We start from the raw sequence: 1123552 nt of genomic DNA, 5'->3' as shown, positions 1-1123552 counted from the left end.
TAGGGATGAGCATTTGGAACCGATCGGAAAATTTGAAATTTTTGAAAAAATCAATCCGAATCGAACCGAAATAACCGAAATCTGAAAATCCAAATTTCGAACTAAAAAATTCGAACTAATCCAAAAAATCAGAAATTCTAAATATTTTTAATTATTTTTTTAACTTGTAAATTTCTTTTATATTTTATTATTATTTTATAATATTAAATATATATAATATATAAAAGTAAATATATTAAAATATAATTAATAATTTTGAGTTTTTTTATATTAAAATATAATATTTTTTAATAAAATATTAAATATATAGAATAAAAAATATATATATTAAAATATTATATTTCGGATTTCGAATTGGTTTGGATTTTAAGTATACCGATCCGATCCGATCCGATCCGAAAATCCGAAATTTATCAAAAATTCAATCCAAACCAATCCAAAAAATCCGAACCAAATTTTAAATTTCAATTTGATTTGAATCAGATTTTTAAATTTAGGATATTTTGCTCAGTCCTACTAATTAATAATATACTATTAAATAATGAAAGAAATTCACCCGAGAATGTAATACTACTATAGTGTGCCCTGCCCTTGCAACTAAACTACAATTTTCTACTATTATATATACAAATAGTTATGGGTTTTTATGTCTTTATATACTTCATTATTAGAAATGTACAACATCTCATTAAAATAAATGTGGGCGTTCTATTTGTGTATATATATATATATATATATATTTTATTTTTTTTTTTATGACTTTTGAATTTGAATTTATGTTCTAATGTTTTATGAAATGAGAAGAAATAGCAATGGCTCGGTTTAGTTATAAGATTTTAGTCATGATTTTACTATTTCAATTTTTTTTTTCTTCGAAAAATTAAATCAAACACCAAATTTTTATTTATTTTATTATACTAAAATCTAATTTTACATTCAAAACATAACATCAATACATATTTATATCACATTCAACAACTATTTCAATTCAAAATTTTACAATTCAAAATCAAAACCCAAAACCAAAACATCACAAGTAAACACTCACAATGGTTTTTTATAAGAAATTTTGAGAGTTATAGTAAAAAATAAATAAAGAAAGAAAAAAAATGTATTTTATAGATAGGTCATAACATTATATATGAACTGAAATTTTTAAAATCCAATATTACTATAACTGTAAATTAGTGCTTCCATATCGTATTCGTGTTGAGTTAAACTATGGGCACAACAAGAAATATGTCAATTGAACCCAATTTTCAATCCGAAACCCGAACACGACACAGATTCTTTCTAGTCAGATTCGGATTAACCTGATTCAATCCAATTATTTTCATTTTGAGTTCAGATTAATCTGATTTTTTAAAAATCCGAAACACCTAAATGCAAACTTAAAATTTTTAATTCAATCTAATTGTTTGGGTTCCAGGGATTCAATATTGAAACCCATAATAACACTTCAACTTTATAAAGCATTCTTATTACATTTTTTAAAGTACGTGCTATTCTTGTGTAAGGCGTCATTTTTCGGAAAAAAAAAAAAAAAAAAAATTACTATGAATTTGTTTATTTTGTAATTTAATGTATTTATTTTTATGTGAAATATTAACAAATATAGATAATATTAAATAATTATTTATATTAAATTTATAAATAAATACATATATTATCTATATTATATATATTTTTTCTTTTTATTCTACATTTTCCGTAATTTCATTTGATCAATCTTACAAAATTTGTCAGTTTTTTAAAAATATAATTAAAAATTTTTAATTATATGTTAAAGTTCATAATATATAATTTTCTCAATTTTAATGAAATTATTTACTTATTTTAGTTTTAGACTTTTAGTCAATAAATATTGTATTATATAATAATTATTTTATTAATATATTTTTAATTATTTATTAATAATAATTTTTATAAATTCTCATATCTACGATAATCTAAGCCGTTTATCGAAGACGTAAGAAGTATTATGTTATTTAATAATATTAATGGAGAATTCTATAAGATAAAAAAAAAATATCTAATGAACACATCCTATATAACAATCACAATTTTCTATGCAAAAAATACTTTATTATATATAACAAAACATAATATCAATTATTATTTAAATACAAAACCAAAATACAAATTTTTTAAAAAAAAAGTAAAAAAAAATAAAAAAACACCCAAATATTCTTTTAGATAGAATCCTGCATACAAACACACCCTTTACAAATAAGATTATTCCATATAATAATAATAGAAAATTAATAATAAATTAATAAAAGAAGTTTGTGGATGGTTGTAGAAAGTGTGGAATGATCAAGAAGCATCGCATACTTTCAAACCTAATAATTTAACAAATATATATATACATATTTCTGTCAACTGATTCGCCAACCTAAAGCACATAAACAATAATATATATATATATATATATATATACGTCGTTATTGTTGGTGTCATTATTTTTTTTATTAGCCTTCCGTTTCAAATATATATTATTAATTAATAAAAATATATAATATATTTTTATATTTGTAAATACAAAGTAAATAAATATTTTTTAAATATAAGAATATTATGATATTTATACATAAATTATTTTTATTGTAATAAATAACCATAAATATTTTGGAATGACAGAAAAATAAAAATAAAAATAAAAAATAAACTGTTTTGTAGTCCCGTAATTAGACTCTTTTATCATTTTAGTCCTGTAAATGTAGTCTGTCGCAAACTAGTCCCATAAGTGAAAAATTTTCGCTGTTTTAGTCCTCCGGCGCCGGAGACGCCCGCATGGTTCACCGGAGGTGACATGTCCGCCAGGTGTCTCGGCAGGTCAGCGACACCTGGCGGACACGTGGATTTATTTTTATTTTTTCTTTTTTTTTTAATTTTTTTAATAGGACCAAATAAAAAAATTAAAAAATACAAATAAAATTTAAAATAAATAAAAATAAGTTTTCAAAAAATTTAAAAAAAATGAAAAAGATAAAAAAATCCATGTATCCGTCCGGTCAACAACACCTCGCGAACAAATCACCTCCGGCAAGCCACGCGGGCATCTCCGACGTCGGAGCACTAAAACAACGAAAATTTTTCACTTATAGGACTAGTTTACGACATGCTCCACTTGCGAGACTAAAATGATAAGGGATCCGAACTTAAAAACAATTTACCCTAAAAATATATATATATTAAATTGAAATGGGAGAATATTATTTTCTTTTATTCAAATTCAACAAATTAAAAACACAGCACAGTCACACATAAAGAGAGAGAGATATATATATATCATGATGACAAAAACTATAACCTTATTATTAACAACACCAACAGGAAAGCCCAAATCAATTGTGGCAAAGAGCCCCTCAAACAGCTGCTGTTTCACCCTTCTGCAGAAATGTTTCAATATACTCTTTCCTGTAAACCAAATATTCACAAATTCACGTCACCATGTCTACACATTTATCGAAAAATAGGTGTTAAACATAGTAATTTTTTTTTTTTAAGAACGCTAACTAGTTAGTAACTTTTGCAAGAAATTAGAAAGATCTAATTGGACTTAAACCTTGCCGAAGATGGAAAAACAAGTACTATCATTCGGTTTTAAGGATCACTTTTTACGTGTTGATCTTTAAATATTAATTATTTGTCTTATAATTCTAATATAATAATATGTGTAAAAAAAAATTAAATAAACATAAAGATATTTTCAATGTTAAGTACAATGACGCAAAAAATAAATATAACTCTAAGAAGCAGACCGGGAAATATTAAATATAGTAACTCTCTCCATCCGCCATATTTAGTTACATTTCCTTTGTAACTAAATATGACAAATTACAAAGGAAGTGTAATTAAATATTTAGTTACATTTCCTTTGTAACTAAATATGACAAATTACAAAGGAAGTGTAATTAAATATAGCAGGCGAATGGAGTAATATTTTTAAGAGGGATAAATAGTCGGAAACTTTTAAAAAAAATTAGAGAGATCTAATTGAACCTTGTCCGGAGATGGAAAACATTTTTTAAGAAGACAATATGGTTGGTAACTTTTCGAAGAAATTAGAAAGATCTTATTGAGCTTAAACCTTGCCGGGAGATGGTCGTGCGGGCGATTGTATGGAGTCCAAACAGGCTCACCAACAAAAAGTCGCATTGCCTGCATTAAACGATTTTACAGCATATGGTTACACCAAAATTCTTAATGAAGTCGAGGCATTCTCATTGTTAAAGCTGACCTCTAATTCGATCACAGATGGGTGCATGCGTGGAATTCAAAGAAAAAAAAAAAAAAAAAAAAGAAAAGGTCGAACTGAATCCTATAAAACAGCGAATAACAATACACATTACCTTGATGTAATTGTTCGAATCAAGGGTGAAGCGGTGATAAATTCCAGCAGGAAGAATGATCAACGCTCCTTTTTTAACCCAAATGCGAATCCAAGATTCGTTGCGATCTCGTACATCAAAATAGCCTTAGATATATACAAGGAGGAGAAATTTTCTATCAGGCATAGAATGAGCATAAATAAAGCATCGATTTGATGTTAAAAGTCGATTGATGTGAAGTTATTACCACTTCCTGCTAGACAATAACGGATTTCTTCATCGGTGTGGAGATGTTCTTCGTAGAAATGCTTGATCTTCTCCTCGTAATTTGGAAGTTTTTCAGGGCAAACTTCGATCATGTCCTGACGAACATACAAACAAGATTCTTGATGGAATGATTTATTTTCTTTACAAGAGACAACAAACACGATGAACTAGCAATACCGTGTAAGTGTATCCACGATCTTCCCGAATTTTCTTCAACTCCGGATCGATTTCATAGTTGTCAGCATCGAGTCTCCAGCTAAGAACTCCAAGCTCTGAAGTTTTGCAATGAAACAAAGATAAGAAATTCAAAGCACAAACAATTACTAAATTCTGTAGCACCATACACTCATCGGATCGAAAAATACCTTTACAAGATTAAATCAGTTAGAACTTAGAACGAATGATTTGTGATCAAAGATTTCAATTGATACACACAATTCACTCTTGGATAGATGAATGTTCGATTTCAAGAAAGCAGGGGAACATAATTCTTATGCAGCTTTAGAATTTCAAATGTTGAGAAATCCTACCATCAAGTTTCTCAAAGGAAATGAATTCTTTAGGATTCCTGTGATGAGGAAGTCTCTGATCTTCGTTGCTGTCGTCCATGTACCATGCCTGAATAACCTCCTCCCTGTTGTCCTGTATAACCAGGGAACACAAGCAATGAATACACAGCAAAATTAATTAGGTTAAAGTTTATACCATCAATTAACACATCGAGACCAAATAATCACATCGACAAACTGTTAATTTCACGATCCAATTGAAAGGAAATGAGCAAACGCATCTCAACTTTTTGGCCTCCAAATGCAAAAATGGCATGGATGTGGTAATTATACACACACACACACACACACATATATATATCTATATTACCAGAACAGTATGAGCTGTAACCTCACGTTCCTCATACATTTTGTGATATTCATTCACCGGTCGCACATTGTCATGAACGAACATATTCCTTACATTTCTTCAATAATTCACGAGGCAATATGAACAATTGCTTCAACGGTTTCATCTTTTTTCTGGAAATTCTATAAAATTTCAAAGAACCTCTGCAGTAACTACTACAAGAGCAGCTAAATTAGACTTAGCTGCTCCGAACTTAGCAAATAACCTACAACGAGCTTCTAATCGAATTGCCATAAATATGAAACATAAGATTTCTTTCGCATACATGTTGTTCGATCATATGCCTAATCAGATAAACTTGCTACTGAAAAACAACAAATTAAACAGAAATTACACACCCAAACCCTAACACAAACAGAGCAATATCTCAAATGAGGAATCAAACGCAACACGGAAAAAAAAATGATAATCAATGAAAATTACATTAGCAACTCTGGAATTACAAAATCAGACGACAAAGTATACGCCAGAATTGAAGCGATTGCCTACCTTTGCGAGAGAACCCATTGCTCGTAAATCTCTGACCTTCGCAAAGGTTTTCGGAATTGAAGAAGTTTGATATTTCTTCCGACGGTTGGAATAAATTTCCACGCAGTTTGCAAAGTATGTCGCGCTCATTACTGTAAAGTCTAATTTACCCCTGAGAGTGTGTCCAGGTTAAATGAATGAGTAACGGTCAACGATGGGTCTTTAGTCATTTCAAGTTAGAATATAAAAGGCATACACGGAACGACATATTTTCTCGGTGAAACATTTTCAATGTAAATATAACAATGGTTTATTCACTTAAGTGTAATAATTTTGCATAAAAATTATTTTAAATCAATATAATATACATATAATAAAAATTAATAATTTAATTATATTTATACATATCAAGATAATTTTTAATATTTAATAAAAAGAATACATTTATAAAAGAACACAAAATAAACAAACTCAACAATAATAATAATGAAATAAATGGGAAAATTATAAAGAAACAAGCCGTAACATTTCAATAATTTGCAGCGGCATGAAGCACGTACTCATTAATAATATGATGCCCTCAAATATCCATAGACTATATACAAAGAAGCATGATTTGGGCTTCTACATTTAGAACTACGGTACTCTTTTCTTGGGCTTTTATATTTAGAAATAGGATACTCATTATTTGGGCTTTTCTTTGTCTCACCGTTAAAAAATTAACGGAAATTGCTAATGTGGACATGACGTAAGTGACGTAGCGGCTGACTTGGAAACTATAATTATACATGGTCATGTTGTTACACGGTCATATACAGTTATACACGGTCATGTATAATTATACATGGCCATATTACACAGCCATATACCTTTCTGTTTTGGTTTAAAATTTTATTTTTTTGTTATATTTTTTTAATTATTTTTTAATTTAAAATAGTTGATATAGTTAAAATGAAAAAAAAAAATCAATAATAATCATAATATAATTAAAATGTATCAATTTTAGTTCAAATATAAACATTTATCGAGTATAATCTTTTAAAAAATTGTCTAAAATTTTACTATTCACCAAAAAAAATTCTCTTACAAACATCCAATTATTGTATTGAAATAATAAATTAATTTTTAATACTACTATAATATACAAAATTAAAAAATAGTTGTGTAATTTGATGTTTCTAAGAAGGAATTTTTTTTATGAGTAATAGAATTTTAGAAAAAACCTTTCAAAAGAATATATCTTATAAATTTTTATATTTGAATTAAAATTGATAAATTTTAATTATATTATAATTACTATTTATTTTGTCTATTTTAACTATATCAACTATTTTAAATTCAAAATAATTTTTTTTAAAAAAAATATAACAAAAAAATAAACTTTTAGACTAAAACAGAAATGTACACGGCCGTGTAAAATTATACATGGACGTGTAACAACATAGTCATGTATAATTATACATTGAAATATACATAGACATGTTGTTACATGGCAGTGTATAATTGTAGATGGCCGTGTAACAACATGATCATGTATAATTATACACTGAAATATACATGATCATGTAACAACATGATTGTATAATTATACATGACTGTGTAGTTTCCAGGTCAGCTGTCACGTCACTCTGTTATGTTCACGTCAGCAATTTCCGTTAATTTTTTAACGGTGAGACCAAAATTAATTGAAATTATTTATAATGAGACCAAAATTAATTGAAATTATTATAATAGAATTAAAATTGATAAATTTTTTATATTGGTACCAAAATTGATAAATTTTTATTATATGGAAAACAAAATTAATTTTTCCCGTTAGATATTATGACTATTAACTTACTCAATTATATTTCTTAGAAACCGTGCCCAAACCAAAGGCATCAAGTGCTATACGACAAAGGAAATTATGTATTTTTCCTCTTATATATGTTAAGTTCAACGTTTGTGTATATATGTAAATATATAGTCTTTCTGTTCCTGTGTTGTGTTTTTTTGGTAATTTGGATTTTAAGGTGAGATTTGAATAGTAAATATTTTGAATTTGAATAGTTATGTGTTGTGATATAAATAGGTATTGATGTGATATTTTGAATGTATAATTGATTTTTAGTATAATATAAAAAATAAAAAGTAAGTATTTGATTTGATATTTTTGGGGAAAAAAATTGGAATGAATAGTAGATTTAAAATCTAATCTCTCAAACAAACATACTTAGAGTATTTGTTTATTATTTTTCTCTATCCCGGTTCAATGTATTTTTCTCTTATTTTACTTAGATATTCTTCTCCGACACCTTCAGATCTTGTTTATTATATATAGTTCGGCTATATATAGTTCGGCTACGGTAACTTGCTCCATCGAGTCAAGTTTGCAAATTATTAGATTCAGCCGATGATTTATTTAAAGCGCGCTCATTGAGAAATGGGCCAAATGGCTGTGAATTCCGACGTTACAAAAATACATATACATAAATATATATATTGAGTATAGATATGTATAGGGATGGTATTACACTAGGGCTTGGGAGGACAATTGACCACCAAGTTCAATTTTTTATGATTTTTTTAATGTTAAAAATATTAATTTTGATACTACCTTCTCCGGCTCTAAGGATCTCATTTACTTTGTAGAAAAAATTATACAAATATAAATATATTTTTAATATTAAATAGTTTGCAAATTATTAGATTCAGCCGATGATTTATTTAAAGCGCGCTCATTGAGAAATGGGCCAAATGGCTGTGAATTCCGACGTTACAAAAATACATATACATAAATATATATATTGAGTATAGATATGTATAGGGATGGTATTACACTAGGGCTTGGGAGGACAATTGACCACCAAGTTCAATTTTTTATGATTTTTTTAATGTTAAAAATATTAATTTTGATACTACCTTCTCCGGCTCTAAGGATCTCATTTACTTTGTAGAAAAAATTATACAAATATAAATATATTTTTAATATTAAATACAATGACACAAAATGTAAATGTGATCTTTAGAAACGGACGAAAAGATTATATTTTAAATTATCTAAATTCATATATAATTCTGTCTTCGTCCCTGGCTATGTATGTACGAATATCATATGTATAGATATATGTATGCATGTATAATCAGTATCGTGCTAATAACACGCAAAAATATTACATATAGATTTACAGCATATATGTAAGATAATGTAATATAGAACTACAGAACGTATTAATCTTTATGATATTTTCTAAGTATGCTGCATAATGTTATTACAGAAAGTGAGAGTTGGAATTCAATGAGCTGCTACTGCAAATCCAAACCTGTGGGCCCCACTGAAGCTCCTCTTCACATACTCCTTCCTCGCCGGATGCTCCTCCTGCGGCCGGTTGAACGCCGTCCACACCGGCTCTCCCACGAACAGCCTCATCAACTACAATCAATCAATCAATTACCTCTACTGCTCTACATGATTACTTATTCATCAATGGCGGATTTCCAATATCTAGCTCTGAAATTGAATTGATCTCTGTAATATACATACACATACATACCTTGATGTAGTTATTGGTGTCAAGTGTGAACCGATGGTATATTCCGGCAGGCAACACGATTAGATCGCCGCCGTTGATAGCGATGCGGATCCAACGGTCCTCCTTGTCCCTAACATCAAAGTAGCCACTACCTTCCAGGCAGTAGCGTATCTCCTCGTCGCCATGTATGTGCTCTGTGTAGAAGTTCTTAAGCTTCTGCTCGTAATTCTCCACCTTCTCAGGGCACAAATCCAGCATATCCTTATTCGTACAATTTCACAAACACCTTCAGTGCAATAACTGAATTTCTAAAACTAGAAAACTACGCTTATATCGATCGAGATATAAAATTGAGAATTTGAGATCGATCGGAAGAAGCTGGAAATGAGATTTCTCGATGAAGAAGAGGTTAAACTTTGAAGAGGTGAGTAAATCCAAAGCCCTACCATGTAACTGTAACCTCTGTCTTCTCTAATCCGGTTCAATTCTGGATCATCCTCGTGCTTTTCAGGATCCAAACGCCAGTACAGCACTCCGAGCTCCGCCAATTTTTCGAGCGAGACGAATTCCGGCGGACTTTTGTGGTGCGGGAGCCTCTGGTCTTCGTCGCTTTCGTGCATGAACCACGCCTACAGAACAAGGTATCGAAATGAACTAACATATACGCACATGAATAATTACACAAAAACGAAGCAGATTGCAGAAGAATCATCACCTCGATCGCCATGGCAGATAGGGTTTGAGCTTTCCTCGTGAATTGGGGTTGTTCGTCTGTAACTGCTACTGGTAGTTTCGAGATTATATAAAATCGATACTTTGGGTCTGGGATTGTGACACGTGGCAAACTTATATCCATTGGATTTCTGTGGTATTCTTTTATTTAACCTTTTCCGTCGCTCGGGAAAAATCTACCTCTTCGTAAGGGTTGCATTTAATCACTCCCGGGAGCGAAGGTCCCAATGTAGATATCACCGTTGATTTGTTCGGGTAGTTTAATCGTAGGGTCTATAATTTACGATACTAGTAAAATGACTCTTTTTTAAAAAAATAATTAATAAATTACGTATAATGAAAAATTCATTGTGAATTGACTTCCGTTAAAATAATACGTCAGGTGAAATATTTATTTTCGTTACCAAAATTTAAATTGGCAAGATGTATAATAAATTAGAAATTAGATAATATATTGAAAATATTAAATGATATGATTAAATAAAATATAATTAATTATTTTTTATTTTATAAATATTATAAGTATATGATACAGACCAATATAAAAAATATTATAATATAATATATAATTATGAAAAATATATATATGTAAAATTACTATAGAAGTTGAAAGGTTGAAAATTTGGAGTCCATTTACAGACAAATTTTTAAAAGTTTGAAAATAGTACCAATTTAAATATTTGATATAATTTTTTTTTTATAAATTAATAATATCAAAATTTTTAAAATGAATACGTAGCAAAGTAAAATTGAACATGAAATAAAATTTAATATAAATTTATTTTTTAAAGAAAAAAAGTATTAAAGACCTATATTCATTAAATGGATTTGATGAATATAATTTATTATTTTTTATGAATAAATAAAATATATATTATCATTTTCATTAAAAATGTTGATTTTTTTGTTCAATATATTTAAAGCATAAAAACAACATGGTTGATTTTTTCGGTCAATACATTTAGGGCGTGTTTGACAATTAGCTGATAACGGTTAGCTGATTCAATTAACTGATAGTTGTTAGCTGATTTGACTAGCTAATTCAATTAGTTGTTTGTATTAAAATATTTGGTAAAACAACTGTTTGATATTAGCTGTTTATACGTAAAATGACAATTGAGGACATTTCTATTTTATTTTTGTTTCTAATATATTCAATTATGTTATCTTGAGTTTAGAATGTCTAAAATATTTTGTTATTAGTTATTGAAAATTGTAAAAGTGTTACAAAAATATTTATTTTTATTACAGTTAGATTTTAAAAAATAATATATTTTATTAAAATATATAAATAGTTTTTTCTATTGAAAATGATGTAAAATATAAAATAATAAATTTTTCGTGTATATATTTATTATGTTAGATATCGATTTGTTCATTATATTTATAATTTTCAATAAATTTAATTTATTTATAGTATAAAATTTATATAATATAATTTTAATATAAAAATAAATTATTTATATTTATATTTTCTATTTTATGTTGATTTTAATAAATTTATATATTTTACAATTAAAATAATTTTTATATAAAAATTAATTATTTTAAATTTATAAAAGTAAAACTATATTATAATAAAATATTCTAATATAATTAATAAATAATCAAAATATATTTATTTGTGTAAAATGCATAATAAATTTTTAAGGATATATAAGGAATAAAAAAAAAAATTTACAGAAAAAGCTATTTCAAAACGTTGGGTAAGTTAGTTTATCATAAATTAGTTTTTTGGATCCAAAAAGCTATTCCAAAAAGCTAATTTACCAAACACCTAAATTAACTTTTTGATTGATCAAAGAGCTAAAAGCTATTCAATAAGTTAAAAGCTTTTCAAAAAGCTATTTGTCAAACACCCCTTAAAATATAGAAATAACATAATAATTTTGTATTTACCGGAGTACATATTGTGTTTCTCTTATAAATAAATAAATAAATAAATAAAAATTATAGATTATGTTTTCTTTTATTATAATATTCTTATATTGTGTTTTTATTTATACTAACATAGAATATAAAATACATACTATAATCCCTTGAGGAATAGCCTTTTTATTTAGCATATATTTTTCCAATCCTAATTCAAAATATTATGTTTACTATTTTTGTTTGTCTCATTTTAAAATAATTTTTTTTCATTTTAATAAAAGTAATCATACGATAATAACCTTAACCAAATTATAAATATACAATTATACATACAATTATTTTATACATAAAAGTAAAATATTAAAAATATCAAAATTTCTTATACATTGCTGCTAATTAATAAAATATTATTATTTTTTTATTTAATATGAAAGTTAAAAAAAAACCTATTTGGAGTGGGAGTATGTTGTAGTGGAAAATAACTGGCCCAAATAGATCTGGGCCGGGATATTAATTCGGCCCAAATAGTCTGTGATTCAGATTATTGTTCAGACTGCTTGAAGTTGTTCAGGCCAACTTATCTCCGTCGATCCAGAAAGGGTTTTTTTAATTTGTCCAAGCCTGATTTGCAGTGTATTAGGTTCTGCCGGGGTTTACCGGTGCGCACTTTCGAGTAACAGCCGTGAGTTCCCACGTCATTTAAAAAAAAAATATTTTTTGAAGTACTTTGGGAACCTAACATTATATTGTAATCTGTATATTCATTTAAGATTGGAATGAGTAAATTTTGAAATCAAAGGGTTTGCTTGTTTTGTGCTTTAATTTGAAGATTTTTTTTTTTTGTTTAATAAGAATATAGAAAATTATACATATAATATAATATATTTTTTATAAAAAAAAAAAGAAAAAAAGACACACCAGTAGAGTTATTGGAATAAAAACAAAATTATATTTTAAAAATAAGTCAGCACAAGACATTTCATATACGCACGAGACCTTCCAAAAAAATTAAATTTAAAAATAAATAAATAAATATATAAAAGGAAGGATTCTCTGCAAGCAGCAGCAGCAATTCAGCTACGCACGAGACCTCCATTCATTCTGCAACTCTTTACTTTTCTGCTCTGTCTCGTATAATTTGTCCATATTTTTTTATTTTTATCTATTCTACATAATTCGTTTTTTTTTTAAAAAAATATTATTATGCACTTTAATCGTATTTTAAATTTTAAATTTTAATTAAATTATTTACTTATTTTAATCTTAATCTATAATTATTTTTACTAAATAATAATTATTTTTACTAATACACTTCTTAATTACTTACTAATTATACTTTACCTAAATTCTCGTGTCTACAGTAATACACTCATATTAGATGAGACGGAGGGAGTATTATTTTTCATTTCATATATATATATATATATTTTGCGGCAAATTTTAATTTCACTTAGGGTGTGTTTGTATGGGGATTGAATTTTAAATATACTATTATTTAATTATATTTCTTTCAAAACATCGAATAAAATACTTATTCTTTATATTTTTTAATATTATAGTAAAAATCAATTTTAAATTCAAAACATCACATCAATACCTATTTATATATCATAATACAATTATTCAAATTCAAAAATTTTACTATTCAAATTCCACAAAAATCCAAACCCCCAAACAAACACACCCTTGGTAATATAACAGTATCTTTCGTGTTCTTTAATATTTGAATTTGTGTTTAAACTTTAAAAAATACTAAAAATTTAAATTAAAATAATATTTAATATTCCGTTATTCAAATGTATTCCTTTATTTTTTTAATCCGTTAAACTTAATTAATTAACAATTTTAACAAAGACAAAATTTCACTTTAACATATAGCTAGTATCCTTCATTAATATGTATTTACTAAAATTATTATTACTTTTTATTATATTTTTCCTTCAGCTTCACTAATTAGGGAGAGATTGTTTTAATTATATTTTGAAATTAATTTGAAATGGAGTTTTATTTTAGCTTTTGTTTAAATTGTGCTGTGAAATTAATATTTTTATTTAATATTTTATGAAAGAAATTAATATTTTTTTATTAAAAATAGTACGAAATAAATAATATTTATTTGAATTTTAAATTACAAAAGAACAGTAGCAATATGGTATTTGAAAAATATTCAATATGTGTTTATCTTATGGTTCGCTTAATGTGATTTGTCTTTTCGAATCTAGTTTGCTAATTATTAGGTCCGGCCGGAATTCACCCAGAACGCACTCGACGAAAAGAACCGCCGAATTCCTACGTTATAAAAAAAAATAGTATTTATTTTAATAATTTTGAAGAAAGAAGGGGTGGCTATGATGATGACGAATAATGCATCAATTCTATAGAACTCACATAATTATAATTTTAAATTAAAGTAGAAATATTTTATTAACGTGTGAAAATTTTTAGATATACGTTATAAACAAGTAAAATGAATATATTGAAAATATGCACACAAAAAAAATGAATAAATTAGGGTGTGTTTGTTTAGAGATTTGGATTTTGAATTGGGATTTGAATAATAAAAATTTTGAATTTGAATAGTTGTATGATGTCATATAAATAGACGTTGATGTAATGTTTTAAATATAAACTTAATTTTTAGTATAATATAAAAAATAAAAAATAAATGTTTAATTTGATATTTTTGAAAAAATAAAATAAAATAAATAGTGAATTTGAAATCCAATCCACCGTACCAACACATCCTGACAGTGAAGAAGAAATATGAGTGAAAGAGATATGCGTGGAAGGACGAGCCAGATGAGATCCAGATCCAGATCCGAACCCGAATGGTAGGCCCGGATTGACAGATGGATCATGACCAATGCTCCTGCCTTGTCCCCTATGCCAATATGCCATCCATAGCATAACTACATCATCATCATCATATATCATCATGGCATGTATCTCCTCCTCCTCCTCTATTATTTATTCTTTTTGGATATTTCCTATTGTTTTTAATTTAAATATATTACATATAGTACTTTTAATTTTAAATAATAATAATAATAATAATAATAATAATAATAATAATAATAATAATAATAACATGTTCTTATATGCAAAATTCGTTGACGATTTTATTGTTCTTATTTACTACACGTGACTTATCTACTGTCATATTTCTAAGTTGCAAAATTTCCTTTAATTTTAAATAAATTGCTAATATATATAATTAATTTATATATACATTACAAAGTATAAAATTGTCATAATTTATTCCACAAGTCATAGGTGCAAACTCCTTACGCTTCCGGATCTTATATGTCACATATGATTCACTTAATATAATTTATTTTATCATATTTAGTATGAATGCTATTAGATTATGTCAAAAATCTAGTATGAGCTTACTTAAAAATATAACGGTTGTGAATTCTTACGTTAGAAAATAGAATTAATATTAATACTACTCTCTCCGTCCAATTTTTATGTCCTAAAGTATATTTGTGCGTTTTTTTAGGAGATTGATTTTTTGTTATGAATTGACAAATTTGTCCTTAATGGTATGATAGAGATTAAAAGCAGTAAATGAATGAATGGTACAAAAAAATAAATTTTTTGTTTACAAAGAAAAATAGTTGTTGGACGTCCCAAATAAAAAAAATAGGACATTAGTCGGTGGACGGACGAAATATTATTTATTAATTTATTAAAAAAAAATCGAAATAATTAATTTGTATGGAAACGTATCATATAAGAATGTCGTCAAAAGTCAAAAGAATAAGCTCTTGTCCTTTATTTTTGGCTCACTTTGCTGTACTTTAATTTTAAAAAACAATAAATAATACATATTGTAATTTATGTAAAGAATGAATACATTTAACTAGATGCATTTATTTTATAATTATATTTTGTTGAATGTTATTTTTTTAAAAAGAAAAAATTATTTAATTATAAAGAGTATAAAAATATGTATAATTTTAGTAATATTTTTAAAAAAAAATGGTGTCACCAAAAAATTATTTTGTTTTTTTAATTTGAAGTATTTCTTTTTATGTTGAATATATAAGCATTCAACTGTCTATAGATTGGTCTGAAAAAGAATGCGTCGACAAGATAAAAATATAATGAGTTTATTTTTCCAATTATTATTTACTTAGTCACAATTTTCAATATACATAATATATACTATATAATATTATCTCATAGAAAAATCGATATTCAATATTTTCATATCATCAATACAATTCCTTATAACTCATGTCAAAAAAAAAAAAAAAAAAAAAAAAAAAGCTCAAACCAAATGTTGACCTTTTCTTAATTGGATTTTCTATAATATAAATCGAAAAAGTGTGTTGAAAATTTTTTATTGAATGACACATCTCTTGTTATTGTTACTTTAATTGATATGCATTACTATACATATACATAAATGTTATGTAAATAAATATAAAAATAATAAAAATAAATAAATTAATTAAAGGTTCCTTGATCATTCGTTTGAGTTAGAAGTTCAATCTTGCCGTTTAGAATGAAATATTATACATACGCTTAAAAAGAAATATAAAAATATATTATATTAATATCTCAATATGCATATTAGTCTGGAATTATATATATACTAATACACATATATTTATACATAATCTATATATATATAATTTTATAAAACAAAATAGAGTTTATAATTTATATATTATTCGTCTGTTTCAAATTATTATGGGTGAAATTCGGCTTTTGTGGGTAAATATTTGAATAGTAATTATTCTATTAATACATAATAAAGAGAATAAATAAAAATACTTCAATTAATTTTTTATAATATAAATATAATAGTATTTGTGGATTAAATTATATAAATTTAAAAATATTTTTAATATTAATTATAACTACGAAAAAAAAACATCACCCTTCTTGTAGGACAAATACTATTATTTAAGAAGAAAATAGAAATAAAAAATTTATAAGTAGATTTTATTTTGAAAATTTTGAAATATATATATAATTAAAAGGTATTCAAATAAATTAAAAATATAATACTAACCAAACACACCCAATTTTTCTAAAGAGTAAATACAATATTTTTATTTATAAGGTTTTGATTTTAAATACTCCTACCCATCCCATAATAAAGTATTCATTTTTCTATTTTAGTCCGTCTCATAACAAAGTATTCATTTTCTTTTTTAGTAACAGTATTGTCTACCTAACATTATAAATACCCTTACAACTTACAATATATTCCTACTATATCCCAATATAATACAAATATTTTCAAAACAAGCAAATTGATATTTAATTCCGGGACGGAGGGAGTAGTAAAATTTTGAATTGAAATAATTATTTGATGCAATATAAATATGTATTTATGCGATAATTTAAATATAAAATTATATTTTAATATAATATAATAAATAAAAAATAGTTTGATTTGATATTTTTTTTAAAAAATAAAATAATAAAATCAAAACCAAAATTGCACACGTAAACACACTCAGTACTAAAAATTGAACTCATCACGAATCAACAATAGAAGCATCACTGAAAAATATAACAAATTTATACATTTTCTCCAGCACACTTTTAAGATTTGCTCAGTTTACAATATACTATACATTTTTCATAATAAAAAAATTATTTTAATAATATTTATTAAAATTATCAAGAACTAATAACGAAAATATTTTTAAAATAAATAAATAAATAGACATAACTTCTAAACAACCTTTTTCCTAGGTCACTATTTTAAAGTCCAAAGCATAAATCAAACTATTCAAGTCCAGTTTCCTAAAACATAAAAAAGGATTGAAGTTATGTTCTCTATGATTGTTTTATATATATATAATTTTCATGATCTTCTATAATATATGAATATTAATCAAAATCTAAATCTAAAACTAAAACAGAACACCAATATACAAAATAAATGAACAAATAAATAGTACGAGCAATGTGTTTGTTTGGGGGATTGGATTGAATTTACACTATTCATCCAATTTTTTTCCCCAAAAAACATCAAATCAAACACTTATTTTTCATTTTTTATATTATACTAAAAATCAATTTTACATTCAAAACATCAAATCAAACACCTATTTATATCACATCATACAACTGTTCAAATTCAAAATTTTTAATATTCAAATTTCAACGCAAAATCCAAATCCCCCAACACAAACACACCCTTAAGTTGATCCATCAACAACAATAATTGTGAAATGAAATGTAAGTTAAAAAGACTTACGATTATTAGATGTAAAGAGGAATATAATGATCAGCTGTTGTTGTCTGAAGCAGGACAGTCCCCCCCATACCTCTCCCTCCCACCCCATTCAATATTATTACTATTACTATTACAATTACAGCACACCTTCATATCAATTCATTTACTCAACAAATCAAATCAAATCAAATACTTACATGCATCTTTTTTTCTCTCCAATATAATTCACAAATAATACTCTACAATTAAATGTAAATGTTCAAATAAAATTCAAAATAATCCCACTAAATAAACCTAATCATTTCCTCGTATTGCAGAATGCCATAATATATATATATATATATAATAGTATGACAATGCAACCATGAGGTATGGGAAGACAGTATATGTACATCAACTAGGACTGTACTATTTCACCTATACCCTCTGAAAAAAACCAATCAATTCAAGGGCCCCCATCCATTCTTTTTCCATCTTCAATCAACACACAATACTCAAATAATAATAATAATAATAATAATAATAATAGATAAACACAATAGATAAAAATAATAATAATAATAATAACATGATTTAGGGTGTACCACAATTATATTGTTGTCATGATCGTATTTCTAGTTCAAATTTTGCTTCTACCTTATGATATCGTATGTGTTATCCGTGCAAAGGTGTGTTTCTTTAGCAAAAAAATTTTAAAATTTTAATATTCGGATAATGTGCATTCCTAAAAGGCACTTTTATTTTACAAAATATTCCATCAAATATTATTTTAAAATCAAATTCAAACCAAAATTTTTCAAAATCAAATCCGAAGAAACAAACCTATAGTCAGCACTACACTGTAACATCAGCCAATAACAAAACTCCCATTTTTCTAACCAAATCAGAAAACTCAGTGCAGTCTACCATGAAAATGGTCCCTTTTGTTTTTTGTTCATTACCACTTTAATCCCCTCGAACCATCTAATTCCAACCACCCCCCACCAGAGCAACCATATTCACACACACATATACATACATACATGCATACATACATATATATATATATCCTGGAAGGGCACAACAACAAAAAGAAACAGATCATCACCTCTCATATATCCCCCAACTACTCCAATGTTGACCAACATATACGCACACACTATATAAACACACATATTCAAGTTAGTAACAAAACACAGCAATCGTACCACACAAACATATACCCAATTCCAAAACACAGCAGCAATAAATATACACACATATATATATATGTGTGTCTAGAGAGAGAGAGAGAGAGAGAGAGGGTGAATATATATAACTCAAGAAGCATTTCAACTTTCCCTTGCGGACACAGAAACAGACACACATATGAGTCCTTTTCTCTATTTCGCCTTATTTCCACACAGACATGCTGTACAGACACACTACTCACTTTTTATTTAATGTTAATGACATGTCCCTTTGACTTGGACTCACTCCACACGAGTGATTCCGGTCGGGGTCCTGGGACCCCAACTCCCACCACTTCCATCACCCCCTTCCTACGGTGTAGATGCACCTGGCCTGAGGTCCTAGCCCCTAGCCCCACTCTACAACTACACCCATATACGATATATATACACATTACAAACACTACTATCACCTATAATAACAATAATATTAATAATACCTTCACATAACTACTACCCTCTTAAATTTTTTTCTGTTTTGTTTTGTTTTTCATTGGTATTCATTTTCTCATCATCACCCCCACCCCCTACCCCCCTCCCCCACCCCCCTCCTTTTCCCGATAATAATTGTAATTCCTCCCCCCCTCTATCTCCATCCTTACCTGTCCCTCATTCACTTGAATTCTTGAATGTAAAAAAATAACTGCAGTACATTATCGACATATATGTAAACCAGGCAGGTGTAGATATACGTACAAGCTAGTGCTGCTGCCGCCATGGAAGTATTGCGCTGCCGCCACCGGCGGCGACTGCTAACCCTCTCTTTTGCAACGGTAGCCTTTCTTCTACTTGCATCAGTTCCTGCACTGGGTTTCAGCACAGCTCACCAATTCAGTAAGTGTATATATATATATATTCAATATATGTATATATTTACAAACCCTGATCCTAAATCCATCATAATCTTTATAAAGAATGCATTTTTGTAAAGGAAAAGTAACAGTTCCTGTCTAAATCTGATAATTACTACAGTGAGGAGAATTCTAGGGGAGGAGGGGGAGATAGCACGGCGGCGGCTAGGGGGGCCGGGGTCATGGCCGCCGTCGTGCCGGGCGAAGTGCGGGTGGTGCGCGCCTTGTAAGGCGGTGCACGTGCCGATCCAGCCGGGAATGAGTATGCCATTGGAATACTATCCAGAGGCATGGAGGTGCAAGTGTGGGAATAAGCTGTTCATGCCTTAGCCAAAAATATCAAAGAGAGATTTACTGTGTAAGTGTACTGTGTACTATTTGGCAGTGGGGGCTTAATACTAGCTGCAGCTGCTCAGCCTTTACTGATGACAGATATATGTGTTTGTGCCTATGTATTTATGTATGTATGAATGGCATGTATGTATGTGTATAAGGACAGTTTTTTTAGTGTAGCATTGTAAGGTGACAACCTGTTCAAGGGGACACTCATTAATTAAATATCATAACATGGGGTTTTTCTTTGTCTAATCAAGATTTCTACTTGGGTTCCTGAAATAGTGAAAATGTTAGTTCACAGGTAGTTTTGGAAGAGAAAAGAGAGTATTGGGAATGTCAATTTAGGGGGGGTGGGGGGTACCTATCTGTTCTTTCAAAGTTCTGATTTTTATGTAAACATTGATGTTCTTGCCACCAATTGTTTATTTATTGTGGGATTGTTAATGACCTGCATTCAAGCAGGTGATCTGTTATGGACAGAATGAAAACCATAAATTTAATTCAGATTTATTTCTTTTAATAGGAAAAAAGAATTTCATAATTCATAGGAAGTCAAATTCATGACTATTTCACACTCAAAAATCCCTTTCTATCTTATTCTTTTTCCATTGAAACGAAATTCCTACCTTAACTCTTACTATCAAATAACCTATTTATAAAACATAGACACAAACATATATATAGCAATCTCAAGACTTTAATTTATATATATATATAAATCAAGTTATATATATTTACATTTACTAATGCATGATTGATGCTACAGTGACCAGACGTTCATGGCTCGTGAGTAGACGAATCAATTATGATAGTCAAAGCATTAATGCAGACAAGATGTTGCTAACAGTTGCATAGATTTTTCTTTTCTATTTTAATATATATATATATATATTTAAGCACAGCTACCTTAACATGACACACAGCAGCAAAGGTGTGGTGTATTATTTTATATTACAAGATGATCTTTCATTCTGTATTTCTGAACCAAAATAAATTCTTGAACAGGCACCAGTCATTTATACAAATATGTCTACAATAATGTAAGAGCAAGCAAATGAATTCAGAGGCTTATTACCACTGTAAATCGAAATCCTTACATAGGTTCTATAAATCAGACACCAACTGAGAAAACAGTGGGAAAATTATTGTGCAAGGTGTATCATTTTCTGGAATTGCAGAGACAGTAAAGGTGAGCAAAATGGCAAGGGCAGAGTAGACATGCATATTTGTAAACAAAGCCCAAATGTCAAGTCAGGTTATTGCCCATTCACAAGACACCTCATGATATTTTGAATTTTGCAGAAAAGAAATATTAAAGAAAAAATAATTTGAAGTGATATTTGATAGGACAATCTATGCAGGCTGTGACTTCACTGTGAAAAAAAATGAAATAACTCTACAATGTAGACTATAGTCTATACTCCCTTCATTTAATTCATTTGTCTAGCAAACTGTAAATGCTACCAATAAATATGCAAAAAGGCCATACTTGTTGACATTTCAGAACAATGCAGATTGGTTGGAAACATGGGCAGTTAAAAAACACTTGCCAAAGAAAATTAATTGGTAATTTGTATATTTCATAATGTATGGCTCAGAAACAGCTTTCAATTTGTGTTTTTGTGTTACTGAGCCTCAGTAGATTTTCCTCATTGGAATCATGCTGTGTGATCAATAGGGTGGTAAAAACCATTCTGCTATCATCAAGTAATAATCAACTAAACAGTAAGTTTGAAATTATTCATCTATGCCAAGAAAGGCATAAAGCCAATAATGTTTTATCATAGTAAGAACACATAATGTTTGATTGATTTGAATAGTAATTTGAATGTGATATTTTATTATAAAAAATTCTAAAATTACATAGTGAAAAAGCTGAAATTAAACTTCAGGAGTAGGGATTCATTTCTTTATTTTTTACTTTTTCCATTCAAGATCAAGGGATGCATTTAAGATCAATCAAAATTTTGGGTCTCATTCCAGAAGGTTTGTTGCTGTGATTTTAGGGTTCAATTGGAACTTGTGAAACGATACCAGAATAAGAGATAACCAAGTACATTTTAAAATCAAATTCTAATAGATCAAGCGGTGAGGTTGACCATGATCCGGGTTCCACACCAAAATAATAAACTACAACTTTAATGCTTCCAGCGAAATGATACTTCAATTGTAACTTGAACATTTCTACACAATAGAATTTCCACAAAATATAAATAACACAACTGCAGTGATCGTTGTTAAAAGTTAAACTAGAACTACCAAAAATTTCAAGTAATGTACACATAATACAAAAGTAAAGAGAGATGAATACAATATTGTATCATAATGAATTACCATGAAAATTTCTCAGCCTTTGCTGGATTGAATATTTTACACTAATGAACGTACTCAATTATATCCCTTTTTCTGGTTGCAACCAGCAGCTTACTCCAAAAAATCAAAAACCTGCGCAGATACTCACAACATTAGAACCTGAATATAAACAAAATGATTTGCTACAAAATTCCACAACCTGAAATTAGGATCAAGCACTTCGAAATTAGTAAAAGCACAAGCACTAGGCTGCAATCCCAAATTAAATAAACAAAAAGAACAATAGTCAGCATATAAATGGAAAAACAATAACAAAATTCTCTAATTCTGAAAGATCTGATAAAGCAGAACAAAATGCAGCTGCAACTTACACTGTTACACACATCTTCGTTGCCAAGCTTACAAATGCCTTAACATTATAAGTCTGTCTTGGTGCTTTGAACTGCAAAATTCCATAAAAAAACTCCACCAAACAAAAACATCATCTCTGTAAATTCTGATAAACAAAGCACCAAGTACTCCGACCACCAAATTCAACAGTCCAGAGTTTCCATAATGCCATAACATACAGATATGTAAAAATCGTCGAAGCAAGTTAAAAAAAAACAACAAAAAAACAACAAAAAAAAACAACAATACTACACGCGATACAGCTAAAATCCTTGAACATAAACCAGTAAACCCATAAATTGAACATAACGAAAACGATCCAAAATCAGAACAAACACATAACACATTGAACGAACCTTTCCAAACAAATTTAAACCATTATGCAGAAATAATTAACAGCAACGGGATACTCAGATTAGTACAGTTTACAAACAAAATTGGAGCAAATAAAACAAAACAAATGCAATTATTCTTACGGCGTATCGGCGGCTATCTTCCCGCGCAGAAGGCCATACGTCAAACTTCAACTGCACCTGCGGAGCAGTTCTGACGAAGCCCGAATTCCGTTCAGACGTTAGACTTATAAGCGGGCCGGATCGCTTAATTAGGATGGGCCTTAATTTATTAAAAAGGCTATGTTATCATGGGCTTCAGGCCCAATCAGAAAAGAACTGTTCACTCTAAGAATAAGAGGGTGTTTGGTAAAAAAAATTTTGAAAAACTTTTAATTTTATTGAACAGTTTCTTTTAGCTGTTTGACCAGTTAAATAATTTAGGTGTTTATAAATTAGTTTTTTTAAATAACTTTTTGGAACCAAAAGATAACTTACTAGTGTTTTGAAATAGTTTTTTCAGTTTAAATTTTTTTATTCCTCATTTGCTTTTAAAAATTTATTATGTATTTTACACAAATAAATATATTCTGATTATTTATTAATTATATTAGAATATTTTATTATATTATAGTTTTACTTTTATAAATTTAAAATAATTAATTTTTATATATAAATTATTTTAATTATAAAATATATAAATTTATTAAAATCAACACAAAATAGAAAATATAAATATTAATAATTTATTTTTATAACATTATATTATATAAATTTTATACTAAAAATAAATTAAATTTATTGAAAATTATAAATATAATGAACTGATCGATACTTAACATAATAAATATATACACGAAAAATTTATTTATATTTTTTAAATCTAATTATAATAAAAATAAATACTATGTTATAACACTTTTACAATTTTCAATAACTAATAACAAAATATTTCAAACATTTTAAACTCAAAATAATACAATTGAATATATTAAAAAAAATAAAATAAGAATGCCATCAATTGTCATTTTACGTATAAACAACTAATATCAAACAGTTATTTTATCAAATATTTTAATACAAATAACTAATTGAATAAGCTAGTTAAATCAGCTGATTGAAATTGAATCAACTAACAGCTATCACTAATTGCTAACAATAACAATGGTGTGGAGTTTGGGCTGAGAATAAAATTTGTAAGTATGAGTTAAAAGGTCTATTTACTAAGGAGGTGATTCTTTGGTTAAATTTGAAAAAAAAATAACTTTGATTCGATATTAAAATAATATTTGACGAGATATTTTATAATAAAAATATATATATTATTTTATTTTATTTTTAAAAAAGAAAAAACAGAGTCCGAATATTGAGAAAATTTGGATTAAAAAACATAACCTTTGCATTTTTAAAGTAATATTGATTGGTAACTTTCTCTGAAGTTTTGTCTATCCCTTTTATTCATGAGAGGAAAGCTTGGAAAATAATTTTAAATTTTTTATAATTTTGTAAATAATAAAAAAAATCAAATAAAAAATAATTAATATAATATTTTAGATTAAAAAAATTGATGACTAGCGTTAAAGTTTTTAAAGAATATATATATATATAGCTTTAGTGTGGACAAGTCCCTAGAATAGTTTCTTGCATGCATAAACCTGAATAAAATACCAAATACAAGTGATAAAGCAAAATCCCACACAAAGATATCATACTACAATCACTTTTGTCTTCTTACCCAAAATGGCATGTAATAACCCCCTTACCTCTACCCTACCCTACCAACCTTCCCAACATTTTTGACCACCAACAAAATCCAAACCCCCAAAAGCCCCCCTTCTTCACATGGATTTCTTCCTTTCACTTTACTTTGTAAAACTACACCAAAATCACACACACATTTCCCCCCTAAAATTCCTCAAACAAAAAAAAAAAAAAAAAAAAGGTCAATTCTTCTCCATGTGAACACAACAAGAAATGGTGCTTTAGCCCTTTCTAAATCAAACACTACTTTTCTCCAATTTTCATTACAACACACCCACTTACTACAACTTCATGGTTGTCCCAAAAGGCTCTATTCCATCATCAAATCTTGATCTTATTGTTCCTCTCAGCAGCCATCGCAAGCAATCTTGATACCCCTTGTGTCCACATGTCGTACTCCCGTTGGTTCCGGCACTCGAATTCGACGACCCCCCGACCCACCGTCTTCACCCCAAAATACCTCCGGTCACCGCCCCCCTCCAGCAAATGCCGCCCTGCCCACGCGGGAATCTCCTTCACCACCTCCACCACCGTATCTGCAAAATCCAAAATTGGGTATCCCTACTTTAGCATTGCTTTAGCCGATCCCGACGAGAAAAAGCGATAAAGCGAAAAGACTATAGTGCCCTCACTCTTTTTCTTTTTCGTTACGGTCCCCGCGACGTGTCTACTCTTCATCTTCAACGTCACCTGTTCGGAAAATTCAAATTCACAAGATCGTAAAAAGCAGCAAAAGCTTAGATTCGATCGTTTCTTTTAACAAATACCTGTCCCGTTCGATTGATGTATACGGAAACGACCTTCCAATGCAGATCGCCTGCGTGAATATTTTCTATTAGCAACTTAAACTTTTAGGTGAGATGATCGTTTAAAATCTTAAAAATATACCTTTGCGAGTTATTTAAAATCTTAAAAATATACCTTTGCGAGTTTTCTTTAGAAGTTCGCAGCCACGGCCCAGAAGCTCCCGACTACAAATGCCGAGAAAATTCTCCTCGGGGACAAGCTCGCCGCTGAGACTCCCGTTCGAACTTCCGTTGCCGATGCCGTTACGATCCAATGGGATCACAGCTGCGATATTCCACACGTCCTTTAATGTTCGCGCCTTCAACGCCGCTGCGCCGCGCAATGCTGAAAGAAAATTATCGGAGATTAAGTGAGCTAAGATATTCAAATCTGTGATAATTCGTGAATTATCAACGAGATATTTTAGGTATTTAATTTTAAATTTAATATATTTATATTTGATTCAGTACAAATTATGCTTATTTTCAGACCTCTGTCTTCATTTACGCAATTTTTTAGTTTTATAATTTATTAATTTATTTTTCACAAACACGCACCGGTGGCGGCCGCCGCCGTGAGGGTGGTGATGTCGCTGGCGGACCTAACATTGACGGCTGAGCTGACGACGGCCGCCAAGTGGTCGCGCTCGGCGCCCATCGCCTCCGCCGCCTCGACGCACTGCGCCGCCACCAATGTGGCGGCGGACGCCACCGCCATATCAGTCTTCGCCGTCTGCTCGTCCTTCCTCGCCCCCGACGACACGGCGGTTGCGGCGGCGATAGCCGCCACGGCGGAGGCCACGCCGGCGACTGAAACGGCCGCATGGAGCTGCGCGGTGTGTGCACGCGCCTCCTCTTTCTTCTTCTCCCGGCGGTCCTTCAGCCATCGCCCCACCGTCTTCCCGCCGCCGGCGCCGGCGACTGCCCTATACTGGCTGCTGGCATGATTGCCCAATCGACAATACTACAGACGTTCAAATTAGTGCAAATTTAGTAAGAAAATTGATTTTGGCACCTAAAGAAAGAATGGGAAGCATCGAAGGAACGACTTTTACGTCATAAAGTAATCATTTTTGCTGTCCTAAATTCCTCCGAAGAACAAAAACGTGCTTGAAATTTCATGAAGAAAATTAAAATTTTGTTAAAAATGGGATTGATCGAACCTTGAGGTCATCCAATTCAGAAGGGGACAGCGGTGGGCTGTCAGTAAGAGGGCCACTGCTGTGGGATAATCTTCCAGAAGTCCGGGGTGATACCTCCTGCTGCAGATGTTGTATGCTATGGAGTTAGTTTAGAGCTCTGAATAATTGTTTGTAAGAGTAATGATTGTAATAATTCAGCAAATAAAACAAAGTGCTCAACTAACACTTGGAATTATTGACAGACAGTAGCTTAATTGTTACTACATTAATTAGAAAGCAGTAAAGACTCGATTTTTATTATTGCAAAACAAAATTCCAAAATCAGTCCCATATAGAAATTCGAAAACATATGGAAGGAATTCATAAAATAATTACAATGAACAAATCCTCGATATCTTTAAAAAAATAATAATCATAATAATTAAATAAATAAATTTAAAAAAGACACTTACAGAATGTGACATGATACGCTCCAAGACAAGCTGGGAGGTCTCGGAAGAAGCAAAGGCGAAAGGGTTGCCGGAAACGGTGGCCGGCGCCGGCGCCGGCGGAGCCTCCTCGAATATGCCTTCATGGATGGTTGTGGTGGCGGCGGCGGCGTTGTTTCGATCCTTGTGGCGCGGCAGCGGTGGCGGCGCGTGGAGGGCTTTGGAGATTTCGAGAGACGAAATGCTCCAGGAACGTGAGAGGAATTCCATCGGATCTATGGGCGGCTCCGGCGGCCGGAAAATGGACTGAAACTGAGTTCTCTCCATATTGGGGTTTGGATTTTGGAGGTAGTGATTGATGGAGTGATAGTGTCTTCTTTATAGATGGAAAAAATTGTAGAGAGAGAGAGAGAGAGAGGGGGGGGGGGGGAATTGAGGAGAGAGAGAGAGGGGGGGGGAAGAGTGTCAGTGTAGTAAAGAGAAGATGTTGGCAGAGAGAAGCCCTGGTGGTTCTCGCGTATTTTTCGGAGTCTAACGCCGGGTTGAATTTCACCGTTGATTTGTACAATTAAGGAACTGAACGGTTTGGATTTATCTGGTGTTCCAGTCCATGGTGTTTGTAATTTGGAAGGAATGAAAGGAAAACTTGGGAAGTGAATCTGGTGGTTCTCAAGTGTTTCTTGGAGTTGGGCGCCTGATTAGATATCTGCCGTTGATTTGGACGATTGAGTAAATGGATAGTTGAGATTTATCCGGTGTTGCGTTCCATGGTGTTTGTAGTTTGAAGAGAATGGAAGGTAAACTTGGGAAGTGAATCCTGTGGTTTTCGAGTGTTTATTGGAGCTTGACGCTGATAGATATCTGCCGTTCGATTGGATGATTGAGAAAATGGACGGTTCAGACTTATCTGGTGTTGCGATCCTTGGTGTTTGAAGGATGTATTTTCTTATTGAGTTCGAAAAAATTTAATGTGAATGTGATATTAAAATAATATTTAACATGATATTTTGTAAAAAGAAAAAATATATTTATTTTGAAAAATGCAAAATGCAATAGTAAAATTTAAAAAAATTAGTGTAAAAAACAGACCCTTGTTTCTTGGAGTTCGACGCCCTGTAGATATCTGCCGTTGATCTGTCTGGATGAAGAAATCGACGGTTTTGATTTATCCGGTGTTCAGGTCCCGGATGTTCGTGCGTTTGGAGGAGATAAGAGGAAAACTTAGCGGAGGGGATTCTAACTTTGTCCCATTTGTATTACTGTACTGACGATTTTACCCTTCCAGTCTTATATTAGTTGAATATAAAATATCGTTTATGTCCTTTGAAGTTTATATTTTATTTTCTTCTTTAATATTGGTTGATTAATGACGAGAATAGCCAATGAAATCCGATTGAGCAAAAATTATTTTTGGTCTCATTCAATATCATAATTATCAATTTTAGTTTCATTCAAACAAAAATTATCAACTTTGATCTCACTCAAATGAAAATTAATCAATTTTAGTACCAACTTGGTTGATTGGGACTGAACACGGCGTATTGGCTTGAACACGGCCGTATTGGATGACTCATAAGGTGACTGGGCGTCCCAGGCAGCCAACACGGCTCGTATTGAGACCCCTGCGCTTCTGAACACGGCCGTGTTCCTGCCCGTGTACATGCCCCGTGTTCTGAACACAGTCATGTTCCTATCCATGTTCTCAACACAGTCATGTTGTAGGTCATAAATTATTATGTCTACAATAACCCAGAGAGAGTTTTATTTTAAAATATTATTTTTAATAATAAATTTAATTTATAATTTATAGAAATAATTAATTTAAAATATATTTTAAAATTTTTATTATAAATTTTTTAAAATATATATAACGATGATTATTGAAAATATATATTAATATATTATTATTTTTATATATTTTTAAAATATTAAAAATTGACTATTTTTTATATTATAAAATAATTGTAAAAAATATTTTTGTTGAATTATAAATATATATATACTATATCGAATAATTTTAACCAAAAAGTGAAATAATAATATATATATATATATGACCTACAATATGATTATATTGAAAACATTGTCGTGAACATAGCCTGAAACATGGCTGTGTTGAGAACATGGGCAGGAACATGGCTGTGTTCAGAACACGGGCAGGCACACGGCCATTGTTCAGAAGTGCAAGGGTTTCAACACGGCCGTGTTTAGACCAATATGGTCGTGTTGGTTGTCTGGGACACCCAGTCACCTTCTGAGTCATCCAACACGGCTGTGTTTAGTCCTAATCAACCAACTTTGGACTAAAATTGATAAATTTTCATTTGAGTATGACCAAAATTAATAATTTTTTTTTAATGGGACCAAAATTGATTTTTACTTAATCGGATATATTAAATAAAAAAATTGTCGCTAATATTTCTATATTAAAAAAAAAAAAAAGGAGAGATGTTCAAGCATTAAATTATGAAAATAGCCTTAATGCTTATCTACATTTAGCACCAGTGATTTTTGAATCACGACAGAGAATTTCAAAATATAATGCAATTCGATTCGAATTCCAGTTTTCAAATCTTTTTCGCAATTTTGTTCTGTTGTATGATTTGTCCTCCAATCGGATCACAAAATTTGTGTATACACCCAATTTTTATCTAACTCGCAGAAGACTTCTGATTTAACGAAAATATTTTTCCGGTGAGTTTGTTCGGGGGATTGGATTGGATTTACACTATTTATCCAATTTTTTCTGCTAAAAAAAAATTAAATCAAACACCTATTTTTTATTTTTTATATTATACTAAAAATCAATTTTACATTCAAAACATCACATCAACACCTATTTATATCACATCATACAACTATTCAAATTCAAAATTTTTACTATTCAAATCCCAACTCAAAATCCAAACCCCCAAACAAACACACTCGAATCATAAATTCTAAATCAAAATTTAGCTTGTAAGCTCTCTCTCTCTCCAGATGTATCTTTCTATCAACTACACAATTAATATCACAATCTACTTCTAATTCACTCTATCTCTAAATTGGATGAACACAATGGATTCAATATAAAGATTTGAACTTCAACTAATTCAGGGCAACTATTTCGTTGAAAGTAACTTCTTGTAGCTTTCAAAAATAATTCCATTTAAGTTTAATTTTGTCATTTTAATTATAAAAACGGTCCTAAGTTGAAATTTGTCTAATAACTCTATGATTCGATCGTAAATTTAATTAGATAATATTCATTCAGATTTTCAGCAAAGTCATTGTCTATTCATTGATTTATGAACTTCGGATAACATCATTCAAAATCATAAATATATCAGTATTTTTTTAAAAAAAATAATTTAAACTGAAATCAACATTATTTATTATACACAATTTTTAATAAAAATACATTATTTTCTTTTCAAAATTAGAATAATATAAATTTTTTTTATGAAATGTGATTTATTTATTAAAATTTAAAGTGAACCAACCATTAGATCTTATATATGTGTGTATGTACGTAGTATTTGTGTATCAATGTCTATATTGATATGTATTTAAATCTCAATCTCTAATTATTAATTGTAGAGGACCATTAGAATGAAATATGTGGATTAAAACATTACAAAATATACAAGTGGCTACCGTCAATGATTGTGAACTTCTCCATATATTGCATAATACTCCCTCCGTTTCGGATATTTTGTCCGCATTACTGTAGACACGGAAATTTAGGAGAATATAATTAGTAAATAATTAAAAATATGTTAGCGAAAATAATTATCGTATAATAAAAATAATTATAGATTAAGATTAAGATAATTGATTAGTATAATTGAAATTAAAAATATATATATTATAAATTAAAAGTTTAAAAATAAATTAAAGTTTATAATTATTTTCCAAAAAAGAAAAGTGACAAAATAAATGGGACGAGCTGAAATAGAAAAGTGAACATGAGAAGTGGGACGGAAGGAGTAATAATAATAATAAATATTTTTGTTATTAAAACTTCTACTAATAAAATATTTATTATTTGATATAAAAGTGTCGATTTTTTATTTTCTATTTTTAATACATAATACGTATTAGATGTGATCCTTACAAATCAAAATATGTTAGTCTTGTATACTTATATAGTATATATCAAATACTATAAAATATTATTATTATAAAATATTCCTTCTCAGCAAAAATTAGTTACATTCTTTTTATAAATTAAAAATAAAGTGTAATTAATTTTGAGTAGTATATATAAAAATATTATTTTTTAATCAATATATAAATAGTATATCTATTTATAGAATAATAAATGGATATATATCACTTTTCTTTTTTGTGGTTCCTATTTAATTATATATATTTATATTAATAGTACACTTATTTTTGTCAAAGAAAACAATATAATAATTATTATTATTAGGGAAAAAATCAATTTTGGTTCTAATATAATAAAAATTTATCAATTTGGTCTCAATATATAAAATTTATCAATTTTAATTTTATTATAAACAATTTCAATCAATTTTGGTCCCATTATAAATAATTTCAATCAATTTTGGTCCTACCGTTAAAAAATTAACAGAAATTGATGACGTGGACATAACGGAAGTGACGTGGCGGCTGACTTGAAAACTACACGGTCATGTACAATTATACACGGCCATGTTGTTACATGGTTATTTATATTTCAGTGTATAATTATACATGGACATGTTGTTACACGATCATATACAATTATACACGGTCATGTAACAATATGGTCATGTATATTTAGTGTATAATTATACATGACAACATTGTTACACGACCATGTATAATTCTATATGGCCGTGTATTTTTCTGTTTTAGTTTAAAAATTTTATTTTTTTGTTATATAGTTTTTTAATTATTTTTTGAATTTAGAATAGTTGATATAGTTAAAATGAAAAAAAAAAAATCAATAATAATCATAATATAATTAAAATGTATCAATTTTAGTTCAAATATAAACATTTATATGTTCTTTTAGAAGATTTTGTCTAAAATTTTACTATTTACCCAAAAAAATTCTCTTACAAACATCCAATTATTGTATGGAAATAATAAATTAATTTTTAATACTACTACAATATATAAAATTAAAAAATAGTTGTGTAATTGGATGTTTGTAAGAAGAAGTTTTTTTTTTTTTTATAAGTAATAGAATTTTAGATAAAACCTTACAAAAAAATATATCTTATATAATTTTATATTTGAAATTGATACTTCCTCCGTCGTTCAAATCTATGTTCATTTTCTTTTTTGAGTTGTCATCGAAAAATATTCTCATTTCTTTTTTAAGTGAAAAATCATTATATTTTTGTACTGTTTTTTACTATAAAATAAAATATTATTTTATTAAAATTCGTGTCTAGTCAAATGAGTACACATTTGTACGACGGATGGAGTAAATTTTAATTATATTATGATTACTATTTATTTTGTCCATTTTAATTATATCAACTATTTTAAATTCAAAATAATTTTTTTTCAAAAAAAAATATAACAAAAAAAAAATTAGACTAAAACATAAATGTACACAGCCGTGTAACAACATGACCACATATAATTATACACTGAAATATACATGACCATGTAACAATATGGTTGTGTATAATTGTACATGGCTATGTAGTTTCCAGGTCAGCTCCCACACGTCACCTCGGTTATGTTCACGTCAGCAATTTCTGTTAATTTTTTAACGGTGGGACCAAAATTGATTGAAATTGTTACAATTGGACTAAAATTGATGATTTTTTTTTTATATTGAGACCAAAATTATTTTTTTCTCTTATTATTACTATTGTTATTATTATTACTCCCTCCGTCCCATATACCATGTCCACGTTGCCGTTTCTGTCCGTCCCACATACCATGTCACTTTCTTTTTTTAGAAAATGATTACACAATTTAATTTCATTTTAAATTTTTTATTTTATTTTTTTAAATTTTAATTAAAATAATTAATTATCTTAATTTTAATTTATAATTATTTTTACTAATACATTTTTAATTATCTACTAATTATATTATTCCTAAAATATCGTATCTATAGTATAGCAGACACGATATCTGGAACGGAGGTGCATTATTCATCGTACAATATATTTATATGAACTAATTTTGATGAGTCATATGGTGACGTCGATGCATTCAGTTGTCAATGAATTGAACTCTCTGTACACATCTTTTAAAATTCGGGTACTGTTATGGTAACTTGATCAATAAATATCATATTTCATAAATAGTAACGTGTTTTTCTTTTTTTTTTTTTTTTTTTTTTTTTTTCCTGTAGTTTGAAATTAATTTAAAGTAAAATATTAATTTGAATTTTTTAAAATAATATTTGAATATGATATTTTTAAATAAATAAATAATATATTTTTATTAAAATTTGCAATAAATAAATTTAATTTTAATTTTAAATACCAAAAGAACAAAATATATTTTATATATTTAAATTTTACTATTTATGACAATTTTAAAACTTCACGAAACCTTTTTATAAACAGAGCTTTAAAATTTTTATTGAATAATAATTAAATAATATATATTGTGCTTGTTTGAAAATTTTGATTTGAATTTTAAAACATTAAATTTGAATAATTATTTAATATTATATAAAAAAATTAAAATAAATATCTCTTTTAAAAATAAAAAAAATAGTGAAAATAAACTAAATCCGCAAAATGGGTTTGTCTCTTTTATAAAAAATTACTTCCTCTATTCCATATAATTTGTTTCATATTTTCTATTTTGATCCGTCCCACGTAACTTGTCATTTCTTTTTTTGAAAATATAATTATACACTTTAATTACATTTAAAATTTTATATTTTATAATTTTTTTATCTTAATTAAACTATTTAGTTATTTTAATTTTAATCTATAATTATGTTTACTGTACAATAATTATTTTTACCAATACACTTTTTGATTACTTACTAATCATATTTTACCTAAATTTCTGTATCTACGGTAATACGCCCAAATTACCTAAGACGGAAAAAGTACTATAGATATTCATTATATATTACCTATACAATTTTTTATATTTTACATAAAAACAATTTATTCAAATCAAATCACGAAACAAACACACCCAAACACAATAATACTCTCTTCGTCAACTATTAATCCATTTGCTTTTTTATATGTAATTTTAAAAATATTAGTATTATATTAAGATGTAGTAAAAATAAAATGGAAATAATTAAAATAACTTTATTAGTTTGGTGTGATATAAAGGTAATGACATTTGTGTAATATATTATAAGTTGTAAGAATATTTGTAATGTTAGGTAGATAGTACACTTACTAAATGAATATTTTGTCATTAGACGGACTAAAATAAAAAAATAAATACTTTATTTAAGAAACGGACGAAGTATTTTGTATTTAATTAATAATTTTCTATAAATAAATAAAGTATATATTGTAATTTCTTATACTTCATCCATCCTATATTTAGAAAAAATGTAATAAATTAATATATAAATTATTACATTTTATTTAATATTTGTTTACAATAAATATTATCATTTTTTTTACATTCTTTCTTTATTTTTATAATTAATAAAATTAAAATTTTAAAAATATTTTCAATTATTATTTTATTTTTATTTTTTATTAATTTTTATAAAATATTTATTTTTCATAATTTTTGTATAAATTTACATTCTTTCTTTATTTTTATAATTACTAATTAAAATTTTAAAAATATTTTCAATTATTATTTTATTTTTATTTTTTATTAATTTTTATAAAATATTTATTTTTCATAATTTTTGTATAAAATCTAAATAGGTTAAAAATCACAGACGAACAAAATAATAATATTAATTAATATATATATATTTTTTCTTTTGATGTATGGTTACAATTTTTACAAGGCTTCTCATACCTCTAGTCATAATCAGTTAACTATATTGATATGTGGAAGGATTAGTCTAACTTATGCTCTATTTAGACAAAAAGTATTTTTTGAAGAAATTTGAAATTAAAATATATATATTGAATTTGATATTTTGTGAAAATAATATATATACATTATATATATTAAATTGTCCACTAAAATTAGGCACAAAATAGGTATTGGATAATTAGTAAGTAATTAAAAGTGTATTAGTAAAAATAATAATAATTTAATAAAAATAATTATATATTAAAATTAAAATAATTAAATAATTTAATTAAAATAAAAAAATTATAAATTATGAAGTTTAAAATATAATTAAAATGTATAATTACATTAAAAAAATTACAAATTATGTGAAACGAACAAAAATAAACCAATTAAGCGAGATCGAGATAATATCAAATAAGTAAAAATTAATCGTAGAAAATATACTATGAGAACAAAACATCGACAGACACGCCGTGGGTACTATGTTAGGCGCACGTTAGACAGTAGTGGCAGAGTAATGTAGAAATGCCGCTCGATGAAAGTGCAGCCGTGCGTGGCTAAAATGCGCATGGGTGGTACGTCATCATCTCCCCCGTTTGTTTCTGTTCAAACAACCACCACTAACGTTTCAAGTATTCTTTCCTCCCTCCCAATTAAGATTAATATTACTTCCTTCGTATCATAATTAGGTATTTGTTTATTTTTTATATGAAGTTTTATAAATATTATTATTATATTAAGATTTAGTAAAAATAAAGTATAAATTACTAAAATAATTTTATTAGTATTGTGTGATATAAAGATAATGACATTTGTATAACATATATTGTAAATTGTAAGGGTATTTGCAATATTAGGTAGATAGTACAGTTACTAAAAAATAAATGGATAATTTGTTATGGAACATACTAAAATGGTAAAATGGATAATTTGTTATGGAACGGAGAGAATATGACTTTTGTTTGGGCAAGAAAATTTAGATAGTTAGATAATAAGAATTAGTTATTACGATGGTTTATAATAAAAGTATATTATATATTGATTAAAAAATTAAAATATATGTATAAATATTTTTAATATTATATCTCATAAAATATGAATATCATTTTATAAAAATAGAATTTATAAAATACAAATGTACTATTTTTTTTAAAAAAAAAATTATTAGATTGAATAGTAATTTTTAATATACAAATTATTATACTTTCTCTATCCCTTAACAAACTATCTATTTTTCTATTTTTGTCCGTTCATTAACAAAGTATTCATTTTTTTAGTACTTGTACTATATACATAATATTAAAAATATCATTTTAATTTACAATATATTACATAAATATAATAATATTTATATCATGCAATACTAATAACGTTAGTTTAGTTTTTTTACTTTTATTTTTACTACATCTCAATATAATACTAATGTTTTTAAAATTCTATAAAAGAAAATATGAACAGATAAATATGAGACAGATGAAGTATTTAACATTCATTTATACTATATAAATATTTATTTATATTCAATCTTTATAAAATTGTTCAAAACATTTTAATATTGTTCTAATTATGAGATTGATTGGGTCAAACCAACAAATACTTATAAAGCAACTATCATAAATTAATATAATATTGTTTATGTATTTTTTCAATAAATAAAATAAAATTCAAATATATGAAAATATTCTTGAATTTGATTTTTAGCGTCTGAGATTAGAAATCTCTAAACACTGTACTGGAAATAATTGGAAATTAAAATGCTGGAAATTTAAAGTGGTGATCTCCAAATCTGACTTTGGTTGATTGAAGTTGATTGAAGATAATTGTAGAAGAAAAATCTAAATCCTTAAATATTTTTTGAAAAAACGCTTTGGAACCGTCGTAAGCAACCGCTGTCAACCGTCCAAAAAAAACGTTTTGAAACGTCGTCTGGTCAGTTACGGCAACCGTCTCGTCAACTGCATAACTCAACCGACTAATTCAGCGACTAACTGGTCGCTAGACCAAAAGACTCATTGACCGCCCCCACCAAGCGACCAAACTACTGTTCACTTAAGTGGGCAATCAATTACCAGACCTTACTTTGTCCGACCTCCGTAGCAGCCGACTTTACTTGGTCCGACCACGGACCAACCGACCTGTCTGTCCGACCTGCTGACTATCAGATCTGAGGACCTCCCGACTTGAGGACCTTCCGACCTGCGGACCTTCCGACCTGCGGATCTCCCGACCAGAGGACCTTCCGACCTGCGGACTTTCCGTCCTGAGGACCTCCCGACCGAGGACCAATCGACCTGAGAGCAAATTTTTTTCTTTTCCACCCGACTTCGTGTCTAACTTTCTTTAAGATTCTGCTATCCTTATTTTTATTATTATTATTATTTTTTCTACGTAACAAATATATACCAAATATTTTAATACCAAATTTTATAGTTACACGTAGCAAAATATGATTTTAATTCCGGCATAATATATTTTGACTCAATCAATAAATATTTATAAAGAAAGTATCACATACTAACATAATATATAACAAATATTTTAATAGCAAGTTATAAAATATATGTAGCAAAATATAATTATTATTTCAACAAAATGTATTTTGATTTTAGCACAATAAACATATTATACAATATCATATATAACTTAACAATAATTATTAATACAATATACTCCATCTGTCTCATAACTAAATATCTATTTGTTTTTTGCACGTAATTTTAAATAGATTAGTATTATATTGGGATATAGTAGAAATAAAGTAGAAATGACTAAAATAACTTTATTAGTATGTGTGATATAAAAGTAATGATATTTGTATAATATATTGTAAGTTGTAAAAGTATTTGTAATGTTAGGTAGATAGTACAGTTACTAAAAAAAATTGATACTTTGTTATGGAACATACTAAAATAAAAAATTACATGCTTTGTTATGGGATAGAGGGAGTATAACCTAACATAGTATTATATAATTACACATAGTACAATTTGTGTTGATTTCAGTATGAAAATATAATTTATACAACACATATTTTTATGTAATACAATATATGTAATTTGTCTTATGATAATTTACTAATTATTTCAAAATTAATATGTTGACTTGATAATATATGATCTATTTTATGTTAATTTATCAATCACTTAAAAAATAATTTTCTAACTTGATTAAATCAGCACAATATTAATGTGATGAAATCAACACTCTAACGGCCAACCTTTTAATATATATACATACATACATGCATACGCATGTATGTATATGTATACTGTGTGTGCCACTCCTGGTAACGGGTCAAAGTCCGGGAGCGAGGATCCTGCCCAGGCGTTGAAAATACCATCCCCGACTACAGACACATTTTATACAATTTTTTTTATCTTCGAACAATTGATAAATTTTGTTTGTAGCTTAATATTTGAAAAAATAAAATTTAATTAAGTAATAATAGTAAATTATGATATTATTATTATTTTATTTTTTATGTGGATGATATTATTTATAATTTAAAAATAAGAATTGATATATAATAAAAAAAATTAAAATATATATTAAAAATTATATCTCAATTAAAAAATATAAAAGATATCATTTTTAAATAATAAAAATATTTATTTATTAAAATATATATATAAATAAAATGATATTATATTTTATTAAATTAATTAATTTGATTTGTATATGTTAATTATCTCTTGAATTAATAAATTTTATTAAATATAAAAATATTTAAGTAAAATAGATGTATGAAAATGGAAAAAGAATCGGAAAGGAGTTGAGGATTCTTTTTTAAATATAGTTGTTTACTATAAATTTCTTAAATATTTTTAAAATGGAAAAAGAATCGGAAAGGAGTTGGAGGTTGGTTTTTAGTTGGGATTTGAATAGTAAAAATTTTGAATTTGAATAGTTGTATGATATCATATAAATAGGTATTGATGTGATGTTTTGAATGTAAAATAGGTATTTGATTTGATATTTTTTGAAGAAAAAATGGATGAATAGTGGGATTAAAATCCAATCTCCCAAACAAATACACCCATACTTTCTTATTTTTAAAATAATAGTTTCATTTTGTTATTTTCGTCTATGTTTTTGACAACTAAAGCTTCATTTTTTTTAAAAAACTATTATTACTTTTTTAAAATAATTATATAAAGTAAAATTAGTTTGATCTTTTAAAAATATTTTTACACTCAGTGTTAATATATTTTTATTATTCTTTCCGTCCCACATACCATGTCCACGTTGTCGTTTCTGTTTGTCTCACATTCCATGTCACTTTTATTTTTTGGAAAATAATTACACATTTTAATCTCATTTTAAACTTTGTAATTTTAATTAAATTGATTAATTATCTTAATCTTAATTTTAATTTATAATTATTTATATTATAGGATATTAATTAATTATCTTAATCTTAATTTATAATTATTTATATTATAGGATAATTATTTTTATTAATACATTATTAATTATCTATTAATTATATCCATCCTAAAATACCGTGTTTATGGTATAGTAGACACGGTACGTGGGACGAATGTAGTATTTGTTAATTATCTTGTCTATCTCAAATGTTACTATATACTCCCTCCGTCCCACATAATTTGTCCTTATTTTTTATTTTCGTTCGTCCCATATAACTTGTCCTTTTTATTTTTTGAAATATAATTATACACTTTAATCGCATTTTAAATTTTAAATTTTATAATTTTCTTAATTTTAATTAAACTATCTACTTATCTTGATCATAATTTATAATTATTTTTACTAAATAATAATTATTTTACCTAAATTTTTGTATCTACAGTAATAGTCCTATATTTTTTTTGGACGGACGGACTATTTTTCTTTTAACTGATGGGGATATGTTTAATGGGAAATTGTAAAATTGATTGGGAGATTGAAGGCATCGTGCAGTAATAATTAAGGCGACAGAATTGGCATTATTATTGTTATTATTGAAGAAAGGCTTTAAAAGTAAGGAATGCGTGTCTCTGTGTAATCATTCAATTTTGAAAGCACGTGTGGTCCGTGTGCTGTGGTTTGTGTTTCTACTTTCTAGTGTCAGACCTCACTCTCACTGCCTCAGTATGCAAATAAATACTCCACTGTCTCGTATTTATACATTCCGTCCGATTCATTGTCATTTTTTATTTTAGTCGGTAAAAAACAAAATTATTATTTTTTAATTTAATAATTATATTATCTACCTAATACAATAAATATTATTCTAATTTATATTATATTACATAAATATTATTACTTTTATATTATACAATACTAATAGGAGTATTTTTATTTTTTTCACTACAACTTATTATAATACTAATATTTAAAAATTTACGTGCAAAAAGTAAACGGCAACCTTGCACGGGACGGAGGTAGTATTTATTTATTTACTTTACTGAGTTTTAAAAAATATTAAGTAATATTCTATTCGTCCAGCTAGAAAGTATATATATCTCTATTTTGATACGTTTAATTACAAAATAAATATTTTATTAAATATCTCACTTTTTTCACAAATATCCTTACTTTTTACATCACATCATTACTTTTACACCAAAAAATAAGGACAAAAATGTTATTACATTACTTTTAACTACTCACTATAATTAAAATATTATTATTTCTTAAACACCGGACCAAAAGCAAATTTATACATTATAAGTGGACGGAGAGAGTATTATATTAGAATAAAGTAAAAATAAAAGGTAAGAAAACTAAATTAACCCTATTAGTATTGTATGATATAAATGTAATAATATTTGTGTAATATAATGTAAATTGGAAAGATATTTGTAATGTTAGATAGATAGTACAATTACTAAAAAAAATGGATATTTTGTTATTGGAAAGACCAAAATAAAAAAATTGATAGATATTGTTAAAGGACGGAGGGAGTAGTATTCTATATATGTCGTATCTATCTATCTGTTTTATTTTTTTCATGAAATTTTAAAAATATTAAGATTATATTTGGATGTAATATAAATAAATGTAAAAATATTAAATTATTCTTATTAGTATTATATGATACTATAAAAATAATGATATTTGTGTAGTTTATTGTAAGTTATAAGAATATTTTAATGTAAGTAGAAAATACAATTATTAAAAAAAATAGCTACTATGGAAAATACCAAAATAGAAAAATAGATAAATTATTAAAAGAACGAAACGAGTACTTTACAATTTCAGTTCCACATAAAATAAAAAATATTATCTCAATTCCAAAATAATAATTTTATTTTATCATTTTTATTAGTGTCAAAACAATACTTTCATTCTATTTTTGGTTACAAGCTTCTCATATTTTTACAAAATTATATTTTTCACAATAATTATATAACATAGGGAAAATTTATATTTTAAAAATACTTTTACATACATTATTAATATAATATTATTATTCATTAATTTTCGTAACAATCCCAAATTTTTCTATTGTTATGAGAACGCATGGAGTATTAAGTATTTTCATTTTGATTTGTCTTATATGATATATTTGTTTTTTTAAAAAATTAATTATATATTTTGATTATATTTAAAATTTTATGATTTATAATTTCAAAATTTTAATAAAATTATGTAACTATTTAATATTAATGTATAATTTTATAATTTTTAAATTTTAATTAAATTATTTAGTTATTTTAATCTTAATTCATAGTTATTTTAGTAAAAGTAGTCATATATTAATACAAAAATACCATTAACTTTTATTTAAATTACAAGCATACAATTACACATACTGTTACTTTTTATATACAGTCAAACGACAAAAATGTTAAAATCTTTCACATATTTCACTAATTAATAAAATACTATTACTCTCTCCGTCCCATTTACCATGTCATCTTTCTATTTTTATCCGTCTCACTTATTTTATTATTATTTTTTTAAGAAAATTATATATTTTAATCTTATATTAAATTTTTCTATTTATAATTTTTAAAAATATAGACTACTTAGTTATCTTACTTTCAATCTAATTTTTTTTTTATTATACCATAATTATTTTTACTAATAAATTATTAATTATTTACTAATTATACTTCTTCTAAATTCATGTATCTACAATAAAGTATACATGATATCCGGGACAAAAGAAGTATTTTTTAATATACTCTCTTCATCCGGATCTAAAAGGTTCATTTATTTTTTGCGTCATTGTACTTAACATTGAAAATATTTTTATATTTGTTTAATTTTTTGCATAAATGTCATTATAATTGTATTATAAGACACTAATAAAAATATTTTTACCTTATATAATAATTAATCAAAAATCAACATGTTAAAAGTAAATCAGACCTTTAGAGTCGGAACGAAAAATAGTACTACGAAACCCTTTTGATATCATTTTAGATGGGATAGAAAGAGTATTTTTATTTAGCAAGGAGAAAGTATTCCCTCCGTCCCAAACGGTTCATATTTTTTATTTTCGTTCGTTTTACATAATTTATTATCATTTTTTAAAAAAATATATAATTATACATTTTTAATTTCATAATTTATAATTTTATAATCTTAATTATACTCCATCTGTTCCACTTACCATATCTACATTGCGGTTTCTGTCTATCACACATCTCATATCACTTCTTTTTTGGAAAATGATTACACACGTTAATCTCATTTTAAATTTTTTAATTTAAATTTTATTAATTTTAATTAAACTAATTAGTTATCTTAATTTTAATATATAATAATTTATATGATATGATAATCATTTTTACTAATATATTTTTTATTATTAACAATTATATTTATTTTAAATTTTCGTGTATACAGTAACAATGACATCAAATGTGGGACAAATGGAGTATTATTTAGTTATATTAATTTTAATTTATAATTATTTTATTATATTTCCTCCGTCCTATGAGAATGATATCATTTTTTATTTTTGTTTGTTCAAAAACAAGAATATCATTTCCTTATTTAGTAATTGTACTATCTACCTAACATATTTAACACTCTTACAACTTTCAATATATTACACAAATGTTATTAATTTTATATCACACAATCTAATGGGAGCATTTTTATTCTTTTCACTATAAATTAATATAATACTAATATTAAAAAATATACATATAAAAAGTAAATATTATAATTATTTTTATTAATACACTTTTTAAGTATTTACTAATATTTATAATTTATTTAAATATTCATATCTAAACTAAGTGGCAATTTATCTAAAATGTTGCAAGTAATATTTTAAGGTGGGATTAGATTAGAAATGAAGGGTGAGAGGATGGATTTGATGGATGGGATTGGAATAGCAGCATAGGTTGTAGTAATAATAATTAATAATTTTAATTAATACTCCTCCACTGCTGCAGTCGCCAGTCGAGTCCTAACATTTATTCTCCCGAACATTAATTGATGATACTTATTCAAACCTAACACTCGCAATTTCCAAAGATTCCTCAAATTACTAATTTGGACATCCCACCATCCACCTTCTTTTTTTTTTTTTTTTTTTTTTTGATTTTTTAATACTCCATTCCAAAATTATAGCCCGGATTATAGTTGGCACTAGATTTAAAAAATATTGATATTATATCGGTAGTAGAGAAAAAATATGGGTAAAAGATTTTTGTGCCCTTGTGAGTATATTAATGTAAAAAGTAGTGGCAATTGTGCAATAATAATAAAAAAATAAGGATAATTTTATAGTGATATAGTTATTTATGAAAATAAGACTATTGTTTTGAAAATGACAAAAATAGTAAACAGGACTATTGAATTGGGACGGAGGGAGTATTATTCATTCCCTGAGCTAAATTATCCTATTTAGCATATACACGATATTTTAAGTAGTGTTTAATTAGTACTCCTTCCGTCCTATAACTATGTATCCGTTTGCTTTTTACATAAAATTTTAGAAATATTAGTATTATATTGGGATATAGTAGAAATAAAATAGAAATGACTAAAATAACCTTATTAGTATTGTGTGATATTAAGGTAATAGCATTTGTATAATATATTGTAAGTTGTAAGGATATTTATTATGGTAGGTAGATAATACAGTTACTAAAAAAAGATGAATACTTTGTTATAGGATAGACTAAAATGGAAAAATGAATACTTTGTTATGAGACGGATGGAGTAAGTGATTACAAATATATTAATAAAAATTAATTATGATTTAATAAAAATAATTATGATTTAAAAGAAATAACTATAAATTAAAATCAAGACAACTAAATAGTTTAATTAAAAAAATTATAAATTATGAATTTTAAACTATAATTAAAATGTATAATTATATTTTTTTTAAAAAATAATAAATGATGTGGTATGAACGAAAATAAAATAATGAACAAATTTAGTGGAATGAAGAAAATACTATCTATATAGCTAATTTATTTATTTTTTTATTATAATAAATATTACTCTCTCCGTCCCGCATATCATGTCCATACGTTGTCGTTTCTGTCCGTCCCACGTTCCATGTCACTTTTCTTTTTTTTAAAATGATTACACACTTTATTCTCATTTTAAATTTTTTAATTATTTTTTTTAATTTTAATTAAATTAATTAGTTATTTTAAACTTAATTTATAATTATTTATATTATAGAATAATTATTTTCACTGATATATTTTTAATGATCTACTAATCCTAAAATACAGTATCTACAGTGTAACAGACTGAGATTAATAGAGTACTTTTTTTTTTTTTTTTTTTATAATTTTTTGTACTTATATTAAAAATATTAATAAAAATACTTTTGCTATTTTTTTTACTATATTTTAATATATTAATTAATATTTAAGTAAAAAATAAATTGGTTTATTAACGGTGACAAAGATAACATATATTTTTTTCATTTAAAATATTTTCGTTACTTTTTTTTTTCTTTAGTAAAATTATATTACATATAAATACAAAAATATTTTATTTTATTATTATATTATTATTTTTTATATTAAAAAATATAAGTAAAATTATCTTTTCATATATATATCGTTTGTATTATATTTATATAAAATATTAATATACTTAAATTTGAATGTAAAAAGTTAAAATAAATAAATAAATTATTAATGGACAAATAAGAGTTATATATTTTCAAATAATAAGTCTGAGACTCTGAGTGCCTATTTGCCTCTGAGGCTACGACCCTAAGCTGTCTTTCCTGTATCGTGTCGGTACTTCCGCCGCCGCAAATGGCGCTGCCGCCGCCGCAGTACGAACTGCCGTCGATTACCCTGTCCCTTCATGCCTTTTACTTGTGATTCCCTGTAAGTTTCGAATTTAAGGGCGTGTTTCATCGTCCAGGTTTCGAGATATTTAGGGTGTGTTTGTTTGGGGGTTTGGATTTTGGATTGGGATTTGAATAGTAAAAATTTTGAATTTGAATAGTTGTATGATGTGATATAAATAGGGTTTGATGTGATGTTTTGAATGTAAAATTGATTTTTAGTATAATATAAAAAATAAAAAATAGGTGTTTGATTTGATATTTTTTGGGGGAAAAAATTGGATGAATAGTGGAAATCCTCCAAAATCCTTCAAACAAACACACCCTTACTGTGCAAATTCTATTTAGAGGCAGCTTCAATTTGAAGATATTTACTGTGCAGACAAAACATTTTAGACTGCAGCAACTTTATGTCTGTTTTTTTGCTTTTTAATTTTATATATATATTTTTTTAAATTTAAAATATATAAATAATAATTTATTTAATATTTATAATAATTATAGGTTAAAAAAAATATATACAATATATATGTTATATATAATATAAATTTATAATCAAAACATACTATTCTCTCTGTTCCATTGAAATGTTACCATTTTTTATTTTCGTCCTATTCAAAACAAGGTTACCATTCCCTAATTTAGTAATTATATTACCTACCTAACATAATAAATACTTTTTCAACTTACAATATATTACACAAATGTCATTACTTTTATATTACACCATACTAATAGGGGTATTTTTGTCTTTTTTACTATAATTCAATATAATACTAACATTCAAAAATCTATTTGCAAAAAACAAATGTCACTCTTCCAATGAGACGGATGGAGTATTATTAATTTATCAATTAAATTTAATATATATTTATATTATTATATTATTATCTATCAAATCAATATATATCAAAACTCAAACCAAACTCAAACACAAAAGAAACAAATAAATTCAAACATATCTTAAAATTCAAATAAAAATCAAACTCAAATTCAAATTTCTCCAAAACGGCCTAAAGAAACACACCCTAAGTAAACCTTCAGCCCATTAAAATTAGTACCACAATAATTAAGAAAAATGAGAATTTTATTGAACAAATGATAGATAATTATAGTATTTTTTAAAATTTAATTAAAATATAAAGTAAAAGAAGAGAGAATATAATAAAATTAGTGTCATTATTAAATATTAATTTAATGACTTTGCTAAAATTAGTAACGATATAATTTTAGTGAATTAACTAAAAAAAAATAAAAATAAATTTGACAGACGGAGCATATTTCATTTTCAACATTTGATATGATTAAAATTTTATATTTTCTTTATAATTTGTGTTTGTATTTCATTTTTTAAATAAAATTTAGGCTAAATTGCATAAAATTCACTTGTGGTTTCACAAAATTGCGCCAAATCCCTCGTACTTTTAAAATTGCGTCAAACTCCCTTATGGTTTTAACCCTTTGGCGGTCCTTATTTAACAATATTTGACTTAAATGCGCCCAAACTGTAAATAAATTTTAGAATCTTAATTTATAAACATCTAAAATTACAAATATATATATATTTTTTATATTTAGCCTCAAAAAATAGTAAAAATAAATTCTTAAAATCCGATAAAAATAACAATTTTTTAGTATATTTATTATTTTTTTAGACTAAATATAAGAAAAATAAATATATTTATAAATTTAGGAGTTTAAAAATTGAAAATTTATTTGCAATTTAGGCGCATTTAGGTCAAATATCGTTAAATAAGGACCGCCGATGGGATTAGAAGCAGAGTTTATGAAACCACGAGGAAATTTGACACAATTTTAAAAATATAGGGGATTTGACGCAATTTCATAAAATTACGGGTAGATTTCGTGCAATTTAGCCTAAAATTTATATGTATAATTTTTTTGGTCTGAGCTATCGTGTTCCAATTACGGTATGTATAAAATTTTAGAAAAAATATAATTAATAAATAATTAAAAGTATATTAATAAAAAAAAATATAAATTAAAATTAAAATTAAAATATCAAGGTGTGTAATTATTTTTTTTTAGAAAAATGCATAAAATCTGATGGTAGTGAAATGAAAATACAGTAATAAAATTTAGCTAAACAATAATACTCCTTTCATCCGGGAAAACATATACATATACAAAGTTTAAAGAATAATACTCCATCCCTCTCATAATAATATATTATTTTTTATTTTGGTTCATCTCATAACAATATGTCTATTTTATTTTTTTTTTAGTAATTGTACTATCTAACTAACATTACAAATACCCTTCTAATTTACAATATATTACATAAATATCATTATCTTTGTATCATACAATACTAATAGAGTTAATTTAGTCTTTTTATCTTTATTTATATTTTATCTCAATATAATATTAATATTTTTAAAATTCCGTGTAAAATATAAATTGATATATAGACATAGAACGGAAGAAGTACTATTTTAATTGTAGTAATTAATTTAGAATAATATAAAGATTCATAGCATAACGGTAAATATATATATATATATATATATAATGAGGATATTTGGATTAGATAATAAAATTACATTTATTAAAAAAGAAAATGAATATTTTGTTACTATATATAAATGACAAAATACATTGTATTTTTCGTCCCGGGTAAATTGTATCATTTAGCTTAATCTGTAATAAATAAGTAATTAATAAATGTATTAGTGAAAATAATTATAATTTAATAAAAATAATTATAGATTAAAATTAGATAACTAAGTAGTTTAATTAAAATTTAAAAAAAATATAAAATATGAATTTTAAAATGTGATTAAAATGTATAATTATATTTTAAAAAATGAGACGGACAAAAATAAAAAGATGAGACAAATTAAGTGGAAAAGAATGAGTATAAATTTTGATTAAAAAATAAATTAAAATACAAAATTCAAATTTAAGGTTTGTTTGATCATTGGTTGAAATTGTGGTTGAATCAAATTTAATTTATTTATATTTGATTTATAATATTATAAAATATAATATGATTAACATAAAGTAATATATATATACATGTATAGTGTACATAAAAAAATTTATTCATTTAGAAGATATAAAAAATTTGGAATGAATTTCATCTAAAACATTGGGAATTAAAACTTAGGAGCAAACAAGGAATGAAATATTCTCAATGTGTTTGTTTAAAGTAGTTTGTTTGGATTTGGAGTTTTGTATTTTTATTATATGACGTGTTTTGTTTTGTAAAATAGTTTGAATAAATATATATATATTTTATGTAAAATAGTGTATATAATAAAAAAAAATAATAGATACTTTAATATATTAGTTTTTAAAAAAAAATATATGTGAAAAAAAAAATCTAAATATTTAAAAAATTTCAAAAAATTTGTATAAAGTGAGTCTAAATAGTAAAAAGTCAAAACAATTTAAAACAAACTCACAATTTCTAATAAGAATAAACTATATATATATTTGGTAATTCTGATTAATGGGCCAGATTTTTTCATTATAAATCTAAATGGGTCATTCAAGATTGGGTGGGCCAGTCGAATAGGATTCAAGTATTCGGGCCGGGTCCAAATTATATTTCTTCAAAACCCTAATTGTAACTAACAAATCTGATTCATAATACGAAAATGAACTCGGCTCTTACAATTAGCACTCCGCCGGCGGCGCCGGCGGCCTCGCTCCGGAGCTCCTCCGCGGAGCGAGTACAATGGCTGCCGCAACTAATGTCTTCCCGCGGAACCTCCAGGAGAATCTTCGCCATTAAAGCCGAGAGTTCCAGCACTCCAAACCCGTACAATTCTCCGAAGGAGACGGTTTCTCCTCTAAAATCCGCCGCCTGTGCCGTCATATTCGCCGCCGCCGCATTCGGAAGGTTCCAGACCTTTCCTGCCAGAGGGGAGGTCGCGACGCCTACCGAAACCCTAACCGAAGGTTCATTTAGCGAGGAGGTTCAAAAATCAGAAGAAACAGCTCCGCAAGTTTCACCTCTAACGCAGTTGCTGGAATCCAATCCCTCCGCCGTCGAAGCGCTGAAGAATCTCCTCCAGGAGAAACTCGACGCCGGCGAGGACGAGGAGAGCTTATCAATCCTAAGGAAACTGTCCGCCGCCGAGCCGGACTGCACGGAATGGAAATTCCTAACCGCTAGGGTTTTGAACGAATTGGGGAAATTGGAGGAGGCGCGAAATGAATTCGAAGAAATACTATCAAAGCATCCATTCTCCTTCGATGCTCTGTTCGAAACTGCACTTCTGATGGATCGCTCCGGCGAGAGCGCGGCGGTGATCAGCCGGTTGGAGGCGGCGCTGAGAGCCGCAGAGAGTGAGGGTAAATCGAAGGAGGCAAGAGATGTGAAACTGATAATGGCACAAATGCTGTTCCTCCATAAGCAGATAGACGAAGCTCTGAGTAGCTATGAGAAGTTAATTGAGGAAGATCCGTCGGATTTCCGGCCATATTTCTGCAAAGGAATGATCTATAGCTTGATGGATAAGAACCAGGAGGCGAGGGCCATGTTCGCCAAGTTTCGGGAGCTTTCGCCGAAGAAATTCGAAGTCGAGGGTTCTTTAATGACACCATTGTCGAGGATGAAGCTTTTTGGGACGGAGGATGAGAATTGAATTGGTTTAGATTGTTTTCGAGCATTGGTAACTTAGCATTCTATGGATAGAGCATCGAGAATAAGGTAACTCTCCGTTATGGTTGAGTTGCGCAAAAGATTAATTTATTTTCTTGAGTTATGCTACTACATATCGATGAATAAATATTCATTGCGGCCTTATTTTTGTGGTATACTTGAAATAACCGATTTAATCTTGATTGCTATGCTCATTTGTTCCGGTCGGCACATATAAGATAGATGGACAACATATACTTCTACTTATATCAGTTCATTCTTGTAAGTGTGTTCAAATCAATATTAGCATGTGTCGTGTGGACAATGCTAAGAACATATATTGTCGATTCATGCTTGAATTGTCAAGTATTATTAATTATTGTGCTATATTTGTATTATGGCGGGAGATTGTGTGCTCATCCGACCACGTCAGCTGATTTGATCGGATAACCAATATATGTTTATACATATCTCAACATATGCTATGTTATAAGATAGCATATGCCGAGTTCTAGTATACTCCCTTCTTCCGGCTGTAAAGTCTCAATTTACTTTTTGGGCCATTGTATTTTAATATTAAAAATATCTTTATGTTTGTATAATTTTTAATACGTTTTAATATAATAATTAATATTCAAATATCATCGTGCCAAAAAATAGAACCCTTGGAGCCAGAGTTAGCAATATATATTCTATTATAAATAGAGATATGTAATCACCTCTATAGGGAATTAAGGAATAATAGTATTATACTAATAGTAGGTGTAGAAGTGATTTTAAAAAACCATAATACCTTTACTTTACGTAATTATTGTAAAAAAGCGTGAATAATTTTGTAAAAAGATGGAGAACTTTACTTTATGTAATTATTGTAAAAAAGCGTGAATAATTTTGTAAAAAGATGGAGAATTGGTTACTAAAATTGGAAATGAGCCTATTATTTTGAAACAAACTAAAATGATTTTGTTTTGGAACGAATGAGTATTAATCTGGTCAAATCAGCACTACCTTGACATAACTATATCAGCTGCTGACCCATGCCCTTGTATTTATATAAACATAATTATGTTATCTGACATTACGTGTGATGCCGTCTGCTTAGTAAAGTTAAAATTCACTGTCGAAACTATAAATCATGCAATAATTAAGAGTATAATTACATATACACACCAGAGAAATTCGAACAAAACTAGAGTGTAGATACAAAACTCTGTGAACGTGTGGTGAAATTTATTTATCCTATAAGTCTATCGTAAAATCACCACAGCTGTGACCGAAGTAAAAACGCCAGCTTTATATGTAACATTCGATGCGGTTACCTGTGTCTGATTAACTATACATCAGCCAAACCAGAGCCGAACCCGTTGCCAAGGCAATCGACCAACTGAATTCGATTCTTGGAATCAAGCTTGTTCCTGGTAAAAAAGCATAAAGTTCAGAAGACGACTATACCAAGGTCAGTAAAAATTTATTCTAGTCGATTCTTTTCACCGTGATTTTCACTGTTGTCATTCATGTTGGAGCTCGGGTTCGATGAGTTCATGATGTTGATTCCGAGTTTCGCACAGTCGAGTCCAATTGCACCTATAGTATCATTTGTTGAAAAGTTATTGTTTTTCTAACATTCGACTGATCTCTATATGTATATGTTCTTACATTGTTTGTAGCACGGGAAAGATGTCGAGTTGAACAAATTGTAGTACCCCTGTTCGCATATGCAGGTGCGCGTAAACGGGGAGGTTTTGTTGCACGAACCTCCTCCACAGTCTGCCCAGAAGCAGGCTACGACGCAGAACATGGAATCGAACATAAATTTGATATAATCGGTGAAAATCCATGGGAAGAAATCTGGAAACGAATGTAGTGTTGTACTTACGATCGAAAATGGATGAGCCGTTTCTGTCTTGATCGCGACGCGAAGGATCGGAAGTGTTGTCGCAGGAGTGGTTCATCGTACCTGTTTTCGAAAACGAGAAAAGTTTTTATGAGAATTCGATGTTATTCTTGTATTTTGTACAAGAAAATTTGAACTTAATTCTCGCCGTTATAAAATCAACTTAATATTAAAAATATCTTTATATATTTACGTTTTCATATGATAATTAATATTGAAAAAATTGACACGCAAAAAATAAATGAGCACAAAAGTAGTATTTTTTATTAATTAGAACTGTGTCTATATTTAATATTCCATTTGTCTGCCTCTAAAGATCACATTTTGTGTATTGAAGTATTTTTGTAATTTTTTCTTACGAAAAGATTAACATGTAAAAAATAAATGAGACCTTAGAGCCGAACGAATATAATATGTTTTATATGTTTGTCATGTCATATAATATAATACTCCATTAGTTTATATGGAGTATTATATTTGTTGTATTAATATAAATATTAATCTATGTCTCAATACAATAGTCTTTTTATTATTTTTGTTCGTCCCAAAATAATAGTTTTGTTTCTATAAATATCACATCACCGTAAAACTATCCTTACTTTTCAATTTTATTACACAATTAACACTACTAATACACTCAAAATAGTCTTTTATCTATATTTTTTAACGACTGCTAATATAATATCAATATTTCTTAAATCCCGTGCCCAACTCAATTAAGACTAGGGTGTGTTTGTTTGAAGGATTTGTAAGGATTTCCACTATTCATTCCATTTTTTTCTCCTTTAAAACATCAAATCAAATACCTATTTTTTATTTTTTATATTATACTAAAAATTAATTTTATATTCAAAACATCACATCACCTATTTATATCACATGATACAATCATTCAAATTCAAAATTTTTACTATTCTAATCTCAACTCAAAATCCAATCGACAAACAACCACACCTAACACGTTTATGAAGTAATGCAACTGCAGCCTTTATATTTAAATTTTAACTATTATAAGATCATATCATATTTAAGGTACTTTCAAAGATATATATAATCAAGTTCTCTTACTCATTTGTCTCTTTTGTATTTTTGCTGTTTAATATTCTCTCTTTCCACTCTCTAGAAATATTTTATTTTCTCTTTTTCTTTCGTTCTATTAAGATGTACTAGTTTTAATTTAGCTATGAATTTTAAGTGAATATCATTTTGAAAATTTTCTATTTTGTTTTGTTTATAATATTCTTATAAATTATATTTAGAATAAGAAATAAAAAAAATAGTATAAAAGTTTTCAAAAATAAAAAATATTATATTCTTCCATCAAATTTATTCACTTTTTTTAATCCATCCTTAAAATTTACCCAATTATAAATTTTGCCAAAATCAACGGAAATATTTTGTTATTACATTTCCTCTTTTTTTTTTTTTTTTTTTTTTTTTTAATTTCTAATTAAATTTTCACAAATATCCCTAAATACTTTTTCACCTTTTTTTTTTAAATAGAATATTTATTTATTTATTTTAAATTTTAATGCTAATTCTATTGGACAGAAAAAGTAACATAAGAAGTGCATGTCTTTATTGAGTTTATGTATTAACAAAATAATCATATAATTGAAAAATAATCATATAATTAAGCATCTTCTCTTCTAAACATTTTTCTAATGTCTTAAACGAAATATACTCGAAATTATTTTATATACTTCTTTGTTCTGCTGCTGCTGCTGCAAGGCTACAATTTATTTATTTATTTATTTTTATATTTTGATATTTGAATATTAATTATTATATCAAAATTTAAGTAAAAAAAAGATAAAAATATATTTATTAATATCTTATAGTAAATTATTCAAATATAATACTCCCTCCTTCCCGCGACGACAGATGACTTATTTTCCCTTTTTTGTCCATCCCATTAAAGATGATCTTAGTAAATTTATTCATCTTAAACATATTTTAAAAATATAAATAAATTTTATTTTCTATATAATGCTAAAAATATTTAAAATGCCAACAACACTATTTATATAAAAATAATAAAATAATATCATAACTTATTATCAATAACTTACTATTCTACACTACAATAAGGGGATAAATTCTACACTACAATAAGGGGATAATTTTGACCGGGATGGAGACATCAATATTTTTAATGTCAAGTAAAATGATTCATAGGCTTGTTTCTTTTAATAAGTAAAAAGATTTTAGTTTAAATTTATTATTAAAATAATATATAATTATGATATTTTATGAAAAAAAAAAAAATATATATATATATTTTCTTTCTCTAGAGTCAAATAATTAAGCACTAAATCTTGCAATTTTCTTTCCTTATTCTAAAAAAATTAACAGATAAGATCAGAATTAGAATAGAAGAGATGGAGAGAGACTAACAGTTGGGAATCACGCACGGAAGGAACTTAAACCCATCGGCATCGTCGGAACGAGCTTGTCGCCACCCTGCCTCGCATTTGCACTCGAATCCGAAGGTACTGTTCTTCGTCACGCATTTTCCCTTTCCACAAACACTATCTGAACACGTACCTTCTCCTCCTGCGCAGTATCCAAACACAACAACAAACAATTCTAAATCAATCAAATCCACCACACTACGATCCACAAACATATATTTCACCGCAGGAATCCACACATACAATAAACAGTTCGAAATCAACCAATTCCACCACACTACGATCCAGAGCACACAGCAAACAGTTTGAAATCAATCAATTCCACCACATAGTTACATATTTCACCACAGGAATCCACACAAACAACAAAAACCTTTCGAAATCAACCAAATCCACTGCACGATCCAAAGCGCGATATGCTTCACTCCAGGAACCACAAAGCGTGTGCGAATTTAAAGGCGAAACACTAACCGAAGAGAGGTGGAAGCGAGAAATCGGCGGCGGTGGAGTACGATCGGAGAACGAGCAACGCAACTGCAATCACCGGAGCAAATCTGATGGCCGACATGCTCGATTGACGGAGAAAATACGGATCGAGATTGAAGACGGAATGCCTCAGAGAAGTTCCAGATTTGCATTTAATGAACGGTTCGGATTTTCAAAATTTTTGAACTCCCTAAACACGGGTTCTTATATTTTAATTATTACTCTTTCCGTCCTATGTACGATATCAGTTCAGCCTCCATGTCCCACTTATTTTGCTATTTTTTTTTTTTTAAATTATAAGTTTTAATTTTATCTTAAATTTTATTTGTAATTAAAATAATTTTAATTTATAACTAATTTATTAAATATATTATTAATTATTTAATAATCATATTCCTGATAAATTTTCGATGATCTAGATGGATAGAGTATTATTCTCTTCATTTTAACTAATTTATTTAATTTAGGTTAAATATATAGTTTTTTTATCGTGTAATTTATAAATAATTAAAAATTCTATCAGTAAAAATAATTATAATTGAATAAATATAATTATAAATTAAAATTAAAATAATTAAAATAAATAATTTTTTTTAAAAATTATAAATTTTAAAATATAATTAAAATATATAATTATATTTCAATAAGAAAAATAATAAATTATATAAAATGAAAAAAAAAAAAAAATTGGATGAATTAAGTGGGACAAAATATATAATTTTTAAAACAGGGTTTGTTTGTCAACGTGGCTGAGGGAGGAAGTCTATGAAAGATCTAAAAGGCGGTTCAGGTATGGCTTATAACTACTCATCCGCCAATCATATGCAGCCACGTGTCTTTGTGGATTAATATTTCTTGCCGGTTTTTTAATGTATGCTTGAAAGTGTGATCAATTAAGTGGACACGTACTATTTATTATACGGAGTCAATGAAAATGACGCAAACGACTGACGAGTCATTTTAATGTTATTATTCCTCCGTCCATAAATATAGTTTTAATTTATTTTGGCACGAAATTTAACAAATATCAATATTATATCTACGGTTGATAAAAAAATATGAATAAACGATTTTTTTGTCCTTATGAAATATATTATAGTAAAAAGTAGTAACAATTGTATAATAAAAATGAAAAAGTATTAGTTTTATGGTGATATAGTTATTTATGAAAATAAGACTATTATTTTGAAACGAATAAAAGTGATAAACAAAATTATTGTATTGAAACAAAGAGAGTATGTTCGTCTAATTTTTTTTGTCTTTACTATTTCTATTTTCTTAATCTCACATGATTTGTAAATTTTTTTAATCATATTTTAATATTAAGAAATTAGGGTGTGTTTGTTTGGAGGATTTAATAAGATTTCTACTATTCATCCAATTTTTTTCCCCCAAAAACATCAAATCAAACACCTATTTTTCATTTTTTATATTATACTAAAAATCAATTTTACATTCAAAACATCACATCAACACCTATTTATATCACATCATACAACTATTCAAATTCAAAATTTTTACTATTCAAATCCCAACTCAAAATCCAAACCCCCAAACAAACACACCCTAATACATTTCATAAAATTATAATTATCTTTTATATATATAATTTTTTTAATATTAGTATTATATTAATTTATAATAAAAAATACAATTTTATTTTATTTTTTATTAAATTGTGTGATATAGAAGTAATGACATTTGTATAATATATTAGAATTTGTAATAATATTAATTGTATTAGATAGATAATACAATTACTAAATTAAAAAATGCAATCTTTATTTTGAAATGAAATGGACAAAAAGAAAAATGATATATTTTCTATAGATGGAGTAATATTAAAAACTTATAAAGAATGAAATTTCAAATATAATCATAATATAATAATATTTCCTTAAAAAAAAGGATAAATTAGATAAATTGTACGAAAATAAAAATAAAAGTCCGAAAAAATCAGATGAAAGGAATATGAAAAGAAAATCAAGTAAATTTGTACCAAAACATAGGCTCTAAATATATTGACAAGTTTTGACATTATATATTTATAGTAATAACTTTTTAAAATATATATATTTTTTTATATAAAATACTTCTTTTGTTCTACTTAATACTCTTTTTATTTTTGTCCGTCTCATATAATTTGTTTATTTTTTAAAATATAATTATATACTTTAATCAAATTTTAAATTTTATAATTTATATATATATATTTTTAATTAAACTATTTAGTCATTTTAATTTTAATTTTAATCTATAATTATTTTTATTGAATTATAATTATTTTTACTAATATATTTTTTTATTATTTACTGAGAGAAATTAAATGGGATGAAAAAAATATTAAATAAAATATTTATTTATTTATTTATTTATATTTTGTTTTGTTTTTCAAAATTTAAAAACTTCTGTCTAATCAAAGCTATAAATTTTTGCCCCCTTTTCAATCTACACTATATTGGTGTGTTTGTTTGAAGAATTTGTATGAATTTCTACTATTCATACTAATTTTTCTACAATAATATTAAATTAAATATCTATTTTTTATTTTTTATATTATACTAAAAATCAATTTTACATTTAAAATATCACGTCAACACCTATTTATATCACATCATACAATTATTTAAATTCAAAATTTTTACTATTCAAATCCCAACTCAAATTCCAAATCCCCAAACAAACACACCCTAAATAAATATTTATTTATTTATTTTAAATTAAAATCAATATATTTGATTGTACACATTTTTTCTAATAAAAAATTAATAATGAAATATTTATATATTATTTAAATACAAACAAAATAAAAATTTTATTTCAAATCAAACCTATAATTAATGGCTGAGATCATATTAAGATAAAAACAACAGCATCTCAGCCCAATGTAATAATATATCAACGCTGATAAGGATCTTATCAAAATATATAGATATATATACACATTTCATTTATATGGATAAGGTTTGCATGATTGCATATTTGCATTTCAAATGATGTTATTGAAATGTGATATAATATACTCCCTCCGTCCCAGATACTGTGTCTGCTACATTGTAAACACGATATTTTAGGAAGAATATAATTAATAGATAATTAAGAATATATCAGTGAAAATAATTATAAATTAAGATTAAGATAATTAATTAATTTAATTAAAATTTAAAAAAAAAATAAAAAATTTAAAATGAGATTAAAATATGTAATCATTTTCCAAAAAAGGAAAGTGACATGGTATGTGGGACGGACAGAAACGGTAACATGAACATGATATCTGGGACGGAGGGAGTATTTAATTTTAAATAAATTGCAAATGCATATTAGAAATTCTTTGTAAATTACTTCATCACCTAATTTGTCTACTATTTATAATTTTTGTCCGTCTTACTTAATTTATTTTTTTAAAAAAAATATAATTATACACTTTGATTACATTTTAAAATTCACAATTTATAAGTTTTTTTATTTTAATTAAACTATTTAGTCATTTTAATCTCAATTTAAAATTATTTTTATTAAATTATAATTATTTTTACTAATATAATTTTTAATTACTCACTAATTATACAATACCTAAAACTTTGTGCCTAATACGAAGAGAGTAATAATTAGTAACATATGAATATTATTTTATATAAAAAAAAGTAATATTTAATATATGATAAATTAATAATATGCTATTTTAGTAACAATATGTTTTCTTTTTTTAATACCCCCTCTCTTATTTATGTGACAAATTTATTTTTAATTTTCATTTGGATTTAATTAATTAATTATAAATTTTGGCAAAAATATTAATATTTAATAATTATTATTCATTTAAAATTTATTTATTATAACAATTATTATTATTATTATTATTATTATTATTATTATTATTGACGGTAGTTAGGATGTGGTGTTATTTTGTCTCGGTCGAGACATGCTTTTATTATGCTAAAATGCTATAAAAATATCATGTATTATTAAAATATATATTGTATTTTGTATAATCATATACTCTTTTGGTTTCGAAGTTCGTATTTGAGTTGTATAATAAATTAAAAAATAATAATATTGTATTATTTAATAAAAATAGTTAAATAATTTAAATATTTTTATCTTTGTACCTTGTGTATATATCCGTAATGATATGTTTGTACTTGATATTAATGTGTGATTATTTTATTATAATAGGAAAAAAATATTCTTAGTTAGAACAAGCATAAGTATGAATAACATTTAAGTTGATAGAAAAATAATTGATATTTATAATATAAAGGGTAAACTGTTTTTTTTAGTTCCGTAACTGGACATTCTTATCATTTTAGTCTCGTAAGTGGAGCCTATTGCAAATTAGTCCCATAAGTGAAAAATTTTCGTTGTTTTAGTCCTACGGCGCCGGAGATGCTCGCGTGACTCGCCGGAGGTGACGTGTCCGCCAGGTGTCGCTGATCTGGCAGACACGTGAGTTTTTTATTTTTTTAAATTTTTTTTGAAACTTATTTTTAATTTATTTTAAATTTTATTTGTATTTTTTTTATTTGACCAATAAAAAAAATTAAAAAATAAAAAAAATAAATAAATCCATATGTCTGCCAGGTGTCGCTGACCTGGCGGGACACCTGGCGGCCACGTCACCTCCGGCGAGCCACGCAGGCGTCTCCGGCGCCGGAGGACTAAAACAACGAAAATTTTTCATTTATGGGACTAGTTTGCGATAGGCTCCACTTACGGGACTAAAATGATAAAGAGGTTTAGTTACGGTACTAAAAAAACAGTTTACCGTAATATAAATAGTTAAATAAAGGACTAATAAAAAAAAGAAAAAGAAAAAAGAGGAGTATAATGGATGCTATTATATTCAATGGGCTTTGTTATATTGTATATTTTTTTAGATTTTGGGCCTGACAATGAATATGATAGCCCAACATTTCGTCCTTTTTTTTTCTTTATTATTTTTTTTAAATGACCATTTTAAAAAAAAAATGGAGAAGAAGAAAAAAGAAATAGACATCACATGTTCTTTTTATCAAATATCAATTCGAAGCTTTTTTCTTGTTATATAGAAAGAGAATAAGATTGTTGTGTTTATTTTGGGTGAATTTGAAAAAAAATTAATTTAAATTTGATATCAAAATAGTTTTTGATAAGATGTTTTATGAAAAAAGAAATTATATATATATATATATATATATATATATTAGAACGCATAATTTAAATAGTAAAATTTTTAAAAAAATTGATAAAAGAAAATTACTTTCAAAAGGTTAAGTTCCATTTACATACAAGTTTTAGAAATTTTGGAGTTTTAAAAAATATTAAGAATAGTATTTTTATTTTATTTTTTTTATATATTTTATATGATATTTTGTAAAATAAAATTTGACATAATATATATATATTTTTTTGAAAAAATTATTACTAATGAATAGTACAAAAATTTTAAAATATATTTATACAAACAGAGCATTTTTATTTTTAATATAGTATTTTTCATTTCAAAATGATCATATTTAATCATAATGGTCAAGCCCAAAACTTGATCGATAATCTGGCTTTAATATCGTTTAAAAATTACATCAGATATATTTTTTATTTTATAAAATTTCAAATAAAATATTTATTTAATTAATTAATTAACCTTTTTTTTTATATCTTTTCATAAATTTTTACAAATTTTCAAAAATCCTATCTAAATAGAACCCTATTTCAACAAAAAACTATTATTATGTATATAAATTACAATACTAATAGAAAGTAATTAGCATGGTAGTGGTTAGCCATGATCAATACTGACTGTGTTTGTTTTGTAAAAGGATTTGAAAGAATATTCTCTTGGTAAAAAGAATTGTATAAATAATATAAAAATAATAAATATATATAATATTTTATTTTTTTTTTTAAAAAATATGTATATATATATTTTTTAAACTAAAAGAACACACTCTATATTCAACCTAGTTTTTAAAATATAGCAATTTAAATAGTATAATTATCTGAAAATAAATAGATTTGTATCATTATATATATATATATATATATATATATAAACTATGTTACTTTTTTATCGGAAGATATCTACAATGCTTAGTTATATCATAAGTGGAGTGGTTGTTTCCAAAATGTTATACTCTCTCAATCTCAATACAATAGTTTTATTTATTATTTTTATCCGTTCTAAAACAATAGTCTTATTTCCATAAATAACCATATCACTATAAAATTATTTTTACTCTTTTATTATTAGTACACAATTGCCACTGCCTTTTACACTGATACATTCACAAGGGCAAAAATATCTTTTACCTATACTTTTTACCCAGTATCAATATAATATCAATATTCCTTAAATTTGATGCACAACACAACCAAGACTATAGTTCCGAGACGAAGGAAGTATTAAAATAAGTTAAAAACAATATCATAGTTGTAAAATTTAATTAATTAATTGATTAGAGTTATCTACAACAATGCAAACCCTACACTTTACAAAAGCAAATTGCAAGATTCATGAATAAGCACATGCATATATATATATATAATAAAAATAAATATTATTGAATAATAATGATAATACTCCCACCGTCCCAGAAAATATGAGAGTATTACTGTAAATACGAAAATTTAGGTAAAATATAATTAGTAAATAATTAAGAAGTGTATTAGTAAAAATAATTATTATTTAGTAAAAATAATTATAGATTAAGATTAAGACAAGTAAATAGTTTAATTAAAATTAAAAAAATTATAAAATTTAAAATTTAAAATGTGGAACGGAGGGAGTAATATTCGAGAATATTCATATATGTTGGTGGTGAATACTGTTGCATGGAATCAAAGCAACCCTACAAAATTATTAATTTAGACACAACACAATTGAGTGAGGAAGAAAATTTAAAGTGAGTTTGGTGTTCAATTATGTGATCCAACAATATCTCTTTTTATGGGTCAAAAGAAATATTGTCACCATCTTTTGTTCTTCAAACTTAATTGCCTATATTATACAATATTAATAATTGAGGTGAGAACATGATATTATTATTATTGAAAAAATAAAAAAAAATCGAGAAAATATATACTTCCTCCATCCGCCTCTAAGGTCATATTTACATTTTGCGTTATTGTACTTAACATTAAAAATATCCTTATATTTGTATAATATTTTGTAAAAATATCCTATTATAAGACACCAATGAAAATATTTTTGTAATTTTTTTAAACTTATTTTACGTTTTGATATAATAATTAATAGTTAAAGATCATTACACAAAAATAAATAAGACCCTTAGGCTGAAAAGAAAAATCATATAAAAAAACATTAACTTCAATTTTCAATTTTAATTTTGATTTTGATTTGAGTATTGATTTAAATAGTACTAATAGTTTCCAATAAAAATATATTATCTTTATTACAAAATATTATATCAAAATACTACTTGAATAAAAACTTTAGTTTCAAACCAAAACCAAACAATTTACATTATATAATTACAATGAAAAATGTTTTCAGCACTAATTTTGAATTGCAATTCCCATAAATAATAATGCAAAATACAAATTTTATTTTACAAAAATAAAATAAATGAAAAATAAATTCAAGTACTTATTACAAAATGTCAAAAAATAACTTAAAATAATATTTTACTATTTCTGTTGGAGTTTTGTAATAAATTAAAAAATAATATTGATATTTTATTAATTGGTGAAAATGTGAAATATTTTGACAATTTTGCCGTTTTGACTTTATATATAAAGTAACTATATGTGTAATGTTATGTTTGTAATTTAAATACAAATTAAAGGTATTATGATATTAATGCATAAATAGTTTTTCTAAAATAAAAAAGAAATACCTTGAAGTGGAACATACGAAAATAGTTACTTTAAATTGGGACGAACATAGTATATTTTCTTAAAAAAATATCAAATCAAATATTTATTTTTTCATTTATTATATTATACCGTTATTTTTATATGTAAAAATAACATATCAATATATATACCAAAATAATTATTTGATATCCCATCAAATAATTATTCAAATTCAAAATTAAAATTCAATACCAAAATTTCACAAATAAAAAACGACGACCCTTAGGGTGTGTTTGTTTGGGAGTTGGATTGGATTTACATTATTTATCTCATTTTTTCCCAAAAAAAAAATCAAATCAAACACCTATTTTTATTTTTTTACTAAAAATCAATTTTATATTAAAAACATCACATTAATACCTATTTATATCACATTATACAACTATTCAAATTCAAAATTTTTACTATACTCAAAATCCAAACCCCCAAACAAACGCACCCTAAAGCTATGCATTGTCTGTCTTTCTGTTACGTGTCGATCATCCCTAAGCTTATAGTTCCCACTTTGCTACACCACATGCGTTGCTCCACCACTTAGAGAATCTATAATTTCGATGTCTGATCAGATTTTCCATATTCAATATACTAAGATTTTCACAAATTAAAATATAAATAAATAATAAAAATACATATATACTACTCCCTCTGTTCCAAACAAGGTGCAATATTTACTTTTGGTACGAGTTTTTAGGTGAGTAGTATTAAGTAGGATAATTTATAAAATTAGGTGATACGATGGAGAGAGAAATATATATTTTATTTTATTTTTTTATTTGGATGATGTGAGAGGATAAAATGCATGGTAGAAATTAAGTATAATTAATTATTTTTTATTTTGAAAATATTGCAGAGTATTTGAGACATAACAACTGTTTTTATATATCTTGTGTTCTGAATTGAATAACAATTAGGTCTGTTTACTTGTAAGATTTTACTCATAATTTTACTATTTTAATTTAATTTTATTTTTTCAAAAATATCAAATCAAATATCAAATTTTTATTTATTTTATTATACTAAAATTTAATTTTACATTTAAAATATTACACAAACAACTGTTTCAATTCAAAATTTTATTCTTCAAAATCAAAATACAAAACAAAAAACTCACAAATAAACACACCCATTAAATATATATAGTATGGATTATTATAATTGTATGTGGTTAGTATCTATTCTTTCGTCCCAAATGGACTATTTGAGATTTTGTACTAAATTAAAAAATAATACTCACTCCGTCCCAAAATTATAATTTGGGTTGGGTTTGACACGAAATTTAAGAAATATTGATATTATATGGGTAGTGGGTAAAAAGTACGGATAAAATTTTTTTTTGCCCTTGTGAGTATATTAGTGTAAAAAGTAGTGACAATTGTGTAATAATAATGAAAAAGTAAGGATAGTTTTATAGTGATATGATTATTTATGAAAATGAGACTATTGTTTTGGGACGGACAAAAATGATAAACAAGACTATTGTATTGGGACGGAAGGAGTAGTATTTTATTGGTTAGTATAAGCGTCAGAACTTTTGACATTTTTATCATTTGACTTTATGTATAAAGTAATTGTATGTGTAATAATATGTTTGTAATTTAAATAAAAGTTAAAGTATTTTGGTATTAGTGTATGATTACTTTTACTAAAATAAAAGATAAAATGATTTGGAGTGAGACAGACAAAAATGATAAAAATAAGACGAAATGAGTATTAATTAATCTTCTTTCACCACAAGAACCGCCTCCCTCAAAATAACTTATAATCACGGCGGCGGTTGCTATGCTTATGTATTATTCCCTCCGTTTCAGATACCATGTCCATGTTGCCGTTTCTGTCCGTACCGCATACCATGTCACTTTCTTTTTTGGAAAATGATTACACATATTAATCTTATTTTAAATTTTTTAATTTTATTTTTTTAATTTTAATTAAACTAATTAGTTATCTTAATCTTAATTTATAATTATTTATATTATAGAATAATTATTTTTACTTATACATTCTTAATTATTTACTAATTACGCCCCTCCTAAAATACCATATCTACAGTGTAGTAGACACGGTATCTGAGACGGAAGGAGTAAAACAGTAATATATGCGAGACAATTATTTACATATAAATCTAGAACTTATATATAAAATAAAATTAATAAGGCATACTAATAGTTTATAAAGCATATAATATTTATTATATTTTCATATGCTATCTATAATATTTACGTGTGACAATCAATATGGTGCTCATAAATCACAAATCACCACTCTATCCAAATCAAATAATTAGAGATATAGATTGAGAATAAAAATCCCATAGTGGGGAGGCAAAGGCAAGAAAATGATCTTCCTCTAAATTAAATTAATCATACATGATCATTGGCTTAAATTAAACAAAAAGAAACTTCATATCCTTTTCAGTAGGTTAAAATTTCACATGATATTTTTATATAATTGAGATTAACAAAAAAAAAAAAAAAAAGTGTAAAAAAAGTGCTGAAACTAATCTACTAAAATCTATAAAAATTGATTACCTATAATCCCACTTACTTAGCTCTCTACTTCATGATAAGTCAATAAAATCTCAACACATAATTAGTAGTAAAATAATTTCACATAAAAATTAATCAAGTAGATTTTAAATATCTACCACTAGAAACATAATCTACAGACTTTAATTAAGTTGTTTTTTTTTTTTTTTTTTTTTTTTTTTTTTTTTTAAATATATATATATATATCAAACCTAACCATATCATCATATCAACAACAAAAAGAATTATTCAATAATTTCATGCACCAATGTGTGTTTGTTTGGGGGTTTGGATTTTGGATTGAAATTTGAATAGTAAAAAATTTGAATATGAATAGTTGTATGATGTTATATAAATAAGTGCTGATATAATATTTTAAATATAAAATTGATTTTTAGTATAATATAAAAAATAAAAAATAAATATTTAATTTGATATTTTTAAGAAAAAAAAATTGAATGAACAGTCAAGTTCGGTGAAAATCCCCAAAACAAACAGGGATAACAAATATAATGTGCACAGGGAGCCCAGTCAAAATCCCAGTAAAGCATGCTTGGACATAACAAGAAATAAATCCAACAATAAATATTGTTCATAACTATTCATGTCACTAATAAATAAATAAATAACGGGATAAATATTTTTTGTCCCGTAATTTTTAAGTGAAGTATGTATAAAAATAGTCCTATATTTAATCTATAGTTGTTGAAAATATTTTTTTCGTATTAGAATTGTGCTAACATAGTATATTGGGTAAACTATTTTTTTAGTTTCATAATTGGACCTCTTGTCATTTTAGTCCGTAAGTGGAGCATGTCACAAACTAGTTCCATAAGTGAAAAATTTTCGCTATTTTAGTCTTCCGACGCCGGAGACGCCCGCGTGGCTCGTCGGAGGTGACGTGTCCGCCAAGTGTCCCGCCAGGTCAGCGACACCTGGCGGACACGTGGATTTATTTATTTATTTTTTATATTTTTATTATTTTTTTAAAACTTATTTTTATTTTATTTTATTTATTTAGTCCAACTAAAAAAATTAAAAAAAACTAAAAAAAATGAAAAAGAAAATCCGGAGGGAAGATTTTACTATAACTATATAGTAATATGATGGAATCTTTTTCCCATTTTTCGAATTTTGAAAATTAAGTGATTCGATCGGATTTTGGTACCAAACAGACCGGATCATTGATTTGAGATATTGATAAGGTGAATATCAGTGCATTCAATGCTAGGCATAATGAGTGTAAGGGTATCCGGAAAAAAACGATTAATCTCTATCAATAGACCTCCCAGGCTCCAGGGCCCATCTTTCCAAAGCCGCCAGCTGTCGGTGGCCTGGCGGGACACCTGACGGATACGTCACATCCGGCGAGTCACGCGGGCGTCTCCGGCGCCGGAGTACTAAAACAACAAAAATTTTTCACTTATGGGACTAGTTTGCAATAGGCTCCACTTACGTGACTAAAATGATAAAAGGATTTAGTTACTAGACTTAAAAAAAAACGGTTTACCTGATATATTTGAAATTAGAGGATTAACTATATGACAATTTCTTAACATTAAATATTGACATAAATTTATATTTATATCTATCAAATATAAATTTTAAAATTGAACTTACATTAATATTTAATACTATAAAAATTGTCATGTGTTGCTAGTTTATGTTGATCACGGGCTGGATTAAATATAGAATTATTTATATACCATTTGTATTTAAATAACAAAAATAGTAATATTTTTTTTATTGAAAAATTGTTATTTTTTATTTTTTTTCGTTTCAAAATAAGGTTATTATTTCCTAATTTAGTAATTGTACTATCTACTTAACATAATAAATATCATTCAACTTACATTATATTACACAAATGCTATTACTTTTATATTATACAATACCAATAGGAGTATTTTTGTCTTTTTCAATACAATCCATTATAATACTAATATTAAAAAATCTACGTGCAAAAAGTAAACGACAACCTTGTACCGGGACGGAAGGAGTAATGAATTTTAGATACGAAAAATATATATTTATCACAAAAATAAAAATAAAAATATTAATTTTAAACTTATTTTCTATTAAAATTTAATAGAATAAATAATTCCAGCAAATAAAAATAATTATTTCAATTGATTTTTTTTTACTATGTACAAAACAAAAGAAAACAGCCAAACAAATCTTCTAGATATCATGATGTAATTCTTGTAATAGTTACCTACCCACCCACCCACCCAGGCGTTCATTCTACATGGGGGTTAAGAAATTTCTAGATTGCAAATTGTACAGGTAGATGTCTTTTTATATTTCCTATGTCACATACTTCCAGTCATAAAAAATGCTAGTATATGATAGATACTTTTTATTACAATTTTAATATGAATGAAAAGTAATTATTCCTTTCTCATCAAACAGTGCTTAAAACTTTTGTATATTAATATATAAAAAAATTAATATTTTAATACTACTTTTGTATTTTTTATAAGAATAGAATTGAGATTTTATAAATTAATCTTATAAATAGATGAAAGCTGATCAGTAAAATATGTGACCTATGATTGGTGTAAAAATAAATTTATGACTGAATAAAATAATAATTTTTTTTTATAATAAAACATATATAGAAATGACAAAAAGTAAATACAATTTTTTACTTATAAAAAATGAAAAATACTTATAAACCACAACAAAAAAATAAATAAATAATGGGTATACTGCTAAACTATAGAAGTTATCATTTTAACCATCTCAATAAATATTGGTAAATTATAGTAGTATATTGTAAGTTGTAAACTTTTTAATATAAATAAACAAAACAATTTAAATAAAAATTATTGTATAATTCATTATTGTATTAACTAAAATCTCCATAAAAACTTTCTGATTTTGTCCATAAGGACTAATAATTTTTTTTTTTTTTTTTACTTAGATTAAAACATAAATCTTTGTCCAACAAAGATACTCAAACAATTTTTTTTTTTATTTTTCATTTTTTATTTTTATGTACTTCCCCCGATTCAAAATAATAGTCCAATTTTCATTTTTGGTTTTCACATTTTTACAAAATTAGGCATTTTAGTCTTTCAAAAACACTTTTACACTCCTATCAATATAATAATATTATTCTTTAATTTTCGTGCTCATCCCAAATGTCACTATTGTTTTGGAATGAAGAAATATTAAAATTTTGATTTAAATGACATCCAGAGTATTTTTATAGTTACCTCAAACTTTAAATATAAATATAAATAAATAAAGCATCATACTCTCCCCGTCCGTCTCAAGGGGTCATATTTATCTTTTGCGTCGTTGTACTTAACATTAAAAATATTCTTATATTTGTATAATTTTTTGTCCTTCTATTAGTATTATAAGACACTAAATGAAAGTATTTTTGTAAATGTTTTTAATTTATATTGCATTTTGATATAATAATTAATATTCAAATATCAATATTCTGACACCAATTGAACAGAGGTAGTATATCAATCTATATATACACACACATACATACCTCAAGCTCCTCCACAACTCCCAACAAAGCAACAATCTTTCTGAAATCCATCCCTTTCTCCTCTGTATCACCACCTCCCTACACACCCTATCACACAAATACACACACATTATACATACAATACATATAGACATACAACAATTATATATATTAAATATAATCCATTCTACCTCAAAATTCTTGTCAAAGAAAAAATGGGAAATGGAGGCCATGAAAACCATGGGAGTATGAAGGTGCAAGTTCCTGCAACAAAGCCATTTCTTGAATCCCTAACCTCATCTCTCAAGGAGACATTCTTCCCTGATGATCCCTTCAACCAATTCAAGAATCAATCAGCATCAAGGAAGTTTGTCCTTTTCTTACAGTACTTTGTGCCGATACTCGAATGGGCGCCGCGCTACACTTTCGACCTCTTCAAAGCCGACTTCATAGCCGGAATCACCATTGCCAGCCTTGCGGTGCCTCAGGGCATCAGCTACGCCGGCTTGGCCAGCTTGCCTCCTGTCATCGGCCTCTGTATGTATTCACTTCATAGTTGTCTATTTCGAATAGCCATTAACATCTAAAATCCTATAGCAGGAAAACAACTCGCTACAAGAAAATATTATTTTTGTAACGAGATTTTTTCGTCTTTAAATTCACTTTTTCCGTTACTAATGATATTAGAGACGAAATTAACGATGAAATTACGTTTGCTACGTGATCTTTAGGGACGAAATTTTGTTACAAATATATTATTTTTTTTGTAGTGACTATTTAAAATTTTGAAAATATAAGAACAATAAGTATATGAGAAATCTATAAATTAATCTTCTAATTGTCATTCAATTTAAGAAAATTGCAAAATTATATAATCATAGATCATAGATAGTTATATAAGTAAACTCAAAATTTGACAAATAATTTTTTATTTATTTATTTTCTTTTTCACCATCTTCACTGTTGGTCTTGTATTATGAAAGTTTTTCCTCTTCTTTATTTTTGTTTATTTTTTCAATTGTATATTTGTCGCATTGCACTGATATTCTTATTTTTTTTAGAGTTAGAAGTAACTATAATATATTATAATACAATAGTATAAAATTTATCTTTACCAAATAACAAATACCAATTCTGTGAGGACTATGGTGTCAGGACTATAGACACAAGAATTTAGAAAGAGTATAATTAGTAAATATTTAAAAATATATTAATGAAAATAATTATATTATAATAAAAATAATTATAAATTAAGATTAACATAATTTATTAGTCTAATTAAAATTTTAAAAAATATAAATTAAAAAAACTTAAAAAAATGAAATTAAAGTATATAATTTTTTTTTTTTAAAAAATGGCAAAATAAATAGAAACAGACAAATAGGACTAAAGGAGTATAAGTATTATATTGTAAAATCTATATACTCCCTCAGTCCATAACAAATTATCTATTTTTTCATTTTAGTCCGTCCCATAATAAAATATCCATTTCATTTTTTTAGTAACTGTATTAATGTTACAAAAATCCTTACAACTTACAGTATATTACACAAATGTCATTACAAATTAAGGTTATTTTAGTCGTTTCTATTTTATTCATACTACATCCTAATATAATACTAATATTTTTAAAACTACGTGCAAAAGACAAACGGATACCTAATTATGGAACGAAGGAAGTATTATATACTATTTCCGCCCACAAAAAACATGTTCATATGTAAAATACAAAGAAAATTAGTATATTTTTTTTTGTGGACAGAGGGAGTAATAAATATTAGTATAACAATATTATTTAATTTAAAAAATGCTTGACTCCGCCTATGCTATATCGCAGAGCAGTGGTAGACCGTTATTAGCGCACTATTGACAACTATGATTCGCCACAAACACATCAATAAACATGAAATTAATTTTCTATTTTCCATGAAAGTAGAAAGAAAGAACCTTTTTCTTGAAACCTTTGTAATGAATGTGTGCAGACTCAAGCTTTGTGCCACCATTTGTGTACGCAATGTTGGGGAGTTCGAAGGATTTAGCCGTCGGGACAGTGGCCGTTCCGTCGCTTCTGATAACGTCAATGCTGGGGAAGGAGGTCAGCCCTCATCAGGACACTAAGCTGTATGTGCAGCTGGTTCTTACAGCAACTTTCTTTGCCGGTGTCTTCCAGGCTGCTTTAGGCTTTTTAAGGTTAATCCTCACTGTCCGAATTTAGATTTGAAGATTTTTCTATCGGCGTTTTTAGTGACCCCGTTTTCGGATTTTTATGTAGGCTCGGTTTCATTGTCGACTTTCTGTCCCATGCAACCATCGTCGGGTTTATGGGAGGCGCCGCCACGGTGGTTTGTTTGCAGCAACTTAAGGGCATTCTTGGACTGGTGCATTTCACTCACAAGGCTGACCTGGTTTCGGCTATGAAATCGATATTTACCCAAATGCATATGGTAAGTACTTAAGAAGATAAAACTATCTGTCCTATGGGCCTATATATAGCTATATTTTAAACTGAATATTTAAAATATTTCAACAATAGACTGTTAGTGCGTTGAATGATATCATTCGACACTCTACTGACAACACATACACAAATCCGGAATAAATAAACAAACAACAAATAATTTAAATTAATATAATACAAATGCCGCTGACAGTACATAACAATAGCAACCAAAGTACATGAGTCGTGACATCATTGATCTCAGCATATATTAGATATTGACAGTGCTCAGTCACAGTTTATATTAATATAATACAATGTAATATACAAAAAGACATCACGTACAATAGTCCACACATCACATATCATAGCTCACATATATAAAATGCTCCTTCCGGCCTAATTCAAGTTATTATTTTTATCATTTTTGTCATTTTAAAGTATCACTTTTTTATTTTATAAAAAGTATTCATATACTAATACCAAATACTCTTAATTTTTACATAAATTACAAAATACCATTATACATGTAAAAAAAAAAAATTATATACTTTAATTAACTAATAAATTAATATTATTTCTTAATCTAATACAAAATCCCAAAAGGCCCGTTTGATTTAGGACGGAGGGAGTATATTATTTCAACGACAATTTATATGTTGTGTATATAATTACAATCTATTGACTGGGGCTAATCAGTGTTTAACCACAATCAGTACCATAATCAGTCCAATATATAATTTTTGTTGAATATATCCACACTGAAGAAATATGGGATCTCTCTAGGTTTATAAGGGTGAAGACCGCTTCACCTATCACCAATTGGTTTTAGATTGGAAGCTCGGATCCCTTTTTAACAATTTTTTATTTTTTATTTTTTATAATATGTACTCCCTCCGTCCCAAATACAGTGTAATATTTTCAAAATAGGAAATAATTAATTATATTTAATCTCTACCCCCCAAACTTTATCTCATCTAATCACCCAAATATATATATATTTTTTTCTCTCCATCACATCACCTAGTTTCTGAATTATCTTATTTAATACCACCCACATAAAAATAAATTCATGCCCAAAACAAAAGTTGCATCTTGTTTGGGACGGAGGGAGTAACATTTATGATGATGAATGCAGTGGAGATGGGAAAGTGTGGTACTGGGCTGTGGTTTCCTCTTCTTTCTCCTCATTACCAAATACTACGTAAGTATTCTGCAACATTTATTTTCTTTATGCACATACTTCATGAATACATACCTCGTACCTCATAGCATACACCATTGTTGCTAAGTGAACTTGTAAATTTACAGAGCAGGAAAAAACCAGTATTCTTCTGGGCTAATGCATTGGCTCCTCTCGTATCCGTTATCTTCGGAAGCATTCTTGTTTATCTAACGCACGCCGACAGACACGGCATCGAAATCGTAAGATGTGTAATAAAAATAGGCAGAAGAGTATATGTAATAAGTACAAGCAAAGATACCTTAAAGTTAACAACTTATCTGTTTTTTTCAGATTGGGCACCTTAAGAAAGGTCTGAATCCCCCATCAATAATGGAGCTCGAGTCGACATTTAAATCAGCTCATCTCTCGATAGCCATCAAGACAGGGCTCATCACCGGCCTCATCGCTCTCGCTGTAAGTAGCAATGAAAATCTTTTCCTCCAAAAATGGCGCACTACAAAAAAGTATCTAATTAATTACAAAATTTTTAACTACGAAATATTTTTGTAATAAAACGTGTTGATTAGCAACAAAAATTAATTTTATCGCTAAAAATAAATTATTTGCTAGAAAATTCTATTTTCATAAAAGGGATTGTAGCTACAAAATTATTATTCATAACTAAAAATATTTGGCTAAAAAAATTATGCATATTTTGTTGCTAAAATTATTTTTTATATATTTTATTTTTATAGCAAAGAATCATATTTTCATAGCTATTAATTTTCTCTTTAACTTTCATTACAAAAAAAAAAAATTAATTTTCATTACGAAAGTCATATTTATCGCCAAAAATCTTTACTAACGTGGTATAGGTGATGAAATGAGTTTCGGTACAAAAGTTTTTGTAGCTAAATTTCAATATTTTTTTAGTGGCAGTAAGACGTCGATGATAAATGTTAGCTTTAACTACACAGGAGGGGATAGCTGTAGGAAGAAGCTTTGCCGTGTTCAAAAATTACCACATAGACGGAAACAAAGAGATGATAGCTATAGGAATGATGAACATAGCAGGTTCTTGCACGTCTTGTTACCTAACCACAGGGCCATTCTCGAGGACGGCGGTGAACTTCAACGCAGGATGCAAGACGGCAGTTTCTAACATTGTAATGGCGACGGCAGTGATGATAACCTTGCTGTTCCTTACGCCTTTATTCCATTACACGCCCCTCGTCGTCCTGTCTGCTATTATCATGACTGCCATGATCAGCATCATCGACTATAGCGCCGCTGTCCACCTTTGGACAGTCGACAAGTTCGACTTCGTTGTCTGCATAAGTGCATACATAGGAGTTGTCTTTGGAAGCGTGGAGACTGGAATAGTGGTCGCGGTATGCGCACAATAGCAATCGAAATTGCAACTCCCTACCAAGTTTTTGATATTTTTACTTACCAGAGAAAATTGCAAAAAAATATTCTATTATCATTTTTGTTCCGTATTTATTAGTAAAATATATCTTACATGTTAACAAAAATCGCTATTTCTATCTTTTAGATGGCTACTTTTGCAAATATATAAGATATATTTTGCCATGAGATAAGTATATGACAAAAGTGATAATAAGGTAAACATGCGACATATTTTTTGCAATTTTTTCTTACTTATGATAAGTAGTTGTATTTTGTGACAGGTGGCGTTATCCCTTTTGCGGGTACTTTTGTTTGTGGCGAGGCCACGAACATCAGCCATGGGAAGTTTACCTAATTCCGTGGCGTATAGAAACATCGAGCAGTACAAAAATGCGAGTCCCATTCCGGGAATTCTTATCCTACACATCGATGCTCCGATCTATTTTGCCAATGCTAACTACTTGAGAGAAAGGTACCTACATCGATATTCAAGTTGTTATTGAAGTCACTCTTCTGAGTCGATTTTACTGTCCTCAGGATCTTGAGATGGATAAATGAAGAGGAAGAAAAACTGAAAGAGTCGACGAACAACGACTTGCAATACATTATACTAGACATGACTGGTGAGTGCTCAAGTGAAATTATACCTTAAAATTCAATATTGTCCATCAGGAGCCGACAATCCTGTCTTTGTATAAGGTCTGGTTTGGCCTAATTTGTTTATTAAAGATTTTAAATTCAAATATATTTTCAAATATTTTTTAATAAATTGAACAAGTTTAAGTTTTACAAAAAAGTTATTTTGGTCTATCGGCAAGCTATGTATTTATATATTTATATATAATTTCTTATATCTAATATATACACATATTACATTTTTAATTGTTTATAATTCATAAAAAATTATATTTGGTGATCATAAAAAAATTAGTTTATTTTAATTGACTTATTATATATAATAAATAGTTGTATTTTTATTTTTTTTTACAAATATTAAGTTTGAAAATTTAAAAATTAAAAAAATATTATACAGGTTTTTAAATATAGGCTCGTAGACCAAGTTTTAGATATATATTTTAATAGGCCGATAGTCCAGAGTCAAACTTTAATTTTATAAAATAAGCCTGATCTATTTAATCAAAGTTTGGCCTGACCTAGTCTATTTTCCACCCCTATTAATTAAAATTTTTAACTGAACAACAGCTGTGGGAAGCATCGACACTAGTGGAATCAGCATGCTAGAAGAGATCAATAGAATCGTCGAAAAAAGATGCATGAAGGTATGTATGTTGTTGAAATATTTTAGATATTTAATTTTAGATTTAAATTTGAGTTTATCGAGTCTCTTTTATATTGTCTATCAGCTTGTGTTAGCCAACCCTGGAGCAGAAGTAATGAAGAAACTAGACAAATCGAACTTCCTCGGCGCAATCGGGAATGAATGGATCCACCTGACTGTTGGAGAAGCTGTAAATGCCTGCAAGTTTACGATGGTTCAAACAAGTGGACCAAAAACTAAGGCAGCCATTGAAATCGAAGCTACAGATGATCATGTTTAAGCTAAATGCAAAATGCCCCTAAATCGGCATTACGTATGTATTTTTATCGTCTCTCTCCGAAGGAGAATTTTTCTTAATTCTAATTCCTCTGCTGAATCTCCCATCACAAACGGAAAACTCAAATTCGTTGACACTAACCAAATCAATTTGACTGAAAACGGTAGCGATTTTCGCGTTGGAAGATCTGTCCGGGCAAAGAGTTCAAATCATAATCCGTCCTCAACGAGCTCAAACGAGCTAAGCTTGCGAACTATTAGTTTGCTTTACAGCTTTAAGACGACGTACTTTTCAATAGTATTGTGTATATATATATATATATCTATATATACAAGACCGTCTCGGATTTTTTTTAGGCTCTGAGCGAAAATAAATTATAGGTTCTACAAAATATAATTAAAATGTATTTTCAAAATAATATGACTGATTGACGTTGATTGAACAAGAGGTTAAACGTGACCGTCTGAATAATATCAATTTGAGAAAAGAAGATGAAAGACGTATGTTCGAAAATTCAAAAAGCGAGAAAGATTGAAGTAAAGTGAAAGAGATAAGAGATAATGTAAAGCAAGTTTAGTCTGAGTTGGTGAATGCAACGCAACAAGGTGTAAGGTAAAGAAGTGTAAAAAAAAAAAAAGTATTTGATTAGAACTTAAAATCTAATAATAATAATAATAGATAATATTTTAAAATATGGACCTAGAGTCTGAACAGTTGCTCACCCTACTCCTCCTCCTGTAAACCGCCCCTTATATATATTTGTATTTGATGACCTAATAAAAAATAAAATAAAAAAGATATGAGAGTGTCTTTGATTTGCTTTTTAAGTCAAAATTATCACTATTTAGTTTATATATTTTTAATAAAAAAATATTTATCTATTTATTTAAAATTGTTACATCAAAATATTATTTAAATGATACAAAGTACAAATCAAAATCTAACAAGCCTTCTGAGTAAAAACATTGAACCAAGCAAAACAACTAACAAACACAGTTGAATTAATTGCCCAAATAGATTTGACCATTTCTTTGTACGGTCCAAAAGCTAATGAATTTTGTCTTCTCATTTTCTTTTTCTTTTTACTATTTAATTCTTATGTATTTCTATAAAAACAAATAATTTATTCTTAAAATAATAAGTTTAATTATTGTTTAAAACAAATTTAAAACACAAACATAAACCAGAGTAAATAAAACAAGGGTATTATATATTTATATGAATTATAATTTATATCATCTCATCTAATTTTCATTTTTTAAATATATACATATTTCTTATATATATATATATATATGCATTCCAAACTTTAAGGTTTATTGGCTGTAATTTAAATTAATATATTTTTATTATTATATAATTCGAATGAGTTTTAACAAAAATATACTCCCTTCGTACCAATACAATAGTCTTATTTACCATTTTTGTCCGTCTCAAAACAATAGTCTTATCACCATAAATAACTATATCATCGTAAAACTACCCTTATTTTTTCATTTTTATTACACAATTGCCACTACTTTTTACACTGATACACTCACAAGGGTAAAAAAATCTTTTATCTATATTTTTTTACCAACTATTAATATAATATCAATATTTTTTAAATTCTATGTTCAACCCAATTAAAACTCTATTTATAGGATGGAGAGAGTATTATTTATTCAATAAAAATAATAAAAATCAACAAAAGCATTCTAAAGGACAACAAAAACATACAATTATTAATATATTTTTTTAATAATATTTTCATAATTTTCTAGATTTGACGACAAAAATATCTTAAATAATACATATTAAATTAACAAATTAAACACACTTTTATAAGACACAAAAGTAAATTATTAGTTCTTTAAAAATACACACTTAGAATTGAAAATGGAAAAAAGTTTCACTTTATGTTTGTTTTGTATTTTGGTCTAACTTTTTTTTATATGACATATAGATAATATAAAAATAATTAATGCAGATAGTAAATTAAATTTTTTTTTTTGGAAAAATATGTTGAAAATTCTTTGGTAAAGTAACAAACCCTCTCCTGAGTTTTTCTGGTACCTAATTATTAATATTTTATAAACATATACTCATTCTCACTTGCAGTTGTATGTTCACTTGATCCGAAATAGTTTTAATAAAATTAAATAATAATTGTTAATTTTTTTTATACAGTAAAAGAAAATACAAAATTTAATGATTTTTTACTTTAAAAATAAAATAAAAATAAATTTTTATGACAATTAAAAAAATGATTATAGGCTTAAACTATAGAAAAAAATATTGCTTTTTAATAACAAAATATATTGCATTTAATTACTCTTCAAATCAAAACAAAATTTAAATATAAATCAAACACACACTAATACATTTTAATACTAATAAATTATTTATTACAGTAGTGCACTTTATATTACTCTCTCCGTCCCACATATCATGTTCACGTTGTCGTTTATGTCCGTCTCATATACCATGTCATTTTCTTTTTTTGGAAAATGATTACACACTTTAATCTCATTTTAAACTTTTTAATTTTTTTTAAATTTTAATTAAACTAATTAGTTATCTTAATCTTAATTTATAATTATTTATATTATCGGATAATTATTTTCACTAATACATTCTTAATTATCTACTAATTATACCCCTCCTAAAATACTGTATCTACAGTGTAGCAGACACGATATCTGGGATAGTATTATTAAGGTTTGATATGATGGGAATATTTAGCTGTTGAGCACCAACGGAATATTTCCTTATTTATTTATTTATTTATTTATTTTTACCAATAGATGAGATCATGAGATGTGTTTTTAATGATTTTTAGCCTGCTCATAATTTTCTGGCAATCGACTTTAAAATATATAATTAGAAATGTCTTAATAAGTTGACTTTGTTCGATTGGTCAATTTTTGTTAAGTTTTTTTTTTTTTTTTTTTTTTTCCCTTAATGTTGCATTGGGTAATTTTTAATTCGTTTTGACCATGTTCACTCAGCTGCTTTTCTTCTCATAAAATATGAGGTTTTTTTTAATTGTAATTTAAAATTGACATAAAATAAGTATTGATTACAATGTATTTTTATTAAAAATTATACCAATGAAATAATGTTTATTTTAATTTATAATTGTAAAAGAAAAAAAAAAGGCAAAGTTGAATAAATTTTAATCCAGCTCCTTGTAATGTGTCCGGAAGCTGACACGCCTGGCGTTTAGGCCATGCCTGCGCTAAGGCCCAAACCAATTGTTCTCTGTGTGCAACACGCTCGAGATATACCATACAGTATGGAGAATCATGCTGAACACGTACATGCACCAAGACATATGTCATTAATCAGCCATACAAGATAGAGATTGACACATATAGGACGGATTATGGCCGAGAATCTGGATAGGAATGTCAACCCTTGACACCCTTGTGACTTAGATTGACATACCTTTACTTGGCTTTAAAATGAGGACTTGTTTGAATATATATATATATACATATACATATTTTTTGATATCGCATAAATTTGTAATCGCTACTTATTGAGTGTTCCGGATAAACATTCGGTCGAATATAATATCTTGCAAACTAGACCTGAGAAGACAAGTCATACTAAGCGAATACTAAGCAAACTATATGTGGTAGATGGATTTGAAGACGTCGGGGTTTAAACCTATGATCTCACGGTCACGAACTCACCCATGCAACCATCAGGCCATTTCTTGCGAAATAAATTATCATATTCATTGTGGTCACTAGAAGTATGATTGTTTTTTATCATTTTAATTTGTCCATGAGAAATGTATCTATGTTATATATAATAGAAAAACATAATAATTCCCTAAAAATTTTTCGAAAAATTCATTCTATCCATTTAAAGCATTGCCATGGGCGGATAGCAAATATATATATATATTTGTGTGTTTTATATTTAACCTAATTTAATAAGAAAAATATATTACCAAATATGGAACAATTACAATTTTTCAAAGAAAAGTATAAAAATATTTCTATCCCTACGACAAAAGTTTTGAGCAAACTTTTCAATGATGGCAAATTAATGATTATAACATGGCGGTTATACAAATTTGTATTTTTTCATTTTAAAAACAAAATCTAGACACAAATGATATGTGCAACGGAATCAAATGCAAGATCTTAAAGTTTACTGTATTCAAATATTGGCGTTTGCTCTTAGTTTGCATGATGAACATATTACAGAAAAGTCTGTGCAGAATAAAACGAAACAACCAGCACACCGAAGTTTGTTGATCCAGTTCGACACTCAACCGGCCTACGACTGAGATACCAATTCAGGGCAATTCCACTATGAATAAAGTAGAAACAAAATACAAAAATTTCTCACACAAACTCCATAAATCTCAAGCCACAAACACTCAACTAAAATGCATTGGTTTTCCTACCACATGTAAGTGCACATTCATTCACAAAAACAAGCATGCAAGGTCGCAACCTCCGTTGGTTTGTGCTTTTAGATAGGACGAGGGTGTAGGCCGCTTCACCTTTTCCATCTTCAACTCTTCTTGGAATTTCCCTTTGTACTAAACAAACACTTGACAATTTGTCGAGACAGCAGACTGTTAGAACACTTTTAAGATGTCATCTTCAACTCCACGAACCAATAACTTTGAGCATATTTTTCACTAAAAAACATGCACAATCGTATTAAATTTTTGTCTCTCAACACATGGACAAACCTCTCTACAAATCTCCTCTCTTATAATATCATGTGGAGAAGAATACAATATGGTTCTCGACTCCTTCTCATAATTTATCTCCAAAATGATAATGAAAAGCTTGACCAAAACAAGTTTAGGAAGTATGTATATATATAATATACAACTCTTCTTTTGGACAATAAAAAATCGACACCGCAGGCTTCTAATGGGCCAAACAAATTTAGACATATCCTAAGATATGTATCTTGCCATAAGAGATGAATTTTGACATGTCCATTTCAACATAAATATCTTAGGAAAAGTTGAGAGTCAAATTATACTTCTTTTGGAACGAGAGTGAGATTTTTCCTTCTTTCATATTTGACTTTCTATTTGCATGCAACATCGTGAAAAATTTCATTTTGCCTTTTGTTGCCGTAGGACTATGAAATAGATATTTTGTCTGATCTTTGATGTTTTTTTTTGTCCAAAACATCATGTCTCGAACCAAGACCTTGAGCAGAGAATAATAATTAGCGAATAATCAAGAGGTGCATTAATAAAAATAATTATTAATAACAAATAATTATAAATTAAAATAATTAAATAATTTAATTATGATTAAAAATTATAAATTAGTATAAAATTTAGAATGTCATTAAAATTTTAAATTTTTTTTCAACTATAAAAAGAAACAAATTATGTAGGGCAAATTGAGTAATATACAGTATGATCAGTATTTACTACAAAATAAAATAAATATTTTTTTTGTTTAAACAATAAAAAATGGTAAAATATATATTTACAAGTGTAGACGAAGGAGGTAAGGAAAAATTTAAAAAATAATGTAGTAAACATTATAGTGAATATGATGAAGACGAATTATGTATTCATTTATTTATATTAATACCCCTTATATTTTAATAAAAATGCACAAAAATATCCTGTGTTTTGTTTATTGCGCGAAACTATTTGTGTTAATGTAAAATTTGCATGAAATACTCTCCCTATCCAAAATTGATGTTCTGTTATAAATAAAGACCTAAATTACGCAAATTTTATATAAATATAAAATATGATAAATAATTTTTTGAATAAAATAAATAAATAATTAATTCTTCATTTTATATTTTTTAAAGACAAATTGTTACATGATTTTTACAAAAATTGTAAAAATAAATTATTGATCAATTATTTATTTATTTATTTTATTAAAAAAAATTATTTAAGATATTTTTTATTTTTATAAAAACTTGCATAATTTAGGTCTTTATTTAGAACTGAACATCAGTTTTCAACAACGGGGGTGTTTCATATAAATTTTACATTAACACGAGAGGATTTCACGCAATAAAGAAAACACAGGGTGTTTTATGTATTTTTACTAAAAACAAACGAGTGTTATATAATTTACCTTTATATAAAAACACATATAAGTATTAGGTGCACTTTTAATATTTATTTTTTATTTTTATATTTTTCTACACCGTTTTAGATAAAGAAAGGACCAAAATACTACCAAACAAAAAACAAACAAAAGAATTTGTAAATCACGAATATTTATAATGTACTTGTTTTTTTTCTTTCTTTTTTTCTGTCCTGATATATTCCTACCAAACAAGTGATCTGACTTCTACAAGTTTCCACATACAACTTGTATTAAATTTAATAGTAATTTTTTTAGTATTATTGACCTATTAAATATTTATTATTTATTGTTATTATTTTTTCTAGGTAATACAAGTCATACGTCACTTTATCTGACTTCATATCACACGTTAATGGAAAGAAGGTCCCTGGATCTCAACACCCCAAAGGTTATTGATCGTCAAGATGCTGAGGTCCCCGGAGTTCTTAAGTTGTAGCCAGATAAAAGGTTAAATGGATCGAGGGTTATTAGAGTAATGTTTTGTTCACTTTTTTTTAAAATATTATTGTATTATATGAGTATTTGTTTCCATTTTAACGAATACTTTTAAATTTTTAATTTTAATTTAAAAATAAATTAAATTAAAGAAGCATAGATATCGTTCAACCACACATTTAGTATAGTTCACACACAACAGCCAAAATCATTAAGAATAAAATAGGTTATTATGTCCTAATCACATCTTGGACTATGTTTAAAATAAATAAATAAATAAATAAATAATAATAATAATAATAATAATAATAATAATAATAATAATAATAATAATAATAATAATAAATTGCTAAAAAATTACATGCAGTTGGTGAAATTTAAACTTGGTCAGCTGACCAATCACATTGCTTAATATGTGCCCAAATAAATAAATATAGATAGAGAGTTTCAAATATTATTTATTTCATTGTATTTTGACAATATTTTAAAAATGATAAATTTTTTATTGAAAAAATTAGTTTAACATAATATAATTATATATCGGGAAAAAATCAATTTTAGTCTCAATATAATCAAAATTTATCAATTTTGGTTATAATATAAAACACTCATCAATTTTAGTTTTATTTAAACAATTTCAATCATAACAAAATAAATTGTTTAAAAATTGATCAAAATTATGATCCTAAAATTGATGAATTTTTTTATATTGAAACAATTTTAGCTACGTTGAGAACAAAATTGATTTTTTCCCTTGTGTTTAATTTCATAATTTAAATTGAAAATAAAATTTGACTAATATATACTAGATGTCGCATATTTAAAAAAAAATATATATATATTATAATTCAATGTCTATATATTCATTTACAACATATATTTTTATTTTAAAGTCTTATTTATTTATTTATTTATTTTTTATATATATATGCTCAGCCAAACAAATGTATCTTTGCCAAAAAGAGTGGGTATTTGTAGTTTATATGGAGTAGGATATATAGGCTAAAATATATTTACAGTATCAAAAAATTGGACTATCCTTGTCTGTAAAAAAAATCAAAGTTTTAATACAAATTGATTATTTTTTACTAAAAAATTGCAAAAAAAAATATACGAAATTATTTTCATAGAATTTTGCTGGTGACTTTTTAAAAATTAATGATATTTATGTGATAATAAATTATATAATAATACCATTCATTTAAATTCAAATATTGAAAATGTATTTATATCATATTAAATATTTTTTTTAAAATATCATTATTGTCAAAAACACCAAAAAAAAAAAAAAAAAAAAAAAAACCTAACAACCTTTTGATAATTTTATTAATATATATAATCAGTGTATGAGAGAGGGGCAGTACGTAGTCTTGGAAGTTTCGCATCGTTTACTTTGTCAATGCATGCAAGAAGTTGTTGCACTACAGCACTAGCTTTTTATTTTTATACTCCCTCCATCCACCCTAATACGGGTGTATTAATGTAGACACAAGAATTTAGATAAAATATAATTAGTAAATAATTAAGAAGTATATTAGTAAAAATAATTATTATTTAGTAAAAATAATTATAGATTAAGATTAAAATAAGTAAATAATTTAATTAAAATTAAGAAAATTATAAAATTTAAAATGCTATTAAAGTGTATAATTATATTTCTAAAAATAAAAAGGATAAAGTTACGTGGGACATACGAAAATAAAAAATATAGACAAATTATGTGGAAGGAGAGAGTATTATTTTTTAAATATTAATTTTTAAAAAAATATATATATTATACAAAATATCATTATCTAACAATGAAAGTAACTGTTGTGGATTTTCATATTATAAAAAAATATTAAAAAAAATCATAATCATTATTGATAAACAATTAATAAATAAAAACAAGAGAGATAACATTGGTTGATCGAATTTTGGGAAATTCCAAATTCTCAACCAACAATGATTTTGTTCCCAATTGCAAGAAAATTTAAAATTATTACAGATAAGGCCGCCGTAGCCATGGCCAGCCAGCCTGTGTTTCTTCTATAATTAATTAATTAATTAATTAATATAATTATTCTTTTAGATTTTGACCACGAGCAATTTATAATTATATTTGTATACCCTCTATCTACCCAAAAATAATTTTTTCTTTTTTTTTTTTTTAAATAAAACATCAATAAAAGAGAATTTCAGTAATAGGGGACATTTTGTAAGGGTGAGCAAAATATCCGAAATTCAAAAATTTAATCTAAACTAAATCGAAATTTAAAATTTGGTTCTGATTTTTCGGATTAGTTCAAATTGAATTTTTGACAAATTTCGGATTTTTGGAACGGATCGGATCGGTATACTTAAAATCCGAACCAATCCAAAATCCGAAATATAATATCTTAATATTTTTTTTATTATATATATTTAATATTTTATTAGAAAATATTATATTTTAATATAAAAAACTCAAAATTATTAATTATATTTTAATATATTTACTTTTATATATTATATATATATATTTAATATTATAAAATAATAATAAAATATAAAAGAAACTTACAAATTAAAAAGATAATTAAAAATATTTAGAATTTCGAATTTTTCGGTTTGGTTCGGATTTTTTAGTTCGAATTTTGGATTTTCGGATTTCGATTAGTTCGGTTCAGTTCGGATTAATTTTTATTTTTGAATTTTCGGATCGGTTCGAATTTAGCAAAATCTAAACTGAAAATCCGAGTTGTCACCCCTAAGATTTTGTATATAAGCTATTTTTAATTTTTAATTTTTAATTTTTACATTTATGCTATTTACATTCAATAATTTAATTATTTCTATTATGATTTAGTGTATTATTTTAATTTTTATGTAGTGATATATATATATATATATATGGGCGGGTGGGATTTAATTATATTATAATAGTATATTCGAGAAGACGAAGAAGAAGAAGAGGTCTGGAAACCCTAATTAAATTAAGTATTTTGTTTGTGTTTCTTGTATTTGTATAATAACAAAGTGTGACACTGACTGATGCATCATTATTTTATTTTATTTCTAATTTAATAAAAAAAAATAATAATAATACTATAATTAATTAACTAATTAAATACTACAACCGTGTTTCTGGTGGGGCATGAGGTAACCCTCATCAATAAGTCATGACAAAAAAATATAGATATGCATGGCCGCGAGTTGTTTGATATTAATACTGAATATGTGACTATTTTTTTAGTTTATTTTTATTTACTCCCTCCATCCACACATAAATACAATTACGCTGCCATGTTTATGAAATAATAAAATTTTGGTGTAAAAGTAATGATGTGATGTAAAGTAAGAGTATTTACGAAAAGAGATGAGGTATTTCATGAAATGTTTACTTTGTAATTGGACGTCCCAAAATAGAAATATGTATATTTTTTAGCTGGATGGATAGAGTATTTTTTATATTATAATAATTTAAATGCAATTTTTATTTTTTATTTTTGTAAATATATAGAAAATATGCATAGTAAAAAAGGTAAAAACAAAATTAGAAGATATTTATCTTTACATTTTAAAAGTAAATTCGCATAAATTAATTTATATTGTATGTATTAATTAAGTACTCCAATGTTAATAGATATATATTTACATGGGAATATTAACGTTCTTATTAGTTCTAAACATATGCCCAATTCAATTTGAAGGAAAGAATTAGTGATATCGGAAGTTTGAAGTTATGGTCACAAATTTACCCCATATATAATGGCGCGGGTAATTAGTGATATCGGAAGTTTGAAGTTATGGTCACAAATTTACCCCATATATAATGGCACGGGTAATGTTATTTCACCGAGGAGTTTAGAGGGTTTCGTTGAGATTAAAAATCAGATGTTTTTATCATTTTAACCATAAGGTAAAAATATATTTTTTGATATATTTAATCAAAATGAGAAAATTGACTTTGTAAGGAGTGATCAAATACAACCAAAAAAATGATTCATATATTCAATGTTTTTATCATTTTAACCATAATGGATGGTAAAAATATATATTTTTTGATGTATTTAATCAAAATGAAAAAATTGACTTTGTAAGGATCGATGGAATCCAATTAGAAAAATGATCCAGATATATTTAACACTCGAAGTAACAACCGGGACGACGGCTCGGGAGCCCTCCAAGTCCCTATGTGGCTCCGCCACTCACTACAAGAAAAAATTATTTTTGTAATAAAACTTTTTTGTCTCTAAATCTATTTTTTCCGTTACTAATGACATTAGAGATGGAAATAGGAATGGAATTACGCTAGCTACGTAAACTTTAGGGACGGAATTCCGTTACAAATATATTATTTTTTTGTAGTGACTACTCACACCGTTAGATTTTTTTTACGGGACAATATATATGGTATATATTATTAGCATGTATTGTGAATTATATATTATATTTTTTTTCATACCATTTGATAGCTAGAAATTGCATGCATTAAATGTTTATATTATATGCGATATTTGAGTGAATTTGATTGGATTCTACCTAATTTATATGCGTATTATTTATTTGGTGTGTGCAGAGAGCAAATGTCAAATTTGACGTAATTGACAGAAAAAGTAAAGAAAAATTGAGATTTGCATCACCTAGTTAGTCATGCTATGACTAACTAAGCTTTATTGGAAATTTAATTAAAGGCCCAAAAGCCCAACTACAAAATAATTATGGCAAAAATTAAATAAAAATAGGGGATCACACACATAAGGAAGGAGAGAACAACCAAAACAGATATACACAAGAGCAGTAGACTGACATACTCATAGATCGCCCAAGAGCAAATAGATTTCCCCTCCCACTATGACTTTATCTTTATCTTTTGTTCTTTATTATTTGATTATGGAGTTGATACTTTTCTGGTTTGGGAGTTGATAATATTTTGGTTCTTTTGTTTTGGAGATTCTTAATTTTCTTTATATAAGTTCATTCTGATTATCAATATTTGTCTAATTCTGAGAATAACGTTTGTGATTGTTAGATTGATTGAATATTTTAGTACCGATATTTGAATTAGTCTGATAATCTAAAGTCAATTCAGATAGGATATCCGTAATTGTATTCGCACTTGAATAGGTGAAAACTGAGCTGAATAGTTCCTTCCCGGGGGTTAGACAATCAAATCTAATTGCTCCTCTTAGGTACTAATTATTTTGAATTGGGTTTTTCTAGATTAGAATGCGATTAGACAATATCTCTTAATGGGTGTACCTAGGTTTATTTGCTTAATTAGGGGTAGTTAACGGTCCTACCTTGATTACTTACACTGTAAGGAAAAATTGGTTGTCAGAACTTGTTGATAACTATAACCAATTTATTGATACTTTAATAAAAATTAACTTTATTGAATCAATGATAAAACACAAGTGTCATGACTGCATCATCCTTTGAGCCAGACATCCCCTTGATAGCCAGTTCCCTTTAATTTAATTGCTTTATTATTTTATTTTCATTAGATAATAAAAGAAAATTCTCCCTTTTATTTACTACATTAGAACACGAAAGAGTGAATCACGTGAAATATTTGATTGACCGCGCTACATGTCACCATTTGAAAGGGACCATTTGAGATTTTCTAATAGTTTAAAAAATAATAGTATTTTATTGATTAGTTAAAGTGTGTAAGTAATTTTGATATTTTTACTCGTTGACTTATATATAAAATAATTGTATGTTTAATTATATGTTTGTAATTTAAATAAAAGTTAAAAGTATTAAGTATTAGTGTGTTATTATTTTTACTATGATATTTTGTAATGAGACAAACAGAAATGATAAAAAAGTATTTTGAATTAGAACAAAACGAACATATTATATTATATTAACATGTGATATGTACTTTAAGTTAATGTTGACATGTGTTATATGAATTATTCTTATACTATTGTTAGTTCATATTTTTTATTATATTATAGTAACATTGTGTGTTGTGTATATTATGCTGAGATCAATAATAATATGTTGTGCATACTATTATAACGAACTTTCAATTTATATATTTATTTGTATAATATTAATGTGAATAATATATTTTCTACTTATCCATATGTCTAGTCTAGGCGTATCATGCGAAGGGTGTTTGTTTTTGGGATTGGATTTGTTTTTTTTTTACTGTTTATCCAATTTTTTTCCCTAAAAAATATCAAATCAAACACCTATTTTTTTATATAATACTAAAAATAAATTTTACATTCAAAACATCACATCAACACCTATTTATCTATTCAAATTTAAAATCTTTACTATTCAAATCCCAACTCAAAATCCAACCTCAAACAAACACACCCGAAATGTGGTTCATTAGTCTAGACAACATCCATACATTATCTATTTTTTAAAGTAATAAAAATAATAATAAAAAAAATGCATATATAGATACACAGATACATACACACGTCGATGTCAGACATTAATCAGATAATTAATCTTCAAATTATACACACATACATATATATATATATATATATACTCATACAAGAAAACGATCAAATTAAGGTTTTCCAAACCCAACAAAAATGAAGAAGCTAAATTCCTCATTATCTTCTCCATGTACGACGACGACGACGATCATCATCATCATCTTCTTCTTCTTCCCCCACCCCACCCTACCCCAACCCACTCCCCCATCCTACCCCCCATCCTCCTTCCCCAACCCCCGCCTCTTCAACGCCTACCTCGCCCTCCAAGCCTGGAAGCTCGCCATCACCGCCGACCCCAATTCCTTCACCGCCAATTGGTACGGCCCCGCCGTCTGCAACTACTCCGGCGTCTACTGCGCCCCCGCCCCCGACGACCCCTACGCCACCACCGTCGCCGGAATCGACCTCAACCACGCCGGAATCTCCGGCACCCTTCCCGCCGACCTCACCCTCCTCTCCGACCTCGCCCTCCTCCACCTCAACTCCAATCACTTTTCCGGCGACATCCCCCGCCGTTTCCAGGACCTCCGCCGCCTCTTCGAGCTCGACCTCAGCAACAACGCCTTCTGCGGCCACTTCCCCGCCGCCCTCCTCCGCCTGCCGGAGCTCAAATTTCTGGACCTCCGATTCAACCAATTCCAGGGCAAACTCCCGCCGGAAATCTTCGATTCAAACCTCGACGCCATTTTTATCAACAACAACCACTTCCAGGCGGCGCTGCCGCCGAATCTCGGCAATTCGACGGCGTCGGTCATCGTCCTGGCGAATAATAATCTCCAGGGCTGCCTGCCGCCGGAGATCGGGAGGATGTCGGAGACTCTGAACGAGATCATCTTATCGGAAAATCAGCTCACCGCCTGTCTGCCGCCGGAGATCGGCCGGCTGAAGAGGCTGACGGTGTTCGACGTCAGCCGGAACAACTTCGTCGGCGCCCTGCCGGAATCCATGGCGAACATGGTCAGCCTGGAGCAGCTCAACGTGGCGCACAATCGGCTCTCGGGGAATATTCCGGCGAGCATATGCTCCTTGCCCCGCCTGGCAAATTTCACCTTTTCCGATAACTACTTCTGCGGCGAGCCGCCGGTGTGTCTGAAATTGAAGGATAAGGATGACTCTAGGAATTGTATTCCGTACAGACCGGAGCAACGGTCCGCCGGCGAATGCCGCGATTTTTACAAGACTCCGGTCGACTGTAGTATCTACAGCTGTTCCCGGCGGCCGCCGCCGCCCCCGCCGCCGCCGAAGGAGTATTATCACTAAATTAATTACTATAATATTGATTAAAAGAACAATTTATACAGTGCTTTTTGTTACACTATTTTTTTTTTTCATTTTAATAAATGCCGAGTAATAAAGAACGAACAATACGTGCAATGAAAGTTTTTCATTTGATTTGATTATTAATGACTTGTGTATTGTACAATTTAATTTAATTTCGTGTATTACACTAAATTAATGATTTTTAATTTTTATTTGTTAAATGATGTTTGTGAGATTTTGATTTTGAATTTGTGTTTTAAATAGTAAAATATTAAATTAAAATAATTATTTAATATGATATAAACGAGTTTTGTTATAATATTTTGAACTTGAAATTAAATTTCAGTATAATATAAAAAATAAAAAATAAAAATTTATTTAATTATCAGTTCAATTTTAAATTGGAAATTTAATTTGAAATTATTTATTTCATTTAATTTAATTTATAAGATACTAATATATATTATTAAAAGAAATTTAAAAATATATATATTTCTAATTTTTTAAAAATTATTTTTCAATCAAATAAATAAAATCATGAGAATAGTGCAAACCAAAAGTAAATAAAATCAATAAAATTGTCAATGGTGAGCAGCCAATTAAGAATAGGTAAATTAAATATGTCAATTTATTAATCTTATTCAATTACAAATATGCAAAATGAATTTAGGTCAACCAATCCTAGAAAGGGACATAATTTTATTTAATTGAGAAAATTTTAATTACTGTTATATATAACAATTTTCTGATGTTTAATATAAACTTTTGAATTACAATTTTTTATTTTTTTTAATGACTGTAAGAACTCGCAGCGGCTGTCCCGAAAGTGCGCATAGAATAAACCCGGGCCCAACTTCACATTACATGTTTTATATATTGAAATGTTGTTTACATGTAAACAATATCATATTTTGAAGAGTTAAAGTTGAACCTAAATAATTTAATTTTTATTTTTTTAAATTCAATTATTTCGGTTAATCGAATTTAAAAATCATAATGAAATCAAATTAAAATTTTTAAATTGAATATTTAAATCAAATCAAAACAAATTAATTGAACAATTCAAATTTAAAAAAAAAAAAATTCCAATGAAACCGACTAATGCTCACCCTTAATTTTTATTCATAAATCAAATAAAAATATTATATATATATATATATTTCTTTTAACTCAAATCTTTCCATGATTATAATATTATTTTTTTCTTAACAATATGTTTTATTTAACTACCGGGAGTGTTGTACATGAGGCATCAGAAATTGGACATAAGTCTTCGATTTGAACCTTGACGCCCTATTTATTAACAACCACCACTTCCAGGCGGCGCTGCCGCCGAACTTCGGCAATTCGACGCCCTCCGTCGTCGTCCTGGAGAATAATAATCTCCAGAACGTACATGAGCCATCAGAAAACGGAATGGGGGAAAACCTCTGGAAAGTTTTGCAAGGTAAACTAAATTTGTTGTGGTTTTAAATCCAATACGTCTTAGCATGCCTTTGTGAGTTTTGGAATCAGTGTGTAATGAAATATATCAAAGGATTTTTATTTTTTAATGAAACATGCAGTTAAATGGAAATAGAAAATAGGATTATAGGAATGAGGAACCTAAATTGAGTTGCTTATGTATTTTGTTCATTAGTTTACTTCTCGTTCCATTTGAGTTATACAAAACAACTGAAAATGCTGTCAAATTGTTTGTTAATTGCTGCGGGAATTTCATGGTTGAATTCATGATAATATGTTTGTACAAACAGAGTACAAGGAAGATTACTGTACGGTTACTTAATGTCTTGTGCTTCTCTTATAGATTAATCTAGACACTTTTTTGGTTGAGGATTTGATTTGCATTTGCTGGATTTCTTGACGTGCGAGTTAATGGATGTCAGGGTGTCATCTGTAAAGCTTTAAGCCAGTCATTTATGGATCTTGAGCTTTCCTGTACCTCAAGCCTTCCATGGATTTGGGTTGTGGAAACTCTAGCACACTCTAATCAAATAGACACATATCTTTTAATAGGTAAACTTGGAAGCAGCACTGTTTATTGCTGATTGAAGAATTATTCTGTTGAGGGAATTGAAAGTTTTTCATTTTTGGTGATAGATTTGCTGGAGAAGACACCAAAAATAGCTGATGATGATATTGGTGGAAATGCTAGAGAAGCGGTGTCGTTGAAAATTTTAGAAAATTTTTTTGTTCAAAGAGCCCCTGCAATTCCTGAATCATCATCTTCTCACTCTATTGAAAAGATTAAGTTAGATCCGTCCGATAGTTGTGAAGATGTTCTTCGAAGGATGTTGGCTGAAGTACTTCATATATCAATTTTTTGCATTATTTAATGAAACTAGTATTGAATATATTGCATCATCAGGAAAGCTGTTATTGTTGGCAGAAGTATCAACAGGCATCGCCATCAGGCCTGAAACTCGCTGATCTAGAGCTCGACAAATGGGATCTTCAGTCCTTTATACAACATAAACGATCGAGCTTGGCTGTATATACTCTGAAGCAGGTACATGGAAATGCTTAATCATTCATTATATGCCACAATAAATTAGCAGAATGCAGAAGGGGTTGAACTTCTCTTTTGTTTGGTTATTTTGAAACAGCTGAAAGCTGCAATTCTAACAGGAAAGAATTCTTTGCTTGCTTCCTTGAAAGAACAAAGTGGCTTATCTGTTGGAAATCAACCTGAAAATGGAGCTAGAATCGACCCAAGACTTAGTACGAGTGTTGAAAGGTTGCTGCTAGTTAATGCAGCAAAGAAAAGAATCCAAAGTGAAAATCAGGTCGAACCCAATAATGGATCTGTCAAGAAGCATAAACCTGATGCCATTTTCTCCGAACCATATATGGGTGATAAAAGTATGCCTTCGGGTGAAGATACACAATTACCAAATGCATCTGCAGCAGCATGTATTGAACACAATGATGGAGGGAGATGCAACTTAGATAAAACAAATCATATTGGGAACGTAGGGATTGATGACGGTGATAATGAGCAACAGCAGACTTCTCCAAAGGGGCTTGCTAGGTTGGATGAAGTTTTGCATCCTGGGAAGGGACATGAATATGACATTCGGAAAGCAAATGGTAACAACATTTCTAGTGGTAAGGGAGGAATCAATTATGATGGCACTGATTTTGCTACCAAGAATAATACTTCTTTGGATCAACAGCTTCCGGCTAATTGTAACGAGTGTACTTCATCGGAGGCGATTGGTGGCTGTGATGAAGTAGTCCCTCAATGTGAAACTGAAATAAAGAATTACAAATTTGACGGGAAACAGATGAAAGATCATGATGCCAACTTTGACAAACTTGAGCAAAATATTTCAAGAAAATCTCCAAATGTCAAAGAAGCTAAAGGTGTCGATCTGGCGATAGATAGCAATGAGCTGCTTCTTGATGAGAATACTAGTGTTGATGCAATGAAGAAAACATTTCTGAGCTCTCAGCGGGCATACGGTCAGGATTCTTTGGCAACAACTGATCGGATGGAGCTAGATCTTTGCATGAAATGCAACAAGGGTGGCGAGTTACTGGTTTGTAGTTCTGACTCCTGCTCTATTGTGATACATGTGAGCTGTCTGGGTTCTGATGCATCAGCCTACGACACAAATGGAAAATTTTACTGCCCATTTTGTGCATATTCTCAAGCTATTTCAAAGTACATGGAAGTTAAGAAACAAGCCTCCTTGGCAAGAAAGCATGTGGCAACTTTTATTCGTAGTGTAGGAAACCAGAAAGAATCTGAGGAACACTCTTACAAGAAAAAGAAAGATGCTACAGAAAAGGTCCGTAATCATCGGCAGAGGAAGGAAGTGGAAAATGAACCGGCAGGACCTTCAGGAATGCATTCCTATCACAATCTTTGTTCAATGAGAAATGATATATCTTCGATCAATAGAATAGTAGCTCATGGTTTGGACAAAGATAAAAAAGAAGGGGAAAAAACTATTGAGATATCATGCCAATCACTGAGAATTCATGAAAAACAACAGAAAGATGAACTTGGGATCCATAAATCTCTCAGAGAAAAAACATCCCACCGAGTTTCGAAGAGAAGTGGCGTGTTTGGGAACTATGTTGACATCAGATCCAAGAAGGGAGCTGTGTCAGATGAACAGAAAGATATCTCATCAAAGTCTGGATCATTTGATTTGTTTGAAACATCTGATGAAGACTATAAAAGTGGAAGTTCTTGTTCTACAAAAGTTCGAAAACAGAAGGCGCAATTGTAAGTTACTTTCTCATGATAATTATGTTGCTAATTACATAATCCTCTTTTATTTTTCCTAAAAGGCTGATGATTATGCCTATTGCTTACATGGAATGGAATGTACTTTTCTGCATAAGGGCATGCATAAATTGTAAGATTACCTACCTTTATCATTATCTGCAGCAGCTCATATCCAAGAATTCCTCTATTAAGGCGGAAAATACTTCCATGGACAAGTGCAGAAGAAAATGCATTAAAGGTAGAAATTATTGTCTTGATTTTGAATAGTTTAAGAATTTCTGAATTTTATCTCTATATTGCATTATGTGTGTCTTTCCTGTTTTCTCTAAAATAGGAGGGAGTTCGACTACTGAGCAACCCCGGCGACAAGATTATGCCATGGACAAAAATTTTGGAATTTGGAACGGGTGTTTTTGACAAAAGCCGGACTACGGTGGACCTCAAAGACAAATGGAGGAATATGTGCAAAGCAGCAGTTTGAAAGGCGCCGTCTTTGGAACTGGTAAGTTTGCAATATAAAGAAAGTTATTTTGAATCTAAATGCTGCATTATTTGCTATGAATATATGATCACTCTGATCTCTTGAAAGTTTTGTTGCTTTTGCTTTCATGTATATGTTTGTTGATCTGATTTGGATATGAATGTACAGTGCACCAATTATTTTGCATGGTTTAGTTTCCTTGGTGTGAAATTTATTTTTCTATACTTCACTTGTTCGATCTTTTTACAAATTAGGGTGTGTTGTTTTGTTTTTATTTTGTATTTTTATTGGATGTTTTTTAGAAAATTGTTAAGAAGGAATTCGAAGTTTAACATAAAACTAGCAACCGGGATACAATCGGATTTATCGATAGTTACAGTCATAACAACTACTGTTGTATTTTCAAAGACATAAGGATGATAGAGATGGCTTACTGATGTGGGGAGTGAACTTGTGACTGTGAAGTTATGGATTAGGTTCAACCAGAATTTGTTTAGTGTGTACTTTCGGATAGTGATTACGGGTCTCATATTATTAAAAAAAAAAACTTACCTAACAATGTCAAATAAAAGTTGGAGCACAACCACTATTCTAAATCCAACAATATCAAGCATCAATAATAATAATAATAATAATAATAATAATAATAATTTTGTGAGAGAAATAAATCTACACAAACATCCTTTGAATAAACATGTTATTTAAATTTTCTTTTTTTCTCTTTCTTCTAAATCTAACCCCATCCAAAGATACCAACAAGCAATATGACAAAATCAGGCATAGTTTAATTAGTGTAATTTGTCATGTCGGACCTAGGTTATTAGGTTCGACCGAGAGTTGATCTATAGCGCTTTCGGATAGCGGTTATAAATTAACGCATTATAAAAAAAAAAATAAAAATGAGATTCCACAATTCCCATCCAAGTCCACATAATTCAAAAAATTTCCAAAATACACCAAAATAAATTGAATGTCAATGTAAAAATATTTATACCATAAGGATTTTTGTGAATACGTCCGTGGATGAAGGAAGAGGGCCAACAAAACTTCTTCCAAAATCTACTATATTATCTTTGAACACTTCCCTAAACGTTGAGGCATAAATTTCAACAAAAAATCAATAATATAATACTTCCTCCCGTTCCAGAACTAGTCTTAATTGGGTTGGACACATGATCGAAGGAATATTGATAATATATTGGTAGTTAGATAAAAAATATGGATAAAAAAACTTTTTTTAACAACTGTATCAAAGTGTATTAGTATAAAAAGCAGTCTTAATTGTGTAATAAAAATAAAAAGTAGGGTGATATTGAAAATAAGATTATTGTTTTGAGAGAGTACAAAATATTATTTTTAATATTTAATATAAAAAAATATATTTATCCAACAGAAAAGTGAATACACCATTTTGTTTTAGAGATACTTATTTTTATTTATTTAAATATAGTTTGTTATAGCATTATATTTTGTAAAATATATTATAAAATAATATTTTTATTAATTAATACTATTTTAGCATTAATATAATCTATAATAATATAATTATTTAATATTTTTACTATTTAAATTCTATATTTTAAAAATATAATATTAGTATTATTTAAATAAAAAATTCAAAACTTACGTATACAATCAAAACAAAAGAGAACAATTCCAAACTAAAAAGTTTTTACCAATTTAAATAAATCTCTTCCTGAAATGAAACATAAGATTTTTGTTAGTATTAATTTTTGTTTTAAATACAAATTAATATTATTTTTTTAATAAACATTAGTATATTATTTTTTTACAACTTATTAAATTAAAATACTATTTAAATTAAAATTAAACAAACCTGTTTTTAGTCTTTTAAATCATCAATATTATCTTATATAACTTGGGCTGGACTGATTACATTGGACCTCATAATTAATTAGGAAATATCCAAAAAATAATAAATAAAAATTTATGGGCCGAAATCAGGCCCAACTTGTAGCAATATAAAGAAGACACACTGCTAGGGTTTTTGCTGAGCGCATTTTTAATTGAGTTTCTCTCGTTGGGAGCCGTCGCTCAATCCTCCACAGCGTCGCCGCCATGGCCGTCGGGTATGGTTCATGTTAACGTTTTTATTTTTCATTCCAATCTAGAGATATCTACGCTTCTAGTTGTGCTCAAGTCCATCGAAATTTTTATGAATTATGGCATTGTGATATTGGAGTTTTTATTGTTTTTGTTTATTCGATTTGATGCAGAAAGAACAAGAGGATTTCGAAGGGGAAGAAGGGAGGCAAGAAGAAGGCGTGAGTTTTTTCTTTTCATTTTTTCCTTGCTTGCTTAATAATTATTTAATTGTCATTGTTTCGTTTTGAGCTTTGGTGTTGTGGTGAGATTTTTTTTGGCTTGATTCGTTTTCTGTTTGTTGTGATTTAGCGTTGATCCGTTTGCCAAGAAAGATTGGTATGATGTCAAGGCTCCTTCGATTTTCAACACCAGGAACATTGGCAAAACTCTAGTTACTCGTACTCAGGGAACTAAGGTAAAAAAATATTTTTCTACTATCTTGAAGCATTGGCATTGCATATATCTTGAAGTCCTATGTATTTAGGTTTTGCTACATTTTGAGAAGTTCAGTGAAAGCTAATTCTCTTTTTCTTCTGTTTGATTACTTATGATTTTTGCCAGATTCTTAGGAAAAACTTGTTTGGTTTGTGTTTTGGTGTGTTTGTTTTTTAGGTTTAGTTAAATCTTTGGATTGAAACTTGTGTTTGATGCAACATAAGTATGTTTTTAATATGGTGTTTTGGATCGAAAATAAAAATGTTACATGTGCTAAATGAAAACTATGCCCATAGTGTTACTAGGATCCTGCCCACTGAAAATGGTAGTGTGAAAACAACCAAACAAACATTAATTGGTTATTGAATATTAAACAATTAAATTAAACCTCATGTGATTAAGACTGAATAAAAATTGGTTCTTCTGGAAAGAGTTTTACTGATGATAATTAGGTTGTGACACGGGAATTTAAAGATGTGCCTTTTAAGGCATTTTTCAACAGTAAACTGTCAAAGTAGAACAAGATTGAGTTAAAATGTAACTTTAGAAGCTCAATATGCATTTGAGTTATCTTTGTAAATTTTTGGAATGGTGGTTGAAGCCATTTCTTTGTGTAAGAATGAGTTTTCACATAGATTTATTGATTCCAAAATTTAAGATGTTGCAAATGTCTGTTTTAATTTCTTGGCCTTTTTAATTATGAACATTTGACTTGAGCATTTTTTTTGTATCAGATTGCATCTGAAGGGCTAAAGCACCGTGTCTTTGAGGTGTCCTTGGCTGATCTTCAAGGCGATGAGGATCACGCCTTCAGAAAGATTCGTTTGAGAGCTGAGGATGTTCAAGGAAAGAATGTTCTCACAAACTTCTGGGTATGAAGAAACTTAGTACCATATTTATACCACATCCTTTTGGTTTTTTTTGTGTAATCCTCTAATCACCCGATAACAATTTCAGGGCATGAACTTCACTACCGACAAGCTGAGGTCACTTGTCAGGAAATGGCAATCCCTGATCGAGGCTCACGTTGATGTCAAAACAACAGACAGCTACACTCTAAGGATGTTCTGCATCGCCTTCACCAAAAAGCGTGTTAACCAGCAGAAGAGGACGTGCTATGCACAATCCAGCCAGATTCGCCAAGTAAATACCCAATCTTTGCTAATATAAAAAAAATCTAAATATGTTTTACTTCAATTGGTTGTTTCTTGTTGTAGTTATCCGAATAATTTTTTCCCAAAAAATACTAAGGGGATATTTTGAATTAGAATAGTTGTGTGATGGGGTATTTTGAATATAAAATTGGTTTTTGGTATAATATAAAAAATGATAAATAGGTATTTGATTTTATTTTTTTGGGGGAAAAATTTAGTAAATAAGAAATTTGGAGAAATCTGCCAAACGAACATACTCTAACCTCACTTTGTTTTGTTAGATACGCCGGAAGATGAGGGAAATCATGATTAACCAGGCACAGTCGTGCGATCTCAAAGATTTGGTTCAGAAATTCATCCCCGAATCGATTGGAAAAGAGATCGAGAAGGCGACCTCTAGCATCTACCCTCTGCAAAATGTGTTCATCAGGAAGGTCAAAATATTGAAAGCCCCCAAGTTCGACCTGGGCAGGTTGATGGAGGTGAGTCTCTCTCTACCTTTCTCTCTTTCTAACCTTTAATACGTTGTCCTAATTTGCACAATGCCTTGTAGGTTCACGGCGACTACTCTGAAGATGTTGGCGTAAAGTTGGACAGGCCAGCTGAAGAGCCCGAGGCACCAACTGAAGTTGTCGGTGCCTAGACAAGTTCCCTATCCAAACTTAACTACATCATATGGTAATGAGTGGTTTTTAAATATATGTTTGATGATCAGAAAAAACCCAACTTATTGCTACTTTAAGTTTTTGAGACAGACGTACGATGAGGTTCCTTTCAATGATTCCATTTTCTTCGTAAACTTTTCTAGTTATGTTTGGCCTGACCCTTTTTATGTCCTCCGGTTTTGTTGCTTAGTTTGGATTACAAAAGTTTTACTTTAATTTTGATGTCCATTCTCACTTGCATTTTGTTTGTGCTAATTTTTCTATTGTATTAGGTATGTCACGTGAAGATTTTTTTCTATGGATGGATATAAATTTTTTTTTTGAAGGTTGGGAAAATTTTGCTAATAGTAAACTTTATAGTATTTGATGAGGTATATATATTTTTGAAATAGTAAATTTTATAGTACTTGGAATTGAAATAGTTATTTTGAAAGATAGTGACATATATATATATATATGCATTGATTATATATTTTGATATAATAATTAGAGCTGTCAACGATCTGAGCCGAGCCAAATTTTAAGTGTTCATTAACGTTCGCGAACAAGGCTCATGTTCGTTCGTAGTGCTCGAGCTTGGCTCGTTAAAAATTTTTGTTGTTCAAGTTTGTGTTCGTGTTTGGCTCGATTGAGCTCGTTTGTCTTATTTTTTTAAATTTATATATAAATTATAAAAAAATTTAAAATTATTTTATTTATATATTTTAAATTAATATTTTATTTATTTATAAATTATAATTTTATATATATATATAATATTTATAATAAATATATTATTTAAACGAACATTCGCGAACAAAGTTTGGGTTCGTTCATTAACCAAACGAGCACCGAGTTAAACCGAGCCGAGTTCACAAATGGTTCGGTTTGTTTATCAGCTCTAATAGTAATATAATCTTTATGTTCCATTGGGGTTTTTGAAGTTTATGATTATTCTTAGTAAAATTTTTTCAAAAAATAGAAAAAAAAGAAAAAAAAAGATACTTTTGAGTTTGAAATTGTAAAAGAAGATTAGAATAGTAAAATTAGTGTAGAATTCTAAATTAAAGAAACTCTGTATTTCTTTTGATTCAATTAAAGGTATTTTTTATGGTACATGGAAAAAATAATACTGTACTCCTTTCAGATAAAATTATGTTATTATTGTTTTTTGGATGTTTGTTAAATTTTATTTTATTTTACTTAGTAATTGATTTTATTATAGTTATTTATATAAATAATAATTAATTTGTTATTATCATTTTATTTCATCTCACGCAATTCAAAGGATTGCAAAATTATTCAAAGAATTGAAAGTCTTTTTTTATTTCGTAGTTATTTTTTATATTTTATTTTATTTTTGCATTTTCTCTTTTTCATTCTTCTATATTTGCAGTAAAAAGATAATTTTAAAAATGTTTCCCTTTTTATTTTGTAGTTTTTTCTTATTATATTTTACTTCAGATTTTTTTCCTTCTCTCCAAAAATAAATATACTCGGTTCAGCTCAGGTCGAATTGGACAATATCATATACTAATATAAGTCTTTTTTGCCTCAATAGGGTGTTGATTGGTTGTGAATTGTTCGAGTCTAAGTTACATTGTAAGATTATTAGTTAACAAAGTTAATCCGATAAATAAAAATTTACCAAATTTGTATTTGAATTTTACTGAACTGTTAGAATAATAAGTTGATTGTAATTTGTCTATTAATATTTTTTATATTATATATAATGATATGTTATTGATCATTGTTTATGTAAAATGACATATTATGAGTTACATATTTACATTATGGATAACAAATATTACACTATAACAAGGACATGTTATTATCAAGGTTGTCACAAGGAGGTTTCGGGCATGATGCCACCGGACTGCTATAGATGATATGGGATTTACTTATTATAAATTTTAATTTATTATATAATACAAAATTATAATTTTAAATCACTGGTTTCAAATAAAATATCAAGTAAAGTTCTAATATAATATAAGTACAAAATTATAACATTTAATTACTAATCTTCGTCAAAGTACCAAATACCAACATATCATTATTAAAATTATAATAAAATAATTTAATCAATTACTACATAATTTTTTTATAGATATTTTTTAATAAACTACTATAGTGCTAAAATATTTAATTTTAATAAAAAATACGACGGAAAAAAGGCAAGTATGACGGGTCAAAGAAAAGAAAAAAAAAATAATAACGATTTAGATTATAGACCAGTTCGGTCATAGACTAGATCTGACATAGATCTGACAGAAACTTGCCGTTTGGCGTTGTCATGGCTCCCTGGCATCGCCAAAGCGACGCTTAGACGCTGACCTCGTTAAACGGCGAGGCAAACTGTTGTGGCGGTGATGGTGCACCGCTGGGACGCCAAGGCATCGCCTAGACGGGGCCGTGACAAGACTAATTATTACACACTAAACACATTGCAAAATTAACATATTGTCGCACATTAATAGTTTAACTCATTTACATTATAGAAAGCTAATTTGTACACTATAACAAGCACATTTCACAACACCCCAAACACATTGCAAACCTAAGGTGTGTTCTTTTATCACATTTTTCTCAAATTTCTATTATTAATAAAAAAATTCTCTTAAAAAAATCAAATCAAATATTTATATTTTATTTTCTATTTTATATTAAAAATTAAATTTATATTCAAAAAATCACATTAATACTTATTTACATGACATCGTAATTTTAATTCAAAATATTCAAATTCTAACCAAAAATCCAAATCCTCGAACAAACACACCCTTATCCTTAGTATATTACTACATTTAAAATAATACCTTATATATTTACATTATAAATAGAAAACAAACAAATTTACTGCGCATCAAATACATTGCAAAATTAATATACTATTACACTTAGAAAAACATATTTGTAATTTAAGATACATTTACCTCATAAAAAACTAGTTTATAAACTATATCAATCATATTTCCACACACACCAAAAGCTATTGCAAAATTAGTATATTATTACGTTTAAAATAATACTTCAATAATCTAACACATTTATAGTAAAGAACACAAACATTTATACTATGGGTGTGTTTGTTTGGAGAATTGGATTTTAAATTCATTATTCATTTTATTTTTTCTTTCGAAGAACATCAAATCAAACACATATTTTTTATTTGTTATATTATACTAAAAATCAATTTTACATTCAAAACATCACATCAACACCTATTTATATCACATCATACAACTAACAAAAAATGGTATTAGTATTTCATCAATCAGGAAAAATATATAAAATAATTGATGTTTTTATTTTATAAATTTTTTAAAAAAATATTTTAATAAAACTAACAAAAATAGTATTAGTATATATAAAAAAAAAAACATTTGAGGAAGTGTGCTAATGGCATCACTTCTACCAGTTCAATAAAAACCATAAGATTCAGACAGTATAAGATTCTAAAATCCAGTTGTATTATTATGACCATATAAGAAGTCCTAAAGTAGCGAATGCAATGAAACAAAAACTAACCTTACTGTGAGTCTAAACTAAGATAGACAAAGAACAAGTCATCAAGAACAATTCACCTCTCAGAAAACCTCTCATCAAGAACAAGAAGAAGAAGAAGAAGAAATAACCTCACTGATTCTGCGAAAGCGACGGGAACGACGGTATCGACTCAAGTATCAGCTTCCGGCTGCTGCGCAATTCCGGCGACATCCGCGGCAGCGAAACCCTTTTCCGGTTAGGCGACGTCGACTGAACTCCGCCTGCCGAACTCCCCTCTTGCAGAAACTCAGGTATCTCCTCTCTAACATCCTCGGCCGTTTTTTCGGCGTCTGTCTTCGCCTGTGTCTGAATATCCGGATTATCCTTATTACCACCTTTGCCGGTCGGGGGGAAAGAAGATCGCGGGGGCCTTTTCTTGGAAGGAATCACGAGACTTCCCGATTGCCTGATCGATGACAACGATGGATTTTAAAATGTTGTTAGTGTCGACGAGTTTTCAGGGGGCGTCGAAATGCAATTTTCGATTATGATATGTTTTCACCTTACGGATGTTATAGGCGTCGCCGGAATTCCGGGATCGACGTTTTTGGCTTCTGGTTTTTCACCTTCTTCAGCTTCAACTTCCATGGTGGCAAAGATCGACCCTGATTGCGAATTCGAACAAGAAATTAGAAACAACGACGACGATCGAATTTGGATCGAGAAACGAATTGTTAGCGTCGACTCACCGCCGCCGTCTTTTCTACCGAATCCGTTCTTACATCCTTCGCATCTGCAGTTAACCGAGCAACCGACTCCGCCCTTCGAAAGCGCGAAAGAATTCAAGTTACTCAACGAGTTAACGAAAAGCGACAATTGTAGTATGTAATGAAAAACCTGATAGCATTCGCAGTATTTCTTCTGGCAACCCGATTTCTTGCAGTTGCAACCTCGTTTGTGTCGAGCCGAAGCCGGAGTCTTGCTCGAGTCGTCCTGCACGACGATACGATAAAACGAAATCATTACATGAATCGACAAAAACACAAGAATTACAACGCTAAATTTAATTCGACGTAGTTTCTAACCGCGGCGTCTGAAAGAGCGTCGTTTCCTCGTATCACTTTTGGCGCGAACGCGAGAGGATTTCGCGACTCGATCTGTCTGCGCGTCGAAATTACGGTGTTTTCGTGAACGGGTTTGTTAAAGCAATCGATACACGCGCATGGCTCGATGCAGTAAACGCCGGCGGCAAAGCAATCGCAATAACTGCAATCGGTAGCAAAAACCTGTCATTATATACACAGAGTACATCGAATATAGTTTACGGAACGAAGAAATCGAGCTTACAGTTTCAGGCATTTCGATTTCTTGCAGTTACACCGCTTGCACGCTTCTCCGTCGCCGTCGCCATCCAGCCGGTGCCTGAAATTTCAATTCTAGCTCGTTAGTTAAGCGTCGATCGAAAACTCGAAAGCGAAACCGTCGTAAATAACGAAATACTACCTCTTCTTCTTAGGACTAGTACTAAGATTGTTCTCTTCATTCGGCGCGGAAGAATCGTCGACGGCGGGAAGGATTGAATCTTCGGCGGCGTTAATTTCTTCGTTATTGGACGATACAACGAGCGGTAACGTTGACGTGGAGTCAAGCAATTCTTGACCGGTTTTCGACGAGCTAGGTCCAACGACTAATGTTCCCGGAGCCGCGGAATCTTGATTTACGATGACGTAATTAGGAGTAGCGGCGGCGAGGGTATTCAAATGCAAGCCGATCCCCGGTAAAGCACTTCGAGAAGAAGCGTTGTCTGTCCTAATCAAGACAGCCTTCTCGCTATTCGACGAAACATCGGAAGGATCCGACGACGGATTTTCGTCGACATGCGTTCTTAGGACACCCGCCATATCGAAAACCAAGCACCGCCGTCGTAAACCTCGATGAAAACCAAGATTCTGCAAAATCAAAGAACAGCATCAACAAGCAGAATCGAAAACGAAGCGATACGTATAATCTAATGCGTAAAACCCGGAAAAGCATCGACCTTTTCGTTAGGATCGATCATCGAAGGAGCGGCGATCCCGCCGGCAGCCCCGGAAGGTTCTAGAATATCGATTTTGTCGCCGGGTTGTGTAGATATGTGCTGCATTTCACTTCCCTCGCCGATTTCTTCGCCGGAACCGAACAAATGAACGTTTTTTTGAATGGCACTGTCAACTCCGGCGATCGAATTCTTGCAAGGATCGGTGTAAACCGGCGATTCAAATATGAACAAATCCGAGGTTTCGGAAATCAAGCTATCCCATTCAGACAATGCAGCTTCTTTATTCTGATCACCGCGATTCGCCGTGACCTCCGGCGCCGGCTCCGGCGCCGGCGGCGAGGCTTGCAGGAAAGGGACAAGCGGCAGCGAATTTCCAGAATCATTCGAACAACCTCCGACGAAGGATTGCCCGGGCGCCGGGGAATCTCCGGCGGATATTCCGGCAGGATCATAGGAATAGTCCTTAATTGCCCCGACATGGAAGGGCTCGTCGGAGTAGGAGAATTCCGGCTTGTAAGGATCTGAAATCTGAGACCTGAAACAAGAACTGGCAATAATCTAACAGCAAACCAAAACCAAAATCAAAATCAAGATTAAGAAAACAGTACACAATCAAGATAAGGTACCTTCGGAGAAATCTAGAATCCTTAAGAGAGGAAACGTGGGGCGAAGAGAAAACCGATGGAATGGATGCGAAAGTCAGAGGATTAAACGTCTGAGTAATATGTAGAGATTTAACTTGCTTGATTGGTGACAGATTATTCAGAAAATTGAAGACAGGTGAATCCTGAAAATACCCAAAAAAAAAAAAAAAAAAAAAAAAAGCAATCTCAAGATAAAATTGTACCAAATCGAAGAGTCCCCCAAAGCAGAAACACAAAACCCATTTTCAAGAACCCACAAAAAGCTACAAATCTAGAGTCGAACAAGAACCCCCCCAAAAAAAAAGAGAAAATTGAAAAGGGGGCCAAAAAACGAACCTCGAATTTGGATAGAGGTGTGGCGATCTGAGTGTTCTTACTACCAGTCGTCTCCTCTTCCTCGTAATCGTCGAGCTTTAAAGTGGCATTTTGTTGTAGTTCCCTGTCCGGAGAAGAACTGTCCACATTCTCACCCCCCATTATTGTTTCCTTCTCTTCTCTATCCCGTCGGAGACACCATACAATAGGTCAAAAACTGAGATTAGAGAAGGAGCGGGAAAGGAGTGAGAGAGAAAGAGAGACAGATAGAGATAGGATGAGAGAGAGAGAGAGAGAGAGAGAGGGTGTGTGTATATAATTATATGTATATATATAAGTAGAGATTTCTTGTGAAGAGACCTACCCCACCCTACCCCACTCCAATATACAGTAACTAACACAAACACAGCTGTTGCTTATTCCTGTGTTTGTTGTGGTTAGAGAGAGAGAGAGAGAGGGGGGAAAAGGAAAGGAAATGTAAAAAAGTGGAAAGACACCTGGAAAATCCGCAGGCAATTGAATGCGTGGCGTGGCCTTCTTTCTCTGATAGATACATACATTAACATAATCGATTTTTTATTTATCGAATTGGAATATAACTCCACCTTCATTAGAATCGATTAAAAGAATTTTATTTTATTTTATTTTATTTTTTACAACTTTGAGGTTAGGGTTTTTGGTTTGGGGATTAAGGATTATTTTAATTTGTGTCGACGACTTTGTCGAATTTTCTTGCATTTGCATTATCCAAAATTCTATTGCTATTTAATTGGGAAAAATAAAAAATAAAATTTATCATGGTCTTGTGTTGTGTTTGTTTTTAATCTTCAACATTTTAAGGTTTTATATATATATATAATTATTATTTTATATTAAAGAAATCAATGCATATTAATATAATATATAGTATATATTTTGACATCATATTGTATAATTACGAATGGCACAATATTTTGATTTCAGTGCAATAATGTATAATTATATGTAACGCAATATATTTTGATTTAAGCACAATATGCATATTATATAATATAATACAATACAATATATAGCATAACATATTATATAATTTCATATAACACAATATATATTAATTTCAGCTTAGTATACAATTCACACAACACATATTTCTATATAATATGGGTTAATTACGACATAAAAATAAAACACTTCATAAAATATATAAATTGATGAGGTGATAAATTTTATTTTATTTTTTGATAAATTATGTTATTGGTTTAGATATTTTTATAAACAAAGAAAATGCTAAAGAGCATAAATTAAAACATGTGTAAAAACTTACTATGAACAAAAAGAAACACATATTTTTTATGAACAAGTTATATATATAAACTAACATAAATTTGATTGACAAATTGAATATTTTATATTCAAAATCATACATGTACGATTTTGCGATTGTACTTTAGATAATAATCGCTGGGAAACGGTATGAGAAAACGGATTAATAAGTTAGTTGAATGAGGTAATTCTATTTGCCGTTTATAAGTATACGGAACTATACTTGATAGATTTTATATATTAATTGTAGACAGATAAAGTACTTTTTATATTCATGTACGACAAAAATGCATTATTTGACAAATTAAGAAAATATAATATTGCAATGTAAAAATAAAAGTTAAGTAAGAGCGTCAAGCGAATCTATCTGTAAATGTGTTTAACCGATCGTATAAATGTAATTTAATTAAAAAGATAATATAAGACGTTGACTAGAGATTAATCAGTACCATACTAACTGTTCATGGAATATACTCTAGATTATAAACGGCTTGAATTAATATAGCACGTGTGATATAGACTGTTATAATTGTATTTATCGGTTCACATTTTATGTCTTACATCAATAGTAACATATATTGTGTATATCTAATGCTGTAATAAAATTTAGCACTATAACCGTTGTCGTTAACCGCATTAATAAAGCTTTTATTATGTAATTCAAATAAGATAAAATATAAGTGGATTTTTAAAATGATTTTATTTATAATATAAATACAAATTTAATGGACACGTTTGATTGATGAAGTGAATATTGTTTTTATATAAATTATTTTTAATAAATATATTTGTTGTTTACTTGGATTAGTGTCTATATTTTAATTTTATATATTTTTATTTAAATAATAATTTGATTTGATATTTGATATAATAAAATAAATTATATTTTACATAAAATATCACAATAATTAGTATAATAAAAATTTAAATTAATATCAAAATTTAAAACATAGCATTGTGAATATATTTTTTTTAAATGATTTTTTTTTAAAAAAAATGTTTTGCTTGTGTTTGATTGGATTTTTTTATTTAAATTTTAATTTAAATATTATTGTGTTGCAATTTTCTTATAAACAAATATGTATTTTTATTAGAAATAGTGAAAATTAAATACTAGCAAAAGTTTGAAATGCAAACTACAAAAATAAAAAGAATTTTTGTTTGTCTAATTCATTTTATCCGATATAATTTTCAATATATATAATATATATTTTATTCTCTCACTAAAGTAATACTATTTAACATTGTTCACTTTGTTTTTTCAGGTAAATTTATTTTCTATATTAAGGGTGCGTTTGACAATAGCTGATAGCTTTTAGCGGTTAGCTGATTCAATTAGCTGATTTGACTAGCTGATTCAATTAACGGATTGTATTAAAGTATTCGGTAAAACAACTGTTTGACATTAGCACTTTATATATAAAATGACTATTAAGAACATTGATATGTTATTTTTTTAAATATTTAATTTTATGAGATTTTTTTTTTATTAATTATTGAAAATTATAAAAATATTACAAAATATTTATTTTTATTTTTATTATTTAGATCTGAAAAATTTATTTTTACTAAAAACAATATTTTTTTATTAAAATTATATAAAATATAAAATAATAAATCTTTCGTATATATATTTTTATTATGTTAATTATTGTTTTAATATATATAAATAAATTAATAATCTTTATTTATTCTATTTTATTTAATTTTAAAAATTTATATATTTTATAAAAAATAATTTATATGTAATAATTAATAATAGTAATTATTTTAAATTTACAAAAATAAAAATATAATTTAATAAATTAAATATATTAAAAATAATTAATAAATATTGCTATAAAAATATATTTATATGTATAAAATAAATAATTAAGTTTTAAGGGTAAATAAGGAACAACCAAAATTAAAATAAAAAAATTCTTTCAAAACGCTGGGTAGATGAGCTTTTCAGAAATTAGTTTTTTTTGTCCAAAAAGCTCTTTCAAAAAGCTAATTTACCAAACACCTAAATTAGTTTTTTAACTGGTCAAACAGCTAAAAGTTGTTCAATAAGCTAAAAGCTCTTCAAAAAACGCTGTTTCCCAAACATTCTTTAAGTGTTGAAAATTGTATTGATAAAAATTAATATTTTATATTGAATTATTAACTTTTGTGAATCGATTAAGTGTATATGTTATATATATTGCATTAATATACATATAATATATATATATAATAATAATAATAATAATATTTATAGAGATAATTGTGCCATTTAAAAATACAATGAACAAATCCTATAATTTATCCTTATTTAATTTTCTTCTAGAAATATTAATATAACACCTAATCCTTTCCTCTTAAATGTACAAGTAAATAAGTCCCTACTACTTTTTCATGTATTTGGTTACTGATATTATTTTTTAGAAAATAGATTTTAGTAAGTTAATGATAATAGGTTAAAATATTAATTTATTTTTATTATGTGAGTAATATTGTTGGTATTTTTAAATTAAAAATTAATATATATTATTTTAATTTTTTAAATTATATGTTTAATTATTTTAAATATTATATATGTTTATTTATTTATAATTAATATAAATTATTTTTTTTATAAAAAAAAAGAATTCAAATGTATATAAAAATATTTATTTATTAAAAGAGAGATAAAATTAAAAAATTGTTGAGAGCTCCTACATGTAAAATGTTAGAAATTTCATTAATTTGATTTATATATGTAAAACATGTTTAAGATTGATAAATTTATTAAAAATAAAAATATATCAATTTGTTATTGGACAAATTAAAATAAAAAAATATGTCTATGAGACGGAGAGAGAATATGTAGATATATATTTGGTTCATTTATCAAATTATTATATTATACTCTTCTCATTCCTAATAAAATGTTCAGATTACCGTAGATACGAGAATTTATAAATATTATAATTAGTAAGTAATATTAATAAAAAATTAATGGTACATTACAAATAATTATAGTTTAAGATAATTAAATAATTTATTTAAAATTAAAATATATATAATTTAAAATGTAATTAAAATTTATAAATATTTTTTTAAAAAATAACACTCCCTTTGTTCCACAACTATAGTCTTGAGTTGTGTTTGATACAAGATTTAAGGAATATCGATATTATATTGGTAGCAAGTAAAAATTATAGGTAAAAATTTTTTTTGCTCTTGTGAGTGTATTAGTGTAAAAAGTAGTGGCAATTGTGTAATAATAATGAAAAAATAAAGATAGTTTTATAGTGATATTATTATTTAAGGAAATGAGACTATTGTTTTAAAACGGACAAAAATAATAAATAGGACTATTGTATTGGGACGTAGAGAGATGTAGAGAGTAATAAACTATGTGGACCGAATGAAATACTCCCTCCGTCCCATAACAAAATATCAATTTTTCCATTTTAGTCTGTCCCATAACAAAGTATCCATTTTTTTTTAGTAACCGTACTCTCTAACTAACATTATAAATACCCTTACAACTACACAAATGTCATTATCTTTATATCACACATACTAATAAGGTTATTTTAGTCATTTCTACTTTATTCATACTATATTTTAATAAAATACTAATATTTTCAAAACTACGTATAAAAAGCCAGTGGATATTTAATTTCGGGACGGAGGGAGTATATTTTCGTGGAGAGTGGGGGCGTAATTGCCATTTATGGTATAATAATTGGGTTAATGATTTCTTTCAGGTGAGTGTATATATTTATTTCGGTTTGAATGCCATTATCTGATAATTAATTAATTAATATATATTGATTTAACCTGACAGTTTTTATTCCATTGACATTTATTTTGAGATATATACAGTATTTATTGTATTTATAATTATGATTAGTACTTTACAAATATATGCAAAGTATAATGTTATATACTATTCCCTTTCTCCCACATAATTTGTTCATATTTTTTATTTTCCTCCGTTCCACATAACTTGTCATTTCTATTTTTGGAAATATAATTATACACTTTAACAAAATTTTAAATTTTAAATATTATTAATTTTTATTAAACTATTTAATTATTTTAATCTTAATCTATAATTATTTTTACTAATACACTTCTTAATTACTTACTAATTATACTTTACCTAAATTCTCATGTCTATAGTAATACATTCATATTACATGAGACAGAGGAAGTATATATTTATGTTTTATACATTTATAGTGAATTATTGCATAATGGAGTATAAAATGATTCAAACAACTATATATACAAATTATAAATGATTCAAACAACTATATATATACAAATGATAAATTAGGAATGTATTTGGTGAGTATTTTATATTAGGTACGTAGAAATGTGTCCATAAAATACTATAAGCATTGATTTTTATTCGTGAATATTATGTAGCGACGATTGCTTTCAGTACAATACTGACAACACATGATATAAAGACATACATCATAAATTTAAAAATATATAACATATTATATTAATATAGTATAAATATAACACATGGATTAACAATACGCATGCTATAGATATAACAACATATGACATAGAGACATAAAATATATATGTATTATATTATCATAATATAACTGCAACATATAAACAAATAATATCTCCTATAACGCATAATATAGAGATATATAACACACGATATGTAGACATACAAAACAAGAATTATTGTAATATAATACGAATGAAACACATTAAGTGACGTCGTACAATATAGTATTTGTACTTAATTATTATTTATGTTTGACTTATTACCGAATTAGTTTTATAATACAAAATCTATATGATATTCAATAATAATAATAAATAAAATATTATATCATTAAATAAAAATATCACATTAAAATATATAAATTAATTTTATTTTTTTTGAAAAAAAGGCAATCAATCAGAAACAAAAACAAGCTCATAGTCAACTATTCGAATATGGGTATATGATATGGGTCAGGCGACCCGGAAAGATCCGAGATGGAATCCGTCAGCATCAGTCACGTTTGGCTTCAAAACGTGGGCCCTATCCTATATGACAACTATTTTTCTATATTTAATTTAGAATATATTCTCTCCGTCGAAGCTAAAAGTATACAATTATTTTTGGCGCGGAAATTAAGGAATAATAATATTTTAATTATAGTGGGTAAGTAAAAATAGTAAAATGATATTTTTGCTCTTACTTTTTTGGTATAAAAGTAATGATGTAATGTAAAATATGGGTATTTGTGGAAAAAATAGGGTATTTAATAAAATGGTTACTTTGTAATTGTACGTCCCAAAATAGAAATATGTATACTTTCTAACTGGACGGAGGGAGTAATATTCAATAATCTCTACGACTCATTGCAAACTATTACTTTAAAATTTTATAATAAATTAAAAATAATAAAATATTTATTAATTAATAAAAGTATTGACATTTTTATCCTTTTATTAATATATAAAGTAATTATACATGGAATAATATATTTGTAATTTAAGTAAAAATTAATGATATTTTAATATTAGTGTATGATTATTTTTAGTAAAATAAAAAATAAATACTTTTGAATAAAACAAAAAAATGATAAAAATAATATTTTAAATTAAAATAAAGAAAATATTAATTATTAATTTATAATATTATCCATCCGTCTCCTATCTTCTGATCATATTGTTATTTAGTCAACTTCATGTTTCTTATTTATTTATATATATATATATATATATTTATTTAAGTATAAGCTTGTAAGATATGCATTATTAATTATTTATTTACATCCAAAAGAAAGTTAAACAATACGTTCATATTGTTATTTTAGTCCGTTTCACATTTCTTATATCATATTTTTAAGTACAGTTCGTAGAAATACACATTATTAATTATTTATCAACATACGGATGAGAGTCAACTAACACGTCCCTCACGTGCAATGGGATATATGCAGAACTTACATGTAGATAGATGTCCGATAGGACGGTGGAACTCAAATTCGAGACCTATGCCTCTAATGCATAAAATCATAAACAATTTTTTTTCAAAGTTAGCAAACTTTCAAATACATTTCAAGTTAAATATGTTTGAAGAAACGTTGGTTAGAAGGATGTGTTTACTTAAGGCGAAACGGTCAATTATATCATCTAATAATTATAATTATTTTTACTAATATAAATTTTTAATTATTTACTACTAGATATTAATTTTAAATTTTCATATCTACAATAAACGTGACAAAATATCTGGAACATAAGTAGTATTTATTTTTTAAGGAAATTATGGTGATTTCCCTAAGTGTCCATTTGTCAATTATGTGTGAAGGTGAAGGAATATTGAATTGACCGTGATTAGTTATGAGTGGTCTATGTAATATTTTCAACCCAATACGACACCCTGACCCGCAAGTCACACGAATCCGAACATGTCGGGATCGTATACTGGTCCCACAGGTCAACATAAGTACTTTCAGTGCGCTTCTGTCCTCACTCACTCGCACCTTGAGAGACTTCTCAGGGGGTCACACATCCTCAAATTACTTTATAACAAACACGTTTAACTCTAAAGTTCTTTCAATAAGACTCCCGAAAATGAATATTCACATTGTTGACATGAGTAGTCTATTCAATCTATTTAGTCTATATTCAATCTGGATAGCCTGACACCGACTCATCCACGAGAGTTGGCTTAGCACCGACCCAACTCCGACGGTATTACACCCAATGTGTGAGAATTGATAGCCTGACTGCTGAACTGATTTTGAATCGAGATCAAACAACAAACATCAAATCTAATTAATTACTATGATCCGTTGGATTGTTTTACAATTGTTGATATACTCGACTTATGTTGTGTGTTGTTGCTAATATGAATTCACTTCGTCCATCATCCAGAGATTTCCATTGCAATATTCTTTCTCTCCCTCGATTCCCCATCTCTCTAGCGTGTGTGGTTGTGAGATGTTTGGTGAGTGTTAGTTGTAAAATTCATATGTGGGATCAATTTAGTGATAGGTGAGAAATTTTGTGGTGTTTCATGGTGTGTTTTGAGTGTAACTGTGAGAATTATGATTGGATGTGTTATGGTTTGATTTCAGATTTGATTTAGGATTCCGTCGGGTCATTTTTTACTTTGTCGGTATCGAATTTCTCTTCTTTTTTGTTATTCGATTGTTTTTCCCATAGGATGAACTTCGTATATTTTATTGTTTTTGTGTTCATTTTGTTTGGTTCAATTCAATATGAATATTTAAATTTAATCTTGTTTATTTTGTTTATATTTCAAGTTTTTCCAAGAACTTAGTATAGGAAACATACCGGAATATCTACAAAATCACAAAAAATTTAAAAATAACAAATTAATTTAAATGTATTATATTTTAAGGTCTATGGATTATAGAAGAACATGGTACGGGTGTTTTTAGTTGTTGTTGGACATGGGTCCAAAAATACTTGAACATGAAAGAAGCTTGACCAAAAACAGAAATAGGAAGAGACTTCAAGACCCCATAGGTGACCAAAGCTTCCTAATCCATCGGAGCTCCCATTCTCGCCAAAACGCAAGGCTCCATAGAATCGGACTTTAAGGGGAACGGCTCAAAAGAATGAGGCTTCTGGATAAGAGACTCAGAGATGAAGATGGAGACGGAGCCCTCCAGGCCGCGAAGCCGTCCAGACACAGAGCCCAAAGAAGACTATGATCAGTTAAGGCCCAATTGCAACCTCATAAGCCGGAAGAAAATAGACACAACGTAGGATCATAGTTTAAAAAGAATAATTAACTCACTCCCTAGAATCTATAAAGTGGTTGAACTTTCAATTATGAGGGTATGTTTAGTAAAAACTTACACAACGCACACAACATACATCTTATCCAAAATCAAGTTTATCCTTTTATTTTTCAAGTAGCTTGTCCATAGATTTTAGGAACCTTATCCAATTATATCTCAATTTTCCTCATCTATTGTTGATTTAGCATATTTTATGTTAATTCATGTTTTAATGCATATTTTATCTAAATTTCAATAGATTTTAGCTAAATTTTCTCAAATTCAGCAATTAAAGCTCAAAGTCGTGCAACAGTTCTATTGCCGGAGCCGATTTCCATTCTGATGATAGACAAGCTTTATGGAATATTGTCAGGACTCACATTACCTAATCTTTGGGCACATTACATTCAAAAGAGGCTAAGTGCTCTTTTAAAAAATCTAAGTTGGAGCCTCACGAAAATTCATTTCCAATTCCAACAATTAGCACGCCTAATGTAATGAAAGTCAGATTTTACAAGTGACGATGTCAGAGCTTACATGAAGTTCATTTGTACCACTTGAAGAAAACTACGAAATTTTCGCAGAACATCCTACGCTTCAGGCCTCAAAACAAGGGCAGATAGGACCAAACTAGAGCCATCATACTGCATAAGGCTTGGAGAGCGGCACCAAGCCTCTACCAGGGACAGATGAATTTTCAACATTTGGCACGATCCCGTCAGAGCAATTCAGCATGCTACCTATGTGGAATGCACCGACACCGCTATTGGAATATCTAGGTCCATATCTGGCTAATTCCCAATGGATTAGGACCGTCCAGACATGGGGACAAGAAGGACAGACTGCAGAGATGCAACCTCCAACTTTCCATTATCAGGTAACTAAAGTAAATCCGCTGACCCCAAATCAACAAGAGATCAAGCATCATTTGAAGAGAAATCTAGTACTATTTTGTGTGCATAAAATTCTTTTTTTTAAAAAAAAAAAAATAACAGATTTATGAGGAGACAAGGGCTCTGGCGAATGTTTGGTGGAGGAAATGATGGACGCAACGTCCAACAAAAGGAAGAAGAACAAAAAAATCTAGCAAATCTTTTTGCTTGGAAGAGCTGCAGATATCATATTATATAATTATATATAGCACAAAATATTTTAATTTCAATATAATAGCACAATAAACAGACTATACAATATATAACATACACATCAAATGTATAAATACAATATATAGCATAATATGTTATATAATCTCATATAGCACAATATATAACATACAACATATATTTTTTATATAATATTGGTTAATTGTGACATAAAATAAAAATATTTTATTAAATATATTAATGAGTTAATGAGGAAATAATTTTTTTTTTTAAATTTAAATGTGTGATTGATTATGACATTTTAAAATAACAATTAAAATGCTGAAGGGCATAAATTAAAGCATGTGTAAAAAAGTGTTATAAATAAAAAAAAAAAAATACATAATTTTATGTTAAAAAAAAACGTATATGAAATTTTATGGACATATTGAATATTTTATATTTTTTTGTCGAAATAAATAAATTTCAATAATATATACAAGTATCTATTTATCATATATATAATTAAATACTATTAATACTTTATACTCTTTCTGATATATTTGATTTCATTTTTGTGAAAATACAAATGAATGAAATTAAATTTGGCTGACAAAAATAAGTCTATGATAATTAATATTATATAGTGTATCAATTTAAATACTTTTTATAATATAATTAATAGGGAGCTGCTTAATTGTATTTTAGATTCTATTCGCCAAAGAGAGGAAGGTGTAATTGTATTTTAGATTCTATTCACCAAAGAGAGGAAGTTGTAACCGGCCGAGAGAAAACGGAGTAGTAAGTTAGCTAGTTGAGGTAACTCTACTTCTCCTTATAAGTGTACATGAACTATATATAATAAATTGAATATATCAATTGTGGACGGATAAAGTACTTTTTATTTTATTTGTACGACAAAAATGCGTTAAATGACATATTAAGAAAATATAATACTCTCTCTGTCTCATTAATAATCTATTCATTTTTCTATTTTGGTTCATCACATAATAAAGTATCTATTTTCCTTTTTTAGTAACTGTACTGTCTACCGAACATTACAAATACCCTTTCAATTTACAATATATTACACAAATATCATTATTTTTATATCATACAATACTAATAAGGGTAATTTAGTCTTTTTACCTTTATTTCTATTATATTTCAATATAATACTAATATTTCTAAAATTCCATGCAAAAAGTAAATGAATAGATAGATATGAATAGGAGAGAGTATTACAATGTAAAAGTAGAAGTAGAAGTTAGGTAAGAGCATTATGCGGTGAATGTGTTTAGCCGATCGTATAAATATAATTTAATTAGAAAAATGAGTTAAAGCGTTGTTGATTAGAGATTAATCAGTATTGTATTAACGGCTCATGAAATATAAATTTTTATAAACGGCTTGAATTAATATATCACGTGTGATATAGATTGTTATAATTGTATTGTTAGTTCATACTTTATATGTCTTTGTCTCAATAGTAATTAATATATATTATGTATATCAATAATAATATTTATTGTATGGACTATTATTAATATGTTGTATAAATATATTCTATTAAGTTTTTCATTTATATTTCACATGGTGTCATGTTGAATAATAATATTCAACATTATAATCGCCCATTAATAAAACTTTTATTATCTAATTAAAATAACGAAAAAATTTAAGGGTGTGTTCGTTTGCAAGATTTTGCAAAATTTTTACTATTCATCCAATTTTTTTTCCCCAAAAATATTAAATCAAACACCTATTTTTTATTTTTTATATTATACTAAAAATCAATTTTACATTTAAAACATCACATCAACACCTATTTATATCACATCATACAACTATTCAAATTCAAACTTTTTACTATTCAAATTCCAACTCAAAATTCAAACCCCAAACAAACACACCATAAGTAGATTTTATAATTATTGTTATTTATAATATATTCCCTCCGTTCCTTCCTAGAGGGGCTCTTTGGGGGTATTGTAGTATATTAATCATTATAATACTAATATTTTATTAGTTAGTGAAATTGTATAAAAGATTTTGATATTTTTGTTTTTTAACTTTACGTAAAAAGTAATTGTATTTGTAATTGTACGTTTATAATTTAAGTAAAAATTAAAGGTATTTTAATATTAAAGTATGATTATTTTTTTCAAAATAAGAAATTGATATTTTGAAATCGGACATACAAAGATGGTAAAAAGTGGTACTTTAAATTGAGACGGATAAAATAAATAAAAATAGATAAATTTAACTGATAGAGTGAATATTATTTTTTATAAATATATATGTTGTTAACTTGGAGGTGGATATTTTTATTTTATTAATTTGACTCGATGTTTTATACTATAAAATAATTATTAATTTTTACGTAGAATATAAATAAAATGTAATTGTGAATATATTTTTTAAGTTGAGGGTTGTTTGGCTTGTGTTTGATTATATTTTTATTTAAATTTTTATTTTAAATAGTATTTTGATATGTATTATTTTTATAAAATATACATATTTTTATTAATAACAAAGAAAATTAAATAGTAAAAATTTGGAATGCAATCAAAACAAATATGTAATAGGATTTGTTTGCTCAATTAACATTTACCAAACACAAATTTTAATATATAATATACTGGCCCTGGGTACGGGTCACTTAGGCCCACGCCCAGGGCCCAAAATTTTTGGGGCCTTGTAGGATCCCTTTTCATCTAAAATATTTATGTTAAAATTTATTTGATTATATTGGAATTTAAATTTTTATTAAATATATTTTAATATAATATTTTATAAAAAAAATATATATATAGTATATTTTATTTTTAATAAAAGCAAACAAGCCAAAAAAAATTATATATTTTTGTTATTTATATATACAATAAGTAAACAAGGTCCGGTTTTTTTGCCCGGGACTCACTAAAATTCAGGAACAGTCCTGATAATATATGTTATATTTTCTCACGGAAAAGTCATTATTCAATATAAAATATTTATATTATCAATATTATTCTTTACAACTCATATGTTAAATACTTTAAATTAAAAATACTGGTATAAAATATTAAATTCATTAATCATTTTATATTACAAAATAATCAAACTAGGAGCACAAGAAAAAAAATAAAAACAAAAGAACTTTCACTATAGATTTTTTTAAAAAAAATTGATTTAAATATTAATTTGATTTTATATTTTATTAAAAGAAAATAATGCATTTTTATTTATTTATTTATTTATTGTTTGTTTGTTTTAAGTAAATACAATAATTTAATATGAAGATTTAGCAAGATGGTATATGAAATAAAAATAATATATAAAAATTATATTAAAAGAAATTATAGGTAAATTGCTTAGTATTCTATTGTGTTTTATGATTAATGCACACAATACTAGCATTTTATTTACCTAATTTTATATTAAAATATGTATAAGATCATCTCCAATTTATGACTTATGTGCAATATATTTTTCTATTATTACAAGGTCTTCTAAGTAATTCGATTTTGTTCTTTCAATACAAATTTTCTAACATTTTTTTTTTTAAAAATAATATATTATACTTCATCCGTTCCATTAAAATGTTGTTATTTTTTATTTTCGTCCGTTCCAAAACAAGGTTACCATTTCCTAATTTAGTAACTGTACTACATACCTAATATAATAAATACCCTTCAAACTTACACTATATTACACAAATATCATTACTTTTATATTACACAATACTAATAGAGATATTTTTGTCTTTTTCACTACAATTCATTATAATACTAATATTTAAAAATTTACGTGAAAAAAAATAAACGACAACCTTGCACCAGGACGGGGAATATGTCCTTCATCTCCAATCAATTTATTTATTTATTTATTTTATTTTTGCAAGATCAAATTAAAAAAATTAACAGAAGAAAAAAAAAAAAAAACATCCAAATTGTCAACATTGTACTTTTAACAAATTAAGAAATGTTAACATTATTGTCTTATATCTGACAAATGACTGACTACCTACTAGCCTTTGATTTTCTTCCCTACAAATCTTTTCTACTTTGTCAAAATTATAGCTCCTCTACTTACTGGAGTACAATTTTGTTCTTGCTCCCTCCCATATAATATGGATGTATTACTGTAGACACGGAAATTTAGATAAAATATAATTAGTAAATAATAAAAAAGTGTATTCGTAAAAATAATTATTATTTAGTGAAAATAATTATAAATTAAGATTAAGATAAGTAAATAGTTTAATTAAAATTAAAAAAATTATAAAATTTAAAATACGATTAAAGTGCATAATTATATTTCCTAAAATAGAAAGGACAAGTTACGTGAGACGGACGAAAATAAAAAATAGGAACAAATTATGTGGGATGGAGAAAGTAAGATTTAATAGCCTTCAGTCTAATTAATTTTTAGTAGGTATATTAATATTTTATAAATATATATATATATAACATATGTAAGTATATTTTACTTTTGGTATTAATGATATTACAATGTATATATTTTGTGGAGAGGTAGTTTTAATTAAAAAAAAAAAAAGAAAGAAAGAAATATTTTTAATTTGAATAGACAAAAATGACAAAATAAATATTGTGGACTCAAAGAAAGTATATTCTTTTCGTCCCGTCTGAAAATATATTTTTTATTATTTTTATTCGTTTCACTTTAAATTATTTAGTTTCTATTATAATAAAAGTATCACATATTCATACAAAAATAAGTTTAATTTTTACATGAATTATAAATATATCAATACATATATCATTTATTTATAAATAAAATACAAAAATTAAAATATCAAAATTATTTTACACATCTACCAATTAATAGAATAGTCTATAAATCTCTTAATTTAATAAAAATCCAAAATAATATTTTGAAACGGAACCGAAGAAACATGATTATTCTTTCGATGGTTCGAAACAAAAATAAAAAACAAAACTCTTATTTAATTATTTTAAAAAATATATATTTTTTGGTTATATCACAACTAAAAGATAATACTATTTAATTTAAATGCAATCAAATAAATTTTAGTAATACAATTTGATTATTATACATATGTTTATAGTATTTATGTTATTTACATATATTTTAATTTAAAAAAAAAAAGACACAAAGAGCCCAAAACGTTTGGGCCATGGACATGATCCAGATGGCCTATGCCCAGAGCAAGTCGTGGGAGGAGTTATAATTTTTAAATATTTTTAATATAAAAATATTAAATTAGATATTTTTTATGATCTTAAAATTCTAAAATTTTTGTAAATGTAGATATTTTGAATTTTTTCACTTAATATTTTTTAGTGGAATAATTCTTTACTAATATTTAGAGCTGAGGTCGATTCGTGTCGGATTGAATACTTTAAACGTGTTAAATAACTCAAGATCTGTTTATTATAGCGTTGGGTTCATATTGACCTGTTTATTGTCGTGTCAGGTTCGGATTGACTCGTGTTGACTCATATACATAATTAAATAGAAATTCTTGATTCAATTTTTTATACATATTTTTTACTTTACCATCACATAATTATTTTTAGACAAAGATAGAATTATCATCATATTACTTTTAAATTTTAATTATCCAATATAATTAAAACATTATTTTTTTTAAATATTTTACACCAAAAATAAATATGTATATTTTTAAACTAGTCAAAAGAAGTATTTATTGTTTTCATAGATATTTATATTAGTATTTCTTATAATATATATAAAAAAATTTACAGTATTACTTAAAAAAATAATATTGATAGAATAAATCTATAATTCACCCCGTTCACCCCGACAGCTATAAATAGGACTGAGGTCAAATTACTCAGTCAAAAACCACCATTGAAATCGGAGGCACGCTCTCCATTTTGTAGTTTCCACTCTCCCTCCACTACCGCCTTATTACCACATCTTTCCCTTTTCTTTTCCTTCGAAAATCGCCCAGATTATGTAGTATATATATAGACATAATTTCCTTTCTTTTTTCGGGTCTCTGTCAAAGTTATAAACATACCTTCTCTAGGAGGGCTACGATTGACTCTGCTAATGGTGTATATGTAATTGTGCAACGGTTACTTTCGAAGGGCTTCTTCTCCATCGTTTTTATTTTTCTTGGGGGCATTGTATTGTATTCTTGAGAAATACAGTAGGAAAAAATGGATTGCAGTGGCGAAGGGTGAGCTCCTTGAATCGGAGTGATGTTCTTTTTCGATTTCGTTTGTTTTTTCGTTCAATTCGTAATGCTTAGAGTCTGCACTTGGGAGAAATTGGTTCTTGGCTCTTGTGTTAGGGGATTAGGGTTTATTTTTTCCGCCTGAATTGATAGTGTGGAGTTTGACTGAATTGATTGCTGTATTGATTCCTCCATTGAAGCTTGGTTAATGATTTTACGTTGATTCGATTTAATTATATTAATGGTGTTTTTTGCCCTTTTGAATATTTACCTTCGATGACATACCAATCTGCTGGATTATTTAGCTAAGTTTAGACTTATTAGTATGATATGAAGCATTGCGATTTTGGGGATAGTGTTGTGAATAACTCGAATTTCCTCTATTGTAGTGAGGTTTGGTGCTCTGATTTTGCTGATAGTGTTGTGGATCACTCTGGCATTGTGATTTTGCAGATAGTGTTGTAAATCACTCGAATTTCGCTCATTGTAGTGAGATATGTCATCGTGATTTTGTGGATTGTGTTGTAAATCACTCGAGAATTTCGTTTATTGTAGTGAGATATGTCATCATGATTTTGCGGATAGTGTTGTAAATCACTCGAATTTCTTATGTTGCGTGACATTGTGATTTTGTGGATAGTGTTATAAATCACTCGAATTTTGCCCGTTGCATGGCATTGTGATTACGGGAATAGTGTTGAAAATCACTCGGTTTTCGTTTATTGTAGTGAGAAATGACATTGTTATTTTGTGGATGGTGTTGTAAATCACTCAAATTTTGTTATACGGCATTGTGATTTTGCAGTAGTATTGTAACTCTTTCGAATCGCATCTATTTTAGCGAGATATGTCATTGTGATTTTACGGATAGTGTTGTAAACAACTCGAATTCATCTATCGTAGTGTGATATGGCAATGGCAATGTGAAGATTATAACCTCAAAGACAATGCGTGCATTGGTGCGTCTCGGTCCCTCTAATTTCTACTCGTTATGTTTGTTTGTTTGAGTTGCTTGCCTAATTAGCTCGTTACGAAAGTTCTTCCGTCGTCGCATTTACGTTTTTCTTTCGTTGCTATTAGGGGCCGATGTACCTAAATGTGTCGGTAGTGAAAATCATCTCTCCAACATTGATATGCTCGGCGCGCCTGCTACGCCCGCAAAGTGTTGCGGAGATTTACCATACGGCGTAACGAGAAATGGTATGGTTTTTCGAACTTTTTTTTTGCTTTTTGCGCTTTGTGCTGACTAGTGAGTGATTATGTGTCAAATTGCAGATGTGTCGAGGAAAGAATTCGACGAAATCCGGAAGCCGCCATCGAAAAAGCGCAGGATGCTGAACTTCGAGCCTGAAATCGGCGACGTGGATCTTTTAAACGACGAAAGTCTTTTAGGATCGAAGGTTGATTCGAATGCGACTTTTAGGATTCGGTAATTTGAAGCATTAGCATAACTTCTATGTTTGTTTCAGGAGACACTTTTTTGTCTCGAAGATGGCTTATCGGAAATGTCGCAATGGGTCGCCGGTTTTTCAGGTTTCTCTCGAACTTTTATTATATATCGGCGCTGATCGTTAATCTAACGATCAATGTCGTTGCTTGCAGAGGACATATCCGCGCCTGCCGATGATTTTTTCGATTCGTTGCCGGAAAGCTGGATTGATGACTGCTTAAACGATTTAGAGATTCCCGACATTGAAAATATGTATGCTCGTTCGTTTATCGTCTTGTCGTTCGAAATTGTACTGAAATTCTAACTCTAATTTTTGTACGAGCCGCAGCAGCAGCGACGGATGCGCTTCTGGAGCTTCCGATGCACAGATCGACGTTACGGGTAACGAAAATTTACATTTTGTGGCATTGATCATCGTTTAATGTTCTTTTTCTCATTGACATTGCATTAGCGCAGACCTCTCCGGAAACGCTCCTCCCGAACACGATACTGAAGTTCTTCAAAACGAATCCGTTCAAACTCCTCGAAAAATCGTTATCAAAGGTACCTTCCATCGCGTCGTTTTTCTCGATTCGTTACAATCTTTTGATTGTTAATCTTATTTTCTCCGACTAAACAGGTCCAAAGAACTTCACACCCGGGCCTCGGAAACTCGCCACTTCTTTGATCGTGTACCCGTTCACCATCATCAAACCGTGCAACGGGCTCGGCGTTACAACGCTCAAAGACATAAACGAGCAAATTAACGCCCCGACGCCGAATCACTACAAAGATGGACGAGAATCTGGCGAGGCCTACCCGAAATCGGCGTTCTCGGGGAAACCCGTAGTCGGGAAAACTAAGATTCGAACGGAAGGTGGAAAAGGTAGCATAACGATTGTTCGGACGAAAGGCTAAGCTCCGGCCGGGCGTTTGTTCGTCGTCGATTCGAGATTCGATTTAGAATTTTTATTTTATTTTTTATTTTTGAAATTTCATATATGCACACACTCACGCATCCGACAGAGATCGAAGTTGTAAGAGTTCAACATGCTTGAGCTATATATCCTCGGCCTATGTTTGATGTTATAAGATTTTATAAAATTTGTGAAGAACATGTTTTTTCCATAAGATGAATAGTAGATACATTTTTTTAATAATTATTTATATTATAGTATAATTTGATATTTATTTTATTTTATTTTTTTTAATAATATAAAAATTTGCCATCGCTATTAAAAAATGTTTATTCGATAAAATTTCGACCTAAATACTAGCGTACTGCTGCAATTATTTAATCTATTTAAATTCTGAATTTATAGAAAAAAAATATTTTATCGGCCAATTAGTAAATATAAAAATATTAAAATAAATATTATATTATATTATATTATATATTTATAAAATATTAATTTATTTATTTTTACAAAATATTTTTAAATAGTATTATTATAATAATAAATCAACAAAAATTTAACAAAATCAAAAGAAACAAACATGATCTCATCCGACCGTCAAATCCCCGCTAAAGTTACAACGATCCAACGGCAATCCAGGGCATTCTTTCTAAGGGCATTTCTGTACATTCACTCATTGATATACCACATCCCTGAAGACCGTATTTAAGTACAAACTGCAAGCACGGAACCGTACACTTGTTCCTTCAATATTCCAACTCCAGGACCCAAGCTCCAGAAAAATCCAAACCACAAATGTATAAATTCCAGGATTCGAGATCCCGGGTGTAGCTAATAAACCCCACATCATCAAGCACGATTCGGCGCTCTCTACGTTGTTAAAATAAAAAACCATCGATATATTAAAAAAAAAAAAAAAAACAATTACAACTGAAAACCCTCAATTTCCGGCGAGCCTCGCGCAATTTCCATCCCTCCCAGATATATTTCATCTCCCCGTAAATCAATCTCCCCATAAAATAATTTTTTTTGATATATTCTGGTCTGAATTTTGTTCCTTGATTCGTTCCCCAATTCGAATCTACCCAAAGGTACATTCCAAATCCCCCATTAAATTTTCGAAGTTTTTGGTTTGACGGGGTTTTAGTGTTTCCAAATTGGTTTTTGGTTTTAGGGTTAATCTAAATCTACTCACGAATTTCTAATTTGTGTGGGTTAATTTTATATATGGACGATTCCGATGAAAATAGATTGGGTTTTTAAATTTTGGTGCTGAATTTGTTCGTAAAAATCGATTTATTATTGTTCAGATTTCTGTTAGAATATGGAAGCAAGCTCGAGTGAGGAAGGTGGGGATATGTCCAAATCCGACACCCCCGGCGAGGCTTCGGAGGATTTGAGGAAGAAGGAGATGTCCAAATCCGACAAGCCATCATCGTCGTATTCGAAGAGCGTCGGCAGCATTAGCAGCAAGGACATGATTTTCAGGGCAGATATGATCGATCTGAAGAACTTAGATGTGCAGTTAGAGAGGCATTTGACCAGAGCTTGGTCGAAGAACAATGGCGATCCCGGGCCTAAAGAGACATGGGAGATTGATCCTTCGAAGCTTAAAATTCGATATCTCGTCGCCAAGGGGACCTATGGAACAGTTTATCGCGGAACCTATGGTTCCGAGGATGTCGGAGGTAGCTCGATTTATGTCCTAAATTTAATGTTGCAATGCACTATGTTTACGAGCAATGTTTGATCGATGTTTGCTTGATGATTGAGTAATCAGTGTTTACGCAGTTGGTTGAATTTTTTTGTGTTGGATTAGGTGAAGAAATTTGATCTTTGGAATGTTTATCGATCGATTTTTTCGTGAATTGATTGAATCGTTTTATATTGGATTAGGTGAAGAAAAATTTGATGTAATTCCATGTTTATCTTTGGAGCAAATTGATTATATTGTTTGATGTTGGATTAGGTGAATCACTTTGATCTATGGATTTGTTTGTTGAACCATGTTTTCGATCCAAAAGTTCTATGTTTAATTCAATTTTATCGATCGATGTTTGCGCGAATTGATTTATTCATTTTTGTTGAGCCCTGTTTTTTATATGAAAGTTTTAATTGCAATTCATTGTTTGTCGATCATTTTGTTTTTGATTAGGTGATGAAATTTGATATATGAATTTGGTTGTTGAGCTTTGTTTTCGAGCCAAAAGTTTTAATTGTAACTCAAGTGTGTTTTTTGGGTTTGGATCGGGAAGATTTGTTTTGAATTCTGTATTTAAATAATATTTGACAGTGATATTTATAAATAGAAAATATATATCTATATATATAATTTGAGAAATTTTGTTTGCCGGAATTGATTGAATCGTTTTGTGTTGGATTAGGTGAATAAATTTGATCGATCGGGATCGGATTTGTTTGTCGAGCCCTGTTTTTTATTCGAATTTCTAATCGTAATTTGATTTAGTGAAACTATTGGATTGGGGCTGCGCAACAGTTGCCGAAGCTGCGGAGCTCCGAGCCTCGTTCAAGAATGAGGTTGGTGTTTGGCAAAATCTCGACCACCCGAACGTTACCAGAGTAAATATTTCTTTCGCGATTTTGAAATGCCTAATCGGTTATTTTTGTAAGCGATTCGATTAATGCCCTTTTAGTTGCATTGGATTCGTATTTACAGTTCATCGGCGCATCGATGGGGACTTCGCAGTTGAAAGTTCCGGAAAAAGATCCTTCTCAAGGCTACACGAGTCTCCCGTCGAGGGCGTGTTGTGTTGTCGTCGAATTTCTGCCTGGAGGGACGCTGAAGCATTTGTTGTTTAAGAATAGGAAGAAGAAGCTTCCATTTAAAGACGTCGTCAAGCTTGCTTTGGATCTATCTCGAGGGTAAGTTCAACATATTCTTCTTGTCTATATATATTCAACGATGATTCGTTTATGTTTTAAATATGACGCGTAGGTTGAGCTATTTACATTCGAAGAAAATTGTGCATCGAGATGTCAAAGCCGAAAATATGCTCTTGGATTCTAATAGGACGTTGAAAATTGCGGATTTCGGCGTCGCTCGCGTCGAAGCGCAAAATCCGAGGGACATGACGGGCGAGACGGGAACTCTTGGATACATGGCGCCGGAGGTATGTTGAAAATTTGTTGCAGAATGTTGCGATAATTACTAATTAGAAGTTATTAATACTATATTGATTATCTTAATCAGCATATGAAAAAAAAATCAGACATATGATTTCAATTAACTCACAGTTTATATTTTCTCACTGTATTACTATATGTAGTATAGTCTATTGTTATATTACATCGGTTAAGCAATAAGAGTACTATTTGCTTTTTAAAAATAGATTTTTAAATATCAATATTATATTGGTGTGTAGTGAAAAAAATGGTGTAATATAAAAGTAATGATATTTGTGTAATATATTGTAGATTGTAAGTGTATTTATTATGTTAAGATCATCTCCAACCCGCTGCATTTGTACTAAAGATCATCTCCAACCCACTGCATTTGTACCAAAAATGGGGGAGGGGCTCCAACCCACCCCCAAATCTCCACTCTATTTTTGGAGTGGAGTTTTTGTGGTGTTTTTTATATTTTTGGTATTTTTTTGGTGTATTGTGTAATTTTAATTTTTTTAGTAGATGATATATAATTTTATATTTTAAAAAGTTGTATGTAATTTTATTTTTTTTAAAAAAAATAATGTATAATTTTATTTTTTAAAAGTGATATAATTTTAGTTTTTAGAAAGTAATATATAATTTTATTTTTTAAATGTTAATTTTAATATATGTAATTTTTAAATAATTTATAAATTATATATGTATGGATCTAATGTAAAAATAAATTAAAGTTGAGGTGTAATTTATAAATATGAAAAGTTATATAAAATAATATAAAAGAGGAATATATAGGGAATATACTTTTTAAAGTAAAAATTGAAGTTTATGGTTGGAGTAAAATTACTGTAGATCAACTGCAAATTTTTACTGTAGCAACTGCAATGAAGTTGAGGGTTGGAAATGGCCTAGTACAATTACTAAATTATGAAATAGTACCCTTATTTAGGGACGGAAAAAAATAGAAAATGATAACCTTCTTATGGGACGGACGGAGGGAGTACATTTCAATTTATATACTGTATTTGTATTATATTAATACAAATTTTGTACTTTGTGATTTATATTTCACTGTTCATTTTCGGTTGTTTTTATTTATCTGACTTGAACATATCTCGTATGGTTAGGTACTCGACGGGAAACCATATAACCGAAAATGCGACGTCTACAGCTTCGGCATCTGCTTATGGGAAACGTATTGTTGCGATCTCCCTTACACAGACCGTAGCTTCGCCGACATTTCCTACATGGTCGTTCGACAGGTAAGAAAAAATAAACACTCTGAATAGATCGATCCTCTGCGGCATTATTACATTCGTCGGAGATTTATCTTGCATCCATTGTAATATGTTGTTTGCCCGTCCTCATAATCGATCAACAGAATCTTCGGCCGGAGATTCCCCGGTGTTGTCCGAGTTCTCTGGCGAGCATTATGAAAAAGTGCTGGGACGCGAACCCGGAGAAGAGGCCGGATATGGAGGAGGTTGTGAAGTTGTTGGAGGCGATCGACACCAGCAAAGGCGGCGGCATGATACCGGAAGACCAGACCGGCGGCTGTTTTTGCTTTGCTCCGGCGAGAGGTCCCTGAGGAAGAAAGAATGAAACTTTTTTTTTTGCATATTTCTTCTCTCTCAATTTCAAGTTTTTCATGAGTTGTAATGAACTGTTCTCGGCTGTTCTTGGCTGCAAGTGATTTTTATTTTTTTTTTTCTTTTTTTTTTTTGTTTTCCTTTTAGTTTCTTTATGATATAATATTACAATTAAAACTATAATTATTATTATTTTTTAATTATTGTTATAGCTAGAAGTTTTGGGCTGGTTTGATTTTTCATAGAAAATAATATTTTTTCGTCGGTATAAATAAAAAATAGAATGTCATATTAATTATTATTTATTATAATAAAAATAATAAAATTATGAATGAATAAAATTATTTATTGTAAATAGAGTACATCTAATAACTAATATCATAAAATAAAACCTCTCACAAATCTCATTAAAAGACAAAAATATACATAAAGATGTGTTTGTTTTTATTTTACATTTGTGTTTGCATTTTTTATTTAAATAATAATAAATTAATAATGTATCTAAACAAATATTGTCTTTCTTTTTGTTCAAATGGTTGGAATTCATCGGATCGAGATGTATTCAAGCTTTGTATTACTCGGGTGGCATAACATATTTTCATTTGCATGACGATGACGCATATGCCACCGTATATTCGAAGTTGTCCGTATACAAATAGACGCTTCAACTTTGTATAATCAGCAACTATAACACGTATCGTATCAGTTGCTATCGCTTATTTTTTACTTTATAATGCAGTTTTTCACAAAATTTACAACAATCTAACTACTCTTATTTTTCCAGAATAATATTTGACAATAATCAATCTTTTGCACGGGCAATTCCAAACCTCAATCAATTTTTTTGTTTCATAAAAATTTTTCACGAAGCAATTAGCTTCTGGCATGATATCGTACATTAATTGACACGTTGGAATCCACTTTGATAGTTAGCATCATCGCCACAACGGATATTAAAGTTGCCTTTGTGCAACCCTCCGCAACTCTTTGTCACCTGCACTGGAAAGTCCATATAATTTTTTATCTTTTGTGTTCGGTTCTTCAGCTTTCACTACCCGTGCTTAAAAATCGAGACCTCAGGCATCTATCACCATTTAGGTGTAATAATCCATTGCAGCTTCGACAAAAATATTTGACACTTGTTTGTTTCATTGAGTAGAGATACTACTACCGTCATGTTCTTCAATATGACATGCTCATTTTTCATAAAAATGCACGAATTCTTTTGAGAGCATATGGTATTTAACCTCGTCAATAGGAATACATTTTATATTCTTGTAATGCTTATATGGACATCTTATGTTAACGTTAATCCTATACACCTTCGGACTGGTCATACAATATTTAAGAAAATTGTCAACCCAATAATGAAATCTCTATTCAGAATACCGTTTTACATTCTATTGTACATCAAGACTGTGTAGCAATATTTATGTCAAGCTTATATTTTGCAGAAAGGACAAATTTTTGAAAAAGATTTCAAAAACATTGATAAGCAAGAATGATCTTATCAAAAAAATATATATATACACCATATAAATTGGAGGTGTCCTACAATGTAACATTGCGATATCTCTCGTAAGCATGCAATGTACACTTAGATTAAATATTATTTGGTAAAACAACAGTTGCTCTCAGCATATTTAGAAGCTAATAAAATAATATTATTACCATAGCTAATTTAATAAACGCATCCTAAATGTGGAATCGTAATATTGTTTTAGTAAATAGAATTAAATAATAATAAATAGAAGAAAACCATTTAAATGAGAGTAAATCAAACAATTAACATCACAATAAATATAATTAAAATAAGAATAAATAAAAAAGAAACTATTTGAATGAGAGTGAACTAAGCAATTAACATTTAAGAAAATAAAAATAAATAAAAAGAAACTATATAAATGAGAGTAAACCAAGCAACTACCATAACAGTAAATAGAAATAATAGAAACAAAATAGGAATAAATAGAAAGAAACTATTTAAATGAGAGTTGACTGACCAAAAAAGTTTTTTTTTTTTAATTTTTATTTCTTAAAATTAATTAAATCATATTTAGTGTATTTTTATTACAAATATATTAAATATCTTTTTATTTTATTTATTTTTTAAATTTTTATTTTATTACATTAAAAAAGTAAATAAAAAAACACTATCACTATTAAAAAAAAACTTGTACATACATGTATAATTTAATATATAAAAATAAATAAGATGAGATGTCTTAAATATTATTTGTGAAATAAAATAAAGTCAATTCTTCATTTCAAAATTTATAAAAATTAAGTTACAAATAAAATGAATGGTTGATTTTTATTTATTTTTTATATAATGAATAATATCTAATACTTCATTTGTTCCGGTGCAAGGTTGTCGTTTATTTTTTGACGTAAATTTTTGAATATTAGTATTATAATGAATTGTAGCGAAAAAGATAAAAATATTTCATTGTTAGTATTGTGTAATATAAAAGTAATGATATTTATGTAATATAGTATAAATTTGAAGGGTATTTATTATGTTATATAGGTAGTACAATTAATAAATAAGAAAATCATAACTTTATTTTGTAAAGACGAAAATAAAAAATGACAACGTTTCAATGAGACACGAAAATATATTTTATTCAATTTATTTCCATAGCCTTATATAATTAGATTACATTTTTACTGAGCGTTAGGATCTGCATTTGGACGGTATTATTATGTGTATTCATAATAAAACAGTGGTTGGTATTTACTTTTTAATATAAAAAAATACAAATATTTTCAGAAAATGACACGTGTCATGAGTATACGTATTGTGTATGTATAGGTGTACGTCAACGAAGTGTCGCCTGTATGTGTGTATTAGTCTGCCTTCAAATTTAGCTTCAGTTCAGTTTTCTTTCGCCAGCTTTGCTTCTCTTCTCTCCCTTTGATTCCGATATTACCAATACTCTTCCGCCACCGCTACAGTCGGCGGCGGCGGTGCTACGGCTAGAGACGCAAGGAGTTTTCGTGAACGACCAATTCTGATTGAGTCATGGCTCTGAAAACAGATTTTCATAGTTTCCTTCGTCAGTGCGGTGGATGCGCCGTCATCGACGGCGGACTATCGACGGAGCTCGAGCGTCACGGCGCTGATCTCAAGGATCCTCTTTGGAGTGCTAAGTGCCTCATAACTTCGCCTCATCTAATTAGCAAGGTAACCGCCTCACTTGCAGATGTACGGTAGTTTCTCGAAGCATCTTCCATGTTTTTCCGCGAAAACCTGATTTAAGATAACAATCCAGTAGAGTTATGCCAGAAATTTGAGTATGAATTGCACTATTGCAGTCTGATTGAAAATTTATCTGTGGATTTTATGATTTGGCGTGGGGATTTCGTGACAGATTACCACTGTAAATCTATTTCGAAAATGAATCGATGAATTTTCAGTGTTCAAATCAATTTTCCTCAGCTGCTGGTTAATCTAATCAATAGTTTCAATCACTTAGTGTTAGTTAGCATTCTCTCCAGATAGATACGTGGAGAACTCTAAAATGGCGAATTGATGCTAGCCATACACGGGCTGGTAAATTTGAAAGTAAAGAGGAACATAAATTAGGGATTTAGGAATATGATCATTAGCAAAGCAGTGAAGTTGTGGAGATACTAACAGAATTGCTGTCTGCAAATAGGTTCATTTGGATTATCTCGAAGCAGGTGCAAATATCATCATATCTGCCTCTTATCAGGTAATTGAAGCTATCAATGTCAAATCTCCATGTTTAGATTCATCAAGATTAATTCTGGCGAAATATATAATAATCTTTATACGTGATTTTTTCTGGAATCTGGTTTGTATGCGAGGCAGGCTACTCTGCAGGGATTTGAAGCTCGAGGCATTTTCGGGAGAGAAGGAGAAGCCTTGCTAGAAAAAAGTGTTAAGGTAGCTTGCGAGGCTCGAGATTTATATCACAACAGACTCAACAAAGGCTCATTCGACATTTCTGGAGATGGAATTATAAGGCAGCATCCGGTTTTGGTTGCTGCTTCTGTGGGAAGCTATGGAGCTTATCTAGCAGATGGTTCTGAGTATAGGTTTGTTAACTGCGAAATTCGCCATTCGTTTTGTTCGACATTTGAATAATTTTGGATACTTTGGATGGTTTATATTGTTTCTCTTTTGACTTGCAGAGGAGTTTATGGATGTGACATAAGTGTAGAAACCTTGAAAGATTTTCACCGTAGAAGGGTGCAGATTTTGGTTGATTCTGGTGCCGACTTGATTGCATTTGAAACTATTCCGAATAAACTTGAAGCTAAGGTATGTTGGTACTTAATTCAACTGCATGATATCTCAAAGATGAATATGGTGATTTTTGAAACTGAAAACTATTGATATCTTGTGATCAGAGTTAGATATAAATTAGTGATTGCCATGAAAGGATGGAATGCGACGATCGTTCTTCTGGATTTTGGATTTTAAATTTTAGTTCTATCTTTGCAAATTTTGGATGTGAAAGGCATATGCAGAGCTTCTTGAGGAGAAGACCATCAACGTTCCGGCATGGTTTTCCTTCACTTGCAAAGATGACACCAATGTCGTCAGCGGTGATTCAATTGAAGATTGTGCATCTATCGCTGATTCTTGTGAGAAAGTTGTTGCAGTCGGGATCAATTGCACGGCTCCACGACATGTTCATGGATTAATCAAGTCAATTCGAAAGGTACTTATTCCCTGAATTAGGTGATTACTTTCATTCCCGTATACATATGTTGTTTGTCAATAATAGAGCTTTATTGCCCTTGTAGGCGACAAAGAAACCAATTCTCGTGTACCCCAACAGCGGCGAGACATATGATGCCGTAAAAAAGGAATGGATGGTAAATAATATTTCTTCAACTTTGCAAAACTTGTGCTGATTCATCTAATTGGGAAATGCCTAAATTGTTAGTATGCTGAATGAATTCATACAGTATACTGGTAACATATGATAATAGTTTATACAATACATCTTATATTGTTATTGATCTTAGTATAAAACATATTAATATAGCTGTATAAACTGACATCACATAATTTCAATTAACTCTAGCAATCTGTCGTGTTAATTGAAATCATGAATCATGTGTTATATATCATACCGATAAAGGTAATTAGCATTCTAATTATGATAGTAAAATGTTCTTATTTCTCTCTTGAAGCCATCTACCGGCAACGGCGATAAAGATTTTGTGTCGTACGTTGGCAAATGGCGCGTTGCTGGGGCTGCTTTAATCGGAGGCTGCTGCAGAACTACACCGAACACCATTAGAGCTATTTCGAAGATCCTCGGTAGCTACTGATCCAAGGTTGCATTGCCGGCCAGAGTTTCCTTCCGACGACTGCCTACCTGTCAATAATATTATTTACTTTTGCAGCTGAATTTATGTATAATGTATTAATAGGGATGGCAACTGGACTAGCCCGGAACACAGTCTTTCTCGTAAAATATTTATATATTTAGTTTATATCGATTTTTGATATATATAAAAAATTTAATATCGTATATCATTTTGATATTTTTAGCATAGCTTTTTTTAGCGCGACGACTATTTAGGGCCTAAGAAAAACGCGACTCTGCTTATAACGAAATTGAGAGGCCAAAAATCGCACCTTTAAATTCTGACGATTTTACTTGGTATAACTTATAAATAAATCTCTCGCAGGACATTCGCCGAGCAGTTGGAACGCAAATGGCTATGGCGTCTGCCGGTACTGTCTTCTTCCCTCCTCTACTGACTGATCCTTCCTCTCCTGTTGCAGATCCTCAAAATCTTCAATTCCAGCATATTACCAACGGCAAGTTCGAGCCTCTGAAGTGGTGCACAAGTCTCCCCGAAATCAGACAAGTGCAGGGCCAGTGCACAAAACATGGCCTCATGGAAGACCCTAGAATTCTGGCTAAATTCGTTGTGAAGTATTCGGGAATGTGCTCTCATGAAAGCATGGAATCCGCACGCAAAGCGTTCGAAATATATAAGCACAGGAGAGACGATTTCTGCAGTACAGCTTATCTGTATAATTCCTTAATTAGAGGAAGCTCTTCGGCCGGGGCGTTTGCAGAGGCGATTTTGGTTTACATAGATATGTTAATGGAGGGTGTTGCGCCTGACAATTATACTTTCCCCTTTGTGCTGAGTGCTTGCGCCAAAGGCCTGATGCATTTCGAAGGCGAACAGATTCACGGTACGCTTTTGAAATTAGGTTTTCGTAATGATGTTTTCGTGATGAATTCATTGGTGTATTTTTACGGGGAGTTTGGGGAAATTGATTTGGCACGGAAGGTGTTCGACGAAATGCCTCTGAGAAATGTTGTGTCGTGGACGAGTTTAATTTGTGGGTATGCGAGAAGGGATCGACATAAGGAGGCTGTTTCTTTGTTTTCTGAAATGGTGGACGAGGGAATCGAACCGAATGAAGTTACATTAGTGAGTGTGATTTCATCTTGTGCGAAATTGGGGGATTTGGATTTAGGACAGAGAGTTTTGGATCGTGTTGGACATGGAGAATCATCGAGCATCAATGGCTTTGTAGTGAATGCACTTGTCGATATGTATATGAAATGCGGCGCCGAGGCGATAGCGAGGCGAATTTTCGATCGTTGTTTGGTTAAGAATTTGGTTCATTACAATACGATCTTGTCGAATTATGTTAAGTTGGGGAAGGTGAAGGAAGCCGGCGATGTACTCCGGGAAATGCTTGGACTGGGGTTGAAGCCGGATAGAGTTACGGTGCTGTCGATTGTCGCATTGTCGGCCGAGACGGGCGATGTTTGTTTCGGGATGCAGTCTCATGGTTATGTTGTGAGGAACGGGCTCGAGAGTTGGGAAAGTATCGGGAATTCTTTAATCGATATGTACTCGAAGTGTGGGCATCAATTGTGGGCTTGTCGAGTCTTCGATCGAATGGCAAACAAGTCTGTCGTGTCGTGGAATTCTCTGCTTACAGGTTTTTCCGGGAACGGCGACGTGGAGTCGGCGCGGCGACTGTTTTATCGAATGCCGGAGAGGGACATTGTTACATGGAATGCGATGATCGGCGCTTTTGTTCATCACGGTTTCTTTAGTGATGCGGTCGAGCTATTCCGTTCGATGCAGAGCGAGGGGATCGTCGCGGACGAAGCGACAATGGTGAGCATCGCCGCGGCGTGTGGGTATTTAGGCGCGTTGAATTTGGCAACGTGGATACATAACTACATCAAGAAGTACGGTATTCGTCGCAATGTCCGTCTTGACACGGCTCTTGTCGATATGTTTGCTCGATGCGGGGCTCCTAAAAGCGCGATGGAGGTATTTCGTAGTATGACAGAGAGGGACGTCTCGGCATGGACGGCTGCTATTCGAGCTACGGCCGTCGACGGGAACGGCGAGCATGCGGCGGATTTGTTCGATGAAATGGTGAGGGAAGGAACCCGGCCGGACGAGGTTGCGTTCTCGGCTGCGTTGACGGCGTGTAGCGATGCCGGTTTAGTCGAGCGAGGGATGAATATATTCGACGCGATGCAAGAACACGGGATTACTCCGCATATTGTCCATTACGGGTGCGCGCTCGATCTTTTGGGCCGGGCCGGGTTGCTCGAGGAAGCTCTTGATTTTATTAGCGCGATGCCGATGGAGCCGAACGGCGCTATTTGGGCAGCGTTTTTTTCGGCGTGTAGAGCTCACAAAAACGAGGAAATCGCGGCCCGTGCTGCTGCCATGGCTATAGATACATCGGCTAACATCGGGACGGGAATCCTTATCAAACATATGCGCGCCCCTTCCGCGCGCAAATGAGACAACGTTGGATGCGACGTCGTTCACAGTATATATGTAATTAATGATGCGTTTTTCTATAAGTTTGAATTTTTAGGTAAGATGATTATTTAACAGTGGACAAGATCGCTTCAAGGGACTAGACGAGTTTCATCCACATCGGCGTTCATTTATCAAACATTCACACATGTGTATCTAGGGATCGAATTTAGGATCTAGCTCTAAATAGAAATATCTCACCATTTGATCTACAAAGATTTCACAGGAGATTACAATGTCCTTAGATTGATGTTCTTTCGTTAGAAATTTCCCGATCGTCGGCCGGAATAACAATTAGGTTCGTTTTTTTGTACGTAATCGTTGTTCTTGCATTGATTCATGTGACAAATTCATTCGGGTATGTTTTTTTCGATAAGTTTTGAGAGGATTTTTATTTTTGTGAGAATAAAAATATATTTTTATTTTCGAAAAATGTAGAATTCAAATAGTAAAAATATTGGTTTAATGTCAAAAGAAACAAACCGGAACATCTTGCATGTTAAAAGTGATGAACACTTGAATCTAGTGAAGAAGAGGCAGTTTTGAGCTTTTTGGTTATAAGTGATTTTGGGCTTATTTGACCATATTTTATGAGGCCCACTAAAGAAATTTCAAGTTGGGCTAGAAAAGTTATAAATAGTCCATTCGTTTTGGATTTGAATTTTAAGAATGTAGCATTTTTATTGTTTTGATTATAGTTCAGTTCGTAAAAAATTGTGTAGATATTGAAACGAAATATGCCCTTAAAAATTAATTTTAAAATAATATTTGATATAATATGATGAATAATAAAAATTTATTAGTATTAACGCAAATTGTCTGTTAGTTAAAGTGGGTTAGCCTTTGGGCTCAACTAAATATAATATTTATATATCATAACTATTTATATATTAATTATTTATATATATGTTTTATTTCTAATATTATATTTTATATTAAGTTTAATTAATTAATTAATTAATTAATTAATTTAAACTACGTCAAACTCTCTTCTGATTTCATAAATTTTGCGTCTAATTTCTCAACGATCCTTATTTACCGGTATTTGATCTAAATGCATCCAAATTGCGAATAAATTTTAGAATTTCAACTTCTAAGCCCCTAAAATTATAAAAATATATATTTTTCTTATATTTAGCCTAAAAAATCAGTAAAAAAAACTCTTAAAACTTGGAAAAAAAAAACAACTATTTTTGAGTATATTTACTATTTTTTGAAGCTAAATATAAAAACATGAATATATTCGTAATTTTAGGGGTTTAGAAATTGAGATTTTAAAATGTATTCGCAGTTTGAGCGCATTTATGTCAAATACCGTTAAATAAGGACCGTCGAAGGGGTTAGACGTAAAGTTTATAAAACCACGAGGGAGTTTAAGGGAGTTTTAGAAGTACAGCAAATTTGAAGCAATTTTATAAAATTACATGTAGATTTAGTACAATTTAACCTTATTATTATTATTATTATTATTATTATTATTACTATTATTAAAGCCCAAATATGGAATTCAAAGGTGTGGATCAAATGTGTGATTAAAGTAGCAAGAAAAGCATATTTGGTTGATAAACTATAAGATACACTAAATTAATGTAAACCTTCAATTAAAGCAATTGAGTAAAGATTGTCTTAAGGAATATATAGATATATATATATATATATATATATGTAACAATGATCAGAATCCCTTTTTTTGCAATCTTTTAATTTTGTGTAAACATATCCTTAAACTTATTCCATCCTCTTTTTAATTATTTATGACTATTTTACCAATAGTATTTCAGTTACATGTTTAAATTAATAATATCACATAATTGTGAATAAACTCAGTGCATAGTCCCCATTTTTATTGCAATTTTGAAGTTTGAAAAGAAGAGTAATTATGGATAATTAAGGGGGCAAAATTCGAAAGATTGTAAAATTAAAGAAGGGGCAAATGTGGAAAGAGGAAAAAGATAAGTATTGAGTGGGGCCAAGAGCCACATAAGGTGAAGATCAATTTTGCAGCTATATTCTTTGACTGCCTTTCAATTTTCATTTATAAATTAATCATATGGCTGTTAAAAAGAAAAAGTCACCAACCCTTTTATTAAAATTGATATTTGATTTTAAGTTTGGCCGGGGCTTGCTCGTTTATTGTGCACTCGAAAAATAGCGGTTGCGGATTCTCATGTTATATATAAAAAATAAAAAAATTGATGTTTGGTTCATCTTGTAAGGAATAGTCTGGTGGTACAGGGTGAATTTGTGATCGTAACGTTATGATTTCAAATTTTTAACGTTTTCAAGTATTGTCTATCATGTATGATTCATTTAGTATGATTTGTTTTGTCGGACTTAATTCATATTTTGTTTATATAAGAGATGACCTAATGGTGTGGGATAGACTTGCGACTGTGAGGTTATAAGCCTTTGACACTTCAGGTTTTGTTTGTTAAATTTGGTTCGCCTAATGTTCGCTTGTCTTGTAAGGTCTAATTTGCTAACTATTAGATTTTGGTATAAATTTACCAAAAACACTCTTGAAGAGTAACCACTGTAAATTTTTACGTCGTAAAAAAAAAAAAAAAAATTAAAAATTTATGTTTGGCTAGCCATCAACGATATTTGAGTTTATGTGATGGGAGAACTTTGTTATCATAACTTACAATATGCTTACACCCTCTCAATTTTTTATGTCATATAGGTCTACATATTATGCTCAATCGATAATTCAAATCAAATATCTCGTATCAAATCAAAACCAAACAAACTCTTAGGATTGTAATAAAAAAACATTCAAATCTTATTTAAAATCATCAAGAACATTCAAAAGCCAAAATATTCAATGCTCATTCCGTTGTTCAAATCTATCATTTTCATTTTTGGGTTGTAATAAAAAAATATTCTCGTTTTTTTGAAGAAAAAATATATTACATTCTTATAACTTTTTATTATAAAAAAAAATAATAACTAGTATTATTTTCTATTAACATTCATGCCCGAACAAATAAATATACAATTGTATGACGGAAGAAATAGTAATTATTTATGTTTTTTAAATGATTGAAAAATAGTAGTAATAAACTTACCAAAAAAATCAGTTTATGTATTCTGAATTGTTTGGCTAAATTGCACAAAATTTACATGTCGTTTCATGAAATTTTGTCAAATCCCCTATACTTCTAAAATTGCGTCAAATTCTCTCGTGGTTTCATAAACTCTGCGTCTAACCTCTCAGCCGTCCTTATTTAATGGTATTTAGATCAATACTATTAAATAAGAACTGCCGAGAGGTTAGACATAGAGTTAATGAAACCACGAAAAAATTTACCGCAATTTTAGAAGTATGGATGATTCGACGCAATTTCATAAAACGAATATAAATTTTGTGCAGTTTAGCTGAATTGTTTTATTGTCATGAAAATTTGCACCACTTTTTTTATTTTGGTAGATTTTGATTGGTCAAAGATAGAGTGGGCCATATCTTATTTACTTGTGAAGCCAACGGGTAAGTGGCCCCATCTTGTTTCAGACAATGATATACTTTATATTATATATATATATATATATTTATATATTTATTTATTATTATTATTATTATTAGCTTTAGCTTTAAGTTTATTTAGGGTTTAGAGGAATGTATAAACTTTCCTTTTCTAAATATTACACATCATGTTAGGAATGCAAAATATAGAGAAAAAGTTATTATGGGTGTGTTTATTTTGTGTTGTTTTAAGTTTAATTATTTTTTATATTTTATATAGAGAAATGTAAATTTGATAATATATAAAAATATATATAATTGAATATTTAAACTTTTGAAAAGTATATCATATTGTATATAAATGATGTGTGGATATGTATTGCATTATTTTGTAATATTAACCATATAAAATGTATATATATATATATACTAGTATTAGGTTAGGTGAACACATCTTATGATCAATCAATTTAAATAAAAATAATTCATTTATGCTAAATATATTAAGTAGTAATCATTAAAAGTTGTTTTTATTTCTCTATACATGTTATGCCAACAAATATATCATTTTATATGATACTCTCTCCGTTACGCGAAAATTAATTACATTTTCTTCGTATGATATTAAAATATTAATTAATACACTATTTACAAATTAATAAAATATTTTTTAAAATATTAGGCCCCAAGTAATGTAAATGCTCTTAAGAATATTCGTCGCCGTTAGCCAACATTTATCCTCGATTCGAAATATGACTAAAATTTGAAAATAATTGTGAAGCATAATCCAAAAGATTTGAAAACCGTTGGCATTAATCAAGATACACAATAATTATTAGATGAGAATAAAATCTTGAAATATTAAGTAGAAAACCTCCAAAATTTTTCAAAATTGAAATTAAAACCTATTAATATTTCAACCAAAACTTTCTAAATAAAAAACCCCATTTCACATTCCCATTAATTTCTTTCCACAAATTTCCAACCCCACCCCACCCCACCCCACCTGCTCTATCTAATGTGTGTGTGTATATATATATATGTATGTATATGTGTGTGTCAATAGACATCAATAGACAAGAAGGGCTTTTAATATGACAATCTAAGTCATCCACCAAGAAAAAGAAATTAGACAAAGAGCACACCTCACAATTCACAAACACAACTTACATACATACATATATATATATATATATATTCTGGTGAATTTGACAACATTTACGTGAAAACATACATTGTTGATCGACTCACAAAACTCTAGCAGAGCGGAAATAAACAAAACCCTGATTGAAACGACTATGATCTGATACCAGATTATTTTGACGGATTAGGGTTGATAAAAGAATAACAAACAGAAACGTAAAGAAGACATAGATTTACGTGGTTCACCGACAACGTGTTGGCTACCTCCACAAGAAGAAACGGAGAACAAATTTTATTGAGGACGTAACATATTCTTTTGGAGTTCAATTTAATTTGATTTTTTTACTATGTAATCATCAAGATTTCTTACAAAAAATGTTATACTTTAAAAAATATATATTCAAGTAAAAGATCAAAAGATAAAAAATAAAAAAATAAAATCAAACTCCAAATGAAAAAGAACGATGCGAATTTTACAAATCGGGAATGATTATGGTGTTGATTTAGGAAAATCAGCACTATATTGATTTACTAAATATAAAATATATAAATAACAAATATTTTTATTACTGTGTGTTCATAATTACAATATTGTATAATAATATATTATGTGCTAAAATCAACTGTTATATAAAATACGCGAGACTATATCCTATATTATTAATTGATATATTATATTTATATTATATTAATATAAATAATGTAATGCATTTAATTATATACGGTGCTAAAATTTAAAATTAAATATTATCTTTATAATCATAGCAACTATTTAGGCCCCACTTTATTCATTGTGGGTGTATGTTTAATTCATTATTAATGAAGTCCTACTTCTTCTCCGTTTTGTATAAAAATATGTTTGTAAGGCAGGACAAATATATTTTTTAAGAAAATAATCATTTTAGCATAAAATTAAAGAAAAATAAAAATCATATAAAAATATTTTAGAAATTTATTAAGGAATATATTTAATTGACAATATATCACTACAAAAAAAATAGTATATTTGTAACGGAATTCTGTTCCTAAAGTTCACGTAGCTAACGTAATTCTATTATTAATTTCGTCTCTAATATCATTAGTAACAGAAAAAATACATTTAAGAACTAAAAACTTTTAATTACAAAATTGATATTTTTTTGCAGCGTATATAAGATCAATAACATTGGAAAGTTATTAATTGTTGAAGTATAGACAATATTAAATTAGATTTTTAAAATATTAATATTTATAGTATAAACATAAATTTAATGGAGAGAAATAAATATGAATTTGGTGGAAGAGTGAAGTATATATTTTAATTCATATATATATATATTTGAAAATATTTATATGTAAATAATTGTTATTGACAAGTAATGCTGAATAAATATATTAATATTATTAAATTGAATTGAATGAGGAATTTCCCATAATTTTGACTTAGTTAATTAAGAGGTTTATGGGGCCAAAATTAAGCACTTGCGCCGTCAGCTTAACCCCTCACTCATCATAATCTTGAGCACTTTTTTTCTTATAATAATAATAATAATAATACTAATGATTATAATAGCAATAATAATTAAAATAATAATAATCACTATTATTATTAGTTTGTACTTTTTTTTAGATGAATTAATTTGTTTCTACGTGTTTTTATATATTTATTTTATTTTTAATGTTCAGTTTAGAATATAATATGGGTGTATATAATTTTAATTTCAAATCAAAATTAATATTATTTATTTTTTACTGTTTCAGTAAAAGTATACTATTATTCTTTTTTTATATATATAAAATATTGTATCAAAATATCAAATCGATTTCAAATCATAATTATTTATCATTCATTAATTATTTATTTAATGTCTCTTATTATTTTGGTTTTGTAAATGAGCATATATATCGATACAAATTTGTCTAATAAATGAATTTTTTTGACACAGTTGATCCTCCGGTCTAGAGATGCGTACGTGACACCCGACTGGTACGACGGGGCACACATGTTCTCCAGGTAAGCACGGAAAAATTCAGTTACTTGAATAAACTGATAAGAGACTAGTTATGAGATTAAAAAAATTTTACATGTCTGCCGGGTGGCGCTTACATGGCGGACACATGTGCTCCGATGTGCCGGGTGGGTGTCACATACGCATTTCTGTTGCTGAAGAACAAATTGTGCTTAAAAATTTTTATTTATCAGATGATTTCTATACAAATTTCAATTGCAAAACTAAAATGATAAGGATGTCGGTTACGGAACTAAAAAAAATAGTTTTCTTTTATAAAATGCATAGAAATTTTTTTTTAACTTAGAAATCCATAATCGCTATTCTTTGAATACGCTTTAGGTAAATTCCATCCAAATCTAATAGCTTGTAAATTAAATTCGATAAAGTAAATATAACTAGAAGAATCATATGTGACAAACAATACCCGAAAGTGTCGAGTTCACCCAACACTATCATGCAATCCTGTAGTGTGTAATTTGTATAAAAATTAGTATATTTTGGTATCAATGTATTATTACTTTTATTGATAAAAAATATATTTTTAAGTAGAACCTACAAAAATAATAATAATAAAAAAGCATATTCTAAATCAAAACCATAAAATTAAAAAGCAGCACGACAATCTATATAACACATAATATTGTATAGATTATTAACATTTAGGGTCAAATTATATTTGATGTAATAATTAATCCCAATTATCATGTAAATCTGTCTCAAATAAAATATTCATTTCCTCTGCATGTAAGGATTACATTTATGTCATTGTACTTAACATTAAAAATATCTTTATATTTGTATAATATTTTATATAAATGTTCTTCTATTAGTGCTATTAGTGTTTGTTTGGGAGTTTGGATTATAAGTTGAAATTTGAATAGTCTAAATTTTAAATTTGAATAGTTGTATGATGTGATATAAATAGGTGTTGATGTGATGTTTTGAATGTAAAATTAATTTTTAGTATAAATAAAAAATGAAAAATAGGTGTTTAATTTGATATATTTTTGGAGAAAAAATGAGATGAATAGTGTATTTAAAATCTAATCTCCCAAACAAACACACTCATAGAAATATTTTTTGTAATTTTTTTAATTTATACTATATTTTGATATCATAATCAATATTTAAATATCAACCTATAAAAAATAAATGAGACATTTGGAGGGTGAATATTTCTTTCAAGAATATTTTTTACAAGTAAATAAATACTTCCCCAAACAAAAATTACAAACAAGCACAGCCTTTTATTTTTCTTAGGGTTGTGATGCTTTTCTTGTTCAGCATGGCACCAACACCAATTATCGTCGGTACACCAGGGCCGGGAGTCGAACTCCCAGCTCATCAACGCCCCCTATCAACGCCAATAATGGACCTCAACGCCCAGGACTCTCTATCCACCATCCCTGCCCGCCAGAAAAGCTGGTCAGGCCGCCGCCGGCACGGCACAATAACCTAAAAGCACAGAAATTTCATGTCCAAAATCCTAAATTTCAAGAATCCTTAATTCAATCCAAAACAAATCATTACAACATTTCCATTCCCTATAACATAAAATTTAAAAATTTCCCCCAAATGGAAACCCTTATTAATCCTTCATTACCCACTTCAAAAACTCATCGATTCATCAGAGATCGAAAATGCAAAACCAGTTTCTTGGCAAGGGGAAAAAAATCCAATCCACAAGATTTTAACAGTCAATGGGTATGGCAATAAGGCAACAAACAGCTAGCCCCACACAAATTGGCAGTTTCCGACAGCAACTTATGCAATGAAAGAAAAAAAAATTAATAATAATAATTAAAAAAAAAAATGAAAGGACCACTCGATTAAAGAGGCTTCTGCAAAACCCCCAAATCTCAGCCTCAAAAAATTCTTCGAATTTAATCCTCAATCACTCTCATGTCCAATTATTTCACACACAGAGAGATTAAGAATCTTGTTTTAGGGCAGGTAATTAGTATTAGTTAACTAATTTGCATGTAAGGATAAATTGGGGGAAATTATGGAATCTGCTGCAGAATAGAGAAACCCTAGATTTGGTAAATTCATGTAAAAAGATAGAGTTGAAGATTGAATTTAATTTTACAGAGCCCAAGGAAAAAGAAAAGAAGATTGAGAAAAGCAATGAAGGGACCTGAAAAGAATAGCATCGACAAATCAAAGATGGGAAGAAAGAAATTCTCTACTGTGCTGTGGGAGACGATGAACTTTAATTTTTATTTTATTTTATTTGTTTTGGTTTTGCACTTTAATTGCTTTAATGGCAGAGGTGAAACAAAATTTGTATTTAGGCACTTTATTATTATTATTATTATTATTATTCGAATCTCACCTCATGCGTTACACTTTAACCGTTTGTTTGTATTTTCTAATATCGTGGCATACGATTTTTAATAAAAATATATTATTAATATTTAAAAAAAAAAATTAAATTTACCACTTTATTTCAAATCACAACCAAACAAACTCTAGCATGAGTTAAAAGTAATATTTCCTACTTCCCATTTAATTTGTTCGTATTTTCTCTTTCGGTTATACCACATAATTTGTCTATTTGTTTTTGTAAAAATAATTTATAATTTTTTTAATCTTAATTAAAATAATTAGTTAAATTATTTTTAATTTATAATTATTTATATTATATAATAATTATTTTTATTAATATATTTTTAATTATTTATTAATTATACTGTTGCCCGAATTCCCGCATATACAAAAAATCGAACAAGTGAGGTGGAACCTAGAAGTAGTATTTTATGTTTACAGTATAGTGGTTAAATGGTAAAAACTGTAAAAAAAATAAAAATATCCTTCACGTATATTCAATTATCACTTTTGTATATTTTTTACTTTTGCAAAAATCGTTATTTCTGTCATTTGGTCGCACATAAGACAACCGTTGTGTGAACGTCGCGTGCAGCCGAATGACAAAAATAACGATTTTTAACGTGTAGGATATATTTTATTACTGAGATAAATAATAAACAAAAGTGATAATTGAATATACATACACTAATTTTTACAATTTTTCTTGTAAATGTATAAATGATTAATAAACTTCTATTTTTATTTATTTATTTATTTATCTTTTAGTTTTGTTTTAATTTTTCTTATTCAACTCTATGATTTTTATGAAATGTATGTATATATATTATATATAAATCATATTTATACTATTAAAAAAAATCCCAAGTTCATTTTATTGTAAGTTGAAACTGTAGTTAAAAGTTGAATTTTAAGTAATAGATAGTAATCCCTCCGTCCAGTTAGAAAGTATACATAATTCTATTTTGGGACGTCCAACTATAAAATAAACATTTCATTAAATACCTTACTTTTTTCCACAAATACCCCTACTTTACATCACATCATTACTTTTACACCAAAAAACAAAGGCAAAAATGTCGTTACATTACTTTTTAACTACCCACTATAATTAAAATACTATTATTTCTTAAACACCGCACCAAAAGTAAATGTATATTTTTTTTGTGGACGGAGGGAGTATTTGATTGTAAATTAAGAATATTAATCTCTCCGTCTCGTCGGAAAATTAAAAAATAATACTTCCTCTATTTTATAATAAATTATTCATTTTTTATTTTAGTCTGTCCTATAACAAAATATTCATTTTTTTATTAGTAATTTTATTATTTACCTAACATTACAATTACTCTTACAATTTACAATATATTACAAAAATGTTATTACTTTTATATCACACAATACTAATAAAGTTATTTTAGTTATTTCTACTTACATCCTAATATAATATTAATATTTTTAAAACTTCGTGCAAAAAATAAACGGATACGTAGTTATGAGACGGAGGGAATAATATTTTATTAATTAATGAAATTATATAAGTTTTGATATTTTTATATTTTAACTTTATGTATAAAGTAATTTTGTATGTAATTATATTAGTGTAATTTAAATAAAAATTAAACGTATTTAAGTGTTAGTGTATAATTACTTTTACTAAAAAATTTTTAAAAAAATAGTATTACACAAAAAAATAATAAAAAGAAGTAAGTTGAATTTGAATGAAAAAATATATATATTTTTTTATTTAAAATAATTATTATAATTGTTGTCAATATTTTATTAACGTAGATCCACACAAGTTTGTGGGCACCTAGTTGACCAAAAGTAAAATTTGTCTTGTTGAACTGGAGCGTATTTGTATTACATAAAGAAATAAAATAATTATTTAAAAAATATTTATATTTTTTTCATTTCAATTTATTTACTATTGTTTTATTTTAAAATATCCTAAAATATTTATAATTTTCTTTATTATATATATATATATTCTCCTTTGTATATGTAAATAAAAACCGATAAAATAATTTTAAAAATTATTAAAATGTTGCCACCTAAAGAAACAAAATTAAACAAAAATAATGGAACCAAGAAGATACTCCTTCCATACCAGTTAAAGTGTTACGTTATTGTAAATAAAAAAAATTAGGTAAAATATAATTAATAATAATTAAAAAATTGTATTGATAAAAATAATTAAATAATTAATTAAAATTTAAAAAGTACAAATTATAAAATTTAAAATATAATTAAAATATATAAATATAATTTAAAATAAATAAATAAATAAATTATATAAAACAAACGAAAGTGAAAAAAATAAACATATCAAGCAATTTTATTTTTAAAATTTTCTATAAAATTTGTTCTCATTATTATTCTTTTTTTTTTACAACTTCTTTTTTAATATATAAAATATACTCTCTTGCTCCCTCATATATATATATATATATGTATATATTTATAAGTTTTATGAAAGGTTTAAAAAAATGATATTTACATAGTAATTAGTGTTCTTTGGTATGTAAAATCTATTAAATTTTAATTTAACATATCCTCCGTATCATTGAAAGATTGTCGTTTGTTTTTTTTTTTACTTAAATTTTTTAATATTAATATTAGATTTTATTATTGTAAAGAAAATAAAAATGTTCCTCTTAGTATTGTATAATACTATAAAAGTATCAACATTTGTGTAATATATTGTAAGCTGAAATGATATTTATTATGTTAGGTAAATAATGCAATTATTAAATTATAAAATGATAACTTTCTTTTGAAACAAACAAAAATACAAAATAACAACATTTCAATAAAATAGAGAAAATATATTAATAAAATAAATATACATTTTAAGTGTATTTATAATATATATCTTATATAAAAGATACGAAAATGACAAAATATATTATTGTACAAGAAAAAAATATTACTCACTCCGTCCCACATATCATGTCCATGTTGTCGTTTCTGTCCGTTCCACATACCATATCACTTTCTTTTTTTGGAAAATAATTACACACTTTAATCTAATTTTAAACTTTTTATTTTTTATTTTTTAAATTTTAATTAAATTAATTAGTTATCTTAATTTTAATTTATGTTTATATTATAGGATAATTATTTTCACTAATACATTCTTAATTATCTATTAATTATACTCCTCATAAAATACACTGTCTACAGTGTAGCAGACACGATATATGAGACGGATGAAGTACTTTTTATAAAATACTATTGAATTAGAAGACTATTCAAATAAAAGATAAAATAATATTTTTTCACAAATATTAATATATTCTACATAGTTATTATTTTTATATTTTCTACTCGCTATGATATAACAAAATCCCTTTAAATTACTCCATCCGGCTCAGGTCTGTTACATTGTAGACACGATATTTTATGAGGGGTATAATTAGTAGATAATTAAGAATGTATTAGTGAAAGTAATTATCCTATAATATAAATAATTATAAATTAAGATTAAAATAACTAATTAGTTTAATTAAAATTTTAAAAAAAAATTAAAAGTTTAAAATGAAATTAAAGTGTAATTATTTTCCAAAAAAATTGAAAGTGACATGATACGTGGGATGACCAGAAACGACAATATGGACATGGTACATGGGACTGAGGGAATATTTTACAAGTCAAGCATACCCTTATTATCTCAATTTTTAACCAAGTAGCCATAATTGATTTACTACTCTCTCCGTCCAATTTCTATTGTCCTAAAGGATATTTACACGGTTTTTTAGGTGATTGTCTTTTTATTATGAATGAAAAAATTTGCTTTTAATTAGATTAAAAATAATAAATGAATTAATGGTAAAAATATTAAATTTGCATTTTAAAAAATCAATAGGACAATAGTTGTTAGACATTTCAAATAGAAAAATAGGATATTAATTTGTAGAGATGGCAATATTATATTTTTATTTATTATCATAATATTTTATTTATTTTCTACTTACTTTATTTTAATATTCAAATTATTATCATTACTTTTTTACCTTGAGTATCTAAATAAACTTATAAAGAGTAACAAAAATTCACCGTCCAAGTTTGTTTAGTGAGTGTTAACAATGGCGACGACGTGCCGACCCGGCATTGGGGTTCGGGTCATTCTTTTATTTACTTATTTATTTATTTTAAAGAAAAAAAAAAGCAGCACGCACACACCAATGCGGGTGTGTGTGAGAGAGAGAAATGGGTGGTGTGGGTGGGTGGCTGCACGCTTTTTTTTTCTTTAATTTTTTTTCCTTTAATTTTTTTTTTGTTTGGGGTTTAGTCTGTTCAAAATTCGATACTTTGGTGCTGTTGCTATTTCGGATGCTGGGGAACCAAAGCTGTGCTCAAGAAATAAAGCAAAAGACACCATCCTTGTCAACAAAATTAAGCCCCTCCCTCTCTCTCTCTCTCTCTCTCTCTCTCTTTCTCTCTCTAACTCTCTCTCTCACTCATACACAGACATATTCACTCACACACACATAATTGCATTATATTGTTCTTGAGGGATTCCAGAGACCAGTCTTCTCCTCTCATTTTGGTTTCTTGTTCAAAGAAAAAAAATAAAAAAGATTGAATCTTGATCAGGGCTGCATGTTGAAATCTAAGTTCTGAAAGATCGAGGATTCCTTTTTTACTTAAATAAGGAATGCCCATTTGTAATTTCCATTGAAAGTACAAAAAAAATAGCAAGAAAAGAAGCCATTGAAGAGAAGAGATTATTTTCTTACAAGGGTTTGTTTGGGTTCGAAAACTTCCCAGAGATTGCCACATGAAACATTGAGCAACAATGAAAGATGGAAACTCCAAGAAAAGCAAGGTAAGGTTTTTAAATTTTTTTTCTTTTTTAATTTTTTAATTTTTTGAGATTTGAGATTTTTATTTTTTGTGGGCTTTATGTGAAGCTTTCTTGGTCGAAGAGGCTGATTCGAAAATGGTTCAATTTCAAGAACAAATGTCAGGAGTACAAAACCGATGATGCTGTCAATGGAGGTTAGTTCACTTTCAAAAAATTTTAAAAATAAAAATAAAAATTCAATTTCTCCCAAAAAAAACCCCAAATTGACAAGAAACAATTTAATTGCATTTTAATTGCCCTATTATTACAAAATCTGCCAAGGAAAAACATATTGCCTTAATTTAGTAACAAAAGATTCGATTTTTATCATTAGTGCAATGGAGGAAGAGCTTCTCCGATAGGGAACCGCCGGCGCCGGCGCCGGCGATCAAGAAAAGCCGAACCGGTTAGTATCTTAACCTTACTTATTTTATTTCATTTTCGTTTATTTGAGAAATCCGACCTGCCGGAATCTCGCCGTCAAAACTTCCGGCCGGCCGTTCAATTTTAATCGACAAAAATTGCCTTAATCACTTATTTATTCATAAGTATTTGTTACCTTTTTTGGATCATGATCTGACCGTTGATGCCATTGTTTTGCAGAGAATCCGACGAAGAAGATCGACCGGACATATTCCCGGTCCCGATCCCGGTCGCGCCGCCGCCGCCGCGGCTATCTCGATCATCCTCAGATCATAAACATCCAAAACTACAGCGTCTTTGTATCGACGTGGAACGTCGGCGGAAAGTCGCCGCCGAACAGTATGAACTTAGACGATTGGCTGCACGCTGCGCCTCCGGCCGATATATACGTCCTCGGGTATAATCACTCATACATGTTGATACGTTTCGATATATATATATATAGCTCGGGAACATGTCTTGATCTTACAATGTCGTGTACTAGGTTTCAGGAAATCGTCCCGCTCAACGCCGGAAATATTCTCGGTGCCGAGGACAACGGTCCGGCGAAAAAGTGGCTTGGCCTAATCAAAAGAACGTTGAACAGCGCCGCACCCGGCGAGAGCTGCGGCAGCGGCCGGTGCTGCTACACCCCGTCTCCCGTGCCCGATCCCGTCGCCGAATGGAACGCCGATTTCGAAGGATCGATCCGGAACAAAGCCTCGACCTTTTTCCCGCGTCGATCGTTCCAAACGCCGCCGCAGCGGTGGAGAATGGAGGGCGACGCGTCGATACCGCAGCCTCGGCTAGACCGGAGATACAGCGTTTGCGATAGAGTAATTTTCGGTCATCGGCAGAGCGATTACGACCCAAATATAAGATGGGGTTACCGCCCGAGCGACGGATCGTCGAGCCAACGTCCGAGCGATTATTCTTCCGGGCATCGTCCGAGCGACTATTCGTCCGGTAATCGGGCGAGTGATTACTCATCTAGCCGTCGCCCGAGCGACTACTCCTGGGGACAGAGGGCGAGCGATTTTTCCCGGTGGGGTTCCGACGAGGATTATTTCCCCAGCGAGTCACCGAGCACGGTTTTGTATTCTCCGATCGAAGATGCGTATGCTTTTCCGGGACAATCGAGATACTCGTTGGTAGCGAGTAAGCAAATGGTCGGAATTTTTCTCACTGTATGGGTTCGGAGCGAGTTAACCGAGCACGTGGGGAACATCAAAGTCTCGTGCGTCGGTCGAGGGCTTATGGGCTATCTTGGCAACAAGGTTGCTCATCATTTACGTTACGATCGATCATTCCGGTTATCATTTGCTCGATTCTTAGTATACCGTTTTATTGCAGGGGTCGATATCGATAAGCATGTTGTTACATCAGACGAGTCTATGCTTCGTGTGTAGTCACTTGACGTCCGGTCAGAAAGAAGGCGACGAGCTACGTAGGAATGCCGATTTTATGGAGATTCTTAGGAAAACGAGGTTTCCACGAGTTAACAGCGCCGACGACGAGAAATCCCCCGAAACGATACTCGAGCACGAGTAAGATTCTCGTCTCTAACACATGAGAATTATCGAAAAGCAATGTATGATAAATTGTATTAACGAACATTTCGGTCGACGCAGTCGAATTATTTGGCTAGGAGATCTTAATTATCGAATAGCGCTGCCGTACCGATCAGCGAAAGCATTGATTGAAATGCAAAATTGGCGAGCCTTACTAGAGAAAGATCAAGTACGAGAAATTACGATCGATTTTTTTTCGCTATTCGATTACGCCTAGTTATATGTTTACTAAAATTGATCGCGATATCGTTTCTGGACAGCTGCGACTTGAGCAGCGACGGGGACGGGTATTCGATGGATGGAGGGAGGGGAAGATATATTTCCCGCCTACTTACAAATACTCGCGCAATTCAGACAGGTACGCCGGCGACGACATGCACCCGAAGGAGAAACGGAGGACGCCTGCATGGTAAGAATTCTTACAACACCCGTTGTCGTTTACGGATTTTTATTACAATCGGAACGCTTATATATATATTTATATCTCGAAGGTGCGATCGAATTTTGTGGTACGGTAATGGCCTTCAACAACTGTCGTACGCTCGCGGGGAGTCGAGATTTTCCGATCACCGGCCGGTGTCGAGCGTTTTCTGGGCAGAAATCGAGTCGGTCCCCAACCGGTTGCGGAAAAGCATGAGCTGCTCGAGCTCCCGGATTGAGGTTGAGGAATTGTTGCCGTACGCCCATGGCTACACCGAACTTTGCTTCTTTTGATCGACTAACACCGGTACGTTCTTTCTCATTTGTCGATTGATTTTTTACTTATATATGTCCGGCGTATATCTAATCGTTAAAACCCCATTTAATTGGTGTTAATTAGAGAACTCCCGTTTGTAGATAAATAAATAACCGATGTGTCTCCCTAATAGCTTAAGCTATTAGGTGAGACGTTCATGGTCATTTACGTTATGTAACATTTCTTTTTGTGAAAATTGTATTACTTATCGTCAAAATAAGAGGCTTATATATAGACAAAATAAAACAGACTCGATAAACTCAAATATAAGTAATCTAATGTATAGAGAAGGCCAAATCTATATTTAAATCTACTAAATCTAAACTGAATATTTAAAATATCTCAAATCTTACATTTTGTTGGCCTATATATTGACAATATAAACATATTTGATAGACTCAAATCTAAATAATCTAATACATGGATAAAATTCAAATCTAAATCTAAATCTACTAAATCTAAAACTTCATAGGTTAAGCTTTTAGGTAAGAATGTCATTTATATCATAGGTTAAGCTTTTAGGTAAAACTATCATTTACATAATCTAACAATTGCGATGATTTTAAATGACTCTGTCAAATTTATTAGTTTCCTTTAGTAGTGCGATAAATTTTGAGTCTCCAAATTTGATTGTAAGTTTTCAAATTCATTTTTATACTGTATTTCAATATTACCCGCGACCAAATGATGGATTTTAATTCCGAAGAAATTCATTTAAAATTAATCAATCCAACCAAACAGGGCCTAAGAGTTTTTACACGGCTACTTTGTCCGAAAGTCCAAACCGATTTAAAAGATGCATCGATGTAGTTTATTTGTAGATAATAACATCATCGCTTTATATATATTCATCCCGATCTGCAGGTGGCGATTTCTTACAAGGAATAACGAGTATTTGCCTGCAAATTCGTTCAGGCTTACTTTCTTACATTGCTACGGTCGATCACATTCTTGCTCGAAAGAGACACGGCTAAATTCAGCGCGACTCGATTAATCGAAACTTGACTAGGGATATAGTTCTGTGTTTCATATCGACGAGGTAAGCTTCTTGTCTTAATTTTGATTTTTTTTTTTGATCTTAGGAAGTTTGTTCTTACAAGAAATGGATAATCTTATGTAAATATTGCAGGAGATTTAAGGGCAAGGCTCGTTTGTTTGGTTCTTTTGAAAGGATTTTGGATTAATTAAGATTCTTTAATTTGTTCGGGCATATTCTTTTTCAGTTACGTTAAAAGTTTCGATCGTTAAGCCGTTATTTTTCAAGTGCGCTTAAGATTCTTGAATTAGTCAGTAGTAAGTGACCCTTTAGTGATGGTCAAAATAACATATAGATATATATATAATGTATGTATGTATAAACAGGGGCGGATGCAGTATTAACTATTATGTAAGGTGGGTGAATTGATACATAAAAAAAATTAAAAATAATATTAATTATTATTTAAATTACAAATGTATTCCTACGTATTAATTTTATTTTTATTTTATGAATCAGTGACGGTTTGTGTATTTAACAATACTCACCAAAAGAATTATTGATGTCTTATTTTTTTTCCCTTCAATCGCTTTCCTCTTTTAATAAAAAGATATTGCAACTACTTGCATAATTATATTCTACAGAATTATCATAAGCAAAATTGATGATTTTTGATTTATTATTAAGTAATTTCATTATTGATATTCAATACGACGAAATATCTTGGGATTCGAAGAATTTAAATGAACTTTCTATGAAACTTATTGAGACAAAGAAAAGTAGCAACTGCAAACGTGAAAATATCATTTTCAATTATAACTATTATCAAGAAAAAATGACGGAATAACATGAAAGAGTAATTATTAAATGATTGTTTCGTTACTTTCTTAGAAAGAGATGCATTTACGAAAGTTAGTATAGATGCTATTGTCAGTAGACACCAAAATATAAGATATCGTCGTGAACACTTGTAACTTATTTTGATGTATAAGTGATTGTTAATTTGAAATTTCGTATTTTTCTAATGTAAATTGTTATTTATTTATTTTAATTATATTAATTTATCGATCCACCAAATTCAAAATCTTAGATCCGCCAATTGTGTGTATGTATATATTGAAATTGGAGTGGAGTGAGAATGCGATGTTACAAACACAACTCCCAAATGCTAAAATGAATGATGATGGGATAAAGTAAACAATACATTTTTTTTTTGTCCCAATGTTTATATCATTTTTATTGAAAAGTTCTTTCTTTCTTTCCTTCATCATACTCTTTGTCTTAACAAAAATTTTGTACTCACTATATATTTTTACATTATTAAAAGAAAATAAACATTATTAAAAAAAAATGAAAAGAAGAACAACTCCTCCTTTCTCTAGTTCTTTGTATGTATCAACAACTATTGAACATGATATTGATTATGATTAATCAATATTCATGAAGTATAGTTATGTAAAGGATGACCCGATTAGATTTGTGACCGTGAGGTTATGGATTCAAACTCCCGATATAATTAGTAAATTAATTAAGAATGTATTAGTGAAAATAATTATCGTATAATAAAAATAATTATAAATTAAAATTAAGATAATTAATTAGTTTAATTAAAATTAAAAAAAATATACTCCCTCCGTCCCAGTACAATAGTCTTGTTTACTATTTTCTTCCCTCCAAAAACAATAGTCTTATTTCCATAAATAACCATATCACTGTTTAACTACCCTTACTCTTTCATTATTATTACACAATTGTCACTACATTTTACACTAATACACTCACAAGGGCAAAAATGTCTTTTATTTATAATTTTTATCCACTATCAATATAATATTAATATTCCTTAAATTTCGTGCCCAGTACAACTAAGAATATAGTTCCGGGACGAGGGAGTACAAATTACAAATTAAAATGTCTAATTTTTTTCAATAAATTAAAATGTATAATTTTTTCTCAATAAAAGAAAGTGAAATAAGTGAGACGGACCAAAATAAAAATATAGACAATGCTTTAGTGGGACAAGAGAAGTATAATTTTTAAACCTTCTTTTATAAAATATAGTATTAGTTTATTTTATAAAATATTAGATTCAAATTATTATTTAAATTAAAAATAAAAACAAGCATTAAATTATATATATATATATATTGTACCCTTAATGATGAGCATCTTACATGCAATGCAGGCCTGCTTTATGTAAAATAAATAAATTAAAGTGTTACTGTATTTTCTGAAAAGTTATTGGGCTTGCTTAATTATGACAGAGTCACTCACTCCTTGCTCTCTTTCTAATATAAATAATTATATCTTTACGCATATTTAAAAATTATTTTTGATACTTTATTTATAGTTTAATTTATTTTTATAAATATTATTCATACTTCTTCTATCTAAAAAAAAAAAATTATATTTGTCTAACTATTTTAGTTTATTAACAAAATACTATACCATACTTAGTTAAAAAAATTCAACCCTATTGTACTAATTATTTTCATTTATTTACACAATTGTCCAGACCATATACATTTTTTATTCTCAAATATTTTAATCTAAAATTTAAATTATTAACTTATAAAAATTTAATTTTATTCATTGAAAAAATATAAAAATATTTGTCCAAAAATTTTGAAACATATTGAAAAGGTGTATAAAAATATTCTGTTTTGACTATTCTAAAAACTATCCCAAAATTAATACTCCATTTAAGTGTTCTTTTCAACTTTATTTATTTATTTATTTATTTATTTATTTATTTATTATTATTATTATTATTATTATTATTATTAACTGTAATATCTCCCACTAAAATCACAAGTAAAAGCTTAAAATTCTAGTCTAACACTGCCATGGTAAGATGATTTTGCTTATTTTTGTCTTTAAAACAATTGAAAAAATTAAAAGGATTTTAATATTTATATATATGATTATTTTTATTATAACTAAAAATTAATATTTTTGAACAAAATAAAATAAAATAAATATATCGAGTTGAAATGAAAAATATTATTTATTCCTTTCATCTGATAAATTATGTGGATTTGATTGGATACAATAGTATTTTAATATAAAAATATTATGAGAAATTTTTTAATAAATTGATAAATATATATATATATATATAATAAATTTATTATTCCTTCCGTTTCAAATTGCTAATTCTGTCTATTCCACATTTAATGTCATTTTTTTTTGGAAAAATTATACTATATTTTAATTTTATTTTAAAATTTTTAATTTATAAAATAATTAATCATCTTAATTTTAATTTATAATTATTTATATTATAAATAATTATTATTACTAATATATTTGTTCGACGTGTGTCAGCGTGTTATTTTTTTATTATTATTATTTTAAATACATCAACAACTAAATACAAAATAATCGTGGAGCATTTTATATTATCAATATATTTTTTCATACTTTAATATAAAAAAATATTCAAATTAAAAATACAAAGCAACACTCTTTTTTTTTTTGTTTTTTTTGCTTTTTTTCTTTTTTTCCAACATATTTATTTTTATGGTCCCAAAGAAACACTTAGGACTAAAAAAATCATTACATGTAATAATTACTCCATCCGTTCCACATAATATGTTCTTATTTTCTATTTTCGTCTGTCCCACATAATTTGTCATTTTTATTTTTGAAAATATAATTATACACTTTAATCACATTTTAAATCTTAAATTTTATAATTTTTTTAATTTTAATTAAACTATTTATTTACTTAATCTTAATCTATAATTATTTTTACTAAATAATAATTATTTTTTACTAATACATTTTTTTAATTATCTATTAATTATATTTTATTTAAATTTTTATTTAAATTCTCATATCTACATTAATAAGCCCAAAAATATATGGGACGGAGGAAGTATATATTTGTCCAATAAATATTCATGTGGGTGCTTATCATATCAGATTGATAGATATGTATTGTGCCTTGCTAATAATAAGACAAAACAACAACAACAATAAAAATAATAATAATAATAATAATAATAATAATAATAATACAATAAAATAAAATAAAATACACACTAACACACGTCGGACTATGAAATGGAGCATAGCATGCACAATGACAAGTGTGTATTATTATCACTATTTTAATTTTATTTTATCGTTTTGCCTTTTCTATTCATATAAATATTTTATTAAAGAAATTAAATTAAATATTTAGTTTTCCAAACAAAGATCACATATAATATTAAATTTCATATTTTTTATTTAATTTTTATTGTTCTAAAATATATTTTTATTTTAGATAATTTATTATTATTATTATTTTTTTGTTATGAAGGTAGAAATTTATCTTTTATGATAAAGTAGAGATTAAAATAGGTAAATGCATAAAGAAAAAAAAAATTAAATTTGTATTTAAAAAATAAAATATGGCAATATTTATTAGACATTTCAAATAAAAAAATAAGACATTAATTTGTGGACGGAAGAAAAATATTATTTAAAAAAAAAATTCAGAACTTCAAAATTCTAACAATACCCATTAAATGTTGCAAGCTAATTGAATTTTAATATATCAAAATTATTTTATACATTTTTATTAACTAATAAAAAATTAATATATATATTTTTTTAAATTTTACTATAAAAAATAAAACAATGCATTGAATTTGAATGAAGAATGTACAAATTAGGGCATAAAAAACAAATAGGTCCCAAATACCATGTCCACGTTGCCTTTCTATCCGTCCCACATACCATGTCACTTTTTATTTTTTGGAAAATAATTACACACTTTAATCTCATTTTAAATTTTTTAATTTTATTTTCTTTAATTTTAATTAAACTAATTAGTTATTTTAACCTTAATTTATAATTATTTATATTATAGGATAATTATTTTCACTAATATATTCTTAATTATCTACTAATTACATCCCTTCTAAAATACCGTGTCTACAATGTAGCAGATACGGTATCTGGGACAGAGGGAGTATTAAGGAGAGGATAGAGTTTGTTCATTTTAATATATATATAGGTGAAATAATTCTATATAAATATTATTAAAAAATATAATATAAATATATATATATGTTAATATACTATATATAATATTTATATTTTACTTGTTTATAAAAAAAAATATTAATTTAATATAAAATATTATTTTTATATTAAATTATATAAAAAATAAATAAACGATGACCCAAAATAAGCAGTAACCGTATCTATGGTATCAGTGTCGTACAGCTGCATATATATATATATATCTATATATTACCGTAAATAAATATATTTGTTGGTATGTTGTCAGGAATCAGGATATGTATCTGCCTACCTATTTATAAATATTTGGATTTATCCTATCATTTTAAAACAAAATTTATATATATATACCTATACGAAGAAGAAATATAGTGAAGAAATATATAAGTAGGAATTTTTATTTTTTATACCGTGGAAATCTGCAGCCGTTATCCAAAAGTGCAGACTGCCGAACCTAATATTTTATAAATTAAGCGCGACGGACAAGTCACACTAGGCGAACCATGTGTAGCAGGTGACCTACGCGTTGTTAAATGACCAGAGATTTTTACGATGAAATGAGCGTAAGATGATGATGAAATAACAAAGCATGTACATATAATATGAAAATGATCGCGGTAAAATATTTGATCATACTTATCTATTTAAATCAGATTCTCGACTCTAGACTTTAGAGAAGTTACAACGAGGCTTCTGAGACCCAATTAAGAACATTATTTTAAGAAAAAAGTTGATGTCACTGGATATTTCTATAACCCGGTCGAGCCAATGCCTATATATAATGAATTACTCCCTCCGTTCCACATACCATGTCCACGTTATCGTTTCTGTCCGTCTCACATTCCATGTCATTTTTTTTTAAAAATGATTACACACTTTAATCTCATTTTAAACTTTTTAATTTATTTTTTTTATTTTAATTAAACAAATTAGTTATCTTAATATTAATTTATAATTATTTATTTTCACTAATACATTCTTAATTATCTATTAATTACATATCTCCTAAAATACTATGTCTACAATATAACAGACATAGTATATGAAACGAAGGGAATATTATTTATATTGTATATATTTTTATTAAAATATATCTTAAATTATAAATCAAATATTAATTAAATACACCCGCAAATAAATTTGTGTCTATCCAATATAATAGACTTTAGTTTATATTTAATTTGTAATAGATAAACTTAGACCCAAAAAGAATATTAAAAAAAAGGGAAAAAAATAATTATGATTGCATTAGACTAAATTTGTAGGAAATTTATATACTGATTGTATATGCAAATGAGAAAATGAATTTTTTTTTTTTTTTTTTTTTTTTACTTGCTTATCATAAGAAAATAAAAAGACGTTTTTTAAAATTTTGTTTTTTTTTTTTAAAAAAATTACATTACCTTCGTTACTATAAGAAGAGTATTATTGATTTTTTTCATGTTGATATTTGAATATTAATTATAATATCGATATTAGTACAAATAAATAAAAATGACAAAAAAATACATCTATTCATTTTTTATAATAAAAATTTAATGACATCTGTAAAGTAAATTATACAAATATATACTAACATTTTAAATATTAAGTACAATAATACAAAAGATAAATAATGTGATTTTATACGAGGGAGGTAGCATTACTATTTTTAACAATTATTTCCTATTTTCTATTATAAAAGTAAAAAAATACACATTATATTAGTAGAATTTATATTTAAAAAAATTATATTTATTTTTATATGACAAAAGTTTTTTATAATAAAATTATTGGATAATAAAAAAGTTAAAATTAAATACAAATTAACAATCGTTACTTAATTAGTAATAATTTTTATTATTATAAATTAAATTTTATTTTAAAATTTCAACATATTAATTTTAAAATATTATAGAACAAGTTAGTTTTCACCAAGTAATTGATTTTCACCGACTATTAATAACTTTTACTTTTATTTTTATTTATTACCATACATAACTTCAAAGTAACTATTATTATTATTATTATTTAGGTATTAAACAAACTTTTTTATGAAAAAAAAAAAATATATATATATATATATAGTCTACACAATAATAGTCTAATCCGTGACACGACATAACAATTCGATACGAAAATACGAAATAATTAGGTTTGGGTCAATGATTTCAATATACGGATTGACACGAATCCGACATTTTAATAAACGGGTCGGGTTAGAATAGAGACTCTCAACTCAAATCCGACACGACAATCTGATTATAATATATTATATTAATTAATATTTTTTATATATGTAAATAATTCTAATTTAATAATTAGCTCACATATTAAATTAAATTAATTTTAAATAATTATATGTAATTTATTGTACACATTACAATAAATCTATTCAACACTAATATAATGCGACAATACGACAAATAATAATTAAATTTGAATTAAAAATTTTGACTTAATTAGATATACGAGTCAACTATTTTGAGAAGGAAGGAGTACTTGTAAGTGTAAAATAAATAAATATAAAAGAAAGTAAATTGCAGATATTTTAAAGTATTTTAAATTAAAAATAATAGCTGATTCTATATTTTAACACATGAGGTAGTATTTAATAGAAGGATCTCTATTCTACTTATTATATCCAGTTATTATAATCACAAAAATTTAAAATAAATAAAATTAATAAATAATCAAAAATATAAAAAAATAATAATAATTATTCAAATTGAAAATATAATTCAGACTGCATGCATCGTCAAGTTTCCTCGTTCTCACACACGTACACTATGAAAGAACACGTGGCAACCATGCACGATTTTCCCGCCCTATAAATACCGCTCTCCTTCACTGCAACTTCAGCATCCAACAATGGCGATCAACTTCACTACTAAGCTCACTCTTCTCTCTCTCCTAGCTCTCGCTCTTCTCATCCTCCCCTCCCACTGCTACACCAGGCGAGAGGAGGAGGAGGACAAATCTCCGGAGGGAATACTGATCGAGTGCTTTACCAGGTGCAGCAGAGAGCAGCCGAGCGAGGGACGATCCACCGACTGTGAGAGGAAATGTGTGGTGCGGTACAAGCAGCAGAAGGAGGAGCAGCAGGAGGAGCGCCGCCGCGGCGGAGGCGGAGGTAATTATATGTTAATTCCGGCGATGTTAATTTAGGTTTTTTTTTTTTTTTTTTCAATTGAGTTTTAATTTGGGGGAAAAGAAAACCGTTCCTAATCTGTAACTGAAACTGTACGATACCGTGCGGATTTGTACTTTAGAGGAGCACAACCGCCGTGATCCTGAGCAGCGATTCAGAGAGTGCCAGAGCAGATGCGAAGCGGAGCAAGGAGAGCGGAAGCAGCACTGCCAGCAAAGATGTCGCCAGCAATTCGAGAAGGAGAGAAGAGAACAACGCGGCGAGGGGAATCGTCGAGAACGGGAGGAAGAAGGGGAAGATGAGAGGCAGGAAAGCCAAAATCCATACTATTTCGAGTCAAAGAGGTTCGATACCAAGTTCAAAAATCAGGAAGGTCATATCAAAGTTCTCGAGAGGTTTTCCAAGAGATCGGAGCTCCTCCAAGGCATAGATAACGATCGAGTAGCTTTTCTGGAAGCAAATCCCCAAACAATCATTCTCCCTCACCACGCTGATGCTGAAGCCGTTTTCGCGATCGTCAGAGGTGAATTTTGTTCTTCCTCGTTCTAATCCGTCAAAATAGGGTAAATTTGGGGATTTTGGTGAGCTAAGCTAACCGTTCGATCAACAATGGCAGGGAAGGGAACAATAAACTACATATGGAAGAACCAGAGGCTTTCGTTCAATTTGAAGCGTGGAGATGTCATTAGGGTTCCTGCAGGATCAATCGGCTACCTAATAAACAACGACAACGAAGAAAAACTCTACGCTCTGAATTTCTTGCGCCCGATAAACACTCCAGGCAAATATGAGGTAACAATAACATCGATCCAATTGTGGATAATCTGATTCACTTGAGACTACAGAAAATTAAACCTACACTCTGTGTTCGTAGGCATTCTATGGTGTGGGGGGAGAGAATCCAGAATCATTCTTCAATGTTTTCAGCAATGAAATACTCGAAGCAGCTTTTAAGGTAATTGAGAAAAAAGCTAAACCATCTCTGCCTACTTTGTGATTAAATCTTGCTGTGATTGATACTATGGAGATGAATTTCTGTTTGTTCAGAGTCCGAGGAAGGATGTGAAGAGGCTATTCGGGCAGCAGAACAAGGGGGTAATAATCAAGGCCTCTGAAGAACAGATCAGGGCATTGAGCCAAGAATCAGAATCTTCGAGGGGAAGGAGAGGGGGGGAGAATTGGGGGCCAATCAATCTGTTCGAGCAGCGGCCATTGTCGAAGAACGAGTACGGACAGCACTTGGAAGCCTCTCCCGAACAGCACGAGCAGCTGAAGGATTTGGATCTGTCAGTCGGATTCGTGAACATCAAGAAAGGTGCCATGACTGCTCCTTATTACAACTCGAGGTCGACGAAATTGGTGTTCGTTGTTAGGGGGAGAGGCAGATTCGAAATGGCGTGTCCCCATTTGTCTTCTTCTTCGAAGAGGGAGCAGAATGGCGACACGCACTACGAGAAGGCGAGTGCAGATTTGTCCGTTGGGGATTTGTTCGTCTTCCCGGCGGGACACCCTATCGCCATTGTTGCGCACAAGGATTCGGATCTGGAGCTGGTTTCGTTCGGGATCAGGGGGTCTAACAACCAGAAATACTTCCTAGCAGGTAAGAACACAACATTATTATTATTATGTCTCGAGCAATGATTAGGAGTATGATCAATTAATAGTGATGATGATGATGCAGGGAGAGATAGTGTGTGGGAGAAAGTGCAGGCGGAGGCGAAGGAGCTGTCGTTCAGGTTGCCGGCGAAGGAGGTTGAGGAGATACTGAGGAGGCAAGGAGAGTCGCAGTTCTTGGCAGGTCCGAATTTGCAGAAGCAGGAGAGAGAAGGGAGGTTTGTGGGGTCTATTTTGGACTTTGCTGGCTTTTAAATAGAGGAGAGAGAGAGGGAGGAAGGAAGAAAGGTGTGGAGTGAGAGTGAAGTTTTGTTGATAAATAAGGGTATGTGATGCGATGATGATGAGTAAGTGAGGGAGCCCTTGTACCTTAAAGCTTTTGAATAAATATAATGATAATATTAAATAGTACTCCATCCACGAGTTATTCTTTTTTTTTTTTTTTTTTTTTTTTTTTTTTTTTAATATTAATGCAATAATATTTGTAAAAAATTTATACAAATACAAGAATATTTTTAATTTAATAAAATATATAAAGTATTTGAAGAAAATGTACAAATAAGAAGAAATGATAAAAATATTCTTATTAGTGTTCTAATATTAATATATTGTAAAAAAATTTATATAATTATAAAAATATTTTTAATTTGAAAAAATACAAAAAATATTTGAATAAAATTTAGTACAAATTAAAGAAAAATGACAAAAATATTTTATTGGTATCTTGTAATATTAATAGAATGATATTTATAAAAAAATTATATTTAATATTTTTAATTTAATAAAATAAAAGAAGTATTTGAAGAGAAAACAAACAAATATATATATATATATATATATGTGATAAAATACAAGAGATAAAGAAAACATGCTTAGATGCTCATATGGGATGGGACTATCTTTTATAATTATTTTAATAGCTAGTTATGTAATTAAAATATTTATTATGTTTTGATGGAATAAATTTTTGGGTACAAAATTATGTAGGATAAATTGATTTTACTTATGTAGATGCATTTGATGATTCTGTTCATTAAATATTTAATTTTCTTATAAAAAATAATAATTCAATATAAAATATTACTGTTATATGGGTACATAATAGCATAACCTAATAACATGCAAAAAGGCCCCGCATGACAAATCGTCCGACAAGATAAATCATACTATAAGATCGAAGACTTAAGATGGATGGATAGGATACAATCTTGAAGAGACCTAGGTTGCTCGGGTAGGGTCGGGCCATCAACTTGGGTAGAAAACGGGCTATAAGTACATATAATTTGAGTCCACACGAATTTATTTTTAGATATTCTTCAAAAAGTCTCATACCAGTGGAGTTCACTTGGGACTTATAAAGTGTGCAATTTTCGTCACAACTTTCGATATGAAACTTGGATTTGCACCCCAACAATATATATATATATATTTCAGCATTTGAAACTAATCATATTCACATATATAAAAATTCAAAAAATTTAAATACGATTCAAACTTGAAGACAAGAAGACTTTTAGTTCCCATATTTGCTAGATTAAATTCCAAAGGAATTTTTACTAACTTCATTAGACATTTAGCAATGACATCTCAAAAAAATACTCCCTCCGTCCAATTTCTATTGTCCTAAAGTATATTTGTACGATTTTTAAGGTGATTGTTTTTTTGTTATGAATTGACAAATTTACCCTTAATTGTATGGTAGAGATTAAAAGTAATAAATGAATTAGGGTAAAAATGTAAAATTTGTGTTTAAAAAAAAAGGACAATAGTTGTTGGACGTTCCAAATAAGAAAGTAGGACATTAGTTTGTGGACGGAGGGAGTAGAATATAACATCTATACATTATGTTATATATATATATATATATGGCAATTGATATGTTTCTTTTTTTATGGGTTTGAGAAAAAGTTGGGTTTGAATTTGATATTAAAATAATGTATAATGAGATATTTTATTAAAGAAAAAAATATACTCTTTCTGTTCACATATAAAGTAAACATTTACTTTTGGCCCGCAGTGTTTAAAAAATAATAGTATTTTAATTATAGTTGATAGCTAAAAGTAGGGTAATGATATTTTTGTCCTTGATATTTGGTATAAAAGTAATGATACAATGTAAAGTACGGATATATGTGAAAAAAAGTGAAATATTAATAAAATGTCTATTTTGAAATTGGATATCCCAAAATAAAACGGAGAGAGTATTTTTTTTTCAAAAGATACATAATCCAAATAATATAAATTTGAAATTTTTGGCAAAAAGAAACAATTGACTTTTAGGATGGATTTGAAATTCAATAGAAAATAAAATTTCAAATATTTTTTATATATTTTAAATTTATATTTTTATATAAATAATATTTTTAAAATTAATTTTTATAAAAAAATATCGTTTAATAAAACTTTAAAAGAAAACATAAATCAAAAAATTATTTTACATTTTTCTACTAAATACAATTAATATTTTTAGACTATAAATACTACTTCCTCATCTTTTAAGTCCGTTCATTATTAATTTTGATAAAATTAAATTTTTAATATTTAATTATTATTCTATATTTAGTCCTTATTTATTATAATTACGACTATCTTAAATTTATCCACAATTATATTTTTATTTATATCACTTTTTTTTAATAAAATATTTATTTTATTTAATCTTTATGTTCGACCTAAATAAATTATTTTGATAGAATGGGAAGAATATTTAAATATATAATTAAATAATGTATATCATTATTTATTATTGAACCAAATATTATATTCCAACTATTGCGTTTGTTTGGGGGATTCAACCAAAAATATCAAATCCAACATCTATTTTTCATTTTTTATATTATACTAAAAATCAATTTTACATTTAAAACATCATATCAACAACTATTTATATCACATCATACAACTATTCAAATTTAAAATTTTTATTATTCAAATCTCAATTCAAAATCCAAACCCCCAAACAAACACACCATTGATTAACAATAGAATTCAATGGGATATATTTAGGGTGTGTTTGTTTGGAGGATTAGATTAGATTTCTATTATTCATCCCATTTTTTTTCCCCAAAAACATCAAATCAAACACCTATTTTTTATTTTTTATATTATACTAAAAATCAATTTTACATTCAAAACATCACATCATACAACTATTCAAATTCAAAATTTTTACTATTCAAATCTCAACTAAAAATCTAAATCCCCGAACAAACACACCCCTTATTTTCAGTCAAATATTAACGAGCAAAATTATTTATTTCACCAAAAATTATACTCCATTAAACAATAGAAGAAATAAATATGGTGGGTTTGTTTTGTAAATTTGATGGTTTTTTTTTTTTTTATGTAAAATATAAAAATAAAACATAGTTATAATATATTAGTTTTTTTAAAAAAATTATAGTATTTCTAATTCAAAGTTATAATTGAATTTTAAATAAAATAATAATTATCTATTAATAATATATATATACTTGTCTCTATTGCCGTTTATTTTTTTCACATGAATTATATAAATCAATAGAAAAAATTAAAATACTATAGTGTGATATTTATAGGTGTGTTTGTTTGGAAGTTTGAATTTTGAGTTAGAGATTTGAATAGTACAAATTTTGAAGTAGAATAATTGCAGGGGTGTCAAAAGTAAACAAGACCCGAAAAATCGAATCCGTTCGACCTGAAATGTTTTAGGTCCGAGTATGGGTATTTCGAGTTTGAAAAAATCGGGTCGACCTGAACCTGAAACGAAAAAATTCGTGTCGTGTTCGGATCGTGTTTCGGGTTGACTTGATTACCTGAAATATAAAAATCAAGTAAGATTTTGGGTTAAATATTTCGGGTTGACCTAGAATTTTTATTATTATTATTTTAATTTATAATATTCATATTATTTTAAATATAAAATAATATAAAAATTAAAATAAAAATTATTTTTTTTTAGGTCAATTTAATTTTTTTTTTTAAATTTTCAGGTCTGTTTCGTGTCGAGTTCGTATCGGATTTGTTCGGATTTCGGGTGACCTGAAACTAATTCAGAACCTGACCTGAAAGAATTCGTATCGTGTTTGGGTCTAGGGTTTCGTGTCAGATCTCGGGTTCAGGTTGACAGTTTTTTTGTTATCCCCATGGCTCAACTCGACATGAACACGACCCAAAAACACGAATTGACACTCCTAAATAATTGTATAATGTATATAAATAGGTATTATGTAATGTTTTGATTATAAAATTGAATTTTAGAATAATATAGAAAATAAAAAATAAGTGTTATTCTATTGGGCACGAATTAAAAAATAAAGATAAATCACTTTTTTGCCCTTATGAATATATTAGTGTAAAAAATAGTGACAATTATGTAGTAATAATAAAAAAATAAAGATAATTTTATAATGATATATTTATTTATAAAAATAAAACTATTATTTTGAGACAGACAAAAAAAATATAAATAAAACTATTACATTCAAAAGAGATAATAAAAATAACAATGTTAGAAAGAGAGTGACAATTTTCGTTTTATAGTCGCTGCTCGAACGGAGGCGTGTAAGCTCCACTGAAATAAAAACTCGTCAAAATAAAAAAATAAATATTTATATATGTACGGCCTGGTTTGCAAGTTTTAGGTTCGACTGAAAATAGGTTCGACCGACCATTTACCTGAAAGTTTAATCTACCCAGTTTCGAGCTTTGAAGTCATCCAAAAAAATAAATAAATAAAAAATAAATGGTAACACTAACAAGAGGAGTAGGCATGACATGAAAGGAATTATGGAGCTTTGATTTAATTTATTTATCTATTTATCATTCATTATTATTATTATTATTATTATGGACATAAGCGCTCTCTCTCTCTCTCTCTCTCTCTCTCTCTCATGTATTATTTATTACACAAGAAACTACAAACACCACAGACTCCTCTCTTCTTCCTCAACCCAACTCCATTAAATTAAAAGCCTGCAAATTCCAAAACAGATCCCACAAACCTCTCCTCTCTCTCCTTCTGCCAATTCGGACCTGCGAAGAACTGCGACTCTCCTTGCCTCCTAAGTATCTCCTCAACCTCCTTCGCCGGCAGCCTGAACGACAGCTCCTTCGCCTCCGCCTGCACTTTCTCCCACACACTATCTCTCCCTGCAACATCATCATCGTCATCATTATTAATTGATCATACTCTTAATCATTGCTCAAGACATACTAATAATAATGTTGTGTTCTTACCCGCTAGGAAGTATTTCTGGTTGTTAGACCCCCTGATTCCGAACGAAACCAGCTCCAGATCAGAATCCTTGTGCGCAACAATGGCGATGGGGAATCCCGCCGGGAAGATGAACACATCCCCAACGGACAAATCTGCACTCGCCTTCTCGTAGGGCGTGTCGCCTTTCTGCTCTCTCTTCGAAGAGAACTGGGGACTCGCCAATTCGAATCTGCCTCTCCCCCGAACAACAATCACCGCTTTCGTCGACCTCGAGTTGTAATAAGGAGCAGTCATGGCACCTTTCTTGATGTTCACGAATCCGACTGATAGATCCAAATCCTTCAGCTGCTCGTGCTGTTCGGGAGAGGCTTCCAAGTGCTGTCCGTACTCGTTCCTCGACAATGGCCGCTGCTCGAACACATTGATTGGCCCCCAATTCTCCCCCTCTCTTCTTCCTCTCGACGATTCTGATTCTTGGCTCAATGCCCTGATCTGCTCTTCAGAGGCCTTGATTATTACCCCCTTGTCCTGCTGCCCGAATAGCCTCTTCAGATCCTTCCTCGGACTCTAAACAAACAGAAATTCATCTCCATAGTATCATCACAGCAAGATTTAATCTCAAAAAATATGGAAATATGGTTTAGCTTTTTCTCAGTTACCTTGAAAGCTGCTTCGAGTATTTCGTCGCTGAAAATATTGAAGAATGATTTTGGATTCTGTCCCCCCACACCGTAGAACGGCTAACAACAGAGAGTGGAGGTTTAATTTTCTGTAGTTTCAAGTAAATCAGATTATCTACGATTGGATCGATGTTACCTGAAATTTGCCTGGATTGTTTACAGGACGCATGAATTTCAGAGCGTAGAGTTTTGCTTCGTTGTCGTTGTTAATTATGTAGTTGATTGATGCTGCAGGAACCCTAATTACATCTCCACGCCTCAAATTGAACGATCGCCTCTGGTTCTGCCATATGTAGTTTATTGTTCCCTTCCCTGCCATTGTTGATCAATCGGTTAGCTCACGAAAATCCCTAATTAGAACAGAGAAGAACAAAATTCACCTCCGACGATCACGAAAACGGATTCAGCATCGACGTGGTGAGGGATAGCGATGGCTTGGGGATTTATTTCCAGGAAACCTATTCGATCGTTGTCTATTCCTTGGAGGAGCTCCGATCTCTCGGAAAACCTCTGGAGAACTTTGAATTGCCCTTCCTCGGTTTTGAACGTCGTATCGAACCTCTTCGACTCGAAATAGTATGGATTCTCGCTTTCCTGTTTCTCCTCTTCTCCTCTGCTCGATCGGCGATTCCCCTCGCCGCCTTGCTCTCTTCTCTCCCTCTCGAATTGCTGGCGACATCTCTGCTGGCAGTACTGCCTCCGCTCTCCTTGCTCCGCTTCGCATCTGCTCTGGCACTCTCTGAATCGCTGCTCAGGATCACGGCGGCTCTGCTCCTCTACAGTACAAATCCGTACGGTATCGTACAGTTTCAGTTACAGATTAGGAACGGTTTCCTTTTCCGCCAAATTAAAACTCAATTGAAAAAAAAAAAAAAAACCCTAAATTAACATCGCCGAAATTAACATATAATTACCTCCGCCACCGCCGCGGCGGCGCTCCTCCTGTTGCTCCTCCTTCTGCTGCTTGAACCGCCCCACACATTTCCTCTCGCAGTCGGCGGATCGTCCCTCGTTCGGCTGCTCCCTGCTGCACCTTGTGAGGCACTCGATCAGCCTTTCCTCTGGAGATTTGTCGTCGTCCTCCTCCTCGCGCCTGGTGTCGCAGTGAGAGGGGAGGATGAGAAGAGCGAGAACTAGGAGAGAAAGGAGAGTGAGCTTAGTAGTGAAGTTGATCGCCATTGTTGGATGCTGAAGTTGCAGTGAAGGAGAGCGGTATTTATAGGGCGGGAAAATCGTGCATGGTTGACACGTGTGGCTTCATAGCGTACGTGTGTGAGAATGAGGAAACTTGAAGTTGCATGCAGTCTGAATAATATTTTTAATTTAATAATAATAATCTAAATTTAGGTTGCGGACAAACCCCAACGCTTCTCACGTGGCGGTCACGTGATAACGAGTAAAACTCGAATAGTACGAATGTCTTTGTTTTTGATTTGGATTTGGATTGTCTATTTTAAATGTTATGAATGTTTTTATTTAGTATTTTCTTTTTTACTATATATTAATAGTAATTGTTTGTAAAAATATATAGACTAAATTTTTTATTTTTTATTATTATTTTTTTATTTAAATATATTAATTATTATATCAAAATATAATACAATTTAAGAGAAAATAACAAAAAATACTTATATAAATGTCTTAGAATATTAATATAATAATATTTGTATAAAATAATACAAATATAAAAATATTTTTAATATTAAAAATAATGACAATAAAAAATGAAAAATTTAATTTTGGACGAAAGTAGTATATATTTTTTAAAATATAAAACTTTGTTCTTTTAATAACAAATTTTAACATATTTTTTTAAAAACATAATATATTATACATTCTTTATTTTTGTATTTTCTAAATAATTCTTCATCTCTCACCTAAAAATATCAAAATGCAAAATAAACACACTAATTTTATTTTTTTTCCCATCTCGAATAGGTCTAAATAAGTATATATATATTTCTTAAAGTAACTATAATTTTTATATCATTTTTTAAAAAACCCTTCCAATGGTATATTATTACAAAAATACCATTATCATATACTATCTTTGTCCATTAATATTTTTTTTTTATTTACTTGAGACACAAATTTAGGTATATTAATATATTATTGAAGTGTAATATAAATAATATATATAAAGACAATTTTGTAATTTTTTTTTTATGTAAAAATAATAATGTAATAATAAAATAGAGGTATTTTGTATTTATGTGGATGTAACTTTATTTTTTTTTATAAAATAAAATGAGAAAATTTAAATTGACAAATTAAAATAAAAAGATTTTAAGTAGCGAGAGTATATTTTTTTATAGCAGTTGCGTTTTAGGGGTAAAATTATAATTTCCTACTTTTATTGTATTACATGCCTATGCACTCTATATATATATATAATTATATTGAAAGTATTATTATTATTATTATTATCTATTTTATTTTAATTTTTTTATTATAATAAATTTAATTTTACATTTAAAAGAAATTTAATTATACATTTTAATTATATTTTAAAATTTCTAATATATAAATTTTTTTATTTTAATTAAATTATTTAGTCATCTTAATCTTAATCTATAATTATTTTTATTAAATCATAATTATTTTTACTAATATATTTTAAATTATTTACTAATTACACAATATTTAAAAATTTCTGCCTAAGGTAAAGTAGACAATTAAGTGGAATGAAGAAAGTATTATGTAAATAATAATAATAACTACTCCCTCAATCCCAATACAATAGTCTTATTTACTATTTTTGTTCGTTTCAAAACAATAATTTTATTTCTATAAATAATCATATAACTGTATAACTACTCTTACTCTTTCATTATTATTACACAATTGTCACTACCTTTTACACTAATACACTCAGAAGGGCAAAAAAATCTTTTACCCGTACTTTTTACCCACTATTAATATAATATTAATATTTTTAAAATTTTATGTTCTATACAACTCAGATTATAATTTTGGAACGGAGGGAGTAATATTAATAATAGAAATTAAGTAGTATAAAAATTTGAACTCCAAACAAATCTAAATGGGCCTCTTGTTGGGCCTTTTATTGTTTATCATGGATTCTTGTACTCCCACGTTTGTGTCTTTCTTTTAATGTTTTTTTACTATTAATTTCTTTTAAGAAAAAACGAATTAAATAACTATTTTTTTATTTAAAATTTAAATTTAAAAATCAAAGTCTACAAACAAATACACACTATTATTATTAGGAGATTTTAGTAAATTTCCTTTATATAGGGGATTTTTAGAATAGTTTTTTTTTTTTTTTTTAAAATATAATTTGATCTCGACTTTTTATAAAAATGAATTATTTTTTTTTAAAATGAATTTTGTATTCAAATAAAAAATCAAAAGCAAACACTCTTAGGTTGTGTTTGGTACAGACAAATGAAAATGGTATCATTTCTCTTATTTGTTTGAGTTAAAAAAATATAATTTGAGAAATAAATCATTTCCATTTATGTTCTCATTTCTTTCCCATATGCAGAGAAATGAAGAAAAATAATGTTGTAGTATATATTTTTTTTAATTTTTAATTTTTTTTTTACTATTTAATTTTTATAATTTTTTTAAAATTATATTATTTCAATTTTACAAAAAAAACAAACTTAATTTATTTTTAAAGTATGTAATTTTTACTATCTTTTAAGAAATTGTACTATAATATAATCTTAAAAAAACATCGTATATAATTTATAATTTTTTAAAAAAAATTCACCAAAAATATTTTTCATGAATTCTCATTCGTTAAAACTCTCTCTTTATTCGGTTAATTATTTATTCTTGTTTGATCATTCATATATCTACATTTTTTTTTTATATTTCTCAACTGAATTCTCTGTTTTATCAAACAAGAGAATTAATTCTCATTCTTTACTCAATTTCATTTCTCTCCGATTCCATTCTCTATTCTCATTTCTCTGCAATTCCATTATCTGCACTAATGTTAAAGAGTTTTTTCAATAAGACTCTTCAAAATGATTGTATAGTAGTCGAACCGATGAATTGAACTGAGTTTTTTGTTAACCGAGCAAATTCGGTTCGAATACAAATACTGCATATTTGATATTTATTCTGTTCAGTTGGGTTTGATTTTTAATACTCCATCTGTCCTATAACAAAGTATCAATTTCCTTTTTTAGTACTAAATACCCTTACAACTTACAATATATTACACAAATGTCATTACCTTTATATCATATATACTAATAAGGTTATTTTAGTCATTTCTACTTTATTCATACTATATTCCAATATAATACTAATATTTCTAAAACTACGTACAAAAAACAAATGAATATTTACTTATGGGACGGACGGAGTATTTTCTTTTTCGATTCGGCTAACCGAACGAAATATATTTATATTATTATATTTTAAATTTTATATTAATAATTATATTTGGTTCGATTTCGGTTGGATATTTGAAATATTTGCAAATTTTTTTTTTTTTATGTAATTAGAATTTTAATTACTTTTAATATATATATTTAATATCGATTTGGTTCGAATTATTTTCTAATATTGCAAATATTTTCGGTTCTGATGCAATTAGCAATTTCAGATATTTGTTCCATTTGATTTGAATATCACTGCATATTTGCAGATACTCGAACCATGCCCCACCCATTCATATCACTATTTAATTATGGGGGTATTACACAAAGTCAATTTAGATAAAAGTTTTGAAAATTTTTAAGAATAATTAAAAATGAGGTATTTGATGTTATAGATTATACGAAAAAATATTTGGTTTGATTTTTTATTTTTTAAATAAATTATCATTAATAAATAATTACAAAATTTTCAAAAGTGTGTATAAAAAAGGGTTTGTTCATATTTATTTTTTTGGTGGCATAATTTTTTATTTATATTATAAAAATTATAATATATATATATAATACATACTATATCCATACATGTTAAATAATAATTCAAAATAAAATATTATTTTTATATTATTGATATAATTTTTTATATTTAACATAAAAATCACATTTATTTAAAATTACAAAATAAACACATTAAGTTTGAACAAAAATATATGTAACTTATGACTTAGAATGTATAAAAAGGAAACAACCAACAAAGGTAATCCAACATGATTTAAAATACTCTTTAAGGGTGTGTTTGGTATAGGAAAATAAAAAAATAAATAAATATTGATGCAGTATGTTTATTAGTTTGTTTGTTTTTTCTTTTTAAAAATTATATTATTTAATTTTTATGATTTTTTTTTTAAAAAAATATACTATATTATAAACATTACATTTAAGTTATTATCTGAACGAAAAAATCACAAAAAATATTTTTTTATATATAAATTCTCATTTATTATTGATTGATTAATCTAGATTAATATATTTTTTAATATTTCTTTCGTCCCAATACACTAGGCTTGTTTACCATTTTTGTTCGTCCCAAAACAATAGTTTCATTTCCATAAATAATCATATCACCATAAAACTATCTCTATTTTTTCATTATTATTACACAATTGCCACTACTTTTTACACTAATATACTCACAAGGGCAAAAAATTCATTTATTCTTACTTTTTGCCGACTACCAATATAATATCAATATTCTTTAAATCTCGTGTCCAACACAATAAGACTATACTTTTGGGACAGAGAGAGTATTTTTTAATTGAATTTCTTATTTTATCAAATAAAAAAATTAATTCTTATTTACACTGAATTTGTTTTTTACAATTTTATTCTCCACTTTAATTTATTTGCAATTCAACTCTTTATATCAAACCCTAAACATCAAGTTGAAATCAATAATATACTTATATATAAAAAATAATTTTAATAAATATTAAATGAGTATAATGTTTCTTACAAAAATATATTTTATATTTAAAAAAAAAAATTATGCACTTCCATAATATTGTATACTCCCTCCGTCCCGGTGCAAGGTTGCCGTTTACTTTTTACACGTAAATTTTTTAATATTAGTATTATAATGAGTGTAGTAAAAAAAAAAAAGATAAAAATACCCCTATTAGTATCGTGTAATATAAAAGTAATGATATTTGTGTAATATAGTGTAAGGTGGAAGGGTATTTATTATGTTAGGTAGGTAGTACAATAATTAAATTAGAAAATGCTAACCTTGTTTTGGGACGAACGAAAATAAAAAATGACAATCTTTCAGTGGGACGGAGGGAGTATTTGAGTCCAACAGTAACATGCATATCTATGGGTGTGTTTGTTTGGAGGTTTGAATTTTGAGTTAGGATTTGAATATTAAAAAATTTGAATTTGAATAGTTGTACGATGTAATATAAATAGGTGTGATGTGATATATTGAATATAAAATTAATTTTTAGAATAATATAAAAAATAAAAAAATAGGTGTTTAATATCATATTTATTAGGAAAAAATTTTAGATGAATAGTAAATTTTTGGGAAAATCCCTCGAACAAACACACCCATTAAACTATTCATATTTACTTTACCATATTGAACACGGAAATATGAACATATTTTTATACAAAATAATCATATATCCTAAGCTTTAAATATATATATATATATATATATATGTATTAATTAATATGATTAATTAGTGTTAGGTAATCAGCCATAAAATTTCTACCATAAAAAAATTCAATACATGACAAATATTCATTCAACAACATTCCATACATATTTCTAATATATTAAAATAAAATATATATATATATATATATTAAAATCAAGCTTAATCAACAATTGTATATTGATTTCGATGAAATGATTGAGCATTAAAATTTAAGATTAAGATATTGTCAAATTCGAACATATTTGAAAATTCAAAATTTTGTACAAAAATAAGTGAATATAGTTTAATCAGTCATATTAAAAAATAAAATAATACTACATTCATCGGTTTATTTTTAGGTAGAATTTAATAAAAAATTAATTTTAATAATAGTCGGTGATATATTTATTTTCATTAAAAAGTTATCTTACTCTTCTACTTTAATACTATGATATAATTCATTTTTTCATGTAATATGCTCTTTTTTTCTTTTTTCTTTTTTTTTTTCGAATAAATATCCATTTATTTTTTACATGTAAAATATTAGTATTGTATTATATTTGTATGTAGTATAAATAAAAAAGATAGAACAAAAATCTTCTTATTAATATTGTGAAATATAAACATAATGACTGTATAATAATATTTGTGTAATAGATTATAAATTGTAAAAGTATTTTTAATATTAGGTTAGTACAATTACTAGAAAAAAAATATTTTATTTTGGGAATAACAGAAATTAAAAAAAAAAAAAAACTTTCTTGTAGGAATATTACATAAAATACTCAACTCAAAATATAACATTAGATAATTAATTATTATAATTTAAAACTTTTATTATTCTAAAATGTATTTACCAAAACACACCAAAAATACATTTTTGGGTGTGTTTGAGGTATAAAAAATTTGAATTGAAATAGTTGTATGATGCGATATTTATATGTATTGATGTAATGTTTCGAATGTAAAGTAATTTTTAGTATAATATAAAAAGTGAAAAATAAGTATTTGATTTGATTTTTTTTTTAAAAAAATAAAATTTAACGGCCGGTAGAATTTGTTGAAAAAACTTATTATAATTTTTTTTTTCCCTTTATGTAGTAAAAAATCTTCAAAACCCCATAAATTCTAAAACTCTTATCCAAAGCAAGACTAAATATTTTCTTTTGCAATCAAATTTAAAAAAAAAAAAAAACAACACATGTTAAAAAAGTCATATGTATAGCACACCTATTACATCATGGAAGCTTTTTCTAGTTTACCAAAAAAAACATCATCCCATAATTTTATAAGGCAAAAAAAATTTAATGCATTGTATATAAATCATTACAAAATCACACTTTCAAGATACACAAAAATAATAATAATAATAATAATAACAACACAAGAATCCCTCGATACATCTACGACCAAGATTAAAACCCTCGATCCAACGGCTGTCATCGAATTAGGGTTCATGGAGTTTCCGGCAGCTACGGCGGCGGCAATTATTTTACTTCTTATGGCCGGAGGAGCGGCGCCTCAATCGGTGAGTCAATGCGCCAACGTGCTAATCACGATGTCGTCGTGTCTCAATTACGTCGGCGGGAGCGCCGACGCGCCTCCCGCGTCGTGTTGCTCGGCGCTAGCCAACGTCGTGAATACGCAGCCGCGGTGCCTTTGCTTGATAGTGAACGGCGACGGCGGATCGTTGGGCGTCACGATCAACCGAACCCGCGCGCTCGATATGCCTAAAGCGTGTAATGTTGAGACACCGCCGACCAGTAGATGCAACGGTAAGAAAAATTTTATGAGCAGAATAAGATCATCGTCGTCAGTTTGATAATTTTATGTTTGTATGTATATGGGTATATTTTTGTTTGATGGGGTTTTATGTCGTGGCTTAGAGGGAGGTGGACCGGCAATGGCGCCGGCGGGGTCGCCGGAAGGGTCGCCGGAGAAAGGTGAAGTTCTTGATTTTTATTTTATTTTATTTTGAAACACTTTGCAACGTAGCTAATTTATGTGTGTTGACAAATTTAATTGAAAAAAAATGTTACATAGTGAAAATTGGAAAGTTAAGTAGTAAAATTTAATTAAAAGTATATATAATCTTTAAATTTAATATTAATGAAAGAGAATTTCCAAACCCTTTGGAATTTTATTTTTTTTGGTGTTTGTATTATTGAGAATTGTTAGAATTTCATGTTTAGGGTACCTTGAATTTACAATTTTTTAATGGAAAATAAAATTTTAAAACAATTTATTAGGAATATACGGTTTTTATTTGAAAAAATATCTTATTTGTTGACTTTATTTTTTTATTATTCAACTATCAATAAAAAAAAATCACATTAAAATATTATTTAATTTCATAAAATAGACCTGTGACCCATACAATCTTTTGCTCTTGCTAATTTGAATATAATAGTTTTTTTTTTTTAATGAATAATTATGTCAATTTTTTTTTTATTATCCCTCGAATTTATTTATAATTCATAATTTCATTACATGTATTTCAATAAATAATAACTAATTTATCACTATTTTTTTACTTAACAAATTATTTTATTATTAACTTTTTAGTAAATTTTCTATAATATTCACAATTAACTTTTTACTTATCTTATTTTTATATTAAAATACTATTTTTCTTAATTTCCATGTCTGAATATTGTGACATAATTGGCTTAAACAGTAAAAGGTATTATCTTTTTTTATTAAAGAAACAAAGTACTCCATCCGTCCTAATACAAGAGTCCTGTTTACCATTTTTTTTTTTCCCAAAACAATAGTCTCATTTTCATAAATAATTGTATCACTATAAAACTATCTTTATTTTTTTCATTATTATTAAACAATTGCCACTACTTTAAGGCAAAAAAGTCTTTTATCCATATTTTTTATCCACTCAGACTATAGTTATGGGACGAATGAAGTATTACATTGTAAAAAAATATACATATATATATATATATTTATCTTACTACTATACAAAGCCCTTTTTATTATTCTTTTTGTGTATACATATATAAAATAGAGTGTAACAAGTGAAGGTGTGCAGGAGGATCTAAAACAACATCAAATGGAAGCACAAGAAGAGTGATCAATTATGGTGTGTTTGCTGCCAACATCCTTATTATTGTCTTCTTCCTTACAACCAAAATCACACCACCAGCCATGCCCTGAATTTATACATCTATAGACAAATACATACATACATATATATATATATTATATCTATATTACATCTTCAACAATTTCAGACAGACACTTCCTGTATTGTAACCATTGTGTGTTGTTTCTATTTGGTGCTTTCTAATAGTCTCTGTTGTTGCTATTACTACTACTTCGAGTTATGACATTGAGATTTCTACTAATCTGCGTAATTACTAATAGGCGGCAGTTACTGTGCTAACCATAAGTACTAATCACCGTTGTGACAACGTCGTCACGAACTTTTTTAGGACCATAAGCAAAAACAAATGATATGCCTTATAAATAAATGATTTTTTTTTTAAAAAAAAATACTATCAACGAACAATATAATAACAAATGCCAACAAATATATATATATATTAATCATATATAATAAATCAAATATATGTGTCGCGTAAAGAATGATCGATTGGTGTGGAAAGGGACTGCCAGACCTAGTTTGTGATACATATGTTGATTATTATAAGACTTCACAGTATCTTAGACTATTATATAGTCAATGATTCAATAATAATAACTACAAATTTTAAAGGCAAGGTATATAAGATTATAAAAAATCTGATTAAAATTTATTAGAATTATAATTGGATTGGATAATTGTAGAAAAAAAATATGAAATAAAATTTAAATTAAATTTTAATATATCTAATAATAATTATGAGCTTTAAAAATATTTACTAATTCTAAAGGCTGAGTAAGATGTGATTAATTTTAGAAAAAATAAGGGATAAATTTTACATTAAAGTTTAATATATCTAATAATAACTAACATTAAAAAATTTGGGCCAAAGACCCTGAATAATTGCTCAGGTTGCTGTTGCTAAGAGTTGACTCTGATGACAACACACAAAATATGAACAATTGCGCAGGTTGCTCTTGCTAAGAGTTGGCTCCGATGACAACACAGAACAATTGCCCAGGTTGCTCTTGCTAAGAGTTGGCTCTGATGACAACACACAATATAAAAAGATAGCACATGATATATATTAACATAGTACAAATACAATACATGAACTAACAGTACATAACATAACATACTACAATTGATTAGGACAACCTCGTTGCAGGTAATTCTAACCACTATACTACAAAGAAGAAATGAAACAATCGAAAATAATGTTATCATCGACTAACACAGGCCGCGGAGGACTTCTCCATAACCATGCTGATTTTATATATCCGGAAATAATTACACTTGATTTTCAGGAGCGAACTATGGTAATAACCGTTGACATCCAAAACATATATATATATAACTGTATTCCAAAAAGGTAAGGACATAGGTTGTCGAAAACATTACCTACAAGGAATTTGTATTTGTTTCTACATCCTTGTCACGCATCTGCAAGGCGATATGCTGCTTAATAAGTAATGCTTCAAGTAGAGATTGCGTTTTTGACGTAATACTTCAAATGAAATAGTAAATACGATGAAAATGTAGTTGAAAACACAAATAATCTCATAGATCGCCATATTTAGTAAATTTTTCGGGTGATATGGTTGTATTAAAAATTAGGCTTATCAACAGAATGGAATTAACATAACGGAATGAGAAAAGAAATCGAACATTAAACTCACCTTAACGAGATCGAGACCGCATAAATTCTTCAAGTTTGTCCCACACCTCGAGGGCTGCAGCTCGATCTTGATGTCGCTTATTTTTGCTAATCTGCATATGAAATCTAGTCAACATTCCATGATCGGTGATCAAGACTAGTTGTGGAACTGACCGAAATTATCTTGACATTCCATTGCTTCACAGTTTTCGCAGATTCCACGCTGTCATCCTCAAACCGAATGTAAAATCCAACAACTGTCATAAATCCGGTATACGCTATTAATGGATCATCCATTGCATTTATTCTAGCATTAAAACCTTATTTGCACATTGCATAGAGGAAAAGGTACCCGAAAACAAACAAGATATTCAACACAAAATCCTAACACATCAAGATTTCACATAACATATAAATCAAGATGTTTTTCTATTGATGCCAATCCAATTAACCTAATCAACAACCTCCTAAAGAGAGATATAAATGAGCAAGGCGTGTTCATTTGGTATATATATTTTTTTTCTACTATTCAATTTTCACATTTACTGTTCGCCCCTGAGTGGAGATATGCGAAACTTGCATATGCATATACCGCAAATAGGGACGGTGAGACTCGAATTCGAAACCTAGCATAGGGTTTCGTACCATGTATAATCAATTTATCTGCAAACGGGGTCCCCATCAACTTAGTTTCACCGAATAGAATAATCAATTCTCATTTTATGTTGAACGGTCGCTATTCTATTCTCTACTATCATTTGCCACCTATTTCAATACTAAACACACCATAAATGTATTCCACATGTTGACATGGAAAATCCAACGACGAGGCTATGTTTAAGCAAGCAAGTAAACAAACAAAAGCTCAATGAACACAAATTCAATGTTTAGGTAAAATCCTCACCCTTATTGAAGATTTCTACATGATCCTTGAAAGGCCAGTCTTTGAACTGCCACTCCTTCCCAAGAACAAAGACTGCAACCACTCGATCCCAATCGTCGGTCTTGAGTGCAGATGGCTTGTCCCTAACCTCATAAGCTGTCACCACACGATCCCTACTGAACTTCTTCTGCACTGTCACACAATCAGGCTTTCCCCCTTTCATCTGCTTCAGCTTCACATCATTTGGAATGTAGACTCCATCCTCCAAAAACTCTTTTACATTATACATGGTGATCAGTGTAGAGAACGCACTCGGAACCAAGATGATCGGCACGCCATCCCCAATTTTACGCATCTTTGTTGCCTCCTCGCCGATGGTGAATCCTCTGCTCTCGATTCGATTCTTTGCAACTATGTTGTCCTTTCTCTGCAATGCTTCCATCCTCTGCCTCTCCTCGTCGCGTTTTGTGGCTGAAATCAATACGCTGTAGAAATCGCGCTTCTTAAACACCAGCATTGCCTCGCGATCTTTAATCGGCCGCTCCTTTGCCCTAATTAGCTCAATCAATTTCACGCCGCTCTCCAAATTACCCTCTGCGGTCGATTCCGGCTGAGAATTGCGATCTGGAATAACAATTTGGGTGTTGATGTTGGGGAATTCGAGCGGGAGAATTGAATCGGAGGATTGGACTTTTCCGGTGAGGTAATCGAGCAGAGGCTTCCGATCGGGGAGAGTGACGGCGGGGATGCGGAGGGAGCGGGCGTTCTGGATGTAGTCGGTGTGCTTGAGGTGGTGATTGGTGATGAAGTGAACTAGGGTTTCGAGCGTGTAGCGGCGCGTCTGCTGCACGTTCTTTGAACGGAAGGCGGTCTCGATCGCCGCCGGGAAGGAGTAGTCGGTTCCAAAGCGGAAGTCGTCCTTGACTCGGACGATCTTGTCGAGCGAATTCCGGATGGTGTACTCCCGGAGGAGCGTCAGCGGATCCATCGGAATCGGAGGCGTAGCTGCGGAGGAGCTCCGGTGGGGTTTATGTAACGGAAAGAATGATATTATAATGATTCATAATTGAGGGACTAATTCTAACGGCGCCTCCTGTGCAGAGACGGAGTTGAATCTTGTTTGATAATATACATAAGTGGATTTTGAGCTAGTAAAAAATTTGAATTTGAATAGTTGTATGATATGATATAAATAGGTGTTCACTTAATATTTTGAATGTAAAATTGATTTTTAATATAATATAAAAAATAAAAATTAGATATTTGATTTAATATGTTTGAAGAAAAAATAAAATGAACAGTGGAAATCTAATCCAATTCTCGTACTGCTGTCTGTTCGTTTTTATAATTTGTAGTTTTAAATATTAAAATTTTCAATCAAAATAATTATTTAATATAAAATATATATTTATATAATATTTTAAATATAAAAGTAAATTATATTTTACACTTTATATTAAAATATAATACAAATTAAAAAGAAATTACAAAAATATTTTAATTAATGACGATTTTTTAATGATACTAATCAAAATATTTAAATTTTTTATTTAATACTCTCTTCGTCCCAAATATCATGTCCACGTTGCCGTTTATATCCATTCTACGTGCCATGTTATTTTTCTTTTTTTAAAATGATTACACACTTTAATCTCATTTAAAATTTTTTAATTTTATTTTTTTTAATTTTTTAATTTAAATTAAATTAATTAATTATCTTAATCTTAATTTATAATTATTTATATTATAGAATAATTATTTTCACTAATATATTATTAATTATCTATTAATTACATTATTTTAAAATAGCATGTATGCTGGGACGGAGGGCGTAATATTTTTATGTATATTTTTTAGAAAAGCAAAACACACACCGGTAAAATTTACATTAAAAACCAAAATTACAATTTTCAAAATCATCTACCAAACACATCTTTTTACCATTTTACATCATACTGTCTAATTATAGTTTTTTTATTTTTAAAGAAACTTCCCTTCCATGTCACAATGACGAAGAAGAACAGTCGTGGCGGACAATGCTGAACACAGCTTCATCGACAGTTTTCCCCTTCAACACTCGATACTTCCTCAGCACACCCTCCTTCACAAACCCAGCCTTCTCCAGCACTCTCTGAGACCTGCCGTTCTCCACATCCACCATCGCCTCCACCCTCTGCAACTCCGGCAACTCCTCAAATATTGCGCCGCCTACCATCTCCACCGCCCTCGTCATAATCCCCTTCCCCCAATAATCATACGCCAGCACGTACCCCAGCTCCCCCCTGCACCGGTCGCCTCCCGACCCCGGCGTCACCGTTATCGTCCCTACGGCTCGGCCGTCGACGCAGATCGCCCGCAGCCAGGGGTGCGGAATCGCCTGGTTTTGTATGTACTCCACTGCTTGGTCGCGCGAATTGTAGGTTTCCCACAGGCAGAATTTCGAAACCCTAGGGTCTGTGGCCCAGACCATGAAGTCATCCACGTCGGTTAGAGCTATTGGCCGGAGAATCAGATCGGAGAAGTCCCGAGGACCTGATTTTTCCGCCATTAACAGCCTGGACGAGCTTTGAGGTGAGGTTTTGTGGGGAAGAAGAATTTGGGGATTTCTTTATTGGGAATGGGAAGATTGGGGAACAAGAAAGTGCTTAATTGTATGTTTTTGGAAGATATGGGGTCAATGTGTAATTTGTGTAAATATCAGGAGGGGGTGAAGTGAAATTCTTGTCGATTAGCGATATCCGGTTTGGTCTGGTTTCGTTTGCCATCGTTCTGCTGTTTCGTCATACGGACAGAAAACAAACAGTGAGTGGTTTAGTTTACGCCATTTTTCTGCAATTGATAATGGGATTTGTTTCTTCCATTGTTGAAATTACCGTCCCGGAGGTTTTTTTGTTTTCTCAGATCCGCGACGCGGAAAGTCAGGGCGGAATTGGATTTCATCTGAATTATGTCCAGCTCGCTGCGGCGCGATCCCGAATCCGAAGCTCTTTTGGATTCCAGATATCGTGAGTAATCGTTTTGTGCGAAATTCTAGGGTTTTTTTTTTCCCAAGATTTTTATCTGTTGTTTAGGTTAGAAAACCATAGATTGATGATGAATGGTTGGTTGATTGCTTCGTGTATCGTTTATCCAACATGAAATTCTTCCATGTCCAGTGTTTGATTTGTATTCCTAATTAGATTGACTTACTGGTTTTACAATCAAGAAATAGGTTATGATAAAGAAAGGGGGTGCATTTTAGAACAGATGCGCTTGTTGTTTTGGGGGTAGGGAAGAAATCACAATGGATACCTGTAATGTTCTATGCTGTGCTTCCATTACGAAGATAACATGTGTCAGCGCTCCTTTATAGCGAGCCGAGGGCGTTAAAGTGATGGAATTAGTTGACCTGTGATAGAGCACCATAGTTGGATGAACTAGTTAGGTCGTCTACGTCACAAAGATTCTTAAGCTTGGTCGGAATGAGAACCTTGACTGCATAAGTGGGAGAGAATGTAATATCCTAAAGTTTGGGATTCTTTTTTCGGGTTGTTACCGGGAACTTTAATTTGTTTGAAGATAGTTTTAAGATGTGGACAGAGCTTGTTGAAATGATTCGTGTTGATCTATAGGCGTAAAATTTCCATTTTTTGCGTTCTCTTTCTTGTGAGATGTTGAAAGGTATATTATGTTGCATTTTTCACGGCACGTATTGAGTTCCAATCATGTTTTGGTGATCGCACAGTATTGATTTTTATGAGACCTTTTGGTGCTGACTACATGTATATTTCTGCGGATTATTTTATTTTTTACACGTGTCCTCTTTTAGACGTTCCTGTTGGCTGTTGTGCTGCAGGGAAGGGGGATGTATCGATAACCAATTTGGATGAAGATGTTTCCTTATCCAATAGAAATGTTCCCCGCAAGAGAAAATGTTCTATCAACTCCATAAAATGCTTTGGAGTGGAATTAACTCCCGACAACATTGCCGTTGCTATGGTATATTTTGTACAAGGTGTTCTAGGCCTCTCCCGGCTTGCGGTCAGTTTCTACTTGAAAGATGATCTGCATTTAGAACCTGCAGAGGTAAGCGCGTCGATTGAATTAGGTCACAGTGATTTGTCAATTCTTGGCCTTTCTAATCTTCTATTCATATGTATAAATTTGTGAAAGTTATATGTCAATTTTCGAAAATAATAGTACGGATTTAAATGGTTCTCTTGCAAAATGATTCTACATCTGTTTCAGCATAAATGGTGCATATTAAGAACTAGATATGATGTCGAAGATAATAGTACAGATATAAACTTAAATTTAAATTCTCCTGTCGATATAATTCGAGATTTGAAATTGTTTGTGGTTTACTAGACAGCCATCATATCCGGTGTATCGACATTACCTTGGCTTGTCAAACCCCTCTATGGATTCATCAGGTGCGCCCAAACTTAATAAATGTTTTATTTTATTTTTTTCTTTCGGAGGCTTTAAATTTCTAAAACTGCAAAGGAATGTCCCTTTACAGTGATTCCATCCCACTATTTGGCTATCGTAGAAGGTCGTATTTGGTTATGTCGGGACTTCTAGGAGCCTTATCTTGGAGTTTGATGGCAACCTTTGTTAACAGCAAATATGGTGTTGCTTTCTGCATTTTTCTTGGATCTCTTTCTGTAGCATTCTCCGATGTAGTAAGTACTCAATAATTCGATTCCATAGTCATGTATTTGTGTTTTGAAATCGAACCATCGATCAACTATATCCACACATAAAATCAGAAGATTGCAGTAATTCTATTGATATGCGAAGTTATCTCTATTCGATTTTTTTTATCTTTTCCACCTGTCACAGGTTGTCGACTCCATGGTTGTTGAGAGAGCTCGCGGCGAATCACAAAGCATGTCGGGATCACTTCAGTCCTTATGCTGGGGTTCCTCGGCTTTTGGCGGGATTGTTAGTTCCTACTTTAGCGGCTCCTTGGTTGGTGCTTACGGTGTTAGGTATTCCGAACATTCGATTTTTCCTTTTTTTTGAAAAAAAAACTATCGCATCTTACACTCTTACTCATAAACAAATTATGATATTCGCAGGTTTGTCTTCGGATTAACTGCTTTACTCCCCTTAATAACATCTGCAGTCGCAGTCCTTGTGAAAGAGCAACGAGTTGTCAATCTACCGAGGGTGCAGAATACTTTGTTAAACGATACGAGCTTTGTAGCAAGCTCGAAGTATAGTGTAATGCAGTTATGGGATGCTGTGAAGCAACCAAATGTTTTTCTTCCGACCATATTTATTTTCCTGTGGCAAGCGACGCCGCAGTCTGATTCTGCCATGTTTTACTTCACGTATGTCGATTCTAGATGCTCGGGTTCTTTAATTTTCGTCTTCTTTTTTAAATTTATGATGCATTGCAAGATCCGGTTATTAATGTTCGTTCTTTTTTTTTCTTTTTTTTTTTTTTTTTTTACTTTCAGTACGAACAAACTTGGATTTACACCTGAATTTCTAGGTCGCGTGAAGCTCGTCACATCAATTGCATCGCTTCTCGGTGTCGGACTTTACAACGGTTTTTTGAAAAGTGTTCCTTTGAGGAAGATATTTCTTGCGACTACAGTTATCGGTTCTGCTCTCGGGATGACTCAAGTAAGGCTTACTTTGATTATTTTTCGCCTTCGATAATTTCTCGTTCAAATTTGAAGCAAATTCGATGCTGCTTATAGGTTCTTCTCGTCACCGGAGTAAACCGGAATTTAGGCATCAGCGACGAGTGGTTTGCTATCGGCGATTCGTTGGTAATAACCGTTCTCGGACAGGTATTTTTCTTTCGCTTGCTAACGAACACCGACGTCGTTTACGCCATTTTTGCGCTTTTTTTCCTTAGAGTTTCTTCGACAGGTATCCTTCATGCCGGTTCTTGTATTAGCCGCGAAATTATGCCCGGAGGGCATGGAGGCGACGCTTTTTGCGACGCTAATGTCCATATCGAACGGCGGGAGCGTCGTCGGGGGTCTTATAGGCGCGGGACTAACTCAGCTCTTCGGAATCACCAAGGATCGATTTGACTACCTAACGTCACTTATTATTCTATGCAATCTCAGTTCGCTGTTACCACTCCCGCTCCTGGGCCTCCTCCCCGACGACGCCGTAGACGCCAAATCGGAGAAAATCGACGACGACGACATTGAAATGAAATCTAATTGAATCTTGCTCGTCGCCGCTATCACCATGATGACGACAACGACGTGCTTTGTGTTGATAGATCGAATGGTCAGACGGAGCTTATCGTTATTGGTTTTTATCGGTTTGTTCGATGTTTGACGGCAACGAAAACCCGGACCCGAGAGTGTTGTAATGCTGGAAAATTGGCTGGAAATTGACATGGGAGGTGCTCCTTGTGCAGTTACAGGTACAGCTTCTTCTTCTTCTTCTTCGTAAGTTTTGAACAGCAAAATTAGAATTAGGACAGCTACCAACAATGATATGTCTCGTTTATGGCCAAGGGAAGAGTCCGAATCTATTGCTGTGTGTTTTTTTGACAATTTTTTTTTTTTTTTAAAAAAAATGCTTTGTTATTAAGTAAATTTAAAAAAATTATATTCCTTCAGTCTCATGTTTGTCTATCTATTTATTTATTTATTTTATTTATTTTTTAATAGTTTTTAGAAATATTAATACTTCCTCGTTTCATTAAAATTAGTTCATTTGGGCTCGATGCGAGAATTAAAAAAAATAAATATTTTATTGAAAAAACGATAGGTAGTTGAGAGTATTTTTGAAATTTTAGTTAAATAGTAAAGTAAATGAAGAGAAAAAATGTAATAAAGTTAGTGATATTTGTAATGGATGATAATAATTAAATGTTTGATTTGTTAATTTTGTCAAAAGTAGTAATGAGATAAATTTAGTGGATTGAGATAAAATAGAAATAAAAATAAAAAGATTAAATTAATTTTATAAGTATTGTATGATATATATGTAACGATATTTGTATAATATATTGTAAATTAAAAGGATATTTGTAATACTAGATAGATAATATAATTATACGGATCAAAATAGAAAAAATAAATAGACTGTCAAGATGGATGAAGTACTATTCTCTCTTAATATTAAACACAAACTTACTTTATCCTAATTGTATGCTCTCCTCAATATTTGAAGTTAATTAATATATGTGTAAATATTTATTTTATGCTGGATAATTAAAGTAATGTAAAAATTATTTTGTTTATGTGAAAATAATGATGTAACGGCTGCCGGTAAAGTAGGAGTATTTGTAAGAAAAAAAAATTAAAATTATAGTTATTAAAAAAGACAATTATTTTGTAATTGAATAATTCAAAAGGCAAATTAATTACTAAAAAAAATAATTATTTGTAATTGGATAGTTCAAAATAAAGGAATATAAATTTAGGGGTGTTAATTCGAATAAATTTGAAAACACTAGAGGTTCGGTTTACATAATCAATTATTATTTACTTGGTACTATTTAATTTCTAAAAAAACATCAAATCAAATTTATTATCATTATTATTTCTCTTATAAACATTAAATAAAAAATTATTAATTTTTTATTATTTTCTTTAATCTTCAAATTTCTAAAAATTCAATCCAAACATAGCCTTTCAAAATTTAAAATACTAGAAAATGCATAGCCCGCAACATACCCTAAATTATTGCTTATAATTATAAGCAATGGATTCTCAAAGTCAAATTTTTATTGGCACTACATTTAATTAATTAATCATGATCTCAGTTATTGACAGGGACGGAACTACATTTGGATTTGAGGGGTCAATTGATCCTCCAAACCAAATTTTTTATAATTTTTTTTAGTATTAAAAATATTAATTTTTATGTATTTATATACAATTTTGTCCCCCTAAAATTATCTAAATTTATATATAATTTTGTTATTATTATTTATTTAAATTTATTAGCCAATATTAAATAAATTATAACATTTTGTCCCTCGAAGATTTATATGCTAGTTTCGTAACTGGTTATTGATTATAATTTTTGTGACTTATAATTTTAAGAAAAAATAACAACTATATTTTTATTTAATTTACATAATAATAATAATAAAAAATTCTTTAACCATGAAAGGGTTTGTTTGATTTTAAGAAAAGGGTGTGTTCGCTAAGATTTCAAATGTACAATTTTAAAGTAAAAGCAATTATTTCATTTGCTATATTATATATATAAAAGTTTAATATTATTTTTTTCCAAATAATATATATTAAATAACAAAAATTAGAATAAATATATACAAATGAATAAATTCTCTTTTGTCGTCGAAAAATAGGCTCAAATTTAATTCACGACCAAACAAACAACTTGATATTTCAATTTCACTTGTTAATAATTTATAGGTTAAATCGCACAAAATCTACACGTAGTTTCACGAAATTGCGCCAAATTCCTCGTACTTTTAAAACTGCGTCAAACTTCCTCGTGGTATCATAAACTCTGCGTCTAACCCCCTCGACAATCCTTATTTTACGATATTTGACCTAAATGCGCCCAAACTGCAAATAAATTTTAGAATTTCAATTTCTAAACCCCTAAAATTACAAATATATTTATTTTTCTTATATTTAGCCTCAAAAAATATTACAAATAAACTCTTAAAACCTCATGAAAATAACTATATTTTAAGTATATTTACTATTTTTTAAGGCTAGATATAAGAAAAATGAATATATTTGTAATTTTAGGGGTTTAGAAATTTGAGATTTTAAAATTTATTCATTGGGCGCATTTAAGTCAAATATTGTAAATAAAAGAAGTTTGATGCAGTTTTAGAAGTACAGGGGATTTGACTCAATTTCATAAATTTTGTGCAATTTAACCTAATTTATATATATCATGTCTAATTGCAACATATTATTATTATTATTATTATTAAAAAAATCATGAATAGAAGTTTTAAGATAGTAATTATTGAGCAAGGATCAATGGATGTAGATAATTGATTAGACAAGAATTGGGAATTTTCATATGCAATATTATTGTGTCTTAATAATTGAGTTCTATAAAGTAAATGATGCCATAATTAATGATTTATTAACGTTACGTGAAAGAAAGATATTAATATTTTAAATATTTAATTAGGCCATGATTTTGATATTGATGCCCATAATGTTTTATTTATTTTTATCTATAATAATAATAATAATTTTCAATTTTGCATATGTATATGGATGTGAGATCTATCTAAATCAATTAATTAATTGCAAAATTATATAATAAATATTTAATTGTGTTTGAATAATTTAGATTTTTTTTTATAAGTAAAATTTAGATTTTTTTTTTAAAAAAAGTAAAATTTAGATTTTATATATAATATTAAAAAAATATGATAATTATATTAATGATTAGCATATACATTATTAATTTAATTTAATATTCTTTACAATAGTATCATAATTAATGTAATTAAATATATGTATTAAATGACCTATGAAGTTTCCCACTTCATAAGACATTTTCATGCATTAACTCAAAATTAATCACAACTATTTGTCAAACATATTTTAAATATTTATCACAATACTACATAAAAAATTATTGTAATTATCTAATGGTTTGAACTATTATTATTATATATTTATGATAAACTATAAGACTCGAATTCGAAATTTAAAACTCTGATATTATATCGAATACGCATAATGATCTTCTTCCCTAAAAGTTCAAAGTGTTAGAGAAACATATTATTAATATATTTATCTGCAAATAGGAGTATCAACATTTTTTTTTATGTAATTTAATATATTTTTATACTAGATGGATACGTTTATAGTATTATTCAATATATTTTGTACGTAATTTAAATAAATTTCTTTTTATAATTCATGTCATTCGATATAAGATTTTTGAAATTATATTACTATCCTCATATCTAATTATATTTAAAGCATATAATTTATTAATGAATGATTAAGATCACATTGAAGTTAAGGGAATAAGCATACAAAGTCACATTTAAGGATATGGTAAAGTAATTTTTTATACTATTATTCTATTCATAAATTTGGATATTCATATTTTTAGACGGCTTGAAAGAAAAAATAGATGAAAGATTCTCTAAGATACTTTATAGAGCTCTTAGGACATAATATTTTCCTGAAAGAAATGAACTTAAACTCGACCAAAAAAGTAAAATTTTCATATAAATTGAATAAGATTATTGGAATATACAAATCAAATTAAAAAAAAATTTGAAAGAAAACATAAAATAATGAAAAATGAATAACAAGGAATATCAAGGAAAACTAAGATAAAAAAAAAAAAAAAAAAAAAAAAAAAAGAAGATAAAATTTTAGAGATCATTTAATCCATCCGTAACTCATAATTCCCAAACTTTTTCAATGTTCTATCAGACTCTCCTTCACTGACATTTTCATGTGTTTAACTACTCTCTCCATCTCAAAATTATAGTCCGAGTTGTGTTTGACATAGGGTTTAAAAAATATTGATATTATATTGATAGCGGGTAAAATGTACGGGTAAAAGACTTTTTTGACCTTGTGAGTGTATTAGTGTAAAAAGTAGTGGCAATTGTGTAATATTAATGAAAAAATAAAGGTAGTTTTACAGTGATATGATTATTTATGAAAATGAGACTATTGTTTTGAAACAGACAAAAATTGCTAAACAAAACTATTGTATTGAGACGGAAGGAGTATATTTTTTCCGCCGTCTTAATTTCTTAGTAATTCTTAGTAAACTTTCTTGGTATAACAACCATATAATACATTCTAAATGATTTAAAAAAAAAAAAGAAAAAGCAGGAGGTTCAATATCTATCTTTTTATTTAAAATATTAAATTAAATTATTTATATGATATCAAATAGTTATTACTAAGTATAATTTAATTTTTACTATTAAAAAAATAAAAAATATACTAATACATAAACAATCAACAACACTTTCTTTTTTTTCTTTTTCTTTGTTTTCTAAAACAAGATCACACTTCATTTATATTTTTTATTCTAAATATTATATTAAAAATTTATTTAACATTTAAAACACTTATATATTATTTAAAATATACACCAAAGCCAATTTTTACTTAGAAAAAGTAAATCAAATTTAATATATATATATATATATATAAACTAAAAAAATTACAATTGAACATGCCCAAATTGACGACAATTACTGTGCTAAGTGCTACTAATAGACGATAGTATATAATAAACGGCAAATAATATACAATTTATATTAACATAATATATATAATATATAAACCGACAGTACATAACAAACTTAGTATATTTGTCCACAAAAGCATACTATCATTAATATTAATACATAAACATGTCCATATATACCATGACGGTCGACATGTATTTTCAATTAACTGTATTAATTAAAATTATATTGGTGTGTTTGTGCGTGGTTTTAGTTTTTGGGTTTGGATTTTGAATAATAAAAAAGCGAATTTGAATAGTGTAGTACTCTAAGGGTCACATCTACCTTTTGCATCATTATACTTAACATTAAAAATATCTTTATATTTGTATAATTTTTGTACAAATGTCATTCTATTAGTATTATAAGACACTAATGGAAATATCTTTGCAATTTTTTCTTAATTTATACTATATTTTGATATAATAATTAATATTAAATATCAACAGACAAAAAGTAAATGAAACCTTTAGAAGAGCTGAACGAAAGTAGTATAATATAAAAATAAAGTAATTATTTATTGTGATATTTTTTAAAAAAAAAAAAAAAAAAAAATCTGAACAGCGAAAACATGTTGTAAAATTTTAACACAACTATGTATTATCCGTAAAATTTTCATGTGGTGACAACATAACCTCTTCTGCCCATAATGTATCATAAATAAGAATATGGAAATGGAATGGGTGTATGTATTAATATATCCATATCCATATCTATGCAATAAATTGTGTTCCACAAATAAATATTTATTTTTGGCGTGGTGTTTAAGAAATAGTAGTATTTAAATTATAGTGGGTAGTTAAAAGTGGTGTAATAATATTTTTGTCCTTACTTTTTAGTGTAAAAGTAATGATGTGATGTAAAATAAATGTATTTGTGAAAAAATGTGAGATATTTAATGAAATATTTACTTTGTAATTGGACGTCCCAAAATAAAAATATGTATACTTTGTAACTGGTTGGAGGGAGTATTAATTAATTTATATTATAATGGCCTAGGGACAGTTGACATTAATGCAGAGGAAACATATAATACATTCAATCATTCATCTGCATAGGTTGGTTTACGCTGTTTATTTTATTTTATTTTTTCATAATCTAATTTCAATTTTTTATAATATAATTATTGTAATTTTCTATGTATATATTTTATAAAACATCGCATTTAAAATTACTAATCTTTCTCACTATTATTATTATTATTATTATTAGTATCCACACTTGGTGATATTAATTAGGGGTGTCAAAAGTAAATCCGATCCGAAAAATCGAACCCGTTCGACCTGAAATTTTTCGGATTCGGGTTTGGGTATTTCGGATTCGAAAAAAATCAGGTCGACCCGAACCTGAAACGAAAAAAATTCGTGTTGTGTTCGGGTCGTGTTTCAGGTTGACCTGATAACCTGAAATATCAAAATCAGATTAGATTTTGAGTTTCGTGTTTCGGGTTGACCTGAAATTTTTATTATTATTATTTTAATTTATAATATTTATATTATTTTAAATATAAAATAATATAAAAATAAAAATAAAAATGATATTTTTTTAGGTCAATTTATTTTTTTTTTAAATTTTCGGGTCTGTTTCGTGTCGAGTTCGTATCGGGTTTGTTCGGGTTTCGGGTGACCTGAAACTAATTCAGGTCAACCTGAACCCGACCTGAAAGAATTCGTGTCGTGTTTGGGTCTAGGGTTTCAGGTCAGATTTCGGGTTCGGGTTGACATTTTTTTGTTATCTTCATGACTCAACCCGACACGAACACGACCCAAAAATACGAATTGATACCCCTAATATTAATTTTGTTTTTCTGTTCAAATGAATATATAAAGTGAGAAAAAAAAATATTTATACAAAAACAGTAATAAAATTAAAAAAGTTCAAAATAAACAAAAAACTTCAGATGTATTTAATTGCGATTTCAAATCAAAATAAACAAAAATTTCAGATATATTTGATTGTGATTTCAAATCAACATATTGTTTAATAAATATATATTATTTTCTCTACAAAAATATCATATCAAATATTATATTCAAATAAAAATTATATTTCAAATCACAACCAAAAAAACACTTTACCTTTAGCATCCATCAATTCTTGCTGCTTGTCCACATTTTTTGAGAGTGGACATATTGCTGAAAAATAAAAATTCTTAACTGTTGACTGAATAATGATGTTTGATATATTTTTATTTTGTTTAATATATAAAAAGTCTTAAATGTATAATTTTATAATATGATTTGAGAAATTTATCTTATAATATATGATCAGATGTATAATTTCATGTAACACAATATATAACTCATATATCACATGCTTTTATAATTATGTTTTATGATGAAATACTAATTACTTTAAGTTAGTTGCTAATTTGGTCAAATCAGCACGGTACTGATAGTTAACACCTTAATTTTCGCCGGACAAAATATATGAAACAGGGGGATTAAATATATATTTACAGAGAAGAGTTACGGTGCTGATTTTTCAAAAGAACACACGTAAAATATAGAAACAATACATATCTTTGTTACATATAGCATATGGTGTTTGTAACCCAAACATGTGATATTTATTTATAAATTATAACGTGTGACGTATAAGAGTATGTAATGTACTAAAATCAATTGTTACATATATTAAGTGAAACTATCGCATGTGTCCGTTAATTCATATGTTGTATTTGTATTATATTAATATAAACGATGTATCATCAATAATATATCATGTATTTTATTAATATATTTGGTGTTATTTAACACAATGCTGAATTTAAAATTCAGCAATATAGCCGCAACCATATTTACATATATATCTTATAATCATATATTATCCTTGTTTGGAAGATTCACGGGTGTGTTTGTTTGGGGGATTGGATTGGATTTACATTATTCATCTCATTTTTTCCTTCCAAAAATATCAAATCAAACACTTATTTTTCATTTTTTATATTATACTACAAATCAATTTTACACAAAATATCACATCATACAAACTATTCAAATTCAAAATTTTTACTATTCAAATCCCAACTCAAAATTCAAACCCCCAAACAAACACACCCGTAGTATAATTCTTATTAATGAAATATTGAGAAAATTTCAATTTTATATTACAATATATATAATCGAACATCATATATATATAAATTAATTTCAATTAAAAATTTTACTACTCTCTCCATCCTATTGAAATGTTGTCATTTTTTATTTTCGTTCGTCCCAAAATAAGATTACTATTTCCTTATTTAGTAATTGTATTACTTACTTAACATAATAAATACCTTTCCAACTTACACTATATTACACAACTATCATTACTTTTATATTACACAATACTAATAGGGGTATTTTCATTTTTTTTCACTACAACCTATTATAATACTAATATTAAAAAATCTACGTGTAAAAAGTAAACGACAACCTTGCACCGGGACGCAGGAAGTATTTCCAATCAAAACAATCAAAAATAGAATTCTTCAATCATATTTTTTGGCAGACATGATACTAATTTGACCAAGACAATATATGCTATACGAGTGACCATCGTACGTTTATACATATCCCAACACATGTTGTGCTATAAGATAATATATATGTTGAATTATTTTACTCTCTCTATCCCATAAGAAAGATACCATTTTTCATTTTTGTCCGTCCAATAAAAAAGATATTATTTCCTAATTTAGTAATTTTACGATCTACTTGACAGAATTAATACCGTTACAACTTCCAATCTATTAAAAAAATGTCATTACTTTTATATCACGTAATCTAATAAAATATTTTTTGTCATTTTCACTATAAACCAATATAATACTACTGATTTTATGGGACGGTGGTAGTATAATATATAATGTATTATAAATATGTTAGAATATGTATAAATTTATACCGGTTACTCCTATAGTATATGCTGATCAGATCAAATCCTGAGTTGACCGAATCAACACAAACCCATACCCTATTTACTTCCCTTTTCACATGGCTCCCTTCTTCCACTCCTCTTTGTCCCTTTAGAACATGCCTCACCCCACCCCACCCCCCTAACTTGTAGTAATATTTATGTCGATGTAATATGCACCCCACCAATCCCAATATTAGGCATCGAAAGAAATTCAAAGCACTCACCTGCCAGAAAAGATCGATCTATCAACAATGGACAACACAATCGAATTGGCAAAGTGTGAGTGCTGTGGATTGAATGAAGATTGCACACAACACTACATTTCTCAAGTCAAGGCCAAATTCCAAGGCAAATGGCTCTGTGGCCTCTGCTCCGAGGCTGTCCGAGACGAATTCTCGTTATTACTTGGTCGACCAAAGGCCAAAAACATTAATAATCTTACAAACAAGCAGCAGTTTGGGGTGGATGATGCTGTGAGGGCACATATGTCTTTTTGCCGCAAGTACAACGCGAATCCGGCCGATTGCGTCGCCGACGGCGTGCGCCAAATGCTCCGGAGAAGATCGTCGTCGCACTCCTACGACGATCATAACCCTTCTTCTTCGTCGTCGTCTTCTTCGCCGTCGTAATCAATTATTTTTTTTAACCTTTGTTAAGGTAATATATATGTGTGAATATGTTATGTATAAAGATTCATTCATCTTTGCCTCTTTTCTTACAATAATTTACTCTTATTTTTGTCGATATTTTGACTGATCTTTTAAATTATTTTTGTACTATTCATTGTTTGGGAAATTAGTATGGATACCATATTCATCTTGTCGTTAAAATTTATTATGATTTTTTTACTATTCAAAATCTGTTTAAAATTTTAAAAATAGTAAAAATTAATATTTCATCTATTCCAATACAATAGTCTCATTTTCATAAATAATCATATCACTGTAAAACTATCATTACTTTTTCAGTTGCCACTATTTTTTACACTAATATACTCACAAGGGCAAAAAAATTTTTTATCCGTACTTGTTATCTACTACTAATATAATATCAATATTCCAGATTATAGTTCTTGGATGGAGGGAGTATTTGATATGATTGATAGAAAATAAATATTTAATTTTAAAAAAAATAAAATAGTGCCAGAACTCCAAATTGTTAACTAAACAAAGCTATGTGTTTCTTATGCTTGCACCTATTCTTTTTGCATTTATTTCTTGTATGGTTTTGGGCCTATTCTTTTTGTGTTTAGTTTTAGTTTTATATTTTTGTTTTGATTTTCAGTTTAAATAATACCAACGGAATTACAATATATCAAAATTAGTCATTTAATCAAACTCAAATAAAATTACATAATATAATATAGAAAATGAAAAAAAAAAATATTTGTATGATTTTGGGCTTATTCTCGTTATTCTTGGATGTCCTATTGGTAGGGGATGGACTCATGACCATGAGATCATTAATTCAAATTCTCTTGAATATGAAATTAATTTTTAATATAATATAAAAAATTAAAAAAATATATTTGATTTGATATTTTAATTTTTAATTTTTATGAATAATAAAAATTGAGTAAACTTTTATAAACGAAAACACCCTAAGATGTAGATTCAGTCGTGATATAGTCCTCTCAAAAATCAAATTTCACAATAATAAAATGTAAAATAATTACCACACAAAATGCAACCCTAAGTATTCTAGATGAAATAATACTTCATCTGTTATTTTTTCTTTTTACTATTTTCGTTTTTACATTAAAAAATTTACTATTTTCTATTATAACAAAAACAATCTATTATATAGAAATATCAAATTGGTCTTAATTTTTAAGAAAAGTATTTTTATTTTTTTTACTTATAAGGGCAAAAATATCAAAGTTATTTTACATATTATTTTTTAGTATAGCATAAATATTAAATATTACTCACTTCATCTTAATTTAAAGTATTATTTTTACAATTTTCGTATATTTCACTCAAAAGTATCTATTATTAATATCAAAATACCCTTAATTTTATTTAAATTACAAACATAACAATTCACATATAATTACTTTATACATAAAATCAAAGAAAAAAAAATTAAAATTTTTACACATTTTCACTAACTAATAAAATACTACTCCCTCAGTATGTCCTAAATGACCTTTTTTATTATCCATTTTTTAAACTAATTTCTAGTTTTAGTAAATTTATTCATTTTAAACATATTTGATAAAAATAAATCAATTTAATTAAATTTCTAGCCTCTAAACTCTTTTATATCTATATATCTCTTCAATAAACAAATATTTTTTTATCTATATTAGAACTCTTTATTTTTTATAAAATTAGTTTTAAATTAATTATAAATAAATAAATATTTAATCATATGAAATTTTATTATTTATAAAATGATATTCATATTATATACTACATTCGTCCACTTAATAAGTTTACGTTTACATTAAGGGTGTGTTTGTTTTGGGGGTTTGAATTTTGAGTTGGGATTTGAATAGTAAAAGTTTTGAATTTGAATAGTTGTATGATGTGATATAAATAGGAGTTGATGTGATGTTTTGAATGTAAAATTGATTTTTAGTATAATATCAAAAATAAAAAATAGGTGTTTGATTTGATATTTTTGGAGGAAATTTTTGAATGAATAGTATGATTTTGTTAAAATCCTTCAAACGAACAAACCCTAAAAATATCCTTATATTTATATAATTTTTTTATACATATATCATTATATTTGTATTATAAGACACTAATAAAAGTATTTTTATCATTTTTCTTTATTTGTACTATGTTTCGATATAATAATTAATATTCCAATATTCGACATGTAAAAAAAAATGTCAACATTATAAGTGAACGAAAATAATATATTATACTCTATAATATTAAAAATATTTAAAATATCAATAATATTAATTATATAATTAATTAAATAATATCACAATTTATTAGTAATAACTTAATAATTTATATTACCTAAAATATACTCTATTTCCGACTACGGTGTTCTATTTACAGTAGATACGATAATTTAAAAAGAGTATAATTAGTAAATAATTAAAAATATATTAGTGAAAATAATTATTATATAATAAAAATAATTTTAAATTTAAATTAAAATTAAAATAATTAATTAATTTAATTTAAATTATAAATTATACTCCCTCCGTCCCATAACAAAATATCTATTTTTCCATTTTAGTTCGTTCCATAACAAAGTATCTATTTCCTTTTTTAGTAACTGTACTATCTACCTAACATTACAAATACCCTTACAACTTACAATATATTACACAAATGTCATTACCTTTATATCACACATACTAATAAAATTATTTTAATCATTTATGCTTTATTCCTACTATATTTAAATATAATACTAATATTTTTAAAATGATATGAAAAAAAATGAATATTTAATTACGAAAATAAGATAATAAATTAAAATTTTTTAAATGAATTTAAAATGTACCCTTCTTTTTTTAAAAAAAGAAAGTAATTTTTTACCTAAAGGATCGTCTCACCGCTTCAATCCGACCCAAAGGCTGTTGCCGGATCATTTCCAAGCCGCCACGTGTAATTTACAAACCTACTTGTCCCAAACCAATCTGCCACGTGTCATCGATTCATTAAACCTGCCACCACTTAAACCGCCGGTTCGCGGTTTATATAAAATCCCATTTTCAGTCTTTTCCCTAACATTCCCTCACCGGAGCTCACCTCAACATGAGTCAAGAACAGCCCAGAAAGCCGCCGTCCACGGCGGAGCAACTGCCAATCAAATACGGCGACGTTTTCGAAGACGTCGCCGGAAAGCTCGCCGCAAAGACGATTTCCCCGGAGGACGCCGCCATGATGCAGGCCGCCGAAACCACCGTCTTAGGCGAAACAAAAAGGGGCGGCGCCGCCGCCGCGATGCAGTCCGCCGCCCAGCTGAATGAAAAAGCAGGTGTCGTCGGCCACCGCGACGTCACTGCCGCCGTCGCCGCAAAAGGCGTCTCCGTCGAGGAAATGGACATTCAGGGGACTCGTATAGTCACTGAATCAATCGGCGGGCAGGTCGTCGGGCAGTATGCCGAGGTCAATCCTGCCGCCGGAGGAGTGCTCCGGCGACCGCCGGTGACCATCGGAGATTCCCTGGAAGCCGCCGCCAGGTCGTCGGCCGACAGGCCAGTTGACCACAGCGACGCCGCCGCTATACAGGCGGCGGAATTCAGAGCAACTGGTTCTGACTTCATGACCACCGGCGGGCTCGGCGCGGCGGCGCAGTCGGCCGCCGCCGTGAACGACGACAAGATTGGAGATAAAGATAAAATCAAAATGGGCGATATCTTAACTGTAATAAACAAATTAAATTAAATATTTTAGAAGTATTTATTTATTTATTTTTTTTTTGAACTGTTTTTTTATTAATTGTTTATTTAGGGAGCGACGGCGATGCTGCCGGAAGATAAGGCGGTGACGGCGGAAGATGCCGCCGGAATAATGAATGCGGAGATGCGGAATCAGCCGCGCGTGAAGATCCATCCCGGAGGAGTGGCGGAGGCGGCGGCTGCGGCGGCGAGGATCAACGAGAGGGGGATGTAGGGGAAATTAACAAATATGGTGAGGGTACCGTTGTAATTACACATGTAGAATGAAAAAGAGTGAATCAATAAATAATACTGTTCATGGTATATATTTTTTTATCACATTGCATATTATGCTCTCTTTCCCTACGTAAAGTAAATATTTAAATATTTATTTTTGGGTGGTGTTTTAACTCCCTCCTTCCTATAAGAATATTATTTTTTATTATTTTTGTTATGTTATTTTTTTATTTAGTAATTGCACTATTTATTTAATATAATTAATATTTTTTTAATTTTTAATATATTACACAAATATCATTATTTTTATATTATATAAAAATATTTTTAATTTTTTTTACTATAAATCAATATGCTTTGTAACTGCGATTATATTGTACTTAGCTAAAATTTATCGTTAAATTTGATGGTTAAAATTTTTTTTATAAGATATTTAATAAAATGTTTACTTTTTAATTGGAGTCTCAATAGAAATATCGGGAGGGATAGGGTGAGTAAAATTTTTAATTCAGCACCCATGTTGAACACATTAAAATAATTAATATAATTATATATCATCAAATTTTAAGTGTTTCGTGCAGTCATCTCCTTAAAAATATTTATACTAGAAATATGTATATTCTAGTTGAACGGATAGAGAACAATATTTTATTATATTATACTATCAAATGGTCCAACATGTGTTCATCTATACACAAAAGTTGGTCTAGATCGACATAAATTTGTTAAAATCTCACGCTAGGACATTTTAAGAAGATAATCAAAGCAACAAAAATGTGAAAATACCATTGATGGCCTTAATAAACTCACCCAAACACACACAAAACCAGTCGAGCAAAAATGTGATCTAAAACTTTGGTAAGTTCTTTTAGTTTGAGAAATTGTTAAGTTTCCTCTCCAAGTTATCAATCTCATCTTTTCATGTTTTGAAGATGTTCTAAAACTTCTAAGGTGACCGGAAGTCGATCCGAAGGAAAAACCGGACACCCAATCGGAGATGAGAATCATGTTTTGAAGATGTTCTAAAACTTCTAAGGTGACCGGAAGTCGATCTGAAGGAAAAACCGGACACCCAATCGAAGATGAGAATCAACTCGAAAATATTCTTAGGGTGTGTTTGTTTAGGGGTTTGGATATTGAGTTGGGATTTGAATAGTAAAAATTTTGAATTTGAATAGTTGTACGATGTGATATAAATAAGTGTTGATGTAATATTTTGAATGTAAAATTGATTTTTAATATAATATAAAAAATGAAAAATAGGTGTTCGATATGATGTTTTTTGGGGGGAAAATTTTGGATGAATAGTAGGATTTTGTCTAAATCCTACAAACGAACACACCCTTACTCTCAGTTATATAAGTTTGACGGAGTTATTGGTTATTAAATGTGAGTTATAGAAAAAAATAGTTGTGTTGAATGTTTGTTGGTGTTTTTAGTCATTGTAAATTTAAATGAAAAATAGAGGTGGCCGATTAACTCCTGAATTGGTATCCCAAAATATAAATTTTTATAATCGAAGATCAAACTTATTGTTTTAGTTATTGCTTTTCTGTATCTGCATTCATTATATTGAAACTGGTTTTTTTATTACCACGAGTTTATCAAATAATAATTTTTTTTTTTTTTCATAACTTAGCTACACATTACTCACAGAAATTGGCTTTTTCTTTGGTGGTTCAAGAGGATATCGAATGCATATTTTCCAATAGTTTTATCGTCTTTTCATTTGGCTAGTATGACTCGATGGAGGGATTCTTGGCTTGAATTATTTATTATTGTTTATTTAAATAAGACTATTTATGATATTTAATCTTTTTTATTTATATAAAATTTATATAATTAGAATAGTATTTATAATAAAACATTAATTTTAGATAAAAATGATGTTTTATGTATATTTTAATTTAACATGAATTTAATGTAATAAATAAAATATAAAATATTTTGTACTTTTTTACTAAAATACATAGGGATATTAAGTAATCTATCCTAATTTCTTTTTATCTCTTTCTCAAATTAATTGGTATATTTATATAAATTCGAAACTTTTTTATATATAAAATCAATTTATATTAATAGGATATATAAATTTACTTACAATATATATAAAAATTTTATTATTTTAAAATGACATTTATATTGAATATTATTATTAAAAGTATAATCTTTTAAATATACTCATACATATTTTTATTTTATTTTAATCAAATAGATTATATTATAATATAAACATTAACTAAAACATTGCCTCATTCCAAATAATACACCTTCAAGCAGTTTACTTAGACAAGAGGTTTTTAGAAGTTTTGAAAAAATTGAAAAAAATAAATATTAGTATTTCGTGTGATATTTTTAAAAAATGTTAAATAGTATCATTTTTAAAAAACATAAAAGATAAAATATATATTTAAAAAAATTAATATTAATATAAAAAATAAAAGAATATTATTATTTTTTTATTTTTATAGGGGTTAGATTAATATGATTGTAACTCAAATCAATATGATGTTTCAAAAATAAAGTGAAAACCGTACCCGCTGCGAAAATAATGTTAGAATTTTAGAATGTATAATTCCTTATTAGAATTTCAAATTTATTTTTATAATTTCTACAATTATACCCATGAAACTTTTAATACTATAATATAACTAAATTTGATTTATTATGAAATCTCAAAATTCTGATAATATAATTTTTAAATAAATTTATTTACCGTTTATAAAACTTAAGGTGCCTTTCTTGTTAAAATAATGTATGATGTGATGATTCTGTTAGAGGAAAAAATAATTTTTTTTTCCCGAAAAACACAGAGTTCAAATAGTAAAAATTTGCAGTTTTGATGCAAAAAAACATACCCTTAATACTCCCTCCTTAAAATTTATTATTACTTTTTTTTTCGTTTGTCTGTTAAATTTATTCAATTACTAATTTTGAAAAAATTAAATATTTAAAATTTAACTATTACCCTACATTTAACATTTATAGCTACTTTTATTACATTATCTCTTAATTTCATTTAATTACTAACTAAATTTACAAAAATACCTTTTAACTTTTCTTTTTTTTTTTTTTTGGTAAACTGTTCTTTTACTCCTGTAACTGGACCCTTTATCATTTTAGTCCTGTAAGTGGAGTATGTCGCAAACTAGTCTCATAAGTGAAAAATTTTCGTTGTTTTAGTCCTCTGGCATCGGAGACGCCCGCGTGGCTCGTCGGAGGTGATGTGTCCGCCAGGTGTCCCGCCAGGTATTTTTTTTCATTTTTTTAAATTTTTTAATTTTTTTAATTGAACCAAATAAAAAAAAAATACAAATAAAATTTAAAATAAATTAAAAAATTTAAAAATAAATTAAAAAATCCACGTGTCCGCTAGGTGTCGCTGACCTGGCGGACACGTCTCCTCCGGCAAGCCACGTGGGCATCTCCTGCGTCGGAGGACTAAAACAACGAAAATTTTTCATTTATGAGACTAGTTTGCGACATGCTCCACTTACGGGACTAAAATGATAAAAGGATCCAATTACGAGACTAAGAAAAACGATTTATTTTTTTATTTTTTCAATAAAATATTCATTTTCTTAATCTTTGGCCAACTCCAAATGTACTCATTTTTTACGATTGGAGGGAGTATGATTTTACTTTCCTATAAAGAATTATAATTGTTAACCAATAATGGAAATTATAAAAATTTAATAAAAAAATTCAAAATTATCCAAATAAATTTCTAAGAATCAATGTACTTACTATCTATTCTATTCTATTCTACGACGATTCAATAATTATTTGAAAATAATTTGTTGTCATTGTTTAATAATAATAATAATTTATTGATAATAATTTGTAATTAATATTATTAAAACTTACCTATAGTAGTAAAAATATAATTAAAGGTGAAATATTTATATTTAAATATATCTAAATCTAAGTATTTATCGATGAAATCTCTATCACATAAAATCTCCCTATATAATAATTATTGTAATTATAGATAAAAAAAAAAGGGGTTGAAAGAATTAAATTAATCACCATGTTTAAAAGTTAAAATCCCAATTTGTATTCGTAGTATGATCATCCACAATGTTCAAACAAAAAAGTTCGAGTAATATTATCAAAAAAATAAAAATAAATAATATTGATGCAACACAACCTATATAAAGGCAGATAGATAGGTGACGCATTTGATTAGAGATATGGTAGATAGTATAAATTAGTATATTATTAATAATAAGTAATGATATTATTTTTATTATTTTTAATATGAGTATATTGTTAGTATTTTAAATATATTTAGCATTATATCTCAATAAAATATATACAATATAGATATTATTTGGTAGATAATAAAATTTTATATAATACAAATAAATAAAAAAATATATATTTTTTTATTCATTATTACCATAATTTAGTTTTATAAAAAAATAAAAAAATTTAAAAGTAGATAAAAATAGTTGTTAATTAAAGCAAGAGATAGAAAAAAGAATTTTTGTGTAAGTCATGTTAGAAATTTAGTTAAATTGATTTATATTTGTTAATGTGTTTAAGATTGATAAATTAAAAAAAAAATCAAATTTAGTTAAATTGATTTATATTTATTAATGTGTTTAAGATTGATAAATTTAAAAAAAAAAAAAAACTCATTTTTTTTTTGAGGCAGAAAAGAAAAATGGATCATATGTGGCGAAACAGAGAGAGTAAGCAGAGAGAGTAAGTAATTTGACTGTCGAATTATACAATAATTAAAGTTAATTGATTGTAATTAATTGGTCACATATCATAATTCTACTTATCATTTATGAACTATTCATTATTATTATTATGTATTATTATTACATGAAAATCTGATAAAACTTTGCAAAATTGCAAATCTAACTTATTTAAACACATTCCCCTTATATTTTTACTATAAAAGCACATTCCTTTCCCTAAACCCCCCAACAAATTATAAATCATCAAATTTAGATTTTAATTTTTTCTATTAACTATTCACCAATTTCTTTTTTACATATCTTTTAATTTTACATTCATAATATGGCTGGCAGGCAAACAAGAGGCCGACAGAGGATCCCAATGAAACGGATCCAGAATATGGATGATCTATACGCCACATTCTCCAAACGTCGACAGGGCCTATATAAAAAGGCCAGCGAACTCAGCACCCAATGCGGTGTCGATATTGGCGTAATCATATCTTCCCCCACAGGCCATCCTTATTCATTCTTCCATCCAAGAATAAAGTCTGTGTTGAGCAGATATCGAAATCTTACCCGCCGTGCTGACTTCTTCGCCGAAGTTTCCGAGGCTCATTCTCGGGAGCGGATCTATCAATTTAACCGAGATCTAAACGAGGCCCTAACAACCAAAGAGGAGTTAAAAGACAAGGATAAACTCCTCGACGAAGTTTATAGAACTCGGGTGAAGGGATGGTGGGAACAAATCCCGATTGATAACCTCAATGGTAACGAGGTCAGTAAGTGGATTACCTGGTTTGAAAACCTAATCGTCCAAGTCTCCAATCGGAAGAAGGAAATCGGGAATTGTAAAAACACCACTGAACAACAACAAAATGCCAGTATTACTTATATTCCCGATTTTCCTAACATGCATGTCGATGACCCTGTTCCTGCTAATCCCAATTCCCCGAACATGCCTACCGGTGGCTCTAACGTAATCCCGATACAAGGTCGGGATTTTTCGAGCGTTGGTGAGGGAAGCGAGAGGCAGGCTACAGATCACTGTGCCGTTTCTCGGCCAAGATTTGAGCAAGATCCAATTCCTCGAAGCGAAGACTTGGATTTTAGTTCTAGTTCATTTTATTCGCTTTTAGGCTCGTATCTTGGTCCGGATTGGCCTAACGAAGACGGAAACAATGATGATGTGTTCTTCGGGGGGTCGTTCGGGTCGTCGTCTCAGCATCCGGGCAATGATAATGACAACGGTGACGAAAACGGCGGCAGCGATGAACAGGGTCGAACTTGATTTTTAAGTGAAAATATAGTATTAGATTAGAATTTTTATAAAAATTATTTGTGTAATAGATTATTTATAGTGTATTTTTCGACTTTATTTTTACATTATTCAATTTATAGTGAAATAGACTTTTTTTTTTATAAATTTTATTCTTATTTTGATTCTAGGTGTCAATATATATATATAATTTATTTAAAATATCTTATAAAAATATATTTTGTATTAAAAGATTTAAATCTAAATGATTAATAATGTTTAATTAATTTGCTGATTTTTTTCTTTTTTTAAGATGGGAATTATTCTTAAAACCTCAACATGTATTGTAATTAGGGCAATGCTTAGACACAAATTGTGACAAATTATAATAAAACAACCATTGAAATTTTCGTTTTCTCTCCAATTAAAGGATTATTTATATATATATATATATGAAACAATGCTGATATTTTAGAACTTTTCTACAATGTATTGGAAACTTTTATATGCACTTAAATTTGAACTTATTATGAAAATATTTGTGTTTGGTTTGTGTTTCAAACAAAAATCAATATTATTTACTTTATATACGATTTTTAATAAAAATATATTATTATTATTTTTTTTTTTACAAAATATCACATTAAAATACATTTTAAAAAAAAAATTCAGATCAAAACCAAAGAAACAATTGTGATGAAATGGCAAGGACTATTGGTGTATTCTATTGTATGTGTGATTTTTTTTTTTTTTCTCCACCTTCGATTTTTTACCATTCAATTTGTTTATTTATATATATATTTTTTAAATACATTACATTATGTACTTATTTTTTTGTACAAATAAATATATACATCTAAAAAAATATCATAACAAAAAAATCACTCCCTATATACAACTATAAATTACTTCCTACAAATCAAAATTTAAAATTTACCATCATGTTAACAATACATCGCGTGTTAACAAATAATACATAATATTATTACATATAATATATTATATATTAATACAATACTAATATAATATATAAACTAATAATATATGATATAATATCACACAACATATATAAAGTTTTGAATTTTGATAATATGAGATAAATTAAATAGTACTTGAATAGGAAATATTTGTTGTGTTATATATTTGCAAAAACATAAAAAATTAAAATTATTGAGTAATGCAAATAAATAATATACAATAAGATTGTTTAGTTGTTGATATATTATTATTTGTATTTTTATTCATTTTTGGTTATTTTTCAAATAAGTTAGCAGTTAAATATAAATATTTTGAAAGAAAATTATGAAAAATAAGAATATATTAATATAACTACAAATAAACAAGCCCTAAATTTAATTTATGAATATTAGTTTTGGCAAGTGATATGATTATACATATATTAAATAAATGTTATTAATAGTTCATTTTATTAAATTTTCTTTAAATATACATTTTGGTAGGTAATTTGATTATCAAATTAATGCAATAATAAAGTTCGTTTTGATTAGTATATTGATTGGGTCAAATCATCGTGACATATTTATTAGTAAACTAGCACATATTTAACAAGATATCTTAATATAATATATAACACATATTTTGATAGCATAATATATTTTAATTTGAACAAATAAGCATATTTTATAATGTAACGCAATATATAGCTTATATAACAAATGTTAATATAATATATAATATAACACACTATATAACTCTATGTAGCATATATTATCTATTGTAATGAAATATTAATTATTTCATAATTATTATTATATTTATTATTACATAAAATTTTCTGATAAAATTTGCAAAATTGGAAATCTAATTTATTTGAACACATGCCACAAAATAAAATTATAAAATTGATTTTAACTACATAATTTCCTCCCGTGATATTATTACTATAAACACACTTTACCCTAAAATCCAACCCATTACAAATCTTAAAATTAAATTTCATTTTCTTCTATTTCCTATTCATCAATTTTTTGCGTTCAGTATGGCGGGTAAACAAACAAGAGGCCGACAGAAAATTCCAATGAGACGGATTGAAAATATGGATGATCTATACGCCACATTCTCAAAACGTCGTCAAGGCCTATATAAAAAAGTCAGCGAACTGAGCACCTTATATAGTATCGATATTGGAATAATTATATCGTCCCCAAAGGGACATCCTTACTTGTTCTTCCATCCAACAACGGAGTCCGTGTTGAGAAGATATCGAAACCATACCCATCGTGCCAACTTCCTCGCCAAAGTAACCGAGGTTCATTCTCGGGCCCGGATCTACCAGCTTAATCGGGAGCTAAGTGAGGATCTAAAAAAAACAAGGAGTTAAAAGAAAAGGATAAACTCCTCGACGGAGTCGATAGAACTCGGGTAAAGGAATGGTGGGAACAAATCCCCATTGATAACCTCAATAGTAACGAGGTCAATAAGTGGATTACCTGGTTCAAAAACCTTTGCATCCGAATCGTCAATCGGAAGGAGAAAATTGAGCACTTTAAAAACACCGCCGGACAACAAGTCGCCGAGCATGTCCCGGGAATGATGCATTCCCGGCCCAAAATTGCGATAAGCCCGATCGCATCAATGAATCCCAACTTCCGGGATCTTCTTCTACGACGCAGGTCCAAGATCAATTTGGGCAAGTTCATCACGATGATATAGAACTTCCGATACAAGGTCAGGATTTGCCTAGCGTTGGTGAAGGAAGCGAGGGGCATGTTCCGAATCCGGATCACCGTGCTATTTCTAAGTGGAATTTTGAGCAAGATGCAATTCCTCGAAGCGAACACTTCGATTTTAGATTTAGTCCTTTCGATTTGCTTCTAGGATCGTTTCTTGGTCCGGATTGACATAACAAAGATGGCGACAACAATGATGGATTTTTCGGGTGGCCGTTTGAGTCTTCGCCTCAGCACCCGGGCGACGGTGATGACAACGGTGGTGGAAGTGGCGGCGACGAAGGCGGCGATGATCGACAAGGTCACATTTGATTTTTCAATAAAAATGTATGTTTAAATTTTTCTTTTTTTTTTTCTTCAAAACCATTTTATTTGATACTTTCTTTTAAGTACAAAATAAATATTTCAACATAAAAAAATTATAACAAAAAAAATATATGCCGTATAAATGAGCATGTATTTCAAATTTTATTTAAAATTATTATTTACATTAATATTATACATACCTACACTTATCAGGTATATAATCGACGGCGTAGTTCAAATACTGACTTGGTCAAATTAGCATATGATCAAATCAACACAATAAGCAAGCGATACAGTGCATGTGTATTTATAAGCATAATGATGTACTTTCTCCGTCCCGCTACAGATAATTCTATTTTATTTTTGGTACATCCCACAAAAATAATATTTTTTCATTTGGTAAGTTTATCAATCTTAAACATACTTAACAAATATAAATAAATTTAATTAAACTTCTAATATTTTACACGTAGACCCACTTAAAACCCTTTTATTTCTATCTCTCCTTAATTAACAAATATTTTTATTTTAAAACTCCTCATTTTTTTATAAAACTAATTTATGGTAATAATAAATAAATATATTTTTTTATTCATTTGTATTATATAAAATTTTATTTTCTACAAAATGATATGTATATTGCATATATTTTATTGAGATATAATTCTAATATACCAATGACACTGCACATATAAAAAATAATAAAATATTATCTTAACTTATTATTAATAACTTAATAACCTACCCTACCTAAAATACCGTATCCCTAACAAAAGGCTCTATCTTTCACGGGACGGAGTAAGTATTATATAAAAGTATGTTATATAAAATTTATATATTGTGCCGTGTATATATGTTTATTTTTCTTAACTCAATAATATATTGTATTGCATAAGATTATATCATATATTATCGAAATATGTGTTTTATAATTTATTATTATGATGTGCGGTAAAATATATAATGTTCGTTTTATTGATTTATATTAATTAAGTTAAATCAGTACTATATTGATATAATCTCGCCAATACGGAAATCGAAACAATAATTGAGATTATTATTTACTATTATATCCAGCCAAATTAAGAGAATCAATAAACATAATTAATACAACTTCCCAAAAATTAACATATTATATTGTTTGGTTGGGTTTGCAATTTGAGTTTGGTACTAAATACTACTTCATCCCTCCAACAAAAAAATATATATTTGTTTTTATGTTATTATTTAATATTAAAAATATTTTTATATTTATATAATTTTTTTATAAATATAATTATATTTGTATTATAAAATATTAATAGAAATATTTTTATCATTTTTTTATTTGTACTATATTTTATATAATAATAATTAATATTCAAATATTAACACGAAAATTAATTATATTCCCTCCGTCCAGCTAGAAAGTATATATATTTCTATTTTGGGACGTCCAATTACAAAGTAAACATTTCATTAAATACCTTACTTTTTTCCACAAATACCCTTACTTTACATCACATCATTACTTTTATACCAAAAAATAAGGGCAAAAATATCATTACACTACTTTTAACTACCCACTATAATTAAAATATTATTATTTCTTAAACACCGCGCCAAAAGTAATTGTATACTTTATGAGTGGACGGAGGAAGTATATTTTTTATACTAGACGGAGGGAGTAATAATTTAAAATTTGAATAGTTTTTTCTGTGATATAAATAAGTATTTATTTGGTATTTTGAATGTAAAATTATTTTTTAATATAATATAAAAATAAATAATAATAATTTAATTTAATATTTTTTTCATAAAAAATTAGTGAATAGTAAATATTTAAGAAATATCCAAACACCACAAATGTTTTACAACAGATGGAGTTTCCATGCAATTTTTTTTTTTAAGATTCTATCAATAAATATGCAAAAATAGAAATAGGAATTGCACAATAATTATTTAATTAAGGAATATTTTCACATATATACATTCTCTTTTATCATATCTACCGTTGAACTAATAATTAATAATTATTTATCTGTCAAATATTATTGTTAATTTTTACTTAAATTATAAATATATAATTATTTTAAATATAAAATTTAAGGGTAAAAATATCAAATTTTTTTACATACTTCCACTAATAAATAAAATACTATAATTTTTAAATCTACTACGAAACCTCAGAGGCTCCATTTAATTGAAACGAATGGAGTATTACATTGTTAGTTTATGTCAGCTACGAAGCACATGCAACAATATTCTAATAGAAGATCTTTTCAGGTACTACGAGCTATACACTTCCTTCGTCCGCCTTTAAGAGTCACATTTATTTTTTGCGTCATTGTAATTAACATTAAAAATATCATTATATTTGTATAATTTTTTTTTTTTACAAATGTCCTACTATTAGTATTATAATATAATAATATAAATATTTTTGCAATTTTTTTTAAATTTGTACTCTATTTTGATATAATAATTGATATTCAAAAATCAACACTAAAAAAATAAATGAGACATTTATAGTCGAACGAAGGTAGTATAAGATTATTTTTATACAAATTTTATTTAAAATACCAACATAATAATACAAATCACATACATGACTGACTACAATATATATTTTTCATCCATTAAAATTATGCAACTATTTCGTTGTTGTTAAATTTATACGTAATTTATTTATTATAAACAATTTTGTCTATTTATAATTTTATTACTTTTATTTTTATAAATACTATTTAATTTATCACTATTTTTTATTTTTTTATTTAATCTATATTTTATTTTTATCAATTTTTAATAATTTTTTTTTTTTTTTATAATACTTTCACTTTATTTTGCCTCATTTTAATATTAAGATATTACTTCCTCCGTCCACAAAATAAGTATACATTTACTTTTGGCGCGGAGATTAAGGAATAATAGTATTTTAATTATAGTGGGTAGGTAAAAGTAGTGAAATGATATTTTTGCCCTTACTTTTTTGGTATAAAAGTAATGATGTGATGTAAAGTAAGGGTATTTGTGAAAAAAATTGGGTATTTAATGAAATGGTTACTTTGTAATTGAACGTCTCAAAATAGAAACATGTATACTTTCTAGCTGGACGGAGGGAGTATTATTTTTTAGTGTTTATGCTAATTAAACTTATATAATTTCAACATATGGATATGGATGGAATATTTAATAATAATAACTTGTCCAATTCCAACAAAGGTTGTCTCTCTCTCACCCAAAACTATGTCGAAATTAAATTTATATATTTATGTTGCCACTTTAGGACACAAATCCTACTCAACCTAACTAAAAGTAAAATTCGTCTTCCAATTTTATATTACTATAACATTTGCTAAATAATTAATTTAAAGACACGCACGCACGCACACAAATATATATATATATATATATATAATTATTTAATTACCCAATTTTGTTTCTGCCTGTTACATAATTACAGGTTTGCATGGTTTCATTGGATTCTTCTTTTTTGTCATTAAGTTTTCACATATTATTATTATTATTATTATTATTATTTGTGTGGATTTGGTATTGAATTGTTACGCCAGTCAATAGCACAACTCTAACATTACATTATCTAATCATTATTGAATTTATAATTATTTTTTTTTTAAAAAAAAAAACTATTTAACTAGCTACTCAGACCATCTCCAACCGATGAGATTTTCTTCTATTTTTGTAGGGTAGGGAGAAAAAAACTGCTCCAACCCACTTGCAGTTTTGCGAGAATTCACTCTCTGGAATCAACGGGTGCATTTTTTTTTTTAATACAATTATCTATTTATTTATTAAGTTATCTATTTATTTATATAGTTATTTTTTTTAATATTATCTATTTATTTATGTAGTTATCTGTTTCTTTTATATATTTATTTAATTTTTAATTTTTTAAATATCATCAACAAAATAAAAAATTGCATTAATTTTTTTATTTGTTTATATTTTTATTTATTTTATTTTTTTTAAGCTTATATCTTATATATTTTATTTTATTTTATTTTTGTTATTTTTAATTAAAAATATTATTATAACTTAAATGTATAAAAATAATAAAATATTAAATTTTATTTGTACTTTTAAAAATTATGTAAAATAAATTATAAAGAGAATATGTTTTAACCCTGCAAAAATAGAGGGTATGATTGGAGAAAAGATCCTGCAAAAATAGATGGTAGGGTTGGAGATGGGTTACTGTAGCAAATCTTGCAAAAATGGAGAAATGTACTGTAAACCCTGCAAAAATAGAATTATGGGTTGGAGATGATCTAAGATTATGAAAGAATGAGGGCAGATTCGTGTTGATTTGAAGAATCAACATATTTAATAAATATATATAATATTATATCCGTCCGACTCTAAATGTCTCATTTATTTTTTGCGTGTTGATATTTGAATATTAACTATTATATTAAAATATAGTATAAATTAAGAATAATTGCAAAAATACTTCAATTAGTGTCTTATAATACTAATATAATGACATTTGTAAAAAAATTATATAAATATAAAAATATTTTAATGTAAAGTACAATGAATCTAAAAGTAAATGTAACCGTACAGAGAAAGTATGATACTCTATTCGTCCCATAATTATGTATCCGTTTGCTTTTTGCACGGAGTCTTACAAATATTAGTATTAGATTGGGATGTAGTATGAATAAAGTCGAAATGATTAAAATAACCTTATTAGTACTGTGTGATATAAAAATAATGACATTTGTGTAATAAGTATTTGTAATGTTAAGTAAATAGTACAGTTACTAAAAAATGAAATTGATACTTTGTTATAAGATAGACTAAAATGAAAAAATTGGATACTTTGGGACAGAAGGAGTATTTATTTAATGATAATTTCTAATACAAATAATACTTTGAGTTGGGACAATTTAAAATAAAAAATTGTATTTTTTTTAATTTTCCAAATCACATTTCTTATTATTAAATACTCTTACGTTTTCATTTACCTTTTGCATTATTGACTTAACATTAAAAATATTTTTATATTAACGTCATTATAATAGTATTACAAGACACTAATACAAATATTTTTATCATTTTTTTTAATTTATACTATAATTTTTATATAATAATTAATATTCAAATATAAACATTAAATCAGACCCTGATGCTCGAAGGAAGGTAGTAAAATTTCCAAGCAAATCGTTATGTTACAAAAGAACAAATTTCTCCTATAAAAATCATCATAAAAAAAATAAAATAAATAAAAAACATTCTTTTTAAGAACCCAACATTTTAAATTACACAAAACCTTACGAATATTACACCAAACGAGGAATTAATTAAATCCAATCCCCAATTCTGATCAATGCAATTCGAGCCCACTTTTCCGGCAGCCGCTCGTGGCGGCGACGGCGATGACGTCAGCAAAAGCAGCCATTATGAACCTGTGCGTGTGCTCAGGGTTCAATGCTAAATAACACGATAAAAGCTCAAATAAAAATTCCCAATCGCCGTCGCCGGAATCCCTAGATTGGATCATCTCCACCATCGATTTTCTGAAATCGGTGTACGGATCCGACGAGTACTTCTGCACCACGACGCCTCCGGCGACCGCCGCCGCCGGAGGAGGCGGTTCGAGGATGGAATTGGAGCTTCCGGGGGAGGAGCAGAAGAAGCGGTGGGAAGCGAAGGCGGCGGAGACGAAATCGACGACGCAGAAGAAGTCGTCGGAGTCGGAGCTGTCGTCGCCGGAGGATGAGACTGAGGAAGAAAATGTGACGGATTTGGAGATAGCTCGGCCTTCGTCGGAGGACGCCGGCGGCGGCGCCGGCGGAAGAGCGGCGACGGTGGGAAAGCACTTGAATTTAGAGAAGCAAAAGTTAAACGCTTTCCATATAACATTGCTTGCCATTGTTTTTTTTTCGTTCAACTGAATCTCATCTCTGTTACATATATATATATATATATATTGTGTATCTATTCTTAATTAAAAAAGATATTGGATTAAATATATTTGAGAAATACTTTCAACTTTTAACCTCTATTTACTTATTTAAAATATAATAATAATAATAAACTAAATACTAAAAGATTATGATAAAAATTACTCCTTTCGTTCCTATGTAATACGAATATATTACTGTACATATGAGAATTTAGGTGAAATATAATTAATAAAAATAATGATTGTATAATAAAAATAATTATAATTAAAACTAAGATAACCAAATATTTTAATTAAAATTAAAAAAAATTAAAATTTAAAATTTAAAATGTGATTAAATTTTATAACTATATTTGCAAAAAAAATAAAATTAGACAAATTATATAGGATAGACGAAAATAAAAAATATAGACAAATTATTTGTGACGGAAAAAGTATAAATAAACACACATTCTTTTCAAAATACCAAAATTTCCAGTATATTTTGAATTTCATTACCAAAACAATATATTTAAGACTATATGTATAATAGTAGTATTAATTTTTTTTTTTTTTTTATCAAAATTTCCATAATTTCGAAACACAACACTTCTAATATTTTTTCTAAAATAGTAAATTTATAATAAAACACTTACCGACTCTTCGATAAAATATGAAACTAAAAAAAATATTTCCATTTCCGCTGTCGTACATTGTTGCCGTCATCGGGTTTTAATAGGTCACAACACGGAAGCCAGTCCGGCCATGGAAATCCGGCGAACATCCAACGCCGGCATAATAGAAGTGATTTTAATAAGTATCACTTCGGCGGCCAAAGCTTCGAAAAAGTACATTTCTTATGATCGTTACAATATCAGATCCATTAGTTTTTAAAGTTCGGATATTGTTTATTTTATTTTATTTTTAAAAAGTTTACAACGTAATTTAGTTATTTTTAATAAAAATATATTATTTATTCTCAAGAAAAAAAAAAGAAAAATTATATAAATCAAACGCCACAGTTTGTTTTTAATTTTAATTTGGGTATAAATTTTTTTTACTTACTTTTGTAATTAAATAATATTTTAATATAATATCTTGTTATTAAAAATTATAGAGCAAAATAAGAATTATTTATATTTCAAATCAAAACTAAACGCGATTTGTGATTTATATTTAAACAAAAAATTAAATATCAAAACAAAAGAAAAGGATAAACTTTATTTATTCTTATATGCATTAATAAATAAATTGTTGTTGATAATTTATAAAATAAAATAGAAAATTCAAGATCTTGTTTGAACAATTTACAACAATGTATTGATATACATGGAAAATAATTTTAATACGATACTCCCTCAGTAGTAATATATATATATATATATGTTAGATTTTTTTTTATGTCATCTAAAATATTCATGTTATTTTAATAAAAAACTTGTCTAATTTTTTCTAACATTTTACTATAAAAATGAAATGTAATTACCAAAAAATGCACACACATTCATGCCAAAAAAAAAATATATATTGTTGGATTTCTACTTTTACATGACGAAAAATAATAATTTATTTTAAACTTTTACCGCGTTATAATCTTATAAAGATCACAAATGATCTTAAGAATTGGTTCCGTTGCCGTCGCCGTCGCCGCCGCTTTTAGAACCATTGTCTGGTTTATGAGAAGAAGACTTACCATCATCATGGCCATCTTCACTTGGCCAATCTTGAGCTTGAGAAGTATTTGGAAGATAATTAGATGGACTAAAATTGAAATCCAAATTTTCACTTCCCGGAAATGGATCTTCTTCAAAATTAGGTCTTGAAAAGTTGAAAATATCATCGGGAATTTGTTCAAACTGATCCTGAACCAGCATATCAGAAGAAGAAGAAGGTCCCGGAAGTAATTGAAAGTTCGAGGACACGAGTTTTTCCGATTCGCTAATATTATCGGGCAAATCAGGATTAGTAGCAACGGGGTCATCAGTGGTCATGTCCGGAAAATCGGTGCAAAAAATACATTCCTCTTGTTGTTTTTCGGACATAGCAATGCCCGCGCTACCATTGTTCTTGATTTCCTTATTTTGGTTGGCGATTTGGGCACGGAGATTCTCGAAACAAGCGATCCATTCATAAACCTCGTCCTTATTAAGGTTTTCAAAAGTGGTTCGTTCCCACCAACCCTTTTTCCGAGTACCATCGAGGTATTTCTCTCTTTCTTTAAACTCTTCTTTCGTTGTTAGGACATCATCGAGTTGCTCGTTGAGTTGCTTGATTCGGGCCCGGGGAAAAATCTCGACAATTCGGGCATAATCGCTACAATGTTGGTTACGGTGTCTTCTAACTACCGACTCCATGTTTGGATGGAAAAATGAATGTGGAATGTTCGTAGGGGAGAAAATAATTATCCCAATATCGATACCGCACAGGGTGCTGAGCTCACTGGCCTTTTTGAAAAGGCCTAAGCGACGTTTTGAAAATGTGGGATACAAATCGTTCATATTTTCAATATATCTTATCGGGATTCTTTGACGACCTCTGCTTTGCCTGCCAGCCATTTTAGGAATAAAGAGTGAACGAAAAATTATAAACACCCGAATAAATATAAATGAAAATATAAGAGATGTGGAGAAAAATAAATTATATTTTAAAAGGAAATGATGAATTAAGGTGGAGTGAAGAGGTATTTATAGGAAAAATTACGTAGAGAGAGGACATGAGAGAATGAGAATTCATACAATTTATTTTATTTTTAAACTTATGGAAATAATAAATTAAATATAATTTATTTAAAATTATGCAAATTTTATTAGATTTGTGGCAATTATACAAAAATATTGGTGAAATGCAGTGCATCTGTGATTATAAGATTTAAACGTGTTCGTTTTAATTATCTATTTACTAGTAATTTTATAGATAAGATATATAGCAATTGAGAAAAGTAAAAATAATAATTAAAATGAACTACTTTATGTTATCTATTAAGAAAATATATCACTAAATTACCTATATTAAATTTAAATTTACTAAATAAATAATATAAAAACAGTGCACATAAATTACAATTTTGTAAACATAGAAATATAAATAATATTTTATTTTATTTATTTCTTTTTTTTTTTGTGGGGGGGTGGGGGGTAATTTTTTAATTCCATAGTTATTATTATTAATAAAAATAGAATTTATGTATATAAAATAAAAAAAAACAGTAAAATTTAGTTACATTTAACTTCACATATATGTAAATGCTAATTAAGTACTATAAAATTTTTTTACTTCTTTTTAATATGCATCTTTCAATCATTTGTTAATATTAAGTATACATATTATACATAAAATAATCAAATTTACATCTCAATTATTTTATATCATGATTATAATAAGGAATTTTCAATTTAAAATGTGTATAGTTCTAAAAACTCTCTTGTGTGTGTACATATATATATATATATATATATACTTATATTAAAAAAGATATGCCTCAATAAGAAATTTTTTTCTTATTTTTATAAAAGTAACAAAAATTAAGAAAATGAATAAAATAAAAATTAACATACAAAAATATAAATCGCCAATAATCAAGACATTAGAAAGAGTCTGATTTTGATTGTATTATCTTCCATCTTTCATAATATGGAAAATAAAATCCTAGTGATGAACATATGCATAGTATATTGTCACTAGTATATTGTCACACGGACTGATATTCCTGTCCCTGGTTGTCGGTCATAGTTCGTCACATGTGTGCGAGCCCCTGTCCTGTGCAGCCGACTAATGACCCATATCTTGGTGCACGTACGTGTTCCGCATTATTCTCGGGCGTGTTGCGCATAAGGGACGGCTGGTCTGGGCCTCAGTGCGGGCGTGGCTTAGGCGCTGGGCGTATCAGCTTTCGGACACGTTACAATATAGTAGTATGTAGACTTATGAACAAATATTATATTTATCTATTTCGTATATTTGCATTGATCGAGTCAAATTAACATCACAAAAATCAGATTGTATTTTTAAAATAAAAATAATTATTAAATATGATAGTAATATTTCAAAATAGTCCCTTCATCCTTTATAGAAACTCATACCGAACTATTTATATTAAACATTTATCATTATACTTTACTTTGAAAAAATAAAAATTACGATTATTGCATAGTAAAAAACTGACATTTGATTTTATGATATATTTTGACAGGCGAAATCAAAATCAGAAGACCGTGGAGGTTCAACCTTCACTGTATAGATAAACTTATAACAACGTTGATTAAGCAAGGATCGGAGTCATAGTATCGCGGCATTTCTTCATGTTTTGTCGATTTCGACTACAAATTCTTGAATTTACTAATATAACATTGAGTTTTCCAACGATCAATCGACGTGCGTGACAATAATCCAACGCCAAGTGGGAAAATGTATGGTACAATTATACGTTAAGAATTCTTACATACAATTGGATCAATCCCTCCCTTCCGTTGTCCGGAGGGAGCTCAAGTTGTCGAAAAGTTTCTTACAAAACCTGTTCATGGCTCAACAGTCATGTTTTCAGCCTCTTTTCTGATCGAATCAAAAAGCTCCGTTGATAAATACCGCTCGCCAAAGCTCGGGAAAAGTGTCTGCGGTCATCGAGCAACGATTCGCGTCAAAACATCTTCCTTAAAAATAACATAGTACTATGTGTTTTTGTTTTGTGAGATTGTTGCAAAAGAATTTGTTTTTATGTGAAATATAAAGAATTGTTTAGATAATATAAAAATAATAAATATGAAAAGTGTAGTAATTTTTTTGAAAAAAAAAATCGTGTGAAAGGAAATTAGAGAAAGAACAAAGACTATATTTTCCCATATAATAATATATTTCACACAAACACATTATCAATTGATTTCAGAATATGAGAATATTCATATAATAATATAGCGTGAATGGTAAACACATAATTTCAATGAACACTATATTGTGTTAATTTTTCTTATTTATTTTTTTATGACGTAGGAAATTACAGTCGTTATTCTAACAGTGCACTCTGGCGAACCCTCAGTTGAAACTAATCAGTACCCTAATCATCTCCAAGTGCGCTATACTAAAAAACTCAAATTTATTTCATATTTTGTATTTGTATTTGTATTATATTAACATAAATAATGTGTTGTTGATTAATATTTTAGCGTACTTACAACGATAAGTTTTCCTGCATTTTCGGGGCGTTTGGCTATTGAAAGTGCGGCTGCTGCTGCAGCACCCGACGATATCCCCATCTGCGCAAAGGATGGATTGAGATTCGAACGATGACGATAAAAATATTAGTAAGAGCGTGGGATCATCGAATTTGCAGCTCACCAACAACCCCTCTTTTAGCGCGAGTAGTTTCGCTGTCTCAATGGCCTCTTCGCTCGATACCTTTCACGATGAAATAAGAACATCAAAAGTTAAAGCTTTTCTTACAACACAAAAGAAGTCGACATTATGATTGCTCGAATGCATACTAAGTCTTACTTGAAGTACTTCGTCAATGAGAGCAACATTAAGAACATCGGGAATAATTCCAGCGCCGATTCCTTGAATCTTATGTTTACCTTTGAAAAACAAATTAAGCCAATCGAATTCCATGAACTTGAAACTAAAAGAGTCTAATACGCTCGGTTTACATACGCATTTTTAGAATTTCGGACACTATTCATCAATAGTAACTTTTTTTTAAAAAAAAAAACATCGTATCAAAATACAATTTTTCTTCTCACAAAACATTGCATCAAATATTCAACTTTTTATTATTTCCAGAATTTTCCAAAAACTCAAAAACTTCCGAAGATTCTATATGACATACCAACGAAACTCACCCGGCTTTCCTCCCGAAAGAACAGCACTTTCAACCGGCTCCACACCATATAACTAAACCAATCAACTAAGTAAGCAAAACCCCGACGATTTTAACATAAACCGAGCAATTTTCAACAAGTCGAACCTTTATGTTAGGATTCTGTTCTTTAAGATATCTTCCTACGCCGGTGATAGTTCCTCCGGTGCCAATCCCACAAACAAATGCATCGACCTTTTCATTCGATCCTTTCCATATCTCCGGCCCGGTAGTTTCATAGTGTATCTAAAACATAAATAAAACAGAGACATTAAGATTGCTCATTCGCCAAACTAACATCAGATATCATCAAAACACATTACCTTGGGGTTCGAAGGGTTTAAGAATTGCTTAAGTATATAAGAGTTCGGCGTCTTCACATGAATCTCCTCAGCTTTCTGAATCACTCCTTCGACTCCCTTGGCAGGATCTGTTAGCACCACTTTGGCGCCGAATGCCAGGAGAATGATTTTGCGTTCGAAGCTCACGTAAGAAGGCATTGTGACGATGAGCTTGTATCCTTTAATGGCAGCTATAAACGCCAGGCCTATACCGGTGTTGCCACTCGTAACTTCGATCACAACACTCTTCGACAAAACTCAGGCAATCAGATAGAGATTTATGTTTCATGTAAATTTCACATAGAACCTTAACATTTCCTGCTCAAATCAGGATTTGATTGAATGAACTATTCACAAAAATGGATTTGCAGATTCAGATATGGAGATATTATACCTCTCCTGGTTTGATGAGTCCTTGTGCTTCAGCATCTGCAATCATACTGTAACCGATTCTGCTCGAAGAATTCCAAGTGTTACTTTATCATAATTTCGAAATTGCATTTCTTTTTTTCTTAATGTAATGATGAAATAGGCTTCTATTTATAAATGTGATCTAATTTAAAGAGTCGTATAAAAATATAGAAAAGATCTAAAGATCATACAACTAGAATTTCTCAATAAATCAAACAATGACGTAGCCAGAATTGTCCGTTGAATCTGAGTCTTGGACTCTCAACACAGTAAAATGCCCACCCGTCACCCAGTCAATAAAGTACATTTCATAGTCCAAGGATATGGCGACTTACCCATTTAGTGATTAAGTGAATTTAACAACTCTCAACAGAATTAGAATCGAAAATAAAGCTCTCAACACTGTTATAGTCATAAACAAGACGGTCACCACAGGTAAAAAATTCAAAAACAAGACTCTTATCATAGTTAAAGTCGGAAATAAGGTTCTCAAAGCAGTTAGAGTTGAAAAAGAAGAGCTCTGGGCAGAAACAGAACGTAGGATCGAAGGTCAAAAGCTCAAATTTAGGAGGCCACCTAATACATTTCTATCGGGATCTCAAAATGAGGAAGTCACATTGTGTTTTTATGTGGTTTTTTCAATATTTTTCACTATACAATGAATTTTTTTCAGAAAATATCGAATCAAAATGCCTATTTTTTATTTTTCATATTATACCAAAATGTGTTTTTAAACTGTTTTTTAATCCCATAAAACTAGTTTCATAGGTAAACACCTTCTGTAGTTTTAGTCCTCCGGCGCCGTAGACACCAGCGTGGCTCGCCGGAGGTGATGTGTCCGCCAGGGGTCCAGCCAGGTCAGCTACACCTGACGAACACGTGGATTTTTTTATTTTTTATTTCATTTTTTAAAATTTTTTTAAAAATTATTTTTAATTTATTTTATTTTTAATTTTATTTGCACTTTTTTTATTTTTTTATTTGGTCCAATAAAAAAATTTAAAAAAATGAAAAAAAATAAAAATCCGCATGTCCGTCAGGTGTCGCTGACCTGGCAGGACACTGACGGACACGTCACCTCCGGCGAGCCACGCAGGCGTCTCCGACGCCAGATGACTAGAACAACAAAAAAAATTTTCACTTATGGGACTAAAACAACAAAAATGATAAGGGGGTCTTAGGGAGTAAAAAAACAGTTTACTGTACATTCAAACATATCTTATATCACATAAAACATCTCTTAGAATTAAAAATTTTTACCTTAAAATGTATAATAAATCGAAATGGTTGAATGTATATTGCATTTGTAGAATTTGAAAGTTGATTATTTATAAATGTGATGCAGATAAAATCAAATCAAATCTAAATAAGTTTACAACAAAATAATATCAGATCATTGTAAAATATCTCAAGCACAAAAATTAGAAGGAAGTATCGAAACGATATAAAACTGGAATCCGATAATCAAGCAACTGGCTAACATAATTGATAACGAAATCGAATTGAATACCTATCCTTAACGCTGGAGCAAGGCGCCATGGATTCGAGCTTGGCCGCGACACGTGCGACGCATCCGTCCACGTTATTCAGGTACACCATCGGAGTATCGCCAATCAACTACCAATTTCAGGTAAAGGATAACAATGAAATTACACGAAAACCTAAATATCCGAAAGAATTGGGGATGGATTGTTTTGCAGAGGATCGATTACTTCAGTTACATCCTTCGCGATTCCGCTGATTTCGGCCGACGCCATATCTGCGCAATTTGAAGAAGAGGAAGAAGAACTTCGAGCGGATTCACCAAATCCCCAAAATTTCAGAGCCTTTTATTTCCACCATTATCATAAGCAGCAGCAGCAGCAAATTCCCACCACAAGTCGGTGGCAGAAGTCACAAGGCACTATTTAGATTATTGACTTTTCGTACGTTTGGTAAAATGAAAAACTCCCGCGCATGTCTTCCCCATTGCCCAAAACGTACGGAACGGAACTTCCATTAATGAAGAGGCCCCGTTCGTTGAATGAGCCATCGCTGTTAATATACTACTTTCGTATTAAAAGTGTGTTTAATTTTAGTTTTTCTTTCTAAATTGTGTTTGTAGCGTATTTAAAGTTCAATCATTTTACAACAGTTAATTATTTATTGTTGATAACGGGCGTATGAATTCTAGCTGTAGTTGCGGTTCATTTATTACGACATATTTGTTGCAACTCATGTTGATCAATCCGACGTATCCCAAAAAGGAATATCATTTTTAGAGAATTTCATTTAGTTGTTTAAATACACTGTTAATCCCAATTTTTTTCCCCAAAAATATTAAATCAAACACCTATTTTTTATTTTTTATATTATACTTAAAAATCAATTTTACATTCAAAACATCACTGTCAACATTTATTCATATCACATATACAATTATTCAAATCTCAACTCAAAATTCAAATCCCCAAACAAACACACCCTAGTAGATTTTATGGAATTTTATTGAGAAAATATAGTAGAGTCAATATACAGATTTATTTAGAATGATATTTTCCAAATCTGTCATTCTTACCTTGTATGTTAATTAGGACAAATGTAGTGGGAAGATTTGGGAGAGTAATTATAGAAATATTTTTTGAAGTAACAATCATTTCAACGTGAGAAAAAGAGATATGCAATATTGAGGATATAGATGGCTTGTTGAACAACCTTATGTAGGGGGTGAGTGCTCTAGAATAGTATCTAGTACAACTCTATTGTAATCTCGATTTTGATCTTGATGAAAAGTAATATTGCCTGGATTGGTACCCCATACGTAGATCTTCGATGGGTCGAACTGAATTAATAATTTGATTGTCATTTATTTTTCGATTACAGTGTGTGGTTTGAACCTTCCACAAATATTATAACTCTGCTTGCAATGCTCGAATTCTTTCTACGAAAATATGGTGCAATTTTATATTATTAAATATTTAAAATGTTTGAGACCAACATTTATTGTATTTATATTATATTATAGTAATATTGTATATTATATTTATCGGTTAATTACACGATGTAGTGTCAATATATATTGAATTATATGTATATATATATTGACACAAATATACTATGTCTAATAAAAAAGTTAATTATTTAATTAAAATATTAATTTTTATATTATTAATATGACCTCTCGTATCCAATATAAAAAAATACATTTACAAGAAAACCTACAAATTAAATACACTCTAAATTTTTATTCAATATCTATTTTCACTATTACCACGTATGAACTCCACATATTAAACAAGTTCAATCATTTTTAGTTTTCTATCTGATATTTATTTTTATCTATTTAGGATGTGTTTGTTTGGATTGGATTTACATTATTTATTCAATTTTTTTCCCTAAAAAATATCAAATCAAACACCTATTTTTTATTTTTTACATTATATTAATCAATTTTACATTCAAAATATCACATCAACACCTATTTATATCACATCATACAACTATTCAAATTCAAAATTTTTACTATTCAAATTCCAACTCAAAAACCAAACCCCGAACAAACACACCCGCATCATTCTGTGTTATTGTACTATTTTTAATCTAAAAATTATTGATGCGTTTATTTTATGTTTGTTAATGTCGATATATTCTTTGAATTAGCTATGGACAACTAATTAGTGAGCTCAAATAAAAATTCAAATTAAGGTTGTGTTCTTTTTATGGATTTTTGACGAGACTTTTATTATTTAAATTATTTTTTTTAAAAAAAAATTAAATTAAATAATTATTTTTTATATTATATTACAAATTTATTTTACATTTAAAATATAAAATTCTTATTCCATCAAATAACTATTTAAATTTAATTTTTTACTGTTAAAAAATATAAACTAAAAAATTCAAAACCCATAAACAAACATAATATTAATATCTTATTTAAAAGGAATTTCAAAACAGAAACAAACTGTGTTTGTTTACCAAATTTTTATAATTTTATATTCAAAACACTATATTAATATATATATTTATATTACATTTATACAATTATTAAAAATCAAAATTTTTAATATTCAAATGTCGAACTAAAATTCAAAAATCAAACAAACACAAATTATTGCAGTGTGTTTGTTTGGGGGATTGAATTTTAAATACACTATTCATCCTATTTTTTTAAAAAATATCAAATTAAACATCCATTTTTTATTTTTTATATTATACTAAAAATCAATTTTACATTCAAAACATCACATCAACATTTATTTATATCACATTATACAACTATTCAAATTCAAATTTTTTATTATTCAAATCTCAATTTAAAATCCAAAAACTTTAAACAAACACACCCTTAAATTACAGGGTTTCTGACCTAAACCTTCAAAGCCGCCGCCCCATTTCTTCTTTCTTCTTCCCTTCATTCTTTTCCTTCTTCCTTCTTCTTCTTCCCTCCGCTGCTGCTTCCGCTTTCATCTCCACCACTCACTGCTTCACCGACCGCCGTCTCTACAGCCGTCTCCGCCGTCGCTGCTCGTCCATAGTTGCCGTCTCCACTTCACGCCCCGATTGAGAAAAGAACAAAACCAAAATTGGCCGAACCGCCGGTTCGAACTTCAAACCGGCGGTTTGAAAAATCTGAACCGAAACCGGCAGTTCAAAACCAGTTGGGAAAGTCTCTGGTCGTCTTCTTCAGCCCGCTTCGTCTACTGCAGGGAAATGTGTGAGAAAATTGTAAGTTGAATCCTTTCCCTCCTTCCATTGAGGCTAAAGTAAAATCAACTGTGAGAAATTGCCGAAATTTATTGCTGTTTTGTTATTTCGATTCGGAAATGATTTGGAAGATACCGATTCGATTATTGACATTGCTTTGTGATTTCGCACAATTTCCAAAAAGTGACTACCTTTTTCATTATTTCTTCGCAGCTGCCTACAAAGTTACAAGTACAGTGGCGTTGAGCATTTTCACATTTTGATCTTCACGATGAATGGCAGTGTTGATGAGACAGCTACGAATTCATGGGAGAACTGGAAAATTATTCACATTCCAGAGAAACCTCCGGTTCCTCCTAATCTGCAAAGCACTGGTATGTATTCTGTTTTCTAACTGTGATTTCCTTCTTCGATTCCAGTTCTTAAACTTTCTTAATTATCAGATCTTTTTTTATTGTGCAGTGGATGTGCTTGTTTCAGCAATCGAACCTAAGTTTGCTAATTCTGTCATAAGGTTTGCTGTCATTTGAACCTCAAATTCTGTATCCATTTTTTAAACAAGTTCATGCTCCAATTCCTATGATATATGTTGTTAGGAAGTTAAATCATATAGCACCATTAGAAGGTCTCCGCCATGTGAAGCGCATACGCAAGACTTGTCTTGATGGAGGTTGTTTGCTTCTCTACTGATAAGTGTGTCTGCCTAAGTGATATTGATTTCCGATTGCTGCTTTCGATTTTGAAGGTGATCTATCATTAGTTGAAAATTGGCTGTGGGAAACACCAGGAAAGACTTGCAAACAATCTAACAACAATGAAGTGAAATTGTTTTTGCAGCTTTGCATTTGACGATATTACTGTGCTGTGAAAAATGTTTTAAAGCTCGGTGGCATGGTTTTCATTGTTCAGATTATTCCCTTAGTGTAGGTATTTTGTTCTTTATCATGAGAGGGTTAATTTAATGGCTTTAGAATTGGCCACAATTTTGCTAATTTTCTTCGTCTGTTGAACTGGTCCTTACATCATTCGAATGCATAGACTGGAAGTTGACAGTTGTTTCTTTTTCGGATTTTGAATTTTAATCCAGACTTGAATTCTGGATTTTTCCATTTTGGTCTACTGAGTCTTGGAGTGTAATTGTTAGTAAATTTGGTTCGTGACGATGTTGGTATGTAGCAGGGAAGTATCAATTATTTGTGATCTTATGCCTGGCTTCTGGAACTGAGGATGAATCCCACTCTATGCCGGAGGAAGTGCTGGAGCTTGTGAATACATATCAATTGAGTACTTTCGTCGCTAAAGTAGGTCATTTCTTTTATCTTCTAGCTTTATGTGACTTCTATTTGACTGTTCCATGCTCATGGTTGCCACTTCTTCTTGCCCTTGAAACCGAAAAATGCCTACAATGACCTTTTGGAATTAACTTATATTTCTGATATACACTAGTTTATGATCCATATTGTTACATTATTATTCATTAGTTAGTCACCCGGCTTTACCTTTACTCTTTCCCCTCATCTTATAACGATGATGTGTTTTTGAAGAAAGAGACTGTGATAATGGTTAGGATCAACTACAGCTTTGAGTTATTGTCTTCTCTGTGTGTCTTTTTACTCATGGGACTTATTTGTTGTAATTTTCAAAAGTATTATCTTGTTACCTCTGTGCATCTAATCATTTTGTTCAAGCCTTTGCATGCCTAAGTTATGAGTTTTTTTTGTCAATGATCTGTGTTAAATATTCTTATCTGCTGCTTCAAATGAATGTTTATTAAGGAAAATGACTGTTCGTTAAATGTTGGTTGTGGCTTGTGAACTAAAATTATATCATTTTAAACTCTTTTATTAAATTGAGCCTGATTTCTTTGAAGCGTGGCTGCTTACCCTTTGTTTTATGGTTCAGGTAAGCAGATATGCTGCATCGACGAAGGAAGAATGGGAAGAACAATGCAAGTTGTGGCCAACTTCTTTTCATCCACCTACTTAGTGAGTTACTTAAAATATCAATTTATTGCGTTCCAACATAACTACAGAGTTCTAATACTCCTCACGTTTCAGCAATATTGAGGGAATAACTGGCTTTAGTGAGGAGGATCTGATATCAGTTTCCAACTTCATGAAGCTTGCTGTTAGTATTGCTAAATATGGAGCTTCAGTAAGTACTCACTGCCTGTAGCTTGCTGCAAAGTACATCCTAATATGTTGTAGTTATAATCTTTGTGGTGTATTTGCATGCATGTTTTGTGGCGAAGACTTCCCTTTTACTGTTTCGTTTCTTTTGCTTTCCTATGTAATTGACTTTATTAAAAGCGATATGATTATATCTGTATGATATGTGGAAAAAACTGTAGTACTGTATTTGATTATGTGGAGGATGAATGTCTTCTCATTTCCAAAATTTCACTGCTTATTTTTCATTGTTTTTTCAGTTTCAACATTTGATCTGCTGTTATACGTGTGTAAGGGTAGACGATGCATAAAAGAATCACTTTTAATTAACATTAAGTAGTACTTTGGCCAACACTATCATTAAGTTGATCGGATTATGATTTCTCTCACTTCTCTCCCCTTAATTTATTTATTTTGTGTGCGTGTGCAGAAGCTCACTTTACCAACTAAGCTAATTTGTAGCCTTCAAGAAGTAGATCTGGAGCTTGAATATATTCTGTTGTTGTAGTTCTACTATGCAATACATATATATATATATATATATATACATATTCTGTATTTTTGAGGTATTGATTTATTGTTTGCTAGTTGTTCTGTCAATTATACACGGACTTTTTTTTTGGCAGCTTGTCAATGCTGCTGTCATTGTGGACCCTTCAACTAGACAGGTTATTGCTAGCGCTAGTGATCAAGGCTCGTCTGCTTTTACGAACAGTACAAGCAAGGAATTGTGTACTTCAGAGCATCCTGAAGCCATTGCAAAGATGAATCCATCTGAAATGACACAAGATCCAATATCTCTGTCAAAACATTCAAATGGTGCAGAGAAATCCTATACGAATGTATCTTGTTTGAATCCGTGGAGATGGCCTGAACAACAATATGAGAATCTTTATTCTTGGCACCCATTACGACATGCAGCCATTGTAGCAATTGAAAATTCTGCTGCAAGGGATAGGCTCCTTTTTCCTGTGATTGAACAAAGTACAGAATTTGCCCAAGAGGATTGTAGGGTGTCTTCTCCAACCGGCTCTCCTTTAAAACGACAAAAGATTAATGCCAATGTAAGCTTCCTCTCTATTTTGCAGTTGGTTAACATAGATTTGGCCTCAGCCAAAGGCAATTAGTACAACTAATTTTTTAATTCTGTTGATAGATATGCAGGTATGAAGTGTCGCGTCATCTAATTTAAAATAATAGCTGTACTTACTCGCAAAATAGTCCATTGAGACCTCAATTACGATCCATCTTTCAGGTAACAGATGATGAGAACACGGACGATTGTAGGAATGGCATGTGTTGTGACTCAACAAGGCCATATTTATGTACAGGCTATGACATCTACTTTGTCTGGGAGCCGTGCGTTATGTGAGTTCTCTGTACCAACAAAAAAAATCATATATAGTCAGTTTTTACTGTTCTTGAATGATCTTTATCCATTTTATTTGTTTTATTCTTCTGTGAATTTAGGTGTGCAATGGCGATTGTTCATCAGAGAATCAAACGTGTATTCTATGCTTTCCCAAACCCAAACAACGGTGCACTGGGAAGTGTTCACAGATTGCAGGGAGAGAAGAGCCTGAATCATCACTATGCTGTTTTCAGGGTCTTGATTCCTAAAGACTTCCTTAATATCGAACTACCAGGAGCCTGAATATATCAATCTACTTGAAGTTCTAAAATATCTCAATATCTTTATTACTCCAACATTTGGAAAATTGAACTTCTTCAAATGTTCTAACCTTAATTACTATGCTGTGGTATTGGTTTTTTATTATATTAGAATCTGGAAGTACGCCGATACCGTGAATCTTGTTTTTTCAGTTCCAGTTTTTACTTCCTATATAAGGTTGTTTCTTTGAGCCGGAGGTGTTAATGGCACAATACCTGTAGATTCTTCAATCTTTAGAAGTCAATATGTTGTGAATATAATGTTTTTTGATTGCTTTCGATTTCTAAAAGTCGATATCTCCTGCCATGCGACTATTATCAGTGAGCTGCTCAGCCTCAGGTATATAGAAAAGCATAAACGATCATCTTTATCTCGATTTTTCCTACGCTTAAATTGCTTTGAAGTTCATTTCCATGTTTTCATGTATATAAGATTCTGGGGCAGGCATTACTCGTTCGTAGATCGACTTTACTAAGCAAGAAGAAGCTGCTGCTGCTGGTGGCGAATGTTGTAAGAATGAATAGTAAGTTTTCTTTGGACCCTTTAAATGTACATGCTTCATTTTCAATCTCTCCGCCATTTTCAGTCGAGAATCTACAGTCTCCGAAAACTGAAAAAACACCTAGTCGAAATTGTCTCAATTAAAAGTTGACGAGGTTTAGAAGTCTGTAGCATCAACTGGTAGAGAAGTAGTCGGCGTATGTTGTAGCAGCATGCTCGAGTAGAAACCCTTTGCCGTCACCATGTGCATGGGATTACAAGAACTAAACGAGCATCCGAATCCGTGTATCTTCTGCTTCATCACACCCTTGTTTTCAGAATCCAAATGTGTGAATGCCGAAATTGATATAGTCTCATATTCATCTTTAGCTCCGGTCGGAATCTGCTTATTTGTCGCTCGTGCTTTGCTGTCAGTATCTGATGTCGAAGACTCGATCTTTTCACCGGGTGCTCTTTCGTGGTTACTGTAGCCGAGTGAAGCATCGTTACTGTCATGGTGCTCAGAGCCTTCGGATTGGTCGATCGTCTCTTCGAAATGGCTGTGCATTGATCTTGGAGGTTCGATGTTCTTACACAACTCGTCAGATGGAAGACTTCCGGTTTCTTCGATGCAGGTACCACATTTCCATTCCGGCACCAATGCAGCGATTTCTCCGTCAATCATTTCTGCGATTTCGGTAACATCTTGGTCCATGATGTCCAACTCGGCCACCATTTCCGTCGCGACACAAAGGGCCGAGTCAGTATCCGTGTCGAAAGGGAAGTATATGTTCCGGACATGGCCTTGTTTATCCGCAATTCGGAGCCTCAAGAAGATGTAGCCGTCCTCGTTCTTCCTCCCTTTGATGGTGATGTCGACGTTTTCCAGGTGATGATCTTCTCGATTCGCTAATAAATCTGCGCTAGCCGATTCGTAGTCTTGATGTGATTCGTGTTCTTTCTGATAAAATTTATAGTGTTGGTTCAAGTAGCTGTTGACGATGCCCGATTCCTCGATTGATGGCCTCGGATCATAACCGTAGTTGTCGATTTGGAGGAATGGGTCATGGAGAAGCTCCCGGGCAGACAGCCTGTCGGCAGCCGTCACCAGACATTTCTCGACAAATCTACGTACTTCCGGATCCTTCACCTTGTAGAGGGCGTCAGGTTTCTTGCCCTGAAGACACATCGATACGAGGTAAGCAACATGAACCTCTCATTCAATTGGACATCGTAAAGAAAATGGGAAAATAAGTCGGGAGTTCGTTCTTACGGATACGACTTTCTTGTAAATCTGCACCGGATGCGTACATTCGCTATAAGGATACTCCAACGTTACCATCTCGAGCATACACATCCCGAATGAATATATATCAACTAGCTCATTGTATTCCTCTCCATACACCTCCGGTGCCATGAATTCTGGCGTCCCTGATCAAACTAGTGACGTTCAGATCACGAAAGCAATTTTAATTCGCAAGAAACTCAGTTGGGGTTCGAACCCTCACCGACACAATGTGCGACGTGCGTTTTCCTTAAAATCGCCGCGAGGCCAAGATCGCCAATCTTGACCTCGCCGTGGTTCCCATTGACGAAAATGTTGTCGCACTTAAGGTCTCTATGGATCACAGGCGGGTCGAGACTGTGCAAATACGCGAGCCCTTGGAGTATCTGTCGACACCACTTCTTGATCGCCCGAACATTCAATTTCTTGTGCTTCAACCGATACCTATGTTTTAAGGACAAATGGTTGTTCAATGAATGCTCGAATTCTGACACGATCGAATCGAATGGATATATATATCGGGACAAGTATGTAATATCTTACTGTCGGAGAGTGCCGGAAGTGAAGATCTCGGTGACGAAATTAATGTTTCGATTGGAAGTGTCGACCCAAGAAGTGTGGAATTGGATAATGTTCGAGTGGTTTAAGGTTTTGAGAAGATGTATTTCGCAGTAGAGTCTTTCGAGTTCTTCGGGGCTTTGTAAGAAGTCGTGAAGCTTCACTTGGTTCCATGCTACTTCGATCCCTTCGTATTCATCGAATGCTCTGTAACTGCATCAACAATCGTAATTTAAATTAAATTAAACTAAAAAAGATTAATTATATCCGATCAAAATAAATAATGAGATTTATGACAGGATTATTACTACGATTTATATCTATTGATCTTGTCATTTTAATTAGTTCATATAAAATGACCTCGTACCACTATATTTGGTAAAAAATTCAATTTTTTTATCTTTTTGAAAATTCTATCAACAATATTTTTTTTCTATACTTACAACATTGATTCTACATTGAATAAAATAAATAAATAATTCAATTCATTGTTGTAAACCAAAAGTGACATTACTAATTCTAAAAAACATCAAATTTTTCCCTTATAAAAATTACAAAAACAATAATATATTATTCTTTTTACTTTTCATGCCAAAAAAAAAAAACAAAAAAAAACTTGAACATATTTTCCAAGGGAGTAATTAACAACAAAAGTTTGTCATAAATAACAAAGAAGATCTTGATGCATACATACACTGTCTTTGAAGCCCCTTTTCCAAGAATCTCATCATACTGCAAATCCAATCAAATCAAATTAAGACAATCAAACATTCATTAAACTCAAGAAGATAATTCAATAAAAATAAAATTAAATTAAATCGTACCCTTCCATATCTTCCAGTTGGATCAACTTCCACAAACCCTAAATCATCTAAATCATCAAGATCACTTCCACCGCTACTCATGATACCTTAATTACAATATATATATATATATGTATGAACTGGTTTATCTTAGGGAACTGAAGGAAGACAGGAGAAAGAAAGAAAGAACAGAAAAACCCACTAATCAATATACAAATATTTTCTTGAAAATATCCAAAAACTGCAAATACCCTAAATGGGATTTTTCAGAAACCCTCGAAGGAAAGAAGAAGAAGAAGAAGAATAGGTAAGAAAGAGTCTTTGAAGATGATGAACAATTAGGACAATAGTAGCAACAGCAAATCTTGCCCCCATAAAAACAGCCCACAGACAGCTCTACCCCATACCCTAATCAAGACAAAAAACCTTTGCTTTCTCCTCCACCACTTTCTATCTCATCTCTACCCATCTCATCACGAGATGTAATAAAAACCCCTTTTCCCTAAAAGAATCCACAAAAAAAATAAAGGTAAAAAATTAAAGAAAATAAAAATAAAGAACCACACCTTCCACACAAGAACACAGTCATTTTGACTTCAAACTTTTTCCTTTCTTTTGTGGGGTTTTATTTTTATTTTATTTTATTTTATTTTATTTTGTGGGGTTGGAAAGTTTTTTGTGTGTGTGTACACATGGCCATGTGGAAGCATGTGTTGCTCATGGATTTGTCAAGACAGGACAGACAATGGCCTGCACATCACAGCTAGCATGTAGGGACAAGTATTATTGTTGTGGTCCATGGATCTCAGGTCCAGATGCGCCGACTGGGTGGAGGAATATGCGCGTTGGATCTGTGGTCCCTGGCGCTTGTATGAATTAGTAGTGTTTTACTGTGTACGTGGCGTGTCGTCTGTAAGAAGTTGGTACGGTACGAATAATTGTGGTACTGTTTTAACGACACTTAGACGGATTCAACGTGTCTTTGTTTTGGAAATGGATTTTGATTTGAAATTTAAATAGGTAAAATTTTGAATTTAAATAGTTGTATGATGTAATATAAATAAGTGTTGATGCGATATTTTAAATATAAAATTAATTTTTAATATAATATAAAAATAAAAAATAGATATTTGATTTGATATTTTTTGAAAGAAAAAAATAGGATGAATAATGTATTTGGGGGAAAATTTCCCGACAAACACACCCTTAGATTATCACGAAGCTTTAAGGCTCTGTTTAGTCCTCGAATTTTACGCTAATCTTTTTTTTTTTAATTATCTAAAAATATTAATTTAAATAATCATCTATTAAATTTATATTTATTTAAGTTTATTACGAATTTAATTAATTATTATATTGAAACGTAGTACTAATTAACAAAAGATTGTAAAAATATTTTTATTAAATAATATTTTTACAAAAATTATACAAATATAAAATTATTTTTAATATTAAATAAAATGATCAAAAGATAAACGTGATCCTAAATGGCAGACAGAAGGAATATTTTTTTCTTCAATCATTCAAATTTACTTTATTTTTTTATTGTTTTTTAATATAGTCTTCTTATAAATAAAATATATATACTTCCTCCGTCCCTTAATAATTTATTTATTTTTTATTTTTTATTTTTCGTAACAAAGTATTTATTTCATTTTTCAGTAACTGTACTTTCTACTGACATTAAAAATACTCTTACTACTTAAAATATATTACACAAAATTATATTTATATCACACAATACTAATAAAGTTATTTTAATCTTTTCTATTTTATTCATACTACACTATAATATAAAAATAATATTTCTAAAAATTTTTAAGAAAATAAACAGATAAATAAATAGGATAAGGATGGTAAAATATGGTATATTATATTAATACATGTATATTATGTTTTTTAATAATATTTATAGAGAATTATTCCACTGAAAGTAAACCAATTTTTTTTTTTTTTAAGAAAACAATTATTTTAAAATTTAAGTATCCATATAGCGTAACAATTAATGTAGATATGAAAATTTAGAAGAAATATGATTAGTAAATAACTAATAATATATTAATAAAAATAATTAAAATATAATAAAAATAATTATACATTAATATTAAAATAACTAACTAGTATAATTAAATTTAAAAATTATAATTTGAAATTTTAAAATAAAACTAAAATATATAATCTTTAAAAAAAAATAGTAGTATTTATGTCTCATATAAATAGTAATATTTGTTTTTTATATTATTTTTTTAATATTAGTATTATATTAAATTGCAGTAAAAATGATAAAAATATCTAGTATTATATAATATTACATAATAATATTTGTTAATATATTATAAATTATAAAAATATTTATTATATTAGGTAAATTTAAATTAAAAATTGATATTTTAAATTTAAAAAAAGAGTAACATGATGATCAATATTTTAGTTTTGCAGCCTAGTCCTGAAGTCCCGGGCCCTTCCAATTACTAATGGGGTCTGCCGTCAATCCATATTTATTATTTGTAATAATTAATTGAGATATAAAATTATTAATACTGTTGTAAATCCTTTTCGTACTTTAACGTACAGATAGACATATCATCATTTATCATTATTCTCTACTTTAATTATAAAATAACTCGTCATTTATCACTATTCTCTCCTTTAATTATAAAATAAATAATTTTCATTTTTATATATAATTAAATAAAATCAAAGGGTTTGCTCCTCAATTTATATTTTTCTTGAATGGCACATTTTTAATAAATTATACCCCACGTCATGCAAATATGAGCTCATTTGATCGAATACGAGTTTTAATAAAAATGAATAATAATTATTAATATTTTGTTTTATAGTACAAAAGTGGAATGATTTTTTACTTAAAAAAGAAATGAGAATATTTTTCGATGACAATTGAAAAAGAAAAGTGAACATAGATTTGAATGACGGAGGGAGTATAAAAATATACTCCTTCTTCCGTCTTATATTTATTTATCAATTTTCTTTTTTCATAGAGTTTTATAAATATTAGTATTGTATTGAGAGGTAAGTATAAATAACGATAAAAAGACTAAACTAATCTTATTGTATGATATAAAGGTAATGACATTTGTGTAATATACTGTCAATTAAAATGATATTTATAATGTTAGGTAAATGTACCATTACTAAAAAAAATAAATTGATATTTTGTTATAAGACAGACCAAAATGAAAAAATAAATAGATTATTAAGGAACGGAAGGAGTATAATATACACATATTAATATACTATATACTCCCTCGGTCCCAGATACCGTGTCTGCTACACTGTAGATACAGTTTTTAGGAGGAGTGTAATTAGTAGATAATTAAGAATGTATTAGTGAAAATAATTATCCTATAATATAAATAATTATAAATTAAAATTAAGATAACTAATTAGTTTAATTAAAATTAAAAGAAAATAAAATTAAAAAATTTAAAATGAGATTAAAGTGTGTAATCATTTTCCAAAAAAGGAAAGTGACATGATACATGGGACGGATAAAAACGACAACATGGATATAGTATATGGGACGGAGGGAATATTTTTTTCATCCATAAAAATTTAATTATTCGATGCAAAATATTATTTTCTTATATTATCAAAACAATTTATCGTATTTAAAGTAAAAAATACATTTATTCAAAAATATAGAGTGAACAACTTCATAAGTTTATAAATAAAACACACTAGGAAATTATTGTAGTGTTGTTTAAAGTATTTAAATGTGTGTTTTCAAATTATTTGATAACCATTATACATGTTGTAAATTTATATCGTGAATGTTTGAATTTATCGAACAATACTTTATATACAAAAACAAAATAATTTCTCGAACAATACTTCATATACAAAAACAAAATAAATTAGCAGAAGCAAAATTCAAATAAATTCAAAATTAAACAACATCAAACTTCGGAAAATCGACTTCTTCCTCGTCGATAGATCAAACTAGTGACGAACAACATCGACTCCCGCAAACAACGGTGGTGTTCGACTCCGATCTCCTCCGAACAGCTACCTAAAACTCAAGCGACATCTCCGAAACAACAGGTGAAACTTCTATGGTGACAATCCCTTCTCCCACGAACTCAAAGTTCCGATCTTCATCTTTCTTTCACTAGCGAGAGAGATAATAGATTCAGCTCAGTCCAAGGCGCGAAATGATACGAGGTAACCACCAGAGTCGTGTCGGAATTTTTTTAGACCCCGAGTAAAAAAATAAATTATAGACCCTATAAATGTATTATTAAATTTATTTTAAAAATAGTATTAACGATATATATAATAATAAACTCTAAAAAATAAAAATTATTTTAATTATATATCCAATAAAGGGCGTAATCACAATCATATACTCATAACAAATCATTTCAATTATATGTAGGAATATTTTGTGCGTGTACACCTTTTTTTTTTTTTTTTTATTTTTACGAATTGAGATAATTCAATAAATAAATAAGAGAGCCAAGTGTATGATCGATATGTACAAAAAATACAAATAATAAAGATTTGTTTGATAAACATAAATCTCCGGGCAATGCTCCCCAGCCATTATTATTCTTCTTGTAGGTCCCACTTCCCAACTCCATTATTGTTTAAAATATGCACAATGTTTATCATAATAATATATATATATATAGTGCATTTATTTATTTAGATAAATTTGTTTTTCTAATGGTACATATCAAAAATCAATATAAAATATATATTCCTTCAGTCTTATTTTAAACGGCTCATTTATTTATTTTTAATTAAAAAATAATATTACTTTCGTTCGATCTCAAAGATTTTATTTACTTTTTGTATGTTGATCTTTGAATGTTTATTATTATATTAAAACGTAATACGAATTATGAGAAAATTGCAAAAATATTCTATTAGTGTCTTATAATACTAATTGAAGAACATTTGTACAAAAAATTATATAAATATAATTATATTTTTAATGTTAATACAATGACGAAAAAAAATAGAGGTGATCCTTAAAGACAGACAGATGGACAGAAAGAATAATATTCTATTTAAGTAGTGTAGTGTGTAAGATAATTTAATATTTTTTTAAAAAAAAATAAAAATAAAATAATGATATTTTTATAATTCGTGTAAAATTAGAAGTATTTTAATATTCGTATATAAATTACTTTTAATACAGTAAAGCACAAACAATAATTCTTTTTTAGATGTCATTTCTCTCTATTACGTCGTCTTCCCTCATGCATTCGAAAAGATTTCGCTTCACTTGTGCTTGGTACAGTTGCTTTTGACGGAGACCTCTATTTCTCTCTCGTAACTCTCCTCCCGTAGGTATCTTCGACATCCTCGAGCGATGTTGTGAAATTCAAATTCGTCGTTTTCATCTTCCAGGCGAAGAGGCTTCTCTATCTACGAAGGTGAACCAACGACGAGGTAGGATTACGTGATAAATTAAAATGCAAAGGGAAGTCGGTGGGATGAGAAATAGAATTCACCGGAGATCTTCTCGAGGGATGTTTCTCCGACGACGATCAATGCCTAGGGTTTTTTCGATCAGGAGGAGAACGAAGGATTGATCTGAGATAAAAGTAAAAAGTATGTAAAATTATTGTATAAAAAATATATATATTCTGAGCTTCGAGGATAAAGTCATTATGCGTTAATATTGTTTAATTTGGCATGAAAAATTGACCTCGACACGTGGCATTCACGTGCGACTCGAAGACTTTTTCAATTTAGCCATTGTTTGTGCTCTTAGAAAATAGATACTTTTTAGTGGGGCAAACAATTCTGAAAATATATATATATAGTGTTTCAATCATCAGGCAAAGTTCAGAGACCAAGAGGTTAAACACCATTAGTTAAAATATTAAATTAGAATTTTATTTTATATTCAAAATATCGCATTCAACGTATATTTTTCATTCAATTCATTTTTAAAACAATTCAGATACCAATTAAATGCTTTTACAAAAAATATAATTGAACAAATAAGTAGTAATTCAATGAGCTAGTATAAAAAGGCCGAGGATACGAAGAAAAAAAAATTAAGACAGATGATCCGAAGCTCGTTTATATATATATATATATATATTTTTACCACATATGTTTTATTTTTATTTGTATGGACTAGCTGATCGAATATATCTTAGGCTTCGATCATATTTAGTTTCATTTTTTTAATGATTCTTGTAAGTAATTTGTATGAAAAACATTGTCCCTAAATGTAGATTCAGTCGGGATTATACTTGAATTTGTGTGTCGTTTTCATTTTCTCTTATTTAGTTGTCCCAATGTTAGGTTCAAGAATTGTGATGGTGAGCCTTTAACTAGGATGCAACCTCTACATCTTTATGAATTATTATTATTTCGAAATCAAGTAGTTTGCTTGTTTATATTTTCAAACATCTTTTCGATTTTTTTTTTCGTTTCTAAAAAATATATATTTATATTATTTTTATTTTTATTTGAGTATTATATTCAAATTATATATATATATATATATATTTGTTTTTCAAAATAATATGTTCAATGTCTATTTTTCATTGAAAATATTACTCCCAAAAATCATAATTTGATTATTCTAAAAAATTTAATATACCAAAAATACTCGAAAATGATTCCATTCACATAATAATGCCATTTCCTTATCTGTTTTTTTTTTTTTTTAACAATTTCAACCTATGCTATTAACATAGCTATAGATTCATCGTTCTTAAAAAATACTATATCTAGTATTTTTTTATTAAAAATAAAATAAAATAAAAATTACACTCAATACCCAATTTGTATTTTAATCATCATATGCAATGCGACTATTTTCTATTAAATATATATAGATTGTCTTAGAACTTTGAAAAATTTTGAAATAATATTTTTATAGAAAATATATATGATATTGATGATATTTTGAATAATAAATAAATATATATTTAATATTTAAAATAAAAACAAAATTTTAACTTAAATGTGATATATATTTTTATAGAGATCGAAAAAAGCAAGTACAAACTTAATGCAAAAACAAATTTGAAACACACAAAAAAACACATATTCTTTCAATTCAAATTTTATGATTCAAATATATATACATTGAAAAAAAAGGGCCAAAATCACAACAAACTAAATCCTAGAATACTTCTATAGTTTTATTACATTATTTCTATTCGATTTTTTAAGAAATGTATTAAAATATATATATTTATTAACTTCCACCTTCAAGAAACATCTCAAAACTGCTATATTTCAATTGTTAGAAAATAGACAAACCAACAACACATGCACTCTTCTTTACCTAATTAATTAAATAAGTCTATATTTTGATAAATTGACTGAAATTTAATAATCCCCCAGAATCTGGAAAATAACTTAAATAATTTATGATGGCATTCTGTATAACCTCAAAAGAGATTAGAAAACCAACAAAAAATTCAAAAAAAAAAAAAAACACAGCAAAGCTCATATCAGAAAAATGCTTCTATCTTATGTACAATGTAAGTGTATACATCCATATATATATATATATATATATATCTTCTCTGCTCATTTAGGTGGCGGCGACGGCGGATGCGACTCGACTAAAATCGACCAAAGTACATGAACATCTTCATAAGGGCAAGACTTCACATCCTCATAAAGTATGTATATTCCTCTCCCTATTCAAAATTCAAGAAAACCCTAATTGTTAATCTACTTAATATTTTATGAACAATCATAATAATCATAATGTATATTGTGCATTCACATATATACATTATTTGATGCGAAGAAATCGTAACGTATGTTTTTTTTTTAAAAAAAAAAACTACGAATAAATTGAAATCGAGCACATACTCTTCTTCTGAGTCGAGTGGAGACGAATCCACAAATTCTTGAAGGGGGAGAGGAGGGATTGAAGCCACCCCATTTGGGAATGAGGGCTTTTGAGATGAAAACAATTTAAGGGTGCCAAGAAATCGACAATATTAACATTTAGAAAAAAAAAAAAAAAAAAACAATTAAATAAAAAAAGAAAGGTGCATTTTGCTTAGACAAGGGTGAAGTTTAGGTTCACTATTCCCTTAACAATTAAATAAAATTTTTTACAAATATATATGTATATATATATATTATACCTTGGAAACCAATCATGGTGATTAGGGACACCACATATGTATGTGTTTTGATGCTTTGGTAAAATGTCAATTTCATACCTCTTTTCTCCCTTGTAGCAGAAGAAGCCATTCTACCTAAAAGGGAATTTAAGAAGATGTCATTTTCAACCCTTCAAAAAATAAAATAATTAAAATAAAAATAAATCCCATAACTCACTAACATAGTATTTCATAAATGAATTAATATTTTCATATGTGTGTGTGCTTCTATTTAACTATACTTTATTATTATTATTGTTATTATTATTAATTTATTGGGTTGATGGGGTTTCTTGAATTTTATTTAATTTTTGTTTATTTATTGATTTTGAAATTAAATTCGGAGTGTGTGTGAAGCAAATTGAGGGTGTTGGTCCACCTGTGCTAGTGTTGGTATCAAAGGGTTAGGGTTTTTTGATGAATCATGGTGTTCTTGTTTAAGTTATATATATATATATATATATTTATATATATCACAACATTGTGATTGGTCCTATTTCAAGTGGGATTCAAGCCAAAGTATTACTATATTCATCTTTTTTTAGTTTTTAATATTTGGATTGGAATTGATATGAGACATTTGTTTAATGTTTAGGATTTATTAGTTTATTTGATTATTTAATATATTATGATATTTAAGTTTGATAATATTACCTATGTTGTTAATGGGATTTGTATATATGTATATGTGTCTATATATTGGCTATATAATGTGGGGACGTATTTAATTCTTGAACATTTTGGGATGTTGAAATTTTATTAGTTAAAAGCTATATATACATATATTATATTGTCTAATTTGATGGTTAAAAAAAAAAAAAAAAAAAAAAAAAAAAAAAAAAAACAACCATCCAATTTGAACTGATTTGTTCAATATGTATAAATAGGCTTCAGTAGCATCTAATTTATTTATTTATTTTTTATGATATAGGAGCCCGCAGCTTCTAATTTAAACATTGGTGTGTTCCTTTTGTAAGATAATTTGAAGGAAATTTTTTTATGTGAGATATGAAAAATTGTATAAAAAATATAAAAATACTAGATATGTGTGATATATTAATATTTTTTAAAAAACATGTGTATTTTTTTTTTTGTTAAAATAACACAATAGTTTAGATTTAATAAGTGTAATTTAATAATTTTATCAAAAATAAAAGCAATTTTGAATCTCCAAGTTTTTATATTTCTTTTCATAAGCACCTAAAAGAACTTTTAAAATGAAAATTATTATTTTATCAACAATAATAATGAAAAAAAAAATTAAATATTTTGTACTTATAATATTATACTCCATCATATCACCTACTATGTATACATTCTTGTTTCTATCTAAGAATGATTACGTACCTTAATTTTATTCTAAATTTCTTAATTTAATATTTTTTATTTTTAATTAAACTAATTAATTATCTTAATTTAATTTATAATTATTTATATTATAGGATAATCATTTATACTAATACATAATTATTTAATTATTATATTTATCATAAATTCTCGTGTATCGACGGAAGGAAGGAGTAGTAAAAAAAAATTAGGTTAAGTTAGGTTATAAGAATTGTTGGACATGTTTGGGCCCATATTGAACAGCTCCTTAAAAATCAATGTAATAATAAATGGGCTTTAATTTGGGCTATTATAGCTGCAAACCCATTATGACAAAAACCAAACCAAACCATACTTAATTAATTTTATAAGGCATGTATTATGTGCTTGATCAATTTTTAAATTATTATTATTATATACTATATATATTAAAATTTAAAAATTATAATCTAGCAATAATTAAATATGAAATAATACTCTATCTCCGTTTCTTAACAATCTATCAATTTTATTTTTATAGTAATTATACTATCTATCTAACATTACAAATACCCGTCCAATTTACAATATATTACACAAATATCATTATCTTTATATCATACAATACTAATAGGGTTAATTTAGTCTTTTGACCTTTATTTCTACTTTATCCTAATATAATACTAATATTTCTAAAAATCCGTGAAAAAACAAATGGATATATAGATATGGACGAAGGGAGTATCGTTTTATATGTCTCCTTAATCCTTATACACTGTTAGGGTTTGTTTTTTTTTTATTACAAACTTATATCTATAACATAGATATTTTTTAAAGTATTTTTGTTTACTATTTTCGTATATTCTAATAAAAAATATCTCTATTTTATTTTAACAAAAATAATTATAAGATAGTATTAAAATATTTTTAATTTTTATTTAAATTACAAACATATAATTATGCATACAATTATTATTCCAAACATTTCCTAAACCTATAGATAATATTCACTAAAACTTTTTACCAACAAATAAGAACTCTTGTACTTGTACATGACAAATTTGTTGAAACTAATAAAATACGGCTTCTTCCGTTTTTTGTAAAAATATGTTTTTACTTTTGAGCATTAGTTTTAATGTATATGAGTAAAATTTGTAATGTTTTGTCTTTGTGGTTAAAAAAAAATACAAATAATAATAGTATAATTTTTAAAATTAAAATACAAATAATAATTGTATTTATAAATAAAAAATACATATAATACTTATTCCGAGTCATATATAATATTTTGTCATTTTTTTTTATCCAATTCAAATATTTGTTTTTTTTTTTAGTAAAAATATTTTACTTTAATAAAAATAAATATTTTTATACTTTACATAATATTAAAAACAATATGATTAACACATAACTATATTTAAAGATAAAATCATCTTTTTATTTTTATATTATACAATTACCTATAAAATAATACTCCCTGTCCGATGTGATGGAGAGAGAAATATATATTTTATTTTTTTATTTGGATGATATGAGAAGATAAAACGTGGGTAGAAATTAAGTATAATTAATTATTTTTTATTTTAAAAATATTGTAAAATATTTGGGACATAAAAAAAAATATTGCTGAGTGTTTGAAACGAATGAAGTAATATACAATACAAAACAGAGGCGGGCCGACGGTAGGGAAGGGGGCAGCCCCCCAACCCACTCCATTTTTTTTATTTAATATATGTATACATCATATAAATGTATATAGAGAATTATAAAAAAATATTGAAAATTAAAAATTGTTAGATTTTAATTTTAATCAAAATTATTATTATTTAATTTGTATAATTTTTAATAAAAATATAATTTTTTTTAAAATATCATAATAATATTATTTAAATAAAAAAACATAATATTTAAATTCAAATTAAAATCAAAGAAACTTTTTAGTTGTGGGATGAAATAATTTTAATGTGATTTTTTTATTAAAAGTTATTTTTTTTAAGAAAAAAAATAGATGTATTATTTGTCAATTTTAAACAATATTAAAAAATATATTTACAATATGTAAATATTATTTTTAAATATTTAAAATAAATTTCAATAGCGCCTATTATATTACAATACAGCGAGTAATAATTAACTTTAACCAACATCATATTCTTTAAAATTTAATTCAAAATTAACCCCCTTTGACTAAGTTCTTGTTCCGCCCGTGGAAATATATATATATATATCCATATAGAAACAAATGTTTTGGCGACACTAGAAAGCACACACCAACTCCGTCCTACTACGATCTATGAAGGGTGTGTTTGTCTGGGAGTTTAATGTGATATAAATAAATATTGATGTGATATTTTGAACGTAAAATTAATTTTTAATATAATATAAAAAATAAATATTTAATTTGATATTTTTGAAAAAAAAAAATTTGTATGAATAATATGAATTCTCCAAAATCCTCCTAACAAAATTTTGTCAATTACTCCTTTTTCTATATTGTAAATTTAGACATGTCCAATCACCTTCACATGTTCAAACCATAGCCCTGTCGAATCAATACATATACATATATATATATATTTGTATGTACATATCTGTATGTATTATTGAATCGTGTATAGAATTAGGCTATCGAGGATATAGGTTGATGTGTCTGATTGTGATTTTAAATTAACATTTACATTATTCATCGCGTATAGTTTTTAATAAAAATATAGTATTATTTTATATTATAAAGTATCATATTAAGATATATATTTATAAAATATCAAATTAAATATTGTTTTGCTGATTTCAAAATTTACAAAACTCTAATGGTGTGTTTTTTTTTTTTTTGTTTGAATTTAGTTTGAAAATTTAAGTTTTTTATTTAAATAATAATTAATTAATATTTTATGAAAAGAAAATTACTTCTTTATTACAAAAATAGATTTATTTTTATTTTTTATGTTTATCATAAAAAGCAATTTTATTTATTTTTAATAAAAATGATGTATTTTTACTTTTATATCATATTTTTTTATTTACTATAAAATATATAAAATAACAAAAAGTAAATATCATATTAAAATTCGTGTTAAAACTAAATGAAATTATTATTATAATTATTAGTAGTAGCAGTATAAGTATTAGTATTAGTATTATAATATATATTTTTTTACGACGGACGAAGTTTTTTTTTTTTTATTTGAAAGTATGAGTCGAAATAATTAAAAAGTATGTGAAAACAAAAAATGAAATAAATCCAAAACTTAAAAAATTTGTTTGTTTGTAGTTTAAAATTGATTCAAAATTAGTATTTAATTTGATATTTTATATATATATATATATTTATCTTAAAAAGAAATACTATAAACAAATATGAAATAGTATAGGGCAGTAGCTACAGTGTTAGCACTGTGTTGAACAGCATGTATTCGGCTAACAAACAACCCATAATATTATTATTGGCAGTACATAAGCATATGAATATGATATACTCTCATAAAATACATGTAACAATTAATTTTACCATACATATTCTTATAAAACGGCGCAAACAGATGACACATATTTATTACAAATAACACATATTATATATTATTAAAAATATGTACTCTCTCCGTTTCAATAAAATAGTCTTATTTTCATAAATAATCATATTATCATAAAATTACCTCTACTTTTTTACTTTTATTACACAATTGCCACTACTTTTTACACTAATACACTCGCAAGGGCAAAAAAATCTGTTATCTATACTTTTTACCTACTACAAATATAATATCAATATTTTTAAATTTTCGTATCTAATCTAATTAAAACTATATTTATGCGACGGAGGATATTATTTTTATATTTTACATGTGTTGCTGATTTTGCTAAATCAACTATGTAACCTTTTATTATAATATTTATTTCCATTTTTAGTGTTTCCGATTCACAAATTCTCTTGCAATAACTTGTCATTACCATTCACATTCCTTTTCTTTGTTGTGCCTTTTTTTGCTCATCTCAATAATTGTACCCTTTGTTTTTTTGGTACATTGAGATTGATATTTGACCAACCTCTCTAATTATCTCTATACATAATCTTTCATTTTTATTATTTTGAATTGTTTATAATTAATATATAATATTTTAAATTGAATAAATGTACTCACTGCATATAAAAAATACTTCCTTATTTCATCAAAAAAATTTAATGTACTACTACTCTTTTCGTCTCACTTTAGAGGGATTATTTGATATTCTGTAATAAATTAAAAATTAATAATATTTTATTAATTAGTAGAAGTGTGTACAAAATTTTGACATTTTTTGTCATTTAATTTTTGTATAAATTAATTGTGTGTAACGATATTTTTGTAAAAATTAAATAAAAATTAAAAATATTTTGATATAAGTGTATAATTACTCTTACTAAAATAAAAAAATTGATAGTTTTGAGTAGAATAAACAAAAATAATAAAAATGATACTTTTAATCAGGACAGAAAGAATATTTTATTTTACCGATTATCAAAATATCTTTAAAAACGTTTTATTCAATATAATAAGGATATGTTTACTTTGTGGATAAGATTATAAAATAGTACAATATTTTAATAAATTATATAATCATATAATAAAATAATAGTAAAATGTTTATTTTAATGCATTATTGATAAAATTATAATTTTTTTCTAAACTATATACCATTAATTATATGATAAAATTAATACTCGCCCCGTCACATAACAAAGTATCTATTTTTTCATTTTAGTCCGTCTCATAACAAAGTATTCATTTTCCTTTTTTAGTAATTGTATTATCTACCTAACATTACAAATACCTTTACAATTTACAATATATTACATAAATGTCATTATCTTTATATCACACATATTAATAAGGTTATTTTAGTCAATTCTACTTTATTTCTACTCTATTTCAATATAATACTAATATTCCTAAAACTATGTATAAAAAATAAATGGATATTTAGTTATGGGGCGAAGGGAGTATTAAATTAGCTATTAATAAAAAACAAAATAGTCTTTTTAACATTAATACTATTAGAAGAGAAGGGTTAATAATTTCTAATTATACTACTATTGTGTCGGATTTTATTTAATTACGGACTATAATAATAAATAAGAAACATACTTCCTTCGTCCGTCTCTAATGGTCACATTTATTTTTTGCGTGTGTTATTATACTTAACAATAAAAAAATTATATTTGTATAATTTTTTGTACAAATATTTTTCTATTAGTATTATAAGACACTAATTGAACTATTTTTATAATTTTTTTATTAATTTGTACTATATTTTAATATAATAATTAATATTAAAAGATCAACGCGTAAAAAATAAATGCGACTCTTAGAGCCGGACCGAGGTAATATAATTTAGGGTGGATAAAGTAATATTATCCACCGTAATCATTTAGCATAAGGAACTAATATATTCAACTAGTCAAATTCGCTAACTGATCAACTAACAACTAGCAGTTTAATTGAATCAACTATCGACTAAAAATTAACAATTAATTGTAAACATCAAATGATTATGTACCATTCAATTGACCCATTAAAATAATAATAATAATAAATTGACTATTTAAATATTTTAAAATAGTGTATTTGTATTAAAATTATGCCAAATAAATAATATTGACTTTGGTTTAAAATGATTTTTAAAAAAAACCCAGAAATTAATTCTTGTATAGGAAAATTATATACATAAAAATACAATACTCTTGTAAATGTTGTTCTTTTATTGTATTATTGTATATTAATCTTATCACTATCGAAAATTATTGATCCAAGCAAAGTGACATGCTAGTTCGTCAAAATATATTTTTTTCTTGTAAAGTTTTTTATAATTACTAAATCCTTTTTTTTTTCTAATTTATTTATTTATTTAAAGGGATTATTTTGTGGTATATAGTTATTTTTATTTTCCCAATTGCCACACACCAAATTGTTGACTATTTTGTATGGTTTGTTGGTAAATTTTGAAATACAAATAAATAATTCACAAACAACCCTCCACTCAATTTGAAATTTAACTCTTTGATTCAAACATTGTTTCATTTTTAATATACATAGGAATTTAGTGAATAAATTTCTTTTCTTTCTCAGTTTTTATTTTTTATTTTTTAATTTCTTTTTTCATTTTTATTTTATTTTTATTTTATTTTTGCTTTTTCCTCCTGATGAAGAAATGGGGCCCAATTATTTTTATTTTGTTTGTAAAAATGTGATACATTTTGAGTGTACTATTCTACAAGTCTTCATTGTATTACCACTTGAATGCATCATTCCATTTTGGTACTTCACATTTTTAGTACAACCAATTGGAGTAATGTGTTGCCTTTATTTGTTAAAATAAGAATTATTTTTTTAAAAAAAAAAAAAAAAGAAAAAAACAAACCCAGCAATGTATTTGATTGGTGATTTCTTTAATATTAATTTGGATATATATAATATTTTGTAAAATAATAATATATATATTGAAAATTATAAAAATTGAATAGTAATTTTATTTTTTTAGAAATGTCACAATAACAAATCCCAATTTATTTCATGGGTTTGTTCATTTAGTTTTTTTTTTTTTTTTAATGGTTTAAGTAAAATAATTGTTAAATGTGATTTATAATAAAATAAATATTCAATATAATATTTTTAGAAAAGTTAAAATAGTGAATAGTACTATTTTATAGTGTGTTTTGGTTTAATTTTCAAACTCAAATCGATATTATTTCATTCACACGATTTCTAATAAAAATATATTATTTTTTCTAATGGTGAAATATGTTAGATATGATATTTTTCAAGACTAATTATTAAGACTGAACTAATTCAGTATTAATATTATACTAATTATTTTGGGTCAAACATATTTGTTTTTTAATTTTTTCAAAAGCTTCAATTATATTTTTATAAAATTTCATATGTTAGTATTAAATTAAAAATTAAAAAAAAATATTATTTTAATATGATTATTAAAAAATATTTATTCACATGAGAAATAATTAAACCATATCAGGTAGAAGAGGAATCAGAGAATTTATTTTGCTGTACATGAGTAAAAAAAAGAAAAAAACAGTAGTAGTAGACTAGTAGTAGTAATAGGGGCAAAAGTGGAATTCAGTACGTTATGCATTACGCCGTCTAAGCTACCGTTAACGGCTTCCGTTATCGTTGTGACTATAAATACGGGTTCCACTTTCGTCTTCCTCCATACACAACTGCTCTGCTTCAGCGACAGACGAAGTGAATCGGAGGGGAATTTGAAGCGGTGGCGTGACGGAGAAGGTTCTCGCGAGAGATACATCCGACGCGCGTGCAGTGCAGCTGCTTTAATTGGTAATGTTATTGATGGGGAAGAGTAAGGATCAAGTGCAGAAGGAGAAATGCAGAGTTCAATCGGTGCTCGATCTTCTGAAGAGACAAGCTCCTCTTACTGTCAAACAGGTTCGTGATTCTCGATTTCACATTGTGTTAATGTTCGTGATCTCCTGTATGTAACTGTATGCGTGCAGTTCAAATCCTGAATGCTTATTCTTCGATAACCGCCTACAGTTTCTCACTGTTCTTCAGGCGATCGCTCCACGCGCACACACAAATACACATATTGATTCACAGTTATGATTAATGCAAATTTAAGTACCATGAGTAATTTTAAGAGTGAAGATGTAGACTCGTTGGGAAATCCACAAATTTCCGTCTGTTTAAATTGAATCGATTTTGTCCATTTGCCTCTGCGAAAGTAGTGTTTAGTACTTCAATTTACACGAGATGAATAAAAATTTTGAAATGAACATTGCAGGAGAAGTTTTGCAACAATGCCTGTGTGGAGAGGTTCCTGAAAGCCAAAGGAGACAGTGTGAAAAAAGCAGCCAAGCATCTCAGAAATTGTCTAGCTTGGAGAGACTCCATAGGTGCTGGTAATATCTATATACTATTGTATAATTTTACAACCACAGGAAATAAATAAACTCAATAAAAGAAGTGTTGTTCTTCTCAAAATTTTCACCAATTCCTTTTTTGTCTGCAGTCCACCTTTTCTCCGCATTTTCTTCTTGTTTTCTTGTTTTAAATAGGGAATCTAGCTTGCTTTTATGCAATTTTGAAATATACACCAATCAAAGTACATCAAAGAATAATAAAATGACAAGAGTGCAGTAAAGTGAAGCCATCCAGTGTTTGTTACTGACTTTTGTGTGGACTATATGAATTTGAAGACAATTTGATGGCTGATGAATTCTCTACTGAGCTTGCTGAAGGAGTTGCCTATGTAGCTGGTCATGATGATGAATTAAAGCCTGTTATGGTAAATCTTTCTTTATCCAAGCAATTTCTTCGCAGTACTCTGACCACAGCTAATATCGACTTATTTATACATATGCTTTTTTCTTTCAGATATTTAGAATCAAACAAGAGTACTACAAATACCATTCTCAGAAACTGTATGGACCTACCTTTACTTGCCTAGTTTTATCTATTTGTGGAGCTGCTTCTGTTTCAATTCCCTATTTCTTCAGTGCCATTTTTTTTTTTAATTCACCTAAACTATGGCTAATCTAATTTTCTTGTGCTTAACATTTGCAGGTTTACTAGGCTAGTGGTGTTCACAATTGAAGTGGCTATCAAAACTATGGCAAAAACTGTTGAGCAGTTCGTTATCCTCTTTGATGCCAGTAAGTTTTTCATTTATAATTTCTTCCCCTTTAGACTTTAGTACACAGAATTAAATCTCACAAATGGTCATATCAAAACATGCTCTGTGACAAACTAAAAGATCAGATGCAATTAATGTTCATTCTTATGCCTTGGGATTCTACACCTGACACTTACATCAAATCAGCCTGAAATTATACCTTCAAATCATCACTTTTTTTTGCTAAAATTGATGGCATACCCTTTAGTTTCCAACGCCTAATCCTCAGCTAATATTAGTAAATAGTGTGGATTTTACTTAAGGGTGGACAAAAAAAAATCGAATCCAACCGTTTGAATCACTGAACCGAATTGAATTGAATCGAATTTTTAGTTAATTGAACAACTTCGGTTCAAATAAATATACTGCATATATGATAGTTGTTCGGTTTAGATTTTTTTTTTTTCCGGTTCGGTTTCGATTCGAATATTTAAAATATTTGCAATTATTTTTATTTAATTAGAATTTTAATTATTTTTTAATATATTTTTTTATTAATTTTAGTTCAATTTATGTTATTTACAAATATCTTTAATTAATCAAAATTTTCAGTTCGAATACGCTTTACAATTTCGGATATTTATTCGATTCTATTCGATTATCAAATACATATATATTTACAAATAATCGAATTTTAACATACCTAGATTTTACATTTGCAAATAACTTAACAGTACACCCTTAATTTTATTTGGCCATATTGATATATTTACTAGTGCTTTTCGTACATTGACAAAATTTCTCTAACAGTAATTCAAATTTTCTCGGGGCTGTGTTTATATTCCTGTTGACTAATGTGTGTTGGAAGTCCAGGCCTTTTCAGGTCCGCTTCAGCTTTTATGAACATGCTGATGTCCGTACTCAAGATCATAGCTGATTATTATCCAGGCCGCCTTCACAGGGTATTTGTCGTCGACCCTCCTTCCCTCTTTTCTTATCTCTGGAAGGTACTTCAGTAAAAGTAAAATTAAATTTTTCCAATTAATATTTAGAAGCTCCCGGGAGTTGGGATCCTAACTACTGTGACTGCATGTAAATTGGGTGCAGGGAGTCAAGCCGTTCCTGGACCTCGCACCATCAACTACAGTCGTGTCATCGCTCGACTACGAGGAGTCCCGGGACTTGAACGACATGTCATTATATCGACGGCCAGCATCCACGCGATTCGACCACGGTTCATCCCAGCCGTCCGTTTCCAAACTCGGGCAATGCTCCTCGTCGAGATTCGCATTCACTGTATCCCAAAGTTTCGACTCACTGAAACCGTGGCACCTCTCGCTGACCGACACGTCAGCAGCAGGTCCCGGCCCCGCAATATCGCCACATAACGCGAGATCTCTCTCCTTCGCGCCACGTGGCAACACGGATGCCGTCAAAAAAAGCTTCTTCCCTTCGACCCCAATGCCGCAGCCCACACAGAAGATTGACCCTTCTTTAATACGACACCCCACAACTCCAAAGCCTTCATTTCTTCACTCGCCTGCAGCTCTTTTCTTCAGAAAAAATCCCCAAATTCAAGAACCCCATCGCGACTCGTTTTTTTTGACGTATTTGAAGTTCCATCGTCGACCGTACGATGAGATGATCTACCGGTCGAAAATGAGACCCCCTCTCGGCGGCCTCGTCTCCATCGTTGCCCCTCAGCTCAGGCGCAGCAGACACGTGTCCGTATCCCAACGGTTCTGATTTTTATCCATCGACGACTTGCCTTCTTAGCTGTACGTACATATATATAACTTAACCTCTTCTCCATCACATATATATATATGTTCTCATTGATTATCGATTCGATAATATCAATCAATATATCTTATTTAATAATAATAATCCATTTAAAATGCCATTTTCGACCAATACTATACAAAATTCCAAGTTAAATCACTATTTTATAATGTAACAGGGAAAAAAAAAAAAAGCGAACTCAATAACTCAACGTAGAAGTAGGCATACTCTTTAATTATTATGTTTTTGCTTCGGGTGTGTTTGTTGGATGAAGGAATTTATACTATTTATACAAAAATTTTCATTTAAAAATATCAAATTAAATATTTATTTATTTTTTATATTATAATAAAAATTAATTTTATATTCAAAATATTAGATACTTATTTATATTATATCATACAATTATTCTAATTCAAATTTTTATTATTCAGATCTCACAAGATTTCAACCTCCAAAACAAACACCTAATATACTTGAAATTGAAGATTATTGCTAGTGGCTTGGTTAGCTACATAAATTATCTCTACAAATAGAAGAATAATATTTCATTTGTCATCCAATTGCGCATTTATTTGATTGAACAAGAATTTTAAAAAAAAATAGAGAAAATAGAAATTTTTACTTTTAAGATTAAAGAAAAATTAAAAAAAAATAGTATTAAAGAAAAATAAAAATAAATTTAGATGGAGTATAATAAATTTATGATGCTCCTTGAATATATATGTTGGAAAGTATCATGGCTATTACTATGTTGAGTAAATAAAATATGTCTACACCATATTATGAAATAAATAATAGTAAATGCATGTATAAGATTTATTCATACAACACATATATAAAATATAACTAACATACATGCTAATATTTTATATAACATGGTGCTAACCCCCTAAATCAGCTTCCTAACAAAAATGTGGAAAGTATATATATATATATATATATTCATTTGAAATGGAACTTGATAATCTAATTAATAAACTGATTTAAATATCAGTTGATGCAGCGTTACTTTTCATACTAAATTTTATTTATTCCAAACAATCTGACTCCTGTTTGAAAACTAGCATGGTTTTAGTATTAATTAATCTCTGTTTCAGCAATGTCACACTATTTGATAGGAATATTTGTATCTTTTAAATGTCGGCATGCTAAGAAATAAAAATTTGATAAATAAAAAAAAGTCAATATAGGAAATTAAAAGACTCTCAATGTGCATAGGACATTGAAACTTTCTGAATTACACGCACACCCACATATATATATATATAATTATTCTCTTCACTGACCACACAACCAATTAAATAAATCTGTCCATATATATACACTTATTCTCCAGTAATATTTTTTTTATATTTATTAGTATTATTATTATTATTATTCACAGCTCATTTAAAACTTAGTTTGTATTTTAGTGTTTGCTCAATTTTGATGTGGACAGAAAATCCTCAGCTTCTGGTCTGGTTTTAACTTCGTTTTGGAGTTTAGGGTTTGTTTGGTTGCACCTTGGATTAAAATATAAATTAAAAAATAAATAAATAAATATGTCTCTTTCACATACTTCTAGAGTTTCTGATCAGAGTGATGACTCTCACTGGAGAAACAATAATGGCAATGTGTGATGATAATGTAAGAATTTTATTATATATATATATATATATAGTGTGTGTATGCATACTGTTACTTTGACTATGTATGAATATATAGAAATTAGGGCAGAAGTGGAAATGTTTTGACTTTTGTTGGTTTCTCATGTATTTGATTGTCATTTCAGTTCTTGATGTGCACAATCGTGCAAGAATAATTATTAGTATTACAGGACTTGCAATAATTGGGCTCTGGTTATATATATATTGAAAAAAATAATACTATCTACGTCTCGTATATATATATCTATATATATATATATATTTTTACATGAGTTTTAAAAATATTATTATTATATTTGAATGAATTAAAAATAATGATAAAAAGACTAAATTATCTTTATTAGTATTGTATGATATAAACGTAATGACATTTGTATAATATATTTTAAATTGAAAGGGTATCTGTAATATTAAATAAATAATACAGTTACTAAAAAATAAAATAGATATTTTGTTATGAGACGAACCAGGTTCGGATCCATAAGTAGTGACAATTACCCTATGAAAAAACAGATAAAAAAATAGATAAAATGTTAAGGCAGGGAAGAATATGTGATTTGTTTTTTTTTTTGTTTTTTTAATATATATATATTGGTAATAAATAATACTATCAAAATTTTCAAAAATAACAAGCGTTTTCTTCACCCAACATTATTTTTTAATTGCAAATTCCTCAAAAATAATAATAAAAATATATAAAATATTCATTGAAAAATATTCTCATTTTTTTTAAATAAAACTTTATTATATTTTTGTATGTTTTTTTACTATAAAAAGAAAAAGTAATCATTATTACTAACTTTTATTAAAATTTGTGTCCGGTCAAATGAGCACATATTTGCACGACGGGGGATTATATTTTATATTTTTGACACAATTTTTTATACTTCAAATAAAAATCAAATCGTGGTTGAACATAATCTTTAACATGACTTCAATTTTTGTGAAATTATGCTATAATGTGAATCATTGAATAGGACAATGAAGTTGCCGACCTTTAAAACCAACCAAAACCAATAATATTATAAATGGGCCCAATAATTTACGAGTTTTGACTCATGTTGAAGTCCACATTTTGCTAACTTATTGGCCCAATTTTGTCGGTTCGATTAAAATATTTGTTTTTAAATTTTTTTTTTCTATAGTATTTTGGAAAAAATATTTTTACTCAAAATATCGTATCAAATACTTAAATTAAACTATCAATCTCACCATAAAACGCAAAAGGTGACCTCATGTTATTATTTAAGTGGACATATTAGATTATTTATATCAATAATTTGCATATTTCTTTTTAAATATTCAGTAACTTCAATATGAGTGACCTCTAATTAAGTATCCCAGAGTGCGAATTTGTATAAAATTTAAGCAAATTAATTAGGCAATTCATGTAAACGATGTGACAATTTTTTTTCCGAAAATCCAATTGAAAAAGGTAAAGTGTACTTACTTAAAATGACGGAACCAAAATTCGAAAGAAAAAAAAAGGGGGGGGGGCTAACTTTTGAAACCTTTATGTCTATTTATTGTCGAACAATTTTATTTTTTGAATTATCATATTTTAAAAATATTGATATAGTACAAACTACAATAATAATAGCTATTTACAGAACTGGCAAAAATTGATCCGATACAATAACTCGACACAAAATAATTGGGTTTGAGTTAAAGATTTCAACCCGATTATGTATGCGGATTGACACGAACTCGACACGATAATAAACGGGTCGGGTTAGGGTTGAAACTCTTAACTTGAACCTAACACGACAACCCGATTATAATATATTAATATTGATTTATATATTTATTATATATGTAAAATAATCATAATTTAATAATTTTTTCATAAATTAATTTAAACTAAGTTCAATTTTAAATAATTCAACCTAATTTACACTCAAACCAATAAAAATTAATATAACACAACAACAAAACAAAAAATTATTTAATTTGAATCAAGAAATTAGACTTACGGGTCAACACGAGTTAACCCGAACCTGACACGATAATAAACGAGTTAACACGAACTCGACAAGATAATAAACGGGTCGGGTTAGGATTGAGTAATTTAATCCGTTTAAAGTAGTCAACCCGACACGAATCGACCAATTGTCAGCTCTAGCTATATATATATATTGCTTATATTTATTTTTTTATTGTTTAAAATCAAAAAATTATATTATTTTATAAAGGAAATTTTAGTCTTAAAAAATTATTAAAATTATTCCATTCTCATATTTAACATTTTTTATTCATTTTAATATTTTAAATATTATATATACATACATATATTTTTTTATAAAATAAATAAATATAAAAAAATTCAATAAATTGGGGCTGAAGCCAACCCTTGCTTTTTCACGTTGCAAGATTTATGTAATTATATATATATATATATATATATATAGTTATTTTTTTTTTTTAACTACAATTGATAAAATCATCTCAAATAACAATTAAGAAAATACAATCAAACTTATATATATCATCTAAAAATTATGTAAAATATAATAAAATAATATATATCATCTCAAATAACAAGTAAGAAAATAGTATCAAACTTATATGTATTTATAAAATTATATGTTTCATTAAAAATTACAAGAATTAAATAATAAACAATTAAAATAAAGTGAACACTAACATTTTTGTTTATATATATTACTACATAATATAGCATAGAATATATTGTTGATGGTTATTTTTGTTAATTTTTTTTTATGAGGTGGTAACCTGCAGTCGCTATCCGAAAGTGTACATTGGTTATTTTGTTAATTTAGTAGTATATATTGAGGGTTTATTCACCGATCAAATTTTATATGATACGATTTTTAATATATAATATTTATTTATTTTTTATAAAAATTAACAATTTAATATAGAATATTATTTTTTATATTACTTATATGTTTCCCACACCTTACACACACCAAAAAAGAAAAAAAAAATTCAAAGTAAAATATTAAACAAACAAAACCAGAATTCAATAAAATAAAAAATAAAAAATCAATTCAATAGTAAACAGAAGATGAGGCACCCTGTAATTGTATTTTCATATGTTATATACATATTTTTATTGTTATTCAAAGATTTTATTTAATACAACACTAATTATATTCTTTATTCATATTATTGACCCGATGAATAACAAATCTACAATACATATGGGACTATATAAAAAAGTTCCTAAATATCCTTAAAGTCATTATACCCATTGATTTTGTTAAAAATTTTGGGGGAAAATAATAAAATTGTCTTATTATCGTCAAAATAAGGAGCTTATATATAGGCCATGCAAAACAGACTCGATAGACTCAAATCTAAATAATCTAATCTATAAATAAGATCAAATCGAGATATAAATCTACTAAATCTAGAACTGAATATCTAAAATATCTCAACATCTCCCCTCAAACTCAAGTGGTATAACATAAACCAACTTGAGTTTGATAAAAAAATCTGAATATAAACGTAAAAACAAAAACATAAATAAAAATAATAGTTGACTCTCCATTGGAACCGGAAACGAGATGAGTTTCTACCCCGGAGCAAAAAATGAAATGACTCCACCGGAGCCAAAAATGAGATGACTCTCCACCGGAGCCGAAAATAAGATGACTCTCCACCGGAGCAAAAAACGAGATGACTTTCCACCTGAGCCGAAAACGAGATGACTCCACTGTAGTCGAAAATGAGATGACTCCATCGGAACCGAAAAACGAGATGGCCGAAAACGAGATGACTCCACTAGAGCCGAAAACGACATGACTCCACTGAAGCCGAAAACGACATGACTCCACCGGAGCCGAAAGCGACATGATTCCACCGGAGCCGAAAATCACATGACTCCACCGGAGCAAAAAACGAGATGACTCTACCGGAGCCGAAAATGACATGACTCCACCGGAGCCGAAAACAAGATGACTCCACAGGAGCCGAAAACAAGATGACTCCATCGGAGCCTAAATCGATATGACTCCACCGGAGCCGAAAACGATATGGCTTCACTGGAGCCGAAAAAGATATGACTCCACCGGAGCCAAAAAACAAGATGACACTCCACCGGAACCGAAAACGAGATGACTCTCCACCGGAACCGAAAACAAGATGACTCTCCACCGGAGTCGAAACCACATGACCACCGGAGCCGAAAACAGACAAATCGCAAACATCGGACAAATCAGATCGCACGGCTGCGGGCCTTCCGACCAACCAATTTAAAAAAAGAAAAATATTCTTTTTATAATTTTTTTCTATTTTTTTAAAAAATTAATTCCTACAAACTTATATATATACTGAATTGGTCGGATGGAGAACTATCCAGTAGCAAGTCGGTTGGATAGAAAGATGAGAGAAAAAAATATAATAAATTATATAAATATATATTTCGATAATTTTTTTATTCTATTAAAAGAATATTTTTTACAAAATGATATATATACTAAATTGGTCAGATGACAAGGAAGAGAACCGTCCAGTAGGTAGTCGTTAGGGATAGAAAGACGAGAGAAAAAAAATATAATAAATTTGTTACGTACAAAAAATAATAATAATAATAAACATAAGGATAGCAAAATTTTAAAGGAAGTTAGACACGAAGTCGGGTGGAAAAGCAAAAAAGAATTTCCTGCGATGCACGTCACGGCCAAAAATCGCGAAAGACGACCTTGTATGCTGTTCACGGATCCGTCGTGCAGCCGTATATTGCGAGCGAGGATTTGCACACGGGCGCCGACAAACCCGCGTCAACGCGAGAAGTCTAGTAAGCCTTATTGTTTAGAGAAAAAGAGAACACGTAACAAAGATTCTATAGGTGAACCTGCGAAAGGATCATTGTCGATGTCTGCCCCGGCATACAACAGCGAATTTGTGACCCGACGTAGGAATGCCGGTCAGGCCGTCCGTCGAGGCAGAGTGGCCGCCCCAAAAAACTCCTGCGCGGATTTTTGAAAATATGTACGCAGCAAAAATGGATTTCCTGCGATGCACGTCACGGCCAAAAATAGCGAACGATGACCTTGTATGTTGTTCACGGACCCGTCGTCCAGCCGTATATTGCAAACGAGGATTCGCGCACGGGCGCAGACAAACCCGCGTCAATGCGAGAAGTCCAGTAAACCTTATCATTTAGAGAAAAGAGAACTCGTAAGAAGGATTCTATAGTTGAACCTGCGAAACGATCATTGTCGATGTCTGCCCCTGCAAACAACAGCGAATTCGTGACCCGACATACGAATGCTTGTTAAGACGTCCAAGGAGACAGAGTGGGCGCCCCAAAAAACTCCTGCGCGGATTTTCGCGAATATGTAGGCAGCAAAAATGGATTTCCTGCGATGCACGTCGCGTCCAAAACTCGCGAACGACGACCTTGTCCGCCGTTTACGGACCCGTCGTCCAGTCGTATATTGCGAATGATGATTCGCGCACGGGCGTCGACGAACCCGCGTCATAGCGAGAAGTCTAGTAACAATTATCGTTTAGAGAAAAGAGAACTCGTAACAAGGATTCTATAGTTGAACCTGCGAAAGGATCATTGTCGATGTCTGCCCCGACAGACAACAGCGAATTCGTGACCCGACGTACGAATGCCGGTCAGGCCGTCAATCGAGACAGAGTGGGCGCCCCAAAAAACTCCTGCGCGGATTTTAACGAGTATGTAGGCAGCAAAAAAATAGATTTTTTGCGATGCACGTCGCGGCAAAAAATCGCGAACGATTACCTTGTCCGCCGTTCACGGACCCGTCGTCCAGCCGTATATTGCGAACGAGGATTCACGCACGGGCGCCGACGAACCCGCGTCATCGCGAGAAGTCCATTAAACCTTATCGTTTAGAGAAAAGAGAACTCGTAAGAAGGATTCTATAGTTGAACCTGCGAAACGATCATTGCCGATGTCTGCCCCTGCAGACAACAGCGAATTCGTGACCCGGTGTACGAATGTCTGTTAAGACGTCCATCGAGACAGAGTGGGCGCCCCAAAAAACTCCTGCGCGGATTTTTGCGAATATGTAGGCAGCAAAAATGGATTTCCTGCGATGCACGTCGCGTCCAAAAATTGCGAACGACGACCTTGTCCGCCGTTCACGGACCCATCGTGCAGCCGTATATTGCGAACGAGGATTCGCGCACGGGCGCCGACGAACCCGCGTCATAGCGAGAAGTCCAGTAATAATTATCGTTTAGAGAAAAGAGAACTCGTAACAAGGATTCTATAGTTGAACCTGCGAAAGGATCATTGTCGATGTCTGCCCCGGAAAACAACGGCGAATTCGTGACCCGACGTACGAATGTCGGTCAGGCCGTCCATCGAGACAGAGTGGGCGCCCCAAAAAACTCCTCCGCGGATTTTCGCGAATATGTAGGCAGCAAAAAAATGGATTTTCTGCGATGCACGTCGCGGCAAAAAATCGCGAACGATGACCTTGTCCGCCGTTCACGGACCCGTCATCTAGCCGTATATTGCGAACGAGGATTCACGCACGGGCGCCGACGAACCCGCGTAATCGCGAGAAGTCTATTAAGCCTTATCGTTTTGAGAAAAGAGAACTCGTAAGAAGGATTCTATAGTTGAACCTGCGAAACGATCATTGCCGATGTCTGCCCCTGCAGACAACAGCGAATTCGTGACCCGGTGTACGAATGTCTGTTAAGACGTCCATCGAGACAGAGTGGGCGCCCCAAAAAACTCCTGCGCGGATTTTTGCGAATATGTAGGCAGCAAAAATGGATTTCCTGCGATGCACGTCGCGTCCAAAAATTGCGAACGACGACCTTGTCCGCCGTTCACGGACCCATCGTGCAGCCGTATATTGCGAACGAGGATTCGCGCACGGGCGCCAACGAACCCGCGTCATAGCGAAAAGTCCAGTAATAATTATCGTTTAGAGAAAAGAGAACTCGTAACAAGGATTCTATAGTTGAACCTGCGAAAGGATCATTGTCGATGTCTGCCCCGGAAAACAACGGCGAATTCGTGACCCGACGTACGAATGTCGGTCAGGCCGTCCATCGAGACAGAGTGGGCGCCCCAAAAAACTCCTCCGCAGATTTTCGCGAATATGTAGGCAGCAAAAAAATGGATTTTCTGCGATGCACGTCGCGGCAAAAAATCGCGAACGATTACCTTGTCCGCCGTTCACGGACCCGTCGTCCAGCCGTATATTGCGAACGAGGATTCACACACGGGCGCCGACGAACCCGCGTAATCGCGAGAAGTCTATTAAGCCTTATCGTTTCGAGAAAAGAGAACTCGTAAGAAGGATTCTATAGTTGAACCTGCGAAACGATCATTGTCGATGTCTGCCCCTGCAGACAACAGCGAATTCGTGACCTGGCGTACGAATGCCTGTTAAGCCGTCCATCGAGACAGAGTGCGCGCCCCAAAAAACTCCTGCGTGGATTTTCGTGAATATGTAGGCAGCAAAAATGGATTTCCTGCGATGCACGTCGCGTCCAAAAATCGCGAACGACGACCGTGTCCGCCGTTCACGGACCCGTCGTCCAGCCGTATATTGCGAACGAGGATTCGCGCACGGGCGCCGACGAACCCGCGTAATCGCGAGAAGTCTATTAAGCCTTATCGTTTAGAGAAAAGAGAACTCGTAAGAAGAATTCTATAATTGAACCTGCGAAAAGATCATTGTCGATGTCTGCTCCGGCAGACAACAGCGAATTTGTGACCCGACATACGAATGCCGGTCAGGCCGTCCATCGAGACAGAGTGGGCGCCCCAAAAAACTCCTATGCGGATTTTTGTGAATATGTAGGTAGCAAAAATGGATTTCCTGCGATGCACGTCGCAGCCAAAAATCGCGAACGACAACCTTGTCTGCCGTTCACGGACCCATCGTCCAGCCGTATATTGCGAACGAGGATTCGCGCACGGGCGCCGACGAACCCGCGTAATCGCGAGAAGTCTATTAAGCCTTATCGTTTAGAGAAAAGAGAACTCGTAAGAAGGATTCTATAGTTGAACCTGCGAAACGATCATTGTCGATGTCTGCCCCTGCAGACAACAGCGAATTCGTGACCTGGCGTACGAATGCCGGTCAGGCCGTCCATCGAGACAGAGTGGGCGCCCCAAAAAACTCCTCCGCGGATTTTCGCGAATATGTAGGCAGCAAAAAAATGGATTTTCTGCGATGCACGTCGCGGCAAAAAATCGCGAACGATTACCTTGTCCGCCGTTCACGGACCCGTCGTCCAGCCGTATATTGCGAACGAGGATTCACGCACGGGCGCCGACGAACCCGCGTAATCGCGAGAAGTCTATTAAGCCTTATCGTTTCGAGAAAAGAGAACTCGTAAGAAGGATTCTATAGTTGAACCTGCGAAAAGATCATTGTCGATGTCTGCCCCGGCAGACAACAGCGAATTCGTGACCCGACGTACGAATGCCGGTCAGGCCGTCCATCGAGACAGAGTGGGCGCCCCAAAAAACTCCTATGCAGAATTTTGTGAATATGTAGGTAGCAAAAATGGATTTCCTGCGATGCACGTCGCGGCCAAAAATCGCGAACGACAACCTTGTCCGCCGTTCACGGACCCATCGTCCAGCCGTATATTGCGAACGAGGATTCGCGCACGGGCGCCGACGAACCCGCGTAATCGCGAGAAGTCTACTAAGCCTTATCGTTTAGAGAAAAGAGAACTCGTAAGAAGGATTCTATAGTTGAACCTGCGAAAAGATCATTGTCGATGTCTGCCCCGGCAACAGCGAATTCGTGACCCGACGTATGAATGCCGGTCAGGCCGTCCATCGAGATAGAGTGGGCGCCCCAAAAAACTCCTCCGCGGATTTTCGCGAATATGTAGGCAGCAAAAAAATGGATTTTCTGCGATGCACGTCGCGGCAAAAAATCGCGAACGATGACCTTGTCCGCCGTTCACGGACCCGTCGTCCAGCCGTATATTGCGAACGAGGATTTACGCACGGGCGCCGACGAACCCGCGTAATCGCGAGAAGTCTATTAAGCCTTATCGTTTCGAGAAAAGAGAACTCGTAAGAAGGATTCTATAGTTGAACCTGCGAAACGATCATTGTCGATGTCTGCCCCTGCAGACAACAGCGAATTCGTGACCTGGCGTACGAATGCCTGTTAAGCCGTCCATCGAGACAGAGTGCGCGCCCCAAAAAACTCCTGCGTGGATATTCGTGAATATGTAGGCAGCAAAAATGGATTTCCTGCGATGCACGTCGCGTCCAAAAATCGCGAACGACGACCTTGTCCGTCGTTCACGGACCCGTCGTCCAGCCGTATATTGCGAACGAGGATTCGCGCACGGGCACCGACGAACCCGCGTAATCGCGAGAAGTCTATTAAGCCTTATCGTTTAGAGAAAAGAGAACTCGTAAGAAGAATTCTATAGTTGAACCTGTGAAAAGATCATTGTCGATGTCTGCCCCGGCAGACAACAGCGAATTCGCGACCCGACGTACGAATGCCGGTCAGGCCGTCCATCGAGACAGAGTGGGCGCCCCAAAAAACTCCTATGCGGATTTTTGTGAATATGTAGGTAGCAAAAATGGATTTCCTGCGATGCACGTCGCGGCCAAAAATCGCGAACGACAACCTTGTCCGCCGTTCACGGACCCATCGTCCAGCCGTATATTGCGAACGAGGATTCGCGCACGGGCGCCGACGAACCCGCGTAATCGCGAGAAGTCTATTAAGCCTTATCGTTTAGAGAAAAGAGAACTCGTAAGAAGGATTCTATAGTTGAACCTGCGAAAAGATCATTGTCGATGTCTGCCCCGGCAACAGCGAATTCGTGACCCGACGTACGAATGCCGGTCAGGCCGTCCATCGAGACAGAGTGGGCGCCCCAAAAAAATCCTCCGCGGATTTTCGCGAATATGTAGGCAGCAAAAAAATGGATTTTCTGCAATGCACGTCGCGGCAAAAAATCGCGAACGATGACCTTGTCCGCCGTTCACGGACCCGTCATCTAGCCGTATATTGCGAACGAGGATTCACGCACGGGCGCCGACGAACCCGCGTAATCGCGAGAAGTCTATTAAGCCTTATCGTTTCGAGAAAAGAGAACTCGTAAGAAGGATTCTATAGTTGAACCTGCGAAAAGATCATTGTCGATGTCTGCCCCGGCAGACAACAGCGAATTCGTGACCCGACGTACGAATGCCGGTCAGGCCGTCCATTGAGACAGAGTGGGCGCCCCAAAAAACTCCTATGCGGATTTTTGTGAATATGTAGGTAGCAAAAATGGATTTCCTGCGATGCACGTCGCGGCCAAAAATCGCGAACGACAACCTTGTCCGCCGTTCACGGACCCATCGTCCAGCCGTATATTGCGAACGAGGATTCGCGCACGGGCGCCGACGAACCCGCGTAATCGCGAGAAGTCTATTAAGCCTTATCGTTTAGAGAAAAGAGAACTCGTAAGAAGGATTCTATAGTTGAACCTGCGAAAAGATCATTGTCGATGTCTGCCCCGGCAACAGCGAATTCGTGACCCGACGTACGAATGCCGGTCAGGCCGTCCATCGAGACAGAGTGGGCGCCCCAAAAAACTCCTATGCGGATTTTTGGGAATATGTAGGTAGCAAAAATAGATTTCCTGCGATGCACGTCGCGGCCAAAAATCGCGAACGACGACCTTGTCCGCCGTTTACGGACCCGTCGTCCAGCCGTATATTGCGAACGAGGATACGCGCACGGGCGCCGACGAACACGCGTCAACGCGAGAAGTCCATTAAGCCTTATCGTTTAGAAAAAAGAGAACTCGTAAGAAGAATTCTATAGTTGAACCTGCGAAACGATCATTGTCGATGTCTGCCCCTGCAGACAACAGCGAATTCGTGACCCGGCGTACGAATGCCTGTTAAGCCGTCCATCGAGACAGAGTGGGCGCCCCAAAAAACTCCTGCGTGAATTTTCGTGAATATGTAGGCAGCAAAAATGGATTTCCTGCGATGCACGTCGCGTCCAAAAATCGCGAACGACGACCTTGTCCGCCGTTCACGGACCCGTCGTCCAGCCGTATATTGCGAACGAGGATTCGCGTACGGGCGCCGACGAACCCGCGTCAACGGGAGAAGTCCATTAAGCCTTATCGTTTAGAGAAAAGAGAACTCGTAACAAGGATCTGAACCTGCGAAACGATCATTGTCGATGTCTGCCCCTGCAGACAACAGCGAATTCGTGACCTTGCGTACGAATGCCTGTTAAGCCGTCCATCGAGACAGAGTGCGCGCCCCAAAAAACTCCTGCGTGGATTTTCGTGAATATGTAGGCAGCAAAAATGGATTTCCTGCGATGCATGTCGCGTCCAAAAATCGCGAACGACGACCTTGTCCGCCGTTCACGGACCCGTCGTCCAGCTGTATATTGCGAACGAGGATTCGCGCACGGGCGCCGACGAACCCGCGTCATCGCGAGAAGTCCATTAATAATTATCGTTTAGAGAAAAGAGAACTCGTAACAAGGATTCTATAGTTGAACCTGCGAAAGGATCATTGTCGATGTCTGCCCCGGCAGACAACAGCGAATTCGTGACCCGACGTACGAATGCCGGTCAAGCCGTCCATCGAGACAGAGTGGGCGCCCTAAAAAACTCCTCCGCGGATTTTCGCGAATATGTAGGCAGCAAAAAAATGGATTTCCTGCGATGCACGTCGCGGCAAAAAATTGCGAACGACGACCTTGTCCGCCGTTCACGGACCCGTTGTCCATCCGATGACAGCCCATAACCCGATGACAGCCCATCGTCTGTCCATCTGTCTCTCTTTGCAGCCTCCGATTTCCTAAAAGCTGACGGATGCGAACAACAACCATCTCTTTACAGGAGTACTAACATTCGTGATGGGAGTGGTGACAATGGTGCGCATGACGCGCAACATGCCAATGAAGCTCACTGACAACCCGGCTGACCTCTACGCGGGTGCTATGAGCAGAGGGGACGACATGATGAAGAGCCGGGCGCGCTCGTACGAGTCGGCCGAGGCAGCTGTGTCGAGAGCATACTACCTCTCATGCAACAGACAAGCAGCGGACAGATGACATATTATAGACAGATTTCCGGCAACAAACAAGCAACAAAAGATGACAGATCGTACGCAGGCAACAGACAAGCAACGACAGATGGCAGATCGCACACAGGCAACAGATAGGCAGTGGACATATGGTAGATATCAGACAGATCGCAGATAGATTTCATATGCAGATCGCAAACAAATTCCAGATTGCATGCACGACCAAACAGGCAGCGGACAGATGAAAGATCGCAAACGAGACAAATTTGCAAAAAGACAGACTTGCAAATGCATGATCTCAAAATCACAAGACCTCCGGGTACAATCCAGGTTGAATGTACCCGGAGAAACACGGGTTGGTAGGCTATATCTACGGCATGAGAAAAAATAGGCTCTGATACCATGTTAGAAATTTTGGGGAAAAATAATGAAATTGTCTTATTATCGTCAAAATAAGGAGTCTATATATAGGTCATACAAACAGACTCGATAGACTCAAATCTAAGTAATCTAATCTATGAATAAGATCAAATCGAAATAAATCTACTAAATCTAAAATTGAATATCTAAAATATCCCAACAAATTTAATGCCTAATTATAACATCGAACCAGGGAATAATTAACATACATCTTGTGATGATAAACTCTAATATTTTACGAATAAATTATTATTATATGTTGTCAATTCATATATTATATTTATATTTATATTATGGTAACATATATTTTGTGTTGTTATAATATATCTTGCGTATTGGGTATATATTTATATATTCAACACCCTAATTGTTGTGATCAAATTGAATATGATATGCATATTTAATTAAGGTACAATATGTATATATATGTATATATATATATATAATTCTAGAAAGTTTTGGTAATTTTTTACACAATTGAGTCATGGTTATTGGTGATGCTATTCAATTAAAATATTGTGTTAGTCAAATGTGTGTTAGTTATTTGTTCAACTAATTCATATACTTTTTAAAAATAAAATATAAAATAAAATAATAATAATAATAATAATAATAATAAGGGTAAATTGTTTTTTTTTTTTGTTCCGTAATTAAACCTTTATCATTTTAGTCCTGTAACTGTAGTATGTTGTAACTAGTTTTATAAGTAAAATTTTTTTGTTGTTTTAGTCCTTCAGCGTCGGAGACGCCCGCATAGCCGTCGGAGACTGAACTAAAAAAAACTGTTTACCATAATAATAATAATAATAATAATAATAATAATAATTCCACCACTTGCTACAGTTTAATGATCGATGTGCACCATTTCCATTACATGACGGTAAAGTGTCCATTTTGCCCTTCCAACATAATGATCTCACCCATCATTTTCCTTAAAAAAAATATAATTAATTAATTAATTAACTAAAACTTTGTTAATTGGTTAAAAGATGGAGTTAGGTTGGCATTATAAGTTCATATTTTTCAAAATTTTGTTATTCAAGGGAAAATTATCCATAATTTTTTTTATTTTTTTTATAATTTCGAAATTTAACGTAAATCCTTTTTATTTTAAAAATTAAATAGCGTCTCTTTATACTTTAAAAAACGTTGCATAAAAGTTCTATGTTGTTTCAAAATTTAATCCTTTAAAAGGTGCATGGTGTTCTCTTATGCTTTTAAAAAGTAGCATGAAACCTCCGCCATGCAAAGAAAAATATAGATAGAAAATTATATTCTCATCACACAAAAGAAATTTCATGACCGGGAGATTTCATGCAACGTTTTTAAAAGTATAATTGAGAACCATACAATTTTTAAAATATAGAGAATTTTAAAATAACAGGGAGTTATGAGCAATTTTACTTTCAATTTATATAATTTTAAATGAAAATTTATAATTGTTTTTTAAAAAAAATTAGTAAATTTAAGATATTGTTTAAATGAAAACTAAAAAAAATTACTAACTAAGGGTGTGTTTGTTTGGCGATTTGGATTTTGAGTTAAAATTTGAATAGTAAAATTTTTGAATTGTAATAGTTGTATGATGTGATATAAATAGGTTTTGATACGATGTTTTGAATGTAAAATTGATTTTTACAATAATATAGAAAATAAAAATTAAATGTTTGATGTGATATTTTTTGGGAAAATTTTTTTGGATGAATAGTACATTTTTAGCAAAATCCCTTGAACAAAAACACCCTAAATATACTATACTTTCAATATATTTTTCATCTAAATTATTTTTTAAAATTTTGTTAAGGTGACACAATTATATAATATTTTTATCGCTCCTACATAAATAAATATATTTATATATTTTTAAACTTCATATCATTTATAAATAAATTTATATTAATTATATATAAGTATATGTTTTTTTTTATTTGTATTTGTAAAAAATTAATTTTTTATAAAATAATATCTATATTTGAATATAATTTATTGAAATGTTACTCTTAAACATTATAAATTTATTTTTAATAAAATATATAATCCCTCTGTCCCATTGAAAGATTGTCATTTTTCATTTTCGTCCGTCTCAAAACAAGGTTACCATTTCCTAATTTAGTAATTGTACACCTACCTAACATAATAAATACCCTTCAAACTTACACTATATTACACAAATATCATTATTTTTATATTACACAATACTAATAGGGATATTTTTGTCTTTTTCACTACAACTCATTATAATACTCATATTCAAAAATCTACGTGCAAAAAGTAAATAACAACCTTGAACCGGAACGGAGAGAGTATTACATTATATATAACTCAATTTACAATCATATAAGTATATAACATAACATTAGTTAGCAAAAAAATTAAAGTTTCAACTACAATCTGCAACTTCGAACCAAATGCACCATGAGTTGGGAATAAATATTTATTTAATTTGATATTTTAAATAAATAAATAAATAAACATTATGTGGTTGGTTTAAAATTTTTTAGAAAAACATTAAAGAATACTAAAAATTCTCAAAAACCCCAAAATAAACAAAGTTTTAGAAAAATAAAATAAAAATGATATAGTGTAAGGCCGACCCAAAACAAAACACATCCTAAAGTTTCACTACATAAAATAATAATGATAAATAATAACAATAATAATAATAATAATAATAATAATACGCATGCATGTGTATGTTAAGCATAATCATGCGGCGTGTTTCTTGTATTTTCATGTGTCACATATATTTTATAATAAAATAATTTTATGATAAAAGTATTTATAATTTATTTAAATCAATACAATTATATCAAATTGAAGCACAAACCAAAATAATCCTTATACATTAAAGTACTTCTAATTATTATTAAAATATAATATTTATTAAATTATTCGTTAAAAGTAAATAAATACTTGTCGTACAGACCAAAAAAAAGTATCAATATATCCATAAATAATTTGTATCACAAAACTTATAGTATGAGTAAAAATATTATTAAAATAAATGAAAAAAAAAATAGCTGTAATATTTTTCAATAATAATAATAATAATTTAGAGAGCTGTAAAGTAAAGGTGTTTGCTTTCACCGCTCAACAGCTTTCATTACAGACTTTTTTTGGTTGGCCACAAATCAATATATAATTCTATTTATAGACAAATATTTTTGGTGTATTGAAGTTTTTAAAACTTTCTTTAAAATAATAAATAAAATTAATATTCCATCCGTCCTATAAATATAGTTTTAATTGGATTGAACTCGAAATTTAAAAAATATTGATATTATATTGATAGTGGATACAAAGTATAAGTAAAAGACTTTTTTGTTCTTACAAGTGTATTAGTGTAAAAAGTAGTGGCAATTGTATAATAAAAATTAAAAAGTATGAGTAATTTATGGTGATATGATTATTTATGAATATAAGACTATTATTTTGAGACGGATAAAAATGATAAATAACACTGTTATAAATAACACTATTATTTTAATTTTATTTTAAAATTTAAAATTTAAAATTTTTTAAATTTTAATTAAAATAATTAATTATTTTAATTTTAATCTAATTTTTTTAAAAATAATTATTTTTATTAATATATTTTTAATTATTTATTAATTATACTTCTACTAAATTATTGTGCGTAAAGAATACCAGAGATAAAAAAAGTATTTAATAAGAAAAAAAAAAAACTCCATTTATGAATAACATTTTATTTAAAAATCAAATATGATTAATAAAAAAATGTACATAAACAGAAAACCGTATATCTGTATTTATATTTGTGCGGTGATGTTGATTTCCTGCCAGCTCGTTAAGAGAACCAGGGACCGGAGAACCCGATCACGTGGAGGGTTATTAGCTACATCAATCATTCGTCTGTTTCTCTGCTCCTGGGAGCTCTCAAAATAGTCGTATGTATGAGTTGGTTGGGAGTAATAGTCCAGGAGATAATACATCATCCGTCCAGGCACGCCTTGTCTCTGCCTAGTTTTAGCAACGCCTTGGATCCCAACTCCAGAACAGGCCTCACGCATTGAAGGAGTCGGGGTCCAGGGAGCCTTCAAAAACAGGCAGCTCTTTTGTCTCGTATGAAAATACCTTTTGACCTCACCACCAGAAAAAACAGATTTATTTCAACTCTGGAATTTCAATTTTACTAAAGTGTTTTTTTTATGTCCTTTATACGAAATGTATATGTATTATTATTATTTTATTTATTCATTAAAAAAATTATTTATTATTGTAATAAAGACATACATTAACAATTTAATATTTTTTTAATTGTTATATAAATTTTAAATATATATTACACATATAGTTAATTTATACAAATAAAATTTATAAAATATATTTTAAATTAAAATAAGAAAGGAATAAATAAATACTACTCCCTCCGTCTCACATATCATGTCCACGTTGCCGTTTCTGTCCGTCTCATATACTATTTCACTTTCTTTTTTTGAAAAATAATTAAACACTTTAATCTCATTTTAAATTTTTTAATTTTTTTTAATTTTAATTAAACTAATTAGTTATCTTAATCTTAATTTATAATTATTTATATTATCGGTTAATTATTTTCACTAATACATTCTTAATTATCTACTAATTACATCCCTTCTAGAATACCTTATCTACAGTGTAACAGACACGGTACATGAGACGAAAAGAGTATTATTTATTTATATCATTGAGGAACATCGTCGCACACAAAAAAAACCTTCAAAGTCCATCCCTTTTCCTCGGGTTCATCTTTTTTTAAAAAAACTAATAATAACAAAGAGAATAATATATTTAATTCAAATTATTAAGATTTAATAAAAAATATATATTTTTTACTATTTAATTAAAAACCAAATAAAATTTTAAATTTATTCAGAAACCAAACAAATTCTTGGAGAAACAATTTTACATAATTTAATTATATTTATAATTATTTACCTCAATACTCTCACATTAATTTTACTTTTACATATCAAAATTATAATAATTATCAAAATTATCATTAAAATACAATATTTATTAAATTTTATTAAAAATAAATAAATATTTACTTTTCATGCAAATAGAGCCAGAGGAGTATAATTAATATCTATTATATCAATAGAAGTTTTCTAAAAAATAATAATAATATATTATATGTCATTTGTCCTAATTTAATAATTTTATTATACTCACCTCATCCGTTCTATAACTATGTATCCATTTGTTTTTTTCACAGAGTTTTAAAAATATTAATATTATATTGGAATATAATAGAATTAAAGTAAAAATGATTAAAATAATTTTATTAGTATTGTGTGATACAAAAGATAATGACATTTGTGTAATATATTTTAAGTTGTAAGGATATTTGTAATATTAGGTAGATAGTACAATTACTAAAAAAAAAATAAAATGAATACTTTGTTATGGGCAGACTAAAATGAAAAAATAAATATTTTGTTACGAGTGAACTACTATTTTCATTCATTTAAAGTAATAATTTTATTTTTTTAAATTATCATATTACTATAAAATTATCTTTAACTTATTATTATTATTGCACAAACGTCATTCATTTTTTACATTAATGCACTCGTACAAAAAAAAGCAAAAAAAAAAAAAAAGGGTTTTTTCAACATATTTTTTTTCCAATTACTCATGTAATACAAATATTTTTTAGATTTCGTACCCAATGCAAATTCATCTATTCTTTCGAGATGAAGGAATCATAAATATTTTTATTATTATTATTATTTTAAAAACTCACAATAACTTTTTTTTTAAAAAAAAAATCTTATCTAAATACAACTAAAATTTCCTCACCCTCTTACCTATAATGCTGTTGTTGTCAATAATTAATAATCAATGTGGGAGAGGAATCTTTTCTATTTTTGGTTTCAAAATAAATAAATATTTTAATAGTTTGTAATATATAATATAAAATTCCCATCTCCTCTTTAAATTAAATTAACAGTGAAAATTTAAGGCTTCTGTAATGCCATGGGGTTTTGTCTATACATTTTCTCAACAAGTTAAAAAATTTAAATTAAATAAAATAATTACAGTGATCCGGGTCCTCCCAAAGTGATATTTGGCAGCTCCCGAAATCATATCCACCGTTCATTTAAACAAGTCCCACACTATCAACGGTATAGATCCAATCAGGACCTAAGATCCTGGGAGCTCCCCAAATAAACAATCCCTGCCCCTCAATCTTCAGCTTCACTTAAGAACAGCTGTTTCGTGGTTACCTTTATAACAACGTCCGCTCCACATTTATTCCCCCGAAAAAAAAAATCAAAAAAAAAAAAAAAACCAATTTTCATTACCACCAAAAAAATAGGATAAGCAGCAGACGAGGAGGTGTCGAAAGTGGATTCCTCGATCCATGAATCAATCAATCAATCCATCGATGGTATGCTCGAAAATCTCTCATCGTACTTGAATTAGCGATTCTACCGATCTAATTTTCATTACATCCTCAGAAAATTAAGAATTAGGGTTTTTAATTTTTGTTCTTACAAAAAAAAAAAATGAGGGATTTCGAATTCCCGTCGTGTTTTGGGGAAAATGGAGTTCAAGTTGCAGATGCTTCGTCTTCTTGTTCGAATCTATCGTCTGTTTCGAAATCATCTCAGAATTCAGTTACCTGTCTCTACAAGTCCCGATTATTCGGCAAATCTTGTCTGATCGCAGTAATTTGGAGTCGAAATTTAATGGGACATTGTGTGAGTGTCGAAATCGACGATGTTTCTTCTTACAATTGCATATGTAAAGTCGATGTAAAGCCCTCTCTCTTCTCGAAAAGAAAAGGCTCGAAATGTCTGCAACTTCTGGGCGCCATTAATGGCGGAGTCGAGGTTTATTGGGATCTTTCATCCGCTAAGTTCGGGCCGGGCCCGGAGCCCGTGGAGGGGTATTACATAGCCGTTGTGTGTAAGAAGGAGATGGTTTTGGCTGTCGGAGATTTGAGGGAAGAAGCGTTGAAGAAAAGTGGGGCTTTTTCGAATTCGATTTTTTCGAATGCTGCTTTGATTTCGAAAAGGGAACATATTTTGGGGAAAAGGGTTTTTACCACTAAGGCTCAATTTTGTGATGGTGGCAAAATTCATGATCTTGAAATCGAATTCGACAGCGGCGGCGGCGGTGGTGGTGGTGGCGGCGATGGTGGCGGAGATCCGGGACTAGTGGTCCGGATCGACCGGAAAACGGCAATGCGGGTGGTGCATTTGCGGTGGAAGTTTCGGGGAAATTGCGCGGTGACGGTGGACGGGATGCCGGTCGAGGTTTATTGGGACGTGCATAATTGGTTGTTCGGATCTTGCGTCGGGAGCGCTGTTTTTATGTTTAGATCGGAGAAGGTTGCGGGGTGGGGCGGCGGGAGCCCGATGTTGTCAGGTTGTCGGGAATTGGGGTTGTCGACGTCGACGTCGTGGAGTTTCCGGGATGCCGAGTTGCCGGGGTTTTGTTTGTTCTTGTATGCTTGGAAGAGTGAATAGATTGAATTTCGATGTTGTTAGTAAATATGAACTAATGTCTAATTTATTGCAACATTTGTTGTGTTGACATTGTTGTCGGTGCGGAGGTACTTTTGAAACTTTCGATTTAAATTTGGTGGGAATGTTGTTAATTTGAAATTGGTTTAGATGTAATGTTGAGTTTATAGAACTATTGTTGTTTTAGTTTAGAGATTTTGGTTTTAAGAGAAATAGATTTGAATTATTCTATAATTAAATTTTATATTGCTATATTGATAGTTTTTAGGACAATAATAAAAAAAAGTTGTTTGATTTGATTATAATAAAAAATATTATAAAGTTGTGAAATCGAAGGGAGTATTTTATAATATAATATTAATGTATTAATTTACTTTATATTATGTAATAATTTATTAATGTAATTTTTAAGAAAAAATTATATTTAATTTATAATTTACAAAATAATATAAAATATAAAAGCTAAATTTCAAATACCAAATATATAAAGATATATGGGACACAAAATAAAAAGAAAAAATCGAAATTTAGCCTTTAGAAATTTAATCATATTTTGGCTCCTAAGATATAAAAATACAATTTATATAATTATGATTATTAAAAATATATATTAATTTATTATTTTTATAATTTTTTTCAATTATTTTTTGAATATTAAAATCTATTACTTTTTATACTTTTAAATAATTTTTAAAAATATTTTCGTTAAAATATAAATACATATAAATAATTTGAATTTAAAAAGTGAAAATGAAAACAAATGTCTCATATTTAATACAGGATTGTGAATTTGGTCCATAACATGGTCATGTTGAAAACAAGTCGTGTGAACATATGGTTGTGTTGAGAAAAAAATTGCGAATATGGACAAAATATGTGTGTTGACAACACAGACATGAATACGGTCATGTTCAGTGCAGGGTAATAAACATGGTCGTGTTGGCTGAATTGGTTGTCCAATCACCTTTCTCTATCATAAAAAAAACAGTTGTGTTCAAGCCAATGCGGTCGTGTTTAGTCTTTGTTACCAACAGATTAAAATTGATAAATTTTAATTTGAATGAAACCAAAATTTATAAAAAAAAAATCAATTCGATCAAAATTGATAATTGTGATATACAGTGAGACAAAAAATGATTTTTACTCTTATATTTTATATTTAATAATAATTTGATACAATGTCATATACTTATGTTTTTTTGTATTCAAATAAAAATTACTAAGAATTCATGGAAGCTTGCACTATTGTATCTTTATTTTGGATCCATTTTAACGTACAAATACAATGTTTGGGTGTAATATTTTACAACAATCTATTATTAAACATAAATTTCGTTTCTCATTGCTTTATTCTTCGAGTTGAATTTTCGGAGATAGTACAAAATTTCAAGATAATGAAAGTCATTTCAAAATTAAAATTAAAGTTAAACAAAATTTGCAAATCAAATGCATTTTTAAGATACATCATAGATAATTAATTTAATTTTGTGCGTTTATACAAGTACATTATTTATTGCTGCCCGGTTTTTTTTAGGGCTTGTATGGACTTAGCTTTTGATCGTGCTTCAACAGTCAATCCAATTAACCAAAAAAATTAAAAAAATTACATTATAAAACAAATATAACAATGAACATATACAATATCTATTTTTTTAAGGGATATTTATTAACGTAGATACCTTGTAACTTTCTCTTTCGAAATTCTCTTTTCCAATTTCTATTTGTTGGATGTTGGAATTTCCACTCTAAAAAAGATGGAAATAATTTAGTTTAATTGTGAAATAAAATATCGAAACCACGTTTATTGTGATTATGATAGAAGGATTGATCCTATTTACCATGCTATATGTTGCTCGGAAAATGGTGTCAACAAATCGTGCTTTCAGTGTTGCATCGCATAAAGCCTTCTTTGGCGACAATGGGTTAGAATACAAGAACCACGTAGCACCTTGATCATGAGTACACGCCTTTAATAATACGTGTATATATATATGTATATGTATGGGGTTCAATAAATTAATCCATTCTTCATTCTAACACAATAAATTTACGTTGAGATCAATATATACATTAATATATCAAACCTATTAAATATGGTTTGATCACTACTCATCATAAGTTTAGGAATATAACACGGTTTATTATTATAATTATTGTGCCTACGTGAAGATTGCAGAATTGTTGTTGCCACCTGAAATATCGAAAGAAGTCAAGACATGATTGTACATTGTGTACTAAAAAGTTCGAAAAAAATTAAATAAATTTCATTCCACACTCGATTAGTGCCTATCTAGACACCATAAATAAAATGCCCGTCCTAAGTCACCAGGCGCCATAAACGAATTAATTTACATAATACATGCTAAGATCAATGAATGAAATGAAATATTTGCAGCCACTTACTGCACCCAATAGACTCTAAGGATGCACTCTTTTCGAAGATTTCCCTAATTTTCTATTATTCATCAGTTTTTTCTTTGAAAAAAAAAAATTAATCAAACATTTATTTTTTATTTTCTACATTATCCTAAAAATTTCAAAGTTAGTCCCGAAAACAACGCGATTTAGTTCTCGACGAATAAAGTGTTAAGTAGGCTCAACTTTACTCGATAGATAGAGTTATCCCATGTCATGTCATGCAGCCCTTTTCCGCCCAACCATACAACCATGTTGATGGATGCCTTAGAGTGGAATCCATTTCATGCACTTCTGGGATATTTTTCATGAGATTTCACAATATTATTCCATTCAGTTTTGTATTATTTCCAAAACATTCCAACATTCCAAAAATACTTGCAAAATATATCTAAACACATTCAAATTTGTTCACGCAACAACTATGCAGAAAAATAATTACAGAATAAAGACGAAAGATAAATTTACATCTTTTGAATTACCGCCGAAAAACCAAAAAACTAGATTGATCATAATATAAATAACATTTTGATTAAGCAGAAACTAATATACAAATTAATGCATAATACCAACGACAAAAAAGATAGGCCGATACATATCTTTTGAAACAACGAAATTATAATCTCACTCTCACTTTCAATTTGAAATCATCTCCCTCGACTGAATAAGGTAAAATGAAAGAAAATATTTATATTAACTGTTGAAATAAGAAATCCCCTAATCTATTTTGGCATATTGATACTTCCATTCTTTCTTGTTGTTGTTGTTCACACGTTTTCATTTCCAATAAGGTGTTCTATCTGGTTGCTGCAACAGGCTGACGGCAACATTGCTTGCTTGTCTTTTTCTCTCTTGGTTGGTGAACAGACAAGATAAAAGGAATGGTTGTTTTGGGTGGTCAATTTAGTTTCAGATTTCATGCACAGACACTCAATATCATTTATGTGGAAGAGGTTTAATTGTTTGCTTTACATGTCTACATGGTTGCTACATTGTATACCGTGAGGAGAGAGTTGGTTCTCTAATGATTTTTTAGAGTTGTGTATAGGGAGAGAAAAGTGTATTCAATCATTTCAATTACAACCCTTCTCTTCTCCGTGTATTGAGTGAGTGTTTGTCACTATTACTTGCCGGAGAGTTCGCCGGAAGAAGGAAAAATCGGAGTTCCGATCGAGGAAACGTCTAGATTTTGAGCAGCACTGTTGTTTGATAGTTGTCAATACGAACTTGTGACAACTTTAACCGAATTTTTCTAAGATAACTATTGTAGAGGAAAATAGGTTGAAGGAGTTGTAGTTGTTTGATTAGTGAACTTCTCCTAAATTAGTATTTCCGGATGTAGAATTATTTATATCAGAACCGGATAAACAAACTCTTGTCCCATTTACTTTTTGTATTTCTGTATGCATTCGATTGACAGTAATGTGCTAAAACTGTAATGTAACTACGCTCCAAAAATGACTTTTGTTTAAGTATTCGAATGAGTTTTGGTGCAAGACGTATTCCCGAACATTAACTATGAATGGGTGAAATGAAAGAATAATGTCATTATTAATATTACATATTGGTTACATTGTTAACTTCAAATTTAATAAAATTAATATAAGTCATTGCTGCCGGCAGTTGCTGGCTCAGCCTATCAAGCCTAGGAGCTCCGCATAGTCATATGCGTGTCCATGTGAGCAAAATATTTGAAATATAAAAATTCGATCTAAACTAAATCAAAATTTAAAATTTGGTTCAAATTGAATATTTTATACTTCAGGTTTTCAGATTAGTATGCTAAAAATGCGAACCAATCCGAAATATATAAAACATCACCTAAAAAATAACAAAAATCAACCCAAAAAAAAAAAAAAAAAAAAGGAAAAGACCCTACACGTAGTTGGTTATAATGGCTATGTTTTAACACATTAAATTCATATCCATCCTTTTCAAATGACATAAGATCATATAAAAAAAGGTTTTGTTTAAAGAATAACTCACCATCCATTTCGGCTACCGGCTACCACATACAAAGGGTTCTTGCATACATTTTCTGCATTGGCAATTTTACTTTAATGGATAATATAATTATAAAGTTTAGGATAAATTGTAAAATTTCTATGTGGATTTCTAACACATACCTTGCATTGCATTGCCTTTCTTTTTTTATCTTTGATTACCTCTATTTGGTTCTTATGATTGACAGTGAAATCAAATTTTCCCTTCAAACCGGAACTTAATCTTGTATTCGTGTTGCAGCTCTGCAAGAAGTGTTCTACAAGAACCGTCTGCAGAAGAAACAGCAAAAAATAAAAAAAGGGTGTCGACAAAATAGGATAACAAAATTCAAGTGTATAGTCATCGAGCATGTGCTTGTGGATTCACTAGTCGACACATAAATGGTTACCTCCAAGTTGTGTATGAAGAAGTTGAAGATCGTCAGCTGAGCAGCAATCGAGTAATGCATACAGGCCAGGCCTCAGAGCATCGTCGGCCTCCCTGAAAAATATGGAGTTTTTTAAATGCAAAAATATGCTTGAGGAAACAATTTCAAACTTCAGTAATCACCGCAATCTAAAATTTTACATGAGTGCTGAATCATATAATAATAGCAGTAACAAATTTTTTAAAAAGTTTAAATCTTGTTAACAAAATTATTTCACCCTTGTACTTATTGCTACCTAATTAACTGATCTTCTGGACAGTATATAGTTATGAATGTACCTGATGATGCCAGTTCTAGCAGGGCCGAATCCGCAATAAACAGAGATGTAGCGAGACAGTAGCAGAAATGAAAATCGTCCGAGGACATCCTTCTCTGATCGTACCTGGGAGAAGTACGGGTAATGATTTTAACGTAGAACAAATGAAATAGAACAAATGAAATAGAATTATCGAACATCATAAGCAAGACCAGCCTGAAAGAGAGCTTTGGTCTTTCATTAATTAAGACGAAAAGAATTTAAAGAAGTACACAAATACAAGACAAGTAAAAACATATACCTCTTCATACACTCTTCGAAGGTTGTGAGCGCATATTACGGCCTCTTGTACTGTCCATGAGAAAAACTCAATTCCCGATGAATTCTCCAGACAGTGGAGGAGAACCGCAACTGAATCTTGCAAAATAGCTATGCAATGTTGGGTTTCACTGAATAGAAACAAATATATGTCAGAGAGTGAAAAACAGAGAGTAGAATGGAATACAAAATGATGACCTCAAGTAAAATACCTTTTGTGATTTTTAAGAGCAGTACACAACATACGGCAACATGAAGCGTACATCTCCACCGAAAACTTTCTATCGACAGAAATGCTGCTAAAATCAATTTTTGCTGTAGGAAGCCGAAGCTGCAGAAAGTGTTGAAACATCACCCCTGGTGCACGCAGGGACTCTACGACATGGCAGGCCTCTATTTGAAATAGAGAGGGTTTGCTGGAAAATTTTGTGAGTACTTCGATACACATGTGTACAACCGACCCAGAATCCGTTCTTGCATAAGCCTTGTTAGAATCCACACATCCAAAGAAGACATCAGGGCCTTGCAAATGAATGATGATGTTGTGAAGACAAGCAACTAGGCTCTGGATGTGCCTTTTGATCGTATTTACACGCTTTGTCCCTAAATGCCACAAAAGACACCAAGTGTTTAACATAGACAAATAGTATGTCATACTACAGTATATTTGATATCGATCACAAGTGCTTTGTAAAGTATGATCCACAAATCAATTTTTAAGAATGCCATAGTAGGTTAGATAAAAGGATAATTACCTGTTACAGATTCAAGAATCAAATCCAAGCCCTCAATCCCAGCAGCAACAACAGAGGAGACTTCTCCTCCATTTGGACTTCCGAAAACTATTTCATAATTTGCCATCAATCCTTCCTGTACCCCAGCTAGAGCTCTCTCCACAGCCTGAATGGCAGACAGCAAGTGCAACTTCGATGATTTCATAATGTACGCTCTGAATGACGTCCTCAATTGCTTCTTTAGCTCACTCAATTGACTTGATCCCAAAGAAGAAAAAGATGTTGCCTGATTGTAAAGCTTCTTCGCATGTGACCCGGTCTCTTGAGAAGCCAACTTTGCTTCCTTCCCTTGCAAGGATATGCATTTACCAATAACGCTCAAGTGCAAGCCTATCAGCCGTACAAAAAAATCTCGGGACAATGAAGGATCAAACTGTGAAAAATAATTGCCTAGCTCTTTGAGAAATTTCACCACACCATCTAAACAACAAATTGCAAATTTGTGTAGTTTCTCAGCTTTTGAAGATTCCAACAGCAGAAATTGAGAAATGCCTATCACAACTGGTAATATGCTCCAAAAACTGGAAGTAAGGTTAATCTGCAGGTTCAATCTCAAAATAGCTGAAAAAGCAATAAACAGCTGTTGGAGAAAGATGGCGACCTCAGCATCTTCACCACTTATAATCTTCAATAACAATATGTTTTTTCGATAGAGCCCCTGCTGCTGAATATCAGTAAAAAATGCTTCAAGATCCGGGATTACTACTCCAAACGCATTATCACCATATGTTGGCATGTTGAAGGCCATGCCATCTTCAAGAAACAATAATTTCAGGACAAAAGTCATGGAACTCACAAATGTATCCACACATGAATTGATTCTAGTCATCAGCTCAACATTGTTACTAGGAAAATTCGTCCTGAAATTACTGTCAAGAGAATTTGTCTCGTCCAATATAGAAGCCAAGCCCTGTAATAGTCCATGGAAGCAAGACATTGCCATTGATAAAGTGCTAAAATCTTGATATGTGTCCATCGCTTCTACTTTCTGGGTAAGACAAGCATCATCAATTATGGTAAGGGGCTTTTTGAAGTGTTCTTCTAATGCCTTACATAACTGAAGGACACTTTCCATTGCATCTAAATTCTCTTCGGGATTCACTCGTAGAGAGTTTTCAGATTGCTCAAGCTCTTCATTGACGGGAGTTAGGATTTCCTCTTCTCCATGAAGCATCCCAGTGCAAAGTGAAGATGCAACCGCACATTCAATACGATCTTTACATACTGTCAGCAACAAATCAGACGTAGAGTCCAACAACGAAATAGCCATGTCTTTCATTTCAACCCCAATATGTTCTGGAAATGTGCGCTGAAATTCAATCACCGCAGATAATGATTTTAAAAGCCACAGTAGAGGAAATGAGCTTTCAGGGAGTTTGTTCAGACTTCCAGAGCCCTTTTCTTTGCTAGAAGCTACAGCTAAAATCTGGAGAACTCTTCTACACATTGTAAACAATTGGAAAATCTGGCAGATGTTGTTAGATGATGGTGTGTCACGCCAGCATAACAAGCTGTCCACTAGAAGCCTGAATAGCACATGTAAATTTAAACCAGTGAACAGATAATGAGAGATGAAAATTTCAATGATTATCCCTTCACTCAGAGAGATGCAGTATACAAGACAAAAAAAAAATAGAAAGAAGAACTCCACAGTATTTAGACAAAAGTAAAATGAAGCTTTGAGCTAGTGCGCAGTGCATAATAATCAGCTCTTTCTTGTTTGTTTGCCCTTATAATCATAAGTTTGTAAATGAAAAAAAGAATATACCGGAAACTTTTACCTTTCAAGATTAAGAATGTTGGTGATATATGATGAAGATTTGGAACCTAGATATATTTCTGGGATCTGTATTAATAGAGCAAGCAATGACCGACACCTAGCAAACCCATCATTTTGTTTATTGCAAAAAGCAGTAGGCACCATCTTCTGCTTGGTCCAAGCTTGTGTATCAGATAATTTTTCAACTGTCGATATAACCTCAACCCAATCAGGTGACCTCCCCAAATCCTCGCCGCAAGTTGTAAATAGAGATGAAACTGACTTCCGCAGAATCCTGCAGAACCTTGAGGACATATACCTCCAAATGGACTGAAATAAATTTCAACAACAAAGAATAAACCAGCGGCATGAGGAGAGGGTAGAGATGAAAGAAATGAAAATTAAACAGCTTGGAGCATTGATAGATGATGCAATCACAGACATGACCAGACAAGTATATTGCTAATGCTATGTAGAAGTACTTATCTTCAAATATCACTATGTCATGAAACTTATGAATTTCTGCACGTTGACCGTCTATTTCCTTAATACTATCCCTACCAAAATAACTTCTTATCTTTTTCAACATCACTATTGTTATTAAAAGGCGTGTGGTTAACAAAGGAAATCGTGCCATTCCCAGACCTAAGATCCCTGTGTACATTTTCAAGTTAATTTTTCCTTGTAAAAGACAACATTACATCATGCATAATAGAGAGTATAATGCAGTAACATGATTAAAGAATTGCTCCAATAATAGTCCTTACTCCTTATAACTAAAATGTAAATTGCATCCTACTCCATAATGCTTTATACTTCAGCCAATATGCTCAGATGGTCAGTTCAATCTTCTAGTCCTTATAATTCATTATTTCAACAAATCTTCTATTCTACTTCTTGGATAAAATAGTATAATTGCAAGTTATGAACCATTGCCTACATAATATTGGAATTTAGTTTTATGCATATCATTACATCATGAAATGTAGAGGATATTACAGAAACAACAAGACACTATAAAGTTGAGAGCATGTGCAAGGAAGAAAAGAAATCGCACCAAGCATTAGAGAATAATTCATAATCAGTGAATTTTCACTTACTTCATCGTTTTCTGCCCTGTTGATCACAAACTCCAGGTCAATCTGATGAAAATTGACTTTCTTCTCATATCCAGGGTTGACAATGTTACATGTTCTTAGGCAGCCATCTTTATCATTTGTATATGGAAGGGAAGTCTGGATCAGAAGTGTAAGAAACCTCTTCAAGTCTTTCTTGACAGCATGAGCACACCAAACATCAACATTTTTGCAAATTTTGTACCACAAAGCAGATAGCAGTGACTTTTCATCTAGGGATCCAATGGCAAAATTCAAGGCATTGGTTTGACTGAATGATAGAGTGGATCTCTGTTCCTTGTCCATCACTAAAATATTTCCCATGACGAATTTTGTAAGATTCACAGCTTCTTTTTTCCTTTTTGAAATGGATTTCTTGCTATACGAGGACACATAGCTATCATCTTTCAATTTCTTCTGACTCATCGAGTTGTTCCATGTTAGTGCATAGTCAGAAACTGCCATCACTTTATTCAGATCAACAAGTCTTTGAACAGCCATGGAAGTTAAAATATACAACAAGGGTGGGCAAAGTACAACTGTATCCTGAATACAAATTTTAGAAACAGATTTTATAACATGAAGAAGAGTCCTCGAAGGCTCTAGGATCCGCGAAAAAAACCCTTCATAATCAGAATCAGCCATGTCCATACAATACTTCATGGAGTGAGTAAAAAATGGACCACCTATAAATTTAGACAGGTCTTTGGATGTATCTGAAGTCATATGAGTGATTACTTCCTGAGATAAGCTTCTGCAGGACAGCAGTAAATGGAATAAGAACTTTAAAATCCAGCACATGGACAAATTGTCACATCCATTGCTCTTACCTAAAGTTCTTCCATCTATAAAGGTGAATAAACCTTTGCTAACATCAGGCTGTAATGAGACCAAGCCACTCAAACAAGGTCGTGTCATTTCTATCAATACCTTCAAAGAATCACTGATGAAATAACTATTACCACTGGTGACAATTACTGATTCTAGAATGATTGCATATGCATCAGACAACACCTTTCCAAGGATTTCAGCTTGCAAATGAAACTTCAGCGACTCACAACAATGTGGATCTGATTTTACATTTTCATCTACATCGTCCAACTCATGTCCTAATTTTATCCATGCCAGACAGTTTTTAATATCAGAACTCAATTGCTGAATACATTTAGCCACTTGCCCTTCTGGTATCACCTTGACAGCATTGCTCAAAGAGCGCCGGAATTCTAAGGAGCAAACTAGCATGCTCAAAGAATTTGGATATGATGAACATGTGTTTGACAGAGCACATTCTTCACGATGCCCAGCAAATGATAGAGAATACCTCACTGCTCTACAAAATGCAAATATTGAAGTATCCACCTACAATAGTCCAGTAAAAAAAGTTCAGTAACCTGATTTGTGGAATAGAAATATCGACTATAGATAAGTTGAAAACAGAAATCATGAAAAAGAAAGAATCAGGAAGTGTAAATTAGTTCAAAATTTTCTTATTTTCCATGCTACACATTATAATACCCTATAAATGAGGGGCATCATCATCAATGTGAAATGTGTAATATGATTGAACTTAAAACTTTAGAAAACAAAAGGACAAGACTTCAGTTGTTCAAAAGAGCATACCAAAATAAATGGAAAGGAGCAAGTCATATAACCCATAAATCACTAACATAAAATAGGAAGATAAATGTTGGTCTAAAGAGGCACCAGGGTGGAACGGTAGTCCTTATCCTTCCACTGGTAATCATAACATCTTCCATATTTGTAGAAACTAAAATAGTAAATATAATTGGTCTGAGCTTAATCTATGATGCAATATTGCAAAAGGCTATTACAGTGAAGTTTAGGTTTCAAAAGGATATTTTTCCAAGAGAATTACAAAGTCCTTTTCATTATGGGCAACAAGAATATTATACACCTAAATTCACCCAATATCACAAGCAACCAAAGCTTTAAAGTTTACACGATATATATATATATACATATTTATATGCACAGTCTAACCTGCCGAAGATCACTATAAAGATCAATCAACCTGCATCCCAGGCTTAGTATCTCTGCAAAGAGTGAAGATTGATTTGGCACATCACTTGAGACGTAGCAGTAGGGTAAAGATGAGAGAGAAAGAGACCATAAGCTCTCCAGACCATCTTCAACAACATTATATTCAATATCTAATAAATGATGGACACTAACTATAAGCTCCTTTCTAACACAACTTAAGAGTTCTCTGTGTTGTATATCATATGCTTTCTGATGAGTAATCTTGGTGAACAACCTCATGAGACTAGTATAGATGAACCTCAGGAAATTTTGGGAAGCACCATCAGTCGTATCCTCTGTTCTTAAGTATAATTTTTCACGAATAAAGATAGCAAGTAAGCTATTGATGGATCTTAGTGTGATGGAAACATCATATAATATAGATGCTACTTCCACATCGAGTTGTAGACACTTGTTGAGATCTGATAATAAAGATTCCATAATGTGTACAAAAAAATCAAAAACACATTTTCGCGATTCTGCATCCATACTTTCTGATGTTTCTGTCCTTCCTGCAGTAAGATTTGAAGAATCGTGAAAAATTGACTTAACATCCAAGTGCATCGAAACTCCACTAACAGAAGCTGCCTTTTTCTTCACAACACAGCTGGAAAATAAATGAAGCAACTCTCCTAGGCCAAGTAATGGTGGTTCGCTCTTCAAAGCTACAATCTTCTCCACTTGATCAAATAGGTGTCTATGATAACTTTTATTCACTGGTCTTTCCTCCTTCACTTTTGAATCACAAGAATTTCTATATCGATTAGAACTTTGAAGACTGAGAAAACCATCAATGTGAACAGAGTGGAACAGGCCATGAGATATAACTTCATCAACAAATTTAGATACATTTGTTTTCAATTCACCTTCACTGTGGCAAGGATGAGTTTGCAGAAGATTTACCAAGTGTAGTAAAGGCTGAAAAAGTTTGCTGATGAAAGTGTAGAAACCAATTTTACGCATTGGATGGACCCTCAAAAACTTTGCAAATGGCTCAAATAAGTAACAAGCGAAACGCAATACGAAATTCCATAATATGCTGCCTTCAATCTTACCCGAGACAACTTTCAAGATGATTTCAATCACTTTATCAATGACCAAAATCCACATCTCTAAATTTTCATTAGCAACTCCACCGTGGAATGAGAAGATAAGCAAGAGACAATCAAGCACGACATCGTAAAACTGCATCCGCTCACCTGAAAGCAAGCCCTCACAGCATGACTTGTCGATGAAACAAGAGAGCACATCCATTTCAATCGAATGTATCACCCATAAAAAGTCCTTAGAACACGCCAATGGCATCTGAGCTCTCTGTGACTCCTTCAGGCAGAAAAGCAATACCCGCCAGCATCTAATATCCAAAAACGACCCAGTGGTTCCAAAATCAGGTTGCTTATTTTCAAGCCTCAGTTTCCTTTCAGATTGAATTAAAACTGATTGAACCCAATTGCTCAAGAATGCTACTGTCCTTGATGCATCCATTACATGTACTTGGCCACGAATATCACCTGGGACCTTCGTACTGCTTGATTGCACATAATCGAACGACAAATCGACCTTCCTGCGATAAGATTAAATCAAATACCAGTAATATCAGCCCACCAATGGCAAACTCAATGGGACCTCACATGAGTGTCTTATTTTTATTAGGATAAAGTAATTAAAGGTTATAAATAACACTTTGTATCAATCGAATAACCATGCTGTTTGGAATTTAGGAAACTAAATTGGGTACACCTCACAGGAACTCAAAATTGTTTTCCTCATTCATCGTCGCCAAAATCTATTTACTTTGCCACAGCCATGGTTCCATAATTCAACTCAAAGCAACAATTCATTACACATGGAAATATATATATATACATATAATACGGCTGGAATTAAATGCAGATACTTCAGAATAATGACAATAACTAAACATACTCCATGAGGCTGGTGCTCGCATCCTGCAGCGACAAAATCAACTCCAAGTTCTTCCATGGAGAACCGTCCTCACTGTCTCCACGAGTCGTTTTGGAACGTCCTTGCACTTCATCGATATGATCTGTAGTTTTCAGCTTTCTTTTCTTCTTCATTGGCACTAACTCATCGTTTCCGCAGCCACGCGCAGCAACGGTCTCCATTACTGAGCTCCTGTGCCGTCGAATTGAACTGGGCAGAAATCAGACGGCTCCCAACTTTGCCCTAATTTTCGGATTGATTGATCGGAATGGCAATTTGATTTGATATGAATTAGGGTTTAGGGTTTTAGCGCTGGAATCTATTTCGAATTTAAGCATTGGATGATGCCTTTTGTTTAAAAGATTTTTGTCAATTTTTGTCAAACTATGGGTGTGTTTATTCGGTCTGGTTTTTGAGTTGGAATTTGAATAGTAAAAATTTTGAATTTAAATAGTTGTATAATATGATATAAATAGATGTTGACCTGATGTTTTGAATATAAAATTGATTTTTAATATAATATAAAAACTGAAAAATAAGTATTTGATTTGATGTTTTTTTTGAAAAAAAATTAGAAGAATATTGAAAATTAAATATAATCCCCCAAAACAAACACACCTTAATTATTTCTTTAAAAATATCAACACAAACAAATTTTTATATTTATAAATATATATTTAATAAAGAGTAAAAATTATTTTTGGTAAATTTATCAATTTTGGTCCCATGCAAAAAGAATTATCAATTTTAATCTCACTCAAATAAAAATTTATCAATTTTAGTTCCAAAAATGGTTGACTGGGACTGAACACGGCCGTATTGGCTTGAACACGGCTATGTTGGATGACTCAGAAGGTGATTGGGCGTTCCAGGGTCTCAACATTGCCGTGTTGATTACCCTGCACTTTTGAACACGACCGTGTTCCTATCCGTGTTCTGAACACAGCCATGTTCCCGGCCATGTTCTCAACACAGCATGAGTATATTTTTAATTATTTACTAATTGGAGTATTATTTTAAAATATTATTATTTTTATATATTTTAAAAATATTAAAAATTGATTATTTTTTATATTATAAAATAATTGTAACAAATATTTTTGTTAAATTATAAATATATATATCAAATAATTTTAACCAAAAAGTGAAAAAAATAATAAATATAACCTACAATATGATTATATTGAAAACATGGTCGTGAAGATGGCCTAGAACATGACTACGTTGAAAACACGGGCAGGAACACTGCCGTGTTCAAAAGTGCAGTGGTAATCAACACGGCCGTGTTGAGACCAATAAGGCCGTGTTGGTTGTCTGGAACGTCCAGTCACCCTTCTGAGTCATCCAACACGGCTTAGTTCCAATCAACACGGCCGTGTTCAATCACAGTCAACCATTTTGAGACAATTGATAAATTCCCAGTGGGACTAAAATTTGATAATTTTTTTGAATGGAACTAAAACTGATAATTTTGATATTGAATAAGCTCAAAAATGATTTCTACTCTTTACTAAATTACATAAATACACAAACCCTACCCCCAAATCAAGCCGCCGCCTCCCCCACTTTCTTTTCCTGTTTTTCTTCTTCTTCCTCGCCTTTCTCCCGAAGACGAAGTCCGCCGCCGCCGCCCGCTGGAATATACGGTGTGTTGCTTCTTTTTTTTTTTTCATTCTTTTTTGAATTTCCCTCTGATTGTCCCTCTACTCGAGCTTCCATTTATCTTTGAAAGCGAGTATGTTGTAATTTTTTTCTCATTTCTTTTTTCTATTTTGTTTCCTTCCTCAGCTTCTTCTGCCGGCGGTCGCCGTCGCCGTCGCCTCCGCTGCCATTTCAGACTTATTTGGCCAAATATTTTCAGTGGCGAAAAAAATAAATAAATAATATGAAAATTAATTTACTTCAGCGCAGTAGGACTTACCAGTAGGGTAGGAGGGTAGGATTTGTAGATTGAGCTTTGAATAGTAAATCTACAGTAAAATCAGGAGAAAATCGCACAAGTAAACACGCCGCATTCAAATAGTTTCCAGGTACGCTTTTAGCCCGTCGATTTGGTTTCACTTCTGAATTTCGGATCTTCCTTTCAATTTTTTCATGTTTTAATTATCAGTGGGAGATTGCGGGTGAGTTATAGATGCTTTAATTGTGTAGATATTATTTAATTCTGTGAGTGTAGCCTTGTTGTTGTGGTGGAATTGAGATTTATATGATCTTCTGTGAGTAGAAATGCTGAAATGTAGTTTGTGATTTTTGATGATTTCTGAAGTGGATTCATGCATTGAGGTTTTGGATTTTATTTTGTTGTTTTCGGCCTGATTTCAATCAGTGTAAAAGTTCATGCTTCGTCATGGAATTTGAGGCTTAATTGTGACTTCATAGGCAGGAGTGTAATAATTTGGGGAAACTGAAATTCATGATTTAGGTCAGATTGGACTCCTGATTTCAATCAGTGTAAAAATTCATGATTTGTCATGGAATTTAGGGCTTAATTGTCAGTTCATATGCAAAAGGTGTAATAATTTGGGAAAATTGAAGCATATTAGGGGTTTTAGGAGTTCTTGCAACGAATCGACTGCTAAGCTTATTTGTTGGATCTAAGAACTGTGGAAATTCATGATCTTCATGTAATTTGAGGCTGAAATGCTTCATCTCAAATTTAATTGTGGCTTTACATGCAAGAAGTGTAGTAATTTGGGAAAAACGAAAGATTTCATATGCAAGAACAGTAGTAATTTGGGGAAATGAAACATGTTAGGAACTCTTGCAACTCATTGATTGCAAAGCATATTTGTTGAGGTGTACAAGAATGAATTAAATTTAGCCACGGCATTGCTTTTCTGCTCTAATTATAGTGCTAATTTGTTACTGTTAGATAGACGCCATTCATGAGTTCGAATCCAGAAGGTGAGTTGCCGAGTGCATCTTCAAGTGCCCAAGATGGACAGGTGCAGCAGGTTGATCAAATCCACTTGCCCACAATAGAGGAGATTCGCGGCCAGGACATCTGGAATAATTGCGCAGTGCGCAGTGTTGTCAGTGGAGTTATGGGTATTTTTCCACCCCTATAAAAGAACTTTCTGTTTGTCTTTTTTTTCTTTTTCTTTTTTTTTGGGTTGGGGGGGGGGGGTGTGGGGTTGTTTAGATTTTGAAAAGTAAAATTTTTGAATTTGAATAATTGTTTGATATGATATAAATAAGTGTTGATGTGATATTTTGAATATAAAGTTTGATTTTTACTATGATATAGATAATAAAAAGTAGATGATATTTGGGGGGGTGCGAATTTGGGGAAACCCTAAACCAAACACAACCGAATCATTCTCTCGTTAATTGGAAGTGTAATTCTAACTTTGTTAATTTACAGGAGGTGGTTTGGGGCTATTGATGGGATTGTTTCTCGGGGCATTGGATAATCCGATGATGCAAGACGAGATGACGGGAAGACAACAGATTGTTTACCAAGCGAAGCAGATGGGACGAAGAAGCTGGAGTTCTTGCAAAGCCTTTGCCGTTATGGGCTTTGTTTTCTCGGCTTCAGAATGCATCATCGAGAAGGTAAGCCTCACAATTCTCCTATGGTGTCATAACAAAATGTAATTTTGCCGCCTTAGAAACATGATTTAGATGTAAAAGTTTTCTTGCTGGAATCGTGTTGAAGGCTCGGGCAAAACACGATATTACAAACACAGTTGTTGCTGGATGTACGACGGGAGGTGCTATATCGGCTAGAGGTACTGTATAAATGTTTTTACTTCCAAGGTTCCATTATCACAAATTCTTATTTTGGAATGAGGCTTTCTACACCCTTAGGGTTTGATTGGATGGATTTGGATTTGAGGCGGAAATTAATGGAATTAAATTACCTCGAATTTGAAATACTTTATGGCCTTGTTTGGTTAGATGAATATTAAATGAAGATTTAGTCGAAACTACTAAATTTGATGAGTTATTTGAAATACCTTTTAACCAAATCCCTCCAACCAAACGGGGCCTATAATAATGCTATTATTTGGTTATAGTAAGTATTTGAAATGATACAATGTTAAAGAAAAATTGGTGTATTGAAATCTACGGCTAATTTTGTAGATTTGAAATCTACGGCATTGCCAATCCAAATGAGGCCCTGTTTGGTTGGATAAATTTGGACTTTGGAGTCTATTTTAAATGAATGGATTTGAATTACTTCAAAATTGAATATTTGAAATCCATTAAATTGCAAACGGAACTAATGAATAAGGGTGTGTTTGTTTGGGTGTTTGGATTTTGAGTTGGGATTTGAATATTAAAAATGTTGAATTGAAATAGTTGTATGATGTGATATAAATAGGTGTTAATGTGATGTTTTGAAAGTAAAATTGATTTTTAGTATTATATAAAAATGAAAAATAGGTATTTGATTTTATGTTTGGGAGGGGGGGGGGGGAAATTTGATGAATAGTAGATTTTGGGGGAAAATTTGTAGTCATTTGAATTACTTCCAATTCAAATTTCTCTAACCAAATGGGGTCGAATGAATTTGATGTAGTAACTTGTAATACCTTAAATCTGAATTCTTCCAATCAAACAGGGCCTTACTGATTTTGGATTACATTGATTGTCCTACGGTTGTCTTCTTCAGGAGGGCCAAAAGCAGCATGTGTTGGCTGTGCCGGCTTTGCTGCATTTTCTGTCGTGATAGAGAAGTTCTTGGAAAGACATAGTTGAAACACCCGATGCAACAAAGGGCGGACGAATAACAGCTCGCCTCAATATTTGGTAAGTTGAACAAAAAATTTTGACTTCATAATTGAAGGGTATCGACTATATGACCTATATATTGCTCGAATGCAAGCCATTTAATTCTGTTATAGATATTTTCGTGCATATTTGATGGTTCATTGATGAACCTATTGAAGCAATGGAAGCTCGATTTTTTCTACCAGTAAAATGGGATTTGTTCCATTGAAACCCTATGGCTATGCTCTTAGTTAATCTTATGTGAGAAAGTCATCTCGGGACTTCGAAATCGAGCATTGTTGTGTTATGTCGTATTTTTGGCATTTTATTCGATTTTAATTTAAGTTATTTTGGAGTGAAAATCTACTGATTAATGTGATGTTTTGAATATAGATAATATACTTTGTCGAAATTTCTTAAGGTTTCAAGAAGATATTTTGAATTTGTGCTCGAATTTTTGGCTTTTTAATTAGTTGTTTAGATGGTTTCTGAAACTAGTTAAATTTTGAATTAAAATAGGTTTTAGTTTTTTATCAAATGAAATGATGATGGATGAGAGAATAATTTTGAAGCAATTAATTGAATTGAATTTCCCTAATTTATTGTTGCCTACCATAAATCTCATTAATTAATTAATTAATTTAAGTACGCCGCCTCATGTATATATGTCAATTTTCAAGGTAATTTATGCCACTATATACAATACTTCATCGGTGTCCAATACATTTATATATATATATATATATGATATAATCACTAAATAAATTATTTAAGTAAAATAATTTGATATATTTTGAGATTAAATTATGTAATTGGAGAGAGAAATGTATATTTATTTTATTTTTGTTTGAGTAATATGATAAGATAAAGTGAATTGTATATTTATATATAAATATAATTAATTATTTTTAAATTTAAAAATATTATAATGAATTTAAGAAAGAAAAATTATTGAAGGGCGATTGGAAAGAATAGAGTAATAATAATAGTAATTTTATTATTATTAAAATTTAATTTATATTTAAAATATTCATTTATTTATGTGGTGATTATATTTATGTTAACACTATAGACATGCTGACTTCAAGTATGTAATAAATGCCAACTCGAAAGATTGAAAAGTATTGATTGGCGTACTTTACCACATACGGTATGTTCAATTGGGTGATTTCATTTTATTTTATTATTTATTAAAAAAATCAAAAATTAAATTATGAGTCTATTTTTATTATTTGCATTACGTTAAAAATTAATTTTCTATTTTAAAAATATCATTCTACCTTCATCCCGAAAGAAAAATAATATTTATTTTTTGTTCGTAAATTTTTTAATATTACTATTATATTGATTTATAGTGAAAAGAACAAAAATATCTTATTAGATTGTGTGATATAAAAGTAACGCTTATTTGTGTAATATATTAAAAATTGTATGTTAGGTAACTAGTACAATTACTAAATAAAAAAATAATATCCTTATTTGGAGACGGACAAAAATGAAAAAAATAGTTGCATTCTTATGGGACATGGGGAGTATTATTTTTTATTTATATCATATCAAATAATTATGTAAATTTAAAATTATTTATTCAAATTAAATCTAAAATCAAAACGAACAAAAAGTAACGGAGTAAATTTTTTTAAATTTTTATTCCCTCCGTCTGCCTCTAATAGTCACATTTACATTTTGTTTCATTGTACTTGATGTTAAAAATATTATTTTACAAATATCATTTTATTAATATTATAATACACTAATAAAAATATTTTTTTATTTTTTTATAATTTGTATTATATTTTACTATGATAATTAATATTAAAAATTGCAAACCTTTACTTAGCGTATCATTAATATAATAATACAAAAATATGAACAAAATGACAATCATACGTCTTTTCTACTTTAAGAAATCAATAAATTAATACGAAACCAACTCAATTATCAATTTGTGAAATTGCAAGTGGGCAAGTCTAAATCCGATAATCAGTTTTTCCAAGGTGATACTCCTTAGCATCTCATAACTATATCTATGGTTCGTGTTGTGTTTGACACGGGATTTAAAAAATATTAATAGCGGATAAAAAATACGGATAAATTTTTTTTTTTTATTCTTGGGAATGTATTAATATAAAAAGTAATGGCAATTGTATAATAATAATAAAAAAATAAGAATAGTTTTATAACGATATAATTATTTATGGAAATGAGACTATTGTTTTAAGATAGATAAAAATAATAAACAAGACTATTGTATTGGAACAGAGGAAGTATTTGATATCGTATTTTGCAATATACGTAATATTTTTAATAAAAAATAACTATTAATTAAATATCTTTTGATTTTGTATTTTTTTAATTAATGAATATTATGAAAAATTTGAACTCAAGACAAATAATCTATCTCTAATTTGTCTACCTAAGGTGGAAGCAAAGAATTTTATGTATTATTTAATTAGTAAGTGATTAAAAAGTATAGCGGTAAAAATAATTATGAATTAAGATTAAAACACTAATTAAAATAAGGAAAAATTATTTCCTCTTTTCCACATAATTTGTCTCTATTTTTTATTTTTGTTTGTCTTACATAATTTATCCCTTTTTTTAATTACATTTTAAATTTTAAATTTTATAATTTTTAAAATTTTAATTAAATGTTATATTAATCTTAATCAATATTTATTTTTACTAATACATTTTTTAATTACTTATTATTTATAATTTATTTAAATTTCCGTATCTATATTAATATGCTCAAATTATATGAGATGTATAAATTATAAATTTTAAAATATAATTAAAATTTATAATTATTTTTATTAAAAAAAATTATGTAGAACGAATAAAAATAGTAATTTATTGATATACAATTTAACTAAGAAATCAACAATTGCCAAATATGTCCAGACAAGAGCAGTATCCCAAAAATTCTCCACTTTGATAATACAACCAATTAAAGAATCACCTGCCGGCCATGTGACCATATCATAACTCATCAATTAACCTTTGAAATAAATAAATAGAAAAAATAAAATAATAATATATATATAGAGATATAAAATATGAAATTTTATTATGTGGTCTAGCATTAAAGGTCATATGTATTTTTATTATTGATATTTAAATATTATTTATTATATAAAAATACAGTGCAAGTCAAAAGAAAATTGCAATAATATTCTATATGTTCAATTATAAAATATACATATTTTTATTTTGAGACGTTTAATTACAAAGTAACAATTTTATTAAATACTTTATTTTTTTCACAAATATTTTTACTTTACATCGCATCGTTACTTTTATACCAAAAAGCAAAGGCAAAAATGTCATTACATTACTTTTATCTGTCCACAATAATTAAAATACTATTATTTCTTAAACTTCGCGCCAAAAATAAATGTATATTTATTGTTTAGACGGAGAGAGTATCTATAATACTATTATAATGATATTTGTGCAAAAAATTATACAAATATAATAATATTTGTAATATTAAGTACAATGACACAAAAAATAAATGAGACTCTTATAGCCACACGGAGGGAGTATTTTTTTAAGTTTAATTTAAAAATAAATAAATATTTATTTTTAGCGCGAACTTTAAAAATAATAGTGTTTTTTTATTATAGGTAATAATTAAAAGTAATGTAAATATAATTTTATCCTTATTATTTTGATGTAAAAGTAATAATTCGATGATAAAACATAGATATTTGTAAAAAAAATGATATATATTTTAAATAATTTATTATAATTAGACAGCTCAAATAAAACATATACTTCCTCCGTCCCTTAACAATCTATTCATTTTTTTCATTTTGATCGTCCCATAATAAAGTATTCATTTCTTTTTTTAATAATTGTATTATCTACCTAACATTACAAATATCGTTCCAATTTACAATATATTACACAAATGTCTTATCTTTGTATCATACAATATTAATATGATTAATTTAATCTTTTTATTTTTATTTTTATTTTATTCCAATATAATATTAATATTTCTAAAACTCAATGTAAAAAATAAATATATATATGACGGATGGAGTATAATTTATGATTAAACAAAAAAAAATATATTTTATATTATCAATACAAGTGAAAAAATCCAATGAATATTGACAAAAAATTTCACTGGTGTGGTGGGTCCACTTGTATGAAGTTACTACACAATGTTTAATATGTATTTAAAAAATTAGAAGCTGCAAATTCTAAAAAATATATATATCATTAAACAATGCGAATTTATTTTAAAATTATATAATTAAATAATATAAAAAAAATCTATTGAATTCAAAAAATATATATATTTTTTATTAGTAAATAGCGTGTGTAAATAATATTTTGATAAATTGTTCAATTTGAAATTTATGCATAAAAAAATAATAATAGTAATATATTTATAATTTAATGTAAAACAAATGAAAATAATACAATATATTTATTTGATCGTGCCTATGAAGAAGAAATCGATAATATAAATATATCAGCACACATTTTATAAAAGTATGAACATACTAATTGTGGTAAGCATGGATGGAGTCACAGAGAAAATAAAATTATAATTCAAATTTCATAAAACTCATAAAATACTATAAATAAATTTAAAAATAATAGTCACTCCGTCCCACGTACCATGTCATAGTTGCCGTTTCTGTCCGTCCCACATACCATGTCACTTTTCTTTTTTGAAAAATGATTACACACTTTAATCTCATTTTAAACTTTTTAATTTTATTTTTTTTAAATTTTAATTAAACTAATTAGTTATCTTAATCTCAATTTATAATTATTTATATTATCGGATAATTATTTTCACTAATATATTCTTAATTATTTACTAATTACACTCCTCCTACAGTGTTGCAGACACGGTATATGGAACGGAGGGAGTATTATTCAAATTTTAAGTGAATAAAAATTTAAAAAAAAATTGAAGTTAAAAAAAAAAACACTAAAAAAATCAAAAATAAGAAAATAAATATGCTGAGTTAAATACAGCAACTTTACTTTTAATTTCATTAATTATGAATATAATCACGATTAATTATGAATTAATAAAAATTTCATACATTTCAAAATTATAAAATTTCATTACCCTTAATTATGGGTATGACCTTATTTAGAAAATAATTACATTAAAAAAATAGTAAAATTTTATTATCCATTAATTACGAGTATAAATGAAAATTTAGAAACGATATATAATTGATTTTAAATAGTACTAAAAAAAATAATCATTAATCAAAAGAACTACCATATTTAATTAAATAGTAATGAAAAATAATCAATCATCAAGAGAATTAACATATTTAATTATGGAACAAAATAAATTTCAAATTATTGTACCAAAAATAAATTAGAATAAAAAATTGACAATGAAAGAGAAAAATTGATAAAGATAATGTAAAAAATTAAAAACATATTATTTTCTCTTAAAATTATTTATTTATTATAAAATAAAATTAATTATTTAATTTAAAAATGAATAAACAAACATTCAGTATATATATATTACTATATTATCAAATTTTATATATTTAAATATTTATTGATCATTGTTAATTATAATTTTAGTAAGTATATTATTATGGTATATTAATTATAAATATTTAATTTAATATAAATTTATTTTATTAAAAAAAATCAATAATAAAAAAAAAAATAAAATGGTATGGAGTTAATTTTCTATATAGATAGATAAATAAAAAGATTAAAATATACTTCAAATAATATAATATGAAACTAATTATGTAGTTTTAAAATGAACATGGAAGTATATATACTATCAAATTATATATTTTGATTGTATTAATTATAATTTTGTTACTTATATTATTATGGTATATTTGTTGTGAATATTTAATTTAAATTTATTTTACTAAAAATAAAAATGGAAAAAAAAGATAAATTAGTATGAATTTTATTTTTCATATATATAATAAAAATATCTTTCAAATTATAATGACAATAAATAGAGTAGTATTTAATTATACGTGGTTCACTATTTTTATTTAAAAATATATTTCTTCAATCCTTTATAATTTGTCAACTTTTTCTATCGATCCTTTATAATTTGTCAACTTTTTCTATCGTCTATTTCCTTATTTTTTTTAAAAAAAATTATAATTATTCATTTTAATCGTATTTTAGAACTCATAAGTTATAATTTTTTATTTTAATTAAATTATTTAGTCATTTTAATTTTATTTTTTAATTATTTTATTAAATTATAATTATTTTTAATAATACATTTATTCATTACTTACTAATTACACAATATATAAAACTTTTAAACTTTAGTGAATACTATATATATATATAATAATAATAATAATAATAATAATTTTTAAACACGAATCCTTTGTATTTAAACAAATCCCACAATCCTCTCCCTTACAAGGTCAACACTATGATCATCGTCATCATCTTCATCATCTTCTTCTTTACGGATCCTTCAATCTCGACCGTTGATTCCCATCCTTTAGATCCTCTATCTCCTCAAGAACTCTCTAATGTCCAAACCATTGTCAAGACTTACTTTTCCAATCCTCACAACAACAAAGTTGTAGTCTTTCACTATGTTGGCCTTGAAGAACCAGACAAGTCCCAGGTGCTCGCGTGGCAATCAAGTCCGGGACCTCGGTCCCGGCCACCTCGCTGCGCATTCGCTATCGTCCGCGTCGACGGTGGGACCCACGAGCTCGTTGCCGACCTATCAACTTTTTCGATCGTATCGCATAATCGTTATGAGGGACCCGGCTACCCGGCCTTGACCCCGGCCGATCAAGCGGCGGCGGTCAATTTGTCGATGTCGTATCCGCCGTTTAGGGCCTCGATCGCGAAACGAGGACTCAAGTTTGAAGAAGTAGTTTGCATGAGCTTCACCGTCGGATGGTACGGCGAGAAGACGACCCCGAGGATCGTTAGGAACATGTGTTATTACATGGACGGTACGGTCAATCTTTACATGAGGCCGATCGAGGGGATCACCGTGACCGTCAATCTTGATATGATGGAGATTGTCGGATTTCGAGACCGGTTAATAGTTCCCGTGCCTAAATCCGATGGCACGGACTATAGGGGATCGGTTCCCGACCAATGGTCGGGGTTGAGCTTGAATCGCTCGGCCGAGGCCCGGCTAGACGTGCCGGGAATCGTACTGGATGGACATGTACTAAGGTAATACTCCGTCGTAAAAAAATATGTTTATTTTTTTATTTATCTATTTTAGAAAAAATAAGTACATTTTTTTTATCATTTTTTTTTCTTTTATTACTATAGAAAATAAAAACTACGTAAAGATTATGCACTTTAAATAAGATTAGAAATCAATTAATCATGCAATATAATATAATATGACAGAATTGATATATCAATTTAATTTAAAATTATCTAAGTAGGTGAAGTGGTAGGTGAAGTGGTAAGACATTCTTTTCATTGAGAACTAAAGTTTGTATTTGATTTAGAAGTTTAATCATATTTTATAACTTATAATTTTTTAATTTTAATTAAACATGAATTATTTATTCTGAACATATAATTTCTTTTTAATTTTTTTATCACAAAATACAAAAAAATAATATAAAAGGATTTAACGCAAAAATAAAAAAGTAGTATAAGATTTTTTTTGTATGCCAATTTGAAAAATAGTTAAATATTGAAAATCCATCAGATGGGCAGATTGGGAGTTCCATGTCTCCTTCGACATGAGGGCCGGTTCGGTCATCTCATTGGCGTCGATCAAAGATTCCGGCACGGCGGAGCGCCGGCGCGTGATGTACAGAGGGTACATATCGGAGCTTTTCGTGCCCTACATGGACTTGACCGAGGAATGGTACTACCGAACCTTCTTCGACTCCGCCGAGTACGGCTTCGGCCGTTACACCGTCCCGCTCGTACCGTTAAAGGATTGCCCGGCCAACGCTCGATACATCGACGGGTACTACACGACGGAGGATGGAACTCCCGGGTGGTCTCCGAACGCCGTGTGCATCTTCGAACGATACGCGGGGGATGTAATGTGGCGCCATACCGAGCTCGGAATCCCTGGGAGAACAGTTACCGAGGTTCGGCCGGAGGTGAGCCTCGTCGTTAGAATGGCGACGGCCGTGGGGAATTACGACTACATTGTCGATTGGGAATTCAAGAAAACCGGCGTCATCAAAGTCGCCGTAATGTTTAAACTCTTCTAATTTATCAGTTGATATTAAGTTGAAATCTGATATCTTTCTTAATATGATATCTGAGCTACGGTGTCTGTATTGGATATTGATTTAGTCACTGTATCGATGGCAGGTCGGGATGACAGGGTTACTCGAAGTTCGGGGATCGGTCTACACGCACGACGATCAAATACACGAGGAAGTTTACGGGACGATACTAGCCGAGAACACGATTGGCGTGAACCACGACCATTTTGTAGTTTTCCACATCGATCTAGACATCGACGGCGAAAAAAATTCGCTCGTCAAGACGAAGCTAGAGACAGTTCGCGTCGATGGCAATGCATCGCCGAGGAAAAGCTATTGGCGAGCGAGGCGGGAAGCGGTTAAAACCGAATCCGACGCAAGAATTAGGCTCGGCACGGGAGTGACCGACGTGAGCGTTGTGAACCCGTGTAAGAGAACTAGTGTAGGAAACTTCGTAGGGTATCGGTTAGTCGCCGGATCGACGTCGACTTCCCTATTGTCTGACGACGATTATGCACAAATCCGGGGGGCGTTCACCAAATACGACGTGTGGGCTACGCCGTATAGAAAAAGAGAAAAATGGGCGGGAGGGTTGTATGGCGACCAGAGCCGTGGCGACGATAGCCTCGCCGCGTGGAGCCAAAGGTACGACGTCGATGAAATTATTGAATATTGTCCCACATTGGATATGATGCGGGAACTACCTTAGTTTATAAGGGTCAAGGGTCGGTTCCCCTTTTAAGAGATATAACTTAAACGATATATATATATATATATATAACTTTAGGTTTCGATTCTTCGCAGGAATAGGGACATCGAGAACAAGGATATTGTACTCTGGCACGTCGTCGGTTTCCATCACGTACCGAGCCAAGAAGACTTCCCGATCATGCCAACGCTGACGAAGTCGTTCGAGCTCCGGCCGGAGAATTTCTTCGAGCGTAATCCGGTGCTTCGAGCGACACAATGAAAGGATCATCAGCAACTGCGATGGATTCTATTCTCTTCGCATCGCTTCTCCTTATTTGTTATGGAGAGTCGGTCCTTACTTTCAAAGGGTTCGAAGGCTAAATAAAAATTAAAGCTTAGCTTTAAATATATATATATATATATATAATATTTTTTTACTTATAATAAAATATAAATAATAATAAAAAATATTTTTTTCTAATATTTTTTATGTAAATAATATCAATAATAATAATAATAATAAGGTAAAATTGTCCATAAATTTCATGCGATTTTGAAACTTAGCATTCTATGTATTTTAAAAATTGTGTGGTACCTTAATATTTTAACAACTATTATATGAAATCCTTATTATGCAAAATATATATATATATAAATGAAAAATCATCTCATCACCCAAAAAAATATAAAAAGAACTTTCATACAATATTTTTTAAAATATAAGAGATCGTATAATTTTTAAAATACTGAAAGAATTTATGCGGATCCTCAAAACTGCAATGGAGTTATTGGCAATTTTGCCTAATAATAATAATAATTTTGTCTACTACTTATTTTCTATATAATGCAAAAAGAAAAATAAATATAAAAAAACGGCTAAATATATATAAACAATATTCTCCATTTTTTTTACCTATAATAGAAAATAAACTATTAAAATAAAGAACTTTTCTAGCATTTTTATATCTAAAATATAAATAATACTATTAATATTAATTTTATCTAATTCTTTTTAATGCATAAAAAAATAAAATTAAAATTTGAAAATACATAAATAAACATATATAAATAATAGGCCCCTATTTAGATTGAGCTGGGAGGCCCTTTGGTCTGGGCCAGGGTTGGCACTGCTTTTACGACAATTAGAATGATCCAAACCTAGTAATAATATTTCTCCATGAATTTCGACGAAAATGTAGACATGAATTAGAACTCAAAAGCAACTTACAGAGAAATCAAGAACCTTTCTGAATAATTCTATAAAGGATGACCTGATGATCTAATAATAGACTCTTGACCGTAAGATCATGGATTCAAACCCTGATGCCTTCTGATCCATCTGTCACACATAGTTCGCATTGTATAATTTGTCTTGTTAGCCTAATTTGCAGAGTATTCGTGTGTTACCTCATATTGAGATGCTGTTGGGAATTCCCTTCCCCGTAAGCCCGCCTTCTCGGCTGTCGTCCGACGTGTTCGGATACAACAACATATACTCGACTTCAGCAGGCCCCGACCGGTTCTTCAATTGCCGGTCTCTATTCCTATCGACTATCCTTCGTTCAATCTCGATCAACGCCGCACTGAATCGACCAAACGCTTCGCGAGGCTGATGATCAGCAGTCCAGTCGAGGCTCTCCGTCTGTCCAAGGTAGATCTCATCCGTCGAATGCATCGAAAGTATTTCTATTAACGAAACTCCGAGTAGCGTCTGGAACTGAGCTGTTATGGTTTTCAAGAACACCCCGTCGGGATTTTTTTCCAGCTCGGCGTACTCGGGCGTGCCCTGCGTTGGCATGAACCTCCGGCTAACGGTTGGTCGGTTCGGGAGATATCCCGCGTAGGGATACTGCCCAAAATTCACAGCTGCATGGAGAGCCGAGGCGATCCATATGATTATTGTACAAACTTGCGTGAGGTCGCCGAGTGTTTGCATTTTCGGCCACCATGGCTCGTCTTTGAGGTCGCCGTGGCCTGATTCGCGAACCTCCTTCCACCACGATTGGAGCTCGGTGTCTTCCCGGATTGTCTCGTCGGTTTTGTAATAGATCGAGCAGTATTCGTTTACCCAACTGGAGATTGCGTCCCAAATTTCGAGTCCGTCGACGGCGAAGGGGTAGTCCTTAATCAGGAGACGGAGACCGTGGGGCTGGCTTGCGTCACGGACTGCTACTCCCCTGCAGTGAAGCGAAAGGATCGTCACTACTCGGATAAATTTTGAAGCAGATAAACTAATTTTTTAATCCCGTAACTGATCACTTTGTCATTGGGAAATTTTCGCAATTTTAATCCTTTTAACACCGAAGATGCCTATATGGCACCCACGTGGCTTGCTGTAGGGCGTGTCTGACAGGTCAGTGACACTCCGCATAGACGCGGATTTAGATTTTTTATTTTCAATTTTTTTAAAAAAAAATTTAAAAATTCACATGCCAAGCCAAGTGTCGTATGTGTCCTCCAGAGAGCCACGCAGGTGGCGCCACGTAAGCATCTCCAGCAGGAGGGCTAAAATAACAGGGTCTGGACAAACAAATCAGTTTCCCTTTTGAAAAATTTGTATGTTCGAACCTTTTAATGAGATCTTCCGGCAGCGCCTGGTCGGCAAAGTTCCAGCTTTTATAAATGGCGGACGACATTTCCATGGCGTATCTTGCCGGGAAGACGGTTCTTTCGAGGACACCGCCGGCATTGATGAGGATCTGTCGAGCCAAGGCGTTTATGTGGATTGTGTCGCGGAAATGAGGCTTGAGAAGCTTGTAGATCGGGTGGATCGAGCTCAATTGTCTGTTTGTCGCGATTATGAATGGTTCGATCACGGCGTGTGTGTTCAACCTGCATTTGAATTTCAATTAGCCGCAAATGGATAAACAATCATCGTACAAACGAAAATTCTACCAGCAACCACACCAGTGGCTTATGAGCTGATGATAGCCCGAATCGTTAACTGCAGCATAAGCCTTCGCTAGTTGCCATATCGAACCTTGAACTCCATCTTCGGACGGCGTAAAAACTTCACTAACTGCTCCTTCCGTGTCTTGATTTCCATTCGGTAAGCTCAATTCGATCGCGAGGGGCTTCAAAGTCCCGTCGTTTTGGAGAAGAAGCAGAGTTCGGGTGGCGTAAGTCTTTGTCGTCGTCGTGTTGATCCTTCGCAAGTACGGCATCAGGTCGTCGTGATGATCTAATATGTATAGCCTGTTGTCTTTCAAGGCCTATAAAAAGATTCGGTGAAAGGTAACGATAGATGGTTGAATTTCGAGCATTGTTAGGACTAGGCATGGCATACCGTACGGAATCGAAAATTTTGAACTATACCGTATACCGTAACCGAAAAGTCCGATATAGTAGAAATATGTACCGGTACCATACCGAAACATTCGATATATTTTGGTGTACCGAAATTTTCAATTCGGTATATTGAATGTTTCGGTACCATACCGATATATACCGCTTATATAGAAGAAGAAGAAGAATAATACAATAGAAGGACGCGAAGAAGTTGACGAAAGAAGAAGGTACGGTACCGTACCAAATTTTACGGTACGGTAATGATACCATACCAAAAATTTTGGTATATAGAATTTTTCGATATTTTTATACAGTACAGTAAATCGCTATTTCGATATTTTCGGTAAATTTATCCATTCCTAGTTAGGACTGCAAGAAGTGTCGTACCTCTTCGACATTAAGACCATTCATATTTTTTTCAACATGCTCCCTCTTGAGAATACTGTCCTGGTCGCCGTATTCTCGACGGTTTAGTTTGCTTCTCGGAGGAAACTCCTGCGTCGTATATATAACAATGTAAGAAAAGATTGTTTCGCGGTGAATCTAATTTTGATACGGCGAAAGTCCCTTTACCTGGAGGCGTCGAATGACAACAGGGTTCACTCCAGCCAGCATTTCCCGTGCAAATTCCTCGTCAGTTCTCCAAGCTGTTCTATCATCTGCAATGAAAATATCGATCGATATCAATCCATTTAAGTCATGAAACACACATTATATATATATATATATATTAGGATTGAAAATTTACGTTTGATAACATCGGGCATTGGGAACTTAAGAAATCGTTGGCCATCCGATCGAGTGAGCTCCCGGAGCAACTCCCACGGCACGCATTCCCTGAGCTTACGCAACGTGTGGCCATCGGGGAGCGGAATCCCGCCTTCATAGAGGTTAAGAACATCTTGAAATGTGTCGAATTCATTTATCGTCTTGTCGAATAAAGCTGTGATCTCGGGGAGAATTACTTGGCCGAGGGATTTCAAAGCGTAGCCTATGAAATCCGAGAACTTGATTTGAGTGAACCGATCATCTCTCGGGACGTAGAAGTTTAAGCTCAGGAGGAACAATCGAGTTTCGCAATTTGGATCTGCAATTCATATCATCGTCTCAAATGATCAAAACACATAATCAAAGCACATAATCAAATCAAATCGTAATCATCGATACCTTTTTTGTTCGGGGGACGACCTGTTCTTCCTCTACGAGGATATGGAAACTCCTTCGATCCACCAAGAACAGGACGAGCATGATCTTTCCCTTTTTCAGGACTTCCCAAATCATTGTAAAAAGCATAGTCATAAACTCTATCCCATTCCTTCAACCTCCCCTTACCTTTTCCACGAAGAATTCTGAGCTCTTCTTCTCTGTAATGGCGCAATGGCGGCGGCGTATCACAAGGAAGGTATGCCTAAACATAATTGACAAACATCAAAACAATACCCCCCCTGTTTCAAACTCATTCATGATTCCAAATGTTGAAAAACAGAATTGATACCTTGTTTGTGAAGAAGATACGATCGTGATCATATCGATGCGCAGGATAAACCCAGGAATTGCAGACGAAGTGGAGCTCACCATGTCCTGGAACGTTGTTTAACGTCACTGATTTTAGGTAAAACTCACTGTGGTGATGATTGTGAATTAGGAATGCGCCGGGAACTCCCTGAGATTCTTCCCATTGAAATGAAACGTTGAATTTGGCTTCGTCTTTAGCGTTCAGTGATGTGAACTTTGTCACCCAATTTTCTAGGTAAGCTTTCTTCCCAAGCTTCCCTCTGTTCTCTCTAACTGTAAATGGAAGTTTCAAACAACAACACATAAAGCGAAAGGAATGGTGACCACGGACGCCATTAACGATTCCAAAGCAGAACAAACATCTAGAAAACAACGCCAACACAGTGTAATATTATAATAATATTGAGATTCAACTAACAGTTTGGGTAGAGAATACTAAAATATACTTTATCACCAACAACAAAAACCAATAAAGTCTAAGCCAGATAGAACATGCTAATTTGTTGATTTATTTACTTTCAATTTGTACTTTCAGAACGCAATACTATTTTCCCCAATTCTGCCCTAGAATCCGCCATGGCTAATCCTCTTTACTCCTTCCACTCGATTACGACTTGCTGATAAAAACTATATACAACTATTTTGCAAAAAAAAAAAATAACTTACCAGGATCGCCGTGAACAGCACTGATGAGCTGCAACGAAACGCCTTTTCCAAACAGCTCATGAAATCGATCGAGAATCGAAGCGCCAACGTCGGTTACATCCATCACATTTTTCTTCAACAACACCACAGTTCCTTCAATCTTCCTCTCGCCACCGTCGCCGCCGTCGATCCCCGGCTTGTCCCGAACCTTACCGCACACCTTCGAGAACAATTTCTCTAGCATCTCTGAGGAATGACACGATGGAGAATTTCCCATTCACTTGGAAAGCAGAAGCTGAAAGGAAGATCACTGAAATTCGTTACAGTTCCTTGAAGCAACAGAAACGCAGTGGAAGAAACCACTGCTGAGGACGAAGACAGTACCTGGAGGCTGGAGCTCCGTTTATATACTGCTGGACTTGACCTGAGTCGGAACGGGGACGGGACCTGAGGTCCAGCGGGAAGAATTTTTAGTACTATAACTTATCTGTGACGCTGAACATATCAACCGCAGAGATTAAAAACAACAATGCAGGACGATAAGGTCCTGTTTGGATCCAAAATATGATTTTTATTCATTTTTTGCTGTCTTTAATAAAGGTATGTATTATGTGCATTGATTCCCCACTCAGGTTTCGGTTATCATGTTTGTTTGCGTTTTTATGGCATTTTTAATATTGTCTTTTTGTATCTTGATTGTTTTTCAATATATATTAATAAAATTTAGATTAAAATTAAAATTTTAAAAATGAATAAAAAGTTTGAACATGTTTATCCAATAAAAAAAATAAAATAAAATTCTAACAATATAATTAAAAATATATACAATATATATTTATACAGGCATCGGTAGGGTGCTGTTTGTTTGAATTTTGCTATATTTGTATAATTTTTTTTTGTATAAACATCTATTATAAGACACTGATATAAGTATTTTTTTTATATAGTAATTAATATTCAAATATTAATACGCACAAAAAATAGATATAATCCTTAAAGTCGGACAAAGATAATATAAAATAATGTGCTATGTAATCTTTATTTATTAATTTATGTTATGCTATTTGTAATTATATGCTATAGATTTAAAGAAAGATAAACACTCATAGTCTAATGAGCAAATTTCACAATATATCAGATAAATTTTTAAATTCTAATGAGCAAATTTCACAATATATCAGATAAATTTTTAAATTACCATATTATTATGTTTAATATGGTAAAATTTATATAAAGTTTATTTGAATATTTATTATAAATTGTATAATGTGAAAATTAGATTAAAACAAAAACAATCATCTATAAATAAAAATAATTATTGTTATCATTTTTAATTTTTATTTATATTAAATTTCAATGTCGATAGGACCACAATGGAAAGCTACCTTATAATGGTTTATTTGTTTATATTATTTTTTTTATTTTTTGTATTTAAAAACATATTAATATTGAATTAAATTAAAATTTTAATTTAACAAAATTTTCAATTCAAACTTTCAAATAACAAAAACATCCAAACAAATGTTTCGGTGTAATAAATGAGGAGCAATTATTGTTGGTTATATATAAATATATATTTATTATTATTATAAATTAATTATTGAGAGAGTGTATTTTTTTTTTTTTTTGTCAAAAATTAGGGGTGTCAAAAATAAATCCGACCTGAAAAATCAAATCTGTTCGACCTGAAATTTTTCAGGTTCGGGTTTAGGTATTTCGGGTTTGAAAAAAATTGGGTCGAACCGAACCTGAAAAGAAAAAAATTTGTGTCGTGTTCAGGTCGTGTTTCGGGTTGACCTGATAACCTGAAATATCAAAATCAGGTTAGGTTTTGGATTTCGTGTTTCAGATTGACCTTAAATGTTTATTATTATTATTTTAATTTATAATATTTATATTATTTTAAATATAAAAAAATATAAAAATTAAAATAAAAATAATATTTTTTAGGTCAATTTAATTTTTTTTAAATTTTCGAGTATGTTTCATGTCGGATTCGTATCGGGTTTGTTCGGATTTTGGGTGACTTGAAACTAATTCAGGTCAACCTGAACCCGACATGAAAGAATTCGTGTCGTGTTCGGGTTTAGGGTTTCAGGTCAGATTTCGGGTTCGAGTTGACAGTTTTTTTGTTACCCCATGGCTCAACCCAACACGAACACGATCCAAAAACACGAATTGACACCCCTATCAAAAATACATAACACATTTTTCAAAAAAATAATATTATTACATGTATTTATTATTTTCATATTATTTATACAATTCTTTGTATATTACGTAAAAATAAAAAATAAAAAAATTCAAACAAAAATACAAAACAAATAAACCCAGACTATTTCTTGTTTTCACATTTCTATTTTGATATTATGGCATTTTTATTTTTTAAAAAAAATTATGTTTTTCATTGGCACAGTTTATTATAAATATTATTAAAAAAACTAAAAAGCTAAATTAATTTTTAATTTAATAATGTTGATAAGATGATTATGGCATCTTAATCTTTAATATTTCCTCCGTCCTATAACTATGTATCCATTTACCTTTTACTTGTTAATATTTGGATATTAATTGTTACTCCCTCCGTCCCACATACCATGTCCACGTTGCCGTCTCTGTCCGTCCCACATACCATGTCACTTTTTTTTAAAAAATGATTACACACTTTAATCTAATTTTAAATTTTTTAATTTTTTTAAAAAATTTTTAATTAAACTAATTAGTTATTTTAATCTTAATTTATAATTATTTATTTTATAGGATAATTATTTTCACTAATACAATCTTAATTTATAATTATTTATTTTATAGGATAATTATTTTCACTAATTAAATCTTAATTATATACTAATTACACTCCTCCTAAAATACCGTGTCTATAGTATAGCCAGACACGGTATGTGGGACGGAGGGAGTATATTAAAACGTATTACAAATCAAGGAAAAATTGCAAAAATAGTGTCTTATAATACTAATATAATGACATTTGTATAAAAAAATTATACAAATATAAATATATTTTTAACATTAAGTACAATGACGCAAAAGGTAAATGGATATCTTGTTATGGGACGGAGGGAGCCCAAAAGATTTGTCGTATTTTTCCATTTTCGTCCGTCCCAAAATAATTGTCTTGTTTCCTTATTTAGTAGCCGTGTCCCTACTTTATAACAAAATTATTCATACTTTTCCATACTACCCCTAATTATTACTCTAATATACTCTTTAAAATTCTTCAAAAAACAAGGGCATTTTAGTCATTTATATTCTACTTTATACACACTTTCAATTAAATACTATTATTTCTTAATTCTTTTGGGACGGAAGTAGTTTTTTTATTTCACATAAAATGTTCTTTTTTTTTTCTTTTTTTTTTGTATGTCTCATGCAATTTATTTTATTTTTTTAGAAAATATAATTATACACTCTAATCACATTTTAAATTTAATAATTTATAATTTATTTAATTTTAATTAAATTATTTAATTATTTTAATTTTAATATATAATTATTTTTACTACTATACTTTTTAATTATTTACTAATTATATTTTATTTAAATTTTTATATTTACAATAATGCAGATATATTATCCGAAACAAATGGAGTATTTTATAAGAATTATAAATATTTAATATAATATATTTTAAAAAATATTATTATCGATAAATATTATTGAAAGTGATATTTAAGTTTATATAAAGAAAGCATTAAACAATTAACTCAAAGATAAATTATGCTTATTTTTTAGCCTATTCTTATATGCAATTTTTCAAAACATGATAATTTATTGAATATTAAGCTCTGTTTAAACAAGAATTTTGAATTTAAAAATAAAATAAAATAAATATTTGATATAATTTTTTTTAAAACAATAATAGTATGATATTTTTAAAGTAAATTATTAATAATAAATAATATTAAATTTTAAAATTATATAATCAAAAAATAACTATGAAAAAAAATATATATATATATATATCGTTTTCAAAAGAATTAATGATGCGGACAGTAGAGCTTCAAAGTTTAAGTTTTCAATTTATTCATAATTGTATTATACGACCTTTGAGTTTGTTGGTACGTGTTGGTATTTTAATTTTTATTTAAATAATATTTTCTGAAGAATAAAAATACATTTCTATTAAAAATTAAATGGATTAATTGTATAATAAAAAAATTAATTTGAAATTCAAGTTAAACAATTACTTTGTTATTTTTTGTCTCTAAATTTCAAATTTATACTATTTTTTAATTATAAAATTAAATATATATATTTTTTTATTTTATATTTTATTTTTGTCTGTTCTCAAAGTCTTTTTTTTTTTTTTTTCTGCATGGAGTATAATGATAATATTTTTTATTTAAAAAAATAAAAATTTAAAGACTATTTAGACGATCAAAAATAGTAAATCGGATAAAGAGGGGGCGAAAAAAGTATACAAATAATTAATATTTCACTTGAAATTTATACCAATTATTTATATCATATTAAAAAAAATAAATAAATCAATTTATAAAAACAACCTTATATTAGCATATAGGACAAAATATCAATCAATAAATAAGACAGCGTTTATTATTTTTGAGCTATTCTTAACTATTAAGGAAAAAAAAAACAAAAAAAGAATGTACAAAGTCAAGCCTGTCATTATTTGTCCAATTCATCCATCCTATAATACTCCTTCGGTTCCATGTAATATGAGTGTATTACTGTAGACACCTAAATTTAGATAAAATATAATTAGCAAATAATTAAAAAGTGTATTAGTAAAAATAACTATTATTTAGTAAAAATAATTATAGATTAAGATTAAAATAAGTAAATAATTTAATTAAAATTTTAAAAATTATAAAATTTAAAATTTAAAATGCGATTAAAGTGTATAATTATATTTCAAAAAATAGAAAGGACAAGTTATGTGGGACAGACGAAAATAGAAAATAAAGACAAATTATGTGGGACGGAGGGAGTAGAAACTTTTTAATTAGACACGGAGCTTTTAAGTATCGTGTAATTAGTGAGTAATTAAAAAGTGTATTAGTAAAAATAATTATAATTTAATAAAAATAATTTTAGATTACGATTACGATTACTAAATAGTTTAATTAAAATAAAAATTTTTTTATAAATTATTAATTTTAAAATTGTGATTAAAATCTAAAATTGTATTTAAAAAAAAATAACAAATGATGTGGGACGAACGAAAATATAAATAGTTAACAAATTAAGTGGGACGGAGGGAGTATATATATTTCATTATACTACTATAAGTTATGGTTTGTTTATTTTGACACTAAACTTAATTTTTACTATTTGAACTCTGTATTTTCGAAAAAAAATATATATATTTTTACAAAATATCTTATTATACATTATTTTAATAGTGTATGTTAAAAACTTTTGGTGTTGTCATTAGTTTGTTGTTGGATTGAGAAAAATTGGAACCTACAGTAATTATAAAAATATAGTTAAAATTTTAATTTAAATTATTGATGGTTAATTATTGCTATAAAAGAAAATTGGATTAATTTAGTCGGAAAAAAAAAAATTGACTTATTCAATGAGATAGAGTATTGACAAATTTTCTCATATCTAATAAAATAATACTCTCTCCGTCCCACATATCGTGTCTGCTACATTATAGACACGGTAGATAATTAAAAATTTATTAGTGAAAATAATTATTCTATAATATAAATAATTATAAATTAAGATTAAGATAACTAATTAGTTTAATTAAAAATTTTTAAAAAAATAAATAAAAAAGTTTAAAATGAGATTAAAGTTTGTAATCATTTTCCAAAAAAAGTAAGTGACATAGAATGTAGAATGGACAGAAACGGCAACGTGGACATGGTACGTGGGAAGAAGGGAGTAATAATAATATCTTAAGTAATTTTATTTTTTTTACTGTTTACATATTTCACAAGCTAACCTAATATTTGTTCCATTCACTAAATATATATATATTTATTTGGGTTGTACACGAGCTTTAGTTGAATAAAGTAAAATTCTTTTGAAAAATTATGAGTGAGAGAAATTTTTATTTATAAATTAAATGTCTAAATAGTTGTGATATTTTTGTAAATAAGTGTAGTATCGAAAGGTATAAATGTGTAAGGGCATCTCCAATCGAGCGTCATTTTTTTATATATTTTTATATTTTTTTAAAAAAATTAATTTTAATTTTTAAATTAATTTTTTATTTTTCTAAAATTTTAAAAAATTATTTTAAATTATAAAAATAAAAAATTGTTTAAAATAATAAAAAAAATTGAATTTTGAAGAATAATAGTGAAAAAATTAGAGTTATGGTTGGAGTAAAATTACTCTAACAACTGCATATTTAGAGTTAAAATTGCATAAATAGAGTTGACGGGTTAGAAATAGCCTCAAAGTTATTTCTAATAAATAAAAAGTACATACTTTAACTGAAAAATAAAAAGAAAAAAAATACTCTATTTATTATCCAAATTATATTCACTTTTTTTTTTAAATTGTTATTTATTTATTTATTTATTTTTTCTTTTTAGTAAAAAAATATTATGTTTTTTCTACTTTTTCATTTTTACTAATTTTTCTTAAAATTTATGTCTGATCAACTAAAAATAATTTTCATGATGGAAGGATTATAAATTTGATATAAAAAAAATATATTTTTATTAAAAAAATAACATATATATATATTTATCGAAAATAATATTTTATCTATTCGAAAGTATCTGTTTTGTTATTTTTATATATATTCTAGTCAAAATATTTGTTTCATTTTTTTCAGTAAAAATACATTACAATTTAATGCAAAATATTCATTTTTTCTTTTGATCTCATTAATTTAATAAATTTAAATTAGCGTGAAAAGTATAAAAAAAAAAAAAAAAAAAAGAAAAAATTCACTCGATCGGAGTGGGTATTGTAACGATCATCAAATATACCTAGCTCGGGTCGGGGGCATTTTTGTCAATTCGTATCATTGCAATAAGGCTGCAGGATTTAATTTTTTTTATTTTTTGTTTCTTAAATCTGGCTAATAATATCGAACTTTTTTCCCACGTGAAACCCAAATACACTGTTTATTTCTTTTTTTTAAAAAAAATATCAAATCAAACATATATTTTTTATTTTTTATATTATTATATCACATCATACAACTATTCAAATTCAAAATTTTTACTATTCAAATCTCAACTCGAAATTCAAACCCCCAAACAAACACACCCTCAGTAAAGGCAGACGGATTATTTAAAGCTCCATGGACTTCAAACACCAGATGATCCATACCGTAGGGATGTCAACAGGGCGGGTTCGGAACGAATTCTGCAGGCCCGAGACCCGCCCCACTAGAAAATATTAGGTTCCGAGACCCGCCCCGCTTCCACCGGGCCCTAGGATCCGCCCCGCTCTGAACCCTTCAGGTTTCGGTCCAATCCGATAAACCTGTTTCTTTAAAAAATATATAATAATAAATATTTTTTTAACAATCGAATACTACAACAAATAGTATTAAAAACACAAAAAAAAATAAAAACAATCAAATATTGATCCATAAAAATAAGATAAATAATATATTTTTATTATATAAATATATATATATATTAGGTATAATAATTTTAAAAAATTATTTAGAACAAACGACTAATTGAATTTTATATTTAAAATTATTTAAGTAAATAAATAATATATTTTTATTATATAAATATACATATATATATTAATTATAATAATTTTAAAAAATATCCAGATTCGGATTGGAGCCGATTTTAGTAAAACTCGTAACCCGTTCCGAATCCGGCCGGGTTTAAAATTTTAAATCCACAACGCGCCCCGAAACATATTATTTAGACTCGAACCCATCCTATTAAGAGCGGATCCGAGGCTAACCGGGCCATTTGATATCCCTACCATACCGTCTATTTTCCTGGGTTTTAAGTTTATCTGGTCTTGAAGTCCTGGATCTTCTAAGAGGCTTGAATAAAATTCTATTCTTGTATTGTCGGAAACGAAAGGAATTAAAATTGTTTAATGATGATTAAAGTAATAAAAAGGCTGATAATTATAATTGACATCATTGTCTAATCCATAATCTTTAGTTCTTTAGTAGCTTTTGCTTTAGGACAACATGCAAAAAATAAAATAAAATAAAATAAATCGATTATAGTAATATTATCAGAATGGAACATATCTTTAACATTGTTTATATTATAGTATTTGTTAGATTTGCAGTGGTAATGATGGGTGTAGAATATTTCAATCATATATCTAAACACTTATATATGAAAATTAAAAGTATAAAGTAGAAATAAAGGTAAAAATATTAAATTACCCCTATTAGTATTGTATTATATAAAAGTAACGATATTTATGTAATATATTTTAAATTTATATATTTTAAATTTGAAGGATATTTGTAATGTTAGGTAGATGGTACAATTACTAAAAAAAAAGGAAATGAATATTTTGTTATGGGACGGACAAAAATGAAAAAAATGAATAGATTGTTAAAAGAATTTTTATATCTATCTTTATTTTTTTGTTTTGATTTTGAATAGTAAAATTTTGAATTGAAATAGTTATTTAATGAGATGTTTTGAATGTAAAATTAAATTTTAGTGTAATATAATAATTAAAAAATTTGATTTGATGATTTTGAAAGAAAAAAAAAATTGAAATAGTAAAATCAGGTGAAAAATTGTACAAATAAACACATCCGATAATATTATAGAAAAATATGACTAAAGATATCAATTGCTACCATTTCATCGACGAAATAGGTTGTTTTCTGTTGAGAGATATATTTTTCCAATCCAATTTATAAAATTTGCGGTGATTGACTGTAAAAAAATATACTGATATGTACATCATTTTGTAAATTATATAATTTTTATTTAGACAATAAGTTAAAAATAAAAAATAATAAAAATCAAATGTTATGATTTAGAAAGAAATTCTCCCAAAAAATAATAGGAAGGTTTCTGAGGATTATTAGCATGCGAAAAAAAAAAAAAAAAAATGTATCTTAATTCTATCCCGCATCTGAAAACTTGTCTAAAAGGAAACGAGTTCGTGGTCCAAAAACAAGAATGACCGATCTAGAATTTGGTGTGATTGAAACTCTTATTATAAAAATGTAGCAAAATATGTTTCAAAAGTAAGAGCATACATAAATAATAATAATAATAATAATAATAATAATAATATAAAATAAATATAAAAAAGAAAAAGAAAAAAGAATTAAAAAAAAATGTAAGCATATTTTCTGCCTTGTAAATATTTGGCGTACCCGATTGGAGTTGGCGTAGCTACAATGCAATATATTTCCAATTTTGGTGTGGTTTTTTTTTTTCTTTTTTTGTATTTTTTATTTTCGCATATTGATCGTTTTATTATGTTTATTATTATTATTTTTTTTAAGTTGATGTGAATTGTAAAGATAGTTGATTTAAAATAATATATAAAATAAAATATTTTTTTAAGTAAAAAATTATAAATTGAAGTAAAAATGCTATAAATAATTGTCAAAGGACACTTTATATATATATATATATATATAAAGTTTGGACAGAGAAATATTTATAAAGATAATAAAATATGACAATAGTAGGCCCAAAATGAACCATTACTGTAGTAGAGGTTTGGGCCCGCTATTATAGCGGGTCGGATTCAATTTGAAATACTCGGCTATTTTAATTTTTTTTTTTAGAAAAAAAACATACAATTAAATATTTATTTTCATATTATATTAAAAATTAATTTTATATTTAAAATATTATATCAATATATATTTATACTATATTAAATAATTATTTATGTTCAAAATATTACTATTTAAATTCAAATTAGACATATATATATATATGATGTATTAACATAATTTTTGTGCTAACATCTATCATAGAAAATGTTTTTTGAACTATTACCGTGTTGTCGTAGTATTATATTAACATATACTTGCTTTATGATGCGTTAAATATGCTCATGATTTAATGATTTATTGAAATAAGACATTGATTTGAATTTTTATTTAAATAATATGTTAATATAATATTTTGTAAAAAAGTTATTATATTTTTTTTATTGAAAATCTTACAGAATTAACAGTGTTGCACTGTGTTTAAAATTACAATCAAACACACCCTATATGTACGGATTTCTAATAAAAATATATTTTTTCTTTACAAAATGTAATACAAAATACAATTTTAAATCAAAATCAAACTCTCTATCCATAAAAAAATATCACATTTACAATCTATTTTTATTTAGATTATTATATAAAAAATTATTTTCTAACATCATCTTAAATTAATACTTTTTTCGTCCCGGATATTTTGTCAGCATTATTGTAAACACGGTAATTTAAGAGAGGTATAATTAGTAAATAATTAAAAATTTATCGTATAATAAAAATAATTATAGATTAAGATTAAGATAATTCATTAGTATAATTAAAATTATAAATTAAATTTTTTAAAATAAGATTAAAGTGTATAATTATTTTTTAAAAAAAATAAAAATAAAATAAATAGAACGAATGAAAATGAAAATGTGAACATAAGAAATGATAAGAAGGGAGTGTTTTTACAAAACTACAGTCTTCAACTATCATTATTGATTTCAGCATTTGGGTAAATAAAAAATAAAATAAAAGAACTGCTTATTTTCTTAAAATTTTCAAAATGGATCGTGTTAGTAAAATCTATTATAAATATATATATTTAAAATTTACACAATAGTTTATTGAAATTATATATATTTTAATTATTTGTATTATAGGGTATAATTTTTTATTTTTTTTTTTTTCTAAATATATCATTCATTTTGAATTTATTTTATTAAATTATAGTTTCTATAACATTCATTGCCAGGAATTTAGCAAATAGCTACGGAAAATCCTTCAGATAATACTATTATCAAGTTATTTTTTAATGGTTTCGGAAATTCCGAGTATGTATTATGTATAATTTTTTTTATACATAATATTTGATATAAGTCTCGGAATATTCAAAGTAAGCGAAATTTTGTTTTCGAAAACATTTTTGAAAATTTCGTATAAAATATTATTATATCATGTAATTAATGAGATTAAAATATTTAAAAGGAGTCTCGAAAATTTCGATATTAATTTAGTTTCAAAATTGTTTCGGTATTTTCAAACTTCTTTTCAGAAACTTTAGAAATTCCGAAATTCTTTAAATGGCAACAAGTTTTACTCTTCAGGTTTAGTTCCGATGCAAATTTCAAACTTTAAAAATTATTGCTTTAAAATCAGTCGAAAATCCAAAGTAATTTTTCGAGCTTTTTGCAAAATTCTAGTACTGATTTGAAACATATTTAACTGTAATAATAAATGGATAAGCAAAGTCCCATTAATGTCTCGTGCAACTAATCGAACATTCTTGGGTCTTTCTCATGTGAATTATCCATTAATTATTAATTTAATTAAAATGTAAAGGTGTCACATGAATTTTTTGTACTCATTTAACCACTTATTTCATTTTATCCATATCCACAATTATATGATATTAATTATTTTTTTTGGGGCGGGGTGGGGTGGGGGGGGAGTGGGTAGCCACTATTAAATGGGAAAAAAAAGTTAATATTCACATGTGTATATATATATATATATATATATTTATTTATTTATTTAGTATGGATTCAACGAATCATTTCTTGTAAAGGAAAAGTTGGCCATGTCATGTATATTCCATGATTTATTTTAATAAAATAAATGTGACATAAATATAAACTTAAATAAATGGAAAATTATATTATATTGGTACCCAAGAAATTACATTTGAATACATATTTTTGCTTTTAGCATTTTCCATGTTATCAATGTGGCATTTTTTGGTCTGGTGTGGTTTGAAATGGAGTGTTGATTTAAATTTTTGTTTAAATAGTATTTTGATATTTTAAGAGAGAAAATAATATTTTTTTTTTATTGAAAATTGTATGAAATATATAGTATTGATTTCAATTTGAAATTATAATAAAACAAAATCTGTTTTTAGTTATTTATTTAGTTATTTTAATTTAATTCAATATTGTTATGAGAAATTAATTTCAAAGTTAAAATGTATTGACAATTATTTTCACTAAGGCGTACAAATAGTTAGCTCAAACTATTTACAATATAGCAATTCCTCTTGTTTAATTCAAATATAGAGTTTTTTTTTTTTTTAATTTTAATTCAAACCTTTTATTATTATTATTGTTTAGCATGTAGTTACAATAAAAATATATTGTTTTTTATCACATCAAAAATATTATTTAAATCAAAATTTAAATAAAAAAATTCAAATTCAAATTCAAACACAAACCAAATATTGTATTCGAAATCAATTTTAGTTTCAAAGAATATTTAGGGTTTGTTTGTTTCTTTATATTAAATCTAAATTTACATTATTCACTACGCACGGATTTGTTTTTGGTATTTTTCAAAAGGTCTCGTGCTAGTGGAGTTCACTCGGGACTTATACGGTGTGAAATTTTCTTCATAACTTTCGATGTGGGATTTGGGTTTGCACCCCCAACACATTTAATATAATGCTTTTTTTTTTTTTTTCTTTAACTTGTGTATTATACAACTATTATTATTTTATATAAATATATATACTCTCTCCGTTCCATTGAAATGTTATAATTTATATTTTCGTCTGTCCCAAAACAAGATTACCATATCCTAATTTAGTAATTGTACTACCTACCTAACATAATGAATACCCTTCCACATTCCACTATATTACACAAATGCTATTACTTTTATATTACACAATACTAATAAGGATATTTTTGTCTTTTTTACTACAACTCTTTATAATATTAATATTCAAAAATTTACGTGCAAAAAGTAAACAACAACCTTATATCGAGACGGAGGGATTTTATATATATATACAAACACAAACCTAATAAGATGAAAACAAGTTTAAAAACAAGTGAATATTTATCTTAGGGAGTTTTTATTGTTGTATATTTTTGTTTTAAATTTATTGGATTTACCATTTTATGAGAACTATATATATATATATATTTACAGAGAATCGAAATAATAAAAATTAAATATAAATAATAATAATAATTAAAAATGCTCATTCATGGCCGATTTTGACAAAAATTTTATTGGCCCCCAAAAAAAGAATATTTATGTAAAATTGTCTTCAATCGATCTTATCTAAATTATCCAAATATTAAAAGTCAAATTCACGAGTCCACTATGTCCTTTATCATTTTCTTTTTTTTTCTTTTTTTTCCAAAAAAAATTAATTTAATATTAATTTCCATTTAATTAAAGTGGGAGTTAACTTCATTTTTGACCTGATCCTACACTGTTGTCTGTATCGTAGATCCCATATTGATAAGTTTATTTGTAAATTTATTTATGCTGAAATTCTATGTAAAAAAATATATTGTTTTATTAATAGTGATATATATATGGTGTAGTTTTTATATATTTAATAATATTATAAATTTTTATTTTATTTTTTATTTGAACAATAATTTGAATATAATATTTTATAAAAAAAAATAATTCTAAATTTTATTAAATCAACATATTATATATATATATATATTATATTTATGGAGAATTATATGCTAAAAAATAAGCTCAGTGAACTTTATCCATTTGACCTAATATTTTAAGAATCTTTAAAATGTAAGACACGGAACTTCAAGATTGTATTTTTCATATGTAATTTTGTTTCATACTTTTATTTTGATTGTTTTTTTAATAATGATAAATTTTTTATATTTTTTTAAAAAACATAATAATAATATATTTTTTTTATACAATTCCATAGTTTACAAAAAATAGTAAGAAAATTTCAAAACAACTTAGTCTAAAATAGTAAGAAAATTCGTAGCTTTTAATATCTGAGTCAATAATTTGTACCAAACCTCACTCACTATTTAGACGTAAAAATTTCAAACCATTCACATTCACATATGTTTTTTTTTTTTTTTTTTTTTTTTAAGTATTTCTAACTTTTTTTTCTTTTTTCTTTTTTTGGCAACACATATATAATTATACAATATATAATTTTTTTTTTAATTGAAAATATTTTGATCTCTTTAAAAACATTTCAATTTATTTAAGCAATATTTACAAAGATAATGGGTTTGTTGTTTGAATTTTGATTTAACTAATAGTAATTTTGATTAGAGTTAAGAAACTAAACATTCGTTTGTATTAGATAGAAATAAATAAATAAATAAATAATATTAGATAATTATACATGCTCGAATATCTTCAAATATAAGCTGTTGTTACAGCCCTTAATTTTAAAATTAATCACTGAACTAACATACATAGAACGCATTATTTATATTTATATAATATAAATACAACGCATTATATAGTTTCACATATCACAATACCAGTTAATTTTAGCACATAGACATATTCTTATCCAACATACTTGTAATTATGAACAGACTATATATTTTTATTACACACATGTGCTAAATTGAAAATTTAATACGGCGTTATTTTATCCTTCATATATATATATATTTATGCACGTTTCTTTCTTTCGAATCATAGTTTTATGTTAAAAGTGATCCTCACTTTTGTTGCATATTTAAATAAAGATGCCCGATAAGATAATAAATTTATGTTACTATCATTATTTTTAGATTCTGTATATATAAATATTTTAAAAGTTTTTTAGAATTTTAAAAATAATAAAATTAAGTATATAATATAATATTTTATGAGAGAAAATAAACATTTGATATAATATATATATTTTAAAAAATATACAATAAATAATGCAATTTTTTTTTTTAAAAAAAAAATGTAAATAAATTACAAGAATGTTTGGGCACGGAACAAAATGATATACCAAGATATTATTTAATACATTTCTATAACTACACACATTAGCTAAAATATTTCCAACTTTATGAAGTTTTTATCTAAATACTCATTTCGGGAAGTGTATTTGATTTATATATATATATATATATATATATTTATATTAAGATAGAAATTTGATGTAATATTCTATAAAAATAAGTAATACATTTTTACAGAGAATAATGAAGATTACATGATAATAAAAAAAAGTACTTCATCCATCCGCAAGAAGGTTGCTATGATCTTTTTGCATATTGATTTTTTAATATTAATTATTATATCAATACGCAATAGAAATAAAAAAAAAGTAAAAATACTTTTATTAGTCTCTTATAATACAAATAGAATGATATTTTTCGAGTAAATTATTCAAATATAAGGATATTTTTAATGTTAAATACAATGACACAAAAATCAAATGACAACCTTCTTACGGACCGAGATAGTATTATTTATTTTTTTAAAACAAGTTGAAAGTGTTTTAACTTATATTCTAATTTAGTATGCTATTTTTCGTTTATTGTTTTTTAAAATAAAATAGTAATATTAAATATAATATTTTGAATAAAATATTAAAATTTAATTAGTCAATACATGACAGTAGTCCACATAATACATATAACACAATTTATATATCAATATAATATAACTCAAAATATAAATATATATTATATGACAATAGTCCATACAACATATATATTAGTGTTGATTTAAGTAAATATCACGTATTAACAAAACATAATATATATATATGGGTAAACTGTTTTTTTAGTCATATAACTGGACCTCCTTATCATTTTAGTCCTCTAAGTGGAGTCTGTCGCAAACTAGTCCCATAAGTGAAGAATTTTCGTTGTTTTAGTCTTCCGGCGCCGGAGACGCCCGCGTGGCTTGCCGGAGGTGACGTGTCCGTCAGGTCAGCGACACCTGGCGGATACGTGGATTTTTAATTTTTTTTCATTTTTCTAAATTATTTTTAAAACTTATTTTTAATTTATTTTTAATTTTATTTGTATTTTTTTATTTTTTTATTTGGTCCAATTAAAAAAAATAAAAAAAAATGGAAAAAAAATAATAAATCCACGTGTCCGTCAGGTGTCGCTGATCTGGCGGGACATCTGGCGGACATGTCACCTCCGGCGAGCTACGCGGGCATCTTCGGCGCCGGAGGACTAAAACAACGAAAAATTTTCACTTATGGGACTAGTTTGCGACATGCTCCACTTACGGGACTAAAATGATAAGGGGGTCCAGTTACGGGACTAAAAAAACAGTTTACCCTATATATATATATATACTTCACCGTCATGCAAATGTGTGCTCATTTGACCGGACATGAGTTTTATAAAAATGAGTAATAATAGTTACTTTTTCATTTTATAGTAAAAAAATGTACAAAAATATAATAATTTTTTACTTAAAAAGGTAACGAAAATATTTTTCAATGACAACCCAAAAAAGAAAGTGAGGATAAATTTGAATGATGGATGAAGTATAACTGTTAATATAGTAATGATATGCACACTATATTATAATGTAATAACTAAAAATTCATTAATATTTTATTGATTTAACTTCAATCGGTAACCTAATCAAAATTAGACTGAACCCGTTTGTTGTCGTGTTTGACCAATAAAAAAATGCATAAGTTTGACCAATCAATTTCATACTTAAAAATTTGTTTTTCGAACACATATGCGTAACATGTGAACATGTGGCACGTTTGATTGTCACACTAATAATAATAATACAACAATAACAAATGTAATTACATCATTGTACATCAATTTTATTGCAATTTTTTTTAATTAGTTAGTACCTATCTTTTCTTGACTAGGAAAATTTGATAACATGGTCAAATTGCTTATGTGGGCTCACTACCAAGACCAAATTAATGCCATATATTTTTATTTTATTTATTTACTATTCTTTCTATTTTCTTTTATAGAAAATAAAATAATAAAAAAAATCTGCACTTCGCTTTAACAAATTCACTTCACTCAGGAATCTTCTGAGACAGCCGACAGGTTAGAAGACGACAAATGTAAATAAATAAATAATCAAATGTATTTATTGTAACAACAATATTCAAAAAAATAAAATAAAATACAAATTCAAAGTCACAAAAATCTGCATTACAGGTCACGCCCAAAGATTCGATCCCATTACCCAATTGGCAGATAATCTTAAATATGGAATATAGGCTCATTTTTAAAAATAATTTAATGATATACACAAATTATTAAAATCATAATACAACAATAATATAATAAAATTTTATTTAATTTGATCTGTGTGACAGTGGCGCAGAGACGTGCGTTGACCATAAATTACAGTTCATAGCCGTCAACTATGAAGAAAAAAAAAAAAAAAAGGGTCGAGACTCTCGATTTGCAAATAAATAAATTAATTATATATTTTTTTAGCAGGTTAACTTTTTTTTGATGAAATGATCATTCTGTGCATCCGATATTATATCAGAAACCTCTCGAGTTCGAATCTCACTAATATGCAATGTTTAATGTGAATTAGTGAAATTTTATTTAATCATTCTAATTTTTTATATTTTTATTTTTTTTCTAGAGATAAAGACTAATCTATTTTAGTTAATCAAAATCGACTAAGGCATGAGAGTAAAGTAAAATATACATGTGTAACGTTGATATTTATACAAGATTAATATTTTATTCATAAATCTTTGAAATTTTATAAATGATTCATTTATTTTCTTTTAAATAAATAATTAATAAAAAAATTAATATATTACTCCATCAATCCCACTTCTAGTATCTACCTTTTCATTTTCGTCTTATTTTGTTACTTTTATTTTCTGGAAAAAAATTATACAATTTAATCTTATTTAAAAAATTTAATTTATAATTTTTTGAATTTTAATTATACTAATAAGTTATTTTAATCTTAATTTATAATTATTTTTATTATACAAATAATTATTTTTACTGATACATTTTTAATTATTTATTAATTATATTTCTTCTAAATTACAGTGACAAAATATTCGGAAAGGAGTATTTCAAATCAATTCCAAACTTTTAAATAAATTATAAGTTGTTCACTGGAAATTTTAAATAATAATTATTGAAAAAAAAAAAAAAAAAAATCATTCAACTATCTAAGTGCACGTGTAGCATGGGCTGTGGCTTTTGTGGGGCCCATATTTAACTTTCTTTCTCTATATAGCCTCCAAATTTTCGGACACAAACAAACAATACTCAGAATTTTTCTTACAAAACAGTCCTCTCTCTCTCCATCTCTATCTCTCTATGTGCTTGTACTGATCATAAGGTTTCTTAGTTGATATAGTATATATACAAACAGACAGGCTAAAAAGGTATATATATATAGAGAGAGAGAAAGAGAGAGCGATGGCCGGCGGCGGATTCGCGACGGCGGCGTCCGGCGGCGGGACGGAGTTCGAGGCGAGGATTACTCCGATCGTCATAATTTCTTGCATCATGGCGGCCACCGGCGGTCTAATGTTTGGCTACGACGTCGGCGTTTCAGGTCTCCTTTTTAAAATATGTATTTAAATATTTTAAAAATTAAAATATATATAATTTTATTAAAAAATAGAATTTGATATAATATAATGTATTCATCTGTAAAGTTACCTTTCATTATATTTAATATTAAAATTTTTTGATTGATTTGAATAGAGTAAGCTCGTGTTTTTTTTTTTTTTAACTATTTAGAAATTTTTAAATTTTTTATTACTATTAGTTATGGGTTACTATTAAAATATTTTATATGAAAAAAACAGTATATATATATACATATATGACATTTTATATGATAAAAATTTGTCGAACATGCCCCTTTCAGTCACTTAATAAAATAAGTCATTTATTAGAGTAATAGTTAGTATGAATGATCGTCTCATCTAAAAATTCAATCTATTAAAAAGATATATCTATTAATTATTTATTTGCAAATAAAAATAATTAAGAATCTAAAATATCAAACCCAATAAATTTTAAAATAATAATGAAAAATACACTTATAGATTAGAAATATATATATACAATTTTCGTATTTATTTTAAAGTGGCAATTCTTGTCTAGGAGATGTGGTACATCTACAGGTGTAGTTAGTTAGGCAAAAATTAAAGGCGCGTGTGCTTGCGTTTATTTATTTATTTATAATATTTTGAAATTATTATTATTATTATTATTATTATTATATTTTTTTTTAAAATTAATAAAAATAATGACAGGTGGAGTGACATCCATGCCTGATTTTTTAAAGAAGTTCTTCCCAGTGGTGTACCGGAAGACCCAAGATCCGGGACTAAATAGTAACTACTGTAAGTACGACAATCAGGGCCTGCAGCTCTTCACCTCCTCGCTGTACCTGGCCGGATTGACGTCCACATTCTTCGCTTCCTACACTACCCGGAAACTTGGCCGGAAACTCACCATGTTGATCGCCGGAATATTCTTCATCGCCGGCGTCGTCCTCAACGCCGCCGCGCAGGACCTCGCCATGCTCATCATCGGCCGGATTCTTCTCGGCTGCGGCGTCGGCTTCGCCAATCAGGTACGTCGTTTTTTTTTTTCCGTTTTAAATTTTCCGGCGACCGGCGGGACTTTCTGATATCGTTTTGGGAGGGTGAATCTACACCGTTGAAAAGTATTGGGTCCAACGGAAGGTTGATAATACACGTGTCAATGTTTGATAGGACCAAGTTTTTTGAAGCGTGGACGTTTCAGTGCCATTCATTTCTTGCCACGTTTTAACGGCCAAATAATTGTGTTTTTTTTTTTTAAGGAAAAATCAATTGAAATTGAAAGTATTCTCTATTGATTTTAATTGCATTATAAATATTCATTCCGTCCCACATAATTTGTTTATATTTTTTCTTTTTATCAGTTTTACATAACTTGTTCTTTTTATTTTTGAAAATATAATTATCCACTTTAATCGCATTTTAAATTTTATAATTTTTTTTAATTTTAATTAAACTATTTACTTATTTTAATCTTAGTCTATAATTATTTTTACTAAATAATAATTATTTTTACTAATGCACTTCTTAATTAATTACTAATTATATTTTACTTAAATTTCCGTGTCTACAGTAATACACCCATATTAAATGGGATGGAGGAAGTATATAAAAATTAATACGAGATCTTGGTTGTGGTATTCTGGTTTTATGATTTTCTAAATTTTTTTTATTAGTCAATGAAAATTCGGAATATATTATACAGAACAAATCTCATATTTATAATATCAAATACATAGAGTTTGTTTATTTTCATAAATTTGAAAAATTAAGTTTGGTATTAAAATAAAATACGATGAAATATCTTGTTAAAAAAATATATATATTTTTTTTAAAAAAAAAAAAACAAGGTTGAAATAATAAAAACTTTGGTCTTTTTGGTATAAAGAAAAACATCCTTACTTTTTTACTTAAATTTTAAATCTAAAAAAAATAAAATAAATCAAAAGCTATGTCTAAAGATGGTTGTGTTTATATAAACGTTTTTTAGTTTTTTTTACTATTTATTAACATTATTTTTTTAAAAAAAATATTATATCAAATATATATTCTTTTCGTTATAATTCAAAATATTACTTTTATCATTTTCATTTATCAAACTGCAAAGTATTTATTTTATATTTTAGAAAAATTAATCATTCATTAATACTAGAAATACTCTTTAATTTTTATTTAAAGTTAAAAAGTAAAAATGTTAAACTCGTATAACAATAAAATATTACTCCCTCCGTTTTTATTACCATGTCTACTTTTCCATTTTCGTTTGTCTCACTTGTTCTGTCATTTTATTTTTATTTTTTGAAAAAGATATTATATATTTTAATCTCAATTTAAATTTTTTAATTTTAATTAAATTAGTTAGTTATTTTAATTTTTTATTATAAAATAATTATTTTACTAATATATTCTTAATTATTTATTTAATTATACTGCTCTTAAATTCTCGTGTTAACAATAAAAGAAATAGTCGAGACTGAAGAAATATTTTCTCCGTCCACCGCCTATTTTTTTCACGTAGATTTTAGTATATTAGTATTATATAGATATGTGGTAAAATAGATATATATATATATATAAAGACTATTATACTCTTTAATATTTATGATATTAAGTGGTGTTATTTGATAATATTTGTTTAATATTATATAAAGGCAGGGTAATTTTATAGTTTAATGAAAGATACATTTATTAAAAAAAGAAACATATACATTTGCCATATACAAACTAAAATATCAAATTGGTAATGGACGGAAGGAGTATTATTTTTTAATTAATTATAAATTTAAAAAATACCCATTGAATGACTTAGAGAGTATTATTATTGTTGTTATTATTATTATTATTATTTCTTCTTAACAGATTTTCCCAACTTTTCGTTGACTGGTCTGAACAAATCAAAAATAAATTGTGCAGGCAGTGCCGCTGTTCTTATCAGAAATAGCGCCGACAAGAATCCGCGGCGGTCTCAACATTTTGTTCCAACTCAACGTCACCATCGGAATCCTCTTCGCCAATCTCGTCAACTACGGCACCGCCAAGTAAGTAATACTTTTTAATTCCAATTAATTAATTATTAATTATGACATCATCACTACGCAATAAATAAATAAATAATTCCCATTAATTACTTCAATTAACATGACCCACCAGAATCAAAGGGGGTTGGGGGTGGCGCGTGTCCCTCGGCCTCGCCGGAATTCCCGCCGGCCTCCTCACCGTCGGCGCCCTCCTCGTCGTCGACACTCCCAACAGCCTTATCGAGCGCGGCCGCCTCGACGAGGGCAAATCGGTCCTAAAAAAAATCCGCGGTACGGACAACGTGGAGCCGGAATTCATGGAGCTGGTGGAGGCCAGCCGGGTGGCGGCGGCGGTGAAGCACCCGTTCCGCAACCTGATGAGGCGGCGAAACCGCCCGCAGCTGGTGATCGCCGTCGCGCTGCAGATCTTCCAGCAGTTCACCGGAATCAACGCGATTATGTTCTACGCGCCGGTGCTGTTCAACACCGTCGGCTTCGGCAACGACGCCGCGCTCTACTCCGCCGTCATCACCGGCGCCGTCAACGTCCTCTCCACGGTGGTGTCGATTTACTCCGTCGATAAATTGGGGCGGCGCTTGCTGCTGCTGGAGGCCGGAGTTCAGATGTTCATTTCTCAGGTTGGTATTTTTAAAATTTCCCATTACTTATGGCAATAATTTATTTAAAAATATATATAATTAAATATTTTTTAAAAATAAAATATCATACCCTTTCTTATTCAAATTTATTTTTTTAATTATTATTTAAATTTATTCAATTTTTTAAATAAAAAAATACAATTTATTCTACGTTTTCTTTGCTTTAAAATAAAATTTTTTATTTTAACTTATTTCTTTTAAAATTTGTAGTCGATCAAATTAATACATAATTGGATGACGGAGGGAGTACTATTAATTTTTTTTTAATTTGTATTACTTTTAAATAATTTTAAAAGTTGGATCCGGCTTACTCATGTGGGGGTTGGCCCGGTCCATTTTAATTAACTTACTTAGGTTTAATAGTAATTAACCGTAATTTGATAAAGTCATTGTATTTTAAAAATTGCATAACGTTCAATATAATTCAACAAACGTTGCATGAAACTTATCTGTTATGCAAAAAAGTATATATAGAAAATCATTTTTTCATTAAAAAAAATATAAAAATGAGTTCGATACGACGTTTATGAAAATATAAGGGGACGTCATGTAATTTTTACGTTCCAAAATCACATGATAGTTACAAGCAATTTTATCCAAAAATATACTATTTTTTGGTATAAAATATTAGTTTATTTATTGTATTTTTTTCTCTCAAAATGTAATACAGATAGTTATTGCGATTGTATTGGGGATCAAAGTTAAGGATCACACCGACAATCTCCATCACGGATACGCGATATTCGTGGTGATATTGATCTGCACATTCGTGTCGTCGTTCGCATGGTCATGGGGGCCATTAGGGTGGCTGATTCCGAGCGAGACGTTCCCGTTAGAGACACGGTCGGCAGGGCAGAGCGTGACGGTCTGTGTGAATCTTCTGTTTACGTTTGTGATCGCACAGGCGTTTCTGTCGATGTTGTGCCATTTCAAGTACGGGATTTTTTTGTTCTTCTCCGGGTGGGTTCTAGTGATGTCGTTCTTCGTGTTGTTCTTGGTGCCGGAGACGAAGAATGTGCCGATCGAGGAGATGACGGATAGGGTGTGGGCGAAGCATTGGCTATGGAAGAGGTTTATGGATGGATATGACGTGGATGAGGAGAACGGGAAGAAATGGAATTCCGAGTTGTGAGAGGTTAATTGGATTAGTGACACAATACGTTGTATTACTGTGTAAAAGTTGTATTGGCGCGATAAATACTTCGTTGAATTTGTGCCAATTTTAGTATATTGGCGCGATTTTTTACGCTGTAACTTTAATTGACGGTAAAAAAATAATTTATAGAGATAGTCATATATGTAGTGTGTGTATGCATGCAGTAAGAAAATTGGAATTTATAGAAATGAGAGGTTTATTTCAATTTATAAATTATTACATAAAATATATAATTTTTTTTTATAAATTATTACATAAAAATTTTATTTAATTCAAAAGAGAAAAAAAAAATTTCTTATTTATTTTCAATAAATTATTCCCTTCATTAGATAATTTTAGTCTCGTTCTTTTGTATTTTTATAAAAAATTGAAACTAAAATTTTCAAACAGAAAAATATTTGTTATTATTTCTATTTTTAAATGTCTTAAATATATAGTTTTTACATTATACTTTTTAATTATTATCTTACACTCTTGTTGATATAATTTATAAAATTCTAATAAAAAAAATAAGAATGAACTAGTAAAAAACTATAAAAATTATATCATCTAAAAACTTTGTATTGAACAAATTAGCAAATAATTTATAACGAAATGTAATACTGTGCGTATGTTACTTTCGCCTCTAAATGTCACATTTATTTTTATGTTATTGTACTTAATATTAAAAAATATTATTATATTTATATAATTTTTTTTACAATATCTTTCTACTAGTATTATAAGACACTAATGAACGAGAATCGATTTTCGAAAAATGGATTGAGTTAATCTTAATTTGTACACGTTTTAATATAATAATTAATATTCAAATATCAATACGTAAAAAGTAAATAAGGAGGTAGTATATATTAACATAATATTAAATTAATTTATACTTTATTCATTCAAGAAAAAAAAGTATACATTTTATCATATTTCATAGTCCACATCAAATCTTATTTTTTTTATCCAATTTTTTAATATGTAAATAATATATCTACAATTCAATATATATTTACCAACAATCACCTTGATATATTTATTTAGTATTTTAATTTAAAATATTTTTTATATAAAATATAAAATGTTTAATGAGTAAATTAAAAAATAATATTACAATGTGATATTTATAAAATAATATAGTTTATAGTATTATTTATATCGAAAATTGTGTCCATAAAAAAATTGTTTAAATAACCAAAATTTATATATTTTTAACATAATATACTTTTAATTAAGAGCATTATATATTATTATAAATTTAAAATAATAAAATAAAAAGTAAAATAGACATAAATTTGAAGTAGGTAAATTCACATTATTAAATTTAAAATTTTATTTTTTATGTTTGGAGTTTGGAGTCAAGTGACTCCAAGCCCCCAAATATATATATATATAGAGAGAGAGAGAGAGATAGAGAGAGAGAGGGGCAAGCATGGCCATGGCTTCTTCTTCATTGTATTTGTTTGTTGTTTTAATAGTAATGGTAATAAAAATGAAAATAGTATACGGGGATATATATAAAGTCGGGGATACAGCTGGCTGGACGACCATCGGCAACATCGACTACAAACAATGGGCCAAAACTAAAACCTTCCGTCTCGGCGATATCATCGGTATCTCTCTCTATATATATATATCACTCTCGCTCTATATGTATATATTTTGCTTGTTTTGTGTCTTGAAGTTGATTAGTGTGTGTTTATTGCGAAATATTTGTAGTTTTTCTTTTTATTCATAAAATTTTCTCAAAAACAATATTTTAGATTACGTACGTTACATCAGTATATAAATTTATTTAATCTTAATTAAACTATTTAGTCATCTCAGTTTTAATCTTAATTTATAATTATTTTTATTAATACAATTATTAATTACTTATTAGTTATATTTTACATAATTCTCTTATCTATTGTAATATAGCCAAAATATATAGAAACGAAAGAGTATAATGTATTGAATTTATTTTATTTGACTTTATGTAATAGTTGTTTAATTTAATTTTTTATAAAATAAGAAGATATTTTTATAAAAAATTTATGCGTGAAAAAAAAAAAAAAAAACATTGTAAATAATGGAAAGATGAACCAATTACAATAGATACCGTAAAAAATATAATAATGACATTTTAGTAATTAAAAATAAAATATATAAATATTTTATTTGTGTGAGAATTTTATTTATATATTAAAAATAAACATACTATTAATTAGAAAAAATTAAATAAGATAAATTTTAATCAAGACAAACAAACGAGTACTTGTTTGCAAGTTTTTCAAGATTTTTTTACTTTATTATTATTATTTTTAATTTAAAATATCAATTAAAATTTTATTTTTTATTTGTATATTGTATTAAATTAATTTTATTTTTTTATTTGTATATTGTATTAAATTAATTGTATATTTAAAATATTTATTATAAAATAATTTAATAAAAATGCACGCTGTAATGATGATAGGTGGATGTGGATGTGGATGACAATAACTTCCACGTTCCCCAAATTTCTGTGGTCCTTTTTTAAAAAAGATTTTAAAATCCAAATAATATTCTAAAATGTTTATTCCAACGCAATCAAATCAATAAAGTCATTCCCACTGTATTCTTCTCATTGCCTTTATTTATTTATGAATTTTTTTAATTAAAACTTTTGCTTTTTTGCTTTTTAAGTTTTTAAAACTTTTTTTTTATTAGTATTACAAAAAAAAGTAAATGAACCGAGACCCAGACGAAGATAATATTTAAATAAAATTAGAATTAAAATCCAAAAGAATACTTCCTTTAATTCTATAGGCAGTTTGTTTTTTTTGTTGTCATTAAAAAAAAAAAAAAAAAAAAAAAACAACAACAACGTATTCTCGTTTTTTTTAAGTTAAAAATAATTACAATTTTATATATATTTTTTATTTTTATTAAAATTAGTGTTCGGTCAAATGAACACAAATTTGCATCCGGAGTAAGTATTAATTATTTTCAATATGACACAGCCGGAACGAAGTGAATAAAATCTAAAAGTGAAATAATCACAGCAGACCAAATACACGTTTTAATCATAATATAGTATGTTTACAGTATTCGAGTACAACCCTGAGTTCCACAACGTGATGCAAGTGACGCACGCCCAATTCAGGTCCTGCAACGCGTCGTCTCCAATCGCCACCCACACCACCGGCAACGACTCCATCACCATCACCACGCGCCGCCACCACTTCTTTCTCTGCGGCGTTCCCGGCCACTGCCAGGCCGGCCAGAAACTCGACATAAACGTGCGCCAACACCATTCCCGTTCCCATTCCCCTGCGGTTCCCCCCGCTGCAGTTCCTACAGTTTCTCCCAATCTCGCTAATTTCATCACCCCGACTTGTCCGATTTTTGGATCTCTCGTTTTGCGCTTTTCGATTCTGTTTTATTTCTTCAGTTAGACATTTTATTGTTACAAATGTTGCATACTAACAGCCAACTTCCCTTTTTTTCTTTCATATGATGATTTTATACCAAAAACACACAATTTCAATTGAATCAATCTTTCTAAAATTATTGTTAGATAAAATTATTATAATATAATATAATTGTAGTATATGATTATTAATTTTTTCTAAAATATTTTTAATTATAGGATAAATAAATACCAAGTTAATTATTAATAAAAAAATATATATAGCCTTTTTAGTATTATCATTTAATCATTGATGATCATTAATTATTGTTATCCACTCCTTTGAATACGTATTACACATAAAAAAATGACAAAAATGATATTTGTAAAAAAAAATTATACAAATATAAAAATATTTTTAATGTTAAATGTAGATAAAATAATATTATCTATCACCTAAAGTGAACAAATAAGAATAATAATAATAATAATAATAATAATACATTAGTTTACCATAAATTACAATTTCACCTACAAGTGTTTTAATGAATAGATATAACACTTCTTAAACATCTTATCTTATGTTCATATGGAATTTAAATATTTAATTTCAATTTTTTACTATAAAATAATCGCAATTTCCAAAATCATTATTTTTCATACAAAATATTACACCAAAATAACTATTCAAGATAAATCAAAACCAAAACTCCCTTAAGAAAACACATCACTATATATGAATGGAGAACGCAAACAATGTCTCAAGCATTAGATCTAAAAACACAAACATTTATTTTTGTATTACTTCTTATCTAAAACATTAGATCTAAAATCATTGTAAATTAAACTCATTGCATCATCGACTATCTATTTCAATTCAAATATTTACTATTTCTTAAACACATCTAAACAAACCCCCGAATGACAAAACAGTCATCTTTCCCAGCAGTTGATTAAATTTTGTATATTCATAGAGTGGAGAACAAAAACGATGACCAATTTATATGAACATACATAGATAAGAGAGCATCTAGAGCACACACACAACAGGAGTTGTACAAGATTCTTACCGAAGTGGATCTCTCTGTCCAGTCTTTTCCGTAAACAAAAGAAACAATATCGGGAGGATCATAATAAAATCGGGTAATAGACAGCAGACGAGACGAAGAACACAGTCAGGTTGAGGCACAGGTAGCATGGAGTTTTTTTATCACCAATAATTTAGAACAGTTCCATAAGTTGATGAGCAACATCTGTGTATCATATACAAAGATATGAACAAACATTAGTCTTGAATAGAGAAATATGAAATGTCAGTGTAATCAAATGAAAATATGGAAAGATCGAAACAAACTGTACTATGAGCAGCACCTATTGCTTGGTTGTGTTTACAAAACACAAATGTTCACTATTCGTCTGCAATAATTCTAGAGTCTCTCTAAAAATATTACATCTGTGCATCTATTTTTTATTTAGAATATAACAATTATAATCTATTTTCAGCCAAAATACTCACCAAACAATTATTTATATCACATCAAAAAACTAATTCGATTCAAAATTTTACTGTTCCAAAAACACACAAAAACATATCCAAACAAACTACTCCCTCCGTCTGACTTACCATGTCCACCTTTTTATTTTCTTCCGTCCCACTTATTTTGTCCTTTTCTTTTTTGGAAAAGAATTATACACCTTTATCTTATTTTAAATTTTTTAATTTATAATTTTTTTTATTATATAAAAATTATTTTAATTAATACATTTTTAATTATTTACTAATTATACCTCTCATAAATTTCCGTATCTACAGTAAGACAGACATGATAGCAGGGACAAAAGGAGTACTATGGACACAACCGGACCATCTTAAATTTTTTATAAGATAGTCTACGAATCTCAATGTAATTCAAACCTAAATGCAAGGGCAAATATGTTAAAGCTATCGAAATTACACCACCTAAAAAACTGTGCAAAAAGTAAAACATAGCAAATTTATTGGTACGGAGGGAGGATAATATATGGTTTAAATAATATACTTAATTAAACTCAGAAGAGTAGAAGTGCTCACCTTTAAGCACAGACGGTGGGGTATGGAACTCATTCCATATCGCATGGCATGAATCAAGATTCATATTTAAGAATTTCCCGGCTAGGTATGCTGCACCGGCAGCTATCTGGTGAGGTTTAAACTGAAGCCAGAGGGAGCTTCTAAGCCTGAAAAAGTAAACTTGCTTTTAGAATAAGACCATCAATGTGTCGAACAGGACAAAAGGAGAGGTAAAGCAAACCATTTGATGCAACACCAACAACAGAACCGACATGATATCATGCTGTTTGAATGTATTTGCCACCATCACAAAAACAGTTATGCACAGAAAATAAATAAATTTACGATTTTTTCAGTCTAACAAAAATCAAATAGATTAACCGAAGTGATTTTTCCCTTACCAACTAATAGGCAGCAGCCAAGTAGGAAAAACCCAAATTCCTCTGCAGAATGTTGATAGATATCCCAATATTAAACATGTCACACCATCTAAAGTAATATCACTTCAAGTCCAATCTCGGTTGCCAAAGTGAACCAACACCATGCTGATTTGAGTGAAGATTGCAGCAAGTTTAACCTTCCCATGGAAGATCTAAATTTCTTCAAAACAATTGTAATTTTTTGTGGCTCGCTACATGCAAACCTCCATTGGACTATTCTAATCCTATAGACAGCATAGCTTCCAGAAGAAAAAGGAAACATTTGTGGAATTCCCAAATTAATTTTTTCAATTGCTACAGCAGTGCAGTATTTTTTTGCCATTTGTCGTATCAAACTGAGAATCCAGCCCTTTTCTAGGGCTGTGGTGTAGTGTGTAACATAACATTTGATGTGGCTATCCATTATCAACATAACACACACATGAACTTAGAGAAACGTATCCTCAAAAACAAACAAAACAGAATCTCGCTGATATTAACACTTAAAATGTGTGTGCTCTGTTCCCAAGAAGTTGCAAACTCATCAGATCAAGGGTTCTTTGTATGAATTTGCAGCAATAGTTACAGAACATAAAACTTTGGGTTCCTTGAACCGGAAGCCTGAGCATACAGGTGATTACTCCAATTAGTGAAATTCCCAACCAAATTATCAAAAGATGCATTTAACAACCCATATAGTAACTGTGGCTTAAAAACAGAAATGGACAAAATATTTAATAAAATTGCAACTTTTTCCTAGTAAGTGTATCTAAAACACCAGCACCGTAACAAGAAAGAGTGCTCACAAAACAAGTACCTTCTGTATTAAAATTTGTAAAGTTCACTGGCATAGTACATAAATCTACAAGCAAAAGATACTTCAGACATATAGCTCGTATAATCAAGTAAAACATGATCTGTTATAATAAAAGATGTCTTTAATTGGTGGTACAAAATAAACTGATTTGAGGAAAGCAACAATGCATTGGAAAATAACATATCTCAGAATCACATCTTGGTTTGGACATTGCTAAAAAAAAAGACAGGTCGTGCAACCCCACAAATTGTTTTTCTTCATACAATATATATATTCTCTTTCAAGGAAAGTACAGATTTATTAATAGGGAGAGACTGATAGAATCCCAAAGCTACAACCAAATAGAGGGCTCAACTCAATATTTTCCCTAGAGTTATATATCTAGAATAGTATTAAACTTAGAAATGAGACACGGCACCTATTAGAAATTCCTACTGCACATAAGGAAAAAATAACAGGGTCGAGGACACATTCTTCTTGCATTCACCACCCAAACATAAGAGAAATGATCAGACAGGGTCCTATAATACTCTGAGAAGGCAAAACATAAAACTTAAAATCCTATCTACCAAGGACTATTGGACGAAAACATGTAGATGAAGCATAAGTCTTTCTCCTATCTATGTCAAGGAGTGTTTTAACTCCCATTTTCACTTCCTACTGAAACTGGGTGATAGTAATCCTACTTCCTTTGTCAATTATACCTTCATTTCTGTATGAAGAGAGGATTTCATCTATCTATCCTCACTAACGTTTAACATGACTAAAAGAAAGAAATCTCAAAACCTAAGATCATTCAAAATGAGCACTGGAAAAAATCCAGATAACATTGGCTCTAAAGTAAGAACATGAGCAAGACACTGCCAATTTCACTTTCAACAGCCGGAACACTGACTCATCCAATCTCCATTTTTGAGGCTGCGGTTGTAAATATTCATATTTTCTTACTCTGGAAGCTTTAAGTACCAAACAAATATCTGGCATCCAAGCTATTCAGCATTTACTATAGAGTTATAGAAAACAAGTCAATTGATTTTAATTAAAGTCAGAGGGCTACAAAAAGAATAGGATTAGGAAATCTAGAGCATCCTTAAGTGAATGGAAGGGTTAAAGCTGACGGGAAAGAACATTGGAGCAAGGAATTTGGAAAAAAAATGATTTGGAACTGACTGGTCAGTCACACCATCATCAACAACAGGAATCAGCTCTGCTGAACGATTAACAAATCATTCAGCCAGATTATAGGAATAAGATATGGTAAATGGGTGAAAGAAGTGGACGCTCGTCCACATAAAATTTCATTGGACATAGATGTCCGTGTGGAAACATATGGTTAATTGATCCATGTACTACTTATAGCTCGTAAGCATGTCATTAAGGAGTGTCAGCATGGAAAAGGCAACCACATGATATCATTACTTCAACTTCAGATGAAAAACAAAACATTCCATGCACAGCACATCAACCGCCAGCTATTAATTTCAAAAGGTGTGCATGCTAGTCCTCTATAGATCCTGCAAGTATATGCCAATCCAGAAAAATCAATATCATATGCTAGAATGAATGCAGAGAAAACAGGAGAAGATTAGCACAAAGAAATTCATACTGTTATTCAAGAATCAAAAAATTCAATGCAAAATCTCACTTATGTTCCTGTTCAATGAAAGAGCGTATTGACCCCAATACATGGGCAATTATGCGAAAGCCCATAATCTAAATCTGGCGTAATATCTGGGCAATCATAGCATATATTTGCCCAGTAATATTGAGTGTTTGCGCTGAAATACAGTTGTTAGATGAGTGGCACGTATAGCAGATTTCATCACATATCAAAACACTCAAATTGATGAACTTACCCTTCACTGACAAAGTTCAGTGCCAGATTTACTAAGAGCGACTGTGAAAAGCCTAACTTCTGAAGAGTATCCGTCAACGAATCGTAAGGATGCTGAACATTTAGCTCAAAATTTAAGGTCGTTAAGACCAGTTGCTCTGCCTCAGTGATCCTTTCTCGATATTGTTCAAACCAATCCTGTTAAAACCAAATAATCCATAAGAGCGTTAATTCCATAATCTTGGATTGAAGGAAAAAAAAAAAAAGATTTCCCACATTCAATGAATAATTGAGTTTTTCATATAGTTTAAAAAGTATAAATATAGTTTAACCTCACATGCATCTTAAATGTTGCTCCATAAGTAAACCACGTGCTGTGTAATGTGTATTCAAACTTTTGCAGATCGTGGATATCCAAAGAAAGTGGAAATAGAAGAGCATTGAGAAACGTAAGGAACTTTCAATGAAAAATAGGCACAAATATGTTACCAAAAAATTGAGGTATAATTTATATAAGAGTTGATCAACAAGCTTGCATTCAACTTTGAGAATATTAATATGCGATTTATTGTAAAATGGACACAGGTTGAAGAAAAGAGGGCCCTCACTATGGGCAGCATATATGATAGAATAGTGAAGTCCTGCTTGTGGAGAGTTTCACATGACACTCTTAGTACGTCATTCAGAGGGCGCGGTGTCTCCTCAGACTTTGAAGCAAGGAAAAGCACGGCAGTGGCTATCATCTGCAACAGAGAACAGATCACTTAATTAGCTCTTCAAATTCGAAAGGAGAAGTTTCTGAAATTCATTTATAAAATATAAAATACTAGATTCATGGTATAGAAACTCACAAATCTATCATGAGCAGCATGAGAACGGCGAAGAAAGAATCGGTGGCAAAGAACCATGGCAGTGGCAATAGTTGTTTGTGGCCTGAAATTGAATTTGTTTAAAAAAATTGTCAGCTTAATATCACAGTTAGCAATACAAATATAGCACAATTTCCCCCATGCAATAACGTATACTGTATTTAATCTTAATATAATTTCTTAAGCTAAATGTAAATATTTGAAAGATAGAGTGGTCATACAGATCAAGCCTAACTCCGAGGTTCTGAAGGAAAGCACAGTATGAGTATCTCAGATGCGCCTCATGTAGCGGATCAATTCCATCTCTTCTAGAAGGAGAGCATCTCTCTATCTCATCCCTCGACATAAAAACTACCTCATCATCCTCAAACTTTGACCGATCACGCTTGCACGAAGTTGAACTGTAACTGACAGCATTAAACCTGGGCGCAGCACCAGAAGCTGAAGTGTGGCAGACTATCCGGTCATTGCAATAAGATTCATCAGGTTTCGGATGTTCACACCTATCAACATTATTTAACAAAATGCTTTTGTGTTCATATTGGTGTTGATAATGTCTACCAGTGCTTTCGCTAGAAAAGGCTGAAATCTTTCTCCTTTTGGAAGGCGGCACTACGGAGTCAGGATAAGCGTGGAAATTATAGCCCCCTTCCAGCATATCATTCTTAGTAAAATCTTGAAAATTATAAAGATTATTTCCACCTAGCTTTGCACTGTAGGCATTATTATCGTAACTCCAATAACCATTCGCTGCAGCAATCATTGTCCTCATGCCCATATTGCAGTTCCGGCCATACAATGATCTACCATCTCCTTGAAACTGGCTGTGGCCACCACGTGGCTGGTAATACTGAACAAGTGACATGATTCCTGCAAAATTCACCATCATAATATCAGTCAGTCGTGTTCTTTCTGTGAATTTTTCAAAAATTTTTACTATTCAATTAACTTTTATGCCAAAGAAACATCAAATCAAACAACATAGTTTCACTTTTTATATTGTACTAAAAATAAATTTTACTACATTTACTTATACCACATCAAACAACTATTCAAATTCAAATTCAAACCCTCAAACAAGCACACTTGATGCAGCATCAAGAACTATCTTGAGCAAAGTGTATTCCATCATTAGGTTTGGGAATTTGCAGGCATTTGTTTAGTGCTTGAAAAGACAAACTCTTAATTCAATTACCACAAGCGAGAAAATGCTAAAAGGATAAGGGTGTGTTTATTTCTGCAAAATATTCCAAACCCCCCCCCCCCCCCCCCCCAACAAACACACCGTAAATCATTCGATTGTGACTACAACGCCAAACTTGGAAACTTCAAGAAACACCTAATACCTCCAATTAGGGTCCAATCGATAGCAAGTATCAAACTCTTTTGCAATCCTTCCAACTAAAGCTAAAACTATTATAACTTCACAAAATTAACCCAATCGATTTCTTAGGGTCCATCGAAACTAGAAAATACACAAATACGTATGAATATATATATATATATGAACTCTAAGTCTCTAATCACAGAAACTGAAAATTAAGCAAGACAACAGTAAACAAATAAACATCGAAGCAATTCTACGCTTATTCTTTCAGAATCGCATCGAAATCAATTATCTAAATCCAGAAATTTTGAAAATTAATAACAATAACAGTCGATTAAATATGCTCGAACATCATCAACAAGACGAACTGAACTCAAAAAACAATTCCACCTGAATATATGATAGCAACGAGCCAAGATCTGAAGAAGATCGCCCGATTTCGAGATCAATTGCTCGTGGAAATCGAAGAAAGTGTGCCGTGCCGATAACAGGGAAAATAAAAAGGGAGAAATTTTTCTCCTCGAAAGCGTACAAGGAACGAAAACAAATTCGGTGAGTTACACGATATTTTATGTCCAAATTTTTCTTTCTAAAAACCCTTCTCTTTTTTTTTTCTTTTTTTTTTTTTTTTTTTTTAATTTTATTTTAAGTCCAGTGTTTGTTTTGGTTGGGAGATTAAGTGTCTTAATTTTATTTTAAACGTTATATTTTTATTATTTATATTTATTATTGAAGTATTAAAACAATAATTTTGTATTCAAAATATATCTACACTTGTTTATAGTCTCTTCCTCCGTATACAAAATAAAATTTACTTGTTTAAGAAATACCAGTATTTTAATTATATTGTATAGTTAAAAATAGTATAATAATATTTTTGCTCTTTTTTTTTTGTAAAAATAATGATAGTGATGTAAAGTATATTTGTGAAAAAAATATAAAATATTTACTTTGTAATTGGAAGTCTCAAAATATAAATATGTATTCTTTCTATCGGGAGTGAGGGAGTATTACATTATATAATTATTTAAATTCAAATTTTATACTATACCCAAATACAAAATTCAAGAATGTGTTTCTTTTAACATAAATTTATTAAATTTTACTATATGACTTTATATTTTTTTCTTTTATAAAGTATTTTATCAAATATTATTAAATTAACGGATAAACCGGTGCTATGCGGTATACCACCCGTATTGAATATAAAAAATATCGTATTTTCAAATACATTGTAAACTTTACGAAAAATTTCAATCATCATAATTTTCAAAATATTTTTAGTTGTTTTGTTTTATAGCATAATACCCGGGCTATGCACGAAAAGAATAAATTAAAAAGGACGCGGTCAGCGTGTCCACCTAAATGTCAACAGTCCAATTTTGATTGGATTAGACTCAACACTGGGACGTAGAAACACACTCATAGTTGTTGATAAATAAAGTAATATCATAAATTATTATTATTAATTTATTAAATTTTATTATTTTAAATATCATTTCACAAATCAAAAGTGTCAATTAAAATAAGATAAATATATTTTTTAAAAATAAAAAATTTTAAATAGTAGTATATAAATAAACTTCAACTTCTAAATATAGGACCAATAAATGAATTGCAAGTCCAAGTTAAGTTGAATATTGTAAAGTTAAGGAGGCCCAATAGGAGTAGTTCAATTTTTAAAATAGGCCTAACTATAAAGTTAAGTTGAATATTTTACTTTTACAATTAGCTATTTTTTATCAAGCAAAGTTACGTTCGGGTATTGTTTTAGTTTGAAATATATATATTTTTTGCGAGTTATTGTATATATTAATATAATATAAATACAATATATGAACTAATAATACATGCTATAGTTAACATTTATTATACACAACAATTGATTTAGCACATGACATACTCTTATACATTATACACGTAATTATAAATAAACAACATATGTTTTTATTACACGCAATATGTATTATTTGAAAAATTAATACGGTGCTGAATTTTTCAAATCAGCACAGTAACATTCCCATATTTTTTTAATGTGAATTATAAATAATTGTATTAATAATATAAAAAAATAATAATAATTCTTATTGAATTATTAATTTTTTATGAGATAATAATATACATTACTTATATTATATAGATATATACTCCTTTCGACTCATAACAAAGTATCCATTTTTCCATTTTAGTTCGTCTTATGACAAAGTATCAATTTCATTTTTTAGTAACTGTACTATCTACCTACCATTACAAATACACTTACAATATATTATACAAATGTCATTACATTTATATCACATATACTAATAAGGTTATTTTAGTCATTTTTACTTTATTCCTACTATATCATAATATAATATTAATATTTATAAAATTACGTGCAAAAAATAAATTGATACTTACTTCTGGGATGGAGTATTATATTTTTCTTATTAATATTCATTGAGATACGTATCATTCAAAAAATGATCAGATGAAAAAAATTCACGTAAACAGATCAATAGATTAAAAAAAAATTAAAGCCTCACCCTTATCTATTTTATTAGTTTTAATAAAAATATACTCCCTCTATCCCGCATGTCATGTCCATGTTGCTGTTTCCGTCCGTTCTACATACCATGTTATTTTTTTTTTTCGAAAATGATTATACACTTTAATCTCATTTTAAACTTTTTAATTTTTTTAAAAAATTTTAATTAAATTAATTAGTTATTTTAATCTTAATTTATAATTATTTATATTATAAAATAATTGTTTCCACTAATACATTTTTAATTATTTACTAACTACACCCCTCATAAAATACCGTGTCTACAGTGTAGTAGACTCGGTATCTTGGACGGAGGTAGTAATATTTTATAAATCAAAATATTTTTATATAAAATAAATAAAATCACTCTCAAACTCAAACATAATTATCTTTAGTTTTATTAAGCTCGTACAATTCAATTTTTGTATAAAATATTAAAATAACAAATCCAAGTACTAACTTCATCCTACCATAAGTAAGTATTTTTTATTTATTTTTTTATTTTTGTTTTATTCAATAAAAAATCCATATATTTGAGTAAAGTTTAACCATAATATTACATCCGTTAAGTCTAAAGTTTCATTTATTTTTTTCGTGTTGATATTTTAATATTAATTATTATATAAAAATATAGTACAAATTAATGAAAAATAGCAAAAATATTTTTATTAGTATATTATAATACTATTATAATGACATTTGTGTAAAAAATTATACAAATATAAAAATATTTTTAATATTATGTACAATTACAAAAGATAAATAAAACCCTTAGAGCCGGACGGATGGAGTATATATTATATATACCTTTAAAGGTACACTTATTTATACCAATATCAATACATCAAAACAAAATACTAAAGAACAAAAAATTCTTGCGAATAAAAATACAATCACTTACAATTTAAATATTATTATTTCGTAATTTTCTTACAAAAAAACAAATGTATAATTTATTGTCGCATTGAGAAATTGTGTAAGTAATATAAAAACAATATTTTGTATTAAATTTGTTGAAATTTTTTTGGTTGAGTAGAATATTATATATATATATACACGACTCTGGTTTAAGTCAATGATTTCAACTTGATTATATATATGAATTAGCACGAACCCGATATGATAATAAATTGATCGGGTTAGAGTTGACACTATCAACTCGAATCCGACATGATAATATGATTATAATATATTAAATATTAATTAATATATTTATTACATATGTTAAAAAATTATAATTTAATAATTAATCAACATATTAATATAAATTAAGTTCAATTTTAAATAATTCAATTTAATTCATTGTACACTTTACACTAGAACCAACAAAAACTAATATAACACTACGACATGATAAAAATAAATTGAATTTGAATTAAGAATTTTGACTTAATTATGTACACGGGTCAATATGAATCCGACACAAATATAAACGGGTCAACACGAATCCGATAGAATAATAAACATGTCATATTATGATTAAATTATTTAACTCATTTAAAGTATTCAATGCATCACGAATTGACCATTTGTCAGCCCAATATATATATATATATATATATATAGTATTGTGCCACTCGAAAATAGATGCGGTGAACAAACCTACTCCCTCCGTCCCGGAACTATAGTCTTGGTTGTGTTGAGGACGAGATTAAAAGAGTATTAATATTATATTGATAGTGGGTAAAAAGTATATGTTAAAGACATTTTTTTCCTTGTGACTGTATTAGTGTAAAAGACAGTGACAAGTGTATAATAATAATGAAAGAATAAGGATAGTTATACAGTGATATAGTTATTTATAAAAATAAAACTATTATTTTGGAAGGAACAAAAATAGTAGACAAGACTATTGTATTGGAACGAAAGGGTATTAAAATCCGAATTGATCGAAATCCCACAAATCAACATAGCCTAAAGAATTAGGGCAAATTTTGATAACAAAATCAACTTAGAAATGTTGCCATCTCTAGAGGATAATGCTCCATGGGTTGTGTGCACGTATTTATTTTCTTCATTATTGTTTGACTTAGTTGGGAAATTCAATTAATAATAATAATAATAATAAGGGTAAATTATATAACATTCATTTGTATTTTTACTAAAGACGTACAAAACATTATATGTTTTATTTGTTGCGTGAACCCTTTTTGTTAATGTAAAATTTGCACGAAACACCCTTCTTATTCAAAACTGATATTTAGTTCTAAATAAATACCTAAATTACGCAAATTTTATACAAATAAAAAGCGCAAAATATCTTAAATAATTTTTTTGCACTAAATAAATAAACAAATAATTTATTAATCCTTCATTTTTATAGTTTTTGGAGATAAATTTTATCTGATTTTTATAAAAATTATAAAAATAAATGATTGATCAATTATTTATTTATTTATTTTATTCAAAAAAATTATTTAAAATAATTTACGTTTTTTATTTGTATAAAACTTACTTAATTTAGATCTTTATTTCGAATCAAACATCAGTTTTGGACAATGAGGGAGATTCATGCAAACTTTCTATTAACACAAGGGAGTTTTACGCAATAAATAAAATACAGAATATTTTGTGTATTTTTAGTAAAATACAAGGATGTGTTATATAATTTACTCTAATAATAATAATAATAATAATAATTCACATGGGACGTAATTAGAGTCATGTGATCACATGTGTTGGTAGGGTTTTTTTTTTTCCTAATTAAAATTTTGATTAAGGAGCAACTGCAAAACATTAATGACCCATTAATGAACTGTTTGTTTTATTTATTACTGTAGTTTTCATGACAAGATCAAGTTTGAATACAGTTGTCACACTATATTTGTCTTTATTTGATTTGATATTGGACGTTGAACGATTTTAAGTAAGTTTTTAATTCTATTATTTATTGATTTTTTCTAACGGCCAAAAAATATGCTTATTTCGTTTACATTTTTTTGTCTTTATAATGTATTTTCTCAATATATATATATATATATTTTTAATGATGTGGGAACTCGCAGCTCCGCTATTCAAAAATGCACATTGGGTTAACCCCCGGTCGAACCTAATACCCTGCAAACCAGGTCCGATGGAAAAGTCACGCTAAGCGAACCATGCGTGGTAGGTGGCGACCGGAAAGAATAATGTATTGTCTTTGAATTCACATACAATATTTAAAGGTAAATGTTTAATTAGTTAATAATTTTGAATTATGATATTATTTTATTATATTTTTATATGAGTAATATATAATTGGTAGTTTTAATATATATAATTAAAATAAATTTAGAATATGTATTTAAATATTTTAAATAGTATATATCAATAAAATATATGCAATATGGATATCATTTCGTAAATAATAAAATTTTAAATAATAAAAATAAATAAATAAAATATATTTATTAAGTTATAATTAAATAAAAATAATTTTATAAAAAATAGAAAATTTAAATGTAGATAAAAAAAATTTGCTTATCGATGAGAGATATATAAATAGAGGGATTTTAAGTGGGTTATTCGTGATATATTATGTTATATGTTATTAACTTAATTAAATTAATTAATTTTTGTTAAATATGTATAAATTTAGTAATTTTTACTAAAAATGAAAATGTGACGAATATATTTTTTTTTAAATTTTTACAATAAATTAAGAAATAATATAAATTTGCTATTAGTTAGTAAAAATATATAAAATGATTTTAATATTTTTGTCATTTCTATTTTATGTGTATGTAATAGTATGTTTGTGATTTATGTAAAACTTAAATGTATTTTAGTATTAGTGAATAATTATTTTTACTATAATATAAATAAAATATTTTTGAATAAGATAAACAAAAATAATAAAAAAAATACTTTCAGTTGGGATGAAAATAATATTATTTTATTAATTAGTATAAATGTATAAGAAAATTTTAATAATTTTGTTCTTTATATTTTATACTATAAATAAGTCTATGTAATGACTAACTAATGTAAAATTTTAAAATATTTTTCTATTAATATATAATTATTTTATTATAATAAAAATATATATATTTGGATAATAAAAAAAAAATGATAAAAATAAAAATAAAGTTGCATATTTCAGTGAGACTGAAATAGTAGTATTTTAATGTAAAGATAATAATTTTGTAGAAGCATTTTTAAAAAATAGGTAAATTGCATAATACTTATCTATATTTTACTATAAATGTATGTCTAATTATACAAATATTATGCAAATAAATTGACTGAAATATTTTAATATTATTTTTTGATTAAAATAAATAAATAAATTTGATAACCCTTCATTTTCACAATTTGTAAAATAAAGACATGTTGTAACTTAATTTTTATAAAATGATTGATTATTTATTTTATTTAAAAAATGATATTTAAAGGTATTTCATGTAATTTATTTGCATAACACTTGTATAGTTAATTGTGTATTTACGAATGACATTAACATTTAAATGAAGATGGTGTTTTGTACTTATTTTACTATAACACAAGAGAATTTTACGCGATAAATAAAATATTTTATGTATCTAATTATACAAGTAGATATTATACGATCAACCTAAAAATATATTGAAAATTATGTTTAATTTATTGGATGTAATGTTGTTTAATGATCGTCATTTATGGTATAATCCCAAATAAATTTAAATGAAAATAAATACAAAATTGATCGGGATATAGAATATTAAATATGAAAGTATTTTTATTGAACGCTTCTATTAGAATCTTGATTACCCCAATCAGCACAATGTATAAAATAAAATAGATAATACATATTATATAAAATATAAGTATATGTTGTCAATTCTATTTTATATCGACAGTCATATAAATTTATATACAATGTGTTGATTATTTTTAATTAATACAGTAACAATTTCTATTAGTTAAATTTTTCGAGCGTATATGGTGTGTACACTAAAAAAAAATAATATATTTGTAACGAAATTTCGTCCCTAAAGTTCACGTAGCTAACTAATTCCGTTCCTAATTCCGTCTCTAATGTCATTAGTAACGGAAAAAGTAGATTTAGAGACAAAAAAAAAAGGTTTTGTTACAAAAATAATTTTTTCTTATAGTGGTATAATTTTATTTTGGATGTAATCACTTAGTAAAAAATCACACAAGTTAGCTAAGTTACATTAAATAAGTCATGTGTGACGATTTCAACCAAAAAAATATCCATAAAATTTGAATTAATAATTTTATGATCATAATTAACGACAATTCTTTTCGCCGTTTTGTTAGGCTAGATGTGCACTATATAGTGTCAATACATAAATAAAACATGTGTGAGATAGTACATTAGCACGGCTATATTGTTGATATTGAATTATATGACAATAATTTATTTTATTTTTTTTAAAAAAATACTATTTTATTATAAACTTTTATTGTAATATGGAAACATATTTAATATAATGTTATATAGTTATTATATATGTTACACTTTTTTTTTTTTTTTTATAATGTAGAAATTCACAATTTTTATTCTTTTAATGTATTCTTTATATAATAGGGAAGGCTTATGTTTCTTAGGAATTTGTTTGGAAATATTTGATTTGAACTTTATATTTAAATAATATTTTAATTGATATTTTATATAAAATAAAATATATTTAAAAAATATATAGTCTAAATAGTAAAATCTAAAGGATAAATATTTAAAATATTTTTACATAAAAACAAAATAATAAGGTCTTTTTATTTATTGGTTACTCTCTCGATCCCGTTATCCATGATGATTATGTTAATTTCCTTGGACATGAAAATTTAAAAATAATATTATTATTTTTATATACAAGTGAAATTGATGAAAAGTAAAATATGAGCATTATAGAAAATTTACTAAATAATCGATAAATGAATCATATTATTGCTTTATACCTAAATTAATCATTGAAGTATAATTCAACACTAAATTTTTTATATGTATATATATATATATTTATTTATATATGTCATGCAATACACGATCAATATTTGTTTGTATTTTCATTTTTGTTTTCTACTTTTAATTCATATTAAATTCTTAAAAAATATTCAATGCTAACATTTTATCAAATAAAACTTAAATCCAAAATAATCTTGAAAAAAAAAAAGATAAAAGATAAAAAATATTATCCGCAGTGCACGGTAAAATGAACACATGCTAATTAGAACCAACACCTTGTATTAATAATTATAAAATGAAGGATTATTTATTTATTTATTTTATTAAAAAAATATTTAATATATTTATTTTTTTTATTTGTATAATACTTGCATAACTATACGATTAAATATTTGTTTTGGACAGAGAAGGTGTTTTGTGTAAATTTTAATTTTAACACAAATAAATTTTACATAATAAATAAAATATGAAATATTTTATGCATTTCTACTAAAAAAATACAAGAGAGTGATATAATTTATCTATATTATATTTTATTTGTTATTTAGATTTATTTTACTCTCATGTTTAAGTTGTCCAAAAAATTATTTTTTATTAAAAAATCATATATATATATATATATACTTTTTTCCCTATATAAAATAAAAAAATTAGTACAAATTATTACACATTCATAATAAAAATTGTGTCAAAAGTATGAACATTTTGGTGACTAATGGAGTACATCTAAAACTTTTTATTTTATTATTACTTAACAATTTTATTTTATTTATATTAAGTTTTATTTCTTTTTTTAATTGTAGAGAAGAATAGAAGATATGGAATTCACCGTAATTGTGGTGATCCAGAGAACTCGTATATAAAGAGTGTAATTACAATGAATATACAAACAATAATAGCCACAAATCAAGGCTAATTACAGGGGAAGAATATATGCTGTTTAAAGGAAAAGATATTGCTATCTATTTCCCTTATTACCCCCCTTCAAGAGATGCGTGGGGTGAAGACGTACGCAGAGCTTGGATCTCAAAAATTCAAACGCAGGTCGAGGTAGACGCTTGGTGAAGATATCTGCAAGTTGAAGATGTGAAGGTACGAATCGCGTGGTAAGCCTCCCAGATGAAACGAGTTCTCGGACAAAGTGATAATCCAAATCAATGTGTTTAGCTCGCTTATGAGCGACTGGATTCTGACTGAGAAAAACAGCAGCCTTGTTGTCGCAGAGTAATTCAGGTCGAGTAAGCGAATTACAGTGAAGTTCATGTAGAAGATTTGAAATCCAAACAATTTCAGCTGCAGTATTGGCCATGGCACGGTACTCAGATTCACAGCTGGAACGGGCGACGGTTGGTTGTTTCTTGGCGCTCCATGAGACAAGATTTCCTCCAACAAAAATGGAATAGCCATATGTGGAACGACGCGTCTCAATACAGCGAGCCCAATCAGCATCAGAGTAGCCAACAATGGAAATGTCAGGACGGCGTGTAAATGAGAGACCATAGTGGATTGTCCCTTTAACATACCGAAGAATGCGCTTCAGAGTGTCAAAGTGAGTGTCAGTGGGAGATTGCAGAAACTGACTCACAAGATTCACAGCATACGAAAGATCTGGTCGAGTGATGGTCAGGTACTGAAGAGCACCCACTAGAGACCGATAAAGAGTAGGATCAGGAAAAGGTGAACCATCACTCACAAGAACTGCACCAGCAGGCAGAGGGGTGTGTACAGGTTTAGACTCAAGCAGTCCAGCACGCCGAAGTATGTCTTGAGCATATTTGGCCTGCCCAACGAAGAGACCATCGGAGGTGGATGTGACCTCGAGTCCAAGAAAATAGTTCAGCTGACCAAGATCCTTGAGAGCAAATTCCTCGCTAGTTCGATTAATGAACTTCTGCACCAACATATCATCGTCACCTGTGACAATTATGTCATCAACATACAAAAGCAAGAAAATTGCCGAAGCACCTTTGTGGAAGTAAAAAAGAGAAGTGTCAGCACGGCTCTGAGAGAAACCCTGTGTGTATAGGTAAATGCTGAATCTTTGAAACCAAGCAAGAGGTGCCTGGCGAAGACCATACAGCGCTTTCTTAAGACGACAGACATGCGACGGAAAACGAGGATCTACAAACCCGGGAGGTTGGGCCATGAATACGGGTTTGTCAAGAAGGCCGTTGAGGAAGGCATTCTTGACATCAAGCTGATGGAGAGACCATTCTCGTTGAACTGCAAGAGCAAGAACCACACGAACAGTAGCAGCCCGCACAACTGGGCTAAAGGTGTGATGGAAGTCTGCACCAGGGATTTGTGTAAAACCTTGGGCCACAAGTCGTGCTTTGTGTCGTTCCACTGAGCCATCTGCACGGAATTTGGTTCTGTAAACCCATTTAGAACCCACGATGTTAGCGTCAATGGGACGGGGAACAAGATCCCATGTATTATTGGCTCGTAGTGCAGTAATTTCTTCTTCCATTGCGGACAACCATACAGGAGACTTAGAGGCAGATTTGTAGCCTCGTGGCTCAGTGCAAGCAGTAAGAGCAGATAATAAGGCTATGGATGATAGATCAACTGGATAACGAGGCTTAAAGACACCGGCTTTGGCTCGAGTAACCATAGGATGTGGCTCAAGTGGAGGAGCACGTCGGCGTTGTCTAGTGTAAACCAGGGGAGCTGGTGGTGTAGCAGCCGGAACAACGGTATTATCATTTGGAGCCTCAAGAAGGGGAGGATCCGGAATAATAGCAGCAGGAATATCAGGATTAGTCGGAGGAGTGTCCTCTGCATCATCATCAAAGATGGGAGTTGAAGTCCTCGGGTAAGAAGCCGACGAAGCAGGAGCTGATCCATCAAGAAAACCAACTACTTCCAAATTTCGTGGAGAAGATGTGGCCGAGACACGATAAAAAGGAAACTGAGATTCATCAAACTGAGCATGCCGCGTAATATAAATACGGGAGGAATCTGTATCAAGACATCGAAAACCTTTGTAAGAACTGCTATATCCCAAGAAGATACAAGGCTTACTCCGAGGAGAGAGTTTGTTGGCCGCATAATCACGCAAGTATGGGTACACCCGACAACCAAAGGGGCGGAAGAGAGCATAATTCGGAGTAGTGCCAAACAGTACCTCAAAGGGTGATTTATTTTGTAGAATGGAAGATGGCAACCTGTTAATGAGATAAACAGCTGTGCTAAATGCATCAAACCAAAGGGAACCTGGGGCATGAGCATGAAATAGCATGGTAAGGCCCATTTCAGAGATGTGGCGATGTTTGCGTTCTGCACGGCCATTTTGTTGCGGAGTGTATGGACACGAAAGACGGTGATGAATTCCATGTGTAGACATGAAATTACGCACAGTGTTGTTCACAAATTCTGTTCCGCCATCACTTTGAAAAACCTTAATTGTGCTTGAAAACTGATTGCAGACAAAATTGTGAAAGCTTACAAGCGTGACATAAAATTCAGATTTGGATCGTAGAGGATAAATCCAAGTGAAGCGAGAAAAATCATCAACAAAAATCACATAATATTTATATCCATCCGATGTTGTAATTGGGGCGGGCCCCCATAAATCACAATGAATTAATTCAAGCACAGTAGCAGCACGTTTTTCATTTAGAGGAAAAGGCAACCTTTTGCTCTTTGCAAGTTGACAAGAGGAGCAGATAGTAGGATCCGGTAATATAGAAGAGACAGATAGGTGTCCCAATTTATTCAAATGAGAAATAACATCAAAAGGGACATGCCCCAAGCGTGAATGCCATAAAGAAAAGCTTGCTGTTAGAGAATTATTTCGAAGAGCTGCAACCAAAGCTGGCGTGCCCCGATCAAGCAGGTACAAACCATTATTACATCTGCCCTGAGCCAGGACCCTCTTTGTTTGTCGGTTCTGTATTTCAAACATGTTATTGGAGAAGACAATATTAACAGGACAATCTGCCGTCAATTTGCTGATAGATAACAGGTTTTTAGTGATATGCGGCACCACAAGAACATCCAACAGTTTGATGTCACGAGTTAAAGATCCTGAACCAACATGAGATATAGATAAAGCATGTCCATTTCCAACAATAACTGAATCATTACCGGAGTATGGAGTAGCAGAGGCAAGAGTAGACTGTTGATTCGTCATATGAGCAGAAGCCCCCGAGTCAAGATACCAATCCGACGGACTGAGGCGACAGGAAGCATTAAAAGCATCGGCAAGATGGGCAGCAGGCTCAGCATTTCGGGCTTGAAGAAACTGAGGACATTTGTCGGCGTAGTGTTCTCCACGGCAAATTTGGCACCGTGGAGTATAAGACCGACCACCACCACGACTGCGGCTGCCTCCTTGTCGATTTCTGCCGCCAATAGAGCCACGGCCGCCTGAGTTGTCGTCAAAACGACGCGGCTGGTTGGAAAAGCCAGGTCCTGGCTGCCGGGTGCTGGGATGATTGCGCCCACGGCCGCCATGTGGATGGTGCTGCACACGCCCAAGTTCGGCGTTGAAGACTGCTACTGGGGGAGCCGAACCCTCCATTGCACGAACCATGGACTCGTATTGCTTAGCCTGGTGGAGAAGGTCGCGAAAGCCAGGTACCGGGGTTAGGGCTAAGCGGGTGTCAGCAAAGGAGGCAAAAGTCAGGCCTAATCCTCGTAGAAACCAGTGGGATTGATCAGAGGAGTCCACCGGCTTTCCAATTGCAGAAAGTTGATCACAAAGTCCTTTAAATTTGCGGCCGTATTCATCAACAGAGAGATCCGCTTTGCGAAGAGATAGGAGTTCCTCACGCAACTGATGCGTGCGTGAGGCTGAAGAATCAGAGAATGCCGCTTGCAGATTTTTCCATGCAGCGGCGGAGGTAGTGCAATCAATTACCTCAGACATGGCCTCCGGCGACAGCGAGGTCCAGATGACGGAGAGAAGTTTTCGATCCTTCGTACGCCAAAGTTGGTAAGCAGGGTTTGGAGAAGGGTTACTTCCAGCGGCGGCAATGGTGGCATCTGGTGCAACCGTCGATCCATCGAGGAAGCCCTCGAGATCATAACACTCGGCCATGTGGAGGATTTGGCGATGCCAAACAAGATATGTAGAAGGATCAAGTTTGACGGGAACCATGTTTATCATCGTGTTTACTGGGAGAGAATCGGAGGAAGGGTTAGCCATGGAGAGAAGAGATAGAACAGAAAGGCGAAGAGAAGAGAGATCACGATCAGATTTGCAGAAGCGTAGGGATCGCTACTGCTCTGATACCATGTAGAGAAGAATAGAAGATATGGAATTCACCGTAATTGTGGTGATCCAGAGAACTCGTATATAAAGAGTGTAATTACAATGAATATACAAACAATAATAGCCACAAATCAAGGCTAATTACAGGGGAAGAATATATGCTGTTTAAAGGAAAAGATATTGCTATCTATTTCCCTTATTATTAATAATTATAAATCTAATTTATGAAATTATTCACACAAAAAATACAAAATAAAAAGGTTAAAAAATATTAAAAAATGAAAAGTATTGTTTATTTTTGGAGTTTGAATTTATTTTTTACCCATACAATCGTCACTATATCTATAAATATATACTCTCTTTTAACATAATACTTATTTATTTTTTGCGTTATTATACTTAATATTGAAAATATTTTTATATTTAAATAATATTTTATACAAATACATTTGTATTATAAATAATAATAGAAGTGTTTTTATTTTTTATTTTTAAATTTTTACTATGTATGAATATAATATTAATATTCAAAATTCGACATGTAAAAAATAAATATATGCTTAATTAAGGGACCGAGTGGTATTATTTTCTGTAATCCTATTACAATTTAAACCACTACTTAGATTTAAAAAATAAAAATAAACCCTAAAAGAACATAAAAATATATATTGTTAGTTTATCTCATTTATCTCAATTCAAGTAATAGTTCTTAATATTCTATCAATTTTTCTATTTTGGTATGTCCATAACAAAATATTTATTTATTCTAATTTACAATATATTACAAATATTCTTATAATTTACAATATATTACACAAATGTCATTACATTTATATTTTACAATACTAATAAAGTTAGTTTAATTTTTTTACATTTATTTCTACTACATCCCACTGTAATACTATTTCCGTTTGTCTCACTCTAAATTATTATTTTTATATTATAGTAATATCAAAATACATTTAACTTTTATTTAAATTACAAATATATCATTACATATACAATTATTTTACACATAAAATCAAATTTTAAAAATATCGAAACCTCATGTATTATCACAATATAAAAAATAAAAAATAAAAAGTTACATATATTGAGACATGTGCCGTATATATTGACGTTTTTCTTACACAAACATAGCTAAGATTCTACGAATAACTTGTCCGTAAATTTGATTCCCCAATTCTAACGGCGTTAATGGTGTCCATAGATTCCGTCAACCCAAACCCCTCCGCCGCCGTCGAAATGATCTCAAGCCCTCGGACATCATTCTCCTTCGACTTTCTCGACGACACCAACTTCATCTCCATATCTCCGGCCGCCGCCGCCGCGGTGGCGCAGAGCGTCGACTTCGAGTTCCTGTCGCCGGAAAACACCGCCGCCGCCGGAATGACGACCGCCGACGAGTTGTTCCGCGAAGGCAAACTCCTCCCCTTCTGGCAAACTCAATTCGCTAAAAAACTTAACGCCGTCAATCTCGAAACGGCGGCGGGCAGTGCCGGCGGTCAGGAAACGGCGGCGGGCAATGGCGCCGCCGGCGAGAGCAGAATACGGTGGCTGCTCGACGACGACCCGTCGCCGCGGCCGCCGAAATGTACGGTCTTATGGAAAGAGCTTCTGCGGCTGAAAAAGCAACGGTCGTCGAACTTGTCGCCGTCTTCTTCCTCGTACGTCTCCGAACTGCCGCCGGAAAGTGCCGATCGGAGAAAATCTCCGGCGCCGGCGCCGGTGTCGGGTAAGGAGAAGAAGAGATCTGTTGTTAAGAAGATGCAAGGAGGTAATGTACGGATAAGGCCAGTTATCAATGTGCCGATCTGTTCGACGAACAGTTCGCCGTTAATGTTGCCGTCGTCGAGGAAATTAAGGAAGACCAGATCAGAGGTGACCGTTAATGTCCGTACGTCGTAGGCAGTAAGAACGACTATTATGTATTTTTTTTGTTTTTTTTTTGTTTTTTGGTGTGGTTAATTTATTAATTAATTAGTCGTTTGATCTGTAATAAGGATTCTAAATTTCTAATTTGTGCTTTTAGAGGTATATATTATAAATTATTTTTATATTTAAAATATTAAATCAATATATATTTATATTACATTATATAATTATTCAAATTCACCCGAAATAAAATAGGTACGTATAAACATGTCATTGTAAAAAATTAGTAACGACCCAATTTTTGGATCGAACTTTTCATCAATTATTTGTTTTTTTATTTTTTATTTTTTCAAAATCATGGAATAAAATATTAAAGGTGTGTTTCTTTAGGTCGGTTTGGGAAAAATTGAGTTTGAGTTTAATTTTTATTTGAGTTTTAAGATAGGTTTGAGTTTTTATGTTTATTTTCGTGTGTAAGTTTGGTTTAGGTTTTGAAAATTTTGATATTTATTGATTTGATTGGTAATAAATATAATAATATAAATATATATTAATTTGTATAATCTTATTATAAATTTATATTATATCAACATATATATTTTTAAATTTTTATTTATTTATATTATATTTTTTTTATTCTATATAAATGATATATATTGTATATATTTTATTAGATTATAATTATTATAAAAATTTGAATTTAAATTTATAATTTATTTATTTTTTAAAAAAATGGGAAAACAACACAAAAGTTGTCCTACAGCTTCTATCGGACGTTTAAACGTTTAAGGGACAGTTCAATTTAAAAAATTTTACTGTACAAATAGTGTTTATTATGAAATTGATTTGAAATAAAAATTTAATTTAATTATTTAGTTAAGTAGTATTTTACGAGAGAATATAAATATTTTTATTGAAAACAACAACAAAAATTATAATTGTAACTTTAATTTTAGATGATGTGTTTGTTCTTTTTAACAAGTTTTTTCTAATATGATTTTCGATATATATATTATTTTGTTTATAAAAATGAACATTTAATATAAAATATTATTTTTTATATTATTAATATAATTTTTTATATTTTAAATAAAAAATTTTAAATCAAAACACTAAACAAATAAACTCGATATATTTAATTTTTAAAAATCTAATTTAATTGCATCAAGTTCACCAAATTTGTTTTTGTTCTTCTCAAACTTATATTTAGTTATATTTCCTCTATTCAAATGCAATAGTCTTGTTTATTATTTTTGTCTGTTCCAAAACAATCGTCTTATTTCCATAAATAATTATATCACTATATAACTACCATTACTCTTTCATTATTATTACACAATTGCCACTATCTTTTACATTAATACATTCAGAAGGGTAAAAATGTCTTTTACCTATATTTTTTTACCCATTATCAATATAATATCAATATTCCTTAAATTTATTGCCCAACATAACCAAAGACTATAGTTCCGGAATGGAGGGACTACTTCATTTGTGATGTGGGACTTGAAGCTGTTATTTGTGTACTAGCATATTAATTGTGTTGTAATATATATATATATATATATATTATTTAGGTTTGAAAAATTCTATATTGAATTTAATATTAAAATATTAATTGATAAAATATTTTGTAAAAAAAAAATTCAGAATTTAAATACTCTCTCCGTTCCATAACAAAGTATCTATTTTTTCATTTTATTCCGTCCTATAATAAAGTATTCATTTCTTTTTTTTTTAGTAATTGTACTATGTACCTAACATTACAAATACCCTTACAACTTACAATATAATACACAAATGTCATTACCTTTATATCACACATACTAATAAGGTTTTTTTAGTCATTTCTACTTTATTCCTATTATATCCCAATATAATACTAATATTTCTAAAACTACGTGCAAAAAACAAATGAATATTTAGTTTCGGGACGGAGGGAGTAGTAAAATTTAAAAGTTTAAACAAAAGAAAAACACTCAATAATGTATTTTAATTTAATGTAATAATATTATACTCCTATAATGGAATGACATTCACTTAAAAAGAAAATAATTAAAATATTTCCTCCGTTCTATCGAAAGGATGTCGTTTGTTTTTTTTACGTAAATTTTTGAATATTAGTATTATATTGAATTATAGTAAAAAAGACAAAAATACTCCTATTAGTATAGTGTATATAAGTTGAAAGAGTATTTATTATGTTAAATAGATAGTATAATTATTAAATTAGAAAATGATAAATTTATTTTTAAACGAACGAAAATAAAAAATAGTAACCTTTCACTTTGACAGAAGGAGTATATAATTTGTATTCAAATAGACAAAAATGATAAAATTTGCTATATCTAATTAACATATAAATGAAGCACAATTGATTATAAATAGCAAATTGAAATAGATAATTTTAATAATTTATTAACTTTATTAGAAATATATTTCTATTGGACCACGATCCATATCGTTGAGTTGGTGGTAAGTAGTTTTCAACTGATCCTATCTCGATTAATTGCTATAAATAAGTCAAATAATGAATTATAGAGTAGCCCGTACAACTAGTCTATTTTGGTATTGATAAAAATTATAGTATTCCCCCCTTTCAATAAATATAGTCTTAATTGTATTGGACATGAGATTTAAAGAATATTGATGTTATATTGGTAGTGGGTAAAAAATATGGATAAAAGATTTTTTTTTTCCTTTGAGTGTATTAGTGTAAAAAATAGTAGCAATTGTGTAATAAAAATGAAAAAATATGAGTAGTTTTATGGTGGCGTGGTTATTTATAAAAATAAAACTATTGTTTTGAGATGGATGATAAACAAGACTATTGTATTGGGACAAATGGAGTATTATTTATTATTATATATTCTATTTAAATTTAAGAATAAAATAATATTTTAAGAATAGTGCATGTATTTTATGTTGAATAACTATTTTACGTTATAAATTTATTTGTATTAAAACAATGCAAATGTAAATAAATATGGTTGTAAGAGCATTTGTAATGTACAGTGAAGTAGATATTAGTACTGGATGCATTCTTTTTATCAAATTTTACTCAATTTTTATTATTCATTGAAATTTTTTTCCAAAAATATAAAATCAAATACGTATTTTTAATTTTTTACATTATACTAAAAATTAATTTTACATTGAAAATATCACATCAATATATATTTATATCACATTATACAACAATTCAAATTCCAAAATTTTTACTATTCAAATTCCAAACGAAAATCCAATCCCGCAAACAAACACACCCTTAAGAACGTGTTTATTTGTCAATTTTTTTTTTCGAATTTCTACTATTCAATAATTTATTTATTTTTTCTAAAAATATCAAATCAAATATTTTTTTTTATATTATAATAAAAATTAATTTTATATTTAAAATATCATATCATACAGTCACTCATTTCAAAATTTTTTACCTATTCAAATTCAAACAAAAAATTCAATGATCAAACTAATACACACTTAGTGAGTGGACAACCGAAAAGGGTAAAATTCTTGGTTGAGCGCTTAATGGGCTTATTACAAATTATTGGGCCATAAACTTTTATTGGACTTCTATTTAATTTTAATTAATTGGCCCAATTAAACAAACAAGGATTGGGCCGGCCCAATTAAAGCAGCCCTTTTATTGCTAGGGTTTTACTCTTCAGTATGAATCTAATTTGGATTATGATTTTAGGGTTTAAGCTTCTAATTAAAATAATTTATTATAAAACAGTTAAAGTTAAAAATTAAATTTAATTTCATACATTAATTATTTATTACTTGACATTCGTATAAAATAAATAAATAAATAAATAACTAAGATGTAATTAATCCGTAACCATTGGAAGCTTCCATATTTAAAAATGGTGTTTTTCTTAATACGCCATTTCATTTGCGTCTGAAAGAACTGAGGACGAGCTGTAATTTCCGCCGGCGCGTTCAAACTTGCCGCAGAATCACGCCGGAAATCTCGAGGGAAGGTAATTGAATCTGTTCCTTTTTCGTCTATTCGTTACGTGTATTTGATTATTTGAAGCGGAGGCGTTTTTTCATCCTACGGTTAATTTTTTAGGGTTTTTAGTTCCTTCTCAAGTAAACCTTATGCGAGGCGGGTTCAGGGTTTAGGGTTTATGGTGAGGAGTTGAGGCGCTGTTTGTTTGTAGATTTTATCAAATTTGGATTATAGGTTCCATGTAACTGTTTGCTCCTTTTTTTTTTTTTTTTTTGTTTAAACTGTTGGATCTGTTCGTGAGAGAGTGTCTTGAGACTGACGCTTTGTTTTGAGGTTGATTTAGCAAAGGGAATTGATAAGGAAAGCAAAACTTTGGATTTTCTTACCGCTTTCCTAATTGGCTTGTAGAAATTTTACTATAAGGAAACAAAAATGTGGTTAACTAGTTTGGTAATTAAATTTAAACAAATCGCTGTGTTTGGACTGTAGATTATTAAATGCTTGTAATTTATGTTTTTACTCTTAACATTTGTCATCTGTTGTTTTGCTTAAATTGTATCATCCAAATTGATGCTTTCGTTTTCATATTCTCTTGCTCTGAGTCCATTGTTTCCACGCAAGATGATAGTTTAATTGTGCTTTTGATCATGCCATTATGCTTAAGGAAGCAGTGCCGTCTAGGCTTTGATAGCTCGATTTGTTGTAATTTTAGTTGAAAATGTAGTTCTTGAATATAGACATCAGAAAATGAAAGAGGGGAAACTCGATTCTGAATAACGATAACACTTAAGTTGGCTCGATTTTTTGTAATTTTAGGGTGTGTTTGCTTGGGGGGTTGGATTTTGAGTTGGGATTTGAATAGTAAAAAATTTGAATTGTAATAGTTGTATGAATTTGAAATAAATAGGTGTTGATGTGATGTTTTGAATGTAAAATTAATTTTTAGTATAATATAAAAAATAAAAAATAGGTGCTTGATTTGATGTTTTTTGGGAGAAAATTTTGGATGAATAGTAAGATTTTGTCAAAATCTTTCAAACGAACACACCCTTAGTTGAATATGTACTTCTTGAATATAGACATCAGAAAAATGAAAGAGGGGAAACTCGATTTTGAATAACGATAACACTCAAGTTAGCTCAATTTGTTGTAACTTTTTAGTTGAGAATGTAGTTCTTGAACATAGACATCAGAAAATGAAAGAGGGGAAACCCGATTGTGAATAATGATAACACTTAAGTTTGCTCAATTTGTTGTAATTTTAGTTGAAAATGTAGTTCTTGAATATAGAAATCAGAAAATGAAAGAGAGGAAACTCATAATGAATAACGACGATAGCACTTAAGTTAGATCGATTTGTTGTAATTTTAGCTGAAAATGTAGTTCTTGAATATAGACATCAGAAAACAAAAGAGCGAAAATTCAATTGTGAATAACAGTAACACTTAAGTAGTACGATCGTTGGATTATGGATCTCTCCTCTCCTTGCAGAAAAATCATGTGAATTTCATTCTGGTTAATGTGAAACTTCTTCTGGATTTTGAAATTTGTCTTTTAGTTGGGACGAATAATGATGTTGGCATTTAGAAATTCTTAGTTTAAAACATTTTTAACCGATCTTTCTGCCGTGGATTAGCCGCTGTTGAGTTATTTCTGTCATTAAGTTTTAGGTTTCATCGAAATGGATGCCAAGACATCGAACGGAGAGCGCAGACACATTACCATCAAACTCTGGCCTCCCAGCCAAAACACCCGGAAAATGCTAGTGGAGCGGATGACGAACAATCTCTCAACTCCAACGATTTTCACTCAAAAGTACGGAACATTCAGCAACGCCGAGGCTTTAATACACGCTGAAAGAATCGAGGAATTAGCCTTTTCTACCGCAAATCAACACTACGAACAAGAACCAGATGGCGACGGCAGTGCCGCCGTTCAACTGTATGCAAAGGAATGCAGCAAGCTAATATTGGATGTTCTGAAGGGAGGAGCCGGCAGCGTCAAAATCGAGGAAAAGGAGATTCCGAAATCTGAAGACGACTCAACTCCCCGTGAAACGGTTTTCGATATATCGAAAGGTCAGCGGGCGTTTATCGAAGAAGACGAAGCTCGAACACTTTTGGCTCCGTTGAAAGCGCCCGGGAATTCCTACACGAAGATATGCTTTAGCAATCGGAGCTTCGGATTAGGCGCGGCGAACGTTGCCGGGCCTATCTTGGCGTCGATTAAGGCCCAACTGAAGGAAGTTGATTTGTCGGATTTCGTCGCCGGGAGGCCCGAGGTGGAAGCTCTCGAGGTTATGAACATTTTCTCCGAAGCTCTAGAAGGTTCCAAATTGAAGTATCTGAATATTTCTGACAATGCTTTAGGCGAGAAAGGAGTCCGAGCATTCGGTAAGCTATTGAAGTCGCAACCGGGTTTGGAAGAACTTTATCTGATGAACGACGGGATATCGAAAGAAGCCGCGCGAGCTGTTCGGGAATTGGTTCCGTCGACGGACAAGCTCCGGGTTCTTCATTTTCACAACAATATGACGGGAGACGAGGGCGCCGTTGCCATTTCCAAGATTCTCGATCGCTGCCCGTCGTTGGAGGATTTCCGATGCTCGTCAACGAGGGTCGGGTCGGAAGGCGGGACTGCATTGTCGGAGGCGCTCGCGAAATGCACGAACCTGAAGAAACTCGATCTCCGAGACAACATATTCGGCGTCGAGGCGGGTCTGAAGCTGAGCGAAGCTATTTCGAAGCTTGAATGTCTTGAGGAAATTTATCTAAGCTACCTGAATCTCGAAGACGACGGCGCGATTGCTATCGCCGATGCGCTCAAGGACTCGGCGCCGTCGCTCGAAGTGCTGGACATGGCCGGGAATGATATCACTGTCGAAGCTGCTCCGGCGCTCGCCGCTTGCATCGGTAAAAAGACGTCGCTCGTAAAGCTGAACCTGTCGGAGAACGATCTTAAAGACGACGGCGCGATTCAGATTGTGAAAATGTTCGGAGACGGGCATTCGAAATTGAAGGACGTCGATTTGAGTCAGAATTCGCTGAGGAGGGCGGCGGCGAGATTGGTGGCTCGGGCGGTGGTGGGTTTGCCGGGATTCGGATTCTTGAATGTCGACGGAAATGCGATTTCGGACGACGGGGTTGATGAATTGAAGGAAATTTTCAAATTGTGCCCGGAGAAACTCGGGCCCCTCGACGAGAACGATCCCGACGGGGAAGATCTCGACGAGAAGGAGTCGGCAGACGGAGACGGAGACGAGGAGTTGGGAGAAAAGCTGAAGAAACTTGATGTGAATGAAGGAGAAGAGTAAGGTGTCCTAACTCATAAGCTAAGCTAAGGTAAAGTTAGTTATTCTGGTTTTGGTATGTTAGAAGAGAACTTTGGAATGCTTTGCTATGCTATTTGATGATGCTTAGTTTTGTTGTAAGAGATTTTCTTATTAATGTTGTTTTTATTTTGAAAATAATAGTGGTAGTAAAATTGGTAGGTTTAGGTGCTGACAGTGGCAAGTATATCAGCAGCAGCAAATTAATTATATTAAGAATAGTGCTAACATTAAGTAATTTTTTCTCCAGCTTACATAATTTATCAATTTTTCTTATTTCGATCTACTGTGGACAAGTTAACTGGGCCGGAGGTAGTATTATAGTACAGTAAAAAATAGTGATACAATATTATAGTAATACTTATATATATATATTTGATAACATGAAAATTCGTGGTCGGACTTAATAGTTCTGTAAATTAAGTTCAACAAGACTAGTTATATTAGACGAACTAGGTATGACATACAAGATATGAAGACGAACTAGGTATGACATACAAAATATGAAGACGTAACTTTTTTTTATAACGTGAGAATCCACAGACGTTATCTGAAAGTGCACATTGGATAAACTTTCGGCCGAATTTAATTCTCTAGATTAAAAAATATGGACAATTTTATGTGGGAGAGTGAGAGTATTGCTCAAGCTAAAATGAAATTGTTCAATCCAAAGACACCCCCAAACTCTGTATATCTATATATATATACATTATTACCCTCATAACCTGAAATAAAAATAACTTCAGCACCTGATCCAATGTAAATGACATTTTATAATTGATGTGAAAAATCCCTAATCTCTTAGCAAATAAACACTAGTAGCATTATTCAAGAAAAGAACATGACATGTTGAGGATGATCAATTGAACAACACTCCACTCCATACAACTAACAAACTTTTTTAGTACCCAATTAATTAGTGTCCAAATCCTAAAATTGCTTCTTATGAAAAATAATGATCAATTCATCAAACTTGATCTCCTCTTCTTATGTCCACTCCAAGTCATTGTCAATCCATTCATCACTCCCCCCTCAGTCCCATCTAAGCTGCTTCTCTGACAACTTTCCGCCTCCGATTTCGCCGTAGTCGTCGCCGCTGCAGCCGCCGTTGTCTCTTCACTCTTCACCTCGCTCATCGACACCGTCTCGCTCTTCATTTCGGGCACTTTCTTCTCACTGCCGACGACAACTCCGCTGTTACTTTTCGGCAATTCGACCGGCGGCGGATTCTGATTCTCCCTCCGCCGTTTAATCGAATGCTTCGATGAAGGATCTTCTCCGTTCTCGACAGCCTTCATCCATTGCGTGTCCGTCAACGTATCCTCCCGAATCACCTCCTTCCGACGTCGTTTTCCGGTGACCGGTGTGTCAAAGTCGAGCGACCCTTTTCCCTTCCCGGATTTCATTTCCGGTACGGTGTAAACCCAGTCCGGCAGCTCGTGTTCTTCCATGAGCCGGGACCGGTAATTCTCTCTCTGCCGTCGCTCGTCGTCCATCCTCTCGAACAGCCAAAATTCTTCGTCTGATCGCGCCGCTAAACGGTTTATCTCCCGCTCGCTCGGCACGTCCGTTCCGAGCGAGCTCGAGCCTTTCCGCATGATTTCCTCTAACATCTCCCGTCGATCTTGCGCTGAAGATAAAAAAAAATAAACAATCGCAACAATAAGCATAATATCGAAAAAAACTATCGATTTCATGCAATCACAAACCCGTCGACGTCGTATTGAACAGTCCCGCCTGGATGACCTTCGCGTCGATGCCCATTTTCTGCTTAGCCCTTTCCAAGATGACTTCTTCGATGGACCCGACGCTGACGAGCACAAAAACTCTGACCTCCTTTTTCTGCCCGATTCGGTGCGCCCGATCTTCCGCCTGTTGGTCCATCTGCGGATTCCAGTCGCTGTCGAAAATTATCACCGTATCCGCAGTCTGTAAATTCAGGCCGAGTCCTCCGGCACGGGTGCTGAGAAGGAATATGAAGAACGGCGAGTCGGGGGCGTTGAATTGCTTAAGTAATTCGCCTCTGTCGCCGGTGCTCGTGGAGCCGTCGAGTCGGAGAAAATGAAATCCTTTCAGCTTCAAATAGTCGCCGAGAATGGTCATTAGCTTCGTCATTTGAGAGAAAAGGAGGACTCTGTGGCCGGCCTTGTGAAGTTTGGGGAGTAACCGATCGAGAAGCTCGAATTTTCCCGATGCCCGGATCACTTCCTCTGTAGGTTGCAGATAATAATCGCCGAGAAATAGGTATGGATGGTTGCAACACTTCCGAAGCTGCATCGTCAAATTCTGCAGGCTTTTCGACCTGCCGCTACCTGCATATTCGTGTATATATATGTCGCTTAGCATCCTCAAAATTTTCAACAAACGAAAACTAACAATTTTTCGTAAAAATTGTTTATAACCCACATGTGATTTGGAAAGTTTGCATTTGCATAAGATTCTCTCGTGCTTTAAAAAATATTATACATCATCTGTTTTTTTCGAAAATTCCGTGCATTGTTTTTGAAAACACAATGTAGCCTCACGCAGTTTTTACAAGATTCTATACAATATTTTATAAAAACAAGGAGTATTATGCAATTTCTACATCAGAAGGAATATGCAAAATTTTTGCATTAGGCTCCCTCGTATTTTAGAAAATATTACACTTCGTCTGTTTTTCAGAAAATTCCGTGCAATATTTTCGCGAACATAACATAGCCTCACACAGTTCTTACAAGATTCTATGCAATATTTTCGCAAACACAACGTAGCCTCACACAGTTCTTACAAGATTCTATGCAATATTTTCTAAAAACAAAGAGCATTATGCAATTTCTAAATCACAAAGAATATGCAAAATTTTCAAACCATAGCTGAGTTATAAACAATTTTGCCCAGTTTTCCGGAATTATCAACAATCCAATATATCTAATGGTGACGGCAAAAAGAAAAGTCTTATATTGAATTAATTTTTGGTTATGAATGAAGTCCTAATTCAACTAAAGGGAAAAAAACCAAATTGATTAACGTAACAAATAACCGAATGGAAGAGGAATTAATTGAAGTAATTTCTTACCTTGAGCGAGCCCAACTCTTCCCATTTCCGTAACTTGCTGGTAATATACTTTCTGCCATGCCGACATGTCACATTTTAGAATGACCTGAGTTTTACTAGGTAGGTATTTCTCAACCTCATCTTTCTTCCGTCTCAATATAAATGGCCGTATGACCTAATTAGAACAATCGCAAGAAGGCAAACATTAGAAATGTTATCAATTAATCTACAAAGAAAGATTACAAAAGGGAACGCATACATGGTGCAAGCGTCGAATGACTAATAGTTGCTCTTCATCTGTCAAAGAAACATCACATTTGTCGGCAAAGGGGGCATTGAACCACTCCTCAAAGTTCTCGACTGAATTGAAGATGTTAGGAAGGAGAAAGTTAAGCAGGGACCACAGTTCCTGCAAGCTATTCTGTATCGGGGTACCAGTCAGAAGAAGTCTTCGCCGAATTCGATAACTGTCAAAATCGATAAACAATTAGAGAACCTGTTCTTTCTGAAATCGGTAAATACTATTCAGTTTTAATATAAATTGGTAAACGACAGATTTAAAAGAGATTCAAAACAAGGTTATTAGAGTGTACCCTGAAACCAGAGTCCTTGCAAGAACACAGTCGAAGTTTTTAAGTCGATGGCCTTCATCAACAATCAGGTAGTTCCAATGAGTTTTCCTCAAAAATGCTTTATCTCTGATAATAAGGTCGTAATGTGTGATCAAAACATTGAACTTCCCTTCTCCTGAATACTCTTCTCTCAGAGCCTTTCGCTCATCCTGACGCCCGTCATAAAGAACAGCTGAAATGCTGAAACATTGAAACAATAAATTAGACCAAAGCAGTTAATCATGAACTACTGTTTAGGGAAGATCTTGATGATGCATACCCAGGCGCCCATGTCGTAAATTCATTAATCCAGTTTGGCAGGACAGCCTTTGGGGCCACGATTAAATGGGGCCCGCTCACGCCCTTGTTTTCCATGAGATAAGCAATTAAAGAGATCGTCTGAATCGTTTTTCCCAGCCCCATTTCATCAGCCAAAATTCCATTTAGATTGTTATTGAATAGCGACAGCATCCATTGAAGACCCTCAATCTGGTAAGGTCTTAACTCTCCACCTTGAAGCATATTTGGTTGCTCACTCACCTACAAAAGTACATGTCGAATTACATCAGCATTTTGTAATAATTCTATTGCTCGAGATTCAAAATCCTTCCAAATAGATAGATTGAATGGGGGAAATCTCTTCCAAGAATCCTGTTGGCACAAATGTGGGCTAGGAAAGAACGAGTAAGGTGTGTTTACAAAGAAGATAACATTTCAACAATATAATACCAGCAACCAATCGTTCTAACCAATCTAAGACGAATACCAATCTACCCAAGAACCTTTTTCGAGAAAGATTTTAAACTTTGACAACATGTACATCAAGGACAAAAGCACCAGAAACCTTCCAATGGTTAAGACAGATATAATCACATAGCCATACCTTTTCCTGGATAGAGTGGACAACGGAATTATATTTTCGCTGCCCTTCCAGCAAATCACCTGTCTTTGCTTTATCATCAGATTCATCGTCGACCTCTTCATCTTCTTCTGGAGCCGACTGTGCTGGTGTATCAGTCCTCGAAGCAGATAACTCAGCCAATTCAGAGTCTGAACCTTGCAGGGGTTCAATGCCATCATCTCTGGCATCTTTTTGTCGCTGAACAGCAGCTCCCAAGCGAACTAAGAGATCATTAGTTTTTCCTAGGAGCATGGTCAATCTTTCATTCTTGCTCTCCTCAACCATTTTCATGTAAGCTTCTTGATCATCAGCTTTCAGTGCTTGGAATCTCAACTTTTCAGCTCGTGTTGCTCGTTGCCTCAGCCTTCCATGCCAAGCCTACACAGACAAATTGTATCGAACACATTATACCTTTTATAACAATAATACATCCAACGGGGATACTACAAGCCAAAAGTATAAACTTAACGGTATCTGGATTAAACTCATAACTACAGAGGCATAATGGTAATGAAATATTTCAAATAACCACACAGAAACATTACAATTTCGGTACTTAAACACTATTTTTTCGAATTCATAATATTGTATATCCCATGCCTTCTAAAAATGTATTGCTAGTTTCGCAAAATGGTGATAAATAAACTGTAGAAGAAAGGTAATTATCATGCCTGAACACCGTCATTTCTCTGTTTGCGCCGTTTCTGTGAAGCCAGGACTTGCATTTGAAGTTCTCGAGCACCATTAAGCAAGTCAGCAAAAAACTTCCTTTTCCTAGTCTCTATTCGATTCCTTTCTTCCTCCTCAAATCTTGACAATCTCTACAAAAGAGACAACAATAAACTTGCGTGATTCAGCCAAAAGTCATTCCAATATCAATAACCTATATTAGCTTTTCAGGTGATTGTTATATACAGATATGTTGGCTGATAAACTCAATGAAAATTGTCAAAAGTTAAGATGAAACAGTTACCTCAGCCTCTCGTTTCTTCCTGAGAGGATCATCAGTTTCCATTGCAAAAGCATCTCCAACGCCAAATAAGGGACGGCGCAGTCGCATCATGCCCCAATCAAAAAGCTGCTTGTCAGGATTCGCACAATGCAAACGAAGCCAATACTCAGAACTCACTTCAGAGCGCACTTTACTCTGGAGATCAGCTAACTGACATGGCAAACGAAATAACTGTCAAACTACAATTATTATACACCAAAACATAGGTACAATCAATAGCATAAGACAGGTTCGCCTTTCAAAATTGGTGGGTACGTACACCTTAGCATATTATCAAAACAGGATAATTAGATAATACAGAAAGGGAACTGGGTGGTTTACCACAAGGACAGTAAAATCTACTGCCCAAGTGCCCAAAGAACATTATCTTACGTCTTGACATTCATTTCAGATAAATGGCAAGCGAGTTGGAAGAGATCAATTAGTAACTGAAAGAACTTCAACCGGGGAGTTAAAACAGACAACTTTAGAACAGACTCAAAAAGCTGGAGATGCATTAAGAAAAAAGTTATTGAATATGACAAAATTAAACCACTTCGCCCACTCATTTTTTACTCTATCTAGTTTCAGAAGGTATCTTTGTCGAATCATGAATCAATCCAACCTTAAGTCCATAAAGCTCAAGCAAGCATCTTGACTGCAGGTCCTCGCCTCTGCTTGTGGGCAGTTCTGTTTGCAAAAAACATATTCAAGTATGTTATAGCTAGATAAACACATGTTTGAAATAATTTGACTATGAATATGGTCCAGACATTTCAGATTTTTCAGGATGTTATAGACAAGCCATTCAAATTGCAGAATGTGTGAGATCTTACAGAGTTTATGTGTAGAAGGTTTCAGTTTCTGGTGTGGAATTAATAGCCTATTTTCTGCTCCCAGTAGGTTTTCTCGACCATTTTCATGCTAATTTTTTTTTTCATAAGTACATGAAAATCTTGAATGTAGAGTAACCTAGGTTCTTCCAATACATCAGATATTATACAACTTACAATACTTAAGTTTCATAAGTACATGCTGAGGGTCTTTTTAAGAATTCCAAAATTACAAAAATTGGGTGTTCGCTGATAATGTCTTAAGAATCCGATAGACAACAAATATCATGCAGCTGAATCTGATGACAGAAAATGTGTTTGCAAACATGCCTTTCATCATAGAATATGAATTTGAAAAACATATCTAGCAATCTACGTATAGAAATAATTATGCCCTACATGTTTTTCTCACAAATCACAAGTCCAGGTAGACATAATTTTGTGCCGACTTTGTCTTTTCCAGTAACTACTTTGAACAACTTGGGCTTACATGGCAATTTGCCCTGACGTCATGTAACTGTTACTTGTATTCTAATTTTAATAGGTCCTGGTTTTCAAAATATTAATTGCCTCGTATTGCTTCTTGTTAACCAATGATTGGCATTACAATATTTATGTCAAAGTTCTTAGCAAACATAAGTTGAATTTGTGACAGATTTTATCCTCTCCCAAGTGGCAGGTTTGGTTCTAGATATGATTGGATTTCTTTTGAGGAGGGAAGAAACAATGATTGCCTTCAGTGTAAAGTCACAGATGGTATCAAAATAGTACGTGCGCAAATTTTATATGTATATATTTGCGTGTTTATCATTTGATTTTATTGCATATGGAGGTAATAGATGTGAGTGTGTGCTCACATGCCTGTGTAGAGAATGGTTGATATTATATACATAGAATGACTGAATAATGTGTATAAGAATATAATTTTTTTTTTCTGAAGTATATCTTACATTCAGCAGATATTTGCTGTATTAAAGTTTTGAAACCAGACCGATTTCCATGCCAAAACATTCTACAGAATTATTCTACATCTCTAGAACTATTTGCATACATATCCAGTCCTGACCGTCCTCAAACCTAATTAAAAAATGAAGACAGCTTCATGGATGGGATAAACTGTTAAGATTATTTAGTTAAACATCTTTCCAGTGCCAGTAGTAAGATTATGAGTACTCATAGCTGGCCATCCTATCTGAATTGCAATAAATGAAGAGAGAATTTTCAGATAAAAGGATAAGATAAATTGAACAGAATGGATGGGGTGCAGGATTGTATCACTAAGTGGGATAAAAGTCCCCAACTAAATTGATGGAAGTTAACGAGCACAATACTAACAAGAAACTAAGAAAAAAGCCAATATTAACATGTCAATTAAGCAAATCAAACTCAAGGTCAACTATATTACTGATTCTTTCTCGGATTTGTTCTTGACAATTGGAATGGCAGATAAAAGTTAAGAAAAGATCAAGACTACAAGAAACCCTAGAGTTAAAAGAAGTCACATCAGATGGGCAATAAAGCATTACCATAAACAATGAATTCTTGTAATAAGTTAAATTTAATTAAAATAATTACCCTCTAATTCAGTTACACGACGCTGGACTCGGCTTTGAAACCTATTTTCCTTTATATCTGACAATTTTGAACCAGGCAAACAACTTGATCTCTGCTGCAGCACAGCATCCTCAAAATCCAACATTAACTCATCATAACTTGGCGGCATACCAAAAGAATCCTGTAGCATCATTACAGGTGAAAGTTAATGCCTCATACAAAGAATAATTTGACGGATGGAACAGGAAGCTATAGCTGCGGCAAGTTAGGAAACTAACTTGCAACAAAACAGTCTCATGAGTACTGACAAGTATAGTATGAAACATCTCGCGATTATCTAAGCCTTTTATAATAACAAACATAACTCAAGGAAAAAGTTTAGTTTAAGATATTATAGGCACTTTTCAATCTTCCATGATATTCACCTTTACAAAGTTGTATGTATGAATTGGAAGTGTGTACACTAAAATTTAGACTTGCCCTCTAAATCACCGTTGACTAATGGTGTTCATATACCTATAGAACGGTTAAAAAGTGCATTGATTCTAATTTTGAAGTGTCTGACGACAGCAATGGCTAACATTCATGTTATGATGTCATTGGAAAGCACAAGAAGATTATCTCATCCATTTAACAAGAAAGCGTTTATCACTATAGTTCACATATCGAGGTGGCAATTTATAAATTTGAATTCAAGTAAAATATATATATACACATATAATATTTTCTATAAACAGGACTTCAGATGGATGGTTAACTAAAAACTACTTTAGGTGCCACCTTCAAACTCCACAACTCTAATTATTACTCTGACAGCTGAATATATGTGTGTATATATACGACAAAAACAGTTTATTACAAAAACAAAAGAATGCCGACAGTTTGTTTCTTTTCTTTTCTTTTCTTTTTTTTTATTTACTAAATTTGATATGCAACAAACAAGAAATAAATTAGATTTTCACATCATCCATAAAGCTGAGACTTTTCTCTGTAGGAAAACCCAGAAAGAGAGAGAGAGAGAGGGCATATCCAGCACAGCCGACTAGATACCCCAGTCACCAATAAAGTCACGAGTTACATAAAGGTAAACATGAACTTCCTAATTTGAATGGTGACGTGAGAAATCAACTGGTGTTCTGGTACACAATATTGAATGCTAGTGAGGTGCCTCACAGCCAATTTTTGCGAAGCCATAAACAATTGTGTGCACATTCAATAATCCAAATGCTTCAGCCTCCTAACGTAAAGCTAATTAGGCTTGTACTTTTAAATTAGCTTGTTATGCTCGTATATTTCATTTAGAAAAACAAACTGTTATCATTGTGACTTAAAAAACTAGCATCTTTTGCTTGCAATAACCCATGCTATAGAAAAACCAAGCAAGGGTAAGGTCTGTTTGTTTGGGTTTTCCCACCCAATTTTGCATTTTACAATTCATAGAACTACAGTGAAATAATTCTTTTTTTCCAACTTCCAAAACATGTCAAATTAACCATTTAATTAAATGTTTTTTTTCCTTTTTATTATTGTCAAATCAACCATTTATAACTTTCAGAAAGCACATCCAAACAAACCATCAGTTTCAAAACTTGATTATCATTCAAGAAAATGCAAATCTTAAACACTCAAAAACACACTCAACGCACCGTAACATATTCAGCGAGTAGAACCAAATGTAATAAGCAAAATAAAATCCACTATTAGGTCATACCAATAAACAACGAAAGAAAGAAAGAAATCGTGTGCACACTATTCAATGAAAAAGGACAAAATATTATTAAATGCAAAACTTAATGAATGCTTCTGCCTTCATATTTCAAGCCTGTCTAGACTCAATCACTAGACCTATGCCACTACTGATAATTGCAATTATAAGGCATAACCACCTACATAAGAAAACACTAAAAACATAAGAATGTTATAGCAATAATAGTTTCTCTGAAAGCTTAAAAAATATATATATACAAAACACAACCATTTTAACTCAAGAAGACTCAGCTACTGCAAATTACTAGTACCGATCAAAATGACTTTCACATTGAAAATTTTAACCCTTTTCTGTCATAAAAAGCAAATATAAAATAATTCCAAAGATAAACAATTAGCCAGACCAAAACAATTTCCCCTAGAAAACTAATGAACCATATCGCCCATTTGCCAATATCATTTAATATAGTCTTCAGGTCTAGCAAAACTTTCTTGAAAAAATCATAACAAAATTGTAAATAAATAATTAATCTTAGCAACCATATATTATCAATACCAAACTAAAAAGACACTTACAAAAGTAATTAAAAACCGCTAATTAAGGAGTAAATGTGTTCATTAGCTTGAAAACTTTCACCAAGATTAACATACAAAGATCAGATAATAATCAACTGCAGCTTAAACCTATATCCAATGAAGAACTAGAAGAAATGAACACTCCCAATTTAAAACCTAAACGAATAAAAACCAAACACAATCAAACAAAAATTCAGTAATAGTCCCGAGTAGTCCTAATCTTGAAAAAAGACTGAATTGGAGACAAAGCTAAAAGCAGAAAATGACAACATGAACTAATACAAACCTAAAACTACAATCTTTCTAAGCCAAAGATTACAATTCAACAAAATCTAAACAAGAAAACAACACAATTAAAATCCAAAAACTCACAAGAACCGCCCTAACCCCCCAAAATCAATTCTATAGCACCACACAATTTTCTTTAAAAAAAAAAAAAAAAAAAAAAAAACAAAGCCACAAACCGGTTGCACCATCGAAGCATCATCCCCATTGCTGACGTCATCTCCGACGTCACGATCAGCATCGGCGGCGAGAATGCCATTGCTGCTGTAGATCGAGGAAACCGCGTCGTATACGTCTTGCGGCAAGGGCAAATCGCGGGAGAGGAAATTGAGCGCGCAGATTAACGTCCTGGCACTATCGAGAGGGCTTTCAGCGCCGCGGTCGCCTCCGCCACTACGGAGCTGCGGAGCAGATGGCTGAGGCTCCGCCACCTGTGCAACCATGGCGGGAAGAAGGAGAGCCCAAAAACGGCGTCGTCTGATGCTAATTTGAAAAAAACACACAAAAAAATTTATCGAACGCCTTCTGCTCCCAAAAATCGGTAAAATTATAAAAACAAAAAAGAAGGGACTTATGTTATGGGGATCGATTTTTATTTTTTATTTTCTTTATTTTTTTATTTTTTTCTTTTTCTTTCGCCCCTTCCTTTTCCGATTAGGGTTTTCGCTACTTGTCCGAACGCCCCTTTATGCTTCAGATTCAATGGGGTGTTGAAATTACTATTATACCCTCTTAACCGGAAATTACTCACATGCCCTCCGTAGGAGCGTGCTCAATCAGTCAATCGGTATTTTACCTCTAAAAATTAACTTAGATTTATTTATTACTCACTCCGTACTGCGATAGTTCTTGTTTATTATTTTTTTTTGTTTTAAAATAATAGTTTTATTTTTATAAATAGCTATATCATTATAAAATTATTATATTTTTTTATTTTTATTATACAGTTGTCACTATTTTTTACACTAATACACTTACAAAAATAAAAAAAAAAAATTATTAATACTTTTTACCAACTATTAATATCCGTACACAATTCAATTAAGACTATATTTATGGATCGAATAGAGTACTATTTTTGTCCACTAAATTCATACTCCATACTTAAAAGTACTAATTTATATATATATATATATATATATAAGATATTAATAAATAGTAGTAATATTTTATTAATAAAAAATGTAGAATAATATTGATATTTTTATTTTTATAAAAATTTAAATTATTTTAGTATTTATATATAAATTATTTTTATTATATAAAAATTGATAATTTAAGTAAAATAAATGAAATGATAAAATAAATATATTGAATTAACACGAATTTCTAAAAATAATATATTAAAAAATATATAAATGTATTAATAAGATAAGAAAAAATAAAAATGATAAATTGAATATGTAAGTAATAGTTAAAAATTTGCAAATAAGTATAATGTCAGATAAAATCAATTAAAATTATTGTAAGAGTTGTTTATTGTAAATGAAAATTATATATTTTTTAATAGAAAAACAAAATTTTGATAGAAAGTTTTAAAAAAATATTTGTAGTGTTTATCTATAAATAATAATAATAATAATAATAATAATAATAATAATAATAATAATAATAATAATAATAATAATAATAAATAGGAATAATTGTGATTTGTGTGGCTAAAAGTGAAATTTAATTTTGTAGATTTTTAAATAAGAAACAATATGTAAGAGACCCAATTTATCGGCCCAGCCCAATAGTAAAGCAATAAGCCCAATAACGTATGGGCCTTGTGTACTGTGATAATAATAAAGAACATTGCCATAATGTTTTGAATTTAGATATATTTTAAAAATATTTTGAATTAATTTAAAAATAATAGAAATAATTGTATATATAATTATATTTTATATGATATAAATAAATATTTAATAATATTTAAATGCAATATATTATTAGAAAAAAAATATATTTTATAAAACTTCGTAAACTTCTATGGTAAAAAATGAAAAAAGAGATGGAATAAAGCATGTATTTGAATACATGTTGTTCTTCTGACAACAATTTTCAGTATTTTTTTTTTTAAAAAAAAAATTAATATATTACACATATTTTTTTATATATTACTTACACAATTTTTTATACTCCCTCCGTCCAAGTTAAAAGTATACATTTAAATTTGGCGCGGTGTAGATAAAAAATAGTGAAATGACATTTTTGCCCTTACTTTTTTGGTATAAAAGTAATGATGTGATGTAAAGTAGAGATATTTGTGAAAAAAAAAAATATTTAATGAAATTGTTACTTTATAATTGGACGTCCCAAAATATAAAAATATGAGTACTTTCTACCTGGACGAAGGGAGTATTTAACATTAAAAATATATATATATATATATATATGAAAGTACTAAACAAATACTAACTACTCGTATTTCTTAAAATTTTCACTCTTAAATATATTGGATTATTTTTTTTTTAAAATTTGGTTTCATTTCACTATATAATACTATCTCCGTCTCACATACTGTGTCTACTAAATTGTAGATACGGTATTTTATGAATGGTGTAATTAGTAGATAATTAAGAATGTATTAGTGAAAATAATTATCCTATAATATAAATAATTATAAATTAAGATTAAAATAAGTAATTAGTTTAATTAAAAATTTAAAAAAATTAAAATGAGATAAAAGTGTGTAATTATTTTCCAAAAAAAGAAAGTGACATGATATGTGGACAGACATAAATGGCAACGTGGACATGATATGTGTGACGGAGGGAGTAATTTTTTTTTAATATATTAAATTAAACATATTATATATATATTTTTAATTTTGTATGTGTTATTTTGTATTCTTTATTTTTAAATAAAGAATAAAGAATGTCTCCCTCATGGATCAAGACCAAAATTTACGTTTATTTTAATTATTTTTTAATTATGATTCTCTACCTAATGTTTCGGCTGATTTTGGTGTAATCTCATTTTATATTTTATTAATTATAATTTTAAAACTTAAAAAAAAAGTTTCAATAACATTAATTTACATCGATTTTTTTTAAATACATTATATGTTTATTTTATCTCATAAAATATAGTATTTTAAAAAAAAAAAAACTTAGTTTTTTATTATTTTTAAAATTTTATAAAAATTTTAAAACTCTTAAGAATTTTATTTAAATGGAACTTTAATTTTTTATAGATATAATTTTTATAAAAAAATAATACTCTTTCCGTCCCTTAATAAGGTATCTATTTGTTTTTCTACGTCATTGTAATTAACATTAAAAATATAATTATATTAATATTATAAGACACTAATAAAAATGATTTTGTCATTTTTTTTTAATTTGTAATACGTTTTGATATAATAATTAATACTCAAATATTATCGTGAAAAAATAAATAAATATTTAATTACGGGAGGGGGAGTATAATTTTATAGAAAATTATAAAAATTATATAATAAAAAATTGATTTAAAAAAATATCTTCACCTATTTTTTTAAAAATGAATAATTATAATAGATGAAGGTATGTAACTTTTCGATAATATAAAATATGCATAATTTAAAATATATTTCGGGCTTTGAAATTAAATAATACAAGTGAAGAATAAGTTACTAATAATAGAAAGTAAAAGGAGGCACTAACATGATGCACCTCTAAAAAGATATATATATGCTTAAACCCATAAAAGGCTATAGAATATAAAATTAATAATATAAAAATTAAATAGTAAAATTATGTAAAAAAAAGTAATTTTTATTGAATACAACAAATAATGTTTAACAATTAGATATGGGATATGTTCATTTTGGGTATAGATTTTTTTTAAAAAATTTATTAGATGTGAAAAAATATATTCATTATATAAAAATAATACTAGTATATATATATATATTGTTATGAAATAAGGTCGATTCATTTTTACATGTAGATTTTTGTTTAATATTAATATTATATTATAGGTAGTACAAATTAAAAATTTCAAATTTCAAATATTCTTATTAGTATTATATAATATAAAAATAATGATATATGTATAATATGCTGTAAAAATATTTTTAATATTTAATAGGTAAGATAATACTAAAATAAAATGAATATTTTGTTTTGAAATAAACAGAAGAAACCAATGAAGTATTTTACGTTGAATTAACATTTTTTTAAATAGATAGAGTATATGTTACGACAATGTATGTATACATTTTTTTATTTTTTTTTTTGTAATATGTCAAAAAATATTAAGTACCATAATAATAATAATAATAATACTCTCTCCGTCCCATTTTTCATTTTCGTTCGTCCCAAAAACAAGGTTATCATTTTCTAATTTAGTAATAGTACTATCTACATATCATAATAAATACCCTTCAAACTTACACTATGTTACACAAATGTCATTACTTTTATATTACACAATACTAATAGGGATATTTTCGTCTTTTTCACTATAACCCATTATAATACTAATATTCAAAAATCTATGTGCAAAAAGTAAACGACAACCTTAGATCGGGACGGAGGGAGTAACAAGATACCATAATATAATAAATCAATTACTACAAATCCTATGTTAATATAATTATATGTAGTCAGTATTGTATTGAATTTTGTATACCAATATACAAACTGCAGTCCAACCCACAAGATGGTTTATTTGATTTTTTTTATTATTATTTAAATTTTAAATGTTTTATTTAATATCTATTTTAAATTTAAAATAATACATCTAATTACTATTTTACTCTAATTAAAAAAAAATAAAAAAATAACCCTCATGTAGTATCCAAAATTCACTGCAAAATAAACAAACATGGGTTTAGATTTTGTTTGATTTTGATTTCAAATTAAAAAGTATCAATATTCAGTTAGTACTATTCCTAATAAAAATTATTATTTTCTCATAAAATATTTTTATCAAAATACTAATTAAAATGAAAATTCAAACTTAAATCAATTTTATTTTATTTTTAAAACCCCTTAATTTATGGTCAATTTAACTAGGACCACATTTTAATAAATAATTATTTAATTAATTGGAACATACATATTTCTATAATAATCCCATAAAAATCATTGTGATGGATTATTTTATTTCACCAATAATTACTATTCTTTTTGTTTTTATTAATTATGTCATTTTGTTTAGACAAATAGACTAAAAAAATAATAATATTTTAATATAAAAATTAGATATATAATAATAAAGTGATGATATTATAGAAATTTTATTAAAGAATTTTAAAAAATAATGTGATAGTTGAAAAAAAATAATGATAAATTGATTATTATTTATCAATGTAAAAATTAATTAGTACTGTGCACATAAAAAATATATTATCTGTACATAACTCGAAGTAGTACAACATGTGCTATATAAGTTGTTATTATATGTTGTCAATTCATATTTTATATACATATTATATTAATATATATATATATATATTTTTATGATGATCTGATAATCGTAATATGTACTTTGTGATTATTGTCATATGTTGTCACATTATATGCTGCATTTTTGTTATATTACCATACATAATGTATTTTCGATTTTATATACTCCTTCCGTCCAAATATAATAGTCTTGTTTACCATTTTTGTCCGTCCCAAAACAATAGTCTCATTTCCGTAAATAACTATATCACTATAAAACTACCCTTACCTTTTCATTATTATTACACAATTGCCACTACTTTTTACACTAATACACTCACAAGAGCAAAAAAAAATTTTACCCGTACTTTTTATTCACTACCAATATAATATCAATATTCTTTAAATCTTGTGTCAAACACAACCCAGACTATGGTTCTTGGGCGGATGGAGTATTATATACGTGATAAATAAATGAAGACTCAAAAGTTGTATTATCTTTCATAATGAAAATAGGGACTTATAAATAGACATAATGTACAAATTCGATATACTTAAACCTAATGGATAAAACTAAAACATAAAACAACTAAATCCAATCTAAAATCAAATAACTAAAATCTCTCAATATCGTTGCGGTCTCCTCCGCAAATATATACTACATTTGTCCAACTTTAAGGATCTCATTTACTTTTTACGTGTTAATATTTGAATATTAATTATTATATCAAAATGTAGTACAAATTAAAAAAAAATTACAAAAATACTTCAATTAGTGTCTTATAATACGAATAGAAGGATATTTGTACAAAAAAATCAACAAATATAAAGATATTTTTAATGTTAAATATAATAAAACAAAATTTAAATGTGACCCTTAGAGCCGGACATATGAAGTATTTTAGTTTAGCCCCGAGCCCACTAATATATATATTTTTGGACTTATTTTCGTAATACAATTTTATAATTTTCCCTCAAATTCTAACACGGTATCAAAAGAGTTTTTGGATAAAACTAAATTTAAATCTAAATTTAATAAATTTAAAATTTAATAACTAAAATATCTCAATAATATACTTAGGAATTTATATTCCGATGTCAATATAATGTTGATTAATCTTAATCGATACTGTAAGTGCAGTCAAACATCATTTATAGTATAATTTACAAAATCCAATCAAGAATAGCATAAGTGACTACTTTCTAAAAAAAGAAAGAAAAAATCTTTTGATCAAATTGATGACCACCTTTACTTTCACAAACTCTTATTCCCTCCCAATGGCTAAAAACTTTGCTAATATTTAATAATAAATAGTATAATTTATTTGATTTTGATTTGAAATAAAATATTGATTTGATTTTTTATTTAAAATATATTTTTATATATATAATTTTTATAAATAATAATAAAAAATATATTTTTATTGAAAATAATACAGATAATAATGTAAATTAAATGAAAATACAATACAACTTATAATTTTAGTCTAAGTAAGCAATATTAATTATTATTATTATTTTTATTTTTAAATAACCCAGGTATTTAAACTGCCATATATATCACTCATTGTGTAATAATTAATGTTTTTAATGTAGTGACTTAAAATATATTTTATTTAAATAATGTATTTATTCAGACTCGGTGTATTTATTTTACTATTTTGAGTTGTACATAACTAAATATATTTATTATGTAATTTAATAAGTATTCCACTACACAAAAAAAATAATAATAAAAAAGATACCATTGCATTTCAATTAAATTATCAATACCTCACTATTTTAATTTAATTTTGTAATTTGTTGTACTTTCAAAAGGATATTCCAATCAATATATTCTTAGGTATTGCCTAAAATTCATATATATATATATATATATATTTTTTTTTTTCAAAACAGATGTTTATTAATAAGTAGCAAAAATTCATAAAATATTAATATTATAAAATAAAATAGATACATATAAAATGAAGACATGATATAAATAAGTATGGAACTAAAAAAAAAATATGAATCTATTAAAGAAAAATTGCCTATTTTGTTAAAAAGGAAAAATTGTGAGTCATTAATAATTTCTATTTATATCTTATTTTAATAAGAAATATATTTATATATATTCAATACTTCACTTTTTATAAAAATAATTTTTTATTAATCATGTATACTATATGTATTGGTTTTATTCGAATATATTTTATTGAGATGAGATTTTTGAACTATTTAAAAATATATTTTCACAAGTAAATATTAGTTATATAGTATTATATTTCTTCCGTAACATGTGTTGTGTACTATAGATATGGGATTTAAAGAGTGATGTAATTAGTAAATATTAAGAAAATAAATTATTAAAAATATTAAAAATTAATATGACTAATTAATTTAATTAAGATTAAAAAAATAATAAATTAGAAATTTTAAAATATATAATTTTTTCCACAAAATAAAGGAGATATATGATGTGACATGAACTAATACGACAATACGAACATAAAAGATTAGGCTGAAAGAAGTATGTAATTAAATAATTCAATTAATTAATTAATTAAAATTGCAATAAAATAGTACTCCCTCCATTTTTTGTTTAGGCACAGAGTTTATGTATTGTGTAATTAGTAAATAATTAACAAAATGTATTAATGAAAATAATTATAATTTAATAAAAGTAATTATAAATTAAGATTAAAATGACTAAATAGTTTAATTAAATAAAAACATTATAAATTATAAATTTTAAAATATAAGTAAAATGTATAATTATATTTAAAAAAATGTAAAAATAAATTATATGGACAGACAAAAATAAAAATATAAAACAAATTAAGTGAAATTTACGAGAGAAGAAAAAATGATGAGATGGTAGCTTAGCTATATATAGAAATTGGTTAAAAATACACAAGGCAGCACCAAAATTTATGGTTCTGTTTTTTATTTACCAAAGCGCTTGTAAATCAGTGCAAAGGCATAACTGTATGGATCGGATATCTATTAATAAGGCCTGCCAGCCTTCTCACACTTTCCATGTTTCCATTTTTAATTTATTTTTTTTATTTTTATTCTGCACAAATGGATAATTCAAGCCTATATATTATTATTATTATTATTATTATTATTATTATTATTATTATTATTATTATTTTGCAGAATCGTAAATGTGATTGTGCTAAATAATGCAATTTAGTATTGATATTGAATTTTTTTATTGTGACATCAATATTAATTTTTATAAAAACTATTATTTTATGTAATGAAATATTGCATTGAACCTACTATATAAATAAATGAATCATTAAGTAAACACATCTGGATATTTTTTTAAAAAATAGTACTGGCAAATAAATTAGTTAAATCTTTGTACTCGTCTTTACAACTATATTATAAAAACATTCTCGAAAATTAAGGTTTGTATTTCATATTCGTATTGTAAGAGCATCTCCAATCGAACGCTATTTTTTTTGGCATTGCCTTCTATTTTTTTTTAATTTTTTTTAAAATTTTTTAAATTTTAACTTTTAAATTTATTTTTTATCTTTCTATTTTTTTTTTTAAAAAAAATTATTTTAAATTATAAAAGAAAATTGTTTAAAATAATAGAAAATATTGAATATTTGAAGAATGATAGTGAAAAATAGAATTATGGTTTGAGTGAAATTACCGTAGCAACTGCATATTTAGAGTTAAAACTGAATAAATAAAGTTGATGAGTTGGAGATGACCTAATACGTTAAAATCTACTATACAATTTCTCGTCATTTATGAAATTTTTACCCATGATTTTTACTTATTTTGCACTTTTTATTTTGGTATGCTTATGATTGAATTTATTGAAAATTTCACTAAAAGTTAATATAATATTGTAAACTTAGATTTTTTAAAAATATACTTATATATATATGTGTGTAATGTCGAACAAAAATTTCAAAATGATTAATGAGAATTGGTCGAAAATTCAAAATATAAGTTTGAATATTTGCTATAATAATTATTAGGTAATGGATAGTTGGTGCATTGCACCATAACTATATATATATATATACATATATTCCTCTGCCAGAAAATTTCAATATGAACAATATAAATTCACATATATATTTTTTTTAAAAAAAAAAAAACAAATAGTATAATATTATCTACTTAAAAAATATTAAACTAAATATTTTATTATTTTTGAAAAAATTTCAAAATTATAAAATTAAAAAAATATCTAAGCTATAAAAGCAATAATAATATTAAAAAAAAGAATGAATAAAGGCATGCAATAAGCCGACACACCAACAAAAGTTTGCCCTTAGTGGAGTATGATTTCATTCATTAATTATTATTATTATTATTATTTATTTATTTTTACCTAAAATCTTTTCAGTTGCTGGTTGTCCGTACGGGGACAATTAGACGTCACCTTTGTGGAATTATAATACTACTATCATTAAAGGGTCCATGACACCTAATATTTTTCAATAATATTTAAATAAATATATTGAAAATTTGAAAAAATAAAAATAAAAATTTATGTATATATATATTATATTATAATTTTATCTTAAAAAAATTACATCAACTATTATCTAAAATATATTTTATGATCTATTGGAATTTAGTTTAGGTTTTTTATGCAATCGTTGCAATTTATATATATATATATATTTTATCATATAAAATATTGAATATTTTGATGCAGTTTCTTAGGTCTTATTACTTTGGTTTTTTATTTTTATTATTTTATCCTTTATTTTTAGTTAAAATCTTGCAATTTGTAATTAGAATGATAAAAAAAAAAAAAAATTCTCAAATAATAATAATAATAATCGAAAATGTAGTGTAGATGTAGTATTTTATTTCATATTTTCAACCAATTTTTTTTTTAAAAAAAATAATTCTACCTTCTCATATAAAAAGATATATTTATTATATATATATTATATTCTATGTGAAATTATTTATCATAATAATTTTGAAGTTATAATAAATTGGCAAAATATTAATTATATATATTTAATTAATAAAAAAGATAAACATGTACACCTGTAGACTGTCCTCTACATGTGCATGCACCGTATTATACTTATTATTGGTCTCTCCATATATATAAAATTATAATAATTATTTAATTAAATAAATTTTAATCTAATTTGAGCACGTCTCAATTTAAAAAATAAAAATAAAAAAGTTACTTATGAAACAAATAAACAAATCACTCCCTCAAATATTTTCCATTTCCTAAAATTAGAAAAATAAAAATATAAAAAAATAATCAATTTTAATTAATGCGAAGAGCCATCCCTAGCCTCCAGCACGTCAATTTACAGAACTACCCTCAACGCGCCTCAAACGAAATGACAAAACTGCCCTCGTTCATCGCTACCTACTCCTCCGAACGAGGACAGTTCGGTCAATTCGCATGAAAGGTCAAGCCTGTTACAGTAATTTCATAGACCGGAAATTTCAAAGCTTGTGGGCTGTGATGTCCCCCTCAGAAAAAAATTGGATTTTGACCCCTAACACCACATGAAACATCCACTTAAAATTATTTTTGTGGTTTTCGTTCTATAATCGATCAATAAAAATTTAAATAAAAATAAAATAAAAAAATAGATAGAATAAATTAAATTAAATTAAATTTTGGTGCATAAGTCGCTGTCCGAAATCGAATAATTGAAGGGAAAATCATTAATTTGTTTTGGTGACAAAAAGTTCGCTTGTCCTTTCCTCGAGTGAGTAAAATATGCATACGTATAAAGGGGTAGATATTGACTGCCTCAAATTTTTATAACATAAAAGTATAAAACACATTCCATTAATTTTATAATATAATATTTCCTCCGTCCGACTCTAACGATCTCATTTACCTATTATACTTAACATTAAAAATATATTTATCTTTATATAATTTTTTGTACAAATGTCACTATAATAGCATTATAAGACACTAATATAAGTATTTTTTACCATTTTCTTTTAATTTGAACTACATTTTGATACAATAATTAAGTATTAAAATATCAACACGTAAAAAGTAAATGAGACCCTTAAAGCCATACAAAAATAATATATTTTTCGTGTTACAAATTAATTTTCATATTAAATATATATATATTCTCTTTTAAAGAATAGTTCTTTGATTTTCGATAGGTAAAAAGTAAAGTAGAATTACTATAAAAAAATTACTAAAGAATCAATATAAATATAAGTAGTAAAAATTAATTATTCTTTATTGAAATAAAGATAATAAAATTATAAACGGATAAAATTATTTATTATAATTAGATTGTGTATAAATTTAACGGACAAAAAAAAATCGACATAATTATAAGAGACGAAATAAGTATTATTTTATTTTAAAAAATATCACATTCAGTCATTATTTAAATACAAAATACAAACACACCCTATGTGTGTGTGTTTTTTTTTTTAACAATACAATAGTTAAATATAATATTATGTTTAAAATAGTATTATAATAAAAAATTTAAATCTTCTTCTTTTTTAACACCTATAAAAATCAATTATCAACTAATTATTTAATTAAGACTGTAGTTACGCTGTTGATCGGGATTAATCAACAGCACATAACATATAAACTAACATTACAAATGTATATTAATGTAATATAAACATAGTATATGAACAAAAAATATATGAAAATATAACATATAATATCGTTGATCTTAGTATAAAAAGTATGCTGACACAATATATGAATAAAAAAATGAATTGACAATACATATTAATAACCTACATAGCATATGTTGTATTAATTCAAATCATATACTGGCATTTGATTAAATATAATTGAATAAAATGATAATAATATAATTTTTTCTTTAGCTAATATAGATTATATGTATTTTTTTAAAAAAGAAATGTGATCTTACTATAAATTACAAATATTCTAAATTTTATATTCCCTCCGCCCATAAGAAGGATATTATTTTCTAATTTTTATCCATCCCAAAATAAGGGTACCATTTTCTAATTTAGTAATTGTACTACCAACTTAACATAATAAATACTTTTACAACGCACAATATATTACACAAATGTTATCATTTTTATAACACACCATATTAATAGGGGCATTTTCGTCTTTTTTATTTAAATCAATATAATTACATCAACTTAATATATAGTGTGCATAAAAAATAATTTTAAAACGCATCTTTCAGGTAACGTATGCAGTATTGCTGTTAATACATTGGTTGAAGTTGAAGTGGACAAGAATTAATATATTACATTTGCTTATTATTTTTATATTTTTTACACAATTTTTTATATTTCACATATAAAAAATAAAAAAAAAATCAAATAAAAACACAAAATGGAATAGACATAGATCCAAGTTGGTTAATTTACCTTAATTGGATCGAATTAGTTCTGACGGGGTGTCACATTTGGGACAATATATATATATATATATGTGTGTGTATGTATTTTATAGATAGCTATCTTCATCAGAACAGCTATTATATGCACATGAGAGCGAGCAGTGGGGAGAAACCAGACTTTGCTGATAATTCAAGTTTCAATTCATTATGGAAATCATTGAATCCACATAATTTTTTTTTTTTTAATTTTTTATTTATTATATCGAATCAAAATTATTTAAAATTTATTTCATTAATAATGGCTATGTTGTTTATATATATATATATATATATATATAAGAAATTATAAAAATAAAAATACGGTAATATATGGAGACTATAAATGAGTGTTGATTGTAGGAATATTCCACCTCTACTGAATGTATTGTCATTGGATTCTTCTAATTTGAATGCTATGTTATTTATTAATCAATATAATATTATTTAATTGATTGTAGCATAAAATATATTTAATTTGTATATCAAATATTAAAAAAACTTAAAAAAAAAGTATAATTTACTTATATATCAATATTTTATATTAATCAATACATAAAGGTTCATATCATCAAATATATTATATACATAATATGTATAAAACGAAATATATATTTATGATTTGTTCAAACTATTTTTTTCTTTTATTATCAAATTCAAGAATTATTATTTTTTTTAATTTGAAATTTCCAATATTAAGTATACAAAATTAAAAACAAAAGTATATGTGAACATGCAATATGGGGAAAAAATATTAATAATATATCTCATTACATACTTTTTTCTAAAATACATTATAAAAGTTTTTTATACTATATTTAATTTAACATAATATATAAAAGATAAACTTTAAATTCTCAAAAAAAATGTACATTAACTATAGAGTTTATGGGTTTGTCCACTATTTTTTAATCAATATATATATTTTTTTATATTAAATATAAAAATTTTTTGGTGATAATATAGAAATATAATATTCGGGTTTGAATTATTAATTTTTGTGAATGAATAAAATAATATATATTATACATAAAAAGTTCATAATACTATTCTTACGATACAAATGTAGTATTATTTATTAAAATTTGTATGGAAAAAATATATATATATATTTAATTTTCTCCATCCGATTAAAAAGTTGACGTTTACTTTTTACACATAATTTTTTTAATATTAATATTAATATTAGATTAAGTTGTAATTAATAGGACAAAAATATCATATTAGTATTATATAATATAAAAGTAACAACATTTGTGTAATATATTGTAAATTGAAAAGATATTAAGAGTTTGTTCACACAAATTTTTTTTCCGACACGATTTCTAATATATATATTTTATTCTCACACAAAAGTCAGGATTCAACATAAAATATTATTTTTTATATTATCGACATAATTCTCTATACTTCACATCAAAATAAAAATTTCAAATCAAAATACTAAACAAACAAACTCTTAGTATTAAATAAATAGTATAATTACTAAATTAAAAATAATAATTTTTTTTAGACGAACGAAAATAGAAAATAACAACATTTCAATTGGCCGGATAAATTATTACTCCATTCGTTTCAGATATTTTGTCCGCTTTACTAGAGAAATTTAGGAGGAGTATAATTAGTAAATAATTAAAAATATAGTATTAGTGAAAATAATTATCCTATAACAAAATATAATTATAAATTAATATTAAGATAATTTATTAGTATAATTAAAATTAAAAAAATTATAAATTAAACTTTTTAAAATAAGATTAAAATATATAATTTTTTTTAAAAAAAAATTGACAAAATAAGTGGGCAGACGAAAATAAAAAAATAAACATGAAAAATGGACAGAGAAATATTATTTAATTTATTTCAAAATTCTTTTGTAGCTACTTAGACAAACGGATATATGTACATTTAAATTTATTTTTGTCTTAAAATTTTTGTTATGATAATTTTGTGTAGCCCTATATCTATCTATCTGTGTAGATGTCAGAAGAGTGTGATTACTATAATCCCAAGTTGTGCAAAAAGCAAGATCTCCCACACACCACTTTTTGCACACTACAAATTCAGCTCAGCTCACCTCCCATTCCTTCCCATCCCATCCTCATCGATTCTCTCTCTCCAATCCATATATATCATCATCCTCTTCTTTCTCACTCTAAAATCTAAATTCATATATATATATATATAATCGTGAGAATTTGATAGATATTTTAATTAATATTATTATTGTTAACTATGTCAACAATAGTTCGCCAGAATTTTCTGACCGAAACGACGACGTTGAACCTCAAATTGGCGGCGGATTTTGACGGCGATCACTCCTTGGAATTCGGAAACTGGGGTTTTCTCCGAACCGACGATAATTGCCCTAATTCAAACAACGTTAAATTCCTCGAGAGGCGTTATTCCCACCCGTTGGACAGGAAAACGACGTCGTTTTCCGCTATGTCTTTCGACCTCTGCACCGAGAATTTGGGAAGCGAGACCGGCTCTGACGTCATCGCCGACGACCCCAGCATTTTCTCTACATCGCCGCCGCCGTCGCCGCCGCTCAGCCCGCCGGCTCCGCCGTGTGAAGATTCTTCGGCTGGGAGGGAGCCGCCGAATTCGCGCCGGCTCGGCGGGAGGGAATTCCCGCCGCCGCTGACGACGATGAGCGGCTCCAGCTCGCTGCAGGTGCGGCGGCGCGCCGCCGAGGGCGGGCGGCTGATCATCGAGGCGGTGGAGACGCCGTTCAGGAATTCGTATCTGCAGGCGGAGAGGAGCGGCGGGAGGCTCCGGCTCTGCTTCTTGACCGGCGCCGATGCGGCGGAGCCGCCGTGCACCGCCTCCGGCGACGACGAGCCGGAGGATGACGGCGTAGAAAACGGCGGCGAAACGGCGGCGGCGCGCCAAATCGAAGGTTCTGGAATCGAATTGGAATCAGACAAGGAGGAATTCGAGGGAGAAATGAATTATGACATCGCCGGAATTTGTCAATTTCGGGCGCCGAGGAGGTGCAAAGAGGGCGGAAATGGACGGCACGGATTGTGCTGTAATTGGAAGCCTCCCCTGTGGGTCGCCACATCGTAAAATAACCCTGATCATTTTCAGCCGTTGGATTTAAATCTCATCTCATCACATCCGTCTACCTATTTTTCAATCCACAAATTTATGTGTTTTTTTTTTTAACCGATCTTTTGTTGTTAAAATTATTATTATTTTAATTTGGTGGAGTCAAATTTGTAGGGCGTGTTTGGCTAATTTTTCCGGTTACTGGTTTCTGAACATGAATGTTCGTCTTAACATTCCACAGCCAAACACTGCCTGAGAAGATTTCACTTGAGTATATACATATTTCAATTTAAATTGCAACGGTTAATTGGAACACGAATTTTTAGTTGAATGAATGGTTTCTGGAAAAAAGAAGGAAAAATTTTAAAATTAAAAATATATTTGATGTAATATTTTTTAAAAAATTAACTATTAAAATTTTCAAATTTACTGTGTAGACAGAGAAATTAAAAGAATTGTATCATTTTCGTAATTAAAGTGAATTATGGTGGACTATAATTTAAATATACATATTCCCATAATAATTACACAAAGACTTGCATACTTATAATTACATAAAAGACTTGGGTTTAGGCTCTCTATGTTGCGAAATTGAACTTGGTTGTAATAAAATTAAAACCCAAGATCGTTATTGGCTGTTGACCTTTTTGAAATTTAGGCTCAAAGATAATCGAACATTAAATCTGAAATCATAGAAATATTTATAAAGAAATAGAATATTATGAAATCAAAACAAATTTGAATCTTACAAATTCAAAACAATTTTTTAAAAAAAAATTAAAAAAATAAAATAAAATTTGCGTGTCCGCCAGGTGTCGCTGACTTGGCGGACACGTGGCCTCCGGCGAGCCACAGGTGTCTCCGACGCGGGAGGATTAAAACAATAAAAAATTTATACTTATTGAACTAGTTTGCGACATGCTCCACGACTAAAATGATAAGGATGTCCAGTTATGGACTAAAAAACAGTTTATCTTTTTTTTTTAATATAAAATTAGTTTTTGATATAATATATAACTTAAAAAAATAAATATTTAATTTGATGTTTTTTAACTCTTTTTTGTGATAAATAATAAGAACAAGTAGAAAATATCCAAACAAACACACATCAAACTTTTAAAATCTCCGAGAGACGATCCTATTCTACTTATACCATTTTTTTAATTTTTTAATTTTTTTATATGACGTGGGAATCCGCAGCTGCTACCCGAAAGTGCGCACTTAATAAACCGCCGGCTGAACCTAATACCCTGCAAACTAGGCCCGACAGACAAGTCACACTAGGCGAATCATGTATGGCAGGTGACCTGAGGCGTCGGGGGTTTGAACCCATGACCTCATGGTCACACGTCTAACCCCTATTTTTTTTTTTGGATGACGTGGGAACTCGCAGCTGCTACCCGAAAGTGCACACTAGGTAAACCCTCGGCCGAACCTAATACCTTGCAAGCCAGACTCGACAGGAAAGTCACACTAGCCGAACCGTTTTTCTTTAACGGGAATGTAGCTATAAAAAATACATGTGACAAATATTGTCAAGTTCTACAAATTTTCAAAGTTTCTGTCCACAAAAACAAAATTACGATCTAAAACTCTATTATTTTTTCATCAACAATTACACAAATTAAAATCATTTTACTAGTTCATGATGGCCTTAAGGATCCATTTTAAATAGACAATCCCTTCCATCAACACACAGCTTTTACACATATAACAAATATTTATTTTATATTATAAATTATACCTATTTTATTACAAGAAACATTACATCAACATTTCAACTTAGAACATTACACATATAATATTTTTAAATAAACTTTATTTCTTCTTAAAAAAAAAACACACACACACACACATCAAGTTGTTAACTCAAAATTTAAAGAAATAAATATTTTCAATATAATCGTTACAAACCCAAAACCTCTTGACACAAACACAACTTAAAAAGTCCTAATGGAAAAATCTAAAAAAAATAAAAAATAAAAAATAAAAAAGAAGAAGAAATCCACAGCCAAATAAACCCCAAATTTTAATGCAAATGTGAAATTGTGGCTATATTTTGAATGAATCTTTTCGATGAAAAAATGAAATTAAAATAGTTAATGTATTTCAAATAAAAATATATTTTAAATTAAAAATATGTTGGAAATGACTGATTTTTGAATGATTCTTTTAAATTATATATTTAAATATTGGTTTGAATTGATGTTTTGTAAGATGCTATAATAGTTTATTTTTATAAAGAAACATAAATAGTAAATAGTAAATTTTTGAAAAAAAGAAAAAAAGAAATTGTTAATCAAAACACATCCGAAGTTTGTAGTGAAAATATACATTTTAATTTGAATTAAAAATAATAATACTAAATTTAATATTTTTTTTTAAAAAAATATTATTTTATTGCTCCCTCCATCTCACATTCGGTCTTCGATTTACTGTAAATATGAAAAATTAGGTAAAATATAATTAGTAAGTTATTAAGAATATATTTAGGGTTTGTTTGTTTTGGGGTTTGGATTTTGAGTTGGGATTTGAATAGTGAAAATTTTGAATTTGAATAGTTATATGATGTGATATAAATAGGTGTTGATGTGATGTTTTGAATGTAAAATTAATTTTTAGTATAATATAAAAAATAAAAAATAAGTGTTTGATTTGATATTTTGGGAGGAGGAATGAGATGAATAGTGAAAATTTAATTCAATCCCCCAAACAAACACACCCTAAAAATAATTATTATATAATAAAATTAATTTTAGATTAAGATTATGATAACTAAGAACAATATAATTAAAATTAAAAAAATTATAAATTATAAAATTTAAATATAATTAAAATATATAATTTTTTTTTTTAAAAAAAAATTGCAACGACAATAACAATAATAATAAAAATAATAATAATAATTTTGTTATGGAGACAATGAATAGTAATCTACATTTACATATGGTATGATGGAATTTCTCATCACCGTCCAATCCAGTGAAAGATTAAGGGTATGTTTTTTTATACAAATTTTTTCAAATTTTACAATTTAAACTTTGTGTTTTTCGAAAAAAAATACAATTTTTCCTCTCATAAAATATCTCATCAATTGTTTTTTTAATACTAAACTGAAACCAAATTTTTTCAAATTTAACAAGAAGAAATTTATTTATGGATGCGAAATGACAGTTTTGCCCTAGTAGGTCCATACAATAAATGCACTTTTTCAATTATAAAATAATTCCTAAAATGGTGGACCTTAATTAACTCAAACTCATGCAATTAATTAGCCATGGATCAGGTAAAATAATTATATATATATATATATATATAAAAGAAATATTTGTTTAATGAAGTGATTTTGAATAGAATTTTTATTTTTTATTTTTTATTAATTTTATGTGAATTATAAAATAATATAAAAAATTGCAATAGTATATTAATTTTTCGAAAAAAAATATATATTTTAAAAAATATGTTTCCATGTAAAGAACACATCTTGTGTTTTCAAACAAATGTGTTTTTTATCACAATACTTCATTTAAAGAAATTTATGCAGCATCCTACATTAACACATAATTAACTAAGTTTCTAACTTAATCATTATTAAATAGAAAGATAAAATAAATATGTTTGATGATGTTAAATACTTACATATAAAATAAAATAAAAGTTATTAGTATTATTGAGGAAAATAAGTAAAAATGTTTACTTAAATATATATATATATACTATTTGCTTGTAGATTTGATAGATTATGAAATTTAAAATGTAGTTAAAATTATAAATATATATATATTTTTTTTTTAAAAAGTCAAATTATATAGAATTGACCGAAAAAAAAATATTGAACACTTTATATGAGATGAAATAAATATCTATTATGTTGTTTGAATTTTATTTTATTTTATTTTTAAATATTATTATGCTATGAGATGACCACTTCATATTTAACTAGGGTTTGTTTATTTAGTGTATTGATTTGAATATATATATATATATATATTTTAATGTAAAGTATAAAGAATTATATTGATAATATAAAAAATAATATTTTATATTGAATTTTAATTTTGAAGAAAATAAAATATAACATATATTGAAAATTGTATTAAAAATACTAACAAATTTATAGTTTATGCAGTCCACATTCAATAATCAATTTATCTTCACTATTATATCTATTTACTAAAATACCATCGTACTATATGTAATACTATTAACATTTATATTTTATATATACTACAAATAAATATTTGTTCATTCAATAACTTTTTTTATTAATATTATTCTTCATAAATATTATAAAAAAAAATGTATATATATTCTATTTTTTTTATAAAATTTAATAATATACTATAAAATATATTTATATTATTAATACAATTTTTATATTTAAAATTAAAAAAAAAAATTATTCAGAAAAATATAAAGAAAAGCACATTCATATTAGTATTATTTTTTAAAAAAATTGCTACAAAATCAATCGGAGCTTCCACTGTTCCAATTGTTTTTACATTTTCGTTTTTTTATTACTGAGAGAGTATTATTTAGATAGTGTGGACAAAGGTACGGCCACGTGTCAGTGAGGGTGGCCCCGCTCGGCTGTGATGAAGAAGGTACAACTAATTGTGCGGTTGGTACCTCAGATAAGACTTTGCAGCTGTGAATGCGATTTGTTATCAAAAGTGCAACTTGGGAGGGACTGTACGGTCAAGATAAGATATCGCATTTACTGTGTCCAACACGCGCCAGCGCTTTCTCCCTTCCATTAATCCATTCAATTATAGTAGTCTTTCATAATAATAATAATAATTAATAATTATTATAATTATTATTATTCTTATGATGTAATATTAGTTCATATATTATATTTTTATTATATTAATATAGAGTCCTATTTCACATGTTGAAAGTAATGGTACGAAACAAAGACCAAATTAAGGATATTCCTTAATGAATCTAACAAAGTATTCTTGTATAAATTATATATTATGCTACTATTTTATTTTTTTTAGTCTCTTTATTCAATAATAATTATAAAAAAAAGTGCAATTTTATCAAATAATAATAATAATAATAACAACTCTAAACTATATTTGAATCACAAAATACGACTTTATGTTATTATACACATCTCCTCCGACTGCTCGTAAGATACTTGTTTATTTTTAGCATGCATAAAATTTTATGAATAGTATATTTCAATGATAGGATGGACACTTTTATATGTAGAAGACCTGTTAGATGATGTAAATAATCGACTCACTTGAAAGTTTAAACCGTTAGGATACACATTATTTTATTTTTTTTATATATAAACGGGAGGCAACCAACAACAACACTAAAGAGTATTTTTCCCTTTGATGCTTAAATTAATATAATGATAAGTTTGTTTTTTTTATTTCAAACCAAAATTATTGAGTTTGTTTGTTTTGTGAAAAAATATTATCACATTTTTTCCAAAAAATCAATATAATATACATACTTATTATTTTTATGTTACTTGCATAATACCTAACATAACAAAAATATCCCTCAAATTAGTTCACAAAACAAAAAAATCTTAATTATCAATAAAAATATATTATACTCCCTCTGTCCACTTACAATGTTTACATATTTCTATTTTGAGACATCCAATTACAAAGTTAACATTTCATTAAATACCCTATTTTTTTCCACAAATACCCTTACTTTACATCACATCATTACTTTTATACAAAAAAAAGTAAGGGCAAAAATGTCATTACACTACTTTTAACTACTCACTGTAATTAAAATACTATTATTTCTTAAACACTGTGCTAAACATTGTAAGTGGACGGAGGGAGTACTATACTGCATCCGTCCCACATTAGGTATCTTGGTAACTGTAGACACGAAAATTTAAGATAATTATAATTAGTAGATAATAAGAATGTATTAGTGAAAATAATTAACTTATAATATAAGTTATTATAGATTAATATTAAGATAACTAATTAGTTTAATTAAAATTTAAAATAAAATTAAGATGAGTAATTATTTTCCAAAAAAAGAAAGTGACATGAGATGTGAAACGGATAGAAACGGCAACATGGACATAGTAAGTGAAGATGGAGGAAGCATTATATTATAAAACATCGTATAAAAATACTAGTTCTTTAAACTAGAACTCAAATTTAAAAAAATAAATAAATAAATAAACTCAAATCAAGATCAAACAAATTCAATATCGATGTTAATAAATATAAATTTAAAAATAATACTAGTTCTTTAAACTAAAACTAAAAGAGAAAAAAATTAAACTCAAATCAAAATCAAACAAATCCAATATCTACTTAAATAAATATAAATTTAAAAATATTTGTAATGTATAATAGAGTTAATAATTATTAAAAATAAAAATGACTAATATATATATTTTATTTCAATAATGATGATATACCATATCAAAGTAAGTGCAAAACAAAATACCAACAAAGGTTCTAAAATAAAATATTAATTTATTATTGTTAAGCACTAATGAAATTATATTTTATTTAACATATTTCAAAATAAATTAATTTCGAAACATTATCTATACCTATTAATATATAGAGTAAATTTTTATGACGTCATAATTGGAATGTAAATTATGTTAAATAAGTTTTGGACAGCCAACCAGAAGAGGAAGACACATCAGCATCGTGGACTCAAACTGTCCATTCACTTACAATATAATAATATCAAATAAATAAATAAATAAATAAAATCTAACAAATTAAAATAGCACACATCATATGTATTATTTTATTTATTTTAAGTAGATAAATTTTATTTGATTAGGGTAGCCATGCAAATGCATGTAATAGTAATAATCTTGCTAACTAAGGAAGACAAATGACTTTTCTTTTTCTTTTTTTTTTTTTCTTTTTTTGCAAGAAGAAAAGAAATAAAGTTCCAATAATCTTTTTTATTACAAGAAAGTAATTATATTGTAATCATAATCGTAATCAGTGCCAACATCCCCAAAAATAATTTTATATTAGTTTAGTGGGAAAGAAATTAAGGTTATTTTATTTACTACCCATTGATATAAGTATCAAGTTTTATTTTTATTTTTATTATTTTTATTTATATTATTTTTTTCTAAAGATGTTTTGGTAACGTAGTTGAATTATTTTTACAATATTACTATAGTTAAAAGATGTAAGAGTTTTATTTATTTTTAAGATCGGACCATAATTACTTAAAATATGGATAGTTAACCTCGAGCGAATAAACTAATTTAAAAAATTAATTATTAATAAGTTATTTTTTAGAAAATTATAAATTAAATAGTACTCCTCCATCCCAAAATATAGTCTTATTGTGTTTGACACGGTTGGTAAAAAAGTAATGGCAATTGTGTAATAATAATGAAAAAGTAGTGATAATTTTGTCGTGATATGATTATTTATGAAAATGAGACTATTGTTTTGGGATGGACAAAAAATAATAAACAAGACTATTGTATTGAGACGAAGGGAGTATAAAATAATTCTACAATATACTGTATAATATAGATATAAATACAAATGAACACAAATTGGTGGTGGACTATATATATATATATATTTATTTATTTATTTATTTATTGATGAGATATTGAGCAACAACAAAACTGTTAATATTTGAAAGAGGATCTAACGACTTGACAAATTAAATATTGGCAGACAATCACAAAAGATTTCACTTTATTGCGAATATTTCCTGCACCAAAATTCTCTGACCAATATATTTTTTATTTTATTTTCTGTCAAATATATTGGCACTCATATATAGACATATATATATATATATATACACATATTATCCATGCATCACTCCGTAATAAACAACTATAGATTAATTTTTAGGTCTTAAATTAAAAATATAATGTAAATATTTTTAATCCAAAATACAAAGGATTATAAATAAATAAAAAGACACAAATAATCACAATCCTAATTTTCCTTTCATCATATGAAATTGTTCCATTAATGTCCACTAGAATGGTGAAGCTTATCCAATTGATGCAATCATACACACACACATGTATAATATATATATATATATATCTGTAAATATATTGAAAATGGGGCAAGAAAGACATGCATCACTTGTTGCTTAAGGCAGAGAGAGAAAAGTTCTTTCTCATAATTTTAAGACAAGGACAAGAGAAAGGGATTGGTCTGAATTTGTTGGATTTGAGAGAGAAACTCAGAGATTTTGCTGCCAAATAAATAGAGAAACCAAGTGAGAGAGATAGAGTAAAAGTAGAAAGTTAAAAAAAAAAAACACAACAATGGAAAAGGAAATAACCAATGTTTGTTTGTTTGGTTTGACTTTGCGTGATGAGTGAGAGAGAGGTTCAATAAAAAGTGGAGACAAGAAAATATGAATTGCCTACAACAACAACAATAATATATATATATATATAGAGAGAGAGAGAGACATGTCATCCACGTCTTCCAGTAATATCTTTCAATTCAAAATTCAGGTTATTTGATTTGTCCACCACTCCATGCACTTTTTGATTTTCAAGATCATCCCACTTTATAAATAATATATATATATAATTCAAAAAAATGTATGAAATTCCACTACTACACACATATTCAAAATCTAGAGGATCTTCTTGCCCATCATTCAAGTTGGAAAAAAACATTATTATGGGGTGGGGGGGTGGGGGGTGGCATGAAAATTTGTTGGGAAGCATCATAATGGGGTTTTAATTTGAAACACATCCCTGCAATATATATATATATATATATCACACAAATTAAAACAAACACAAAAACACCTACCTACCTACCTACTACCCTGCATTACTATCATCATTAATCATTTGAAGTATAAGCATATTTTCCAGTGTCAAAAAATCAAAATCATGTTGTTTTGAGAATTCAAATAAACAACAATGGAATCCCATGTAAAAATCAATCTCTACAGATACCAGTGTATACAAATAGAAACACATACAAACATACATACATATATATATATATATAAGAAGTGACTATTACATATGAAAAATAAAATGCCCTGAAATCATATATCTTTCTATGCAATAAGATCAAACCTCCAGAAATTCTTAAAGCACATCTTTTCTTCAGAGAAGTGTTAACATTTTTTTTGTTTTTCAGTTTGCTTATTTTACATAATATATATATATATCTATCTTTTCAGATGGTAACATATGGACTGAAGATACTAAAGAACATCTGGTTTCGTAGGCGATATTCGATATTCGAACATGATAACTAGCTAGCATGTAATGATCTGATCATGGAGAAGCCTCTCTATGCACACTATGACAAGAAAATAAAGAAGTATTCTTACCAGAAGCACTGCATTACAATGGATCAGGGAAAGTATGCGTCGCAACGATTATTCAGATGTTCGATTTAATAGAAATCCATATTGTCTTGAAGATCAGATATATCTTCTTGACTGCTCAATTTTGTCGTTGCCAAAAACTGCATGTAGATTAGATGAAGTCACATTCTTGCGAAAGAAGTAGGTAAGAAACTGTAGGATTGTTTTGATATTGTTTGAATCGAGTAAGAACTTACATTTATTTCCCAGGAGATGCAAACCTTAATCGATCTCTTTTTCTATTCAGAATCCGATCTTTGGGTGAAGATGTTTTTGCCCCGCCTGCTTGTCGAATGAGCTCTGCAATATGTGAGTAATTTTAGTTGTCAAGATTGTAAATTACTCAAATTTATTTATTCATAGCCTCAGTTAATTATTATAATCACTTTCAACCTTCAATTGAAGATAACTCTATCAAAAAACAACTTTGGTCGAAAACAATAAAATTGCCTCAAGTTTGAAGATCAAGTATTGCAAATAGGAAATATACTATGCCATATGCATCCAATTTTCACAATCCTTAACACTAAAATTGCCTCAAGTTCGAAGATCAGGTATTGCAAATAGGAACTATGCTATAAGCATCCAATTTCCGCAATCTTGACACTAAAATAGCCTCAAGTCTGAAGATCAAGTATTGCAAATAGGACTATGCTATAAGCATCCAATTTTCGCAATCTTGACACTAAAATAGCCTTAAGTTCGAAGATCCGGTATTGCAAATAAGAACTATGCTATAAGCATCCAATTATCGCAATCCAACACTAAAATTGCCTCAAGTTTTAAGATCGGGTATTGCAAATAGGAACTATGCCATATGCATCCAATTTTCGCAAGGTAGACATGTGTATTGCATACGGCCAAAAATACTATAAAATAGGCATCGATCTTGTACATACAAAAAATGTGGTTAAAAACACAAAACAAGAAAAAGATCGATCATATTAGATGGCAAACATCTTGGGATTTTAATAAATGTGCAGGAAACTGGACATAACTTACCTCTAGTCCTTTCCAACTCTTCATCAAGTTCTTCTTTCCATTTCTTTTTCTCGGACTCGCTCAGCCTAGAGCTGCAGGGAAGACATAGTTGACAGTGAATGTACCAGGCTAGGAAGTAAATTTCATTAAAGAGAATCTACTAAAGTTAGAACATTTCGAAACCTTGGAGTAAGGGGCTCGATATGAGAATCAATAAGCAGCTCCCGAACGTCTTGAGAAGCTTGACAGTTCACGTCACCAATATTTGATACACGCCTGGAACATCTCCCCGGACTTGAAGCGTACTCAATATCAGGGGCTGTGGAAAGTCTTCTACTCCCCAACCTGTTGGGAGATCGACTGCTTTTGGGAGGCAAGTTGCAATTGCTTGAGATATTCTCCTTGTTGCCAATGCCGACCGGGCTTGGAGGACTGGCAACATTCAAGGAATTGTAGAATTCATAGAGAGGTGTTTGCAGCCTCTTTAATTCCAAAGCCTACAAAATAAAATACCAATCTAATGATTTCAAGAAATCGAGAGTAAAATAGGGGGCATAACTATGCATATGACTCCTAATCCCTCTAGCTCTAGAGGTCGTATTTTCCTGGTGAAGTTGAGAATAAATCACAGGCATAGTTTCCAGGTGAGAAACCTTTTCGTCCAGGAATGCTCTAATCTTTGACTCTGTTTCTTCATCGTCATCTTCAGATCCTGATTGTCCTACTGGAAATGTGAAACCACAATTTACCTCACCAGATCCTAATGATCTGTCTCCATGCATAATCCCACTTTTAATCATCTCGGGACTTCCATCAAACTTGCAAGCCCAATCATCATTTGGCTCGGACATAGGATTATAGCTCTGTGCAATGGAGAGACCACAGACAAGTCCAATCAATATTATCAAACTTAAGGATAACCTGAGTTTTACGACAAGGTATATATATATAGGATACTATGCTGTTAACCTGATTACAATCCCTGGAAAGAAGATGATGGCTGAATTTCATAGATGCACCAGTAACAAGATCGTCATTGTCATCGATTCTACACATATCATCATCATCATCAAAGTTAACGGGTGCCCACAGGGATCCTTGTGCTGAGAACTGCTCTGGACTAGTGGTTGAGAAGCTGTTTCAAGAAAATGTAAAAGCTAAAAAAATTAATTATGCAATCTTATTTAAGATTAACAAAATTCATTACACAAACAAGGAGCTTACGACTTCTTAGTTTCAACCCCAAGAACAGACGATCGTTTCCCAGAGCTGTCCTGCTGCTCCAAATGATTACCTCATTAGTGAATATGACATGCATTGTAAAATATAAAATGAAAGACGAGCATCTGCTAACCAAAAGTGAAGATCGAAGAAGGCGATGTGATTCCCGAGTTTCTTGAGTTACAAATGGATGCTGAAGATAATGGAGTAAAGGTAAGATAACAAGAAAACATAAAACTGCAGATAGGATTCAATTTTGTAATAAAAGATGGTTGAGCAACATGATGAATGGGCTAATTTGATGTGCACACGATTCAGAAATGATATTACCTTCAGCAAATCCGACGCAGTAGGCCTCAGATCCGGCTCCCTGAAGAAATTCAAGCAGAAGAATAATATGAAATGTGAGGGCAAACAATGAAAGAATTCCACAATCAGCTTTCCCTAGCAAAACTCAACTCCTTTTTTTAAGGAAAATGAAATTACAATGTAAGTACTAGACATTATACTTTTGTAAGCATTTCAACAGGAAATCCTTCGCCTTATCAGAAAGATGATCCGGTATTGGTGGATGGGATTTTGTTGTACCAACATAAAAAAGAGCAGCAACCTGAATACAATAAAAAATTCCACTGTTAAAATCATATTGCATATGCAGGCGTTGTTAACAACTCATAGGCTTTAGAATTAATAAGATTTGCGACTCCATCTAAGGATGCATTTCATACCTCTTGATACTGCTGGCTCCAAGGAGCTTTTCCAGTAGCCATTTCAATAACTGTGCATCCAACACTCCATATATCTGCCGAACTGTAATTTTAAGGAGAAAGCAGCATAGGTTGGTTGAGTTGTGAAGATATAATTTGAAAATAATTCTGAGAAACGAAATTGAGAAGATATATACTTTCATATGCAATGTCATCAATATTGACATGCATATATTTTAGCTCACACCCAATTACCATCACCTACCATTTGATGTTATTGTTGAGTTCAATTATGGAAAAATGCCACAGTTAATGTTACAAAATCAAATCAGTAAAGAAAACTGTTAAAAATATGTTGATTAATATTCATCTCAATTTTCATTGGTCATTAAACCACATAGACAGCTATATAACTCAGATAAATTCGAGAAAAAGCGCAGACATGTATATATATATGCTCATTATGTCGTTTCCATTGCATATGGACTTACACACACGCAGCAAACGATGACATTTAAAAATTTTAACTTCACCACCTACAAGAACCGAGATGTTTTACTCACAAGCTGTGACCACTTTGAACAATAACTTCAGGCGCCATCCAATATGGAGTACCCTTCATAGATTTTGCACCATTTATGGTGGCCTGTAGCAATATTCGGAGAGGCCTGGATTATGATAGTGAGTCGTGATTTTGAAACACATAGAATAGATAGAGAAAGAATAACTTGCCAATGCTTCAACTTTCTTGGATGCTCCAAAATCAGCAAGTTTAATGCAACCCTTATTGTCAACAAGAATATTTGCACCCTGATAAGATCCAAATAGTCAGTATTGAATAATTAGGAATATAAACTCTAGAACAAAACATTTCAATGGAGAGAGAAAGTACCTTGATGTCCCTGTGCATGATTTTATTCTTGTGCAGATACTCCAGCCCTAACAACAATTGCTTTGTGTACATCTTGATAACCTGCAGTCCAAAACTCCGAGTAAAACTTCGTATTCTAATCAACAGCCGATAGTTCCACTTACATAACTATATCGTGATTAATCTAAAATCTATGGCTAGCACATCTCATTTCAAGCATTCTAAAATTTAAGATGATATATGGTAATAACTTACGGATTCAGGGAAAGACCCAAACTTTCCTAAGAGTGATGAAATGGATCCACCTGGCACAAATTCCAGTAATATATTGAGTGAATCATTTTCTCTTGCAGTTCCTAAGTATCTCTGAAAAACAAGATGAAGATGTCTTTAGACCCGTGAAACATATATTGGATATTGAATAAAGCATGAATATAACACGACTTACCACAATGTTTGGATGGGAGAGATTTTTCAATAGATTCACTTCTTTTTCGAGCTCCATTATATATTCCTGAGAAAATAGTCAATGGTCCAACAAAATCAATCTTCAACTAATCCAATTTGATCAAACGAGTTTATTACATGAGGAAATTAGTAAACAAAACAACAAAATGAATCTCATTGTGCTAGCAAACAAACACAATCACAGCAGCATTTGTAAAATTGCATTCGAATAAGAGGCACCTAGTAGAACTAACATAGGCAAGAAAAATGATATGAATTTGTTCACTTGTGATGTATTTTTGCATTGCATAACTATATGTAAAGAAGATATTTCGCACTCAAAACAAAGAAAAAAGGACACCTGACTGTGTTTTGTTTTAGGCTTTTTATTATACAAAAAGATTTCCCACAAAAAAAATCAAATCAAACATCTATTTTCCGTTTATTATATCACACTAAAAGTTATTTTTACATTCAAAACATCACATATCACATCAAACAATTATTTCAAATCAAAACTCAAATCCGAATCCCAAAATTTTAATTTAAAAAAAAAAAAAAAAAAAAAGAAAGAAAAAAAAAAAGCCTGCATCCGACTACTATTTTTCACTCAAAAAATTTCAAATCCTAAATACCAAAAACATCCCAAAAACAAGTTTAACACATTATTGTTTGTACACAATGAATACTGCAGAAATTTTTTATAACAAAAGTCAATTGTATTCAATAATCGGTTCAGAATAATGTCATTACCTGTGTCTTCTTCGAAGTGCTGTTCACCGCAATCGAAACCTGCATTTGAAGGAAATGAAGTAGGGAGATATTCAGAAACCAAATTACAATTTCCAAAGTGAAAAAGGAAGAATTTCAAAATACAAATAAAGTGAATGAAATAAACCTCTTTAACAGCGAGCAACTCGCCGGAATCCAAATTCATCCCCATGTGAACCCTACCAAACGCACCGCACCCAATCAATTCCCCTTTCCTCCACCGGATCGGAGCCGGCAAGGCGGCCTCCTTCTTCTTTAATTGTTCATCTTTCACCGTCTTTGGAGTCGTCACTGCTTCATCTAAATCCCTAACTACCACCAGATCATCTTCCACCGACACTTCCATCGGCGGCAGAGGCGACTCCTCCTCCACCGGCGGCACTGCCTTCACCACTCCTCGCGGCGGCGTCGCAATTGGAGGCAAAGCATGGACCGGAGGCCTCTCAAATATCCCGATTCGCGATCTCCGGATACTAGACCCGATCTTTTCCACAAATCCTCCAAATCCCGCCGATTCTTCGCCGGACGGCTTGAAGACCAGCGATCGACGGACTGAGCCGAGGAAGTCTTGCATCGCCGGAGCGGCAAACACAGCGAATCGAGGAGAAAGATGCACTTTCTGCGCAGAAACAACACAGAAATTGGGGCAAAGCAACGGACTTTACTTTAGGGTTTTTTTCTTCCAACGCTAAATCATGAATTTGCAGAAGAAATGAATGAAGAAAAATACAAGCAAGAGGGAAAACGCAAGATTTGAATATAAACGATGGGAAACATAAGATGTTTTAATTATAGAATGACCCCAAAAGACCTGTCTATTTGTGTTTACACCCCAAGAAATTTGAAATTATTGGTAACTAGCCGTTGCGATCATTTTACTTTGCCTGTGGGACCCATAGATACATATATACATACCCTCCATGCCATGATTAATGAAGTATTTGTTATTTAATTAATAATTAATTGTTTATTTGGGCCCAGGCCCATTAAGGCTACGATAGCTGTAAAGCCCAATAGTTTTTAGTGTAAAATGAAGAGAATATTCCGTTCAACGAGCTACCTCACTATATATATTTTTTGTTACTTTATTTTTTTATTATAATAAAAAATATATATAGAAAAAATCATAATAAATATTAAAAATAAAAGTAATACTCAATACAATTCTTTATTAAGAAAATATACTATTTTTTATGACAAATAGAATAATAATAGTGAATTATGGGTCTTTTTTTTTTAAATCTCTCCAATTTTTAAGAGAATGTTAAAATTTAATTTTATATAAAATATTATAGTATCTAATAATTATTTTATCTTATTTTATATATATATATATATATATATATAAAAGGGTTAAAAAAAACTGTTTATGAAATATATTTTTTACTTTACTTATTTAATGGCTTGTTTAGTTTTTATTTGAAATTGAAGCTTTTATTAGAATAGTATTTTGATTTATTATTTTCTAGAGTAAATAATGTATTTTATTAAAAATGAATTACACTGGATAATAGTAATTTTAATTTTAAATCCAAAAAAAAAAAATATACCATTTATGTTTCTTTTGTTTTTTAATATATAATTTTTTATAATTTTCTATAAGAATATATTACATTTTTCCACCCAAAATATTTGTGTTTATTTATTTTTAGTTTGGAGTTAATTTTTCTTTTTTGTTTTTATAAAATATAATATTTTATTTTTAAAATATTATGTTCAAATCACTATCAACAAAAACATACCTTACATGTTATTGTTGATGGGAGATTAATAAATACTTTTTCCGTATGCAAAAATTAACTTTATTAGAGTTGCATGTAGGTTAGGAAAAATAAATATTTTTCATTAATAGTTAAATATTGAAATTTTTTGTTTTTATTAAAATTAGTAATTAAGTAAATTTAAAAAAAATTAACGGATGGAAAAATATTTGAAATGAATTTAACTAAAATTAATTTTAAATAAACGATGATGTTATTATGATAAATTAATAATATTATAATAGTTACCTTTTACATATTCATTTTCTGTTTAAAATTTACATTCTATTTTGCTATTAAAACATTGCATAATTGGAACATTCTATGTAAAATGATACATCATGTATATTTTACTATTATTTAAAAATTGAAGTCAAAGTAGCTTATTTAATTTATTGTAAGAATCTAAAATTTCCAAAATATAACATATTCGAATTTCTTATAATTTTGAAAAAAATCAAATTCCAAATCAAGAGTACAATGTATTTGTTTATGTTTTATACACATATATAAAATAATGGTTATACTATAGTTTGAAATAAAATGTCAAATAATAAATAAATACACACAATAACAAATTCACACTAAAGGGTGTGTTTGGAACAATTAAATTAAATGTAGTAGTATGTAATTTGTATCTAATATATTATGAAAAAAGAACTTTTAAAATATTACATCAAATAAATATTTATACTACATCAAATATAATTAAATTCAAATTTGTATTATCCTCAAACCTCCAAAATCAAAGGTAACAAAAAACACCAACAACAACAAGTGATTAAACAATAACTAAGTATGGTATTTACATCAATATTTTTATATTTTTTCCATTTTTCTTTGGTTTCTTACTTGGCATCCATTATTCATAAACAATTACCTTTTAAAAATATTTAAACATATATTCTAGTTTTTTAATTATATATATATATTAATTTATATTTTTAAAATACTAAAAACATAATTCATAATAAAATAAAATAATAATTTAGTAATTTACCTTACCTAAATAATTGTATTCGAAATAAATCATATTGACTTTCTATTTAAAATCTTAATATTCTAAAATTCATCTAAAATTTTAAAACATATGATTTTATTTTTTTAAAATGTAACGATAAGTCTAAAATGATCATAAAAAAAATAAAAAAAATTTATGTAAAGAATAGAAAATTGTGTAAAGAATATAAAATAATAAATGTATTAATTTTTTGGAATAACCTATAGGAAAAATTAAATGAAAGAACAAACCAATATAGAAAGTAAAAATTAAGTGTTTAAACATAGAAAGAAACACAAAAATAATCCTTCGTAATGATAAATGAAAGGAAAATAAATAAATAAACTACTTGACTAGACTTTTTTTCTTTCTAGTTTACTTCTTACACGTTTTTCTAAAATATTAATACATTACCAACATTCACTATTTTTATATTCGATTACATAATTTTCTACACATCAAATAAAAGAATTTATTTTCCAACAATTTCACAAAACATAAGTTTCTTTTTTTAAAAAAAATAAAAAATTAACAAAATTAACTACCGGTATCTGATCAGTAACCACCATTTTAAAAAATATTGTAAATAATTATAACATTAACATTGAAATTGCTCGATGACATTTTGTAGAAGCGTAATCCCGACCTAAAAAATATAGTATAATTATTTAATATGCTATAAATATATTGATGTAATGTTATATATATATAATTTAATTTCAATATATTATTTTGATATTTTTGAAAAAAAAAAAAAAAATGCAAAATAGTACTCCATTTTTTACGTTATTCTACTTAATATTAACAATATTTTTATATTTATGTAATTTTTTTTACAAAAATATTTTTACAATTTTTTTAAATTTGTATCTAACATGAAAAAAATAAATGAAACCCTTATAAATAAAATCTTTTTCCGATCTTTATAATCAAGGTAAGCTAAGCTAGTACCTGATCGAAAATCAGACTTGACCAATCATCTGCACCATATGAAACTGTTCTATATTTGTGATCCTCCCGAGTCATGTTTGTCGCACATAGTTCATCTGAAAAAAAATTAAAAAAAAAAAAAAAAAAAAAATTAAAAATACCATCCTATATAAACACGAACTTCCCTTTTCGAGGGTCACGTGAAAGCAAGGCTAAAAATTGGTGGACATTATTGAATTTGGATAACACGGCTGAGTTCACCAATGCCAGTGTAATAATGTAACCACTCATTCAATTCAACACTTTCCTTCTCCCCCACACACACATTTACCTGCAACACACTAAAATATGGCGGCGGTTTCGGCCGACGGCGTCGCCCTGTCCGCCACCACCGGACAACTGCACACCACCGCCGGGAACAGGCGGCACCGCCGCCGCAGCCTGCTCAAATTCTCCAGTGCAGAATCAATGGGAGAAAAGCTTAAATTCCGACCAATTCAGTTAATAAAGAACAATGCTCGTAGAAGCCCTGTGTGTATGTCTCTTACAGCCGATGTCGCCGCCGAGACGACGGTGAGTCTTCGACAAAACGTAACGAGAATTTGTTAATAATAAAAAACGATCAAATCGATGTAAGAAAATGAATGTAACAGTTGCGGGACCTGGAGTCGGAGAAGCGAGATCCGAGGACGGTCGTGGCGATCATACTCGGAGGTGGCGCTGGGACGCGGCTGTTCCCGCTGACGAAGCGCCGGGCCAAGCCTGCCGTGAGTTCGAGAGTCTGCCGTTCGCCGAATTTCGAGTTTCGATTCTGAAAAAAGATTCAAGTTTTTCTTTTTCAGGTTCCGATTGGAGGGGCGTACAGATTGATCGACGTCCCGATGAGCAACTGCATCAATAGCGGGATCAATAAAGTCTACATCCTTACTCAGTTCAACTCGGCTTCCCTCAACCGGCATCTCGCCCGCGCCTACAATTTTGGCGGCGGCGTCACATTCGGAGACGGCTATGTCGAGGTACCGTACGTTGTCATCGAAAAGTTCAACTCTTTTAGAACACTATTCATCAACTTCGCATCAAATATATTTTTTCTGTCACAAAATACCGGATCAAATAATCGACTTTTACTATAAAAAATTTCCGAAATTGAGGGATTTTCCTTACCAGGTTTTAGCTGCCACTCAAACGCCGGGAGAAGCCGGGAAAAACTGGTTTCAAGGGACAGCAGACGCCGTGCGGCAATTCCATTGGCTTTTTGAGGTATTATTATTACTGTTTTTTGATCGAATTGTTGTCGAAGCTGTGCCATGTCCTTTTTGATGCCGATTTCTGCAGCAACAAAACACAATGTAAATGTCGCAGGATCCAAGAAGTAAAGATATCGAAGATGTTCTTATTCTATCCGGAGATCACTTGTACAGAATGGACTATATGGATTTTGTTCAGGTACACAAACCAAAAAAAATCGAGTTAGATTGTTCGTAGCATTTGATAACATAACATTCGAGTTTTCATACAGAATCACCGGCAAAGCGGTGCAGATATTACTCTATCGTGTTTGCCGATAGATGACAGGTGAAAATTCGTCGCAAATTCATGATACATATATATATATATATATGCTTATCTATCGCATACAAGCATATATACACACATAGTGTTACATAAACAAGTTTCTGTTTACCATGATAGTCGCGCCTCAGACTTTGGTTTGATGAAGATCGACGACACGGGAAGGGTTCTTTCATTCAGTGAAAAGCCTAGAGGAAACGAGTTGAAGGCGATGGTAATTGCCGAAATATAACCTTTTCATAAAGATATCACATCAAATACCTAATTTTCATTCAAAACATTACATAAAAAATCTACTTTCTATACAATACATCTAAACATAACCGAATTTCGAAAGGATGTTAACTAGTTTAGCATATAAATTCAGGCAGTAGACACGACGGTTTTGGGACTTTCCCGAGAAGAAGCAGCAAAAAAACCTTATATCGCTTCAATGGGAGTTTATGTCTTTAAGAAGGAAATACTTCTAAACCTTCTAAGGTAATTCTCTATCCTCTCACACATTATAGTTATGAGAATATCTTGAATCAATTACAGTATATTTTCTCTCGATCCAGATGGCGTTTTCCAACTGCTAATGATTTCGGATCAGAAATAATCCCTGCTTCAGCAAGGGAATTTATTATCAAGGTTTCCTAATCAATTTAGCCAGATTCTCGTTTTAACTCAGCATATATATATATATATATTACTAAACTATAAAATGTCGACAGGCTTATTTATTCAACGATTACTGGGAAGACATTGGTACAATCCGGTCATTTTTCGAAGCAAACCTAGCCCTTACAGAACATGTAAGTATTATGCGTATCGTAAAACTTAAAATAGACTAATAGAGTAGTGAAATGATTACCTTACAAGACTTTGCTGTCTTTTCAGCCGCCAAGATTCAGTTTTTACGACGCAGCAAAACCAATCTACACATCCAGGAGAAACTTGCCGCCGTCAAAGATCGAAAACAGCAAGGTTATTACTAAACCCTAGCACAAATAATAAGTTCCCGGAAACATTCCTTGATAAACTATCTGATAAAGCTAATTCTTTCACAGATTGTTGATTCGATAGTTTCACATGGTAGCTTCCTAACTGATTGCTTCATAGAGCACAGTGTTGTCGGTATCAGGTCACGCATAAACGCCAATGTGCACCTAAAGGTTAGCTTTAATTTCTCTCCACTTTCATGATATATATATATATATGTTATCGAGAATCAAAGATATATTTGACAGTAATATATGGATTCTAAGCACAAATTCTTGTTTTTATAGGACACAGTGATGCTGGGGGCTGATTACTATGAAACGGACTCCGAAAGAGCGTACGCATTATCAAAGGGTAAAGTTCCTATAGGCATTGGTGAAAATACGAAAATCAGGTATACAAAACTTTGCCTCTTCTTCGTAAGACTAAGATCACATATTTTGTAAGTAATTTTTGCTGTTCAAAACAGAGAATGCATCATCGACAAGAATGCTAGGATTGGTAAAAATGTAGTTATTGAGAATTCTGAGGTATGCACAATTTTTCCTACATTGTACCTGAAAGTAGGGCGTTGAGTTAAACATTTTTGGATCCACCATGAATCTGAACTTCGCATTGCGACCTGCAGGGCGTGCAAGAGGCAGACAGAACATCGGAGGGATTTTACATACGATCGGGCGTTACTGTAATATTGAAAAATGTGGTCATCAAAGATGGAACTGTGATATAATTTTGCAATAATGTTACATCACTATCATGCTCAGAAACTCTCAGTTTTGACATAAATATGTGGAGTTTTCATTCTGTATTATGCTCCGACAGCTCAAATTGAAGGTGTCGAATTCTTGGTTACCTTGATCATGAACAAGTGCGAAAGATGTTTGTTCGGAAGATCCTCTCAAGCTGGTCCGGGTTGATTTCTTGATGGTGTTCACTAATATGTCTATATGTCTCTATCTGCTCGCAGTTTCTTTATGTGGTCCTTAACATTTGGCGCCTCATAACACAAGGGATAACTTTACCTGTAAGAAAGCAGTCGAATGCTACGATAAAGAGCAAATTTAACTATTTAAGCGAAGAAACAAAAAAGAAAACTCTTACATGGAGCTTGTTGGAAAGGATTCTGGAATAGGGTTCATCCAATACTGCTTCTCCGGCTCCGACACATCCTGTATATATTCCTTACCGAAAGCAGAAGAACAAGACAATGCAAAAGTCGGGCTAATTATGAAAGGTAACAACATGAAATTCGATACACATACTGACAGACAAATTTAATGCTGTCGTGTGAATTGAGAAATCTTGTCTCGGTACAATCACAAAAGCAAATACAGGTGTTACAACTAAGAAAATGAACTTTTGAGATCAGAAGATATAAAGGTGCAATTAATATTACTAAACATAGATGAAAAAGCAATACTCGGGGTGTTAATGAAGATCATTCTGATTACATGATTTCGAATTTCGGGAATGAGGTGTTACTTCTTTGTGTGCCACTTTTCAATGCTCCTGTACCAATTCCACTGGAAACATAGGGCTGCAAGGCGCACTAAACCGGCAGTAATTACCTCCACGAACGCCATCAGATATGATCTCTGAGGGGATAGACCTGCAGTTGCGATAGAGAGCAGATATCCCTCGAAGTTGCAGGGTACAATGAAGGTGCCCGACTGAATTCCGTCCAAAGATTTCTTGGCAACTTCTTCGGCTTTCATTGCACCAGAGGATGCTGCTATTATGCTCGTAAGCTGGGGTCTTCTTTTGTTCTCTGATGCAAGATGATAAAAATTCAATCCCAGTTCAAATGAAGGAGCGTAAGCATTTACAAAATCGTAGAGATTTAAATCTTCGAGATATGAAAAAAATGCATTTTAGCTCGATAGAGAATAGTGAAAATGAAGATAAGATATATGTAAATATTGAAACTGTAGCTGTTTTCGTGAAATGTTTACACAACCAGAGAAATAACGAATTTCTATCCCACAAAGCTATCGAACCTCATTCAAATAAACGACATATAAATCCATTCGGGCAAAATGAAATGGATAAAAGAGAACATCTTAAGTGTTCTATATATCGAATCCAAATTAATGCTCCTATAAAAGATACTTTTCCAAAATAACAGGAAAGCATATTGTCTACAACCGATAGGTATTATAAGACTTACAATTTAAGCACACGATGTTCTCAAATTATGTGATCGAAACTAAATCCAGTAATTAACAATGCAACTGAAGGAAAATGCAATTCTGTTGATAAGTAAGAATATTGGGCAGAATTCGAACCTTCTGCAAAACCAGGAGTTTCTGTGTCGGGAGGGAAGATGAGGGAGATGTGAATGTTATCTGCTATGACTTCATGTTGCAATGCTTCCGCCAAACCCTTGAGGCCAAACTTACTGGCTGAATAAGCCGCGTAACCGTAAATGCCAACCTGAATGAACCACATAAACCAAAATAACCACAATGAATCACAAAGCACAGAAGATACCGGCAACCACAGATCAAAAATTGCTTTCTAATTCAAATCCAAAGAAGTTTCGGATACAAACATAATGTAGGATACAGAATGAGTTTAGGACATGGCTATTAATTGAAGCATGGCATTCATTGTATTGTGTTTTATAATTAGAGTTGATAGCACACAAGACAATGACATACAACACACAATTTATGTTGACATAATACAAATCCAGCATATGAATCGACACTATATGACATTCGTTCAATAACACATACTACCATAATTTCATCACACGAGATATATTTATTCAGTCAACACAACCTATAGGTATGAACTATCGGCATTTTTATGTGCTGTTTGTCTATTTTTTTATGTGTTTATTGGGACAAATTTGTCTATTTTTTGTGCTGAGTGGGAAAAATCGGCAACCGCAACCTCTCCCTAATTGAAACCTTCACAAGTAACCAGTCGGGACCCTAATCTCTCCCTAATTGAAACCTTCACAATTACCTTCGTACAAAACACCCTAGAAGTATGAACTGTCTGTATTTTCATGTCCTGTTAGGCTATTTTTTATGAGCTAACCGGAGCAAATCTGCCTATTTCTATGTGTTGACTGGGACAAATCAGTAAACATAACCTCTCCCTAATTGAAACCTTCACAATTAACTTCATACAAAACACTCTATTAAGTATGAACTGTCTGCATTTTTTATGTGCTGTTTGGTTGGTGTTTATGTGCTGACCAGGGCAATTCTGCCTTTTTCTTTTTCTGTGCAGATTGGGCAAATCAGTAACGATAACCTCTCCTAATAGAAACCTTTACAATTAACCAGTCAGCACCTAAATCTCTCCCTAATCGAAACCTTCACAATTAACTTCATAGCAAAAAACAGAGTGAACAAATTGTGAATTCCTGTTAATGAAGAACAATCTTTAACAATTATATCATTAAAGAATCCATAAATACAATCTACCAGATAGTGACTCTCAAGAAATTGAAAATTTGATGCACACTGAAAAGCATGTAGGGATTTGAAATTAGGGTTTCGTTTCAATTTGGGGAAGGAATTTCAATAAAGAATGGGAGCTAATTATACCTGGCCTGCTTGAGAAGACATAATGGCGATGGAACCGGGCCCTCTCTCGGCCCGACTTTTTTTCATGGCAGGCAAAGCTGCCCTAATCAGATGGAAGGTTCCAGTCAAATTGACATCGATCATGAATTTGATCTCCTCCAGATCCTGATCCGCGAGCTCCTGAGGCACGAACACTCCCTGATTGCACACCAGGACGTCGATCGGGCCGGCATCTTCGACGGCGGTGCGGACGGCGTCGTAATCCCTGACGTCGGCGCTGAAGATTCTGACGTCGCGGCCGGTGGCGAGTTTGATTGATTGCTTGGCTTCCTCGAGCTTGGCGGCGCTGCGAGCAAGGAGGCTGACGTCGGCGCCGTGTTGGGCGCAGAGGTGAGCGAGTGCGAGGCCGATCCCGCTGGAGCCGCCGGTGATGAAGACGTGGCGGTTTTTGATTGGGACGCGGGCGGGGCGGGGCCGGACGAGGAAGTAGAGGAGGAGGAGGAGAGCGAGCGGGAAGAGGAGGATGAGAGCGGAGAAGGAGATGTAGACTGTCGCCATTGGAGCGCGATTGGGAGAGGCGAAAGCTTTTGTAGAATTAATTAAAATGTATTTACAGCAGAGCTAATCAAGTTTGACGAAGAAAACAAAGGCAATACTTTGCAATTATCAAGTAATTACTAATAATTGCTTCTGCACAATGGGTTTGTATTAGGGTGTGTGTCGGGTGAAAATTGAGATTGAGTTTGATTTTTATTTGATTTTGTATAATATATTAAAAATTAAAAAGGTATTTATTATTTTAATCGATAATAAAATTATTAAATTAAAAGATAATATTTTTATTTTGGAAAATAAAAAATGAAAAAGTATAATTTAATTATAAATTTATAGTATATAAAAATATATATATTTTTTTAAAAGGTCCTTGCGCAACTGGTCACAGTGCTATGTAATTCCCGAATTTAATAAATATAAAATAAAATGAGTTTCATGCAGGTATCTAAATCTACAGTGTGCGCAGGCAGGAGGTTTGGCCAAACCTATAATTTTTTATTTTATATATTTCTTAATTTAATTTTATTTTTTAAAAACGTTATTATTATATAGAACAAAATTTAAAATATTGTTAATTTTTTTTAAAAAAAGTTATGATAACGAATCTAGAGTCGCAATTGGTCAATTCGTGTTGACCAGTTTTTTATTATATCGAATTAATTTATAAGAAAATTATTAAATTATAATTATTTTACATATATAATAAATATATTAATTATGACTATTTCACATAATATATAATCGGATTAAATTTTTTAACTTAAATTTAATTATTTCGTATCGGGTCAAATTTTGATTAACTCTGCCCGAATCTTAAGTATGTAATATATTAATATTTATGACAAAATTATGTCTTTTTTTTTTTAGTAAAAAAGACATGCCCTTGGTTTAACACAGGTAATTGTAAGCATTGCCCCCATGTGGGATGAATTCTTTATTTTGTAGAACATGCAATGGAACCAAAATTCAGACATCCTGTATGCATACACGCAACGGCGACGGAACTAGGGCCGGATCAATTCACCAAGCCCAATTTTTTAGTATTAATAATATTAATTTTTATGTATTTATATATAATTTATTCTTTTAAAACTATCTAAATTTATAAATTAATTTTGTTATTATTTTTTATTTAAATTTATTAATTAAATATTACATAACTTATAATATTTTAACCCTCGAAATTTAGATGCTAGTTTAGTTGCCGACAACTATTGTCGCTGTCTGAATCTGAAACCCATTTACTGAGTGATACGCAAATTTCTTTCTATCTACAAACAGAGGCCAAGTTTCTTTCTTGCCTCTGTTAACCCATGCCAAAATTTGTTTCACTAAATTCATTTATCCTTTCCTCGTGTCAATAACTTATTTACACTCCATCAATCAACCAATCATACCTGCGCGACCGACGAATTCGACGTTTTCGTCGGCCGGTGCTTCAAAACGAGGGCGTAGAGCAGCTCGTTCCACGCGTCGGGAACTCCCGGCAGACACCAATGGCTGCAGTCTTGTCTGTGGAGGGGCGTCGGCCGGGACTTGTAATATACAGACGGGTGCCCGTCTTTTCTCATCGCCGTCATCCGAGTAATATTCAGCACGTCGAGCGCCGACCCATGGGCTGCAATTACTCTCGTGAAAATTTCGTATTGTGTCCATTTTTGAGACGCTGATAGAACGGAGCCGGGAAGGGTGTCCGAATTGCATGCTCCCCCGTCTCTCCAGTCGCCGCCCCTAAAATAAATAATTCATCGAAACATTTTAAACTCTATTTACATAAATATTTTTAGAACTCGAGTCTTGACAGTAAATTTGTCAAAAATTATTACATCAAATATATATACTCTTTCATCCTATAAGAAGGGTACTATAGGCTTTTTGGGTGTTGATATTTGAATATTAATTATTATATCAATACGTAGTACAATCGAAAATCCAAGGAAAATGACAAAATATCTCTATTAGTCTCCTATAATACAAATATAATAAAATTTGTGGAGTAAATTATCGATAACATAAAAGACAAATGATACTCTTTTTATGGAACAAAGGTAGTATTTTGTTTTTTTAGGAGACATTCACATTAAATTTAAATGTAAAACTTTTTACTATTCTTAAATTTTTTCAAAACTTCTATCTTTAGATAGCCTTACTTTTTCAATGCCACCCCTGAAAAAAATGTGGAAAGGCGCTATATATTTTTGAAGCTTTTGACACTATCTATCAGCAGTAACTATTTCAGAAAAATCTTTAATAAAAGATCACATTAAATACACACAATTTTTACTTTTTTCAAAACTTCTATCTAACCAGAACTTTAAATTTTCAAGTATGATTCATTTTGAGTTCATAATTAAATTCCGAAGAAACCTGAAGTGAACGGGAGCGTATGTCCGGAAGACGACTTGTGTGATGGTAGTGTTCACTTTCCGGAGTATCCATTCGACGACCGTCTCCAAGGCTTTCTTGTACGCTGCATCGATCGTCATGTCCGTCCGAACTTCGTCGCCCTCTTGAAAGTAACACCCTCTGAGCATCGATTTTAAGTGAGCGATGAAAAAACTACAAATAAACACAAGAATGAGACGAGTTAGAATTCGAGATCGCACCCTCTAAGAGTCTTCTCGTAGTTCCACCAATGACCCGTGTTGAGAACGAGGATATCGGCAGTTCTCCACCTTGACGACGTCCAATCCATTCGGTCCAACTTTAGCGTTGTTTTGATGCCGGACGAAGCGTTTGCGGGAGGACGGCTTTGCAGGACGAGGAACGGCGACCGGTAGTACTCCACCGTGCAGTTATACTCGGGAAACTTGAAAATCAAGAATCCTCGGTGCTTTGTGATCGGGTTCCCATTCACTTCATAGATAGAGTCCTTGTCGGAAACTACGGACGACAGCATACAGAGCATAGATTCCCATTGGTTTCTTCCTATCGAGTCTCCGGAGAACACAATTCGTTTATTTCGCAGGCTCTCCAGCATCACTTTGGCATCAAATCTGTTGTTTTTTTTCACAAATGTTAGAATTCATAGTTCTTGTTGAGACAATAGATGAAGAATGGACAACACAGAGTTACAAGGCTCCGTAGTTCTCTTCGATTTCACAAATATAAGGTGTGTTCGTTTACGAGATTTTCCCATAAATCTATTCATCAAAAAAAAAAATTCCCCAAAAAATCAAATCAACCACATATTTTCATTTTTTATATTATACTAACAATCAATTTTACATTCAAAACATCACACCAACACTTGATTATATCAATCATACAACTATTCAAATTCAAATTTTTTTACTATTTAAACCCCAACTCAAAATCCAAACCCCAAACAAACACACCCTTACCGTATCTCCTTTACAATTTACATACAGATAAGAAACAAAACCGAGACTTGGAACATATCGAAAAACAGGCAATTAACTATCAGTAGTCATTACACAGGGCATTGTTAGGTCCTAATTAGGATTACTCAGCAGTCTCCTAATGTGCACATGGTGATAGTGGACATAGCACATCACTTAAATTAAAACAATATATGTTGTATGAACTATTACATCTACGGTCAATAAGATGTGTGCACCGTTACCCTATGTTGATTAAGTTATTAACCATAATCAGCACCCTAACTGCCGCCGGGGACATAAAATAAGTAGAAGCATTTATCTTCCTCCACAATTTACATATATATAACAAAACTGGGTAAAAAAAGATGCATATCATTTGCAACCACAAGTAGATATGTAATATCAGTTCAAACACAAGAGCATAAATTTAAGTAAACAAATTTCCATTCTTGCCCAAAAAATGGAATGAAATGAAATGAAATTATGAAAGAGAATGGTCAAAACCTGGGCAAATTGCAATCCCTTGGCTGCCATCTCCACTTGGTGTAGAAACTATCAGGCCTGCCATTTTCATTGCACCTGAATCCTTCATCCAAGAACCTGCAATCTTTTGAATTATACAATGGATAATTCTCATCCCACACCCAATCCCCATCGAACAGATCACACACGCCATCATTGATTCCACTCAAGAAATCAAGTTTCTTCCCACTCTCTCCATCGATTTTCATCCACAGAAACCTCTCACTCAGGGAAGGGATTCTCACCCCTTTTGGAACACTATTGTAGTCCAAGAATAGAAACCCAAAAATAACACATACTGTAAAACCAAGAATCCCTACTGAAGGCTCAAACGGCCTAAAGCGCTTCACTTTCTTGTAAAAACCCACAAAGTTCATATCCTCAGAGACCTCTGCAGATGGGCTAATCGCCATTTTTCAAAGTCCCAAAACCAAGATTCAATTTCTACACCCTTCCCTAAAGAAGAATACTCACACTCACACACACACACACAGTCACATCCACACATATATATATATATATATATAGAGAGAGAGAGAGAGGGAGGGAGGGCTAGCAAGGGAGTTTGAGGAAACTGAAGAACTGTAATGTGCAAGCTAATCAACCGCTGAAAATCATCATAGGAAGTTTGGTCCGGAGAGTCTAAAAAATGAGTGATTTGTTTCTTCTTTACTTGTTGAAGGAGTATTGGCTGCCAAATGCCACCACAAGATTTTCCTTTTTTTGCCCTTTTCCTGTTTAGACAGCAGAGAGAAACAAAAGGGTATCTGTAAAGCAAGGAAACAAGCAGAGAGAGAGAGTGGAGAGTGAAAGTAGAGAGAGAGTGCAGGGTTATGATGGGGTAGTGGGAATGGTGGGGCATAGTGGGGGTGGGGGAAAGAAGTATATAAATTTTCAAAACAAGAAGATAGGATCTGGATTTAAGGGGAGCTTTGTTACAGTTGTAAGTAAATGATAGTGGGATTTGTTTGGTATAGTGATCAGTACATAATAATTAACACATGGTATATTATTAATTTAATTTAAGTTATAATACCATAATGAAAGAATTAAGAGGATTCAACTAAAGCAGGCACAAATCTCGAAAGAATAATTGCTTTGGCAACGGATTATAAAACTACCTGAGATGTGCCCACGTTCTTCTTCATTTTCTTCATCTTGACAGAATATATTATTAATTTAATTTATAATACTATAATGAAAGAATTAAGAGGATTCAACTAAAGCAGGCACAAATCTTGCTTTGGCAACGGATTATAAAACTACCTGAGATGTGCCCACGTTCTTCTTCATTTTCTTCATCTTGACAGAATACTGCAAGAAAAGTGGGATCTTATTTTTCTTGCATCTTTAGCCCTATTTGTGTAATGTGTGTGTACACAGGAAGAATTAAAATAAATTTTTTAAAAAATGTATTTGGCCAAGAAGAAAAAGAATTCACGAATGATGAGTTGTCACTGATTTATAAGTAGATTCTTGAAGGCATGCCAAAATTCTACAGCAACTAATTACTCCAGCTGAACTTTCAAGCAGTTAATAATTAGTGGTGCTATTATTATTTACTCCATTCAACTCTTTCATCACTTGTCTTGTTATGGAAGATGTCACCCTCATGTAGCCGTCGTCCTACATACATGTCATTTTATAGGGCTGGCGACATTCGGGTTCGAGGGCCGGTTCGGACCGGTATGGCAAAAAGCAATAGGACTAAACCGGTCCAGGGCTCTAGGCTTGTCCCCAGCAGGTTCAAGTATACTCCAAAAAAACCAGCAGACATAAAAACTGCATATAAAGTTCAGGTGACCGGTGGGCTGAGCAGAATCGGACCGTTCATTAATGGGCCACAGGCTGAACCAGACTATAATAATGCCCACTTTATTGACAATTTGAACCGAGCGTAAAATGAAACCGGCCTAGGCCAGTCTGGTCTCCCTAAATAACAAGGTAAAACTATTTCAAGTCACCTTTGCTACCGTAGACAATTGACAATATATATTTTTCAAAATATCAGTCACTAAGACACAACAATTTATAAAAAGTATGATTAATAAATAACTAAAAATATATTAATAAAATTAATTATAATATAATACCAATTAAAGTTAAATAACTAATTAATTTAATAAAAATTAAATAAATTATAAATTATAAAATTTAAAATATAACTAGATTGCATAATGTCTTTTAAAAGAAAATGACCTAATATGTGAACCGACCAAAATGAAAATTTTAACATTACATGTGAATAAGGAGGAAATATTTGTTATTAAAATATTGCATCAAAAACTTATATGTATATAAAACATTACCTCTAATACTTATTTGCTTAGGTTCTGATTAACAAGGCATGATAATACAAAACAATTGTAATATATGAATCGACAACACGTCATAATAGCATACATTACATACTACTACTGATCTTGGTACAAAGGTATATTAACACATACCCCAGACACCAAAAGGTAACACATGCTGGATTGATTCAAATCATGTACCATAGTCTATTTCATATCCTATCAGCATTCAGCGCCATGTTAATTAATCATTAATCAGTACCCTAATTATTCTCATTTTCGTCATATATACTTGTTTTTTTTTATTTAACTTCTTACTATTCAAAACTTCAAACCACTCCCAAATCATATCTAAACACAAGTATGCTTATTTATAACAAGTCAGAGTCTTGCTCGGGTGGGTCTCTCATTTCATTTTATGTTAACAGAAAAACATCAAAACTGAAGAATGAGCACCCTTTTTGCAAAGGAGAATTAGTGATGACACATGCAAGTAATGGTTCTTGACAGCTTATGAAATTCTGCGTAGGAAGATGAGTATGTTACCAATTTATTTTGTTCATTATTAGGGGCTAGATAATTAAGGGAAGTATCATGATTCTTCAGAGCAAGAACAACTGTTTACCAGATATGGCGCTTTCGAATTCTAGTAGCATTTGGCAAAAGGCAACGTCAGCAGCAGCTTCATCCCGTGAATTGCAATAGCACGTAACCCTGGCCCTGCAATAATAATAGATCAACTCAAGGCTCAATGCTTCATGGTAAGATCAGCAAACAAATTTCAGTGCAGAAGTTGTTACCACTCGATGCTTTAGCAGACCTTAGAAACCCAAATGGTTGAAGATTCTCCAAGGGCAGACTTCAAATAGGTAAGATCACAATCATCGAACAGAGATCAGGTATCATTACTATTAATCACCTCGTGAAAATTCATTGTTGAAGCTAACCATAACAAAGTTACAAACCAAACCTTCCAACAGCACTACATCTTCATAATGCAATTAAGGGCTACTCTAAGCAGTTCTGAACTATCGAGAAGTCCACATTGAACAATTAAAGCTTTCCTCAAATTTTGGCCAATGGCAAAAAAGCAACTGCATATTCGTTTAAGACGGAAAACAAAAGAACGAAAAAGACCTACAATACCCCATGTCCCCATGTATAATTGGCTAAAGATATATTTCTGTAAAACAAAAGGCCTTTCATTCATCAAACTATGGTAGATTCTAGTCTAATTAAATCATTAGGCAACCAATTCTCACCCTAATATCATCTACAAGTTCAGAAAAATCTTTCCATCTCAACCAAACATTCAGATTCCACCATGATCCCGGATTACATCCAACTCTTATGAATGATGGCAGTCATTTTACTTTGAAACCATCACTTATACATAGTTCTATGCACTATACAATAGAATCAACAAGCAATAAAATTCCCTATACATATATTTATATAAAAAATAAATAAATAAATAAATAAAATATCAGTAGCATTGATAGATCAAAACTAAATAGAAAGGATACCTGTTAAAGCTCGTTTCCAGTTGGAATTTAAATTGCATCGAGCTTGAATGAATTCAACTCGTAATCATATCTCCACTGGTTCAAACTCACTAAAATGTGCTATCCTCGTCCTTCATTCATTGGATCAACAGAATAAACAAGCGAAGTCTGGTGATTATTGTTCATGAGCATAGCTTAGGTACGATAGGTACATTTTCAAGTCACCATCAACGTGTATAGCATAGAACTTTCTGATCTACGAAAATGAATTAACCAGAAGAATTTCTACTTTGAATTGCACTAAATAAACATAAGCAAGTCTCTGGAACTAATAACATCAGAGCACAATTTGAAAAGCTCCCTACAATCACAAGAAAAAGAAATCGAACATAGGAAATAGATTTTTCATAGCTTAGGATCTGACTCAGGAAACCTATCCGAGAGAATTTTTTCAGCTCCACGAAAGCTGTCTTCGAAACCATCTTCGGACTTTACTTCGGCGGATTTGGCTTGGAGGAGAGCTTCCTGCCGCTGTTGCTCCAATTGCGCTCTCTCGACATAAGGTCTGAACCCTACCTGCATAGACAAGTAGCCGAATGCCATTGTTCCGAAGACAACCACCATTGATCTCATCGCGTTCATTTTCGCCGTCCCTCCCATCCTCTTCTTCTTCTCCCAGTCTTCTCAGGCGTCGTCTGTACGAATGAACGTGTTTTATAGGAGTGTTTATTTGCATTATACCCCACTAGAATCTATAATTATATTATAACCCAAAATACTTTAATCATATAAATCATGTGTGTTTAATAAAAATATTTTTAGGTTGTATTTGCTATGTAGAATTTACACTATAAAAATGGAAATAATTTTTATTTTTTTTTGAAATATTGCATTTTTTATTTTTTTTATTATTTAATTTTTATAATTTTTAAAATTATATTATTTTAATTTTATAAAATTTACATTTAATTTTTTATTTAAATATTTACCTTTTTACAGTTTATTAGAAAATTATACTAAAATATGATCTTATAAAATATCATATATAATTTATATTTTTTTAAAAAAAATATATCAAAAATATATTTTTATGAATTCTCAGTTAAATATCTATTTTGCCCAATTAATTATTATTATTTTTTTTAATTTAATTCTCTATTTTAAAAAAATAAGAGAATTAATTATCGTTATCTATCCATTCTTATTTATTGCAATTTTATTATCTATTTTTATTTTCTCATTTCCATGTCATCCTATCCTATATCCTATTCATTCAAAATATATTGCATTTTTAAATTATAAAATGAAAAATATGTGTAGTATTTCTTTATAAATTTTTACTATAGATTTTGTACAATTTCAAAAACATCCGATTTTCAACCCACAACAGTTACAATTACAAATATGTTTACTATCACCAAAGATTTGCTTTGAATTGTCTGAAAATCCATCAATACTCTCGGCCGGAAGTTTTAAGTTAAAAATATCAAAGTTTTAAATCAACATAACTAACATGCTAAGTGAAACAACAATCAATAAGTCAATTAAAATGTGTAAAAAATTGTTATTAATGGATCAATTAAAAAATAAATTATTTTTATCTATTTTCAAGATGTTATATTTTTTACTATAAATTTTATCTGAAAAATATTTTTTATGATAATAAATCCAACCCTTACATCACGACCAGGGTTAGGACCTCTTGCAATTTATTCTTTATCCGAAAAGCACCTATATTGCTTTGAAGTTTTTCTCGTGAAACTATTGGGGTTCAAGTTGAAATATTAAAAAGTCTACGGTGGAAACGGTAAAAGAAAACAAAGAAGAGTGACGGTTTAAATCGAGGTTTTTGTTCAAGCGCTTTCAATTTGTGCCTCTATCTTTCAATCTGTTCCGTCATCGTCTTCGAGGGATCCGATCCAGTTCTGCGAGCAATCTTCCGTGTTCCTGATAATCTGCGCAGTTCTGTTCGTGCACAACAAGAATCCTTCGATTTTCCTCGTGGTTTTTGGCAAATTATGCAATTTTATGAGTGTTCGTATTTGTATTTGGGCACGACTAGTCCGTGGAGCTCCTAGTCGGCAGTTTTGAAGGCGTTTTATGGTGAGTTTCTCGGCTGCAGGTGCTGTAATCAGGAGGCAACAGTTTTTGATACGGTGTTTAGGAGATTTCAGTAGTAGCAGCAGCAAAAATCTTAACTGCAGCACCATAAGAATGCAGTCGGTTATGAGTGGTGGAGGCTCTTCTCTGGAAGCAGATGCTATCGCTGTTTTGAAATCGATTACTCCATCTCTCGATCCTTCCAGGCATAAAGGCCAAGCAGGTGAATCCATCTAATGCTTATTTTTTGTTTGCCTAACTCATTGAAATACTCACAGTGATACTGTCTATCTACGAATTTGCTAAATTAGGTAGGAAGCAATTCATATACAATAAATGCTGAATTTGTATGGGTGTGTTGGAGCTTGTTCTTAGTTCAATTTGTCTTCTTCCACAAGCTATAACGTTTTAATTCTTTAATAATTTGTTTTTCCCCTGATATTGGTAAAGCACCTCATGGATTGTATTTGTAATCAACAGAAGATATCATTAACCAACAATAAATGGTTTTTGTTGCATAGAATTGTTGATATTGCTCTAGACCTTTCACTAATGTACTATGCGTAAAAGAGGAAGAACTCAGGATGGTTTGTGGTGGATTGTGGTGAATTCTATATTGTTGTCAGGCTAAGCTATTCATTTGCCTAATCTATATATTGAATGCTGGATTCTCTACCAGGGAAGATAGCAGTTATTGGAGGTTGCCGGGAATACACTGGTGCACCATATTTTTCAGCCATTTCTGCTTTAAAAATTGTTAGTTTTTCTCTGCCATTGTCTTCACTCTTGCTAGATGTTAATTCCACAAAAGCATAGATGTGGTTTGTTTTCTTTATTGAGAATGACTTAATTTCTCAGGGTGCTGATTTATCGCATGTGTTCTGTACAAAAGATGCTGCTCCAGTAATTAAAAGCTACAGCCCAGAGTTGATTGTCCATCCTATACTGGAAGAATCATATCACGTTAGGTACATATGTTTCTTGAAGACCCTTTGCTTTGTCATTGACTATTACCCAAAACGTGATTCTTCTTTTGCTGTATTGAATTGGACTTAAGAGTCCTTGAATTTCTATAATGATGCATTGCAGGGACGAGGATAAAAAATCAATATCAGCCAAAGTCATTGAAGAGATTGATAAGTGGATGGAGAGATTTGATTGTCTAATTATCGGTCCAGGCCTTGGAAGAGACCCTTTTCTCCTGGTGTGATTTCACAGAAGAATATTTTGCTTATAATATTAACTAGTTTACAAATCCAATCATATAAGCCACTGCACACTCCATCTAAAATCATTGATTAAGTTTCATTTTTATTGAGTATTTAGTGACTCCATGGACTGCTTACAAAAACTTGTGTGTGAGAGAGAGAGACTGTGAGTGATGTGTCCTATTTGAACCATTTATGTAGTTTAAGTTGAAGTGCCTTGTCGTAAAAGGTTCTTACTGTGATGCATGATTAAAAAAGTATTGCCCGTGTCATCTCTATACCTTGTTTGCTGCTTCTGTACAGTTTATATTAACAGTATATTTCAACTTTAGAAAAAAAACATGTCTAATACTTGGATTATCTTCAGGACTGTGTGAGCAATATAATGAAGCATGCAAGGGAATCCAACGTCCCAATGGTTATTGATGGGGTAAGCTGTAAGATCCTTTTATTATAAAGATCAAACACCTAATCTCGTATAGGAAGTGGTGGGGCTAAATGTGTAAGCTGTAGATTCTTGGCTTTTCAGGATGGGCTTTTTCTTGTCACAAATGCTCTTGATTTGGTCAGTGATTATCCCTTGGCTGTCCTCACTCCCAATGTTAATGAGTACAAGCGTCTTGTTCAGAAGGTTTTACAGAGTGAAGTAAGCGATCACGATGGAACTCAGCAATTGCTCTCTCTTGCGAGAGGGTAAATTCTCTTATTCTTTATTTTCTTTCCTTAGATTCTTCCATTTATTGTCGTTATATAGACATGCTATAATCAGATATGTAACTGCATGATTGAATATTTATCTTTTTGTCATGGATAGAATTGGTGGTGTGACCATATTAAGAAAAGGAGGATCCGACTTCATCAGCAATGGCGAAACAGGTATACCTAAATAGCAGTACTGATCCAATTTCTGTGGGCACTGAATAACTGTAGAATTTTATATAGGCAGAAGTTGAAACCTTTCTTACTTAGAGATTATCTTAGACAATAATTACTTAGATAGTTTTGAAACTAATTAACTTCGAAGTACTCCCTCGAATTTGTTGCTTTCATTCGAGCTCGTGGAGTTAGGTGTGGATTTCTGACCCTTGAGCTTTAATATTTTAAAATTTCTTTATATCTTAATATGACTAGGCAATAGGTTTAGAGTACGTTGTTTAGTGCTAATACTTAATATTTTTTAGTTTTTCTTTTTTTTTTTTTTTTTTGGGTAAATTGTTTTTTTCTTTTAGTGCTGATACTTAATAGTTTACCTTTTTTTTTTTGTGAGGTTTGGGGAATCATGAAAGTATTATAGGGAATATTATTTTGTGTATTTTTGTTGACTTTTATTGTTATGTATATATAGTACTTTCTCTGTTTAGAATCAATCTATCATTTTTGTCATTTTGATCGGACCAAACTTTTTGTAAGCAATTGTGGTTCCCACATAAATTTTTTTTAAAAGAAAAAAAAAACCCTTATATTTCAATTATTATTACAACAATATTATTTATTTTAACTCAGGCAATGGTAGAGTTGTCCATTCATTCATCTAATGTGCTACATACATATAAAATATTAATATTCCAAAATCTACGTACAAAACGTAAATGAACATATTGATTATCGACGGAGGGAGTATATTATATATTGTACTCCCTCCATCGTCTAAATGTCTGCTCAAATGTTTAGAAACGATTTTTAATAAAAATAGATAATAATTGTTATTTTTTGTTTTTTTATACTAAAAATTACAAAAAAAAAATGTGATGTACTTTTTTGCTTTAAAAAAAAAACGAAAATATTTTTTTAATGACTAAAAAAAAAAAAAAAGTGACCATAAATTTGAATGACCGAGAGAGTATGTCTTTTGATATTTTTTGGAGAATTTTGTGTTACTTTAAATTTTAAACCATTGCATATATGAAATGATACAATTCAATACCATATGAGCTTAGTGTATTAGAGATCTAGCATGCCTTATCTGTGGGATCTTGATTGCTTATAATGACCTTAACAGTCAGTTCCGTGAGTATTTTCGGTTCCCCTCGACGCTGCGGTGGTCAGGGCGACATACTTTCCGGAAGGTAAACAAATCTGATTTTGATGACACTTGTAATAATATTACATACGAGAAGTTCTGGTATCATTCAACGCATAATCTCTTCTAACATGGTCTTAATATTACTCTCTATGCCAGTGTTGCCGTGTTCACTGCATGGGCTCGTCAATTTGCTTCTAGAAGCGATCTGAAAGCGAGCCCTACAGTTTTGGGGTGCATAGCAGGGTCTGTTCTGTTGCGCAAAGCTGCTTCACTTGCGTTCGAGGCTAAAGGAAGATCGACTCTTACTACAGACATAATCGAGCATTTGGGAAACAGGTGATATTATTATGTTATAGTGACTGTATACTGATTTGGTCTATTTTTATCATACATGTGCTAACTCTCTACTATAATTCTTTTGTAATTCAGCTTGGAGGAATTCTGCCCTGTGTTTCGACAGAACTAATAGCCCCCGGGCACGATTTCGATGCTTTGATTTATGCCTTTTAACAGATAGGTTAATGGGAATAAATCGACGGCAGATATGCCCTGGCGATCATCGGAAGGGCAACTCTGTATGCAACGGCCTAGCAGGTTTCTTGTATTGCCATTTTTCAACTAGTTTGCTTCAAGAGGTATGTTTCTATGAGACTATGAATATTTTGTTACTATATATTAGTAAATTTAATTTTACTACGTATGATTTGTTGATATTTAACATTCAATCACATAGCATATATATATATATATATATATAGATAGATAGATAGAAAGGGCAGAGGTTACATACTATATTAGAATGAGTAGTTGTTACTGTGTTGATTTTTAAAAATAAGCAGTTAAAAGATAGACCACACCAGCATGTATATGGTGCTGAAGAAATAATTTCAGCACCATAATTATATATAATTACATTAATTAGATAATTTAATGATATAAATCAATATAATTAGCTTATGGCAAGGCAAAATAACTAGTTTTAATTTGTTTTCAATGCAAGTATTTACTTACCACTCTTCGTAGATAAAGGAGTAATGATTAATTTGACTACTTTATTGTGATTTCATGTATAAAATTTCCATGTAAGTAGTTAATTTATTTTAGTTAAATATTCTATTCAAATTCCATTTAATATATATGTATTTAAAAGATTGCATTCAAGATAACACTTTTTTTTTTTTATAGATTATATATATTGGAAAATTGTAAGAGAAAAATTATGTTGAGCAAACAAACAATTTACAATAAAATAGACCTGAGTTATGGTCCCATTTGTCTCAACCCATGTCGTGTGATGTTCATTTCATAGTTCATATCAATAAAATGAAAGTTAATGGAAATTGAAAGACCAATCAAGCACAAACACCTCCAAGTCCAATACATTTATTATTATTGTAATTATTACAAAGAGACTAAAATGGGACAATATTATCTACAAGACTAGATAGATATTGATAGATAGATATACAACCCTTTTACATGGCTCCTCTCCATTCTGTCTTCACCCCACCCCTCTGGATCACCTTCTCCCCTGCTTCGCTTCCTTACAATATATATATATATATATATAATATGGACGAGAGAGATCACCAGCATATATCTATTTGGAGGCTGCCATCATGCTTGCTCCTTCCACCTGAGATATTATCCAAACCCATAAAGGGCCACTTACTATTAATCATCTTCGACAAAGATAGGATAGGGTAGGGTAGTGTGGGTGTGGCCAAGATTGTGTTCTAATGGTGTGAATTTTGATCCACCATATAATAATTATATTATTATTTATTATTGTGTGGAGTACAGATGGCCTGTCCTGTCCTGTCCTATTCCACTCTCATAAAAATCTTCATGCACAAGTAATGGGAAACATTGTGGCCACAAATGTGAGAGACTATTTAGGCCTCCTAATGGACCCCTGATACAAAATCTGCCCTCCCTCTTACATATAAATAATACATAATAGTCTACATTACTATGTTGCTCATCTCAATACAAGAAGCATATTAACATAACATATGAATAGACACCATAGGGTAATAGTGCACAACGGTACATGCCATGTTTGCATCTAAACATAGTACAAACATATGATCCGACAATATATATGACAATAATTCAATTGTCATTCTTATCCTATATTGTTCAATTCCGGCAGATTAGGTCAGTCAAATAAATATGACGTTAGATTTGATTCAATCAATTTATACTTTTATATAGCCTTTCCCACATAATTATTATATACCAAACAATTTATGACCGTGTTGATTAGCGATTAGCCCTAGCCTCTCTCGTATGTATATATATATAATACCGATAGTGTATTAAAAATATCAAAGAAAAGAACGAATGAAAGAAATTAAAGGGAATGAATTGTATAAGATAGATTTTACCATGAATTTGGCTCCCCAAATTTCTTCCTCTCGAGCAGGAACTGCTGTGATCTTACTTTTCGGGTTCTCATAGCTTCTCAGTTCTCCCGATGTGGTCGAGTAGAAGCACCCTAAGAGCAATCGAATATTTACGAGGATCCAATGAATTCATTCTCATATTTGTTCACTCAACATATATATTTTCATAATCTCTCTTTTATCTTACCCTGTGGGAAAGATGCAAGTGACTTCCCACAAGCACCCTTAAGCAAGTCCGCGTCGTTAGCAAATGCCACGTATCCATCGGCAGTGATGCCCCAGTAGAGCGGAACCTTTGCGTATTGGTCCTGCACGTCCGTGGCCACGATATCATGTTTGAGTTTGACGGCGAAAGCCACTTAGCTAATAAAACAGTATCGATTAATTAAGGCAAGAGATTTTAACAAGCAACTCACGGTGGCCACAAATAAATTAGACGTGGTCTTGTCGAACACAATGAAGGCAAAGTTTCCTTCTAAGTGCCCCACAACATGGTTCGGCGGATATGGTGCCCGGTCGCGAAGTGTCTTGTAGGCTTCAATCATTAAAAGCACCTCGTTTGCCGATTTCGCAAGCCCGTATTGCTGCCTTAGGCTCCCCAAGTTGTCGAGCGCCCCTTCGAACAAGCAGAATATTTCATCCTTAACCGCAAACGATCTGCAATTTTCCTCAACCAAATTATACAGAATCATATGGCTTTGTTTATACAGATACTTTTAAAACTTTTGACATGTATAGCAACTCTTTTATAAACATCGCATTAAAATATATTTTTTATGTTACAAAATATCGCATAAAATACTAACTTTTTACTATTTTTAAATTTTTTCTGAAAAACTTCAAAAGTTTCTGCCTAAGAGGTGCGGACCAATATTTATTCATTCATTCCAAGTATTACAAATATGCATCATAACAAGCCCGACCAAAATATTCAATACAAAATACTCCATTCTTTAACATTAAAAATATCTTTATTTTTAAAAAAATATCATTATAATAGTATATTTGTATTTTTACTTTTATTTGTACTACCACAAAACGTAAATGAGACCATTAGAGCCGGACGGAGGTAGTATTAATTTAAAAATATATATTTATATTAATATAATACAAATACAATATATGAACTGACAATAAATAACAATAGTTCACATATCACGTTACCGTTAATCTTAGTACATGGAATATATTCATAAAGCACACTTGATTTCAAATAACACAACATGAGTTTTGTTAAATGAAAAAATTATGTAATATCCACCTATTTTTTATGTGTAGACAGGGACAAATCAGGCAATCGACATCAAGGTTAAGAGTGTTTTTAGGTTTGATTAATTAATTAATTACGTCTCCATTGCTTCTATGTTTTCTTCAAGCCATTCAAAGAAAGTTGCTTAAAAACATCCCTAAAGCTAACACAATCCAACACGGCCTAGTTTTCCAAATTCATCAGACAGTGTTGATCACAATCACAAGAACTCTTCTATACCAAACCATGATCATGCCAAAATCCTCCAAAAAAATCAAAACAAACATCACATTTCTATTACTGTAAAAACCACCAATTCAAGATCCACAAGTTACAATTTACTTTAACCATATGAATGTTGTGAAAGAGACTAACCGACCACTACAATCATTGACTGCAACATATGTATCATTTCTAAAAAAAAACAAATCTATTATCCCAGCTAAATCTATTGCTGTAATTGAAAGCTAAAAAGTGAAATTACTGAGAAAGTAAACGAAATTAATATTGTATTATTGATGATGAAAGCAAGTGATTCTAAAAATTTTTTAATGGATCATCATCAAGACGTCGCTAGATTGAACACTCCCAACTACTTCCAGATAAGAATCTTTGGCTCGTTATTCACTGTGGGACATCAATAAATGGATCTAAAATAATTCAAAAAAAATCAATGATGGTATATTCCAATCCAGGACCACCATATCCTCTCTACTGATCAAACAAAATTCGTCAAAACGCACTCATTGTAACTTGGGAAATTAAAAATAATACTATAAATTACAAAAGTTGTCAATTTTACTCACCAAACTGGAATCATATAATAATTTACATTTTTGATTCAAAGTAAAAAAATAGAAAGGCACAAAAACCATCACAGAATTAATTGTGTATAGTTTATTAAACACTTGAGATTGTAAACAATTACGTAAACACTTTTGGGAACTTTTGTCAGTATTAATTCGTAGTAATTTATTTCTTTTTCGAAGATTTTCCAAAATTCTAAAATTTTTAGCTAAACGGAATATAAGATTAAATAAGAAATATGGAAGAAAATTAGAGAATATAGATAAAGAAAATAAATCGAATATATATCAGGCAATAAAAGCAATAAACATGCCAAGTGTTCTAATGGTATAAAGATATATTTATAAAAAAAAAAAAAAAAAATCAGCAATAGAAGTAATTATAGTTTTCACCATATTCACGCTAAATAGAAAGGTGAATGCGAAAACAAACAAACAAAAGAAGAGAGGAATGTTCGAGATGCGTTTCAGTTTCTCAATCAATCCGAGAAATCTTCACTTGAAAATACAGCTGCAAAAATGCAGAAATCTAACCCAATCGTTCCCAAAGCAACCAAATCAGCGCAAATCAAACTAAAACATAGAACAATTTTCAACCAAAGCAATCAAAACAATCAATACATGAATAAAAGCATCCTCTACCACCAGATCATATCACACCGCCACTAAATTCATCTTCCGCCGATCGTAATCCAAATCGAAAATTAAATATTCAATAATTCGTAAGGCGATCCAATTGAACTGTTAATTTTCCAGCACAGAAATTACCTCGGCATCAACGGCGACTCCTTATGGTGAGTGTACGCCAGCTGAACATCATCGCCGACCTTCACAGAAACCGCAGATGAATACGCCTCGAGGAAGCGCCCAACCAGCTTATCCGCCGTCACTTTAGGCGACGGCGTCCTGCTTCCGGCCGCCACCAGCTCGTCCGGCGGCGATACTATCGAGCTGCTAAATACTCCCAACATTGTCCCTACTCACCTTTTTATCTACGCTAAGTTACATACAAACAATGAACCGACGGAACTGACGATTTCTAAATATATAGAATTTCCATTGAGGGCAGTTTTGTAATTATACCTTTCTCCCTCCTAGCTCCGTAGCATTAAATTTTTCTTTTATATTTGACGTTATTATCTTTAATATTAGAATATTTTTATATTTATATAATTTTTGTACAAATATTATTATATTAGTATTATAACACATTAATATAAATATTTTTATTATTTTTTTAATTTATATTATATTTTTATATAATAATTAATATTTAATATAACTATAAAAAAATAAATAAATAATTTAATTTTAAACGGAAAATATCATATATATATATTTATAAGTATTTTAGTATTCTAATTGTGTTTGTTTGAGGGATTTGTTTGGATTTTCACTATTCATTCTATTTTTTCCCCCCAAAAACATCAAATCAAACACCTATTTTTTATTTTTTATATTATATTAAAAATTAATTTTACATTCAAAACATCACATCAATACCTATTTATATCACATCATACAACTATTCAAATTCAAAATTTTTACTATTCAAATCTCAACTCAAAATCCAAACTCTCAAACAAACACACCCTAAGTCTCATATTTATTACATTGGCATGGTATTTGCGTTAATATAATAAAAAAATATAATGATAATTTTATACCGTCAAGATTATAATGACTATTTATGAAAATAACATATTCCCTTTCTCTCTATAATAAGATATATATTTTTTTAAAAAAAAATTATATATTATGTTAATATATAATATAAATTAATAAATTAAAAGAATAAATTAAAATTATTGTATTAGTATTGTATTATAATATAAAATATAATAATATTTTTTTATTAAGTATAACATTTTAAATAATTTATATATATTATATTTTTTAGAAAAAAAAATAATGTAACTAGATATATTTAAATATTTTTTATTTTAAATTATTTGAAAAATAAATTAGAAAATTTATACAAAATATATGAGTGTCTTTTTAAGCTTAGAAGATTTTGATTTTAATTTTGGATTTATGTAATAGTTTATCATATAATGCTTTTGCCTGATGTAAAATATATATATATTAAAATATCAAAAAAAAAAAAAAACCGATAAATTGGTTTTAGGTTGGAATAAATAACTAATTTGATTCATAAGGGTATATTAGTAACATCGCAGGGTATATTGTGTTTTCGGTGGGCGTGGGTCCACTTTAAATGTGGCCTGTGGGCGATACTTTTTGTAAATCCGAGGATGGGTCTTTCTTGATGGGTCGGATCGTAAATGGATCGGATTATTCGGTCCGGAGGAAAATCCTAGGGACAGAAATGGCGTTGTCGAAGTCGAGTATATTCTTAGCTTTTTTTGGATGACCCGAGAATCTGACACGTGTCAATTAACAACATATAAATGCCGCCATTGTATTCTATATTTTGGTCGTAATGCCCAAACGTAACTTGTACTACCTCCCTTACGTAAATTTTGCTATGTTTAGGTGTATTCTTTTGCAATTTTATTTTATTTTTATTTAAAAATAATTTTAATATAATATTTTTAAAAAAATAAATTATGCCTTGTTTGGTTGTGTTTTTTATAATTTTTTTTTAAAAAAAATCCTCTAAATTAAATCATATTATATACTTCATTCATTCGTCCTATTCGAAAGAGATCTTTTGTCATATTATATACTATAATATTTTATAGTAAATTAATAAATAATAGTATTTTATTAATTAGTATAAATATATAAACGGTTTTATCATTTTTGTCTTTTGACTTGATATATAAAATAATTGTATTTAAATTAAAGTTAAGAATATTTTGGTACTAGCATAAATATTTTTACTAAAAAAATTTTATTTTTTAGTAATATAGATGAAAATATAAAAATAATATTTTGAATTGAGATGAAAAAAATATTTATTTTATATATAATGTATTATACTCTTGAATTTGTACAAATATTAAGAGAAACAATATTTTAAAACTATTTTAGTACTGTTAAAATTATAAAATTTATAAAAGTTAGTAATGTAACTTGAATTAGTATAAATAAATTATATATTTTTTTAATATAAATTCATATTTTCTTCGTCCACAAAAATTAATTATATAATGAGCGACCGCGAAAATTAATTACATATAATTAATTTTACGGAAAAGGAGGACAGTTCTATAAGTGGTAATGTGTAGATAGATTTTAAAAAGTAATGGGTATAACTATAATAATTTAATAAGGGTGTGTTTGTTTGGAATATTCTACTTAATCTTTATTATTCATAATCTTTTACCTAAAAAATTAAATTAAATATTTATTTTTTATTTTTTTTATATTATATTAAATATTAATTTTATATTTAAAATTTACTATGTGTTTGTTTGGGGGTTTGGATTTTGAGTTGGGATTTGAATAGTAAAAATTTTGAATTTAAATAGTTGTATGATGTGATATAAATAGGTGTTGATGTAATATTTTGAATGTAAAATTGATTTTTAGTATAATATAATAAATGAAAAATAGGTGTTTGATTTGATGTTTTGGGGGGAAATGAGATGAATAGTGGAAATTAAATCCAATCCCCCAAACAATAGTTTTGTTTACCATTTTTGTCCGTCCCAAAGCAATAGTCTCATTTCCATAAATAAACATATCACCATAAAACTATTCATATTTTTTCATTATTATTACACAATTGTCACTACTTTTTACACTAATATACTCATAAGGGCAAAAAAGTCATTATCTTTACTTTTTACCAACTACCGATATAATATCAATATTCCTTAAATTTCATGTCCAACACAATAAAACTATACTTTTTGGGACGGAGAGAGTATTTTACTGTTAATATCAAAACTTCAAACAAACACACTCTGAAAATTTGAAGTTTTTTTATTAAATAAGTATGATATTAGCACACTTATACTATAGTGAACAAATAAAAATAGATTAAAATAAAAAAAATAGATATTTGTTATAGAACGAAGGAAATATTATATACTGTACTAAAAATTTTGATATGATATTTTACTGTATTGACAATGTATCAATAATTTGATGTATCGAATTTACGGAATAAAAAAATATTAAATTACCAAAATAGTATGTATATCGTACCAATAAAATACCGAAAATGATTCAATACAAAACTTTTTTGTATGGTTACTTTTAAATTTTAATTGTTATTTATTAATTATTTACTAAATTAAGAAAGCTTACTAATTTTACAGAAAGACTAAAGACTAAAAAAAAGGTGGATTAATGCGGTGGGATAAATGAAGTATAATTTTTTTATATTATTCACATAATTTTTTATACTTAACATAAAAATAAATTCATCTAAAAATACAAAGGCAACACACGGTTCGCTGAAAAAAAAAAAAAAAGAGTTTTTTTAAAATTTTATTTTAATTTAACTTATTTATTTCAACAATAATTTCATTTTAATATTTTATTAAAAAATAATAGTACTCTTTTTGTCTTACATACATTCTAAAATAAAAAATTATTAAATATATTTTATTTTATCAATTACTCAAATAAATAGAGTATTGTTTTTCTATTTATTGTTTTCTCATTTATAAATAGTGGTAATATTTTTATTTTTGGACAAGTTGGTGACGTGGACGCCCATAGTTTCTGTAACGGCCCCAAGTATTTTACGAGGCAGTGGACAATTCGAACACTCCTTTATGATATATTGTTATTAAATATTGAGTGAGAGATTTTGAATGAGAAAATTATAAATTAACATAATTATCTAATATTATGATATTAATACATATTAATATGATATTTTAAAAATTAATTTTTAATATAATATAAAAAATTATATATTTGATTTGATATATTTTTTAAAAAATACTTTTAAAAAGGGCAAAAAAATTATTTTTGGTCTCAATATAATCAAAATTCATCAATTTTAGTCTCAATATAAAAATCTTATCAATTTTGGTCTCAATATAACAAAAACTCATCAATTTTGATCTTAATATAACCAAAACTCACCATTTTTTGTCTCAATATAAATTATTTATCAATTTTAGTCTCAATATAAATTTTTTTATCAATTTTAGTCTTAATATAACCAAAACTCATCATTCATTTTTTGTCCCAATATAATCAAACATTATCTTTTTTGGTCCCACCATCAACAAATCGACGGAAAATGTTGACGTGGGCTGGCAAAATTGTGCAATTTCTTCAAATATAAATATAAGGTTTGACTTTTTTTCACGTCAGCATTTTCCGTAGGTTTCTTAATGGTGGGATAAAAAAAAATAAGGTTTGATTATATTGGGACAAAAAATGATGAGTTTTGGTTATATTAGGACAAAAAATGATGAGTTTTGGTTATATTTGGACTAAAATTAATAAAAATTTTATATTATAAAAAAAAAATTATGAGTTTTGGTTATACTGGAACCAAAATTGATGAATTTTGATTATATGAGAACCAAAATTGTAAGATTTATATTAACACTAAAATTAATGAATTTTGATTATATTAGGATAAAAAATAACTTTTTTCCTTTTAAAAAATATATATATATTATTACGCAATTTTCTTGAAAACGTAAAATGATTCCATAATTTTCTAACAATAGTATATGTAAACAAAAGAGTATTTTTATTTTTATTTTACTCTTTTTTAATAAAATACATGTGTGCTTTTTTTAAAAGCAAATCAACACATTTTCCCAATATTTGCATAGTTTAATTAGTCAATGACATTCCCCTATATAATGTTAATATCTTCATTTTGTTATTTTTTAACCTTTAAATATAAAATACTTATTTTAACATAGATAAACTATATATTATAAATATTTTAAAACTTATATTTTATTTATATCAATATTGAATTGAACTACAGAAATAAAATAATTCTACTTATAAAAAATACTGTTACTTATTATTAAAATATAATATTTAGTTACTTTCATATATATATATATATATAATATCTTATAAGGGAAAATGAAAATACATTAGACAATTGTTTATACTTATTTCTTTTGATAATATTTCTATAATAAAGTATATTTTAAAAATTATCATATTTAAAGGTTTTTTTTTTTTGTTTAAAACATTGTAAAAATTTTTTTAGTGTTTTGGTTTGAGATATACTCCTTTTGTCCCGCCTTTTAAGGATCACAAATTGTATTTAACATTAAAAATATCATATATTTATATAATTTTTTTTACCAGTGTCCTTCTATAAGTATTATAAGACACTAATGAAAGTTTATTTGCAATTTTTTCTTAGTTTGTATTATATTTTGATATAATAATTATATTCAAAGATCAATACACAAAAAGTAAATGAAACCAGCCGGATGGAGGTAATATTTTTTATGTGAAGTATAAGGAATTCCTTAAGTAATATAAAAGTAATATTTTGTATTAAACGTTGATTTTTGTGAAATGGTAAAAATGTATGTGTTGGATATATATTTTCTTAAAATTGTTTATTTCTCATAATTTTTAATAACAATATAGTATTATTTTATTTTATAAAAATTTTAATTTATCAAAGATACTATTTAAACTAAAATTTAATAAAAATAATTCCTAAAATTAAACTAAAAAATTATTTATTAGAACTATTTAAAAAAAAAAAAAGAGAGAGAGAGAATAAGATTCTCCTTATGTACATTCAAAATTTATTTTTAGAATGTTCATTTATAATATCATTTAAAAAATATATATTTTATAATATTATAAATATTATATTAAATATTTAAATTTTTATTATTATTATTTTTCAATTTTTTTGAGAAGGTGGTGGCATGATATAAGAGCCACAAGCAGGCATGATTAGGACTTGTCCTTAAAGTCCATCCATTATAATAATGTGATTTATGTCTTGCTGGTGACACATCCTTTACCTACTTGTACATTTCCCAATGATTTTGTCCGTAAAGTACAACCCGCCAAAGCTTCGATCGGATCTGGGAGTCGAGCTCCCGGTGCAACTTTCTAATTATGTGGACCAGCTTTAGATTTATTTGAAAATATTTAAGGGCGTCTTTGGAGATGCGATTTGGGGTTGGTTTAGATTTAACAACAATAGTACTCCGTCCTGAATACATTGTCCGGATTACCGTCAAAGTTTATGAAAAATATATTTAATAAATAATTAAAAATATATTGATAAAAATAATTACTTTATAATATAAATAATTATATATTAAAATAAGAATAATTATTTAACAATTGATCTAATTAAAATTTAAAAATTAGAAATTAAAAATTTTAAAATAAATATTAAACGTGTAATTTTTTTAAATAAAGAAAAATAACACGATATGTAAAACGGATATGAACACATAAATAGAACAAAAGAAATTCTTAATTTGTATTAAAAATACAAACCAAACACATCATTACACTATTTTTTTAGAACAAATTATTATTATTAAAGAAGCCCATAATAGCATGAGCCCAAAAGTGGCCCAATTAGCATAAGGACTTGTTTGGCCCATCACAAACTATCAAAGCCCAACAACACAAAACATTCTTTACCTGTCAAAAAGCCCAACACAATAAGTATTATGTAGAAAATCATCACAGTACTAATTTATTCCAATTAATATACTAACCAGTCTTTTTTTTTTTTTAAATTATCACTCCGTTAACCTAACGGATGAAATAATTTTTTTATGTGTAGTAAAAAAAATTACGTCAGAAATATAAAATATATTATTTTAAATTGAATATTTAATTTTTTTAACTTTTTGTAGTGACATTTTTTTTTTATAATGAGTATTTTGATATATTGATTCTTGTATAAAATATTTTGATTTTATTATTATTGTTTTAAGAAATCACCATTGAAAAATAGTATCCTCTCCGTCAACTTTGAAAATTTATATTTATATTTTGCGTCATTGTACTTAATATTAAAATTATCATAATATTTGTATGAATTTTTATACAAATGTCATTGTATTTATATTATAAGACACTAATATAAATATTTTTATCATTTTTACTTATTTTATACTATATTTTAATATAATAATTAATATTCAAATATAAATATGTAAAAGTTTGAAATAGACGGACAAAGTATTGAAATAACATAGCGTACATTATAAATGATAAAAGAAAAAAAAAAAAAAAAAACAATAATATAAAGCAAAAGTTTCAAATATTCTTATGGACATCCCATAGTAGAAATAAAATCAAACAAATTGGGATATAGATATAGAGAGAGAGTAATACATCATCTTCCATTATTTATTGAACGAATGGCCAATGAAAGTAATAAAAAGAGTTTAGAGAGAGAGAGAGCTAAAAGAAGGAGGCATGGCCATGGCCATTATGTGTATGTGTAGAGGTCCTTTGTGAAGGATCTGTCTTATTATTACAAGACCATCCTTTGAGCCGCAACACCCTGTACACGAACACTCCGGCGACGGCTCCGATGGTCGGCGCCGCCACGTATATCCACACCCGCTCGAACCTCCACGACACCAACGCCGGTCCTAGCGACCTCGCCGGATTCATTGACCCCCCCGAAACCGGCCTGCACCACCTCAATTATTTTTTCATTTATCAATCGACGAAAATCATTTGATAATTATCGCATATATATATATATATATAGACAAGCGACAAATTGATGTTTTCGATACGTACCCGGAAATTAGCACGCCGAGACAGATCGCCACCCCGACCGTGAATCCCGATAGAGGCCCAAGCTGCAACCACATTTCCGAAACCGATGATCATAATAGCGTGAAAAAAAAAAGTGCTAGATCCGTCTGCTCTAAGGGCCATAGTTATTTTGAGCGTATTGATATTTGAATATTAATTATTATATCAAAATACAGTACAAATTAAGAAAAATAGTAAAAATACTTCTATTAGTGTATTCTAATGTTAATAAAAATTATACAAATATAAGGATATTTTTAAAATTAAATACAGGCGGGTGGACGGAGAGAGTATATTTATTCTGTTATAAAAATATATAGTCGTACTTTTGGAACTGATTTTAATGTTGATTAGTAATAAAATCAAAAAAAAAAACATAAATTTCAATGACAGATAATATACATTCGTACTTTTGGAACTGATTTTAATGTTGATTAGTAATAAAATCAAAAAATAAAAATAATCATAAATTTCGATGATAGAGATAAAACGAAAGTACCGTTTGCGGATCGCTAAGAAGCGATGCGGTCAAAAAGAGAATTAAAAACGTGGCGATGAGCTCTATCCCAAACGCCGCGGCGGAGCCATGTAGCGGCCTTGTCATAAGAAGCTCGGGTCGAAGACCGTACACTAATTTTCCGACGTATGTCGCGAGGATCGAACCCCCGACTTGTGCTAGAATATACCCCGGGACCTTAGTTTTTAACAATTTATATTAATTCTTATCAAAATTTAAAAAAACATAAATATGTTACTGATCTGATCAAGGCATGCAGTAGGTGTACTTATATACCTTGGACCAGGGAAACGGGCCAACGGCGGCGAAAGCGATCGTGACGGCGGGATTGACATGCGCGCCGGAAATTGATCCAATCGAATAAACGATAACGACGACGGTGAGACCTGCGGTGGCGGCATAACCCATTAGCGCGGATTCGACGGAGCCCATTAAGCTCGTGTTGGCGACGATCCCGCCGATGCAAAACATCAAGACGAATGTCCCGAGCGCCTCGGCTAATACCTGTTGTTGAGATATTTTAGATATTGTATTGCCTATACATAGACTACTTATTTTTATGATAAAAAAGACAATCTTATTATGTTCCCCCAAATTTATAACACCTGTCGTCGTTGCGTCACAAATAACATCAACATTCGATCATATCAATTTTTTTTTCCTCGTGTTATACTGACGGCGATTTTGCGCTCATTCATTATTACCTCACGGACGAGGCTCGGATTTATCGGGAATTTAGTGGGTTGTCTAAAAGGAGGAGGAGATGGGCGACGAGTGCTCAGCGACGGCGACAGCGACGGAGACGGTGATGATGATGGGATTGAACGGTGGGCGTTAGACGATGGGGGTAAGTTTATTCGGAGCTCGTAATCGTAGATTTCGACTTCTTCTTCTTCGTCGTCGTCGTCGTTTCCCGGGGCTTTCATGGCTCCCTTAAATGGAGAATGAAAGAATAAAAGATTTGGGAAAATTAAATTTGAATATAGATTGTTTAATTGAGGGTAAGGGGATTAAAAATGGATTGGGAATGCACAAGAGTTGTGTGTTGCAAAGGTTTTGGACATGGAAAGGTTGTCATGCTTCTGCCATGGATGGTTCTTCTTCTTAACTGCTTTGATTTCTTAGGTTTGTTACAACCTAATTCATTGCAATGCATATTTTGCAAGAACAAAGAGAGCCTTTTGGTAGGGGTAGATCACTCACGTGCGGTGCGCGTGCATGTGCATGTGCATGTGCATGGATAGAAAGTTTCGTATTACTGTGTTGAGTAATGAGGGGTGTATTTCTATTTTATTTTTTTGTTTTGCTTTTCTTCCCGTCTTTTGCTTATTACTCCCACAGTCCACAAATTAATGTCATATTTTCCTATTTGAAATGTTCAATAATTATTGTTTTTTTTCTATTTTTATACATAAAATTTACTCTTTTACCCTTACTTTATTTACTCTTTCGTTTTCTATACACAGATTAAGGGTAAATTTATCATTTTATAACAAAAACCTTAATTACCTAAAAATATATGTAAATATCAAATTGGACATTAGAAAATAGACGGAGGGAGTGCTATTTGAATTCTGCGTTGATGTAATATATATTTGATTATGAATAAAATTGAAGTTAATGTGTTTTAATTATTTTGAAAATTATACTTTTGTAAATTATACGGCTTTAAAAGTCTCATTTATTTTTTTCACATGGCAACACTTAGAGGCGAATGGAGAAAATATTTTTTATATTGATGTTATTTTGTAAATAATACTTACTCCATCCATTTTATAAATATATATTTATTTTTTGTACGAAGTATTATATTTGAACGATAGTTGGTGATAATTTGTATATAAAGAGTAAAGAATATATATATTTTTTTTTATGGGAAAAGTAAAAGACTATATTTTATCCCTATAATATGTAAAATTGTTGTGAATTTATTGACGTAAATAAATATAATGTAAAGATATTTGTAATGTATAATAAGGTTCGTATTTACGGAAGAGGATATTGATACCTTTTATATAAATAATAAAAAATAGCAAAATATATACTAAGTACACCAATTGAGTAAAATTTTGTATTATATAAATAAATAATAAATATATATGTATATATATGGTTTTGATTTAAAATTGAATTAAGCTTTAATTTAATAATATTTTTTAAAAAAAAATAATACTCTCAAATCAATTGATAATTTTTTTATTGACATTTTTCTATTTTAATAAATTATATTCATTAAAAATATATTTAATAAATATAAATCAATTTTGATAACTTAGGAAAAATTCTACCACATTTTCATAAAAACATTATTTCAAAATTTCATATTTTATATTAAATTTGAGTTAAAAATTAATATAAATAAATGTTTTTTAAAAAAAATATGTATTTCAAATAAATAAGATGGATAGTATAGACCTTTATCCAAATCTCATTCAAGCGCAACCCAAATTTGAGTTATGGTTTGGCCCAAATTCATGACACAATTGAATTCAATTGGTCAATAATCTAGAAATAAATAAATTAAAAAAATTATTTGCTGTAACAAATTTATTTATTGATATTTGTTGGTAACAGACAAGGACAGAAAAGGGATTTGACTTTTGACGGTAAGGCAGAAGAAAATAGTGATAAAATCACCGCCACTGTCATCCACCACCATCACCACGTGACCTCATTTTGTTTACATTATCTAAATTTAGAAATTAAATAAATGGGTGGGGCCCGCATTGCATGGGTGACGTAGCTACACCCGTCGGTGACAGGCTAACGGACAATCCTCGCCGTTAATGACCTCCGTCATCATTCTTTGTTTGAAATGACTATTCCACCCTCGCCGCTTCCCTAATTAATTATTGACGTCTTCCAACTGGCTTCACTCGGCGGCGCGGCGCCACTAATCCTTTCAACCTCTTACGCGATATTTATGCTCATTTCAACGTCAATTTTATAAATATAATACTTACTACTTCGTCATTTCATTAAAATTAAATCATTATTTGTTTATTATTCCCTTCATTATTTAAATTTATACTCATTTTTTTATTATAAAAAAATATTTTTATTTTATTTTTAAATAAAAAATTATTATTTTTTTATATTTTTTACTATAAAAGAAAAAAAAAAGTAATATTTCATCCGTCTGGCTCTAAGATCTCATTTACCTTTTACGTCATTGTACTTAACATTAAATTATCCTTATATTTGTATAATTTTTTGCACAAATATCATTATAATAGTATTATAAAATATTAATATAAGTATTTTTATCTTTTCCCTCAATTTGTACTATGTTTTCATATAATAATTAATATTCAAATATCAACATACAAAAAGTAAATGAGACGCTTAGAGCCGGACATAGTAGTAATTATTACTCACTTTTATTAAAATTCATACTTAATCAAATGAGCGCACATTTGCATAACAAATAGAGTATTATTTTTGGAAGTAACCAATTATTGAGAAATACATATGTTTCTGTCTACGCAACATACTTTCACTCATTTAATATTATTTATTTTAAATAAAACATCAAATCAAATACACATTTTCTCTTACAAAACATTAAATCAAATACTAACTTTTTATTTTTTTAAAACTTTTAAATTTTCAAAAATCTCCAAAAACCTCTTATAAACAAACTTGTGAGTGTTAACTATATTTATTAATAGATGTAATAAATTCTATTATAATAAAAATTTAAAAAGTTAGTGAAAAAAGCAATAAAAAGAGTTATTGTAACAAATATTCTAAGAAAAACTATTGTGCTATCTACTTCTTTCGGGTCATTTTAAATAATACATTATTTAGAATATGATATTTAAGATAATAATATTTATTTAATTAATTAATAATAAATTATTATATTATTTTTATAATAGTATTTTTAGAAATTTTAAAATAAAATTTAATATATAATTATAAAATTAAAATATTTATTTAAATATTTAAAAATTATATTTCAATAAAATATATGTAATATAAATATTATTTTGTAAATAAAATATTATATAATACGAGTAAATAATAATATATATTTATTTATAATTATCATTATTAAAAAATAAAGAGATTTATATAGTATATAAAAAAACATTTAGTTTTTTGAGTAAAAATATAATTAAAGGAGTTTTGATAAATTATATATAATATATGATGTTAGATAATTTATAAAATTAATAAAATTAATTTAGATTTATTAAATACTTTATCCGTCTCAAACACTTTACAATATTTGTTTTTTGTTTGTCCTAAACTCACTGCAATATTTTTAAATTTAGAAATAATTAATAATATTTATATATATATATTAATATACACTTCACTTTATCTCATCACATCGCTCAAATAAAATAAATAAATAATCATTTCTTTCTCTAATTACATCACTTAATATCCAAATTATCTCAAATTAATATATTTAATATTCTTCACCTAAATTCTCATGTCAAACACAAATATTACACGGTGTTTGAGACTAATGGAATATATTTTAGTAATCTTTTACCAAATTTAAAAATATATATATTATTTGTTACACTAAAATAAATATATTTCTTATTCAATGAATGGATTATATTTTTATAATGAAGAGTACTATTAATTTTTGTAGTTAATTATACAATTAAAATCATACACAAACAAAAAGAGTAAATTAAAATATTATTATCCGAAAGTGAAAAAAGGACAATTAATAAAAGTTAATTGATTATTGAATAAAGTAAGTCCCCTCATGTGATAATATTATGCTAAATAATAACGCCTCGAAATTGAGGTTTGAATGAATAATTCTCCTCGGAATTAATTCCCACTTTTTTGACTTGTATCAAATTAATTGAATTCAATCAAATAATAATTCTTTAATCTAATTTAGTTAAATTTAATTAAACAAGTGCATGTAACATAAGTATATATATATATTTAAAATTAAATACCCTAGTACCAATTATTAATCCAGGACAGATAGGATTGCCAATTTGATTCTTCACATGTGAGTTTGTACTAATTTTAATAATTTATTTATTTATTCCAATTTAAGGGACATTATTAAATTTGGTACTATTTAGGCTACACATATTCTTGAGTTATAATTTAAAAATAAAATAAAATAAAATAATAAATATTTAATAAGGTATTTTGTAAAAAAAAATTAATTTTTTTTAAATATAATATATTATTAATGAATAATATAAAAAAAAAATTAAAAATAGAAGTTGTTAATTAGTCTGTGAGGGAAATATTGGTGGAGGAAATAGTAGTGCTCGCTTAATTATGGGTCCAGAAATCCATGGAGCCATAAGTCGCATTTTTTGTTTACAAAAAACTATATGTATTTATTTACTTTTTGCACGGCTTTTAAAAATATTAATATTATATTAAAATATAGTATAAATAACTAAAATAATTTTATTATCTAATATAAAGGTAATGACATTTGTGTAATATATTGTAAATTGTAAGGATATTTATAATGTTAGGTAGATAGTACAATTACTTAAAAAGAAAATGAAAATTTTATTGTGGGACGGATTAAAATGAAAAAATTAATAGTTTGTTATGAGACAGAGAGAGTATTAAAATCGCCATTTAACGTATTGACTAATGCTATTACACAAATAATTTGATTGATTAAATCAATCACTTTGGGCGTGTTTGACAATTAGCTATTAACTGACTAAATTATTTGATAGTTGTTAGTTGATTTAATTAGTTGGTTTGATTAGCTGATACAATTAGTTGTTTGTGTTAAAATGTTTGGTAAAACAACATTTTGATATTAGTTGTTTATACGTAAAATAACAATTAAGGACATTTTTATTATTTTTTTTTCTAATATATTCAATAGTATTTTTTTTTGAATTTAGAATGTTTGAAATTTTTTGTTATTAGTTATTGAAAATTATAAAAATATTATAAAATAGTAGTATTTATTTTTATTATAGTTAAATTTAAAAAATAATATATTTTTATTGAAAAATATAAATAATTTTTTCTATTGAAAATAATGTAAAATATAAAATAATAATTTTTTCGTGTATATATGTATTATGTTATATCGATTAGTTCATTATATTTATAATTTTTTAATAAATTTTATTTATTTAATTTAATTTATTATATTTATAATTAATTTATTTTTAGTATAAAATTTATATAATGTATTTTTAATATAAAAATAAATTATCAATATTTATATTTTTTTATTTTGTGTTGATTTTAATAGATTTACATATTTTGCAATTAAAATAATTTATATAAAAATTAATTATTTTACATTTATAAAAATAAAACTATAATAAAATATTCTAATATAATTAATAAATAATTAAAATATATTTATTTATGTAAAATACATAATAAATTTTTAAAAGCATATAAGGAATAAAAGAATTTAAACTGAAAAAATTATTTCAAAACGTTGGGTAAGTTAGTTTTTCAGAAATTAACTATTTAGATCGAAAAAATTATTTCAAAAAACTAATTTACCAAACATCTAAATTAGCTGTTTGATAAGCCAGACAACTAAATATTATTCAATCAACTAAAAACTAGTTAAAAAGTTATTTGTTCTGAATTTAAATTTTTATATTTTAAAAAGCAATAATTAGTATAACATTTTGAGATTAAAATAATATTTTTTTCGTTCACTTTATATATTATTTTTACAAAGTTAAGTGAAAATTATTCTTTTTGTCCTGCGTTAAAGTTTATACTGTCAATGTATATATATTTTATACAAATAATTTATTTTACTATTATATTATTATTTTTATATTAAAAAGTAAATACAAAATAATTTTTACATTACTTTTAATTATTTATTATAATTAAAATATTACTCCCTTCGTCCTAAATTATAATTTGAGTTGTGTTTGACACGAGATTTAAGAAATATTGATATTGTATAGGTAGTGGGTAAAAAGTACGGGTAAAAGATATTTTTGCCCTTGTGAGTGTATTAGTGTAAAAAATAGTGACAATTGTCTAATAATAATGAAAAATTAATGGTAGTTTTATTGATTATTTATGAAAATGAGACTATTGTTTTGGTACAGACAAAAATAGTAAACAAGACTATTTTATTGAGACGGAGGGAGTATATAATTTTAAAATTTTGCAACAAAAATAAATATATATCTTACACTGGAACCGAAAAATATATTTTGATGATAATTTTGTCTATAAAAAAAACTATTTTACCCCTGGTATGTGTAAAATTATTACTCCATCCATCCTATAACTTTGTATCAATTTGATTTTTGTACATAGTTTTAGAAATATTAGTATTATATTGGAATGTAGTATGATTTAAGTTGAAATGACTAAAATAACCTTATTAATATGATGTGATATAAAGATAATGACATTTGTGTAATATTGTAAGTTGTAAGGGTATTTGTAATGTTAGGTAGATAGTATAGTTACTAAAAAAAAATAGATATTTTGTTATGGCACGGACTAAAATAAAAAAATAAATACTTGATTATAAGACGGAAAAAGTATAAAAATATTAATTAAAATATTTATAAAATATAGTGAAGTCATATTTACTTAAATATATATATATTTTTTATTTGAATAATAAAAAATAAATAATAAATAATGGGGACACTTAAATAAATACATATCATAATTTACACTTATTTTGAAGAATGACAAATAAAATAATGGGGACACGAAGAAATGATTAAATAAGTTGAACATGATCAAAGTGCTTCACTATCAATTCCACTCAATAATTTATTCTTATACTATAATCATTTCAAATTATGATAGTAACACAATAATGCCAATATTTTTAGCAATTACACATGAATATATACTGTAATAATGTCAAACTTATGCAATAATCAATATATATATATATATATATATATATAATTATTGGCTCAAACGCTATCATAAGTTGAAGTATTTTTAATATATGCATTGCCCAAAAATATTATTCCCTCGTAACAAAATATCTATTTTTTTATTTTTGTCTATCTCATAACAAAACATCAATTTTTTTTTTAGTAATTGTATTATCTACTTAACATTACAAATACCCTTACAATCTACAATATTACACAAATGTCATTACATTTATATCACATAATACTAATAAGGTTATTTTAGTTATTTCTACTTTATTTATACTATATTTTAATATAATATTAATATTTTTAAAACTCAGTGAAAAAACAAATTGATACATAGTTATGGCAGATGGAGAGTATATCCAGTAGACTATATTCAATAATTTATAGCTGTGTATTGTAAATATTTTGATGTTATTATTATTATTATTATTATTATCATTATTATTATTATGTTGGGAATGGTTAATTTTTTAATATATTTCAAGTATAAATCATTGTGATTTTTATATTTTTTAGGTGGGGCTATTACAATATTTGTTTGGTTTTGATTTAATGCTTTTTTTTTAAAAAAAAAAAAAAAAACTCTTTCATTTGTACTATTTTGATAAATATATATTATTTTTTTTTATATAAAATATTATAAAGTTACAATAAAAATAAAATAAAAATAAAAATAAAAATCTCAAACCAAACATATTCGAGTGATAATTATATGACAAAATTCAATCTGAAGTCAAAAGTAACCAAAAGGGTGAAGAGCGCAAATGAAGGCTGAAAAGGACATTTTGGGAATATAATTAGTTTGTGTTTTTTAATATTTTAATTATTAATCATTTATATATATATAAAAAAAACTGTATATTGTATATTTTCTTTTTTATAAATACATATATATATTATATTTTTTGGTTATTTATTAATTACTCTATCACATAAAGTGTCTATTTTTTTCTTATTTTCGCATATATCACATAATTTGTCTTTTTCACATTTTAAAATTTGTATTTTGTAATTTATAAGTTTATTAATTTTAATTAAACTATTTAACTATATTAATTTATAGTTATTTTTACTATATACTAATTACTTTTATTGATATATTTTTTAATTACTTATTAATGATATTTTATTTAAATTTTTATATATACCGTAGTAGTCTCAATTTACATGCGACGAAAGAAGTATTAATTATACTTTTTATTATTTACTAATTATATTTTATTTAAGTTCATATATATATATATATAATAACATGGACACTTTTAATAGAATAAAATAACTATATTTCATTTAAATTCTTGTATCTATGGGTGTGTTTCTTCGGTGTAATTTTTGGCTAAAATTATTGCATGGCCACTGTTGGTCCGGATTTAGCGGCAAACCGAGCCTTTTTTCCTGCCGCTGAACAGCAGTGTGTATTGCACAGAGCTGTCATATTTATTTTTTAAAAAATTTATTTATTTAATTATAAATATAAATATAAATTTTGTAATATGTATAATTTAATAAAATATATACAATATATATTGTTATTTTGTAGAGAATAAAATATTTTATAATATAGATAAATAAAAATTTAGAAATATTATATAGATATAATATAAATTTATAATTAAATTATGCAAATTAATACACATTTATATAATTATATTTATTACTCATCAAATCAATCATATCAAAATTCCCCAAGCCTCCAACCAAACCTAAATACAAAAGAAACATCAAAATTCAAACTCAACTCAAAATTCAAATAAAAACCAAATCCAAACTCAAAATTTTCAAAACGCTCTAAAGAAACACACCCTATGTTAACGAACAGTCAAAAATACTCCTTTCATCTCTAATACAATAGTCTTGTTTACCATTTTGTCCGTCCCAAAACAATAATTTTATTTTCATAAATAACCATATCACCATAAAACTACCCCTACTTTTTCATTTTTATTACATAATTGTCACTGCATTTTACACTAATACACTTATAAAAACAAAAATATCTTTTATCTATAATTTTTACCAACTACCAAAATAACATCAATATTTCTCAAATCTAATTTCCAACTCAATTAACAATATAGATATAGTATGAAACGAGTATTTGACAAATAATGGGCAAAGAGTATTATTTGTAGATGTGATGGGGTGGGATGAGAATCACATGCGGGCAGTTTCCATGATTGAGAAGCTGAAACCGGAGCAGTATGGCGTCCTCATTTCTGATTTGACAGCTAAGGTAGGTCCCACTCAGATCTTATCACAAATCACACTAATCAACGGTCAATCGGAAAGCTTACCGTGGGGCCTTCCGCACTGGAACCCTGCTTCATTACTCTTGACTTGACTACACCATTGTCGTACAAGAAATTCGTGTCAACTGTCAACGCCGTTAACTTTATTTTATTTTTAAAATTTTTATATTCTCGTCGCATCCGTTAATTATTAATGGAAAAGAACAGTCTAACGGCCGGTTGTAATGTAACGGGAAATTCAATGTTACTGTTAGTAAATAAATAAATATAGCTATAATAATTTTTTAGTCCGTGAAAATTATATCGCTATTTTTATTATTTTTAGTAAAAATAATTAGTATTATATAATAAAAATAATTTTAAATTAAATTTAAAATAATTAATAAGTATAATTAAAATTAATTTATTTTAAAATAAAATTAAAGTGCATAATAATTTTAAAAAATGACAAAATAAATAGGATATACAAAAATAAAAAAATAGGCACAATACATAAGTGAGACGGAGGGAGTACATTATTAATAAATAATTTTATTCATAAAAATTTTATTATTTTATTTTAATGATTAACAATCCAGTTATTATTCTTTAGTATTGTTGTTTTAATTATTTAATAAATTTCTTATAATATTTTGACCTTAATTTTTAATTTATTATTTGATTTTAATAAACAATATTATTAATTTTTAAATATTTGTTTCAAACAAACTTAATATAATTTTACTGAACAGATAAATATAATATTTGACTAAAAATAAAATAAAATTAAATTTCAATATTAAAAATAATCTTACAGTAAAATAAATTTTATGAATAAATAAATCTTTATATATAATTAATATAAATAAATTTTTATAACAAAAATAGATAGTAATATATTTATTTATTAAAATAAGATAGAAATATGAAAAATTGTCTTATATGATGATTTTAACTCTATTGAAAAAAAAAATTTGCTAACATACGAACAAAGAAGTTTAATTAAACTTAAGCGAATATTTAAATACTCATTTAGATTATTTTTTAAACTTAACAATTTTATATAAAAATGTTGAGCAAAAATAAATGTGATATTGTGTTATGGGGTAGTGAAATATTCTGTATTTCAAAACAAGTACACTTCACATGCACTCATTTGGCATCACACCAAAACCAATAATACAAAAACCCATCTCTCTCTCTCTCTCTCTCTCTCTATATATATATATATATATATATATATATTTATTTATTTTTTATATAATTATCTTGTTTATCATTTTTATATATTTCAAAACAATAGTCTTATTTTCATAAATAATTATATTATTATAAAATTACTCTTATTATTTTATTATTATTATTATTACATAATTGTCATTATTTTTTACACTGCTATACTCAAAAAAGTTTTTTACTGGTATTTTTTACCCCTTATCAATATAATATCAATATTTTTTAAATCTTGCGTCAAATACAATTCAGACTATAGTTCTGAAACGAAGGAAGTATATTCTTATAAAATCACATAACATTACGAAGATTTTTCTAAATTTTATTTATTCAAAAGTTCAAAAAGTACATGTTTTCAATTTAGCATACGCTTTTATATCACAAAGCATATTTTATTTGATCTCTTGATTGATGTTTTCTAAAGTCTGCATCAGTATTGTCTAAAAAAATCTAACTTATACTATAGTAATCCACGTTATATATATATTTTTTTAAGATAAAAATTAATGTCTTATAAGAAAAACTATGGGTTCAAGACAACATATTTTCTTAATCTCGTAAAATATATATGATTTGTCTGGTGTATCCTTCTTTTATAATCAATCTAATTTACAAGAAAATAAGCATGATTGTAGATAAAATAAATAAAGGGATAGCTAGAGATAAAAGAAAATGGGTTGGGTGGGTAGTGTGGCCAATCTAGTGGGGTTTAGGCCATATGTTGTGTAGGGGGGTGGGGTGGGTGTAGGGTACCCCCACACCCCCACATTGGCATTGCCCACCATAATAATTCCAATAACAATTATAGAGAGGCACTCCAATAATGTGTTGTAACCCTCTTCACACATTCCTCCAATTATCTCTCTCTCTCTCTCTCTCTCTCTCTCTCTCTCATCAAAACAATATCATAGCTTGGTAGAGATAAAAGATATTTCAGAGTTCTCAAATCTTGAAATTATTTTATAAATAATAAAAAAAATTAAATCTTTATATAATAATTTGTGAAAAAATAAATAATGGTGTACACTTTCTTGATTGAATTTCATTCAATTGAGCCAACATTAGAGACACGATTGCTTAGTTACATCTTTCCTATCTTTAAATTCACACCTTATTTTCTTGCAATAAAACATTTGGACATTATAAACATTATTATTCCCATCATCATCAAAATCATCATATGTTATTACACAAGCTTTTAGCATTCCCCTATGATCAAACTAAATCTAAAACTTCATTAGAAATTCATAAATATATATATATATATGTAAGTGAGAAGCCATTTCCAAGTATAATATTGCATATGATGATTTGATTTGATTTTAATTTTAATTTTAATTTTGATTTGATGATCAATAGAAAAGAACTTATCATCACTACTCTCATCACATTACTCGGCAGCTCGTCGCGTTTTCGTCGCTGAACATCGAATACTGTTCGCCGGCCGGCGCCGGCGGGTAGCCGTACGGGGGGTACGGCGACGGCATGTAATTAACAGCCGGCGGTGGCCGCGCGTACATCATCGGCTGAAACCTCTCGTTCCCGTTCGCCCGTTGCTGATTCATCATCATCGCCGCCAGCTGCGGCTGCTGTTGCAAATACGGGTTCCCCGCCGCCGCCATCTGCTCCGGCCCGCCACCGGAATAATACCCTCCGCCTCTTCCACCACTGCCGCCGCCCATCGCCGGCAGCCCTTGAACAGCCGGAAGATTCCCCATCGGCGGCATATTCCCCATCGGAATCATCATGTTCGACATTCCGTGTGGGCCGTGATTGAAACCGCCGCCGCTGCCGCTGCCATCCTTTGCAGCATTAGGCATAAAATTGGCGCCTCCGGCGGAGGCGCCGTTCTTGTTCTGATCACCAATTTGAGGTTGTCCTCCGCCGCTCTTACCCCCTTTTCCGCCGCCGTTATTCCCATTCCCACCTTTCTTCCCGCCACCGCCACCGCCACCGCCAAGATTCATGTTTACCGGAATATTTCCACCACCGCCGCCGCCGCCTTTCTTTCCATTGCCACCATTACTCTCTCCGCCACGCATCCCCTGCTGCGGCGGATTCATCAACACATTCGGCATCGGCAAACCGCCGCCGCCGCCGCCGCCGCGTCCCATCCCCGGCTTCATCTTATTCAAAGGAACATCATCCAATTCATCCTCCAATTCATCATCAAATTCATCATCATCATCATAGTCATCAAATTCATCAAACTCATCATCACTAAAACCCTCATCTTCACCCAACCCCCCACCACCCCCACCCCCACCACCGCCAGCGCCGCCCTTCTGCGGAGGCTTGGCAAGTTGGGGAGGCAATTTCATCTCCTGAAAACCCTTAACCTGAGGAATTTGACCCTTATTAGGGCCCCCAACCTTACCCTGACCATTTCCACCCCCACCCCCACCCCCCTTCTGCCCACCCCCCCCTTTACTATTCCCACTTTTTCCATTCTCAACAATCTCCAAATTCTTAACCTGATTGTTCATCTGGTTCTGATTCCCCTTTTGTGGCCCCCAAAGCTCAGCATGTTTCCCATTCTTGATCAATTTTTTAATCAGTGTTCCCGAATCGACATTGCTAGATACAGTAACCTTCCCCAGCTCTGAATCAATGACTGTCGTGTAAACTCCTGCAAAAAACAAAAAAAAAAAAATTGGGGGTAAAAATAAAATCATCACAAGGGATTGACTCAAAATAGTGAAAAGAATTTTAGTTAAATTTTTATTTTTTACCATCAATCTTCTGCAAGATTTTCTTCACCTTCTGCTTACATCCATCACAGTGAATATTGACTTTAAGCACACAAGTCTGCACAAAGAAGCAAAAGAGTAGACAGCAAAAGCATAAAAAAGAGGGTAAATATAGCGAGAGAAAGAGATCTTTAAGTGGAAAACAAGAAAGCCCAAAATGCAGAATACATAAAAAAAAAGGTTTAGAAGAGTGAGAAGTAAACTAGAGTGAGAGATGAAGAAGGAAGAAGAAACCTGGATCTTCAAGAACTCTTCTTTACTCATGTTTTTAAGAGTGAGAAAGAAACAAGAAACAGCAGAAGAGAGGATGAAAGAAAACCAGAATGAGGGATGAAATTAATAAGGGACAGATCTTAGAGCAAAGAAAGCTCAGAAAGAGGAATGGCTGAGTCTCTCAGAACACTTCAGAGGGAGACTTAAAGAAAGGAAAGAATAACATTTTAGGGATGGTTGTTGAACAACATTAAAACTCCTCTGCTCAGCTTAGGTTTCCTCTATTTCAGAGTTAGAGAGAGAAAGGTTGGAACTGGAATGGGAATGGGAATGGGAATGGGATTGGGATTACTCAACAAACAAACAAATTGCAGACTGGTACAGAAGAGGGAGAAACAACATATAGAGAGAGAGAGAGAGAGAAGGGAAACAAGAACACTATCACATCCTTCACTTGGGGGGGTAAAATAAAACACTTTCTTGGATCAAAATTATTTAAGTTTTAACCTCGAATCAAAAGAATCTTGTAACAGTAGTTAAAAGAAGTCTTTCCCAGTGGGCTGTCGGTCTGTGTTGGGCTGAATGGAATGGCTCTAGCTAGCTAAGTGTTTTTTTTTTTTTTTCTCTCTCTCTCTCTCTCAATTTAGAGATGAAATATCATCGAACCTGCTAACAAGATGGATGCATTTATTGTTTCTTGCAGATGTTTGAGGAGAAAGGAACTGCTGCTGCTGGTCCGAATTTGCCTCTCTCTCTCTCTCTCTCTCTCTCTCTCAGAATTGGTTGGTGTAATAAAATCTCTACTTTATTTCTTGATTCTTGTTCTTGTTGGTGTAATAATAATTTTATTATTGTTATTATCATTGCATTTACATTCTCCATCCAAACTGCTGCAGATTTTCTTAAAGATTGGTTCTTTTCCATCAACAAAACCTCAGATCCATTCAAAATTTTAATTCTTCATCTGTGACATAAAGACTCAATTTTTTAATAAGGAATTTCATTAAAAAATGAGATCTTTTACAGCATTAGTTATTTAATTATGAAAAAATAATAATAATAATATAGTGAAACACACTACTCAAGAAATAGTGAAAGGTAATTTTAAGTAAAATTTAATAATCCCTATGAGCAACCACGCAACCATAAAAGATTTTATTTTTATTTATTTTTTAATCTTTTTGCCCTTCTTTTTATGTAATTTCCAAAACCCAGAAATAAAATCAGTTATATAGACAACCCTTTTCACTAAATATGGTGGGATTAAATCAATAATTATTTACTTGCATTTGTCTGATTCAGTTTTTCTAGTATTTGGTTTTCTTTTCATGCATGTTTAAGTGTCATAATTAGTGTATGTGATGTGATTCTGAAAAGCCTAAAATAATGATGAAGGGAAGTCCCTTATGCACCTTTTTTTTTTTTTTTTTTTTCCTAATAAAAGATATGTAATATTAATATATTTTTAATTTGAAGATGAATTATTATTTTTTTAAGATGAATTATTAAGGTACAGTTTTGGGGGCCCTTGGGCAGTTCAGCCATAAAGATTTATGTGAATAAAACCCCAAACAGCTCTTCTTCCTCACTGTAATAATTCAATTCTACTTTTGGATATTCCCTTTATAATTTTTTCAATTTAGGTATTTATTTTTTCTCTATTATTATTTGTGGGTTTTGCTTACTATTCACTCAAAAGATTTTAACTTTACACCTTCACATATGTGGGGTGTGTATATGTTATTTATTTATTATTTTTTAAAAAAAGCCCATTATTATTAATGGTAAATAATTATTTACCATAAGCATTCAAAGTTCATTTTCTCCAGTCTCCACTACACCAAACCATGTGGTCTCTCTCTATTCTTTAATAATAATAATAATATTATTTTATTTGTTGGGATCATTCTTTTCATGTATATGTATATGTTTATTTTCTTGATGATAAACAGCAATGGGGTTGGGGGGACTATAAAGGGTGTTTGCCATTTTAGTGCAAGTCTAACATATGAAGGGTACTTGCCTAAAAGGGTATATTGGAAATGAGAAACAAAAATACACACATATAAAATGGTTAAAACGGGCCGGTTCGGTTCGAGCCTGGACCGGACCGGCCCATTGGGCAACTTGAGTTGGGTGGGAAGCTCCAGGGACTGCAACTCCAGATGAAGATTTAGAAGAAGAAAATGATGATCAATTTTGATCAGTCACAAAAACTCATGGTTTAGGACAAATATCCCAGAATATGTTAAGAGTGAGAAAATAATGTATGTATGTATATGTATGTATATATGTATGTACATTCAACAAAACTGTACAGTGCAGTGCAGTAGGAGAGAGAGAGAGAGGAAAAAGGAATCTCACACAAGAAGAAGGACAGTAATCATAATCATGGCTGCTGACATTTGGTTGTGTCTCTGATGTGATGTGATTTGTTTATTACTCCATCCATCTCTGCTCATTTTAATTTTTTATTGATCTGTGGCATACCGTGTTGCTGTATATATACCACAATTTAAATAAAGTATAATTAACAAATAACTAAAAATATATTAATAAAAATAATTATAAATTAAAATTAAAATAATTAAATAATTTAATTAAAATTTAAAAATTATAAAATTTAAATTTTAAAATAAGATTAAAGTCAATTACATTCTCGAAAATGTAAAGGATAAATTATGTGGGACGGATAAAAATAAAAAATAGAGATAAATTATATGGGACGGAGAGAGTATTATTTAGATAAGATTGTATTCCTTCTGTCACAAATAATTTGTCTCTATTTTCTATTTTCGTCCGTCCTACGTAATTTTTCATTTCTATTTTTTGAAATATAATTATACACTTTAATCACATTTTAAATTTTATAATTTTTTAAATTTTAATTAAATTATTTGCTTATCGTAATCTTAATTTATAATTATTTTTACTAAATAATAATTATTTTCACTAATATACTTCTTCATTCTTTTAAATAAATATCTATTTGCTTTTTACACGGTATATTAGTATTATATTGATATGTAAGTAGGAATAATATTGAAATAACAAAAATAATTTTATTAAAATAGTGTAATACAAAGGTAATAACATTTGTGTAATATATTATTTAATGTATTGTATGTTGTATATTTGAAGAAACGAAAATATTCCATCCCTCCCGGTGCAAAGTTGCCGTTTAATTTTTGCATATAGATTTTTGAATATTAGTATTATAATAGGTTGTCCTGAAAAAAATAAAAATACCCCTATTAGTATTGTGTAATATAAAAAAAATGATATTTGTATAATATAATATAAGTTGAAAGGATATTTATTATTCCCTCCGTCCCGAAATTAAGTATTCATTTGCTTTTTGCACGTAGTTTTAGAAATATTAGTATTATATTGGGATATAGTATAAATAAAGTAGAAATGATTAAAATAACCTTATTAATATGTGTGATATAAAGGTAATGACATTTTTGTAATATATTGTAAATTGTAAGGGTATTTGTAATGTTAGGTAGATAATACAGTTACTAAAAAAAAAAATAAATATTTTGTTATGAGACGGACTAAAATGAAAAAATAGATAAATATATTAAATAAATAGTATCATTACTAAATTAAAAAATAATAATTTTATTTCGAAACAAATAAAAATAAAAAATAATAATCTTTCAATAGAACGGAGGTAATCGCCGACAGAAAATTGTAAAGAAGCAAACAGACGGAGCGAGTAGAAACCACAAGACAACTGCACTCACTGCCCACACTCAATTCTCAATCATCTTTTATTACCTACCACCTATACATACATACATATATATATATATCCGTATCTCTATCTCTTCTGTTCATGTGGACTGCAGCACATGAATGACTTCACCATCCTCTTAAACACCTAACCCACCCTCTCAATGGCCTTGTTACTTCTTCAAGTGTTTGTCAAGGGTTTCTGTTTTTTTTTTAATCATTTTAATTTAAAATTAATATTATTCATTTGGTAGGATTTTTAATATATATATATGATATAAATAAAAATTTATTGACATCAAAATTTAAATAACCAAACAAATTCGTTTTTTTTTTTTCTATTAAGTTTTCGTCCTAATATCTATTTCTTTTTATAAAATACTACTCCATCCGTTTCACATATCATGTCTATGTTGCCATTTTTGTTTGTCCCATATACCATGTCATTTTCTTTTTCTAAAAATGATTACACACTTTAATCTCATTTTAAACTTTTAAATTTTTTTAATTTTAATTAAACTAATTAGTTATTTTGATCATAATTTATAATTATTTATATTATAGCATAATTATTTTTATTAATATATTCTTAATTATCTACTAATTACACCCCTCCTAATACAGTGTAGCAGACACGGTATGTGGGACGAAAGTAGTATTATATTATATTATTATTTAAATTTCAATTAATTTTTATTTTTGTTCATAAAGAAAAAAACTCCAAAAAATGAATAAACTAATTCCCCAATCTTATCTGGATTAAAATTTAAGGTTTAGATTTTTAAATAATAAAACTTAAATTAAAATAGGAGTAAGATGTATAATAGTACTATTTTTCTTTTTTCATTTAAAACATTATAGTATACATCTATTTTTTTTTTTTATTTGGTCTATTCAATAACAAAATATCAAATATATTGTTTTACTTAATACTTTCTCCGTTCCAATATAATAGTCTTGTTTATCATTTTTATCCGTCCCAAAACAACGGTCTCATTTTCATAAATAATCATATCACCGTAAAATTATCCTTACTTTTTCATTATTATTACATAATTGCTACTACTTTTTACACTAATATATTTACAAAAAAAAAAATTTATTTACTCTTACTTTTTACCAACCAGCAATATAACACAATAAGGCTATATCTGGGAAGGAGGAAGTATATCATATCATACAACATTAATAAAGTAAAGTAAGAGACTGAGGAGTATTATCTAAATAAAAAGAAATCTAAATCCTTCGAACCCAATTCAGACTAAGAAAGAACAGTCCTATTTTTTTCAAGGTTCAATTTTGATATTACACTATTCTATCAAAATTTTTCTAGAACTATCAAAACAAACACCTCCTTACCATGTAATATCTCACACAAAATAATCAAATATTCATTCAAAACATCACACTTGTCTCTTCATATCTCACATATTTATATTATACCAAACACCGACCAAAATCAAAATTCCACAGTTCCCAATCACTAACTCAAAATCAAAACCTTAAAAAAGGATCACCTTTAGGTAATAATAATCGTAATCATAATTCATAAGTATAGTTCAGATTGATTATGGTAAGAACTAAAAACCAGCCAACAAATTGTTTCTCTCTCTCTCTCTCTCTCTCTATATATATATATATATATCATGTAGTTTGCAGCAAGTTCTTGTTTTTTTGGGATGAATGTATCTGTAGTTTAGTCTGCAGCGAAGTAAATTATATCACAAGTTTTTGGTTTTTTGGATGAATGTATGAAAAATGTACTGACAGGATGATCGTATCATCTCGTCATGTAAGCTCGTCCAATTTGATTTGCAGGACCGACTCGATGAGTTCCCGGCAGATCGGGCATCTGTTCGACTGGAGCATAAGCGTCTTCGCGCAGTCGCTGCACATACACTGCAAAAAAACCAAACGTTTAGGCGAATGGAAATCGTGGAGCGACACAAAGAAATATGTATTATCTTACAACATCGATAGCATATAGTGTAACGTAGGGGTGGTCACTGTCCGAGTATTTGTAAATATACAGATATTTGATATTTGAACCGAATTGATCAAATATGCAAAACCATGAACTATATTTGAACCTAAATGTCCGATTAATCAAAAATATTTGCATTGTTTGCGAGCAATTCGAATCAAATTGAATCTAAAAACAATACATCCAATAAATGATTAAAATTCATATTAACAGAAAATATTTCATGCCGAATCAAATTGAATCGAACAGAACTACAATTATATTTGTATTTAATTGTGTAAATATTGCAATATAAACCTTTGTAATATTTAAGTTATATTATATAACTATTAACATAAATTTTTAAATATAATAACATAAATAAATTCAGTTCGGTTAACTGAAAAAAATAGTAAAAATCGAAACCGAACCTAACCAAGCAAATATCTAATACTCTCTCTATCATCAAAATTTATGCCCCTCTAACCGAGCATGAATTTTAATAAAAGTAAGAAAAAATATAAATCTTTATTTTTTAGGATAAAAAAAAAAACGAGAGAACATTTTTTTAAGATAAAAAGAGAAAATATAAATTTGGATGACAAAAAGAGTACTATATGTATTTGTATTTGAACCAAATTTTCTTGGTTACCCTAAAATTCAAGTTCAGTTTAGTTCGATTCAAATAAGTTGTTATTGTAAAAAATATTCCCATGTATACTACATTATCACTTTTGTCATGTATTTATCTTGCTGGTAAAATATATCTTATATGATTGCAAAAGTCGATATTTCTATTCTTTGGCCATACATAGCCGTGTGTTATGGCGCGTGGGGTGAACGTCACGCTCGGCAAAGTACAGAAATATCGACATTTGCAAACATTTAGAATATATTTTGCGAAAGAGATAAATACAGAACAAAAGTAATAACTGGGTGTACATGATGATATTTTTTTGCAATTTTCTCTGCTCCTAATGTAATGTAACATTTTTAATGTAAAATTACCATATGTCGACAAGGAAGCACGGCGGTGTCCTTTGGCTCGATCATGCAAATCACGCAATCCTTCCCCGATTCACGGTCGTTTAAACTTTGGCCGGGTTTCGCCAACCCGTAAATCTCGCGCAGCTCGTAGAAGACACCGTCGTTCCACAGTAATTGCCGGATTGCTCTAGCAATAAATTGTCCGTCTTGATTTCTCGGAACGACAACCTGAGTGATTTGCATTTGGGTCGGAGCATGATGCGCCAAAAGATAGTGTCGATCGACCATGTAAGGATTTGGGCAAATGTCAGCACATATGACGATCGGGAAAATGTCATCCCTAGTCGACGGGTTCGAAAGATCATCTAATGCAAAGAATCGAAAGTCGATGCCAGTCCCCGACGGCTGCAGAAATTCTTGTCGAAGCCCTTTCCGGAAGGGGACTTTGATCGGGACATAAGTTTCTGGAAACAAAGGGATGATACTCCGCCTGTCGTCGACCTTTGCAAAGTAATAGATTGTGATGCTGTTGATAAAAAAAAAAAAAAAAAAATGAAATTAGTATAGTCGTGAAATGCAACAAGAATCGAAAGAAAATATAACTAATTCAAGATAGTATTCGTTTTGCGAACAAAAACACAATAACTCAATCATATTTAGTATTGTTACTATGCAATTCCCACGACTCTCTATATAAATAGACCGTTTTTTCCTATAAATATCACGTCAAACGTTTATTTAAAATACAAATACAAACTAAACACATCCAGTATGTTCTACCACGACGAGCAATCAAATACGGGATTTTAAGTCTAAGGAAAATCTAGAATTGTGTACCATTGTGGTTTTTTTACAAGGTTTTTACTATTCTTGACATTTTTTCCACCTAAAAATAGCCAATCAAACTCATATATATATATATATACATGGAAAATTTGTTCATAATTCTCTTGTGGTTTCGAAATTCAGCGTAAATCCTCCCTAAGGAGACGCCATGCAATTTTTAAAATATAGGAGCGTTTATGCTGAATTTCGAAACCACAGGAGAGTTCCGATACATATTTATATTTTTGCTTTAAAATATCACATTAACCCTTATTTATATATAAAGTTAAACTAACCATTCTAGTTCAAAATTTAGTATACACCAAACCCAACTCCAAATAACACAAATGACGAAATATCTACTCATCGTTTGAAAATTTTATACAAATGAACAAATCTCACAATATCATAAAATCAGTTGCTCTATTCTCTTTGAAATTTTTTTCGGATGCTTCACAATGCAATACCCACAAATTTGTAAAACGATACACTCTTTCCTATCACAAAATATTACTACACCAAACCACTATGTAAATACAAAATACAAATACAAACAAACAATTTGATATGTTCTAGCGCTACGAGCAATCAAATACCGGATTTTAAGTCAAAGAAAAATCTAAAGAACGAAATATCAATTCAACAAACCGTTTGCCCCAAGTCAAACCAAAAGCATTACAAGAACACACATAAACAAGAGGCATTAAAATCGAGCAATCAAACACTCTAATGTATTCAAAATCAATTATATAGTAAGCTCTCGTAAATATTCCAATTTTGCGCATTCAATGAAGAACGACAAATGTCTTCACCACATACAACTCCCGCAATAAGTGAACAAGCAAAAATAGAAACTTACTTCGATTACCATTTGAAAATTTAGCATTCAAGTAAACAATTCCTTCAGCTAAATCCCGATAACAATAACCATAGTCATGCAGAGATTAAACGACGTAACAAAGCAGGTAAAAAATGCAATTTAGAGGCTAAATAAAATCGAAATGTTGCAAGAAAAACAATGTTATTTCTATCCTAATTTCGAATGCTGCATTATATGTTCTTACAGCATTGCTTCTTCCTAAATGATCAATAAACCAACAATCAAATGTAGATTCAAATAAGATATGTAAGATTCTTGCAATAATCACATTGTCTTCTCCAAACAAACATTGATCAAACAAATATCAGGCAAAAAACAAAATCAAACCCCCAAAAATCATAAAAAAAAAAAAAAAAAAATCACAGAAATTCGAAGGAACTGAAAATTCGGACAAGATCAAGAACTTTCACCTCCCATCGACCAGAGCATCGAAAACAAAGGAAACCAAAAACCGGTCCCGGTTCAGCTCATCAATCTCAAGCCTCAACGAATCCTTATGCACATTCACCTCACTATTCACAACCCTAGCCCGCGACGGCGCCGGCGCCGCCGGAACCGCCGGTGCCTCAAATGGACGGTCGAGATAAGATTCTCCGACAACAGCAGGATTGCAGACAGCGTAGGCACCCGAATTGTAATAAGGGTAATACACAGATGGCGAGTGGACTGGAAAATTAGGGTTCGCGACGTAATTGGGGAAGTAATCGAGCGGCGACGGCGACGGCGACGGCGGCGGTGGGGCCCGGCGGGGGCCGGCGCTGATCGAAATGCCCATCGATGAAATTGGGGTTTTGGGGAAGGATTTGGAGAGGAAGGGTTTGTTGTGGGCAGGTAGGATTAGGAAATGCCAATTTCATGGCTTTCGATTTTCTTCAGGTTTCGAGGGTTGGAATTATTTTATGAATTAGATTATCTCTAAAGACTAAAGGGATTCGGATTTGGGTAATAATAGTAAATTATAATAATTGGGGATGGGGAGTGTAATAAATTTGGGATTTGACTAAGCACTCTGCAATGGCGTCATAAAGCCATGAGTGTCTTCAACACTATTATTACATTACAATAGCTTTAGGAACTCCATTGACACAAAAAGAGCTTTTCTTATGGAGAGAGAGAGAGAGAGAGAGAGAGGAAGGAAGAGGGGGAGGGAGAGTGGAGTAGTAGACGCTAGGAATTTAAAAAAAATTCAAAATGTCGGAATACCTTAAAATGATAATATTGGCAATATCAATATTTTGATATATACATAAACAAGTACATTTTTGTTACTTTAGTGGACTCAAGAATAAAGTGTAAAATAATGTTTGAACAAAAATAGATATTTTAAAATTTTGATACTTACTTTTAATTTTTATATTAAATACTCCCTCGGTTTCATATTGGATGTCCTTGCTAGTAAACATGAGAATTTAGGATAAATATAATTAATATATAATTAAGAATATATTAGTATAAATAATTATTTTATAATATAAATTTAAAATTAAAATAACTATTGAATTTAATTAAATTTAAAAAAATTAAATTAGAAATTTTAAAATGATATTAAGATGTGTAATATTTTTTTAAATATATATTATTTTTGTTTCAATTGAAAGTATATTTTTATTATTTTTGTCTGTCATACTATAAAAGTATAATAATTATACATTAGTACAAAAATACTTTTAATTTTTATATAAATTATAAATATATTATTACATATACAATTACTTTGTACATAAAGTCAAATGACAAAATTATCAAAATTTTTTACGTACTTTTACTAACTAGAAAACTTGAAAATAGTTTTAACCTATATTTTTCATACAAATATATTACTATTTTATTTCATATAAAAATATCAATTAATCTAAAATTCAACCAAAAAAAAAAACTCAAACTCTATCTAAAACCAAACAAAAACTCAAATTCTTTGTAATGACCCAAAGATTCCATTTTTATACTAAGCTCTTTCCTAAGCCCATTAAAATTTAAAGAACGTCAAAGTGAGATTTTTTTTACTAATATTTTTTTTTATTAAAAATGTATCAAAAAAATTTAAATTTTAATTTACACTTATTTTTATTTTTTTTAATTTAAAAATAAAATAATATTATTTTAAATAAACATCAAATTGTAAAAAAAATTATCAAAATTATATTTTCTCCATTATCCAAATTTATTTTAATTTTATTTTTTTTATTGTCATCTAATTTTATTTTTATTTATTCTTTTAGTAAAAAAAAAATACTTCACTTTTTCTTTTTACCACAAAAAGTAAAAATATTCTATGTTTATCTATTTTTAAAAAAAAATATGCATAATTGAATGACATATGAACTATCATCTATAAAAAAGAAATAGTGTAGAAAATAAACAAGCAAAAAATAAGTTGTTACAATACTAAATTATTTTTATTTAACACTATATTGATAACACAGATTATTGACATATAATATGAAATATTAATAAACATCACAATATATATGGGTATATTAATATAGTATAAATACTCCCTCACTCTAGTTAAAAACTATATATTTATTTTTTGGTGTGGAGTTTAAGAAATAATAGTATTTCAGTTAAAAGTAATGTAATAATATTTTTGTCATTGTTTTTTTTGGTATAAAAGTAATAATATGATGTAAAATAAGAATATTTGTAGAAAAAAATTAGTATTTAATGAAATGATTACTTTGTATTGAACGTCATAAAATAGAAATATGTATACTTTATAACTTGATGGACAAAATATAATACTCTCTCCGTCCCAATACAATAGTCTTGTTTACCATTTTTGTCCGTCCCAGAACAATAGTCTTATTTACATAAATAATCATATCAACATAAAACTACTTATAATTTTTCATTTTTATCACACAATTGTCACTACTTTTTACACTAATACACCCATAAGGGCAAAACAGTCTTTTATTCATATATTTTACTAACTACTAATATAATATTAATATTGATTAAATCTCGTGTCCATCCTAATTAAGACTATATTTATGAAACGAAGAGAGTATATTACTCTGAACATTACATGCTACCATTGATTTTTTTTCATTAAAAAAATATATCCATATGACACCCTTATATAATATAATCCTACGGTACTAAATGAAATAATTCAACATTGTAACGGTATCTAAAAAAAAAAAAAAAAAAAAAGAAAACAAAAAAGAGATAAAAGAAAGAATATGCTAAATTTTCAATAATGAGGGCGTGAGTTTAAATTTTAAATCCTATGAGTCTTGTATGTCCGTTCGTATTTTGCAGGCTGTTAGATTCAATTAAATTTACTTAAAAGCTATTAACGAGTCGAATTGAAGTGAACAAAATTTTTAAAACTTTGTGTTCGTTCGTTAAAGTTTACAAACAAAACTTATTTTCATTTGTATTCGATTCGATTAAACTCGTTTGAACTTCTTTGAATAAAAATGATATTTTATTTTATTTTCTAGTTCATATGTATAATATTTCATTTATATATTTATTATAATTAATAATTTTTTATATATATATTTTTAACAAATATTCATGAACGAAGCTCAGGCTTATCCGTTATCAAAACGAATCTATTTATATTGTTCCGTTTGACTCATTTACATTCACGAACGAAATTAATCAGAGTCGAATCAAGCCGAGTTTATCAACAATTCAGTTCATTTAACGGCTCTTCGCATAGCACATTAAAAGAAAAAAAAGAATAACATTACATTAAGATCATCAAGACAATGTACGATACACCGAAGCCGACTAATCCTTAATCAACCCGAAGCCAATGCATTGAGCAAGACATGTCCGAGCATAACATCTACGAAGTAGTAGTGTCCGATCTTCCCATCGATCCACCTCCTCTTCGCCGGCGCCCGGCCGTAGTGAATCCCGTCGCTCCCGCGGTTGTCGTAATGCCACGGATACGTTATATCGAAATCATCGACGATCTTCCCGACCAACCCGTATTTTCGAAACTTGTCCAACATTACTCCGTTGAATGCCTCCATTTTGTTCGGATTGAACGGCAACCGTCGAGCATGCCCGCCCGTCGCGATCGTCGTCCGGTAAATAATCTCCGGCCGTCGCAATCCCCTGTTTTCCACGTCTTCGATCACCCCTGCCCAAAACGCCGCTGTGTACTCCGCCGCACCGGCGAATCTCCGAATGTTCGGCCAATAGATCCCGTCGTGGAGGCCCGAGTTCATAATCACGGCGTCGGGAATGACGTCGCCGGTAAAATACCCTTTCAAGAGCTCGAGGTAATCGGCGTTGTACATTGAGTTTAGACCCTGTAATATCAGTTGTAAATGAATTAAATAATTTTGTTTAATTAAAAATTTTATAATTTGAATTCCAATATAAATATGAATAAAAAATACAAATGTAATATTCAATTAATTATATAAAAAAAATAGTACTATCAAATATAATATATATATTAGAAATTAAATAAATCAAACTAATTTTATTTATAAAATTAATTTTTAAATTTTATATAAATAAATACTCCCACCGTGTAAAAGGATATTATTTTTTATTTTTATTAGTACCTAAAATAAAATATTATTTTCTAATTTAGTAATTATACTATCTAAAATAATAAATATCTTTACAATTTTCAATATATATATTACACAAATGTCATTATTTTTATATTATACCGATATTGATAGGTACCATAATAAACTCTTTTATGTCAATTTTAAAAAAATTATAAATAATAGAATCTTGCATTTTATTTTTCTTTTAAACAAGCAAACTTTCTTCTAAAATTCAATAGAATAATTTGAAAATTATTCGAACCATTTTTAATCGAATAGAACAAAAATGAGTCGAATATTTGATCTTATTGTAGAATTTTATTTTAAAATCGAATAGAATAATTTTAAAAATATTTCAAATCAAATAGGAACATCATTAAAAATTCAAATAATCGAATATCGAATCGAAAAGTCAAATAATTTAACAAATTGAACCGCATATTTTCATATCATTTCAATTCGATTCGTATACAACCCTACCTGCCAATGCCCCGTCTCGTTTGGATGCCCATTAAAAATGCTGGTGAATCTCACAACTTGCGACGAATTCCTCCAATTCGTAACATTCGCGTCGAACCTCCTCGGCACAACGAGCCCCGGCACGTCAAAAATAAAATCAAACATATTACGGATCGTGTCACAATGATTCGAGTCCCCCCACCAAAAAATCCACCTTCCGGCTACGGCATCCCAAGCTTCATCGCTCGTAAATAATTTAAACGAACAATGCGCCGAATAAGCCCAACCGTCGCTCTCCAACCGCCCCAACGGCCCGCGGCACCACGGCCGGAGGCAACGGAAGTCCAGCTCGAGACACCGGAATCGGCCGTCGTCGCCGATTGGACAGCTGTCATTCCGGCCATGTCTAGTCCATCGCCCCGACCAGATGTCCTTAGAGTAATCCGATTTCTTGCAATGTTGTAGTTTCTTCATGGGGATTGGTGATTCGGATTTTCTGAATTTGATCGAAATCGAACGTAGGAGTTTGTCGAAAGCGAATCTTTTCGGGAAGATTTTCAGGCCGTCGTAGTTTCTGAACAAGAGGATGATGGTGAAGTTGTAGTCGCCGGCGAAGTCGGGGTGGACTTGGAGGGCAAAAGAGTAATTTCCATTGCCTAGATCTTTGACAGGAGGGTGAGATTTCCATTTTTGACCTGAGAGATCGGTTTCGAAGTAATCGCCTGATGAACAGTTAGGGTTTGGTTCTCCTGAATCGTCTAATGTCTGGAAGACGAATTCGTGGATGTGGCCGGTGGATAATTCGATTTGATTAGGGTTTTGATTATCCAAGGAGGGGATTTTGATGTCGACAGTTGTCGAATTGTTGCATTGATTCGACGACCATTTTGTGAGAAGATTTGATGTGTAGTTTGGTCCGAATTCAGCTGAAATCCATGGGATTGGGGTGAAATTAGGGTTTTGAAAGGGGGGAAAATTAGGGTTTTGAAAAGGGTTGAAAGATTGGAATTTCCAGATAATTGAGATGAATCCGAGAAAGGCTGCCATGGATAGGATAATGGTGATGAAATAGTTATGGAGAAGAGGGTTAATCGACGATTTCCAGACATGGACGATGAAGTTGTAGCGTTGTTTCTGCTGTATCGACGACGACGACATTTTTGTTCGAACTAAGAAATGTTCTTATTGATTTGATTGGTGATTTTTACATCAAAGAAAGAGTGGAATTCAACAAAGTATAAATTAAATTAAATTTAGAAATATAGCCACGTTCTCTGTCTTTCTGTAGATTTATATCCCATAGGCTTAACATGAGCAATTATTTCTCAGCGTAATAATTTTAATTAGAGAATAATTAAGGTATTCAATTTTTCAAAAATATTAAGTTTAATATATATGTTGAAATAAATTGTGATATGTATTATATAAATTATTTTGATATTTTATTAATATATGTTGAAATAAATTAGATAGTATGTAATTAGTAAGTAATTAAGAAGTGTATTAGTAAAAATAATTATAATTTAATAAAAATAATTATAGATTAAGATTAAAATGACTAAATAGTTTATTTGGAATAAAAAATTATAAATTATGAATTTTAAAATACGATTAAAGTGTATAAATATATATATATTTTTTAAAAAAAAGTGAAATTATATAGGACGAATAAAAATAATAAAAATAGTGAATAAATTATGTGGGACGAACATAACATCATGCATTGTAGTGTATTGATATATATTTTATATTAAAATCAATTATAATAACAAGTATGATATTATTATTATTATTATTATTATTATTATTATTATTATGTAATTTAACAAACTTAAAGCCCATCGTATATATTGTGACAAAATAGCTGTTGAAAATATGTAACGGAGGAATTTCGCAGGCGAGTATTATAAGGAACGTGCCTGAATGTCTGCATATAATATATATAGTGGAGAGATAATGGCGATTTAATTTGTTGCTTTTAAAATTAATTGCCTGTTTTGGTCGATTATATATTAATTTAAATATACATATATGTATATATAGTTTAGAAATGGATAAAAAATAAAAATGCATGCGAGTATTATTATATGGCCAAAATTTAAATTACAGCCATTTAATAAGATTTAAAAGATAATTAATTGATGTAACATGATTCCAGATTTAAGATTTTTTATTTTGGAGGGTTTGATTGTTTATATTTTTATTTAATCAATACTATAATATGATATTTGGTAAAAAAGATATATTTTTTTATTAAAAAAAATTATAAAAATAGCTAAAAAAAAAAAACACGTGAGTTGCTAATAATGGATCAACCATAATGTAAAATATAAATTATGAAGTTGAATTATTCCACTTTCTAATCATCACATGGGGCCAAGGACAATTCTAAATAAACAAATAAGTATACATTATATATATATATATATATATATGATCGGAAACATGTTCTTGATTTCTTGTAGAAAAAATCGCGTCTTTTGAGCAACACGACTTCTATTTTAATTCATAAAAGCGTGTTTGTTGTTCTCCCTTTTAATTACATCAACCGGATTTACAAATTGTGTTTGAAATTAGAGTTTCAATTCAAATAATATTTTAATATAATATTTTGTAAAAAATATATATATTTTTATTAAAAATTTAATACTCCCTCCATCCACTCATAAATGATTAAAATGTTTTACTTTTTGAAGGATTTTAAAGAATATATTAGAGTAATAATTATAGATAGTATGGAAAGTATGAATAATTTTGTTATAAAGTGGAGACCACGGCTACTAAATAAGGAAACAAGACAATTGTTTTGGGACGAACCAAAATGGAAAAACAAGACAAATCTTTTGGGACGGAGGAAGTATCTTTTATAGGTTAAAATTCAGCGCATGATTAATGACACACCGTGCCCTCTCAGATAGGACAATGTATTACATCAAACACATCGTTTATGTTAATATAATAAAAATATATCACATGAATTAAAAATGCATATAACATGCTTCTATATAATATACATTTTATATAAGAACAAATAGCATATGATCTTATTACACATAGCTGTGCAAAAACTATATACACTAAACAAAAACGATCTTAATCTAATCAACATGTATAGATTACTTTAATTAATGAATTAGCACAAGATCTATTGCAAACTACAACAACATTGTAAATGAAAAATTTTTGTAGGAAATTCCAGCAAAAATTGGAACTTTCCATTTTTCACAAAACAATCAACATAGCTACAAGATGATGGTGGTGTATGCAAGGAACTAGTAGTAGGCTTGCCTGAAAAACATCGAGTTTTCGACGTTCTCAACTCCACGGATCCTCCCATATTTTGCGTCCGTCGCTAGATTTAACAAACGCCGTTATGGCTTGAACGGCTTCTTCGACTCTGTTGGACAGTGTATGGTTCCCTCGCTCGATCTCAATCTTCTCCGCCCCACCCATCGCCGTGCAAAGTCTGCGCCAGATCTTCGAATCAATGATATCCTCATAACCTCAATTTCACAAACATGTCGATTAAAAAATGTAGACTCTGTTTTAGTATATATAACTTTTAAACCTTTGGCCCTATTTATCAACAACAATTTTTCTCAAAAAACATATAAAATCACATCAAATATTCAATTTCTTATCATTTTCAAAATTTTCCAAAACTTAAAATATAGGTTCTTTTTATATATATAGTATATATACAAATTTTACTCAATTTCACAAACACGTTGGTACAAAAATGTAGGCTCTGTTTGCATATACATTTTTGAAACATTCCACCCTATTCATCAACGGTCTTTATTATTTTCAAAATTTTCCAAAGCAATAAAAAATTTCAAAACTTCTATCGAAACAGAAAGTAGAGATTGTTCTATAATGGCATTCTGTATAGGATAAATAAATAGGAATCGTGTTACGGTTCGTACCTGTCAACGAGAGCGTCTTTGCCGATGTAATGTGGCACAAATTCATCAGCCATCGAATACATGACCTGCAAGAAAGAATAAAAAAAATAAAAATCATAAACGTTTAGAGTTTATAGAAATTTCGATGGTGAGTTCAACCGATGCTAAACATACTAAGGTAGGGATCTTAGACATGTGCCCGAGTTTCTGTTTCAGCTGGCTTTCGCTGAAATCGGAGCTGAACATGTCATCATCGCCATTGTATCCAAACAGAGAATGGTATCTGCAAATGGCCGAGCTGTGTGAACAAGACGATGTATAAGATCACAAATTGCGCGTAAAAGATGTAAATAGAATGGTCATCGTGATTCTTTTCTTTTTTTTTTTTTTTCAGTGGTGTTAACCTATAAGCGGTAATTGGAGAGTCGGGATTGGCTTCTCTTGGCATCCATTCGGATGCACGGCCATCGCTTATCATCTTCGAAGCCAAATCAATCATGGAAGCCGTTTCTGGGAATGTCGCTTTATACTCGCGATCACTAACCGGGGCCTTAATGCAGGAAGTTTAAGTATGTCAAGACAAATGCTTTTCCATAAGGAAAATGGGAAAGATTATAGCGCCGAGATTACCTGCAGAATGGCTCCGCGAACGGCCATTGAACACATAGCATTTCTGCGCATGTAATGCACGATATCCTACACAAAACCAATCGACATTCAACAAACGACGATTCCGGAAAAAACATAAATCAATCAATAAGAACTAGCAAATAATGCACGATATCCAATACGGAACCAAGCAAAAGTTCAACAAACAATAACTCTAGAAAAAGCAGAAATCAATCGATAAGAACTAGCAAATAATGCGTGATATCCAATACAGAAGCAAATAACTCATGATATCCAATACAGAACCAAGCGAGAGTTCAACAAACAACGACTCTGGAAAAAGCATCAATCAATCGAAAAGAACTAGCAAATCACCTGACAACCGGTGCTGTGTCCGAGCAGCACAACTCCATCGGATTCTTCCTTGTAGATAAAGTACCTCAGCAGCTGATCGAGCTCCATGGCATCCTTTGAAAAACAATTTGGTTATCTCCAAGGAAGCGAAAAATTATCCGGCTAACAAATACGAGGGGGATAACAATAACAACTAATTACTTGTTTCAAGCTTGAGGCGCCATAACCGCTGTAGGAAGACGATAACAATAATTGAACTAAAGACCAATGTTCTTTCTCCAAAGCATTTGCCAAGGGTTCCAAATATCTGAATGAAATTTAATGAAGACTCTGTTTTAGCAGAAATTCGAAACAATGAATAAATGTTACGTAAAACGGTTAGGGTTCATTCATTGCAGTAGTGCTACCAAATTAATCACGAAAATTTTTGAATCAAGTTTGAATGGCTTAATTACTCTGTAGCCAGAAATCCTTCGGATAATCCACCAACAAATATGACTTGCTGTTTGAAATTACCCGTTCTAAATGCAACCTGTAAAGAAACCTCCATACTTCAACCACAAATCCCCAAAATTCCACGAACAAATTCAATTACACATCGAAACCCTAGAATCGACAATCGCGGCGCAATTTAGGTAAAAATTGAAGCCTAAATTCAGAAAATGAAAAGGAAGCGCATTCATCTTTCGATGTAATACTAAATTTCTCACCTGAACCGGTGCTGGCCCGTACTTGAACATCACGCCGTGGAATCGTCCCTTGCTGTTAATCTGCACCCAATTGCTGCCGGCATAGTCGCCGGAGGAATTGTTGCGCCTCTTGAAGCTGTCGGAGCGGCTTCGTACCATTCCGGAAAGCCAGGAGGCTGAGGATGGGGTCGTGCACTCGTTAGACGGCGTCGAAGGATTCGCATCCACATTTTCCATTGCGAAATGGTGTTTGTTGTCAGTTGATCATCCACGTTGTTTCTGCGAATCTCTTCTCCGTTTCGCGCAAAATCATCGGATTGCAATGATCGCGGCTGGTTCTATCTTTGTGGCCCTTCTCCATCGCAGGGTTGCCCATTTTTGTCTCCAGAATGATCACCAGCGGATAAATCCGTTGGGTTAGTTTGAAAAGGAGAAATTTGTCTTGGGAAGTCCCGGGTGCTCAACTCCCAAATGTATGGACCTAATTTTGTTGGGCTTGTCATATTTCTTAATGGGCTTTAGAAGCCCAACGAGAGAAACTATATAATAAAAGCCCGTTGGGGTGTGTTTGTTTTGGGGGATTGGATTGGCCCTTTGGGGTGTGTTTGTTTGGGGGATTGGATTGAATTTACAATGTTCTTCCAATTTTTCTCCAAAAAAATATCAAATTAAACACTTATTTTTTATTTTTATATTATATTCAAAATCAATTTTACATTCAAAACATCACATCAACACTTATTTATATCACATCATACAACTATTCAAATTCAAAATTTTTACTATTCAAATTCCAACTCAAAATCCAAACCCCAAAACAAACACACCCATTGTATCGTAAAATTATACTGTCCCCTAGTCAAAATATAGAAATAAATTTAAAATTTTTAATAAATTAATAAATAATAATATTTTATTAATTTATGAAATATGCAAGATGTATTGATAATTTTGGCTTTGCGAGTAGAAAGAAAATGAATATTTTTGTAAGAAATTAGAAATATTTTGGTATTTATATATAAATTATTTTCATATTTTTTTAGTGAAACATAAAAAAAAAAAAGAAAGAAAGATAAAATAAATAGATACATTAAGTTAAAACTGATGAAATATTGCATTCTTCGTCCAAAATTAAGTCAGTTATTTATAATAGAAAACTTTATTTAATTATAGTTTTATTATATTTACATTAATAAATAATAATAATTTTGCAATTGTTTCTTCTACTTATTATACTAGTACTATTTTTAATCAATTTTTAATCAAATTTTCATAATACTCCAATTTTATATATTTTTTTATCAATTTAATATTAAATTAAAATATCATAATTTTTAATTTCGATGTCTATAAAGCCAAATAAAAATTCCAGACAAAAATAGAATAATTAAAAGAAGGCTAAATTATATAACATCACATTATATTTTAATAAAAATGTACAAAATACTATGTGTTTTATTTATTACGTGAAATTGTGGTAATATAAAATTTGCACGAAACACCTTTCTTGTCCAAAACTGATATTTTGTTCTAAATAAACACCTAAATTACGCAAATTTTATACAGATAAAAAATATAAAATATATTAAATAATTTTTTAAACAAAATAAATAATTAATTAATTGATTAATCCTTCATTTTATAATTTTTTGTAACAAAATTGTTGTCTGATTGTTATAAAAGCTATAAACATAAATGATTGATCAATTATCTATTTATTTATTTATTTATATTATTCAAAAAAAAATATTTAAGATATTTTACGTTTTTTATATGTATAAAATTTACGTAGTTTAAGTATTTATTTATAACCAAATATCAGTTTTAAACAATGAGGTGCTTCATGCAAACTTTATATTAACACAATGGGATTTCACGTAATAAATAAAATGTAGGGTGTTTTGTGCATTTTTAGTAAAACATAAGGAGGTGTTATATCTTTTACCCTTAAAGGAAAGGGTTACGGTGCTGATTTTTCAAAATAATACACGTAAAATATAAAAACAACGCATGTCTTTATTACACAACAATTATAATAAAAATATGTAATATTTGTTTATAATTACAATCTGTGTGCTGTATAAAAGTATGTCATGTGCAACTGATGAATGTGCTATCTTAATCTATATTATGTGTTATTAATTAATTCATGCGCTATTTTTATATTATATTAATATAAATTATATTATTTAAAGTTGCTGTCATAATTAAAATCAATATCTTATTTTAAATCAATTTTAAAAAAATCTTTTATTCGTAACATCAAAGAATGAGTGGGTGGGTCCCATTTAGGAATCGAAATTCCAAATAGTAAAGTGGAGCCAAACTGCCAAACGCCCCCTAAATAAACTAATGTAAACGACGCTTAACTAATAAAATAATTAGATATATTCAACATTATCTTAGGTTGAGCACGGGGGGCGTGTTTGTTTTGAAAAATATTTAAATAAATTATCTAACACCATTGACTTCCCCATGATTGCTTATCAACTTGTTGTTCTTTAAATGTTTAAAGAGATATTACTAATGCAATGATTCCCCTAAACATTAATTAATTAAATAATTAATTTAAAAAAAATTACAAAGTTGAAAACAACAAACTTAGGATCCATCAACAAATTAAACTTATTTATTTAATTCTTTTAACATCTTTATCACAATTTCTATCAACAAATATTCAATCCCACATTAGATGCCACACACTCAAAATCTAGATAGATTTAAATAAGAAAAAAGAAAAAAAAAATTACTAAAAATTTAGATCGATTTAAATAAATCGCACTGTCTTTTTGATAAGTTTTCGATTAAAATAAATCGCACTGTCTTTTTTATAAGTTTAAGTAAATTGTATTGTCCCTATGAATTTATTCGTTACAAGATTCGGCTAAGAACTCAGATGGATTTTAATATATCGTACGTATTTTTTTCTGTGAATCTATTGTATATAAAAAAATTAGGGTTTATTTATTTTGTATTTAATTTTTTTTTGTTTAAATATTAGCTATATGTAATATTTTGCGGGAGAAAAATTTGTGATTCTACGAAGAATTGCAAATATTTTATAGTAAGAAAGAAAATCAAAGTAAATAAAATCTTACAATACGAAAGACTAAGCTTTGTAATAAAAGAACACATGCTATTAATTTTTTTATTTTTATTTTCTTTCAAAAGAATGGCAACAAAGTGTATTTAATTTGTGTTTGTATTTTATTATAATAAAATATAGGGTAAACTGTTTTTTTAGTTTCGTAATTGGAATCTTTTATCATTTTAGTCCCGTAAGTGGAGCATGTTGCAAACTAGTCCCATAAGTAAAAAAATTTCGTTGTTTTAGTCCTTCGGCGCCAGAGACGCCCGCGTGGCTTGCCGGAGGTGACGTGTCCGCCAGGTGTCGCTGATCTAGCGGACACGTGGATTTTTATTTTTATTTTTTAAAAAATTTAATTTTTTTATTTATTTTTAATTTTATTTGTATTTTTTTTTATTTGGTCTAATTAAAAAAAATTAAAAAAATGAAGAAAAAAAAAAGTAAATCCACGTGTCCGCCAAGTGTCGCTGACCTGGCGGGACACCTGGCGGACACGTCACCTCCGGCGAGCCACGCGGGCATCTCCAGCGCCGGAGGACTAAAACAACGAAAAACTTTCACTTATGGGACTAGTTTGCGACAGGCTCCACTTACGGGACTAAAATGATAAAGGGGTCCAATTAAGGGACTAAAAAAAACAGTTTACCTAAAATATATATTTTTTTAAAAAAAATGTGAAAATTTAAATAGTAATTGAATTAAAAAAGATTAAAAAGAATAGGATGTATAACTTATGAATATAGGACATGTGACATACTATAGTGGAGATCATAGATCAATTCCAACAAAAAAGATAACGACAATTATAATAAATTTTACTTTGAAATTGAATGATTAAGATATTGTTTAAATAAAACTTTTTATATATAGTTTTGAATTTTTTTTAAAATAATAAAAAACTAAGTATTTGATGTAACGTTTACTAAAAAAAATATATATATTTGATATGTTTCACAAATTATTAATTCTTTCGTCCCACCTACCATGTCCATATTGCCCTTTTTGTCCGTCCCACATCCTATGTCACTTTCATTTTTTTAAAAATAATTATACGCTTTAATCTCATTTTACATTTTATAATTTATTTTTTTTTAAATTTTAATTTAACTAATTAGTTATCTTAATTTTAATTTATAATTATTTATATTATAGGATAATTATTTTCACTAATATATTTTTAATTATCTACTAATTATACTAATACTAAATTTTCGTATCTATTGTGACCCAGACATCCAATATGGGACGGAAGGAATATTAATAGACAATATCGAATTTTCAATATATATATATATATATATGTAGAGTAAAATTAAAAAGAGGTAAATGAGTACGTGTGGTTTTAGCTTTAGGCAAAGATAATATATATATAGTGGTGGACAACTTTATAAATCTTTATTACAAAAAAAAAAAAATATATTTTTCAAGTGGCTCTTACAATAAATTGAGGATTATTATTATTATTATTATTATTATATAAATTTTTGTTTGACTGCCCATTTGTAATGATTTCATATAGAACAACTTGGTACTTGAAGATATTCTTAAAAATTTCATTTCCTAATCATTGCTTAGAATTAAATAATGATTGATTTGCAATGAGGGCATACCTTTTTTTGGTAACTTATAATGAAAATTATGGGCTGTGGTTTTGTGCACTTCTGCTCTACATTGCAATATAATTAAATAAATAATTAAATAAACATGAAACCCCATTATAATAAATAATAAATGAAAATAAATATATTTATATATAGTGGAAGTCCAATTTAAATATATTTATATATAATACTTTGGACAAAAGGGCCATCACATTGATTTTGTCGTTTTTCACATTTATAATTTATAGTTGAAGATAGTTAGGTATTTTGATTTATTTATTTTGGGATCAACATAAATAAATATTGGTGGGTTCTGTTTTATGTGATTTTTTTTATTGTTATATTTATAATATTTTATAAGAATATATATATTTTTAATTACTACTTAAATACAAAACACAAATACAAATATAAATTAACCAAACACACACATAGTAACTATATTTTAAAATAAATTTTGTATATATTTTTTGGTGTATGATTTATTTTTATGTTAGTGAAAATATGCATTGTGCTATTTTAATTGAAAATACATTTTAGTCTATTTTTCATTATGGTGTGGAACAAATAATGCAAAAAATATCTAGTTTTAGTTCATGTTTTTATAATGAATTAAGAAAAGAAAATTTTGGTTTATTTAACTAACAAATTATTTACTAATTTGGTCAACAGTGAGAATATTGTTTGACTTATATATCATTGAATTTATTTTTTACTCCCCCGGCCCATTACTATAGATACGAGAATTTAGCTAAAGTGTGATTAGTAAGTAATTAAAAAGTGTATTAGTAAAAATAATTATTATATAATAAAGATAATTATGAATTAAGATTAAGATAACTAAATAGTTTAATTAAGATTAAAAAAAATTATAAAATTTAAAATTTAAAATGAGATTAAAGTGTATAATTATATTTCCAAAAAATGAATGGACAAATTATGTGGGACGGACGAAAATAGAAAATAGGGATAAATTATGTGGGAGGAAGGGAGTATTTATGTTTTTGGTTTTTTGTTTTTAAAGAAATCAATGTTCTCTAGGAGCTGTGTTCTTTTGGAATTTTTTAGTTTATTTTTAATAGTTCTTTGGATTTGCTATTTTGTAAAAAATGAAAAAAAAAAAATCAAAAAAAAATCTATAACATACTCTTTTCAAGAATATCGTATATCATTTTACAGAGAAAAATTAAAATTGAATTATAAAATAATACACAACTTATTGATTTTTAAATACAATATAATAAAATTAAATGATTCATTTAAGAGTCATTTATAAGTTTTCAATATTGATCTATATAACATTTACATGTGTTTTTCAAAGTTCTTCTTTGCTATTTATTGATTTCTTCACTCTAAATTTGTGTAGGTTAAAAAGATAAAAAATAAATAAAGAACAAACACACATATATGGAGAGAATAAAAATATATATTAAGAATTGTGTCGGGAAAAAAAAAATTCTTGGAGAAACAAACCCTAAATTTCTATAAACTCTTCAAATTTATTTAACAATAACTAAATAAAATAGGGATGCATTCTTTTGTTTTTTAGTTTGATGTATTTAAAAATGAAATTAATTGTTTAAATTGGTGTTCTATATGAAATACATATATATATATATGTATATATATAAAATACTTTTTTAAGAAATATGCCAAAAAAAACCCATTATAATTAGTCATATATATAATATATCCTTTTTGAATCTTGAAAAATTAATCTCTAACTTTTGACTCCAATTCCTTGGAATCATATAAAATGATAACAATTAAATAATAATAATAATAATAATAATAATAATAATAATAATAATAATAATAATAATAATAATAATAATAATAATAGTTGTGTATATGTATTGTAGATTATCTCATATATAAATATAGGTGGTTTTTTTCGAAATATGTTATCTTACTTGTAGCAAGTTTAATTATTAAATTTGTTACATATGTAATTTTATAATAACAAAAATAAATGTATCTCTAGTTAATATAATTAGTCATCTTATTATTTTTTTTTCATAAATCGAGAAATTACAATAATAATGATTATAATTTTAATAGCAAAGAGAAAAGACACATAGAAAAGTTGAATTGTCATGTTATGTTACAAGAATCTATGCTTCTCTCCAACTTTAGCATATTAATAATTTAATTAATCGACAGTGTGAAAAGCATAATTTCAAGATTAGTTTTTAATTAATCATTAGCATTATATTTAGCACTCTCAACAATTATTTAAATAAATAAAATTATATATTAATATTTCCGTACAACTCATGCACGTGAGCCATGCATCATCATCACACATACTTACAATTCTGCTTGCGTATTGACATGATATTTTGTGACAAAAAAAAAAAAATTTATATTTTTATCGAAAATCATACGATTGAGTATTATTATTTCTAATTTGAAATAAAATACAAATACACCGTTCGCTAAATAATTACTACTTATTGTTTCAATTTTCTAATGTTTGATTAATTAAATCAAAATTATTCTTTATGTATTTAATTATAAAATATAGTACCAATTTTTGGCCCTATTTGGAAATAGAGCTACTCAATGGAATATATAAAGGAGTTAGATGTACAGGTTATAGACAATATAAATTTAATTAATTTTTTTAGAGTAAATTGTACAAACTATTAATTTGTAAATAAATTAAATAATCTACTAGAAATACCTTTTTTCCTATCTCATCCTCCTTCCGTCCCATATAGTATGGGTGTATTATTGTAGACACGAGAATTTAGGTAAAATATAATTAGTAAGTAATTAGAAAGTGTATTAGTAAAAACAGTTATTATTTAGTAAAAATAATTATAGATTAAGATTAAGATAACAAAATAGTTTAATTAAGATTAAAAAAATTAAATTTTAAATTTTAAAATATGATTAAAATGTATAATTAATTTTTCAAAAAATGAAATGACAAATTATGTGGGACGAACGAAAATAAAAAATAGAGACAAATTATGTGGGACGGAGGGAGGACTTTTTTTAAATCTATTTTAATATTTTGAAGTAAGAATATTTAGACATTTAACACATCGAACTTTCGGTGCCAATAAGGTAATTATAAATATTTCTACCATTAGATATTGAAAAGTATTTGTTTATTTTTATAAGTTAAAACAAGAATAATTTCATATTATTTCTTTAAATAGAATCAGAATATTAGTTAATATGCAAATTCTCCTATACATGAAACTAGGAGTATAATATATTTGAATAAATATAGGTAAAATATTTTAAAAGAGATTTTACATATATTTCAATGGTTAATTAAAAATTTAAATGGAAAAATGGTTTGATGTACATTTTTTTCTTTGCAAAAAATTTTCTAACATATTTTTTCAAAAAATTAATATATTATACACATTCGTTATTTTTATATTACATACATAATTTTTTAAACCACATATTAATTTACTTTTTCTTCAAACCAAACAGATGGTATTAATTTTATAATATTAAATATATAATTATTGCACTCAAGTGATTAATAAAATTATATATTATCTTTAATTGATAAAATTTAAAAAATAAGTAAAAATTAAAAATTGATGATCTAATTAGTTAAGCTTCATCAAAGAATTATAGATAAAAATCAAGTGTATGTTATACATTTTTTAACATAATTAAATGAATTATATGCACAAATATAAAAATTATATATATATATATGCAATTACATATATATATATTTTTTTTGCTAATACTTAATATATAACACATAGAGGGTTTGGCTTTTTATACATTATTTTATTTTTAATAAAAAAATAATTCGTATTATTTTTATTTCTTCTCAAAAAATATTTAAAAAAACAATAAAATCTACTTCATCCAAACAACATTACCTTTTTTTCAAGACAATTTATAATTCTCAATAACTAAAATAATAAAAATAAAAAATCACTATTTCTATATAATAATGGTTTAATGTGATTTTTCGGTTAGATAAATGTACGTGTTGAAAATAATGAAGACTTAAGCAAACACAACGTTAGGATTTGTAAATTTTCTTTTCTTCCTTTTGTAATATTATCGTTTTGTCTTAAAGAATTTCGTATCAAACATTAATTTTCTATTTAAAAAATATAATATTAAAACATTATTTTCATCTATAAGTACTACTTCAATTGTTCAATTCTGTGTCCATTTCATTTGTATTTTACAAAGAAAATAAAGATACTTTTGGTGTAGATAATGAAATTACAAAGAAGAGAAATAATAGTACAAATTAAAACCGTAAATAAAAGAATCAATAGACAATGAAAAATGATTATTTTATTTTATAAAACATAGAATTTAATTGAAAAATATATAAAAAAAGATATTATTAGTTGAAAAAAATAAATCGATTACTAAAAATGATAAATTAGATAAGAAAAATATTATTGTATATTGTAATTATATTGTTAGTTTGATATTTATTTTAATAATAATTTAGATATAATATTTTATGAGATTTGAATAATATAACTTTTATAAAAATTAAATAATAATAATAAATAATAAAAAACCAAACACTTATTAAATTGTAAAAATTAAATATAAAAATAAATGAATAAACACATATGGTATGATCTCAATTTCATATTTTTTCAATGTTTTTCTGAGACATGAGATAAATGTGTTAGAAAATAAACATATAGTCAAATATGTTAGCGGAAGCGAAATTTAAACAAACCTCCAACCATTGCTAAAAATTAGATTTATTCTCGATATTCTCTTCTCCAAGCAAACCGTGGATTGGAACCGTGGGAAGATGGTGTTATCAGACTTTGGAACCCTTGGGAGGATGTTGCCAAACTTTGGAAACCTCCGAAGATAGTGCCAGATCGTGGAACCCTAGGACGATGTTGCCAAACCCTGGCTCTCAAATAGCGATGGTGTATTCTGATTTTTTGAAAGTAGGTTTAGTAACCCGTATGTGAGAGTATTTATAATAAAAAAGACAAACCGTCCATCACAATTTTTCTGCTACACGTATATTTTGAATGTAATAGACTTAATTGGAGAAAAGTGGGCCACAATTTTATGTTAGTTTAATTATATAAGATAATTCCAAAATAATCAAAATTCAAATATGATTAATTAATTAATTAAACTAACAAAATGAAACTAAAGAATAGAAAATAATTTATTTAATTTGTATCATAACCAAATAAGAAAAATTGAGATATTTCTATTTTTTATTTTTGTACCAAATACCCCTTAAGTCCATAATTAAATATATATATATATATATGAAGAGTATATTTAAAAAAAAAAAGGAAAATAATTGTTTTTGCTTCCAATATAATCAAAATTCATCAATTTTGGTCAAAATATAAAAATTTCAATATAACCAAAACTCATCATTTTTGGTCATAATATAAATTTTTTTATCAATTTTAGTCCAAATATAATCAAAACTCATTATTTTTTGTCATAATATAATCAAACATTATTTTTTTGATCCCACCGTCAACAAACCAGATACGAATATGCATGAAGACCTACAACAGGTTGTTGTCTGTTGCAAACTTTACGAAGAAATTGCACAATTTTGCAAGTCTACGTCAACATTTTCCGTCGGTTTGTTAACAGTGGGCAAAAAAAAAAGGTTTGATTATATTTGGACAAAAATGATGAATTTTGGTTATATTGATACTAAAATTGATAAAAATTCTATATTTGGACAAAAAATGACGAGTTTTGGTTATATTTGGACAAAAATGATGAATTTTGGTTATATTAGAACAAGAATTTATAAAATTTTTATATTAAAATCAAAATTGATTAATTTTGATTATATTAAAACAAAAAATGATTTTTTCCCTTAAAAAAATAACCACAAGAAAACAAACGCTCAAGTTCAACTTTTCGATGATTGCGAAAGAAAAATAAATGTACATATATTTATATTTCAGTCAAAACTCAAAGGCTATGTTTTAGTATAATCCCTACAGTATTATAATAATAATAATAATAATAATTAAGTTTAATTAAAGAAAGAAAGAGAAAAATATAAATAAATAAAGTAAAGGGTTGGGTTAATTAAATTAAATAATGTAATGATGGAGTTATTTATTAATTAACATATGTAATGTAATCATAATTGCAATTAATTAGTTAATTAATTAATTAATTTTAGGCGTTCTCTAGCCGCTGCTTTATGCAAAACAATTAGCTCAACTTAGTGCTCTTACACAATCATATGCATTGATCATTAGTTTTAATTAATTGTCTTGATTAATTATTGTTCATGTTATGCATTAATTACATTCCAGATCCGCTTTGAAAATACTCCCTCCGGCAGTCACAGATGATCCATTTTTCTTTTTAATGATGACTTTTTTTCATTTTTGGTAACTTTATCAATCTTATACATACTTAATAAATATAAATCAATTTAATTAAACTTCTAACATCTTACCGTAGGACCCACCCAAATCCCCTTTATTTCTATCTCTTTTCTCAATTAACATAATTTTTTATTTATATTTAAAACTCTTCATTTTTTATAACATTAATTTATAGTAATGATAAAATAAATAAAAATATTTTATTTATTTATTTGTATTATATAAAATTTTATTATATACAAAATGATATTCATATTGCATATTTTTTTTTCGAGATATAATTTTAAAAAATTTTAAAATATCAATAATATTATTCATATAAAAAATAATAAATTAATATCACAATTTATTATTAATAACTTACTAATTTACACTACCTAAAAAATCGTGTCTCTAATAAAATGATTCATCTCTCGCGGGACGGAGGGAGTATTATACTACTTTCGTCCCATAATAAGAGCACTATTTGTCATTTGTGCCATTGTACTTAACATTAAAAATATTTTTATGTTTGTATAATTTACTCCACAAATATCATTGTATTTGTATTATAAGAGACTAATAAAGGTATTTTTGTCATTTTATTTTGATTTATACTACGTACTGATATAATAATTAATATTCAAATATCAACATACAAAAAGTTAAACTAGTTACACATTAATATCAAAATATTTTTAACTTTTACATAAATTATAAATATATTATTAGACGTATATATAAAGTATAAATGACAAAAATTTAAAATTATTGTAAACATTTACTAATAATAAAATACTATTATTTTTAGATATATTTTAAAAGTAATTTATCATATTTTTATATTTAAAGATGATTTTATCTTTAATCTGTAAATTAATGCAATAATATTAATGTAAATAAATATATATTTGAGCATATTTGTAATATATAGTACGTCTATACTTACTAAAAATATAAATTAATATTCAATTTACGTACTTTATTAAAATATGACTTTTAATCAAATATACTATTAAAGTTATGTTCAATTTTATTTTATTATTATTATTTTTTGAAGTTAAAAATGTTCATTTTTTTGGAGTAAAAACTTAGACAATTTTTGTACTTTTTCACTAAAAAATTGTAAAAAATAAAAATACACTTCCATATTACAATTTATGCCCAAAAATTTGAACGTATTTTTATGTGAGATAGAAAAATTGTATAAATAATATAAAAATAATGAGTATGTGTAATATATTAATTTTTTTTTGAAAAAAAATGTGTTAATTTGTTTTTAGTAAAAGAATACACCATCTCTCTAAAATAAGCAAATATATTTATATACATTCAAACTTTCAATTTATGTAGTACAATATTCTATGTTAATTATAAATAAATATTTATATATATTTTTTATTTTTTTGTATTATATAAAATTTTATTATGTACAAAATAATATTCATATTGTGTATATTTTATCATAATATAGTCATTAAAATAATTAAACATATATCTTTTTCTTAAAAAATAATCTTATACTCCCTCCGTCCCATAAAATATAGTCTTAATTGGGTTGGGCACGAGATTTAAGGATTATTGATATTATATTAGTAGTTGGTAAAAAATATTGATAAAAGACTTTTTTTGCCCTTGTGAGTGTATTAGTGTAAAAAGCAGTGACAATTGTGTAATAAAAATAAAAAAGTAGAGGTAGTTTTATGATGATATGGTTATTTATGGAAACAAACTATTGTTTTGGGACAGACAAAGATAAGTAAATAAGACTATTATATTGGAAGGAAGTGTATAGTATCATAAATTAATCTTTATTAAATAAATTACTCTTAACTCAATTTTCAATTCAAATCAACTATACTTTTTAACTTACAACTAAATGACCCCAAATTTTTTAGTAAAAAATAAAAGGGAAAAAAATTATTTAAAAATAATAAATAAGAATAACATATAGAATATGACATTTTGCCCAACTAGTCCTAGAGTAGAGTAGACCAAGGTCTTTGTTACTCTCAAAAATGGAATTAAATTAAATATTAAATATCCAAATTAGGTATATTTATGTGATAATTAAAATAAATTAGAGGTTGGTATTGAACTACAGACCTAATTAATTAAATATTAGTGATTAAATAAATATCTGATATGACCTGACCTGTCAATAACACCAACACAAATATTTTTAGTGACTTAGCTTTCAGTGATTAAAAAAATACACTACATAAATTTAAAATAATAAAATTAATAGATGAGGGATGGAATTCTTTAATGTTTAATTGAATTTAGTTTGAAAAATAATAAAATTTTAAATTAAAATAATATTTAATACGATATTTTAAGTAAATATATTTATTTTTTTATTTAATATATGTACATAAAATAAAATTTATGGTTTGACAGCTTTGAGAGAAAAAAATTATGATACTTAGACAGGACAAAAATACTTTGAAGCTTTAATTTATTATTTATTTAATTAGAACATTTATTAAAAAGTTTAGGGCTGCTTTTGGTTTATTTAATTATTGGATTTCCTTATATATGTAAAAAAAATAAAAAATAAATTTAAAAAATCAAATGATATGACACCATTAAAATCGCATTACCAATATTAAATCAATTGTTCCATATCTCGTTTGAAACTTGGTACTCTTTCTAGGGATAATATTATTGGTAAAAATATATATATATTTTTTCCTTTTTTTTTTTAAACTATGTAAGTAATATTGAATTTTTTTATATATATAAAATATTTTTTTAAAAAAATATTTTATTCAATAATTATTCTAATCGAAATCAAGTAAAAAAAAAAAAAAATCGAACTCTAAAAGTATATACTAAATATATATATATATATGTATGTATGTATGTAAGAATCCATGTGGATGTCTACTTATAGAGTTGTCTTGAATAGGGCGAATCAATTTAAATATATTATAATTCATAATTTAATCAATTTTGAGGAGAAATGATATAATAATAATAATAATAATAATCAATTCAATAATCTTTTCTAGTGTATTTAAATAGATTCATTTGTTTACTTCATTTTTTTTCTTCCTATTGTTTATATATACCTCCTTCCTATAACAAAGTATTAATTTTTCTATTTTAGTTCGTCCCATAACAAAGTATCCATTTTTTTAGTAATTGTACTATGTACCTAACATTACAAATATCCTTACAACTTACAATATATTACATAAATGTCATTACCTTTATATCACACATAGTAATAAAGTTATTTTACTCATTTATACTTTATTCCTACTATATCCTAATATAATATTAATATTTTTAAAATTACGTGTAAAAAGCAAATGAATATTTATTTATGGGACGGAGGAAGTAGTTATTAAGTAAAATAGTGGTGTAAAATGATTGGTGTTTTGTTTTGTTAAATACTAATTTGAAATGATATTTTCTGACGTGAAGTACAGAAAATTATATAAATAATATAAAAATAATGAAGGTAATATTTTAAATGAATATTAAATTAGTAGGTATTGAATACTAAAAAAAATTTAGTAATCATAATTGAAAATAATTGAAATTGAACTATACAAAGAATTTGCTAACTAACTAAATTGAAATTGAACTATATAGAATGCATATAAAGTTGTGTTTGATTTATATTTTGATATACTGAAATTAATTTTTTAAAAAGAAAATAATCTTTTCTTTGTCTATCAAAATTAAGTGACTTTCTTTATATATATAAAAAAGAAAATCGAATAATTTTAGCTCATGGGAGAAATATATTTTTATAAGAAAATTGTGACTGTTGTATAATATATTTTTGTAAAAATCATATAACAAATTTATTGCACCCCACACACACATATATATATATATATATATAGCTTTGGTTAGTGTGCTCATTAAGTGAAATTAGCATAAGTACGATTTTGACCAAATTAACACATATTTATAAAAAATAAAAATTAGTATATATCAATATAGTACAAATTTCGATAATACATTATATAATTACATTACATATATAACAATATATTTTAATTTCAGCCCAATAAATAAATTATATTACAACACAATATGTAATTTACACAATAAATATTAAGCAATATATAGCAGAGAACATTGTACAATTTCATTTAAATTATAATATATATTGATTTCAGTACAATATATGATTCATACAATATATGTTTTTATACAACATAGAATATACTACCTGTTCTGAGACAAAATATTAATTGTTTCAGGTTAGTATATTAACTTTGTCATATGATGTTTTATATTAGTACGTTAATTTAATCAAATTGACACGATGTTTGACCACCTACTATATCTAATGTCACCCGATAAACTTTAAAATTATCACAACAATTTTGAATTTATTTTATTTTCTAGAACATGAACCACACTACAATTATTTTTCCTATAAGTTTTAGGGTTTTTAAGCAATATTTTAGCTAAAAAAGAATATAAATCCAAGCTAAAAATTAGTGTGTGCTTTTCAAAAGTTTTGTACTCCTTCCGTCCCAAAATTATAGCCTGGGTTGGATTTGACACAGAATTTAAAGAATATTGATATTATATCGGTAGTGGGTAAAAAGTGCAGGTAAAAGACTTTTTTGCCATTGTGAATGTATTAGTGTAAAAAGTAGTGATAATTATGTAATAATAATGAAAAAGTAATAGTAGTTTTATAGTGATATAATTATTTATAAAAATGAGACTATTATTTTGGGACGGACAAAAATGGTAAACAAGACTATTGTATTGGGACGGAGGGAGTAGTAGATTGGGAAATAATAATATTTTATTAGTTAGCGAACTGTGTAAGAATTTTTGATATTTTTTATATTTGATATTATGTATAAAGTAATTATACATGTAATTGTATGTTTGTAGTTTAAGCAAAAATTAAAGGTATTTTAGTATTAGTGTATATTTATTTTTTTTTAAATAAAAAGTAAATATTTTTAAGTGAGAAAGATGAAAATAATAATATCTGTACTTTAAATTGAGATGTCTATTTTTTTTTTCAATTTGTTTACTACAGTTTGATATAAAAATAAATTTAAGTACTGCTTAAAAATTAAATACAAACACAACTCAATCATAATCATAATATTTTAGAATAAAAATACATAGTTAAAACACACTACACATTAGAGAGAGAATAAGGTAGGAGACAATGCATTGACACGTGTAAAGCATTGACCCGCTTTCAATTTGAGAATATGCATTTATTTATTTTTATTTATTTATTTATTTATTTTGAGAATATGCATTTATTTATTTATATGATATACTAATGTGTCTTCATCTTCTTCCCCATATATAAATACCTCCCCACCTCTCCCCCTTTCTCAAACCTCAATTTCAAATACAAACTTACCTTAATCTCCTCGCAAATCCCACCTCGTACTCTCCGACAAGGTACAGATCATTAATTAATCGATACATCAATTAATGCAGAAATTAATTTGCTTCATTTAATTTAATTCTAATTAATTAATCCAGCAGGTGTCATAAAGGGAGATCGTCTACACACATACACATATACATACAGATTTATATATATACATATATCGATTTCGGATTTACTGATGATGAGGATTTCGACGATGTCGGCGTGCAAGCAGCCGCCGCCGCCGCCGCCGCCGCTGATGAATTTTCCCGGCGGCGGAATGATCAATATGGACCAATTGATAATCCCCCGGCAGCGCCGGAAGGAGAAGGCGGTGGTTGTAATGGGAGCCACCGGGACCGGGAAGTCCCGGCTCTCCATAGACTTGGCCACCAGGTTCGACGCCGAGGTTGTAAATTCCGACAAGATGCAGGTCTACAAAGGCCTGAATATAATCACTAATAAAGTCACCGGCGACGAATGCCGCGGCGTGCCGCACCACTTGCTCGGCTTCGTGGACCCAGACCGCGACTTCTCTGCCGCCGAATTCGCCTGCCACGCCGCCATCGCGGCGGCGGACATCGCCGGAAGAGGGCGGCTGCCGATCCTCGCCGGAGGATCGAATTCTTGCATAAAGGCGCTTGTCTGTGACCACATTGATTTCTTCGAGAAGTACGAGGTTTGTTTTATTTGGGTCGATGTTTCGATGCCGGTTCTCCACTCGTTTGTGTCCAAGCGCGTGGATCAGATGGTGGCTGCGGGGCTGGTCGAGGAGGCGCGTGAGTTTTACGACCCCGCCGGAGATTACAGCCGCGGCATCCGCCGCGCGATCGGAGTGCCGGAAATGGACGAATTTTTCCGGGCGGAGGGCGGCGGCGCCGCCGGGAAGCTTCTGGAATTGGGGATTGAGAAAATTAAGGCGAACACGTGCAAGCTGGCGTGCACGCAGTTCCAGAACATTCTCCGGCTCTGCGAGGTCCTGGAGTGGCGGGTCCACCGCGTGGACGCCACGGAGGCGTTCCTGAGCCGCGGCGAGGAGTCCGACGAGGCCTGGGAGCGCCTGGTGGCGGGACCGAGCACCCGGATCGTGGGCCAGTTCCTCTGCGAGGACCAGATAGATCTTGTCTCTACCGCCGCCGCCGCGGTGATTCTGTCCGGCCCCACTAACGCCGCCGTCGCCGCCGCCACCCATTAAAATTGGCGGGTATAAATATATATATATTCCCGCGAAAATTAACAATAATAATAAACAATAAATTAAATAAATAAATCGTCGAAATTGTGTTCTGGGGCGGACACAGAAGGCTAGATATCTTTTCCGGGGTGCCACGTGGCAGACACCCAAATATCTTACTATCGTAATCATGATGTCATCATCGTCGTGGTCATTTCTTTCTTTCTTCCTCGTTGACTTGACAAGTTTGTTGTCGGCCGTACAGTTGGAAGCATGCATTTCACAAGACCCTTCCTCTGTCCAAATAAAAACTTTCACAAAAAAAAACAAAAATTACAGAAAATAGAGCCGTTACTAATCAAGCAGAGGGATCGGAGTCGGAGTGGAAGAATTTTTATTTTTATTTTTACTTTTTATTTATTTTTAATTAGATTTCTCTCTCTCTCTCTCTCTAGGGTGTCTGTGTGCATAAAGCTCTCTCTCTCTCTCTCTCTATATATATATATTTTGTATAATGAATGAGCTGTATTATTCGCGGATTTGACAAGTCCTATGGCGTGCATGGTGTTCATTTATATATGTATATTTTTATTCATGAGTGGTTTTTCGAATTTTGTTAATCTCTTGGCAAGCTTGACGATGACTATCTATCTATATATATATATATATGTATGTATGTATATGTAATGTGAAAATTATATTAAATGAAAAATAAAAGGGAAAAGTTTGAGTATCATATTCTTTTAATTTATATATGGGATCAATATTAATTAACACAAATCAACATCATATCATATCACATAAGTATAATAATTAATACACCCAATTTGCCCCATCCAAAAGTGATCAAAGAAGTTCCATCCATCTCTTGATTCTAGATTCTTTCAATAAATATTGTATAATTTTATTAGTGTTAGTCACATCATTTTTGTTATATTAATTATTAGTTAGTATTTAAAAGAACATGTAATATTATAACACTAAGTGAACACATTAATAATTCAATTGTAATATTATTGTGTATGGAGAGTTGAGTTTTGAGTTTATGGTCAGAAATAGAAAAATTTTCAAATAAAAAACCAATCTTTCAAATACCCTAAATATATATATATATATATATATAGCATCCAATATTTATTTTCTATACAACATATCATATCCCACTATATTTTATTTTTAAAAAAATATCAAGTTTAAAAAAAGAAAAACACACAGAGAAGAGAACACATCCCAAATTTAAGGATGGTATTTTAGATTTGAAAAAAGAAAAATAGAAAATCAATATGTTGGATATGTTTTAAATTTAAAAGAACAAATAGACGTGATATTTTTTTTAAAAAAAATAAAATATATAGCATTAATTGAATATATTATGTTCTAACTAAAAATTAAATATAATTGAAATAAGATACTCCCTCCGAAACTAAATATTCATTTTTTTTCACGTAGTTTTATAAATATTAGTATTATATTGGAATATAGTAGGAAGAAAGTATAAATGACTAAAATAACCTTATTAGTATGTGTGATATAAAATAAAGGACATTTGTGTAATATATTGTAAGTTGTAAGGATATTTATAATGTTAGGTAGATAGGAAATTGATACTTTGTTATTGGACAGACTAAAATGGAAAAATGGATACTTTGTTATGGGACGGAGAGAGTATATTTCTAATGAACAAAATAAATATTTTACTAGTCATATTAATTAGGGATGAGAATAGGCCGGACCGCTTGTCAAGAGCCGACATAAGGCATAAATTTTTTTATAGTCTTTTTATTTAAATAGAACATACTTAGGCTTAAAAAAAAAAAAAAAACCTTTTTAATTAACAGGCCAACCTATTTAATATTATTATTTTTTTATAAAAATACTTTTTATAATTATATATTAAAAATAATTTTCTATCTAATAATAATATTTATTAAATAATTTTAATTATAATTTTATTATAAAAAATAGAATTTTTTTAACTTTTGTATATATAAATAATTGTTTATACTTTATTTATTTTTTTATTTCTAACTAAATTTGTATATAAATAAATAAATAAATAAATAAAAATATTATGTAATTTTTTAAATAGGCTTGTAGGTCAGACTTAGATTTTTTTAAAAAAAAATTCAGGCTTACAGGGCCAATGCCACATATTTTTAAAGCAGGCCAGGTCTGGCCTATTTTAATCCCCAATCCTAATCTCTCTCTCTATATATATATACTAGTCGCTTGTTTGTTGCGCTACGCTGCTATTATGTCTTCTTTATTATGATTACTAAATAATTAAAAATATATTAGTAAAAATAATTATTTTATAAAATAATTAATTATAAATAAAGATTAAATAATTAATTAGTTTAATTAAAATTTAAAAAAAATAATAAAAAATAAAAATATTTAAAATAAGATTAAAATATATAATTTTTTTTTTTCAAAATGACAAAATTAGTGGAACGAATGAAAATAATAATGTATGCATGATAAATATGACGAAAGGGAGTATAAATTAATTTCAGAAAATACAGAACTTATATCATTATTAGTAGTATTCTTTACCCAAATAGTAAATTATTTTATTTTTTTACTATGCTAATTGATTATTATTTCAATAATACGGTCACGAAGGAGTAAAATAAATAAATAAGAGTGAATGTTCATATGTATTAATTACTTTTATTTTGTATTATTTCAATAATTGTCAATAAAAAACTTAATGACCGAAAAGAATTTACCGAATAAAACAAAGATTAATTTTTCATATAATAAAAAAAAATTTAAAAATTAAAAATAATTAAGAAAAGTCTCTATCATTAATTTTTATTGTACTATAATAATAAAATAAATTCTACTTGAAAATAATTAATATTGTTATAGAATAGAATTAATAAAGTTAATAATGTTGAATGAAATATTTATAACAAAATAAATAATTATATTAATATAGTTTTTTGGAAAAGGGTGAGAAAGAAAATAGATTATTGAATAAAGGGTATTAATGTAATTTTATGTAGCCAAAAAATTTTAAGGTATATGTATATTATAGGATATATATATATATATATATTCTTTTTTTCAACTTGTCTAGCTTCTTTATTTAGCAAAAAGATACATGATTTCTCAATATTTTTTTTACTATAATAAATAATTATATCGAAAAACACAATAATATTTTTAACATGAAATCAATATCAATGAAACTCATGGGCAATTAATAGTTTAATTTGAGGGGGAATATATTTTAATTTGATTTCCTTAGTTAATTAATTAAATTGTGAGTCCATCCACACCATTGATTCGACGTACGGTGGCATCAATTAACGGTGTAGATTAATACAGGAATCGGAATCGGAATCGGTGTCTTTTCCGTCTACAAAATTCTTAGCCACTTTTAGGCTTTAAACGACAAGAATGTATTGTCTGTTTTTTTTTTTGTTTGGTCCTTTGAATCCGAAAAATTATATATTCCACACCGAAAGGCTAAACTCGATCGGTGTTAGATTCCCTTCGAGATAAAGCTATAATTAATACACACGCGAAGAATACACGGATTAATTAAATTAAAGATAAGTTAGTTTAAGATTCCCTAATTCAAAATTAATTATAAGTCATTACAAGGCAACCTAAGAACTTTTGAATCTTATTTTTATTACATTCATAAAAAAAGATCATCTAATTAGGTGTTGATGTGATGTTTTGAATGTAAAATTGATTTTTAATATAATATAAAAAATAAAAAATAGGTGTTTGATTTGATATTTTTTTGGGAAAAAAATGGGATGAATAGTGGAAATAAAATCCAATCCCCCAAACAAACACACCCTTAAGAATATTAAAACAAATACTTATTTTTTTATATTTATATTATACTCTTTCCGTTTCATTTGAAATGGCCTTTTTGGGATTCTGTAATAGATTAAAAAATAATATTCACTCTGTCATACATAATTTGTCTATTTCTTTTAAATATGATTATACATTTTATTTACATTTTAAATTTTAAACTTTATATTTTTTAATTTTAATTAAACTATTTAGTCATTTTAATCTATAATTACTTAGACTATATAATAATTATTTTTACTAGTATATTTTATAATTACTTACTAATTATACTTTCATAAATTTTCGTATGTACAGTGATAGACTCATATTACATGGAACGGAGGGAGTAAGATTTTATTAGTTAGTGAAAGTGTACAAGTAGTTTTGACATTTTTGTCCTTGGACTTTATGTAAAATATAATTGTATGTATAATGGTATATTTGTAATTTAAATAAAAATTAATGATATTTTGATATTAATATATGATTGCTTTTACTAAAAAAAATGAAATAGATATTTTTGAGTGAGACGGACAAAAATGGTAAAAGGAATACTTTGAATTGGAACAGATGAAGTATTAAAAATTAATTTTACTTCCAAAATATCGTATGAATATTTATTTATACTCCCTCTGTCCCATAACAAAGTATCAATTTTTCCATTTTAGTTCGTCACATAACAAAGTATTCATTTTCTTTTTTAGTAACTCTACTTCTACCTAACATTACAAATACCCTTACAACTTACAATATATTACACAAATGCCATTACCTTTATATCATACATACTAATAAGGTTATTTTAGTCATTTTTACTTTATTCCTAGTAAAACTACGTAAAAAAAAGCAAATGGATATTTAGTTCGGGACGGAGGGAGTATTATTTTAGATATATATGTATATATTTTTTTTTAAATTCAAAAATTTTAGTATTGGAATTATTCTATTGTAAATGATTGTAACACCACGAGTCACGTCATGCATGATATTCATAAGTACTCGACTATATGCGTCCATGCAAACCCATATTCTAAGGTCATGTTTGATTGTGTTTTTAACTTTTTCAATTATTTTTTTCCCCCACAATAAGTAGACTCAATTCCTAGTTTTTCTTTTTAAATGTAATTGTTACAATTTTCTATAAGATATACTCTCGGCCTATTTGGTAAGTATATTTTTTTGTTATCCAAACACAATATATCAATTTTAATTAAATTAGCTAGTTAAATAAACCAATTGAATTAATTAACTGCTAATTATTAATTGAATAACAGTTAAAAGTTAAGCTAATTGCCCAACAAACCCTAAATATTACATCAAAACATAAAGTTTCAATAATTATTTTATTTTTGAAAAAATATATATTTAAAAAAAAAAGTGAAGAAGAAAAAATGTATTCAAATAAAAAATAAAATAAAAATTAGAATACATATTATAGTAAAAGTTTTATACGGGGCAGTGAAATTTATATATATTATATCTTATAAATACGAGTTTGTACGGATCTGCCACTTGAAATGTCTATCTTACCCCTCATTTCAAAAATGACAATTTAGCCCTTAACCTACCTTTGTACTGGCTTGAAAAGACGTTTTGGAACCGTCGTCAACCCCCCAAGACGAAACGTTTTGGAACGTCGTCAGGTCAGTTACATCAACCGCCTCGCCAAACGCCTCCACTAGTTCCAGAACTCAAATAGCCCACCCAACCAATCTAGAGACCAATCGGTAGACCAAAAGACTCCTTGGCCGCACCCACCAAGCGACCTGTCTATTCACCTGCGGACCAGCTGACTTGCCTTTGCGACCGCAGACCAGCCGACCTACTTTATCCGACCGCAGACCATCAGAAATGTCTGTCCGACCTTCTGACCATCAGACCTGTCTGTCCGAACGCTAACCATCCGACCGAGGACCAACCGACCGAGGACCTTCCGACTTGCCTATCCGACCGCTAACCAACCGACCTGATCATCCGACCGAGGACCAACTGACCAGACCAACCGACCGAGGACCTTCCAACCTGCCTATCCGACCGCTAACCAACCTACCTGACCATCCGACCAACCGACCTGACCAACCGACCTGAGCGCAAATTTTTCTCCTTTTCCACCCGACTTCGTGTCTAACTTTCTTTAAGATCCTGCTATCCTTATTATTATTATTATTATTATTATTATTATTATTATTATTATTATTTGTGCATAACAATTATCAAAGTTGAAATATCCTTGCTATTTTTGACATTTCAAAACTCATAAAGAGATGCAGGGTCACCCTTCTTATCTCAGTCTACCCGCCTGCGGACCAGCTGACTTGCCTATCCGACTGCAGACCACCATCAGACCTGTCTGTCCGACCGCTAACCATCCTACCGAGGACCAGCCGACCATACCAACCGACCGAGGACCTTCTGACCTGCATATCCGACCGCTAACCAACCGACCTGATCATCCGACCGAGGACCAACCGACCGAGGACCTTCCGACCTGAGCGCAAATTTTTCTCCTTTTCCACCCGACTTCGTGTCTAACTTCCTTTAAGATCCTGCTATCCTTATTTTTATTTTTATTATTATTATTTTTTGTACGTAACAATTATCAAAGTTGAAATATCCTTGCTATTTTTGACATTTCAAAACTCATAAAGAGATGGAGGGTCACCTTCTTATCTCAGTCTATCCGCCTGCGGACCAGCTGACTTGCCTATTCGATCGTAGACCAGCCGACCTACTTTATCCGACCGCAGACCATGAGACATGTTTGTCCGACCGCTAATCATCCGACCGAGGACCAACCGACAAAGGACCTTCCGAACTGCCTATCCCACCGCTAACCAACCGACCTGATCATCCGACCGAGGACCTTCCGACCTGCCTATCCGACCGCTAACCAACCCACCTGACCATCCGACCAACCCACCTGATCAACCGACTTAAGCACAAATTTTTCTCTTTTTTCACCCGACTTCATGTCTAACTTCCTTTAAGATCCTGCTATCCTTATTTTTATTATTATTTTTTTTTTGTGCGTAACAATTATCAGAGTTAAAATATCTTTGCTATTTTTGACATTTCAAAACTCATAAAGAGATGCAAGGTCACTCTTCTTATCTCAATCTATCCGTCTGCGGACCAGCTGACTTGCCTATCCGACCGCAGACTAGCCGACCTACTTTATCCGATCGCAGACCAGCCGACCTACTTTATCCGACCGCAGATCATCAGACCTGTCTGTCCGACCGCTAACAATCCGACCGAGGACCTTCCGACCTGCCTATCCCACCGCTAACCGACTGACCAGACCAACCGACCGAGGACCTTCCGACCTGCCTATCCGACCGCTAACCAACCCATCTGACCATCCGACCAACCAACCTGAGCGCAAATTTTTCTCCATTTCCACCCGACTTTGTATCTAACTTCCTTTAAGATCCTGCTATCCTTATTTTTATTATTATTATTATTATTTGTGCGTAACAATTATCAAAGTTGAAATATCTTTGCTATTTTTGACATTTCAAAACTAGAGATGCAGGGTCACCCTTCTTATCTCAATCTATCCGCCTGCGGACCAGCTGACTTGCCTATCCGACCGCAGACCAGCCGACCTACTTTATCCGACCGCAGACCATCAGACCTGTCTGTCCGACCTGCTGACCATCAGACCTGTCTGTCCGACCGCCAACCATCCAACCAGACCAACCAACCGAGGACCTTCCGACCTGTCTATCCCACCGCTAACCAACCGACCAAGGACCAACCGACCAGACCAACCGACCGAGGACCTTCCGACCTGCCTATCCGACAGCTAACCAACCCACCTGACCAACCGACCAGACCAACCGACCGAGGACCAACCGACCCGAGCGCAAATAATTCGATTGTATTTTTGTTTTACAGTTTATATTTCAAATAAATAATGTTTCACTACATTACATTATAGAATAGTCGCGCGGTATACCGCGCAAGAGTGTGTTCTAGTATATATATATAGATATGCCCAGGACACGCAGTTGTACGTAAGAATTATGTGCATGTATTGTCCTTTTTAAATTTTAATATTTATTTATTATTATGGTAAAATTATAATTTCATTTTATTTTTCATGATTTAAAAAAATAAAATAAAATAGTTGACTTATGGCTGTTTAGCCGTGCTATTAAAATATCTGTTATATTTTATATCGATATTTACTATTTTTTTTATAAATATTTAATAATGAGACATCAACACAATAAACAAAGTGATTTCTTAAACTATATGCATTTAAAAAAAAAAAAAAGACTACTATATTATATTGAACATTAGTGTTTGTTTGGGGATTGAATTTTAAATATACTATTCATCCTATTTTTTTCCTCTCAAAAAATCAAATCAAATACCTATTTTTTTTTTATATATATTATACTAAAAATCAATTTTACATTCAAAACATCGCATCAACACCTATTTATATCACATCATACAACTATTCAAATTCAAAATTTTTATTATTCAAATCCCAACTCAAAATCCCAAACCGCCAGACAAGCACAGTACAAAAGATTTGTTCACTTTTTTTTAAAATAAATATATTTTTATATTAGATATGAAAAATTCTATTGACAATATCAACAAATATATTAAATTTATTAATATTTTTAGTGAATAAAATGTATATATTATATGGTGTGTAATATGATTATATTATATTTTTTTAGTACTAATATTTATGAAAATTGGTAGTCCTTTATAAATACCAGGTGAACAAACCCAAAATCAAAATCAAATAATTTTAATCCTAGTTTGAAATTAATTTAAAATAAAATATTAATTTATATTTTTATTTAAATAATATTTTAATATAAATAAAAGAAAAAAAAATATTTGTTTGAAATCAGGGCCCTCTACTCGAATGGGCTTTATAATTTAGGAGATATTTCAAAAGCCCATATCCTTATAAGCCCAATATAGTAGTAATAATTAACGATTGGGGAATTTTTGAGGCATCTTAAGATGGGGCTTTTGGAAGACGAAAACTGGAGGTAAACCATTAATGGCCCTCTTTAGTTTACCCTGCAAATCCCCAAATTTGTGCCCTAATTTTCCCAGAAAAAATCATGCAATTCAAATGCCGATTTCATCTAATTGTTTGATTTCCAATGCTTGTAAAGGTGAAATATCGAGATTTACCATGTCAGGCACAACGATTAACCCGTTTATTCGGAAAGCTGAATGTCGCTCAAGTTTGGATTCTTCTGGTGCATCAGAAGGAGAAGGAGCACCTCCCAATGTTGTAATTTTCGTCAAAGGTACCGAATTCTCAGTTGTGTTATAACTGTATAAGATGTTTGTTTGTGATTTTCGATTATTATGGTAGCTAAGAAATGAGTGCTCCGGCAGGTTAACCCGCCGGGGGAAATAATTTCAGTTGTTCTGTTGATGATTGAAATGATGTTGAATAGTTTATTCAGCAAGAATTTAGGTGTTGATTATAACATAGTATGAAGAGTTTGTTTCGATTACGTAATTGGGAGAATGGAATGTGAATGCTTCAATAACGTAGCAATTATCTCAGTTTTCCTTTTACTCTGCCTGTACAAACATTAGTGTTTGTTTAGGGATGTTTTGGATTTAAATTTTTTGGAGTGAAGAATTAGAGGGTGTCAATTCATGCTTTCGGGCAGTGTTCATGTCGAGTTAAGCTAGGCTATAACAAAAGAATCTGCCTACCAACCAGGACACACGACATGAATTCTTTTGGATCAGGTTTAGGTTAGCCTGATTTTGTTAGGGTAAACTCATAACCGGAATGGATTCGATTAATCCGACACGAAATAGACTTGAAAATATAATAGGCCCAAAAATATGAAAAAAATTTGAAATTTCAAAAACATATTTTATTAAAACAATGAATAATTAAAAGTTACATACATAACAAAATGTAAGTTATCAAAAAAAAAATTACCAAGAAGAATACGGAGATCAGGGAGAAGATGACAATAGGCAAATGGAAATGAATAATAGGAGTTTTAGTTTATTTTCGACTACAAAACTTTCAATAACAATTATTTATTAATTTAATTTAATTCAAAATTAAGTAAAAAAATTATTAATTATTATTGTAAAATCAGGTCAATAATAGGTGGAGTTTGGTTATCGGGTTATCAGATGACTTGATTTTTATATTTGAAGTTATCAGGTCAACACGAAACCAAAACCTAAAACTTTTTAGGTCGAATAAGTTCATGTTTTTATGTCGTATTCAATTTTGACACCCTTATGAAAAATAGTGAAAACTCAAATGAGCAAAGCCTTGAATTTTCATCATGCAGGATTGGCTCAATCAACATCTGAAGGAGCACTGAAGGAGGCATTTTCACAATTTGGAGAAGTCTGTCGAGGTGCAATTCATTCTTCTGTTTTCTGTAAACAATCCTTTTTACAATCGTGATAAATAATCTGGGAAAGCTGAATGGCAGTAAAAATTATAAGCGATAAAAAGACGCAGCAGTCACTAGGATTTGCATATGTGTGGTTTACAAGAGAAGAGCATGCACGAGCTGTCGTGGATAAAATGAATGGAAATGTGAGCATCTCTATCTTGATTCAACTAAGTTTAATTAATCATTAGACTCGTCTTGAATTGGGAATTCTTTGTCTGTTTCCAGTTTTTTGAGGGTAGATTTATACGAGTGGAAATTGCAAAGCCTGGATCTTGCAAACCTCGTCCGAGGCCTAGACCTTATAAATTCTAGACAGCATACAGATTGTAGGCCAGAGGAAGATTCAGATGCCTACAAGTCAATGTGTCGGTACAAAATTAGATATTCAATGATGTTGAAATTCGTTTTTGCAGTCTCGAATGGTGCTTCTTTTGTGCCTGTCTAAAACTTTTACGTACGGTACAATCCCAGCCCTCATTTGTGCATTCTTTAAGTGTTGTTTCACAAGGGCAATACATGGATAGGTTTTTTGAGGTAATTATGCCTACTTGATTAGGCCAGTAAGTTTTCGATCCTTCTGTTATTAGCGACATCATCTCTGTATGTATTGGCAATTGGTTGTTAAAAATGTATATAGAATGGTTCGAATTCACTTGTGTTATTTTTCTGTTAATTTATTTGTGTTTGATTGATTGCATTTTTTTAAATCATTAATTTCTTGTTTAATATGCATAATACTCGTACAAAGAACTATGTTTATTCAATCTCCATAGTAGACTGCTCTAAATCAATCTATATCTATGGTGCACAAATCCAGGTAAAATAGCTCTGTATCCATTCTCGGTTAGTTAGTTATTGTATAGCTTTAAGAGGAGACGTCAACAGACTCTGAATTACGGCAGTGTACAATTTATAGAACATTTTTGACATCGAGGTTTACCCTACAATTGTTCTTAACTATGGCAGTGTCGCTGAGTTAGAGCCTATTAACTATTGTTCGATGCATGAAGATGCCAAGTTTCTATTATTATCAGTTATCGATACCAGATAAAAAAGAAGAAAAAGAAAAACTGTCTAAGCCAGATGGCCAGGGCCAGATTTAGGTATAAGGAAGCATGTGGTTAGCAATGAATTAGTTCGTAAATGCTCCTGCTAGAAAGGAATGTAGAGTACAATGGTAGTACTGTAGTACACCTATGGATTCTTAAGAAATGTAGGGTTTTTATTTTTCATTTTTAACCATTTCAAGCAATATAATAGCACTACTGTTGATTGATAATACATTTAAACAAAGCCTTTTACATAAGATGTTAGGGGAAGATACCAATCTCAAAAACCATAGAAATTACTGTTTATGTTTGCATGGAGTTGGCTGGCGTTTCTTTGTGCTTGACTTTCTTCCGGTATTGACATTTTCGCCACAGGTAATCAATTTGCATCATCATGTTAGTATCAATCTTGTTAGGCATCATATTCTGCTGCACAACAGGTCTTCTTCTGGTCTTCCCCCCCGCAGGAAATGCACTTTCTCATCCATAACGTATATCTTCAGCCTTACGGCTTTTGCTGACAGCTTCTCCGTGCTGCAAGTGACAGTCCCTTATCCCCTCTCATTCATTGACGCAAATCCCTTCCAGCTTCCACCGTATGAGAATTATTGAGCACTTCCAGACAATGTAAAGACGAGTGCGCTGCTCTTGGATGTATCGTGAGCACTTTCTCCATGACAAACACTTCTGCTCCTCAGTCAAGGCCATGGCAACAAACTAATACTTTCGATCAACCAGGTATCGACCCACTCGTGTATTATAGCTTTGCTGGAGAGGTACCAAATCTGATACGATATGTATTATGATCACCCCCCCCCCCCCCCCCCCACCTTCTCCCCCCTGATTTTTTATATCGAAAACTGCACTGGATTGCTTGTATTTGGTAGCTATGGTTTATGATTCAATATTCTGATTGGTGCAGGAATATTGGCTGGTATGAAATTGAAGCACAATACACACACAGACACGTATTTATCTATATCTATATCTATATATATATGTGTGCAGGTATGAATATTGGTGAACTGGTGCTGGCTTTTGTGGTGGTTAGCAAATCATGGGGTATGGTGCCAACTTGCAAAGGGTCCCATTTTGAATATGCAGGGACATCAGATTGTCTCCCTGCCAAACTCCATTGAAAGGGACTCATCTTCTTCTGGTAAACTTATTCTTATTCCTGTCTCGACTTTCATTTGCTCAAGCCCTGGATTTCAGATTGTGATTCTATTATTATCATCATCATCATCATCATGTGTGTGAATATTGTGAGTTATATATGTGTGTTGGTGACTTAAATTTGGTGTGCTGTCGGGGGACTGCATTCGCATTTATTGATGACTTCGAAATAATTCTTTTTTTAGATATGCCGGTTTATAATTATTGTAGCCTTCTTAACTATGGTTTCTTGAATGGAAATATTATTTAAATTCTTTTGAGTGAGAAAGTAGGAAGTCATTCAGTTTGAATTTGTTTTTTTTTTTTTTTTTCTTGCATTAGATGAGATGGGGAAAGGATTGGAATTTAGTTCAATTAGTGTTTTGTTTTGTTTGGCATTGAATTGAAGTGTTGAATGAGAGATGAAATTGTAGGGACCGTATGTACCCTCACAGTACAGAGTCACCACGTGCACACACCCTATCTTCTTCATCTCCCTCTCCCCATCTTCACTCTGTTTTGAGTTCAATACATCAATTTTCCAGATGTGGAATTTACTCTCTCTCTCTCTCTCTCTCTCTCTCTCTCTCTCTCTCTCTCTATATATATATATATATATACATGTGTGTGGATGACAATAATTGTGATTATTAAAATTAGAAGAGTGGACAATCTCATTTCATTATCTTTTGTTGCAGACACTATTCAATTTCAACTAATTTGAGGCCCAAGAGAGATCTGCATACTTTTGAGGCAAAAGGGTCCATTTTTCTTGGATAACAGCTAAGCTCTCTCTCTCCCTCTTTCTCTCTCTACAGTTTCTATATGTGATTGAGTTGAAGCAATTTAGATATGTTCTAGAGTGGTAGCAATTTGATGCTTGATGATATGATTTAAATAGCTATTAGATACTATACTTGAAAATAATAGTTTTCACAAATAGACATTTTGACGAAAACTGCGAGAATAAAATGTAAAATATAGATAGATAGACGTAGCGCTATAAGATTGATGGATGTGATGACAACAAGAGCAACGACAATGTATAGGTGAACTTGATTTTATACAAGGGATACGGGTAGAATTAACTAACTAACTATTGTGAGCTCGAGCGAAATTGATGGTTTCGACGCGGGATTTTATTGTTTATGGGGAAGAACTTACAAAAAAGGGTGATGGATATGTGTATGTGTAAATGTATAATCTTATCATGTAAACAAAACAATAAATGATCTGCTAAAAGCATTAGAATCAAAGATAAGATCTTGGTCACTACAATGTGATCAAAGTGGACCTATATTCTTCTATCCCTTTTTTTTTTAATTATTATTTTTTAGGTAGTATAATTTTGATAATATTTTGATTAGTTTGCTGTTATATTTTGTTTGGGATGATTTTATAAATTATATTGATAAGAGTAAAATAGGAAAATTTGAGAGTATAAAGTAAAGAAAGATGTAAATATTTTAGAATATCTTAAAATAAAAATAATACTACCAAATAAATGAGTCGGAAAGAGTATTATATATAATATATTAAGTGTAGAGCACAAAATCCAGCTAATAAAACACACAATTCATATACTATTGTTATTATTATTATTCATTCATCACTTCCAAGTCTGATTAATGAATAACACGTTGGGACAGTGCTGCTCCTTACTGTGGACAAGTATTGTTCGAAATAAATTATTCTCATTCAAAAATATTGATTTTTTTATTATAATTATATATTAATATTAGAATATTATTTAATTTTTACATAAATTGTACATACTATTATTTATATATATAATTAATTTATGTCAAGAATATTTTTTAAATTTAATGTAAAATTCAAATGACTCATTTGAATTTGGAATAGATGAAGTATAAATAATGATGAGATAAAATAATAATAATTTTTTTAATCAATAAATAAATATTTTTATTCATATTTAATTTTTTAAATTTTTTTTTAGAAATTTTTTTATATTGATTATAAATAAATAAAAATATTTTTTTATTTAATTATAGTATATAAAATTTAATTTTTCATGAAAGAATATTTATATTATATATTCTTTATTGACATATAATATTTAAAATATTTAAATATATAGTCTGATTATTTTAATCTCATTTGTTTTTGATAAGTTTGGTAAAATTTTGGTTTGAGTTTGATATTAAAATAATATTTGATGGAATGTTTTGTAAGAGAAAAAAATATATTATTTTCAAAAAATTCAGAGTCCAAATAATAAAATTTGAGTTAAAGAAACGTACTTAAACGCGTGAACGATTTAAGAATGGATATACATACTACAGTATATATTTATATATATTGCCCATTTGTCTCTTCTGATTTGCTTTTATATCCTTGAAAATGTATTCGGTATTGGGCCTTTATGGGGCTTATTTCTACTTTTATGTTGGGCCAAACACTTTTTTTGTTTCAATCGAAGCCCAAACCCAACAAATGAATAGATTATAGTTTTTTTTTTTTTTTTTTTTTTTTTTTTTTTTTTTTTTTTTTTTTAACTATCCATTAATTCTATCAACGTTACAAATTTATTTCAGTTCAATTTTTCTTCAGTCTCCAATCAAATGGTTTACTTTATTTGTTTGATATAATATTCTAAAAAAACATTATTAATAAACAAGTTTGAAAAAACACCTATAGAGCTCAAATCACTTGCCCAAAGAAACCATTCAAATTCAACGAATAGAAAATGTGAGAACAGTAAAAAAAAGAAGACGACAGAAAAATAAGAGTATGCAATAATAATAATAATAATGAAGTAAATATATTGAATAAAAACATAACATTTTTAAATATTAAATTTTGTGTTATTACCAAAATTAATAATCTATTAAATTTAAGGGGGAAAAAAAAGTAGAAATAACAACATTCTGAATTTAAAATTAGAAAAAAAAAAAAGAAAGTGAAATAAAATAAATCTCAAGTCCGTAGAAAAATAATAAATTAATTAACTACAGTGATTTTGAACTAATAATTTTTACATTGAATTCGCAACCCGATGCTAACGTGCGCAGTGTCCCTGTTGCGGCTGCACCGGGGCGCCCTGCTAATTTGCGCACCTCCCTCCCCAAAATCTCCGCCTGAAATACTCATCAGCCACCATGTTGATCTTCCATCTTCTCCACCATCATCTCCATGGCACACTCCTCCTCCGCTCTCAGAAAACCCGTCGCCGCCAAACCCCCATCGGCGAAAAGCCCTCCTCCTTGCCGGCACTCCCCGGCGGCGACGCTTGACATACTCATCTTCGTCCTCGTCCTCTTCTCGGGGGCTTTTCTGATCCTCTCCTATTTCTCTTACCTGTTCAAATCCCTAACCCTAATTCTGCCCCCTTTCTCAACAATCGTTTCCCAGCTTCATTACCACATGGTTTCAAACCCGCAGGCGGTGGTGATTTTCTTCGTGTGTTTGGTTGTCTTCTTCGTAACTTTTCTGGTTTCGATTGAGATCTGCTTCGGGCACAGATCGAGGAGGTGCGGGAGGAAAGCGTGCAGGGGGTTGAAGAAATCGTTGGAATTCGATTTGCAGTTGCAGGGGGAGGATATGCTTCGAATTGGGGATGGAAACAAGGCGGTGAGAGATGTGAATCAGTTGCCATGGAAAGGTGGGAGTGAGTTCAATCCTGATTACGATTGTCTCCGTATCGAATTAAGGAAGATGGCTCCACCTAATGGCCGCGCCGTACTGTTGTTTCGCGACAAATGTGGCTGCCCCGTCGCCAAGCTCGAAGGTTGGGGGCCTAAGCGCGGCCGCCGCCATAAGAAGTCAGTTTCCTTTTAGGGTTTTAAACTTTATTTATTTATTTATTTAGATCATACTTGATTGCAGACATTGCATCTTATCCTGCTTCCAAAATTCACTATGATTGCAAGTGTTCATCGATGATCAGTTGTTTTTTTAAGCTGTGATGTTGCTGGTTTATTGATTGGATTTTGATTTCCGTTTATAGTGATTTTGATATTTGAGTATGTGAAATTTGCTGTTGTTTTTGAGTTTTGATTTATGTTGGAAGCTAATGGATAGTTAGGCAATGCCGAACATTTGTTTATCTGATGCTCCATTGTAGTTGATGATATGAAGAAATTGCAGTCGTGGATTGATTATTGTATTGTGTGAAATTCGTTGTTATTTGAGTTTTGGTTTATATTGGAAGTTGATGAGTAGTTAGCTAATGTCGAAAATTGGTTCTGTTGATAATAAGAAGATATTGCAGTCGTGTGCATTCGGATTTTCTTTGTTTGTTGAGGTGGGGATTGGTTATCGGCTTTAGCTCTGATTCTCAACATTGATTCTTGAATTGAGTGAAATCTGCTGTTCTTTTGAGTTTTGGTTTATATTGGAAGTTAATGAATAGTTAGACAATGTCGAAAATTGGTTATCTGATCTCCGATGTAGTTGATAATATGAAGAAATCGCAATCATGGGCATTGGGGATTTTTTTGTTTGATCTGATTATTGGCTTTATTTTATTGCCAAAGTGTCTCTCCGATTCTCAGCATTGATTATTGAATTGAGTGAGCTGTTTACGTATTCGGCTGAGGGATTTTTAGTTTTACAGAAAAATTTTGTCATTTGAGGATAATTTGGTAGCACTTAATATGGATTAGAGTTTAATTCATGTCGATTCTAGTACATGCATGATTGAAAATTTTGAAATGTCTGTTAGGCTGTGTTTGTCTGGGGGTTTGGATTTTGAGTTGGGATTTGAATGATAAAAAATTATGAATTGTAATAGTTGTATGATGTGATATAAATAGGTGTTATGTGATGTGATGTTTTGAATGTAAAATTAATTTTTAGTATAATATAAAAAATAAAATATAAGTGTATGATTTGATTTTTTTTTTGGAAATTTTTTTTATGAATAGTAGTATTTTGCCAAAATCCGGTTGGTACCTTTCACTTCATGTATTTACTGCGTTTGAAGCTCAATTTGTATGTATCTGTCGGCGTCGTATAATTTAAATCTAACTAAATCAACTGTTGCCGCTGATCTTCCATTCCCCCCTTCATTTCATGTTTTTGTATTCCTGCTCGTTCAATTTGGCATTACTTTGCTTGTCTATTTCCATTTGTTAAAATCTAATTCTTTTGATCTTCGCCTTTCAATTTCTTTTAGGAGTATGGCTCTCATCAGCGGAGGAGGAGATCATCCCTGACCTTGCGCCCGCCCCTCACCTGCTATTGGTTTTTCTGGTTTTACTATATATTTGTATCAGTAGGGAAGCTTCCTTTCGAACTTTACTGATTCATCACCATAATAGAATGTAGTCTTGACGGAACATATAATACATTATATACAAAATTTGATGACAGTAAATACATGAATTAACTAAGCCGTCGAAACTTCCTAAACTTCGCATCTTCATCTGTATTTCATGACTCTGTGTTATGCTTCCAGTTGTGGGGTTTTTACTTATCTTTCTATATTGCTCGACAGGTGAATATAGACATTCGATTTATTACATTTTACAGCTTCACATCCATTTTTAGGTTTTTTTTGTCTTGAAGCAATCCAGGGTCGTTAAAATGTGATCAGCAGCCATCTTATCGTATTGCTGAAGGTGAGAGATAATGTGTTGCCTTGAAACTTTTAAGAATCGAACAGCAGGCAAAGTTGAAAAAATGGGGTGGGGGGGTTCGGCTCCTATGTCTGTGGGCCTGATGATTCCAAGCATCCTGCCATTTTAGTCGCAGATGTTCATGGTATGAACTTCAACTATTTCTTCTTGGTTCGACAAAGTTTCTATCTTTCTGTTGCACTGCAACAATTAATCTCCAAATCTGGTCCGGTACTTAATGTGTTTGAATTTATGAAGAAATCGAAGGATGATTTTGTTTGGTGCACTTGTTTATGGAGTCGAATTTGATTGATCCAATATTTGTTTCGATCGTGCAAGATCAAAAACCTATTATTGGTGGAAAGTTGAGATCCTTAGTTGAATAAACTCAAATCGAAACCCTAGATTGTCTGATTGTTGTACAGAGGGTTCTGTTTTACTATCGAACATAGTGAATTGTATTTGGATTGTTTTGTTCTTGAATTCCCGACGGGCTATGTGAAGTGGCTGTGATTCGTGGACGTTTTTGTGATGTTCTGTTCGTCAATGTAGGTTACAATTCCTGATTTTGATTCTTCAAGTTTCGTTCTATGCCCTGAATTTTACATTCTGGTGCCGGATTTCTTCCATGGAAGCGCGTACCGATCATGGAATGGCTAAAACGTCACACCCGGTAAGCAATCCGTTTATCCATTGCAAGTTTAATCCTTATTCCGACTCTATCTTGTCCATGATCAACGAAATGATTAGCCATTACTATATTCCCGGGATCATACTATACGGCATTCGATTAACTTTGCAGGATCCTGGATTTGAAATCGAAAAATTTTCATGTCTGTTGTAACATCATCGTATTTTGTTTCAGCTTAGGTGGTCGCGGAACATCTTGGTTATTATCCGCATTGAGCGTGCTGCTGAAATCTCGATCGACACTTTCCGTCAGCGGCGACGGCTCCGGCAGCAATACTTGGAGCTGAGATCGACGAGTGGTCTCCGCCGACATGCTAAACCTGAGGTAACACTTTGCTGAGGACGACGAGTTCTGTAATTCTTTCCTTCGATTTTCTTGAAACACTCCGATGTCAATTCCGGCGCCTGTAGGTCGACGGCGGCAGTGTGAAGATATACAAGGAGGACGACGACGATGGCCACAAGGAAATGGTGGATTGGTTTCTAAAGTTCGTTGGATACTAAGACCACCATCTTCATCAAAGAAATTCGTTCTGAGTTTTACTTCCACATCACTTTATATATAGTTTTTTACTCTATTTGTGCTATTTAAATATATAGATTTAATTATTTTTAAAATAAAATTTTATATATTTCTGAGAAAACAAGAAAGAGAACCAACTGGGAATAAGGGAAAAAGAAGAAAGGGTTTGTTTCTTTATTTTCCAAATCAATCTTGAGGTTTCAATTATTTAAATTATGCGTTTTTTAAAAAAAAAAAAAATTATTTTTCCTCTCATAAAATATTTTATCGCACATTATTTTAATATCAACTTCAAATTAACATTTTTTTTTTTCAAATTCATCAAAAGAAATATATATAGGGTGTGTTTGTTTGGAAGATTTAATTGGATTTATAATCAAATTAAACACTTAATTTTTATTTTTTATATTATAATAAAAATTAATTTTACATTCATGTATTATAATATTGGCATCCACAGGAGGTAATGCATAGCGATTAAATTATTTCAATAAATTAAAGAACATAACTGTCAAAATATTAGTCATATAAAAGACTTTAATTGCTTGCATTTAATTTAAATTTTGAATCATGCGTTTATACTTGTAATTCAATTTATTATTTTCCTTCCATTATATATGCAGTAAAACTTTAAAATGCTTGCTACATTCGTATGCATGCATGCACGTTTTTCATTTATTTTGGATTAATTATTTGGTTCAACAATATCTTAAATTCTTGGACTTTGGATTTTACAAAAAAAAAAAAAATATTTGTTATCTCGATTAACCTACGAAGCATAGTAGGCTTCACCAAATTTATTATTAACTAAGTCAAAGTCTCCACCCACAATAAAAAATGGTCTATCCAGGGCATCTCGGATTTTTTTTCGGAGCCCTGAGTATAAAATAGATTTTAGGCTTGGCATTGGCGTCGACTAGACAAGAAGGTAAAGACAGTGGTCTGAAAATAGTGTTGACTCAGGAGAAAAAAGATGGAAATCAGATTGACAATGCTTTCTTAAAGTTTGAATAGTGAAAAAAAATTAAGAAAATGTGAACGAGAAAGTAGAGAGAGAGAGAAGTGGGTTTTGGTTTGGGTAGATGGGTGGGCGCAGCGCGGCAAAGACGTGAAAGTGAAAAGGGACAGCTGTAGGCGACGATAGAGTTTTGAAAGATGTAATGCAATATGATTAAATAAAAAAGAAAGAGAGTTAGAGTTTTAAATTTAATCTTAAAATTAAAATTGAATTGGATAATAATACAAAGTATAAAATATAAAGAGAGGTGTAGGCGACCATGTAATTTGGAAAGATGTAATGACAGTGTGGTCACAAATAAAAGATAAATATATATATATATATAATTAGAATTTTAAATTTAAAATTGAATTGGATAATAATACAAAATATAAAATATAAAATAAAATTTAATAATTATAATAAGCTAATATTTTTAAAAAAAATAAAAATGTCTTCTCTTAATTAGTACCTGACCAGTTGCTCACTCTGCTCCTGCTAATATATATATATATGCCTAAATCATATTTTCGCAGAACATTATATAGCTTCTATGCGTTTTAATTTATCAAATAATTAATTTAAAAAAATTTATGAATTTAATTTATAAATCAAATTCTATTGATTAACTAATTATCCAAAATGAAGTATTTTTATTGATAATTAAAAATTTTAAATTAAATATAAATTACTTTTTATTTTATTATATAAATTAAATAAAGCGTACTGACACACAATACGATTCGCACAAGGTCTAGACACAGTCTAGGTTTTCAACCATGCCAGGTTAATCCGACTTGAAAATTTTTTCCAGCTTACTTTTTAAAAATCAAGTACTCTCTCAGTTACGGTCAATCTATTTATCTCATTTTAGGCTGTTCATCACAAATATATTATTTTTTTAATAAATATATCTTCTACTAAAATATATAATTATCTCACCCTTTATATAATATTACATAAATATAATCAAATAATACTACTTAATACCATAAATATTAAGGTATATAATAATCTTTATGTAAATCAATTGTATCATATATTAATATAATATTAATATACTAAAATCTATATGTAAAAAGTAATCGGATAGATAAGCGTGGATGGAGGAAGTATTTAATTTTCATTTCGTCAGGATTTTTTTTTATTGTGTTTATTTTTTCCGGTTACACTTGTAATTGTATGAATTCAAAATTGACTTTCTAGATTAAAATAATAATAATAATAATAATTAGAAAAAAATAAATAAATATAATTGACCTTCTAGGTAATATGAGAAATTTCAAAAAGTAAATAAATATAGGATGTGTTTGTCTAGGGAATTGAATTTTAAATAAATTTTACTATTCATTTCATTTTTTTTAAAAAAAAATATCAAAGTAACATATATTTTTTTTATATTATATTAAAAATTAGTTTTACATTTAAAATATCACATCAATATTTATTTATCATATCATATAATTATTCAAATTCAAAATTTTTATTATTGAAATCCTAACTCAAAATATAAACCCCAAACAAACAAGCCCATAATTGACCTTCTAGATCTGATCGTACAGGCGTAATTGAGGGGGATACCGCTTTCCACATTTGTAAAGAAATTCCGTAGCAAATAAAGACACCCCTAACATTAACAATCACTCTATTTTTGAATAAAATTACACTTTTACCCCTTCGAATAGTCAACTTACATCATCATCCTATTATCTCTATAAATATGTGCATAAGATTACAGCCGCAGACTCCAATCTAAACTAAAATTGGAAGAATCTACACAGATGGCAGGACAACAGTGCTGTGACAATCCACCGACTCTCAGCCCCGGCGCCGGAGTTGGCCACGTCGAACAAATCGGCGGTCTCAGCTCCTACGTTTGCGGTCCGCCTGATTCCAAGCTCGCTGTGATTTTTGTCCCGGATGTTTTTGGTGCGATTTTTAATTCAACTATTTCGTCTTCTTGCGAACGTTTGAGTTTTGCAGTTGCTTCTGCTTTTTAATTCTGTTTGTGTATTTGGATATGAATACATCGCATCGATTTCATTTCGTTATTTGTGGATGATGAGGTTTTGTGTGGATATTTGGCTCTACTTTTTCCAATCTAGGGTTTATTTTGATTTCTTGTAATCCTCTGTTTATCGATTATTCGGAATCGAGGTGTCTCTGCAGCGATTTCCTGTTGAAGTTGAATCGTTTGTGGAAAATATTTGTTTAGACTTTGATTGATATGTTTGTTAAGAGTAGTAATTCGGGTAGTTCGGAAACTTTGGATATTAATTCTTGCTACTATAACCTGATCCACCATTTTTTAAGTAGATTCGTCATTTATATGAATCAAGCTTCTTCGAAGACCACAAGTTTCTGTTTGCTTTTGTTGGTTAAGTGTTTTTGACAACATATTGCAATATAGGATGCACTATATGATGTAGTTTTGATTCGTAGACAGTGTCAAATGATCATTTTATCTAGAAGTTTAAGCATTATCTATTTATTTATTGTGTAGTTTGAAATTCTAGCTATCGATGTTATTATCGCGTTGAATTTGTACTAATTCTGTTTGTTGAATGCAGGTTATGAAGCTCCAAAACTAAGGTACTAGTCAACTTGTTGTTCATAACAACTTGCAAAATATGAAATATATATATATATATATATTTGTGTTTCTGCGAATTGATTTAATTTAATCTTCGCTAACAATATAGGAGCTTTGCTGACAAAGTTGGGGCTGCTGGATATTACACTGTGGTGCCGGATTTCTTCCATGGCAATGCATATGATACTAAAGAACCTATCATGGAATGGATTAAGGGTCATGGCCCGGTAAGCTGTTCTAATCAAATGTGAACAAACACGAGCATTCCCGTCTAGATGGAAATTTTGGAATTTTGAAAATTTTGTTGAATAGTAAAAAGCTGGATATTCGACATAATGTTCTATGAGAGGGAAAAAACATCCGATATGATGATGAATAATATAAAAAATTTTAAAATTGTCTATGTAAACATATTCATTTCCGGGATCGTACCATAACACCTTTCTTGAATTTTGCAGGATCAAGGATTCGAGGCAGCAAAGCCCGTGATTGAAACTTTAAAAAGCAAAGGCGTAACCAAGATCGGAGCTTTAGGCTTCTGCTGGGGAGGTTAGCTGATTTTACACCCACTGAATTCGGAAAATTCGTAATTTTCATGTCTATAATGTCGTCGTATTCTATTTCAGCTAAGGTCGTCGTGGAACTTGCAAAGTACGCATACATCCAAGCCGGCGTGCTGCTGCATCCTTCCTTCGTTACAACAGAAGACATTCAAGGTACCTTTTTCCGCATTACTTACGCTTTTTCCTTTCTATTACCCATACAAAATTTGTAACCGGGAACACATTACTGACTCGTCGGCGTTACTCGATATTCTATCAGCTGTGAAGGTTCCGATATCGGTGCTTGGAGCTGAGATCGACCAAATGTCTCCGCCGGAGCTGGTGAAGAAATTCGAAGACATCTTAAACGCTAACCCTGAGGTAAACAACGAGATCTTCTCTTCTTCCTGTTCGATAGAGTTGTTAAATGAGCCAACCGAGCTTTGGTATCTATTGTTCGAGCTCAATTCGGATATGATGCTGGTACAGACTTGACTCGTTTCCTCTAAGATTGGAGCTGAAATAACGGCTCGAACTCGCTCGCTAGGTTCAACTTCAAACTCGAGCTCGGATCGAGTTTGAGTTCGACCGAATTTTATACATATTATATATTTTTCTAGTATATAAATTAAATATATTTAATTTTATTTACAATTTATTATTATAAAATATTCAAATTTTATAAATGGACATAAGTTTTTATATAAAAAACTATACTTCCAAAAATTATAATAGTAATTTTTATTCAAAAAAGATTTTTTTTTTTTTAATGTCAGGCCATAAAATAGTGAATAAAATTAGATAACATTATATATTATAGTATTACTCTTTTAGTCCATCAAGTATTTTTTTTCTTTTATGTCCATAAAAAATATCAGTATGTCACAATCATTTATACACTAATTTTATTTTTTTAAAATTTTCTTTCGTCTCGTCGATTCACTTGTATATTTTTCAAAATATTTTTATTTTATGTCATAATAAATTAATAGTATAATACTATATTAATTAAAATTCGTGTCCAACTTAAATAAACGTATGTATTGTGGACAAAGGGAGTAATACATAGAATAATACAATACACCATTACTAACGATCTCAATCGAGCTCTCTGTGCTTAGCTCACTTACAAAAATAATGAACTTCGAGCTCGAGTTCGACTCATTTATTTATATGAATGAGTCGAGTCAAGCTGTTACTGAGCCGAGTCGAACTTAGCTCGCGAGCTATCAAGTTCGTTTTACAGCTCAAATTCTTGACATACCATCGGCTTAAGAAAATCACGTCGGCGATGGTGCTTGTAGGTCGACGGGTTCGTGAAGATATTTAAAGGAATGACGCACGGGTGGAGCTGCCGGTACAAAGACGAAGACGCGTCGGAGATTCGATCGGCGGAGGAGGCCCATAAGGACGCGTTGGAATGGCTTCATAAGCATATCAAGTGAGTATTTATTTGTGTGGCTTGGCTTGGCTTGTCTTCTTTGTTGCTGAAACTTTTCTGTGTTGTGACTTTTCTTGCCATTGATGAACAAAATAAAATAAGGTAAGCTTGTCTGTATTTTCTTGTGTTACTTGTGCTATTACTATAACACCTATGGATTGTTTACTTAGTTTTGTATTTTTGGTTCGAATAGTAGTTTGGATGTAATGTTTCGCGAAATGAAATAATTTATGTTTACATAAATACGGTGAAGAAATTTGATTTTGTTCAAAAATATGTTAAATAATACATTCTTGTCTAGGGGTAGACAAAAAAAAATCGAACTGAATCGTCGAACTAAATTGAATCGAATTATCGATTAACCGAGCAAATTCGGTTCGAATATAAATAGTATATATTTGATATTTATTCGATTTAGTTTGATTTTAATTTTTTCATATTTTTTTCGATTTGGTTAATCGAATCGAATATATTTATATATTTGTATTTTAATTTTATATTTGATTTGATTTCGGTTCTTACAGTTTGGAATATTTGCAAAAATTATTATTTAATTGAAACTTTTTAATTATTTTTTCTTAATTTTGATCCGATTCAAATTATTTGTAAATATTGTAAATATTTTCGATTAATTAAAAGTTTTAATTCGAATTCGATTTGCGATTTCGAATGTTCGATTCAAATACCAAATACCTACATATTTGTAAATAATAGAATCGGATCCGCTCCTACTTTTACCTGTTTAAATATATTATCCATAAAAATATGTACATCATATGTATATAAGTTTAGGTAAAACAATTACTCAAGTTAATTTATAATACTCTCTCTGTTCCGTTGAAAGGTTACTATTTTCTATATTACGTTCGTCCCAAAACAAAGTTACCATCTTGTACTATCTAGCTAACATGATAAATACCCTTTCAACTTACATTATATTACACAAATATCATTATTTTTATAATGTATTATACTAATAAAGATATTTTTATTTTTGTATTTTTTATTATAATTTAATATAATACTAATATTTAAAAATCTACGTACAAAAAATAATGTCACTTTTCCAAATGGAACGGAAAGAATAATTATTTTCAGTATTTAAATATAGTAGAGAATAATAATATTTTGAAATGTCAAAAATGGGTGTCCCTCCATCCAACACAAACACGTGCATTTTCCGAATCCTGTCCCCAATTTCAACCCACTTATAAAACATTCTTTATTATTATTATTATTATTATTATTATTATTATTAATAAAAAGGTTGCATTTCACCTTTATAAATAAGAATAACTCTCAACTTTCATATCATATATATATATATATACATATAAAAGACACTAACAAATATATATTATTTATTTAAAATATATTTTAAGAAGAATACGATTAATAAATTATTAAAAATATATAAGTAATATTAATTATAGTATAATAAAAAAAAAGTGACAATATTATTCAATATATGTATATCATTTATTAAATTATATTACATTGACAGTATTTGTTTAAATATACATTTTAATTGATGTTCAATTACGCGTGAAGAAAAATAAGAAAATGCAATAAATTGAAGTGGAAAATAACAATAATAATAATAATAATAATAAAATGGATGGATATGGATAGCAGAAGTATAGATCATGTGATTGTGCTGATGTTTAAGTGTTGAAAAATATTAGCACAAACACGTGAGTGACAGCCAATATTTATTTTTATAATATCACTAATCATTTTTTTAAAATTTAATAATATTAAATCCATTCCTAATTTACATATATATATATATATATATTCTTTTATGTTTAAATATTTCTAAAATATTTTTTTTGATTGTTTAGAATGAAAGGAAGCAATGTATTTATATGGAATTACTCCATCGTCGTAATAAAGATGTCTTATGGGAAGTTGGTACGTGACTTAATAAATAATAATATTCAATTGAAAATTGGTATAAAGTAGAATGTAAATGCTAAAATGCATTTATTTTTTTTAAAGATTTTAAAGAGTATGTTAGAGTAATAATTAGGGGTAATTTGAAAAAGTATGAATAATTTTGTTATATAGTGAAAACCACGATTACTAAATAAAAAAATAAGACAATTGTTTTGGAACAAACAAAAATAGAAAAACAAGACAAACTCTTTTGGAACGAAAAGAATATTGAATTTGTTTACCTAATTATAAATTGGATAATATGATCTTTTTATAAACATCATAAAAAATATATAATATAAAATATATATACTCTTCATAAAAAAAAATATATATATATAAAATATTATTTTCATAATAAGATACAATCCTAGTATTAATATAAAACAATACATTTCATTGTATAGTAAATAATTATTTTTTCATTTTTGAAAGAATATAATCCAAATATAAGGATAATTTCTTATCAAACTATACCACTTTAGTTTGAGATCGAATGAGAAAATATTTTAAATATTCGATTTTAAATTCAGTAGATTTACATTAAATTTGGTTTTATTCATAAATAAGATTACTTAGATTTAAGTTCGTTTTGTATTATCGTTTATTTTATTTTGATGATCAATAATACAATTTCATTATTTTTTCCATAAAAAATACAAATAAAAATAACAGTTGACTTTCCAGCGGAGCCGAAAACGATATGACTATTTTTTTATATAGCCAAAATATATCAATTTTGAATTCAATATAAAAAGCTCTTTCAATTTTATTCTGATTATAAATATTTTAATCAATTTTGATCTCACCGTTCAAAAATCAACAAAAATTACCGATGTGAATGTAAGGTAACTTAATCAATATGGTAGTTGATCTTGACAAAACATGATCGTGTACAATAAAACACAACTTTACTAAAAAAATATGTTTTTGTAGAGCTCAATTAAATAATAATAAAATTATAAATCGACGGAGAAAGAAATACGGACGTGTTTTATCGTACACAGTTGTATTCTAACAGCATTCCAATACACGTCCGTATATATATATATACACGGCCGTGTAAAATGAAACACGGTCGTATTTTATACCGTAAAGATAAAAATTGATTAAAAATTATTTATAATGACACTAAAATTAATGTTTTTTTTTTTAAATATTTGAACCAAATATGATATATTTTAATTATATTGAAACTATAATTAATTTTTTCCCCAAAATATAATACTCTCTCTGGCTCGGTGTAAAATATATATTTACTTTTGACGCAATATTTAAGTAATAATAATATTTTAATTAAATGAATTAGTTAAAAGTAATGTAAAAATTATTTTATACTTATTTTTTAATGTAAAAATAACGATGTGATGGTAAAATAAAAATATTTATAAAAAAATATAGAATTACATATATTAATGTGAGACTAACGAAAATAAATATATATATACATATATAAGGTGAAGGAACTATAAATGTTACTATATATATAAACTCCAAAAAATCAAAATTAAAAAACACCGCAATTCAACAGTTGCCTTAAAAAAAAAAAGAGTAAAGTTATTTATTTTTTTTATTATAGTAAAAATATGTAATTTTTTTTATATAAATTATAACCATATCATTATATATATATATTTCTTGTGGCAGTATAGTTTGTTTATGTTATCATAAAAAAATAAATAATCAGAATCATATTTTGAATTGAAACAAATGAGTGTATATATATATATTTTAAAAAATCTGTTAAATAATTTTCAATAAAAATTAATATATTAAACATATTTATTATTTTATATATTTTTTTACAAAATAAACATACTCTAAATAATTTCAATTTTTCAAAAATATTAAATTAATATTTTCCAAAATCGATATGAAAATTAATAATAATAATTTTATAATAATAATAATAATAAACGGACAAATTCACACCAGAAATAGGGAATATAATATTTCTTTAAAAAAAATAAAATTGAACAATTCCTTGTGGCATCTGTGTTTTAAAACTAATTAGCAATGGCATGGTCGAAGCTGTCGAGCAGTAGCAGCAGAGAAACAAACGAAGGGCAAACGTGTTCACAAATTACCAACACGCAAACTCCGCAGATTCTCTCCAACCCTTTTTCCTCAACCCCACTTTTGTTTTCGCCATTGCAAATCATCGCCAATTCTTTAGGAGAAATTCCCATTTCCCAATTCCCAATTGAAAAAGAGAGGAAAAGAAAAAAATTCCTCTATTGCTCCTCCATTAAAGTGGGATTTTTCAGCTGCAAGATTCGGCTAAAGCTCCAGAAGAAATTAGTTCTTGAAAACCGACTTCGTGGTTTGTTTGTTTGTTTGTTTGTTTTACTTGAAAATCAAAATCCTAACCGAGCTTTTCTTAAATCTTCGCGATCTGAATCCTTTGCCCATTTTTCGATCTGGAATAGTGTTTGACTCTTAGGCTTTGAAGTCAACATTTCTTGCTATTTCTTCTGATTAATTCCTGGTTTCGACTCGTTTTTGGATGATTTTGGGCCATAATATGCAGCCTGACCAGAGGAAAAAGGTAAATTTCAAATATATATATATATATATGTATATATGGATGATGTTGTTGCATTTTTTCGTGATTTTAGAATTTGTGCATCCAAGTTGAATCTTGATTTGGTTTAATTCAGAATGGTTCTTAAATTAGGGTTATGAATTTGTTTTGAACTGCTCTCCATTGCTTCATTAGGTTATGAACTTGGGGGAATTTTGTTATTGGAATTTTCTGTGGTTTTAGTAACTTGGAGAAGATGGCACAAGATTTTGCAGAGTTTGAATGATTATGAAGATGTAGAATTAATCATACATCAAGATAATGCTAGCTATAGTGTGGCTTTTAACTTTGGTGTTTTCTTTCTGTGTTTGGTTCGATGTTGAGATATTAAGTGATGGTTTTTGCTGTAGTTTACGCTCTTCGATTTGATTTCATCCTAATGTAGTAGTACATCAAGGTAAGGAACGATTTCAATTTCATTGAAGTTACAAGCTTGAGAAATTGGAATCGAATTAGATTTATTTCTAAGAGTATGTTTCTTTCCAATCTGGATTGAGTTCGGAGGTTTGGGCTTTCGATTTAAATATCGTTTGATGTGATGTTTTTAATTCAACTATGTGGTGTTTTCTTTCTTTGTTTGGTTTGATCTTGAGATATTAAGTGATAGTTTTTGCTTTCCGATTCTGATTTCATTGAAGTTTCAAGCTCGAGAAATTGGATTTCGAATTAGATTTATCTCCAATCCGGATTGAGTTTGGAAGTCTTGAGCTTTTGATTTAAATAATGTTCGATGTTATATTTTGCAAGATGAAAAAGTATATATTTTGTGACGTATAGTCCAAATGGTAAAAAAACTTGATAAAAACTGAAAGAAACATACCACAAGTTCGAGAATTTGGAATCGAATTAGATTAATTTCCACGGGTATATTTTGTTTTAATCTAAATTGAGTTTGGATGCTCGAGCTTTTAATTTAAATAATATTTGCTGTAATGTTTTGTGAGATGAAACAACGTATATTTTCGGAGACGTGAAGTCCAAATAGTAAATTATTGGATAAAAATTCAAAAGAAACACACCCGGAATTCTTTAGATCCATTGTTATGTGATGTAGAATCAAAATTTACATTTTTATAGATGAATTCATACCCGATGTTGCGAGCCTTCTTGGAGCTTTAATTTCATTCTAATTCGGCTTTATTTTTCCCCGTAGGTTGATGTAGATTTCTTCACGGAATATGGCGAGGGCAGCAGGTACAGAATCGAGGAAGTTATCGGCAAAGGTAGCTACGGTGTTGTGTGCTCGGCTTACGATACGCATCTCGGAGAAAAAGTCGCCATAAAAAAGATTAACGACATCTTTGAACATGTATCGGACGCCACACGTATTCTTCGAGAAATTAAGCTGCTTCGCCTCCTTCGTCATCCCGATATAGTCGAAATTAAGCATATCCTTCTCCCGCCGTCGAGAAGGGAATTCAAAGACATATATGTAGTTTTCGAATTGATGGAATCGGATCTTCATCAAGTCATTAAAGCGAACGACGATTTGACTCCCGAACACTACCAATTCTTTCTGTATCAACTTCTCCGAGGCTTGAAATACATACACACAGGTATTCAATTACGGCGATTTTCGAATAGACCCGAGAACGTTGGAATTTCTAACGAGTTTTCGAATATGTTCTTTATGCAGCGAATGTTTTCCACCGGGATTTGAAGCCGAAGAACATATTGGCAAATGCTGACTGCAAGCTTAAGATTTGCGATTTCGGACTCGCACGTGTCGCCTTCAACGACACACCAACGGCGATATTTTGGACGGTATGACACTTTTCTCGTAACTATATTCTTGCATGTTGCTTCGTTTCTTACGTCAACTTATTATGTTGTCGGTATTTGGTACATTCTTTAAGGATTACGTTGCGACGAGATGGTATAGAGCTCCCGAATTGTGCGGATCTTTTTTCTCCAAGGTAGAATCTTTCCTTCTTTTGTATAGGCTTTAATGTTGTTCGCCGAATTTGGGATTTTCGTGAAATAATTCTAAACTATTTTCGCGATGTATCTTCGACAGTATACTCCCGCAATCGACATTTGGAGTATTGGTTGCATATTCGCCGAACTTTTGACCGGAAAACCTCTCTTCCCCGGAAAGAACGTAGTTCATCAATTAGACCTCATGACCGATCTGCTCGGAACTCCACCTCCCGAAACTATCGCAAGGGTAAAGATTTTGTTCGACTTATTAGCTAATTGTTTGAATTTTTTTAATTTGAACTTGGTGTTGTTTAATTTATTCTCGTTGTTCTTCGACAGATAAGAAATGAAAAGGCTCGAAGATACTTGAGTAGTATGAGGAAAAAGAAGCCGATTCCTTTGTCCTACAAATTCCCGACCACCGATCCGCTTGCTCTCCGTTTGTTAGAAAGAATGCTTGCTTTTGATCCTAAGGACAGACCGTCTGCCGAAGAGGTCGAAAATTTTCTGTTTCAAGATTTCATTTTTTAAAAATTTCCATATTTTTTTGAATCGTTATTGTAGTGGGGTTCGATAGGCTCTTGCGGATCCATACTTTCGAAACTTGGCTAGAGTCGAGAGGGAACCTTCTGCGCAGCCAGTCACGAAAATGGAATTCGAATTTGAAAGGCGAAGGATCACGAAGGAAGATGTTAGAGAGCTGATATATCGTGAAATTCTCGAGTATCATCCGAAGATGTTGAAAGAATTCTTGGAGGGAGCCGAGCCTACCGGCTTCATGTATCCAAGGTACTCTCGAGAAATTAATTACGTATACGAACTCCGCGCCACTACGATTCCCGACTCGTACTGAATTTTGTGTTTCTGCCGTGTTTGCGTTGGCAGCGCCGTCGACAAATTTAAGAAGCAATTCGCATTTCTTGAGGAGCATTACGGGAACGGAGGCACCGCCCCGCGCGAGCGACAACATTCTTCATCTTTGCCGAGGTACGAAATTCGTAATTCTCGGATCGATGTCGTAATTCTCGAAATCATACCATAAGATTCGTCTTCGATGCAGGCCGTGTGTGCTGTACTCGGGTAACTCGAATCCGAGCACGACGGACGTTACAAATGAGCTCTCCAAATGCTCCATCAAAGATGTCGAGAAACCGCAACCCGTCCCTAGATTTCCTACACAAGTTCCTCAAAACGTTCAACGTAAGTTCGTTCGTTCGCGTAAACACCTCTCGTAGTCGCTATTATTACCGGAATTCTCGTTTTTCTGATTATCAATTTCTCAGCAGCAGGTGGGGCTGCGAGACCCGGGAAAATTATCGGTTCGGTTATGCATTATAACAGCTACGGAGCGACCGAAATTACCGAGCAGCGACGAGTCGTTCGAAATCCCGGCATCCCGGTGCAGTACATCGGGCCTAGCGCATCCTACCAGGGAAAACATCCGGGCGACGACACGAACGAAGGATCCAACGGTATGCAGCCGAAGCCTGACGTATACATTGCAAGGAAAGTCGCGGCTCACGGCGTTAATGGCAGCCATTGGTATTAATGACGTCTCGAGACGTTTACAATCGCCGACTGGAATTGATTCGAGCTGCCGGGTTGAGCATTCGGCTCGATCAACGGAGACGAACACTCGCATGCTAAGCAGGCATTTTGTGTATAGTTATAACGACTTACATGCCGGAACCTTCGCGAATCAACGGTCGAGATCTCATCTCTGCAGCGAGATTCGGGGAATCATTGTCGTCGTCGTATCTTGTTTATCGTAAGAGTTATTCTCTGCAGTGTATTCGAAACTACTTTTGGCTGTTTTTTCTGCGTTAGTTCTTTCGATTCTCTACTGTTATTCGATTTGTAAGAACTTGTTGCTGTTCATTATTTACAACCTTAAATCTGGTAATGGACAGCAAGCTCTAGCTTGTATGCTATCGTCGTTTCTGTTCTGTCGTAAGTCATTGGTTTCGGAAGAAGTTGAGATCCCAGCAGCATGCGAGGCCATCGGGAACCGAAGTTTTCGAAGCTTCCGAGGTAACGTTGCTATTCGACGCAGATGTGTTCTTTTCATCTGTCGCATCCGTCGTCGGGTTCTTGATACCGTCGCTTGAATGGTCATCAATACTCGAGGACGTGCTGCCGAGGAGATTGCTACAGCCGTTTGATCGCTCAAAGTCCTTGAGAGACTCAAGCACGGCCTCCATGATCATCTGAAGAATTTAATCCATTTTTTTTTGTTACTATTGACATTAGAGACGAACTTAGGTATGAAATTACATTAATTACATAAATTTTAGAGATGAAATTTTGTTACGATTATTATTTTTTTGTTGTGTGTTATCGGGCTTAATCGAAAAGTTTCTATTGACTAACAAATTACCTGTTCTTCGTCTTTGGTGTTGGCAGGGGAATCCGGCGAGGGATCGAGAAGGCATTGTAGATGATCGTGTTCGTCGTCAAACCTGAATGCAGTTGAAGACGAAGGCGATGAATAAGATGCCGTGTTTTTGACCTGCATATTGCATTCGCATGGCGTGATTGTACGTAAAACCGGTCCGTCGAAGAAATCTTTTTGTACTTACGGTTTCTTTGGAATCGCTCGACGATCGGAGCAAGCCCCATCGCCCCCTCGTCGAAGATAACGACGGTGATCGCGCCTTTTGGGTCTGCGGAGGTTGCAATACGTTGTTGAAAAATATGCTTATTGAGTCGAAGTAAAACTGCGGGCGGGGGGAGTTGTGGTCGCCGTCGAATCGGATGATGTTCTTGTCACCGGCGTAAGCGTTGTATACGATATCGGAATGATGGGGCCGTATGAAATCGTCATCGGTCGCGTGCCCGAAAAGAGCGGGAACGAAGCACGACTTCGCGGCCTGCGAGCACGAGAACGTATCGTCGTTACTTTCGAGGGCAGCCGAAGCCGAGATGGGTTTCGTCGTTCATACCTTGATTGTGTTCAAGTCCATGATGTCGAATCCCGCCTTCTTCTGGATTGTTTTTCGGATATATTGGATTAGAAACTTCACCTAAGCGGATCGAATCGAAAGATGTAAGTGTAGAAACGATGGATCGTGACGTTGTTTGTTGATGCATCGACGAAATAGTCTTACGGTGAATTTTGGTAGTCGAACTTTGTAGCTATCGACCAATTCCATCATCAATTCGACCAAGTCGGAGAAGGGGCTGTCGAGAATCATTCCGGCGAGCGACGGATCCTCCGCGGCGTACATCAAGCTGAAAAATAGGAAGCAAAATATCATGACCATTCGAAAAACAGTCCTAACCGATTAAAAAGTCGGAGGACTATTGCTAGTATCATTCAACATAGTACTGACAACATATGAACTAACAAAATTCAGGTAGCACATGATATCATTAATCTCATCAAAGAAAATATGTTCATAACAAAACATCTGTATAAATACATATTGCAATATATAAACTGACAAACATATGATAACAATTCATATTACATACTACATACTACCATGTTTACATGATACACTAAATGACAACAATCCACATAGTACATACTATCATCGATCGCACTACAAGAAAACATACGAAGTAATAACATATGACAATAATTCAAGTAGCACATATTATCATTAATCTCACCAAAGAAATTTGTTCATATAGTTACGTAACAATAGTCAATACAACATATATTGCTATTGATCTCACTACAAAAGAACATATCCAAACCGAAGATCAAACCTAGTAACGGCGCCCATCGATCGACCCCACAAGCCAATCAACGAAACCTTCGCATCCGCGCGGAGATAATCCACGACGGCTTTAAGATCAGCTTTCTACCAAAAAAAAAGCAACGAACATATCAAGAACTCGTAAAAACTGTACAACAAAAACGAGCTGCGATGCCATCACACGACATGGCTTACTTCATTCCACCCGAGGGTGACATGCTCGCCTCCGGAGAGTCCCGAACCCGAGAAATCGAAGGCAAAAACCGTAATGTTCAACGGAAGCAATATAACCGCAGCTTCACTAGCATCTGTCCTACAACCGCTGTCGGAAAAAAAAAAAAAAAATCACTAAAATTACCCACGTCGAAACAAAATTTGTCGACGCTCTAAAATGATCATCGACGCGAACCTATTTCCGTGACAATATATTACACAGGGCAATGGCTCGCCCTCGGGACAGATAACGGGCGTGTAATGGCTACATTGCAAGATATCTGCACGACTATTTACAATCTGCAGAACGAAGAACATGAAAAATAATACATAGTCGAGTTTAATTATGGTTTTCGACACTAATTAAATTATGAATTTTTTTCGACGGAGGCGATCAAATACCTCCAAATCTTTCCTTCTAAATAGCTTTCCCTTAGCTTGAATTTGTGATCTAACAAGTCATCGGCTGGACTGTATTCAGCTCTGCAAGAAATCATACAAATTTAATTTTTTTAAAAATGGATTTCATTGTTAAGATTTTAATCAAATTAGATTAAGAAAACAGAGAATTTCTGAATAAAATAGCTTGGAAATTTCTTATAAAAGATTGCAAAAGGGACAAAGAAGAAATGTAAGAACAAGAAAAAGATTCGATTTTTATTGTTATTAATTTTCTTACCTGGGTGGTCTTATAATGTAATTGATAAGCTGTTCCATGCGAGATTCAGACAACAAAAGATCTACGAAAAATGGATAAGAAACTCTTCGAGAAAATCGATGAACGAGGGAATAAAAAAATGTGGAAATTTAGAAACAAGAATCATCGATTGAGCATTGAAGAAGGGCCCTTTTCGATGATTCCTATGTTTACCAGAGAAAAAAAAAAAAAAAAGAATGAAATTTGAAGCAGGCCCTTTTGACCTGCCCTTCGTTTCCTACAATCATAATGATTAATTTTGTCTGCCCCAGATATTTAAATTAATTAGTTAGTTATTTATGATAGTTTAGATTAATTTTGCAAAGGTAATTAAGGCATTTCATTACATAACTTTCCATATATATATATATATGATATAAGAGTGCCAATGGTCTAATTCTAGTAGCTAATTATGTAAATTTTTTTTCTATTTTTGTCATTAAAAAAGAAAAAAGTGTATATTTATGGTTTTCTCTAACTAAAATTTGAAATTTAAGAAAACAAAATTTCTAAACAGGTGTGAGAAATTAATAGGAGTATGATCTGCCAAACCCTAATTGGACAATTTGGAATCTCTGCCCTGAAATCACACACCTCCCAACCAAAAAGTCAAATCTTTACAAACCTAATTGCATAAAATACTATCATCAATTCATCACCAAGATCCTCCAATATCCTTTATTATTTATTTATTTATTTCTGTAGATTAGTTTTGATAAAATAATTTCTTGGCCAGCATTTACTCAATTCTGTTTGTTTCTGTATTGTGGCAGATCCTTCTGATGACCCCAGAAAGTCCATAAACTGTTTCCTCCTCCACTCAAACCATTAGCCCTATCCATTTACCAAAATCCATTCACCCCTTTTTCTTCTTCTTCCCATCTCCTCTATCCTTTGAGGGTTTTTTAAAAAAGTCTCTCTGGTTTTGGTCTGCTAACCAAAGCCACTGTCCAGTTCCCAGGTCAGTTTTATGCTCTCTTTAACCTTTCTTGTGTCTTTCTAATGCAACCCTTTATCAGTTTTGTGATTTTGGTACTGTAGGATTGAAGAAATTTAGTGATTTTTGAATCCCTTTTGCTTGGCCGTGTATAAAAACTCTTTCTTTGTGGATATGTTGAAAATGGGCTATGTGACAGGATAGCTTTAAATTTAGGCACTAGAGATTGAAGAAATTTAGTGATTTTTGAATCCCTTTTGCTTGGCTATGTATAAAAACTATTTTTTGGATATTTAGAAAATGGGCTTATGTGACAATGAAGGAAGAATAGCTTTAAATTTAGGTTATATGAGATTTGAGGATTGATTTGCATAGAAAATTGATTGCATAATTGTTTCAATTTTGTGTATATTGATTGATTCAGTGAGGGGTTTTTGAGAATGGCACAAATCTTGGCTCCATCCGTACAATGGCAGCTGAGGGCTGCAAAGGGATCAGCAGATGCAAGTCCATTGAGCAGCAAGTCATTGAGCTCTCTTTTTGTGAAGCAGAACAAGAGAGGGGCTGTTAAAAGCTCAACAAAATTTAGAATTTGTGCTCTTAGCTCCGACAACAGCACCGTTAACCGTCTCGAACAGCTCCTGAACTTGGATGTGAAGCCGTATACTGACAAGATTATCGCCGAGTATATTTGGTACAATATGTTCTTCCTTGTGTGTTATGAAGTCATTCCTTTTGATCAGTTAGTGTTTGATGAGATGGAGTTGGATTTGTTTGATTCATTATTGAAATTGCATTCTTGATTTCGATCTTTTTACTGGCTTTTGGACATGATTTGAGGTATTTGGTGCAATATGTTCTTCCTTGTGTGTTATGAAGTCATTCCTTTTTTATCAGTTAATGCTTGATGAGATGGAGTTGGATTTGATTGATTCAAATTCTTGATTTCAATCTTTTTACAGGCTTTCGGACATGATCTATGGTATTTGGTACAATATGTTCTTCCTTGTGTGTTATGAAGTCATTCCTTTTTTATCAATTAGTGTTTGATGAGATGAATTGGATTTGATTGATCCATTGTTGAAATTGCATTCTTGATTTTTCAATCTTTTTTAGGCCTTTTGGACATGGTTGAAGGTATTTGGTACAATTTGTTTAGTGATCAATTGATGTTTGATGAGATGAATTGGATTTGAGTGATTTTTTGTTATAATTGCATTCTTGATTTCGATCGTTTTACGACATTTAAGACGGGATTGGAGGTATTTGGCACCATATGTTCTTCATTGTGTGTTAAAAAGTCATTCCTTTTGATCAATTAATGTTTGATGAGATGGAGTTTGATCTGATTGATCCATTTTTGAAATCACATTCTTGATTTGGATCTTTATTTCGGCCTTTCGGACATTGTTTGTTAAGAAGTCATTCCTTTGGATCAATTAATGTTTAGTGAGATGGAATTGGATTTGAACAATCCATTGTTGAAAAATTGCATTGGTGATTTCGATCTTTTTCCGTAATTGGTAAAATATGTTCTTCATTGTGTGTTAAGAAGTCATTCCTTTTTTTTGTTTATCGAAATTAATATTTGATGAGATGAATTGTAGTAGATTCATCCATTTTTTAAATTGCATTCTTGATATCGATCTTTTTTCCGACTTTCGAACAGGATTGGAGGATCAGGTGTCGACCTCCGTAGTAAGTCGAGGGTAAATTGCTTCAAAATTACACCTTACATGTATTTCATTACATCGAACTGTTTGGCGTAGAGCTTCTTGTCCTATCCGTTTTCTCGTCTATTTCAGACCATCGCGAAGCCAGTCGAGCACCCTTCCGAGCTCCCGAAGTGGAACTACGACGGATCGAGCACGGGACAGGCCCCCGGAGAGGACAGCGAAGTGATCCTATAGTAAGAACTTTATCATCGAAAAATGTTCGATATTAATTTCACATTACATTTTCGATTCTTGCATAAAAATCCTGTCTTGATCCATTTCACAGCCCACAGGCGATATTCCGCGATCCATTCCGCGGCGGCAACAACATTTTGGTCGGTTTAAATTTCAAAAACTTTCGAATTATTGTTGTGCCAAATCGATTCTAACTCTGAGAAATCAGGTCATATGCGATACGTATACTCCCCAAGGCGAGCCGATCCCGACGAACAAGCGTCACCGAGCTGCGCAGATTTTCAGCGATCCTAAGGTTTCCGCCGAAATTCCATGGTAACGATCGTCGTCGAGCTAGCTCTTTTATGTTTTCTCGCTTCGTTAGTAACGGGAATCGAAACTTTGGTTATCTTCGATCAAGGTTTGGAATCGAACAAGAATACACTCTACTTCAGACTAATGTTAAATGGCCGCTCGGGTGGCCTGCCGGAGGATATCCCGGTCCTCAAGTAAGATCTTTGTTCTCTTTTGTTCGAAGGGAGAATCGTGTTCTTACATCGAATGTTCGTGCTCGAATCTTTTACATAATCGTCGAATTTACGACGCATTTATAGGGTCCGTATTATTGTGGTGTCGGGGCTGATAAGTCGTTCGGTCGGGACATATCCGACGCACATTACAAAGCTTGTTTATACGCCGGAATAAATATTAGCGGTACCAATGGGGAGGTCATGCCCGGCCAGGTATTTTTTGTCGACTCGTCTTGGTTTACGATGTACGGTAAAATGATAGAATTGATTTGATCGATTTTTTTGTGCAGTGGGAGTTTCAAGTCGGCCCTAGCGTCGGAATCGAAGCTGCGGATCACATCTGGTGCGGCCGGTACCTCCTCGAGGTATGTCATGATCTAATACTATGAATTCAGACAATACGTTCGTACGTATATGTTCGACCCTAACCGATCTACGTCGCGATATTGATAGAGAATTACAGAACAAGCGGGAGTTGTGCTGACGCTCGACCCGAAGCCGATCGAGGTACAATCGAGTCTTTTTTTAAGTCCAAAGCTTGTCGAAAATATCGGTTATCTAATTCTTCTCTATTATCCGAATCCAGGGCGACTGGAACGGAGCCGGATGCCACACCAATTATAGGTAAGTTTAGACGAGCATTCGATTCTAAAACATGACGAGTGATAAATGATACATTGTATTGCCTTCATCCAGCTCTGAGGTTACATTTATTTTTTGCATGTTAATTTTTGAATATTAATTATTATATCAAAACATAGTACAAATTTAGGAAAAACGACAAAAATACTTTTATTAGTATCTTATAATGACACAAAAATTAAATGTAACCCTTAAAGGCTGACAAAGAGAGTATTTATTTTCGGTCTGAATTGGGTTTCGAGGTTTCGAGTTCTTATTTGTATGATATTAGATGTGATGTTTTGTGAGAGGAGAAAGATATATTTAGTTTTAGAAAATGCAGAGTTCAAATAGTGAAAAATCGTATAGATACTGAACTGGTTTCTTCGATTTATACAGCACCAAGACCATGAGAGAAGACGGCGGATTTGAAGCGATAAAAAAGGCGATCTTGAACCTATCGCTTCGCCACAAAGAGCATATCAGCGCTTACGGTGAAGGAAACGAGAGAAGATTGACGGGAAAACACGAAACGGCGAGCATCAACGACTTTTCATGGGTAAACTCCGAAGTTGTAATAAATTTTTCCGAATGTGTGGAAATGTTTATTCGGTGTCGGTTATTCGCAGGGCGTTGCCAACCGCGGCTGCTCGATCCGTGTGGGACGAGACACCGAGAAGAGCGGCAAAGGTATTAATTAAACACGCGCTACGCTTTCGAGCATTTATTATCGAAATAAATTCGTAATCTCAATTTTTCCGATAGGTTATTTGGAAGACAGGCGCCCGGCTTCGAACATGGACCCCTACGTCGTGACGTCGTTACTCGCTGATACGACGATTCTGTGGGAGCCTACACTCGAAGCCGAAGCTCTTGCAGCTCAGAAACTTTCGCTGAAGGTTTAGACACCTCGAAATTGCTCGGATCGAACGAACAGCAGCTCGACGACCGCGATTTTCGCCGTATTTTGGACAAAAATTTGGCTCTTGCCGTGTTCTCTACCTTAAAAAAAATTGTCTGCCTTCCATTGTTGGCATTCATTACTATCTTGGACAATTAGATTATTTACGTCTCATGTTTCTGAATGCTTTTCTGGAGGATTTCTATCGAATGTTCTTTTTTTAATAAAAGATGCTTTCTTTAAGTTCATGAAAGGTAAGTTATATTCCTTTCCATTTCTTGAGGAAACCTTCGAAAAGAACTTGTGTAAGAATGAAACCTTCTTTCTTACATGTATATGTATATATACGTGTCTGTATTTGTACAGTCTGCAGAGGTTTTCGATCGAATCGAATCGATGGCGTCCGGAGCAGGGAAATCGGCGGCAGTCGCGCTTTTGGTCCTCAATGCGTTTCTCTACCTCATCGTCATTGTCATTGCGTCGTGGGCAGTCGACCATGGGATCGGAAAATCCCACGAAACAGGTGTTTATTGTGTTTTTTTTAGTAATATCAAAATCTACGGCCGCTATTTTTCAAATACGCATTAGATAAACTATCGGACGGACGTAATTACGTACAAATTGTTGTCCTCTTGAAAGCAACATTGGTGAAGATTAATATTATATACTTTAAATCTAGTTTATCACTTTGCTGAGTTTTTACGAATTTCGTTGCCCGGTTAACGAGTCGGGGGTCAAGGGGAGCGAAGTCCCCCTTGCAAGTTGGGTCCGAATGGCCCCTGGCCTAAAGGTATGCAGTATTAGGGCTTTTGAGTTCACATTCGGCTAAGTCCATCTTATGCATTATATAAGTTTATTTGAATAGACTTAGATATACATAATATGTTATCTGTAATCTTGTCATCCTCAATAAAACAGATCAAATAAGTTGTTAGTGAATTACGTTTTTTTTATTCGATCATTAATTCTAATCCGTCACAACAATTAGGTTGTAAGGGTTCAGACATTTGTTCTTATGGTTGTTGTCGGATTTTTGCAGCGTCGGTGTTGTCGCTCCCGGCGCGGATCTTCCCGATATATTTCCCATTCGGGAACATGGCTACTGGCTTTGTCGTCGTCTTTTCACTCTTGGCCGGCGTCGTGGGATTCGCCGCGTCCGTCACCGGGCTCGGTAATGTGGTCCGGTGGGATGGCCCGAATTTGCACGCGGCCGCGGCCTCGTCGCTCGTCTCGTTGGTGCTGACAATGCTAGCCATGGGGTAAGCCCAAATTAACATTGTATGTCATATTTGTATAAATATAGTTGTTGATAACCTCTTTATTATTTAATAATAATATAATGTTAATTTTTTCATTCAGCACTGTATCCGTAATCACCATCAATAAATTATGGATCTATTATCTTATTTTATATTCTATGAGTATAATTTCTGGAGGCATTTATATTCTCATAGAAATAGGTACTATATAACTTTTAACATCTGTATTATTTGCATTCATTAATTACATTTTTATTGAAACAAAAAATTCAAAATATCTAAAAGAACATCTCAATAAAGGCGTATGTTTACACTTTACACTATACTTTTCGAATCTTAGGACTATTCAATCTTTAAAAAATATTATATTAAAAAAATATATATATATTTTTAAAAGTATTTTATTAAATACTTTATATATATATATATATACTCATAAAAGTTTTAAAAAATTCAATTTTTTTTTGTCTAAGCAGAGTCAAGACTCACGACTTTGGTTAGATAACAATTTAAAGAATTTAAGAAGTTTAGAGTGATAAATATTAAAAAGTCGAATATTTAATGTAATATAAATTTGTGTTGAACAGATATTCAGGTATAAAAAATATATTCTTAATATAATGCTTTTAATGAAAATAAATACTATTTTATTTTTGAAAAAATATTAATTAATGATATTATTTTCTTATGTCAAAATTATACTCCTTCCGTCCAATTTCTATTGTCCTAAAATATATTTGCACATTTTTTTAGGTGATTGTCTTTTTGTTATGAATATGACAAATTTGTCATTAATTGTATGGTAGAGATAAAAAGTAATAAATGAATGAAGGGTAAAAATGTAAAATTTGTGTTTAAAATAAGAAATAGAATAATAGTTGTTGGATGTGCCAAATAAGAAAGTAGAGTTTGTGTACGGATGGAGTATCAATTTATTTTTTACTTTTGGTTGTTTGTTAAACATACTATAAATAAACACACTGTACACTTACAAATTCATTATTTATTTTTTAACAAATAGTAATAATTGTATCACTATTTTTTACTCTTTTTTTTTTCTTTTTTTTAATAAACTTTTTAATAAATTTTAACAATACATTAACTTAACTTTTTATTTATTTTAAATTTTATTAAAAATTTTCGTGCCAAAAGAAAATTTACAATTGAAAATATTAAATTTCAAATAAACATAGTCATGATAAATGAAGACATTTGTATTACAGGTTTGCTTGCAAGGAGATTGACATCGGTTGGACACAATCAAACTTGGTAAGAAACTTTATTTTTTTTTTCTTTTATAATTCTATACAAAAAAATAAATAAATAAATAAATAAGATCACTGTGATTCTATTTTCTATTATCTATTTAAGTACAATAAAATTATTTTTGATACTATTCATTCATAGTATTATTTTGTTTTTACAAAAATATTTCATCAAACATTAGGTTTTATTTACACAAAAATTTTGAAAATTTGATACTCCCTCGTCTCACATACCATGTCTACATTACCGTTTCTGTCCGTCCCACGTTCCATATCACTTTTCTTTTTTGGAAAATGATTACACACTTTAATTTCATTTTAAACTTTTTAATTTTTTTAATTTTAATTAAACTAATTAGTTTTCTTAATCTTAATTTATAATTATTTATATTATAAAATAATTATTTTAACTAATACATTCTTAATTATCCACTAATTACATCCCTCCTAAAATACCGTGTCTACGGTGTAGCAGACACGGTATATGTGGGACGGAGGAAGTACTACTTAATTTTTTAAAACAAAAAATATTACGGCAATTATATATTTTTATTTACTATTTTAAAAATTGTAAAACTTCAAAACATTCCAAAAAAAAATTATATTACTTATTGATTTATTTATTAATTATTTGTTTGGTTGAATTTTATTTTATAGAGAAGTTTGGAGACAATATTGATACTATTGAGTGGGACTCAACTATTCTGCACAGCTGCTATCAACATGGGAGTTGCTGATGTTGTTGCCAGAGAAAGAGCTTTCATTTAATTTTTTATTATTTTTTTAATTTAAATTAATTCTTGATTAATCAATTTATTTATGTAATTTTATTTTCAAAATTCACAGATGTAATTATAGTAATATGTATTGCTGAAAATTTATTTTTATTATTTTTTATTGTCTTATACTTTTGGGTGTGTTTGATTGTGACTTAAAATTTAAATTAATACTACTAATTTTATATAATTTTTAATAATATTTTTTTTATATATAAAATATCATAATAAAATATAATTTGAATAAAAACTCAAATAAATATTTTATTTTAAGTCAATTTTAAATACAACAAAATAAGTTTTGAGGGAGAGTTATTAATTGAGTGGGATTAAGGAGAATTTATACTATAGTTTATAATTATATAAAAAATTATAAAGTAAATAATGACAATCTAATTCCAAATTAGTCTCTTTATTCCAATTAAATATATTTTTTTTGTTTGTTTTGTTCAAATATATATATATATGTAAAAATAATTTATATACAAATACTAAAATACCATAATTTTATAAAATTATTTCTTTTTTTTATTTGCAAGAAAATTCTACATATTTTCAAGCAAACACATTGTTTAAAAAAAAAAAAAAAACGCAAGCACATTAAAATATATACATATAAACAGTGTTATTTTATAAAATAAAATAATACTTTCGTCACGTAAAAAGAACAAGGTAACTTTTTTTACATGAATTTTTTAATATTAATATTATATTGATTTCTAGTAAAAATAACAAAAAAAAAGTATAATTTTTGTGTAATATATTATAAATTATAAATGTATTTATTATATTATATAAATAGTACAATTAGAAAATAACACTTTTATTTTGAAACTGATATAAATAAAAAAAACATTACCTTAGTTAAATAGTACTGCATCAGTCTCACATACCATGTCCACGTTGCCGTTTCTGTCCGTCCCACATAATATGTCACTTTTTTTTTTTGGAAAATGATTATACATTTTAATCCCATTTTAATTTTTCTAATTTTATTTTTTATAAAAATTTTAATTGAACTAATTAGTTAACTTAATTTTAATTTATAATTATTTATATTATAGGATAATTATTTTTATTAATATATTTTTAATTATTTACTAATTACACGATATCTGGGACGGAGTTAGTAAAAAATAAAATAAAGTAAAAAGGCCATTCCTTCTCTAATTGAGCAGCACTGAGAAATGGGCCTTTGGCGGCCCAATTTACGTGACATAATATTATTATTATTATTATTATTATTATTATTATTATTATTATGATGTCTCACTTCTTTACGACATGGATTAGACTCTCAAACGTCGACATACATCGTGTAATAAAATATTGTGTATGTCGATAATTAAGATTCGTATATACAAATTACAACATACATATAATTGAATTTCAAGGCATATATATAATTAATTAATTAAAATTAAATGAGGTTTCTACTTGTATATATAATAATTAATTATATATATACTCCCTCGATTTCAATTCAAACTGTATTTTTTTACCATTTTTTATTTATTTTATTTTAAAGTATTTTTTTTATTTTAATAAAAGTAATCATACGTCAATATCAAAATACATTTAATTTTTACTTACATTACAAACATACACATACAGTTACTTTTTATATAAAATCAAATAGCAAAAATGTCAAAATATCTTACACACTTCCACTAATTAATAAAATATTATTATTTTTTAATCTATTACAGAACCCGATAGGCCCTTTGGACCGGGATGGAAGGAATATATATATATATATATATATATAGTAGAGAGAATTGGTAATGATTGAGCCCATTAGTATAGTATAGTATAGTATAGTAATTAATAATTAAGTAAGTAGTTCATGCATGAAATCACTTAAACTTGTAATCCCACACACCCTAATCATCATATACGTTCGTTCTTTCCCACTCATCCAATCTTCATCTAACTCACACAATTAATATAATACTACAAAATAAATAGATATTATATATTTTACATATAGTAATCTACACTCTAAATTAATATTTTATTCGTCCAATTTTTATTGTCCTAAAGTATATTTGCACGATTTTTTAGGTAATTGTCTTTTTGTTATGAATGAACAAATTTGTCCTTAAGTATATGATAGAGATTAAAAGTAATAAATGAATTAAGGGTAAAAATATAAAATTTGTATTTTAAAAAGGAAATAGGATAATAGTTATTGGACATCCCAAGGAAAGTAGGACATTAGTTCGTGAACGGATGAAGTATTAATTAATTATATACGAAATTTAAAATTCTTAACATAAGCCTTTATAGATCTCACAAGAGAGCAATTCGATCATCTTTTTTTTTTTTTTTTTATGAATATATATATGAATTGTGGGGGCAAATTAATTAAAGATGGTGAGTTGAGAAGAAGCCACTTGGATGGATATATATATATATATATATATATTATTATGTATTGGGAGAAATTAACAAATATATATATATATATAGGTGAGCAGTGAATTAATGTTTGGAGGGACAGAAAGGGAACAAATGATCATGAATCATCACTTCCCTACCTTACCCTACCTTCATCACAAAACATATATATATATATATATATACAGATACAATGATGCAGAGATATGGCAGCGTGAATTAAAGAAAGGGCTTTCAATAGATCGAAAAAGAAATTCAAGAGAGATTTTGTTTGGTGGCTCGAGGCTGCATATACATACATACATACATACAGATATATATCTGTGTGTGTGTGGTGTCCATCTGGAAAGGGAGTGAAAGAAAGAAGAAGAAGAAGAAGAAGAAGAAGATGATGATGATGATGATGATGGTAGACAAGTACTTTTGAAGCCTTTGTAACCACTCGAAACTCTTCTAACATGTCTAATTCCATCTCTTTTTTATTTTATATATATTTGCTTAATTAGTTTCATCAATTTGTTGATTAGGGTTTTTAGTTTAATTAAATTAATTTGCATATACACAGCTACCATTAACAATCATGAATTGTGCCTTTCTTTTCCTAAAAGTTTAGGAAGATTTGGTTTGAATTTGATATTATAATAATATTTGATATAATATTTTGTGAAATAAAAGAATGTATTTTTTTTTCGAAAATGCATAATGTAAATAATAAAGTTTGGGAGATTTGAGTAAAGAAACTTGTATAAATTTTAAATCTTGAATTGCATCTTTGAGGATAACTGTCCCCAATCCTTTATCTGAAAATCTGAAAATTAAACCCTAACTTTAGTAGAGTTAATTAATTTAATTTAGTGGGGTTAAATGAAATCTCCAATTAATTAATCTGGATGTTGTAGAGAGAGAGAGAGAGAGAGAGAGAGAGAGAGAGGAGAGAGGAGAGTTTAAGTTGTGTTGTGTGACAGATGATGAACATCATGATGTGTGTCTAATTATAGTGTTTAGTTAAGTTTAGTTGATCATGAAATTAGGGTTTTGCATGTGATATATATAATCAAGATTCAAGTAGTTGATGGATGAGTGTGTGTGTGTGTGTGTGTGTGTTTTGCATGCAAGTTAATAATATGTGTGATATATATACTTGGATTACACATATTATTTGATTAGATAAGATAATAGATGAGTGATAATAATGATGATTGATTGTCATTAGCTCAACTTATATATATATATATATGAGAATAGTTACGGTATTGATTTGAAAAATTTAGCACAACACATATAACATATACAAACATCACACGTGTTTTTATTACACACAAAAACATGTTGTTTGTAATAAAGGCTTGTGTTGTTTGTTCAGAATTATATTATGTTGTATAGTATATAATATGTCATATGTTAAAATTAAATGTTGTGTGTGTTGTATATGATTATAACATCTGTTGTTAGTTCATGTATTGTATTTGTGTTATATTAATATAAATGATGTATTGTCAATCGTAATATTACGGTGTACTATTTGTTATTAAATTCAGCACTGTAACAACCGCCTATATCATATATATATATATATATATTGAGTGGTGGAATTGAATTGAATTGAAGAAGTGGGACACGTAATTAATTGGTTGCAAGATATATACATATATATATTTGTGGTGTTTTTTTTCTGCGCATGAAACAGTCCCACTCAATCCCCTTCCCCCTCTCTCTCTCTCTCTCTCTCTCTCTCTCTCTCTCTCTCTCTCTCTCTCTCTCTCTCTCTCTCTAAAACTAATTACAGTTTGATGGCAGCAAAAGACAGACAAGAAAGGAAGATCATATAATATCAATATATACTGTGTAGTAATTACGTAGTCAGACTTGCAAGAAGATACAGATACAGATACAGCAACAACATCCATGGCGGCTACACACAGACATATATACATATATATATATATAGGTAGATATAGAAAAGTGCAGTGAGTGAGTGGGTATATATGTATATATAGATACATATATATATGTATGATATGATATGTTGGGTAAAAGAGTGCAATTTGGATTGGCAATGGGGCATCCTTTGTCATCCATCTACCCTACAAAATATATACATACATATATATTTGTATGTATGTATGTATGTATATACACACACCTTTTATGTCGATCTTCTCAAAAGTGCATGCCTGCCCGCTTCTGCACACGACCACTCTACCTTCATACTAATTAATAATAAATAAATAAATTATATGATTTCTTCGTTACATATATTCCCTCCATTCTAAAAGAGACGTATTTACTGAAAGTAGAATATAAAAGATTAAAATGTCTTTACTTTTTGAAATATTTTAAAAAATAAGTTAGAGTAATAATTACGAGTGGTTTGAAAAAGTATGAATAATTTTGTTTTAAAGTTGAAACCACGGTTACTAATTAAAGAAATAAGACTATTGTTTTAAAACAAACAAAAATAAAAAAACAAAGACAACTTTTCTTTTAGATAGACGGGGTATATAAATAATTTTTTAATTATGCTAATATTAAGTAGAGTGCTGACAACACATATCAAATATATTAGCAATATATAACAGTAAACTAGAATACACATTACATGCTAATAATTTATACAATATAGTATGTATTGTCTGATTTATTTTTTATATATTGAGATATTGTTTAAATTAAATTATTATTACTATTTAAGTTTGTATCTAATTTCATTCTAAATAATATATACAATTTCAAAATCTTACAAAATGTAATAAAATATCAAAATTACATTTTCTCTAGACACATCTTGGAACGTACTAGGAGATTCTTGTAAATTCCGTTGCTACTTTTGACTTATCTATAATTAATTTTTGCATTGGTTTCAATAAAATTTATATTTGACATTCGATTGTCAATTTTAAATTTTAAATTTTGTTTAGAGATATGTTTTCATCTCTAATTTCATTTTAATCCTTGTATGCCATATGCCTATTAGTAGTGGGGTTATAACTTGTAAATGATGTTGACCACACACACATTATATATTACGAGTGTCTTGTTTGGGGCTTTGGATTTTGAGTTGGGATTTGAATAGTTGTACGATGCGATATAAATAGGTGTTGATGTGATATTTTGAATGTAAAATTAATTTTTAATATAATATAAAAAATAAAAAATAGATGTTTGATTTGATGTTTTTAAAAAAAAAAAATGAAATGAATAGTGGATTTAAAATCCTATCCTCGAACAAACACACCATCATATATATATATAGAGAGAGAGAGAGAGAGAGAAAGAGATGAGAAAATGTATGTGGGGGATGGGAGTGGAGTTTGGTGGATATTATATATATATATATATATATATATCTGCAGGGCAGGCGTGCGAAAGAGATATGCGATGTGAGATGTGAGCATGCATGATGTAACTCTATTTCTCTTTCTCTCTCTATATATATAATATATATATATCATCACACAGTCTCTCTCTCTCTCTCTCACTCTCACGCATGCCTCCATTTTATATAAATATATATATATATTTTTTCAGAAAAATAAATAAATAAAAGAAAAATGAGATAAATTTGGGCATGGTGTTAATTAAGACACTACTACTGTTATGATTGAAGGAAGTTAGAGATATATCAGAGTTTGGTCAGATCAGAATAGTAATCATATATATATATATATATATGTAAAAACATAAAATTAAATTAAATCAAGCAGTGACTTCAAAGCTAAGGGTAAATAAAATTCACACAATTACTCTTACTATTTAATTTATTACTATTATTATTATTATTATTATCTTAGTTTAATTTAATTAGACACTAGTAGCAATATGGTCTAGGTAGGTACCTAATTATGGGGCTGTTTCTTTCATTCTCATTCAGCATATTGTTAATTAAATATATCAATAATATACATATAATAATTATTATTTTAGTTGCCACGCCTGCCTGCCTACCTGTACATAAATTGTTCAAATTTTACTAATTTATTTGATAAAATAAATAAATGTATTGATGATTTTTGGGCATGACCAACATTCTTTATTATGCCAATTCTATCTGCCAAAGACATGCATGCATACTTGTCCCTTTCATCAACACACAAAAAAATTTAAATTTTCCAAATTAATTAATTATCCACCTATGTGTGAGTTTTAATTTAATTATTCAATTCAAGATTTGAATATATTCGATGAGTGCTAGCATGCATGAAATTTCCAAAGAATTGTATGTTACTATTCATTATCACCTTCCATAAGTATACATATATAAATATAAAATATATATATATATATATACATCTCTCTCTCTCTACAAGTCTAATTATTATTGCCATCCATTCTTCCATCTTTCTCTATTATTATGTCTCTACTTCAAATATCCAAAATCATTCAACCAAACACATCGAAAAAAATAAAATAAAATAAAAACTTACAGTGGCTGTATACATTACATATTAATTTAATTCATTTAATAATAATAATAATAATGAAAAGTAAATAGGCGTGGACATGAATGAAGTTAGTTTCATTCATGTTTGCTGCTGTCCTAAAAAGACATAATCCATCTTTTCTTTCTCTCTTTCTCTTTCTCCCCAAAACCCACAAAATATAATCATCCATCATCTCCCACTCATTATGCCCCCATTTCTTGCCCCCCTCTACCCCAACCCCACCCCCCAACCCCACACACATATATATACACACACTCACTCCACTCTCCTGTATCAATTCAATTCCAAATTCACTGTCAACAACAAGAATTCAATTTAACCATTAATGGCAGTCTCCGGCTTCGAGGGTTTCGAAAAAAGACTCGAGCTATACTTCTCCGGCGACGATCCGGCCGCCGGAAATGGCCTCCGGCGACTCAATTTCTACACTATCGAGAAAATCCTCCACACCGTACAGTGCACCGTCGTCTCCGCCGTCGGTAACGACTTCTTCGATTCCTACGTCTTGTCCGAATCGAGCCTCTTCGTCTACCCGACCAAAATCATCATCAAAACCTGCGGCACCACTCAGCTCCTCAAATCCCTCCGGCCGCTCGTCGAATCGGCGGCGACCGTCGGACTCACCCTCTCCGGCTGCCGCTACACCAGAGGCACCTTCATCTTCCCCGGCGTGCAGCCCTTCCCCCACACCAGCTTCAAAGACGAAGTCTTTTACCTGGAGGAGAATCTGCCGGACAATTTGGTCTACCGGAAAGCCGCCGTGCTGGGGCCGCGATCCGCGGCCGGCGAGAAATGGCACGTGTTCAGCGCGTGCGACGATTCGTGCACACTCATGGAAGACGACTCGTACACTGTCGAGATCTGTATGACCGAGCTGGACAGGGTTCTGGCGAAGAAATTCTTCCGCCGGTTCGACGACCGCCGGACCGGCGACTCCGTCGGAAAGGAGATGACGGACGTCACCGGAATCCGCGACGTCAATCGGAAGGCGCTGATCTGCGACTACGCTTTCGACCCCTGCGGGTACTCCATGAACGGCCTCGCCGGCGGCCGTTACTCGACGGTGCACGTGACGCCGGAGGACGATTTCAGCTACGCTAGCTTCGAGTGTGTCGGATCGGTTTACGACGACCGGGAGGAGTTCCTCCGGCTGCTTCAGAAAGTGGTGAAAGTTTTCCGGCCGGCGAAGCTCTCCGTCGCCACCACGTGCCCCACCGGAAACGACTTCTGGAAAGGCACGGCGAAGACGATGGAATCGTTGGGTATGCGTCTGAGGAGTCGAGCTGCCGACGAGTTTCCCGGCGCCGGAACTGTTGTTTTCCAGGCATTTTCCTCTCGCCGGAATTAATCGCCGGCGATTTAAAGGAGTAAGATATGATCAGGTGTGGGTGAGGCCAATGCTGAACTTTTTAGGGCTTAGCTGGATTTTTTTTTTTTGCTTTTTTTTTTTTTTCTAATTTGGGGGTTAGGGGAAAATATGAATATGGGCTGTGCATGAAAATTGATCATATGTGTTGTTGATGACAATATATAATATATTTTCAAAATATATATATAAGTATTAGATAAATTTTAATTGAAATTGTATTGGGTTCATCATAATATTGCACCCCACTCAATTTTGGCATGCCAAGAAAATTTTTAATTAGTGGGGTGGGGTTGGGGAGATCTATCACTAAATGGTCTTATATGTACATGAACTTTCTACCATCTTCTTTTTTTTTTTTTTTTTTTTTTTTTTTTAATTTTGAACCATATACATTCTCCTAAGAACTTGTTCTTGTCACCAAACAACTTTTTGAGACAATCAAAGAACTTTGCTAGTTAAGTCTCACAATCTTTGCACTACACAAGCAAAGTAGTATTGCTCAAGAAAACTTCTCCATGGCCACCAAAGTATAATGGGTGCTATCATAACACTTTTTAATCCATAGTTAAGAAGAAGTTCTAAAGAGAGAAATTAGTATTGCTCAAGAACACTTTTCCACTTCATGATTTAGAAAATGAACTCCACCCACTTATTTATATACACTTCATTATGGGCAGAGGGATGAGATCAAATCAATCTAAAGGCTAGAATTGCCCCCACTAGTGGATATGTTATAGGCAACTTAGAACCTTCCCCCACTCTTCTACAACATTCTACAATACTCATTCCATATAATTTATTCATTTTTTTTTATTTTCATCTGTCCCATCTAATTTATTATTTTTTTGCAAAAAAGTACAATTATACATTTCAATCATACGTTAAAATTCATATTTCATAATATTTTTCACTATAATTACACTTTTGAATTACTTATTTTCATTAAAAGTACACGTTCTAGCGTTACTAGGAATAATTCCCGCCCAACCCTAGTTGTCTCTTCTCAAATGACAAAAAGATTGTTGTAATGCCCTAATACAGATATTTAAAGGGCTCATAAAATGGGCCAAACAAACCCCACAAGATCAATCCGAAAGAAAGTAATAATAAGACAATAAAATACTAAAGAGTCACAATAAGCCCAAAATTAGAGAACCCCTTAGCTGCTCCACGCTAAAAAATAATTTAAATATTAGCTTCAGTGAAATATGATCCTTTTCAATATAATAATTTTATTTTCATAAATAACTATATCACCATAATACTATATCTGTTTTTTCATTTTTATTAAGACTATAGATTTGGAACAAAAGAAGTATATATTAATATAATGCAAATTTAATATAATATAAATTCAGCTCATGTATAAATTAATTTTAACACATTCTTAAAGCACATTTCTTTATTTTGCACAAGCTGTTTTAGACAAAAACGTGCTGACTTCTCCAAATCACCACTCTAATCCCTTCCAAAATTAACAACCAAATGTACCAACACAAAACATCAACACTTTATTTTATTCTTTCCTCATTCGTTGCCTCCAAAACTTCATTCAAAAATCCCTCTCCTCATTAAACTCCATTCTTTTCCTTATATTGACACATTTTAAATCCTCCCAAATAAATTATTCCAAGAAAAAAAAAGGGGGGGGAGGAGGATCAAGAATAATTTAAAGAAACAAGAACCTTAGGAATCCCAACTTACAATGTCCACACCCTCATCAGCCTCGAGTCTCTCCGGGCGTGCCTCAAGCAAGGAGACTAATACCCCGGGACCATTGCATACAGTCCTGCTCGTTAGATCAAGAGGCAAGAATCATAGATAAAAGACTGGAAGTTAGTATTGAAAAGAAGCTTCATATTGTAAAATTTTAGTTGCTGAAGTTTATTCAGCTCATTTCATACAAAAACAAATCCATGGGACGAAAATGCGAACTTAGTAATTATGCAGCAGAAATATCATGATAATACTTTGTTAGGCGTATATAGAGTACGTATGAGTGCAGAGTAAAAACCATATATATATATATATATTCACAGGTAAAGAAGAATCTTAGAAATTGCACGTTGCAGCATCAGTTGTCCTGTTTCAGCATCCTTAGAATAGTGAGGAAGAGATTGAGAACATCGAGGTAGAGGGTGACAGAAGCCCAGATGTATTCATCATATGTGAAGCGCTTGATCAGGTTATCAGTGTCGTAGACAATGTACCCTGAGAAGATTATTGCTCCAATTGAGCTGTAGATTGTGGAACTGGTGGATCCTAGTGGGAAGAAAACCTGGACAACGAACGAGTATGTTTTAATGGCAATTATAATAGAAATGTGCAATAATAATGTACGAGAGAGGGATAGACCTGAATCAAACCGGCCATGAACAATACAAAAAGGCTGGTGAACAAGATCGGTCCAAGAAAACTGAAGTCTTTGCCCTTCTTAGAAGCCCAGAAAGTATATCCAGTCAGGGCCGATACTACAGCTGATGTCAAGATCAAGGCTTCAAGAACAATTCGTCCTGTAACAAGGTAGATAAGCAATTGTAAACTCTACTTCATTTTAATCTTGAAATACATATATATGAAGCTTAATTACTACAAACCTTCAACATTTGCACAGCTCACGGCGACAGTAAGACTCAAAGAAGCAGTAAAAAGCCCAAGGAAAATGAAGTTCAGTGGGTGCCTTTGTTGATATACATGCAAGGGCCACAATACTGAGTATTGTACAGATCCATCAGTAACACTATTAAATGATATCGAAAACAAAACATAAACACAAAAATGGCACAACATGGGATAAATGAGTACGAAAAAATTCAACCACCGGAATTGATACTAATATCTAATAAAAATATTAATAGGTGGTGATCTTCTGGAACAAAACATAAAAGAACCACCGATGACCTAAACATATCTTAAAACAAAACAGAAACACATAAATGGCACAATGTAGGATAAACTGACTATGATACAATTCAACCACCAGATTTGATGCTAATTAATGATCTTCCAGAAGACGCATAGCAGAAGCACCAGTGACAGTAAAATATCTTTCATAAGCACCGAAATAAATCGGGGACTTAATCACGTGCTGAAAATATTATCAAAACTCATTGATGCAGGTGATTGATACATAACCAGAAATCATTTTTAAATCATTAATTCAAGAATCATGGTTCAGATTAGGATCAAGCACAAAAAAATTTCAATGGTTCTCAATTATCAACCACCAAAATAAACAACGCGAAGCTCCAAGAAAGTTACTAGATCAAGAATTTCAAGCAAATAGATATGAACATTCAATCAGAGCTACAATAACAATATGAATTTATGATTAAATCCATAATAACCATTTAGAACCCTAAAAAACGCCATTACGAAATTCATCCATTTAGAACTACCTACCGATGCAACATTAATATAAAAACCAGCACAGACATTGTTAAATTAAGCGATAATAAACAAAGTAAAAACAAAACGGAAGATGAACAGCCGATTCAATAAATTCCAGAGATTAGACTCACATATGAAAGGGGTGAACATGAGGAAAAGCAAGAAGCCGGAACTTCCACGCAAGAGATCATTGATCGGAGCGTAAAGAACCGTAACGGCGGAGATGACTGTGGTCAGGAGGATCTGCGCCGCCAATATTCCATACACTTTGCGTATGAATCCCCACCGCAACTGATTCTCGCCGTGCCCTATTCCAGGGTACAGAGCATCTCCGGATTCGATATCGAATTCATCAGATTTCAAAGCGCCGCCGTCTCCGGTCCCCACCGCCGTATAGCTAAACATTTTCCCGATCACAAATTCGACGACTTTCGCCTTCTCTTCTCGTTCTCCTCTCCAACGACTTTTTGCGCTTTTCTATCAAGAGAGGTTAGGTCCACTTTTCCGCGGACCTTGTGTTCGGGTCGGGTTCGGTTTGAATCCGATTAGGCCTGGGTAGAGTAGTCCGCTGGATCCATAGTAGTTCAATATTTTCAGCCCGTATATAAATTAATAGATTACTTATGCGTTTGTTTTATAATTAACAAAAATAAGTTGATGTAATTATTTTAAATATATATATAGTTGTCAAGTATATTGTTATAAGTAAAAATATATATATGTATTTAATTTTTGTCATTATATATATATATTTTTATATTATCTAGTTATATTAAAAAAATATGAACATATTTTATAAAAAGGTATGAGGTAGTACTATTTATCAGCAAAGTCTAGACTATTTGCATTACTTTTAACAAATCTTGACAATGTTCATTAATAATTTAAAACAAAAAATTAAGATCAAATACCCAATTTTATATTTATTTTAAAATTTTGAACTCAAAAAATTCAAAACGCATCTAAAAATTAACCCAAAACCCACGCAATAAAACATACCTCGAATTTTTCCTTGCTCTTTCTTCCTTCCTTCGTTTGCGTGGGACCCACCTAAATTCGAATTCCACACACAAAATAGCAAATTCCATCGTTAGGATTCAAAATCAAAAAAAGATTCTTCCTTTCCCCTGCAAGTAGGGTTTCTTCGCTGCTCAATCTTACTTCTTCATCTTCCCCAATTTTCTCTGCTTCCATTTCCATATCTCTGAAAATAAAAAATAAAGAAGAAGAAGAAGAAGAAGACGATGAAGAAGAAGATAACATTACCTTTTCATTAACAATCCTTTCCCCAATGTTTGGTTTGCAGACTCCATTAGAAGAAGAAGCCCAATTCTCCCCAAGAATTTTCTTCATTCATGCCTGTTTCTCTTTCAGGCATTTTGTCGAACACCTTGCGTTCTTGCTCCAGATTCTTGCGTCTACGCTGGATCATGGGCTGCATTCAGACCAAATGTTGCAGAAGACCTTCACTCCCCTCTAATGGCGACGATTCCATTCCTTATCCTCCTCGAAATCCTTCGCCTGTATCGTTCGACGTTGTTCATGTCCCTTCCCACAACTTCACCATGTCTTACTGCGTGCTTTCTCTCAGAGGTTACTACCCCGACTCGCCGGAAAAGGAGAATCAGGACAGTTTCTGCGTCAGGACCGCCGTCCGCGGCGATCCGGACGTGCATTTCTTCGGCGTGTTCGACGGCCACGGCGCAGCCGGCGGGCATTGCTCGACGTTCGTTTCGCAACGCCTCATCGAGCTGTTGTCCGCAGACGAATTCTTGCTGGATGATCCAATCAGGGCATACAGCGCAGCGTTCTCGGCGGCAAATGAGGAGCTTCACGGTAGCCCGATCGATGATTTGATGAGCGGGACAACGGCGATCACGGCACTCGTCGTTGGAGACATGCTTTACATCGCGAATGTCGGTGATTCGAGAGCGGTTATCGCCGTCAAGGACGGCGACGGAGTTCTTGCGCAGGACTTGTCTTATGATCAGACGCCGTTTCGGAAAGATGAGCTCGAGAGAGTGAAGCTCTGCGGCGCTCGGGTTTTGAGCTGCGATCAAATCGAAGGGATTAAAGATCCGACGATCCAATCTTGGGGCAACGAGGAGAGCGACGGCACCGATCCGCCTCGATTATGGGTTCAAGATGGCATGTACCCCGGGACTGCGTTTACTCGAAGCGTTGGCGATAGCACGGCGGAAAAGATCGGTGTCGTTGCCGATCCCGAGGTGTCGACGGTGCAGCTTTCGTCGTGCCATCCTTTCTTCGTCGTCGCCAGCGATGGGGTCTTCGAGTTTTTATCGAGCCAGACCGTCGTGGACATGGTACATTTTTTTGTATTCGTCGTTTCTGCAATCCAATCGTGTTTGATGATCGATGATCTTTTTCCTTCGGTGTTCCGTGCAGGTTAATAAATTCGCGGATCCGAGGGATGCTTGCATAGCCATCGCTGCAGAATCGTACAAACTGTGGTTAGAGAACGAAAACCGGACGGATGATATAACTATCATCATCGTACACATGAAAGACCTGGATGAAGTATGAACGAATACCTTGCAACCCGCAGAATTGGTCGTTCGTATTCATTCGCCAGATTATCTTCCGAGCCGAGGAAGAAGAACCTGCAATGATATAATGTAGTAATGTACATTCAGATTAGCCCTAACTTCTTAAAGATGTCGTTTCCTGTAATACTCGATTCTAGCCGTGCTCAATCAATGTTTCTTTGTTCCTCTCGTGTGCTCTGTTTTCGCGAACAAGCGTTGCAAACATTTATTCGACTTGTTAGCAAGAATTATAAGAAACGATAATACGACAGCATACCATTCCTCAATCGAAAACAAACATGGGCAAATGTTTCGGATAACAGGGTTAAAACTTTCGAGCACAAAGTGTTACCCTTTTCCATAACTGTCGAAAATTCGCAAAAATAACGGTGACACCTCTGCTTGTCGAACACTTTCCTATAGTTTCAGAGACAATTTCGGTTTTCTAATGCTGCAGTCGGGACATGTCTTAAAAAACAACAGCCACACAGTGCTAACAATGAGAGCCATTATTGGTGACAGTACAAATTTTAACTTGTGCCGTCCCCTGTTCCTCCGGCATTCGCCACAGAAAGATATATGGCTATAAAAAATGCCAACAGTCTGTCATTTCGCATAACTGTCGACAACACCTAATTCCAAGAAGTATATGTACAAGGCTACATTTACCTAAATACTTTATGAATTTTTGACATTATTCATCAACAATAACTTTTTATCACATCGATTTGTCGAAGTTTCAAAACTTTCGAAACTTCTATCTAACCGGTGCTAAGAGATGATTCTCAATAGAAACTCACTATATAATCTACAGAAGAACTGTTCCAAAGACTGATTATGCAAAACTTATTTCCTTAGGCATAGAAAATTCGAAACTCTGAGTTCATCATTGCCTCAATTGCAACTTCTAACATAGAATTTCAACAGAATTTACAAATCAATGAAGAAGAAAATTTCCTAAGCATTTTAGTTTATTATCAAAATGTAAGAAAACAATGGGGAAAGTGATTATCATCATCACATCTGGTCATTTCTTCAGCTTCTCATTACACGTCTTCAGAGCAAGAACTTCTGCTCAAGAACAATCAATTACGCAAATGAGCCCCAATCGCGTATCTCACAAACTAATCAAAATTGGAAACGCAAAAAATCGGTAACAGTTTTGAAATTACCTTTCTGACAAGATCTCCAGTTCCTGTTTGAATTCACCAAGCAATCCTGCAGAATATAGTTCGATGCTATTAATGGAGGTTAGGGTTTAGGGTTTTTGAAGTTTCCAATCCGCTGAAACACCAAACCCCCGCCGTATAATATAAATTACCTGCAACGCTAAGTAGAGAGAAGAGCATTCACGAAGCTGCTTCACGTTCTCGTCGTCCTCATCCGCATCGCTCCGGTGCAGTCCTGTCGGCGCCTGCGGGCCTTCGCTGGTGTTCGGCGATGGGTTCATGATATTGTCGTGCCCCTCACCCAAAGATCCGCGCTTTATATGTTCTATGCCCTGTTTGGCGACAAATATAAGTTTTAGGAAAAATTACTTAGGATCCTCTTATTTGGAAATTTTGCATTTCTTTTTTTAAAATTAAAATTTATACTGAGATTTATTTTATATTTTGAAAATATTATATAACTTTTTTTAAAAAAAGAAACATATATAAGTATTTAAAAAAATACAGTCTCATGTGATTTTTGAAAATTTGTGTAAGATATTTATATAATTGGTGGAATATATATTATATTTTATTTAGAGTAAAGAAATTTATTTATTTATAGTTTTATTATTTTTATTTTAATAAATAATAATTAATTTATCTCTATATTTTTACTTTTCTCATTATTTTTTCTATTTATTTAACTATTTTTATTAATCATTTAATTAACTTTTTATAATACTATCACTTTTTATTTATTTATTTTAACATTGAAACATTATTATTTTTAAATTTTTGTATCCAACGAAATCTACATAATTTATCTGTTAAATGCAATATTTAAATAAAATCATATTTTGCACTCTCCATGTCACACTTTTTATATCATTTTGTTTGGATACAAAAATAAATAAATAAAATATAAGTATTATAAGATATTTATTAAAAAATTAATAAAAAAATTACAAAGTAAATAAAAAATAATATCAAATTAATTATTATTTGTTAAAATATAAATAATAAAATTGTAAATGTATAAAATTATTCATTTTAAACATAATATACTTATATAAATTTAATGGATAAAAGAATAATGTAAACATTCCAAAAGGAAGAAGTGTGTCATTAGTATATATGATCAATTATATACTCTCTCAGTAACTATAGTTTTATTGGATTCGACGGTATTTAAGGAATATTGATATTATATTGATAGTTGGTAAAAAATAAAGATAAATTATTTTTTTGCCTTTGCGAGTATATTAGTGTAAAAAGTAGTGGCAATTGTGTAATAATAATGAAAAAGTATGAATAGTCTTATCGTAATACGATTATTTATATAAATAAGATTATTGTTTTGGAATAAACAAAAATGGTAAATAAAACTGTTGTATTTGGATGGAAGGAATATTACTCTTTCCATTTGAAAATTTTAGTCTTATTTTTTTAGTAAAAATACAAAAGAACGAGGTTAAAATTTTCAAACTTGAGCAAAATATATTATATTATATTAGCATGTGATATATGTTCGAGATTATTGGTGAGGTATGTTGAAAAAATCAGTATTATGTGTTTTTAGTTTATATGATACCGTATATTATATTAATATAAATTATGTATTTTTTTTTGTGCTAATATGTATTTAAATTAATGGTTACATATTTTATGTAAACTTTCTTTGTGTTGAACAATATGTTCGTATTATTGTAAATATATGAATTTACGGAAAATATAATTAAAAAGTATTTAAAAATATATTAATAATTATAGATTAAAATAACTAAATATTTTAATTAAAATTAAAAAAATTAAATTATAAATTTTAAAATATTATTAAAATATAAATCATGTTTAAAAAAACAAAACAAATTAGATAAAGACAAACCAAAATAAAAAAAATCTGAACATTATTAGTGGGACAAAAAGAGTAAAATATATTATATGTTCATATATATATATAGTATTTATATTATATTAATATAAATTATGAATGTCTATTTATTTGTAACATGTATTCGTGCATATATGAAAGTGCTGTAGAGTTTTACATATATTTCTTTTATCTCATTTCAACAGTTTTTTTTTTTTTTTTTCGTCATTTGAATTGATACATTTTTATTTTTTTTGATAAAATTTAATATATTTAATTATATTTAATAAATATAAATTAATTTGAATAAAAAAATAATTTTTTAATTTATTTGTATAATTTAAAATTTTATTTTTTACAAAATGATATCTATATTGCATATATTTTATTAGGGAAAAATATTAATTTTGGTTCCAATATAACCAAAATTTATCAATTTTGGTCCAAATATAAAAAAACTCATCAATTTTGGTTCCAATATAAAAAACTCATCAATTTTAGTCCCAATATAAATAATTTCAATCAATTTCGGTCCCTCCGTGTAATAACATGGTCGTGTATTATTGTACATGGCCGTGTACTTTCCAAATCAACTGCCACGTGACGGATGTGTAACAACATGTCCGTGTATAATTGTACATGGGCCGTGTACTTTCCAGGTAACTACCATGTCACCTCCGTCACGTCCGCGTTATTTTGGTTATATTGACCAAAATTGATGAGTTTTTTATATTGGAACCAAAATTGATAAATTTTAATTATATTGAAACCAAAATTAATTTTTTTATTTTATTAATATATAATATTTAAACACATATTTAAATTTTATTTTAATTTTTTATAAATTATAATAATATTACTCACATAAAAAATAATAAAATAATATTTTAATATAATATTATTAATTAATTAAACTACGTTACCTTATATAAGGTGTTACTAATGAAATGAACCAATTGAACCGGAGGGAGTATCATTCAATATTGTAAGAGCACCTTAATTAATAATGAAAAAAAAAAAAAAAAAAAAACCTAATGTATCTATATAAAATGTTATTTTATTTATCTTTATTTAGGCTTAAAAGGATATAAACAAATAAAAGATATATTAACTTCATTCCACTTATCATATCAAATATATTTTTTTTTATCCATCTGATTTCTTATGTCATTTTTTTTTTAAAATATATTTTAATTATTTTTAAAAAATTTTAAATGATAATTTTAAAATTTAAATTATAATAATTAATTATTTTATAATATTATATTTATTTTTACTAATATATTTTAAAATATTTATTAATTATACCCTCCTTAAATTTTCTTTAACTATGACATTTATGTAAAATTTTATTTTATTTATAGATATAGGCTTAAAAAGACTCAAAGAATGAAAAAATGAAAAATGAATATACAAGAAATTACCGCATTTATATATATATATATATATATATTACATAAAAGAGAAAGAAAAAAAAAAAGAAAAAAGGAAAAAAAAAAAAAGAAATCAATAATAATAATGAAAAAGAAAAATGAATATGCACAGTTAAGGGGAATTTTCAATGGCGAGATGAAGAATTGAATATAAATTAGGCTAAAAAGAAAAGAGGAAGAGGGAGACAAAACAAACAAACAAACAATCTGTAATCTCTGTACCTTTGCATCTGATGCTCTTAGATTTACCCAACGCTTCATCGCCCCTCCAATCGAATCGGGTATGAGGCGGTGATGTGATTTGTTGAAGAATTCTATCTCGATTTGTTTCACTCTTTTTATTTTTATTTTTAATTTTTAATTTTTGGTTTCTGGGATCTTCTGTAGAGATTAATTCTTCCTGGGATTTGGTTGTGTGGGCATCTCTCGATTTTGAATCCGTTGATCCGATCAATGATCGGTGTGGATTAGAATTTTTTTTAATTATCGGATTGTGTATCCGTTCTGTATCGTGTTCGTTCTTAATTTCTGATGTAGAAAATCTGTGTTCTTCTCGAATCGTTAATGTCAGTGAGTGAGGCACTGATCTGCTGCTCCAATTTCGTTGCCCTAATTGTTCGATCGTCAATTATACATTCCTTTGTCACTGAATCTGCGTTGATTGAACTTGTTTCGCTAGTTTGATGATGATTTCGTTGTTTTCGTTAATTTGCCCTAATTTCTTCGCGCTGTAGATTCATTTAGAGCTGGATTTTCACCATTTTGATTCGATTTTAGATTGGGCAATCTTGTTTATGTGAGTTTAGATTGGTTGAATTTGGGCGAAGTTGCTGAAAACCTTTCTTCTGCAGATTGATTAGATATGGCATCAATGGTTGCAAAGGCTTGCAGCAGCACTTCCAGTCAAATGCCAGTGGCGATGTCGGCCTGCGATAAAGGAAGTCGAAACAAACGTAAATTCCGAGCTGATCCTCCAATGGCGGATCCAACTAAGACCATCACAATGCCTACAAAAGAAAGCACAAGTTTCGAATTCTCGGCTGAGAAGTTTGATAGCCACCGTCACCATACAAATAGCTATGATTTCTGTTGTGTGGATCAAAATACATCGAATGCTTTGAAGCTCGACCTCGGATTGGGGACATCCACAGTTGCCGCAAGTCGATCTAGAGAGCCGGGAGATGATCCCCACAACGCTAATTGGAGTGATTTTTCCGAAACTGAGCTGGAAGAGCTTGTGTTGAAGAATCTGGACACGATCTTCAGAAGCTCAGTGAAGAAAGTAGTTGCAGAGGGCTACAAAGAAGAAGTCGCTGCTAAGGCTATTTTGAGGTCCGGCAATTGGTACGGCTGCAAGGATACTTTGTCGAATATTGTCGACAACGCTCTTTCATTCCTCAGAAGTGGTCGAGAAATCGACCCCTCAGTGGATCACTGCTTCGACGATTTTCAGCAGATGGAGAAGTATGTGTTGGCGGAGCTCGTTTGTCTTCTCAAGGAAGTTAGACCGTTTTTTAGCACAGGAGATGCGATGTGGCATTTGTTGATATGTGACATGAATGTGTCGCACGCCTGTGCTGTTGATGGTGATTCGTCGGGTACTTCAACCTCGAATGAAAATTTTTCCGCTCCTCCTCGACAGTTGGCAACTGAGCTCGGAGGATCTGAATCCAATGGGCCGATCCATTTTAAAGCGAAGGCACCGGCTTCATCGAATGATGGGATTACCGTGAAATCTGAGTTAAAGCCGAGTTTTATTCCGAATGGACTGATTACAGAAAAAGATCATCTGAGCTCAAATTCCGGTGCTCCTGAGAGGACATTTTGTGCGACGGGAATGTCCAAATCGACGCTTTCGGTTCAGAAGTTTGTGGCTAGTCGGAAAGCTTCTGGACTGTCCAGACCGGATTATATCTTGCAGCAGAAGGGGGTGCGTCATGCAACACACAACCGTCCGAAAGGCGCGTCCAGATCGGGTAAGCTTAGAAGCTACAGTTGTCCATTCTTGGATAAGAAGCTTAAAGGTGTCGCAGATTCGACGCTTCTGAATGCCAAGAATTCTCCCTTCACGGCTGAAAAAGCAGTTGGATTTGACACGCCTGCAGATAATAATTTGTCGACAAATGGATTTACTTCAGTACCGACATTTGGTGTGGAAAGTAGCGATCATTCTTCATTATTTCCGAAGAAATCGGGCGTCTCGTCGTTGCCTTTACCTATGGTTCCATTCAATCCGTCGCCTGTCACTGATACCGAGCTTTCTCTTTCGTACACGACCAAGAACATCGCTAATCTGCCGGCTATTAGTTTCAACGCGCAGAGTTCGATTTATAATTTTAATTCGACGAATGATATGACTCTCGAGAAGTGGTCGTGGCATATCCGAAAGGATGATGTGATCGTGAGGTTGGTTCCACGTATTCGAAACATGCAAAATCAGCTCCAAAAATGGACGGAATGGGCGAACCAGAAGGTTATGCAAGCGGCTCGAAGGCTGAGCAAAGATAAGGCCGAGCTGAAGTCGCTTAGGCAGGAAAAGGAAGAAATCGAGAAGGTTAAGAAAGAAAAGCAATCATTGGAAGAAAGCACCACGAAGAAAATATACGAGATGGAAAACGCGCTGCGCAAGGCCGGCCGGCAGATTGAACAGTATAATGCTGCCGGCGCTCGGCTTGAAATCGAGAATGCTACGTTGCGACAGGAAATGGAAGCTGCAAAATTGTGCGCTGCAGAGTCGGCCGCAAGCTGCCGGGAGGTGTCGAAGAGGGAGAAGAATACGCTGATGAAGTTTCAGTCGTGGGAGAAACAGAAAGTTATTTTCCAGGAGGAGCTTTCCGCGGAGAAGATGAAGATGATGCAGCTGCAACAGAAGCTTCGACAGGCGGTAGAAATACAAGATCAAGTCGAGGTACATTTTGGTTCTTTAAAATTAATCAAATTTGATCCCTTCAGGTTGCATTTAGTGCTCGTTCTTGTGCCGGTTGTATTTTGAACGTCGTTCTTGAGTCGACATTTTTGTCGCTCTGTGTAAAGATTGGATTTTTATTGCGATCGCAGGGGAAGCTGAATCAGGAAGTGCAGGGAAACGAGGAGCTGCTGGCGCAGGCGAATACGCTGAGAAAAGAACGTGAGAAAATCGAAGCGTCGACTGAATCCAAAGAGGCGACGATCAAATCTCGAGCGGAAGCGAGTCTACACAAGTATAAAGAAGACATCGCACGTCTCGAAAAGGACATATCTCAGCTGAGGATGAAGACCGACTCGTCGAAAATCGCGGCACTCCGTCGAGGCATCGACGGGAGCTACATCGCGGACTCGAAAAAGGCGACAGCAGCAGCCCTTAAGGAGCTGTCGAAAATGGTGACGAGCGCGGACCTCGACTACTTTTCCGGGAACGGCGGGGTGAAGCGCGACCGGGAATGCGTGATGTGCTTGTCGGAGGAAATGTCGGTCGTTTTCCTGCCGTGCGCGCACCAGGTCGTGTGCCCGACGTGCAACGAGCTCCATGAGAAGCAGGGGATGAAGGATTGCCCGTCGTGCCGGAGCCCGATCCAGCGACGTGTCAGCGTTCGCTACGCAAACCCGTGAGCGACGGGATGTCGTCGGGGCGCGCAGTTTACGCGACCCGAAAATAATAAATATATAATATATATATATATATATATATTGAGATATATGTAATAAGACTCGGGTAGAGTCGAGTTGAGTTGAATTTGAGGTGGGTTTGGTAAGTATTGAAGCTTTGAATTCAGAGTATAGTTTGGGTTTCTTCTGTATTGTGCATTGTCAAGATTGTATTGACAATAACTCAACTTTGGGATATGTTTTGGTTTTTATGATTGGGCTTTTGTGCATATCTCTGCTCTTCAGTTATCGTGATACTAAATATTATTAATAGAAATGAAAGTAAAAATAAATAATTATAAAATTGGAAAAGATCAAATCTACTCTAAATTTGTTTTTTTTTTTCCTAATATAATATAACTCATTTTATACTAATATAAAAATAAAAATACGGTTAATTTTTAAATAAATTATAAAATATATTGTTATAAATATTACTCCCTAGGTTCCAATACAGTAGTCATGTTTACCATTTTTGTTCGTTCCAAAATAATAGTCTTATTTCCATAAATAACTATATCACCGTAAAACTACTCATATTTTTTCATTTTTATTACACAGTTGTCACTGCTTTTTACACTATTAAACTCACAAGGGCAGAAAAAGTTTTTTAATTATACTTTTTACCAACTACCAATATAATATCAATATTTCTTAAATCTAATGTCCAACCCAATTAAGACTATATTTATAGGATTAAGGGAGTATTATTTTGTATAAAATATAAAAAGACAAAAATATCAATTTTTTTTTATATATTTCTATTTGCTAATACAGTTAATTACTATTCTTTTCTTTCGGTAAAAATAGTTCATTTGGACCGACATAAAAAATATGAAAAATAGATATTTAATTAAAAAAATTATAAAAATAAAAATAATAGTTGGATATATATTTGAAAATTTAGTTAGTATTTGATGCTAATAAAATAGAGACCGTGATAATTGTAATAAATAAATATTAAATAAACTATAATTATTAAGTGTTTAAAATATAATTTTGGTAAAATTAATGATAAATTAAATTTAACTAACGGACAAAAAAATTTCAAAGTAAATTTAACAGAAAAAAGAATATTGTTTATTAATGGACTAAAAAAAAATAAAAAGATATATTAATCTATAAAAAATATCAAATATTATTTAAATAAAAAAATAATTCAAACTTGGGATACAATCCACATCGAAAAGATACGCATTCTTATTTCCAGCAGTTGTAAGTTTGGTTCAAAGTTCAGTTTCATATATGACGTCATAATGACGTCAATTTTATCTAAGAGCCTTGGAATGTGTATCATAAGACATTTTTTATAGAATAAATTTTAAATTTATTTTTATGTTATGCCATTTACAATAAAAACATATATATTTAAAATTCTAAATAAACAACAGATCCAAAAAAAAAAAATTAGAAATAAACATTATGGTTTGTACTTATATTTGTGACGTCAATTTTGATGGGCTTTTTGTATTTGGTGTTGATATGCGTGCCATAATTCGCCACTGGACCAAGAAGAGGCTATTTTGAGGTCCTGGACTTGGAATGACCCAAGCCATTCCTTTGTGGTATGGAGCTCTCGTCGTTATTTTATAGGTAGATGCGGAGTGGAAGTCCCGGATCTTCTCGGATGTACTTGTTCGTGATTTTTTTTCTTAATTTTTGGTTTTGTTAATATAACAAAATTAGGGTGTGTTTTTTTTTTTTTTTGAATTTGAAAAAAATTTGTTTGATTTGATATTAAAATAATATTTAATGGAATATCTTATGAGAAAAAAAAAATATTTTTTTGAAAAATAAAGAGTCGAAATAATAAAATTTGAAAAATTGAGTTAAAAAAACATATCATAAATGATACTATTTTCCTCACATTTAATTTTTATTCTTTCTATTTTAGTCAATACCATATAATTTATTTGTTCTTTTTTAACATATAATTATATATTTTAATTTTATTTTAAAATTCTTGATTTATAATTTTTTATTTTAATTAAATTATTTAATTATTTTAATTTTAATATATAATTATTTTTATTAATATATTTCTTAATTATTTTGTAATTGAGTAAAATAGACAAATTAACTGATGAAGAAGTGAGTACTGCTATTGTCAATATATATATAATATTCTATTACTTTATATAAAAAAAATCAATATTTAAATAAAAATATTATTTTTATATTAGGTTTACTAAGCACTTTTCAATGGGATTGTTTCTAATAAATATTATTAAAAAATATAAATATATACACAATAATATAATATATATATTTATTTATAAAAAATTAATTATTTAATATAAAATATTAGTTTTTATATTATTAACACAAAAAATTAATTCATTTAAAAATGAAATGAACAGACGGATTATATTATATTTAAAAAAATACCACAAATTAACACACTAATTAAACAATTTCTTTATTTTTATTTTTTGCAATTTTAAATAGGAGATTGTAAATGAGTTAGAAAACTTATAACTCAAACCTGACATATTTAAATAAATAGATTTATATTTGCAATCTTAGTGAGATCTTTTACTAAATTGGTTGTATAATGTGTTTAAGTTTAAAAATTTTGAATTTTTATTTAAAATTATAATATTTACTAATAAAAATTTTAAATGTATAATATCTATTACTTTCCTCCAAAACTAAACTTTTTATTTATTTTTGAATTATTGTTTTTAATATTAAAAATATCATTATATTTGTATGATTTTTTTATATAAATGTCATTTAGTATTATAAGACAGTAATAGAAGTATTTTTTTTATTTTTATTTATTTTGCACATATTTTGATATAATAATTAATATTCAAATAATAAAAAAATAAACGAAAAATTTAGTCTTGGACAAAAGGATTATTTTTCTTACAACAAAACATATTTATACATATCATAGATACAATATTCTTGAACCAAAGTAACCAACATCATATAAAAAGCAAAGCAAAAATATTGTTTCATATCATAAAATTGTGGTAACTATGAGCTTACGATACAAATTTTTCTAACATCAAATATGTTGAGTTTCACCTAATTAGAACATCTTATTTTAATTTCGTAGCATATTCTAGTTTAATATATTTAAAACAACTTAAAAATTATTAATTTCGACTTTAAAAATTCTTACAATACTTCATACTTTCTCTAACATTTAAAACCATATATCGATCATGAATATCCTAAACTATATTAAGGACTTTATTATTTCTTTTTTATACTATTGTTCATTGATCCTCTTTGATTATTCGAAATTTGATTGATTTGATTGTTGTACTTATTATCGATCAATCAATTTAATTTTTTTTAGATAATTTTTTCTTTTTTTGGTAACTATAAAAAAACAAATACATCATGGTCTACTATTAAATATGAATATAATGCTCTTGTTGATGTTGTATCGATCTAAGTTGATTTGATTACGGCAGTTGTTCTCCGATTTTATTTTTTATTTATATGAAAATGATTTTCGTGTTTCACAGACTTTTACTATAAATGTTGTTTCATCGTAACGAATTTGTTATTTAAAATTTTCAAAATGATATTTTCTACCAACAAACAAAATTATTCTCTTTATTTGTCATCATATTGTCGTTAACGGACTATTCGATTTTCATTTATTTCATCGATAGATCAAACTACCGACATCTTTAATTTAGAAAGTGTCATCTTTCCATACATTTTTACATCTTTAATTTATATTAATATAATACAAATACAATATATAAATTGACAATATACAACGATACACTATTATTATTATTATTATTATTATTCATAGGATCTATTCATTATATGAAATATCAATATATAATTTCAATTAATCCATTATATAATAATTATCAACGATCCCATGGTATTAGTGATACAATATATTTTATTGAGTCTCATTTACCTTTTTGTGTCATTATATTTAAAATTAAAAATATTTTTATATTTGTATATTTTGTTGCACAAATGTCATTATAATAGTATAATAAGACGTTAATAGAAATATTTTTGCCAATTTAAAAATCAACAAGTAAAAACTAAATAGAACTGTTTAGAGCCGAACGAAGATAGTATTTACAGGTATTATATCTATATTGTTTTTTTTATTATTATTATTTTTACATTCAATATTATTTTTAAAAAAAATAAAATCATGTTCGATTATTATTTCACATTAAAAAGATCAAATTTCAAAATATAAATACAAAAATCTTTGAGAATTTTTTTTCTTGATTATTTTTTTCTTTTTTATATTTTTTTATCAAATTTCTATAAAATATAGCTCTTCCTTCATTCAATTGTAGACTCAAATATTTGAGCTCGAATTTTATAAAAAAATAGTCTTTTATAATTTAAAAAATATTAAAAAATAATAATATACTTTTTGCCAAAAAAAGTTTAATTAAAAATTATGAAAATAAAAAATTAAACATAAATTTGAATAATAAAGTTTGTTTTTTTGACAATAAACTCACGTTTTTACTATTTTGATTATTTATTTTTTAAAAAAGTATATTTTTGTCTCGCAAAACATCTCATCATGAATTATTTTAATATAAATTTAAACTAAATTTTTTTCAAATTCATCAAAAAAAAATATACCCATATTTTTTCTACAAAATATTATACAGTATTAAATTAGTATTCACGTCCGAAACGTTCCTTACATAATTTTTTGTGCAAAGACATTGAAATCATCACTCTTTTCAATTACGTTTTACTCCCTCCGGCCCACATATTTGTCTCTATATTTTATTTTCGTCCGTCCCACGTAATTTGTCCTTTCTATTTTTGGAAATATAATTATACACTTTAATTGCATTTTAAATTTTAAATTTTATAATTTTTTTAATTTTAATTAAATTATTTACTTATCTTTATCTTTATCTTAATCTGAATCTATAATTATTTTTACTAAATAATAATTATTTTTACTAATAAATTTTTTAATTAGTTATTAATTATACTTTATCTAAATTCTCATGTGTAATACACTCATATTACATAAGAGGGAGGGAGTAATTTTGAAGATACTGGTTGAACATTTATACGTAAACAAAATACAAGTGACAAAACATCCTAAATCCTATCGAAACAAATAACAATTTTTTACAGAAGTGGGCCCCACTTTCTGAAACAGACCTAACAGGAGTAATATATATGACTACTTATTTATTGCCATTTGTTTGTTTCTTTTCGTACATTTAAAAAACTTTGATTTGTATTTAGTACTCCGTCCCTCCCAGATATCATGACTGCCACGGTAGACACGGTATTTTAGAAGAGATATAATTAGTAGATAATTAAGAATGTATTAATAAAAATAATTATTTTATAATATAAATAATTATAAATTAAAATTAAAATAACTAATTAGTTTAATTAAAATTTAAAAAAATAAAATTAAAAAATTTAAAATGAGATTAAAGTGTGTAATCATTTTTCAAAAAAAAAAGTGATATAATATGTGAGACGGACATAAACGGCAACATGAACATAATATTTGGGACGGAGGAAGTATTAAAATAATATATAATAGAATATTTTATAAAAAAAATATATATATATATATATATTTTTTTAGAAAGACAGAATTGAAGTAATAGAGAATTGGGGTTTTGTCTCTGTAAGAAATTTTTATTTTTCATTAATTCCGTCCGTGACATGGCACGTGAGCGGCAGCGATTAGTTTTCTCCCACTCCCGGATCTCCACTCCCGAACACATCTGTAGCCATGGAAACCTGCATGAATGGCGTGGATGGTGCTGTCTCTTGAGGTCCTGGATCCACTAACAAGAATAGGTCCTGAATAACAACGAAACCGCAGGTGATTAGGTGTTAGGGCAGTTACGTCTTAAATATTTTCCACCATCAAATTCTCCACTCTTTTTGGTGTCCTGTTGAAGTGTTTTTTCTTTTTTTTCAAATTATGAGAAAACCTCGACTAAATCTTGGAGGTCCAGGACTAACCCGACTGGTAAGATCTGGATCTCGGCTCCAGGGGCCCTCTTATTACAGACGTCGCAGGGTTTTGCATCAGCGTGACACGTGTCAATCTCTGGTTAACCCTCACCATCGTTATAAACCCATAGTCACACCCAAAGCTCCTTCCATCCTCTGATCGACAATTCTCCCTCAGCCCCCCAAACTCATCTGCTTCGAGCTTTCCGATGTCGACGACGACGATGATTAAGGTACACTACATTACATAATCTGTTCGTGTCTCTCAATCCAATTATCAGAATCAATTAACACGACGTCGTTTCGATTCGTTCTAATTCTCCAGTCTGTGAAGAGAGTCTTCACTTTCGGAAAGGGAAGGAGCGAAGGGAACAAAGACATGAAAGCTCTCGTAAGAACACCAACAAAAATATTACAATTTTATTTCTTTTTTTTTTTTTACCACATTTGTCTCCTTCATCGTATCATCGAATGATTCCTGTTGTAATTGTAATTGAAATTTAATCTGATTTCTTCTGATCACGAATTTATTAATTAGCTCGGAGGTAAGGGCGCGAACCTGGCGGAAATGGCGAGCATCGGCCTGTCGGTGCCGCCGGGATTCACTGTCTCAACGGCGGCGTGCCAAGAATATCAAAATTCCGGCAAGAATCTGCCGCCGGGGCTGTGGGAAGAAGTTTTGGAAGGCCTTAAAATTGTCGAAGAAGACATCGGAGCTGCCCTCGGCGATCCTACGAAGCCTCTCCTCGTCTCCGTCCGCTCCGGCGCCGCCGTAAGTCCCTCGAAATCTTACCACATTAATCTCGTCAATATATTTTTTTTTTATCTTATTTCACTACAAAAAAATATAGTATATTTGTAACGAAATTATGTCCATAAAATTCACGTACCTAATCTAATTACTAACAGAAAAAGTAGATTTAGAGACGAAAAAATTTTGTTACAAAAATGATACTCCCTCCGTCCACTTACAAAGTAAACATTTACTTCTGGCGTGGTATTTTTGGTGTAAAAGTAATGATGTGATAAAAAATAAGGGTATTTGTGAAAAAATATGAGGTATTTAATGAAATATTTACCTTGTAATTGAACGTACCAAAATAGAAATATGTATACTTTCTTGGACGGAGGGAGGAAGTAGTATATTTGTAACGAAATTTTTTCCCTAAAGTTCACGTAGCAAATGTAATTTCATCATAAATTTCGTCTCTAATGTCCTTAGTAACGAACAAGGTGGATTTATAGACGAAAAGATCTCATTATAAAAATGATATTTTCTTGTAGTGTTTGTACCGTATTGTGTTGTTGTGTTCTTGTTCTAACGATCGATACAGATCTCGATGCCGGGAATGATGGACACGGTGCTAAATCTCGGGCTCAACGACGCAGTTGCGGCGGGGTTAGCGACGAAGAGCGGCGAGCGTTTCGCCTATGACTCGTATCGCCGATTCCTCGACATGTTCGGAGACGTCGTAAGTTTGTTGTAATAATAGTTGATGAATGTTCGATTTACTACCGTATAATATAACGACTTTTTTTGAATCGTAAGGTTTTGGGAATTCCGCATTCCGAGTTCGACGATAAGCTCGAAACGATGAAGAGTCGAAAAGGCGCGAAGCTCGACACCGAGCTGACGGCCGCCGATCTCAAGGAGCTCGTCGAAGAATACAAGGACGTGTATGTTCGAACGAAGGGCAAAAAGTTCCCATCAGGTAGATACATCGATTTATCGATTATCATCATAATGTTCGTCGTTTCGACTATGCTACCGTCGATTTAGTGCTCTGTTTGGTTGTGTTTTTTCGCGAAGATCCGAAAAAGCAGCTCGAGTTGGCGATCAAGGCGGTTTTCGAGTCGTGGGATAGCCCCCGAGCAATTAAGTATCGTAACATTAACCGCATTACCGGTTTGAAAGGAACCGCGGTTAATGTTCAATGTATGGTGTTCGGAAACATGGGGAACTCGTCAGGGACCGGCGTTCTCTTTACGAGGAATCCGAGCACTGGCGAAAAGGTGCTCTACGGCGAGTTTCTTACCAATGCTCAGGTTCGATTACCTTGTCTTGTTCTTACAATTGCGTTACAAGGTTGTTCGACGTTTCTCGATTATAACGCTCGTGATTCTGCAGGGAGAGGATGTTGTCGCGGGAATTAGGACACCGGAGGATTTGGAGACAATGAAGAAGACGATGCCCGAAGCTTACGAGGAGCTTGTCGAGAATTGCGAGATCCTCGAGGCACATTACAAGGATATGATGGTAACGATGAGTTTTTACGTACATTGCACCGTTTTTAGGAGATTGAACGTATCGATTCGGTTTTAGGACATCGAGTTCACCGTGCAAGAGAAGAGGTTGTGGATGCTGCAATGCCGAGTCGGGAAATGCACGGGTCGAGGCGCGGTGAAGATTGCCGTCGACATGGTGAAAGAAGGGCTGATCGATCGTCGCGCCGCGATAAAAAAGGTCGAACCGCAGCATCTCGACCAGCTTCTTCATCCGCAGGTTTGTAAGAAAACAACGATGCTCGAAAACTTCGATTCGGACACAGTCGATTGATGATGTTCTTGCAGTTTGAGAATCCTTCCGCGTACAAAAGCTCAGTCGTCGCCAAGGGGTTGCCGGCGTCGCCGGGGGCGGCGGTCGGGCAGGTCGTGTTCAGCGCGGAGGAAGCCGAGGCTTGGCATGCGCAAGGAAAGAGCTGCATTCTTGTCCGGACGGAGACAAGTCCCGAGGATGTCGGAGGAATGCACGCGGCTGTCGGGATTCTGACAGCACGTGGTGGCATGACGTCGCATGCCGCTGTGGTGGCGCGCGGATGGGGGATATGCTGCATCTCCGGTTGCTCGGATATGCGCGTGATCGATTCCAATAAGGTTTGGTATTTGTAACGGAATTTTGTCCCAAAAGTTCACGTAACTAATACAATTTCATCTTTAATTTCGTCTCTAATATCATGTGGATTTAAGGACGAAAAAACTTTGTTACAAAAATGATATTTTCTTGCAGAAATTGTTGTTCGGAAGCAAAGTCGTTGAAGAAGGCGAATGGCTGTCGCTCAACGGCTCCACCGGAGAAGTGATCCTCGGAAAACAGGCGCTGGCGCCACCGTCTTTGACAGGGGATTTGGAGATCTTCATGTCTTGGGCGGACAACCTTAGGCAAATCAAGGTAACAACAACAACAACATTGTCCTCATCTTACAATCTTGGATCGATTGAACGATCGATGATTTTCCGATCGTTTTGACAGGTTTTGGCGAATGCCGACAGCCCAATCGACGCGCAGACGGCTCGGAAGAACGGAGCCGAAGGGATCGGACTGTGCAGAACAGAACACATGGTGAGTTGTCTTCAATCTTGTCGACTCTAGGAATTTTACTACATCTTCCGAGGTTGTACTAAACCGGCGTCTCGTTCAGTTCTTTGCCTCCGACGAGAGGATCAAGGCCGTGCGAAGGATGATAATGGCGGCTACAATCGAGCAGAGGAAGGCTGCTCTAGAACTCTTGTTGCCTTACCAACGATCCGACTTCGAAGGAATTTTCCGAGCAATGGATGGTGAGTTATCGATCTTTGTCTGAAATCGATGATCTTCTTACAAACAAACATGAGTGTCTCTGTCAGGTTTTCCGGTGACAATCCGACTCCTCGACCCTCCGCTCCACGAGTTCTTACCAGAAGGCGACATTGACGAAATCATCGCCGGCCTATCCGCAGACACAGGCATGTCTTCAGAAGACATACATACGAGGATCGAAAACCTCTCGGAAGTGAATCCTATGCTTGGATTCCGAGGATGTAGGCTCGGGATATCGTATCCGGAGCTGACGGAAATGCAGGTCCGGGCGATATTTCAGGCAGCGATATCTCTGACAAAGCAGGGCGTTATCGTCTACCCGGAGATCATGGTACCGCTTGTCGGGACACCCGAGGTTTTGTCGCGAACATTGTGTCCTAACATTACACGACGACTAATTCATCGGTTTATAAACAGCTGTTGTTTCGACGTTGTAGGAACTTAGCCATCAAGTGCGTCTAATTCGGGGAGCGGCGAAGAAGCTGCTGGTGGAGTCAGGAGCCTCGTTGAGCTACAAAGTCGGGACAATGATCGAAGTTCCTCGAGCAGCCTTAGTTGCAGATGAGGTAAGAATAAGCACATTGTCTTAATCCAGCTTTGTATCCGAACTAGAAACTCGAAACATTCAGGTTTTTTGTAATGAAGATTGCGAAGGAAGCCGAGTTCTTCTCGTTCGGGACGAACGATCTTACGCAGATGACATTCGGATACAGCCGCGACGACGTCGGGAAATTCCTCCCTGTCTACTTGTCTCAGGGCATTCTTCAAAATGATCCCTTTGAGGTTAGTTTGCTTCAATTATTTTTCGATCGAAACGTAAAATCGTCGAATCAAATTTGAATCGATCGAATGTGGCGCGTGTTTGTCAGGTTCTCGACCAGAAAGGCGTAGGGTACCTCGTCAAGACAGCGACGGAGAAAGGGCGTGCGGCTCGCCCGAACCTCAAGGTATACCTTCCCGACGCGCTACATTAGTACATACATATATATATATGTATGTATGTATGTATGTGCTAATGACAATGTTGTAATAATACCGACAGGTTGGGATATGCGGGGAGCACGGTGGCGAGCCTTCATCGATTGCGTTCTTCGTGGAGGCTGGTCTCGACTATGTTTCGTGCTCACCTTTCAGGTGAATTTCCAGGATGATTTTTATCGACGTAAGATGTAAAAATTGGATCTTGATTGTATTACTTTGTTTGTGACATATACAGAGTGCCAATTGCAAGGCTTGCTGCAGCTCAAGTTGCTGTTTAAATTGCTGCTGTGTAAGAATAAAGAGAAAGCTTTGAAGGGGGGTGGTGTTAGGACAAGATCAAGATCAAAAAATGTTGTTTTTGTAAGCTAAGAATGTAATGTTTAAGACTTGAGATCACTATCATGTTGCTTTCTTGATGGGCTTAAGTAGTAATGTTCGACTCGAACCCTGTTTTGTAAGTGCCGTGTTGCGCCTCAGACGCCGAGCTTTTATGATCTATCAAAGGCTCTCTTTTTCTCTCGGCATATGTTTTTTTTTTTTGAAGCTGTCATTTGTGTATGTAAGGTCCTATTTTGAGGTTATTAACGTTGTAGAGATGTGTCGAGGAGGATGATGTTAGCGAAGATGGACGGATAATCAGATAATTGTGTTGATTCGATCCCATCTTTGGCCTCGACTTTTTCCCGGCGGGCTTAACTTGCTCGACTTAATTCGGGTACTTGTGGATGCCCTATTTCATATTTCCTCCGACATCGTATCAATTGTGTAACGAAGAAATGAGCAAGCCTAAAGGCTACGTGACAAAGTTCTTGCAAGACAAAATTATTTCTTTAATTTTTCCCTTCATTGAAATAATCTCACAACTTCGAATTATAAGAAACAAAAGGTCCTGTCAATTCTCAAAGCATTGGATTCTGTCTGTTCACAGACTGCATTATTCCAGCCAAACACCAGAAAATGAAATGAAATGAAATTTAAACCAAATTAAATTCTACTTTCAACACGCAAACAGGAAGGACTGTGTGGACCTCATCTTATGACATAACCAATCCAATTACAAATTAAATCATTTAATTTAATTTAATTTAATTTAATTTATTAGGTCATAAAATGTGGTTCACCTTCACCTTTCACCTTTCACCTCCACCTCCACCTCCACCTCCACCTCCCATCATATTCATCATACCTACTCTTCGAACCCACTGTTTTTGCCCAAACCATTTTCCATTTCTGGTTTTTCCCAACCATAGATATAGACAGAATCAATCCACCTACCTGTCCCTAACCCCACCCCTCCAATGGAAAAATTAATCAAAACCCTTTAAAAATACCACAAGCTTAAATCAATCAAACAAACAATATCAAGATCAAGAACCAAAATCAAGAACAAGAACATGATCAAGAACCAAAATCAAGAACAAGAACATGATCAAGAACCAAGAATTCTCCCACAAAGTAGTCATCTTATTACTGAAACTTATTTCATCGACAATACATCTTACAGAACCCACTTCACCACCACCAACTCCTCACAATACAAACAAATTTAAAAATGACAGCAGCAAATCATTACATACATAACCCAAATTTCAACCATAATCCAAACCAAATCGAAGGATGCTGATATGATATGATATATGATCCCCAAGACTAAAACAACTATATATGTATGTGTGCGTGTATATACATATATATATATATAGATAATTATATAAACCCCAAATTCAGAAATCAATCTACAAAAGTAGATCAGATCAAAGAGCCATACAGAAATTAAATTATATGTATATATTGATAGACACATCAAACTTAGCTTGTGATTTTTTTTCTGCCATTGCTGAACCTGAGCCTGAGCTCATCCTGATCCAGAAAATCCCCTTTCCTGTCTCCCGTATGTTGAAAAAAATATATACGGATGGGATGGATGTTCTGGAAGATTCAGAGCCCGACAAAACAGAGATCAAATTTCACAGATTTTTTTTTCTTTCTTTTTACCGAAACCTCAATCGAGACGAAGCAAACGCCTCAAGTCTCTGGTTGCTGAATCGGTGGCTGAATTTGCTGTGCTGCTGGCGCCATTTTGCTGCTTCTTGTTGAAGAAAGAAGGGAGAGGTAATGACTTTGGAGATGGAGATAGGGAAAAGGCCGATCCGGCGTAGACGGGACGCGGCGGCGGCGGCGGCAGCGACGGTGGTGGAGATAGGAGGATCTTATTCGGCATCATTTCCGGCGACTCCGGTCCGATCCGACCGGTTCCCAAAACGGCCAGATCGTCGACCGGTTGAGGCTTCGATCTAGGGTTAGGGTTAGGGTTTCTGCCGCCCCTCTTTTTCGAAATCAACGAATCCAAAGATTCGCCTCTTCTCAATAGGGTTACCCTTCCGATCGCCTTTCCGGCGGCTCCGCCGCCGCCGTTTTCGTCCTTCCGCCGCGTCTCTGGCTTGTTGTTGGTCGCCGCACCGTTATCGACGTTGGATCTCTTCTTCTCGCCTCGCGGCGACGTCTTCCTGCCGTTGTTTGCCCTCCGATTGACGACCAGCTTCGTCAGATTCCCGTTCGCCGGAAAATTCCTCCGGCGCTGGAAAGACGACGCGTGCGGGCCACGCAATCTCTCCCCCAACAAATCCTGCGGCCACAACACCTCCGTCCCCATTTCTTTTCTTCGCTCGCCAACAATATAAATCAACCACGAACAAATCAAAATTGAAACCCCAATATTAAGAAATCAGGCTTTCTTCGAGAAAAGATGGTGAAATTACGAATAATTATGCAAGTTTTGTTCTTCTTTTCTTTTTTGCAGGTGCGGAAGAAGAGCAGGATTGCCCCTATTTTTGTAGCCAAACTCCTCTTCCTAGGGTTACAGATTCCCTCTCGGAACTGTCAATTAAAGATTGAAATTTCTACGGAAGCTGCCATGGTTATATATAGAAAGCGGAGGGAGAAAATCAGATAATGGAGGACGAGGCTTCAAACCCATCTTCGCCACGACGCTCGAATCAAAACTGTACTTTAGAGTAATTAAAAATTAATTAATTAATAAATTTACGACATGGGCAACTCGGCCCACTCGACTCGGTCTTTAACTCGGTTATTGGCTGACGACGTTTGATCTCTCCGTCAGATTTGTCGTTTTCTTCTGAGTTTTTTTCTTTCTTTTTAATAAGTGATTTGTGTGATTTTAATTTCAACATATAATTGAAAAAAAAAAAAAAAACTTTTTTCGTCTCTTAAAAATATGATTAGTAAATAAAAATAATTATAGTTTAAAAATTAAAATAATTTAATTAAAATTAAAAAAATTATGAATTATAAAATTTAAAATGGGATTAGAGTGTATAATTATATTTTCAAAAAGAAAAAAGTAAGGGTGTGTTTGTTTGGAGATTGAATTTTAAATACACTATTCATCCCATTTTTTTCTCCAAAAAAATATCAAATCAAACATTTATTTTTCATTTTTTATATTATACTAAAAATCAATTTTACATTCAAAATATCACATCAACACCTAATTATATCATATTATACAACAATTCAAATTCAAAATTTTCAGTATTCAAATCTCAACTCAAAATTCAAACCCCAAACAAGTTATGAATATATTTTTATAAATTTTAAAAATAATTGAAAATCGTACTTTTATATAATATAATATTTTTTTGAAAATAAAATAAATTAAGAATATAATAACAACCTGAATTGAAAGGATGACCGGAAACACCTTAGTAAGTGATTTGGTTGGGATTATCTTTTGAGATAAATATTTTTATATCATGATTAAGAATCTTTTGTTTTATTAAAAAGGTGGGAAAATGTTTAATAAATGAATAACTATTTTTTATTTGCTGTAACTTTTTCAATACTAATTCATAAACTTTTTCTATTTATACAAAAATATTAACGTGATTATAATTTAAAATTAGTTGGAAAAGTCGGGTAAGGTGAAATTTATTTAATTAATATTGATTATAACGTATATTTATAACTAAAATAAATCTAAAGTATTATTTTAAGTATTTTAAAAATAATTACTACCTCTGTCCGATAGGAAGAGTATCGTGAGTTTTTTTATATTGATATTTGAATATTAATTATTGTATCAATACATAGTATAAATCAAAAGAAAATGACAATAATATCTCTATTAATCTTTTATAATACAAATACAATGATATATTATACAAATATAAGGATATTCTCAACCTTAAGTACAATGACGAAAAAAAAAAATGTAACCATTTTTATAGGACGGAGGTAGTAGTATTAATTTTTAAAATTAGTACATGTAAAAAATAAGTATTAATTTGATATTTTTTTTAAAAAAAATAATGAATAGTAAAAATAAAATGTGTCAAATCGAACACACTCAAAATAGATTTTGTCAATAAAAATATTATAATTAACATCTACGAGAATGAAAACAATACAAATGCTTCAATGAAAAATGAAAGAATCTAATCAAATATCTTTAAAAAAAAAATGACATTCAATTAAAATTGAAAAGTAAAAACATTTTTTTTCGTCAATTAACCGAAACACGCCATGTGATCTTGTTCAAAAATAAATTTGAGATTACACATCACCTATAAATAGGGATTATAAGTATTCATCACATTTTTGAAAACTCAAATAAATAGGTAAATTTCTATAAATTCTCTCTTAAATTTTCTTCAAGCTATTCGTATCACTCGAAATATTTTTTTGTTGAAATTTACTATTTTGAACAAATGAATCAATATTAGTTAATAAATCAATGGATTAACATTTTTCAGAATATATATACAATGGTGAACAGATCAAACCGTTAAAATCTGTTGAATAATCTATTAAAGCCAAGAAAAATGTTCATCAAAGATCATGCCAAAGTTTCAAAATATTCTTTACATTTTAAAATAAATCACCAGTCAAATTCTTTTCGATGTTATAGAACATTAAATTCACCCGTAAAGATCAAATCACCAAATTCATAAAAAAAACAAAATTATCGAAGCCAACTCCAAGATTAAGTTCGTCTTCATGAAAATCAAATCTTCCAAAACAATATCAAATCAATGGTCAACTTCTTCCAAAACCTTTTAAGAGGAGCATTAAAATTCTTAACAAGTCATTCAAATTAAGTTATTAATAGTAATCAATTCAAATTAAATAATAGAATCTATTTTAAATTTAATTCAAATTATACTTTATCCGTTTCGAAATATATGACTCATTTGTTCAAACACAATTATTTAGATAATGGGACAGAAACTAATTGTAACGCTTTATTTACCCGTTATTCATTTTAAAAAAAATATCATATTAAATACATTTTTTCTCCCATAAAATATCAAAAATTCATATTTAAACAAACCTTAATCTTCTTTCTAAAATTCACGTTGACGGCGTGAGTCACACATTAACGCCGTGATTCTTAGCTTCAAACATTAATTATTAATAGTTAATAATTTAGTTTTGAGCAAAGTATAAAATAAAATAAAATAAAATCACAAGTGGGGTGGATACAAAGCGACACGTAAATTACTCGTCTATAGTACAACCAATCATCTCTCGCCACGTGTCACTTGAAGCGCGTGCAGCCAAGACAGATTCATGTATGCATGCACCAGCTCGCACTGTATAATAGTACAACATGCCGAATTAATTAATTAGTTATTTTTAATTGTTGTATTATTATAACTATTCTTTTCAAATTATAATCGGATGATAACGAAATATATTTATTTAATTAACTATTATAAATTTATGTTATGAAATTATATAAAAAAACATGTGAAATTATCTTTAAAAATATCCCCAAATTTTATTTTTTTCATATATAATTAAGTAATGAAATATAAATATATATTACCATATTTATTAAATTACATAATAATTTTTATTACCCAAAATGATAAAAAAATCATAGTATTAATTCTAAATTTATGAGTATTCTTATATATGTGAACAAGCGGAAATATGCTAAATTGGTAAATTTTGAGGTATTTGACTGTAATTTCAAATTGAAATTAATACTACGATTTATTATGTACCTTTTTAATAATAATATAATAATTACTTTATCTCGCAAGAAGAGCACCGTTTGTTTTTTGCACGTAATTTTTGAATATTAAAAGACGAAAATTATTATGTGATAAAAAGACGAAAATGTCCCTATTAGTATGATGTGTTATAAAAGTGATAATATTTGTGTAATATATTATAAATTGTAAAAGTATTTATTATGTTAGATAAATAGTACAGTTACTAAATTAGAAAATAGTACCATTATTTTGAGACTAATAAAAATAAAAAATGATATGGGACAGAGGGGCAAGTATTATTTTTAATAAAAGATTACATCAATATATTATTTAAATAAAAATTTTAATTTACTATTTTATTTTAAACTAAATTTAAACTAAAATCAAACAAACTATATGGTTGGATGCTTATATCATACACAAATGCAAATCTAAGAGTATCTAAAATAAATATTTGGTAGCTTAAATTGACTTCAACTTTTGGTATTTCAAAGTTGAATAATTCAATGCTATAATTTTAGTCTTTTATCAATTTTTAAAAGCTTTAAATAAATAATCAAATAAAATGGGGACCATTTCTATGAAATTTCTCAAAAGCATAAAGCCCTTTATTAAAGGGGTCTATTTGCAATTTTTTTTTTTTTTAAAAAAAAAATAATTCTGTATTTAAAATTATTCTTGATGATATTTTTACATGTATATTATTAATTAAAATTTAAAAACAATTATACTTATCTTGGGCATGGTAGGGCTTGATGGAGACATCTTCCTAAAAAGAAACAACTTGAATTATTCTAAGGCTCCTCAAAGAAAGATTAAATTAAATAAATTGGGATTTGAAATGATACTTGGAATAAATAAAATCAATTTTGGGTATTTATTATTATTGTTGCTATTATGATAATTATTTGCAATAATTAACCATTGAGCTGGACTGAATAATTGCCTTGCAATTATGAAAGAATTAATTTGATTTAAAATCCATTTTTAAACTATTAAGATATATATACCAATATTTTAAGTTTTAGAGTATTGAAAGTTTTTTTAAATAATAAAAACATGAGTAAACTGTTTTTTTTAGTTTCGTAACTTACCATTTATTATTTTAGTCTCGTAAGTGGAGCATGTCGCAAATTAGTTCCATAAGTGAAAATTTTTCGCTGTTTTAGTCCTCCGGCGCCGGAGACGTCCGCATGGCTCGCGCGAAGGTGACGTGTCCGCCAAGTCAGCGACACTTGGCGGATACGTGGATTTATTATTTTTTTTATTTTTTTAAATTTTTTAAATTTTTTTTAATTGGACCAAATAAAAAAATACAAATAAAATTAAAAATAAATTAAAAATAAGTTTTTTAAAAAAATTTAAAAATTTAAAAAAAAAAAAATAATCCACGTGTCCGCGAGGTTAGCGACACCTGGCGGACACGTCACCTTCGGCGAGCCACGCGGGCATCTCCGGCGCCGGAGGACTAAAACAACGAAAATTTTTCACTTCTGAGACTAGTCTGAGACAGACTCCATTTACGGGACTAAAATGATAAGGGTCCAATTACGAGACTAAAAAAATATATACTCTATCTATTCAGCAAAAAAAATTGCCATTGATTTTTAATGATATTTGTCGAGTAATTATTCAAATATAAAGATATTTTTAATGTTAAATACAATGACAAAAAATCAAATGACAACCTTTGCCATTGATTTTTAATGATATTTGTCGAGTAATTATTCAAATATAAAGATACTTTTAATGTTAAATACAATGATAAAAAATCAAATGACAACCTTCTTGTGCAATACTAAAGAAATATTTGATTTTATATTTTATAAAAAAATAATATCAATGTGATGTTTTTCTTTAAAAGTTACTATAAATTAATTTTTTTATGTGATTGAACTTGCAGCCGCGGCCCAAGAGTGCCCTCGGATAAAATCTTTAGCAACATGCCAACATGCAAACTAGGTTCCGTCATTTGAGAAATAATAATAAAAAATTATTTTATGTGATTTTATTTTTGTGAAAAGAAATATTTAATATAGTATATATTTTAAAATTGTTGTTGAATAATGTTAAAAATTTCCAAATTCTTTATATAAATATATAGTCTTAATAATTGGTTTTGAATATTGGTCCCTTAATTCTATTAAATTTCGAACATAAACAAAAAGGCGTTTGGGCCTCAGCCCGTTTATTGTACTTGGGCTTTCTATGGCATAGCACGCTTCTCTACCTTTAATTAAAGTCGCATTTATGATGTAAGCGTTTTTAGAAAGGGTAGTTTGGGTTATATGGGTTCACCGTTCTCCCCATTTTCGACTGATCGCAAAGTGCTGTAGTTGAGGCGCGGTTCTTTGTGTAAGTTTCTTTTAGGTTTTAGTATTCCATTTACCGATTGCTGCTTGAATTGCAGGAATTCTGTTGATTGTGGATACACAGTTTCGGTTAAAAAATTATAACATATATATATTTTTTTTGTAAAATATTCTTTTGGAATGAGTTACTGGTTTCTATCTTTGAATCGATATCAATGTCGATGTTTTCTGCGTTTCGTTTGATTGTATTCGTCTTAATTTGAAGTGGCATGGTCATAATTTTGTTAGTTAAGTTCACTCTAATTTCTCTGAAGTTCTGAATTATTGTCGTGTATATATATATATATATATTGGTGTTTGTACCTCTTTTCATACTGCTTTATGTGTTTTTTGTGGATAAAATTCGAAGTGTAAGCTTCAAGTACTTAATAGTATCAGTATTCTTCGTAATGAATTGATATTAGGATGAACGGTTTTGCGGAAGAGTTGAAATGGGATCGGAGTATGGTTTCATATACAATTTGGTTTTATCGAATAAGAAAGAAATTTAGGAATGATGCAGTAATATATATATTTGATTTCTCTCTTTGTTTCTGTCACCACTTCAATAAGGAATTCCTTTACCCTAATTTTTTCCACTCGATATGTGTATTATCTTGATCAGCTCAGAGATTTCATTGCAAAGTCATGTCATTGCTTAAACAGGATGATCTCTCATCCGACTCCGAGGTAATCATCTTTTTTGTCTATCTTAGAGCTGGCATACTTTTACAGTGTTCCGACAGGGTTCACGGTTTCTTCAGTTGATCAGTTTAGACCACTTTTGAATCATAGTTGTCAATAGTGCACAATAAATGCGATGATGAGTAGCCGAGCAGCAATCTGCCGCTAGGCGCCATTTAGTGTTGGTTCCGTTATGTGTAAGATTGTGTATTTAAGTTATATTTTGGTAATAATCAATGTATGAATCATTTAGGTATAAAAAGTTGTATGTATTTTGTTTAAATCATATAGTATAATATAATATTTATACAAGAGCCTCTTATCTACACTAGAAAGTGAACATAAATGAGAAAGAAAACTATAACTACTTCTAACCATAGAACGGGAAAAAACATTATGTATGGTGACGAATATACAATAGAAAAAATGAATGAAAATAAATAAGAGGATTTTATATGCAAAAGAGTACTGGGAGTTGGGAAGAGGGTGAAAATGGAGAAAAAATTTATTTATCAGATTTTGAATCAAATTAACTTGATAATATATCTATCAAAGTAGTAGAGATGTAATTATTTTTGCTTATATAACTATACTATGATCGTATGCAGTTTTGGCATTTTATTGGTTTAATTGATAATTATAAAATTAGTTTATAGGTTTTTCTTATGCATTTTTATTATATTCTTGTATATATAATAATTTCTATAGGTATACTTAAATTTTCAAATAGCGGTCATTCTGCTATATACTATTCTGCTATAGCATTTTATAGGTTGACTGCTATTTGATGCTTTCTGAGATTGACAACTATATTTTGAATACATATCACGATTCCAGTTGATTATTTCATCCAAATAGGGAGTAGAAATCTGTAATTAGACGAACTTTTTCATAGACATACAAGTTTAGGTCTTTTAAGGAGCTTTTTTTGTATGTTCTAAAGGGAAATAATTCGGTTTCTCAAATTGGGCTTTTGCTAATGTTTCTTGGAATAATTTTGCCAAATCTGTATTCAAGTGGTTGTCGATGAATTGCGATGTACTATTGAGATAGATCGATGCACTTTTATTTGAATTGCAATGTCCTATTGAGATAGATCAATGCACTTTTATTTGAATTGCAGCTGGCATCCCATGTTTTCCAAGACATTCTTGATTCAGTCATCATTGATGTCGCATCGGAGTCGCATCGAATTGCAAAGCTAGGACTTGACCGTAATTTGGATGAAGAAGAGGAGGAGCTGAGGCTGTCGGCAGAAGCGAGAGCAAGGGCATCCGATCCAGGCCACAACAGTGAAGCCAATGGAAAATATGTGCTCGACATATTCGGGCAGACTCACCCCGCCATCGCAAGCGAAATATTCGAGTGCATGAACTGCGGCAGGTCTGTAATGGCAGGCCGATTTGCCCCTCACTTGGAGAAGTGCATGGGCAAGGTTAGTTTCTGGAACCACCCCTTCTATTTGATCACAAATTCAATGGATTCGGATGCACTCCCAATTCACAAAATGATCAAACACACTGCTGCAGGGTAGAAAAGCTCGTCCCAAGGCCACAAGAAGCACCACCGCTGCACAGAATCGGCACGCCCGTGGGAGCCCTGTTTCCACCCAACCCCCTAACTCTAATTCCCATCTATCAAATGGAAGCGCTTCTGCCGCATCAGCAGATACACATCCTAACGGCACATCAGATGAACCATGATGTGATGATGATGCCAGAACCATCCAAACGTTAGTCTGTATTAAAATTCTGATCTTGAGCGACAGTTTCAAACTTATGATCGTATGTATGCTTTTGTATCTCTGGAGTTTTATCGATTACAGAGCGATAGCAATAATAAGAGGTGTACATAGCAGAATATGCATGAACTAAAAAGGGTCCGCGGATATTCTCCTATTTGAGAAAATAGAAAATGTCCTAATTAGGTCTAATATTGATTGCAAGGTATGATTTTACATAAATTATTCAACTTCAATTATTGTCCTAATTAATAATTTTGCTGTCTTGTTATGTCAGGGAAGCCTATTTTTAGCATGGAGATGATGCATTTATATAGTGAAGAGAAATACGTATGCTTGCAAACCACCATTCCTTCCATATTTGTTTTTATTTATTAAATTTTTTTTTATAAATATTCATTTATATACTTATTTTTCATGATGATCTCTCTTTCCCTTTGTCTTCTCATCTCAGACCCCTAAATTTAATTAGTTTGGTTCCTTAGGCACCTATTTTCTGCTGTCTCTAAGGAACCATGGAAAATGATCATGATTCTTTGTCTTCTGCACGGTAATGAACCATCGATTGTTCGTTTGTCTTATTGTTTGCATGCATATCCCTTTTCCTTGCAGATACGGTGTTATGGCTGCATGATTTTTCGAAGAAAGCATACCTTTGTGAATTGAATGCCAATGTTTATTAGGGTTCGTGAGAAATGAATTTTGGGGCAAAATGAAGAAACCCTAAAGCAGAAGGCATTGTTGTTGAAGAAAGAAGAACATGAAATTGTTATATGGCTTTTGACTTTATGTTGCAGGAATGCGCGATTCTTCCCTTTTCTGCCGTTAATTCGTAAATTTTTGTTCTGCAAATTTGTCTGAATTACAGGGAAAGTGAAAATGCACGTCCGGATACTGATGAAAGTCCAGGGCAGTTCTTCCTAATTGGCAAGAGACTTCTGTTTTCTACTTCCTCCATTTCCCTCTCTGCTGAAGGTAATTTCGACGCTAATTCGTTGATTATCGTACATTGCTAATTTGAAATCCTGAAATGTGCAATTCCATTGCTAGAGTACAAATCATTAGAAGTCGAGGTGAATAAATTAGATGATGAAGAAGAAAATCAAGATCAGGCAGAGGCGAGTGCAATGGCCCCTGCAGAGACAAGCGGTACTGCTTTGGATTCTGAACCTAAATCGAGTGAAAAACCAGGATCGCCATGGAATGGATTTATACGCAAGCTGAAGAAGGGTCCAACGATGAACTTCCATGCATTCCAGCCCAGCATGCCTCATCTTCCTTCCCTAAAAATCCTGTCGAAGAGAAGAGTTTCCAGGGATCCACCAAGTCTGCCAGAACTTTCTTCCAATGCTGACTTATATTTTTGCTTCGAAAATTCTTGGGTCAATTTCAGCCTCCCTGAGCTTCAAGAAGCTACAAACAACTTTAGCCGAGGTAACATTGGGTTATTTTGGATTCATGATCAACCATTACGAACATTTTAGAAGAGTTCTCGTTTACACAACTTGTATTCTGTTTAGATAACATAATTGGCGAAGGAGGATACTCCGAGGTTTACAAGGGACACATGGAGAGCGGGGAATTAGTAGCCGTGAAAAGGCTGACCAGGGGGAACACAGAGGAGATGACTGCAGATTACTTATCCGAGCTTGGCATTTTAGTACACGTTAGCCATCCAAACATTGCGAACGTAATTGGCTACTGTGTTGAAGGAGGAATGCATATTGTTCTTCCATTGTCGGTCAATGGGAGCTTGTCATCTCTGCTAAAAGGTTCATTCCTAGACGAGAATTTTGAAATATCTGTTCCATGTTCTGGTATTGTTAGAATCGAACAATCTTAATTTTCTTTTGGCCTATGTTCTCATCAGGCAGAAAGGAGAAGCTTACTTGGAGTCTCAGATACAACATCGCTCTTGGAATTGCCGCGGGCCTTTCTTATCTTCATGAAGGGTGTCAACGACGAATCATCCACAGAGATATCAAGTCGGCCAATATTTTGCTCACCGAAGACTTAGAACCTATGGTAGAGTTCCAAACACGAAAATTAAAATCTTTTGAACTGATCACACGCTAGGAGGACAGCTTTTCACGTTGCCTTTGGTTTACGTCGTTATTTTGCAGATTTCAGATTTCGGGCTTGCAAAGTGGCTTCCGGATCAATGGACACACCTCACTGCTTCACAGTTTGAAGGCACATTCGGGTGCGTGTGCTTTCATTCTGTGGAAACCTTTCGTTGTATAATCAGCTGTAATTCTAATCATTCTGATGTTACTTTCGCCGCAGCTATCTGCCTCCTGAATTCTTCATGCACGGTATAGTTGATGAGAAAACCGATGTATATGCATTCGGGGTGCTACTTTTAGAGATCATCACCGGCCGCCCTGCAATCGATGAGTCAAGTAAAAGCCTTGTGATGTGGGTGAGTTATAAGTTATCTTCTCCCGCTAGAGTTGTTAATGAGCCGAACTGAGCTGAAACTTTTCATGCTTCAGCTCAGTTTGTTAAGTGGCTCGTATTCGTTCGTTAAGATATACGAACTGAATTTTGTTTGAGCTCGAGTTATTAAGCAATTATTTTGTTCGTAATTAAGAGGATTTATATATTTATTTTACTATTTGAAATTTAAATTCAATTAATAATAATTATTATCATTTATTTATAAATGATATATATTTATGTTTGTGTTCGGCTTATTTAGCTTAGCAACAAGTTATTAACGAGCTCAAATTTAACCGGAATCGAACTGTGATTTTTCAGGCTAAACCTCACCTAAGCAGCAAGAATACAACGGTGCTGGTCGATCCATCACTCGGCACCAATTACGACCCCGAACAACTGAGTAGCATGGTTATGGTTGCTTCCTTGTGTATTCATCATGATCCGGCCGAAAGGCCTCAAATGAGCCAGGTACATTTTCCCTCAGCAATCTGGTGGCGGCTTAAATTTAAAATGATTCGATCAATTGATTTGCCTCGCCCGAGCAATGCAGGTTTTGAGGATGTTGAAAGGCGACGAGGGCATACTGCAGAGCAAGAGGAAGTTCCAAAAAAGGCCGGCACTCAAGAGGCCGCACTTGGAGCTGATCACCGAAGAATTCGAAAAATGCAACTCGCCACTGGATCAAGACATCCTTCTCCACGACATCAGCGCACCCGATCGCGCAAACCTGTAATAACTCAGCTTTGATCGATTGATCCATCCATCCAATCGGGTTCTACAGCCTTGTCCTAACCATCACCATTGCTGCTGCAAGTTCTTGTTCTCAGCAACTTTGGTAGTTGAAAAAATTTAACAGATTGTGCTGTGGGAAAGATAAGATTTCCTGCTCTGCATTTTCTTCTCAAAGGTTTTTTATGGACAATATATATACTTTCTTGTATATAACCTGTTATTTTCTTTCATTCTGCAAAAATGGGCTTTTTATATATATAAACTGAGTTTGGAAGGGGGAAGGACTGTTCTGTCATTATGGTGGGCTTGGGGGTGCGAAATGCAATATTCGTATTTATTTAATGGATTACGGCTACAGTTTATACGACGTCGTTTTATCGTTTTCTGTATATATATAAATATGGGTTTCTGGTCAACTGGTGCGGTTGATCTACGGAAAGATCTTTGTTGGAAAGGCTTTCGGATTAGGGGAAAGGGACGATTAAATCTTGTATTGATGGTTGAATTTGGACGCATTCTGTTGTTCTTCTTCCTGTCGATCGCCTTGATCGCGAGGAACGTATCGTGCAGCTCGATTGTTAATCCTTCGAAAGTCAAAACCATTTCATGGCAACCGAGGTGTGTGATGCGCTATTTTTGTTTTTTATTTTTGTGAATTAGACGTGAATTTGCGATTTCGATATGTTTATCGACTGTTGCTTGAGCTGAATTTACTGCTGTGTTTTTAGAGCATTTGTGTACGAAGGTTTTCTAACGGATGAAGAGTGCAATCATTTAGTTTCTCTGGTGAGTTTTAGATTTATTTTTTGAAAATTTTTCTATGCATTAAGATTTGCGAGGCAATTTACTTGAAATGTGTAATATAATTTAGGCGAAGTCAGAGCTGAAGAGATCAGCTGTGGCGGACAGCGAGACTGGGAAGAGTACGCTAAGTGAGGTTCGGACTAGCTCTGGAATGTTTATTACGAAAGGAAAGGTACAATCATATCCCTTTATTGCGTGGATTTGTTGGTAGTTTTGTTGGAAGAGGATGCTTCAAGTGCGTTGATATTATTTGTGATGTTACCACTTACCGTACTCAACTTCTAGCAAAACCAGTGTAGTAGAGATCTCACTGGCTGGTATTTCAATAGTTCCTCACAGAGTTATTTTGATGTTTTGTGAATATATATAAGTTTTGTTGCTTATTGCAATGAATTCATAGTACCGTGAACAAATTCAATGTTGTGTTTCATGGTGATTGCCACACTTGCTATATCTGCTGAAATTATTTAAGTAGTTCATAACAGAAAATCATTATAATATTTTGTGAATATATAAGGTTTGTCGCTTATTGCACTGAATTTATCCTACCATGAACAAATTCAATGTTGTGTTTCATGTTGTTCGCCACACTTGCTATACCTGCTGAAATTATTTCTGTAGTTTTCTCACAGAAAATCGTTATAATATATTGTGAATATATATAAGGTTTGTCACTTATTGCACTGAATTTATCCTACCATGAACAAATTCAATATTGTGTTTCATGTTGTTCGCCGCCTTGCTATATCTGCTGAGAATTATTTCAATAGTTCATCACAAAGGTTTATGAATATATATAAGGTTTGTCACTTATTGCACTGAGTTTATCCTACCATGAACAAATTCAATCTTGTGTTTCATGTTTTTTGCCACACTTGCTATATCTGTTGAGAACTATGTCTTGTGCTTCCGGTTCAACGCTCTTTCTTTCTGTCTTTTGCTGATAGGATCCTATTGTTGATGGCATAGAAGAAAAGATTGCAACCTGGACCTTTTTACCAAAAGGTAAATCTTCCATTAGCTGTGAGCTTTGGATATCCCTTACCTTGATGTGAGATGAAGTCGTCCACAAACAGTTGTTGATAATGTGAAAGTTATAACATAGATTATGGTACACTACAAATTCTTGAGTTTATTCTGATCATGATTCTTGTACATGGGTTCCCCTCGTCTACCCTCTGGGATTTTGGTTGTTTTTGGGAACAAAAGATTGAGTTTCAGCATAGCCAGGGTAATGCAAGCGTGTTGCTGTCTAGATCTCAATTTTAGCAGTCAACTATCAAGTATTCAAATTATGGCCGAACTATACATTTTCATATCTCGCTCATGAAGTTCGACATATTTAGCTGGGTAAATTAATAATCAGTTGGTTACATTTTGTGCTTCGGTTTTCTTCCTGTGTTTCCCTTATGTTCGTATAAACTTACCGTAAAGGTTGTTTAAATTGTTATATTTATAATTGTTGTTATATCTTGACTATTAACTGCCTAATATATATGAGCTTAAGAGACTGATTTTTTCTGCTATTGTGTGCTCTACCTGCTTTTGCTTCATACAGAGAATGGAGAAGACATTCAAGTATTACGCTATGAGCCTGGACAGAAATATGACCCTCATTATGACTATTTTACTGACAAGGTCAATATAGCTCGTGGTGGGCACCGGATAGCCACTGTGCTAATGTATCTTACAGATGTAGAAAAAGGGGGTGAAACAGTGTTTCCTGCTGCCGGGGTTAGTCAACTCTTTGCTTCCTAGGTTCTGAATTTCTTGGTTATTCATTTATCCTACAGTGGCGTTATTCCTCTTTACCTAGGTAGTCATTCATGTAGTAATAAGATTTGAGAATTTCTTTACCGACCCATAGCAGGCTTGCATTTCTTTCGTTGAGTTTCCATGTGGGTGTGTTTGAATTTGAATAGTTGTATGATGTGATATAAATAGGTGCTGATGTGATATTTTGAATGTAAAATTGATTTTTAGTATAATATAAAAAATAAAAAACTGGTGTTTGATTTGATGATTTGGGGGAAAAAATGGGATGAATAGTGTATTTAAAATCCAATCCCCCAAACAAACACACCCTAAAATGGACAATCACTTTTGATTTAGAGAAGGTCCTTTGTACGTGGATTTAATTTAATTTATTATTATAATTATTATTATTTTTCTTCTAAACAAAAGAGGTTGTAATACATATGTAATCGTGCAGGAGTCTTCTCGCCGAAGGTCTGTTGCAACCGATTCAGAATTCTCTGACTGTGGAAGGCAAGGCCCTGCAGGTGAGATAATCACTCAAATTGTGCTCTAGTTAAATCTTCACTATATAAACTGAACTATTGTTTCCCTTATCTTTTGTCATTTTCTGTACATCTATACAGTGAAGCCACGGAAAGGGGATGCGCTACTTTTCTTCAGTCTTCATCCAGATGCAGTTCCCGATCCCAAGAGTCTCCACGCCGGCTGCCCTGTGGACGCAGGCGAGAAATGGTCTGCAACAAAGTGGATTCATGTGGATTCCTTCGACAAAATTCTTGGACCTGGCGGTAATTGCACAGATGCAGATGAAAACTGCGAAAGATGGGCTTCACTTGGGGAATGCACGAGAAATCCAGAGTACATGGTCGGTTCTTCAGATCTTCTTGGATACTGCCGCAAGAGTTGCAAGGCATGTTAAACTTCTCCCTCTCAAATATTATATACTTGCAAATGATTCAATCTCAGGTTCTCATTTGGTTTTAAAATTTTCCTCGATTTTATACCATGATTTTCTTGTTGTGTTGTAATATTCCTTACTAGATGATATTAAATCAGCACTCCTGATTACTTTTCACTAAGCTGAGAAACTTTGCTGGGATAATATTTTGTGAACCATTCGAGTTTGATCTATGTTAGAATTATAGAGTCTGCCTTACAATCTTAGAGCTATTACTTGGAGCTAACATTGCCATATGTGCGATGATGCTTAGGAAATAGGTGTGTTTATTTGGAGATTTATTATTATTATTATTATTGTTATTTTTAAATAGTGAGTTGTATGTGATATGTTTTGAGATAAAATAATATATTTTTATAGCATATTGTAAGAATTGCTTAGCGTTTTCGAAAATCGACAGTAGACTACAATACAATTTGTCCTGCATATCACCATCACCATCACTATTCACATTCACATTCTGCTTTGTTTCTTCCTTTGTTCATGTGTTGCAGAATCTGAGAAAACTATGTTTTTATGTGTGTTTACACTGTTCAAGTTCAATGAACTGATAGGTAGGTGACATATTTGGCTTGCATCTTTGTCCACCGAAAAATTGATTATAATCTACCTATGGTTTGAAAAGTTTATGTTCCGTGATGTTTTAGAATATATTGCACAGAATCTCCTAAAAATTGTATGATGCCCTTCTATACAATGTTTTCGAAAATACGACACAATTCCTAAATTGCTACCCTTACTTTTAGAGGGTGAAATGTGCAGCAGTTATTGAGCATTCTTTTTGGTAACTTTTAGAGAGTGAAATGTGCACTTATTTGAGCATTCTTTTGGGATACTTTTAGAGAGTGAAATGTGCACTTATTTGAGCATTCTTTTGGGATACTTTTAGAGAGGTGAAATGTGCATTTATTTGAGCATTCTTGTGGCCGGCCACTCATCATAATCATCATGCATATTTATTCTCATCATAATTGTCAATTTGATCATATGAGACAATATACACACACAGATAGATACATATATACATGTGTTGTATCTATATAAAGAAGAGATTCCCATTTGGGGTCATGATCATGGCACGCAATAATTGAAAGCATTCCCTTTTAAAGTTTTATCCACTCAGTAGAAATGAAATGACTTCTTTGTCTACACTTTACTATTGATAATAATATAATTATTACTGCTCTAGAATAACACAGGAAAATAGATATTAGATGTTTGAAATATTATATATAAATTGTCTAGTGTGAAAACAGTATCGAGAGAATAATAAAATAATCAATGCATTAACTTATGAAATATTCTATTATTATTATTGTGTGCAAAATATATGAATTTTATGCACTATTTTGAATTACATATTAGATTATCAAATTGCGTTTGGTTTTTGTATTTTTACGAGGAATTATAAAAGTATTGTAGAAAACGAAATACTATGTTTTTTGTTGATTTTTATTATTATATATTGTATTTTTAGACTATTTTTGGAAAATAGTGTGTTTATTCGTGGCATTTTGGTTTTGGATTTTGATTTTGAATATTAAAATTTTGAATTGAAATAGTTAGTTTGATGTGATATGAATATGTATTTGATGTAATATTTTAAATATAAAATTAAGTTTTAATGGAATATAATAAATGAAGAATTAATGTTTGATTTGATATTTTTTTTAAGAAAAAAATTTAGAATAGTAAAACCAAAATTGAAAATGTAAACACATCCTAAATGAATTAACACATTCTATATATGTCACATTGATATATTTAAATTAAAATACAAATAGTATACAGTAAACGCTATTTTTTCCGTTTTATTTTTATTTTTAAATATGTCCAACTACATGTAATTGGCAGCTTCTTTTACAACTTGTGAATCAAAGTTCATCTTCATCTAGCTCAATTGGAATCTTGAAATTTGCACATTATTATTATTATTATTATATATTATTATTTCACTCACGAGGTCAAATAATAATAAATAAATAAATAAATAAAATTATTTATTTTTTGTTTATTATTCTTGATCCTTCTTTTTTTGTGCTCAACTGGGATTGTGCAGCAGTCTTCCAATGGCCACGAATTTACACAACTTGCAGCCATTAGTCTTTCAACACATTACATGCAATAAAACAATAAAACACAAAGATATATTAAAAAAATATAGGGTTTGTCGTCTTTTTATTATCTTGCAAAAATAAATAACAATTTTCTAAAGGGCATCCAAAACTATGCCCAAGATCCACTTTTTCTTGTTCAATTTCAATATTCCTTTATTCCAAGCAACAAAAAGAGACAATTTTTAATAATACCAAGGACAAAACTTTTTTAAAAATAATAAAATTTAAACAAAAAAAAAAAAAATTACCCCACCCACGTCTTGGAAGATGAGAATATTATGAACCCTCCCTAATGATCAATCAAGAATTGGATCCAAGTTCAATGTATTGTCCACTTCTGTTTTGATTGCACAAATCTCAGCCCATCTGTCAGAATATTACACAAATTTCTGTTATGGTACTTTCCAACAATGCCAACGACTCCAAATTTTAATTTTATTTGATTGTATAAATTTCCAAAATTGAAACCAAATAATGAATGAAATGATTTTTCAATAAAATAGTGAAGGGTTTTAATAAAAAGTCAATCTTGATTATTGAGGATCAGGTTATGCCACTTTTAACAACAACAAAATAATATTGTTTTGTTTTATTTTGTTTTGTTTTGTTTAGCTTTGGTCTCTTTGTGTGTGTTGTCAGCTGACAGGTACAGATCAAAGTTTAATTATTATTTTATTACTATTATTTTTCTAATATGTATGCAGGGAGAGAGATAAAGATGCATATAATTGGAGGTGACATTGTTGTATGCAGAATCTGCAATTATATATATATTTAAAATTTCTAAAAATAAAAATGTGGGGTTTTGGCTTACAAGATGATAGAAAGCAGCAGGTAAGTGACTATATTGGTTGGATTTGCATAGCCCTATAGACTGTAGACAGAACTGTTGGAGATTTAATTTTTTTTTAAATAATAAAATATTAGATATTTAATATAGTATTTTGTAAATAAATATATATCAAAAGTTTAAAAAATAGTATATATGAAAGCCTTTGGGGTGTTTTGTTTTTCACTTCCAGTGTAATTTTTTATGATTTGAATTTTATATTATTTGAAAAAAGAAAAAACAAAAAAATGCTATCATTAATTATTAATTATAAATATATTGTTAAATATAGTAATGATATTTAAGATAGAGTAATCATTATTTTTAAAAATTTTTTTTTTTTTATCATTTTATTGAGAAATATAAAAAACAAGAAGATGCCTTGGGCAGTATACATGTTATTAAAATAAAATTGAGACAGACAGCATTAATATTTATTAACTTTAGGGATCCTTTTCTCTCTTTCTTCTTTCTCTCCTTCGACTGGTTTGCTGTTTCAGTTTGAGTCAGTGCACTTCACATTAAATTCACCAAATCCCCAATCCAAAAATTTCACGATATCCTTTCCTACTTATTCTTCTTTCAAGATCTGCAAAATCCCAACTAATCTTTACACACCAATTTTCAAGCCCACTTTTACTACAAATTTGTCTGAGGATTAGTTTTCTTTGAAGATATGGAGGTGGATCAGTTGCAGAGGAGTTTTCGTGATTACACTAATGCTTTGTTTCGTGAGGTATTTGTTAATTCTGGTGATGGGATTTTGATTTTTGATTTTTAATTTGTGTTCTTGGAAAATAAAAAAAGATTTGATTTTTTTTTTTTTTTTTTGAAGAATTTCTTGGATGGGCAGTTTGGACAGCTGCAACTTCTGCAAGATGAAAGCAACCCTGATTTTGTAGTGGAAGTTGTGTCCCTTTTCTTTGAGGATTCTGAGAGGCTTCTTAATGATCTTACAACTGCCCTGTAAGAAATATATATATATATATATACAAGAACTCAACCCATTCTTGCATTCTGTGAAATGGGATTTTTATTGCATTTTATTTTGTTATATATATAATGGGAATTTTATTGGAATTGAAATTGAAATTTTGGACAGGGATCAGCAAAATGTGGACTTCAAGAAGATTGATGCTCATGTTCATCAGCTTAAGGGCAGTAGCTCAAGGTAAAACCTTTTTTTTTTGGTCTTGTGTATAAATCAAGAATGGTACAAAATTAGGGATCTTTTTGATGATATTAAAGAATGTCTTGTTTTGTTGTTTTTTGGTTGTGAAATTCAGTTCCAATGATTGGTTTAATTATGTCAGAAAGTCTTGATCTGTTGCTTGCTGTCTGTACAGTAGTGTACCCTTCATTGCTCTTACAATATCTGTTTCAGTTGATGTTATGCAATAATAATGAGAAGGAGAAGAAGAGTAAAGTTAGAAAAAGATCATCATTTTGTTTTATTTTTTTATTATTTTTAATTAATTGGGGTTTTGTGATGCAACAAACAGCATTGGGGCACAGAGGGTGAGAAATGCCTGCACTGATTTCAGAAGCTTTTGTGAAGTGCAAAATGTTGAAGGGTTAGACTTCTTACATTTAATTATATATATATATATATATTTGTAAGAATTTCGATTTCTGAAGCTTCTGCTAATTTGATTTATGATCTGCAGATGCCTCAAATGCTTGCAAAATGTTAAACAAGAATACTTGCTAGTGAAGGCCAAGCTCGAGGCACTATTACGGGTCCGTATTTTTTTTAGGAAAAATTGCTTATAACTTACTGTACTTTGAAAATTTTTCATCATAAATTCTCTAAATTTTACGCAAGGCTTTATCGTTTTTTTGAAAATATTGCAAAATCTCCTAAAACACAAATTGTATGCAATGTTTCAAAAATGCAATAGTCTCATGCGGACTTTAAAATAATATAGGCTTTTCAAATCACACGTGATTTATAAGTAATTTTGCCTACTTTTTATTTGGAAACAATTTTAGCGGTAGAAAAGATCCTTACAAAGTGGCAATCATATTTTCAGTTAGAGCAGCAGATTTTGGCAGCTGGTGGAACAGTTCCTATGCTGGATTACATCGCCTGAACCGAGAAAAGTCTTTCAAACATCATCGACAACAACAGCGGTTTTCTGTGATGGTTTTATAGTATCACTGTCCTAAAGAGTAAGGTTGTGTGGTGTCTCTTGTATGCAAATTTTTATTAGAAAATAACAGCTGCTGCTACTTGTTCTTGTTTGTTCTAAACAACAGCATCATGGGAACTTCTCATTGTTAATAAATCCATTTTCCTGTTTTTAAAATTATCTTATGATCTTATCATATTTGTCCTTTCCAAGAACCCTTTTATTTTTTTTATTTAGTATTATGAGCTGTGCATTTCACCTGTACATTGCAAAAAATAAGGATGTGTGTGTGCAAGAACATGTGCAAATGTTGACCAAATAACCACAAGGGATCCTGTCCATGAGCATGCTGCAAAAAACCAATATTTAAATCAATAGATTCATTATATATATATATATATGATTGCGGTTACAGTTCTCAGTATAATTAATCACTATCGTGTTAGATAAGTTCTAACCAGTACATTAAGTATAAACCAACAATATATGAGGTATAAATTGATAACACACAATGTATGTTAATTAGCATAACACAAATAATAAACACATAATCGACATTATATGATAATAGTTTACCGAGCATATGCTCAGCATTACATGGTAACAATCTATACAAAACATGTTGTATTAATATCATTCTATACTTCATGTGCCCACAAATATAGCATATGAATGTAATAAATAGTTTACTCAACCACATAGTACGGTTAATCTTAACTTCACACACGGTAACAATTCACACAATACATATTACTCACTCCGTCCCATAACAAAAGTATCCATTTTTTCATTTTAGTCCGTCCCATAACAAAGTATCAATTTTCTCTTTTAGTAATTGTACTATCTACTTAACACTACAAAATACCCTTACAATTTATAAATATATTACATAAATGTCATTGCTTTTATATCACACATACTAATAAGGTTATTTTGGTCATTTCTACTTTATTCCTACTATATCCCAATATAATACTAATATTTCTAAAATTACGTGCAAAAAGCAAATGGATATTTACTTATGGGACGAAGGGAGTATATCATTTGATGTCATATACCGTCAATTTATACTCATGTGCTCAAAAATACAACATCGGAATATACTAAAAAATTTATACATGGTAACCATTTGCACAATACATGTTGTACACGCTGACAATTTATTCTCCATTCACAAGTACAACATATAAACTAACAATATGTGATAATACTTTACACAACACACGCTGTGATAATGGTAATAGTTTACACAACAATCGATGTTAGTAAACATAGTAAAAATCCACACAATACATATCGTATTAATTCAATCATATGTTGTCAGTCCATACTTCGTATTAATTCAATCAATCTTTGTTGTCTCATTGTCTTGTTCTGCAGCAAAAAATGCAGACAAGAAGCAAACTTCTTACAGATGAATCTTTTCCGACAGAGACCTAAACAAACACATATATGTCTCCATTGTTATCCTCTCTAAGTTTGTATTTAAGAAACTATGAATGCATTTCTATCCATCACTATGCACAAAAGGATGTTTTCTTTTTTCGACTTACTTGTAAGTGTCGATTTAAAAAGTTGCGGCGCATAATCCTCGTCAAGTCGAGGCCTTTTTACAACCTTGTCGAGACCTGTCTTTGCAGCCAAAGGGTGTAGAAACATGTTAGAACTTTGCATAACTAAATATCACTCACTACAAGTTCGACTCCTTCGCCACAGCCTTTTTTGATCGTTGAAGCTCCCGACTACAGCAGACTGTTTATCTTCGCCTAGTCGATCTGCAAAAGCTTTGTAATAAGCCAATGTGTCTACGTTTTCCAATACCTTAACGAAGCTTCCTTTGTCGTGCTCTTTTATTACCCCGTCTTCGGATTCTTCACCTGTTGCTAAAATCTCGACTCTCCTTTCTTTGTAGGTTGTCTTTAGAATTGTATTGTCTCCTGCTAAGATCACTGCTCCAAGAATTTCTCCCAAGAACATATCCTGCGACGAACTTACAAAAACATGAGTGAAATCGAAACCATTGCATTGGATTCCTAGTTGTGTCTAGAACTGTTAAACTAGCCTAGCAAACTGAATATTGGTTGTTCGAGCTCGACTCAAACTTTTTAACGATACAAACTCGGCTCGGCGCGTTAAGAGTTCGAGCCAAAATAGTGCCTCAAGCTCGGTTCATTAGGCTCAAATTCAAGCTCAAGCTCGGCTAGCAAGATCAAGCTCAGTTTGAATTTTATACATATTATATATATATTTTTAATATATAAATTATATTTAATTTTATTCACAATTTTTTATAATAAAATATTCAAATATTTATAATAAATATAAATTTTGATATAAAAAATCATATATATTATATTAATATATATATAATATAAATATATTATTACTAACGAGCTCAATTAAGTTACTCGCGAGCCGAGCTCGTTTGTAAAAAAAATAATTTTCGAGTTCGAGCTCAGCTCGTTTATCTCTATAAATGAGCCGACGAGTCGAGTCGAGCTTGGCCTACGAGCTAATCGATTCGTTTAACAGCTCTAGTTGTATTTGAATACCATGCGGTGATATCTATGATGCGTCGATTTTAGCCGTTGCAATCTTGAAAGTAAATGCGTCGTGAATGTAGCTTCAGGTGTTTTCTTTGTTAAGGAGAGGCATTCTAAAACCTCAACGAATTCCCCGACTTTGCGCTGCACGTTGAGCGGGATCAGAGTTATGCCGAGTCTGGATTCGAAAACTATCTTTGCAGCCAGAGGATCAAGAAACATATTGAGCTCTGCATATCGGTTCGAAGGTACGTTGAACACATTCCCTTTGTCATTCTTATGGCTGCGGATAAGTCCTCCGACAACGAATATTTCCTACAACAAGAATCAAAACATCGATGAACTGAATCTTTCAAACATACATCAGACATTACATTATTGACAAAGACCTGAATTCGAAAGCTCGATTCTTTGCTCGAGAGTAATATCTTTGCTACATTTGTCAACGGCCCGTTCGCCAAAATCGTGATTTTTGATCCGGGCTCGATTGATTCGATCAAATGTTCCCACACCTCAACGGCTAGTGGCTGTCTGAGGTCAGGGCGATCGGTGTCTCGAAGAGCTCCGAATCTCACTGAATTCTCCGCTGTGTACCTAAAAGGGATGATCAATCACAAGTGTTCAGTATGCAAAAAAAATCAAATCTTGGTCACATACAAAGAACAGGACATCGACAACCTCCGAGGACTTCGAGGCAAATCACGAGCCAGCCCGAATAATGTGTCCGAATCGAGGAATCCACTGCTGCCGTGTGGAATGGCTTTGCTGTATTTGCAATCTCCTACAGCTGAAAAAATGGGATCAGATTGATTAAGAGCAAACATATCTCCTAGACCAACGGGAATGTCGTCGCGCCCCATCATGTGTAGCAAATCGTAGATTACATCTATTGTCGCGGCATTAGCCCATCCGGTCGGAGTCACTAGTATTGCCTGGAGAGATCGAAACAGCAGACATGAAGGTCTCAACAGAGTGCAACAATGGCAGCAGCTGTAGGAAGTTCAAGATTGGTTTACCTTAAGGTTTATAACTTCGACAGGAGTTTTGAGAAGGTAAAACAGGGCAAGAAAATCTCCTGCACTCATATCCATGTCGAAAACAACAGTCTTGCCGAGGTTTCGCCCCTTGTAATCCGGCTTGTAATGAACTTCTCTGTAATGAGGAAATTGTGTCGTGAAATTGAACTTCCCGGCGTGTCGTGGCCTGTTTATAACCTGCATTTTCGACAATATTACTTTCGTGAATGTTATAACTTATAACGAAATCATCGATCTTTTTTTCGAACTCACGTCTAGAAAGCTTCTCAAGAATTCTTTGTTCAGTTTAAATTTTTCGTCGTGACGATTAGGCTTGGCTCTAACAGCGACAAGAGCGCGCACTCCTTCTCGACCGGCTACTTCTGAGGTACATCCATCCTTATTAAAACATCATCGACGAAACAGAGGATCATTGTCAGCAGACTGTAATTTACTTACAGATAAAGATGAATTAGAACGACGAAACAAGAAATAACCTTGCACCTGCCGTTCCCGCTCTCGGAAATGCAAAATGGATCGCGAAGCCGGGTTTGGACATGGCCGCTGTGAACACCATTGCGCTTTAAGTTGAACTTTGGCTTTGTCCGGCCGTCGAAGAACGGATTTGAGCCGTCGGATATGCCGTAAGGCTTGTTGGAAGTGATCACAGTGATGTTCATGTACTCCATCTCTGCAAAGTCATTCTCGCCATTGCTGTTTGGGTTAAGCTTGAGCATGGCTGAAGTCGCCACTCCGGACAGAAATGAATCCCACATGAAGTAACTCTGCAATAACGGATGTTTCACATTGTCAATGTTGTATTCATGTTCATGTCCAAAGAGAAATTATTTATGTGAAAATAAATTATGGAAACTAGAAAATTGCGTTATTTATCATCAAAACAGAGGTCTATTTATTGACAACATAAAACAAACTAAGAGACTCATATATTCAAATCTAGATAATGTTCTCATTCGTCTTAATTCAAAATACTTTTTTATCATTGTAGTTTTCATATTTCAAAGTATTCATTTTCTACTAAAATTCCCTCAGCTTTTTTACTTAAATTACAAATGTAACATTACCCATAAAATTACTTTATACAAAAAGTCAAAGACTGTCAAACATTTCTTTTTTTTTTCTACTGACTAATAAAGTACTATTAATTTTTAATTTACTACAAAACTCAAAAGCCCCGTTTCAAAAGGGATGAGGATGTATAATATATGAATAAGATAAAATCTAAATTTAAATTTAAAACTGAATATCTAAAATATCTCAACAATTTCATTACCGTGAAAAATTGGTCGTCGAACCAGGAGTCTCGCGCAATTTTTAAGGACTTGAAGCAGTACTGCGCCTCGAAGGTGTGCTGATTCCTCTCGAATTCCTCAAAAAACTCTGCAGTCAATGGAATGGTGTTTGTGGCATCCAAAGGAACAAGAGTTGCCGGAATTCCGGAATGGATCACCTGCTCCATTAAAGCTCGATTCTATTCAATTCAACCTTCATAAAAATCAGCAAAAGATTATGCTTCTAAAGACATAAAAAATTCTCACCTGGTATGCAGCAAAAGGATCTCCAAACATGTTGAACTCTGCATAAGGATTTGATGTGAAGTCAGTGAATATGTTTCCCCTGTCGCGGCACTGGCGAGGCTGCCGGGAGTTCTTCCGGCCGCAATCCGTCGGGTTTTTGGACCTCACGCCACCTCCCATGATGTACACGTGCTTAATGTTCTTCTTCAGATGTGGATTGCTCATCATAAAAATGCCTAGATTTGTGGCTGTTCCGATGGTGAGTACTGTGATCGGAGCTGCAGAAATGGCGTCTGTCATCACTCTCTGAGCTGTGGGCTGATGCAGAGGCGAGTATCTCCTCCTGCCCTGATTTAAACCAGAAAACAATCTCAGGATATTTCATGCCTGAAAAAACAGCATCGTGTTGTTACATAAGAATTTCAGTGTTGTTTATATTATTGATAATGAAATTAGAGATGTGAACATGAGGAATAATTGTTATTTATTTATCTTTTTTTATTAATAAAAGAAAGTATATAAAAAAATCGAGAAAAGAAAATATAAATTTGAACAATTTAACATCTAGACGATGGTCGTACTAAGTGATGAGTAGGACACAGTATGCTAGCAAATACTTCATTTCTCATTTAATAATCGTGTCAATTTTTTAACTGTACTATCTATAATTCTAATTTACAATATATTAAGTCATTACTTTTATATCATATAATAGAATAATACATTGTAATGTTAGTGATATAATATTATTTATATTAATATCATGACATGCCGTTAAGTTGTAATTATATATAATTTAACTAAAAGTTGAAATCGAATTACAACCCGAGATATATATAATTTTATGTATTTTATTTTAAAATATTATAATAAAATAAAATAAAATAATTACATCATCCGGTTTGATTCGGGTCTCCATCGGATCCATGCGTCTAAGATATAACCAAATCATAATATAAACCAATTAAATCTAAACAATAAACTAAATACATAATAATATCTCAACACATCGAACAGACATTTCTTCAAACACTTTGTAAGCATAAGCAGCAGTAGCAGTAGCTTTTGCAGAGCATTTTCATGGAGGAATTGATTCTTCAAAATGGATAGCTGTTCAATCGAAGCAAATTCATACCTGCGGGAGGAAGCTTCGCCGGAATCCAAAATTAGTATCGATGTCCAGTCTTCCGCCATGGCCGGCGGGAATCGCTTGCCGATATCGACAATATCCGGCGGTGCCATTGCCCTAATCCAATTTTACATCAAAACAACGAACAACGCAAATCAATTAGTAACGAATTCGAGGAGAAATTACCTGATCGATTATCGGTTGATACCCTCCGACATCCGGCGATATCTCGCCGCCGTCGAGTATTCCCCCTTCGCCGCCGACTCCGACGGCCACGTCATCTCTCCCCATCATGTAGAGAATATCGTAGACATGATTCACCGCATGCCCTGCGTCGCTCCACGAATTGGCGTTGATCGTAACCGCCTACATATATATATATATATATATCTACATAAATACATACATATATATATATATAGCCCTAGAAATCAATGCAAATGCAAATTATGCAATTGAACTACAAATCAAGAGCAAAATTGCAAACCCTAAACAATCGATTTACCTTCAAATAGAACTCCAATCGATATATATATATTACCTGCAAATGAATTTCTGATCGATTGAGCTTCAAAATGTACAAAAGCGCGAAAATATCATCGGTATCAACATCAGTGTCCAACAGAATCCTCTGTGGCTTTCCCTCCACAGCCACTAAACCAATCACCATCACTATATATAATATGCATATGCTTAAAAATCCCATCTTTAATTCCAAACAAAGCCTCTATTCTTCAAAATCAGAAAATCTTAATTTGCTTGCTTCAGCATGAACTGATGATCAGTCCAAAACATGAATGAAACTGATAGAACACATTCACATCGATCCACAATGGCTGGTTACGTCGATCAAGACAGACGATTCTATGTCCATTACAGCTAAAATTTATGGTTTTCTTACAGAAGCTAAGAACTAAGAAAAGACATGCAATACATAGACCCTTCCGAATAAGTCGGACTTGAATCAAGAACATCACGGATAGCAACCTGACGAGCCTCTTATATAAAAAAAAAAACTTCAGGCTGTTTATGTTTTTAATTAACTTTTAGCATTGTTCATGGATAATATATTAAAAGAAAAGTATAACATTTTCACTCTTATTTACATTATATCAAATGGATGTGCTGTTTTGAGGTTTGGTTTATTTGCTTTTCGTTTGAACTATATTTTGAATTTTGTTAGAAAAAATAATATATAAATAACTAAACTTTGAAAGCAAACCCTTTTTTTTTATTATTCTAAAAATTCCAATATATATACTTTTAAAACATATTTAAATAAAACATCAAATTTATATGAATAATAGAAATATCAATGATAATATATATATAAAGAAAAGAAAGCGAGACAACTTACAAACAAATTGGGTTTAATTTTTTTAGTTTGTGTTTGTATTTGAATTTTGATTTAAATAATATTTTAATATAATATTATATAAAAATAATGATATATTTATGGAGAATCATGCTATTTGAATAATAAAATATTTAGAGGGGAAACACAAGCCAAACAATAATGTATTTTGTAGTTTTAGTTTTTTTTTATTTATTATTATTATTATATTGTATTTTGATTTAAATAATATTTTGAAAATATTGTATTTTTTTAGAAACCATAATAATAATAAAAGAAAGTTATTCGAAATTTAATTAATATGAAATTATTTAGTTTTATGGTTCTCATAAAAATATATTGTCTAGTTCTAAAAAAATATATGCATTTTTTTTTGTTTGTTATAAGAAAATATATATTTTTTTAATAAAAAAACTATTACCGTTTTTTACCCTTTTAACAAAATATGTTATTTAATCAAACACAAACCAAACAAACCCGATTTCTCAACTTAAATTCAAATGAAACGATTGGGAAATTGGCTTTGAGCTCTACATACATTCATTACATTTATTTTAAGTTTTATTTGAAGTGAAAATGATTAATTACGGGCATGAATCAGTTGATTATCATGATGTTGATTTGACCGAATCAGTATATACTATAAAAGTGACTAATATATATTTATAATACAATATATATTATATTATAACTTATTACATATATGGTGATCCAGTGAAATCAATATTATGTTTACTTAGCCGGATCAGCACATAATATGCGGCCAATTATGTATATATATATATATATATATAATTATTTGACACCATCTATAATCACTTTGATGATTTGGTTTGGATATTATATACAATTGAGTAATTATTACCAAAAGTGAATAAGAACAATTGGTATATTGGAATTCTTTAGGGCAATGGATACTCAAAAGATTGTTGAGAATTATTCTTATTTATTTAACTTTTTAATTAGTCAAACATTAGCTTTTGCAGCTCCATTAATGGATTTACATAAAGAGGCATAATTGTAATACATTATTAATATAATTCATGCATATTTACATATATATATATATATATATTCTAATTCCATAAATTGTATCCACACACTTTGCATCATCCCAACCATCACAATTATACTGTATTTAACATATATTAAATGAGTGTTACTAATTTATAAAATGCACTATTTATTAATTAATTATTTGTATTAAATAATCAAAAGATACAACAAAAGCTCTAGTTCCATGCCCTCAATTGATATACTCCCTTCCCCTTCGTCCCGGTGCAAGATTGTCGTTTACTTTTTGCAAGTAGATTTTTTAATATTAGTATTATAATGAGTTGTAGTGAAAATGACGAAAATGCCCCTATTAATATTGTGTAATATAAAAGTAATGACATTTGTGTAATATAGTGTAAGTTGAAAGGATATTTATTATGTTAAGTAGGTAGTACAATTACTAAATTAGGAAATTGTAACCTTGTTTTGAGACAAACGAAAATAGAAAATGACAACCTTTCGATGGGACGGAAGAAGTATCTTATATTTCAATGCAAGCATCTATTTTAGGACCTGGATTTATATTTTATGTCTAAATGTTATTTGATTGTAGTATTTTATGAAAATAAAAAATATATATATTTTATTACAAATATTAAAAACATTCATAATTGATTATTTTTTCATAATTGGCATTATGCAAGAAACAATCTATGAAATAAAATGTATGTGACAATATTTGAGTCAAGCCCACTATGAATTACAATATTCACAAGGATTCTCTCTTTGTAAAATATCTGTAATTTTTTTTTTTTACTTTATTTATTCTAATCAATACAATTATTAAAATCATTATAAATAAAAAAATAAAGACAAATGAGTAAAAACACAATCAAAATTATACCCACGTAATTAGTCTGTTTGGTTTTGAGATAGTATATTTTAATTTTAATTTAAATTTAAATTGTATTTCTACTTAATACTAATATTACAAGATAATAATAATATATTGTTCAATAAAAATATATAAAACAATAAGACAATCAAAATTAAAAGGGGTTGTTTGTATGAAAATTTTCTGCAAAACTAATAAACATATATCATGTGCTGAAAATAATAATACTATGAATTGTATCTGTATTATATTACCATCAATTATATGATATCATGTATTATCTAAAATGAAGTTACATACAGATAATACAGTAGAGAATTAAAATTGAATATTTTATTACATAAACTGAAAAATATAAATAAAAAATACAAAATAAATATATTTGGAAGAAAAGACTATTTTTACAATTGATAAAGAAAAACATGATTAATCAAGTAAAATATAGTTTCAATGGAGTTAAAATTAACAGACATATATAAGTGTATTGAATGATGATATTTTTTATTGGGTAAGAAAAAGTATCGGACCCATTTATCATTGTTTTGATATTTTTTTGCGATCCTTCGGTGTCGGACTCGCCATACTGCCTTCCGTTGTAGACATAGTGCTGACGTGACTGACATATCATCGCCACTTCATCAAAACATCGGAGGACAATTTTAGCAAAAATTCTTTCTACTTGAGAGACTATTTTAAAAAATGATCTATTTACCAAAATATTTTGTAAAATAAAGAATAAAAATAAATAAAATTTTCCTGAGTGTAGCTGATATGGCATCAAAGTGGAGATAATTTGTTTGTCGTGTCATCGCTAAGTCAGTGGCATCTACGTAACAATGATATGTCTCGCGTCAACGCTACATCAGCAACGGCGAACCTGCGTGACGAATCCAGCACGAGGACCATTTTGGCAAAAAAAACTTTACTTGCGGAACTATTTTCAAACATAAATTTAAAATGATAAAAAGGTTAGATTAATACTAAAATAAACAGCTTTACCCTTTTTTTTTTTCTTTTTTTTTTTTTAATGTGGACCTTTGTTTTAATGTAGTGATATTTGGTAAAATAAAATAATACTCCTGTACCAAACACATCCTAAGATCGATGAACAAGCCATTACAAAAGACCTCAAGAACTTCACTTCTGAAAATACATTCTTCCCCAATCAAAATAGCAAACATAAATCACAACACAATCATCATCTGCTGCACTATGAACAATACTGATGATGATGTCAGGATATGTAGAATCCCTCCAATATACATTAACACAAACTACAAGAACATGAATTATATTATTGAATAAAATTGTAGAGGAGGAGGATGAATAATTCCTCCTAACCAAAAGCAAAATTCATATTTTACAGAACCTGGTAAATAGATGAAATCTTCTATCTCAAGCAGCAGATCTTCTGTCCTCTCTTTTTCCTGAATCCGATTCATCATGGAACCACCCCACTGTTTTCTGTGCTTCCAGCACAATTTGAGAAATACCTTCAACATAAACAAAATTAAACACATAACTAATTAACTGTTCAAATTTCACCCAAAATAGTGCACATTGACCAAACACGACTTCCACCGAAAAATCCTCCATGACTGAACCAACCAAAGGGAAAATTGAAGAGATTGCTGTGAACCACACATACATTTGCTTCTACGAAGAATAATCGAAGAACTATTGTAGTCTATGGAGGCTAATAACTTAAAACCCTAAGAAAAATTACCAACCTTCGGATACGGTCTGCTTGTTGTGACGGATGTCGTGAACGGTGGCCGAGATTTTCCAATAGAGCGGACGTCCGATGTAGAACAGCGCAAGCAGCACCGCCGCCGCGAGCAGGAAGCGGAACGTAACCTTTGCCGTGGGAGACGCCATTGTTTTCCCTGTCTCAGCAGATTGAGAATGTCGGCGAAGAAGCAGAAAAGCGCTTTTTAATATACGGTTAGTCTAAAGTCGTGAATTGTCACAACACGCTTTTGCGCTTTTCAATAAGCTATGCTTCAATTGAAAGTGCTCTTACATTCATCTGTACGTACTGGCATTTAAATCTGTGCTGCACGTCGACACATAATTAAAATATTTTTATAATAATAAATAAAATATAAAATATTTTGTTGTTAAATATATTCTATATGATGAAATAAAAGCAATAGAATTAATAATAATAATAATAATTTACAATAATAAAAATATAAAATACAATATCTTAAACAAATAAAAATAAATATCATTCAAAATTAAAAATTTACAAAACTTTTTAAATTTCAGATAAAAAAAAAATGCAAATGCACCGTCGATTGTGAGTTTTTTATTGTGAAAATGTTTAAATAAATATACACATTTTTCACAGTACCAACCTACAATTTCGAATCTCAATTTAATAGATTGTTAAAAAACATATATTAGTGAAATACCACAAAATAAAAAAATTGTCTGCAAAATAAATGACGGCTGAGTATCTATAAAATATTAAAAATATATATATATATCAAATTATTTATAATTGAATGAATATTTCTTATTAAAATTAAATTATATAAATAATATAAAAAATAATAAATATATATGACATATTAATTTTTAAAATATATATATAATAGAATTTTTTTACCAAAAACATATTTTGCTAAAAAAAAAAGACCGTTCATATATTTTATTTTGTGGATAAACAAAAAAAATTGCTATATTTTGTAGGAGTAAATTATTGTTATTAGTAAATTATTGTTGTTACTGTGCTAAAAGTATATATTCAATACTGACAACACATATAATATATACAAACTACATATATCAAAGCAATAATAGTTTATAGTAATATAATATACTAATATACAACACATAGATGTTCCCACATGAAAAATAATAATACAACACACTTACAAAGTATCATTCTTTCAACTATAGTTTATATTAGTTGAATTATGTGACATTTGCCAATTTTTGTGTTAATTAAGCTAATAATCGTAATATTGATTAATCCTAACCAGTACACTTTTCCCTTCTCCGTTCGCATATATAGACAAACAACATATTTTTTTCATCAACTCACAAAGTATATATGTAATATCTCAAATAAAAATTTTAACTGTTACGTATCAACATCAGAACAATGCCATACAAAACATAATTTGCCATGATACTAAAGCTAAAACATAAAACGAGCGTAAAAATTTTCTTTATGATAAAATATGCAACTCTTAGAATATCATTATACAAATTTAATCTTAATGTATCTCAAAAGTAGAAAATGTGTAACCCTAAATTTGGACAATATCTAATCCAAAAATTTATGAATGTTCAATAAAAATTCCACTCCAATGATCCATCAAGTGGACGAAGGCCTTTAATTCAACTCTGCATAATAGAGAAAAATAGTAACATCAACAAAAGTTGAGTAATGAATTAAACATGCATAAACCAAAACTTATCACGATAAATTACAATCATTAAAAAGTCAATGCATGCTTAGCACCGGCATTCATAAATGCAGAGAGGTTGGCCTAGCACCGGCCCAACCCTGTCTCAATCAATCGAATGGCCTAACGTCGTCTCATCAATGTATATGAATTGATCTAGCACCGACCTAACTCATTCTCAATTAATCACATGGTCTAACACCAGCTCATCAATACATATGAGTTGGTTTAACATCAGTCCAACTCACGTTCAATCAATTGGATGACCTTGCACCGGCTCATCAATACATATGAGTTGACCTAGCACCGGCTCAACCATTCATCTCATTAGCTAGCCTAGCACCGATTTTGCCAATTTGAAATCAACAATCACGCATAGTATACCACATAATCATTTTGCAAGAAATCCCAACTCATATCAATTCGGCTATACATAAACAATATGTTCATCATATTTTTATATCACTTGCTCATTGGCATAAATTTTGTTCTTATAGTTTATCAATCAAGTGACAATTAGAAGATCATCAAACATCGATATTTAACCTCGTACCTTACTTAGAGGGAACTAACCAACTCAACTACCACAGACTCGTGCGACTTAGATCGATCGGACTTCACCTAATCGCCAAATACGATCAATCAACTTACTGAAATCAGCACAAATCTTATAAAATTCACTATAAACTCATCGGTAGCCCAAACATTATGAAACTAGTGTCAAATCAAAGCTAACATTTCTAAATTTTATTTCAATGACCAAAAATTCAACTAGTAATTTGAATTAAATACAAAATATCATTTTAACTCAAACAGTCTGTTCAATTCAAAACAACAGAACAATTTTATTGTAAAAATAACTAAAAATCTATTTTACATTCAAATAGAACAAATATGGACGCTAATGCTAATTAAAGTTAACAGTAACTTTAGAAAATTATATAAAATCCATTGTTCTTCCAAATAACTAATATAATATGTCAAAGTAAAGGTAAAATCATGAAGTATCGAAATATGTTTAAAAACAGTAATTTTGTGGTTTAAATAACCGAAATAGCTTAAAATAATGCACACAAGTTATGAAATCGAATTTCAAGAATAAAGAAAAAAAAAGTATAAAAACTTGCTTCAAAATTACCTCAAACTTAAGTAGTGGGATGGGAGGGTTAGGAGTTAGGGTTTCACGGGGGTATTTGGAGGATAAAATGAAGGTAAAATATAAGTAAGAAAATGAAATTTTATGTTGTAAAGTGAGTTAAAATCGCTATGATATTTTTAAGAAACATTTTTGTGTACACATTAGATTTTTTACTAGTATTTTAGCTTTAACTCTTTCGTTTGAACTCAGATTGACTCACCGTTTGCAGCGTTGAAAAGATAACTTAAAAACTTGTTCAATGACATAAATTTCATGAAAATCATATATGAATTCAAAAATCTACAATCGTCTGAAGTTGACATATTAATAATAACACATTTAAGATATTTAAATAACAAAACATGTAATTGGTCAACTCGATTATAGATTGGGTATTACAGTATACATATTTCTATTTTGAATCGTTTAATTACAAAGTAATTATTTTATTTTTTAGTAATTATGTAATCCACTTTTTTTCCTACAAATATCTCTGTTTTACTATTACATCATTATTTTTATACAAAAAAAAAGCAAAATTATCTCTAACTATCTACTGTAATTTAAATATTATTATTTTTTATATATAAAAAATAAATGTATACTTTTAAAATGGACTAAAGGAGTATTAACAAAAAGATATACATCTAAGTAATTTATAATAATATAATACAAATACAAGATAGAAACTACCGGTGACAATAGTCTGCACCCATCTGTATCACATATCATATGTTGTGACAGCACAATCGAAAGCACAAAATTCACGTTAATATAATACAAATACATCAATTTAATAGTCCATACCATTAATCTCGTCATATATCGCAAATTTAATAGTCCATACCATTAATCTCGTCATATATCGCAAATTTAATAGTCCATACCATTAATCTCGTCATATATCGCATATTTAATATAATACAAATACATCAATTTAATAGTCCATACCATTAATCTCATCCTATATCACATATTGATACAGAATAATATATCTAATCGACAACACATGCTAATGACATAGAACATAGAAATTCAAACAACCACCATGTGATATCTATAGTATATTACAATAACCAACATCAAAAGTTACCATATTTGATGCATCCAAATACTCAAGTAACTAAAACACATTTATTCTTCTGTCTATGCATAGATAAACTAGCGCAGCTATGCAGGTTGTACATTTCATACAATGCATAAAAAATCAGTAATAAAACCTGCGGCGCCGTCGATTGCGCTTTACCTGTACCGGGTTTTCGGTGTGTCCGGGGAATTCCCAAGCAGCAAGCATACCATCCCACGACGAGCTCACCAGCGTCGGGAAGAACGGGTGCCAGTTGCAGTCCCTCACGGGATCCTCATGGAACTCGAGTTTCCCGACTTGATTGCCGCTCACCTACATCACACGTAAAGATCGTTCAATGATCTTTTCGTTGGCGCTGAAAGAAGACAGGGATGATAAAATGCGTACCACATCGTAAATATACACGGAAGAATCAGTCGATCCTGTGTAGATATACTTTTGCCCGGTGCTGCAGGGCAATGTATGCATGATCAGTTCACAGTTCAACGTAAAAAGTCGAAGAAATGAATTGTAAGAATATTACCTAAACGATGGCGAGAAATAGCAGCGTATGAGGGTGCGTAAGACGGTATGGCCTTTGTATGTAGCCAGCGAGAGATCATCGGGATGCTTCAGATTTCTTGCATGTTCGGGATATTCCATCCATCGGTAGTCCCACTCGATGTATTTACGCCTTGGAGTGCTATATACAGAAAATGAGCGCAGCCGGACAACCACGTCAGGAATTCAGTTTATTCGATGCCAAAATTCAATAGATGGATGCCAGAATACGGATATGACATAGTATTTGATTATGCAAAAGCACAAGCAGCAGAAATGAAGAAAACGGGACGTACCAGTTGGCATTCGATGACATTTTCCGTATGTCCCAGAGTTTTATGGCTTGATCTTTTCCGTTCGAGATGAAATACCGGCCATCGCCGCGAGTGTCGATGAATGTAACGCCTTCCAAATGCCCCATCAGGACTCCAGCAGCTTGCCCCTTGGTTACAAAGCAGCGCCTGTCCCAAACCTGAAAGAATTAAAGCTCAGAAAATCGATTTTGTGAAATAAACAAATGGTCGGGTACTTTCATTTACGAAATTGTATGCAATGAGGGAAGGAAAGGCTCAAAAGCTTGAGCTTGGTTTATGCTATAGACGAATATGAACATTACTTTGCAGAGGTTATCGTCGCTGCCAGAATAAATGATGTGCCCACTTTCATCAGCAAAGCATACAGCATTGACATCATTCTGCAGTAAATACGAAAACCAAAACTTAGCACATTCATTAAACTGTAAATATGTAGTTACAGACAGGATCATTGTAGTCATAGAAATAAGCACCGGTCTGCCAAAAAACGTTATTTTGAATCAACCCTTTCAACGTTATCTGGCATTGCAATCAAATCACGAATATGTCACCTTTGCTAAACCTTATTTTCTTCACCAAAATGGTTTTTGACGACCGTGAGGTAAAAAACATAAAGTGATTATACAGCACAACTATCCACATTGAAATATTCTCGGTCTGAAAATATACTCGTTATAATTGAGAATGAGTACAAAGTCCCTATGCAATCACAAGTGGAACATGGCTTACTGTATGCGCGGGGATTTTGAGGCTCAACCTTCTTGCTTCAAGATCATAAACATATATTGAATCATCACTGCTAGCAGCTACAAGTTCTCGTCCATCCGTTGAAAATTTAACAGAGAAAATTCCAAAGGAATAGTCTTCATAAGCATCGACACTAGTTGAGAACTCTAGACCATCATGGATTTCCTGAGAGAAGATAGATAAAATCAAAAGGGAACTTCCGCATCAATATGATTAGTATGGGCAGTATTATAGAGTATGTTCACTTATTAGTGTTTTCTATACGATTCCCAAAAATATTATCCACAAAATTCAATATATTATATATAATACACATAACAATATAAAGAAAAAACAGTACACAAAACATTTTTCTTTATAAAAATTTTACGATTCCCCATTCCTCGCAACAAAATATCTAAAACTATAAACACTGAACAAACACACTGATGGTGTTGAATTCCATACAATTGCTTAACTTGTAATTTGAAATTCGTAAGAACACACAATCAGAAATAATCATATTCCACATCAAATTGTTCAAAGCTTTTCTTGAGGCAAATATTAGAAAGGTTTGAAAGACAGACCGTCACATTTGCCTGAGAGTCTTTTGTACCCGATCCAACATCGACAATATGGACAACAGGTGATATGCTGGAATAAACCTATCATAATCACATCAAACCAAATGACAAGTAATGATCAGCCGAGAGTAACATAAATGAGCAAATCCTAGTAAACCATCAGCTCTCAATTCAGCTTCGTCTATCCATCCAAACTCAAGATGAGACAACATTCATGTGATTAAATCACGACATATTTCTGCCCTGGTTATATAAGAAATAATTCAATTTACAAGCTTACAAGAAATCTGCGATCTGGTGAAAGTGAAGTATCAGTAATAGTCCACCCTAAGCTCTTGGTCTGGATATCTTTATGAACCTTCCATCCCAAATCAACATCATATATTCTAATATGACTTTCCTGCAAAAAAAAATAAATAAATAAAAACGGATATTAGGGCTATTATCAATACTCAAACTGCTCCAATCACAAGATTGATACGATGAAATGTTTATTTCCGACACCTGAAATCCAGCAACAAAGAGCGACCCATCATCTGAAAACTGAGAGACATAAGCACAGCTCCTCATCTTATCAATCACTGAAGGAGCATTAACAGGCAAATACCGGCTCAGGACATGGCAAGAATCTGACAACGAAAACCTCCCTCTTCCACTATAGTTAAACTCCCTTCCCAGCAACATTCTCACCGGTGAAATGGGCGACTTTTTCTCTTTAGGCCACGCCCTACTCAGGCATTTGTTTGGGGCTGACCTAAGATTCGTGAGTTGTGCAAATTCATCATCGCCACAACCTGGCGTCACACTTCCGGATGATTCTCCCGGCTCCAAAACGTCATCAAAAGGGTCGAGATACCTCCTTGACCTACTCATTTCCGACACGATACCCCTCAATTAATCTATACAAACACCAAAATAACTTCTTTTATACACCAAATTCAGAGTTCAATTATCCTAGATTTCCCATTTCTTCAATACAGAATCCAATAACTCTCCACACTTCCTCAAATCATTCCTGCAAACAAACACATATCGAATTCGCATTACCTCTATATTCCTCTTACGTAATCAAACACAGGGAAGAACAAGAACACTGAAAAAATACAGTCCTAGAAAAAGTAAGCAATTAAAAATGAAAATCAGAAAAAAAGTAACGAGCCACAACCACCATCAAAAGGGTTAACACAAACAAATCCCCAAATCAATTCAATCCTCAGATGAATAACGACGCAGGGAAAGGTTTCGCCGAAAATTACTAAAACAAAAATAGAATCAAACAAGTGAAATAAAAAAAAACAAAAACCGAGGCTTCAATCGCCGTTTCCAACTTTCAACAATCTACTAAACGCTACTTTTCACAATCAGGAAACGCCTAAGAGTAGCAGAATATAGATGCAGAGCACATGTATTCAGTGACGCGAGCACTCAACAAAAATACAGGCAATCTGTACACGCAAAAATCACATATTAGTATATTAATCATCCAATCCATTCAAAGGTCTTTGTAAAATAAAATAAAAGTTGATTCATGAAATCTACAACAATAACTTCGCCTTCTTTCACCTCCAATTGCTCGGACGAAAATCACCACATTATTCCCCGAATCTTTCCAGTTTTTCTTCTCCTACACAAGCATACGATTTCTTCTCCGCTGTGTGGGCTCTATCTTGACGGTTGGCTTTTCACTACTGCTCGGAAGGTGAGTGTGCTTTACGCGCATCAATTCGCGTGGGGTGTTGACACAACAGAAATGGAGTGTTCACACCAACCAGGCCCAAATCTATCGGCCCATATAGACCGATTATCATTATTATTAAACAAAACTGTCAATAACTGATTTTGAAAGTCTAATGTAAATTTTTAAACATGTAAATGTACACTTACTTTAAAAAATATTACATAAAATCTCTTTTGAAATTAAGTATAAATTACATGGCATTTTTTGTATTTTTAAAAAAATATTGTATGAAATCTCTATCGTCAGCAAAACATATAGATAAAAAATCATTTTCTTATTATATAAGTAAAATTTCATACCATATTTTTTAAAATATAAAAGAGAGTCATACAATTTTTAAATAGAGAGATCTTACATTGAATTTTCAGAGTTAAAGGTGTAATTTCATCTTATTACTATTATTATTATTTTATGAATCCGCCAAATTTATTCTCACTCATTTTTTTAGTTCATATATTAAATTTATAGTCAACAAATATAATATTTAATTATTATCTTTCATTAACACTTATTAACAACAAATATTATTAACTTTATTATTTTCACTCTCTTTCTTTACTTTAATTTTTAATTAAATTTGTAAAAATACCTTTAACTACTTATTATTTTTTTAATAAAATATTTTCTATATCTCGTTTCAAGTCCATTAGTTAATTATTATTATTATTATTATTTATCTACGTGTCGAGTCCATTTGTTAATTTTAATGGACGGAGAAAATATTATTTTACTAGTGAAAATACATCTTGCCAAAAATTCAATTGAACTATGTGCTACTATCGTTTTATATAATATATGTGATGTTTTATATCAAAAACATGTGTTTTGTTAATAAAATATTTAATAATAATTTTTTTAATGAAATTAATGTATTTAATTTATGTATTAGAAAAATATGTACAATATAAGGAAAAACGTTTGGACCATCATTTTAGACAATATTTTAGGTAAGTCAATTAAGTCGAGTCCCAACAAAATAATATTTTGGTCGTTCAACTCGTTTAATAGCTTTAATTGCATCAAATTTATTAATTGCATTTATTATTTGACTTTACCATAAGTGAATAAATGTATAAGTTGTTATTTTAATTTTCAATTTGATTTGAAGATGGATTCTTTTAAATCTTAATTGATTTTATTTTAATTTTATTTCTTGTAAAATTGTAGATTTTAATTTTAATTTTAATAATAATATTGATATATTGTTTGCAGAGTTAAAATAATACTCCCCCATATGCAACATTTTTTTTTTATCTCAAACTCACTGGAACATTTTCAAATTTAAAAATAATTAATTATAAATAAATATATATATATATATATTAATATACACTCTATTTTATCTCCTCACATCAGTTAAATAAAAATAAATAAATAATTATTTTTTTTTCCAATCACATCACTTAATCTCCAAATTCTTGTACTTAATACTACCCACTTAAATTCTCGTACCGAACACAAATGTACACCGTGTTTGAGACGGAGTGACTATTGAATAGAAAAATACATTGAAGAGATTTGTGTCTTAAAAAATGAAATTATGAACTCTCCATAATTGGGCTACAATAATAATATATATATAAATCTGAATTGGGCCATGGTTGGATTGGACTTTGACTTTTACTCATATTCCTTAACTAAATATTTATTTATTTTTATGTATCAGAATTTTAAATATTAATATTATATTCATACGTAGTATAAATTAAAAGAAAACAAATAAATATACACCTATTAATATTTTATAATACAAATATTATAATATTTTTATAAAATATTATTTAAATAAAAAATATTTTTAATATTAAATACAAAAATACAAAAAATCAAATTAATATTTTGTTAAGGGACGAAAAGAATATTAAATATTTTTGAGCCAGTGAAGGCAGAAGTAGGGAGGGTGTTACGAATTTGGTGGCGGGTCGAATTCGTATCCAACGTATACTCGATTTTTGAGTTATTCGATTTTTTATTTTTTTTTGTTTGGATTTTTTTTTTTTTTTTTTACGGTTCAATTTTTGGAACATTGATTATTATGTTTTTACTTCATTATCGATTTAAACTAATCACTATTGTACTGACAACATAAAAAATATGTAAATTATCAAAACATGGAATAAATATAATGTATTGATTCTTACAATATACTTTTGTATTATAAAGATGTACAATATTTTTATTTATATAATGGTGTATTTATTTTGTAGGATAAAATTAATATGTATTATTCTAATGGATTATATAATCTTATGATAAAGTAATTCAATGTATTATTATTATTATATAAAATTATTAATTTTAACTTAAAATATCTTTGATTAAATGATAAAATTTATAATAAATTATGTATTAATGAAAAATAAAATAGTACTAGGTGTGTTTGTTTTGGGGATTTGGATTTTGAGTTGGAACTTGAATAGTAAAAATTTTGAATTTGAATAGTTGTATGATGTGATATAAATAGGGTTTGATGTGATGTTTTGAATGTAAAATTGATTTTTAGTATAATATAAAAAATGAAAAATAGGTGTTTGATTTGATGTTTTTGGGGAAAAAAATTGGATTAATAGTATAAATCCAATCCAATTCTCCAAACAAACACACACTAATCATACTTTAGTATTATTCATTACTGTGAAAAATTAATAATTCTTGATTATAGTATTATTATAACGAGCTTTACTTTATCCCGAATTTAGGGGAAGTCTTCAAAGATGGCACGTATTGCCACATTGTATACTCTAAAAAATCAATTGTAACAAACTTAATAGAAGTGAAAAAAAAAGATAAAAAAGAGTTTCCATTATTTATTGAATTTGTCAGGTTTAATATTTTTATATTTTAGATTTAGCTTGACAATAAAATCGAGAAAGGAGGTGAGAGAGTATTGAGTGAAAAAAAAAAAACAAAAATAGAAAAATATGAATATAATGTTAGAATTCTTTGAAGAAGCGACCGAGTAGATTTTGGATAGTGAAAAAGACTTTAGATCAATGAGCAAAGAGAGGGTAAAGTAGGATAGGTCATGAGGATGGAAATCTTAAGGGTGTGTTTGTTTGGGGGTTTGGATTTTTAGTTGGGATTTGAATAGTAAAGAATTTGAATTTAAATAGTTGTACAATGTGATATAAATAGGTGTTGATGTGATGTGATGTTTTAAATGTAAAATTGATTTTTAGTATAATATAAAAAAATGAAAAATAGATATTTGATTTGATGTTTTTGAAAAAAAAAAAAAAAAAAAGGATGGATCCTCATGTTTCGAATATTTTGATAGTGAATTTCTCTGAGTTGGAATCTCCGATGTAGACTTATACAATCATGATTAATAATTATTTTGTGTTTTTTGTTCACCATTGGTAATCCGACGGTCCAACAAATAACGAGTTTGTATTGAAGGATATTTTTATTTTCGAAGTGTGTTACTTTTGTTGATAAGTGTTTAATAAATTGTTGTGCCTATATATATACTTATTATGGTGACATGTAATATTTTAGCCTACTTATGCCACATTAATTATTTGGGCATATTTTTATTTTTAATTATTTGGACAAATTTCTTGATATTCATTCAAATCAAATGTAAATATTTAAAATAATAAATAAATAAATAAATAACCATAGGCATAGGCCAAATTAAACTCATCAATTTGTAACATAGTCAAGAGCAAAACAGCATCATCATCTTCATCGTCCAATCCATACCTATCCTATTCTATCTTATCCAATCCAATCCAATCCAATCATACCCTACAATTAGAAAGAAAATAAAAAATAAAAAAAAAAAATTAAATAAACAAATCTTGACCACAGCAGCCATGATCTTCAATTGAGGTCAAATTTGGGTGACGAGTTGATGCTGGCTTGAATTTCTTCGAGTGTTCTTCCCTTAGTTTCAGGCACAATCTTTGCCACAAACACAATTGTCATCACCCCAAATCCACCATATATTGCAAAAATCCCTGAAAAAGTAAAAGGAATTTAGTATTTAATATGATGTTTTTGTAAAAAATATATATATATATATATTTGATGCGATATTTTTTAAAAACAATAAGTGTCAAATGAACGAAAGCTGACATACATAATAATTATAACTACAAACAACCTCAAAATACACATATTAATTTTCGATGAAATTAAGGTTAGAATAGGATAGGATAGGATAATTAGTGTAATGACCTGTCGAACTCCATGACATGAGATAATTGAAGGTGTAGGAAACAAGCCATGCCCCCAACCAGTTCACCAGCACAACAATACTTCCTCCCACACCTTTCACATGAAGTGGAAATATCTGGAACAAATCAAATTTCCAACATTTTAGATATGTTTTGAAAATATTCGAGAATAGTAAAAATTTGAAAATATAATTAAATAGAGTAATATGGCGGTAGTTAGTATGTTGAATCAATATATTAAGCAAAGTGCTAATAACACATAAAACAATAATAATAATAAAATAAAATACAAACACCACATAGTTTATGTTGATATAATTTAAATACAAATTAACAATACGTAATAAAATTCACATTACACATGTTACCTTTAATCTCGTCATATATTACATGTTAGCACTGAGAGAGACTGACAATGTAGCATAAGTACAAACTGACAACATATAATAATAGTTCACTCAACACATGTCATTATTAATCTCAACACATTATGCTAATAATATATTCTGTCCGTATTTTAACAATCTATCAATTTTTCTATTTTGGTCCGTTACATAACTAAATATTTATTTCCTTTTTTTTTTTTTTTTTTTAAGTAACTGTACTTTCTATTAACATTAAAAATACCTTTACAATTTACAATATATTACACAAATGTCATTACCTTTATACTATATAACAAGGATATTTTAGTTTTTTTCTATTTTCTTCATACCACATTCCGATATAATACTAATATTTCTAAAACTTAGTGAAAAAAATAAACGGATATATCATATACAACTGAGAGCACATGTAATGATATACATGACACATGTTTCAACAGCAACCATATGTTGTATATATCGTCACAATGTGCTGACTAGGGATCAATCCGAGAGCGATATCATTGCTCGATCTAAATCCATTCATATTGCAATAAAATACGACACAAATAATGTTCGATTTCGACAACCTTACCTCGGACATTATCACCCAAGGAACAGCTCCCATTCCTATCGAAAACGCCGTGATATAAACCTGCCATTGTCAACGTTGTTAGCTTCCTCAATTCAATCCAAACAACATGTTGTCTGAGTTAATGAGCATACGAGTACGCCGGAGACAGCGAGGATCAGGACCAATTCAGGCGACCAGGATAGGTCCTGCTGAGGAAAGTCGAAAGCCTGTTAGAAAAGTGCATAGTTCCATCTTATTACAATGTCTCATAAGCTCTACCTACCTTAAGTAGGAATGAAGTCCCTGTCATAAGGCATCCCAATGTCATCCCTGCCGCCGAAACCTGACAGCTCGGACAAATTCCATCACAAGTTATCACACAAGTTCGATCATCTTGATAACAAGAAGTCGGCGTAATCTCGTACTCTTACCATTAGCAGAGGCCTTCTTCCCGATCTATCCATCAGTAACGCTCCCACCATTGTTACCGGAACCTAAAGGTGTCGATTCATTTCGATCAAGAAACATCATTCGGACAAGTTTTGCAAGAAACTGGGATATCAGGCAACATTAGCTCAGTTTAGTACCTGGATTATCGCATATGCGATTGTCCCAATCTTCCCCGAAGAAAGACCTGTAAGATTTTCAATCCCTCAGCTATATATACTACACTTCGACAAAAAAAAAATACATCGGTTTGATTCAATCACTACAATAAAATAATATTTTTGTAATAAAATTTTTTTGTCCCTAAATTTATTTTTTTCCGTTATTAAGACCATCTCCAACCCACTTCCCCCTCCCCCCCAATTTTTGCAACAATCAACAGTGTTACTTCATTTTTGGAGTAACATTGTTACTCCACTCCAAAAACCATTATTGGAGTGGAGTTTTTTGTAGTGTTTTTTATATTTTTGGTTTTTTTTTGGTGTACTGTGTAATTTTAATTTTTTAGTAGATGATATATAATTTTATATTTTAAAAAGTTATATGTAATTTTATTTTTTTTTTGAAAAATAATGTATAATTTTATTTTTTAAAAGTGATATAATTTTAGTTTTTGAAAAGTAATATATTATTTTATTTTTTAAATTGATAAATAATTTTACTGTTGAAAAGTGATATAATTTTTATTTTTTAAAAGTGATATGTAATTTTATTTTTTAAATTAACGTGTAATTTTACTTTGTAAAAAGTTATGTTTAATTTTTTATTTTAAAATTAATTATTTTATATATTTTCCACAAAAAAAAAATTATAATATGTATGTATAATTATTAAAAAACAATATGTTTTGAGTTTATTTAAACTTGAAAATAATATATGTTATAAAATTATTTTACAAATAAAATTAAAATACAAAAGCACATTGCATAGGATGCAAATTACATAAAATATTATGTTGATAGAATTCAATTATATAAAAATAAATTAAAGTTGGAGTGTAATTTATAAATATGAAAAGTTATATAAAATAATATAAAAGAGAAATATACAAGGAATATATTTTTAAGTAAAAATTGAAGTTTATCGTTGAAATAAAATTACTGTAGATCAACTGTATTTTTACTGTAGCAAATGCAAAAATGAAGTGGAGGGTTGGAGATGGTCTAATGACGTAAGAGACAAAATTAGGGATGAAATTACATTTATCTAACGAAACTTTTTTCGTTACAAATATATTATTTTTTTGTAGTGGATATTTGCGAAGTTTAATGTATGATAAAACAGTTACCAGCTTCTACAAACAATTGCGTCGAGTAGAATCCGATTCCATTGATTCCGCTGAATTGTTGGAAAACCATCAGCCCCACGCCGATCTGATCGACAAAAGATCGAAATCATCCGATTAACTCCTTATCATTCGCTACAAAACATCGACAAACATTAAGGATATATAGGTTGTCCTTACAATGACAGGGCGCGCATACTTCGCGTCGAGCAAGTCCAGCATTCGGACTTTCGGAAGATTATGCAGATCGTCGATGCTAGCCTATAATGAAAACACGGTTGTTGTAAGAATGCAGCGGTGAAAGAAAACTCAACAGGGCTTCGGACAGGGCGTACTTGTATTTCTGCAGCTTCTCGAGAAACATCGGTGTCCTTACCACGAAGCGTATGCAGCGCCGTCTCGAATTCTTTCCAGCGGCCGACTTTCGCCTGCGGACACACCCAAATCATCTAAATATAACAAACAACAAATGAAAATAGAAAAGACACCAATTATAATATGTATTGTCTGAACTAATGTAAGCATTCAGCCGTCAAACATAAAAAACACAAAACTTATAAACGTAGTTATCCTCAGGTATACGATATTTTTCTTACCAGCCATCTCGGAGATTCCGGGATAAAGAAAAGCCCGGTGAGGATGAAAAAACAGGGGAGCAAACCTGCGGAAACATCGATAAGCACATCATAAACATCGGTTATTACAAGAAGTGTCCGAATCCTATGTTACCTGTTAGAGCCAAAGTCCTCCACGACACGGTCGCTCCTATAATAAATGCGACAGACGAACCACACACGATCATTAACTGTACAAAAAGAAAAAATGAAATCCAACAACACACACATCAATATTGGTAAGATTCAGACAAGATGCAATCGAAACCGTTGCAGCTAAGTGTCGTCTTGTGCCTACAAGTCGCAGCTCACCTGATTCAGCGTCGCGAGTCCTCCTCGGAGGTTTTTAGGCGCGATCTCGGCGATGAAGACAGGGACCTGTTGTGCAAGAAAAAACAATTCTAGTACTTGTAATGAAAGATTACAGATTAGTAAAACCTTGTTTCTAAGAAAATAGAAAAGACATTCATACCACATAAGAGAATATTCCGATACCGTATCCGGTGAAGAATCTACCCGAATCGAGCGTCCAAGCTTCCTGCATTGTTATTACACAAGCATTACATATGGATGGTCTGTTCAAATCCAGACACCTCCAAATCTTGCCTAAACTCGTGGAGTTTATTTTTTATATTTTTATTAAAATATTAAATATATAAAATATACATCAATCCGAATCGATTTGAAAAATTTTGAAATTTATAAAAAACTTATTCCGAGAACTAAAAACTCCAATCAAATCAAATTTTAAATTTCGATTCTGTGTGGATCGAATGTCCATATTTAGACTAAAGTTAACAGCATATGAGTAAATGAATAACAGCATGTCGTATAATATTACTAAACTACTAAAGTTAGCATATGAGTAAATGAATATATATATATATATATATATATATGAACCTTGGAGAAGTAGACAGCGAGCCAGCCGGTGATGCAGAAGAGAGCTGACAGCCTCATTGCCTGTTCACAAGATGACAACATTAATTATTAAATCGATCGAATCGATAATGACAATTAATCTGTAAAAAAATTAAATATATTATAGATTTACCCCTTTTCGACCGATGAAATCTGCGACTCTGCCACTTGTGATTGCTCCAATCATAGCCCCAATTGTGATGATCGATCCAAACATTGAGAACTTCGAAAGAAACATAAACATTGTTTGTTAGAGAATTGAAAATTAAATTAAATTAAATCAAATCAAATTAAAGTACCTGTGAGAGAGAGAGATCTAAATCATCCCTGATCGCAGATTGCGTAGGCGACGAATATCCCACCTGCAATTTTTGTAAATGAATAAATAAATGAGAATTTCGATAAAATCGAAGTTGTTTTAGCGAGAGAGCGAGAGTAGAGAGAGATACACATGATCCGAACTCGAAAGAGCCACAAACTGCGACAAATGTGGTGAGAAGAACCATTCCAATGGATCCATTACTTTGATCGGCCGCCGTCGGCTCGTCGGCGGCGAGTTTAATTAATGGTGTCTCCAGCCCATTCTCGACATCCTCGTACAGATCGCCGGCAGCCATGGCGTCCGATGGGAAAAAGCCCTAATCTGATGTAAGAAATGGGGAGGGGCGGGCGGCTATCAGCCCTACTGCATTACCCTGTGGGCTGTGGTGATGAACAACTGGGAACAAGTTCGATATATATATATACACGTATAGAGAGAGAGGCATGCAGAAGAGGAGAGAGAGGAGGGGGGAAAAGGGGGACGATATTTTTCTGAATGAAGAAGGGGAAAGGGGTTTTAACTGGGAGATATTTTGTTGTATACAAGTATTTCATTATTTATTTAAATTTATATTCACTTTTATATTTAGATTATTATAAAATATATTTTTTTTTGAATTATCATTAGATTTTTATACATATTTTTTTAATTATAAAAAAATACACTTCGATCCTACTTATTATGTTTATCGTTTTTGTCCGTCCCACATCTAATATATTTTTTTGAAAATGATTATCCATTTTAATTTTATTTTAAATTTTTTAAATTAATTAATTATATTAATCTTAATTAATTTATATTATAAATTAATTATTTTTAATTTATCCTAAATTTCAGTAATTACAATGACCAAAACACGATGGAGGGAGTATTAATTATTATTATTTATTTTTATTAAAATTTAAGTCGACTCAAATAAGGATGACACATGAAGTATATAATAATAATAATTATTATTATTATTATGAGAAAGGAGCTGTCAATGACGTGGAATCCTGTCACTATATTTATAATGCACTCTCTCCTCTGTGAACTCTGTTTTTTTCAGTTTTTTTTTTTTTAAGTTTTTACTAATGTTTTATGAAAATAATTTGAATGAATAATTTTTAATGTGATATATAAAAATGGTATAAAAAATATAAATATAATAAATATATAAAATATATTAACATTTTTGAGAAAAATATGTATATAATTTTGTTAAAAAATACATTCTATGTTGTTTTTTATTTTTTTAATTTGAATATTTATTTAAAATATTAAATTTTTATCTAAATTATAGTTGTGAAATGAGATAATTTATTTTTATTGAAAATAGTTCAAAATTATTTATTTTAAATTGATATCACAATTAAACATACCAATTTATGTATTGAATTTGATCCTTTATAAAAAAAATTATTTATTATTTTTCAATTTTAATTTTTAATAAAAGTATATTCTTATATCTCCAAAATATAAATTGAACATAAATTTTAATTAATATAATATTATATTGATCGACTAAAATATAAAACAAGATATTTTAGTAACTATAAAAATGAATGGATAAAATAAAAAATTTCAATCTTTTTTTTTATAAATAGAATGTACAAGGCCAAAAAATTAATAAAATAAGAATTTTTCTTTTTTTATAAATAGTATTTACAAAGCCTTTTGGAATGACTTTTGTTTGAAATTTTTGGCTTCTATTTGTAAAAGAAAAATGCTTTATACATTTATTTATTCACTTTGGCCAACCACCAAAACACTTTAGAAGCTAAAAAAGTATTATTTTCATAAGCATCTTAAAAGGTATGTTTTTTATGATATTAATTCTATAATATACTATAAAAATAAATAATTATATTTTAATTAAAATATAAAAATATAACTTTATTTTTTTTATTTTATAAATAATGTAGTATATTTAAATTATAATTTAAATATCAAATTTAAAAACATAAATTTTAATAATACTAAAAACTTAACACTATTAAATATAATTTATAAAAATATAAAATACAAATAATTTAACATTGAATTGAAATTTTGTTTTTAATTTATAAATTATTTTTAAATTCAAATTTTAAAATATCAAATTTTTTTTAATATGATAATATTATTTTACTACCTCTTAAAGTAAGAAAAATAAAAAATAAAATAAAAATTATAATAATAATAAGTAATATAATTTTTTATTAAAAATAGAAATAAATATTTTTTTTATGACAATATAATATAATTTCTTAAAATTTATACTAAAAATTTATTCCTATTATATTGAATATTTATTATAATTAAATTATGCACTAAAGGTAAGCATATATACTATCAACGAACAAAGGAAGTATATTTTGACTTATTACAAAATTAGGGAAGTGTGTATCATAAGATTTAACTATCATGGGACCATAAAATCATGTCCAATTAATATCATGTACTGTTGTGTTTGTTGAAGTAGCTAGGGTTTGTTTTATTTACCATTTTTATATACTCACTCCGTCCCACGTACCATGTTTATGTTGCCGTTCCTATCCGTCTCACATACCATGTCACTTTCTTTTTTTGGAAAATGATTACACACTTTAATCTCATTTTAAATTTTTTAATTTTATTTTTTTAATAATTTTAATTAAACTAATTAGTTATCTTAATCTTAATTTATAATTATTTATATTATCGGATAATTATTTTCACTAATATATTCTTAATTATCTACTAATTTCACCCATCCTAAAATACCGTATCTACAGTGTAGCAGATACGGGGACGGAGGGAGTATTACATATTTTATTATCTTTATACTCCCTCCGTCATGTCAAAATATGATCCAATTTTCTTTTTGGCACATTCCACAAAAGATGACCTCTTTCTATTTTTGATAAGTTTATCAATTTTAAACATACTTAACAAATATAAATTAATTTAATTAAACTTCTAACATCTTACACGTAGGACCCACTCAAAATCCTTTTATTTATATCTCTCTTCAAATAACAAATATTTTTATCTACTTTTAAAACTCCTCATTTTTTATAAAACTAATTTATGGTAACGATAAATAAATAAATATATATTTTTTTATTTATTTGTATTATATAAAATTTTATTGTCTAAAAGATAATATCTATATTGCATATATTTTATTGAGATATAATTCGAAAGATATTTAAAATACCAACAACACTGCACATATAAAAAATAATAAAATATTTTCATAACTTATTATTAATAACTTAATAACCTAAGCTATCTAAAATATCGTGTCTCTAACAAAAATATTCATCTTTCACGGGACGGAGGGAGTATTATTTATACAGTTTTTTATATTTTATATTAACTTTTTTTTTTAAACAAAACACAAAACAAACACACCCTTCGCAAATTTTTCATTTTTATTTTTAGCTAAGGGTTATTTTTGTTTGAGACTGAGTAGGGAATAATTTTAACTGTGATTTAAAATTGAAGAATTTTTTTTAAAAAAATATTTAAAAAAAAAATAATAATAAATAAACAAACAAACTAGTACAAGTAAATTATGAAAGCAAACACCTCAACGATATGTTTTTGGCATTTTTCTGTATTTTCTAATCCATTCCTTACAACTTGAAAAAAACAAAACCAAAGTTTGTTTGGTTTTGGTATGTGTGAGTTGTTTGAATTTGTATGATGTGTTTGGATTGATAATTTCATAAAATAAAATACTACTCCCTCCGTCCCATATAATATGGATGTATTACTGTAGACACAGGAGTTTAGGTAAAGTATAATTATTAAGTAATTAAGTTTATTAGTAAAAATAATTATAGATTAAAATTAAAATAAGTAAATAGTTAATTAAAATTAAAAAATTATAAAATTTAAAATGCGATTAAAATGCATAATTATATTTCCAGAAATAAAAATGACAAGTTATGTGGGACGGATAAAAATAAAAAATAAAGACAAATTATGTGGGACGGAGGGAGTATGTTTTTATAAAAAATTGGTGGCAAAATTTTTCCAACACATTTTACAAAACGAACACGTCTCTTATTTTCTTTAAAATTATCTTATTGTATAAAAATTTATTTTGTGTATTTGGTAATTTTTTATTTAAATGTATTATAAAAATGGATAAGAAATTTATACTTATTTAATATGGCACGAGTTTTAAAATTTTTTTGTAATATACAATATATTTTTTTATAGTAAAAAAAATTATAAAAAATGATATTTTCTACTAAAACAAAGAATATTATTTTATAATAATAATAAAAAAAAATGAATATAAATTTAAATAATGAGAAGTACTCCATGTTTTTGTTTGAAATTGAGTGTTTAATATTTATTTTTATTTAAATAATATTTTAATATAATATATTTTTGAGAGAAAAAAATACTCTCTCCATCCCATACAAAGGTTATCATTTTTCATTTTCTTCCGTCAAAACAAGGTTATCATTTCCTAATTTAGTAATTGTACTACCTACTTCACATAATAAATACACTTTTAACTTATAATATATTACACAAATCTCATTACTTTTATATTACACCATACTAATAGAGGTATTTTTGTCTTTTTTTACTACAATCAATATAATACTAATATTTAAAAAATCTACGTGAAAATGTAAATGCCACCGTTTCAACGGGACGGATGAAATATTATTAATAATAGTATCGTATTGAATGGTAATTGTTTTGGTTTCAAATAAAAATCAAACATACCTTACCAAAAATATATATATATAATACTTCATTTGTCTCATTCTACGTAAAAAAAAAAATAATAATAAATAAATAAATAAATAGTTACTTATTGAATGGTAATTGTTTTCCTCCATTCTACATAAAATTTTTAGAAAATAATTATACACTTTAGTTGTATTTTAAATATTATAATTTTTAAATATCAATTAAATTAATTAATTATATTAATCTCAGTATATAATTATTTTTTACTAATATAATTCTTTATCATTTACTCACTATAATCTTTCTAAAATCCCGTATCAATGGACAAATAAGGTGGAGGGAAGGTAGTATATACTTCATCTGTCTCACTTATTATATCCACCTTTTTTTTTTTACGGTCTGTCTCACTTATTATATCCACCCTTTTTTTTACTGTCTGTCTCACTTATTCCGTCATTTTTTGGAAAAAATTTATACACTTTTATCGTATATTAAATTTTAATTTTAATTAGACTAATGAGTTATGTTAATTTGAATCTAAAATTATTTTTATTACACGATAATTTTTCACTAATATATTCTTAATTATTTACTAATTATATCTCTTCTAAGTTCAAGCGTCTATATTAAAGGGGACACCATAGCCAAAAGCGGAGGGAGTAATATATTCTCTCTTTGTACCACAAAAATATAGTATTCCCTCCATCCCATGAAATTAGTCCAGTTTCTTTTGGGCACACAGTTTAAGAAATATTATGTTAGATAATTAATTAGTTTGATTAATGGATGTAATAAAGTGTTACATTAAATATTTTTTATTTGATAAAATGTTAAATTATAATTTAAAATATTTTTTACTTTAATTTTTAAATATTGAATTTTTTTATTTACTCATATTATTTTTTAAAAAATAATAATAATTGTATTTATTGTAAATCAATAAAGCATTTAGATAAAATATATATATATACTTTGAATAACTTAAATGTAATTTATATAATAAAAAATGTAATTAAAAAAATTATATAAACAATACATAAAATTTTTTTAATTTGGTTGTTGTTAGAGATAGTTCGATATGACATACCAAATTTAATACCACATCGCATACGTACGGTACAAAATTTTTGGTATGATATTTTACCGTACCGTACAAATATTTTGGTATACCGAATTTTCGAATAACAAATACTGAATTAAGGAACTAACAAGCATACTCGTAAAAAAAATACCGATAAAATTTCAAAATTTCGATACAATATGACTTTTTAAGTATGATAACGTATACAATAAGATATTTTCAGTGTATATAGATAATTAAAAAAATTGAATTTTTGTATATACTGATTATTTAATACAATATCGATATTTTTTTTTAATAAATTAAAAATTTTGGTACGATATACAATATATTTCAATATTTTCGGTATACTATCTCAAACCATTTCTAACTAAATTGTATACACGGTATTAGAATATAATATTTTACGTCAAATACTGAAATTAAAAATAAGTTTATAATTTTGCTTTATAAATAAGTTCTATTTTTTATTTTTTTTAACAAAGAAAAAAAATTAATATTAAATTTCATTTAATTTTTCAGCCATAAAACATCAATTTTTTATTATATATTACATTAAAGTTTAATTTTAAAATTAAATAAATATTTATTTATATAATATTGAATATTTATTATTCAAAATTTTAGCCCAACTTCTAAATTTACAATTAACAAATAATAAAATTAAAGATATTAGTAAATTAATAAAATATAGTTAAGTTTTTTTAATTAGAAATATTAGTTATTAATTATTATTATAATAGAAAAATAGATTAATTTCGTGGGACGGCTAAAAAAAAAAAAAATGAACTAATTTTGTAGGATGAATGGAGTATATCTTTATCATTTTCATTTAAAATATCCTAATTCTTTTCACATTAATATTAAAATATTAATACAAATAACAATAAAATCAACAAAATGATAATAATAAAATAATAATAATACATATGACTATAAATACTAAATAAATACGTCTAAAATAATTATAACAACAATAAAATAATGTAATGTAGATGAGTTATAAAAATAGAAAAATAGAATCACCCCTAGACAAATATGGTGTGTTTTTTTTCTAAAATAAATACACATATTTTCAAAAAGAAGAAAATAATAATCAAAATTAAAGGTATATTTGTTTTGTAAAATTATTTAAAAGAATATTTTTATATTAGATATAAAAAATTATGTAAATAATATAAAAATAATAAAAATATAATATATTAATTTTTTTAAAAAATACATGTGTTATTTTTAGAAAAAAAATAACTCGTGTAAAAAATAATAACGCCCCAATACTCATCGTAATTCAATCATCATTAAAAATAATTTTACAAAAGAAAATCAATCACAACGTTTAAATTTCATCATACAATTTCATTTATTGTAAATACAAAAAATAAAATAAAACTAAGAACAAAATTAGCTCTCAAATTACGAGTTCAAAAAAATTCAGCCAAACAAGAATTTCAGAATTCCCTTCGGGCAATAAGCCAGGGATCTGACGACCGTTAACTCTAAAATCTCCTGCCGTCAAACAGACATCTCCGAATGGTTGTAGCAATCCGACCAACCCCCTCACGGTGGAGAACCGCCGCACACACCGCACAGCAGATGCCGACGGCGGCGACCACCGCCACGACAGCCGGCCGAGAAGTCGAGAATGTCCTCGTCAACACATTACCGCACGATTTCCTCGGCCTCCTCATCGTCGTCTCCAAATTCATATTCATTACAACATCGTTCGTCAGGAACGGAGCCGCGTCGTTGGTATCGGGAGACGACACAAATTTGCCGACACCCGACGAAATGTTCTTCGTTCCTTCGAATATAGCCTGTAAGACCAGAATGATCATCCCATCTAAAAACTTAAAATAGTAGAAAATGCATCATTAATTACATACTCCCTTATGTCCATTAATAATATTTTATTACGACTGAAAGTGTATAAATTTGGACATTTATGTATAAAGTAATTTATGCGTCATGATATGATTATAATTTAAATAAAAGTTAACAGTTTTTTAGTATTAATGCATAATTACTTTTTCTAAATAAGAAAAAAATACTTTGAAGCGGAAGTATCAGGCAGTATTCCAACAAATACTTAATCAACATTTCGTCAAAGCGTCGAAATTCTTACCATGGAATCCTTTCGCCGATATTTTTGATCGAGTATAATCTGCGCTATCGCCACATTCATCCTCAACGATCGCATTCCTACAGCATCAACCGAATCGTAATCCGCCGCACATTTTGCGGCGCCAACCACTCTATCCAAAATGATGTAAGAATCTTTATCCATAAGAAAGGTTAATAAAAGGTTGAGTCTTAGGATGTGCGACGGCGACAACTGTTGGATCGACGCAGGTTTCTTCAACAACCACGCTAAGTCGAATACAAAGTCGGAGAATCGAGCCTGTCTCGACGACAAGATTTCACATGATCGACCTGGACGAGGCAACGGGGCGTCGAATTTCCACTGCAACATCTCCATTTCCGTGCAAATTTCTTTGTCGCCGATGAGAATCGGGATTGAGTTGGACAGGCCGGATTGGTTCTCGACCTGTACAGACAATCCGATTAATGTAAGAAACCAAAAATACGACGAGTTGGTCCTAACGACAAAGTTCTGAAGTCTAACCTCAATAATCGCAGGGCCATAACGGTTCGCATCAGCGAGAGGGACAGTAATCTTCAGTAGCTGATGGTCGGGACATGATCCGTCGCTTTTATTACAGCGCAGCGACGACGATATACTAACATCGTACGCTAAATACTGTCCGGAAAATGAAACAAGAAACCTGCCGTGAAGGCATCAGAAAATTTACAAGCATCCCCGTAAAAATCGAGAAGAAAAAAACCGATAACAAATTCAGGCGCAGCATACCGAAACTTAGGTTGGATTAGATGACTTCCGCAGGCTACGAATTCCATATTCCTACCGGCCTCAAAGCTCGTCGGATATATATAATGAAGCCTAGGAGCTCGATCCCTCACCGTAACTTTCGATACGGATTTCGCATCTGCGTATTTCCGGAAGAATTCAGTATTTGATACGATCGAAGATGAACACGAAATGACTACGCAATAAAATGCAAAAACCGACCTTTCGTGACCCGAAAAATCATGTCGTTTAGATACACAAGCATTGTGCCTCGTCCGGACAATATGTTCCCGGGTGAGGCGACGAGCTCTTTTATACACAGAGTCGGCTCTTTCAATAACTGCCCCGACACAAAAACTATTACCGGCTCATCCGAATATGCGAATACAAACTTACGACACAGAGCATTACCTTAAGCCACATCGGCTTTGGCATTGAAATGAAAGCTGTTAAAATCGTACAACCGGGACGAATATACCCCTCCAATTCGATCGGCATGCTGGCCAACCACTGGAATATCTGCAAAACAGGCGGTATAATGGTAAACAAAAGGGATTTGCATCGTTCGACAAGGGTATTAGCAATTATTTCATACTAAACTGCAACAAGAATTGTTTGAATACTTGGAGTCGAAGCCGTCGAGGGAACTCAGCTGGATTCCAGTCGTAAAGCTTGAAGGAGATCCGACCGGTGGGGCACTAAGAAAACCGAGCGAGCCTGAGCGGGATTCCACGAGCAAAAAGACAACAGAAAGCAGAATGCTTATCTATCTGACGTCGTACCAGAGAAGAATAAGTGTTCTTGTTGGCATCACAGCAAGCCGGGGAAGGACTACATTTCGGAATCTGTTTCTGCACATCCATAGGTATTTCACCTGAAGCAGCAAATGATCCAAAACTGTCGCTGGGCATGGTTTCAGAAGATACATGTGCTTCCGATCCCAATAATATTTCTCTTTCGTCCGGCCGATGGTTTTCAAGTATGCCATCTGAAGCAGAAAAGGAATTCATAGAAAAACACAGTCTATCAAGAATTGCATCAAACACAACCTAATTAATTTTCGACATTAGAGAAGGAAATTCGATAAAAATAAAAATAAAATCAGATCAGGGCAAGGATGAGAATTGTGAGGCATAAACTTCAACATTAAAACAAGGAAAGATACCTTTTCCGGCATCATCATCTCCGCTAACATCATCTGTCAAGATAATCTGTGGAGCTTTGTTATCTGTACCTGCCTTAGAGTCGTTAGATTTCCTCCGTCTTCGTCTATTATGCCATTCCAATTTCCTTCGGCAACTACGCTTACCTTCGTCAAAATCAGATAGCAAATGAAACCTGCCAAAATTGCAATGTTAGCACAAAAACACCACGAACAACTCATTTCCACAATAAATCTTCCTACGAAGCACAAACGGAATTTTCGCACAATCCATTCCCACAGAAACATACCGATTCATAAATCATAAGCACACCGGAAAGATTGTCAATTTCTTAAGCAGACATCGCATACATTGATTGCAAAAATGATACCACTGCTAAACCACCACGACCACGACCAATAGGATCAGTAACTCAATGATAACATCGAATCGAAACAAGGCAACAAAAGAAGCTGAACCCTACAATGTTCATCATCACAGAAGCAACAAATAAACAAAATCGAAAAATTAAAAAATTCACTGTTCATTATCACAGAAGCAATAATTAAGCAATCAACAAACATTCCCAAATATATCAATCTTTCTAGAAAAGCTTAAAAGGCTAATGGCGGGGACTTACTTTCCACACTGTTGGCAGTACCGCCTGGTTTCCCCGTCAAGCACGACGGCGCTTGCGTTAGCGCACTGCAAGCACACTCTGTGCCGCTTATGGTACCCTTTCAGCTCAGCAATGTCTGCCTCACAGCCTGGCACCTGGCACCGGAGAATCCTCACCGTCCGGGCCCGCTTCTTCCCCGGAAGCACGGATTCCTTCTCCTCCGCCTCCAATTTCTCATCCAATTCAGGGCAGGCGCACGGGACCCGACCCGCGAGGAAATTGGAGCAGACCAATCGGGGATCCCTTTTCCTGACACGACCCGGAATCTCTGGCGGTTGAATCGGGTCGTGTCCAGGATCGGCCTGCGGGAGGGAAGCGTCCCACACTTCGTCGAGGTTGAAATCGAGGAAATCAGACCAATCAAATGGGGAAGATGAGGTGGGATCGGAGGCTGGAATTGGGATTTGAGGCGGGGAATTTGAGTGCATCTTGATTGAAAATTTGAAATTGATCTAATTTCTGGAAAACATGGAATTAGGGTTTGAAGGGGAATTAGGGATTTCTTCAGCGACTGTGATCAATCGCTGTGATCAGAGTGAGGAGACAAGATGAAGACGACAGATTCTTGAAAATTAATCAGAGAAATGATCGGTGGAGGATCGAATTCCAACCTTCGAATGATTCATATCTCGTGTGGGTGTGGGTCTGCAGATTATTCCAACAAAACAGGGATTTCAACTTTCACCATGGGAACCCTAATCCCTCTCAAATTCAACCACAAAAAATGAAATAACGGAATCACAGATAGATATCTTAAGCCACACATTTCAATTAACAAATTCAACAGCTACCATGATTTACTCCAAAGCTAAAGTAATCACGACTCCTGTTCTTGACAACGAAATCCGAACTAATATGTACCTAAAGCAAACAAACAAAGCTAATCATCACCACCCCTCCATTTCTTTACAGTATAATCAACTATTGAATTTGAAGTTTCCAAATATTATCGATCAGGAGAATGAGAATAATTATGATTTTATTGGAACATGTTAGGAAAAGTCAGTTGGTTAGATAAAGAAATGCAAAAAGATTCCACGGGCAGTTGTACCAAATCAGCTGGAGAGTTGTTGCATTCAGAAGAACTTAATTAGATAATTGAGTGATACTTAAGTGACACCTCATATTTACTCATTTACTTAGCCAAGAACACACAATAAAGGTCAAAATGAGAAGCTATAAATGTGGCTTGCACTATAGCAAGCTTAGTTCTTGTCCTAAAACATCCAAGAAATTGTGGTCCATTTATTAGCCCAAAAGAAGGGGATCTTATGGTCTGAATAGGCCCATTATAACCACAACAACATTGATAGCAGTGAATCTTTCAAGAGCCCAAAACATTGTCTGTCAGTCCAACTATGTCAGGAAGTAGCTTTAGTTGACTAATTTATACTATCCGTCTAAAAGCATGCAGCGGCTTTTAAGTGAAAAAAAAAACAGCCTCTTATGTATCGAAATTTTATTTATTTATTTTGATAATGTGGAAATCAGTGCATCCTGGGTAAATCCCAGCGAATCCTAATAGCATGTAAATTAGGTATGATAAAGCAAGTCAATCATGTGTGGCACACAAGACTTGACAACATCGTAATTTGAATCCAAAATCTTACAATCACGGTTCACCCCACAACATAAATTCTACCTAAAAATGAGCACCACGTAAACCCATAGTCGAATTTAATACTGTGCAAACTAAGTATATCACACTAGACGACCATGTGTGGCAGATGGACTGGGAGGCGTTCAGGTTTGAACCCGCCCTCACAGTCTTTTTCCTATATACAGTCTTAATTAATTCCTGAATATTTATTCAGGAGCCACAGAAAATGAACCACAAGGGACGGTGCAGTGTAGTGGGGTAATAATAATTCAATTGAAAGCAGCATTCCATAAAACGGTAATAATAATATAAAAAAAACAAGAAAAACGTGTAGTGGGGTACACAAACCTGATCTTGACATTTGCCATACTCCAATTCACGTGAACCATGTAGTGCATGAATAATGATACCTGACAGAAAGATAAGATTATTGGAGCACATAAAAAAAGAGAGGGCTTCTAACAATAATCCAATCCCAATGGCAGATTTCCACTAAGTCGCGAAACAGTATGTGCAAATTTGACTTCTCTTGCTTTTAACAGGCTTACTGAGGTCAAGATTCATCAATCCAATTAGCAATTTAAGAAATGAGAAATTAATCAAGCAAGGTGTTGGCTTAAGATTTGGCAGCATTTAATTACCTGAGACCAGTGAAACTGGTGGTGACAGATACACTCCATATATACTTTTCCTATACACTCCATATATACTTTTCCTTGGAGGATGAATGTAGGTATTATGGATACATTATCATATCCCTATCCATTTGTGATTTCTGCTGAGTTGGCCAAATGGTAGTGGTTGGTTCTGCCTCCTCCTCTGTCATCTTCCACTGCCATACCCTCAATCTATTGGCTGCAGTGCAGACACGCTATAAGAGAAAGAAAGTAGAGTGAGAGAGAGAGAGAGAGAAAGAAAGAGAAAGACTAGGTTCTCAGTCACGGCCATTTTCCCAAAACAGTCTTTCCTTGAGACCAAAACCTCAGTGGTATAAAGGGATCAGAATCCCAAATCCCTGTTTCTGCAAGAACACACAGAAAGTTAAATTCTTTGTCTTTCTGGAGAAAGGAAGAAATAGGAAAGTTCTTTTAGTAGTGTTTACTGAGAAAACTGTAGAATTTTTTTGGGTTTGTGAAGTTTAGTGAGTTCACATTGTGTGTTTGTGTGTGATGGCTCTCTGCACATTTGCATTTCCTGGGAATTTGAGCAGCAAGGAAATAATTGGTTTAGATGCTCAGAAACATACCGGATTATGGCATCAGTGGCTACATGGGATAGATCTGCATCCTCACCATACCTGCAAGAACAATCAGGTTCGAACTCTTTTCGAACATATATACATATGGTTTTGGGGATGCCCATGATCAAGAGAAAGTTCTTTATGTTGCTTCCTACTTCTTCATTCATAAATCTCTAAGTCAGAAAAGGGACACACTACCAAAGATGCTTTTTCAATTTTTATCTGTAATGTTCTTGCTGAAGGTAAGGAAAAGGTCAAGTGGAATTTTTGCATCATTGGCAGAAAGAGGAGAATATTTCTCAGAGAAACCTCCAACTCCTCTTTTGGACACTATCAATTACCCAATTCACATGAAGAATCTCTCCACAAAGGTACTGATTATAAACAGTGTGTACTTAAAAATCAAGCTTCAAGAAAACAATTTGCATTGAGATCTTGGTTTGAAAAAGTTTATAGTTTCTCTTACCAGATATTCACTCTGATGCAGGAACTGAAGCAGCTTGCTGACGAGCTTCGATCGGATGTTATCTTCAATGTCTCCAAGACAGGGGGCCATCTTGGTTCGAGTCTTGGTGTAATTGAGCTAACTGTGGCTATCCATTATGTGTTCAATGCTCCTCAGGATAGAATTCTTTGGGATGTTGGCCATCAGGTTTGATCAGAGCATATGAAGAACATTTGATAGGATTTCTGTTACTGTCCTTTTTTCCATAGTAACTTCATTCTGCACCTGCAGTCTTATCCACATAAAATCTTAACTGGAAGAAGGAACATGATGCCAACCTTGAGACAGACAGATGGGCTTTGTGGCTTTACCAAGAGGTCTGAGAGCAACTATGATTGCTTCGGCGCTGGTCACAGTTCGACAACGATTTCTGCAGGGTTAGGTACAATCTTAAGCCACCTCCAAGTTCCTAAATGGTAGGGTGGAATCTGATCTTCCGATGTTCAGGAATGGCTGTGGGAAGGGATCTTCAAGGGAGAAAGAATCATGTCGTGGCCGTGATAGGGGATGGTGCTATGACAGCCGGCCAGGCTTATGAAGCAATGAATAATGCTGGCTACCTGGATTCAGACATGATCGTGATTCTTAATGACAACAAACAGGTTTCCTTACCCACGGCTAACTTAGATGGCCCCATCCCTCCAGTAGGAGCCTTGAGTAGTGCTTTGAGCAGGCTGCAGTCAAATCGGCCACTCAGAGAACTAAGAGAAGTTGCCAAGGTTAGTATCTGCAAAAATGACGGATGCAAACTGAGGGAAAATACAAAAACACTACAAATTATTGATTCAATTAAGGCTGCTTGTTGCAGGGAGTTACCAAGCAAATCGGAGGATCGATGCATGAGTTAGCTGCAAAAGTCGATGAATATGCTCGCGGGCTGATCAGTGGTTCAGGATCAACACTGTTTGAGGAGCTAGGGCTTTATTACATTGGTCCAGTTGATGGCCACAACATTGATGATCTGACTGCAATTCTTAAAGAAGTCAAGAGTACCAAGACAACAGGTCCAGTGTTGATCCATGTTGTAACCGAGAAAGGCCGAGGATATTCATACGCTGAAAAAGCTGCAGACAAATACCATGGTACATTTATCAGCACAACAAATCCAGATAAATAAAATTTACCTGAATTGAGGAACATTCTGTTTCTTTTCAGGTGTGGCAAAGTTTGATCCAGCAACTGGAAAACAGTTCAAATCGAGCACTCCGACTCAGGCTTACACAAACTACTTTGCAGAGGCGTTGATTGCAGAAGCAGAACAAGACAATAATATTGTAGCGATACATGCCGCAATGGGTGGGGGAACGGGTTTAAACCTTTTTGATCGTCGTTTCCCAACCAGGTGTTTTGATGTTGGGATAGCAGAACAGCATGCTGTAACTTTTGCCGCAGGTTTGGCATGTGAAGGCCTCAAACCCTTCTGTGCAATCTACTCGTCTTTCTTGCAAAGAGCTTACGACCAGGCAGGCGAAATCCAAATGCATCTTCATATTTGTCTTGTCTGTACTTTCCGAATTCTTGTCCTCATTGTCATCGGTTCCATTACCAGGTGGTGCACGATGTTGACCTGCAGAAGCTCCCAGTCAGGTTCGCAATGGACAGAGCAGGTTTAGTCGGGGCAGACGGACCTACACATTGTGGGGCATTCGACATTACTTATATGGCTTGCCTTCCCAACATGGTGGTTATGGCTCCTGCAGACGAAGCTGAACTGTTTCACATGGTTGCCACTGCTGCTGCCATTGATGACAGACCGAGCTGTTTCAGATATCCCAGAGGCAACGGGATTGGCGTAGAGCTCCCACCTGGAAACAAAGGCATACCCCTTGAGGTACATAATATACATATCCTTATGATTGAGAACATAAATTCACATACCGAATTTTCTCAGATTGGCAAAGGGCGAATACTTCTCGAGGGGGAGAGAGTGGCTCTGCTCGGCTATGGAACAGCAGTTCAGAGCTGTATGACTGCAGCAGCACTAATGGAGCCCCATGGTTTACAGTTGACAGTGGCTGATGCACGCTTCTGCAAGCCGTTGGACCAAGGTCTTATCCGCAGGTTAGCAAACTCACATGAAGTCTTGATCACTGTCGAAGAAGGGGCTGTCGGTGGCTTTGCAGCTCACGTAGCTCAGTTCATGGCCCTCGATGGGCTCCTTGACGGCAAATTAAAGGTACAAACCTTGAACCTCACTACAACTTGCTTGATTGATCCATTATAGAAGAAAACCTTCTTTTCTGACATATGAAACTTGTCCAGTGGAGGCCACTTGTTCTTCCTGACCGATACATCGACCATGGATCCCCGGCAGACCAATTGATGGAAGCAGGCCTGACATCTCACCATATCGCGGCCACTGTTTTCAACATACTAGGGAAAGCTAGAGAAGCCCTGCAGATTATGTCCTAGGTTGCAAGAAGTGTACATATTTAAGAACATATGATGAATCCTAGCATGAGCTTCATGATGACAGTATATGATCTCTCAAACTTGCATAACAAGAGAAAATACACATGACTGAATTAGAGAAACGCCATTGGTAATCTATGACGAATCAAAATTCAGCAATCTACACAGATTGCTAGATAAAGCCACAATCACGAAAACAAAGTCTAGGTTTCAATCTACTATGAATCACACTAAAGTCTGAGGCAAAAATAAAGCCTTGAGATTCAAATTCGCACGCCATTAAAGGACAAAAACATATACTCACAAGGCTAAAATTTATATGAGCCGAAGTCCAGTATCATTATGTTACCCCCATCTCAGATGGAATCGGACGTGTACTTCCATCTCCGTTAATAAACTTTTCCTTGGAAGAGGCAGCCATTCTTTGAGAACATCTTCAAAATACTCCATATTCACTTCCTTGAGCTCATGCCAGCCGATTATTTTCTCAGTTGGAGTGCAGGATTCAAAACTTTCGAAGTTTGTAAGCTTTTCATATAGGAACTGCAGTGCTTGAGCGCTTGGTCTGCTGACGGTTTGGTGGAGGAGTTCACATTCCATGTTCTGGCATCTGTAGAACATCCGAATCAACTCTTGGTTCACGACCTTAGGCTGAAAACTCCAAATTAGACCATCCAAAAGGTCAGGCACTGAAGTCCAACAATGGACTCTCAGTGTCAGATTCTCCACAACAGGTTTAGGGAAATCGTGAACAACCGGCACAAACTCTACGTGACTCGACAGCAACTCAATAACTAGAGAAATTTTTGAATGACTTAGCTCTGTCAAAAAGTTCATCATCTCAAGAAACCCCGCAGAACCAAGAGTGTTCGACACTGTAAATCTTATATCAGACTCCCATTCCTTTGATGTTGTGGTACATGCCAATGAAGGTATGATAGATCCTGAAAACTTAAAATTACGGATATTGGGGACATCAACAAGATGGATCGACAGTTTCTTGTGGTTTGCCAAGCTTATGTACTCGAGTGAAGGACTTGAAAGATCAAATCTCACACAACCATTACAATAGTGAACCTTTAGATCCTCCAAATAAGGGAATTTAGTCAAGAAATCACTAAACACCATCTGATCTAGCCTCACACTTTCCAGAACCAAACAACGCAATTTCATAAACTGAGACACATTGATCCTATCGTCGACAACTGATCCCACGCGTTCGTTTGCAAATTCAACTAAGGGGTTCCATCTTATAATTGGAGTCGTCGCATTTCTGGCAACAGTAAGCATCCTGAGTCCAGCAAGTTGTCACATTAACTTTCTCAAATCCTTGGCAATCAGATAGGGACAAATTTTCGAGCATCAGACATGTTTTGATTATATTCCTAAGCATGGCTTCTTCCATTCGAACCTCATGTAAACAGAGAGCTGTAAGTCTCAAGCACATAACCTCCCCTAACAAAATTCTACACCCGGAAACTGATAATCCAACTAAACCATTACTTTGAAACAATTCCTTTGTTAAAGGGAATTCAGATAATAATGGGGGATGATATTCAACATCGAAACGACTTGCACCCATTTTTATAGCTTTAACAATAAATCCAGAAGCAGATGAAGATGCATCAATATCGCTAACAGTCATACGAAGCCTGAAACTCTCTATATTCAATTTCAATTCTTCGTACCTTCCCATACTCACCCTCAAGAAATTCAAGAACATCTCATGATTCCGACCCCGAAAGTAGCGGTCATCAAAATCAAGATTCGGACGAGTCAACCACGCATTGTACCACGATTTCGACAGCACAATCGTCGAAGCAGCCTTCTTGCCGGTGAGAAAAGACTGTATGCGCTGAATTAGACTTTCCGGCAACTGCAATTCGTTGTCCGTCGCTTCATTCCCCTTTTCAATTTCCATGGACAAGATGAAAACCCTAAAAAATCAAATTGGGCGTTCAGAGAGTAACCGAAACTTGATTGAACACTCGCGCCAACATCGACAACAGGAATAGAAAGAATCAAACAAGAAACGCGATTGAATGAAGTGCAGAGAAGAGAATCGATTAGAGATGACAGGGCAAAGCCAAGGAGCAATCGCACATTTCAATCCCAAGATGACTTCCCAGCTTTGCAGTTCTCCACTTCTGCTGGCCTGCAAAATAAACATTTATACAAGGGGGGAACAATACGGTTGAAATCATAACCAATTAATTTCATTTTCAATATAAAAAGTTCAACAATTTCAGTCCAAATTTAAACAATTTTAATCATTTCTGTAACGGATTTTCGATTCCCAGACCACGCTCGTCACCATCTTCGCCGACGCTCAGCTGAGGTGCGAACAGAATATTTCCGGCGGGGATCGGAATATGCTCCCTGGTGCTCTGCACAGATATGGTCGGCCGGGAATGGCGCGGTCAGGTTGCGTTCTTCTTCTTCACGGTGGAGTTCCTGTCGACGCCTTTGATTGCTTATCCGACTAGGGATTTCTGGCCGTGCTTTTATTGGATCATTTTGTGCATCCCGCTCGCCCATTCTGGTGCTCGTGCTGATTCCGTAAATGTCGGAATTGTCCAACGGTGTATGAGCAAACGCAGTACGGCAAATGCAGAGAGCTTCTCCTTTTGTATCAAAGCTCCTTCTCCCAATCCCAAGTCAGAAAATTAGACTGCACAGCTACAACTGGATAGATTTGGGAGGCACTTTCTGGTGGCCGCTTGAATGCAGCCTGGAGCAGTCCATTATCTTCGTGCCAATATTTTCGGTTAATTTTTCAATAATAGGATAAAAGTAATTAAAATGGTTTACATTGGATTAAATTTGATCATTTTTATATTACCTTCGTCTGTCTTCTTCTAAAGTTCTTGTTTATTTTTGTGTGTGTTGTAGTACAAATTATACTTTTGGGAGTATTAGATATTTTGGAGTGGGATAATTAAAGTGGTTTACATTGGATTAAAATTTCAGATGTTTAAGTGGAATATACGAAAATATAAAATTAATATTTTGACTTAAAATGAAAAAAATATATATTTATAAAAATAATTTATACTGTTAAAAAGTTCGATAGATTGACTTTTAGTGAGGTAATAAAATATATATATATTATATATATTGTATCAATATATTTTTTATAATATTTATAATCCTTTGTCTATTAACAAGTATCTAATTACTTTCTACGCTGTATATTAGTATTACATTGAAATATAGTAGGAATAAATAAAGTTGAAATTACTAAAATAACTTTGTTAGTATGTGTGATATATAAAAGTAATGACATTTGTGTAATATATAGTAAGTTGTAAGGATATTTGTAATATTAGGTAGATAGTACAGTTACTGAATGAAAAAAAATGGATACTTTGTCGTGGAACGGACTAAAATGAAAAAATAGATACTTTGATATGGGACGGAGGGAGTAATAAATTTGTCACTTAAAAAACACAAATGAAATATTATTTTTTGTATAAAATATTACATTAAATATCCAATTTTTTTTCAAATTTGTTCCGAACTTTAAAGTTTAGACAAAAAAATGGTTGTGTTCTTTCACTATTTAATTTTTTTTTCTTAAAAAAATATCACATTAAACCATTACTTTTCTTTTCTTATATTATATTACAAATTTATTTTACATTCAAAATATCACAATAACATTTATTTATATTAGATCAAACAACTATTCAAATCAACTATTTTAAAACCCACAAACAAACACACCAGACTTTTGGTGTTTTAAAATTTTGAGAAAAAAAAAATGAATATTTGATATAAAATTTTATTAGAAGAAAATATAGTTGTTGTAATGATTTTTAAAAAATTAAATAGTGCCAAAATTATAAAAGTGTTGTCAAAATGTAACTTAAAACTTGTAAATGGAGTCTAAGAGCACAAACAATAGTCCCATCTAAAAAAAAAGGAAAATCTTACTATCCTTTCTCCCCTATCTCCGAACTTACATACATATGAAGATTGTTAAACATAGATTATTCCTTCAAATTATAGTCGATAAATAGTATTGTTAGCCAACCAGTGTTTACTTATACTTTCAAATTTATTTTTGCATTGCTCACAAAAAGTCTATATTTAAATATACTATAATCAAAATCTATATTTTATTTAGAATATTAACTACGGATATATTTTCAATTCAAAATATTATACTCTAACTTCTATTTATGCCATATCATATAGGAGTATTTGTTTTCTATTCAACATCGTACTCACAAAATTAAAATTAAAATAACTTCTAACAATATATTATATTCGAAGCAAAGTTTGTCATAATATATATGTAAAGTTTCGAAAAAAAAAATCACCGCAAAAAGGATGGCATCCCGAGCAGCCAAGGCAAGTATATCAGCACGCGAAACAATTCCCGACAACAGTGTCCAAAAGTATCGATCCTTCGCATCCCTACAAGAAAATAAAAAACATTATAACAAAAATATAAAATACACTGTAACATTTTACCCAGTGCGCACTTACGAGTAGCACTTACGAGTAGCGGCTGCGGATTCCCACGTCATCCAAAAAAAAAAAGTTGCAATTTATTAATAATTAAATTATAAGTCTACAGGTCGAATAAACACAGGTGATAACTATCTAATCTAACGGATATGACTAAATAATAACGACATAATATAAATAATTATAAAAATATATACTATTCTATCCTGATCTAAAGATCTCATATATATTTTGTGTTGACCTTTGAATATTAATTATTATATGAAAAAGTAGTACAAATTAAAAAAAAAATGACAAAAATACTTTATTAGTGTTTTGTAAAAAAATTATACAAATAAAAGGATATTTTTAATGTTAAGTACAAAAGATAAATGAGACCGCCGGACAGAGGGAGTATAAATTAAACGTAAAAAAATATCTCAACACGTACCGTAACGAAGCAATCGTAGCAATGCAACTTAGCTCCCAGAGTCGCAGAGTTTCGAACTTTCTCCCCATCTCAGATGGAATCGGATCTGTACGTCCTTCACCGGTAATAAACTTTTCCTGGGAAGAGGCCGCCATTCTTTAAGAACATCTTCAAAATACTCGGCATTCACTTCCTTGAACTCGTGCCAGCCAATTAATTTCTCAGTTGGAGTACAGGATTCAGAATTTTCAAAGTTTGTAAGCTTTTCATACAGAAGCCGCAGCGCTTCATTGCTTGCTTTGCAGATGGCTGGGTGGAGGAGTTTACATTTCGTGTTCTGGCACTTCTCGAACATCCGAATCAACTGATGGTTCACAACCTTAGGCTGAAAACTCCAGATTAGACCGTCCAAAAGGGCAGACACTGAATTCGACGAATGGACTATCAGAGTCAGATTCTCCACAACAGGCTTAGGGAAATTGTGAACATCCGGCACAAACTCTACGCGTTTTGACAGCAAATCAATAGCTAGAGAAATTTTTGAAGAACTCAGGTTTGACAAAAAGTTACTCATCTCAAGAAACCCCGAAGCACCAAGAGTGTTCCAGACTGTAAGTCTTATATCAGACTCCCATTCCTTTGATGTTGTGTTACATTCCAAGAAAGGTATGGTAGACCCTGAAAACTTAAACTTACGGATATTGGGAACATCAACAAGCTGGATCCATAGTTTCTCGGTGTCTGCCAAGCTTATGTACTTAAGAGAAGGACTCGATAGATCAAATTTCACACAACCATTACAATAGTGAACCTTTAGATCCTCCAAATAAGGGAATTTACTCAAGAAATCAGTAAACACCATCTGACCTAGCCTCACCCTTTCGAGAACCAAATTATTCAATTTCCAAAACTGAGACACATTGATCTTATCGTCGGCAAGTGATGCAACACTTTTGTTTACAAATTCAACTAAGGGGCTCCAAGATAGCATTGGCTTTGTCACATGACTGGTAACAGTAAACTTCCTGAGTCCAGCAAGTTTTGTCACATTAACTTTCTTGAATCCTTCACAATCAGATAGGGATAAATTTTCGAGCATCAGACATGTTTCCATTATATTCCTAATCATGGCTTCTTCCATTCGAACCTTAGATAAACAGAGAGATGTAAGTCTCAAACACATAACCTCCCCCAACAAAATTCTACACCCTAAAACTGATAATCGAACTAAATCCTTACTTTCAAACAATTCCTTTGGTAAAGGGAATTCAGATAATGGGGGATGATATTCAACATCGAAACCGCTAGCACACATTTTCACAGCTTTAACAATAAATCCAGAAGCAGATGAAGATGCATCAATATCCCTAACATTCATACGAAGCCTGAAACTCTCTATATTCAATTTCAATTCTTCGTACCTTTCCATGCTCTCCTTCAAGAAATTCAAGAACATCTCATGGTTCTGGGCATCTGAATTCCGACCCCGAAAGTAGCGGTCATCGAAATCCAGATTCGGACGAGTCAACCACGAATTGTACCACGATTTCGCTAGCACAACCGTCGAAGCTGCCTCCTTGCCGCTGAGAAAAGACTGTATGTGCTGAATTACGCTTTCCGGCAACTGCAATTCGTTGTCCGTCGCTTCAGTTCGCTTTCCGATCTCCATGACAAAATTAAAACCCTAGAAAATCGAATTGGGGGTTCAGTGAGTAACCGAAACTTGATTGAACACTGACGTCAACGTCGACAACGGCACATCAAGCCGCTCGGCTTGGATGACAACAACAGGAAGAATCAAACAACAAACGCTATTGAAGTGCAGAGAAGAAGAGAATCGATTAGAGATGACAGGACAAAGCCAAGGCGCAATCGCGCATTTCAATCTAGAACCCAATATGACTCCGCAGTTTTTCACTTTTGCTACCCAGCAAAATAAACATTTATAATATATATATATATATATATATATATACTGATTTTTTATTTATTTTTTAATTTTATTTTTATACCGTTAAAAGGTCCGAGGCCGAATTCACTTTGAATTTGCTAAATGGGCTCCAATTCAAAAGAATGGATAATATAACAAAAGATTTATGATATTTGTCTCATATAAAATATTCATACTTTTTTATTTTCGTTTATTTTTTTATTTATTTTCGTTTGTTTTATATATTTATTTATTTAATATAATTATATATTTTAATTATATTTTAAAGTTTATAATTTATAATTTATTAATTTTAATTAAATTATTTAATTGTTTTAATTTTAATTTATAATTATTTTTATTAATAATTTTTTTAGTTATTTACTAATTATATTTTTACTAAACAAATTTTGTGAGATGAAAAAAATATAACATTAATTAATACATGATTATTTCTGTATAAATATTTGCTGATTTAACCAATTAGCACAATAATCTGAACCAAAACTCTTAAAAAAAAACACATAGAAAATACAATATAAAATGAGCTCATATCCTACTTTAGTGTATTTTTATCGTTCGAAAATTCTTTGATTCTTGTTGAATGCGCAATAGAGGAAAAGTAATGATAATGTGTCCCTAGAAATTTATAAAAAATTAGAATTATGAAATATAAATACAAATACAATCACTGTTATATTTCACGGTAATACCTCTAACCCTTGCACCACCGTCAGATCATCCCTTACGGATTTAAGTTTTGTAAGTACATAAAGTATATATTATACATATTGTATTGTGTTAATATGTGTATATATTATATTTTTTAAAATAATATTTATGAGAAATTGTGTCATAAAAAACACAAAGTGAAGCAAACTTCTTTTATTTTTATTTTTTTGAAATTTTACATCAAATATTTGTGCTTCTTTAGTGTGATTGGAAAAAGAATAGTTTAAATTAGTATTAAAATAATATTTTGTAAAAAAAATAAAAATTCAAGAAATAATGAGTCTAAATATTAAAGTTTGAGAAAAATTGACAAAAGAAAAACATGTGCTTTAAAATTTTGAAAATAATAAAAAAACAGTATTTTATGTTAGATTTTGTAAAAAAAAAAAAAGATAAAAATTGATATAATAGTTTTGAAAAATTAAATAATGCCAAAATATAAAAGTGTTTTAGAAATAAAGCTTAAAACTTCAAAAAGATTTATATAAATGGAGTACAACTGTAAAAATAATAGTATTATTTTATTAATTAATGGAAGAATGATATTTTATTAATTAGTGGAAGTAGATATGTTTGTAATTTAAGCAAAAGTTAAAAATATTTATAATTATTTTTTTTAAAAATAACAAAGGAATATAGACACGAACAAAAATAGTAAAAATTATTCTTTTGAATTAGTACGGAGTGTTATTTGTCTATTTGATACGTGGAGTTTATTTGGTTTGAATTTGTGTAAATAGTTTTAACTTTATGTAAAAATAATTTGATCTAATATTTTATAATTTTTTTTCTTAAAAAACAAAAGTATTAAGAATCATATCTTGAAAAAATTATTGGAAATGTTAAAAATTCAAACAAAACACTAATTTTCATTAATTGAATTAGCAATACAATAGTAATAAAACACTTAGAAAAACACCATCACACATTTATATAAATATGTAAATAATTTCGTAACAATATATATATATATATATATCATCCGCATTAATTAATTAATTAATTAATTAACCCGGCGACAGTTCTGCCTAACTTCTCCGGCGACATTGGCGTCGCCGGCAATCCTTCCCATCTTCTCCATCGAGTCCGAAAACTGACTGAAAAACGCCGCCGGCGACTGCAGCCGCCGCACGAGGGCGGCGGACGCCTGGTTGGTGAGAAGGGCGGCGTCGGACTGGAAGAGTCCCTTGTTCTGAGCGACGGCGGCGAAGTAATTGGGGTCGAACTCCGATGGGGTGTCGGGATCCATATCCACGGTGGTGGCCCGGTCCGCCGGATTCGGGCACTGCCGCCGCAGCTCGGCAGCGTACGACGGATCTAGCGACGGATCGGCGTCGCCTCTGCCGGTGAAGTTGAAGAGCCGCCGCGAAATGGCGCCGCAGTGAGCTACTCCGATGGTGTGTGCCCCTGCAGAGTTCAACAATTGTTTTTTTACAACGTTTTAAAATATAGTTTTGAATATTTTTTTTAAAAAAAAAAAATCAAATTTGATCCCGTAGAATAACAAATGTAGTAGGTCTTAAAACTCATCAATTTTAATTTACTATAATAATTTCAATCAATTTTAATTTTACCGCTAAAAACTAACCGAAATAGCTGAAACAATATGGCCAGATTGTCACACTATCATATCTAAAATTTCATTTTTTTTTGTTATATTTAAATAGTCGATATAGTTAAAATAAAAAAAATAATAATAGTGATTTTAATATAATTAAAATGTATCAATTTTTTGTTTTAATATAAAAAATTCAAATGTTATTTTGAAAGATTTTGTGTTAATATTTTATTTTACCAAACTTTTTCTTCACACAAATATCCAATTAAACACATTTTTTTTATATTATCTTTCAAAATTAATTTTACATTCCAAATAGGTTTAGATGTGATATTTTAAATATAAAATTAATTTTTAGTATAATATAGCAAATAAATAATATGTATTTGATTTAATATTTATAAAGATTGTTTTGTCTTGTTATGAGTGTTAATTTATATATAAAAATAGTAATATTTGTATAATAATAATAATAAAAATAAAAATAAATTTAAAATGATAAGATTATTTATAAAAATCTTTTACGAAAATTATTATTTATAAAAAATTCAAAAAATATATATATACATATAGATAGAGCATTAAATTGTGTTTCTTTGGATTTTTATTTTTACTTTTTTTAACTATTCAAATATTTTTTTCCGTCCTAAAAAATCAATATTCCTTCAAAAGTAGCTATGTAAACAAAAAGTTTAATTATTAAATATATTCTCACCCGATAATGCAACAAGATCCGTGAAATCTAAACCGTTGTTGGAGAAGATATTGAGGAGTGTGGAGAAATTCGAAAATGGCGATGGGAGATTCCCGGCTACATTTGATAAGAGAGAAATCTTACTATCCTTTCTCCCCGTCAACACATTCCACAGCGGCCTCCGCACCTACATGCATATGAAAATTGTTAAACATCGATTATTCCCTCGAATTTTGTTTTAAATTTATATTGAAAAAAAGTATTATAGTGAAAATATATTTTTCTATTTAAAATATTAAATAAATGTGTTTTTTCGATTCAAAATATCATGACTGTCTTCTATTTATATTATATCACATATTCGTATTTTTATTCAACTTTTTACTATTTTCACGTAGAAAATTAGAATAATTTCTTATAATATATATGAAGCAAAATTTGACTGTTTAGCGCGTAATATATATATATATATGTGAAGTTTTGAAAAAAAATAATCACCGAAAAAAGAATGGCATCCCGAGCAGCCAAGGCAAGTATATCAGCACACGAGACGATTCCCGGGCATTCTTCCTCGACCCGATCCTTGATTGCATCGATGACATCAAAACCACCGAGTGATAGATTCGGACCCGCATCCTTCTCCGATTGGTTTTTCCCGACGACGGTGTCCAAAAGTATCGATCCGTCGCATCCCTACAAGAACATTAAAAACATTATAAATTATTATACAATGCATGAGTTTATAACGAACAAAAATATAAGACGGCGACATTTACAATGCTGAATTTAAAATTTAGTAATGTGCTGAAAAACACATTGTTTGATGCCTGGAAGCACATAATATTATTATATACAGTATGTTGGATATGTTAAGATAATACAAATACAACACATCAGCTATCACACATACAATAGTCATATACAACACACTACAATTAATTTAAGTAAAAATATATTAAATATAAAAAATATGTCAATACGCACTGTAACGAAGCAATCGTGATAATGCAAGCGAAGCAACTTAGCTCCCAAAGTCGCGTCGTTTCGAACTTTCTCCCAAGTGACTTGTCGAACAAGCCGCTCGGCTTGTGGACAACCATTCGCGGCGTAATAATTCGGCCTCAAACCTCCGCGTTCTTTACCACGATTATTTTCAGACGGGATCGAATTATGTTTTTGTTTTAGACCATGATTACGACCGACCACTGCTGCGACCGACGCAAAAATGAGAATAAACCCTAAAAATACTCCTCTCATCATCCTCACAAGAAAATTGCACAAAGAACAAACAATGCTTTTTATTACAAATACTTGTAAGTCTTATTACAAGTTTTCTTGCAATGTTTGGTGTGTGTAAGAACTCTTCGAAAAGTTTCCTTTTATAGGGAGAAATAAACCAAGTAGAGAAATGGGTGATAAAAAAACATTATTATTAAATTTATTTAAATAATATTTTTTTTATAAAAAAAAATGGAAAAATCTATATATGTCAACTTGGTAGCATAAGCTGCCGTGGTTTGTGGGTATTGTTAGAGTTCGTGTATATATTTTTTATTTTAAATTATCCTAATGGTAATAATTATGTATAATATTTTAAATTCTATTTATGGAATAAGGTTAGGTAGCAATATAATATTCTATTTTTTTTTTATATAAAAATAAATAAATAATCAAACATGGGTTTGATTAGGTACTTTTGATATTCTCTAGTTCTAAAATAATAGAATGAATGCTTCGAAAATTCAATGAATATTTGGGTTTGTATACTTTTCCCATTCATATAATAATACTTTGGAAAATTTCAATACCTAATAACAAAAATTTGAAAAAATAATCCCAAACGCTAAAAGAACACAGAATTAATTTTGATTTGAGTTTGGAGTTTTCTTTAATTTGAATTTTTTGTTTAAATAGTATTTTGATTTAATATTTTATAAAAAAAATAATATTATATTTTTATTAAAAACCAAATATAAGCTAAATAATATTAATTTAAATTTAAAATTCAAACAAATACACTTGTATGTTGGTATTTTTTTTATTTATTTTTGCATTATTATATATCAGTGAAGTATTTTATGTGTTTTATAAAAATATTTTTAATATTAATTTTTATTTAAAATCTTTAATTTAATATTTATTTTAATACATTCTTAGTTAAAAATTATAATCCAAAATCCCTACAGCACATAGAGAGTTTGACTTCAATTTTTTTTATTAGTTCTTATATTCTTTTTATGAACTTAAAATATCATGTCTAACTATTCAAATTATAATACAAAACTGAATTCCACACAAACAAACCTACCTATTTATTCTTTTTGTGTTTGTTTGTTCAGTGTTTTAGTTTGAGATATTTTTTTTTGTATAAGTTATGAGAATTGCGTCGTTAATATAAAAAATAATATTTTATATTAAATTATTGATTTTTTTGTTGAAAATTGTTTTCAAAATATTATGTATATTAATAATCATATTAGAAAAAAAAAATTAGTTTGGTGAACAAGCTTGTAATTTTTGTATTTTAATTTTAATTTTTTATTTAAATAATAATACTTATTTTTTACTCCCGCCCATCTTAGTTGTTCTATTTACTGTAGATACGAAAATTTTATAAATTATAATGAGTAAAGAACTAAAAAATATATTAGTAAAATAATTATTGTATAATACAAATAGTTATAGTTAAAAGTAAAATTAGAAAATTATAAAAAAATTTAAAATGCTATTAAATATATATTTTCCAAAAATTAAACAAATAAATTATGTAAGATGAACCAAAATAAAAAATATAAACAATTTATGTGGAACATAAAAAGTATTTATTACTATTACGCTAAAATTTAATTTACATTTAAAATATTACATCTAATAACTATTTCAATTGAAATTTATTATTCAAAATTTAAACAAAAAACCAAAACTCCTCGAACAAACACAAACTAACATATTTTTTATATAAAAATTATTATATATGATTGAATAATAAATTGAAAGGAAATGAGTTTATCTTAAGTGGACTTTTTTCTCTCGTACTTTTATTTCAATTGTTTGTTTGGATTATTGGATTTTAAATACATTATTTATTTATTTATTTTTCAAAAATATCAAATCAAACACTTTTTTTTATATATATTATACTAAAAATCAATTTTATATTCAAAACATCACATCAACACCTATTTATATCACATCATATAACTATTCAAATTCAAAATTTTTACTATTCAAATTCCAACTTAAAATCCAAAATCCCAAACAAACACACCCGAATCTTAAAAAAAGATAAAAATGAATTGATATTTTTGGAAAAATAAAATTTTGGAATAGTAAAACTCAGCCTAAAACTCCACAGACATTCTATAATAATGTTTCGTAGATAATAATAATAATAATAATAATAAAGACATAAAAAGCTTTTATGAGAAATGGCTCAAACTAAATTAATAATATTTGCTTGTGTTTATCCGTGAGATTTTGGTTTTGGGTTTTGATTTTAAATAGTAAAATTTTGAATTGAAATAGTTGTTTGATGTGATATAAATATGTGTTGATATGATGTTTTGAATGTAAAATTAGATTTTAGTGTAATAAAATAAATAAGAATTGTATTTAGAAGAAAAAAAAAAATAGAATAGTAATATCACGTCTAAAATCTTACAAGTAGACGGTTATCATACATTTATTAATTTTTATATTTGGTAGAGATGCATGAATTGACTTTGGTTTATAATTTGGTTAGATGAATTTTGAAGCTAGCTTAATTAAAAATAATACATATAAGTCAGCCTATTTAGGACATGTATTAATTGGTAGCCCAATCATTGGTTAAGTATGTCGGATTATTGTTCCAACAATACCGTGCATTCCATTCATGCACACATTCTTACATATAATAGTTATACTCCAATTTATATATTGACTTTATTCTTTTATTTTTTTAAATATATATATACACTTTTTTATAACAATATATTTTATTTGTTCCAATTCAATGTATTTTTCTATTATTATATTCGTTAGTTTTATTAAAAAATATTTATTTTATATTATAGTAAAAATAATCATATATAAATACTAAAATACTTATATTTTTTAAAAATCATTTTTTTTATTTTTAAGGACGAAACTATCAAATTTTTTTATATATTTTTAATAACCAATTAAATATTATTATTTATTAATATATGAAAAAAAAAAAACAAAACAAAACAAAAGAGTATATTAAGTTGGAAATGAGGAATATATACATTACAAAGAATCTACATATTTGTAACAAAAATTAGAAACTATTGGCTTTAGTTACCTGAATTTTTAGGGCCGAATTTAAATTTTTGTACTTAATGTCATTAATAATGAAAATGAGTAAATCTAGAGATAAAAAATTTTGTTACAAAAATACTATTTTTTTTATAATAATATTAAGTTTTTAAAAAACCAAAATATCAATTTGCTATTTTCGGAATCAATTTATTCATTTTGTTATTGATCTATCCAAAATCAATATCTGTGTTTTATTTTTACAATTAGATCTTTATAAATATTTTTAAAAACTTTTATATCTAAATACAAAGAGCAAATAAATACATTATGCATTCATACCAGATAGAAAAAAAAGTATAATTACTTAAAGTTGGATTCTATTTATTTATTTATTTTTTACTATAAAATCGTAATGATTTTTTTTTATAAAAATACATTCTTACTAAACGTAAATCTAAACAATTTTTAAACAAAATCTCAAATTAAAAAATAAATTAAACAGGCAATTTGTATTATCATTTAAACAACACTATAATAATAATAATAATAATAATAATAATAAGATGAAGAAGGATCATTCTTACATATGCCAATTATCATTCTTTGACTAAATTTAGTTAAGAGTTTTTTTTTTTTTTACTCCATATTTTTTTATTAAAAAAAATTGTTCTCTGAACGAAAAGAGTATTATTTAAATCATACTTTAAATTTTGATTGAAAAAAAAAAAAAAAAAAAAAAAAGACCACCTTTGCAAGTATTGATGTTGCTAACTCAAATTACAATATTATATTTTTAGTATATATAATATATATTATATTTTATAATAAAAATAATATTTAATATAAGATATTATTTTTTATATTATTAATAAGATTTTTTTATATCATATATCAAATTAATCTAATTTTAAGTTAGGTACAGTGGTCTGAGCCGGTCGGTCCAAATTGAGATGGGAAAGAAATGGAACGAGATCCTCGAATCCAGGCCATGTTCGTCGCGCGCCATGTTCCGATTCATCGATGCGATGCATGTCTTTTCCCTTCCATTTTTTGGGGGTTTGATTTAGCGGAGAAAGGAAGGAAGGAATGGACTACTGCCCTACACCGGTGGATAATGCTAATGCAGCCACGGAGCGTGGAGGAGGGTTCGTTATCGGAATCGGAAGTACTCCTGCACGCGTGAAATCTCAGGTTATGATTGCACCAAATATTGTTGATGTACGAGCATGAATTTTTGTTATTTTCCTCCTTATAATTTGAATTTGCACGGGAAATGTAGTGCTCGTGATTTCTACCTTACGTTCTTATCAAAATTGGAGAGAAGTTAATGTAGTGGAAGGATCGAATTTGGTATGAACGTCGTAGATATTTCAAAATTTGCTGTAAATTGTAGAGAAAACATGGAGATTATACATTTATGCTCTCTTGATGTGCTGTTGGTGGTGTTGTGACAGCTTAATTTCATATGGAAACTGATAGTTTGGTATTATCTTTCATGAATAGTGATATATGCATGTTTGAGCAGATACGTTTAGGTTTAACTTTTCAGTGAATTACATATTATAGTTTTACTAAAAAATTGTATGAGTGTTCGTAAATATGTTTCAAATGCTAAGTCTCAAGCAATTTCTAAACATAAGTGGATAATGATGATATGTTATTTACCCTTAAATGTTTTAATAGTCAATCTGCCATTGAAATGGATATGTGTTCCTTGTGTTCTTAATAAGGGAGTCAAGGGAACTTCTTTTTTATTCTTTTCTTGGTTCTTATATATACATATGGTTGCCATTGTGTATTTAAGAATTTTGTTTTTGCCTATTTGGATCATTGCTATGTTTGAAGAACCGATTTCTAAATTTCTAATATCCATGATCATTGATCAAGCATTTGCTAGATGGGAAAAGTGTATTATCTTTGTTATATCCTAAATGTTTTATGTTTGAGTTATCATCACTATCTCTCTGTTTTTGTAGCTATAGCCATGGCTACTGCTAATTTCATTTTGCGCCGCTAGTTGTAATTGCAGTCGAGTTTTATGCGTTTTTAGAAACATTTGCTGTTGAGAAACTTCAATTCAGAATGAATGAACCTATACATCTTCTCTTTGCTCGTTGTTTATTGAACTTTCAAAAGGTTCATGTATATTATCTTTGATCATTGTTCTGGATTTTTCGAACTTATGTTGATTGGAGCCTTGATTTGCATTGCGCTTAGGTTGATTTTGATGGTAAGCACCCCGAGAGCGACACTGTGAATTCATGGCTAAAAAGACGGCATTCAGATGCAACCATTCACGGATATTTTTCAAGCTGCTGCAACGTCAAGGATTTGCTCCATTCCCCGGGCATCTTAACTGGAAGTTCTTCCGCAGCTTGTTTTCTATGGTCATTAGCTCAAAGAATAAAGACAACTGTAACAGACGAGGAAAGGAGCTTTCCTCTACTGAATTCAAATTTTAAAGCAACTCCAGAAAGGCCTGCTGATTCTTATACCACTGTTTGGAAAAGATGTATCTCCCTTCCAGTGTTGTCGACTGGAAACTTATCCACTCAAACTGGTGAAAATGAAAGAACACGAATGATTCTGCATCTTCGACTCTTTCACATTGTGATCTTGAAGCATAACATTTCTTCCTCGGCTTATTGCAGACAGGGCAGCCTCGAGTATTATCCAAAGATCCCACTCTGCTCCAAGAAGGAATTACATTATCGTAAAGGCTTCATTCAGTCCTTCCCGCAACCATTCTTCAGATCCAAACAGAGGTTTGCTGCTTTTTGTTGCTCGAATGTTTGTTTTCGATTCATTAGAGTTATCCCGAATTATTACAATTTTTATCGTAGTAATCTTTGCCTTCGGCTAAGTTAGGTGGATCGACAACCACTGTCCCTGCTGAAGAAGAGCATGAGATACTCGAAGAGGAAGCCGTATGCAGAATCTGTCTCGACACATTCGAAGAGAGAAATACGCTGAAACTCGAATGCTGCTGTAAGGGAGCTCTCAGATTAGTGCACGAAAATTGCGCGGTCAAGTGGTTTAGCATGAAGGGCGATAGGCTTTGCGATGTCTGCGGCGAGGAAGTCTTGAACTTACCTGTAACTTTGCTTCGGGTGACTGTTGCGCCGCGAAGAGAGATCACAGAACAGAGCCGACTTAACTCTTTCGAGTAAGCTTGCTCTTTGAGATCGTAAAGTTCGAAATTAGTTAGTTGGATGTCTTTGCTTACATTGTTTTTTCAACGTATTTACAAGTGCCTGGCAAGATTTCGTGGTTCTCGTCTTGGTTAGCACGACGTGCTATTTCTTCTACCTCGAGCAGCTACTGGTAAGACAGCTAACAAGATTTAGCAAAAGAAAACGTTTCGATTTTATTAATGGCGTCGCTACATTTATAGATACAGGAGATGAAGAACCGAACGCTTGCAGTGGCAGCGCCATGCGCGTTCACATTGGCTTTTACGGCATCAATTCTTGCAGTTATTCTAGGTATGAAAAATGGATGCTACAACGTAAATTCGCCATAAAATGTCGATCTGAAACACACTTTTGTCTCGATGCACCAGTCGGGGAATTCCTATGGGCTTACGCAGCTATCGAGTTTGTTCTTGTCGCCGTTTTACTCCACGTTCTTTACGCGTTGGTGAGAAATCTTACGCTGCTCGACTTTCATAATCAAAACATTTATTACGTCCATTACTCGTTTCTTTATAACATTTTTCAACATCTGGTTGGAATTATCTAACAGTCCGTGTTTGATCGAACAGCTTCGCGTAGAAGCGACTTATGCCATCCTGATTTCGTCGATCGCTGGGCTTGGACTCGCGGCACTCGTCAACCATACCTACTTCAGATTATTCTCCTCTCGCGATCGAACTTCCGAGACCTCCAACCAGGTATGATCGAGTTGAAAGAGCATCCGAGTTGTTCATACAGTCAGTAATTTAGTCGAACACTTCCGAAGAACCTGTGTGTAGTCTGTGTAGATAATATCGACGTTTTTTCTGTAGTATTAACTTCCTAAATGTATAACAAGAATCTGTTCTAACTCACCCAGTCGAAGCACAGAATCGACGTCGATCGCCTCGTCTCGTGTTCGAGAACGCGTAGCATCGATCGTAGCTCGTCCCCGCCCATCGTCGACGCGGTGTCTCCCGCGACAAATGGAGTTACTCGGTTCGCGATTTCGATCCAACTACAGCCAGGTATCTTCCTAACACCCTTTTCTACCATAGATTTCCTTAAAGCCTGTGCTTGTTTCCACTGTCCCGTCGAACAATACAAGTTCGACAGCACGACGTAGCTCATTTCGTCGTTAGGCTTCGCGATCCGAAGCTGCTCGGATAACTCGACGGCGCATCCCGTCGATAAGTCATCCCGACGAGCATAACAACCGAAAAGAACTTCCTTTACGGTACCGTCGATATCTTCAACGTATTTGCTCACGACTTCTCCCGCTTTCTTCAGCTCTCCGGCCCGACCCAACATGTCGACCACACAAGCGACATGATCGATCTCTTGCGAAATTCCGTACTGTGTAGCCATCGATGCGAAGATTCCGAGGCCTTCTTCGATCAACCCCAAGTGACTACACGTCGTCAATAACCCGACGAACGTCACCTCGTCCGGATTCAACCCCGAAGCCACGATTTTGCGTAGAATATCGAGAGCCTCGTTGGAACGCCCGTGGATTCCTAACGCGAACAACATCGTGTTCCACGAAACCAAGTCCTTGTCGAGAATTTCGTCGAAGGCCTTGTCCGAATTGACGATATCGCCGCACTTCGCATACATGTTCACCACGCTATTCCCGACGTAGGTATCGGAGTGGAAACCGGACTTAACCACGATGCCGTGAACTACTCTACCGAACCCGAGCATCGCCGTTGTTGAGCAAGCATGTAATACACCTCCTGTCGCAACTTCATCCGGACGAATCCCGTTTCTCGTCATACCGACAAAAAACTTTAGCGCGCACTCTCCCTGCCCGTTTCTCATAAATCCCGTAATCATTGACGTCCACGATATTACATTCCTCTCAGGCACGCTTCGAAACGTGATATACGCGTTCTCAATATCGCCTATCTTCATATAAGCATCGATAATTGCGTTCCGTGAAACCACGCCAAGCCTTCGAACTCCAACCGCCTCGACGGCCTTCAAGACATCATTTTTGTCGCCGAATCTCACGTAAAAACTAAGAACCGAGTTATAAACCTCCGCGGCACTACCCCAACCCATCCGAACAATCAAACCGTGCACCGTATAACCGAACTGCGGCTCGCTCATTTCGCCGCAAGCGTTCATAACCGAGCTCAACGTCCACCGATCCGCGCCGCAACGACCATCCTCCAACATCTCCCGAAACAACGCCAAACACAACTTGACCTCGCCCCGCTTCGCAAATCCAGCTATAACCGTGTTCCACGCGACCGTCACCCGTCTCGGCATGCAATCGAAAACCACGATAGAAGTGTCGAGAAGGCCGGAATTCAAATACGCAAACAGCAATGAACACCACGAGACGTCGTTCCTCGTCGATCCCATCTCGTCGAATACTTTCTTCGCCTCCTTAACGCTTGAGCATTTCCCGTAGACATCGATAAGTGCATTGTTCACCGGCGACGACGAGGACCAGCCGGAGACGACGACGAGGCCGTGGAGCCGCCGGCCGAGGCTTACGGACTTTAAGGCGGCGCTGGCGCTCAATGCTGCGGTGTAGGTGAAGTGGTCGGGGGTGACGTCCATGGCGGCGAAGAGTGAAATGGCTGATTTGTGGAAGCCGAGATGAGTGTAGGCTGTGATGATGGCGTTCCATGCAATTGTGTCTTTTTGAGGCATTTCGTCGAACACCTTGCGGGCGTGTGTGATGTTGCCTGACTTTGCGAGGGCTGCGATTCGGGAAGTGGCGCGGAGGAGGTTGGGATGCATTGGATTGGAGAGATTTGGGAGTGATTAAACTTGAAAAGTGAAAATCCATTGGTGGATTGGTTTGAGTGAATTTATGGCATCGTCGACTTGATGATGCTGCCGAATAGTGAAATTCCGAATTTGGATTTTGGGTCTGGTTAGATTTTTATTTTTATTTTTATTTTTTTCTATGGTTAGAACTTAGGGGGGTATATGTACTGGCTTAAAAATAGACGGACGTCAAAAGTATTAATAGAAAAATGAACAGAAGTAAAAAATATAAACAAAAGTTTGAAGCAGATATTTTTTTTTAATAAATTTGTAAAAAAACAGGTATTGGAAAATATTATTTTGATTATAATAAAATTAAAAGTAATTTTAAATATAATAAAATTGTTGAAATTATTGATGGTTTCCCGCCACTACAATATGCGCATCGCTCAAGATAGCATTATGAAGATATTTCTGCACAATAAAAATTTTTTCTTTTTCCGTTTTTTTTTTTTTTTTTTTTTTTTCAGTTGGAGATAGCATTATGAAAATATTTTAACAATTGCACAACAAAATCATTTTTTTTTATAGGTAAAAATCCATAACCTCTACTTGACAAATGCATTCTAGATAAACCATTGGGCAACAGTAATAACTTGCAAACTAGATCCGACACGACTAGATAAATCATGCGGCAGGCAGTATAAGGAAGCGTTGAGAGTTTCACGGTCAGGATATATATTAGCAAACATAAGTAAATTTAACTTTCATAAGATAACCTCTCCAAAGATCTATTTGTTGTATTAGGCACTTTCTTTGTCCTATATTTATCATCTGTGGTTTAACATATTCTTCAAAGCCTATAGGAATTGGAGAGAATTTCCACAAGAACGTAAAATGCAACACCAAGCTTTTATAACCAGATTCAAAACATAATCAAATTTTGGTTCGAATTATAGATGAAACTCAGTGCATTGTAACAGCCATTTTATTTATTGATGAGAATACCAACTAAGAAAACAGACATAGTACCGACGGTCGGGGGCAGTGATACAAAGCCGAGATGAGTCGAGTCTGTGGCTCTTCGAGTGGGATCACTTAGCCCTGGAGGCCAATGATACCTGCACAGTTAGAGTTAATACATGAATTTAAATTTGCTTGGCCGCCGGTGACAAACAGAGTCTAAATAATCAAGAAATTTGGACCACAACAGACCTTAAAGAACAATAGAATTAACTCGTGTGCATGTGTGTTTGTCCATCTCATGGGAAATCCTAATACACATTATTAGATCCAAGACCCACATCGGACCCGGGTATTCCAAAACCCAACCCAAACTCAAACCCCAAATACATCAAAATCTATATATTTATTTCAAAAATATTATAATAAAATCATCATGTATAAATAAATCAATCTCAGCAAAAAAAAATAGAAATAAATGACTAAAATGATTACCTTGTTAGATTTTTTTTTTCCTTAAATATTATTGATATATTAATAATATATTAATTGGATTAAATTTAAACCCTTAGATCCTAGACCTAACCCGAATAGAGTATAAAATACCCAACTTAATGCCCAAATATTTGAACCAAACCCCAAGTAAATGGATAGTGTCCGGGTCGGGTCTATTTGGACCCATTGCCATCCTTTTGGATATCCAAAATGGTGGGAGGAAAGAAAAACCATGTTGTAATGTTGGAAATAGCATAAATATTTAAGCATTACCACAAGCAACTCTTCCACCAGCATTTCCAGTGCTTTTGCTAAGCTCGTGTCCTCCTGAAACAGTAGAACATCATAGAAAGAGTGAGTGTAGTTTACATAGTAAGATCAACTAGGGCAATGAATAAGAGTTTATACGGTGAGAAATAAGAAAACGAACTGAGACCCACCCTTTCCAAGATCATCGGGATCAGCATGAACAACAACAGCCCTTCCGATGATGGAGTTAGGTCCTGAAAGCGGAATCTGCAGAGAAATGGAAAGTAATGTAAGAATTGTTGAACTAGAATCATTAGCTGTTATGAGAGAAGGTAGGTTAGTAATAGGACCTGCTTGTCGGTAATGGTGAAAGAAGCAGTACCTGTAAGAAGTTACGGGCATAAACAAATCAGTCAAGGCAATAAGAACAACAACGTAAACTTAGGTCATCGAACAGAGAATTTGAATAAGAAATCGAACAGAGACCTAAACTAGGTGATAATTTATTTGTTTATTAAACTTATACATTGCACAAGGATGCAATAAACAAATGGCAGAAAGTGAATTTCCAATAGTATATAGTCAAATCCAATCAAGTAAGGATTTATATAAAAAGAGATTGATAATTCTTTTAATTTTGTTATCAAAGTAAAAAGTGACTACCATCGTCACCAACAGTGACATTCCCGAGGTCACCAGCATGGCGAGTCTCATCCTCGGGAGCACCATGCTCTTTTCCAGCAGGGTTGAAGTGAGGTCCTACAAATTCATTTGACAATTGTATCAACAATTTTGATTTGTAGACATTTCTAGAAATATAAAGCATCCAAATAACAAGTAAGAGAAGAGAAATTACCAGTTGACATACAGCCATTTGTTGTGTCACCAAGAGCATGCACATGGAAGCCATGGAGCCCAGGCTTCAGGCCAGCAAGGTTTCCGGTAACGGTTGTCGGAGCTGAGGAAACAGTAGACGACAATAAGGATCTTAAGGACATGAACAATAACTGATGAAATTCGAGCTTCGAGAAAATGTAATCGACGAATACCATCTCCTTCTTGGGAAAACTGGATAGTTCCGCTCACACCCTCGCTGCTGCTAAGCACTGCAACTGCCTTCACCATGATTGTTTATGATCTGCAAAATTTCTATCTCAGCTTTAATCGTATGCACAACAAAAGGGAGGAATAAACAAATTATGCTAAGCACGTTGATTTTGCTTCGAAAATCAGCCAGTTTTTAAGAACATCACAATCATCGTAGTGAAAGCAATAACGTACAGCCAACAATATCTTCCACAAACTTTCACACAAAACGTCCTTATCATATAAACTACCATTGCAAATCTCAGAAATTCAACAAACACGAAATCCTTTTGTCTAATGCCCAAACAGAACTAATCGTACTCCTACTCGAGCGTGGTTATAGTAGAGATAAAGCCCAAGCAGATGAAATCCTTCAGAAGAACTGGTACTAAATCTAAAATTAAAATAAACTTTACGAGATTACATTAACTATCGCGGAGTCTATCAGACCAAAGCCGCTCTATCCACAGATCAAGCAACAAAAACACAAGTAGATCAAAAAAATACCCTAAAAATTAAAGTGAAAACGGAACAATTAGCTCCAAACCGATCCAGATCCACTCCAGCTGAGAAAAACACACTCGAAACCAAACACATCGACGGAATATATTAGAAAAAACAAAGATCTAAACAGCACAAACGACTCTCAAACGAAACAAAAGCTTATCCGAAACAAAAGCTTATCCAAAAGTAAAAACAGGCGAGTCATTTCCTATATCATCCGATTTCAAACAAAAATCCAAAATTCAACAGCACTATACCGAACGATTTCTTTAACAATCTCACCTCAGGCCGCCCCAATTGACGATGCAGAATCAGGTCGAGAACAGAATCTCCAGAACGAGTGTCGCAAAATATCACTGAATGAAAATGCAGCCTGCAGAGTGCGTCCGTTTATTCGTCTCATTCGGTGTTTCTAGAAGCCATATTTACTACCATTGCCTCACAAAATTAAATGAAAATTTATTAATTTATTAATTTTTATAGATAACTTAAAATAATAAAATATGTATATTCTTGAAAAAAAGACGAAGAAAATATATATTCATAATATTTATAAATATTAGTCATTTTAATAATATTAATATAAAATTTGAAATTGAGATTATTTATTATTGTTGGTCTAAAAGCAATAAAATTATACTTTTTTATCCGTTATTTAAATTTAAATTTTTTTTTATTTTTTTATTATTTAAAAAATTATTTTCATTTTATTTTTTAAAGTATATTTTATTAAAATACTTACACGAAGGAAATTATCGAAGTGGTAGGTGGCGCGCGGTCATGCCCACCAAACTTGAACCACGCGCATTTTTTGAGCGTGAGTTCACGTAAAAATGACCAAATATGTAAATAAGAAAAGCGCGTGGGATTCGACAATCGGCCTAGACTTGTCCACGTGGTTCGCGTGCTGTTAATGGGCCGTGATACAATTGGATCAAATAATAGTTATTGGGCCATCCTATTGTGGGCTCACTTTCAATAAGTTTTGGGCTTCGAATGCAATTTGATTGAACCTTAGTTTTAGATTTTTTAATATTGTATTTGAATTTTTAATTATAAGCTCAATTCTCTTCAAAATTATATTCTCTCCGACACTTTTTTTTCATTTTTGTTTATCACGTAATGATTGATATTTTTTTATCTAGGTAAAATTTACTAAATCAAAATATGTTTAAAAAATATAAATCGATTTAGTTAACTATATAAAATATAGCATCATACATCATCTTCTAAAAGAAATAAATATTTTTATCTAAAAATTTTTATTCGATACTCATGTTGCATCAACTTTTTATTTCGATATAATTTTTAAAATATTTAAAATACATATTCTAGTTTTTTAATCATATGTATTAAATCTATTTTTAACTATCAATATTATTAATTATATAAAAAATAATAAAAATAATATCATAATTCATTATTATTACCTAATTAAACATTATTTTCTTAAATATTATATTACCATAAAAAATGATTAATTAAGAAGCATTATTTTTAAAATTTTAATATCCAACTAAACCAACATAATTTTACTATAGAGTTAAAAAGAGAAAATAATAAATAAATAAATAAAAACTTGACCAACTGGACTTGCCACCAATCTTTGTCTCTTTTTTCCCACATGCCCACACATGGATTCCATCACACATTTTCACCCATAATATTAACACTAATCAGAAACCCCTTTTGGCACTTTGCCCCATTTTGATTGATTCCCATTTCCCACTTTACAAAAAAATAAATAAATAAATAAATAAATTCAAATATATATATATATATATATATGATTGAATGATTATTGATTCATCATTACAATCTACAATGACTTCTCCTTCATCTTCAATCCAAATGTCAAATTTCTTCATCCTCTTGTCTTTTCTAACACTAACACTCTTCTCTTCTTCTTCACTAAGTTCACAATCATCTCTCAATAAAAATGACTTTGCCATTATTGCAGCAACTCCAGCTTTATTACCAAATCCTCCTCGGACTCCGTACGTTGCAGTCTCACCTGACATTGCACCTCTCTTTCCGACACCCGGCGGCAACGGCGGCGGCGGAGACTCGATGCCAACAATACCCTCCACCCGGAGCCCACCTAATCCCGACGCAACAATCGGCCCCGATGCCGCCGCAGTTGCGCCGTCGGGGGCGTTGCCGGAATCGTCCGCCGGCGATCTTGATTTGGCAAAATGGTTGGGAGTTGGTTGTGTATGTTTCTTGGCTTATTGGTTAGTGAATTTTCGATACGTTATACGGTATGATTTGATATGATTCATATGGGGTTAGTTTATTGTTGTGAGTACTTTTTTTTTTGGGTGTATACATTTCTTTTTTATCTTGATTCTTTTAAGAGTTTTAAGTTGGATTATTGAAGATCTAGTAATGGTTGTTTACTTAGGTGTATTTACTTGAAAGATTTTGATTTTCAATAGAAAAATTTTGAATTGAAATAGTTATTTGATGTGATATAAATATGTATTGACGTAATGTTTTGAATATAAAATTAAATTTTTGTGTAATATAATAAATAATAAGTATTTGATTTAATGTTTTGGTAGAGAAAAAAAATTAAAATAGTAAAATCGGGGTAAAAATCTTACAAGTAGTATTTAATTTAAATGATTTGTTTTGAGTAAATAAAAGTAGAAAAAGTAATAATTTTTTACTAAAAAAAAAAAGAACACATGCACACACGCAGGATTCAACCCTCGACCAAGGGATATCTCATAGCTTGATCTACGAAGGTTTCACCACCTTTGTTGAGTAATTGATGTAGTAACTTTTAGTTTTATTATTCATTTACTTATTGCTTAAATAGTACAAATTCATAAATAAATATATATATATCTTTGTAAAGAATAAAAATTTAATTAAAAAAGATTTAAAATCACCTCTGATTTTGTTTACTACTATCTCCATTATCGAAATTTATATTTATTTGATCGAACATTAATTTTAAGAAAAATAGATAAAAATAAAGTTTTTTTTTTCATAGTACAAAAATAGTAGAATTTTTTTTTTTTACTGAAAATTTTAAAAAATATATATTTTTATAACAAAAAATAAAGGCATAAATTTGAATGAGAAATAGTATATATTATTATGCAATCTTTATGTAATAAATAAAAACTAGGGATTCGTTCTTTTATATTCTTATCTCATAATTAAATTATTTTAGAAAATAAAAATTATTTCACCGATAATACTTTCACAATCTTTCAAAATATTTTTATATTTTTCAATAATGGACAATAAAAAATTATACTACTTGTGAAACATGGAAATAATACAAGCCAACTTTTTAATGTTGAAAGTGAGATTAAAGGAGAAGTGGAAAGTGCTATAATATACTAATATTTGTTGAAAGTGAGACTAAAACAGAAGTGAAAAATATATGTTGAAAGTGAAAGTAAAGTAGAAGTAAAAAGTGTTATTTACTTTATTAAATACATATAAGTGAAAATTGTCAAAATAGGTGTACTTTACTGGTAGATGTACAAGGGTGGAAATAAAAATCATTATATTAAATAATAATAATAATAATAATAATAATAAGTGGCTCAAGAAAAAGACATCCTATGAATGTTTTTCAACAGTAATTGGTGAAAGTGCACATGATTTGTAATCAGACTATTATGCACCCACCAAAAGATGCCTTCCTACTGTCTACCCTTTTATTAATATTATTATTATTATTATTTATAATATTTATTATTATACTATTACAGAAGAAACTGACAAACTTGTTCATCTGATAATGTGTACATGCCATTGTTCTTTTTATTCAATTTTGAGGACCATGGGATAGATGCTGCAGCTAATAAGTAATGACAATTTGAAGGAAGGAAGCAATAGCTGCACCTTTCATTAATTTAAACTATTATAGATTTAACTATTTTTAAATGAAATTTATTGTTAAGAGTGACTTTTTTTCTAATATAAATAATTAAAATCTGCATATGATATAATATTTTGCTGCATGACCTGTAAGAAGATTTAAAAAACACAAGGTTTATGCTGACATATATAGTATTAACTTTCAAATATATATATATATATATATCGTCTTTTACTTAGGGTGTGTTTGTTTGAAAGATTGGATTTACACTATTTATCTCACTTTTTTTTCCAAATACATCAAATCAAACACCTATTTTTTATTTTTTATATTATATTAAAAATCAATTTTATATTAAAAAAATCACATCATACAGCTATTCAAATTCAAAATTTTCACTATTCAAATTCCAACTCAAAATCCAAACTAAAAAATCATTGAAGAGAAATTTTTTTATTTAAGATATAGAAATTAATAATATAAAATTAATAAATGTATAATATATTAATTTTTTAACATGAGTACACATTTTCTTTAGTTGAAATCATAATATAGTATTAAATATGAGACTCTATTTAAACAATAACTTTGAATACTTTGATATTATTCTAACTTTTTAAAACAATCAAATCAATTTCTTTATTTTTTTTTTCACAAAGTACACATTAAATATTAACATTTTACTATTTTAAAAATTACAGAAACTACAAAAGCCTCAAATTTTAGCCTATAGTGTGAAATGTAGTCAACCATAAAAAATACATTGAACTACCGAGTTGAGCCCAAGGTTATTCCGACTAGATAACTTCACGAGGAAGTTCAGGGCTCAAGCTCGGCTCGAATCAATGTACTTCACCAACAACAAACAAACGTCATAAAAAATAAAAACACAACACATAAATCACACAAGTTTTGTAACTTGAGATTATCAAATCGATCGAATCCAAAGACAGGAATTTAAATAAAAGTAGGCGAGTGCCATAGAACAGAAACCAAAAAAAAAAAAAACAGGTGCGGCGCAAAAGAACTAACAAAGGTTCATAGAGAAGAGGTGAGGAGGACCTCCATATATGTATGTGAAACTTTCTTAGCAAAAACTTATGGCGCAGCCCGATTTCTTCACTTCTCCAAGAGCTTCTCGATGAGATCGGCTGCTTCTTGAACAGTGGTGATGCTCTGGGCGCTCTCTTCCTCCACAGAGATTCCAAATTCTTCCTCCAGCCCCATCACAATCTCGACCTGCCCGGAGGAAAACATACGATCGAAATAATGCCAAGAAAACAAAAGCAATAGTAAAAGTATATAAGTAAGCTGTTAGTAATACCATAGTAAGTCAATACTATAAATTGGGATGCTATCGTTGCACGATTTTTTTATCTTCAATACTGACTCGTTGTATTCTAATTGTATAAAATGTCCGAGATTACAATAAGTTCCACCAATGCAGCTTAGTGAGAGACAGAAGATATATAAGTAAGCCAAATACACTCTGGGATGTGTTTACTTTGGCTGATTAAGGTGAATATTATTATTTTATCCAACCTAATCATATATTTATTTCAATAGATTAAAACTCGAGATTGATTAAACCCAGTCGAATAATACATTAATTAACTCAAGTACTCCCTCCGTCCGGCTCAAAGGATCTCATTTACCTTTTGTGTCATTGTACTTAACATTAAAAATATCATTATATTTGTATAATTTTCTGCACAAATCTAATTATAAGAGACATTTTTGTCATTTTTCCTTAATTTGTACTACGTTTTCATATAATAATTAATATTCAAAGATCAACACGCAAAAATTAAATGGGGTCCTTAGAACCGGACGGAGATAATAATATTTATACTAAAGTCTACACTATCATATATTTAATCAAGGGAAGTAAATATGATAGTATTAATTAAATTTATGATTATATAATCTATTAAAATAATATTATACTCCCTCCGTCATTCAATTCTATGCTCACTTTCCTTTTTGGGTTGTCATTGAAAAATATTCTCGTTTCCTTTTTAAGTAAAAAATTATTACATTTTTGTACTTTTTTTTTACTATAAAAGGAAAAAGTAACAATTATTACTCACTTTTGTGCCTGGTCAAATGAGCACACATTTGCATGACGGAGGGAGTAGATTATAATCTCATGCTACAAAGTAAACACACTAGTGGATTATGAACTATACATGTTGTGTTTGTGATGCTGTTAATTTAATAGGCAATAGAAGTTACCGTATCGAGAGAATCAGCACCAAGAGTAGAGAACTTCGATTCTCCATTGACATCTCTGTCATCAGGAAGAGCCAGCTGCTTTTTCACAATTTCAACTACTTTGTTCACAGTCTCGGGTTTGGCCTGATCGAAAGATTGTCCAATGCAAAAATGGAACCAGTTTGTAAAGAAGACAATTTAAAAACATATGGCAAGCAAACCATTAAGAAAATAATCAGATTATGAGAGGCTAAAACAATTAAAAGGAAAATGGTGCAAATTATGAAACATACTGCACAGGAAACTCGGAAACGAAGTGCGGGCATCTTGTAAGATGGGAAGGCCTTCCCGCTGAATGAAAGCGAAGCCTTCCTCAAATTTGGAACCTGCTACATTGCAACAACATAGCATATTACATTTTTCTTGAACCAAACTGCAAAGTTCAAATATTTTAACAGCTTATTTTCATTGTTCGAGGATTACAGGGCACAGAAGAGCCAAAATAGTTGAAAGGCTTCAAGGCAATTTTCTAGAACAGGAAACTTGTGTAACAAAGACGATCATTATATTATGTAGAATCAAGGCAATATTGGATTCGAGAAATCATAAAAACACTAAACATCTTTTTTTTGAAAAAAAGGTAGTTAGGAGCATAGAATATACTGTAATAAATTATAAACATGCCAGAAATGATTCAAAAACTAACAGAAGCTTAATTCTCACAAATGGTACTCTGTGTAAATCAAAACTGTATGTTTTTAAAGTAAGGATATACTTGATGAAAATAAACCAGGTATGCTGAAATTTCAATTTACGAGCTGGAGATTCTAGTTTCTATCACTTTTTCTTAATCATTAATCTGCATATCATGAAAATCTTCAAGATAGCCGTGGATAACTGACACAGATATAATATCAATATATATAATTCAACCAACACATCAATCAACAATTAAAAATTGCAATCGTAGGTACATGATTGATAACGATCAAACAGCTCAGTACAGACACAAGACAACAACAGTTTCTTCACATCAATTTCCACAAGAAGAACGCCACGAACAACAACGAAAAACACAATTTCCGTCGAACAAACCAAAAACAAAATCCTCAATAACAAAACCGCCGCAGATCACACAGAAACAGCAAAAAAAAAAAAAAAAAAAAAAAAAGCGCATCCACGAATACAATAAAACAAAACAAAACAACACAATTCAATAAAATCAAACCACATTCTACAAGATCGCCAAAGAATACAACCTGATTTTGTTTCAAGGCGCAGGGAACAGCCGAGAACGAACCCGCGGAAGCAGAAAAGGACGCCATCTCCGAGGAGTGAGAGATCAAAGCGAAGGAAGAGCGCAGATGAATCTGAGAAATTGGAGAAGAGGATGTTTGTTATAAGCGAGCGATGGCGGAGAGCACGAAGAGTGTGATGCTCGTATAGCAACTCGCCTACGACACAACAATTCCGTCGTTTTATAGCGGTGTACTTTCTTGCTCCACTTCGTTTCCATCGAAACGGAACCACAGAAGATCCACACCGTTCATTCTCTGGGGACCGCTTAATCGACGGCTCAGATTCATCAGGTCTCAGAACCTACGGAGCTCCCAAGAACACAGTTTTAGTCCAATTGCCTTTCTTTGGGCTCTCGCCATTTTACCTATGGCTTTTTTTTTTTTTTAATATTTTTTTATTTTGTAACTTACATTTACAAATAAAATATTATATTAAGTATCTTATATTTTTTTATAAAATTATTTTTATTTTATATTACATTATTATTTTTATATTAAAAAGTAATGAAATAATTAAATTATTATTATCTTTTAAACATCGTTAGATGTTTAAGGAAGGAGAGAATATCATTTTATTTAAGAAATTCGTTAGAATTTTTAGGGTTTAGATTAATTTATTACTATTATTTATTTTAATTTAAATTTTTGTTCAATTAGTAATTTTTTGTTTCTATGGTGTGGTCTGTTTCTTTTAACTCCAAATTTATTTAATATTTTTACTGTATTTTTTTAAAAAAATAAAATTCTTATAAAACATCATATTATACATTATTTTAACATTAAATCCAAACCAAAATTTTCGAAACTACATCAAAACAAATATACACTTAAAATTCGCTTATTTGTAATAGAGAATAAAATTATACCGAGAATAAAATTGTAAAAAATACAAAATAAAATGAGAATTAATTTTTCTTTTTTATGAAATATAAAATTCATAAAGAAAATTGTCATATTAATCAACTTGGATATAACTATGTATTAACAAAATAATTGATAAAAAATGAGACGGTGAATTGAATAAAAAATATTTTAATAAATAAATATTGATATTTATTAATATTTTTATTTATCTTATATAATTTTGGGTTTAATATTTTTATTAAAGTGACTTAGATATGATGTGTTATGTAATAAATTAATTTATTTTATAAAAAATATAAAAATTTAATAGTAAAAGTTAAAAGCTTTAACTGAATAGTGACAATCAAAACCAAAACATGTACTTCCTCCGTCCATTTTCTATTGTTCTAAAGTATATTTGTACGGTTTTTTAGGTGATTGTTTTTTTGTTATGAATGGACAAATTTGCCTTTAAATGTATGGTAGAGATTAAAAATAATAAATGAATGAATGGTAAAAATGTAAAATTTGTGTTTAAAAAAAAAAGAAATAGGACAATAGTTGTTGGATATCCCAAATAGAAAAATAGGACATTAGTTTTTGGACGGAGGGAATATAATTTTAACTTAAGGTAGGGTTGTTTGTATATTATTTTTAAATTTTAATTAGGATTAATTAACTAAGTTTTAAATTATATGATTAATTAATTATGGTGAAAATGTATAATTGTTTTGTCAGATTTAAAATAGATGGTATTAATTCATAATCAATGTTGGATACTAATTGGTTCTTATTATTATTATTAACATTAATTAAATAGATTTGTATAAAAAAAAAATTATAGGCCACAAAACTATTAGCTGGACATTTAATGAGAGCGCAATAAATAATGCAACCTAACGCCGAAATTTTCTGCGATGCCGTTAGGGTTTAATTTTAATTTATGAATATATATATATATATATATATTTATATGATAGTTTTACTGTAGTTACGGGAAGTTAGATAAAGTATAATTAGTAAGTAATTAAAAAATATATTAGTAAAAATAATTATTATTTAGTAAAATTAATTATATATTAAAATTAAAATAAGTAAATAGTTTAATTAAAATTAAGAAAATTTAAAATTTAAAATGCGATCAAAGTGCATAATTATATTTCAAAAATAGAAAGGACAAGTTATATGGGACTGACGAAAATAAAAAATAGAGACAAATTATGTGAAACGGAGGGAATATATAACAACTAAATAAATATATATAAAGGGAAATTAGTTCAATTGGGTATTTTATAACCTTTTCTAACAAGACTTCAACTAATTTTTATATTGTAAAATTGATTTTAAAGAAAAAAAAGAAAAAATTATATTAATGATAATATTGTAAATTTTTTACGTGTGACCCTTTTATTATCAATGATAACAAAAAATAATAATAATAATAATATTAAAGAAGTTGCACACCCTTTTATTATGAATGATATAAAAAATAATAATAATAATATTAAAATAGTTATTCAACTTCTACCCAATATAAACTTCGACTATTTAAATTAAGAGCATTAGTACAATGCCTAGTGCGGTCTGATCATTCTTAAACTTTTTGTACTTCAGGTATACTTTTATTTATGTAGTCAATTAATCAAAATAAATAAATAAATAATTGTCCGGAATTTAGAATAAGTATAATTAGTATATAATTAATAATTTATTAATAAAAATATTTATTTTATAATATAAATAATTATAAATTAAAATTAAGATAATTAATTACTTTAATTAAAATTTTAAAAAGTTAAATTAAAAATAAGATTAAAATGTGTAAATATTTTTCAAAAAAGGAAAATGACATGAGACATGAGACGTAGGACGAACAAAAACGACATACGTGGGACGGGGAGAGTAATAATATTTTCATAACAATAGATTTTTTTATTTTTTTATTTTGCAACAATAGTTGATATTGGAATGCCATTCATTTAATTAACCCCATTTTCCATTGTCCTTTTTGTTTTACTTCAATACTAATTTTACTAGGCCTCGTTTAATTTGATAAATTTGGGTTTGAAGGCAAATTTTAAATGAATAAATATTAAATATTCTAATTTAAATGATTTAGCATTTCAATGTTTTGAAATGTTAAAAGTTAAGTGGAAATTGAATTTAGGTTTGAATTGAATTTAAATATTAAAATAGTTTAGAATTTTATATTCTTTTAGATTTATAAGTTTGGCTTAAGTTTAAATAATGATATATAAAATATTTGATTTGTATTGATTTGATATATAAAAATATAATGATATAATGTGTATTAAATTAAATTTATAAAATTAATAATGATGTAATTTATATTAAGTTGTGTTAATTATAAATAAATATTAGTATATTTTATTTATCTATTTATATTATATAAAATTTTATTTTCTATAAATGATATATTATATCTATTATTAAAATAATTAAATAGTATAATTTTGCATGATCGTTCAAAATGGTCTATAGATAAATTTGTAAATTTTCTTATTCAACAAATTTGAAGTATAAAAAATAGCGCAAGTTTGTGAGTTACTATTTTTCATTTACTGAATTTGAAATATAGAAGTAACACAAGTTTAAAGGGCTTGTTTGTTTAGTGTTTTTGTTTTATGTATATTTTTTTTATATGAATCATATAGAAAATTGCGTAAATAATATAAAAATAATTTTTTATATTAAATGTTAATTTTTTGTGAGAAATAAAATATGGAGTAGCATATTATCTATATTAGGAATCATGCCAAGAAAAAGATGGTGGAAGAACAAACACATGCATAATTAAATAAAAGCTTATAGTTGTATTGGAAGAACAAACACATACATAATTAAACCCCCGACATCTCAGGTCACCTGCCACACATAGTTCATCTAGTGTGACTTTCCCGTCGAGCCTGGTTTGCAGGGTATTAGGTTCGGCCGAGTGTTTACCCAGTGCGCACTTTCGGGTAGCGGCGGTAGGTTCCCAAGTCATCCAAACTAAAATAAAATAAAAATAAAAATAATAGCGTATAGTTGTGTTGTATGAATATCTAATTGTGTTGAATTCAACTGTATATTCTGATGTGTTTACTATAACATGTGTTAATCGTTCATATGTTGTATTTATATTTATGTTAATATAGAACAAATAAAACATATCATAGCTAAAGATAACACAATCAATAATTGAATTCAGCACATACAGTGCATTTATAAAGCACAATTACATACTTTTATTTATGTATTGTTTATATGATAATTGCCTCTTTTTATTATTTGTCGTTTGTGTTTGTATCATTAAGGGGCGGATCCACTTTTGATGGAATGGTGGCACGTGCCACAAGTGATTTTATTATATCAAAAAGAAAATTTTTATGATTTAATAATGTGCTACCACTAAAAAATTGGAGTGCCCCCACTTAAAATTCAAAATTGCATCATTATTCCCAAAAATTAAGTGAATTATTTAAAATTTAAATTTTAAAATATTATAAATACTCAAATAATTAAATATTCAATCCGATTAAAATAAATAATTTATATTTTTAAACATAAATATACAAAATAATATTATATTATTATTATTTTTTAATAAACCGAGTCTTATAAATAATTTTACTTTTAAACTTTATATATTGTGCGACCAGTAAAAAAAATTTCTGGATCCGGAGCTGGTATCATTACTTCTATTTGCTACTTACTACGTGCCTTTAATGGGTGTTTTTCTTAAATTCAGCCAAACAACCGCCACCATAAATTGAAGTGAATCATTTGAAAGTAATTTAATTCAAAATGCCCCAACAAATTAAAATGGTGCACTCATGCATTTTTCATGCTCTTCAATTCGTGGTTCACTTGAAAGTTCTTTGTGTGTAATTTTATGGTCCATATCCAAATAAAGACGACGATTATACTACTGATTAACACAATAATAATATACCAGACAATACATTAAATATAAATTTATATTAGACATACAATATATTTACATATTTTTTAAAACCCTCCTTTTACTACATCTATATACTCTTTCCGTCTCATGTAATATGAGTGTATTACTGTAAATACGAGAATTTAGGTAAAGTATAATTAGTAAGTAATTAAGAAGTGTATTAGTAAAAATAATTATTATTTAGTAAAAATAATTATAAATTAAGATTAAAATAAGTAAATAGTTTAATTAAAATTAAAAAATTATAAAATTTAAAATTTAAAATGTGATTAAAGTGCATCATTATATTTCCAAAAATAGAAATGATAAGTTATATGGGACGGATGAAAATAGAAAATAAGGACAAATTATGTGGGACGGAGAGAGTATTAAACTTTTGGAGATCAATTATTTTCAATTTCACGAGGTGGCGATTTTACTCTAGTTATATAAATCTATATTTATTGTAAAAGTAGGTAGATATAATTTAATTTTGCAGTGCATAACGATCATTGTCAACTTTGACGCGTTGCCGGAGATTGAAAAGGTTTGAGATCCAAATGTTTAATACATAGAAATTAATAAATTTTCAATTAACATCCTAAGCGCCAAAATAAAATATCTCATTCCATGAAATTGGTTAATTAATTTGCATTCTTTAAGATCTTATTCTTGAAGTCTTGAATAGTGTTTGATATTAATTTAAAATGAAAATTATTGATATCTAGTCTATATAAATTTTGATTAAAATATATTATTATCTTTTATAAAATATTATATTAAAGTACTATTTTAAGATTTTAGGTTCTCCGTGGGTTTAAGATTTTAGGTTTGGATTTTTTAACTGTAAAAAATTAAATTTAAATAGTTATTTAATGTGATATAAATAGATATTGATGTGATGTATTAAATATAAAATAAATTATAATACTTTTTTCCTCCAGTTAGAAAGTATACATATTTCTATTTTGGGACGTCCAATTACAAAATAACAATTTCATTAAATACCCTATTTTTTTCACAAATACCCCTACTTTACATCACATCGTTACTTTTATACCAAAAAAGTAAGGACAAAAATGTCATTTTACTACTTTAACCTACCCACTATAATTAAAATATTATTATTCCTTAATCTCCGCGCCAAAAGTAATTGTATACTTTTAGCTTGGACGGAGGGAGTACTATAATATAAAACACACAAAAATAATACTCCCTCCGTCCCAGATACCATGTCCACGTTGCCGTTTCTGTCCGTCCCACATACTATGTCACTTTTCTTTTTTGGAAAATGATTACACACTTTAATCTCATTTTTAATTTTTTAATTTTTTTTAATTTTAATTAAACTAATTAGTTATCTTAATCTTAATTTATAATTATTTATATTATAGAATAATTATATTATTTATAATTACCTATCTACTAATTACATCCCTTCTAAAATACCTTGTCTACAGTATAACAGACACAGTATCTGAGACGGATGAAGTAATAATATAAGAAAGTTATGAAAATAGTCATTTTGGATAAGAAAGTCTACACAAGTTGAACTTATTTGGAGGTTCTTTATTTGTAGAAAGCCCAAATGATAAAATGACGAATGACTTAGGGGAGATTAATAAAGTTTATGAGATGAAAATGCAAAATGAAAGTGGCATCCAACAATACAAATATTCAGCACTTTATCTTTATCTTTATATTATTTTATTTATTTTTATTTTTATTTTTTCCTTGTATTTTCTTTTTGTTCTTTTTAATTTTATACAACTACTTTACATTTTCCATCCTTACATTCCAGTCTTCTTTTACATTATCCTAGTTTCTCTTATTATTATTATTATTATTTTTTTTCGTTTATTTATGCATTCAATCCAAATTAGTTTGTAGGCTTTTTTGAGACGATTGAAGAACTCGCGTTATTACCCTTCCGACTGTCTAAAATAGACTGACTGTCCGAAAATTAATTTCCAATCGACAATAATATTAAATTACTCAATCCGTTACTCAAATATAAATATGTAAAACAAAAAAAGAAAAAAAAAACATTTTGTTGAGTTTGAATTGTTTAGGCTCGTTAAAAGCTTATTCGTTAAATTAAACGAACAAAATACGAACATAAATTTAAATTCATTATGTTCACAAACGAGACAATTTGTTCTCCAAAGTTCAACAATATTATTAAAAAATTAAATTAATAATTTTATAAATAAGTAGTTTTGAGTAGGATATTGAGACACACCAAAATTAATAAGTCGTATTTCCATATTTAGTTGAGGCTTAATTGTTTTGGTTTGAAGGTTTTTTAGAGTTTGTGAGTTGTGAGTTTAGAATTGTTATTCAGTTCAATTTTTTGTGTTATTCTCTTTATGGTGAAAGTTTGCTCCGTCTTTGCCCATAGATGTAGGTCATTTTGACCGAACCATATATATCATTTATCCTCTAATTCTGTCATTGTTATTTTTGTCATATTTCTAACTAATTTCAATTCTTATTTATTAACGAACAAATACGAATCGAGCTCGAGTTCTTAACGAATCGAACTAAAACATGACAAGTTCAGCCCAATTAACCTAGTTTATAACTCTATCGTGTTCAAATGATTGGGCACTAATTTTAATAAAGGTGACCCATAATTATTATTATTATTTTTTGCCGTTTATAATAAAAAAATAAAAATGATAGTTGTATTTATTTTTGCTGAGAAAAGAGATTATAAATTTTTTTATAACAACTAAAAAAATTAAATAAAAGCTTAAATCAGAGAAGAATTAATGTCAATCTATAGTTTTTTACTATAAAAAAATTAAAAAGATGTTATAAAGTCCAAAAGGTAATTTGAATAAAAAAAAAAAGTAGCAATCTGAAAAGCAAATAAAAATAAAAAAAGATTGGACAAAAATGGATTCCAAACAGCCTTCGATCCAGTGCGGGCAGGTGCATCCACTATCCTGTGCCGCAACCGCCAAGCAACCGACTGTTTGGTGCACCTCCCAAAGGATTTGTTGGACACACCCAGGACTCCAACACCAGATCGTTGATCACGCATTATCGACGGTGTAGATTTGATTACGTTTGAAGACCAGGACCTCCCAATATTCACCGAATTTCCATTGTACTCGTTCCGCAATTCTCTACGCCACTCCATTAATGCCAAGACTTACAGGCGCTGCATCAGAAGTTGTACTTTGAGGTACTACTGCATTACGAGTTGTACCTTTGTTCCTACGTGGTGGTTGTGCTTTCAGTTTTGGCTGCACTGTACTGTTCCCCTCAACTTTATGGCTTGGTTTCTACTGCATTTCCTCTCGGAGTAAAAAGCATTTACTCTTTGTCACAAGAAATTCGCTCCGCATCAGGTCGTTTTTTCACGATCACGGATTCTCTCGTTCTCCTTGAGGTTTTTTGCTCGACCAGCGCTGGAAGTTTACGCAATTTGAAGCTACAGTGCACCTGCGGGAGGAGTTTCAATCCGGTTTCTGATATTTTGGTAGACATCTATCTTATCGCATTAAAAACGTGCTGGTAGTCATCCGGTTTCTGATATTGTGTGGAAATTTTAATTTTAATTTGTATGTTTTTTTTGAAGTTGTGATATGAAGTTCTGTGATTGGTTTTGAATCGGCGGAATGATTTATTGTTTTGTTAGTCTTTTTTGGTGTATCTGTGGCGGCGAGGTGCAGTTAGTGGCACGTGGAGTGTGCTTTGATTGACTGGATCGTGCTTACGGAAGACATGGTCACGAACTTTGTTGCGTGTGTACTTAATTCATTTTCGTCACTATATATAGCTTTGTGTTGATGGTATGCGTTGCAGGAATTTCTTAAGTAAGGTGTGTGTTAGCTAGATGCGATTTATTAGAGAAACAGATGCAAATTTTGCTGTTGTTGAGTTGTTTTTCTTTGTTAATTTATTTATGAGTTTATGATGGATATAATCCGAGATGGATAGGTGTTGTATATGATTTCAAAATCACGTACTTTTGTACTTATGCAGAGTAGAACTTTAATATATATATATATTGGTTAGATGAGGAACAGATCACAGAATCTTAATAGTGTTGAATTGCTGATTCAATCAGCTAACTGTTTTGGCTGTCTCAGGACTGAAGAATCATGAATCCTCAGCTTGTGGAGATTCATCCTCGTGAACTTAAGTTCATCTGTAAGTGACTCAGATTATGTCATTTGCCTCAATTATAAGCTTTTCCCTGCTGGTACTTGCATCTCCGTTGCATCCAAATTATGCCGCAATAGCGAAACAAACTCTCCTAATCAGATTATTTCACAGTCTCCTAAAACCCTGTATCACGAATTCATGCTATAGCACACATTGTTGTTAATTCCACCATACAAAGGTTTTATAGTGCAAGGGAAATTTTGAAGGAGCTTAAAATCGGTTTTGGGGATAGTCGTTTCCGAATTACTTCTTTAGGAACACTGGCATGCTTGTATGGTCTGTTAGATTTGGTCTTGTTATCTATGTGTCGATGAGTATCTGATGTCTGTTTCCTCGAGCAGCCATAATGTATTTTTTCCCAAAAAAAAATTGGAATAGAAAGCAGATAACAGCTCTTTTCGAACAAAGTAAAAATCCCAATGTTCATAGGCTGCTGTTTTTGACATCTTTGTGTTTCCATTCATAGTAGCTACTGCACCGTAAAGTAATTAATCATTGTGGATCTGTTTCCTATATAAAGATTTCTTATCTGTCTCTTCTTTGGAATTTATAGTTGAGGAAAAAAAGCAGAGTTCGTGCATTGTTCATCTTGCCAATGTCACCGATCACTATGTTGCTTTCAAGGTGGTTTCAATTCCATGTCTCCTGACCATCTATTATGCAACTTTAGTTTTTAGATTAAAATTTTCCAATGACTTACAATTGGTTTTGTAACCATAATATTCTCATGTCATATTAATAACGTGGCCATGAGAGTAAACTTGCAGTGTGCTAATTGTGTCAGGTGAAGACTACATCACCGAAGAAGTACTGCGTGCGACCCAATGTAGGCATTGTCAAGCCAAAATCAACTTGTGATTTTATAGGTACTCTGTGCTCATGTTGCTTTCAATTCGATATTATTTATTTCAAATCAAGATCATTACTTTTGAATTTTATGCTCTGGATGTGATCAATTTCAATCGTTTTTCTAACATCTATATCTTATGCAGTTATAATGCAAGCGCAGAAATCGGCTCCATCGGAGACACAATGCAAGGATAAGTTCCTGGTTCAGACAACTGTTGTCGCATTCGGTACAACAGAAGCCGAGATTACACCTAGCATGGTAGGATCAAAATTGCATTACATTTGAATTAGCTTCTATGCTCTGGTGATTGGAAAATAAGTTTGGCGACGTCGTTTTATATTATTTCTTCTTCTGTTAGTTCTCGAAAGATAGCCAGAAGCACATTGAGGAGACCAAGCTCCGGGTTGCTCTTACGACTACACCCAAGCCTCCAGCAGAGCCACCTGCTGATGTAATTTTGGAACAAGAGAAAGAAACCTCTTTGCCGAAACTACCCCCTCATTCATCTGTTTTGCTGCCTGTGAACGGCGTTACGAGTCCAGAATCATCCAATGAAATGTCGACGCCAAAAGAAGGCGTCGAAAATTTACCTCCCCACCAGGTGAGAAATCTTTTCATCACTTCCATCATTGACTAAGGACAAATGAGCATCGACACTTTCCTTTTCTTCAACCCCTAATAACTTGTTTTTTCAAGCAATTGCATTATGATTATTTTAACATAATTCATGTGTTGTCTATGATTTGTTTAAATTTTATATCTTGGCACAATAATTGTCGTCTAAATTATGATATCATCCTTCAATTTTCATCGGTTGCAGGCACTCAAACAAATGGGACGAACCACAGATAATGTCAGCAACATCGAAATAGAGTCGAGATCACCAAAGGTCATGGACAACACCTCTCTCCCAGGAAAAGACGAGAAAATGAAGCAGCAGGTGAAAGATGTAGAAGAAGCCAAGTTGAAACTAACACTAGATATCGAGGAATTGAGGTCAAAGATTACCACCATGGATGCCAAGCTGGTCGAGGTCAGTGTCGTGCTGTGTCATTAGATCATCAATCGTGTAGTACTTCATTTGCTGATCAAAATTTATTTACAGGCACAAGGCACAATTAATAAGCTAAAAGAAGAAAAGAGCAGCATCATTCGCGAGAAGTACTCGCTAGAACGAGACTTGGTGCGCGTTACATACATCTTTCATTTCTGTATTCGTCGTGCCATGAATCATTACCGTTTTGTCGGTTTTCTCCCCATGCAGGCAATGTCGAGAACGGATGCTAGAAAAGTTCAAGTAGGCTTTCCCCCTTTATTCGTGTGCCTCGTCGCTCTGGTTAGTTTGCTGTTCGGATTCTGGTTTCGAGCTTAGTATATACTAATTCATTCAACTACTATATATACACACATGTTTCTGTATCTATACATACATACAGCATGCGCTTACGCCTGTTAGTAGAAGAAAAGAGAACCCAAGTTTTACTGAACATTAGTGTACTTGGTTGCAAACTTGCAATCTCACATAGGAAAGCAGTCTATTCCAAATTTTTACCTCAAAACTGTACAGAAGGCAAAACACAACCAGCAGCACAGCCAAATATGCTGTCTGTTAACAATCTCGAACAATAGTAAACGCCGATCTGGCGATCATAGGACGGGAGAAAACCTTTCGACAGAGCTCCCGACTAAAAGCTTTACACACCAAAACAACAATGTACCATCCAGAACAAACTTTGAACTATAGTTATCTACTCCCTTTCGCACGGGACAGTCGAATGAGAAATTAGAATCTGCAAAACCGTGTGTACAAATTGGGGAAAAAAGTGTCAGGTTACTCTTTGGCTTCTCCTTCCCAGTGTTGGGTGGTTTGTTCGGTTGGCGAGCCCGGTACGTATGGAACGAAGCCACGCCCACCGAAAACCGGGCGCATGAATGCGTCGTCGAATTTTCTCCAGTAGTAGTGGACTGTGCGCGTTGGCCTTGTGAGTAGCATTCGGAGGCTGCTTGGCCGGGTGACGCTGCGGCTGCTGTCGGGAGCTTCTGAAGCTGTTCCCTCTGGAGGGAATAGCTCGGCTGCAGAGTCTTGGGACTCACCAAGAAATGGAACGATAAAAGAGTTTGTCGCGTTCATGGAGTCGAAAGAAACCAGATGTTTGGAGGCAGGCATTAACAATCTCACAAGTGGTTTAGTCATCAAGCCAAATACCTGTAAGGTTTAGGATGGATAAAATATAAGGGAGATGCATAGAGCTGTTAAAAGATAAGTCGAGTGAGCTCAAGTATTTGTTGTTCGAGTTCAACTCGAATGGTAAAGGCTTGACTCGGCTCATTTAGGATTCGAGCTAAAATATTTATATAATAAAATATTAAAATATATAGCTCAAGTTTGGATCATTTATTAAATAATCATTCTCAAACTTGAACTCAGCTTGAGTATCTATAAAAGAGTCGAGTCGAGCTTGGTTTACGAGCTATTTGGTTCATTAGGGAGACATTTAGAAATGTAGTTCAATGACTTACAACAGTGCTGAAGAGGACGACAGTAATTGTACTTGTGATCATGATAGCATTTCCGCGCTCTTGGGTATGCCCGGCTCTCGTAAACTGCATAAACAAATGAACAAACGGTTAATCCCAATGAAGCAATAGAAAAGTACGCCTAATGTATATGAGTAACTAAGAGCCGAGAGATATACCTGATTGTAAGCAAGAGCCATAGTAATAGCTCCTCGCATAAGGCCAGCCCACCATATTGTAATCTGGAGATTTAAGGAATTTCGAGCTTTAGAGCGAATGATATAGTATTATCTGTGCTTAGTTAGGGATATGAGCTCTTACTTGCTGCTTAAAATCGATCTTCTGATGCGGAAGCTTCTTGGTCAGATTGGATAAAAATGACAACGGGAAAACAAAGGCTGCTCTTCCTACTAAAATCAATCCGAGTATAGTTGCACTGACAGAAACCGATGTTTTCGGGCTGAAAATAGAATAATAAGTAACATTGATAAATTCACAACAAAAACACACAATTTCTGAACCTATGTGTGTATATAACAATGCAAGGAAGGCAGACACATTACCTGCCACTCACAACCCTCCATTTTTCGATGTCGAGAGCATCCATGCCAACGTAAAGAAATATGAAAGTCTCGGCGACGAATGACAATGTTGCAAAGGTGTGCCTGGATTATTGCTAAGCAGTTAGTAAGAAATGCTGTGAAAGCAGTATATGTGGTAATTAGTCTCGTAACAACGTACTTTGTAGTAATTCTCGAGTTCTCAGTGACGTTATGCCAGGTGTAGTGAGACATCACAATACCAGAAAAGAACACTGTCAGGATGCCGCTTAAGTAGAATAACTGCAACAATAAATAGGTCAGTAAAGAAAGGACATAAATTTAGTCGCTAAAAGATACAGAAACTTACTTCGGCCAGCATGTAAGAGAGATAGGCCATGAGCATCATGATGGCAACCTCTCGATCAGTCGAATGCCTGCAGTACATAACAGAACAATCAGTTACACATACTAATTGAGTCGGATGAAATACGTGAAGTTTACCGCCACCAACCTTCCGAAACAGAGCTTCTTTATGATGTAAGCACTAAGGAGTCCAGCCTGAAGATAAAATTATGAAATGTAAGAAAATTTTAAGTAAGTTACCATGTCATTCCCTCGACATATTTACAGAGAGAGACTCACTGCAACCCCCAATGCGGTGCTTGACGCGAACAAATAAAAAAAAGTTCCAATCAGCTGGAAGGCAATAGAAGTATTTATATGAGTCAGATCGAAGTCCTGGACTGCATTGAAAAGCACCACAGATGTTGCATCATTCACGACGCCTTCCCCAAACACTAAACTGTACAGCAGTGGTGTTTCATCCTGACTGAGCACCTGCAAAATCAGATAGTTAGGGATTGGAATATATGTATAATTGATTAATATATGATTTTCAGCGGGGATATATCTGGTTAACAGCCATAACATCTACCTGCAACGTGCAAACTGAATCCGTCGCAGCGAAAATTGCTCCAATTGCTGGCAGCAGAGAAAGACATGTTATACTACTGTCTGCAGGTGTGGGTGCAGATGTGTGTGATAATAGGTGTAGCAAGATTGATTTTTACCAAGATAATCTCCAACTGGAAGCCTAATGTCCATTTTCTTGAAGACGAAGATGGCACCTGCCAAATGTTTTGGAAGAATAAATTAACTCATTCATTACTAAATATCAACTAAAAAATCATAGGATACATCCTTAGAATGCACAATTGTATCCATTTATCTCACAAATCCTAGAAAGACTTTATGAACATGAAGTAGTGCTGTGAACAAGTGCTCAAAGTGCTTGAGAAGCTAAATATGTAATTTAGATATAAAATGATGTCAGTAACAGCCGTTTCGATGAGAGTTAACACACACAATACGCCTGGTGAGATGATCCTTCTATGGAAGGATGAAGAATCCATACCTCATATAAAAGACAATAGTAAATAGATAAATACCTAATGAGATGATGATGAAAGATATAATGGTGCCAAGTGCTCCAAACATCATTATAGTCATGAAGTTCCGGAAGAATTGTTTCTTCTTCACTTGGAACCTGATTCACATAAGAGGCAAAAATCTATATAAGAAACTACTTATTGCAGCAAGCTTTGGATTTTACTACTAATTGACAGAGTTGTAATGTTGGAAATATCATCAAATTATATGAATTTACTATTAGTTAGCTTTGCAATACTGACCTACACAAGTTTGAAAATAATTGAGTTCTATTCCAACTCAAAAGGCTATAAATTAGCTTTGCTGAAATTTGTTTCCCAGGAAAAAACTCCAAACATTCTTTAAGCATCAAATACCAGAAAGTGAACATTCGAGTTTTTCTTTAATGCACCTCATCTTTCAACAATTACCAGAAAGTGACAGCAGTTGAGAGTTCAAAAAAGTTAACGACAACAAGATTCACTGTGGGAGGTCTTTTGAGTAGGAGCTGAGTTACTAAGCAGTAAAAACAAGCCACAGTTACACCATAGTACAAATATTAAAAAAAATGTCTGTAAGAGGGTTTAGGGTAAGCATTTCAATTACCCAGCATTGAAGATGATTGGTGGAAGCAAGTAAATGAAGAAAAGATCCTCACTGAACACCAAGAGATGTGAGCTTCTCCATCGACTAACCAGTAGAATTACGACTCCGGTGCACAAACCCTTGAATCGAATAAGCAAAATAATCACTTAAAATAAAAATTAAACCAAACAGCAAAAATGGATCCTCCAGATCAAAGATGACAAAAGAGCACAAATATACTTACAATGATTAAGGCCGTGATTGATTCATTCATCCAGCGATTTTCTTCCAACAGATGACCAATCACAATACACGCACAAAGAAGCGTGACAAATAAAGTTATAGACACCACTGAAGAATGATCAGAAGTTGACAATACATCTGTGTTTAACATGGATCCCAAGCCAAACCCCATCTTGTCCAATATTTAGAAAAACCAGAAAACGGTGATGTTCGCAATGAAATTTTTGATCTCTGATCTCAGAAACACCAGGCAGTGAAGCTAGAATCAGCTGCCCCACAACAATTTTTACCTGTAAACAAAAAATAGCAATTAAATGAACTCTTGATAGAAGAACAACAAAATTTAAAGTGCATAAAGATCTAGTGTACTTTTTTCACTCAGTTTGGTGTGTGTGTGCTCTGTCAAGATATGAAAATACTAAAAGAAACAATTCCCCAACATCAAGGCTTTCTACATAATTTATCACACCCTTAACAATCGATCAAAGCAATATTCCTTTTAACAGATAAGCAAAAACATGAACATAAAGTGATTAATTAAACAAATCTAGTGCCAGAAAGGTGTAAAGTATGTGTGTATGTGCTGGATTCTTGAAGGCCGCATCAATCCAGAGTGCATGTAATCAATAACATAATCAATCAGAACTTCAATCTTCCTTATCGATCAAATAAACAAGAAATTCAGTACATACATACGTTCCAACACTTTCCTCTTTTTTTATTTTTCTTTTTTGGTGCTTTGCAATATGAATCTGCTCACCTATTGAAGCGAATAATCGAATCTTCTATACTGTAAGGTCACATAGAAGAGATAAAGCAAAGCGAGGAGCATCAGCTTCAAAAAGCAAACATCCTCCATGATTAATCTAAATCACACAACCTCAACGACCTATCGAAGAAATCGTAGCAATCTAAAAGGCATTGCAAATGAACAGTACGAAACCACTAACTTCGTAAACAGATGGCTGAACTAGATTGATTAACTTTCAAAATTCAAAATGCAAACAGAATTACCTAAGAGAGAACTTGAATCCAAATTTTCCTTCCTTTGTACAGAGAAGACAATTCTGCTGCTGCTAACTGCAGCTCCGAACTTCTCCCTGTTTCTCCCCAAATTTCCAACTAATAATCGGCAGAATACAGAGAATTTCAAGTCGAATACTTCTCTTAATGCCGATAACACACCGAAATTGCCAATTTCGCAAAAGTTTCCCGATAAGTCACGGATTCACAATCTGGTTCAGGCAATTATAATACAGAAGTTTCACGAGATTAACGGCAGGATTGAAAGCTCTAGATACTGAGTACGTGGCTTCACACCATGAGAGAGAAAGAGGACAGAGGAAATGTGTACATACATATATATACACATATATATATGTGCAAAACACAGGTATGTCTGTCTTGTCTATATATACATACACAGATATACTGTGTTTGTGATAGAGAACAATTAATATTATCTGGAAAAATTCAAGGGACGCGTGGATCAACGGATGGCCGTCGATTTACCCGACTGCTTGCTCGAGTGATCTCAACCGTCGGTTTCTAATTATAGCTGCGAGTGCGATGGAGAGCCATTTTTCTGCAGTTAGAAGAGTTACACATTAAATGAGATTATCGTAATGAATATAATTAATTATAATTTTTTTAGATTATAATAATTGATCAAATTTTGTAAGTAAATTATGGGTAATTAATATACGAATTTGATCAGTAAACCCAATGATTTAGTGAAATTAAAAGGGCATTGATCCTGGGTTTATTGACATCTTTTTTATTATTCAAAATAATTTATTAATTAAGTTACAAATTGAATTTAACAGGGGGTATAATATTATTTTTTTTGTTTGGTAGTGTTCTAAAATTTTATTTTTATATTATTTAAATATTTAATATTTTTTAAAATATATATATTAGACCATATTTATTTTACTTTAAATGTATATATGTTTGATAATTATTTCACCTCAAAAAGAAAAATATATAATAATAATAAGTAAACGGACCATTGGAATTATTCCAACTTTTGTTTTTGTTTTTTAAAATTTATTTTTAATTTAAATAATATTTAATTATGATATTTTATAATATATAATTAAACTATAGTTTATAAAAAATATTGATTAATAAATAAATATACATATTAATCATTGCTCAATTGATTTTCACAATACATAGATACATTCAGAGTATGTATGTATATGTATGTAACAAACATTGTGTTTAGTGGTAATGGGATAATATTTTAGATATTATTGCAATTTGTGGGGGCCGTGGCAGTGATGTTCATAATTCGTTAGCTGAATATATAATGAAATGTATATTTGATTGTAATAATAATAATAATAGTATATGTTTTTATTGATTTATTGTGTTGGGTTAAAAATGTGTCACATCTTATGATCACAAATAGAATCTCCCCAAGTGAAACTGTGTTCTTAATTTACTAATTCTAATAATAATAATAATAGTATTGTAATAATGTAATCGTCTCGTAAGGTATGACTGGTGGTGTAGGGGTTGAATTTGTGATCATGAGGTCATGGATTCCTCAGGTCACCTGTCACACATGGTTTGTCTAGTATGACTTTTCCGATTTGTAGATTATTAAATTCAACTGCGGATTCCCACGTCATAAAAAAAATTATATATACGGAAACTATACTTTTTTCACAAAATTTATTTTTAGGTGGCACGGTTTTCATAAATATTATTAAAAAATACAATATATATAATATATATTTTATTCACAAAAAAATTAGTCATTTAATATAAAATATTATTTTCCATATTACGAATACGATTTTCCATACATAATATAAAACCGCATCCATCCAAAAATATAAAATGAACAATACTCTTTATTGAAATCTAGTTTTACTTTCACCAAGTTATACATTTATATGGAAAATCCTACCGCACATATTTTTTTTGGTATGTATATATACATATTCTATGTTATAAATAAAATTATATTATTAATACATACAATGATAAAAAAATAAAAAAATACATTAATACAATTAAGTGTAATAGCATGTGATGCAACCATATGAAGTTTAATTTTTTTTTCTCTTTCATTTAAACAAATCGAGGCTCTGTTCCTCGTGTCTTTTGGTTTCAAATACAAAAATTAATACCCCTCTGTCCAATTTATATTGTCCTAAAGTATATTTGTACTGTTTTTTAGGTAATTGTCTTTTTGTTATGAATTGACAAATTTGCTCTTAATTGTACGATAGAAATTAAAAGTAATAAATGAATAAATGGTAAAAATATAAAATTAGTGTTTAAAAAAAAAATAAGACAATAGTTATTGCACGTCCCAAATAGAAAAATAAAACATTAGTTTGTAGACGGAGGGAATATTATTTAATCTACTGTTTTCTCATATAAAATAACATATTCAAATATTATTCAAATTATTTTTTTTTAAAAAACAAATTATATCAAATATATATTTCCCTTGTAAAATAATACATCAAATACATAAATTTTTACTATTATTAAAATTTTCCAAAATTATACTATAAACCTATGTCTAAATCAATCTGAAAAATCCAAAATAAAAAAAAAATTAATATAAAAGAAATGCCAGCTGTATATGATGTGGAATATGCAATTTTATTTTCTAAATAATGATAAATAGTAAGTGTAAGAAGCCAAAATGAATTTGACTCAAAATCCTTACAAAAGAGATAAGGGAAGTGCATATGATTCCATGTGACTTATCATTGTCTTGTTTTTTTTTTGATAATTGAGTGTCCCAATTAACCATCCATTCTTTCACTTTATTTATATATATATATATATATTATATTAAGATATATATTTTCAAATAGGGCCGTCTCGGACTTTTTTTAGGTCATAAGTAAAAATAAATTATAGGCTCTATAAACACGTGATTAAAACATATTTTTAAAATAAAATCACTAATTTGTATCGATTGGACAATAAATTTTAACGTGACAGTTCGTGCGTGGTAGATTTGAAAAAAAAAAAGATGAAAGATTAACGGTTTAAAAGTTCGAAAAGCGAGAAGGACTGAGTGAGAGCGAAAGAGAAAGAAGGGAGAAGGTGAGCGAGTTTGGTCTGAGTGGGTGGACGCAGTGCGACGATAGGTGTTATATAGAGAATTGTAGACGACGATTGAATTTGAAAAAATGAGATGGAGACCAATTAAAAAGAAAGAGAAAAAAATATATAACTAGAATTTTAAAATTTATTTGGATAATTATAAAGAAAAAAAAAATATAAACTATCAATTAAAATTTAATAATAATTATAGGAAATATTTTAAAATTTGCACCCTTTATTAATAAGGGGCTTGAGCAATCGCTCACCCTGCTACTGTTTTCAAATATATATATATATAGGTTGATTACCGTGTTGTCAGCCAATAAACAATATATTGTTGGTTTACATTTGTAGTTATAATGTATAAATATATTTATTACACTAAAATCAATAATAATATATATTAGTATGAAATTATATCATGTTATCGTAGTCAAATTCTTTTTGTATACATTTGTAACTGTTATATCATGCATATGTTTATATATTTTGTTGATGTATATGCATTTATCTAAGATTATGCTATAATTGCATTCATTACATCACTACGACCTCTATTGACATTGCTTTTGCTCCAATTTTAACTTTATTTAAAATTCAATTTCCAATAATTTTGATTTTGTTCAAAACTTTCTTTCAACCTATTTCTGATTTAGATTTGATACCGATTTTAACTTAGTAAATAATTCTGATTACGTTACTTATAGTTTATTCGACAAATTCAAGATGATTTGATTTTATCTTGAGCTTAAAGAAGTTATGTTAAAATATATTTATATAATTATAATATTTGTTCTGTTAAATGACTGTTTTATCTAAAAATTGAATTCAAAGAGATAAGCATAATTAATTATTATACAGTCAACTAACACGTCATTTCATGCGTAAAATAAATTTATGTCATATACGAATCTTGCACGTGAACAATAACAAATGAAGAACGGTAAGACTCAATATGAATAAATAAATAAATAATGAATTATCCCTTTTGAACAATATTGATTAACTCAATAATATATATATAAATAGATTATATGTATTTTTTAAATTTTTAGTACCATTCAAATTCTATAAAAATTAATTTTGGTTACACATAAATAAATATTTATATTTTTTTAATTTATTTGTTTTATATAAATTTTTATTTATAAAAAAAATACACATCATATTAAAATTCGTATAAAAAATATATTTTATAACTGAAAAAATAATATTCCGTCCTTCTCAAAACAAATTAACTTCTTTTTTATTTTAACTTGTTTAATCGTATTTGACACATTTCTATATTAGCAATTTTTTTTTATTATATAAATTTTTTTTTACAAAATAATATTTATATGATATTATTTTTATTAAGATATAATTTGTAAAATATTTAAATTCATATTATAAACTTTTTGTATTAATATATATTAATTCTTATTAAAATTATTCATGTAAACAATAAAATAATGAGGGAGTATTATGCTTTTATTATTATTATTATTATTATTATTATTATTATTTTAAATTAAAAATAAAATTACTTTTTTTATATTTTTAATAAAAATATATATATTTTATAAAATATTATGTCAAAATATTATTATTGTAATTTAGTAATAATTTTAAATCACAATCAATCAAAAGAGTGTGTTTGTCTAGGAGGAGTTTGAATTTTGAGTTGAAATTTGAATAATAAAAATTTTGAATTATATTAGTTGTACGATGTGATATAAATATGTATTGATGATGTTCGGGTGCAAACTTAAGTCCCATATTGGAAGTTGCGAAGAAAATTACACACCTTATGAGTTTAAATAAACTCTACTAGTACAAGGCCTTTTAGAGGAAATTCAAAAATAAATTCGCGTGCGAGTTCAGCCCAAAGCGGACAGTATTATACTAGTATTGAGTTGGTCGCCCTTGGTCTGAGGGGAGGATAGGAAAAAAAATTACACATCTTATATCATATTAGTGTTGGATTGACTCAATCCCAACAATAATAAATAATAAAAATTTTGAAAAATCCTCCGGAAAAAAACACCCAGAATTTAAACTTAAACCAAAAACATCTTCAATATTTGAAATTGTGTATAAATAATAAAGAAATGATGAAAAGCAACAAACTTATATATAAGCGAGGTGTCTTTTCCGCGATATGCAGACATTATGATTCTGTTTTGTCCGCACGTCAGATGCCTACAGTGCGCTTCGGTACAATCTCATGCAATGACAACTGATAGCCCCACCCCCCTGACAGCTCCTCATTATCTGTCTTCTCAATTATTTATTTTTTTAAAATACAAACAAATTAACTCAAAATTGTGGGATCAACTAAATCAATATTTTAAAAATCCCATCAAAATTTAAATTATTATTATTATTTTTTTTTGACAAATTCTAATTTCAAAAGACGTGTTGGTTTTTTGCTATTCCTTTATAATTGACTGACGGAAGTAAATTTATTTTTAAAAATCAACGGACATGGGGCGGCGACGCCATATAATTTAATTTTCATTTTAAACAATTTTTTATTTTTGAAATTTTAAAATAGTTCCAATAATGAAATTATTATATATACTATAAAATGTCAATTGATTGTTTAGTCGTACCCATTTATAAGTAAATCAATCATTTTTTATTTTATTTTATTTTATTGATGACGTGGAATCGCAGCGACTATCTGAAAATGCGCATCGAGTAAATCTTGGATCAAACATAATACTCTGCGAATCAGACCCGACAAGAAAGTTATACTAGACAAACCACGAATAAATCAATCATTTTTGTTGGCACGACCATTGTGTGTGTGAGTTAACAAATGTAAATTATAATATGAAAATGCTCTTGCCCAAATAATCACTCCGTTCCGCATATGCAAAAAATAATTATAATCAAATACAAATAATTATGAATTAATATTAATATAACTATTTAATTTAATAAAAATAAAAATTTAATTAAAATATATAATTGTTTTTTTAAAAAAATAACATGGAATATGTAATAAATACAAAAATAATTACATTAACACGGTACATAAGACAGAAAGAGTAATATTTTTTTTTGAGTTTCTTTCTCCATATTTCTTTTTTCACCATTTTCTTAATTAATAAGTATAATTTCTCTAAAAAGAAAAAAAAATGCCTAAAAAATTATATTTAAATAAAATAATACTCCATTAGTCCATCATATAATAAAATTATATTATTATTATTATTATTATTATTTTATTTGTCCATAAAATTCTTATATTAATTAATTCATATATTTTTTAAAAATAATTTTACTTTATATCACATTAAATTAATATAATACTTCATTAGTCCATTTTGTAATGTCTTAAGTGTTATTTACAGGCTTTTTTAGGTAATTATTTTTTTTGTTGTAAATTGACAAAATAGTCTTTTATTTTATGTATATCTAAGAAAGATAAATAAAGTAAGGATAAAAAAGTAAATTCAGGGTGTGTTTGTTTGGGGGTTTGGATTTTGAGTTGGGATTTGAATAGTAAAACTTTTGAATTTGAATAGTTGTATGATGTGATATAAATAGGGTTTGATGTGATGTTTTGAATGTAAAATTAATTTTTAGTATAATATAAAAAATGAAAAATAGGTGTTTGATTTGATGTTTTTGGGGGGAAAAAATTGGATGAATAGTGAAAATCCACCAAAATCCTTCAAACAAACACACCCTCAATGTATAAAAAAAACAATAAGACAATTATTTTTAGAGGTTGCATATAAAAAAATAAGATATTAATTTGTGGATTGAGGGAGTATTACATTTATTAAAATATGTATCAGTTTCATACAACAATTGAGATAAACGATAAAAATAATACTTTTTCAATCCATAAAACATGTCCATATGATTTCAACACCAATTTTTTTTCTTTAAAAATATATTAATATAATATTTTAAATATAAAAATATTTTTTTAACGTAATATATATATATATATATTTATAAAAGAGTTTTGTTCAATAGATATTTTTGAAAAGAAAAAAAATAATAATAATAAGAAAATGACACGATTGAAACAAATAGAAGAACAGAGGTGGGTCACATTATGAAAAAGGACACGCATGCAATGCAATTGAAATATGTTTTGCCTCTTCAAATTAATGTTAGTTTAGTGTAGTAGCGTCTTTTCAACAAATATCTATTACATTACATGATTTGTGCTGCTCATCCTCCATACATTATTTATCTTAATTAATCATACTTCTTCATATTAGAAATAAAAAAAAAGGATCTATTAACTTTTATAAATTGATATCGTGGGAAGTTGAATGACCGTCTCACCTAAGAGCTCTCGAACTTGAGACCTAACTTAGGTCTGATACCATGTCGGAAATTGAATGATTGTCTTACCTAAAAGCTCAAACTATTAAAAAAATGCAGTCATTAATCATATATCCGGAAACGAGAGTCCCAACATATATTATTTTTGACAAAATATTTAAAATAAAATCCACGGACGTTCCGTGTATATTTTTAAAAATAATAATTTAATAATAATAATATATATTAAAAATTATTGAGAATCATAAGAGTGTAAGTAGAAATTGTTATTATTATTATTTTTGTTTGTCTACTAAAGGTTCATATATATTGTTTTAGTAAAAAAATTATAGTACTATTATATATATATTATTTTAAAAGGTAAATATATATATATATATATATATATATATGAATCAAAGCCCACATTTAAATCCTTACAAAAAAAATTTTAGGACAAAATTTGGAGACAAGGATAGTACATTTTTTTAGTAAGTTTGATCATATTACAAATTATAAATATTTTTAAACTTAAATTTATTTATATTAATAATATTATATCAAATTAAAATACAATGCAAAAATTTTACATAAAAATATACACAATTATCATTTAAATATTACTACTTCCGTCCCAACATATCTGCTACACCGTAGAGACGGTATTTTAGGAGGGGTGTAATTAGTAGATAATTAAAAATATATTAGTTAAAATAATTATAAATTAAGATTAAGATAACTAATTAATTTAATTAATTTTTTAAAAAAAAATTAAAAAGTTTAAAATGAGATTAAAGTGTGTAATCATTTTTAAAAAAAAAGGGAAAGTGACATGGTAGAAATGGTAATGTAGACATGGTATGTGGAAAAGAGAGAGAGTATTTATTTTTATTTCTTGTGTAAAAAAATATATATATGATAAATAATTTTAGGGAATATATATTAATGCAGAAAATTGTATAATAATAATAACAGTAATAATAACAACAATAATAATCTCTATGTCTCTTGCTAAATTGTTCATATTTAAATATGAGAATTAATGTAAAATATAATTAATAAGTTATTAAAATATGTATTAATAAAAATAATTATTATATAATAAAAATAATTATAGAATAAGAATGACTAAATAATTTAATTAAAATTAAAAAAAAAGTATAAATTATAAAAAATGTGATTAGAAATGAATATGGGCCAAAGTTATTGGACCGAAGAAACTCTCATATTGGGCATAAGGGGTAATTTTGGACTAATTATTGGGCTAAAAAGTAAAGTTAATAAAGGGAAGCCCAATTACGCATGCAAATGTACATTAAAAAAAAAACGACTACTATTTCTTAGGTAGTTGAAATGACGACTTTAGATTTAATAATGTAAACTCGTGTAACCGCAGGAAATGTAACCGAACAGTTCTTCCTCTTTGTATTTCACTCTCCCTCTCCAAAAACAAGAGAGAGAAAGAGAGAGAGAGGATTGAAATTGTATATAGGTATTTATTTCTACGAGAGGTGATATTCTGCGATTAAATTATTCGATATATTCTGCATTACAAGTTTATCGATCATGGAGAATCCGGCCAGAATTTCAAATTGGCGTCAGATTTTTGCTATCACAGTCCAGTGAAAATTCCTGATTTTTTTTCCTATATTTTTTTTTTATTTGATTTTGGCGGAGATCAAATTTTCAAGTTAAAGGTAAAGAATATTTGGATTTGGTTTAAAATTTCATATTTGTTATCAATAATTTTTTTGGTTAAATTTCGGAATGGATTGGTATGTGCATGCGTTTTTTACATATTTGGTCCTTTGCTTTTTATAATGTTGACGAAAAAGCTGGGAATTTGTTTTTAGAGCAAACTAGAGTAACCAACACATACGAAGATTGGGGTATTTGATGGTACATTGTGTTGCAAAAGTTTTACTGACCTAGAGCTGAAGGATGGCGTTGTATTTATGTTGTTTCAAGCAGATTCTTTGTTATTTATTTTAATAAATAATAATAGTAGAAGTCTGGGTAACTTGTAGGGTGAATTATATTTTATTTTTGTGTTAATTATGGGTTCTTGGCTAACTGAAATGATTGGTATTATCTGCTTATCATTTTAAAAATCAGTGTTAATATGTACTTATAATTGCTTTTCTACATGTTTCCAAGCATAACTGTCTAATGTAATTTTGAATCATGATATAATCAATAATTCATTTCTGTTTGCTAAGCTGCTTAGTTGAGTTTGTTTATAAATATTGTTGTTTTTCTTGGAAGTAATGAAATTATTAGTTAACGAATTCGATGGGGTCACTTTGGGTGATTTAACTCCTTACTAGTTACTATCTATTTGTTTATCTGACACAAAATACAACTTCTTGAAGTTTTCAAAGGAACACCCTGATCCTTTTTTATGGTATGCCCTATTTGGAGTGGGGAAATGACGGCCTTGTCAAGGGTTCGAGATGCGGGAAATATTTTGCAAACTTTGACAGGTATTGTATAAAATCAAACTCTTCTTAAGATTTTATTTCCTGCCGACCTGATTGTAGTAGCACTTCAATGTAGTTCAATTAATACTCCCTCGTATAAGGAAATAATTATCGGTTTATATATGATGTGAAGATTTGCTTACTGTTTTAAATACTTTTGACAACCTCAAACAGATGTAAAGGCAAAAGGAAGTGAAATTGCTTTGATACTATTGATAAGATTAGTTAAATGTTTCCCCAAGTGTTGGTAAAAATAGGAAACGTTGACTATGTGAAATTAAGGAAGTTGTTGGACTGATCACCCGTTAGTTGGATTATCATAATGCCTTATTATTGGCATTAGATTATTTATTTATCTAAACCGTTGCTAGTAGATTACAATTTTGTGTGGTACTTAATATTTTTTAGTCCCATTCGATTTCTATAAATCTTTGAGCAATAAATGATGTTATTTATAGATTCCTTTTAAGCCTGTGAACTATGAATGTGTTACAATATGTATATGATAGTTGCAATTCACTCAACTACAGAGTTTTGATTCTTGACTAATGATGAATTTCTGTATTAGTTGGATGATGAGATTTTTTATGGCCAGGAAGTTGTCCTAATTTAATATGGTTTTGTATAGGCTTTTGTGAAATCACGCGGTAACATTTGTTTTATTACTTTATCTGAAAGGTTTTTATTACATATCACACTTTCATTTAGTTTGGTAATACCTAGTCTGGATTTTGTGCAATTGGCAGAGATCTGTATATTATTTCCATCTCTTACTCTGTGCATTTACTCTTTGTTACTATTCGTACAGGGGAAGCCGGCCACCAGAAATTAGCTGCACAATATTTGAGGAGAGAACTACAGGAGGCTGAAGAAGCAAATTTGCTTGATGAAGAAGGTAATACAATACCTTCTGATGTTAGCAGTATATGCCAAAGAAGTATAGTCATTTGTGTGAGCTGTGTCTTAAAGGAACGGAAGAATAGCCTCTTGTGTTGAGAAATATGGTTGTGGGTCACAATAGTTTTATTAGATGAATCTGTGTGCTTCCTTCATATATCAGGTTTCAATCTAAGTCATAAGGATTAAAGAAGGGAGTCAAGGTCTTCTTTCTCTTTCAACGTCTAACTATTCCCCCGTCAGTCTTTCTGTCCTCTGTTTGGGCATTGGCTTTCAAACACAGTAATTTTAGTGTAATAAAGAGATTCCTAAAAATGAAGTATTGTTTAGGATAACAAGACTACGTTAACTGATTGGTAAGTTTTTTAATACTGTGTCTAGGTGTGAATGCATAAGATCCCTGAGTTAGAAGAAACACTTGTGCGATGTTTGTTATTATTGTTAGAATAAATGGGACCAACCAACAATGAAGTTTACCATAGTGGAGCTGTATGGGTTTTGCAAGCAACCATAACTGTGTCGGTGTCGGACTGTATGTTCCGCTGGGAAATTTTACATGGCTTTAAGTTTGATATATATAAATTTCACTCTGGTTGATTTTCTCTTGTAGATATGCATATATTTGGCTTGAGGCCGATGACAGATCCTTTAGATCTGGTAAGGCTGGAAACTCGCTCATCAAAGTTTTTCTTCTAAAATTTCAGAATCTCATATTATGTCCTCATTGGGAAATTCATTTTTTTTCTTTACTAGAGGATGTTATTTTGCATTGTGATTCTGTAACTGCCATACCATTATATAACTACGAACTCTCCTTGTGGACTTGCCTACAACAGGATAAATGAAAGAATAGAAAGAATATAAAGTATGATGGTGTTTTTCCCGCATCCTTTAGAGATAAAAGCCAAGTAAAATAGTCTAAACTTCCATAAATTTCCTCTTATTGAAACCTTTTGACAAACTATCCATTGCACTAAAGCTGGACGAAAGCAGTATTGAGTCAATCAATGCAATTCATTACTATTCTTAGTACTAACACAATTCCTGTGCCAAAAGCTTTCTTTCACAGACACAGACAACGGTGTAGGACATAAGCTTTTTCTTTGGCTGCCACTAGAAGTATAGGTTCTGATAATTAGCTTGGAGAGCTTTGGTAATAGAGCAAAGTATACATATATGGATTCTACAGCTGCCAAATTAAATGAAATGAAGTTTTGTGTTGAATTCATTTGCATATGCTTATTAATCTGAATGTAGCGAATGTTACCAGATAAAAGAGTCATAAGTTACATTGGAAGTTTAAAAGATTCTAATTTAACCAGAGCCATGATCCTAGAAGATGAGGTTTTTAACCACAATGATTGAAATTAACCACAAATGGCTTGTTATCTCTTGAAAATGGACAATGAGAATCCCCAAAAATCAAAGTGCTTTCACCCCCACTTTACACTACTCTGATTTATGTCATGAGATTGTCTCTAACAAATGCAGAAAGTAGTTAACATGTGTTATTTTTTTTGGAGGTTTGCTGCAATGCTTGTAAGAAGCCACTCAAGGCCAGTCAATATGCCGCACATGCAGGTTTCATTTAATTGTGGTTGTTTATAAAGATTTGTATATTTGAGAATTAATTTTCTAGAAAATATTTTTTGCTTTGCATTAATTGTTTGAAAACATTTTTGCGACCATGTTAGTCTGTCAGATAAAGTAATACTGAAGGAAAAGCTATATTTATTCATGAGGTGTAAATACAGATAGACAGCTTGGATTATGTTGAACAAAACTGTCTTCTTTTACCTTATTTAAGAATTTCTATATTGTGCCGTGTGAATCTTTATGAAATGCTGCACTTTTCAAGGAATTGAAATGCTTTGGATGTTCCTATGTGGCGAACCATTTGCTAAAGAAGCGAGTGCATAAGAGATAGTCATGTATTATAGAACAACTTTAGTCAAAAGTTCTGTTATCAGATTAAATAGATTGAACACCAAGAAATAGAATGAGCCACCCTGTCCTTTTCATCAACTGGTTTGATTATGAGCATTTGAAGGGTAAAAATGATAGCCAATTTACTGATGATGAGAAATTCGCATGGTTTGATACATGTTCTATTTTCTTCATTTGCGTCTTTTGTTTTTGCATCTGTAATGCTCTTTTTTGGCTTTATCTTTTCAGAGCTCTGTAAGTCTTTAAGTTCTAAGCCAGATGCTGGTCTGGAACATGATGGCCCCACAGTGAATAGGAAACCGCCGCGAAAAGAGAGGAAAAAATCGACTACCCAGACCAGTATCCTTAGCTGCCTTTTGGGGAATTGATATGATATTTTTCTGCTTATCTATCTCTACGGCTAAAGTTAATTGCTCTCTATATGATATGTTAAGTTGAATATTAAGAATTCAAATTAAAGGTCACCACCGACCACTCAAAAAAGTCGTAATTATTAATCTTCTCACAAACAAATCTAGATCACTTTCTAAACTTTAACTAGGTGGGCTGGTTTAATTTTGAAATTTCCAGTGTTCTTTGTCATTTATTCTTAACCTCTTAACAGAAAAGGCCTCATCCCTCAAAGAACCTAAAAAGATCAAAGGTGTGGACTCAGAGGATATAGCTACAAGAAATTCTTGTTTGGATGAGAAGATTCAGATGGCTCTCTCCGCTGAAACTAAAACTAGTAACAATGCTACTATCCTTCTTTTCTATTTTTGTCCCTCTTCCTCAGCTAAGATCATTCAAACAGTGCTCCAAATTCAATAATATTCATTTTAGAAAAGATCAATGATCATCTTTAAGTTTCAGTTATTGCAATTTATGTTCCTAACTCATTTTGTCAGTCGATCTTGCCATTCTTATTGTCTTAATTGTTTTCTTCAAACACAACTAAATGTGCATAGGTGACCAGTATGCAATTCATTGTTAATCTGTGATTTGTATTGCTTGGTCAGGGTTTCATATGCTATTATGTTTCAGGAAACATTAGAGTGCCCGTGCCCTCAAAGCCTAAAACTAATGGTTCAAGAGTTAGTCCATGTAATGTGAATTGCTCTGAAGATGCGACCAAGTGTTTATCTAAAACTCTCAAAAGGTATGTTGACTCATTGAAAATTAATACTCAATGGGAAATAAAAGAAAGAGAAAAGAACAGGCTTCTCAAACAATTTCTACAGTCAACTAATTTTATTAACTATAGTTTTTTTGATAAATGAATTGAGTGAACTCTGAGGTCTCTTATTCAATTAAGCAGAACAAATTTCGCTTTTTTAGTGTTTGTTGTTTGTATGTTTTTCATTTTCTTCTTGTAGGGTAGCAACTGAGAGTCCATCCAATCCGGGCACTACGAATATGTGTAAGACTCTTGTTGATATCTATCCAATTCCGTTCTATCCATCTCCGCCGGTGTATTATTTTCTTCATCTATGTGGATAATTTGAAAGCCCCAGTTGCTGTTCTATTGAATTTTAACCCAAACCATTTCTGTAGGTAGGAGAGCTTACAATTTACTTGGGGTCTAAACCAATCCTTTGTATCTGTTTTATAATTTTCAGATCCACCAGCTCCCCTTGCAACCAAAGTATACTATTCACAAACGAACCATCGCCTCAGAAGAGCTATTTGTCACATGTTCTTTGAGGAATCAAGCAAGGAGTCTAGCAATGAGGTGTCGAATTTTGGCATGTTGCAAAATGCAGTTCCTACTCAAACTTCAACTCCCAGCAACTTTTGTCATGAACAAGCTGAGAACCAACAGGTTATTCTGAGATATTCTTTAGTTTGTTGTATTGCTTCAGCTAAACTTTTTAAGGCATTAGTTATAAGTTCAAAGCTTTTTTCAATGCATCACTCATAGTTCATCGAGGCTGAACAGCCGGAACTAAAGGTATAAAGGATTTACATTCATGGAAATTATGCATAAAGAATCCATATGATCTGCTAATGAAACTATATGTAACAGGACATTAATTAGTGGGAACAAGAACCTAAAATTAATTCTTGTTGGCACAGAGAGATGACCATCTTTTGCATCACGTTCAAACACAAGAGCCATTTCCTGCGGCTAGTTCAGAATCTTACCAGAGCGAAATTGGAGGATTTGTTCCATCCATGAATCCTGCATCTCAACTTCCCATGAATAATAGAATTGAACATCACCTGCCAAACTCTTATTCTTTTGCAGGCAATCCAGGCAAGTTTGTTTCTGATATTTTCGTAGTTGAGCAGTAATTTCAAATCAATTTAAATTGATTCTGAATGATGCACATAGTCGTACATGACACGCTGAGTATTTTGAACTTCAAGACACTAGACAAAAATGTACTTCAAATTTTATTTTTTTTTCTTATATTCCTTGTTTTGCATCCCTCCGTACTACAAACTCATTTCTTATAATCAGTCTTGGGTGATAAATTAGTGCATTCGTCTGTGGATATTGATCACGGTTTCTAGTTTGAGATTGAGTTCAAAGAATTTTGCTGATGTGGACATGGTATTGCTATGTTCATCTTCACCTTAAGTTGCTCTGTGCTTGCAAATTCTTAATTAGTTGCACTGGAAATTTCTATTGAACTTGTGATTCACATGTATATATGGTACTGCAGGAAACTATTTAGGTACTGTTCAGCAGGGCAATGGAAGTGTGCCAGTTGTATAGGACTCCTGAAGGAGATTTTTGCTCGGTAAATCTATTGATCATTTTGCTATAGTTAATTTATGATTTAGGCTATATACCAGAACTCGAGAAGGAACAGCAAACCTTAGAGGACAGCTTGTGGTGGTTCCCTTGCACCCACCACTAAATTAAGAATGTGCAGTGTAGAGCGGTCACTAGGTTGTGAAAACTCATTCGAATATTCTGGTTATATATACAAACCTTGGTTAAATTGCTTTACCGGTCAATTTATGCTGCTTCTTTATTTGAAAATCTTTGTGCCATGATTTTATTTATCTTCAACACCATTACCATTTTTTCATGTAACACATCGAGTTCTACTGATTCTGTGAAAAATCAGCCAATTCTGGAGAATGGAAATAGAACTGTTTTGATAGAGTTTTATCCTGAACTGTGAGACTCTCAGTCATTCATCTATCGAAATATAAGTATTGGTTTGGCTAGAAATACCTTATATTCCACTAGAATTCTGCTGAGTCAAGAAGTTGTAGACACAATTGTGACCCATGATAGACTTTCTGAATGTGAGTTTAATTTGCATCCTGTCTATTTTATGAAGTTTAAGACTATGCAATTCACGTTGAGTATATCCTACATTGGAATTAATGTTGGGATTCCCCTACCTTATAAGGTTGATGGGTTACTCCACTTAATACCAATTGGTTTTAAGTTGGAACCCTGGATTCCTTCTTAACAATGTAAATATGTGTTTGGTTCGATTCGATTCGGTAACATTTCCCACCCTTGAACAGATATTATTATCTTGGTGATCTTATCATGCTGCCTGCCTGCTGCTTAGAATGTAAAAGAATCTATGTGACTTCTTGCTTCTATCATATTCATTATAAGATCATAATAGTTGCATTTTGGTTGAGGGATTCATTTTGTAAATTGCAGCAGTTGCATTCTGATGGAGGTTAAATTTCCCCCTTGATCATGTTAGAGCATTCTACTTAAACATTTATTTATCTGTAATTTTATTTTAGCCCTTTGTTAGGTTGTTGATTAGGGGTGCCATTCTGATTAGCCTTAATATCACGTGAAAATAGAAGTAACAACACTGAAATTCGAACATCATAAATATGTACTCCCTCAGTCCACCTTAAAGGTTTACATTTACTTTTTGCCTCTTACTCTTTGAATATTAATTATTATATCAAAACATAGTATAAATTAAGTAAACAAGACAAAAATACTTCTATTAATATTTTATAATATAAATATAATGATATTTGTATACAAACTTATACAAATACAATGATATTTTTAATGTTAAGTACAATGACGCAAAAAGGCAAATGTAAACTTTTAAAGCGGGCGGTGGGAGTATATTTTTATAGAGTTTAGTATGTGTTTTATTTTATATAAATGCTGAATTAGTAGATCTTGTGGAGGGAATAAATTGTATTATGCTATATGGACTAATATAGTAATAGTAGTATGTGTTATATATGTATTATATAAACATATCACTTATGCTAATTTATACATAATAAACTGTATATATAATTTGTGTTGTTAGACAATGTGATAACGGCCTCATTTTAGATATACAAGTGACAAACGATCTTTACTTTTATAATGGTTGTGGAAAGCTTCTAATTCATTTTATATTGAATTTAAAATTTGTGTTTGTTTGGGAATTTGGATTTTGAGTTGGGATTTGAATAGTAAAAATTTTAATTTTGAATAATTATATGATGTGATATAAATAGGCGATGTGATGTTTTAAATGTAAAATTAATTTTTAGTATAATATAAAAAATAAAAAATAAGTGTTTGATTTGATGATTTTTTAAGAGAAAAAATAAAATGAACAGTGCGTTTGAGGGGAGAATTCCCCATACAAACACAGATATGCTTATTTAGTTTAAATTTGATATTTTGTTGGACTGAAATAATTTATTTAGCTGTTGTAGAGTCCAATGGGTCTATTAGTGGAAAATTGGGCTTGATATAATTATCTTGGGCCAGATGGGCTATAAAATAAAAGTTTTCAATGTTACTGTGGTTTGATTTATTCATAATTTATAAATGATTTTTATTTGATAGCTAGTGTGTGTGTGTGTGTCCCACTGCATTACTACATGTGGTGAAATTGATGAAATTCTGGTACGTATGGTTTTGGATTCAATAATTTTAAATATGAATTTTTATCTTTGAATTGACAGTTGATCAACTACTATAACATGGCTTCCAAGTCTGGGCATTGTATATATGTCAGCAATTATTATTCAATAACCTTGACTTAAAATTTAATTTTTATTTTCTATTTTATTTTTTCTATTTACTACAAAGTATTTTCATATTTTTTTCGGTACATGTTTTAATATGAGTGTAAAGTTTTGTATTTTATAGTAAAAAAAATACAAAAAATATATATATTTTTTTTATAATAATTAAATGTAATTGAAGAATAGAGAGTATTGTTTTTATGTTGAATTCCAAAATGGGGTTATATATGTTCGTGGTCGCTTTAAGTGATGGGATTTAGGTGTAGAATTGATTTATTTGTTATTTTTAATAATATAATAATGAAAAAGGTGTTGAGGATGGCACCAAACGCTAATGTCTCTCGTTGTCATTGGAATAATAAGAAAACTAATTACATATGCCAAGTATTACTAAAAAAAAGAAGTCATATATATATATATATATATGTATTCGTATTTATTATCAACTACTCCCTCTGTTTCATTGGTTTTTTTTTTTTGATTCGACCTTTTCATACAATTTATTTTTTTTAAAAAAAATAATTATACATTTTAATTGCATTTTAAAATTTTATAATTTTTATAATCTATAATTATTTTTATTATATAATAATAATTATTTGTATTTGTTTGAATAAATAAAAAAATACCAATATATATAAATTTAAATTAGTATTATATGTTTTTACTAAATATGATATGAATAAATTTTTATATATAGACTTAAATGGTAAGAACTTGCTTTAGTTAAGACAAATAAAATATACTAGGTTAATATAAAGTGTTTCAATTGTGTACTTTTAGTATTTGAGAATTTGTGTAAGTTTTGTAATTCAAAATTAGAATTGTAAAATATTTTGTGAAATAAATTTTACTGTTTTGTAAAATATATTTTTAGTAGAAACTATTAAAAAATTATGTAAGAATAAAAGACAAATTCTTAATATAAGTAATTTATTTAGTAGGTGGTTTGGATAAATTTTGTAGAGTAGCTTACTAGCTTTTTTATATTTTTGTTTTTAACTAACTAATTAATTATATTTGTCTGTTTTAAAAGTTAGCAAATACTCAAAAAATAAAATAAAATAAAAATGGTGGGATGGGACCCGAAAACCCAATCGTCTCCAAGATATATCGTTTTCTTATTTACGGACGCATTTGTTTCCATTTATTCCCACCTTTAATTTGGTTTTCTTCCTCCGAATTCCTGTAGAGCACGAATCTTCTCTACCTTTTTTTCGTCACTGTAGCCATCAATTTGCTCCCGAAATTTCCCATTTCTCGACGTCATTGATTTTTTAATTTTTTTTCCTAATAATCGAATTGGAGGCATTGTTATTCGACGTTTACTGGAATTTCTCACTGTTAAATCGAGGATACAGTGATTGCCGCCATTGATGGAGCTTAATGCTGCTGCGAGTGATTTGTGCGTTGAGAAGGGGAGGGTTTTTTAGTGCGCGACACTGAAATACACAAATTGGGGGAAAAGTAGTTGGTTGGAGGTTGGAGGAGGTCATGATTAAGTTGGGGCTGAAATCGCGGTCGCGGAGGGTGGTGCAGGACACCACAGTGGCGGTGGAGAATTCCAAAACTGGCGACGGCGGCGAGAACAGAGACGACGTGGAGGAGGATGGCGATTTGAGTTGCTGGGAGGCATTGCCTTCAGAATTATTGAGGGACATTTTGATGAAATTGGAGGAATCCGAGTCGAATTGGCCGTCGAGGAAGGATGTCGTGGCTTGCGCAGGGGTGTGCAGGAGCTGGAGGGATACGATGAAGGAGCTCGTGAAGATTCCAGAAGTTTCTGGGAAGATTACTTTCCCTATCTCTGTTAAGCAGGTTTGGGATTTTTTATTTTTTTTCTTTTTTTGAAATTTGTGGTTTTTTATTCAATTTGTTTGTTTCATTTTTGGAGTATGGTTGATTGTTTCTATAGAAGAATTTGGTTTTTGAATATTAAATAGAGATTTCAGAAGAGAATTTGGACTACTTCAAGAAAGAATTTGAGTTCTTGATTGGTGATTTGCTTGATTGTTTCGATAGATGGATTTGCTTTGAATTTGAAGTAGGGATTTAAGAAGAGAGTTTGGAATAATTCAAGAAGAAGTTTAGCTAGTGATCGGTGATTTGTTTGATTTTGTAGTTTGTTTGATCCTTTCAAGAAAGGATTTGCTTTTGAATTTGAAGTAGGATTTTAAGAAAGGAATTTGGAATGAACCTCGAAAAATTAGAGAAGAATTTTGTTTAGTTATTGACCGGTGGCTTGTTTCATTTTGTAGTTTGTTTGATTGTTTCTATGGAAGGAATTGTTTTGGAATTTGAATTAGGGATTTAAGAAGGGAATTTGGAATGAATATGGAATGACGGGAAATTCGAGAACATTTTTGTTTAGTTAATGATTGGTGGTTTGTTTCCATGTTGTAGTTTGTTTGATTATTTTTCCGTGTGTATTTTGTTTCTTTCGTGCTAAAAAATTTGGATTGAATTCAAAGTTGGGACTAAAGAAGAGAATTTGAAATGATATGCAATGATGTCCATGGAAATTGGCGATTTAGAGTCCTTCATTAGAATTAAGCTTTGCGTTTCTTTTTAGAGCTTGTGTGATCTTGATGTTCGATTAATTTTTTTTCCTTATCTTCTTTGTTTTCTTATATTTTGTTCGTGTGCATATTATATTTTTTATTTTATTTTATTTTATTTGGTTTTGGAAATGTTTAAAAGATGATTAAGGTTAAATATAAGGATTCATTTCGGCATATTTGTTCGATTGTGAGCTTATGGTATTTTAGGTTTCTCCCAAACAAACTAGAGAGTATTTTAAATTCTTTTGAGATATAATGACAATTTCTATTTGAGAGGATTCGGCATTTGACCAATCAGCCATTGACATAATGACGTTGAACTTCAGCATCTCACGTAGCATGAATCAGTATTTCAAAATGATGAATTGGCGATATCTGAAGTTTTGTTTTGCGATGATTAAGCAAATATATTAAGACATAAATAATATTTAGTGATCCGGCAAATGAACTATGGCTGTCTCGTAAGGATTCGGCATTTGACCAATCAGCCATCGACATAATGACGTTGAACTTCAGCATCTCACGTAGCATGAACAGTATTTCAAAATGATGAATTGGCGATATCTGGAAGTTTTGTTTTGCGATGATTAAGCAAATATATTAAGACTTAAATAATATTTAAGGATCCGGCAAATGAACTATGGCTGTGTTGTAAGAACTGGTTCATTGCGTTTCCGGAACAGTATCGATTCCGTTTGCTTGAAACCATTGCTGTCACAAAAAGCTAATTGAAATTTCATCAATGTTTTGCAAGCTCTTTACGCCTATGATACACATTTTGCTCGTGCTGGTCTGTTGATTTATTTTTTACGATATTTTTTTTATTTTTTTGCAGCCTGGCCCAAGAGAATCTCTTATCCCTTGTTTTATAAAACGGAACCGATCTACTCAAACATATTATCTTTATGCAAGTTTAAGTCAAGGTACTTTTTTTTCCCTCAAAATTAATAGACCCTGCTTCCCTTTTCTATATCCGATTTCTGGCTAGGAGGTTTCCTTTTACACGAATATATACTTCTTTGAGTATGTCTTAATAATGCATCTTTTGTGGAATTTGACGTCTTATAATTATGGCAGCGCTAGCAAACGACGGAAAGTTCCTGCTTGCTGCTCAAAGGTTCAAGCGGACCACGTCCACAGACTACATGATTTCTCTACAAGCAAATGATATGTCGAAGGGAAGTCCTGCTTACATTGGAAAGTTAAGGTGAACATCAATTCTCTGACAGTATTATAAAAAAAAAAAAAAAAAGAAAAGAATGTCTTTAAAGCATTTTGTTTTACCAGATGCAATTTACTCGGGAGGAGATTTGTTGTCTACGACGCTCTTCCACCTCATTGCGGAGTTAAAATGTTAAAAAGTCGATCCGCTGTCATGGTAGGCTCAAAACAAGTCTCATCTGCAGTTCCTGTCGGGAACTATCCGGTTGCTCACATCTCGTATGAATTGAATGTTCTTGGAGCCAGGTAAAAATAAAGTTTTATTTGTTTCTTGTGAAAATTGTGCTTTTGTCTGTTGCAGAAGTTTAAAAAATCTAGGGTTTGTTTTTTTTGCAGAAAATTTTCTATACATTTTTTCAAAAAAATTATTATATTACACACATTTATTATTTTCATATTTTCTATACAATTTTGTATATTTCACATTAAATATTTCGCAAAACACACACCACTAGTTTTTGGTACTTTGGCTTTGCGCAAATTTATTATATAATCGTAGGATAATTATATAGTCTTTCAGTCCACAAGCATTTAAATAAATAAATATTTTATTGAAAAAATATTTCTTTTGATCCGCAAAAATTATTCTATTTGGAGTTGGCACGCATGTAAATAAATAAATATTTTATTGAAAAAGTATTTCATATTTGAGAATCGATTTGAATCGATCTTATTCGGTTATTTGTTTGATAAAGTTATGTTTTTTCTATCGGTATTGACTTTATTTATTGATTTATTCAGAGGTCCGAGACGAATGCACTGCGTTCTCGACGCTATTCCATCGTCCGCCGTTAAACCTGGTGGGGCTGCTCCGACACCCACTCATTTCCCGATCACCACCGTCGATTCCTATCCTTCAATCCCGTTCCTCCGATCGAAATCGAACTACCTCAACAAATCTCCCTCCAGAAATTTGACCGACCAAGTCGACACTCCGCTCGTTCTGCAAAACAAGGCGCCACGATGGCACGAGCAGCTCCAGTGCTGGTGTCTGAACTTCCATGGCCGCGTCACGGCTGCATCCGTGAAGAACTTCCAGCTAGTCGCCTCCCCCGAGAACGGTCTCTCCGTGCCCGAGCACGATCGCGTCGTCCTTCAGTTCGGCAAGGTCGGGAAAGACGAATTCACGATGGACTACGGGTACCCTATTTCAGCTTTCCAAGCTTTCGCCATTTGTCTCAGCAGCTTCGACACCAAAATCGCCTGCGAATGATATAACAAGGTATCGAATCTTTTGTTGTTTGTTTGTTCAAAACGTTATCGAGAACTAAATCTGGGTTTCTTTGTAGAGTTCTTGCTTGTTGTTTGTTTGTTCAAAACGATATCGAGAACTAAATCTGGGTTTCTTTGTAGAGTTCTTGCGGAATTTCCCAGACGGCAATGGCGTTTTCACCCTGGGATTCGATCGTTTCGGTAATTATGTTCAGTTTCTTGAGTTCTTTCGTATGTATTTTCACAGAATGTGTTTGGACAATCTGTTTTCTGAATGAAAGAATTGTTCTATTCATAAGTTTGTCTTCTTGTTACATTATACCTTCGAAAATACTATGCTAACCTTAATTAAGCTGCTGCTTGCATATGTATGTTCTTACCAGAAAGGGATCCTGGATTCTCTTCATTTTCCGCAGGCGCATCGTCGGGACTTCGACCCGGCTGCGTCAAGCTGCGGACGAACTGGGTGAACGCTGGAAAATGCTCCGGCGAGAAGAAATACGCTCCCATGCGTTGATACGTGAACGTGTTCACCGCCTCATTCTTGTCGATCAGATTCTTTCGGGTCTGCTCAAATCCTGTCGAAGCGCCCGGCATCGGCGAATTCTCAACCGAGACCTCGACGCCGTGTTTTTTGCAAGAAGTCGTTATTTGCTCGATTAGGGCTTCGGGGTTCGCCCGATTGTCGCCAGGTACGTCGTTATTTGATAGCTCAACGCCGGGGATTATCATCGTGCACGAATTTCTCGCAAAGATCTCCGCGATTGCGTCGTATCCATTCCGATCGACCGTGTTGTAGTATCCCGCCGTTAGCTCCGACGGGTGGGAACGGGTGTTGTACCACGAGTGCATGAAGGGGACTCGTCCGGACAGTGCGGTCGGAACGTCGTAAAAAATTGAGGCGGCGAGAGACAAGATTCGATCCCCGTGGATCGCCAACTGGCTCGAATACCATGTAAGGAAAAAATCGCCGTACGGTGTCGCCCAAGATCCGCCGTTTTCAGCGAAAAAGCCTCCGGAAATCGGAGATTGATCGTAACTCAGAGCATCATGTGGCCCGGCGAGCCCCCACAAAGGATTACCGTTCAACTCGGCGTAACGCTTGAGTTTCCCGAGCATATGTTTATCGTAGCATTGGAATTCCCCGGCTCCCGACTGGGTTCGGTTCTTCGTCGACGGATACCTCAGCTCGCCGTCGGGACCGAGACCCACGGAAACTCCCTGTCGACGATGCAAATTCATTATCAAATAATCGAGCGATAACGACGTAAGAAAATGGGAATACCGATCGTTATCTCACCGTGATTGTCGAACCGAAGAACGGCGCGAATGCCGACTTGAAATTCTTGAAGAAGTTCCCGTAAACTTCGAGCGGAGTCTTTCCGTCTAAAACCGGGAGATCGTCGACCGACAAGGACAAGCAATCCTTGTACGGCTGTCCCGATTGATCCGCGAAATAAATGCTTGGGTTCGATTCGCCAATTCTCGAAACCCATTGCGGAAGCTCGATTTTGTGCTCCCGACAGGCATGGAAGCCGAGGGAGACGTGAAGGTTCATGTCCAATTTTCGGACAATTTCGGCGACGCCTAAGTAGGCGGTCCAGTCGAATTTTCCAACGGCTTCATTCTCGGCGACTCCCCACCAGATTGGGAGCTCGACGCCGTGAACGCCTAACAGCTTCAAAGCCTTCAGGCCGGCGGCGATGGCCCGGGCGTGGTTGATTGTGTTGCATTGGGAGACAGTGTCTAATGGTAGACCAACGTACAGTTCGACGCCATTGATCTGCAAGAAATTCATGAGTTCGAACATCCTTAGATTAGGACATTTTATGCCTAAGACCCATTTGTCTAAAAACAATGCCTATGCATGTTTGGTTTCTACTCCAAATCAAGATAGAAATTATTTGGAAATAATATATTTTTTTGTCACAAAATAAAATTTTAAATTAAAAAAGTTAATTTAAATCGAGACCAAATAAGCTTGTAGTAACAACGGATGTTATTGTGCTAACGACGATATAATTATAAATAATACTCTCTCCGTCAAATTCAAAATAATATTTTTACTATTTTCAAAAAAATAATTATACACTGAAACTAAAATATCATCTAGCTTTTATTGAAATTACAAAAATATTATTAAAAATACAATTATTTAATACACAAAAGTACAAAAATTGTAACAACTCTTGTACGCTTTCTATTAATCAATGAAATATTTACGCGGAAGGAGTATATCTTTATTCAGTACAGTGACCACCCAACGTAGATGTCTAAAAATGTCTGTTTAGATTAAATACTTCAGATATTTTTCACATTGTTTATATATGAAGAAAAATACTACCTAAGTCCGGCTGGGTCTAATTTTTTTTTTTTTTTTTCCTGTATGATATTTGAATACTTAGTACAAATAAGAAAAAATGAACCCTTTCTTTTAATTTTTTTTCTAAATATTAAATTAAATATTTATATTTTTTCCTGCAACAAGATCAAATAGATGTATCTCCGGAATTTATTTTTGCAAATTTTACTGTTTAGAAATGGAGCCTTTCTTTTTTTATTGATGTCATAATAAGTCTATTTTATTTTTAAATAAAAAATTATAGGAGTACGAGTTTTTCTATTAGTTTTAAATATCAGAAGTTGGAGAGATCAAATCTCAAAAGTAATCCACAAACAACATTAGCCTTAATAAAGGACGTCGTTTAAGGAAAACTTCAAGCACGACATAAACCACGAACAGAAACAGCCAAACAATTGATGCAAGAACACAAACAACAGCTAAAAAAAAAAAAAAAAAAAAAATCAATTTAAAAAAAATAATAACAACGATAAAGCTTACCGGTTTGATTCTCTTATTTTTCGAAGCGCTTGCAGAAACAGCCGGATGAGTTTGAGCAGAAGCAGATGCTCGGACACTGAAACCAGCGGCAGATTCCGAAGACCAGACAAGCCTTTCCCTTCGGACAACGTTATTGGATAAGTTCAAATCATTGCTGTTCTTCTTCTTCTTCAAATTACAGGTAATAAAAGCCAAATTCCTTCCAGAAGTACACAAACTCGTGTCGTTTATCCCTCCAGGAATCACCTGTGAGCTACCTATCAAAGAAGCCTCCATCTTCTGTACAAAATCGGACGGTCGAAAATGATTTACAGCAACGATTTCGGCTTCGAATGGAAATGCGATAAAGGATTTCTTTTCCTAGGGTTTCAGACAGATTTGGAGTTGGATTTGGATTTGGTCTGAATGAGGGGGAAAAATTGGGGGCGAAATTATAGGGTTACGAGATTGAAGAGAGATTGGGCGAGAAAGGAATGGATGGGAGGAGAAATTGGGATCGATTTATGTGTGTATATGTAGAAATGAAAATTTGGGGGAGAAATGTTTGATTGGCGTGGAAGGGAATGCAAGAGAAGAGCCGACCATTGGCGGCTGAAATGCTGTAAGAAATTGAGATGACACGTGTCGTGTTTTGACTGGGTCGCAGGCCATGTGCGTTGTTATGACACTGTCATTTAGGTAACTCGAATAATTTTATTATGGAGTATTGATTTTCATTATACAGTAATTTGAATAGTTTTAATAAAAAAATAATTGTTTTTATTGATATTAAATGGATTAAAATAATAAAAAAATTATTTGCAAAAGTAAAAAACACATACAGGTGGGTCTTTTTCTATTTATAGTTATATTTATTTGTACCAATTTACATTTTCTCTTGTTTATTTATCTTAATTTTACTATTTTTTAAAAAAAAATTATATTATACAAATATATTTAATACAAATATTATTTTTTAATCTATCAAAAAATTTCCAAGCAAAAGCAATTCAAGTAGAATGGTGGTAGAATAAATTTTCTAATCTTTTATTTTGTATTCAATTTGCTATTTATTAAATTTCTTAAAAACATCACAATATTTTTAAAATATATCTAAATACAACTTAAATAAGATAATAAATAATAATAATAATAATAATAATAATAATATATCAGCATACTAAAATGGAAACATATTAATTGTAATGAAATATAGAGTCAGTAGAGTTTATTATCTATCTTCTGTCAAGGATTCTAGAATAAATGGATAAAAGTGAGGTCCAATAGTGAGTCGACACGTGGGCAGAAGCCGAGTAGGGAAAGGAGATGACTCGGTGCTGACTCATTTCCATGCATTGCTGACTTGTTTTGACTGTGTAATGATTCTAATCCATTCCATACCATAGAAGGAAATTGACAAAATTGTCCTCAGAAATCACAAACCCTGACCAAAATAGAAAGATAAATATGGATTTGGATAAGGCAGATATATATCATATTCATATTCATTTGTAGAGGTTTGTCTTTATTTGGACATCTCTTTAATATTTCATTGAATCATTGAACACACATTGTATATTTATTCATGTGGTACTACTTTGGATTTATTTCCTCATAGGCCATTCTTGTCTCTAATTATTTTGAAATAATAATAATAATAATAATAATAATAATAATATAGATAATAGTTTAAGATGCAATAAATGTGGATATGGAAAAGGCTGTAATGTGTATGTGGAAGTTCTAGAAATTGATTCGGGCAAAACATTAAAAAAAAAAAAATCCAAAATGATTAATTAATTGTATCATGTGATGCTGAGTATTATGAAATAGATAGGCCCACTTGCCCAATAATGTATTTTTAATTTAAAAAATAATAATATTTTATTAATTAATAAAAAAAAATTGAAATAATTTTGATATGATTGCTAAAATTTATTGCAGCGGATAGTTTGTCTGTTTTTACAGTAAATACAAAAATTCAGAAGAAATACAAATAATAAATAATTAAATATATTAATAAAAATAATTAGTGTATAATAAATAATTATATATTAAAATTAAAATAATTTATTAGTATAATTATAATTAAAAAATTATAAATTCAATTTTTTTAAAATTAAATTAAATTGTATAATTCTTTTTAAAAAATGACAAAATAAGTGAGACGGAGAGAGAATATATAATATTTTGATGTATTTTGTTTTTAAAGTATAATTTTAAGAAATATAATTTTGTTTTTAATAAAAAAGACAAAAAAATAAAAAATAAAAAAGTATATTAGAATAATTTTGACTGGGTAAAAATGTATATAGAATATTTTGATTTTTTCTTGCAAGTATAAAACAATAAATATTCTTTAAAAATTAAAAATATTTGATATTTAAATATAATTATTTTTATTAATAATTTTTAAAAAAAATTGTAAAACATACAAATTTAATAAAATAATAAAAATAGTAATGATTAATTTACCTCTGCCTCTCTATTACAAGAGAGTTTCTTTCATGAATAATTTTCCATAAATTATTATTAAAATAATATAAATATACTTACATCACTATAATATATATAAATTCATTCATAAAAAATAAATTATTTAATATAAAATATTATAATATTTTGTAGATTGCCAACACAAATTTCTACACTATAAAAAAAATCAATTCACTGAAAAAAACAGACGGATTATTTATAAACTTTTTATAAATATTTTTATTTATTAATCTTTATATTAAAATACTATTTTTCATCTTTGCTCGATATTATAAGATAATTAACCTGAACAGGAAGTAATTCATTTTAAAAAAAAATAAAATTAGCAGCATAAATGAAATCAGATAATACAAAATCATTTAATTATAAAATCATTTAATTATAGACCAGAAGTTCATTTTTCTCAACTGACTCAACCAAATAAAACACTTTAAAAACCGAACCATTTTCAATTTTCATTTTCTTGTACGAAACACAGCGTCCCAAACACACATACAGCAAATCTAAAAAAAAAAAAAAAAAAAAAAAAAAAAAAAAAAAAACACACATACAGCAAATCTACAGTGCACATAATCAGAAAGGAGAAGGTTCCCCTTGGTAACCAGCTGGGCCCGGCACGCTTGATGGGCCGAAAGTAGGGCCCAGAAGCCCATGCCTGGGTGGAGGCGGTGGCGGAGGCCCACCTTGGTATCCAATTGGGCCCGGCCCAAAATCATGGCCCACATGAACATGCCCAGCCATTACCCCAGACCGCGGAGGCGGCGGAGACCCATACGCGGCGCCGGGAAAGGTACGCCGGCCGGCGAAGCAGTCTTCTAGAAGCCAGCAACAGCAGAAGACATAGAAACTGAAATTCAATGAAGATTCGTAAACCGACTAATCGATCAATCGCCGGCGGTATTAAATTAATTGTACGGTAACTGACCAGGACGAGAGAATCGAGCAGAGATTGAAGCAGCAGCCGTCTAGAAGACCGATTGCTGGCCGCGAGCCGCTCCAATGAGGCTCCGTGCGGCTCGACGGAGGCTGGAGAATTCTCATAGCCGAGAAAGTCGCGACGGCGCCGGCGGAGGAGAGAGTAATGTTTGGTAGTTAGTGCGGCGGAATATGGCGGAGTATGCTGTATATACGTGTGTATGTATGCATATAATGTATGTATCGTGAGGGACAGGTGGGAGTAGGGAAGAGTAGCTCGTGGAGTTGTATCAGCACGTACACGTCACACGTGTCATTGTGGTCAAATTCGTAATTCTAACCTCCCAATATTCTTGGTTATTTAAATACGGTCAATTTAATTGCCAAATAAATTTCCACCGATATACTTTTTAATATATATAATATGGAGTATATTTTATTTTATTAACAGTATATATTTTTTTATATTTTATAGAAAAAATATCTTAAAATTCCCTTTAAATATATATATTGGCTATTGCATAATCGTAATAATTTTTTTAAAAAAACTTCTACATAGCTACCAGACCTTAAGGTGACACGCGTCGATAGTCCATTGGAGTAGGAGAATCGGGTGCCTTCTGTTCCTTCGTCTGGATAGTAACAGTATAAATTGATAACTCGTTGAAGATTGATAGTTCACGCCGATTGTCTTCTCCGGCAGGAAATGAGTAGCGCTGGCAGTTTTTGCGTTTTAACCTCCACTGAATTGCTGAGGTGTTCCCCGAAGCCGGAGATTGGTGTCAATTTGGTATCTGCTTCGAGGTTTTTGCGTTTGCCGCCTTCTTCAGATGCCTTTTCATTTGGCGAAAGCTTCAATTTAGATTCCTTCAAGCGAGCACGTTTTTCGGCGGCGTTAGCTGTGGCTACTCCGATTTCGATGAAAGTCAAGGCGTCCTCCGCCACTGGTATTAGCTTTCTCTCTCCAACATACATAGAAACTGTTTTCCATCTCTGTACATTTTTAGCTCGTCATATATAACTGTGCGGTACATTGCATCTACATTGGGAATAGAAGAAGATACTGAAAGTACTAGGCAATTTGTACTTCAAAAATACAAAATGCATTTTTCTCAGCCTGGCATTTTGTTGCTTGGTGATAATTTTCTAGGAATGTTAAATCAAGCACTGTAAGTATGCTTGCTAGTTTCTGGATAAGGCTGTTTAACAGAGAGTTCGGTTATTTTCTCAGGCTGAGATTTGATGAATTTGCATATGCCTGGTTTTAGTTTAACTCGATCTAGGCTTATTCAACATTTTAGCTCAGTACACGGTCAAATTGTGCTTAAAACGGATTGTGAAATATATTTTCTGATGTCTTTATGCCTCAACTCCATTGCTTGGAGCTGAGTGCTGGGTAACAATTTCTCATGTGTTTGCATTATTTATTTGTGAGTGAAAACAGTAGCCACTCACTAAATCCAACAGTGAGTATTTGTCTATTCTCTGTGCATACGCCCCCAAACTATTATAATATCTATAGATATCATCTCTAAGATACCATGCTCTTATGATATAAAAGTCTCAAACCATCTAGTGTATTAGTCAAGACAGTCTTGATATTGAAGGTGTGCCAATGCATGAATTAGAAGCCTCATCTACGGGAGCAGTTGGTGCTAATGACCTGTTGATTGTTGGGCCGGGTGTTCTGGGACGTATGGTGGCAGAAAAATGGCTAGAGGTAATTTTTTACCAAGAAGATGATACAAAAACTTATCTGTAGTGTACTAAAGTCAGTTCTCTTATAATTAATTTCATGTGATTGATCCAGTTAGTGGTTGTTACTTATCGAGTGACCTGCAACCTGTTTCTCTGGCTTCTGCATTCCAATATTGATACCATCACTGATCAATTTGAGTGTTTTACTGTGGCAGGAACACCCGGGATCTCAAGTTCGTGGGCAGACAAGAACAGCCGATCATCATCATGAGTTGATAGATATGGGGATCACTCCCCGTCTTAAAGAAGAACAACCAACTGCTAAGTTCCCATATGTCATGTTCTGTGCTCCTCCGTCTGGAAATCCAGATTACCCTGGTGAAGTCAGGTGGGCAGAAGAATATACATATGCTACAAATTTTTTACTTGATTATTATTATTATTATTTTCATAATTTGTTATTTGTCATTCTTATGTGAGACTGGCAAGCAGCAACATGTAGATTTAGAATTTTCAGTTTCTAGATAGAGAAATTGTAGCTAAAAAAATCCTTATTGAATTCACTAGTGGCTGCATAAGTTCCCTTTTGTCGGTTTATATGCTCCTCAGTATTTGGGAAAGAAACATTGTAGTTTTCAATAGAACTGCATAGGATAAATGATATAGCAGATTAGTAGTGTTGTTAAATCATTCAGGTTCATCCTTAGGAATGCATAAATGAAAAGGAATGCTTGTCTGCAACCTACCATTTAAGCTCTACGAGGAAAGGGTGCAACTAAAGAATTGACTAGACAGTAAAAAACACTCGGAAGTAATATTCGTAGTTATTATTATTTACCGGGAAGCGATGAACAACACTAAAGTAATATCAAACCTGATCTATCACGTTACATTGGTCTAAGCATGAACCTGGTTTATGTAACTTCCCTTATCTGATATTGCAATCTCTGTTTCTCCTTGAAAAATAATGATTTTATGTTTATATTAATAGAGTTCTTGTTGCAATTTATTCCTAGGGAAGCAACTTTAAATTGGAACGGCAAGGGTTCCTTCCTCTTTACTTCTAGCTCAGCTCCGTACGACTGCACTGACAATGGACCTTGTGATGAGGTACCCATCTCATCTGAATTCCAAAACTTTCTGATTTCATTATTATTTTGAGATCTTGCCTACAGTCTCTTGTTTGTCAAATTTATTTTTTCTAAATTTGTTTTCCAATATCAATAAAGCTTATGCTCCGTCTTTTCCGACTCTAATTTTGTTGGGAACGTGTCCTCCTGTTTCTTCAGATTCTAACTGATCATATTCTTATAATTTAGAATAGGTTTGATTGGATTAGGGTGTTAAAAATACGTCTCTGAAATTATGTAAAATGCAACAATGAGAAATTTCATTTAATTTTCAGAGCCATTCAAATTAATTGGTTCAAGTTACTTTACAGGACACTCCAGATATGCCTTTAGGTAAGAGCCCCAGAGTCGATACTCTGCTTCAAGCAGAGAAAGTGGTGCTGGATGCTGGCGGTTGTGTTCTTAGATTAGCCGGGCTATACATATCCTTTTTTAAAATTCACATCTGAGTTACATGTTCGAATACTATATTTAAACTATGCACAACTATACAGACACACACATATATATATATGTATGTATATCTATGTAAAGTTATGCACAAGAACCTTAACTAGCAGTACCTATCAAATAGAGGCCCCCATTCATTCTGGTTGCAGAAAGGAACTTCCGATCTTCGGCCGGATCACATCATTAATCTAATACATTATGAGGTAATGCAGATTCTAACTCGAAGATTCTCATCTTAAGTTTTTAAAATTCTGATAGTTTAGCAATGCAATGTATTTATATCGAAGCATTCTCAATGTAGGATGCAGCTTCCCTTTCGATCGCAATCTTGAAAAAGAATCTTCGCAGCAGAACCTTCCTCGGCTGCGATAACAACCCTCTAACCAGGTTTCGACCAATCTTAGAAACAACACGTCTCAATCGAAGGCCTTACTAATAGTTATGTTACAAATTCAGGCAAGAGCTGATGGAATTGGCGAATAAGAGTGGAAAGTATAGTAAGAAGTTCGAGGGCTTCACAGGTAAGATAAAGTGTCACAAATATTCGTTGAGACAGGACACTTTTATCGATGTCTTAACGTCTGTTGTTTCGCAGGAACATCAGACCCTTTAGGTAAAAGACTAAACAACTCAAAAACTCGAGATGAACTGGGATGGGAACCAAAATACCCCAGTTTTGCCCGGTTCCTTGAGATCATCTGATTCACCATTGATGAGAGGTATGGATCCTTCTCTTTAAATGCATATGATTATATAATTGTAGATGAAATACTACAACAACACAAGCATTGGTCATATCCGAAAGATTCGAATAAAATGTTACAACATAAAAACCAATCTGCATATGTACACAAACATGCATAATTTGCAAGTAAAATTTCTTACCTTTTAAGTGCGGTCGAGAAATCCATTTCGCCGTTACTAACGGTCATTTAGACTGCAAAGTGTTGACAACTTGGCAAGACCATGGCCTTTTAGAAGGCCTAGCAGCCGAAATCTGGATCCGAATAACTTCATGAATCGCCCCACGGTGAAGCACACCGAGAATTTCGTCGCTCGATTCGGCAAGGCCCGCCAACGACACGTTGCGGGAATGCAGCTCGTCCCGTAAACGAAACCCCTGAGACCATCTGCCTAGCTTCCACCATTGGACGGCCACTCGTCTCTCCGCAATCCCGTTTCTGTTCAGTGCTTCAATCATTTGCTCCTCCTGAAAAAAAAATTACCGATAATCAAAACAATATTAGTATTATTACATATAACGTGAGGGTTGTATCGGTGATACCGGGACATCTAGGTAGAAGATGCAGTAGTGCAAGGCTAGCAAGTTGTGCAGAACACTGAGGTTCGGTTTCAGTATGAACATTTGGACATCTTTGAACCTGAGCTGATATAAGTTCAGAAGACGAATAGCTTTCAAGTAGTTCCCAACTTCGATCGACCCGTTTGCTAAAGACCTTTCCACGAAATTCGTCACCTTGGTTGCTTCCCTTAACATCTGATTATGCTTGATCATGTACAAATCCTTCCAACCCTATAGTTTGAATATAGAACACAAGAAATCCTTTCAACCAATACACTAATGTACCGTGAAATCGAAACGTCGAAGAAAAGGTACCGGAACAAAATCCTAATTGCAAAAACAAAGCCTCAATTCGAGAAACAAAAACACACTATATACTATAGACAACAAATATATGCATAATAAAATTGGCACAAACACCAGTTTAAGGTATGAACTGTGGTTTGAGAAACTTTTTTGTATTTAAATAATGCTTGATTGTTTTGTGATATATATATATATATATATACACACATATACATATATTCGAAAAAAATAGATTCTGAATGGAATGTGTTAAAATAAAACACACTTAAATTTTCATTTAATACTGTATTATTAAAATAAATAAATAAATAAATTACTTTCAGATGTCTTATAAAACACTTATTTATATCAGGAAAAATTTAATTAAATTTCAAATTTACTTTAGAAGATTAAAATTAGTTTATTATCTGCAACCCATGATTATTAAGCTCCCTTATCCTTGCCTCGTTAAATTTCAAATATTTACTATTCTTCAAATTCATACCCTAATCACATTTAATCATATATACTTTAAGAGATTAAAACTAGTTATTATCTGCAATCCATGATTATTAAACTTACATCCACTATCTATTTATACATTTTGGTATGTAAAAAACTACTAATTCCCCTATACTTTACACTTAAATAAAGGAATACCATTTCACCTGACATAATATTACAAGAATGCTATCAAAGAGCCATTAAAAAAAAAAGAAGTAAATACTAGTGTGGATAAAAAAGACTATTTATCTTATTATTTACCCAATACAATCTTTATAATTATCCTATCCTAGTTGAGATAAAATAATCACTGAAACTATCATTAAATAATATAATCATATCCTCAGAAAAGAATAAAAAACAGCCTGAAGACACACCCTCAAGATTTAGACTGGAAATACAATTGAATGTAACATATTAATTTACTTAAAATTGATGGTAAATAAAGAAAGAACCTTTGGATAGGGGGAGACAAATCCTTGTTCAAAACCAACAAGGGTTTGCTTCTGAGAATCCGATGAATTTCCATCCTCAAAAAAGCCAGGCCATCTGTCTCTACACAGACCTTCCCACACACAATCACAACCACAAAGCTCCCTCCAATATCTCGAACAGCACCCTAACGAACACACATCCAAAACCTGCAACATAAAACTTCAATTTTACTTTCAAAACCCCAAATAATTATTTCAATTAGGTCAAAAAAAACTTGTTTGAAAATTTTAATTTTATCCTCTTATAGAATTTAGGGCATACGTAGATATGTTTATTTTACCTGAAGAGAGGAGACGATTTTGAGAGCAATATCGACGGGGAGTGATTCCTGTAGGTCGATTGAGTCGTGCATATTTATTTATTTGAGATCGATTCTCCAGAGGAAAATGAGACAGAAACAACGATGGGAGAAAAGAAAATTAAGAAAAACATCTCGTGATGCAGTGAAGAAACTCTTCATTGCGTAGAGGTAAGGAGAATTTTAACAAGACACGTGTTTTTATTTATATATGGATTGGATTTTGATTTTTAATTTTTAATTTAATTTTGTGGGCTGGGCTGGATCACCTTTGATTGCCTATTTTCCAGGCCCATGACATGTTGTTAAAATCTGAACCCGCCCATTAATACCAAACTGGGTCGGGTCGGACAAGATTCGCCCAATTGACCCGCCCAAATTGCGAACTTGCCATCTTTGCCCCCCAACTATGAACCATTCGTTTAGATTCCAGTTCATCCTCAAAACTTCGATCTTTTCAAGGTAAGAACCATGTCTTCTTGCTGCTGCTTACCCTTCAATTCCAGCAATGGAATCACACTCAATTTTTCAAGAAACCCTAATTTCAAATCCCTTTTCAAATCCCAATTCGTCAATCAATTTCCAAACAACCCTCTTCCTTCTTCTACCTTTCAACATTCAATCTCAAACCCTAGTAGAAAAAGATCGATTTTTTCGACAGCTTCATCCACCCCATCTTCAGAAACCTCGTTTAGGACAAAACCCTTTAAAGATATCAACGTATTGGTGGTGGGCTCGACGGGTTACATTGGGAAATTTGTGGTGAAAGAATTGGTTAAAAGAGGGTTCAATGTGATAGCCATTGCTAGAGAAAAAAGTGGGATCAAGGGCAAGAACAACAAAAATGAGACATTGGGGATATTGAGTGGTGCAAATGTGTGTTTTTCAGATGTCACAAATTTGGATTCTCTTTCGGAGAGTTTAAGGAATCTTGGATTGTCTATAGATGTTGTTGTGTCATGTCTTGCTAGTAGGAGTGGAGGAGTTAAGGATTCTTGGAAGATTGATTATGAGGCTACAAAGAATAGCCTAATTGTAGGCAAAAAATATGGCGCCAAACACTTTGTTCTTTTGAGTGCAATTTGTGTACAAAAGCCTCTCCTCGAATTCCAGCGCGCAAAGCTGAAATTCGAGGCGGAGTTAGCCGAAGAGGCGCGGCGGGACGCCGGATTTAGTTATAGTATAGTCCGGCCGACGGCATTTTTCAAGAGTTTGGCGGGTCAAGTCGAGTTGGTTAAGGACGGGAAGCCGTACGTTATGTTCGGGGACGGCGAATTGTGCGCGTGCAAGCCGATCAGCGAGGCTGACCTGGCGGCATTTATGGCGGATTGCGTAGTTAACGAGGATTTGGCGAATCGGATCTTGCCGGTCGGCGGGCCTGGCGAGGCGATGACGCCGTTGCAACAAGGGGAGTTGTTGTTTAGGCTTGCGGAGAGAGAAGAGAAATTCTTGAAAGTTCCGATCGAAGTTATGGACTTTGTGATAGGGATTCTCGATTTTTTTGCGAAGGTGTTTCCGGCGGTGGAGGACGCGGCGGAGTTCGGGAAGATCGGGAGGTATTATGCGGCGGAGAGTATGCTCGTTTGGGACGACGAGGCGGGAGAATATAGCGCGGAGAAGACGCCGAGTTATGGGAAGGATACTTTGGAGGAGTTTTTTAAGAGGGTGTTGGAGGAGGGGATGGAGGGGCAAGAATTGGGGGAGCAAATGATCTTTTGAACGAGTCGAACTGAGTCGAGTTTTTAATGTTTGAATGTTGATCGATAATAGTTAATGTTGTAATTTGTCGTGTTTTTTTGTTTGTTAGAAAGAAAATTGAGTCGAATTAGGGGGCGTTTGGTTGTAATTTGGGATGTGTGGTTGAAAGTTTGATTTTACGATGAGATCGTTGTTTGATAACAAGATGATCTTTTGAATTGGATTATTCTTTTTTTGAGTTGACTTGAGTCTGAGTTTTTTTATAGCTCTGACTACATGTGAGATTTTATCTTTGATTCTACTATTTTTCTTAAAAAAAAAAATCAAATTAAATATTTAATTTTTATTTATTTTATTACATTAAAATTTAATTTTATATTTAAAATATTACGTTAAACAATGATTTTAATTCAAAATTTTACTATTCAAAATCAAAATTCAAAACAAGATTTGATTGATAGAAATTGATAATGTAATTTGCATAAGTTGGATTAGGGGCGTTTAATTGCAAGTTGGGATTAACGGTTGAAAGTTCGACTTTAGTATCGGACTTGGTTGGAAATTTGAGTTAAAATTTAATACATACTCCATGTGTTTGCTTTCAAATGTTTGTTTATATCATTCATATAGAATGTAACTAATATTATATTTTAATAATAATTAATAATATCTTTTTATTTATAAAGATTATTTTATATTTTATATATAGGATTAATATAATGATTTCGATGTAAAGAGAGTATAATACTATATGGTTTGGACAACTGAAAATAATAATAGGATATTTTGATATATTTAGAAATAAATTTAAGATGTAGTTTGAATGTTTTAAAAATTATATTCATTAAAATATATTGAATATAAATATATATATTTTTAGTTTTTTTATATATTATAAATAAATAATATATATGATAATTAATATAAATTAGTTTATAAATACATATATATTTTTTTAAATATGTAAAACTATATTTGTTCGTTTTTGAAAGAACAAAAATAAGAGAATACACATTGAAAAAGGATGAGAGCATGACACCGAGCTAACCGAAACAAACATACCCTTATATTTGCAATCTGTTTATTGGTATTTTTTTATTTGATTTTTTTTTCAATAAAATAATGATATATAAGATTTATACGAAAATATTAGCTATCGTATTCAAAAAAGAAAAATCGAAATAGAGATTCAAAGACAGTTAATTGGGCTGTCAATAACGATTTTATAAGCCCAATATTTTTGGGCCAATTCATAACCCATTTATATTATCGGGCCTGCATATATATATTAAGGCCCATTTATATCAATGAGCATATAAGATATAACCGCTTAAAATATTTAATAAACGAAAATCTGTCAACACGTGGCCAAATCATAAATGCATTACATTACAACTGTAAATTTAATGATGAAATAATTGCTCTGTATAGTCGCACGCATATTTTTTTAAAAAATATTATTTATTAATAATATATATATCTTTTAGAAAATTACATCATATAATTAATAAAATATAATTTTAAAATTTAAAATTATTACTATTTTTAAAAACTTCAAGGGCAAAAGTGTGACAGCAGCTGCTTCATATCGAGTCAAAAGTTGAAGCTTCGTTTTTCTGGCATTGTTCACTAATATGTGAACAAAATTTGGGATAAGGGTACGTACCAAATTTGACTACTAAATGCATACTTTTCATACCCTTATTTCAACTTGCCAAAATCTCCAAGATTTTTATTTTTTTAAATTTCTTTATAAGTTGTAACCTGTAAATAAATAAATAAATTTATATAAATCAACAATATAAGAATAATGAAGAAAAAGTAGGTAAATAACAAAAAAGTTGACAAATGTGAGAGAACTCAAATTGGTTACTTTTTTAGAAAATAAATATGTTGAACCATGTCATCATATAAGTTGATCTTTGATGTTATATTTTAGGTAAAAATTAATATATATATATATATATCATATGATACTTTATAAAGAAAAAAAACAATAAATTACTTTAGCATGAATATTTGAAAGCACTGCCAAACTATGTTATCAATAACAAAGTAGAAGAAAAATAGGCACATGGAAGTAGATTACAATACTATATATTACAAATAAACTTGATAAGAATACTCTATGTTTATACACAATATGAAAGGAGACAAAAAGTATGGTATGAATTAATTGAAATAAATAAAAGCAGTAATAAAGATTAGATGACATAATTCTTACAAAAATAAACAAAGAAACAAAAAGAGATTTGCTAGTATGAAAAGTTGATTATGTTTGAAGAAACAATGCCTTCTATTTTTAGATTTATTTATCTTTTTTTTTTTTTTTTGCCGTTCGACAATTCTCTATAAAAATATACTAAGTCCATGGACGTATCTATCTATCTATTTTGTCATTTTAATTTGTTAACAATTAATCAATTCATTTCTCTTTCTAGTATCCGTATTCCTCGTTTAAATAAAAAATAATCATGTACTTTACACAAAATTACAAATAATGTCACAAAAGAACAAATGAATTTACTAGTAAAAAGAAACTTTTTAGTATTCTATTGTACTACTTAATTCTAAAATCTATTTGCAAAAAGCAAATGAATGGACAATCATGGACATTGGGAGTATTTCGTTTTAACAAAATATCATATCAAATAACTCTCAGTTTAAGACTAAAGTACAAACTATACACATCCAATAAGTGGCAATATCAAGACACCCTAATGAGCAAGTAAAGCATAAATTGACATCACACGAATTATAAATTAATACCACAAATGCAATATATGAACATACTACATATAGTAATAGTCTACATATCATATGATAAAATTGAAATTGATCTCAACATAAGATGTATATTAATACAACACATATATGAACTAACAACATAAGCTGATTATGGGACTGATTAATTCTAATCGACATCCCAATAGTATCAACCGGATTGAGAGATAAAAATATTTTAGCAGTTAGATGATATAAATAACCGTCTCACCTAAACGCTTAAACTATTAGGGATAACAATCATTCATTTATTTATCTACAAAACGGAAGTCCTCCAACGTTAGCCATGTCAACTACAAATCAATACAACAAATTGCATTAAATTCCCACTAGCTGGAGAAATGGGACCTTGATTAATTGTGTCTTCAATTTTCACATTCATAGTTTATATAAATATCTTTCTACTTCTTTTTCAAACATTGCATCTAATATACTCCATCTTTTTGTTCAAAATATTACATAAACCACACCAAAATAAAAATAAAAACAAACCCCATTATTTTGAGACATGACATGAATGCTAGAAGCTCCCACAATACAAACAACAAGTGTATATATATATATATATAGACACCAATAATTTGCAGACAGCAATAAATGGCTATGAACTGATTCAACTACACACAGTCCAATCAACCAACTCTAAGCTGTCAAGAACCAAATGTGAATACTATTTGCAGTCACATTGGTGTAGTTACACGTCGTTCTGTCAATTTCAGACACCCATTTTCACACACCCACATGTGTACGTATGTGTGTGTGTGGAGTTTTCCAAAGATATATATGCATTATGCTGATATCCGACATAACTCCAAACAAAGACAAAACAAGAGTCCAGTGTTTTGATCCTACTTAGTTCATCTATAAAAATCTCAATTTCAAAACCTCAATTCTTCAACACTACAGAAAATTCCTAAATCGGGGTGCTTTTTAAGTAAAGAGGGGAAATGGAATCTTACCAGTACAACGGAGAGAAGGCGGCGGTGGCCAATAAGAGGACGATGAGGGGAAGCGACGTCGTTTTGAGGTTTCTGGCGTTGGCGCTCAGCTTGGCCGCCGCGGTGGTTCTCGGCGTCAACAAGCAGTCTACTACGGTGGCGATGAGCCTGGTCCCCACCCTGCCGCCGGTTGAGCTTCCGGTCACCGCCAAATGGCATTACCTCTCTGCTAATGTGTAAGTACACTTTCAATTTCCGAAATCCCCAAATTAAATCCAAACCCTAACCATAACCCTAACAAATGGATTTCGCAGCTTCTTCGTGACGGCGAACGCAATAGCGTGCGGCCACGCCGCCGTCTCATTGATCCTGACGCTGGCGACCAGGGGCGCGAGTAAGGGAATCGCCATATTAGTCGTCCTCGCCGACCTTGTGATGGTGGCGCTACTCTTTTCCAGCATAGGCGCGGCTGGCGCCATCGGCCTCATGGGTTACCAAGGGAACTCGCACGTGCAGTGGAAGAAGGTCTGCAACGTGTTCGATCGGTTCTGCCACCAGGCGGCCGCCGCCTTGGGCCTCTCCGGCGCGGCGGCGCTGGTGTTCTTCGTTTTAGTTGTGCTCTCCACACTGAATCACTACAAAAAGCACTAAAATTCGAACTCTCGAGTCAAACTGTAGCAAGAAATCTAGCGTTGAATTTTATTTTGCCAATTTAACAAGGTTGGCCCATTATGTTCAGTAAGCCCAATTAGAATCTAAAGCGTAAGCCCATTATCCACTTATTAGGCCCAAATGATAATTTAGGTAAAGCCCCACATAATTGAACAGTTAAGCCCACCATATGTCACTCTAAATTTGATTTGCTATTTGATCTCCAATTTCCTTTAATCTAAATTAAAGGTTTGTTCATTTGGACCAAAATATCAAATTTCTAGTATTTGAATTCCATTTTTTTTTAAAAAAAAATACATATTTCTCTATTTTTCTCTTTCATAAAAAATTACATTATACATTTGTTGAAGTATTTTTCAAACAATAAAAAGTAAAATTCGAAAATAGAGAAATATTTTCGAATTTGATACATGGTGCCTGAGATTAGGGATCTCTAAACACTGTAGAATACATAAAATAAAATAAGAAAAAATAAAAATAAAGACTGGAAAATAAAGTGGTGATCCCCAAAAACAATTCTCTTGAATTTTTTGTCGATTAAAGATGGTTTTTTAGGTAAAAAACAGACCTTAAATAACCCCTTAAAGAAGCGGTTTGAACCATAATTTGGTCGGTTACAGCAACTGCTGTCAACCGTCCACCAAGTTCTCCTCTGTTGACACGTGTTGCAACTTTCGTCAACCGTTCGCTGGTTGCAACTTCCTCCAACCGCCCCAGAACTGCCTCTCACGACTTGAACCGTCCCAGAAATGCATTTCGTCCAACCTGCACATCCACTGCCATGTCCCTTCTTGCCCGACTTCGTTTCGTCCGACCTCTGTGCCACCAGACCAATATAGAGACTAACTAGTCGCTAAACCAAACGATACCTTGGCCGCCCCGTCAAGCGACCACCATATGGTCTCTTGTCCGACCACGTATCGTCCGTCTCATTCTTCTTCGTCCGACCTCACTTGGTCCGAACTCTGCATTAACGACCTCCATATCAGCCGACCTCCGTGTCGTCTGACTCAACCGACTGCGGACCGCTCGACCTGCTCAACCGACTTAGGACCATCCGACCTATTTAACCGACTAAGAACCAACCGATCGCAGACCAACCAAATGTGGTCCCGACCACGGACCAACCGACCTCGGTCCTGATTGCAGACCAACCAACTGTGGTCCCGACCACAGAACAACCGACTATGGTTCCGACCACGGACCAACCGACCTCGGTCCCGACTGCAGACCAACCAACTGTGGTCCCGACCACAAAGCAACCGATCGGCTCTATTTGCCTTATCTCCTTAGAAGGACAGACTGTCCTCTTGAGTCCATACTTCTTTCTTGCCCGACCTTCCTCTTGACAGACCTCCGCGTCTGTCCGTACTTCTTCCTTGCCCGACCTTTCTCTCGACAGACCACCGCGTCTGTCCGACTTCTTTTTTCCCGACTTCTGGGCCATTTGGTTTATATCCAGACCCATCCAGAATCCTACTGTCATTATTTATTATTATTATTTTTTGTGCTCAACAATATCCCTCATCCGCAAGACTCCTAAACGTTTCTTCTCGTGATGTTTAGGAGTTCGCAGGCCAACATCTGAGGCTATGTCAACCTCGGATCTGACCTCCATCGTCCAAGGCTACGTTGGACCCGACCTCCAATAAACTGGTGCTGGCCTGCACGTTGGTCGATCTTGCACTACCATGGCTTCAGCACCTCCCCCTGACGGAAGTCGTGATCATTTTCTCTAAAAAGGGATTCTAACCTCCCTGCCTTGGATGCCAAACTGGCCAGATCTCGAACATCGTGGGCTGTCAAAGCCTCCCGAAGGCTGGTGTGCATGTTCCTGACCACCAAAGTGGTCATTTCGCTTTCTTCAATGAACATTGGGCAACGTCCCTTCATTAGAAGTATCCGCTCTATAAATTGATAAGCAGTCTCGTCTGGCATCTGTCGGATCTCCAAGAGATCTGTGAGTGATACCGTCGAGAAAGGGTTAAAAAACCTTGTATGAAACGCTGCCTCCAAGCCTTCCCAGGTTCGCAACTGTCCTGGCGGCAGATTAGCGAACCATGAAAAAGCGGTTCTTGTAAGCGATAATCCGAACAACTGTAATTTGTAAAACGGATTATTGCCTACTTCCCTCAATTGAGCCGTGAACCGTCCCACATGTTCAATGGTCGAGGCTCCATCTTCTCCTGAAAAAGAATGAAATTCTGGTGGCCAGTAATTCCTCGGGAGAGGATGCTCATTGACTATTCTCTCTGGAAATGGCCTCTGATATGCCGGTCGGTTCACTGTTTGCGGATTCATTCTGAAATGTACCCGCAAAACTTGAGCGATGTCCTCCGGATCTATTCTGGGTGGAACAGGGTCGAACACCAGAATGGGATTATGGACCTGTTCCCTAACGAAGGCTGGCTCAGCAGGGGTGAGATTATGAATTTGATCTTCCAATCTTTCTTCTTTGGGGACAATTGGTTCGGCTGGGATGGGATTATGATCCTGTCCCTCCAACCTCTCTTCCCTTACGATATTCGGCTGAGTATTATCAACTCTTGGTCCCAAAGGAACAATATCTGGGAAAGTTAGAGGAATCTTTCCCATATCTATTCGGTTGAAAATTGTGGCGCTTGGAAATGTACTGTCAACATATAATGGCCCTGCAAACGTTGGTCCGGGCAAAGTTGCCTGAAAGCGAGAATGAGACAATGCTGGAGGCGTAATCGAATGTAGTGTGACTTTGGAAAGCGCCTGATCCAACATATTTTGCATTAGATTTTGTTGCTCACGCAACATGTTTTGCATAGCCAGAGTATGCTGATTGTTCAATTGTTGAACATAAGACACCCAATCAGTATGTGCTTGTGGCATTTCCCCTGCATTTGACATGACGGGTGGTGAAACTGCTTCTCCCACCGGTGCTGAAGATGCTTCAGGCTGTGAGCCTGCCATGTGGATCCTTCCGACGATTCCGCCGGACCTCAGTCGTATAAAATTCTCCATTGACGTAGTATCAGCAATCTTGCCTTTCTCCCATTGTGGTCACCAAATTTTTGATCTATTTTTTCAACAATAAAAAGTAAAATTCGAAAATAGAGAAATATCTTTGAATTTGATAGATGGTGCCTGAGATTAGGGATCTCTAAACACTGTAGAATACATAAAATAAAATAGGAAAAAATAAAAATAAAGACTGGAAAATAAAGTGGTGATCCCCAAAAACAATTCTCTTGAATTTTTTGTCGATTGAAGATGGTTTTTTAGGTCAAAAACAGACCTTAAATAACCCCTTAAAGAAGCGGTTTGAACCATCATTTGGTCGGTTACAGCAACTGCTGTCAACCATCCACCAAGTTCTCCTCTGTTGACACGTGTTGCAATTTTCTTCAACCGTTTGCCGGTTGCAACTTCCTCCAACCGCCCAAGAACTGCCTCTCACGACTTGAACGGTCCTAGAAATGCCTTTCGTCCGACCTGCACATCCACTGCCATGTCCCTTCTTGCCCGACTTCGTTTCGCCCGACCTCTGTGCAACCCGACCAATCTAGAGACTAACTGGTCGCTAAACCAAACGATACCTTGGCCGCCCCGTCAAGCGACCACCATCTGGTCTCTTGTCCGACCACGTATCGTCCGTCTCATTCTTCTTCGCCCGACCTCACTTGGTCCGAACTCTGCATTAACCGACCTCCATATCAGCCGACCTCCGTGTCGTCCGACTCAACCGACTGCGGACCGCCCGACCTGCTCAACCGACTTAGGACCATCCGACCTATTTAACCGACTGAGAACCAACCGACCGCAGACCAACCAAATGTGGTCCCGACCACGGACCAACCGACCTCGGTCCCGACTGCAGACCAACCAACTATGGTCCTGATCACAGAACAACCGACTGTGGTCCCGACCACGGACCAACCGACCTCGGTCCCGACTGCAGACCAACCAACTGTGGTCCCGACCACAGAGCAACCGATCGGCTCTATTTGCCTTATCTCCTTAGAAGGACAGACTGTCCTCTTGACAGACCTCCGCGTCTGTCCATACTTCTTCCTTGCCCGACCTTCCTCTTGACAGACCTCCGCGTTTGTCCGTATTCTTCCTTGCCCGACTTTCCTCTTGACAGACCTCCGCGTCTGTCCGACTTCTGGGCCATTTGATTTATATTCAGACCCATCCAAAATTCAACTGCCATTATTTATTATTATTATTATTTTTTGTACTCAACAACATTATTTTAATATCAAATCAAAATCAAAATTTTCTCTAAGTTCACTCTGAAGAACAATTGGACATTCAAAATTCCTTGTAATTTTGTAAAATGAATTTATATTAATTATAATTAAATACTTATTATATTATATTTATTTGTAAGATAATTTTATTTTTTATAAAATAAGATTCATATTGTATATATTTTTATTGCAATATATTTATTTACAATATTTAAATATATATATATACATTAACTTTATATATTCATTCTTTCAACGAAAAGTGTTCATTTTTAACATTTTTGTCTATTTTTTATGAAAATTTAATACTCCCTCCGTCCCGCAAGGGATGAATCATTTTATTAGGGATACGATTTTTTAGGTAGTGTAAATTAGTAAGTTATTAATAATAAGTTATAATATTAGTTTATTATTTTTTATATGAATAATATTATTGGTATTTTAAAAAATTTTAAGATTATATCTCGAAAAAATATATGCAATAAAATTTTGTAGATAATAAAATTTTATATAATACAAATAAATTTTTTTTTAGTAAAACTAATTTATTTATTTTTATTTATTTATCATTACCATAAATAATTAGTTTTATAAAAAATGAAGAGTTTTAAATGTAGAAAAAAAAATTATATTAACTGAAAAGAGAGATAAAAGTAAAGAGGTTTTAAGTGGGTCATACGGGCAAGATATTAGAAGTTTAATTAAATTGATTTATATTTGTTAAATATGTTTAAGATCGATAAAATTAAAAAAAAATGGAAAGTGATCATCTTTTATGCGACATATTAAAAAAAAAAAAATAGGTCATCTATGATGGGACGGAAGGACTATTATTTATTTTTTTTAAAATAAATATCACATCGAATAATTTTTTTCTATCTAAAATATCAGTAACTTTCTATTATTTTTAAAATTACAAAACTCCAAAATTTCCCAAAATCTGTGTAAAATTTAGGATAATGTTCACTAGTGTCACAAACTTAGGCCCAATATAATTAATCTAGGCCCAATATTGACACAAAAACCAGTGGACGTTCACGATGAATCAGAGAATGATCCTACGGTGGAGATTGATGCTGTTCATGCACCTGCGTAGTATTGGATCATAGAACTGACATAGGTCAGGTCCCCTCTTCTCTTTCTCCCAACAGACATGCAAACTGCAAACTGTTACACTCTGAGCTCTCCTCCAACTGTTTTTGTCTCAGATATTCCAACAGCTTTCTTCCTTCCAAAACCACCCCAACAGCAACATTTCTCTTCTTCTCTCTCATACACGCATATATTTGTATCTAAGGTTGAGGGGAGTGTATGGAAATTTCGGTGAAATTTTGGAATAATTGAAAATTGTTGAGTTTAAATGGGAAACGGAGGGAAGGAGCAATTGATGAAGAAAGAGAACGAGGAGGATGAAATTACGCGGTTGCTTTTGGGTATTATGGAGGGATACAACGATCATGTGATTCCGCCATTATCGTATTTTTCTCCATTCCCAAATGCTAATGTTGAGAAGGGGTCGGGTTCGAGGAAGAGGCAAATGGATGAAGCTTCGTGGGCGGAGAACTTGTTCAAGGAGCGTAAAAGAAGGGAGAAAATGAGCCAGAAATTCTCTGTTCTTCAGTCTATGGTGCCTACTCTTTTCAACACGTTCAAGGTCGATTCATGTATAATCCAGTCTGAAGTTTATTGAATTCGTAGTGATGTTGGAATTTTTGCTGTAGTTATAATTGTTAGTTGAATTGAGAAGTTTCTCGATCAAGGATTGCTAGTTAGGGTTTATCTGTGCGTTTATTACTGATCGGTATCACTTTTTGGTTGATTTACGGTATATGCTTAGTTAACTCATCTGTGTGTTTCAATTTCAGTGAATGATGTAACGAATTTCAGCTTACCGCAAAATTCAATTTGTAGTTTGATGGAGAACATTGATTGATCTTATAGCAGAGGCTCGATCTGTGTTCTATGAAAGGAGCCGAAATCCTGTTTTTGTCTCTGCCCTTGAGAAATTATACTTTATTCATTTGAATCAAATATCTGAGATGTACATTCTTTGATGCAGCCCTCAAAGGAGAAAATCATTGGCGATACAGTGGACTATATAAAACATCTTGAAGCAGAGATCCAAAGGTTGGAGGATTTGAACAATGTTCGAAGGGAAGATCCAAAACCTCTTTTATTGCAATGTGCAGATGACAATTCCTCTGCGGATATTACAGTCTCAAATGGTGCCACATTCGTTGCTATTCAACTGCCCTTTAGGTCTGGTTTAGTACCTAAGATCTTGATGGTATTTGAGAAGCACAAGGCTGAGATTTTAGAGGCAAGAGTGCAGGCTGAAGACCACCGCCTGCTGACATTCACGGCCACGATATTGCTTGGGAGTGATCAAGGCAGCGCTGTCGACAAGATAAGGGAAGAAATACTAACCCTATAGATTTTATATAAATGTATATATATATATATATTTAGTTCACAGATTGAACACAAAGTTTTGATAAGTTGATGAATGATAGATATTGGTACAGGTTTCTTGATTCATATGGAGGCTATAGGCACAGATAAGGTTGAATTTGATTACACACTTTTGGTAAACTTGTAGTTTCGAGCTAATGAATAACGTAATAGATCACATCTTGCTTTGAGTTCTCGTCGATCTATGCTTTATCTGGATATTGTGATTAATCACTTTCGGTAAACTTCTAATGAATAACATAGTAGATCACATCTTGCTTTATTCCTGAAATTGTTCCTGTTCTTGTCTCATTCGCTGTCGATCTATGCTTTTATCTGGATATTGAGTAACTGAGATGATCTTGATCTGTTTAGCTTGATGAAACATTCTGATTTCTCTTCTGCAGTCTATGCTTTGTACATAATGTTTTCAGTTCTTCTGCTGCTTCATTCGCTGCATCGTCTTCTTTACTTTTCATCTTCTTGCTCAATTCAGCACAGCTAAGCCTCATGTCCTCCCCTGTCTTCTCCATGATTGTCTTTCTTAAAGCATCTGCAACATCTTTCCCCGTAAAATGTCCATCCCCGTCTCTTTTCACTTCTATCCCAACCCCGGTGTCCACCACCAGCCTAGCATTCAATGGCTGGTCTAGTTTCAAAGGTATGCCTATTACAGGCACCCCAAAATAAATGCTTTCAATTATCGAGCTCAAGCCACAGTGACTCACAAAACCACCCATGCTCGGATGTGCCAATATTTTAGCCTGTGGCGCCCATCCTTGTACGATCATCCCCCTCTCTTTCACCCTATCAAGAAATCCCTCCGAAAGTGTCTCATCGAGACTAACTTTCTCCCCCGGAGGAAATCTTAGAGTCCATATGAAGTTTACTTCACAAGACTCTAATCCTTTGGCTATCTCTTCCATTTGATCCTTTGATAAGTAGTTTTCACTCCCAAAGGAAATGAACACAGTCGAAAATGGAGGTTTCTCGCCTAACCATTCCATGATCTGTTTATCATTTTCTTCGGTATTCGATTGCGCAACAAGAGGGCCGACAGGAATCACTTTCTTGTTGCACAATTCAGATAAGTAGTCTATGTACTTCCCTTCGATTTCTCTGCAGGTCCTCATCAGAACTATGTCACAGGAAAGCGAGAAGTGGGGAAACAACGTGCCTTGATCCATTTTATCTCTGAGTCCCATTGCTCGGATAGCCTTCCATTCATGTTCGTGCTGAAAGATGGCCTCATGATAAGGGAACGGCGGCTCCTCCCCATGCAGGAGACGATGATACATAAATGAATACACTGTGGCTCCGGATGTGGCGAAATGGACAGCAGGAACGCCTAGTGATGAGGCCACTGCAGCTGCCCATGGCTGGAAAACATCGAATATCAGCAAGTCAGGCATCAGCGAGGCGACGTTGGTGGAGAAGCTGGATCTTGACTTCCCGAGGGCCTCAAGGAGCTTAGGCATGAGATGAGGCGGCACATTCTTGGTTGTGTGGTAGTGTGGAGGAAACTCCGGCGATGAAGGTAACTGAAGCTCGATAAATTCGATCGAATTGACTAGATCATGATGATCATCATCTTGTTTGATAGAGTTAAGGTTGATTGGTGTGGAACATAAGTATAAGTGGAAATTTCTGGTTGATAGAGCCTTGGCTAGTTGAAGATAGGGGAAAACATGTCCATGAGCTAACCATGGAAACATTAGGATTCTGAATTTGTTATGCTGCTGCTTTTTCTCCATTGCTCAACCTTAATTCCTTAGCTTGTTTGGTGATTCTGTTTACACCTCTTTTTTTTTGGTGGAAATTTGATGATACAAGTTTGATTTGGCAAGTAGTAGTTGTTATTTGCCTGTGCAGTTTTCATTTGGAAGGTAATAAATTAATAAATATGCGAATTGAATAGGCAGGCCGGCTGCCTGGCTGACCTTGTAGATATCTATCCGCAACAACATGCAATTCTGATTGTCCACTTTTCTATGTTTTTGTCAGCCACTTTTCTTTTGAATTTTTTAAATTTTAATAAGTTATTTTAATTTTAATTTAAAATTATTTTTTATTAAATTATAATTATTTTTTATTTTTAAATTCTCGTGTCTACGAACACTGTAGCCGGGAACGAAAGAAGTATTACTTTGATCCGGTTCAAATTATTCGATCTATTTTATATGGTCCGGTTTCATGCTGATTGGATCAAACCACCCTAATAAGTACAAATTAGCAGTACATAACACATTTTAATATGATATGAAATAAATTTGACAAAACAAGTACAACCGAGACGTCAGAATTTTGAAGAATATTTTAATTTTATTTAGAACATAAAGTAATTAACTAAATAAAAATAAAGAAAGAAAACACACCATCTAAGTAAAAGTCCCCCAAGGTTATGGAGTGAAGCTCTCAAAGCACAATTATTTAATCAGTTTTCATTCTAATTTCCGATTTTTATCTCTATTAATCTTAATATTGTCCCGAATATATTTTGCGACGGAAAACTATCCGCGCCATGCTGCGTCCCTAATTATTCTTACAACCCTTAAGGCACAACTGCCAGAGCTGCTTAGCGGCTTTATTCAGTAGAAGCTCGTTTTCGTCTCTAGTTGTCTTGTTCAATTCTCGAACTCCATATCTAAGGCTATTTTCTGACATAGCTTTCCGCAATGCCCCAACAATTGCCTCCGCCGTATATTCGCCGTCGCCGTTTCTTCGGACCTCGATGCCGCCGCCGGCCTCGGCGAGCATCCGAGCATTTAGAGGCTGATCGACCTTCATCGGCACGGCAACGATCGGGACGCCGAAGTACATGCTTTCCGTAACTGAACTCCACCCGCAATGGCTCACGAAACATCCCGTATTTTCGTGCGCCAGAATATCGGCCTGAGGTGCCCATCCCGTTACGACTCTGCCCCGCTCGCCGACCCAGTCGAGGAATTCTTGCGGCAGAAAGTCTTCGACGGCGACGGTGTCTCCGACGGGATGCCGGATGACCCAAATGAAATTGACGTTGTCGCAAATCGATAGAGCTTTTGCGATTTCGCCGATCTCGGCCTTCGACAAGAAGTACTCGCTCCCGAAGGAAATGAATACGGTCGAATGGCGGGTTTTCTCGCTTAGCCAATTGATGATCTCAGAGCTTCCCGTGTGGCCGCGGATGCCATCGTTGACGAGCGTCCCGACGGGTACTAATGTCTTGCGGCACAAAGTCGAAAGGTAGTCGACGTATTTCCCTTCGATGCCTCTACATGTCTTTATTAAAACGATGTCATGAGATAGCTCGAACGTTCCAAAGAAGAATCCGGAGCCAGCGTCGACTACTTTGTGCCGCAAGTAGTTGATTTCGGCATCGAGAATTTTCATTTCGTAGTCTTCTAAACGGATCGTCGTGAACGGTAAGTCGTAATCGCCAAACGTGTGGCGGTGATGCAGAGAAGCCGACGCGAAGGCCCCCGTGGTACAAAACAAGACGGCGGGAATCCCGTTCGACGAAGCGATTTTCGAGGCCCACGGCTGAAACACGTCGTAAATTACAACGTCGGGGCTCACGGCATCGACAATATCCGAGAAGTTGTGACGTGACGCTTGAAAGGCTTGTAAGAGATCGGTACGACGCTCGGAGGGCACGTTTTTTGTGCTATGATAGCGCGGAGGGAGTTCGGGAGAAGCTTCTAGAAGGAGCTCGACGATTTCGACGGTGTCATTTAACGAATTGGCGTCGATAAACCCATTTATAGAGGCAAAATTGGCGGCGGTCGAGCAGAAGTATAGTCGGAAGGGTCGTCTTTCTACGAGCGATTTTGCGAGTTGGAGAAAGGGAGATATGTGTCCTTCGGCGAGCCACGGGAACATAAGAATAGTGAATGTGTTGTTTTTGGATCCCATGTTGTTCGAGAAAGATGAGATTCGATCGACACAATATTTTGCATATATTATATATATATACATATTATATGTCTAACTTTTGGGGGACTTTGTTATCCATTAGGACAAGCAACGATGAATTCCTATACGAAATAATCTTGAACATGGGATGATCGTGTGTAACAAACATTGCAATTTTCTGGATTTGGGCTTGTCTTTAACATTGTTATTTTTAGGCCAATAATACATATAAAAGGAAAATAAGAACAATTGTCGTAGTTTAATCTATTAACACTACAAACTATAAATACGTCGGGTATGTTTTTCTAACATTTTAATTTTCATAAGTGAAATAAATATAAAAAGTATGAAAAGAAATTTATTACAACAAATTGCTCTTGCAGGCTTCTACTATGTGACTACTCATTGACGCTTAAATCACAAGCTTTTCACACACCAATTTCTTTTTTATATTTTATCCGTTTCATTTAATTTGTTTTATTTTTCTACTTCCGTCCGTCCCACATATTTTGTCATTTCACCTTTTAGAAATATAGTTATATATTTTAATCATATTTTAAAATTCATAATTTATATTATTTTTTATTTTAATTAAACTATTTAGTCATTAATCTTAATATTAATTTATAATTATTTTTATTAAATTATAATTATTTTCACAAATACACTTATTAATTACACCATATCTAAAGCTATGTGGCTAAACTAAATAGAACATTTTAGTGGAGACGGAATAAGTATTAAATTTCTTTTTAAGTAGCTTTAAAAACAACTTAAAATTATTGGACTTTAATAATATTTTCTTCTATTATTCTTATTTTGCATAATTTTTTTCAATTATCTTCCAAACCAGTAAAATAACCGAATATGCACCAAATTCGGTAGAATCTATACTTAAATCAATTAAATACTCCAAAATTATAAACAATAAATACACAGATGCTAGTTATTAGGTTAAGATCCTCTCTAAAATTTACACTTATTTTTTAAGTATTGATATTTAAATATTAATTATTATATAAAAACATAATACACGATCCAATTACTAGTATAATATTTTCTTTTCTTTTTCATAATATACGCTTTTTCATTTTAAAATATAGTATTTGAGATGCTCTATTTTTTTAATAAATTTATTAATAAATATAAATTAATATAATTAAAATTTTAATATTTATATGTAAGATTCAATTTTTTTTTCTTTTCTCTCTCTCTTTTTTTTTTTATTTTTTTTCTCTCCTTAATCAATTTAATTAAATTTCTACATGTATTTTACTCAAAATATTTTTATTTTTATATCTCTTCAATAAATAAATATTATTTTCATCTATATTTAAACCTCTTTAATTTTTTTATAAAATTATTTTATGTTAATCATAAATAAATAAAAAACTATTTTTATTTAATTATTATATGAAATTTTATTTTTTACAAAATCATATTCATATTATATATTCCATCCGTCCCATATCTATATATCTATTTGTTTTTTTGCAAGGAATTTTAGAAACATTAGTATTGGGATAAAGTAGAAATAAAGGTAAAAAAACTAAATTAACCTTATTAGTATTGTATAATATAAATATAATAACATTTGTGCAATATATTGTAAATTGAAAGGGTATTTGTAATGTTAGGTAAATAATACAATTACTAAAAAATGAAATGAATATTTTGTTATGGGACGGACCAAAATAAAAAAATAAATAGATTATTAAGAGACAAAAAATATATTTTATTGAGATATAATATTTAAAATATCTAAATACATATTCTAAATTTCTTTTAATCATATATATTAATTTTAATTTAAAAAATATAAATATTTCCTCTCAGGTAAATAATAATAAAATAATATTATAATCTACTATTTTTAATTTAGTAAATTATAGTATTTTTTTAAATATTATGTCACTAATCAAATCTATCAATTGAAGGTAATATATTTAAATAATAGTTAGTATATATATATATATTCTATAATTACAATACTTTTGTATTTTAAATGATAATTTTTTATATTCAAAATGTAAATTTGAAATTCAAACCTTTAAACAAATACAAAATTATTTTAACTCTACCTAACAAAAGGCAAATATAATAAAAATAAATATTATTGTAATATTTTGAATATATAATTATTTTTAACATAATTCAAATTAATTTTTAACTATTTATGAAGTCGATACGAAAAATTTATTTGGATTAATAATTGATTCGATTCAATAATTGGAACATAATTAATAATATAAAAAATAAAAAATAAATAAATTAGAACAGAATTAATAATATAAAAAATAAAAAATAAAAAATTTAGTTTGATATTTTAGAAAAGAATTATATAAACCATAAAAAATATCTAAAAGTCACCAGCCAAATACACTGTAGTATTTAATTTATAGAGCCCAATGTTAACATACGGGATTATTTGAAAATGGCAAAATATTTAATTAATCAAATAGAAAAAGTTTGGGAGTCAGAATTTAGGCAATTAGCTGAATGAGGGAAGAACGTTGCGTATGCAACCACATGTTGTCGTTAACAAAATGTCCTCACTATTATTATTATTATTATTATTATTATTATTATTATTATTTTAAACGAGACGTTTAAATTGAAATTTAATATTAAAATTGAACATTTTAAATAAAAATATAAATAAATAATAGTAGTATTTTTTTTAAAAAAAAAAATAATTTGATTTGAAATATTTGTTTAAATAATATTTTAATAATATTAATTTTAATTTAAAATAAAAACTAAATACATTTATCCTTATATATAGGGCACAAATAATAATAATAATAATAATAAGATACAATGTCGTTTTGGATTCATGTGATTAGGTCATTTTGGACTTTCCATTGTTAGGAGTGATTTAGGTGTCTATCAAATAAATACTTTATTCAAGAAAACATATCATTTTGGCAAAGAGTCAACAAAAAAACAATCACTAGCTACAAATTGCTAGTATTATATTTAAAATAAAAATACATTAACACACTCATAAATTTTACACAATTGCTTAAATAATAAACAATTGTAATTCTCTAGTGTTCAAAATATGAGAATTCAAATATAAAATTATCCAACAATAAATAAATCATACTCCATTTTTTTCATTTAAATCCAAATGGTTATTTAAGATCTTGTATCGTATTAAGAAATAATAATATTTTATTAATGAGTGAAAATATAAAAGATATTTTGATATTTTTGTCCTTAATACTATATATAATTAGGTATATTTATAATCTATGTTAAATGTAATAAATTTGTTGGTATTAATTAGTAATTTTTACTATTATATAAAATAATTTTTTTGAACGAGATAAACAAAAATAATAAAAATTGTACTTTTAATTGAAACAAAAAAAAAATATTATTTTAAAAATTTGAAAAATTTTCACCACTCAATAAATCCTAATTCCAATACTGAACATCGATGAGAAAAAAAAATCTTAAAAAAAAAAAAAAAAATCAAACTTTCAACTATACTTTTTAACTTTACAAAATTACTTAATCTCTTTACTTAGTATCATTATTTAAACAAAGTTCCCATAGTTCTAGAGCTACTTCATCAACAATCGTTTCTTTCTCTATCTTCATCGTCTCGCGCAATTTCCGCGCCCGACGCCTCATCGCATCGCCGGTTTCCTCAAAAAACACCTTTTTGATCGCCTTTGCTATCTCCTCCCCTTTAAACCCTTCGTTTTCGTTCCTCCGAACCTCCACGGCGCTGCCGGCCTCCACCAACATTTTTGCATTTATCGGTTGATCAACTTTCATCGGCATGGCCACGACCGGCACGCCGTAGTACATACTTTCCACGATCGAACTCCACCCACAGTGACTCATAAATCCTCCCGTATTACGATGCGCCAATATCTCCGCCTGCGGCGCCCATCCCGTTAAAATTATTCCCCGGTCGCCGGCGCGGTCTAGAAACCCTAAGGGCAGATATTCTTCGAGGGTCACGTCGCTCCCGGCCGGAAATCGAATGATCCATATGAAATTAATTATACCTGTTACATTTATAAAATTAAAGGTCTTTACTTATTTAGTAGACTCCCGAATATAATTAGATGTTACTGTACTCGATTTTATAAATCAATATATGTATTGTGTTTGTTTATTTAGTATTTTGATTTAAAGTATTTTTACGTGAGATATAGAGAACTACTATATCAGTAATATAATATATATATTTTTTTATATTGAATATTAATTTTTTATTTTTATTTTTGAAAAATTGAATATACTATCTATGTTCGAGTCAAAGGTATTCATTTGACATTTTATAGATACTTGCATATTTTACCTTTGATATTTATGGTATTGAAAGAATAATGATAAAAGTAGGAGTATTTGAATATTTAGTTGAAAAGTATTTTTTATTAAAAAAAAAAACAAATATCTTTTACTTGAATATACGAAATTGACAAAATCAATAAATTTGACTCTGGACAAATAAAGTATATATTATACTCCCTCCATCCCATAAAATATGGAACTATTATAAGTAATTAAGAAGTGTATTAGTAAAAATAATTATTATTTAGTAAAAATAATTATAAATTAAAATTAAGATAAGTAAATAGTTTAATTAAAATTAAAAAAAGTATAAAATTTAAAATTAAAAATGTGATTAAAGTTCATAATTATATTTCTAAAAATAGAAATGACAAGTTATGTGGGACGGACGAAAATAGAAAATAGGGACAAATTATATGGGACGGAGGAGGGAGTATATATATTAAGTATTGAATCATACAAAAATAAATAAATAAATAATAATAAAACAACAAGTACCTTTATATAACAGATGTAAATGAGATGTTAAATCTGAAAGTATGTGTAAAAAGCATATGTATTTTATATTTGCAGACGATTGAACCAAATTAACATGATATCGATTTGTCCTAACTAGCTCGGTAATAATCTTTCAAATTATAAAAATCTAATCTAAATAATAAAAAAATAATTTAAACCATAAAACATATCAACAATACCTTCGCAAAGCTCTAACCCTTTCGCAATTTCTTCGACGTCTATCTTCGAGAGGAAATACTCACTACCAAAGGAAATGAATAAAGTCGAATTTGGGGATTTATTCTCCAGCCATTGAAGGACCTTCGAGCTCTGAAAATCGATTTTAATTTCGTCGGAAATCAAAGGTCCGACAGGCAATAATTTTTTATTACAAAGTGTCGACAAATAATCCAAATACTTCCCTTCAATCCCTCTCGTAGTTTTCAACAAAACAATATCTCGCGACTGTTCGAAAGTGCCCCAAAGAAATCGATCTCGATCGCCATCATGGACATTCTCGTATAAGAATTCGAACAAAAGATCCAAACTTTTCATTTCAAAATCTTGTAAACTGATGTCAGGAAATGGGAATTCGATTTCTGGGAAAGTAAATCGATGGTGCATGAAGGCCATGAGCATGGCTCCATAGATGGAGAAGTAAACAGAAGGGATTTTTCTTTGGGCAGCAATTTTGGAAGCCCATGGCTGGAAAACGTCGAAGATTACGAGGTTAGGGTTTAGGTTGTGCACGAGGTTGTCGAATGAGGAATAGGTTGTTTGAAAGGATTTGATTAGGGTTGTATTGAGGTGGGAGGGTAAGTTCTTGGTGGTGTGGTAGTGGGGGGGGAGGTTTGAGGATGGATCCATTTTGAGCTCTATGAATTGTAGAGAGGAATTTAATGAGTTCTTGTCGATGAAATCGATGATGGAGGTCGAATTAATGGCTGTCGAGCAGATGTATATGTGGAAATTCTTTGTTTTTGTTAGGGTTTTTGCGAGCTCGAGGTAAGGGAAGATGTGGCCGTGAGCTAGCCATGGGAACATTAGGATCTTGAAATATCCATTTTTTGGGGATTCCATTGATGCAAGAAAGGTTAAGGATTAGTTGTGGGAATCCATATGTCCTAAAGGGTTCATGATATAAGGAAAGAAGAAGGTGGAAGGAAGGTGGGTGGGTGTGGGGTGGGATTCTTTCATTTTATAAGATTGACTGGTTGATTTGATGGGATAATGATATTTATTAAGGTTATTTAAAATTGATAAATTTATTAAAAATAAAAAAAGGAAATTATTTTTGTTTGACTGAAAAGAAAAATTATGTGACAAAGCTGAGAGAGTGTAATATAAGAACTTCTGACGGTTTTATAATACTCCTATATTATATTTATACTAGATTATTAATATAAATTTTATATTGTTTATTTATATTTCATACAAATTTATTTTATTTTATTTCATGACACTTGGCTAATTTAGTTGTTCTTATCACCAATCAATTCTTGGAATTGAAACTTATCATTGTTCACTTTCTTCTGGAAAGTTTGAATTTTTCTACGCGTATATTTCTTGAATATAACATACGAATGATATGGAGCATTATGCAGAGATCATTCTTCGATTTACTTACTACCAAATTAAGACCATCCACACTTCATATATTGAACAAGCCTTATGTTCGAATTTTAGAAGAAAATATAACTAAATAAATAAATGGTAAAATCTATTTAGATGTGAATTCTGAAGTTTTGAAAAAATTTAAAAATAATAAAAGTTAAGAGTTTTGATGAAATTTGTTGTGAGAGCAACAAAATTTAATACGATATTCTACAATTATTTATTTATTTATCATACTTTCTGATTAATGATATAAAAATATACACACAAAATATACAATAAATATATATACTCTCTATTTATTAAAAAAATAACAATTCTAACATAAAATATTACTTTCTATATTATTGATATTTTCTTTTACCTAACATAAAAATTAATTTAAATTAAAAATACAAAACAGACACAAATATTCTTTTTTCTTTTTTAATAAAATTATATTTTAAATAAATGCTGATGTATTAGGAAAAAAATATTAGAAGAATACATTAGTTTGTGGTTATTTTTTAATTAGTTTTTATTTGAATTTTAATAATCTAAATAATATTTTATATAAAAAAATATATATTTTTATCCAATAACTATACATATTCAATAATCTTGATTTGTATCGGAAACAATAAGGGTGTGTTTGTTCGGGCTTTTGGATTTTGAGTTGGAATTTCAATAGTAAAAATTTTAAATTTGAATAATTACATGATATGATATAAATAGGTGTTGATGTGATATTTTGAATGTAAAATTGAATTTTAATATAATATGAAAAATAAAAAATAGATGTTTAATTTGATGTTTTTTATGAAAAAAAATGGGATGAATAATGTACTCCCTCCATCCCGTTGAAAGGTTACCATTTTCCATTTTCGTCCATCCCAAGGCAATATTACAATTTTCTAATTTAGTAATTTTATTGCCTACTAACATAATAAATACATTTTCAACTTACAATATATTACACAAATATCATTACTTTTATATTACACCGTACTTACTAACAAGGTATTTTTGTCTTTTTATTACAATGCAATATAATTCTAATATTAAAAAAATTTCGTGGAAATGGAAACGGCATCCTAGGGAGTATTTAAAATCTATCCACCAAACAAACAAGAAATAATAGCGATGTGGTGACAGAATAAAATATTAAGAAAAATGGGACAATAAAATATATAGAAGTCTGTCGTTAGAGCATACAGATTAAATTAAAGGAAATAATCCTGGAAAGTTGATTCCAAGATTTGATGCTCATAAATAATTACTACAAAACAACAAACGATAATAATACTAATAGTTAAGGTTAATTCGTTAAGTTCGATGCACATAGACGTTGGCCATTTAGTTGGTTTTTTTTTAATTATTTAATATATATATATATCAATATAATATATAAAAAATAATAAAATATATTCTCTCTTTCGGTCCAAGTCTTATTAACTTTTCGGGTGATTATATTTAATATTAAAAATATCATTATATTTGTATTTTTTTTACAAATATTATTATAATAGTATTATAAAACACAATATTTTTGTCATTTTTTTTTATTTGTACTTACATTTTTATATAATAATTAATATTTGAAGATCAATTAAATAAAATCCTTAAAGCCGATTTGAGATAATATATTTTATTATCCATTATCCGCGTTTGTTTATGTTTCTCCAACAATTTCATAGATATATTTGGAAGTTTATTATTTCTTTTATTTTTCCCATCAAATTGTAAAAATATCAACCCAATTGTCCCATAAGAGTTAGTTGGCCTTGTATACAGCAGATGAACTTATGATCGCAGGATCAAATTGTTAAAAATTTATCGAGGTCCTTAATTTTTTGAACAATATATGAATCAATAATCTTAAAGTCACCGGTCACATGTAATACCAACTTAGTCATCCCGACAAAGACTATTATTATCATGAGTATTCACACAAAAGTTGCCATAGTTCTTGAGCTACTTCATCCAACAATATCTCCTTCTCAATCTTCGTCGTCTCGCGCAATTCCCGCGCCCGACGTCTCATCCAGTCGCCACTAAACACCTTCATCACCGCCGTCGCTATCTCCTCCCCTTTAAACCCGTCATTTTCGTTCCTCCGAACCTCCACGGCGCTACCAGCCTCGACCAACATCTTAGCATTTATCGGCTGATCAACCTTCATCGGCATGGCTACGACCGGCACGCCAAAGTACATGCTTTCGACAACAGAACTCCACCCGCAATGACTCAAGAACCCTCCCGTATTAGGATGCGCCAATATCTCCGCCTGCGGCGCCCATCCCGTTATAACCATTCCTCTCTCCCCGACCCGATCAAGAAAGCCTCGCGGCAACATTTCATCGAGGGTTATAGTTGTGTCGATAGGAAAACGGATGATCCATATGAAGTTAATCGTACTGTCACAAAGCTCTAGCCCTTTCGCAATTTCTTCAACCTCCATCTCCGACAGAAAATACTCGCTCCCAAAGGAAACAAACAGCGTCGAATCCCGAGGCTTCTTCCCCAGCCATTGAAGGACTTTCGAGCTCTCGACGTCGCCGTTGTTTCCGTCGGAAATTAGAGGTCCTACAGGCACTAATTTCTTGTTACAAAGCTTGGATAGATAATCTAAATACTTCCCTTCACTCCCTCTAGTTGTCTTTAACAAAACAATCTCCTTAGATTGCTCAAAAGTCCCCCAAAGGAATTCTTGATCAGCATCATAGACATTCTTGTACATGAACTCAGACAGAACATTCAAGCTTTTCAACCCAAACTCTTCTAGACGGATGTCGGGGAACGGAAACTCGACTTCCGGGAACGTGTACCGGTGGTGCTCGAAAGCCATAACCACTGCTCCAAAGATGGAGAAGTAAACAGCAGGGATTCCATGAAAGGCAGCAATTTTTGAGGCCCAAGGTTGGAAAATATCGTATATAACCAAGTCGGGGACGAGCATCGCGATAAGATTGACGAAGCCAGGATTCGAGGCCTGAAAGGCCTTGATCAGGGTAAACTTGAGGTGGGAAGGCAAGTTCTTGGTGGTGTGGTAGTGAGGAGGGAGTTCAGGAGATGACTCGATTTTGAGCTCCACAAATTCGACCGAGGAACTCAACAAGTTCCTGTCAATGAAGCTTATGATGGAGGTCGAATTAATGGCTGTGGAGCAGATGTATATGTGGAAACTCTTCCTTTTTGTTAAGCTTTTGGCAAGCTCAAGGTAAGGGAAGATGTGTCCATGAGCTAGCCATGGGAACATTAGGATCTTGAATCCATTTCTTGGGGGTTCCATGAATGGATTGGGGAGTACTAATCTGGCAATCTTGAATTAAAATTCAAGAATAGGGTCTATTTGTATAACTTTGGATAATATGTACTAGATTATAAAATTTAGTACGGTACAGACAACAATGACACAATGGTAAACAAAACACGACATAAGGCATAATACAAATATAGTATAGAAACGGACCCTATATGTCATAGTCTCATATATCACCTATTATCATTGATTTCAGCCAAAGAAATATGTTCATGCAACACAGTTATAAGTATGAATGAAAACCCTAACTTCAATTTAACACACCATATGATATATTAAATAAATGTATGTCAGTGTACTGATCGAGAAAAATAAGCAATCATCCCTTTTGGATTATATGAATCCACCCAGCATTAGAAACAAATTAAGAACAAAATGGAGGTGGGATGGGGTTAGCTAGGTAGATTCTTCTATTCTATTACAAGATAGACTTAAGATTTCGATCTGTCCGCAGGTGGATTCGATTATTCTGTTATATGCTGCTTCTGTTGTTCTTTCCCCAAAATGGTTTGGGATCGAACAAAACCATAATTAAAACTTGTGGAAAGTTTGTTCTATATGGATATGATCAGAATCTAAGCATAAAAGATATGGAGCAGTGTATAGAGATTATTGTTTCGTTTTACTTTCCTACCTAATTTACTGTTCAAATGCTTTGTCAGAATCCAACATAATGGGGAAAGAAAGATTTGATGCAGATATCATGCCAATTAAATTTTTAGCAAATGGAGGCAAGAGATCATCCATCAAATTCAGTGATTGAGTATATAAAGACACGACAAATGAGAACAATAAATAGTTCCTCCAAGATTTGATGATCATAAATTACTACAGAAACGACAAATGAGGGCAATAAATAAAGTCGTCTTCTACTTTTTTGTCATATAATGGACAAACGATAATATTAAGGTTTATTCGTTAAGTCCGATGCTCACAGTAACAGACAAATCTGTATGCGGGCATTGGACGTCGGTAGGCCTGTTTCCAAGGTGATTTTGAACCAATCCCTGGAGCTAAACTCCGGAGATGATCCACGCCGTTGATATAGTTTCCACAATAACGACCGACGGTGGGAATCATCCAGGGCCAGGAGTAAGTAAGAGGCAGACAGTTATACATGAATATCCACTATATATTTGCAGATATTCAAGGGCTTTCTTGAAATAGGAAAATAAAATAAAAAAAAGAAACTGTATCTTTCGTTAACCTTAAAAATACCAACAGAGAAAACGGTTCCACTCAATTTGTGGAGCCTTAGAAACTAACCTTAAAAACCTTCATCTTCTTTCCTATTTCCCTTTTCCTTGAATCAACAAAATGGGATGTAGGGAATCAAAGCATGCAGTTGCTACCGATAATGTCATTACCAAGAGCAAGGGCAAGAACAAGAGCCTAGACAGCAACCCTCCTGTCGAAAAGCCGACAGGCGATGGTACGAGGAATGCAAATGAGGTTGAGTTTCTAGGGAATGAGAATCTGAAGGATTCTCAGTTTGGATTTGGGAATACAAATGGGGTCAAGTTCCCTGAGGATGAATTTAAGCCTGGAACAGGGGCTACAAATGAGATCAAGATCCTAGGGAATGAGAAGAGTGAGATTATGTCTGATAATGGAAATCTGAAGGACAAAGTGAAGGAAACTGGAAATGTTGAGGAGGAAATTTCCAGGAAAGAAGGTGGAGATCAAGAAAAGAGGGGAGAATTGGAGGGTGCAAATGTTGCCCCTGTAGAAGAGAAGACAGACAAAATCAAGAATGAGGAATTGAATCTGAACGATGAGAAGCAAGATGTTGGAAGTGGACAAGAAGAGGTTGCGGTTTCACAGGATTTATTGGTTGATGCTGCAGCTTCCAATGTTGTTTCGGGAAAGCCCGAAAATGATGCTAAGGATGCTGCAGATGTTTTAGGAAAATCAGGAATTGATGATAAAGGAGATGGGTCTCAAGGGACAGGGGAAGCTAATGATGAAGCCAAGAATGGGGAAGGAGATAGCAAAGAGGATGATGATTCAGATAGAGATAAAGGAAAAGGTTATTTTTTATTCAAGTTTGATTTTTTATGTGATGGTTTGGTGTATAATTTGGATTTTCATTTGTGTTGTTGGTTCATTGCAGAACCAGAAAGCAAAGTAAGTGTGGCAGCTAATGAAACTAAGCCTCCAGTTGTTGTAGGAGACAAGGAAGAAGCTTCTGTATCTAAAGATGTAAGAAATTTTCATGTTTTTGTTCATGATGTTCGAATTATCTTCGACTATAGACAACTAGGAAGCTATTAATGTTTCTAACAGGGATTTTCGATGATGATGCAGGAGAACAAAGCAACAACTACTGATGATGTGAGGATAAACTGAAAGAGAGACAACTATTTATAAAGTAAGTTAAATACATCCTAGAAGAGGAATGAATCAAGCAGTTTAGATGTTCTGATCTGTCATTATATACATAATAAAAGACCGTTCTCAAGATCACATATAATTTCGATACCGAGAAGCAGTAATCCTATGGTTACTAAGGCAGTAAATCATAGGATATGGAAAAGCAGTAAATGCATAAAATAAAAGATTTGAGTTAGCTATTTGCTTGCCTTTCATCAATGAGAAGAATGGATTGATTGAACAGGAATGGCTTCCCATCATCTATACAGTGCTGCTCTGAGGTGATCTATATGTGTTTAGTTTCGAAGTTGATGTCATCGATGGATCCCGGAATAGGATGAGATTCCCATCAGGATCTCTTCTGCTATACAAAGCAACACGAGGGTCCATTACAAGAGTGCATGAGCTTGGTACATCACATCCCATTTCAATCCCGTAGTAGTTCAAGTGATCAGCAATGCTGTTCCCCGTCACCGACCTGAAAATTTGTCGAGGAAAAATCTTAATTATTCATTAGCTAAAGACTTTTCCAACTTCAAAACCAAAAGTAAGTTTGACACATGTGGCTCTGTTTACATATGTCTTTGTAACTTTTAACACTATTTATCAAAAGTAATTTTTAAAAAAAATATCGCATCACATGTTCTTTTCTCTCACAAAACATTACAACAAACGCTTGATTTTATACTATTTTAAAAAATTTTAAAACTCCAAACTTACAAAATTTCTATCTAAACAAAGATGTGCTTGCCTGCTACAAGTCGGGTCTTCCCCTGAACCATCACAAACTGTTTCAACTGCATAACTCAAGTTTTCGGATGTAACATTGTGGAGCCAAACCTATAACAGAGAAAAGGAACAAACTCAAGAAAGACACCAATTACATGTGGGTACAACACCAAACTCATTACCTCTCTTGCGAAATGACGGTATGTCTTTTGAGGAAAAATAGTGAAGTATGGAGGCAAGTGAGGCACAATGTCATGAGCATGTGTAACTCGAATAGTATCCGGTAAAATTTGGGTAAAGTAGGATGCAAAAGCAGCGTTTCCAATGCGAGGCTGCCCAAATGTCATGACCTGAACATTCTTCTCTCCAAGACTAAGCTGTGAAGGATGCAAAGTACATTTTTACGACAAACTCGAAAAACATTGAAACAAAAAAAGAATTGCAGCACAGTAATAATCTGATTATTCATCACTACAGACTTCCAGACATCAGCAGACATAACTTGTGATAATCAAAGTCTGTTATGATTTCTAACTATGATATTAGTGAAATCCTTGAGAGCTATTAACTACACAGCCTTTGCACAAACATTGCCCAATGCATACAGATTCAAAAGATTAAGAAGCAGAGCACCAAAATAAAATATTAAATACTCAAGGATGGAATGGATAGTTACACGAAGATCAAGTCCACAGAAAGCTGCTATTGCCCCTCCCATCGAGTGCCCCGTTACCATAATTCTAATGTCTCCATAAATCTCCTTTGCTTTTTGAACAGCAATCTGGACACTTGACTGCAACAGTGTGTTGTGGTAAGCATTATAAAAACCATGGTGAACCTGAAAAGAAAAAAAATGACAACATGGATGGATAAACATGTAAAATTTCATGAGTGAGAAAAAATATAGAAAAAGATTAGCTGCACAAACCTTTCCACCATTGCATCCAGGATAGTCGATATCAAGCTGCTTCCAGAATATATCTTCCACCCAATTCTGTATACTGCAAACACAATTTCACCTTATGTATTAGACACTTATCTTTAATTACCTTATTATCAGAAATCATCGTCTTTATGCACTCGGAAGTTCAGACTTTGCTTTAAATAATATATGCACAGTATATACACAAGAGTTCCCATTAAATTTGAGCTGCTTGCACTTATATGAGAACATTTCATCAGAAAAAAACTTAAGACAACAGTAAAGTACTAAAATAATGCAAACCTATGTTCCTGAGTCCCTCTAAATGCTATTACAGTGGCATTAAGATCAGGTGCAAAACCAACAAAGGCCTGTCAACACATAAAAGATTAAATTAGTATTCCAACCTTTGAAGTAAAAAAAGAAAAAAGAACTTCTATTAACATTGTAAAGAGGATAAAAATGGAAGAAATTTGAAAGGGTATTGAGGGGTCATCTTCCAAACCTGAAGACACTGCTTCACGTCGACAATCAATTCTATCAATTCAAACCCCTGAATGAAACGAAAGAGTAAATTTAGGAGAAGTTCATGTAAGTCAAGTTTCAAGTATGTTATTTAAACCTTAATCTACCTTAGTTAGACCATTACATCTTGAGCAAGTCCACGTAAACAACCCAGTTAAGTCGGATAAATAAACCTAAGAATATAATACACATTAGCTGTATGTATCTGTACTTCAAATAATCATCCAATCAATATAAGGTTATTATCTCATTTTAATGCAGTGTAAAATTGATATTACAAATGTCATACTATGCAAACTTATTGATTATGGATAGTTTCATACCTACTTTTGACTTATTAATGGAAATCAAATATTTGGGCTAAGCATAATGTACAAATCTAAACAAGCAACACATCAAATTTATTTCCAATTCAACGACCATCAATAACTCACAGCTGAAGCATATTGCACCAATATTCTTGCAAGTGTTCGATTGTACACTTGCCGATGCTGATCATGACTGTGTTTCACCTTCACCTTCAATTCTGCAACGCAAAGTGATAATTGAAAGAGAAATATTTAAATTATATTCAATCATAAAACAACACATTAAACATCAATTTCTTGCACGCTTAAGAACACATCTATATTACAATATTTCAGCAAACTGAAAAAGAAAAAGTAATCATGAACTGGTCACATAAACACGTATAAGAAATCATAATCATCTGTAATTGGTTGGTGACCAAAACCAAACCTCAAAAACACCAAATTAATATCAAAACTTAAAGCCCAAAAATAAAACAGATAAAATTACATATGCACAAGGTCTCAGGAAATAATGTAATCTTTTTGAGCCAACAAAAAGCCAAACCTGCATTCACAAAGCAACACAACAGATTAAGGATATCTGATTCACACACCCATGGTTAATTCAACAACAAATTTTCATGTGAACAGAAATTTCAACCACCAATCCTCAACCATCAATTAGTTTCCACTTTCAACAAACAGAAGATACAGAAGAGCTTCATACCTCTACACGATGAGAACGCAAACAGACAACCAAATATTGCAATTATCAACCACACCTTACTTCCCATACTCTGCAAAAAGGTAACGAAAACATCCGGCGAAAAAAGTCAACAAAGAAACTTGTGCTTAACATCAAATGCTAAAACACGAAATATAATCGGAAACGAAAAAATATAATAGGAAAAGACCTAATTAGATGTTCCGACAAGAGAATCAAACTCCAATCATACACCTCGATCGCTGTTTTCCGGCGATCGCGCGCCGGTAACTGAGATTTCGTAGACGAAACAGTATCGAAATACTGACGCGGACTTGCGTGGATAAGTTCATCCCTATTTATAGAGAGTTCAATTGCGAATTTTGCCTCCAAAAATATTAGTTTATTACGGGATCGTGTGTGGATTTCTTGTAGCTGCTATTTTGGCGTTAACTCATGATCTATCTTACGGTAAGTTTGGCAAGGCTTAGCAAAGTATAAATTACAAAATTAAAAAATAATATTAGCTCCGTCGCGCGTTGTAACGGTGTCGTTTGGTTTTTTTTTTTTTTTTTTTAAGGTAGATTTTTAATATTAGTATTATATTGGATTATAATAAAAAAATAAAAATACTTTTATTAGTATGATATTTGTATAATATTTTATAAATCAAAAGATATTTATTATGTTAAGTAGGTAGTACAATTATTAAATTGAAATGGTAACTTTGTTTTAGGACGTACGAAAATAGAAAATAATAATTTTCAATAGGACAAAAAAAAATTATAATATTTTAATTAAAAAATAAAATAGAAAATAAAATTAAGAAAAATATTATATACTAATTAATAAAAATAATAGAATAAGTAAAAATAATAATAACAAATAATTAGGCCATCCGGCCTAGCTAATTTATCCTCTGGAAAGGGAGTTTTAGGTATTATAGTAAAGTACAAAGTGTATTAATAAATATAATATAAATTAAAATTAAAATGATTAAATAGTTTTATAAATTATAAATTTTAAAATATAATTAAAATATATAATTATATATAAAAAAAAATGACAAATTATACTAGGTAAACCGAAATACAAAGAGTAGGAAAAAAATCAATTGTTCATAATATAACTCAAATTTATCGTAATATGAAAAACTATCAATTTTAATTTTATTATTATTATTAATATATTTATTATAGTATAATACTCCCCCTACGTTCCTTAACAATTTATCTATTTTTTTACAAATGTCATTACTTTTATATCATACAATACTAATAGTATTAATTTAATCTTTTTACTTTTATTTTTACTTAATCTTAATATAATACTATTATTTTTAAAATTTCATCCAAAAAACAAATGGATATATAGATATGGGACGAACAAAATATTAAATTTGTACTTTATTTTATAATCAAATTTATAATTTTTTATTAAAATATTTATTACATACATAATGTAGTATTAATATTGTATATTTTAAAATAAACATTTAGGGTGAGTTTGTTTGTGAATTTGGAGCCTTAGTTTTGATTATTGAATAATAAAATTTTAAATTTAAATAATTATTTAACCGTAATATAAATAAATATTGATGTGATATTTTGAATATAAAACAAAAAAAACACTTTATCCGCTTACCCACTAATCAAGAGCAGTCAAATCTGCACGGTAACGTTAGCACAAGACAAGATATATATATATATATATACCGACGAAAGAGGAGCATTACAACATAAAGAAAGAAACATCTCTAAATACAAAGAAAGGAAACATTAATTCTCCTCCTCAACAGTCACGTCCCATACAACATCCATTCATCCCTACAAATGCCAATGGCAATACCAAACCTTACAGACATACCTCATCACATCTCTACCACAAAGATTTGTTTCCCGACAACAACACCGGACAGGTAATGTCCCGGCGACCATCACTCGAACGTATTGTCGAAACTCCCCATGGCATTATTCATCTTCTTCCTCTCCCGCCAGTTCTCTCCCCACACCTTCGCCTCCGCCACAGCCCGCTCCCTGTCCAGCTCCCAATTCCTCGGAGTTTCTCTCGCCCTCCCGCCGCCACCGCTCAGAGGGCTATCACGTTGCGACCCCGGACGATCGGGATCGTCCAATCCCCATTTCCGGCCGGACCCTCCGCCGCCGCCGCCGCTAGTGTCGATCCTTCCTAACTCTGCGCCGGTGTTGAGCTCCCGTTTCCGGTAATCCGGTGAGTTCTTGTACTTTGACGACGGCGATCCGTGATGCCCTCCCGGGCTGTTCACTCCGTCCGACATGTTTCGCCGCGCACGCGGCGTCGACGGGCCGACTTTGTTGCTCTGCGCAAACGGCATGTTCGGGTCGTACGTCTGCGACGCGAGATACGTCAGAGCCGTCACCACATCCCCGATTAGCGGCCTTGTCGCCGCTTGCTCCTGCAAGCACATGGCCGCGACAGCGAGCGCCTGGTAGAGTCCGCGCATCGGGAATCGTCCTTGTAATAAAGGGTCGGCCATTTTCGGGAACTTTCGTCGATCCTTGAAAAGTGGCCTCGCCTGCCGACGGAGAGGAAAAAAGAGTTTAGAAAAAATCGAGCGATCGAGTGCATTTTTAATTTTGCGCAAGACGTACCCAGGCGACGAGGTTTTGCTCCCCCGAAGGTTTTGTGTTGTCGATCGCCTTTCGGCCGGTGATGATTTCGAGCAAGACGACACCGAAACTGTAGACGTCGGATTTCAAGGTGAGCTGACCGGTCATCGCGTACTCCGGAGCGCAATATCCGTAAGTTCCCATCACCCTCGTAGAGACGTGAGTTTTGTCGCCGACAGGGCCGAGTTTCGCAAGTCCGAAATCCGATAATTTTGGAAAGTACCCTTCATCGAGAAGAATGTTGGACGATTTCAAGTCACGGTATATGACGGGCGGATTGGCTTTGTCGTGCAGATATTCCAACCCCTTTGCCGCACCGGCGGCAATCTTCATTCTCGTATTCCAGTCCAACGGCTCTTTATCCAACGGAAGATCTGCGTAAAAAACATTAGTACTTAGAATACAAAGATTAGGTACAGATCACCAAACCAATACAATGTTTAGCAGGACAGAATAAAATTTCATAAGGATACTCGGAATCGTAAGCAAATGCTATGACAAGAGACATAAAGGTCTGTTTACGTATGTTTTCAAATCACTTTTGACACTGTTCATCAACTGCATCGACATATCAAATACCTATTTTTATTCAGAATTTTACTATTTCCAAAACACTTCAAAACTCACAAATACTTGCAAAACATAATTGAAAACAACCTATAGCGTATAGAAATCAAAATCAATGTATATTGATCACCAAAACAGCCAATTGTATTCCCAAAACTTCACCAACGCAACCGGAATAACGTATCTTTTTTATATACATACATACATATATATATATATGTATTCAATTTTCAACTATAAAATTCCATTTCCAAGTCTTTTCCTAGTCTATAGAATGATCCTAATTTTGAGTACGCTCACGATGAAACTTAGTCAAAAGTAAAAAATATAACATGCTTTACCCTTACGCTTACCTCCTAATCTCACGAGAAAGTCAAATCTCTACAGGCTCTATTCACTAACACCACCATATTAGAAAAATATTACATCCAATACTTATTTTTCACTTATAACAATATATCAAAAATCCATTTTCTATAAAACCATCATATCAAATACCAAATTTTTATTCAATTTTTTCCTATTCCCGAAACTCCCCAAATCTCTACAATACTTCCAAAACATATTTAAACACAACCCAAATGTTTCAGCAACAGATACTGCAAATCATGCTCTATCATATTATTTAGAACATAAACATATAAACTCATGACGAGCATGTAAAACTAGGTGAATCCATAGAGAAATATATAAACCTAATATACGAAAAAATATTATTTTAAACAATTTCACAAACAAAATCTAATTTGACAGAACACTATAATAAAAATTGTAGGTTAACTAACCGTGCAAATGATCTTCCAGCGATCCCAATGGCATATATTCGTACACTAGAAGACGTTGGTTGCCGTCCGCACAATATCCTATCAAATTCACAAGATTCGAATGGTGTAAGAGACTAAGCATGAGAACCTCAACCAAAAATTCTCTATTCCCTTGAAGGCCATTCCGATCGAGCTGTTTTACTGCGACTACCTGCAAAATAATATATATGAGTTTTGCTTGGTTGTGTTTTCAATCACATAATTTTATTTATAAAAATTATATGTTCCATTCAAAATTTTCCATCAAGTATATATATATATATACATATCACGTAAAAATATTTAATTCAAATTTTTTACTATTCTCAAAACCAAACCAAACAAGTTCATGCTTTTTTAGCAGAAGTAGTAAGGCCATGTTTGTTTGGGAGGTTTTGGAATTTTCCACTATTCCTCAATTTTTTTTCTTAAAAAACATCAAATCAAACACCTTTTTTTTTAACATTATACTAAAAATCAATTTTAACTCAACATCAATCAACACCTATTTATATCACATCACACAATTATTCTAATTCAAAATTTTATTATTCAAAACTTAAATCCAAACCTCCAAACAAACACACTCTAAGGGTGGGTGTGTTTGGTTGGTGTTTTTCCAAGATTTTCTACTAATTGCTACTTTTTTCCCCCAAAAAAACATTAAAGGTGTGTTTGTTTGGGGTTTGAATTTTGAGTTGGGATTTGAATAGTAAAAATTTTGATTTTGAATAGTTGTATGATGTTATATAAATAGGTGTTGATGTAATGTTTTGAATGTAAAATTGATTTTTAGTATAATATAAAAAATTTAAAAATAGGTGTTTGATTTGATGTTTTTGGGAGAAAAAAATTGGATGAATAATGTAAATCCAATCCAATCCCCCAAACAAACACACCCTTAATTAAACTCCTATTTTATGGAGTATTTTTTATATTAATAGTAAAAAAAGTTAATTTTACGTCCAAAACATCACATCAAACAACTATTCAAATTCAAAATTTTACTATTCAAAATTCAAATCTAAATACCAAACACCCAAACAATCAAACCTTAAAGTTTCAGGGCACACTAAATAGAATCCTATCGAAAGAAAATGTGCCTTGAAACCATTTAGTTACTGACCTGTCCCGTGCTCTCCAATTGACCTTTGTACACCCGTCCGAACCCTCCTTCACCAAGCAAGCATTCCGGCATGAAGTTGTTCGTCGCAGCAGCAAGCTCACGGAATGTGAAGGTTTGAGCAGGGATATTCGGATCTTTGGGAACTGTATCCTTCTTCGAATCATTGCTATTCCGAGATCTTGATTTATCTGAAAAACACAGTTCATTTTTCAAAATAATGATAAAAAATTTAAGACTACTTGTGAAGTTGAAGCTGAAGTGAAATCAATACAACATCGATCAGAATAGAGACACGGCAGGAAAACTTTCCTTGCATTCTTTACACAGCAAAACCTTCAGAAATAATAAAAGAAAATTCGAATTTGTTTACATGTCAACATCTCTAATGCCTTACTTCACCTAATGACTAATGCCTAAATGTAAATTACCTACACTAAAAACGACACCCTCCTTATTACAGATGGATAAAACTCCAATTTTAGAAAGTATTCCTCATCAAGCAATGATAATAAAAAAAACTCAACCAGCATTCCCTTCTACCATGTTCAGACTGTTTCTAATTCATCTAGAAGCAATGATCATAAATAAAGTGCTAAATTTCAATGAAAAAGACCCAAAATTCTGATTAAACTCTAAGAATTCAAACAACTTTCATTTCCAATCATTAATCACAAGAAATCCAGTACAGATTCAGTTAGAATGTTAGATCACCATGAAATTTTTGTAAAACCTAAAGATCAAGGCTGATAGAACCCTAAAATTAGTTGCGGATTATCATCAGATGATATTATGAACAAAAATTAGCAACTGGAAAAGCAAGAGACAGAAAAATTTTTAAAATCCCAAAACCCTAAATTGACCTAAAAAAAGGAATTGAAGAATTAGGGAAATTTCGATGTATACCTGAGCTTAATCTATTGTTTGCTGCTGAAACTTCTTTAAACGAGTCCTTCTTCCCAACCTCTTTCACTCCTCCATTACCGCCGTTATTAGCTTCCTCCTTTGATGATTCAAAGCAAGGAAAGCAACCCATAACAAATTCCGACAAAAATCAATAGCACCGCAAAATTCGCTGTTTAATCAGTCTCATATGCCCAAATTCCGACCATCAAAACTGCGCAACCAGCTTCCGACATCACCACATCTTGCGAGAACAGTCGAGCTTAATTTCACACAAATTCGACGGCGGAAAAAGCTCACCTGTGATCGAATTGCTTCGAAATTCGAGATCAGGGAACTGCCCGTTTAAGGGATGAAGTAGATCAGCCCAATCGAAGGAAATCCCCGATTGTTCAAGAAGGTAAAGGAAGAAGATGATGAAAAAATGAAATAAAATAAAATTGGGAAAAAGGAAGAATTGGAATTAACAAAAAAACTAAAACTGTGGTGCGCGATGATTCAAAGAGTGTGAAATTAAGGAAATGCGATAGTGGTGAAAGTCAAAAAAAGGAGGAATTTTAATCTTTTTGGGTAAGTTTAAATTTATGTGAGAGCGAAATTAGGTGAATCATGTCTGCATAATCGTCTCGGAATTGTCGTAACGTGTAATCCGTGTGTAAGAACTGTTCCGTGTGGCGTGAACGAAGCCGACCGCATCAGGGGCAAATGTGTAATTTCTTGTGTAAACGCTCGGGCGCCACGTGTGCAGCTCTTCGGAAGAGTACTCTTGTAATTTTACCGATGGCCGCCACGTGGCTTAGAATACGCATGGTTTGTAAACATTTAGCGGTGGCGGTGACGGTGGCGGTAGCGGTGCCGTCCGGTAGATCTCCGGCAACGGATTAGCAGATCTATTTTGTTTTTATACAACTAAGTCTTTCATTTGCATTAATTGATTAGGTAATGCTTCATTCGTCCATTTCTAGATATGTTTTAAAATTTGAGAGCAGATTAAAAAATAATATTATTTTATTAATTAATAAAATTATAAAAGAAATTTGGATATTTTTATTTTTATAAAGTAATTGTATATAGAGTGACATATGATATTTAAGTAAAAATTAAAAATATTTCAGTATTAGTGTACAATTTTTTCAAAAGTAAAAGAAAAATGTTTTGAAATGAAAAAACAAATAAAATCATATAAATAATAATATGAATTATAATAGAGTGTATAAAAATAATAAATATAATATAATATATTAATGTTTTGGGAAAGTTATGGATAAAAACATAAGAAGAACCCAGCCGAAGTATGTTAAATTTGAAATTTCTCAAAATTTTAAAAATAAATATTTAATAATTATTGATAAACAATTTTAAATTTCTTTATATATATATATATATTGAGTTTGATGATAATAAATAATCAATCCATCTTTTATAATTATTTCCTTTTCAAATGTAATTTTTTTCTATTAATATTCATTTTGTCCCTTAATAGGTTTTTCATTTATCTTTTGCATGCTAATTATGTATATTAGTATTTTATTAAAGTATAATATAAATAATGTAATATAATGATAATTTTATCTTTATATCTTTTAATGTAAAAGTAATAATGTAACGATGAAATAGAATATTTTTGCATTCATATAATTCTACTAAAAATGAAAATATTTGAATTAACAAGAATGAGAAAATTTTGAATGATGGGATGGAGTATTATTATATATAGTACCAAAAGAAACAAAATAGATTCATACTCTCGTATTAGTTGTTAATTTGGTCATAAAAGTAATAATGTCTTTTGTAATTAGTACTCCCTTCGTCCCATATAATTTGTTCATATTTTTTATTTTCCTCTGTCTCACATAACTTGTCTTTTCTATTTTTGGAACTTTAATCGCATTTTAAATTTTAAATTTTATAATTTTCTTAATTTTAATTAAACTATTTACTTATCTTAATCTTAATCTATAATTATTTTTACTAAATAATAATTATTTTTACTAATACACTTCTTAATTACTTACTAATTATATTTTACCTAAATTTCTGTGTCTACCATAATACACTCATATTTCATGGGACAGGGGGTGTATATTGTAAAATATACTAACTAACAAAAATAAATACATTGATTTGATAAATGATTATTTTATTAAGACATGAAGGGTGTATTTTTTCTATCAAAACAAATTAACATATTTTTTAAAAAATAATAAGTATACATATTTATTAATTTTATATTATCCACGTAATTTTCTATATTTAACATTAAAAAATTCCCTCAAAATATTTTACAAAGCAAACATGCTTTAAAAACAATATATAAATTGAAAGTTCCCAAGTTCAAATCTAAAAAATACTACTTCTGTTCGTTAAATCTATATATATTAATTTTTTATTGTCAATGAAAATATATACTTTTTATTTGTAGTAAATAATTATTATATAATAGTTAATTTGTATTTTCAATATTATACTTATTTATAAATATATATAAAAAAAAATTCCCCCACTTCATCAATTTTATTTATATAATTTTCAAAATATTTTTAATTTATACAATTAATCAATATATATTATATTTTATTAAAATTTGTAATCAACTCAAATGAACATATTTATATTTTGCCTGATGGAGTGAGAAAGTAATTAAATGGAGCTGCACCTGAACTTAATCCAAATCCAAAATATTGTTCCAATTAATTAAAAGGACACACAGATTCAGAGTCAATAATTAATGGGCCGACTTGTGTTCATACTAAAAGCCCAATTAAATTTTGATGAGAGGCCCAATAAAGTGTAGCCCCAATGATAGTTACTCATAATTCAATTCATTTCATATCAACCACAGCAAGTTTATATTTATTTCTTCACATAAACAAAAAAATAAACATTTAATAAAAAATATATATATATATATGAAAACAATATTGAAAATAAAATAAATTAAGAATTACTTAAAAATCAGAATTAAATATTTAAAACAATATTATAGAATACTGGAGATCTTCCCCCTGTTTAGTTAGCCATACAATACCATGGATTCGACTTCTTCTAGAAACTTCATGTTATAGTAATGGAATACTGAATTCTATATCTCTTAACACCTAAGTTTTGCCATATTTATTTATTTATTTTCTAATATTTTTTGAAAACTATTCTCATGAATATATATATATATATATATATGATACGTAATATTCTTTTCTTATTTGATTTTTCTAGAAATCTTTGGTACTTTTGCTTTTGTTATACAAATGTGGATAAAATAAAAACAAAACAAGTTGTAGTATGCAGTGAACATTTGACAAAATGTGATGCCAAGAACTGCCCACAGAATGGTTCTTTTTTTTTTCTTTTTTTTTTTTTTTAAATTTCTATGTACTAAAGCTGACATAGTATCATATATACATCAAATCTTGAAATCAAATGCTGTGTGCTTGCTTCTGTCTGTTTTCTCAGATGCACTCATGCTTTTTCAATAAAATAATAATTAAATAAAAATGTGCTTTTAAAATTAAATAAAAATGCTTTTTTTTAGAGTGATGGGATGAGATTTTGTCTGATTTTGGTATATATGCAAATTTAGAAAGTACCTATGGATCTATAGGCCTCTCTACTTACCTCAAGCCGTACATATATCACTATATATATAGAAAAGTGGCCTTTGGGACATTTTGAGGGCCATGTATGTATACATCAATTTTCATGCAACTGGTGTGTGTTTTTTTTTATTTAGTTTCTTAAATTTGAGTGAATAAAAATTTAATTTGTAATAAGAAAATTGAATAAATAAAATAAATGTTAAAAAAATTAATGAATATTTCTCATTTTCAAGATCGGTGATTGAATCTAATTCCTCATCAGTGGTGTCTTGGCTAAATAGTAAATCGACTCACCCTTGGAGAATGAACTATGAGTTCTGTGAGGTGATTGTAATTCTGAATCACTCAAACGCTTTTAAGATTAAACATGTTGTGAGAAAAAAACAATTTCACGGCAGACAATCTAGTTAAAAGAGGTGCAAAAAGTTTGTCTGATATGATGGCTTGGGTTTAAAGCTCGGACAAGGGTGCTAATGCCACGGGCCGGGGTATTGATCGCAAGGTGATTTGTGATGGGGAATATGTGTTGCATCAAAACTCCTTTAAACACCTAAAATTGGACAACTTCCAAAGCGTAGTTATTATAGTTATAATACATTACTCTCAACCGTATGCATGTAGAAATAAAAACAGTAAATGAAACAAGACTTTGTTAACACAGTTTGGTTATAAACCTACATCTGGGAATACCAATCCAGGTATAGTTTTACTAATCAGTGCTGAGAATAAAGATAAATCACAACTCTTTCAACTCATGCCTCTACAATGGTTTACTTTGGAAAACTCCTCCACAGATTTAAGTTGTCACAAGTTTGTACCAACAATTACTACAGAACAGGGCTGTTCAGAATCTGGACATCTCTCAAGATCGAAACTCAAATAACTTTTTCTTCCGTCGAACTCTTCAGCAGGTAAAAATGATAAAAACACTCACTTAGAAGATGAAGAAGAGAATGAGTTGAGGTTGAGAGCATCGAACACTCTTTTTTCCTCTAAACACAACTCTCAAAATCCCTACAAACAACCAAAACACACTTCACAGCTTATAAGACAACAACCATACAAGGCATGCAAAACAAACACAATAATTTCCTTTTTGTACATAAATGATATGAAGTGTCTCTGAATTAGCCAAGCTGACCACCTCAAACCATCCATATTTTCTTGTGTGTCCACAAACCAAAAAGATACAAGACAAAAAAAAGTTGCAGTCTAATTGTTGCAGCAACTAAATGGTCAATATCGCTGCAATTGGTATCTAACGACGACAGAAGCAAGGATGAGGGTTTTAACCATATGTCAAAATAAGTAATAAGATATTTTTCTATCAACACAGAATAAGTAACTTCTTGTTACTCGTTTGGTTCTTATCTTTAGTTTACTTTTATTCTATTTAGTTTTAAAGATTAAGTATGTTTGTAATTCTTCCTTACTAATTATCATAAATCTTGTTTTTAAAAAAAGTCATATGAATTTTTATGAGAATAAAAGCAAAATATGGACATACAAAAACTACATGAGGAAGATGTTAATATAAAATTATATAATAATAATAATATTATATCTAGCTACATTGAAATTTACTAATGTATAAGATCAATTGGCCTCTTTGTTCATTCTTATCTTTTGTAGTATTTTATTTCTAAAAATTTTGAAATATTTATTATATTCTTTTTTATTAATATAATAATAATTAATAATAAATGATGTATGTCAATGTCATGATCAATCTCATCACCAAAATTCCTCACTATTCTGCATGCCTCTCTTTTATAGAATCGAATTTTTTTGTTTCATTCTATAAAAAGGAATATCACAAAAAACACACACACACAAAAATGTATAATAAAAAAAATTTAAAAAAAAAAAAAAAAAAAAGAGGTCCCAATTGGATAAATCCAACATCCTTCTCCAACTCACCAGATGCCTCCTGGAAAGCTACATATAATTAATATAATATGTATATATATTAATAAAGTACATTTTAATAATTGATTAATTATATTTTTGAAATTTATAGCAATTGTGTGGTGTAATTATATGTATATTTTTTTTTAATTGCATAATAACTAGAAAGTAATTAATAATAAATAAAATATAAATTATCATTAATTAATTCCATTAGGATAATTATATTTGCATGTGCAATAAGTAGACAATAATTAATGCAGCACGTGGTGTAAAAATTGACTAATCCCCAACAAATCATATTAAATATTCCAAGAAATAGTTGCCAGTAAATCTTACAAAAAATAAATAAATAGATAAAATATTTAATACAATATATATAAATATATATTCGATAAAATATAGTGTATGTGGGTATCCGTACCAAAGGACACGTCCCAATTTATTCTTTCTTTTTAAATTAATTATTTTTTTATTTTTTTTTATTTTTTTTTTTGTGTATGCAGAGATTCGTTATCGTGCAATTGCTAACTTTTTCTAGATATTAGTAGTGCCTATCCAAATCAATCAATCTCCTCACCAAAATTAATTATTAATTAATTAAAACGTTAATTAATTATTGTTATCTAACTAATTTAATATTTCAGACATCCTTAATCTCTCCGATCATTGGTTGCATTCATGTGTTTAAATTTTTTGGATATGAAGATTAAAAAATAAAGTAATATTGAATTTTTTTTGTTAGGGATAAAACTAGAACTTTTATAAAATTAGTAATAGAATAAAATTAAATAAGTTGAGTGTAAAAAATAAGTGGAGTCTATTAGTAGCATTTATGGTGTATATAGATTAAAAAAAAATAATTGGAATAAATTTTAAAAATAATCAATTTATTTTATTTTTTTAACGAAATATAATATGAACATACTCTTTCCGTCTCGATCTGAAGTATTCTTTTGAATTTTATAATAGATTAAAAATAAAAATATTTTATTAATCAGTAAAAATATATAAGATGATTTTGAAAGTTTTATTATTTCTATATTATATATAATTTAATTATATATTTATAATTTATATAAAAATTTAAAATATTTTAATATTAGTATATAATTATTTAACTATGATAAAAAATATTTTTTTAATAAAACTGAAAAAAATAATAAAATAATAATTTGTATCCACTAGCCCCCCACCCGTCCACCCCCCCCTCAAAATTTCTATATAAATCCCTCCAACTCAAGCTAAACAAAAAACCTCAATCAACATCGAGAGATATCATCAATCAATCATCAAGAATTCACAACTTCTTCTTCTTCTTCAATTCTTCTTGCACATTTTCGTAATTTCATCACATCAATTCTACATCAAGAAATGGATAAGGTTACGAAAATGGCGTCGGAGAAGCCGGTCGTGATCTTCAGCAAGAGCAGCTGCTGCATGAGCCATACGATCCGGTCACTTTTCAGCGATTTTGGGGTCAATCCAACGGTGTACGAGCTCGACGAAATCCCGAGGGGTTGGGAAATCGAGCAGGTGTTGGCTCGGATGGGTTGCAATCCGACGGTGCCGGCGGTGTTCATCGGCGGGGAATTTGTCGGAGGGGCTAATGAAATTATGAGTCATCACCTCAATCGATCACTCAAACCGATGCTCAAAAGAGCCGGCGCCATCTGGGTTTGAAGGCGCCGGCCCGATATCTCGATTTACGTCAATAAAAAAATATTAAAAAAAAAAATTAAATGTGTTTGAGTCGAATCGAATCGAATCGAGTAATTAATGTTTTAAATTTAGAGTTTTGTGGACTCACTTTTCCTAATTATATTAGGAATAGTATGTTGAATAATAATATTGTGATGTGTATTTTGTACTTATTTTGATAATTAATACTATAATTAATTAATGTTTTATATTATATGTTAATTATCTTAATATTAACTTGGGTTGTTCATAGAGTTGTTTCTTCAAAAATAAAATATTCAGTAACAAATTAAAGTTATATTATATTCTTCACCATTTATTGTTAGAATATGTTCATATACTAATAAAAATCAATAAAACATACAAAAGAATCAATCAAATCTACAAAATATTGGGTTTGTTATTAAACACATTTTGTTTTGATATGATTTTCGATATATATATATATATATGATGTATTTAATATCTTATAAAAAAAATATTCAATATAAAATATTATTTTTATATTATTTATACAATTCTCAATACTTCATAAAAAAAAATATATTTCAAACTAAAACACTAACCAAACAAACTCTTATTTATTTATTTATTGTAATATCTGAAATATAAAAGAAATATTAATATAATTATTTCAATTAATAAAATTACAAATAATAGGAGACCAGATCAAAACCTTAAAGAAACAAAAATGTATCATATATATTTTCTCTATGAGGACCAAAACTGAAATAAATTGTACCATGACCATATAATTTGTTGATGACATGGTAAAAAGTTAGTATTATGTAATATTTTCTGAGAAAAAAAAAAAAGAAGATATATTTGACATTAAATTTTTGCTAAAAATTAAGTAGTGGCGAAATTTAAAAAATGTTTGTAAATGAAATGTTGAATGATTTATTCATGAAATTGAAATTGAAATTGAATCATGAATATGAGACATATTTTGTTATTTAGGACATAAACAAACAAACAATATATATATTTAATAAGTACGAATCCTACATGTTGAAACTTATCGAAAATTAAATACTAAGCAAGATCTGTCGTGTTACAATATAATTGAGATGATAAAATAATTAAAAAAATATATCTAACATGATTCCATTAATGCAATATGATTCGAATATACAAATTATATGACGCAATCCCTCGTAAAAAACAATATATGTAATGATTGTTACTTCCTCCGTCCCTCGTACTATGTTCACATTGCCGTTTTTATCCGTCCCTCATACCATGTTCACATTGCCGTTTTGTCCGTCCCACATACCATGTCACTTTTCTTTTTTGGAAAATGATTACACATTTTATTCTATTTTAAACTTTTTATTTTTATTTTTTAAAAATTTTAATTAAACTAATTAGTTATCTTAATCTTAATTTATAATTACTTGTATTATCGAATAATTATTTTCACTAATATATTCTTAATTATCTACTAATTACATCCTTCGTAAAATGCTGTGTCTACAGTGTAGCAGACACGGTATGTGGAACGGAGGTAGTACTTGTTATTGTAGTAAAATGCACTTTTTTTATTAGAAAAGAAACGAATTTTCTTTTTTTATGTCAATTCAAAAAGAAAAATAAATATAAATTTGAATTACAGAAAAAATATTATTTTAATTGTATATATTCTATTTCTTTATAATATAATCCAATCGTATCAAATATATATTAGCTCCGTCCGACTCGAAGGGATCCGTTTATTGTTTACGTGTTGATTTATGAATATTAATTATTATATGAAAACGTACTACAAAATTAAGAAAAAATGTAAAAAAAACTTCTATTAGTGTCTTATATTACTATTATAATGACATTTTTGCAAAAAATTATACAAATATAAGGATATTTTTAATGTTAAGTACAATGACGCAAAAGATAAATGAGATGCTTAGAGCCGGACGGAGAGAATATATATGTGTAGTAAATGAAAACTTATGCAAAATTGCAATGTATACTGTCTTGTGTTATTTTAGATGTAAAAGCATAAACTCTGTGGGCATAATATCGATAGGGAAAAAAAATTACGTATAAAATTATATATATATATATATATATAAAGTTAAAATTGACCAGACAAGTATGATGTATATATATTATAAAGAAGCTTATATTCGATCAAATCCATTTTGATATACATTCAGTTGGTCACTTTCACAAATGTTAATTTTGGGAGAAAAGTAATAAATTGCATTAATAATAGAGTGCAACTTATTTATAGATATTGTACAAAAAGATAAAATCAAAAATAAAATAACTATAAATATTCAAACAACAAATGTATCATGTTATCTTTTTTTGGAGTTTGATCTTATTTTTTATTATCTAATTTTGAATGGTTTTTATTTTTATTTATTTTTTAATTTGTTTTTGCATTATATTACTTATTTATTTATATCATATTAAACAATTATTACATTTAACTTCTTACTATTTATAAAATACCAAAATTTAGCTAAAGAAAATCTAATTTTATGGTATATGAGCATATATACACATTCTAGTAACAATAAGGATGTGTATGTTTGGTTTAGATTTTGAGAATTAAAAATAAGATATAACATAAGCTTTGCTTAGACAAAATAAATAAATAAATAAAATTGAGAGTTTTTTTAATTTGAAAATTTTAAAAGTAATAAAAAATTAATATTTTACATAAAATTTTGTTATAAAAAATAAAATAAAATAAAATAATGTGATATTTTTTAAAGAATTAAATAGTGACCAAATTCTAAAATTATTGTGCATACAAAAACTATATTTTTTTGGTACAGGGGCATATGCACATTCTCGCAATAATAAGAAAAATAAAAACATGTTTTTTTTTTTTGTTGTTTGTAAAAGTAAAATGACAAATTTATCCTCAAACACGTAGACTTAGATACCTAACAAGCAAAAGGGGCAAGACAAAGATGTATGGTTGGATATATATATCTATAAAATGAAAAAAAAAAAAAAAATCAAAGTAAGATTTGATAATGATCTGATATGTCTGAAACATTAGATTGACGAATAATACAAAGATTTATATATAGAGAGATATGTAGTAATCTTAAAACAAGATACTATAGATATAATAATCTTTTGCAGAATAATAATAATAATAATAATAATAATAATAATAAGACATGTCTGTTTCAGAGAATTCCCAATTTCTGTCCATTTCCACAATGCACAAAAATTCTTAACCCCGTGTTTCTTTATTTTTATACAACTTTTTTTAAAAAATAAAAATAAAATTATGATAATAATACTTCCTCCGTCCCGTTGGAAGGGTGACGTTTGCTTTTTGCACGTAGAATTTTGAATATTAGTATTATATTAGATTGTAGTAAAAGACAAAAATACCCCTGTTAGTATGGTATAATCTAAAAATAATGGCATTTGTGTAATATAATGTAAGTTGAAAGGGTATTTATTATGTTAAATAGGTAGTACAATTATTAAATTAGGAAATGATAATTGACAGACGAAAATAGAAAATGATAACCTTGCAATGAGACGGAGGAAGTATATTATTTTTCTCTCATAAAATATTTAATAAATAATAAATTAATTCACTCAAACAAAATTATAATTTTTCAAAAAACTTTTACAAATTCATCTCAATAACTAACAACAAAAACCTTGTTAATTTTAAAACACTAAGCACACAGCCACATATGTTCATTTTCATCAAAAATATTACTAAGCCACTGAGTTTTAGGTACTGTGTAATTAGTAAGTAATTAAAAAATATATTACTGAAAATAATTATGATTTAATAAAAATAATTATATATTAAGATTAAGATGACTAATAATTTAATTGAAATAAAAAAATTATAAATTGTGAATTTTAAAATGTGATCAAAGTGTATAATTATATTTCAAAAAAAAATGACAAATTATTCAGAACAAACAAAAATAAAAAGACAAAACAAATTAACTGAGTCAGAAAGAATATTAAATAAAAAGTACAATTAAAAATAGATGCATTTATATATATATATAGAGAGAGAGAGAGAGAGAGAGAGAGAGAGAGAGAGAGAGAGAGAGAGAGACAAGTAGGATTGTCATATTCGTGAAAATATATGAATACAACTAAGTACGTGGGAAAGATTGTGTAATAAGTTGACATTCCGTAACACGATATAGTACAAGTTTTTTTTTTTTTTTCTTAGGCATGTGTATGTATATATATATAGATATATATGTAATTATGTATGTATCATCAATGGCATCTTTTTTTCCATTTTTTTTTTCTTTAATTTCATCCACACACTTACACGTGGATGTCGGTGTACACACGTATGTGTACAATATATACGTATATCTTCGTATTTGTATATGTATGTATGTATATATATATATATATTCCTTTGGGAAGGAAGCTGGCAAACGCCCTTTGGGGCATTTTAGGGCTACCTTTGTTTATGTCCGTACTTTCCATCCAATTTAAGCTACTTCAAATTTAATTCACTACGAGTTTGGAATAATTTCTTTCCCTGCTGTCAATGTATTTATTTTTTTATTTTGTTATTTTTTATTATTAGAATACAATATTTTTTTTAGTATGTACTGGACATTATAAATACTCCATCTGTCATCCAATTAAGTGCTCATTTGACCGGACATAAGTTTTTAAAAAAAATAGATAAAAATAAAAACTTTTACTTTTTTGAATAAAAAAAAAAGGTAGAAAAAGTCGTATTTTGTTACTAAAAAAAGAAACGAAAATAAATTTGAATGACAACTAAAAGAGGAAAGTGAAAATAAATTTGGATGACGGAGTAAGTACTAATTATTGTATTTTTTACTTATTTACATCAATTTTATCCATCATATTAGTAAAATAATCTTTACATATCAAAAAACTTTCACCAATTATCATTAGAAGTTATTCTTTTTACCATCCAATATAATTTGATCTATAAATGTAATTTTTAAAAGATGATATGCAAAAGTTTAAATTTTATTTGGCGAAAAAACATCAAATGAGTCAAGTTCGGTTTGAGCTTTGAAATAAGATGCTCTAAAATAATATACAACATATATAGTTTATTTCATTATTTTATATTGTTCTATTTACAATTTTTTTTTATAAAAATATAGCTAGTATTATTTTCATAAACATCACTTCTAAACTACTTACTATCAATATATATTACCAATCAAATAAAATACATTTTCAAATAAACTCCTATTTAATGGAGTATTCATTAAATCATATATTAAACTTATTTTTAATTCTATTCCCCAAAAAAAGTTCTGAAGTGTCACCGTCACAAATCCAACCCCTACACCACCATGTCATCCCTTACTGGACTTTTTTTATTATGCGGTCTAATGATCATTGTTATAATATATTTTTCTCTTACAAAAACTGCACTAAATTACTATTTAAATATGCACAGAATATAAATATAATACAAAACAAACACACATTTTCAAGATTTTGTCTTAGTTACAAAGAAAAAATAATTAAATACGTACCCTATATACATATAAATATGTCAATATTTAAATCAATTTAAATGTGCAAAAAAAATAAACTACAAAAATATAAATGAAATCGAATCTCATATATATACATATTTTGGAAATGAAAAAATAAAGATAGACGTAATGGAATATGGAGGTCCCAATTGGATAAAATTGCCAACTTCTACTATTCGATCTCTTTTTATTTTATTATTATTATTATTATTTTCAATAGCTCACCTCACCAGATGCTTCTACAAAAAAATTCAATTCTATTTCATCACAAGGGACCACTTTCGAAATTAAATCCATTTAATTTTCAATCTACAATTTACTAATATTATTTTTTATTATGTAATTAAATACGAATAAGATTATATAAAATATATAAAAAGATATATTCCAGTGCATGGAAAGATCATAAATGTTCCCGAAACCGCTCGTACGGATGACACGTGTCCTCAATTCTCCGTATGCCAAGATTCGTCACCGTTTGCCCTCCTTTTAATCTCAGAAACACCGGGAGCTAAACTCCCGATACATACACACTTCTAACGACCATTCCTCTGGTCCCGCTAGTCCCCGGATCTTCCAAGAATTGATACCTCCTTTTTCATTTCCTTTCATTTCCACACATCAGTCAATTCCAATAATAAAATAAAAAAAATATAAAAAAAATAAAAATAAAAAATCCTTAATCCCATAGTTTTTCTTCCCTATAAAAACCCCATAACTCTCCCAACTTACCACAACCCACAAAAACCCTAACTTCTTATTCCATCATCATCATCGTCATCATCACCAATCCTTTAACTTCTTACATTTTCTTTTTAACTACTTTCATAGTAAAGTATCACAAGATCATATATACAAACAGAATGGAGATTATATCGAAAATGGTGTCGGAAAAGCCCGTGGTGATATTTAGCAAAACCACGTGTTGCATGAGCCACACGATCAAGTCCCTAATCACCGATTTTGGCGTCAACCCCACCGTATACGAGCTCGACGATATCCCCATGGGCCGGGACATCGAGGACGCCATCTCCGCCCTCGGCTGCAACCCCGCCTCCCCCGCCGTCTTTATCGGCGGCGAGTTCGTCGGCGGGGCCAATGAGATCATGAGCCTTCATCTCAAGAGAACACTTAAGCCTATGCTCAAGAGAGCCGGCGCGCTCTGGCTCTAAATTAAATATTTTTTTTTTCAACGCACATTATGAATAAGATACAAATTTTCTTGCATAATTTAGTGGACATTGTAATGTGTTTTAGAGAGGTTCGGAATATTATGATGAGCTGTCAGAATATGTATATATATATATGGAATGAGGTCGAATATCTCATTTGCATATATATATATATATATATATGTATGTATGGAGAGACAATGAGAGCTAGGTTTTTCTAGCATTGTCAGTTTGTATACGTTTTTTTTATGGTAATAAAGTTGGAATTATATATAAATATCCTATATTCATGAAATATATTGGGTCTCAAGCTTTAAATAAACGTGTATGTTATATATATATATATATCGAATAAAATGCAAGAATTTTTTGTTTTTTTTTAAAAAATAAGAAGTGAATTGAAAGGACAATTGTACCACCTCTAACGCTAGGGTATGATTTGATTTGATTTGATTTGATGATTTTGTTCCATAAAGATTATTCTAAGACAGTAGAAAGAAAATCTTCATTTGACTAATTATAGAGTACGATCAAGAATATTACTGTATTTAATATTCCTTTAGTCTACATCTCGGACTCATATTATCGTTTTAATATGTCATACATTTTTTATTTTATTTATTTTTTTGAAAAAGCATTACATTATAATTATTTTTATTTATATATTAATTATGCCACTTCTAAAACCATAATAGTAAACCTGACAAAATCTGTGGTAATTTAGAACAGAATGTTACTGTACCCAAAACGATACATTCTTCATGCATGAATTTGCTGTTAATTTTATTTTTTAGATTATAAATTCCTCTTTATTATTATTATTAAAAAACCTCCAGAGATAAAAGGGTGTGCTCGAAGTAATTTTTAATATTTGTAAAATATTTTTACTAAAAAATATAAGTAAAAATGTTTTCTCGAAAATTAAGTAAAATGTGATGAAAGAACAAACCAAAAAAGCAGCTGCAAATACAAATGATGTATAAAATCCAGACCAAAAGAATTGTAATAATAGTGAGTTATACATTTTATGCACAAAAGGATCACAATAGCTCACCCTCCTGATCTCCATCAGCATCATCAACCTCATTATCATCATCGTCGTCGTCGTCCTCCGGGGCATCCGGATCGACTCCCTGTATTCAAATCCCGACTGTTATAACAAAAAGATACCGTATGGAACCCAAACCTCAACACTAGACGATACTGCATTTATGGAAAAAAACATTAGGTACATATTATACAAACCTTCATCTGCTTGTCCAAGCGCTCGAGCCCTTTTTTTGCAGCTTCGTTTTGAGGGTTTATCCTGAAATGCAGAGGTCATTACAGTTATTGTTCGATTGGGCTCTGTTTATTAAGACATTTTTTGAAATTATGGCACTATTCATCAAATTCATTACATCAAATCTTTACAAATGTTTTTAAAATTCCAAAAATTTCTCTAAACGAAGCCTTAGGCTCTATATATGGAGTCTTATTTACAAAGACAATTTTAGAACTTTTAACACTATTCATCCTATAGTAACTTTTTAAAAAAAAAGTTAATATCAAATATAACATTTTACTATTTCTAAATTTTCTCAAAACTCTTTATCTAAACAAAGCCTTAATGTTCATACACATTCAAAAAAGAAAAAAGAAAAAATCATGCAAATGTTAAGAGAATAAAAACATATATTACCTCAATGCTGCCTGATAATGTGAAAGGGAATCTTGCAACATGTTTGTAGCAGCAAACACTTGAGCAAGCTTGACGTGCAATGAATCGTCAGCCCAATCTTTCAGATATCGCTCGAGGAGGGAGACTGCATCTCCATTTCGACCTTCTGCAACATGGAGTTCAGCTAAGGCTAGTGCAGCTCCAAGAAAACCAGGCTCCAGCCTCAGGGCTGATTCATAGAATTTTTTTGCCTGTACAAAATGTTTACATTTAACAATTATTCTCTAATTTTTAGTCCATGACAAGAAATTTTCAGTATCAAATCTATAAAATCGTGCATACTTTATCTCTGCCATTGGAGCTACTAGCATGGACATCACCGACAAGTTTTAGAGCCTTTGCGGATTGAGGCATTGCCCTCATGGCTTCTCTTGCAGCGTATAAAGCATCTTTCATTTTCGAAAGGAGCAAACAAGAACGAACCAAACCTGAAATACTTTTATACATTCAAGTCACATTATGCTCTCTCTCATTTCTTGAAATTCATTTGAAACAGCACATTTAGGTAGTAGATTAGATTGTGTTTGTTTTTGCATTTCAAACCCAAAATTATACTATTCAATTTATACAACTCCAATAAGAATATACTATTTCTTCTCTTAATCACATCAAAATACTATTTAAACCAAAACTTAAATAAAAATCTCAATTTCAAACCCAAACCAAACAATCCCTAGTAACTACGCTAAAAAAACAGGATTTCTTTCCGGCATACCTTGGTATGATCGAAGATCAGACCTTAATTCTTGAGCTCCCCTAAAGGCATGTATGGCTGACTCTGGCCGATTCATTGACAACAAAAGAGTCCCCTAGATATCATGAGAAATATGAAGTTAAAAAACTGTAAACAGTAAACTAGAATATAAGAAATATCAAACTACACATGATGACATTCTTGAGCTTTCGGAAAAAAAATTTCTACCAAATAGAATCATTCGTGCTAGAAATGGCTTGACGTACCTTCATTATATAACCGGCCACATGCCTCTCATCCATGTGAATGCTCTGATAAAAGGTCATGGGTGGTGATAATGTAACATTGGCGCCAGAGAATATTCAACCAAAAAAATAAATGATAAAAAGAAAAATTAACCTTCTCAGCATAAGATAAAGCTGCTCTTTCATCTTTCTTCTCCCAAAGAACAGATAGAGCGACAAAAACTTCAGGTTTCGAGTGATCAATATCCAAGAGATCATGCACTAACTTATTTAGCTTGGAATTATCGGATTTGAGCCTCAGAAGCATTGCATACTCATCCATGTAGGTAACAACATATGGATCAATTGACCGGACCTGTAGAATCAAACATTCCCTATATTTACAATTTATGTCAAAACCAACAACTGGTCATATATTTAACTGTGGAAAGTTACCTTTTCAAAATCCTGAATGGCTTCGTCATTTTTCCCAATTATGGCATTAACCTTATAAACAATTAACATCATAGAGAAATCTGTCAGCGCTGATGTAAAATTTATGGCTGTTGCAGTGAGAAATTTCTTTAGGCAATTGGCATGCAATGCAGAACAAACTTTGAATTTGGCATTACTTAATCACAGAAAACATATGCCCAGCAGCATTTTTTTTTTTATCTAGATAAGTACAAAAAGATGTGAAGCTTCCAGGAGATTTTATTTATCATAATCAGCTATGAGTACTCTGAAATCAGAAACACCATATGACATCAAATTTGTAAGTCCCACGCAATTCAATAGCATGTTGATTCTAGAATCCGTCTTAAATGACAGAAATATGCAAATATAAAACCATACAAACCACACATGCTTGACATTATAAGACTCATCTTAAGGCAACTGTTAAAATACCTTAGCCATTTCGAGTAATATGTGAACATTATCTGGAAATCGTTGTAGAAGTTCTGAGAATATTTCCAGTCCACCTGCTAACCGAGAGAAAACAATTACACATAGAACTGCAAGTAGCAGGATAGATATGCAGGGCTCCCATGAGATGCACTTATAACGCAAGAAGACATGATAATAAATACATTTACACTCTAAAACCTGTAAAGAGTAACATATAATACAGATTCAGTATTTTTAATGGAATACCAAACATAAAATTTCTTATAAATACCCATGCATATATAGGCAGAATCTTAGTATTTAGTATGTTCTGGGGAACCACCCATTTGGCTCCACAACAGAGCTCCGTCTACAACACAATAGGTGGAACATCTGTGCACAAATGCTCAAGAAACTTAAAGCAGACCAGAAAAGTCTAACTGCCAAAAGAAAAGTGTATTCGACTGTATCTGACCTTTGTAATCATTTGAAGCAATGCAACACTGAGCTTCGATGTAATGCTGCATTAAACGAAGAGTTGGTAGGAAAACATCACAGAACAGTTTATTCATAACCATGTACGAGGACTACTCATTCATTAGAATTAAACCTACAGTATCACGAAAGGATGGCTATGTAATTGGCAGGGATAACCATTATAACTTACCTGCAACCAGCGACTTGAATCAAAATGTTCAATTTGAGCTCTTCCACCTTTGCTTGGGGTCTGAAATCGCCAGCAAGGGAATTGTGAGAGATTGCTCAGACTGTTGGAATTATGAATGTTAAGAAGTTCTCCATATTTCATGTCACTGAAAAGTGTAACTTTTGAAATAGGTCTATCTTAGAAGTGGAATAGAAATAAGAGAATAGCTTTATTTGGTTGTGTTTTGGTGTTTTAAATTGTTTTGGAAATTGTAAAAATTTGAAGTTAGCATAGTTGTTTGATGTGATGTTTTGAACATAAAATAAATTTAAACATAATATTTGAATTAAAAAATAGATGTTTGATGTAATGTTTTGGGGTAAAAAGGTGTGTTACTGTAGAAGAAAAGTAATCTTTTATACTTCCATTAGAGCATAGGTCATTGACAAGCTTTAATTCTCTTAGCACAATAAATCACAATGACATTGTTTGGTTTGCCAGCATTGTTCAAGTAAATAACATACGCATATAGCCTTAAAAGTGGTGCCAAACAATGAAATAGTTTTGCTTGTAGCAGGAAAGTTCAGTAGGCATGAGCATCCCTACTTAAACAGGAAACTATGAACCTTCTGGAAGGAAGAAAAAAAAAGGCATTAACAATTTTGAAATTTGAGACAGAGGTAACTTGATCAAACTTACCTGAGAATACAAGGACATAATATCCTTGGAAGAAACACCCAAGTCAGCCAATGCTATAATAGCCTCAATTGCGTACGGACAGATCCTGTCAATTAAAAAAATATGCCATTATCTTAATCTCATCCTACTATTATCATGAGGTGGGAACATAGCACAGGCATGCCCGCATGCTTAGCATGAGAAATTCATAGCATTCTTTCGGAGGGAAACTTGTGCAAAATCAAAACTATCCAACTATTCATGAGTTTTGAAATCTAGCTTAAAAGAAACTTAGGAAAATGACCCGGAAAATAAATGAAAACCAAAAGCATCATTTGCTTGCAAGGAATAATATGAATTTTTATTTATTTTTATTTTTTTGTTTAGAAATGCAGGCTCATTGCTACGGGCCTTCCAAGAAAGCAAAAACTATCAAGGAAAGCACTAGGATAGAGCAAACTATGACCCATAATTAGAACCCTCTTTTAAACCTGTGTCATACCAACCTCCACAAGCAGAAAGCAAAAGTACACATGCATAGAAGGGTTTTCATAGATGATACGAAATGTCAAAATCATCGTCGTCATTTCAATTTGAAGGCCATACCTCAAACACTCTTTAAAACAATTAGCTGCATATCGAGTATGCCTAGAATTCTGATAAAGCTTTCCCATCAGCATATTCATCTCTAGATTCCTTGATTTGGTTGGAATTCCCTCCATCTGTTAAATGAGCATACATGACGCCAAAGCCTCAGTTTTATGGGCAACTAGAATTTGAATATATTCAAAGTTCACTAAAGGCCATTCAAAGGTAGTTATCACAGAACACTCACAACATAAATACAATAAAGGCCAATATTACTACTCAAAATTTGAATATGAATAGTGTCAGAATAACCTCATTTCTATCACCAACAAGGAAAAAAATAAAGCCTATAAGACATAAGTACAAACCTCGGCCAGAGCAGCTCTCTTCTCCCCAAGTATGCTGTAACATGTTGCAATTTTGAACTTCACCTGTATGAGGATTGGACAAAAAAATGACAGTATTTCACATGTGAATCCATAAATATATAAATACGTGTATATCACACACAAACAAAAGAGTTGTATTACCTCGTTGTCATTTACTGCTGATGAGTTCAAAGCATTTGGAGAAGATGACCTATTTAATGTGGTTAATGAGCTCCTGGTTGTTGGGGGTGTTGCCACATTTTGTTTTGGTAGTATTCTAATGCAATGCAAGGCTTGCTTGTATATTTGCTGTCCAAAAGATGTGTTAGCAAATAAAATGAACAGTTGTTAAACACAATACAAACAATATATACGTATTACTGATTTCCAATAAAATGAACCAAAATGTATTAGCAATAGAGGAGCAAACACAAACAAAAAGGTGTGCACTTGAATTCATATGCAAGTATTCTGGCATCATAGGATATATGCTACTCAAGCAATTACTGGGGTTAATGCAAATTGTCTGAATTCTACTGTAAGCATACAAAATTCAATATCGGCATTAGCCGTCCGAAATCCAGCTTCCTGCACTACAGTTGTTCACGAGTTACTTGAAATGTGTAAATTGGTACTCAATGCATCTAACCAAATTTGTACACTTTTCAAGAAAGATGTATTCTTATAATTCAAACATGCTTTTCTAATTACAAACTACAAACAGCTTGGAATGGCATTTTTACAAAATCAAATCCTGTCTCGGCATGTGAAGATTATAATTATATTATTACCAAAAAGAAAGAAAGAAAATACACACGGTGGAGCATTTAGAACATGTAAAACTCAACTTCTATCACACATACAACATTATAATTGAATTAAGTACTCCCAATCTTACAATAGCCCTTCGGTACTCTTTTTCCCGAAATAGTGAGTCTCCAAACAGCGCCTGCCACCGGGAAATGATTACCAATCAAGTACCGCGAGAGAAATTCAAGTGAATTCACCCAAAAACACAGACGAAATGAATACCAACCAAGCTTTCGGCTCTTAGATTGGGACTAGTTTCGGGAACCAACGATGTTGAAGAAACAGCAAAGCAACCCTAGTGGCAAACGATAACAAATCAATCAATAATCAAGGAAAAAACACCACCAAAAAATCAGGTTAATCAATAGATCAATTTAAGTGTCAATGAAAGTGAACCAGCATTTGAGCAGACGAGTAGAGGCCATGATCCAAAAGAATGGAGAGTTGGTCCTTAGGAACATCCATAGCAGTCGGAATACTGTTGCAGTGTGTTTGCAGAGGCAATTTGGAGAATGGCGTTCGTTGAGCACTCCTCTTTTTCAAAAATGTGCCGGTGATTCTATTTGCGCGCAGACCCCCAATATTTTGGAAATTTTATTTGTAACCCGAAATGGTACCACATTTGTACAGTTATTATTTCTACTCCCTCCACGTCCGTCCCACTTGTCAATTCCTTTTTTAAATTTGATTTTCTACTTTAAATTCATTTTAAATTTTATAATTTTTAAAATTTTAATTAAATTATTATTATATTAATTTTAATCTATAATTATTTTTAATATATAATAATTATTTTTATTAATATACTTTTTAATTATCTACTATTCTCTCAAACACAATATTTCTATTTATTTTTTTATATGATTCAAACATATTTTTAAAATATCAAATAATTAAATATATTTCATTTTTATTTTACATTTAATCTCATCACATATTTAAATAAATATATATTTTTTTCTTATCATATCACATAATTTTTAAATTATCTTATTTTAATAGTATCTACTTAAATTACTGTGCCGAAAACAAATATTGTAATTTTATTTTTTTATCTCTCATCTATCTATATTTATTTTAATATTCAAATCATTTTTTATCACCTTAAATCACTTTCAAGCCATTATTTTTAATGTATAGAATCCACAATAATTTATTTATTTTTATATATTTCTACTGTGAATAATATATATAAATAATTTTTTTATTATTTTATAATATTTTTTTAAGAATCACCTTTACTTTTGTCTGTATCTTATAATATTAATATTAATATAAAGATATTTGTAAAAGAAATTATATCAATATAAAATATAATTCTTAATATCAGATGGAGAAAATATAAATATATTTTAATTTGTAATATTTTAAATATTAATCTATATAAATTGTAATAATTTAAAACATATAATTTATTATTTTTAAATTAAATATGAAAAAATAAAGATTAAAATAATTTTAAATTATAATAGATAAAGTGCGCTTAATTAGTTAATGAGATTTAAATATATTTATAAATAATTTTTTAAAAATTAAAATTAAAATTTCATAAAAATTAAAAAGATATTTAATTATTTTTTTTTTAGGACAATCAATTTTTTAAAAAAAGTAATAAATATAATCAATTTTTGTTCACTTATGAATTTTTGTATTGATTCTAATGATTCAAATATTTTTCACCTCAAAATATCAAATTAAATATTGTTCTATTCACTAGCTTTGATTAACTAAATATAAAAGTGTTTGATAAATTTGTATTAATCGATAATTAAAGATATTTTATTTTTTTTCATAAAAAATATTTATTATTTTACTTGTATTTTTTAGGTTTTATTATTATTATTATTAAGAATTATAAAATATTTATTAAAATATTTTCTTTTTATTTTTAAATGTTATATATTCCATCTGTCATGTAAATTTATATTAAGGGTGTGTTTGTTTCGAGGTTTGGATTTTGAATTGAGATTTGAATAGTAAAAATTTTGAATTTGAATAGTTGCATGATGTGATATAAATAGGTGTTGATGTGATGTTTTGAATGTAAAATTGATTTTTAGTATAATATAAAAAAAAATAGATGTTTGATTTGATGTTTTTAGGAAAAAAATTGAATGAATAATAAAAAAAATCCAATCCCTCAAACAAACACACCCTAACTTGACAAGCAAATACAACTTAAATAAATAAAAGATAAAAAAGTAAAAATAAAAAAATTTATGTTAAAGAAAAATTTAAAAAAATATATATTTTTTTACTTAAAAAAAACAAAATAATTTTAGATCGCAATAAAAAAAAATATATAAATATAAATATAAATAAATTTAAATTAGAGGAATAATGAAAAAATTAATATATATAAATGAAATATTTAATACTCCCTCCCTCTCCTAATATACAATGATAGATTTGTATTTTTGATAAATTTTACTAATTTAATACATAATTAATAAAAATAAAATTAATATAATTAATTTTATAATATACTCCCTCATACCATGTAATATGAGTGTATTACTGTAGACACGGGAATTGTCCCATGTAATATGGGTGTATTACTGTACACAATATAATTTGTAAGTAATTAAGAAATGTATTAGTAAAAATAATTATTATTTAGTAAAAATAATTATAGATTAAGATTAAAATAACTAAATAGTTTAATTAAGATTAAAAAAATTAAATTTTAAATTTTAAAATATGATTAAAGTGTATAATTAATTTTAGAAAAAAAAATGACAGATTAGAGACGGACGAAAATAGAAAATAAGAACAAATTCTATGGGAGGAAGATATCATCATAACTAATAATATATATATCATACTATATATTGATTTTTTATTTTTTATTTTTAAAAAAAAAAATCGAAGGTGAGCAAATGAGTAATGACACTATCTTTAATTTAAAATCGAAGGTCCCAGCCCACATCTGCGGACCCGACCCGACCCGATTACATGATGCCGCCGGCGACTGGCTCTCTCTCACGGACAAGGCGCCGAGTCGTCGACTCAGTGATCGGGAAGCGGTGTCCGATATGCCTGAGCAGAGTCGAGATCCCATCGGCAGCCGTGATTATTCCTTGCTTGCACGCCTACTGCATCGGGTGTATCCGCAGGTGGAGCGATTTCAAGCGCAAGTGTCCTCTCTGCAACGCGGATTTCTGCTCGTGGTTATGCCAATTTGATAAGGATTTTCGCGAGGAGAGATTGATTTCTGTTGGCAGGAGCACACCGGTCAGTTCGTTACCTAGGGATGATACGTTGTTGAGGAGACGGAGAGCTCAATTGTTCGAACAAAGAAGGTATCCGAAACTGTTCTTTTTGAAGCATTGACAGATCAAAATTTGAAGCTTTAACCGAATTAATTGCATAGTGATTAGTTTGTGTTCTTTGGGATTGTTTTTATGGCCTGATGTATTAGATAAATTTTAAGTTCTTCACACCATGGAAGCTAAAGCTTCGAACTTCGAAGGACCAATAATTCACATGGGATGTTTAGCCAAAATACCACTATAAAGCTGCACTTCTATTTTAGCTTGAATTGTTTTGCGTTCAGTTATGATTGTTCAATTAGAAATTTGATCAAGTGAGTGTTTGTTTGTACTAATTTGTCTCTCTACACATACAGGATGATTAGTCGAGCTTCCAGAGAGGTATCAGTTGTAAAATCTAGAACAAGAGAGTTACCAAAGCAACGATCCTTGGAAAGGTCAAGCCATGAAAGCCCTGAAGTCGAAGCTGAGAGAATTAGGAAATGGCGTGCTAGGTATTGTAATGTTCAATATATAAACCGTACGATTGTTATATGATTGCTTATCTGGTGATGTTTCTGATATCAAATTGATAGTATTTCCTTAGGTAGTTAGTTGAAGGTGCTGTTGATGGTTTGGTTTTCTTCTGAATCAATCTGAAAGTGGTTATGTTTCTTTTTTGTTCAGCATTTATGAGCAGAGGCTGAAGGCTGTTCCTTTCGCTTCCAATTCGGAAAATGGTGTTGTGAAGGTATGTTGGCGATTATTATCCTCTTCTACAACACAACACTTATTTGTAAAGTTCTTTGGCAGTGTGAACTGTTCTTGTAATGCGATCTGCTTGTGCTTCTTGATCCTACTAAGAATATACACAATACACTTTGAACTTGCAGCAAATTTCCGCAAATGATGGTGGACAAGAAAGGATACTAAGGAAAATAGAACCCTGGATACGAAGGGAGTTGCAGGCCATTTTGGGGGATCCTGATCCAACTGTCATTGTACATGTTGTGACCTCCATTTTTATCTTAATATATAAGAAGAAACAGGAAAGCTTCCTAGGTCAGATTGAAGATGATTATCTTGCACCCCTGCGTCGCTTTCTTGGTGATCAGACTGAACTATTCTGGCATGAACTTAGGTACGTAATCTTAACGCCCATTTTTTTTATCTTCATTTTGTCATTGTTCTGTTCCTGGGCTTCCAACTTGGTGTTTGTTTATTTTAGTAGTCTGTCTGGTGAATGTGGTCACTGTTTTGGCAAACTGGTCCCTCCAATTTACAGCTACATGAATTCAACTGATATCCATACCAATTATGTGACATTATTCGGCTGTGCTAGCATCTACATACATTGCTTGGGCTATATTCTGATGAAATTTAACAAATTCTTACAGGTGCTTTGCAGAAAGCTCATTCACTATGAATACATATGATACGATTGTAGTTTATAAAGTGATGGACTAAGAGAAGCAAGAGGAGTTGGGAGATCTGCAACTACACATGTGGGCTATAGATATCTGTTTTCCACAGTTGGCAGTGAACTTCAAACTGAGTGAGAAATTTATACCGTTCTTGCAGCATGTGCTTCATGAATGGAAGCCTTTTCAGCTGTAACTTTATAAGCGTCATCAACAGAAGGGACAAGCATGCAATTAATCCTTTCATTGAAGCAGGTTGAGGGAATTTGAAACAAAAAGTTAAATGTCCTTGACTAGAAGAAGAAGATTATTATTCAATCCTGCAAAGCAATCCTCTGTTGATGCATTTTGCCTGAAGTTCAGACATTCTCAATGTACATTAAGTAGTAGTAATCTCAATTGAGTGATATATAATTGTCGCAATTGTGGACTAGAAACTCCATACCAATGGTTTAGTGCAAAAAGAAGAATTTTGGGATATTGTGAAACCAACTGACCTCCCTTCGACTGTCCGTGAAACAAACAGATTGATCTCTTAGAAATGTGATCGACTACAGGAAGAAAAGGCAATGATATATATAAGCTTATGATTAATTTTTAGCAACAACTTGAAATCCATATTTATTGCATAATAGTATGCTTTCCGGTTCCTATCAAAGCATTTGTCACTGAGCACAGAAACAAGCTTACTTTCATAGAGCAACAGTAGAACACAGATTAATTTAGCTCTTTTGATGTCTCTTGCCTGAAATGTTTCTTATTTACAATTTTATCTTCCTAGGTGGTTATTTGGACTACTTGTACCCTGAAAGTGCAACAACTTCTCAAATCTTTGAAGATCTTTTCTTTCTTTAGGGGAGAAGGATGGCATGCAAGTGAAAGGTCTTTGTGTCTGCAACTTGTCGGGTGATGACAAGATAAATATCTTTTGATTTCTTTTTCATGAGATGCTTTTGTGAATTCACCTTCACAAAATTCTCCATATAACAGCCAAGGATTGATTCCTCTGTGGCCATCTCTGCATGAGATGAAATTTCAGACAGTACATATTATGTACGGTTTTTGCATAGCAGTAACATGCAATACAGAAATATTATATATATATATATGTATATGTATATGTGTGGAAAACACAGGTTTTAATCTTCCCCATGCCATTAGGAAATGGTGGATGTACACAGAAACACAGAAGGGATCAAATGCTCAGTTTTTTACTTTTACCTTCTTCCCCTTTCCTTTTAATCCTATTTTATTGTTGATTTAATCTTGCTACTTTTGTAACTGTAAATCCATAATCTGTCAGCTAACATGTAGAGGATGCCTCTTGTTTGGCAAGTACAGGAAAAAAGGGGATGTAACAACACTCGAGGTATGAATAGGAAATGTTCCTGGCCATAGCTCTGTGCTCAACTTGTTTTCTTGATGTTACATAAGTATGTTATGTTTTTCTCAGACAATGAAAGTATGATTTTCTGGTAAAGAGGATGAGAATTCAAAGGAAATTGAGGGTCCAAATGTTTTTCCATTGTGGGAGGACATAAATTGAACTATGATGGAAGATTGAAGGACCACCCCACCCCCATTGCCATTGTTGTCTTCTTCTTTGGGACAATTTATTGGTTTATGCGGGAGGAAGAAATAATATTTATTTATTACAAATTTTGCTTATATACAGTATACACTGCAACACTGTAATTCTTTAAGAAAAATGGATTAAAGAAAAAGAGTAAGAAAAAATATACTTTGGTAGCCTCACCGGTCACAACTGACCAGCCCACACTGAAACACCCCTAATTTCTGTCAAGAATTCAGACAACAATCCAAATATCCACATTTACCAACACACACTGTAGCCTGATAAAGCCAGCTGAACTTCTGCACAATATGATTGGCTGCCCTTTCCACCAATTCATCCTCTCCTTTACAGCCCAGAGCCAAATTCAGAAGCCAGCAAAACTAGGCAAATTCAGAGCCAAATTCACTAATATATATATATATATGTATATGAGTTGGTGTGAGTGTGAATATGAGTGGGTGTGTGGGGTAGTACAGGTCAATAACCTGACAGCAAAACTAGGCAGACAAATGTACAATTTTCTAAACAATACAGCCTGCTTAGTTTGCAAAAAGATAAGTGATTATGTGTAGTAGATTCAAACAAATAAGAGAAGCTGAAAGCCTGCATTGCTTTATTGCAATATCATTTTATCTTTCTTGGCTCAATCACTCAACTTATATGTGCAAAAGATTGGAAGTGACTGATACCTTTTCAGGGCAGTGACACAACAGGAAGCTCTCAAAAGGCAGATGCAAATTGATGTAAATTTCTGAATCCCTTATTTAGCAGTACATTTTCTTTTGATTTGCTTCAATAATTATGCTCTCAAGTTGTGTACAATAAAAGTCTATTATGCCTATCAACTGTTTTAAAAAGTTCCTCTACTTTTTTTACAGTATGGTAACTTCATTCCTATGGTATTTGAGGTTTTTTTTTACACTCAAAGAGGAAGATATCTTTGAGATAACGTGACCCCAGAAATCTTCAGTATGTGTTTACTTTCTCATTTCTTAGTGCCCACATAATATATCTTTTTCCACAGCTGGTCTTCCTGCTAAAAGCTATTGGTACTCAAAAATGTACAAAAAGTTTATGAGCTGTAGGGAATCTATGATGAAATATAAGTTAGCATGTTGTAGTTTGTGGGCAAAAGGGTTTCGACAGATGATGTCAGTTGAGTTTATTTTTACTCCATAGATGATATCTATGATCCATTTCTTCTATAGCCATGGTCCTATATGAATGAGGGTAAAAGGTGTAGGGACTTTTACTCCTGGAGTCGATAAGTATCACTCTTATTGTCTGATGATTCTAAATATCATCTCACTCAAGTCTTAGTTAAGACTTAATTCCTACCAAACAACCATTTAGAGAGTGAAATGTTTCAACATTCAGGGGCATTTTCTTTCCCCTATTTAAATTCTAGAATGTCCCTTTTTATTTAAATTCAAGAAAGTCCCTTTTTGTTATATAGGAGAAGAAAAGTGTGTGTTGCAGCAGTAATACAGAGATTCTACTACAAGTGTCATTTTTTATTATTATTTTATTTTTATTTCGTTTTTGTTTTTCTCATATTGATGACATGTTCGCAGGCTGGACAGCGCAGTGGGGTACCGTGAAAAGCTTGTGTTTGTGAGTTGTCCAGCAATAGGAATTGGCAGCATTGTTCATTCATTACCTGGTATTTTTGTTGATGCTTTGACATCAACCACTTTGCATTTTTCTCTGAGCTTTTCAGCACTAGAAAGCACTTTTAAAAGCCATATTTTGCAACAAAAAAGCCGCTAGAATTGCATGTGAAGTTTTGCCATCAAAGACTGCATATTGTTTTAGTGGTTTTATGTTTCTTGGATGCATTAATTTTGGATTAGCTAACAGCTAGCCTTGTCTCGATTCGATTCGATTCGTATTGTGAATCAATGTTCAGATCTTTTGTTATAGACTACAGCAGAGGTGGTTGTGTCTGCACGTCATGGGAAGCTCGTTGGCAGCCGTTGTTGGAGGCGTAGGCGGGGGGCTAATACTTATCCTTGTTGTTGCTGTATTGGTATGGTTCTTTAGATCTAAATTCGGACAATTTTCGAATCGTGGCTCTGAAACATTCTCTTCTGATACCTCTGTAGCAGGTAATGATCATCGAGCAACTTTTTGCCATTCGATTGCTTCTTTTTCTGTTTTTCCTTGCGTTGTTCTAACTTTCATGCTTGATAAGCAACTGCGACGATGAAAAGAAGTGGAGCAACAGGTTCATACGCAGTCCCGAGACAATTCAGATTCGAAGAGCTCGAGCAAGCTACAAAGAATTTCGATGAGAGCAACCTCATTGGATGCGGAACCTTTGGTTTAGTTTATAAAGGATTGCTCGCCGATGGAACCTTTGTCGCCATCAAGAGACGAGCCGGTCATCCTCAACTCGACTTCACTGAAGAGGTATATATAATAATGAATTTCTATTTTTAGTCGTAATTAACCGTTAATGCCGTTGAGTCGTTGACTCTCGCCGATTGGCGACAGGTGGCTCACTTATCGACAATTCAGCACCGTAATGTCGTTAAGCTTCTCGGTTATTGCCAAGAACGAGGATCCCAAATCCTCGTTTTCGAGTACCTCCCCAACGGCAGCATGTGCAGTCATTTATACGGTATGTCTGTCGCCAACGAACTTGTCGTGTCTTTCTATTGACGCTAACGAGTTTCTCGACAGGCGCGGCCAAGGAGTCGAACACAAAGCTCGAATTTAAGCAAAGGCTAAACATAGCAACCGCGGCGGCGAAAGGTTCGATCTTCAATTGCCATCTTATTACATGAACTCGGCGGCGCTTTTTCAAATCGAGCCGTCCGATTATTTCAGGCTTGTCTCATTTGCACGGCTTACAACCTCCCGTAATCCACGGCAACTTCAAGACAGCTAACGTCTTAGTCGATGAGGATTTCGTCACGAAAGTTTCCGACGCAGGCGTCAAGAAACTACTCGAGAGAATCGACGATGCAGGCTCGTCGACCTCAGCCTCCATCGACGCTTTCCGGGACCCCGAGTAAGCAATTATCCATTCTTTTTTAGCTCCACCTTGAAAATTAATTCGATCGCTTCATCGACGTCGAAATTCGATAGGTTAGGACTTCCCGATACGGACAATGAGATCAACGACATATACAGCTACGGAATATTCCTACTAGAGCTGATATCGGGTAAGGAAGCCGCGAACAAAGAGGCCTTCAGATCAAATGACGGCATACTTCAATGGGTACGTCGACAACCTTTCTTCGTATAATTCATTCTTAATCGTAAAAATGATTTTTTTTTTTTTTTTTTTTTTATATATTGTCCAACAAAAATAGGTACAAGAATGTTTGAGTTCGGACAATCTAATCGACCGTCAGTTAGCGGGAAGCTTCACTCCCGAAGGAATGAAAGATGTAATAAAAGTAATGCTGCAATGCATGAGGTTTCCCGGGAGGGAGAGGCCGAGGATGGAGAATGTAGTTGTCGAGCTCGAGCAGATACTCGAGAAGGAGATGACGAGAACGACGGTCATGGGCGAAGGCACCATGACCGTCATTCCCGGGAGCGAACTGTTCACAAATTAATACTTGGATCATTATTGCAACTTATTTTATCGTTTAAGGTAACAAGACAAGACTAGAGGATGATGATGATGATGATTGTCTTTTTAGGACAAGACTCGGAGGTTTTATCTGGCTTGCTTTTATCAGCCGTTACAGCATTTTTATGATGTCGCTATTTTGGTATATTTTATTTTCTTTTTTTATTTTATATTTTATATTTTTTTATAACGTAAAAAAATTTGCCGATGCTATTCGTGGAGTTCGCCCCCGAAAGGAAAACAATAGTGGTAGTAGTACTTAAACATATACCAGTTTATTTTTTTCAGAATTATATATATTTTTTTAACATTATATTGTATAATTGACAATTGTATTATTATTATTATTTAAAAAAGTGGATATTAATTATTTCCAAAGCCCAGTAAGGCATAATTGCGCTTGCTTTTGGGCTGACCAAATGGGCCATTAATGCTATTGGGGCCTATCTCCAATTCAACTTTTTTTAAAAAAATAATAAATAAATAAACAAATGAACCCCTTATTTTATTTTTTAAAATCTACCTATTTTTCTGTTTCTATTTTTTAATTAAATGTGATGGAAAAATGAAAATAGGGAGCAAATCTTCAGTGTAGGACTGTAGGCTAATCCATGAATGGTAACAGTAGTCTTTTTTCTATGGGCCCCATTCAGGATTCACTTTTACTGTTGCTATTTTCACCCTAATAAATTAGACTCTTTTTTTTTATTATTATTATTGTTATTCAAATTTACACTATAAAATAGCAGTAGCAATAAATGGCATTTATATATTCTCGATATTGTAATAAGAACAATAAATAACAATATTTATATTTATTTAAAATATTTAATTATGCTCTGCGCCGCGGTTCACGTGCGCTACGTACACCGGAATGAAACAGTTTTAGTCAGGTGACGTGGCGCTGGGGAAGCTCCAGAAATAGACACGTGGCAAGAGTAGCCCCACGGGACTGAGACGAACAGTGACAACGTGTCACTTCAATCCGACGTGGCACAGTAAATAAGGGTATGTGTTTCCTAGGAATGAAGCCTGTAAATCTTTTATGGTCCAATAGGAGATTTTTGGTACATATTCTTAATCATGACAATTACATGTCCGTACTTGTCAATCACAATTAAATTACTATATAAATCAATATAATAATAAATGGCAAAAAACATTACTCTATTGATCGATCAAATCTATATTTGTTTTTATCTACTATATATAGTCATAAAAGTATTTTTTTGAGAAACCAATAGAATTAAATTCAATTATTTCAATCACTACTATAATTAAGGTAATTATTGAAAAGTGAAATCAAACTTATATTTAATTTAAATTAAATTAAATTAGGGTTTTTTAGTACATACTATTTCAGTCAAGATTATGATAACAGACAGGAATATGAATATATGATGATCATTACAATGATGAGTGAAATGACCCAAAGCTCTTAATTAGGGTTTAGGCAATTTAATCCAAACTGATGATTGCATTTCTCATATTATTTATTTATTTATTTTTATTCAAAATATCATGGAGTATTACTATAATTCATTGTTATTGTTTTTTTTTTTAATTATTATTGTTATTAAAAAATTAGTTAAAAATAGAAAAACAAAAAGAAAAACATACCCTAGCTAAGTAATTAACCTGAATATTTAAATTTGAACATGAAGATTTATTAGTAATTAGTAAAGATACGTAGTATGTTGACATACATATTAATTAATAGAGTATTTGGTTGTGGCTTGAATTTGATTTAAAATAGGATGTTAGTATGAGTTTTTGTTTAAATAATATTTTAACATTATATTTTTGTGAGAAAAATTAATACTCCCTCCGTCCCAAACACCGTGCAACATTTCCTTTTTGCTATGCCCCAAATACCTTGCAACATTTTCAAAATAGAAAATAATTAATTATACTTAATCTCTACCCACACTTTATCCCATCACATCACCCAAATAAAAAAATAAAATATACATTTCCCTCTCCATCATATCACCTAATTTCTAAATTATTCTACTTAATACTAATGCTGCACCTTATTTGGGACGGAGGAGTATATTTTTATTAGAAACAAAATAAAATAGATAGTATTTATTTTAATTTGAAATGCTAAAAAAACAACCTTAAACCCTAGTGCATGTAGTGTAGTGACTCAAACTTATAATTGATCATAATTAGCATTGGCTAAAACAATTACTTTTACATATAAAATGCAATAATACTACATATAATTGATTAAGCAAACAGATAAAATAACAAATCTAAAACCATTCGAGGAATTTATAACATTTAAAAAAATACAACCAAACATATGCATGATTGGTCAAAGAAATAACATGACATGAAATTATGGGTTTTTTTTTTTTTTTTTGTTAATTTTGGATGCGTACTTTTGGATTTTATTTATTTATGTTAATTTAATTTAATATTTTATAAAATAAAATTATATATGTATTTTTACAAAGAACCATGGGAATTATATAAAAAAAAATTAAATTAAATTAAACTAATGGTTATTATTAAATATGTTTATAAGAGATATAATATGTTTTTATTAAAAACAATGAAATCGTTAAAACAAATTGAAAGTAAACATACCTAGTATATATATATAATTAAATAGTATTATATTTGAACTCTATTTTTATTTAAAATATTTTGTTCAATACTTATTTTTTAAAATATTAAAAAATATCAAAAAATACTCTATAATATATATATATATAGTGGTTTTAATATATGAATAATAATAATAATAATAATAAAATGAATGGTATGTTGGTGGGTCAAAGTGTAAGTCGAGGTCTTTGGTCCTCTTGGAATGTCACAAAATCTTTTTCCCTAAATTCCGGATGGCCTTTCGTATTTATTTATTTCAATTTCAATTCCAATGTAATATTAGTATTTGTTTCTTTGAATATTGTGCAAAATTCTTTCTATCTCTGACCCATTTATTTATTAAATTTAATTAAATTAAATCATCATATCCCCCAGTTTCATTATTCATTTGTCAGCACACACACACACACACTCTTATAATAATACTATTTATTTATTTGCAGACAGCAGAAAGTGATGATATATATAATACTTATTATAGTCCCACTAATTTCATTTTTCTTTGATCTAAAATGGAATTTATTTAATTAATCAGAAATAGGCAATGACATCATAATTGATAATATTTAATTAATTAATTAAATAAGTGAAACCAAGTGGCTAATCACATGCCTCTTTTCAACATCATTTTTGACTCATCATTCATGCATTCTTCTTTCTTTTCTAAGTAATATCCACACTTAAATTACTGTTATTATCATATATAAATATATATATATATTACCATATTTTTTTATATATTGTCATTTGGGTCTATTATATACAAATAATATATATGTAAATATAATAGAGCATGGAATCGGAAGTTTAAAAAAATTAATGATTTGAAATAAATAAGTTTATATTGATGTTTTAAATAAAAATTTGGTCATTTAGATAATCGAATATTAAATAAAAAAATAGTGTCCCATATAAAGCGTAATATTTATTTTTTGTAAGTAGATTTTTTAATATTAGTATTATATTGAGTTGTAGTAAAAAAGACGAAAATACCCTTATTAATATGGTGTAATATAAAGGTGGTAATATTTGTGTAATATATTGTAAGTTTGAAAGATATTTATTATATTAGGTAGGTAATACGATTAGGAAATAGTACCTTGTTTTGAAACAGACGAAAATGAAAAATAAAACTAAGACGGAAGGAGTAGTATTTATTTTATGATTTTTGAAGATTATATATATATATAAATATTACGAGGCCAAGTTTAGGATTTAGGGTTTATAAATAAAATAATATTTTTTAGCGGGAAAAAATTATGTTTATTTGTCTGGATATGAATTTTTAAAAAATATGTAAAAATAAAATTTTTTATTTTTAAAGTAAAAAAGATAAAAAAAAAATAAATTTAAATAGTATTTTTTTAGTAAGAAAAGAAACGTAAATAAATTTATGTGATAATAAAAAAATAAATTTAAATGATAAATGAAGTGGATGGGATATATTAAATTAATTGTTGTGGAAATCATGAGATATGGAGATAGTTAGGACAAAAAGCTAAGGGTTTTTTATATGTTAGGTTGACCCCTTTTTGTTGATGTTTTATTTAATTAATTAAATATGCTTAGTGTATTTTCCAATGTCATTTACCCATGTGAAAGAGTAACGCTATTGTGTATGTCACTATCATCAAATCATTAATTCAAAAAAATAAAATTAAGTAGAGGGTTTGTTTGGTTTTAATTTAAAATTGAGATTTTTATTTGAATTTTATTTTAAATTATATTGTAATATGATATTTTATTAGAGAAAATACGTATTAAAAACAAACTAAAAATATATAACTTGAGTTTGGTTTCCTATTTCAAACCAAAATTATTATTATTATTATTTTTATAAAATACTGACTAAACTGAAATTAAATAAACTCTTAGTATAATCATTTTTAAATTAAATATATATATATAATTGATTAATTTGACTATAGGCTTTTTGGAGGAGACTGCAGCCGCTCCATCACTAACCATTTACTCTTTTCACTTACTTTTATGCTTAATTTTAATATTAAATTATTGGACATTAATTAGATCCATTTTATGAATGCCATGCATTAATCATCAATTAATTACATACAATAAATATATATAATATTATATTCCAACAATACAAACAAATTAATTAATTAATTAATTAATATAATCATTGAATGAAAATTGATGTCCCAAACTGCTCCCTTTGAAAGTCTTGATCGAAGAAAATTATTAATCATGTGACAAATAAATATAATTAATTTGTTCCACAATATTCAAAATGTTTTGTGTTTCTCAATAAATATGCTGACAAATTATTGACGGTGTCGTCTTTTGGATTTTCTAAATAATAGTATTAACTACTATTAATCATAATTTTAAACTTATATTTAATGACAAAGTTAGGAGGACTATATATATATTTACAATAAAAGAAAAGATAAATAAATAAATAATAACACAAGTGCTTGCCAACGTTAGAATTCATGACCACATATTTAAATGACGGAGAGAGTATATATTTTATTTATAATATCTATATTATATTATTACTGGATTCATGTCAAAATATTTGCCAAGTTTTTGTTTTTAAATACTGTGTGTATTTTTAAAAAGTTCTTATTTAAATGATATATAATTTGAATACGATGTTTTATGGAAAAAAAGAATATATTTTTTTTTTCATTAACACGATTTGACATTGTCATGGTTGCAATGTAAATAATATTCACAAAGGATAATTTAAACTACATTATTTCTTAATTTTATTTTTTTTCAATTTATTTAGAGTACAATCTTATAATTTTATTTTATTTTTTTATTTTTTGTGGAAATAGAATTCTAGTCGATAGTCTATCTATTAAGAGGAGATTATATGAAAAATAGAACCGGCTCAAAAGGGAAATACCTTTTTCTCTGGGGGTAGGAAATAAAAGATCATACTTAATACTTTTTCCATTTAAATTCATTGTATTATTTTTATCATTTTCATTCACCCAATCGATCAAAAATAGAACTCCGAGATCTAGGATTATGATATCATATCATATTTGCAGTAGGACAGAGGAAGTATGAATTAAATATAAATGCTTTTCAAATACACTCTTAGGGTGTGTTTTTATCTGTGGATTTTAGTTTTTGAATTTAGATTTTTTAACCGTAAAAAATTAAATTTGAATAATTGTTTGATATGATATAAATAGAAGTTGATACGATGTTTTAACTATAGAATAAATTTATAGTATAATATAAAAAAATAAATAATTAGCTGATGTCATACTTTTTTTTTAAGGAAATTTTTGTTTATTTTATTTTATTTTATTTTTCCTTTTGATCACTTTCTTGACTACATTATTAAACGATTAACATTTTGAAAGTATATATATATTAATATTGAAGATGATTATATAAATATAAATTAATAGTGGGGAGTAAAAGGGATTGGAATCTGAATTGATTAATTAAAACATAGTCAATATCAAAAACTGATACTCCGGAAAAAGCTGTCTTTGTACCAATTTTTTTGTTCTCATTTTATGAATATTGATTGCTCTGACCAAAAAGCCAATAATTATTCACATTATATATAAAATATTATGACTATAATAATAATAATAATAATAATGTGTTCTCTTCACCTATGTTTTGGGATGTTGAAATTTTATTCATATATTTTATTTAAAAAATATAAAATAGAAAACACTAATAATTCTTCTAATGTCATACAATATTTAAATGTTAAAAAAAAAAAAAAAAAAACTTTTATTGGCTAATAATAGACTTCTGTTTGCATATATGGTAAATAGGGTGTAAAAATTAAAATGTCATTTTACCGTGTATGAAATAATTAAATCTAGGGCGTAGCTATTAGTTGTTAGCTGATTCAATTAGCTAGTTTGACTAGCTGATTCGATTAACTGTTTGTATTAAAATGTTTGGTAAAACAATTGTTTGGTATTAGCTGTTTATACGTAAAATGACAATTGAGGACATTTATATTTTATTCTTGTTTCTAATATATTCAATTATGTTCTTTTGAGTTTAGAATGTTTAAAATTTTTTGTTATTAGTTATTGAAAATTGTAAAAGTGTTATAAAAGTATTTATTTTTATTACATTTATATTTAAAAAATCATATATTTTTATTAAAATATATAAATAGTTTTTTATATTGAAAATGACGTAAAATATAAAATAATAAATTTTTCGTGTATATATTTATTATGTTAGCTATAGATTAGTTCATTATATTTATAATTTTCAATAAATTTAATTTATTTTTAGTATAAAATTTATATAATGTAATTTTAATAAAAAAAATAAATTATTAATATTTATATTTTTTATTTTATGTTGGTTTTAATAAATCTATATATTTTACAATTAAAATAATTTTTATATAAAAATTAATTATTTTAAATTTATAAAAGTAAAACTATAATAAAATAAAATATTCTAATATAATTAATAAATAATCAAAATATATTTATTTGTATAAAATGTATAATAAATTTTTAAGGGCATATAAGGAATAAAAAAATTTTTATAGAAAAAGCTATTTCAAAACGATGGATAAGTTAGCTTTTCAGAAATCAGTTTTTTGGATCCAAAAAGCTATTCCAAAAAGCTAATTTACCAAACACCTAAATTAGCTTTTTGACTGCTAAAAATTGTTTAATAAGCTAAAAGCTCTTAAAAAAAAGCTATTTGTCAAACACGCCTTTAATATATTTGTTATTTGTAAAGATATAAATAATACTCTTCTTGTCTTCTTCTAAGAAGTACATATGCTTTCAACATGTAAAATTAAGAAACATTAACATTTGATAGTAGCAGGTAAAATTTAATTGTGTAAAATATTTGTCATTATTAAAAGTTAATGATATATATAATGAGATATATGTAATTAAATGTTTTTAATATATATATATATATAAATAATAATAATAATAATAATAAAAAGTTTATTGGATCACTAGACAGTAGACAGTAGACAGTAGACACTAAGCAGCAGTCCTGTCTTCCCTTTCTATCCTTTCCCTTATTTCCATGACAAACTCTCAAAAGCTCCAGGGACTCGAACTCCCAAAGAAAGCAACAAAGCACGGGGACGTAACCTCACTCCGGGACCTCGAAAATTTAGGGTATCCATGGAGGAGTGCCTTTATAAGAAAACCCTAATCCCCACAATTCTTCCACACTCAGTCTGATATTCCCCAACCACCACACAATGTCAGCCCCCAAACCCCCCCACGAAAAGCCACCATTAACCCTCTTCGAGCCAATCCTCACCGAAACAGGCTTCACTTTGCTCCAGCGCAACACGGCGGCGTTCTCCCACCCCACCGAGCGCCGCGGCCGGAAAAAACTCGCCGAACCGGGCCGGTTCCTCGGCGTCCGCCGCCGCCCCTGGGGCCGCTACGCCGCCGAAATTCGAGACCCCACCACCAAAGAACGCCACTGGCTGGGCACCTTCGACACTGCCCAGGAAGCTGCCCTAGCCTACGATCGGGCAGCCCTCGCCATTAAAGGAACTCAAGCAAGAACCAATTTTATCTACACCGATCACACTAATTTCCACTCCATTCTCAGCTCCTTCGAATTCCACAGCGCTTTCCATTCCCAAATCAACCACCAGAACGCCGCCTCCGCCTCCGTCGTCTCCGCCGCCGCCGGTGCCGCCTCCGGAGGTGGCGGCGTTAACAAGCCTTCCGCCCAATCAGGGGATGACACGTGTCGAGATGAAAAGAAGAGCTTCTTCAACAGCTCTACAGCTAATTCGGGTTACCTTGATTGCATTGTTCCCAGCAGTTATTTAAACCCTAATTCTTCTGCAAATTCTTCGAATTGCTCCAATGGCGCGGCGGAGGAGGATAATCAGATTGATGAGGTGATGATTCCTGTTGATTTTTCGACGAATTGTGGTGAAGAAATTGGGGGTTTCTATGGAAGTAGTTTTTGGGATCAGAATGAGCAGATTTGGGAATTTAGTTCCTGCGATTGTGATCAGCTGTCGGCTGTGATCAAGAACCCTAATTTCATTGGGGATGATGATCAAAGGTGTCAGATTGATGATTATGATCTTCCAGGTTTTGATCAGATGATCAGTGGTAATAATTCTGCTGAATTTGATGCAGCAGCGCCTGCAAATAATTATAATTATTCGTCGTCGTCTTCCTCGTCGTTTTTTGCTCCTGCTTTTGGGGAAGCACTGGATTTAGGGCAGTCTCTATTTTAATTTCAGACCTGTTATTTAATTAAGATCTATTAATGTTATAGATATATATATATATATTGTAATTGTGTTTGTTTTGAGTGTATCTATATCTCATGTATAATGGATGTTTTGCAATTAATTAATATATACCATCCTTAGTCTCTCTCCTTCCTGCTGCTACTGTACTGTTAATTAGGGTTTGCAGATGAAATTATTATTCTAGGGTTTTGAATGAAGAAGATGGTAATTAACTATATAGGGTGCGTAACAACTTCTCCATATTTCTACTATTTATTAAAAAAAATTCTTACAAAAATATCAAATTAAATATTAATTTTTTATTTATTTATATTATAGTACTAAAAATTAATTTTACATTCAAAATATCACATCAATATTTTATTTATATCACACTTTATTTATATCACATCATCCAACTATTTTAATTCAAAAATTTTACTGTTCATAACTCAAAATTCAAACCTCCAAACAAATACACTCATGATGTAACAATAGCCAATGCCATCGTGTGATACAATCATATAATATCATATATTAATACAATATATAATTGACAATCCACTAACAATAAACACAAGATATAATATATACTAATATTTTATTGGTGGGTAAAAATAATGTATAAAATTATTAGATATTTTTGCTCTTTGGATATGTGTTTTAGTATAAATTGATTGTATCTTTAATAATATATTTATATTTTGATATTTGTATATAATTAATTTTTATTATAATAAAAAATAGTAAAAATACACGCATTTACGAGATTATTAGATGTTGATATTGACAAGTAAGATTTGGGCAAAGAATATCTAAATAACATAATCGCAATAGCGATAGCAGTACTTTCTTGATCCATCATAGGGGTCACTGTCTGTCCATCAAGTTATATTCATCTGTTTGTGTGTGACAGCATCGCATCATTCATTTATGGTATTCAACATTAATTTTATTTATTTATTTATTTATTTTGCATTAAATACTTATAACATATCCTACATGTTTTTCTTTCTACCTAGTAAATTGGCTATTCAATTTCAGATCTCTCTCGTCACATCCAATTCAACAAATTCAAGAAAATATAGCCGTTGAAGCAACAACCTTAATTGCCCCAAAGGGGTAACAAAATCCAAAGGCATGATGAACCATAATGTAAAGAGTTTAGACACTCATTCATATATATAGACATTAACTTAGGATCATCTTCCTTAAATAGATATCGAAAGAAGCTCCGAAAATCGAGCGGCGTCGATGCGAATACCGTGCGATTTCAGCTCGATCCTGCTGAAACGGCGTTCGTCTGTCCGATTACGCTAATTCGATGCGAAAAGGGCTATCGAGCAGCGAAAAATACGAACCCAGATCGATCGGATCCAATAGCCCCGGAATTTCGGTCCTAGTCCGAAACTTGCATCCCCCGCTGCGTGGACCTCCCTCCACAAATAGAGCCGCTGCCACTGCCACCTCCCGACAGTCAAGAATTTGTCTGAAAAATTCCCACCAGATGATCGTACTTACACGATGGTCCGAATCTGCAAAATCCATTTTCCGCAAAGCGAGAGCACACCGGCGTGCTCTGAGAAAACGAGGATTCAGCTTGTCATGATAAAACCGTGCGATAACAGAGGAGCGTGCGTGCGTAATAGAAATTCGATGCAATGCTCACCGATTGCATAAGATCAGACGACATCGGTGGATGATGGTACTTACATCCCGACCCGAATTTACAACTCCCGGTCCGTAAATAGAATCTGCATTCCGGCTCTCCGGGTCTTTCCGGAAACGTATGTTCTGTCTGATAGGTACCAGCAAGGCGAATGGAAGCACTCGTCGTCCGTGTCCTCGGGAGGACAATACGACTAATCGGAGCCTATAATAATCCGTTGCGCTTTCAACATTTTACGTATAGAAACGGAGAAATTACGATCGAAATATTGCGTTTTCGGTTACCTGATATGACGACCAACTGCGAATGGGAAGAACTGGCGGGGGGAGGACGAATAGATGGTAATTTTCCGGGGAATAAATGGCGGGCTGCGGATGATGGAATTTACAGGTAATGCCGAACTTGCATTTCCCGGTTTTGTTGAAATATGCGCATTCGTCTTCGCCCTGTAATAACGACAGCTCTTGCGTCGGTGAGACGGCTGTATTTAAGGGAAAATATAGAAATATGTGAAATGACGAAGCTGACCGGGCGCAAAGGGTAGCCGAGAACGTTTAGTGCCGATGCAACTGAGAACGCGCCGCCGCCCTGCTTAGGATGGTGATACTTGCACGACGCGCCGTATTTGCACAGTCCTGTTCGCATGTAGTACTGAAACAAAAAATGTTTATGTAATAGAACTAAGAATACAGATAATGTTCGAAGAGGAGAACCGAGGTTGCGCTAAATCGAAAACAGCTAAAGGAAATGTCTTCCCGCCGGACAATGAATTGCGGTCACAAAAATAGACTTTATAATTAACAGGACAGGACTGCCTTACGATGCAAAATAAAAGATGATCGAAGAAATGAATTGAAGACAACTTTGGAAAACTATAAAATGGTGATTTAAGAGTGTAATAAGATGCGACTCGATCCAAGTACCATGAGTTATTCAATTATTTATGTAATCTACAATGTCGACTAAATGTTTCATTCGGAAAATCGATTGGATACCTTACAGACAGGCTGGTCGGTGCGCTCGGGGTACTCATCTCCACTTGCTCTAAAAGCTCCGATCGCCTATGATCATATATATAAATGCATACACAATGTGAGGTTGATCGATGGAACAAATACTTGGAGTAAACAAAAATCAAGCAACAAAAGTTATTGCAACAAATTATCTTACCCCAAATGAAGTTATTGTATCATCGAACGGAAAATGAACAATGTTGGAGTTAACAAAATCAATTCAAGATCCATATAAGTAATAAAAATGCAATGAACTTGATGCTAATAGTTGCTACTTTGATTTCAACTTATCCGGTATAGGCTACTAATCTAAACAAGAAGTACTCAATTTCTCCAAATTAGTCTAGAGTCGATAAACAACTGTAAGTACAATTTAATGCAGGGGCAGATCTACAGGTTGGAGAGTAGTAGCATGGCTACCAGTGATTTTCTTTCACCAAAAGAAAATTTTTATAAATCAACAATTGTGATGCCATTAAAAAATTGTAGTGCTCCACTTAAAATTGCACGTGTACTTTTTCCCCTAAAAATATCAATTTTTCCTTCACCAAAACCATCAAAACGAGTAGACCGTAGTAGCTTGATTAAGTGTATGCATAACCAAGTATGGCCGGCCATTCTACATGGATGTTCTTCCCCTAAATTACCAAATTTCCTTCACTAAAACCATCAAAACGAGTAGACCATAGTAGCCCGAATCAATGTATACATAACCAACTAACAACCGGTCGTCCACATGTGCTCTTTTCGCCAAAATTATAAAAAAAATTCTTTCACTAAATAAATTTATTGTAGCATGAGATCCAATGAAGCCGGAAAGGCTTGTGCCATGCCGCACAAGTTTGTGCACTATTATTGTGCAGATGATAAAACTACGGACGATATATATACCAAGACATGTCAACAATTTATGAGTTCATTGTGCGAATGATACATTTTCACCTAATTAGTAGCTCTTCCTTCGCACGCACGCCATTGTTGTAGCAAGGTTCTGTTTGGTTTGAGGGGAATATAGGGGAGGGAAGGAGAGGGGGAAAATTAAAATTAGCTCATTTGGTTCAACTTTTCTTAAAAGAAAGGGGAAGAGAAATAAAAGAAGCGGAGGAGTGTTGACTTTGATCCAATGGACAGCTACACCACTTTCGGTCAATCTTGGCAAATTCAAGTTCGTTTGTGGAAGATCTCGGTTATATTCTTTTCGGTCACTTCTGACAAACTCAAATTTGTTTGATCATATGTTGAATTTGAGGAGTGTTAAAATATATTTAAAAAATACATATTATATTTATGGTAGTTGTGTTATTTAAGATATTTATAGAATTCTAGTCATATTTAGATAATTTGTGTATCATTATAAATATGTACAAGTTATCACGATTGAAGCAGAGAATTTCAACTTCATATTTCAACAGGGACAAAATAATAAAATTATTCTATTTTCATTCCTTGTCATATCTAACAAAGACAAAAAATACTATTTTTCTTAGTTTCCTATTCATTCTCATTCATATGAACCAAACACAAAAATATTATTTTCTCTAACGGCCATCTGTCTAACACGTTTACTCTTTCCATAAATCATCGATCTTTGTTCACCAAATAAATGTATTGTAGCATAAATCCAATTAAGCTAGTTTTGCCTAAACCAATTCACAAAAAAACATATCGAAGCGCATGCTTAATTCACCTAATTAGAAACTATTCCCTTAAACACACTTCATTGCCATAGCGAGTGGCACAAAGGTTGCGCCATGCTTTACAATGTGCAGCACTATGATCGTGCAAATGATAAAACTACCAAATCATATTAATACCACAGGTATGCATGTCAACAAATTGATGAATTCATTCGGCGAATGATATATTTTAACCTAATTAGCAACTCTTCCTTCACCCAAACCATAAACACGGGTAGATGATGGTAGCTCGATTGAATGAATGCATAACAAACTTACCACTAACCATCCTACACGTGTGCTCTTTCACTAAATTATCGAAAAAAATTCACCAAAACCATCAAACGAATGGCTCGTAGTAGCTCAATTCAATGCATGCTACATGTGTGCTCTTTCCCCTAAAGTATTGATTTTTGTTCACTAAAACCATCAAAACAAATGGGCCGTTGTGAAATGATTCAATGCATGCATAACCAATGTCCGGCTGCCCTACACGTGTCTTTCCAGGGCCAGTCCTAACCTTCGAATAGCCCAAGGCGAAATAAAAGTAAGATCCTCTAAATATATAAAAATAATTATTTTTTATCTATAAAAATATAAATAATTAACAAAAATATTTTTTCTAACATTTTTAGATGAATAATAATATTAAAAAAATTCCAAACTACATTTTCTAACCATTGTAAATCCACCCCACACCATCAAACTACATCCTTTTATATTTATACATATCAAATAAGTTCTATATATATAAAAACTATACATATATAACATAAATATATAACGGCCCATCTCGCCCAGGCCCAGGGGAGGGGCGCCCGCCTATGGCCACCTTGTGTCTTTCCCCCGAATTATCAAATCGGCCTTCAACAAACTCATCAAAACGAATGGGACCATCGTAGCCTATCCGTTCATGCATCACCAACTACCAGTCATCCATCTGACACGTGTAGTTGTTCCACCATATTATCGATTTTCGTTCACCAAATAATTTAATTGTAACAGAGAATCCGATAAAGCGAGATTTAACTAAATCATTCACAAAAAGAAAAAGAAAAAAAAAACATATCGAAATTCATGCTTAATCGCACTCCATTGCCATAGCAAGTGGCACAAAGGTTGCGCCATGCCTTACAACTACGCGCACTATGATCGCCTAATTAGAAACTCTTCCTTCCTTCGCCTAATTAGTAACTCTTCCTTCACCAAAACTGTAAACACGGCTCGACACGATAATAGCTCGATTAAATGAATTCATAACCGACTAACGATCGACTCCATCCTACACGTGTCGTTATGGACAATCAACCCGTGCATAAGCAACCAACGGCCACCCCTCCAACACGTGTAGTTCTTACAGCGATTTTCGTTCACCGAACAAAGTTATTGCAGCTGAGAATCCGATGAAGCTAGATTTAACTAAATCAATTAAGTAATAACAAAATCGCAACAAACTCGATCCTAATCCTCGTGGCCTCAGATTATAACTAAACCAATTTAGCCTACTAATCAAAAAAAGAAACACACAATTTCTACAAAGAAACAATACCAAAAATCTCATCCCTGCGATCGCCATTGAATACAATGCATCAAAAGGTCAATAAGCTTTAAAAAAAATAAATGTAAGAATTTTACCGCAGTACAATCGGGAGGATGATTGAAGCGGCAGCGATTGCCGTAGCCACAGAATCCAGTCCTTACATAATAGATACAATCCGGCTCGCCGGACCTCTCCGGGTAACCGCCGCCGCCGAGCCCTAATTGCCGCACGGACTCTGCATTCACGAAAAATCGAACTCCAAAAATCAATCGAAATTTACAGAACACGAAGCTCAAATTCACCCGAAATTCAACTGAAATTTAAGTGAAATTCAGTTGAAATTAAATTCAAATGCAAACTCGCCTTCCAGCCCGGTTTCCCCGCTCGGCGACGCCCATTCGGCCGGAACCGCCTCCGCCGCCGTGGTCTCGCCGCGCTTGTCCATAACGCGCTTTTTCCTTCCCCCTCTCACTCTACTCTCAAGAAAACACAAATAGCACAGTACAGACAAACCAGTATATATATATATATATAGATAAGCAGAAAAAGTATGTGCTGATATGAAAACCTGGAAGAGTATGAGCAGAGGAGGTTTTGATCAGAGGAGAGAGAGAGTGCGAAGAACAAGAGAGAGACGGGTGTCTTGCAATGTGGACTCTGCAGTGACGTTATGTATTTTGGAGAGAGAGATTTTATTATTTTTTAATATATATATATTTTCTCATTTTCCTTAATTTCCATTTTAGTTTCTTACCAAACAGCAATCCCACGACTCGTGTCATGATGTGCTCAGGAAGCAGTTACTCCAGCTGAAATGACTCTTATGCCCTTACACTTCGTTGGCAAAATTTTCTTCTGCCTGCCGACTGCTGTACTGCTGTTGTTTATCTAACTTCGTAATGAGTTTTTTAGCTTATTAAGGTGTGTTTTTTAAATATATATATATATATTTTTTAATTACATATACAATTTTTTATTAAATTTTATTATTTTTGTCTACAATAATTACATTTAAATTATTATTAAAACAAATATATATTATTGGTTTATTGTTTATTGAATAAGACATCCAATAGTCATTTTTACGTAAAATATAATATATATAAAAAAAATTGATCTAAAATACTATATATTCCATACATATTTTTATTTTGAATCTACCAAAATAATTTTACAATATATCTAAAACATACCATGTGGTTTTCATCCATTAAAATAAATATAATTGGAGATGTTAAGCGGTTTTTGAGTTTGAAATTTGTCTTAATTTTTTATTTTAAATGGTTTGGTGCAAGATTATGCCAAAAAAAAACACACACACGCAAACTTTTATTTAGAAATTATAAAAATTAAAGAATGAGAAAAAAATTGAAAATAAAGCCAAAAAAATGTGAAAAATTAAATTGTAAAAAATAAAAAAAGAAACCTAAAAGAAACAATAGTATAGTGTTTTTAAAATTATATGTATGAAATTAGAATATAAGATTAATTATAAAAATAAGACTATGATTTTCGGATGAAAAAAAAATGGTAAATAAAATTGTTGTTTTAAAACGAATGGAGTACTATTTTATAAAAAAATATGAATATATATTTAGAATTTGTAGATAAATAATAAAGAAAATAAAGATAAATTTTAAAGAAAAACACCATACATAAATTATTTTAATATATATATATATAGCTATGTTTACAAATCTCTTTTTAAATATAAAATACTAAACTTTGTTTTAAAACAAAAAATATCGTACCAATTTGTTATGTTTATTATTCTATAAAATGTTGTAAAATAAATTTAACATAATTTACAATTTATTTTTTAGTGTACGTTGGAAAGTTAACAGAGTGAGTAATTTAAAACGCATGACTCGTGCGACCACCGGTAGCTAAATGCAAGAGTACATCATTTAGGAGGTAAAAGCGCTAAGATTCCATAACGACTTTAGAGCAAAAAGCGCTAATACCGTTTTAACATTAACAATAATAATAATTCATTAATAAATAAATTATAAACCAAGAACTATCATCAAAGTAAAAAATGCATCAAATTCACAGAGACCTAATGCTCGATTCTGTATAGCAACAAAAGTTATTTCTTGTTTGTTCCTGTAAGTAATCTAAAAGGGATCTTCATTTTAGAGTTGAGGATCATCCCAAAAAAATTGCATCATCCCAAATTCACATTTAAAATTATCACAGTTTCATTTTCTTTTTCGGATTTCCGGGGACAACTGCAGTGCAAGTCTCGGCATTCTGAAAATGAGCCGGTGCCTTGATGATGAGAAAGACGACCCTGAGACGAATATCACCTGCTGAAATGAAAGCACAAACTATCATACCTTCAGTTTCTTCTTTCGATTCTTTTCTTTGTTTTTATTTTTCTTTTTTTGCTTTTGTTTCTTGGCTAAACAAGTGTCTAAGCTCTCGGCATCTTCTTCTTCCAATGGCTGCCAAATCGACATTAGGGGACCAGTAAATGAGAAGGGGGGAAATTGTATAAATAAGAAAAACCGGCATATGTAAGAAGTAGCGTGCACCTCGATGTCTCCAAAGGATTTAACATGGTGAACAATTCTTCCGGATTTTGATGATCCACCTGAAGAATGGACAGCATGGAGGGGACAAGAAATTTTGACTAAAACATAGGATCGAATTGAAATTTATAATCAAACATCTATGGTCGAACTATAATATGTTTGATTGCATGATTTAAAGTAGCAAGTTCAGGACATATAAACATGATCACTTGCCGCCATGTCTTTTAGAATTTCAAATTGCGCAATAAAACCTCATAAACAAGGCACGAGTTTACCACAGAAAAAATGCAGCAAATGATTCCTCAACATCGATAGACGTGACAAATGGAAGAAGATGAGGAAATTACTCACAGAAAAAAAAAAAAAAAAAAAAAAAAAAAAAAAAAAAGCCTAATTTGAAGAGAATAATTATAATTCCTCTCAAATACACCAAACAAGAAGAACCTTCCGAAACCACTTAGCAAAATGCACGTCTATGAAAAATTTGTCCACAAAAGACATTCCAGAAAAATGCTCCCAAGTCATTTTCCCCGGAAATATATTTGTAGACATAGTTCTTATTCAAAGGGGTAAATAATAAACTACATGAGTATACACTATGAAAGGACAAACCCAAAAGTTGTCACTTTAAGTTCGATTTTCCGGTAGAGCATAAAATCTTTTAAGAAGAAATAGAAATTCTTTAAATTTAATTCCAGCTCCACTTGGTAAACATTCCTTTCAACTCTTGGCTTACCATTTGTTCTGAATAACCAAATAACAACCAGAGAAAGGAAATCATTTTATCGAAAACAAAGATCAGCTTTGGATTGAGAAATTCATACTGCATTGAACAGTTTCTTTGGCATTTTTCACAGCTAATTCAACGAGCTTTGGATCAATTGAAGCTAACCCATTTGGCTCCTGAAGTTTTCTTTCAAGAAACTTAGCCAATGCAGCAGCCTTGTTTGTCTTCATTGGTCCCCCAGGGTGAGCCTCCCTATGGAATTAGGGTATTCAAATAAAAAAATCAATTATATAAAGGCTCCAACCACAGATGTCAAAGGTAATGTATGACTACTAGGGTTGTAATTGAATCAACGAATTTTGTTCGAATCGAAGTCTTGATATTAGTATTCGAAATTATGATTCAAATCCGAATATAAATATTTGATTCGATTTGAATATGAATAAAAAATACAAATATAAAATTTTAATATTCTATTCAATATTAGTAAATATTCGAGTCGGTAATAAAATATATAATATAATTAAAATTACAACTATACTATAATATCTTATTCTATTAGAAGTTCTGTGACAATTGAAAGTTTGACAAATAATAGATGAGTGTAATTTTTTTTCTATCAAATTGTTTTAATATTATTTTGAATCTTTTAAATTATAAAATTTCGAATCCAATCGAATAGGGAAAATACGAATCGAATATTTGAATAAATTTGCTAAAATTGTATTTCAAAAAATTGAATCAAATAATTTGAAAACTATTTTGAATCGGATACTACCGTATTCACATTCGATTCGTATACAACTCTAACGGAAACTACCGCAAACTGCCTATGTATGCAATCCATCGACACAAAGTTACATCAACACAACTAAATAGCAGAACGATACAGATCAAATATCTTATTTCCAATAGCAATTTCTTCAGCAAAAGCAAAGAAAAATTAAAAAGAGACAAGCTTGTACAAACTGATAAAGCGCAGTTCAGTTCATCCAAAGATGCATGCATAGTGAAATTTACTAGACTATTATCGTACCAACATTAACAAAACCATCAAAGAGCTTCCCACTAACAAATCTCACGAACACAAAGCAAAATACACGAATATAGGAACTTGAATGGGCCGCAAAAAGCAACCAATTGACATTTAAACATACAAAGACAAACATATATATATATATATATTCAACCCAGCAATTTTACATTATTAGGGGAAGGTTTAAGAACCTGGGTTGCGGTCGTATCTGGACGGTTGCAGATGGAAGAGGAGCGAATTTGCTCCCTCTGAGAGCCCTTCTCTCATCTTCCGTAAGCCCTTCCATCGTTCGTGAAAATCAAGCGGAGAAATTGGCGCTGGAATTCCTAACCCTAACCCTAAAAGCTCCGTATCGAATTGGGGGAAGATTTTGTGGGTAGAAATGATCAGGTGCGACGCGCCTCAATGTAGGCCCTTCACTGCCACGTCATCATTCCCACGCCAATATTTTCATAGAAGAAAATAAGGATGTATAGGTTTGTTGTTTTAATATTTAAAATTAAAATTAAAATTTAAAATATAATTTTTAATAAAAATATATTACTTTTTAAAAAGAAAATTATATCATTATATTATTTAAATAATTTTTTTAATAATATACAATGTATTTATTTTATAATTTATTTAAAAAATAAAAAATTATATTGATAATATTTAAAAACTAGTATCTTATGTTTTGTTGATTTGATTTATTTATTTATTTTATTTGAGTTGGCATTATACAAATAAAGAGTATAATTTATACTCTTTATTATTATTTTTCAAATATTATACATTTTTGTTTTGAAATAACAGATTTATTTGTATTAGACATAAAATATTAATACTAACTCTGTCCTACAAGAAGAGTGTTGTGGATTTTTTGCGATATTTAGATATTAGTTATTATATTAATATGTTCTACAAATCGATAAGAAATAACAAAAATATTTATATTAGTCTCTTATAATATAAATATAATAATATTTGCAGTTTAACTATACAAATATAAAAATATTTTTAATATTAAATACAATGACGCAAATTTTATGAGACGGAAGTAATATTATATTTATACTTGGTAAAAAGTATGTATAGAAATTTTTTTTTTTTCCTTCCAACTATATTGTTATAAAAAAAAAATAATTGTATTTGTGTAATAATAATAACATATATGCATAATATTATAGTTATATAACTATTTATAAAAATGTAACTCTTATTTGATGATAGACAAAACATGACTATTAAATTGAGATATATGGGACTCATTTAAAATATTTTATTTTTATTTCTTCAATAAAATATATGTATATACAATTATTTTTTTTATACAAATAATTTATATTAAACATGAATTAAAAAATCATATATATATTTTTTCTAGTGTAATTCTTAATGAATATTACAAAAACACATATATATAATATATTGTATCTATTTATAAAAATGTTTATGATACAAAATATTTTTTTATATTTAAAAAAAACAATTACTAAGATGTGTTTGTTTTGTAAAATTGTTGAAATAATTTTTTTTATATAAAATATAGAAAATATAAAAATAATGAATATATATAATATATTAATTTTTTTGAAAAAGTATATATTAAAAAAATAGAAATAACACACTATAAAAATACAAACAAAACACTTACATAAAATCTATTGTGTTACTATAAAGTTGTAGTATTTGTTTTGTATTTTTTGTTTAAAATATTTTTTATTCGGGCCAACAAGGAATCTCTTTCGAAGAAAAGTTGAAATTATGTTATGCATTATATTTTAGTAATATAAATATTGATATTAATATGTTGAACTATTACTTTTTGTAATTAAATAAAATATATTTTTTTTTATTTGTTATAATATTAATTAATAATCTTATCAATATATTTTTGGAAAAAACAATAGTTGTTTTTGTTTTGTAAAAATAATCTAATTTAATTTTTTTATAAAGTATAGAAAAATATATCAATAATATAAAAACAATATATATATTTATATTTTCGTAAAAAGAACACACTAAATATTTGTAATACTTTCTCCGTCCCATAATAAAGTATTTATTTTTTTATTTTAATCTGTCTCATAACAAAATATATATTTTTTTTAGTAATTGTACTATCTACCTAATCTTACAAATACCCTTACAATTTACAATATATTACATAAATACTATTACATTTATATCATACGTACTAAGGTTATTTTAGTCATTTTTATTTTTCGTACTACATCCAAATGTAATACTAATATTTCTAAAATTACATGCAAAAAGCAAATAAATATCTATTTATGGGACGGAGGAAGTAGTCTATTTTGACTGAACATGCATTGTAATATTCCATCTTTTTGTAATTTTAATTAAATCTATATTCTTACATGGGATTTGATTGGCTCAAAATTATTTCATTTCTTTCTCTCAAAAAATAAAATATTTTAATTTATATTTAAAATTCTTTATTTTTTTATAAAATTAGTTTTAAGTTAATTATAAATAAATAAATAATTTTTTTTATTTATTTGTATTATATAAAATTTTATTATATACAAAATGATATATACTGTATATATTTTATTGTTATAAATATTTAAAATATCAACAATACTATTAATATAATAAAATAATATAATAACTTATTATTAATAACTCATTGTCTAAAATATTGTGTCTCTGACCACATGAGTCATTTTGGACAGAACATTTAGGAAAATTTGCGGTGTGTTATTATTAAACTTTGTTCACCCAAATCAATTTGTAAATTGCGATTCCAGAAAACCCACAAATAAGTATCTATTTGCTTTTTCACATAGTTTTAGAAATATTAGTATTATATTGGGATATAGTAGAAATAAAGTAGAAATGACCAAAATAACCTTATTAGTTTGTGTGATATAAAGGTAATGACATTTGTGTAATATATTGTAAGTTGTAAGGGTATTTATAATATTAGGTATATAGTACAGTTACTAAAAGAGGAAATGAATACTTTGTTATGGGACGGATTAAAATGGAAAAATGAATACTTTGTTATGGAACGGATGGAGTATTAAATGTTATATTCGTCAAGTTCTAAGGGTTCCATTTACTTTTTTGCGTGTTGATATTTGAATATTAATTATTATATCAAAACATAGTACAAATTATGAAAAAAATTGCAAAAATATTTCAATTAATGTCTTATAATACTAATATAATGATATTTGTACAAAAAATTATACAAATATAAAAATATTTTTATTATTGAGTACAATAAAAAAGATAAATGTGACTTTAGAGACTACAGATGGAGTAATATAAAATACTTTTGTTAAAAGTAAAAAAAAAAAATTGAAAAAAAAAAGAAAAAGAATCAAATACTGATTAAAAAAAGTTAAATGTTCAATTCAAAATAATATATTTTATACTTTTAACATAATTTCTAATATCACACCCCAAAAATCAATTCATCTAAAAAATAATAGATGAGTATAACTTTATTATTATTAATATTTAAGTTTTAGAGGTTATTTAGATAATATATATATATATACATAATATTTTTATACTAGTAAATAAATAAAAGAAAAAATTCAAAATAATTATTACTACTTAAGTTTGAGCAATAATTTAGATAATATATATATATATATAATATTTTTATACTAATAAATAAATGAAAGACAGTTCAAAATGGCGCCTCGTATGCCATATTGTTATTAAATTCGGTATTACTCAACGACTAAAGTAAAAAAAAATTAAAAATATACGGTTATAAATTAAAGGGGGAAGACTGGAACATTGTGTGTTGAATTAAAAAAAAAGAAATAGAGAGAGCAAGAGCAAAAGCAAAAGCAAAATTGTACGTTTCAGTTCGTAGTCGAGTGGAAAATATTGAAGTTTAGCCGCTACATGTCTAAGATGAATATGGTTAGTTCATGCATAATTAATTATATTTGGAGATGGTAGTAAAGTGTCATTGTTTTTTATACTATTTTTGTCTCAATTCAAAGTAATTTCTTTAATAGTTTTTATCCGTCTTACTCTAAAGTGTTCATTTTTTATTATGACTTTTTATTGTGAAATAAATTTGTGACCGTGAGGTCGGTGGTTCAATCTGGAGGGTTTCCAAAATTTTGTCTGCCACGTATAGTTTGTCTTTGACCATTAATTCAAATCCATATGCCTCAAGATCTTATCTGTAGTATATAGTTTGTCTTTGGTGATGTAGGAATGAATTAGTGAACTCTAAATTATATGTTAAAATATAAATGCAAATGAACATGATAAATGAGACGAAAGAAATACTCCCTCCATTCCAAATAAGGTCAACATTTGTTTTGGGTACAGATTTTTAGGTTTTTTTATTTGGGTGATGTGATGGGATAAAGTGTGGGGTAGAGATTAAGTATAATTAATTATTTCCTATTTTGGAAATATTGCAAGTGTTTGGACATACTAAAAAGAAAATGTTGCACGATGTTTGGAACGGATTGAGTACTATTTTAGTATAATATTTTATAATAATAAATAATATTTCCACTGAAATCAAGTAAAAATTACTATTAATTTAAATTTTTTTTTTTTTTTAAAAAAAACACAAATTCTTAAGTTTGTCGCAATGCATTGCATTTATTGGTAGACAAAAAAAAATGATGTAATCCGAATGTATTTATGGTGACTGATATTTTTTTAATAAATTTTGATTAAAAAATTATAGAAATACGAAATATTAATTGTGTTATTAGCTGTTCTTAACTAGTGGATTATCTATATAAATATTAAATATGAAAATGGCATGTGGGCAATTAAGATTTAATTTTGGAAGGAAACTTAAAAAATAAATAGAAATTAAGGGGAGAAATAAAAAAAAAAAAAAAAAAAAGGGGACCCAAGGGCTCTCCTTCTTCCGCTTTTCGTATGGAGTCTGTCTGAATCAGATACACATCAAAGAACAGAGCTGAGCAGAATCGGTTGGATTGCTGCTATGTGGTTCGGGTTTGGATGGTCTTGAATTGCAATCTCTTATTACTCTCGTTGGTTGTACGAATTAATGCGATTCAGGTCTGCTGCGGGTGGGGTGGTGATCAAGTTTGGAAATTAGGGCTTCCAAATTCTTGGCGGATTGGATGGAATTGGGGGAGTTATTAAGTGGATTCTCGTGGTGTTTGGGCGTGTTCTATTGCGTTAAAGTCGGATTGTTGGATTGGAGAGTGGTGTATTCATTTCACGAGAGGGAGCTGGTTAGGGTTTGAGGGGAATTTAAGGATTTAGAGGGAAGTTTAGGGTTAGCAGTAAGGATTTTGATCTAGGGGTTAATCAGTGGGTTAAGGATGATGATGCATGAATTTGAGCTTGAGGAAGGAGAGGCTTTTTGCAAGGATGATACTACTGTTAATCCTGATATAGCCCTCTCTTACATTGTAAGAGTTTTATTTATTCATCTATGCAGTAGTTTCTGTCCATGCCAGGGTATATGGTCTTTGTGATTTATATCTGAAATAAGCTCAAAAGAAACTTATCAAATGAATCACTGGAACTACAAAGATAAGAAATTTCTACTTTAAGATTCAGCTGTGTATTTTAGTTATAACTAGGCAGAGTATTTTGGATATTCTCTGTCTGACCAAATGTACTAGGAACTCCATCGAGGAGTCAGAAGTGAAATGTGTATAAGAATGATCCATAAAGTGCAGCAGCTACTTTTACAATATTATTTGATCAGATTTTTAGAGGGTCTCTTACATTTGTTGTTTGTGGCTATGTTTTCTGCATTTATGTGTTGTAAGGTGATCACGGACCAGATTTGTAGTTAGAACAATCCATGTGTGTTTCTTGTGATATTTAGAAGCATTAATAAATAATAATGCCATCAAACAATAACACAGTTTGTGTTTTCTTTCTGAATAGGAAGAGAAGGTTCAAAGTCTGTTGGGGCATCATCAAAAAGATTTTGAAGGAGGGATGTCTGCAGAAAATTTGGGTAAGGGAACAGGGAATTGTAAATGTGTCTTTGTTTGTTCTATAAGAGAAAGGCATCAATCAATATCTTTTCTTGATTCATCAGGGCCAAAGTATGGTGGATATGGCTCATTTTTACCCATGCAACGGTGGTCTCCTTCAATTTTGTTGCCGCAGCCTAAATCTCCTAAAAAAGTGCAAACTCCCCATTTACCCAGATCTCCAAACCACATCTCTCCAGAGGTATGTGGGAGCACTTCATCTATTTGTTGTATGTATGAGTGTGTGAAGTTCATTAAATACATCTATCTAGTGTGCCTCGACGCAGGGCCATGCCCGTAATGCTGACGTGGTCTCTGATGCTCCTACTCAACAGAATGACTCTCCTTCCCCCAGTATAAGCGTACCGCAGAACATGAGAAGCTCCTTGGATAATGCCTCGGTTAGACTCAAACAGAAGGCGATCTTATTCTCCGATAAAGTTACTGAGGCCCTTCCTGGGAAGGACAAACTTCCTATAAGTAATTCTTGTAATCCGTCTGACCAGAAAACACTTAAAGTTCGCATCAAAGTGGGAACAGACCGGGTGGCTCAATATAATGCTGAAATATATAATCTGGGGCTCACATCACCATCTTCCTCGGAGGGAGACAGTCAAGATGAAAGTGATGACTTGATGCTTGATTCCCATGAGATTCCCAATGAATCTACTGAAATTCTTCAGGTATTGTTGTGTTTGCATTTGCAGTTAGTATTGATATGCCCTCCTCATGGATTTTTTTCTTTTTTCAATTTTTTATTATTATTTTTCTCTGTGTGTGTGCGAGTGCATGTGGAAAATGATGGGTGTGGGGAAGTACAGAATTTGTTGGAAAGTTGAAAGTTCCTGGGTGGAAAAATGATTCATTGAAAATTTTCCCATCCTATTTCATCCTACAGTATCTGTCATACCTGTCTACGTATATTTTTTCTGAGGAATGCTGATGTCAGCTGTTTAAACTGTCTTTTGTGATAATAAGTTATTCTTTTTGGTCTGACTGTCTCTGTTTATTTATATTTTTATTTCTTTGGTGCAGATTATGACTTCACCCCTGGTTGGTGGTGGCTTGCTGCTTTCACCTCTCAACGAAGATCTGATTAACTTACACAGAGAAACTGAATGTTTGGTAGAGAGTGCACATAAGCCTGCCGCCAATGGTTTTGGTATCTCTGCTAAGAGTTCACATGGTGGTGTTCTTGCGGGAAAGGAGAAGGAAGTTATTGAAAGAAAGAAAGCAATGAAGTCAAATAATGGTTTCGCAATGAATCTTAATGAGAATAAGCTGAAAACTTTTGGTGGCGATGATCTTGAGCACCTACATCCATTCCTTGACTCTCCTGGCATTGTTAGGGAATCTGAGAAAGATGTCCGACTGAAAAATAGGAAGGGGAATAAAGATAAAGTGAAAGGAAGAGCAGTTTCAGGTGATTTGGTCAAGGAAACTTCTTTGGAACATGCTTCGGACCACAGTTGTGCTAAGTCTGAGATGCCAGAATTGAGATATGGTTCTATGGATAAGGTTTGGAAACATGGAGCAAAATCTTGTAAGGATGGTTCAGTTGATTTTGGGCAGTGCAGCAGGACACCGGGCAACAGAAATCGTGCTTCATCCATTGCCCTTTCAGATAATTCTGAAGGGGAATGGGTCAGAGGAACCACCAATGGCTCAAGTTTGAAAGTTGGTCTGAATTCAACGTCTCATAAAAGTAATGGACTTGGAAAACCAAGGTTGTCATTAGATGGTAAAAACAAGTTGAAAGGAAGTCAAACTAGTGGAAAGTCAGCTCTAAAAGCTGAGAGTTTGAGGAATGATGATTGTGACATACCTCAAAACAATTGCAGTGGGAAGAAGGATGGTCATAATCTTCAGTTCAGCCAAAAAGATACGGTTCAGAAAAGGTTAAATCATATGGATAACCCAAAGAACTCAGTGGAGAAGCCGTCTTCCAGTAGCAGGCCAAAAAACTCTTCACTTGGTTCTGCTAAGGCTAAGGCGACGTCTGGTAATCATATGAAGGCAAGATCAAGTAGTGAGAAATATGTTGACAAGGCGACAACAGCTGTGCAGCCTGTGGATCCTCCAGTTGCAGCAATCGATGCTACAGGGGTGGAACCTGTGATCATAGAGGATAACTGGGTCGGATGTGATGTTTGTCAGAAGTGGCGCCTTCTGCCTTATGGCGTACAGTCCAACCAACTGCCTGATAAATGGGTTTGCAGCATGCTCGATTGGCTGTAAGTCTTTTTATTTTTACACCTCATTACTAGTTTCAAGTCATTGGTGTTATCTATTGCACATTTTGATTGATTTTTGTCGAAACCATGCATATCTTCAGTCCAGGAATGAATAGTTGTGAAATAAGCGAAGATGAGACCACGAAGGCTGTTCAGGATTTATATCTAGTTCCAGTTCCTGTTCCCAACAATCAACCCGATTTTCAAACACATGTCGATGGAGCATTGACTGGAGTAATTTCAGCCGGTGTGCATAGTTTCAACCAGAACGCTCCTGTTTATGATCAACTGAAGAAGCCGAAACTGAAAGAAAAACAGAATGCAACAAGCGCAGGTGATCCTGGCCATTCTAAAGCTAAAAAGCACTTGCAGCAGATGGCCATGAAAGATGAGTTGCAAAAGAAGGTGAAGCAATCTCTTGACGGAGTCAACACAACAAACAAATCAGATATGCTGCAGCATCCAAATAAAAACGTATCAAAATCAAATAAACGAAAATCTGAGCATGTGTTTGAAGGTGCGGTAATTGTTTCAGTGATCAGTACTCTTGCTTTTTGTTGTTTATATTTTAACTTTTTTACAATGTATTGCAGATGGTGTGAATCCTCGAAAGAAAATCAAGGAAACTCCTGCTCAGCAGACAGAAGGGAAGGTGAATAAGATCAAATCTAAGCAGTCAGCCATGGAAAACATAGCTCATAATGGCCAGGATCTGTTGTCAGATTTACCTAAAAAGATAGCTAAGAAGGATGGGATGAATAGAACCACACAAAAAGATGGACGATCTGCTGGAGTGAGCGATTTTGAAAGTTATGGGAAGAAAGAAAAGGATCAGATGCAACATTTGCCCGGTAACGCTCCCATAGATTCAAAACCCTTCAACTGTTCAGAAGTATCCACAGAAAGGATCAAATTAAAGGACTCTCTGGATAATAATCAGCGTCAAGGGGAGGTATGGCAGAACAATGGAAACCTCCAAGATGGAAAAGCTTCAATCAAAGAGGACAGCAATGGCAGCTATTTGCACAAAAGTAAGAAAGCCCGAGTTTGTAAGGTGGAAGACGGCTTCAAAGTAAATCAGGGTGATGATATATCCAAAAGAAAAAGTTCGGAACCCAGGATTTGTTTATCAGGGAGTAAAGAAGGCCCTATTAATATGGATGTTGGGAAAGAAGAGAGGATGAATGAACAAAGAAGGAAGAAGCGGCTCTCTGTCGAAGATCTTGATAAATTGAAAAAGGATTTGGGGTGGGAACAGGTGTCAACAACTGCAACTTCAAGCTCCTCTAAGGTCTCTGATTCCCGTAAAAACAGAAATGGTTACATGGGGGTAAGAGTGTCGCCCCAGGAGTCAGTTTCTTCTTCCCCTGTGAGGATTCAGTATATGAATGAGGCTGTGCATATAGATAAAGTGGGAAAAGCCGATTCGAGGACCAATAATGTTTCTACAGAAGCTAATTCGAAGAAATTTACAAGCACAGATGATAACTATAATGCATCTAAACGAGAAGTTTCAAGCAACAAAAGGCACGCCTTCTCAGAAGGTTCTAGCATCAAATCAGCTAAGCATGACACAAATGGTGGCAAGAAGGAGCTTGGAAAATCGAGTGATATTAAAAAGAAGAACCAGTCTGCGAAGAGAGAGCATGATAAGAATGACACCCATCCTTGCCGAGCCAGTGTCACTCAGGAAAACCTTACAGAGGTTTTTCCAAGAAGTTCAACTGATCAAACCTCTAGAAAGTTGTGGGTCAACTCAAGTCAAGGAGACAACCAAGGTGTGTTAGGTCCTAGCAAACATGGATCAAGAGCATCGAGACCCTCGAAAAGTTCGATTGGTGCATCATTAGTTGATCAGACATCAAAGGCTTCAAAAGAGACTGCAACTCAGAACGGTACTGGAAACTGCGGCAATAATGAGGCTGAACAATCTATGGTTCTTGATGCAAACCATGGAAATAAGAATACCGGAAATATGTGTACTGCCTTGAAAGAAGCTGAAGATGCTTGGAAAGAAGCTGAAAAACTTAGGACGCATGCCGATTTAATTAAGGTCTTTCTTATTATTTCTTGAGCTATATCACTATTTGTTCCCTATTTAAGGTGTCAATGTTATGTCATTTTCTTTTCTCATGTTCGATATCTTGCTAAGTGTTGTTATTTCTATTTTCATAACTGCAGAATACTGGGTTTAGTTCTGAAAGTAACTATGAATACTTCAAGGCTGCCTTGAAGTTTCTTCACGGCGCTTCTCTTTTGGAAACGTGCAATGGGGAAAGTATCAAACATCCAGTGATGAGTCCGATTCAAATGTATGGTAATGCCGCCAAGATTTTCAGGTGAGTAAAATTGTGTCATCTTTGTTGTCCTCTCATTTCGTGATAGGCTTTCTCTCTATGTATAATGGATTTACGAAAGGATTTTTGTGGAATTCAGATATTTCTATTTCCAGTGTTGTCTTCCTTCACACACACAACACGAGCATGTTTCACAGGAAAAAATTTTAGGTTATTGATGAGTTATTTTCTTATTACTGCTTTGAATCCTTACTAGGGAGCAATCTGGTGGGGAAGTAATAAATTATGCTGTATTTTTTGTTTGACTCACACTGACTTTACACTATTTCCAGGAACTGTGCCTCCGAATACGAAAAAGGTTGTGAAATGGCTGCAGCCACTTTGGCGTACAAATGTGTGGAGATAGCTTACATGAGGGTAGTTTACTGCAAAAGTTCAACTACTAATCGAGTTTGGCGTGATTTACAATCAAATCTGCTTACACTTCCACAAGGTATTTCATTAGTTTTCCTTTCCTACGATAAAGCATAGCGGAATAACCCATTCTGGGGGTGTTACTGGTTCCAAAAGTTGTGTTATGTTTCATGGCAGCACCAATTTATCTTACGATTATCGTTACTCAGTTAAATAATGCATCTTTAAAAATCCCTTTCGTATACTAATTTGTATCCTTCTTTATGCATGAATGGGATGATGTATGATTACAATCTTCGTGCCTGTCTTGAAAGATTTTTTATTCTGGCTTGCTTTAAGTTCTGAACATTTCTTGTTCGGTTGATTTGACCTGAAGGATATATATATATTTTTTTATGTAGGTGATTCTCCGTCATCTTCAGCATCTGATGTAGATAACTTAAACAACTTGGCAGCGGCTGAGAAGGGCAGTTTGGCAAAAATCGGTGGTTCTCAAACTGGTAATCATATTATACCAGCTCGCAACCGCCCCAACGTTGTTCGGCTGCTCGACTTTGTAAGTTGGTTCACCATAGTGATTTTTATCTTCTTTTAGTTGCTGCAGTCTATTATTATTATTATTATTATTATTATTATTATTAGCATTGCTTTTCAAAAATTTTATATTTTTTATGTATGTATATCGATTAGTTTTGATGTGGGAATCATTGTGGCAGACTAAGGATGTAAATTCTGCGATGGAGGCAGCGAAAAAGTTGCAAGAGACACTCTCGGCGGCTATGGTAGAAGTAGAAGAGTCACAGAACACTGAGGCAATAATCGCCCTTAAAAGGGTCGTAGAATTCAGTTTCCAAAATGTGAAAGAACTCGTGGGCATGGTGTTGAATGCATTTAACATAATCAACCAAGGCAATAGAGGTTAGTGAGGTTGTGATGAATCTATCTTCTTCTTCGTACGGGGATCGTCATCGTCTTCTCGCCATTCTTTTTGAAGACATTAGATCTTCAACTCCTCCTTATATAACAATAAGGGCGCATGTATATATGCAGAAAAGTTTCAGACACACTTTGCCTATGTCTAGATGGGAATCATGCAAGAGAAAGAAAGAAAGAAATGGTTCCTTTACATGTTTTATATGAAGGGCTCAGTTTTGACACTCATATATATATTAACTTCTTACTGATGAGGGACAGTGTCTAGTATATTGTTATTATTATTATTATTATTGTTCCCTCTTCTATCTATGGCTTTTGTTGTACAGTGGGGGATGTGAGTTTTAGAGGGGAGCAATTTATGCCCCCTAAAAAATTGTATATTTTATTAAGATGATCCACATTTTGATTGATTTTTGTCCTCAAATGTTCCTTGAGCTATATATATTGGAAATGTAATCCATGTAGTGTGTCACCTATATCAGTAACATATATGTAATATGTTAATTATTTATTTAAGCTAAAAAAATATGAAAACTTCGGATTTGGCAAAACATCATAATATATTATTTTAATATTAAATTAAAATTAAAATTTTTTCAAACTTATCCAAAGAATCATAATATATTATTTTAATATTAAATTAAAATTTTTCAAACTTATCCAAAGAAAAATACCTGAATCTATCACTCAACTTTTCTCACTCTCTCTCACTTACACAACCATATTTATACATATATTTTCATCCTACATACTATATACACAAATAATTAGTCAAATTTTTACACTCTTCAAATAGCAAGATCTAAATAATATCTCTACACAATAAAATGAACTCAAAATAATAAGAAAACTAGATTTGGTGGGACGCGCCAGGCCCAAGCAGTAGTGCAAAGCATGGACGACGCATGAAGGCCCAGACAGCAAGCTACCTTGGTGGGCCCTCCCCCGAAAAAAATTAATTTAATATCATGTGAGCCAATAGCCCACGTATCAGATATTAAACTGATAAGAACAGATACTACACTTGATCTTAGCCAAAAGGCCGAGAAAGGTATGAATTTAACAGGCCCAGAACGTCCTGATTTATAGCATCGTCCCATTGTTATTTCCCCAGTGTCCCTCGATGTGGGACAATTAATTCCACCCTATTGGCAATTCGGCAGCACTAACTTCCAAGCAATACACACCTCAGGTTATTGGCATGTCCGTTATTTCAAGACGTAATACATGCCAGACGATACACCTGAGTCCTGAAATCCACCGAGGCAGGGACGGTACTACATAGCTGTTGGAGGGACAGCTGACTCCCAGACCTAAAATATATGATTTTTTTAATATAATAAATAATAAATTTATGTATTCTTTTATTATTTTGCTCTCCTTATTTTTTATTCTATAGTGTAAAAAATAATAATATTTTTTTGTAATTTTATTGATTTATACTTTTAAATTTTAATCTTTTTTTAGTAGAAATTATTTAGTTTTATTAAATTTAATTTTTTAACTATTTCTTCCCTTTATTCTTGTTTATTCTGTTGCACGGGGAGAAATGGAAAAAGACAATACTCCCTCAATTCCATTTAATTTGTCATATATTTTTATTTTCGTTCGTCTCATATAACTTATCATTTTAAAAAAAAAATTATAATTATACATTTTAATTATATTTTAAAATTCATAATTATAATTTTTTTATTTTAATTAAATTCTTGATCTTAATTTTTAATTATTTTTGTTAAATCATAATTATTTTTACTAATATATTTTTTAATTATTTACTAATTATACAATAAAATTTTAGGACTAGTTCCGTCGCTGAAGCAAATCAGTAAAAGTAAAATTGACGAATACATACGGACATATATATGTGTGTGTGTGTGGGTGTTCTCGGTTGAACCAGCGACAAGATTTTCAACCCAAAAAGATGCACAGAAAAACCCAATCCAACTAGTGCGTATGATATTACAGCAGAGTATAAAATCTTCCTGGAGAGTTATTCATACCACCAGTCCAGCAGAAGCAAACAAATGAAAGTTTGAAAGGAAACAATCGGAAATATGAACACAAGTAATTTCTCTTGAAATCAATCATCCATGGATCAACTTTACAGTGTTAGTGTTAACAAAGCAAGAAAAACATAAGGAGATGGTTGCAGTCAACAAACATAAGGAAGGAAGCAAGAATGGAACCACCAACGCTTAGGAATTAGGATCAACTATAAATCAAAAGTAAATGAGACAACTTTCTCATCTACTCACCATGTGACTTGCCTGGGACTAATTATGAAGCACACAGTAGAGAGAGCTCATCCCACGTTGCATGTCACAAAAACTTAGAAAATGTATATATTTAATAAATAATTAAAAAATATATTAATAAAAATAAATATACTAATAACTATCAAGTTTAATACTGAATTGGTGGGGCGTGCCAGGCCCAAGCAGTAGTGCAACGCATAGGCGACACATGAAGGCCCAGGCAGCAAGCTACCTTGGTAGGCGCTCCCCCGAAAAAAATTAATTTAATATCATGTGAGCCAATGGCCCACGTATCAGATATTAAACTGATAAGAACAGATACTACACTTGATCTTAGCCAAAAGGCCGAGAAAGGTATGGTTTAGACGGTCCCAGCACGCCTCCTTTTATAGCCTCACCGATTAGCCTATTTTCTCCTGTCACTCCGATGTGGGATGTCGAGACTGGATTTATGGAGTACTATATTTAGTATTCATACAAATACAATGAATGAGGAGAAGAAGAATGAAAACTTCAGAAACAGCACAAGTCAAGCAGATAAGGTAAAAGTAAAACGAACAGGAAACAATTAGAATTTGTGTTCAAGATCAATAAAAGCAGATAGACCCAAGAGATGAAAGATTCTTTTATATTTATATACATTCATAGCTGCTGCTGCTGCTGCTGCTGCTTTCACAAATGGCTCTCCATCAATAACCATCCCATCCCCATTATAATAAACGTACATACATAGGCCCCGTACTAAGCTTGCACTCAACAAACATAAGGAAGGAAGAAGGGAACTATAGGGACCAACTAAATCAAAAGTAAGCAAGACAAGGCCAACCCCATTTACATCAAGAACAATATATACATCCCTCATCATTTGCTCTTCTCGATTATATTCAACCCAACTTTTTCTCAATTTATCACCAACATGGCAAAACCTCACCATCATCATCCCTAAGGAAACACAATTCATGACAACCGTACAAATTTATTTTTCTCCTCTTTTATTGTGAGACTCATCACATGCAAATCCAAGACATTACCCACAAATACTTCTTCTACCAGCAAAGCAAATCCATAACAAGAACCACAAAATTTCACCTCAACCAGCAGAGACAACCCATTATTTCCAGGACATGACCAATGTGTTTCCTCAAATCATCTCTTTTGATAAACCTAGGATCAATGGAAGTTATGAATCATGTCAATTTTGCATAAAAACCCAGGCACCAAAAGGCCAAGAGTAGTAACTTCAAAGATAGTCTATGGTATTATAATCATCACCTGCTGCTGTGGAACATAAATCCCTTCATTCCATAGAATTCAATACAGTAATCATTGCTAAGGTATATAATTTATTCACACCAGCAGAAGCAAAGCAAAAGGACACAAAAACAATAGGAAACAATCAGAAATATAAACCAAGGCACCAAGTCTCTAAAATTTATCCATGGCTGAACTCTACAATTAGGTGAACATTATGTGTACGCACAAAACTATAACTTTTCTAAGTAGGGGAGGATACTATGAAACTGATAAAAATAACACACAAGAAATATATTTTAATTCAAATATTTATTTAATTACTTATTAAACTTATTATATTAATTGTTTTTATATTATAACAATTTAATCTATTATTATTTACATAAATTTTACACAATAAATATAATTAAAATAAAAACTTTGGAATAAAACTTAAATTTCAAAAACTAGAAAATAAAATATAGATAAGAAAATGTATATATACACCGGCGCTTGGGGAGCACGTTCATTGCTCAAAATATATACAAAAAAGAGACAAATAATATAAATAATTTGGTGGGGTGCGCCAGGCCCGTGCAATAGTGCAACACACAGACGACGCATGAGGGCCCAGGCAGCAAGCTACCTTGGTAGGCCCACCCCCGAAAAAAATTAATTTAATATCATGTGGGCCATTGGCCCACGTATCAGATATTAAACTGATAAGAACAGATACTACACTTGATCTTAGCCAAAAGGCCGAGAAAGGTATGCTTTGGACGGTACCAGCACGTCTCCTTTTATAGCCTCACCTATTAGCGTATTTCTCCTGTCCTTCCGATGTGGGAAGCTGAGGTTACAGTACAGAAACTATGTATAGGCGAATTCCCAACCTGATTATAGAATCAAAGAGATCATAAGCAAGCAAGATGTGTGGTAAACATCAAAGTGCAAAAGATCGATAAAATTATACATGCATAAATATAGAATCAAGAGATCAAAAGATTTTAGGGTGGCATCAACTAACTAAGCCATTAACTTAGTAGGCGAATAAAGGCTCTAGATAAAGAAGCTTACATCCATGGATGCTTGATCTCCATCAATAACCGGATCCCCACCATTGTTCTGTTTTCCGGACAGCCAAGAATGATATCATCCATCACTAACACAAGTAAAACAAAAAGTTCGTAACAAATGTAAATAGCCATAATTAAGTAGAGTGATACTATGTTTTGACCAAGAACTAGCCTAGCAAAATCAGTCCATCACAAGAACCGGTAAATACATTCATCAGGCCATCAACTTGGAGCTTTCTTGAGACATTGATGTTTTAGATTTTCAGAACCGTTGGAACTTGGAAGCACCATTTACAAATAAAAACAAACCGATGCTAATACAACAGTACGTAACGTCGAGCTTACACAAAGATGGAATTTAATCTAAGTAGGGGAGGATACTATGACACTGATAAAACACACAAGAACACGCAATAACAAGTTAGAAAGATCAAAAGATGCATTCATTGCGCACATTATATAATTTATTTATATAATGAATTTCTTTGCAGTAACATATACCAGCAGAAGCAAACAAGTATAAAAATTAAAACAAAGTCGAATAAAGTTTGAAAATGAGGATGAACATGTAACTAAAAGTCTAAAAGGAAACTAAAGGAACCACTCATTCCTACCAAAATTATCCATGGATGAACTTTGCTAATGGGTATAAACAAAAGGAACCAATCATTCCTACCAAAATTTATCCATGGATGAACTTTGCTAATGGGTACTACTATAAATGCAGATAGGCAACAATACTATGTAACATAACAAACAAGAAATAGATAAGTGAAGGGCTGCAGCAAACAATGGAGATTAAACAAATAATTCTACGTTCCCACATAATTTAACGTTTCCATACTTAATAATAATAAATAGTAAAAATTAAATAAAATTTTATAAACCAACACAGCCATTACCAAAGGGCTGTAATTTTGCGCGCAAAGTTAAGCTAGTTTGGTGGGGTACGCCAGGCCTATGCAGCAGTGCAACGCACAGGCGACGTATGAAAGCCCAGACAGCAAGCTGCCTTAATGGGCCTTCCCCCGAAAAAAATTAATTTAATATCATGTGGGCCGATAGCCCACGTATCAGATATTAAACTGATAAGAACAGATACTACACTTGATCTTAGCCAAAAGGCCGAGAAAGGTATGCTTTGAATGGACCTAGGACGTCTTCTTTTATAGCCTCACCTATTAGCCCATTCTCCTGTCTCTCCGATGTGGGATAGCTGAAGAAAAAAGAGGAAGGGAACTAAGATATATTCGGTTAAGACAATTATTTTGACACACTACAAGTCTACAACGATTCCTTCCAGGCGTCCATTGTTCAGTTGTGCTACATTCAACTCCTAAACAAACACACTCACACGTGGCACTACCTTACACCATGAAGATAAAATAACAACAGTAAAAAAATAAAAAATAAAATAAAAAGGGAAAAAATCAATTTTGATCCCAATATAATAAAATTAATCAATTTTGGTGCCAATATAAAAAATTCATCAATTTTGGTCCCAATATAACCAAAATTTATCAATTTTGGTCTCAATATAAAAAACTCATCAATTTTGGTCCCGTTATAAACAATTTCAATCAATTTTGGTTCTATTATAAACAATTTTTATCAATTTTGGTCTCACTGTTAAAAAAAACTAATGAAAATTGCTGACGTAGACATGACGGAGGTGACGTGACAGTTAACCTGAAAAGCACACAGCCATGTACAATTATATACTGCTATGTTGTTACAGGGTCATGTATATTTGAGTGTATAATTATACATGGTCATGTTGTTACACGACCATGTACAATTATACACGACCATCTTATTACATGACCATGCATATTTCAGTTTATAATTATACATGACCATGTTATTACACGGTCATATATAATTCTACACGGCCGTGTACCTTTCTGTTTCGGTCTAAAATTTTAATTTTTTATTATATTTTTAAATTTTTTTTTGAATTTAGAATAGTTGATATAATTAAAATGAAAAAAAAAAACATTAATAATCATAATATAATTAAAATATATCAATTTTAGTTCAAATATAAGTATTTATCGAGTATGTTCTTTTGAAAGATTTTATCTAAAATTCTACTATTTAACAAAAAAATTTAGCTTACAAACATCCAATTAAATGTATTGAAATAATAAATTAATTTTTAATACTACTATAATATACAAAATTAAAAAATAGTTGTGTAATTAGACGTTTGTAAGTGAAATTTTTTGTATGAATAATAAAATTTTAAACAAAATCTTTCAAAAGAATATATCATATAAATTTTTATATTTGAATTAAAATTGATAAATTTTAATTATATTATAATTACTATTGATTTTGTCCATTTTAAGTATATCTAACTATTTTAAATTCAAAATAATTTTTTTTAAAAAAAATATAACCAAAAAAAAATTAAACTAAAATAGAAATGTACATGGCCGTGTATAATTGTACATGGCCGTGTAACAACATGGTCATGTATAATTATACACTGAAATATACATGGTCGTGTATAATTGTACATGGTGTACTTTTTAAGTCAATTGCCACGTCACATCCGTCATGTCCACGTCAGCAATTTTCGTTAGTTTTTTAACAGTAGGATCAAAATTGATAAAAATTGTTTATAATGGGACCAAAATTGATTGAAATTGTTTATATTATGACTAAAATTGATGAATTTTTTATATTATGACCAAAATTGATGAGTTTTTTATATTTGGACCAAAATTGATAAATTTTGATTATATTGGGACAAAATTGATTTTTTTTCCCAAATAAAAATCATCAGAACCTTGAAGCAAAGGTAGCACTAGAACATGTGCTGCTAACTAAAATGGATGGATGAACTTTACTGCAAGGATGAATCAAGAAATCAAAGATTTAGCGTAGACAGATGTATACCGGGCGGCATCTAGATAAAGAAGCTTACATCCATGGCTGCTCTCACAAGTGGATCTCCATCAGTGTTCTGTTTTCCCAATTACACAGCCACGATCTCCTCCTGATTCACTAAAATGACGATACTATCATCATTAACCCCAGCAAAACAAAGAGGTCATAACAAATGGTAATCATAATCATTAGAGCGATATCAAGTTTTGAACAAGATCTAGCCTAACCTTCATAATCCAGTAGGCCAGTGAAAGGAAAGACCACCAAGCAGAGATTGCAAGATGGTAATATCACAAGTCCTCTGCATCAAGATACCTGTAAACGATGGACAGCTCCATTCAAGAGAGGGTCAGTCTTTGTTTTTTCATAAAGACAGTCGCGGCATTATAATCATCAGCTGCTGCTGCTGCTGTGAAACTTAAATATCCCTTCATTCCATAGAATAGGTCCCTTTTCAATACCAGGGGAAATGAAATCATTGATTTTTTTCTGCTCTTATGTTGTCGGATTTATCAGGAAACCGTCTACTATTCCAACTAGAAAAACCAGCCCATCACGATTCACGAGGGCCGGCAAATACAGTCATCTGGACATCAACTTGGGAGATCACTTGAGAAAGATGTTTTAGATTTTCAGATCTTTTGGAAGAACCATTTACAATTACATGGTAGAATATATAAAAGTTGCCAAGCCAATATCACACTGACTTTTCACTTTTGGGCTTAAAACTATTGAGTTGAATTTGGTGACAGTGCTCCATACCTTTATATATTCTTTCCTGTCCTTCTGATATAGCATAACGATAACAGTTCATACAAAAGACCACAATTATTGAATGAAATATGAAATATTGAAACAAATTGAAAAGAAAGCAATGGTAATACACCAGCTACGCAAATTGATGGTAATACACCAGTGCGTAGCGAGTAAAGCTTATACAAAGATGGAGTTTAATCCAAGTAGCAGACAAGTATAAATATAAAAAGTCAAAGAAAGTTTGAAATGATTCGAATATGTAAACCAAAATGAAAATATCAGAAATATGAACAAAGGCACCACTAATTTCATTCAAAATCATCCATGGATTAACTTCACTATTATGTAACATTATATATGTAAAAAAACAAACAAGCAAAAAAGATCCAAGTGATGGTGCGAAATGAAAAGTACGCGAGACAAGACAAACGCAACTTAAACCAAATTATAAATGTAAATTTAGTTTTTAATAATAATAATATAAAAAATAATTTGAATTTAATATATTTAAAAAATAAAATTTGTGAGCAAAAATATTTATATTAATTTGGTGGGGTGTGCCAGGCTCGCGCAATAGTGCAACGCATGAGCGACACGTGAAAACCCAGCCAGCAAGCTGACTTATTGGGCCTTCCCCCAAAAAAAATTAATTTAATATCATGTGGGCCGATGGCCCACGTATCAGATATTAAACTGATAAGAACAGATACTACACTTGATCTTAGCCAAAAGGCCGAGAAAGGTATGCTTTGAACAGAACTAGTACGTCTTCTTTTATAGCCTCACCTATTAGCCCATTCTCCTGTCCCTCCGATGTGGGACGGACGAGTCTATAGTAGTATAGTATTACAGAGCAAGAAAGTAGCTTTGCAATTTCCAACTCTATATAACTAAACACTATAGAAACACACAACATGAAGGATCAGAACAACATCATTCAAAGAAAACAGCACAATCAGACTTTTGTGTAAAACAAGGAGGAAACAGTCAGAATCTGAAGCAAAGGCAGCAGTAGAATTTGTATATATGGATGGATGAGGTTGAATGTTCAGTGACCATTCATACTATCCTGCTGCTATTAATAATCATGAAATGTGTTAACATCAAATGCAAATGATCGATACAAAACAAATGGCAACCATAATCATTAGAGTGACACTAAGTTTTGAAACAACAAGAACTAGCCTAACCTTCTTCATAATCCAATCGGCAAGTGAGAATAACGACCACCGAGCAAAGATTGCAAATCAAGACACCTGAAAATGATAGCAGCAGTTTTAGTTTTTGCGGTAAAGACAGTCGCGGTATTATAATCATCACCTGCTGCTGTGGAAGAACATAAATATCCCTTCATTCCATAGAATAGGTCCGTTTTCAATACCAGGGGAAATGAAATCGAGGATTTTTTGCCTGCTTGTATTGTGGTACTCATCAGGAACCTGCCGGCCCTTCCGACTAGCAAAACCAGCCCATCAAAAGAACCGGAAAATACATTCATCTGGCCATCTAGCTTGGCAGAATATACAAACGTTGCAAAGCCAAATATCATAGTGACTCTTACTTTCGGGCTTAAAATTATTGAGAGTTGAAACAAAAGACCAAATTATTGGATGAAAGAACCCCAGGAAGGAGATTAACACTCAATATAGAAGCACATAAAATATCCAAACAAACAAACCAATGCTAATACAGCAGCGCGTAGAGTGTAAAGCTTACACAAAGATGGAATTTAATCTAAGTAGAGGCGTATACTGTGACACTGATAAACACCCAAGAACGTGCAATTAACTAGTAAGAAAGATCGAAAGATGCATACAAACTCCACTCCAAAGAGATTTACCCAAGTTTGTTCATCCACTCATATCCCCTAAATGAAAAGAAGGCGAAACAAGGGTCTCAACAAAGGTGCCTCCATCTAAAGCGAAGGGAACTCCATCGACAACTACATCCCTCAATGTTCCGTCTGCCTGATTATACACAACCAAAGTTTCCCCTTCAGTAATCAACACCATATCACCACCATTAACGCCGCCAACGAAACACAGAGGTTTGATCACATTCCATTCGTAATCAGCAGCAATGTTAATTTTCATCCAAGAATCAGCCGAGCCATACACCTTCATAATCCAAACATCCGCTAGATTACAGCTGTGAATATCGACCATACAGAGGCACCCATCGAAAACAGCAAGGGTAAAAAACACAAACTTCTCCACATCCATACCATTTGGAGGAGGAATTTCGTCGAACACCTCGTGAGCCAAATCAAAAGCAGCAATAACAGAGCGATAACCTGCTTCCCTACTGCTGGCTAACCAATGGATGGCGCCATTAACAAAAGCTCCCGGAGAAAGCTCCGGAACGGCATGATCATAAGGAGAAACATCAACCCTTTTCCAAAGATTTCTTTTAACAGAATACACGTCCACAAATGTATCGGCACAATCAGGCTCATATTCATTGTCTGTGTTGTAGTAAGAGAGTGTAACGATCTTATAATCATCACTACAACTATCATATCCAAACCCGTGCATTCTAAAGCTCTCGTTCCATTTCAAAGCCAGGGGAGAATCTGCCATGTATACCTGCTCTAAAGTTGTAGGGTTCACCAGAAATACCTCGTCTACTTCGTTGACTAGCAAAACAAGTCCATCACAAGAACCCACGAATTCTGTCCATGTGTCGCCCAATTCGATTTTCTTCGACGCACTGCTACGGCCAATTTCGGAAGATGAGAACATAGAATGAGTGCCGGCTATTAGAAGCTGGGTTTCTTGATGGGGTTTTCGACTGAGGTGGGTTCTGATGAATTGAGGGGTGGAGAGCAGACTCTGCCATGGCTTAGCTACGCACCTACACTTGCCTACGGACTTTGCCGGAAGTCTCGAGAAGATATCGATCATGATATCTCGGGGGAGCTCGGACAGCATCGTTTTGAACCAGAAGCAACAGAAGTTGTTTGAGAGAAGGAATGTATAAAAATGAAAGAACTCAGATGTACAATTTTACACATAATACGGCGCAACACGCTTTTATGAATTAAGTAACAATCTAACAATAAATATCAATAATAGAAAACGCAAACACGATTTTGGAAATTACGTAGCAACTTTACTTAATATTTTGCCATACATAAATGACAATAATAGAAATCGCTAACGCTTTTACGTAATAAGAAAACAACTTTACTACGAAATGGTGGGGTGTGCCAGGCTCGTGCAATAGTGCAACGCATGAGCGACACGTGAAAACCCAGCCAGCAAGCTGACTTAATGGGCTTTCCCTCAAAAAAAATTAATTTAATATCATGTGGGCCATTGGCCCACGTATCAGATATTAAACTGATAAGAACAGATACTACACTTGATCTTAGCCAAAAGGCCGAGAAAGGTATGAGCTTGACTGGCCCAGGACGTCTTAATTTATAGGCTGCTTATTAGCTTATCTCTGTATTCTTTCGATGTGGGATAGTAACACTCACAGAACACAGCTCAGGGGCGCAGCCGCAGTCTGTTGTGAACTTTAGTTCGAATTGTGTGCTTGTTTTGTTTTGGTTTTTATTTTTAATCTATATAACTTTTATATTTATTATGTATAAATAATAATAATTGAGCATTTTATATTTCTTTAATAACAAGTACTATATGATAGGTAGGCCTGGCAAAAATTAACCAGACCTGATAATTTGATCCGAATTTGACCTAAAATAGTTGGATTTGAGTTGAGATTTTTGACCTAATTAATAATTGGGTCAAACTCGTTTAACCTATTTAATTAAATGGGTCAGGTTAAGGTCTACATTTTCGACCTGAAAATAACTCGTCTAACCTTTTTAATTAATATTATTTTAAATTTAAATATATTTTTAAAATTTTATCAATACAAATTCAATATTTATGGCCAATTTTATAAAAATAAACAATAAAAAATAAATGATTGTGTTGTGTACTATTATGTAGTGTTTGTTAATTCAATTCTTGAATATTGGTTTCATGATATGAATAAATAATTTTTTACTTTAATATGTATATATACTATGCTTTTAAAAATTTGTTAGTATAAATTGTAATTTTAAATTAAAATATAAATATTTTAGATTTAAACGGGTTATATGAGTCAGATTCAGGTTGACCCGATTAATAAAAGATTAGGTTAAAATTACAAATATCAACCCATTTAATTAAATAGGTCGGTCAAGAATTTTGTAATCCGTTTAAACTGACCCGAACCTGAACTCGACCCGACCTGATCCGTTTATCAGCCCTAAGGACTGAAATAATATTTTTACCAAGCATAATCAAAGGAGAGGTTCCACTCTTCCATGATTAAGAAATTTAAATTTAAATACAACCAAATTAATTTTAATATATATTTTTTGATATTATACATATATTTATAAATTTTGTATTATATCGTAAAAATAAACTCCTAAATGAGCTCAAAAATTTAGGGCTATGGATATAGATCATTAGATCAATTTCTTGATCTACACATGTATTTATTACTTATATAGTACTGAAATTATTAATATGGGAAATATGGTGATATTGTGAGAACTTACCAATGATCCAATGGCACATCTCTGACTTGATCACTTGATTCACCAAAAGTCTACAAGAGATGTATATATAATAAAGAACATAGAGCATCTTTCTTTTGAAAAAGTTTAGAAAAATTTTGGTTTTAATTTGATAATGTAACGTAGAATTCAAATACCAAAAAAAATGTGATTTCTTGTCAAAGGAAACAAATCCATAATCTTCGTAGAAGAATGATACAACGATCATTTGAGTAAACGTGTATATAAGAAATATTTCGCCAGTCATATTATCTAGAAAAAAACATAACTCGTAAAATCAGGATAAAGTATTCTAAAAAGTAACGAAAGACCCTCAAATACAGCCCATTTTTGTTGCATGAATGTTTCATCTTCACGACATGAATTTACTTTGTAAAATTCAAATTATAATATTCCAAAAAATGAGTTTTTTCATTTATATACGAAAAGTAGAAAAGTAAATAGTTTTTTTTCTCTCTATAAAATTAATTTCTCTCGGACTCATTGTTAGAAAAATAGGAAAAAAATAATAAAATTGTCTTATTGATCATTAAAATAAAGAGTCTATGTACCGGCAATACAAAACAGACTCGATAGACTCAAATTTAAGTAATCTAATATATAGATAAAATCAAATTTAAATAAATCTACTAAATATAAAACTATATATCTAAATATCTCAACACTCTGTACTTTTCAAATCCATTTTGTAGCCTCGCAAGTTCGAAGAATCGAACTTCGGAAATGATGGAGCGTTCGACATTCTAAATTGTAGTACGAAAATGGACCGTTGAAACCATTGTTGTTGCTCTATATGCCTCGACTTTACGAGAGATACTCAAAACCCCATCAATTTTTTGGCTTCGATAGAAAAATCATTGCAATGGGTACTTTTTTTTTTTTTTTTTTTTGTCAAAACTTTCTCCACTGCTTTAAGAGCTTCTAGATTGCTGACTATTGTATATGCTTTAAAGAATTAATAGTCAACCAACAGATTGACTATTGATTACGTGACACAATTATGTTTCCGTTTATTGGGTTAAATTAATTTTAGGCCCAAAAATTAAATAGCTCGGGTTAATAATAAGAACAATTTCAACCCAATTCGAAAATGAAGTTTGTTCTTCATGTTTGTAAGTATACGATAGCCCACTTTCTTCCTCCGATGATTTTTTGTCATTTTATTTTTTATTTGAATAATATTTTTTGGTATAATATTTTCTATGAAATAAAATAAATATATTGTATTAAACAATAAAAGATTAAAAAAAAATGAACACATTATAACATTAATTTATTTTATATTTCAAATATAAATTAATATTATTCAGACAAATATCACATTAAAATATTAAAAAAATTAATATAAAATAATTTCAAATCAAAATCAAATAAATTCACAATATTTAAATTTAGAAATAATTGATTTATTCTTTTTAATTAATTATTTTTCAATAAAAATATATTGTATTAATTCTCACCAAATATTCACCGGTCAAACAAACTAGTCAAAACGAAAACACAAAAAGTTTTTTTTTCCTAACTTTTTTAAGTTTTTCTAGTTTTTTTTTTTTTTTTTTTTCAAAATATTGAAAAATAGATAAAATAAAAAATGGATAAATGTTACAATAAAAACTAAGTAAGTAAACTATTGTGTTTTGAAGCATTTTAGATATTTATATTTGTTTTTTTTTATAATTAATATAGGATTTGGTTGTAATTTGAAATGAGATATTGATTTTAAATTTTATTTAAATAATATTTTGATGTAATATTTTGTAAAAAAACTAATATATTTTTAATAAAAATGATAAAAACACACACACTCACATTTGTTTTGTATGTTTTATATTTCTCTTAAAAATATTTCATTCAATGTTTTATAGATATAATATCATATTTATAATCCCTTTAATATATATATATGTAAAATAAATAATATAAAAGCTCTACTTTTTTATTTATTATTTTTACTATGTATCTAATCAATAGAAATATATTTTGGTGCTTTTTTGTTTTTGTTTTTGTTTTAGTTGTAATTTTATTTTATCTTTTATTTTTTTGTAAAAATAATCACTTGAATGTAATTTTATGTAAGAGAAAATAATAGTGGTATTTATTACAACATTACTATGGATTTGTTATTTTGTAATTAAAAAATAAAATTAACATTGTTTACTTTTACAATTTTTAATTAAAAAACCTATTATTTTTTATAAAATGTCATATTAAAATACTATTTAAATAAAATTTGAAATCAATATCTTATTTCAAATTAATTACATAATAGGAAAGTTGAAAGAATTTTAAAATATATATCTAACCTAAAAAATCTAAAAAGGAAAAGGGAAAAAAAAAAGAAAGCTCTTTAAATATGTTTACATATAAATTTGGATCAGACAAATTGAAATATGAGTGTATTTACTTTCTATTTGAAACAAAAATTATCATTATTCAATGTAACTCTTTATAATAATATATTATTTATTTCAACAATATATTATATCAAAACATTTTTAAAATTAAAATTCAAATTAAATATTTAACTTTAAACTAAAAAACAAATTCTATGCATTTCATTAATGCTTTATGCATTTAAAAAATATTTTGTAATGATTACATAATACTAATAATAAAAAATCTAATAGAACAAAATTTCGAAAGTAAAATTATAAAGAAAAAATACAAAGGAATGATTCCACCGACAACCGCCCCGATATAATAATTCGCGAATTCGATCGTTGCAATGAAATTGCAAGAATAATTTTATGCAAAATCATTTTCAAAATATTGGGTGTATTTTTTTTTAATATTACGTATAAAAAGATGTATCGGTAATACAAAAAATAATATTTTTATATTAAAATTATAATGAATAAAATATATAATTATATTTATATGATATATGAATATATATAATATTTTTCACAAAATAACACACCCATTTGTTTCTACATATATTTATATTTTTTTGTATACGTAATTTTATTTAGGTAGGAAGCAGTTAATATGAAATAATAGACAATAAATGGTTTCTTTCTTTGCATACTTTTAAATTTAATTTAAATTTTTTTTTAAAAAAATGCAGATTTATAAATAGTATTGCCGCAAGCAACTTCCCGGCGCGTGGAAGCACGCTCGGCCGCGGCGCGTGGGAATTCCCTCGTTCTTCATATCTGGTTCTTTTATTTTATTATTATTATTGTTTTAATTTTTAATTTTTCCTAATTTTTTCTTCTCTCTATATATAAAAGTGAAAATTATTCTTCTCACTACAAAGCAACAAGCGGAAAAAAAATTCAGAAATACGAAAGTCTCTCTTTTTATTTCTCTATCTCTTCGATAGTTCGATTCAATTCTCCACAAAAAAAAAAAAAAAAAACAAAAGAGAAGGAAAAGAAAAGCTCTGCTCTTGTTGAGGAAAACCCAGGTTTTTGTTTCTCTTTCTATCTCCTCGGCGTATACATACAGTTTCTTGTATGTATAGCCGCCCCAGATGAATTAACCGTTTACTGTATGTGTTCTTGTGCGTGTATTTTGTATGGGTTATTTTTATGTGTGTTTTATTCACGGCTCTGTTGCTTCACATCTAAACCCATTTTTGTGAGCTTCCCGTCGGCGCCGTTCCGTCGCTGTACGGTGTGTGCATGCATAAATGTATTTGTATGTGTTTTTGTGTTTTTGTTTCTTAGGGGAATAGAAATTTTTGAGTTTGTGTTGGGGAGGTTAATTTGGTGGGATCGCATTGAATTTTGGTGGAGTTGCAGAGTTTATTTGTGCATTGTTTCTTGTTGATTCGATTTGTTGGAGATTTGTTGATGGATTGATTTTGATTTTGAGTTTGAGTTTGAGTTTGAGTTTCTGTTGTATGGCTATGGCAATGGGATTTGCTGTTTGTTTGTTTCATTGATTGTTTGTTAGTTTGATTGTGAATTGGAATCGAGTTAGGGCCACCGAATAGGGGATTTAGGGCGTTAGGTTTGGTGATTTTTGGATGTTTTCTTTGTTTGTTTAAGTTTGATTAAAAGTTCTTGTCTTTGTGCTCAAGTGATTCCTGATTTGTTATTATGTTTGATCGAATTCGATATTTGGTTGACTGTGATTACTCAATGTTAATTAGTGGCTTTGTGTTCTTGAGGGCTCGGGTCGAGGCCTCGAATCTGTAGGTTTTTTAGTGTTTAATCTGCAAGACTTTAAAGGAAATGTACTTTTGCGTTCTTGCTCTTTTAGATTTAGTCTTCGAATTTCCCTAAGCTCGTCGCCGAAGTTTAGATTTATTCCACTTTACTTATGAAGTTCTTTCCTTTTATGTTTGTTTCGATTTTTCAAGCACTGTAAGGCCTATGTATGTGTATGGATTACATTTGTTGAACTATTCATCTAGTTCTTTTACAAGACGAAAACAAAGGTTGTGAAGATTTTAAAATAGTGGATACTTTCGATTAGTAGTGTTTTGGGGTTCGATTATCATTTGTAGATTTGGTCTTTCTATGTTGTCTAAATTGTGTGTTTCTTGGAGTTTTTTTGTAGTCTTTTTCGACACTAATGTTGTTACCTTGTCCAATTCTGTTTCCGGAAATCCACAATTGAACTCTTAAGTCTGAACCTATTGGTGTTGTTTAAATGGCAAGTAAAATTTTTGTCGAGAAACTGCAGGCTGTTGATTTTCTGATTGTAAATCGTTTTGCTTTGTTTCTCAGATGGATTCGGTTCATATAAATCGAAATGCAGCTTCTTCTGAGAATGTTCATGTCAAGAAGTTACTTCCCCCGGGCAGTGGCAACTCCGGGGCAGAGATTGAAGTGTCTGAAATTATGTCCATTCCTTCGGATGTGATCGACGAATTTGGAGAACCGGAAATATTGCCGCGAGTTGGAGATGAATACCAAGCTGAACTTCCTCCACTTTTTCAAGAGTTTTATGACATGCCGAATAAAAAAAAACGAGCAGCTGAAAATTTCGTGGTTGGAATGCCCGTGTTCTTGACATGGGTCGGAAATGGAAAACCTGACGCCCCAGCAACTTGTGGCAGCTCAACCACTTCGGATTCGACACAAATCACGACCAAGAACGAGATCTTTTGCAGCGAGATTGATCATACGCGTGATTCAACGAGTCAGAATTTCAGCGGCGGTCCGGGGCTTCGTCTTGTCCCGGGATTCGATGAAAAAGATTGGACTGCAATTGAGAAGGACAGCTTCCTACTCGGGTTGTACATATTTGAGAAGAATTTTGTAGAGGTCAGGCGATTCGTCGGGACAAAAGAGATGGGCTCTCTGCTGTCGTTCTACTATGGGAAGTTTTACGGATCGCAGGAATATCAGAGATGGACGCAGTGCCGAAAGATGAAGAACAGGAGATGCATTTTCGGCCAGAGAATATTCACGGGACTGAGGCAGCAGGAACTGCTGTCTCGGATAGTTCCAAAAGTGTCGGAAGAATGCCGAAATGCTGTACTGGAGGTACTCGAATTTCGTTATCGATTTCTTTAATTTCGCAAAAATTCGACTAACCTTTCGTTTTGGTTCATCGTGTAGGTCTCCAAGACGTTTGTGGAAGAAAAAACGTCGCTATCCGACTACGTCTCTTCCTTGAAGGCCATGGTTGGGATGGCAACTCTCATCGAAGCTATCGGAATCGGGACGGGAAAGCACGATTTGACGGGAATGGCATTGGAATCTTCAAAATCCAATCATGCGATCGCCGCACGCCCCGAGATCCCGACTGGGAAGGATTGCTCGTCTCTTACAACTACGGACATTGTCAAGTTCTTGAGTGGTAATTATCGGCTCAGCAAAGCTAGGTCGAACGACTTGTTCTATGAAGCGGTTTGGCCGCGTTTGCTGGAGCGGGGTTGGCGCTCGGAGAAGCCTCGATCGAAGCAGTGTCTGGTTTTCTTAATCCCGGGAGTCAAGAAGTTCTCGAGAAGTAAGCTCGAGAAAGGCGTACATTATTACGATTCCGTGACCGATATCTTGAGCAGAGTGGCGAAGGAGCCCGAGCTGATTGAGCTCGAAGCCGAAGGAGTTGACGTAAATAAGAAATCTGACGACGACGACAATGAAAACGATGACGGCAACGGTCATCTCCCTAAGAAGCAAAGGCCTCTTTATTTGCAACCGAAGACGCCTAACCGCAACGTCGCCGTCTTGAAATTCACCGTGGTCGATACGAGTCTATCCGACGGAAAAGTAAGGGAATTGAGAACTCTCCCGTCCGAGTATTCCGACGTATTCATTTCTCGGGCTTGCGTTGAATTTAGCGACGACGAGACTTCTGAAGAGACCAGCGACGTATCAAACATTGTCCCGGAGAACCTCCGAGCAAAAACAGCTAAATCTGTCGAGAAAACGCTTCCTTCCAAGAAAAGCAACGACTCGAAGAAGAAGAAGAAGAAGGCTTCAAAAGGGAACAATCAGTCGAAAATGACCGCCGCGAAATCGCAGACGAGCCGGAACAGGAAGCAAGGCAATGCAGACGTTCCCGTCGTCAAACCGCAGAGGCAAGTTCTGGTGCATTGCAATCAGAAAGAAACGAGTACGGCGCTGGAGAACGGGATGCCTCCGAGCTGTTGCACAAGCGTTCACGATGCTATGGGTAATTCGTCTTTTCAAGCGGGGTCGTATCGCGATAAGTTGTCGTCGACGAGCTCGTCGAGAGGCAGCCCGGACGAGAGCATCGAGAATCCTCAAAATCAGACAATGATCGATCTCAACTTGCCTCAAGTTCCCCCTGACGCGGCAAATCACGACCAAAATTCCGCGCGTAAGTCCCCCGTTACTGAGGTTAGATCGGAGCCACCGCCGCCGCTGCCGCAGAATGTGAATCCTCTTAGACATAGCACGAGGAACCGTCCCCCGACGTCGAGAGCGCTCGAGGCGCTGGCAGACGGGTATTTAACCGTAAACCGAAAGCGTAAAGGGAAGGATATTAACTCACATCCTTCTCAACGTGCTCGTCTTGCGGTGAAGTCGAACGAGTCGACTAACAGTTCCATGGAATCTCGAATCGAGGAAGCTGACAATGGCGCGTCGAATAGCAGCAACTGCAATGCTCTTGTCGGGTCTGAAGTTGCGGCGTCGCAGACAAACGACGAGTCCGTTTCAGCGCAATGTGGGCACTAAAATTAATCCGCAGAGAACCTTCGATCGATGATTCGTCGTGGCGAACGAAACGGGTAAAGGCTAAGACTATCTTTCTGATTTGATATGATACTGCATAGTGTATGAAAGTGTAGCTTTTTAGATGAACTTTCTGCTGTGTTTTCGAAGGGGTATAATAAGGGATGGTGATAGACCGGATTATTCTACTCGAGCTGAAATTTCGCGCTCGGTTTTATAGACTTTGAGAACTTGATTTGAGTTTGCGAACGATTTGTCGAATTTTTAAGTAGTTTTTTTTAAAAAAATATTTGTCGTTGACGATTTATAGTCTTTCGGTTTAATCTTAATTTTTATCATCGTCATCAATGTTTGAATCATATTTGTCAGTAGTGCGCTAACCTATCGTCACTGTCACTATCCGCCGTTTGAGTTAGTTTGCGAGCAATTCATCGAATTTTAAGTAGGAGGTTCTTAAATACTTGTTGTTGATGATTTATAGTCTTTCGGTTTAATTTTAACTTTTATAATTGCTATCATTGTCTGAATCATATTTGTCAATAGTCCGCTAATCTTTCGTCACTCTGCGATGCTACATTTACACCATAGTGGTCATCGTCGAATTTTAAGTAAGGATTCTTGAATATTTGTTGACGCCTTATAGTCTTTTTTTTGGGTTTAGTCTCTTAAGTTTTATCATTGCTATCAATGTTTACTTTACTCACGCGCGAATTCTCATATTATAAAAAATAAAAAAGTTAAATTAAATATTTACTTTATATTTGTGAATAGTGGCTCTATATTTGTTTTAATATCAAAAGTAAAATTGCATTTATATTATATTATATTATATTATATTTTTTTAACTGAAAAGTATTATTTTAATTTATGAAAAACATCAAAATTATTTTATATATTTTTATTTGTTAATATATATTTTTTTAATTTAATTTACTAAAAAACACAAAAGATGCATTCCTCTAGGAGGACTTTAGTATATTACTAATCAATTTAAGGTTTAATAGTTAATTAGTTTAATTTAATTTATATAATATTTATAATAGAATGTTATTTAAATTTTTTTAAAAAAATATTGAAATAAAAACTGAATCTTCATCTAAAATTTCTTATATTGATATTTCCCCTAAAAACTAACTCCCCTCTGTATTCTAAAGAAAATAAACGTGATGACATAAATTAAATTTAATTATGTGCGGTGATAATTGTAATAGATAAACTTTGCTTTCTTATATTTATTAATTCTTCTTTTAAAATATTAAATCAAATATTTATTTTATATTACTTTTTATTTTGTTATAATACATTAAAATCTATAGATAAGGGAAGAAATAAATAAATAACCAACAACATAATCTAATTGTTTTTTTTACATTACATTTATTAATTACAATGTAACGCAATCCGACACGGATAACTATGGTTTGATGGATCAAACTACAAACGACTTAAAAAATATTGAATCTTATGATTGCATCAAATAGAAATGGTAACTGCAATTCCATTACAATCTTAAGATCTCATCAGAATTAAATCTCTATGGCTTTGGAGCTTTTCCCAGGCAATAAAACTACTGCCTACCTCGTAAACACTTATATAGCAATAGCCCACTCTAACTGGGGTGGGTGGGTGGGTGGGTATCAAATATAAATACCCTCAACTATATCTTGTGGTGAAGACAAAAAGAATATAGTAACTGTTGCCAAAAAAAACCAAAAAAAGAGTGAAGAAAAATCTAAGTCAAAATGGACTCCAACCAGTCTGAAGTGAATTCATAAGCAACAAACGTTACGGCACCGGCAGGCGCGGCTTTGACGACTGACGGGACGATGCCTTTGTAGAGACCGGCCCAGCCCTCGGCTTGTAGGATTCTAACAAGGGCATCGGACATGTTTCTGTATGTATGGTGTTCAACCCGAGCACCATATCTTTGATCCCTTTGCAGTCCTTCGATCTGCAATAGTATGATGTTATTCACTAGTTGATGTTTTTGATAAATTGCATAACACCCATATGTGTTTTACTATAAATGCAAAAAATGCCTCAAAGTTGTATTATACAAATAAAAGACAGAATGTCTCAAATAGCCTTATTTAAATAAATAATTGATCGACCATTCATTTCAAAATGTTAAAGTATGCACAGAAAATTCAAGTCAAGGATTGCGAAATTAGGCAGTCTTTATTTTAAACTGTGAAATGTAGTATTGATCAATTTTTCATTTACAACCAACATCAGTTTTTCCTGAAAATATTTCGTGCATATTTTAATATAACAAAAGTTGATTTCAAGTAATAAAGAAAATAATGGGTATTTTGTGCATTTTTAATGTGACATAAGTTTGTATTATGCAATTTACCCTAAAGGTTTTATTTAAATAGAAGAGTTTGGAGACAACGCCGTACCTGAAAACGTTTCTTAACAACATCCAGTGGATGGCAAGCAGCTTTAGCGCATGTCCCGGCCGCTAATCCACATAGGAAAAGCTGAAAACTTGTAAGCGTATTCACAGATGGGGATGCAAAAGGGTATCCGTGTCTATTCCAGGCCTAGAAGTGCAATAAACGAAAATCAAATTGAATCCAAACATGGCTGTATGTGTTATATATATATATATATATATTATATGAATAGAGAGAGAGAGTTACCAATGCCCAACGTTTGAATGTGTCATATGTCCCAAACTGTAATCCAGCATAAGGAACTATCTCAACTAGTGTGGGTGACAATCCAGCGTACAGCCCACGAAAGCCACGGGTTTCAAGTATGTTGGCCAATGCAGACCTCATGTTCGGATAAACCTGATCAAGAAGGCAACTTTGTACTTTATAATCTTTGGATTCATACACTACTAGTTTACATAGGGGTAGTGAGTTAGTGATTAAGTACTCGTAGCCAAGTTACTATTTAGTGTACTATAGCTACTAAATAATAGACTTCAACCTAAATTTCAGGGAGATTTACCGTGCAAAGTTCAGTAGATTAGGCTATAAATCTTAAGAAATTAAATTGAATAATGATCTTTATATGAAAATTAATGCCTAGTACCTTAGGCTCCCCTTGAGAAGCTAAAATGGTTCTTAGAAGATCGAAAGGATACGATCCAACAGTGGCAGCACATCCAGCCAATGCCCCACTAACATAAGAGAGGTATGGGCTTATATTGATATGATCTCCTGCATTCACAACAGAACATTACAGAATGTCGAAAATAAGGCACACGGCAACAAAGTTGAAATAATTACAAAAAGCAATTGAATGGAAGGGAAGAATTCCAGCAAACCTGACTTGGAAGAACCAGAAGCTAATGTCTTCAATTTGTGAAGAACTGTAAATTGTATTGCTGTGTATGGCATAACCATAAGCAGGGCTGGTACATTACCCCTCCAAAATCCCTGATTCAAGTAAAAATAAATAAATGACAAACGGCCAAGAGTGAAACTAAATTTAGGGTAATGGCAAGTTCCCAACAACATCCAGCAATCAAAACTAACAATGCTTGTTGAAACAAACTTTTAAATTGTTAATACAGTGCAATAGCAATTTCTTCCAGCCAATTATTCCAGTTAAACGTCATTATACACAACAGGATCCAAACATCTCATGAATTTGTAACTTGAGACACAGATTTTGTTTCTTTTTGTTCTCAAGTACCTTAGCAAATGGAAACTCCAAACTAGCAAAGCAGCAAGATAGAAATCTCAACATTAATAAGGAACATTTCTGGACTTTAATAAAGAAAGAATGAGAATCTCAACAATCCATTCGATAATTTCAGAACATATCTAGAAAAATATACTTGATTAAAAAATAAAAACAATACCCTCAAGCCTTCCTCTCTAAATATGTCCTTCGTTGCTTGCAGCATCCCCGTGTATTTTGATTGACCATATACATCTCTCCGAAGCAATGCCCATTGGGCAGTCGGTTCCAATTGAACCTACACACAATGTCAGCATAAGAAACTACACTCTCCACTAGTTAAAACAGACCTCCGGAGATTGAAGCAGCTGTGAATATTTGTGCAAAAGAATATGTAACACACTCTAACTATCATGAGTTACAACATATTAAATCAACAAGAACATCGAATTAAAGTTATTCAATGGATTCTAATCTTGAATTATAGTTGTTCAACTAAATCCACACATAATCTAGGCATAAGAAACTATACTTTCCATTAGTTATAGCAAACCTCCGGAGCATGAAGTCGGATGGTTAATTCAAACAGACTGATTGAAGCAGCTGTTATTATTTGTGCAAATGCATATGTAACAGACACTAACTAAATCTACAAGAATATGGAATTATAATTGTTCAATGGATTCTAATCTCGAATTACAGTTGTTCAACTGAACCTACACACACTCTCAGCATAAGAAACTAAACTTTCCACTGGTTATAACAGACCTCCAGCGCAGGAAGTCGATGATTAATTCCAACGCCTGATTGAAGCAATTGTGATTATTTGTGCAAAAGAATATGTTACACAATCTAAGAATCATGAGTTACAACATATTAAATCAATAAGAACATCGATTTATAGTTTTTCAATGGATTCTAATCTCCAACCTGAAATCTAATTTTAATCACATCCAAGGGTGACGTGACCGTTCTCGAAATTCCCCCAGAAATCGCACCAGCTGAGGCGTCAATCAAAGCCCTTTTTAGCTGGCCCGTCTCTTCCATTCCCCTCCTCCAATATGCACTTCAAAAACCTTCAACAAAACCAAGAAACAATTACATACAAAGAAATCTGTCCGCTACATTACATATATGTATCCCGCCCAGAATCGATCGAATAAACATTGGCAAAAACACAATTGAAACAAATACATCATAAATTTCCGGAAACTATTAGCAGTTCACGCAAACTCGAAAACAGAAATCCACAAAGAGGAACGGTAAAGAAACCTGCACAGGATGAAGGGGAGAAAGAAGGCATCAACGAATCGTCAACAATCGAACAAACCCTAACTGCGCACGCCCAAATGGGTCACGTCTGCACACCGTTGAATCGTTTTCAGCCCTTCTCAACAGTTAAAAGTGGAAAAAACGAATAATTGGACAGTCGCATCCAACAAAAGTGACAATATGGAGCAGCGTCGTATGGAATTGGGATTGTGATGTTGAACTTCTGCTATAGGCCTATAGCCACCACACGGCCATTAATTGGGGCGAATTACTGCAGGTGGCGGGTTAAATACATTCTTGAATCGTGCATGAATTTGCATATGGTTCATTTAGGGAGGGAAATTGGGATTTGGGAATTTAGGGCAAATACATTGGGGAAGATTATGATTGAAATGCTTATATGCATAAATATGGATAAACCTTTTTTTAAAAAAAAACAGATCAAACATTAAATACTAATTAGCCTTTTTTCCAATAGGGTATAATTATATATAATTAATACTATGTTAGTTATACCCTATTGTATATAATTTTAAAATATAAATAAATAAATAAATGATTTGTTTATTTTGTGTATTTGAATAGATGTATTTTTTTATATTAATGATATATAATTATATTATAAAAGAAATACTCTCTGTAGTATTTTACTTTTTAGAATTTTATAATAAATTAAAATAATAATTTGCTATTTATTAATTGAATTGTATAAGAATTTTTGATAATTTTATAATATTTTTCTTTTAACTTTTATAGAAAGTTTTATTTATTTTTTTTATTATTATTATTCTCCTCATTCCTGCTATCCTATCTCTTTTATTACAAATACGGGAATATATATTATAAATAATTAATAATATATTAGTAAAAATAATTATTGTATATTAAAAATAATTTAAAATTAAATTAAATTAACAAATTAGTTTAATTAAAATTTAAAAATTATAAATTAAAAAATTAGAATGAGATTAAAGTATATAATATTTTTTTTAAAAAATGTAATAGAAATAGAAAGATGGACACGATAAGTGAGACTGAGGAAATACTCCTTCCGTTCGGCTCAATTGTCTCATTTACCTTTTGTACTTAACATTAAAAATGTCATTATATTTGTATATATATATATATATTTTCATAAACGTCGTTATAATAGTATTATAAAAAACTAATATTAATATTTTTGTTATTTTTTTTTAATTTGTACTATATCTTTATATAATAATTAATATATAAATATTAAGATGCAAAAAATAAATGTGGCTGTAAAATCGAAATGAAACAGTATTATATTTTGGAATGAGAATTGAAAATTAGTGTCGGAGAATAGAGTGATAAAATCAACTGGAATTACCCTAAATTTGTGACCAGACATATTGGACCGGTTTCTGCCCTTCGGCCTAGGAAAACTCGATCAATTGCGTTTACTGGCCGGTCGACCAATTGGACCGGCCTGTGTCCTGAAACCGACTATCACAGCATCATTAACGCAAGGGTGGAACGATGACGTCAGCTTCTTCCCATTCTTCTCTTCATTGACGCAATCTTCACAGTTGTAAGTATTTCTCATTCCTTCCACTACCAGAGGACTAACGAAAAACCAGTCGTAAAAAATACTGCTGAAAAATTCATCTTCAAAGATATGGCTGAAAATCCATTCGTCGAAAATACGATTGAAAAAAAATCCATTGTCGAAAATATGTCTGAAATACAAATCCTCAGAAATCAGATATGCATCAGAAGAGAAACCAGGCAAGCTCGCCCCCATTCTCGTCGGAGTTATTATTCTCAGGTGATGAGAGAGTTCTCAGCTCCTCGCTATATATATACACATAAGAATTGTAGATATTTGATTATAGGTTTTGATATGTTATTATTTTATTTTGATTTAGTTGATTCATATCGAGTGATTATTATTTGTATTTATTTTTTTGTTTGTTTTTTTTTTTTTTTATGACATAGAAATTCATAGTGGTATGTACTGAGGGTGTGTTTGTTTGAAGGATTTTGGAGGATTTTCACTATTCATCCAATTTTTTCCCCCAAAAGCATCAAATCAAACACCTATTTTTTATTTTTTATATTATACTAAAAATCAATTTTACATTCAAAACATCACATCAAACCCTATTTATATCACATCATACAACTATTCAAATTCAAAATTTTTATTATTCAAATCTCAATCCAAAATCCAAACCCCCAAACAAACACACCCTGAGTAAATTTTTGGCCGAACCTAATACCATACAAATTGATTTAAAGTGTCGTGTCTGAAGTTACCCACTTTGTCTGTAGTTATAATACTCTCTCCGCATCCAATGTCAATTGTTCTATTTTTCTTATTTTTTGTCCATCCAATTTCAACTGGTATATTTTTATTTTTAGTAAAATTTATTAAATTTATAATAAATATAAATTAATTTAATTAATTTAATAGTAACATAGAACATAATACATTTATGATTCATTCAAAATATTTTTATTTATATTTGTATAATTTTAAAACTTTTTATTTTTAATAAAATTATTTTTATCTTAATTATAAATTAATATATATTTATGAATTTATATTATTTAATAGTTTCATATATATTGAATTGAATATCGTGACATTTGATTAGACCTTCGTCCAGTTAGGGTCACATTTACCTTTTAAATCATTGTATTTAACATTAAAAATATTCTTATATTTGTATAAAAAAAATTTTGTACAAATATTATTATATTAGTATTATAAGACACTAATGAAAATATTTTTGTAATTTTTTCTTAATTTTTTCGTTACACATAGAATGTCTATTTTTTCTATTTTAATCATCTCATATAATTTGTTATTTCTTTTAAGAATATATAATCATAAACTTTAATTATATTTTAAACTTCATAATTTCTAATCTTAGACCATTTTTAATCTAAATTTTATATTATTTTATTATACAATATATTTTATTAATATATATTTTTCTAATTATAATTACCTAAATTTTCTACATTGTGAATTGAACCAGAGGAAATACAATTCCACTAATAAGAAAGAGCTAGAGAAGAATTAGAGAAACAAATGGGCTTGGATAGACTGAAAATGCAATTCAAATTCAACATATTTATTTGAAGACAATCCAATTATTCGAATATGAACGGAATGGAGTATTATATCCTCTAATTGGGTCCCAAAAGTAAAGATAAATCCTATTTGAACTTGGACCTGAATTGAATTCGATCAATATTTTAATAATATATCAGTAATATTTATAAAAAAAATAATTCTAACAACACAAATATATTAATTTTTTTAGATTTTTATTTAAGATGTGTTTCTTTTTTAATTAGTTTGAAAAAAAAAATAATTTAAATTTAATATTAAAATAATATTTGAGGTAATATTTATTTATTTATATTTTCGAAAAACAAACCGTGCGAAACACACCCTTCATTATTTATTATACGAAAATTACATCACAGACCCTAAAAAATTGGGTCATACCCAAATACCTCAGCTAGCGTTGACTTCACGGTTTCTTAACACGGTTAAGGCAGTTGAGTTTCTAGAAAGCTCCAGGGAGTTTCGCTCCTTGCAATCATCTACGCTGAATAGTATGAAGTAAATTAAACACCGTTGGATGGATTTCCGGATCTGGAATCCAGGAGCTTCTATATATAAGTACTTTGGTTATTATCTCTATGGTTTGGCCGTTTCGTATTCATCGTAATCTCCGTCTCTTCTTTTCCCCTGTCCCTCTCCTAAGTTCTTCATTTTCTCTCTCTAAAAATTTCTGCAATTTCCTCTGTTCCAGATCCAATCCATGGAGTATCGAACGCTGGAAGTGATTCTGCAGTCCGGAATGGATCTGAACAAGGTGAATTTATTCACTAAGATGGATGTATACGTCGTCGTTTCGATCTCCGGCGGGGATGTGAACCAAATTCAAAAAACAAAGTCGCCGGTGGATCACGACGGAGATGCAAACCCTAATTGGAATTTTCCGATGAAATTCACGATCGACGAGGCGCTGCTACAGATGAACCGCCTCGCGCTCAATTTCAAGCTTATTTGCCAGCGAGCTTTGGGAGACAAAGACGTCGGCGACGTCACCATACCGATTAAGGAGCTTCTCGATTCGCAATCGAAGGGCGGCGCCGCCGACGGAAAGAAGACGGCGAGTTACCAAGTCAGGAAGCCGAGCGGAAAGCCTAAAGGTCAGCTCACCTTCTCCTATAATTTAAGCGAAAAATCTACCAGTGCGGCGACGGCGACGGCGGCGGCGCCGCCGCCCTACGGATCTGCAATTCCGTTTGCGCCTCAGTCTGGTAAGGCTGAACCCGAACCGGTTACGGCTTATCCGGCCGGTCCGAGTTCGGGTTATCCACCGACCGGAGTTTATCCTCCCCCGGCCGGGTACGCTGGACCGGAATCCGGCTCGCACTACCCTCCACCACCAGCATACCCTAAACCCGACGGCGGCGGTTATTATCCACCACCACCGCCCGGAGGATACAGTTACCCACCGCCGCCGCCGCCTGGATACGGATATCCCCAGCCACCGGCACAACCTGGGTATGGTTACCCTCCTCCGCCGGGTTACGGATATGGGCCGCCGGTTCAGCCGGCTCAGCCGAAGAAGAATAAGTTTGGGGGTTTGGGATTAGGCGCCGGTCTGCTCGGCGGCGCCATTGGTGGCCTGCTCGTCGGAGACATGATTTCCGATGCTGCTGATTTCGACGGCGGGTTTGATTTCTAATAACTCTGCATAATCCATACCGGTTTTCGTTCCATTTTCAATAATGATCTTTCTTTTTCTTTTTTTAAATCTTCAAATATGTTTGGATTCCAGTTTTTGCAAATATGGTGTAATTTTCTTGCGAAAATCCTCTTGACTTTCGATGTTTCTGCTTTGTGAATTGTGTGATGAATTGATGGGACTAGAATCATAGCTGCTTTCAATTTATTAATATTATTTTATTGCGTTTTGTATAGATATATATAATATGAACTTTCGTGGAATATTCCGACTGGTTCAAAGAATTGACTGCAGTTGTATATTCATAAAGTAGAAGTATTGATAGTTGTTGGCATTTGTTCAATTTCACCCTTGTCGGAAATGAATTTGGGCTGGGGTACGACAGGCTGAAAGTATGGCCCAAGTAATAATTTATTTGGGCTTGATTTTGTGAATACAGGCCCATTTAGTTCATTAAGGATAAATTGGGCCCATTGAAGCAGTCCACGTTTTCAATAAAATGACTAAAGCCCAATTGTTTGCATTGCGACATTGCGTAATGAGAGGAACTACATAGAATAAGACTATGTTACATTAATATTTTTGAAAGTTTTTATTTTATCTATTTACAGTATTAAAAAAAAAAATACATTAAATATTTATTTTTCATACAATTTATTATACTCCTTACGATCACCTAAAAAATTTCACACATAAAAGTAGTGTATAACTATTTAACTATGGTCATATTTACTTTGATTGATTAATTATGGTGTGTTCTTTTGATAATTATTCTCAAAATTTTTACTTTGCACTTTTTTTTTTGATTTTTTTCTATAAAAATATATTATTTTTTCACAAAATATCACAAAAATACTAACCAAAGAAACCTTTTAAATTACAATAAATATAAAAAAAAAACAATTTAGTCAATAAAAGATTTACTTTATTATACATGTAACAAATAATTATAAATATATGGTCATAAAATAAAATTGACTAGTTTATTGAACTCTACGACCTAATTGTTGAATTTATTTGATTTAATTATTAATGGAATAATTCTTTCCATTGATTTAAGACAGGTTCAATCACAATTTATTTTAGAAATTTATTGTATGCTTGGTTGATAGTTGAACTTGTGGTTGGAAATTTGAAGGTGTGGTCATCCAATATATATATATATATATTTTTTATACACAATTCTCAATAAGTATTTATTAAAAAAATAATATATATACATATTTTTATACACTATATACTATGTTCATTTATTAAAATTTAAAATAAAATATTTTTTTATATTAATATAACAAAAACACATATTTAAAAATATAAAATGAAGACAGTCATAGTTGAGTTGGCAGAGGTGAAGTAGATAGAGGAGGATCAAGAATCTGCCACGTGGCCACAATCAGCTATCGGAATAATAATATCTAATATGCATGCATTTACATTTCATGTCATCCATGTCAATAATTTTGTTATATTTACTTTTAATACGATATTTGGTGTTTTAGGTTGTTGGAAAAACAAACTAAAGTTTTACATTGAAATTAAAATAATAATAAATTAATAATTGATTAAGTTTACATCTAACAAACTACACTCATTTTTTTTTTTAAAAAAAAAATTAATATATTACACACAATTATTATTTTTATATTTTTTTATACAATTTCATATACTTTACACAAAAAAGTAAAAAAATATGTGTTCAAACTATGTATAGGTTTTTAAAATTCATACGGTGAGTTGATTCGATAATAAAATGCTCTTTTTTATTGAAAGATACCTAATTATAAGGAACAACTATACATTAATTAATTAAATCATTAAAAGTATTTAAAATGTGAAAAATATACGTAATGAGGAATGAGTGAGTTGTTGATCCAATCCAACATTGATCGTATATTTATATGTATGTATATATATATATATATAAGCATAATCGATGCTGAAATGAAATTATGGGATTATTAATTAATTAATGGGTAAATTGTAAATTGTGAGCGTGTGTGGAGTAAAAAAATAAATAAAGAAAACCTTGTATATATATGGATAAAAGGGAACAGTGAATGGAGACCAAAAATTATGTAATATTGCTATTGGGTAATAGAAAGACGACAGGACAAAACACAGTGTTTGGGCTTGGTCGGGAATATTATTATTATGATTATTATTATTATTATTATTATTATTATTATTAATACATATATAATTATTTAGTATTTGTTTGTTTGTTTGTTTTGGTCAAATACATACAGATAATTTGGTTGAATGGATTGGATGGATGGGAAGAAGAAAGAAAAAAAGAATTTATATATATAGAGAGAGAGAGAGAGAGAGAGAGAGAGAGAGAGAGAATTAAAGAATCAAGAATCGAGAATATATAAAATCTTGTATATCTATCACAGAATCTGAGAAGAAAGAATCTCTATATTATTGTCTGATCTGGTTAATTACATATATAAGTAACTTAGTATGGGGTTGGCAGCTGTCATTATAATATTGCATTGTTCCTTGTGTATTATTGGTTATTTCGTTATTTATAATATATATATATATATATAATTAATTAAGTAGCCATGGATCCAATATGAATATTATATTATAGATGCAAAATCCACCTTCATCATCAATTCAATTGTTCTACGTACTACTTATAAACTCAATACGTGAATATGTATATATATATTTACATATATAAGCAGATCTATATATATATACACACACATATATATATGGCATCTCATCTAGGACAGGCAAGAGATTCCCAATCTAGCTAGCTGCTTTTTTATTTTTTTATTTTCTTAGGTAGCTAATTATATTAAACTTTGTTGGATTCTTCCCAATCCAAATCCACTTTTTCTTCTTCTTCTTCAATTCACCAATCCACAATCTTGTTTCTTACAACAAAAGCTAGACCCTATTTCCATCTATATATTTTTTTTTTATTTTTTTAAAATATAGTACTATTACTTATCGATAATACTATATATTTTTCAAAATCACATTAACTATCAACTTTTTATTATATTTAAAAAAATTCCAAACTCTAAAACCCCCCAAGATTCATATAATTTCATTAATTCTTCAACTACGTCGCGTACATATATCCATCCATGTCTAAACAGGAGGGACCCACAAGATATCTTCTGACTCACCATGGCCCCACCCCCCATTCTCGTGGGGTGGGGTGGGGTGGGGTGGGGACCTAACTTACCCACACGCAAAAACAAAAACATCTCCCCCAAACGTACTATACATCACATGCATTCCCTTATCCATCTCATCTTTATTTATTTATTTTTCACCATTTTATCATCCTCCTCCTCCTCCCCTTCCTCCAACATATATATATATACATAACCCCACCATATATATCTATATACCTCCAAGAAGCTTAGCTACTACCACTACACATAATCTTTGATCTCCCTCTTACAACCTTAAAACTAACTAACCTCTATTACATATATATATATATATATACACAGATACATCTTATCTTATCTTATCTGATCTTATCTTAGATAAATATATAAATATAGATATAGATATGGCCGGCGTGTGGATGTTCAACAACGGCGTGGTCCGGTTGGTGGAGGGAGAGTGCCCCCGGCGGCGGAAGGTCCTAATCCACGTGGCGTCGGGGGAGGTTATTACATCATACTCGGTTTTGGAGAGAATCTTGTTGTCCCTTGGATGGGAAAGGTACTATAATGTCGACTACGATGATCATGATCATGACCCTAACCTCATCCAATTCCACAAGGCCTCCACCATTCACCTCATCTCCCTCCCTAGGGACTTCAACAAGTTCAAGTCCATTCATATGTACGATATCGTCGTCAAGAATCGCAACGAGTTCGAAGTTAGAGACATCTAATTAATTAATTTGATATAACAAAAATAATTAACTATTATATAATTTGAGTTTATGTATGCAGTTGCTTTTGACTTGTTTTGGTGAATAAATTAAGTGTATATAGAGATGGAAGTAAGGGTAAGGTTGCAATGATCATAATATAAATGTATATATACTCCGTTTATCAAAATTTATTTTCGCTTTTTTTTTTTTTTTTTTTTAACTGTCATGAAATAATATATATATATATTTTCTTTTTAGTAAAGAAAATGGAGTATATTTTTTCTTATTTTTTAAGATAATCATTAATTATTCTCGTTAGAACATGTGTCATATATTTGATCGAGCACAACATTATTATATGACGGGGTGTATTATTTTTTTTAATATATATATATATATATAATATTGTTAGTTATCTTTAATTTAATACTTGTTAGTACTACTGTATTATTGGTTTTTTGTTTGATTAATTTTCCTTGTGGCCCAAACTGGAAACCTTTAACTGTCACTAGAAAGGAAAGCAGCCAAAAAGTGTGTATATTCTCTATAATATATATATATATATAGATTATATTATCTATCTTATTTAGGATTTTTTGAACAGCATAATTGTCTTGACCCTGTAGCCTGTAAGAATGCTACATGAAATGAAATGAGACAGGAAATTTTTGTCCCAAGTATTGTACTAGTTTTGGCAAAATATCTGCAGAACTTGAGGAAAGGTCAATGGGGTTTTATTTATTGTTTTCAATTTTTAATATATATATTCTTGAAATCAATTCTGGGGCAAAATGGGAAAAGGAAAATAGAATTTATCAATGGCAATAATATTGAAGGATGCATTGTATGTGTATATATATATATATATATATGATCAGTATCTCTATATATGGAGGCTGTGATGAAGAAGATGATGAGATAAGGGTTTTTTTTTTTTTTTTTTTTTTTTTTAAAATAAAATTTATAGATATGATGTTGTAATGAAATCAAAGGAAATCAGAAATAGGCCTTTCAGACAAAATGCCCACTCCTTTATTGAATACAGACCACAGTCACATTATGTATATATATATTCTGGCACTTTCTTACATTATAATTTATAGTATTACATTGCATTGCATGCATATAATATATATATATATATATATACATATCCTATCCCCAAAGTAAAGGGCATGCATGCATGAATGCTTTTAACAATTTGTCCCTCATGGGTTTGATTTTGACTGCTTTTTGGCATTTTCTATATATAATATTCATCCTGTATTACGAAACTAATTATTTATAATATTGATGAAGTGACAATAGTGTGAAAACTGTAATTTTGATACTGCATTGTAAAAGAATTGGACAAGTTGGTGGGGGCAGTGTATCTAGAAAATAAAAATAATTACAGCTCTATTCTGCTGGCCCATAAATGTCTATTATATAATTTTATTTTATTTTATTATTTTTCTGATGGAATAATAATGATTAAAAAATACACACACAAATAAACAAATCTTACAATAACAAACAAAATAATGAGTAATTAACCTAATTAGCAGTATATGTAGGAAACTATTATGCATATAATGAATTAATTGGAGCAATTAAAGCCACGACAAATGGATAGCCAAATGATGAGTACCAAGAGAAAGATAATCCCAAACACCACCAGCTTCACTTTCATATTCTGCCGCCACATCTTCCCTTTCAATTGTCCCCCTCTTACGTTAAATTCTTCAGCCTACATATACATATATAATCCAAATTAATTATATATATATATATATATACAGACATCATAATTAATTAATTAGTTTATAGCTCACGGAATTGCGCAGGTCGTCGGCCTTGTCATTCAAACTGCTCAGGTTTGCACCTCTCTCGATTGTCTGAACATTTATCGCAGTGTTAGATTTAGATATGTTCTATGTTTGGACAAATTATCGATATTGATTTTTTGCTGTTGAATGATTGATTGATTGATACCTTGTCGATGTTGTGTAGCATGATGCTTTTGACCTCGGAGACTTGTGCTTGAACCCTAGCCAGCTTCTCTATCTCATGACCGTGATCCAATGTGTATTGCATTTGCTCTTTCATTACAGGACTGCATGTATAAGCAATTTTCATTCTCTGTCCGATCCCTAATTTAAATGAATTTTAATTTTGATTATGTAATAAATAGATACCTGAACTCTGCGGTGAGGCTTTTTGCAATTGCACTGTCGGCCTTGCCGCCTCCGTACCGTTTATTGAACTCGCCTTTTATTCTCTCCAGACATGCCATTGCTATCTGATTCCCCACCGATTCCTTCCTCGACACGATGCAATACACTGCAACACACAGTACGGAAGAGGAAATTGTCACCTTTATCTATTGTTGCATTATATTTAACATTAAAAATATTTTTATATTTATAAACAAATTTATAGAAATATTTATAAAAGTATTTTTACAATTTTTTTTTTTGATTTACACTATATTTTGATATAATAATTAATATTAAAAAATAAATACACAAAAAGTAAATGGTACATTTAGAGCTGAACGAAGGTAGTATCTGATAACAAATTATATTGATACTGTAACTTAGCCGTCCTCGACGGATTAAATATATGTTTTCTTTACGTTTTTGTTTGTGATTCAATCATTAATCTAATTTGCCACAACAAATTCATATATTGCATTTATATTATATTAACATATACTTCCTCCGTCCTAATTAAAGTACTCTTTTACTATTTTTGTTTGTGTCATTTCAAAGTTTTCATTTCCTATTTTATAGAAAACACTAATACTAAAATAACTTTTAACTTTTACTTAAATTACAAAAATACTATTATAAATGTCAAATCTTTCTTACAAAAGGGACGAATGAAGTATCTATTTATATTACGTACCGTATCCATCTTCGACTAAGAAATTGAAACTATGGCGATGGTAATTGTAAGTGAACTTGTTGTTGGTCAGCGGCAGCCTCTGCAGACATTGTGCAGCAATCGCCGGCAAGTTCCCATCTCCGGAAAGCTCCACGTGCTCGGCCAATACCGCCGTGCCGCGCGAGACAGAGCTGTATAAGAACGTTTCCTGGGCCATGTTGTGTTGTTCTTTCTGATTCATGATCTATGCTTTTTTAATTTATGGATTCAAAGCTGCAGACAGCTGCTGTAATTTGATTAATTCTATGTTTCCATGGGTTAGCTTTCTGCAATAAATTTAATCAGTTTGGCAAGAATTTCCACCGTTCTCCAGTCTTTTGGTTGATTATTTTTGAATGGTCAATGAAACCTTGTACATTTTAGACCATTTCTAGAAAACTTTATTTTTATTTTTTTAATCAAATATGAAGATATCGAAATCAATACTGAGGAAGCCATTTCCTTAGAAATTTCTTTAACTTCCTTCTCAAGGATGTAGTAATAATAAACAATTTGCTTACAGCCACTTCAGCTAATCGAGATCACATCAAATACATTCTTCTCGGTCACAAAACATACTTCAAATGCCAATCTTTTACCATTTCTAAATTTTTTCAAAACTCCAAAACAAGGGAAAATCTCATAGAATAAACACAGGTCTCATCGAAAACTTCCAATAAGCATAGAAATACATATGCAAAATACAAAAAAAAAACAAAGCAAGATTACTATTAAGCAATGAAGGTGGGCTCTTTCTTGTCTGGCAACATGTCCCTCAATAGATATTATATATCAAAGCACTGCATCAAATTGGTGTCACAACAAACAAACCAAATATTTTCGAATGAAAGTTTTAAGATCCAGTAGAGATACTGGTTGATAAGAGTGATACTGCAACCAATAATAGGTTTAGGATGCTCAGTGAGGAAATGTACACACCCATTGTTGCATTAGCATTTAGCTATCTTCAGCCGACTTGGGCTCTTCCCGACTCTTTGCTGGAGCTGAAGGAGATGGAGACCCTCCTTCTTGACCCATCTCGCCTCTAAGATCGTTGATGCTCTGCTCTAACTCGTCAATTCGGCTTCCCATCTCATCAAGTGCAGTGCAGTTAAGGAACATGCTTAGGAGACTAGGACAGCAGCTAAAACTCGAATGAATTTTCACTCAAGAAAGACTTGAGCTTTGTTCATTCTGTTTTCAACAGATATTTTCGTACCATGCAATCTACGGAAAACAAAAAACTTTGAACCACCTAAAAACATCATTTTCAACATCTAAAATCCTTACAAAATATCACATTAAATTACAATTTTTCTGCCCCAAAATTTTCAAATCCAATACACAATAATATCTAAAAAGAAATAAAAATCCCAAAACACAAGTAATATACATCCTTACCAATTTTTAACTTCTTAGCTATTGTTATCTTAAACACTAACAGATACATTAAAACCTTTTTTGGCTTGATGAAGACAGAAATGGAACAATAATGAAAAAATATAAAATGCCAGTAGCAGAAACCGTTCTAGGTTTTCTCCACATCATGTAGTGGTTTTGTCTGTGAAAATCTTAGTTGTGTCTAGAAAAGATTTGATTAAGAAGGCTAAATTAAGGATATTTTTACAAATGATGGATTCTGACATTGTCTGGAACCTAGATTGCTGCATAGAAAAGACAATAAGTAAGTAATATACGAAACAATATAGACAAAATGAAATTTAGTCTTTAGCATAGCTACTCACCATTTGCTGGAGAAGATTTTGCACCTAATATTAAGAGATGCATGTTAGAAATGGCCGTTTAGCAGAATGAAGAAAATCAGTTCTTTCAAGCACATTTGGGTAGAATAATTATTAAAGAAAAAATAAAATAAAATCTAAAACATAAGGAAAAAATAGAGGAATCATCACTAAGAAACAGAAATGTTAACTATCCAACAAGATAATATAAGTTCAAAGGACATAACACATCAATCAGCTATATATGTTGGCAGAGCACATTCGTTGGCTATAAATGAATTTCAAAGAGGACTTACGAATGCAGTCATGTCGGCAGTACTTTGCTTAGCATTTTCAGTGTCATGTCCATCCTATAAGCAATTTAAGAATATGTTAAGAGGTAAAGAAAATAAGCATGAGCAACCACATTCACCAGGGAAACATGGATCTAAATACTGTTGATTTCTAACTCAGTAACTCATGTCAAAATACAGGATAGAACAATAAGCAATCACTTTATTAAATTTCAGTTGGAGTATTTCACAGAAAACAAGTATAGACAGCAAATAAAGAAGATAATCAAGATATATTCTCATCATGAACACTGATAAAACTGAAATACTATCACTTCAGTAGAGTGTCAAGAAACATCACAAATGAAGCAGATAGATAAGCTCACTGAATTGTCAATAATTCTATAGCAATAAACCAATATGGGCCCAAATCAATTATTCCCGACCTAATACATCTATGGATAACATGCCACTGCTTTAAGCATCGGACATATAGCACAGACGCAACCATCCAATTTCAAAATGTGAACAAAACACTTATGTCTTAGCAACACCACTTTCTAAGTACTCACTCACGGCAGACACTACACTCAGATCCACCGGACTACTAACTTAGCGATTCAACAAAGACCTATCGGTTCGAAAATCTACAGCAGCATAAACAAGATAGAAGAAAGAAAATTCAAATTTAAGATGAATTCCTACATCACGCAGATGCAAAATGCGAACAAAATCGCATCCAACAACAACAATTCAAAACCAAATGCATCAACGAAAAGCAAGGGCAAAATACAACCAGCACAACGAAAATTCAAGCGCACAATCAACGAGTACGAATAAAAATCTAGATCAAACATCCAAACCTTTGCCCAGAACTTACCATTTTCAAAATCCCTAGAGAGCGGAAATGGGAGGAATTAGAGCAGAAAAGCTGAGGGGGTTTTTGAAATTTTGTGGGCACAAATTCTCAAGCGAGGAGGATAATAATAAATTGGGCTGGGCCTTAAGATGAGATGGAAACAGTTCATTTTAAAGCCCAAATAGTAACCTTTTTCCCCTAAAGCCCATATATGTAGAAACTTCCGTTTAGACGATAGACTTTTCTTGGATTTAAAAAACAAATTAAAATAAAATAAATAGTATTTAATATGATATTTGGTAAAATAAAGATATATTTTATATAAAAGTTAAATAATTCCAAAGTTTTCAAATTTTTTTATGTAAACATAATCTTAATTTAGATATGATATTTTGTAATATAAAGTTTTACTCATTTTTTCCTAACTCAAATACTATGGTTATCACTTTTGTCATTCTCGTTTTTTTTTTTTTTTTCTATTTTAATAAAAGTAGTTTTACATTAAATAAATTAAAGTTTTAAATACAAATAAAATATTTATTTATTAAAAAATATATAAATAAAGAGATTTTAAACAAATCCTATAGGTAAAAGATTAAAAATTTAACTAAATTAATTTATATTTATTAAATATATTTATAAATATAATGAATAAATTTATCAAAAATAAAAAAAAAATATTCCCTCAGTCCATTTTAAATATAAACTTTTGTTTTTATGCATGTTGATATTTGAATATTAATTATTATATTAAACTATTGTACAAATTAAACAATAAAGACAAATATTTTTACTAATGTCTTATAATGTAACTATAATGATATTTATATAAAAAATTATACAAATTATAATAATATCTTTAATTTTAAGTATAACGATGTAAAAAATAAATGTAAGCTTATTAACTAGACGAAGGTAGTATATATTATGAGACGGACAAAAAAAAACAGTGAGATGATGAATATTACTCGAATATTATTTTGTATGAATAATAAAAATTTAAACCAAATACACAAATATGTGCGTGTTTGCATCTAAGGGCATCTCCAACCCAGCGTTATTAATGGATGAGACAACCGATGCCAAATTCAGCGCCAGACAACCGACTCCAAATCTAGTGTCAATTTTGGTGTTGCACTCTAGCCACGCCAAAAAATGGCGTAGCTTCTTTTTTTTTTTAAAAAAAATAATAATAATAAACAATAGTAATAAAATAAAATAAAATAAAATTTTAAATTTATTTTTTATTTTTCTAATTTTGTTTTTAAAAAATTATTTTAAATTATAAAAATAAAAAATTATTTAAAATAATAAAAAAAATTAAATATTTGAATAATAATAGTAAAAAATAGAATTATGATTAAAATAAAATTAGTGTAAAGAGTTGATAGGTTAGAGATACCAAGTTTAGTATATATGTCGTGGATTTACGACGGTGGTATCTGCTTTTGTCCTGAGAGCCCGCGTTCCACTTTGATAGAATCCAATATACTTGCTACTTGTTTATTTTAATATTATATAATAATTTCACATTTAAACAAAACAAAATATTTTACTTTTTTTTTTTTTTATAAGGTAGAATCCGCAACTGCTATCCGAAAATGTGCATTGAGTAAATTTCGATCGAATCTAATATTCTTTACTTTAGGTAAACAGAGAGTATTACATAATTATAAAAAGATATTACCTATTTTAGTAAAAACATTTGTATATAAATCTTATTAGTAATACTCATTTTGTACAAAAAAGAAATTGGCTATGGTGCTGGTTTGTTTTGTTGTAATTGGAACTTAATTTGAAATAAAAGAGTTGGCTTACATTTTGATTTAAATAGTATAATATTGTGATAAAATTATACAGATTCTATAATGATGTTTTTATTTGAAAAACAAAAAAAAACAATACACACACACACCAATAAGCTATTTATTAGTTGATTCTTTTAATTTTTTTCACCATATAAATAAAATTTATTACACAATAAAATATGAACAAAAATTGAACAAAATGAGTAGAACTTTCAAAATGGTATATATTGTAAAAATCGATTAATCAAACAATCTTTAAATTGGTTTTCAATCAGAAGGATAGATGAATCAAAATTGACATATACATATCAATAAGAGTCAATTTTAAACCAATTCTTGGCTCAAATAAACATTAGAAGCAATTTTTTTTTTTTGGATTGTAAATTGTAATTCCAACTAATAATCAAGTTATCCAAAAAAAATTGAATTATATGGTTAAAAACAATAGATTTTCAACTGCTCAATTAGTTGTCTTTAAATAAATAACAATCATGACAATTTGAGCATTTTCAATCTTACACTGTTACACCATTTATTATTATTTTTTTTAGAATTTATTTGGGATTATTATTTTAATTTTTTTTTCACATTTAATATTTTTGACACTTATAATAGTTTATATATATTTTTTTTTCTCAAATTATAAAAAATTAAGTTTGAACTTATATCCGAACTTCAAAATTTATTACTATTAGATTTTCACATTTATCAATATCATTAAACATTATTTAAATTAAAAATTTAAAAAGAACCGAAAATTTCAATCTAACAAACAAAGCCAAATTATTGCAATTAAATAAATGAATGTGTAGCATAGAATCTTATTGGTCCACGTCACCGGTTGCACCTGAGAAGGTGTATGACGGGAACACAGTATCATAAAATGGACAGGAGAGAAAGCATCAGGAATTGACAGCACAAAAGCCTTTGGTGTGTATATGCACACTAAACTAAACTCTAAAATAAACCTCTCTTTCTTTATTTTTTGATCAGTCTTTCCTTCCCATGCTCTCTCGCCCTCCACTGAAAAAACCCTAATTCTCTCCACCTGACCTGCACTTGCGTTTTCCTTTTTTCCAATTTTGTGATTCGGATTCTTCGGTGGCGCTTCTGCAAGCCAGACTGTAAGAGGATGAGCGAACAGGATTTTTTGGTGGCCTCAATTTCGGAGCTCTCGATTTCGGGGAGTTCGTCGCCGCCGGTGGTGGCGCGGTTTTGCTCAGGTACTCTCAGATTTGGATCGACGCCTGATTCTAATGACGCGGTTCAGCTCGAAATATGCAGCTGCAAGGTTCGGAAATATCTGTTTTAAGTGCAGTGGTTTCTTTTGTATTCTGGTAATTGTTTTAGTTAGTCTGGTTCCGAGTTTTGTGAAAATCTGAGTGCATTAATGTTATTCCATTTTTGTTTTATGCGCGCCGCGAATTGCATTCCATATTTTGCGAATATTTCATTATTGTCGTTCTCTTCTCTCCAATAAATCGAATGCGTGAACTTTGGGATAGGGAATATGGCATTTGAAAGACCAATGGGATGTACAAAGCGAAATGACCAATAAGGGAAAAAGAAGATGGATTTTTATTTTATTTTTAGCTTTTTCCCCATTCTTTTTCTGTTATACCTCATATTGTGTTTTTTCAAGTAGCTTGTAGAAGATAAAAGCAAAAGAGTAAAAGGTGTAAGCAATTGAAATCTGATACAGCTTGGACTTAAATTCTCATTCATTGACTGTTACATACAATTAACGACAAGGTTATTGAAATATTAGGTTTTGAAATTAGAAGTCTAATTAGAAGTCTTAGTGTGTGTGGGTGTATATATATATATATGTATGTATATTTTGTTTTTGGGGCTCTTGGTTTTATTTTGTTTCACAGTTGGTTAATTTTCTTTCAAAATGACATGATCTGGGGGTGAGTTGCGCTAGTTGAATTCTCAAGTTGTTCAACCTGTGTTCTTTGTATTGTTTCCCTCGTGATTCCCAACTTTTGTCTTTTGTTGAGTAATTTTATTTATTTTGGTCTTACCTGCAGCTTTTCAAGCTAGGTGCATGTCAATCACTGTGCTTATCTGATACTTCTGAACCAAATAAAGAGGTATGAAGCTTATCTCCTCTATTTATATATCAATGAAGAAACAGATGACTTTTTGTTACTTTTGAGGATACTGTTATATTAGCAGTTTTTGTTTATTTTCTACCCTGCTATAATTTTATTGTATCAAAGCTGATGGGATTTTCAACACCATCTATCAAATTAGCAAAAGTAAGAAATATTCTTTTCTTTTATGGCATTTTATATTGAAACAAGTCATCAACAGGAAAGCTATATCAGGGGAATTACCATTCAGTTTAGAAATGAGGAGGAAAGTAAAGCCTTCCATCATGCCTTTGAGCAGTGGAAGAAGGAAGCAGGTGTGCAAGGTTTTCTTTGTTGATGTTTTGTCGGTTTTTGATGCAGGATTTGGTGTGATTTTTTCTCATTATTTATTGATTAAGGTTCTAGCTATATTTCCAAGACACTTTTTGATTGTTTAGTTATTTGGATATCCTATAAAGAATTCATGTGCTTTGATGCGTTGCATCGTAATTGTAAAATTTTATCTCATAGCAAAAGTTAGTTTTGTAAGAGACTGTGCATTTCTCATATGTTTATAACTATGTGACACAGGGTATATTTTCATGCCTGTTTCTAACATGATGAGTAAATTATCATTTCATTCTTGGCAGCAACTAATATGATTTGAGCTTTACTCAATGGTGTGCAAATTAATTAAGAATACACATTATTTATTTATTTCTGAATACCTTTTTTTTTTTTTTTTTCAGGGTCTTTGTTATCTAACGGAACTTTATCATCACTGAAAAGCAAGTTTGATGACAAAATCGAGGCATCTTCAGCTAAAATGTACTTTCACTATTATGGACAACTTCTACATCAACAAAACATGTTGCAAGACTATGTGAGGACAGGTTACATCTCTGAGCTGATAACCCATTCATTTTCTTTCTCATGTTCCTTGGTACTTGTTCATGATTGTCTATGTTAGACCCTTAATATCTAAGGCTTGGTTCATTGAAAGTTTGTGGACAAAAACACTCCATTCAGAAGCTTATAAGGTATTGTAATTATGTAGCGTATTTAATTCTTTCTGTGGATTGATGCTGTGTTTGTAATTTATGTTTCAGGAACATATTATGCTGCAGTTCTTGAAAATCGTGCTGATTTTACTGATCGAGTAGTAGTAGATGTTGGCGCTGGTAGTGGCATCTTGTCATTATTTGCTGCTCAGGTTCGGAATCATATGATTGACTTTGGACACTCTCATGGATGATACATTCTATGATAGTTACATTTTTACAAATGATGACACACATGCTGATGTAATCATACTTTCTCTAAGGCTGGTGCAAAACATGTTTATGCTGTAGAAGCATCAGAGATGACAGAATATGCTCGGAAACTTATAGCTGGGAATCCATCACTTGGGCAAAGAATAACAGTGGGTTTTAATTTATTGCAATTCTCATGTTTATGAGTTTAATGTATTTTACACAATTTTTCTATTTTTTAATGTATTTGGCCTATTTTTCAGGTAATCAAGGGCAAAGTAGAAGAAGTTGAATTACCTGAAAAAGCAGATATCTTGATCTCTGAACCGATGGGTATGCTTGGTTCTCTTTCTTTTGTCTTCTGGAGGATGATAACGTTCAGATGATTGGATATGATTTATTAGCTAAATTTCATAAAGTGAAAACACATCTGCAATGCCCTTTCTAAGGTTCACAAGATGCTCTTTGTAATAATGTGCAATCTTAATAAGATTATAAGGAATTTACTGAAGACAGTTTATCTCCTGCAGGCACCTTGTTAGTCAATGAAAGGATGTTAGAGTCCTACATAATTGCAAGAGAGAGATTCCTTGTTCCTAACGGGAAAATGTTTCCAAGCATAGGAAGGTGACCATTGCACGATATATTTTCTTTTTTCTTCTGTTTATTGTTATTATTATTCCCTTTATTTATGGCCGTGCCCTTTTTTAACCTAAATGTTCTGCATGATGCTGTGGTTATTTACTAGAAATGTATGCTGAACTTGAGTTGTTTTTGTTTGTTATCATACAGACGGATTTTCTATGTTAACATACAAAGGATATGCTTGATTTAATCTTCATGTAATTTTCAAGGATATACTGAACTTAGAGTTTATCGAAATGTTGAACATATATATTGCTTTTTTCAAGATGTTTATTGTAATATTGTCTTAACGACATTGCTATTTAACTTTGTGTTTGTAAAGAACATCCTATGAAATTATTTGATGTTCCTTTATAACTTGTCAACAAAACTTTTATTAGAGGATGTAATGTGAACAATCATTCTTTACCTTGCAGTTTCCTTTGTCTGATCTTCAAATTTGTTTGCTCTTGTAGGATACACATGGCACCATTCAGTGATGAGTACTTATATATTGAGATTGCAAATAAGGTAACCTCCTCTTATAACTTTGTTGTCTCAGCATTTCTTCTCGGAGACAACACAAAGTGCATATTAACAGTGTTTTGAGGGTGAGCATTTTTAATCATGGAGAGATTTAATTTGTAGCTAGAGTACAGAAGTTTGATTTGCAGAAAAAAGTTTAATTTACATTTTACGCCTACATATATGCTGCTGTTATGACGACAACTTGAAATGTTCATTTCCTGTACAGGCTTTGTTTTGGCAGCAACAAAATTATTATGGTGTCAACTTGACACCTTTACATAGCACTGCCTTTCAAGGATACTTCTCCCAGGTTTAAATTCTTGTTACTTTTGTGATCTCAGTACTTGTGATACTATCTGTAACTTCATATGGCTTGAGCTTGCGTACTTTATAATGGTGTTTTTTTTTGTTCGTATAAATCATGTGTAGATTATTTGTTAGGTTGATAGAACTTGATTGGCTAAAACTGACTGTTATTTTAAAACGTACATTTTTCTCGGGATTTCACTTTTGTTTTTCCAAACTTATGTTTCTCCTAAAACAGGGACATCAATAATTGTGAAGTTTATTTTTAGAGTTCTCCTAATCTGTTCATTACTGGGTTTTACTATACCTGTCTAAGATGCTTTGGAACAATGCCACATGGCTACACCTATTATAAAATATATCACAACATGTTAGTTTAATGGTAATGTCCCTCTCCTCCAAATATGGCTTCACTTATAACAAGTTTGTCCAGGTCAAGTTAGCCATCTCATCACATGATTTATGAATATTTATCTTTGGAAGGATCTATTTGAGGAGCATGTAGTATGTATTTTGTCATAATTACTAAAACTGGCGTCTTCTTCCCAGAAAATAAACAATTGCTATCACTTTAAGGTTGCTTAAAATTCTGCATGTTACATTTGAATTTTCATCAAGATTTTCCCTATAATATGACAGTAGTTTTGTTTGTGTTTTTCTTGGTGGTTTCTAGTGGATATTCATGCTGAAATTTTAATGTCAAATGCATAATTTCTCTGACATCATGCTACTGTTCCCCTTGCCCTCATTTGGCTTACTATACCAATACCAACCTAATGCATTGGACTTATGTTTTAATGTTTCTGAATGTTGCAGCCAGTGGTGGATGCTTTTGATCCTAGATTATTAGTGGCCCCTGCAATCTCCCATGTGATAGACTTCATGTCTACCAAGGTAAACTCTAGACAGATTTGAATACATTGAATTTTCAGCTCCATGTTACTGGGTACAGCATTTCTTGTTTTGTCCTTTCACCAAAATTGATACTATTTAATCTCACCATTGCAGTGAATTTCTCACTTTAGATTTGTTTCAGGAATTCAGAGAAAAAAATAATAAAAAAATGAAGTTGCTAGATTATACTGATCCTTGTGTGTGTAATTTTGGCACATGGCCTGGTCCTTTAAGAATATTTATAGAGCACGCTAACAGTGTTCCCATTTGCAACCATACTACTTAGCGTAGAAATTAGTGTAATGTTATGGTAGACAATGTGCCGGTAGATTCGCTCTTTCTTTTTAATTATTTGTTAATATACTAACTAAAACACTTTCTGACAGGAGGAAGACTTGTATGAACTCGACATCCCTCTGAAGTTTACATCTACTGTCGGTGCCAGGATACATGGATTGGCCTGTTGGTTCGATGTCTTGTTCAATGGGAGGTAAGAGTCACCGCTGAATATTCCCACCTGTCCTTTGCCAACCAAACATTCCTACTTCTGATTTTAGACTAACCGTGCCAAAAACATATCATCGATAGCACCGTACAGAGGTGGCTCACCACTGCTCCAGGGGCTCTCACGACGCACTGGTATCAGCTCCGATGTGTCCTTTCTCAACCAATTTATGTAATGCCCGGTCAAGAGATAACCGGTCGACTTCACATGGTTGCCCATCAAGCTCAAAGTTACACCCTATACCTTACTTTGTCAGGTTAGTGTATGCACAAATCCGATTCTCATGTTTGCTGTGTTTCTGCTGTTAGTTGACCCTACTTTTACTTAAAACAGCTAAAATGTGGGGTCCTGGTGCCGAACAAGGCGGAATTCTCCAGACATCAACAGGAAAACTCGATCTCAAAGAGCCATACTATCGGATGTCCCAACCACAGGCGTATCCCGTGTCCCAAGATCAACAGCCTCAACTACTGCAAACACAGGTAAGCTTACATATTTTGCACGACTTCGACTGAGTCTGGAATGACTTATTCTTACAATGGTGAATTGCAGGATCTACAGATACAATCTCAGGATGAAGAAGTTTCAGATTTGTTGCAGCAAGCGATGTAAGTGTATCGTATCAGAACCGATTCAGCAGCTAGAGAGAGAGAGAGAGAGAGAGAATCTGTTGACACTGTTGTAACTTTGCTGCTGCTGCTGTAGTATTCATTATATTTATTACTTATATGGTTTGCTTGCTACCCTTTAACCCGTTTGGATTTCCTTCCATTACCATACAAGCTCTCGCCTCATCTCATCTTTTAATAAATAGTATTGGTTTGAATCGCTGCAATATATCATTGAAATTTTGCTGTGTTTCTGTAGGAAAATGGAACAGGTGAAGAAGCATGCAAAATAATTCAATTCCAATGTTGAAATTGAAGCAAGTTTGTCAATAATTTTGAGTATATATATATTTAAAAAAATATTGTGTTTACTCGTGTGTTTTTAGTTTTGAGTTTTGATTTTGAATAATAAAATTTTAAATTGAAATAGTTGTTTGATGTAATATAAATATGTGATGTTTAGAATATAAAATCAGATTTTAGTGTAATTTAAAAAATAAAAATTGAGTGTTTGATTTAATATTTTTGGAGTAAAAAAAAGTTGGAATAATAAAATCAACTTTGGCCTAAAATCTTATGAGTAAATAGATCCATTGATTTTTTGATATTTTAATATTTGAAAATTGAAATAATATGAAAGTTTCAAAATTTGTTTAACAGAGCCAAATCTAAATATATATAATATGTTATATTCAGAAATTTTAATTTACATTTTTACCCTTGTTCGTGATGAAACTGAGAGACTGGAATGGATGCCCGTTTAGAATTTGTTCCATCATTAGCCATTAGATGGCAGAATGGCGGCTTCTTACCACGCCGCCGCCGTCCCTCGCCACCGCTGTCGCCGGTTTGCGCCTGAGCTAATCTGTTCTAGAACAGCCAATATGGTGGTTTGTGGCGTTTCCACTTCATTCCCCTCTAAAACTACCAGAAGAAAAAACCGCCTCCGCGAGAAAATCCTCAAAACCCTAGAACTGCCCGATATAACGAAGCCATCGCTAATTCCTATTGATTCTCCGCCTGTTGAAGAAGCCGGCGTGTCTGGCACGATTCAGGAAGGACTAGAAGAGAAGTGTGAACGCTCTGAAGCTGGAAACCAAGAGGTTGAAAATTTGCAGGTTGAGGTGCGTGCTGGAAACCAAGAGGTTGAAAATTTGCAGGTTGAGGTGCGTGCTGGAAACGACCAGGTTGAAAATTTGCAGGCTGAGGTGCGTGCTGGAAATGAAGAGGTTGGAAGTATCGTTGTGCCGGATAAAAATTCAGTTTTGAAATATGGTGTTTGGTTGCTTGGGGCTTTTCTATTCCAAACTGTTTGTGCGGTTTGGGCTTTCGGTTCATCTGGTTTTGGTGATAATACTTCGGCGCCTGTGAACGAGGAAAGTTCCGTAACTGAACTGGTAGGAAATGGAAAGGATAGATCGAGCGTTAGGGTTGTTCTGAAAGGCGAAAATGGTGCTGCCGATTCATTTATTTATGTGAATGAGCTGGAAATGGAGAGTAAAATTGTAGAAATTCGGGCAATGGCAAGGGAGGTGAGGGAGAAAGAACGATTGGAGTCAGAGAAGAGTGGCTATGATAGTGAGAAGAGTGAGGATGAAGCTGATGGGGAGAGGCATTCTAAGAGTGTGATAGAAGAGGAGGTTGATGATCGGTTGATTCGTTTGCGGAAGAAGTTAGAAAATGCGCGTAAGAAAATGCCGATGGCATCGGCTGGCAATTCAGTGAAGGACAGTATTGGGAAAGCTGAGGTTAAAAAGGGCGAATCTGACGAAGACGATGGTAATGGAGCATTGTTGTTTCGGAGGAAGTATAAGTTCAAAGATTCTCCAACTGATCCAGTGAGGAAGCCAAAGGGGTTTACAGGTTCAGTTGGTTATGAAGTTGTTAATTCTGAGGAGAATGGCGGGGTGAGGAAGGAGGATGAGTTGCTCGAAGGGAATGGTGATGATAGAGCAGTTGATATAGGAGATGAAGAAAAGCTACAAGATGCGTTCGATGTTGAGTCAAAGCACAGCGATGAGAATTATGTTGTGGAGGAGTATGAAGAGAAAACTGAGCTAGAAATGAGTGAGCCCATGAAGAATACTAGGAGATATGTAACGGAAGAGGAGGGTAATAGCAAGGAAGTAAAGGGAATAGATGCCTCGAAACCAAAGGTGGTAAATGGTAGAGTTCTTAGAACCTCTTTTACAGTCTAATCGTTGATGATTTTAATACTGACCTGGTTTAATGGTTAAATTATATGTTCTGTTGGTTATTAGCTTTATTAGATTTTTCGTAGAGAAACTGGATATTGTTGAGTCCCTTGACAGACGAAAATTGTTGCTTTGGGTTGTTGCAACGTGTTAATCCTACTTTAAAATTTTTATATCTTGCATCTATGCTTAGTGTGGTTTCCGAAGTGAGTTACAAAGATGCATATGTATAAGTATCGATCCAGAGCTCTGATTAATTTGTGAAAGCAGGCAATGCTTATGGAGAAAAATAGTGGGAGTAATACCCTTGGAGCAGTAAAGCCTCGGAAATCAAATGTCAAAGTTCTGAAGTCTAGAAAACCTAATGATAGAAAGAATGGTGTAAGAGACGAAAGAATCGGAGATTTTAAGTCGGCAGCGAAAAGCAAAACTGGCCTTTGGTGGTTGAAGCTTCCATACGTTCTGGTACGCCAACTGTTGCTTTTTCCGGATTTTGTTTCTTGGCTTTATGTCAGTAGGATTTCTTAAATAGACTTCAAAGATTGACACTTTTATCCTTGAGTTCTCTGCCTGATTATTTGTGGCATTAGAAAAATACGACGATTTCAAGACAATGAATCATGATATATAATATTCAATTATGCTCCTGCATTTGGTTTCATACTTCAACTTTGATGCATATAGCGAGGTTCAGAAGGGTGCTATTTTTCACTTTCTTCCTTATAAATTGTAATGAGAACAGGTAAAGTATAGCATATGGATATGGTTCCTTTTATGCTAACATATTATGATTAGTCTCTTCTGCTAAATATTAAAATTAACAATTCTGTGTTCCCTTAGCAAATGTTAATGCCGTGTAACTTCTTCCTTGGTTTGTTGGACATAAGGAAATGACAATGTCGACAGCTGCAAGTATTAGAAACAAAATTACAGCTAACTAGTGCTGCTCTCTGAACTCAGGTTATCATAATTCAAAGAGGTGACTATGACAAGGGGAGTGAAGGGTTTTATGTACTAAAAAGTATTTCTGGCTCAAAGAATCGAACATCTCATATTGTTGCTTTTGAAGACCAAGCCGATGCCAACAATTTCTGCTATCTTCTGGAGTCCTTCTTCGAAGATATGGAAGGATTCAGAGCCGATGTTGTTCCTTTAACAGCCCAAGTAACTGCATTTACATAAACGAATCATCCCTTTAAACTATCAGTGTTACTTTGCGTCTTTAACTGTGGAATAAATTTCTGATCGCAGGAACTAAGTGAAACAGTGAAATCACGTGCCATGAGGCCGATTGTTGTGAAGAAAGGGCAACTTCAACTTTATGCCGGACAACCACTCAGTGACGCTGAGATGGCTTTGCGCTCTTTAATCGAGCGAGGCTGAATATCGCGAAAACGTAACACTCTTTATCTTCCCTGTTTGCAATAATTTCCAGTAATTAAGCGAAGTTGACAGCACATTATCATGATGCTTGTCTCTTGTCAGATATGAATTTGCCTACTCAAAGATATATCCCAATTTTGTAAGTCTTCTAATTTACTTGCTCTGTTCCCAGATTTCTTTGGTAGTGTATTTTTGGATATTGATAATAGTAATAGCAATTCTTTGTGAGCTGGGGTTGAGATATTTTACTTGCTTTGTGATTTTGTTTACTTGTACTAGGTGTAGAAAACCAATATGCTTCTCTTATTCTTGAAACTGTAGATAAGAAGACAACTCTACGAAGCGGCAACTAGAGCTGTTGACGAGCCGAGCGAATTCTAAGTGTTTATGTTTGTTCGTTAACAAGGCTCGTGTTCGTTCATTGAGCTTTCGAATTCGTTCGTAGTGTTCGAGCTCGGCTCGTTAAAGATTTTTATTTTTTTGAGCTCGTGTTCGGCTCGATTAAGCTCGAACGAGTTTGTCTCACTTTTTAAAATTTATATATAAATTAAAAAGAAAATTTTTAAATAATTTTATTTATTTATTTATAAATTATAATTTTATATGTATATATAATATTTATAACAAGGGTGCGATGGTTTAAAGAATTTTGGCAAAGTCTTATTATTCATTTAAAATTTTTCTCTAAAAAAATATCAAATTAAATACCTATTTTTTATTTTTTATATTATATTAAAAATTAATTTTATATTCAAAATATTACATCATCTATTTATTTCATATCATATAATTATTACAATTTAGAATTTTTATTATTTAAATGTAAATTCAAAATCTAAACTCTCAAACAAACACACCCTCAATATATTACTTTAACTAACAAAGCTCGGGTTCGTTCGTTAACTCGACTCGACTCGTTAATATTCGTGGACGAGTTTTAATCGAGCCAAAATGAATCAAGTTCACGAATGGTTCGGTTCGTCTAAAAACACTCTAAACTGAGCCGAATGTATAAAAAATTAAGGGTGCATTCGATGCGAGCATCAGGAGAAATTCTTACGCTCAACTGTTCTCCCTTAGTACATCGCTAACCGTAGATGCCAGATCAGGACATCCCGCCTTGTGCAAGGCATCCTCGAGTATGCCCAAAGTCTTACCACACGAACGATGAGAGCCATTCGACCTCATTTCTTCGAACATTCGGTACGCTTCCATTGCTCTATTAGCTCTGCACAACCCTTTAATCACACTATTATAGCACTCTGAATCAGCTACACCTCCTTCCCCTATGAATCTCTTCAACACCTCATCAGCTTCATACACATATCCCGCCTTCGCAAGCCCGACGATCATGTTTCGCCACGTGATCACATCAGCTTTCACCCCTTTATGCTGCATCTCCCGCCAAAACACAATCGCTTTCTTGAATTTCCGAACTCTGCATAATCCGTTTATAATGATTCCGTATGTTACAGGGCTTGGTGCGCATTCCATATCCGTCATCGACTTCCAGCAGACGAGAGCTTCATCGACCTCATCCGCCTTCACTAATGCATCAAGTAAGGAATTCCATGTCTGTATGTTTGGTACTAAGCCCTTTTCCATCATTTCCTCGACGATAAGATACGTTTCGTCTATTCTTCCCATCTTTCCGAATCCATCGACTAGACTGTTATAGGCAGCTGTGTTTAATGCTGTCCCTGTCGATTTTGCTTCTTCAAAGAGGCTATACGCTTCATCGAGCCTGTTGATCTTGGCGAACCCGTTGATGAGATAACTGTAGGTAGCTGCCGTTCGTCGGTTACCGTTTTCTTTCATTTCTTGTAGAAGCTGGAAAGCTTTGTCGACTTCACCCGATCTGCAATACCCGGCTATAATGGCATTATAAGCAGGGGTATCAAGAACACAATCTTGTTCCTTCATAGCATCAAAGAGCAAAGTCGTTTTGTGTGCGAATCCCGCCCTCATGAGGCCGTGCATAAGAATCGTATAGCTCCGTGTGTCGGGTTTAACCCGCGCTTTAATCTCCTTGAACAAAACTCTACCTTTCTCTGTCTCGTTCGCTTTGAAAACACAATCCATATACGTGTTGAGTAGTGTAACGTCCGGAGAAACGCCTTTATCGATCATTTCCTCGTAAACCTTGTGTCCTACGTCCTCTCTGCCGGAGTTGAAAAAGCTTCGGATGAGGGTCGTATAGACAACTGCATTCGGCGTCTCATCGGATTCCAACATCTTTTCATACAATCGATAAGCATCGTCGACTCTTCCCTGCCTACCCAAGCCATCGATCAAAGAACAATATGTACGCCTATTTGGGACACAAACTGTCCGATCCAAGCGCTCAAAGATCGAGCAAGCCTCATCGACTTTTCCAGCTTTACACAACTGATCAATCATAATGTTTGTATTCACAACATCCGGGAAAGATCCAGCAGTTTTCATGTCGTCTCGCATTCCCAAAGCTGCGTTGATGTTCCCCGACCTGAAAAGCATGTCCACAAGAATGTTATATGTATATACATTCGGTTTGGCGTCATTTTTCATCTCGTTAAAGATTTTTATGGCCTCGTCGACTCTTCCTTTCTTGCTAAGGCAAGTAAGAAGGCAGTTGTAAGTAATTACACTCGGTTTCGACCCCTTCAACCTTAGTTTCTCCAATAACTTATACGCTTCATCGAACATTCCGGCGTATCCATAGCCCATTATCATTGCACTACAAGCCCGTGGGGGTGGAACTTCCCATTTCAGCTCCATCTGTTCGAACAACTCAACTGCTTCGGCTATCCTACCTGCTCGAATGAGAACTCCTATCATGCTTGTATATGTCACTTTATCAGGATCGGGCGACAGAACATTGTCATTCATCTCGTTAAAGATTCTCCGAGCTGTTTCCACCTTACCAGCCTTACCGAAGCAGTCAATGCAGACGTTATACAGAAAACAGTCTGCATCAATGGAACTATCCTTCATCTTGTCTACCAAGTTGAGAGCGATATCGACTCGGCCATCACGGGCAAATGCACCGATCAAAGTAGTGAATAGACGAACATTAACCTTATAACATAACTCCTGCATCTGATTAAAGAGGGAAAGCATGAGATCCGGGTGCTCGGGGTTATGAACCACAGCCATTGCACCGATTAGAGATGTGTAGGCTGAAAATGCTGGTCGAAACTCAAACTTTCTCATTGTTTGGATAAGTTCATATGCCTCTTTCAATCTTCGAGCTTTCACGCAGATGGATATTAGCTCCACGGACGTTCTATAAAAAGGACAATATCCGGAGCGACTGATCTCCTCAAAAATAAGTTCAAGCTGATCAAATTTCTTTGCCCTCGCCGTTAATATGAGAAGCAAATCATATGCTCCCGGAGGATTCACTCGATTAGTCGTCTTCTCAACCCATCTAAAGTAGTCGAAAGCAGTGTCGACATTCTTCAATCTTCTCAACACTCCAGTTATTAAATTAGAATGATGGACAAATGAAGTTAGAGCAATTTCTAAGGAGGATCCCCAAGGACCACTTTCCAAAATCTGACATACATTATCGACTTCTCGTCGACTAATGTATTCGTATTTCTTGCCCTGAAAAGCTTCAGCAAGGCTCTGTAAACTTGTTCCTCTCCCTTCCTTTGAAGTCCCTCCATTGTCCTTGACAGAAGGATCATCATTGACAATGGTGAATCTCCTACAAAAGCTACAGAGGCGTGAGAGTTTCAGCTCAAGCTGAAATTCCAACACTGCAGATACATAAAATTTAATTAAAAAAAAAATGCGTAGAAACTAATGTCCACAAAGGTCAAAACATCAGTGCGAAATGCATAATTTACCCCCAAATCAACCAAAACCCTAGGAATCGATTATCTAACAACTCAGAGCCGCGATACATTCTCATAAAATAACCGAACTAAGGATAGCAATAGATTCTGACAAGAAAATGAGAGAAACAACTGGAATCATCTATCCTGCTTCCTATTCTATTGGCATCTATGAAGGTTTTTAACAAAAAAACTGCAAAAGCTTACCTCGATTACGGATGAGTGTCCTCATTCGTGGAAGCTTGAGACGCCCAGGCGGATTAAAAGACGCAGTTCTCATCCGAATTTTGGGCGAGGCGACGCAGAAGAGCGGCCATGTTTGGGTGCTGCTCTGCAACTTTTACTCCTAAACCCACCGGATCTTTAACAATTTTATTAGGATGATCGAAATCACAATTAATTTTAGCGATTTTAAATAAGAATAAGAGAAAGCGCTTAATACTAAAGCACGACTACTGCATAACTTGTAGATATTCCTTATATTTTATCATAAGAAAATAAAATACTTTTATATTTTATTAAAATATAAAAATTGTAAATATTTAAGTTAAAAAATATATTCTCTCCCTCTCTTACATAAAACAAATTTTACTATATTTAAGTTAAACGTGATATCAGGTTATTTGCCACATATAATTTGTCTAGTGATTTTTTGGTCGAATTTAATTTGAAAAAGTATTAGTCAGCGGCTGTGGGTTCTTATCTTTTTAAAAAAATAAATAAATATTACTATTTTATTTAATATTAAAAATATTTTTAATATAATTTTTTGATAATAATATGTAATCCAAATTATATTCATGATAACAAGTGATATGTAAGAGTTGATGTTTGAACTCATTTTTTTATTTATATGATTATAGTATATTTAAACATGTGTTTATAATCAATATCAAATTTATTATATTATATAAAAAGAATTACGATAATATTTAAAATTTTATTACACCTCCTATATACTATTTGATTTTTTTTTTTTAAATAATTATACATTTTAATTTTATTTTAAATTTTTTAATTTATTTTAAATTAATTAATTATTTTAATTTTAATTTATAATTATTTATATTATATAATAATTATTTTCACTAATATATTTTTAATTATCTATTAATTTACACCCTTCTAAAATATGTTAGAACAATAATAGTCACGCTACGTGGGACATAATATTATTTTTATATAAATAGAGCAAAAAATATATAAATAACGCGAGAATTGAGAAATAAAATCGTACTAGTAATTATATATATATATATAAAAAAAAAAATAACAGATTAACAGTAGAAAGAGAGTACGGTGCGTCGATATGCCATCGAAACCGCTGTAGATTGAATGAAATTTGTCAGTTTCATCAAAATCTCATCTGCGTTTTGATCTTCTGTGCGAACTTCTCGTCTCCCATTTTGAAGACATACTCGTTGTCGAAAACTCTATTTGCGTTTCTCAATCGACACGCCCGCGAAACCCTAATTTTTGGTATTTCAATATCAGCAAAATCACCCTTCTCCCCTATTTCTGAAGCACCGCGGGAGTTTTGGTGCGAAAAGTGCCGAGTTGTGGATGAGAGTCTGACATTCTTGCTGCTAGGGTTTATTTCTTTCTCGGCCCTTGATTATGGGAGCTCTAACCAACAGTAGGAAGCGCCGGGATGATTATTTCAAAGCCCTAGCTTTGGTCACACCCCCAATTCCGAATTCTCGTGATCATGTTTTGAAGAAGCAAAAGGTTTCTCTTGCCGTGGAGCAATGCACGCCGGACGGTGGCCGGTCAGCATCGCGAGATTCTGTGGTTTCGAGGATTGCACGTTATCCGGATTCGAAAACGGGGTTTTCAAGGGAAGTTCACGCCCCTGTAAGAAATACGAGATTTAGGCGTAAGAGTAGTGAAACTCTCTCGGGTTGTTCTAAGGAGAGCTCGCCTGGTAGAATGGGGACATTTAGTGGATTTTCTCGATTGTATAATAGAATGAGGGATGCAGCAATGAGAAGTCTGAGATACTTTGATGTGAAAAAGGGGTTATCACCTGAGAAACATAAGGAAAAGGAGGTGATCGAAATCGACAGTGACGACGAGGAGGAGGAGGAGAGGAAGAAACCAAATGATCTCTCAGAAGATTCTAGTATTGAGGAATTGGAGAAAGGGGATGTGGAGAATGTGCAGGAACCGAATGTCGAGAAAGTTGAGAAAGAAGTGAGGTCTTTGGAGTCTTCTTTGGTTACAGATGGAAGTGGAAGTAATGTTAAAATAAAGATCGATGATGATGATGAAAAGAAGGGACTAGGGCAGCTGGATGAGGTTCGGGATGATTTTGAGGTGCCTTCATATATAAGGTTGCTTGAAGCAATAAAGAAACGAAGAGATGACAAGCTTACTAGCTTACATTTTAGCATAGAATTGGTTGAAAAGCGTATTCAAGGTTTCCATTTATTTCGACCTCAGACGAAAGAAGAGGAGGAGATTAAGAAGGTAGCATTTATTTCCATATATTACTAAATTGACCATCATTTGATATTTGGGATTTCATTCATTTGCAGGATGTGGCTGATGAATGTTTTGTGCCTCTTACTGAGGTGGAAAAGAAAGAAATCTCCGATGCCCTATCGAATTTCAATAGGTTTTGTATTTAGTCTTCAAGTTGAATTGATGTGGTTGCTTGAGTTATTTTTATGCATCTTAGCTTCACACTATCTTTACAGGCGAAAAGTTATTGTGAAACATGAAAACTCAAATATTGATATTACTGGACAAATATTGCAATGTTTGAGACCCGGGGCATGGCTTAATGATGAGGTAATGCTATTTGGTTAGAATGAATATAAGATTTTAGTGTGATTTGCAAGTTGTCGTTGAAGTCTTTTGGACAAACTTATGTTTGTTGTACACCTCGATTACAGGTCATTAATTTGTATCTTGAATTATTGAAAGAGAGGGAAAGAAGAGAGCCACAGAAGTTTCTGCAATGCCATTTCTTCAACACCTTCTTCTACAAGAAGGTTTGTCTGCTGCTCTCTGATCCTTTGCTTTCTATACGTTATGGCAGATTTGTTTCAGAATTCGTTTATATAGGTTCAGTAGAGAATATAGAATCTTCTGTTGACGTATTGATTACCTTTGACAACTTAAATGCACATCTTTTCAATTTCATGCATTTAAACGTGGTTGTGGTGGAAATCTGCATTGATGATTTGTTTTTGGGTGTGTTTGGTCGTCCAACTTCCTTGACCTTCCGGCACTGGGCAGGCATCAGCCCCCATAAATGGTCTTTCTCTAATTGGAATTTTTTTTTTTTTTTTTTTTTTTTTTTTAAATCTGATTGTATATGAATTTCCATTGGCTTATGCAATGAAGCAAATCCATTACTTTCGTGTGCAACGGAACCATTGTTGTCACGGCGTCGCCATGGCGTCTTGGCGCCTTTTAGGGGGCGCCTTATTAAAGAAGGCTGTTTGGAGAAGCTTTAGCAATGCCGTGGCGACGCCTCAACGATGCTAGGGCACTGGGAAGGCTAGACCAGAGCAGCCTTGTAAAGCCCAACCCAAGCCCAAAAACCGCATCGACATCAACCTTGAAATCGAACCCTTAACTTGTCATCCTCTCTCTCCCCTGCTCTCTTCTGGTTTAGTAGCTAATAACCGTGTCATCCCATCTTGGAATTTTTTTTTTCACTATTTCATATATTTTTTAATTTGTTATCTACTTCATTGCTCTGGTAGTGCTATTATCGATTTATTTATTTATACTTTTAGTATTAATATTTAGTGTATTACATTATTATTTATTTTAAAATTCCAAATTAATTATTTATTGTTAGGTTATTTTGTATTTTTTTGGCATATTACTATAAAATAATAATTATAGGCATTAATTCCTTATAACGTATAATATATATAAGTTTTTATATGTGTGTGCTGTGTTTGCCATATTATAGCCATGCCGGTTCACAGGCGCCACGCCGCAAAAGGCCGCCGTGAAAACTTTGAACAACACTTTGTTTATATATAATTATCCCCATCTGTCACTTGGAGCCTGTACAATTTCCACCTTCATTTTCTAGTATGGAAATCAAGTTTGCACTTGAAAGTTTAAAATTCCTGCTATTTTTGGTTTTTTTCACAGCTGATAAGTGGTAAGGGCGGCTACAATTATCAATCAGTGAGAAGATGGACTACACAAAAAAAGCTTGGATATACACTTATAGAATGTGACAAAGTAAATTCTCCAAGCATTATGTTGTTTCATGTTCAATTGCTCTCTTCGAATTCCCAAACTTCTTAGTTCTGTTAGCAGAAGTTACCTGACACATGTTTCATGTTTCCTTTTCTTAGATTTTTGTTCCTATCCACAAAGAAATTCATTGGTGTTTAGCAATTATCAACAAGAAGGAGAAAAAGTTTCAGTATCTTGATTCACTCAAAGGAAATGACAAGCAAGTTCTGAATGTATTGGTATGTTATACTGTCTGGTATGGTATTGAATATATTTTCTTTTATTGCTTTAGTATATGTCATGAACTATATACGATGATATGTGGATTTATAGTTAGTACTTTTATTGACAATTCAAGACGGTGTCTTCTATGCTCTAACTCATTTTGAAGAAATAAGTAGGTCGTTATGGTACTGGAGCTTCATAGTTCTGCTTTACGGTAGAGAAAAAACCTTCATACATTGACATTTTTGTGACAAAAAAAGCTGAAAAACTAGGATATACTAGTGACAAACTATGTAGGGATTGAACTCATAATATCTTTTAATTGTGCTGACATCCATATGCTGCATGTTTGTGTTTCGTCATGTGCAATGGGTTGTTGTGCATAAATATGTTTCTATATATGTATTCCCAAGCATTCTAAGATAGTTATTAGAATGGTTTTCTCTTTGTAACCCCCATCTGAGAAAAATCTCCACGTGTTTATTCGTCAGATGCTGGAGTTTCTGTATTCCAAAATTTCCAAATTTAAATATATTCTCTTTGTAATAGTCTTTTTCCTATCTGATAATATTTGGCAAGCTGGATTTGAATTTTTTCTACATAGCATGACTTCTTTATGTAATTATGATTTATGAAAATCCAGGCCAGGTACTTTGTTGATGAGGTGAAAGACAAGTGTGGAAAAACCATTGACGTTAGCTCATGGGACAAAGAATTTGTTGTAGATCTTCCTGAGCAGGAGAATGGGTAAATATGTGATTTTTTTTGGTTCTAAATATTTAGCATTTGAAAGTCTAAACATAACTTGAATAAACGCCACATGATTTTTTTTCTGTGATAATGTGCAATGAACTAGCTCAAGTCATAGCAACCCTCTTTGATACTCTGCTGTTGAATTCAAAATTCCACCGACTTTTTAAGGTCCCAACCTTATATTATCATTGGGTCCATCGAGACCAAGGCATTTGAACATTTGTGAGATAAGATATAGTATAAGGAACTAAGGAAGAATCTAAAATAGATGGAAATGAATCAAGAAATAGAAAATGTTTCATTATATTATTAAGGTGCTTTGAACGATGCGATGCGCTTTCAATTTCTTCAGCCACAAATCAAATCATTTAGAGGGAAATGGTTGGGTAGACTTTAGGGTGTGTTTGTTTGAAAGATTCTCCCCTATTTCTACTATTCACCAAATTTTAACTTTCCAAAAATATCAATTCAAATATCTATTTTTAATTTTTTATACTATATTAAAAATTAATTTTACATTCATAATATCATATCAACACCTACTTATATCACATCATACAATTATTCCAATTCAATTTTTTTACTATTCAAATCTCAACTCAAAATTCAAAAACCCTCAAACAAACACACCTTAAATATAGTCCATAATTGATTAGAAAATAGAAGTCCTAATTGCATGCTTAATAATCACTTACATATCTGGTAAATGTCATCTGTACTCTTTTCCTTCTGATAGCATGCTTGTTTCTCTTTCCTTTGGCTTCTTTATTTAACTTGAGTTGATCATCTAGTGAATGATCGTGTGAAAAAGAAACCTCTTTGGGCTTTCCTAACATGATCTCTTTAACAGGTATGATTGCGGTATGTTCATGATCAAGTATGCCGACTTCTATAGCAGAGACATTGGGCTGTGTTTTAACCAGGTAAAATCTTATACTGCTGCCTTGGCTACATGTATTGATAATTGTCATCGTTATATTTATCTGGTTTTAGTGCATTCCGGGATGAGGTGAAATTGATGTTTTAATTTATGTAGGAACATATGCCCTATTTTAGGCAGAGGACAGTGAAGGAAATTTTGAGAATGAAAGCAGATTAGAGATTCATTGGTAGATCAATTGTGTTAACAAATCACCGGAATCTAGTGCACATGGCTTATCTGAAGGAGATATTGAAATCGGAATCGACTGCTTATGAATCATTAATCGTTGATGAATGCCAGTAACGGGTGGTTGAAAGCGTCACGCAAAATTCAATCCAGGTATGAGGCAATGGTTTGAGACCGGAACATTTCATATTTTTCAGTGTAAAAATGAGTCTAGAGTAAAATTGTAAGATTATTTTGAAACTTCTATAAAGTTTGAAAAGTGAAATTTGTGGTTAGAAGTTGTGTTGTGCCTTTAAGTGAATGCTATTTTGATTAGAAGAGTTGCATTACATCGTGTTAGCTGACATGGTGCATAAACTTTTATTTCCGATCTAACTTTAAAGAATTGTCGTCTACTCCGCCAATACAACATTAAAGAACTGTGGGTACGTTTCTCTTCAAGTTTGGATTTGGATTCTGAGAATAGTAATAATTTGAATTGAATGAAAATTTGGTATTTTGTATAATATCTTTAATAAAACATAAATGTTCCATCTGATGGTTTTGTCATGAAAAAATTTTGTGGAAGGTTTTAGGATGGAGAAGATTCTGGAAATCTTTCAGAACAGAACACTTTGGAGGTTTAAGCTTTGGTTCGAGCTTTTAATGTATTGATGGAATGATTTGACACTAAAAGTAAATTTATTGTAATATATATAATAAAAGAAAATTATTTTTTAAGTCTACTCACAACGTATTACAATATATATATATATATTATATTTTAGATTATCTAATTATAAATAAATTATTTTTTTAGTAACTAAATATTTTACTATCATATAATTGTTTTTTCACAAAAAAATAAAGATAAAATTGTCTTATATTTTTAACTATATGTTGTAATTGTATGATATGTTTGTAATTAAAAAAAAAAAAAAAAAAAAGGGAAAGAAAAAGGTGCATAGAGCAACATGATTCTCAAATCACCAAACAAAATTTCCTTGGGAGTACTGCACAATTCGGCAAATAAAAAGTTGAAAATTAAATCCAGACAAAATTTTAGCAGGAAGTATCACAATGCTTCCAAAAAATAAAAAAAGGACAAAGACACCAAGCAAAAGGAACAGAACACAAAAATAAACAAGCTATGAATCCATGGCTTCAGAAGGGCACTTTTCATCAGCAAAATATATTTCTTGTGTTCTTGCGGATGCTCCTCTCCTCAACCATCAACACTTGACTTCCTTCAAACCATGTGCAAGGTACAAGAATGTCGGATTTGTTGATCCCTCCTTGTAGTAAGCAAACACCATGGCACTATTGTCGTGCATGCTCTCTCCCACAAAGCTGCATCGCAAAATATAATCAAAATTCCGTGGGGAGAAATTTAAGTATGTATTAGGACTTACAATTGGAGATCTTTGATCTTAGCAAGCAAGTACTTGGTTGCTCCTTCAATGCTCTTCTTGAACTCCTCTTGCTTCGGCCCTTCCAGCTTCTCGGATAACAGCTTAATGTATTTCTTCATGTATGCAATGAATGGCTTCTTGTCGAAAGAAGGTTGCTCCTGTGAATGTTTTATGTACAAATTATTAGGTCACATGGAAGTAATCCATGTAAAGCAGAACAAATAATTGAAAGTAAGACTAAACCTGGAGCCTGAAGGTGTCAACAATGTCGACCACTTTTGTTACTTGGTCATCCACACCTTCGTCCTCTTCTCCTCCTTCGGCAGAAGGGTTTGCACCAATGTTCACATCAATGGCTCCTTGAGTAACCCACTGTAAATCAACAAAGAAAATTGAGTATGTGGTTAGTATATATGTATGTATTGTAGAATAGGAGTAACACAGAAATCAAACACAAATGGCCAGAATTAACACATGGTGAAGTGAAGAGGTGTAAACAGTGTAATAAAGATATTAACCTTTCCTTCAACCTCCCAAAGAGCTCCATTCTCAATTTCTTTGTAGGGGAAGGAGTCCGAAAGAAGTTCGTCGCCTGTAATTTTTAGATGTAGATTTAGAATGAGTTAAAAAGGATAGCAGGAATTGCAATATCTGCAACATAGCCGCCAATCTATGCATAATTCTCAGAATTAATACACTAAACGAATGAACCGATCACACACGGAAACACTAATTTTATAGAATCACGAATCCTTCACCAAAGGAAACAGTTTCTGACGTGTAGAAAGCAAAACCATGATCTGTTGTATTGGAATCATGAAACTCGGAGGTGATGCTCGATTAGCAATGGCTGACAGAGGATCTCTAATTTCTAAATCAACCTATACAGTTAATACTAACCCGATCAGAATATATAATGGAGCGCATGACAAATTGCCGAAATTATTAACAAATTCATGCCCTCGCTAGAGCAACACGATCGCAGAGAACACGATTGATCCCGAATGTAAACTCAAATTAGAATTAGAATAAAATCAAAACCTCCAAAACCTCGACGTCTCATTCCAGACAAAACGAAAGAAATTAAATTACCGTTGAGCAAATCCTGATAGACCAACATGTTGGCACAATACAAAGCTTCCGGCGTTTGGTCGAAAGAAGAAAGCGAAAGCTTTTCGGAGAGAATAAAACCTTTACACAGAAAGAGATTATCAAAGTTGTGATCATAATTGAGTATAAATAGCGCGAAGATGAAGGGAGAGAGATTAAATCGGCCACGCGCCCGCGCGTGGGTTTGTTGAGATTTTGCCGGGATATTCATATTCATATCGTATCCGTCTTAGATTTAGCGATTTTATAACATGTTTTTATTCCTTACTAATTTATTTATGTTATTTCCTTATTATATGATTTAGGTCTTCCAAAAAAAAAATATTAAATAGATATTTATAATCTCCAAAATAATATCAGATTTGATTTCTTTTTCTTTTTATTAATAATTTATTATATTTTAAAAGTAACAAAATTTTCGAATTATCAATAATAAACTTTGGCAATGACAAATTACACAGGATGTAAGTAATTTAGTTACCAAGAATATATTGATATTACCAAAAATAATATACTATACAGTAATCTTTTATATTAATTTTATTATTAATATAATTAAAATAATTATTTTTAAGTAATCAGGAGCTTAATTATAAAATCACCACATTTTAATATAATATTTTTATATTTTAGTAAAAATGTACAAAATTATTTTATTTATTCAGTGAAATTTATTGTGTTAAATTAAAGTATGCACGCTCCACAAATCAACACAAGTTTTCTAGCGTGTTTCACTCTATTCATTTTTTAAAAAAATTAACTTAGAGTAGACACGCTTCATTTAAAAAGTATTTCACGTGGATTCTCGAAAAAAAAAATTGTACATACATGAATAATCTATTCAATCTATTTAACTTTTATTTAAAATTCGAGAATATCACATCTTTCCGACTCATCATTATTCAACTCTGGGTATCACATTCTCTCCAACTTATCTCTATCAAATTTGGAGTATCACTATATAAGCCCAAAATTGATGTTCAATTGTAAGCTCACATTATGCAATTTTTATAAAAATAAAAAAAAAATATTTAAAATAATATTTTCAATAAAATAAATAACTACTCCCTCCATGCCATGTAGCACAAAGCAATGTTTGTTTAATAGAATATTTTAGGTTTAGAAAATCTCCAACTCCAGATCTTCCACAACGCAATGCAACGCAACGTCCAAATTATCTTTATATACCAAACATTCACTAATAAATACCACATCTTCAAAATTGTAATTCTCCCATGAAATCTTTTGTGCATATTTTAATTTAACCCAAATTCTATGGAATAGATAAAATATAATATATTTTACATATTTCAACTAAAAATTAAAAAAAAAAAATTATATAATTTTTTAAAAAAATAAAATAATATTGATGATGTGGGGTTCTCTTTAATTCAAGAAAAGGAAAAAAACAATTATACAATGTGACTACTCCTTCAAAGATAGCCTTGATCTGTGAAAATAAATTTGTGATTATTAAATCATAAATTTAGATTTATTCAAAGAATATCCGACTACAAATTTTCATGTCATATAATAATAATAATTTAGTTGTCCTTCAACTTTATTAAAAAAAATAATATTTTATCTGTAATCAAATTTATTTTTTCACTTTTTTTTAGAACGTCCACTAAATTTAGTAGATTTTTTTTTTTACATTATTATTACTAATTACTAGTAATTAAAATTATTTTTACGTGAGAGAGGGAGTAATAATAAGATTTGACTAGAGCGATGGGTGAAAAGGGAATATTGTAAGTGCCTTGAAATTTTGGACCTGTAAGGAATTTACAGGCATGGCTGAGGCTGACCCTTAAATTTACAACAATACAACAACGGAGCTGTAGCCTGTAGTGTGGTGGGTTATATGTATGAGTAGCAGTCGCGCCCACCGCACTCTCATCTCGTGGATCCACGCTCTTTTCCTCTCCCTCCTTTCCAGCCGGCCATGGGATTTCGGATCTGGTACTAAGGTAAATCATCGCCATTTTCATCTGATTTTATACCTTTCAATGAACGATCGATTGGTTTAGATGGAACCTAGGGTTTTCTTATCGACTGCTTCCGTTGTCCATTTCGTTTGTCTCACTTTTTTCTCAACTTATTTGCTGAATTCGATTGAGAGATCCTGTGTGGTTTATTATTGGGTTTTGGATTTTGCAAATTGATTGCGTTTTTGGATGTGAATTGATTTTTAGGGTTTGAATATTGGGGATAGATAGCAAGCAATTATGGATGGCAACAAAGACGAGGCGTTGAGATGCATCAGAATCGCCAAAGAGGCACTCGCAGCAAGCAACAAAGAAAAAGCCCTAAAATTCCTCGGAATTGCTCGCCGCCTAAATCAGAGTTTACCTTTGGACGAGCTTTACGCTGCGTGTAATGATCTCGACGAATCGTCCACTGCTGGCCCTTCCAACGACGCCGAGGATGTTGCTGCAAAGGTGAAAGAGGACAAAAGCTCCTCCATCAATGGCGGACTACCTAATGGGGAGAGGAATTACACAGATGAGCATGTGCACTTGGTGAGGCAGATCAGGATGAAGAAGGATTACTATTCCATTCTTGGTCTAGAAAAGAACTGCTCCGTAGAGGAGATTAGGAAGGCTTACAGAAAACTGTCACTGAAAGTTCATCCTGACAAGAACAAGGCTCCAGGCTCCGAGGAGGCGTTCAAGAAAGTCGGAAAGGCCTTTAAATGCTTAAGCGACGATGAATCGAGGAGGCAATATGATCAGACTGGTTTGGTCGATGAGTTTGAGCATAATCAGCAGTATCCAGTTAGGAGGAGACGTAGGCGAACTGGGAATGATTTCTTCGACGATGAGTTTGATCCCGACGAGATATTCCGAGCATTCTTCGGGGAGCGAGACATGTTTAGAAATGGTCATGTGTATCGGACTCGAACACATAATCACGCTGCCGGTGGTAATCAGAGGGAGGAATTGGGCGGAGGCCCGAGTGTGTTGCTGCTGCTTCAGCTGCTTCCGTTTTTGTTAATCATTCTTCTTGCTTATCTCCCTTTTTCAGAGCCCGAGTACTCGTTGCAGAGAAACTATTCTTACCAGTATAGGAAGACGACAGAAAAACATGGAGTGGAGTTCTTTGTTAAGTCGCAGCAATTTGATGAGAGTTATCCTATTGGAAGCCCTGGTCGGGATGAGATTGAGAATAGTGTGATCAAGGATTACAAGCATATGCTCGGGCGATATTGCCACATGGAAATGCAGAGGCGCCATTGGAATAGGCATTTTCCGACTCCCCATTGCGACAAGCTTCAAAGTCTGGCTGCATGAAAGTGAGCTCAGTCTTTTGTGTTATAGTTTTTACATATGGTTTGTTTTGTCATTCCCAATCATGTGATCTTTAATGTACAAGTTCTAAGTAACGGTTGATGCTTTAGTTAAGTAACTATCTTGATCAAAGGGGTTTCCTGTAGAATGAACTAATTTTTCGCGTGGAAAAAAAATTATTTGCCTTCATTGATTACCTTTTAAGTAGCTTGCCTCACATCTAAACGTTGACTTTGGCTCGTTGAGTAGAGATTGAGTTTACTTTCAACTATTACTTTGGAGAAGTGATTTTTTGTTATTTAATGTGGAGTTTCTTCCTGTAGAATGAAAATTTATTTGCCTTCATTCAGTTACCCTTTAAGTAGTTTGTGTTGGTTCGCCTTACATCAATATGTTGACTTTGGCTCGATAATTAGAGAAGTTGCGGAACTTTTGGAAGATTTTTGAAAATACTAAAAAAAGGTTGGTTATTCGAGGCAATGTTTCGCGAAAGGAAAGTTGTATTTGATGTAATATTTTTTGAAAAGATTACTGTGGATAAATAGTGTAAAAGTTCCAAAAGCTTATGTAAATGGAGAAGATTATGGATGAAGCTTTTACAATTCTTTGTTATTAATGATGAGTTTCTTCGTTGCATTATACACGAGCAGATTGTGAAGTGGATGACTTCCCGGGACGGTGATGGTGATTCATCTCTGAGAGACTGAAGCCTTCTGATTGGCTGCCGGATCGGGAAATTTTGTAGCGCTGTTGTGGCCGCCACTGCCTGTGGTTGGTTATGAAGATGCATAGAATAGGAAGCATTTGGTGCTAACTAAGATCTCATCTTATGATATGATAAGATATGATTTGATGATAATAATAGTACTGCTAATGTGTGCATCTGAATATATATGTTGTTTTTATACATAACATCTGAATGTGTCTCTTCTTTTTGTTATTCTCCCCATATATTATCATTTATTTATTATGGGTCAACTCTTTTGTGTATGAACAAATGGTAGTACTTATTTTGTAAAGGGATTATTTGCAATAACAATCTTGATTTGCAATAACACCACCATAAGTAGGGTAGGGTAGGGTAGTGTGATTGGTCTTTCAATCATGTCAACGGGGGCTTCTTACGCATATTGGATCACATACATAAGAAGAAAGAGTTGAATGAAGTTATCTAATTAATATCTATGACTTTTTAAGCTATTTTGGGAATCGAAACAAACTGAATTTTGAGGTGAAAAATCAGCCTATACCGATGTTACGCGAATTTTCAGATCTCATCTTCTCTCTGTTTTTCAGACAAGACTCGCTCGCAAAAACTAAGGATTCATTTACCTCACCAAATTTTAATTCATTTTCTTCCATTCTCTTGCTTTCCATGAACTCCCTTCTTCTTCTTCTGTAAAAAATATCATCATATTCATTTTCATAATTAAGAGATCAACCCTAATGGGGACTGACCACGAGGTGAGAAAAGGATACCTTAAAAAAAACAAGAAGAGACTTTCATGGAAGTATCCCTTCGAGTATATCATTCAAGAGCAGAGATTTGTTTGCCTTCTTGTCGGAATCACCATCGCCGGCGTCGGTTTTAATGTTGTCCAAATTCCGACGCACAAGGAGGAATCCATTGCATCAGATCAGGTCCATCATCGCATCGGGTATGAGTTGGATCACGGATCATTAGGCCATTTCAGTGCAGGCATGTGATTGAGAATTCTCCTATGTTTTCTGTTCGATTGTTTTAAGGTAATGCTGTTGTTGTAAAGTTAGAATTTAATGATGAATGATTATTGCAGGTGGAAAGGTTCCGTTGGGATTGAAAGGCAGGGGGCTGAGGATTCTGGTGACAGGCGGCGCAGGCTTCGTCGGCAGCCATTTGGTCGACCGGCTGATAGATCGCGGAGACAGTGTAATTGTGGTCGATAATTTTTTTACAGGTCGAAAAGAGAACGTGCTGCATCATTCGGGTAATCCGAGGTTTGAGCTCATTCGCCACGATGTTGTCGAGCCAATTCTGCTCGAAGTTGATCAGATCTACCATCTTGCTTGCCCGGCTTCTCCCGTGCATTACAAGTTCAACCCCGTCAAGACAATCATATCCTTCGATTTTGCGCTTTCTTGTTCTTACACTGTTTCATTAGGTCAATGTCGAATTCATCGGTGTTCTTGGATGGTTCATCAAGGGAATGGTTACGTGCTGATTTGGAAAATTCAAATCAACACCCATAATATATACAAGCAACATCTGTTCTTATTATACATGTGTTGTGTGTAATAAAATCAACTGTTGTGTATTTGCATATGACTATACAACCCACGGTCTGCTCTTTGGCAAAATTTTAAATCCAGCACAGCAGCTGCCGCTGTTCCTTGACTTACATTTGTTGTGGCAATCACAAGACGAATGTGATGGGGACATTGAACATGTTGGGCCTGGCTAAAAGGATCGGGGCGCGGTTCTTGATCACGAGCACAAGCGAAGTCTACGGCGATCCCTTGCAGCATCCGCAGTCCGAAAGTTATTGGGGCAATGTGAATCCTATAGGTGAGCCGTCCTGTCTGAAAGTGGAAAAAAATGAGGGCTACTAGGTACTGAGTTGTCTAAATTGCGATCCATTTCGAACAGGTGTCCGGAGCTGTTATGACGAGGGGAAGCGAACAGCCGAGACGCTGTCCATGGATTACCACAGAGGGCTCAACGTCGAGGTATGGAAACTCTCTACCCTGTCTGAATCACTACCCGAGCTCGTGCGCTTACTATGATTCCGGCATTGTCTCGATCAGGTGAGGATTGCTCGGATTTTCAACACGTATGGTCCGCGGATGTGCATCGATGATGGGCGCGTCGTCAGCAATTTCGTCGCTCAGGTGCCCGCCCCGCCCCCCAATACTGTGCCAACAATACATTATAAAATACAACTGTCAGCATATAATTTCAACTAACAATTAGTCACGATTTTGATTCACCTTAATCGGCACTCTGATCCTACCGTTGTAATAACAATTGCAGGCGTTAAGGAAGGAGCCATTGACCGTATATGGCGATGGGAAGCAAACCAGAAGCTTTCAATACGTTTCTGATTTGGTAACCGATTTGAATTTTTTCCAACATTGTAAGAAAATGGACAACACAAGTTAGTCCCGACATTTTTACTGCTACTGCTACAACACAGGTAGAAGGACTGATGCGGCTAATGGAAGGCGACCACGTCGGCCCTTTCAACCTCGGGAACCCCGGCGAATTCACCATGCTAGAACTTGCAAAGGTAAGTTGTTCCCACAAAGGTTTTTATGTCTTTTGAAGACAACATATAAGTCATAAATATCGCGCGCAGGTCGTGCAAGATGTGATTGATCCAAATGCAAAAATAGAGTTCAGGCCGAATACGGAGGATGATCCTCACAAGAGGAAACCGGACATTTCGAGGGCGAAACAGCTACTTGGATGGCAGCCTAAAGTGTCTTTAAGGGAAGGGCTTCCAAACATGGTCACCGACTTCAGACAGCGAATTTTTGGCGAAGACAAGGACATCGAGTAGAGTCTATACACAAATACTTTCACACACACATATATATATATATCGCGCGCTCTTGCGGTAATAAAAGAAGCAATGCCGCATCCGAATTACTACAGAATAACACCTGCAGATCAGATCAAAGCCTTTAGCTTCCTAACTTCAGTTGTTCCATTAGATAGTTATGTTATTGTTTTATCAGAACAACCTTAAATTCTATCTTCTTGGAGACATTTGATGAAGGTAATATCTTTTTCTTCAAAGTAATGCAATGCATGAGTAAATGAAAGAAAATTTTTGATAGCTGAGTCATGGTTGAAGTGCTAATTACGACATGACATGACGATGATTACTTCTAATCAGTATATAAAAATTGGACAAACATCACATAATTTCAATGACATTGATGGCTCTATGATGTACTGTATGAATATATTTTTTGTATTGTGATAGATGGTAATATGTACTATAGACTATTGTTATATGTTATCTGTTACTATAAAATAACTTATATATTTTAGATATTGTCCATCTCTAATGAAGTGTATATAAAATGATACTCATTCAACTTACTAACATTGACATGATCTTATCAATAAATCATACAATATATTTTTATGCAAAATAGAAAATGAGAGATTAACAAAAAAGAAAAAAAAAATACATTTTTGAATAAGTTGGAGTTGTGTTGATTATCTTATTATTTTAAAAAAAAATTATTAAGCAAAAAAAAAAAAAGAAAAAATGATTAAGTTTCAACGAAGTTACACTATAATAAAGATTGACAAAGAATGAAGTTCTTGGGATCCAAGTGATATTATGTAAAGCCCAAGAATGAAATTCTTGGGGCCCAAATGATAAAATAATATGCCGAGGGGCCATTATGAGAAATGTTATAAGCTTATTGCTAGCATTTATATCTTTCCCTAGATTCGCTGGAAAACCCCAATTCTCCACTCACTTCTTGCGACGCGCGCCGGCGGCTGCTCAGGCGAAGGTGAGCCCGTTCCCATCTTCGTTCCCGTTCCTCATTCGTATCGATTAGTATTTATTTACGATTTATTGTTATTATTCCTACCTTTTTGAATAGATTCATGCTTTCGTGAGGGTTTTGAGTTTTCCTTTCCTCCTTAAAGTGAGCTCCTTTAATACTGAATGGATTATTGATTTGTCAAAGACTTTTTTCTTGAGCATGTCTCGTGTTTTCGGTTTTTGATTTAAATATTAGAGCCTTCCTCTGGGTCTTCGGGATGTTATTTGGCGATTAGGGTTTGGTGGAAACGATTTGATCCTTATGAGGTGGTTTAATAGTTCATTTCTACTTTTGATTCTTGCCTTTAGGGTTTGAAAATGGATGGAACGGCGAATGGATAGACTACATTGATTATTTTGCTTTTACTCTTTAGTGCAATCTACTCGCGGTGTTGATTACAAATCTTTCATGTGGTTGTAGCTAGATTTTTGAATTTGAGTTGGAGAGAGGCATACCAGCGGCAGTAAAAATGTCTAGAAAGGGATTGATGGAGCAGGACCTCAATAAGCTGGATGTATCAACACTACATCCACTCTCACCTGAGGTTATTTCTCGCCAGGCTACAATAAATATTGGTAGCTCCTTGTTCTTGAATGTTTTGACAATTTCAGTGTTGTATATCTATGTGATTTTGTTTCCCCTATATCATTTACTTCGAATATTGTCTTTAAAAAAATAATTATTTGTCTCTTCAGGCACTATTGGTCATGTGGCTCATGGGAAATCAACAGTTGTGAAGGCCATATCTGGTGTTCAGGTATTGAACATGTTTCATTATTAATTGGGATTATATAATTGACCTCCTATCTTTAACGTGAGCATGGTAAATAATTTCTCAGTTGTAATAAATTTCTTGATGGTTTTCTTAGTGGATTGTATGCATTTTCCATAAATTTAACCGTAGAGGATATTGAGCTTAGAAAAGGAGTTGGCCTCTTCTTCATCATTACCTTACAATATTTGGCGGCGAGCAGTGTTTGTCAACTGTCTAAATGCTAGAGTTGATTCCGAGAAGTTATTTCCAGAGTCATCTTTTTTCTTTCTTTTTTTTTTTTGTTTTTTTTTTTTTAAAGTGAAATTTTGCTTTATGAAATTGCCCATTTCTTTTGGTAGCTTTATGCTATTTTTTTTTTCCCTCTACACCTTTTGAGGGGTTTTTCTATGAACTTTGTTCTTATAAATGATCCTATACGATGTAATTTCATTGAGTTATGAAGATTAAATTCTTCAGGGTTAACTTAGTGCTGGAAATTGTTGTGATTGTTATGGTTCTAAATCAGACTGTTCACTTTAAAAATGATCTGGAACATAATAGAAATACATCTCCTACCAAGGCAAACTTTGTAATTTGCCATCCTCTCACGTAACCTGCAATGATCGACCCATGAAAAGGACGATTAATTCACATGAGTGGTTTTCTTTTATCTTTGTAGTTTGTACTTATGAGTGATCCTATGTGATGTAATTTCATCGAGCTATGAAGATTAATTTCCTCCTGATTGACTTTGTACTGGAAATTCTTAAGATTGTTATTGTTCTAAAATCAGACTGTTCGCTTTAAAAATGAGCTGGAACGTAATATTACCATCAAGCTTGGATATGCCAATGCAAAGATATACAAGTGTGAGGATGATCGATGCCCTCGACCCATGTGCTACAAGTAAGATTTGGCATGCAGGATGTGGATTTGTGTTTTTCTTTCCTGATACTCACTGAATGTGCTTATCTTTTCAGGGCTTATGGAAGTGGAAAAGAAGATAGTCCAATGTGTGATGTTCCTGGATTTGAGAACAGTAGGATGAAATTGCTTAGGCACGTGTCTTTTGTTGATTGCCCTGTAAGGCTTCTGATTGGTATTTTTTACCATTTACATTTGTATTTAATTGTTCACAATTACTGAAAAGAATTTTATCCTGAGTTCTGTCTGTCCCTAAACAATGTTGCTTCCTAGTGTGGGTCAATGCCTTCATTAGTCTGGTTGCTAAACCATGTTCATATTCACGACTTAATGTTCCCTGGGATTGTCCTTTTCTACAGGGTCATGATATTCTCATGGCTACTATGCTTAATGGGGCTGCTATTATGGATGGAGCCTTGCTTCTTATTGCTGCCAATGAGAGTTGTCCACAACCACAAACATCTGAACATTTAGCTGCTGTTGAAATTATGCGACTACAACACATTATCATTCTTCAGAATAAAGTTGATCTTGTCCCGGAAAATGTAGCAATCAACCAGCATGAAGCCATTCAGAAATTTATTCAGGTAAATCAAAGCATATGATGCAATACAGAAATACAGATTTTTCCCATTTTTATATGTAACATATATTTTATATGTATGTAACATCTTTTTCTAAATTGTTTCTACAGGGAACTGTTGCAGATGGTGCACCAGTAGTGCCAATTTCTGCACAGTTGAAGTACAATGTTGATGTTGTATGTGAATATATTGTGAAGAAAATACCTATACCAGAGAGGAACTTCATTTCACCCCCAAATATGATTGTAATCAGATCTTTTGATGTGAATAAGCCTGGCTCTGAAGTTGATGAAATCAAAGGTGGTGTTGCTGGTGGAAGTATTCTCAAAGTAGGTTTTGTTTTGCTTATTACCTAAACAAAGCAATCTTTTCAGCTTATTACTTCTGTTATTCTGTTTATATGTCTATTCAGTACTATTGCAAAGCAATCTTTTCAGCCTCCGTATTTGAGTAGAAAAGCCTATTTCCATTTTGCTCATTATATATATCTATATCTATATCATAGCTTGGACGTCTATTTAAAATGCATATCCTGGTCTTGCTCAGCAGAGTTATGATTACATTTCATTTTTGGTTTCTCAAACAAATCCTTTTCATATAATAGCCACTTGAAGTTCAATTGGTTATTTGTAGCAATACAAATGATTTGAGAATTGTTCCTGCAGGGTGTTCTGAAGGTAAATCAGTACATTGAGGTTCGTCCCGGTATAGTAGTGAAGGATGAGAAGGACAACATCAAATGCACCCCCATATACTCAAGAATAATTTCGCTGTATGCCGAGCAGAATGAATTACAATTTGCTGTTCCTGGGGGTCTCATTGGTGTTGGAACTACAATGGACCCCACACTTACCCGTGCTGATAGGCTGGTGGGCCAGGTTCTTGGAGAGGTTGGTTCGCTCCCAGAAGTGTATGTTGAACTAGAGGTAAGGGTCCCTTCATAGCATTTTCCAACTCATTAAGTTTCGTAATATAGTTTTGAATTGCCTCCAACAAGATCTAGTAGTTTTCTTATAAAAAATAAAAGTTTAGTCATCGAAATGTCCAGTTCAGCGAATTCATTCCCTATGAAACTCTGTTTTCATTGTTGTACCTTGCCTTGAATGCAGGTTAATTTCTTTTTGTTGCGTCGATTGCTGGGTGTGAGGACAAAAGACACAGAAAGGCAAGGAAAAGTATCAAAGCTGGCCAAGGGAGAGATTCTAATGTTGAACATTGGATCAATGTCCACCGGAGCTCGTGTTCTTGCTGTGAAGAACGTATTTGCGAAGCTGCAGTTGACTTCCCCTGTGTGCACCAGTAAAGGCGAAAAAATTGCGCTCAGCCGCAGAATCGACAGGCACTGGCGTCTGATTGGCTGGGGTCAGATCCAAGCTGGCATCACTCTCGAGGTTCCGCCCTGCCCGATTTAAATCAGATTACTGCATCTACACCGTAACCACCCGGAGAAAAAAAGAAATCTCGAACCGTATAACCAGGGACACTTAAAATGTGGGAAGGCAGACAACTGCTGGGGACAATTTTCGTTCGATGGCGGAGAAAATATTATTTAAAGTTTTTCATATTTGACATATTGTTTGTGATGATTTTGTTTCTTATACCCTCTCGGAGTTATTCATATTTTTGTTTCAAATGGCTTCTCTGCGCTTATGGATCATTGAGTTTGTTACTTGCTACTAAAGCAGTATTCTTTAAACCAGGCTTTTTTATTTTATTTTATTTTTTTTTGTGCTCCCAGATTTTAGAATAAACTGAAATGGGAATTCAATAATGTGTCAAAAACTCAAATTGTGGTTATGGTGAGTTGAATCAAGTTGTAACAAATTTCCAGCTAATTCACTAAGATAAATACAAGAAGGGAGCTCTCAAATGAAGCTAAATTTTCAAAAAGGCTTCACTCAGAGGATGGACCTGTTTTGTAGAGTTAGGCTATAGGGTAAAGTCCACAAATTAAAGTTGATTATTTGCATTGCATTGCATGCTGATTTACGTAGAAAATCGCGATGCGTTCCCCCGGATAAAAACACAAGACATATTGAAGTTACAACTTGGATGCATCGACATCAGATTACTGATCAAACAGGATAGCCGAGCACGCGTATGAATAGACCTTCCAAAAAATTTCCCTATAAATAGACGGAGTTAGCACATTATGCTATGTAAAATTGTATCGGCGTCAATATACAATATGGCCTTCAAATTGATCCTTTTGTTGTGTGTATTGATCGCTGTCCCTGTAGCTCAAGCGCAGCCGCTCGGGGGACTTCTTGGTAATCTTTTGGGCCTACTTCGTATTCAAGGTATCGTGTACTGCACGCCTAATGGGAACATCGGTATCAATGGAACATCCACGCCAGTTTTTGCGAGTAAGTGAAATCGAATAGTGTTAAGAGCTTTTATTAAGTGTTTTTAAATGAAACTTCAAAGTTTTAGGTTCAAATGAGGATGTTGTTATAGTACTGAAAATTTTTAAATCCTGTTTGGACCTTTATTGTTTTAGTTCAGTAATTCAAGTTTATCTAAGTGATTTTTTTTTGCAATTTTAGTTTTCTGGCGCTAAAGATGCCTATCCATGTAACTCGTTGGAGGACACATGTCCGCCAGGTGTCACTGACGTGGTGGACACCTGGATTTTTAATTTTTTTTTAAAAGAATTTAATTTATTTATTATCTTTTCGTAAAAATAAAAAAATTTCAAAAGAATATTAAAAATATATATATTCACGTGTCTGTCAAGTGTCACTGACCTGGGGGACACGTGTCCTCCGGTGAACTACATGGGTGCCAAGTAAGCATCTCCGACACCGAAAAACTAAAATTGCGAACATTTTTTTAATTACGAAACTAGTTTGCAACAGATTCATATATCCATTTACCCTTTATATTCATATAATACAAATATTCAAATAAACTAACAATTCACCACTATAGTCTACACAACACATACTATAATTGATCACTGCAAATGAGATATATCCATACAACACAATCATATAAATATGAACATAGTACACGCTCTGTTGATTTGTCTCAATCAGCACTTTAAAAATCATCCGATCTTTGTGCAGATGCCGGGGTGCAGCTGCAGTGTGGGGGCAATGTGGTGTCGACTACTACGACGAACGGCGCAGGAGTGTTCTCGTTCCTTCTAGATCCGTTGAACATGGCCCTCAACACGCTCACGAATAAATGCACCGCTGTTGTGAACACGCCGCTGGCCTCTTGCAACGCCAGCCTGCCGTCGGTCGGAGAGCTGGTGTCGAACCTGCAGTTTGTTGGAAGCACTTTCTCTGGACTACTGAAAATTTTCAACATTGGCGCCTCTGATTTTCAGTTCAATGCCAATGTGAAGTAACTGCATGCAGAAATGTAGTGCATATAAGCATGACTATGAATTAATCAATCAATCAATCTATCTATGAAATAAGTGAAAACTGTTCACTAGGACATGATAATTTATCTTCTGTAAGGTTTTTTCTTAATTTGTATGGTTTGTTGTTCTTTTGGATTGCATGTATTATGTATTGCGGTTTCATCAAACTGTGTTTGTATCCTGCTTTGAATTATTATATTGACGAACGTCATAAAAAATAATATACACAACGACTTGGACCCCGAGCTCATGTGTGGCTCGGCTCGGTCACTGATTGACTGCATGGAGTTGGGTTGGACTCGTAAGACCAACATAAGTAGAAAGTCCTTTCCAATCAATTTTATAGTTATCATAATAGGATAATAATTCAAAAAAAATTTGTGGTTAAGCGTAGATAAAATTGAAATTTTAAAGAGTATTGTAATTAATTTTTCTTCCAATTTACGATTTTTAATTCGATCTTTATATTTTATATCAAAAAATTATAGACATCAGAATAAAATGATCTTCCTATCACAAATTCAGCTTATATTGTCATATCATTCTTTACTGGTAAACCTTACCCAATCAATGGACCAAGATCTCATTCTATCCCTTACGAGCTAAGTATATTTAACTTTATTTGCACGTATTATTCATTTCACTTATTCTAGCAAGCAGAAATTGTAAGTGTGTGTCAGTGTGTGTGTGTTTTTTTTTTTTTTTTAAAAAAAATAACATAAAATGAGAAATTATGCCAAGAATCAAACTAATGATAAAACCTTCAAGTCATAGAAACATTGTTTTGACTGTCTTATCAGACGACAAAGGTCAGCAAGGAGTCGAATAAAATGTTTAAAGATTTCTATGGAGGGTGAAAATCAAGAAAAATCTCCTGTCCATTTCACTTTACTTTGGGTAAATCAAAAAACGAAAAATAAAAAAAAAAAGTTTCTTTTTTAAACCCCAACCCCCCTGTCAGCGGTCAGCCATTTGAGGAATCGGGCTTTATAAATCTCACACTCACCACATCTTCTCCTCTCTAAAGATTTTTTTTTTTGACGAATTTTTATCGCTTGCTCGAAGAAAAAGGGGCGACAAAAATTCCCACAAGAAAATGAGTGAAGACTCGAAAAGGAGCAGTGGGGGAGCGCTGCCGTCGTACGATGAATCAAAAAGGGGCAGCGGTGGAGCACTGACGTTGTACGATGATCGGAAATCAACCTCAACCGGATCGAATTCCGGCAAGAAAGTTGTTATAAAGAGCGCAGATATGAAGGAGGATATGCAAAAAGAGGCGGTCGACATTGCCATTGATGTAATTTCTTTACACCCTTCTGCTCAAAAACTGTGAAACGATAAAGCATTTTCGTAAAATAACGAGAACCCTTTGATTAGTACTTCGTTTTTTTCATATGCATACATGTAGCTTTTTGTGATTTCGTAGGCCTTTGAGAACCATAGCGTGGAGAAGGATGTAGCGGAGAACATTAAAAAGATGTTCGACAAGAAGTACGGACCCACTTGGCATTGCATTGTGGGCAAGAATTTTGGTAATCCATCACTTGTTTCTTCGATTTCTCTATTCTTGAGTAGATAATTTCGAAAGTCTCCTTTGATTTGCATTTGTTGTGATTCTTTGCTTTTAGTTGCCCTTCTTTACGGTGTAATAATGGATCTGGGCTTAAACTGTTCTTGTTCTTATGAACCCTAAGTTCAGAGGTTATTCACTGGCTTAGTTTCTGAAATTCTTATGGATTTGGCAATTATTAGTTGTTTCTTTGGGAAAATAAATGATGTTTAATTATATTTGTAAAAAATTCTTTTGTTGCATTTGTTATTTTGCTAAGTTTGGATTTGTGCTTCTATGATCTTGTTACTTGTAGTGGGGTGTGAATATAGAATGCATATGTTTATATCTGTTGATTTGCTATCAAATTTTCCAATGTTCGAATCTGTTGAAATGTATGCTTTCCATTTAGGAAATATGAAGTAATAAAATAAGATGACTGGAGATGGGTGTTTGTGTAGAAGTGTATGATTGTTGAGGATGATTTGTGTACATTTTGGTGGACTCTGCATGTGTAGTGCATTGATTTGGGATTTCGATTTAAGTCTTTGTCGAGGAAATAAAGATAAAATTGAAATTTGTTGCCATTTGGATTACATTGGTTTTTTTGTCGTCAAGTGATTGTTGAGGATGATTTGTGTACATTTTCGTGGACTCGACATGTGTAGTGCATTGATTTGGGATTTTGATTTTAGTCTTTGTCGAGGAAATAAAGATAAAATTGAAATTTGTTCCCGTTTGGATTACATTGGTTTTTTTGTCGTTAAGCGATTACAATAGCCGAATGTTAGAAAGAAACATTCATTCATATTTGGCAACTTGGCTTGCCATGTTAATGCTATCCTTACCTGTCCTTTTGTCGTCTGACTGCCGAAAGTCTCTAGCATATGCTTCAGTGATTACGTTATTTTGTTTTCTTTCCCGTTGCGTAAGCACTTCAAATTAACTTCTTTAGCTTGTCTTATGCCCTGTCTTTGGTTAAGGATAACACGCACGTGTTTGTTGATTCACATCGAACTGTCTAGTGGTCAGCAATAAGTAGTTAGTGTCGGCTGTTTTATTCGAGCAGGCAGTGATTGAAATTCCTTTATGCGAAACTCACGTTCTTTAAGGCAGAGTTAAATGCCTCAGGAAGTTGGTGTTGAAGTATAAAAAGAAATTATGGACAATCTTAGCAAAGAACTGTAATTTAATTATACTGCAGTTTTGATCACCGTAAACAAGAAGTAATGTATGAAACTATTTTAATGATCACTACTACTGATGAAAAAAACCATGTACTTCTAATTTCCAATCTCTTGATGCCTATGGAAATAACTAGAGGTTTTATAAAGATTTTGTTTATTGAGACAATAAAATGGTTGAGATCCTCTTCCCTAAATCTAGCTTTTTCTTTTTTTTGAATTTTACTTCTAGATTGCTTAGCGCATAGTTTTTTCCGTCATTTAAATTTGTGCTCAAACTTCTGGACACGTTTTAATGTGTACATTTTGTTACTACTTTTTTACTGTAGAAAAATATAAAAAATACCACTCCTTCTGTCCCAGAACTATAGTACTATTTATATTGGATACGAGATTTAAGAAATATAAAAAGTATTGACATTTGTATAATACTAATGAAAATATATGTAATTATATGGTGATATAAGTATTTATAGAAATGAAACTATTATTTTGGGACCGACAAAAATGACAGAAATAATAAACAAAGACTATTGTATTGCGACGGAGGGAGCATGGTTCTTTACCAAAAAGAGAAAGAGAACATTATTTAATGACGGACCAAAATTTAAAGCGTATTTGTATGACAGTGGGAGTACTATTTACAATTATTTCCTTGAGTTACATATTTCCACAGTTCTAATTCGAAAGATTGTTTGGCATTTGATTCTTTGAACAACAGATTCCACTACACTTTTCTGTAGTTTCTGTCGAAGCATTCGATAGATCACATGTATGCAATTGGTAATCAAGTCCTCCTTCCTAGCAACTGTTATTAGTATAAATGTGCTCTTTATTGCGACGCCATTTAAGCTAATCGTGAGCTTTTTTTTTTTTTTTTCTCGGTTTCTATAGAACCGATGGAATTGATTTGTTGCTGTCTTGTTTGATTGGGTTTAGGTTCCTACGTGACACATGAGACGAACCACTTTGTCTACTTCTATTTGGATTCGAAGGCTGTGCTTCTGTTCAAATCCGGATGAGTTTGCGGCGCGATGAAAAGAATTCCGACGAAAGACAGCCATAATTTACTTGCGCTCTATGTATGTATCCAATTATGCTCTCTAATGAGAATCTTTAAAGCAAAACAAAACAAAATTTGATGTTGGAATTTGGGTTTTTAGCTTTCGTATCACTTGTATACACACCTCTGGATTTATGTATTGCTTGTTTGAGAGATTGTTTGGTGGTTGTTTCTGGTCATGTTAAAGAAATGCAAAAGAACAAGAAAATACTAATAGGGACAGACATTCTGGGAATGTCAAAACTGTATGTATTCGATGATACCCAAGTTGCAAGATCGACAATAAAAAGTAACTACAGATGGTCTAAATATGAAATATATGAGTGTCTGCCAACGTGGCTAAGACAACCTCTTATTCTTCCAAGAATTGTACGGCTCCATTTCCCAACCAACATGGAAATCGCAAAACTCCTATTTTTCTCCAAACAAAGATCAGAAAACGAAGGCATTACGTCGATTTCTTGACCCTTTACAAGCCCTAGAAGTTGAAGGTGGAGGAGAAGCATTTGCAGAAGCAATGGAGCAGTTGTACTCTAGGGTACAACCGCTCGTGGAAGAGGTGGCTTCTTCTTCATCCATGAAAATCTGTCTGCACCTGCAGTCTTCACTGCAGAATGCCTTATCCCCTCTGCACAAAACACCACCGATACATACACAAACATTATATATATATACATATTTGTTGAAGCTATCGAATGTGCTTACTTGTACATGTAGATGTCTTTTTCGGGCAAGAGTTTTTGCTTACAGAGGAAACAAGTGGAGAGATTCAACGGAGTTCTTGACCTCGAAAAGCCACTGAAAATGGACGATGGGGGGATCGGGGAGGGTGGTTTTATCATTGAACCCTTTCTGATAATTTGTGGGCTTCTCTTGTCTGTCTGATCATTGCAGGTTTCTAGGATTACGCTTAGGCCCACCATCTCATGTTCCTTTCTTACGGCGGCGCCGGCGGCGGAGGTGGAGGAGGAGACGGTGGGGAAACTTTTGGTTGATGAAACCATGGCGTGAAATTAATAGAGGGCTTGAAGTAGGGCGTGATTCTTGGGAGCGCCCGGGAGTTTGATTCCTGGGTGAATCTGTACCGTTGGTTTTATACGGATACAATCTGGAGTTGAGGTCCATGGAGTCGGCAAGAATCAATCGGTGAACTGGTAGTGCTTTGCTAACTGCCACGTAGCCTTCCAGTTTTGCAATCGATTTTGCTGACATAGTGTAATAAATTCAAGAATTTGCAATTTTGTCGTTTTGTGGTGGTTACGGTAAACAACCCACAACTGGGTTTTGCTAAATAGAGGTGGATCTATCTATCCATCTATGTATGCACACTTTTACTTTTGACAGTGGTTAAAAAAATGGACGGTGGGATTGAGACAGACAAAGACGGGGTGGCGATCTGGGCCGTCCGATCTTGACCGGCAGATCTGATCTCACCTCAGCTCTTAGTAATGTACAAAGTCGAAAAATCAAGAATGCAATTCATATATATATATATATGTGTAGTTTTTTATCGAATCCTAAATATTCTTTAAATAATTTAAAATATCAAAACCCTTTTAAACAAACTGAGTTGCTGCTGTGTTATAAATAAAATGCCAAATAAAGCATGTTATGTTAAGGGCATATTAGGGTAGGGTAGGGTAGGGTAGGGCTATTAATTAATTGATTAATAAATTGATTGAGGTGTATTAATTGCAGTGCAATCCCATTCCGTACAAAGCCATAGCCGGCGCGGGGCAGGATTCACAATTAATGCCCTCAGTAAATTAAAATATTCCCAAACTAATTCAAATTCATTTCAATCAAACTACATTTTTTTTTATTTTTTCTATTCTAATATTTAAAATAAACAATTTAAATACAAATGAAATAATATCTATATATATATATATATCACCAAATAGTTGAAGAATCGTAAAAAAAAAAGTAAAAGGAAAATTGCAAGAGAATCATATCAAGTTTACCTAGATTTTATTCTTACATATGGATTTTTGGGACAAGACCAACTTCAAGCTAATCTAGTTTTATGGGCCATACATTATTGGGCCTGAGCCTATTTAATTAGGCCCAATAAGCTATAAATTATATGCATTTAAATTCAGTTAGGAGTTGGGAGCAGCTGATAGGGTAGGGTAGGGTAGGGTCAGCCCTACGGTATTAATCCTAATCCAAATCCAAACACCTTAAGATTATTAATGGGTTTAGGGTGGCTGCTTAGCAAGTTGGGTTAGGGTGATTTTAAATATTATATGCTGAAATGAATTACTCCCTATGGGTTTATTACCGTAGACATAAAAATTTAGGTAAGATATAATTAGTAAGTAATTAAGAAGTGTATTAATAAAAATAATTATTATTTAGTAAAAATAATTATAAATTAAGATTAAAATAAGTAAATAATTTAATTAAAATTAAGAAAATTTAAAATTTAAAATGCGATTAAAGTATATGATTATATTTCCAAAGACAAGTAGTATAATATAAGTTGTTTATACTATTGTAATGTGTTATGTGCTGTGGATTGATAAGTATTATTAGTATTACAATTATGTTGTTTGTTTATAGTCATAGTGCTATGTTACTTATTTGTATTTTATGTGTTGTTAGTATTGTATTAGACTAATTAATTGAAGGTTAATAATATTCAACACAATACTAATAATATATTATGTATTAATAGATATTACATTATATTACTATATAAAATTCATTATTTATATTAATATAATATATTATAAATATGTTACAACAATATAGTATCACATAATTTATACTATAATTTATTTTTGCACGTATTATACTCATGTACAGAATACTTACAACTATAAGCAAAAATCACATAAGTTTTGTTTTTTTTACATATGATAATTTGGAGAAATCAATATAATACCAATTATTTAATAAAAATATCTGAGAAATAGGTATTTAATAAAAATCATATATTTATAATCCAAATTAAAAAAAAATAAAAAATTGTAATATGACATATGGAAGTAAAATACTTTTAATATAATTAATTTTTAATTTAACACCCAAAATAAAAATATTTATATCTGTGAGGAAGGATACGAATTATTAAGTAGATATATAATAGTAGTAGCATAAGAAAGATATAAAAGAATACCAAACAAACCATGTCAGTCCTTGCTGTTAAACTCTATCGATAGACGATAATCATCTGCAAGTTCCGTGCAAATTTGAAGCTGCTGATTGTATAAAAGAAGGCGGGCAGATTTCCCATAGCATAACATCTTCGTAACCGATGATTTGCGGGAAAATTTGTCGGCGGAAATCATTGAGCTTCACCCAATGGTGGCGGTGTGCGTGCTCCGCCTCCAATCCGCCGTCGATTGCTGCCGGAGCTACAGCACAAAGAGCCTGCACTCGAACGGGTTTTCTATCTCGAAATCCGCACAACATCATTTCTGACCGTAGAACATTGTACTTTTCTGAGAGTCGCCATGGCCTGAATTATGTAAGCCGTGTCGTTTAAAAAAGCTTTCTCTTTTTTAGATTCTAGAATCTTATCCTTCGTGTGATGTTAATTTGGGTTTGTGTAGTCTTTCGTGTATTTGAGGTAGCCATCAGACTTCCGATGAACGATTGATCACACTGATTGCTTTCTGGAGTTATTATTTATGCTTTATTTGTTGTATTAGTCGATGGAAATTTGGGGTAAATGTTATTCCTTTAAAAGCACCTTTCTTTGTGCTAAAAGATGATCTAATTCACCAAAATTATACTACAATGTTCTCCACGTTTTAGTGAAGCTGGGAGATGTGAATTTTATTAAGTTTTGATGCTGCGCTGTCGAAATTGTGGTAGTTGAATGTTATTGCTCATGTGTTTCCAGTTGAGCAGTTCATTTGGGATTAAAGGGTGCTTCTTTGCTACACAAAGCGCTGCTGATCTTCCAATTAGTGGGGATATCGATGTGCCCTTGGCGCAAACAGGAGAAGGCATTGCTGAGTGTGAGCTTCTTAAATGGTTTGTAGAGGAGGTTAGTAAATGCACTTTTCTTATTCTTTCTTCAGGTTTATCATTCAAGATTATTGAGGTTTGTGTCGTCGGATTAAGTTTAGCATCATAGTTCATCAAGAAAAGAAACTCAAACGTAGACTCATCAGTGATGCATTACTATGTTCTGTCCAATAAATTTCTTTCCATAGTGTCTGGGAGACACTTTCCTACCTTGGTTTCAGGGCTTACGATCTAAATTTTTATCGTGTTTGCACAACCTATATATAAACATGGAACTACATATTTGTTCAAGTTATGGCCTCTCATGGAAAGATTTGTCTTTGTGAGTCTTCTGTCAGGGGGATCAAGTTGAGGAATTTCAACCTTTGTGTGAGGTTCAAAGCGACAAGGCAACTATAGAGATCACTAGTCGCTACCGAGGGAAAGTTTCTAAAACCCTTCATGTTCCTGGGGACATTGTAAAGGTAAAATTGTTTAACTTAGCAAACTGAAAAAAATACCATGGTGAATCAGTCAATAGTGCCTTCCTTTTCTGCTATTTTCAGTGATAGATAAGGTTGTTGACTTGTTGAAATAAGTGTTGCAATTGAGTGAGTAAGTGAGTGCCTGCAGAACACAACTAAAACTCGGAAAGTTTAGTTCATTTTGGGTTATATTATAAACTCTGTATTTAGATGTCGTTGAGGGATAGCTTTTTGTTCTTAAACTGTGTCTATTATATTGATAGTCCGGGGCAGGACTTCTATGCCTTACGTTTGATTGTTTTGTAAGCCACTTGGAGAAAACCTGGTGATCTACTCAGAATCTTATTGTTATCTTTTAGGTTGGTGAAACACTTTTGAAGTTGGCGGTTGAAGATGCTTCCTCCAATGAAGTTTTTGAGGCTTCACAGATTACTAAGACACCAGATTTAAGTAAAAGTGATTTAGAAGTTGTTGATTCATGTCTCAAACAAGCAAATATGAGAGGAATATTATCCACGCCTGCAGTTCGTGGTTTGGCAAAGCAGATGGGTGTTAATATTGAAGATGTGCAGGGAACTGGAATTGGGGGAAGAGTGATGAAAGAAGATGTCCTTAATTATGCTGCACGTGCAGGAATTCTGGCGGAAAACCCAGCAACATTAGCTGATGCTTCTCCTGAAAAGTATCCTAAAGCAGACCAGATATACTCGGTTTCATCAACATATCATCGGGAATATGAGGACAAGACAATTCCTCTCAGGTATATTTTATATGATTTAGATAGCAGAGCCCTTTACAGATTATCCACATGTCTACATGTCGAACATTATTAAATCAGCTGTGGATGTAGATATCTCAAGGCATAGTTACACTTCATAGAGTTTGATCAATTTTGTTATGTAAATAGAGAAATGGATGAGGTGACAAGTTCAGTAGGTATGGAAAACAAAAATTTGAGGATTGATGTGATGAAGCTAACTATAATTGACCATCTGAACTCTTTGCTTCGGCTGCTAAGAAATTCTCCACTGCTTGACATTTTCAGGGGTTACCAACGGGCTATGGTCAAGTATATGACATTGGCTGCAAAAATCCCACATTTTCATTATGTTGATGAGATAAATTGCAATGCCCTTATTGAGCTTAAAGCGTCCTTCCAAAAAGAGAATTCTGAACCAGGCATCAAATATACTTTCCTTCCTGTGTTGATAAAGTCTCTCTCAATGGCACTAAGCAAATATCCATTTCTTAATAGTTGCTTCAATGAGGAAATACAAGAGGTGATACTCAAAGGTACGTGTGCAAACTGCAATAGATCTTGTTTTTCAGCAGATTCTTCATAATGTTTAAATATGGTATAATATGCTATTGAAGAAAGTAAGTTATAGGACAGCAAACTCCTTTTTCTCTACTCAATATGTAGTCCCTCTCAAAGATGTAGAAGGATTTCACTGTGTGCTGATTGAAATTTAAGCTGCTTATTGAATTATGTGAATTGAGAACTTAAAAAATCTATTTCTTCTAATTTGATGGTTTAATATCATTTATAGTTTAATATGCTGACTGTTATTGACATTGCACAAGTTCAGTAGCTTAGGGGTAGAGTATCATGCTGTATTTAATACAATACACCATACACAACTGAATTATTATTACATTGATTTATTTTTTTTAAATTTTATTTAATTTTTATAATGAATGTCAAAAGGATCGCACAATATTGGTATTGCAATGGCGACTCCACATGGTTTGGTAGTGCCAAACATAAAGAATGTTCAGCATCTTTCCATAATGGAGGTCAGTTTGGTAGTTAATATTGCATTTAAGGAGATAAGAACCTCCATGGTGGTCTCCATTGCCAAACTGTTTTGCTCCTGATGTTTTCTTTTTCTCTTACCAGATAACAAAAGAGCTGGCTCGATTGCAACAGTTAGCCCTCGCTAACAAGCTTAGCTCTAGTGATGTATCTGGTGGAACTATCACTTTAAGCAATATTGGCGCGATTGGTGGGAAGTTTGGTTCTCCCCTTATCAATGTGCCTGAAGTTGTCATTATTGCAATGGGACGGATTCAGACAACTCCTGTATTCGATGAAGATGGAAATGTCTGTCCTGCATCAATTATGACAGTAAGAAATCCTTCAGCCCCTTGTATTAATTAATGTGGAACACCATGCTTAACAAGTCATGTTCTATACTTAAGAACTCGGTTAACATTGTATGTCTTTGTCAGGTAAATATAGGCGCAGATCATAGAGTTTTAGATGGGGCAATTGTAGCGAAGTTTTGCAATGAGTGGAAGAGGTTCATTGAAAAACCCGAGCTCTTGATGCTACTCATGAGATGATTGCTGCTTCGACCAAACTGAAGCAAGAGATATACAAATTATCAGGTGCCTGTGTGCAAAAATTGGACCTATGTTTCTTTTTCTGATGTTATTGTGGGATTTAGCAAACTCTGTACACAGGAAAGACATGCCATTAATGTTGAGGCTCTTCTTATTTATGATCTGCTTTGTTAAGTTTTTACATTTGTTGTTAAAATGGTAGAGAACATATTAGATAATGAGAATAAAACAATACAGAATTAGTGAATACATCCAATATCTAATAAAACTTATGGAGAATTGATCAGGTATTGGTACAAAATTTTGCTTATTGTTTCGACCAACAGATTATTACAAAATTAAACAAGATATTTGTAACAGAAGGAAAAGCTCTCACAAGGGCTTGTGTACAAAGTGGTAATCAATTGGCAACAGAGCATGTAGAGAAAACAAAAAGCCAAAAAAAAAGGAAAGAAAAAATCATTTGAAAATTGGATTCAAGCTTTTAGGAAGGCTATCTGCAATCTGCACCAACTGCTTCATTGACAGACTTGAAACCATCCCGATGTAAACACGCTGCAAGCTCGGCCTATAAAAGAAACAGAAATGACACCAGGTTAGTATGTGGTATCATCAAGTTCCTGTTGATTCTTTTTCAATCTCAAAAGAGGCTGAAAACAATATAAAAGCAAGGAATCTAATCGGTGCATTTTTTTTCTCTTGAAAAGAGCAGCAGCTAGAACCTTGATGCAGGGAATAAGTGCAGGTCCTCCGTATGCAAATGCAGTATACAGCTGAACAAGGGTTGCTCCTGCTCGTATTTTATTGTATGCGTCTTCACCACTGAAACAATGAAACAATTTTCACGGCAGCTTCTCTAAGTGTAACAGAACTTGCAATGGACAATTTGAGAAAGGATGTGTTACCTGCTGACTCCTCCACAACCTATCAACGGAATCTTTCCCTGTCGCAAGGAAAACAAGATTAATTGTGTCTAGTTAATAAGCTGTATTCACCTGATCATGAAATCTTAAAGCTGGTGTAATGAAGGTACAATGATGTACTTAAGAAACATTTTGAGACTTGATTACCTTTGTAAGAATATACATGTCCTTGAGTATGTCTGTGGATAAATCAAAGAGTGGTTTGCCACTTAAGCCACCGCTTTCTTCAGAAACTGGATTGTTTTTCACGGCATCCGGTCTTTGAATTGTAGTGTTTGATATGATCTACAAGAGAATACACAGGGCAAACAAAAATCAAATTGTGTGAACGAAGGGACTTTCAAAATGAGATGCATGTGTTTCAAGAAGCAACTGGTGCCAAATAAATCATAAATTGAAGTGAATTCACAAAAAAACAAAAAAATAAATAAATGCTATACATAGCCATATTTAAGACATTATTTAAGAAAACTACTTGGCATGTAAAAGGTTGATTACTGCAAGTTATAAAGCATATTTCATAATGCATCACAGGGTGAAGATAATTGACATTATTTTAAACAGAAATATAGAAATGTAAATTAACAATATATCTTGTTTGGAAATATGAGAATAGGCCTAAGGCTCCTTATGAAACTCAAGGCATCATGAATATGTATCAAAATTATCAAACAATGGAGATGCTACAGGGGGTGCAGATAAACATACCAATCCATCTACCCGAAGAGCAAGAGCAACCTACAGTGCAAAGAGCAAAATTTAAATGTCGGTTGCATAGAAAAATCACATTAGGTGCATAATTATGTTCATACAGCTGCAATATCTTCAAGATCCTGTTTGGACAAGTCTGGAGCAATCTTCACGAGCAAAGGTGGGGGTCCTTCCTCACCCCATTGCATTTCATCGCGGGCAGCTTGAACCTGAATAAAGTGAGTCCATAAGACGAATATTTTCTTAACCAATGTGATAATTATATTGAAGAAATTCAAATGATGACATTAAGATCCATACCTTCTTGACGAGATCTTTCAACTGTTTCCTTCCCTGAAGTTGTCGCAGGCCAGGAGTGTTTGGGGATGAGATATTGATAACCTACAAGATGATTCTTGAGCATTATATGATCTGCCTATAGATCGGATACATGAGGACTAAAAAAAATCACAAGGGATATATAAAATAACAGGCATTAAAGCAGTACACAAGTTTTTAAGAAGATATACAAGTCAGCCATCAATTATAAGCCTACTGCATTCAGTAAGGTACAACTGAAAACTAAGATCCCACTAGCCATTCAAATGAAAGTTCAATCACCATAGTTTCTAAGAAACTACAACTTTATTCGTATATGTTCACCTATTTTAGTTCAAACGGCACAATATTATAAGCCGACTTACATGCTTGTAAGTGTGACAGTGTTTTGCAAGAATATGTATTTATAGAGAGGAAACATATAGATCACGAACCAAGTAATCAGCATATTGCGATAAGGTATGGACTCCTTGTACATAATCTGCTGCAGCATCTTCACTTGTCTTATTCTTTCCAAGGTTAACCCCAAGAATTCCAGGGCCAGCTTTACCTCCTTGTACAATCTCATCTCCAACAGGCGAAGAGGTGCTTGATGTTTCCAATTTCCTTTTACCATGTTGTGCACCTAACCGCTTAGCAACAACAACAATTCCTTCACTATTGAATCCACACCTATTGATTATTGCACTGCCACAAATTCATACAAACCTTTTGAGTCTCAATTTGAGAGGACAATGATTAAGTGATAAAATCTCTATACACACAATGCTATGGCAGAGCATTTATTATTATTATTTTGGTAAAAGAAGAAAATCAGTTAAAAACATATAATCTCACCCTTCATTTCGCAGTCTGAATATACGAGGTTTCGGATTACCCTCCTGTGGAACTGGAGTGACTGATCCAACCTCAACAAAGCCAAAACCTAGACCAAGTAGACCTTCAATGGCCTCAGCATTTTTATCAAAACCAGCAGCAAGACCAATTGGATTGGAGAACCTTCTCCCCCAAACTTCGAGTTCTAATATTGGTGGATCAGGCCTCTTCTCTATTGGAACCCATCCACGAGAAGCAGCAGTGACTCCCATCCGATGAGCAAACTCTGGATCCAGCAGGGCAAAAAATGGGTTGACTAATTTTGTTGCCGAAAATAGCCAGCCACTGCATGATTCAAGATGCATGTGTTAATTATTCTTGACATAGGTTGATCATAGCTTGATATTATAACGTGTTTTGAAACAAAATTACTTTAAGTGCTTCCTGGCTTGTCTTGAAAGATAATAATTTTCCTATCAAGTAAAGACGAATGCCCTGCTACAAGGATGCTTACACACATAATTTATACCAGACGTTATTTCTTCATCAAATCAATGCTGGAAGAACCTTATAACAATGATCTCTTGTACAGAAAAAGTGACATAAGAGTGCTAGTCAAGCTTCTTGCAAAAACAATAAATAAAAGAACATGTTTCAGGGCAGAAAGAAACATCACTCCTACGTAAATATTATGTGCAATACATGGTAAAAGCATTTGTAACAAAGATCCATCCAAATACCAGAAGGTTGCTTCATCCACCGTACTTGCATACGCACCTCCACCTATAACTAGACCAATTGCAGCTCCAGTAAATAACCTCCCCTGAAGTACAAGAGCAAAACACATAAGCATCTTGGATTGAAAATAAGAAAGGACCGGAAAGCACATCAACATCCAAGATGAAGCACTCATGACAGTGGCGTTAAATATAAGTGGAGTTTGGTAAAATTGAATACTGAAATTGATTTAGTTGTGAATTTAACAAACTTGCTATATGAACATAAATTTTCATTAAGGATTAGTCATGGGCTATTACTTAGTGTAACATTTTATTTTAATTAGTACGTTCACTTCCCTACATGATAAAAGCATTGACTACTTGAATTTAACTCATAAGTGGCATGACAAATAGGTCCTTAATCCATGAGGCAAAATCTTTAAGTAGAAGGAGAAAGCATGCTCAACAACTCAAAGGTAAATCCCCATAAGTAAAACTAATACAAGATACTTGGAAACCAAACTTCAAACATTATTTAGTGTCACTCTTGTACGTACGTATAGGTAAAGACGCTCTCCAAATGCAGATAGACGCAAACTACAAAACATAAGACCAAAGACCAGAATGCTGGAATTACCTCCGTTTCATGGTTAAAAGACTTCTACTTCATCATCAAAAGACATTCCCAAATTTATATTTACAGATAGAGTATATTCCCAATTTTCATTATACTTCATCTGGCATTAACTTGGCTTCAAGGTTAAAGGACTTCTTTCTACTTGATCATCAAAAGACACATTTTATGTCAAAACTACATTCTTGCCACATAGTATGAGATGTTACGACCACAGGATCACCACTTCATGAAGTAAAAATCCCAGATCTCCAAAATTACCTTTTTGGAAGAATGAGGAACCTTTTTGGGAATCTGAGACTGTGGGGCGCCATTATTAGTTGAAGAAGCAGTGGAAAAACAATGTCTGGAGACATTACTGCGTTTGACCGTCCTATACAACGAACATTCCCTCACCAATTTCAAAGCAACCCTCGATGCCATTGTTTCTTCAAAACGAAAAGGCAAAGCCGTAACTCGCTTCAAAAACCTTACTTTCAGCAATTTGGAAGTGCCTACCAAAGGGTTTCTATCCGCATGCACCAAAACGCGAACACTCGCGCGTACAGACCCAGAAAGCAGGGATTATACCAAGAAATTCTTACGCTTGTCACTCGGGCCCTGTTGTGCGGGTGAGGGCAAGAGGTTTGCTCGAACAAAAAAGGGAGCAACTTTTTTCTCAGGAGGGGAAACCCGCGAGGGAGCGGCTCAGCATGATCCAGGGTTTTAGTATTTAGGGTGTGTTTGTTCGGGATTGGATTTTCACTATTCATCCAATTTTTTTTTCAAAAAAATCAAATCAAATACCTATTTTTTATTTTTTATATTATACTATAAATTAATTCATCCAATTTTTTTTAAAAAAAATCAAATCAAATATCTATTTTTTATTTTTTATATTATACTAAAAATTAATTTTACATTCAAAACATTTTTATATCACATCGTACAACTATTCAAATTCAAAATTTAAAATCCCAAAACCCCCAAACAAACACACCCTGAGAATTTGCAGTGGCCCAGTGACCTGTTCTTACCTCTTATATTAGATTCAAGACAAGGTACCAAAGTTAAAAAAGTTAAATTAACTAAAAAGGGTTTTTCTTGTTACTTTCTGCAAGGTAATAATAATAGATCCTACAAATCTTGTCGCCAAAAATAATTTCCAATTGAATAATAAAATACTCATATGATTATAAAAAAAAATATATTTTTTTATATAAAATGTAAATCAAAATCTAACTTTTTTCTTTTTTTAACATTTTTGTTTTAATTCTATATTTTCAAAAATCTAAAAAAATCCTCCATAATCTCTGTTTAAACAGCTCCAACAGTAAAAAAGACAGTTCTTTTACTACAATGTGGGAAACTGCAAAAATGGGACGTGGGGCATCAGTTAACTGCTCTTCCTACTCCTACTGTTCAAACTTCTCACTGTAATTCGACTCAAAACCATGAGTTTGAAACAGATAGTATCATCTCAACCATGGCGTCCCGAATGGTACTGTTCTTGGCTCTGCTACCATTCTTTATACACTTTCTCAAACCTCAACAAGCGAAATCAGGTATGAGGCACTTTCATCAAACACCTTGTGTGGATGTCAAGATTTGTCTTTTAGTGTAGTTTCTCATGGTATTTTGTTTATAATGCGTCTGTTTTCGGTAGATGATGCACCCATGCCTGCGTTTGCATTCAGTTGGTTGAACGACAATAACAATTTCACGGCGGGGGACACTGCAACGATCAAAGTGAGAGTTCTTGGGAATTATGAGGCTGGAATGTATGAGTTCCCTTTTAAGCCAAACATCACTGTGAATGATAAGATGGGGAATAGCAGTTTTGTCACTGGGGTTTCTCTCCATTTCGAAGATGGCTGGACGATTTGCTTTGTTCCTATTATGGTTGGCTTGTTCAATGTCCTCATCACCGATGAGCATTTCCAAGTCTTTGATTCGTCATTGCACTACTTAGTGAACCCAGGTTCTGATTCTCATTCCCCCTTATTACAATGCCAGAGTTCTTGATTTCGACTAATTTGGTGCTTTTTATAGGTCCAATGTATCCATCAGGTGGAATTGTGTCGTGGGGAGATGGATTCGACGAGTTTATGGCTGGAACAAAGTCTGAAGTATGGATTCTTCCTAAAGATGCATATGGAAACAATGTGTCTTCATCCTCTGAAGGATCAATGCTATATAACTTCACTGTGTTTGCTTCAAAATCAAGAGGGATTCCTGCAGATTTGCTTAATATAACCCACAAAGGCTGGAATCAGTATGGCTATCTCATTGTCGAATTCATTCCTGCCACAGCTGGAATCCTTCTACTTCATGTACAGATTGAAAACCAAACCCTGCGTGGATCTCCTCTACCATGCACAGTGAATCCAGGTGAATCATGATTGAGTTATTGATTCGACATTATGAAATTATCAATTGTTCACATTCTTTTTAATTAACAGGAAAGATGGATGTCTACAGCTGTACAGTTGAATGGAATGTCGAAACAAATTATTTCCAATTGTTTTCGGTGATGGAAGGCTTCATACACAGGCATGATCAGTTTGGGAATTTAGTTTCAGCATTACATGAATTTGATATTGAAGTTATGGAGAAAGGGACTAATCTGTCTATGCCAGTGGCTGATCTATCCTTGAAAGAAATGCAACCTGGTGTCCAGTCATTCTCCTTCAGCTTAGACGAGCCTGGAAGCTTCGTGCTGCTGATATCAGATCAAGAAAAGAACACCCTCATATCCGGCATGCCCTATGATTTCACTGTATACATAGGTGCTAAGAAAATTCCTTCACTTCTAACCAGTGATTGCTGAGATTTCAACATGATTGTAATGGCTGATTCTAACAGGTTACTGTGATGGAACAAACAGCATAGTCAATGGAACAGGTCTAAACAATTCTGTCGCAGGCGAAACTGTGAACTTCTCTGTGTTCCTGAAGGATGCTTATATGTATCCTTCGCCAGTTGAGTTGGAAAGGCTTCAAGTACGAATTGTTGGAGAGTCCGATTCCTTGATTGTGCCTCCAATCATACGTATAAAAGATTCGATGCGTTGTAAACATTTGATAGCCAGTTCAATGTGAAGTTTTTTTGTTATGGTTTGTGTAGTAATGGAAGCAAAAATCTTTCAACAGATAGTCGATCTTTCTCCGGAAGACCAAACCATGGCGTGGCGCGTAACATTGTAAGCATCAAACTCTGTTTATGAAATCACATGATCCATAGTTTGGACAAGATGATCATAGTTTAGATTTTGTTTGCACAAGGCTAGCGAGTTCGACATCATCTGTAAACCTGAGAAGAGTGGTGCATACAAAATCAGAGTTTTTTGTGGGAACATTCCATTGAACGGCGGCCATCCATTTCAGAAGGAAGTAATTCCAGGAGCTGTGAATGTGACCATGTCCGGTGTTGTGAAGTTCGACCAGAAAGTTCCACAGCTAACAAAAACAAAAGTAGTCGTCAAGCTAGTGGATTCTAATCATAATCCTATACTGCAAGAACAATCCAAGCTGCAATTACAGTTTCCTGCAACCAACCGATCTCATGTTTCCACTGAGGCATTTTCTGATAACAATGACGGGACTTACACTGCAGCGTACATAGGCAAAGAGATCGGTGCGTATGAAATATGCGCCGTTCACGATGGAGAGCCGTTCATGCCATGTCCCATTGGCGTGCGCGTGCACGATGGTAAGCCCACATCATCTCTTATCTTATTAGCGTATGCTCTAACAAAACTTATCGAATGCTTCCCAGTGGATTATTTTCCTGAAGTGCGAAACGATACAGTCTCAGTGTGGGAAGATGAGTCAATTGCTTTCACGGTTCTAGAAAATGATTGTTTTCCCGGTGTCAATGCAAAGATTGTTGATTATTCAAAAGTAAGAGCTGCATTTAGTTGAGAAATTACGAAAATTTTGTGTGTAAGAGGTTGTGTAAAAGACTGTTAATTTCCGTTGCAGCCAGGCCATGGTTCCATTCTACAATATGGCGACCTCTTTCAGTACACACCATTTAAAGGGTTCTATGGGAATGATTCTTTTTTATACACAATAGCTGATGTGAACGAAAACCGCGCCACTGGCGCTGTCAATCTGTTAGTCCTCTGCAGGCCGCCACAGTTTGTTTCAGTTCCAAGTAACTTGGAAGCCACAGAAGATCTACTTAGTCCGAAATTCGGGTTAGATGCACTTGATTTTTTATTTTATTTTTACTGGAAGATGAAACCAGGAAGAACACACATTTTTTACTTACAAAGCCATTTTTCTTTTTTTCTTATACAGAGGCTTCTCTGGATTCAAAATCAGCTACTCTGATATGAATGAAAACATCAGCATTACCCTCGGTGTAAAATCCGGGAAGGTGCTGCTATCTCCTACACAGATGCAATTTTGGCAGCCTAAATGGAATCAACTGTTAGTGTACAAGGATGTCGACATGACTGGTGAACTAAAGCTTGTCGGCTGTCTTGACATGATCAATTTTGCTCTTCAGGCCATTCAGTACTTAGGGTACTTCCACTTGACATTAGTTCTTTGAATTTGTTGATATACAGGATCAACATTGTCTGCTTGTCTTTGAAACAGAAATGAAAATTTCTATGGCTCCGATACACTCAGGATTTCTGCCATAAACCGGAATGGAAGGAACGACGTACACATTCCTATATTCGTCAACCCCATCAACGATCCTCCTGTGATTAACATCCCTCCATTCATTGTCCTAGACAACTTGAGTGATGGAATGCTTATCTTTCATAGTAAGGTGGACTTCATTGCAGATCCTGATCTTCGAAATTTCCCTGGTAGTAGTCCAGACTGCTGAAATCTTCTGTGTCTGTAAATCCAAAACCAAAACCAAAACTAATCTGATTTTGATCATGTGATGTTGTTTTGTTCAGGCAACAGGTCTAGCTTTCGGATTATGTTCTCTGCTGAAGTTAGCATTGGGCTCCTATCGACAATGCTTCCTGCAGAGCTCGAAAGATCAACTGAAGTGAAGCTGAGGAGTGGTTATCAATGGCAGCCTCTGAATACATTTGTTACCATCTCAAAACATTTCACGGTGAAAGCAAAAGGCATCAGATTCTACGGCACGATTGACAATTGCAACGGTGTCATGGAGCAACTATCTTATCATGTGAGCCTTTGTTGGTAAACATTTCTTTCTTTCCCTATATATGAAAATCGAATCTTTTCACCTAAAATTCTTGCAGGAAGGTGCGTACGGCGCTGTCTTGACGGTGATTGTAAATGATCTGGGAAACCATGGATGCTACCCAAATTGTGAGGATAAAATGTCTGTTTCGCTGTTTGCAGAGTCAACAATGAATATCTTACAGTATGCTCCGATTAATTCATTGGCAGCTCATAGTAAGATGCGGCAAATGATTCACCTCATTTTAATGTCAAGCATTGATTTTGTTTCCGGCTCATCATGACTTAATGATTGTGAATGCAGCTTTAGGATCAGTAATCATAATCGAATCGATCATGGTGTTTATACTTGGCCTTCTACTTCTGTTTTTCATTTGCAAATGTTTATTTGCTCTTGTCCATGAAAAGAAGAAGAAGAAGAAAGCTAAGGATGTCGAATTGTCCAAGATCAAACAATATGTAAGTCACCTTCGACCTTCAGTCTGTTACAAAATCTTTTGATGTTAGAATTTCAACATCATATCCAGAGAATGTATGATTAATGGCTCAATGTAGGTGACTGAGGATTCCCCTGGAGAAAGGAAGCCATTGACGACTGGTTATTGCCCGTTACCGTTATTACATAGAGGACATCAAGTAAGCTCCAAAAGGTAATCACTCTCAGGGTTCCAAAATACGAATCATTACACAATACACGCTCCGTTGATCGAATCTTACAGTTTAATGAATTTCAGATCAATCCACAGCTCAACAAACGCAGAAACTGCTGCGTTGCCATCAATGCAAAAGAAGGGATGAAAATCAAGCAGTCGATATATTATCTCTTACACACAAAGCACATATGTGTATATATAGCTTTAGAACAACATGGAATGGAATTGATCAATGATCATAATGCTAGACAGGTAGAAGAGGATGAAGATGCACACTTGAAGAAGGAATGGATGTGAGCATTTACTTCATCGGGCTTTTCTTCGTGGAGGAAATGACCGATGCCTTCCATCACAACCACATCCTTCAACAATGGGACGTCCTTCTTGAACCCGCCCTTGTGTATGTACTCTTTCGCCCCTGGCGCATTGTAGGTTAGATCCAAATCACCCACGATGAACTTCACCGGGACTTTGATCTGATCCCCTGTCCAAGCTGCTGTCAATTCCCAGTTTCTGTAATCATACATATGAACTTCAGTTGAATTTCTTGAATCTTGATGGCTTGATTTCATGTAATAGATGAACAAACTTACAGATCGAGTGCTCGATAGTAATTCAAAGCTCCAGTGAATCCAGCAGCATCAAATTTTTCGGCGTAGTAATCAACATCTTGTTCTTGCAACCATGGAGGCAAAGAAACTGGAGTGTCGGGGAATGGCTGCTTCTTGGGGAGGTACAGTGGCCCTGGATTTCTGTAGGTTAAGAAATGCTTCAGGACGTTCTTGGTCCCGAATTGAGCAAATTCCTTTTCGATTTCTCCAGACTCCTGTGCAAGTTCAGTTTCCAAATTCAGGAACCAGGCAGGCATTAATTAATTCATAAATGGATCGAAACCTGGAACCTGGAATCTGCAAATGTAGTAATCGTCTCCGTAGACAGCTCTGAGAGTTTCGAGCGGCTTCCTGTCAGGGTTTCTCCGGCTGAAAGTGACGCTCATGTTGACGGCGGCTTTCACCTTGTCCGGCCGGTACAGGCACAGAGCCCACGCCATGATTGCCCCCCAATCATGGCTGACAACAAAGACCTTCTCGTTGGGGGCCATGGCGTTAATTATGGCAACCAAGTCGCCCACCACGTGCACTGTGGTGGATTTCGCCGGATCGGCTCCGGTGGTGCCGGCGTAGCCGCGGAGGTCCGGCGCGATGGCGCGGTAGCCATGGCTGGAGAAGAAGATCATCTGGTGGCGCCAGGCGTACCAGCACTCGGGGAAGCCATGGAGGAAGAGGATCGTCGGGCCTTGGCCCGCTTCTGCCACGTGGATGCTAAGCCCGTTTAAGCTCAGCTGCTTGTGCTCGATTCGGTCCATTTGATGATTTCCTGTAAGAAAACTAGAACAATGGAGACGACGAGACTGCAGAAGTTAAACAAAGCAGTTGCTTCAAGGATGGAAAAAGAATATTTAGCATAAATCGACACTGACAGCCTCCCGAATTGGAATAAACAACGTGGAAAATAAGATTCGAGATGTGTTCTTGCTTTTTGAAGGAAAAACAGAGGAAAGGAGAGACCGGGACGACAGGAAAAAGGCACCACCGCCATTAAAATTCTTGAATTATTGACAGAGACAAACCAGGTGGGCTAAAGATGGTGACTTTAATCAACACTTTATCCTTTATCATCATCAAGTGTAACAGAGCAGAGAAAGCATCTGGGCCCAAACAGTCAAATCAAATTTATCATTTCAGATTAAGAAGCAAATACAACAGTAAACAAACAATCTGTGGGTAACATTTTCAAAATTGTAGGTTCAATTCTTGGATCTAGCAAACGGCTAGTATTGACTTTTCCACTATACTGTACCATACCAAAATTACTTCTCCAAGACAATGTGAGCTTAAAATTCCAGGAATGCATAGGGCAAATCTGATCAAAGAATTCAATTGATCAAGTGACTATATAAATGGGAGCAGAAACCCTAATATAATCGCGCTCCATATTCAGCTCCTTGAGGCTGATGTATGGAAAATTCCGGCCAGAGCCCGGCCTGATTGAGGCAGCCGTCCTGCTATCGATAGAGTAAACCTGGCCGGGGATTGAACCTGCGCGGCGGGGCTGGGGCTGAGCCGCCTGCTGCTTAGGAAGCTTGAGGCAGAGAAGAGCGTTTCGAAGACAGCGTTTTTTGCTCATTTTGATTTTCTGAAAAAGGTGTTCCTTCTGTCGCTTGAAGGTCTTCTTCAGATCCATCGGTCTCGATGCTCTGTGCTTGATTCCGTCGGCCATAACCTTGTTCAAATACATATCATGCAATCAAATAAGAAGCAATGAATTGAGTGAGATTAATGAATGAAGAGAAAGTACCTGAACACGAGGTCCGAATCCGTGGGAGAGTAGGAGTTTCGTATCCGCCATTGGTGAGTTGATTTCGTTTGGATTTCGAGGAGTCGCTATTTATATGTGCAGGGAGGGGAAGGAAGGGGACGACCGTTGGCTATTACTGGCAGGGAAGATCCTCACCGTTCGTGCTATCAACGGTGCAGATTGGTTCTTGAGTTGGGCTTAATGATACTTTACAAAGAAATGGGCTATTGGGCCAGCCCAACATGATCCAGCAGACGCAACATACCGAAAAAAAATAAAAGGACCCGGTTCTCTGCACCCAATCCAGAGAAACCGTCCGATGGTTGTAGGTGCCGCAGCACCGGGACCTTCCATCCATGAATTGATTATGCCAGAAAACAGGATTTGGCCTCGTGGGGAAAGGGTAGAAGGCTTCCGGCTCGACTGTTCAGAATTAAATGCTTCAGTTAGTAAGTAATAATTAATAATTAAAGGTAGGAATACATAATGAAATTAAAACATTGGACTGTCAGAGAATTTCGGCAATAATGACATCAGTCCATATCCAGTCAGAGGCCCGTAAGACATTTTTCCATTTTTACCCTCACAAAATCTTATCGTTTTTTCCTCATCAACTCTTGTCTTCTACCCTTTTTTAGTCATTTCACCTTATCCGGTCAACACTCCACACAACTGTTTACTAATCCTTTTGAAGTCCCAGGATCTGAACACCGGATGAATAACATATCTGTGGGCCCCTAATGTTAATGGTCTGTATTGACCTGGTGTTGTGATCCTGGAGTTTTATGATTATTACTATGAATGAGACCAGATTATATAACGACAGTCCTAATCCAATTCTTGACTATATTTTCAGAAAATTTTTCGATTCCGCAGTAAACAACGGTTTCTTGTTCAATTGTCTGTGTTTTTTCTTTCTTTTTTTTTTTTTTTTCCCAAATCAAAATTCCTAATCGTTTGCTTTTAAGTTTTCTATTTGTTTCTTCAATCCTTGAAGGTTCGGCCATGGCGGAAAGCGGCGGCGGCAGTCATCGGAAAGTGTGGTTTGTCGGCGGCGATCCCCAGGACGGATATGTTTTGAGCGGAAAATCGATCTTCATCTCCGTCGTCTTCCTCCTCGCCGTGGTGGGTTTGATGCTGGGATTCCATCTGATCGCGAAATGGTACATCGCCCGCCTTCGCCGGCGGCAATACGAGCGGCGGCGGGATATGCTGGTCAGCCGGTCGCAAATTCTGATGTACATCGACAGCCTCTCCGCCGTGGACCGGGGGCTGGAGCCGCAGGTTCTCAATTCTCTGCCGCTCTATATCTACACGCCGAAGCCGGAGCAGTCGCCGGAGCAGTCGCCGGCTGCGGCGGAGTGCGCCGTCTGCCTGTCGGAATTTGAATTTCAGGACGTGGTGCGTCTGTTGCCGAAATGTAACCACTGTTATCACCTCGAGTGTATCGACACGTGGTTCCGGTCGCACTCCACGTGCCCAATTTGCCGGTCGGCGGTGGAGCTGGTGGCGGGGACAGTAATCCGGCCGATCTGGAAGTTCAATTACGCGCCGGAGGACGGAAATGGAGATTCCGATGGGGGCGCGGCGGCGCAACCCGGGGGGCGGCGGATGGAGATGGAATTGGTGGAGGTGAGGGTGGAGATGCCGCCGTTGAGAGTTACGGTGGAGAACGAGATCAGTCAGAATGCTGTGGCGAATCAGTTGTCGTTGACGAGAATCAGAATGCCGCCGGTTGTCGTCGGAAATATGCCGGAGATGGAGACCGGCAATCGTTTTCCGGCCGGGCGTCATCGCCGCCGGTCTGAGAAAAAAACACAGTAAGAAAGTTAAGAATCGCTAATTAATAAAAGGATTGGAATTGCTAAAAGCGTTAGTTTATAAATCGCGTTTTTTACATGTAGTACTAAGAGAGAGTGGCGGTGAAATCGGATAGCCAGCATTTTGCGATTATTGAAATTAAAAGATTTCCTAATCTAATTTTTGCTATAAATGCAAATTGTATTATAACTCCTTCTATATATATTTATAAATTCATAGAATTATTCAATTATATATATATATATATATATAATTCTTCTACTTTTACAAATTTATATATATGATTTTTTTAAGTTGACATTAGAAAAATAGTAAGAATATGATTTATGTAATATATGGGTGTATTTTGTGTTTAAATAATAGTTAAATGTAATATTTAGGTAGATTATATGTGTATTTTTTAGAAAATTTTGAATATTGAATGATAATAATAGTAAAGGATTTATGTTTTTGAAATAAGCATAACCAAATCTATAAAGATTTTAAAGATTTGTATCTTTTATTTTTTCGAGAGGCTATTTATCCAATACACATCTTTTCTAAAAAAGACAATCTTATACCTAAAACAACTTATAATGATTTTTTAGGTAATGTTTCTTCTTTGAAAAAAAAATTAATTTAGGTTTGATATTAAAATAATATATGACTAGATCTTTCTGAGAAGAAAATTGTATTTTTTATAAAAACTTAAAATTCAAATAGTAGAAATTAATATTTTGAATAAAAAAAAAAAAAAACCCTGGAGGGTGTGTTTGTGGGTTTGGGTTTTTAAATTTGAATTTTTTAATAATAAAAGGTTGAATTTGAATAATTTTTTGATTTGATATAAATAGAAGTTATATATGATATTTTGAATGTAAAGTGAATTTGTAGTATAATATATATATAAGTTATTGTTTAATCTGATATTTTTGAAAAGAAAAAAAGAATATGAATAATAAAAATACGCTGATAAATCAAAATCCACAAAAGAATATAATCTTAATTATTATTATTAATTTAATTTTATTTTTTTAAAAGCAGCTTATAACAATGGCCTTTTTTAGATTAAAAAAAAAAATGCTTTCATATTAGCCTTTTTTAGTATTTACTTATTAGGTGATTTTTTAGGCAATATTTACAATTTTCTATAAAATTATACTTTATTCTTCTGAGATATTTATGTCAATTTTGTTATTGTCAGTTAAATTTTGTATAATTTATATATAATATTAAATAACTTTATCTAATTACAATTTAATTTATCACTGGTACCATAATAAATAATAATCAATTCGTTACTTACTATTTTACTCTTTTTTCCCCAAATTAGATGTTAACACAAGAATAGTCAATTTATTTCTTTTAGTTTTATCTTTATATTATTATTATCCGTGCTATACACGGGTAATTATAGAATTTATGATATTAATTTAATTTTTATATTTTAAATAATAAATTTGTATGAAAATAGTCAAAAATTGATTTATATAAAAGATAAACTACAAATAAAAAATACGGTAATTAAATCAAATAAAAAATATTAAGTAAGTAAATCAAAATTTCATAAATATACTATTACAATTTAAACTCAAACATAATATAGATACAAAAATAATTAGTAGAAAATGAGGTAACACAATAGATAATTTTAAAAAATATATATATACAATAATAGTAAAGTATTATAAAATAAATATATAATAAGAATAAAAAGAATTTATTAGTAGAAAATTAAAATTAATTTAATAAAATTATTATACATAATAAAATAAATAAATAAATAAAAAGACAAAAAATACTATAACCTGAATTTTTTTTATTTTTTTTCTTTCTACTTCTCTCTTTTATTTTTTTCTTCTCATTCTTTTTTTCTCTTCTTTTTTAAGATTTTTCGCATCCTATGGATAAAAAAATTAATTAGTAAAAATTTTCATATAATTTAAAATTTATAAGTTAAAGAAAACAAATTTATTATAAAATTAAGGAATAATAAAAAATTATATGCATAAATAATATATAAAAGAGATAATAATATTTTTTTTTATGTGAAAAATCATTCACTTTTTTTGAAAGATAACAAATTTATGTATAAATAAAATACGAAAAAAATAATCATATGAAAACCCTTAAAAAAGGTAAAAGAAATAAGAAAATAAAAAATTAGGTGTTGTCCAAACCCTAATTTTATATATATTTTGTTATTTATTATCTCGAAAAATTTGAATTTTGTTAGATTAGTTGTTATCATAACAAATTTTTGCTAATTATCCAAATTTATTATTTTTTTAAAAAAAATCAAAATTATGAGATTGCTATATATTAATATAAGAGTTGAATGGGTTACTTTATTTATTTATTTATTTTTATATAAACCCATCAACAATTTAGATGAAACTGAATTTTATTATATTTTCAACTACAGTAAATATATAATCTTGAAAGAATTACAACTATACCATATATATATATATATATTGTATTTAGATTATCCATTCATTCTTATTTAAATAAATTAAATGTAAAGAGAATAGTAAACAGCCATCATAAAGTGAAATTCACTTTTATTATTGAATAAATATGAATAATATCATTGATAATATATATACATATATAGTTTACAATATGAAAAGAAATGGTCGATCATATATATATATAGTATTAATTATTTAATTAATTAGGGCTCAGCAGCGACGACGCGCTCATCATTCCGGCATCGTAGGGGACTCCGGCGGCCTTCACCCATTCATCCCCCTGGTAGACCTTGGCGGCGGTGAAGCTCTCCGCGATCTCTGGAGTCATCTTCTGGATTCCCTTCCAGGTTACTCTTTTCGACATGTCAGCTCCGGGTCCTTTGTTCTGGTACTCACCGTAGTACAGAGTGTCCAGGGCGAAGCTCCCCATCCATGGCGACCAGCCGTCGGGGGAGATGAAGCCGCCGATGTAGCTCTGCATAATGATGGTCCTGGAGAACTCCTTCCATGGGCGGCCGAGGTAGGCATTCACTGGAGGAGTGACGGCCAGGAAGGCGGGATCGGCGACGATGGCGCAGCCCTGGAGGACGGTGACGCCGATGCTGCGCCTGTCCTTCCGGCCTTGGGCGGTCACCATACACGCCTGGTTCTCCATCGGCTTGCGGACGACGAGCTTGCACTTTTGGAAGATGGCGGCGGCGTCGCCGAAGATGAAGTCGATGGTGCCGGAGATTAAGCAGTCGCGGTAGTACTGGCGGTAGCTGTGGGTGTAGAGAGTGTCCTGGTAGCCGTCCATGTGGACGTTGTAGAACACCGCCTTGTCGCCGGAGACGCGGACGGCCACCGCCTGGTGCTTTTCCGCCCCGGCGGTGTTCTCGATTCCGATGTCCTTTGCCATGAAGCCGTCGGCGTTCACGGCTGCGATCGGAAGGGAATTAGGTTAAAATTAGGTCAAATTAATTTGGGGGAATTTCGAAACCCTAATTTTGAAACTGAATTGATGATTAATTGAGCTCACCGAGGACGGCGGTGTGGTAGGTGGAGGTGCCGTCGGCGTAGTTCTTGTTGCCTAAGATTCTGGTGACGAGAGGTCCATCGCCGATCAATTTGACGTTGTTGACGTTCTTAGGAACGATGACAGTCTCCTTGTAAACGCCAGCTTTGACATGAACCACAATCGATTCGTTGCTCTTCTTGGCCAAGGAATTGATAGCTTCGGTGATGGTTTTGAAATCGCCGCTGCCGTCCTGGGCGACGACAATATCCTTTTTGACGGCGGCCGGAGAAGCTTCCATGAGTTTTCTGGCGGTGGCGTCCACCCAATGCGGCGGCTGATCAGAAAGCAGCCTGCGGTGGCTGCTGGAGAAGAAGCTGTCGAGTCCCAAGGAGGAGAACATGGAAGAGAAGCTGTCCACCATAGCCAAGCCGTTGCTGAGCAGCTCGCCGGAGGTTTGCAGCAAGATCTTCATCTTGTCGCCGGTCTCGCCGGTGGTGTTGAGGAAGGCGTCGAGGCAGGCGTCCTGGTGGGCGATGGCGCCGCTCAGCCATGTCTTGACATCCTCGACGTACTCCTGCATTTTGCTCATCTCGAATTCGTCGACTCTGTCGAAGGATCGCCGGAGATCGTCGACGGAATCGTGGAGCACTTCTTTGCAGACTTCCAGGGCGCCTTTGGTCCGGTCGTCGGCAGCGGCGGCGTTAAGAAGGGAGGAGCTTTTAATGGCGCTCTCGATGTCCTTAACGGTGGCCTCGAACGCTGCCTTGACGAGCTCCTTCGGATCGTCGGAGGTGGCGTTTGCCAGGCTGGCTTCGCAGGTTTCCTTGTAATCAGTCGGGGCGCAAATGGAGTGCGCCGCCTTGGTGGAGGAGCTGAGGTTCTCATCGCCGCCGGTGCTTTTCTTGCTCACGCCGACGGCCACCGCTACCACCATGGCCACCACGAGGATGGAAGCCAGGCCGGCTATGGCCATCTTCTTTTTGTCGGCCATTTCTTTTTTAAATATATATATATATATATATTATCTGTAATGTATTATTACTGTATGTATTATTCCGGCGACAGAGCCTATGGGGAAATTATTAGTGGCGCCGCTGTTCCCCGCCGACTCTGAGGTTGTTGATTGATGGGAGAAGACGATGGTGGCTTTATATAGCGTTTGGGGGTGACAATGTTGGTGGAGAGCCTGGATTTTCTGCCCCGGCAGTTGCGGGGGCTTCCATGATTGCAGGGCTGTCATGAATTGTAGGAAGAAGAAGAAGAAGAAGATGGCCATAGAAAATTTCCTGGTTTTACCTGTTCAAGTATCTATCTTCAGCTTTAATTTGTTAATTAGAATAACTTATAATATTTACCAGGAACATTGTTCTTTTAATCAATAAACATATACTTTCATAATTAAACACGTGCTTTCTAATTATTATTTTCATTTGATTTGATTTGATCAAAAGCTAATAATTATTAATTGATTTTGAGTTTGTAAAAATAGATTTTTTTTTCAAAATTGAATTAACAAAACCAAAATATTTGTTTATATAGTAATATATATTTTATATTTTTAAGAGTTCCATTATTTCAATTAACCGAAATTAAAAATTTGAAAATCATAACCAAATCTAACAACAACTTTATAAATTCGATTTTGAATCGAACAAAATTAAGCCCGGAGCAATTCAAATAAAAAAAAAAAAGAAACTATTTTTTTCAATTTGGACCAACAATTCTCATCCCTAATAATCATTAGGCTTTCTTTAAAGTATTTTTTTTTTAATATTTTATCTTATGAAATATCAAATAAACTTTTTTTTTACTATTTTTAATTTTTTTTGAAATTCCAAAACTTAAAAAATTTATATGAAAACGGCTTATGTGAATTTGTTGAACTTTAATTTGTACAAGTAATAATTTTGTTATTTGTCCCTTGAAATGAACCAAAATTGAAATTAGACATTCCTTAGTCATTTTCACACATCATTACGGGCAAATGAATATTTAGTTATGAGCGTATTGTCTAAGGCTTTACGCAAGGAACCGAATCCAGATATATATAATGCATAAACGATCAAGAATGATTAATAAAAGTTGAGGTGTTCATAAATGATATGTAATCTACTTGGCGAATATTCACTGTTATAATATTGTAACAGAATATTTCTCGTGTTACTCGTGAGTGTAGTGGTAATTAATAATTCATCTCTTCTTGATAATAGCAGCAAACTAGAATTAAATTAAATTAAATTAAATTAAATATATAAACACATCAATCTTTTTTGACAGCTTATTCAAGTCAAGTATTAAGATATACAGTTTCTGCAAACCCTAATTCAGTACAATAGTCGAAACGTCAAGAAATAAGCTTGCTCACACAATCTTGATTATACATACATAAATTTATAAAAAATCAAAACCATACAAACCATTAGTTTCATCTTTACCATAATCATATAATTTGCAATTATTACAACAGTAAAAATTAAATTAAAACTTTCCAAAAATAACCAATCTTTCAAAAACCCTAATTAATTATAATGCCCTTTTCCTAATTATAAGAAAAGACCTCTCCTAATCATAAACATCTAATCGGTAAGGAATATTAACAACTTGTCATGAATTCCTTGGCCACACAAGAATATATATTTTTAATTTTTGTATCCAATATTAAAGAAAATAAAATAAAATAAAAAATAAAAAATCTCTTTGTGATATATTTTCATCTATATAAAGGGCAGGCATTCATTTAGCTGATGCACTTCCAACCAAAACACAAATATATCTAAATCCAAATCTAACACTTACAATTTTCTTCCAATCCGAACACTAAAAAATGGCAACTCAGGAGGAGCTTCTTCTTGCAGCAGGCCTGGATGGATTCGACATAGTGGAGAAGTACTTAGCCACAAAGGGAAGGCATGCGCCGGCCCCGGCAGCTGCTCAGAGGAAGCAGCATGTTCAGAAAAGCCATGGCTGCCATTACCAGTACCAGCCTCAGCAGAACCCTCTTTATCAGGTAAAACTAGATCATCCTTGCTACCAAGTGGCCAGGTTTGGCGATGGAGGATCTATCAATCGTGGATTGCTCTAAGAGGAAAGCTGCAGCTGTGTCGTCTCCAATTACGCCTGCCTGCCTGTCTAGTTTTTGTGAATACTTAGATTAAAACTTGCCTCGGCCGAAAGTAGTTCTGTACATGTAATGTATGAGTTAAGCATGCTTACTTTGTACGTATAGTGTAATCGACAAAGCCTTTACTGGCCTGTAGGCTGTAGACTGTCGGTGAAGTCTGTAACACTTGTGTAGTTTGAAATCAATAAAAAGTGCACTTGGCTTCACCTACATGATGAATCTTGTTTCCAGAATTCTCACCATGATCATAAAAATGTCCAAACTCATTACCTTATTGCTGGATTTAATTTGAACACTCTTTCAAGAATATGACCAAATTACACTTTATGGTGATCTGGAGGAAATGTTATCTGTACGTTATATCTGCTATCAGAATATACTCGTCTCCGACTAAAAAGGCCGCCTCCATTAATAGCAGAGCTGACCATTGGTTCGATGCGCAGTTCACATAGTATTGATGGAATATGAACTATCTTTTACAGTCTTGTAATAATCTATGAAGGGATTATACCTCTTCTTGCAGTTTTGGAGAGACAGCCTGAATTTTCTGATTGCTTTCAGTAGCAAATTGTTATGATAAATGAAAGACAAGATGAAATTATATGGAAATTAAATAACTTTCTTGTGTTCTATTACCACTGTCATTCTTTAAGGAACAATAGGATACAATCCAAAACTAATACCAGTATAAAACATCATAAACTAATTACTTTTGATGTGAAAATCTCTCAGAATATGTTGTGTATTCGGGCAAAAAACATTCCACTATTTTATTTTGCGTATTGTTTCTAACTCTCAAGAAGAAATTGATGAGACTCAAAGGTGAAATGAGCAAAACACGGTCCAAAATTATCGAGCGATATGATGTGATTTTGCTGGACCTCCTTTGCTTGTTCTTTCTCCTTTCCTTTGTGTGAAGAAATGAAAGAAAAAAGAAAAAGAAGGAATCCTTTTGACCAGCCTTATCGATATTGGAACACTTGGACAGCTTCCGGGTAACAGTAATCAGGATATGTGCAAAGGTAATTCTCTCCAAAGGCCAAAGCCAATATTCAGATTCTTGATTTTCCACATTGATGAAGACCAATCTGAAAGGAATCCACTCACAAGTTGGAAAGCTATAGGTGTTCTCAGTTTCAGATTGTTTCTGTGTGGTTTTTTCTTAAGTAGGATTTTAATTTAGTCGAACACAAGGCTAACTTAAACAAGCCCTTATCAGAATTAGGGTTTCTATATTTATCTTAAACAAGATTTTGTGTTGTTTCTTTAAAGACAATAAGAACATTCATCAGTATTTAATACTTCTTCCATGTTGAGGTAAATAATCACCTGTTCTTCCTAATTTTAACAGACTATCGACGAAACTTTTTACCATGATCATATATGCTTAAGATGTGAAGCTTTAAATCTGGCTAATGAACCTCACAATCTTTCCTAGTTGGATATCCATTTTCTGGACAAAAGAGATCAAATTTAACCTCAAACCGAAAGAAGAAGAACAGATTCAAGACAAGTTGCAGCAACCACATGTCCAGAATATGATGTCATCATCAATGTTATGCTGTCTTAGCTACTCATAAGTTACATCACATAGCTAAATAATTTCATTACAACTTACCGCTGAAGTAGACACCTGGAAAAATATTCAATGATTGATCAACTCAGTAAAAGAAAAACAAGATTCCATTTTTTAAAACTATTTTCCTTCCCAAATGGTTAACTATTAGTTGGATAATGAAGAACCATTCATGTTGCAATGATAAAGAGGTCTATACTAAATTGAATAAAGAGCATCAATAATTGTTAATCCATCTTCTGGTACATTCTTTTCATCAAGTAATTATTAGGTAATGATCAATTGATCATCATGTGAGTATGTAGTAGAGATTTTATTCTTCTTTATCTTAATCCAAGAATGGTGCAATAAACCACTTACTTCCACTGGTCTATTCAAAGATGGCCGCCGTCTCCAACGATCATACCGAATAAAATTAACTAATTAGGAATGTGTTTACCCAACATTATTGGAATAAATTCCAACCTAATCAGCTATATTATAGTGGCAAATAATAACAAAAGTGTGTGTTCAGAATCATGTAAATATCTTGAAGTTAAGTAGAGTAACTTACAAGTGTAAAAGGAACAACAATCAGAGTGCTCATGATTATAATCACTTTTCTTGAAGGCAACCCTCTCTGGTCCCATTCCCAGAAGAATAAATCTTGCAAAAAGCGTACATAGCCTTCTAAGATTCTTTATACTAACTTATCTTCAAAATTCTTATGGAAGTACAACAAACAATACAAAAGAGTAAAAAATAAATCAAATCAAATCAATTCTGCATTTACTAGTCTTGAGTTAAAAACCAAATTAGGGGCACTGAACAAGGAGGAATTCCTTATTAGAGCTTTCGAGACTCTATATAAGGAGAGCCACATTATGTTCAAGAGCCAACACAAGAAAGAAAACACTTTCAATAGTTAAGTTCTTAATTCTCAGTCTGTATCTTACATGGCGTATCAAGAAAAGCTGAGTAAGATTGCCAAGGATGGGTTCAATATTTTGGAGGAAGATTTGCTGGGCCAAAAACAGAGGCAGGAAAGACAGCCACATGATCAGAATCATCCCCCGAAGCGGAGAGGTGCGAAGCCGCCAATTGATTGCAAGAAGGCTGGCAAACTAGGTGGAGGGGTGTTGATCATGGACTGGCGTCGACAACATCATCGAGCATAGATAAAAATGGCTAGTCTTGATGTACTTTCGAGTAAAGGAACTGTGTTAGAAAAAATCTATCATGATAAGTATATATGTATCTATGTATCTATGTGTGTGTGTGGTTTTACTTAGCAGTTTGTGTAAGAAACCTGTAAGGTAATGCATGTAGCAAGCTAATATGCGTGACTGTAATGCAAAAAGCTACCTATTTTAGTGTCTGTAATCTGTTCTTGCAACTTGCACAAGTGCTTAACAAGCCATGAATTTGGTGGACATGATCAGTTCATAAATCAATAATCCTCTTGATTTGAAGGGATGATTTCTTGATTTGGGATGTAGTTCTTGGAGTCCCAAGAATCTGGTTTTGCATTTTGGACAAACCCTTTGCTGATCCTGGATTGAATTGGCGTGTGATGGTTTTTTTGGCAACTCCCTGGACTCCATCATCGTTGATTTGGCTTCCTGTTTTTTTTTTTTTTTTTCCCCTGAGATCTAACCATTGAAACCAGCCCCTTCATTCTGCACCGTAGGATCAGAGAAGCCCAAGTAGTCGAGTCGATCTTTTGTCCTTTCTTCCAAATAGTTGTAACCGTCGATTCTAAATTGAGCTCTATAAAAGTCTAACAAATGCATTCTTCCCTCTCTCTCTCTCTCTCTCTCTATGTCTGTATCTCTCTGAATCGTCGTCAACAGAGGTGAGTACATCAAGATGTGTGGAGGCTCAATCATCTCCGACGAGCCCTTAATCAAAAGAAGGGGCAAATTAAGCGCGCAGGAGTTCTGGGAAGAGCTCGATAACATCTCCCAGATTTGGGGCTTCGATTGCTCCAATGAAGACACCAAACACGCCTCAAACCTCATCCCTCCCAACAAAGGTCACTCTTTTTTACCCACCAATTCTCTCTGCTTTTCATCTCTATTTCTCTTTCAATGCAACACACACTATACATACATACATACATATATATATATATATGGACATGTAATTCCTTGCTGAATTTGGGAGTAAAATTGAGTATTGCGTAACATACAAAGAAAATAGATTATGGTTGAAGTAGTGTGTGTATAAGTATTATTGCCTGATTAAAACTAGCCGTTACCCTTTTTACAGCATCAAGAGAGAAGATTCAAATTAATGAATTGTGGATTTCTTTGTAGTGTAGAATCTTCATTTTCTTCCTGTTGTTGTTTATAGTAAAAACATGTGTCTGTAAAAAGGGGATGAGTTTAGGGTGGCTCAACAAATAATTGCATTTATTTTCATCCAACATATGATATGTACAACAAAGTTTGGCTACATCCCATCCCTACATGTCCACAAAAAGAATTTATGTACATGATTGTCTCTGTGTGTGTCTAGAAGAAATACTTCATGATCTGATAGAAAGCCAACCTGTGAAAGTGTAGGGAAGAATTCGAAACCTGAGAAGGGCATCGGAAGGCTGAGGAAGACTATGTACAGAGGGATAAGGCAGAGGCCGTGGGGAAAGTGGGCTGCTGAAATTCGCGACCCCAAGGAAGGAGCAAGGGTGTGGCTAGGGACCTTTGATACACCTGAGGAAGCTGCTCGAGCCTATGATGGTGCTGCCAAGCGTATCCGTGGAAGCAAGGCTAAGCTCAACTTTCCAGATGATCTTCATCCCTATCCGAAGAAGCAATGTACTGCTCCCAAGTCGCCTGCTGAGTCATTAGTCCCTGTAATGCATCGTGGGTTTTCCAGCCTCCAGGAGCCATGTTACCCGACCCGGTGTGAGCTTATCAAGGATGAGCTGACTAGCTTGGAGAGTTTCTTGGGGTTGGAACTGGAACCTGAACCGGAACTGGAACTGCCTCTTGCTGGACCAGTGGTAGACCCTGTTGAGTTTTGGATGATGGATGAATATAGTGCAGGTCAGCATGATAATCTTTTCTTCTGAGAAGGACAGGAGATAATACTTACATATATGAGTGTAACAAAAATAAAGACTATAAAAGAAGAATGAGCTATTATGGTGTTGTGTAATGTTTAATGTTTGGATTAGATTTTGCTGTTGTTTATATGTACAAGAATGGTTAATCTGATTAGGATTGCTCATGATGCATTTACCCTGATGTATATACAGTCCATGTTTTGTCACTTTGTATGAGATATAAAATGATAAAAGTTTTGTAATTATGTCATAGGGGTCCTAGGAAAGATATCATTGAGTAATCAAAAGAGAATCTAGCAATTAGATTATTTTTGAAGTTCTAGAAATTGAAGGATCTAACTGCATACTTATTCAATGAATCGTTGAACTAACTTTAGTCACAGCAATCATATAATAATAAATTTTCTTTGCGAGTTGTCCTCATCCCAATTCCAACTTCTTGATAGAGAGATAGGGCAAGAATATGACATAATGATCACAGTCAGAAAATATTAAAATGACTATTTGTCCAATAATAGAGTCTTGCCAGACTATTAGCAAAACCATAAGCATTAATCATCCAATCAGGAATATTTAACATTAATAGTATAAACTATAAGATACATATTATTTAGCAGTGCATTAAAGAAGACAACATTATGATGGTTAAACACCACTGTATAATCACAATCAAAAACAAAAGGCCCACAAACAAGAGCATAGGTTCAACCTTTTCTTTTTAAGACAGTGACATGATCAAATATATAAATGCACCACAAGACAATTTGAGTACGAGCAAGGTGTGTTTGGACGTTTCTCGTCCTGCTATAGGAGAAAGAATAAAGGACTTGTTAAATAATTCAGAGGAGTTTTGGTCAGAATGTATAATGATGCACAGCAAGAAATGCAACCAAAAACATGATGAATTGATGATCTCTCATCCTCAACTTGTGTATGGTGTCATGTATTTTATTCCCCCTTAAATTTAATCATAAGATCAATAATTGCATGATTATCTTTCAAATACAACAGACCTGAAAAAATATAAATAATCAATACAAATTCAAGGAGGTGAGGTGAGAAAAGTAAAATAAGCCAATTCAAATGTAGAAAACTGTTTGATTCCCATTTCACCTACCAAGTATATCAAATGGCATCTATGTCAACCTTTCAGTCAAAAGAGCCTAACTTACAAAATATTTTCAAAGAATTTAATGTCAGCTCATAAACAATGTTAACTTAAAGCCATCACAAGATGTAATTGGAATACTAAACAAGCTTAACCAAACGAGCTAAATGTTAAGCCTAGCCACAAATATACAGCCAGTAATCAACAACCAATCTAACAATATAGAGCAAAGAAGCACCTAAACAGCTGAACACAAACATTTAAAAGGAACATCTCCAATTTATTTCACAGCTAACTGTATTTCATGGTGCAATATTTAATAACACCAACAAGTGCAATTTGTGAAAGAGAGCAAATATGCAGCGGCTCAAATAAGACAGAGAGAAAGGAAACACCGTGCCAATCAACAATTATTTATGCACTAATGATGTGTGTGGAGGAAGCTGTATCGAAGGAATTATTTTGATTAAGAATTCCCACTTGGAATTTGGTACAAATGGAGGTTAATATTCAAAAGAAATGATAGGGGGAAAAGAAAAAAGAGAAGATGCGTGAACCTTAAATCAGTGGATCAGCTAGCAATCTATGTGGGGCTTTATACAAGAAAAGGACCACATTCCTGCATATTTAATCAATTAATTATAATTTGTTCTGTCATAAAGCATAATCATTCTCAAAGCGCTATAGAAGTAAAATCTCATTTGTATTAATATCTAGATCGATAAACATCCTTAACAGTCCTAATAGCAAATGATTGATTAAAGATATGTGATGAAGTTTACCATTGTGACCTATTTCCTTCAGATGATTCAATAAATTCAATTTCAGCTTGCCATATTATGTCAATAAGAGTAGAGAGAATATGAGATCTCCAAGAACACTAAACTAACATCCCCACTTAACGCAACCTTTGATAATTTCCATTAATTGGATAAATAAACCATTACAAAGAAAACTGTTACAAATTATAAACAAATCTCTATAGCTCATTATGAATATCAAATAATAAACATCCTATGAAGTTTTTATCCCCTTTCTAGAAACGATCTGCTATTACTAGTCTACTACAACTACACTGCTGCGGCTGCTGACACTTAGGTTGTGTTTGTTTGGGGGATTGGATTTTAAATACACTATTCATCCAATTTTTCTCCCAAAAAACATCAAATCAAACACCTATTTTTCATTTTTTATATTATACTAAAAATCAATTTTACATTCAAAACATCACATCAACGCCTATTTATATCACATCATACAACTATTCAAATTCAAAATTTTTACTATTCAAATCCCGACTCAAAATTCAAACCCCAAACAAACACACCCTAGTAAAACTAAGATAAATATCAAAATACACTATGATGCAACTCGGCATCCGGGACATACATTTCAGTAAAGAGATTGCATAATTATTTACAAAGGAGTTGATTTAATTTTTACAAATAGAAGCAAGTGTAAATAAATGCTGTGGATATTCAAGAGAGAGAAAAGAACCATGAGAACTAGCGACCAGGCTTTTGGGTGCAAGTGCTCAACACATACAAATATTCCAACCTATTCTACAGTAAATCCACAGAAAAATCCAATTACTGCACGTTAACCTAAGCCCAATTTCAGCAAGCTTCGGCTAAGCATCCACTATCAACAACATACAACAATTTTATTCTCTAATCAATCAAAGACATCAAAATATCCACAAGCAGGCCTTCCACATAAGAATGTGACTAACTGATCCAGACGACACCCAGTGTGTACATCATATTTTTATGTTGTTTACCTTTAATTAAAATGAACCATTAACTGTATATTTAATAACCTAGATTTCATAGAGCATTCCGAGCAGATCAATCTTTACCAGAAAGGAGATATTAGAGCCTTTTCCCGATCGCCAAAACCATCAGCAATAAATCCTAGCACTTTCTTGAACGCAAAATGCAAGCAATTAGACATGGCGATCCAACTCGTACACAAAATCAAAAGCTGGATAAGCTATCGAATTATCTGCAGAATCCTCCCAACTTCCCCCTCCATTATCCCCCAAAATTCCACCCCTCCCACTCCCCCCCCGCCACTCCCGGTAAACCCGCCACCATTATTATTACCACATCCATCACCAAACAAGATTTTCCATATCTACGGAACGGCAGCCGCTAGTGTGATGGCTGATCCAACAACGCAGACGTGAGGGAGAAAACATTGTCCGGACGATCCAGAAGAATACGTGGGACATGTAATGGAGGTCATCTGCTCGGAAATCCCATCGAATTTCCCGGGAATTCCGATCTAGGGTTAGGAATCGATGATGGCATTGGCGGGAAAATTGAATGAACTCTTCCGCGAAATGGGCATAGCAAAGGGCCCATAATTGGGCTATTCCACCCAATTTAGTTTGGGCCTTATGTCAGCCCATATAAGCTACTTACATATTGCTCCACTTGGTACAAAAAACTTATACATGCATACAATAAATATGAAAAATTACCAGTGATTACTTCTAAATTTTGGCAGACTGCACACTGATACAGGTACTACATTGTTTATACATTCTTAGATGAATTCTTGTCATCCTCCTCAACCTGTTTGATCAAAAGTTCCAGCATTTTCTTGTACATAGGCATGTAATGATCATTTATCATAGTCCTTGACAATCGAAGCTTACTGTACAAATCTCTCGGCGTCTGATACATCCCAACTTCCTCTTTGCCTTCACTGTCCTCTGATGAAGACACAGAAACCATGTGCATTATTCGCCCCGGAGGGTAGAATCGGTGACTATCCGAGGAAGAAACAGCGGTGTGGTTTTCGACAGCATCGGCAAAAACTTTTTCCTCTTCGGTTATTTCCTTCGCCACAGCCTCTTCTTCCTGGATTTGAGCATCCATTTCGCTCCCCTCCCTGCGGAGTTCCTTCTGTAGCTCGTACCACAACAGGCCTTCGCTTATTTCGTCTATAGGAGAAGTGGGAATGGCTTTATCTGATTGGATGAATTCTGCCTCTTCGTCTGTCTCATTTTCACTGCCACTGGAAGGAGGATGGTCTGCTCGGCTGCTTGGGTCGGAATGGAGAGTTATTACTTCAGTTGGACGAGATTCAGATGCCCGGCTGAGGGCAAGGGGAACCTCAGGGAGTTCGTTGGTTTTGTCCGGAGGAGAAACTGAGCGGCGCCGAGGACCCATACATGTCCATGATGATATGGATGACCGGGTCATGACAACTGCCTGGGCTACATCCTGTGCGCGTTTCATCACAATCTAATAAAATAGGTACTGACGAAGATTAGATTAATTTTCCAGCAGATATTTGATTACTAGATCAATTCTAGATTATATGAAGAAAATCGAAAATGTTTTGCTGTATCTTACTTGAGTGCTGCTTGAGACTGGCCGTAGAAGTGCACCAGCACCAACGACCCTCGCTCTTGCATTCGATACAGATGACAATCGAGACCCAATAGCACTAGCAGAGCGATAAATGACATTCAAAACTCTGTTGCGTTCCACCTGATCACGTAAATCATTTACCCATGATGAAGCTGTTACCTGAGAAAAAACGACCGGGAGGATTGATCAGAACTTTTAAAACCAATGAGCCTAAAGCAAATTGACAAGAAATAGAGTATAGCTGTCTAGGCGTCTACTTTTTATAGATGCGGACCTCTGAACGAAGATCATCTATGGAAGACGTTGAGAACGTGGGCACCAGATCCGATCCATTGATTATCGTCGTAATGAAGTGTTTACCTGATTCTGCCAACTCCCACGTCATGCAGGCAGCTGAAGGGAGAACATATATAAGGAATACAGTGCACACCATATCAATTTTATCAAGGAAGATCCAGTTTAAGACTCAATGAAGAATAAATTACGGCATGCCTGGTGCAAAAGTAACACAAGTTGCTGATGAAAATTCTTTTTGTTCCCGTAGTATGTATGTTAGCAAGGCAGCTGTCCCACCGCCGAGTGAGTGACCAACAATCTGTAATCATTTGGTTATTATATTAAAAGCCAGGCAAAAATGTGCGAATATGGATGATAATAGTGATACTGCAAAATGACATGCGATGACTTGTTTATTGTAGCATTTCAAGAGGAACTAACAATGGAATAAAGAAACACTTCGCTACCTTAACTTCATAGGCAGGATATTGTTCGAGAGCCTTGACCAAAAATGGTGTGCTCAGCTTTGCTATCCATCGGGCTGCAGCAACCATCCCACAATGTGCATACCCCAGCACCAGATTGCTTATCCCACCATCATGCAAAACTGAATGGTGAAAAGGGACCACTGCCCCAGTTGCTGCAGTCAGTGTATCTTTAATACTGTGAGTACCACGAATCAAAAGAAGAAAGCATTTGGAGCTTTCGTCGCACAAAATTGTGAACGCCGGCTTCAGAATCTGCGACAACAAACTTAAGGATCAACATCCATCTGACGTGCATAAACAACAGCAGATGTATGGCAGCAATAAATACCCCTGCTTTGGGCTCCTGGAGAATGACATCTGCTTCAGAAAAACCAGCTGACACCAAAAAGACTGGAAAGGGCCTCTTGGAGAAAAGCATGCAGAGGGTTAGCAATCTTAAATAGTCGTGCAATTGATCAATAATCTCAGGGCTTTTAAGCCGTACAGACGTTTCACCAGCATATACACTTGCAACTTGTAGATTGCCCTGCAAGATTTTGCACTCAATTATGTTCAGTTTGTGGAATTATTTGCAACAATGGAATATCAAGGAACTCGTTTGTGAACTGAAACTCCGGTCACTAATGTGATCCAACTAATACATTTTAAAAAATTCATATCATAAATATCTGTAAAATTCATGATGCAGCAATATCTTTCATAACTGGGACCAAATATTAGCATAAAAACGATAGGCTAAATGCTTATCTCAATTAGCCAAGATAATGTCAATTAGTGTTTCATTTTCACCATACAACATCACAACTTCACAAAACAATTGAAATTTTTGCATAGTATTCAAAACAGAACATGCTAGTATATGTAAGTTCAGCAATTACAAAAAGGTAAACGCGCGCGCGCGGGTGTGTGTGTGTGTGTGTGTGTGTGTGTGAGAGAGAGAGAGAGAGAGAGAGAGAGAGAAAGAGAGAGAGAGAACCTGTCTCCGAATTAGGTAGTTAATTCCAAAAGCCAAATCACCAATCGGCCATTTCCCCAACGTCTCCGAGTATGTAAACCGCATAGTTTCCGACAGAGTCGAAATCGTCTCCAGCCAAGTAGCAGGTGCCTGAGCTGGCCTTCGGGACAACCTCTTCTTCGCCGATCTACTCTTTGACTCCGAAGAATCCTCGACCTCCGCAACCGATGCGATCCGTCGGCTCAACACGTAGTACAGCAGCAGCACCGCCCCCGCCGCTGTCGCCACTGTTGTAGCCGCCATCAGGATTATTCCCCAAACCCTCCTCCCACTTAAATCAACCAAAATTCACAAACCACTTAGCATTCAAATCACAATCCGACCCAAGAAACGCATAATCGAAAATCAAAATTTTCACTATTCGTGTAATCCGTCGAATCGATTCAGCTTTTGCAGTGCGGTCTGCCTTTTCCTCACACACAAAGCAAACCGGAAAAGACATAATAAAAAATTAAAATTAAAATATATAATAGTAATCGTAATTTACCAATATATCCTTACACCGCTGCTAACGGTTGGGGATAAAATGGTAATTGAAGTGAAAGAGGTATGACTTGCGGGTCCAATTTATTTCACTTTTCTCTATTTTAGTAATGGGCTGATTTCGTAAATGGGCCAATATTGAGCCCAGTAATTTGTTCATAGCATGGCCCATTTATAAAGCCCACCACTTTTGAACTTGTGCATACCTCCGCAATTCACTTCACAATTTTTTGCAGCTTCGAAGCCGCCGCTCATACTATCGCCGCCGTTGTCCGTCGGCCAAGTTTTTTGCTTGCTTTTGTAACTTCGGAACAGAGCTTTCCAAAATAGAAGAAAGAATCCAGACTTGGAATTATAAACCAAACAGCTTTAATTCCTGGGATCTTTATTGTGATTTTTGAGCTTTCAGGAGAAGGGAATGGGGACGTTGCATATCAGGGATATTTTAACTTCCTTTAGTCCGAGTCTGGACTTGTTTTCGATCAGTCTTGGTGATGGTCGTATAAAGGTATGTTTTGTTGCCTGCTTTGCACAAGCTTTGGCGTATTGTCCACTGTAGCTATTTGTGTGCTGCACTATTACTGTTGTTTAATTAAAGTTTCGATGCTATGGATTGCATGCATGTGTGAGAGGTACGAGTGTTAAACTTGGAAAGGTTCGAGCTATGAGATTGCTTAGAAGATAGTGGTATTGTGAAGTTGAGCTTTGGTTGATGGTTTAATTTGGGAATCTTCAGATATGGGACACGGTGAAGGGTCAGCTTCAGAATGAGTTTGCAGATGTTTCTTCAACAGACACAGATAGTATATTTGGGAGAGAGGAAGGAGGACATCTTTCAATTGATTATACATGTATGAAGTGGTTGTCCTTGGGGAAAAAGGTTCGAATTGGTTTTTGCATATAGTCATTGGCATTTGGCTTTTCTGTGTTAATATTTGTCATTGAATTATACTGTTCGAATAACAATTCATTTTGGTTTGCTAAATTTGTTTAGAGAAAAAGGAAGTTTGGGAGTTCCTCCCTCTTGGTGCTGGGAACTGGCAGCGGAGATGTTCTGGCATTGGATGTGTCTGCGGGTCAGTTGAAATGGAGGGTTAACAACTGCCATCCCGGGTGAGTTCTGTATCCTGACTTTCAGGTGTATTAGATTTATTTCATATTCAGTCGTCCAATTGTCTTTGGCAATCAAACAAGCCCTACTGCCAAACTTGTATTATGTAGTTCCAAATGTTTCAAAGCTTGAAGTGGCATGTTTTAGTCTGAGTATTCATGATAACCAAATCAAAATGGCTCAGAGTAAACAAATGTAGGTGGATCATGGATGCAAGCAAAGATACCCAACTACATAGGCTAATTATGTCTTCATCCTATTGCATGATAGGGGTGCGACTGCAGTTTCATTTCCTCAGCATGGTTCACACATTTACACTGCTGGTGCTGATGGAATGGTGTGTCAGATGGACACAATTTCAGGGAACTTGTTAAACAAGCTTGAGGCTACTTCAAGAGCAATATCATCGCTTGCTGTTTCCCCAGGTATTCCCTACATTCTATTTTCTATTATTTTTTCTTGATACAGCGCACACCTTGTTCTTCATACCACAGGTCTTACTAATGATACTTTTTCAATGTTGGGCCTTTGATTTTTGTTTAGTGGATGGCCTAGTATTTCTGATGAAAATTTTGGGGTTGGGCGTATATTGTGGTTCGCAAGATTGTTTGGCAACACAAACTTCCCACTAAAGGGTTTTATGATGTTCAATGATTGTATGTAATTATTGTCTATCTATTATGAAGTAGTAAACCCTTTGTAAATAGTCCTCCATATCATCTAATTGCAATGCACTTTTAATCCCAGAAAAAATTTTGTTCGCCTCCTGCTGCTCCTGTGCATATAACAGGTATTATATGTTTGTCTCTCTACTGACCAATTCCTTGGCTATCAATTTGAAACTAGATGGGAACAGGATTGCAACTGCAGCGGGCCAATTGAAGATTTTCAATTGGTCAAATCAGAAAAAGCTTCAGAAGTTTTCCGGCCATCCTGTGAGATTTAACTTCTATGTTTGGCTTCACTTAGTCCAATCTCACATTTCTCTGGCTGATATATTCCAAACTATCAAAGATTAAGTTTTCCTGTTTCTCTGACCATTTGTGGCCTTTTTTATGTATATATAGGGGGCTGTGAGATGTATGGTTTTCTCTGAAGACGGTAGATATGTACTTTCTTCTGCTTCCGGTGAACGGTATATTGCAGTTTGGAAAATTGATGGCAGCAAGAATAAAACAGCCTCCTTGTCTCTTGCAATGGAGCACCCTGCTGTCTTCTTGGATAGCAGGTCCATCAACAGCGACGGTGCTGATGGTGCTGGTTTATCAGTTCTGGCTATATCAGAAATGGGTGTTTGCTATTTTTGGTATGGAAAAACTATTGATGACCTACACAATGCCAAACCCACAAAAATATGCATACCTTGTGATGATGGAGTTTCACGGAAATACAAGGGAACAACTCCTAATGTATTTGCTGCAAAGCTACAAAGTGTTTCTGAGCCTGCATGCGGCCACCTGTTTCTTGCTTATGGGTTGCTTATAAAGCCCACATTTGACAAAGTTCAGGTGCACTCTGGTGCAGACATGAAGTTAACTGTCTCGTTAGATGGAATACTTTTACCTGCTTCTCAGTCAAACAAATTGAAAAAAGCGTCAAATATGAACAATCAAGGCAAATTCCTTCTCTCTCTCTCTCTCTCTATATATATGTATATATGTGCATGCATATAAGTTATGATAGATAGACAAGCACACAAATTTAGATATCTTCCTGACAAGCGTTTTTGCTAATAAAATTCGTAATTCCCCCAATTTAAAATTGTGGTTCATGTCATCTTTTCGGGGTCTTCATGTGTCGAATTTGAGGCCGTGTTTAATTCCATGTCCATTTTATCCTATCCATATTTCTGGTAAAATCTTATGCTTATGTACAGTTACTGCTCTTGATTGGTCGAATGCTGTTGGTGCATTACCTCCTGTGGCTAAGATATATGATCAGCATGAAGGAAAAAATGCAGTAATGCTATCAGAAACCAAAGCAAAAGGTATGCTTATATGACTTATCCATCATAAGTTTTTTACTTTTTCATATTACTTTGTTGTCTTCATGGAAAAACATTTGATCTGAATGAATTGACTTTTTATTTACACATTTCACTTGCTGATATTTTTTCCTTACGCAATGTAATTCATTTCTATCATATGATGCAGATAAAGTCGGGCTAGACAAAGCCGCTCTATGCATGGAGGACCGTCTCAGATCCTTAGGAATACTTGGCAGCAGCGATAAAGCACTTAACCAAACCATGGAATCAAAAATGTTGAAGGGCATCAATCTGGATGGAACTGCACCGAATAAGAAGGTCGGTCTTATTAGAGTTACTGATCTCTATTTCTCTTTAACGACATTGTTTGCATAAAATAAACTTACTCCCCAGCTATATAGGTGAAGTCAACCATCTCATCTATGGAACCTAAAGATGCAATCAGCTTATTGAAGAGCTTAGTCGATGTTTGGCTATCGAGGTTAGTGCAAAACTCCCTTTCCCCAAACACACTTGAACAAGCACAAACAACCCCTATCAAGTATTCAGGCAAACAATTTCCGGCACCCCATTTTAATCTTTTGTCATTTCTCTTACCAGATCTCACAACAGCAAGCATGTCCTGCCCTGGATATCTTGCATATTAGTTTATCATGGCGAGTATGTAAAAACTCAAGATCCGAAACTTCTTGATTCCGTGCACAAGGTAGAACTAGAATATGGTCCAACTAGCCGTTAAAGCTTTACCTTTAGTGTATATCCATCCTGATACAGCTAACTGGCATTGGTATTTTCCAGATCGCCAATTTGAAAGAATCAGCTATGAACTCTTTATTGCAGTTGTCCGGTCGTCTGCAGCTCGTATCAGCACAGGTTATTTATAAACATATCTCTTTACATGACAGTTTCTGCCATGGTTCCATATCTTAAAATCTCCAGCTTTTGAACAGATGAACAAGGCCTCGGACAACAAAAGTATCGTCTTGCCACACGCCATGGAAGAAGATCAAAGCGATGACAATGATGAAGAAGAAGCTGTTTATGGCGTCGACGATGAAGATGATTCTCAGACAAGCAGCGATAGTGATGAATGATTAAATGCATCTGCTGCTGCTGCAGCTGCAGCTGCAATAGCCCTTACTAAAAATTTTGTCCCGTGTGTCTTTTATGTATTTTCTTTCTTTGTAATTTTTCGTATGCAAACATTATTTATTAATCAATCTATTTCAACCTTATGCTTCAAAATCAAATAAAAGCAATCAACGACTTAATGTAGGGTTAATTGAATAATAAAAATGGGGGCTGCATGGCCCAAACAAAATAAGATTTTAATATACTATCGTATCGGCCCAAATTGTAGGGACATTATAATGGATTAGCTACTTTGACCAATTATTACAAGTTCATGGTAATCTAAATATCATTTTTGTAATTTAATAGTATGTTTTAGCATAATAATAATAATATTAACAACACTAATGGAAGATCTGACCTACCTACCCACCTACACACAACTAAATATTACTCCGTATTACTATTACACTGTAATGAATAAGGAAAAGTACACACACACGCACAATGTCGGTGCACTCGCCATGTGAGGTGAGGATTATTTCCGAAACTCCCGGGTTCTCGACACCAGATAGATCTACGACAACATTGTATGGATGGCCGAGACCCAAGGTTGTTCTTGTGTTGGGAGGAGCTCCAGGGAGCTTGAGAAAATGGCTGTAATATGATAGATATGTTATGTGTCTGAAAGTAGGAAGAAATGATGAATGTTAGGGTTACGTTTGTTTCTTGTAAAAACATTTTTACATTCAAAAATGTCAAATTCAAGATATACTTAATTTCTTAAAAAAATCAAAATGTATCGAAATAATGAACAATAAAAAATAAAAACGTGTGGAATTTGAAGGGACGGGTGGATATTTGATTGAGGGGTAGAATAGTCATTTAAGGTTCTGGAGTTCTCTGGAACGGCGACCCGGATGATAGTCATTTAGCCTGCCTGCAGCACTGCCACCTCCTCTCTTTCTCGATCGAGTCTCGGCATCGCACCACCTCTCCCTACACCATAATTTTCTCTTTCTTTTCCCTTGATTTTCTAAGATCTGCACCTACACCAAAACCCACTCCTCAAAAACCCTAACCCCCAAAACAACAAGCAATCACCGATTTCAGGATTTCGCTGTAAACCCCTCAAAACCCTAAATTTTAGGCTGTGGTTGGGAATCCGGCTCGTTGTAAATCGAGTTCCGAGATCAAGCGGGGTTTCTTGAGCGTTTCTTCCTCGGAACTGCATCGGTGCGTGTTCTGCTTTTCAGCAGTTGGAAATGTCGACGAGGAGGAGAATAGGGGAGGAGAGGCTGTATTACAGTCCTCCGGCGATGAGGAAGAACAATCAGCAGCAGCAGGAGCAATTGAAGGCCAAGTCTTCTACTTCATCGGTAAGCGAGAGAAGAGGATCCGCATCGGGTTCGTATTTGGATCGGTTCTTGGATCACACCACTCCGGTTGTAGCAGCTCAGCGTTTTCCTCGGGTAATTTTTTAATTGTTTCTTATGGCGAAAATATAGCCGCATGTGGAAAAGCCGCGTTCCCTTTTCCGATGAAGCCTTCAGGCTTTAGTGTTTAACAATTGCTTTATTGAGTAGACTGCCTCATGGAAAATTACAATAAAAGTTGTCCAAATGATAGCAGTATGATTTCCTTCCTACAGATCATGAACAACGACTAGTCCAAAGGGCGTTGCGTATCATAGTTGCTTTATGCTATGTAAAGTAATGCACATTATAAATTGTGTTCTGGACATTGATCTGATTGGTTGAAGTTGGAACTATCGATGTTTTTTCCTATTAGTTTGATCCTTAAAGAATTTGGAGGATTTTAAGGAGGTTATTGCAGATCTTCTCGTGAATGAAATATGTGTGAAATGCCTATATCAAGTTCAGAACTTTGTAGGGGATAAAAGGAGAGAAAATGTGATTAATGAATGTGACCAGAACTTTGGTTATTGGCTTGAGAATTTCTTTGAAGATATAAGCTCTTTGCAAATGAAAGTTGGAATGGTTTAGTGTTTCTGAAGAAATTTTGGCATGTTTCTTAAGTACTTTTGGCTTTCTGTGTCTGTGTGCTCTGCCAAGGTTATGTTTTTTGCAATACGTTAGAGATGCCTTCTGCTTCTGAAAATGTGAATTTCCTATTGTTTTTGTGTTTGCACTTTTATTTGGGGACCTGGCTCATATATCTGCCATTCTCAACTTTCATTGTTTCCTTTCTCACCCCTTTTGTGTTATTCTGCTTTATGACATGCATAGCTGAGTGGATGGGAACAGAGTTAGCTTAGACTTGTCCTTGTATGATGTCATTCTCCCCTGTTATTTAGCGAATGTTGGGGGAGGTATGAATATCATGTCTTCTTGTAAGGTTGCAACACAAATTGTCAAAGTAAACAATATTCAAGTGTCTCCTTGTATTGAGCTGAACTGAAATGGATGGTTGGCACCATTCAGGCAGGGTTTCATCTAAGACTTCATTCAATCTATTTTGCCTATTTTATCAATTTAGTTGTGTGGATACTTCTTTCTCTAATTCAATGCTTTTGGAAATCTGCAGACAAGTATAAGGTCTTGGCAAAATCGTGGTAAAGAGGTACAGCCTTTCTTCATTCTAGGAGATCTTTGGGAATCTTTTAGAGAGTGGAGTGTATACGGAGTTGGCGTACCCCTGCCTTGGAATGGCTGTGATTCAGTTGTCCAGTATTATGTACCATCTCTGTCTGGTATTCAACTCTATGTAGATCCCACCAGACATGCCATGGACCAAAGGTTAGCCTTGATCAAAATTTCCTTGCTTTGTGAGGGTGTACATGTATGCATCCTGCTCCATATATGGCTATATCTCTATAAAATAGTTTTATCTTGACCAAATTAGTTAGTATTCATTAATGCATCTATATGGTAGGGGCATATCTATAAATTGTGTATGACCTGTTTCAGCTTGAGATAACTTGTGCAAGTGCTAATAGAACCATGTTACTGGGACCTAAAGCTGAGTTAGATGTTTCAGTAATATGAGAGTGAGATCCCCCATTAAAATTCCGTTCTGTTGAAGGCAGTTTTAGAGTATCTAGTAGACCATATATGGTGTTGACATGCAAATAGAATCAGTTTTAATAGTGCTGAGATGTTTCCAAGCCTTGCATTATAATATGTTTGCATGCTTTATGCCATGTAATCGCTTCCATTTATGGTGAATAAGGGCCATATATGTAGTTACTGTATTTTTTGATGTTTGGATTTGGTTGCTTCTGCAATCTGACAGGAGAGCTGGTGAAGAGAGTGATGCTACTAATTCATCTAGAGAGACATGTAGTGATAGTGATAGCGAATATGGAGGTGATAGATGGACCAATTCTGTTCAGGGATCCTGGAACCAAAAGAACACAATTGGGAAAGCACATAGCAGATTACAAGGAAGAAACAACGTATCTATGGGATCTTCAGTTGATGGGGATGACATTGCTAACCCCCCTGGTCGGCTTGTGTTTGAGTATTTTGAGAGGGAGCTTCCTTTCCACCGGGAACCCTTGGCAGACAAGGTAAGTGGTGCCTTCCATTTTCCCAATCTGCAGTTAGGTTTGATGCATCTACATAAAGTGCTTAGGCTTGCTTTCATTGGACAGATGTCATCACTCGCAGCTCGATTTCCTGAGTTAAAGTCTTACAGGAGCTGTGATCTGACACCATCAAGCTGGATTTCTGTTGCTTGGTAAGCATTTGTTGTTAACTGAGTCAATCCACCACGCATCAGTGACATTTTATCCAAACTGAGATTTTGTTATTCAGGTACCCTATATACAGGATCCCTGTTGGCCCGACTCTGCAAAATGTTGATGCGTGTTTCTTGACCTTTCATTCCCTTTCAAAACCTGTTAAAAGTAAGTCCTTTCACATCATATATTTTCTTCAGTACAGGCGCAGTTCATTGTCTGAAGGAGAAAAAATTATGTCTTTTTCCAACTTAGTAGGAGGTATATTCGTAACAACAACGACTTCCATATGTGCAGGTGGTGAAGGCATGATGCATGATGTTGGTGGTAAGCTCTTGCTACCGTCTTTTGGACTTGTATCGTACAAGTTCAAAGTGTCTGATTGGAATGGGAATGGAGTTAATGAGGGTCAGAAGGCCAACTCCCTACTGCATGCCGCAGACAACTGGCTTCGACTGCTACATGTTAATCACCCTGACTACAACTTTTTCACATCCCACAACACATACCATCGGAGATAGACAGGTCGATGGAGTAAAAAGAAGCGACTTTGTATGGCTTATCAGTGTAAGCAAGCAACTATGCACCCTGCTATTGCTTAATAGTTGAGCTGTAAAGGTCCTAATCATCCCAAACCCTGCTACCATTTGGTAATATAGTATAGGTTTGCATGTTGTGATATGGTTGTTTGGTGGGCTATTAGTTTTTGTAAAGCTCTTACTCTTTCCTTTGTTGTTTTCTCTCTCTCTCTCTCAATCTCTCTCACAATGAGTTGATTATGTTGAATTACACCTTACTACCATCACCCACCACCCTTGCTCTTCCTGCTGATCGACTCTATGTATATCTTCTATCTTTACACTGGAATATATTTTACTAACATGTTTTGCTTGCTACTGTTTCTATGTTCCCTTTGAGTCAATTTTAATTGATTGAATGTAAATCTAGATGGATAATAATCTTTACACATCTTTTGTCCAAATTTCCTGTTTTGACTACTATTCATTGGGCCATTTTACCAATTAAGAGATGGATAATACAGTTGGAATCTTACAGGTTATACAAACACTAGCAATCTGCTTAAAATATTGGTGTGCTTCGTAATTACAACAATGGCGGATCAACCAACCAACCAGAAGAACAGCCTGTTTTTTCCAGTAGTATTATACAAAACAAGTATAAGTGAAGAAGAATGAATGAATAATCAAGAAGGCAGTGTCATCATCTAGTATAGAGATATCAGTAAATCGTGTCTCATTGTTCCAGGAAAATGAACACCAGAGCAAGAAGAACCACCGACGGTAAGAAAACAGACCACGACAACGCCGCAAATCTCTGCGAGCCACTGGTCGGAAGCACTTTCGGCAACGAGCACTCCTCCCCGTTGAAATAAACCTTCGTAGGGAATCCATCGCCGTTGGGGATGTTAACTGCAGGAGTCGTCTTCTTCGTGAATGAGATCACGGACTGCTGCTTTCCGGGCACCCGGGGATCCTTCTGCGGATTGGGACCCTCTGTCTTCCCGACCAGGTAGTTCAGTCCTTCGAGCCCCTGCATAAAAATGGTGTTGTTCACGCCTGCCAGCGAAGTTCCGTTGAACGAATACACTGCCTCAAAGCCGGGAGCAGTTTTGTCGAGCTGCACGGCAGTGAACCAGTCGACGAATGGAACGTCGTCCCAGTTGAAGATGGTGATCCGGGCAGACCATCCGCCTCTGTAGTCAGTAAACAAATGCCAGTTGATGCTGACGCCGCAGTTGTCACTGCACGGGAGGGGTCGTGGCACGGGAAAATGGTGGATATCGGCCCATGCCGTCGCCAGTGTCGTCCGGTTTTCGAATGGGATGAGGAGCGCCTGCGACGGAAGGAACAGGGCCGGCGACGACGTGCTGCACGTTCGAGCTGTATTGTCGGGGCAACCGCAGGCGCACGTCGGGCACGGGATAATCGATTCGTTGTAGTAGGCGGAGAAGGAGACGCAGCATCTCGGACTCGCATCCTTCGGCTGCGTTATGTTGCAGACGACTTGCCAGCTGGCCATCGCAGCCGTGTCGGGCAGCAGGGCACTCGGGTCAGGGAATTGGCTCGGGCTGACCCTGACCGGCGGACCACATTTGTAATCCGGATTCAATCTCCCCTTGATCCCCCAGTTCTGAGGGGGTGAAAGGATCGAACGGTTCAGATTCGGCGGCATCTTGAAAACGTTGATCTGGAAAGCCGACTTCGACTTGGCCGGATCCATTGCCGGAGGTAAGATTGTCCCGTTCCGACAGCAGAACGGGATCATTCCTAGGTTCGTGTCGTTTGTCTTGGCGAGAGGCAGGTCGATTATTGTCGGCCGTCTCTCGCAGGACAATGCCGTCGAGAAGTCGAGGTCCTGGTAGAACTGACCCTGCTTGCCGAGGACGCAGGCGGATGTGTCTACCAGAGATGGATAAGCTCCTTTCATGGCGAAAATGAATTCGTCTTCCATCCAATCCCAACTTAGCTGCCAATTATCCAGCCTGCCGAGAGGGTTGTGGTTTTCGATCGTCACATGTGCCCAGTAATTGGATTCGTAGGTTCTTGTAACATCGTACATTATCGTTAGATCTCCTTGTTGTCGTGGCAAGAATTCGTCGCCGGTGGTGACGTTGGTCTTGAATTTCGGATCCCTGATGCAGCATACTTCCATTGTGCTGTTCCCTGGAAACATAAATGTCTACATTTGAATTGGGCAAAGTACAGTGATGCAATGAAAGAGTCTGTCTGCCATGGATTCAAGCATCCAAACCTTAATTTAAAGTCGAACATCACTGACCTTTCATGGCGGGTTTAGGGCAAACCCAGCCATCGTTCGCGAGGGATATATTCGCCGGCATCGGAGATTGGGGCGGCGCGACGCCGAATTGAGTCCCGACAAGCTTGACCTGGACGCTCATCTGGGTCAAGTCTCCGGCAGTCTCAATTCCAGTCTTCAGATCCGGGTTCGGGTAGCCCGCAAAGACCGACCCGTTTCCGACTCCCCCGGGAATCGAAGTCCCGTCGGCGAGCACGGCATTGGAAGCGGAGACCAGATACTCGTCGTGCTGAAATCCGACGAACACACGCCACGATTTGAGTTCATCCCGGTCGTTGTTGACAATGGAAAACGCCGACTCGAATCGGTACGCTTGCCGCGACGGATCCGACTTGAGAATCGGCGGCACGGCTTTTCCGGTGGAGTATGTGTAGGAGAGGAATATTCCGTTGCAGGCGTCGGAAGGCGGCGGCGGCGGGGGTTGGGGTTGGGATTGGGCTTCAATAACGCCCAAATTGAAGAGAAACAGAAAGTGGAAAAGAACAGCAATGGCCGCCATGGATGGATACTCTGAACCCGCCCCAAATCTTCGAAACTTAAGTCGACGCCGAAGAAGGTAAAAAAAAAAAAACGCTATATAATCAGCATCTAGTGTAGGTAAGATCATCAATTTGTGGTGTCCGCGTGGGGGTGAAGGAGCAGCGAAGAAGAAGGAATTTTGAGATACGCGGAGAGGGAATTGGGGATTTTGGAATTGGGAAGACAGACAGTCACAGACAGCGGGGAATAAGCTGTAATGAGAAAGTTGTGCAAGAAAAAAAAAAAAAAAAAAAAAAACACTATAAAATACGTTCCAAACACGGCCTTACGTTTTCGGCCGTTGGGTTGGGCTGGATCCATTTAATATTATTATTTATTTCGTTTGAGACGTTGGAGAGGGTTTGAAATTTGAACGTTAAATGTGGCAGCGTCAGCGTCGTCCAGGGGCAAAACCGTAAATAAACTCAAAAAAGTAAAAATCAGTCGCTTTTTCATAAAGCGTGTATTTGAATAAAATATCATATCGATAATTTCACCACGATCCATTGTACTGTTACGTATTTTCATAAATATAATATTTAAGTAAGTATAATTATTTATATATTTAATAAAATGAAATTGTTTTGACTAAAGAATAGTTGAAAATTGTTGGTGGGAGTGGGAAGACAAAAGAAGAAACATGACAGGCTGGCTTCATTGTCCTCACCACGTCGTCCCACTCCCACTCCCACTCCCACTCCGTGGATTATGCCATAATTTAATTTGAAATATATTTATTATAATATACGCGGGCTGCATTTAGGAAGCCCAAAAGAAATTTTATAATGGGCTGAGGTCACTTTCAGCCCAATAAAAATGACGCGGCCTTAGCCTCCTATCCGTTACCAAAATAGGCAACGTTCGTTATTTTCATATATTCATTCATTCATTCTTCCAAATTCAAATTCAATTGTGTCTAAAGAAATTGTCGAGTAACAGTGTATGGATGGACTATTTTAGCCCTCATTCAATTCAAGAAATATGATAAATAAATCGTATCAATCAACAAAAAATAATAATAATAATAATAATTTGAAAGAAGAAAGGAAGAAATGACATGAAAGAAAAGGCGAGTGGGGGTGGGGGTGGGGGTGGGGGTGTCCAGACAAAGAGGGTTATAATGTCCCACCCCCACTCTCACAACAATTATACATATTGGAAATCCTTGTCACAAAAACCACTTTTCATCATTATAATAATATTTTTATTTTTATTTTTATTTTTATTTTTCATAATATGGGTCATAGCCGCTATGTATCAGATGTCTTCTAGATAAATTTAATAGTCTGCAATACAAACTAGACAAATCACACTAGTTATATCCAATCTTTTTTTGTATGCAAGTATAATACTACATACAAATATACACTAGCACTTTATGAATATATATATAATGTAATATGGAATTTAGGGTAGAGGTGGCCATGGATCAACATCATCAAGAAAAATGTATTTATAAATTATAACTGTAAAGTCATTAGTTGGAGAGTGAAGAAGGAAATATCTAATCTTTGAAATTAATAAAATTAAATTAAATTTCCCGTTAGCTGTACCGTTTGCACAGAACCCACAATATATATATATATATATATAATTTTGTGGGGACCCTTTCTTCCAAAATTGTCACAGAAAAAGCAAAAAAAAAGAAATAAGGGTTAAAATGATTTGTCAATATTGGCCCATAACATATAATTGGTGAGTATTATTGTGAGTGTGAGGCAGCATGAGTGCACCGCACCGCACCTAACTTTAAATCACTCTCACCCCTCGTGTGAACGGTCAACTGCTACGTAAAAATAAATAATTTTTACCCTAAATAAAAATAAATAAATCCTTGGCAGGCAGAGGTGAATCTTATTATTGATTCGCGTAACATTAATTATAATCAATTTTAACGTCGCATAAATAATAATACTCCACATGCAATCCACTTGATAGGAAAAGAATTTACACAATTTTTTAAAAAATAATAATAATAATAATAAAACGGGGAACTTTTTAGAAAGGGAAAGCTTAATTGTGTCGGTGTAAACAAGACTCTTCTTTATGCTTCCGTCCATTAATTATTTCGATCACTTAGGTAACCTGTCACACATCATTCGTATTATCAAAAATCGGACAAATCAAGTCACATTAGGTACCATGTGTAGCATGTGGGCCTAAAAGCGTCGAGTTTGGTCACAAATCCACTCCCCACACCATCTGCTCATCCCAAACATAATTTATTAATAGTATAAGAGTGTATGAGAATATTTTATCTTACTCATTGTAGTAATAAAATAATACTTCATATTGTTATTTGGAGGGGATATCGTCAATAAATATAATTATTTATTTTTCTATTTTAGTTCGTCTTATAACAAAGTATCCATGTTTTAGATGTATAAGTTACTTGGTATTATAAATACTCTTACAACTTATAATATATTACACAATCTCATTATATTTATATTATACAATATTAATATAATACTAATATACATTAAACTCAGTACAAAAATCAAACAGATATATAGTTGTTGAGTATCCCATATTCGATATGATGTTAGGACTTCCCCACTTTATAAGAGATGAAGGTTACTCCACTTATAACCAATTGATTTTAAGTTAAAACTTCAAATCCTGTCTAAACATGGTATGAGAGTCATAGTGTCTGTATTGGATATTAATTTTTTATACAACTATATCTCTAACAAAACAAATACCCTTCCAATTTACAATATATTACACAAATGTTATTACCTTTATATCATACAATACTAATATAGTTAATTTAATATTTTTACTTTATCTCAAAATTTCGTATAAAAAACAAATAAATATATAGATATGGGACGGAGGGAGCATTATTTTAGTGGAATATGAAAGATTGGTAAATAAGTAATTTATTAGAATTATGAGGAAACATGGATGGCAAAGGGTGTCTCACCTCATCCATGTCCTAAATAAATCTACCCCCACTCCACTCCACTCGATCTTCTTGATTCTTCTTCTTTCTTTGTCTTACTAATAATAATAATAATAATAATAATAGAACTACAAGCTGAGGCCAGAAGCCCTAGCTAGCTCAGTCCTCGTCCTCTTTCAAGAAATGAAGAAGATGACGACACCACCATACAACCACATCTTCATCGTCATCGTCCTCTTCTTGCACCTCAAGATGGCAATGGCGACCACAGCCCTTACCAATAATAGTAATACTAATAATAATAGTATTTCTGCAACCCCAACCTGGGTGGGATCCAAGTACCATATAGAATGCACAATGTGCTCCGCTTGCGACAACCCATGTTCCACTCCGCCGCCTCCGCCGCCCATCTGCCCTCCTCCGCCAAGCTCCGGCGGCGGCGGCGGAGGCTACTACAACTCCCCACCGCCACCATATCGCACCCCTTCTACATACTACTACCCGCCGCCGCAACCACCCACCGGCGGCGGGTCCTACTACAAGCCGCCGCCGCCGCCGCCGCTGCAGATGTACCCGACGGGGCCGACGCCGCCGCCCCCGAACCCTATAGTGCCCTATTTTCCGTACTATTACCATATCCCTCCGCCGCCTCCGCCATCGGCATTGGGGGAAATTATTGTACCCTGCTGCCCTCTTACTACAATAATTGTAATAATAATGGTTCTTGGCAGCTTCTTGTACTAAAAGACGACGCCGTATGGCGCTCGTCCTTCTTGATCTAGCTACATTATTTTTAATTTCATTTTTAGTTTCAAATTAACAAGAAATAAAAGAAGTTAGTAGTGTCGGGGATTCACAGATCAGATCAGATCGAGGTCGGAAGAAGAAGAAGAAGAAGAAGAAGAAGAAGAAAGAGATCGGGCAGCTGAGGCTCTTGCAGATCGATCACAAATTCGTGGATTTCCAAGAATGCCCTTTTGCCCTAGCTCAACATCATCATCGTCGTCATCTTCAACCATTGGACTCAGGCTCCAGGCTCCTCTAGTAAATGTATGGGTTTTCTTTCTCTCTCTTTCTCTCTATTAAATTCACTGAAGTAAGGAATCTGTAAATTCTTGACACAACTTAGCCATGGTTTCTTTAAATTTTCTTCTTCAGGAAAGATTTATTTTGCTGTAAGGATTTATAGGATTTGTAAGAAGCAAATTTTGCATAATCTATGAAGTGCCAAATAACTGAATATGTTTATACACAAATTTATTTTAATTTTTTTTTTTTTGGAAAAAAAAGAAAAGAAAAGAATAGGGCATTGATAATAGCAGTATTATAGTGTATAGCAATATCGTTTGGCAACCAGAGCATTGAATTCCAACAAACCCGTAACAGAACATTAATTTATAGTAGTAATTTCTTTGGAGTTTTTGTTGGTGATTTCAGATATAGGAGTTTAATTTGATAGTTAATCTAAAAATGGTTGTTGTGTACATATTCTGACTATTCTCTTTGAACTTCAACGTTTTACTTTCATATAGATTGCACTATCAATCCTGCAAGCCACCTTTCATAATTATAAAGCAATCTTGTTGGATCATTGGAAGACATTTTAGTTAGGGTTTGTGATTACACATTTGCATAAATTATGTTTTCGTAATTGGCATTTCTTGGAGAGTATAAAAGTTGGGGTAGTTAGCCATATTTATATCCCAACAGTATAAACTTTAAATTTGAATTGTACTACTATTTATACTCGTGTCATTTATGATTTACAAAAAAAAAGGGGGGAAAATCTATTATGCTTCCGTTAAATAAGTAGAATAACATGAATTCAGAAGAAAAAAAAGAACAAGATTTGATGAAAACTTTTGATAGCCCATCATTCATGGTAAATTAAATAGCAAACGAGAATGATATTTCAAACCAATTAATAATGAATATAGAGAATTGTGATAAAAAGAAAAAGGGCAAATCAGCAATGATTAGATGGAGCTGTACACACACTGTTGTTTGACTACTACTGTCAAGTCTAATTAGTCATGGTGGAGATTGTTGACATAAACATGATCATGATTGTTGATAACAATCTGGATATTAATTATATAATTATTATAACAATAATTAAATTGGAATTCAACCCCACAAAAGATCATCATCATCATCATCCACTGCATTTTCCCCCTTATTTCTTCTTCTTCTTCTTCCTCGGTCACCTCCTTTCCTTTTTCAATGGAGGGTAGAGTACAAAATAATAATATAATATCTCTAACTAAGCATAAACAGAGCCACAGGACAACGCCATTAAAAGGAATGCAGCTTGTTCTTCCTCACCGAGTTTTCTGCGTCTGTTGGAATGGGATCTCGGTCTCTGCAGAGCTACATCACTTCCGAAGGCCCACAGCTTCTTCTTGTTGCTAGGGCACAAGGCACTATCCCCACTGCTGCTGGTACTACTGTGGCTGCTGTTGCTGCTGACGGCGTTTTTACTTCCTCCTCCGCCTGTCGTCGTTTTCTTTGTTCTCTTCTCCTCCCTCGCGACGCCCATCAGTGCCCTTCTCTTCTTCCTGCTCCTAATCCCACATGCATTGCAGAGCGACTGCAGATTCACAAAACAGATTGGATCAGAGATCAGTTCACATGGCGGAGGGCAGGGAGGGAAGAGGCAAATCTGCTGCTGACATTTTTGGAATTAATAATTGAAATGGTGATGATGTTAGACGACATTTATCAGTTGCACGTGAGTCACGTGAGAGGCCACCAGGTCTGGTTATCAAGATTCACACAAGATCCGTATACATACATACAAGTAAATAAATAAACATATTATTATTAATATACCTTGGGTCCAGCTGGACCGCCTCGCCAAAGGGGGGTTTTCGAGGTACCGCAATCAACACATGTCTTCACGTTTGAGCCGTCGGATGAAGCTCGATCGGGGGTGGTTGTTTGGATCGTCGATTCTTCGCAGTCGGAGCTCTGAAAACATACATCAAATCAGTTTGATTAAGCATCGGAATCACTTGATCGTGCATCTGTAAACACAGAACAAGTAGGCATGGTGAAAAGGAAGTTGATCACTTACTTTATCTCTCAGATCCGTCATTTTCAGGACCTCAATCGAAGATCTGAGACGTTTCCAGAAGGAAGGAACGGAGCTGTGACCTAAAACCGAGGCCTCCGGCGGAAGAAACGCCTGATTGAGGCAGAGCCAGAGCGATCACGCCACGAAAACCAGATTACTCAGCAGAATCAAATGGAAGGAAGTAGAAACACTTCAGATTCAGCGGAGAGCTCGCCAAGAGCAAGCGAAAAACGAATCAACCTCGCAGAGCTCCAAAAACAAATCAAATACGATCGAGCTTCCGCCGAAGTGGAAAACCAAGATCAGCAGTAAACGTCGCAACGGAACAACAGATCCCCGGCGGCGATCCCCGTAAAGAAGCAATGGCGGCAATGGCAGAGTGAGAAGGTAAGAGTGAAGAGTCTGGGGAAGATGGAGACCAGCAGGCAAAGATTCTGAGGGAGAGAGAAAAAGGGGAAATTTTTTTGGGGGGCGAATGTGAAAGAAATTTTATTGCGGGGTTTATATATAAGTTTATGAAAACCCTACGGCGCGCGGGAGAGTGAAAAGACGAAAAAGGGCACGAAAAATATAAAAAAGTCCTCCCCGCCTGTTGAGGTAAAAGGGCGGGCGCAATTGAAAATTTGGATTTCGTATGGGGGTGTTTTTCGGAATGTGATATTGGTCTTTGCCGCCATACAAGATCCTGCTTTTCCTTAGGGTTTTGATGCCCAATTAATAAAATCCAAATTGGACTCAAAAGAAAATTATGGAAATTTGTCCACAAAATTAACTACTTTCCTTTCCATTTCATGTTATACGAATTAATTCAGAAATAGATGCAAACAAATTGAATACAGTAAATTAAATTTTGAGTACATGTACAATTTTATTTAATAAATGTTCTACCAACATATGCAGGCAGGAGGAGGGTGTAAGTGTAAATAGTGACTGTGTGCGTGACATGTAGATTTTTTATTTTTTATTTTATTTTTCCAAATAGCAATAAAAGGTGTAGTTGGGATTTACAAGAATGGACATTAAAAGGGACAAATATCTAATTTGAAATAGGGCTATATATTTTTTTAGCAGATAATTTTGTGATGAGTGATGCAGCCATTTTGTTGTTGGTAAGTATGACCAGACATGTTGTGGACCACAGCCTTCATTGACAGATATGTATCACAAATTTAATCCTCTCTCCCCCTCTAACAGATCGTTCAATTCTAGCCGTTGGATTCTCTTCACCTTATCCATATATTTCTATTAGGGCTTGGGCCAATTTGGGCTGGCCCAATTTCAAATTAATAATTCGAAGGCCCGGCCCAGTTATTCCTAAAATTCCTTTTCATCCCAAAATAATTCTTAAAAGAAAATGAAAAAGATAAAATGTTCAAGACACAAAAGTAGCTTTTTGTTTTTTATCTTTTAAAATAATTTTTCCTATAGTATTGGTAATAATTTAAATTATTAATCATTTGTTAGGGGAGGATTCACATTATTCATACAAAAAATTTCCCTAAAAAATATCTAATTAAACACTTATTTTTTATATTATACTAAAAATAATTTTATATTTAAAATATCATATCATACAATTATTCAAGCTATTCAAATCCCACTTTGAAATCGAAACCTCCCGAACAAACACGCCCGGAGAAGATTGCAATTATAATATTTTTAATCCAGTTGTCAAATGTCAACTACTAATGAGAACGATGCCACATCATATATCATATCAATGTACATTATTGGGTGGGGTGGGGTGGAGGTCAAATTAAATTTAAAAACATCAAATTGCCAACATGGTGTGGTGTGGTGACAGACAAGATTACGCCCACCCATACAAAGAATACATAATTAATTAATGCATTGGCCACATGAAAAAAAGAAGCAAAACCTTTCGATAAATCAACAAATAAAATGAGAATAAACTAAATTCAAATCACCCCCAAAACACACAAGTCCATACAATGGAATGGTAACAAACCCTAAAACTGTGATGATGCATTTTAGGTTTGATTAGATCACATCTTAAGTTTCTGATGTCCGAACCTGGAGAAGAATTTGGCGAGGAGAGCAAAGAACGCAGCAATGGAGGCCATGATCCAAGACCAGAGCAGGATAATATAATCCTTGAACTTCCTCTTGGGCTGATGGGTTCTGTCGGATTGAAGCAAGGCTCTGTAGACAGCCTCAGTTAGGGCAAATGCAGCGACGGGATCAGATTCCTCAGCCACGATTCCTTGCTCAGTCAGACATGGAATATCGTATGCCCCACTTGTCTCCACAATCCCCAAGTATTCACAGATTCTAAGCCTCCCATTGATCCTTTCCTCGGCGGTCAAAGTGTCTCCATGTGTTAGAATCAAGATTGGATTCTCATCTGCAATTTCGATACGATATAAACCCTAAATTATAAAAGCCCCTTTGTGTCCACTAGTGGAATTGACTACTGATTCTGTCTGTGGACTGTAATAATTTTGACTTACTTGAAGAATTCTTGGTAGCTGTGAAACGGAAGAGATCTCTTATGGCCTGGATTGTTCTGGTGTTGCCAGATTTGAAGGATTTTTGGATCTGGGAGAGATCAGCCACAACCATTACACAGTTGACTTGTCTCTTGATGAACCTGCTGGAACTAACCCGGCAGGTCCACATGGCTCCTCCTCCTCCTCGGAAGTGATCGTGTGGCCGGAGACAAGGGTGGTTGTGTTTAACACCGCCGGAAAGCCATTCCGAAACGTCGGCCAATCCTTCATCCATCTGGGTTTGGTCCAAACCTCTGGTGTCGTACACGCAGAACCCACTCCTGGATGATCTCAGGACATTGTGTTCTTCAAGGTACATCGTGGTCGGCTCGCCTGCAGATTGGATTGTGTGAAATTGATGATCTAATTATCGATAAAGTAGTAATTAATTGAATTAGGTTAATGGATTACCTTCAGGAGGTGAAGTTTGGGCAAAAGGGATGACTCCAGATCTTCCGAGAACACTGTACATCATGTTGACGAAGGCACTCTTGCCGGAAGCGATCATGCCTGTGAGGAGGATGGTGATGACAGGTGGGATGTCCATGGCGGATTTCTCGATCCCTCCGACGGGGAGGCAGAAGTCGCCGGAGCGGTAGCTGATCAGCCTGTGCCTCAGCTCATCGAGGCCTTCGCCGGCGACGAAGGCCAGCCGCTCCATTTCTCTGAGAACTCTGAGGCGTGGGGTCAGGTTGGAGGAGAGGTCGGAGATCTTCACTTTGAAATGCCCATTTTCGTCGAACTCCTCCAGAGTTCTCCACCAGCAGAAGGCTGATTTGGCCACCAAATTAGGGTCTTCGTTGTTGAAGAAGAGACCGCTGTTTGTCATGAGGATCGATGGTCTGTCTCTCTTAGTCGTCTTTGTCTTAAGGGGGACTAGATTTAGGAATTATCGATCCGATCCATTTATGGAAATGACAGTGAGTAGTTGAGGGCGATGAAAGGATCATGCTGGCAAGTAATATGTCGTCGGTAGATATCATTCATATATAATTAATATATATATTATATACGTATGTATTCTCATTCTGGTGAACAAACATATATATATATATATTATGGGGTCTTGACTTGGGCTTTTCCTTCATGTGCAGGTCTGTCTGCAATGCAGTAGTGGCCGCCATTGATGATCCAATTAATCCTCTATCAACAGCCAAGATCGTGAGTTAATAAAATTAACACCACCTTATTCCATGGAGCTGCATGTTTTGCTTTTGTTCCACCCATGACACAGTCACCAATCAAGGACAAATTTTGGTGTATTAAAAAAATATATTGCCAGGAAAAGAAGACAAAGAAATAGTGACAGGGTGCAGCCATGTCTTAATCTTTATCCCCCCCAACTCAATAATGTTGCAAGCACTAACGGGTCTTTTTTTAAAAACAAAAAAGAACTGGTTTCGAAGTGTTTGGAAAAGCTAGCTGATGCTGATGATCTACTACACCTGCCTGTACGATGGATTAAAAAACCCCAACCTGGGTAAGATCGAAATCATACTATATGATTGAAGATATAATAATAATAATTGTCCACAACCTCACAAAGATTAGAAAAGCATGCTCAAACGCTGCAACTGCAATAGGAAAAATAAGATCCATGACTCCACCAGACAAGAACACCAGGTTGCAATGATCCATAGCAGTAATGAAGGCAGGCAGAGACAGAGAGAGACAGACAGACGACCATAGAGTAAAGAATTCATCATCAATATCTATCGATTGTCGAAGATAAATCTTCCAACCCAAAAAACCAGACTCAACCGGAACTGAAATAAGACCTAGCCGACGAACCAAGGAGACATTTTTATCGACACCAGCACTCCTTGCTCTGTTTATTGACCTGACCTGACCGACCACCACAGCACAGAGCACCTCATTCAAACCACAATAGACTCTGGACTGGACCCAACCCAACTCACCAAACTCGCGGAGAGGAGAGGAGCTGTACCCGACTTTCATCACTTGATCCGATCAGACATCACTTTATTCACCCACCAACTGAAATGGATATTGATAAGGCCTAAGCCATCGGAAAGAACATAAATTCTTGAGATATGCATATATTGAGAGCTAACCTTCAGCTAAAACTGAATCCGCCGGGTGGAACTTGAACATTGCCATCTCCAAAGTTGAATCTTGGTCGGTTGCAACCACCCGCACCTTGTAAAACCTCCTCCTCCTCCTCCCCTTCCTGTACCCAATACGCTTCCAGTATCTTCACAGCCTTCTCATAGACGTCGTTGTTGTCATGACTCTGCAACTCCTCAATCTTTTCTAATCCTTCAGCTTCATCTACTAATTGGGCAAAGTAGTTTACTTCTCCAGTGTTGCCTCTCTCCACATCCCCAACTTTCAGTATGTTTTCTAGGGCCTCTAAACATACGATGACAATTCTCGGATCAGGGCAGATCAAAAGGTCACACAGTGGCTTGATGCAGTCCCGCTCGACCATGTACCTACAAGCCATATCATATATGTGCACGGTGCACTATATTTAGATCACGAGCAAAAGCAGATAGAATACACCAAAACTATAAAAAGCAAATACTACTTGATTTGTTCATTGGTTCCTCCAGATGTGGCATTCGAAATAGCCCAAGCAGCCTCCTTTTTTATATCAAATTCTGCGGTTTGGAGGAGAGTAACCAAGGGTTGTATCAGGCCTGCATCGATTACAACCTGGCATTTCAAAGAATATTCAATTAGTCTTTACAACATAAAAGAAGCTTTCTACAACAGATGATTGGATAAGAGGCAGGATAATACTAGCATGTGATGAACATCAATCAGGATGAACTTTTATACCTGTATTTGTTCTTTGTTTCCAGCAGTAATGTTTGAAATAGTCCAGCAGGCTTCTTTCTTGATGCTCTTTTTATGATGGTGAATCAATAGGTTCAACAAGCACGGAAGTGCACCATGATCAATAATATACTGGAAATCACAACACAGTTTAAGATCAAACACATATATATTCCAGCAGACAAGCTAACTAATACTCGAACATGAATATGTTCAGCAAAATGGCTGACAGTCGAATGCAAAGAGACTTCGAACCTGAGTTTGGACATCATCACCGGTCACTATATTGCCAACTGTACGAAGTGCAGGTATAAGCACTGAAGGAGCGGGATGACTGGCACATAAAATTTATTTTAAAAGATTGAGTAAATTGTCAGCACTATAAGCTCAGTTAAATCGTTTTTCTATAATAATTCTGAAAAATCACACTCACAGAAGAAGCTCCACAAGTCTTTGACAGACACCAGCCTCAATCACAGCCTGAATTTTGTCATTTGTACCATCTGAGAGATACGAGAGAGCCCAGCATGCATCTGCAAGCACCTCATCATCGTTTGAGGTTACAAGACGTTGAAGGGCTGGAAGTGCTGGCCTCACCTAATAAAATAATATCATGAACTAAATCACAATCGGGTCTTGTTCACTTACGGATGCTATTATCCAATTAACCACAAGACATTTTAACACCTGTTCAAAGGGAGGCTGCGGCTTGCCTCGGCAGAAGTTTGAAAGTGTCCATGTTGCATTTCTCAGCATTGAAAGCTTGGAACTCACATTCAACTGAACAAGCAAAGGAACCATGGCCCCATGGCCTAGAACAAAGTCACGGCATTTAGGAGAATCACCAGCGATATTACCCAGCGCCCACACGGCCTACAGATAAAATTATGTTAGTAGAGATTTATTGAATGCACAAGGAAATATAAAAACAATATAATTTTTAATATGTCCCATAGAGTAACACCTGCTCCCGGACATCTTCACTGGGTGAAGTCAGAAGCTTTACAAAAATGGGGACCGCTCCATTATCAATAACCACCCTGGTATGCTCAGAAGTGCCAGAGGCAATGTTGGTAAGAGCCCAAGCGGCCTCAAACTACACAAAACTCATAGAGTGAGCAAAAGCTCCAAACAGTAACCATTAGCTATTTTGTAATAATATTTGAAGCAAACTCCACCTGATGCTGGGGCATATTCTCCCACGTCAGGAACTCAACAAATCGAGGAACAACCCCTGTTCGTATTACTTCATCTATAGGAGGACTTCTTTCTATAAATTCAATTCGAAAAGCCATTGTGAAAAATAAGGCCTTAACCATCATATCATAGGCTAAACTACCAAAATGAAACCACGAGGTTTACCAATTGACAGTAGTTTCCGGAACTGCGAGGTTGCTTCATGCTGCAAGTTGCTATCATGTGACCACACCCCAGCAACCATGGAAGGAAGGGTCTCCAACTGCACACAAATCACAAAATATAGCTTAAAGCATTGTCAAAACACAATCACGTATTATAAATACTTCTGTTTATGGACACCAGACTCACCTACAACCAGTATATTCAATCATAAAGAAATTCATGACAAAAACATATATTATCTAATAATATTTATGCAATTTTCGAGAAAAAAGAAAGGCAAAGATTCAGAATGATAAACAATCAAACTCACATCATCTGTTGATTTGCAATCCCTATTCTATTATTCATAAAATAAAAATGGGATACTGTGAGTCCTGTTTCAACATTGTCCACACCCCAAGAATCCAAACCACGACATGAATTAATTAATTATCCATAATTTCCAAGCCAAATATCCTTTAACGGTTTAAGTCGAAATAAGGGCATGCGACGGTAGGCAATTCATAACCCTAAATACGATTGAACTGGATAGCCAGATAACTCTATCAGAATCACTTTATAATATCAATAAGCACAAAAGAAAAAACCACCGACTCAAGAATTCAAAAAAATCGAGAAGTGAAGAACGGATGTTTTCTTGGACATACTCATGAAATGAAAGATCGAAGCAAAAATTCGAAGTGTTAACTTTCTCATGTTATCGGCGAGAAATCAGACCTTTTTCTCGATCCCCGATGAGTGAAGAGACGCTGGGAATGGCTGCGGGAGGCCTTCTCTTCGCTTTTTCAGCAGACTCTCCTCGCGCTTACTCTTTCGAATCTCCACCATATTGTCCTCCCGCCTTCTTCGACCATCATCGGCGTCCAACGCCACCTTGTATCGGCTCCGCCGCACCTCCGCCCTAGAGCCCGGCCTCAATGACATCGTTCCTGCAAAAAAACGAACACCGCATTAATCAATCGACCAAAAATACACATAAACAAAGGCAGACAAATACACATGCTATGCTACACAATCACCGCCATACCTTAAACCAGAGAGAGAGAGAGAGAAAGAGAGTGCGTAGAGAACGAAGGTCGAAGCAAAGGAAGGGTTTTTGAATTGGTGAGGCGAGCAGTCCGAAATTTATGGCTATTTAACCACCCGCACGTTGAGGAAAAATGGTTGCTACCTCTGGGCCAAGAGCCAATCGGGTGACCCAACCTTTTGTTTGTTTGATTTCTCGCCGATAACATGAAAAAGTAAACACGTCGAATTCATTCTAGGGCATCACCCATCTATAATTTTTACTTTCTAAAAGATCTCCAAACTATCATTAACAATTACCATCTTTGCTTACTTTAGCAATAATTGAATTTGAGAATAGAGAAGTTTAAGGTTGTCCTCAACGCATACATACATACAAGCAATCCCCCCACGTCCCTATAGCATTTCCATTCCACTCCCCGAACCTTGTTACCCATTTTCATCTCTGTCTGTCGTCGATCAAGCTAGTTGGCAGGCAGAGAATGAGAGGGGTGGAGGAGAAGCAGGCAGCGCCACCGCGATCCAGCAACGTTATGAATCGGCGAATCCCCTCATCATCATCTTCTTCGTCGTCGTTCTACATCCCTCCTAAAGATTCCGAGGCCAAAAGAAAACAGAGGATCAGAGCTTACAGGGCGTATGCTGTTGAAGGACGAGCTAAGGCATCCATTCGCAGCAGTATTCGATGGGTTAAGATCAAATGTGCATCCTTCTTCATTCATGGATATTAATGAATTGAGATATAAAACATCCTTTGAAAAGCTTCGTTATTTATGTAATGGTGTTTTGCTGAGGTGAGTTTGTATCTGATTGTTTTCTGGGATTTGAATCTATATATTAGTGGTCCCTTTTAACGTTGTTCTAGAGGGTCGAGTTCTGGTTATTGTTCCCTGTCACGCATCTGCAAGTTGCTCTAAAAATCGTTGCTTTTTTCTTTTCCTCATTCAATTGAATCCAACTCAATTACAAAGAATGCAGAAGATTCCTCATATCCTGTAATGCAGAAACAAGATCAGCGAGTGCTGGTGTCAAACAGGAGAAATCTCTTTCTGGGACTTAATTAAGATTGCATAAAGCAACTGATTCCAGGAGTCTGGCACACCAGGAAGGCACCAGTGGCTGCAGTCCTGGGAAGCCAAGACATGGTCATGGCTCCCTGATGAAGCTGATTGCCTGTATACTGAAGGGTGCCCATCTTTTCTGTAGTCTGTCATCCTAGTTATGTTCAGGTACTGAACCGGCGTCTTCATCTTCGATAAAACGGATTCTAAGGCCCTCGCCATCCATGGATGCGGCGCCAGATGAGCTTCCTCGGTGATTGGTTTCGTCTCGCCGTCGCAACTCCCTCCTGAGTCCCATCGCCCACCTCTGCTTGATCACCACCACATTGTGAATACACATATATAAAAACAGGCACGTACGTAAAGATCTTGAATGTGGGTTATGATGTTTGTACTTGAAGTGGGAGGAGGAGTAGCTTCGAAAGAAGATGGTGGTCCTGGTGGTGTTAATGGTGGAATCAACCCATTTAGCCCACGTCTGCAGGGCCTTCTTGTATGCATCTGCCACTTTCAGTCTGCTGTATACATGAGCACCTTCTTGGAAGTAGTACTTCCTGCAAATACAGATCAATGCACAATTCATCATACATAATTAATTAAACACATATATACTCCTCCTCTGTAATTACCCCTGATAGGTTTTCTTGTGAGTCCACCAGTGACCTGTGTTGAAAACCACAATATCGGCATCCATATACTCGTTGTGGTAGCTTTCCATAACGTCCAATCTCAGAGTTTCTCTGCGAATTCCGGTCTTGTCCAAGAACTTCCATTCTTGAACGAGGAAGGGGGACTTGACGAAGTCTATAGAGCAGTTGAAATCCTGAGAACAATCAAAAACAAGAATTGATTAAACTTATCATCTCTGTCATCTGATCAAGAACTGGAAAGCAGTTGCGGGTTTGTTTATGACCTGGAATTTGATGGAATAGAATCTTTGGGTTCTGAACTGGCGGCTGCCGGAGACTTGGACGACGTTGGTCTTATTAGGTAAAGACTCCCAAATTGCACAGACGAAGGATTCCCACATGTTCCTGTTGAGTGAATCCCCCACAAACACCAACTGTTTCCCCCTCAGAAGGTCGAGCATTTTGAGGCCATCGAATCTTGGGATTTCGCAAGCACGAGGTTTCCATTTGAACTTGAGGTAGTCCGAATCGGGGCGACCGTTGTCGAAGCAATTGAAAGCTTCGTCGACGAAGGGACAGGTTCCGGGCCTGTACAATGGCTCCATTCCTTCGTCCTGAATCCAACTGCCGTCGAACACGTTGCAAGAAGTGGGCTGCTGCGGGTCGTCGTCGTCGTCGTCATTGTTGTGAAGAATGTCGAGGGTGTGTGTGGGAAGGGCGGTGAGAGGAGGAGGAGGGGGGGAGGGCAGGGGGACAGCGGAGACGGTGCAGCTGGTGTAAGGGTGGGAAGGGGACAGGGAGGGGGAGTGGAGGCGGCGGGAGGCGAGACTGGTGTAGGAGATGACGGCGGGGGAGGCGGGGCCGGAGGCGGAGAAGAAGAAGACGGTGATGATGAGGATGAGGGCGATGAGGATGGTGAAGAGGTAGTGGGATGTTGATCTTGAGGAGGCGGAGAAGAAGCTTCTTGAGGACTGCAAGACCAGGACTGTGCCGGGGAGATTCTTGAAGATTGATGAGTAGTCCATCACGGAAGATGAAGATGGAGATGGAGATGGAGATGAAGATGGAGATGGAGATGGAGGAGCAGTTAGTTAAGAAATAGTACAGCTACTACAACTACTACTACAATGCAGTGCAGTGAAGTGAAGTGCATTACCACCGCCACCACCACCACCATTATCATTTATTTATCAATGCTTGCAACTACTACTGATTCGTTCGTTTAGTTTGTTTATCAAGGAATAATAATGATAATAACCCATGTATATACACACATATAAAAAAACAAAGAAACCAAATAGTAGTAATTAATAATAATGGGGATGGGTATAGACTATTATTATTAGCGAATAACACAGGAGAGGAGAGGAAGAACCAAAGTAGGATGTTGTTATTACAGTAGTAATTATCAAGTAATGTGTAGAGATGAGATGATTGTAATTAGGAATTAAGAAGAAGTTAGATTAGAAGGAAGCAGGAGGCCTTCTGGGAGGGAGTTGGTGATGAGGAGTTCTGTGCAGCTTTGGGCGCAGTGTCTCTATAGCTTTAATGCTGCTTGATGATTCTTGACCACCACCACCACCACTACCTTGCTCCTGCTGTTGCTGTTGCTGTTGCAATGCCAGACATAAAATTAGAATCAAGGGGAGAAAGATGAGATGAGATGAGAAGGAATGAAATAGCAGTAGCAGTAGCAGCAGCACCTTGCACAAAGCCCAATCTGCTGAGTCAAAGAAGGCCCTCTGCTTGTCCTGCTTTGTGCATAGAGTATGAGTATTGAGTATGAGTATGAGTATGAATATATATATGTATGCATCATGTACTGTAATGGCAGTGGCAGAGGGACTAGTGGGAGACCTTGGAGATCAAAGGCTTCTTCTTTGGCACAAGTCCTCCATACTTTCTGTCAATCTCTGGTGCTGCTGCACCAGCACTGCTACTCTGCCTCTGCCATCCATCCATCAAAACTAATTAACACAAAATGGATGGTTGGATGGATGAATTAGCTTACCTACCTGGAGCTGATGGTAATGGTGGTGAGATGATTGTGATTGTGATTGTGGTTGTGGTGTTTCCTCGCCGCTTTCCATCATCTCCTTGACATTGATGCTATTACTCATGTGTTGCTCTCCCATCAAAATACTATACTACCACTCTGCTCTGCTGCAATACATGAATATACTCCATATGAAACCAACAAAGAAGAAGAAGAAGAAAGAATGGTGGTACCTTTCTTCCAAGTGGAGCGACGAATAGGAAGGCTAGCTACTTTCTTCCTTCAACTAAAGAAACCAACCAAAAGCAACACACCCCACACCCACACCCACACACTCATACATTAATGAATAAAGCTACCTATCTATCTATCTATCTATCTCTACATATACATACACACACACACACACACTACCCTTGAGAGACAAAAGGTATCATACTAACTTTTTACACTTTTTCCAACTAAACAGATTAGATAGAGAAAGACAAGTTTTCATATTATTATACTTCAAATCAAATGAGCGTTACTACATCATTTTCAGCACTACTTGGAGTCTGCCTACAATTATTGTTATTATTAGTATTTAATATTTTTTGTTAATTTTATTCCTTCCAAGTGGAAATGGTATGGTATGGTATGGGTATCTGCCCCCATCCAAGATTTTAAATTTGCTTTAGATTTCGTCCCTTCTATACTATCTATATATCCAAAAGATTTTTCATTTAATAATTAAATCAACATTATACAATAGGATCTATATCTGCACTGCACATATAATATATAAATAATTATACCAATCAATCATTTTAAAGACTAATAGTGAAATTCATTTCCTCCTTCAAAAATAACATGAAAATATAGTGAATAGGGTATTCAAATTTTAAATTTTTAACAATCTGAGATATATCCAAATAAAAAGATAAAACTATATAAGTGATAATGATACTAATATATATCCAAACATAGATTGTAGTATACCAATCCAAATCATACATACTTTCCATTCACTCATAAATCCAAATTACAACTTACGTTTACAATTGCATCAACATAATAATTAATCACCCTTTTCTTTTCATCCATCATTCCTTAGCCTAAATGTATTCTATGCTACATGTAAACTCGCCAACATGTATCATACACTTGTTTGTTATAACAAATATGGTTTTTCAAAGAATCCAATGTTCTTTGGAAGTTAAGATTTGATTTCTTCATCCGCATCAATATGCTCGAGTGAAATGACGTGCTTTAGATCTTCCTCGATCCCCACATGCACATGGTGATCGCCCATAGGAATTCTTCGAATTCCAAATTTATCTACATCGCTCAAATGTTTGCATGCGTCAATATTGATCCTAACCCGTGTTTTGGCTCCGGCCATTACGTGGACCTTCTCAAATGCCACTAATTGTTTATCTTCCTTAGACGGAGAAGTGACAAATGCCATTACCGTATGCGACCCATCCATTTCTCCAATATTTTCCACATCGATATGCATTTCTTGCATTAAAGCGTCACAACTTGTGTGTGACACTCTAATTGCCCGAGTCGTGCTATTGAAAGCTTTTAGACTCGTCGATGGGACCGAAAGTTTAGTTGGGCCGTGGGCCAATGTGTGCCTAAAGCTTGTGTAGCTTAGCCCAAATCCGAAAGGGAAGACATTTGGACCTTTGTAGAATCTATAAGTTCGCCCTGGATATCCTCGAGATGGATCTGCATGCATGGCCATGTCGGTCATAGGTACTTTGGCTAAATAGGATTGAGGATACCATGTCATCGGCAACTTCCCCCCTGCATAGACAGCAACATATATATATATATATATCATATTTTTGTATTATAAAATATATATATATATATATATATAAATTAGAGGTACCTGGATTTGTAGCTCCAAATAAGACATCGGCTATGGCGGTTCCTCCGGCCTGGCCGGGGTAGCCCGCCCATAAAATGGCGGCGATTTTGGGATCGTTTTTGGCGAATGAAACATCAATTGGGCCGCCGGACATGAGTATCAGCACAACAGGGCCTTTGGATGCTCGAGCCACCCTTGATACTAATTCCTGCTGTCGTCCCGGTAGAAGTAAGCTAGCTCGATCTAGGGCTTCCCGCTCTACGGCTTGGTTGATTCCCATCACTAGCACCGTTGCATCGGCGTGACGAGCTCCTACTTCAGCCCGATCGAATTGCTCGCTGCCTTCACAGCTTATGGAAGTGCAGCCTTCCGCGTGAACTGTCTTCGCGTATCTCGATATCCCTTGCAGAGGGGTATCGTAACCACATGGAACTCCTAGGGCAGGTGATCCAACAGAATGACTAGATTGTAATTTGTAACAATCAATTTATATAGTTTTGAAATTGAGTAGCGATTATATGTGTACCTACCGGCATAGTTTCCGATCATGGTGTCGGTGGCGTCGGAGTTGGGACCGATGACAGCGACGGTGCGGTGGCGAGTGGTGGAGAAGGGTAAAGCGCGGTTGCGGTTTTGTAGCAAGACTATGCCTTGACGGGCCGCTTCGAGGGCCAGCTGTTTATGGGCTGGGGTGCAAACGTCTCTTGGGCCCAAATTAAGATAAGGCTGTTTTGGGCCGTCGAACATGCCCAAACGCATCTGGACGGTGAGTAATTGGGCCAAGGCCTGGTCCACGTCAGCTTCGCTGAGTTTGCGCTGCTGGACGGCCCTCTCAGTGTAGACGGCAAGGAAAGGCCCACAGTCCAAGTTCAAGCCTGCAATGCAACAGTAATAAATTAAACCCTAATTAAGTCTTGATTAGGTTTAGCTTTAGCTTTAGCAGCAGCAAGCTTTAAGAAGGAACCTGCTTTAATGGAGTCAGCGACTGCATCCTCCGGCGTTGTGGCGTAATGCTGCTGATTGTAGAGAACGTCGACGGAATCGCAATCTGAAACGATGTAGCCGTTGAGGCGCCACTGCGCGCGGATGGTGCCGCGGAGGAGGGCAGGGTCGGCGCAGGTAGGCTTGCCGTTAACCTGGTTGTAAGAGCACATCACGCTCGCCACTTTACCTTCCATCACGCACGCCTTGAACGGCACATTGTATGTTTCTTCCAAATCCTGTCTGCTCACCTGCACGCACGAATTCATTAATTGATGGATTGATTCATCAATCAGATGATTTTGATATGTTACCTTGGCATTGAAGTGATAGCGGTCGATGCCCTTCCAGAAATCAAGATCATAGGCCGTGTAGTGCTTGCAGCACGCAGCAACCTTGAGCCTGTCGCCGGCGCCGCCGCCCTGCAGGCCCTGGACATAGCTGGCGGCGTACCTGGCGGCCAACGCCGGGTCCTCGCCGGGAGTTTCCTGGCCGCGCCCCCACCGCGGGTCCCGGAAAATGTTCACATTTGGGCTCCAGTAGGTCAGGCCGGCCACCCCACCGTTGTACATTGCCCTCGCTTCATCCGAAACCACCTGTAAAGTAGTTATTTTTTAATTACTAATATTATTTAGTACTAGTATGTAATTAATTACTTGTATTTAAATGAATATTAATTAATTAATAGTAGAAGAGGTGGATAGGATGGATGATGAGCACAAAATAGGGAATGGCGTTTACGTTCGAAAACCTATCAATAATGGGCAAAAGTGGTCCTACTCCTGTTGGGACAACACGTTAAATAATGTTATCAAGAATGGTAGCTTTTAATTCCATAGAATCTTTTGCTTTTTTTGGACTATATGTTATGAGCATGCAGTGCACACTAGATGATTTCAGGTATGGGCAAGGAGCCAGTTGCGAATGCTGCTGCTGCTGCTTGTTTTCTTTTTATTATATAATTAATTACAAAATGAAATTAAAATTACACAGTTGTCGTATGTAACCACCCAATTTGGATCATTTCTCACATTTGTTCTTTTGGACACTGCACCAAATGTTGTATTATTATTATTATTATTATTTTATGAGAGTGAGTCACATGCACAGCTTGAACCCGCCAAAAAGTGTCTTGTCTGCCTTAAGAAAAAAATTGATAGATGCCTTCCTTTTATTGTCATATTCTTGCAGTTGGATGGAAGTTTTCATGGCCCTTTTCAAAAGAACGACTTTCTAAACACTCTTTTTTTTTATTTATTATTATTATTTTTTCTTTTTTTTTTTTTCATTTACACCACCACCACCATACATTAATGAGTAGTTTCTTTGAGCTGATGAGGACTTAAGAAGAGTTGTTGAAGGAGCCAACCTAGTAAATACTTACTTGTACGTTCGTACGTTAAGCCTCAATTATTGATGAAAAAATTAATTAAGAGGGGATTTAATTTGCCACTAGTAAAGTGACATATAGAGAGTGATTGCTAAATAATCATTTAGACAAGTGTAGGTTCCTAACCAAACTTTTCGACTGATTAAAGACAACAACCACCAAAAAAAAAAAAAAGAAAAATTATTTAATACATTTTCACAGCAGTCAAACAATAATCCAATTCCAAGATTTTGTTCAAACCCGTGAACTTATTTGAAACTTTTATTATTATTATTATTATATTAAAGGTTATAAGTTTATACTATGCTTCTGTTCCATTGAAGCATAAATGTTTTTGAATATGAATATTAATATTAATTAAATAATGTAGATATAAAACACACAGAGAGACATGCGTGTGTGTGTGTGAGAGAGAGAGAGAGAGTGACCTGGCCGATGGCTTGCCAGAGTGAGGCGTTGAAAGAGGCGGCGGTGGTGATGACTTGGGGGAAACTGGTGGCGCCGGGGAAGGCGCCGCCGAACTTGACGCCGGGGCCGGTGTTGGAGACGCCGTGGAGAGCCTCGGACCACCACTCGTACCCCCGGATTCCGAGGCGGTCGACGGGGGCGGCATTGTTCACCAACAGCCTGATCTTCTCCTGCAATGTGAGCCGTCCGATTAAATCCCTAACCCTCGCGTCCATGCGCACCGACGGGCTGCAGAAGGGCAAGCTCCTCGAGGCGGCGCTCGCCGGATCGCAGGCGAACGGCGGCCGCGATTGGCCGACGTGGAGCTGAATGCCGCAGATGAGCCATACGAGCAGGAACCAAGCTTTTGTAATTATCATTGTTATTATAATTATTGAAATTGGATGTGAATTGGGGCATGGCGATGGAGAGCTTTATATAGATACATCATCCATCATTGTAGATCGATGTGAGTGTCAGTAACTGTTGTACGTTTATATGTATATTTATTTATTTTCTATTATTTTTTAATCTGTATAAAATAGAGAGTCGTTTTTGTGTGAAGTGAAATTAATTAAGGATAGGGAAGAAGAGTCAAGAGTGGTGTTAATGATTGAGTGAGTTAGTAAAACACGCCTATGCTTCCCTGCACTGCTGCCTTTATTGGTTTATTCAATTTCATGATTCTATATCAACAAAATTGTTAATTAATAAACAAATTTCCATCTGCTGACGATGGGGTTCAATGGTGTGCATTTTCATTTTCAGCAGCAATTGCCAGTTCTCGTATCATAAAAATAAATAGATAAACAAACAAACAAATTTCGATCCACAAAAACAAACCCATGTCACTTGCTATTGAATTGAATGCAATTTTGGCCTATCAAAGGGTTTCTTGAGAATTCTAATAAAAGAGGAATTTTGTTTATTTTATTCAACATTTGTTTTCTTTTTAATTTCACTTGCACTTAGAAGATTATATATATGTATCATCGAATTCCAAGCTTTGGTCTGAATTTCACTTTTGGGTTAACAAAAATTAAATAAATATTACATGCTTAATTATATATCAACAATAAATCAAAATTGCATACATCCGATGATCCAATAACTGAGTAATAATTAAATTAGTTGGGGTAAAAAAGACAGCTCTATGTATGTATGTATGGTCAATGTAGGCACTTAAATAATTACAGTAGACACATATATATAGGGCTACATATATTATATTAGATTAGATAGGTTAACAAATGCATTATGATTATTATTTTATTTATTTATATTTTATATAATTAACTTCTCCTTAGGTGCTATAGTCTATTCTAATTAATTCTCATGTTTTGACCATTCATTAATAATTGCCACCATATTCTTATTACATATATATATATATATAATTATTTCTTCTACCTTCAAAATTAATTCTATTAACATTGGTTGGCTTGTTAGTTACTTTACACATGCACTCTTAATCACTACGTAATTACTTGTTATTTGATTGATATAGATATATATATAGTCATGCTGTTTAATTAATTATATATACATGTCTTCATAGATATTTCATTTCTGCCATTTGAGCTTGACCCTCTAAATAATTAGTAGCATATGATATGTATTGGTAGCTAATTAAGAATTTTATTTATTTATTTATTTATTATTGTCAAGAAGTAATTAAGAAAGAGTGTAGTATTAGTATATGTTACGTAGTGATTAGTGAATTATGCATGGATAAATTAAATTTCAAATGATCAACAGCTGTTTGCATTTAATTGTCTTTCATTCGAATTATTGAAGCCCATTCCTAATAATTATGAATGATTGCCAATCAATTTACAATTATTAAACCAAAAAGTTTCTAAACCTAATTATTATTATTATTATTAGATGTACAATATTTTTCTTATTGTGGTTACCAAACATATCTAATATGTTCCCTTTGATATATCATTATATTAGCATTTCTCATTCAGATCCATTCTATAATCTAGATTTCTTTGTTAAAGAAAAATCAGCACCATCAATGCTATTTATATAAACAATTGCTTAATTGATAGCATCCATTTTGTTTACTTTATTTTTTGTTGTTGGTAAAATAATAGTTTGGATGTTAGATTTTGAATGACTATTTGGTGTTAAGCATAATGATAATATGTATATAATTTTGCGATGACTCATTTAGTGAGTAGCGCGTGTAGATTCTTACTACATACGCCACGCCAGTAATTAGTTAGTTACGTGAAAAGGGAATTGATTTTATCACAATATAGATAGATAGATAGGCAGATATGACTAAATTATTAACGTAGTTTTAGTATACAAAATCACAACTACATACATATATATTACAAGAGGCAGATTCTATTATATGTGAATGTGAGTGACGTGGCGAATTGTTTTGTATATATATCCAGAATGTGTGTTTAAGGATTGATTGAGAGGATAGGGAGGGGGGCAAGGGTGCCCCCACTTCCATATATATATATACATACATACACCTCTACTCACTCAATGATTGGTGGACTTGGAAGCCAACTCAGCTCAACTCAACTCAACAGGAACTACATGGATCGATATTGTGGTGTCGTCTATCTTTGGAAGATGGTCGTCCTTCAGGTTCAGTGTTCTTATCTTAAACAAGATCAGATCATATGGATAACACTGCCAACCAATCAACACACAATTATATACACATAAAATATAATTAATAAATAAATATTGCATGCAACTTGCCGCCGCCGTCGTCGTCATCTCTCGATCGGCCTGATTGAACATAGAACAAATTAAACAACAGCCACACGATGACGATGATGATGTTAATCATTAATTTTGATGATATCATCGATGGTGCCTCCCTCCTCCCTCCTTGCACCTCTAACCTCTCGTCGTTGCGGCACTTAATGAATGCTCCATCACACTTCAATTTACTCTTTTATTGTTGAAATGATTATTGTTTCTTGATCGATCGATACAGGCAAGGCAACCAGATTGACTGACATTCACTTCTTAGATCGAAGAAATTTATTAGTGCGTACATCTTCCTCGTTATCTCTACACAACAGAATTAATAACAATAACTATATTGTCTGTGATCCAAATAAGATTTATACTAACTTATCATTATCATCACATCCGACTCCTCTTCACTGGTCCCATCTCCTTCGCTTTGGCTCTCAGCAGATGCTTCTGTATCTTCCCTGTCGCAGTTTTCGGCAGCTCCCCGAACACCACGGACTTGGGCACCCAGTACGCCGGCATCTTCGACCGGCTGAACTTCATTATCTCTTCAGCCAGCCGTTGCTGATCAGACGCATCGACATTTGGCTTCAGCGTCACAAACGCGCACGGCGATTCCCCCCATTGCTCGTCCGGCCTCGCCACCACCGACACTTCGTATATCGCCGGATGCTGGTACAGAATGTTCTCCACCTCCACACTGCTGATGTTCTCGCCCCCCGATATGATGATATCCTTCGATCTGTCCTTGATCTCGATGTACCCATCTGGATGCTTTACAGCCAGGTCGCCCGAGTGGTACCATCCGTTCGCAAAAGCTTCCTTGTTCGCTTTCGGGTTCTTCAGATACCCTTTCATTACAGCATTGCCCCGGAATACGATTTCTCCGACAGTCTTTCCATCCGCAGGCACTGGCATCATGTTTTGGGTGTCGACCACTTCCACAACCTCCATGGCAGTGTACGGCACTCCTTGTCTTGCATTCAGGCGCGCCTGTTCTTCCGGGGGCAGTGAATCCCACTCGGGCTTCCATGCGCATATAGTCGAGGGACCGTAAGTTTCAGACAGACCGTAGGTGTGCGCTACTTTGAAGCCGCGCCGCGACATTGCTAAAAGAACTGAAGGGGGCGGGGCAGCGCCGGCTGTCATCACATGAACAATGCGTGGGAGGGGCAAGATGGTGTCTCCTTTAGGGGCATTTACTAACGTGTTGAGGACAACCGGTGCAGCACAGAAATGGGTCACGCCGAGGTTCGCAATGGCTGAGTAGACACCTTTAGCAGTGACCTAAACAATAATAGCGAAACCGAGGTTACAAATTCTTGATATGAGTGTTCTTATGTTAGAAACAAAAGGGATTGGCACCGATACCTGTCGAAGACATATGTTTGTGCCGCATATTGCCGCGAGAGTCCAGGTGAAGCACCAACCGTTGCAGTGGAACATCGGTAAAGTCCACAAGTAAACACTTCCTTCACTCATATTCCAGATTACGGGGTTGCTAACAGCCATGAGATACGCTCCCCGGTGGTGCAGCACAACTCCCTTCGGGCTAGCCGTTGTCCCGGAAGTATAGCCTAGAGCAATGCTGTGCCACTCATCCTGAGGAGGCTTCCAGGCAAAGTCCGGATCGCCAGTTTCCAGGAATTTCTCGTACTCAGTTGCTCCTTGCTCCAGTGCATACTGAAGTGATTTCGGATCGCAGTTTTCATCGCCAATGACAATCAGAATAGGACGCCGGAAACTTCCTTTTTCATTATCAGCCATGATTTTCAGAGCTTCCTCTGCCAATGTGAAAAACTCTTGGTCCACCATGATAACAGCAGATTGCGAATGTCCCAAAAGAAAACCAATAGTCTGTGCATTTAGACGGACATTGACAGCATTTATTACAGCACCCGACATTGGAACCCCGAAATGAGCTTCGTACATGGCTGGAATGTTTGGTGCAATCACTGCAACCTGAAAATATATGCAGAGAGATGCAACTGTCAGTAGAAATGAACCATGAACAACTAATCCCAGAATTTTGTCATCTTTTCGAAAGCACCAATGGGTGGTTCTTCTCCAACTTGCCAATCAAGAATTTTATAACTGAGATAGAAATCATTCTTAACAACAAACAACTTCGAAGGGATGATACTATATACTTTCATTTTTTCATTCCTAAAACTCATAACAACAAATGCCAAATTGTAATATACGAGGATAACTTTCTCCATCAGAATATGCTGCATATATGTGTTCCAACATTTCTCGGTGAAATTTCATCAAATTTTACAGCCAGCCAACTGGCCGGATTTTGGAAGTAAACTAATACTACAAAATACATAACACTGTCAAAGGATCTTGCTTATAATTAACTAATTGCAGAATCCTTAAGACAATGTTTCCCTTTGTCCAATTAATTTTCTTATGTCTTGTTCATGTATCCATCCTCTATAACACAAATAAAATTGCTAATCTGAAACAGATCACTGTTCTTAAACAAAGAAATTGTAATAGATTTAAGCCCATTTCTAGGAACCTGCAGCTTAGTTTTTATCACAAAATACCAAATTTTTACCACAAAGACCAAAGGCTACAACAATCCAAATTAATCAAGCATTTGCACTTTCATAAGGTTGCGTTTCTATCTACCCCACATGTATGATACCTGCCATAAGCTAACCAGTTCAAATGTCAAAATCAAGACGTAATAAATAAAAAGATGAACGGGCAAGAATAGACAAATATGATGAATCTCAAGTAAGGTTAGAAACACCGGAACTCATGTAAGAGCCACTCAATCATTTATCTTTCCATCCGATTCCTAGTGATTGGTGACCACTAATACAAGAAAGAATAAGGACAAAGACAACAAATTAATAACGGGTTTGCATAGCTGTTCTTAGAGAAAAAAATGGTTTCACCTAATAAAAAATTAAGATTTAACAATTAGCTTGAATCCTTCTCGAAGTGATGTAATTATTTAAGTGTAGCAGGTTTTTACCTTTATAAAAAAATCGGAATCATTAAACAACTCACGAGATCTTGGCAAAGATTATCAGAGCATAAAGATTATCAGAAATCCACTTGAGCATGAAGAAAGTACTTGAACTTTGGGCAGCTCAAACAAATCTAACTACTTTTATATTTAAAAAACCACATAGTACTTTCCACACGGAAAATTAACTCTTAATCATCGATAATCGCAGCAATCAGTAAGCATTAATCAGATAGAAAATAGAATTAAAAGCAAAATCAGTTACAAGGGGGGGAGAGGAGGACTCACGGTGCTGCCATGGACGACGCCGCGCTTGGTGAGCGCAGAGGCAAGCTGGCGACATCGACGGTAAGTCTGGTGCCACGTGTAAGAGACACCACCGTGGATAAGAGATTTCCTGTTCGGGTGGACGAGCGCCGCCCGCTGCAGGAATCGGAGGGGAGTCAAAGACGCGTAGTTCGCTGGATTCTTGGGCAGATCGTCAATATCCCTCTCCATTTGCTATTGCTCTTGCTCCAAGATGGATGGATTCCACCGCCGCGTCGATCGATTGCTACAGCAGCAATCCAATCCTCGGGATTGGTATTCGTGCGTATAAAAATATATATATTTAAATATTTGTAGAGTGAGAGAGAGGGCTGACAAAATTAGGAGAGTGGTGGTCGTCCTCCTCCAACTCCAAAAGTATAAATTACTTGCTGCATTGGATTTTGAGGTGTGCGGGTGGATAGCTATGCCAAATTAGAATCGGCATAATCATTGCATAAAAAAAAAATAATACTCTCTAAGTTATTCAATTTTATTTTTTTTTAAAAATTTATTTATTGTTATTTTTCTTTATATAAAAAAAAATACTACTAATTTTTTACCTAAAATAAATACACAATTAAACGACACAGAAGATAATAAATAATAAAACAATAAAATAAAATATATACAACTATTGTTATATTGATAATGAAAGAAAAAAATAAAAATGATCAATTATAAAAAGAATATATATATATATATATGATAAAAGAAATATTAATGTGTTTACTCAGTTATTACTTATTTAAATTTGTTGTTTTAATATTGTAATAATTTAAATGTAATGTTTGATGAGATCAAAATAATATTTAAATATTAAAAATTAAATAATAGTAGAAAAACAAATAAAACAAAGGTTAAATCATAGCTGTTTAAAGTGTAAAAAAGACGAACAAATAAATACACCCTGCACATTTTTAATTTTTATTCTTCTTTAAATAAAATAAAAATAATTTATTTCTTAATTTTGAGTTTTCTATCTCAATAAAAACAAAAACAGGAAAAATGAGTATATTTGTATTCCTAATTTCCGAAAATTTTGAAATTTGTTAATTAATTAAATAATGGTTTGACTTGTCTTCGAATCGCCATTTTATCTTATCGGGTCGGGAGAGGAATAATTTGGTTGCCGTTTCCATTCGAATTTCAGATTTTAAAATGATAAAAAATTTATAAATTATTTAAACAAACATATGACACCAGCACGACATAAATTAATTATCGTTGTTACGTAACGTTTTTACAGATAGGAGTTAGTATTATTTAATGCTGGGACGAAATCAAATACAATTGAATATCCCCTCTATAATTAATTTCTATTGAATAAATAAAATAATATTCCCTCACTCCCACCTCTAAATCTAAGTAATAATTAAAAAATTATACTGCTATTTTATAAAATTAATTATAAATTTAAATTAGAATAACCGAATAATATAATTAAATTTTAAAAATTATAAAATTTAAAATACAATTAAAATATATAATTATATTTTCTAAAAAAATAATAAAATAGGATGGACAAAAATAAAATAATTGACGAAAAATGTAAATAGGAGGGAGTACTTCCTTTGTCCACATTATTACGATGGTGTGTTTCTTTTGGTTGAGTTTGAAAAATTTTGGTTTAGATTTGATATTAAAATAATATTTGATGGAATGTTTTGTAAAAAAAAATGTATTTTTTTTTAAAAAAATTGAGAATCCAAATAGTAAAATTTGGAAAAATTGAGGTAAAAAAAATACCCAATTTGAAAGTTTGGATTTTGACTTAATATATAAATAGTAAAAATGATGAATTTAAATAGTTGTATAATGTAATATAAATATATATTAATGTATTATTTTGAAATTAAAATTAATTTTGCAGTATAATATAGAAAAAAATTATTTAATTTAATGTTTTAAAAATAAATTGATAGATAATAGAAATTTGATAAAGTTTGATATAAAAACACACCCATAATGTCTTTTAAACTTATAAATAATTTATTTATAATAAATAATTTTAGCCACTTATAATATTTACCATAATGTCTTTTAAATTTATAAATAACTTATTTATAATAAATAATTTTAGCCACTTATAATATTTATTTGATTATGGTCTGAAATTTATTTGAAATGAATGTGTTATTTGAAATTTTTGTTTAAACAGTATTTTAATATAATATTTTTTTATAGAAAAATACGTTAGAAACTTTTTAAAACAGAAAAGATTAAGGCAGTTTTAATTTAAATATAATTTAAAATCTTTTTGTTTCATTTCTTAAAAGAGACCAGTCCTGTTTAATTTCTAAATTTGGATATTAGGACATTCATTATGTCATTATTTCTAATTTGTTGTAAATATTTCTTTTTAAATACTTTTTTGTCTCAAAAAATAATGTTATTTTTGTTATTTTCGTCCGTCTAAAAGCAATAATTTTATTTTTATTTTTAGTAACCCCAACTTCCATTTTCTTATAAAACTATTCTTACTTGTTCACACTAATTACTAATATTTTGATTTCTTAAAAGTATTTTTACAACCACTATTCATCCAAAATGTGTTTTTGAGACGGAGAGAGTATTATACCTCCATTGTTAGTTGCTATAACTCTTGTGAATATTGTAGGAAAGATCATGCTTTTTTTTTCTAATAGTTTTAGATATAAAAGCAGTATTAAAAAAAAAATTCAAAAAATTTTGTAATTCTATAAAATCTATAAGCTCACTAATACAACATAATCTCACATTACCAAATTATATTACCTTTTAGTTTAAGTAAATCAAATATTCTATATATAATATAAATATTTGACGATCTCTCATTTATATTGGTCCTGAGCTGGCGTCTCTCCTCGGAGCCCATGGCCGGGCCGACCCTGTTCTTACGGGACCACTGTTTCGGTAACATGAATGTTGGTAGTTGGATAATTGGGTAAAAAGTACGGCAGTAAAAATAAATGGAGTAATGTAATGGAATTTTGGGGGTGTGGTGTTGATGGAATGGATGATCTAAGACTAAAAAGCAGGAGGGGGACACGACAAGACACGACCCGACCGTCGCTGTGGCTATGGAGACGTTGAAAATGAATCTAATTTACCTACGGCCGGCTGCCTGTAATTGCCAATTGGCTCTTCGATCCGATCCATTGTCTATGTATTTATGTATGTACGGGTATTGTATTTATGTATGTACAATGTATCAGAGAAAAAGAAAAAGAAAGAAAAAAAAAAAAAAAGCACGGAGACAACGAATCACTGTCCCTCTCAAACCAGGCCAGGCCAGGCCTTTTTCGTTCACACTGCTTTCACTTCTCTTCTGCTTCTTCATACTTGTAACTGTGCGTTTTCCGCCTCTTTGCTCATACCAAAAATCTCAGCTTTATCTGATTCCTCCCACCCACCCATCCCTGCCGCCGTGTGTGTACGACGGAGGTTTAATCACCTCGTTCGTTGACCGGGGATTTTTGTAGGATTGTATGCCTGGTTAATCACTGATGGCGAATCAATTTATTGGGACGGGGATTCATGGCTTCCTCTCCATGGCAGGTACGTGGAGCTCTTACTACGCAAGTTTTAGGGGTTGTGCTTTCTGGTTTGGTATTTTTTTTAGTTGCCGATGTTTCCCAGAATTGAGGCAGTTGTTAGAATGGATTTTTTTTTTTTTATTTTAATATTATTTTTAGGGTTTTTTTACTGTATCATTTGCTATATTTTTGGCTTGTACGTATGTGGTTATTTTCAATGTTTAGTTTGATTAATCAAAGTAGCTTGTGGAATTAAGGCAGTGTAAACCAACTGCCTAATTTCTTATGTTATTGTTGTGCTTGGTGTGCATGTTTCTCTCTTAAAAAATACTTTGAGATAAAGCAACTAACACAACTGAACTTTGCTACATGACAGACTTGGATGTTGCCAATATCATGGAGGAAGCCAAGGCAAGATGGCTCCGACCAAACGAGATCTATGCCATCCTCTGTAACTACAGGCATTTTCCTGTTCGCGTCAAACCAATGAATTTACCAGAAAGTAATGCTTTTTGTATAAGTGGATTTTTCTTTGACATTTCTAAATGGCTAAATGAAATTTGAAGTCATTTGTATCAATTCAAAAATCATGCATGGGTACTAAGTGTAAATCGAAGTGATTTTTCGAAGATCTTAGGGTCTGACTAAGGTATTTTTCGTGTATTGGAAAAACAGGTGGCACAATTGTGTTGTTTGACCGCAAAGTGTTGCGGAATTTTCGGAAAGATGGCCATAATTGGAAGAAGAAAAAGGATGGGAAAACTGTCAAAGAAGCTCATGAGCACTTAAAAGTAGTTCTTCATTTTTCTTTTAACTAAATAACTCATTTAATGGAAACTATATGGGACTTCCTTCAATGATTTTCTAGCTAAATGTGTGTTTACTTTTAGCAGCCCCCCAGAAAAATTGAACTTTGGTGGAAAGTGACTTGACTTGAATTAATAATTTTCTGGAGCTAATGCAGATTATTTCATCCAACTAAATTGATGCTTGAACCCACCCTGACATTATTTTCTTGCATTAATACCATTACATATGCTGGATGGTTGTTTGGACTGAAGTATGTAATATAGCCGGATGTTTCAGGTTGATTTGCTAACCGAGAAGATCTATGTATCCAGGGTTGATGTTTAGATTTTCTTTTTGTATATATGTATATATAGGTATATCCATAAAGGGCTATTTACAAATAATTTGTTTGTCCACAAATTTTATTTTTAGAGGCTTTGCCTATATGTTCATTCTTAGTCTGGTTAATCTTTTCCTGCTTTGTATTCCTTTATTTTGTTTGTGACTGCATGGCCGCACTTGTCCAATTTTCTGCTTCTTTCTTATTAAAGATACTGGTGTGTCATTAGTTGGCATGTTTTAGATTGATTGAGATGAAAGAAACTATATTGTTTGTGCTGCAGGTTGGCGACGAGGAAAGAATTCATGTATATTATGCACATGGAGAAGACAACCCAACCTTTGTTCGCAGATGCTACTGGCTACTTGACAAGTATGATTGTTTGTGATAAATCAAACTCATTTAAATTAATGATTTTCATTAATTCATCTGTTGTTACCACAGGTCTTTGGAGCATATTGTCCTTGTGCACTATCGTGAAACTCGAGAGGTTTATCTGTAGTTCTCTTGTTATTCTTGCTTTTTGGCGGTCATGTTGCACGTGCAACATAATATTGTGAAATCAGATTTGCAGGCATTTTCATTTATTTGAATTGCAAAATTTTCTTTTTGTTTGCATCATAACTTATGTGCATTTTTCAGCAGCTGCAGGGTTCCCCAGCCACACCTGTAAATTCTAATTCTAATTCCACCGCTCAGCAACTGGCGGCCACTTGGGCTTTGTCTGAGGACTCTGCTTCTGCAGTGCAGCAGTCGTATTATGCCCAACACACAACTCTATTAGGTGATTTAAGGCTTTGCAAAGTTTGTGACATAACTAGTATGGACTTAGTCAGCTCACTTATAACTCAGAAAATAGTTCATCAAGGAAAATTGCTAAGGACAATCAGCAATGATCTTACAAAGAATTAACAAAATTTTAATGCATGAAACTCAATTCTAAGAGAAAAGAAAAATGTGTAATCCCTAAGTAATGAAGAAAATAGTGTTTAAAAGAAAAGAAAACAGTATATTCTTTAGAGACCCTAACCAAAATAATAAAAAATAAAATCCATTGAGGTTTTTGTTATAGCACATTAAGAGTGCTTGCTAGTGTTTGTAGTTTCTACTATATTGAAAATTTTAATATACCTCAGAGAGTTGAATGCTTTAGCAGAGATTAACTTGAAATACAGTTGCATTAATTTGTAACAACTTACTGTGAATTTTCAGTAAGGTGCAAAGTTGACCCTGAACAAGTTGTGAATATGTGTTGCCTGTAAATCATATTGTTAGCTAGAAGATTTGATGTGAATATCTCTCCCACATTGCTAATGTTTAAATCCTAAATTTTTCTTTTTCAGGTCGGCAAGACAGCATGACCATTAAAAATCATGAACAGAGACTGCACGAGATCAATACGCTTGAATGGGATGATCTTTTGGTGCATGATGATACACAAAAGCTGATCACGCCACATGAAGGTACTACTATTCTTATGTTTATGTTATCAAGATATCGTTAAATATCAGCCTTTTGACATGCAATTTTCCTATCACAGGAAGGACTGTAGACATTGGATTGCAAAATCCGTCTCAGATGAGTACTTACATAAGTGTAAGTGCATGTTCTTTTTGTACTTTTCTTGCCCATGTTGAGTAAATGTGCTGTGCATCCTCTGTTTAATTTATTCCTCAAGTTTAGATTCTGTTTGAAGATGATAATATCGTCCAACCTATGACATGACAGCCATCCAGTTGACAAAACTAGATCCTAAGTCCATCCATGAAAGGTTGTTTAGATTGTTATTATATCACTTGATGCTAATATATTACACCGAGACTCGAATGAACAACATATGGTGGTAGTACCTATTCTCTTCTGGCTTCAGTTGTGTTGATGGAGCTATCATCGGGTTTAATACTTGGCTATTATTTTGATCTAAGAATGATTTGCAAGGAATTTGGTTACAGGATAGTAGCCTATTTTGATTTAAGAATGATTTACAAAGAATTTGGTTACAGGATAGTAGCCTATCAACATGGCTTTTATTTTGATTTTAGAATGATTTACAAGGAATTTGGTTACAGGATAGTAGCCTATCAAAATGACTACTCTGTAGTGGTACATAGGGTTTTTGAAAATTCAGCAACTATGATCTTTTACCGCTGACATTAGCTGAAGCTTGTTTTTTTTGCATAATCAGGTGAAAGAAGGGTTGCAAACACAGGACAGTTTTGGAAAGTGGATGGAAAATATGATAGCTGACTCTCCAGAATCAGTAAATGATCAAGTGCTGGATTCCAGAGTTTTAATTGGAGAGGAATCCACAGTTTTAGCTGAAGATCAGTGTTTCACTTATCAAATGATGAACAGTCTGGACCCTTCTCCGTTGGGGCAGATATTCAACATAACAGATGTTTCACCTGGATGGGGTTTCACAACTGAGGAAACAAAGGTTATCTGTTCTTTAGTTTTAACTTTGTTTACTTTCTACCATTTACATAAGACATGTTACTATGGAGAATGAAATGAGCTTATTTACCACTTATTGTGATGTAAGATCATGTCTATTACATGAGTAGTTTAAGGCATGATGAGATTTGATACAGCATAAAATGCTTTACCACTTAAGGTCGAGGAATTTTACTATTTAATGATGATATAGAATAAATTAGTATGTGCAGCATGAAAATATACTGCGACAAATAGCACATTTTTTTTGTTTCCCAGACTCAATTTGATACAGCATCAACATCATCACAGACTCTGCTGGCATAAAGTAAAAAGTGGTGTTAATGTTTAAAGCATGATTACTATGTCTTGAAATAATATCTTGCAGAATTTTTTCATGTAAATTTCCTGAATTACATTTTGCATTATCCTTGGATTCGGGCACGTTATTTTTTTGTCTCAACACTTTGCTGACACAGTATTTGGTTGCAGCTGTTGGTGGTAGGCTATTTTAGTGAAGGATATCAACCGCCCTCTAATTCCAAATTATATCTTGTGTGTGGAGATTCTGTTCTTCGAGCAGAAGTTGTCCAACCGGGAGTATTTAGGTGTTTAATTCCTCCGCAAAGCCCAGGATTGGTGAAACTATATATGAGTTTTGATGGGCGAAACCCTATTAGCCAAGTGGTATCTTTTAAATTCAGTGCTCCCATCCCTTCGGACAATGAAGCTAACTGGGAAGAATTCCAACTTCAGATGAGGCTGGCTCACTTACTTTTTTCATCATCTAAGAGCCTGAGTACATATTCCACGAAATTATCTCCTACTGCTTTGAAGGAAGCCAAAGCTTTTGCTCAGAAAACTTCGCACATCATGAACAATTGGGTGCAACTGAGTAAATTTCTTGAAGACAGCAAGGTGCCTTTTCCCATGGCAAAAGATAGGTTATTTGAGTTGACTTTAATGAATAAACTACAGGAATGGTTGCTAGAAAAAGTAGTTTCCGGGAATAAAGTCTCTGAACGAGATAAACAAGGTCAAGGTGTAATTCATTTGTGTGCTATCCTAGGTTATACATGGGCGATCTACCCATTTTCGTGCGCTGGCCTGTCATTGGATTATCGAGACAAATTTGGATGGACAGCTTTACATTGGGCTGCATACTATGGACGGTACAATAACGAACTGTCTAGGAATCACTTATGTTACTTATTCTGCTATAGTTCTATGACATTATCTTCAAAATTTCAGGGAAAAAATGGTGGCAGCTCTATTATCTGCTGGCGCAAAGCCAAATTTAGTTACAGATCCAACCCCAAAATACCCTGGTGGATACACTGCTGCTGATCTTGCTTCTAGAAGTGGTTATGATGGTTTGGCGGCTTATCTTGCTGAGAAGGCTTTAGTTGCCCAATTTAGTGATATGACATTAGCTGGTAATGTTAGCGGATCACTTCAAACAACAACAAATGAGGATGAAGGAGACGCTGGGAATGTCACTGAGGAGGAGCTGGTTTTAAAAGATACTCTTGCGGCTATTAGGACTGCTGCTGATGCAGCTGCTCGTATTCAGGCTGCATTCAGGGAGCACTCGCTCAAAGTCCGGACTAACACAGTTAAGTCGTCAAATCCGGAGGATGAAGCACGCCATATTATTGCAGCAATGAAGATCCAGCATGCTTTTCGCAACTACGAGGTGCAGAAAAGGATTAAAGCTGCGGGTAGAATCCAATATAGGTTTCGCACGTGGAAGATACGCAAGGATTTCCTCAACATGCGGCGCCAAGCCATTAAAATTCAAGTAAGTGGTCCATATATTCACATCCAATGTTGCTTTTTTATTTTTGAATTTCTATGAGAACCAACAGTACTGGAAAAACTAAATAATTTAATTACAAATTTCTACAATCCTCCTAATCCAATTGATCAGAAGTAGATTGATCTTGGTAAGCTAACAGCACTAAAAAGGCTAGCTAACATGCATATGTATTATGCATTTGATGAATCTAATTAAATATATTGGGAAGTGGCCAATTTGTTTGTGTACTAACTGCTTCTTGATGATGATGAGTGCAGTCTCATTTCAGAGGATACCGAATGAGAAAGCAGTACAGTAAAATAGTTTGGTCAGTTGGGGTTCTAGAGAAAGCAATTCTGCGATGGCGTCTGAAGAGAAAAGGCATCCGAGGGCTGGAGATTAAAGCTGAAGAGAATGAAGGTGGAAATGGAGATGGAGAGAATGATGGAGAAGAGGATTTCTTCCAAGCGAGCAGAAAGCAAGCGGAGGAGCGCGTTGAGAGATCAGTTATAAGCGTGCAGGCCATGTTCCGGTCAAAACAAGCACAAGAAGCCTACAGAAGAATGAAATTAGAACATAACAAAGTGAAGGTAAAAGAATACAAAAATAGTTTTGTCGGGGTGAAGCAGCATTCGTATTAGCATTAGCATTATTATTCTCATCCCCACCCCACTAGAAAGCAGTTAGTAAGTAAACTGATTCCCAATTGTTGTTGACAGCTGGAATATGAGGAACTTCTCCACCCAGATGAAGACATGGGATAAAAAGGAAGGAAGGCAGGCAGACAGGCATGTAGAAGAAACCCAAGTAACAAAAAGCTGTGCAGTGCAGTGCAGATAAGAGGAGGAACCATTTAGTTAGTTATTTGGTGCAATTATTTATTATGTCTATGATTATTATTATCACTATTATGTAGGGGTGGGGTGGGGTGGGATGAGACGGGATGGGTGTTCCGACCACTTGACTCACTGGGGTTGTGTTGTGTTGTGCTGTGCTGTGCATGTATGTTTCTTAGGTGATTAATTGCATGTGTATATACATATGTATGTATGTAAATTCTGGTTGCTGCTGCTGCAATGCAATGCAATGCTTACTGTGTGTGAGGCTGAGACTGTGTCCTCTTCCGTTCCTAATTAATTCACTCATTCTTAGTCCGACTGACTGCACTTAAAAAGGGTTGGGTTGGGTTTGATTTGATTTGATTGGATCTGATTGTATCACATCACATCATGTGTGTTTGGATAAGGTAGCTGCTACGAGGTTGGTTGGGTTAGTTATTGGATATATACTACTATGAAGTAGAAGTAGCAGCAGCAGTGTTGTGTAGTTAGTTAGATAGTTAGCTAGCTAGCTATACAAATACTACAACTTAATTATCTATTCCTTTGTTCCTCTTTTCTCTTTTCTATCATAAGCTCTGTTATTGTTGTCCAGTGTTCCATCGTCTGAATGGCTATCTCCTAAAAAGTCAGACCAGACCAGACCAGACCAGACACTGATGAGGAAACCTACCTTAACTTGTTCTCACACACAAGACAGAGACATTATTATTATTATTATCATAGACAATATAGAAATTTTATCAGGTATACCTTAATTTTTATTATTACTTGTACATTAGTTATATCAAATGGAATAGCCGAACAAATGTTTGCTTGTCATTGAATATTGATTGATTGTAAACTAGGGCGTTTTGTTTGAAGAGAAGAGTCAGTCCGGTCCAGTCCAGTCCAGTCTAATTTAAAGTTGAAACTGAAACCCAAAAGCCCAATTTAATTGAGAGGCCTAGGCCCATAGATACTAAACCAACATACTGTATAATGCAAGCCCATGGGGTGGGTATTTTAGTAATTTAAGGAACTAAACTAGGGTTTCCGAGGCTCATATATCAAACATAAACAATCTCTTCCTCCTCCTCCTAGTCGCAGATCATCGTCGCGTTCCTTGAGGTGATTTCTGCACGCAGTCCCACTCAATTTTGTATGCTTTAGGGAGTTTCAATTCAATTTCTGTCTATCGTTTTCCTACTTTCTTATTTATTTGATGATGATGGTGATGATGATGATGATGATGTTGAATCAGAACTTTGAACAGGTAAGACATGGCCAAGTCGAAGAACCACACCGCGCATAACCAGTCTTACAAGGCACACAAAAACGGCATCAAGAAGCCCAAACGTCATCGCCGCACCTCCACCAAAGGGGTATTTATTTTTTTTCATTTCTTCTCTTTGTATTGATCTATGTGTTTGACCGCGTCAATTGAAGTTTATGATGTTTTTCTCTTCTGTAGATGGATCCCAAGTTTTTGAGGAATCAGAGGTATGCAAGGAAGCACAACAACAGCAACAACGCCGATGCCGCCAGTGAAGAGTAGATTTGGGCTTCTGCATTTGAACCCTACCTAACCCCTCTCCGGAAGTTACAGCAATGCAAGATTCAAATTTTTTGTTTTGTCTTTTTTGGGGAGTGAGCGGTTGGTTTCTTATCTTTTAGTTAATATGCTATTTTAGGATTTTGGATTGGATTATAATTACTGTTATTCCGGTGACTCTTGATCTATATTATTGCCTAGTATGAGACCTTTCGATCTTTGTTGAATCTTGGTTTTAGTTTCTGCTTGATTTTCCTTAAGAATTTTCAGTTTGATGGTACATGTTTGAGGCTGAGTGCATATCCTTTTCTAATTTATTTGCTATGGTATAGTATATGCTTCATGGGCAATTCTTCGTCCAAATTGCTGAAGATTGTTTATTGCTATTGCATTTGTAGCATTGATTCTTTAAGAATTTGAACATATATGGTTGAAAAATTATGTTGCATCGAATAGAATTCATCTGCATTGTTGGGGGTATATATATGTTTTATTTCTATCTTGTTTGTAGGATTGATACTATATGAATAACTTCAAAAAAAAATTTCCTTTAAACTTGTGCCTTGGTGTTCATAAATGGCTTTGCTTATTGTTGATGTCTAATTGGTTAAGCTTATGATTTTAAATCAAGAGTACACTGGATCCTTGTTAGTTATTTCTGACACATGACCAAAGATGGTGTATACTTGTGAATATCAATAGATTCTATAATATTCTGTGGTTTTCTTGGACAATTTAGTAGTTTTGGAAGAAGTCGGGGGATTAATTACTACCATTGGATTGAATCAATGCTACCTCTTAAAGAGATAGCAAGTATAGATAGGAGTAGGATCGTTTGTAAATCAACTAAGTCATGCTTGGTTCAATTTTAATTGTGAGGAGGCTGCTTTGTTGGCTTGGTACCGGTTATGGTGTTAATTGTGGGTCAGCACATTGCAATTTTTTTACACACATGGTGGTTGTTGAAAACATGTGTTGTACATATCATACTATTATATGTGTGTTTCAAGCGCGCAATGGGTGAATATGTGTGGTATGTGAGACTTTAAGGCGTCGGGATAGTCATAGGTTCATCTCACATCACCAAGCTATACTTTAGGTGGCTGCAATGTACGAATGAGTTTAGGAATGATGTAGCATTACTCCAATTTTGGAGTGAAAGTTTTTAGTATTTTTAATTTTTTTTTATATTTTGTATAATTTTATAAATTATATATAATTATTCATATTGCAATAAATATGTCATTATTGAAATATTATATAATATAAAATAAAATAAATTAACATTATATTATACAAATATTTTTTAAGGTTAATAAGTAAATAAATAAAAGTTATGTAATTATTTAAAAATATATGTGAGGTTATAAAGTGTGTTGGAGTGTAGTTGAAATTTGGAGAAAATTTGAAAAAGAAATTGGACAAAATATTTTTTATTTTGCTTTTCTAGATCTCTCCTAATATGAGTGGAGTCTGCACAACATCTCCTATTGCATATTATTCATAAGTAACAATATTGAATGTGTAATGATTTACAGATCCATTAATTGGTGGTTTCATATGGAATGAGTTGTTATCGTGATTCAACAAAAAGACTCGTCAGATACCTCGAAAAGTAACAAGCACAAACCACTTGTAAATTAACTGTGTGTATATATATATATATTCTTCATTTGACAAGGTTTGGAAAGGGTTGCGCTGCGCTGTACATTGAAAATGAATTTTTCTCTGGTGGTGATTTCCCCCAGCAGTCAATTGGTTTTACTTCTTCAATCCAATACACAACTCTTAAAGGTTCTCATCTTCAAGAAGTACAATGAATATCTCCTCAACTGTCCGGGCAAACAGAGATCATACATGAAATAGGAGGGAGCCATGGTGGATCACGGGCAGGGCATGCTGTAGGGCTAAGCTCTGTCTACAAAACTGTGTTCGCTTCGGTTTAACTATACAGCTGAGAAAGTCTTCCGAAACCATTCAGTCAAGCGCTTAACTTTTGTTGAAGCCTCGGCATTTTTTCCAAAGTATGTTGTCACATTTGATATCATCACATCAACGTCGTGCTTCATCGCATCCAGACTTCTGTAGTAATTATTCTCTAATCTTGCTTGAATCAGATCAAGAGTCAAGGGCACTGGGAACCTGTGACATTCATATTAGTTAGGAAATAATAACATGTATCGTTTATGGCTTCAATCGAGCATCCATCATATACTTGCTAAAGCACATGAACTGATTTCGTAAAGGGCTTGATAGGAATAAAGAGAACAGTTGAGATGTGATGCAAAGACATGCCTGTTTATAAAATTTGCCTTCTGTGAAACTGGTCGCAATTTGTTTATGCCGTAATAGTCCTGCAACAGAAAGATTTGGATGTGAGATCCGTCTCGATCAGTCTGGCTTACTTTTACACCGAGGGAAGGGAGCTTTACCTGAACTTTGTTACCGGACTGTTCCAACTTTGCAAGAGCCCGAGTAAGCTTGTCCCTGATATCATCGTCTATATGAGGCTGCTCCCAGCGAGTATCCATATCATAGAGTTCCCATGGACTGTGATAATGTGTTTCAGTTGGATCACTTTTGTACTTTACACTATATCTTTCCCACGGACTATCAGGATATTGAAGAGATTTGGGCTTAACACTCAATATTCGACCTTCCCACCAACTCCCATCCTCCTCACCCTCGTTCTTCCACCAGACTTGGCACTTATCTCGGCAGGTCCAATTTCTGGCCATGGATGCATCATACCTACTTTTTTCAACAAGAAAATCTGGGAAACTAGTCATATCTGGCAGAGTCAACTTAAATGATTTCCCCCAGACATCAGATGATCGATCAACAAATTTAAGGGTCAATTTACAGCAGCTCTCCCCAGAACCTGGATGTGTGGCGTACTCAAGCCTGTCAACCTTACAGTACTCCACAGGTTTTATGTTTTGCTTAAGAGTTTCCCAAGGTCCCACATTCCTTGAATTAAGATGATCGATATACTCCTGATGGCCCTGGAATAAGAATAAAACCAGAAACTCGCTGACATAATTATATAATTATCAAAACTGCATAAAAATATATGAGAACAAACAATAAACTACCTGTCGCAAGTATACAACTTCATCCCCTTGTTGTGGTATATACCGAGATCCTTCCTCATGTGCAGATAACATCAACCAGGAACTTTTCCCAGCTTGGTTTGATTTCCTTGGGGAGCTAGACTCATGAACATGGTTGTTACCTCTCTTGTTTTTTGTGGATCTTAATCGGATGGAATGCCTGGATCCTCCTGCTCGCCATTCTTCACCAGAGTTCTCTTCACCAAGGCTAGGACTAGCATTATCAACATCAATTGACTGGTCTTCTGAGCGATCAAGCGGTTCTTTGAATTTAAAATTGCTTCCGGACACATTTAGATCTGCAGCACTTGACCTAAATCTAATAGATCTTGCTCTACGTATTCCTTCGGGTGGAGTTACAATTTCTTGTTCCAGTTGATGTTTTTCAACACCAGAGGTGCTAGCCTCCATGCTACTAGAGCCACCTTCTGGATTGTTTCTACCACGAGTAGGCCTCAACCTTTTATAAACAGCTTTGATAATCCTGTTATTTGAATCCATATTCAAAGAGTCTCGTACAATGAGTCTGGAAGAAGCTCTATCGACAAGATCCTCTGGTTCTGCCACTCCATTTAGATCTTTGTTATCGGAGCATGGTGTCCTGACACCATCTGCTGGGAGTTGCGACTCTTCTTTCTCCACAATATTGGAATTTTCACATATTGTATCACTTTCAGCATTGTCCTTAACTGGACGTGCAAAAGTCGCTCTGCAAGGCCTATCATGCTCACTTAGAAGAGTACTAGATTTTATTCTTATCTTTGTCAAAATAGGGGCGCCACTCTCTCTCAATTTATGGAGGTTTTCGGTTTCGTTTACACGGGGACTAGAAGGCATTATTGTATTTGTGCCATTACATACTTCATGAAGTTGACTTGAGGTTGTATCATCCTTCTTTACCCCATCCAATGAGGAGTTTCCATCAAAAATTTTATCTCCATCCAAACTGGTCTGGTTGCAAACATCATCTTCCAAGTTTCCTACCTGATTTTCAGTCCCAAAACTTGGGTTCTCCACCCCATGCTCTTTGACAAAATTCAAATGGCTGTTGGCAATAATTGCCCCTTTAAGATGTTGATCAAGAACTGAACCAGATCCTGCAGGCACACCTGCTGATGAGGGTTCTCCCTTCTTAAACCTCTTAGCAGATCGAGCCTTAACCCCTCCCCATGTAATTGAACTACCAGCATTGCACCCTCCAAGAAGGTCTAAATGATTTTCAGAAGGCTTCCCTATCTTTCCTTTATCCTTGTTATCACCTTCAATGCCACATTCCTCTTGCGATAAGTTAATATTTATTTCATCCATTGTTGTAGGAACTGTAGATGATGATCCAGCTATGGCTAACAGGTTTTCACCCCATTTAGATCCAGAGGATTGTCCAGACACAAGTTTACTTGGATCACGATTTGGCAACTTCAGAATTAATCTCTTCTTTGTTTCACCTTTCGATTGAGATTGAGGATAAAAATTAGGCTGCTGTTCTACACCAGCACTGTTATCCAACGATAATTCTTTTCCCTTGGAATTCTCATACCATTCATTTTCCAAAGATACGTCAGACTCTTCACTTGTGAAGCTTGAGTCTTGTAAAAGAGACCCACTTTCAGATGAATTACCAGCAGATCCATTTATATTTCCATCTGTCGATGTCCCTGTGATCCGAGAGAACAGATGCAGAGCATTTCTGGCAGCAGCTCTCTGTGGCCTCAAATTTGATGGGGACTTCTCTCTCCGAGATTTTCTAGCCTTTCGGGGCTTTCTGGTCTGGTTCTTTGTATTTAAATTGTCATCCGACTCATCCAAGTTCTTCCGCTTTACACGCCTCCCAGAAGATGTCACAATCTCCACCTAATCGATTATTAAAAAAAAAAAAACTGTTGGAACAAATTACAAAAAATGCCATTTTGGCACAACCAAGCCACATAGAACATGACTACCTTCTGCGTCTTTCTCTTAGATCTGCGCATGCCATCTCTAGGCGAGTCCTGGTCGTCCTCACTGTTCTCTGAGCTGCACTCTTCCTCATCATTAGAATTGGAACCTAAACTTTGCTCACCCCCAGATGGGTAATCTTCTGTTAGGTCATACTCTGAATCATTATCATCACTATGTACATCAATTTCTGGTCCCCAATCCACTGGATCCAAAAACTCAGGTAGTGGAACAAATAATGCATCCAAGTCCACAGCAGGGAGCATGTGATGATCAGGGTCCACATTAAAATCTACCCCAACAGCAAATCTAACAGATGGTGGGCGCCACTCAATTCCAAGGGCTCCTAGCCTCCGTTTCTGGTACATGCTTTGATAAGGCTCTGGATACGGTATCATTCCTTTGCGATTCCCAACAAAAATACATGGTGAAATGTTATAAATCAATAATTGAGCTGCAGGTAAACTACTACAAATTTTGCAAAAGAGTATCAATTGGTACCGGAATCACAGAGGAGATCTTGCATATTCCGTCGATAAGGAGGGTATTGTGTTTCCTGTATGAATGACAAAAGCACCACATTGATCAGGCTAAAAATGCCTTAACGAGCATATTAAATTTAAGAATCATTCTTCTGTCCAGATGCTAAGATCTGTAAGTAATAGAGTTACACATCACAGTGAACAAATTGAAAACTGAATTTCTGATAATTAAGATAGGAGCACTTGTAGTCTGTTGTATGCTTGTAAACCTAAATGATCATCTCAAGGATAGAGAAGATGACCTGGTCAAGGACATTTCCGTATGTATCTTGAACAAGAGGACGATAATCCCCTAAAAAGAACTGTCAGAAAGAGGTTATCAATATCAGCAATTCAATGAATGCAGTCAACTTTTTTCCCCTTTTTTTTTCATAAAAAAGGCTACATTACCTGATCATATTTAGCATCTCTTTGATATTCACCCTGCCCAGTGTTCAATATATACAGTTGTCCCACATCATCAGACAGAATGATAGATGTCCCATCTCTGCATGATCAAGAAAATCATATTTGAAAAAACATTGAGGGGCTACACATTGGCATCTTGTATATAATAAAAGATTGACTCGGCAAGTGATTTGCATTTTCCATGTTAAACTGCAATTCATGATTGCTAGCTAAATCTACAAGGAAAAATATGCATTTAATTTGAAAGAATAATCTAAAGAACAGTCTATCTACAAGGGGTCTCCATTGGATTTTAACTTTTTTTCCTTTTTTTTTTTTATTTTACTTTATGAATGCAACAAACATATTCCAAGACATGTAGATACCTCACTTTATATCATACAAAATTACTAGATAAAAGTGTGCTAAAACTTTTGATAAAGTTATGAAGCATAAATAAATGACTTAGATGGCTAGCAAAATCCTAGCAACAGAATGAGTACCAAAAGAAGAGTGAGTTTCTTATTAAAAAGCACTCACGGTGAAAACTTCCCATCAACCAGCTTGAAGGGACCAATTTCATATGTACGAATCGGTGTGCCTTCCCATATCTGCTTAATTAAATAGGAAGTCATGCTGGGGAAAAATATGAACAGAACAATCGTTTGAGATACACTTATAAACAAGAAAGATAAAAACTCACATCCCACACTATGGTTTTCCCATCGTATCCTGCACTCATTGCTATTCGAGGATTGAAAGGATGAACATCCAAGACATAAGTCTACAAAAATTCAGATTGGAAATAGATATAAGTCTACAAAAATAAAATTACCTCAACAGATTTATTATGAAGTACCCCAAAGAAAATGTATAAGTACTAACAACATGAATAAGACTGACTGCACTAAAGATCTCATCGATAGTTCCAGCATAAAAGGTATTAGTCACTGCCACCCATACACCAAGCGCCCATGAATAAGATAGGTTCACTCAACATTCATCATCCGAATAAAAAGTACTTGTACACATTGACAAAAAGCTAAGAAAAGTTGCAGACAGCAAAAACATTGGTTCATAATTGATTGATAATCCAATAAGGTTTTACATAAAACCGTGTTCAGGGAAAACTCTCCAGAAAAGATCATTATGGAGACAGAGCTTCCACACCAAGATAAAATTGGCCAAACTAGTTCACATTCCATCCTTTTTCTTGAGAATATTAGGAAAAAAGAAGAAATAATAATAATAATAATAATAATAATAATAATAATAATAATAATAATAAAAATGAAGATGCATTTTGTGTAAATAAACAAGAAATATATTCACTTCATGCAACTTTTCCATGTATCAACAGCACATATAAGAAGAGATAATGCTTCAAAAAGAAACACAAAACTATATAGCTTAAAAGAGCACTTCAAAGATCCGTGCCACGAACTTGTTAGGTTAACGTCCCACGAAACAAGAGTAAAATAATGCAAATATCATCATTAGATGTTGCCGAAAATGTAACTATCAAGCATGTAATAAATAGTCTATGGATTCAACAGAGATATAATGAAATAGTTGTTCAGTTCTTAATGTGATTTGAAGTTAAAATTAAGATACTTTGTTCAATGTTCACTTTTTAGAATAAACATACATTCAACCAACATGCCACCAAATGCACTTTAAAACTAAAACAGAATGCCAAATCAATGTTTATAAAATAAAACTACAATGAAATGAATAATAATAGTAATGGCAATATAACATGAGAATCATTCACATAGATCATGTCATGATAACTGGCTTACAGATTCAGTATGACCAGTCAGGGAATGCACTAAGCTACCATCAACCGCATTCCACACGCATATTCTGCAATCTGAAAATAAATGAAACACCATTATGCAATGCATTTACACATGGAAGTATATATACACTCAGTATGCACAGCAAAGCTGCTTGCCAAAGGAAACATTCTGTGTGCTTCTAATTCCTAAGAAGCACCTAAGAAAGAGTCATTTCTTTCAGAATAAAAGTTGAAGTATATCCCATCCCACACAGAAATAGATGACCAAAAAAAAAAATATAGTACAGGGAGCATACAGGCAGTATTGGCCCAGAAGCCCATGCATACAATTGGCAAGCAAGATAGAAGGAATTTCTATAGCACATATAAAAGTCATTTCATTCAACTCATTAGCAATTCATCTTATAACAGTTGAGGATTCATCATGGATTTAGCAGTTAATAGTAAAAATATGACACCCAACTGATATTCACGATGTGATGCAATGTCTGTACATGTATTCATGCCAAATCAATTAGATACATAATGCTTGGAACATACCCATGATAGCTGCAAGAACAAAGCGATTGTCCAAGCTCCATGTAATCATATTTACACCACGGGGAGTAGGTAGGATTCTTTGGCGGGGGCCTCCACGGGGTGGCTGAGGAGGCATAGGAGGAGGTGGAACTTTCAGGTGATATGCTCGTATCCACCTCCCAGTCTTTCCCTGAGAAGAGAAATGTACAGATTCAGGAAAGGGTGCAATTTTAGGTGGATGAATAAGCAGGAGAAACTTAGATGTTAAAAGTACAAATTTTCCTATACTAATATAGTACAGCATAGAACTCACATGGGATCTCCGTGATCTTGGTATCCAAATTATTGCACTTCCATCACGAGAGCAGGTGACAATATTATCGTGATTAAGCCTGAAAATCAAGCAGCATATATTCTTTTTAATATTTTTTTTGAACAGCAGTGCCTAAACTCTTCACAGAGATGGAAGAAAAATTAGTACTAGTCCCATTATTTACTTGATGAGGCTAAATATACATTAACATACGGTGCATTCATCAGAAGAATTGAAATAATATATTGGCTCGTCTTCAGGAAAATATAACTTTCAACAAAAGCAGCAAGTGGATTTTCTCATTAGAAATGAGAAGAGTCAGAATAAAGCTTTCATTCTGAAGATGTCCCACAATGAATTGGTAAGTGTAACTAAAATGTAATTTCTACAAGAAAATAGTACAACTGCTTTCAAATAAGGATATACAGCAATCGATGCGATAAACACACCATGTATTTCTGAATTTTGGTACTGTGTCTTCTCTAGATGAATCAGAGGAACAAATCTGAGCAGCTGCCCCACAGCCACTGCATTTCATCAGAGGAAAACACATAAGCAATACCCAATAAACCCAAGAGCAAGAATATTAACTAAGACAAACCTGAACTGCACATAGTTTACATCATTCTCATGACCAGCTAAAACATCTATCTCGTGACTGGGTTGGTCTGAATCATCTGAACTGGATTTACAAGCATTCCATACCTGCAGGGTTCCAAGAGGAGAAAAAGACTTCAGCACTCCAATGACAGCAGAGTACAAAGTGTAGTGTTGAATAAAGACAGTAATTTTCTATGGTGATTTGATGAACATGGATGCAGAAAATATATCATATGTACTGTGATCCAGCATAGATGGTTCGGTATAAGAAAACACCAAGATCATTAAACCACACATTATTTAATTAATGAATGAGTATACCCTTGCAAGAGTATCTGAACTTCCAGTGACAAACACAGTTCCACTGGCATTGAACGCACAACAGAAGATCTGGTGGGTTGGTTGAATAGTGTTGGACGAGGGAACATTGTTTCTCCCTAAAATATTCAAATCATATCACTTGCAATACTGAAAAGTAATATGAAAAATGAATTCAATTGATCCAGCAACAAACCGGCAGGAGAATCTGAAGGTTTCGGTACATATACTCGTGGGGTGAACTGTGAATATCTAGCATCCCAAATTCGACAAGTTCCATCATCAGAGGACCTGCCACATATGAATGATGTTTAAAACCCAAAGAAAAGTAAGTATGTGCCTTAATTTAAATGGAACCAAGTAAATAGAAAGCTTTAGAACCTGCAATGGAAACAGAATCACAGTCAAATAAACCAACAATATTGGCATGCACATATCATAACTTCAAACGGATACTGAGAGGGCTGTCATTTTTCTTTTCTTTTTTTTTATTAAAAAAAAAATCATACTGTTCAATATACCGTGTCCAGTTTCCCTCCAAAAATCATCACACCCATTCTCACCTCAAAATTTCAAAACTTGAAACAACTCATAGCACCAAATAAAAAATTAAAAAAAAAAAAAAAACCAAAACACAAGTAAATACACAAGGGAACAGTAAATGATGCACAGAGATAAGATAACAGCAAAACTATGTATGAACAAATATATTAGGTAATTAAAAAATAAGAGTCCATAGTTTAAAAAAAAACAAATAAGGAATAAGCAGCCAATTCAATTGATGACTTGACTAATGGTCTGCGGAACTTATAAGAACAGGTTTTTTTCATTGGCATGGAGACAAATCCAGACAGCTTGCTGTTTGCATACAGAAGATAGTACATCTGTAAACAAAGCAATACTTCTCAGTAACAGTACTTCAATTCAGCTCTTGACGACATATTGCAAAAGAAACTTCAGTAAGATATATTATAGCCTATCACACTATGCACTTGTGTGCATACAGATTCTCAACTTTGTGAGCAATTGAGCCTAAACCCCAAACTGTACCTGATTCAAGAAGGTCAACAGAGCACATGATTAACCAAAACTAGAAGACTTACGATAGAAGTTGATAGAAAGAGCCTGCTCTTGGACTGAATGCAATCGCAGTGACAGCTCCTGTGTGACCCCGCAGTACAGAGATAGGTAATCCATCAGGCAGGCGCCACTGTCATTAAGAAAAACAGATAATGATTCACGTAGCTAATAAGATGAGATAGATCAGGGGAAAAAAGTAAAAACACTAGGGGAACTCACAACTCGAATTATGCAGTCATTAGAAGCAGAAGCCACTAAAGTGTTGTTGATATTGACAGCCAAGTCAGTGATGTCACCCTTGACGCAGAAGACAGACAGATGAAATCAAAATATAACTGAAGAATCAATAATGCATTGCCACAGAGACTGATAGTATGACATTTTACTCACTTCATGACCTCGGCAGCTGGCCAAGCAATATGCAGTTTCCATTGACCAAATTTTGACCAGACGATCATCAGAACCAGTTATGACATATCTCCCAGATCGATCAAATACAGCTACAGGCAAGAAAAAAATTAAAAAAATAAAATAAATAAATTTCTGCATGACATAGAAAGTAAATCTAATGTATGATGTAGTTTAGTGCTACAACAATCTGAGCCAGCCTGAAAGATGGTATAATATTAGAGACTTTGAAATGCTACCAATTCAACATTGGGGAAAAAAAAAAAGATAATAACATTTATTTTTTTATTTTTTAAATGAAACTTTCATCTTTATTCAATTAGAACACTCTCATTTTTTACGAAGGAATCATCCAAGTCCTAGGTAACCAAGCAGAAGAAAACACACAGAAGTATAAACTCAAGCAACAACACTGTTATCCACAAATCAGTATGTTCAATCACAATAAGAACACATAGACCAAGTTAATCTACTTAAGAAACAAAATAAGAATTACTATGTTTTATAGAATGTTTTGTTATCCATGACAGTAGAATACAATGAAAGAAAATCTAATTATATTGACAATTTTCATTTTACCACAATAAACAGCATTCCTGTGTCCCCTGACACTTTTAATATTCTGCATCTTTTGCACCATTGTGGATGGTTTTGCAATTGCATAACAAGCAGCACGGGTAGATGGTGCACGATGATGCCTAGAAAAACCACCTCCAATTTCTCTTAGGCTTAACCCATGCACTTGATCTGCCAATCTGTGAGGCCACCGCATGTACCGAGGAGGATGTTTATCTTTCTTGTCCTTCTTGTGGTGATCACCTTAGCATAGGAGAACTATCAGAAATTTCCAAGAAATTAACAATAGCACAGACAAAGGAATGTATCATCTCCACTATTAGTTTTAATAAAGTACTGGTGGCAAAACAAAGTACTGGTTAAGTTTGTGTTCATTTTAAATGATGTGATCCAAACTATTTCAAAATAAGTGCCCCAATGAGATAAAATAAGCTAATAGCATTATTCAAATATATCCAAAAAAACCACCATATACTAAAGCAATGGGGAAAACTATATCAAATACTAAAGAAATGACACCTCATCAAGCTATAATTACATACTTGCCAGAAGTGAAAATGATCCAGTTCCCATGAGAGTTGGAACCATAGATGCATTCAGTGCATTTCCACCAATCAAACCTTGTGAAGGAGTCGCTGCACCTAGGATTAATTGCTTCAGAAGCTTTACTAAGTGATCTTTTTCAACATGGGAATGCCTAAAAATATAGGTTGAATTGTCATCACCAAGCTATGGTAGTCCAAATCAAGAAAATGTGTATTAAGGATGATTGGCATTAAAAATTCAAGAAAAAGTGTATTAAGGGTGATTGGCATGAAAAATCCTAAAATTCGTGAATGCTCAGTGACAAAAGTTTGACATAGATTGAGACACACACTCTCTCACTCTTGTAAACACATCCATCGAAATATTAGAAACATGCTGAACCCCACAATACTTCTGAATTCTACTGGAAGAAAGACTATATCGTATCAGTAATAGTAGAATAGCTATGATGGTTGATATATGAAAACCAAAAAAGTTACCTCTCCACCAGATTATTATAACTTAAGGGAAATGAAATGCCATCATCATTTTCATCTCCACTGCGCATCCCACAGCGTGAATACCATGCATGGTATCTTCTAGGTAAAAGTTGGTGCTCCAAGAGTTCATTCCATAACTGACCAGAGGTCCTCTGGCATGGTCCAGCCGAGAGGAAGTGCATAATCAGAAAATAAACCTCTCTGAGGTCAACTTCCACATCAGCTTTGACATTTTTTTTCTGTAAATCTGCTTCATTGGCTTTGTTTCCCTTATTGGAGAAAGTCAAGGATTTAATGTTGGCTGAAGTTGGATTACCCGGGGGAACATATTTCCTAAGAGCCATATGACCTGAAATTGTTTGACATGATCAAACCCTTCTTAAAAACATGAGTGAAAACTAGTACTAACTTAATGACAGCACATTGAGAAGATATTTGATAATTAGATGTAAAACTACAAGCAGGGGGGGTGGGGGGGTATGGAGGAGCTTTATAAGATTTTAAATTACAAGATGCTTTTGGAGTTTCCAGTATTAGATATTATTAAGTGTTCGAACAAAACAAGATAGCTATGAGATGTTAGTTACGGCGGCGGGCAGTTGTGTAAGGTATGAAAGTTAAGAACTTACCCTGGAACTTAAAAATTAGGTAGTAACTCTATGATCACGAGTTTTTTTCTTGTAACTTTTACCATGTAAGTCAGATCTTTTATCCTGGCACTGCCTGCTTCGAACAAATAATGTTATGTCAACAACCATCATCGACCATGTGCATAAAGTAGGATAAAAATGTTTTCTACCAAACACAGAGCATACCCGAAATCATACATGGTAAAAAGTGTAAGATCAGTTGGCAATATATACCCAAATTTATTTATTTATTTTTTATTTTTTTTATTTTTTATTTTTAATATGAGGATTGCAAAAACGTAGTCAACAAATAATGCAATAGTTCGAACAATCAAAGAGAGGGAAGCATCAAACAGAATCATACTTGTCAGTTTCTCTGTCCAAGCTAAACCGAAAACTTAAATCCCAAAACCCCGGGCAAGAATCTCCCACTGGCCTGGCGCTGTACCATTGAAAAACAAAACCCTTCAAGGCTTAAAGCGCCACATCTCAAACTGCCAAAGAAGGATAGAATAAACCATCACAATACAATAAAATTCAGCCAATTGAAGATCTAATCCGCAACATATATACACGGCCGCAAAATCCCTGACACACAGAATGTAAACACTCAAAACTTCCATTTGCAGGGTCCCAAATCGATATATTTACCTGAAGTGGAGTGCCTCGAAAGAAGGGGGCAATGGGGCTCGCAAGTGAGGTGAAGAGGAGAATAAAGATCCAATTGAAGAAAATCAGAAAATCCCTGTTGATATCTTTTGGTCTGGCTGTAGGGAATGTGAAGGGGGCAGATGAAGAAAGGAAGCAGAGTGGAGAGCTTCGGTTGTATTTGAATTCCTCCTCTTAATTAACCATTAGATACATTGAGGAAGTTCTGAGTTGTTCTTCTCACAGAACGCCGCAGTTTTGGTTTTTGTACGAGAGAGGGAGAGAGGGGGGGGGGGAGAGAGAGAGAGAGAGAGAGAGAGGGAAGGGAAGGCTTGTCGAGAGAACGATGCGGTTTATATGTGTGTGTGCGCCTATGTGTATATCTCTTTACGCCTCGCCTACTCTGGAGGAAAAAAATATATATATTAGAGCGTCGGATATTTCATTTTGCTCCTCGTATTGTCGTGAAATTCAGATTTACTTGTTTGACTTTTTTCTGTGACGGAAAAGTAATGGAGTATTATTTGAAAAAGGAAAGACTCCCAGGTTATTTTAGTCAATCTAGTACTATTAGGTTTATATGCGAAATTCATATTAGATTAAATTAATTTTAACAATTTTCCTAAATCCATTAATGTTATATATATGTAGTAGTATTTTTTTTTACTATAATTTCTTGAATTTCTTAAAAATTAGTGGTAGTATCCAATATCCTTTTTCTTTATAATTTGAATTAAAATTAAGAATGTGTTTTTGTGAAGTTTGATTTGATTTGGTTTTTTTGTTTAGATTGTAGTTTGAATGATATGTTGTGTAATATTGAAACATCAGAGATTTATTTATAATTTTTTTTTATAAAAATATATTATTTTTTGGTAAAATATTAAATAAATTTACTATTTAAGGAAAAATACCAAATACATATAAAACAAGGGTTTCAAATTTGTAAGTTTGTTTAGTTTTTGTTTGAGAGTAGAATTTTCATTGGAATATAATTTATGTATTAGGCATGTGCTTTCCTTTCCCCGGACTGGATCTGAACCGGCCCAAATCGAAGCCCAAATAGATACGAGCGTAGAAATATTATACTATTATATACTCCACCGGAAATGAAAATGAAGGCGGTGATGCAAAAGAACAAGTCTTGATTCTCGACAAGTCCAGAAGCACCTCAACTGAACAGACAGACGCCCATTGCATCCATACTTCCAGAGTTCTCCAGAGTTTTTCTTACACACACACACACACACACATTTAGCTTTAAATGAATTCCTCCATCCCTCTCCCGTGCCTGCCTTGAGCTCAGCAATCAATCTAACAACAAATTCTTATCCGGCTGCTGTCAGAAACAGAAAACAGGAGGATATTACATGATGACGATGATGCTTTGCTCGCCAAGCCCCTCCTCGGTGGCTCCTCGCTCCTCCTTGTCGTCCCAAGCAGGCGCAGCCCCTCCATTTGCTCTCAATTCTCCTCCTCCCAACCTTCGTCTTTATCCAAGATGCTCCCGCTCCAAGCCTCTAACTTGGCCAGGGACAGGAGGAGGAGGAGAAGGAGGAGGAGGAGTGGTCAAGGCTATGGCGTCTGAGAACAGTGACAATCTCGATCATTTGCAAAGACAGAATAACAAGCAGCAGCAGCCCAGGAAGAGAGCATCCCCGCCGCCTTCCCCAATTGGTAATCATTACCATTATTTCTTCACGCAGCTTTTTCCACTCTCCTACTTTCTTTCTTTCGTTGATCCATTTTCACATATATTACTAGTGTGTCTGTGTGCTTGTGTATATATACATACATACATACAGGTTTATGGGACAGGTTCCCGACGGCCAGAACAGTACAACAAATGATGGAAACCATGGAGAGAATGATGGAAGATCCGTTTGCATACAACAGCGGATGGGCATCGCCTTCAGCGGCTGCGGAGCCCAGTGGAGGGTACAGCAGGGGAAGGACGCCATGGGAGATCAAGGAAGGCGAATCGGAATACAAGATGAGGTTTGACATGCCCGGAATGACGAAAGAGGATGTCAAGGTTTGGGTGGAGGAGAAGATGCTGGTTGTCAGGGCAGAGAAGCTGCCCAAGACTCAAAGTGGGGACGATGAGGAGGAGTGGTCTGCTAAGAGCTATGGCAAGTACAGTTGTAGAATAGCCCTGCCTGAGAATGTGCAGTTTGAGAAAATTAAGGCTGAGGTTAAGGACGGTGTCCTGTATATAATTATACCAAAGGCAACTAGCAGTGCCAAGGTTTTTGACATAAATGTTCAATGACAGACAGAGATCATCATTTGATCATCAAGTGGCCTGCCTGACTGCCTGCCACAAAAAGAAACAAATCAAAGATGAATAATGAGAAATGTTTTGCAGTTAGTTTTTTTCCCTCCTCTTATTTGGTTTGAGTTCTTCAATGCACAACCTCTTTTTCTATAAAAAAAAAAAAAGGAGGGATTAATTGAATGAATTGAAAATGTTAATGTAAAAAAGCTAGCTTGCTTGCTTTTGAGTGGCAATAATCAATCAAGCAATCTGCTTTGTTTTTGTTCTTCTCATTCCGTGAAACAGCATCCATGGATATGGAACTTGTTCTGGTTATGAGAAAGAACCTGAGGCTGAGTGGTGTTTTGTGGAAGGGGATTAGGAGTTGGGGGACAATTCTAGTGACAATTAACATATAATAAAATAAAATGAAGTGCATGGGATGGATGATGCGTGATGATTTGTTCTTCTTTGATTATTAATTATTTGACAAGCAAGTAATCATAGACTTTTTCAGGAGATTATCATGAAGTAGAAGTTGTTAACTTGAGGTTTGACTTTGCAATGTATCTGTGGAGGACAAGTAGTAAATTATAACAAGGACAAAACAAACTTGTTAATGTGTCTGGATATGCCTAATCTAGTGGTAATGGATGAGCAGCAGATCACACCATAAATTAAATTGAACACAACTTCTTTCATTTATAGGGTGGTCTCTTTGTCTCAATAATAAAAAAGCAAAATAGCAAAAATACAGTATGAATGTACTCGAATGAGAAAAAGGATGTTTACAGTGATGATGATGGTAAAAACTAAAAACAGCCTCTTAAGTTTAAAATGCACTTACTGCCTATTCCTCACCCCCAACCCTTTTGATTTGTTTCAATTGTCTTATTTTACAAGTCAACATCAAGAAGATGATAAAGATAAATTTGTCCCTCTACCTTTTTTTTTTTTACATTTCTTTTATTAAAAAACCTTATCTACATCACAAGTTTTCAATATTATATACTACAATTTTATTTTTTTATATATATGGATTATGTGCTATCATTATCCTCGCATCTGTCCAACAATTCTTACCTAATGTGTATGCTTTTGGAAGTGTCTATATTTTCTTCAGAAAACTTTCATACATGTATAAATAAATACAGGATAACCCTCAAAATCCCCACCCTCAATTTTCTTCTGAACCATCTCTAGACTCATTTACAAGAATCCAATCCAGTCCAATCATCTCTTGGTTTGATAAAATGATTGCAGCAGCAGCCATGATTTTTTTCTTGCAAAAGAACCACTTTTGAGATGTGTGGTGGCATAGCTGCATTTCTTTGCAGAATAAGGCTGCTTCAATCATTCTCAGTTGTTTTCTTGTATTGGTTTTATGTGTTCTCTTGAGCCCTTCCTTTGCATCATTCACAGATTTCCAAATAGTAATAGTAGTAGTAATGTCTTCTTGGAGAATAACTAACCACTCAAGTTCTTCAGAAGATGATCTAAGCCGGTACGCATCAATCACAGATGAAAAGAAGAGGAAGAGGATGATATCCAACCGTGAGTCGGCAAGGCGTTCCAGGATGAAAAGGGAGCAGCACATTAAGGATCTCAATGATCAAGTCACATATTACACAACCAAAAGAGCTACTATACTTCAGAAGATGGACAGAGTCGAGGAAAGCTATGCAGCCATTGCAGTGGAGAATGAAGCCCTCAGAATGCAGGTTGATGACCTGACCAAGAGGCTGCAGTTGCTCGACCAATTTTTGGTTTCTTCTAACAGCTCTGACACCAAATGCTCTGGAAAGGATATCCTCCAAGTGCCTTCACCTACGCCATGGCAGCAGCAGCAGCAGCCTCTTTTCAGGTCTCGATGAGATGCACCCCTTATGTTGAATTGAATTACTTTGATGGCTTGTACTCACTCACTCACTCACTCACACATGCATATGCTTGCATGACATTTTTCCGATACATATTTGCATTCTGCCGAAAATATTGTAACAATAATGTCTTTATATATAGAATGAACCAAAGGTTTCCAAGAAGTATATGTTGCTGAGGAGGAAATTTGTCTGATTCTAACCTTTTGTTAGAGATCCTCTCTTAGTATTCGAGACTTCCATTGTTGTCGCAGGAGGAGGCTTCAAGCTCTGGATATAGATGGAAACACGTTCTTTGTTCATATTTTATAGTTTCTTTGAATACTCGAGAATACCTTTCTCTACATATGATATGTGAATCAATAGAAGAAGTGGATCCTTACTGAATGCTCTCAAGCTGATGATGCTGTTAAATCATTTTCAGTGAATACAAAACAAGGTGGCCTTGAAAATGAAATGAAAGATAAGAATAAATGTTGCTGTCCTTGGAATAGATTATGCAGGGAAATTCAAAACCATAAGGAGTTTGAATTCCATAAAATCAATGAACTTAGTCAATAAGATAATATAATTCGAACAACCCCAGCAGATTGCGTAAAGAAAATTATTCTATTGAACCTCATTGACAAGCAGTCATGACAAATACCTGTCCTTCTCAGCAATCACATTTTCTAAGATCATAGAGCAGTTGGTGGTGGAATTTGTTATTTGGCATGTGGGGAGGATGAGTTAAATTTTAATTTGAATCACAGAGAAATGGTCAAATCCATCTCATTGTCAATAGTATAATCAATCCACTGCAAGCTGCAGCAAACTTGAACTGAAAATAAGAGGGCAGCTCAAAGCAATTGGGAAGAGATACACAATTGGGACAAAGCACGAAGATAGTCCCCAAGTTCTAATCCTTTTTCCCTGGTCGCCGACGATGGAATCTCCATGCAGATAGTGAAGTAAGCGGTGTTCCTTTCCAACCGATTATGAGACTGTTTCCATTCAGACCAAGTGTGCAAGAATCTCCAAAGTTGACCTTTTCACGGGTTAAACTCGCGTGACAGAGGGCCGGCCTGCTGAACTCTATTTCTACCATGCCTAACCGTGAAAAGAATTTCTTCCAGATATTAATGGTGACATATCTGATGTTTCTGTCTTCTCCATCAGTTGCCACAATGTTTCTTATGGCAGGGCTTAAGATTTCTGCTTCAACTACTTCTCTATCTGAAGCAGCGTTCTTCAGGCATTCTTCCAAACTATCAAAATAGGCACCGTAGAAAAAAAGAGCTTCGACAAAACGGTTAACAAAAACTGGAGAATTAGAATTTGATTCAGATTCGGCAATGATCACAATCCGAGGTTTGGTTTGCTCCACAGCTCTTATCAGTCTCTCCAGCTGATGTGGCTTGGGAATCATAGTTTGTAAGAAATAAGCTGCATGTAAAACAACTGCTTCCCCGGGATCCAGATGAAAGAGGTTTTTCCTACTATTTAAGATATCCTCCAACATGACCACATGGAAAGAAAAGTTGAGCTTCAAGGACTCTGCCATGCTTTTCAGACGACGATACACCTCCTCAAACTGTGATGTAGTTCCTACAGTGGTTACCCTGATATGTTCAATGGGACATTCGGATCTTGATGCTAAAGCTTGCATCAGAAGAACAATTCTAATGCCACACCAGAGTTCCAGGTCAATTATATGAACCTTTGTACTCAACGATACATGGTCCATTATGGTTTGAATACAAGTGAATTGGGAAACCTGAGCAAAGGGTGTGTGTTTAAGGAATGAAACAGCAGCAGGGCTTGAGGCAACCGTGTGGAATGAAAATTTCTTATTTTTTCCAGTAAATCTTCCAGTTTCTCTGTCGATCTTCTCATGAAGAGCTTCAGTGAAATAGTATACCAATCGTTGGATGGCACTCGTCTTGCTAAAACTCAGCTTACTACATTCTTCAAGAAGCTTACCTGCACAGATGTACTGCTGATTGCCTACTTTCTCCGCACATGTCAGCAGGTCCTGGACAAGTTGAACATCTTTAACATCCTCTATCCGGAGGCCCAAAAAAGAACTGGCATATGGATGGTTGATTGCAGTGAGATCAGGGGTAGTTGCAGAATTGAACTGAATGAAATTCCCTGCAGCCAACTCGATGATATGGTTTATCGACAACGGCGAGGTTGATTCAGGCCATTGCTCTGAATCACAGAACTGGCCCCCAAACTTCTTTCCATGTATTGCAGAAGACCTGCTTCTGTAGCTCTTCAGAATTTCTAGTGATGCAGAAGGAAATGTAAAGGATCTCTCAGCATTTGAATCAACATGCCGTGAATCTTGAGATTTGGTGCTGGAAAGAAGTGCGGTGTCGTCTCCAAATGTTTGGAGTGGAGGAGATACAATATCATGAAAAAGGTCATCTAGACAATCCACATGAGCTAGATGTCTTAGTTCTTCCTGATGATATATTGAGTTTAGAAGGTCATAATCAGCAATATCCTCGATCCCCAGAAAGCACGAACCACCGTCATCATTTAAGCCCACTTCAGCTCTTTTCTCATAAGACTGAATAGAACTAAAGTCGCTCATGGCCTCAACAGAATCAAATCTGTTTCCCTGAATTTCCTTTTGGCATTTCAACCCAGATTGCATAGTAATCCTTTGAGAAGTTGCCTGATCTATAGTGCCAATCTGAACAATCCCGTGCGACTGTTGATGGCTCAGAGATCATGATCATGATATCTGCACTGCAGACTTGTTGAGAGTGACATTAAGCAGACAAGCACAAGGAGACAAATTGACTAGATGATCAATTTTCTTTCGATGTTATTTACTCATCCGGCTCATAGGACACAGTGATTCAGAACTGTGCTATTTCTTTGGATGTTATCATCAATACATGTTGAAACAACCAAAAGTCCAGCTGTTGATCATTAGAAACAATGTTATCCTATTCCCAAGAAGAATATTTTGTCCCTTAGTAATTTAGCATTTCCCAGGATATTGACATGTATTGGACTTTAGCTATCCTAGGACAATCAAACCTTGTATAGAGTGACAGACCCAATGAATTTACCTCATCCTTCTGCATTGTTACAGCCCCTCCGGTGGCTCAGTGAGACTTTGATGAGCACAAAATGTTTGGATAAGTTAAGGACTGGATGGAAATGTTGTGATCCCCCACCATAAGAAAAAAGAGGAATAGCAGAGAGAGGACAGGGGTGAAGAATGAGATCATTATATGCCAGCATTGGATTGCTTAAGTCACGCAATGCATCGACGCATATATTATGAGCTAATGATAACTTAGGTGTTTGCATAACATAAATCTATGTATATAGCACAGGAAATTGTGGAGGCAAATAAATAGTTCCTTTTCTTGAGTAAGCTTTAAAGTAGAATTGGTATCTTGTTTATTGGTGGACTTTTGATTGCCCTCACAGGGTTGCAATTCTAGACCAAATGGTTGATCTTGGAATGTTTACTTGAAAACAGATTGATGAACAGATCCAAAAGTGACAATAAGTGTATGCTGTCGATAGTTCTCAAACATTCTCAAAGATTAATCCAAATGATCTTGTCAATTGATTTGAGACAACTTGTTATACATAATTCAAAACTGACTCAGATGTGATAATACAATACTATTATATTTGAATCGTTTGGTTAATAATCGGAGGTCCTCGACTAAAATAGGAATCACTTTCATATATACTTTCTACTAATCTTTTGTCCAGGATATCACAATCCTTCTTGTTTGGTAGCATTGGAAGGAAACTATATTCCATGACCAATAAATTCTGGTGACTTTCAACATTCAATCATGATGTCATCCTGCTAGTATGTCGCACACTTGCAAAATAGAATATTAGGTCCTACGTCACAAAATATACAAAATGCAGTAATGTTGGTGAACAGAATTGTCTCCGCAGGAAAACAATAACGATTTGAATACTTGGTTGAATGGGGGAATTTTGGTTTATCACACTAAACTATAGAAAAATAAAATTTACTCAATTAAATAAAATAAACTAAAATGCAGATGATCGGTTTACCAAAGATGATTAAAGTCTAGCATAAGAATAAATCTTCTGTTCAAGATATGAAATTTGCTCATTGACAAAAATCAAGTTCATAGTTGGATAAATTGGTTATAATTGATCTACACCTGTTCACAGTCAACTTTTTCTTATTTTTTCAATAGTTAAGGTACGGTCGTTAGCTATTTCCCTAATCGAGTGAAAATCCTAAGTATGACCATAGTATTACTGAATCGATGATTTTAATTATTTCCTAGAGTTATAATAGCTATGAAATTTCAAATTAATATGTGTACAATAATCAATTCAAAAATTCTAAACTTGTAAATTAAAAGAATTAAAAATACCCAACATCAATATCAATGAATACCAAATTCAACAAAACCAAATCTCACATATTCAATCACAAGCATCAATTCACACCTAGAAATGAAATTATTCACAATTCATAGAAATTGAAAACACAAAGCAAATAAAGAAGCTCATGCCTTCAATTTCAACCTACTTCTTTTTATTTTCTTGAACAGAAACATAAGTTCTGATCTGATATCAATTTGTGGTAAATCAAGCTTGTATCAGAAAAAGGCATCTGATTGATGAGATGCATCTACATATGAGAGACAAATCATGGGATTGCAGGCTTTACCCATCCTCTAAATGTATGGAAAAAAGTAACAGAATTGAACAAGAGCATTGAAGTGGAGACTACATTCCAAATCTTCTCATGGACCGCCTGCCATGGAATTTCCATGCAGATATCGAACACACTGGTGTTCCTTTCCAACCAAGTGTGAGACAGTTTCCGCGCAGACCTAGTGTGCAAGAATCTCCAAACTCCTTCTTTTTGCATATCAATCTTGCTTGATTGATAGCTGCCTTGCTAAGCTCTGTCTCTATCATGCCAAATCTTGCAAAAAATGTTCTCCAGATGTTTATGTCCACAGTTCTAACATTTCTATCCTCTCCCTCAGTTGCCACGATGTTTCTTATTACAGGGTTAAAGAGACTTGACTCAGCCAACATTCTATCTGCAGTATCATTCTTCAGACAGTCTCCGATACAATCAAAAAAAGCGTCAAAGTAAAAAAACGCTTCTACAAAACGATTGACAAAAATAGGGGAATTCACATTGGATTCTGTTTCGGTGATGATCATCACACGAGGCTTGGTCCATCTTATACTTCTCATAAGCGTCTCCAGTTGAGATGGTTTTGAAATCATATACTGCAAGGCATACGCTGCGTGAACTATGACTGATTCATCAGCATCCAGATGAAAGAGGTTTTGTGGCTGACTGATGATATCCTCTAACATGACCACATGGAAAGAAAAGTTGAGCTTCAAGGACTCAGCCACACCTTTTAGACGAATGCCCGTCTCCTCAATCAAAGATATTGAGTTGGTTGCCACAACAGTTATCTTGAAATGCTCAATTGGATCATCAGATCTTGATGCTAGTTCTTGCATTAAAATGACCATTAGAAGACCGCAATGGATTTCAAGGTCAATAATGTGGAGCTTTCTACTCGATGATAAATGGTCCATAATTGTTTGAATACAAGTAAATTGAGCAACTTGTGTTACAGGTAAGTTTCTCTGCAACGCAGCAGTAGCCGAGCTTGCGGCTATCATGTTAAATGAGAACTTGCCTTCTCCAGAAATTCTTCCAGTTTCCCTATCAATCTTCTCCTTAAGAGCTTCCGCAAAACAATGCACCAATCGTTGAATGGTACTTATCTTATCAGAACTCAGCTTGGTAACCTCTTCTAGGAGCTTGCTTGCACATTTGTACTGCTTATTACCAACTTTTTCAGCACAGGAGAGGAGGTCCTGAACAAGTTGGACATCTTTACCATTATCTGTTGAGAGGCCCAAAAGTGAACTGGCATATGGATGGTCAGTTGCAGAGGGTTCATTTTTTGTTGCAGCATAGGAGTGAAGAAAATTTCCAGCTGCCAACTCAATTATATGATTAGTTGACAACTGTGGCAAGGGCGTCGGCTGCTGTTGTGACCCACTAAACAGCTCATTTACCTTTCGTCCATTAGACGCTGCAACTCTGCTTCTACAACTCTTCAGAATCCCAAGTGAGAGTGAAGGAAATGAATAGCACCCGGATTGAGGATCATATGGTTGTGAAGTATGAGGTTTGTCACTGGAAAGTATTGTGTTCTCCTCCTCAAAAGCTTGAAATGGAGGAGAAACAATATCAAAGTGGAGATCATCAAGATCCCCCATTTGAGCTAGGAGTCTTAATTCTTCCTGATGATGTGTATCAGTCTGCAGACCATAATCATTGATATACTCATGGTCCTGGGAAAAATCAAGGCTAGAAAAATATGAATCAACCCCCATTGGCTCTCCTGAATGTTGAGTGTTTTCCATATCAGCACCTTTTTTCAAATCCTCCAAAGGAATAGAATCACCCATGACCTTTAGAGATTCAAAGCTATTTCCTGGAAATTAATGGGTTTTGTCAAACAACCATAAGGATAGTTTACAGAGTTTAGATCTATACATTAGCTACTAATTTAAACTTGCCGATAAGGGCCTCCCAAGCAGGAAAACTAAAACAAGACAAGCTGAGTAAGCCAAATAAATGAGAAAATCACTAGGGGACAGGCTTGGTTTGGTTTTGTTTAATATACCCAGCCAGCTGGGGCCTGGGAGTAAGTGGTGTTTCGGCATTTTATACGAGTTCAATCTCAGCTCTTGTGTGTGGAATCTTCTAGAAGTTGACAGCACCAAATGCCATTTTAGAAAATAAGCAGCTGGGGTAGGTTCCCCTGACACCTATCTATATTTGTTTTGATGTTGGGTAGCAAATCAAATCCCAATCAAGTTAAAACAAAAGAATAATACAACCAAGGAAACAAGGTGCATATAAGAAGATTATTTGTAGTAATAATCTTGACATGGTAGAAAACCATGTCGAGAAGAAAGTGTCACAAAGGAAATGAAGATTTAACAGAAATGGATCACTCTTGAGTTCGAATAGTTATTGAACACTCATCATTTAATGTGTGCCGTTGGTTGATGCAGAAATCCATGGTAGGAGGTGTTATGAAAATATCACAAACCACAAAAGAAACAAATTGAAAACTCAACAAAATTTTATTATCCAGTTTGATTCGAAGGCTGTGGGGTAGTTTCCTTGTCTAGTTGGCCCGTAGAAATCAAGTTCCGTTTTCGGCTCCTAGCATTGACTCTTGAGGTTTCTGATTTTCTCACAATTTCAACACCACCCTACTCAAATCTTTCTTGTCCTTGCACTTTGGCCTCATTTTCAATCTTTCTTGACTTTTTCCTTGCCTTAGATCAGACCTATTTTCGGTTCTTAGGGCACATCCAAATCCTGTATTCAAATCTGAAGCTCTTGTCTGGATCTCCTCACTCTCAGAATTTAGTTTTTCTACAAACGATGCACTCAATGCTGTATCATCACATCCAACTTCAATGTTAGAATTTGCTTGAAAAGTATAAAATTGTATCAACGGTAAATGATAAAAACAAACAATAACAATAAATAAACAAAATAAATAATATTTCAATATTCAGTCAAATTCAAGTATTGCTGTTAAAATCAACTTGAATTTGTCAAATAGCAATCGGAAGAAGTAACTCGACGAAGCCATAAAAGTATGATACAAAGAGTACGATACTCTTACTTAGCACTCGTTCGAAAAACTAAAGTTTGCTTCTTGTTGCGCTAAAGAGACGAGATAATCACTCTGGAAGAAGTAAAAATTAGTGGTCGAACGACGATAGGTAGAATCATCGGCTCTCAAAGTAACCGCTCAAAAATGAGTGAAATGAAAAGTGTAAACCATGTAAGAATATATACGACGCGGATTGGTGAGAGGTCTTTGAGAGGCCATGAATTGACTCACGATATGAATTGTATGAACGATATCTAATTGAGTAACAATTAAATAGATCAAACTTTCAATAAACTGACAATACAAGACAGGATCATCAAAGAGAGACATTATGAAGTGAAAGTTGAATGTAGTAGGAAAGTATTGTGGAAGCTTTCTGATAGTCAACCTGGAGACTGAGACGAACAATAAGATCTGGTAGCAAACGCAATATCTCCCATGATGATCAAATCATTGACACAAAGCTAAAGATAATTATCCACGAGGAACAACGACAACCGAAATCGTAAGTGCACGCGGTAAAATCAAACTCCGAGAGCGCATAACTAAATTTGGCATAACAGATTCGAGGATCTTGATTTCAGTCCTCGTTGTGTAAAACACAACCCTTGGCATATCGCTCATTGTAAGAATGCCTTTTTGTCTATATTCTTGTAAGTAGCTTGTCCATCTTTCCAGGTTAATCCTCCAATGTTTTCTATAATTATTTGCCATGCAAGTAATCTTCGGTATGCATCGTCCAAAACCCAAAATCAATTTCATGGAAATTCTCAATTGCAAGTCAGTCGATCACTCATTTTGAGTTGGACTCTAGCTCAAATGTAACCTGAGATTCTGATAAGTAATGAAACTCAAGAGAATCATATACACAAAACACAAAGTTGATGAACTAGTTCAACGAACCTACATCTTAATGCATGCGGTCAAGACAGATATTTTCTCTAAGTTTTAAGAGTAATAAAATCCTAACAAACTTGTGGCCGAAAAACAACAGGGACACACAGGTGTTGGACTTGGATTGGATTGGATGTCCGGTACGGTACTACTCTGGTCTGGGTTCACAATATATCAGGGAAGAAAAGTCGATGCCAAATCATTCAGGAAGGGTAAATATCTTAAGAAAATATCAGGATGGCGTGCAATCAATTTTCCTTAATTTCCAAGAAAATTCTGCTCATCACAAGTCACAGCTGATCGTCTGAGTCGAGAATGGAGAGTACAACCCCCAAACTCCCAAACGACGTGATCGTCGAAATCCTCACATGGCTCCCGCTCATGTCCCTCTTGAAATTCAAGTGCGTTTGCAGGTCATGGTTTTCCTTAATTTCCACCCGCCACTTCGCCATGTCCCATCTCAGAAAATCCAGACAAGACTTAGCTTCCTCGTCCCATAGGATTATCCTAAACTGTCGCGGCGGCACACTTAAACACTGCTCGCTCCCTTCCATTTTGCGGGATCCAGCTGCTGAAGCATTCGACACAGATTATTCATCCCCGTTCGCGGGAGATTTCGTTTGGGTGGTGGGTTCTTGCGACGGCCTGGTTTGCCTTGCTGTCAATAGAAAACATTTGATCTTGTGGAATCCTTCCACAAGAATCCGCAAGCAGCTGCCTGATTCCGGCGTGGACATTAGCTTCCGTAGCTACGTGACTTATGGCTTTGGGCATGATGAAGCAAGCGACGATTATAAGGTTGTCTTCTTCAACATCAACAGCCACTTGTCTGAGGCCGTGGCAAAGGTCTATTGTGTGAGGAATGATGATGAGTGGAGAAGCCTCGAGAGTTGCAGTAGCTCCTCACTGACGGACGATCCTGCTTCATTTGTTCATGGGAAGCTACATTGGATGACGACTTCGGATAAGGACATCGTCTTTGTCGATTTAGCGACTGAGGAGAGTGGGACATTGAAGCTACCTAGTTATGTTAGAATTGAACACTATTCGAGGTTGGGAGCGTCGGAGGGCAGCCTCATTGTGCTCTGCAGCAATCAAACTCATGCGGATGTGTGGATTATGGATTATGAGGCATCGGCTTTGTCATGGACCAAGGCAGCTAGCATCCCTTGCTTAGATGATTTTCTAAGGTTCTCTTATAAGAGGGTTTTGTATGTGCTGAAAGATGGGGTGGTTGTGTTGGATTGTGGTCCTAGGATTGTGATATTTGACTTGAAGAATGGCTCAGTTAGGGACGTTGAGCTTCGAAACTGCAATGGAGGATTGCGTGCATCCTTGCTTTACATTGAAAGTTTAGTTTCGCCGGTCAGCTTCAGAATGAATGTGTAGTTTAAAGAGGATGACCGAATCGTATATAAATGTGTATATTTAAAGAATGTTAGGACAGGGCAGGGGGAGGAGGTGGTTGTAGCACCTGTATTGATGATGATAATCTGAGGAGAATCCTTGGCATCATGTATCTTTCTCAGAATTGTAATAGATAAATAAATGAATGTTTGGTGTTCATAATGTCTAGTCTGTGACAATGCCTATCCATGGTTTTGTTGTGGTTGAAATGGATGAACACCATTGCAGGGGCCAGGGAGATAATATGATGAGACTCCAACAATGAGTTGTTTTATTGATCAAATAATAATGATTCACTTTCAGCCAGGGAAACAAGGTAAAAGGAACACTACACTACTGTCTGCGTAGCCCTCTCGCCACAGTCACAATTAATGCAAGCAAAGACACCAACAAAAAAAACAAAAGAATGATGACTATATCTCTCTGTCTATAACTTATTCTTCCTCCTCAAGTTGCAAAAGCATATGAAGAACAAAACTAACCTCATCTGGATGATGATGATGATGATGATGATTTGTCCCGACCCACTCACTAGCTCTTGACGACGGTAACAGGGCAGGTACCGTTGTTCACCACATAGTTGCTAACGCTGCCCATAATAGCCCTTGCAAACATAACAGTGCACGAACATGAATTTCATCGTCAATTCCACATTATTATTATATAGTGTAGTGAGTTTAGTTAAAATGAAAAGTAGTTCTGAAGGAGGGAAGTGAGGGCAGGGCAGGTAGGTACCTTTGGAGTGTGCCGAGACCTCTATTGCCGAGGACTAGACAGTCGAGGGAAGTCTTGCCCACTGATTCGCACAACATCTCTCGGGGATCTCCCCAGAAGATTCTCATGAACACGCTCATCTGCTTTCAACCATTTAGTTTAGTGATCAAAGCAGATGCAGAAGACTGACTAACTAACTAATTAACTAACAGCCAGCAAAGCAAAACTTTTTGCTTACCCCATTCTGTTTGGAGGCATTACTGACGATTTCAAGCGTTTCAGGATCTGGGTTGGCCTCATATTTCTTCATCACATGGGGATCCAAAACTTCACTCCATGGAATCAAAGCTAATCCAATGCAATTATGCCATGCAATCAAAAGAAAAGCGATAAATAACACGATATCGAATGGATCCATCTCCATCCATTCCACACACAATTGATAATACAATTAAAAAAAAAAAATAAAAATTAGAGAATGGAGTGGGCGGGGCGTACGAGAACCGGTGGTCTCCCAGAGCTGCATCTCGCCAGTCTCGTAATATGCCTGGGGGAGGACGGTGATCAGGATGAGCTCATCATCGGATCGTATCAGGTTCTCCAGAGCCCATCGCAATGCCTTTCTGCTGCACGGGGAGAAATCCACCGCCACCCCCACTCTCCTCTTGCTCTTGCTGTTGCTGCTGTCTCCCATCCTCTAATCTCTCGAATCACAATCACAATCACAATCACAATCACAATGAAAATGAATGTTGATCTGCTACGTCACTGAAGGAAAAAACTACCAACTAAACAAATTCTCTCTCTCTCTCTCTATCTATCTATATATATATATATATAATATGGCAGTGAATGAATCTGCATGATTTATTTCCACCGCTTGTATTAATCTATTATTAATTAATTAGGGAGTTGGTTTTAGTTTTGTGTTGTGTTTATGCGCATCACATATTAACACTCATCACAGGAGCCCAGGTCCCGGTCCCGGCCGGGCAGCGGGCACTAGTTTACACTGACACACATCACACTTAACTATTACTGGCGATGCTGACAGAGTGAGAGTAGATGCAGATTAGAACAGAACAGCGGCACAGTAGAGGGGCGAGACGACGACGACGAGGCTCCACTCCCAAGCACGCACAGATTAGAAGCGCTCTCTCTCCCCAGCATTCCTATAGCTGCTCTCTCTGTCATTTCAATCTCTAGGGTTTAACATTTCTCCATCTCCGCACAACAATACCATGGCCTTTTGGTGGCCGCTGCTCGTTATCGCATTCGCTTTTGCGATCTGCAAATTCCTCCTCATGCTTGTTCCATCCAATGTCCCTTCTATTGACGTTGATGCTTCCGATGGTATGCTTGCCTCTCTTTGCCCCTTTTATTTTTCTTCTCTTTCTTTATTGGTGTCAGTTTTGATTCCCACGCCTACCTCTTTTCTATGCATAGGAACATGTCTGGACTGAAAGTAGTATTATGGATCACATTTCGCCTTTTCATAGATTAAGTTAGTCTCCTTGAACCGGCTAGGTCGCCCCCTGCCAGCTTCATCTAATGCTCGTTTAAGTTGTTTTAGTAGATAACCCAGTCAAGAAAAATCTCAAGTTTGGATGAAATCAGATTGCTTTAGCCCTCTAGGGTGAGATGCATCTTGTGTATGTAGTCGTGTTTGGTTTTTGTTTCTTAGTTTTTGTAATTTGAATCAGCAGGAACAGGCTTGTTGCTCTTATATTGACGCTAGTAGCTCAGATTTTAGCAAAATATTGTTTGTACTGTGTTCTAGCTAATTGTTTTATGATTTCTCTGATGGCAGTGGTGGATGATGGGAATCAGACGAGGGAAAACAGCTTCATCTATGTAACCTTCCCCTCTTTCTCATTCCATTTTTACATCGTCCATATAAGAGGCAATCCATGTTTGGTATTTACTTGTCAAGAGATCTACCACTGCCTGATATATTTGGGAAGTCGTTTTGATCTTAATAAAGAAGTTGATAGACCTTGGCTTAGAAGCTAGTTGAAATGCTGCTATGAGGAATATGCTTTCAATAATTGTTGCTTGTACTTGTTACTAGTGTATAAATTCACAGCATTAAAGATTGTTTTGAAGATCCTAGTGTATCAAGTACTCCACACACATCTTGTAATGAAGCCACATAGCTACTATCCTCAATTTGGTTTCTGATCCTCAAACATCACCCATATTGTATCTGAATCTCTATCAATGATTTCAATATGGTTTTGACCAAAATGACGAAATATGTGTTCACTCCACAAATCATCTTATTTCACTTCAAGTATTACTGCACTGTGAATTCCATTGACATGGCTGGAAGCATTATCGGACCTTAGTCTAGGGGTTGTTTTAATTCAATTTTTGAAATTATTTTTTTGTTATATTTTTTCACTGTTTATTTTTATTCATTATTCTGGTATAGCGGAAATTTCTGGACTGACTTCTCTCTTGTTGGGGGAATGGGAATTGGTTGCAGATACCATCAAGAAGACAAACAGATAAAGTCCAATGCTATGAGCCTGCAACAATGAAATATTTGGGCTTCTTTCCAGCCCTGAAACCTGATGAGGTTTGTTTACTCTGTTGTGTGAATCATATAGATATATTGTAAAACCCTACACCTTCGCGATAATGTTTTCTCTCATGTTTTCAGTGATTAATTTGAACTGTTTGGTTTGCCATGCATCTGAAACATCTGAACAACATTGCTTAAGTTTACACTACTAACGTTATCATAAGCATGACCAACTGCTTATATTTTAGCGAAATCAGTTCCAAGTCAATTAATTAAATACTTTCTTTGTAATGCATCATTCATGAAGTTCCAACATGAATAAATCTGATATCTTGAGGCTGCAAATATAAAAAATTTTGAAAACCAAAAAATGAAGAAGAAGAGGGAAATCCAGTTAGTTTTCATATCAGCTAACCTTTCGATCTGTCGTTGGGAAACTGAAAATGCTCTCCAGCTTCTTGATTCAATTTGTATTATTGGTTAGTGTAGTAAAGGTTCTGTGTATAATTCTATTGTATGTAGTATGTAGTATGTTTATTGAAACTGATGAACTCAAAAGATATGGACAGGTTAAGGAGCATGTTGCACAGGCAAGAAAAGCTCAAAAAGTATGGGCTAAAAGTAGCTTCAAGCAACGACGCCATTTTCTAAGGATACTACTGAAGTATATTATTGAACACCAGGAGCTTATATGCGAGTATGGACTCCTTTCCTACCAACTTTTATGAATTTCAATTATCAATGTATTAAAAATGCCCTGATGACCGGAAAGTAACGGCTGTACTTACTAATCTGAAGTATGTCGTCATGCATGGATGTTCTTTGCATGAGAGCCTTTCTCTATTACTGTGACCTTTCCTATTAACCTTGTGAATTTGTAAGGTGAGATCTTTAGTGAGGACTCAATGAGACATATGGTTTACTTATTTTTCTTGATAAGCAATTAATATTGTCTATGTGAATACATCCTATCTAACAAGTGACTACAACATGGCATGGGATTTTGAAGTTGGTATTTTAAGTTTCTGAAACTTGAGCAATTATTGTGAGTGCATGCTTGACGTAGCAAGTGGGGATGTGAAACGTGTAAGGATTCTGTCTAAGTTGCATGTGTTTTTTATTCATGTGTAATAAGATTTTGACCAGGTCTTGTTTGGATCATAAATCTAATTTGTGTAAGCATCCTGGGATATTTTAATAGCTCTAATTGTTTGCACTATTTTCTTCTTTTACTAAGCTATGCCTACATTAGATGCACTATACCTTATTGAGTATTTCAATCGAAAATGATATGTAGCTTATTTATATGCTCTGTCAACTAGAGTTTCTTCACGTGATACTGGAAAGACCATGGTTGATGCATCTCTGGGAGAAATCATGACAACTTGTGAGAAAATTACATGGCTTCTTTCGGAAGGAGAAAAGTGGCTGAAACCTGAGTACAGGTATTCTTTCCTCCTTAATAATTTCATGATTGATGTAACTGCTTTTATCACAATGTATGGTTTGAGCTTAAATGTCATATTACTGCTTATTTTTTAATAATAAACTTTGGGGTTGTTCACATGTTTTTTTTCCCCTTCATTTTATTATTCAATCAATATTTTTTCTTAAGAACATTATATCGACAATGAGTTTCACCTAATAAAAACTCAAAACTAAAAGCACCCAAATAGACCAGTCTAAGTTTCTCTGTTGCCTTTCCCGTACTTGTAACTGCTGTAACAATACATCCACTACCTCATTGCTTTGTGATTCAGATCTTACCTGATCCTAAAATTAAGAGGCATACATTCCTCATTGTTACTTAATTGAAAACTAAATCATTTCCTCTGGGCTGTAATTTACATTTGGTGGTATATGTCTACTACATATATATGGCTGGGGCTCTAGTCTAGTCTTCATCACAAAATTTTGGCACAAATGATCAACATAAACTGATCACCATGACAAAATATCGCAGGTCATGTGGAAGATCAATGCTTCACAAGACAGCCAAAGTAGAGTTTCACCCCCTTGGTGTTGTTGGAGCCATTGTTTCATGGAACTATCCATTTCACAATATATTCAATCCAATGTTGGCAGCAGTCTTCTCTGGGAACAGCATTGTGATTAAGGTTTTGGAAGAATAGACTTCCCATTTGGCTTGCACCTATTAATTCGTGTACTTTTTGTAATGGAATTGACCTGTAATCCTCATTATCATCAACTTTCCTGGTGTTTAATTTCTCCATGTAATATAGACTATAGTATACCATTATAAAGTTTAAATTAGCCTCAACATGTAATGCAGTGCTCATTTTGCAAGTTGGTTGTTTGAAATGCCTTTATCAATTTGTTACAAGGATTTTGGGCTTTTTTCACTGCAGGTTTCTGAGCACGCAAGCTGGTCAGGATGTTTCTATTTGCGTATAATCAAAGCTGCTCTTTCGGCTGTGGGAGCTCCAGAAAATCTTGTTGAAGTTATAACGGGGTAGATTCTTATGACTTGGGATCTTTTACTTACTTATCTTGTCTAATTTTATTTGTATTTCCATTTCCTGCCAGGTTTGCAGAGACAGGAGAAGCCCTAGTCTCTTCAGTTGACAAAATGATCTTTGTTGGCTCACCAGGCGTGGGTAAAATGGCAAGTCTTTTCTCTTGAGCTAGATAACTGATTGTTGGATAAAACTTTACTTATACTCACTTCTCTTGATATATCGTGGTTTTTAAGGTTCCTTAATGCCTTGACTTCTGCTTTTAACTACAGATAATGAGGAGTGCTGCAAACACGTTGATACCAGTTACACTTGAGCTTGGCGGAAAAGATGCCTTTATTGTCTGTGAAGATGTTGATGTGCAACATGTATGACAACCTGTCAGCATAGACTAAATTAATTACTGTAATATGGTTTCCAGATTCTAATTTGTAGACTGGGTAAATGTCTGATATATTGTAAGTTGTGTAGGTTGCTCAAATTGCTGTAAGGGGAGCTTTGCAGTCAAGTGGGCAGAATTGTGCTGGTGCTGAGAGGTTTTATGTTCACAAAGAGATTTATTCCAAGTTTGTTGCTGAAGTTGTCAAAATTGTGAAATCTGTTTCTGCTGTAAGCACTCTACTTAGTTATATGGATTTCTATGGTTTCCAATATCAGACTTAAGCAGCTTGTTTGAGATTTCTTAATTTATCAGGCATCTGATCTCCATCCATGATTTTTTACTGTATTGACAATGGGCAAAAACAGACTTTGTGTGTGTGTGTGTGTGTGTTTTGTTTTTGATGTTCTTAGGCGAAATGGTTGTTGTATGTGATGCTTTTGAAGCTTTGGGGTGGGATGTGATGTTTTTGGAGAAAAATTGATAGATTGAATAGTAAAAAATAAGTATAAAAGATGTAAATAATCAAACCCCAATATTTAAGTTTACTTGAATGATGTGCAACCAGATGATATGTGAGAAGGTGGATATCTGTTGGGGAAACATGCAATTGGTGTAAATATGTGCAGTAGTTTGGTTCTGCTATCATGGTTATCTTGTGTAATATCTGCTCTTGTTTGCTGATTGCTGAGACTTGGTATCATTCAATCTGGTCCATTGCACCTTCTTAAGATATCATGAGCTAGACTTAAGTAGATACATGCTTCTCAATCTGTATGGATTTTATATAGAATCTTATAGTTAGTTGACACACATGCTTAATGGATAAAAATGTGCAGGGCCCTCCACTTGTAGGAAAATATGACATGGGAGCCATATGCATGCAAGAGCATTCTGAAAAGCTTCAGAGTCTGGTAAATGATGCCCTTGACAAAGGAGCAGAAATTGCTGGTCGAGGAAGTGTCGGGAATATTGGTGAAGGGGCTGTTGATCAATATTTCCCTGCTACGATACTTGTAAATGTCAACCACACAATGAGGCTGATGCAAGAGGAGGTATGCAGTATTATTTAATTGTAGCAATTGCTTAAATACTGAAATGAAAATGTGCTGATGCATTTTTGTATCTTCTTGCTGCAGGCTTTTGGGCCAATTATGCCAATAATGAAATTTAGTACTGATGAAGAGGCAATCATTCTTGCAAATGACTCAAGGTATGGGCTTGGATGTGCTGTATTTTCTGGCAGCCAGCAGCGTGCCAGAACAATAGCTTCTCAGCTGCACTGTGGAATTGCTGCAATTAATGATTTTGCATCGAACTACATGTGTCAGGTAAGACCAAAGTTTTGGTAGTCGCATGTCATATAATATCTTTTTGTTTGTGCATGTTGGTGTCAAAGGGTGATATCTTACATATTTTTATGAGCTCACCTTTTGTGCATAATCCTTCATTTCTGTCACAGTCCCTTCCATTTGGCGGTGTGAAAGACAGTGGGTTTGGAAGATTCGCTGGTGTTGAAGGGTTGCGAGCTTGTTGTCTTGTGAAATCAGTAGTGGAAGATCGATGGTGGCCACTCATCAAAACTAAGATTCCGAAGCCTATTCAGGTTAGATTCATTGAGTTATTTCTAGAGAAGTTTGACACTTTGGTCTCAGACTGACCCTCCTCACTTTCTCCTGCATTCTACAGTATCCCATTTCAGAGAATGGCTTTGAGTTTCAGCAATCACTTGTGGAAGCACTGTATGGGTTAAATATCCGTGACCGGCTGCGAGCATTGGTTGATGTTCTGAAACTCATTTCCGAACACAACACTCCTAAGGATGGCAAAAGAAAGGACTGAAGCTGACACTTGGCTGCACATAATTTGAGTGTCTTGCTATATTTATAACTTTAGGGTCGTTACATTTCAAACCCATTCCTAGATGCAGAAGTCTTTCAGTGATCATCAGCATAATTTATTGATTGCCTACGCCGAAGTTGGTTCTGTTCTGCTTGGAAATGGGCCTTAATTGATGTTTTTCTCTCTACCGAACTTTATTCTTCGTGTTCACGAACTAACTGAACTGCATTGAAACTACTAATTCAAATGTCTTTTGAAAGCTATGATTCTTGTCATTCCATATGAATGAATCACTTGCAGTTTCTCGATTTACAAATTCAGATATTTGGAAGTTTACAGTCACAGGTTTGGTGCAGAATTCCCCATTTGAAGCTCCAGTTTTGAAGGGTCCAACATCAGCCTGTCACGTATGAATTCATCCAAGTTGAATTCACTTCCTGTGCTGACAGGAGCCGATTGCTCGTCTCCACCACCCGCCCCTGCTGGAGAATCCTTCACTTTCTCCTTGCTAAAGAGTTTCATGATGCTGTCTATGGCTGGATCAATGATGTCCAGGAACCCCGTCATCCACGATTCATCATCCACTATTTCGGTACGCTGGACAAGAAGATCAACTCAGTACCCTCTTACTTACTACACTTACAGCCGGGATGAAGGTATGCATATATATATATATATGTCGGACAGAGAAGCATGATTGTGTACTACCTGCTGGAAATAGAGGTTGCGAATCTCTTCAGCCCTGATGGAGTTCCCCTGATCTTCCTCCAGAGATGCCCAAGTCATCCATGTTACATAGCTCTGTGAGTTTATATTAAGCGAAGACCTGAATAATCTTCTGGCTGCCGACACATTCCCGACCCTCTGTTCTAATACTCCCCAGGCCTATGCACGTGCGTTTAAACCCGAGTCTTATCTAGTAGAAAGAAAGAAACACACAGACCATGGCGATTGAATCAATTGAGTAGTACTAACCTGCAGGCACCTTGCAGCACTTTCGCTCGTTGAATCAATTGATAGTGCTTTCTGGTATAGCTTCCTAGCTGTGCCCAGGTTTCCTTCTTTCCATTCCATCCAACCCCAGGCCTGCGAGCACCATCATCACCGAATATCAGACATAGACGTAGACATAGACATACAATAATGATGCTATGATCACCGAACGGAATTCACTCACAATCCAGACTGGCTGATGTTTTGGATCAAGCTGAGAGGCCCTCCTAAAGATGACTCGGGCTAGATTGGCTGTCGAGTATCTGTACTCCAATAGCGCAAGGGACTGCAGAAGAACTGGATCTCTGGGGTTCACTGCATGCCCCACCTTCAGAAGCTTTCTTGCCAATTCTACACTTCCTACGTTAGCTTCGAACACTCCCCACACGTGCCATGCGAACCTGTTCTTCGGACTCGCACCCACAGCTTTCTGCTTCAACACAACAAACCATACCACACCAAATCCCAGATAAAAAACTTCCCCTTCTTTTTCATTTTTGATCAACTGATGAATACACCACATTACCTGAAAAAGCCTCCTAGCAGCAAGGTTGTTCTCCAGCTGCACCTCAAGCTGAGCCCACGCCTAACGAGTACATACATACATACATGTATTAGCCATTTCTTCTTCTTGTTGTTATCAGTTCCAATGAAATGAAATGAAATCAGACTTACTAGCCAACTGGCGCAGCTCTTCCAATTGCATCTGGTTGCTTGCTTAAACAAGTATCGAGCTTGCTCATAGCGCTTAGCTCTAACTTCAAGCAGCGCAAGCGTCTGGTATACGTACTCATTTGCACCACAGAATTTGAGACCCTTACTGAGAAGATTTCTTGCCTTTCTGATATTCCCCTGTTTCATCTCCAAGACAGCCCATCCATGCCAGGCAGCAACGTGCCTCTTGTCCGCAACTGTGGCAGCATCAAACAGTTCTCTAGCTTTCCTTGTATTCCCCATCTTGCTCTCCAGAACAGCCCAACACTTGTAACACATTTATTTTACAAAACAATATTCAATTGAACTGCTCTAGAATCACATTTTACATCATAGAATCATGCCCACTGCAAGCAAATACAAAACACATGTAATGTAATAGTAGCAACCTGCCAAATGTAAGAATTCTCCCCTTGAGTAGCTTGGCATCCCTTCTCATATACAGCCCTGGCTTCATTTGTTTTCAACTGTTTACTCAGAGCCTTCCCTAAGGCCACGTAGGACCTTCCATCTTCTGGCCAATAGCTTATGCACTTCAATAAATACACCAGATCACAACAAATTCACAAGCCATCAACACCACTCATGATACTAGATTCATATCCAGGATTTGCCCAACAATTTGTTTAGTAGTTAAGTTAACAAAGCCAAACATTATTATGAAATATGCTCAAAGCAAAGAAGAAGAATTAAATTATTCATAATCTGAACATTGGAAAACAGGAAAGTTCATGATCTGGGCTCTACCTTCCTGAGTATCTCTTCGGCTTCCTCGTACCGATATCTCCGCGTCAAAATCTTTGCTTTATACAAGGCCAAATCCAGATTCACCAAAAGAGGCTTCTCCCCAGAACTCGACATAACTCTCTCAGGCTCAAAAATTGGCATCTTCTTTGCAAATTTAGAGAGCCCTTTAGATACTGCAAGCTCCTTTAGCTGCTTACCAGTTACTTGACTGACATTTCCATCACTGTCTGATATTTTATTTCCTTCAGCTTCTTCAACTGGAATCTCCATGGCTGGCCTACGAACAACTAGCAATTCTTCCAAGGACTTCTTGGCATTTATGATCTCTTCATCTTCATCCTCATCTTCATCTGCTCCATCAGCTTGTGATGGAAAAGTTTGAGTCTTTTCTTGAAGAGTTGGCGGGGACGATGAATTATGAGAATGTGTGGGAAGTAAGATGAGATGGGATGGGGGAGAACAAGGCGGTTTTAGGGGTGGAACGAAATGGCCCTTCGAGGAGTTGGGGTTTTGAGAAGGAGTAAAGAGAGGGAACTTGGAATTTGAGGGAGCAGAAGAGAAGAAGATGTTCATTCCTTCTCCTCTCTAGTCTCTTATTCTTCTTTCTTCTTTCTTCTTCTCCTTCTTCTTCTTCTTCTGATATGTTGATTCTGAGCTTTCGTTGTTTACATGGGAAGGAAGAGGAAGACGTCGGTCTGGGACTGGAACTGGTACTGGCAGGAGCTTCCTTCTTTCAGACTACGTTGCCGTTGAATGACCAAATGATCCTTACATACGTACGTTGATTAGTTCGGGATCCATATTTTAATAAAACCATTCTCTGTAAATCATCAATATATATATATATACGTGTGTGTGTGATGACCGAGATTACAGTAGAATCCTATAAGAAGTTAAGCCTATATTCTTGAATTGCTCAGTCTTAGCTAGCTCTTAGTTAGTACTATTAATCAATCCATGAAGAGAGTATAATGAACGGATTGATGTATAGAGTCTCGTCTTCGTGAGAAGAGTAGAGAAGAGAAGAGGGAGTTAAAAGTCATTTCCGAGGAAGTAGCCACTGACTGGCTAGGAATTGGCCAAGTCGCCCGGACTTTCGTTGGCTGCCTCCTCCTCATCGATCATCATCACAGTCACGGCCCCACTGCTATCTTAAACTTGGATTCTCTTTGTTAGGTGTAAGCTTTTCATTGGCTACATACATCCCGTGTCATCACCATGACGGCCTCTCTGTGACGTTGAGGCTTTGACTATATCGTTCAGTCCTGGCTCTTTGGTTGGTTGGTAATGCTTGCTTGATGGCTTGCCTAATGTAATGGTAATTTGATTTTAGAACAGCACCAGGACAGACGGTCTGACAATCTTGGTTCTACAGTGTTGGGCTGTTTCCATTGCTGCCAAGTTTTCGTCTTTCTCGCAGCTCTTTCCCCATGACTCTCGGCTGTTTCCCTTGCTGCTCTGCTTCTCCGTCGCCTCAACTTCCAAGTCTCACTCTACACTCCCGCTCTTCTACCATCCTTCCTTTTCTGACAATCTCTAGGTACTCAATTGTGGTGAATCTTTTCTTCTACTTGTTTGGTTATCTCTAGGTCAGCGGCCAGCGAGAATAAGTAATGGTGGCAGTCTGGATAAAGTGATGAATCTGGTTATTAAAACTGGAATTCCTTCAGCTTTAACCTCCCCGCTGGAATCCCTCCGAAAGGGCAACTGGGTTAAGCTTATTTGAGGTGCAAGTTTTGAGGTATTTTCCGAGGGCCATCATCTTACCTCTGTTAACTTCAAGCATTCAAAGTCCAAGAAGTTTACTTATGGGTGGATGGGATTACAGTGCTGGTTTGATGTAGGATTTGGTGGATGTCAGGAACCTTTCTCTTGTTTACTCTCTTGCTGGAGGTGAGCTGTTATTTTAACTACAAAGGTCGTGACTGCCCGTTAGCAATCTTAATTTTTAATTTGTGGGTGAGGATGGAGAGAGTTCAACCTTTTGATGGAAGAATACTAATAATGCTGTACCCGGTGCAAATTGATTCTGGGGCTCCTCTATATATTTGTGTGTAAAATATCCATAGTTATAATTAAAATTTCCTGTCTCATTTGTCGAGGAGCATTCTGTGGGAGCTTCAAACTCAACCATAACAAGATTCTCTTGTGACAATGGATAAGTAAGCATTTTGATCACTAAAGATGCAATTTTTACATTCTCCAGTCCAATCTCTTTGGTGAGAAACATATACCACAATGTCAACTGATTTCTTATGGAAAGTTTTAAGCTTTGAATCGGTGAATTATTATCTCTATGAGACTTGAAAACTTTGTCTCTTTGTGTGCACACTACTCTCTTGAAAAGAGGTTTAGTTCTAGAGCTAATACCGCAATAATTTCTGTACTTCTGGAGATTAGTTATCTTCTCATGTGATTTTTGCAGTTGACTGCATTGATTGTGCTGCTGAGGCATCAGTTGTGAATGCTGTGCATGAGGGAATCAGAGCAGCTAGAGCTATTGTTCCACTTAGAAAGCCTTGGGTGATGATTAGTGTCAATGATAATGAAGATCTGCATTTTCGTAAAGTTGGTATATATATTCTGCGCTCTAATTAGGAATTTCTTCTAAATGTTTGATATATTTGACAAACTGGAGCTTGCATGATTCTTTGCAAGTATAATAGACGATGTTGAGTCCTGTTTGTTAAGAACATTGAGGGGGTAGGTTTTGTTGGGAGAATAATGTAAACCAAAATCAGATTTGATGTACTACTTAAGCGTGGCCACGCCTAAGCCATGTGTTCAAACTGTTCACCAAAACCTTTGCCTTAAATCAATTATTTTCTACTAAAAGAAGATGAATGATAACCACCAATAAACAACGAAAATAACAATATGAGACACCAAAACTTTTAACGTGGAAAACTCTTTCAAAGTGAAGGATAAAAACCACGTGGCCTATCACCGACCTAAGGCAAAATCCACTATATCAAAAGGTTCGTACAATCAAAGATAACCACAACCAAAAAGGCTATCAAACTCCATACCCAATTACAAGAATCGAACCTCAACCATAAGAGATCTCCCAATTACAAACAACTCATTCCAATCACCAACCAATAAGATTCAAAACCGAATCCAAACAAATAGTGAGAAATCAATGATACCAAAAAAGGAACATCCGAAGATGACGCGGACCGTTGTTCGGAACCGAGTTGAAGAAATTCTCTCTTGCTTGTTGATTCTCTCGCGTGTGTGGATAACGATTGTCTCTCTAAAACCCTTGTATCCAATTGACCCATCTCCCAACTATGACGGGTAGGGCAACAATTGGCAAGGTGGGCTATTAACTCTTTTGGGCTAACTTGAATTGTTGGGCCTCCTATAGATAAAAGGAACCCAAACCCAACAATTCTCTCCCTTCCGACTATGTGAGGAGGCAACCAACCCTACAGCCATCCTGCACAACTCGAACTTGTCTCTCGGAAGACTTTTAGTACACATATCCACACAATTTTCATCCGTGTGGATTTTATCAACTTCAATCAACTTAGAATCCAAAACCTCTCGAATCCAATGACACCTTGTATCAATATGTTTCGATCTCCCATGAAATGTTGGATTCTTGCTAAGATGGATCGCACTTTGATTGTCGCAATACAAAATATACTTTTGTTGAGCGAAACCAATTTCCCTCACAAAATTCTTCAACCATAATAACTCCTTGCAAGCTTCGATAGCAGGAATAAACTCCGCTTCGGTGGAAGAGAGTTGATATGCGGTGGGCACAACCAAAAGTTTATTCACGACGAGGGAGGAAAGAGCAAGTGCGTTTTGGGCTAATTGTGGCGATGGCCTGAAGCCTGAGTTTATTATTAATTACCTTAGTTCTTTATTTATTATTTGATTATTTTGAATAAATTGTTAGGTTGGTCGGGCCTAGCCCCATAGTCGTTTTGCCCTAGTATTTAAGTATTATTTTGAGACATTATTAGGATTCGAATTTTTCTTCAGTTTCACGGCTTCGGCTTGGTCGGAAGAGCAGTTCTTCTTTGGTTATCAATAAAGTTTAGCCTTTTGGTTCTCGTGGTATCAAGAGTGCAACACATTTCTGCAATCGGGACTGCCATGAAATAGCTCCCCATGCATTAGTTATCAAGTATCCAGAAGTACACTTCCTATTATCAATATCTCCGGCCATATCATAATCTGTATAAGCAACAAGCTCCGGCTTTCCAGTACCAAAGCACAACCTCATACTCGAAGTTCCCCGAAGATATTTCAGAATCCACTTCACTGCACTCCAATGTTCTTTGCCAGGATTCCACATGAATCGGCTGACAACATCAACTGCGTGAGCTATGTCCGGTCGAGTACACACCATGGCGTACATCAAACTTCCAATTGCTGAGGCATAAAGAATCCGCTGCATATCTTCCCTTTCTTTCTTAATAGAAGGACACTGCTTCAATACTCAATTTAAACGTAGCAGCAAGCGGGGTAGAAATAGCTTTGGCCTTGTCCATATTGAACTGCTGCAACACTTTTTCGATATATTTTTCTTGGGATAACTTAACTTTTTCTTTTTCCTATTTCGATAAATATACATCCCAAGAATACTTCTAGCTGGCCCCAAATCCTTCATCGCAAAATGCTTGCTCAACTATTTCTTCAAATTCAGCCTACTATGAGCATATCATGTACATAAAGAAGTAAGATGATTATATCAGTACCTGAGAACCACTGCACGAAAACACAAGGGTCGGCATAACAGATTCGAATTTCTTGTACCACTGCCTCGGAACCTGTATAAATCCATACAAGCTCTTTTTCAATCGACAGACATGGTTCTCTCTCCCTTTCACCACAAAACCTCTAGGTTGCTCCATATAAATTTCTTCTTCAAGGTCACCATGAAGAAACGTCGTCTTGACATCCATTTGCTCCACTTCTAAGTCAAGACAAGCAGCCAAACTTATGATAACACGAATAGAAGCCATCTTGACAACTGGTGAAAAAATCTCCTCAAAATCAACACCATGTTTTTGACTAAAGACCTTCACAACAAGTCTAGCTTTGTATCGAGGAGAGGATGAGTGTTCTTCATGCTTCACCTTATAGATCTACCTATTTTTCAAGGCCCTTCTATCACTTGGAAGCTCAACTAACTCATACGTGTCATTAGCATGTAGGGATTGCATTTCATCTTTCATAGCAGCAATCCACTTTTCTTTTTCAGACTCTGAACGGCTTCTTCATAATCCTTAAGCTCTCCATTCTCGGTCAAGAGCACATGCTCCGTAGATGAATACCTAGTGGAGGGTTGTCTATCCCGGTTAGACCTTCTCAATGAAGATTCTGGCATATCCACTGAATGTGGACAAACAACATCATCAACAACATCATCGCCGACAGACTGATTTTCATCACCACCCACTTTTGGTGTAAGAACTCGATCCAAATAAATCAAGTCTTTATTTTGAACATTTGGCTTATGGTTCGTCTCAATGTCCTCAATCGTTTGATTCTCCATGAATACAACATCACGGCTTCTGACAGGCTTTTTCTCAATAGGATCGTAACACCTATAGCCAAATTCATCATCACCATAGCCAATAAAGATGCACTGTCGAGTCTTAGCATCCAACTTGGATCGTTCATCCTTAGGCACATGAACAAAACACTTGCATCCGAAAACTTTAAGGTGATCATAAGATACTCTTTTTCCATACCAAATTCTGTCCGGAACATCTGTCTGCAAAGCCACTGTAGGAATCAGGTCTCACCCCAGAAATGTTGAGGCAATTTAGCATCCGAAAGCACGCATCTGACTCTCTCCATCAACGTTCTATTAATCCTTTCTGCCAAGCCATTTAATTATGGAATTTTAAGAGGCGTCTTCTGATGTCGAATACAATGCTTTCGACAATAAGCATCAAACAGTCCACGATATTCACCTCCATTATCAGTCCTAATGCACTTCAATTTCTTACCTGTTTCTCTCTCAACAGAAACATAAAACTCAACAAAAGCATCAAGAACCTGATCCTTCGATTTCAACACTCGAACCCATAATTTTCTTGAGTGATCATCAATGAAGGTAACAAAATAAACTGCTTCTCCGAAAGACTTTACCTTCAAAAGACCGTACACATCCAAATGGTTCAATTCAAAAAAATATCTCTTTTCCTCGTAGGAGGGTGATGAACAAAAGAAACCCGTCTTTGTTTTCCCATAAGGCAATATGAACACTTATTAAGTTGAGTACGTCTAACACCAGAAAGTAGATTCTTTCTCGCCAAAGTATCGAGTCCTTTCTCACTAATGTGACTCAATCTCCTATGCCATAAGCTTGAAGAACTCCCATTCTGAACTGCATTAACACCATTCGCATAAATAATAGCATAAAATCAATATAAACTGAACTTTTTCTTACTCTGAGCAATTATCATAGAACCTTTGGTAATCTTCCATTTTCCATCACCGAAATGGCAGGAATATCCATCATTATCCAACCTACCAGTGGAGACTAGATTCAGTCGAACATCGGGAGCATGCCTCACATCCTTCAGCACTAGTGTGTATCCACTACTGGTATCCAAACACATTGTTCATGTGCCTACTACTTTCGCCAAACCATCATTTCCCATCTTCAAGACTCCAAAGTCTCCCGGAGTATATGATGTGAAGAAATCCCTATTGGTAGTCACATGGAATGCAACTCCACTATCCACAACCCAATTAGTCTCATTTTGGGTAAGATGAATTCCCTTTTCCTCATACACAATGATGAGATCCTCCGGCATTGTCGTATTCAGACGGTCATTGCTCTATCATATACTTGTTGCCCTTGCCTTTCTGCTCCATTTTTAACTTGAAACAATACTTTTTGATGTGTCCCCGTTTGCCACAATAATGACACTCAAGGTCTTTGTATTTTGGCTTTGACTTACTTCTTCCTTGACTCTTTTCTCGATTCCCATGATCTCGGCCTATATTCCAATTTCTCCCCTTATTATTCGTAACTAGGATCTCCGAATGAGAAGATGAAGTGCCAAGAGTTTTTCTCCTCACCTCTTCATTCAAAATGACACTTTTGATAAACTCCAAAGTGACTATCCCATCGGGCGCAGAATTAGGCAAAGAGACTCTGAAACTTTCCTATGAATCTAGAAGAGTATTAAGTAGCCACAAACCAAGTACCTCATCATCAAACTTCACTCCCATGCTTGACAGCTGATCGAAACATCCTTGAAACTCATTTATGTGATCGGAAATGGACTTGCTCTCATGATAACTCAATCGTATAGCCTGCTTGAGTAGAAACAACTTATTGTTGCCAGTCTTCGAAGCATATAAGCTTTCCAGCTTGTCCCATGATGACTCCAAATATAAACATATTCCTCGCTTGACAAAACTACGTATTACTTTAATTTCTATATAAAAATTATCATAATAACTGATTTATGGCATACTTTGTTGATGTATCTCGCTTGACATGTCCATAGTTGGTTTGTTGAGATTATTAACAATTTTTGCCATTTAAACAGTGTTTTGGATCCAAAAAGCTAAGACAGATGAAATGAGCGATAGTCATTTCCGCTCGCAAGCGATGACCCCATCACTTAGAAAAACTAAGGCAATAGAGGCAAGCGGTAGCTTCCACCGCTCACAAGCGACAACCTCTACCGCTCGTGAGCGACACTCCAGCGCCCAGGCCAGCGACCAGACACCCACCAAGGGAAGCGACGGCATCTCAACTCAAATATTGCCCAAGTGTTCCAACTGCAGCGGTACAACCATTCCACTACCAGCCAGCACAAACAAGCCCACTTAACTGCGCTGATGCCCTCAATTCATCCGGCAAGCGGGGAAGATCTGCACCTTTACAAGTCCACGCAAGCGAAGCGAGCACCCTGGAAGTTATGACAAGCAACTGCGTCAGCAGAATAACCGTCACTGCCTAATTGCCTGGCGGTTGAAATCACTTTGTAACTTCTTGCAATCGCTACTTCTACCTGCTATAAATAGGACCAGATATCTGTATGTAAAAACTACTTCGAGATGAGTAAACTTGCAATTACTTTCGTGCATTCTAGCTGTCTTCTTGTTCCCCGAGAGCTCCAACCATTTAAGGGAGTTCTCTACAGGAATAGCCAAGGGAGTTGGGATTCGTCTTTTCCCTTGGCAACTACTTTACTGCTTACTTAGTGTAGTTTATCGCTTTCATTACAGTTTTGTAGAATTAGAATTTCCAGTTTTACTAGCAAGTAATGAAATATCATTCAATTCTTCATTTTCACTTTTTCCCCATTTTTTCACGTTTATATAAACCTTAATTGTAAAGAATTTCACTTCACTGGTTTAGAGTACAGAAAATTGATTATCCAAGCTTTGTTTTTTGTATCAAGCATATGTAAGGTAGTTCAATGTAGTTAAGTACGTGGGAGCCTTGTCGACCTGCTTAACTACTGGTTTAAGTTCAATTTTGATTAAAGAGAGGTAACAAAAGGGTAAAACCACTAATTGAGGCAGAATTTGGGATAATTAATGGGGCATAGGGGTGGTCTATTGGGTCACAGAAACTCCTAGTGACAGTAGTATTTATTTTTTATAATGTTCTAATTCTGGTGTCATTGAAGTTTTGTTATAAATCCCTTAAGGTCAAGTACCAGTGATAAAAATTCTCTATAATCTGGTTTATATGATTATATCATCTCATCTTCCCGTTTCCGTACTATACATATATGTCCATTTAAACACCAGCACCGCTCGTTCATCTCATCCAGGAAAACTTAGCCATTAAGTAACACACAATTCAGACACAACACCTCTCCTTCACCCCCTACCGCTCAATCTATATACATATACGTTGTGTCATCCGCTCCCGCCCCTCTCGCTCGACCATCACTGGCACCCCGCCGCTCGCCTCCGCTCCGCTCGCCATCGCTCACTTTACCGCTTTTCTTTACAACTTTCCGTAGTTTAATATAGAAGATCAGTTATCTTCCCTTTCCAAACATGATAATTTGTCCCATATAAGAAAACCATTCTTCGCAAGTTCACATCCATCCTTCAATGGTAAATAACACTCCCAAACAACCTTGCTCTAATACCACTTTATGTTGGGAGAATACCGGAAGAAGGCCAAAATGCAAACCAAAATCAGATTCGATGTACTCCTTAAGCGTGGTCACGCCTAAGCAGTGTGTTCAAACTGTTCCACCAAAACCTTTGTCTTTCAATCAATTATTTTTCTACCGAAAGAAGATGAATGATAACCACCAATGAACAACGAAAATAACGATATGAGACACCAAAATTTTTACCGTGGAAAACTCCTTCGAAGTGAAGTATAAAAATCACGAGGCCTATCGTCCGACCCAAGGCAAAGTCCACTATATTAAAAGGTTCGTACAATCAAAGATAACCACAAACCAAAATGGCTATCAAACTCCACACCCAATTACAAAAATTGAACCTCAACCACAAAAGATCTCCCAACTACGAACAACCTATTCCAATCACCAACCAATAAGATTCAAAGCTGAATCCAACAAATAGTGAGAAATCAACGATACCAAAAAAGAAATATCCGAAGATGACGAGGACCGTTGATCGGAACCGAGTTGAAGAAATTCTCTTTTGCTTGTTGATTCTCTCGCGTGTGTGGATAACGATTCTCTCTCAAACCCTTCAACCCAATTGACCCCTCTCCCAACTATGACGGCTAGGGCAACAATTGGCAAGAGTGGGCTCTTAACTCTTTTGGGCTAACTTGAATTGTTGGGCCTCCTACACATAGAAAGAACCCAAACCCAACAGGTTTATAAGATAACAAAGTAGCTCTTTTTCAAATATAAATTAACACATTGGGCTGCATCAAGAGTGATGAGTTGAAAAGATACAAATATATATATATATCGGTTATGACCATTAACATGGTATATTTGCTCTTTGTCAGAATTCAACCCGGTAGATTGCCCGATGGATTGTTCAAGGCCTTGTGAGAATATTTGTCCGGCTGATGCAATCTCATTTAGGGAACATCAGTGCTTCAAAGGTTCTATTGCTTATTTCCTTTATTTGTTTCTATCTCTACAATTGTCACTCTTGGTCCACGACCTTGTAGCTTGGCACTCTTGTTTAGCTGAAGAATTTCCTTTCTTGCTCTTCATTCTCACGTTCGGCTTGTATTTTGCTATCCTAAAATGGTTTGCGAATCTGAAAATAACATCAAAAGTTGCTCAAATATTAAGTGTACTGTGCTATTTGAGGCTGCATGAATCTTGGTTAAAATAATGCGTAGTTCAAAATTTTAAACATAAGATAGCTATCCATCACAAATGGACGTTTATTAATGCCAGACTGTGCCTTTAAACTTGGATGTGATAGAAATGGAGCTTGGATGTGATAGAAACTCATTATTCTTAGCAATAAACATTGCATATTAATACATTGCAGGTAAAGTTAACTTCCCCAGATCAGGTAACCAGAGGTGACAAGCAGTAAGAATGCTCCTTTAAATTCGTTGGAGCCATCTCAGGCTTTGATCAGTGGAGTTGCATTTGGTGGCTATCCACGAAAGGCAAGTGTTGTATTTAAATTGCTCTCTCACCTGGTCTTATTTCTGAATTCCATTCAACTTATTTTTGTGCTTCAGATAGTTGGTAGGGTTCTGAGTTCATTGCAATCGGAGGATAGGCATCCCCACCTTGAAAATTACCCCGATTATCTTCTCAACGAGCTTATGGAATCACTTGCTTTAGTTGGAACTGTGAAATGCTATGAAGGAGGAGGTGGAGGATATTAGGCTATTAGCCCGGACAATGCAAGATTCGACTGATAACAAATTCATGTCGAGCAAGTGGCAAGAAAGATGCAGTGGTGCATCCGTGCATATGATTTCAGATGTTCGTACTATGTGATTGATACACAACACACACTCTGTAGCAAGTAAGTAGACCTTTTTTTTTTTTTTTTTTATCAGAATGATTTTAAATTGTTGTTCTTAGGACATGATAGGATATGATAGGATAGTACAGGATATGAGGGATAGATGGTGTATTGATTGGGCGTTTCTTGGAAAGCTTTACAAGTGATTTGTTTATTGCGAGATTATAAATATGCATGTCATGTTACTAAGTCTATGTCTATGCGTTGTGCTGTATTGTCTTTGTGAATAATAAGATACACACAGCTTGCTATCCTTCTTGCTGGGTGTTGTGAGAGATCAGTGGCAACCTCTATTGTTAAACAAAACAATAGTGGTAGTAATTATTTAACTTAAACCGCACCAAAGCTAACCAACCTAACAAAGTGAATCCATGCTATTTGTTTGTTGCAAAAGGTAAGATTAGTAAAGAAGACAACCTTATTATGTAGAAGAAGAAGAAAGTTTGGGAGTTCCCATCATGATCAGCCACTTTCATCCTTTAACTAGGAGGAGATCGATTTGCATGTCCAGGGCATGTTTTGTTAGAGAGAAAAAAAAGATATTCCCTCTCAGAACAAAGTGGCCGGTTGCTTTTAGCAAATAAATAAATAAAAAACGACAATTTTATTTTCGAATGCTACTATGATTAAAATATTATTATTTTTTAAATACTAAAAATTTAATATATACATTTATATTTTATTATAAATACAATCATTTTAATTTAAAATTTAATTATTCAAATTTAAAACTAAAAGTAGAAATACACAGCCTAACACGATTGGCTGATCGATCGATCTTGCAGAGAGGGGAATGATGATGATGATAGGCGCTGACTCGCTGACGGACAGATCCCATAACATTTCGTGCCTTATCTTCCACACACAATTCAATAAAAGCGCTATGTATAGATATAAACGTAAATATATCATCCCCGCAAGCAACTAAAAGTGCAAGTCTGCAACAAATCCGTGCAAGCAGCAGCGCGATCCATGGACTTTCCCCTGCCCCCGCCGGAAAAGCTCATCTTCCTTCACCGCCGCTCCGATGGCGTTGCCTACGTCATTATCAATCGCCCCAAATCCCTCAATTCCCTAACCCGCTCCATGATGGTCGACTTGGCCAAGGCATTCAAGGACCTCTCCGCCGATGATTCTGTGCGGGTTATTATATTCTCCGGCTCTGGCCGTGCCTTCTGCTCCGGCGTCGATTTGACGGCCGCCGAGGAAGTCTTCAAGGGGAACCTAGATCCCGAAATCGACCCCGTATTACAGATGGAGCGCTGCAAGAAGCCAATAATTGGGGCCATAAACGGGTTTGCAGTGACCGCTGGGTTCGAGCTTGCTCTGGCGTGTGATTTACTGATTGCTTCCAAGGACACCAAGTTTCTGGACACTCACGCCAGGTAGATTTTCCCTTGCTTTGCACTTTGTCATCAGATGGAAATCATTTATGCTTTGCAGGCAGGTTGTGAATTGTGATTGGATATTGACATGGAAAGGGGATCGATCGAATCAGCCATTTTTGTTTGAAAGAACATAAATATATATACAGACTGTCTTGAGTTCATATGAACTGAAAGGACTTTGCTGTTTACGATCCCAAACCATTTAGCGTAGAGTATTTTCGGCAAGCTTGTTGATCTGCTGTAGACTTTATGTAACTTCTCTTTTGTCAGGTTTGGAATATTTCCTTCTTGGGGTCTGTCTCAGAAGCTTGCCCGCATAATAGGGGTGAATCGAGCTCGTGAAGCTTCATATGCTGCTGTTCCTATAAATGGTGAACAAGCCATGATGTGGGGTTTAGTTAACCATCTTGTTGATGGAAGTGAGGTTTTGAAGAAAGCCCAACAAGTTGCTGAAGCCATAATGAAGAACAATCAAGACATGGTGCTGAGGTACAAAGCAGTTATAAATGATGGGCTTAAACTGGATCTTGGTCAAGCACTTGCCCTGGAGAAGGTAACAGACATTCCCTTAAATTGTGTAACCAAACCACTTGTGTCAAATGGCATTTTTATATTAGTCTGCTAGCCACGATTCTTTCCTTTCCTGTCCAAAGTTTAACGTAGAATAGAAGCGCATTCAATTGTGTCTTATTTCTAGCGGATAGCGTTTAGCTGCATATTGGAAAATAATTGATGTGAAGAGAGGATTCACACAGTTTGCACGGGCAGAATCCTCTTTAATAATTGTTGTTGGGTCAGTCTGCCTGTAGCTTTTCCAACTTTTCGCTGTGCTCCTCCTAACTCATGAGCTACACTTCAATTATTGAATACCCTTGATCTTGCCGAGTCAGTCTTTGAACCCTTTCAGCCATTTCCCTCAGCCATCACTCAATGAGAGAACCAGACTTGTTATGAACAAGAGACAGGAAAAAGGAATATACGCCACCCCTGGCGTCTTCCTCTGCATATACAAGATACACATACCCCACTACTAACTCCATCCTGACTATCTTTGTTGGTTGTGTGCATCAGTTCACATATAATTAATTGTTTGATCTGTAAATATGAGAAGGTCGGCCAGTCAGTCATTTGGGAAGAAAAGTACTACAGTCATCGATCAGATTGTCTGTGAAGTGTTGTAGTTGATACTTGCTTGCTTATGAAAGAACGCATTTGATTGGTTATATGGCATGATCTGAACACCCCACCACTTTTTCTGTCTGTTATTGTGTCGCAGGAAAGGGCGCACGCATACTATGACAGGATGACAAAAGAACAGTTCAAGAATATGCAGGAGTTTATAGCAGGCCGGAGCTCGACCAAGAAGCAATCCAAGTTGTAATGATAGTTGTTTTTTTCTGGTGCAGTTGGCCCCCTTCATGCTCCATATGTTGAGTTAAATATATATAATCTTTTGTTGGATAAATAAATTTATGAAATGGTTTGCTGCCAGTACTTGGTAAGAAGTGAGAACTGATCTCTACCAAGTTGCAGCAGATGAGGAATACACACACACACAGACTATTCGTTTCATCTCAAATAGTATTTTATTTGATGATGGAATTTTAGCTGTAGATGTTGGGATTTCTGGTACAGAAAGGAGTCCAGCACAAACTGTACATACTCGCATCATGCATTGCAGAAACCTGCAAGTGAGTATAGCATAGCAGCAATATACACAAATCAAATCTAAGTATGAAATACCGGGGGAAGGAAGGGAAACCAAAACCAAACCAAAACAACAGAGTAGCTGTCTGCCTGTGTGCTTGCTTGTGTGTTATATGCTGCTACTGCTATCAAAGGATACACGGGCACGTGCAAGGTGGCCACCTGTCCACGGAACTTGAAAACTCAAAGCTCCACTCGGCATCCACTCAAATTCCACACTCTCATCATTCAACATCACCTGCAATGGCTTCATGCTGGAGTAAGCCAGAAACTTCCCTGCCCCCTTGATCTTCATCAGCGTGGTAAAACGACTACTCTTCTCCACGGTGTGCTGGAGAAACTCAACAGCTCCCCCGCTGTTGAGCATGTCTTGGAGCCCAACTGCAGCAAACTTGACCTTGTCATTGAATTTGTGCACTGGTGAGATGGTAACGATTTCATAACAGGTGGGCTGGAGAGTGATGTCCAATCTGTCCCCTGCCTGCACCAGATGGAGCTTTCCAGCTTTGTGAAGGTAAGCAGCAAACTGTCCATGGCCCCTCCTCCTCAATTCGGCAGTGAACTCTTTCTGCTCCCACTCGACATCGTCAGAACACACATGTCCAGACATTGTCTTGTAACATTCGGGATGCGCCTTGCACCTGTGTTCTTCAGGGTACCATCCTGCCCCCTGGCAGTTGAAGATCCCTATTACCCCGCCAAACTGCAGAAATGCATGACTTAGCCTCATCAAATGCTGCTACTAATTTGAAATGTTCTCCTCATTGTTATCTATCATACCTTGTTCAGGTTCCAGAGTTTCAGCAGGGTTTTGCCATCAAAAAGAGGGTTCTCAAACAGACAGTCCCTGGTTGGAAGGGCGTAATGCTGGCATCTGAGTATGGTTCCATCCGGCAGCACTAGTTTCCTCAATAGATCAAAGTTGTGGCGCCCAACTTTGTCGCTGACATACACTGGCCCCCCACATATGGCTCGGGATCCAGCATGGAAGTCGGCACAGAGGTGGTCTGACTGGAACATGTCCCAATCAGGTTGAATGAACTGCCCCTGCCACAAGCTGTTGTAACTGCAGTGTATCATGTGAACCCCCTGCAGCCAGTATGCCCCCATGGGATCGCCATTAGGATCCTCGAACCAGAAGTCGTCCCCTGCAGCATATTTTAATAAGTCCATTTGAGTGCATTCGACTAAATCCCTCAATCTAAGTCTAGGAGGCGAGGAAAAATCCTTTACCAACTCTGGCCATGGATATTTGGTTTGTAGCCAAGAAGAAGAAGTCATTGCACTGCTCCATGCTGGCAATAAGGCCTGTGCCATTAAAGTTTTTCTTGAGGGATTTGGTTAGACCATCGTAGTATGCCTTGGCTAGCGCTACTCTGCCTCCATGGTCCTCGCAGACATACTCCAATGTCTAATTTAAATCAACAGGCAATCGAAACCAAAATTCTCAGATGGAAACATGATGGTTTACAGAAAAGCATGGATCATGATCTCAAACATGATAGATTGTTACGTCTTGTGTAGTTGGTCCGTAATAAGGTTCAAAGTTTTTAGCCGAAAACCTGTTGAAATCTGGTCCTTTAAGAAAGTAATTGGTTGTATTTATATATGAAATTTTTCAGAAAAGAGCGAAAAAGAGACACACGCAGTGTCACAAATGGGATGTTGATAGAAAGTTATTGCATGATGATGTGTTGATCTAATCAAGAAGCACGAGAGAACACCCTCTACAGATGCAATAAACTGTGTGGTTCTCAATACAGTAAAACTTACAAGAAGCACGTTTCATTCCATGAGATGTAAATTCTGCAAAGCACTGGACTGTCTGGACAGATTAATGGATTCAAGGAGATGCATATATTATCAGAAGATATATATATTAAACAATTTCGACTACAAACCATTAGATTCTACAGGAGAAACGTTCCCTTTGGTATATTTACAATTACAAGACTTACCAGAACTTGCTTATACTCTTGCAGTGTTCACAATAAAAAACAAGCAGCCCTCCTCTCTTAAATTGTATGAAAGTGGCTTGATGATGATGAAGGATGATCTCTATCTTAAGTTGTTAAGTACCTATGGTAAAATGGATTTGATGATGACGGCAACATGTTTATCTAACTAACTAAGTACATCAAATATTTCTAGTAATATGCGTTTATAAAGAAGCATATATGTGTAAGGCAATTAAGCAAGCTGCTTTGTCAGTTTCAGCAAACTTATTCAAATTATATAAATATAATACACATCTATAGATGGATAGGATCTTATTCTTATGCATGCATGTCTATGGGAGATACTCTATAATTGGGGGAAGGAAAGCAAAACAACACTTACATGGATGACGTCCACCTTGACACCGGTGATGCCGGCATCAGCGAGATAGGAATGCATAGCCTCGTACAGATCTGCAGCTTGTTCTGGCTCGACGAGTCCGATCCCACCTTTCTCGACCATAACCACAGCCAAATCATACATGGTTTTCTCCAGCCCAGCAGCCAGTTTTGCAGGAGTCACTTTGGCATTCAAATGAGTGGTTCCAGGCCTAACTCCACCCCATGCCCCACACAGAGCATGCCACACATACACATCGTCCAAACCGGAGAACTCTCTCCTTAAGTCGGCGACCAATGCCTTCAACCCCCCTCTCTCAACACCTTCCTCTTCTTTCAAGTATTCGATGACAGTTCCTTCAGGCAGGAGGCTGGAATCATTGGAGCCACCCCCGCCTGCTTCTTCAAGGGCCTTCTTTTTCTCTGCCAATTCAATCAGCTCTTTGAATATCCTGTCATGCTTCTCTTGATCGAACTCCGGCGCATCACTTCTTAACATTGCGCCGGGCTGGTACTTGGCGAATTTTTCATTCTCCTGGAATCGGTAGAGTCTGCAGAGCATTTGGGATCCCAGACCTGTCAGGTCTTTGGAATCTTGCAGAGGGTCCTCGTGATCCATGTTAATGCTTTGCCAGCCATCATCGATGATGAGGAATCTTGGCGGGAGCCCATTTTGGGCGAAGCTCTTAACTCCGCACCAGATGCCAACGGGCTCCACAGTGAGATAGAAGGCGTCCCAAGTGCACCAACCAAACCTGTCGATGATTTCCGGGGGCGTTTTCTCTTCCAGCAGCCGGAACGTCCCCAAATGGACACGCACTGCCGCTAGGGCATCCCTCATGAGATCGTACGGGTTGTCGCCGACGTGGAAATACGCACAGCAGGTGAATGAGGCCGCTTTCACCTTTGTGGAGCCACTCTCGACGCAGAGCACAACCTGGTTGTCGGAGCCGGGATGGATGGCTGATCGGAAGTTTCCTTCAATCAGGGGGAGGATGAGTACGTATGAATCGAGTTCGGGAAGTTGTAGGAGCAGGAGCTGAGTCTCCATTTGAAGATCGGAGCCCGACGAGCCAACCCACATGGTGGACCACCATGTTTTGAAGCGGAAGAGGCTCAAGAACTTTCTGCCACTGAACCTCCCAATGGGGTTGAGGATCCGGTCGAGGGGCTCCGGGACAGAGAGGCCTAGAAAGGCTCCGTTTGGGGCATTGGATTGAACTGATTTTCGGATGTGTTTGGGAGGCAGAGAATCGGCAGCAGGAGCAGATGAATGGGGGGTGGATGAGAAGCTAGAGAGGGTTACGTTGGCGGGAACATGGGACAGAAGAGTGACTCCGTCGACGGAGATTTCCCTGTTGGAGGAAGACAAGGAAAATCTGGAAGGGGGCTCCTTTTCCTCTTCCTTTTCCTTGTGGAAATAACTAGAAATCTTTTCAAGAATCAGATTAGGAGGAGGAGGAGGTGCCATCATCGAAGAATTAAAGCTAGCTCCTATTCCTGTATATGTATGTATAGATGAATATGACGAGCGACACGGTTGAGTTTAGACTCGAGGAAAGAGAGAAATGATCGAGTGGCAAGGAGGGGAAGGGATGGTTGGTTCAAATTAAGCAGTATGGTGTATGTATGTATGTATAGAAGGAAGGAAGGAACTAGGAGGAAATCGGTGGAAGGGTAGGGAAGGGAAGGGAAGGGAAGATACACGTGGAGGAGTTCTGGAATGAAGGAATGAGTACGGCAGCAGAGCGGGGGAGGATCCAGCGTTCATTTATAGACAAGACATCTAATCTAATCTAATCAATCTACTGCTGCTATTAAAAAGGTTTGAGAGAGACAGAGACAGAGACAGAAAGGGGAATGACGTATGAAGAAATTGGGTCGGTGGTGCAAGGCAAGGCCAGCCCAAGGGCAATGTATGACCGACGACGGACCCACACAATCAAATCAACTCAACCGCCATCGGATCCACACCCTCCTCACCCCCAGACCCAGCCCAGCGGCGGAGTCCAAATTATTTCGTCAGATCAGAGGAGCCGAAAGTTTCATTAAAAATATATATATATATATTTAGTTTATTGTTTTGATAAATAATAAAAAAATATGTACTTTTGAGGTATTTAATTAATATAAAAATCTGAATTTAAATGGACAGACAACAAACAATTGTAACGACAGTTGGAAGGGGATCAGGACCTTTGGAGCCAGAGCCCCTGTGTGGCTCCACCACTGCATAATCATATATGGACGGCACGGAATCACCAAGTCTCTTTTGGCCGGTCCCACCCATCCTCCTCATTCAAAATAATATATGTATATCCACACTCATTCAATTCATTTTATTATTTATAATGTTATCATTCCACTTAATTTGATATGTTTTCAATTCTTCATCATTCATATTATTTACTTATTTATTTTTATCATTTTTAAAATTTATATTATTAATTAATTTAATTAAATACTATTATATATTATAATATAAAATTAACATATCTAAAAATAAAAAAAGTGACACAGTCTATCAAATTGAACGAGTCTATCATTCAACCGCCCCAATTTTCTAAACCGAGTCGAATGGGTTTAATTTTTCTATGCATGATAGGGTGGAGTTGAGACTAACCCCTCCATTGGAGATGCAGGAAGGACAACTGTATTGGATGGTTTCTTCTTGTTAGAATATATTTTGGTTGATTTATGTTATTAGACAACATTCAATCGATGCTCAAATAATTACTGATATTTCATTCAAATTTTAGATATAATTGGAGATAAATATGGATATGATTTTGAAAAAAAAAAAAAAGAAATTTGAAGATTTATAAGAAAAAATTATATAGATTGAAAATTTTTCTTTAATTTGACTCGTACCTTATAGAAATTCTTGAGGTTTGAGATTGAATTCTCAGGGATTGAGAGACAATATTAGAACAGGCAAGGATTGAATGAATTGGTGATGGGGTGAGTATTTGGAAAAAAAAAAAAACGAGAAAATGAAAAAACTCCACACGATTCAAGAAAGAATTGTTGATTTTCGTGAGCAAATAATTGTTTCTCTACCTGGATGTTCGTTGTTTTCTTTAGAATGATGGTCATATATTTTGTAAGAAGTTTTATGTTGGAAACTTGGAGAATAACTTGAAATCTAAGTTTGATTTTCATTGAGCTCTTGCAAGAAGGTTTTTAGGTGGAAATTCAATCAAAATCACAAGTTGGATAAGGGGATGTGTCCTGAGTGGTTCGTACCGAGTGCAGACAACGCTCAAATACTGGTGAGAGATTGTTCACAATACTTATCGATTGAGTTGTGTAATTGTTGTTTTGGTTTTTTTTTATATATATACAAAAACAATTATATTGAAACAATGGGTCTTTGATGGCTGAACTGGGTGAACAATTGGTTTGTGTTTTATATTCTTGTGTATTCTTTTTCATTAGTTGTTTGATCAACGCACAAATCATCGAATCGAATTTCTGATCATTCAAGACGTTTGGGACCAACACTTCCCTTAAGAGAAATTTGCATAAGCTAAATGTAAATTAAAACAAAATCAAAACAAACAAATAAACGAAACGAAACGAAAAAAATATACAATGGATGCTTGCCAAAAAAGCCTCAAAGATGATGTGTATCTTATCTGTCCAGGTGTCTTTATGAAATTAGATTGTTTAATTTTTTTAATTCGCAACGGTATATATAATATTTTCTCTCTAAATTTACCATTATCGGAAAGACGGAAAGGCCTCCCCATCGCCTCCCCTTCACCAAATTTCAGCCAAGTTTTTATGTAACAACATTGCTTGAGAGAAGTCTTTGAAAATCAAATCTTGTATATATTCAGAGCTAACTCTTTTTTATTTAATATTTTTTTTGTCCATTAATTTTAAATTCATTTTCTATATGAATTACAAAGAAAATGAGCATAAAATTGACGAACAGATAAAATTGTTTCTATATAAGTAGTTCATTGTCTTTATTTTTTCATATTTTATAAGATTATAAAATAATTTATTTAAATATAATTTTAAATATTAATTATTTTGATATAAATATAAAAATATTTGTACTTTTCTATTAAGGTGGAAGAAAAAAAAATTGCGACCTGAAAAAAGGAAAGTGGTATGCGGAAATGTCGAGAAACTTTTGGAAAGTTGTTTGACGTGTGTGGTCTAAATATAAGAGGATGGAGAGAGTTGGTAACTAATTAGGAAGCAATAGTATACCAATCCATTTCTACCTACTTACTCTAAGTATATATATATATATATATATCTAGAGTAGCAGATTGATAGAGAAATAGACTGATGTCGTAGTAAATTGAAAATAATAATAATAAAAAAAGACAAAAACAAATACGACATCTGATCCTGGGGTCGGCTCGGCATTCATTCACCCAAGTGTGTGGGCGTGGACACAGACATGCACACAACAGAGAAAGAGAAAGGACGCGGGAGTATCTTTGTCCCATTGTCCTTGCTTGTTTTCTTATATATACGTGAATTTAAGGTAACAGTGTAATTAATAAATTATTATTATTATAAAAATAATATTATCTTTGCTTTTTGTGTAAAAATAAAAATATATAGTGTATATTTAGTAATATATACAGCATTACCAAGAAATAGACGAAAGTAAGATAATGTAATGCTAGAATAAAGATAGAGGATGATGATAGGTGAGGTGGCCGGCGGGCAGTTGGGACTCAAAACAACCGTTGCAGCTGGCCGGGTTGGTTTGATTTGATTTGATTTGGTCGGCAGTGTATAATAAGAAGGTAAATAACCAACCAACCAACCAACTAACTATAACGACGTCACACTCACACTCTACTGATTAAGATAGATATAATTACAGCCATGTTTTGTAATTGTGGCTCCTTCAATTTGGAGACATCTGTATCTCTCCTCTATCTCTATCTCTCTATCTATCTATCAGATCTTATCCCCCTTTTGTGTATCTATCCATCTCTCTCTCTCTCTCTCTCTCTCTCTCAATCAACCACACACACACACTCTCTCTCTCTCTCTCTCTCTCTCATACATATATATATATATATATATGATAGGGCCTACCCACGCCGGATTAGGGGTTAGGGGTGCGTGGAGCTAGCTGATCGATGAGAATGCACAAAAATGAATCAATTAAGCTAAATGGCTTGGCTTGGCTAGGCTAGGCTAGGCTAGTTAGGGGTTAGGGGTGCGTGGAGCTGAGCTTGCATGCCTGCAGGTTATGCTCTCTCAATCTCAATCTCAATCTCAATCTCAATCCCAATTCAATTTATTATTATTTTTTTATTTTATCATTTTATCAATTTCCTATTTTGATAAAAAATAATTTATATATAAATATCAAAATATCTTTTATTTTCTTATAAAATTATTTCTTTTTCTATTTATAAAATAAAAATATTAAAATTATTTTACATATTTTTATCACTAATAAATACTATTATTTTTTATTTTATTAATAAAAATAGATATATATATATATATATATTGAGACGAAGTGAATTTGGATCTGTACTTTAATTAATTGGTTTTGGATTGGGGACTGAGTGTTCATGACGGCCCAATTATATTGATATCAGCAAATTCAATATAATCCAATCAAATGGGCTGCGTGCCTATGTATCTACTATTACACACGTATCTTGTCGACCAATGAACAAATGCATGCATGCATACTGATACTGCACGTAGAACAGGGCGGACGGACGGAATGAGTAGCAAGATTTGGGCATGCGGGATGGGATGGGATGGGATCTTCAATTAATTAATTTAAAACGTATAACTATATATGTCTGGACTGGTCTGGTCTCGTGTTACTTAGTATTATCTCGTCCCATCAAATTTGTTTATTCTTTATATTTTTATTTGTTTTACATATATAATTTATTTTCTAAAAAAATAAATTAATTATACATTTTAATAATATTTTAAAATTCATAATTTATAATTTTGATGAACAAATTAATCATGAGTGAGAAAGTATTTGTTGGAACCTAAAATTCGGAGTTTCCAAGACTATTCATCAATTTGTCGATGTGGGTTCCAAAAGTACTCCAAAGAGCTTGTCCGTCGGATTTGGGGCGGCTCCTGCGATGGAGCCTGCACAGCTTCGATCTTAAACGAGGCTTAGAGCCTAAACGACCGATTTCAATGGATTTAAACTAATATCTACTAAAACTCGGATAAATCTACTGGAAAGCAGATACAAATATGCTAGAAACATAAAAACAAGTAATTCGAATTAAAATGCATAAATGAAAACTAAAAACTACGAAAAGAAAATAGAGAAATATGCGAATTCATCTTCTTGTGCGTGTGATATGTTTTTTCATAGTTTTAATCCTAAGATAGAATAACCGTCTCTTCCCACTAAAAAGGGCAGTTCCAATTATTCCTTCACCACTCTCAACCGCCTGGTAACCTACCACTGCTATCTCCAACTGTCTGGTAACCTCTCTGGTAACCTCCTTCCACTGCCTCTAACTGTTTGGTAACTTTCTTTCATCAGTTCCCTGGTAACCTTCTTCCATCAGCTCTTCCATTGCCTCTGGATCATGTTCCACTTGCTCTGAACTTTTTCCATTGCCTCTGGACCAGATCTGTCGCTTACTCCAACTTGTTTTCATCGTACTCCTAACCGGTCCACGGGGATGTATCCCCAACAACCTCGAGTTAAATGGAATCTTCGGTTTTTCTCTTGTTGGTTTGTTCCATTGAGCTTTTTGAATAAAGTATGAAAGTGCATAGGTCTTCTACTAATATTAAGTACAAAATTATTAATCCAGGACCAACGGAGGTAATTATTCCATGATCTGTGAAAGCTGTTGCTTTCTATATCTTGTGGAGGCAACATTTCTCTAATTTTTGGAAGCATCACAGTCCAATTGAGGTAGTTGTTTTCAATCCAATAAAGACAACACTTTCTGACCTTATGGAAACATTATTTCGGGATGGAGGTGCCATAGTCCAAGGAGTTGCCTCCCCAAGGTCCACGGAGGTTGCTGCTTTTGGCCCTGTGGAAGCACTACAATTCAATGGAAACTATTGTTTTCAACTCTACGGAGACAACAGTCTTTTGCTCCGATGCTTGAAGCTTCATTGTTGTTGAACAGCTCCATGGTCAATAAGCTCTGACTCTAGCTTTATCTTTAAGTCTCCTTCGCGTTCAGAAGTGGCTCCAACAATAATATATTTGATTAATTTGTAGTACATATTTGTACTTGTACTTTGTATATATATCACATGTGTGTAAAGGAGGAATGAATATATATATATATATATATATAATTTGATATATGGAGGTGGCAGGAAGGGGTTGGAGTGGTGGGTCCTTGATAAAACAAGCCTGCCACTTGAGTGAGAGTGAGCTGCTTTAATTAATTAAATTAATACTAATAAAAGAGCACAACCACAACCACAACCACAACCGCTAGGGAATGAATTATGGATCCCAATTACAACATTCAATATTTTAATATTTATTATCTTATTTTAACAAAAATAATTTTTGTATAATAATACCTTCGTTGGTTCTACTTTTTACCTACTTTATTTTAATAATTTGTTTCTCTCTCTCAATAACTCTCAAGAGTGGTTAGAATTAATTTGTTTGTTTGTTTGTTATTCGGGCTGTAGGCATGAATTACATTTCATTGCAATATATATCACATCAAAGTAATTAAGCTAGCTGTATGCTCACTAGATCTGTAACTCTATATAAAAATTTGAAGAAGAAGAAGACGACCGACACCTACCTAACTAGTTATTATCTCTCTATCTCATCTCAAGAAGTCGATATATAAAAAATCACAACATGAGAGAGAGAGAGAGAGAGAGAGAGAGAGAGAGAGAGAGAGTATTATATTTATATATAATATATTTCTTGGTCAATAGACAAGCAAAAAGCAAAGCTCCCTGCTGCATCTTTACACCCACCATCGTCGTCGATTATACTATTTATTAATTACTACTACATTCCATCATCAATTGGTAATTGCAACTAAGCAAGTATGTGACTTCTACACCTACCAAATATTAATTAATCAATTTCCACCCAACCCAATTATTCTATTCATTAGTTAATTAATTATTTTTTATTTTTTTTTAGAAAAAAGCCAACCAAGTATCCAACTTCCTCAGGCCAGATTATTCTAGAAAGAAAGAAAGAAAGAAAGTAGAATAGACCCACACCACAGACACAGATCCCATTCTCAGTCTTTATATAAATTAATTCAAGATCTGGGGAAGTTCAAAAATTAAAAAAGGATAGTAAAAACTGTGGGCATCGCAAAACCACCTACTATGTATCTATCGATTCTATACATTCATATGCTCTCAATTAATCATACACAAGAACACTACTACTGATTATTATATTACATATATGAAGAACTTATAAATAACAAATCTAAGCTTTAATTATAATAACTTGTATAATTATTACTTTCTACTAAAGTAATGATGAATATATACTAGTGATTGATCCGTGTGATTATTGCTCCAAAATAATTAAATATATTTATGTATAGGTTGATAAGATAGAATAATGCAAGAGGAATTGAAGTTGAAGATGGAGCCTACCACCCACTTTAGCCAGGTTGTGGGCACATATATATGTGTGTGTAATCCCCGCTTTATGAAACCATATATAGATATATATATATATATATATTTGTGTGTGTGTGTGTGTGTTGGATAGAATTAAAAACAAAAATGAATCGATCATATATGCATCTATCAGATAGTGGTTTGTGCAGAAAAAGAATGTCCATATAAATACATAAGTTAAACGTTCATGTACTCCACAAATTCAGCAGCTATGTATATACACACATACATGCATATATATATATATATGTATCATGTATGTATGTATACATATGTAGTAGTACTAGCTAGTGGCCAATAAATAGATATATATATGTGCATGCATAAACATGTACAAACAAACAAATCTGATGTTCTGGAGTTGAATTTGTAAAAATGGTTTCAATATTTTATTATCAAGCATTATTAATAAATTTGGAGTTTTCTTAAAAAATATTAGTAAAAAATAGACTTATAATTGAAAAAATAAAATACTATAGCAGTTGCATTTAAAACTAAAATTGTATAAATATAGAATTTATAAATTGAAGAGGACCTTAGTTTTGCAAGACAGACATGTTGTTCAGAATCTTAGACCTGTCGTACAAGTCAATAAAAGTTCTTTTGGAGTGTGTGTGTTTGGAAGTTTGGATTTTGGGTAAATTAAAATAATTGTATAATAGTGATATAATTATATATAATATTTTGAATGTAAAATTAATTTTTAGTATAATATAAAAAATAAAAAAATAGTTATTTGATTTGATATTTTTTAGAAAAAAAAAAATAATGAATAGTAAACATTTGATAATGTTTGATAAAAAAAAAAAAACACACACACACACACCCTTAACATGCATTGTTCTTGCATACTATGCAAGACTTTCCAAAATGTTTGATATTGTTGAGATATTTTACATATTGAATTTTACATTTAATATATCTAGATTTAATTTTATCCAAATATTATTTAAATTTGTGTCTATTTAGTTTGTTTTATGTCTATGTATAGCCCTTGTTTTGGTGCAAATTTTCAATTTTCATAATTTGTTTTCACACACACACACACATATATATATATATATATATACTAAGAAACGTGTTTAAGTTTAAATTATTATCTAAAATTTTAAAGCCTTTAAAAGATATATATATATATATATATCCAATGGGAGGCTCATAAAAAATGTCGATTAAAGAAGGGAAGGAAATAGCCCGAGCAAGAAAGCTAGCTAGTACATAAATATAAATATGAAATCAGAATATTCCTTTATAATTATGCTTCTGATTAAATATAATCCTGCCTCCTGTCTATCTATCTATGTAATTGAGCAATATAATTAATTAATTAATTAAGAACAAGAACAACTAAGGAGGAGGAAGAGGAGGAGCTAGCTAGCTAGCTGTATTGATGATGAGATCATTACGAGGGGATGATAACGAGAACGAGGTACGGATGCCATCCAGAGGTTATATATTACTCTATTCAAATTATTATTATTATTATTAATCTAAAAAATATATAGAAGAAGAAGAATAATAATATATTTGTCTTATATTAATTAGTTAGAGACAAGAATTGGGATGAGATGCAAACGATCGTTGAAGGCGGCAATCAATCAATCAATCAATCAATAAATAGCTGGCTGGCTGGCTGGCTGGCGACCAAATGCAAGGAATTATTGTTGTCTAGTGCAATGCAATACTACCCATCTCTTTCCTGCACTTCTTATATATATATATATATATATATATATCCTTCCTTTCTTCCTTCCTTCCTTCCTTCCTTTCTTCCTTCCTTCCTTCCTAATTCGTAGCTACTGTATACAATATTATTTATTATTGAAATTAATTAATTAATTCTCCTTCTAACATATATATATATATATATATACACACGCAGTACTTCCACTGTTAGTGAGTCAGTCAGTCAGTCACCCTACATACATACTGCATGCCAGCCAGCCAGAAGCTGCCGTGGGATCCATCCATCACCATCATCAATAACACACGTGCATGCATGCATGATATACACACACATACATATGTGTTCTCTCAAGTTTCAAGAGGGGCAGATCTGCAAGAAGATGCTTGCCCACCTCAACTTCTTATTATTTTTATTATTATTGAATAGTACATATAAATAATTGGGGGTGGGTGCTATCCTATATGAGCTTTACCTAATTCATTCAGCAGCAGCAGTACTATATCATACATACATATATATATATATATATGGAATGGTATGGTATGGTACGGATCGGATGAGTGGCCGGCGTGGGTGGGTGGGTGGGTGGGTGTATTATTAATTAATCGCGTGTGCTGTTTGGTTGGTTTTTGTTTTTTGACTTGTTGCCTTTTATGCGGTGGGGGGTGGGTAGGGTTTGGAGGTTGTAAGAGCCATTTCTGAGGCTGCAGGAGCTGTTTGTGGTTGGGGCTTGTGTGTTGCCTGCTGTCCCTTCCCGCTCTCCCCTGCCCCCATCCCACCCTCTCATCCCTTGTCTATCCCTCCTCCTATTGAGCTTATAATCAATATACATACATACATATATAATTAATTACCTATCATTTCATCACCCTCACCCTCAATTTTCTTTCTTCCTTTTTTACACACGGGACTGTCTGGATTCTGTCGGGGTACTGCATGTATAGAGTAACTACCATAATGACCGGATGAAAAATCACTATTTTGACTTTTTATTGCAAATAATGAGATAATACAATCTGAACTCAACTTACTTAATTCTTTCCTATATTCGTTCTTGTCATTTGACAATAGGCCTGTTAAATTTAGAAAACACATGCATATATATATAGCAAGTCCATTAAAATTCCAACATACTCGAACCCAAGTCTCATAGCAAGTCGACTATATCATTTTGTTTTTACAAATTCATTTCTTCAAATTTTAATTAAGTAAGTAATTCACTGCACTTTAATTTCCTCTCAAATAGATAGTATTTTTAACAGGATCCCCTGCCCCCGCTTTACCAATCTTGCCCCTTCCTGCCCTACACAATTACAATGAATGGCATCAAGCCCGACCAACCCGCTCAGCCCGGCCCATATTATGGAATAGTAAGCAAGCTAAGGACATTTGTAGTATGTTGCGTAATTATTACAACATTAATCCACAATTTACAAAGTATCTTTCAGCCAACTCTTGACAATGTACAATAATTAATTATATGTACAATACCTGTTTGATTTGGGGAATGTTTCAAGGTTTGAGAATATTTTTGAATTTGAAAATTTGGGTATATATGACTTGGAAATGCTTTGAGGATTTTGGGGATTGTAATGACCACAAGATATATATATATATATATATATTTATAATCTCCGATTTATGAAACTATATATATATATATATATATGTTGGATTGAATTAAAAATAAAATGAATCGATCATATATACAAGCATCTACCTGTTAGTGGTTGTACAGAAAAAAAGAATGTACATACGTACATGTGTCGGTTGTTGAGCTAAGCACTCCACAAATTCAGCACCTATACATACATACATATACTAGTTAGTGGCCTTTTATATATATATATATAAAATTAAATTTAATTATCATATTATTTTTTATTTAATTTTATAAATATTTAAAATAAATAAAAAATATTTATATATTTTTTTAATTAAAAATGTATATAAATAAATTTTTTTTTAATTATAATTTTATTATTAATAATTTACCAAATAAAATTTTTAAAAGAAGAATTGATCATATTAACTATAAAAATATATAAAAATACATATTAAATTATCTATACAAAGTAGATACTAAAAATAAAAATTATAAGATTAAAGTACAAGTTTATTATTATTTCTTGTACAAAATTATAATATTTTGCCTAAAAGGAAAAAAATTGAGTAAAGAAATGTAAAATGTTAATTTCAATTAACAGGATAGGATAGGATATGAAAAAACATGCATGATTAATTATTTAGTAAACAAAAAATATTTACAGTGTCCTCGCCTCTCTCTCTCTCTCTCTCTCTCTCTCTCTCTCTCTCTCTCTCAATCGATCAAAGTTGCATTAGTTGTTGACAAGAGCAGAAACATCAGCTCCAGCAAAATAAATAAATAAATAAACAATAAAACTAATCCAACCAATTATTGTTGTATTAATTCCAAACTAGTGGTATAATTAGTTAATTAATACAAGTACTGCAATAATGCACGTCGTAAAAGGGGGCAGCCTAATCAGAAAAAGGTAAGCAGCATTACACAATATAATATAATTAATTAATTGAAGTGTATATATATATATATATATATATCAAAGAAGTTTCATTCACTTGTGTAGATCGAGAGTTCCTAATTGATTGATGATTATATATAATAATTGGATTTGGATGGCTTATTAGTTGGTAATATATTAACTAATTAATGTAATAAAAGGGCGTGCATTACTAAATAAATGAATTGATTATATTGATGATCGATGATCATCTCCCACTCTCGTAATAAGTCTATCAGTCCATCTCTATATATAGGAGTGAGTTGAGGCGCAGTTCTCTTGCACCAAACAAACAAAACAAACACACACCCTACCCTACCCTACCCTACCCTACCCTACCCTAGCTAATTAGTATTTAGTACTCCTCCGATCCGATCCAACTAACTTATACAAAGGCTGGGATTGGGAAGGTTCCTCTACGGTACGCATCAATCATCAATCCAATCCAATTCATTATATTTGCACCTTAATTATTAATTATAAACCAACTAATTTGCACTGCTACACCTACTACTAATATGCAAGATATAGATATAGATATATACATGTAATGCTGCATGCTCCCCATATATATTGATATATATATATATATATATGTAGGCGTGCGTATGTTGTAATTCTTCTCCCCATGCCACACACACGCATCTGCATCTGCATGCACTAACATATATATATATATATATATATCGTTACTGTTATATTTTATATTGCTGGCATATATATTTACCCACACACACTTATGCACCATCGAAACCCTAATCTCTAGCATGTCAAGGGAGGGTTCAACTACTTGAACTACATACCTTCGGCTTGCTGTTTTATTATTATGCATATAGGTAGAGCATTAATTCATTAATATATATATGTATATACACACTCTTATATATCATTGAATGGTGGTTTCTCTCCCAGGTTTAATATATATATATATATATAATTATAGGTAGGGCGTGCAGGGGGGATGGCGAAGAGTAGTAGTGGTTCATCATGGGCATGGTCAGGCAGAGGAGGAGTTGTGGCTGTGGTCGCGTGGTGTGCGGTGGTAGTGGTGGTGGTGATGGCGGTGCAGGGAGGAGAGGCTCACGAATACTTATCCGGCCATGGTGGTGGGGGCGGAAAGAAGATGGTGATGAAGAATTGGAAGCAGCGTAAGATGATGATGATGATGGTGAATAGCAACAGCAACAACAATCAGGTGGACAGAAATGTTCCCGGAGGACCAAATCCCTGCTACCATTGCCAGCTGCCACATGACCATGACCATACAACTCCAACTCGCCATGAGGATGATGGTCATGAATCTGCAGTAGGAGGGGGTGGCAGAAGCAGGGGGGTGTCGTCAACTGCTGACGATGATCATCCTCTTAGCTCCTTCAAGCGCCCGTGATATGTATAAATGAATAACATTAATATTGGTTTAATTTGCTAGCATGGCGTGTGAGTGTGTTGCAGATAAGAGTTTGGATTGGATTTATAAATAAATAGATTAATTAATTAATATATTTGGAAATGGTGTTTTGTAAGATTTTTCTGCCTGCCTGTTGAGCATCTTCCACTGAATGAATGAATGTGTGTATAATAATGTACTCCATAATGAAGGGTTTTTTCTTATGATAATTATAGTAGTAGCAGTAGTAACACATTAAGAAACAAGATAGATGGATGGACATGGACGGATAGATAGATAGATAGATGACACGGTGAGACCCAAGCTAGGCTAGCTAGTACATGTATTACAATGTAACAGCCCATAAATTATTAGCAGCAATGCTGTATTAGGTTTGATTGATTATCTGCTTGCTTACCCAATTAACCAACTCATAAAATTGGGCACTTGGGCATATGCTGCTCCTCCTTGGGCTGCTTGAACTGCTCTTCTGTCTGTCTGTCTGTCTGTCGCTCACTAACTAACTATGCATGACGCGCACACAAAAAACAATACATTCATTAAAAATCATGCCAGGCTCTAGTCCTGCTACCATCCACACGTAGCAAGTGGGTTTAGGGTATGTGACAATTGGAATGGAATAAATAAGGCTCGCACGCACGCACGATGAAAACAAAAATAAAATACTATACTTTAGTTGCAAATTTGGTTGGTTATGGTATAGCTATCATCCAATAAGTAAATAAACTGTCTGAGAGAGAGAGAGAGAGAGAGAGAGACGACGGAAAAGGTAACATTCCTCCGCACAGCAAAAACACAACACAACACAACAACACCATCACCATCAACAAACTAATACAGTGCGTGCCCACTCTGGCCAAATGTACACTAAAAGACGACTGACGGAGGTCTCCTCATTGCAGATTGCAGTTGGTCGGGTCGGGAGTTGCATGCATCACCGATTCTACCACCATCATCATCAGCCCAGTTAACAAGTAGCCCGCCCTGTCCTGTCCTGTCCTATCCTATCCCTGTTTGTTCATTCGTTCGTTCACGGAGCTCCAAGTTGTGGAGGGAGGCCGAACAGACTACTAACATCACGACACCTCTCATCATAGCACACACACACCCCCACCCCCTCTCTCACTGACTAACGGTAACATGTGAGTGCAGACAGGAAAGAAACATGCATGCGAGCTCAACAATGGGCTAGCTGATGAAATGCAACCACCTCTCAATGTTCTACATACATAGATTATATCCATCTATCTATCTATCTATATCTATCTATCTATCTACCACTCGCTCCTCTCTAAACCGCCCATCTATCTGCTCAACTTCCACTTGGCTAACCAAAAGCATCATCAGCATTATATTCCTGCACACGTATAACACAACCATAGTGAGCATTCCAAGTGATGGTTAGACGCAACAAGTATACTAAACACCAGTGTAGGGAAAAACAAAAAAAACAAAAAAGAAAAAACATGATACTGAGGGTGTGTTTGTTTGGGGGATTGCATTAGATTTCTAATATTCATCCCATTTTTTTCCCCCAAAAACATCAAATCAAACACCTATTTTTCATTTTTTATATTATACTAAAAATCAATTTTACATTCAAAACATCACATCAACACCTATTTATATCACATCATACAACTATTTAAATTCAAAATTTTTACTATTCAAATCCCAACTTAAAATCCAAACTCCCAAACAAACACACCCTTATTATATACCCTTCACTTCAAACAAGTATATACAGAATAAACAAAGCAGAAAAAGAACTAGAGAATGAGGCGTACAAGACCAGCACACGTCTCTGCTGATTCGCAACAAAAAACAAGTGGGGGCACACTCCAGTTTTGTATACAGTAAAGTGTCACATAACTACTAAGAGAGAGAGCACCAAGGAAGAAGTGGAGACCTGAATGTTTATTCCTCCGCATCCATTCTTGCACAGCCTGAGCGCCACCCTACGAATCAGAAAAACCAAGTAATATCCCAATATAATATTATCATAACACAATAAATGGACTACAAAAAATAAAATAAAATAAAAGCCCAACCTGTTGATGTTGTGATTGATCATTTACCAAACCAGTCATTGTAGGTACTTGTGAATACCCTTGTTCTGGATGCTACAAGATAGATCAAGTTTAGATTAATAACAATAGAAGAAAACCATAAAAACAATTTGAAATCCAACATCGTGCACGCACAACAAATGGCACATCATAAACATATCAAAACCATAAACAGGGTAAGTTTCGGAAGGCATCAAAAGTAAACAGCAAATAATTCAGCTTAATTTCAGACACAACGCATCATGCGGATCAGTGGTAAGGTAAAAAACAAATTTTGCTTGGAACAAGTTCCCAAAAAAAGAAGAAAGGCAGTAAATCATCTGGTCGAACTTAGAACGGAGGAACTTAGTACACAAAATGCAGTATACAGTGAGAAGTGAATCATAAAGAACATATTACAATGCAATACCCACCAAAGTTTGAGAAGCTTGCTGTAGTGGCTTGGCCTGGTTATGTAGCTGTGATTGACGTCCCTGATACAGCACTTGCATTGGAGGAGTTTGCTGTGCCAATTGTCCGGGTGGGTGAGACTGCAGCTGAGGCTGTTGGTTGGATGGTTTCTTTTGCTGCTGCTGCTCATATAAAGTCAATTCTTCCGGTTTCTCCCACTGCAATAAAGAAATGACAGTTATATATATACATATATATCCCTTTGCCCTTCTAAAATACGTATTAGAGATCGGGTGTTCACTTTGCTTTCACCAGTCAAGCTGTTGTAGTAGTATTTGTATCCATCTGGTGATAAATGCTCTGTCCAATTACAGTTACTGATGGCAGCAGTTGCTGCTGGAAAATTGGACAAAGAAGATGACGTAGCAGCTAAATCTCCTGCTGCGTGGGCATTATGGGTACTGACACCTGGCTGAGACGGTGTTCCAGACCAAGCAGACTGGAGAAAAGAAAATTAGATGCACATATGATGAGAAATCCCATCAGTAAAAAAGTAAAATATATAGTTAACCAAAAAATAAAAACTAGAAAAAATAAATTTAAATAACAAGACAATTATATCATAAAGCGCTAGAAATAAAATCCCAGTCACAAAAATGCCTGATTCTAAACATTAGCCAAGTGGAAAGAAATCTAAGACTACAGATACCTGATGTTTAGCAGCTTGAGCAGTTAAATTTTTATTTGGTGGCTGCAGCTGCTGCACCTGCTGTTGCAGCTGATTCAAAGTTTGCTGTGATGACTGAAATGTAGCCTGCAAAGTCTGCTTCTGTTGTGAAAGCATTTGAGCCAATTGTGATGGAGATTGAGATAGAGGTTGTAGCTGCTGAACAGGGGCTGGTTGTTGATTAGCCATCACAGGAGCTGGTTGTTGATTTACCATCACAGGAGTTTGCCCGGGAGTTGATGGTGCATTATGCTGCACTTGAGCATGAGGTACAGGAAGCTGACCATTCCGCCCCAGTAAATGTTGAGATGATGGAGCCCCAGCATAAACAGTCTGGCCAGAAGATTGAGGTGGCTGCATTTGACCAGGTTGGGCATGAGATCCCTGCATGTGCATGAGAGACGGAAAATGCTGTGGCGATTGGAGTGGTCTTTGTACAGGTGATATTTCAGAGCCAATAGATGGAACTTTTGGCAAAGGCTGGTTCGAACTCTGAAATGGAAGTACAAAATTGCATCAAATCAGTCTTACTTTTCAAGAATATAATTGACAACAACAGTGGTGTTAAACTCTTCCACTTGCCATATGTGATCCAGGTGTAGAAGAAACAGCAGCTCCAGTCAGTGAACCATCAGAATGGCCAGGGAGGCCTTGGGTAGTACCCTAGGATAAGATGAGGATAAAAAGATAAGATCTTGAAATAGAAAATACATAGTAGCATTCATATATAAATTTAATGTTAGTTAACACCAGGGGCATATATGAGAATAAATTATAGCCACCAAACAGTGAAAACAGCACTCATGATCAAAACCACCAAACAGTGAAAACAACACTCATAATTAAACAAGCCAATTTACAAGGTGCTAGCTCCCACTGATAAGCTGGGTAACTGCCAAAACAATACATACTTGTACATATATGGACCCAAATATAACATAGCGTATAGGTATTGTTTAACATAAATATTTATTAGTTTTTTTAAAAATAATATAAAATAAATTAAAAGAAAATTTTAATGAAGAGCAGCTCCACAATCAAAATGTATGATTGTTTTATTATTTAATTACAACAAAAAAACATAGATAATAGTCAAAAGATAGTATCAAAAATTATTTTGATCTACTACATTCAGTTTTTACTATTTGCTATAAAAACGAACAATATCCTTTGAAGGATTGTATAAATTAAAAAAAAAAAAAAAAATGTATTGATTTTGATTTAGCTCACTAATAGAAAATTTTTAAACCTTAAGATAGGAAAACCAATAAATTAGCAATAAGACTAAAACATGCATTTTTGTAACCGATTACATTTGCAAAATAAAATGATTGCAAGTAAAACATGATAATGCACCTACTTGAGTGGCTATAGCAGTCATATCTCCAGATTCCGCAGGAAACTGATTGCCAAAACCAAGAGTGCCAACATGTGAAGGTGGTCCCAGATTTTGCGGGCTTTGTGAAGGCCAAGAACGAATGGACCCATGCAGCAAATCTCCATGCTCTGGCGGTGGTCTACATAGGGTACATAATAGGTTGTGCATTGAGGTTTACATCCGTAAGAAGAAACCAAAACAAATGGGAGTATAAGGAAAATATATATACATACCTTATCCCAGGAGCTGAAAGCTGGGGGCCAAAACCTGGTCCACTGAGAGGAGGACCTCTAGAAAGAGGACAGAATAACATTTAGAAAAACATAAAATGTTTTACAGAACCGATAATCCTAAAACAGAGCAGTACACCAAATAAAAGATGCAAGCATATACACCACGTGTAAACATCCAAATCAACAATAAAAGATCCCTACTATCAAACCAAAAATCAAGGATTTGTTCTTTGTGTTTTGACAAATGTTTTTTAATCAATTTACTAGTTTATTTTCCTTCAAAAACATCATATCCAGCCCTCATTTTTCATATAAAAGATCAAATCAAACAACTATTTTCACCTAAAACATCAAAACCAATAATATAAAACAAAATTACAGAAGAACAGCTCCAAGGCTCTGTTAGCTCACGTCTTTAACTACATTATTGCACTATTCATAGAAGGGTTCCCCCTAAAAAACATCACATCAAGCACCATTTTTCATTTAAAACATTACATCAAAAGTCTATTCTATATTCAGAATATCACAAACATTTACCAACACCCAATTTCCATTTAAAACATTACATAAAACACTTATTTTACATTTAAAATTTTCCTATTCTCAAAACAACCCAAAGCACCAAAATACTTCCTATACACAATTAAACAAACCACAAATTTTCTGAATCATGGATTGCTAGTAACCCAACCCTAATGAGACAAGGTAAAGAGCTAAAGGAAAAATAACTAGTCGAAACAAGATTAATAATAATAAAAGACGATATTATGTGTGATTAGCTACCTTGGCTCCCCAGCTCGTGGTCTTTTAGGGTCAGCAAATCGAACAATTAAAGGCTGGTTGCAGCCCTGTAATGCAAGGACAACAAACTAAACACTGTGAGCTATGTACTTGAGATTAGAGGACCACATAGTAGTAGGAGCTTACACTCATAGTATATGCTCCATTAAGAGCATTAATTGCTGCTTGTGCCATCTCTCTCTGAGAATATTTGACAAATCCACATCCTACAAAGCAAAAGAAAAGGGTGGCATATATGTCATGTGGAAATGCAAGGACAATCGAAAGGTCATTAAATTATGTAGCTGCACCAAAGCTATGTAATATAATAAGTAAACGAAGAATAGCAATAGGTGTCTTACTACCCTAATTTCAAATTTAAATCTGGTATCATATAACTATAGGGTGGACATACCACGGCTCTGCTTCATTTCATCACGCATAATATAGACATCTTCAACTCTACCAAAGGGTGAAAAAATCTGAAGATGAAAAATCAGTAGTTCAAGTCATTCTCATCGTTTCTTCAGTGAAAATTCAGCCAAAGAAAATAAATGGTACTAGTAACTCTATAGTGGCAAGTCAGAAGACAAAATAGTACAGCAAGTAAAATTTTCCTGTTTAGTGAATTTCTTGAAAAGAGGTACAATCAGATTAATACAACTTCATCCTCAAAAGAAAATGACAATGGGATACCAAACCCACATTACACCAACATAAAAATTAAAATGGCAGAACATACTTCTTCAACTTCCTTCTCAGTAGCTTGCCTGTTCAATGATCCCACAAATAACTTATATTCAGTTGCACCTGCAATCAGTTTAAATCCAGGGGAAAAAAAAAAAAGGAACAACACTTCATTGAAAGTTATACTGAAAATATAAACAAAGGATCAAGCCTACTGAGGTAAAAAGATTAAATAAAAGTAGAAAGACAGAGCATTCTGAGGATAAAAATAGCATAAAAAACTAAGAGACAATCATAACATAGTACCAAGGCGTTCTCGCTCTCCATCAGCATATCTTACTTGAATAGGGCCCACTCCCTGTACAACTCGGGAATAAGTAGGACATATATGAGTTCAGTTTACACAACAGAAATAGGTAGAAATATACCCCTGGTAACGTGAACTGATTATGAAGTTCTCTGATGGCTCTATCAGCCTCTTCAGAAGAAGCATATTTTACAAAACAGCATCCTGCACAGGCCAACAGTTGATATCCATGTTTTATCAAGATTTACAGCATTTAACCAGACGAAACAAAGGCTCCACAAACTAGAGTAGAAAAAATTATTGCAACTCCTGTACATCACTTGTATATATAGATGAAGGAAACAGATCAATGAAAACATCCTTCTAAAGTTCAAATTATCCACAGTGAAAAATAAGCATTCACATTGGCATTTCAGCAGCTCCAGAAACAGAGTTGTAGCATCTCGGAACTTAGGTCATAAAATGCATTGGTTCATGACCATTCATACTCATCAAGAAGATTTGTAATAACAAAAATGAACATTGGCTCAATAATCATAACCTGACAACTGTACAACTAATTAACCACGGAGCACAAGACTTCTATCATTGAATAGAAAAGTACATGAGCATAATAACAGAGCCCCGAAAAGAGGACAATTGAAAAGGGAGTATCAAACCAGAAATGTATACAACTAAAACAAGAATTTTACAAAGGCTAGAAAAGGTAAGGTATAATCAACTGCAGATTTCTTTAGCATTTCTCATAACCATAACAATCCCAACTTGAACTCTCATGATTGTGCATGTAAATGGCAATAAATTAACACAAAACAGTATATATCAAAGCATGAGCCTCTTAACACAACCAAACACAGCAGTAAAGTGATAACAATCACTTCAGTGTCACTTGTGACCACCAATGTTAAGCAAAGATTAATAAAGTACCAAGAGGGTCGAGAATGTGCAACAGAACACTCCAAAACTCTATATGATATGGCAACATACAATTATACATTAAATGTGCATAGACAGAGATCCTTCATACAAACTAAAAAATAAATAATCAGATGACAATGCATGCGGCCACAACACTAGGAAAAAAATTTCACAATCCCAATAAATTCCAAAAAGGAGGCAACCAAATCCAACTGAAGACAATATTTCAATAACCTAGCAAGCTTTATTGCCTTATCTCAATCCTTAGATCATGAGCTCAATCAAACAATCCAACAAAACAAAATGCTTGATATTGAAGTATAATGAGAGCAATAAATGGTTGCTCTTGGTGCTCATTAACAATTTACAACACCAAGCAAAAGTTCAAGTAAGGTACATGTCCCATCTATAGCTAGTTATTACATCTCCATTATTCCACAAGAATAGCATCATAGCATGTTCAGGAAGGGAAAACAAACACATTCAATACCAAAACTAGAAGTGCAACTTTTTAAATTAAAGATTTCCGCCACCATATGAATTTCAACCGCATGCTTCCGCGAAATACCAAAGTTCCTTTAGTGTAAATCAAAATTATCATGGAATGCAACTCGCAAGAAAAAACATCATCCAATCACATATTCAATCAGTAACTCTGCTGCAATGAAGGGGATTTGAAGCACACAATTTTTTAACTGTGGTATAAGTACACTACACACAAACCATCAAATGTATTCCCCAATCACATACAAGTTGGTCATCATAGTGTAGACACTGAAGAGTAAAACTAAACATCTGATATAAACAGATAGAGCAATTCTTTTAGCTCTATAACTCGAGTTTAAAGCACAGAAAAGTTGGTCAGAATTTTCTAACCAATGCACATAACATCTAGCACAAACATGCTACATAAGCACATTCATAGTATGATAAGTATAAGGTTTAGAAAAATGAACCAGTGTGGCATTAAAAGTTTGGCAAGAAAAAGTTTACAATGAGTACCATATAAATAAAGCCATCGCCGCAGCACCATTACAACTCACAGAGTCAAAAATAGTAATAATAATAATAATAAACACATAAAACTGCAGCAGTTAACATATTCACTTGCATTCACGGTTCTTCCACACCCAAAATGTATCAACAGGCCCTGTTCCAAAGATAAGTTAAACTGTACACTGATGGCCAATATTGACCAGTGAACTGCAAATGCTATCAAAAATAAAAGTATTCATATCAATGCCCACCAGAAAATTTATTAGATACAACCAATATGGCATTCACAAGGTACAATACATGATTGACAATATGAAAACCCAAAAAGACAGCCATCCATTCACATGTAGAAACTCAGACCCAAAAAAACCCTAAATGTGGTATTAGTGTCTTCAAGGAAGCATGAAGTGTATTAGCAATCATAAAAAATCAGATCTAATCACACAAGCCCCATCATCAAAAGTATCATGAAAAATGTGCATGACTTGTAAATGATGCACAAAAGATAGAAGTCATCCCAAGTAATAAGAAGCCTTCAGTACTAAGACATGGCATAAACGCCGTTGTACAGGTTAAGATAGCAGTCTTTTGGGAGAAGAAATATTTTTCCACAAGCCTGAGCTATGATTAAAATAGCATTACCTCCACAGGCAACAATTTGATTGCAGTGAGCTCAAAACTACAATTACACTAGCCATCAAGCAAACCCAAAAAATCAATATCCTAAGGAAAATTGAGCTCTTGACACAAGAAAACATAGCATTTTGATAAATTTAGCAACAAGAATTTAAAGATAACAACAAGAACCAACTATGCATTCAATAATATGTTGTAGCATTATACCACGAAGACATTCTATGACCACAGGTTACAGAAGTACCTATTGCAAGCATGAAACATCCTTGTAACTATCCTTATAGCTCAATGGACCAAAAATATCCATTGTGAATTGACATAGCATCAACAACACAACCTAAAGCCAAATTATGAGATAGTATAGGACAATCATAATAAATAATTGGAATCTCATAAGACAGATCATTCTCCTCAGAAAAAGATCACTAATAATTTCAATTTATAAACCCAATTATGTTCCATTTCCTTTTTCAATAATCTAATTCCAATTTATGAATAACTACGCCATCCATACATCTAAACATGAAGAAACAACTACACACATTTATAATGTTTGAATCCTTAAGCTGGTAATCAGATTTAACATCGTATGGTTGCTCCCTTCTTGTGTGACAACAAATCTACTCACACAATTCAGTAAAAACAAAGCAGTGAAGTAACTGCTATCCAAGTCTACGCCACAAGGAAAAGAGATACGTAAACCCAAAAACCAAATCTTCCTGCTAAGTATACATGAATCAATTTATAGAATATTTAATCTTGTTCTCTTCTTGGAGGATGAGGAATGAACATAATAGATGATGATGAATGAACTGACGAGAAACATAGGGTACAATAGCCTCCTTCAACACCCTCAAATGACCTGAAAAAAATTAGAAAAATTCCAAAGTATGGTGTAACTAATATGCTAACATACCTTGCTGTTGCCCAGTCCTCTTATCCTTGATCAAAGCAACTTCCAAAACATGCCCATGCTTTTCAAATAAAGGTCGAATCTAGAATCAACAGACCAAAGATAAAGACAGATTTATCACATAATAACCCAAACCAGCCATTAAAACGTTCAGTTGGAATGAAATAATGTGCCTTTCAAAAGCTTCAGCCCTTTCTAAGATCGTATCAGCTTGAGCATGCTTAATGCACCATATCAAACTAGCACATGAAAATCTCAATAATTAAACTGCATTACCCCTTATTAAGACATGCAACTATTAAGAATGACTATTTGGAAAACTAACAAGACCTCTTACATATTACTCTGCCGATTCAATACATTTCAGCCAGAAACTAATGACAACAAGTCAACAGGGTACAAAATTATACAAAAATATATATCAAATTATGAAATGAACAGATAACTGTACTTTAATAATCATTGATACCCAGATTTAATATTCCTGGAATGTAAACTATCTGGCTGAATTTCTTGCAAAATAGCGTGCTACAATTAAAGGGGGCTTTGTTGCTTGGCCTAAAATTTTTTCATCTCAAGGCTATCGATATAGGGACTTCTAAGAACTTGGTGCAAGCTCAATTAGAAAATTAAAGTCAGGTCGGGTGCTTGATTTTTTGTACTCTGTCATACATCCCATATAATAGCAAACCAGAATTCATGCAATACTAGTCCATTTTCCAAATAATGATAATAAGAATAAAGGAATCAAAAAGGGGAGTTCATCATTAGAAAAACTTACAAAATATTACAGTGCGGCATTACATATTATTTTTTACAAACCTAATAGGGCATAGATGTAAAGTAGTTTTCTTCAAGGATCATGGTGGAGAGATTGAATCATGACAAAGAACTTACATCATCATCAGTTGCGGTCCTGGGAACAGACCCAACAAAAAGCTTGGCAAAACTACCTCCTCCTCTATCTGAATAAATACAAATGGAAAAAAAAACATGAAAAAGATGGTTATTGTTAATAGAGAAAATGGCATTGGTCATTTTTGGTGGAAGTTAACAAACATAACTACTTTCAAAGCCACACAAAAAAGATCTTCGTATATATACATCATCAGTCGAATGTAGACACTAAACTCAAGTTGTTTAGATTAAGTTTCTTTAAAAATAAACAAATGGTAGATAAATAATAAACGTATTATCAAAAATCATAATACAGAGAAAAGGATACAAAGAATTTTAAGCAAATATAAGAAATAGAATGCGGATCCTCCAAGCATATCCAACTTCCAGATCTGTAAATTTAACTTCCAGGATCTAAAGGAAATTCTATAATATTTAGAAATTAACAAGTTTATACAACTATAAAAACTCAAGTCTTCTACCAAGCTGAGAGGACTCCCACAAACATTCGTGCTTATACAAGATAAATTATAGATCAAACACAAACGCTTTTCAAAATCAAGCTGATTTTATTCATTGTTAACATGCAAGTTCATGTTCGAATACATTGCCCATATTCCTATTTCTTAATTACATCTTAACAAGACCAAATGCAAAATTCCAAATGTTAAGTCAATTGAGCTATTGTAGTTACACACAAACTACTTCATCAATTGAGTCCTTCAAGTTAGTTAATTCTCAATGGAGCCCTAGAAAAGTATCGAGGCATAGTCATGTTGGAAGACTTGCCATTTTACCAATCATTTTCAGCTTCAGCTTCAGCTTGGAACAGCATTTCAATGTAAATTTTTATAAGAATTTTCATTTCAAATATTTTCACTAACAATTGTGTCCCACATAAACTACTTGTTTGGCTGTGGTTTGAAATTGAGTTGAAATGAGGTGTTGATTTAAGTTCTTGTTAAAATAGTATTTTGATGTGATGTTCGTTATAAAAAATAAAAATAAAAAAAAAATAAAAAAACAAGTCTTTTTTTGGAAACTGTATAGAATGAATAGTGTCGGTTTCAGTTTGAAATCACAAAAGAACAAACCCTAATGTGATCCAATCAAATAATAATTAGTGTCATTATTACTCAAAATGTGCCACCTTGAAAATGAAGCATTCCCTAATAAATAGTACACTCTGTTCGACTCTTTTCCCTTCTATCCTTCTATAAATACACATTACAGAAAACTTGTGGCCTCCTTGTAGGCTTGTTCTTGACAGTAGCTGATTCCTATTTCCTGCTCCTTCAATCTATTTGCTGAAGGCATGTTATACCTTGCCAAATTATTTTAAAAAGGATAATGTTATTCTTTAGAGCACAACTGATGCACATGTAAATCAATTTCTTCACTTCTTCTCCTGCATAAAATTCATTTTTCCCCTTACATATTAAGGGCATCCGTACAAAAGCCTAAATATTAATCCAAGAAATTATCAATGAAGAGTAGCCTAATTTTGTAAGAAACAACTTTGTAACACAACAAGTAGCCAGCACCAGTTTCTCAATCGGGGCTGTCCTAACTGAAAATATAAATAAAGAAATAAATCCCCAGCTATATGGGATGAGAAGGGCCCCTTGATCATCATAATATCATATTCAACTTCAGCTAAATCATAAAGGCAACTACAATTAAGTCCCATGCACGTATAAAGCTAAAACATCAGAACGTATACAGTACCTGGAGATCTTTCTCTGCCAGAAAAGGGGTACCCTCGCTTCTGGCCCGTAAGAGGAGGTGGTAGCATGTGGAGACTGTCCAGTGCATACCTTTCTCGGTCAATGCCACCAGAACCAATAGGTTGAAACACTCCGGTGTGCCTGCCGCTACCAGCAGGTCCTAAACCACCACCATCATCGACACGGCCGGCCATCGTTTGAAAAGCTCCACCAGCCATGGGGCGAAGCCCTTCACCAGCGTTGCTACGTTCAACGACGGATCCAAACCCGCGTCCGGCACTGCTACCGCCACCGCCACTGCCACCCATATGTTGAAATTCGTCAACCCCGCCACCCCTGTCACCATCCATCTGCCGAAACCCTCCCACAACAGCTCCTCCTCCTCCTCCTCCTCCACCTACAGGTGGAAACCCCCTTTCGCCAGTGACACCCATCGGTCCAAACCCTTCCCCACCAGAAACCGGGCGTCGAAACCCTTCAATCCCATCATCCATCAGCCTTAATCCTCCACCACCTCGATCGCCGGTAGGCGGCTGAGGATAACGTGGCGGGCTATTGAAAGGCCTGTAGCTTTCCCTACCAACGCTGGCGCTGGCGCTGGCGCGGCCACCGCCGCTCGAGAATGCGCTGGTGCGATAATCGTGAGGACTGCTGCCCCCTCCTCCACCTCGGGAATTTCTCTGGCGGTGGTGGGGAAAGGGGGATCCACCGCCGCGGGAGTGCCTGGCGCTCGAACTGTAATGGCGAGGCTCTTCGGTGGTGGTAGCGTTGTATCTGTCCCCACCTCCACCTCCACCTCCTCTATGCCTATCGAATTTATTATCCATGGAAGTGAAGGAAATGAAAATAAACCCTAACCCTCGTAAGAGAAGAGAAGAGTTGAAGGTCCCGAATTGGAGAGAGAGAGCGAGGGGCGAGATGCGGGCTGGGTGACTTTGACGAAATATGAGAGTAAAGCTGAGATGTGGATCTCAGTGGATGATGAATGGGAATTTGAGGGGGGCAACTAGAACGAGCACACCTCCCAACCCAACTCCAAGCGTCGGTTGGGCTTGCATGGGCTGGGCTGGGCTGGGCTGCCAACTTGGCCATGGCTTTGAGACCCTTATTGTATGAATATGATATTAATTAAAAGAAAAAAACACAGCGAGTAGACCCGATAAATGAAACCTAACACACACACTCTCGTTCGTTCCATCTTTCTTTATTTCTAATTTGTATAATAATTAAATAAGCAATTGCAGGGCACATGTACAATGGTCTCATAGAAATTTAGAAAAAAAAAGAAAAAAACACTAATTGAGCTGATTCACGCATGTCCGAACTAATTTTGAATGTTGGAGGCAATTGAAAATTTTATCACACAAAATGTTCGTCGGTGTAAAGGTTGTTTAGTAACGTAGAAATAAACACGAGATCATAAGATCTGGGTTCAAACCCGACGTTCTTTATCCTTGGTGATGTAAGAGAAGAGGAAATGGAATATCCATAGTAACCCGGGAATGGGGATGGGGTGGGACAACAATTCCACGTGGTGAGAAACGTCCATGATATGAATCCAGTCTCCCTCTTGTCTGTGTGTCTGTCTGTCAGTGAGTCAGTCAGTCGGTCCACGGGACGGGAGGGTTCTTGAATGAGCTTGCCTAAGCCATCTATCCAACTCATTCATGTCTGTAAGCAAGTAAGACAGACAAGAAAAGGGGGGACTAAAGATCGAAGTAGTTTTAGGGAGGAAGATGAAGGAAGACATGTCTGAGTCTGAGAGTCTGTAGTGTGGGTGCAGCAGCGATCAATAATAAATAAAACAAAGAGATGATATATGGAAGATCAGACTCCGCAGCTGGGCGGGAGCGGGAGTGGGAGTGGGAGCGGGACTGACTCATCATGGAATAATAGTATAATACAATAATGGTGGACTGAATTGACTGTGTGTGTAGTGTAGTGTAGAGATAGCCCCATAGGGGTTTGGGGTTGGTTGGCTGGCTGGATGAACATCAACTCTTCTTTTTGTTTCTTTTCCTCTTCTTTCATTCGGGAAACAAACAAAGCCAGCCAGACAGACAGCCATAGTGCACCCGGGACACAGATCATTCATTAATGCCAAATGGTTTGGAATTATTGGATGGATGGATCAAGGAATAGCAAAGCAAAGCAATGTAGGGAGGCTTTCTTATCTTAATAATTGAGGAAATCATTATCAATTGGTTGGTGATTCATTCGGATGGGATGGGAGGTCGGACCCATCCATCTAATCTCATCTCTCCCAAGTCTCCCCCAGTCAGTCAGTCAGTCAGTCAGTCAGCCTCAAGTCTTATTACTATTATTCTCGTCTATAAATCTGTCTATCATCCCCTTATCTTGTTCAACCTGCAAGGCTGACTCTCTCGATGTTTTCTCAGGAATAAATATAATCACATATATACGTAAATGTAAGCACCTTCCTTGCTTGCCTTCCATCTCTCTCACTACCTTCCATCCCTCCTTAATTTCTCTCTTCCATCCTCCCTCTCCCAATTAATTCATTCCTTCCTTCCTTCATTTACGACTTTCTGCCTTTCACTTCCCCAAATTCAATTAATCGAACCCAAAGCTTCTATTCTTCTTTCTAATTTCCGCTACTTCAATTCTTGCCCATCTCAACACTCTGTCTCGATCGCTCACACTACTCAGTTTGCTGCAGTATAACTTTTTCGCACATCTTATCATAATCCTCTGTCTCTCTTTACCGTTGTGACTTGTGAAGGAATCCCCTTTTTCCCTGAGCTTTAGCTTGTTCATTCTATTCTCTTCTTTCTCTTCTCTTCTCTTCTCTGTTCTTTGCCAATGGACATGTTTGACCAACTCTTTTGTTCTCTTCTTGCTTCTCAATTATTGAATATGTATGAAAATATTTACTTTTTGTTTCTGCCTTTCCCCACTGGCAATAATGTAAGGAAGAGAAGAGGAATCATGGCATCGCACTTCTTATATTATTATAATTGTTCTTTATGTTTTTTTTTTTGTTGTTATTATTATTGCTTCCATTTTATTATTGCATTACTGCACTGCATGTTTATCTTGTGTGCAATGGGAGATCAGGAATGTTCTTGAATTCTCTGCTCGTATATTTTCTGCAGAATTTCTCAGGCCAGGAAAGGAAAGCGTAGCTACTTGGTTATTACTCGTTGTTTCTGGAGTGGAGGGATGTGGCGAGTGAACAATTATTCGCCATTTATTTGCTGGATGGTGTATCTGGCGAAAGTTGAAAGATGGCATTCCTCCCATTCTACCCAACTTTAATTAATTAAGGCGTTGGAACTTAGAGGAGGAGGAAGGGGTTGGCTCATATATATGGATTGTACTCCAACTCAAGAAATGGGGGCTGATATTGATATCGAGAAAGGTGATCAAAGCACCATGGGAGCAGGAGCAGGAGCAGGAACTCCAGCCATTTCAGACGGTGAGATCAGAAATATCACAGCTTATTCCCTCACCGCTCCAGATGGAAAAGTCAAGGTTGAGAAGTCATCAGTTCTAGATCATCCCAGCTGCAATCAAGAACCTGCCTGGGAGCATTCTCTAGAATCGGGTAAGAAAAAGAACAATAATCATAAGAGGGAAAACCGCAAGCCAATGAGCACCAAGAAGCCCCCGCGGCCTCCAGCTCCCAGGGGATTGTCTCTGGATGCAGCTGAGGAGAAGCTCATCAAAGAGATCTCTCAACTGGCCATGATCAAGCGTGCTGGGATGGAGCGGAAAAAGGCTCGGAGAAAAATGAAAGAAGCAAAGGCATCTTCCGATTCGGCAGCGCCATCGTTGAATTTGATAGCTGTTGTGTTCACGATCCTCTTCTGCGTGGTAATCATATTTCAAGGTGTGTATCTTCATAGATGCATTCTGGATAACTTGGATACATTGATTGTAAATTTATGACTGTGTGTGCATCTGTCTGTCTGTCTTCTTCTTCTTCTTATCTTGCTAGGCTGCTGCCAGTCGTCGTCTTCTGGAACACGAAGCTCCACTTGTAGCAACAAACTACTTTTGTTCCCCATGAATCCTCCTCCTCCTCCTCCTACTACTACTACACGAAACACATACAGTAGAGGAGCTGCTGATGAGGGTCGCAAACTTCAACGGGAACCAATGGCGTATTAAGTAAGTAGTAAGTCTGTCTGTCTGTCTGTCTCCCACTGCCATGTATGTATGCATGCATGCAACTAGTTTTATCCCACCAATTATGTATGGATGTATGTGTGTATGAATGATGCAGTTTAGTGAGATGCAATAAATAGAGCCTCCAATTCCATTCCATGCATGTGGTTCGAATTATATAGGTTCTATGTTGGCAAGGATGAAGGGGGAGAGGGCGGCCATATCGATCGATCTTACATCAATCAATAAGATGAAGAATGGAATGGCGCAATTAAGTGTAAGTGAGTGATACTGACATACTGTTCTGTTCTGTTAGGGGGGTGGGTATGTACACATACATACATACAAACAAACAAACAAACAAAAACTTGCGGGCATATCCATCCATATCATATCAAGTGCCGAAGCTGGAGGGAGGGAGGGAGGCTGGCAATTAGCGTTGATGCTTGACACTCACTCACTCAATTAAGATCATCCTTCAATTCAATTCATTTCATCACATTTTCGATAGCCTAGCCGGATCGGATCGGACCGCATCTGATATGTCTTGTCTTCTTCTTCCATCTATTCGTTCGTGTCTATAGAAACGTGATGGACGCAAGATTATTATTATTATTATTATTAGGTATTAGCGTTCGTTCATTCATTCACTCACGCACCCACACATCTGTCCATTATTCGGATGCTTGTTGAAGATCCAATGAAATGAAATGGGAGGGATCCACCACTTCAATCTATTCACAATTGTATTGCGTACATGTAGATTAATTGCGCATCACTCACACACTGACACCCATCTATTCGAGATTGTGTTTTGTGTCGTGTGAAGATCTAGAGGGTGTTACCAATAATGCCTATGTCTCAACTTGTTCTGACAAATAGCTTATTGAACAATTTTTACTGTTTGATCGGTAAAAAATTAATTTAGGTGTTTGATAAATTAGTTTTTGGAATACCTTTTGGATAAAAAAAAAAAAAAACTAATTTTTGAAAAATTAACTTACTCAACGTTTTAAAATAGCTAAAAAAATTTTATTCCTTATATATGTCCTTAAAAATCTATTATACATTTTACACAAATAAACATATTTTGAGTATTTATTAATTATATTAAAATATTTTATTATATTATAGTTTTACTTTTATAAATTTAAAATAATTACTTTTTATATATAAATTATTTTAATTGTAAAATATATAAATTTATTAAAATCAACATAAAATAGAAAATATAAATATTAATAATTTATTTTTATTTTAAAAGTATATTATATAAATTTTATGCTAAAAATAAATTAAATTTATTAAAAATTATAAATATAATGAATTATTCCATAATTAACATAATAAATATATATAAAAAAAATTATTATTTTATATTTTACATCATTTTCAATAAAAAAAATTATTTATATATTTTAATAAAAATATATTTTTTTTAAATTTAACTATAATAAAAATAAATATTTTATAACAGATTTATAATTTTCAATAACTAATAAAAAGAAATGAAGAAATGGGTTGAATTTAGTTGAGAACTGTACATATATTATGCATACAGACTGACAGCGACCGACATAGCGTAACCCCACAGGAAATCTTCCTCCCTTTCTTCCATACTGTATACTCTCTCTCTCTCGCAGATAGATCGATCAAACCCCACCCACCCTTTGCCAGTGCCTGTGCCGATGCGGGCGCGCATTCGTCACTTTTGAATTCTAGCTGCTCGATCGATACACACATACACACACTCGTTATTCCTTCAAATTCAAGATTTGCTGCGATGCATGGAATTCTTGATTCAAGAACGCTTCTTCTTAACCTTTCCCCCCTACCCGCCGCTACTGTGTCCTTTCTGTCACCTGCGCCTTCCTTCCTTCTTCGCATCCTATCCAGATTTGTATAGAGCAGAGCGTGAAAGATCTTTGTCTTTGCTTCAGGTTTGACTACTCGGTTCCTTCTCTTCTCTTATCCTCTTATTTTTGTCAAATTAAACTCTTCTACCCATCTTTCTTCATTTATACTTTTCATGAATGCAGTCTTGTTTGTTTCTTGAACGATTCTCCAAAAACTGTGAGTGTGTGTGTGTGTCTGGTTTTTTTTTTTTCTTTCTTTAGCTTATGAACAGTGAGGGAGTGGTGCCGACTCCGGACAAGGAAATCAAGAGAAGAAACGCTGTAGACAGTCTGAAAAAGGTGCGGTCTCCCCACCTCTCTCTTTCTCTTAGCGCCAATTTCGTTGTTTTTAATCTCCACGAGGTTGTAGTATATGGATTCCATCCAGATTCCAGATGCTGCTCATTAGATTAGATGCGCACTAGACTGCCTGTATGCATAATGTTTTCTGGGTTTATGAATTATGATGCTTCGCTCCGGCAATCACAAGAAGATTGCCTGCCTGCCTGCCTTCACTTGTTATCTTCACATTCTTATTGATAATTCAACTCTGCGTTCATGCTGTTGGTGTTGGTCTTGGATTGGATCCTCGGAGGAGTCTCAGATCAAAAGAAGCATTTTCCCTTCAAAGTTCAAATAACAATTTCAGATTGCTAGTTCCTGACACACAGATGACAGATCCCTGAAATTTGTTAAATTTGAAGTACTTTACGTTTCTTACACAGATTGTGAAGCAGTGGGTCAAGAGGGTTGCTCATCGGCGCGGATGTCCAAAGAGTTGTATCAGGGAGGCATCTGCTACAATCCTGATATATGGGTCATATGGCCTCGGGGTGAGTTATGATCTCACTACTGGCTACTTGTGTATATATATAAAAAGATATAGTTGTTTAGTTAGTGAGCATGCTGTGGATGTAGGTGGATGATCACGAGTCTGATGTCGATGCTTTGTGTGTTGGACCATGCTTTGCCACTATGGATGTGGGTCTTCCTCCTTTTGATTCCGGTTCTGGAACTTTTTGCTAGCTGCATACTTCATTTTTCTTTCTCTTTTCATGCTCATGTTTACTATCATCACTCACACTTGCAGGAAGACTTCTTTATTGTTCTTCGAAACATGCTCGCCAGTCGACCTGAAGTTTCAGAGCTCATATGTGTCAAGGATGCCAGAGTTCCTTTAATGCGATTCAACTTCGATGGGGTTCCAATAGATCTTCCATATGCCAAGCTTAGCACAGTACACATTCCTGAGGTAGGTTTTCAAAACATTTGCCCCCAAGAATTTTCTTACACTCAGTTCAAGGTTTATTCTCCAAGCGAAGAAGAATCCATCATAACTTGTTGATCAAATAGCAACCTTGGAGATAGCTTGGATGTTATAAAGCTAATATCCACCATTCTTCTTTGACGTGTAGAATGTGGATGTACTCAACCCATTCTTCCTGGCAAATATTGATGAGGTCAGTTGGAGAAGTCTGTCCGGTCTACGTGTGAATAAGAGCATCCTCCAATTTGTGCCAAATATTGAGGTAGAGTGAGTGTTCCGTTGTTATTCTCCTAAGTCAGAACTGATGATGATGATATCCATGTGAGATGTTGAAGTCAGCTGCAAAATGTTGGAAAACCTGAGCACATGCATACAACATACTACACTTGTTTGTCAATGGACTATTTATTATCTGAACTTAAATATTTAATCTCTCTCCTCTCTTCTCCTGATTTGATTCCATGAAGGTATATCAGTTGCTTCTGCGGTGTGTCAAATTTTGGGCAAAAAGGCGAGGCATTTATGGGCATGTAAGAAGCCTCTTTTGTCTGTCTAGGGTGTATATATATATATATGTATGCATTTCTGCTGATTATAGTGGTGGTGTATGCAGTGCTTTGGATTTTTTGGAGGGGTGCATTTGGCAGTCCTGGCCGCATTCATCTGCTGGAGGCATCCGAACAGCCAACTGAGTGCGCTGGTTTCGATTTTCTTCCAGACATTTGCGTTCTGGCCTTGGCCAGCACCCGTGGTCCTGGGAGAGATGATGCCGTCGACTCAGAACCATGCCGTATTAGAGAGGTTGCTAATGCCCATCCAGTTTCCATGCAGCTCAAGTGAGTACTGCTATTCTAACATTACCAGAAGTACTTTCAATCGGATCGGAAAAGAGTTCCTGCGAGCTCACGCTCTCACAAAGGTGAAAATGCTGCTCTCAATAACCAACCTTGTAACATTCAATTCAGTTTGCAGATTTGATTTGAGTAGAGCCGCAGTTTGTGTGTGCGCTCCAATAAATCCACTCTGACTGCTTGCTTGCTTTCACTAGATCAGCTCAGCTCAGCTCGATTACATTTCTCTATATTTGTTGCAGGGTATTCTGCAGCAGCAGGATTTTGAATGGAGTCTCTTGTTCGAACCGCATGTTCATGCAAAAGAGTACCAATGGTTTCTCAAAATATGCGTCTCAACTCATCGGCCAGACAAGCTAGCAGAGTGGGTTGGGTGGGTAAAGTCTCGATTCCGCTGTCTTATTATCAAGGTATGGGTAGAACATGTGTGCTGTTGCTATTGCTTTTGCTCCTGGCCTCCTGGGTATTTCTACGCTGAAACTGCCAGCCTAATATGATGATGGGTGACATGTAGTAAGTAGATACTGTTTTGTTTTTCTTCTGCTGATTGCAGTTGGAGGAGTTGCAGTGGTTCTGCGACCCGAATCCAAGAGAGTTGTGTGCAGGAGGAGGAGGGGGGACTAGGCCGCATGTAGCATTCTATTGGGGGCTAGGCCGTAGCGGGGATGAGGTTGACATCAAGAGCATCAGGTCAGGTTTCGTGAAGACGGTGTCCAATGGCTACGAGGGGCACATTGGAATGATAGAGTTGGCGGTTGTTGCAGCAGCAGAATTGCCCTTGCGCAAGAACGAGGGCATCATCATCATCGATGGCACCAAGCTGGCGTGCCCACCCTGGGCCTTGGGGGGGTGCGGGCGTTCGCGATGGAATGACTGCTTGGAGTCATGATGGTGGTGGTGTCCCCAACCTCAGCCTCGGCATTACTTTGCATGTGACAACACAACACCATGCCTCCTCCTGCTCCTGCAGCAGCACACTGGAATTGTATTGTATGATACCCGAGTAGCATCAATAGTTAGTTAGTTAGCTAGTTCAGTACAGCAGGAAATATAGAACATCGATCAGAGGCTTTCTTTTTGCTTGTGTGAGTGCAGTCATCCGTCCGTCCGTCCTGAAGAATGAAAGCAAGCCTTGCCTTGCCTTGCCTGCCAAACACAACAGCAGGTGAGCATATAGCAGCATGGGTGTATGCATGACTTCAGGCTCTGCTTCTTTCTAGTGAGTAGTGAGTTTTAGGACTGATACGTACGATGATGATGAGCTCCTATTGAGTTTTACCCAATCTTTCTGGGCTGGGGGTCCCTATGATTCTTGGGACTGATAAGTTTTGAGGGGTCAAATACGGGGAATGGAGGATGTTCTTTCAAGCAAATCCCTGCAAGCAAAGCAGTCCTGCAATGCGGTCTCTGTCTCTGTCTCTGCTCGCTCACCCTATCTTGAGATTCTCTTAAAGATTAACCATAGAATCCCTTCAAGTGAGCATCCAAGAAGTGATGTTACGCCCTTTCTCTTCAACTTCACCAATAAGTACAAACAAATCAAGCAAGAATGCGGACTTATTCTTGGGGAGGAGCTCATCACGGTTCTGGAACTTGCCTTAAGACAAATCAACTCACCCAACACTTGCTGGCTACCTAACAATTATTGTCAGCAATACCCAACAATGATCTATCACTAAGCGAGAATACAGTTTCAAATTCAGTTACCCAACAAGTACATTCTTCACTTTAAGGCAGCCAATCTTTCATTATGACATATTTATATATATAATATATATATCAAAATCATATCAACCGCACCAAAAGTACATTGGAGAGTGTTCGCGGTGCTCAAAAAGAGAGTTCCAATAGTCCTTGCACTCTGAAACAGCCTTCCTTCTTGGATTCTTCAGAAAATATGCACCATATCGTATGCAAATCTTATCCGTGTCAAAGAAAATAACTGATTTTAAATAAGACAATGGCACATACTTGATAGTAATATGCTCCATAAACTGGGGGAAGTTCTGCAACTTACAGTAAATAATCATCTTTCTTCATAAAAATCATGGGGTGTTTTCACCCAACCAAAAAAACATGCACACTTCCCGGTTAATATTACCAAAAAATATAATATATACACACACTCACACACAATAATATTATATATATATATCCTGCATATTCACAGATGTAAATAATTTTAACACAAATCATCATTACTTCTCCATATCTCACATAAAAAAACAACTCAAACTAAAATCACCAAACAAACACACCAATAACATCCCAGGCTTATTTTTCATTTAAAACATTTCTTTCAAAACTTATTTTGCATTCAAAAAACTACATCTAGCACCCATTTCCACTCAAAAAATTAAAATAAAAAAATTTCAAAACACCTATCTACTCCCCAAAACACAACCCAACATAACAAGATTGATTTGAAGTTGATTGCCATGCTTCTCAAAATTATATTTAAAAATCAAGAAAATAGAAAACAATAAACTAGAAATTGTCTTAAACTCAACATCATAGAATGCTCAGGATACGTCCAGAATAGCACGAACGACTGCAAGTAAAGAAAAAAAAAGAAGCAACAATTAGAATCACATATGAAATTGTATGAGAGAAGAAAACATTTAAAGAATAAGAAAAACACGTGCATCAGCTAAGTGAGAACCATGGGTGCAGGGAAGAGCTTATATTCCACTGAATACACAGCACAGTTAATAAACCAAAAAAATTGTCATCATTTACAGAAAATGGATTAAATTAACACCGCATAAGATTGCTCATCACACTAGAAAGTAAGCAAATCTTATCTTGGAACCCACATTTCATGTTCATTACAAACTTAAATTCACATATTTAATTCTCTATTCTTACCCATTTGCATCAGAAATTGATTTACTACAGATTGTTTTTTTCCCATTTCACTTCCTTTTCCAATGCTTACTGAACAACATTTCAGCGCATGGACATAGAATGCCACCATTAATGCAACCAAACTTGACAATTCTGACAAATGATAATTAAATTCAATCTAGCCATCTAATTTAATCATAATCCCGTTGAATTGTTAAATAGGAAGAGTGCAGGTACTTATTCCAGGAACAAAACTTTGCTGCATATATGTTACAAGCATGCCATACACCTAAAATGGTGCAGTAAAATTTTCACTTGGAAGTTAAAAACTAAGAAACACCAAACGATATACTATACCATAAGTCCACCTAGAATGCCATCTAGTGCAATCCGGTTCCAGCTATCAAAATAAGAATGAACAGCAAACCCAGTCTTTGCTGCAAGTCCTGCCGTAGTTATTGCCATAACAAAGAAATAGAAAACGAATCCCATCAAGCCAGTGAATCCCAAAATCCCTGCAATAACTCCGCCTATGATAGACATGAATGTACGGCTGAAAAAGAAGAAAGGCATAGAGGTTCAGAACATCCTCCAGTAAATTGACTTGAAAAGAATAGAGAAATACTTGTAGTTGCTAGAACTGGGATAGCAAGACCGAAATTCAATGATTAAAAAGTAGTGAGGTAAACGGCAAACCTGTAATTGATGATTCTTGCGTTGTTTTGCAAATTTTCAGCATTCAAAGCCTGTATCTCATCCAAGGAATCACTTGATTTCTTGTTTTGGGGACTAGAATCTTCATGGATTGCCATTGCAATATCCACCAAGACCGCTGAGGTTGGAAGAAACCAAAAAAGAAAATGATTACAACAAGCAAGCGCATCACTTACAAGAAAATCAACAAATAGCAGTGATACTAAGAAGCCCTTTGTATCTTCAACGTACATCTAATCTAAGTTCCCAAAAAAATTACATAGACTTGAACAGTAATTAAGAGAAACATCAAAGCGATCCAGATAGAGAGAAATATTTATGTAGGTAATGCAACTAAGAAATAGTTGAACCATCCTCGTGCAAAAGGTTGTCAAGTTTGCGTTCGACCAGAACAACAGCCTCAACTTTCAAGTCTCTATGGGATGAATCAACGCGAAGTGGACGTTTAAACGAGTAAAGACAAGCAAAGCCTTTAAAAGCAGAACGGATCTAACACGCAAGTATGAGGTGAGATACGCACAAGGAGGCAGTAAGGAACCAGCGAGTCCAGATATCAAATACCTCGACGGCGGGAGACGACGGAGCAGTGGATCGATCTAGGTGAGTTTTCCGGTCGCAGGCGAGCAGCAAGACTCGGATGCAGCAGATGCAGGGCAGGGCAGGTTTGCGGATGTGGGATGTGGGTGGGGTTGATGTTTTTGCTTTACCCGCCCCGAAATTAGTTTTGTTTTTGATGCGTAGGAAGGAAGGCCCAGCCCAAGTCTCATCTCATACATGGTTTGAGTTGACTTTGAGCCCATACACTAGGATTTTTATTTATTTTTTATTCGCTGCTCTGCTCACCAGCCACTACTGTCCGTCGTAGGACTGGTGATGTAAGTTGGGTAGGGTAGGGTAGTAAGCAAAAATACAATGGTTGAATGCATTTGCATTATCATGCATGGTAGGAGTAGGAGAGTCTGCTGCTGCTGCTGTGCTTGTCGGGGTCCTTCCTTCCTGCCGAGGAGAATTGTGACTGAGGGAGGTAGGCAGGGAGGACATTCGTCCTCCTTATCATCATCATCATCATTTATCTATCTATATCTACCTCGTGGCCTGCGGGGGTGAAGAAGAATATTAATTATATTTTATTAGCCGTGCTGCTGTTGTCGTCTGTCTGCTATGAAGGGAGGAAGTTCAATACAATAATACAACAACACACTACTGCAAATCATCAACAAGTGACAGACAGACAGACAACATTGATTCATTTAGGCAAGTTGATACTGTCAGTCAGTCAGTCAATAAAGAAAGCCAGGGAGGGAGGGATTCATTCATGCTTAGCAAAACCCGTCAGTCGGTCAGCCCGGTAGGTGTAGTGATATAACACGCTGTACAATCAACCCTCCTTCTATAAAGCTCATCTCGGGTATAAAATCTGTCAACTTGGTCGGCCTAGGAATACTACATATATATCTAGAAAAGATACACATCTCCAAATATGTCCATCTTCCTTCCATCCGCAGGTGAGAGAGCAAAAATGCATTGCCCTGCCCTTCCCTTCCCCTTTTTCTTCCTTCTTTGCTTTCCCTGGCTGCTCCTGCTCCTGCTCCTGTATCTTCCATCCCATCTCAAGAGCTAAAGCTACAAATACGCTCACCAATGCTTTTTGCCCTTTTTCTTTCTCTTGCTGTTGTTGCTGCTACCGCTGCCGCCACCTCCGCCACCACTGCTCTTAAAATCAAACCCAGGGGAAGTCTCAGACGTGCTGCCGCCAAAATTCTCAGATGTGCTGCTTTGAGTGGCATTTCTTAGCCATTCAAAGAGTTCCTCCTCCATCATTGTCTCTTCCGGATTAGGCGCCGCACCTCCTCTTTGCCCGAAACTGGCTCCCTTAGCACGACCATTCTTTGAGACAACACTTGTATTTACGTGAAAGGAAGGCTTATGAGCATTGGCAGGACACCTCAACCCCTAAAGGAAGTTTTCACCACACGGCAGGGAAAAAAAAACAATTCAGACAGGTTCAGTAATAAAATCACTGCAGTGCATTCAATTACTTCAGACAAGGGATGCTTGGCTTTCCATTTTGGAAAGCTTCACTATTAATAATCATACGAAAAAGTGCTCCGAAAAACCAAAAAAAAAAAAAAAAAGTATTTATAGCCCCAGAGGAGGAAAGGTTGCGACTTGCTAGACATCACCTGACAAATGTACCATTCACTTGCATCATATATCTTGCCATCCGCACACACATAAGCAGAGGGTGCTTCCACCTTAAAAACAAGCATGAATAAGGTTAGACTCTGACAGTCCACTAACGTTTTTGAAACATTGTAGCTAGCATCTTCTCATTGTGCATACCTGCTGCAATATTCCAAAGAACAGGGGTTTAGAGCCCTGTTCAACCCATCCATCCCCATCTTTAGCCTGATGAAAATCCTTGCATTCCTTCAATGTAATGTAAGACAATATGCCAATCAGAACTCTAGTGAGATGCACAGTATAGTTTGTATAGAAATCCAAGAAGCAGGTGCACAAAACAGAACAGGTTTCTTGTCGACAACATTCATATCCAAATTCAGCAACATGCAAAGTAGAAATTACCTGACACCATCTTGCCCTGGATTTTGCTTTCTTGGTATAAACCCACAAATGAAATGAGCCACACTTCCTGCATGCTATTCTTCTGGACTCTCCCATAAGATCGTCAGCATCAGCTTCAGGATGACCAAAGCTGGATTGAAACAAGCTGTGCCCTTTATGCTGGAAAGTTAAACAAAGAAAAACCTAATAAAGCGGCAGTTCATGTGTCAAGCTCATGCTTCTTTTTACATTAGAAAAACAGCAACTTCAATGAATCAAACATAGTGGTTTGCAAAGAGCAAATCACCGCAGATATTGTACGGCTCAATAAAATGAATAAAAGTGCAATCCAATGTAGATCCTCAGAAATTAATTTTAAAATAGTGGCGTAGGGCAAACCAAAAACCTTATTTGAGCTATTATGGAATTTACGAAAATAATTCAGCAACTCTTCCCTTCTCAATTCGTCATCATATTCTTTTCGCTTGGTGGAATCCAGCAGAACCTATAAAAAAATTTATCTTGTGTTCAGAATCATAATTTAAATAAAACTGTATTTTATACAACCATATTCGACCTAAAAATAAATCATATTCACCATAGAAAGAAAAGGAGGAAAGAACCATTGAGAATTACCTCATAAGCATTCTGAAGTCTCTTGAAAGCTTCAGCAGCCTTTTCATTGCCCATATTTTTGTCAGGATGAACAAGCATTGCCTACCAACCAAAGATAAGGTCAATTCTATCATTTTTAATTCACTCTTACAGCCTTGAGTTATAATGTCTCCAGGTTGTTACAGTGACTGATGCTACCCTTTATTACAAGATTAAAAGTTAATAAGGTTATGCAGGCATTCACCTTTTTCCGATAATCTCTTTTGATAACAGAGAGATCAACATTTTCAAATCGTGATAGACCCAATGCAGCATAATGATCTGAACAGTTTAACAACCTCACAACTTCATCTTCGGATGTCATTTCTGAATCAATTCCACTAGTAGAAGGGACTCCCTGGCTGCGATCAGGCAGGCCAGTAGCTCCTTTCTCCATGGGTGAAGAATGATTAGACTGATTAGGAGAGGGCTGTTGGCCTTGAACTCCAGCTGCTTGTTCTGAAGAGCTATTTGGCGCTCCTCGTTCACTTATTATATTCCTCAGGAAAAAGAGCAGAGCATCACTTGACACAAATGATAAGTTCATCCCCACAACTAAACCAAGCCATCCGACATAATTCCATGCACAATAAAGAGCATACGCACTTGTAATAAAAAGTGCAATGCGATCATGAGCCATCATGAATGTTAAGCCTGCATTTCACAAACCACCAACCTCCATGTTAATATTGCTAAATTCAAATGGTCACATAGTGAAATATAGAAATCGCATATAGACTATAAGGAAATTCTGGATTCTATAGAAAAGCACCTCCAAGGAAGATAATAAGTCCTGTAGTCCAGAAGCTTCCATAAAACCATAGAAACAACATGCCAACAAGGCCAATCAATAGAAATGCAGGCAGGAACCCAAGAAAAAATCCAACAGCAGCAGCTACAGCCTGCATTATCCATGATACAGACAAGAAACACAAACCCCAACGCAATCATCATATCCATATTTCCCGCATAAAATAAATAACTAATCAAGGTAGCATGGAATAGTTCTGAAATCAAAATCCCTTCAAGATCCGGGTAATGTATGACAATACATTCAAAATGAGTGCACATGACATACCAGCGTGCATAGAACCTTGTTGAATCCAGCCATGGCAATAACTGAAAGAACACTGCACCACAGAATAGAGAAGAAAGATGTTGTCCCCATGCGGAGGAAGGAATCAATGCCCCTTACTGCACAGTCCAACCAGACCATAAACAGAAGAAGCATTACACCCCCAATATGCGTAATCAGCCGGAATATTATAGGTTGTGCTTTCTGAATCTTCATTTGAACATAATTGCAGGCCTTTACGATGTTAGATGTTACCGAGACAAAGGTAGGTTTATGCCTCTGCACCCAGTTGGCAAATGACCTTGCTACAGAAATGGCTCCAGTCCTTATGAATTTAAAAACTACTGTTTCAGGGAAGTGAGTTTCATCCAAAGTATGTCTATGCAGACCATCAGATAAATTTCCAAGATCATCATTCGTATGATCTATGGGAGGAACATGGGGTAGTTCAGTTCCATCTCTTATATCTGGAGATTCAGATGTAGACATGCCATTCTTTCCTAATTCAGGATTACCATTGTATGGCGCATCACTGCTTGCACTTTTCCCACCTGTAGTCTTTCTGTCTTTTCTTTGAGATTCCCTATACTTCTTCCTACTTCCCCCATCCTGACTATGATTTATCTCAGTAGTGCTCTTTGTGGGAGGCACGGAATAGCTACCATTTGAAAGTTCTTCACCAGAATCCATCTCTTCGCCATTGACATTACCTCTATCCTGCTGGTTAGTCAAAGGTGAAAGGCCATGACTTGAAACTCCCTTTCTATCACTAGGTGAATGCAAATTCAATCCATTCTTTTGCCGGTGACCCCTTCGAGCCATTCTAATGCACAGTATTCCCAGTTACAGATAATGGAACAGTTAAATTTTAGGTCTTTATAAAGGGCAGCCTGACCAATAAGAATGAAATGAGTTCAACTACACTTCAAAGAAAATAATATAATCACTAATGAAAGCATTCGGTTACGCATAGTGAGGGAATTAAGGCAGATAGCTTAATTTAAGAGAAATAGAGAACAAATTTGAAATAGTTTGATATTGAGGACAAGGACAATCAAAGGATCAGCCCAAACAACCTTTTGCCATTAAACTATGGTAGTGATTGATCACAAAATGCATGTGAGGGAATATTTTGTTGAAAAATTTGAAGAACTTTCTATTCAGGAACAAACCGAATTGAAACTGAATTGTGATCAGTGCAAAACCAAGAGAAAAGTGACTGAAGCATCTGTAGGCTCTTAATCATTGAAAGCAAATATAAAATGGAGTCAATTACTGTAACCATATATTCACTTGCAAGTGCATTAATGCGCTATTCATTTTATGTTAAAAACATAAGGCAAGAATACTCATCTAGATTCCAGAATTGAATTACCAAGTGACATAAGACTATTGAAGAAGAAAGACCTAATTATACAACTGGGCAGCTCGGCCAGGGACTCGAAGCTTCTGCTTCGCCTTTTCAGAATTTATCATCTCTAAGGTCGCTTAAACTCAGAAAGTTCATCAATAGCCTAAAATCCTCTAAAAACATAAAGGTCAATTGCCTTCAAGAAACCGCGTAGCAAAGCCAAAATAAAAATAAAAAAATTGAGCAAAAACTCAAAACCAGCAACGAAACTAACACACAAACAAACCAGAGATGTTGATAATCAGTTGGCGGCGGCGAGCAGAAGCACCGAGATATAGAGGGGGGGAGAGAGAGGGGAAGGAGCGGAAACAAGAACAAAAAAGAATTTCCCTAAAGGGATGGATTACACTGGATATCGGAAGGGAACGCAATCCAGCAGCTGCAGCAAAGTAAATGAAGATAGACACAGACGGGGAGGGGAGGGGCAGCCCTCTATGGCGCTGGGTGTAGATATATATCTCTCCAATTTTGTCCCTCTTTCCACTTCTTCGTCTTCTCCGTGGAGCCCAACCAACACAGAGAAGGGAATAGAGAAGGAATAGGGTGTGCCCAGTAAATCGCAAAATGCAAATCAGGCAGCCACACCGAACCCAATTTTTTTTCCTTTTCTTTTTGTTTTTCGTTTTGTCTTGTGTTATAGAGCAGAGCGCTTTAGTGCTGAGTCCCAAGCCAGCCAGCCAGCGTCGCCCATGTGTTCGTAGGGGTTTTTATTTTCCTCTCATTAAGTCTCCTATTTGATCCAGAAGAGGACCATATTTACTATTTAGTACATGCATATCATGGCTAATTCTGCCTATAGCTATTGTTTATATTTAGATTTTAATTAAAAGTTTTTATACTTATTATTAATAATATATATTTTTAAATAATATTACTCCATAAAAAACCCTCTATAAAAACGAGCCCCAATTATTTATTAGTAGTAGTTATTATTCTACTCATTTGGTCAGAAGTATCGGCCATCAATTATTTCATACATATACACTTCAATTAATTTATTTGAATAGTTTTGCCTTTTCTTATCGTTCAAAATTTCTTTCAATAGATTTTTTTTCTTCAAATATATCATATTTAGTTTATATTTTTGTATACAAAACATTTTCTTAGTTCACGAAGAATATCATGTAGATAAAGAAATAATACTCAATTCATCCATAAAATTTGAACTCGTATGAACCGGTACAGATTTAATGAATATTATGGAAAGGATTTGTTGGGAGAAAAAAAGAAGTTGAGTTAGTGAGACATGGGAGGAAATTGAGTAAATGATGGTGCCAAATTTGCAAATAAATGGAATGATGTGTTTAAAATCATTGTGTTGTCGTGTATAATAGTGTGCTCTGATCTTGCAAACCCTTGTTGCCAAAGCCAAGCCATGCACGTCCGATTCTGAGGTGGAGAAGAAGGTGAATAAAAAGACTTTGACATGGAATTACTTTGTGGGAGTGAGTGTACTCTGAGAACGACCAGAGACATCCATAAATAATGAAGAGAAACAGGCAAGAAGAAGGATGAGGAAGAGATGAAATTTACCTCACAGCAGCTGCAGGGGAAAGATGATCAAGTTGACAGCCCCGTGGAGCGGAGGGAGGGAGGGGCAATAGGAGAGGGTAGGGATGGATGCTGCAGACAGAGAAAGTGAAGGTAAACCAGCAGCAGCAGCAGCCAACTGCAGGGAGGCAGGGAGAGAGAATGAATGAATGAATTGAAGGCCCCACGAGACACAGATGAACAAATAAATAGATAGATTCAATGCTGGTCTTCGCATGCCCATTTGCTTGCTGACTACTTCTTTTCCCTTTCTTTCCATGCACTCATATTCATAGCAAGAAGCAGCTGCAATTGAATATCGAGGAGGAGGAGGAGGAGGAGTGAGCTTCAACGCAGATATAAAGTCCTACAATGATATGATATGATTTGATATGGATATGATATATGCACACACATTCAATCCAAATTTTGGAATTCAGCACTAACTAAACTACCTTAGCATTTGTTCTAAGAAAACAGCGCAGACAAACCATGTCAGATAGATAGATCACTTCCATTCGCAAAACGTGATGGCTATGGCTGCTGCTATCCGTCAGTCAATATACACAACATAAAATCATACCAACCTGGAGAGATCAGAGTGCAGTCCACCCTGCCAGCTAGCGCCTCCAGTCTGTTTCTGACCATGATTTCCGCCCCTGCAAAAATATACACCCATCCAGTTTTAGGGTTTATGGTATGGATAGGATAGGCGCTGGATATTGCTCGAATTTAAAAAAGAAAGGCAGCACCAAACATTTTGCTATTGGTAAATAGCATCATATTCATATTGCACACTGCCAACTCAAAATTGCACGAATAAATACATACATACACACCGCCAACCTTTAGGAAGAAACCCATTGTCCGTTGATCCAATCTAGATGAGGCCTTAGCTCATAATGTTGAAACTGCAATGTCTCTTTTGTGGTATCAAAATAAACCTTGTAATATCCCCTCTCAAGGGCATTGCAGATTTGCCCAACCCGCCACCCATCATTGTACCAAGCATCAACTACCTCACACGACCTGAATGGCTCTCTTCTCTGAACTACAGGAGGGCACGGCCTTATGCAAAGACCATCAGCTTCTTGTTGGTGCAGTTGGGTTCCATCTGCTGCTTTCAGTGTTTGGTATTTTACCAAATATTTTCGGATTCCCAACGGTTTTACAATAGAGCCTGGATACCAGAAGCAGCCGCAGCCTTGCTCATCACTTTTTACCTCTACTTTTGCTCCATTCATAAATTTTTCTTCTACACCATTTCCGTCATCCTCTCCCTGACACTTTCCAAGGTTGTCCGTCACAGGCACTTTTGACTTATTCTACACAAATATAGAAAGTGACTCCTTGTTAGCTCTTACAAATTATCAAATTACTACACATGCTTATCTTCTAACAAGATAAATGCAGGAGCACATGGAAACAAAGTTAAAGTTAATTACAGAATTACATACCCTGGCGGCCTTAATCCATTTCCCACCAATCCATTGTTGATGAGGCCTCAAACTAAAATGTTCAAACATAATTTCCTCATTTGTGGTCCAGAAGTATACAGCATACTTTAAACCATCAACAACTTTGGAAACAAGGCCCACCCACCATCCATCATTATACCATGCATCAACATTTTCAAGCATTTTGAAACGATCTATGTGCAGGATTTTAGGGGGGCAAGGCCTAATATGTGACGCAAATGCCTTCTCTTGCAGCTGTTTAGACTCGTCTTCTGTTTTCAGTGTCTGGTACTCAACCAGATATATACCACAAGGTAAGGAGCACACTATCACGGCAGTGTACCAAGAACCATGGTAGCCATCTTCATCACTTCTAACCTCCACCATCAACCCATTTTTGAAAAACACCTCTGATGCCTTTCCACCGCGCTTCCTCTTTAATTTAATCTTGTTGGACCTCAATTTAGCATCGCTTATATTTACCTATAAAGCGAAAGTTAGAACAAAACAGAGACAAAGAATGTTATTTACTGCAAGAAACAGAACAAGTTTACACACCTTAGCAGCTGGAAACCATTTGCCATCAATCCATTCCTGATGAGACCTCAATTTACAATGTTCAAACACCATATCTTCATCTGTATGCATAAAGTGAACCATGTACTTGCAACTGTTGAAAACCTGGACAATGTAACCCTCCCACCAACCATCATTATACCATGCATCAACTTTTTCAAGATAATCGAAAGGCATAACCCTTTGAACAACTGGGGGGCAATGTCTGATGCATGATATATCAACTTCTTCAATAAGAAGTTCAGTCTTATCATCTGTTGTCAATGTCCTGTACTCCACCAAGAACTTGTTATTTCCCAGCAATTTAACAATAACGGCAGTAAACCAAGAACCTTGAAAACCTTCCTCATCACTTTTGACCTCAACCAACATTCCCTCATTGAAGTTTGTCGCAGATGCATTCCCACTACACTTTATCCTGAGTATCAAACCCCTCGACGTCACTTTTGACACACTTGGCTTGTTCTAAAATTTTAGAGATTCCAAGATCAAAAAGAAGCGAGTTATGAAAATGAAACTAGACAGAAAAAACAACAATACCAAGATTGTTTACATACATATACATATACATATATGAGAATTCATTACACAAAATGGAGCTTGCATGCATACATAGATACTCTCATGGACAGATTTTTAATTTGCAACTCTGTTTTGCTTGGTGATTACGATACCAAGAAGGAACTCAAAAGTTCAATTCACCAGTATCTTTGTTTGCTTCACAACATACACGTTTCTCTGTTCTTTATAACGCTTCAGGAGCATACTTGTGTAAAAGCAACACTTGAAAACTAACACACACGTGCAGAAAAAGCATCATATCTCAGGTGACTTATATATTAATTCATTAACAAGCTCCTATTTATCTTTCCGGCTAGCAGTTGAAAAATAGTAAAAGCGGAAAGGCAACTAGAAAATAAAATAAAATAATCTTTGATGTAATGCATGGCATCATCTACAAATGACTTACTTACAGTCTTGCATCATATTCATATCCAGTGTATTCATTATTTGGTTCGCACTGACAGAATTATTTTGAAGTTGGTGAGTTGAACTAAAGGGGTAATGGATTAGTGGAAGTGATTAGCAACTATTTCAAAAATTAAAATCATCATGATGATGGGATGGGATCGGATGCTCTTGGGTGTTTGCTAATAAAAGTAGGTAGCAGTGGCAGCAGCATAGATGAATACGTATCTTAACAAACAATTCAGAGAAACAAATGACGACGTTACGTACTAGCTCAAGTTGAGAAAGCGGCGGGTGCCACGAACCATCAACCCACTCCCTAAGAGATCTAACCTCCCACGGTTCCAACTTATCAACACGAGGATTACTACTACTCTTATGGGCGTGGGCGTGGGCATGGGCGTGGGCGTCGCCCTCCTCAAACGACACCGCGTACCTCGATTTCTCGAGTATATCCACAATTGTGCCCTTCCTCCACCCCTTATTCTCCCAACAGAAACCCTCCACGAGTTCGCCAACTTTAAAGTATCTGTGCAGCTCCGAAGGAGGAGTCGGCCTAACGTCCTCCGCCCTGACGTATTCCCTAAGCGGCGGCGATGTCGGGTGGCCCTCAAACTCGCTCAACGTATCAAATTGTACGTAAACTTGCGGGGGAGAGGAGCGGAGGAAGGTGGCGGGGTACCAAAGCCATACAAGGGTGGCCGCTGCTGCATTGCCAATGGGCTTGAGAACCTCGATTGTTTGGCCCTTGTGGAAGAGGGATAGGTTTGGGGGTTTTTGAGGCGGAGTTGGTCTCATGGTGGTGAGTAAGCCCTAAATCATAGAAAGTGCGCAGCGTGATTGTTCTGTTCTGTTGTGATCGAAGATCGTAGCAGAGTACCAACAAATTACCAATGAAATGAGAGACGGACGATATGACCGCACCACCGGCCGGCCAATGGAAGGATAAGCGTTTGGACTGGACTGGGCCGGCCCGGGCCAACGGTGGTTCAGACTCTGTGTTTACTCCATTCTAGCTTCTCCTAATTTATGTTTTATTTATTTTGTTTTTTCTATTCATCCATCTAAATAGTCTCAAAAGAGATGAAAGAATAACCGCTGTAGAAGTACGTGTTTCATTGTGAAGTTTTAATTTTTGAGTGATACAATTCACTTGGAGTCAAATTATCGTAGTTTTATAAATTTTGTTTGACCTACACTCTTCTCTAAAAATATATATTAATTTATATTTTTAAAATATTAACAATATTATTCATATAAAAAAATAATAAAATTATATTATAATTTATTATTAATAATATACTAGCCTAAATAACTATGTTTCAAATGAAACAAATAGATCATCTATTGCACGAAAGAATATTAATCTTTTCTCAAAATCAAATTTCAGTGAATGAGAAATAAATGCAATAAAATATTATCATTTATATCACATTATTTAATAATACGTCGAACAGAACGGCAGGCTTTTAGATCGGACATTATACTAAAATTGTAACTTTTTAGATGAAAAATCCGAAAAAAATTATTTCCATATTGAATAAATATAATTGAATAAATATTCATATATATTGTAGACAAAAAATTGTGTTATTTTTAATAAACACAAAATTTGTACAAATTATATTTGATTTGAATTTAAAGTGGGTCATATTCTCTAAATGAGTCCTTTGATTCTCCTTCCAGATCGATTTGTTTTCCAAGTTAGTTTTCTATGGCTTCTTTGATCCGAAAAGATTTGGTCTTCGGTTTGATTTTGCCAAACTTTGGAGAGCTTTGGTCTCCGTGCAAGCAATTTGATCGTCGGCTTTGGATTTGATGTCCTCTTTGGACGATTCGAGCCTTTGATCTTTGATTTGACTTTGCTACCTTTTTGAGAGCTTTGGTCTCCGTATAGGCGATTTGATCGTCGGCTTTGGATTTAGTGTCTTCTTTAGACGATCCGAGGCTTTAATCTTTGATTTGGCTTTGCCACCTTTTGGAGGATTTTGGTCTCCATGTGAGTGATTTGATCATCGGCTTTGGATTTTATGTTTTTTTTGGACGATCCACGGCTTTGATCTTTGCTTTGGCTTTGCCGTTTTTGGAGGGATTTGGTCTCCGTGTGGGCGATTTGATCGTTGGCTTTGGATTTGATGTCTTTTTTGGACGATCCGAGACCTTGATCTTTGCTTTGACTTTTGCCTCTTTTAGAGGGCTTTGGTCTCCGTTTGAGCAAATTGATCGTTAGCTTTGGATTTGATGTTTTCTTTGGAAGATCCGCGGCTTTGATCTTTGGTTTGACTTTTCCGTCTTTTGGAGGATTTTGGTCTCCGTGTTGGCGATTTGATCATCGGCTTTGGATTTGTTGTCTTCTTTAGACGATCTGTGGCTTTGACCTTTGCTTTGGCTTTGCCGCTTTTGGAGGACTTTGGTCTCCACGTGAGCAATTTGATCATCTGCTTTGGATTTGGTGACTTCTTTGGACGATCCGCGGATGTTTCCTTTGCTTTGGCTTTGCCGCTTTTTGAGGACTTTGGTCTCCGCGTGGGCAATTTGATCATCTACTTTGGATTTGGTGTCTTCTTTGGACGATCCGCGGCTTTGATCTTTGGTTTGGCTTTGCCGCCTTTTGGAGGACTTTGATCTCCCTGTTGGCGATTTGATCATCGGCTTTGGATTTGTTGTCTTCTTTAGACGATCCGTGACTTTGACCTTTGCTTTGGCTTTGCCGCTTTTGAAGAACTTTGGTCTCCGCGTGAGCAATTTGATATTTGGTGACTTCTTTGGACGATCCGCGGATGTTTTCTTTGCTTTGGCTTTGCCGCTTTTGGAGAACTTTGGTCTCCGCGTGAGCAATTTGATCATCTGCTTTGGATTTGGTGTCTTCTTTGGACGATCCGCGGCTTTGATCTTTGCTTTGCCTTTTCCGCCGTTCAGAGGGCTTTATCCTCTATGTGGGCGATTTGATCATCGACTTTGGATTTGTGTCTTCTTTGAACAATCCGCAGCTTTGATCTTTGAGGATGTGGATTTGGTGTTCCATAACGCTTTTGGCGGCGTGTCCCTTTGATTTTTGGATCAAAGAGGGCCGAGTTGTTGCTTTGGTGAAGAATGCGATGAACACCTCGAAGCTTTTGGATGAACTTTCGATGCTCTTCCTTGGCTTTGATGGACTCTTCAATAGATTTTGGAGCTTTGATCCTTGAAGAGGTGGATTTAGTGCTTCATAACGCTTTTCGAGGCGTCTCCCTTTGACTTTTGGATCGAAGAGGGCCTAGTTGATGCTTTGTTGAAGAACGCGATGAACATCTTGAAGCTTTGTGAGGAACTTTGGAGACCTTTCCTTGGCTTTGACGAATTCCTCAACAGCTTTGAGAGCTTTGATCATTCCTCCGGCTTGGACATACGACGAAGAACGTTAACATCATCGATTCGTCAACCAATATTGGATCATTTGTCCAAATCAGTGACTTTCGACGAAGAACGCTTCGAAGGACACGAAGAACAATACAGAGAGAGAGAGAGTCTAGAGACTTACCCTTTCCTTGAATCCCTGATGCAACTTTGGTGTGTCAAATGAACTGACCATGGCTCCTATTTATAGGGATGGGTGGCTGATGACTCCAAATGTGAGCATATTCTTAGCTTGACAAAAATGTGTATTACTCGAATTTCTGTATAAGAACCATCAAAATAATTCGTAATCGGTATACAATATTGATTTATATCACTAGGCATGATCCAGAGTTCGTTGTTGAGATTATTAACGATTTTTGCCCTCTTAAGCGGTAATCTGGAACCAGAAAATACTAAGGCATGAGAGGCAAGCGGCCACCTTCACAGCCCGTAGGCGATAGCCTCTCCCACTTGCAAGCGACAGTCCATATACCCACCATTGCAGACTATCACCAGATTTCAACTAAGTACTTCAATTGCAGCGGTACAACCATTCCAATTCCAGCCAGCACAAGTGAGCCGAGCTGCACTGATGCCCTCCAGCTCTCCAGCAAGCGAGGAAGATGTGTGCCCTTAACCTTCAACGCAAGTGAAGCGGGCACCCTGGGAGTTATGGCCAGCAATTGCTTTAACAAAATAACTACCAGCAACCGTCTAACTGCCAAGCGGTTGGAACTGCCTAACAACTACTTGCAACCGTCTCTTTACACCTGCTATAAATAGGGCCAGATATCTTTATGTAAAATGATCGAGTTTTTGGTGATTTCTGCATACTTTAGCATTCGTCATCTTCCTGTTTCCGAGAGCTCCAACCCTGTAAGGGAGTTCTCCACATGAATGACCAATGGAGTAAGGGTCTTCCCTCTCCTTTGGTCACGTCTTTACTGCTTTATTAGATTAGATTACTGCTTTCGTTTACAGCTTTGTAGTTCTAATCTTTCACGCTTTCATAGTATATAAATAAATATCATTCATTTCTTCAAACTAAATTCTTTCACAATTTTCCACACTTATATAAATCAAGTTTAGAGAATTTCATTTCACTGGTATAGAGCGAGAGAAGAATTGATTATCTAAGCCTTGTTATGCGCCAAAAGCGGTCTCAAGATAGTTCAAAGTAGTTAAGTACGCGGGAGCCTTGTTGACCTGCTTAACTGCTGTGCTAAATTCGATTTTGATTAAATAATAGTAACATCAGGTGGTAAAGCCACTAATGAGGCAGAAATTGGGAAAATTAACGGGACATAGACGGAGGTTTATTAGGTCGCAGAAATTCTTAGTGACAGTAGGGTTTCTTTCTTATAATGTCTTAATTCTGGGTGTCATTGAAGTCTTGTTGTAAATCCCCCATGCCAAAATTCCAGTGTGATGAGTTCTTTACAATTTAGTTTATATAATAACAACACCTTTCTCCCATCATTTCCATAATATACATATACTCTTCCGATAACACACTTACATCATTCGCTTACTACATCTAGGAAAATCTATCCATTTAGTAACGCACAGATCAGATACAACACCTCTCATTCACTCTAATTCGCTCATATACATATATATATATATAATGTGCCGCTCACTTATGCCCCGATTCTCTGGTAACCGCGATTCATCCATGCCCCGATCATCTGGTTCCCACTTCCGCTCATGTCCCGATCATTTGGTTACCACTGGCGCTCCACCTATCGCTTTTCCTTCACTCGTTTCCGCTCACCTCATCTTTATTGCTTTATTTACCGCTTTCAGTAGTTAAATTTCGGTCCCGCTGCAAACAGACTTTTTCTTGTATTCTTCGTCGCTTTCCTCAAGATTTTCACCGTTGAATTTCATGACTTAAAATCCTTGTGTTCGACCTGGAAAACTCACCAGTAAAAAGAGTATAAATAATTGTGATAACTACTCAGGGTCTACAACCACACAATTGCTATATCTGATCATTTTCCTATAAAATCCTACTCATCAATTTTCGAATAAAATTCCTTGTGAATTTGTATGCAAATTACAATAACAAATTTGGTTATCAATGGCTTCGGCTTCCTTTTTAACGGTGCCACGTGGCGCATTTTGATTGGCTAATGAGAAGATTTTATAATCTTTTATTTTCCATCGGATGCTCTTTTTCATTCTTGACGATTTTGATTGTGCACCTTCCTTTCTCGCCAAAATTTTTATATCATTGTCATTTTTCGGAAAATATTAATTTATATACTTTCTTTATTTACAAGATTAATTTATTTTGCTATCAAATTTATTATGGCTCTATTTATGTACTTAATATTTGTACGATATCTTCCATTTTAAGCAAATTTTTGCATGATTGATATTTATTGTACAAAAATTAACATATGTGCATAATTAAATACCATATATTTATTTTATTAAAATTTTATTTTCTTCCAAAATACATAATATTTAATTGATTTTAAATATATATTTTTAGTGTCTATATATATAGTTCTAATTAGGGTTATTATCATAATTACTATTGCTTTCACATTCTCAATTCTTAAAATAGGTGTGTTTCTTAATTACAATTATTTATTTATCTTTGAAATGTTAACTAAGGAAATTTTATTATTCGATCAAGTGTAAAAACTTATAAATAGATCTAACCCTGAGCCTTCAAAAGATATATATATATATATATATTTATTTTTTTCCCTCCTTATATTTTCTTTCAAAAAATTGAAATAATCTCATTTCATTATTTTTAACAATTATTATACATTGTCTTGTTCTTTAGCCTTTAAATTATGGCGTTGATTTGAAAAAATAAAAGTTATTCTACATTTGAAAGAGCTGCAAGTACATTGGTACTTTACCAATATTTTATTTTATATAGTAGAAATCCGCAAGTTATTTTATTTATTATATGAAATTATGTTGTATTAAATTAAAATATATACAACTCACTTGTTTAAAGTTGATGTTTGATTATACATACTCATTTGATTATACAAATTTTATATAAATAAAAAATAAAAATAATTAATCACTCCAATCGGAAATTGATTCCAGTCACGAGAAAGTTTGCAATTGTGCCGGAATGTAGAAGTCACTCTGCAAGTTCGTCGGAGAAAGACACTAGAAGCGCACTGCCAGTTGCCAGAAGAACTGTTGTCACTTGTTATGGTCGTTGTGGATCAGTTTTGATGTCTGGGTTGCAAATCAATGTAAAAACTAAACATGAACAGGAATGTATCCCAATTTGATTATGCTTTGATTTAATTCAATTGTTTCAATGTGTTGTTTCTTTGTATTGTGTTTTTTATATTTCCAAAGTAACATTTGTTAATTAATTGTTTATTTCAATTTATTTTCGGTTATAATAATTTGAGTTTATTAGATTATTTGCTTCGGCTAATTCATAGCTAAATTTTAAAAATTCAAAATATAAATTCACAATAATAATATTTCAATTTATAATTTTGCATAAAAATTAAGTATCAGATCATTTTTTTTTAAAAAAAATACTAATTATTTAGTTATTTATTTTATTTGAATTTTGTATGATAAAAGTTTAGTTGTAAATGTCGTTTTATACCCATAAAAATGATAAAATATATTTATTATTTATTTTTTGAAGTAATAAATAAAATATGATGCATTTGATGTATTTTTAATAAAGCACAACGATAATATTTTGAATGGTTGTGTTAGGTATGTTTTTTTTTTTTTTTTAATTTTAAACTTTGAATTAAAATTTTTGGTTTGTGATATATTAATTGAACAACAAGTATTTTATTTAATAATTTTGATAGGGAAAAGAATTTAACGAATAATATTGGTGGAACATATTGGATTGGATTATACAGGGGAATGGGGACACATGATTAGACAGACATCACATAAATGGGCGCCGGGAGCAAATCCAAATAAGACTAATTCTATCATTCCAATGAAGCCCAGAAAGAGTGAGCCTAGCGCAGTCCGGCCCATATCTACACTCAGTAATTGTTTCACATATGCTAATAATAATACTAATTATTATTAAAAATATGATTGTTTAAGCATTATATATACATTCAATTCAATGCAGGCATACCCATCGTTGTTTGTCAAACACTCTTCTCCGTTCGCAGCCCGCTATTCCTTTCTTTCCCCTTTCTTGGAAAGCGGAGGAGCAGACGAAGAAGAAGGAAGCCGCAGCAGCAGCAGCAAGCTGCAGAATATACGGCCGCATCCCATATTCAATTTTCTCATCTCGGGCACTTGAATCCAACAAAACATGTTTTTCAGTGGTGATCCGTCCACGAGGAAACGGGTGGATTTAGGGGGTCGGAGCACCAAAGAGAGAGACCGTCAGAAGCTTCTAGAGCAGACTCGATTGGAGAGGAACCGGCGCCAGTGGGCGCGTCAGCAAAATTCTGCTGCTCTCAAAATTCAGGTTTCCCCTGTTTCCCTGGACTTTGATTATTCGTTGATCTACTCCATATTTAATCGAGCCGTCTTCTTTAGTTAAGCATTCGATTGTTCAATTCTAATCACTAATTGGAAAACGGTATGACCTAGCTCAGTCCTTGAAGAATGCAGGGCACAAACAAATTAATGAAAATATTTAGAATAGACTAAGCTATTGGATAAATTACTTATCATATTATCATTGTTACAACTTACGGTTGGGTTGGAATGGAATTTTTGTTGTAGCCTTATTCAATAAATGCACGTATATGTGTCATTAATTCTTGAGTGAAATGCACCCGAGGAAGAATCAACGACTAAAATGATAAATTATTTCAAAGAGATTTATTGTCTGTAGTCTTCCCCTTTTATCGTTTCTGTTGCTCTCAGGCCAAAACTGGGAGTGAAATATCTGAGCTATTCGGCTTAAAGATACTCTGAGATGGTTGTCACTCAATCTTAAAAATGATTGCTAGAACTAAATTTGGAGGTGCTTTGATTTACATTCACGTTAATCTTGAATTCTTGATCCATTTCAACATTATTATCTCTATTGTATAGATTCAAAGCGCACACTACATTTTTTCAATGAATTGAAGGAGCAATCTGTCATTGGATAGTAAAAATATGAACTTTTGTCGAAAAAGACATTAAAATATTTTGAAAGGTTCCATCTTACCCAGTATAGATCTGTAAACAGAAAAATAAGTCGGAAGGAATGGGGCTTCTTGTGTTGGATGACAATCAAGATCCCTTCTTTGACTGAATCCCACATTAAGAATAATTTTATATAACAAATAAGCGTGAATCGATGTGATTACATCCTTGATGCACTCTCTAGATTGTTTTTTAATAAATGATACATCAATGAAGGATAAGTCTAATTTCATTGTGTGAGCCCAAGGAAAGCCTACAATACTACAATTAAGTGTCTAAGTAAGTTTGCTTACTCAAATCAAGTGAAAAGAGTTGCAAATTTAATAAAATTGTTAATGAATGGATAGAATAAGTTTAATAGAGTCCAATGTAAGAAAACAAGATCTAGAACAATGTGCTAAACAAACAACACAACTAGAGCTACGATACCAGAAGTTTAAAAGTAACTTGAGTTACCTTGCCTAAAACTTGTTGGAAGGAATGGTTTAATGATTTGTCAATCTAATCAAACATTGCATGATCGTATCAGAGATAACAGTGAATTAAGAATTGCCCATATCTCCAAAAGAACAATTCCAAGAGGAGGGAACATGGTGTGAAGGGAGTTGATGCCAATCCAAACATGTTCATAATATACCAATAATTGGAATGACATAAACAACTTGAAATTCACAGAATTGACATGTAATGCCTGGAACCTTCACTGAAAGCTGGCGTTACATGCTAGCACTTGATATTGGACTTCGATTATCATTGTATTGTGTCCGGCTCATATGGCCTGGTTTCCGTGAAAGCAGATCCCTAGTGGTTGGTGGAGGACTACGACTCTGTAGGGTTTCATCTATTGTTCACTTTGGAAAAATTCTAGCCCATGTTGCTCAGTAGGCACCTTTAAGAAGTGTTACCATGTAACAGTATTTAAAGAAAAGCTTTCTTATTCCATTCTTACATATTTATATACATACTTTGAGCTAATAACTTTATTTGGTTTCTTCCTAATAGATTTTAGTCCTTATTTATGGTCCTGTTCACAATTTGGTAATTTAAAGATAATAAATATTTTAGTGTCTTAATCTAGATATGAACTTTTGAACTCTCTTCCTCAAGTTGAAACCGCACAATGCTTGATACTTCAAGTTCAACCTAGCTCTCAGTGTTACTTTGTCACCTTCGTAGTGCTGGAATGTACAGTGGTAGTGGCAGCAGGGAGGCACCAGAGAAACTTGAGACCATAAAGAAGAGCTACATTCTATAATTATGCTGATTAAAAAATTTACAGAGAGGTTATGGGAAAGAGAGCCACACAAATTTGAATTTCATAACAATAGAGATTAGCATATCAATGGCTTGAAGTTCTTGGGAAGGGTGGGGGAATGACTCCACTTTGGAAGTGTTATATGAGAATAGGATATTCAACATATTAGCATAAGTGAGGTTACACGCATATATATACCCAACTAAGAGTCTATCCAAACCAATAAACTATGCTAATCCAATTCCATTATGCTAGTTATCACCTTTTAGCTTTGCAAGAAGATCAAGTTTATCACCAATTCTCATCAATTATTATATCCTTATCATCTCACAGATAGAGTTTGCAATGGCTTTACATGCAACAGACCCTGAGACGACATTTTCTTTTTGCTGTGCCAAGATATAAGATTGTCTCCTGCAGAAACACTAAATGAGAATAGGGCATTCTATATATGAACATAAGTGAGGTTACACACACACCCACATATATTGCCACCACGAACAGTCTATCCAAACTGATAAACTAGACTAATCCTATCCTATATAATAATAATACAACTCCACCTAAACTATATCTCATCAGTCTTCTACACTATATGTTAACTATATAGTCAACAAGAACGAAATAATGGGAGCTAGTACAATTAGCCTGCAATTAATTTTCTTCTCATCGATACATGCAACTTAATTTTGAACAACCCAATTAGTATGCCTGTAACTTAAAGTATTTAGTGTTTCTTATTTAAGAAGAGAAGATAACATAGCATAACACAATAGTAAACTGGATCATATAGTCAGCTTCTTAAGTTATAATAATCCTGAATTTATATATAACTAACATATTGTCAGTATAATTCCTGGAAATAATGGCAAATATTGCAGTATCTTATTATAGAAACAATAAGTAGGAATGGGAAGAGACGAGTCTACCACTCCTGTCATAGTTTGCCTACAGCCTGTTAATCTGAGTATAATACTTCTTATCATCCTCTCAATACACTCTTTAACATGCATTTCTTACTTCATGCAATAAATCTGTTTGATTTTGGCACGTGCATGAAGAACCTGTAGGATTGAGATAGACTCTTGTAATCTTTGTCATGTCTCTAAACTTTTCATTTTGAATGTAGTGTTTATGTTCATGTACATTATTCTATGTTCTTGTGGGATGCTGTGACAATCTTCTTCAGATTATAGATCATGACCTCTTATTGCTTACCACTTACAGAAATGCTTTAGAGGGAAAAAGGTGCTGGAGGCTGAACACTGTAAAGTCCGTGAGAAGTTTTTCTTAACCTATGGGCAATCTTGCCAAAACGTCAATAGGTAGTCAATTTGATTCTTATATTATTTAGTGCCTTTTTGCTTCTATATTTTAGATTGTGTCTGCAGCTGAACAAATTGCTTTGTTTTCATTTTGCATTGTAGTTGTAGCATTTCTTATCCTTCTTATGATGTCATTTTTGTCTCATAATTGCTTCTGCCATACTTCTATTCAGGCAGTGCTTTGGCGCCGATTCAGATTTTGTTAATCAGCTTCTTTTCTTCTTTAACCCAAGACACGCGGCTGATTTTTCGGCTCTTGTTGAGATATGCCGATTGCTTCTAGAATATGTTCATGACAGCGGTGCGTTTCCTCGGGTACCATCAAATATCTTTTTATTTATTTTGTGATATGGTAATCATTGATGGCGAGTACAATCATATGATTGAACTTCAAAATTTCCAACTTTGCTGTTGACTTAAATATGTTGTGCATCCTCGTGATATTTTCTTAGTATCACATTTGCCATGATTTGTAGACACCTTCTGTTTTCTTATTTATTATTATTATTATTATTATTGTTTTCTTTAATGTGGTAGCTTTTTGTTTATTCCCCCAACTAATACTAATATTTAATTTCAATGGCTGAATGGTTTATATTTACTGGATTCAATCTAAAACTTAGTTATCATATGATGGGAACAAGTTGGAGGGTGGCCACATAACTGCAATATAAATGTTATGATCAGGTTTTGACTAAACAATTGTTAACCTTTTGACATTTTCTTTAAGAAGTAATAACTAAGATTCATTAGTTTGAATAATAAGATATCTTCCAAAGTTGGAGCTGCTTGCTGCATTTGTACTCTTCAATTTAATCAATTGTTTGGAGTCTTCTTTTCCCATAGCCAATTGCAAAGGCTGCAGCATAATGGAATTATTCTCCTTAACTCAGCCTTTTATATGACCGTCTTAATTACAAAAATTATTGAATTCTGCAGTGGTAATTTGTTGTTTAGCCTCCTAGACAAGGGACCTATCTACTTGAGATCCTTATCATTCTCGGTTGGATTCTCTATGATGTCTCTTTTGTGTTATATAAATATTTATATCTGCAAAGCAGCCTTTCTGCATATAAAAGTGCATTTTTTTTTATTTTTATTTTTAAGAAAAAATCTATTTGTAGTGCCATTATTAAACGTTAACACATCATCTCTCCTATTAATCATTGAGCTCCATACATTGCTATTCCCCGTATTTCTTAATCATGCTTTTCAATAATCTGTTTTTTGTTCTTTGTTCTGCAGCTTCTGTCTTTTGATAATTATGCAAGGGTTTTGAAGTTTCTATTTATTAATTGTATAACATGTTTTTCATGATAAGCTTTAGGACTTTTAATGTAAAATGTCAATGGCTTTTTACTGCTGCTCTGTATTTGTTTTACCCAGGTTTTTTATTTTATTATTATTATTTTTTAAGCAGGGGATATGGTGAGCCTCTTTGCAGGCAAGGATTACTCATCCAAGCGTAGTCTGGTTGAGTACAGGATCAAGCGTCTTGCTTATGTTTGCCTTTATGCAATCTATGAAAATAGGTCTGTTTGCAGGGTACTTTTTCATTCACTTTCCCTACAGTTTAAGATAAACACTCTTCAAATGTTTGCAGCATGGAATTGCATGCTAAATGCTTGTCTTGCTATCTGAACGCCATTTATTCGAACTTATATATAACGTTGTTACTTGTTAGCTATATTCTAAACCAGGAATCACATATGCATTTTTCATTTATAATTTCACGAATTACCTGGTTGGATTTAAGAAATTTATTACATACCAAAAAAGAAAAAGGAAAAAGTGCAAGCTTGTTCCATGAAAAGCAATTTGTTATATCCACAACAGGATGCCTGTAAAAATTGAGAGCATACATTTTCTCAAAGTAAATTAGCGGTAAAGTCATTGTTGAAGAAAACTTGTGAAGACTACTGCCACTCTTCAACTAAGTAGGCGTTGTTCCCACTTTTCTTAGTGCATTGGACCAAGTTGAAGTCATAGGTTCACGCCATGTTTTCATATGTACTATACAAAATCTGATGGAAATAGAGTTTCTGATCCTGTATGTGCCTATCAAGAGAGAATCTCTGTCTCAGAAAAAAGCGGCACAAACATTGAGAAGCTGCCCTAGGATGCTGATCTAGCTGTCAGAATTCAATCACATCGAATTTTCTTTTCCTTTTGTTTTCCAAACTAATTCCACTTTTGTCTCTCAGTTAATAATTTGGGGCACATCAGTCAGTGACTGGAAGAAAATGTGGTTTCTCTCTGGATCTTTTGGCTCAGTTCTTTTTGAATTTTTTTTTTCAATTCTTTACTATGCAATCCCCACTATTCCCTTTAAAAATACACTATTTTTTCTCAAAAAAATCACATCAAACCAAATACAAACAAAACACACCCTTTGCCTTTTCAGTTTTTTGGTTAATTTCCAATATATCTGTAGTCCTGGTTACAGATGTCATGTGGAAATAATTAACAAGTCTATTACATTCTGATAGTTAAAATCTGAAAATAGTTTGGGTTATTGATATCGATGAGTTCCCAACAAGTTACAGGGAGCTAGATAAATTCTTTTCTGGTTATGATATATTTCAACTTGTTATATTCTTGTGCAATTTATAGATTAGTCTTGTGATTGGGATGAATATTAAATAATGCATGAGGCTGTTTATGTACTCCTGTAAGCATATGAGATGTCCCTGTCAATTTGTTTTTACAGGAATCAATTGGAAGAACAGTTAAAATTTGCACCGGTCTTGCTAGAGACAACAATGATTTTTATTGATCATAGGTTTCCATGGGCATGCAGCACAATCTGCTATTTATCCCAAAGGAATATATACTCTTTGTTCAAAGAAATAATCCTTGTGGGGCAGGTATTTTTCTCCAACATGAGATTCTGTTATGATGTCTTTCAATGTGAATGCATGCCTCTATGATTAACGTATATTTTTTTCTTTCATAATTTATATTGTTCTAGTGAAATAACGCATGCCGTGCATGAACCAATAGAAATATTTTCAGTTGCCCTCTATAGAAATTTACTTACTTTCGTAGTTCACTAGATTACAAGCCTTAGTTCAGTTTATGAACACATTTTGTGCTTTCTTTGCTAACTTGTCATCTATGCGTTGAGGTAGTTGACTTGTGGAAAATTAATATAGTGGTGACCCTCTCATATATGCAAGAAATCCTTTGAAATTTGAGGGCTTGAAAGAGGACTTCTTTTTGTAGCAGATGCAGTAACCTATTGACTATTAAGGGCTTGTCCCTCCTTGAATTCACATTTAGTATAATTATAATTATCATTAAATTTATTGTCATTTCACAGAATACCTTCTTGGCTGAGTATAACTTAATTTTCTTGCAATGAGGTCTAACAGTTCCCATTTATTTAGATTGTGTTTTTCCTTACTTTCCATATGGGGACTACTGGACCGTGCAGTTTATATTTCATCAGCTTGGTAGTACCAATTTTATCATGCATAAGTTTGTATATTCATATGAGGTGGAAATTGTGGTTGCATAAGTTTCTAATTTTCTATGAAAGTTTTTCATTTTTCTTTATAATATTTTAATCGGTTTCAGTTTAGTTGGCGACTTATTTAACCCACTTTAACTTCATGTAGAAAAATCTTCGAGGTTCTACTGCCGTTATCTCTTCCTTGGAACATGTACTTGCCCTTATTATTGGCCATGTGGATCAAGCATCTTGTACTTGTTCGAACACTGATCCTCAATGGAACATATCATCCCAGATTCTTGTAATTCCTTTCTTGTGGCAGCTGTTTCCACAGCTGAAAGAGGTAATTTTCTGTCACACTATTATATTTCATTCTTATAATCTTTATTCGTTAAACCGGAAATTAAGGTTCTCTGGATATTATAGTGAAAATATTTTGCTTGTGATGGGGTATGTCTGAAATCTAGCTGGTTGAGTGATAAATATATAATATTCAAGTGTTGAGCACATTTAATTGTAAGGCTGCCTTGTAAAGTTGTATGTGTCATTTTAATGCAGGGCTGCAGCTATTATATCATTTGTTATGGGTGGATACTACAATGACTATTTCAATCATTTTATCCATAATCAGGTTTTTGCTGCACCACAGTTGAGTCAACATTATGTACATCAGATGGCGCTTTGTGTTAAGGATCATATCAATGTTCTGCCTGCACATAAATCCAGCGATTTTCCTAGTTACGCCTGCCTTCTAGCAAATCTATTGGAAGTTGCTGGGGCGGCTATCTGTCAGCCTGGTTCCTTCGCTTGGGTACAACTTTATACTCTCCAGTTACCTTCCTTCTGTTTCTCTTCTCCAAAATTATGCAACATCTCATAGTTTGTGAATGTTGGTCTCTGATGAATAACAAGTCCAGAGTACTTTAAATAATTTTTTTAATGAAACATTCATTTTTTTTTTCTGCTTAGATTTAATTGTTTCAACAGAATAATTGCTAGTGATCACTAAGAAAGATGGACATTGTGCATAACTTCAAAGGATTTTCGAATAGATTGTTGAAAGGATGTATTATACTTTTCTGCCCACCTTTTTCCTGGAAGAAGGGATTATATATATAATAAGATACTAGAATTACAGCCCAAGGAACATACATTCGGAGGGATGGCACATAGGGGGAATGCTATAGGAGCTGAAACTAAGGCGCAAAAGACATGAAAAACTGAATACAGGACTAGACTGATTGTTATAACCATACTGAGAGCTCCGTCTGCTCTTGCTCTACATTTTGAAAAAGATCTGCCAATTCATTTGCATTACAAGAGGTGTGTTGGAAAGTGACGAAGGGCAACTAGAAATCTCTTATAGGGGAGCTTATTGATGTTTGAATCCAGTTTCTGAGGATGTATTGTACTTGATAAGTCCTCATGAGAAATTTCTTCTCCTAGGACAATTCAAATACTGATGACCTGGCCCTGTTATTTAATGCAATCAACATTACAATATAAATCTAATAGTCCCTTGTCTCGAAGTTTTATATGAGGCTGCACTGTTAAATCTCATAGGTTCTGGTATTGTCTGTTGAGGTTATTGCTACCCTTTCTGTATGTTGTTGACATCATTCCATTTTCTTGAAGTTCCCAACTCATTCTTTTGGTTCTAAGGATGTTTCTTATGATATCTCCATTTCATTAGGCTATAGACTTTGCAACTGTTGCAACATTTCTGTTGCAAGAACTTCCACCTCTTCAGACATCAAATCAAGGAGGTAAATATGTGTGCTCTATTCATGTTTAAAAATTAAAAAATTTTACTGATTACTAAAATATTATCTTCTTGATTGAATTCTGGTTGATTTACAAGTAAAAACAAACATTTCCTTTGAAACTTTTTTTCTTTTTCTCTATGCAATCTACAGATTCTACAATGGGTGATGATGAAATGCTTGTTGGTGAAGAGTTAACAGTAGTTTTGAATAGAGATCTGGAACAACAAATTTTCAGCAGTCTGGATTCACGCTTTCTTTTACAATTAGTAAGTGAATTTGTCATCCTGTGGCTGTGTTTCTGTACATGTAAGCATTGCTTATTCTGTCCTGATCAAAAGAAAATGTAACTCTTTTTCACCGCTTGTATTAATCAGACAAATGTGCTGTTGGGAGGAATCTCTCCTAAAGTTTTTCATGAAACTAGATCCGATTACACAGAGATGGCTGCTGTTGGTGCTGCTTGTTCGTTTCTGCATGTCACCTTCAACATTTTGCCTCTGGAACGCATTATGACTGTACTTGCATATAGGACAGAGCTGATTCCCATTCTATGGAATTTCATGAAAAGATGCAATGAGAATCAAATGTGGTCTTCCTTGTCTGAGAAATCATTTTATATGCCTAAGGATGTGCCTGGTTGGCTGTTACCCTTAGCCGTCTTTTGCCCCGTTTACAAGTAAGAATTGGGTTGTTTGTTTTCATTCTTCTCTGTTAATTGCACCCTGTGATAGGTTACTAGTTAATTGATGGCCTTATATGTTCATTTTCATGAGCAGGCATATGCTGATGATTGTTGATAATGAGGAGTTTTATGAACAGGAGAAGCCATTATCACTGATGGATATCAGATTATTGATTGTTATTTTAAGACAGGTAGTCTTACATTGCATGATTGATTTGGTGTGTGCACATTGCGTACTCACAACTAATAAAAAAGCTCTCTGCACTGGCATCTGGAAAACTTCAATCATAAAGTATTTGCCATACAACATTAACTTGGAGTTTTATCCGTGCAAAAGGAATAAATGATCTTCATTTTTACTGTTGATGATTTTATTTTGAACTTTGTGGAGCCGTGAGGTAACTCTTATACTCCAAAACATTATGATGCCTTGCAATCTCAGGACATTTAACCATGCTTGCTTGTGTTTTTTGGTGGCATTTTGTGGCTCTAGTGATGCATTTATCTCTTTTCTAGGCCTTGTGGCAGATTCTTTGGCTCAATCCTGTGCCAATTCCTAATTTCGAAAAGTCCACAGACCGTTCTTCTGCTATGAAAAAGCACCCCGTAGAATTTCTTCATCGCAGGGTTTGTGTGGTTGCTTCTGAGCTCATGTCCCAGGTACACGAGATCACATAGTAGAAAGTTTACACTTTTGAAAGTGCACTTGAAATTCTTGTATTTGAGTATATCTTAATATAGAAACTGTCTGTAGTTACAAGACTGGAACAACAGACGAGAGTTTACCTCTCCTAATGACTTCAATGCTGATGGTGTCAACGATTTTTTTATGTCTCAGGTAACAGTGTTGTCATTGTCTTCATTATTTATGACCTTGTCAATGTTGTTATGATAAACTATGTAACTGGCCGTTGTAATTTGCAATATTTCCCAGGCCATGATAGAAAATTCAAGGGCAAATGACATTCTAAAACAAGCCCCTTTCTTAGTTCCATTTACAAACAGAGCTAAAATAATCAATGTGAGTGCTAAGTTATCGCACTGGATTTATCTTCTTGCTTAATTCTCAAATGTTAATAGATAAGTCTATGAGAAATTTTCATATGGATTTGCTAGTTTCTTTCATTTACTTTTATGCCTTGCCGAATGGTCAAATTGGACACTGCAGTCACAGCTAGCAACTATGAAAGAGAGGAACAGTGCACAAGCAATTTTTACAAGAAACAGATTTAAAATAAGAAGAGATCATATTTTAGAGGATTCTTTTAGTCAATTGAATGCACTAGCTGAAGAGGACCTTCGAGGAGTGGTGAGCTCTCCCTCCCTCCCTCTCTCTCTCTCTCTCTCTCTCTCTCTATATGTATATATATATATGAATATATATACTGTGTGCGCCAGTTGTCTCTTTGAAACAAACTTCCTATATTTGTTTAATTTGTATATAAATTAGTACTTTATTGTAAATGATATTTCTCCTACTTGCTAATGTTGCTGGATCTGCTTTTGGTGCTGCAGATTCGAATTACTTTTGTTAATGAGTTTGGAGTTGAGGAGGCTGGTATTGATGGTGGAGGGATTTTCAAAGATTTCATGGAAAACATTACTCGGGCTGCATTTGATATCCAGTACGGACTGTTTAAGGTTGTAATTGTACCTAGTAATTGATATATGTTGTATTATCCGTTACCTCGTTGTGCTTCTTGCTTAGAAATTGCTTAAACATACTGATAGTGAGAGCAACATGCTAAAGGAGGTATCCCATAAACGAACGCTTCAACTTAAACTTGGAACTGGACATTATATGTTTCCACTTTCCATTTGTTAATCATCTCATGCATCCATACTCTGTAGAGAAAGATAATGTACTACTTGTTTCCTTATTTTAGTTGCTCCAGTTTGTGTTATGTAATTATATAACAATATGATTCTTGGAATTTCACTGTATGTTGTATTCTAATTTTATTATATCTGGCTTTACCTGCCTAGGAAACTGTGGATCATCTCCTGTATCCTAATCCTGGATCTGGGATGATACATGACCAGCATCTTCAGTATTTTCACTTTCTTGGGACTATTCTTGCTAAGGTATTACATTCAAAGGTTTAAGTACATGCATCCAGTATTTTCTCTATATTTCATTTTATGTTAGTTTATTGATATGCTCACTCTATCTGCATAGCTTTGATGCGATTCAGTATAATGTCCCTTTTAAGGGAAGTTTCTGTTGGCTATTAAGTAGTAATTTCTTTGATTATAAACCATTAACTATTGCCATAGCAGCAATAAAATTCCAATGAATACATACGGGACTTCTCTATATTATTATTGCATGGATGAGACCTTGCTTGTAGATTTTAAATGACACTATGCTTATCAACACTACAATGATTTTACTTTGTTTGTAGATTCTCAGTCTGTCTACTAGAAAAATTCTTATGTTGTTGTGCAGGTTATAAAATGATTTTATTCTTGTAGGCAATGTTCGAAGGGATATTAGTCGATATACCATTTGCAACATTCTTTTTGAGCAAACTGAAGCAAAAGTAAGTGACTATCTGTCATGCTGTGAATTTGGTGTTCTAGCATTTTATATTTTTGTGACTCTTTTAGATCTCCAGGTGTTTAAATGATTTGACATTTGATTGTAATGGACAGTTTATAAAGTGCGACAGTGTAACCAACCAAAATTTAAGAAAATGAAACAGGAAAAATTTGTTGTTGGAAGTGGCTTGCAATTTTTTGGAGAGAGATAAGTTTATTTTATCATGACAAACATAGAATACAAGTAATAGGAAGGTACAGCCACCTAGAAGTACGCAGAATCAAGGACATGAAAGTGGCTCGAAATTACTTGGCAGTGGATCCTTTCTTCCTTCTTTATATATATATTTTTATTTATTTATTTATTTATTTTTAAGTTCTGTATGTAATTATTATTATTTTTTAAATTTATTGTTTCCATTTGCTAGCTCCTCATTTGTTCTTCATTTAACTCAACCTGTGCTTAATGTATTGTTATCTTATTTGGTTTATCTATGTAATGTGACCAGGAATGCAAACTTATGTTCTCTGTTCCTGTATTACTTAAATTTTTAAAAGCTTTACCTTTATAATAGACTTTTCTTGGCACAAGATGAACTCGTGTGCGCATTTAAAGTGAAGGAAACACAGGCTAATTGCAACCATTTGAACCTTGAACTGACTTTTAATCTTAACATTAAAAACAAAAAGAGTTTATATTGATCAATTAGGGCTAAAGACTGAATCTGCACTATATAATTTTGCTCTTGAGAATGAATATTAACTCCTAACCTAATTGTATTGGTCATTACTGCCTATTATTTCGCATCTGACTTTGATATGTACTACTATTTTTTCCATATTGGTGACTGCTATCATTCTCTTATAACTTGTGGAAATTTGTTAATTTTCTGCTTAGGTACAACTACCTGAACGACTTACCCTCCTTGGATCCTGAATTGTATCGACATCTGATTTTCTTGAAAGTAAATTTCATTCTCCTGCAATTTATCTTATGTAGACAATATCCTATGCATATTGCACCCAAATGAGTTGGTATGTGTTATTATTTTATGTTATTTACTGTGCTTTGCAGCATTATGATGGTGACATTTCTGAGTTGGAATTGTACTTTGTAATTGTTAACAATGAATATGGAGAGCAAACAGAAGAAGAGCTCCTTCCTGGAGGAAAAAGCACCCGAGTCACAAATGAAAATGTCATCACATTCATTCATCTAGTGGCCAATCATCGATTGAACTTTCAGGTAGTAGAATTACTTGAATCTGACGTAGTCTGACACAATAATCTATCTCCTTGCTGTGTCCTCAAACCTATGAATTATATACATTTAAAATACAAGTAACATTTTTCTCCAAAAGAATTAAAAATAGATGTTCGTGGACTCACTTTTCATGCTCTTTTAAAGATCAGAATATTTTTCTTGGTTAAATTGTTTTGTAATTCAACAGCTAGTTAACAAAGATCTTTCAAGAAAACTGAAAGTGGATGTCAATGGTCACATTTTCCATGCTTTTTTACATCATGATATTTTGAATACTTAAAAAAATATTTATGCAGATTCGCCAGCAAAGCTCACATTTTCTTAGAGGGTTTCAACAGCTCATTAAGAAAGATCTGATTGACATGTTTAATGAACATGAACTTCAGGTACAAAAGCTATACTGTTTTGAAAATATGGTTTATTTTTGAGTCTTTTGCTTGAAATAAGTTCTCTACTTGGAAAAAATGACGTGACTTGATGTAATAAAACTGATTTTTGAACCATAGTTTTAATCTTGGAAAGGTATGCTTCAGTATCAGTAGTGTTTTGCAATTGAACTGGTGCCCAAGTAACACAAATATATACATATGTTATTATTCTCTCATTATCACTGCGTACAAGCAAAATGTTTAGAAATTCCTTATAACATTGAATGACTGCAAATGACTTTCTGAAAGGAAAGTGTTATTTTAGGGAAGGATCTATTATGGTCCTGAATTTGCAGTTCTGATGTTGTCATAGCCAATTCGAGGTTGATGGTTATGATCCAACTTCTAGCATTGACTTTTTAAGGTTTTGGAAGCTATGTCCAGTATATATATGCCCTCCACCAGTCATATTTCATATATATTGTCATTTTTTTTTTTTTTTTTTTTTTTTTTCATATATATATGCACACATGCACATTAACTTTTTGTTTTTGAAACCATATGTATCTGTACAGCCTGTACTGATGATGCCGATCTGTGTGTGTGTGGGTCTGTGTGTGTATAGTCAATCCAAGGCTTTGCTTAGAAAATAGGAGAATCCATTATGTAGTTCAAAGTGTTTATGATGAAGAAATGCATGGTGTTTAAGGATTTAGAGTAAAATAGTTTATCTCATAACATCTCAGAGTAGGCATTTCCACATTGTTAATGATTAGTTTGGGGGTTTCCAAACAATATGCCACCCTACAATATACAAACTGTTGGCTACTTTTTTCTGGTGATATTTAATTGTATATTTTTAATGGATAGCAAAGAATATTTCCATTGCCAAGTTATAGTGGTGCACTGTTGCTTTGGTCATGGGGTCTAAGACTCTAAGCATAATGCATGAAGTCATTTTTGTAATGTTACTGGTTAAGGTCATCTTTTGGACCCACTTCTGTATGTTTATAATTATTTGCAATTAGGAAAAGCTTATGAAAATGTATTATGATGGTTGTGCCGTCATATTCTCAATGAACTGTATTCTATGTCAAAATCTGCGGATAAAATCCTCACCTTTGCTATATATGTTGATGCTAGTTTTGTCAATGAATATGGTTGTCAAACCAATCTAATAAGTAATTGTGAAAAGGATGATATGGTTGGTGAGATATATCTTCCAACTAGACTGAATCCTTGAAGTTGCACACCTGTTTTTGACACGTTTATGGATCAAAGACTAATTTTTTTTTTTCTCTTTACACTATAATTAAATGTGTATCTATGCATTCAAAAGGAGGAATGGATAGACACAAGTTTAATGTCGCAATAATTAATACTAATTATATCTAACACAAATATACAACTATAATTTCAGCCATAATCTTTGCAATTGTGCTAGAGTAAGTTCGATAACTCGCTGCTCTTGATTATTGCCCTTGATTCTAGCAATTAGTAGACCACAATCTCTTCCCTTGATAGTTCTGATCTTGACTAAATTGTTAAAACTTTTTGGACATCAGCTGTTTGGGTGATGAAGGAGATGTATATATATGTATTATGAATTTTTTACATTATCTGAATTGCATCAACTTATCGGTACATTTTCTGAAGTACTCTCCATTTTTGTCTATTTTCATCAAAACTAGGATCTTATCTGTACAACAGTCGAACTTTGTATTTAATTGGACTTCTTTGAAGTGGTAAGACGTTCTTTATATTTACATTTTTTGTCTGTCTTCTAACCCAGCTTTTAATATCTGGATCTGTGGATGGATTTGACATTGATGATCTTCGAGCTCACACTAATTACACTGCTGGCTATCATGAGGTGAAGCCATGGTCCTCTCTCAGTCAGTTTGTTTGCATGATGAATCTATTGATAAGTTATATTGGTTTAATTGAAATTTGCTCCCATATTCATTTTGTCAATTCCCACTCAAGATCCCTTGATGAAGTTTAATTTTTTCATTGTTTGCTGTAAAATGTGTTAGAAAATTTGTGAAGGGGATATGTGGCATGTTTGTTTTGTGTTATCTATCATGTTTCATTCCATTATTTATATATTTTTCTGCATATTGCTAACTTCCTATTAATTTTTCAGGATCATTATGTCATTGAAATGTTCTGGGAAGTTATTCAGAGCCTTAGCTTGGAAAATCAGCGGAAATTCTTGAAGTATGCGTAATATCCTGGATTTTTTTCACTTGTGTGGCGTTTGTATCAGAAGCAATTTAAGTTGAATAATGAAGATTGCATGGTGTTATCTGCTTGCTGTAGTGTTTCAGTTTTCCTTTGTGTAATATGTCATATGTGTACACATAACTATAAATTTGGTTTTTAATTGACCTTTTTCTTTTGGAGTTTAATCCTTTCTTTTTTTGGTTTTTTGTTTTAATAGCAATATTGGTGTGATAATTTGTGAGAATAAGTAATTTATTTTTATAGAGAATCGAATTGCTGCATAGTAAAAAAACGTAAATCAAAGAACACAACCTTTATGTTCCAACTGTAAGTTGCTTTCTTCTTGTACTACATTTGGGGATTTATTCTGTTATTGTTTGTTTTGAATTCTATTTCCCTTAAATTCAGTTAGTAGTTTGTTGTCCCATTTGACACGTTTGAAATTATTAGTATATATTATATGTTTTTTTTTTTTTTTTTTTTTTTTTTTATCAGAAAGTATATATTCTTTGTTTGAATATATGATTGATGTGAAACGTTTGGCCAGTAAGAAGGTAATCTATCCTAGCAACATCTTTGTAAAAACTTGTCCTGTGTTTTATATCTTTAGGTGTCTGGACTTGATTGAAGATGGTTCCTATTACAGAACTATGTAGAATTTGGATTAGATAATGTTGTTAATTTTTCTTACTTTTTGGTTCCACATCTTGGGGTCTGGTCATGTCAGCACAAATCCATGTTGCACCTCTATGTACTGAGTTCTTATTCATGTGCCCTACTGCAACTCAAGACTACAAAGCCATAAGGTTAACCTGTTGCATCCATATTTTGGTCTTTTTAACATGTTCTCTTCTTTCATTCCACTCTCAGATTTGTGACTGGATGTTCTCGTGGCCCTTTACTTGGGTTTAAGTACTTGGAGCCTACGTTCTGCATACAGAGGTAACACAATAACTGTGCTTGTGGTTTCGCTTATAATATGCATGTGCTCTCTCAGTATTATGTGTGTGTGTATATATATATATCCCCTTGGGCCAACAGGACTGCAGGTAATGCATCAGAAGAAACTCTTGATCGGCTGCCAACATCTGCCACATGCATGAATCTGCTTAAACTTCCTCCTTACAGAAGGTTCGAACATGTTTATTAGCCTGTAGGCTTTGTTGTTGCGGTTAGCTGTTAGTAATTATTTGTTCAAAGAGAACTATTTGCAGATCGGTTGTCTATGGGTGCTTCAATTCATTCCCCATCATAGTTTTTCTCATGCCTGTGCATTCAAATTGACACAAAGTTTTAAGTGTGACCAGTTTTTTTGTGTTGCTAAGTTTGGTATCTATTTTCATACAGCAAAGAGCAGATGGAGCAGAAATTGCTGTATGCTATAAACTCTGATGCTGGTTTTGACTTGAGTTAAGCGAGGCCGCTCCATTGAAAGGAATTGATTACTGTGGGAGCTGAGCTGACTACACAGTGACGGTGCTTCTAGTTGACAGGCAGGCCATATTCTCGTCCTGTTATAGATAGAAAACTTCTCAGTTTTGTCTTCTGTGGGAGTCATCAAGCCACCCAAACACCCCTGGTTCTCAACCCCTAGTGATTAGTGAGTTAGTTAGTTGGTTGGTTGGTTGTTGAGAAACAAACTTGATGAGAAGGCACATCCTCTGTCCGTGCTCTAATTAGATGCGCTTTCAGTTTGGCGGCAGGTGGAATGCCAGCCGGAATTAGGCACGGGGAGAGGGAATGGGAGTGCTGAGTGAGAGACCATGTAGATAGATATGATATTAATAATTAATTCATTTCAAGAACTGACGACTGGATGGGGACACATTTACCATATCATGTGTATAGTTTTTCTCTTCTACTGAAAGGGTCCTCGTTCGTCTGTATTCCTACTGTCATATAAACGTATATACATACATTGTAGGTATTTTGTAGGGAATCAGCATCAACCATGTTGGTTGGTACGCCTTGCTTTTCGATGTTTTGGTGACCTCTTGCATGCTCATGCTCGCTCATACAGTACACAGGTGAGGTAAATAGTCTTAACCATGGGATCCTGCCTGCCTGCTTCATGACTCGCATTCAATTGCCTCGAATCATCCATCCATGGATCCAACCAACCATTTAGGTAGGGAAAATCAATCTGTCACTCAGTGCCCAACCTAGAGAGCGTGGAGTTGGGTTTAGCAGGTTTCCAGCCAAATAATGATTCCAGATGGAAGTGCAATTAGTTGTGTTTGTCTTCCTCCTCCTACAAATCTCTAAATCTATTCCTCAGCAAGGGGGATGTCGCCTAAACCCAAGCCTTCCACTGGCAGCTCTGAAGCTGTCAAAGGTCCCAAGATCCCTTCCGAGCTCTGCAGGAGACAATCAATCAATCAACAAATTTAAGAGGGAGTTCCTTTTCAAGAAGCTCCTCCGCAGTTGATCTCTGAGAAAATCAATCCATTGTAAGTTGAGTATTAAACAGTGGGGACACAAGTATATAGCAGTGGCACAAGACATAAGAATGAGATAGCAGGCCAAGCTTTAGCCTGTGTGTGTGTGTCTCGACACTTGATTTGGCGTTCTCGGTACACTAGTTCAAGGACCATGTCTGAAAGCATAAATTGACCTAGAAAGGCCAAGGCGCTCATATCATAAGCATGCACACTGCACGCATGCAATACAGATAGATAATAGACCAACCGTTGAGATTTGTGAAAATGGCACGAAACCTCCGAGACCCTCCTCCACCACTGCTGCCGCCGCTGCCACCACCACCACGTTTGTTAGCTCCAATTACCTGCATAATTGGCAACACGAAATTTATCAATATAAACACAGAGCCTTGATGCATGAAAAAATTGCTAGACAATCATAATAGTTTCTTTTAGTTTTGACCAAACCCGCCCACCCGCCTACTCTGCTACCTTTCCCTGGACAACAACATCTTCAGCTTGAAGTTGTCTGCACTCTGCAGCGTTTGAACACAAGCTCAAGATTAAACTATCATCAGCCTCATTCTCCCCAATGATTATATAAACTCTTCACGCAAGCCAGGAACTATATATGCCAGCCTCCTCTACATGTTTGATACTGCGGATGGATGCTTCTCGGAGAGGCAAGTAAGCTGATGATTTTGCAGTTATGTCAACTAAAGCTCCATTTGCATCTATTTTGAAAACTCTGCCGATCACCTATAAAAATAAAGGTAAATGAAACCAAACCATAGGATCAACAACATGCACATATGAAAGATAATGGTGTTGAGCATTAAACTTGATTCAAAAATAAAAATAAAATCACCAACTATTTTATTGTTTTCAATAAAAGTTGGTGGAGGTTGGTAGAAGAGTTGGTTGCCTACCAACAATAGATTGTATTGAACAAATCATATTTTAATTTTTTTATGTTGGTAGGTAGAATTAATATTGATATTGGTAGGTAGATTTGAAGTCCTATATAGTTAGTTTGCAAATCATTTCAATCAATCAAGTGTCTTCTCTTCTAGTTATCTTTGTTCTCTCCACCAAAAGGCTTTTGTGCGTTTTTGCTGTTTTTTTTAGTGTTCTTCCATATTTTATTCCAAAAAAGTGGGTAGTATCAACAAATTCAAATGGTCTTTCATTCCAATACCCTCAACTCACCAAACACAATCATGAAAATTGGACACTCGTATGAAAGCCATACATAGTGCACATGGTGTTTGGGAGAGTGTTGAGAATGGCTACACCGTGCCGGAGAATGAAGAAGCTTTCAATCAAAATGAGAGGAATGATTTAGAGAAGCTACGCAAGAAAGATCAATGTGCTCTTACAATATTCCATCAAGGTTTAGATGATGATATGTTCGAGAACATTGCAAATGAAACCACCTCGAAGGGAGCTTGGGAGAAGCTTCAAAGATCCGTCATGGGAATTGATAAAGTAAAGAAACGTTTGACTCCAACTTTAAGGGACGAATTTGAAACACTTTTGATGAAAGAAGGTGAATCGATCCAAGACTACTTTACAAAAGAGTCTCGGCAGTGACGAATCAAATAAAACGGCTTGAAGAAGCCGTGATGGATGTTCGAGTGATAGATAAGATACTTCACTCTCTCACAAAAAAATTCTGGCATGTGGTGGTTGCAATCAAAGAATTGAAGGACTTGGAGGCCATGACCATTGATGAGTTGAATGATTCATTGCGGGAACATGAAGAAAGGATGAATCATGATGATGATGTGGAGCAAGGAAGAAATCAATGGTATGAGCGAGATCATGGCCAAGAAGAGCAAACACAAAAGGCTCAACCTAACTACAAAGGTCGAGGATAAGGAAGAGAATGAGGATAAGGACGTCACACCAACACTGACAAGATAGACAAATTTCATATTGTGTTATTTTTGTCATAAGCATGGTCATTACGCTTCGGAGTGTTGGTCAAAAAACAAAAATGAGGTGGCAAATCTCATTGAAGAGAAGGAAGATTCGATGGAAGAATATTTGTTATTGACATCGAAAGATGAATTAAAGGTGGAGACAAGTGTGTGGTATCTTGATAATGGAGCGAGCAACCACATGAGCGGGGACAAAAACAAATTTGTGAAGCTTGACACAAGTTACAATGGCGCGGTGTGTTTTGGAGACAATACAAAAGTTGACATCAAAGGAAAATGAACGGTGATTTCAAGACTAAGAGTGGAGACCACAAATTGCTTTGTGATGTGTATTATTTTTCAAAATTTACTAGTAACATTCTTAGTATTGGTCAACTTTTGGAGAGAGGATACAAGATTCATATGGAGGACCACACACTTTGGCTTCGAGATCACCATTCTAATCTTGTAGAGAAGGTAGTCATGACAAAAAATCATATGTTCTTATTGAACTTGAAGAATAATGATGCCATGTGCTTGAAAACTTGTGCCGAGAATCATGGCATATGTGGCTCGGTCATTTGAACTTTGGTGCTTTGAAAGAGAAGAGTGAAAAAAAGATGGTGAAAGGTCTTCTTATAATTGATCACTCAGATCAACAATGTGAAGCATATGCTTACTCGGAAAGCACTCGAGGAAGAGTTTTCCAAAGCATTGGGATTCGAAAGCCACCAAGCCATTGCAATTGGTCCATACCGATGTTTGTGGCCCGATAAAGCCTCAATCATTAGGTAAAAGCTAGTATTCATTCTTTTCATTGATGATTATAGTAAAATGACTTCGGTTTACTTTTTGAAGCAAAATAATGAGGCATGTGATGCTTTCGAGAAATTCAAAGCATCGATTATGAAGGAAAATATTATTATTTCAAAGCCTTGAGGATCGATCGAAGAGGTAAATTTTTGTCAAAAAATTCACAAATTTTTGTGAAACCATGGAATTCGGCGACCTATGACTGCACTAACTTTTCAACAAAATATAGTTGCTTAGAGAAAGAACATACTATTCTTAATATAGCGAGGTCAATGCCGAAGTCCAAATATATGCCAAGATATTTTTTTGGGAGAAGCTGTTGCATGTGTCGTTTATCTTTCGAATCGAAGTCCAACCAAGAGTTTAAAAAATGCAACACCTTAAGAACCGTAGAGTGGAGTGAAGCCAAGCGTGGCTCATTTGAAGGTATTCAAATCCATTGCCTATGCACATTTTCACAAACAAGAGAGATCCAAACTCGATAATCGTAGCAAGAAGTTAGTCTTTCTTGGCTATGATGAAAACTCAAAGGCGTATAGGTTGTTTAACCCACAAAATGAAAAGCTTGTGGTGAGTCGCGATGTTGATTTTGATGAGCTTGGATTGTGGGACTAAATTTCAAAAGATATAATATCATATAAAGTTCTCCTATACTTTGAAGATGAAGAAGAATGTGTGAACATTGAGGGGAGATTTCTCCACCAACTACACCACCTTCATCGCCATCGGAGGCATCAACATCAAGTGAGAAAACTTCAAGATACCGGAGTGTGGAAGATCTCTACAATGTGACCGATGATTACAACCATTGTGTTTGTTGATGGATATTGAGTCATGTCTTTTCAAGAAGCTAGGGAAAATAAGAAGTGGATTCAAGCCAATGAAATGAATAACACATGAGAACTAGTACCGCGACCACTTAATCATCAAATCATTGGTGTCAAGTGGGTGTATGAGACAAAAAAGAATGACAAGGGAGAAGTTAAGAGGTACAAAGCCCGATTGATAGCGAAAGGCTATAAACAAAAGCATGAAGTTGATTATGAGGAAGTGTTTGCTCCGGTGGTCCGATTGGAGACAATTTGGATACTAATTTCACTTTCAGTGCAAAATCGTTGGAAGATACATCAATTGGATATTAAGTTCACTTTTCTCAATGGATATCGGAAAAAGGGATGTGTATATCGAGCAACCACTCGGTTATGTTGTTTAAGACCATTAAGATAAAATCTTGAAGTTGAAGAGGGCACTCTATGAACTCAAGCAAGCCCCTCGAGCATAGAATAGACGTCTTGACAAATACTTGCAAGACGGTGGATTTTCAAGATGCCAAAGTAAGCATGCGCTCTATGGGAAGGTGGAAGATGAGCACGTGCTATTTGTTTATATCTACGTAGATGATCTCATCTTCACTAGAAGCAATCCGAGGATGGCTGAAGATGAAGGAATTTTTATCTCCTAAGAAAGCTATACAAGTAAAGTGCTAATGAAGTTCAACATATTTGGAAGCAAATTGGTGAGCACGCCTATTGAGTATAGAGCAAAGTTGTCCAAAACTAAGGATGATGAAAAACATGTTGATTCCACCACATTCAAAAGTCTTGTTGGAATTCTAAGGTACTTGACGTGCACTAGACTATATATTTTTATTTTCGATAGGAATTGTGAGTCGTTACATGAAAATTCCTAGCAAAGTACATTGGTTGCCGGAAAAGAAATACATTGATATATCAAAAGTACCCTTAGTTTGGCTTGTTTTATTCATTTTTCAATACTTCCAAGTTGATGGAATATTTTGATAGCGATTATGGGGATAATATTGATAATAGAAAAACCACTACGGGATTTGTATTTTTCAGAAAATAATGCAATGCAATTCCTAAAGAAATTAATATATTACACATATTTATTATTTTTATATTATTTATATAATTTTTTATATATTATATAAAAGAATATATTTTCAAACTATTTTACAAAACAAATAAACTCTAAAAAGTTGAGGAATTGTTTCTTGCAAGAATGATAGGGAACAATTTTTTTCTTTCTCTCTTCTCCACATTAGGAAATAGAGTACTTATTCCTTCTTTTAACATATCGTTATTTTTTTCTTTTTTTTTTTTTCCAATTTTATTAAAGATGGCTAAATTTATTCATATTAAATATACTTAATAAATATAAATTAATTTCATTAAATTTCTAATTTACAAGTAGAATCTATTTAAAATATTTTTATTTTTATCTTTATTTATTAAAAAAATATAATTATTTAATTTAAAACTTTTCATGTTTAATATAGTTTAAATTAATTATAAATAAACTAATAGTATATGTTTTTTAATTTATTTGTTTATGTAAAATTTTATTATTTACAAAATAATATTCATCTTTTATATTTAATTGAGATATAGTGCTAAAAGTATTTAAACACATATCTTAATTTTTTTAAAATTATATATATTAATTTATATTTTTAAAATACCAATAATACTATTCATATAAAAAATAAAAGAATAATACTATAATATAGTAATTTATACTATCTAAATTCTAGTGCTCATTAAAAATAAATCATTTTACCTGGATAAAGAAAATATTATATATATTATTTAGTATAAATATTATATTAATAAGTTTATTTAATATGATAAATTAATTTAATAATATTTTTATTATATAAAATAATTAATATATTATATAATAATTATTTTATATAAAAACGATTAAATCATATTTATAAATTATTTAAATTAAATATTAAATTATTTATATAACAAATTATAGCACATACATATAATTCATATAAAATAAAATAATAGATTTATTGATGCGAAAGAAAAAAAAATTAATGAATGCAAAATTTGATTCTACAATGAATACAAATTTGAATAAATTCTTAATTTTTAATCTAATATGACAATATATGATAGAGAAAGAAAATTGAAAAAAATGAAAAATAAATTCCTCATTGTACAATGGTCTAGATTACGACTCCCTCGGTCTTGCTATTTACATTCTGTGTAAGAAATAAACAACTGAATAAGTACTCATTCTTATAGATACTCTACATGGATATGTGATGATGCTGAGAGCGGGGCAGGGATGATGCTAAAGATCTCTATGTGTAACGTTGTGTGCAGTATATATATTAATATGTATGTAT

The 1123552-nt window shown here is 32.2% G+C and overlaps 172 protein-coding genes, 3 long non-coding RNA genes, 6 other non-coding genes and 1 pseudogene across 294 annotated transcripts; 92 read left to right on the top strand and 90 right to left on the bottom strand.

Moving 5' to 3' along the window:
* Nucleotides 1-3171: 3171 nt before the first annotated feature.
* LOC127249412 (acireductone dioxygenase 3-like) lies at nucleotides 3172-6123 on the bottom strand. The gene is made up of 7 exons (XM_051272188.1): nucleotides 6009-6123; nucleotides 5132-5243; nucleotides 4779-4873; nucleotides 4582-4696; nucleotides 4356-4480; nucleotides 4094-4164; nucleotides 3172-3420 (listed from the first exon to the last, which is right to left on the bottom strand). Exons 1-7 carry the CDS (start codon nucleotides 6024-6026, stop codon nucleotides 3369-3371), a joined length of 588 nt encoding a protein of 195 aa, XP_051128145.1. The 5' UTR covers nucleotides 6027-6123; the 3' UTR covers nucleotides 3172-3368.
* Nucleotides 6124-9102: 2979 nt separating this feature from the next.
* Nucleotides 9103-10331, bottom strand: LOC127249417 (acireductone dioxygenase 1-like). The gene is made up of 4 exons (XM_051272192.1): nucleotides 10215-10331; nucleotides 9946-10128; nucleotides 9521-9760; nucleotides 9103-9399 (listed from the first exon to the last, which is right to left on the bottom strand). Exons 1-4 carry the CDS (start codon nucleotides 10224-10226, stop codon nucleotides 9262-9264), a joined length of 573 nt encoding a protein of 190 aa, XP_051128149.1. The 5' UTR covers nucleotides 10227-10331; the 3' UTR covers nucleotides 9103-9261.
* A 9718-nt stretch (nucleotides 10332-20049) lies between these two features.
* Nucleotides 20050-21052, top strand: LOC127249070 (EPIDERMAL PATTERNING FACTOR-like protein 4). The gene is made up of 2 exons (XM_051271663.1): nucleotides 20050-20350; nucleotides 20489-21052. Exons 1-2 carry the CDS (start codon nucleotides 20233-20235, stop codon nucleotides 20695-20697), a joined length of 327 nt encoding a protein of 108 aa, XP_051127620.1. The 5' UTR covers nucleotides 20050-20232; the 3' UTR covers nucleotides 20698-21052.
* A 1979-nt stretch (nucleotides 21053-23031) lies between these two features.
* Nucleotides 23032-23862, bottom strand: LOC127249071 (uncharacterized). The gene is made up of 3 exons (XR_007838240.1): nucleotides 23388-23862; nucleotides 23216-23265; nucleotides 23032-23148 (listed from the first exon to the last, which is right to left on the bottom strand). It is a non-coding gene; the product is annotated as an uncharacterized LOC127249071 (long non-coding RNA).
* A 1501-nt stretch (nucleotides 23863-25363) lies between these two features.
* LOC127249377 (VAN3-binding protein-like) lies at nucleotides 25364-28267 on the bottom strand. The gene is made up of 7 exons (XM_051272142.1): nucleotides 27879-28267; nucleotides 27448-27546; nucleotides 26843-27248; nucleotides 26421-26630; nucleotides 26267-26316; nucleotides 26132-26189; nucleotides 25364-26035 (listed from the first exon to the last, which is right to left on the bottom strand). The coding sequence occupies exons 1-7, from the start codon at nucleotides 28179-28181 to the stop codon at nucleotides 25821-25823; spliced, it is 1341 nt and encodes a 446-aa protein (XP_051128099.1). The 5' UTR covers nucleotides 28182-28267; the 3' UTR covers nucleotides 25364-25820.
* Nucleotides 28268-49590: 21323 nt separating this feature from the next.
* On the top strand, nucleotides 49591-50776 carry LOC127249216 (protein SLOW GREEN 1, chloroplastic). Its single transcript, XM_051271922.1, has one exon. It carries the CDS (start codon nucleotides 49623-49625, stop codon nucleotides 50613-50615), a length of 993 nt encoding a protein of 330 aa, XP_051127879.1. The 5' UTR covers nucleotides 49591-49622; the 3' UTR covers nucleotides 50616-50776.
* A 933-nt stretch (nucleotides 50777-51709) lies between these two features.
* LOC127249217 (uncharacterized) lies at nucleotides 51710-55606 on the bottom strand. The gene is made up of 6 exons (XM_051271923.1): nucleotides 55391-55606; nucleotides 54903-55061; nucleotides 52488-52568; nucleotides 52268-52393; nucleotides 52103-52195; nucleotides 51710-52026 (listed from the first exon to the last, which is right to left on the bottom strand). The coding sequence occupies exons 1-6, from the start codon at nucleotides 55485-55487 to the stop codon at nucleotides 51941-51943; spliced, it is 642 nt and encodes a 213-aa protein (XP_051127880.1). The 5' UTR covers nucleotides 55488-55606; the 3' UTR covers nucleotides 51710-51940.
* Nucleotides 55607-69372: 13766 nt separating this feature from the next.
* Nucleotides 69373-76051, top strand: LOC127249014 (sulfate transporter 3.1-like). The gene is made up of 11 exons (XM_051271607.1): nucleotides 69373-69811; nucleotides 71257-71464; nucleotides 71547-71718; nucleotides 72850-72915; nucleotides 73023-73136; nucleotides 73228-73350; nucleotides 73854-74267; nucleotides 74568-74758; nucleotides 74824-74909; nucleotides 75490-75566; nucleotides 75651-76051. Exons 1-11 carry the CDS (start codon nucleotides 69490-69492, stop codon nucleotides 75843-75845), a joined length of 1968 nt encoding a protein of 655 aa, XP_051127564.1. The 5' UTR covers nucleotides 69373-69489; the 3' UTR covers nucleotides 75846-76051.
* A 12834-nt stretch (nucleotides 76052-88885) lies between these two features.
* On the top strand, nucleotides 88886-90203 carry LOC127249269 (leucine-rich repeat extensin-like protein 6). The gene has a single exon (XM_051272002.1). It carries the CDS (start codon nucleotides 88894-88896, stop codon nucleotides 90055-90057), a length of 1164 nt encoding a protein of 387 aa, XP_051127959.1. The 5' UTR covers nucleotides 88886-88893; the 3' UTR covers nucleotides 90058-90203.
* Nucleotides 90204-91329: 1126 nt separating this feature from the next.
* LOC127249291 (uncharacterized) lies at nucleotides 91330-94969 on the top strand. Of its 2 annotated transcripts, none has more exons than XM_051272030.1 (7): nucleotides 91330-91504; nucleotides 91944-92073; nucleotides 92158-92360; nucleotides 92447-92566; nucleotides 92664-94294; nucleotides 94463-94535; nucleotides 94632-94969. In XM_051272030.1, the coding sequence occupies exons 1-7, from the start codon at nucleotides 91454-91456 to the stop codon at nucleotides 94776-94778; spliced, it is 2355 nt and encodes a 784-aa protein (XP_051127987.1). In that variant the 5' UTR covers nucleotides 91330-91453; the 3' UTR covers nucleotides 94779-94969. The 2 variants fall into 2 exon arrangements, with proteins under 2 accessions (XP_051127987.1, XP_051127986.1); XM_051272029.1 differs by having other exon boundaries at nucleotides 94460-94535.
* Nucleotides 94970-96776: 1807 nt separating this feature from the next.
* Nucleotides 96777-99272, top strand: LOC127249358 (40S ribosomal protein S3a-like). The gene is made up of 7 exons (XM_051272114.1): nucleotides 96777-96868; nucleotides 97016-97063; nucleotides 97194-97299; nucleotides 98054-98191; nucleotides 98277-98462; nucleotides 98755-98955; nucleotides 99027-99272. Exons 1-7 carry the CDS (start codon nucleotides 96858-96860, stop codon nucleotides 99114-99116), a joined length of 780 nt encoding a protein of 259 aa, XP_051128071.1. The 5' UTR covers nucleotides 96777-96857; the 3' UTR covers nucleotides 99117-99272.
* Nucleotides 99273-102573: 3301 nt separating this feature from the next.
* On the bottom strand, nucleotides 102574-105895 carry LOC127249020 (protein tesmin/TSO1-like CXC 2). The gene is made up of 10 exons (XM_051271613.1): nucleotides 105625-105895; nucleotides 105271-105431; nucleotides 104645-105179; nucleotides 104110-104555; nucleotides 103954-104028; nucleotides 103692-103872; nucleotides 103504-103599; nucleotides 103356-103428; nucleotides 103169-103271; nucleotides 102574-103072 (listed from the first exon to the last, which is right to left on the bottom strand). Exons 1-10 carry the CDS (start codon nucleotides 105763-105765, stop codon nucleotides 102757-102759), a joined length of 2127 nt encoding a protein of 708 aa, XP_051127570.1. The 5' UTR covers nucleotides 105766-105895; the 3' UTR covers nucleotides 102574-102756.
* Nucleotides 105896-121640: 15745 nt separating this feature from the next.
* On the top strand, nucleotides 121641-124444 carry LOC127249316 (protein XRI1-like). 2 transcript variants are annotated; one of them, XM_051272060.1, is made up of 9 exons: nucleotides 121641-121895; nucleotides 122796-122851; nucleotides 122973-123092; nucleotides 123168-123292; nucleotides 123362-123425; nucleotides 123495-123594; nucleotides 123671-123723; nucleotides 123799-123885; nucleotides 123962-124444. In XM_051272060.1, exons 1-9 carry the CDS (start codon nucleotides 121876-121878, stop codon nucleotides 124237-124239), a joined length of 903 nt encoding a protein of 300 aa, XP_051128017.1. In that variant the 5' UTR covers nucleotides 121641-121875; the 3' UTR covers nucleotides 124240-124444. The 2 variants fall into 2 exon arrangements, with proteins under 2 accessions (XP_051128017.1, XP_051128018.1); XM_051272061.1 differs by lacking the exon at nucleotides 122796-122851.
* Nucleotides 124445-125168: 724 nt separating this feature from the next.
* Nucleotides 125169-129051, top strand: LOC127249247 (serine/threonine-protein kinase STY13-like). Its single transcript, XM_051271967.1, has 7 exons — nucleotides 125169-125329; nucleotides 125549-125926; nucleotides 126706-126818; nucleotides 126916-127121; nucleotides 127195-127369; nucleotides 128492-128626; nucleotides 128746-129051. The coding sequence occupies exons 2-7, from the start codon at nucleotides 125563-125565 to the stop codon at nucleotides 128950-128952; spliced, it is 1200 nt and encodes a 399-aa protein (XP_051127924.1). The 5' UTR covers nucleotides 125169-125329; nucleotides 125549-125562; the 3' UTR covers nucleotides 128953-129051.
* Nucleotides 129052-131808: 2757 nt separating this feature from the next.
* LOC127249248 (homocysteine S-methyltransferase 3-like) lies at nucleotides 131809-134437 on the top strand. Of its 2 annotated transcripts, XM_051271968.1 has the most exons (7): nucleotides 131811-132140; nucleotides 132616-132672; nucleotides 132792-133018; nucleotides 133115-133244; nucleotides 133444-133647; nucleotides 133733-133804; nucleotides 134126-134437. In XM_051271968.1, the coding sequence occupies exons 1-7, from the start codon at nucleotides 131979-131981 to the stop codon at nucleotides 134264-134266; spliced, it is 993 nt and encodes a 330-aa protein (XP_051127925.1). In that variant the 5' UTR covers nucleotides 131811-131978; the 3' UTR covers nucleotides 134267-134437. The 2 variants fall into 2 exon arrangements, with proteins under 2 accessions (XP_051127926.1, XP_051127925.1); XM_051271969.1 differs by lacking the exon at nucleotides 132616-132672 and having other exon boundaries at nucleotides 131809-132140; nucleotides 132804-133018.
* Nucleotides 134438-134532: 95 nt separating this feature from the next.
* LOC127249246 (pentatricopeptide repeat-containing protein At3g22690) lies at nucleotides 134533-137064 on the top strand. The gene has a single exon (XM_051271966.1). The coding sequence runs from the start codon at nucleotides 134657-134659 to the stop codon at nucleotides 136736-136738; it is 2082 nt and encodes a 693-aa protein (XP_051127923.1). The 5' UTR covers nucleotides 134533-134656; the 3' UTR covers nucleotides 136739-137064.
* Nucleotides 137065-150027: 12963 nt separating this feature from the next.
* LOC127249356 (type IV inositol polyphosphate 5-phosphatase 7-like) lies at nucleotides 150028-154685 on the top strand. 4 transcript variants are annotated; one of them, XR_007838301.1, is made up of 11 exons: nucleotides 150028-150512; nucleotides 150598-150685; nucleotides 150865-150936; nucleotides 151134-151350; nucleotides 151438-152209; nucleotides 152286-152479; nucleotides 152564-152672; nucleotides 152764-152912; nucleotides 152995-153230; nucleotides 154155-154278; nucleotides 154369-154685. XR_007838301.1 is itself a non-coding variant. In XM_051272110.1 (10 exons), the coding sequence occupies exons 1-9, from the start codon at nucleotides 150483-150485 to the stop codon at nucleotides 153215-153217; spliced, it is 1854 nt and encodes a 617-aa protein (XP_051128067.1). In that variant the 5' UTR covers nucleotides 150028-150482; the 3' UTR covers nucleotides 153218-153230; nucleotides 154155-154362. The 4 variants fall into 4 exon arrangements, 2 of the variants coding, with proteins under 2 accessions (XP_051128067.1, XP_051128066.1); XR_007838300.1 differs by having other exon boundaries at nucleotides 150030-150512; nucleotides 154104-154278; nucleotides 154369-154680; XM_051272110.1 differs by lacking the exon at nucleotides 154369-154685 and having other exon boundaries at nucleotides 154155-154362.
* A 7396-nt stretch (nucleotides 154686-162081) lies between these two features.
* On the top strand, nucleotides 162082-164386 carry LOC127249140 (vicilin Cor a 11.0101-like). The gene is made up of 6 exons (XM_051271807.1): nucleotides 162082-162343; nucleotides 162483-162884; nucleotides 162978-163153; nucleotides 163236-163316; nucleotides 163409-163961; nucleotides 164043-164386. The coding sequence occupies exons 1-6, from the start codon at nucleotides 162082-162084 to the stop codon at nucleotides 164228-164230; spliced, it is 1662 nt and encodes a 553-aa protein (XP_051127764.1). The 3' UTR covers nucleotides 164231-164386.
* A 4345-nt stretch (nucleotides 164387-168731) lies between these two features.
* Nucleotides 168732-171062, bottom strand: LOC127249186 (vicilin Cor a 11.0101-like). The gene is made up of 6 exons (XM_051271885.1): nucleotides 170767-171062; nucleotides 170233-170628; nucleotides 169989-170164; nucleotides 169832-169912; nucleotides 169193-169739; nucleotides 168732-169105 (listed from the first exon to the last, which is right to left on the bottom strand). The coding sequence occupies exons 1-6, from the start codon at nucleotides 171029-171031 to the stop codon at nucleotides 168921-168923; spliced, it is 1650 nt and encodes a 549-aa protein (XP_051127842.1). The 5' UTR covers nucleotides 171032-171062; the 3' UTR covers nucleotides 168732-168920.
* A 6722-nt stretch (nucleotides 171063-177784) lies between these two features.
* On the top strand, nucleotides 177785-179693 carry LOC127249336 (non-specific lipid transfer protein GPI-anchored 5-like). Its single transcript, XM_051272089.1, has 3 exons — nucleotides 177785-178180; nucleotides 178292-178348; nucleotides 179449-179693. Exons 1-3 carry the CDS (start codon nucleotides 177862-177864, stop codon nucleotides 179571-179573), a joined length of 501 nt encoding a protein of 166 aa, XP_051128046.1. The 5' UTR covers nucleotides 177785-177861; the 3' UTR covers nucleotides 179574-179693.
* Nucleotides 179694-180362: 669 nt separating this feature from the next.
* On the bottom strand, nucleotides 180363-183178 carry LOC127248994 (protein CDC73 homolog). 2 transcript variants are annotated; one of them, XM_051271581.1, is made up of 5 exons: nucleotides 182064-183178; nucleotides 181334-181416; nucleotides 181182-181272; nucleotides 180904-180945; nucleotides 180363-180546 (listed from the first exon to the last, which is right to left on the bottom strand). In XM_051271581.1, the coding sequence occupies exons 1-3, from the start codon at nucleotides 183028-183030 to the stop codon at nucleotides 181183-181185; spliced, it is 1140 nt and encodes a 379-aa protein (XP_051127538.1). In that variant the 5' UTR covers nucleotides 183031-183178; the 3' UTR covers nucleotides 180363-180546; nucleotides 180904-180945; nucleotide 181182. The 2 variants fall into 2 exon arrangements, with proteins under 2 accessions (XP_051127538.1, XP_051127537.1); XM_051271580.1 differs by lacking the exon at nucleotides 180363-180546 and having other exon boundaries at nucleotides 180614-180945; nucleotides 182064-183168.
* Nucleotides 183179-183879: 701 nt separating this feature from the next.
* On the bottom strand, nucleotides 183880-184590 carry LOC127249286 (uncharacterized). Its single transcript, XM_051272022.1, has one exon. It carries the CDS (start codon nucleotides 184588-184590, stop codon nucleotides 184045-184047), a length of 546 nt encoding a protein of 181 aa, XP_051127979.1. The 3' UTR covers nucleotides 183880-184044.
* On the top strand, nucleotides 184470-188609 carry LOC127249285 (folate-biopterin transporter 1, chloroplastic). Of its 3 annotated transcripts, XM_051272019.1 has the most exons (11): nucleotides 184470-184613; nucleotides 184744-184844; nucleotides 184944-185047; nucleotides 185878-186107; nucleotides 186390-186454; nucleotides 186544-186706; nucleotides 186867-187015; nucleotides 187106-187360; nucleotides 187490-187658; nucleotides 187736-187828; nucleotides 187911-188609. In XM_051272019.1, the coding sequence occupies exons 3-11, from the start codon at nucleotides 184990-184992 to the stop codon at nucleotides 188214-188216; spliced, it is 1488 nt and encodes a 495-aa protein (XP_051127976.1). In that variant the 5' UTR covers nucleotides 184470-184613; nucleotides 184744-184844; nucleotides 184944-184989; the 3' UTR covers nucleotides 188217-188609. The 3 variants fall into 3 exon arrangements, with proteins under 3 accessions (XP_051127976.1, XP_051127978.1, XP_051127977.1); XM_051272021.1 differs by lacking the exon at nucleotides 184470-184613 and having other exon boundaries at nucleotides 187525-187658; nucleotides 187911-188223; XM_051272020.1 differs by lacking the exon at nucleotides 184470-184613 and having other exon boundaries at nucleotides 184755-184844; nucleotides 184926-185047.
* An 8677-nt stretch (nucleotides 188610-197286) lies between these two features.
* On the top strand, nucleotides 197287-197855 carry LOC127249343 (uncharacterized). Its single transcript, XM_051272096.1, has one exon. It carries the CDS (start codon nucleotides 197373-197375, stop codon nucleotides 197748-197750), a length of 378 nt encoding a protein of 125 aa, XP_051128053.1. The 5' UTR covers nucleotides 197287-197372; the 3' UTR covers nucleotides 197751-197855.
* Nucleotides 197856-200813: 2958 nt separating this feature from the next.
* LOC127248996 (late embryogenesis abundant protein D-34-like) lies at nucleotides 200814-201821 on the top strand. The gene is made up of 2 exons (XM_051271584.1): nucleotides 200814-201461; nucleotides 201549-201821. The coding sequence occupies exons 1-2, from the start codon at nucleotides 200850-200852 to the stop codon at nucleotides 201708-201710; spliced, it is 774 nt and encodes a 257-aa protein (XP_051127541.1). The 5' UTR covers nucleotides 200814-200849; the 3' UTR covers nucleotides 201711-201821.
* Nucleotides 201822-206746: 4925 nt separating this feature from the next.
* Nucleotides 206747-207694, top strand: LOC127249038 (agamous-like MADS-box protein AGL61). Its single transcript, XM_051271630.1, has one exon. The coding sequence runs from the start codon at nucleotides 206747-206749 to the stop codon at nucleotides 207692-207694; it is 948 nt and encodes a 315-aa protein (XP_051127587.1).
* Nucleotides 207695-215986: 8292 nt separating this feature from the next.
* On the bottom strand, nucleotides 215987-216535 carry LOC127249037 (transcription repressor OFP12-like). Its single transcript, XM_051271629.1, has one exon. The coding sequence runs from the start codon at nucleotides 216533-216535 to the stop codon at nucleotides 215987-215989; it is 549 nt and encodes a 182-aa protein (XP_051127586.1).
* Nucleotides 216536-218163: 1628 nt separating this feature from the next.
* Nucleotides 218164-219102, bottom strand: LOC127249035 (MADS-box transcription factor 22-like). Its single transcript, XM_051271628.1, has one exon. It carries the CDS (start codon nucleotides 219100-219102, stop codon nucleotides 218164-218166), a length of 939 nt encoding a protein of 312 aa, XP_051127585.1.
* A 1703-nt stretch (nucleotides 219103-220805) lies between these two features.
* LOC127249329 (cysteine synthase-like) lies at nucleotides 220806-225134 on the bottom strand. 5 transcript variants are annotated; one of them, XM_051272078.1, is made up of 10 exons: nucleotides 224857-225124; nucleotides 224655-224761; nucleotides 223128-223173; nucleotides 222716-222979; nucleotides 222501-222638; nucleotides 222376-222427; nucleotides 222032-222111; nucleotides 221876-221935; nucleotides 221713-221793; nucleotides 220806-221154 (listed from the first exon to the last, which is right to left on the bottom strand). In XM_051272078.1, the coding sequence occupies exons 1-10, from the start codon at nucleotides 224899-224901 to the stop codon at nucleotides 221062-221064; spliced, it is 966 nt and encodes a 321-aa protein (XP_051128035.1). In that variant the 5' UTR covers nucleotides 224902-225124; the 3' UTR covers nucleotides 220806-221061. The 5 variants fall into 5 exon arrangements, 4 of the variants coding, with proteins under 4 accessions (XP_051128035.1, XP_051128034.1, XP_051128036.1 ...); XM_051272077.1 differs by having other exon boundaries at nucleotides 223128-223185; nucleotides 224857-225123; XM_051272079.1 differs by lacking the exon at nucleotides 224857-225124 and having other exon boundaries at nucleotides 222716-222977; nucleotides 224655-224753.
* Nucleotides 225135-227489: 2355 nt separating this feature from the next.
* On the top strand, nucleotides 227490-231860 carry LOC127249115 (tRNA-specific adenosine deaminase TAD3). 3 transcript variants are annotated; one of them, XM_051271757.1, is made up of 10 exons: nucleotides 227490-227851; nucleotides 228044-228204; nucleotides 228293-228344; nucleotides 228427-228500; nucleotides 229010-229131; nucleotides 229733-229815; nucleotides 229888-229984; nucleotides 230625-231062; nucleotides 231254-231366; nucleotides 231469-231860. In XM_051271757.1, the coding sequence occupies exons 2-10, from the start codon at nucleotides 228102-228104 to the stop codon at nucleotides 231650-231652; spliced, it is 1266 nt and encodes a 421-aa protein (XP_051127714.1). In that variant the 5' UTR covers nucleotides 227490-227851; nucleotides 228044-228101; the 3' UTR covers nucleotides 231653-231860. The 3 variants fall into 3 exon arrangements, with proteins under 3 accessions (XP_051127714.1, XP_051127713.1, XP_051127715.1); XM_051271756.1 differs by having other exon boundaries at nucleotides 229007-229131; XM_051271758.1 differs by lacking the exons at nucleotides 228293-228344; nucleotides 228427-228500.
* A 318-nt stretch (nucleotides 231861-232178) lies between these two features.
* Nucleotides 232179-235288, bottom strand: LOC127249114 (probable serine/threonine-protein kinase WNK9). 2 transcript variants are annotated; one of them, XM_051271755.1, is made up of 6 exons: nucleotides 234818-235288; nucleotides 234688-234725; nucleotides 233979-234206; nucleotides 233659-233879; nucleotides 233424-233572; nucleotides 232179-233327 (listed from the first exon to the last, which is right to left on the bottom strand). In XM_051271755.1, exons 1-6 carry the CDS (start codon nucleotides 234896-234898, stop codon nucleotides 232329-232331), a joined length of 1716 nt encoding a protein of 571 aa, XP_051127712.1. In that variant the 5' UTR covers nucleotides 234899-235288; the 3' UTR covers nucleotides 232179-232328. The 2 variants fall into 2 exon arrangements, with proteins under 2 accessions (XP_051127712.1, XP_051127711.1); XM_051271754.1 differs by having other exon boundaries at nucleotides 233424-233581; nucleotides 234818-235285.
* A 16163-nt stretch (nucleotides 235289-251451) lies between these two features.
* On the top strand, nucleotides 251452-256320 carry LOC127249282 (phosphatidylinositol transfer protein PDR17-like). 4 transcript variants are annotated; one of them, XM_051272015.1, is made up of 8 exons: nucleotides 251452-251660; nucleotides 252016-252133; nucleotides 252431-252519; nucleotides 252609-252655; nucleotides 252798-252886; nucleotides 253720-253853; nucleotides 253954-254624; nucleotides 256070-256320. In XM_051272015.1, the coding sequence occupies exons 1-7, from the start codon at nucleotides 251556-251558 to the stop codon at nucleotides 254590-254592; spliced, it is 1221 nt and encodes a 406-aa protein (XP_051127972.1). In that variant the 5' UTR covers nucleotides 251452-251555; the 3' UTR covers nucleotides 254593-254624; nucleotides 256070-256320. The 4 variants fall into 4 exon arrangements, with proteins under 4 accessions (XP_051127972.1, XP_051127974.1, XP_051127973.1 ...); XM_051272017.1 differs by lacking the exon at nucleotides 256070-256320 and having other exon boundaries at nucleotides 253720-253808; nucleotides 253954-254738; XM_051272016.1 differs by lacking the exon at nucleotides 256070-256320 and having other exon boundaries at nucleotides 252016-252127; nucleotides 253954-254736.
* An 18631-nt stretch (nucleotides 256321-274951) lies between these two features.
* On the top strand, nucleotides 274952-276399 carry LOC127249006 (uncharacterized). The gene has a single exon (XM_051271598.1). It carries the CDS (start codon nucleotides 275205-275207, stop codon nucleotides 276168-276170), a length of 966 nt encoding a protein of 321 aa, XP_051127555.1. The 5' UTR covers nucleotides 274952-275204; the 3' UTR covers nucleotides 276171-276399.
* A 3985-nt stretch (nucleotides 276400-280384) lies between these two features.
* LOC127249233 (uncharacterized) lies at nucleotides 280385-289574 on the bottom strand. 2 transcript variants are annotated; one of them, XR_007838257.1, is made up of 11 exons: nucleotides 289222-289574; nucleotides 287257-288859; nucleotides 285241-286614; nucleotides 284163-284470; nucleotides 282343-283907; nucleotides 281800-282190; nucleotides 281571-281718; nucleotides 281292-281395; nucleotides 280975-281066; nucleotides 280709-280855; nucleotides 280386-280620 (listed from the first exon to the last, which is right to left on the bottom strand). XR_007838257.1 is itself a non-coding variant. In XM_051271947.1 (10 exons), exons 1-10 carry the CDS (start codon nucleotides 289419-289421, stop codon nucleotides 280779-280781), a joined length of 5862 nt encoding a protein of 1953 aa, XP_051127904.1. In that variant the 5' UTR covers nucleotides 289422-289574; the 3' UTR covers nucleotides 280385-280778. The 2 variants fall into 2 exon arrangements, 1 of the variants encoding a protein (XP_051127904.1); XM_051271947.1 differs by having other exon boundaries at nucleotides 280385-280855.
* Nucleotides 289575-290761: 1187 nt separating this feature from the next.
* On the top strand, nucleotides 290762-294367 carry LOC127249371 (mitochondrial import inner membrane translocase subunit TIM22-4). 3 transcript variants are annotated; one of them, XM_051272132.1, is made up of 6 exons: nucleotides 290762-290885; nucleotides 291028-291269; nucleotides 292116-292287; nucleotides 292604-292794; nucleotides 292898-292970; nucleotides 293858-294367. In XM_051272132.1, the coding sequence occupies exons 3-6, from the start codon at nucleotides 292125-292127 to the stop codon at nucleotides 293941-293943; spliced, it is 513 nt and encodes a 170-aa protein (XP_051128089.1). In that variant the 5' UTR covers nucleotides 290762-290885; nucleotides 291028-291269; nucleotides 292116-292124; the 3' UTR covers nucleotides 293944-294367. The 3 variants fall into 3 exon arrangements, with proteins under 3 accessions (XP_051128089.1, XP_051128088.1, XP_051128090.1); XM_051272131.1 differs by having other exon boundaries at nucleotides 292112-292287; XM_051272133.1 differs by having other exon boundaries at nucleotides 292112-292287; nucleotides 293807-293948.
* A 5975-nt stretch (nucleotides 294368-300342) lies between these two features.
* On the top strand, nucleotides 300343-303227 carry LOC127249271 (amine oxidase [copper-containing] alpha 2, peroxisomal-like). Its single transcript, XM_051272004.1, has 4 exons — nucleotides 300343-301140; nucleotides 301634-302132; nucleotides 302257-302795; nucleotides 302955-303227. Exons 1-4 carry the CDS (start codon nucleotides 300371-300373, stop codon nucleotides 303118-303120), a joined length of 1974 nt encoding a protein of 657 aa, XP_051127961.1. The 5' UTR covers nucleotides 300343-300370; the 3' UTR covers nucleotides 303121-303227.
* Nucleotides 303228-304022: 795 nt separating this feature from the next.
* On the bottom strand, nucleotides 304023-308650 carry LOC127249270 (probable linoleate 9S-lipoxygenase 5). The gene is made up of 9 exons (XM_051272003.1): nucleotides 308310-308650; nucleotides 307624-307916; nucleotides 307296-307536; nucleotides 306877-307215; nucleotides 306702-306787; nucleotides 306516-306623; nucleotides 305748-306052; nucleotides 305409-305672; nucleotides 304023-305017 (listed from the first exon to the last, which is right to left on the bottom strand). Exons 1-9 carry the CDS (start codon nucleotides 308563-308565, stop codon nucleotides 304249-304251), a joined length of 2661 nt encoding a protein of 886 aa, XP_051127960.1. The 5' UTR covers nucleotides 308566-308650; the 3' UTR covers nucleotides 304023-304248.
* A 17727-nt stretch (nucleotides 308651-326377) lies between these two features.
* LOC127249331 (sugar transport protein 13) lies at nucleotides 326378-331711 on the top strand. Its single transcript, XM_051272081.1, has 5 exons — nucleotides 326378-326673; nucleotides 327383-327705; nucleotides 329588-329712; nucleotides 329825-330329; nucleotides 331021-331711. Exons 1-5 carry the CDS (start codon nucleotides 326535-326537, stop codon nucleotides 331480-331482), a joined length of 1554 nt encoding a protein of 517 aa, XP_051128038.1. The 5' UTR covers nucleotides 326378-326534; the 3' UTR covers nucleotides 331483-331711.
* A 1206-nt stretch (nucleotides 331712-332917) lies between these two features.
* On the top strand, nucleotides 332918-334996 carry LOC127249333 (mavicyanin-like). Its single transcript, XM_051272085.1, has 2 exons — nucleotides 332918-333104; nucleotides 334561-334996. Exons 1-2 carry the CDS (start codon nucleotides 332924-332926, stop codon nucleotides 334908-334910), a joined length of 531 nt encoding a protein of 176 aa, XP_051128042.1. The 5' UTR covers nucleotides 332918-332923; the 3' UTR covers nucleotides 334911-334996.
* On the bottom strand, nucleotides 334468-342738 carry LOC127249332 (cyclin-T1-3-like). 4 transcript variants are annotated; one of them, XR_007838295.1, is made up of 8 exons: nucleotides 342571-342738; nucleotides 341075-341723; nucleotides 340836-340917; nucleotides 340593-340727; nucleotides 340007-340182; nucleotides 336936-337081; nucleotides 335935-336117; nucleotides 334468-334889 (listed from the first exon to the last, which is right to left on the bottom strand). XR_007838295.1 is itself a non-coding variant. In XM_051272084.1 (8 exons), the coding sequence occupies exons 2-8, from the start codon at nucleotides 341716-341718 to the stop codon at nucleotides 336086-336088; spliced, it is 1110 nt and encodes a 369-aa protein (XP_051128041.1). In that variant the 5' UTR covers nucleotides 341719-341723; nucleotides 342571-342738; the 3' UTR covers nucleotides 335787-336085. The 4 variants fall into 4 exon arrangements, 3 of the variants coding, with proteins under 3 accessions (XP_051128041.1, XP_051128039.1, XP_051128040.1); XM_051272084.1 differs by lacking the exon at nucleotides 334468-334889 and having other exon boundaries at nucleotides 335787-336117; nucleotides 341075-341309; nucleotides 341415-341723; XM_051272082.1 differs by lacking the exon at nucleotides 334468-334889 and having other exon boundaries at nucleotides 335787-336117.
* A 14274-nt stretch (nucleotides 342739-357012) lies between these two features.
* Nucleotides 357013-357723, top strand: LOC127249034 (uncharacterized). Its single transcript, XM_051271627.1, has one exon. The coding sequence runs from the start codon at nucleotides 357013-357015 to the stop codon at nucleotides 357721-357723; it is 711 nt and encodes a 236-aa protein (XP_051127584.1).
* A 3819-nt stretch (nucleotides 357724-361542) lies between these two features.
* On the top strand, nucleotides 361543-365143 carry LOC127249214 (RAN GTPase-activating protein 2). Of its 2 annotated transcripts, none has more exons than XM_051271920.1 (2): nucleotides 361543-361676; nucleotides 363319-365143. In XM_051271920.1, exon 2 carries the CDS (start codon nucleotides 363330-363332, stop codon nucleotides 364959-364961), a length of 1632 nt encoding a protein of 543 aa, XP_051127877.1. In that variant the 5' UTR covers nucleotides 361543-361676; nucleotides 363319-363329; the 3' UTR covers nucleotides 364962-365143. The 2 variants fall into 2 exon arrangements, with proteins under 2 accessions (XP_051127877.1, XP_051127878.1); XM_051271921.1 differs by having other exon boundaries at nucleotides 363313-365143.
* Nucleotides 365144-365726: 583 nt separating this feature from the next.
* On the bottom strand, nucleotides 365727-376136 carry LOC127249139 (probable ATP-dependent DNA helicase CHR12). The gene is made up of 12 exons (XM_051271805.1): nucleotides 375651-376136; nucleotides 372925-373084; nucleotides 371142-371206; nucleotides 370499-370687; nucleotides 370197-370346; nucleotides 369508-369903; nucleotides 368905-369164; nucleotides 368607-368825; nucleotides 368273-368480; nucleotides 368035-368188; nucleotides 366686-367288; nucleotides 365727-366606 (listed from the first exon to the last, which is right to left on the bottom strand). Exons 1-12 carry the CDS (start codon nucleotides 375912-375914, stop codon nucleotides 365936-365938), a joined length of 3339 nt encoding a protein of 1112 aa, XP_051127762.1. The 5' UTR covers nucleotides 375915-376136; the 3' UTR covers nucleotides 365727-365935.
* Nucleotides 376137-390175: 14039 nt separating this feature from the next.
* On the top strand, nucleotides 390176-391543 carry LOC127249004 (protein FANTASTIC FOUR 4-like). Its single transcript, XM_051271594.1, has one exon. The coding sequence runs from the start codon at nucleotides 390425-390427 to the stop codon at nucleotides 391259-391261; it is 837 nt and encodes a 278-aa protein (XP_051127551.1). The 5' UTR covers nucleotides 390176-390424; the 3' UTR covers nucleotides 391262-391543.
* Nucleotides 391544-399200: 7657 nt separating this feature from the next.
* On the bottom strand, nucleotides 399201-409398 carry LOC127249086 (mitogen-activated protein kinase kinase kinase NPK1-like). 3 transcript variants are annotated; one of them, XR_007838243.1, is made up of 20 exons: nucleotides 409301-409397; nucleotides 405717-406208; nucleotides 405572-405610; nucleotides 404820-404885; nucleotides 404627-404737; nucleotides 404393-404473; nucleotides 404233-404310; nucleotides 404064-404146; nucleotides 403522-403603; nucleotides 403303-403403; nucleotides 403124-403163; nucleotides 402927-402986; nucleotides 402797-402849; nucleotides 402542-402707; nucleotides 402226-402435; nucleotides 401756-402069; nucleotides 401594-401664; nucleotides 400789-400891; nucleotides 400556-400692; nucleotides 399201-399445 (listed from the first exon to the last, which is right to left on the bottom strand). XR_007838243.1 is itself a non-coding variant. In XM_051271705.1 (19 exons), the coding sequence occupies exons 1-18, from the start codon at nucleotides 409373-409375 to the stop codon at nucleotides 400791-400793; spliced, it is 2220 nt and encodes a 739-aa protein (XP_051127662.1). In that variant the 5' UTR covers nucleotides 409376-409398; the 3' UTR covers nucleotides 400467-400692; nucleotides 400789-400790. The 3 variants fall into 3 exon arrangements, 2 of the variants coding, with proteins under 2 accessions (XP_051127662.1, XP_051127660.1); XM_051271705.1 differs by lacking the exon at nucleotides 399201-399445 and having other exon boundaries at nucleotides 400467-400692; nucleotides 402797-402846; nucleotides 409301-409398; XM_051271703.1 differs by lacking the exon at nucleotides 399201-399445 and having other exon boundaries at nucleotides 400467-400692.
* Nucleotides 409399-409476: 78 nt separating this feature from the next.
* Nucleotides 409477-412636, top strand: LOC127249087 (glucose-1-phosphate adenylyltransferase large subunit 3, chloroplastic/amyloplastic). The gene is made up of 15 exons (XM_051271706.1): nucleotides 409477-409852; nucleotides 409933-410046; nucleotides 410122-410295; nucleotides 410447-410539; nucleotides 410642-410725; nucleotides 410799-410854; nucleotides 410972-411065; nucleotides 411219-411331; nucleotides 411409-411481; nucleotides 411565-411645; nucleotides 411731-411817; nucleotides 411901-412005; nucleotides 412120-412226; nucleotides 412302-412362; nucleotides 412461-412636. Exons 1-15 carry the CDS (start codon nucleotides 409628-409630, stop codon nucleotides 412560-412562), a joined length of 1569 nt encoding a protein of 522 aa, XP_051127663.1. The 5' UTR covers nucleotides 409477-409627; the 3' UTR covers nucleotides 412563-412636.
* Nucleotides 412637-413094: 458 nt separating this feature from the next.
* Nucleotides 413095-416003, bottom strand: LOC127249088 (3-dehydrosphinganine reductase TSC10A-like). Its single transcript, XM_051271707.1, has 3 exons — nucleotides 415396-416003; nucleotides 414118-414265; nucleotides 413095-413600 (listed from the first exon to the last, which is right to left on the bottom strand). The coding sequence occupies exons 1-3, from the start codon at nucleotides 415930-415932 to the stop codon at nucleotides 413311-413313; spliced, it is 975 nt and encodes a 324-aa protein (XP_051127664.1). The 5' UTR covers nucleotides 415933-416003; the 3' UTR covers nucleotides 413095-413310.
* Nucleotides 416004-417158: 1155 nt separating this feature from the next.
* On the bottom strand, nucleotides 417159-423733 carry LOC127249362 (protein trichome birefringence-like 10). Of its 3 annotated transcripts, none has more exons than XM_051272119.1 (7): nucleotides 423619-423733; nucleotides 422893-422951; nucleotides 422718-422812; nucleotides 419778-421109; nucleotides 418536-418925; nucleotides 418297-418455; nucleotides 417159-417660 (listed from the first exon to the last, which is right to left on the bottom strand). In XM_051272119.1, exons 4-7 carry the CDS (start codon nucleotides 420206-420208, stop codon nucleotides 417321-417323), a joined length of 1320 nt encoding a protein of 439 aa, XP_051128076.1. In that variant the 5' UTR covers nucleotides 420209-421109; nucleotides 422718-422812; nucleotides 422893-422951; nucleotides 423619-423733; the 3' UTR covers nucleotides 417159-417320. The 3 variants fall into 3 exon arrangements, with proteins under 3 accessions (XP_051128076.1, XP_051128077.1, XP_051128078.1); XM_051272120.1 differs by having other exon boundaries at nucleotides 419778-420529; nucleotides 420917-421109; nucleotides 422893-423625; XM_051272121.1 differs by having other exon boundaries at nucleotides 419778-420529; nucleotides 421062-421109; nucleotides 422893-423625.
* A 1704-nt stretch (nucleotides 423734-425437) lies between these two features.
* On the top strand, nucleotides 425438-429639 carry LOC127249364 (ATP-dependent (S)-NAD(P)H-hydrate dehydratase). The gene is made up of 10 exons (XM_051272122.1): nucleotides 425438-425920; nucleotides 426377-426453; nucleotides 426556-426665; nucleotides 426787-426901; nucleotides 427273-427335; nucleotides 427435-427598; nucleotides 427720-427781; nucleotides 428905-428971; nucleotides 429085-429264; nucleotides 429358-429639. The coding sequence occupies exons 1-10, from the start codon at nucleotides 425698-425700 to the stop codon at nucleotides 429392-429394; spliced, it is 1098 nt and encodes a 365-aa protein (XP_051128079.1). The 5' UTR covers nucleotides 425438-425697; the 3' UTR covers nucleotides 429395-429639.
* A 644-nt stretch (nucleotides 429640-430283) lies between these two features.
* On the bottom strand, nucleotides 430284-434415 carry LOC127249365 (stem-specific protein TSJT1-like). Its single transcript, XM_051272123.1, has 5 exons — nucleotides 434160-434415; nucleotides 431753-431993; nucleotides 431524-431644; nucleotides 431319-431428; nucleotides 430284-430564 (listed from the first exon to the last, which is right to left on the bottom strand). The coding sequence occupies exons 1-5, from the start codon at nucleotides 434360-434362 to the stop codon at nucleotides 430529-430531; spliced, it is 711 nt and encodes a 236-aa protein (XP_051128080.1). The 5' UTR covers nucleotides 434363-434415; the 3' UTR covers nucleotides 430284-430528.
* Nucleotides 434416-441564: 7149 nt separating this feature from the next.
* On the bottom strand, nucleotides 441565-443653 carry LOC127249342 (probable aquaporin NIP7-1). The gene is made up of 5 exons (XM_051272095.1): nucleotides 443280-443653; nucleotides 442852-443079; nucleotides 442558-442752; nucleotides 442041-442102; nucleotides 441565-441927 (listed from the first exon to the last, which is right to left on the bottom strand). Exons 1-5 carry the CDS (start codon nucleotides 443499-443501, stop codon nucleotides 441693-441695), a joined length of 942 nt encoding a protein of 313 aa, XP_051128052.1. The 5' UTR covers nucleotides 443502-443653; the 3' UTR covers nucleotides 441565-441692.
* Nucleotides 443654-455065: 11412 nt separating this feature from the next.
* On the bottom strand, nucleotides 455066-457313 carry LOC127249344 (heavy metal-associated isoprenylated plant protein 33-like). Its single transcript, XM_051272097.1, has 3 exons — nucleotides 456883-457313; nucleotides 456631-456706; nucleotides 455066-456527 (listed from the first exon to the last, which is right to left on the bottom strand). Exons 1-3 carry the CDS (start codon nucleotides 456910-456912, stop codon nucleotides 455284-455286), a joined length of 1350 nt encoding a protein of 449 aa, XP_051128054.1. The 5' UTR covers nucleotides 456913-457313; the 3' UTR covers nucleotides 455066-455283.
* A 4852-nt stretch (nucleotides 457314-462165) lies between these two features.
* LOC127249016 (probable E3 ubiquitin-protein ligase LUL4) lies at nucleotides 462166-466375 on the bottom strand. Its single transcript, XM_051271608.1, has 3 exons — nucleotides 465668-466375; nucleotides 463574-464078; nucleotides 462166-462501 (listed from the first exon to the last, which is right to left on the bottom strand). The coding sequence occupies exons 1-3, from the start codon at nucleotides 466030-466032 to the stop codon at nucleotides 462391-462393; spliced, it is 981 nt and encodes a 326-aa protein (XP_051127565.1). The 5' UTR covers nucleotides 466033-466375; the 3' UTR covers nucleotides 462166-462390.
* A 2515-nt stretch (nucleotides 466376-468890) lies between these two features.
* LOC127249033 (uncharacterized) lies at nucleotides 468891-471400 on the bottom strand. The gene is made up of 2 exons (XM_051271626.1): nucleotides 470264-471400; nucleotides 468891-469531 (listed from the first exon to the last, which is right to left on the bottom strand). The coding sequence occupies exons 1-2, from the start codon at nucleotides 471398-471400 to the stop codon at nucleotides 469013-469015; spliced, it is 1656 nt and encodes a 551-aa protein (XP_051127583.1). The 3' UTR covers nucleotides 468891-469012.
* A 1905-nt stretch (nucleotides 471401-473305) lies between these two features.
* On the bottom strand, nucleotides 473306-476174 carry LOC127249287 (UPF0613 protein PB24D3.06c). 3 transcript variants are annotated; one of them, XM_051272023.1, is made up of 9 exons: nucleotides 475821-476174; nucleotides 475566-475642; nucleotides 475312-475417; nucleotides 475132-475224; nucleotides 474778-474843; nucleotides 474552-474697; nucleotides 474322-474445; nucleotides 474169-474233; nucleotides 473306-473708 (listed from the first exon to the last, which is right to left on the bottom strand). In XM_051272023.1, the coding sequence occupies exons 1-9, from the start codon at nucleotides 476034-476036 to the stop codon at nucleotides 473558-473560; spliced, it is 1044 nt and encodes a 347-aa protein (XP_051127980.1). In that variant the 5' UTR covers nucleotides 476037-476174; the 3' UTR covers nucleotides 473306-473557. The 3 variants fall into 3 exon arrangements, with proteins under 3 accessions (XP_051127980.1, XP_051127981.1, XP_051127982.1); XM_051272024.1 differs by having other exon boundaries at nucleotides 474322-474430; XM_051272025.1 differs by lacking the exons at nucleotides 475312-475417; nucleotides 475566-475642.
* A 15985-nt stretch (nucleotides 476175-492159) lies between these two features.
* LOC127249274 (adenylate isopentenyltransferase 5, chloroplastic) lies at nucleotides 492160-493792 on the top strand. Of its 2 annotated transcripts, none has more exons than XM_051272006.1 (2): nucleotides 492160-492229; nucleotides 492317-493792. In XM_051272006.1, exon 2 carries the CDS (start codon nucleotides 492400-492402, stop codon nucleotides 493393-493395), a length of 996 nt encoding a protein of 331 aa, XP_051127963.1. In that variant the 5' UTR covers nucleotides 492160-492229; nucleotides 492317-492399; the 3' UTR covers nucleotides 493396-493792. The 2 variants fall into 2 exon arrangements, with proteins under 2 accessions (XP_051127963.1, XP_051127964.1); XM_051272007.1 differs by having other exon boundaries at nucleotides 492188-492229; nucleotides 492314-493792.
* Nucleotides 493793-502206: 8414 nt separating this feature from the next.
* Nucleotides 502207-504282, top strand: LOC127249289 (organelle RRM domain-containing protein 1, chloroplastic). Its single transcript, XM_051272027.1, has 4 exons — nucleotides 502207-502487; nucleotides 503511-503579; nucleotides 503658-503764; nucleotides 503847-504282. The coding sequence occupies exons 1-4, from the start codon at nucleotides 502232-502234 to the stop codon at nucleotides 503931-503933; spliced, it is 519 nt and encodes a 172-aa protein (XP_051127984.1). The 5' UTR covers nucleotides 502207-502231; the 3' UTR covers nucleotides 503934-504282.
* A 4529-nt stretch (nucleotides 504283-508811) lies between these two features.
* LOC127249382 (uncharacterized protein At5g19025-like) lies at nucleotides 508812-512773 on the top strand. Of its 2 annotated transcripts, none has more exons than XM_051272149.1 (5): nucleotides 508812-509610; nucleotides 510966-511410; nucleotides 511960-512080; nucleotides 512273-512422; nucleotides 512509-512773. In XM_051272149.1, the coding sequence occupies exons 1-2, from the start codon at nucleotides 508982-508984 to the stop codon at nucleotides 511003-511005; spliced, it is 669 nt and encodes a 222-aa protein (XP_051128106.1). In that variant the 5' UTR covers nucleotides 508812-508981; the 3' UTR covers nucleotides 511006-511410; nucleotides 511960-512080; nucleotides 512273-512422; nucleotides 512509-512773. The 2 variants fall into 2 exon arrangements, with proteins under 2 accessions (XP_051128106.1, XP_051128105.1); XM_051272148.1 differs by having other exon boundaries at nucleotides 510966-511552.
* A 2587-nt stretch (nucleotides 512774-515360) lies between these two features.
* Nucleotides 515361-518358, top strand: LOC127249290 (endo-1,3;1,4-beta-D-glucanase-like). Its single transcript, XM_051272028.1, has 7 exons — nucleotides 515361-515546; nucleotides 516188-516209; nucleotides 516320-516437; nucleotides 516669-516759; nucleotides 516837-516926; nucleotides 517033-517133; nucleotides 518057-518358. Exons 1-7 carry the CDS (start codon nucleotides 515399-515401, stop codon nucleotides 518195-518197), a joined length of 711 nt encoding a protein of 236 aa, XP_051127985.1. The 5' UTR covers nucleotides 515361-515398; the 3' UTR covers nucleotides 518198-518358.
* A 3792-nt stretch (nucleotides 518359-522150) lies between these two features.
* Nucleotides 522151-526581, top strand: LOC127249123 (mitogen-activated protein kinase 15-like). Of its 2 annotated transcripts, none has more exons than XM_051271779.1 (10): nucleotides 522151-522679; nucleotides 523869-524271; nucleotides 524352-524479; nucleotides 524572-524631; nucleotides 524733-524882; nucleotides 524975-525130; nucleotides 525213-525424; nucleotides 525521-525622; nucleotides 525696-525835; nucleotides 525919-526581. In XM_051271779.1, exons 1-10 carry the CDS (start codon nucleotides 522638-522640, stop codon nucleotides 526182-526184), a joined length of 1659 nt encoding a protein of 552 aa, XP_051127736.1. In that variant the 5' UTR covers nucleotides 522151-522637; the 3' UTR covers nucleotides 526185-526581. The 2 variants fall into 2 exon arrangements, with proteins under 2 accessions (XP_051127736.1, XP_051127737.1); XM_051271780.1 differs by having other exon boundaries at nucleotides 522152-522679; nucleotides 525922-526581.
* Nucleotides 526582-526590: 9 nt separating this feature from the next.
* LOC127249124 (uncharacterized) lies at nucleotides 526591-529429 on the bottom strand (annotated as a pseudogene).
* Nucleotides 529430-530043: 614 nt separating this feature from the next.
* Nucleotides 530044-534370, top strand: LOC127249137 (glutamine synthetase leaf isozyme, chloroplastic). Its single transcript, XM_051271803.1, has 14 exons — nucleotides 530044-530210; nucleotides 530611-530880; nucleotides 531856-531895; nucleotides 531992-532095; nucleotides 532188-532236; nucleotides 532305-532411; nucleotides 532497-532584; nucleotides 532690-532818; nucleotides 532896-532970; nucleotides 533059-533112; nucleotides 533192-533229; nucleotides 533626-533785; nucleotides 533856-533916; nucleotides 533992-534370. Exons 2-14 carry the CDS (start codon nucleotides 530627-530629, stop codon nucleotides 534129-534131), a joined length of 1299 nt encoding a protein of 432 aa, XP_051127760.1. The 5' UTR covers nucleotides 530044-530210; nucleotides 530611-530626; the 3' UTR covers nucleotides 534132-534370.
* An 87-nt stretch (nucleotides 534371-534457) lies between these two features.
* LOC127249138 (membrane protein PM19L) lies at nucleotides 534458-537520 on the top strand. Its single transcript, XM_051271804.1, has 4 exons — nucleotides 534458-534650; nucleotides 535167-535386; nucleotides 536610-536655; nucleotides 537309-537520. Exons 1-4 carry the CDS (start codon nucleotides 534458-534460, stop codon nucleotides 537417-537419), a joined length of 570 nt encoding a protein of 189 aa, XP_051127761.1. The 3' UTR covers nucleotides 537420-537520.
* Nucleotides 537521-544562: 7042 nt separating this feature from the next.
* Nucleotides 544563-545971, top strand: LOC127249275 (S-adenosylmethionine decarboxylase proenzyme 4). The gene has a single exon (XM_051272008.1). It carries the CDS (start codon nucleotides 544595-544597, stop codon nucleotides 545615-545617), a length of 1023 nt encoding a protein of 340 aa, XP_051127965.1. The 5' UTR covers nucleotides 544563-544594; the 3' UTR covers nucleotides 545618-545971.
* Nucleotides 545972-547172: 1201 nt separating this feature from the next.
* LOC127249199 (BI1-like protein) lies at nucleotides 547173-550442 on the bottom strand. The gene is made up of 6 exons (XM_051271901.1): nucleotides 550295-550442; nucleotides 550028-550078; nucleotides 549160-549596; nucleotides 548236-548349; nucleotides 547994-548151; nucleotides 547173-547916 (listed from the first exon to the last, which is right to left on the bottom strand). Exons 3-6 carry the CDS (start codon nucleotides 549431-549433, stop codon nucleotides 547713-547715), a joined length of 750 nt encoding a protein of 249 aa, XP_051127858.1. The 5' UTR covers nucleotides 549434-549596; nucleotides 550028-550078; nucleotides 550295-550442; the 3' UTR covers nucleotides 547173-547712.
* Nucleotides 550384-551801, top strand: LOC127249198 (probable protein phosphatase 2C 35). The gene is made up of 2 exons (XM_051271900.1): nucleotides 550384-551352; nucleotides 551435-551801. The coding sequence occupies exons 1-2, from the start codon at nucleotides 550384-550386 to the stop codon at nucleotides 551570-551572; spliced, it is 1107 nt and encodes a 368-aa protein (XP_051127857.1). The 3' UTR covers nucleotides 551573-551801.
* A 147-nt stretch (nucleotides 551802-551948) lies between these two features.
* Nucleotides 551949-553075, bottom strand: LOC127249200 (uncharacterized). The gene is made up of 3 exons (XM_051271902.1): nucleotides 552896-553075; nucleotides 552747-552792; nucleotides 551949-552645 (listed from the first exon to the last, which is right to left on the bottom strand). The coding sequence occupies exons 1-3, from the start codon at nucleotides 553022-553024 to the stop codon at nucleotides 552602-552604; spliced, it is 219 nt and encodes a 72-aa protein (XP_051127859.1). The 5' UTR covers nucleotides 553025-553075; the 3' UTR covers nucleotides 551949-552601.
* Nucleotides 553076-556165: 3090 nt separating this feature from the next.
* Nucleotides 556166-559868, top strand: LOC127249250 (putative E3 ubiquitin-protein ligase RF298). Its single transcript, XM_051271972.1, has 3 exons — nucleotides 556166-556309; nucleotides 556880-558936; nucleotides 559086-559868. Exons 2-3 carry the CDS (start codon nucleotides 556891-556893, stop codon nucleotides 559614-559616), a joined length of 2577 nt encoding a protein of 858 aa, XP_051127929.1. The 5' UTR covers nucleotides 556166-556309; nucleotides 556880-556890; the 3' UTR covers nucleotides 559617-559868.
* A 5895-nt stretch (nucleotides 559869-565763) lies between these two features.
* LOC127249340 (pyruvate, phosphate dikinase, chloroplastic-like) lies at nucleotides 565764-570689 on the top strand. The gene is made up of 18 exons (XM_051272093.1): nucleotides 565764-565840; nucleotides 565933-565998; nucleotides 566146-566379; nucleotides 566942-567079; nucleotides 567157-567319; nucleotides 567418-567653; nucleotides 567736-567864; nucleotides 567931-568110; nucleotides 568179-568481; nucleotides 568615-568776; nucleotides 568858-568947; nucleotides 569027-569165; nucleotides 569232-569539; nucleotides 569622-569750; nucleotides 569830-569967; nucleotides 570054-570131; nucleotides 570227-570318; nucleotides 570401-570689. Exons 1-18 carry the CDS (start codon nucleotides 565817-565819, stop codon nucleotides 570441-570443), a joined length of 2652 nt encoding a protein of 883 aa, XP_051128050.1. The 5' UTR covers nucleotides 565764-565816; the 3' UTR covers nucleotides 570444-570689.
* A 919-nt stretch (nucleotides 570690-571608) lies between these two features.
* LOC127249341 (uncharacterized) lies at nucleotides 571609-573143 on the bottom strand. Its single transcript, XM_051272094.1, has one exon. The coding sequence runs from the start codon at nucleotides 572816-572818 to the stop codon at nucleotides 572168-572170; it is 651 nt and encodes a 216-aa protein (XP_051128051.1). The 5' UTR covers nucleotides 572819-573143; the 3' UTR covers nucleotides 571609-572167.
* A 5319-nt stretch (nucleotides 573144-578462) lies between these two features.
* On the top strand, nucleotides 578463-581666 carry LOC127249339 (SAGA-associated factor 11). Of its 2 annotated transcripts, XR_007838297.1 has the most exons (6): nucleotides 578463-578540; nucleotides 579162-579226; nucleotides 580344-580655; nucleotides 580750-580952; nucleotides 581239-581291; nucleotides 581574-581666. XR_007838297.1 is itself a non-coding variant. In XM_051272092.1 (4 exons), exons 2-4 carry the CDS (start codon nucleotides 579185-579187, stop codon nucleotides 580921-580923), a joined length of 528 nt encoding a protein of 175 aa, XP_051128049.1. In that variant the 5' UTR covers nucleotides 578463-578540; nucleotides 579162-579184; the 3' UTR covers nucleotides 580924-581078. The 2 variants fall into 2 exon arrangements, 1 of the variants encoding a protein (XP_051128049.1); XM_051272092.1 differs by lacking the exons at nucleotides 581239-581291; nucleotides 581574-581666 and having other exon boundaries at nucleotides 580750-581078.
* LOC127249337 (receptor-like cytosolic serine/threonine-protein kinase RBK2) lies at nucleotides 581243-584404 on the top strand. The gene is made up of 10 exons (XM_051272090.1): nucleotides 581243-581291; nucleotides 581447-581511; nucleotides 581830-581936; nucleotides 582012-582395; nucleotides 582482-582733; nucleotides 582832-582986; nucleotides 583085-583164; nucleotides 583248-583383; nucleotides 583722-583871; nucleotides 583954-584404. The coding sequence occupies exons 2-10, from the start codon at nucleotides 581477-581479 to the stop codon at nucleotides 584134-584136; spliced, it is 1482 nt and encodes a 493-aa protein (XP_051128047.1). The 5' UTR covers nucleotides 581243-581291; nucleotides 581447-581476; the 3' UTR covers nucleotides 584137-584404.
* Nucleotides 584405-584520: 116 nt separating this feature from the next.
* On the top strand, nucleotides 584521-587948 carry LOC127249338 (probable prolyl 4-hydroxylase 4). The gene is made up of 7 exons (XM_051272091.1): nucleotides 584521-584753; nucleotides 584864-584921; nucleotides 585007-585111; nucleotides 585887-585944; nucleotides 586498-586673; nucleotides 587152-587221; nucleotides 587321-587948. The coding sequence occupies exons 1-7, from the start codon at nucleotides 584536-584538 to the stop codon at nucleotides 587614-587616; spliced, it is 981 nt and encodes a 326-aa protein (XP_051128048.1). The 5' UTR covers nucleotides 584521-584535; the 3' UTR covers nucleotides 587617-587948.
* A 3072-nt stretch (nucleotides 587949-591020) lies between these two features.
* Nucleotides 591021-592889, top strand: LOC127249309 (histidine-containing phosphotransfer protein 1-like). 2 transcript variants are annotated; one of them, XM_051272053.1, is made up of 6 exons: nucleotides 591021-591337; nucleotides 591455-591567; nucleotides 591704-591772; nucleotides 592104-592175; nucleotides 592269-592341; nucleotides 592635-592889. In XM_051272053.1, exons 1-6 carry the CDS (start codon nucleotides 591278-591280, stop codon nucleotides 592692-592694), a joined length of 447 nt encoding a protein of 148 aa, XP_051128010.1. In that variant the 5' UTR covers nucleotides 591021-591277; the 3' UTR covers nucleotides 592695-592889. The 2 variants fall into 2 exon arrangements, with proteins under 2 accessions (XP_051128010.1, XP_051128009.1); XM_051272052.1 differs by having other exon boundaries at nucleotides 591025-591337; nucleotides 591437-591567.
* An 86-nt stretch (nucleotides 592890-592975) lies between these two features.
* On the bottom strand, nucleotides 592976-599939 carry LOC127249307 (nucleoside hydrolase 3-like). 7 transcript variants are annotated; one of them, XR_007838283.1, is made up of 13 exons: nucleotides 599501-599939; nucleotides 599146-599325; nucleotides 598966-599076; nucleotides 597852-598178; nucleotides 597587-597763; nucleotides 596790-597077; nucleotides 596566-596691; nucleotides 596293-596490; nucleotides 595955-596208; nucleotides 595666-595870; nucleotides 595286-595591; nucleotides 594287-594713; nucleotides 592976-593082 (listed from the first exon to the last, which is right to left on the bottom strand). XR_007838283.1 is itself a non-coding variant. In XM_051272051.1 (12 exons), exons 1-12 carry the CDS (start codon nucleotides 599663-599665, stop codon nucleotides 594417-594419), a joined length of 2634 nt encoding a protein of 877 aa, XP_051128008.1. In that variant the 5' UTR covers nucleotides 599666-599939; the 3' UTR covers nucleotides 593793-594416. The 7 variants fall into 7 exon arrangements, 1 of the variants encoding a protein (XP_051128008.1); XR_007838282.1 differs by lacking the exon at nucleotides 592976-593082 and adding an exon at nucleotides 593795-594169; XR_007838284.1 differs by lacking the exons at nucleotides 592976-593082; nucleotides 599501-599939 and adding an exon at nucleotides 593793-594169 and having other exon boundaries at nucleotides 597852-598173; nucleotides 599146-599293.
* A 3401-nt stretch (nucleotides 599940-603340) lies between these two features.
* LOC127249252 (uncharacterized) lies at nucleotides 603341-604122 on the bottom strand. Its single transcript, XM_051271974.1, has 2 exons — nucleotides 603935-604122; nucleotides 603341-603697 (listed from the first exon to the last, which is right to left on the bottom strand). The coding sequence occupies exons 1-2, from the start codon at nucleotides 604080-604082 to the stop codon at nucleotides 603600-603602; spliced, it is 246 nt and encodes an 81-aa protein (XP_051127931.1). The 5' UTR covers nucleotides 604083-604122; the 3' UTR covers nucleotides 603341-603599.
* Nucleotides 604123-607777: 3655 nt separating this feature from the next.
* On the bottom strand, nucleotides 607778-611717 carry LOC127249119 (LEC14B homolog). 2 transcript variants are annotated; one of them, XM_051271765.1, is made up of 10 exons: nucleotides 611576-611717; nucleotides 610517-611027; nucleotides 610293-610412; nucleotides 610016-610093; nucleotides 609432-609614; nucleotides 609005-609082; nucleotides 608685-608860; nucleotides 608372-608530; nucleotides 608236-608296; nucleotides 607778-608160 (listed from the first exon to the last, which is right to left on the bottom strand). In XM_051271765.1, exons 2-10 carry the CDS (start codon nucleotides 610883-610885, stop codon nucleotides 607969-607971), a joined length of 1416 nt encoding a protein of 471 aa, XP_051127722.1. In that variant the 5' UTR covers nucleotides 610886-611027; nucleotides 611576-611717; the 3' UTR covers nucleotides 607778-607968. The 2 variants fall into 2 exon arrangements, with proteins under 2 accessions (XP_051127722.1, XP_051127723.1); XM_051271766.1 differs by having other exon boundaries at nucleotides 611552-611576.
* Nucleotides 611718-615376: 3659 nt separating this feature from the next.
* On the bottom strand, nucleotides 615377-620937 carry LOC127249118 (sugar transporter ERD6-like 16). 2 transcript variants are annotated; one of them, XM_051271763.1, is made up of 18 exons: nucleotides 620587-620937; nucleotides 620437-620499; nucleotides 620271-620360; nucleotides 620120-620179; nucleotides 619689-619754; nucleotides 619529-619594; nucleotides 619332-619407; nucleotides 619199-619263; nucleotides 618938-619030; nucleotides 618783-618863; nucleotides 618606-618690; nucleotides 617458-617504; nucleotides 617302-617364; nucleotides 617154-617213; nucleotides 617023-617079; nucleotides 616892-616951; nucleotides 615933-616047; nucleotides 615377-615712 (listed from the first exon to the last, which is right to left on the bottom strand). In XM_051271763.1, the coding sequence occupies exons 1-18, from the start codon at nucleotides 620752-620754 to the stop codon at nucleotides 615576-615578; spliced, it is 1452 nt and encodes a 483-aa protein (XP_051127720.1). In that variant the 5' UTR covers nucleotides 620755-620937; the 3' UTR covers nucleotides 615377-615575. The 2 variants fall into 2 exon arrangements, with proteins under 2 accessions (XP_051127720.1, XP_051127721.1); XM_051271764.1 differs by having other exon boundaries at nucleotides 617023-617076.
* A 6543-nt stretch (nucleotides 620938-627480) lies between these two features.
* Nucleotides 627481-633264, bottom strand: LOC127249293 (squamosa promoter-binding-like protein 7). Of its 3 annotated transcripts, XM_051272033.1 has the most exons (13): nucleotides 633131-633264; nucleotides 632838-632899; nucleotides 631501-631534; nucleotides 630851-631348; nucleotides 630234-630406; nucleotides 629851-630056; nucleotides 629692-629766; nucleotides 629480-629587; nucleotides 629291-629408; nucleotides 629072-629207; nucleotides 628826-628985; nucleotides 628325-628747; nucleotides 627481-628016 (listed from the first exon to the last, which is right to left on the bottom strand). In XM_051272033.1, exons 4-13 carry the CDS (start codon nucleotides 631315-631317, stop codon nucleotides 627699-627701), a joined length of 2184 nt encoding a protein of 727 aa, XP_051127990.1. In that variant the 5' UTR covers nucleotides 631318-631348; nucleotides 631501-631534; nucleotides 632838-632899; nucleotides 633131-633264; the 3' UTR covers nucleotides 627481-627698. The 3 variants fall into 3 exon arrangements, with proteins under 3 accessions (XP_051127990.1, XP_051127989.1, XP_051127988.1); XM_051272032.1 differs by lacking the exons at nucleotides 632838-632899; nucleotides 633131-633264 and having other exon boundaries at nucleotides 631501-631910; XM_051272031.1 differs by lacking the exons at nucleotides 632838-632899; nucleotides 633131-633264 and adding an exon at nucleotides 631681-631910 and having other exon boundaries at nucleotides 630851-631534.
* Nucleotides 633265-633396: 132 nt separating this feature from the next.
* Nucleotides 633397-636712, top strand: LOC127249294 (probable 1-deoxy-D-xylulose-5-phosphate synthase, chloroplastic). Its single transcript, XM_051272034.1, has 10 exons — nucleotides 633397-633802; nucleotides 633972-634100; nucleotides 634217-634381; nucleotides 634466-634616; nucleotides 634682-634953; nucleotides 635043-635316; nucleotides 635390-635697; nucleotides 635784-636065; nucleotides 636126-636410; nucleotides 636497-636712. Exons 1-10 carry the CDS (start codon nucleotides 633659-633661, stop codon nucleotides 636644-636646), a joined length of 2160 nt encoding a protein of 719 aa, XP_051127991.1. The 5' UTR covers nucleotides 633397-633658; the 3' UTR covers nucleotides 636647-636712.
* Nucleotides 636713-636826: 114 nt separating this feature from the next.
* LOC127249296 (putative F-box/LRR-repeat protein At4g13960) lies at nucleotides 636827-641064 on the bottom strand. Its single transcript, XM_051272037.1, has 4 exons — nucleotides 640972-641064; nucleotides 638750-639394; nucleotides 638335-638583; nucleotides 636827-637937 (listed from the first exon to the last, which is right to left on the bottom strand). Exons 2-4 carry the CDS (start codon nucleotides 638848-638850, stop codon nucleotides 636992-636994), a joined length of 1296 nt encoding a protein of 431 aa, XP_051127994.1. The 5' UTR covers nucleotides 638851-639394; nucleotides 640972-641064; the 3' UTR covers nucleotides 636827-636991.
* LOC127249295 (putative F-box/LRR-repeat protein At3g59230) lies at nucleotides 640358-643454 on the bottom strand. Its single transcript, XM_051272036.1, has 2 exons — nucleotides 641553-643454; nucleotides 640358-641068 (listed from the first exon to the last, which is right to left on the bottom strand). The coding sequence occupies exon 1, from the start codon at nucleotides 643198-643200 to the stop codon at nucleotides 641581-641583; it is 1620 nt and encodes a 539-aa protein (XP_051127993.1). The 5' UTR covers nucleotides 643201-643454; the 3' UTR covers nucleotides 640358-641068; nucleotides 641553-641580.
* Nucleotides 643455-645042: 1588 nt separating this feature from the next.
* On the bottom strand, nucleotides 645043-647792 carry LOC127249244 (peroxidase 24). The gene is made up of 4 exons (XM_051271965.1): nucleotides 647430-647792; nucleotides 646944-647138; nucleotides 646467-646632; nucleotides 645043-645600 (listed from the first exon to the last, which is right to left on the bottom strand). Exons 1-4 carry the CDS (start codon nucleotides 647703-647705, stop codon nucleotides 645197-645199), a joined length of 1041 nt encoding a protein of 346 aa, XP_051127922.1. The 5' UTR covers nucleotides 647706-647792; the 3' UTR covers nucleotides 645043-645196.
* Nucleotides 647793-653218: 5426 nt separating this feature from the next.
* On the top strand, nucleotides 653219-654606 carry LOC127249032 (uncharacterized). The gene is made up of 7 exons (XM_051271625.1): nucleotides 653219-653268; nucleotides 653331-653473; nucleotides 653577-653874; nucleotides 653960-654032; nucleotides 654103-654193; nucleotides 654271-654347; nucleotides 654472-654606. Exons 1-7 carry the CDS (start codon nucleotides 653219-653221, stop codon nucleotides 654604-654606), a joined length of 867 nt encoding a protein of 288 aa, XP_051127582.1.
* On the bottom strand, nucleotides 654060-657345 carry LOC127249084 (pentatricopeptide repeat-containing protein At2g36980, mitochondrial). Its single transcript, XM_051271699.1, has 2 exons — nucleotides 654758-657345; nucleotides 654060-654671 (listed from the first exon to the last, which is right to left on the bottom strand). Exons 1-2 carry the CDS (start codon nucleotides 656633-656635, stop codon nucleotides 654633-654635), a joined length of 1917 nt encoding a protein of 638 aa, XP_051127656.1. The 5' UTR covers nucleotides 656636-657345; the 3' UTR covers nucleotides 654060-654632.
* A 153-nt stretch (nucleotides 657346-657498) lies between these two features.
* LOC127249085 (superoxide dismutase [Cu-Zn]) lies at nucleotides 657499-660350 on the bottom strand. 3 transcript variants are annotated; one of them, XM_051271700.1, is made up of 8 exons: nucleotides 660185-660350; nucleotides 659362-659450; nucleotides 659169-659270; nucleotides 658976-659071; nucleotides 658663-658694; nucleotides 658504-658579; nucleotides 658337-658390; nucleotides 657499-657726 (listed from the first exon to the last, which is right to left on the bottom strand). In XM_051271700.1, the coding sequence occupies exons 2-8, from the start codon at nucleotides 659435-659437 to the stop codon at nucleotides 657704-657706; spliced, it is 459 nt and encodes a 152-aa protein (XP_051127657.1). In that variant the 5' UTR covers nucleotides 659438-659450; nucleotides 660185-660350; the 3' UTR covers nucleotides 657499-657703. The 3 variants fall into 3 exon arrangements, with proteins under 3 accessions (XP_051127657.1, XP_051127658.1, XP_051127659.1); XM_051271701.1 differs by having other exon boundaries at nucleotides 659362-659461; nucleotides 660185-660346; XM_051271702.1 differs by lacking the exon at nucleotides 660185-660350 and adding an exon at nucleotides 659906-660043.
* Nucleotides 660351-661726: 1376 nt separating this feature from the next.
* LOC127249320 (classical arabinogalactan protein 26-like) lies at nucleotides 661727-662723 on the top strand. Its single transcript, XM_051272064.1, has one exon. The coding sequence runs from the start codon at nucleotides 661727-661729 to the stop codon at nucleotides 662177-662179; it is 453 nt and encodes a 150-aa protein (XP_051128021.1). The 3' UTR covers nucleotides 662180-662723.
* Nucleotides 662724-664643: 1920 nt separating this feature from the next.
* LOC127249359 (acyl carrier protein 1, chloroplastic-like) lies at nucleotides 664644-667431 on the bottom strand. Of its 2 annotated transcripts, none has more exons than XM_051272115.1 (4): nucleotides 667220-667431; nucleotides 666254-666349; nucleotides 665982-666104; nucleotides 664644-664985 (listed from the first exon to the last, which is right to left on the bottom strand). In XM_051272115.1, the coding sequence occupies exons 1-4, from the start codon at nucleotides 667283-667285 to the stop codon at nucleotides 664866-664868; spliced, it is 405 nt and encodes a 134-aa protein (XP_051128072.1). In that variant the 5' UTR covers nucleotides 667286-667431; the 3' UTR covers nucleotides 664644-664865. The 2 variants fall into 2 exon arrangements, with proteins under 2 accessions (XP_051128072.1, XP_051128073.1); XM_051272116.1 differs by having other exon boundaries at nucleotides 666254-666346; nucleotides 667220-667428.
* Nucleotides 667432-675322: 7891 nt separating this feature from the next.
* LOC127249188 (vesicle-associated protein 2-2) lies at nucleotides 675323-678563 on the top strand. 2 transcript variants are annotated; one of them, XM_051271887.1, is made up of 9 exons: nucleotides 675323-675537; nucleotides 676151-676211; nucleotides 676780-676850; nucleotides 677011-677092; nucleotides 677219-677334; nucleotides 677435-677677; nucleotides 677897-678109; nucleotides 678182-678259; nucleotides 678341-678563. In XM_051271887.1, the coding sequence occupies exons 2-9, from the start codon at nucleotides 676163-676165 to the stop codon at nucleotides 678446-678448; spliced, it is 960 nt and encodes a 319-aa protein (XP_051127844.1). In that variant the 5' UTR covers nucleotides 675323-675537; nucleotides 676151-676162; the 3' UTR covers nucleotides 678449-678563. The 2 variants fall into 2 exon arrangements, with proteins under 2 accessions (XP_051127844.1, XP_051127845.1); XM_051271888.1 differs by lacking the exon at nucleotides 675323-675537 and adding an exon at nucleotides 675859-675879.
* Nucleotides 678564-678599: 36 nt separating this feature from the next.
* On the bottom strand, nucleotides 678600-683711 carry LOC127249187 (sodium/hydrogen exchanger 1-like). The gene is made up of 15 exons (XM_051271886.1): nucleotides 683406-683711; nucleotides 682393-682681; nucleotides 682170-682288; nucleotides 681584-681681; nucleotides 681206-681262; nucleotides 681070-681116; nucleotides 680778-680972; nucleotides 680647-680693; nucleotides 680503-680569; nucleotides 680335-680435; nucleotides 680157-680258; nucleotides 679915-680053; nucleotides 679773-679835; nucleotides 679597-679680; nucleotides 678600-679282 (listed from the first exon to the last, which is right to left on the bottom strand). Exons 2-15 carry the CDS (start codon nucleotides 682561-682563, stop codon nucleotides 678908-678910), a joined length of 1665 nt encoding a protein of 554 aa, XP_051127843.1. The 5' UTR covers nucleotides 682564-682681; nucleotides 683406-683711; the 3' UTR covers nucleotides 678600-678907.
* An 8439-nt stretch (nucleotides 683712-692150) lies between these two features.
* Nucleotides 692151-699020, top strand: LOC127249008 (uncharacterized). 2 transcript variants are annotated; one of them, XM_051271600.1, is made up of 12 exons: nucleotides 692151-692440; nucleotides 693116-693226; nucleotides 694032-694118; nucleotides 694731-694777; nucleotides 695644-695701; nucleotides 696296-696406; nucleotides 696672-696794; nucleotides 697091-697205; nucleotides 697423-697466; nucleotides 697666-697868; nucleotides 698123-698303; nucleotides 698716-699020. In XM_051271600.1, the coding sequence occupies exons 2-12, from the start codon at nucleotides 693145-693147 to the stop codon at nucleotides 698766-698768; spliced, it is 1104 nt and encodes a 367-aa protein (XP_051127557.1). In that variant the 5' UTR covers nucleotides 692151-692440; nucleotides 693116-693144; the 3' UTR covers nucleotides 698769-699020. The 2 variants fall into 2 exon arrangements, with proteins under 2 accessions (XP_051127557.1, XP_051127558.1); XM_051271601.1 differs by having other exon boundaries at nucleotides 692161-692235.
* A 3145-nt stretch (nucleotides 699021-702165) lies between these two features.
* On the top strand, nucleotides 702166-706303 carry LOC127249153 (tubby-like F-box protein 3). The gene is made up of 6 exons (XM_051271843.1): nucleotides 702166-702838; nucleotides 704417-704504; nucleotides 704659-704788; nucleotides 704869-705048; nucleotides 705544-706024; nucleotides 706156-706303. Exons 1-5 carry the CDS (start codon nucleotides 702515-702517, stop codon nucleotides 706013-706015), a joined length of 1194 nt encoding a protein of 397 aa, XP_051127800.1. The 5' UTR covers nucleotides 702166-702514; the 3' UTR covers nucleotides 706016-706024; nucleotides 706156-706303.
* Nucleotides 706266-709415, bottom strand: LOC127249152 (inactive beta-amylase 9-like). The gene is made up of 3 exons (XM_051271842.1): nucleotides 708857-709415; nucleotides 707315-707797; nucleotides 706266-707235 (listed from the first exon to the last, which is right to left on the bottom strand). Exons 1-3 carry the CDS (start codon nucleotides 709130-709132, stop codon nucleotides 706363-706365), a joined length of 1632 nt encoding a protein of 543 aa, XP_051127799.1. The 5' UTR covers nucleotides 709133-709415; the 3' UTR covers nucleotides 706266-706362.
* A 633-nt stretch (nucleotides 709416-710048) lies between these two features.
* LOC127249151 (uncharacterized) lies at nucleotides 710049-712501 on the bottom strand. Its single transcript, XM_051271841.1, has 3 exons — nucleotides 712257-712501; nucleotides 711883-712178; nucleotides 710049-710279 (listed from the first exon to the last, which is right to left on the bottom strand). Exons 1-2 carry the CDS (start codon nucleotides 712370-712372, stop codon nucleotides 711905-711907), a joined length of 390 nt encoding a protein of 129 aa, XP_051127798.1. The 5' UTR covers nucleotides 712373-712501; the 3' UTR covers nucleotides 710049-710279; nucleotides 711883-711904.
* A 317-nt stretch (nucleotides 712502-712818) lies between these two features.
* LOC127249149 (uncharacterized) lies at nucleotides 712819-716361 on the top strand. Of its 3 annotated transcripts, none has more exons than XM_051271839.1 (9): nucleotides 712819-713193; nucleotides 713878-713966; nucleotides 714160-714332; nucleotides 714961-715054; nucleotides 715386-715496; nucleotides 715638-715727; nucleotides 715826-715911; nucleotides 715981-716045; nucleotides 716120-716361. In XM_051271839.1, exons 1-9 carry the CDS (start codon nucleotides 712953-712955, stop codon nucleotides 716224-716226), a joined length of 1056 nt encoding a protein of 351 aa, XP_051127796.1. In that variant the 5' UTR covers nucleotides 712819-712952; the 3' UTR covers nucleotides 716227-716361. The 3 variants fall into 3 exon arrangements, with proteins under 3 accessions (XP_051127796.1, XP_051127795.1, XP_051127794.1); XM_051271838.1 differs by having other exon boundaries at nucleotides 712821-713193; nucleotides 713875-713966; XM_051271837.1 differs by having other exon boundaries at nucleotides 712821-713193; nucleotides 713854-713966.
* Nucleotides 716294-718591, bottom strand: LOC127249150 (uncharacterized). Its single transcript, XM_051271840.1, has 4 exons — nucleotides 718392-718591; nucleotides 718072-718257; nucleotides 716810-717058; nucleotides 716294-716734 (listed from the first exon to the last, which is right to left on the bottom strand). The coding sequence occupies exons 1-4, from the start codon at nucleotides 718461-718463 to the stop codon at nucleotides 716453-716455; spliced, it is 789 nt and encodes a 262-aa protein (XP_051127797.1). The 5' UTR covers nucleotides 718464-718591; the 3' UTR covers nucleotides 716294-716452.
* Nucleotides 718592-718688: 97 nt separating this feature from the next.
* Nucleotides 718689-720292, top strand: LOC127249148 (divinyl chlorophyllide a 8-vinyl-reductase, chloroplastic). Its single transcript, XM_051271835.1, has one exon. The coding sequence runs from the start codon at nucleotides 718881-718883 to the stop codon at nucleotides 720126-720128; it is 1248 nt and encodes a 415-aa protein (XP_051127792.1). The 5' UTR covers nucleotides 718689-718880; the 3' UTR covers nucleotides 720129-720292.
* A 3409-nt stretch (nucleotides 720293-723701) lies between these two features.
* Nucleotides 723702-724738, top strand: LOC127249147 (CASP-like protein 1E2). The gene is made up of 2 exons (XM_051271834.1): nucleotides 723702-724065; nucleotides 724144-724738. The coding sequence occupies exons 1-2, from the start codon at nucleotides 723839-723841 to the stop codon at nucleotides 724478-724480; spliced, it is 564 nt and encodes a 187-aa protein (XP_051127791.1). The 5' UTR covers nucleotides 723702-723838; the 3' UTR covers nucleotides 724481-724738.
* A 4159-nt stretch (nucleotides 724739-728897) lies between these two features.
* On the top strand, nucleotides 728898-731356 carry LOC127249146 (transcription factor TT8-like). 2 transcript variants are annotated; one of them, XM_051271833.1, is made up of 3 exons: nucleotides 728898-729847; nucleotides 729936-730381; nucleotides 730787-731356. In XM_051271833.1, the coding sequence occupies exons 2-3, from the start codon at nucleotides 730088-730090 to the stop codon at nucleotides 731159-731161; spliced, it is 669 nt and encodes a 222-aa protein (XP_051127790.1). In that variant the 5' UTR covers nucleotides 728898-729847; nucleotides 729936-730087; the 3' UTR covers nucleotides 731162-731356. The 2 variants fall into 2 exon arrangements, with proteins under 2 accessions (XP_051127790.1, XP_051127789.1); XM_051271832.1 differs by having other exon boundaries at nucleotides 728898-730381.
* Nucleotides 731357-731481: 125 nt separating this feature from the next.
* Nucleotides 731482-733005, bottom strand: LOC127249145 (beta-D-glucosyl crocetin beta-1,6-glucosyltransferase-like). The gene has a single exon (XM_051271831.1). The coding sequence runs from the start codon at nucleotides 732930-732932 to the stop codon at nucleotides 731550-731552; it is 1383 nt and encodes a 460-aa protein (XP_051127788.1). The 5' UTR covers nucleotides 732933-733005; the 3' UTR covers nucleotides 731482-731549.
* A 571-nt stretch (nucleotides 733006-733576) lies between these two features.
* On the bottom strand, nucleotides 733577-735072 carry LOC127249031 (UDP-glucosyltransferase 29-like). The gene has a single exon (XM_051271624.1). It carries the CDS (start codon nucleotides 735070-735072, stop codon nucleotides 733711-733713), a length of 1362 nt encoding a protein of 453 aa, XP_051127581.1. The 3' UTR covers nucleotides 733577-733710.
* A 3468-nt stretch (nucleotides 735073-738540) lies between these two features.
* On the bottom strand, nucleotides 738541-741065 carry LOC127248999 (beta-D-glucosyl crocetin beta-1,6-glucosyltransferase-like). Its single transcript, XM_051271586.1, has 2 exons — nucleotides 740085-741065; nucleotides 738541-739097 (listed from the first exon to the last, which is right to left on the bottom strand). Exons 1-2 carry the CDS (start codon nucleotides 740962-740964, stop codon nucleotides 738601-738603), a joined length of 1377 nt encoding a protein of 458 aa, XP_051127543.1. The 5' UTR covers nucleotides 740965-741065; the 3' UTR covers nucleotides 738541-738600.
* A 2168-nt stretch (nucleotides 741066-743233) lies between these two features.
* LOC127249077 (beta-D-glucosyl crocetin beta-1,6-glucosyltransferase-like) lies at nucleotides 743234-747520 on the bottom strand. The gene is made up of 2 exons (XM_051271675.1): nucleotides 747382-747520; nucleotides 743234-744063 (listed from the first exon to the last, which is right to left on the bottom strand). Exons 1-2 carry the CDS (start codon nucleotides 747431-747433, stop codon nucleotides 743414-743416), a joined length of 702 nt encoding a protein of 233 aa, XP_051127632.1. The 5' UTR covers nucleotides 747434-747520; the 3' UTR covers nucleotides 743234-743413.
* LOC127249076 (uncharacterized) lies at nucleotides 745662-747203 on the top strand. 3 transcript variants are annotated; one of them, XM_051271674.1, is made up of 3 exons: nucleotides 745662-746828; nucleotides 746913-747001; nucleotides 747107-747203. In XM_051271674.1, the coding sequence occupies exons 1-3, from the start codon at nucleotides 746117-746119 to the stop codon at nucleotides 747146-747148; spliced, it is 843 nt and encodes a 280-aa protein (XP_051127631.1). In that variant the 5' UTR covers nucleotides 745662-746116; the 3' UTR covers nucleotides 747149-747203. The 3 variants fall into 3 exon arrangements, with proteins under 3 accessions (XP_051127631.1, XP_051127630.1, XP_051127629.1); XM_051271673.1 differs by lacking the exon at nucleotides 747107-747203 and having other exon boundaries at nucleotides 746913-747081; XM_051271672.1 differs by having other exon boundaries at nucleotides 745663-747001.
* Nucleotides 747198-750781, bottom strand: LOC127249075 (lipase-like). Of its 2 annotated transcripts, XM_051271669.1 has the most exons (11): nucleotides 750553-750780; nucleotides 750366-750435; nucleotides 749783-749874; nucleotides 749456-749521; nucleotides 749329-749376; nucleotides 749127-749194; nucleotides 748830-748902; nucleotides 748578-748739; nucleotides 748084-748278; nucleotides 747924-748012; nucleotides 747200-747650 (listed from the first exon to the last, which is right to left on the bottom strand). In XM_051271669.1, the coding sequence occupies exons 2-11, from the start codon at nucleotides 750430-750432 to the stop codon at nucleotides 747434-747436; spliced, it is 1077 nt and encodes a 358-aa protein (XP_051127626.1). In that variant the 5' UTR covers nucleotides 750433-750435; nucleotides 750553-750780; the 3' UTR covers nucleotides 747200-747433. The 2 variants fall into 2 exon arrangements, with proteins under 2 accessions (XP_051127627.1, XP_051127626.1); XM_051271670.1 differs by lacking the exon at nucleotides 749456-749521 and having other exon boundaries at nucleotides 747198-747650; nucleotides 750553-750781.
* A 1321-nt stretch (nucleotides 750782-752102) lies between these two features.
* Nucleotides 752103-756935, bottom strand: LOC127249074 (probable serine/threonine-protein kinase PBL7). Its single transcript, XM_051271668.1, has 5 exons — nucleotides 756389-756935; nucleotides 755486-755673; nucleotides 754342-754531; nucleotides 752972-753363; nucleotides 752103-752895 (listed from the first exon to the last, which is right to left on the bottom strand). The coding sequence occupies exons 1-5, from the start codon at nucleotides 756516-756518 to the stop codon at nucleotides 752278-752280; spliced, it is 1518 nt and encodes a 505-aa protein (XP_051127625.1). The 5' UTR covers nucleotides 756519-756935; the 3' UTR covers nucleotides 752103-752277.
* Nucleotides 756936-763145: 6210 nt separating this feature from the next.
* LOC127249232 (monothiol glutaredoxin-S4-like) lies at nucleotides 763146-763804 on the top strand. Its single transcript, XM_051271946.1, has one exon. It carries the CDS (start codon nucleotides 763264-763266, stop codon nucleotides 763570-763572), a length of 309 nt encoding a protein of 102 aa, XP_051127903.1. The 5' UTR covers nucleotides 763146-763263; the 3' UTR covers nucleotides 763573-763804.
* A 6019-nt stretch (nucleotides 763805-769823) lies between these two features.
* Nucleotides 769824-770528, top strand: LOC127249268 (monothiol glutaredoxin-S5-like). The gene has a single exon (XM_051272001.1). The coding sequence runs from the start codon at nucleotides 769943-769945 to the stop codon at nucleotides 770249-770251; it is 309 nt and encodes a 102-aa protein (XP_051127958.1). The 5' UTR covers nucleotides 769824-769942; the 3' UTR covers nucleotides 770252-770528.
* Nucleotides 770529-771148: 620 nt separating this feature from the next.
* LOC127249414 (anaphase-promoting complex subunit 7) lies at nucleotides 771149-777434 on the bottom strand. The gene is made up of 18 exons (XM_051272190.1): nucleotides 777264-777434; nucleotides 777094-777162; nucleotides 776956-777006; nucleotides 776220-776366; nucleotides 776058-776120; nucleotides 775708-775823; nucleotides 775123-775207; nucleotides 774445-774504; nucleotides 774253-774298; nucleotides 773799-773872; nucleotides 773346-773396; nucleotides 773065-773265; nucleotides 772932-772976; nucleotides 772687-772780; nucleotides 772254-772399; nucleotides 771933-772162; nucleotides 771497-771557; nucleotides 771149-771384 (listed from the first exon to the last, which is right to left on the bottom strand). The coding sequence occupies exons 1-18, from the start codon at nucleotides 777330-777332 to the stop codon at nucleotides 771292-771294; spliced, it is 1701 nt and encodes a 566-aa protein (XP_051128147.1). The 5' UTR covers nucleotides 777333-777434; the 3' UTR covers nucleotides 771149-771291.
* A 2312-nt stretch (nucleotides 777435-779746) lies between these two features.
* Nucleotides 779747-782146, top strand: LOC127249328 (uncharacterized). The gene is made up of 5 exons (XM_051272076.1): nucleotides 779747-780169; nucleotides 780496-780633; nucleotides 780806-780869; nucleotides 781012-781259; nucleotides 781516-782146. Exons 1-5 carry the CDS (start codon nucleotides 779823-779825, stop codon nucleotides 781583-781585), a joined length of 867 nt encoding a protein of 288 aa, XP_051128033.1. The 5' UTR covers nucleotides 779747-779822; the 3' UTR covers nucleotides 781586-782146.
* Nucleotides 781664-786965, top strand: LOC127249327 (receptor-like protein kinase THESEUS 1). 4 transcript variants are annotated; one of them, XM_051272073.1, is made up of 11 exons: nucleotides 781800-781913; nucleotides 782321-782908; nucleotides 783813-783858; nucleotides 784690-784778; nucleotides 785039-785223; nucleotides 785310-785527; nucleotides 785612-785738; nucleotides 785801-785872; nucleotides 785948-786131; nucleotides 786209-786341; nucleotides 786436-786965. In XM_051272073.1, exons 5-11 carry the CDS (start codon nucleotides 785070-785072, stop codon nucleotides 786682-786684), a joined length of 1137 nt encoding a protein of 378 aa, XP_051128030.1. In that variant the 5' UTR covers nucleotides 781800-781913; nucleotides 782321-782908; nucleotides 783813-783858; nucleotides 784690-784778; nucleotides 785039-785069; the 3' UTR covers nucleotides 786685-786965. The 4 variants fall into 4 exon arrangements, with proteins under 4 accessions (XP_051128031.1, XP_051128030.1, XP_051128029.1 ...); XM_051272072.1 differs by having other exon boundaries at nucleotides 785025-785223; XM_051272074.1 differs by lacking the exon at nucleotides 781800-781913 and adding an exon at nucleotides 781664-781794 and having other exon boundaries at nucleotides 784690-785223.
* Nucleotides 786966-794517: 7552 nt separating this feature from the next.
* LOC127249030 (ethylene-responsive transcription factor ERF086) lies at nucleotides 794518-795525 on the top strand. The gene has a single exon (XM_051271623.1). It carries the CDS (start codon nucleotides 794518-794520, stop codon nucleotides 795523-795525), a length of 1008 nt encoding a protein of 335 aa, XP_051127580.1.
* A 1070-nt stretch (nucleotides 795526-796595) lies between these two features.
* Nucleotides 796596-802091, bottom strand: LOC127249249 (zinc finger CCCH domain-containing protein 58-like). The gene is made up of 8 exons (XM_051271971.1): nucleotides 801989-802091; nucleotides 801784-801893; nucleotides 801516-801655; nucleotides 798187-798252; nucleotides 797720-797842; nucleotides 797476-797637; nucleotides 797192-797395; nucleotides 796596-797101 (listed from the first exon to the last, which is right to left on the bottom strand). The coding sequence occupies exons 2-8, from the start codon at nucleotides 801863-801865 to the stop codon at nucleotides 797000-797002; spliced, it is 879 nt and encodes a 292-aa protein (XP_051127928.1). The 5' UTR covers nucleotides 801866-801893; nucleotides 801989-802091; the 3' UTR covers nucleotides 796596-796999.
* A 1383-nt stretch (nucleotides 802092-803474) lies between these two features.
* On the bottom strand, nucleotides 803475-806096 carry LOC127249416 (uncharacterized). The gene is made up of 5 exons (XM_051272191.1): nucleotides 805912-806096; nucleotides 804782-804936; nucleotides 803958-804016; nucleotides 803760-803867; nucleotides 803475-803673 (listed from the first exon to the last, which is right to left on the bottom strand). The coding sequence occupies exons 1-5, from the start codon at nucleotides 806004-806006 to the stop codon at nucleotides 803614-803616; spliced, it is 477 nt and encodes a 158-aa protein (XP_051128148.1). The 5' UTR covers nucleotides 806007-806096; the 3' UTR covers nucleotides 803475-803613.
* Nucleotides 806097-810566: 4470 nt separating this feature from the next.
* LOC127249190 (cysteine-tryptophan domain-containing zinc finger protein 3-like) lies at nucleotides 810567-818026 on the top strand. 3 transcript variants are annotated; one of them, XM_051271890.1, is made up of 11 exons: nucleotides 810567-811104; nucleotides 811592-811664; nucleotides 811749-811885; nucleotides 811956-812366; nucleotides 812719-813917; nucleotides 814019-814434; nucleotides 814511-815970; nucleotides 816099-816256; nucleotides 816547-816707; nucleotides 817030-817184; nucleotides 817345-818026. In XM_051271890.1, exons 1-11 carry the CDS (start codon nucleotides 811015-811017, stop codon nucleotides 817549-817551), a joined length of 4467 nt encoding a protein of 1488 aa, XP_051127847.1. In that variant the 5' UTR covers nucleotides 810567-811014; the 3' UTR covers nucleotides 817552-818026. The 3 variants fall into 3 exon arrangements, with proteins under 3 accessions (XP_051127847.1, XP_051127849.1, XP_051127848.1); XM_051271892.1 differs by having other exon boundaries at nucleotides 812019-812366; nucleotides 817345-818025; XM_051271891.1 differs by having other exon boundaries at nucleotides 811971-812366; nucleotides 817345-818025.
* A 397-nt stretch (nucleotides 818027-818423) lies between these two features.
* LOC127249428 (U2 spliceosomal RNA) lies at nucleotides 818424-818619 on the bottom strand. Its single transcript, XR_007838324.1, has one exon. It is a non-coding gene; the product is annotated as a U2 spliceosomal RNA (small nuclear RNA).
* Nucleotides 818620-819984: 1365 nt separating this feature from the next.
* Nucleotides 819985-820180, bottom strand: LOC127249419 (U2 spliceosomal RNA). The gene has a single exon (XR_007838315.1). It is a non-coding gene; the product is annotated as a U2 spliceosomal RNA (small nuclear RNA).
* Nucleotides 820181-820396: 216 nt separating this feature from the next.
* On the bottom strand, nucleotides 820397-829167 carry LOC127249083 (F-box/kelch-repeat protein At3g06240-like). Of its 13 annotated transcripts, XM_051271697.1 has the most exons (8): nucleotides 827103-829167; nucleotides 826973-827038; nucleotides 825789-825812; nucleotides 825254-825341; nucleotides 825036-825143; nucleotides 823310-823347; nucleotides 822133-822217; nucleotides 821628-821948 (listed from the first exon to the last, which is right to left on the bottom strand). In XM_051271697.1, the coding sequence occupies exon 1, from the start codon at nucleotides 828710-828712 to the stop codon at nucleotides 827633-827635; it is 1080 nt and encodes a 359-aa protein (XP_051127654.1). In that variant the 5' UTR covers nucleotides 828713-829167; the 3' UTR covers nucleotides 821628-821948; nucleotides 822133-822217; nucleotides 823310-823347; nucleotides 825036-825143; nucleotides 825254-825341; nucleotides 825789-825812; nucleotides 826973-827038; nucleotides 827103-827632. The 13 variants fall into 13 exon arrangements, 12 of the variants coding, with proteins under 12 accessions (XP_051127654.1, XP_051127648.1, XP_051127647.1 ...); XM_051271691.1 differs by having other exon boundaries at nucleotides 825789-827038; XM_051271690.1 differs by having other exon boundaries at nucleotides 825254-826854.
* On the bottom strand, nucleotides 821632-821827 carry LOC127249426 (U2 spliceosomal RNA). Its single transcript, XR_007838322.1, has one exon. It is a non-coding gene; the product is annotated as a U2 spliceosomal RNA (small nuclear RNA).
* Nucleotides 823074-823269, bottom strand: LOC127249425 (U2 spliceosomal RNA). The gene has a single exon (XR_007838321.1). It is a non-coding gene; the product is annotated as a U2 spliceosomal RNA (small nuclear RNA).
* Nucleotides 826333-826528, bottom strand: LOC127249427 (U2 spliceosomal RNA). Its single transcript, XR_007838323.1, has one exon. It is a non-coding gene; the product is annotated as a U2 spliceosomal RNA (small nuclear RNA).
* On the bottom strand, nucleotides 828981-829176 carry LOC127249418 (U2 spliceosomal RNA). Its single transcript, XR_007838314.1, has one exon. It is a non-coding gene; the product is annotated as a U2 spliceosomal RNA (small nuclear RNA).
* A 4455-nt stretch (nucleotides 829177-833631) lies between these two features.
* LOC127249354 (uncharacterized) lies at nucleotides 833632-837812 on the top strand. The gene is made up of 3 exons (XM_051272107.1): nucleotides 833632-833770; nucleotides 835041-835802; nucleotides 835878-837812. Exons 2-3 carry the CDS (start codon nucleotides 835041-835043, stop codon nucleotides 837462-837464), a joined length of 2349 nt encoding a protein of 782 aa, XP_051128064.1. The 5' UTR covers nucleotides 833632-833770; the 3' UTR covers nucleotides 837465-837812.
* Nucleotides 837813-838846: 1034 nt separating this feature from the next.
* Nucleotides 838847-842738, bottom strand: LOC127249201 (mitochondrial thiamine diphosphate carrier 2-like). Its single transcript, XM_051271903.1, has 8 exons — nucleotides 842373-842738; nucleotides 842031-842176; nucleotides 841282-841398; nucleotides 840742-840853; nucleotides 840507-840634; nucleotides 840107-840259; nucleotides 839864-840007; nucleotides 838847-839412 (listed from the first exon to the last, which is right to left on the bottom strand). Exons 2-8 carry the CDS (start codon nucleotides 842145-842147, stop codon nucleotides 839194-839196), a joined length of 990 nt encoding a protein of 329 aa, XP_051127860.1. The 5' UTR covers nucleotides 842148-842176; nucleotides 842373-842738; the 3' UTR covers nucleotides 838847-839193.
* A 3311-nt stretch (nucleotides 842739-846049) lies between these two features.
* On the top strand, nucleotides 846050-847318 carry LOC127249203 (protein SRC2-like). The gene has a single exon (XM_051271904.1). The coding sequence runs from the start codon at nucleotides 846176-846178 to the stop codon at nucleotides 847109-847111; it is 936 nt and encodes a 311-aa protein (XP_051127861.1). The 5' UTR covers nucleotides 846050-846175; the 3' UTR covers nucleotides 847112-847318.
* A 3068-nt stretch (nucleotides 847319-850386) lies between these two features.
* LOC127249204 (flowering-promoting factor 1-like protein 3) lies at nucleotides 850387-851347 on the top strand. The gene has a single exon (XM_051271905.1). The coding sequence runs from the start codon at nucleotides 850653-850655 to the stop codon at nucleotides 850980-850982; it is 330 nt and encodes a 109-aa protein (XP_051127862.1). The 5' UTR covers nucleotides 850387-850652; the 3' UTR covers nucleotides 850983-851347.
* Nucleotides 851348-852356: 1009 nt separating this feature from the next.
* Nucleotides 852357-854463, bottom strand: LOC127249391 (vesicle-associated membrane protein 724-like). The gene is made up of 5 exons (XM_051272162.1): nucleotides 853854-854463; nucleotides 853142-853286; nucleotides 852939-853059; nucleotides 852779-852841; nucleotides 852357-852693 (listed from the first exon to the last, which is right to left on the bottom strand). The coding sequence occupies exons 1-5, from the start codon at nucleotides 854071-854073 to the stop codon at nucleotides 852544-852546; spliced, it is 699 nt and encodes a 232-aa protein (XP_051128119.1). The 5' UTR covers nucleotides 854074-854463; the 3' UTR covers nucleotides 852357-852543.
* Nucleotides 854464-854640: 177 nt separating this feature from the next.
* On the bottom strand, nucleotides 854641-856846 carry LOC127249392 (heat shock factor-binding protein-like). Its single transcript, XM_051272163.1, has 5 exons — nucleotides 856766-856846; nucleotides 855910-855963; nucleotides 855617-855640; nucleotides 855493-855535; nucleotides 854641-854971 (listed from the first exon to the last, which is right to left on the bottom strand). Exons 1-5 carry the CDS (start codon nucleotides 856766-856768, stop codon nucleotides 854829-854831), a joined length of 267 nt encoding a protein of 88 aa, XP_051128120.1. The 5' UTR covers nucleotides 856769-856846; the 3' UTR covers nucleotides 854641-854828.
* A 2654-nt stretch (nucleotides 856847-859500) lies between these two features.
* Nucleotides 859501-865483, top strand: LOC127248992 (probable histone-arginine methyltransferase 1.3). Its single transcript, XM_051271575.1, has 15 exons — nucleotides 859501-859843; nucleotides 860586-860648; nucleotides 860872-860965; nucleotides 861380-861523; nucleotides 861740-861843; nucleotides 861955-862053; nucleotides 862147-862216; nucleotides 862414-862510; nucleotides 862984-863038; nucleotides 863262-863345; nucleotides 864158-864235; nucleotides 864622-864725; nucleotides 864824-864996; nucleotides 865074-865222; nucleotides 865293-865483. The coding sequence occupies exons 1-15, from the start codon at nucleotides 859685-859687 to the stop codon at nucleotides 865350-865352; spliced, it is 1533 nt and encodes a 510-aa protein (XP_051127532.1). The 5' UTR covers nucleotides 859501-859684; the 3' UTR covers nucleotides 865353-865483.
* A 615-nt stretch (nucleotides 865484-866098) lies between these two features.
* LOC127248991 (uncharacterized) lies at nucleotides 866099-869457 on the top strand. 4 transcript variants are annotated; one of them, XR_007838224.1, is made up of 6 exons: nucleotides 866099-867504; nucleotides 867814-868008; nucleotides 868504-868707; nucleotides 868795-868939; nucleotides 869029-869065; nucleotides 869248-869457. XR_007838224.1 is itself a non-coding variant. In XM_051271573.1 (5 exons), the coding sequence occupies exons 1-4, from the start codon at nucleotides 866146-866148 to the stop codon at nucleotides 868924-868926; spliced, it is 1890 nt and encodes a 629-aa protein (XP_051127530.1). In that variant the 5' UTR covers nucleotides 866099-866145; the 3' UTR covers nucleotides 868927-868939; nucleotides 869029-869200. The 4 variants fall into 4 exon arrangements, 2 of the variants coding, with proteins under 2 accessions (XP_051127530.1, XP_051127529.1); XR_007838223.1 differs by having other exon boundaries at nucleotides 868795-869065; XM_051271573.1 differs by lacking the exon at nucleotides 869248-869457 and having other exon boundaries at nucleotides 869029-869200.
* A 310-nt stretch (nucleotides 869458-869767) lies between these two features.
* LOC127248989 (pentatricopeptide repeat-containing protein At3g06920-like) lies at nucleotides 869768-873113 on the bottom strand. The gene is made up of 2 exons (XM_051271571.1): nucleotides 872955-873113; nucleotides 869768-872669 (listed from the first exon to the last, which is right to left on the bottom strand). The coding sequence occupies exons 1-2, from the start codon at nucleotides 873025-873027 to the stop codon at nucleotides 869989-869991; spliced, it is 2754 nt and encodes a 917-aa protein (XP_051127528.1). The 5' UTR covers nucleotides 873028-873113; the 3' UTR covers nucleotides 869768-869988.
* Nucleotides 873114-874031: 918 nt separating this feature from the next.
* On the top strand, nucleotides 874032-879470 carry LOC127249325 (ubiquitin-like-specific protease ESD4). Its single transcript, XM_051272069.1, has 9 exons — nucleotides 874032-875216; nucleotides 875285-875364; nucleotides 875447-875540; nucleotides 875645-875743; nucleotides 876867-876959; nucleotides 877076-877195; nucleotides 877825-877928; nucleotides 878785-878857; nucleotides 878971-879470. Exons 1-9 carry the CDS (start codon nucleotides 874365-874367, stop codon nucleotides 879031-879033), a joined length of 1578 nt encoding a protein of 525 aa, XP_051128026.1. The 5' UTR covers nucleotides 874032-874364; the 3' UTR covers nucleotides 879034-879470.
* A 524-nt stretch (nucleotides 879471-879994) lies between these two features.
* Nucleotides 879995-881647, bottom strand: LOC127249311 (translationally-controlled tumor protein homolog). The gene is made up of 5 exons (XM_051272055.1): nucleotides 881526-881647; nucleotides 880952-881025; nucleotides 880677-880805; nucleotides 880434-880591; nucleotides 879995-880371 (listed from the first exon to the last, which is right to left on the bottom strand). Exons 1-5 carry the CDS (start codon nucleotides 881551-881553, stop codon nucleotides 880254-880256), a joined length of 507 nt encoding a protein of 168 aa, XP_051128012.1. The 5' UTR covers nucleotides 881554-881647; the 3' UTR covers nucleotides 879995-880253.
* A 1704-nt stretch (nucleotides 881648-883351) lies between these two features.
* LOC127249218 (chaperone protein dnaJ 49) lies at nucleotides 883352-885811 on the top strand. The gene is made up of 3 exons (XM_051271925.1): nucleotides 883352-883513; nucleotides 883739-884838; nucleotides 885484-885811. The coding sequence occupies exon 2, from the start codon at nucleotides 883772-883774 to the stop codon at nucleotides 884834-884836; it is 1065 nt and encodes a 354-aa protein (XP_051127882.1). The 5' UTR covers nucleotides 883352-883513; nucleotides 883739-883771; the 3' UTR covers nucleotides 884837-884838; nucleotides 885484-885811.
* A 97-nt stretch (nucleotides 885812-885908) lies between these two features.
* On the top strand, nucleotides 885909-888590 carry LOC127249219 (UDP-glucuronic acid decarboxylase 4-like). Its single transcript, XM_051271926.1, has 8 exons — nucleotides 885909-886532; nucleotides 886630-886928; nucleotides 887231-887378; nucleotides 887460-887539; nucleotides 887618-887701; nucleotides 887844-887918; nucleotides 888007-888099; nucleotides 888169-888590. Exons 1-8 carry the CDS (start codon nucleotides 886280-886282, stop codon nucleotides 888370-888372), a joined length of 1236 nt encoding a protein of 411 aa, XP_051127883.1. The 5' UTR covers nucleotides 885909-886279; the 3' UTR covers nucleotides 888373-888590.
* A 644-nt stretch (nucleotides 888591-889234) lies between these two features.
* LOC127249234 (eukaryotic translation initiation factor 2 subunit gamma-like) lies at nucleotides 889235-893281 on the top strand. Of its 2 annotated transcripts, none has more exons than XM_051271948.1 (9): nucleotides 889235-889345; nucleotides 889806-889956; nucleotides 890077-890138; nucleotides 890929-891041; nucleotides 891116-891218; nucleotides 891419-891646; nucleotides 891754-891972; nucleotides 892309-892569; nucleotides 892753-893281. In XM_051271948.1, exons 2-9 carry the CDS (start codon nucleotides 889851-889853, stop codon nucleotides 893053-893055), a joined length of 1395 nt encoding a protein of 464 aa, XP_051127905.1. In that variant the 5' UTR covers nucleotides 889235-889345; nucleotides 889806-889850; the 3' UTR covers nucleotides 893056-893281. The 2 variants fall into 2 exon arrangements, with proteins under 2 accessions (XP_051127905.1, XP_051127906.1); XM_051271949.1 differs by having other exon boundaries at nucleotides 889241-889345; nucleotides 889802-889956.
* A 520-nt stretch (nucleotides 893282-893801) lies between these two features.
* LOC127249235 (phylloplanin-like) lies at nucleotides 893802-895183 on the top strand. Its single transcript, XM_051271950.1, has 2 exons — nucleotides 893802-894009; nucleotides 894712-895183. The coding sequence occupies exons 1-2, from the start codon at nucleotides 893832-893834 to the stop codon at nucleotides 894996-894998; spliced, it is 465 nt and encodes a 154-aa protein (XP_051127907.1). The 5' UTR covers nucleotides 893802-893831; the 3' UTR covers nucleotides 894999-895183.
* An 819-nt stretch (nucleotides 895184-896002) lies between these two features.
* On the top strand, nucleotides 896003-898970 carry LOC127249374 (uncharacterized). The gene is made up of 3 exons (XM_051272135.1): nucleotides 896003-896313; nucleotides 896443-896548; nucleotides 898689-898970. Exons 1-3 carry the CDS (start codon nucleotides 896113-896115, stop codon nucleotides 898769-898771), a joined length of 390 nt encoding a protein of 129 aa, XP_051128092.1. The 5' UTR covers nucleotides 896003-896112; the 3' UTR covers nucleotides 898772-898970.
* A 65-nt stretch (nucleotides 898971-899035) lies between these two features.
* On the bottom strand, nucleotides 899036-900398 carry LOC127249372 (FCS-Like Zinc finger 15-like). The gene is made up of 2 exons (XM_051272134.1): nucleotides 899518-900398; nucleotides 899036-899440 (listed from the first exon to the last, which is right to left on the bottom strand). Exons 1-2 carry the CDS (start codon nucleotides 899814-899816, stop codon nucleotides 899245-899247), a joined length of 495 nt encoding a protein of 164 aa, XP_051128091.1. The 5' UTR covers nucleotides 899817-900398; the 3' UTR covers nucleotides 899036-899244.
* A 1545-nt stretch (nucleotides 900399-901943) lies between these two features.
* On the top strand, nucleotides 901944-905761 carry LOC127249192 (lipoamide acyltransferase component of branched-chain alpha-keto acid dehydrogenase complex, mitochondrial). The gene is made up of 8 exons (XM_051271893.1): nucleotides 901944-902287; nucleotides 902666-902812; nucleotides 903132-903257; nucleotides 903617-904017; nucleotides 904303-904550; nucleotides 904966-905054; nucleotides 905158-905385; nucleotides 905490-905761. Exons 1-8 carry the CDS (start codon nucleotides 902075-902077, stop codon nucleotides 905601-905603), a joined length of 1566 nt encoding a protein of 521 aa, XP_051127850.1. The 5' UTR covers nucleotides 901944-902074; the 3' UTR covers nucleotides 905604-905761.
* An 81-nt stretch (nucleotides 905762-905842) lies between these two features.
* On the bottom strand, nucleotides 905843-910417 carry LOC127249193 (dihydroorotate dehydrogenase (quinone), mitochondrial). The gene is made up of 11 exons (XM_051271894.1): nucleotides 909986-910417; nucleotides 909112-909194; nucleotides 908393-908716; nucleotides 907990-908242; nucleotides 907538-907618; nucleotides 907339-907446; nucleotides 907235-907264; nucleotides 906674-906811; nucleotides 906509-906546; nucleotides 906326-906425; nucleotides 905843-906171 (listed from the first exon to the last, which is right to left on the bottom strand). Exons 1-11 carry the CDS (start codon nucleotides 910145-910147, stop codon nucleotides 906097-906099), a joined length of 1392 nt encoding a protein of 463 aa, XP_051127851.1. The 5' UTR covers nucleotides 910148-910417; the 3' UTR covers nucleotides 905843-906096.
* Nucleotides 910418-911124: 707 nt separating this feature from the next.
* On the top strand, nucleotides 911125-915678 carry LOC127249029 (protein GAMETE EXPRESSED 2). The gene is made up of 16 exons (XM_051271621.1): nucleotides 911125-911268; nucleotides 911370-911684; nucleotides 911756-912094; nucleotides 912166-912492; nucleotides 912569-912775; nucleotides 912856-912905; nucleotides 912988-913414; nucleotides 913481-913605; nucleotides 913687-913904; nucleotides 914008-914235; nucleotides 914311-914528; nucleotides 914625-914863; nucleotides 914940-915096; nucleotides 915185-915339; nucleotides 915436-915530; nucleotides 915615-915678. The coding sequence occupies exons 1-16, from the start codon at nucleotides 911190-911192 to the stop codon at nucleotides 915676-915678; spliced, it is 3243 nt and encodes a 1080-aa protein (XP_051127578.1). The 5' UTR covers nucleotides 911125-911189.
* Nucleotides 915520-917991, bottom strand: LOC127249388 (uncharacterized). Its single transcript, XM_051272158.1, has 4 exons — nucleotides 917892-917991; nucleotides 916435-917816; nucleotides 916127-916359; nucleotides 915520-916046 (listed from the first exon to the last, which is right to left on the bottom strand). Exons 2-4 carry the CDS (start codon nucleotides 916897-916899, stop codon nucleotides 915770-915772), a joined length of 975 nt encoding a protein of 324 aa, XP_051128115.1. The 5' UTR covers nucleotides 916900-917816; nucleotides 917892-917991; the 3' UTR covers nucleotides 915520-915769.
* Nucleotides 917992-918293: 302 nt separating this feature from the next.
* Nucleotides 918294-919899, top strand: LOC127249297 (RING-H2 finger protein ATL64-like). 2 transcript variants are annotated; one of them, XM_051272039.1, is made up of 2 exons: nucleotides 918294-918340; nucleotides 918889-919899. In XM_051272039.1, exon 2 carries the CDS (start codon nucleotides 918897-918899, stop codon nucleotides 919713-919715), a length of 819 nt encoding a protein of 272 aa, XP_051127996.1. In that variant the 5' UTR covers nucleotides 918294-918340; nucleotides 918889-918896; the 3' UTR covers nucleotides 919716-919899. The 2 variants fall into 2 exon arrangements, with proteins under 2 accessions (XP_051127996.1, XP_051127995.1); XM_051272038.1 differs by lacking the exon at nucleotides 918294-918340 and adding an exon at nucleotides 918771-918791.
* A 2412-nt stretch (nucleotides 919900-922311) lies between these two features.
* On the bottom strand, nucleotides 922312-924446 carry LOC127249281 (pectinesterase-like). The gene is made up of 2 exons (XM_051272013.1): nucleotides 923184-924446; nucleotides 922312-923083 (listed from the first exon to the last, which is right to left on the bottom strand). The coding sequence occupies exons 1-2, from the start codon at nucleotides 924151-924153 to the stop codon at nucleotides 922365-922367; spliced, it is 1689 nt and encodes a 562-aa protein (XP_051127970.1). The 5' UTR covers nucleotides 924154-924446; the 3' UTR covers nucleotides 922312-922364.
* Nucleotides 924447-929617: 5171 nt separating this feature from the next.
* Nucleotides 929618-931153, top strand: LOC127249323 (ethylene-responsive transcription factor RAP2-3). Its single transcript, XM_051272067.1, has 2 exons — nucleotides 929618-929873; nucleotides 930406-931153. Exons 1-2 carry the CDS (start codon nucleotides 929708-929710, stop codon nucleotides 930912-930914), a joined length of 675 nt encoding a protein of 224 aa, XP_051128024.1. The 5' UTR covers nucleotides 929618-929707; the 3' UTR covers nucleotides 930915-931153.
* A 2977-nt stretch (nucleotides 931154-934130) lies between these two features.
* LOC127249347 (uncharacterized) lies at nucleotides 934131-937603 on the bottom strand. The gene is made up of 7 exons (XM_051272098.1): nucleotides 937140-937603; nucleotides 936492-936689; nucleotides 936143-936415; nucleotides 935892-935994; nucleotides 935674-935792; nucleotides 935382-935558; nucleotides 934131-935270 (listed from the first exon to the last, which is right to left on the bottom strand). Exons 1-7 carry the CDS (start codon nucleotides 937419-937421, stop codon nucleotides 934557-934559), a joined length of 1866 nt encoding a protein of 621 aa, XP_051128055.1. The 5' UTR covers nucleotides 937422-937603; the 3' UTR covers nucleotides 934131-934556.
* A 272-nt stretch (nucleotides 937604-937875) lies between these two features.
* LOC127249389 (uncharacterized) lies at nucleotides 937876-942019 on the top strand. The gene is made up of 12 exons (XM_051272159.1): nucleotides 937876-938169; nucleotides 938398-938541; nucleotides 938656-938774; nucleotides 939043-939197; nucleotides 939619-939707; nucleotides 939840-940386; nucleotides 940649-940759; nucleotides 940926-941077; nucleotides 941161-941240; nucleotides 941360-941465; nucleotides 941558-941632; nucleotides 941710-942019. The coding sequence occupies exons 1-12, from the start codon at nucleotides 938080-938082 to the stop codon at nucleotides 941851-941853; spliced, it is 1812 nt and encodes a 603-aa protein (XP_051128116.1). The 5' UTR covers nucleotides 937876-938079; the 3' UTR covers nucleotides 941854-942019.
* Nucleotides 942020-942736: 717 nt separating this feature from the next.
* On the top strand, nucleotides 942737-946429 carry LOC127249096 (uncharacterized). 2 transcript variants are annotated; one of them, XM_051271724.1, is made up of 7 exons: nucleotides 943158-943302; nucleotides 944080-944274; nucleotides 944378-944589; nucleotides 945086-945362; nucleotides 945447-945532; nucleotides 945610-945701; nucleotides 945831-946429. In XM_051271724.1, the coding sequence occupies exons 2-7, from the start codon at nucleotides 944257-944259 to the stop codon at nucleotides 946052-946054; spliced, it is 909 nt and encodes a 302-aa protein (XP_051127681.1). In that variant the 5' UTR covers nucleotides 943158-943302; nucleotides 944080-944256; the 3' UTR covers nucleotides 946055-946429. The 2 variants fall into 2 exon arrangements, with proteins under 2 accessions (XP_051127680.1, XP_051127681.1); XM_051271723.1 differs by lacking the exon at nucleotides 944080-944274 and having other exon boundaries at nucleotides 942737-943302.
* Nucleotides 946430-946537: 108 nt separating this feature from the next.
* LOC127249095 (COBRA-like protein 7) lies at nucleotides 946538-949129 on the bottom strand. Its single transcript, XM_051271722.1, has 2 exons — nucleotides 948333-949129; nucleotides 946538-948217 (listed from the first exon to the last, which is right to left on the bottom strand). Exons 1-2 carry the CDS (start codon nucleotides 948976-948978, stop codon nucleotides 946788-946790), a joined length of 2076 nt encoding a protein of 691 aa, XP_051127679.1. The 5' UTR covers nucleotides 948979-949129; the 3' UTR covers nucleotides 946538-946787.
* Nucleotides 949130-951861: 2732 nt separating this feature from the next.
* On the top strand, nucleotides 951862-953014 carry LOC127249237 (formin-like protein 7). The gene has a single exon (XM_051271952.1). The coding sequence runs from the start codon at nucleotides 951982-951984 to the stop codon at nucleotides 952540-952542; it is 561 nt and encodes a 186-aa protein (XP_051127909.1). The 5' UTR covers nucleotides 951862-951981; the 3' UTR covers nucleotides 952543-953014.
* An 851-nt stretch (nucleotides 953015-953865) lies between these two features.
* LOC127249130 (GATA transcription factor 16-like) lies at nucleotides 953866-955336 on the bottom strand. The gene is made up of 3 exons (XM_051271787.1): nucleotides 954875-955336; nucleotides 954631-954768; nucleotides 953866-954388 (listed from the first exon to the last, which is right to left on the bottom strand). Exons 1-3 carry the CDS (start codon nucleotides 954893-954895, stop codon nucleotides 954062-954064), a joined length of 486 nt encoding a protein of 161 aa, XP_051127744.1. The 5' UTR covers nucleotides 954896-955336; the 3' UTR covers nucleotides 953866-954061.
* A 1294-nt stretch (nucleotides 955337-956630) lies between these two features.
* LOC127249129 (uncharacterized) lies at nucleotides 956631-958341 on the bottom strand. Its single transcript, XM_051271786.1, has 3 exons — nucleotides 957796-958341; nucleotides 957346-957717; nucleotides 956631-957239 (listed from the first exon to the last, which is right to left on the bottom strand). Exons 1-3 carry the CDS (start codon nucleotides 958211-958213, stop codon nucleotides 956881-956883), a joined length of 1149 nt encoding a protein of 382 aa, XP_051127743.1. The 5' UTR covers nucleotides 958214-958341; the 3' UTR covers nucleotides 956631-956880.
* Nucleotides 958342-958865: 524 nt separating this feature from the next.
* LOC127249127 (importin subunit alpha-1a-like) lies at nucleotides 958866-963283 on the bottom strand. The gene is made up of 12 exons (XM_051271784.1): nucleotides 962576-963283; nucleotides 962266-962477; nucleotides 961549-961645; nucleotides 961365-961456; nucleotides 961151-961282; nucleotides 960874-961059; nucleotides 960620-960783; nucleotides 960442-960520; nucleotides 960190-960318; nucleotides 959936-960063; nucleotides 959460-959840; nucleotides 958866-959382 (listed from the first exon to the last, which is right to left on the bottom strand). The coding sequence occupies exons 2-11, from the start codon at nucleotides 962470-962472 to the stop codon at nucleotides 959462-959464; spliced, it is 1593 nt and encodes a 530-aa protein (XP_051127741.1). The 5' UTR covers nucleotides 962473-962477; nucleotides 962576-963283; the 3' UTR covers nucleotides 958866-959382; nucleotides 959460-959461.
* Nucleotides 963284-963476: 193 nt separating this feature from the next.
* Nucleotides 963477-965375, bottom strand: LOC127249128 (protein trichome birefringence-like 4). Its single transcript, XM_051271785.1, has 4 exons — nucleotides 964549-965375; nucleotides 964265-964458; nucleotides 964031-964189; nucleotides 963477-963942 (listed from the first exon to the last, which is right to left on the bottom strand). The coding sequence occupies exons 1-4, from the start codon at nucleotides 965287-965289 to the stop codon at nucleotides 963603-963605; spliced, it is 1434 nt and encodes a 477-aa protein (XP_051127742.1). The 5' UTR covers nucleotides 965290-965375; the 3' UTR covers nucleotides 963477-963602.
* A 196-nt stretch (nucleotides 965376-965571) lies between these two features.
* Nucleotides 965572-966671, bottom strand: LOC127249131 (uncharacterized). Of its 3 annotated transcripts, none has more exons than XM_051271790.1 (5): nucleotides 966494-966671; nucleotides 966280-966424; nucleotides 966122-966211; nucleotides 965968-966015; nucleotides 965572-965874 (listed from the first exon to the last, which is right to left on the bottom strand). In XM_051271790.1, the coding sequence occupies exons 2-5, from the start codon at nucleotides 966397-966399 to the stop codon at nucleotides 965728-965730; spliced, it is 405 nt and encodes a 134-aa protein (XP_051127747.1). In that variant the 5' UTR covers nucleotides 966400-966424; nucleotides 966494-966671; the 3' UTR covers nucleotides 965572-965727. The 3 variants fall into 3 exon arrangements, with proteins under 3 accessions (XP_051127747.1, XP_051127746.1, XP_051127748.1); XM_051271789.1 differs by having other exon boundaries at nucleotides 966280-966427; nucleotides 966494-966670; XM_051271791.1 differs by lacking the exon at nucleotides 966494-966671 and having other exon boundaries at nucleotides 966280-966486.
* A 564-nt stretch (nucleotides 966672-967235) lies between these two features.
* On the bottom strand, nucleotides 967236-971424 carry LOC127249125 (beta-D-xylosidase 1). The gene is made up of 6 exons (XM_051271782.1): nucleotides 970918-971424; nucleotides 969414-969695; nucleotides 969083-969350; nucleotides 968649-968993; nucleotides 968140-968553; nucleotides 967236-968051 (listed from the first exon to the last, which is right to left on the bottom strand). The coding sequence occupies exons 1-6, from the start codon at nucleotides 971314-971316 to the stop codon at nucleotides 967456-967458; spliced, it is 2304 nt and encodes a 767-aa protein (XP_051127739.1). The 5' UTR covers nucleotides 971317-971424; the 3' UTR covers nucleotides 967236-967455.
* Nucleotides 971425-973905: 2481 nt separating this feature from the next.
* Nucleotides 973906-977349, bottom strand: LOC127249126 (acetate--CoA ligase CCL3). The gene is made up of 3 exons (XM_051271783.1): nucleotides 976947-977349; nucleotides 975044-975634; nucleotides 973906-974959 (listed from the first exon to the last, which is right to left on the bottom strand). Exons 1-3 carry the CDS (start codon nucleotides 977154-977156, stop codon nucleotides 974063-974065), a joined length of 1698 nt encoding a protein of 565 aa, XP_051127740.1. The 5' UTR covers nucleotides 977157-977349; the 3' UTR covers nucleotides 973906-974062.
* A 2838-nt stretch (nucleotides 977350-980187) lies between these two features.
* Nucleotides 980188-986953, top strand: LOC127249259 (calmodulin-binding transcription activator 5-like). Its single transcript, XM_051271984.1, has 14 exons — nucleotides 980188-980296; nucleotides 980429-980504; nucleotides 980859-980984; nucleotides 981158-981273; nucleotides 981895-981983; nucleotides 982056-982101; nucleotides 982254-982395; nucleotides 982955-983074; nucleotides 983152-983207; nucleotides 983797-984048; nucleotides 984537-985216; nucleotides 985296-985845; nucleotides 986121-986432; nucleotides 986562-986953. Exons 2-14 carry the CDS (start codon nucleotides 980453-980455, stop codon nucleotides 986604-986606), a joined length of 2586 nt encoding a protein of 861 aa, XP_051127941.1. The 5' UTR covers nucleotides 980188-980296; nucleotides 980429-980452; the 3' UTR covers nucleotides 986607-986953.
* A 713-nt stretch (nucleotides 986954-987666) lies between these two features.
* On the top strand, nucleotides 987667-988442 carry LOC127249260 (60S ribosomal protein L29-1-like). Of its 4 annotated transcripts, none has more exons than XM_051271985.1 (3): nucleotides 987667-987791; nucleotides 987925-988045; nucleotides 988135-988442. In XM_051271985.1, exons 2-3 carry the CDS (start codon nucleotides 987944-987946, stop codon nucleotides 988216-988218), a joined length of 186 nt encoding a protein of 61 aa, XP_051127942.1. In that variant the 5' UTR covers nucleotides 987667-987791; nucleotides 987925-987943; the 3' UTR covers nucleotides 988219-988442. The 4 variants fall into 4 exon arrangements, with proteins under 4 accessions (XP_051127942.1, XP_051127944.1, XP_051127943.1 ...); XM_051271987.1 differs by having other exon boundaries at nucleotides 987692-987791; nucleotides 987937-988045; XM_051271986.1 differs by having other exon boundaries at nucleotides 987712-987822.
* A 1136-nt stretch (nucleotides 988443-989578) lies between these two features.
* On the bottom strand, nucleotides 989579-1002481 carry LOC127249258 (uncharacterized). Of its 3 annotated transcripts, none has more exons than XM_051271982.1 (26): nucleotides 1002113-1002481; nucleotides 1001826-1001955; nucleotides 1001462-1001558; nucleotides 1000833-1001181; nucleotides 1000350-1000504; nucleotides 999811-1000050; nucleotides 999214-999323; nucleotides 999043-999120; nucleotides 998847-998953; nucleotides 997940-998034; nucleotides 997747-997862; nucleotides 997427-997530; nucleotides 997275-997352; nucleotides 996826-996904; nucleotides 996534-996702; nucleotides 995995-996065; nucleotides 994896-994976; nucleotides 994733-994803; nucleotides 994196-994292; nucleotides 994048-994107; nucleotides 993765-993819; nucleotides 993269-993663; nucleotides 991311-993179; nucleotides 990648-991220; nucleotides 990511-990569; nucleotides 989580-990357 (listed from the first exon to the last, which is right to left on the bottom strand). In XM_051271982.1, the coding sequence occupies exons 4-26, from the start codon at nucleotides 1001174-1001176 to the stop codon at nucleotides 990162-990164; spliced, it is 5202 nt and encodes a 1733-aa protein (XP_051127939.1). In that variant the 5' UTR covers nucleotides 1001177-1001181; nucleotides 1001462-1001558; nucleotides 1001826-1001955; nucleotides 1002113-1002481; the 3' UTR covers nucleotides 989580-990161. The 3 variants fall into 3 exon arrangements, with proteins under 3 accessions (XP_051127940.1, XP_051127939.1, XP_051127938.1); XM_051271981.1 differs by having other exon boundaries at nucleotides 1001462-1001555; XM_051271983.1 differs by lacking the exon at nucleotides 1001462-1001558 and having other exon boundaries at nucleotides 989579-990357.
* Nucleotides 1002482-1003216: 735 nt separating this feature from the next.
* LOC127249255 (small heat shock protein, chloroplastic-like) lies at nucleotides 1003217-1004480 on the top strand. The gene is made up of 2 exons (XM_051271978.1): nucleotides 1003217-1003786; nucleotides 1003915-1004480. Exons 1-2 carry the CDS (start codon nucleotides 1003480-1003482, stop codon nucleotides 1004379-1004381), a joined length of 774 nt encoding a protein of 257 aa, XP_051127935.1. The 5' UTR covers nucleotides 1003217-1003479; the 3' UTR covers nucleotides 1004382-1004480.
* Nucleotides 1004481-1005814: 1334 nt separating this feature from the next.
* On the top strand, nucleotides 1005815-1006240 carry LOC127249028 (bZIP transcription factor 53-like). The gene has a single exon (XM_051271620.1). The coding sequence runs from the start codon at nucleotides 1005815-1005817 to the stop codon at nucleotides 1006238-1006240; it is 426 nt and encodes a 141-aa protein (XP_051127577.1).
* Nucleotides 1006241-1007144: 904 nt separating this feature from the next.
* LOC127249026 (DELLA protein RGL1-like) lies at nucleotides 1007145-1009329 on the bottom strand. The gene is made up of 2 exons (XM_051271619.1): nucleotides 1009315-1009329; nucleotides 1007145-1008947 (listed from the first exon to the last, which is right to left on the bottom strand). Exons 1-2 carry the CDS (start codon nucleotides 1009327-1009329, stop codon nucleotides 1007145-1007147), a joined length of 1818 nt encoding a protein of 605 aa, XP_051127576.1.
* A 1654-nt stretch (nucleotides 1009330-1010983) lies between these two features.
* LOC127249025 (DELLA protein RGL1-like) lies at nucleotides 1010984-1012708 on the bottom strand. The gene has a single exon (XM_051271618.1). It carries the CDS (start codon nucleotides 1012706-1012708, stop codon nucleotides 1010984-1010986), a length of 1725 nt encoding a protein of 574 aa, XP_051127575.1.
* Nucleotides 1012709-1014935: 2227 nt separating this feature from the next.
* Nucleotides 1014936-1016358, top strand: LOC127249102 (F-box/kelch-repeat protein At3g23880-like). The gene has a single exon (XM_051271736.1). It carries the CDS (start codon nucleotides 1015147-1015149, stop codon nucleotides 1016218-1016220), a length of 1074 nt encoding a protein of 357 aa, XP_051127693.1. The 5' UTR covers nucleotides 1014936-1015146; the 3' UTR covers nucleotides 1016221-1016358.
* A 166-nt stretch (nucleotides 1016359-1016524) lies between these two features.
* Nucleotides 1016525-1017831, bottom strand: LOC127249105 (universal stress protein PHOS32-like). The gene is made up of 4 exons (XM_051271738.1): nucleotides 1017451-1017831; nucleotides 1017191-1017300; nucleotides 1016974-1017092; nucleotides 1016525-1016842 (listed from the first exon to the last, which is right to left on the bottom strand). The coding sequence occupies exons 1-4, from the start codon at nucleotides 1017644-1017646 to the stop codon at nucleotides 1016770-1016772; spliced, it is 498 nt and encodes a 165-aa protein (XP_051127695.1). The 5' UTR covers nucleotides 1017647-1017831; the 3' UTR covers nucleotides 1016525-1016769.
* A 187-nt stretch (nucleotides 1017832-1018018) lies between these two features.
* On the top strand, nucleotides 1018019-1024440 carry LOC127249101 (aldehyde dehydrogenase 22A1). Its single transcript, XM_051271735.1, has 14 exons — nucleotides 1018019-1018305; nucleotides 1018763-1018806; nucleotides 1019441-1019533; nucleotides 1020049-1020176; nucleotides 1020802-1020924; nucleotides 1021443-1021596; nucleotides 1021849-1021952; nucleotides 1022027-1022105; nucleotides 1022229-1022324; nucleotides 1022428-1022565; nucleotides 1023175-1023390; nucleotides 1023475-1023666; nucleotides 1023798-1023941; nucleotides 1024025-1024440. The coding sequence occupies exons 1-14, from the start codon at nucleotides 1018194-1018196 to the stop codon at nucleotides 1024175-1024177; spliced, it is 1776 nt and encodes a 591-aa protein (XP_051127692.1). The 5' UTR covers nucleotides 1018019-1018193; the 3' UTR covers nucleotides 1024178-1024440.
* Nucleotides 1024425-1027605, bottom strand: LOC127249100 (protein high chlorophyll fluorescent 107). The gene is made up of 8 exons (XM_051271734.1): nucleotides 1026632-1027605; nucleotides 1026274-1026417; nucleotides 1025846-1026151; nucleotides 1025697-1025756; nucleotides 1025355-1025600; nucleotides 1025153-1025263; nucleotides 1024886-1025062; nucleotides 1024425-1024774 (listed from the first exon to the last, which is right to left on the bottom strand). Exons 1-8 carry the CDS (start codon nucleotides 1027202-1027204, stop codon nucleotides 1024517-1024519), a joined length of 1875 nt encoding a protein of 624 aa, XP_051127691.1. The 5' UTR covers nucleotides 1027205-1027605; the 3' UTR covers nucleotides 1024425-1024516.
* A 305-nt stretch (nucleotides 1027606-1027910) lies between these two features.
* Nucleotides 1027911-1037112, top strand: LOC127249106 (uncharacterized). Of its 2 annotated transcripts, none has more exons than XR_007838249.1 (6): nucleotides 1027911-1028116; nucleotides 1028221-1028372; nucleotides 1028476-1028793; nucleotides 1029057-1029203; nucleotides 1036578-1036676; nucleotides 1037078-1037112. It is a non-coding gene; the product is annotated as an uncharacterized LOC127249106 (long non-coding RNA). The 2 variants fall into 2 exon arrangements; XR_007838248.1 differs by having other exon boundaries at nucleotides 1028460-1028793.
* Nucleotides 1037113-1038392: 1280 nt separating this feature from the next.
* On the top strand, nucleotides 1038393-1040529 carry LOC127249103 (probable enoyl-CoA hydratase 1, peroxisomal). Its single transcript, XM_051271737.1, has 3 exons — nucleotides 1038393-1038954; nucleotides 1039228-1039510; nucleotides 1040234-1040529. Exons 1-3 carry the CDS (start codon nucleotides 1038542-1038544, stop codon nucleotides 1040336-1040338), a joined length of 801 nt encoding a protein of 266 aa, XP_051127694.1. The 5' UTR covers nucleotides 1038393-1038541; the 3' UTR covers nucleotides 1040339-1040529.
* A 32-nt stretch (nucleotides 1040530-1040561) lies between these two features.
* LOC127249099 (stachyose synthase-like) lies at nucleotides 1040562-1045031 on the bottom strand. Its single transcript, XM_051271733.1, has 4 exons — nucleotides 1043005-1045031; nucleotides 1041898-1042075; nucleotides 1041445-1041812; nucleotides 1040562-1041367 (listed from the first exon to the last, which is right to left on the bottom strand). Exons 1-4 carry the CDS (start codon nucleotides 1044472-1044474, stop codon nucleotides 1040774-1040776), a joined length of 2610 nt encoding a protein of 869 aa, XP_051127690.1. The 5' UTR covers nucleotides 1044475-1045031; the 3' UTR covers nucleotides 1040562-1040773.
* An 11082-nt stretch (nucleotides 1045032-1056113) lies between these two features.
* On the top strand, nucleotides 1056114-1057348 carry LOC127249002 (uncharacterized). Of its 4 annotated transcripts, none has more exons than XM_051271590.1 (2): nucleotides 1056114-1056267; nucleotides 1056790-1057348. In XM_051271590.1, exon 2 carries the CDS (start codon nucleotides 1056808-1056810, stop codon nucleotides 1057231-1057233), a length of 426 nt encoding a protein of 141 aa, XP_051127547.1. In that variant the 5' UTR covers nucleotides 1056114-1056267; nucleotides 1056790-1056807; the 3' UTR covers nucleotides 1057234-1057348. The 4 variants fall into 4 exon arrangements, with proteins under 4 accessions (XP_051127547.1, XP_051127549.1, XP_051127550.1 ...); XM_051271592.1 differs by having other exon boundaries at nucleotides 1056759-1057348; XM_051271593.1 differs by lacking the exon at nucleotides 1056114-1056267 and adding an exon at nucleotides 1056460-1056682.
* A 552-nt stretch (nucleotides 1057349-1057900) lies between these two features.
* Nucleotides 1057901-1070883, bottom strand: LOC127249001 (flowering time control protein FCA). The gene is made up of 18 exons (XM_051271589.1): nucleotides 1069917-1070883; nucleotides 1068189-1068256; nucleotides 1067295-1067373; nucleotides 1063950-1064032; nucleotides 1063828-1063879; nucleotides 1063577-1063644; nucleotides 1063250-1063316; nucleotides 1062982-1063061; nucleotides 1062838-1062902; nucleotides 1062052-1062108; nucleotides 1061801-1061957; nucleotides 1061023-1061103; nucleotides 1060423-1060932; nucleotides 1060015-1060212; nucleotides 1059737-1059931; nucleotides 1059306-1059377; nucleotides 1059164-1059212; nucleotides 1057901-1058611 (listed from the first exon to the last, which is right to left on the bottom strand). Exons 1-18 carry the CDS (start codon nucleotides 1070740-1070742, stop codon nucleotides 1058604-1058606), a joined length of 2715 nt encoding a protein of 904 aa, XP_051127546.1. The 5' UTR covers nucleotides 1070743-1070883; the 3' UTR covers nucleotides 1057901-1058603.
* A 1318-nt stretch (nucleotides 1070884-1072201) lies between these two features.
* On the top strand, nucleotides 1072202-1074847 carry LOC127249376 (uncharacterized). Of its 4 annotated transcripts, none has more exons than XM_051272139.1 (3): nucleotides 1072202-1072344; nucleotides 1073032-1073768; nucleotides 1073877-1074203. In XM_051272139.1, exons 2-3 carry the CDS (start codon nucleotides 1073246-1073248, stop codon nucleotides 1074047-1074049), a joined length of 696 nt encoding a protein of 231 aa, XP_051128096.1. In that variant the 5' UTR covers nucleotides 1072202-1072344; nucleotides 1073032-1073245; the 3' UTR covers nucleotides 1074050-1074203. The 4 variants fall into 4 exon arrangements, with proteins under 4 accessions (XP_051128096.1, XP_051128098.1, XP_051128097.1 ...); XM_051272141.1 differs by adding an exon at nucleotides 1074363-1074847 and having other exon boundaries at nucleotides 1072267-1073768; nucleotides 1073877-1074049; XM_051272140.1 differs by having other exon boundaries at nucleotides 1072268-1072843.
* Nucleotides 1074848-1075593: 746 nt separating this feature from the next.
* LOC127249242 (nuclear poly(A) polymerase 3) lies at nucleotides 1075594-1079556 on the top strand. 3 transcript variants are annotated; one of them, XM_051271960.1, is made up of 10 exons: nucleotides 1075594-1075986; nucleotides 1076164-1076241; nucleotides 1076667-1076774; nucleotides 1076860-1076922; nucleotides 1077032-1077193; nucleotides 1077357-1077470; nucleotides 1077676-1077738; nucleotides 1077822-1078127; nucleotides 1078302-1078469; nucleotides 1078613-1079556. In XM_051271960.1, the coding sequence occupies exons 1-10, from the start codon at nucleotides 1075834-1075836 to the stop codon at nucleotides 1078946-1078948; spliced, it is 1551 nt and encodes a 516-aa protein (XP_051127917.1). In that variant the 5' UTR covers nucleotides 1075594-1075833; the 3' UTR covers nucleotides 1078949-1079556. The 3 variants fall into 3 exon arrangements, with proteins under 3 accessions (XP_051127917.1, XP_051127918.1, XP_051127919.1); XM_051271961.1 differs by having other exon boundaries at nucleotides 1075897-1075986; nucleotides 1076086-1076241; XM_051271962.1 differs by lacking the exon at nucleotides 1075594-1075986 and having other exon boundaries at nucleotides 1076165-1076241; nucleotides 1076860-1076947.
* An 87-nt stretch (nucleotides 1079557-1079643) lies between these two features.
* Nucleotides 1079644-1082341, bottom strand: LOC127249243 (uncharacterized). Of its 2 annotated transcripts, none has more exons than XM_051271963.1 (5): nucleotides 1082182-1082341; nucleotides 1081603-1081738; nucleotides 1081264-1081459; nucleotides 1080591-1080610; nucleotides 1079644-1079978 (listed from the first exon to the last, which is right to left on the bottom strand). In XM_051271963.1, the coding sequence occupies exons 2-5, from the start codon at nucleotides 1081716-1081718 to the stop codon at nucleotides 1079948-1079950; spliced, it is 363 nt and encodes a 120-aa protein (XP_051127920.1). In that variant the 5' UTR covers nucleotides 1081719-1081738; nucleotides 1082182-1082341; the 3' UTR covers nucleotides 1079644-1079947. The 2 variants fall into 2 exon arrangements, with proteins under 2 accessions (XP_051127920.1, XP_051127921.1); XM_051271964.1 differs by having other exon boundaries at nucleotides 1082141-1082321.
* Nucleotides 1082342-1082724: 383 nt separating this feature from the next.
* On the bottom strand, nucleotides 1082725-1087990 carry LOC127249239 (uncharacterized). Of its 4 annotated transcripts, none has more exons than XM_051271954.1 (10): nucleotides 1087552-1087990; nucleotides 1085918-1086804; nucleotides 1085612-1085741; nucleotides 1085045-1085493; nucleotides 1084822-1084902; nucleotides 1084592-1084690; nucleotides 1084207-1084365; nucleotides 1083964-1084050; nucleotides 1083804-1083875; nucleotides 1082725-1083573 (listed from the first exon to the last, which is right to left on the bottom strand). In XM_051271954.1, the coding sequence occupies exons 2-10, from the start codon at nucleotides 1086734-1086736 to the stop codon at nucleotides 1083256-1083258; spliced, it is 2214 nt and encodes a 737-aa protein (XP_051127911.1). In that variant the 5' UTR covers nucleotides 1086737-1086804; nucleotides 1087552-1087990; the 3' UTR covers nucleotides 1082725-1083255. The 4 variants fall into 4 exon arrangements, with proteins under 4 accessions (XP_051127911.1, XP_051127912.1, XP_051127914.1 ...); XM_051271955.1 differs by having other exon boundaries at nucleotides 1087673-1087990; XM_051271957.1 differs by lacking the exon at nucleotides 1087552-1087990 and adding an exon at nucleotides 1087290-1087545.
* A 495-nt stretch (nucleotides 1087991-1088485) lies between these two features.
* LOC127249241 (protein AGENET DOMAIN (AGD)-CONTAINING P1) lies at nucleotides 1088486-1093050 on the bottom strand. Of its 10 annotated transcripts, none has more exons than XR_007838264.1 (7): nucleotides 1092128-1093050; nucleotides 1090871-1091353; nucleotides 1090313-1090795; nucleotides 1089687-1090180; nucleotides 1089311-1089514; nucleotides 1088859-1089222; nucleotides 1088486-1088714 (listed from the first exon to the last, which is right to left on the bottom strand). XR_007838264.1 is itself a non-coding variant. In XM_051271958.1 (5 exons), the coding sequence occupies exons 1-4, from the start codon at nucleotides 1092653-1092655 to the stop codon at nucleotides 1089704-1089706; spliced, it is 1971 nt and encodes a 656-aa protein (XP_051127915.1). In that variant the 5' UTR covers nucleotides 1092656-1093050; the 3' UTR covers nucleotides 1089239-1089514; nucleotides 1089702-1089703. The 10 variants fall into 10 exon arrangements, 1 of the variants encoding a protein (XP_051127915.1); XR_007838267.1 differs by having other exon boundaries at nucleotides 1088859-1089161; nucleotides 1089443-1089514; XR_007838266.1 differs by having other exon boundaries at nucleotides 1089695-1090180.
* A 6287-nt stretch (nucleotides 1093051-1099337) lies between these two features.
* Nucleotides 1099338-1117039, top strand: LOC127249090 (E3 ubiquitin-protein ligase UPL6). Of its 4 annotated transcripts, XM_051271709.1 has the most exons (26): nucleotides 1099338-1099682; nucleotides 1102836-1102933; nucleotides 1103107-1103234; nucleotides 1104354-1104465; nucleotides 1105644-1105800; nucleotides 1106554-1106730; nucleotides 1107019-1107198; nucleotides 1108081-1108153; nucleotides 1108304-1108419; nucleotides 1108528-1108829; nucleotides 1108930-1109026; nucleotides 1109352-1109495; nucleotides 1109590-1109673; nucleotides 1109770-1109856; nucleotides 1110004-1110144; nucleotides 1110351-1110476; nucleotides 1110822-1110920; nucleotides 1111311-1111378; nucleotides 1112275-1112341; nucleotides 1112452-1112622; nucleotides 1112937-1113026; nucleotides 1114801-1114881; nucleotides 1115155-1115228; nucleotides 1116105-1116176; nucleotides 1116276-1116365; nucleotides 1116582-1117039. In XM_051271709.1, the coding sequence occupies exons 1-26, from the start codon at nucleotides 1099524-1099526 to the stop codon at nucleotides 1116646-1116648; spliced, it is 3060 nt and encodes a 1019-aa protein (XP_051127666.1). In that variant the 5' UTR covers nucleotides 1099338-1099523; the 3' UTR covers nucleotides 1116649-1117039. The 4 variants fall into 4 exon arrangements, with proteins under 4 accessions (XP_051127666.1, XP_051127667.1, XP_051127669.1 ...); XM_051271711.1 differs by lacking the exons at nucleotides 1099338-1099682; nucleotides 1102836-1102933 and having other exon boundaries at nucleotides 1103114-1103248; XM_051271712.1 differs by lacking the exons at nucleotides 1099338-1099682; nucleotides 1102836-1102933; nucleotides 1104354-1104465 and having other exon boundaries at nucleotides 1103112-1103234.
* A 192-nt stretch (nucleotides 1117040-1117231) lies between these two features.
* On the bottom strand, nucleotides 1117232-1118467 carry LOC127249091 (uncharacterized). Its single transcript, XR_007838244.1, has 3 exons — nucleotides 1118147-1118467; nucleotides 1117923-1118019; nucleotides 1117232-1117591 (listed from the first exon to the last, which is right to left on the bottom strand). It is a non-coding gene; the product is annotated as an uncharacterized LOC127249091 (long non-coding RNA).
* Nucleotides 1118468-1118893: 426 nt separating this feature from the next.
* Nucleotides 1118894-1119534, top strand: LOC127249024 (uncharacterized). Its single transcript, XM_051271617.1, has 2 exons — nucleotides 1118894-1119203; nucleotides 1119245-1119534. The coding sequence occupies exons 1-2, from the start codon at nucleotides 1118894-1118896 to the stop codon at nucleotides 1119532-1119534; spliced, it is 600 nt and encodes a 199-aa protein (XP_051127574.1).
* The last annotated feature ends 4018 nt before the right edge of the window (nucleotides 1119535-1123552 follow it).

The sequence above is a fragment of the Andrographis paniculata genome, unplaced genomic scaffold (assembly GCF_009805555.1).
Source record: "Andrographis paniculata isolate CXL003 unplaced genomic scaffold, ASM980555v1 Contig35END, whole genome shotgun sequence".
NCBI classification, from domain to species: Eukaryota; Viridiplantae; Streptophyta; class Magnoliopsida; order Lamiales; family Acanthaceae; genus Andrographis; species Andrographis paniculata.
The sequence above is the reverse complement of the archived record's forward strand: the minus strand, read 5'-3'. Positions and strand labels throughout refer to the sequence as shown.

Coding starts and splice junctions, on each gene's coding strand:
- LOC127249115 (XM_051271756.1), top strand. CDS start 228,102: ATGAATGGCAGTGTTGATGAGACAGCTACGAATTCATGGGAGAACTGG. Junction 229,985..230,624: donor TTGCTAAATATGGAGCTTCA/GTAAGTACTCAC, acceptor TTTTTTTGGCAG/CTTGTCAATGCTGCTGTCAT. Junction 231,063..231,253: donor GACAAAAGATTAATGCCAAT/GTAAGCTTCCTC, acceptor TCCATCTTTCAG/GTAACAGATGATGAGAACAC.
- LOC127249006 (XM_051271598.1), top strand. CDS start 275,205: ATGAGGGATTTCGAATTCCCGTCGTGTTTTGGGGAAAATGGAGTTCAA.
- LOC127249219 (XM_051271926.1), top strand. CDS start 886,280: ATGGGGACTGACCACGAGGTGAGAAAAGGATACCTTAAAAAAAACAAG. Junction 886,533..886,629: donor ATTAGGCCATTTCAGTGCAG/GCATGTGATTGA, acceptor TGATTATTGCAG/GTGGAAAGGTTCCGTTGGGA. Junction 886,929..887,230: donor TCAACCCCGTCAAGACAATC/ATATCCTTCGAT, acceptor TGTGGCAATCAC/AAGACGAATGTGATGGGGAC.
- LOC127249034 (XM_051271627.1), top strand. CDS start 357,013: ATGGTGTCCATAGATTCCGTCAACCCAAACCCCTCCGCCGCCGTCGAA.
- LOC127249414 (XM_051272190.1), bottom strand. CDS start 777,332: ATGGATGTTCCTAAGGACCAACTCTCCATTCTTTTGGATCATGGCCTC. Junction 776,121..776,219: donor CAGCAGTAAATGACAACGAG/GTAATACAACTC, acceptor ATCCTCATACAG/GTGAAGTTCAAAATTGCAAC. Junction 774,505..775,122: donor TTATGTCCTTGTATTCTCAG/GTAAGTTTGATC, acceptor TGGCGATTTCAG/ACCCCAAGCAAAGGTGGAAG.
- LOC127249340 (XM_051272093.1), top strand. CDS start 565,817: ATGTCGACGACGACGATGATTAAG. Junction 567,320..567,417: donor GGGCAAAAAGTTCCCATCAG/GTAGATACATCG, acceptor TTTTTCGCGAAG/ATCCGAAAAAGCAGCTCGAG. Junction 570,319..570,400: donor GTTTCGTGCTCACCTTTCAG/GTGAATTTCCAG, acceptor TGACATATACAG/AGTGCCAATTGCAAGGCTTG.
- LOC127249239 (XM_051271954.1), bottom strand. CDS start 1,086,736: ATGGCTCGAAGGGGTCACCGGCAAAAGAATGGATTGAATTTGCATTCA. Junction 1,084,691..1,084,821: donor GACTTCAGAATGCTTATGAG/GTAATTCTCAAT, acceptor ATTTTTTTATAG/GTTCTGCTGGATTCCACCAA. Junction 1,084,366..1,084,591: donor TCCATAATAGCTCAAATAAG/GTTTTTGGTTTG, acceptor TTAACTTTCCAG/CATAAAGGGCACAGCTTGTT.
- LOC127249096 (XM_051271723.1), top strand. CDS start 943,096: ATGTCGACGAGGAGGAGAATAGGGGAGGAGAGGCTGTATTACAGTCCT. Junction 944,590..945,085: donor AGACATGCCATGGACCAAAG/GTTAGCCTTGAT, acceptor GCAATCTGACAG/GAGAGCTGGTGAAGAGAGTG. Junction 945,533..945,609: donor AGCTGGATTTCTGTTGCTTG/GTAAGCATTTGT, acceptor TTTGTTATTCAG/GTACCCTATATACAGGATCC.
- LOC127249103 (XM_051271737.1), top strand. CDS start 1,038,542: ATGGACTTTCCCCTGCCCCCGCCGGAAAAGCTCATCTTCCTTCACCGC. Junction 1,038,955..1,039,227: donor TTTCTGGACACTCACGCCAG/GTAGATTTTCCC, acceptor CTCTTTTGTCAG/GTTTGGAATATTTCCTTCTT. Junction 1,039,511..1,040,233: donor AAGCACTTGCCCTGGAGAAG/GTAACAGACATT, acceptor ATTGTGTCGCAG/GAAAGGGCGCACGCATACTA.
- LOC127249359 (XM_051272115.1), bottom strand. CDS start 667,285: ATGGCGTCCTTTTCTGCTTCCGCGGGTTCGTTCTCGGCTGTTCCCTGC. Junction 666,350..667,219: donor GCGCCTTGAAACAAAATCAG/GTTGTATTCTTT, acceptor GTTGCAATGTAG/CAGGTTCCAAATTTGAGGAA. Junction 664,986..665,981: donor GTGCTGATTCTCTCGATACG/GTAACTTCTATT, acceptor TCCTCCGGGCAG/GTCGAGATTGTGATGGGGCT.
- LOC127249127 (XM_051271784.1), bottom strand. CDS start 962,472: ATGTCATTGAGGCCGGGCTCTAGGGCGGAGGTGCGGCGGAGCCGATAC. Junction 960,784..960,873: donor CGCAGCCTCCCTTTGAACAG/GTGTTAAAATGT, acceptor TTATTTTATTAG/GTGAGGCCAGCACTTCCAGC. Junction 960,319..960,441: donor GTGATGATGTCCAAACTCAG/GTTCGAAGTCTC, acceptor TGTGATTTCCAG/TATATTATTGATCATGGTGC.
- LOC127249269 (XM_051272002.1), top strand. CDS start 88,894: ATGAAGAAGCTAAATTCCTCATTATCTTCTCCATGTACGACGACGACG.
- LOC127249316 (XM_051272060.1), top strand. CDS start 121,876: ATGGATTGCAGTGGCGAAGG. Junction 122,852..122,972: donor CAAAGACAATGCGTGCATTG/GTGCGTCTCGGT, acceptor CGTTGCTATTAG/GGGCCGATGTACCTAAATGT. Junction 123,426..123,494: donor ATGGGTCGCCGGTTTTTCAG/GTTTCTCTCGAA, acceptor CGTTGCTTGCAG/AGGACATATCCGCGCCTGCC.
- LOC127249325 (XM_051272069.1), top strand. CDS start 874,365: ATGGGAGCTCTAACCAACAGTAGGAAGCGCCGGGATGATTATTTCAAA. Junction 875,541..875,644: donor GGGCATGGCTTAATGATGAG/GTAATGCTATTT, acceptor CCTCGATTACAG/GTCATTAATTTGTATCTTGA. Junction 878,858..878,970: donor TTGGGCTGTGTTTTAACCAG/GTAAAATCTTAT, acceptor TAATTTATGTAG/GAACATATGCCCTATTTTAG.
- LOC127249002 (XM_051271590.1), top strand. CDS start 1,056,808: ATGGCGAAGAGTAGTAGTGGTTCATCATGGGCATGGTCAGGCAGAGGA.
- LOC127249234 (XM_051271948.1), top strand. CDS start 889,851: ATGTCTAGAAAGGGATTGATGGAGCAGGACCTCAATAAGCTGGATGTA. Junction 891,219..891,418: donor TGTCTTTTGTTGATTGCCCT/GTAAGGCTTCTG, acceptor CCTTTTCTACAG/GGTCATGATATTCTCATGGC. Junction 891,973..892,308: donor CTGGTGGAAGTATTCTCAAA/GTAGGTTTTGTT, acceptor TTGTTCCTGCAG/GGTGTTCTGAAGGTAAATCA.
- LOC127249148 (XM_051271835.1), top strand. CDS start 718,881: ATGTCTTCTTGCTGCTGCTTACCCTTCAATTCCAGCAATGGAATCACA.
- LOC127249001 (XM_051271589.1), bottom strand. CDS start 1,070,742: ATGGATAATAAATTCGATAGGCATAGAGGAGGTGGAGGTGGAGGTGGG. Junction 1,068,257..1,069,916: donor TGGCAGAGAAAGATCTCCAG/GTACTGTATACG, acceptor GTATTTATTCAG/ATAGAGGAGGAGGTAGTTTT. Junction 1,059,213..1,059,305: donor ATCAATCACAACATCAACAG/GTTGGGCTTTTA, acceptor TCTGATTCGTAG/GGTGGCGCTCAGGCTGTGCA.
- LOC127249217 (XM_051271923.1), bottom strand. CDS start 55,487: ATGTCGGCCATCAGATTTGCTCCGGTGATTGCAGTTGCGTTGCTCGTT. Junction 52,569..54,902: donor TCCGTGCGTGATTCCCAACT/GTTAGTCTCTCT, acceptor TTTCGAAAACAG/GTACGATGAACCACTCCTGC. Junction 52,196..52,267: donor TTTCCCGTGCTACAAACAAT/GTAAGAACATAT, acceptor ATGATACTATAG/GTGCAATTGGACTCGACTGT.
- LOC127249020 (XM_051271613.1), bottom strand. CDS start 105,765: ATGGGGGGTGAGAATGTGGACAGTTCTTCTCCGGACAGGGAACTACAA. Junction 104,029..104,109: donor ACTAGTCCTAAGAAGAAGAG/GTAGTATTTCGT, acceptor TTGAAATTTCAG/GCACCGGCTGGATGGCGACG. Junction 103,073..103,168: donor ACGCCTATAACATCCGTAAG/GTGAAAACATAT, acceptor GTCATCGATCAG/GCAATCGGGAAGTCTCGTGA.
- LOC127249077 (XM_051271675.1), bottom strand. CDS start 747,433: ATGATGGGAAGCCATTCCTGTTCAATCAATCCATTCTTCTCATTGATG. Junction 744,064..747,381: donor ATTCTTCTCATTGATGAAAG/GCAAGCAAATAG, acceptor TAGTGCCTGTAG/GACCTCTAATTTCCGACGGA.
- LOC127249412 (XM_051272188.1), bottom strand. Junction 4,697..4,778: donor ATCGTGGATACACTTACACG/GTATTGCTAGTT, acceptor TATGTTCGTCAG/GACATGATCGAAGTTTGCCC. Junction 4,165..4,355: donor ATTCGAACAATTACATCAAG/GTAATGTGTATT, acceptor CGTTTAATGCAG/GCAATGCGACTTTTTGTTGG.
- LOC127249372 (XM_051272134.1), bottom strand. CDS start 899,816: ATGGTTTCATCAACCAAAAGTTTCCCCACCGTCTCCTCCTCCACCTCC. Junction 899,441..899,517: donor AAAGACATCTACATGTACAA/GTAAGCACATTC, acceptor TGTTTTGTGCAG/AGGGGATAAGGCATTCTGCA.
- LOC127249138 (XM_051271804.1), top strand. CDS start 534,458: ATGTATATGTATATATACGTGTCTGTATTTGTACAGTCTGCAGAGGTT. Junction 534,651..535,166: donor CGGAAAATCCCACGAAACAG/GTGTTTATTGTG, acceptor GGATTTTTGCAG/CGTCGGTGTTGTCGCTCCCG. Junction 535,387..536,609: donor CTGACAATGCTAGCCATGGG/GTAAGCCCAAAT, acceptor TTTGTATTACAG/GTTTGCTTGCAAGGAGATTG.
- LOC127249232 (XM_051271946.1), top strand. CDS start 763,264: ATGGATAAGGTTACGAAAATGGCGTCGGAGAAGCCGGTCGTGATCTTC.
- LOC127249343 (XM_051272096.1), top strand. CDS start 197,373: ATGGACAACACAATCGAATTGGCAAAGTGTGAGTGCTGTGGATTGAAT.
- LOC127249149 (XM_051271837.1), top strand. CDS start 712,953: ATGAGTAGCGCTGGCAGTTTTTGCGTTTTAACCTCCACTGAATTGCTG. Junction 715,912..715,980: donor GATAACAACCCTCTAACCAG/GTTTCGACCAAT, acceptor TTACAAATTCAG/GCAAGAGCTGATGGAATTGG. Junction 716,046..716,119: donor GAAGTTCGAGGGCTTCACAG/GTAAGATAAAGT, acceptor GTTGTTTCGCAG/GAACATCAGACCCTTTAGGT.
- LOC127249125 (XM_051271782.1), bottom strand. CDS start 971,316: ATGATAATTACAAAAGCTTGGTTCCTGCTCGTATGGCTCATCTGCGGC. Junction 968,554..968,648: donor CATGATCGGAAACTATGCCG/GTAGGTACACAT, acceptor CACCTGCCCTAG/GAGTTCCATGTGGTTACGAT. Junction 968,052..968,139: donor ATTTGGAGCTACAAATCCAG/GTACCTCTAATT, acceptor CTGTCTATGCAG/GGGGGAAGTTGCCGATGACA.
- LOC127249320 (XM_051272064.1), top strand. CDS start 661,727: ATGACTTCTCCTTCATCTTCAATCCAAATGTCAAATTTCTTCATCCTC.
- LOC127249275 (XM_051272008.1), top strand. CDS start 544,595: ATGGCAGTCTCCGGCTTCGAGGGTTTCGAAAAAAGACTCGAGCTATAC.
- LOC127249295 (XM_051272036.1), bottom strand. CDS start 643,200: ATGGAGATCGGAAAGCGAACTGAAGCGACGGACAACGAATTGCAGTTG.
- LOC127249193 (XM_051271894.1), bottom strand. CDS start 910,147: ATGGCATCGAGGGTTGCTTTGAAATTGGTGAGGGAATGTTCGTTGTAT. Junction 906,812..907,234: donor CTCTTCGGGTAGATGGATTG/GTATGTTTATCT, acceptor ATTCTCTTGTAG/ATCATATCAAACACTACAAT. Junction 906,426..906,508: donor GGTTGTGGAGGAGTCAGCAG/GTAACACATCCT, acceptor TCATTGTTTCAG/TGGTGAAGACGCATACAATA.
- LOC127249088 (XM_051271707.1), bottom strand. CDS start 415,932: ATGGCGACAGTCTACATCTCCTTCTCCGCTCTCATCCTCCTCTTCCCG. Junction 414,266..415,395: donor TGTCTTCTCAAGCAGGCCAG/GTATAATTAGCT, acceptor TGGTTCATTCAG/GTTGGCATTTACGGTTACGC. Junction 413,601..414,117: donor AACTCCTGGTTTTGCAGAAG/GTTCGAATTCTG, acceptor ATCTTGCATCAG/AGAACAAAAGAAGACCCCAG.
- LOC127249250 (XM_051271972.1), top strand. CDS start 556,891: ATGGCATCAATGGTTGCAAAGGCTTGCAGCAGCACTTCCAGTCAAATG. Junction 558,937..559,085: donor AAATACAAGATCAAGTCGAG/GTACATTTTGGT, acceptor TTGCGATCGCAG/GGGAAGCTGAATCAGGAAGT.
- LOC127248992 (XM_051271575.1), top strand. CDS start 859,685: ATGAGCGAACAGGATTTTTTGGTGGCCTCAATTTCGGAGCTCTCGATT. Junction 860,649..860,871: donor CTTCTGAACCAAATAAAGAG/GTATGAAGCTTA, acceptor AGTCATCAACAG/GAAAGCTATATCAGGGGAAT. Junction 864,997..865,073: donor CCTATACCTTACTTTGTCAG/GTTAGTGTATGC, acceptor TACTTAAAACAG/CTAAAATGTGGGGTCCTGGT.
- LOC127249347 (XM_051272098.1), bottom strand. CDS start 937,421: ATGGCGGCTACAACAGTGGCGACAGCGGCGGGGGCGGTGCTGCTGCTG. Junction 935,559..935,673: donor TAGATGATCTTCGTTCAGAG/GTCCGCATCTAT, acceptor GTTTTTTCTCAG/GTAACAGCTTCATCATGGGT. Junction 935,271..935,381: donor CAGTCTCAAGCAGCACTCAA/GTAAGATACAGC, acceptor CTATTTTATTAG/ATTGTGATGAAACGCGCACA.
- LOC127249376 (XM_051272141.1), top strand. CDS start 1,073,246: ATGGATTGTACTCCAACTCAAGAAATGGGGGCTGATATTGATATCGAG. Junction 1,073,769..1,073,876: donor CGTGGTAATCATATTTCAAG/GTGTGTATCTTC, acceptor TTATCTTGCTAG/GCTGCTGCCAGTCGTCGTCT.
- LOC127249249 (XM_051271971.1), bottom strand. CDS start 801,865: ATGGACAAGCGCGGCGAGACCACGGCGGCGGAGGCGGTTCCGGCCGAA. Junction 798,253..801,515: donor ATCCTCCCGATTGTACTGCG/GTAAAATTCTTA, acceptor ATATGATCATAG/GCGATCGGAGCTTTTAGAGC. Junction 797,638..797,719: donor TCGGCTACCCTTTGCGCCCG/GTCAGCTTCGTC, acceptor TCGTTATTACAG/GGCGAAGACGAATGCGCATA.
- LOC127249024 (XM_051271617.1), top strand. CDS start 1,118,894: ATGAAAGCCATACATAGTGCACATGGTGTTTGGGAGAGTGTTGAGAAT. Junction 1,119,204..1,119,244: donor AACACTTTTGATGAAAGAAG/GTGAATCGATCC, acceptor GAGTCTCGGCAG/TGACGAATCAAATAAAACGG.
- LOC127249235 (XM_051271950.1), top strand. CDS start 893,832: ATGGCCTTCAAATTGATCCTTTTGTTGTGTGTATTGATCGCTGTCCCT. Junction 894,010..894,711: donor ATCCACGCCAGTTTTTGCGA/GTAAGTGAAATC, acceptor ATCTTTGTGCAG/ATGCCGGGGTGCAGCTGCAG.
- LOC127249297 (XM_051272039.1), top strand. CDS start 918,897: ATGGCGGAAAGCGGCGGCGGCAGTCATCGGAAAGTGTGGTTTGTCGGC.
- LOC127249287 (XM_051272023.1), bottom strand. CDS start 476,036: ATGGAAAATGTGGATGCGAATCCTTCGACGCCGTCTAACGAGTGCACG. Junction 475,643..475,820: donor ACGGGCCAGCACCGGTTCAG/GTGAGAAATTTA, acceptor GTTTCTTTACAG/GTTGCATTTAGAACGGGTAA. Junction 474,234..474,321: donor TGTCTAAGATCCCTACCTTA/GTATGTTTAGCA, acceptor TCTTTCTTGCAG/GTCATGTATTCGATGGCTGA.
- LOC127249139 (XM_051271805.1), bottom strand. CDS start 375,914: ATGGTTGCACAGGTGGCGGAGCCTCAGCCATCTGCTCCGCAGCTCCGT. Junction 369,165..369,507: donor TCCACTCTATCCAGGAAAAG/GTATGGCTATGT, acceptor GTACTTTTGTAG/GTGAGTGAGCAACCAAATAT. Junction 366,607..366,685: donor GTTCAATACGACGTCGACGG/GTTTGTGATTGC, acceptor TTTTATCTTCAG/CGCAAGATCGACGGGAGATG.
- LOC127249344 (XM_051272097.1), bottom strand. CDS start 456,912: ATGAGTAAAGAAGAGTTCTTGAAGATCCAG. Junction 456,707..456,882: donor AAGAGTTCTTGAAGATCCAG/GTTTCTTCTTCC, acceptor TTCTTTGTGCAG/ACTTGTGTGCTTAAAGTCAA. Junction 456,528..456,630: donor AATCTTGCAGAAGATTGATG/GTAAAAAATAAA, acceptor TGTTTTTTGCAG/GAGTTTACACGACAGTCATT.
- LOC127249252 (XM_051271974.1), bottom strand. CDS start 604,082: ATGGCGTCTCCCACGGCAAAGGTTACGTTCCGCTTCCTGCTCGCGGCG. Junction 603,698..603,934: donor CAAGCAGACCGTATCCGAAG/GTTGGTAATTTT, acceptor TTTATGTTGAAG/GTATTTCTCAAATTGTGCTG.
- LOC127249296 (XM_051272037.1), bottom strand. CDS start 638,850: ATGATTTCAACCGTATTGTTCCCCCCTTGTATAAATGTTTATTTTGCA. Junction 638,584..638,749: donor AGTCATCTTGGGATTGAAAT/GTGCGATTGCTC, acceptor TTGATTTTTTAG/GGTTTTCATCTTGTCCATGG. Junction 637,938..638,334: donor TTGAGGGTGAGTATGGGAAG/GTACGAAGAATT, acceptor TGCTGGACTCAG/GATGCTTACTGTTGCCAGAA.
- LOC127249198 (XM_051271900.1), top strand. CDS start 550,384: ATGCCTGTTTCTCTTTCAGGCATTTTGTCGAACACCTTGCGTTCTTGC. Junction 551,353..551,434: donor GCCAGACCGTCGTGGACATG/GTACATTTTTTT, acceptor TGTTCCGTGCAG/GTTAATAAATTCGCGGATCC.
- LOC127249201 (XM_051271903.1), bottom strand. CDS start 842,147: ATGGAAGAGACGGGCCAGCTAAAAAGGGCTTTGATTGACGCCTCAGCT. Junction 840,635..840,741: donor TTCTGGTTCTTCCAAGTCAG/GTTTGCTGGAAT, acceptor TTGTGAATGCAG/GAGATCATATCAATATAAGC. Junction 839,413..839,863: donor TTGTTAAGAAACGTTTTCAG/GTACGGCGTTGT, acceptor ATACTATTGCAG/ATCGAAGGACTGCAAAGGGA.
- LOC127249199 (XM_051271901.1), bottom strand. CDS start 549,433: ATGTTTAGCTATACGGCGGTGGGGACCGGAGACGGCGGCGCTTTGAAA. Junction 548,350..549,159: donor CATGTTCACCCCTTTCATAT/GTGAGTCTAATC, acceptor TACAATACTCAG/TATTGTGGCCCTTGCATGTA. Junction 548,152..548,235: donor GAGCTGTGCAAATGTTGAAG/GTTTGTAGTAAT, acceptor ACCTTGTTACAG/GACGAATTGTTCTTGAAGCC.
- LOC127249388 (XM_051272158.1), bottom strand. CDS start 916,899: ATGGACCGAATCGAGCACAAGCAGCTGAGCTTAAACGGGCTTAGCATC. Junction 916,360..916,434: donor ACTACATTTGCAGATTCCAG/GTTCCAGGTTTC, acceptor GAACTTGCACAG/GAGTCTGGAGAAATCGAAAA. Junction 916,047..916,126: donor TACTATCGAGCACTCGATCT/GTAAGTTTGTTC, acceptor GTATGATTACAG/AAACTGGGAATTGACAGCAG.
- LOC127249095 (XM_051271722.1), bottom strand. CDS start 948,978: ATGATCTTACCTACACTAGATGCTGATTATATAGCGTTTTTTTTTTTT. Junction 948,218..948,332: donor CCCTAAACCCGCCATGAAAG/GTCAGTGATGTT, acceptor TTATGTTTCCAG/GGAACAGCACAATGGAAGTA.
- LOC127249147 (XM_051271834.1), top strand. CDS start 723,839: ATGGAATCTTACCAGTACAACGGAGAGAAGGCGGCGGTGGCCAATAAG. Junction 724,066..724,143: donor CATTACCTCTCTGCTAATGT/GTAAGTACACTT, acceptor TGGATTTCGCAG/CTTCTTCGTGACGGCGAACG.
- LOC127249131 (XM_051271790.1), bottom strand. CDS start 966,399: ATGGGAGAGCAACACATGAGTAATAGCATCAATGTCAAGGAGATGATG. Junction 966,212..966,279: donor ACCATTACCATCAGCTCCAG/GTAGGTAAGCTA, acceptor GATGGATGGCAG/AGGCAGAGTAGCAGTGCTGG. Junction 966,016..966,121: donor AGAAGCCTTTGATCTCCAAG/GTCTCCCACTAG, acceptor TGCACAAAGCAG/GACAAGCAGAGGGCCTTCTT.
- LOC127249151 (XM_051271841.1), bottom strand. CDS start 712,372: ATGAGAATTCTCCAGCCTCCGTCGAGCCGCACGGAGCCTCATTGGAGC. Junction 712,179..712,256: donor TGCTCGATTCTCTCGTCCTG/GTCAGTTACCGT, acceptor ATTGAATTTCAG/TTTCTATGTCTTCTGCTGTT.
- LOC127249029 (XM_051271621.1), top strand. CDS start 911,190: ATGGCGTCCCGAATGGTACTGTTCTTGGCTCTGCTACCATTCTTTATA. Junction 912,493..912,568: donor TGATTTCACTGTATACATAG/GTGCTAAGAAAA, acceptor TGATTCTAACAG/GTTACTGTGATGGAACAAAC. Junction 915,097..915,184: donor TAATTCATTGGCAGCTCATA/GTAAGATGCGGC, acceptor TTGTGAATGCAG/CTTTAGGATCAGTAATCATA.
- LOC127249417 (XM_051272192.1), bottom strand. Junction 9,761..9,945: donor ACAGAGGTTACAGTTACATG/GTAGGGCTTTGG, acceptor TGTACGAATAAG/GATATGCTGGATTTGTGCCC. Junction 9,400..9,520: donor ACACCAATAACTACATCAAG/GTATGTATGTGT, acceptor GATTGATTGTAG/TTGATGAGGCTGTTCGTGGG.
- LOC127249260 (XM_051271985.1), top strand. CDS start 987,944: ATGGCCAAGTCGAAGAACCACACCGCGCATAACCAGTCTTACAAGGCA. Junction 988,046..988,134: donor GCCGCACCTCCACCAAAGGG/GTATTTATTTTT, acceptor TCTCTTCTGTAG/ATGGATCCCAAGTTTTTGAG.
- LOC127249389 (XM_051272159.1), top strand. CDS start 938,080: ATGGGGACGTTGCATATCAGGGATATTTTAACTTCCTTTAGTCCGAGT. Junction 939,198..939,618: donor ATCGCTTGCTGTTTCCCCAG/GTATTCCCTACA, acceptor ATTTGAAACTAG/ATGGGAACAGGATTGCAACT. Junction 940,387..940,648: donor GTCAAATATGAACAATCAAG/GCAAATTCCTTC, acceptor GCTTATGTACAG/TTACTGCTCTTGATTGGTCG.
- LOC127249291 (XM_051272029.1), top strand. CDS start 91,454: ATGAGCCATCAGAAAACGGAATGGGGGAAAACCTCTGGAAAGTTTTGC. Junction 91,505..91,943: donor CCTCTGGAAAGTTTTGCAAG/GTAAACTAAATT, acceptor AATGGATGTCAG/GGTGTCATCTGTAAAGCTTT. Junction 92,567..92,663: donor CTGTATATACTCTGAAGCAG/GTACATGGAAAT, acceptor ATTTTGAAACAG/CTGAAAGCTGCAATTCTAAC.
- LOC127249123 (XM_051271779.1), top strand. CDS start 522,638: ATGATTTTGGGCCATAATATGCAGCCTGACCAGAGGAAAAAG. Junction 525,623..525,695: donor CATTCTTCATCTTTGCCGAG/GTACGAAATTCG, acceptor TCTTCGATGCAG/GCCGTGTGTGCTGTACTCGG. Junction 525,836..525,918: donor AGTTCCTCAAAACGTTCAAC/GTAAGTTCGTTC, acceptor TCAATTTCTCAG/CAGCAGGTGGGGCTGCGAGA.
- LOC127249354 (XM_051272107.1), top strand. CDS start 835,041: ATGGATTCGGTTCATATAAATCGAAATGCAGCTTCTTCTGAGAATGTT. Junction 835,803..835,877: donor GCCGAAATGCTGTACTGGAG/GTACTCGAATTT, acceptor TTCATCGTGTAG/GTCTCCAAGACGTTTGTGGA.
- LOC127249100 (XM_051271734.1), bottom strand. CDS start 1,027,204: ATGAACATCTTCTTCTCTTCTGCTCCCTCAAATTCCAAGTTCCCTCTC. Junction 1,026,418..1,026,631: donor CCGAAGAGATACTCAGGAAG/GTAGAGCCCAGA, acceptor TATTTATTGAAG/TGCATAAGCTATTGGCCAGA. Junction 1,026,152..1,026,273: donor AGAATTCTTACATTTGGCAG/GTTGCTACTATT, acceptor ATGTGTTACAAG/TGTTGGGCTGTTCTGGAGAG.
- LOC127249293 (XM_051272033.1), bottom strand. CDS start 631,317: ATGCACTCAAATTCCCCGCCTCAAATCCCAATTCCAGCCTCCGATCCC. Junction 629,409..629,479: donor CAAAGCCGATGTGGCTTAAG/GTAATGCTCTGT, acceptor GTGTCGGGGCAG/TTATTGAAAGAGCCGACTCT. Junction 628,748..628,825: donor ATGGCCCTGCGATTATTGAG/GTTAGACTTCAG, acceptor TTGTCTGTACAG/GTCGAGAACCAATCCGGCCT.
- LOC127249290 (XM_051272028.1), top strand. CDS start 515,399: ATGGCAGGACAACAGTGCTGTGACAATCCACCGACTCTCAGCCCCGGC. Junction 516,210..516,319: donor TATGAAGCTCCAAAACTAAG/GTACTAGTCAAC, acceptor CTAACAATATAG/GAGCTTTGCTGACAAAGTTG. Junction 516,927..517,032: donor TACAACAGAAGACATTCAAG/GTACCTTTTTCC, acceptor ATATTCTATCAG/CTGTGAAGGTTCCGATATCG.
- LOC127249332 (XM_051272082.1), bottom strand. CDS start 341,718: ATGTCACTTGTTCAGTATTACCAGCCACGTGGTGGCCACAGCCAGTTT. Junction 340,918..341,074: donor CTCGGAGTTAGGCTTGATCT/GTATGACCACTC, acceptor ATTCAATTTCAG/GCCACAAACAACTATTGCCA. Junction 340,728..340,835: donor ATGCTGCTCATGATAGATTT/GTGAGTTTCTAT, acceptor TCTCTGTTGCAG/ATGATAGCCACTGCCGTGCT.
- LOC127249327 (XM_051272074.1), top strand. CDS start 785,070: ATGGGAAGCTCGTTGGCAGCCGTTGTTGGAGGCGTAGGCGGGGGGCTA. Junction 785,224..785,309: donor TTCTGATACCTCTGTAGCAG/GTAATGATCATC, acceptor ATGCTTGATAAG/CAACTGCGACGATGAAAAGA. Junction 785,528..785,611: donor AACTCGACTTCACTGAAGAG/GTATATATAATA, acceptor GATTGGCGACAG/GTGGCTCACTTATCGACAAT.
- LOC127249331 (XM_051272081.1), top strand. CDS start 326,535: ATGGCCGGCGGCGGATTCGCGACGGCGGCGTCCGGCGGCGGGACGGAG. Junction 326,674..327,382: donor CTACGACGTCGGCGTTTCAG/GTCTCCTTTTTA, acceptor AAATAATGACAG/GTGGAGTGACATCCATGCCT. Junction 330,330..331,020: donor TTCAGATGTTCATTTCTCAG/GTTGGTATTTTT, acceptor AATGTAATACAG/ATAGTTATTGCGATTGTATT.
- LOC127249286 (XM_051272022.1), bottom strand. CDS start 184,590: ATGGCGGAAAAATCAGGTCCTCGGGACTTCTCCGATCTGATTCTCCGG.
- LOC127249244 (XM_051271965.1), bottom strand. CDS start 647,705: ATGATGAGAGGAGTATTTTTAGGGTTTATTCTCATTTTTGCGTCGGTC. Junction 646,633..646,943: donor GGGATGCCATTCTTTTTTCG/GTGATTATTTTT, acceptor ATATGCATGTAG/GTGCGGAGGCCGCTGTGGAA. Junction 645,601..646,466: donor GGATCTTGTTGCATTATCGG/GTGAGAATATAT, acceptor TGAACTCTGCAG/GGGCACACACCATCGGAGTA.
- LOC127249342 (XM_051272095.1), bottom strand. CDS start 443,501: ATGAAAGCCCCGGGAAACGACGACGACGACGAAGAAGAAGAAGTCGAA. Junction 443,080..443,279: donor ATCCGAGCCTCGTCCGTGAG/GTAATAATGAAT, acceptor TCTCAACAACAG/GTATTAGCCGAGGCGCTCGG. Junction 441,928..442,040: donor CTCGGCGTGCTAATTTCCGG/GTACGTATCGAA, acceptor GAGGTGGTGCAG/GCCGGTTTCGGGGGGGTCAA.
- LOC127249086 (XM_051271703.1), bottom strand. CDS start 409,375: ATGACTCGGGAGGATCACAAATATAGAACAGTTTCATATGGTGCAGAT. Junction 406,209..409,300: donor CAAGTCTGATTTTCGATCAG/GTACTAGCTTAG, acceptor GTTTCTGCGCAG/AAAGTGCATCTTTCTCCTCG. Junction 403,404..403,521: donor GGAGCCAGCAGTATCAAGAG/GTATGAAATGCA, acceptor TATTGTATTCAG/GTTGCTGCTCTTTTTTATGT.
- LOC127249037 (XM_051271629.1), bottom strand. CDS start 216,535: ATGGCAAGCAATGTTATATGGAAAGCGTTTAACTTTTGCTTCTCTAAA.
- LOC127249074 (XM_051271668.1), bottom strand. CDS start 756,518: ATGGGTTGCTTTCCTTGCTTTGAATCATCAAAGGAGGAAGCTAATAAC. Junction 753,364..754,341: donor GCTGGAAGATCATTTGCACG/GTTAGTTAACCT, acceptor TTTTTTACGCAG/ATCTTCCGTTGGATAAAGAG. Junction 752,896..752,971: donor AGCAAAACCTCGTCGCCTGG/GTACGTCTTGCG, acceptor CTCCGTCGGCAG/GCGAGGCCACTTTTCAAGGA.
- LOC127249190 (XM_051271890.1), top strand. CDS start 811,015: ATGATGATGCATGAATTTGAGCTTGAGGAAGGAGAGGCTTTTTGCAAG. Junction 816,257..816,546: donor AATGCCGCCAAGATTTTCAG/GTGAGTAAAATT, acceptor CACTATTTCCAG/GAACTGTGCCTCCGAATACG. Junction 817,185..817,344: donor TTGTTCGGCTGCTCGACTTT/GTAAGTTGGTTC, acceptor TCATTGTGGCAG/ACTAAGGATGTAAATTCTGC.
- LOC127249233 (XM_051271947.1), bottom strand. CDS start 289,421: ATGGAGACCGTTGCTGCGCGTGGCTGCGGAAACGATGAGTTAGTGCCA. Junction 288,860..289,221: donor GCGAGCACCAGCCTCATGGA/GTATGTTTAGTT, acceptor ATCTTATCGCAG/GAAGGTCGATTTGTCGTTCG. Junction 284,471..285,240: donor ACAGGGCAGAAAACGATGAA/GTAAGTGAAAAT, acceptor AATTTATTTCAG/TCCATTTGGAGGTATATGTC.
- LOC127249099 (XM_051271733.1), bottom strand. CDS start 1,044,474: ATGATGGCACCTCCTCCTCCTCCTAATCTGATTCTTGAAAAGATTTCT. Junction 1,041,813..1,041,897: donor AATATCCATGGCCAGAGTTG/GTAAAGGATTTT, acceptor AATATGCTGCAG/GGGACGACTTCTGGTTCGAG. Junction 1,041,368..1,041,444: donor AACTCTGGAACCTGAACAAG/GTATGATAGATA, acceptor GCATTTCTGCAG/TTTGGCGGGGTAATAGGGAT.
- LOC127249339 (XM_051272092.1), top strand. CDS start 579,185: ATGTCATTGCTTAAACAGGATGATCTCTCATCCGACTCCGAG. Junction 579,227..580,343: donor ATCTCTCATCCGACTCCGAG/GTAATCATCTTT, acceptor TTTGAATTGCAG/CTGGCATCCCATGTTTTCCA. Junction 580,656..580,749: donor TGGAGAAGTGCATGGGCAAG/GTTAGTTTCTGG, acceptor ACACTGCTGCAG/GGTAGAAAAGCTCGTCCCAA.
- LOC127249248 (XM_051271968.1), top strand. CDS start 131,979: ATGGCTCTGAAAACAGATTTTCATAGTTTCCTTCGTCAGTGCGGTGGA. Junction 132,141..132,615: donor CGCCTCATCTAATTAGCAAG/GTAACCGCCTCA, acceptor GTCTGCAAATAG/GTTCATTTGGATTATCTCGA. Junction 133,019..133,114: donor GCAGATGGTTCTGAGTATAG/GTTTGTTAACTG, acceptor TTTGACTTGCAG/AGGAGTTTATGGATGTGACA.
- LOC127249307 (XM_051272051.1), bottom strand. CDS start 599,665: ATGGGATTTTTAAGCATATGCATATTATATATAGTGATGGTGATTGGT. Junction 599,326..599,500: donor GATCAGAAATTCATTTGCAG/GTAATATATATA, acceptor ATATATATGTAG/GCGGTTACGATCAACGCCAA. Junction 595,592..595,665: donor AATCGAGCTTTCGAATTCAG/GTCTTTGTCAAT, acceptor TTCTTGTTGTAG/GAAATATTCGTTGTCGGAGG.
- LOC127249362 (XM_051272119.1), bottom strand. CDS start 420,208: ATGGCGATTAGCCCATCTGCAGAGGTCTCTGAGGATATGAACTTTGTG. Junction 418,926..419,777: donor AGGGATTGCAATTTGCCCAG/GTTTTGACCATT, acceptor AAAAAACAACAG/ATTTGATGCCAAAGTGATGC. Junction 418,456..418,535: donor TACGAGAAGACTCTTAGAGG/GTGCGATCTCGA, acceptor ATCGATGCTCAG/AGGGTGTTACTTTCAAGAGG.
- LOC127249242 (XM_051271960.1), top strand. CDS start 1,075,834: ATGGAATTCTTGATTCAAGAACGCTTCTTCTTAACCTTTCCCCCCTAC. Junction 1,076,242..1,076,666: donor CTGTAGACAGTCTGAAAAAG/GTGCGGTCTCCC, acceptor TTTCTTACACAG/ATTGTGAAGCAGTGGGTCAA. Junction 1,076,775..1,076,859: donor ATGGGTCATATGGCCTCGGG/GTGAGTTATGAT, acceptor CTGTGGATGTAG/GTGGATGATCACGAGTCTGA.
- LOC127249105 (XM_051271738.1), bottom strand. CDS start 1,017,646: ATGGGAGACAGCAGCAACAGCAAGAGCAAGAGGAGAGTGGGGGTGGCG. Junction 1,017,301..1,017,450: donor CTGGGAGACCACCGGTTCTC/GTACGCCCCGCC, acceptor GCATTGGATTAG/CTTTGATTCCATGGAGTGAA. Junction 1,017,093..1,017,190: donor ATGCCTCCAAACAGAATGGG/GTAAGCAAAAAG, acceptor GGTTGAAAGCAG/ATGAGCGTGTTCATGAGAAT.
- LOC127249237 (XM_051271952.1), top strand. CDS start 951,982: ATGAAGAAGATGACGACACCACCATACAACCACATCTTCATCGTCATC.
- LOC127249258 (XM_051271983.1), bottom strand. CDS start 1,001,176: ATGGCTCTTAGGAAATATGTTCCCCCGGGTAATCCAACTTCAGCCAAC. Junction 999,324..999,810: donor CAGGAATGCTGTTTATTGTG/GTAAAATGAAAA, acceptor TCTTGCCTGTAG/CTGTATTTGATCGATCTGGG. Junction 994,108..994,195: donor GAGATGCTAAATATGATCAG/GTAATGTAGCCT, acceptor TCTTTCTGACAG/TTCTTTTTAGGGGATTATCG.
- LOC127248991 (XM_051271573.1), top strand. CDS start 866,146: ATGGCGGCTTCTTACCACGCCGCCGCCGTCCCTCGCCACCGCTGTCGC. Junction 868,009..868,503: donor TGAAGCTTCCATACGTTCTG/GTACGCCAACTG, acceptor CTCTGAACTCAG/GTTATCATAATTCAAAGAGG. Junction 868,708..868,794: donor TTGTTCCTTTAACAGCCCAA/GTAACTGCATTT, acceptor TTCTGATCGCAG/GAACTAAGTGAAACAGTGAA.
- LOC127249146 (XM_051271833.1), top strand. CDS start 730,088: ATGGGAAACGGAGGGAAGGAGCAATTGATGAAGAAAGAGAACGAGGAG. Junction 730,382..730,786: donor CTCTTTTCAACACGTTCAAG/GTCGATTCATGT, acceptor TCTTTGATGCAG/CCCTCAAAGGAGAAAATCAT.
- LOC127249281 (XM_051272013.1), bottom strand. CDS start 924,153: ATGGCCGACAAAAAGAAGATGGCCATAGCCGGCCTGGCTTCCATCCTC. Junction 923,084..923,183: donor CTACCACACCGCCGTCCTCG/GTGAGCTCAATT, acceptor TTCCGATCGCAG/CCGTGAACGCCGACGGCTTC.
- LOC127249004 (XM_051271594.1), top strand. CDS start 390,425: ATGTCAACAATAGTTCGCCAGAATTTTCTGACCGAAACGACGACGTTG.
- LOC127249084 (XM_051271699.1), bottom strand. CDS start 656,635: ATGCATCCCAACCTCCTCCGCGCCACTTCCCGAATCGCAGCCCTCGCA. Junction 654,672..654,757: donor CGATTCTGTGCTTCGACTGG/GTGAGTTAGAAC, acceptor GACTACACACAG/GTTCTTCGGAAGTGTTCGAC.
- LOC127249311 (XM_051272055.1), bottom strand. CDS start 881,553: ATGTTGGTCTATCAGGATTTGCTCAACG. Junction 880,806..880,951: donor TTTGGGAGGTTGAAGGAAAG/GTTAATATCTTT, acceptor GTTGATTTACAG/TGGGTTACTCAAGGAGCCAT. Junction 880,592..880,676: donor TTGACACCTTCAGGCTCCAG/GTTTAGTCTTAC, acceptor AAACATTCACAG/GAGCAACCTTCTTTCGACAA.
- LOC127249130 (XM_051271787.1), bottom strand. CDS start 954,895: ATGACGGATCTGAGAGATAAA. Junction 954,769..954,874: donor TGACGGATCTGAGAGATAAA/GTAAGTGATCAA, acceptor GTATGTTTTCAG/AGCTCCGACTGCGAAGAATC. Junction 954,389..954,630: donor GCGGTCCAGCTGGACCCAAG/GTATATTAATAA, acceptor GTGAATCTGCAG/TCGCTCTGCAATGCATGTGG.
- LOC127249309 (XM_051272052.1), top strand. CDS start 591,278: ATGGAGGTGGATCAGTTGCAGAGGAGTTTTCGTGATTACACTAATGCT. Junction 591,338..591,436: donor CTAATGCTTTGTTTCGTGAG/GTATTTGTTAAT, acceptor TTTTTTTTGAAG/AATTTCTTGGATGGGCAGTT. Junction 591,773..592,103: donor CTTAAGGGCAGTAGCTCAAG/GTAAAACCTTTT, acceptor TGCAACAAACAG/CATTGGGGCACAGAGGGTGA.
- LOC127249014 (XM_051271607.1), top strand. CDS start 69,490: ATGGGAAATGGAGGCCATGAAAACCATGGGAGTATGAAGGTGCAAGTT. Junction 72,916..73,022: donor TCCTCATTACCAAATACTAC/GTAAGTATTCTG, acceptor GTAAATTTACAG/AGCAGGAAAAAACCAGTATT. Junction 74,910..75,489: donor CATTATACTAGACATGACTG/GTGAGTGCTCAA, acceptor ACTGAACAACAG/CTGTGGGAAGCATCGACACT.
- LOC127249153 (XM_051271843.1), top strand. CDS start 702,515: ATGATTAAGTTGGGGCTGAAATCGCGGTCGCGGAGGGTGGTGCAGGAC. Junction 702,839..704,416: donor TCCCTATCTCTGTTAAGCAG/GTTTGGGATTTT, acceptor ATTTTTTTGCAG/CCTGGCCCAAGAGAATCTCT. Junction 705,049..705,543: donor TTGAATGTTCTTGGAGCCAG/GTAAAAATAAAG, acceptor TGATTTATTCAG/AGGTCCGAGACGAATGCACT.
- LOC127249119 (XM_051271765.1), bottom strand. CDS start 610,885: ATGAGTAGGTCAAGGAGGTATCTCGACCCTTTTGATGACGTTTTGGAG. Junction 609,083..609,431: donor TCAAAATCCCCGCGCATACA/GTAAGCCATGTT, acceptor TATTTACTGCAG/AATGATGTCAATGCTGTATG. Junction 608,161..608,235: donor CCGTGTATATTTACGATGTG/GTACGCATTTTA, acceptor CGTGTGATGTAG/GTGAGCGGCAATCAAGTCGG.
- LOC127249126 (XM_051271783.1), bottom strand. CDS start 977,156: ATGGAGAGGGATATTGACGATCTGCCCAAGAATCCAGCGAACTACGCG. Junction 975,635..976,946: donor GCGTCGTCCATGGCAGCACC/GTGAGTCCTCCT, acceptor ATATATTTTCAG/GTTGCAGTGATTGCACCAAA. Junction 974,960..975,043: donor CAAACATATGTCTTCGACAG/GTATCGGTGCCA, acceptor ATTATTGTTTAG/GTCACTGCTAAAGGTGTCTA.
- LOC127249028 (XM_051271620.1), top strand. CDS start 1,005,815: ATGTCTTCTTGGAGAATAACTAACCACTCAAGTTCTTCAGAAGATGAT.
- LOC127249364 (XM_051272122.1), top strand. CDS start 425,698: ATGGTGAGTTTCTCGGCTGCAGGTGCTGTAATCAGGAGGCAACAGTTT. Junction 427,336..427,434: donor TCCCAATGGTTATTGATGGG/GTAAGCTGTAAG, acceptor TTGGCTTTTCAG/GATGGGCTTTTTCTTGTCAC. Junction 429,265..429,357: donor ATCGAGCATTTGGGAAACAG/GTGATATTATTA, acceptor TTTGTAATTCAG/CTTGGAGGAATTCTGCCCTG.
- LOC127249338 (XM_051272091.1), top strand. CDS start 584,536: ATGGGTTTCTGGTCAACTGGTGCGGTTGATCTACGGAAAGATCTTTGT. Junction 584,922..585,006: donor GCAATCATTTAGTTTCTCTG/GTGAGTTTTAGA, acceptor AATATAATTTAG/GCGAAGTCAGAGCTGAAGAG. Junction 585,945..586,497: donor CTGGACCTTTTTACCAAAAG/GTAAATCTTCCA, acceptor TGCTTCATACAG/AGAATGGAGAAGACATTCAA.
- LOC127249075 (XM_051271669.1), bottom strand. CDS start 750,432: ATGGGAAGTAAGGTGTGGTTGATAATTGCAATATTTGGTTGTCTGTTT. Junction 749,875..750,365: donor TGCGTTCTCATCGTGTAGAG/GTATGAAGCTCT, acceptor TTTGCGTTGCAG/AATTGAAGGTGAAGGTGAAA. Junction 748,903..749,126: donor AGAGGGACTCAGGAACATAG/GTTTGCATTATT, acceptor TTGTGTTTGCAG/TATACAGAATTGGGTGGAAG.
- LOC127249243 (XM_051271963.1), bottom strand. CDS start 1,081,718: ATGGCAATCCATGAAGATTCTAGTCCCCAAAACAAGAAATCAAGTGAT. Junction 1,081,460..1,081,602: donor GCAAGAATCATCAATTACAG/GTTTGCCGTTTA, acceptor CTTCTTTTTCAG/CCGTACATTCATGTCTATCA. Junction 1,080,611..1,081,263: donor GCATTCTAGGTGGACTTATG/GTATAGTATATC, acceptor CTTTACTTGCAG/TCGTTCGTGCTATTCTGGAC.
- LOC127249204 (XM_051271905.1), top strand. CDS start 850,653: ATGGCCGGCGTGTGGATGTTCAACAACGGCGTGGTCCGGTTGGTGGAG.
- LOC127249218 (XM_051271925.1), top strand. CDS start 883,772: ATGGATGGCAACAAAGACGAGGCGTTGAGATGCATCAGAATCGCCAAA.
- LOC127249033 (XM_051271626.1), bottom strand. CDS start 471,400: ATGTCGTCGTCGTCGATACAGCAGAAACAACGCTACAACTTCATCGTC. Junction 469,532..470,263: donor ACGAGACGGGGCATTGGCAG/GTAGGGTTGTAT, acceptor CTGATATTACAG/GGTCTAAACTCAATGTACAA.
- LOC127249076 (XM_051271672.1), top strand. CDS start 746,117: ATGGGATGTAGGGAATCAAAGCATGCAGTTGCTACCGATAATGTCATT. Junction 747,002..747,106: donor AAGCTTCTGTATCTAAAGAT/GTAAGAAATTTT, acceptor ATGATGATGCAG/GAGAACAAAGCAACAACTAC.
- LOC127249391 (XM_051272162.1), bottom strand. CDS start 854,073: ATGAATCAGAAAGAACAACACAACATGGCCCAGGAAACGTTCTTATAC. Junction 853,287..853,853: donor CTTAGTCGAAGATGGATACG/GTACGTAATATA, acceptor TGTGTGTTGCAG/TGTATTGCATCGTGTCGAGG. Junction 852,694..852,778: donor CCGACGACCTGCGCAATTCC/GTGAGCTATAAA, acceptor ATGTATATGTAG/GCTGAAGAATTTAACGTAAG.
- LOC127249374 (XM_051272135.1), top strand. CDS start 896,113: ATGAGTGAAGACTCGAAAAGGAGCAGTGGGGGAGCGCTGCCGTCGTAC. Junction 896,314..896,442: donor CGGTCGACATTGCCATTGAT/GTAATTTCTTTA, acceptor GTGATTTCGTAG/GCCTTTGAGAACCATAGCGT. Junction 896,549..898,688: donor CATTGTGGGCAAGAATTTTG/GTAATCCATCAC, acceptor GATTGGGTTTAG/GTTCCTACGTGACACATGAG.
- LOC127249035 (XM_051271628.1), bottom strand. CDS start 219,102: ATGGCTGGCAGGCAAAGCAGAGGTCGTCAAAGAATCCCGATAAGATAT.
- LOC127249294 (XM_051272034.1), top strand. CDS start 633,659: ATGGCTCTCTGCACATTTGCATTTCCTGGGAATTTGAGCAGCAAGGAA. Junction 634,954..635,042: donor AACTAAGAGAAGTTGCCAAG/GTTAGTATCTGC, acceptor TGCTTGTTGCAG/GGAGTTACCAAGCAAATCGG. Junction 636,066..636,125: donor ACAAAGGCATACCCCTTGAG/GTACATAATATA, acceptor GAATTTTCTCAG/ATTGGCAAAGGGCGAATACT.
- LOC127249114 (XM_051271754.1), bottom strand. CDS start 234,898: ATGAGTAGCGGTGGAAGTGATCTTGATGATTTAGATGATTTAGGGTTT. Junction 234,726..234,817: donor CAACTGGAAGATATGGAAGG/GTACGATTTAAT, acceptor TTGGATTTGCAG/TATGATGAGATTCTTGGAAA. Junction 233,582..233,658: donor GCACGTCGCACATTGTGTCG/GTGAGGGTTCGA, acceptor TAGTTTGATCAG/GGACGCCAGAATTCATGGCA.
- LOC127249268 (XM_051272001.1), top strand. CDS start 769,943: ATGGAGATTATATCGAAAATGGTGTCGGAAAAGCCCGTGGTGATATTT.
- LOC127249090 (XM_051271709.1), top strand. CDS start 1,099,524: ATGTTTTTCAGTGGTGATCCGTCCACGAGGAAACGGGTGGATTTAGGG. Junction 1,103,235..1,104,353: donor AGAATATGTTCATGACAGCG/GTGCGTTTCCTC, acceptor TTTTTTAAGCAG/GGGATATGGTGAGCCTCTTT. Junction 1,113,027..1,114,800: donor TTAATGAACATGAACTTCAG/GTACAAAAGCTA, acceptor CTTCTAACCCAG/CTTTTAATATCTGGATCTGT.
- LOC127248989 (XM_051271571.1), bottom strand. CDS start 873,027: ATGAGAACTGCGTCTTTTAATCCGCCTGGGCGTCTCAAGCTTCCACGA. Junction 872,670..872,954: donor GACACTCATCCGTAATCGAG/GTAAGCTTTTGC, acceptor ATGTATCTGCAG/TGTTGGAATTTCAGCTTGAG.
- LOC127249032 (XM_051271625.1), top strand. CDS start 653,219: ATGTATCTCCCTTCCAGTGTTGTCGACTGGAAACTTATCCACTCAAAC. Junction 654,033..654,102: donor TCTACCTCGAGCAGCTACTG/GTAAGACAGCTA, acceptor CTACATTTATAG/ATACAGGAGATGAAGAACCG. Junction 654,194..654,270: donor AATTCTTGCAGTTATTCTAG/GTATGAAAAATG, acceptor TCGATGCACCAG/TCGGGGAATTCCTATGGGCT.
- LOC127249255 (XM_051271978.1), top strand. CDS start 1,003,480: ATGATGACGATGATGCTTTGCTCGCCAAGCCCCTCCTCGGTGGCTCCT. Junction 1,003,787..1,003,914: donor CCCGCCGCCTTCCCCAATTG/GTAATCATTACC, acceptor ACATACATACAG/GTTTATGGGACAGGTTCCCG.
- LOC127249030 (XM_051271623.1), top strand. CDS start 794,518: ATGTCAGCCCCCAAACCCCCCCACGAAAAGCCACCATTAACCCTCTTC.
- LOC127249129 (XM_051271786.1), bottom strand. CDS start 958,213: ATGACAAACAGCGGTCTCTTCTTCAACAACGAAGACCCTAATTTGGTG. Junction 957,718..957,795: donor CCAAACTTCACCTCCTGAAG/GTAATCCATTAA, acceptor TCCAATCTGCAG/GCGAGCCGACCACGATGTAC. Junction 957,240..957,345: donor AGCTACCAAGAATTCTTCAA/GTAAGTCAAAAT, acceptor TCGAAATTGCAG/ATGAGAATCCAATCTTGATT.
- LOC127249377 (XM_051272142.1), bottom strand. CDS start 28,181: ATGGAGAGAACTCAGTTTCAGTCCATTTTCCGGCCGCCGGAGCCGCCC. Junction 27,249..27,447: donor CTGAATTGGATGACCTCAAG/GTTCGATCAATC, acceptor GAACGTCTGTAG/TATTGTCGATTGGGCAATCA. Junction 26,631..26,842: donor CACGGCGGCGGCCGCCACCG/GTGCGTGTTTGT, acceptor ATTTTCTTTCAG/CATTGCGCGGCGCAGCGGCG.
- LOC127249128 (XM_051271785.1), bottom strand. CDS start 965,289: ATGGACTACTCATCAATCTTCAAGAATCTCCCCGGCACAGTCCTGGTC. Junction 964,190..964,264: donor CACAAGAAAACCTATCAGGG/GTAATTACAGAG, acceptor CTGTATTTGCAG/GAAGTACTACTTCCAAGAAG. Junction 963,943..964,030: donor TACTCCTCCTCCCACTTCAA/GTACAAACATCA, acceptor GTGATCAAGCAG/AGGTGGGCGATGGGACTCAG.
- LOC127249102 (XM_051271736.1), top strand. CDS start 1,015,147: ATGGAGAGTACAACCCCCAAACTCCCAAACGACGTGATCGTCGAAATC.
- LOC127249382 (XM_051272149.1), top strand. CDS start 508,982: ATGGCACACTCCTCCTCCGCTCTCAGAAAACCCGTCGCCGCCAAACCC. Junction 509,611..510,965: donor CGCGGCCGCCGCCATAAGAA/GTCAGTTTCCTT, acceptor AATTTCTTTTAG/GAGTATGGCTCTCATCAGCG.
- LOC127249329 (XM_051272077.1), bottom strand. CDS start 224,901: ATGGCGTCGGCCGAAATCAGCGGAATCGCGAAGGATGTAACTGAA. Junction 222,428..222,500: donor AACAGAATCCTAACATAAAG/GTTCGACTTGTT, acceptor TGATTGGTTTAG/TTATATGGTGTGGAGCCGGT. Junction 221,936..222,031: donor TCATTGACGAAGTACTTCAA/GTAAGACTTAGT, acceptor TCATCGTGAAAG/GTATCGAGCGAAGAGGCCAT.
- LOC127249008 (XM_051271600.1), top strand. CDS start 693,145: ATGGTATGCCCTATTTGGAGTGGGGAAATGACGGCCTTGTCAAGGGTT. Junction 696,795..697,090: donor CTCCGCTGAAACTAAAACTA/GTAACAATGCTA, acceptor ATTATGTTTCAG/GAAACATTAGAGTGCCCGTG. Junction 697,206..697,422: donor TTATCTAAAACTCTCAAAAG/GTATGTTGACTC, acceptor TTCTTCTTGTAG/GGTAGCAACTGAGAGTCCAT.
- LOC127249241 (XM_051271958.1), bottom strand. CDS start 1,092,655: ATGAGACCAACTCCGCCTCAAAAACCCCCAAACCTATCCCTCTTCCAC. Junction 1,090,796..1,090,870: donor AATGGTTTCCAGCTGCTAAG/GTGTGTAAACTT, acceptor TTCGCTTTATAG/GTAAATATAAGCGATGCTAA. Junction 1,090,181..1,090,312: donor AATGGATTAAGGCCGCCAGG/GTATGTAATTCT, acceptor ATATTTGTGTAG/AATAAGTCAAAAGTGCCTGT.
- LOC127249150 (XM_051271840.1), bottom strand. CDS start 718,463: ATGCACGACTCAATCGACCTACAGGAATCACTCCCCGTCGATATTGCT. Junction 717,059..718,071: donor TTGTCTCCCCCTATCCAAAG/GTTCTTTCTTTA, acceptor TTCAAACTATAG/GGTTGGAAGGATTTGTACAT. Junction 716,735..716,809: donor TCTTCTACCTAGATGTCCCG/GTATCACCGATA, acceptor TTTTTTTTTCAG/GAGGAGCAAATGATTGAAGC.
- LOC127249337 (XM_051272090.1), top strand. CDS start 581,477: ATGGAAAATGATCATGATTCTTTGTCTTCTGCACG. Junction 581,512..581,829: donor GATTCTTTGTCTTCTGCACG/GTAATGAACCAT, acceptor TCTGAATTACAG/GGAAAGTGAAAATGCACGTC. Junction 583,872..583,953: donor AAAGGCCTCAAATGAGCCAG/GTACATTTTCCC, acceptor CGAGCAATGCAG/GTTTTGAGGATGTTGAAAGG.
- LOC127249038 (XM_051271630.1), top strand. CDS start 206,747: ATGGCTGGCAGGCAAACAAGAGGCCGACAGAGGATCCCAATGAAACGG.
- LOC127249323 (XM_051272067.1), top strand. CDS start 929,708: ATGTGTGGAGGCTCAATCATCTCCGACGAGCCCTTAATCAAAAGAAGG. Junction 929,874..930,405: donor CCTCATCCCTCCCAACAAAG/GTCACTCTTTTT, acceptor GTGAAAGTGTAG/GGAAGAATTCGAAACCTGAG.
- LOC127249192 (XM_051271893.1), top strand. CDS start 902,075: ATGATTTGCGGGAAAATTTGTCGGCGGAAATCATTGAGCTTCACCCAA. Junction 904,551..904,965: donor ACAAGAGGTGATACTCAAAG/GTACGTGTGCAA, acceptor GAATGTCAAAAG/GATCGCACAATATTGGTATT. Junction 905,386..905,489: donor GTCCTGCATCAATTATGACA/GTAAGAAATCCT, acceptor TGTCTTTGTCAG/GTAAATATAGGCGCAGATCA.
- LOC127249416 (XM_051272191.1), bottom strand. CDS start 806,006: ATGGAAGGGCTTACGGAAGATGAGAGAAGGGCTCTCAGAGGGAGCAAA. Junction 804,937..805,911: donor CAGATACGACCGCAACCCAG/GTTCTTAAACCT, acceptor CTAATTCCATAG/GGAGGCTCACCCTGGGGGAC. Junction 804,017..804,781: donor CAAAGAAACTGTTCAATGCA/GTATGAATTTCT, acceptor TCCATTCTTCAG/GTGGATCATCAAAATCCGGA.
- LOC127249356 (XM_051272110.1), top strand. CDS start 150,483: ATGAAAGATGGAAACTCCAAGAAAAGCAAG. Junction 151,351..151,437: donor GCCGATATATACGTCCTCGG/GTATAATCACTC, acceptor GTCGTGTACTAG/GTTTCAGGAAATCGTCCCGC. Junction 152,210..152,285: donor TGGGCTATCTTGGCAACAAG/GTTGCTCATCAT, acceptor GTTTTATTGCAG/GGGTCGATATCGATAAGCAT.
- LOC127249341 (XM_051272094.1), bottom strand. CDS start 572,818: ATGGGGACGGAGGTGTTGTGGCCGCAGGATTTGTTGGGGGAGAGATTG.
- LOC127249137 (XM_051271803.1), top strand. CDS start 530,627: ATGGCACAAATCTTGGCTCCATCCGTACAATGGCAGCTGAGGGCTGCA. Junction 531,896..531,991: donor ACCTCCGTAGTAAGTCGAGG/GTAAATTGCTTC, acceptor CGTCTATTTCAG/ACCATCGCGAAGCCAGTCGA. Junction 532,412..532,496: donor GTTTCCGCCGAAATTCCATG/GTAACGATCGTC, acceptor TCTTCGATCAAG/GTTTGGAATCGAACAAGAAT.
- LOC127249358 (XM_051272114.1), top strand. Junction 97,300..98,053: donor CTCGTACTCAGGGAACTAAG/GTAAAAAAATAT, acceptor TTTTTGTATCAG/ATTGCATCTGAAGGGCTAAA. Junction 98,956..99,026: donor ACCTGGGCAGGTTGATGGAG/GTGAGTCTCTCT, acceptor AATGCCTTGTAG/GTTCACGGCGACTACTCTGA.
- LOC127249140 (XM_051271807.1), top strand. CDS start 162,082: ATGGCGATCAACTTCACTACTAAGCTCACTCTTCTCTCTCTCCTAGCT. Junction 163,154..163,235: donor ACACTCCAGGCAAATATGAG/GTAACAATAACA, acceptor CTGTGTTCGTAG/GCATTCTATGGTGTGGGGGG. Junction 163,317..163,408: donor TACTCGAAGCAGCTTTTAAG/GTAATTGAGAAA, acceptor CTGTTTGTTCAG/AGTCCGAGGAAGGATGTGAA.
- LOC127249025 (XM_051271618.1), bottom strand. CDS start 1,012,708: ATGGGTGATTCTATTCCTTTGGAGGATTTGAAAAAAGGTGCTGATATG.
- LOC127249145 (XM_051271831.1), bottom strand. CDS start 732,932: ATGGAGAAAAAGCAGCAGCATAACAAATTCAGAATCCTAATGTTTCCA.
- LOC127248996 (XM_051271584.1), top strand. CDS start 200,850: ATGAGTCAAGAACAGCCCAGAAAGCCGCCGTCCACGGCGGAGCAACTG. Junction 201,462..201,548: donor AAATGGGCGATATCTTAACT/GTAATAAACAAA, acceptor TTGTTTATTTAG/GGAGCGACGGCGATGCTGCC.
- LOC127249087 (XM_051271706.1), top strand. CDS start 409,628: ATGGCGGCGGTTTCGGCCGACGGCGTCGCCCTGTCCGCCACCACCGGA. Junction 411,332..411,408: donor ATACTTCTAAACCTTCTAAG/GTAATTCTCTAT, acceptor CTCTCGATCCAG/ATGGCGTTTTCCAACTGCTA. Junction 412,227..412,301: donor GGTGAAAATACGAAAATCAG/GTATACAAAACT, acceptor TGTTCAAAACAG/AGAATGCATCATCGACAAGA.
- LOC127249101 (XM_051271735.1), top strand. CDS start 1,018,194: ATGGCCTTTTGGTGGCCGCTGCTCGTTATCGCATTCGCTTTTGCGATC. Junction 1,019,534..1,020,048: donor CAGCCCTGAAACCTGATGAG/GTTTGTTTACTC, acceptor AGATATGGACAG/GTTAAGGAGCATGTTGCACA. Junction 1,021,953..1,022,026: donor CTTGTTGAAGTTATAACGGG/GTAGATTCTTAT, acceptor ATTTCCTGCCAG/GTTTGCAGAGACAGGAGAAG.
- LOC127248999 (XM_051271586.1), bottom strand. CDS start 740,964: ATGGAATCCCCAAAAAATGGATATTTCAAGATCCTAATGTTCCCATGG. Junction 739,098..740,084: donor AGGGTTAGAGCTTTGCGAAG/GTATTGTTGATA, acceptor TAAATGTAACAG/GTATAATTAATTTCATATGG.
- LOC127249187 (XM_051271886.1), bottom strand. CDS start 682,563: ATGGGGTTTGGCTTGGGATCCATGTTAAACACAGATGTATTGTCAACT. Junction 680,694..680,777: donor GCACCGCATTGGGGGTTGCA/GTGAGTCTCTCT, acceptor TTTTATCTTCAG/GCTGGACTCCTTAGTGCTTA. Junction 680,570..680,646: donor AAGAAGCTCTGTTTCGGAAG/GTTGGTGGCGGT, acceptor TATGTACTGCAG/GCATTCGACTGATCGAGAGG.
- LOC127249216 (XM_051271922.1), top strand. CDS start 49,623: ATGAACTCGGCTCTTACAATTAGCACTCCGCCGGCGGCGCCGGCGGCC.
- LOC127249289 (XM_051272027.1), top strand. CDS start 502,232: ATGGCCCTCTTTAGTTTACCCTGCAAATCCCCAAATTTGTGCCCTAAT. Junction 503,580..503,657: donor ATTTGGAGAAGTCTGTCGAG/GTGCAATTCATT, acceptor GCTGAATGGCAG/TAAAAATTATAAGCGATAAA. Junction 503,765..503,846: donor TGGATAAAATGAATGGAAAT/GTGAGCATCTCT, acceptor GTCTGTTTCCAG/TTTTTTGAGGGTAGATTTAT.
- LOC127249246 (XM_051271966.1), top strand. CDS start 134,657: ATGGCTATGGCGTCTGCCGGTACTGTCTTCTTCCCTCCTCTACTGACT.
- LOC127249070 (XM_051271663.1), top strand. CDS start 20,233: ATGGAAGTATTGCGCTGCCGCCACCGGCGGCGACTGCTAACCCTCTCT. Junction 20,351..20,488: donor CAGCACAGCTCACCAATTCA/GTAAGTGTATAT, acceptor TAATTACTACAG/TGAGGAGAATTCTAGGGGAG.
- LOC127249371 (XM_051272132.1), top strand. CDS start 292,125: ATGAGTTCGAATCCAGAAGGTGAGTTGCCGAGTGCATCTTCAAGTGCC. Junction 292,288..292,603: donor TGTTGTCAGTGGAGTTATGG/GTATTTTTCCAC, acceptor GTTAATTTACAG/GAGGTGGTTTGGGGCTATTG. Junction 292,795..292,897: donor CAGAATGCATCATCGAGAAG/GTAAGCCTCACA, acceptor ATCGTGTTGAAG/GCTCGGGCAAAACACGATAT.
- LOC127249336 (XM_051272089.1), top strand. CDS start 177,862: ATGGAGTTTCCGGCAGCTACGGCGGCGGCAATTATTTTACTTCTTATG. Junction 178,181..178,291: donor GCCGACCAGTAGATGCAACG/GTAAGAAAAATT, acceptor GTCGTGGCTTAG/AGGGAGGTGGACCGGCAATG. Junction 178,349..179,448: donor GGAAGGGTCGCCGGAGAAAG/GTGAAGTTCTTG, acceptor GAAGGTGTGCAG/GAGGATCTAAAACAACATCA.
- LOC127249200 (XM_051271902.1), bottom strand. CDS start 553,024: ATGAACCCATCGCCGAACACCAGCGAAGGCCCGCAGGCGCCGACAGGA. Junction 552,793..552,895: donor CTCTCTACTTAGCGTTGCAG/GTAATTTATATT, acceptor TATATTCTGCAG/GATTGCTTGGTGAATTCAAA. Junction 552,646..552,746: donor CTGGAGATCTTGTCAGAAAG/GTAATTTCAAAA, acceptor GTTCTTGAGCAG/AAGTTCTTGCTCTGAAGACG.
- LOC127249392 (XM_051272163.1), bottom strand. Junction 855,641..855,909: donor CTGCCGACATGACTGCATTC/GTAAGTCCTCTT, acceptor TCTTAATATTAG/GTGCAAAATCTTCTCCAGCA. Junction 854,972..855,492: donor AGAATCCATCATTTGTAAAA/ATATCCTTAATT, acceptor ACTGCACTGCAC/TTGATGAGATGGGAAGCCGA.
- LOC127249282 (XM_051272015.1), top strand. CDS start 251,556: ATGTTATTGATGGGGAAGAGTAAGGATCAAGTGCAGAAGGAGAAATGC. Junction 252,134..252,430: donor GAGAGACTCCATAGGTGCTG/GTAATATCTATA, acceptor ATGAATTTGAAG/ACAATTTGATGGCTGATGAA. Junction 252,656..252,797: donor AAATACCATTCTCAGAAACT/GTATGGACCTAC, acceptor TAACATTTGCAG/GTTTACTAGGCTAGTGGTGT.
- LOC127249333 (XM_051272085.1), top strand. CDS start 332,924: ATGGCCATGGCTTCTTCTTCATTGTATTTGTTTGTTGTTTTAATAGTA. Junction 333,105..334,560: donor CCGTCTCGGCGATATCATCG/GTATCTCTCTCT, acceptor GTATGTTTACAG/TATTCGAGTACAACCCTGAG.
- LOC127248994 (XM_051271581.1), bottom strand. CDS start 183,030: ATGGATCCGCTGACGCTCCTCCGGGAGTACACCATCCGGAATTCGCTC. Junction 181,417..182,063: donor TGTAGAAATCTTCAATAAGG/GTGAGGATTTTA, acceptor GATTTATGACAG/TTGTTGGATTTTACATTCGG. Junction 181,273..181,333: donor GGAATGTCAAGATAATTTCG/GTCAGTTCCACA, acceptor TTTCATATGCAG/ATTAGCAAAAATAAGCGACA.
- LOC127249152 (XM_051271842.1), bottom strand. CDS start 709,132: ATGGAGGCTTCTTTGATAGGTAGCTCACAGGTGATTCCTGGAGGGATA. Junction 707,798..708,856: donor AAAATAAGAGAATCAAACCG/GTAAGCTTTATC, acceptor AATTTCTTGCAG/ATCAATGGCGTCGAACTGTA. Junction 707,236..707,314: donor TCTTCGGTTCGACAATCACG/GTGAGATAACGA, acceptor CATCGTCGACAG/GGAGTTTCCGTGGGTCTCGG.
- LOC127249247 (XM_051271967.1), top strand. CDS start 125,563: ATGGAAGCAAGCTCGAGTGAGGAAGGTGGGGATATGTCCAAATCCGAC. Junction 127,122..127,194: donor GCTTTGGATCTATCTCGAGG/GTAAGTTCAACA, acceptor TATGACGCGTAG/GTTGAGCTATTTACATTCGA. Junction 127,370..128,491: donor TTGGATACATGGCGCCGGAG/GTATGTTGAAAA, acceptor TCGTATGGTTAG/GTACTCGACGGGAAACCATA.
- LOC127249016 (XM_051271608.1), bottom strand. CDS start 466,032: ATGGGCATTTCGATCAGCGCCGGCCCCCGCCGGGCCCCACCGCCGCCG. Junction 464,079..465,667: donor GATGCTCTGGTCGATGGGAG/GTGAAAGTTCTT, acceptor TTTTATCAACAG/CATCACAATCTATTACTTTG. Junction 462,502..463,573: donor TGCTTCCTTGTCGACATATG/GTAATTTTACAT, acceptor GTTTTTTTGCAG/TGTATGTGCAGCGACTGCGC.
- LOC127249085 (XM_051271700.1), bottom strand. CDS start 659,437: ATGGTGAAGGCAGTTGCAGTGCTTAGCAGCAGCGAGGGTGTGAGCGGA. Junction 659,271..659,361: donor GTTTTCCCAAGAAGGAGATG/GTATTCGTCGAT, acceptor CTGTTTCCTCAG/CTCCGACAACCGTTACCGGA. Junction 657,727..658,336: donor TGGTGGAAGAGTTGCTTGTG/GTAATGCTTAAA, acceptor CTAACTGTGCAG/GTATCATTGGCCTCCAGGGC.
- LOC127249274 (XM_051272006.1), top strand. CDS start 492,400: ATGATGAGGATTTCGACGATGTCGGCGTGCAAGCAGCCGCCGCCGCCG.
- LOC127249259 (XM_051271984.1), top strand. CDS start 980,453: ATGGCGAATCAATTTATTGGGACGGGGATTCATGGCTTCCTCTCCATG. Junction 984,049..984,536: donor TCACAACTGAGGAAACAAAG/GTTATCTGTTCT, acceptor ATTTGGTTGCAG/CTGTTGGTGGTAGGCTATTT. Junction 985,217..985,295: donor TGGGCTGCATACTATGGACG/GTACAATAACGA, acceptor TCAAAATTTCAG/GGAAAAAATGGTGGCAGCTC.
- LOC127249285 (XM_051272019.1), top strand. CDS start 184,990: ATGTCCAGCTCGCTGCGGCGCGATCCCGAATCCGAAGCTCTTTTGGAT. Junction 186,108..186,389: donor TGCATTTAGAACCTGCAGAG/GTAAGCGCGTCG, acceptor GTGGTTTACTAG/ACAGCCATCATATCCGGTGT. Junction 187,016..187,105: donor GTTGGTGCTTACGGTGTTAG/GTATTCCGAACA, acceptor TGATATTCGCAG/GTTTGTCTTCGGATTAACTG.
- LOC127249186 (XM_051271885.1), bottom strand. CDS start 171,031: ATGGCGATCAACTTCACTACTAAGCTCACTCTCCTTTCTCTCCTAGTT. Junction 170,165..170,232: donor CGTTTTCGTGATCGTCGGAG/GTGAATTTTGTT, acceptor CAACAATGGCAG/GGAAGGGAACAATAAACTAC. Junction 169,106..169,192: donor CCAGAAATACTTCCTAGCGG/GTAAGAACACAA, acceptor ATGATGTTGCAG/GGAGAGATAGTGTGTGGGAG.
- LOC127249365 (XM_051272123.1), bottom strand. CDS start 434,362: ATGTTGGGAGTATTTAGCAGCTCGATAGTATCGCCGCCGGACGAGCTG. Junction 431,429..431,523: donor ACTTGCATCTTTCCCACAGG/GTAAGATAAAAG, acceptor GATTGCTCTTAG/GGTGCTTCTACTCGACCACA. Junction 430,565..431,318: donor TTTGGGGAGCCAAATTCATG/GTAAAATCTATC, acceptor ATAATATCTCAG/GTGGAAGGAGCAAGCATGAT.
- LOC127249214 (XM_051271920.1), top strand. CDS start 363,330: ATGGATGCCAAGACATCGAACGGAGAGCGCAGACACATTACCATCAAA.
- LOC127249118 (XM_051271763.1), bottom strand. CDS start 620,754: ATGGCTGCCGGCGATCTGTACGAGGATGTCGAGAATGGGCTGGAGACA. Junction 619,595..619,688: donor TCGGAATATTCTCTTATGTG/GTATGAATGTCT, acceptor CTTGCACAACAG/GTCCCTGTCTTCATCGCCGA. Junction 619,264..619,331: donor GAGGACTTTGGCTCTAACAG/GTAACATAGGAT, acceptor ATGTTTCCGCAG/GTTTGCTCCCCTGTTTTTTC.
- LOC127249328 (XM_051272076.1), top strand. CDS start 779,823: ATGATGCCGCCGGCGACTGGCTCTCTCTCACGGACAAGGCGCCGAGTC. Junction 780,870..781,011: donor CGGAAAATGGTGTTGTGAAG/GTATGTTGGCGA, acceptor TTGAACTTGCAG/CAAATTTCCGCAAATGATGG. Junction 781,260..781,515: donor CTATTCTGGCATGAACTTAG/GTACGTAATCTT, acceptor AAATTCTTACAG/GTGCTTTGCAGAAAGCTCAT.
- LOC127249031 (XM_051271624.1), bottom strand. CDS start 735,072: ATGGGATCCAAAAACAACACATTCACTATTCTTATGTTCCCGTGGCTC.
- LOC127249188 (XM_051271887.1), top strand. CDS start 676,163: ATGAATCCTCAGCTTGTGGAGATTCATCCTCGTGAACTTAAGTTCATC. Junction 676,851..677,010: donor ATCACTATGTTGCTTTCAAG/GTGGTTTCAATT, acceptor TAATTGTGTCAG/GTGAAGACTACATCACCGAA. Junction 678,110..678,181: donor TGGATGCCAAGCTGGTCGAG/GTCAGTGTCGTG, acceptor ATTTATTTACAG/GCACAAGGCACAATTAATAA.
- LOC127249270 (XM_051272003.1), bottom strand. CDS start 308,565: ATGGGAAATTCTCCATCGTGTCATTCCTCAGAGATGCTAGAGAAATTG. Junction 307,917..308,309: donor TGCTGTTCACGGCGATCCTG/GTAAGTTATTTT, acceptor TTCCATTTACAG/TTAGAGAGAACAGAGGGAAG. Junction 307,537..307,623: donor GTATCTTCTTCACAAACAAG/GTATCAATTCTG, acceptor AATTATGTTTAG/GCATACCTTCCTTGTGATAC.
- LOC127249271 (XM_051272004.1), top strand. CDS start 300,371: ATGATCATCGTCATCATCTTCATCATCTTCTTCTTTACGGATCCTTCA. Junction 301,141..301,633: donor CTGGATGGACATGTACTAAG/GTAATACTCCGT, acceptor AAAATCCATCAG/ATGGGCAGATTGGGAGTTCC. Junction 302,796..302,954: donor CTCGCCGCGTGGAGCCAAAG/GTACGACGTCGA, acceptor GATTCTTCGCAG/GAATAGGGACATCGAGAACA.
- LOC127249203 (XM_051271904.1), top strand. CDS start 846,176: ATGGAGTATCGAACGCTGGAAGTGATTCTGCAGTCCGGAATGGATCTG.
- LOC127249083 (XM_051271686.1), bottom strand. CDS start 828,712: ATGCTGTCCGAGCTCCCCCGAGATATCATGATCGATATCTTCTCGAGA.